The sequence below is a fragment of the Ostrinia nubilalis genome, chromosome 20, assembly GCF_963855985.1.
Source record: "Ostrinia nubilalis chromosome 20, ilOstNubi1.1, whole genome shotgun sequence".
NCBI classification, from domain to species: domain Eukaryota; kingdom Metazoa; phylum Arthropoda; class Insecta; order Lepidoptera; family Crambidae; genus Ostrinia; species Ostrinia nubilalis.
Window position 1 is genome coordinate 10018860 of NC_087107.1, and position 1028763 is coordinate 11047622.

The 1028763-nt window shown below is 37.7% G+C and overlaps 38 protein-coding genes and 4 long non-coding RNA genes across 53 annotated transcripts; 17 read left to right on the forward strand and 25 right to left on the reverse strand.

Moving 5' to 3' along the window:
- Positions 1-696: 696 nt before the first annotated feature.
- On the reverse strand, positions 697-6113 carry LOC135081619 (glutathione S-transferase 1-like). The gene is made up of 6 exons (XM_063976366.1): positions 6036-6113; positions 5362-5509; positions 4750-4808; positions 4358-4499; positions 2937-3127; positions 697-1281 (listed from the first exon to the last, which is right to left on the reverse strand). The coding sequence occupies exons 2-6, from the start codon at positions 5503-5505 to the stop codon at positions 1161-1163; spliced, it is 657 nt and encodes a 218-aa protein (XP_063832436.1). The 5' UTR covers positions 5506-5509; positions 6036-6113; the 3' UTR covers positions 697-1160.
- Positions 6114-6778: 665 nt separating this feature from the next.
- On the reverse strand, positions 6779-22531 carry LOC135081891 (glutathione S-transferase 1-like). Its single transcript, XM_063976673.1, has 8 exons — positions 22449-22531; positions 21988-22135; positions 21587-21645; positions 20979-21120; positions 19966-20156; positions 8313-8454; positions 7630-7826; positions 6779-7058 (listed from the first exon to the last, which is right to left on the reverse strand). The coding sequence occupies exons 2-8, from the start codon at positions 22129-22131 to the stop codon at positions 6944-6946; spliced, it is 990 nt and encodes a 329-aa protein (XP_063832743.1). The 5' UTR covers positions 22132-22135; positions 22449-22531; the 3' UTR covers positions 6779-6943.
- A 660-nt stretch (positions 22532-23191) lies between these two features.
- Positions 23192-32141, reverse strand: LOC135081618 (glutathione S-transferase 1-like). The gene is made up of 6 exons (XM_063976365.1): positions 32003-32141; positions 28356-28509; positions 27862-27920; positions 27576-27717; positions 26904-27100; positions 23192-23476 (listed from the first exon to the last, which is right to left on the reverse strand). Exons 2-6 carry the CDS (start codon positions 28497-28499, stop codon positions 23362-23364), a joined length of 657 nt encoding a protein of 218 aa, XP_063832435.1. The 5' UTR covers positions 28500-28509; positions 32003-32141; the 3' UTR covers positions 23192-23361.
- A 45867-nt stretch (positions 32142-78008) lies between these two features.
- Positions 78009-81002, forward strand: LOC135081773 (odorant receptor Or2-like). Its single transcript, XM_063976563.1, has 5 exons — positions 78009-78811; positions 78973-79072; positions 79333-79437; positions 80314-80469; positions 80943-81002. Exons 1-5 carry the CDS (start codon positions 78009-78011, stop codon positions 81000-81002), a joined length of 1224 nt encoding a protein of 407 aa, XP_063832633.1.
- A 1453-nt stretch (positions 81003-82455) lies between these two features.
- Positions 82456-94201, forward strand: LOC135081624 (odorant receptor 94a-like). Its single transcript, XM_063976380.1, has 5 exons — positions 82456-83246; positions 87429-87528; positions 87965-88069; positions 93574-93729; positions 94148-94201. Exons 1-5 carry the CDS (start codon positions 82456-82458, stop codon positions 94199-94201), a joined length of 1206 nt encoding a protein of 401 aa, XP_063832450.1.
- Positions 94202-95349: 1148 nt separating this feature from the next.
- On the reverse strand, positions 95350-102996 carry LOC135081822 (uncharacterized). Its single transcript, XM_063976600.1, has 3 exons — positions 102391-102996; positions 95710-97255; positions 95350-95409 (listed from the first exon to the last, which is right to left on the reverse strand). The coding sequence occupies exons 1-3, from the start codon at positions 102405-102407 to the stop codon at positions 95350-95352; spliced, it is 1623 nt and encodes a 540-aa protein (XP_063832670.1). The 5' UTR covers positions 102408-102996.
- A 30800-nt stretch (positions 102997-133796) lies between these two features.
- Positions 133797-541141, reverse strand: LOC135081620 (atrial natriuretic peptide receptor 1-like). 5 transcript variants are annotated; one of them, XM_063976371.1, is made up of 21 exons: positions 541008-541141; positions 475804-476061; positions 474088-474277; positions 386201-386384; positions 340515-340720; positions 207869-207983; positions 202657-202804; positions 197258-197456; positions 193013-193104; positions 179933-180071; positions 163085-163166; positions 159922-160045; positions 155523-155849; positions 153903-154062; positions 153329-153487; positions 152622-152787; positions 148208-148357; positions 146253-146445; positions 145595-145769; positions 137101-137291; positions 133797-135759 (listed from the first exon to the last, which is right to left on the reverse strand). In XM_063976371.1, exons 2-21 carry the CDS (start codon positions 475981-475983, stop codon positions 135163-135165), a joined length of 3777 nt encoding a protein of 1258 aa, XP_063832441.1. In that variant the 5' UTR covers positions 475984-476061; positions 541008-541141; the 3' UTR covers positions 133797-135162. The 5 variants fall into 5 exon arrangements, with proteins under 5 accessions (XP_063832441.1, XP_063832439.1, XP_063832438.1 ...); XM_063976369.1 differs by lacking the exons at positions 340515-340720; positions 386201-386384; positions 474088-474277; positions 475804-476061; positions 541008-541141 and adding exons at positions 215773-215989; positions 218194-218387; positions 218470-219410; positions 299329-299529; XM_063976368.1 differs by lacking the exons at positions 340515-340720; positions 386201-386384; positions 474088-474277; positions 475804-476061; positions 541008-541141 and adding exons at positions 215773-215989; positions 218194-218387; positions 218470-219410; positions 299311-299529.
- Positions 176695-177615, forward strand: LOC135081630 (uncharacterized). Its single transcript, XR_010259225.1, has 2 exons — positions 176695-176934; positions 177453-177615. It is a non-coding gene; the product is annotated as an uncharacterized LOC135081630 (long non-coding RNA).
- Positions 230175-231945, forward strand: LOC135081774 (putative nuclease HARBI1). The gene is made up of 5 exons (XM_063976564.1): positions 230175-230697; positions 230768-231049; positions 231204-231591; positions 231672-231805; positions 231895-231945. The coding sequence occupies exons 1-4, from the start codon at positions 230443-230445 to the stop codon at positions 231800-231802; spliced, it is 1056 nt and encodes a 351-aa protein (XP_063832634.1). The 5' UTR covers positions 230175-230442; the 3' UTR covers positions 231803-231805; positions 231895-231945.
- LOC135081628 (uncharacterized) lies at positions 425994-432465 on the forward strand. The gene is made up of 5 exons (XM_063976383.1): positions 425994-426083; positions 426380-426484; positions 426741-426809; positions 427104-431711; positions 431794-432465. Coding segments are annotated over exons 1-4 (561 nt in total). The 5' UTR covers positions 425994-426081; the 3' UTR covers positions 427489-431711; positions 431794-432465.
- LOC135081622 (uncharacterized) lies at positions 448772-457041 on the reverse strand. Its single transcript, XM_063976376.1, has 2 exons — positions 456588-457041; positions 448772-451143 (listed from the first exon to the last, which is right to left on the reverse strand). Exons 1-2 carry the CDS (start codon positions 456617-456619, stop codon positions 449229-449231), a joined length of 1947 nt encoding a protein of 648 aa, XP_063832446.1. The 5' UTR covers positions 456620-457041; the 3' UTR covers positions 448772-449228.
- Positions 521156-522178, forward strand: LOC135081775 (uncharacterized). 3 transcript variants are annotated; one of them, XR_010259263.1, is made up of 4 exons: positions 521156-521287; positions 521399-521618; positions 521704-521825; positions 522059-522178. It is a non-coding gene; the product is annotated as an uncharacterized LOC135081775 (long non-coding RNA). The 3 variants fall into 3 exon arrangements; XR_010259262.1 differs by having other exon boundaries at positions 521704-522178; XR_010259264.1 differs by having other exon boundaries at positions 521473-521618; positions 521704-522178.
- Positions 541142-560450: 19309 nt separating the features above from the next.
- Positions 560451-633652, reverse strand: LOC135081642 (F-box/LRR-repeat protein 7-like). The gene is made up of 8 exons (XM_063976397.1): positions 633327-633652; positions 576817-577044; positions 574192-574383; positions 573609-573753; positions 569864-570049; positions 566109-566254; positions 562857-563030; positions 560451-560712 (listed from the first exon to the last, which is right to left on the reverse strand). Exons 2-8 carry the CDS (start codon positions 577030-577032, stop codon positions 560500-560502), a joined length of 1272 nt encoding a protein of 423 aa, XP_063832467.1. The 5' UTR covers positions 577033-577044; positions 633327-633652; the 3' UTR covers positions 560451-560499.
- LOC135081643 (uncharacterized) lies at positions 571794-793782 on the forward strand. 2 transcript variants are annotated; one of them, XM_063976398.1, is made up of 8 exons: positions 571794-571798; positions 786703-786781; positions 791387-791449; positions 791883-791981; positions 792160-792258; positions 792556-792654; positions 792857-792955; positions 793464-793782. In XM_063976398.1, the coding sequence occupies exons 2-8, from the start codon at positions 786706-786708 to the stop codon at positions 793565-793567; spliced, it is 639 nt and encodes a 212-aa protein (XP_063832468.1). In that variant the 5' UTR covers positions 571794-571798; positions 786703-786705; the 3' UTR covers positions 793568-793782. The 2 variants fall into 2 exon arrangements, with proteins under 2 accessions (XP_063832468.1, XP_063832469.1); XM_063976399.1 differs by lacking the exon at positions 792556-792654.
- Positions 663662-666386, reverse strand: LOC135081776 (3-hydroxyacyl-CoA dehydrogenase type-2-like). Its single transcript, XM_063976565.1, has 5 exons — positions 666291-666386; positions 666036-666200; positions 665338-665502; positions 664574-664811; positions 663662-663961 (listed from the first exon to the last, which is right to left on the reverse strand). The coding sequence occupies exons 1-5, from the start codon at positions 666297-666299 to the stop codon at positions 663768-663770; spliced, it is 771 nt and encodes a 256-aa protein (XP_063832635.1). The 5' UTR covers positions 666300-666386; the 3' UTR covers positions 663662-663767.
- On the forward strand, positions 667055-669407 carry LOC135081778 (transmembrane protein 169). The gene is made up of 2 exons (XM_063976566.1): positions 667055-667328; positions 667672-669407. Exons 1-2 carry the CDS (start codon positions 667227-667229, stop codon positions 668803-668805), a joined length of 1236 nt encoding a protein of 411 aa, XP_063832636.1. The 5' UTR covers positions 667055-667226; the 3' UTR covers positions 668806-669407.
- LOC135081779 (mitochondrial import inner membrane translocase subunit tim16) lies at positions 669471-670256 on the reverse strand. Its single transcript, XM_063976567.1, has one exon. It carries the CDS (start codon positions 670155-670157, stop codon positions 669774-669776), a length of 384 nt encoding a protein of 127 aa, XP_063832637.1. The 5' UTR covers positions 670158-670256; the 3' UTR covers positions 669471-669773.
- Positions 671251-697327, forward strand: LOC135081646 (DNA replication licensing factor Mcm2). The gene is made up of 15 exons (XM_063976403.1): positions 671251-671545; positions 671782-671951; positions 672292-672458; positions 675311-675500; positions 678266-678758; positions 682191-682394; positions 687338-687569; positions 688605-688696; positions 688872-688957; positions 689586-689753; positions 691057-691218; positions 691965-692118; positions 692619-692718; positions 694461-694600; positions 696030-697327. Exons 1-15 carry the CDS (start codon positions 671543-671545, stop codon positions 696318-696320), a joined length of 2652 nt encoding a protein of 883 aa, XP_063832473.1. The 5' UTR covers positions 671251-671542; the 3' UTR covers positions 696321-697327.
- LOC135081644 (zinc finger CCHC domain-containing protein 10) lies at positions 697241-699326 on the reverse strand. The gene is made up of 3 exons (XM_063976400.1): positions 699090-699326; positions 698843-699010; positions 697241-698427 (listed from the first exon to the last, which is right to left on the reverse strand). The coding sequence occupies exons 1-3, from the start codon at positions 699131-699133 to the stop codon at positions 698232-698234; spliced, it is 408 nt and encodes a 135-aa protein (XP_063832470.1). The 5' UTR covers positions 699134-699326; the 3' UTR covers positions 697241-698231.
- Positions 699517-725851, forward strand: LOC135081892 (uncharacterized). Its single transcript, XM_063976674.1, has 23 exons — positions 699517-699796; positions 700732-700849; positions 701454-701604; positions 703039-703216; positions 703825-703987; positions 706144-706287; positions 706796-707245; positions 707533-707757; positions 709182-709368; positions 710067-710341; positions 711636-711829; positions 712467-712607; positions 712651-712869; positions 713763-713939; positions 714616-715054; positions 715634-715807; positions 716013-716195; positions 716471-716689; positions 717071-717306; positions 721301-721481; positions 721952-722168; positions 723203-723396; positions 725660-725851. Exons 1-23 carry the CDS (start codon positions 699648-699650, stop codon positions 725792-725794), a joined length of 4749 nt encoding a protein of 1582 aa, XP_063832744.1. The 5' UTR covers positions 699517-699647; the 3' UTR covers positions 725795-725851.
- On the forward strand, positions 728747-735261 carry LOC135081633 (UDP-glucosyltransferase 2-like). The gene is made up of 8 exons (XM_063976386.1): positions 728747-728970; positions 729509-729599; positions 729826-730018; positions 730777-730971; positions 731328-731550; positions 732247-732466; positions 733657-733876; positions 734410-735261. The coding sequence occupies exons 1-8, from the start codon at positions 728821-728823 to the stop codon at positions 734669-734671; spliced, it is 1554 nt and encodes a 517-aa protein (XP_063832456.1). The 5' UTR covers positions 728747-728820; the 3' UTR covers positions 734672-735261.
- Positions 735595-745915, reverse strand: LOC135081634 (UDP-glucosyltransferase 2-like). Its single transcript, XM_063976387.1, has 8 exons — positions 745643-745915; positions 744989-745082; positions 744660-744852; positions 740241-740435; positions 739748-739967; positions 739294-739513; positions 737974-738193; positions 735595-735874 (listed from the first exon to the last, which is right to left on the reverse strand). The coding sequence occupies exons 1-8, from the start codon at positions 745784-745786 to the stop codon at positions 735610-735612; spliced, it is 1551 nt and encodes a 516-aa protein (XP_063832457.1). The 5' UTR covers positions 745787-745915; the 3' UTR covers positions 735595-735609.
- Positions 746398-751506, reverse strand: LOC135081635 (UDP-glucosyltransferase 2-like). Its single transcript, XM_063976388.1, has 8 exons — positions 751273-751506; positions 750874-750967; positions 750515-750707; positions 749864-750058; positions 748470-748692; positions 747947-748166; positions 747066-747285; positions 746398-746675 (listed from the first exon to the last, which is right to left on the reverse strand). Exons 1-8 carry the CDS (start codon positions 751417-751419, stop codon positions 746411-746413), a joined length of 1557 nt encoding a protein of 518 aa, XP_063832458.1. The 5' UTR covers positions 751420-751506; the 3' UTR covers positions 746398-746410.
- Positions 752439-767502, reverse strand: LOC135081894 (UDP-glucosyltransferase 2-like). Its single transcript, XM_063976675.1, has 8 exons — positions 767359-767502; positions 765537-765627; positions 764778-764970; positions 755459-755653; positions 754725-754944; positions 754092-754311; positions 753160-753379; positions 752439-752834 (listed from the first exon to the last, which is right to left on the reverse strand). Exons 1-8 carry the CDS (start codon positions 767500-767502, stop codon positions 752564-752566), a joined length of 1554 nt encoding a protein of 517 aa, XP_063832745.1. The 3' UTR covers positions 752439-752563.
- LOC135081636 (UDP-glycosyltransferase UGT5-like) lies at positions 770175-774827 on the forward strand. The gene is made up of 8 exons (XM_063976389.1): positions 770175-770369; positions 770960-771047; positions 771492-771678; positions 772103-772300; positions 772594-772816; positions 773164-773383; positions 773632-773851; positions 774437-774827. Exons 1-8 carry the CDS (start codon positions 770217-770219, stop codon positions 774708-774710), a joined length of 1563 nt encoding a protein of 520 aa, XP_063832459.1. The 5' UTR covers positions 770175-770216; the 3' UTR covers positions 774711-774827.
- Positions 775451-779955, reverse strand: LOC135081637 (UDP-glycosyltransferase UGT5-like). Its single transcript, XM_063976391.1, has 9 exons — positions 779851-779955; positions 779501-779656; positions 778724-778811; positions 778429-778612; positions 777264-777461; positions 776965-777184; positions 776654-776873; positions 775975-776194; positions 775451-775735 (listed from the first exon to the last, which is right to left on the reverse strand). Exons 2-9 carry the CDS (start codon positions 779651-779653, stop codon positions 775462-775464), a joined length of 1557 nt encoding a protein of 518 aa, XP_063832461.1. The 5' UTR covers positions 779654-779656; positions 779851-779955; the 3' UTR covers positions 775451-775461.
- LOC135081641 (UDP-glucosyltransferase 2-like) lies at positions 781722-786025 on the reverse strand. The gene is made up of 9 exons (XM_063976395.1): positions 785942-786025; positions 785511-785666; positions 785109-785184; positions 784621-784816; positions 784240-784437; positions 783551-783770; positions 783129-783348; positions 782497-782716; positions 781722-782064 (listed from the first exon to the last, which is right to left on the reverse strand). The coding sequence occupies exons 2-9, from the start codon at positions 785661-785663 to the stop codon at positions 781797-781799; spliced, it is 1551 nt and encodes a 516-aa protein (XP_063832465.1). The 5' UTR covers positions 785664-785666; positions 785942-786025; the 3' UTR covers positions 781722-781796.
- A 748-nt stretch (positions 793783-794530) lies between the features above and the next one.
- Positions 794531-797845, reverse strand: LOC135081639 (uncharacterized). Its single transcript, XM_063976392.1, has one exon. The coding sequence runs from the start codon at positions 797696-797698 to the stop codon at positions 795992-795994; it is 1707 nt and encodes a 568-aa protein (XP_063832462.1). The 5' UTR covers positions 797699-797845; the 3' UTR covers positions 794531-795991.
- Positions 797846-798220: 375 nt separating this feature from the next.
- Positions 798221-803593, forward strand: LOC135081645 (mitochondrial pyruvate carrier 2-like). Of its 2 annotated transcripts, none has more exons than XM_063976402.1 (3): positions 798221-798497; positions 798578-798618; positions 802712-803593. In XM_063976402.1, the coding sequence occupies exons 1-3, from the start codon at positions 798413-798415 to the stop codon at positions 802934-802936; spliced, it is 351 nt and encodes a 116-aa protein (XP_063832472.1). In that variant the 5' UTR covers positions 798221-798412; the 3' UTR covers positions 802937-803593. The 2 variants fall into 2 exon arrangements, with proteins under 2 accessions (XP_063832472.1, XP_063832471.1); XM_063976401.1 differs by lacking the exon at positions 802712-803593 and adding an exon at positions 799396-800915 and having other exon boundaries at positions 798242-798497.
- A 1157-nt stretch (positions 803594-804750) lies between these two features.
- On the reverse strand, positions 804751-822467 carry LOC135081647 (septin-interacting protein 1). Its single transcript, XM_063976405.1, has 12 exons — positions 822217-822467; positions 821647-821790; positions 821024-821226; positions 817986-818105; positions 817400-817569; positions 816815-816998; positions 815952-816155; positions 815213-815430; positions 814406-814602; positions 811237-811455; positions 806308-806471; positions 804751-805169 (listed from the first exon to the last, which is right to left on the reverse strand). Exons 1-12 carry the CDS (start codon positions 822320-822322, stop codon positions 804774-804776), a joined length of 2325 nt encoding a protein of 774 aa, XP_063832475.1. The 5' UTR covers positions 822323-822467; the 3' UTR covers positions 804751-804773.
- Positions 822468-822678: 211 nt separating this feature from the next.
- On the forward strand, positions 822679-847239 carry LOC135081780 (FHF complex subunit HOOK interacting protein 2A-like). Its single transcript, XM_063976568.1, has 10 exons — positions 822679-822920; positions 823018-823158; positions 824398-824619; positions 825447-825863; positions 827190-827383; positions 828680-828785; positions 829958-830092; positions 844711-844738; positions 845837-845958; positions 846818-847239. Exons 1-10 carry the CDS (start codon positions 822876-822878, stop codon positions 847076-847078), a joined length of 1671 nt encoding a protein of 556 aa, XP_063832638.1. The 5' UTR covers positions 822679-822875; the 3' UTR covers positions 847079-847239.
- Positions 847240-848063: 824 nt separating this feature from the next.
- On the forward strand, positions 848064-855490 carry LOC135081895 (FHF complex subunit HOOK interacting protein 2A-like). The gene is made up of 5 exons (XM_063976676.1): positions 848064-848160; positions 849062-849187; positions 853165-853255; positions 854262-854809; positions 855382-855490. Exons 2-5 carry the CDS (start codon positions 849069-849071, stop codon positions 855488-855490), a joined length of 867 nt encoding a protein of 288 aa, XP_063832746.1. The 5' UTR covers positions 848064-848160; positions 849062-849068.
- Positions 855491-857890: 2400 nt separating this feature from the next.
- On the reverse strand, positions 857891-882663 carry LOC135081648 (phosphatidylinositol 4-kinase type 2-beta). Its single transcript, XM_063976406.1, has 11 exons — positions 882271-882663; positions 880583-880701; positions 875004-875204; positions 870844-870969; positions 870401-870498; positions 869823-869958; positions 868928-869070; positions 865678-865753; positions 864688-864827; positions 862854-862962; positions 857891-862409 (listed from the first exon to the last, which is right to left on the reverse strand). Exons 1-10 carry the CDS (start codon positions 882500-882502, stop codon positions 862875-862877), a joined length of 1359 nt encoding a protein of 452 aa, XP_063832476.1. The 5' UTR covers positions 882503-882663; the 3' UTR covers positions 857891-862409; positions 862854-862874.
- Positions 882664-882914: 251 nt separating this feature from the next.
- On the reverse strand, positions 882915-884174 carry LOC135081781 (uncharacterized). Its single transcript, XM_063976570.1, has 3 exons — positions 884018-884174; positions 883313-883726; positions 882915-883081 (listed from the first exon to the last, which is right to left on the reverse strand). The coding sequence occupies exons 1-3, from the start codon at positions 884052-884054 to the stop codon at positions 882984-882986; spliced, it is 549 nt and encodes a 182-aa protein (XP_063832640.1). The 5' UTR covers positions 884055-884174; the 3' UTR covers positions 882915-882983.
- A 555-nt stretch (positions 884175-884729) lies between these two features.
- LOC135081896 (uncharacterized) lies at positions 884730-885443 on the reverse strand. The gene has a single exon (XM_063976677.1). It carries the CDS (start codon positions 885441-885443, stop codon positions 884730-884732), a length of 714 nt encoding a protein of 237 aa, XP_063832747.1.
- Positions 885444-909754: 24311 nt separating this feature from the next.
- Positions 909755-916512, reverse strand: LOC135081638 (uncharacterized). 3 transcript variants are annotated; one of them, XR_010259230.1, is made up of 4 exons: positions 916495-916512; positions 910602-910773; positions 910146-910266; positions 909755-909782 (listed from the first exon to the last, which is right to left on the reverse strand). It is a non-coding gene; the product is annotated as an uncharacterized LOC135081638 (long non-coding RNA). The 3 variants fall into 3 exon arrangements; XR_010259229.1 differs by lacking the exon at positions 916495-916512 and adding an exon at positions 910894-911041; XR_010259228.1 differs by lacking the exon at positions 916495-916512 and having other exon boundaries at positions 910602-910880.
- A 1373-nt stretch (positions 916513-917885) lies between these two features.
- On the reverse strand, positions 917886-969454 carry LOC135081640 (coiled-coil domain-containing protein R3HCC1L). Of its 2 annotated transcripts, XM_063976393.1 has the most exons (9): positions 969238-969454; positions 967884-968033; positions 967239-967312; positions 951763-951829; positions 941739-942874; positions 923375-923489; positions 920320-920441; positions 919381-919458; positions 917886-918349 (listed from the first exon to the last, which is right to left on the reverse strand). In XM_063976393.1, exons 3-8 carry the CDS (start codon positions 967285-967287, stop codon positions 919382-919384), a joined length of 1566 nt encoding a protein of 521 aa, XP_063832463.1. In that variant the 5' UTR covers positions 967288-967312; positions 967884-968033; positions 969238-969454; the 3' UTR covers positions 917886-918349; position 919381. The 2 variants fall into 2 exon arrangements, with proteins under 2 accessions (XP_063832463.1, XP_063832464.1); XM_063976394.1 differs by lacking the exons at positions 951763-951829; positions 967239-967312; positions 967884-968033; positions 969238-969454 and adding an exon at positions 951582-951732.
- LOC135081649 (uncharacterized) lies at positions 965023-965944 on the forward strand. The gene is made up of 2 exons (XR_010259231.1): positions 965023-965263; positions 965782-965944. It is a non-coding gene; the product is annotated as an uncharacterized LOC135081649 (long non-coding RNA).
- A 2193-nt stretch (positions 969455-971647) lies between the features above and the next one.
- LOC135081652 (polycomb group RING finger protein 3) lies at positions 971648-987735 on the reverse strand. Its single transcript, XM_063976413.1, has 5 exons — positions 987512-987735; positions 987071-987223; positions 986586-986728; positions 973316-973459; positions 971648-973068 (listed from the first exon to the last, which is right to left on the reverse strand). Exons 1-5 carry the CDS (start codon positions 987621-987623, stop codon positions 972943-972945), a joined length of 678 nt encoding a protein of 225 aa, XP_063832483.1. The 5' UTR covers positions 987624-987735; the 3' UTR covers positions 971648-972942.
- A 2718-nt stretch (positions 987736-990453) lies between these two features.
- On the reverse strand, positions 990454-992819 carry LOC135081897 (zinc finger protein 850-like). The gene is made up of 3 exons (XM_063976679.1): positions 991241-992819; positions 990656-990775; positions 990454-990512 (listed from the first exon to the last, which is right to left on the reverse strand). Exons 1-3 carry the CDS (start codon positions 992817-992819, stop codon positions 990454-990456), a joined length of 1758 nt encoding a protein of 585 aa, XP_063832749.1.
- On the reverse strand, positions 992433-1008037 carry LOC135081650 (zinc finger protein 675-like). Its single transcript, XM_063976407.1, has 6 exons — positions 1007764-1008037; positions 1007379-1007682; positions 1007183-1007299; positions 994447-994500; positions 993965-994124; positions 992433-993504 (listed from the first exon to the last, which is right to left on the reverse strand). Exons 1-6 carry the CDS (start codon positions 1007890-1007892, stop codon positions 993252-993254), a joined length of 1017 nt encoding a protein of 338 aa, XP_063832477.1. The 5' UTR covers positions 1007893-1008037; the 3' UTR covers positions 992433-993251.
- A 1310-nt stretch (positions 1008038-1009347) lies between these two features.
- Positions 1009348-1022400, forward strand: LOC135081898 (protein phosphatase methylesterase 1). Its single transcript, XM_063976680.1, has 12 exons — positions 1009348-1009579; positions 1009711-1009915; positions 1010490-1010599; positions 1011067-1011224; positions 1011850-1011940; positions 1013084-1013149; positions 1013856-1014062; positions 1014756-1014959; positions 1015560-1015766; positions 1017096-1017256; positions 1019268-1019332; positions 1020019-1022400. Exons 1-12 carry the CDS (start codon positions 1009512-1009514, stop codon positions 1020115-1020117), a joined length of 1641 nt encoding a protein of 546 aa, XP_063832750.1. The 5' UTR covers positions 1009348-1009511; the 3' UTR covers positions 1020118-1022400.
- Positions 1022401-1028763: the final 6363 nt, after the last annotated feature.

A 1028763-nucleotide genomic window follows, 5' to 3' on the forward strand; every position in this document is an offset into this window, starting at 1 on the left:
TGTTTGTCTATATTTACCTATTGCTATTAAGAAACCCATCATCGTAAGTAAGTACCTTAGATTAAAAATAATTTTCATAGCGAATGTGTTCCATCTATTTGAGTAGTCTGGTTTTTTACTTGTATATTGCCTCCTGCTTGCACCTACAGCTTTATGTTTTTCTAACAAGGGGTTAGTAGTATCAAACAAAAATGTCTTAGGCTCAGTAAAAAACGTCAAAAGTCTGTCAAACTCCATACAAAAAACACCGGTTATGGTTGTAGCTTCGGTTAAAGTAAAATAGTGCAACTCATCCTTATTAATTGTAAGAAATAAAAACATAAATTCACCAAGCACAAGTTCTACCTAACGTAGGTTATACTGCTACCTAAGGTACCTAAGCTTGAATGTAGACTACCTTCATCGATTGTGTTTTAAGTCCAATTTATCTTGCTTAGAATCGCACAAGAACAATCTAAAGTAGATATTAATCAACCAACTACACTGCCAATACCTGTTGTCCGTACTTTGTATCATTAATATCATTGTTTTTAGAAGGAAGCCTCGCATCATTAATAATTGTAATAAATGAGTTCGGACGAGACAAATCGTTTCTACGTTATCTAAATTAATGATATAGACTCTATAATGCTATTATTTCATCTGAGCCCCTGGAAACCTAATCGAATCATTAAAAGTAACTTTAGTATGGTAATTTTTTATTAATTGCTGAAAGTTGTCGAGGAGGAAAATTGTGTAAAAACACTTCCATTATGAAGGTCAAAAGTAAAATAGTAGAGCACGTGTGTTGACCCGCGATTTTTTAAATATCTTTGGACAATTTCACACAGTTGCCATCTAGCCCCAAAGTAAGCAATTGCTTACTTTAATTAATTAATATGCTTGTGTTATCGGTGCTAGCTTAACGGAAAAAGTTAAAACCATAAAGAATTATTGCTGGCAAAACTGCCAGCAACGTGTTTTTTAGCATAATGAAATCGAAATTATATCATAAAACATTATTCACTTACTTTATTTTATTGTGTGATATTGAGCGTTATTACTTTTAATTCATTGGGTCGAAAATTGACTGCGAACACACCGAACTTTCTCATTTTGTTCCAATAACATGCGACAATTTTATTTCATGTTACAATATTCATGTTTTACAATAATATTCGCTAATTAGCACCCAGCTTGTTCCTAATCATCTCTCGAAACAGAACGATGTTCTTCGCGTTTCCCTTTTGGTAGAACTCTTCTTCCGAGCACCGCTTCAACCAGGCCGTTAGCTTCGGGTATCTGAAAATAAATTAAAAGAAATACAACCTTCACCTTAGGGCCACCGCAGACATGCTGCTTTAAGCATCGGCGAGCGGCGATTTATCTTCTAAAAATTAATGCTTCTAAAAAGCGGCTAAATGCTTATAAACGCTAAACGCGGCAATTGAGTTGCTTTTCAGAAGCTCAACACAGCGTCTGAGGGCTTAGTGTGAGTTTACTTCAAACGCTGTCAAAATTTTCATAATATTTTTTTAACGCCCTCACTAGTGAGGACGTTTGATGTAAACTCACACTCAGCCCTCTGAACGTTACACTCCGCACGCATTCGGATGGCTAGTTGCTTCGATTTAGTATCTATGTTTCCGATCTAGCATCGGGGCAGTCGTTAAAATACGCGATTCCAATACCGCGTCCGAATGCATGAAGTAACGAATTTGCGATGCTGCATAGATAGAAGTCGCTAAAACGGGCAATTTCGATACTGCGATCAAACTCAGAAAGTCGCCTAAACGTAAATCGGCACTCAGCATCGATACAGTCGCAAAATCACCGATCGCCGATCCTAAAAATAGCATGTTTGCTATTACCCTTAGCTGTATCATTATAATTTGTTCTTTCCCAATTTTCTGCTTTGTCCCAACACAATAAGGTTCACAAACGTTAACCTTTTCAAGTTCATTCATGTTTTCCAATTTCCTACTTCCAAATTTTGTTATCTTTGCAGATAAGGGCCATTATGGACTTAAAGCATTCAACGGTTTTGGCAATAAACAACTGGATGGTGACGTTTTGAAGATTTTACTGCAAATAAACGGGATACGGCTGAATCTGAACAAGAGTAATATGAATTTGTTTGAGGATTGTTTGATATGAAACACTAATGAGATTGTTCTTACTTTGTTCTGGAGTCATCTAAAAGTGTCTGAATGCCAAAAGTTGTTATTTTATTGATTGAATAAGTATTGAGTTGAGAATTACTAAATCTTTGTTGTTTTCGCTTGTACACGTCCCAGTATAATGTTAACCCTACCACTGCTTCGGGAAAATATTAGGGCTGAAGTGATCTGGCATCAGAAAATAATTGAAGGGGTGAGTGGACAAAAGTGTTATCTGACAAAACTGAAGAATCGACTTTTTTTTATGAACATAGGTTTTAAGTGATGATAGAATCGACTAATGAGCTCAAAACACGCAATTTTGTTACGTGTCAAACCTTAACAAAGGTGTTATCTGACAAGCATTCATACATTTCAGGATTCAAATGTGGTATGAGCAGATTAACATTTTCAAACACTCATAACTCATTTTGTTAGTTAAGACCTTTGTCCACTCACCCCTTCAATTGGTATTTGTTTCAGCTAAAAGAAATTCACTGATCAATTCAGATCGGTCCAGTGCTACCCGCATCCAGGTACTTCCCGCGATCTTCACTAGGTCGTCGGGCCACCTAGTGGGGGGCCTGCCCACACTACGTCTGCCGGCCCGTGGTCGCCAGTCGAGAACTTTTCTGCACCAGCGGACATCAGGTATACGAGGTATGTGCCCCGCCTACTACTACTTGATTTTAGGAATTCTGTGGGCTATGTGGGTCACTTTGTTTTTTTGCGAATCTCCTCATTTCTGATTCGATCACGCATCAATTACAGAAAATGTAGTATCCAAAATAGTCTTACATTTCCTTGTAAATTGGTCTAATCTCGTTCATAGAGCTGATGGTGGACACACAGCAGATGTCGGCGAGTGTGACGTCATCGCCAGCTAGCCAAGGTGCTGTGAGGAATTTCTCCATAAAGTCGTATGCTGCATCAATCATAGCTAGATGTTCTTCTTTGAAGCCGTTTGCTCCTTGGTAGAGGAGAGGTATCTGGAATCAGAGATGTGAACATTAATAGTAACTTATTTGGGATTTTTTTATGTATTTTTTGAAATAACTATTCGAACGTCAGGCCCCTTAAACCAGTCTGGCCAGCGGCCAGCGTAAGGAGTATAGGCTAAATCCTCCATTTGCTATTATTAAATCAGAGAAAGTCATGTTTCTGCAGTGAAGACTAAAATGACTTGATGATTTGTAATCAATTTAACAATCCACATTTCTTAAAAATCACATAACAGTTTTTTTACATATTATGATGGCGTTCGTGGGAGTCAAAAGACATGAGAAATGTTTAAAAGAAGCCTAGTTGTTTTAGTAAAGTGATGAAGAGATATTAATATACCATCTGTATTTTTAGTTTTTCTATAAATTTTGACTTACGCAATGTTAGAACTCAACTGACAAAGTGCATGATTAAGATAAGCTTCACACATAGAATGCTGATGACAAGCTAATCTCTTTTAGATCGGTGTAATATCCGCCAGTGAACGTTGCAGATAAGAAATGCAGGTAAGGGTCTACTCTACTCTGACCTTTGGGAGTAGGTTTTGATAATGTTTTACAACTTCTTTTTCACTTTCTACTCTCCTACGAGTTAGAAAAAATATGTGACGAAAAAAAGTCCAACTAGTATAGGTCTCATCATCATCATCATCATCTCAGCCATAGGACGTCCACTGCTGAACATAGGCCTCCCCCAATACTTTCGATGTTGATCGATTGGTAGCGGCCTGCGTCCAGCGCTTCCCTGCTACCTTTATGATGTCGTTGGTCCACCTTGTGGGTGGACGTCGCTCGCTGCGTTTTCCGGTACGCGGCCTCCATTCCAGAACCTTGCTGCCCCATCGACCGACAGTTCTGCGTACTATGTGCCCTGCCCATTGCCACCTTCAGCTTGCTAATCCGTCGGGCTATGTCAGCGACTTTAGTTCGTTTACGGATCTCCTCATTTCTGATTCGATTTCGTAAAGAAACAATGTATAGGTCTAGCAGAGGTTAACTCTGTCAGTGCCTGAGGTATGGGAGCGGCACGGGAGGGGTGACATTGACATAATTTATGACGTGTCAGAGCATACAAATCTGAAGCATAATATCTGAAGTCTCGCTGACTTTTGACGTCTCAAAAATACACTCCCGTGCAGGCTGCTCCTATAACTCAGACACTGGCTGAGTTAAGCGCTAGACGTATCGTAAAGCTAGTATTAAATAAACTGAACTTACAACGGTGGTCTTCAATGCTACAAACAATACACTGCTGTCAAAATGTAGCCGTTGGTCTATGAGTGCCCTTTTCCTAGGCTCTGTAGGGTAGAGCCTGTCATCTTTCCCATATTTGTTGACCAAATACCCGCAGATTGCGTGACTGAAAAATAAGGTAAGCCTTAGATACTAAAGAAGGAATTATTCGCGTATACGAAAAGATAAGTCATGTTTCTTTACTCAGTAGCTAAGAGACGTACCTATTTAATATAAAGGACGCAACTCTAGTTAGGTTGTTGGTGTATTCAATATTTGGTATGTTTGGATCGGTCTTATAATTTTGATTTTAGTTACTAAGTGAAGTCTCAACTACAATAAATTGTGTGATTTTTTATAACCAAATAAAGTCTTACCTGTCCCAAATAAGAAAATCGTCGTCTATAAGGAGCGGCACGGTGTGCTGTGGGTTCATCTGTAAATATTATTTACAATAAATAAACAACTGCTTTTAGACGATCTGCCTACGAGTAAGTCATACGTAACCAAAGGTCATAATTAGTCAAGCAGCCACGCAAATTTAAAAGTTAATGTTTATAAAAGTAACTCCAAAAAACAAACCTAGGTAAATTAGAATTCAATTTACAATCCCAAAAATTAAAGTCTTTCATTGAAATCTCTCGTAAGGTGAAGTTCGCTTCTACCTTCGGGCTGATCATCACCTTTCTTAATGACATTCCAGCCTAAGAACTTTTCCATTATACAAGAATTAAAAGTGTATAATTCAGATTCTCAGATTTTATTACATAGTTAGTTACTTAGTTCGTTACAAGTCGATCTAATAGAAGCGTGTTAAATACGTATATTGTTGTTTTCTTGGGCTCTCCTTCGGTTCTACCTTCAGATTGATCATCATTTTCCATCAAATGAGATGCAGACTAAGAGCTTCCTCGTTGTGGTTAGAAAAAGTTGTCAGAATGTCAATGATCCTATATGGCTTGTCTATGTAAAAAGTCTCATCAAATTACCTTTATGTATTCTTCGGTGAGGTGTTCTCCAGCTGGTAGGTACACGTCTATGAATTTAACGTCTGGTATGTTCAAAGCGTAGATGGTCATGAAGACCGACCGGGAAGGCGGGCTGGTGTCCTTTTTGTATAGCGTTAATCCCATTTTTCTGGAATACCAAAATTAAATAGTAAAATTATTCGTTTGAACCGAGTTCCGTCCACTGCTGGACAAAGGCCTCCCCCAAGGATGTCCACAATCACTGGTCCTAAGCTGTCCGCATGATGATTCCCGTGAGTTTCACCATAATATCACCGGTCAACCGAGTGGATGGTCTGCTTATACTACGTTTAATAATAGTAGTAGTGGTAGTAAATAATATAATTAAAAGAGTAAAGTAAAAACTAAAACTCAGTAAAACTCATTTATTTCTGTAAGTAGGCTTTAAAAAAGCACTTTTACACGTCCCAGTATTAACCCTACCACTGCTTCAGGACAATAAATGGGCCAGTGCTGAGAAGAAGCAGCGCAAGAAACTCAGACACTATTGTCAGCCTCTTTTTCAAAGGTTTACAGGTTTTCAAAATACATAGTTAGTAAGTACTCGTATGTATGTATACGATACATTAAAATAAATATATTTTTTACAGAATAACCTACCTTACGACAAATGAAACTTTTGTTCAAAAACTTACCTTTCTGTTTCAATTAACTAAAAAACTAACACACGTAGTTACGATATAAACTGGTAAAGGCGTTTGATTGTCATGGTCAATAGGAACTTGTTGTAGTATGCCGGTTAGACTAGAATCATAATTTGAATAAACCAGTATAACGAGCAGGCATGGGTTAATTTAAATAAATAAATAAGTACATAGTAGCTGGAGTGAGTTAGCATATTTTTTTAATAGTTTTTTTAATTACTTTGGTAAGAAAGGAAATTGACTACCTTTTGTACTTTCTACTCGTATTTTCTTTGACTAATTTTAGAGAAACTTAGGCTGAGTTGCACCATCTTACTTTAACTTTAACAAACGTCAAAAATCTGTCAATCTCCATACAATAAGCACCAGTTGTCATCATAGAAATTACCGTTAAAGTTAGGTGGTGTAACTCAGCTTTAGACTACATTGGTTGGGTTTTTTGCTGCGCATGTGTTTACCACATAGTCGAGCGGTGGCGGGGTTCGAACCCGCGTTCCTCGGATCACGAATCGGCCTGTCCGACCCCTTCACCGTTCGGCTATCGTGGCTTCAAAACTGTTACCTCATATAATTATTAGTGACTTTGTTAACAGCATTTTTAGCAAAAAAAAAAGGTTATGAAAAAATCCCAGAATGTTTATTCAAAGGAAATTCTAAAATGTTCAATTGTTCAACTCTAATATGTAAAAACTGGTATAAAAACCTACACAACCTGGAAAATAAAAAACAAAGTCTTCGCTTTTAATTTATTTTAATAAATACAGTGTAAACAATCACCTACGTGAAAACATTTTGTGTATTCGTTTAGTGAGAAGTGATGATAAAAATGCTCTCAAATATTTTGAATTAAATTTTTGTGCATGGTCTTTAAGACTTTTTGGTGGTTTTTTTTAATGTTTTTAAGCCAATTTGCTTTTAACTATTTGTCCTAAAAGTTGTGCACCGGCTTCGTTTGCTTTCAGGTAGAATTCTTCTGTAGAGCAACGTTCTAGCCAGGCAGCGAGGTTTGGGTACCTGAAATTAAAATTTTGGAAGTTACTAAAGTGTTCTTAATTTGTCGATTAATCACTAAATGGTCAAGTGAGCAGTGCCACTATGGTGTTCGTGTACCATGATATTTTCTTGTAGGACAATTTTAAGACTTCTCTTAGTAACAAAGCCACTAAAGAAAATAAGTTTTCTTAAAAATTTGGTCTCTGATCATCATCAGGTGATTTATTGTCCGTTGCAGTAGAATGCCTATACTTCCCATCCCGACGGGTTGGGCCTAATGTTTGTATGGAAGCCCATAGTCGCCTTTTATCAGAAGTGTTAACTTCGAACTCCTCCTAGAGTCTTCTGATTAATTTCATTGCGGGTCCAATGATAGTTTAACTTTCCCCTGGGACAAACTGACCTTCACTGGTTGGGTTTTTATTGGCGGTCAAGTTATAGATCCTTATAGACAGGAGTTGCAGCGGTGGGAACTAGAGGTGGGAAAATTCCCATTTTATCAGAGGTGGGGCATTCTACTCTGCCAGAACCACAAGGCTCACGAGCACAGTTCTCCAATGTAAAAATAAATTTATTTTTTATTATTACTTACTTATTGTCATCAATAGGCACCAAAGCGTTTAGAGAGCTGATGGTAGCGACGCAGCAGATGTCAGCAAGAGTCAGTTCACTGCCAGCCAAGTACGGTGAAACTGATGCCAAGAACTTGTCAGTGAAGTCATATGCAACGCTGATCTTCTCAAGGCCTTCTGGCTTGAAGGAGGACTCGCCTTTGAATAATACTGGTTCCTGGAATAAATTTTAAAGATGTGAATAAAATAATTCGAAAAGTCCAATTTTTTAGATAAAATAAATGGGTAAACTTTTGAAGGAATAATTAAACTTGAAGAGATAGAAGCAGATGTTCAAAATTTGGGTCAATCAATCATCAGTCCTGATATCGGTGATATGAAAACTGATTATGCCATGCTCGGCGTTTCTACACGAGATCGCTACAAGGCAGATGTACCATCCTAGACTGCATCTCACTAAACATCAGGTGTGATTGCAATCAAATACCTGCTTTGTGCTGCTTAAAAAGATCGAATCTAAAGGTTGCAGGAAGGATCTGGATGCAGGCAGCTACCAACCGGCCAATAACAGCAGGTGCGATTACGGTCAAATACCTGCCTTGTTCTGCATAAAAAAAAACTGGAAATCACTGGGGAAGGCCTACACGTATATTCAGCAGCAGACGTCTTGTGGCTGGAATGATGATGATAGTGAAATTATTACCACATTGCCTCGAAGAGCTGGGAAGAGAATGCCACTGTCAAAATGGAGTCTCTGGTCAATCAGTGCCCTCTTCTTCAGATCAGTAGGATACAAAGCGTTGTTCTCGGAGTACTTGCCGACCAAGTAAGCTGTGATGGCGTGGCTGTAACGAGAAGTCATTCAACTTTAATTTATTTAAATGTTTTTTCTTATGCAGAAGTTAACTGTCAATGAAACACATACTATTTATTTTGACGCTATGTAATAATAGCTATGAATTGTGTGGGAAAGTATTCATTACAAAAAATATTTGTGCATAATCTTATACAATGGTCTTCGTGTAGAGCATTGGTTCCCAAACTTATTTGAGTCACGCCCCCTTTCGACCATACAAAAAATTCCGCGCCCCCCCCTCCTCCAGTCAAGATTATTTATTGGTCGTATCGAGCAGTCTGGAATGCATTCTCTCAGCGGTCGCAGGTTTCATACAGATGGCCCGCGCCCCCCTTTAAAGGTCTTTGCGCCCCCACTTTGGGAACCAATGGTGTAGAAGTCTGACTTTGGTCGGCGATTCTGTGGCGATTCGGTGTTTATTTTATACAGGGTGTTTCTTGTAAGGTGTCAAGCCGAAGGCAGGTGATAGGTGAGGACTAGACCTATCGATTTCACCCCATGTATGTTTTACGATTTTTCATAGTTTAGAAGTTATCGTTAATTTTGTGATTTTTTCAAATTGTATGACCCAGTAGGCTTTAAATTTTTTTATCTTTTTTTTGGGTCGACTTTTCTCAGATTTCTTTTTTTTGACAGATTCCCTATTAATTGCAGATTTTTGAAAAAAATAATCAACTTCCTATCTTTGATGCAAGATACAAAATTTTTGCTAGAAACATAAAAAATATGCTTTTAGCGGAACATTCTAAAATTTTCAACTTAAAAGTTTGAAAAAAAAAGAACTTCCATAGGTCCAAAATAATTTTAAAAACTGCGCAGTTTTCTGAACTTTCATAATAACACAAAAAAACATGTACTTAATAGGCCATTATTTTCTGTAATCGCTCCACTAAAGTGGTAAGTCGGAGATTCCGTTACATGTTTTTGACTTTCTTAGGACTAAGTAATGTTTGCAATCCCTTAAGTTTACGTTATGTAGAACACATTTAGAGACAATAACTGAACAGAAAATTTTTTTATCCACAACGAGGAAGCTCTTGCCCTTCATCTGGTATACAATAGGGAATATGAAAATATTGATGAACTGCGGACAAAGCTGACTGAAGCACAAAACCAAATTAAAATGAAGAAGAAGGTTTTACGAAGAATTTTTTTGCGTCGTTGTCGAATGTGCATTCAGGTCAACGGCGGACATTATGAACATTTACTTTAAATTAAATCATTACACCCATTTTTGCTCTCTCTCTCTCTCTCTCTCTCTCACACACACACACACACACACATACACACACACACACACACACACACACACACACACACACACACACACACACACACACACACACAAAGTCTTTCCCTTTCTCTCACACTCTAATATGTAGGTATATCGAATTTAATCGTAAAGTAACAACCACCACTGTGGTCTAGTGGTAAGGCCACCATATTTAGGACAGCCAATTCCTCTGTGGTTTAGGATTCCAAGTGAAGCTCGCTGATCATCCATCAGTTTTCATCAGGTCAGATGAAGGGCAAGAGATTCCTCGTTGTGGATAAAAAAATGTTCTGTTCAGTTATTGTCTTTAAATGTGTTCTACGTAACGTAAACTTAGAGAATTGCAATCATTAGTTAGTCCTAAGAAAGTCAAAAACATGTAACGGAATCTCCGACTTACCACTTTAGTGGAGCGATTACAGAAAATAATGGCCTATTAAGTACATGTTTTTTTGTGTTATTATGAAAGTTCAGAAAACTGCGCAGTTTTTAAAATTATTTTGGACCTATGGAATTTCTTTTTTTTTTTTTTACTTTTAAGTTGAAAATTTTAGAATGTTCCGCTAATAGCATATTTTTTATGTTTCTAGCACAAATTTTGTATCTTGCATCAAAGATAGGAAGTTGATAATTTTTTTCAAAAATCTGCAATTAATAGGGAATCTGTCAAAAAAAAGAAATCTGAGAAAAGTCGACCCAAAAAAAAGATAAACAAAATTAAAGCCTACTGGGTCATACAATTTGAAAAAATCACAAAATTAACGATAACTTCTAAACTATGAAAAATCGTAGAACATACATGGGGGTGAAATCAATACGTCTAGTCCTCACCTATCACCTGCCTTCGCAAGGCTCAAGGTCACCCAAAGAGCGATGGAGCGTGCTATGCTCGGAGTTTCCCTGCGTGATCGAATCAGAAATGAGGAGATCCGTAGGAGAACCAGAGTGACTGACATAGCCCGCAGAATCGCTAAAATCAAGTGGCAATGGGCGGGGCACATAGCTCGAAGAGCTGATGGCCGCTGGGGCAGGAAAGTTCTTGAGTGGCGACCACGAGCTGGAAGACGTAGCGTGGGCAGGCCTCCCACTAGGTGGACCGACGATCTGGTAAAGGTCGCGGGAAGTACCTGGATGCAAGCGGCGCAGGACCGGTCTTTGTGGAAATCCTTGGGGGAGGCCTTTTTCCAGCAGTGGACGTCTTTCGGCTGAAACGAACGAACGAACGAATGTTTTTTCCCGCTAACTCCCGTTCCCGTGGGAATTTTGCAATATTCTGTTGTAACTAAGCTTTAAGTTTACTAAGGTACCTGCATGCCAAATTTCAAGCGTCTAACTTAAGCGGTTTAGATTTTTCATACAAAAGGATTTTCCCGCTAATTCCCGTTCGCCCGGGAATTCCTACGTATACTATAACCTGCCCAGGAGTATGAAGAATAATTGTACCAAGTTTCGGTAAAATCCGTCTAAAAGTTTTTGTTTCTATGGAACATACAGACTGACAGACAGACAAAAATTTTACTGATTGCATTTTTGGCATCAGTATCGATCACTAATCACCCCTCGATAGTTATTTTGAAAATATATTTCATGTACAGAATTGACCTCTCTACAGATTTATTATAAGGGAGAGTCCGGTAATTTGGACCAGTTTTTTTCAATACCATTTTACACATAGCGTCGGCTGATTGCAAGAAGTCATTAACTACAAAAAGTCATTAAGTGTCCATACTAGCATGGCGACATTGGCCGCGACTTATACTATATTATGCAAAAATCGCTAAATGGATATCTGCCGTACTTTGGAAGATTTATTTTTGTAAAACTTGATAAATCCAGTTTCGTCAATTTTTATAGCATTCAAATAATTATTGTCCATTAATGATTTTGTGTCGTAACATAGTCGATACACACTTTGTTTTGACTAACTGCCAGAACTTAATAAAGATTTATAACGACTTTTTGTGTAAAAAACTTTGGAACCAAATAGTGATAAAATCTGAGTCATGTCTACAAACTGTTTTCGAGAGTCATCACGAACCGTCTCGCGCGTAGGTTCGATGACTTCCAGCCTCCCGAACAAGCCGGATTCCGAAAAGGTTATAGTACCATAGACCACATCCATACGCTGCGACAGGTTATACAGAAGATTGAGGAGTATAACTTGCCACTATGCTTGGCGTTCGTGGACTATGAGAAGGCCTTCGATTCGATTGAGACTTGGGCAGTGTTACAATCTCTCCAGCGGTGCCGTATTGACTATCGGTATATTGAGGTGCTGAAGTGCTTGTACAAAAACGCCACCATGTCGGTCCGAGTACAGGAGCAGAGCACGAAGGCGATTCCACTGCAGCGAGGCGTTAGGCAGGGAGATGCTATATCTCCGAAACTGTTCACCGCTGCATTGGAAGACGCTTTCAAACTCCTGGAATGGAAAGGATTCGGCATAAACATTAATGGCGAGTACATCACTCACCTTCGGTTTGCCGACGATATTGTGGTCATGGCAGAATCGTTGGAAGATCTTGGCACAATGCTCGAAGACCTTAATCGAGTTTCCCAACAGGTAGGCCTGAGGATGAACATGGACAAAACGAAGCTTATGTCGAATGTCCATGTTGCGCCCTACCCAGTTTCAGTTGGGAGCTCAACTCTCGAGATTGTTGACAAGTATGTCTACCTCGGACAAACGATCCAGCTAGGTAGGTCCAATTTTGAGAATCCAACTCGGCTGGGCAGCGTTCGGGAAACTACGTAACATATTTTCGTCCAAAATACCTCAGTGCCTGAAGACGAAAGTCTACAACCAATGTGTGCTACCAGTGATAACTTATGGCTCGGAAACGTGGCCTCTCACTATAGGCCTTATACAGAAGCTGAAAGTTGCACAGCGTGCTATGGAGAGGGCTATGGCTATGCTTGGTGTTTCTTTGCGAGATCGAATCAGAAATGAGGAAATCCGTAAACGAACTAAAGTCGCTGACATAGCCCGACGGATTAGAAAGCTGAAGTGGCAATGGACAGGGCATATAGTACGCAGAACTGATGGCCGATGGGGCAGCAAGGTTCTGGAATGGAGGCCGTGTACCGGAAAACGCAGCGGACGACATCGTAAAGGTAGCAGGGAAGCGCTGGATGCAGGCCGCTACCAATCGATCAACGTGGAAAGCATTAGGGGAGGCCTATGTTCAGCAGTGGACGTCCTATGGCTGAAATGATGATTATGATTGTTTATTATATTATTTTAAACGTAATTTAACTTGATTTAACATGTATCACGGTAATCCGATAAAGTAAAAAGTAATTACTCCTTGTTTTGTTATAGTTGGCCGTCAGTCAAAAGACATTAACTTCATATTTTGATTTTTTTAAAATACTGTGTACGTTATTTTGAAATGCCAGTAACTAAAAATGATTACTAAGACTTATTTTTATGTATCGGCATTTTCATTGCGGCGCTACCTATTATATATTTTTTTAAATGGCTTTTTTCTCTCCAAACTTCATTAAGCTATTTCTCGAAATCATGTTTCTGCTAGTTAATGACTTCTTGCAATCAGCCGACGATAGGTTTGTTTTGTTTTTGCTAATGTCAATGGTATATAACAAAATAGAAATCATTCAACTTACTGATATATTTAGCACAAATCAACAAAATACGAGTTCCGAGCTTCGGTCCAATTTAGCCAACCGGTTCGATAATTTGTACCACAGGGTTACTAAATTGGATTTCAATAAATTTCAAGCCTATAAAAAAACTATGGCAAAATATTATACGATACATTCTTAACAAATTAGGTAACGAAAAGGACCAGTAGTTAATAACATAGACAATCGATATTGTTTTACACGTTATCAAGATTTTGAGTACAAATCTTGTAATTCCAATTATCGTAATGTACACTTGTACTTAATCTTCTGTGCCAGTTTTTTGCTTTTATTTATTGTTATTCTAACATAAACTATGCTATTATAACTTCAAAATATGATTTACTAAAATTTTTTCAAAATCCTTTGGTAGAATTCCATACAACTTGATGTGGTACAATTTAACCGACTAGGTGATAGTACTTTTAAAAAATCGGTAAAAAATATAGCTTATAAATACCGAAAAATGTTTTATATAATTGTAATCCATACTAATTTGCGCTTCTAATTAATAAACTAGAAACACTGTGTGATAAAATTTAACAAAATTACAAACTAAACATGTTTTCTCAAAAGTTACTTGAAAACAATGAAAAAAAACTTTTCAAAATAAAACACACGTGTTAATTGTCACGGCAAAAACCATATGGCCAATATTCAATGAATTTAGTTGTGTATCGTTGAGTGTTGCAATTACAGACATTCAATAAATACTTTACGAAATATGAGGGTGGTACAATTTATCCGGCGGTACAATATACCGAACTCTCCCCTAAGTAGGTATAGATTTGAACAACAAAAGTTGAATGACATCTGATAACTTTCTGAATGCTTATCGACATCCCGTATGAATAATGTTATTAAATTAGCTTTAACATAGTTTGAAATTATATTAACAATAGTATGTATGTATTTTGCTATAAATAAAGAATTTGAATTTATACCACAACACAAGAAGTATCAGATCAAAAGACGATGGATGATAATAAATTAATCGTTTTATTAGTCCAAGTCGCATTGCATAATTTTTATTGCTAAATTGCGTTATCGGGCTAACGCATTTCTTTTGGTTTCTTTAAAAAACTACATACCTACTTGTTATACATCATAAACTCATGTTTAGTTAAATAAATTACCTATCTAAATAATAAATTACAATGCTATCCCAAAACCTTTACTTGATTTATATTTGAGTTTCCCGCCCTGATCCGTTTTGTAAATTATGGCTGACATTTTATTAGTTTATTGATTTCCTATTTCTAAAACTAATAGGTTGTAAAATTTATTTTCAATTAAAATTATAATGCTTACGGTCTAGTTTATGTAAAGTTTTTTTTTGTTATTATTGTACCCTCACAGTTTCTTACCTACCTAATAAAAATAAATATTTTTTATTATTATTACAAGCTTTATATTGACTTCACTTGTTAGTATGGGTGTGGGACAAATCTTGCAACTGAATTTAAGACCAGTTCTCCTCAACCGATTGAGCTGAAATTTGGTATACTTATGTAAATACAATGACAATGCAGTGTTATGGTACCATTGAGCTGGTCTGATGATGGAGTCAGGAGGTGGCCATAAGAACTCCTAAACGAAACGGCGGAAACTCATCAAGTTTGGGTTCATTGGATTCGACTTCCCGAGCACTTTTATGCTAAATGATGAACAGGCCCAGATATTGAGATAGTTACAACTAAAAAGTATAAAATAAAATTATAAAAAAAAAAACTTTTTCAAACAATTTCGAATGCTTGTATCGCGCATGGAATTTATTCCTCTTTTTTTCTGTTTGCACTACAAGCTTTCGAAATTCTTTGAACCTAGCATACAATTATTTTTTTCGTTTTAGTACAAAGAACTGCATTTTAGGATAAAGCTTGTTTTTAAAAAAGTTTTTTTATCCATAGCAATAGCTTTTTCCTGCGGCGTGACATTGACCTCAGGTGGAATTGTGTAAATCAATCGTAATCATTGACAGTTCATAACGTAAAACAAACAAACGATAAAGTCAGTAAATTTTCAATCGTTAGATATCTTTTAACTATAAGTACCTTGTATTTTTGCCTTGAATGTAAAACGTCGTGATAATAGTTTTGATTTATTTTCTAAAATTCGTGTTTATACGACTATTAATATTATGTAATAATGGTAGATTATTGACCATTAAGTGTTCGTGAACGTGCATGAGTGTAAATAAATACGTAGGTAAATACCTCCTATCCTATTACAAGTTAAATAAGATTGTACAATGTTTAGATTATGCAGTTATTCAATTAAGGTAAACGGCTACTAGTTCGTGATAGTACGTAAGTTCGTAAGTTTTTTTTCTAGCTCAAATAATAAGCAATTGGAATATTATTTATAAAAATTCTTCATTACTACAAAAACTCTATTATTTAAGCTATCTAAAAAACCAAGTACCAACATTGTGGCGCCAAAAATGAGAACAATACGAAGCTTCAAACTCTCAGAGAGCTAAAAACAGCCGTGCGGCTTGCAAAGGTTATTCTCACCGTAAGGTTAGCGCTCCAACTTCTTAAGCTTATAAAAAGGCGAAGGAACGTCCATTTAAATAAAACTTGTAATAGTGGTTTCATGTGTTCCTTGACAATGGATTTGGCTTAGAAAAAAGTTATATGAAAACGTAGAATTCCTTTAAAATTGCGATTAATTGACTCACGAAATAGCGTACATATTATTTTTCGGGTGTCCCCTATTTCGTGACACTACCGATTCAAGGATATTATGGATAACATTTTGATGCTTGTTTTTAAATAATTATTTATGATAATTTAAATGTAAGTTATGAAACAAATAATTCATATATTTAAGTTTCTCATGACCTAAATTCGGTATATGTTTCGTTCACTAGAATTTATATGACACGAGTTTGAAGTTCACATATATGACCAATTTTAAGATAAATTAGCATAAGTAGTACCAGCATAATTTTGGTTTTATTTCGATTTGTTTTATTTATCTTTGTTTATTTGTATTGTATATGGGATAGATAATAGTTAATTGACACATTTTGACAATAATTTATGAATTTTACTTGGGGAATTTGGAATAATCATTATCACGAAACAAGGAACCGTATCATTGTTACCTTTTTCCAAGTTCGTGATATATAAATGTATGGTGTTAGGTACTTTTATGACACATAACATTAAAGAAATCGTCATATTTTTTAGTTTTTAATACTTACCTACCTAAGAAATTAATTAATTACCTACTTACTTTTTATTATGAGTCATTGGCGTATCTGGGGTTATTTTCAGGGGGGGGGCTACCCTCACTTGAAACAGCTCGAGGGGTGGGATTATGGGGAGAAAGAGGGGTGGTTACAAATAACAAATCAAAATTTTATGGCTACAAAGGGGGGGGGGGGGGGGTAAGTCCCCCCCGCATTTGTAATGGTTATATAAATATTTTCACATATCGCTAGAAATAACAAATCAAAATTTTATGTGTACGAAGGGGGGGGGGGGGTAAGTTTCCCCCCCCCCCTACATTTCTAATGGTTATATACATATTTTCACATATTGTTAGAATTAACAAATCAAAATATTATGCTATACACATTATTTCTTATGAATATTTCAGGTAAGTAATATCATCAATTTCACATAATTATTTTATCCTAAATTTTTATTATCGTTTTTAAATTCATTAAACCCTTAATTATTATTAAAATATCCTAACTGGATGCATAAAACCTTATCCCGAAATAGGGGACATGAGTTCACGAACTTAGAAACAGAGCAAAATTTTGTCACGAAACAGGATCCAAACAAGAGGTCCGCAGAACAATTAATATAAAAAAAAGTTCAAACTATATAACTATAAATTATGTATTAACTTACTGTCAAAAGACCAAAGTTTAGCATACAAAAGCTTTCATACTGATATCATGCTTGGTTATTTTTAAATAAAATGTTAAAGTCGTAAGAGCCTTAATATACCGAAGAAGGGGGCACTTACCTTAATACTGTATACTTTGCGCCGGTACTTAGTCTTTGTTTCAAATTAAGTTTGTACACAAAAGATAAGTACATTATTGAATTGATAAATATATCTAGTCTAATAGTTTCTACAAAATGAAGTAAAATAATAACTGACGTTTGAAGATAAAACCCAAGAAGTTTACCAGAAATCTAAAAAATGTCAGCAGTAAGTATATTGATTTGATAGTCCTAAAAATTTATGTGAAGCGATTTTTAAACAATTAAATGCATCATAATCCTTTTTATCATTAAAGCACGTACAGAGTTGAAAAAAAGTAAACGTTTTTACGTAAAACCACAAAGCCGAAATGCAAAACGCAGTAAGACAACAATTCTAAAAAAACACAATACAAAAAATTACCTTGGTACAAAAACACAAACACAGGACGATATCACTGCGCGAGAGCAAACTTCTCAATGGAGTAACCGGTTGGATAAAAGTACATTTAACCCGGTCTCAATTATATATGACCTTCACAGCAAAGTGGATTTTAAATCAATAAATCTAAGGTTCAAAGTCGAACGATAATTGGAGGCGCTGTTAAATATGTATATGTATGACGTGTGCTACGCTGCAAAGTGGGAGTGGATTGTATGAAGACCATTGCAACTGTCGAGTATAAATTGATACGGGTGAAGCGTAAAAGTTGCTAACTGCAAAATCACAGTTTTCGTAGACATGTTAACGAGTTGATAGGCGATGATTCGGATTTTTTGGTGTTTTGGTCGTAAATGTATCTAGAGACGAAATAAATTGAATATTTCTTTAAAGTAAAAATAAAGTCAATGAATTAAGTAGTAGAGTAGCTTTGGTTGGATATTTTTTTTGGTATTGGATAAGATTTATGTGTAATTTATTTTTATGTAGCCTAAGTTTAGTGCTTACATTATTTTATTTCGGAGTCCTTTTGCTTTAAATATAAAATTAAAATACATGCTTGCATTCTATCTAAGCAATAAAATATTCAGTTAAAGGACAATGACCAAAAGTGGTCCAAATGTCCACCACTAATGAGACCTATATTGGCTTATAGTCCATTAAATAGAGATTAACTTTCAGTATGGGACGAAAAAAAATAAGCTGTCAGTAAAAAGTTATGCCCGTATGAAAAATTGTAGTAGTTTACGCGCTTATTCTCAGGAACTACTGGTCCGATTTGAAAAAATATTTTTGTTATGGATAGCCCATTTATCAAGGATGGTTTTAGGTTATATAACATCACCCTACAACCAATAGGGGCGGAGCAGCGACCACCCGTTATCTTAATTTTGTTATCTTTGCAGATAAGGGCCATTATGGACTTAAAGCATTCAACGGTTTTGGCAATAAACAACTGGATGGTGACGTTTTGAAGATTTTACTGCAAATAAACGGGATACGGCTGAATCTGAACAAGAGTAATATGAATTTGTTTGAGGATTGTTTGATATGAAACACTAATGACATTGTTCTTACATTGTTCTGGAAACTTCTAAAACTGTCAGAATACCAATAGTTGTTTAGAGTTTAGAGTAGAGATTTCAAAATTTTTATGGCTATAACTTTTACACGTCCCAGTATAATTTTAACCCTACCACTGGCACGGTTCCCACTACGCTGGCTCGTCCGGCAAATCTGCCGGTCCAGTAAAACCCCCGGAAGGGCTAGTGGCAGTACAATTATATGAAGCTATTCACATTATCCCGGATCTGACAAGCTAGTGTGTGTTATTTTTTTTATTGACCCATGCATAGTTAAAAAAAAATCAGAACTTTCTAACTACAAACAAAATAATAACAGATAAATTATTTGAATTACAATATGTCAATAAAGATAATGTCAGTAAATATACGTCAGTTATTCGAATACAGTCAAGATTGATTTTAATTAATGTCAGATTAATATTAGTACCTACCACAGAATACATACGACAAACAATAGGTTAATGTCAGATAATCTTTTACCGAGTAAAAACATTTGTCAACTAATAAATTAAATAATTTTCTATTAAATAATGTTCCATTTAGCTCTCTCAGTTGAGCTGGTAATTTATTAAATACGACTGTGCCCATAACAAAACAGTTCCGACTATACAATGCAGTTCTCACCCTGGGGTGTGCTAGTTTGTTTTTGTGTCTGTCGCTAAATTTATATTGATCTTCAAACTTGATAAATAAGTTTGGATACGTTCTTACTTTCTTGTGGGATCTGGCGTAATGTGAACACTCTGTCCGGCGTCCGGTTTCCGGCAAATTTGTCGGTCCGGCGTAGTGGGAACCGGGCCTATCTTGGCCTAAGAGGAACCAGCAACAAAGTAAGCGCTCCTGCACACGACGGTCCTGCGCCTTTGCACTGTTTATGATACTGATACCACATTACTTAGCGCTCTACACTGTTTATACGCGCCGCATGAAGCCCGTTGCCGCGCCGCCGCCGCGCCGTCAAAGCCGGACCGGTGAAATTATGCTTTGACGGCGCGGCGGCGGCGCGGTGGCGGCGCGGCAACGGGCTTCACGCGGCGCGTATGAACAGTGTATGGGCGCGGCGTCGTGTACAGGAGCGCTAAGTAATGTGGTATCCAAAAAATCTTACGTTTCCTTGTCGATTGGTCTAATCTCGTTCATCGAGCTGATGGTGGACACACAGCAGATGTCGGCGAGTGTGACGTCATCGCCAGCTAGCCAGGGTGTTGTGAGGAATTTCTCCATAAAGTCGTATGCTGCATCAATCATAGCTAGATGTTCTTCTTTGAAGCCTTTTGCTCCTTGGTAGAGGAGAGGCATCTGGAATAAAAAGCGAGTAAATTGATTATAACTTATTTGGGATTTTATTATAAGATAAATATTACGAAACAATATTTAATGCTAATCAAAATAAAATATGCAAGATCGACCGACAAGGTGGACCGAAGACCTCATACCTCGACCAACCGGCCATTGTGGAAATCATTGGGGAAGCATTTATACCGCTTATAAACAGATTTTATAGCCTAACATAGTCTCTTCTACTTATGTGACGAATAACCATCAAACTAATAAAGCTACTATAAATAGATATTGACAAATAGAACAATTTGTTGTAAAGGTGATAAAAATGTGAAAGATAAGTTTAAAACAATTTCGAAACCAGCTCTAAAGGGCAGAGTAGACCCTAACCTGCATTGCTTATCTGGAACTTATCTGCAACGTTGACTGGCGGATATTACGCCGATCTAAAAGATATTAGCTTGTCATCGGCGTTCTGTGTGTGAAGCTTACTCGTATCTTAATCATACACTTTGTCGGTTAAGTTCTAAAATCGCGTAAGTCAAAATTTGTAGAAAAGCGCTAAATGGACGGATACCACTTTGAGTACCCGCCCAAATTAGCACGAATAGCATCTGGTCTATTCCACTAAGAGCACCTATCGATATACAAATTTTAATTCCACGAATATCACCAGCCCAAAATATCGATCGGTGCCCTAATTATAGGCCAGATGCTATTCTAGCAGGTGCTATTTGGGCGGGTGCTCAAAGTGGAATAAGTCGGTAAATGCAGTCTATGCTATGTGACGAAAAATGGTCAAACTAGTAAAGCTAGTAATAATAAACAGACTGAACTTACAACGGTGGTCTTCAATGCTACAAACAATACACTGCTGTCAAAATGTAGCCGTTGGTCTATGAGTGCCCTTTTCCTAGGCTCTGTAGGGTAGAGCCTGTCGTCTTTCCCATATTTGTTGACCAAATACCCGCAGATTGCGTGACTGAAAAAGATACATTCCATGGGTGTCAAATTGGTTATCTGGAAGAGGTCACTTTCTAGCGATAAGACCGCAAATTGTTTCGATTCTATTTTGTATTTATTGCGATTTATAGTCACATTCTCAAACGACATTCAGACTCAAGTACCTACTATCGATTAGAATTTATGCTTTGGTTCGGTCTTCTAATTTTAAAGTTAGTTGATAAGTTAAATCTCAATCAAAGTAAATAATATAATGATTTTTATTTATTTATAAATATAATAATTGTAGAATAATATAATATTTCTTTATTATTGATTTTGAGTAGAATTTACACAAAACACCTATAGTTATGCAGAGCGTTGTCTCTTGGCACAGGCAATCATACGCCTAAAAGGAGGCTTCGTCTATTAGTATTTAAGTAAGCCTTTATAAAGAAATAAAGAATTTTGAATTTTTGAAATTTATTCAAATATTAGGGTCTTACCTGTCCCAAATAAGAAAGTCGTCGTCTATAAGAAGCGGCACGGTGTGTTGTGGGTTCATCTGTAAATAATACATATAGTTTGAAAATAATTATAAATAATAATTTTTTTGACGATCTGCCTAACAGAACGAATAATTTATACGTAACTAATGGTCATAATTACGAGTAGATAATTATGCAACCTTTATGAAAATAACTCAAAAGAAACAAACCTCGCGGCCTTGGTAAATTCATTTGACATCATTGACATCTCTCGTAAGGTAAAACTTGCTTCCACCTTGGGCCTGATCATCACTTTCCATCAGGTGAGATGCAGGCCAAGAGTTTCTCCGTTGTGGTTAGAAAAATAATGTCAATGGCCTATTATATTGCTCATCTATGTAAAAGCCTCATCAACTTACCTTTATGTATTCTTCGGTGAGATGTTCTCCAGCTGGTAGGTACACGTCTATGAATTTAACGTCTGGTATGTTCAAAGCGTGGATGGTCATGAAGACCGACCGGGAAGGCGGGCTGGTGTCCTTTTTGTAAAGCGTTAATCCCATTTTTCTGGAATACCAAAATTAAATAGTAAAATTATTTGTTTCAACCGAGTTCCGTCCACTGCTGGACAAAGGCCTCCCCCAAGGATGTCCACAATGACTGGTCCAAAGCTGTCCACATGATGATTCCCGCGAGTTTTACCATAATATCACCGGTCAACGGAGTGGATGGTCTGCTACTACGTTTAATAATAGTAGTAGTGGTAGTAAATAATATAATTAAAAGAGTAAGTATGTATGTGTACGATACATTAAAATAAATATATTTTTTACAGAATAACCTACCTTACGACAAATGAAACTTTTGTTCAAAAACTTACCTTTTTGTTTCAATTAACTAAAAAACAAACTAACACACGTAGTTACGATATAAACTGGTAAAGGCGTTTGATTGTCATGGTCAATAGGAACTTGTTGTAGAACGCCGGTTAGACTAGAATCATAATTTGAATAAACCAGTATAACGAACAGGCATGGGTTAATTTAAATAAATAAATAAGTACATAGTAGCTGGAGTGAGTTAGCATAATTTTTTAATAGTTTTTTAATTACTTTGGTAAGAAAGGAAATTGACTACCTTTTGTACTTTCTACTCGTATTTTCTTTGACCAATTTTAGAGAAACTTAGGCTGAGTTGCACCATCTTACTTTAACTTTAACAAACGTCAAAAATCTGTCAATCTCCATACAAAAAGCACCAGTTGTCATCATAGAAATTACCGTTAAGGTTAGGTGGTGCAACTCAGCCTTAGACTACATTGGTTGGGTTTTTTGCTGCGCATGAGTTCACCACATAATCGAGCGGTGGCGGGGTTCGAACCCGCGTTCCTCGGATCACGAATCGGCCTGTCCGACCCCTTCACCGTTCGGCTATCGTGGCTTCAAAACTGTTACCTCATATAATTATTAGTGACTTTGTTAACAGCATTTTTAGCAAAAAAAAAGATTATGAAAAAATCGCAGAACGTTTATTCAAAAGAAATTCTAAAATGTTCAATTGTTCGACTCTAGTATGTAAAAACTGGTATAAAAACCTACACAACCTGGAAAATAAAAAACAAAGTCTTCGCTTTTAATTTATTTTAATAAATACAATGTAAACAATCACCTACCTACGTGAAAACATTTTGTGTAGTCGTTTAGTGAGAAGTGATGATAAAATACTCTCAAATATTTTGAATTTAATTTTTGTGCATGGTCTTTAAGACTTTTTGGTGGTTTTTTTTAATGTTTTTAAGCCAATTTGCTTTTAACTATTTGTCCTAACAGTTGTGCACCGGCTTCGTTTGCTTTCTTGTAGAATTCTTCTGTAGAGCAACGTTCTAGCCAGGCAGCGAGGTTTGGGTACCTGAAATTAAAATTTTGGAAGCTACTAAAGTGTTCTTAATTTGTCGATTAATCACTAAATGTCCAAGTGAGCAGTTCCACTAATGTGTTCGACGTTCGTGTACCATGTCATTTATCTTGTGGGATTTTGGGACTTCTCTTAGTAACAGAGCTATTAAAGAAAATTAGTTTTCATAAAAATCATCATCGATTTTTTTCTGTAGGATAATTCAGGGACTACAAAAGTCGAAATACGTTATATGAACTTTATGGCATGAAAAAGTATAATAATAGTATATCTTTTCTTGAGCATGTAAAAAAGTATTCAAAAATTTTTAAGAAAGTTTGCTTCATGGCTAAGTCTTTTTATATTCGGGACAAGATAGGGAACGCCAGTAATAAAATAAAAGAAACTTGGAATGTTATCAACCGAGAGACTGGTAAACTAAAACCAAAAGATAATGACTTTTCTCTCAAAGTTCACGATAATTTGATATCTGCAGATAAAGATGTAGCGGAAGCTTTTGACAAATTTTTTGGTAATATAGCTTCAGCAACAACTGCCAACTTAAAGTCATCTCCCTCCGAGGCCGAAGAAATATTGAAAACCCACGTGACACCCTGTGACTCGCACTTCTCTTTTAAACATATTACTCCATTAGATATCACTAAAACTTTTAATCTTTTAAACGTAAAGAGTACAACTGATATCTGGGGCATCTCTGTCAAGATAGTCAAACACATTATTGATATAATTTCCCCACAGTTAGCGATAATATTCAATAATTGCATAGAGAAGGGAATCTTCCCCGACCTCATGAAACATAGTAGACTAATGCCATTATTTAAGTCTGGTAGCAAAACCGACCCTGGCAATTATAGACCCATTTCTATCTTGCCCGCTCTGAGCAAGATTTTTGAAAAAATCATACAGGAGCAACTTATGATTCACTTTGGCTCTAATAAACTATTTCATAGTGAACAATATGGTTTCACCAAGGGTCGTTCCACCACCGATGCTGGGGTTGCACTACTTAAACATATCTTCGAGGCTTGGGAGAATTTTCAAAATGCACTAGGGGTCTTCTGTGATCTCTCAAAAGCTTTTGACTGCGTAGAACATCAAACGCTAATTCGCAAACTGCACTATTATGGGGTAAAGGACTCGGCTTTGGATTTAATACAATCCTATTTAAACTTTAGAGTTCAAAAAGTTGACATAAATGGTGTTTTGTCTTCAGGGTCACCTGTGAAAATGGGAGTTCCGCAGGGGTCCATTCTGGGTCCATTCTTGTTTCTTATATACATTAATGATCTACCATATTTTGTTAAGGACTCTTGCGAAATCGTGTTATTTGCTGATGACACATCTTTGATTTTTAATATCGATAGAAGTAAAAATAACTTTGACGATGTAAATAATGCACTAACAAGAGTTTTAAGTTGGTTCACTACAAATAATTTACAACTCAATGCAAAGAAAACAAAATGTATAAAATTCTCTTTGCCTAACGTAAAAACAGTTAGTACTCAAATAGAACTTAATAATAATGCAATCGATCTGGTAGACTCTACTGTATTTCTGGGAATTACCCTGGATTCAAAACTCCAGTGGGGCCCCCATATAGAAACTCTGGCGGGAAAGCTCAGCTCAGCGGCTTTTGCAATAAAAAGGATACGGTCATTAACCGATGTTTCAACAGCTCGCTTAGTCTACTTTAGCTACTTTCATAGCCTAATGTCATATGGAATCATGCTGTGGGGCAAAGCTGCAGATTTTGAAACAATATTTATTTTGCAAAAACGTGCGATAAGATACTTGTATAAAATGAAAGCAAGAGCATCCCTTAGAGAATTGTTTAAAGAAATTGGCATTCTCACGGCCGCTTCACAATACATCTTAAACTGTATTCTATTTATTCAAAAAAATATTACTAAATTCAAAAAGAAAAGTGATATTCACCAAATTAACACTAGAAATAAAAATAAATTGGCTATACCCGCTTTTAGACTTAATAAAGTGTTTGCCTCTTTTATGGGACAAGGTATCCATTTTTATAACAAAGTCCCTGATAAATATAAAGAGCTACCGTATAATAAATTTAAAGATATAGTTAAAGATCACATGCTTAAAAAAGCCTATTATACAACTCGAGATTTTCTTAATGATAAGTCATCCTGGGAGTAGGATTATGGTCCTCTCATGCTCGCACTAAAAAGAATTAAAATGAAAAGTAATGTATAAACTCATAATAATTTCTCAAATGTTATAGTGTCATGCTTCTCAATCTGGACTGTTACTTAGCTTTATTATTAGTTTTTTATTTTAAAGAGATAACTTGGAATTGTCATTCTCACTAAAATGTCTCTGGGGTGGTGGCGTAGTGAGGCGGGTCGTTACATTCCCTCTAATATGGTCGAGTGAAGCGATGGCTGGTTCACTCGTCATGTCTGTGAACAGGCGCTGCTTTCGGGGACTGGTCAATCCAAGTTATTCAAATTTATGTATGCGAGTCATTTCTACTAGTATCTTAATATGTAAGTCTAGATATTAGCACGTCACTACCTTGTTTAATATACCACGCAATCTTGTATACCCATTCTTATAAGATACACCATACAAGAATGCATGGTAAATTCAGTGAACTGCTCCTGAATCGAATGTACCTACTACTACTATTTCTATTTATTTATATTAACCGGCAGACAGTGGTGACTGAGTTTGTTGCGGCGCTTCTTCTCAGCACTTGCCAAATGTTGGTCTCGAAGCGCTGGTAGGGTAAAAAGATTATGAGACATGTAGAGGCTCCTTAAGAGCAAAATGACGATTTGTAAGAACTATTTATTAGTCCAAACAAATAAAGAAATTTTGACTTTGACTTTGACTTCTCTCAATAATCGAGCCATTAAGGAAAATATAATTTTCTTATAAATTAGATCTTTGATCTTCATCATCATCATTGAGTAATCTATTCTCTACTGCATTATAACGCCACCTCTGATTTATCAGAGGCAAATGAATGAAGGATTTAGCCTACACTCCCCATCTTGACCGGTTGGGCTTGATGTTTGTATAAACCCTTATTCGCCTTGACATCCACGGCAGAAGTGGGGGTCTCATTCTACTCTGGCAGAACTACAAGGCTCAGGATCACAGTTCTCTGATGTTAAAAGATTAATCGTCCACTGCTGAACATAGGCCTCCCCTAATGATTTCCACAATGGCTGGTTGGTGGCGGCCTGCATCCAGCGCCTTCCCGTTACCTTTATGAGGTCGTCGGTCCATCTTGTGGGTGGGACGTTCTACGCTGCGCTTTTCGATACGTGGCCTCCACTCCAGAACCTTGCTACCCCATCGGCCGTCAGTTCTGCGTACTGTATGCCCTGCCCATTGCCACTTCAGCTTACTAATACGTTAAAAAGAAGATTATCCACTTATTATTACGTACTTATTATCATCAATAGGCACCAAAGCGTTTAGAGAGCTGATGGTAGCCACGCAGCAGATGTCAGCAAGAGTCAGGTCACTGCCTGCCAAGTACGGTGAAAGTGATGCCAAGAACTTGTCAGTGAAGTCATATGCAACGCTGATCTTCTCAAGGCCTTCTGGCTTGAAGGAGGACTCGCCTTTGAATAATACTGGTTCCTGGAATAAAGTTTAAGCATGCGAATAAAATAATTCGAAAAGTCAAATTTTTAGATAGGACACATGGGTAAAAGCAAAAATTGAACTTGAAAAGATTGAAGCAGATCATTAAAATTTGGGTCAATCAATCATCAGTCCTGATATCGGTGATATGAAAACTGATTATGCCATGCTCGGCGTTTCTACACGAGATCGCTACAAGGCAGATGTACCATCCTAGACTGCATCTCACTAAACATCAGGTGTGATTGCAATCAAATACCTGCTTTGTGCTGCTTAAAAAGATCGAATCTAAAGGTTGCAGGAAGGATCTGGATGCAGGCAGCTACCAACCGGCCAATAACAGCAGGTGCGATTACGGTCAAATACCTGCCTTGTTCTGCATAAAAAAAACTGGAAATCACTGGGAAAGGCCTACACGTATATTCAGCAGTATTTCTTGTGGCTGGAATGATGATGATAGTGAAATTATTACCACATTGCCTCGAAGAGCTGGGAAGAGAATGCCACTGTCAAAATGGAGTCTCTGGTCAATCAGCGCCCTCTTCTTCAGGTCAGTTGGGTACAGAGCGTTGTTCTCGGCGTATTTTCCGACCAAGTATGCTGTGATGGCATGGCTGTAACGAGAGGAAAAGTCATTCAACTTTAATTTATTTAAATGTTTTTCTTAGCGATTCGGTGTTTATTTTTAAGAGATAATAGGTATAGAGTATAATCATGAGGATCACTTATAAGAGCAAATGATATAATGAGAAATTTACCTGTCCCAAATAATGAAGTCATCGTCTTTGAGCATCGGAATCGTGTGTTGAGGGTTCATCTGAAATAGAAAAACATTTTCCATTAATAAACACTATGGGGAATAAGTTTTTTTCTTTTTTTTTCACTAGAGTACCTACCTAAGATTTGCATTCGTGAATTGAAGTAAATTAACACAACATTTTGAAACTTATTCCCTTGTCTTGGGTTTCAAAAAATTTAAAATCTGGACTTGTTGAGACTATTTTTTGGCTAGTATTGTCAAAATAAAGATTCTTTTAAGGTAGCCTTTCGAACTAAGCGTCACAGACGCAGCGTCTTTAGCTTTGGTCTTAAAGGTAGCCTTTCGAAGCGAGTTAGTGACGCGGCGTTGGTGGCACAAGACCAAAGCTAAAGACGCTGCGTCTGTGACGCTTAGTTAGAAAGGATTTGCCTTTAGCCGTTTTTTCTTACGATAACCGTCAACTCTCTTTAAAAAAAGTGAATTTGAACATACCTTCAAGTATTCCTCCGTCAGATGATCCTTTGTCAGCAGGTTGACATCAACGTATTCCACGTCTTGGATGCCCAGCGCCTCGATCGTCATCATAACCGCGCGAGCAGGCGGGCTGGCGTCTAGTTTGTATAGAGTCAACACCATGGCTGGATTTCTGGAAAAAGTATGAAGATAATTTGTAAAGGGACAACACCATGACTGGGATTTTGGGTAAAATACCATCATCAAGTCATTTGGCACTGCAGGAACACGAATTTCTTTGATACCAGTGGCAATTGGAGGATCTACACTCCATGCAGGCCAGACAAGGTGGGAATGTAGGAAAAAATATATTAAGAAAAGAATTTGTATGGGGCCAATATTGTTGATATTATTGCACTAGCGGCCGACCGCGACTTTGTAAGCGTGGATCCCGTTTTACCCCCTTCATCTATCTTACGCGGTTTAGATTTTTTCATACATATGTTTTTTCCCGCTAACTTCCGTTCCCGTGGGAATTTTGCAATATTCTGTTGTAACTAAGCTTTAAGTTTACTAAGGTACCTGCATGCCAAATTTCAAGCGTCTAACTTAAGCGGTTTAGATTTTTCATACAAAAGGATTTTCCCGCTAATTCCCGTTCGCCCGGGAATTCCTACGTATACTATAACCTGCCCAGGAGTATGAAGAATAATTGTACCAAGTTTCGGTAAAATCCGTCTAAAAGTTTTTGTTTCTATGGAACATACAGACTGACAGACAGACAAAAATTTTACTGATTGCATTTTTGGCATCAGTATCGATCACTAATCACCCCTCGATAGTTATTTTGAAAATATATTTCATGTACAGAATTGACCTCTCTACAGATTTATTATAAGGGAGAGTCCGGTAATTTGGACCAGTTTTTTTCAATACCATTTTACACATAGGTTTGTTTTGTTTTTGCTAATGTCAATGGTATATAACAAAATAGAAATCATTCAACTTACTGATATATTTAGCACAAATCAACAAAATACGAGTTCCGAGCTTCGGTCCAATTTAGCCAACCGGTTCGATAATTTGTACCACAGGGTTACTAAATTGGATTTCAATAAATTTCAAGCCTATAAAAAAACTATGGCAAAATATTATATGATACATTCTTAACAAATTAGGTAACGAAAAGGACCAGTAGTTAATAACATAGACAATCGATATTGTTTTACACGTTATCAAGATTTTGAGTACAAATCTTGTAATTCCAATTATCGTAATGTACACTTGTACTTAATCTTCTGTGCCAGTTTTTTGCTTTTATTTATTGTTATTCTAACATAAACTATGCTATTATAACTTCAAAATATGATTTACTAAAATTTTTTCAAAATCCTTTGGTAGAATTCCATACAACTTGATGTGGTACAATTTAACCGACTAGGTGATAGTACTTTTAAAAAATCGGTAAAAAATATAGCTTATAAATACCGAAAAATGTTTTATATAATTGTAATCCATACTAATTTGCGCTTCTAATTAATAAACTAGAAACACTGTGTGATAAAATTTAACAAAATTACAAACTAAACATGTTTTCTCAAAAGTTACTTGAAAACAATGAAAAAAAACTTTTCAAAATAAAACACACGTGTTAATTGTCACGGCAAAAACCATATGGCCAATATTCAATGAATTTAGTTGTGTATCGTTGAGTGTTGCAATTACAGACATTCAATAAATACTTTACGAAATATGAGGGTGGTACAATTTATCCGGCGGTACAATATACCGAACTCTCCCCTAAGTAGGTATAGATTTGAACAACAAAAGTTGAATGACATCTGATAACTTTCTGAATGCTTATCGACATCCCGTATGAATAATGTTATTAAATTAGCTTTAACATAGTTTGAAATTATATTAACAATAGTATGTATGTATTTTGCTATAAATAAAGAATTTGAATTTATACCACAACACAAGAAGTATCAGATCAAAAGACGATGGATGATAATAAATTAATCGTTTTATTAGTCCAAGTCGCATTGCATAATTTTTATTGCTAAATTGCGTTATCGGGCTAACGCATTTCTTTTGGTTTCTTTAAAAAACTACATACCTACTTGTTATACATCATAAACTCATGTTTAGTTAAATAAATTACCTATCTAAATAATAAATTACAATGCTATCCCAAAACCTTTACTTGATTTATATTTGAGATTCCCGCCCTGATCCGTTTTGTAAATTATGGCTGACATTTTATTAGTTTATTGATTTCCTATTTCTAAAACTAATAGGTTGTAAAATTTATTTTCAATTAAAATTATAATGCTTACGGTCTAGTTTATGTAAAGTTTTTTTTTGTTATTATTGTACCCTCACAGTTTCTTACCTACCTAATAAAAATAAATATTTTTTATTATTATTACAAGCTTTATATTGACTTCACTTGTTAGTATGGGTGTGGGACAAATCTTGCAACTGAATTTAAGACCAGTTCTCCTCAACCGATTGAGCTGAAATTTGGTATACTTATGTAAATACAATGACAATGCAGTGTTATGGTACCATTGAGCTGGTCTGATGATGGAGTCAGGAGGTGGCCATAAGAACTCCTAAACGAAACGGCGGAAACTCATCAAGTTTGGGTTCATTGGATTCGACTTCCCGAGCACTTTTATGCTAAATGATGAACAGGCCCAGATATTGAGATAGTTACAACTAAAAAGTATAAAATAAAATTATAAAAAAAAAACTTTTTCAAACAATTTCGAATGCTTGTATCGCGCATGGAATTTATTCCTCTTTTTTTCTGTTTGCACTACAAGCTTTCGAAATTCTTTGAACCTAGCATACAATTATTTTTTTCGTTTTAGTACAAAGAACTGCATTTTAGGATAAAGCTTGTTTTTAAAAAAGTTTTTTTATCCATAGCAATAGCTTTTTCCTGCGGCGTGACATTGACCTGAGGTGGAATTGTGTAAATCAATCGTAATCATTGACAGTTCATAACGTAAAACAAACAAACGATAAAGTCAGTAAATTTTCAATCGTTAGATATCTTTTAACTATAAGTACCTTGTATTTTTGCCTTGAATGTAAAACGTCGTGATAATAGTTTTGATTTATTTTCTAAAATTCGTGTTTATACGACTATTAATATTATGTAATAATGGTAGATTATTGACCATTAAGTGTTCGTGAACGTGCATGAGTGTAAATAAATACGTAGGTAAATACCTCCTATCCTATTACAAATTAAATAAGATTGTACAATGTTTAGATTATGCAGTTATTCAATTAATACTGTATACTTTGCGCCGGTACTTAGTCTTTGTTTCAAATTAAGTTTGTACACAAAAGATAAGTACATTATTGAATTGATAAATATATCTAGTCTAATAGTTTCTACAAAATGAAGTAAAATAATAACTGACGTTTGAAGATAAAACCCAAGAAGTTTACCAGAAATCTAAAAAATGTCAGCAGTAAGTATATTGATTTGATAGTCCTAAAAATTTATGTGAAGCGATTTTTAAACAATTAAATGCATCATAATCCTTTTTATCATCAAAGCACGTACAGAGTTGAAAAAAAGTAAACGTTTTTACGTAAAACCACAAAGCCGAAATGCAAAACGCAGTAAGACAACAATTCTAAAAAAACACAATACAAAAAATTACCTTGGTACAAAAACACAAACACAGGACGATATCACTGCGCGAGAGCAAACTTCTCAATGGAGTAACCGGTTGGATAAAAGTACATTTAACCCGGTCTCAATTATATATGACCTTCACAGCAAAGTGGATTTTAAATCAATAAATCTAAGGTTCAAAGTCGAACGATAATTGGAGGCGCTGTTAAATATGTATATGTATGACGTGTGCTACGCTGCAAAGTGGGAGTGGATTGTATGAAGACCATTGCAACTGTCGAGTATAAATTGATACGGGTGAAGCGTAAAAGTTGCTAACTGCAAAATCACAGTTTTCGTAGACATGTTAACGAGTTGATAGGCGATGATTCAGATTTTTTGGTGTTTTGGTCGTAAATGTATCTAGAGACGAAATAAATTGAATTTTTCTTTAAAGTAAAAATAAAGTCAATGAATTAAGTAGTAGAGTAGCTTTGGTTGGATATTTTTTTTGGTATTGGATAAGATTTATGTGTAATTTATTTTTATGTAGCCTAAGTTTAGTGCTTACATTATTTTATTTCGGAGTCCTTTTGCTTTAAATATAAAATTAAAATACATGCTTGCATTCTATCTAAGCAATAAAATATTCAGTTAAAGGACAATGACCAAAAGTGGTCCAAATGTCCACCACTAATGAGACCTATATTGGCTTATAGTCCATTAAATAGAGATTAACTTTCAGTATGGGACGAAAAAAAATAAGCTGTCAGTAAAAAGTTATGCCCGTATGAAAAATTGTAGTAGTTTACGCGCTTATTCTCAGGAACTACTGGTCCGATTTGAAAAAATATTTTTGTTATGGATAGCCCATTTATCAAGGATGGTTTTAGGTTATATAACATCACCCTACAACCAATAGGGGCGGAGCAGCGACCACCCGACCATAATTCCAATATTGTTGTCTTTCTTCTGAGCTTATTTTTTTTTCTTTTAGCGAGAATCTAACACGGCACACTAAGCGACATGACATAATATGCATAGATTAATCCAAATTGTGCGATTGATAGAACGATATCAAGAACATTTTTCGGATGAAAAGGTAAAAAACATGACTTTTCATTCAGTCATAACTTTTTACTGAAAGCATATTTTTGATTGCGGTTTGGTTATAATGAATCAGTAATTAGTAGACTATTTTACTACATAGGTCTCGTTAGTGGTGGACATTTGGACCACACTCCATACATTTTTGGTCATTGTCCTTAATTCGAATAAACTTCATTTAATTTTAAAAGTTTCCTATTGTTAGTCCAATTTTTTTCAGATTTTTTGACTTACCTACTTACCTTAACGTAGGAACCGTAGCTGAAGTGTCCTTCCAGTTGTGCTACGTCACAGAATTAAAAACCGTGGCGAATAAATAAAATGGATTCGTCATATTCTTTCATGATTTCTTCACATACATTATGCATGTTATCTGCATTTCAATTTTTTTCTAAATAAAGAACAATGAGACAAAACGTCCTGAACACTGTAGCACTATACATAATACTTCCTTATATTATTATGAAAAAAAAAAGTTTCATAAAAAAAGTCATAGGTACTTACTTAACTCTCAAAAATACATAATTACCTAAATCACTTGACCTAATCTACCTTTTCAGTAGATTAGAGTACTAGTATTTTTTATTCTGTGGCACTAAGGTCGGAAACTATTCTCACATTTCGTTCCCATAGTTCTAACGCCCGTATTCACAAACGTTACTATGAGGTCTCACAGTGCGCGTGGTCTATTCAATGCTGTGCGTTCGATTTGCTGCTTCACTTAAGCAAGCATAGTTTGTGAATACGGGTGTTAGACTGTGACATAAGAAATAAATTATACTTAGTACTAGCACAGAATAGTAATAAGTACTACGCACAGAAGTTTTACTTCGCAAAGGTATTTAAAAAAATGTATGCTCAATGTCATTAACAATATGGTGTAATTTAGGCTGTCTCAAGAGTCAAGCACCATTTTGTTGACAAACGTCAGTGATCGGCACTGCGCCGAAGCTATAGGGCTGACTTCGGTAAAATGATGTGACGTGAGGTGCCAAACTGCGGAGGAAATAGCATGAATTATCATGAATAATATTAACTACTTATTTACCTCTCAGTGTCTTGAGGCAACTTAAAAAAGTACATTCTGTGTTTTTATTATTATTTAGGCAGTTAAATACTGCACAGTATTTAGTACACCATTTTCTTTATTTTCTTCCATCATACACAAGAATACGCGTGCGTGAGTCAATGTTCGCTCGTATGGTATCCTGTAGGTGGGCCACCGTGCGTGTTTTGTTTTCGATGTAAACTCGCGGAGATGAACAGGCCTGGTACTAGTACTTAGTTCGAAGTTAAGAAACGACGCCCTTCCTAATGAAAAATAGATACGTAAAATTACTACTCGCTTAGGAGAAGTATAAATAAACTGCCACCTCAAAACTTTCCAAGATCACGACATCATTCATCATTTGACAGTTTGATCACTATGAAGAAGGTAACCGCGTTTTACCGTCAATTATCCTTTGAATATTTGAAGCCCCGGCTCTAATGACTTAGCCATTTGCATTTTAAAGCAAAACTAGCGGCCGCCCGCGACTTCGTACGCGTAAATCCCGTTTTTCCCGCTAATTCCCGTTCCCGTGGGAATTTCGGAAATTCCTTTCTTAGTGCACCTCTACGGTACCTAAGCTACGTCCCTTCCAAATTTCAAGTGCCTACGTTTAGCCGTTTAGGCTGTGCGTTGATCTGTCAGTCAGTCAGTCAGTTTCTCCTTTTATATATTTAGATTGTTGCCGGCTAATAAGAAAGAAAGAAAAATTTTCAATGTCACAGAATTAATAATAAAGCCCTTTTCTTCAGATTCTGCTACTCTACTAATTTTGCTTTTAGGCTCTGTTTTCACAAACGATGCTTACTTAAGTGAAGCATTAAATGGAACGCACAGCGTTGAATAGAGCTCTGTGATTGGTTCGTGTGTCGCCGTGTGCGTCCATGCGCACTGTGAGACCTCATAGTAATGTTTGTGTGTATGTCTCACAATTCAGCGTGCCTCTTGGCATAGATCTCTTCCAGCTCTCTCCACTGAGCTCTATCCTCCGCTACTCTGGTCCGGCATGGTCCCAAGGGTAGGCGAAGCCCTTTCCTTCTACGGTCATCTTTTACTTAATATTGACTTATTTAAATACCACTAATTTTAGGCTATGTGGTAGTGTATTTTAGTGAATTCTAATTATTTTTCTCAAATACCTGAAAATCCTGATAGAATTGATTCAGCAGCTCCAATACATCAGCTCTACCGACGTACATACTTTTCACAAATTAAATTCATTACAGTAATAAAACAAGGATTTCAAATCTGATGAGGTATTTCAACCCAAAAATAGTTGTACCTATTTTGTCTTTTGTGAGAGTCCCAAAATCTCAACACATTCCATTTTGTCTCCTATGTAAGGAATTAAGGATGAAAGTCCCAAAATTCTATTCAGAGACCGTATTTCCCCAAAATTTATTACACCTTTATATCGAACTACATATATCAGGTCCCGGATTATTGCTGACACGTCCAAAATGCACTTTCCATTACTTAAACTATACCCTTATAAATCAAAACCGTATACGCGTGAAAATTTTTAACCATCGTATAATCTACTTTTTGCCCCAACGTTGGCGTTTGGTTGGCCATAAATTTCTCCCATAATCTGATACAGGGTGGCCAACGTTCCGGGTGTGAAGCGATATCGAAAAATATCGCCGATAAATGTGTAGTGGCGGCAAACTATCGATAACTAACTAGGGCAATGCTGGACAGTTGAAAATAATGCAATGAACATTTAATATTTTGGATTTGAAACGCCTTTTAGCTTCAAAACATGATGAATCTACCGATCATAGAATTGTGCTGAAAAACACTAGGTAGGTACATTTTTTAATAATTTAAGTAAGCAACCACATTTCAAACAATCAAAAAGCGTGAACAAGGCAAAAATAGTAATAATAAAGGAGTAAATCTTTAACCCTCCGTGTACGAGGTGACTAAAAGTTACGTCCCGTACCAGGTGGGGTATAACACACCCCAATATACAAAGTGATAAAATTTTCATTCAACATTTTTTTAGGTGAAATTTAATATTTAATATTGATTATTTACGTATGCTAATTAGGTTTAAAAAATGCTCTGAGCTGAAAATATGTATTATAACATTTTTATCATAAAAAAAACAAAAAGACACAATTTCCGTTGTTCTTGTAATTTAGGAATCAGTTTCCTATGTATAATTTTTAATTAGTGCCTTTAATTATGACAACCGTTTTTATTTAACAAAGTACAAGTATTTACTTATAATTTAAAAGTAAATTAAAAACTGGAAGGGTATAAATTTGTTTTGATCATCGGTTTTCAATTTACCACAATTCTGATGATCAAAGAGATGGCGCTAGTAGCCACGAAAACAATAGCTCTGATTATTTTAGCAAAAATAAAATGTTTAATTACGTAAATTCGTCGTGTGAGTGTTACTAAACTATAAAACAACATGAATTATATGTGTGAGAGTGTTATCTAAAGAAACTATATTGTACTTACAGTGATAATTGATATAGAAATACTCAGTGAACGTTTCGCCGAAAAGTGTATTTAAACCAAATGAACAAGGAATAGTCTTGAATAAAGAAGTGCTATGAAAATTAAACTTTAAATACAGGATCGTGATGTGTTTATAATGTAAAATTTTGGACAATTACAAATTCGCATAACCTAAAAGTGAAAAAAAGATAATTCTCTTCAGTCATCAAAAAGCCACCTAGCGACATCGTTATGTACTAAATAGTGAAGTAAACGCAAGCACCCTGCTAAGAAAAGCATAACTTTATAGACACGCATAAATTTTTTCGTCTAAGTTTGTGCAATCTCCGCAAGATGGCCAAATGTGCAGCCTGTTTCGCTGAAATAACAAATAGACAGTTTTTGACCTGTTCGCTTTGTAAAGAGAAATATGATATACTGTGTGTTAATGTATCTGAAAAGATATTTTATTTAATGAGCGCAGAACGCAAATTATCTTGGAAATGTCCGAAATGTAAGTCGAACCAACCAAGGCAAGATAATACAAATACACCAGTCAGAGAGCCAGACAATTTCTATACGGACAATAATAATGTAACGTTAAGACGTAAAATTTCTATGACACAAAATGAGGATTCACTAGTTCTGGATGACACCCCTCCCAACGGGGATACCATGTTACATTCGACGCAAAATACTACTACGGAGGCGATTCTGTTGTCTGAGCTTAGAGAGTTGCGGGCTCAGATATCTGCACAAGCAGTAAAACAGGAAGCCCGGGACCGTGAGCTTTCGGATACAATAAAATTACTACAAACGTGTATACACAATATGACCAACCAACATTCATCCTTCGAAACAGAACTGAAAGCCTTACGAAAAACTACAGATAACAATACAAAACGAATTAGCGAGCTGGAAAAGGAAAACATGCAACTTCGGCAGGAATTGAAAGAAAATGAACAAAATGAGACATGCAGTGTAAATAAGAACAAGTTATCCCAACCAACATACGCCAGTGTGACCGCTGCAAGACCACCGAGCGCCGCGCCTGATCCCATCATTCAAAATAAGACGGTAGTCCTGTACGGACTAAATGAAACCCGGTACGAGACTGACTATGAGTTACACGAGCGAGCCCTGAACGTGTTTTATGACATAGCAGGCGTAGACCTAACTGGATATATCGAAGAAATAAGTCGCATAGGGAAACGCGGAAATCGACGACCTCTCAAAATTGAATTACTAAGCAAACAAATAACAAAACACCTTCTAACATGTGTGAAATACTTCAAAAATACCGGATTATGGCTATCGATGTATTTGGACGAAAATGGCCTACAAAAAAGAAGACAAGAAAGAGATAACTTCCGAAATGTAAATCAGCAGCCACAATTAACATCTAAACCACCTAAAACGTCAATGGAACTCAAGAACAATCCTAGCATTGAAAATACAAACTCTATAGAAAATGCTAGTACTCGAGTCGATTCCAGAAGTTCATCTACACATAATACAGTAAAATCAGGAGGGAGAGCTGCGAAACATTCCTTTCGCCGCTAATGACGGAAAACTTACAATTTTATACCAAAACATAAGAAGCATAAAGAATAAATTTCATTTATTAGAGGCCCTTACTGAAGAATTTGATTTGTCTGTACTTTGCTTCACTGAAACATGGATCACTACGGCTAAAACTGACCTGCTATCTCTGGAAGGCTACACCCTTGCTAGTCAATTCGCCAGGAGCAATCGTGAGGGTGGAGGTGTTTGCATATTTATTAAGGATAAAATAGATTTTATTGAATTAGATGACATTAAGTTATTGTCTATAGAATATATTATGGAATTGTGTGCAATTGAATTTCCTAGTCTAAATACAATATTAATAGTTTTATACTGGCCAAATAGTAAAAGAGAAGTAACTTTATTTAATACACAACTAGAACATTTATTAAAACTATTAACTACTAAATATTTAAAGAAAAATATAATAATAGGGGGTGATTTAAATGTAAACTTTCTTGGCAGAACAGCAGAAACTAAAAATATGGTTAATTTATTTAAGAGTTTTAATTTTCATCAGAATGTAAAAGAACCTACAAGAGTAACGGCCACAAGCTCCACTTGCCTGGATGCTATATTTACTAACTTTGATGCAAGCTGTATGAATGTTGATGTTAAAGAGTATGGGCTTTCAGACCACAGAGGTATCTCAATCACTTTAAATAAATTAGGACTTTTACCTGATAATCAGGAACACTATGTATACAAAAGAAAATTTAACCCAAAAAGCTTAGCGTTATTTAAAGAAAAACTATTGGCAATAAATTGGAATAATATTATTACTGCTGACAAAAATATAAATGAAAACTATAAAATGTTTCTTGATCAATTAACTACTCTACTTGATTCTGTAATTCCTAAGAAAAATACATTAGTTAAAAATAAAATAAAACCTTGGTTAACTAAGGGTATAAAAGTATCGTGTAAAAATAAGCGTCTTCTTAAAGTATTAATATCACAAATAAATAGCAATACATTAAATAATTATTATAAAAAATATGTAAAGCTCTTAAAAGTTGCAGTAAATACATCGAAGAAAAATCAGTATATTAGTAGAATAAAAACATCAAAAAACATAACTAAAGCCATGTGGCAAATTATAAAAGAGCGAACTAATAAAAGAAATAAAAAAATACATAAAAACATACAGTTAAAATACAACGGAGATAACTTAAAAGACCCCTATTTGGTCGCAAATACTTTCAACAAATATTTCGTTTCAGTGGGATCGCGTGATAATGAGGTTAGGATTCCCGAAGGCCGCCCTGTAGTACAACCAATTAATAACACCATGTATCTCAGACCAGTCACTACACTTGAGGTAACAAACATTATTAAAAAATTAAAAAACAAGTCAAGTTATGGTATTGATGAACTTCCACCTACATTAATTAAGTACTGTAGAGAGGAGCTAGTTGAACCACTTACATATTTAATTAACCAATCTTTTGAACAAGCCACGTTTCCTGATTTATTAAAAATAACCGTAGTAAAACCTGTTCCTAAAAAAATTAATGCCAAAGAACCCGAAAACTTTCGCCCAATAGCCCTTTTGTCGACCTTTTCTAAAATTTTTGAAACCGCAATGGCCATCCGCCTTCAATCTTTTTGTAAAAAATACAATGTTTTCAATGATAGTCAGCATGGCTTTCGAAAAGAAAGATCTACTATTACAGCCGTTTATAAATACGTAAATGATATTTTAAATATAATAAACACAAATAAATATGCCATAGGAATAATGTTGGATATGAGTAAAGCATATGATCGGGTCTCCCATAAAATTTTATTAAAAAAGCTATACGATATAGGTATTCGAGGAATAGCACATCAATGGTTTGCGTCGTATTTAAATGATAGAGCACAATTTGTAGAAATTGATTATTATGACTGTAGTTCTGGCCTATTAAATTGTACTAGATCTCAAAAACTGCAAGTAGTACGTTTAATACCCCAAGGTAGTGTATTGGGGTGCATTTTATTTATAATCTATATCAACGACGTGGTAACTTGTATTGATAAGAAATGCATAATATACGCTGATGATATATCTATAGTTTTTCCATGTAACAACAGCCAAGACCTGCAACACCAACTATATAGTACAATAGACAAAATATTAGAATGGTTACAAGACCACAATTTAGAAATTAATATAGCTAAGACATCATTGATACAATTTAAACCAAGGCAAAAACAACCTCTCCAAACAAATATTACATTAAATAATAATAGCATAAAATTCGTGACCTCATGTACCCTATTAGGAATAGAATTAGATTCAAATATTAATTGGAAACCACATATAGAAAAAATTGCCGCTAAACTCTCAAAATTTACTTATGCACTGTACGAGTTGAAAAAATGCACGGACTTAAAAACTGCTACCATTGCCTATTATGCCTACGCTAATGCTTGGTTGAATTACGGGATCATTCTTTGGGGTAACAGTACGGAAGTAAGTCAGTTATTTATTTTGCAAAAGAGATGCCTTAGAATTCTTGTTAACATCACAGATAGGGAAAGTTGCAGACCTCACTTCATAAAGCTAAATATTCTTACACTTGCCTCAATGTACATATTAGAAATTTGTAAATTTCTCAGGAAAAATCTCCATGAATATGTCCAAGCAAAAGATCTTTATTCACAAGAAAGAAACTTAAGACATAGAAATAGACTAGTACAACCTTTTACTAAATTGCATCTAGTTAGCTCAGGCACTTACCATATGTCAATAAAATTATATAATAAGATACCTACGAATATAAAGAATATTGAAAATGATAATTTGTTTGGTAAAGAATTGAAGGAATGGTTATTAAAGAAATGTTTTTACTCTTTGAAAGAATTGTATGATCTCAAAAATTAATTAGAATTTGTACTTACATTTATTAAAATAATTTAGATTAAGCTTAATTAATATTATGTATAATGTTGCAATGCCCTCACAGGGCTCATGTTCTGGGACTATTTTATTTTTAATACCTTGTTTGTACCACATGAAGCAATAAAGATATTATGATTATGATTATGATTATGATGAAAGAAAATGAGTATTCTCAATGCATAAAATGGGAGCGTAACAATTTTATTTATTTATAAAATATGTTATTCCATTTCAGTAGCCCATAAATTGTATCACCAAGTATAAATTGTAGCCCATAAGTGTATGTTCACATACATCTTCGGATCTCAGTACTAAACTTGTAGATTCGCACTAAAAGTCATCTCATTTCACTAAAAGTGCTTGAAAATTTCAGATACCGTAAAAATCACGAAAAACAATATTTGTATTGAATTTTATTCAATTGACAAAGCTAAAAATATATAAATTACACCAAAACTGTTAGATGTTTTTTAAACTTTTTAACAACGTCCCGTACCAGGTGGGGTGTGTGACACCCACACGCACTTTAAAGGCATGTAACTCAGTTGGTAGTCACCGCTGGACTGATTTTGCAACGCTGATCGAAGCAGCAGTGTCATAATTCCAGCTACTGAGAATTTCAAATTCAGCACTTGCAAATTTTTAAAATTGTGGCTATTTTTAAAGGACTGGGGTGTGTCACACCCCACCTCGTACAGCGAGGGTTAAGAATGAATTTTGTCCAAAAATAAATATTAGCATAAATTATTATCATAGCCACCAAATAAACGGTAATGAATTTGATTGGAATAAGATAACTCTGAAAATATCGATAAATAAAATAACATCACTAATTTGATGTTCATTTATTTTTAATAGTAGCTCACTCAGTTTTAACTGAATTCGATTTTGGTTCGTATCGACTACCTATCCATTTTTGTTTTGTTTTTATTTTGCAAGTGGATTTTTAAATAAAAAGTTGCGGCAAAAATGAGAAATGTAATGAAAGGTTTTTTAACAATCGGTTTTGCCACAAAACCTTTGTAAACTGAACTACGATAGTGATATTGTAAAATTTTATTTATTTTCTTGGCATGCGGGTTTGAAACAGTTTTTTTGTGAGCAAATGCAAACGTTCACGCCAGTTGCAATATTATGTAAAAATAAAATTCAAATCAATAAAAGATTTAATTCAATTATTAACAGACTTCAATTTTTTAAATCAACACTTTTTGATAAAAGTGATAAATTTATTAATTCAGTTAGTTAACTCCACCTCCAAACTAATAATTGTTAACAACCCATGCTTCAATAATTTTTGTTTATTCAGAAACGAAATAAAATTCTCTCGATGCCTGTCTGTGCCTGAAAACTGAAAAGGCTCCGTTATTTGGCATACAAAATGTTTTAAGTAAAATGCGTTAGTAATAATGCCTTACAACTATTATCATCAAACATTGGCCAATGTATCTAATGAAAAATTTTATGACGAAAAAATTATTGATGACACATTAAACGAAAATTTAAATTTAACCCCATCTATAACGAATAATAAAAACTATTTACTAGGGTTTGAAAATACCAAGAATGCTTTAGAACAATAACGTAGTACCACTACTCGACGCTAGATGTCAGGCAAGCACAGCAAAGAAAGCTTAGTGCTGCTACTCCACGCTAGATGGCATTATTTTGTATAAATATTATTTACCTTTATTTCCTCTGATGAAAGTAACAGGTTTTAGATTTATTTAATAGCTGTATCATAAAAAAAAATGTTCAAGAAAAATAATGTTAGATACATTATTTTTTTATTTTAAGTCTCCTAACTTTCCAATTAGTTAATAAAATTGCTATTTCTCATAAAGCAAGCCAGTACGAGTAAATATTAATTGATTCTAGTTCCGTATACAAATAGCAATGGTACAGCGATAGCTTGGTTGACATATTTGATTGATCGTGCGTGTCACCTTCCTACTTAGTGTGATGAAAGATTAAGGTCGAAAGCACAAGTACAGGCAAAAATAGCACAATGGACTCTACATTATTGATGTAAAACAACACCTTATTTCCACTACAGTGTTTAGCTGGACGTACAGCCAGCAGCTGGTATCTTTACCCATGTAGATAATGCGAACAGCTAGGGACTGGAATTCGTTGCCTGGTGCTGTCTTTCCTGAACACAATAATACAGACCTTTTCAAGGCAAGAGTAAATAAGCACTTACAGGGCAGATTTATGTACCATCCTAGACAGCATCTGAAAACTGACTGAATTATTAATTTATCGCTTTTCGTCAGCCGTTTGGTGTAGTGGTTCAGAACGGACTACTATGCCGAGAGGTCCCGGGTTCGATTCCCGGCCGGGCAGAAATTGAAATGATGAATTTTAATGAAATAATTATGTATGTATTAAAAAAAGTATATACGAGTAAGTAGTATATCCGTTAAGCTTAGCAGTTTAACACCCATAACACAAGCATTAAGTTGCTTACTTTGGGGCTAGTTGGTGCTGTGTGAAATAGTCCAAAGATTTATTTATAATAATAATAATAATAAGCCCCGCAGGGCAGCTTTGTGGCGAGCTGTTGGTGAGTAGCGACACCACGGGGCCAGTTGTTAATCCGAGTGCTCCCGAGAGTCGGTCAAGACCCTCGTCTTCGGCTTGCCGAAGTGGAATCCGAGAGGGTCTGCAGGACTTTCACCTCTGGCTTGCCTTAACCAGCCGGCCAGAGTGGAGTCGCTAGAGCTATATGCTCCAGGGGTGGAAGTGTTAAAGGGCATAACGCCGCGAGTAACTTCGGAGAAAGCGCAGCACACCTCTCTACACCCCTGAGCTGGCAGACGCCAATGTTGCCCCTCAGTCCGGTCTATACGACCCATGACGCCAGGGGGGGCCCATTTAGTCGCTGGCTAGTCACCGCCTGCCATTTTTTCAGTCCGAGACTATGAACCAGGCAGGTGTCCCGTAGTCTCCATCCATAGCCCAGTAACCAGTCCATCCATCCTTCATCCATAACCCTAGTCCATTCTCCAATAACTGCAATAGCTCCTGTGCACAGGCTGGGGATGGTCTCTGGCTACATCCCATGATATAGTCAGAGACTAGATCCAGCATGTGCACCACTTTCACTTTTGTCGATTATTTTGCGCTTAAAACGGCCTCTACGTGTTGGATCTGTATCCCCACGCAAGCCTTGTAAAGGACCGGGCCACTTTTGACCCGTGAGCTCCAAAGCGTACAAACATAATAATAATAATAAATACACTTTATTGCACACCAAACAAATAACATAACAGAAGAAAAGGAGCACACAAGGTACAATTAGGCGGTCTTATCGCTATGAAGCGATCTCTTCCAGACAACCTATGGTGAGGACAGTTACTTGAAACAAATATGAAGGGGAAGGCGGTGTCGACACTAAAGAAATAAATTATAATAAAAGGCATACAATTTAAACCAAAATAATACATACAAATAATACACAAAAATATATTAATATATATATATATCATCATCATCATCATCAACAGCCCTTTACAGTCCACTGCTGGACTATGAGCCTCCTCCACTATAGTGGAGGGTTTTGCCATAATCTCCACGCTAGGCAGGCGGGTTGGAGATCGCAGTTTAAAAGATTGATGTTTTTCAGAGAGCGCTGCTGCCCATTCTCTGTTTGATGTGTAGTCCCTAAGTCGCCTCTTACGACACCCGCGGGAAGAGTAGGGGTATATATATATACATATATAAATTATAATATATACTTACATACACATACTATTCTAGATACGAACCAAAGATCGAACTAGATAGCCAGCAGAAAATAGATGGGAATTTTAAGAAGCTTAAAGGAATACAGTTGTAGGGAAATTAAGGTAGCAGCGTGAGGAAGTGAGACTTGAGTCTTTTCTTAAAAATAGGAAGTGACTCAGATTGCCGAATAGACATCGGCAAGGCGTTCCATAGACGGATAGCTTGAACAGTGAACGATCGCGTATAGGAATGAGAGGTGTGAGAAGGAAAATTAAGATGGAGTTTTTTTGACGACCGCATTTCGTGACCCAGGGCCGACTGCATAAATTGAAAACGCTCCTTCAAGTATGGTGGTGACTTTGGGTTGAAAAGGATAGAGAAAAGAAGGGATAGGATGTGAGAGTCACGCCGACGTCGGATCGGTAACCATTTTAGCTGGGCTCGGTACTCAGAAACATGGTCATACTTTCGCAGGCCGTAGATGATACGAATGCAAAAGTTCTGGAGGCGCTCGAGCTTAGCCAAATGGGTTTCGTTGAGGTCAGGGTAGCAACAGTCGGCGTAGTCGAGAATAGGGAAGAGTAAAGCTTGAACAAGAGCAATTTTGGTGGGTATGGGTAAAAAGTTACGCAACCTATTTATTGACGCTGCAGCCGCAAACACCTTCCTGCTGACCTCCCCAATCTGGGTTGTCCATGTGAGAGCACTGTCGATGTGAATACCGAGGTTCTTCACGACTTTGCTAAAAGGTATCTGGACACCGTCAAACATGATGGGTGGAAGGGCACTCCAGTTAATCTGAGAAATCTGCCTGGAACCACCCAACACGATAACCTGCGTTTTGGTGGGGTTGACCTTGAGCCCATGAGCCCTATTTATTTATTTATCTCACTTAACATCAGTTGCGATTGCGGTCAAATAAGTACCTGCCTTGTTCTGCATAAAAAAAATATCAGAAGACGTTAGGTTGGTAATAGGTATTGATTTATTTATCAGATTCAGAAGTAACTTAACGTTAGGTTAAGTTACGAGTAGCTATGAGCTATGACAGGCAATGAAATGCCTATTCTACTGCATGGTATTAAAGTTTATTATTATTATTTCCTATTTACTTATCGCTGGCCGGTTCCTGTCAATAAGTATCCATTTGCCTGAATACTAATTCGCAAAAGTTTTTTTATTACCGGTTTCCGCCTATAAAATAGTATTAAGTGCATCGTAAAAGCTGCCTGCCGATCTTCCGGCCCTGTTTGTTATAGGGATGGCGATCTACAATCGATAAATCCATTAAATGGAGCAAGATTTTTTTTTTATCCTATCCTATCCTACTAATATTATAAATGCGAAAGTTTGTGTGGATGTCTGGATGTTTGTTACTCTTTCACGCAAAAACTACTGAACGGATTTTGATGAAACTTTACTGTACTATTGTTTATAACCCAGAATAACATACTAGGCTATAATTTATGACGATCTGTGACAAACGAAATTTCACACGGGTGAAGCCGCGGGCAAAAGCTAGTTATTTTATACATTAAAGCACTGTTCGATGTATGGTTTTAAAAACTCCGACATATAAAAACCAAAAATTAAAACGTTTCTGTTTCCTTCCTTAATACCTACTTACTTCCATTCTTATTATCATCTACTCTGTATCAAAATTATTATTTTCTTTAATTTAAATAACTTGGTCATCAAAAATTAATACAAATAAGTAAGCATATACAAAATAGTACGAAGCTGTCAGTACCTGGTCTATATTATTATTTATTGATAAAGTTAAAAGTCCTAGACTTAAAAATAATTGCATAAAAAATAAAAATGTCAGATCCTTTTTTAATTTACGAAAGGACAATGTTCTTTCTCCATACATTGTTCGCCGTTAGATCAACAGTGCCGAAAAAATACTTTCTAGGTTCTAAATGACACAAATCTTTATGTAAGAACAATTATTCCTGGCGGACCAATTCTATAAACTTATTGATAGCAATATTGTTATCATAACCTCTTACTTACTAGTATTGTATTATAATATTGTATGCACATCGATTTGGGAGATGTTCTGTATTGTAGTTGTCGCAGCCAAATTGTATTATAATATTGGACGGGTTTTGGAAATAGCTCGGCGTTCCACTTTTATGATTTACTTACTTACATTTTGCACGTAAATAAATAACATGAATCCTATGTTTACTTTCCACTCTTGACATTTAACACGTGACTTACTAAACTAACTATCTCCATGGTTACCGTCTTAGTCTATGCATGACTAGGGATTGAACAACTTTTAATTAAATATTATTAACAATTCTCGATAATTTTTATCGATTGAAAAATATTCGGTATTTGAATCGAAAGGTATATTCAATTTTATCAATATCAAAATATTCAATTTTAATAATAAAATAAATATTATTTACTACCACCTATGAAATGTTCTGAAAATTGCCTGGAGCGCTCCCCCAATCCTGGGTTTTCCCTTTCCAAGCTGAGAGGACATCATTTTGGTTCTATCGATACATTATAAAGGTACTTAATATTTGAAATGTATTACCAATTATTGTTATAAGCATTTTGAGTGAATAAAACTTTCAATTCTATTAGAACTTTAGACATTTCTCTCACTTTAAGCGGCATTGGATTTTTCATCGGATTTTGAAACTGTTACAGATATATTAAAGATGATCCCATATTTATGTCATTGTCAATATCAGTATTATGATCACAATTCTTTTTATTTTATTCATGACCTTTTAGACCAGTTGGACACATTAGATAGCTTCTTGTAGTATCGTGCAATATATTTTTAACTTTTAATTAAAATCTAGTCATCGGTATCTTATTGTCTATGATGACCGCAATCAACATCACTATTACGTGGATTCCTAACAATGAAGTACGGCATTGCCTTGTGCCGATTTTACATAGATTTTATCGACACAAATTATGGAACTTCAAAGGATATGGAGCAGGCCACGCCCTAAAATGTCCGGATGTCGTCATAGTATTATGGAATACATATAAAAGACTTTTATTATTTCATTTTCTAATCCTCAAGTGTCCATTACAATCTAATTAATATTTATGTATTCAAAAAGTAAGAGATCAATTTTGATACTTTACTGCTGTGCCCAGGAATCTGAGGCCGTTTCTGACAATGTCCTTTTCGATATTTCCTTAAAAGAATCACCATCCCTAACTCATAACACCTCGTTAGGGGGTTGCCAACTATCATTTTATGTTACTACCAAGACCAAGCAACCCGAGCCCCAAACTATTCTTTTTTATACTAGAATAATTTCTATTTCTATTTTTTTTTTTTTTTTTTTTTAAAAAAGATTATTACCAATTTGTATTGCCCAAATTACTAATAGTCCCATTAGCCCCTCGTGGTAAGCTAAATAAGCTTGTGTTACGAGTGGGCTCACCACAATAGTCGAGCGGCGGTGGGATTCGAACCCGCGTTCCTCCTAATAATAATTCCTATAGTCTTTTTCACCTAAGATGATCCGTATGACGTTTCGAGTTTGAAAGATTTAGAGATGTCACATAACTAAACCATAGCGATTTATCATCGATTTTTTTCGAAGAGTTAGTTAAACCTACTTTTAGAGAAATATTTTGTATAGGTGTTATTTAACAAAAAACATGTTTTTTACAATTACAAATATTATTGTAACAATTTTTTATTGACAATATTCAAATTTCATGGTTCATGTTCAAAAAAACGATTCCTAATAATTAACTTTTTTAAAAAATAAAACCGACTTCAAATGCGTGAACACAAAAAAAAACTAAAAATTAAAAATATTGCGTACAAAAAAGTTCATCCCCAATTTTCCACCCTTGGGGGTGAAATATTTTCTTCAAATTCGCATGAAACCACCCTTTTGATAATACCTATTCAACAAAAAATAATCGTTCAAATTGATTTATAATCGGCGGAGATATTGCGTATAAAAAAGTTCATCCCCAATTTTCCACCCTTGGGGGTTGTTTTTTCTATTATTAAATTTAAATGGGACCACCCTTGAGGTATTACCTATACGCCGAAAAAAGATTTGTTCAAATCGGTTCATAATAAATTGGCGGAGTTATCGCGTAACAAACATAGAAAAAAAACATACGGGTCGAATTGAGAACCTCCTCCTTTTTTGAAGTCGGTTGAAAAGTACTGGTTCTGTTTCTTTAAATTAAAAACCATTAATTTATTTTTAACGCGTTTATTAAAGTCAATAATCGAAAAATATAGTTGATTTTTGTGATGTTTTTAATAACTAAGTATTCACTGCAATCGATTAATGAAACGCGGAAATAATCGAATTTATTATACAAGAAATACCCCAGCACTAAATCTATTCCGTTTCACACATTGCGTACATGAAATAAATGATATTTTTACATCGTATTTAATTAAAATATAATCAATAGACTCACATTTTACTATATATTTCAAGACAAGGTAGTTATTTTTTTTTATTATATTGCTAATAAAATACAAATATTTTTTCAAAAATATTCTGCAAATGTAGTATGCGTAATATGGATAACCTTGAAGTGTCATACGGATCATCTTACGTGAAAAAGACTATAATGAGTCGTTCATAAAGAGTATTTGACAACAGAAAGACAAGTAAAATACTCCTTATTTTTAAATATTTGTTTACCTAAAATTTTAATAATTTAAGTACGTATTAATATGATGTTTGATGAGGTAAATTAACAAAATTAAGTGAGCCAATACACATAGGTAATTTAAAATCATCGCGTTAGTTTCTCGAATGATTTGTGAATAGGGTAGGGTACACCTCGTTGACAACCCTTACCATTTACAAAGCATAGGGTCTTTGAAGGTTGCTGTAAAACGTCCCTAATCCGGCCTCGAAGGTCGAAAGGGCCTAATCTGTCACCTACTTTATGATGGATTCGCCTATGAACCCGTTTCCACGAAAATCGGCTACATTACCTATGTTAATGGAACGGAATATGGATCCGATATAATAAATCTTACATAACTTGGTAAGATTATAATACCTCCTTTGGGTCTAAAAGATTTGAGACTTTTGGTTAATAAGTAGGTACTAAAATAAACTTGAATAGGTACTTGTTGTATTGGCAGGGGGAGGCTTTTGTCTAGCAGTGGACGTCATTTGGCTGAAACGACAACAATAAATTGTTGTATCTTTCACAATAATAATCTTTTAGATACGAAAAGTACTAGAAAATCCCCACTTGACATTATAAATGCGAAAGTAACTCTGTCTGTTAGTTACGCTTTCACGCCTAAACCACTGAAGCGATTTTAATTTATAGAGATAGTTTGAGTCCCGGGAAAGGACATAGGGTAGTTTTATCCCAGTTTTTGACAGGGACGTGCGCGATTAAATTTTTCTATGACACAAAGTTCACGCCGACAAAGCCACGGGCAAAAGCTAGTTTAACATAAACAGGGATATTGGAATCCCACAGTACCTACTAAGATATTCAATTCCCAACCATAATACGTAAAATACTAAGAATAACAAAATGGAAACCTTATTTCAAAAGAGCAGCCTTTCTTTCAGCAATATTTTCCTCAAAAGGTGGCAGACAAACTAACCCGAATCTAACTCAGATCTTTCACGTTCGACTTTTGGTTCATGACCTGGAAAATTGGTTTTCGTCGAACATATTTTCGCTGTCATGGACGCGACGTGTGTAGTGTAAAGAGGAATCAAGCGCGATAAAGCACTAACTATAGGTCTGCTAGCGCTTTAACAGAATCAGTGCCTGTCTGCTTATCCACAAACATTATTATGAGGTGCGCGTGGACGCACAGGGTGACACACGAACCAATCACAGAGCTCTATTCAACGCTGTACGTGCGCGTGGACGCACAGGGTGACACACGAACCAATCACAGAGCTCTATTCAACGCTGTACGTTCGAATACCGCAGACGCTGACTCAGTTAATACCTATAAATACAGTACTTTCTGATATCGTGTCATCTCCACTGTTTGTATTATCTCCCCCTGGGAGAGACGTTAGGATTCAATCACCATTTTGTTTAGCCACAGGAAGTCCGGCCACTACTGAATGTAGGCCTCCCCAATGACTTCCAGATTGGCCGGTTGGTAGTGACCTACATTCATTCCACCTGCAACTTAAATGATATCGTCTGTCCACCTGGTGCATCCTTTTAGATTATCAAAACTTAATACCATTAAAAGAAAATGAGCCCAAGTGAGACAGTCACATTCAAAACTGCATCTTATTGGTATACCTAATTAAAAATACTGGTTTTTGGATTGTTTTGAAACATCAAAACTGCATCTTATTGGTACTTACCTAATTAAAAATACAGTTTTTAGTATGTTTTGAAACAAAATACATTTTATGTAAGTAGAACAACAGAATTGCCACTCGTATTTAATTAGGTCGGATTAAAATTGCAGTTTTCCAAGCACAAAATTCGTGATTCGAGAGCTCGCCTCGCTCCCTGCCTCTCATGCTATTGCTGGTAGGGTTGCCATTGTGTTGAAACAACAATAAAATTTTTACATGTTTCTGCAAAAGACTAAGATTATTGAACCTTTTAAAATCACCGAGCATCTTGTGTGATGTCTGCAATTATCACGCTAAGTATGGGAGAAGACAGCACTAGTAGAGACCGCATCTTTCTTTTGCAACTTTCTCTTATTTATTTCCCCTTCTTCCTCTTAGCTCTCTTTCTAGTTTATCTTGTTATTGTGTACTTTCATGTACCTATATCTAGCCAGTATGTGTATCATTCCAGCCTAGGCATATGTATTAAATGTTTTGCTCATCACACTGGCAACATAATTTATGTATTCAAATGCCAACTACCAAGCCAGGTAGCTGTCAAAATAACAAAGAAGAATAGAGTGCTCCTCTTACAAAAATATCCTTGAACCATTCGCTTCAATATTTGCATAACTTAATTTGCAATGTCAACCCTAGCTGCAGTCTCTTAATTAGTTTTTTCCGAGACTTTCTAGAAAGAGGACTGTTTCGGTAAGCATTGAAACCTGTTAAATACGCTCAAGTAATTATGCCTTTTTAATTAGCTCCTACTTAGGTTTTGAGACTAAATAGTTAACATTTTTTTCTTAAATGTTTTTTAATTTATAACTGGTATTGATATTTAAAGTTAAAGTGGCAATAACATAATACTAATTACCGTAATCAAATAATTTTGTGTCATATTTTGGATAATTTTATTGTAATTTGTATTATTTTGATCTCTCCAGAAAATGTGAATCAATTGTATTTTGTATCATCATCATCATTTCAGCCATAGGACGTCCGCTGCTGAATATAGGCCTCCCCCAATGCTTTCCATGTTGATCGATTGGTAGCAGTGGCCTGCGTCCAGCGCTTCCCTGCTACCTTTACGATGTCGTCGGTCCACCTTGTAGGTGGATGTCCCACGCTGCGTTTTCCGGTACGCGGCTTCTATTCCAGAACCTTACTGCCCCATCGGCCCTCAGTTCTGCGTACTATGTGCCCTGCCCATTGCCACTTCAGCTTGCTAATCTGTCGGGCTATGTCAGCGACTTTAGTTCGTTTACTATATTTTGTATATCTTACTATAACTACATTTTGGTGTTTTGTCCTTGTCAACGATTTCTTTTCATTGTAAGAAAAAGGAAATATATCTCATTAGCTCCGTACCATCAATCATCTCTGATCATTACACATCTCTTATTCGAACGGATTTCTGATGTAAATAAACAATTTATACGCATTCAATCGCAGCGAAACTTCTACGCAATTTTCAAAGTTGTCTAATTTCTTCCTTGATTTGTTATTTGTTGTTGTTTGACTTGTTTATTCTAAATTCGCCATCATTGAGACCGATATAGAGTTTCAATGTTGGTTTCAAACTTTATGACTTGTATAAAGCTCAAATCTTGATTAGAATTCAGGGAATCAGCTCTATGGACTAATAAATCACAGATTTGAATCTATTTCTGTACTTACTTGAGAGTTCGTTATTACGAGCCAAAGTTCTAAGTTTTTATAACTGAGTTTTCTTATATTTGTAGGTATTGTATAAAGATACATTAGGTCTGTAATATGTAGTGTAGTTATTAGGGATGTTTCCTGGGTAAAAAAGAAATAATTAGAATTAGTCTGTCAGTTAACATAGCAAAAATACTCGACACATTCATATTTTTCACTTTTTCAAACTAATGAAATTGAAAGAGATAAAGGGCGTCAAAGTTCAAAAGAAGATGCCAGTGATGTCAAGGAGTACTTAAGTGTAGCACATTGTGACGTCACGTGGAACTTCAACGCATCTCAACTTCGTAATTACTTGTTTGATTGACAAATAAAAAATGTGTGCAATATTTTTGATACTATAATTGACGGACTAAAAGTTTTTTTAGGAAACTAGCTTTTTCAGAAACATGAGCCGAAGAGTAAATTATTCCAGCGAAATAATAAACTTCCATTCAATGATCTTCATATACGAGACTAGCTTTTGCCCGCGGCTTCACCCGTGTGAAATTTAGTTTGGCACAGATCTTCATAAATTATAGCCTATATATTATTCTAGGTTATAAACAATAATACTGTAAAGTTTCAGCAAAATCCGTTCAGTAGTTTTTGCGTGAAAGAGTTACAAACATCCACACAAACTCTCGCATTTATAATATTAGTATGATTAAACTCAACCAGATGGGTGCTAACTACAAAATGTCAGCCAACAATATACGATAGAGCCGCAAATTTAATTATTACCAGCTCGTGCTGCTTCTGTCAGGAAATTGCTCGTTAAAACTTTGCTTCAGAATTCCATCAGGTCGGTATTGTTGAGTGCGCTACATCGATGATATTCTAAATTGCTTGCTAAATGTGCCGATGTTGCATTCAAAATCGAGTGTTTTTAGAGACCTAAAAAGTCTAAAGTTCTATTCCTACGAATGAATATGCTTAATTTCGTATTCAGTTGTTTTTATGTAGAATAATTTATCTTTGAGCTTTATCAATTTGCCAAAATAATCTTAAACTTAAAATAATAAATTTCCTACGACTTACATCTGATTCTAAAGCAGCATGGCTTGGCCATTTTGTTTTTGTACAAAATAATAAGTGTCGAAAAGAAGAAGAAAATTAAGAAAATCTCTCTATTTTCGACTAATACAGAGCTGTCTCATTACATTCTAATTAGACACCTATCGTGCCCGCATCACTTCTCTATGGCCAGTCCATCCATAGACAATGCCCACCCTTATCTGACCAGCGCGCGTAATTAAACACGATCCCGGGAATGGACGCGCGAAAATATCTGATTGCTGTGCGGCCATAGACAAAAATGATCAGACGGAATCATAGCCTTGTTTATAGAATAAAATAGAATAGAATAGAATGGTCTTTATTGACACTGAGCACAATTTATAAAAAATAATAACACAACACGAAGAGAAAGCTCAGCATTTATCTTGTTCGTAAGGGAAAATTTTATCCTCATAGAATTAGAAAAAATAATTAGAAACATTTCTGAACGCAAATGAACTTACAATTTAAACTTGTGTTATCAAAGTAAAATTAAAGTATAATAAATTAATAGTTTTTTACTTATTGAGAACTTATTCCTCTCATCATGAATGCTATGTATGTGAAAGCTACTTAATTCAGGCAGGGTGTTGGAGAAAGAGTATTACAAGCTGAAAACCATGAATATGGAACTTCAGGTAATTTAGTTTTTTCTCTAAACTGCGTCATGTCATCCCTGAAACAGCTGATTTCCATTCGTAAAAATATTGCGATGATTTGATAATTTTTTTAATGACCGAGATAAAAAAATAGAATACTCTTAATGTATTCAAAATCTCCCAGCAAAATCCTTCCCTATAAAGATAGATTCAATAAAAGCTAAATTGTCAAATGATAAAAAATCATTCATTTCACGAAATAAACAGGCTGATCTTGCACAGGCTGTGGTATGGTGCTCACGATTTAATCGATGTAAGGTGTCGTAAGTAACGAAAAGAAAACCCCTAGTTGATTGCGTTCATGTTACTTATAGCGAACTTTGTAGGTCATTCGTATTTTCCGCAATTTAGGGGATTACTACAAGTGATAGAAAAATATTACCATTATAATTATTTTCGTTGTTATCGTTTCATAATGTATTTTAACTGAAGATAAGGTAGACAATTTATTTAATGTTAAGGCTGGGTTGCACCATCTTACTTTAACTTTAACAAACGTCAAAAATCTGTCAAACTCCACACAAAAACACTGATCATCGTTAAAGTTACGGTTAAAGTTCGGTGGTGCAACTCAGCCTATGAGTTTAATTAGGGATGATATAATTGTTTTTTTTTTATTACAAAAAACTACATAACGTCATGCTCTTCAACTAATTTAAATGTATCTCTTCAAAGAATATACTTTCGGTTGTTAATTTTTATCTCAAAGCTTTATTAATTTTGGAAGATCCAAGGCAAATTAATTTATAAATAGAGTTTTTATACCAATTTTATTGGCTAAGTCGTCTAAGCGTGAAACGTGTTACAAAACGAAAAGAAGAGAAAAATAAAGTAGAAACATAACAGAAGTTATTAAATCGGCTGCCGACAGATGTCAATTTTGAAAACGGGCGTTTTGCGATTGTTGTTGTTGTCGCGTTAAAAAAGTTTTTTCATACACTGCCTGATGGCTAAAGATCTGTGTCCAGTGGAAGCTATTGATAAAAAAATATTTAGCATTACAATGTTCATGGAAGTTACTTGAATTAAGATCCTATGTCCCTAGATGGGGCAGAGGGCGTCCACAACAGTCCTCCATCGCGTTCGGTCTTGAGCTTCGCGTTTGATCTTGCTCCAGGTCTTGCAGCTTTTCTTCGCCTCGTCTGCTACAGTGCGCCGCCAAGTTTGCTTGGGGCGACCACGTTTGGAAAACATGGAAGTTACTATGCAATTTCTTAATCTGCCTTGGTAAAATCCTGTAACTCGAGTAACAAAGGCTAACATAATTATGTAGGTAGAAGGTACAAATTACATAAATTAGCATTGAAAACAAAAAAAAAAATACAAACTCAGATTTTTAACTTTAGTTATACCTATAGCAATCTGAAAACTTATGAATGCTTTGAGTAAAAAAAACAACAGTTTTTAAGATGTGAAAATACACGCACGTTAAAATATTTTTGCAACAGATCGAAATGGATGAGGATGACGCTTTGGATAAAATTTGAGATTTTAATATAAAGCTTACCTTAAGCACTGGAGTTCAATCCTATAACAACAAACTGGTGGTTCTGTATAATGAAAGAAAATTGTAGCGCCACGGAAACTTTGACCTCTCGTCAAGGACCGAGTAATTTTGGCTGTGTGACCATAACTTGGAAGTCTGGGTTCGAACTCGTCGAGTTATTCCAAGTTATGTAAAACACAAGGTTTTTACGGACGATGGCATAATCATGCTAAACAATGTGTTTTTAAGTATAGTCTGGTCCGGAAGCACGTAGAATTTTGTCCAATGACCCCAAGCTACCCATCCTTATCGCTCGCGCGTAATTATATTGCTGTCGCGACTGTGCGACGGGCGCCCGCAGTGAGTGTGCGAGCACGGCAGCAATATAATTACGCGCGAGCGATAAGGATGGGTAGCTTGGGGTCATTGGACAAAATTCTACGTGCTCACGGACCAGGCTTTAGGTAGTTGTAATAGGTTGTACGGGCAAGCCATCGTACATTGCACTTAGTCTGCGAGAACGAAACTGGCGATGGCCGAGCGATGGCGAGGTGACGCGACGGCGGAGCGGCTATAAGGTTGCTGGACCGGAACATAACCAATGACGTCATGAGATCTCTAATGTCTATATCTTAGGTATCTTTTGAAATTATTGCTAACTAGCCACCGCCCGCGACTTCGTACGCGTGGATCCCGTTTTACCCCCTTATGGGTGGAGTTTCGTAAAAACTTTCTTAGCGGATGCCTACGCCATAACATCTATAGTCTGGTCTGTGAGCACGTAAAATGTTGTCCAATGTAGCTTGGGGTCATTGCACAAAATTCTACGTGCTCACAGACCGGGCTTTACCTGCATGCCAAATTTCAGCCCGATCCGTCCAGTGTAGGGCATGAATATCGGAATCTCGGAATCTCGTAATATCGGAATCTCGGACTGCGAGATCCGATATTTCAATTCCGATATTGAGCGACCCAATATCGTAATATCGGAATCAGATAAAAGTTTTAATTGAGATTTTAAACAAAGCGTTTAAACTCGCCACAACCTGCCACAAAGCCCAAAGTCTCATGTCTCTCACCATCACTTTTTGTTCCACTGCAAATATTTTAATATTTTTACTATTTATGGTTAATTTAACTTGTTCTAAATCAATTTTAGCATTTGCCATAGGTACTTGGTCAACAAAGAACGACATCTCAACTCCCTTTCAAACATTAATTTTACTGGACTATGGACCGTCAGTTCTGCGTACTAACTACTATGTGCCCTGCCCATTGCCACTTCAGCTTGCTAATCCGTCGGGCTATGTCGACGACCTTAGTTTACGGAGCTCCTCATTTCTGATTAGATCTCGTAAAGAAACACCAAGCTTATCCCTCTCCATAGCACGTTGTGCCCTATATTCAAAGGCCACGTTTTCGAGCCGTATATCATCACTGGTAACACACGCTAATTGAAGACTTTCGTCTTCGTATTCAACGATTTTCCTCTTTCTCGAAATTGCATCTAACTACCTAGCTGATCGTTTGTCCGAGATAGACAATTATGTACTTACTTATTATTATTTATTTTTGGGCCTTTACTTGCGCCAACTCGACCAGGTTTGATCTATTGTGGCAGCCCTTGTCTTTAGAGTTCACTGCTTAGTCCCGTTGAGTCTATAAATTTCCAGATTCTTTGGAGCGTGATATCTGCTATCTCATCCGGGTGCATGATGTGTCGCCCGAGATGGATACTTCTTTTGCTCATAAGCGGGAAGCATGAGCAAAGAACATGCATGTACTTACTTGCCAACAATCTCGAGAATCGAGCTCCTAACCGAAACTGGGTGAGGAGCAACATGGACATTCGACATAAGCTTCGTTTTTTCCATACTAAAGCAAGGTTCTGAAGTGGAGGCCACGTACCGGAAAGCCCAGCGTAGGACTCATAACGACAAGGTGGACCGACGACCTCATAAAGGTAGCAGGAAGGCGCTGGATGCAGGCCGCCACCAACCGGCCATTGTGAAAATCATTATCGGAGCCTGTGTTCAGCAGTGGACGTCCTATGGCTGACATGATGATGATGATGGCTCGTGGTTTTGTGAGTTGTACATCGATAATCAAAAAGGAACAAATTACAAGCATATTCAAGTTTTTTACCACTCTCTACAATTTTTGTAGCACGTGATTTGAATGACTCTAAAATTCGTTCCGCCAACATAAAACAGGGTAATATAATGAAGGAGTAAAAGTTTGTTTGATACCTGTGATTTTACAAAAACACTTTAATTATTTGCTAGTCCATATAAGCTCATTATCAGCAACCATTCATTATCAGGTGATCCGTCTGCTCGTTTGCCTCTTGTCACATAAAAAACCAAATGAAATGGATACCCATAACGTAAAAATGGTTTTAAAATTTCAATTTTATGAAGTGCTGTTTTGTACCAAATTAAAATTTTGATTACAATCATTATTTTATTGTAAACAATCCAGAATTCTTACGAATATAACCAGATATTAATTTTATAGCACATGAACTCAATTCCGATATTAATATCGGAATTCCGATATTGAGATCTAATATCGGAAACCAATATCGGAATTGAAAACCTTCCGATATTACATGCCCTAGTCCAGTGGTTTGGGCTGTGCGTTGATAGATCACTATGTCAGTCAGTCAGTCACCTTTGAATTATATATTTAGAAGAAGAAGAATAGCACTGATTTGTTAATGCCAAAGCTACTGAAATGGGAGGAATAAAACATCCCTGCATATTCCCAATTCGCAGAAAACCTTCTGATGCTCGTACATAGATAATTATAATTTATAGAGTAGCCACAAAGTTAGTTGTACGGAAACAACGTAATTTCCTTTTGTTTCGCGAGTGATACATCAACGTCTGTCGGAGTTGTCGAATCATCGCCTACTCCCTGGTGCTATATTATAATTGAGGTGGTATTTCCATAAATGATGCTGCTTTGGATCCGCAAAAAATACACGGCCAATCAAAATACTTTTTTTTGTACTTAAAAAAGATGTAAGCAAAGTTTTCTTTGGTTTGGTTAGTGGTATGGCTAGTTTTAAGTCCTCTTAACTACTTCCTTCTCACCTAAGATTTTTGCCATAACAACAACGTTAACAACATTTTTGTATTCCGGTAGTTGGAGGAGGTAAGAAAGCCAGTTCCTCTGTGGTTCATAATTCTGGGTGGAGGTTCTTCCACCTCGGCCTGATCATCAAAATTCAAAAAATATTTACAACCCCACACAATTCAGGTACACAAAGACAATATAAATTAGACCAAGGATTTCTGTGTTCTAACCTAAAGTGTGAGGGACTGGTGCCTGAAATAAGTTTCAAAAGAGAAACCTGTGGTATCATTAGGTACTTTTCATCAGGTTAGATACAGACCAAGAACTTCCTCATCATGGATTAACTAGCTTTTGCCCGTAAAATTTAGTTTGTCACAGATTGTCATAAATTATAGCCTATATGTTATTTTGGGTTATAAACAATATGACTGCAAAGTTTCAAAATTCAAAATCCATTCAGTAGTTTTTGCGTGAAAGATTAACAAACATCCAGACATCCAGATATCCTGACATCCAAACTTTCGCATTTATAATATTATAAGTAGGATATTAAGTAGGATTCGTAGGAAATAATATGTTTCATAATAAAAACTTATTTCTGACACAAATAGTCGATTCTATTCACCTTTACAAGAATCCGCACAGGTAAGTGCGCTACCGTGAGCCGTCACAATAAATCATCTTAAGTAGTAAGTACTCAGTTCGCAAGATTTCTCTGAAAATTTTAAGTATTCTACACAACTACGATAAATTCAAAGTTCTGATTGCGAGCGTGTTTCAAATGTGGGTATCTTTGTTTAAACTTGTTTTGAAGTAATTCAAGACTTTGTTGAAACAAGATTGTATGTGCTGACAATACGTCATCGTAAACAATGTACCTTACGGCATTGTATTAAGGACTATTTAGCAACAAAACTCTTTTATCTGTTGTACTGATTGTACTAGGGTGAAATCTACTAAGTTAATTATTCTTTAAATTAAATCGAGCTACTTTTAACCCCTTATTCTAAGGCTCAAAGTGAATGCATTCAAAATCCAGCCCAATTTGCAGAAACAAAGACTGAGCTAATGTTTCATTCATACACAATAATTACTTCTCAGAAAGTGTTCTAATTCAGATACTTAGTAATAAGTAAGTCTTTATTGTATAAACAAAGGTTACAATAAGAGTTCTTATAAATAAGATAACAGACATCGCTTAGTTCTACCTTTTCAGGCGTAAACACTTTACTTAAAATACATAAAATACAAATATTTATATTGAAAATATTCTTGTACACTACAATAACATTTATGAATAAGCTATTTCTCAGTACTTATCAGCAGGTTGATATTAAATAATTCATTCAAGCTGATTTATTCAAGTAATTTATTATGACACCTTCTCACGTATTCCAATTAGAGCACCCGCCCAAATAGCACCCGCATGAATAGCACCTGGCCTAGTCCACACAGTGCACCTATCGATATCGTTATTCATGGATTTATTTTTACATTTTTGTCCAGGTGCTATTCGTGCGGGTGCTATTTGGTCGGGTGCTCTAAGTGGAATACGTCCACCTTCTGAGATGAGTTTCAGTACCTCGAAAGTCAAATAATCTGAATTAAATGGAGGGTAGCACTCGCTTCAGGCTAAGTAAAATTAGTATCCAAAGAAACAAACGTTTGACTAAAGATACAATGCTGCTTTGATCCATATTTCATAAAATTTTAAACCTTAAATTATTATTATTTAACATTATTTAGGTAGAGACAATGCAATAAAATATTTGCATAATATGATTTAACAGTTTGATCATTAATTTATAATTAACATCATCAATTAACTTTTATTTGTAGTTTACCTAAAACTGATATGATTCACTTAATTAAGTAGGTAAACATTTATTTATTGATATTTAATTATGTTGTAAATTGCTATTTTTAAGTAGGTGGTCATCAATCAAAAACACTTAGTTAAACATTACTAAAAATACATAATTAAGGTAAATTAGCTTCTAAGACGGAACTGTACTTGATCTAAGCCGGTTTGTACGAAAATCAAAATTGTATAAAAACGTATCCATCAGCTGCATTGTCACATTTCACCTCAACACTTCAAGTGAGAAGCACCAGCTTTAAGAAACATACAACAATGAAGACCGTCGCAGTGTTGTGCCTTTGCGCCGCAGTAGTGATGGGACTGCCGTCCGGCGACCGGTCGCTGCCGGCGGTGGAGCACATTGACGAGCGCGACGAGCTCGGACAGTACTCGCTGCGCTACGTCACCGCTGAGGGCACGGTGGTGTCCGAGCGCGGACGCTTCGTTCCCGCGGCGGACGGCGGCCGCGTGATTACTTACGAGGGCGAGTTCACGTTCATCGGCGATGACGGCAAGACCTACGTCACAAAGTACACGGCCGGCGCCGAAGGCGGGTACAAGCCGGAGGGCGACCACCTCCCCGTCGCGCCTGAAGTCCCTGATGTACCTCTACCTGAAGCGCCTAAGGCTGAAGAGCCCAAGAAAGATGAACCCGTTGTTTGAAAATCGGCATTTTAGGAATCAATAAACTGATATTTATTACACTTCCGTTTTTACATTATTCCTTCGTTGTATTCTTATTTAAAGTAAATAGCGAAATAACAAACCTATAAGAGTGTGATTCAATGCTGCAATGCTATAAATCTGAGTGTACGGAAAAAAAAATGTTGTGTTACAGAAATTGGGAGTAAGGGCTGTATTTCACCGGGACACCATGGCGGCGCAACCAGTCGCCGGCTACCAACAAAATGTATGCAGCTTTACGCAACCAAACGGACACCAGGTGAGTAACTCTCTATAGAGCTGCATACATTTTGTTGGTAGCCGGCGACTGGTTGCGCCGCCATGGTGTCCCGGTGAAATACAGCCCTTACTCCCAATTTCTGTAACACAACATTTTTTTTTCCGTACACTCAGATTTATAGCATTGCAGCATTGAATCACTTGGTCAAAAATCAGCATTTTGTTGGTAGCCGGCGACTGGTTGCGCCGCCATGGTGTCCCGGTGAAATATAGCCCTAAGACCACCAGATCTTTTGTGGTTGAGGATTCCAAGTAGACCTTTTCAATTCTCCATATCAATCTCCATTAGGTGAAAATGCAGGCGAAGAGCTTCTACGCTGTGGGTAAAAAATCCTGTGCTATGGAACCTGTTTTCAGCCATAGGTAATATTCACCAAGTTTGTCACCAGGGATATAAACTCACAGTATAGGATAAGTACAAAAATAAGTTGTATTACTTAGCTAAAATGGGCTATTCTCGCCTTATTATTTTCCCGCATTTACGTTATACATTTCATATAACAGCTATATGATATAACAAAAATAAAACAACATCACAGTCATATTCGTTGTAAAGTTTTTAGCATGCTAGTTTGTGCGTGTTCATATTCCCTTTTGAGTTTTTTAAATGTGAAAATTATATCTATCAACGTCTGCCTTTCTGAAAAGGCATCTGGAAATTCGTTCACATATTTATAAAATTGATTAAATAAATAAATGCTTAAAAAGAGCATAAGTATTTCTTGAAATTGTCTTCATTGTTAGTCTGTTATAAAAGTTTTCAATTTACCACAAAAATATTCCTTTGTTCGAATACTTTTTAAATAATGTAATAAGTCTTATTCCCCCGATTCCTCGTGGTCACTGGTCATACTAGTTTGTACCACAAGGACATGTATATATTTAATTACGTAATAAGGTATACAACCTGTTTAATTAAAATAAATAAATAAATAAATATCCTCGTGGTCATGGAGGAAATGGCCTAATATTCCACTTTATACCAGTGTATGTTTGAACATAAACAGCTATCTTATCTCAGTTTGACACAGTTTCGTGAAAATTGGGAACTCCCAAATATTCGAAGTAGTTTTTTTTCTACGGACTCCGCAAATTCCTAGAGTTTTAAATGCAGTGGCATATTAAAAAGCAAATAGATGTCATGTTGCAACAGTAAACATCGCCTAAATACACTGTGTATCAAAGCTGATAGACTAAGAGCTAGTGAACGCCAGACCTACGTCATTTTGTAAAAGCTGAAAGTTTGTCAGCTTATGCTCCCAATAAAGGTTAGAATGTCGGTGAATCATGATGTTCGGGTCATCGTGGCTTTGGAAGCTACGCTATGATTCACCAACTTCTAACCTATTGGGGAGCATACGCTGACAAACTTTCAGCTTTTATGAAATAACGTAAATGAGGTACTTGATTGAGGGCATATAGTACGCAGAACTGACGGCCGATGGGGCAGCAAGGTTCTGAAATGGAGGCCGCGTACCGGAAAACGCAGCGTGAGACGTCCACCTACCTACAAGGTGGACCGACGACATCGTAAAGGTAGCAGGGAAGCGCTGGATGCAGGCCGCTACCAATCGATCAACGTGGAAAGCATTAGGGGAGGCCTATGTTCAGCAGTGGACGTCCTATGGCTGAAATGATGATGATGATGACTTGATACTTTACAATAACTCACTGAGAACTGAAGGCATTCGTTTAATTTATTTTGACTGATTTTACACAAGTCGAAGTCACGATTTGTAAAGCTTGAGTATTTGAAACCAGTTTTTTTTACACCTAATTAACTTCTAAATTAGTATTTTTTTGTATTTGGTCTAGTTAATTATTATCAACAAAATAATTATACAAAATGTAGGTAATTTCGACTATCAACTGTCCTTAATTTGTATTTGATGATATTATAAGGAAAATTATGTAAGCAAGTGATTAAGACCTGTTATAAACCTATGGGATGGGAGAGTTGAATGTAAAAAGCTACCAAAATAAATAGGATATTATTTTAAGATAGACCACTTTTACATTACTTTACGGCAACGTCATTAGGTAGTAAGGTAAGATTATCCTATTGTAAAGCCTGTCAGATCTAGTTATTGTGTTGAGTGCCGGTGTCTGAAGTTGTATTGTCATTTAGATAACCATTTAGATGGTTAGGTGTACTGCCAGTCCTGCCATGTTAGTGCTAATGTATTTAATAATTGAAATACTAATTTATAGAGAACACTCTGGTTAATTAGAGAGGGTTGTGAAGTGGAGTCATTATGAACTGATAATGAAATAATTTGAAAACAAAAGTAATTATAAAATGATAATTTATTAATTCCTAACATGCAAACTATCAAACAACGAGTTCAGGCATCGTGGTTTCTTCAGCCTTAGGTGCTTCAGTGGGTAAAGTGGATACATCAGGGACTTCAGGCGCGATAGGGAGGTGGTCGCCCTCCGGCTTGTACCCGCCCTCAGCGCCGGCGGTGTACTTGGTGACGTAGGTCTTGCCGTCGTCGCCGACGAACGTGAACTCGCCCTCGTAAGCGAGCACGCGACCGCCGTCCGCCGCGGGAACGAAGCGTCCGCGCTCGGACACCACTGTGCCCTCAGCGGTGACGTAGCGCAGCGTGTACTGTCCGAGCTCGTCGCGCTCGTCGATGTGCTCCACCGCCGGCAGCGACCGGTCGCCGGACGGCAGTCCCATCACTACTGCGACGCAAAGGCACAACACTGCGAAGGTCTTCATTGTTGATTGATTAGTTGTTGATTTGTTGACGAGTACTGATGAAGTGTGCTGATTCGAAACTGAACGCTGGTTTTATACTTGCGATTTTTATTTCACATCCTATAGTAACAGGTAGTCACCGTTATGTAGATAATTATTTTAATTAGGGACTAATGTGATACTTCATTAAATTATTTTTTTAGTGATTACAACGACCTAATTTTTTCGCATCAAAGCTATTATTGTACCAATACCATTATAATAGTCTTATTAGGTTGTTAAGTATCATTTACATTTAAATCTCTTATTGCTACTCATTGTTCAAGTTTACTTGTTCTAGTCATTGAGTTATTGTGTTTGCAAACTCTAGGATCGTGTTTAATTGGCCAAGAGTTCAATTATTTCATTCTATTCTTGAATAGCGAGTGTTCTTGAAAATATTTGTTCATTCATTTAAGTACGTATTCAGAAATCAAAACGAACAGAGTTAATAATTCATTTTCATAATACCTTTCAGCAATTTCATTGTCTAAACAGTGTCTTCTTAGTAAGTCAAATAAGTCAGTTATTAGTTATGTATAACTATAAATATTATAGAACTAAAAGAATTACAGACATTTTTAGTTAAGAACTAAGTAGGTTTTACAAATGCTACGAATAAAATTACTTTTATTTTCGAGCTCGTTTAAAAATACAATCACGCGCTTGTTATGTTAAATACCAGGCATTTACCCTCTTGAATAAAAAGAGTAGTGTTTAATGATGGAAATTCCAAAGAAGGCAATTCCAAAGTAGCTCTGGAATTGCTAAGCTTGACCAGACGTTTGTTTCTGGAAAACGTTTATTAAGGTCGACTTTGCTAACTTTTATTTGCCCCGACTTTGTCGTTTGGGGTCAGGTAGCTCTTACTGTTACATAAGTTTCGGAAGATTAGTCGCAATGGTGAAGAACTTAGCTAGTACAATAGGGCGAGTTTGGTCCTCGAACAATACTAGCGCTTGTATATAATTATAGTACATTTACCTGTTATATTGCTGTAAGTCTACAAGAAAAGTATTGCAAGTTATTTACAGGTTAGGTTATTGGTCGCATTATTCAATTACTACAAACCACGTCCAAAAAATTAGGACAACGTCGCGAGCCGCCAGTCAGCTTGTGACCACGGCTGCAGCATCGCAGCCGAAACGTCAAGCCGTGAGTACATAATGTAACTCATTAATAAAATTCACGTTAGGACCCATGTCTTTCTATTTTAGTTAAAATTAGTCCAGTTTGGTAATTGTCTCTATGTAAAATGTTCAAGGATATTTAAAAACTTTGGATTCTAAGTCTATGTATATCACTTTAACTCCAGTAGAACGTGACATGCTTTATTCAAACCTTTTGTACAAAAACTTCTAATATTCTTTATTTTACAGCTAAACACTTGGAACTCAACTTTGAAGCACATTTATTTCTGACAACATTAATTGCTTTTAAAATAAGAAACTACCCCATTTTTCTTCGACATAATTTCCTTCAATGAGACATTACCCCATTTTTCTTGTCACTTGAAAAGTGACAACTTGAATACTTTCTAGTGCTTAAGTTATGACCTTCAAATGTTCATTAACCTAAGCTGTCTACTTGATGGGTCCCAAAAGGGTGCATTTGGTCCAGATTAAATTCTTCGTAGATCCGATTCGAATTAAACTTTTTTAATATCGCTCTCTTATATTGGAAAAGTTCAGGGTTTCCCGCTCAAAAGAAATATTCTATTAGATTTTCCAGTTCGGTAAGACGTGTAAATGAAAGGGGGGTATGAATGGTTCCCCCTTTTTGTAGATCGTGGCGTAATTTGCTTTCAGAAGGGGTGAAAGTAGGCACATAATTCTTAGAGACATCGAAAGGAAATCAGAAATACGTATCATACTTAGGTTTCGTAAACGTAGACGTAGCGTGGGCAGGCCTCCTACTAGGTGGACCGACGATCTGGTAAAGGTCGCGGGAAGAGCCTGGTTGCGGGCAGCGCAGGACCGTTCATTACGGAAAACCTTGGGGGTGGCCTTTGTCCAGCAGTGGACGTCATTTGGCTGAAACGAACGACCGAACTTAGGTTTCAAATTATAAATACCTACGTTGGCTAGTATTTAGTAGGAGAATCTGAAACTCTGGACGCAAGGTTTTGGGTTCGATTTCTCAGATGAGACATACATTTTAGTCTTTAAGTTAGATCTATTTCATGAGCTTAGAGTTATTTCAGACGTCATGTAAGTATTCGTAATCTTGACACCTATTTTAACAGTAATATTCTTGATGATTTTAATTTCAAATTGCTCTACAGAGCAAACTCGATCTTTGAATTCAAAGTGTTACGTGATATGTCAAGGGTTGTGCCCCTGAAGATGTTACTACATCCCACACAAAAGGAAAATGATACCTTAAAACATTACGACAGAAAATCTATATTTATAAAAGCGAAAGGTCACTCATTGACTGACTCACTCATCACGAAATCTCAGAAACTACAAATGCTAGGAGTTTCAAATAATTGCATGGGGGTTCCTTTTAGAATGTAAGTGCTCACTAAGAACGGATTTTACGAAACTCTACCCCTAAGAGGGTAAAACGGGATCCACGCGTACGAAGTCGCGGGCGGCCGCTAGTCTCTAATAATAATAATATTTATAATACTATCTATACTATTCAATCTATATCAGTATATATATATATATACTAATATTATAAATGCGAAAGTAACTGTGTCTGTCTGTATTGCTTTTACGCCTTAACCACTGAACCGATTTTGATGAAATTTGGCATAGAGATAGTTTGAGTCCAGGGAAAGGACAAAGGATAGTTTTTATCCCGGTTTTTGAAACAGGGACGCGCGCGATAAAGTTTTGCTATGACAGAAAAAAATTCACGTGGGCGAAGCCGCGGGCGAAAAGCTACTTTAATATAAAGTACTACTATTGGTTAAAAGCTATCTTCTACTGATAGAGGTGCTAATTTATGACAATTTAATTAATTTCTGTTTCATGATGGAATCGTACTTCCCCTTTGTCATTTCACTGTCATGATGTCGGCATATTGCACTCGGTGGAGAATTGACAGATCGCTTAATTGCACTACGGAATGCAATTAACGCTGAGGACTAATGGTTCCAACAAAATATAATTATCTATTAGTAGAATACTTGTACGTAGTTTGACAAGTTATCACACTAATATTATAAGGCGAAAGTTTGTGAGTGTGTATGTTTGTTACTTCTTCACGTCTAAACGGCTGGAGCGATATTGATAAAATTTGGTATGGAGTTAGCTGACACCCTGAAATAACACATAGGCTACGTTTTACCGCGGGTAACACCGTGGGGCACAGCTAGTGTTGAATAAAGTTTTAAAAGAGCATTGTAAACGCGGCCGCAACTGCGTATTACACTTGAAAATTTAGATTGGTCAAGTCCAGTGACTGAGTAGCTCAGATGTAAAAGCATTCGACCGGCAAGCGCAAGGTCGTGAGTTCGATTCTCGCCTTAGGCAGTTCGATTTTACCAAGTTATTTCTAACTATAAGACTAGGCGCAGATCATCGATTTTTCGTCGGCCGATAGTTCAGTTGATCAGTAATGGGCATGTATGAAAGTGCGCACATTACACCGATTTGATTTGGCCGATTTTTCATACAAATCAAAATCGGGCACAACTATCGGCCAACTAAAAATCGATGGTCTGCGCCTAGTCTAAAACATAATGCTGAAGGCTTATTCCTTTATAGACTTCTAAAGGAATAGGTACTGACTGGATTAAAGGAAAAGCCGACTGGCTAAAGTTCACTAGGTATTCTACTATCTCTACCAAAATCATCTATTTTCAAGGCAAAACCGACAATTAAATACCATAAAATGAGCACTAACTATTCTAGTTATGACAGTTATAAACCTGCCATTAATTTTGACATGAAAATATCTGGCGATTAACCTCTATCTGCCAGCTTAGCAGTGACAATTAAAAGCTTATCAAAGGATTAGAGAGAATCGTGAAAATCAGTGGCAGCAGTTAAACTTGATTTGACAGACGGTGGCGGTGTTTTATTAAAATTAAATATGGATTTTTAACACAATAACAAAACTTAATTCCTATGTTAGATAATAATCGACGACCATGAAGAAAACTTAAAATTTTTAAGTATGGCTAAGCCTAGGCGCAGACCACCGATTTTTAATCGGCCGATAGTTGGGCCCGATTCTAATTTGTATGAAGAATCAATCGGTGTAATGTGCTTGTGCGCACTTCCATACATGCCCATACTGATTAACTGCCCGACTAAACTATCGGCCGATAAAAAATCGGTGGTCTGAGCCTAGGCTAAGATGATAATTTTATTTTTGGTCATACAATTTTGATCAATCGGTCCATCAACAATCAATACTATTTTCAGTCTAAGCAGTATCTTCATAAGTCACGATCAATCATTTCGTGTATAAAAACATACAAACCATTTTCATTTAATTTTCTTTGCCTCATACGTAGCACCACTGGTGAGTAAGATCCTGTCTTTTCACTTCCTAGTGACATCAATAAGTAAGCATAATAACGTACCTGATTCACTCACCAACCTATATTATGTTTAAATAATATTTATACAAAACTAATATAAAACTCCCCGTTATTTTACCCCTGCTTTTAAAAGGCCACTCACAAAAAATGTCCCGAACCAGAGGTGAGACTAGACCAACATTTAAAAGGTGTTCGATAAAAGTCTCTCGAGTCCGCGTGCGCTCGCAAAAAGCACTTTCATGTCGCCCGATTTTGAGTCGATCGTAAATATCTCACCACATAAAAACTTTTCTTTGCGAGTGGATTGAATCCAAATACGTGATAGGCGTAGCTCTCTAAGGCTTAGCGCAGACGAAGGAACGTGTAGCTTGTGTTGATTTATCTGTGTATAAGGCAGTGATACCTAAACTTTGTTTCTTACGTTAAATGTAGAACGGAACCAATTTTTTCATACTACTTATGAATATTTTTTTGAGACGGAGATTTCTTTGTTTGTAACCTGGGACAGTCAATTAAAGTTTGAGATTAATTCTTCATTATAATTGGAATAACTATCAAATATTTTATTTTCATTTTTTAGTTAAATAACATACATTTTTGCAAGCTATTTAATATTAAAATAAAAGGTTTCATTATTTTGATACCCCACTCACAGCAGTTATTCTGTTTATTACAAACCGATTCTTCCGTACTAATTACGTATTTGTCACATTCGCTCAACAAAAAACCAGTGCCAGTAAAAGCAAGACTCAAAAATATGGAATACATCCAAAAAGTATGGCCTAAAGCTTTTGCGTAGGTTACAAGTACAGTAGAACCATAAAAAAATAAACATAAACAGAGAAGACTGGTCTACTCTGTTGATGTTTATTTTTTCAAGACGAAATGAACTGTCGACGTCTGCGTCGAGCCTTAATCCCTGGAAATACGAGAATGGATCCCTTGGAAGAGCTTTGTTGCTGGATTTTTTGTAATATCATCTCAATTATCGTGCTCAAGGAAGATTTGAAGATAATTCGGATTGAAACATACATTTTTGTGATGAAATTTTAACGAAAATGCAAGCTTGTAGAAACAACCTTTTTTCGTTCTCTACACACTTATTAAAATTAGAATTGACAGAAGAAAATAACAGCCAACAAAAAAACCTTTTTACATCCATTAGACACTAAAAATTCTGTAATAGAATTTCAATTATTACATTTGTGTGGGAAATTAAAACACCTGACCACCTAAAGCATTCAGATAAAAGCTACTACGAAAGTTGATGCAGTAACTTCAAATACCCATTCATTGGTATAAAGATAACGTGTAGGTTACTCTAATATAGCTAAAGAGTGCTTTCGATCTGTAGGTACTGACCTCCAATTCAATTCTTACGTGAGACACACACGAGTTGAGGACCTACTAACAATTTCTGTAATATTGTTCCCAGATTGGATCGAACACTGCAGACGTTGATTAACCCAAACCGGATTTTACCACCTCTAATTCTCATTGCAGAAAATCCTATGAACCTAACCAGGATTTACCTACATCTTGACCGCAGTGGAAACCCATCCAGTGAAGGCCAAGTTAGACCTACGTGAAAGTTACCCTGTCATTAAACCGTGTCAGTTTGTCATTTGACACAGTTTGACCCATGTGTGTAACAATCAAGCCAAGCTGTCAGATTTAATAGACGGAGATCCTTTTCATCTGATGGACAAAACCAAAAGTTGTGTAGTCAAAGTAAGTTTACTTCACCCACTTCCATTGCATGAAACCTCCGTTCCCGTGAAATGGGTCAGATGTAATTCCATTAAAGCGTTTTACTCGCCACCCATAAATTGATTAATCCTATGGGAACGACAAGGTGGGTTTACACTCAAATTGCAATACATTTCCGTGGAATAATGATCTAATGGACGCGATGATTTATTTTGTTAATGGAATTTAAGTGTTTAATTATCTTAAAACAAGTTTTCAACCTATTATTATAATATTTCTACATAATTATAAAGGTACCAACGAAACAGTATATCTGTTACAGTCAAAACTCTTAATCAGTCAAAACCATTTTTTACTGCAAAAAATATAAGTCAAAAGTGCTTTCGCCTGTGCATTTTACCAATCAGTCGAAACTTCATACAAAGTAATGATTTTACTTTATATTTTGTCTGACAAACACCTAGATTTCTTAAAAATATGATTAGTAATACAAAACAACATTACTGTGGTACCTAAGGTAGGCGTGATCACGTTGTATGCACAAATCTTATCAAAGTTAGACTTTAAAATGGTTTTATAACATTATTATTGGTGATGATTTCCAAGAAATTTTCACTAATCATAACACTTTGTATGAATTTAGACTGATTTTTTGCAGCTGAAAGTGATTTTGACTAACACCCTTGGTCAACTCCACTTTTGACTGGACAAATCAGTCATGATTTTTGCAGTCAAAAGTGATTTTTGACTGATTAAGAGTTTTGACTGCAACATCTCTTTCTTCGATTTCATATTCTCTATACTGGAGATGGTATTGAATTTACTTTGCTTTTTTTCTCTATTAAAAATCAGGGCTTATTTCTTTCACGAAGCTTAGGGTAACCAAGAGCAGACCTAAAATGAAAGTTTGTAAGAAATGAGTATAGATAAGAAGTAACGATCCTGTAACGACTTAGAAATAGTTGTTAACACACCTTAAACGGGAACCGTGTGAGGCGTCTTTAGCGAAGTTTTGTCCCTTAACACTTCCACGGAACAAACGCGTAAGTGGCGAACTTAGTACTTAGTCCCATTTCCAGGGAACATTACGAGTATGAGAGATTAAGATTTCTTGTTGCTTCTGTTAACAGGAGATTTTTATATTTCAGACGGCAAAAGTTAAGGTAATTTACTTTAAATGGCCCCAAACGCAGTTTGTTAAAATTACCTTGTAACAATGAAAATCGTTAAATTAGGTATAGGTAGTTATGACTAAATTTGTGGTTAATGAGATAACATTTTAAATCATAGTGACTAGAAATGATGAATAGGCCGTATTCACAATCGTAAATTACTATGAGGTCTCATAATGCGCGTGGACGCACAGGGTGATATACGAACCAATTACAGAGCTCTAGTCAACGCTGTGCATTTGAATTGCTGCTTCACTTAAGCAAGCACCATTTGTGCATACGGGCGTGATTGTTAATTACCACGATTGCTGATGTACGGATGACGGCATGCCAAATTAACACTGGCATCTTAGGTAGTTGTATAGGTAGGTATATAGGTGGTAGAAATAGGTCGCATTTTAAATTTTTATTGCAAATTCGATCCTATTACAACTGTATAAGACCCCACTGTGTATAACTTGACGAGCCGTTGTCTGTACATTAAACCAAAGTAAATGCAAAGCTTCTATTACGGAGTCATGAAAAACAATCAACCACGTTCATGGAAAAATATTCAAATTAACCGGGAAGCTTCTTAACTTAAGTGCGAAATTGCTATAAATCTTTTCCCAGGGATTAACAGGGATAAGACATTTAAAAGATTTACGCAAACCATAAAGGGAAAGACATGGAAAATGCGATTATTGAACCTTTAAATCTAGCGTCTGAAGCGAATTGCTCTCAAAATTTCCACTTGAACGTTATTGGAAAAGTTCTCGAAGAATAGGGGAAATCTTTGGTTCTTCGGCAAGTGGTAGCCGATTTTTCAAAATTTAGGTCGAAATGAAAAAAGAAAATGGCCTTGGAATTGAATTACTCAGTCGATAGTTGACTCAGTTTTATTTCAATCGATAAAGAAGAAGTAAGAAATTTCTGTTCGTTTCAGTCAAATGACGTCCACTGCTGGACAAACTGGTCTGGTCTTCTCCAAGGGCTTCCACGACAACCTGTCCTGCGCTCTGCGCATCCATCATCCAAAAACCTCATAAAATAAAAACTGCTCAACTAAATTAAATAACATTTCTATGAGAGCAAATGGCAACTGGAATAGTTGCATCAAACAAAAAAGAATTAAGTAAATCGGATCAGAAATCTAGGCGTAATCTGTACACATAATAATAGAAAAGAAATACCAACCGAATTGAAAGTTCCTCCTTTTGTTGAATTCGGTTAAAAATAGAAAATAATAGAAAAGAAAATAGTAACGATCACAACAAACAAACAATGGGAGACGGGAAAATACTATTAAGGGTAACCGCAAAAATAAACTTTAAATTGCTAAAAAGTTGAGCTTTCATCTTGCGAGCTTTTTACTCCGCCCAGTTTAAAGTGCTTTAACTTCGGAAACTACTTGAGCTTTTCATTGGTTATAGCTCAAAAGCTTCTTTGTAATGACAATGTAACGCTACAAAATATTAATAAGAGACGGAGTAAGTCATGCTTGATAAAGTTTTGGGGAATTATTGAATCAAGTTAATAATAAAAATAACACTGATTTAGCAATTATATTGGTACAAATGTAATTACAACCGGCCATTGTGGAAATCATTGCGGGAGACTTATGTTCAGCCGCGGTCGTCCTGATGATTGGCTGAAATGATGATAAGGATGATGAAATGTAATTTGTTTCACCACTGATCTACCAGAAACCCAGTTTTAAATCAAGTCATCGGTAACCAGGAATAGATGAAGGCCACCGTAAAATGTGTGCAATAAACTTACTTAACGCCCGTTTTCACAAACGATGCTTGCTTAAGTGAAGCAGCAAATCGAACGCACAGCGTTGAATAGAGCTCTGTGATTGGTTCGTGTGTGACCCTGTGCGTCCACGCGCACTGTGAGACCTCATAGTAATGTTTGTGAACACCTAAAAATCCTTGCAGTCTTGATTATAGTCGTTAAAATGTGGTCGCACGTTATATTTATTACGCTTGTAACGTCTTTTGTAAAGTTTAAATGTTATTTGTTGTAATTCTGTTTTCTTAATTGGATAAAATAAAAGGTCAACGGTAACAAAGCTAGGCAATTGACCCCACTTTCTTTAAAATTTATTCAACGTTGAACAATCTAACTAAGCCTTAGTGAAACATTAAAACGCGCCGTAAACCCCTGTCGTTCCCTAGATAAGATAGGGATTAGGAGGCGAATGACCTGCACTGAACATAAAGGTATATTCACATTGGTGTATCACATTGTAGTGCGAAAAAGAATTCCGCAAGTTATCACCGAGAGTCAATGTTGAAAAATTAGGCATTCTAAAAGGCGACACCCAACGATGCTTCTCAGCATTTGCCATATTATGTTATGTTTGTCTCGAAGCGCTGGTAGGGCCCAAAAGATAAGGAGACGTCATGTAAAGTGCCTTATAAGGGTTACCTTTTCTTTTTTATTATTTTACTATATTTTGACGTTCATAAGTGCCACTTGTGGTCTAAACTGAATAAATATTTTTGATTTTGATGTCAGAATCGAACTGGTAATTCGAGTTCGGTTCGAATCTCATCCGCTGGATTCTTGTGGTGAACCTACTCTAAAGTATAATTTATAATTATTTACCTTTGCTGGACGTGGTAACAGGATTATTACTAATTAATGAAAGTAAGAATTGAAGTGTTTTACTTTCGATGATAAATTGATCAGTTTTAACTGGTTTCAGAGATTTTCTGTGTTTCATGTTTCTGTCTTTTATCTTTTGGACTGGTCCAATAATATCGTTTCGTCACTGAAATTCGCTATACCGCTTTTTCACTAAATATACAGATCACAATAAACTCTTTAGCACCTTTGTGTTATTCTAATAGATTATTTTTTGCAATAAAAATGTATTAAGTAGTTTAATGTTTAGTCGACTCTACAAGATGTGAAAGTACCTTTACGCTGCAAAAGTATCTTTCGCATTATTAAAATAGAATCTGTCATTAATTCTAGGAATAATAGTAGGTACGCGCTAAAGCAATCGCCCTTTTTATTGCAAGGTAAAGCATTTTCAAGCATTAAAAGGTATCTTACAGAGCTTTATTAACCTTTTCTTTGTTTTAAAGGTTTATAAAGCCGTTATAGACTGGCTGATCTATCTGTTAACTTACAGCTCAAACTGCTAAACGGCTCTTTTTGGCTCGCAGACAGTTACTGTGACGTAGGCATAGATTTCAAAATTCATGAAAGGATTACCCTAATTCTACCCTTAAGCCTAGACGCAGTCCACCGACTTTTAATCGGCCGATAGGTAGGTCCGATTTAATTTGTATGAAGAATCGGTCGATACCAAATTGGTGTAATGTGCGCACTTTCATACATGTCCATACTGATTAACTATCGGCCGACAAAAAGGGGATGAAACGAGGGTCCAAAATTTGAAAAACTAAGAGATTGTAGTCCACACGAGTCAGCCGCAGGCAAGACAGTTTAAAATAAAAGGAGAATATGTAACCAGAATAGTATGTGAGTTTCTTGCGCTGCTTCTTCTCAGCACTGGCCCATTTATTGTCCTGAAGCAGTGGTAGGGTTAATACTGGGACATGTAAAAGTGCTTTTTTAAAGCCTACTTACAGAAATAAATGAGTTTTTTAATGATTGAACAACGGCGCCATTTTTTGCAAGATCTTTACCATGGGGTTAGACAATATCAGGTTTCGTAATAACGTCAAGGAAAGGTCGTATATTACTACGTCAGATGTGACTCATGCGAACCAGGACTCGAGTGGTGATGTTGAATAATGGGCGAAAGAATAATCTCTTCTTGGCTTGAGAAAAAATACTGCAACGTAATTTTTCTTTCAGTCAGACGTGTTTTTATTGGGAAAATACGAGTTTGAATAAGATATTACGGTTGAGCGAGCGGGGTTAACATTCTACGCATTTGGTTTTAGTATCCTGTTTACTTTTAATTTGTGACTTGAATATAGGAATAAACAAGTCTACGAAAATATATCTTTCGATATCAAGACAATTATTTTTTAAAATTATTAGTAATTTGTTATTTCACAAATTACTAATACTCCCGTTAGCCCCTCGTACTAAGCTAAATATGCTTGTGTCACGAGTGAGCTCATTACAACAGTCGAGCGGCGGCGGAAACCGAACCCGCATTTCTCGGCCAGTTCAACCCCTCCACCGTTAGGCTATCGTGGCTTTATTAGCTGTGTCTTGGAGCTGTGTTAACCATTCGATGTAGTTATAATTCGAAAGAGTGACCATACACTGTCGCGACATCCGATAGGAAGAACTTGCAGTGGACGTCATTTACTTGAAACAAACGAACTTTTGATAACACGTGGGAAACCCTGAATTTTCATACCTTTAACATACGATTCTTCTATTAATCTCTTACGAAGTATGAAAAACTGTAAACATAACATGTCCAATCCCAAAAAGGTTAATAAATTAGCAATACTCACCATAAAAGTTTTACACGAATTATTAATAAAAACGTATTTTTTATCCAAAACGAGGAATCTCTTGGCCTGACCTGATCTGATGGAAATGAGTAAATACTAAGGAAAGCTTTTGTTTATGAATAAACGCTCTTTAACATTATTATTTATTATCAAAGGGTGGTTTCATCCGCTCTGATTCACGCCTCGCGTGTAACGCGATGTTCCAAATAAACGATAGCACGTCAAGCTTTACACTGTGACATTTATGTACTGGTAATAGAGTCTCTTTTGGAATAAACATTATAGTCTGATATACTTGACTGTGCCTAACAGTGGAGCTGTTAATAATATTATTAAGTTTGCCTAAAACCTTATTTCGAGGAATTCGGTTAGATAGGGGACGTCTATACATAATGTAAATTGTTTCGTAATTTTGTGTATTTCGTCTGTTATTACATTTATTTTATACTGATTTGATTTGTAAAGGCTAGACAGAAACTGAAAATGGGAGTGAGAATTTTGATCTAAACTACAAAATTATGTTACAGTAATCCAATAGTACAAAATGAGGTACGAGCAGACTAAACATAAAATATTATGTATCTAGTAGGTACTAAAATTGTACAAGAGTAGTAGCATATTAGTGGTACCATATTACGAAAAATTTACAAAACTTAATAGGTAGTAAAATCAATAGGACTGAAAAGCTATATGAAAATGTCATTTCCATATTTAATATTATGCCATCTACTTACAGTTTTTTTTATCCACATCGAAGGAGCTCTGGGCCAAGGTCGAAAATAGAAGCGAGCTTCACTTGGATCAAAATAAAGTTCAAAATTATTGAAAAACATTTATTAAACAAGGATTATAATCCGATCATAGTAGATAAAAAGTGGTTTGATTTAAACTTAAACTCCCTTTTCTTGGATAAACTGTTCAGTAATAGTCAATCAAGTAATTAAGGCTGGAGCCGATAATTCCATACCGTGCCTTAGAAAACTTGGAAATGGCGTGGAAAGAAATATAAAAAGCCTATTTGCATTGAAACAGTTTGCTAATTAACTTCCATTTTGCATGGAAAATAAACCACAGACTCGTTAGAAGGTTATTTTCTTCAATTTGAAACTAAAATGCAATAATGCAACAGTTTTTGTTACAAAGCTTATTCTGCAGAGTCATTTTTAAGTTTTCATTAAGTCTTTGTATAGACGTTGGCTCAACGAGACATTCTAAGAAAGAGGAGGAAGGTAAAGGAATATCTTTTTTTATATACTTTCGATTTCTTTCTACCTGACATCTTCTACCTATTTCCTACATTAGTACCTAACAATCTTTATATAATGGATATGTTTGTTATTATTACTTTCGAGATTTATAATTAAGACTATCCATTTATAGCACGTGTATCCTTTAAGGCTGTCATTAGACGAAATTTTGCAACTTTAGGTGTGTTAAAAAGATGACACAATCTAATATCATCAAGAAAACCCTTTTACGTACCCTTTTTGCACAACGCCGTCCAATTTATACGTTCTACCGGGGCGGACTCTCACTTCAATTATTCCCAATCGCCACTTCGATACTCAGTGGAACTCCATCATGCTTTTAGAAAAGCTAATTTCATTTTTAGAGAGACTTGAGGACCCGAGGCATCCATTACTGGGGCCAAACATAAAAGGCCTTTACTTATTCGGCATTTGGCAAACAAATAGCACGAGAAAAAGAAATTGTATTTACAACATTATTCACTGCACCACCATACTGTTTGTCTTAACTCAATTCGTTGATTTATATCGGCAGTTGGACGACGTTAATAAGGCGTTAAACAACCTCTCTATGACCTTTATAGGAGTGATAAGTTGTGCTAAATGCTGGTCTTATGTATTACGACAGCCGCAATGGCAGAAACTGGCTGCTGATATATCGGACGAAGAATTGGCATCAATGAAGGAGAACGATGAGACAGTGATGATTAAGATGAAGGAATACAAGCTGTATTCGAGGGTTATAACATATTTGTATTGGGTGCTCGTTACAATGACTGATACGGCCTTGATTGTGACACCCCTACTGAAATATCTGACTACCTCAACATACAGAGCGAATATTAGAGATGGGGTTGAGGAATACCCCCAAATCATGAGCTGCTGGTTCCCATTCGACTACATGACAATGCCAGGGTACATGGTGTCATGTGTGATCCAGATAGTGATGTCAATACAGGGTTCAGGCATCATAGCAGCGTCCGATGCCAATGCTATAACTATAATGACTTTCATGAAAGGCCAAATGCAAATTCTGAAAGCAAAATGTGTGAAGTTGTTTGAAAATCTAAACGGCAATCCTGAAGAATTTTCAAGGAGGGTTATGGAATGTCACAGGCATCATACGTTTTTGGTGAAGTAAGGTCTTTTCGAAAACCATACAATATTCTGTAATTTATTAAGTAAGATAAGTATATTAGTTAAGTCCTTTAACGGTCTCCCAGCCTTCCATTTAAGAGCCAAATGGGGGGTTCCATTTATTATTTGCGATCCTCAGCTATTTTTATCTCAAATTACAGGCAATCTGAAGTTTTTGATAAACTTCTATCACCGGTTATGTTTATTTACGTCTTAATTTGTTCGATGTCTATTTGCTGCAGTGTTGTCCAGTTCTTTTCAGTAAGTAACATCTAATGTAGTAGATAGATTAAGTACATTAGGCCTAGGATGAGCGCCGGGATAAGCTTTAAAAGCGCCATTTTATCGATTTTACGCGATAAGCCCATGCATTTGTCCTTTAAAATCATCGTTAAGATTTTAACACGACGCGCATCTCAGCTAGCTATATTTACGTCGCATTTTCGATAAATGATCGCTCACTAAAATAACTGTTTCCTTCTTTTATGCACCCTTTATACTGTAATGTTTCAATATTTCAGAGTGGAGCGACAGCTGCCCAAAAACTTTGGGTGATTCAGTACACTTCAGCTCAAATCGCTCAACTATTTCTATTCTGTTGGCACGGGAATGAAGTCTTTGTTGAGGTAGATCTTTTTAAACTTTTCAATTTAATAAAGATCAATAAAAAATCATAGTCAGTTATTGAGAAATATCTATCGTTTTGTCCCCGTCTGCTATAAAGGATGAAATTTCAAAATACCTATGGTATTCATCAAATCATTCAAGTATTTTATTTTATGGATCTTTTAGTTGTAAGCCAGTAGGCCAAATAAAAGGCTTACTAAAAACATCTAATAATCCTTTAAACTGCGCAAAACACTGAAACTGTTAATGTCCAATGCAATAAAATTAATGTATTTTGCTCCGCGTGAGTTTTAAGTTTCATACAGCTTTCTAATTTATATTTCTTTGACTACAACTTTAGTGGGTTGTGGTCTAATTTTCCACATTTTGGAACTGGGGAAATGTAAAAAGGTTCTTATGTCATTATGTACCATCCCAATATCTTTAATGCCTCTACTTATTAGTAGAGAGGGTCGTGATCCTGCAGTGGAGACTAAAATTCCCTCATGATGATGATGAGTATGGTCATGATAGTGATGATGATGTATTGGTATGTAGGGGTATACCCTATCATTTACAACTACATCAGCGGTGTCCTAACGTGTCGACATTGTTCGCGCACGTTTACCAACAAGATTGGCTACTGTAGCCATGTGAGGGCACATGATAGGGCAGCCCAGCGTAGCCCTCTTATTGCGGACAAAACGAACTTTGTGGTAGTTCATCATCATCATCACAGCCATAGGACGTCCACTGCTGAACATAGGCCTCCCCCAATGCTTTCCATGCTGCCCGGTTGGTAGCGGCCTGCGTCCGGTGCCTTCCTGCCTTGTGGTAGTTACCGTAGTCTAAAACGGCTTGGGAGTATCGTATTATTGGTAGTATGTTTTTTTCAGAGCAAAGACGTAGACCAAGGCGTATACGAAAGTGACTGGTGGAAGGCCAACCCGCGTATGCGCAAGCAAGTACTGCTTCTGGCGGGGAAACTCAACCGTCCCATACTTTATACTGCTGGACCTTTCTCCAGACTTACTGTGCCTACTTTTATTAGTGTAAGTTACACCAAATAATACCATTTAAATACCTACTTTTTTAGTCAAAAGCCAGGATGATTATTGTTCTATATCCTTCTTGAGTTAACTCTCTCTGTTTATATTCTTATAACTGCAGTTCGTCTAAACTAAAGCGTGAAATTACTGACATGAAATATCTAGTGAAGTTTGGGTAAATCCCAAATGTAAGGTAAACTGTCTCTAGACATAGAACGAAGTTGATCAGAATAAAATAGAATCTCGGCATCTCTGATGAAAAAATTACCTACACGAATGAATTGTTATACAGGCATTAACATACTTCAATTGATAAAGGAGTAAATCCCAATGGTAATATCAAACAGTCTTGTAAAGAAATTGATCACAATAAACTAAGAAGTCCCGGATTCCTGGCACATAAAAAAATCACTTTAGTTATTAAAAATGTATTTTAACATAATATTATTTTCTGTATTTTGTATGTTTTGTTTCAGATCATAAAAGGCTCTTATAGTTTCTTTACATTATTCGCCCAAATGCAAGAAGAAAATTAAAATACAAATATTTATTTAGACCGATGCAGCACTTTTAAATCACAACTTAATTTAAATTGTTAATTTGACGTTACTGTCAAATCCATCGTCCATGATAATTAGAGCCTAGTGGTTAGATCAACAAAGTCAGGGGTCGCGGGTTTAATTATCGCAAGGGAAAAGACGTGTGTATGTGGGATACGGGAGTAATTGTAGCCCAGTGGGTGTCTAAATGGTTCAGTATATTGAGTGTTGTTGATCAACCATCGATATGCTTATTAAAAGTATGAAAGAGAGTATTTCATGTGTAATTTTTTATGAAGTGGAGTGGCCACGTACTACGGTACATGGTCGTACCCATAAGGAGGACCGTTCGTTTCAGCCAAATGACGTCCACTGCTGGACAAAGGCCTCCCCCAAGGTTTTCCACAATGAACGGTCCTGCGCTGCCCGCATCCAGGCTCTTCCCGCGACCTTTACCAGATCGTCGGTCCACCTAGTAGGAGGCCTGCCCACGCTACGTCTTCCATCCCGTGGTCGCCACCGGATACAAGGAGGACCGACGACCTCATAAAGGCCACAGGAAGGCGCTGGATACAGGCCGCTACCAACCGGTCAATATGGAAAACATTGTAGGAGGCCTATGTTAAACAGTGGACCTCTTGTGAGAATGATTAATCTGAGAACAAATTCTGAAGAATTTAAAAATATTTTTGCTTATTTCTCCTGTGAGAACATTAACAATAAATTGACTCGGATAAGAATCAAACCCTTCAAATCAGGTCCTCAAACCAAATTCACTACTACACTAAGCAACCCAACGACTGTCTTAAAATGGGTCATGGGAACAGTTATTCACAAAACAAATGACGACGGCTCTTTTAAAAAACAAACATTACAAACTTATAACTAACCAGACAGTTCACTCAAAACAATATTGTAGCACATAATTTCACATTTGCGACGTGCTTATTAGTTTATTGTCAAAACAATGCCGTAATAAGCCGTTAGATTTTTCTTTTTCAAACAAATTGCTACGCTATCAATTTCATTTTGACATGTGTCCACCCCTTGCATAATGACTTTCTTTCATTCTTATAAAAGCTTTTAGTTTGTCTGTTTGAAAATAATGTTTAGGTAAATGGTTAAAACAATACCAGGATACTTGGCCGCAAATACAGGCTCTCAAACACATCCAAAATGAGGCTTGCCCTACTACCACTACTTCGGGACAACATGGCGCTAAGAAGAAGTGGAAGAAGAAACTCAATCACCTACTTATTTATGCGTTTATAAAAATATACATGTAGGTTTCTTGTAATAGTATCTATCTACTAATTATAATGACAATGTGTAGTTCTTTGTAAATAGAGCAAATCCGTATGTACCAACTTGTTTCGCAATAATAAAAACTAGCTGCTTCAAGAATGTTCGTCATTTTAAACCCTTACTTATCCTAATCCAGTTTTCGACAATGTTACGAAATTTTCTATTGAGTTTAGAAAATGACAACCACCCATTGCTATCCCCAACGCTATGGGGGTTGCAAAAATGGGGGTTATGGCAACCGAATAAAGGCTTGAATTCCAAAATAAATAATTTCATACATTTCGCGGCTACTCTCTTCGTGATAAGCCAATATGTAGAGCTTTGGTTGATAAGAGATAACTTGAACTACGCTCTACGCAATTTATCAGTGACGATGCTTAGTACTGTCTGTGTGGTCAAGGCATTTACATTTGTGACCTGGCAAGATCAGTGGAAGGACGTCATTGATAACGTTTCGTTATTAGAGAAACGGCAGCTGTCCAAAAAGGATAAAATCACCGATAAAATTATCAGCGAGTACACAAATTACGCTCGGCGCGTCACCAATTTCTACTGGACGCTGGTAGCTGCGACAGTTTTCACAGTGATACTAGCTCCGTTAGTCTGCTTTTTGTCGTCACCCGATACTAGGGAACGTATTAGGGACGGTTACGAACCGTATCCAGAAATAATGAGCTCTTGGGTCCCGTTTGATAGAAGCCGCGGTTTGGGATATTGGGTGACAGTTCTTGAGCACATTTTGATATGTTTCTACGGGGGCGGCATCGTAGCGACTTACGACTCTAATGCTGTAGTCTTAATAACGTTTTTCGCGGGGCAGATGAAGCTTCTGAGTGTGAATTGCTCGAGATTGTTTGACGACGAAAAGGAAATGACTTACGAAGATGATATGGAAAAAATTAGGGCCTGTCATTACCACCATCTGATGTTGATCAAGTAAGTATAAAGACAGCTGTTATACGAGTACTTATTTGTTTACTTTACACAATGTTAAGGACATTGTTTTGGAATCAAAACTACTTTTCTATGGAATTATTTTTTATGTATCCTATACACACAACAATTTATAACAGTTTTCATTTTTAGGGTTCCGTACCTCAAAAGGAAAAAACGGAACCCTTATAGGATCACTTTGTTGTCCGTCTGTCCGTCCATCCGTCCGTCTGTCAAGACCCTTTTTCTCAGGAACGCGTGGAGGTATGAAGCTGAAATTTATATCAATTACTCAGGTCTACTGTCCCTTGAAGCTGTGAAAAAATCAAACTTCTAAGCCAACGCAATCAAAAGATACAGCCGTTTATGCCGCAAATTTTCGACACTTGCAAGGGAATCAAAACCTACAGGGTGCTTCCCGTGAACTCAGAATCTTGAAATTTGGTACGAAGCAACGTCTTATAGCATAGATAAAGGAAAAATTACGAAAACCATAAATTTTTAGTTACATCACATAATATTTTTATTTTTAATAATTTTAAACTTACTACCCATTTCCTCATAAACGCGTAGAGGTATTAAATTGAAATTCATACTAAATACTCAGGTCTATAATACCTTTAAGCTGTAACAAAATCAAACTTCTATGTCAACGCAATCAAAAGAAACAGCAATTTAAGCTGCATATTTTGAAACTCGCAAGTACTCGCAAGGGAATCAAAACCTAAAGGGTACTTCCAGTCGACCTAGAATCTTGAAATTTGGCATGAAGCAACTTTTTATAGCACACATAAAGGAAAAATTCCGAAAACCTTAAATTTTTAGTTACATTACAAAATATACAATATTTTTTAATAAATATAAACTTATTACTTTTTTCCTCATGAATGTGTTATAGATAAATGATATGTGTTAATATAAAATAAAGGATTACTTAAACGATAAAGAGATCTTTGTCTTAAATTTATGCTCCTCCATCTTTCCCCATTGTAATGTTATGAATTTCATTTTGCAATAAAAATACCAAAGTTATGACTCGATTGTCGTAATGAACGAACTTTGTAAACCTTGCAGGTTCCCGTGAACCCTCGGTGCGCGAGTCCGACTCGCACTTGGCCGGTTTTTTTTTCTTCAACTCTCCGGTTAATCTGTAGGATATCACTTTCTAGCGACAAGACCGCCTATTCCATCCTTATGATATTTCTATTCCATATTTTTTGCAAATTCGGTTTTGATCTAATGCTATCTTCTTCGTCCATAATTATGGAGAAGTATTTAAAAGTAATAAATACACGCTTGTACTTATTTAGCCACTATTGCAAAACATAAGGATAAAAACACCTTCCAAAACTTCGTAAAGACCCGCAATTTGGGCAGAGCCTTCATGAATTTCAGAAATTAACATCGAAAGGTTTAAGTCGACCCTCCCAATCCCTCGTGCCGTCCTCTCAGTCCGCAGTTAAATTGTTCTTATAAAATATTCAGGTTTGCGTGAATTCTCCCTTTATGTAATCCCCGAGATATGTATTTGCATGTCTTTTACACTTAGAGGCGTAAAAAGGATTGAAGGTGTCATATGAAGTATTGGTACATGCTGAGTAGGTAGGGTTCCGTATGGAAAAGGTGCCAATGGGACCCTTTAATAGCCCGGGTTGCACCGTCCTAACCTATGCGCAGACCACCGACTTTGGTTGGCCGATAGTTGGGTCGGGCTGTTGATCAGTATGTATGAAAGTGCGCACATTACACCGATTTGATATCAGCCGAACCTTCATACAAATTAGAATCGGGGCTAACTGTCGAACAACTTAAAATCAGTGGTCTGCGCCTAGGCTGACTATTATTATAACCAACGTCTAAAGTCTGTCAAACGTCATACAAAAACACCGGCAAAAATTATAGTTACGGTTAAAGCTAAGGTGATGCAACTCGGACTTAGTCTCTAATTTCCGTCCGTCTGACAATGAGCTGTATCTCCTTAAACGTAATAGCTATAGGTCTATAGTAAATTTTTATTACAGAATGACTATTTCTATAGAAATAGAGCGGACGCTCTCATCCTAATAATCGTGAAAATTAAGTAGGTTTAATAGAGCCTTTACATATTATGTGTTTTTTCCGTTTTTCGTTCAACTTAGCAATGGTAATACAGTGTTTAGTCTTGCACAATGAAATGTAGCCTACGGTATACGAGTTCGCACTTGGCCCGTTTTTATACTGAAAACAAGGTGAATAACTGAGCTGAAAGCATGAAGCTGGTTTCAATGCGTATTCATCAAAATGACGGGTTAAACTTTCAGTAGGTACTTCAAAGGTCAAAATCATTTTAAGTTTAGTTTTTGTGTAGAACTTGTATTGTTGTAAGCTTATTATGTACTGAAGCCTTCAGAGAATAGATCCTGGGACCACATACTTACGTACTAAATTACCAGGCGAACTATTATACGGAACACGCAAATTACTTCAATATTAGCTTTGCGTTATCACCTTGCAAATTGCATGCATGCTGAAAATGTTAAGGTGCGCTTCCACTGATGCGAGCATGTGTAACTTGAATCATAATTCGCGAAGACCTGTGAACTGCAAGTATAATAAACGAAATAGCTTGTTAGTGTTAGCACAGAATAATAATAAGTACTACGTACAGAAGTTTTACTTCGCGAAGGTATTTAAAAAAATGTATGCTCAATGTCATTAACAATATGGTGTAATTTAGCCTGTCTCAAGAGTCAAGCACCATTTTGTTGACAAACGTCAGTGATCGGCACTGCGCCGAAGCTATTATATAGGGCTGACTTCGGTAAAATGATGTGACGTGAGGTGCCAAGAATACGCGTGCGTGAGTCAATGTTCGCTCGTATGTGAGGCCTTGTGGAATAGTATCCTGTAGGTGGGCCATCGTGCGTGTTTTGTTTTCGATGTAAACTCGCGGAGATGAACAGGCCTGGTGTTAGTCATAACTACTACACCTGTATCTTAAAACAAAATTTAACTAATCTTAACGAACTCCAAATTTAAATTCAAGTCTAGCATTGTTTTATTATTATACTCGTAGACAGACTTTGGTAACTTTATAGACAATCACAAAAGATTAAGTAAAGTCACCAAATACTAAGTTCTAATAATGATTTTTGACCCTTCCAAATCAAGCCTTATCCTTTGCTTACGTTAAGTTTTTAATACCTGCTTATAAAAGCACGTAATTTTCACTCTACAGTTGAATTTTTATAGAAGGAAAGAATGAATTTGGTGAAAAAAAAAGCATATAAATCTCAGTGCGCTCTACAATTTATTTTATAGAAGACTGGAGAAGGTCGCGGGAAGTATTAGGACCGGTCGTTATGGAAATCGCTTGAGGAGGCCTTTGTCGAGCAGTGGACGTCATTTGGCTGAACCGAACGAACGAACGATAGAAGATAAGATAGACCGTGTTGTGCGGGTCCAATGACAGTTTAACTTTCCCCCGGGGCAAACTTAACCTTCAGTGGTTGGGTTTTATTGGCTGTCAAGCTGTAGATCCTGGCTACACAGGAGTTGCAGCGGTTGGAACGAGAGGTGTGAATAGTCCCGTAGACCGTGTTGTCGCTCACTCTGGTGGACTGGCACCTTTAGATTAATACTCCTGAGAATTCTCGCGTGGCATGTTGGAGCTAGATTTGCCTTTCAGCTCGCTGGTTCCGCGACTCCGCGTATCAGAGCTTGTGATAGCTTTTTCAATATTTTATAGATATTACATTCCTTGTCATAATTTATCTTTGGGTGGACCACGGCATGTTAAGCCAACGCTGTGAGATCTAATTTACTTGCAATAGGTGTTATTTTTATCATCATTTCAGCCATAAGACGTCCATTGCTGAACATAGGCCTCCCCCAATGACTTCCACATTGCACGGTTGGTAACGGCCTGCATCCAGCGCCTTCCTGCTACCGTTATAACTTTATCAGGTCGTCGGTGCACCTTGTGTGTGGACGTCCCACGCAGCGTTTTCCGGTACGTGGCCTCCACTCCAGAACCTTGCTGCCCCATCGGCCGTCAGTTCTGCGTACTATGGATATTACATATTTCGTCATAATTTATCTTTGGATGGACGACGGCATATTAAGCTAACGCTGTGGGATCTTATTTACTTGTAACAGGTGCTATGTTGCAACAAAAAACTATCATAATTTTGTTATTTTTTTCAGGTATTCCAAGATTCTTAACAGTTTGCTATCGCCGGTTATGTTTTTGTATGTGATCATTTGTTCTCTGATGATCTGTGCGAGTGGAATACAGTTGACCACGGTAAATAATGTATCCATTATGTTTTTATGTATATGTATTAGTAAGTACTTGATTCTGACTGTATTTGGAAAAAGCTATTTTTGGTTTTTTACCTTTTGCCTATGGTGAATTAGAGAAAGTCGTAATCTGATAAAGTGGATCTTATGTGACCTGATGATGCCTAAGATAATAAGTACTTATGCTTAGATAAGTTCCATTGCTAAAGCCCGTATTCACAAACGATGCTTGCTTAAGTGAATCAGCAAATCGAACGCACAGCGATGAATAAAGCTATGTGATTGGTTTAGACCTCATAGTAAAGTTTTGTGACTATGGGCGTTAATTACCATACCTTAGTTTGGAGCTTGTGACGTTTGTCTCCCTTATGTCCAAGAATATTATATTCCTAGGAACTCATAATTTATGTCATTAATTTAACGAAATTTTGCATTTTTAGGAAGGCACAACAACAATGCAGCGGATCTGGATAGCCGAATACCTGATGGCGTTGATTGCCCAGCTGTTTCTGTACTGCTGGCACAGTAACGAAGCTTTAGTCATGGTACGATGTATTACTAGACCTTTAGTGTTTAGTGAAAGTGCTCAAAAAATCTTAACACTAAATACAATGTCTTGACCCAATAGAAATCGACACTAGAAAGGACAAAATCGCAAAGTATGATTTAGTTTAGATTGCTGGTTGTTAGGACGAAAATTAAACTTGATGTTGTAATAGCACCTTGCAAGCGATTCTGTATTGTCTATGCCATCAAGCAATATTATGTGTAAGCACTAAAAAAATCAAACTAAAGAAAACTTTTAAGAAACATAAATGCCAAATAGCATAACAACTTAAAAAAATGTAACAAATTGCATTTGGAGAAATTGTAAATACCCGAAATAGTTTTACGTTATAGAACATAACCTAGAGCTGATTATTTTATGAACTCTTTTAACTCAATAAAGACTCCCCGTGCAATTTCCCATTTAACTCACCTTGGCTTAGACGAATCAACCTGATTCTCATCCATGTTTTTGTCTAGAGGTATGCTTTCCGCATTCAGTCTAGTCCTAAACGAATCTAGGTCATCTGCGCCAATGGTCATTGATTAAGGTGAATGGTGGGATTCCTTCGAGCTGGATGAATACGGCTTAAATTGCTATGGCTAATTGCAATTCCGTTTAGTAGATGCAGAATGGAAATTGAATGGGAAATTGTCTCACCTTATGGTATCTTAATTAATAAAACTACACTAATACGCTTAGAAATAGCTCAAAGAGCTGTTCTGAAAGTAAGCACTTTCCGACCAACACGCTTCCCTACAGTAGAGCTTCTTACGAAATGCGACGTTCTATCAGTACGTCAACTTTTCGTATTACCACAGAATACATAATAGTAGCAACAGAAATTGCACTCCTTTGTGTAGGATCAGATGCCGACATTTTAACGGTAATAATAATAATGCAAAATATCCAACGCACATGGTGCATTCGAAATCGCACCTTACTACTACGCTCACAAGAGCGCAATTTTTTTGTGTTCGGAATTGATCTACCTCACAGCTCAAGCGTCAGGGTTGTATAAGCAAAGTAAAATAAAGAAAAACTTAATTTTAAGAAGCATTTATTTTATTTACGATTGGTAAACTTTAATCTAGTGGTGTTTGTTTAGTACGTACCTATTAATAAACTTCAATGTTGCGATAATTCGAAATTGGACAAACAGTTTTAAAAGGTGTAGTGTCGGAAAATATACACGGTGAAGTAAAGTTAATGTTTATATTAGCTAAAATAATTTTTTTGCTACAGTTTTTTGTCATAAATATTTCAAAATTATTTAAAAAGTGTAGTTTTTATAATTATTACAGTTAATTATTATTCCTAAATATTACGATTTTCCATTAAAGAAGGATAACAGTGCTGTTGGAACAATAAACCTTGATTGTGACGATGATCGACCGAGCGTGTATAGAAATACGCGTGTGCTCACAGGCGCGTGGCGGCCCTGCCTGATTTGCAACTTGAAGTTGTCGCGCGCTGTAGGTAATTATCTCGGCCGGCATAGGCGAGTGACGGAGGCCTGGTATTACTAACAATCCTCAAAAAACACTCACTAACTCCCTTTAATCCCGACCTCAAAGCCAACAAAAGGCGCGCCGACATCGTATGTCCCTCTGAGCGATTTAACAGACAGCATACCCACAAATTCTTTTGTTTTCTAGGAAGCTTTTTGTACAACAGTATAAACAAGTATCTCTGTATATACCCAATGAACAGCAAAGAATGTAAATATGCACTGCAGAAATGGCTCAAGGGTAAAACATATGATGACACAGAAAACCTGTTAATAGTTATTAGTTAAATTACTTACTTTAGGTATGCTAGCTATAAATAAACATTCTGTCAGCAAAATTTTATTTATGTAACAAAATTGTCAACCTTTACCTTTATCAACATTGTTTTGGTGTAATTATTTATAATATCTGTTTAACCTTTAACCGACGACGTGCGGTCTCACAGACCGCTCCAGTTTTTGAAATTTCTGGATTGCAATGTTCTACTTACTCCCGTGTCCCGAGCGTCTCAGTACCTTCGAGTTTAGTTGCCCAAACGCCATTACAGGTAGTGGATACATCGACGAGGGCAGTTTTAATAAGATAATTCGATTTAAAGTTCAACAGCGGTCTGTGGGACCGCACGTCGCAGACTACGTGTCATTTTTGTACCATACTGAAAATTTCGTTTTTGTTTTAGACGACTCATTTTTCGTAAAAATGATGGATCCTGGGCCACCACAACCTAGGAAAAGACATTTCCTAATTATATTGATATTTGAACATAATATTATGTAAAAAATGGTAGTCTGTAAAAAAATACCGCGAAACGCAAACAGTGACATAATATTCCAGGCTCTGACATGCCAAATCAGCCTGATGTCATTGCACCAGCTGCAAAAAAGACGTACATTTTAGTCCACCTAAATTGAAAACGAAATTATCTTACAGGTGTTACCTATGTATACCGAAAATGCTTGGCATGCGGTAAAAAAAATGTCCTGATTGTGCCTAATGTTTACCCTACGTCAATTTTTTTTTATGCATGTAATGTACGTGTCATTTATTTTTATTTTATTCATTATGTTCACTATATTTAGGAAGCAGTGTAGTTTTTCTTGCTTTTATTAAAATTTACAAGTTATATAGGTATTATTGAGCTCTAGTGTAATTTCAATGAAATTAAGGGTCAAAAAAGTTTTAGCCATATTTAAATAAAAAATATACATTGATTCCTCGCAAATTATACGTATGTTTATTTGTAATACTATAATGTTCTCAAAAAATATGAAAACAATACACTTTTATGCAAAAAATGATTACTTTTTGAGTAAACAGTATAGCGGTCCCACAGACCGCACGTCGCAGACGGCGTGACAAAAAAATCACGTCGTTGGTTAAAGGTTAATAAGCACTAACTTACATAATAATTAGTATGGATACCTAAAACACAGGCAAACATTTTTGCTTAGTTTAGGTATACTACCTTAATGAGGATCAGTACTGTTGTAGAAAATTCAATAAAACTAGTATCTACGTTAATCTTTAAGACATGAGAAAGATAAATCTTTTTGAATTATCCAAATCGGACCATTACCAGGCCTGGCTCACTCCGCGCGGTACATCCGATAATTACCTACAGCGAAGCGCCCCGCCGGCGGGTATTATATCAGTCGAGTGTTACGCGCGCGCTCGTCAGGACGCTGGCGTGCGTTGTAGTATGATTATAATTCTATGATCGAAGTATTATTTAAAAATGGACATAAAGAGAATGAAATATTGTGCGGCGTTCGGGTGTTTAAATTCGAAAAGTAATCTACCGGATTCATCTTTTTTTTTCGCTTCCCAAAGATGCTGAAAGGTATGTTGGCCAAGTGGGTAGGTAATCAATCAATAATTCTTAGGATAGTATAGGAACCTAACCTACTATGACTACTGCTCAGAATGCGTCACTGCTGGACAAAGGCCTCTCGCAAGGTTTTCCATAATGAATGCATACTTAGGTACCTACATACGTACCTCATTACAAATAAGTAGATTAATATTTTTTCACTAGACAGCAACCCTAACAGCGTAAGAAGAGTTCAGAGGCACGCGATAGAAAGAGACAAAGCTTGTAGGTGAATAAAATTGTAGGTACGTAGTGCTGTGCGAGCTGAATTCCACTGTATCGCGTCGTAGCAAGACTCGCATTTATTTAAATCGTCTTGCGGAGTAATCCTTCTGTACCTGTACTATTACTTATTCTGTGCCATTACTTACGAAGATATTAAGTAATAAACATAGGCCGTTTTTGCCGCTAAAAGTCAACGTACGCAGGGCCGCGTGACGTCACTATATCCGAATCGAGCGCAGCCGGCGTACTATTGGGATGGAAAATATTTTTTTCCAGCTAAACTATCAGTTTTAGAAAAAAACTTATAATAACATTTATTCATCAAAATAAAGTAACCTATCGACCAGTAATTTTTAAAAATAAAAATTGTGAAAAATAAGTATCGCTATGTCCAAAAACCACATTTTCATAGGATTCGATGCAATGCGGAGACGCGGTTGGGGTGAGTGTACCTTAATGATTGTTTGGGGGGGGGGGGGAATAAGTCATACCCAGCTTATAGCCTGGGGGGAGGGGCAAGCCTTACCCAGCTTCTGGCCTTTGTGGGAGGGGGGGAGAGGCAAGTCATACTCAGTTTCTGGCCTGGGGGGGGGGGGGGGGGGGTAAGTCATACCCAGCTTCTGGCTGAGGGGGAGTCATACCTAGCTTATGATTATGGACTGGGGGAACGGGCTAGGGCTAGCCTTACCCAACTTCTGGCCTGGGGGGAGGGGGTCAAGTTATACCCAGTTTCTGGCCTGGGGTGGGGGGTATGTAATACCCAGCTTCTGGCCAAGGGGGAGTCATACCCAGCTTCGCGTGTACATCGAATTGATCTTCATAGCAATGTGTTGTAGCCTAGGCAGAGTGTATCTGCCTCAGCTATACCTTATTGTTAGAAGTAAATAAATTAATACTTATACATTTTTATATTTTACTTGGAAGAAGATATGACTCTAACAACACTTATGAACACTTTATTTGAATAAATCGCCAAATATACCACCGCGGAGACCCCAATCGCGTCTCTGCGTTCCATTGAATCGTATGAGCGTATGGATTTTTTGCGTTATTTTTCACAATTTTTATTTTTTAAAATTACCTATCGACAGCTTACTTTATTTTGATGAATAAATGTCATTACAAGTTTTTCTCTAAAACTGATAGTTTGGCTAGAAAAAAAAATTTTCTATCCACGCAGTACGCCGGCAGCGTTCGGATCGGATATAATGACGTCATCGTCCCCGCGCCGGGCGGTCAGTGAACTTTTTTAGTAATTTGGCCATAACTCCGTCAATTTTTGTCGTAGAACAAAAATTTTTGGACTGTGTATTAAGGATTTCTTAGCCCTATAAATCTGCATTCACAGCTAAAAATCGAAATGATCCTCATTAACATATTGTTACTAACCAAATAATTTCATAGTCCCATTTAAGTTTCTTGTATTTAGGCTAAGTTTTTATTCAATAAATTTATCTTATCTTATCTTATCTTAATTTATAAGAAGCGAATACATCTTTGAATGATACATTTTTAACGTAAAGCTCGTGAATCTGATATCAAAAATTAAATTCACGAGCTCAGTTCCACGGGATATTTTAATTATCATGGAACATGGGAATTGGGATTTACTTCTACCACACTTGAAAATGATACTGTTTAGGTATGCTATAAGATAAGAAAATTCTTTGCTGAGTGTTAAGAATAGAAATACATAGCTATCTACTCAAGTAGATATAACTTTTTAGGGATCAGACGTTAAAAGTCTGGCTAACGTTTTTAAGTTTGCGTGTGTCTGAGAGAAAAGGGGCGCGCAATAGAGAAAGGAAGAAAAAATATACCTAGATTTAATGAGCGTGTATTTTAAATAAATTAAAAATTTAACTATTATTCAGAAGGGTGGCTCTAAATTTTCAGAGTAACAAAGTGGACGACGGCGTCTACGCCAGTGCTTGGTGGTCACGCAGCATCCAAGTGCGCAGATGCGTGCTGTTACTCGCGGGCCAGCTGCGCAAGAGTGTGGTGTTCACCGCCGGCCCGTTCACTAAGCTCAATGTGCCCACTTTTATTGCTGTAGGTATAGTATAAGTTCGTTTCAGCCAAACAACGTTCACTGCTGGACAAAGGTCTCCCCCAAGGATTTCCACAATGACCAGTCCAGCATCCAGGGAATTCTAAGCTACGACGATATTAATATTATCATCATCGACATTATCAACATCAACATCATCATTATGAGGTCATTTAGTCTCCTATACAAGAACACAATCTCCTCTTTTTATCAGTGGCAAATGAATGAATTGGGTCTCCACTCTCTAAACTGGCTGGTATAGGACCACTCACACTCTTCCCATGGGTGTCGTAAGATGAGACTTAGAGACACACAGTTTGGGGAACATCAGGTCTAATGCGTTTGGCCAGGGTCAAATCCACTATTTGCTAATCCCATTTTTTTACGCTGATTATTTTTAATAAGACATTTTTGTTACAGATATTGAAGGGGTCGTACAGCTACTACACTCTGTTAAACAATAAGGATGACTAGACATTCATAACTATTTGTGTAGGCTTGAAGCACCAATTTAGTGTAGTGTACGAATACGAAACACAAATACACAAGTAATATTATTTTATCAAGCACAGTGTAATGCACACGAAAAGGAAACTCCTGTAATAAAGTCTAATTTAAATAAAATACATTAAAATTATCACTGTAATCAATATTCTATTTTAATCGTATTTAAGATAAAAATATTCCTTCACCTTATTTGATAAAGTAGTAGTTTGGAGTGAATCTTAATTTCTACGAATAAATCAATCACAATTTTTTTGAAACCATTGTTGAGGTGCTTAGCTTGATAATCCATCTCGAATGATTTATGAGTTAATACCTATATGATGGGTTAGTTAATGTGATGTTTTAAGCCCTACCAAGCTTTACAAACGCTGTCGCATCTTCATTTCAGGCAATGGAGTCTGTAGCTGGACGTTGCGTTAATCCTCAATCAACTAGCTAGATCATAGCTACACATTTCATTAGTCTTCCCCAAACAACTAAATGAACGTTTTTTTACAACTAAGACCTCTTTAGTTACCAATCTCTTTTGAGATCAGCACCTGGACGAGTCATTACAAAAATACATGGAAGAGGCCTTTGTTCGGCAGTTGCCGGAATTCGTTTGATCGAACGAGTAGTATGGTTTCCTGACCATCGTTAATGCTATAGCTAGCACCTACCCACTGCCACATTTCGTCCATTCCTTTGGTTTTCTGCCAATTGACTTCGATCCGGATTTTGTCCCTTAACGATGTCCCAAGCGTCGACCTTTCTTTACCTCACTGAATGATGAGTTAACGGTGGGATGGTTTCAATAAACTTATCTGATAGAGAGCTCTTTCAAACATTTTGACCAGGACACCAGTCTTGCGTTTGCAAGACCGCAGAATAAAGAGCTTGTCCATGTCCATGTGACGCGTTTTTACTCGCTCTTTTTGAATCGCGCGATTGTCAGATACCTAGTCAAGTTTGTGCGGCGAGCAGACTTTATAAAAAAAACTACAACTTTAAACTTTCAATGATTTTAATGAAATTATAAAGTACAGAAATTACAACTAAATGTTCAGCGATTGAACGGTACTAGCCTAAGGTGCTTCGAAGTGGGAAGCCTAAAATCTAATGAATGAATACCATCATCACGGGCTCCTTATATAGGGCTGATTATCGGTCCGGTGGCGTGAGGCGTCTACCGGGAACTGCAGGATGTTGATTTCAATTATCCCGACTCAGCATCAGCAGTTTAGGTTGTTATTGTAATATGATATCAATGATAAATGCTTAATATGCTTATTTCGTTATCTTAATGCTTATTTAGGTACTTGGATAATGCGTGATGGCATGTTGGAGGACATAACTCCTCCCTCCTTAAGTTCGAAATCATCCGATTGCTTAATTGGAATCGGAGGGTTTCGATTACATAAATTTGGGTACATTTTCTTTATCTTATAAAATATAACTATACTTATAACTAACACAATTATAACATATAAAATTACCGTGCCAACACTAACACTTTTTATGTTTATCACTGCATCACTTAACACTTGTTTTTCGGGAGATTTCAGCGCGTACGCCAAAAGCTGCAAGTTGTCCAAGTTGATGTCGTCCAGGTTTACAGGTTTTACTTCATCTGCGTTAACAGGGCCTTGTGCTACTTCAGGTAAGTTTATCTTTGCTGTTTTATGGTATTTGAAGCCTCTCGCTCCAGAGTGGCGTCGTCTGAGAGTTACCTTTTGTATTTGGAGATCGCATACTCCGTCCATTCCAACCAGGTAAGTGCCACGAAGTTGTTTTCTCGTGATTTCCCCCTTGCAAGTTTCCTTCAGGGTCACCGGATTTCTGGAATACACAATCCACCAGTTTTCATAAAAAGATCTGATGTACAAGTTATTGATTTCCACGGCTATAGGTTTGCACATGGAAGTGTTAGTTTCCGATTTCATTAAGCTTGAAGTGCATAAGTCCTGTTCTCGTGTAGTAGTATCCACGTTTCTGCATAGGTGAAGGTTTTCATCGATCTCCTGGCATGGTGAGGGGAGCGACCAAGTTTTCGCCTCTTGTACCAGGATAAAAGGGGATTTAGGTGCAAGGATGGTGGTGATATTATTTTTATTAAGGATGGGTAAAGGAATTACTCTATAGTAATTATATATGTCGGGTGTAACCAAGGGAATGCTCATAATAAACGTTATCTGTCTTTCTTTAAAATATGCTTTTAACTCTATGGTCTGTTCAATTTTAACTAAATTCGCTAATTTAGCTGGGAATACTAACTTATTAGTTATTTCGATCTGTTTTAATACATTTAACAATTCCTTATTATCGATTATTGATTGATGTAACACCTTAAGTCTACTAAAAGCTATAGCGGTTTCAATATCGTCCAAATGTGTAAAGATCGTTTGAAAGTTATGAATAAATAAATGAAATACTTGAATGATCTTGTTTTCTAATTTTTCTACGTTACTTTGATTTATCTGTCTTGTAATTATTAATAGCTCTTTATTGATTTGGGCGAAATTGTGTCGAGTTGCATTGGTATTATTGGCTATAATACCCGCCATTTCGGATAAGATCGTTACTTTATTTGCAATAGCGTCTTGATTCGTTTTTAATTCTTTAATCATGGTATCGTATCTCTCAGCGTCATCGTTATCGAGATTACCTGTGATAGCTTTAATGAAAGATCCCAATGGATTTATTAGACCGCGCTTTTTACGACTTACAGGTACTACTTGTTTAAACTTTTCTACAGTAATGAGCATTATATTATCAGTTTGCATTTTAATGTTGTTATATTCAAATGCATTTCCTATTTTAACCGTGTTACTTATGTGAGCTTTAAATTCCCTATATTTGTCTACGTTATGATCTAAATCCCTTTGGATGTTGGTCAGATTTAAGGTTTTTATCACCGTCCAGTTTTCTTCACTAATCAATGCTTGACCTTCCTTCACTGGTAGCAATCCCGGATTCCTTTCAATTTTGTCGAGTTGAAGGGCCCGGGCGCGGATTGTCAGGATCATCATCAGGATGAGGCACCTGCGGAGGACGCCTTATGTCTTTAATTGGAACTTTAGTGGGTCTATTTTTTGATATTACAGGGACTGTGTTTCTAACTATTTCACCTGATACTTGTGCTTTTTGATAACGGGGTTTATCCTTACTTCGTCTTTCATTCACGCCTTTTATAAACACTGTATCACCCATTTGGATGTCGAATTCAGTTTCACCGCCGCGTTTGTTCCTAATGCTTTCTTTAGTTTCAATAATTTTGTCGGTTAAATATTTGTATAAATGTTTCGTTTTTCTTACGTGTTCCTTTACTAGCTGTTGCGTATATTGCTGATTAAAATCTACGTTAAACGGGCTTGAAGAGTCCGTGTGTCCAAAAGTTACTTCAAAAGGCGTTAAACCTGTCGTTGAGTGAATCGTTTGATTGTATGCCAGTATTGCATATGTCATTACGGCTGCGGCGTCTGTGAATTTTTGTTCGAATTTAGCGAGTCTGTAAATCTCGATTAGTGTTGAGTGGAATCTTTCAACGATTCCCATTGAGTTGGGGTTATGTGGAGTACCTATGTGTAATTCCACTTTATTAAATGTTAACATTTCTTTTAAAAGGGCGTTATTGAATTCTGAGCCTGGATCGCAATTGATTTTTGTCGGAACTCCATAGAATGAGAAATATCTTAGCAATGCTCTAACTACTTCCGGTGTAGATCTATTAGGTATTTCCATGGCCTGTCCTAGCTTACTAAACGCGTCTACGATTGTAAGATAGTATTTGCCTTCTATACTAAACAGATCCATAAAAATTTCCTGAAATGGTTTTGTTTGAGTTTGCGTTAACTGTAGTTCGGGCTTAAAAGGTTTTCTATTATATTTCATTTGTTTACAAGTTTCGCATGCATTTATGATGCTGGAAACAGTTTCTTCCATTTTACTCCAAAAGTAAGTGCGTTTAAGACGCATTATTGTTTCTCGTATTCCACGATGACATGTTGTTCCGGTGTGATAAGTTAGTACTATAGCGCGTTGTTCTTGTTCGTCTGTTATATGAATGATACGCTCTGTGCATTCAAAGAAATGTACAGTATCTTTTTTAAATAATGCTATTATTGTTTCTACAAATAGTTTACGATGATTAGGGTCAGTGAAGTGGATAAAATGTTTTACTTTAGGTCGGGTATATCGTTTTTTTAAGAAGTCTTTAATTAGATCAGGGCGATTTAATGGTAAATTGATTTCTAAAATGCGTTGTTTGGAATTAGAAACATCAACTACTTCTAACTTGTCTAATCCCCAAGAATCTACTATGATTTGATTGGGTTTCGTGTCTATTGCTTCATTTAATATGGGTATACCTATGGTATCTATGTCTTTAGCGGAGTGTGCTGTTGCGGAATGTGAACTACTTTCTGGTGCTGATATTGTGCTACTATTTGATGGTGATCTAATAGCTCCGTAATCGTCTTTTTCTACGCGTTTCTGGGAATTAATTGAATTACTGGAATCTGATGAAATTGTCACTATACTTGATGGTTTATCATTGTCTATATTTACTTGCATTGACATATTTTCATCATCGGTGAGTGCGTTTAACTTAATTCGGGATAACGCGTCAGCGTTGCTGTTTTGTTTACCATTTTTATATATGATGTCATAATCAAATTCCGCTAAACGTAACTTCCATCTGGTGAGTTTACTGTTGGGTTCCTTTATTGAATTTAACCATGCTAGTGGTCTGTGATCGGTGTAGATTGTAAACTTTCTACCATACAAATACGGTCTGAAATGCTTTGCTGCCCAAATTATGGCTAATAATTCTTTTTCGATGGTACTGTATCGCGTCTCGGCTTCGTTCAGTGTACGACTTGCGTAGGCGACCGGTTTATCGCTGCCTACAGTTCCTTGTGATAATACGGCTCCGATAGCGAAGTTAGAGGCGTCTGTTGTTAAAACAAACGGTTTCTCGAAATCGGGATATTGTAACAATGGTGCGTTTGTTAAAAGTTCCTTACATGTCTCGAAAGCGGATTTGTATTTGTCATCAATTATTATTTTATTACGTTTTTTTAGACAACTGGTAAGTGGCTGTGTTATCTTGGCGAAGTCTTTTATAAACTTCCTATAGTAACCTATAAGACCTAAGAAACTTTTGATTTCTGTTGTAGTTGTGGGAATAGGGAAATCTAAGATGGCTTTAATTTTGTCATTGTTCGGTTTAAGACCTTCCTTAGTGATTGTGTGTCCTAAGTACAAGACTTCCTTGCGTAAGAATTCAGATTTGTCTAATTGGATTTTAAGGTTGGTTTCTCTTAAGCGATCAAATATCTTTCTTAAGCTCTGTATGTGTTCCTGTAAGCTATTACTGTAAACTATGATGTCATCAAGGTAGACTAAACAGTGCATTCCTTGTAACCCACGCAGTACGTTATCCATTGCGCGTTGGAACGTCGCCGGCGCGGTTTTTAAACCGAACGGCATGCGCAGAAATTCGTAGTGACCCGCTTGGGTGCTGAATGCTGTTTTCTGTCTGTCATCCTTATCTATCTCGATTTGATGGTACCCACTTGCTAAATCCAAGGTGGTAAAGTAAATTGATTTTCCTAGTTTATCAAAAAGATCCGCTATATTGGGTAATGGATATTTATCGTCGGTTGTGATTTCATTTAAACGTCTGTAATCAATGACCATCCTAAATTTTCTTTCACCTGATGCATCCATTTTTTTTGGAACTAGATGCACTGGAGCATTCCACGGGGAATGTGATTCCTGAATTACATTATCTAATAAAAGTTTTTCCACTTGTTTATTAATTTCGTCTGTCTGGACTTGAGGTAACCTATATGGTCTTACGTAAATAGGATCCTCATTTTTTGTACGGATTTGGTGTTTTACATTGTTCGAAAAGCTCAAAGGTATTTTTTCACAGTAAAAGATATCACGGTATTCATGGCAAAGATTCCTAATAACCTTTCTTTCCTCATCATTCATATGTTCTAACCTGAGTTTTTCCAGATTCTGCTGTAACACTTCGTCGATCTCATAGCCTTGCGGTGCGTCACTGATATTATTAACTGGTATTTCACTGACACTGTACGGTTCTACTGCGAATGGTTTAGATATAGTTATCGTTATATAGTTATCCGAACTATTTTGGATCACGGTATACGCGTAACCTCGTTGACAGCTCACGAGAGCACTGGGCATACGGACGCCTTGTCCGAAGTTAGTATAATTAATTATTGCGTCACCCTCTGACACAGTGGTGGGGATTTTAACACGTGACTCGGATCGCGGTGCTATAGTTACTTCATATGGTGGGCTATATATTATTCGCAACTGTGCGTTATGAGTTTTTAATATTTGTTTGTCCATGTCTATGGTAGCGCCCAACTGTTTTAACAAGTCGCTACCTATCAAGCCATCGAAACGATTGTCTACGTTATACACGTAAAACTTATGACTTCCTGTGGTTGCAAATGATTTTAATAATGGAATATGGATTACTTCATTATGGCTACTACGCGCGTGCGTGCTAATGACTTCAAATGGCTCTACATATTTATAGGCGTTGAAATACTCGTTAGCCTTTTTTGGGCTTATGAACGATCGTGTACTTCCCGTATCTATCATAAACTTTGCTTTGATTTCAGGTATTAACACGTGTGGCAATCTTAACATTCCGTCATAATAATTTAGATTTATCACTTCCGATTTATATCCGGTGAGGCTTCTATTTGAAAATTTTCGTCATTATGAGTTTCCGGTTCTACTATTTGCTCTGATTCGTACTGAGGTACGTCCTCGTACTGATCGTCGTAGTAATAATAGTACTGGTCCTCGGGACTCTCGGGCTCGGGCTCGTAAAAGAGTGTTTCCGGGGTTTCAGGGTTATTTATTAAGTTATGATGGATTGGAGCTGCTGAACGCATTGAAACATCAGTGTCCAACTTGTATGAGGGACGCTGCGCCAAAGGTGGGTTGCTTAATCCGAATTTAAATTGGTTATTTTGTTGTGGGAATTGATTGAATCGATTCATTGGAACCGAATATGGATTAGGTCTGTAGTGATTGTTATTATTGCTAGGCATTCTATAAATAGGTCTAGGATTTTGATTAGGCTGGAATCTGAAATTTTGTGGATTCTGGTTTGAGAAAACAAACTTGGGTTGATTGGACATATTATTAGGATTCTGTGGCATATTATATCTGAAGTTTTGTCCATTTGGATTAAACCTATTGAAAGGTGTGAAGTTTTGTTTGAATGGATTATTATTATTGAAAGGTATGCCAAACTTAAATGCTTGAGTTGGCGATACGAAATTCGGTTTAAATGCCGGTTGAGATTGGGTAAAGCTGGGTTTACTAGGAGTAGGTGTGACTCCTTTGTTCTTATTTTTCATATTATACTGAAATTGGAAGTTTTCCTCCTCAGTCACAATGCTTAGGGCTTGCTCTAAGGTGGTACAACCTCTAAGTCTAATCACTCTAATCATGTCTTCAGTTAGATTGAATAGAAAGACATTTAACGCGGTATTATCGTATATAATTACTTTAGCTGCTTTAATGCCTTCGTCCTCAATCATGTTGACTTTGGACATCAGCGTGCTCTTAACATTCTGAATACGATGACATAACTCGCTATACGACTCTCCATGTTTGATTTTAATTTGTTCTAGTTCGATAGCTATGCAAGCTTCCGATCTGGGGTCTCCAAAATGCTGGGTTAACACTTTTTTTAATGCTATCCATGTATTAATATCTTCGCGCTCGCTTAACAATGCTGCTGCGCGTCCTACTAATCTACTAGTTATCGCATGAAATACATAACTGTTTTGTGTTACATTTTCATCAGGGCCTCTATATATATTTATAACATATTGGCATTTCCTTAGGAATAAATTTAATGTTTTACCGTCGCCTTCAAACGTCGGTATTAAATTTAACATTTCACTGGGTATAACATTTATATGTTCCATTTTAATTAATTAACAATTTTCTGATAAAATAAACAATTTCAAAATATTTCTTTCCTATTACTAAGCGCTGGCGTAATCCTTAAAGTGGAAGGAACTACGAGCAGTAACGTTTATTATGATTTGGGATAAAGAACGTTACAAAAATTTGGGAAGAATGGTACAAGAACGGTAGCGAAAAGGTTTACTCACTTGCCGCTCACCCCCATATCTTCTCGGTGTGCCGCTGCTGCTGCTGGTGCTGCTGCTGCTGCTGGTGCTGCTGCTGGTGCTGGTGCCGCTTGACTTATTTGTTTGGTTCGTGGATCCCGCCGTTGTAGACTTGATAGCCTAACCGCGATTGCTCAAGACCGATATAATCGTTATACTTTGATTATCGCGACGCGAGATCCTACCGGCTGCGCCAGTCAAGTTTGTGCGGCGAGCAGACTTTATAAAAAAAACTACAACTTTAAACTTTCAATGATTTTAATGAAATTATAAAGTACAGAAATTACAACTAAATGTTCAGCGATTGAACGGTACTAGCCTAAGGTGCTTCGAAGTGGGAAGCCTAAAATCTAATGAATGAATACCATCATCACGGGCTCCTTATATAGGGCTGATTATCGGTCCGGTGGCGTGAGGCGTCTACCGGGAACTGCAGGATGTTGATTTCAATTATCCCGACTCAGCATCAGCAGTTTAGGTTGTTATTGTAATATGATATCAATGATAAATGCTTAATATGCTTATTTCGTTATCTTAATGCTTATTTAGGTACTTGGATAATGCGTGATGGCATGTTGGAGGACATAACTACCTACTTAAGGTTTATACATTCTGTCCACACGTTTTCAAAACGCGCAAGCGGCAAAAGTAAACACACGTCATCTGGACTAGCATGAATTGTTAGTAAAGTGTAATTTTTCAGTTGCGATGGGTACAATTTATTTTCCGTGTGTGGTCCTGCAAAATATGAATGAATCTGGCACAAAATGTCTTATTTGAAAGAGCTTTTAGACTAATATTAAGTCTATTTTTATAGCCGTTGTCTCTTAGCGACACTTTTGCAAGTCGTTTTTTCACTTTCGGAAATTAAAAGCTAACGAGGCCACGTGCCGCTTAATTCGTCGCCCAAATCCGAAATGACTTCACGCGAAGCAATATTGCAGTACGCTATGAATTTTAAAATATTTCGGGAAAAATGTGGGCTTTTCTATTTTTAAATTTTTGAAGCCACGAGTCAGAAGACGTAGTGTGGGCAGGCCTCCCACTGGGTGGACCGACGATTTAGTAAAGGTCGGGGAAAGTGCCTAGATGTGGGCAACGCTGGATCGCTGTGGAAATCCTGGGGGAGGCCTCTGTCCAGCAGTGGACGTTAAACGAACGAAATAAATTTTCGAATAAACGAGATGCGTGACGATTGTTATTAGAAATGTATTATTTCTAAAAAATAATCTTTCAAATTCAAATAGTTTAATCAGTACATAGGTCCTTTCCAGGGCACTTATCTTCGCAAAGATTCGTAAAATAATAACAATAAATATAGTATGTAGTCCATCCTTCAATGCAATAGAAACCATTAACTATAACGAATATTATACCCTTAAAATGTTTCTGCTGAGTGACCACTTTTCAACAATTTCCTTCAATTCCCAATGTGACCACATCGAGAGAGTATTCTGAGACGTAAGCTATTGGAGTTGGAGGTATCGGCTTGCAAGAATCGATTCTCCAGAATCGCTTAAGAATCGATTCAGAAACGCCTGTATTCACAAACGATGCTTGCTTAAGTTAAGTAGCAAATCGAACGCACAGTGTTGAATAGAGCTCTGAGATTGGTTCGTGTGTCACCCTGTGCGTCCACGCGCACTGTGAGACCTCAAAGTAATGTTTGTGAATAAGCGGGCGTAAGCTCATTTAAACGACTTCATTTCTTAAAATCAATCTTGTATGAATGACTCAATATTTGATATAAAATACCTATTAAGCAAATCTGCCTCTTAAAGAATCGAGATTATATCGAGACATCTAATTCAATACCTATAGATTTTCAAGCTGTCTCCACTCATTTAAAGGGAAAGTTTTTATATTTTAAATCGATTAAAACTATCGATTTTCTTAACCATAATCTACCTATCGATTATTCGAAGTCTAACCACCACCCCATCTCTACTCGTAGGCGGCTTAATTTCCGCTGCTCGCCGCCCACGGCGCTAGTGAGCGGTTGAGGCTCTGAAATCGTCAGCCACCCGTAATCATATTTCGATGGCGTCTCTACGTGTTGAAGACGAATTACATTATCATACTGCTACAGAATAGGATGGTAATTTACTTTTTGATTACATGCACACCCTTTACTCTTTTATGCGAACAGCTAGGGACTGGAATTCGCTGGGTTTTCATAATAATATGAGTGAATGCGAAAGTAACTGTTAATTTTATAACCTGCTTGAGCTATTTAGATTTTGTTGAGAGATAAATTTTAGACCCAGAGAAAAACATAAGTTATTTTTTTTTATGTGACATGAGGCAAACGAGCAGACGGATCACCTGATGGTAAGTGATTACCTTATACCTTTATAGTTTCGATATGTCTGTACGTCTGTCTGTCCGAGGTTTTGCTTGGAAACTATTGGCACTAGGGAGCTGTAATTTTGTGGAGGTACCTATGTTTTTTTAAAGGGACTCACGTGTGATAACTAAAGTCTGTTTCAGACAGAACGGCAGGTAAAGCAGTGGAAAAAGCTAGATTATGTAATAAGTTAGGCTTGTGAGATAAAATGAAAGGTGTCAGTTACCGTTATGGTAGTATGATACTACTTTGTAGTCTCTAATTAACCTTTGAAATGAGAAGAATATTACTCTACATTCGCATCAATACTTATGACTATAATTTGTATATTTTAAAGACTGTAAAACCTTGAAAAGGAGGCTGACAATAGTGACTGAGTTTCTTGCGCTGCTTCTTTGAGAAGGCACTGAACTGACCCATTTATTGTCCCGAAGCAGTGGTAGGGTTAATATTGGGACGTGTAAAAGCGCTTTTTAAAAGCCTATTTGCAAAAATAAATGAATTTTATGAATTTATGAATTATATTGTATGTTGTAGTAATTTTAATATCAAACTAAGATATTAAAACCACTTGTCACCTTTATTAAAAAGGAGTGCTGTTTTTTGCGGCAAATATGGGTTTCACCCGTTATTACGGTCACGGTGGGAAATTAAGTACAGTAAGCAAAAAAGATAGCCGGTTTTCCTTATTAATGGTATGTAATGCTCATTTACCTTAATGTTGCCCTTTTATAAATTAGGGTGCGGACAAAAACTGTTTATTTATTTATTTCCACACATTTGCGCTATCATTACAGGGAAAACCAAATGCTTAGTTTGCATGTCTCGCATGATAATGGTAAGTCGTTTTAAAATAGCTCGTATTTAAAAGAAAACGGATAAAATAATATAATATTTCATAGCAAATTCACTTATATAAATAAATAATAACTAAATTAAACGTTTTTTTACTATCATTTGGGCCTACTTATTAGATGTGGACTTTTTCTGCTAAGTACCTAAGCATCTATCAGAAGAAGCCTCCATAACTAAGTGACTAGTGAATCCTTTATAAACTTAAACAGTAAAGTAATTTTAATCTCCGTTGCAGTTTGATTAAAGAAATTCCAGTATTTTTATAACACAAGTATTCAACGTACAGAAAAATGTAAAAACTAACTTTGAAATACAACGGCCCTTATACGAATTAAATAAAAGCAACGAGAAGTTTCCGAGCGTACGTATTCAGAGCTGTATAAACCGGTGAATACTGGCGCAAACCAGTGTAATCTGGTAAAAACCGGTTTGCCGACGTGAGTTTTTGCATCGGTATGTTTGGGAAAACAAACGGGTTTTATGAGGGTTCTTACACAACCAGTTGCGTTTTCAGTTTTTCGGTCCATTTCAATGGTTTTGTTTATTTATGCAATGAATTATACGACTCGATCTTTGTTTTAAAGGAACCAGCTAACATTAAACTGATTCCTTAAACAAAATGATAAAAGATAAGTAATGCAAAATGCTTTCCAATTTTGCTTAAAATTACAATCAAACGGTTAAATCTGCCAAGATGAACTTCTCTGACATTTCGAAGTTTAGTGTATTTTGAAATAATTTCTAAGACTTCGAAACCTATTCTAACGCCCGTATTCACAAACATTACTATGAGGTCTCACAGTGCGCGTGGACGCACAGGGTGACATTCGAACCAATCACAGAGCTCTATTCAACGCTGTGCGTTCGATTTGCTGCTTCACTTAAGCAAGCATCGTTTGTGAATACGGGCTTAAGCCATTTCGGCAAGTGATTTCTAACTGTGGTCAATTGAAATGTGAAACGTTACTCAAAAGCAAATCAAACTCAAACTATTTTCGCACAAACTGTCACGGGGGCGTGCTCAGGAATGAATCAACTCTGGTTTTGAGTGAAAACTACTCGATAGTTCAAATATTGCTCGAAACTTTTAGGGCGCACGTCCATTTTAACGGATTAGTTGTGTTTGTTAAAGGTATTTTATGGCTGATAGTATTTTTAAATGGAATCTGTTGGTAAAGTCTTCATTTCATTTAAAAATCCAAGGATACAAAAATAAACGAAGTGACATGGGTGAGAAATATTACACAAGAATTACGTGAAAGGACACAGACACTATGTCACTACGTGTTAGGTACCTACATAAAATATCTTTTCTTGAAGGTTACTGAAGTCACAGAATAAGTATAGCTTACTGAAGCCTTTGTTTTGTCTCTTGTCATTCGGTTTGCACTGGAGGGAAGTTGAACCTTAACTTCGAACTCCGCCTATGTTTAACTTTCCCTATGACAAACTTGACCTTCACTGGTTAGGTTTTTATTGGCGATCAAGCTTTAGATCCTAGCTACATAGAATTTAATTCTGTTGTTTAGCTTGTTGTGCCATTGTCTGTAAAATTATCACGCAATCGATTTGAACAAAAATATCCTCGGTGATTATTACTTACAGATTAGGAACCTAACCTCTTAGTACACTGAATTGATACAGACCAAATTCCTTCTCACTTAGTGTCCTAATTAGTAATTGAATACGGCACCTCTGAGTATCTAATTGCTAGATAGTGGCGTTAGTTACCGACTGCCACCACACAAGAACCAGAAAATTTCACATCCAGCTGAATCCTATAGCATCTTAAGCAATTTTATTTTATTTTTTATTTATTTATTTATATTAGGGAAACAAACAATTTTGATATACAGACAAATAATCACACAAAAAATGTAATATTGCAATGCAATGGTAATAGATGCTATTTTTGAACAACATTGTATAGTCTGATGTGATGTGGTTTATGTTTACACTTAAAATGCAACACGCGACTATGGACTGCAAACTTTGTGGCTGGATCTAGATGGGGTGGTTAATCGAGTTCTAGTTGGAGATGAAGGTAATACAGTCCATTAGTGAGAAGCTGAAACATTGAAGATAGAAGATTCAAGGCTGACATAAAGTCAAAAATACAATAAATGTCTTTATTGTGTGTACCTGCACCTTGCGAAACTGATAATCTTGAGATATTGTGCTCGATAATTAGAGAAATTTATTTTTTGATGACTTAGGATCTCGTGTACCTACTGAAGTTGTTGAAAAGTCATGTCGCTCTTTAACGTCCATTGCCTTATTAGCGTCCAAATGGCGAAATAAGTAGGTACCCTTTTATAAAATACTAGCGGCCGCCCGCGACTTCGTATGCGTGGATCCCGTTTTACCCCCTTCACCTATCTTACGCGGTTTAGATTTTTCATACAAATATTTTTTCCCGCTAACTCCCGTTTCCGTAGAAATTTTGCAATATCCTGTTGTAACTAAGCTTTAAGTTTACTAAGGTACCTACATGCCAAATTTCAAGTGTCTAACTTAAGCGGTTTAGATTTTTTATACAAAAGGATTTTCCCGCTAATTCCTGTTTCCGTGGGAATTCCTAAGTATACTATAACCTGCCCAGGAGTATGAAGAATAAATGTACCAAGTTTCGTTAAAATCCGTCGAGTAGTTTTTGTTTCTATAAGGAACATACATACAGACAGAGAGACAGACAGACAAAAATTTTACTGATTGCATTTTTGGCATCAGTATCGATCACTAATCACCCCCTGATAGTTATTTAGAAAATATATTTCATGTACAGGATTGACCTCTCTACAGATTTATTATAAGTATAGATTAACCGTTATCAAAAACTTAAGGCTTCTGTGAATGCCAGCTGGACGTATGACAGGTGATACTTCTACATGTTTACCATAGATTGAATTGAGTTTCATTATTCGGACTTTGGTATGGTGAATGACTTTTCGTTCGTTCGTTTCAGCCAAATGACATCCACTGCTGAATAAAGGTCTCTCCCAAGGATTTCCATAACGACCGCTCGTACATGACCTCTAGAAATGTTAAACTTTATTACAATTAAATACCACCTAAGTACCTTTTCTCAATTAATACTAAGCTAGAGTTACAAACACATTTTGTAACCTGACAGCGTTGCCCTTTAAAACTTTACTAACACGGGCTTAACCATACAAGGCGTAGTTCACATCGAATTCGCACTTTAACTCTTTGTCATAAGGTCCAATAACAATGAAAAACTTGACTGTGGAGTGGTTAAGCTATACATAGGTATTAGTGGGACAAACCCTATCCTAAACCACATTAAACTATTCAAATTACGATTTGACAAGAACACACCAAGTTTGATAGTTTGCGAGAACTACTTAGCTGACGAACGGTTGACAAACATGATTTAGGTTTGAGGGTCGGTTGCTTAGGCATATAATTTCGGAACTAAGTCTATATCCCTTTTAGTAAACAGGGTGACAGGGATATTCGACCTTGAAAAAGGTTATACTAGAGATCATTAGCAACTTTTCAAGGTACCTATAGGTCTAGTACCCCTGCCACCCTGTATAAGGGTAGGCTGTTAGTTACTATTTCACCCCTGGACTTCTGAACCAATATTTTCATGACTTTGATAATAACCCTGTCGCAAATTTTATCAATGTACTCGTACTATTACCACTTTTCAGTCAATGGCAGTCCTGGATGTAAGACTGAAGAAACGTATGTTTATTTTTTCATGCCAGCAATTTTCTTGAGTTCGTCTTTACATCGAGCAGGTGCCCTACTCTTCGTTTGTTGAGATAATAATAATATGCTCTATTTACAAACCAGCTCAGATACCCTGAAGAATGTTTATTGTGTGCTGGGATAGTTGGAAGTTAGTAAGTATTTCACTTACACTAATACACTGGTCGTACTGATTATGTAACACTTGACTTGCTTTTGTTCAATTTAAGTAAGTAATCTGATACATACTTTTACAGCGCGATTTAGAAATAGACTTTTAGTTGACAGCGCCATCTATCGGTCAAAGTTGTAACTATCTTCTTTATTACAAGCTTTTAAGCTTGATTAGATTTAGGACGCCTCTAACCGTCAGAAATGGAAGCACATCGCCAGGAGAGCTACCCTCGGAGATGAAATTACCCCACCATGTACCTCGTCAGCGCAACCACGACCACTCTGACAAGAGTGCCCGACTAAGAAGAAGAAAAAGATTTAGTTAACATAGTATAGGCATCATCAAACCAATTACATCCGTTGTCTCAAGTTACATGTTTACCGGAGAATTACGATCAAACCTCTGAAGAAGGGCCGTTGTGATCCCTTGTCACTGTAACTTAGTTACACTTGGACGTGTCACAAGTTAAGGATGTCACCGCACCTTATTGGGCACATAACTTCGTCGGTGAGAATGTTTTGGTTCTTGGAAAAACCTTATAGAAAACGTCGAAGATAATCCTACTATTATACTTCCTAACTGGTTTAACTGAAGACTTTCTGTGAAAGACCGAAATACACGCAGGTCTTCACCTAGCAAAAGCTAGTGTTTCATTATGAACTACAGAAAATCCTCCGGTTTATGAATTGAGATTTTTAACTAGAGCGTGCTCACTTTTTACATGTTAATGTATAGGCTTATGTAGAAAACAAGAACGCAATAAAAATCTGAATTCAGAAATCGAGTGAATGTTTGCTTTCGCGTAATATAAAATAACAACCTTTAAACACAGTAGCCCTTGAAGTACCAGCGAATGGGGATCTAATAGAAATCAATTGTTACCGCGGTCTCATAAGACCACTTCCACGAGATATTTTATGAGTGAGTTTTAAAATATTGGGCCTCTTAGACGGCTCTATCTTTGATGATTTTTAGTTCTAGGTTCTATTTTAGGAATTCAAGGCCGCCAACCCTGGAATACGGCACGTGGTTTACTGGACAATGTTTAGATCTAATTTGTTGAGCTTTGATTTATTTGTACTGTGTAGACAGGCTCTAATACTATTAGATAGACTGAGTACTAAGTACCTACTTACTTCATTGTCCTTAATAGGATCATAGATTATGACTGTTATTTTCGTTTCGCTTCCCACCTCAAATAATTTTATCATTATTTTGTAATTTCCTTAATACAATTACTTTTAATTTAGGAAACTTTCTAATTAGGTGATTAATGGAATATCCGCCTCGCGTCATATCTATTTATATAAATACTAATAATAGTCACATTACTAATTACGTTGCATCTGATTAAGTCAACTGTTATGCGATCACTTAACAGTTAATTACATTAACTACTTATTCAATTTTTTTATGCAAAACAAAGCAGGTGTTTGACCGCAACCGCACCTGGTTTTAAGTGAGATGCAGTCTAGGATGGTACATATCTGCCCTATAAGTGCCTATTCACTCTCGCCTTAAAAAGACCCGGATTATAGTGTACAATTCAATTATTATAGCGTTTGATAAATAAAAATTCTAATCTTTTATACAGTAGTCAGGCGCTTTCCAGGGCGCTTAACCCAGTATCTGAGTATATTCGTCAGAAAAATACAAAATACAAATCTTTCCTCTTTATAATAAGTATGAATAACATTACACCCCAAATTAATTATCTAAAACGTAATAAGCAGAGCAAATATAAATCCAGAACATTTATTCACAAGATTAGAATTAATTCGAACAAATTGCGTAATTTCATTAAGCAAAACAGGCATGAAGGTGTAAGCACGTGTGGGTAAACGGTTATAACGTCCCGCGGGCAGAGTGGCATCCATTTTCTGGAATGGGGCCATGAAATGTAAGGTAGAATGACCGCAGGTAGGTAAAAAAAATTACCATCGAAATTGCTGAATTCTCTTTTTTGAAAATGGAAGATGGAAGCTTTGCGTTTACTCTTCTCTTTTGTTTTTCATGCTAATATTTAGTTACTACACTAGTTATTTATTAAACAAAAGTTACTTAGGTAAGAACTTTGTTTTGTTATACTCGTACATCATTAAAATAGCTTTGTAGTTTACACAGTCTCGACATAAAAAGAGAAGTGGTCAGTATAATTTCAACAAATGTGTGACGTTCTATCATTATTCCCAAAATGGATGAACCGATCTAATCTGTCTTTCGTTATTATCATGAAATATTTATATGTAATTGACATAATTATTATACGTAGTTTCTAGGAATCTTGTAGGTATACATCTAAATCCGCTCGTTTCGTGTCTTTAAATCTTCAGGACCGCTCTATAACCATTCGTTTTTTTTAATCTGTTCGTCTCTGTCGCTCAAATCCCTACCTCGCTATGAGTAAAAAGGATGGCTAGCCTCGAAAGTACGGTGATACCGTAGTAGTCCACTGAAACGAGCTTTATTACACCCCATTACAATGTAACACTATGTTAGGATTAGGGCCCATAATTTACTTTGTAAACAACGGTTCCGCTAATTAGACTGATGGCCCCGCATCCTGAGATAAAACGGATTGAAAAGATTTGCCAAATTACTCTCATTTCAAAAGTAATATCAATGTTGATAACATACTAGGGGAGACCGAGGAGAATTGTCAAAGCCTATTTTTCTGCATCTATGACAGTTGGCGAGCTGACAGTTTCACACAATCTGTGGAGTGTCGAAGTACTCGTAGCAACGAGTTCGCGATGTTGCTAGCTGGATAAACTGACATAGGGTAATGGTCTGTGTTACAACTCCCCTCGGTCTCCCTTTCATTATAATTACCTACGTTATCTGTGCTTCAGTAATAATCTGGCTAGCTAGGCGATGGTGGACTAGTTTTTCACTTAGGTCTACTAACTTGCCCTGGTAACTTGTCTTATTAATTATTCTATAAATCAATTTTCGACAATAGTAGCAGAGAACGCGAAAGATCGTTGGTTCGAGTCATTGTAGTGTCAGTTTACCGAAAATACCTCTACTCATGTTAATCACATTTTTCAAAATACTAGTTCAATCCTGTATTTGGTTTTAAATTGGTATTCTACCCGGAGAGCTTAATGTATTTTTGAGTTTAACTTGAGTTTTGATCCTTGTTTCAAAATGGATTTCAATCCGGATATAACTTTAAAACATCCAAGTTTATAAAGTCAGTAAGTAAAAAATTCGTGTTTCCTATTATAATTTAAATTGGCAGCTAAATTTTCCGGAAGAATATCGGAAATTTTCCCAACTTGAAATTATTTCCATTCGTCATTGCGTAGCTTTGGAAGTTTGTTTCTAATTTTTTATGATAATGTCACTCACGTTTTTCTTTCTTATTTGTCTTTGCTTGTTTATTTTTAAAGAATCGCGACTTATGAACTTTTTGTGTCGTCTTTTTATTTATGGAATTTGCTTTGAAATTAAATACTTTTTTAAATGAGGTAATAATGGATCATGCTGTCGTCTCATGCAGAAAATGTTTGTAGAAAATGTGTTTACTGTTCTGTTATAAAATTGTATAGTAACGGTCGAAAGAAAGGGCTAATGCCCGTTTTCACCATCAATCCCTACTTTTTAAGGGATTTTGTTTTCATAGGGGTCACTTAAAAATTAGGGATTGATTTACCATCAATCAAACGGGCATAAGTCACATAATTATATTGGCCAAGTTGCAAAGTTTTTGAAGTTAGAGCAGTAGGTACTTATTTATTATTCTGTGTTAGGGCTTGTAAAGTCAGTGTGTCTAGAGTTAAAAACTTGACTCTACATGAGATTTAATCACGTTTTGTCAATGCAAGACTTAACTATGGTCACGTTATGACAAAATTTCATAATATCAAAATGTTTTTGGTAGGATTATTCTCAATTTCTCATCTTCCTACTAATATTATAAATGCGAAAGTTTGGATGTCTGGATGTCTGAATGGATGTTTGTTACTCTTTCACGCAAAAACTACTGAACGGATTTTGATGAAACTACAGTATTATTGTTTATAGCCCAGAATAACATAGGCTATAATTAATGACGATATGTGACAAACTAAATTTCACGCGGCGGGTGAAGCCGCGGGCAAAAGCTAGTGTACTTATAAATCTTTGCTTCGAACAACATCGAAGGTTCGAAAAGCTCTCATAAGTCAACCCCGGATCGACTAGACAAAGCTACTTTTAATTGAGTTTTTCCAAGTTTGTGTACTTTATTTTTTCTTTAAATTAGTTTGTAGGTCTATGACGAGCGGTTTTTAATATAATTTGTTTGTTATTTGTAAGATATTACTTTAGTACTAAGAAGAATTTTAATACGTCTGGTGGTATTAAAATTATTTGGACATAACGCAGAATAAATGATGTATATAAGTAATATTAATTATCTCTAAGTAGGTACTAGTAGATTGCTACTTGGGTAACTTTAAATTATTATATTCATTTAAATCTCGACATGTACGAGTAGGTAAAGTTGATAAGCCTTATAGATTATTATTATTGATTCCTAAAAGTAGATGTTTAGAGAACTATGTATCATCGTGTGAAGTTAATAAACTTGGAGTGCCTCAGGGTAGTATCTTGGGACCGCTTTTGTTCCTTCTGTATATCAATGATCTACCCAGAAGTATACCACATGAATGTATCTTGTTTGCAGATGATACCACTGTTGTTATCAAAGGTGATAAAGAGAAAAAATATTTATGTCATGAAAGTGATATAAACATGGCTTTATGTAAGATTATTGAGTGGCTTAATAAAAACAATTTAAAAGTAAACATAGATAAAACAAAATACATACAATTTGGTACACATAAAAAAATACAACCGAAACTTAACATACATTTTAAGGGACAGGTAATTAACGCTGTTCAACATACAAAATTTTTAGGAATAACTTTGGACAGTCATTGTGATTGGAAGCAACATATATTTGAAATCTGTTCAAAGCTGAATAGGTTTGTTTTCGCTCTTAGACGTATTAGTCAAATTGTGTCACAAGAGGCTGCTATCACTGCTTACAATGGCTATGTAAATTCATCTTTGCGCTATGGAGCTTTAATCTGGGGAAACTCTGTACATAGGGATAAGGCATTTGTTATGCAAAAGAAATGTATTCGAGCTATTTTTGGACTACAACAAATAGACTCCTGTCGTCCCTTTTTTAGAAAACATAATCTGTTAACTTTACCTTGCCTTTACATTTTTGACTGTTGTTTATTTGTTCAACAAAATCAAGACTTGTTCATTCAGAAATGTCAAATTTCAAATCGAAACCTACGCTCTGTACACAGAAATAAACTAGTAAGGCCTCAGACAAAATTAACACTAGCATCAAGGAATGCTTTTATTATGTGTATAAAAATATATAATAAACTACCAGACGATTTTAAAGAACTAAAATTCTCAAAATTTAGAAATGTTATTAAAGAATGGTTAACTAAAAATGTTTTTATAGTGTACAAGAATACTTAGATTATAAATAAATATGTATAGATATAAGAACTATAAATGTGTATACGCCTGAAAGGGTAGGATCAAGTGATACTCTGTAATTAATTTAAGATCTTTCTGTAACCTTGTTTCTATACACAATAAAGTACTTACTTACTTACTTACTTACTTAGATTTGCCACAGTATGGATTCGTCAGTGTAAATTCGTCACAATTGTATTATTTCGTAGCAAACTATTTTGGAGTATTGCTTTGTTGAATTTACTTTCAATTTATGGAAAATAATATTGTTTATTGATTTAAAACCAAGCAGACATTCTAGACCGCTAAACTTCCATTATTTTTTATTATTTACACCATTACCCTCAGCATTCCGATTCGATATTACAAATAATGTCAAATATTCTATCCTTTTCACTCTTATAAGAGCATCCCATGCGAGAGAAAGTGATAGCCGTATTAACAGCTTCCAGATTTAAGATTGCCGTAATTGCATTTCTGTACAGCAAACGATTATTACTGTCGTTTCTTTGCCCTGGAATGTACAGTCGGGAACAAAATTGTGTTCACCTTTTGACCTTTTTCCGTCGAGTGAAGCTTGAAAAATTGCTAGAGATTAGTGAGCATGCGACGTTTAATATAATAAAACTAGAGTGTATATTACAGTTAGAAAAATGGATTAAGTACTTCCAAAATCAACACAAATCTTCAGTGGGGTTATAGCGTCAAAATTGATTAATTTGGTCATACTAAGTTTGAAATTAGCTGCATTTCAGCTCACTTTATTATGTTACATCAAAAATTGAAAACCTTTCGACCAATTTGCTTAGCTAGGTACTAATTTATTTTAACCAATGGTAGACCACTGCTGGGCGTAAGCTTTGCCTAAGTAGCGCCTAAAGGCCCAGTTTTTGATTCGTAGTTAAAATAACCAATGGTCGAATTTGACAGAATGTAGAATATCAAGTGGTTAAATAACAGAAAAAAAATGATTTTCTAACAATCAATGGTTAGCTTGACTTTTAGTAGGTACATTTTTTAACTCTAAGGCTGGGTTATATACACCATCTTACTTTAACTTTGACAAACGTCAAAAATCTGTCAATATCCATACAAAAACACCGGTTATCGTTATAGTTACGGTCAAAGTTAGGTGGTGCAGCTCAGCCTTAGTACATTTTGTTAATATTTAACCATTAGTAGAAAAAAATTACTATTAGTTATTTTAACCATGTATCAAAAAACTGGGCCTAAGTGTACATTAAATTACAAAAAAATCCTGAAAAAACACTAGCTCAACTGCCAAAGCACAAGTTTAGCCTATTATTTAACCTGGAACATGCGCAATCGAAAGGAAATTACTGATCCATATCATCCAGAATGTCACATAAATCCAAATTCGCTATTCAGCCTAATTGAAATAAAGACTGGCAATATCTCTTCGCTTTTTAAGGGAGAGGAAAAGAAAGCCATTTTCTTTACTTTTCCTTTTATTTTAACTTGTTTTTAGCTAAAATAAGATTGTAAATGATTTAGAATAGAATAGAAAACGTTTATTTTGCTGTCGCATGAAAATAAAATTACTTGATTTAGGTGAATCATATTTACCTTTGATTATGGTTCAAGCAGATTGGACGCCATTTTGGGGTCCATTTATGTAACTGGTTTTTATGTTTAACTGTATCTCTTTATTACCTACACATTAATTATTAAGAACTAAGATAAAATATTATTGTATTCTTTTTTTGTGTAGTGTGTAATAGTGTGTTTAACAATTTATTTATCAAAATAGACAGAAATTTTAACCATCCCGATCCCCAAGAAATTGCCCAGCTATAAAGATTTGAATTTGAATTATATAGCATTATGAAACTGTACCCAAATATTATGCCATTTCGTTCAATGAAATAGTGGTTTGAATCGTATCTCTCCAAGTCATCTCTTTCAGGACGCCTTCAGGTGGAAGGCACTTAGATTAACTTTGTTAGGAAGCAATCTAGACATAGCTTTAACTACCTGATAGTATAACTGGGTTAACCAAACAAAAACAAGTACTCACAGCCTCTTAGAGCGATTTCAGACTAGCGTTTTTTTTGCGCGTATTACGAACGTTTTATTACACACGCGCTACATTCTTCTTCTTAATCGGGCACTCTTGTCAGAGTGGTCGTGGTTGCGCTGACGAGGTACATGGTGGGATGATGTCATCTCCGAGGGTAGCTCTCCTGGCGATGTGCTTCCATTTCTGACGGTTAGAGGCGTCGCGAGTACACTGGACCATGGTGGACTTAGTATAGTCTTTGTGATGGCGTCTATCCAGCGGGTTGGCAAAAAGCGGCGTCTTCAAAAAGCTGGACCCGTACCTACACTTGCATATTTTCAGCGTGTTCGCTCGAATAATTATGGTAAAATAATCAGAATCGGTACTTTAGTGGTGTCTCTCGCGGTTATAAGATCTTGCAAGTGAGTCAACGCTCGTACAAGATGCGCGTGTGCAAAAGGTGAACTTATGTACCTAGTGAGCTTACAAAAACGAGCTTATACGCTCAAGGTGCACCCATTTTGAGGTGCACCTTAACTATTTCTCAAAGCGCACCTCTGTTATGTTACCCTGGTAGGTACTTTTTTTAGCAGACATAAGGTTCAAAATATTGAAATTAGTAAACATACTCTACAACTCTTCTCTTAATTCAATTTATTATCAGCACATCAGCCAATAAGCGGAATTGCCGTTAATTTTGCGTCAGGCGTCAGTGATAAATTAATCTGCAATTTGGGCGAGCACACGCTCATAATCAATTGGATGGAAACGAAAGCGGAACGATAATTGCTGATCAATCGGAGTTTGATTAATGACCAAATTGGAATTGTTTTTTGTCTTGAACTCCCATTAATTTTGGATGGGAATGAGATCACAGCAGTTATAATATGTTTACCAAAAGCTAATTAGCACAATAACCTCTTAGGCTATGTTCACATGTAACGCGCGTTAACGCAGGTCAACGCGGAATAAAATTTACAATGTTCACATGACAAGCGCTAACGCGCGTTGCGAGGAGCTCGTCAGTCTGTTTCGATAGAGCTTAGAAAATGGACGTGGAAGAAGCTATTGCGATGGAAGCGCGCGCTCATCTGAACAGTCAACGGACGTTTCATAGCTGTCAAAGCGCCTGACATCAGCGATCGCCTGCGTTTAGAGACTTTTTGTCTGAGCGCCGCGTCAACGCTCGCTGACGCGCGTTAACGCACGCTCATGTGATCGGTTGTATGTAAACACTACGATGTCTAGTCGCGCGATTTGAAAACGCGCGTTAAAATTTTGCCATCTGAACATAGCCTAAACCTCTTCCTTCAGTTAAAAATTGACCCAATTCATTATAACAATCATTTTGCCCCCTTCCTCTTTCTCCCTTTGTTCCTTATTTTCCACCTTCAGGTTCAATTACATGAAATTCTTCAAGCTAAATAGACATTATGTAACAGAGTGAAACAGGTGAGTTGCTTACATAATTAACATAACATTCGAAAATAATATTATTCATAGAGTGTAATGTAACATACCGTCTCTAGTACCTACTTTACGACTCTACGTGTTACCGTCCTGCAAAATGTTGTTATTTTTTTTAGTTGTTTTTATCAAATACTAGCGGCCGCCCGCGACTTCGTACGCATGGATCCCATTTTACCCCATTAGGGGTGAAGTTTCGTAAAATCCGTTCTTAGTGAGCACCCACGTTCTAAAAAGAAATCCCATGCAGGAGACTCCTAGCACTTGTAGTTTCTGAGATTTCGTGATAAGTGAGTAAGTCAGTCAGTCAGTCAATCAGTGACCTTTCGCTTTTATAAATAGATCATTACAATACTTTATCGAAGCCCTTAATTGAATTTTAAACCAGCCTACCTATATCCTATTAAGCTAAACGCGTTTTTTTTTTATTTATCCGACCATTTCTTCGGCGACAAAACGAGCTAATCTTTTAAAGGAATACTTTTTGTAAAGTCAAGAGGAACAAGGTCAACCATGATAAGGGTTTTTAATTATGGTTTGTTTTGTTTGTATTATAAAAAGCGGTGTTTTGAACTACCTTCAATTATCTATATACCTAGCTATGTATAATAGGACCTCAATAATAGGTATCTGTTTAACACTAATATTAATATCATATTCACATCGGTCTCAGATAGAGGTCCCGAGTTCGATTCCCAGTGGCGGCTAAACTTTCTGTTTGGTATGGTTGCTGTCCGCCTGGTTAGCTTCTATTGTAAAAACAATATTACTATACAAGTATGAGTGTGTAGGTACTATATTAGTATGAAGACCAAAATAGAAGATCATTTGAAAATTTTATTACAACTTTACATCTGCTAGTACACAGGACCTAAATAAATGTATAAAAATGGAATAATCAAAGAAGAAGTATAACGATAAACTACAACCTTATGAGATAAATATCTGAGGTAACAAAACTTTAGCACACACCTACTAAACTCTGGAAAAGCAATATGGAAGTCTTCGAATAACAAGACGAATAAAATACGAAATTGGAATTTATTTTTCATGGTATCCTAAATTATATTAGAAAGATAAGATAAAATCTAGTAAATTCAACTTTATAGTGTATCAATAACAAAATTTATTACATAATAATAATATCTTCTATTTGCGGTATCGCATCCAAGTGGTTTGCAAATAATTTAGACTGTGATTCTTAATCCCGAAAATTGGAATCCCAATTCACTCTATCCGGAAAGAACGCTATTCCGCCACTGATGGTAGAAGGTTCAAACGATACTTATTATAAGTGGAAAATGGTAAAATTCTTTTATTACTTTTATGTTTTTCAAAGGCTTGAAGTACTTTTTTAATAATAAAATATTAAATAATAATAAAAATGTTTTATTTGACAAAAAGGGCGACATCACATTAAAAATTTACACAAATTGCAAAAAGAAAAACATTGTGCCCTGCTGTCAAATAGGGGCCCGCTCAGCATTAATCGGGGCACGCCGGTTCAGAAAGAAAGAAACTTTTGTAACATTAAAAACTGTCCAAGTGCGTGCCAACCTAGGATGGACAGACAGACATACATAACGAAACTTGTCCGTTGTCAGGACTACGGAACCCTAAAAAGGCAAATTAAAACACTTAGCAGTAGCTTATGCAAATATGAAGAAAGAGGAAGCTGTAGTGAACTATGCGAGTGACTGGCAAAAAAAACACTTAAAAACAAAAAAGCAATTGTTTTTAAGTGTTTTTTTTAAATTGTAATGTAACTATTTTTCTGCTACTCCTGTGTTGGTTACTCTTACTTTTTGCTTATTGTGTGTCAATGTGTTTTGCAAATAAACCTTTTATCTATCTATCTATCATTGCAATGGGACCCGTCTCATCATATTGTGAAAAAAGGTCACGACTCTGGTTTTCAGTGTACTCCATCTCGACGTCTGACAAAAGCACGTAATAAAACCATGTCTAGATTTATTACTTATTAGGTAGGTATAAGATTTATTACAGGTGATTTGTTAGATGTAAATAAATGGCCAATTTCGGCTTATCTTACGGTTCAGTAATATACCTAGGCTACCACAGAATACTGAGGCTTGATCAAAGAAGATTTAATTAAACAAACAAGATCCATCTTACATATTTGATTCTAAGACTTATTTAGATGCAGGCCGCTACCAACCGGGTAACATGGAAAGCATTGGGGGAGGCCTATGTTCAGCAGTGGACGTCCTATGGCTGAGTTGATGATGAAGACATTTTCACACAAACATAGTAAAAAGGTGAATCTAATGGCATAAATAGCATTCTTCTCTAGTTATATATTTTTTTTGAGTTTTTCAGTACCTAACTTAGGCGATATATTAAAATCGCGACAGAAGAAAAAATTGTCAGGTGGCTCGTAGGAATTTCTTAAACAAAACAATGTTGCCATAAAAAATGTATTGTTTTAACAGAAATTCCTCGAAAGAGATTTATCTTTCACCAAAGAAAATAATTCCCAGATAAATCACGTGAAAAGCGATTAAAGTTAATAGAATCAGAGACTTAACTAAAAGAATTCTAATTTTCGTTTATTTGTCTCTTTTTTTCATTTAGTGCATGAGAGAGATAGAGTTTGAACATCCAGGTAGAATAGTAGGATTTTGTTTGAGCAATTTCAAGAGACAGGTTTCGATTGAAAGCCCTAAGGTGGTGATATATTTTAGGACAATGTCTTTGGACTGAGAATGTATAATAATAATCTACTCAAGACAAGGGTCGGCAACATTTTGAGATGGAAAAGTCAAAAGTAACTATTTATAATTTCAAGTTCTTAAGATTTGTGTGATCATGGTAGAGTGGCTAACTCACCGGTTTTCATGGAGTAACAAGTTCTTTGGATTTTGATTTCAAAGGGGTTTGATTGTAAAAGAATTAATCCCATCCGAATTGAAGAGGACTCTACATGAAAAAGCTCACGTGCCACAGGTTGGTAACCCCTGACCTGAAATTAGTACAAACGACGACACATTAACTTATTACAGTAACAGTAATAGATGCTATTTTGCAACCAAAATGTAAAGTGTGATGTGCTTTTGACGGTACTGTGAGACACAGATCACAGAAACTAAAGGGAGATGTGACAAGAGGGCGTGGCCGGTGTTGCCGCAGCAATATGACCAAAAACAGAACACAGTGCTCGTGAAAACAATGATGATAGCAGCGACGTCATAATGTAAACAGTTTACATTGCTTGCGTAGTACTAAATATTATTCGAACGTTGAGTACTGATACTGCAGTGGATAATGAGCACATATTTTGATTACTTTGTGTGTGTGAATTTCTAATGCGACACTGAGTTTCGAACTCAGCGCATTAGTTGGCGTCTCTCAACATTTATCAAGTACCTAGATAGACAGTTTGGTGTCAAATATTGTAGGTATTGTAAATTTTTTTGCAAATTCGCTCTTAATGCTATGGTATAAGATGTCTGCCGCTGTTATTTTGATGTTATGTCGTTTAAACCAGAAGTATAATCGAGGTGGCTTATTGGAATAATAAAAACCGGTCAAGTGCTAGTCTGACTCGCGTACCGAGGGTTCTGTACAAACTTATAGGCATGTAAAATACTTTACTTTATTCCTTAAACACGTTTTGTTGTATGGGAGGGATCCCACTCAGGGTATTTAAACAAAGTAAAATAAATATTTAAGTGGGGATATTTAAATATTTATTATATTCTGTTTTTTGTTATGTCTGACAATTTTAGTATTTCAATTTTTTGTTATAGCGACAACTGACCTCTACTGCTGGACAAAGGCCTCCTCCAAGGCTTTTCATAATGAACGGTCCTGCGCTGCCCGCATCCAGCTTCTTCCCGCGACCTTTACTAGATCGTCGGTCTACCTAGTAGGAGGCCTGATTAGAAAAATAATTTATCATCTGTGAAAATTTCAACTGCCTAGCTATTACAGTTCATAATATACAGATAGATGACATGGAGTCTTAGTAATAGGGTGCCGTTTTTACAATATGGGACGGAACCCTAAACGATTTTCTTTCTGTGTAATAAAGCTAATTTAACATACTAAATTTCCTTCTCATAAATAAGTCAAAGACAGTAAATCAAATTAAAATTCACTTCTTAGTATATGCAAATCTTCTAGCTTAGGTGCTGACAAAATTAGAATTTCAAATTTTATTAATCTTAGCGAAAATGAAAGATTTTCTTTAAGATTTGTTTCTGTTGGTAATTTTTCTAGTTATTAATAAGCTTTAATGTTTTCGACGTTTTTTGATTAAATCGGTAACTCCAACAGTCTTTAGGTAAGCTTTTAAATTAATCAGTGAGCTAGACATAATTTAGGTAAAGGTAGTTAATTTCCCAGATAATGTTTTTCGATACAGTCAACTGGCACATCATATTATTATTATTATCAAATCATCATCAAAGAATAAAGGCGCGCGCGCACTTTTAACTTTTGTCACCGAGACAGTAGGTATTTCTCCATAGATAATAATAAGTTACTAAAGGGAAATAATTTATCTTTTGATGACAAAAAGTCACCAGTGCGCGCATAGCCTTAATCTAAAGCAAAAAAGAAAAGCTCAAAAAATACTTATTTTTTCAAATACCTACTTAGTTTTTTACAGCTTATCTACAGGTAGGTACATAAACTACAAAAGAATTAATATGGTGTGGACTTTAAACATATTTGAAAAAATGTTTAGATAAATACGCACATTACTTCTTGTACGCTTACTACTGTTCGTATCTATATTACGATATCATTTATGCCTTTCAAAGTAAATAGGCCGTATTAATTACAACGGCATGTTTGCCTTAATTACCAAATAACTGATATCCGAAATATTTTGCGACCCTCGAGAATTTCGATCCCACCTATATTTCATTATTACGCCTTGCGGAATTATAGGGCTGTGTAATGTACACGGAAATAATACTCTTGCTCATTTTTACCATCAATCCTTAATTTTTAAGTGATCCCTATGAAAACAAAATTCTTGATCTGTGTTAGCATAGGGGTCACTTAAAAATTAGGGACTAATGGTGAAAACGGGCATTAATATAGCGCACATTAATAGTTCAAAACAAGAAACAATGCCGTGTGGTTCCTGTACAGTAGAAATGAACCAACTTCCACTCTTGCCGAAGTCTAAGCCTAAGAAGTGATTTAGGAAAAACTTTATTTTTTAAAGAGTTAAAATATTTATTTACTTGATAAAAATATTTCCTAAGGTTGACAGCCCTCAGCCTCTGTCATATTAAAGCAACAAGGTAGAGAAACTTAAGTGAACTTAACTCAACGTTTGATTGGCAATGAACGGTTTCCAGTAATCCCAAGAGGCAATATTTGTTTATAACTCAAATATCAGAGTTGAGTTCGTCTCAATATCGTAATAATTGGTTCGAGAGACTTTGAGGGTTGATTCTGAGTAATAATTACATGTCAATATGTAATTTACCTGTCAATGAACAATGAACATAATATTATAGATAAGTCAAGTAAGAACTTGGTGAACTAACATTGTATTACCCATTAATTAACGGGCTATTAAGTTTCAAGTTTAATTGTTTAGGTTTAAGAGGATATTGATCCCTCCCGCTTCCAGTCCATGGCCTAGTAATTAATACGCTCCCCTTACCAAAGACCACGCAGCGTGGGACGTCCACCCACAAGGTGGACCAACGACCTCATAAAGATAACAGGAAGGAGCTGGATGCAAGCCGCTACCAACCGGGCGAATTGGAAATCATTGCAATGGGGGAGACGGTCTTCCAAAGACCCATGTTCAGTAGTGGACGTCCTATGGCTGTATAAATCTATACTAATATTATAAATGCGAAAGTAACTCTGTCTGTCTTGCTTTCACGCCTAAACCACAGAACCAATTATGATGAAATTTGGTATAGAGATAGTTTGAGTCCCGGGAAAGGACATAGAATAACTTTTATCCCGGTTTTTGAAACAGGGACGTGAACGTTAAAGGTTTTCTGTGATGTAAAAAATTCCACGCGGGCGAAGCCGCGGGCGGAAAGCTAGTATCATTATACTTATGATGATGATAATGATGATCCAGTCCATTGTCAAACCTCTGATCATAGACCAAAACATAGGTCAATCAGAATAATCTAAAGGTACCTGTACCTCTTTCAGTACCTTTTGAATAGTATCCAATCTTTGAAAACGCAATTTAATCACATCAGACTATACATTTTTATTCCAACATCACACCTATTGGGACGTAATAGGATATCTTACTGTATACCTTGACGTGCCGTCGTCTGTACCTCGATCTTTCATTGCTAATCTGATCCCTAAACAAATGGCTACGAATTAATTTCACTGACACAATTGATGATGACACGGTAACCTCACGTCAAACTTAATAATAATTTTCAAGACTTTTGGCAAGTGGTGGAGTCGCTAAGATAAAACTGATAAATCGTTTGTTGTTTCAAAACGGTCTAACTCTATTTTACGAAATCAACTAGAAGGTTAACTAACGTCTTGGTATTGTACTCTTTACCGTGTTTTACTGTGGACCTGTGAATCCTGTTGAATGTATTTTCTTTCGTCATAGAAGTATAATTTTTGGAATGTCCAATGTCCATTTTGATGTCGTATCTTTAAAATAACAAGATAATTTTAGAACCTCACCTAGCTAAATGCCTAGCTACAATATCATAGGTATTCTTTTTCTTCCAATACGCCGCGTTTATTACCGTAAAGACTTACTTAATTTTCTTATACTGTGGTAATGATTCCCACAGGAATCGCGGTTTCAAGCAATTGAATTTACGATGCTATTCAATTGGCGAAATTATATTTGATAAATCCATTGGGATGATGAATTCTGATGCTTTAATTTATGTGCTTAGAAGTTTGGATAAAGAAATAGACTCACCTGGCCTGGTGGTTCGCGTGGTCAACGACGTCAGCTGTGGTCCAGATTCGTATCCTGATGAGGGCAAATATGTAGGTAAAGTATGTTTATGTGTTTCTAGAGCTGTACATAAGAGATAGATACAAAATATTTACCTGTCTGCTTTCTAGTCACTGTAGTTACTAACACTGGCTTAAACACTGTTTTAACACATCCTCCTAATTGTAATTTACTGATTGGCATCAAAAATTTGGACTCTGATGTTACAGGTAATAAGAGCGAGTTTCTAAACAAATATTATAGTCTGATGTGGTGTTGCAAACTTTAAAAATATCTAAGTAATATAAAAACACGAAAATATGTATCAAAATATTTCTATTTTTTTGTGGTAATTATTAACTACTAGCTTTTCGCCCGCGGCTTCGCCCGCGTGGAATTTTGTCTGTCATAGAAAAACTATATCGCGCGCGTCCCTGTTTCCGAAAACCGGGATAAAAACTACCCTATGTCCTTTCCCGGGACTCAAAATATATCTATGCCAAATTTCATCAAAATCGGTTCAGTGGTTTAGGCGTAAAAGCGAGACAGACAGACAGAGTTACTTTCGCATTTATAATAATTATTAGTATAGATAATAGGTATAGATGAAGCTAACCACTATCGAAATTATAAATAACCCCATCGGAAGTAGAACCCGAGAAAGAATGTGAAACAAATATTGGTTGTAGCCCATATTGAAGTCTAGAATGCTACAATATTGAGGGTAATTAAACATTGTGGGCCGGAGCAAACATAGCCGCCGTTAAACAAAGTCTGGACTCTGGATGTCTAATGAAAAACAAGGCCAGTACAGGAGTGCCTTTATATTTATTAAATTGTATTGGTAGAAACAAACATGTAACAATCAGGTATAGGTATCTACGACTAAATTAATGTTATTTCATTTTGTAATTAGAATATTTTAGAATCAATCAGTACAATTTTGAAGGGAATTTATTTTAGAAGAATAAATTAGTTAAATTGTGAAAAAACTTTACCTAAGTCGTCATCATCATTATTTCAACTAGGCAATGCTGATTTAAGGCCTCCTCCAATGATTTAGGCTCCACAAAATGGAATAAATTTTAGAACAACAACGTGATTTACAACAAGAACAATCGCCAAAAGAGAAATTATATTTATACTTACCCATTTAGAATAAAAGGAGCAGTTACAATTCGCTCAAAAAGGTCTTGTAATTTCTTATCGTTCAGATCATCTACACAGTTAAAGTTCAGTCGGTAGTCTTACTAGCTCGAATCACCAGAGGGCTTAGTGTGAGTTTACATCAAACATCGTCACTAGTGAGCGCGTGAAAAAATGACATTAAATGTATGACGGATTGTACAGCGCCCCCTAGCGGAAACTTTCAAGAGCTAAAATTTTCATATATTTTTTTAATGCGCTCACTTGTCAGGGCGTTTGATGTAACTTACACTCAGCCCTCAGGTTTTTTGGTCTTCAATGCAGGAGCTGTACCTCCTATAAATTAGGTATCGAAAGCAATTAATAGAGGATTTTATACTCCCTACAGTCGTCGTCGTTTCAGCCAAATGACGTCCACTGCAGGACAAAGGCCTCCCCCAAGGTTTTCCACAATGAAACTCCCTAAAGATTGGGGTGAATTTTTCAAATTATCTCTTTCATTCTACTGTTTGTTTTTATGCATACTTATCACTAAACCAGATCCTTTAGAGACTTTACTTACCACTCGTTTCCACCGCTGCAATTTAGCGAGGATTCGCCAATAAAACACAACCAGAAAAGGTCAAGTGTCCCAGGGTAGTGTGTCCACCAGTGTCCACTGTGTAGGCAGGCTTTTACGTTTAACTACTCTCAAGGGAATCTCCAACACTTAAAGTTTTTAATGTGATGTTTTGCGGCTCTGGTTACAAGCCGTTTAGGCCAATCGACTGTTGGTAGAGTATTTTTTTTATGGATTATGGAATCATACTGACCCACAACTGCCCACAAGGTACAATCAAGTCTTTTTAACCCAAGAGTATTTTTTTATGACACACATTCCACAGATTTATCTAACGTTCTTTATGTAGCACGTATTTCATCTGACAACAGTTGGATAGGTAGATACTACTCAATTTTTCTCAACTGTAGATCTATTACCTAAAATGCTTCAAGTTTGCATTGTTTAACTTTCCTTTGAAGGAATTTAAAACATTTGGATAATGTTAACCAGTTTTTCAACATTTCTCCTTATTTTCTCAATTTACAAATTTTCCTTATTTTTAGAGACGGAAGGAACCAAACCCGCCATCATTATTGAGGCCAAAAAGAAGGTCCTCAGCCCGGCAGAGACTCTTAAAACCTTCAAAGACAGCGTGTCATTCCGTGACACGAACTTCGCGCCTGCGAGCGTAAAGTACGTGTCTAACAACAAACTCCGGGTTGAATTCGATTCTGTGCAACACCGAGAACGAGCTCTCGAGAAAATCAACCGCCCTGAGAGCGGGGTTCAGGCCGAGGTTTCGAAGTCTTTGAGACCCATGATTATCATCAAGGGTATCTCGGACGAGATCCCGGCCGAGGAACTTGTAGATATTCTAAAAGGTCAGAATGAGTGCCTTCAGAACATCACTATGAGCAAGGATGACCTGGAATTTAAATTTAAACGTGCCAATCGCAACAAGGCTCTGTACAATGCAGTGCTCATCGCCTCCCCCAAAGTCTGGCAAGCCGTGGTTGCGGCGGTCAAGCTCAACCTGGACCACCAGCGCGTACATACTGAGGACTATGTCCCTCTACTGCAATGTTTTCGGTGCCTGCAATTTGGGCACACCAAAGCTAGATGCACCCAAGAAAATCCCATTTGCTCCCATTGCTCAGGTCTCGGCCATGAATATAAAAACTGCCCCAACAAAAGCGACCCCAGCAAAGCTCAATGCCACAACTGTGCCCAGCATGCCAAGACTATCAATACCAAAGTCCAAACCAATCATAGTGCAACATCCGTCAGCTGTGCTCGAGTCAAACTAATGTCTTCAAAAATCAGATCAAGAACAGATTATGGCAGCTAGACTTTCCAGCGCAACAACCCAAACGCAAAACAACACGTCTTATAAATGCACTCAAATAAACTTGGGACGCGGTAGAAACGCAACCCACGAACTCAACTTGCACATTACTGACACATCAACTGATTTAGTATTTATTAACGAACCATATACATCCAATTTAAAACGGCTCAAACCATTAACCGGCTACACAACTTACCAATTCCCTAATAACACAACACCAGTCAAGGCAGCGATTCTGGTTAAGGATGGTATCTTCAGCACGCTAGGCATTACTGACCACTCAGACACAAACCTGTGCATTGTTCAAATTAAAGATAGTAATAACCGCAAAATGTACCTTGTCTCCGTGTACATCGAACCTCGTAGCGATGACAACAACACATTGGGGAAACTTCAGCTGTTTCTTCAGCAGACGGCCGGAGCCACTCATATAATCTGTGGTGACTTCAATGGCTGGCACCGAGCTTGGGGATCCACTTACAATAACCGCCGTGGTAACGAAGTCTTTGACTTAATCATAGAAAATAACCTCCATGTGTTTAACACCGGTAGCTCACCTACTTTTCAAACTGTCACACAAGGACAACTACGCCAATCCATCGTGGATATTACACTCGGCAGCGACACAAACAACTTTTCCTTAAGAGACTGGCTTGTCGACCCTAAAATTTGTCCGTCATCTGACCATCATACTGTCACGTTCATGGCTTCCTTTGGGTCCATGAGACCTACAAGAAACAAAAAGCTTTCTACATTCCGTTACTCCACCAATAACGTCAAATGGGATCACATCCAGCAGCCATTTGTCACGGAAGCCAGAAGACACCTGCCAATTTACACTGACTTTGATAGGATGGATAACAACCAACTTGATGAATACGTCGAAAAATTTACCTTAGCCATACAAAAGACGTGCGATGAGCTCCTACCCAGATCCTCTGGACCCCCGCGGCAAGCCCCGTGGTGGAACGAGGAGCTGGCGGAACTTAAACGCGCCTCTATCAAAGCGCACCACAAGCTCTGCAAGGCTGTCAGGCGCAGACTTCCGCTGGATGACGCGATCGCTGAACGCGACAGAGCCAGACGTCAATATTCGGACGCTTTTTGTGCCGCCTCCACAGCACATTTCCGTGAATTCTGCGGCAGACAAAAGAAAGAAGACGTCTGGTCTGTCACGAATAGAATAATTAAAACTCGACCACTCATCCAACCACCTTCTACTTTGAAACTGGATGACGGAACTTACACCAGTAGTACTGATGACACGGCCCGGGCGCTCCTCGATCAGTTCTTTCCTGAAGACACTCCAGACTGCTCACCAGAACAGACCTCTGCAAGAAGATCAATGAGGTCTACGCCAAACACTCCTCCAGAACCACCTTTCACATACACGGAGATTATAGAAGGTCTACAGTGCATGAATCATAGGAGAGCGCCTGGTTTGGACCACCTAACCGCCGATATCTGCCTCCAAACTGCTCTTTGGTTCCCCACAGAGATTTGCGGCATAATGAACTGCTGTTTGAGACTGCAATATTTCCCCAAAATGTGGAAATGTGCAACCGCCAAAATAATTCCCAAACCTCGCAAACCCAATTATGAAAATCTAACTTGCTTTCGTCCGATCGGACTTTTGAACGTCTTTGGCAAGTTGTTGGAGCGCCTTATCACTAACAGGCTCAACCACCACCTAGAGCTCACTAACAACAGCCCAACTAACCAGTACGGTTTCAAGGCCCAAAGGTCAACATTATTTGCCATTAACAGCGCCCTTAATATAATAAATAGCGCCAAACGCCAAGGCGAGCAAGTCCTTGGAGTGTCTCTGGATATTAAAGCTGCTTTTGACAGAGCATGGTGGCCGGCAATATTCCGTAGACTCCGGGAAACTGGCTGCCCCAGCAACTTATACAACATCCTCCTGAACTACATCGAGGAACGAGAAATTGGTATACAATTCGCGGACAGTCAAGTTAGCAAGACTATGTCTAGGGGATGCATTCAGGGTTCGGTAATTGGCCCCACTTTGTGGAACCTTATCTTGGACCAACTGCTCTTAACACCTCTACCGGACGGATGCCATCTCCAGGCGTACGCTGACGATATATTTCTAATAGCGCACTCTAAAAGTCACACCATACTCGAAAATATCATCAATATTGCACTGGACCGAATTACCAGCTGGGGCGAAAGCGTCAAGCTGGAGTTTGGGCCAGACAAAACGCAAACAATAGCATTTACAAATAAAGCCGCCAAATGCAAACTGTTCATGAAGGGCCTTAGGCTCACATATACGGACCACATTAAATATCTCGGCATTATAATAGACAAGCGACTCACTTTTACAAAACATGTGGATTATATCATCAATAAGGTTAAAACCCTTTACAACAAACTAAGTATCTTCATAAGGCCAACCTGGGGCATACATTCAGAGAACGTTCGTACAATCTATGAACACGTCATAGATAGTCCAGTAGAATTAGCTTTTAAATCGGAAATAATTCTTACAAAAGATTTTATTGTTTTAATGGCTTCATTGGTTGCCCATTAAGACTCTCCTAAGTTTTCGACTTCGACGGAGTTGTGCTTAAGTGGTGGGGGCCCCCGAAAGGGGCATTTTTTCGGTTTTCCGGTTATACCGCGTAAAGGACTTACCCTATCAAAAAGTGGTCTTCATGACGGTTGAAGGGCACTTAATCCTGCATTGAATAAGACCAAATTCATATGTTTTGGACAAACCGTTCTCGCGCTAAAGTTCGGCAAAGTAGAAAATATACGTATAATTAATGACCCTCTCCACGTCCAATGGTTTGTTACCCACAGGCTTCCAAGTCTTGAAAAGGGCCACCTCAACCAGTGTAACCCTATCAAGGCTTACGAGCTTGATGCGCCTATCCTTGTTCGTCCCAGCCGTTCCTTAACTGCGGATACTGCACCTCTTCCTGGCACTCACCTGAACGACTCTGTGTTACCTACTGTGGCTGCCCCTCTTCCTTGTATCCTCCTGCATGACTACGTTGCCTAGCCGTATGCCTGGTCTAAGGTTCGACGCCAAAAATCAACAACAACAAGTTCATATTAAAACGCTGAAGAGTTTTTTGTTTGTTTGTTTGAACGCGCTAATCTTAAGAATTACTAGTTTGATTGAAATCATTATTTTTGTGTTGAATAGCTCATACATTGAGGAAGGCTATAGGATATATATACAATCACTCTACGACTAATAGAGGCGAAGCAGTAAAGAAAAATGTTGCAAGCACGGGAAATAGTATTTAAACTATTTTCACTCCTACGAAGTTGATTTTGTGGCGTCGAACCTTGGACCAGGCATATGGCTAAGCAATGAAATCGTACAGGAGGGTACAAGGAAGAGGGGCAGCCACATTAGGTAACACAGAGTCGTTCAGGAGAGTGCCAGGAAGAGGTGCAGCAACCGCAGTTAAGGAACGGCTGGGACGAACAAGGATAAGCGAATCAAACTCGTGAGCCTTGTTAGGGTTACACTGGTTAAGGCGACCCTTTACAAGGCTTGGAAGCATGTGGGTAACAAGCCATTGGACGTGGAGAGGGTCATTAATTATACGTATATTTTCTACTTTGCCGAACTTTAGCGCGAGAACGGTTTGTCCAAAACATATGAATTTGGTCTTATTCAATGCAGGATTAAGTGCCCTTTAACCGTCATGAAGACCACTTTTCGATAGGGTAAGTCCTTTACGCGGTATAACCGGAAAACCGAAAAAACGCCCCTTTCGGGGGCCCCCACCACTTAAGCACAACTCCGTCGAAGTCGAAAACTTAGGAGAGTCTTAATGGGCAACCAATGAAGCCATTAAAGCAAAAAAATCTTTTGTAGGAATTATTTCCGATTTAATCAATTTTTGTGTTTAATTCTACTGGCCTAAGAGCCCATTATCTGCTACGGGGCGGGAATCTGGACATGTGCCCAAAAATATAAATACATTACTCAACGCCTCCTTTCTATTCAAAGACTGTTCGCAATAAAGATCATTCGGGGTTTCAGAACGGTCAGCACCGCCGCTGCAATCACTCTCTCACAGCTTACCCCGCTTCCAGCAAAGGTCGCAATGGTTGCTGATATTGAGACCACTAAACTCTCTGGTACAACATCTTTTCTACCCCGAGATATCAACATCGAGAAACCCTGTCATCCGTCCAAATTTCTCCACCCGTCTGAAAGGATCGGCATTCAGTTTGAGGAAATCACCTCCTCATCAGATCTGAATCAGGCTGGTGCCAATCATACCTGGCTCATATATACTGATGGAAGCAAAATTGACGACTGCGTATGGGCTGCATTTGTCGTCAAAGACTCAACCAACTCACAACCACCAGTCGTCAAGAGGCTCAAACTTCATGGTGGCTGCTCAGTGTTCCAAGCAGAAATGCTCGCTATACAGAGGGCTTGTAAATACATACTTGACTTTCAACTCCCAAACGCACTCATACTCTCTGATAGCAGATCCGGCCTCACAGAGTTGCAAAATGGCAGCACCCATAACCAGTTGGCCGTTGATATTCACCGACTGCTATACCAAGCCCGCTCATCCAGCTTAGACATCGAATTCGCGTGGATCAAGGCCCACGCTGGATTCGACGGCAATGAGGAGGCAGACTCGGCGGCTAAGGCTGCTGCAAAGATGCATAAATCACCGGACTACCGAGCCGTCCCTATTAGCCTGGTTAAACACCATAATAGACACATATGCGAAGTATCGGCCGAGAAATTATATATGGACCCTAATACCTGCGTCCATACAAGATCTCTCCTGCCTTCGTTTAACACCCTACGGGAGTTCACAAAGATCATCCGACCGGACTTCGCAATTACCCAAGTGTTAACCAACCACGGATATCACAAAAGCTACTTAAAACGTTTCCATATCGTCGCAGATGACCACTGTCCCTGTGACGACCAAACGCCACAAACATGGGAACATCTTCTTACACAATGCCCTAGATTCGTCACACAACGCCACATCCATGAAACCACTTCTCGCTTGCTTAACGTAAATCCTTACAATCTAATAGATATAACCAAAAAAGAAGAAACTACCAATAGCTTTAAAATATACATAACCTATATAGTAAACAGCCTGAAAGATTTTAATAAATGAACAGTATGAACACCCACAAAATCTCCATCTAAAACACCGCATTGCAATTGGAGTAAACCGTTAGCACCAGTTGCAAGTGCATTTCAGTAGCACTAATATAAAAAAAAAAAAAAAAACTTTTTTTTTGTGTGTTGTGCCTCTGACTAGTTCTTTTAATAGTTAAGTAAGTGTTTTTCAAGTTTAAGAACCAGAACAAAAATTAAACAAACGGCATTAATTCTCACTCTTTTTATTTGCTATAACGTCTTTGAAACATTAAAATTCATCTCGTAAACGTCTACGTATTATAAATACAGATTTCAGAGTACCTCTTCACTAAAATCACAACATCGTTACATTAAAAACATTAATATTTACAATAAATAAACAAACTATATTTACACTAGTCTCATCGATGTTATATTAGATAAAATACCGATTATTTAAAATATGTTTTACATGATAGTAGGTAATAATACTTTAAACGAATGATTTTTCTCCTATTTATCAATACTAACAAATAGTAACTAATGAAAAAAAAGATAAATAAATTATACAACTCGACAGCAAATTCATTCTAAAAGAATTTTCAATCGATACTTGATATTTTTTACACACACAGTTTTAGAAAATATTTTAATTATTACAACGATGTAATTAATTCTAACGATTCAATTGTCAATTTCTACAAGAACAAAAATGAAGTGAAAATAGTTAAGTATCACACTTATGGCAGGATATACGTATACACGTAGAAGCTCAGGAATGTATAGGAATACAATACGCCCAAAAAAATAACAAATTTCAAATAAATATTAAAGGGAATATAACAGCTGCAAGCGGATAAATAAATGTGAATTAAAAACTATGATTGAAAATAAATAAAAATGACATGAAATAGTTAAATCAGTCCATGTAGTTTTTTTTTTATAATTTAAAACAAAAACATAAAATTGCAACAATGTAAATGAAAACAAATAAATGAAAATGTATCACAAGATTTGTTTAGGAGACAAGCTATCTTATATATTATAAGTACATTATGTACTAAAGACTTGATACACAAGTAATGAGCACAAAGTTTTTTGAATTGGGACATTTAAGTTAAACTAATGTTAACATCAATATTTTACATTTAAATTACTCTCTCTCTTCATGTGCTATTTTATTTTCTCTTAAATTACACTTTTACCATAAAGTAGAAGAAACTGCAGTAGGTCACATTTAACAATTTTCGAGAAGTGGAAAAAATAGGACATTTTGATACTTATAGTATTTACAAGACTTTCAATATTAAGTACATACAGTTCACCTACCACGACACGAAAAATCGAAATTGATTGTAACCCTTATACTGAAGGTTCAAAAATTAGAATCCTTTGGATAAATTCTACATTTTGTGGTAGGTTGAAGTGCTTGCCGCATATTAATCAAAACTTATCTTGATAAAATAATTTAAGTACTCCCTTGATCATCTTTTTGTCAAACTTGACTAAGCTACACAAATAATACCTGTGTGAAAGTTTTTAGTCAATTCTTAATGGAATAGACTCGTATTTAATTTGAAATGAACCTTAAAACCGTATATTTAACTTAAAATTCACACGATCGAATCATTAAGCGTTTCAGATTTAGACAGTAACGGCACACTACTATAATCTTTCAAATGCTCACTAGGTTTCTTAGTGCCATTATCAAAGGAACTTGCCGTCGGCATTTTAGCGATCCAATTATTATTACCTACTTTATTCGACTTGTGATTGCCTACCGAGTTCATCTGACAGTCCTTCAGTTTGACTCTGGGTTGGCTATGGCTAACGGAGTTGTGGTTGAGCGAATTTACATTGAGTGATATGGAATTGGCTACACTAACTTTGTCAAGTTCTTCGCTGTCATTCACTCCGTTGGTGACTGGATCAGGATCCGAGTGTTGTCTCTGCATTTTAAGGTTTTGCAGGAGAGGTTGAGCTTCTTTTTCCAGTTTGGCTATGTCGTTGCCTTTTTGGATGAAGACGCCTGATCCCCGTCTACTGGAAGACCTTGAGGTTTGGTCTAATCTATTTCTGAATGGAGTGAGATGAGATACTGAACTCTCAGTTGATTGTGTCTGAGCTTTTGTAAGTGATGGTTTTTCTTTAGGCGCGTTTGGATCTATAATTTCTCCCAGCAGCCAGTATGTTATTAGGATGCCCTTACCCTGAAACAAGATAAAAGTTTTTTAGTTTATTAATTATTAATGCAATTAAGTCTTGCTTGTGTAAAACTAGACTGTTCGCTTGGAGTTTGAATTTCATTCTGAATGATTTCCCAAGTGGAACGGAGTTACGAACATTGAACTTATTTAGTAGAATATTTAAGTTATGAATTTATACTTCAACCGTGCACTGGTCAAGCAGAAAACCAAAATAAAATATCCCGCTTGAAAATATCGCTAGTACTGACCCTGATACTGACACCAAAAGCTATTTTTCACTTCGTTAAAGTGCGATGCGTCACTTGCATCGTTTAATATTTTGAAAATACGCGTCTTGAGTTTAAACATTTTGTATTGCAGGATAAAATGGTAATCTTATCTTTTGATGTCAAATATTTATAACAAAACAAATATAGACCATAAATAGTTACTAAAAATGTACCAACTTTATAAATACATTTTCTTTTTCTCAGAATATTATGACATTTGAATCAATACTGAAATTCTCAGTAAAATATAAAGAGTTCTTTAAGAATTACTCATGTGCTAAGATGAGTTAAATAAATCTTCAATTTTCTTTCTTTGATGTGAAGCACATGAGTTATCAAATTATTCATATTTATCTGAGCATGAGTTGGAAATTCTGAGACATTTCACATAATTTTATTCTTGGTATCTTATAACGCTCGTTTTTGATGTTCTAAGCACGTATTTTAAGAAAAACATTAATACACCTTTGCAGAGGTTGACGTGTAGGTGACTGCTGAAAGTCGGATTTAAATGGTCTCCATCAAACATCATTTTTCATCAATGAACTCTTCTGCAATCTTTCATCAGGTACTTTGTTCATTTAGTCGATTATCTATATACAGGGTGTCCCAAAAACAATGGATAACCCTGTAACCATCGATAGGCTTCGCCATGGTCTAACGTCCAATTTTGACCCCTCTTTTAATAGCCCAGCTATCCCTTGTGATAAGGAAAAAAACTAGATTGAAAAGTATCCTCATTTGTAGAAATGGCATGAGAAAAAGTAATCGCAGGTGGCAATTTTCTAAAAATGCACAAAAACTTAAAAATCTTGAAAACGGTGATATTTTTACTGGGATCAAAATTGGACGTTACGTTACGACGGACCATGGCGAGGCCTATCGATGGTTACAGGGCTATCCATTGTTTTTGGGACACCCTGTATAACAGAGCTTCCTTGTTCTTCTTTCATATCTACGTTTTCCTTAAGCTCTACCAAATTCATGATTCACAACACCTAAGTTCTTAAGGTCTACAATGCCAAAGCACTTACCTCGTTTCTTAGTACACAGTACAACCACAACAGTAACTCACCTTCATAGCAACTTCTCCCCTGCATTCCAGGTGGAAGGTGCCGAATGTCTCGAGCAGAGCCCTCGTGTCTGGGGACACGTGGATCTTCAAGGCTTCTCCGTTGGACTCCATGCGGGAGGCCGTGTTGACTGTGTCCCCGAAGAGACAGTAGCGGGGCATCTTGAGACCTACCACTCCGGCTACGCATGGACCTGGAGGCAGACATTTAGTTTTAGTGCTTCAGAAAAAAAAAATAAAAAGGAACAAAAAATTCTGATTCAAATCAATTCCAAATCGTTTCTTGCGAGTCACATAAAAAATATTAAGAAACTTAGAGGATATATTATGATGAAGTATTTTATCAATCTGCTATTGGGAACTTTTTTAGTAATCTAACATAATACGTTTGCCAACCAGTTTACCAACTATAGCCTGACCAGGAACATAAAAACCCTCGCCATGTTGCGGAAAACTAATGGTACTAATTTCTTTTAATGGCAACAGTAACTGAAAACTTCATTGACATGTCACCTTGCATGTCAGTCTATTGCTGTCAAAGTGTAAACAAACTTTATTTTAAATGTACGCAACTGATTTTGTGAATTAAATTGCTAAAATCTTTTTATAGTCGTGAAAGAAAAGTGGTTCACAATGTGTTAAAGTATTTGACGAAGAGAAATACTAAGGGTTCGGACAATATTTTCATTGAATAATGTTTCCGACAAAGGTTGTCAAATTGACTGACATGTGTATCGTATAGTACAGTCCACTATGAAAATTAGCTGTGGTTTGTTTCAACCATTGAGTTATAATGTACTACGTACTAGAGAAGACATGTCAACTAGACTGTTTCTGGCACGTAAATAGGTCCACGGACCGAAATTCAATTAGTATGTGCTCAGCGGTTGCTGTGACAACACGCTTGAGTGCAGTTTTGTTTTTTGAAATATGCCATCCTATAGACGAAAATACTGTTCAAATAACTCCAGATACATATTAAGTAAAAATCAAGGAATGACTTTTTACCATTAAGTTGTACATTTATGCACTTTAAAACACTAATTTAATTTTAATTTGTTAATTACAAGGCGTCACCGCGGCGGCAGCCATTTTACGAAAATTTCAAAGAATAAAAATCGCAGACTTGACACTGACGCATAAATTAGTATACGAAAGGAAGGTTAAATACAGCAATAAAAAGATTTTTTTAAAGATTGTAAGCACTTTGTATTGCACAAATTACTAATAGTCCCGTCCAGCCCCTTGTGTTAAGCTAAATAAGCTTGGGTTACGGGTGGGCTCACACAATAGTCGTGCGGCATCATGGATCAAACTTGTTTGAATCTCACTGCTGTTGTTCGTATGCGACTGGTTAGTTAGTAAATCACCCTAATTATTGACACCTAGCTCACGAGATAGGCTAAAATTATAATAATTGTACAGTGTGTCTGGTCACCAATGTCCGACCCGTTAGGGCGCAGTAATATGATCAATTTAATCGACAAATCCAGTATTAAAAAATTACAGCTATTTTATTTTTTTTTAGTTTCTGAGTCCGGATGGATTCATTTATTTACCAAATCTACCAATGTACAGGACCTATGAGTATAAAAGTGATTCGTTCGACAGCTGAAAAAGTAAGCAATACGTTGTCATCAAAAGCTTCCATTTAAATTTCTTAGAAACACTTGGTAAAAAAATGATGCTTCTTTTTAGATTTTTCAATGTTACAAAAAACTAGAAAGTTTTACATTTTTAGATGCACTAAGTCATTAACTAAAAACTGATATACCTTGGCTTTAAATCAACTAGTCTAGGTGCTAGCTACACAGGAGATGCAGCGGTGAAAAGGAGAGGTGGGAATAGTCCCGTAACTTCTACCTCACAGCTATTATACGTGTACTCAACCACTGAGATAGTTAACAATAGAGACAATAAAATAACTGAAAGTTTCTGACTTTCAGTTATTTTATTGGTTCTGGAGTGAAGGCGTGGGTCATCCCTAGCTTTGTTCCTACCGTGACGAGAGGGATTTTTTCTAAAATCTCAAGATGGACTGACTGAAGATAGCAGGAAGACGCTGGGTGCAGGCCACTATCAACTGGGCGATGTGGAAATCATTAGAGGAGGCCTTTGTTCAGCAGTGGACGTCCAGTAGCTAAAATGATGATGACGATGTTTCCTTACAGTATCCAATTCAATAGGCAGAAACTAAACGTAAACGAAGTGTCGCCTCTGTAATGGTATCATTATCTATAACTCATAATATTTCGTGCGCTGTTGGATGACAGTTTTAAACTAGAGATGGGTAATTTTTTTATCGAATTAGAAAATACCAGTTAACGATTCTCAAGGCGATTATCGATTACATTAGATTTTAATCGGGAAGAAAAATAATTAATGGCTTAAGCATCAGTATGAAGCCCATACGCACTTGTAGCACAAGTAACACGATTGGCCTCAGTCCCCTCAGTTGTGAATTCGGAATCGCCAGTTGTAATTTTAAAATCGCATCACAGAGTGAAGTAACTAACACCAAAAAACGGCAGAGCGAAGTGATTTCGAATGTTTCAACTGCTACGTTTTGTCACTTGTCTAGGAGGGCTAATTTTAGTCTAAGGGAGGGGAGCTTAGATTACATTACAGGAAACGCACAATATAATAAAAGAAAATAATGTAAGTAGCTGAACCTTTTTGCTATTGAGCACCATGAAAATTTAACACAATTTAGCCGATTTGTTTATTTTCACAATCGTTTCCCAATGTCTATGATGAGGCGACCGCAGGAACGTCACTATTCGTGCAATGCTATCAATGAAGTACGACATTTTCTGGTGCAGATTTTATCGCCATAAATTATGAAACTTGATAGTCATGGATTTGACTGACAGCTGTCCGTCAAATTCCCGCCCCGCACCCCGCACTGTACATATTTTGTTCGCGATGTCTGTTCTATACGTAGTAATATTACTTCAATGGTTTCAACTAACTATTTTAAAATTTTTTGTCACTTTCTAAGTGTTGAATTTTATGGAATTGGGAAAGAAGTACCGAGTCTGAAGCGTTCATGAGCAGACATTGCAGTTGAATATTCAAGTTCTGAATTTGATTATTGATGAATAATAAAATAAATCCTACTAGCTCGATTGATGGTTTCATTTAATTTATTTAAACCAGGTTACCTATAATAATATGTTTTCGTTAATTCATGAAAATATCAAATTAACCCGTAATCCAGAGCCCCGATTACGGTAACTTTTATAACGTCTACAATCCAGACGCGTTTCTGATTCTGCGATACGATTGGTCAAAACAGCTGACGTACGCTGTTGAACGACCAATCGTATCGCAGAATCGAGAAGCGTGTCTGGATTGTTGACGTTAAAAATTACCGTAATCGGGGCTCTGAATCCTGATACATAAAGTTAGCCTATTAATTTAACACAGATACGACTGTACTCAGTGTTGCACTATCAAATGCAATTGACGCGCCACTATGCCAGGGTTTTTATGTTCCTGGTCAGGCTATAAACAAAATATTAAGATGGCAATTCCATTGTTAAAACTGCGAAAATTTACAAAAATACTGTTGTACTCGTAATATTCCGTGAAATAAAATAAAGCTACTCCGCACTTTTATTGCCCTCATAAATGCTTTCGGTTGAGTTACGAATGAAAATAAATGCTTCTGTTGCTTGTTCTGCTTTTTATGCCATAGTTTTGTTTGAACATTGTAAAATGATATCATACAGTTTTCATGATTTATAGACTAGTTCAAGGCAAATCACATCATGGACTAAACAAAAAACCTCTTCAAAATTCCTTTACTATCTTTGCGGTAACAAAACGGTCCATACGGCTTCATTGGCCGGACTAACAAAAGGTAATATAAAACCCACAACATTATGTGGGCATAACATACAACCACTATGCGCATTGACTTGAAAACCTGCGGTCCCCAAGATAACCCTGATTGTACTGACGACAGCACATCAAGTTAAACTTATAGATCCTATGGAGTTCTAATAAGAGCGATATTACAACTATAGTCTGGTGTGCTATACAAAGCTCAAGCCGTGAAACCGAGCGTTGAAGTGAAAACGGATTCAGTTCTCTGCAAGTTACTCCTAACAAACCATTATTGAATAGTTCCCAGTGGGATAATTTCGGAAACGCTATCAGAATATTCTCCACTTGTAGAATGTTTTAGATAACCGAATGAATAGAAGTATACCTGATAATGGAAACTTGAAATTCGCGTTGAGGATCTTGGCATAAGGGATTTTGAAAATCGGAAAACTTATATTTCACAAGTAGCGTAATTATATCCACGTATTAATTATCGCAGTTACGCAACCTAACTAAATGTCAAATCACGAATGTCACGTAGTTGGTATTCACGTGTCACACTTCTTGTCTAACCAATCCTCTATTAATCTAAACAGGTGAAATACTAATAAAATGTTCCCATTTGCCAGTTCCCTGATTTTCTCAACATCCAAACATTCGCACTTGGCAAATTAAAAAAAGTTTTGGCTATTAACAGCTTTGTGCGAGTCGGAGACAAGTTTTACGATTACCATTAAAACTTCACCGTGGAATTTTCTAATATCAATAAAGATTATCAGAGAGATGGGATGTGAAATTTCTGTGTAAAGCCTTCGTACACAAGGCTCCCAAATATTCGATACCCGACGATTTTACTCTTCTTCTTCTTCTTCCTCGGTCCCTCACTGATAAGGATCGCGACCACAGATAGTGTTCCTCCGCAGACTGCGGTCATAAGCTGTGTGGACCGCCCACCGTCTTCCTCACCGCGTCTGACTATCTCGTCTTTGGTATCTAATGAGTAAGTAATCAATGAACAAAAAACTCGATTCTTACCCAACAATGTGATCTATAAGCGACTACCGCAACACAAATTCTTAAAAGTTCGTAAACAGGCACCGAACGTAGCTCTTTGAGACCAAAGCCAAAATCGGGTATCAAAGATTTGTGTATCCCTGTGCACAAAGCACCTAAGTTATCGATATAATGTAGCTACAGGCGTTTTGTTTACTTTACGAGCGATAAAATAGCGAAACTTATAAAAAATCTTCTGTATAGAAAACCAAACATAAAACAAACAGTCTAAAGTTAGTCAGTTATAAAGTTTTCAAAGAGATTATGTATTTTGTCCTTCACGTGACTTTTTTTTAGATACTTTGCCGTGTTGAGTTTGCTACTTGCGTCTCCATATTGAAAGCAGTTTTGATAAATAGGAACTATTGAATTGAATTGAATTGAAAAAAAATATTGTCGGGCCGGGGTCCTTAATCATAACTTATGCCGATATTTAAAAGATATAAAACACTGTTTATAAAGTTACTCATCAACATATTGATTCAAAAGCGGCTATATTTCAAAAACTAGTGGGATCTATGGGACTTATTAACCTACGACCTTTTTTCTTAATGAACTGGTTTCGCCACTCAGCTATTGAAAATTGTTATAAAATTCCAAGAGTATTTACGCTGTATTTCATGTGTGACTTTGTCTTACATGCTAAAACCAGGCCTGTTCATCTCCGCGAGTTTACATCGAAAACAAAACACGCACGATGGCCCACCTACGCCCACGACGTTTGTCAACAAAATGGTGCTTGACTCTTGAGACAGGCTAAATTACACCATATTGTTAATTACATAGAACATACATTTTTTTAAATACGTTCGCGAAGTAAAACTTCTGTACGTAGTACCAGGCCTGTTAATCTCCGCGAGTTTACATCGAAAACAAAACACGCACGATGGCCCACCTACAGGATACTATTCGACATTGACTCACGCACGCGTATTCTTGTGTATGATGGAAGAAAATAAAGAAAATGGTGTACTAAATACTGTGCAGTATTTAACTGCCTAAATAATAATAAAAACACAGAATGTACTTTTTTAAGTTGCCTCAAGACACTGAGAGGTAAATAAGTAGTTAATATTATTCATGATAATTCATGCTAAATCATTCATTTATTTCCTCCGCCATTTTCCGCAGTTTGGCACATCACGTCACATCATTTTACCGAAGTCAGCCCTATAGCTTCGGCGCAGTGCCGATCACTGACGTTTGTCAACAAAATGGTGCTTGACTCTTGAGACAGGCTAAATTACACCATATTGCTAATGACATTGAGGATACATTTTTTTAAATACCTTCGCGAAGTAAAACTTCTGTACGTAGTACTTATTATTATTCTGTGGTAGTACTTATTATTATTCTGTGCTAAAACTAACATTTCTGTTCTAAACATTAAGCTCCTAATTATTTTATTATGGATCAATGTCTATATCGTAACTTTGCTTTCTATATTAAATCCAAACGCTTTTTTTGTTGAATTATCTACTGTTCCATTTGTGCTATGTCATAACTTCACAAAAACAGAAAATAATTTTCACAGAACCTCTTCGTATACAATATTTTCCGGCCAAATGTGCGGTGCGCGCTCGTCTCATTTAACCGCAAGTGCTCTAAAAAATAAGCTCAAATCACCTGTGAAATAACATTTCGCATTTCATTTGGCTTAATGATACTCGAGTTGATTCAGGAATTCCTACTTGAAATTGTATTTGAAGGAAGTTTATGTTGTTATTGTACCAAACAGATTTTATTTTATTTATTTAATTGGACAACCAACAAGATATTATAAACTAAAAGAAAAACAATATTTACAAAGTAAACTTAATCTAAGTGCTGATTTTTCCAAAAGCGGAGGACGTTCTCAATTTGTTTGTATGTTTAGTTTATTAAGTAGTTAAAAACGAATCCAAAGATTTTAATTAAAAATGATAAATTGTTTTTGATAATAAATTTATGTAAGTTTTAAATATACTAAGCACAAGTTTTAATTGGCCATAAATTTTAAAATGTTACAACTTTGTTGGTTTTAGCTACTTAAATTATATTAGTTTAAAAACTAATAATGTTACTTTGTTCCACTAAAAGTATTAAAACAATTCAAAAGTACTAGTTCTCTACTTCATTCAAATAACTATTTGAATAGATCTGAATAATTTATTCGGGTTTCACAATGTATGCTGAATTTCTTTGTCTCGAGAATTGGGTTTTGCTCGCACAATATTTCGTATTGGCAGTTCGTATAAAATATTGAAACAAAATAAAATTTCGCAAGAAGTTGGGCAGAAACTTGCGCTAACTCGGACACTGAGGCAGGCGTCAAAAGTTACTTACCTATTTATTTTAGTAAATAAAGAAAAAGCACAAAAACAGCCTTCGCTAATCTAGTTAAATTAGTTACTTTTAATTAGTATTCATGAATTTTGTTTAAAATTCCTAAAGGTTTGCACTCTGGAAATTAATTCACGTTCAATTAAGTTTTGTGTTCTAATTTTGATACTAAGCCAGTGGTTGGGTCTTAGTTTTTCAAAAAGGACGTTATCCTTTTAGGCTGAGTTGCACCACCTAACTTTTTATCAGATTCATAAAATATGTACACTACATTATATGGATAAAAAGGGATATTTACGAAATACTCGGTGCCTTTTTTAATAGCCTTTTTTTAAACCATACGCCTAGACGTTACATCGCAATATAATTTAACTCCATCTAGAAGTTTCTATGTTTGTCTCACTCCACAAACTTTTCAAATAGAAAATAATACTAAATTATTCTCTGTATTGTATTATCTGCTTTCTTATTCAAAAGGTTTTTTGGGATCGTGATCATGTCAAGAAATGAGGCACGTATCTACAACGAGTAATCCTTGCAGAATAATAAGTAGAATAAGAGAGGAGCTTTCGTTTCTTATTCAAGATAAGATGAGTTAAGCAGAACAGTAACTGTTGATTGATAATTTAATTAGAAAATGTTGTACATGTGTGACATTATTTAGAGGACTGAATACCTACATAGACATACACAGATTAAGAAAATTGGTTCACGAAGGGACATAATAAAAAAAGTAAAGAAAGCTATTCAATTACCATTAATAGGACCTTTTTGACTTTTGTATCGTTTTGTATATCTAATCATGTCAGTGCTTAATCATGGTAGAAGCTATGGTAGGCAAACTCATGCAGTGTTCTTTAGCGATAATAATTGTTGGTGTCGCGTGGCGTAGCGTTGTGTAGCGCCATGTAGCGTTTTGTAGCGCGTATAAAGTTTTGTGTTCACTTGGACGTGGTCTTACTTAATCCTTACTAACTGGATGAGCGCCATGTAGCGTCGTATTATCGCCTTTTCGATTAGTTTAAACATGCGAATAGTATACTAATTGGATGCTGAATCTACATACAATTTATGTGCAAGTTTAACCTTCTTTCCTCTGAAACTACTTAGGAAAAATCTACAGACACAATTACTTTCTTTTACATTTTTACTCACCCGAATGGAGTCCTATCCTCAATTTGAGCTGGTCATGAGAATCGATCTCATGACCAGCTCAAATTGAGGATAGGATTGACCTGATGCGGAACAGTTTGACAGGAGCTATACACATTAATTTCACATCTTTGCTTACCCGAATGGAGTCCTATCCTCAGCTTGAGCTGGTCATGAGGCCGGTGCCTGATGCGGAACCGTTTGACAGCATCCAGTAGAGCTAGCGCCATCCGCGCCACTTCACAAGCGTGTCGCGTGCCGTTGCGTTCTGGCAACCCCGATACCACCATGTACGCGTCGCCTATGGTTTCCACCTGGTGTAATAAATTATAAATGAGAATAGTTATCTTGACGACATCGTATTAGCTTTCGATTCTATACAAATACATTCATTTATAATTTTTATTACTAAAATTTTTTGATAAATTTAGGACCTCGTAATGGTGTTAGATTCTACAGGTTGAGCGTGTTTCATGAATATTTGAGTCGTCTATATTTTTAGTATGAATAAAATAATATGGATTGTCTTCAGGTATCATTCTTTGGTCTCAAGCTAAGCATAGCTTAAACTATATCAGAACTTCAACTATAATTGTTCCGGAATCTAGTTAAGATTGCGTATGTACTTCACTTTTACATTAGCTCCTATCGGAATTCGAACCTACCGCAATGGCATTGTTTGTAGGCTCTACCGGGCTTACAGACAGTGCTGATTCAGTCGACATTTTGGCACATCATTAAAGACGAAGAAAAATTTTTAAGGGGCAATAAGGTACACAGTTGATACAAAATCTTACCTTATAAACGTCATAGTTCTCAACAATGGAATCAAAGCAGGTATACAGGTCGTTTAGCAAGTCCACGACCTGCATCGGAGTGGAGGAGGCAGACAGGGCGGTGAAGCCGACGATGTCAGAGAAGTAAATGGTGACTTGCTCGAAGGTTTCTGCCACTACTGATTGGCCATGGATCAGCTGAGAGGCCACTGACCTAGGATGGAAAATATAACATTTTAAACTTTCGCGTTCCATTTAAATGAAAATAAATAAACAACAGCCGAAATGTCAAGCCGTGAGGCTGGTTTTAGTGTCACGCGGACTGTCCGGTGCGGACCCGCTCCGCACGGCCAATCTGTATGAACTTCTGCGGAGCGTTTTAGAGTAATGCGGTCCGGAGGAACCGCTCCGCTCCCTAGCAGTTCATACAGATCGGCTGTGCGGAGCGATCCGCACTGACAGTCAGCCTGAGTACTTGACTAGGATGAAAAAGTTTGAAATTATAGCTGTAAGGAAAATAAAATCATCATCATCATCTAAGAGGTCTATAGTTATTAGGATTTATGCAAGAGATACATTTAGAATATTTTTTTTTAAACTTATAAAACGAGTTCTTGTACTACAAATTAGCCATTTCTCACAGATAATTTAAAACGAACTTAATTTTTGGGATAAAATTTACCAGCATATTTTATTTGCAATTTTTTTCGTTTCAAAAGCAGTGGCATGCAATATCGTATTTACCACATGACTATTAACAATTTTTCATTCAATTAATACAATATTTTTAAACCTTTATTTCGCTACCTGACTGTGTAATAAACTACCCTTTTTCCGCTTTGTAAATCAATACCTATTCTAATAATAACAATTGATGACCTCTAATTGTTTGATATAAGACCAAAAAGGTATTACTAAAGAGCCAATAAAGTCTGAGCACCATTTTATTGGATGCCGTCAAGAGTAATCAATCTAAAGTTGCTTTGAAACTGAAGTACCACTATCCCTCAAAGTGCCGTTATATCGTGTCACCCTCAAAAGGATTCCGATCTTAGCGGATATCTCGGGGTCTATTCCACTTTGATCACCTGGCTTTGATCACCCAGGTGATCAAAGTGAGTTCAAACGACTATTTGGTGTCCTTTGATCACCCATGGATGAGATGATCTGGGTGATCAAAGTGGACTCCAGTTTTATTAATATTTTAGTTTCCTTTGATCACCAAAAATAAATTACACCTCCTCTGAATAGTCTCATGTCCAATTGTTATTACTTACATAATTTGTTTTGTAACATTTTTGATATTTTCTAAAAACCGCAACAAACAAATTGGACATGTATGTGACTATTCGGTGGTGAATTTATTTATAGGTGATCAAAGGACACCAAATAGTCGTTTGAAGTCCACTTTGATCACCTGGGTGATGGTGATCAAAGTGGAATAGACTTATCGGTACCTAGCTCCCTCGGGATAGCTGTTCGAGAACTCATTAAGTAGACAATAATTTGAAACTAGATATACTTATTCCAGAATTCAGATTTAATTTAAGTTTTGAAGTGCTAATTTGAGAAAGTTCGAATAATTTTGGCGCAGTTGTGACGTTTCATCAAAAAGTTTAAGAAGACTCTATTGACTTAATGAAAAAGAGGTAGCGTTTCATAATTTGAGTCAGCCCTCAGTAAGCCTCACTCTTTACGCCAGTGATTTTCCTAATGTTCTAGTTAAGAATGTATGTAATATAAACAGAAAAAGCAAAAAATGAGCTATATGATTATCTTTTTTGACAACTATTACGCTCTCTCACTTACGATAGAGCTTTTTAAATTCTGTTTCAGCGTTTGAAATCCTTTTTGGCCACTTTGGCCTTTGAATAGTTTGAAGCCAAAGGTGCCTTCAAAAAGTCACTAGTACATTTTTTCTGCATCACGAGAAAAAGAGCAAGATAGAACGTCGCCTGGAATTTAATATCACTTACTTAGGTAGCAATTGATACAGAAGCTCCTCGCATTTTTTCTTCTCTTCCAAGTAGTCTTTAGTTCGGTCTTCGACTAACATCTCCAAGTTGTTAGCATACTGCTCCATACGGGATAGTAAGTTGTCCAAAATATTGCTGCTTTCTTGCGTCCTGTGAAAAATATAGTTCTTACTTCTTACTTTCGATCGTGTGACGTAAGATGTTTTATCATCAATTCTAGATTTTAAAGAAATAAATTTGGTCAATAGACACTTTACAAAAATAAAATTAAGTACATGAAGAAGTCTTTAAGGTGCCAACTTAATAAGTATTCTTTCCGAAAATGTTTTCACAAATAACTCAAATAACTTTGTAGAAAATTATGACGTGCAAAAATATCTAAAAATACCACCCTTAATATTTATCTTGGCTAAGTATATTTTTAATCTCAAAATTTCCAGCGAAGAATTTCTTTATGCACAATGAAAATTCCTTAAGGCCGGGTAGCAGAGAAAATGGCGAAAATGAGGTTTTCATTTTTCATTTTTGAGGTACTAAACAGTAAAATTAAAGGCTAAGATTTTTTTTGGGCATAGTTGAGGATATTTTCTAGGGCTATTAACGGATGGAAACACGATTTGATGAAGTTGACTCGATAGAATAAATTCCCAAAGTTACCTCTATTCGTTTTCTATTTATGGTTTTATTTTTTAAATAAGCGATTTGAGATTCTGAATCTTATACTAAACTAAAGTTCAGAAATAACTTGAGGGCTTTTAACGGATGAAATTTTTATATTGCGTCTTATTTAGTTACTATGTTAAAAAATGTGGAAAAAATCGCCCATGACGGCTTGGACAATCTCAATCAGTCGCGCGGTGGCGCTTACGGAGGACGGACGCGTGTCAGTTTTTTGGTCGTGACAGTTCGCGATTTGTCAATATTTTTGACAATGATGACTTTGATGAGTCACAGTATAATAATATCAGTGTTACTGGAGAAAGCTTAAATTCAATTCAATTTTGTCTACCTATTGAAATTTAAATCGTTGGCATCCTTTTAAACTAAGACTCTACTCATGATAGTACATTCCTCAAATATGAGACAAAACCAATGAGTTAAAATTACATTTTAATAGTACTTACATACAATCGTCTTACACTCTTTAGAAGAGCACACTGACACAAATAAATAATAAAAAATTAGGTCAAATATAGGGGCAGCTGCACGTCACTGAAAGACGATTCTGTTTACTCGGCATCTGGGCTGGAGAACATGAATCCTTGCTTACAGATGCAGGTGTAAATAGAGTTATAACTGGACAAATTTTACATGAAATGTTTAAAAGAAATCAGTTAAAAGACACATACATGGAATACCAATAAGGTTGCGGAGGGAAAGCTACCTATTATAAACTAGCGGCCGCCCGCGACTTCGTTTTACCCCCGTTAGATATGATGTTTTACCTCGTTGTTGAAAGATGGCGTTTCACGGCTTCCCCCGAATGAATATTTACGAACGTCATACCGTAGTTTGTCCAGTGCTGTAGATTTTAACCAATGACGATAGATGGCGCTTTTTAGACACGTCTTATTTATTTATTGAAATTTATTCGTCATAATGTTAATCTGGGTTATAAACAATAATACTGTAAAGTTTCAACAAAATCCGTTCAGTGGTTTTTGCGTGAAAGAGTAACAAACATCCAGACATCATGACATCCAGACATCCAAACTTTCGCCTTTATAATATTAGTAGGATATTTCACAATCCAAACTAATATTTACTATTTAGTATTTACTTACAGTAAATATTAGTTTGGATTGTGAAATATTTAAAATAAAAAAAAGAATAAAACAAAATAGGGTTTCAAATTACCTATCTATATCTAATATTATAAAGAGGTAAAGTTTGTGTGTTTGTATATTTGTTAAATTGTAAGGGGTAATCTCGGGATCTACTGAAACGATTTTAAAAAAATCTTTCACCAATAGAAAGCCACATTATATCTGAGTGTAATAGGTTATATAAAAACCGAAAAATTCCACGTGGGCGAAGCGGCGGGCGGAAAGCTAGTTTATTTATAATTATGTAAGAGCATAATTATTAAATTCGAAGTCAAACATTATTTATTTGTGTGGACCTATATTAACGAGAGATTACAAGGCGTCAAATATTTCAAGATAAAAATTAAAAATTATTTATAAAGATGAATTTTGCTTTCATGGAGCCTTTACCTACTCTGACAAATTAAGACTTAGAGAAGAAACTAATAATAAAACTATTTAACTGTCCTGCAATGAAAAGCTTGATCGGGTACAACACCTCAAGTTATTTCAGAACTTGATTTCATTAAAAGACTCCGAATATCAAATCGCTTAGGTATCTAAAGTCAAACGATTCTGAAATGTCAAGTGGCATAAAGTTGGGACTAATGAATAACCCATTAAGATAGTAGCGCCCTCCTGTCAATGACATACTGGATAGAGTATTGGACAACTGACGGATATCGTAGAGACCTGAAAGTTGGAAGGTGTGTTCTTTGTATGACGTAGGCATCTCATAAGAAAAGATTTTCCGAAATGGGGTCATGAAATGAAGGGGGTGAAAAAAGGGGGCAAAGTTTGTATAGGACAAAGTGATTCCTTGGTTCAATCTACTTGAAATTTAGCTTAACAATTCTTTAATATAATTCATGAAAGACGTGTGGAACGGGTAGAAAGTAATTTTGGCAGTCATTTTCTTCAAAGTTGATATCAATACTACTTAGTGCCTTTGATTTAATTACTTTTTATTTTTACAAGTGTTTGAAAACTCCATGTCGGGACTTCTTGGCGGGAATCTGAAGCGTCATGTTAGCGGTTTTGTTTTATTTCCTCAAATTCGTGTGTAATAATGGTGGATTATTAACCTAGTAATTTTCGATACAGAACCCAGTACATACGTCATACATATTATAGAAAGAAAACACCCAGACCAATACAAACAAATATGTTTCTGCAATTTTAGTATGATATTTTTATTTATTAATAAACAAAGAGACTGAACAAAATTGATGCGTGTACTGATTAATGTTATTAACCACATGCAAAGCTTCGTGAATTGCAACAACTATAATTTATTATCCAAGCTCTAAATAATCGCTACTAAGAGTAACTTATCATAAAATGTTTTTCCAATCGCTCAAGCTCCCAAGGGCCTACCGATAGGTCGGGTGACGTAATCTTGAAATTCTTTAAGCCGGCGCAGAACTTCCAGAAGTTCGGGCGACGCCACGGCCACTTTGAACCGTGTTTACTTCTGCAGTTATATTTTATATTTATTCGATTCTAGAAAATATTCCCAAAAAGTCTGTAAGGTGTTTTAATTTGTATCACTTGGATATGATTTGTATTAGAAAGTGTTGTGAGATGTGACGCTTGAAGGGAAGCAAGTCAACCTAGCCTAACCAACTGCGTATTTCTATACTGTGTAGCTGGAAATTGTGGCGGGAGCTCTTTGGCGCGCTGTCTTCGGCGAAGAATTGCGCGCGCAGATTTTGACAGCGCGAAATACCTACTTTAGCAGAAATACCAAGCCTTAAGTGGCTTGTGCAAACTTTCTAAAATGCTCTTTGAGGGTGAGATAAGCGAATCTACTTTATTTTTCTTAAAAAAATATTAATTGGCTCAAATATCACTTTATTCGCGTTAAACTGAACTGGTTAGAAACCAATATCTTTTGATATCTGGATTAGAGTGATCAATTAAATGTTGAAATTTTTATTCGACTTGATTCATAAAAGGCCCTTAACATTATTGTTGGTAAAATTTAATATTAAGCTTGAAGAATGCTTTGTGGTAGAAACCAGTGAAACTTTTTCCCGGAAAATTAGCGACTTTCTCCACATTTTTTGTGTAATTTGGGATAAAATTACATGAAACCGAGCTCTGTAAATCACTCACGCTCTGATGAGTCAGAGTGTTGAACAGACGATACCGTATCAACGTAAATAAGTACTGTGGCTTATTTTTTATCAAAAGAGATGTAATTAGATAGGTTCTATTTTATAAGCTAAATGTAAATAATTACTTTTATAATAATCTGAAAATTACAAAAATATCGCCTTTGAAAGTATTATTGAAAGTGAAGTGAAATTTCCTCAAAAGAGCTTTCAGTACTGGAAAAAATGCAGCTAGTTTTCACCAAGGCATAGCGGAGCGGATAAGGGTCGGGTCGTCAAATTTTTGTATAGAACTTGACAGCGGTGCCGGCAACAACGGCAACAACAATGACAGGTAGCATTTATCATTCTTATATTATGGAGTAGTAAATAAATAGTTGTAAACCACTGCCACAGGACGTCCACTGCTGAACATAGACTTCCCCCAATGATTTCCACAATGGGCAGCAGTGGACGTCTTATGACTGAAATGATGATGATGAAACCACTGACTTGTTAAGCCTTCTAATAGCGCCCTTCAGATGCGCGAAGTCGGGTCTCTCAGTCGGTTCTTCAGCCCAACACCTGCGCATGAGTTCAGTCGCGTCGTCCGCGTCGCACGACCGGTGGTGGGACGTGTTGGGGCGGAGGCCGCTAGCGATCACTGTCTCTATGATTTCTGGGTGAGGGTAGATGAAGTCATTTTTAGCCCTTAAAGCCAAAGCACACTAGCGGTGCGGCGAAATCTTTGCAGTGCGGCGCTGCAACACATCGTGTGCTTTGGCTCTTAGCAGAGTAAATACAAATGAGTAGGTTATCTCCATAGAAACGCACCGAGAGCGGTTTTTATGTGAGCGCGCCAATACGTATATAACCTACTCATTTGTATTTACTCTGCTCGTAGTAAATACTTGAGATAATGTATAAGTATACTTACATTTATCATTCAGAAGGAGCATTATTATCTAAAGTTTAGGTAGAGTGTCGTCACTCAGGTAATTTTGTAATTATGCTTCATTTAAGAGATAAGAATTTAATTAAATGAATCTTATCTTAATACAAATGGAAGTCTAGCTAACAATTCGGTGCTTTTATGTCAAGCATTTGGCCATTCACGTATTCGTATAAACACACCAAAAACATTCCACACACTTTCGCTACAATATTCATAAATCCAGAAAATTCCCGAAAGTCCCATTCCAACATCAATCATCCCTTACCTTTGGGTGACAGCTCGATTCCTGGTCCGAGCCAGAACGCCCCCTGGCGGTTCACGATCTCATGCATGATGATCCCGAAGGAGTAAACATCCCCTTTTTGGGTCCCTTCCGGAGGCGGTTCCGGGAGGCGAAGCAGTTCGGGTGACGTCCATAGAAGACCTAAAGATTTGTTAAGTCAATAAGGGCTATTTTAATATCAAATAAGAAAAGTTTAGGTAGTAGTAGAATTGGGGATTGTGGGTAAAAGACAAGTTAAAGTTTATCTGACATAGAAAAAACTATGGTTTTGGGACTTAAAAAGTCCCAAAACGTGACAATAAGTTATATAAAAACTACAAGTTTAGGTCTTGGACAGTGATATCAGGCAGAAAAATTCACTGTATATGTTTGATTGCATAATTTTAGTTTAAAACTTTATTACAGACCGATGAAACTGCCCTTAAGAAGCAATATAACTGACGCTGAATAGTCCTGCGTCACGTAATCGACGATATTAAAGAGTAGTGACAAAGCCATATCTTGTAAATTGAAAACGTGCAATATCTATAAAATGAGCAGACTTTTTCTCACTTACGAGTCCAGTAGCTGTGTGCTCTTGTGTCTTTCTCTGATGTCCTCAAAGCGTGCAGACCAAAGTCCGTGATCTTCAGTACGAAGCGAGAATCCACCACGCAGTTACTCGACTTCAAGGCGCCATGCGATCTGATGTCGGTGCCATGGAGATAATGCATACCCTGTCAAAAAAGTTTCATCATCATCATCGGGTCATATGCCCGTTTTCACCATCAATTCCTAATTTTTAAGTGACCCCTATATTAAATTGAAATTAGGGATTGATGGTGAAAACGGGCATAAGTCTCTCTGCTGCCCGACCCTGTATAATTTACCAGAGCCAAATTTGAACTACACAGTCAGAAAACTACAGTTCTTTATAATAACAAACAGGTATTTTTATAGTTCTTACAGCCAATAATGGATTTTATAATTATATCATTTCAATCTCGTAAAATAACAGCCAAAGGGGCAAAAAAAGACAGTTAATCACTTCACTAACGTGAAGAGGTCAAATCAACCTTCATTCATTTTCCACCAAGAATTCATGATTTAAAATTAGAAACAGTCTAAAAGGACGTTTTCAATAACTTAATTTTCCTATGAAAAATGTCGGCAAAGTTTCCAATCAGTCTTTGTGGGGCTTAAAATATTTATTAAATATAACTCATTGGAAGCAATCTATTAAAAGGCATAAATCGGTGGAGTCTTCTGATTTATCTATACAAGAGAGAGAAATTAATAAAGGAAAGTTTTCTCAGTCATTCAGGTACTCTCTGCCTAAACAATTTTCGAAAACAACTTGACCCATAAAGCTGAAATTGGGCAGACAAAGAAAAGCAATCGAGATTAATTATTAATATAATACCTACACGTGTCTTTGTATTTGAAACTTCTGGTAGAAGAAATGGGAAATTAAGGTATTGGGCTTTTAGAAAACGAAGCCGCGGGCTACCACTAGTCTAAATACAACACTAAGCACAGTAAAGGAACATGATTCTCATTTTTTGTAGCAAAATCATACCTAGTAACCACTGCATAAGATAATCCCTTGATATACTGCTGTCTGATATGTTCCACTTTGAACCTCGAGTCTGGCTGGCTCAGGGAGATATCACATATTTTGACAATGGCTTTTGATACAGTTCAATGAACAGACTTTGACGAATTTCTGCTTCATGCTTCGGGATTGGAAATCCTTTGACGTAGAAGACTCGTAATATCTCCACCAAAAAGCGGAGCATGGATCGAATTTGTCATTTTGTGGGTATTTCTAAAAACGAAGCTCATTGCATTTATGCATTGGTCTGTTCATGCAAAATTAATACAATGAGTTTATTTATTATCATTCATTAACTAATTATTGTCAATTCATAATTCATTAGGGTCTGATTCATTTCAATAAACAATACAATGTTTCTTATGGAAATATATTTTCAGATAGATTTATGCAACATGTAATTTGTTTATACGACATTTTGAATCTGTTATAGCACTACACATTTCCATAATTTAATTTGTAAATTGGTAATTTCATTTAGAAAGGAAAGCAACAGGAACAAATACAAAATTATCTAACAAAACTTAAACGATTAGAAATGACCAAACTGTTATTTTTTTTAACAAAAATAAAAGTACTCACCCGCACAATATCATGCATCAGACTGACTTTGAACATCCAATCCAACTTGATCGTTTCATTTTCCAAAATATCCTGCAGCGATCCTTTAGGACAGTATTCTGTCAGCAAACAGCAGTGAGGCGGATCAACGCACGCGCCGTAAAACCTTGCCAAGTGATCGTGTTCCAGATCTTTCATCTTTTTTAGTTCTAGAAGGAGAGGTCTAGTCAAGTCTATGCGTTGTTTATCCACTTTCTTTATGGCAACTCGGCAGCCTTTGTAGTATCCTCGACGAGTGAACACTTGTCTATCACCCGGCAGAGAAGTAGCTTCGTCTGAGTAGGCAGTCTGTAAAGAAGTTTGATATTAATAATCTTCAATTCAGCACATATCATCATCATCATCATTATCATCATCATTATCATCATCATCAACATCATCGTCTACATCATTTCAGCTACAGTACGTCTTCTGAACATAGGCCTCCCCCAATGATTTCCATATTGACCAGTTGGTAGCAGCCTGCATCCAGCGTCTTCCTGCTATCTTTATGATCAGGTATAAGCAATGTACTCTAAGTTCCGTATCTCTTCAATAGAAAAACGCCTTTAATATTTCTCCGACTAAATACCACCCATATAAAAAATAATACTACAGCAAACCCATTTGCAGGAATTTATCAAACGGCTCCCGTGAAATATGTGATAATCCCGAATTCTTTTCGGATGGTTTGAGGAAAAATACAATAAAGGATCAAAGGAAATGATTACTTGCTTTGCTACGCACATCGATAGGCATGAAATCCTTTACAAAAGGTAATAAAAGTTCTTCAAGGGCAGTGTATTGAAGGGCTAATTTTGGTAATCTAATTGATATAGTAAGGGCTCAAACTAGAAATAAATTGAAGAAGTTAGAAAAGGTTTTCTTCAAGTTCGGATATGGGTACAAAAAGTGCAAATAAGGTAACCAAAAATGTTTCCCTCATTTCAGGTTTGTCGAAGCACAGTTGCTGTGTGAACTGGATATTTCTTAAACATTTCGATGGGTGCCTGGAATAAAGCCGCAATCGACAAAACACAATTTTACAGGAGAAGAGATTTAGTGAAATTTTTGAATAATAACTAAACTACGAGGCGTATCCAAATGGTTTGTATATCAAACGATGCGTTATTTTTTCTGGAGTAACATATAATGTGCATAAGGTTATAGTGCTTAGAATATACCTTAAAAAAGGTAGAAATACATATTGCCGCTTCATACATTGAAAGTCGGTTCCGTAAGAGTCCATTGTGGTTTTATTCCGGTAAAAAGTGCAAAAGTAATCATACAGCAATAGTGCATTGCAGCGTTGTGCGCTGATCTGAAGGATGTATGGCGAATACAGTAATAGCGGTTTGCTTGAATTTAATGATCGACTTGGAAAATGTACTGGTGAATGCTGTGTACATTAGCTATATGTTCATATGGTCCGTATCGAAATGAGAACAAAGTTGAATATCTAGAGTGTTTAGTTAATATCTCTATATAAAGTAGTGGAATTCATTAGTACATAATGATAATATTATAATATTACACGCTTTTGCCCGCGGCTTTTTCGTAGTTTAGAAGTTATCAATAATTTTGTAACTTTTTTTCAATTTCATGACCTAGTAGGCTTTAAAAAAACTTATCTTTATTTCGGGTTGACTTATCTTAGATTTCTTTATTTTGACAATATCGCTATTAATTGCAAATGTTTGAAAAAAATATTCACCTTCCTATCTTTGATGCAAGATTCAAAATTTTTGCTAGAAACATAAAAAAAATGCTTTTAGCAGAACATTCTCAAAATTTCAACTTAAATGTTTAAATAATAAAAAATGAGAACTTTCATAGGTCTAAAATAATTTTAAAAACTGCGCAGTTTTCTGGACATTCATAATAATACAAAAAAAACATGTACTTAATAGGCCACTATTTTTGTAATCGCTCCACTAAAGTGGTAAGTCGCTAAATGTTTTTGACTTTCTTAAAGTGAATTAATATGGGCAATCTTCTAAGTTTACATTACGTAGAACAGATTTAGAGACAATAACTGAACAGAACATGTTTTTATTCTCAGCAAGGAAGCTTTTGCTCTTTATCACACCAGGTGGAAACTGTGATCAGGCTCAAGGTAGAAGGAAACTTCAACTACAGAGAAACTATGGCTTCCTACCTCCAATGCCGAAACATATTGTTATTATAAATAAATAAGCTCTATTGAACATAAACCAAATATCCCTCCTTCTTCTCTTCCTAAGTCCCCTTTATCTTCCTAAGTCTGTCGCCATAACAATAATGTTGACAGCATTACTGTGTTCCAGCAGTAATTGTCAGGTAGGTACACAGCATTGCTTAATGTAAATCCAATCAACATATTTTTATTGCATAGAAGAACACCATGAAGTATTATTACTTAAGAAAGTTTAAAGAAATTGTACAAGTAGGTAATGTTTGTGACTTGGTACACATAGTTTGTTTCGGGGAACAAAGCCGCAATGGCCGTTACTTGTAGAAGTTTGAAATAAAACTTTTAACATTGAACATGCCACGATTATTCTGGTAAACAAATTTCCGGGAATAACGATTCAATATCCATAGTGCTTTTGGTAAATCAGCCAGTTTCAAAGATAAAATTCTGAAAAAAAATCACAAGGTGTATAGGGACCCCCAGATTACGAAAATCGCTTAATCGGAAAACTGCTGCTATGGCTATTGCGGCTTTATTCCAGGCACCCATCGATTTCTATTTGAACGAAAGACAGGCTTTATTTACAATTTTTATTGCTCTACTAAAGAAAGAAATCAAGAAAGAAAGAAAAACATTTATTTGGTTCCAACTTAAAAAATATAACACACAGAATCAGATAACAAAAAACAAGTATAAGTTAGAACCAAAATTGGCCACCGCTCAGCATGTGTCATGCTCTGGAGTGGTAAATAAAACCAGAACACGACGCTGTTATTCTGCGGTGACCATTACCAGACTAAAGGAGCCACACAGGTAAAATATCGATGCTGTTTTCGGTGCATAACTCTAACGGTATAATGCGACCCGCTTTTTCAGTTCTAAAGTCAAAAAGAAAGCAAACTAATTCAGTGGCATCTGCATAAACCTTTTTAAAATACAACACTTGATCAGGTATAGCGGTAAACATACCCACCCACAAAGTTTTAGCAATTCTAAATTGGAAAACTCTTTCTAATATGCTAAGTTGTCTGTGGACCTAATGTATGTATGTATTCCAACAAAATTTACCATTTCTCGATGGGTTGGGTTCACTGGGTGATTTGCTCCAGCAGGAAATAGGGTTTTGACTTGCTCGTTATCTGTTTCGTTGGATGTCGGAGTATTTATTTGAATATGTGGTGTGGATACGTCGGCATGTTATTTTATTTTATCAGAACGTAAGGGTGAAGTTTCATGATTTATTTAGTTTGTGAGGATGTTGATACTTTCACAAATCTTCTCTTTCGGGAGCAGGTATGTAAGTACAACATGTACGTATTTAGATACACCTACTCTGTGAGTTAATCTCCATTTAATAATAATAATAAATGATTCCAAGAAACATACTAATCACCGACCCCAAACTGAGCTAAAATTTTACAATGGTGATTATTCAAATTTCTCATCAGACTTCTGTGATATTTCTTTCTTTTATTTAAATGAACAAAACGTTTGTAACACACCATAACGAAGCTAAGAATCCCTTGCGTTAAATGGGCACCATTACTTGGAATTAGGGTGGCCAGATCCTCATTAAATCTATGGTGAAGAGAGAAATGAGACCATAAGGAAAATTACAAATCCACCGCATTTTTACGGTGCACAAAAGCCATGATTGAAACCCTCAAATTGCTTGTTATTTGTCAAGGTTCTTATTTATTCAGGACATCGATTTTGTGGTTATTTTGGTACGAACAATGGTTAAAAAAAAGATATGCTAAAATAATATGTATTATGGTCAACACATCAGAATACATGTATTGTTGCAAAATAAAAGCTAATTACAAATTACGCACGCAATAAATTTAATAAATTGAAATGAAATATCTTTCATTCAATTTTAAACCAAGATTTGGCACTTATGATCAAGAAAAAGTCAAAGAAGTTTAACAAAATTATGAATTTATTCTCATAATGTTTTTTCAACTTTATTGCTTTAACCACCAGAAATAAGGAATAATCAAACAAAAATCGGTCTACTACTACTACGTTCCCGTTAGATAATGATGCTTATATTCATAGTCATCATCATTTCAGTCACAGGACGTTTACTGCTGAACATTAGCCTCTCCCAATGATTTCCATATTGACCAGTTGATCCTAACATCAAAACTCTTCAATATCAGCTGAAAAGAAACAAACGCTATTTGAATTTGGAATGCCACTCACCCCAGAGCTGTACCTTCGAGCCAGCGAATGCATGCTCCCGCGCAACCGCCCTCCTGGGGGCAAGACGTCACTCCAACTGACGCGCCACGTCATCATCGCTATCTCTGCCTCTAGTTTGTAGTGCCTGTTGAAAGAAGGACTATTTAGTCGACTGGTGGGAAAGCGGACTGGAACGGGACTATTCCCACCTCTCGTTCCCACCACTGCAACTCCTGTGTAGCCAGGATCTACAGCTTGACCGCCATAAAAACCCAACCAACGAAGGTCAATTTTGTCCCGGGGGAAAGTTAAACTGTCATTGGACTCGCAACGAAATTAATCAGAAGAATGGAGGGAAGTCGAACCTTAATTTCGAACTCCTATGAGTTCGAAATTAAGGTTCGACTTCCCTCCATTGCAAAGCGGATGACAGGAGACAGACAAGGGTTTAAAACCTTTAAGAAAAGATTATGCACCACGGACAATAAATATCAATTAAGGGGGCCTATCTTATGAGCAAAAGCGGGCTGGAAGACGTAACGTGGCCTCCTACTAGGTGGACCGACGATCTGGTAAAGGTCGCGGGAAGAGCCTGGATGCGGGCAGCGCAGGACCGTTCGTTGTGGAAAACCTTGGGGAGGCCTTAGTCCAGCAGTGGACGTCATTTGGCTGAAACGAACGGGAAAGCCATTGTCCATACATCGACCTATCATCATCATTAATATCAGACAAAAGACCCAAGGATTTCCACAAGGACTGATCCCGCGCTGGACTCATCTAGGTGCTTCCCGCGATTTTCAGCAGATCGTCGGTCCACATAGTGGGAGGTGTATCCACACTGCAACGTATAGAATGTTGTGGTAGGTCTTTCTAAGGTCACAGCGAGTTGTTCTGTGCTGTTTACTTCCAGCGGCTTCTTGCAACCATAACCATTATCAGGGGGCGTAGTGTGAGTTTACGTAAACGCATTCGATAATGAGTGCGTTAAAAAATTAAAGAAGATTTTATTTCTTGAAAGTTTCCGCTAGAGGCGCTGTACATTCTGTCATACATTTTAATGTCACTTTTTTACGCTGTCGATATCGAATTCGTTTGACGTAAACTCACACTACGCCCCCTGGTCGTCAGTAACCCACTGCATCTTCGAGCCATGGTTAGGTACTCAAAATTCTTTCTTTGCCCAATGTTATTGATTCTGAGATCCACTCGTAGCTTGGTCATTACTTTAATAATTTATGGCTAACCATTATATTTTTCTTTGACAGTGACTTACAATGGACCTATTTTCCAAAGCTAGCTAGTTTAGACGGCTATCTGCCAAGGGTGGTGAGTCAGCAAGCTTATATTAATAACTTTCGGCTTGAAAGAGATCTTTATTTTTGTGTAACAACAAAAGAAATTGAAAAGAGCAAAGTTCAGAAAAAAATGGGTATGAAGTAGTAAATAAGTACCAACCACTTCAATAGAACAGAAACAGAATAAATTTTAGGTTTACTTTTTAAATTTTGCGTTGAATTTTGCTCTGTGATTCATGTGTCATCATGTGTGTCCACGCGCACTGTGAGACCTCGTAGTAATGTTTGGGAATACGGGCGTAAGTCCTTTCTTAATTTTTTTGAGTAAATTCAATTTTAATTGCATCAAAGATAATCCAGACTCAAAAACGAGGTTATTAATTTTAAATTCTTCTTAAATTTAGTTCTGAAAGTTTTCCATAAAAGCAAATTATCTCTACAAACGTGTCAAATCATTTATTGCTCTTTCTATCAATAAATAAGCAATACGCATCTCATATAGCTGTTTAATTTTTCTGTGTGCCCCATTTGAAAATCGAACTTGGTATCTTCAGATTTAGAGAGTACAACTTAAAGGGTTTTCCCTCGTACATTTCCAGATAAGTACGCAAGTAAATTTTATTACTCGACCTACAAAAGCAATATCACTCAATACATCTCTGTGATATAATATTCTTAGAATCACGTACAAATACGGATGACTGTACAACAAGATAAAATTATGTAGTATCTTATCTATTTGAAATAGGAGTTCTTTTACAACAAACATTACAGTCTGATGTGCGGTCGATTGTACAAGTTTCCCGCACAAAAAACACGAACGAAAAACATACATATATAAAAGGGACAGGAAACTAATTTCGCTTGTCCGTAAGGCTTTTGATAAGAAATAGAAATAATATTTGCTTTGTGTGATTTTGTTTGACGCAAAAATGTGCAAAAATGTTATTTGGGTACGAGGTACAGTTGACCGGAAAAACATAGTGATTTTATTATGTTATCTCGATGTGAAGAAGGCTCACTGTTGGCTGAAGCTGCTTAGAATGATTTCCCAATCTGATGTCCAGTTTTTTATTGGATAGGTACTTTGCCTACTCACAAACAATATGTAGGTTAATGAAAATTAGAAGAAGAAGAAGAATGTCTTTGTTTGCTTCAAACATTCAGGCATTTTGTACTATTGTTTATTTTCAACACTATTTTCAAAATATTCGCAAATGGCCCGATATTTCGTTTTTCGACTGTCGTATTTAAGTACTCGTACAATAATAAAAATAATGTAGAGTCTGTCATCAAATCCCTTTTCTCTGATTATGATAGTATATTCTAAGATGACTGTACTCTTTTGGTTTAAGAAACGTTGTAGTAGGTAAGCAAGAGTATTAATTAACCGTTGGAAGTAGTTAGTAGTGTTCCTTTATATGACATAATTATTTTACTGTATTGTAACAGTAACTACCTGAGATTATGTATCGCGCAGAAATTTATTTTCTGAGTTTGTTGCTGGTTAATTAGAAACAAAGATGGAAATAATTAAATGTAACATGTACTATTGTTTTGCCCAAAGTTCATTTAAGCATCTGGCATACAATATGGTGTAAATATAGCGTCAGTATGATGTGACATTTCTACTAGAATTAACAGGTATGTGTGTTGTGCTTCAATGGATTCGTTTAGCCGTCACTGCGTCGGTTAATTGAGCCATAATTATGAGAGCCAAGCAACACGATGCGTTGCGCCTACGCACCGCAATCTTCGTGTGCCCGCCACAGATATTTCTATGTAACACAACGCAGCGACATCGCACTGCCGCCGCAACGCATCGTGTGATTTGGCTCTCAGGCTATAAACAAGGACATTCAATACATACAAATAAATAACAATCTTACCTGTATATAAATACTGATAATATTGCCAAAACGACGACCACGGAGCTGAGGACGATACTCAATATGGCGTACACGGGAAGCGCTGCAACAAAATAATAGTGTTAGAAAAAGAAACAGTAATAATAAAAATCTTCGCCTTCTTTAGTTGTGGGATATTGGTTCACTTATCCATCTTGGATATTAATTCCACCAATGTAATGATTGGTTGACCCATTGGCGGTGTCAAAGGATTGATTCTACTGCTCAAATGCAATTTTTTCCCAAATCGAATCTTCCAAAAGAAAATTAACCTTTTCAAACAGTAAGGCCCTTTTCACACGTCCCGGTTGCCGGCTAACCGGCGCCGGGTATCCGGTGGTGAAGTGTATGGGCAATGGGCATGGTACGTAGCTTTCACATGTTCCGGCGTAATTAATCCGGCATGCCCATTGCCCATACACTTCACCACCGGGTATCCGGCGCCGGTTAGCCGGCAACCGGGACGTGTGAAAGGGGCCTTAGGGGACGAAAATATTTTTAAAGGAATTTGCATTGCATTTCAGCAGTAGACTTTTGCCAATATGCAAATATGAGCCATAAGAAAGAACTTTATTCAAATGTGCATTTGCTTTACATTGGAGCAACTTGTATGACAAACTACATTATTTTCAATGTAAAGTAGCTCTTTAAATAATAAATTGACTTATTTACATAAAACGCAAATGGAGACCCCTTTGGTTAAAACAAAGTTAGTCAAAGTTGAAAACTTCTGCGTTTTAATTTGTGATGTGTTTTCTTTATTACATAGAAAACAATTGCTTGGATATTCTTAATGTAATTAAATTTATTGTGCAATTGACAGCATAAAAGACAAGCCAAAATCGTACTAATTTCAGATACATATTATTCAAGGCGCCATAAAGTTTGCGTTGATGACAACTCTATACACTGAAATTAAGATTCTCGAATAAAAAATATAAACAAAACTATTGATAACTTGGAGCTACTGTCTGCTATAAATCAATTCCAAGCTATTTACAAAGTATAAAAATATTTTTGTGTATTTTCAAAACAAACCGAAAGTTGAAACGTCGTTGAACTAATTAACTTCGGTCTCATCTATTATGACGTTTCAATGCCTTTCGTCAAAAGCCGGCTATTTTTGTCGGTGTATGTCGGCGTATTCCATTTGACTGACGTTAGCCGAAAATAATTGGACATGTGCTCCAGAAAGATGGAGTTAGCAGATGGATCGTCAATCGTCAAATGTGAATCATAATGCTTTTGAAATAAGTCCGACACAAACGGAGAGTAGATGGAGGTCTATTTACCTTTATTACAAAAATCCCATCCATTTATCTATACTATCTATACTAATATTATAAATGCGAAAGTAACTCTGTCTGTCTTGCTTTCCCGCCTAAACCACTGAACCGATTTTGATAAAATTTGGTATAGAGATAGTTTAAGTCCCGAGAAAGGACACAGGATAGTTTTTATCTCGGTTTTTGAAACAGGGACGCGCGCGATAAAGTTTTTCTGTGACAGACAAAATTCGACGCGTGCGAAGCCGCGGGCGGAAAGCTAGTCTTAAAGTATGTTCCAGATGGTGTATAAGAAAAAGACCCACATTATTATTTTTGTTGTCAATTTAAGTTTTAAAAAGAAAAAAAGCTTTTCTCATTTTACTCCAGCTACACACACTAAATGTAAAATTCTTGTTTAGATTTTATAATATGAGTAAGTGTGCGGTTTGGTCTTTGATTTTGTAAATACTCAAAACATAAAATATCTCAATTAAAAACATCCGCAATTTCGTTTCTCTCGAAAGAATCACTTCTCGTCCAAAATCAAATTACTCCTTTTTGATGTCGCGTTGATAAAAAAAGTTAATTTCACGGGTTGTACCCGCGGTGTTACGAGGTAAATAACTCGAAATGTTACAAATAACTTTCCCTGGGTTATTTTGAAGAATTAATTAAAGCTATAAAAGTATACATTCGACTTTTTATAGACACAATATCCCTTTATGATAAGAGAAATAAATAATATCAAACAATCTAAGTGTGCAATAACGAAAGTTCTAAGAAAGCCATGAGTCAAAAAGAAACTGTTTATTGTAACAAAATAAATAGCAAAGTGAATTCCTAGAATTACTTTACTTTTTCATCCTCAACATTGAGGATAAGTTTTCAAATAAAATTGTAATAAAATTAGTTTTAGTTCATCATCATCATCATCATCATTTCAGCCATAGGACGTCCACTGCTGAACATAGGCCTCCCCCAATGCTTTCCATTCTTAGTTCCAGTTTTAGTTCAATTAATGTTTATTTGGCACGGTTCCATTGAGATCCGAAGTTCCATTATCTCAAGATGTCTCTCGTTCCATGGAAATTAACGTAAACTGTTAAATGCGATTAATTAAAATTCCAGGAATATGTAGAGCTACTTTAAATAATCAAAGTAAATATTTACATTCACTCCTACCACCGTTAGTCGTCTTGATTCCAGGTTATTTACTGTTTGGGTAGTTCTACTCACGGTGGAATTATTTAGGACCATAAAATGAATCTCCAGTTTTTGTTAGTAATCAGTATAAACAGTGACTAAAGACCGAGAATATACTACAACATATCCAATTTTTAACGGGCCAGACAAAATTATGATAAATATTGATTTTATAGCGGTTTTTCTATTTTCGATGGACAGGGAAGTGAGAACATATACAGGATAGTGAAAATTTAACTGAAAGATGCATTTGAGTTTATAGTCTTTATTCTAAAAATAATAAAAAATACTTTTATGTGCATCATAAAGGTCCACTATCAATTGAACATGGAACTCATTTAGGTTGCTTCTTTTTCCGTCACCTGATCTCTTTGACTTTTCCCTACTATTCGTATCTCCTTCTATTATCTTCCTCTTTTTTCCTCGACGCTTTTCTTCGACTGGAAACAATTCGTTAGTATCTATTTTCGGCATCTCCAGCAATCCATCAGGATCATCAATGTTCATTCAGTCCCAGTACACTCGTAAGGTCAACCAAGTCTGATGAATCAAAATACTGGTGTTGCAGGCATTATTGGTCTCAGTTTTAGATTCAGTTTAAGCGTCATCAACATTTGCTTTCATGGAAGAATATTTTACGATGCCTATTTGCAAGTGCTCGCACACGTTACTGCAAAAACAGCTAAAAGTTTGTATAGAGTCAAGCAAGTCAAAATGGAGTATCCAGTTTCAATGGAGTGTATGCATTTGCCTGCACTTAGTGTATTTGTAAAATGCCTTTATATGGCAGTAAGTTTTGCTGGTTAGTCCATATTAACTTTTACATTTTCTTCGTAAACCCAGGGAAATGATACACAGGGAAGTGAGATTTTTGATGTATTTTGCCAAAATCATGAATTATATAAACTTCATATCAAATTTAATATTATCAGTCAATGGACGCAAGCGAGTTTGACAATATTGTTTCATAATTGCCCTAAAATAATAGAAAATACTGTTATAAATACGTAACAGATGAGTGAGAAGTTGTCTGGCCCAGACACGATAGACGATGATAACAGCGTAGCTGCGTCTAACTGACTGACGATTTGGGCGAAATAAACATTTCACTAGGCGAACTTAACTGCATACTTAAATACATAAGAACGACAACGTGGCTTACCCTTTATTTTGTTACAGATTTTAACGTGTTTATAGGTGGCAGGGAAGTGATACTTAATTCGTGTCGCCTTTGTTCAGCAATCAAAAAATTATGTAAATAGGGAATTCAAACATAATCCATATAGGTTAAATGAAAGATACACTAATGGTTACTTTCAATACAATGTTATTTTTGACTAATTATATTTTTATATATTTTTTATTGTGATTTACATCATGAATTCTGGAATGTCACCCCACAGGGAAATGAGAATTTTTTCCATTTGAAGTCATTTTTGTCTGGGATGTTTTTATTAAAACGTGTTGAAATTCAGTGCCCAAGTACTATGTGAGTTAAACTTTATTAATACCCTAAAACGAGAACTATTAATTGGTAATTTAAGGAGCTACAAGTTGAGCCCCGTAAAATTCCCTGATTTGTAGAACTACCCGTTTAGTAAACACAATAAAGCGGTTTATCTTTGCCTTAATTGAATGATTAAAGTACTTGCTATCTATTACAAGTTCTTCATAACTTGAGAAAATCGAATAGCCCATGGTGGGAATCGAACCAGCGACCTTTCGCTTGGTGACTGCTTTGACCATCTGAGCTACGACATTGAGTAAACACGGTCGAAATTTTCAAGTGTAACAAACGCGGTTGCGTTTTTGCGCTGGGTCACACTAGCTAGCTATTTTGTTATTTAATGGTTAAAGGTATTAAAATCAGAATACCCTTTCCGATAAATCAAGGCATTCCATAATGTAACCTTATAACAACGGAAAAGTTAGAAGATAACAAATACCTCCAGCCCACCAGACCAGAAACGTTCCAGCTCAAATATCCAATAGAGCATAAAATGGAAGGATGTTAGACAAACTTATGAAGGTGTTCGAAGTTATAAGGCCTTTATGTTTGGCTTGCAGACGAGTCAAAATGATTATATTATGTCTACTACTTATCTGAAAATATTTCACTAAGAACTTATTACAAGAACTTAAAAGCTCTTCATTCAGACATTACACAGATTTTCCAAAGAAAAATAGAAATTCGTGGGTGGTCTGTAGGAGGTACGAGTATTATTAAAATTTTTATTACAGCGTAGGGGCATGACAATTCAACCTGAAAATAATAAGGTTTGTTTTAGCTTGGTGGACTGAAAACCTTTCTTAGATTTTGACTCTTTGTGCTGCCCAAACCACAACTGGTGAAGGTCTCGAGAAGTACCTGGTCGTTATGGAAAACTTTGGGGGAAGCCTTTGTCCAGCAGTAAACGTCATTTGGCTGTAACAACATGCTGCCCAATCATCACATCATAGCTGATCAAGGAAGGATATAAATTAATTCATATTTAATTCCACAAAAGACAGACCATGTCTCAAAATTTTCTTACATAAACATCGAAAATTTCCGTTCTTTACAAAACTGTAAAAAATCATATACGAAGCTTGTTTACTGAATATAAGGTTATTTACATTACAGTAGACGAAATCCGGCACTCAGTATATTACGCAACAAATATTTATTCCCAATCGGTAATATTGAAACGCAATCGATCAAAAGTTATTTACTTTGTATTCATTTCGTCGGGTGTAAATATTGCATCAGAGTTTTCAGTTCAAAGGGACGGGTTTTATTGAAATAATACCTGGAAAATTTGTTTGCGAATGTGGTATTTATATTCACTAGTAAAAAGGGTTCGTTCGAAAATATTCGGAGATTACCCATAGTCGTAAAAGTAATTTATTTGCAGCAAATAGGTTTTTAAAAAGCGCTTTTACACGTGTCAGTATTACTTAATAAACCCTACCTCTGCTTCGGGAGTTACGGGTAGAAAAGGGTTTCGTGAAATTTTATTTACTGTTAGATAAAATGGATGGCTCTATTCGGTGATTTTTTTTCAGGTCCAGGGATATACTTTAGGAGCAATGAGGGCTATCGTTTTAGCGCTCACCAGTTAGCGCCACTGTAGAGTAAGGTCCTGTCACTTGCTAGTAAGTAGGGAAGACAGTGGCACCAACTGGTGAGCGCGAAAGTGGTAGGAGGACTATCGCATTTGCACTCATCAAGATGGCGCCACTGTAGAGTAAGGTCCTGTCAATCGCCAGGGGTGCCAACTGTTAAGTATAAAAACGATAGCCCTCATTGAATACTAGTTTCCTAAACGATTTTGAACTCGATTTTATTTAAAAAATCGATGTCATCGTGACACCAAAATTGATGTCATACGCATGGACCTATAAAAAAAGGCGGACGGAACTCGCGCTACAACAAAACTGTGACGCAAAATTTTGGCGTTTGTCTATTGTGTGAGTGAATTTAGGGATGCCATGTTAGCCAAAACATTTTACCCATTTATTTTAAGAAAAACATAGATCGGCAGATGTTACTTGGAAATGTAGACAGAATTATTCCGTGCCATTTTAAAAGGATGAAAGGTGAATGCGTTGAGGTAGGCGCGAAATTTTCAATGTTCAAATTTTCTTACATTGTTTGCAAGTCAGTGTGTCAGGGTATGTACAGTCGCGGAATGAAAAGGTTCGTCACCTTAGTGTCGGTTTTCGCTTGCACTAGGTACTGTAAGAGTCAAACCTGCCAACATACCAGTGCAAGAAACAGTGCTGCTAACATTTAAATAAATGTGACGTGCTAACGAAGAAGGTTTTGCTTATTTTTCTGTCCCATCAGTGCAATGTTACAAAATGTATTTTTTTTTATTTAATAGAAATAATAATGGCAGGTTGAACCAACAAGAAGGTTTTAGTTTATCAATCATAAAAATTTTCTTGACAAGATAAATGTCAAACAACTTTAATCTGAATAATTTTGAACTTTACTGACTAACAGTTAAAGATTATTTTGTCTATCTCGAGATTATTCTGTAACATAGTTTCAAAAGGTAATATGTGCTCGCGATTCGTTGAAGGAATCAATTTGAAAACTGACGAACCTTTTCATTCCGCGACTGTACAAATGTTGATCAAAAATGATTCACGCAGTTACAAATTACGAATCTTGTGTACATTATAATCATAATCTTATGCATCATCAATATATTATTATTATCTCTGATAGATTTTTTTAACATACAACCTGACACTGACTTGCAATCAAACTGTAAGAAAATTTGAATTTCGCAGTTCCACATTTTTGGGAAGGATCAAATTTGCCTATGAAAATATATCCCATTAAAACACAATTATTATGATAAATTATTTTATTTCCATAGTATGCGTAATAAATAACTAAAAAGTCCTAAAATTATTATTAATTTCCCATATTTCGGGTAATTTTCCCACGTAAATAACTGAGAACACTGGTCTTTGACGTATTATTTTTTCGAGTGAATGACGTTTGATTTCAATAAATTTCAATATTTTAATGTCGGGAAATAAGTGATTGGATTATTATTTTTCCTGTGAAATGTGATTCCTTAATTTTTGTTTGTTCGAACAGAACGGTTTTTACACAATTTCATCACATAAGACATGTCGTATTCGTGTTGTTTTTTCGCTGCTTAAATGTGTCAACTGTGTGAAGTTTGCACTCGAAGTGGTGTATCAGGGTGTCAATGTGTGCGTGCCGGCCTGTACGTACAGGCAAGCTGGTGTATCCTAATGTCACAGTATTTTGTTGATGAGAATCCGTCCGACTTTTTTTATAGGTCCATGGTCATACGTATTTTTCAAATGCCTCAAAAACAATTTAAGGGTTAAGGCTGAGTTGCACCACCTAATTTTGACCATAACTATAACGATAAAATCGGTGTTTTTTCTATGGAGTTTGACAGATTTCTGACGTTTGTCAAAGTTAAAGTAAGATGGTGCAAACCAGACTTAGTCGTGCTATGTTAGTAATACCATGTACTTAACTTTTTGAATAGTTACAACATTATTTAATTAGAGGATTTAATAAAGTAATAAACGCAACTTTTGGTTAAACAACATTACTTTAAAGCGGCTAAAGTGGACTTACAAAGTTATCACACAGACACGCCTACCCTACAGCGTTTGAAAACAAATTAGTACAACTTACATCAACCTACGTTTACGGTCACTTTGTCGGTTAAAATAGATTTAATTTTCACCCCTCACACCCACAGAGGTCAGAGGTTATGTTGTTTGTAAGGTACTTGTCTCACTAAGATGCTGAAAAAGTTGTCAATTTTTTTACAACAATCAATTTTAATATTCTTGTGTTAAGAGTGAATTACGTACATTGAACATTAGTTCAAACTGTCATTAGAATGGAAATGTCATTTTAAATTAGTGTTCAACGTGTGTTTAACTTTGAAGAAGAAGAAGCGTGTTTAACTTTTTGTAATAATGTCCTGTTTTTAGCATATGGCAGATATTTATCCTTGTTCCCTTGTCTCTTGACGACTTCTCTACGTTCAACAAGACAAGCGGTTGAAAGTATTCGTATACCTACCGTAAAATATCTGACAAATGCGAAATAAGGCAAGATATTTCTCAGTTACTTCTGCCTAAGGTGTCTTAGTGTGACAGCCTCGGCATTGCAACGTACGTGACTTACCCAGAGAGGTCAAGATTACTGGGACTTAGTTGTCTTTTCTTTACATTACCAACTAAGCCTGGTCCGTAATGGAGGTGTTAATGATTGGTGTTGTATACAGGGTTTCCATATCGTTTTAAAACTTTTACAGGAACATCATCATCATTTCAGCACCAGAACGTCCACTGCTGAACATAGGGTTCCCCCAATGATTTTTACATCGCCTGTTTGGTAGCGGTAGGTTTTATGTATTGTACAGACGACATTGAAAAGATTCTTTCTTGCGCTGTTTTTTCTCAGCACCATTTATTGTCCCGAAGCAGTGGTGCGGTTAAAATGATACTGGGATGTGTAAAAGCGCTTTTTAAAAACCTATTTTATTTGTATAAAATAAATAAATTTTATGAGATTTTACAACATTATAATATTGAGATGATTTTGTTTTTGATGCAAATACCATTATTTTATTACAATTACATAAAAATAAAATGCCCCTGTATGTTTAGCTTGTTGTGCTGTCGTATGCATTTATTTTAAGAATAAAATTAAATTTTGACCTAAAAAAATTAAGAACAGAGAATTTGCTGAATAAGCCAAAAAATCTAAGTTAACTTTGAACTTCGCGATCTTCCAAGTGCGGTATCCAAGCAACCTTAATAATACACCCTGTAAGTATTAAGTGGAAATGGTAGCCGATACATTACCGCAGAGTTATACCAGGAAATGGTAGCTTAAAACTACATACGCTGTAACTTCGTTTACTTGTTTCCTTGAAATTAAGCAATATTTAGTTAGATAAGCCTTGCCTAGTTCCATTTCTTATTTCACAACTGAAAAGAAATGAAACAAGGCTAGCACTGACTAATTTTGAGTAAAGTCCCTTTTTCTTGTGGTCTTAGACATTTTTCATCTCATTATTTTATAAAATGACAGTCGAAACTTGTTAGGGATATATTAAGTCCGCTACAGAGCAATAAACACAGTGGTTGGTAGTAACATAATAAATATATTGGTATCAAAGCACACGTAGAATATTTACAATAGAGAGTTCGGCACAGCCATTACACAGCTAAAGACAACATCACATTTGAATATAAATGACAGTTCTATCATAGCGGTTCCAGCTAGCCAGCTCTACGTTATACAGCATGAAGGTGCTCATCAACACACCCCCTCAACTCATGCTTTATACAAGGCACTAGAGTACGCGCAACCCTAACCCTTTACTCAGCAAGTGATGCCTTATACGAGGCAAAGGTTTGGTGAAAATATCTGCCAGCATATTTTCAGTTGCCAAATGTTCTAAAGTTATCGACTTATTGTCACGCAGCACATCCCTTATAAAGAAATGCCTAATGTCGATGTGCTTACTTTTCGCGTGATAAACACCGTGATCTTCAGCTAGACAGATAGCAGCCAAGTTATCAGCATGCATGATTACCTTAGACCAATGGTGAAGACCAAGTTCCTTCAGTAAGCCATTCAAATACACTGCTTCTTTCATAGCTTCCGCTAAACTTACAAATTCAGCCTCACAAGTCGACGTCGCAACGATGCGTTGCTTTTGTGATGCCCATGAGATACCTGCTCCGCCTAAAATGAAAACATAGCCGGTAAAAGATCGTCTATCTGTTTCACAGTTACCCCAATCTGCATCCGCATAACCTTGAATGCACTTACCCATCGGTTTAAATGTTAAACCCTGAGTAATCGTACCTTTTAGGTACCTAAGGATCCGCTTTGCAGCTCTCCAATGAGTTTCCTGAGGATTCTCTGAAAATTGTGCGAGTTTTGCCGTCGCGTTCGCGATATCTGGTCTAGTCGCTACGCTCAAGAACATAAGTGCCCCTATGAGTTCTCGGAACGGAAAAGACTTTCCTCCTTCATCCTTCTCTTTGCCACTCATAGCTATCTTTCCCATCTCCATTGGAGTTCGTACAGGACTACAGTCCTCCATGTTAAATCTCTTCAAAATGGTCTTTACATATCTCTCCTGTGACATGTGATATTCATTACCATTTTTCTTTATGTCGATCCCTAGACAAAAGGTTGCTTGGCCAAAGTCCTTTAGTTCAAACCTCTTTGCCAGTTCCTGCTTGAATTTATTTATGGTTTCTCTCTTGCGTGAAGCAATTAATATATCATCAACATAGATAACGACAAATAGGTCTGCTCCATTATTGTCACATTTATGATACATACAAGGTTCACTCACTGTTGGTCTCAAACCCATTTCTCTAAGTTTCATGTCCAGCTTCATATTCCACTGTCTTCCAGCTTGCTTGAGACCATATAACGACTTCTTCAAAAGACAGGTGTCACCCCCTGCTTTCATATTCTCAAGCATTTTCACAGCTCTTTTGCATACGGCGTAGTCAACCTCCTTTTTATTCCATTTTCTTGTAAAAATTTCGAAAAATCACTATTCACAAATTCCTTGCCATTATCGGACTCAGAATACAGAACAAACCAGAAGGAGTGTTCGATAACATTTCTACGCGGCAACTTGTGTCCAAAATACTTCCCCTCCCGCGCCCCTCTACCCCCTTTAGTGTTACTAGCGCCGTGTGACACCCCCATTTTTGGGGTAAAATTATGTAATTTTTTAAAGAGATGTTAAACAAGTAAAAAATAAGTAAGTGAAATAAGTACACACGGCCACAGTGTTAACTATCCATTTCCGTTTTTGCTCTCGCTCTTATCAAATGGTGATTCTTTGCGATAGAACGAGACGACATGACTGGCCATAGGCATAGATAGTACCTACCTACCTATGAATTTAATTTTTACTCCGAAGTAACTAAGTGTAGATGATTATTTATTTCTATTAAATAGTGTAATATACTACATGTAGGTATAATATGTTATTTAAAAGTCAATTACAAAAGTCGAATATAAATTTTAGAATGCCAAGTAAAACAAAAAAGAAACTTAAGGTTTTTTATTATGTAAACATATCGACAACAAAACATTTGTTTACGGCGCAGTAGTGCTTTTAGTTTAACTTTTCTTGGAGTCAAAAACAGAATCCAAATCAAAAACATCACCAATACTTGAATTTGATTGCGAGGCAACTCTGGCTGTGTATCCTGAAAGAAAATCAGAGTAAGTATGTAAGCAATAATTAATTACTTAAAATTATTATTAAATATACAAATATTGCTGCTGCTGATCTGTTGATACCAATGCCTTACTTTTGAATAAATGGGAAAGTATGAAATTCACGATAGTAATTTATTATCTCCTCATTATTAGGGAGTAATATTATAAATTAATTCAATATATTAAAATCAAATCAAAATCAAAAATATTTATTCAGTTTAGACCACAAGTGGCACTTATAATTTAATTAATCAGGTTGTCATGTCATGGATGAAATTACACTAAAAACTAATTAAAACAAAAAGGATGGGGAAAATATTCCATTATTCTGTGGTAACGCTAACAAAATTAACGCGTGAATTTTTTATAGACAATTGTAATTCAATATAAAAAAGTAGGGTAAAATATTCCGTTGACCTGTGGCAACACTTACAAAATACAACCGTGATTTTTTTTGAAAATTATTATTTAATTAAAATGAATTGGAAATGTGCTACTTACGGATAAAACATGATCCCATGCACTTTCTTCGTAATTCCAGTAGCATTCTTACATGTTGGAACGGCAGAAGACGGCATAATTTAATTATAAAGTGTCAATCTGACGGATATGTAAACAATGCGCGCGCCGGCCATTGACTAATTGCTCTAAAGTCAAATTAGTGCGATTTGGAGTACTTTATATGAATACACATTTACGCCCGTTGACGGTTTCTGGTTTGTTCCGTATTCTGAGTTATCGGAATGGAAATATTTTATTTGTTTACCTGTCAAATTTTCGATCTGACATTTAAATATTTTAAACTTTGACAAGACGTCACTTTTATTTTTCAACATAAAAACTTCACACCAACGAGTACAATCATCAATAAATGTAACAAAATATTTGTTTCCCGCATTTGATTGAACTCTCATTGGGCCTACCACATCAGAATAAATTATTTTTAACTTTTCGTCACATGGCTGACTGGACTTCACAAAAGGCAACGCAACCATCTTTCCCTTAGCACACACATCACAATCGCGCAATTCAGTATCAGACTTGGTGGCGTCTATACCCGATTTCTTCAGTACTTTCATAAGATCCCTAGCATTCAAATGTCCCATACGCTCATGCCATCTACACAAATCCACATCCTTATCTGATACTACAGATGCCGAAGCATCCTGCTCTCTCAGGTAATACAAATTACCTCTACGATCAGCAGTCAACTTAACTTCACCATCCTTAGTTGCATATGCTACATCACGTTTAAAAGTGACTATACAACCTCGATCAGTAAGTTTAGAAATCGAAATTAAGTTACTACGTAGATCAGGAACAAACAACGTATCTTCAAATTGGATTTTTCGCGTAATATCATCGTTACATGCTAATATCTTGACAGTACCCTTACCTTGCACGGTTGTCAAAGAATCAGTGGCTAATTTCAATTGTTGGTTACTTGGCAATATTTTATCAAACCTGCTTGCGTTGTTACACATGTGCGAGCTGCAACCGCTATCAAACAACCATTCCTGATGAAGACGCTTGGAATTAATAGCTAAACAGTTATCTGAAACATGATACACAGTTAAAGCTTCATGTTCTACAGTCGAACACGACTCAACGCAACTAGATTCTGAAGGTTTCTGTTCTGAAGCCTGAGAAGACTTCTTTTTCTTGCAATCGGATGCCTTATGTCCAAAGTTGACATTTGAAACATTTATACTTAAATTTTGTTTCAGGTCCAGTCCCATTCTTCTTCTGATGTTTATTTATATACATAGCTCCTTCTATCCTCTCAACTTGGGTATTGCCTCTCGAACTGTATTCTTCGATAATTTTCACCCTAAGTTGTTCAGGCTTTGGCAGCTCGTCTCTACTTTCAATGGCGCATCTGAAGTTCTCATAGCTTGCTGGTAAACTATACAGCAACATAATCGCTAAAAGATCATCATGGATCACGATGTCCATTTCTTCTAACTTATCGACAGCTTCAAAAAATAAATCAAGATGTTCGCATACGTTCTGATCCTCACTCATCTTGTGTAGCATGAGCCTTTTCATCAGGGTCGCTTTTTTCGCAGGTCCACGTGATACGAACAGACTCTCTAATTTCAGCCAAACCTCTCGTGCAGTCTTCAATCTTTTCACATGATGAACAACACTCGGATCCAATGACAAAATCAACTCCGATCTTGCCTTTCTGTCAGCAAAATCCCATGCTGTTGATAATGTCTCATCCGTGGGTTTTGACTTTTCTCCACTTACATATTCCCAAAAATCATTTCTGATCAATAGGGCTTCTACTTGCACTTTCCAACTATCATAGTTGTCTTTTCTCAATAACTCAATACGTACATTCGACATTCTGTTCACGTCACTTTCTCAGAATACGGAACAAACCAGAAACCGTCAACGGGCGTAAATGTGTATTCATATAAAGTACTCCAAATCGCACTACTTTGACTTTAGAGCAATCAGTCAATGGCCGGCGCGCGCATTGTTTACATATCCGTCAGATTGACACTTTATAATTAAATTATGCCGTCTTGTGCCGTTCCAACATGTAAGAATGCTACTGGAATTACGAAGAAAGTGCATGGGATCATGTTTTATCCGTAAGTAGCACATTTCCAATTCATTTTAATTAAATAATAATTTTCAAAAAAAATCACGGTTGTATTTTGTAAGTGTTGCCACAGGTCAACGGAATATTTTACCCTACTTTTTTATATTGAATTACATTTGTCTACTTATAAAAAATTCACGCGTTAATTTTGTTAGCGTTACCACAGAATAATGGAATATTTTCCCCATCCTTTTTGTTTTAATTAGTTTTTAGTGTAATTTCATCCATGACATGACAACCTGATTAATTAAATTATAAGTGCCACTTGTGGTCTAAACTGAATAAATATTTTTGATTTTGATTTGATTTCAATATATTGAATTAATTTATAATATTACTCCCTAATAATGAGGAGATAATAAATTACTATCGTGAATTTCATACTTTCCCATTTATTCAAAAGTAAGGCATTGGTATCAACAGATCAGCAGCAGCAATATTTGTATATTTAATAATAATTTTAAGTAATTAATTATTGCTTACATACTTACTCTGATTTTTTTTCAGGATACACAGCCAGAGTTGCCTCGCAATCAAATTTAAGTATTGGTGATGTTTTTGATTTGGATTCTGTTTTTGACTCCAAGAAAAGTTAAACTAAAAGCACTACTGCGCCGTAAACAAATGTTTTGTTGTCGATATGTTTACATAATAAAGAACCTTAAGTTTCTTTTTTGTTTTACTTGGCATTCTAAAATTTATATTCGACTTTTGTAATTGACTTTTAAATAACATATTATACCTACATAAAATATAGTACATATATTACACTATTTAATAGAAATAAATAATCATCTTACACTTAGTTACTTCGGAGTAAAAATTAAATTCATAGGTAGGTAGGTACTATCTATGCCTATGGCCAGTCATGTCGTCTCGTTCTATCGCAAAGAATCACCATTTGATAAGAGCGAGAGCAAAAACGGAAATGGATAGTTAACACTGGCCGTGTGTACTTATTTCACTTACTTATTTTTTACTTGTTTAACATCTCTTTAAAAAATTACATAATTTTACCCCAAAAATGGGGGTGTCACACGGCGCTAGTAACACTAAAGGGGGTAGAGGGGCGCGGGAGGGGAAGTATTTTGGACACAAGTTGCCGCGTAGAAATGTTATCGAACACTCCTTCTGGTTTGTTCTGTATTCTGAGGTCACTTTATACGAAATTATTTTCACGACAAACTATTTTAAAATGTTACTTTGCTCTGGGGCTCTGGGCCCATAACCCTTGTTAGGGATATATTAAGTCCGCTACAGAGCAATAAACACAGTGGTTGGTAGTAACATAATAAATATATTGGTATCAAAGCACACGTAGAATATTTACAATAGAGAGTTCGGCACAGCCATTACACAGCTAAAGACAACATCACATTTGAATATAAATGACAGTTCTATCATAGCGGTTCCAGCTAGCCAGCTCTACGTTATACAGCATGAAGGTGCTCATCAACAAAACTAAATTCATAATTAAAAAGATTCAAGTAGCGATTGGCTTAAATATTAAAACTAACTTTAAAAAACAAGCCCAGTAGGCCTAGGATGCGCGCCGCGATAAGCGTTTATAGCGCCATTTTATCGTTTTAACGCGATAAGCCCTTACATTTGTCGTCAAAAATCAGCGATAAGATTTTATCTCGGTGCGCATCCTAGCCCGGCTGTAAGACTTTGTGACGTCAGAATGTAAACAAAACCAAACTGCTAAATATTTCAAAAGTGATTTGCTTTAATAACAGTGAATAATACTCAAAGCTTCTGTTCTAAAGTATGCCATAGCGAAGTCCGCTTAGACACCTAGCAATTAAGAAGATTAAATTGCGTCACGAAAAAAGCTTTGCAAAAGCTACCTCTGGAGCTGAGAGAACGCTCCGAGCTTTTACACTCGACAACCTATTGTTTGGACAGTATAAATAATTACAGTAAATATTACGTAGTATTTGTATAGTAATATAAAGTATTATTTTAGAATTTTGTTTATTGCGATGTGCTCGCGCGCTGCGCGGTTGTATACCTACTCATTTTGATAAAATGATAAGGTTACTGTATCATAAAAGACACCTTCGTCATTTTACACAACCCCATGGTAACCCTTGAAAAAGAGGCTGACAACAAATTATGGTGACTGAGTTTCTTGAGCTGCTTCTTCTCAGCATTGGCCCATTTACTTTCACGAACTAGGGTTAACCCTACCACTGCAACTTAAAGTAATACTGGAACGTGTAAGCGCTTTTTAAAAGCCTATTCGCAGAAAACAGATTAAATTTCATTGATTAATTTGATGAATGAATGAAACCGTATCGTGTAAAAGTGCTTCGTGTACAAACAATTCGCTTTTTAGGCAAAAGCCCTAAACGTGGTGTTTACTTCCGTCACTTGACAGTTTTCTTTTAATTATTCTTCCCGGAGATGCTCCGTTGCGATTATGCGAATGTATAAATAATTTGTGGATATTTGTCGTCCTTTGGGCCGCAATTAAGTAATTAAATGCCATTTGGGAAAGGATAGAAAGGAAAGGTAGAACGTAGTACCGCGGTGTAAAGTGACCTTCAACAAGAAAAAGGCCTTTTAATCAACATTTTAATGTGTAAAATCAGCTGTAAACAGAACGAACTTATGTCTGCAGCTGTACGCTAATAATGTTTTATAAAAAATATAATTCAAATGTGAAAAAGTTTTTTGTTTTGATTTTTACCTATTTTTTTATTTGACCATAGAATAAAATTATTTTGATCCAAAAAGCTTTTTCTATTTTATATTGAATACATTTATACTCGTATCTATTGTGTTCCTCGTCACGTTAGTTTTTCAATGCAGAGAAAAACTAGCTGGAATATTTTAGGCAATTTTTATGAATGCCCAGTTGTCCAGAGTTATTTTCTCTGTTTTTCAACATGCATGTAGTCTAATGTGCTGTCAACTGTACTAGTACACTGTAAATCTACTGTACCGTTTGCTAACATGTCTATATGGTTGTCAATACTCACAATTATCCGGACAGAGTGACCCGTCGAACCCACACTCGGGGGTATCCGGTGGGGGCATCAGCCGCCCGCCCGCCCAATGTATAGGGCGGTCCGGTATGAATTGTAACGAAGAATTTGCTGCCACGTATGTTGCGACGACCTGTGGATAGAGAGAAGTTTTAATAGGTAGAAAGTTTGAAGAGATAGTAAGATAAGGTAGATTAGGTGGTTGTAACAGGGTACAAATGGAAGGGCATGCGGTCGACAAAGTGCATACATCCTTACTTGTCTTGTCACCCGCATGCTCTTCCCCTTGTATCCATCACCTACTGTGTATATTTCTATAATATTCGAGTCGTTACAACTGTACCCTGTTACAACCGTACCCAATCTACCCTATACAACAATTAGTGAACTGGATTTTGAGCCAAATTGTCGTTTAATAGGCGCAAAAAATGAGTATCGTCACATTAGACCGCCTAAAAAGACATTGGATGGTTTGCCAAGCAAAGCAATGGCCAACATTGGCCATAATATCGGAACACATAGATAAAATAAATCTATTGTAATATTTATGTTGGCACATAATATTAGGTGTAATTATGATTGCGACCAGTATTACTGGTAAGCGTATTTGTCTGCCTTGTGATAAGTAGGTAATTGGTTTTTACTTCCTTTCTTTCATGGTATAGTCAATAGACAACATATTATAATATATTATGTAGTAAAATAGCTGAACAAGAATGCCATGGCGTTGAGCTTGATGTGCTATTGTCCAAAAATATCAAGTTAAAAATAAACATCATAGAACAAGATTGGGAAACATGTAGGTAACTGGCGAAAAAACGCAATTGGATATTTTGCTTGTTTTTCCGCCGTGCACTTGTTTCGCGATGTTCATTTGTTTTTTCGTTAGTTACATATTTTGCCAATTGTTTTTCCAAAGCTTATTCGATTGTTTTCTATTCGTTCATTTTCAATGTCTTTCGAATGTTCAAATAATTTAGTTTGGTACAATTTCTAGTGCTGTAATATTTTTGATCACAACTATACATAATGCCATAGAACAGTATTTTGTAACCTTTCCTCCAGTATGTAAGCCGATTCAGAAATTGACCTGAATCAGTAATATTAGTCCAGTCCAGTAACTTTGTACCCCAAAATATTTCATCCGATTTAAAAAATGAGTCCTCAGCGGAAGTGTGTTTAAATCCTATGAGAATTTTCCCATGCCTCCATCCACGTGGAAATAATCTCATAATACTCCCTTTGTCTTTTCACAGTGAACGAAATAAACTTAAAAGAATAGCACATCTGCTCTGTTAGATATTCTATTACACTTGTATTAATATTTTTTGTGATATTATTAAGATTTTCATTTTCCGGCAATCCTCTTCAGCCTAGCTAAAATAATAAGCTTGTTTAGGAGTGTTTTCACAAATATTGAGTTACTATAAAAAATATAGTATCTACCAACAATACCTAAATGGGTCGTATATTTTTCGTATAACTACAATAACGTTTGGCAAATCTTTACAATATTAAAACATGCTTCTATGCTTTTCACTCAACAAACATACTCACATTTATAGCAATTTGACCGACTTCCTCGTTCACATACGTCATAAATTCATAATAATATACTTTGCGAGAAACGGAAACGTAAAAGATTACAATGTAATCAAATTGATTCGCAAACGTAATTTTACTTGATTTATTTATTATCTTTCCTTGGAATTGCCGAAGTTACTTCGGAATTTAATAATCATTTGCTAATGCTACTTAATATAATTACTGTATGTATATAGACAGAGAGATAAGTATTCTGAAGATAAGACTATACGTCCAATTTAGGGTTGCTTTTACTGATGACGTAATACGATCTAACAAATAAAGATGACTTTATATGCCTGATAGGCTCCTAACAAACATATCAGATTGTATATTTCGTTACAAAATCGTACCTGTATAGTCCTGTATACAACTAAAGTCCAACAGTGTCTAGTCTAGGTGTGTAAAAACGCTTTTAAAAAGCCTATTTGCAGAAACTAAATTACTTTTATGTCCTTTCTTTATATTTTTCTGCAAAAAATATCCAAAATATTGCTATGTCTTTCCACAAAATGGTCACGATCGCCATGATAGGTTTATCCGAATTTCCCATATAGAAGACAATCTTCATGGATTTCACAATCTTGATCGTCTGGGGCTTTGGGAAACTAATCTAAATTCGCTGAGAAGTTTCCTGTAAGGGTCATATTAGGTAATGCGATAATAATAATGGATATCAACAATAGGAAAAGCCTGAATATGTATAACGTGTCAAAAGTTCTTTTTTGCTTTTTAAAAACCCCTTTTATAACCATTTTTATTGTCTCCTAATGCTCTTAAATTAATATAATAATGTAACTGTGTAAAGCAGTGCAAAAAGCTCATTTTTATCAGCCTTTCAAGAGCTTAGAGTGGAATAGTATTAAATTGATGCGAGCTAAATGATATTATTCCAAACATTCTTATCTATAATAATTACCAATTGTAAGGCAAATGAAGGAATTAATACTGTATAATTTAAAAATTCATGGATGAACTTACTTTTGCAAGACATTCGATCACCGTAACTACTTAGTCATAAAAATAATTAAACAAGTAACAATGTAGAGATATTTCAGGTTTCAAAATATTCAACTTGTAAAGTTATAATGTTATACATATTACTACCACAGACTGCGGTAATACTAATTAATCCCTTTGACGAACTAGACTGATCTGCTAGCAGCATGTTAATTTGCATACTAAATTTATACAAACATGGCAACTCTCGTTAGCGGGTGGACTCTATTTGTATTGATTTAATCCAAGTTCATTGTGTTTTGTGTATTAATTTTATGTCTAATTACCTTGCCCGGCGAACTTCGTACTGCAGTATCTAAAGATAATAAAAACATTACCATCATTTTTCGGTGATTGGGTAAAAAGCCTGTATAGTAATTAATCCAGGGTGTCCTGCGGAGAGCTGTATATGTTACGGCTAAAGATAGTTGTAAACATAAACTTAAGATTAGCCGGCTAAACTTAAGTTTATTTTCGAGAAGCAGCTAAAGTTCGATAACATGTTAGTTTGCGTCGTGATATTCCATCTTTAGCCGGCTAATGTGCACATTAGCCAAAACGAAACGGCTAAAAATGTTTTCGACTAGGGGCCGCCCGCGACTTCGTACGCGTGGATCCCGTTTTACCCCCTTCATCTATCTTATGCGGTTTAGATTTTTTCATACAAATGTTTTTTCCCGCTAACTCCCGTTCCCGTGGGAATTTTGCAATATCCTGTTGTAACTAAGCTTTAAGTTTACTAAGGTACCTGCATGCCAAATTTCAAGCTAACTTAAGCGGTTTAGATTTTTCATACAAAAGGATTTTCCCGCTAATTCCCGTTCCCATGGGAGTTTCGGGAATTCCTTTCTTAGTGCACCTCTACGGTACCTAAGCTACGTCCCTTCCAAATTGCAAGTGCCTACGTGTAATGAAAGTGATTATTTTTTAATAAAGTTTTCGTGTCAAAATAGTAAACATTATTACATTGTTTCCTTTTCCATTTCCTTCTACATTTTTAGCCAAGGGCCTACGGTTACACTTAAGTTTAGCCGGCTAAAGATAGAAGAAACTAACATTAACACCGCGTCGAAGATAAACTTAAGTTTAGCCGGCTAATCTTAAGTTTATGTTCGCACCTATCTTTAGCCGTAACATATATACTCTACAACCGACGTGAACGCCTCAACATGACTACTACCGCTCTGCCAAGAGCGAAACGAATAGAAGAAGTCAGCTACCTCCATACCAAATATTAAAAACCGTTCGTAAGTTACCATGTTTGTTTTAGTTTTAGAGAAGAGATAAAGTTAATGTCTTAAAATATTTTTACAATGATCCAACAAAATCCTTTTTTCCAGTTTCTAGTATACCGAAAGTAAAACAAAATAACTTTTAGAGTCAATAATGATCGTTATTTTCATTAATTTGACGACTCAAAAGTCAACATTGACTTCATTGACTAATGATCGTCCTTTTCATTAATTTGATGACTCAACATTGACTTCGTTCATTATACTCAGCAAAACATCCCTTTCAGCGTTATTCAATAAAAAATCTCCGAGGAAAGTCGGCAAGTAATACCATTTAGATAATAATTGACTTCTATAACGACATCGAGTGAAAGAAAACCTAGTAGAGACAAATAAAATGTTATAGAGACCGCATAAAATACTGCATTTGAAAAAATATACACAAAGGGAGACAAACAAATGGATGGTTGAAGTTTAGTGTGAAAACTTCTAGTTATTACAAAGTTTATTTTATTTAATACAACGTAGTTAGAAAAGTACACAGAGCTGGTAGATTTAAACCGTAAATCTAAAAAATATGGTAGTAAATGTTGTAAAATGTTGCTGTTGTGACATCAACTTCGAAAAATTACCCGAGGAAAACTATTTTTGTGTGGAATAGACTTGGCCTGCATCATAATAAAAAAATCATTTTATGTAGCTTCAAGAATAATGCAATGTGATTATAGTAAGAAAAAAGTATGTATTTTAAGAAAGATGACAAAAATAATAAAGTAGCGCTTGTTGTCACAAGTAGTCTGTTTCCATAATGGAATAACGGAACCTAGACTGCGTCGAAAAGAAAAATTACATCAGAGAACAGACTCTGTAGTAAACATCATTCATGAACAGTCTGCATAGAGCTTAAGTCACGAGACTTAAATGTTTTTTTCTAGTTTTTTTTTATGTGACAGGAGGCAAACGAGCAGACGGATCACATGGTAAGTGATTACCGTCGCCCATAGACACCCGCAGATCCAGGGCCATTACAGGTGCGTTGCAGGCCTTTAAGGTGAAGATACGCTCTCTTCTTGAAAGCTTGCAGGTCGCATCCGTCCTGAAACACCGCAGACGACAGTCCATTCCACAGTTTGGTTGTACGCGGCAGGAAGTTTCTAGAGAAACGTACTGTTGTGGACTGCCAACCATCTAAGTGATGGGGATGAAAGTGCTATAGGGTAGATCGATGGCGAAAAGTTAGTCTATTGCCAAGTTAATATAAACTCCCATGTATGATAAAGTCAGCTTAATATTTAACTGACGTTTAAGCAATGCGAAATTTCACATTAAAACGAAGCAACATTGTCTACAAGCAGTGAAGTGGCTTTCGGAACATCGCTGCTGGCATTGTCATTTGGAACGAAAGATTAATCTCCTCCAGCTTTTCCTGGCTGACTGTACATTTTGTTTGTTCGCCGATCTATTGTGCTGTAAACAGGCCTGGAGAGTCATTTTTAGAGGTTATTTACCTTCTTCAGGTTATAAAGTGTTTTAGAATAAATATTTACAAAGTCGAATATGTTTTCATGCTGAAAGGGGGATGATCCATCGCTATCCATTCGGCAGTCTATCTTTCTGTCAGCGAGCTGTCTAGCACCATAAACTAAGCCATAAACTAATAATTTAGACAGTTAACATTTTCCCAAAAAACGTATTTTTGTTGCCGCTAAAACAGGAATAATAGAAATCTAAGAATATGAAAAATTAAGCTCTTGAAAGCAATCACTACATAGTATAAAACAAAGTCTCTTTCTGTCTGTCTGTCACTATGTATTATTAAATCTTTAAACTACGCAACGGAAATAGATCGAGTCATTCAAGACGAAGGTTTTTATGTAGATATACTTACGATGTCGGGGCGGGTTGCTAGTTAGAAAATAAATTGCAAATTCTCGATGGCGTTTGCTGCCAATAGACTACACTCTCTAAATAATACTAAATTCTACACACTACATGAAAATATAATCTCGTTATACACTCCATGAAAATACATAATGTGTAGCTCGTTATTATTAAAGTTGAGAGTAGAACTGAACTATAATATGAACCTAACAATATTTAGCGTCATATTTACAGCAAATGTTTGCTGACGGTCGAGCGACAAGATCGGGTGTGCTGATGGCTTAACTTTTGATTAAGTTTGGAAGGCGTCATCTTACCGCCCCTGGCTAACCCTCGGCAAATCTGATGAAAGAACTGAGATAACTTGTGTTTATTATGCTGTTTTGTATATCGTGACAAATATTATGTAGGCTACAAGCTTTTTCTTCAGGTTCACATCTTATTAATTTTTAATTTTGAAAAATCGTTTTAAGTTTATAATTAATCAATCAAAAAATCATGTTCAGTCTTATAATAAAATTATTATTCTTGTTTTCTTATTTGTTTAAAAAAAATCATAACTATGCCTGAAATAAAATCACCCTGTCTGTCTGCCTCATTTATAACTTCTATGAATTTTATCACATGATAGTATGTTGATAAAAGTTACCGTATGTAGTTTTATGATAGTGTTCATTCTACACATCTTATAATGACTACAAAATGTACTCAATTGCTACTTGTAGTAATGTAGTCTATGCTTGTAGTGCTTTAGTAATAACCCAATACAGAAACTGTAACTACGACTGTATGTGAAATGAAAGAATAACATTTCTGCGGTTAACATTTATAAATAACACTCATTTCGCATACAAAGGTCCATGCTGTGTTTAATCGTCAGGAGATTATAATTAGCAGAAAATTAAAGCACATTTTTCATCGAAAAACAGTGTGTTTGTTGAGTCATTTAAATGAATATTGTTCACACGAATTTAATGTTTTCGGGCTATGAAAACAATTTAATATGCTGACATCATAATTGAATTGGAATAAAGCGCTCTGGTTGTTTCAGGAATACCAACCAATGATATAAATACTATTAATTTTGTAGCACTAGATTTACTTGTATTTTTCATTCATTCAGGTTTATTTCAACCTGTATCGCTTTTTTTAAACCTGGACAAATACTATCCTGTTTTTCCAGAGGACTCAAACCGTAGGTATACCAAATTTCATCTAAATCGGTTCAATGATCAGTAGAAGTAACCGAAAAAAATAATTAATCTTTCTTCTTTATAATATTAAGAAGTAAGTTTAGTAAGAAGGTAAGTTTAAATAACACTATATATTTGTTGACAAAAACAAGTTTTTTCTTGAACCAACGAACCTGAAGATTGTGAGTTGAAAAAATAGTTGGATAAAAATAGATAGGGTCGCGACTGATAACAAATTGCGGACACGTCACTTCCGAAGCTCGGGGTAAGCCGGGTCAAACGGCTCGATTGGGAATAAATTATGACCCGAATAATATGTATACCTTAATGTAGATGAGCCTGTTGGATAGAACCCAGGAAATCTGATGGTCATTCCCATTTCAACTATTTAGGTAGGTACTTATTGTTTCTCCATCATCCGTCCCCAACACTGTCTGACCACCGTGGGGAGTGTAATCCATACCCTCCATTTACATGTGGAAAATTATAGAATCCATCCTTCTGCAGTGGATCACAGACTAAATGAAGTGTTAACTAAGTTCTCTATCATAACCCAAAAGGGGTTAAACGCCTCCTATTTTCGGCTGATTACTTCACGGGTTCCACCCCAGTTTAAGTTTTATTTGGAACAAACTTGACCTTCACTGATCAGGCTTTTATTGACGATCAAGTTATAGATCCTGGTTATACAGGAGTTGCAACAGTGGGAACGAGATACCCTAACACGTCGTTGTTGTTATACCCTTTACTTAACATTTTCGTATCTATGAATTCATAACACTTGAATAACCTCTTTACAAATATGATGTGCTAACTGCGATTTAAAAAGGACTCCTCAAGGCACAACTTTTGGACCTATAAGTTACAAGGTACACAGAATGAATAGTTTATCCTTCAGGTGAGTACAATTTATTTTCTTGAGCCCACCTTAAGTTAGATACTTCTAAGTTTTCAAACAGGCGATAAAACGTTGGCTAAACTCGCCAACTTTGAATCGGCAGTTGCTAAGATAAAGGAAACATTTTGGGAATCTCGATAAAGCACCAGTTTCTTTTTAGTAAAGTAATAAAACTTTGTTTTAAAGATTAATATAGCAACATTTAGGGAAGGGTTTTAAGACCCATTTTATAAAGGTGAAAAGTTTATGGATTTAAACATCAGAGGTGAGGAGAGGTAACTTTTTAAAAATCAAGGCATATTAATTTAAAGCACTTTTTTAATTTTCATGTATAAAAACTGCAATAAATTTCTTATCCCTAAACACTGACTATTCTACATAGAATAGTATTCATTTTGTACCTACTTATTCTAGATAGATACCTACAGCAAAAGCGTAAATAAAAGATAAATTAAAATTTGATACAGCTTTACCAAAATAGCTCAAAGATATTCGGTGCTCTATATCGAAAAAGGGTATTAAAATCGTAACAATGTGGTAACACCTACTGAATAAGCAAACACATTATCATTTCACGAGCCAGATACGTAACAGGATGTCACGAGCTCCTCAATAAAACATTGCATCATAAAAAACGGCTCCCTTTCGAACAACATTCACCTTACATTTTTATTCTGAACACCTTCCCAGGACGGGTTATAACGTAACTTGTGAAGTTCATACAGAACAGCCAGCACAGTTTGAAATATTTCAAATTCAACTGACCTGTCTACTTCTATCGTAATGAAATTTTTCTCTGTACCTACGCGTAGGTACGGCACCATCTATTAAGGGCTACGATTGATGGTAAATATTGTAAAAATGATGGTTGCGTTTATTTCAATACCTCTACACATTACAGAAATTGGGATCAGGTCATACTCGATTATTTCCCACCCTTAAGTGTGTTATGGGAATTTAACGTATAAGAAGTCTCGGGTACAGCTTGTATAACTTAGTCTTTTTCAAGAAATACACGCCAGCTGATCATTGTGAAAGTTTTTCTTAGGGTCAATGTCAAATAAACTGAGAAAGGGGCTGTGATTTTAAATGAATGGGCTGGCTGATATATTTCTATCAAACATACACTGTTTATCTACGAGCGAACTTCACCTGATAACATATTACTTGCGTAACTTTGAAACCGGGAGAGATCAGTTTACAAAATTGCGAGCAGAGCTTAAAGTGGCACTTTGTAATTTCGCTTTACAACTCAAGTAGAGCATACTTTTGAAATTGGTGCTGAATTTTTAACGAACAATTTTTATACTTCTCTGTGTTCCATGAACCTTTGTGGCAGATTTTGTAAGTCACAGAGTCAGCCACAGATTTCGTAACCTATTACTACTATTTCAGCAGTGTGGTTCCAGTAGAATAAGACCACTCCCTCTCTTCCCGCAGATGTCGTAAAAAGCGACTAATAAAAGGACATTTTTTTTATCCACAACGAGGAAGCTCTTGGCCTGTATCTCACCTGATGGTAAGTGACGATCAGGCCGAAGGTGGAAGCGAGCTTCACCCGGAATCCTCAATCACGGAGGAACTGGCTATCTTACCTATAACTGCCGGAACACAATAATGCTGTTAATATTGTTGTTTGGCGACAAATTTAGGTAAGATGGTGGTAGCTAGCCAGGCGGATTTAGAACAAGCCCTACCACAAACCAAACCGAACAGAAAAATCTGCCCCCACTAGGAATCGAACCCGGGACCTCTGCGTCTGAAGCAGGTGGTCTTACCACTAGACCACAGAGGCGGTTAATGGACATGCGAACACCAGGCTTCCCCAAACCGTCTGGCCAACATGGGGAGTGTAGGCCTAAGAGTAGGCGCACACCGTTGATTTTTAGTTGGCCGATAGTTGTGCCCGATTTTAATTTGTATGAAGAATCGGCCAAATCGAATCGGCGTAGTGTGCGCACTCCCATACATGCCCATACTGATCAACTGCCCGACTAAACTATCGGCCAACGAAAAATCAACGGTGTGCGCCTACTCTAATTCTCTATTTGTCTCTGGTAAATTAGAGAGGCTCGTTCTCTAGAGGAGTCTAATAATGATTTGATAACAATGACTCTATTCAACTCGATTTCAAAATTAATATTCCGAAGTGAATCAAACACAGACGAAATTCCCGCGGAAATATCATGCCTAATTTACAGAATAATTTGACTTATTAATAAAAAGAAGTAGGCCCTTAAAACTCGAAGTGAAATTCTTCGAAGTCATCAGTATACGAACATTTACAGAAATTCGCCATTTCGCTATACGAGACGAAAATCTTTTGGCCAGATTGCGTATTTCGCTTAATTGGGCCGAGTAACAAATTTGAGAACACTCCAGCGTCACATTGTGTTCGGTTTAATAACTTAAATTGGTTTGGTTAATATTGGAAATGGCTGATATTGGAAATCGGTGAAAGCGATATGTTTGGAATTAATAAAATGGAATATTCGGACCCAAGCCTAGGGCATGCTTTATTGTGCAGTTAAATTTTCATTTTTTAATGAAAACATTCTCATTCTGCTTTTAACGCTTAACAGCCCTAGCATTTTGAGAGAATATTAAAATCCGAGATGTCTACAACGTTGAAATAGCTGACTGAGTATTCAATTTATTTTTAAGCACGTTTTTGATGGTTATTAAAACCCGGTATTCCATCAAGGCATAAAAAGACATCATTTTTTAGGCTTCTACCTAATCCTAATTTTTACTAATGCTTCATTTTTCATCATAATTATTCTGAAACCTCTGTTTTTACTGGTTCCAGTGTTGTTCAGTATTGTTTTAACTAATTTGAGGAAGCTTAGATAATGCTGATAAATAGCATTAGTTCTACCAGGACTATCACCTACTCTTCTATAAATAAGCTTTTAATTACAGCAAAGTTGTACCTGTTAATAAAAAAACTCGACCCATACGCGATGCAATGTAAAAGCACAACAATGCACAACTCGAGGCTCATTGCGAAGCTGTATAATGGCACTGACGAAGCCATTGTACAGCTGCAAGAGCTACAATAGATCTCTAATTAGAGAGCCGTATTAAAATGTACGGGCCCGTATTAGTATTGCTTGCAACGTGGAAAAAGCTCGCATGCGTTCTGAAATATTCGGAATTTTGGATTCGTGGGCGGAATCAAAGTTTGTACAGTTATCAATTTATGTCTATTTGGACCAGCAAAATGCGCGTTTTACGTTGAAACATAAAAATCGGGACAACATTTATGACTGATATCAATTTTATTTAAAAAATAGTGAAAATAGTTCTTTGCAGCATATACCAGCACAGATCAAATCAATACCTAGGACTATTAAAATCGGGTACTCATACCACTAGCCCAGGTGGCTATCCCAACTAATAACAGTCACTTTGTGTAGCAAATAAAAGAAGCAAAGAAAATTATTTTATTTTCCTAAGTGTCTGAGAAGTGTAGGAACAGTATGGCATCCACTCAGGGTAGAGTCTGGGGTAGAACCCAGAACACATCGCTTGCATAGAGTTATAATGGATAGAAGAGCTTTCATAAACAAAATTCTTGCTCCATTTGGGAAAGAAAATGTTCCTCTGAAGTTCGCTGTAACTGCTGTATTAGTTCTGTCGTCTAACCAAACTTAATACATGCAGCGCTAGATCGCTTACATACATACATAAAGTAAGGTGCATGAATCGCAGTGCAGCTCAGTTGAACAGAGCGAGTGTTCGGAGTTCGGACTGCGAAATCTAGTGCGTAGTTAAGTGATGGAGTTTCGATTGGTTGGAAAGTTATATTACGAATAGACAACAATGTACGGAAATAACAAATGTAAACGACACTAAACGAACTACTTTCAGGTCTAAATATCGAATAAACGCCTGTGGAGTGCCACAAGGCAGTGTGCTAGGACCTCTACTGTTTTTACTATACATTAATGACCTGCCTAAGGTAACAAAACATACATGTTTTATGTTTGCAGACGATACCACTGTGTTGATAAAATGTAATGACCAAAACAAATTTAATGACGATATTAATGAAACCTTAAAGAGTCTGATAGAGTGGCTCCATTTAAACAACCTTAAAATAAACATTGAGAAGACAAATTTTGTTCAATTTTCTTCCTACAAGGCAAAACCATTAGATTTGTTGGTCCAATATAATGGTGAAACTGTTGACATGAAAAACGATGTGAATTTTCTTGGCTTACTATAGACAAGAATTGTAACTGGAAAGCACATATAGAAAAATTATGTAAAAAAATTAATAAATTTGTATACGCTTTACGACGTCTCAGTAATATTTCGTCTACCGAAACTGCTATTTCTGCGTATCATGGTTATGTGTCGTCCCTACTCAACTACGGTACTTTGTTATGGGGTAACTCAGTTGATATAAACAAAGTTTTCATAGCACAAAAAAAATGTATAAGGGCAATTTGCAGAGCACATTTTTTGGAGTCTTGTAAACCCTTATTCTTACAACTTAAAATTTTACCATTACCATGCTTGTACATAAAACAAATGTGTATATTTGTAAAACAAAACCCTCAATATTTTGTTACAAGAGGCCAATATAAAAATAAGCAAACGAGACACCAAAGTAGAATAATGTTTCCTAGCATAAGACTGCAATTATTTAAACGAAGCCCCTATTGTATGGCTATTAAAATATATAATAAGTTACCTGAATTTTTTAAACTGTTGCCGCTAGAGTTGTTTAAAAAAAAGTTGCATATCTGGCTTTTGAATAAATGCTATTACTCAATACAAGAATACTTTGACGACAAATTATTATGATTAACAGAATATTTAATTTTCTCGACTAGAATTATTTATTGTAAAGCATGTTAATATAATCCATTGTAATAATAATCCTGACATTCAAACGCTGTAATTTATTATTGTTCTTTTGTACTTACATTATTTTTATTTATTTTTTTCAATATTTGCACGACTAATTAAGTCAACATGTGGACATGCCAATTGTAATAATAATATCTTGTAAAACCATGTAAAAGCAAATAAATATTTCTGATTCTGATTCTGATTCTGATTCTGATGATGATGATCAATCATCATACTTATAAGTTATCAATGATCGCTCGTTCAGTAAAGTACTGTGGAAGCCACAGTTCACAGCGGACCACTGACGTAATGAAGATTGGTAATAATTTTAACCTTTATAAAACTTCTACATATCTAACACGCGTATACGACTTCTCCCAAACCACTTAACGCAAACGAGCCACCTCATCAAGCGCACACTCACCTCAAACTTGCTCGTTACTGGGTTCATATCCAGCAGGGAGTACGACGCCACGCGATCGCCGTTGCCGTCGATTATCACCTCGCCCGTTATACCTGTGCAAAAAATTAAGGTTAATACTTAGGCTGTTTTACATTTGGGCAGGGTATTGAACCCTACTCTTACGTTTGTAGGTCCCATTGTAATGAATAGAGCTAAATTTAATTTAAAGAAAAACCTTAAAGTGCCTTACAGATTCTTCACATGTGTAACCCTGGGTTGCACATAACTTTAACTGTATTAGGCCCGATTCGACTAAACTTTTATCCGTGAATAACTCAGGAGTTACCAGGAAATACCAGGGTATAACTGGCACATTGACAGATTCAGTATGGGAAATTATATCAAAACTGACGATTTATTCTGAGATTAAATTTACTCTTGTTTGGTCAAATCCAGCCTTAAACGTAAAAATTCTGATAAACTCCGTACAAAAACACCGGGTAAAGTTACAGTTACGGTTAAAGTTATGGTCATGTAACTCAGCCATAATTTTCTATTACCCTTACTTGTAACTATTAAGTAATTTGTGCTCTGACTAAGAACAATCACATCCTCTACATTTCTAGAGTAATATTCAAAATTGACTTCGCATTTTATGCTTCGCTACGTTTCTTAAGTGAGGTACAAAAAAGCAGGTGACTTTATCGAATCGAAATCTATAACTAATGTTACATTACACCTGCTCGAAAGACGGGCGACCTAATTAATGAATTAGAAACGATTCACTTAAGAGGTCTATATTCAATTTCGGGTCAAATAATTTAGAGAGTTGTGTATCAGCCATTAGTAGTCCCTACTAAGATACTACATAAACCTTTACGTTTATGTTTCATTCATTAGTATCCATTAAGGTGCTCATTCACTGGGAGCATTCACGTGTAATGAAACTACAGATATTAAATTTTGAGCTTTACATCAAAATGTTTTGCTTTAAATTGAATCAAATTAAAGCTTTAAGGAGGTTTTGAAGATTATTACTGTGGCTATGACTACGCATTGATACCCGAGGCTGTTCCCAAAGGTTAATAAACCTTTTAATCTGCCAAAATCCAATAGATTTGATTAGTTTTAGCATAATGCTACTTTCGGGACTTTAACTTCAATTCGGGGATTTAGTCTATCTAGTTCTTCCAGTAACAGTAATAGAATTACTGCTGTAATAAATTTGGATTAGGCCCAAAGGAAGGCTCAACTGAAACGAGCTTTCTAAAGGAGTATGAGATTGCCAACGATACAATTATCATGAATGTATATGTCAACGTGAAATTGTGAACTCTGACAGTTTATAATATAACGCGTTAGATTGTAAACTAACAGTGGGTTAGGTTAGGTTAGATTTAACTACGTCAGATTATAATCTGACGGAATTCACAATTTTACGGTGACATATATAACAGAAAAAGGGGAGAACTGTGTAACACTGTCCAAAATGTATAATTGGCTACCGTAGCTGAGACCGTAGCGTGGTTTCCATTCCCAAAAACGAAAAATAACATTTTTAACGCATTTAACCTATGAGTCATGAGATTATTAACGAAAGAAAATCGAATATAGTATGAGATCTAGTAAATCTACCGTTACATAATTCAGGCTATTAACTAAAGTAGAAAAATAAACTACAAGCTCCAGAATTGGCAGCTATTGTAGAACAAGAAATAAATGAGACAAAACATTTGCAAAAGCATCACGACTTCTTAACACTAGTAATAAGACTGCCTGGACCTTTTTTTAAAGGAGTTACATAAAAAATGGCAACACTACGAGCGGGGTGACAAGTTACAATTTAAATAAGTAACATGCAAAAGAAAACTCATTTGTTTTCAGTTACATAATGAGTTTTAAAGACTGTTTGACTTGTCCCAAATAGCTTTTTTAAAATTTAATCCTTCTACTGCTACGGGACAATACTGTGATCTATGGTTGAGACGAAACCTACTTACTATTGTCACCTTCTTTTTCAATAACTTCATGATTTGTAGGTATGAGGTGGGCATTTTTAAATCCACATCTTTGGTTATTTTACTTTGGTACATAATGCTTGTTGTTTTTATTACGTACACGAATAACACCATTACCACTACGCTATTACGCCGAAGTATTAAGAAGAATGATTATGATGTTTCCTGCACTTATATTTAGCAGGTACAGGTAGGCATAAATTATTCTAATGCCTACACCAGTATTATAGGAGAATACTCTGTGACAGAGTCTCTGTCGCATCTTTTTCAGTTATAGGACTTACTTTGTAACAAAAACGTACAATATTAACTAAGTCAACAGTCAAGAGTAGCCATGGCCTAAGTTCAAAGTCAAATGCCTCATTATTTCGGAATTCATGGCAAGAAGTTGCAGACGACACGCCGTTTCAAGGATAAATAGCTGTTTTGAAACAATTAACTTTGAAATGCGCGGGGACGTTGTCTTTAAAATTTCTTCTGCAAATAAGAGCATATTTGTCTTCTAAATTGTTTTATAGAAGACAATATTGTTGGAAAACAGGCAATAACGTGCAAGAGGCAATGTAAATTGCCGTGATATTTTCAATTTTCAAATGTCTTTCATCATGTGTCGTAAAAGGCTATGGAAATTCTTTCAGCACGGTTCCGTGCCTCAATCGAAAAACAAACCTTTTTGTGATCTTTCTCTGTATTTTTAAATAAAATGAACTTACCTAACCACGAGCAGGTTCATAGTCCAGTCATTATAGTAAGTTCACCTCGGAATTCGAGATATTCGAGACGTGTATATTGACACCCTAAAAGTTGTCTCAAAACCTACATATGGTAGGGTGTAAGCAACTATTAAATTTCAAGGTCAACGGTCACAAAAATCGTTTTTTTGCGCTTTTTTTAGAAATATCTCATTTCCTATGGGTTTTTTGCTATTTGTATTTATTATCAATATTGTAGAATACTAAATTCTCTACAAATTTTGTTTAAATATTTTTTTTATACGGTGAACCGTTTTCGAGATAGAGGGCGGAGAGCGCGCGGTCACTGCATCACTTCAGGTCAACTTAAGCGGTTTAGATTTTTCATACAAAAGGATTTTCCCGCTAATTCCCGTGGGAATTTCGGGAATTCCTTGTTGTTTACTTTTACTAAGGTACCTACATGCCAAATTTCAAGCGTCTAACTTCCGTTAAGCGTTTAGATTTTTCATACAAAAGGATTTTCCCGCTAATTCCTGTTCCCGTGGGAATTCCTAAGTATACTATAACCTGCCCAGGAGTATGAAAAATAATTGTACCAAGTTTCGTTAAAATCCGTTGAGTAGTTTTTGTTTCTATAAGGAACATACAGACGGACAGACAGACAGACAAAAATTTTACTGATTGCATTTTTGGCATCAGTATCGATCACTAATCACCCCCTGATAGTTATTTTGAAAATATATTTCATGTACAGAATTGACCTCTACAGATTTATTATAAGTACTAGCGGCCGCCCTCTATCTCGAAAACGGTTCACCGTATAAAAAAAATTTTTGAACAAAATTTGTAGAGAATTTTGTATTCTACAATATTGATAATAAATACAAATAGCAAAAAACCCATAGGAAATGAGATATTTCCAAAAAAAGCGATTTTTGTGACCTTTGACCTTAAAATTTAATAGTTGCTTACACCCTACCATAATGTAGGTTTTGAGACAACTTTTAGGGTGTCAATATACAACTATTTACAGACTTGCAGCTGGGTATCTCGAATTCCGAGATTCTTACCTAATTTAAGCTTAAATGACTGGTTATTAAGTAAAGTAGTGGTGGAATATTAAGTAAAGTGAAATCAATAAAGAAAAAAACAATTTTATCACTTTTCCATGACAAACTCATCAAGAAGTGTTTAGGTAGATTCAAACAAACTAATGCTGAATTCTGCATAATCTTAACTATTTTTAAAAGATGCGATTTTACGACAAAAATAAAGCCCAGTCCAGATATGCTGGTGATTGCTGTCCTTACTTGAATCAAACATCAAAAACATAATATTTTGTCAGAAATATCAAAAGTATTTTTTAAAGTTACAGTGCGTGATTATTGTTCGTTCGTTCGTTTCAGCCGAAAGACGTCCACTGCTTGACAAATGCCTCCCCCAAAGGGTGATTATTGTACCTACTTGTATCTCCAGCTATTACGAAACTTTTTCCAATTCCACTTTCCCCACAAAATTAAACCCCTTAAAATTAAAGCACATAATAGCCTTACCTTGAAAGGTTCTATTCCACATGTTTTTTATGACCGCAGCGCCGTCCAAAGGGCCCGAAGTGCTGTTAGCCTGCTGCAAAGTGTCGTTCAGAGCAAGGGCGTACAGGAGTACAGCATCGTAGAACGCTGCCACGAAGGTCGAGACCACTTCCCCTTTGCCGAACGTGTAGTTGTATTTTGTTGCTGCTAGCTGTTTGACCTGAGAAAAAAAAGAAAATAAGTAATGACACTAGGATTTGTTTTTAACCTATTGTTAATAATAATAATCATCATTTATTTGCCTTAAATAGGTGGTTACAGAGTAGTTCTTATTTGATATAATGTTACTTAAGACCTATTTAGTCATAGACATGCAAATATACAGAATGGTTACAGCGTTAGTTTAAGAACATTAATTTAAAAGTTTTAGTAATTTCCATTTTGCATTTTGAATTTGTGGGCCAATGATAGCCGGCCTGCATTCATAATCCAGTAAAATATGTAGATAAAAAGGTAATTGTTTTTACTTATTATGTAAGTGCTCGTAGTTATAACATGCCTATTTGTAATCTGAAACTAGAATGCTGGGAAAATTAAATAAGACTTCACAATTATCAATACAAATCGCACCCTTAGAATTAAAGTGACTTAACTCAAAATTCCTGTTACTCTCGATTTCACCATAAACTGACCTTATAAAGCATGCTCTATATCCCTGTATAGATAAAGTGACCTATCTCTTAGTAAAGGCAGAGAATCGCATACTTCGGTCTCTTTCACTAATCCCGCTTTTCATGTATGCATATTGTGTGAAAGAGGCAGAACTAGTTTTACGTCGGCGGTGCTTGCGAGTGTACGTGTAAAACATCGGCGGATCTCGAATTGTATCTGTTTATTACAAAAATACTGTAAAGGTAAGTTCATGATTTTTTGTCATAAAGTGACCTTTTAATAAATAGGTCTGTATTTAAACTAAATATGTTAGAGTATTCAGTGTTCATTTATGGATTCGGTCTGTTTAGTTAAAAATATAAATGAAGGATACACGACACTTTTACGAATAGGACTATTTATGACTGAACTAACCTAATTTAGTTTTGATATTTTTGATATTGCGCCTGTGTAGAAGAAAAAATAAAAAGGACCGATTAACATATTTTTGGAATATGTCGCTTTAATATAAAATTTGTTTAAGATATGTATAAATTTATGTACTTAAGAGTTTAATAAGTTGTGTTGTTTCAGACTTTACTTCACAAGTTTACTAGTAAACTAAGAGCTAGTGAACGCCAGACCTACGTCATTTTATAAAAGCTGAAAGTTTATCAGCGTATGCTCCCAATATAGGTTATAATGTTGGTGAATTATGAAGTTTGGGTCATCATGGCTTTGGGAGCTTTAGAGCTACCCTAAAAAACAGTCTGGCAAGGAGTTGGAACTGTCAAAACTGTGTGAGTGTTGGGGAAAATATTTCTAATTATTGCCAAAATGTTAAACAAAAAAAATCAGATTTTATAGTATATCCTATATTGGGAGTATACGCTGACAAACTTTCAGCTTTTATAAAATGACGTAGGTCTGGCGTTCACTAGCTCTTACTCTATAGTCAAAATAACCTCAAGATGAGTTAGTTCAAGATATGTTTAGTTTGATGGTAATAACACCTCCAAACATGCAAACGGATAATGAAAACAAAGACAGGGAGCTTTTTTTCCCTCAGGGATGACGGAGTCAAATAGCTTCTGAAGAGCTTTTAGTGCCGGCGCTCCACCTGCTTTCAGAAGCTCAGCTGTGATTCCATCATCACCCTGTACCTTGTTGTTTTTCAGGTGTTTGAGAGCCATTCTAATCTCGCACAGACTGACGTCCGAGATATCTTATAGTGTCGGGTCAATCTAGCTCTTGGGTCTTCGGCTAGATTTGTGATCAGGTGTGCGTACACTCGTGATAATTTTCCGTAGAACCTCAACCTCTTCCAATATCTCAGGCCCCGACGAGATGACTCTGCCATCCTCGGTCTTCAGCTTGGTCAGTTGGCTTTGGCCAACAGACAGATCTCTTGCTATAGAGCCCTTGTTATGCTCAGTCGCCTCTTTAATTGGGTCTGTATCAAATTGGCGTAGGTCGCGAGTTGAGTATACTTGCAGAACCAAGTTTCTTCTCTCTTCCATAAGTTGGTGAGGTCAGAGATCTTTTTGGTTCCTTTTGAACGACGGGTTTTAATGAACTTAGACCCAGTCGTTTGGACAATTCCTACGATCCTGTCATTGCATTCGTCCACATTTCCGTAGTCTCCTAGGCATTTGAAAAGATTTTGCAATTCGAGATAAAAGCTTTCGGGGTTTTGGAGCTGGATGAGCGCTAGGCAGAGCGAAGACTTCATCACCTTCATTGGATTCGCGGAAGATATCGTAGTCATGCTCGATGGCTTCTCGATGTATGAAGAGCTTCTCAAAAATGGTTCTTAAAATGAACATGGACAAGACAAAAATCATGTCAAATATCCGTGTTGTAACCCACACCTCTGAAAGTTAGAGACTACACTCGAAGTTGTTGACAATTAAGTGTACCTGGGACAATCCAGTTAGGTAGGTCCAACTTCGAGAAAGAGGTCAACCGTCGAATTCATCTCGGGTGTGCTCCGTTCGGAAAGCTTCGCAATATTCTCACGTCCGAAATGCCGCAGTGTCTCAAAACAAAAGTCTTTGACCAGTGTGTGTTGCCAGTGACAACTTAAGGATCTGAGACGTGGTCGCTTTCTATGGGCCTCATAAGAAGGCCCGAGGGCGATGGAGCGTGCTATTCTCGGAGTCTCCGTGCGCGATCGAATCAGAAATGAGAAGATCCGCAGTAGAACCAAAGTGACATAGCACGCAGAATCGCTAAAATCATGTGGCAGTGGGCGGGGTACATAGCTCACAGAGTTGATGGGCCGCTGGAGCAAAAAAGTTCTCGAGTGGCGACCACGAGTTGGAAGACGTAGTGGCAGGCCCTCCACTAGGTGGATCGACGATCTGGTGAAGGTCGCGGGAGGTGCCTATGCGGGCGGCGCAGGACCGGTCGTTTTGGAAATCTTTGGAGTAGGCCTTTGTCCAGCAATAAGTAAACGTCATTCGGCTGAAACGAACGGCTAAGAAGCAAACTATACCCTTGGGCTATACCTCGGTTAGTTTTTTTCATACAAAAAGGCTATCTTATAGCACCCAATATCTGAATGTGTAATTCGAATTATCCGAATTATCCAACACTGTCTTATTGCTCACCTACCTACACCAAGAAATCTTTCACCCAAAAAGTAGTTGGTAGTGTACATCGTATTGCAGTTAGTACCTAGATAATTATTTTTTTAGGTTTGGTTAGGTACCTGACAGGTTAGAGCACTTGCCCCACCCTGCCCCACCGTGGCTACGCCCATGTTCACTACCTTATATTCACATAACATTAAGTATAGTAATGACTTATGTCAACAGATTCATTTGCAAAATGCGTCATAAACAGACATAATTAATAAAAAATCTCATCAGTTTCAAAAGTATTTTGTAATAAAGTGACCTAATTTAGAAGTACTTTATATTTTATGTCAAAATATATACTAAATAAAGTATAATTACAAAAAATACTCTGCCAATGTTAACTCAAAAGGTTAATCAATAAATCTACTTAAAATCAATCAAATGCGACGGAACACGAAAGAGATATAGTAAAATGTATTCAAGACTACACTTTTTTGAAGACTTTCTTGTTCATTTACCACAAATTGCATTTTTTGGATTCGGTCACTTTCATTCTAAGGGTGCGAAATGATCATAAAATCGTATTTTATGTTTAATATTGATGTTCATTTGTGACTAAGTGACGTTTTTCCCATAATAATTATACTTACCCACTTGCATTAGATCATTGTAAGTTGCAAGAATCATCGTCGTAGAGTTAAATAGGTACTTTTAAATTGTGATTACCTATTATGTGACTTTATTGGTAAATTATTACGCTAATGAAAGATTACATACCGACATTGGACATGTTTTGTTTTTCTACCTTCCTTTCCTTGTCTTGCCCAAAGATTTGTGTAGTGGCTCGAAGGGACTAAATGACTACATGTAAATAACGTGCTTCAGGGCTTATTAGTTATTAATACACGATATCTATATAAATAAAAATGAATTGATGTTCGTTAGTCTGATTAAAACTCGAGAACGGCTGGGCCGATTGAGCTGATTTTGGTTTTAAAACGTTTGTCGTAGTCCAGGGTAGGTCTTAACAGTGAACAAATACGCGCGCGATATTGCTTTTCTGTGACAGACAAAATTCCACGCGGGCGAAGCCGCGGGCGGAAAGCTAGTAAGAGATAAATCGTGATAATTATTATTGACAATAATTATTCACATTATTCAAGACGAGGAAAAGTATCGAGAGAAATGAGCGCGAGAAAAAACAAAAGAATGTCGATATTGGTCGTCGAGAAAAATTATGGCTACATTTTCTTGGTGGCCAGTGTTGCGCGGCCAAGGAGGTGATCGTGTGTGACCGCAACAAATTGTTTTGTCTTTTGTTATTTTTTCGTACATAAATTACACAACTTAGGCTGAGTTGCACCACCTAACTTTGACCGTAACTTTGACGATAACCGGTGTTTTTGTATGGATTTTGGCAACACAGCCTTAAAGTTAAGATCGACTGGAAAAGAATAACATTCTATGGTATTTTACCTTTTTTATATTTTTATGCAATAGATGAAGCTTTTCATACCTCGCCTAGAGCGTGGACAGTGTAGGCCAAATCATCCTATTTGCTCTTAAAATTATAAAACCTTTTTATAATGCCTAACAAGGCAGGTATTTGACCGCAATCGCACCTGGTGTTAAATAAATAAATAAATATCTATACTTCTTTACTAATATTATAAATGCGAAAGTAACTCTGTCTGTCTGTCTCGCTTTCACGCCTAAACCACTGAACCGATTTTGATGAAATTTGGCATAAAGATAGCTTGAGTCCCGGGAAAGGACATAGGATAGTTTATATACCGGTTTTTGAAACAGGGACGCGCGCGACAAAGTTTTTCTGTGACAGACAAAATTCCACGCGGGCGAAGCCGCGGGCGCAAAGCTAGTATGGAATAGATGAAGCTTTTCATATCTCGCCTAAACCGTGGACAGTGTAGGCCAAATTATCCTGTTTGTTCTGGTAAATTAATTATAAAAGCTTTTTTTTATGCATAACAATTTATATGTATTTGACCGCAATCACATCTGGAATTAAGTGAGATGCAGTCTAGGATGGTAGATTATCTGCCCTGTAAGTGCCTATTCACTATCGCCTTGAAAAGGCCCGGACAGCAACGGAAGCTCGTCATGCCTGAAGTGGAAATGACCTGATGATAATAATGATGAAAGGTTTTTTATAAAATACAGTCATACCTGATCAGAAAACTCCAAATACTCCTTCTTCTCAGGTGCAGGACTGGTGACAGTGAGAACAGAGCTATACGCCCGTCTCGCTCTTTCATTCCGCTCATCCGTGTCATTGGCCACCTTCCAAGGCTCCTTGGACGATGCTGATGCTAAACTGTGGAAGAAAAATTAATTGTTAATACTTATTAATTAAATTATTCCTGTAGAATACCTAAAGTAAGTACATTAATGTAGTAGCATCAAGTTAAACACAGTAGCATCTTATCTACGTTGAAATTTTCGCGATTTTGCAAGAAAACTGTATTATTGATCTTGATAAAATCACCTCAAATATTAATACCAGAAACAGTTGTATTAAAAGTAGAATGTACAAAGAAAAAACAAATGACAGTCGAAAATGAACAATTAATAGAAAAAAAAGTTTCTCGCCGGCCAGGCGCTCAGCCAAGGAGTTTGACCGTATGTTCTGACCTATTTTTAAAAAAGAATAATTAAGTAAGTAAATACAAAATAATTTGCTAATAGTCCCGTAAACCCTTCAATGCCAGCATAAGCATAATGCTTGTGTTCCGAGTGGGCTCACCACTACAACCCAGCGGCGCGGCATGTTTCGAACCCGCATTCGTCAAATCGGACCCGAAACCGTCACCAGAGCTATTGTCGCTTTAGTTTAGAAAGAAAGAAACATTTATTACAATAGACATCACACCTAGGTACTGTCTTATATAAAATTTAATTTACTTCTTCACTAGGTTATCCAAAACATAATATGTAGATCTGTAACAGTAGGTACCTAAGCATAATCTTTCTGTAAAACTCAATCGGAAACCTGTATCTACTCATCTCATTTCCTTTCCATATTTCGGTGGATAATCCCTAGTAAATGGGGTGAAGTTACAACATAATCCGACATTAAACTTAATGGGATCACCTCCAATATTATTATATTCAGGACTCTAAGCAGTCATTAAATTATGTCTCATATGACCCGATAACGCGTTTGTAAGCTGATAAGGTCCACATTACCGTGAACACAAACTGTTATTTGGTCAACTTAGTTTTGTTAACACATTGAATTTGCTATGCTAAAATAGAGCTACGAGATCCTTAAAAAGTTTGGTAATTTACATTTAGAGTGACGGAGCGAAATTAAAGTTTTAATTTTATTTTTTAACGTTAATTTCCCAAAAAAATCTAATAAAAATAAAGATTCTATGTTATTATTAGTAAAGACCCGTAATTTTATTATCATATTATGTTCATCACTAATGCTCAGTTACTGTTATAGTGAACAAACCAAAGGTGTAATTTTTTGAAAATGCAATCAATATTATAATTGTAGGATAGTAGTATAATTGTAGGATATTACAATGATACAACTATTAATTATTATTCATTTAAAGGTATACAGTGTAATTGATTTGCGGTATTAATAATTATGTAGAGTGATTATTTTCTGACAATAATGTATGGTTGTGTGGTTTAATTAAATAAAGCTATTAAAATCACTATTAACAGTTTGAACTAAAGTTAATATTATTTTATGTTGAAAGGGTCCATTAGATATAATTTTCGGTATAGGATATAGTCTAATGTTCATTAGATGTGATGATAAAATTATGCGAATACAATTAAATTGATGGGAGAAATAGGTGGTAGTGGTCCCATTCTACTGGGAGCTGGTTCCAATCCATGACGCCTCATTCTATGATGTGTTCGAAAACCATCCAAAATGTATAATAAAAATGATCGCTATGCAAGCAAACACTATATATTTGCCCCTTCTGTTATGGGTTATAACTTGCCGTGGTCAGTGAGGTGTTAAGAATATTAAAGGGTCCTTCATCACCAAGACCTTTTAGCCAAACTTTCGACAGAGCCGCATTCCAGAGTGTTCCCTTTGTGAAATATCTTTAACGCCCAATTTGCCGCCACAAGTTTAAGACAAATTGGCCCCAAACTTCCAAAGAAACAATTACGGGAATTTTAATCTATTGCTTATCGTTTTCTTCTTTAGTGTGGGTTGTAACAGCTGACGTCACTACTCTATCAAACTTTTAACACTTTGGTGGACATTAGACACTAACGCCCGTATCCACAAACGATGCTTGCTTAAGTTAAGCAGCAAATCGGACGCACAGCGTTGAATAGAGCTCTGTGATTGGTTCTTGTGTCACTCTGTGCGTCCACGCGTACTATGAGACCTCATAGTAATGTTTTTGAATACGGGCGTAAGGTACTTAATCACATACCTATGGGCGTAGTGTCAATGTAAAACGAGTAAAACTTATAGCGTTCTGTCGTATCATTCTTTACTACCTGAACGCCCGTGGACGTTACTGCCCATAAATGTGTTAAGCTGACATAGATGTCTGACATTACCCGACCAATCTCTTAATTTACCCACATTTCATTTTAACCTTTTGGTATACTTATTACTGTTACCTCAGGATTCTTCAGTTACTCCGTAAAACAGAATTGAGTAAACACGATAAAAGAAGGTCAATAAGGAATACCCTAAGGAGATAAGACCTCACATCACACGGGTTTCTAGGGGTCTTCAGCGAAATGTACCAGGTAACCGATTTCCTACATGAAATGAAAACTCATTCATGAACACTCAAAAAAAAATTTTTTTAAGGCAGTCTTTCCAAGTACTTTATGGTACTTTCTGACTTCATCTCACAATTTTAGCCAACTTGACGTTACCTATTTTGAAACGAGACTATTCCTACTTCTCGTTCCCACCGCTGAATCTCCTGTGTAGCCAGGATCTACAGCTTGACCACCAATAAAAACCCAACCAGTGAAGGTCAAGTTTGTCCCGCGGAGGAAAGTTAAACTGTCATTGGACCCGCAACGAAACCTATTTTGAAAGTGGTAAGTAAAAAAGTTATGGAACCTTTGTTTAAGATAGACAAAAACATATTCTGTCAGGATATTACAAAGTCCATATTGTTGGCAAACAAATATTATGTGAAGCCTATTTATTAAAAATAATAAAAATATGCCATCAGATTGAAAATACATAAAGCTTTCCGAAGACACAAGACATAATAGAGCTTAATTCTAATAAGCATTGAGTTATACTTTCAGTTTCAGCTTCATTATCCCGGTTACGGATCCCCGTATCATTTGCAAACACTCCGAATTCTCCTGAAACTTCCCGGGAATTAATATTCGTCCCTTATAACGGGAACTTACGTTCCATTTAACTTGAAATGCGTTTCTCATTAAATACAGATAATGTGGCTAGACCAGTGGTTCCCAAAGTTGTTTGGGCTACGACTCATTTCATACAAGTTCCCAAACTCGGGACCCACCTATAGGAAATTTAATCGTTACCAATATACCTAAATAAAGGACTTTTCAAATAACAAACAAAGATTAAGTACAATTGTCGCCCGCTGCCCAGCGGTTGGATCGGTAGGATGGTGTGTCGTTCTACAGGCAGGGCCCACTCAATGTTCGCTCGCGACCCACCACTGGGTCACGACCCATAGTTTGGGAAACCCTGGGCTAGACCGTTAAGAGCTCTGAACTTGGGGAAGAGAGATGGACAACGTAGGTCCTTTTCGTGTACCTAATGTTCTAGGCTTATCAAATTAGAACTCACCAGCCCTTTTGATGAAGGAACATTAATCAGAACCTTCGCTTACAGCTGAACATTCACGGTCAGTTAATCTGGTCCCACCAAAAACATTTTAATGTAAAATGTTGCCAAGATAAGACCATAATGACTTGCACTGTGCAGCTTCTAATGTGAAAAAGTTATCAGATGTTATGTAACGCCAAGCTTAATATCTACACTAAGGCCCAGATTACACCGAAGCGGAGCGGAGCAGAAAAGTGTATTGAATAACCAGATTTAATTATTTCCACTTCTCCTCTCCGCTTTGCACAGCTCCGCTCCGCGCCGCGCCGCCACCGCTGTCAAATTACTCACCTTACACTCCACCTTAGGAACCTGGGCCTTACTTCAAAAACTGCACGATAGTCAAAATTAACATAATATGACATAGCGGTTTCGCTATCGCTACACAGGTGAAAGGTTATATTTACTTCTTCTTCTTCTTATTCGATTCACTCTTGGCAGAGCGGTCGTGGTCACATTGAGGCGTTGTTCAAATCGGTTGTAGAGGCGGATACAACTCTCTGCACGATCTCCCACCATCTCTCTCTGTTGGCAGACTGTCTGGTGCAGTCACATGCGCCGTCTCCCACTGCCGATTTCACTTGGTGGCCAAGCCACAAATCGACTAAGAGGTAGAGTTTATGAAGTTAGGGCGTGTAGAGTTAGAAGCTTTTGTTTCTGCATGAGATCTGATAACATTTTCTCGTCATAATAAATAGAAGGATTCTACTGACTCTTCTTCTACTGTTCTCTCTTACCAGTAACTAAAACCGATGGCACAGCGGTGCCCTAATGTGGACCGAAGTGCAAATTTGTCAGACCCTTGGAACGCCATCTAATACCATTTGTTGCTGTTAAGCGTTCCACGTGTTAAGTCTACTTAATGACCTTTTAGGGGTCATGTACACTACAATTTTTCAGGTACGTTGTGTACGCGATGTAAGCTTCAAGGGTTCCACCAATGTAAATAGAAAAGTAATAAATTCTACCTTTTTCAAATCTAGCAGTACCGCAAACGCGCGATCGTAGGACAAGCGTCGACGGTGCCTGTAAAAACGTGGTGTGCATGGGCCCTTCATCATCATCATCTCAGCCATAGGATGTTTACTGCATATACAATATAGGCCTGCCCCAATGCTTTCCATGTTGCCCGGTTGGTAGCAGCTGACATAGCCCGACGGATTAGCAAGCTGAAGTGGCAATGGGCAGGGCACATAGTATGCAGAACTGACGGCCAATGGGACAGCAAGGTTCAGGAGTGGAGGCCGCGTACCGAAAAACGCATGGGCCCTTAGGGTCTTGTTACTACCGCCAACTACTAACTGCTATGATTGTATGCTTTAAAAGTTATTTGACTGAGACAGGGACTAAGTATTAATACATATAAACATGGCGACGAGGAGAGACTAAATGAATGTTTCTGATATTTTTATGACACATAGTTTATATCGATTTATGTTATGTACGTACATACTCATGGAGGGGCAAATGGGTCTCTGCTAAACTACGAGAGGGTGAAAATCCTGCAGTGGAGACTAAAATAAGACCTTATCTTGATGATGATTATACTATTACTATACTCACTTTGAAAACAGCTCAATGTTGAAGAACACGTATTCCCCCGAAGACACCATGTTGAGATCATCAGCAGCCAACATTATCTCCCTGACTGTACTTGGATTGGCGCACACCACCACAACTGCAACAAAATTATACTTTTAGCACAGAAAAAAACTTATTTTAGCAGATACCAACAAAAAAAACAAACAAGCAGGACACACACATTAAAAATAACTCTTTGATTTTGTAAAACCACCTTGATTTTCCCATCCTACTTGCATGGGTATGCAAGTGGGTACTTACATCACGATCTGGTGTACGTATGACCCTTAATAAGACAAATGAAACTAACTCAAAAAGTTTATGTATTTTATTAAAACATTATTAATGCAAATCTGAAAAAATCCTGGCAAAATTCGCCCTGAAAATCACAAAATATTGTTATTTAGCTAAGTATTATATTTCACATACTTTAGGATCTATTTCACTTCTAGTTCTCTCTCAAAAGTCCTTACTTCCAGGTAAGGACCCCGTGAGATTTTCCTTTGTAAATACTTTAGTCGACATAATATTAAACAGAATAAAATTGTTTATCATCGAAAATGTAATTGCTTATTATACAGCTAACATTCATCATTATACAGGGTGTTTGGTGGAAGGTTAGACAAACTTCGTGGGTATTACTAGTTGTAGTTTGGCTACCTACAAACAAAATAGTACCTACTCATTTATAGTTTATATTACAGTTTATCTTGACGAGATGTCATCTGTACAAAAACAGGACCCAAAACATAATCTGTACCCTCCTCAGAGTGATGGGCCCGTGTGGGGCAATTTGCCGTACATTCGCCTGAAGAAGTTTTACCCGAAAATAATTTTACCCCAAAAATTTATTTTATTGATTTCTTTCCCTTTTGTCTTTATTACTTTATTACACTTTGTCTGTAAAATTTTGTTATTTATAACCATAGTTTGAGAGTTAGTGACCCGCCTTATTCTGATATTTTAGTAAGAAAAAAGATATATTAACGTCTAGTCAATTAATGCTTACTTTACCATCACAATAAGATAATCTTAAAATTTACAAACAGTCTACAAGAACATTTCAAAATCAGTAAAACAACGACCAAATTTAAAATAAACCACACCGAGGACATGCAATTCAAATATGTAAAAGAAACAAAATCTATTTTCGGAACAAAAAGTATTTTAAAAGGAAATGTAACTCACAAGGCTACAATGTTTGTTTCAGAGCCGAAATTGAAAATCAATTTTCTTCTTCTTATCGTGTCGACAACAAACCTACACAGTGTCAGCCCAAAACCACCAAAACTCCGCTACAAAAGTGGCGTTTGTCATCAGCACTCATCAAATCCTCCTGAGTGCAGAATCAATTTTGTTTTTGCTTTATAATTTAAAAATACTGTCTTTTCTGTGGTTGTACCTATAGCGGAGTCTATCAAAGAATAACCATCTCTCTCTCCATTAAATTATGGCACTGTTTTGAAAGAGACAAGGTATAAACCAAAGCTATCCTCTTTGGTATACTATAGCATGTCTGGAAGCCGACATTCAGCACGATCTTGTTAGTCTATTATTCGCTACGTTCGTCGATCGAGAGATTTAGGCTCGGACTACATGCGTTCAAAATGGGTATTCTCTTATGTTTAAAATTCGTTTTATTTTTGCAAGTATACTTTTTAAAAAGCATACTCTCTTTTTACTCTCTCTACTACTCTATTCTCGCTTTATACGGCTTTTTATTAATTAAATGTGTATACAGGTACAGTGACATTTAATTTTGTGTATCTAAGAAGGTAAGTAGGGGTATTTAGTTAAGAGAGACAGAACCTTTCTGATTAAACATTGGTGGATTTTTTGTTGAATCAGGTACCCAGGTTTTTTTCAAACAACCAAAATAACACACTGTAACTGTATCACCAAAAAAGAAATCTTATCAACAAGAAATCTTAGCAACCGGGCAACATGGAAAGCCTTGGGGGAGGCCTATGTTCAGCAGTGGACGTCCTATGGCTGAGATGATGATGATGATCAACAAGAAAAAAACTTCCTCTAAACTAGATCCATACGGGTCCCCTCATTATGTAACATGCACTTTAATCCAAAGCTGATACTTCACTCCAGCTCGATACAAGGCGCATTAAAATTCATATCTTCCATGTAGACCAAAGTGTTGCATAAGTTAGTGCTTACGTCATCTTTTAGCAGATACTGTGCAGAAACTATGGAGTGGTCGGAAAATGGCTACTCATTCACTTTTAGATAAGAAAGAATGTACTAGAAAGTATGTTTGTAAAATCATCGTCATTGGGTCATTTATTTCGTCTCGACTTTACCAGAGGATTGGGGGTTAGCCTGCACTTCCCATGTTAGCCAGACACCTGATTTTCTCATATCTGTTCCTTATTTATTTGCCTTCTATCGCATAATTTTGTACATAGGGATAGTGGGGTTAGTAGGGTGGTCCTATTCTACCTATTAAGGAAAACTAAGATTATAATAAATCGTAATTAGTCATACAATTTACTATATTATTCATTTGTAATTTAGATGTAATGCGTATATATTTACATCAGCTCTATAGCAATTTACAATGTGCAGGAATTTAACTATAAATCGATTAAAAGGCGTCCATTTATGAATGAATAAACTATTATGCAAAATTGTAAGTAGGTACGAGTATACTGAATTAGTTATAACTACACTAAAAACCGGCCAAGTGCGAGTCGGGCTCGCACACCGAGGGTTCCGCCGTACAAACGTAGCGGTTTACAATTTATGACGTATTAAATCAAATTACTTGCGAGTAGTGGCGAATTTCAAAATATGCGGTATGATTATTTTTTATTTATTTATTTTTCCTATATTTGCATTATAGGTAGGTACCTACCTACCTCAGCGTTTTGAATTTTTGCGTTGATTTAGAATTTCTCACAGTTTAGAGGCAATTAGATTTAAGAAGTGTTTGATATGAATTTCAACTTTAATATCTCTACGCGTTCATGTGAAAAAGGGTAGGTAGTAAGTTTATAATTATTAAAAAAATATTTTATGTCATGTAAGCAAAAATAATATTTTAAATTTTATATAACTTCAAATTTATCATTTTCGCAATTTTTCCTTTATCTGTACTATATAACGTTGCTTCGTGCCGAATTTCAAGATTCTGAGTTCACAGGAAGTACCTTGTAGGTTTTGATTCCCTAGCGTGTGACGGAAATTCGTCTAAGGTGTCGGTATAAACTGCTGTATCTTTTGATCGCGTTAACTTAGATGTTTGATTTTTTTACTTCTTAAAGGGACAATAGATCTAGGTATTTGGTATAAATTTCAATTTGATACCTTTATTCGTTCGTGAGAAATAAGGTAGTAAGTTTCATTTTATTAAAATATTTTTATTATATTATATAACTAAAAAAATGAAATTTTCGCAATTTTTCCTATATTTGCATTATATGACAATGCTTTATGCCAAATTTCAAGATTCTGAGTTTACGGGAAGTATCCTGTAGGTTTTGTTTTTTCCTTTGCGAGTGTCGAAAATTTGTTGAAAATATCGACATAATCGGCTGTATCTTTTGATTGGCTTAGCTTAGAAGTTTGATATTTTCACAGCTTAAAGGAACAATAGACCTGAGTATTTCATGTGAATTTCAGCTTGATACGTTCACGCGTTCTTGAGATAAAGGGTCTTGACAGACGGACGGACGGACAACAAAGTGATCCTATAAGGGTTCCGTTTTTTCCTTATGAGGTACGGAACCCTAAAAATAGACTTAAAATTTGAAAAATCAATATTCTGGTATTTCTGAATGTGGTTTTCGAACTCAAGTTATAAAATTCATAGCCTTCCCTATCATAAAGCCGTTGCATAAGATATTGATTACGTCATCCATCTTGCATATACGTTTTGTGCAGGAACTGCACTTCAACAAAGGCGCCCATTCACTTGATAGTAAGAATGAATGAACTTTGAAAATGAATGAGACATTGACCGACGAGCGATGGTTTCTTTTTAATTACATTTCATGTCCGAAAATGTAAGTCAGTTCATTGAAATTGCTTCTCGAAAACATGTTCATTAAAATTGTTGTCGTCATATTGAATAATACCGCACGGTCGAATGGTTACATCATTTTGTTCTAATTGAGCCTTTATCATCATCATATTAAAAATTGTTTCGAATACCTACCTATAGTATTATGATCAAGTTTAAGTCATAAATAAATTTGTTTCGTGTCCTTATCTCCCTAAATTAAATTCTTATTAGTTTGTTAATTGTAAGTTATGTTGTTGACATCAAAACTCGAGCCGGGAATCCAATTATGATCTGTATAGAGTGAAGTCTAGCACAAGAAAGCAGTTTTCAGGAAGACGTCCAGTTATCCTAGATCCCTCATTTTTATCAGTCTATGTCCAGCAGACGGCTCAGTGAGGATCTTAATTACTAATAAAAAAATATACTCCAGATTTTGAGAAGAAATAAAAATCTGCCTCCGACAAGTTTAGTCTTCCCAACTTCATAAATAAAGAAAACCTCAAAATTCTATTTTGAGACTCCAAATAAGTATATGACCTTAATTTACTTCACATGTTTAACCGATGAAATTTTTATTCTAAGAGTTTTGTGACACTGTGATGTAGGTGTGATAAGGCTCGTGACTCGTTCCTTTATAAAGTTTTAGTCTTTTTATATAAATTGGTATTACCAAAAACATAAAAATCGGTGGCAGTCAGACGATACCCGTATTAGAATGCCATACAATACAACAATGTTACGAATTTTATACCTGTAGGCATCTGTATCAAAAAAACCGATGCAAACCGATTTTGTATTCCGCTTGCAACCGACTTACATTTCTAAACGACCGCACTGACCGCAAGTTCGCTGTACAATTTCCTGTCGCAGATTTATTGCATCTGCAGTACAGCCTATAAAGGGAATGCAGCCATCTGGCTGACAAATCATAAGTACCTACTTGGTGCAGTCAAACTACACGCTGACGGTGTACACAAGTTCTTCTGATTGAAGGCCGCCTTCACATTATGGTGCGTCCTCGACATCCTGCTCACTTAAGAGCAGGGTGAGCAGGATGACCAGCGTGCCGCGCGAGCCCGTTCGCCCAGTCTGGATGCACCATTAGGGTGTCAGAAGCGCGACAGCAGCGCGGCAGCGGCATTTTCATAATATGAAGGCAGGCATCCGTTGTCATATAGTATGGAATTATCTGCAGCGCGACCGTCGCGCGTTTGTCACGCTGCTAAAATTACCTAAATGTGAAATGTGCTCTAACTTCGATGCAGGTCCAATAACAGTTTAACGTTCCCCTGGGGACAAACTTGGCCTATACTGGTTGGGTTTTTATTGGCAGTGATTCTGTACATCTACACAAGAGTTGCAGCGGTGAGAACGAGAGGTTGGATTAATACCTCCTCTAGACCTCTGTTCTGAGTTCTGAGTTGCAATATAGAAACAGTTATTCCAACGAAACTTCAATTGCAATTTTAAAAGTCGATTAAACTTCAAATACAACTTCGTACTAATTAGGTACTTTTAGATTTAAAGTCATAGCAAGACTCATAACTAAACGAGATTCTTTGTTCCCTATTCGTTTAATCTGATCTCGGATGATACATAACGCATCATCACTGCTGACTTATTGCATATTGATGACACATCAATTTGCAATCATTTACATGCATCGTTATAGCAGAACGCTGCTTCCTTTGATATCATACGTCCGTAACTACCTAGGTACGGTGCATATGGACATTCACATATTATACAATATCTTTTGTTTGTCACCATCATCATCATCATCAGTCTCTGCTCCAAGTCGATTAAATGAACTGATGATGCTCAGATAATCAGTGTTGATGTTGAATTAGTAATTCTACTTGATGATGAAATTATGCCAAATTAAGCAAAACATTTTATGTATGAATTTAAGCTAAAAAAGACTCGCTGGTCTTAAATCAAAAATCAAAATCAAAAATATTTATTCAATTTAGACCACAAGTGGCACTTATGAACGTCAATAGAAAATAATAAAAAAAGAAAAGGTAGCCCTTATGGGGCACTTTACATGTCTCCTTATCTTTTGGGCCCTACCAGCGCTTCGAGACAAACATATGGCAAGTCTGAAGGAGGGTATTTAAGTTTCTATTATACAAATAGCTCTTTTATAGGCCCAAGTGCGGATATTACTATTCTCCTTAGAATAAAGACCCCATGTCGAGACCGTAGGATTCAATAAGGGATAAGTTACCACTGCGACGCGGTTTCAAACTTCCCCGTTCATAATAAAGGCGTCGATCCACTTGCCATGAATGAATGAACGACTGAACGGCTGAATGTTAATGAGGTCAGTGAATGGCGAAACGGTTCAGTGTTCAGTCTTAATTAAATTACGTAGATGTGCTTTGTGATACTGACGCTGCCGCACAATTTAATAATGTACAACATTAAAGTTGGTTAATTTCGTTAAACCTACCTCTATTTTATCCAATGCGGTGTAACTTAATTTTCTCCAGCGATCCAGTGGTTTTTGTTAATCAAAGAACATTTCTGAATAGCATTTCGTCTGAGTGACTTTTCCAGTAACTGGTAATTCCAGTAATCCGTCATTAATTAAAGAACAGAAAAGAAGATTTCAACGAAAAATCTTTCTCTTCCCATAATATTTATTAATCTAGGACCGTAATGTAGTCGTTTAAAGATTACAGACTCTTTTGACGGATACCTTGAGATTTATAGATGGGTACAGTATACTTACGAGTTCACGACTGACAAAAAGCAATCAAAAACATATTACAGTGGTTAGACAGCTTTATGCACAGTATAAAGTTTCACACGACATTGAAATGTGTTGCGCAAGAGGGAAAAACGCGAAAGATATTGGAAAACGTTCCGTTTCACGATGCCGTTTAATTTTATGGGCCTCACAATTGTGTCTGGGACGTATTTTGATGAAACGAATAATGTATCTTGATGTAAGTCTAATGCTTACTAAACGCCTTTTTATGTGAATTTCAAGCGACATGCTGAAGGATTGATTTATAATGTTATGGTCAGTTTATGCATTATGGATCAGAGAGTAGGTGAAATCAGCATGGGGGTCGAAACGAGGTCGCTTTTAATAAACATCACTAAGAATTGAAAGGAAAGAATATACGAGAAAAATCAGGCATCCTCAATTTCTTATCCCGTCTGCCCAGAGCGTGAGGAAAGTAAGTTAAATCTTTCAATGGCCTAAGGTAAATTAAAAAGGGTCGTTTTGCTGCAGTAAAGAGAACTGATGATGATGATGATGAATCCTTTGTGATTTAGCGATAAAAAAGAAAAAAGACTGTCAAATATTGCGAATATTGAAATCATTACAATTATCCTAGTTTGATTTAAACATCCACATGGTGGACCGATGACATCATAAAGGTGGCAGGAAGGCGCTGGACGCAGGCCGCTACCAGCCTGGCAACATGGAAAGCATTGGGGGAGGCCTATGTTCAGCAGTGGACGTCCCATGGCTGAGATGATGATGATAATGATGATGATTGCAAGTTCAACCTAAGGAACAGGCAGCTCATCAGACTATACGTCATTATTGTTGCAAAATCATGTTTATTTTGACGTCATCTTTACAGACGAATTGTGAACTGTTCCTCTTTTAAAGTCGGTTTAACAGAAATATGATAACTTGCTTCGGTCAGTTGACACAAATACTAGCTCTTTAATAGATGTCGAACAATGGACCATAATTTTTATCTTGATCAAACTGCAATCCAAAATTCCAAATCCATAAATGTAATAATAATATGACTTTGTCCATCCATTGTGTCCAAAGTTAGCTATGTTAGTTGGAAAATTTTCATGGGTTAGTTCTGGATGTTTCTAGCTCAATACTTACTTCTAGTATTCAAAGACAATTTTTGCAAGAGCTGTTTTAGCTTCGTCGAAGTGGTGTTGGTTTCGTCGAAGGGTATATTCGGGATGGTATTTTCGTTTCCCTTCTTCGTCATGACTGAGAAGATGGCGCTGAGTGTTAAGAAACAGGGACTGTTGCCTTGCCCGGTGGACGGATCGTTGTTGTGGTAAAGCATCGCCAGGCGGCGCCAGTTGAATTCCTAGAACAAGAAATAAAAATATATATTTATTGTAATAGCAAGCCACGTGTTTAGGAGGTATCAAGGACCTACAAATTGCCTAACAACTAAACAATTTGAAAATGAAGCAGTATAATAGACTCTCATTCGTGATCAAACCTCATTCATGACAAAATTGGCAAACTATTGTTACTTTTACAAAAGCATATTATTTTTACAATATTTCGACCTTCAAAAAAGTACCTAATTTAGCTGTTCTAAAATAATGATGTACCATTGTTACTTCAGATTAGATCAAACAGCAAAATATTGTAATTTTATTGCAAACACGTTTCTAAGAACTAATTTTTGAAAGTAATGAGCATAATAATAATCTGAAAGTTTTTCGGCGGAAAGTCCCAAGTGATATGCCTAATAAATGAAAACAAATCTGAGAAATATTAATAATAATAAATACTCTTTATTGCACACCAAATAACAGAACAGAAAGAAAAGAAAGAAAAAGAAATATACGATGAAAGGTTTTACTTTCCCAAAATTCATGTAAGTGAGATACTCTAGTAACAAATATCTCGCTAATTGATTATGGGTGTACCATTATAAATATCGTCCTTTGAATTATTATACTATCTATCATAAGATACCCTAATATTACTTCAAACAAGGCTCCTAATTCACAGTTGTTTGTAATTAAAGTTGTTAGGCGGTTATCACACTGCGCCGCGCTCCGCCGCGGAGCGCGTGATTTTCATATAAAAAATCACGCGCGCGGACGCGTTGTCAGTGTGAAGTGCCGCGCGTGTTTTCTATACAAACTGAGGTACTTGCATACAATGATTAAATCTGTCGCCCCGCGCTCGCGCGGAGCGCGGCGCAGTGTGATAACCGCCTTATGGTTCTAAAAATCTATACTACTCATAATAAATGATGAAAATATGACTGTCTGTCTGTTATTTGTTTGATTGCCACACTTAAATTACTGAATTGATTTCAGTGAATGTTGTCTAATAAACTTTAAAAAGAAAATTTTAAAAAGAAAGCTGAAGGGTTTTGGCCATTGGATCAGCGACATAACTCTCTAGCGTAATATAAATATTATGAGGCTGACACCAACAAATAGGAATCATATTATATTCGTAGATAGAAATTTCCACAAGCAAATATCAAATATGTGAGGAATTTAGTCTGATCCAATGCCTTTGAGCGAGTAATTACTTCACCGAAGTGAACAAACACGTCTTAATTTCTGGATTCTGGGAAACTCAATAAAGCTTATGAATATCAAATTATATTATAGACTACGTTAATAATAATGTCATTAAAGGGTCTGTCTCACAATTAATTAGTTTGGAATTCAACTTTCGAGTTGCCAGAATGTGATGATTGGAATTTCTATTATGTAATAATAGATTTGAAAACATTATTAAAGTGGCATAATGCAATGTGAAACTGACCCAAAAATGTTTGGCTGGAATCAAAAAGTTTACGTAAAAATTAATTCAAACGCAACGCAACTTATAATCAGATAGAAATAAGACGGAAAATTGAAAAAAAAAATACAAAACACAAAATCTTTTTTAAGTATTTTATTTGTATCAAATAAAGCAAAGCATTTGATTAAATAATATAAAGTAGCTCAATGATCAAACCGAATTGATTGATGCAAATAAAATACTATCTGCTGAAAAAGCAACAAATGAGGATAAAATTTACGAAACACAATATTATAAACATAAAAGTACACAATACATTATTTTAATGCTACCAGATGCTCACACATAACGTTAAAACTGTAGCATTCGTGATAAAAGCCATTTTAGTACAAAAATGTAAAGGCTGATGTGCCGGTGACTGAACACTTTTATTAATGGAAAGCCTTCGGTTATCGAAGAATTCCATATCCAAATTCTATGCTAACATTTATCACGCGCGCCAGAATAGGCCCCTTGGAATTTTTATTTAATTTGGCATTCGTCTTTCATTTGTATATTCACATCACGTAAGCCGAGCATTGCCAAATAGCGTTTAATATCTATTACCATTATAATAGACGAGGCTTTTTTGGAATACCAATACAATTCCTTTCCTTGTTTATCCAAAAACAGAAGCAACAATGAAAATAAAACAAAAGGTAAAAATAAAGGCTTGTTTATAAGCGGACAACATAATAAAACAAATACATAACACAAATAATAACCTCTTCCACACACAACAATTTGAATTACCTCGAATATTTTGCGGATGGCGATTCCTGCTTGAAGGTAGCTGCCCATCACTCTCGTTAAGGTGGCGTAGCTGGGGTTCTTATAAGTGAATGCTTGGGCTTGAGCTCCTGCTGTAAGTACTGGTATCCCCCATTGGCCAGCGTATCTTGCCACCGGTGCGATGACGTACTCACACCCAGGACCGATGAAGGCATCTAAAAACATCGTCATCTGAGATTTTGTTCTACCAAGATAGCTTTAAATACGAATACAAGGAGTTGAACTTAATAGACTTACCTGCAGATCCATTGACATAGAATTCGAACGCAGCCAAAGGTCCTTCAACCGACGAACAGCCAGTATCTCGATAATCTACCAGGATTTTCCAACCTGGTAAAGGTCCATCAGCCTTAGTCACCGCCTGAACAGCCATTTCCAATATGGGAAGAACTTTCACCAGTGAAAATGTTTGGTCCACATCAGCTGGTAGTAGGACACCCAACTTAACAATCTTTCTATGAAATTCATGCCTTTCTGGTCTAAGGTTAAAATTTGTCTTTTTCACGTAGTAAGGTTTCGATGCGAGATCATGGGGATATCCCACCGCTAGTTCATCGTCATATTTATATTTTCTTGCAGGAAAATTCTGTGGCTTTTCAGTTGCATTGATTATGTCTTCTTTATTTCTATAGTAATCGTATAAATACTTATTGAGTTCTGGGGCTTCAGGAACCGTGTATTTATCTGCTTTATCATCTTCATCTTCCCTTTGTGAAGCCCTACCCTTACGGTAGTTCTTCCCATGCCACGTTCTATCTTCGAACCTATGTCCTCTCCATGACTTTTTATCTCTAAACGTATGCACGTCATGTGCTTTCCTCGCTTCTTTAAAAGTCTTCATATTTACATCATTAATATTAACATCACACATAATTATCACATTTATAAAACAAACATAAAAAATGAGACACACAGTTAACATTGGAAGTTTGCTAGGTTGTTTTAATTTTATTTTAACCTTGTATGCTTTAGCATTGTCCACAGTCTTATTTGATTGTGTGCGTTCATTTTTTGTTTCTATAATTTTTCCATTGGAATCTGATCTTGTTTTGCAGTCGGTATCAGAAAATGTCCGTTCTGGATTCGGTGGGAGGATCGCATGGACGATCTCCTTTAACATTTTATTTTAAATGTTTGTCATTTTTATGGTTCACTTCTTATTTCACTACATTTGTCACCTGTACAATCAATCCAATTAGTTTCACTTTCGGAACGTAGAATGCGATGATCGTTGCGTGGTATAATGCAATAAAACTGATCGTAAAGGTATTTATAGGTTTGATTGGTCTTCAAACAGACTCGTGTTGTGTTTAACAATAGAAATTAATTTATCTGATTCCGAGACAAACGTTTGCCTTTATAGCTGGTAATGCTGGTATGGTAACAACAGAATGCTTATTTGCTTTGTGTACTCACTCTCAGTTACTCACTCACGTGCTAAGTATTATTAATCGATCATTAATAATAAATTCTGATAGCGTACGAAAATTTGATTATAATTTGGGCAGAGGGATTGTGACACGAATTAATTATAATTTGATATTGTGTAACAAAATTTTGTAGAGTACCTACATAAATAATGTTGAATAAACATTCATGATTAAGCACCCATTTAAACGCTTAAGTATCAACTCCAATGATGATAGCCTTTTCTTTGCCTTTCCTGATAAACATAGATGGTGTGACAGATAAAAAGGGTATAATATATCGAAAGTAATGCTTTTGTTCTATTTTATCTCATTCTTGTCTATTTTTGGTATTATGAGTTAATTGTTTATTTTGATTAAGCTTTCTCTACTGGCTTAGTTAATTTTGACAGTAAAAACGGGTTTCTTGGTTCATGTGCCGTATAATAAGATTTAATAATAACCCACATTATTAAATGGAAAATTTGTTAGATGGAAAGCAGACTTTTCGAAAAAAAAAGGGACTAAAGGGTATAATATCTATAGCCTTTGTGTTCAACACGTGTAGAATAAATGGTCATGTATCTCTTGTCATGTCATCATGGAATGGAGGTACTAAAATAACTTAATGCCAAAGTGTCTTACATACTGTCAAACTATAATATAGCATAATTTAACCCCTCAGGGTCAATAAAACCATAATTATCTTATACGATATAGCTACTAAACTATTCAACGGAGCGGCGCCAACTGCCAAAACTATGCGACATTTTACGATTTGCCTAAAAAGTAGGTATACCATTCGCTCCCACTTAAGGCATCGCACTACATCGTTCGGCCATTGTTATCTCCTAAGCATGACATATTTGGGACATAATGTGTTGTCATTTGGGACAATGTACCATTCATTTTGTTCGAGTGACACTTCCGGACGATGTGACAAAATTTCGGTAATCTTCTTTCATAAATAATACTTTGACCTTGAGTAGGTCAGTCAATAGCACATTAAAGTTATTTTTGTTGTAAAATAGCCCGTATTGCAACTACATAAGATGCCGATATGTTTTGTCATCTGTACATAGTAAAAGCGTCACCACAGCTGCGCAAGAGTGCGATCCTAATGTATGGATAGTGCGCCATAATATTTGGCCGCCAGTTCTGTGTTCTTACATACTTTATCCGTTATCAGTGCATAATGTTAGGAAATATGGCGTTTATTTGCCAAATACCAACAGCTAAAATTCAGTAAAGTATGTACGAGTATCACTGCATAATAAAGAGATAAATGCAGATGTAGAATAGTACGACTGCATAATTATTAAGATGAGTAGCCCCGTATTCACAAACATTACTATGAGGTCTTTCAGTGTGCGTGGACGCACATGGTGACAAACGAACCAATCACAGCTTATTCAACGCTGTGCGTTCGATTTTCTTCTTCACTTAAGTAAGCATCGTTTGTGAATACGTTCGTTAATACTGAAGCGGATTAAAATGTAGATGTAGGTGTCTAATGTGCTGTCGATTATATCTATCAAAATCTAAAATTAGTATCAGTTATGATTCGTCAGACCTGACCACCACATCAAAACTGGTTTCTTTAAAAGTTCAAGAGTAAAAAATCTTGAGACGAATTTATCATTCGTCTTACCAATAAGATTTTTATAGATACTGATTCACTACAAATACAAAAACCAACCTTTTGAAATAAGTGCAATTGTTACCCTGTCGAAGTAAATTCTTTATTTAGTTCTGCTACTATTGTATTGTACACACCGCGTATCAGCGAGTCTATTTTTGTCAAACGTATGCGCATAATTATCTTACTAGATCTAAACACAGTATAAGCAATTACAGTATGCTTAGTACAACTAAAATTCATGCTTAAATGACAGTCGACATGAATCTACACTTTTTTAGAAGTATTTATATTCAAAGCTGTGATTGGTGTAACAAAATTAAATTTAGCCAGCGCGGCCATAATATCTCTCTCTCTGAGAAAGAGAGTCGTCATTTTGTAGTGATGATTAAATGACGATGATGATGCTATTGCTGACAGACTTGATTCAATGCTTGAGTTTTAACCAAATTTTGAACTCGTCTCAGATATAAGCAATCAGTAACAGAAGGTAAACCGTTACGATTTTTTTTAATAACCAAGAAGTGAAGGAGCTATTGATTAATATTTATAACTTTTTAACCATAAAGATGTTGTTATTATCATAAGTCTTCTAAATACAGTGTGAGTCACGTTAAAGTGTACATATGAAAACAGATGAAACTAGACCTATTTTTATCGACAAAAAAGAGGTCAAAAATTTTTTGAGATTTTTTTTTAATTTTTTATAGAATTTTTTTTCTTCAAATTACTTATTGTAAAGAAAACGTAATAACTTTTAAACTAAGCGGTATATCCTGATAAAATAAAATCAGTAATAATGCTAAATAATAGGCGATACTAAAAAAATACATAAAATACACAAAAAAATGCCAACAAATAATAAAAAATGATACTTTTTGAAAAAAATCTGCTTAAAAATTCGTGTTTTTTGGTTATTTTATAAATTTCTCCAAAAAATGCCCCTATAACCGGTGGTTTTTATTACTTTGTATTATTTTCTATCGTATTATCTTTGTAAAACCAAAAATCGCATGTCTCTATCCCTATCACAACATTTGCTATGATCGTTTGAACAAAGGCCTGCCACAACATTATTCTCCGCTACAGGTAGAGACAATTTTAATTTTAACTAAAATGCTTATTTTACTTCGAAATCTTTTGTTTTTATTTGAAATCTAACTTGTCTTTATCAAAATTACAAATCTAGAGCCATTTTCAGTTTAGTTGTTAACGAAGCGTTGAATGGCGCGCCCGGAGAGGCTTAGTTCAAACGATCATTGCAAACGTTGTGATAGGGATAGAGACATGCGATTTTTCGTTTTACGAAGGTAATATGATAGAGAATAATACAAAGTAATAAAAACTACCGGTTATAGGGGCATTTTCTGGAGAAATTTATCAAATAACCAAAAAAACACGAATTTTTAAGCGGATTTTTTTCAAAAAGTATGATTTTTTATTATTTGTTGGCCTTTTTTGTGTATTTTATGTATTTTTTTAGTATTGCCTGTTATTTAGCATTGCTACTGTTTTTATTGTATCAAGATATACCGCTTAGTTTAAAAGTTATTATGTTTTCTTTACAATAAGTAATTGGAAGAAAAAAAATTCTATAAAAAATTAAAAAAAAATCTCAAAAAATTTTTGACCTCTTTCTTGTCGATAAAAATAGGTCTAGTTTCATCTATTTTCATATGTACACTTTAACGTGACTCACACTGTATATAAAACTCAAAGGTGACTGACAGACATTGATAGTGATCTATCAACGCACAGCCCAAACCATTGGACGGATCGGGCTGAAATTTGGCATGCAGGTAGATGTTATGACGTAGGAATCCGCTAAGGAAGGATTTTACTAAACTCCACCCCTAAGGGGGTAAAACGGGATCCACGTGTACAAGGCGCGGGCGGCCGCTAGTTAAACATAAAATTGTATGCTACTTAATGAAAATGGTACTGCTGCCTGGAATTTTACTGTGTCACGTCTTTTTGTTTTCATTGAAAGTGCTACAGACGATTTCGTCAGAATGTCATTTCGTTAAGTCATTGGATGGTTTGTTACTGGTATTGGTAGAACTATAAGTTTAAGTAAGCAGGTTGTTAACCTGAAAAAAAAAACCTTAAATATTGGTTTTCTTTTAGAGAATGTTTGTCTATTACTAATATTATAAATGCTAAAATTTGTATGGGTGTCTGGATGTTTGTTGCAAAAACTGCTGAACGGATTTTGTTGAAACTTTACAGTTTTATTGTTTATAGCCCAGAATAACTATACACAATATTAAGGCTATAATTTATGACGATCTGTAACAAACTAAATTTCACGTGAGTGAAGCCGCGGGCAAAAGCTAGTAATACAATATGGCTAAAGTACCTATATTAAAAATTCAACCGTAAAATGGAATCGAATCAAATCGAAACTATTTATTTTTGACATTATTAACATTAATTTAGCAATTGAAATACAATATTTTACGATTTACGAATAGAAGGAAGAACATTATTCAAATTGATCCTATCCTATCCTACCTGTGGAACAGGATCGCGTTCAAACAATTTATCCTTTCGCACCCAGGATTTTCTGTCTACTTTGTTCGCACGATCTGTTTATTAGACTGGACTCTTAGTAACAACAAAAGAGCGTCTAGGAAATTGTTGACAAAGTAATTGAATTAACAGTCTGTTTAACATTCCCCCGGGACAAACTTGACCTTCACTGGTTGTGTTTTTATTGGCGGTCAAGCTATAGATCCTGGCTACACAGGAGTTGCAGTGTTGGGAATAGTCCCGTTAAAGTAGGTAATTGAATTTTGATTGAACAAAAAATACATTTTCATTATCAAGATCATCTTCATCAAGATTATCGTCTTTGTGCGGCAAAAATCTAGTTTTAAGCAAGGATTTAGTTTCAGGATCATATCAATTATTATAGAAAGTCTTAGGCTGAGTTGCACCACCTAATTTTGACCGTAACTATAACGATAACCGGATTAACCGGTGTTTTTTGTATGGAATTTGACAGATTTTTGACGTTTGTTAAAGTCAAAGTAAGATGGTGCAACCCAGCCTTCATCTGTATACTACAGCCTTGTATTAAATCAATACTAATCTAATTGACTCAGCGCACTTCATACCGCCTATAATCATTAGAATTAATGTAGAATTCTAACGATGAAAGATTTTTTTTAAAGTCTAGTACTTAGTTTCAGAACCATTCAATTTAACAATCAGATCTTTTTTTTATAATACTTGTTAAAATAATATTATTTATAATAGTTGTTAATGGAAATACTGGTCGTCATGAGAATTTTTCTTTCTAAGTAGACTTATATTTTGTCTCGACGTTAGAAGTTTCAGTAAAGTACACTATAAGTAACACATAAGAAGTATTGTATCCTTTTTCAATTCTTTTCCACAAAACTACTTTACACCGCGTCGCTTCTCACGAAGCACCGCCTTCGAATGGCTTCGACAATCTACCGTGGATTGGTGCCTTATTTTCTTTTATATTTATTCAGTCTACACAATCGTAAGGATTTATTCTGTTTCTATTTTGGGCTCTTGGAAAAATCCACTACCATTTTTGTACTTTGATCTTGCATGTCATAGTCAGCTAAAAATAGTTATGCGTTAAATGCGTGGTTGAAAAGTTAAATAAAATATGTTATGAATGTTAGGCTGCTTGATGTTTATAGTAAATCCAAAACCATAGAATTTTCAGGTACGTTAGTTGCAAGCTAAGGCTGGGTTGCACCATCTTACTTTAACATAGAAAAACGTCAAAAATCTGTCAAATTCCATACAAAAAACATCGGTTATCGTTAAAGTTGCGGTCAAAGTTAGCTGGTGCAACCCGTGCAACTCAGCCTAAGAGTTCCTCTGTCGTGATTAATAAAGAATATTACACTGTTTGGGTACTCAATATTAAAAAAAATGCGTTTTAATGTTAGGAGTTGCATCCCAAACTATTTTATTTAATTTGAAAAAAAAAATGCTGCTATAAGATGTTGTACGTTGATCGGACTTTTTATAAATCAAATACCAACACTATACACGCAGCGCGCAGTTAAGAACGGCAAGTTAGTTTTGTGTGAATATTTTTAGGGCTGATTTTTTAATCGTCAGATATTTAATTGAAGAATAAACTTGTCATTATGTCACATTTCCCATACTGAAACTGTCAATTCTTCAGTTAAAAAGATATCTGACGATTGAAACTTATGATTCGATTTTCAGGTGGATCGTATCGAAATCGTATCGTTATCCTGGCTCGTTACGACTAACGGTTCTGGGAAAAGTAATAAAGTTTCGGGATTAGTTTCACGTAAGTAGTTATCAACTAAGGGCGTGTTCACACGTTGGTTGTATTTGAACCAATCTTGGAGCCAATCTTTGTATGTGTATCCGTGCTTGATAAATCAATCTTGGTAATACTTTGTATGAATCCGTGCTTGATAAATCAATCTTGAAGTTAATACTTGATATGTATACATATAGGAACAACACCTCCTTTTTCAATCCCATGGTGAGAATGTGCCGCTCATACAACGAGGTGGTTCGCAGTGGTAGAGACGTTGACATATTTAATAAACGTCCTCGACCCTATCCATAGTATTTTTTTTTCAGAATGTTTGCATTTATCTATAATAGTAGCTTTAATTTCGAACTCCTCCTATGTTCTTCTGATTAATTTCGTTGCGGGTCCAATGACAGTTTAACTTTCCCCCGGGACAAACTTGACCTTCATTGGTTGGGTTTTTATGGTGGTTAAGCTGTAGATCCTGGCTACACAGGAGTTGCAGTGGAGGGAATGAGAGGTGGGAATAGTCCCGTATAATAGTTGCTTTATTTTAGTACTAAACATATTGTGTACGCTAATTTTGAAAGAAAGAAAGAAAGTACGAAAGAAAGAAAAAATATTTTTTGGATCTCTGTTTAGTTATTTATTTTTAAGTTTATGGCTATAAAATGAGCAGTAATCTGGTTGTGTACCTATTTTAACTAAATAAAATATAAATAAATAAGTATGAATCCGCGTTTGACAAACCTAGGCTACCTTGGACATAGACCAGACTAATCAAACACGAAACTTCGTAGAATAGAAATTTGTTTTTATGACGTCATCAAAGGTGAGAAAAATAAGAAGGTGCATGGTCTTTCTCCAGACAATAACATCCGTTAACTTAGTACTTAATATACAAAACATTTATTTTTAGCGATTTTAACAAGTAAAATTATACTTAAAAATGGATGTTTGAATAATTTGTTTATTTAAAAATAACTCGTGAATTATGTTTAAAATAGTACCTAAGACTTTTTTTAAACTTATGCATGTTTTGTTGCATGTTGCAATGATGTTTTAGACCCCAGAGGTGAGCCCAAAGTGAGGTATTTTTTCAAGTCACATTTATGGTATATTTTATGTTAATCATTTACTTAGAAAGTAAATGTGTTTTTCTTTAAGGATATTTATTGGACTTTCAAATAACACCAATAATGTTGGGGCACCATGATTGTGTCAGAAGAAAATCTTTATAGTTCGCGTCGCGGAAGGTGCGATTTGTTTGATGTTGAGTGTAGTATTTAAAAGTGAAGATAATGTACCTATGAAAATACTTATGGTGATTCAATCCAATGACCAATAATTAATTCCTTCACACGACAAGCTGTTTTGAATAAAAATTGTGTCACAACAACGCGTGCGCCGGTTATCAAGCAACTTGTAGGTAAACACGTAAACAAAACGCGCACGTAAATATTGACAGCATTTAATCGGTCTCATTAGGTAAATGTATTACTATCATTTATTATGTAACGTGTGGAATAGCGATAAATCATTTGAAGTTTTAAATTCGTATTAATGGTTCAACCACACCAACGCGTGCTGATCGCCATCGCCGGCGCAATCGTAGGCCAATGACAGGTCGCGCGACCCATGACAGTCCGATACATTAGATTTTTAAAGTAATAAATTCCACTTTGAAATTATAATCATAACGTCTTACTTATAATTAATATTTGAGCATCGTATTCGTTCTGTATTATAAATCTTAGTTAGTCAAATAAGGTCAAATACAACCTTCGTGGGTTTTGAACACATTTGCTTCTTTCTTTCGCTTCCAGGTGGCTAAATGAGTGTGATAATAATAATATGATAATGTCATAATGTTATTTGTTGTTGTTGTTGTTTCAGCCGAAAGACGTCCACTGCTGGACAAAGGCCTCCCCCAAGGATTTCCCACAAAGACCGGTCCTGCGCCGCTCGCATCCAGGCACCTCCCGTGACCTTCACCAGATCGTCGGTCCACCTAGTGGGAGGCCTGCCCACGCTACGTACGTACGTACGTCATAATGTTATTGAAGTCATATATTTTCTGCAAATAGGCTTTTATAAAGTAGGTACCCAGTATTACTTTAACCCTATCACTGCTTCGGAACAATAAACATGTCAGTGCTGAGAAGAATCAACGCAAGAAACTCAATCACCTCAGATACTTACTGAACAAAATAAAAATATGCGTAGCATTTTTACATAATATTTCTATCTTTTCTTCTTAATTACTTTTTTTGTACTAGAATAGTACTTTTTTGTACTACATAGAAGACTTGTGTGAACGACGCTTGATCCTACAACTAAGTCTCATTACGAACTTGTAGCACAGAACAACTAATTTGTAGTCGGTAAGATTGTTAGTTGAGCACTTACTTCTATTTTTACAGCACCTTGGGGCATTGATCTTTGATTTATCCGTTTTCGTATGACCTTGTGGTAAACCGCATCAGAAAATAAGCTTTTTTTACTTCACCTTTGGCCATGGATGTCATTTGTTTTAAAAACTTAATATGAAGTAAGCAAGGAAGATAGCAATTTAATATGTCGTAACGCTGTAGGCTTACTTTTATCGAAAGAACTGGCTTGTTTGACTATTTTATTAGAATTACTTTTTGGTACAAAGTTAACACGCCTGAGAAACTATATTATTATTTTATTTTATTTATATTCACTGATCATCATTCTTAAAAAATATGTACCACTTTACATAAAAAAGGTTCAGTAAATGCTGATTAAAGAAAGGCTTTATGTAACTGCAAAAATGAAGTCGTATTCCACAATCAAAATTATTAGATTTGAAATCATCAAGAAGAATCTTCATTGGAGCGTTATATAAAATCATTTCCTGTTCGTTAAACTACCATTTATACAGCTGGTAATTAATAATTCAAGTTTACAACCTTGTCGGCTGCAGATAGGCACTATTAATAGAATTGCGATACCTGTTACTTTATATCCGTATTCGTTTGGTTAGCTAAGTGGCGTGCCATGGCTATATCTTGACTAGAACTAATATAAGTACTTATCAGTGGACAAGATTACAAATGATTTAAATAGCCGCCACCGCTCGACTAATGTGATGAACCCTCTCATAACACAAACTTATTTAGCTTACTACGAGGGGTTAACGGTTTAAAAAAACGTTGTGCCTAACTTCACGAAGAGGTTTCTGATTTATTAGTTTTATTTCTGAATTATTAATAGTAAATCCGTTCAGTAATCAAATATAGGAGACAAGAGACCAGAAAAACATAGACGGAGGAAATTAAGACACTCTAACATGATGTCATACATCAACATACCTCCACAAATCTTCAAATGAAACACTGTTCTAAATATAGAACAGCCTAAACAACACCGCATTATAAAACGGCGAGCAAAAAACGCGCAGGTATAATTATGTTCAGTTACCAAAACTGGCTACTAAATATACGAGAGGAACTTATTTTTAGAATAGAGGTGTGTGGAGTCATGGCCGCGGCCAAGTCATGATGACCATAAAGGTGAATTTACATTGCTAAAGCACGTGTATGTAGGTATAATCTACGCCAATCGTCTTTGAGTCTTGTAAGCCAATATGGCTGACATTGGATTGGTTTTAGTAATTTGAGTACCTACCTTTTTTGATTTTTTATTCAAAGTCTGAGATCATTGAACTTTTAGATAATTTAAAATATTCATTTTATTAAAAAGCCTAATTTTATTGCGCAGATAATAATATGTAAGTTCGTAGATTGATGAAAATATGTTTTCATTGTATGGCCAATTCTGTCACATAAACTGATACAGACTCTATCTATGCTAATAATAGAGTATTAAACAGCCAAAACAATAGAGAAGCGACGTAAAAACTGACATAAGTGAAACAATACAACTTAGAAGAAGGCAACCTTCAATTACTCGGTCGCCTCATTACGCTCTCTTATGCGCAGGCGCAGATGTAATGGCGGCCATGCAAAGATAAGTAAATTATTATCAAAAATGTACGTTTAGAATTTAGTGCAACTAAATTAACATTATTTTACAGTTTTCGTTTCAACCAAATTAAGGATATAGTCATATTATGTACACGGCTGGATAAAGGTCTCACTAAAGGATTTCCACAACGCTCTATAAACTCTATAACTAATTTATTAATTGTGAAGGTCGAGGTTATTAGACATATTTTAAAGAAACTCTATGTTAAATGTTAAATATAGTAGGTAACATAAAATAGTAAGATTCAGTTACGTTTTATCGAAATCTATGAGGACAAAATCACACGCAAACGCTTAGGCTTGATATAATATAAGTAAATCAATCGTTTCTTCAACTCTCTAGAACCTAGCCCTATACACTAAGCAGAACTTGTAAGGATCACATGTCATCAAGGCCACCAGCAACTAAAGTGTATCCATTTTCCATGCACTTCGTAAAATTAAAAATTTTAATAAGCGTAGATAATGGATTTGTTTTTTTTTAGTTAAATCACCGGACATTGACCGGTTCTAAGCGAAGTAGGTCCAAAGACTATTTTGATAAGATCAGACATTCAATGCTAGTAACTATTTCAAGTATAACTATGAATAGATCCTAAAGTCTATCGGTCTTATTCATAATCATTTTTCACATTTTATCAAATGCTTATTAGAGGTTTATAAAACGTTTGATAAAAATTGTTATTCATAATCGTCATTTAGCGCTAAAATCCTCTTATAACTGTGTGATAAGTTATCGAGAGCTCGGGCCTTGTTTAAAGCTCTAATAAACCTATTTTAACCTAACTTTTATAAATGTCATTTCATATGAATGTCACTTCGTTGGTTTATTTATTCAAAATATCCTTGCTGTGATCCTTGCTTGTGAAAATGAATGCTATAAATGCAATTGTGCATTTAGCCAATAATGCCGACCCAGCGCGACGTAGAAAGCTCTACCGCCAACGAAGCAACCCATTCGATTTGCGGGACCTAAATTTTAAAATAAAATATAGGTTCAATAAGGACACAGTGCGCACCATCATAGATTTGGTGGAAGATGATCTGGTTCAGAGCGCTAGAGGTGGTGGCACGTGTCCTGAACTGCAAGTTTTAGTGGCCATAAGATGTTGGGGACGTCGTGAGGTAAGCACAAAAAAGTGTTTTATTTTATCCCTTTGTCGTGGCTGCTATAATTATTTTCATACATTTTCAGGTACAAGATGATGCTGGTGACCTCCATGGCCTAAGTCAGCCGACAGTGAGCCGGATATGCGCCAGAGTCGCGCATGCAATCGCGAATAAGGCAAATTCCTTCATCAAAATGCCTATCACTATAGGAGAGCAGGAAAGAATTAGTGCCAAATTTAGAGCAATTAAAAATTTTCCTGGGGTGATAGGAGCCATAGATTGCACCCACATTAAAATTAAAAAAACCGGAGGTGACATGGCCCAGTACTATATTAATAGAAAAGGCTATTATTCCCTGAATGTTCAGGTAAAATATATTTTGATTTTATACAGTTTACAACAGAGAAAGATTTGTTTTAATAATGTCTATAATTTTTACTTTGTATGATCTAAATTTTAGCAACATTCAACACTATATTATTGGATGGATTACCTACAGGATACTGTTTTTTTTATTTTAGGTTGTCTGTGATGCTGACCTCAAAATAATGGATATAGTGGCTAGATGGCGAGGCAGTACACATGACAGTCGAATTTTTATGGAGAGCAATATAAAACAACGATTTGAGGATAGGCAGTTTAGAGGACGCCTTATTGGCGATTCGGGCTACCCTCTTCTGCCATATCTATTTACACCTATTTTAAGGCCTAGTCGTCCAGAAGAAGAAGCATACAATAATGCTCACATCTCAACTAGGAACACTGTTGAAAGGTGTTTTGGGGTGTGGAAGCAGCGGTTCCAATGCCTACTCCATGGCTTACCAGTAAGCCTCCAAAATGGAAAAGCTGTGATCATAGCATTGGCTGTATTACATAATATAGCCATTGATATGAATGACACATTGTTAGGTAAATGTTATCAATTTGACTGTACATAAGGAATACAAATCTTTATGACAAAATGTTGACAAATTCATAATATTTTTCAGAACAACATATGGAGCAGGTCCCTGTAACTCCGCAACTTTCGACGGAGAACAGTGTTCACGACAACCGACCTTCATTGTTGAGGCGTAGGTCGCAGTTGATACTACAAAATTTTATAAATCAACATTTTTGAATGGTACTAAAATACATTTTGATAAATTCCAACGATTTACTTTTATGTAATGTCATTTGAGTTCATGAAAATGTTGTATTTTAATTTTTCAGATACTGTTCCTGGCATCTTAATGAAAATAAAAAGAATATTTGATTGAAAAATACCTGTATTTCAATTTTCAGTCCAATTTGTTACTATCACAAAAACAAAACCTGTAGTTCTCTTTAAAAAAGCAATTATTCTGCAAAAATTCAAAACAAATTACTTTATATCACTAATTTAAGTACAATTAGTTTCAACAAACTTACTTATTAAAAATCACAGTTCAATTCTTTAAAACAAAGAAATTGCTTAAGTATAAACGTTTCTATTCGGAGGTTATCAACCTTCTACATTTAAAACAAAATAACCATAATTTACACTATTATTATAAAGGCGAATGTTTGTGACTAGGCATATGTGTATTTACTTTATATCACTAATTTAAGTACAATTATTAAACTTACTTACTAAAAATCACAGTTCAATTCTTATAAACAAATAAATTGCTAAAACAGATAGATTATATAGTCTCGAATAACATATAGGCTTCTTTTTATCCTGGAAAAATGCACAGATCCTGTAGGTTACAGAAATAGTAGTCTACGCAGGCGGAGTCGTGGGCAACAGCTAGTTAATAGTAATCTCAAACTCTTATTAAGTTATGACTAGTAAACATATTCATAGCCGTCTAAATATATTGCAGAAACACAATCAAAATGCGGATTGGAACTGCATAAAATACAAATTAAAAACAAACAGAAGTAAGGGAGGAACTAACTTATTATTTAGAATCTGTTAGTACTTGAAAAACTTTAACATCAAAAGACTTATTATTCTTTATTAATGTGAGTGTAATATTTAAGTTTTTCCTGTAATAATTGATGCTCAAGATCCAAGTTTCTCCCTTTCTTCCGTTCGTTTTCCATTTGAACTTCATGCAGTTCAATCCGGCATTTTGATTCTGTTTCTGCAATTTCGGAAATCCTAACTTTGCTTAAATCAATTAAGCCTTCTTTGTTTAACAGTTTCCTTTTTTTTTTGATTGCTGGTGCTTTAAAATTAGGTTTTGCTTTATTTTCTTTTGCCTCTACTTTTTTATTTTCTTTATCTTCCAATATGCCTCTAGTAGTACAAGCATGTGTATCTTCTATTTCTTCATCAAGTACCACCAATTCATATTGGATTTCTTCATTATTTATCAATTCCTGATCTTGCGTATTTTGAGTTGATTCCTCCTCTTGAATGTTAATTAATTCACTTTTATTTGAGTCCGAGTCAAATCTGTTAACATCGACTACAAATTCATTGGGCAACCAAGATGCTATATCATCAGCCCTATCGTCAGGCACTGATAATGGTGGACCACCGCCAGTTTTAATTTGAGCCTGCCTAGCAATGGTCTTGTCTTTCTTCGCACTGATTTTTATGAGGCTCCATTGCGATTTTAACTGGGTAATGGAGCGGTTCATACCAGCGCACATTGAATTAAACCTGAAAAAGAAATGACAGGATTTTGAATTACAGGTAAAGGCAAAATTTTATATTGAAGGCAGAAATCAAAAGATGTACCAACGTTGTTTGTAAATCAGCCCAAGCCGCAACCTTCCGTTTATTCGTGTTAGTGTCTGTATTTTTATTTTCGATTGCATTTACTCTTTCTTTCACCAACTCTTTCAGCAAATACTGAAAAGCAAACACTAGGCGTCAAACATAAATAAAACCATGCTACAAAAATTAGTAGGCACTTTATCAGGCTAAAAATAAGTACTACCTTATCTTCCTCCAACCAGTTTTCTGATCGTTGCCTTTTAGGCGGTCTGTTCTCCTTCGTCATGGACATAATTAGTATCCGATGTAACTAGCCGGGTCGTCGTAAGAGCTTATTGCAGAGTACAGGGTAAGAGGTACAGAATCCAGAACATACAATCCCAAGTTTTATAAAAGTTTGATAAAACTTGGGAGTTGATCGAAAAAACCGAAAACTTTATTAAATTTTCCTGCCAAATGTCAATGTCAGTAAGTAAAACGTCACAGCTGCCAATTTTTTGTTTTTTTTTTCTGCGATTTGTCTATGATTTTACATGGTCCATCAAGTTAAATCACCAAAAAAGCTGTTTTCGTTCATTCTTTTTGTATAGTCTGTGGAAAGAAAATATTAAACTCTGTTTTAGCTATCAAAGGTTTATAAACGATTATGAATAACGTTTTTTATCAGAGGTTTATAAGAGTGTTTTAAGCCTATCAAACGTTTTAGCTAATGTAGGTTTTAAACCTATATTAGCATTTTATTATGAATAAGACCGTAAGATTGTACAGACTGCAGCACAATAACTTGGACACAATGGCATTAAGTATGTAGAAATATGTAGGTTGTAGGTGCGGTTTTGCAGTAAAAATGTTTAGTTCCATGTGCTAGACTGTACGGCCAAATATAACTTTTTGTACTTATGTTGCTATGTAGGAGTGTTTTTTGTAAGCATAGCTGTCTAGCCAAAAAGTCATTAATCAATCTAAAGATAGATGAAGTATACATTTGGATTTTTTGTGGGTGTGTCAATAGTGAATTGTAGAGTTTATTGAATTGTTTTTTTGTGTAGAATACAAAATATCCAATTATGACTTTATTATGATCAATAAAGTTATTTTCATGTAGTAAAAACCATTCTGGCGTCAAATTCTTTAAGGTAACTTATAAATCTTTACTTAATTATTTCTTAAATTTTTGTTTCTTTGGATACGAGTAAACGGCAGAGCTGTACAAAGACACTTGAATTATTAATGTAATTTGGACTTTTAAAGGCAATAAGATTGAACAATTCACTAAAGGACATTGTCAGAAACCGCCTAAAAAACCGCCCAAAAACATTAACCCATCATAATTATTTTCTATTTTTTTTAATACATTAAGCACCCTTTCATTCTAATGGACACTTAAGCATTGAAAAATTAAATAAATAAGTCTTTTAACGTTTATTCTATAATACTATTACAACTTCCGGACGTTTTGGTGCGTGGCATGGTCTAAAACCTATCAAGTTCCATAATTTTTGCCGATAAAATCTGTACGAGGCATTACCGTACTTTATTGCTGGGAGTCCATGTATAGTGATGTTCCTGCGGCCATCATAGACAATAAAATATCGATTTTGAAAATAAAATAAATCGATTAAACTGCTTTGAAGACTAGATTTGCGTTAAAAGCTAAAAAGATATTGACAGTTTGACACTATTACAAGAAGATATCTAAAGTGTCCAACTGGTCGAAGGTCGTAAATAAAATAAAAATAATTAGGACCATAAACTGATATTCATGGTATCATAACTGTAAAAGTGTCAGAATCCGATGTTGAATCCAATGCCAGTTGAAGTGTGAGAAACATATATATTTTTTTTATGTGACAGGAGGCAAATGAGCAGACGGATCACCTGATATCAACCTAGTATAGTTGCCAGTCTCTCATAATCTATGCCAATGAGGGTTTTCGCGATTGAAAAATCCGCCAGATGGCAATACGTAGACGTGAGGTCCAAATGCTGCATGATTGGTTATTTTTGACATGACATTGACAGATATCCACCAATCATGCAGCATTTGGACCTCGCGTCTACGTATTGCCATCTCGCGGATTTTTCAATCGCGAAAACCCTCATTCATAGCACATGTATAATAATAGACCAAATGAACTTTTATAGATTGTGAAAGAGAAGATAAAGATTTTATTATTTTATTAAAATCTTGCCACGAGGTAGTTTTTCAGTAGAAACCAGGATTGGATAATCGCTACAGGCAAGTATCAGAACATTTTATAAATATTTTTAATCGATTATATCCATGTGAATCGTTTTAATAAATTGTCATTTTACTTTTTCAATTAAAACTTTTTCAATCCCTAGTCTTGTCAAACTGTCATAATGTCAACAAATTATAAATGTCACGTCAGTTGACTCAATTTCAGTCTTCTGTGCGTTTATTGTATTTTTATTTCAATGAAATAGTGCTAAAGGGTTAGTACTAAAACTGAAAGCCTTTTTTCAGAAAGAAAACCAATGTGGTGCCCTTATTATTCATGCTGTTTGAAAGTTACAAGTCAGTGATACAGAGTTGCCGACATTATAACTCCGTAGTGATACCATACCAAAGAAGAAGTTTTCCTAAACACTTGTGTTGTTTTTATATGTGATCGAATAAAAAGGATTAATTCTACTGCTCAAATGGAATAACTTATCCCAAGAGACCGAATATAAAAAAAACCTCTCCATAGAAATTATCACCATCACGAGGATGTGAATTTTTTTGAGAATTTGATATTGGTCCTGTAAGAAAAGTAGTTGTATTTCAGTAGTAGAATCAACCCTTCTTGTTTCATCAGCAAGAGTAACTATAAAAACGCCCTGTAGGTAGGTATTATTAAGCTGAAGAGTTTGTTTAGTGTCAAAGACTGTCACACAGTGTAACTTAAATTGGCATATTATGATAATGAACATAAAAACTTAAATAAATATTTATGTTAATATTTTTTCTATTTATTTATTTTCCCAAAGCTTCACAGTGACAGCTGAAACAGCAATACTGTTAACAAAACAGTAAAACTAAACTTGGAACAAACTGTTACAAATATGAGGGGTTTAATATTTTACAAATTAAAATAAAACCGCATGTTGCTTTACTTTCTCGTATAGGTAATAAATGTAATTAATGGCTAGATTATTAATGTTACTTTGTTACCCTCAATAGTGAGGAAATCTTATAAAATGGTAACCCTGATTTTTATTGTCATTCAAGTGCTCTTTCTTCGCATAGGCTTCTGTGATTTGGCCAAGGGCCACACACATTGCGATAACATTATGCGACATTGATTTGACAGCAGCGGAGTGAAGTCTTGCGACTATGCAAAATGATACCCTGTAATCGTAGCGCATACAGACATAGACTGGGCGGGGCACATAGCTCGTAGAGCTGATGGCCGCTGGGGCAGGAAAGTTCTTGAGTGGCGACCACGAGCCGAAAGACGTAGCGTGGGCAGGCCTCCCACTAGGTGGACCGACGATCTGGTGAAGGTCGCGGGAGGTGCCTGTATGCGAGCGGTGCAGGATCGGTCTTCGTGGAAATCCTTGGGGGAGGCCTTTGTCCAGCAGTGGACGTCTTTTCGGCTGAAACGAACGAACGAACGATACGTATTACCACTATTTACCAGACATTACTATTTATTGCATACTCGCCGGATTACACGTAGGAGCACGCGCGTAACAGCTTCGGCCTTGCATTATTATAAGATCTTGTTCCGCCCTTTTACGAACTTCCTCCGTGAGGATATCCCCGCCGAATTCTATGATGAACCTATCAAAAGTCATATTCTGCAATGTCAACCCACCACAAGGTGGACCGACGACCTGATAAAGGTAGCGGGAAGGCGCTGGATGCAGGCCGCTACCAACCGTGCGATGTGGAAGTCATTGGGGGAGGCCTATGTTCAGTAGTGGACGTCCTGTGGCTGAAATGATGATGATGATGAAGAAATGAATGAAAATGACAAATCTTCGCACGTGTATAATACCGTGCCAAAGTAATCATATAATTTTGGCACCTTAATAACTATTGCCGTTTTTGTTGTAAAGATCATGCAGCGCTACTTGCGGATATTATTGGAAAGAAAACTATGTGGGCTCTAGATCTGAAGCCGCTTTAACGAACACGAAGTGCTCATACAATGCGGCGTATTTTCTTCCAGTCTTTAGTCAGGACTTTAGTCGAATTAAAACCCCGGTTGAACGTGATATAGCCGCACTAGAATACGATGCTTTTTTGCATAATCGCAAGACTTCGTTCCGGTGTCGACCGAATGTTATCATGATGTATGTGGCCCAGGGGTTACCGTAGCCGCTAAGGTTTGAAACTTCTTGCTTAAAATATTGTAGTCTTTGGCATAGACTACGATGGTAGTCATGGAGATAGGAGTTTGTTATCTCGTGTCAGATGTAAATGGTGAAAAGAAAACTCATGATTCGTGGTATTTTTATGTAATATGTAGGTATTTTATAAAAGTGGAACCCCGAGTGATCTCCAAAACCCATTCTATTATTATATACGATTCGGCTTCGATATCTATAATACAATAGGAGTTTATTTCATGTGTCAGATGACAAGGGTGGAAACAACCTACGATTCATGTTGTTTATTTACGTGCAATATGTGGGCATATTGTAAAAGTGGAATGCCGAGTTGTATTTCTAAAACTTGTTCTATTATTTTATACTATTTGGCTGCGACTCGGCGTGACGACAATACAAAACATTTTTCGCGAATCGGTGTTCATACATTCACACAATACATTAGACGCCATGTTGTCATAAACGACATATTATAAAATCGCTGTGATTTAATATTCTTAATCATTAATTTTATGGCAAGTGTCCATCAGGAATCATTGTTCTTACACACAGAATCGTATTATTTCGCTTTCGGGTAGTAATATGTCAAAATTGTTGGTTCTTTAGGCGAACAATGTATGGAGAACGAACATTGTCCTTTAAAAACACTTGTGTAGCCGCCTGTACGGAATATGTGATAAAATTAGAAAAGCACAAAGTCAGTCAGCATGAAGAGCCTTAATGACATCTTTTGTCCAAAAAATACCAGTTTTAAAACCTCCAGACATGTGGTAGGTCAACATCCTCTAAACACATCTTGTGCACCGCAAGCGTTATTGTAGTTTATTCCAAACAAAGAACAGTAATTTTTTTGCGTTAAAAAGATAATATTATTGCTAGAGTCAGAAGTAAATTGTCTGGTCTTGACAACCTAGTCTAGGTCCATTATAAAATACTAGCTTTCCGTCCGTGGCTTCGCCCGCGTGGATTTTGTCTATCACAGAAAAACTTTATCGCGCGCGTCCCTGTTTCAAAAACCGGGACAAAAACTATTCTATGTCCTTTCCCGGGACTCAAACTACCTCTATGCCAAATTTCATCAAAATCGGTTCAATGGTTTTAAACCGTGAAAGCAAGACAGACAGACAGAGTTACTTTCGCATTTATAATATTAAGTATAGAAGTATAGATTAAGGCTGCTTTTCCACTAGAGATGTGCTAGGAAGATGAGTGGAGAGAGGATGTATAGCGGAGCTATGAGACGGTGTGGGCTGTTTCTATTAGAGATGTGCTAGGAAGATAAGCGGTGCGAGGATGTGTAGGAGGCTCTTTTCAGATGCTAAGAGCTATCTATCATTTGCACACGTGTTGCTACTATTTAAACTGGCAACTGATTAATAACGTCAATTAAATTTTCGCACTAGAAATGCCCTAGCACTCATCCCTCGCACACTTTTCCTTTTTCCGCACATACTACGGAAGCAATCCTCACGCTATTCTTATCTTGTTTGTATGTACAAAATTTTCGCTTCGCTAACTTCGCAAAACCAGAGCTGAGACTGTGCTAACCAAGGCGAGGTAATGAAGCGATTCTATTGGTTCTTTACAAACGCATCTTTCGCTACGCATCCTCGGCATCTCTAGTGGAAACGCAACCTTATCGCTTAAGTTAGGGTGTCTTTTGTTAACTTGGATGTCTATTCTCTAGTGTGTATTGTAGTTAAGCTTGCACAAATCCTTGGGTTGTTAGTTTCATCGTTAGGATGAACTCCCTTGACCCTTAGGAGTATGAACTCAGAATCTATCTTAGAATCGTAGTGTTAGATTGTGTGGGGAGGGATCGAATACCACGAAATGGAGAGAAAAACAATCTTGCTTAGGTACTTTAAGAAAAACTGTATAAAGCGGTGTCCTTGTAAAGCCTTAGTACTATTGTGACCGTAGAACGACAACACAGCGTTTATTGTGGTAATTTTTGAATTCCAGTTAAGATTCACAAATATACAATCTACATGATGGCTTTACAGAAATTGCGGTTTTACGAGAGGTGGGATGACTCTCTCTAAATAAAATTGTCTCTCTTTTGACTCAAATAAACTTAGCCAATTAGTAGTAGTAAATTATACTGTGGTGGAGACACGCGAGAACTAACATGTATGATACAAAATATTGTCCGAACGTTTGCTTTATTAGTTCTAATCCGGCTAGAGTGCACTTCTGCGTCTATTTTCGCAGTGGCAATGGCATTTTACAATAGAATTTCAAGTGCGGTGCATTTGATATGCACGCATGAGATTCACTGAGATCTGGCCCAGTGCCCAGTGATAAAAAGACACGACTTCGTTTATAGTGGTCTTCATAATGACAATGAAAATTGTTACAGTAGGCTCTTTAAAATCCCAATTGAATTCCTTCAAAAATCAATATTATTTCGAACGGACTCCGTGACAGTAAGTTTTTCCTTCATAACCTTCATTGTTTCGGTTTCATTGGAGGCCAATCTCTATATGTATGTATATCCTGGTTAAACAGAATTTACACAGATGGGAATTTGTCCCAAAGAGTAATTAAACAACAGAAAAAGGTCGTCAAGCAGCTACACATTTATAGCGCGGTATGATTACAATTTTAATTATAAAAAGGGAAGAAGAAATAAGAACTCGGTGGTTTTGTGGCGGCAAACAGTCTGCTAAGTGTCCAAACTTAATAACTGAGTTAGAAGTTTTTAGTAATAATTTAGTTAATATACGAGATAGAAACACTACACAGATCGGGTCAAGTATTCACCGCACGTGTAATTTTTTCGTAGAAGACTGATATTTTTGAATACCGTTTGCTTTCTAAGTCTCCTTATATTGTGATAATGAGACAACAGGTGCATCTAGTTGGCTTATATTAACACATAATTAATACGAAAGTCTGACTATCTATTCAACTACTCATGTAACCTACTAATATTATAAATGCAAAAGTTTGGATGTCTGGATGTTTGTTACTCTTTCACGCAAAAACTACTTTACAGTATTACTGTTTGTAACCCAGATTGACATAAAGGCTATAATTTAAGCCAATGTGTGACACTAAATATCACGCGGGTGAAGCCGCGGGCAAAAGCTAGTAAGCCTATAATAATAGAACACATTATTTTATAATGGTATTTCTATACCATGTTTTTTCAGAGAGTAAAGTTCTTATCTACTTACATACGAAGTTACGCCAAACTTTAGTTAGTGATCGATAGCGTACTTTAGGGAGCTTAAGATGTATGATCAGTCAGAACTTCGGATAAATGACGTCATACTTTCAAAGAACAAAATTCATTTGTTCAAAAACGTCACAAAACAAAAGCCTGCGCTCATTGACGATAAAAAGGGAAACCAATTTGCCACTTTCTTCTAACTCGCTTTTGTCCTTTTCTTACTTGAATGTACACAAATCTAGCGTGCTCTTTCACTCCCGGAATTGCGACCCTGAGTTGACATTATGAGGAAATTGACACCATCTCTTGTTGGGTCTTGACGTGTATTATACAGGGTGAGTATAGATTAAGTAATTATACTTCTGTCCCAATTTTCGCTATGGGAACATCATGGGAGTTAAACATTGATATTTCATGATTTGGATTGATAGAGTTTACTACTAAAATGTTTATTCGTTATATAAAACTTTGCCCTAAATAAATCTAACATTATTTTACGATGATCCACAGTAATTTACAACTCTCCTCTCCCTAGGTTGTCTGGAAAAGATCACTTTATAGCGATAAGACTCCTAAATTGTACTCTTTCTTGTTTTGAGTGTGTGGTGTACAATAACATGTTTTTATTGTTATTACATATTTTAATTCCTTTAGGAGTTAGTTTCATGAAATAAACACCATTCATTTTCATCATCTAAAATGTAAGATGTATGTTGAAGTTGTTTGCTTTATATTTTATCTTTATTTGACCCTACTGGAACTCGAATTCCACGTCCAAGGCGTTTAACTCCACAGTTATCGGGGATTAACAATTCCCACGTCCAGCAGATGGCCGTCGTAAAACAACTGCTCCAGGGCAGCCGTCCAATCTTTCACACTTATTTCACACGCTCGTATATAATTTAATAATAGCCATCACTGGATTACTGGAACTTATAAATGAAAACGGTATAGTAGTCAAAATATATGTATATGTCAACGTGAAATTGTGAACTCTGTCAGTTTATAATATAACGCGTTAGATTGTAAACTAACAGTGGGTTAGGTTAGGTTAGATTGTAATTTAACTACGTCAGATTATAATCTGACGGAATTCACAATTTTACGGTGACATATATAACTCAAAGGTTACTGACTGACTGACTAACTGACATAGTGATCTATCAACGCACAGCCCAAACCACTGGACGGATCGGGCTGAAATTTGGCATGCAGGTAGATGTTATGACGTAGGCATCCGCTAAGAAAGGATTTTACGAAAATCGGGGATAAGGAGGTAAAACGGGATCCACGCGTACGAAGTCGCGGGCGGCCGCTAGTCTTGTTTTATAGGACTAGCGCTTAAGTCAGTGCCTGAGGTATGGGAGCGGCACGGGAGGGTGATTTTGTGACGTCAAATGACAGCAAAACTTCAGATGTGCTTCACCACAAATGCTCTATCACGTCATAATAATATGTCAAAGTAACTAGACCAAGGATAGAAGGACCGGTCATTGTGGAAATCCTTGGTGGAGGCCTTTGTCCAGCAGTGGACGTCTTTCGGCTGAAACGAACGAACGAGACCAACGCCCGTATTCACAAACATTACTATGAGGTCTCACAGTGCGTGTGGACGCACAGAGTGACACACGAACCAATCATAGAGCTCTATTCAACGCTGTGCGTTCGATTTTCTCCTTCACTTAAGCAAGCATCGTTTGTGAATACGGGCGTTATAGTAACCAACGCCAATCAAGTGCTAAGTGAGCGAGGTTCTCTTGATTTTAAGGTACTCAGTTCCATTCTCATGTGAGACACAAAAACTTACTGTCAAACCAGTTTGTTAAGGGAAATGTAGAGCTTAATAAATGAACCTAATTGTCCGAAAACGTACGAAAACCGATGTATTCCGAAAGGCATGTTAGTTAAGCCGTCAGTCCAATTGATAATATGAAACAAGACAGGATTTTTTTTTATCTTAAGTATCTGTACCTAAAACTATAATAACTCTTTAGTACGAGTAAATTAATTGTTCTGTGTCTTATTCTGTGCCGTGTACTAAACTAATAAAGTTCAAAATGCAATGAGAAATTTAACACTTTCTTGTAGTTTGACATTACTGTGTTATGAATGCAGAGCCTTATAAGTAAACGAGTCACGTAAAACGTTTCATGTTTCATTTGACCAAGTATAGTAAACACCAGCTTATTACGTTGTTTATTAACGAATGTTATGTGGTTGATAATTAAAATTAATGTAATAAAAACTCATTTTTTCTGAACACAAACAAGCATGCTGCGATTGTGTTCGTTGCGTATAATAAATTTATTGCGCTGAGGACAATGTTAGTAAGAAGTACAAAATCATTTTGATGTTTATAATCTACTTAGAATTAGGTATAATACCTACATATTTTTACGTTATACAAATGCAAAACTGCTCATTTTTGTTTTAAGCTTTACAGTCACTTATTTTCTCAATATAGACAGACATTAAATAGCGTTTTTACGAGTCCCAGTCCCAGTACTACATGCTTATCACTTTGATGCCACAAAATGTGCTATTATAAAAGAAGCAAGCAATTAACCTTAATATTTATTTATTCCTACATAGAAACAAAGCTGCCCAAAAATCTGACTTGTTCCAAAAATGAGATCCAGAATAAGTGACGTGAAAATCGATCCCAAGGGAAGTGTCCATATTTGCTTAGGACCCATTTACACCGAACGGTCGTCATTTATGTTTGAATCTGTCATTTACAGGGTTTGTGGATGGGTCATGAAAGGCATGAAGTTCACAGCAACATCCGTCCTTATTTGCTTTGAAGAAGAAATCAAAATCATGTTTAGTTTTCTATTCTTAGTAGACTGGAGAGGGTTAATGCCAGTTTGAGACAAAGTTGAAAAACAGTGACACCTTCTCCTCAATAAGAATAGAAATGTAGGTAAAACTATATTATCATTTCTACATTCTTGATCTTGAAGTTTTCCTTTGTTAAGTATCGAAGACTGATTAATCTGAGTAGATATTTTCGTTCTGTACAACTTTAGCAGGTTCAAAATACGTTAAAGCCAAATTGAAGTGCTTTACAAAAAGTCATGGCGTAAGAAGCCGCAGGCAAAATCTAGTCTTTAAAAAAGCAACCAGTGCTGATTTATTTATTCATATACTTTTGCACATAGCATTGAAGTCCATTGTATAGGTACTTATCTATCAATATATAGCACGGTCCAATCCGTTCCGTTCCTGAAAGGCACGTAAATACTAAAATTAGGAAGTAGGCATCCCTTAATTGGATAGGATTTTCAGAAACTCATCCCCTAAGAGGATGAAAATATGGGTCCAAACTTCAACGCAAGCGAAGTCGCTGACAAAAACTAGCATGTAATAACAGCTAAATTCAACTCGTGTCAGACACTGGGGGCAGGATGCAGTTTAGTTTCTTGTCTGAAACTTGACAGTGCAACTTTTTCTAGTCGAACGTCAGCTTTCGACCTGAATGTTATTCACCCCGACACCGCATAAGCCAGATAAAATCGCAGTTTAAATTCAATAGAAGAACAAGCAAAGTAGAAAAAGTTCTAGAGATGGCACTGATGGCGCAATTTCAAACTCTCTATTGGATTTTTTTAAGTTTACTTGAGGCAGCTGTAGAGGTCAATGTTAAGAGTGTGGTTTCAAGTTGAAATCCCTCTGGGAGTAAATAATTTAAAGGATATAGGATCCATGAATGCTTAGAGTACTTAGGTTTTCTTTGGCTGGATAAAAAAAATCTCAAAATTGTTATTTGTATTTTTTAAGCATAACAAGGCAGGCATTTGGCCGCAATCGCAATTTGTATAACCGTTTGTTACCAAAAGCTTATTTTAATATCCAGAAGCAACGTTACTTCACAAGGGACTCAAGTTTTTAATGCACAAAATCATACTAAACGTTACTCGAGAAATAATTCTGAACCACTTAAAAGTTTTAAAATTTTACGTCATTCTTTTTTCTTATTATTATCTCTCCTTGCTTATGAAAATTTGGATTTAAATTATTTATTGTATCCCTTGTGGTTTGTAAAACATTTTTATCTAAACTGACAGTTCAATAATCCAAAAAATAACTCTACAGGGGGCAGAAATCTAATAAAACATCACAAATAATATCTAATCAAATGAATACACAAGAAAATTTCAGAGGGTACAAATGAAAATTAAATAACGTCTGATCTTTCACTTTTTCTGACAGCTTGACAGGATTAATTTGACACGGTAATCCTCCGGAGTAAGTTGTATACGTTGTATATTAGGATAATGGGCAATCAGCAAAAGTACAAAATTTCTTTCGAAAATGAAACGCAAACTTTTTATACATTTAGTCAATGAATGATTTAAATTACGGTGTAAATGCTTAGAACACAATTTTTGACTTCATACCTTTGTTACCTAAATAACCGTCTAAGGCTTAGTTGCACCACCTAACTTTGACCGTAACTATGACGATAACCGATGTTTTTTGTATGGAATTTGACAGATTTTTGACGTTTGTTAAAGTTAAAGTATGATGGTGCAACCCAGCCTAAATAAATAAAGTCACGAAGTCAGAAATTGTGTATCTCACATTTCCCTCTACAATAAGTCACGTGCGAAAGCATAATTATAGTCGCAAAATCGCCGCTGCTAAAAGTAGCAAATTCAAATTCAAAACGTTTATTGCATGTTACATTACAATTATGTTGTTGCAAAATAGAGGTATACATGTGACGCCCTGCAAGGGCACAACAAACATCAGAGAGAGGGTTAGTATTTACCTTAAAAAAAAATTAAAATAAGATTTAGCATGTGTCCTGTGGCTCTTAGGAATACCTGCCTTTTAATAGATAAGTATTACGATAATAATATGCAATAAATACTCCAAACAACCTCATAAATAACAAATTAATTAACATCAAAAAGTTCGAATCACCACACCTTCTATAAAACATCGGTAATAGCAAAACTTTACTGAATAACAAGCATTACGAAATTAGGCACACTAACATTATTATACAAAGTTACAAGTATAATTATTGAAATACTTTTTTGTGTGAAAACACGTTGCGCTGTGATTTATTTCTCGTACTGAAAAGATATTATTATGTATTATCATCTGTAGGCCTAAGATGTGCGCCGTGATAACATTTTTATCGACGTCAAAATGTATGGGCAAAATCGATAAAATGGCGTGATAACCACTTATCACGGCGCGAGCCCATTAGCAATACACAACCTGTAGTTTTAAAGTCGTAGTTTTAAAATCTTGTGCTTTTTATGTCACCAGAAAATGTAAATTGCATTTACAAACAATTATTAGTTTTTGTGTAGAAACAATACACGTGTACTCTTTTTTTGCATAACAAGGCAGTTATTTCACCACAATTGCACCTGATTTTAAGTGGGATGCAGTCTAGGATGGTACATATCTGCCCTGTAAGTGCCTATTCACTCTGGTCTTGAAAATTAGTATATTTCACTATTCCATACTTACATTATATTCGTAAATGTAATGAGCTAGTATATTCATAAAAATGTAATCAGTAACGGTTTATTACTGCAAGAGATACAATTTGATAATACGAGTTTTCCCATTAGTCGGCAAGGTCACATCATAATATGATTAATTTATTCAAACTATACATTTTTGATACAAAACAACACTTATTACAAGTAAATAAAGTCCCACACTTAAAAAGAAAGTAGGATTTTAGGACTCTACCACTGATAATAACTCTATTATTATTTAGGTGAGATATTAAAAATACAGGCTTTAAACTTTTATCGAACTTGATTGAATCGAATTTTAAGAACCGTTTCAGAATACGGGCCTTAATTTTAACTCAACTTTCCCTTTTTATGAATCAAGAAATCTTTCGCGTAATAATGTCAGACAGGCTCTAGTAAAGTCTTTTGATTTTATTTTGTTTTATCTTTCAACTAGAGCACGTAGAGCGACCGCCCGCGACTTCGTACGCGTGGAACCCGTTTTACCCCGTTAGAGGTTGAATTTTGCAAAATAATTGGCGACTCCAAGCACTTGCAGTTTCTGAGATTTCGTGATGAGTGAGTCAGTCAGTGACCTTTTGCTTGTATATTTAAAGATTGTCGTTTGATTCTGTTTTGTTTTCCGTTCCTAAAGGAGCAACAATTGGAATTTATGATTCTCACGTAATTTTTAACTTAATTTATTTAGTTTACGGTCTAAGACAATGATATAGCAATTAGAATTTACCTAGCTCTAACATCATTTTGAATTTTATAACTTCATTTTAAGGTCCAAAACAAAGCTACATCTTACTCTTGTGCCACACACAGAAGTCACGACACAGTACAGTGTACAATCTTTTGCATACGATGCGGAGGCAAAATGTGAAAGGGCTTTTATAAGAATATTTCTACCTCTGAGCTCTAGTTTTCAACCGACTTCAAAAAAGGAGGAGGTTCTCAATTCGACCCGTATGTTTTTTTTTTTTTTTTTTCTATGTTTGTTACGCGATAACTCCGCCAATTATGAACCGATTTGAACAAATCTTTTTTCGGCGTATAGGTAATACCTCAAGGGTGGTCCCATTTAAATTTAATAATAGAAAAAACAACCCCCAAGGGTGGAAAATTGGGGATGAACTTTTTTATACGCAATATCTCCGCCGATTATAAATCAATTTGAACGATTATTTTTTTGTTGAATAGGTATTATCAAAAGGGTGGTTTCATGCGAATTTGAAGAAAATATTTCACCCCCAAGGGTGGAAAATTGGGGATGAACTTTTTTATACGCAATATTTTTAATTTTTAGTTTTTTTTTTGTGTTCACGCATTTGAAGTCGGTTTTATTTTTTTAAAAAGTTAATTATATTACAAAAGGACGTACGTATTCTTATGTTGTTATATTATGTCTGACATGAGACTGCCAGGTTTCTTGGAATCCGTTTATTTGATACGAATACCATTTCGTTGCATGTTTATTTGTGTGTAATAAAAAGGTCGGGGAAAGTAAGTAGGTAAGTATGAAAGTACTTGCATGAGTATTGAATAAACTGATATCAAAAAGAAAGGCATGAAACTCTTAAAATGGCCAAAAGATTTAGTATAATTAAGTCTAGACTTTGATAATGTTACATTTTAATTGAATTTATTGCAAGCACACAAAATGGCACAATCATTAGTACAAATAATACTAGTAAAATACATACAATAATACAATAAAATAATACAATACAGAATTTAACCTTATTGTCCTCAATAATAATATACTGTAATAATTATAGTTTAAAATCCGTAGGGGTTATTATTTTTTGTTACGTTCGCGTTAGTCAGCTGACGACCACTTACATGATGAAAGTGACGTTGACAATTAACAGCTAAAGAAATCTTAACATTTATCACTTCATTTTATACACTTTTGTTGTAAAACCGAACTAATTACAACTGCACAAGATGCTACATTGTAATCTTAATCTGCAATAATCAGTACAACGACCGTATCAGGGATATGACCTGCATGTTTTTGAACGGAACTGTAAAAGATTTCGTAAACAAAAATATGAATGTACTCAGTTCAGTGCCTTTTAACTTAACAAGTAACGTAATGTTGCAGGAATATTCACATACAGACTCATAATACTCATTTATTTATGCAAGTAGGCTTTTAAAAACCACTTTTACACGTCCCAGTATTAACCCTACCACTGCTTCAGGACGACGATCCTTCCTTCAAATGGGCCAGTGCTGAGAAGAAGCAGCGCAAGAAACTCGGACACTATATCATCAGACATAAGGAGAGCCGCATAATTTGTCTTTTCTAATATTATCAAGAGAAAACATTTTATTGTTTGTTTGTATTGAATAAGCTTCGAATCTACTGAGCCCATTTGAGAAATTCCTTCACCATTAGAATCCTAAATTATTTCTGATAGAATTCCTGCTCTATATTTTTGCCTTATATGATTTTTTTTGAAACATACATGCTCAATCATGGATAAAACTCGTTCAATAATTAATTCAAAACCTAAATTGACTAATCCTAACAAGTCGTGTCCATGTTAAAATACCTTCCATAAATTATTTCCTCCGAAATCGATCCTTATCAAGATACATTTTAAAATACCGACCGTTATGGAGTCAACGGTGTATTTTTAAAACCCAGTCCGGCACTAAAATATGTTATGCCAAAAATAAACCAACCTATGTTATCAGGCTGATGACCTTGCACGGTATTATCGTAAACTAAATATTTTTAACGCACTGAGCCAAACCACACGATGCGTTGCGGAGGCGGTGTGACGCCGGAGCGTTGTTGCTGCATCATCTTAGGTTTCTACCAAAGCGGAGCGGTGCGGAGACGAGAGATGTGCGGAGAAGGTGAAGCTGGCAGGCTATTTCTACCAGAGCGGAGCGGAGAAGAGCAGAGCGGTGCGGAGACTAGAGAAGATATGCGGCTAAGCTGGCAGGCTATTTCCATCAAAGCGGAGCGGAGAAGAGCGGAGCGGTGCAGAGACGAGAGGAGATGTGAGAGCTGTGCGTAGCTGTCAGCTGTCAGTCTATTGCTATCTTTGAAATATCGCACCGCTCCGCACATCTCCGCTCTATTCCGCTTTTCTCCGCACAGCGCCGCACTTCTCCACTTGATCCATTTCCACCGAAGCAGACTGGAGTGGAGATATGCAATTAATGGAATCTGATTGGTTATTTAATAAACTTCTCTGCTCCGCTCCGCCTTAGTAGAAACCGTGCCATAGAAATATTGGTGACGGGCACATGAGCGGTGCGGCGCCGCGTCGCGCTATAGCACAGAATACATAATAGTAGCAACAGAAATTGCACTCCTTTGTGTAGGATCAGATGCCGACATTTTAACGGTAATAATAATAATGCAAAATATCCAACGCGTGTGGTGCATTCGAAATCGCACCTTACTACTACGCTCACAAGAGCGCAATTTTATTGTGGTCAGAATTGATCTACTTCACAGCTCAAGCGTCAGGGTTGTATAAGGAAAGTAAAATAAATAAAAACTTAATTTTAAGAAGCATTTATTGTATTTACGATTGGTAAACTTTAATCTAGTGGTGTTTATATAATCGTACCATCTCTAATTAATTAATTAAACCTATTAATAAACTTCAGTGTTGCGATAATTCGAAATTGGACAAAGTTTTAAAAGGTGTAGTGCCGGAAAATAGACACGGTGAAGTAAAGTTAATGTTTTTATTAGCTAAAATATTTTTTTGCTACAGTTTTTTGTCATAAGTATTTCAAAATTATTTAAAAAGTGTAGTTTTTTTAAATTATTTAATTTAAATCACTACAGTTAAATATTATTCCTAAATATTACGATTTTCCATTAAAGTAGAATAACAGTGCTTTTGGAACAATAAAGCTTGATTGCGACGATGATCGACCGAGCGTGTATAGAAATACGCGTGTGCTCACAGGCGCGTGGCGGCCCTGACTGATTTGCAACTTGAAGTTGTCGCGCGCTGTAGGTAATTATCTCGGCCGACATAGGCGAGTGACGGAGGCCTGGCTATAGTCTGGTCTGTGAGCACGTAGATTTTTGTCCAATGACCCCAAGCTACCCATCCATAACACTCGCGCGTAATTATGTTGCTGTCGCGCTCGCACACTCACTGCGGGCGCCCGTCCGCACAGTCGCGTAGATCGGGCTTTTAGTCCAGTCATTATAGTAAGTTCACCTCGGAATTCGAGATACCCAGCTGTAAGTCTGTAAATACGTGTATATTGACACCCTAAAAGTTGTCTCAAAACCTACATATGGTAGGGTGTAAGCAACTATTAAATTTCAAGGTCAACGGTCACAAAAATCGGTTTTTTGCGCTTTTTTTAGAAATATCTCATTTCCTGTGGGTTTTTTGCTATTTGTATTTATTATCAATATTGTAGAATACTAAATTCTCTACAAATTTTGTTTAAAAACTTTTTTTATACTGTGAACCGTTTTCGAGATAGAGGGCGGAGAGCGCGCGGTCACTGCATCACTTCAGGTCTACTTAAGCGGTTTAGATTTTTCACACAAAAGGATTTTCCCGCTAATTCCTGTGGGAATTTCGGGAATTCCTTGTTGTAACTAAGCTTTGAGTTTACTAAGGTACCTACATGCCAAATTTCAAGCGTCTAACTTCCGTGAAGCGTTTAGATTTTTCATACAAAAGGATTTTCCCGCTAATTCCTGTTCCCGTGGGAATTCCTAAGTATACTTTAACCTGCCCAGGTGTATGAAGAATAATTGTACCAAGTTTCGTTAAAATCCGTCGAGTAGTTTTTGTTTCTATAAGGAACATACAGACGGACAGAATTCTATACATGAAATATATTTTCAAAATAACTATCAGGGGGTGATTAGTGATCGATACTGATGCCAATAATGCAATCAGTAAAATTTTTGTCTGTCTGTCTGTCCGTCTGTATGTTCCTTATAGAAACAAAAACTACTCGATGGATTTTAACGAAACTTGGTACAATTATTCTTCATACACCTGGGCAGGTTATAGTTTACTTAGGAATTCCCACGGGAACAGGAATTAGCGGGAAAATCCTTTTGTATGAAAAATCTAAACGCTTAACGGAAGTTAGACGCTTGAAATTTGGCATGTAGGTACCTTAGTAAACTTAAAGCTTATTTACAACAAGTAATTACCGAAATTCCCACGGGAATTAGCGGGAAAATCCTTTTGTATGAAAAACCTAAACCACTTAAGTTGACCTGAAGTGATGCAGTGACCGCGCGCTCTCCGCCCTCTATCTCGAAAACGGTTCACCGTATAAAAAATATTTTTAAACAAAATTTGTAGAGAATTTAGTATTCTACAATATTGATAATAAATACAAATAGCAAAAAACCCATAGGAAATGAGATATTTCCAAAAAAAGCGTAAAAAACCGATTTTTGTGACCTTTGACCTTAAAATTTAATAGTTGCTTACACCCTACCATATGTAGGTTTTGAGACAACTTTTAGGGTGTCAATATACAAGTATTTACAGACTTACAGCTGGGTATCTCGAATTCCGAGATTCTTACCTAATTTAAGCTTAAATGACTGGACTATTTATACGGCGAAATCAAGCGGTGCGGCGCCGCAACGCATCGTGTGCTTTGGCTTACGAGTTTGAGATTGGGACAGAGTTGCATGGTGTTAAGGTAAAGTAACAAAACCTGATTTTTGTCGAAAACACTTGACGAAACAGTTTGCTAAATTGGTTTTATTTTACAATGTTTTTCCTCTTAAGTTATCCAAAAAGGTTTTACTTAGTCATGTAGGGCTCGAAAACAGGCTTTTTTTAAATAAAATAATAAATAAATAAATAAATAATCTTTGGACAATTTCACACAGCGCCAGCTAGCCCCAAAGTAAGCAACTTAATGCTTGTGTTATGGGTGCTAGCTTAACGGATATACTACTTATATACTTTTTTTTTTAAATACATACATAAATATTATACATAGTCACACCCAGACCCGTCACAGAAATTAAAATTCATCATTTCAATTTCTGCCCGGCCGGGAATCGAACCCGGGACTTCTCGGCATAGTAGTCCGTTCTGAACCACTACACCAAACGGCCGACAAAAAGGCTTGTTCTACATTATTTATTTCATTGCCTTAAATGTTATTTTTAGCCAACATCAAGTTTATTTGTTATCGATATTAAAATAAAAATAGAACATCGTCATCCAAACTTACGTATAAATATTAATATAAAGTTAATACACAACAACACAAATACAGATATCGTTCGTTCGATTTAAAATTAGCTCACTGCAAAAAGTAGAGATCTTTTTAATTGCGTAGACACATGAAGTTTCTAGAGAATCTTATGGAGATGTAACAGATGCGATTATGCAAAAGTAACAGGTATAGTCTACCTCAGAAATGGTGATGACTGTACTTGATATTTTATTATGAAGTATTTCCAAGAGACTGACGCCCGTATTCACAAACATTACTATGAGGTCTCACAGGGCGCGTGGACGCACAGGGTGACATACGAACCAATCACAGAGCTCTATTCAACGCTGTGCGTTCGATTTGCTGCTTCACTTAAGCAAGCATTGTTTGTGAATACGGGCGTTAGGCTTGGTTGCACCATCTTACTTTGACTGTAAAAAACGTCAAAAAACTGTCTTCTTCTTCTTCTTCTTCTTTTAATGGCGATGAACTTGTGTTTTTCGCCACAGGGCACACTGTTCCGCCAATGTCACGTGCGCAGCTTTAACACGGTGTAGATATTTTGATAAATTTAATTTTTTTAAAGTTATGCTAAGCAAAATACCTAAAACAAAGAGACATCACAAATAAGACAACACAATACATAAACATAACACATAAAAATAAACACAAATGTGGAGGTTTAGTTTTCTGCTAGCTCTTGCTTGTTACAAATTAATTTTGTTAATGTTAATAAATTTAACTAGAGATTTCAAAGTATGGGGATTAGTAAAGTTAAGGACACATTTAAGGTTAGTCGGAAAAGGGAAATTTTTGGGAAGGAAGTCGTATAACGAATGGTCAATTTTGGGGCAGTTGAAAAAGATGTGGTTAGCTGTTCCTTCATCCAAGCCGCATTCGCATATGGAGCTATCCTTAATCCGCATTTTGGCAAGATGCACAGGTGTACATGCGTGACCTATACGCAGGCGAGAGATAATGGACACTGTCTTTTTTGGCAAGTGGGGGTGTTTGAAGAACCAGGGTCTAGAGGGAATATCCTGTTGGATATCAGCATAATATTTGCCTACGAATCTCTTGGAGTTAGCCCAGTGAGTATTCCATGACTTGAATAGGTGTTTACGTGGGAGCGAAGAGACATCATGTGCAAATAATTTATAATGATCAAGTGAACCTGTGGATATAGCATTTTTAGCACATGTGTCTACAGTTTCATTGCCAGGGATACCTCGGTGGCTTGGGATCCAGGCTAAAACGATATTTAAGCCACGCTGTTTACTCTCAAAAAGGGCTTCTCTAATTTTGAAGATGATAGGAAATTTGGATTTGGATTTAAACGGGTTAGCTACGATAGACTGGAGGCAGCTCAAAGAGTCGGTAAAGATCAAGGTGTTATTAAGATGGTGTGAGATAGTATAACGAATAGCCTCTAATATAGCGACTGATTCTCCAGTAAAGACTGATGTAACTGGTGGACACTTAAAACTTAGTGCTATTCTGTATGAAGGTATCCAGACTGCAGCGCCAGTACATCCACCCTCATCTAGCTTGGAGGCATCAGTGTAAATTGTTAGCCAGCCTTGCCAGTGCTCGGAGACAATATTGATAAATTCCTGACCAGCTGAGCAGGAGTCCTTAGAAATGCCAAAGTTAAGGATTATTGAGGGATGGAAAAGAAGGGAATCATAGCTATTGCTGAAAAGAGGATTCAATGGGATTTTTTCAATTGGAGTAGGGAGGTGGTTAAATTTTTGGTAACTCAACAAAACACAAGGTGAACTCTGAGAGGAGTCAGCAGAGCTACTTAGTGAAGAGAGGAGAGCCAGTTTTTCATTCAAAGGGTGATTGGAATTTTGAGAGATTTTTACGTAAAACCGGTCACTTAGGTATTGTCTACGCAAATATAGGGGAGGTTCCACACATTCAATTTGCAGAGCATTAATAGGTGAGGATTTCATTGCTCCCAGTATTATACGTAGGCATTTGGATTGGGTTTTATTAAGTTTTTCAAGAGCAGATTTATTACAGGGGTCTAAAAGAAATGAAGCATAATCAAAGTGGCTGCGAACAATGGCGTTATAAAGTAATTTTTGTGAGTATGGATGAGCACCCCACCAGGTACCTGAAAGGGCACGGAGGATATTTAGCCCTTTTTCAGCCTTACCAAGAATGTAATTGAAATGGGGAATACCTGATAACCGAGAGTCTAAAATTATACCTAGGAATTTCACTTGGTTGCAAGGAACGCTATCACCGTTTAATGTTATATCCACCTCTGGTGTGTTACGTTTTCGAGTAAAAGTGACGCAACTACATTTTGGAACTGAAATAGATAGTCCATGATTTGTCATCCAGGCATTAAGATACTCTAGAGCAGAGTTTAGGCGCGAACTTGTTTCGGATATAGATTTGGATGAATGATAGAGGGCAATGTCATCTGCGTACTGAAGGATACTGCAAAAAGAGTCTACAGTTCTACTAAGATCGTATGTGTAAATGCTGTAAAGTAAAGGGCTGAGTACAGATCCTTGCGGGAGCCCTTTCCAGACTAAACGGGGAACCATAGAGTCTTGGTATCTCACTGCTATTGATCGTGACATCAACGTGTTGCAGATGAGACGTACCAGTTTCTCCGGGATACTCAGATAGAGCAATTTTTGCCTGAGTATTGGGAGCAACACATTATCGTACGCAGACGCTATATCTAAGAAGACCCCAACGAGGTAATCCTTGTTTTTAAAAACTACGCGAATATCCGTCGTTAGAATACTTAGACTATCTAAAGTACTAAAGCCTTTGCGGAAACCAAATTGGGATTTATCCAAAATGTTATTTGATTCCAAGAACCATTCGAGACGATTTTTAAGTATGTGTTCCATTATTTTAAGGAGAACGGAAGAAAAGGCAATAGGACGGTAAGAGTTATGATCCAAAGGTTCTTTTCCTGGTTTGGGAATAGGAATTATAATTTGTTGTTTCCAAGCTTCCGGTAGAGTACCTTGGTCAAAAAACTAATTTATTAAATTTAGGAAGAAAAGTTTGGCACTTTCCGGAGATTTAATTATAAAAGAGTAAGGAATTCCATCTGCTCCAGGAGATGAATCCTTTAAGCCGTCAAGAGCTGATAAAAGTTCTTCAAAGGAGAAGGGCCGATCTAGGATATTTGATTGGGGAAGAAAACAACTTATTGAAGGGAGGCTATCCATAAAAGGAACAAAGGGAGGGGCTAGTTTGTCCGCGAAATCATAAATGATTTCGCGGACAAACTAGCCCCTCCCTTGGCTAAAGCCAAGCTGTAGGATTGTTAGACGGGGCATTTATAGGGATTAAGGATATACGGAATCTTTTAATTTGTTTCCAGACAATAGAGGAAGGGGTCCTTGGAGACATATTTTCACAAAAATTTATCCATCCCTTCTTCTTTTTTTTGGCTAAAAACTTTCTTGTTTGTGCAGCAATTTTTTGGTAAAGGATGTAATTCTCCGTGGTCATTGAACGGTTGTACCTTTTTTCAACTTCCTTACGTTTTTGAACACTGGCTGTACATTCAGAATCCCACCAAGGAGGAGATATTTTCCGAGATGGATTTTTCAATGGTATGTGATCATCTGCTGATGTTTGTAAGGTGTTAACAAAATCAGAGTATACTGAGAGGGCATTATCATTATTGACTGAAGGTAAATTTTTCAATTTTTCATTGACTGATGCATGGTAGGCAAGCCAGTCAGCTTTATTTAAATTATATTTTAAAAGAGGAGGTGGGCGATTTATTGGGGAGTTATTATTAGGCAAAGATACTATAATGGGGAAATGATCACTACCAAATGTGCTGTTTAGGACTTTCCATGAGCAGAGTGAGGTCAAATTTGGAGAACAGAATGACACATCTACGGCCGATGCTGGGTTTTGGGTTGGAGCACATCTTCTTGTTGGACAACCATTATTCAAAATACAAAGGTCAAGTTCATCCAAAAGGTCTAGGAGCAATGAACCTGGAGGGTCGGAATGGTAGGAGCCCCATAAAACGTGGTGCGCATTTAAGTCACCCAAGATTATAACTGGAGGAGGGACAGATAGAATAGCAGAGCGCAGTTCATTGATGGAGGAAGCGTTAGGGCGGGGAATGTATACAGATAAAAGGGAGATATCAAAATATTCGTATAGCCACGACATTGATGTCTTGGCTATGCTCAATATATCAACTCCCCCAGTTGATTATAGGGAAGGAAGCGTCTTACAAGTAAGGCACTTCCCGCGTAGCCATCATTCCTATCATCCCGGAGGCATGCGTATCCTGATACACGGAAATGTGAACCAGGAACCAGCCACGTCTCCGAGATAGCTAGGACTGATGGAGAGTATTTACTAATAAGAAAAGTTAATTCATGTTTTTTGCGCCTAATACTTTGGCAGTTCCACTGGACCACCTCCTTGTCCATTATTATTAGAAGTTATCTGCGAGATTTGGGAAAGCATTTGCGCAACGTTGGGCGGTAGGGCGGTATTACGACCAGAAACAATATGAATGATTAGAGAGAGAACCATCTGTAAAAGGTTATCCTCTCCCAGGGAAGGAGAAGAGTCACCGTTCAGGGCACAACCATTAGGCAGGGAGGAGGCACAATTACCAATTATGGCTTGGTGCGCCTGCTTATCGTAACCCTTGTCTAACGGAGTATGAGGGCGGGGTGTTCGGGGAATGGTCTTTCGGTATGAGATCGTTTGGTTGGGATGTGAGGAGTGACGTAAGGAAGGTTGAGAAGCGGGACTGGTGGATTGAGAGGATGGAGATTTTGCAATGTCCGCATATGATTTGCGGGCAGGAGGAAACTGAGAGGAGGCCTGAGAGTAGGAAATGTTATCCTGAGACATTGTTACTTTGATAGCCTTTTGTCGAGAGTGCTCTGGGCAGGACTTGTTTGTGGCAAAGTGGTGACCTAAACAATTGATGCAAGTGGATTTGGCCTCCGTGACATTACATTCTTCTGCTGTGTGAGGTTGAGTGCAACGATAGCACCTAGGTTTAGACCTACATTGAGCCTTGATATGACCAAACCGACAGCAATTGAGGCATTGGATTGTCGGGAGTTGGTAAGTCTCGACTGGGATGGAATTGTGGCAGCAGAAGACTCTTTGTGGCAGGACTTGTCCCTTGAATGTTACTACAACTGATTGTGTGGGGACCCACGATATTTGGTTATCATCCCTAATCTGTTTTCTATTTAACCGACGAGCCTTCAGGAGGATACCACAGCCGTCGGGGGTTGTTAAAGATTCTGCAAGTTCCTCCATAGACCAGTCAGTAGGAATGTTCCTAATGAGGCCCATGCGGGTCAGATTGTAAGTGGGGATTGATGCAACATACTTGTACATAGGCAAAATTTCATTGTTTAGAAAGTTATTTGCTGCACTGGCTGAAATGAATTTGACGGAGATCTTGTTTCTGCCGATTTTTGTAACGCCGTCTAAGATGATTCCCTGAATTTTATTGGTCACCAAGAATTTGCCAAACCTCATAGGTTGAATGAAGGCTGGAGAAGAAGGTTCCGATTCTATGTGAGACACATGAACCAAGAAGGGGCCTTTGTCTTCGTCAGTATATGTTTTTGGGGCTATTACAAGTGAGGGGTGGTTGTTTTGGGTTAATGATCCATCTGTATTCGTCCTCTTAGCCGGCTCGGTATCACCTACCGTGTCAAGACGGCGTTTGGTAGCCGTTTGTGAAAATAAAGGCGGGGAAAGCTCCATATCGGCGGCCTGATCTGGAGGATCAGGCGGATCGGGAGGAATCACCTCCATTCTGCTAGGTACTTACCAAGGATAGGTCAAGTTAAATTACCACCACCGTTGTTTTATTGATAATTGAGCTTAGGTTTGTTTTTCTGTAAAAATGAACAGTGAAATTACAAAAAAATACGCTAGAATTCCAGAAACACGTGTAGCCACTGACACTCGCGAAGCGGAATCCCAAAAAACTGTCAAACTCCATACAAAAATCACCGGTTATCGTTACGTTACGGTCAAAGTTTGGTGGTGCAACTCAGCCTTAAAATAAGATACGTATTATCGACATTTAATTTTGTTAACTTTAACAAGATTTCAACTTACCTATTTCAGATTTAATTTCAAATGTTAAGAAGTAATCAAAATACGAAGGAAAAGGTCAACATCGAAAGAAAATAATCAAGTTTCTACAATGTTAATTGAATTTAAGTTCAATCAGATCTCATCTGTCTTAAACAGTGGATGTCTAAGGCAACGATTTGACCTGGTTTGCAAGGAGATACATTTAGTTTAATGTTATAAACACGACTGTATTTGAAGTTGCTATGAAAGTTTTAGTATCGATTTATAGATAGATCGATAGATATTATGCTATTCAGAGCAACAGAACGTAATTAATAGATAATAATAAAGTAACTTAAAAACCAATTGAGACTAAGTTCAGTGTTTTGCCTGATTTTTATTTATTTAAATAGAAACATTATTACTCAAAAATTAAAAAATAACTTTGTGAGTGTATTTTATCGAAATATCTGTTGTTGATTGGAAGATTAATGGATTTTTATTTTAGCTAAAATCAAATAAAACTGTCAGCAACATTTTATAAGCAAGAATATTATACAGGGTGGAATTTTGTAATGCCACCTGGAGGGAAAGTACTCTTAATATTGTAGACAGAAAATTTTTCTCAAAGGAAACATTCCTTTATTTTTGAAAAGAAATAAAACGGCATTCGTCCAGGTGACATTACAAAATTCCACCCTGTATATTCGTCCAAAGTATTCAACAAGTCAAATTGTCCACGTAAAGTGAAACTTAATGTATTTCAAATTGTGAAAACATCTGTGGTGTCTGAAGTCTTAACTATATCTAAGATCAACAAAAGCTTCACATTTTCAGCCAGCTAGTAGTTAATTAATGAAATTTTCTGAAACACAATCCTACTGAGATTTCATCTTTTCACAAAAACTCATTTGGGTTTCCGCAATTTGTTTAAACTCAACACTTCATTATGTACTTGAAGCTGTAACAGTGAGTTGGAGCAAACAAATGTAAGGCATAACGGAGAAAAGCTTAGTAAGCCTACATTTTTTAACTATTTGTAGCCGGTTGTAGCCTCAAAGGACATAGGCTAATGAAGAACGAATGGCAAATAAATTGAAAAATAGATGAATAAGAAATAGTGCCAAAACAATAAGTAATTTCAGCTCAGCTGACTTTTCATATTTGACTCTACAACTAGTACAGTGAAGTAGATAGGTAGACAATGGCTGATTTAAAAAAATACTTTTGCCAGCTGTAAGTTCCTATACTGCCCAAGCCGTACCTACTTGTGACTTAACTAGTAACAGTAGTAATAAGTTTTATAAATTTCCTGTAATAGGCAAGGTTTGGGAAAAATATTTTATGAGTTTCTTTCGCCACTTCTATTTCTATTATTGTTATAGCGACAGACTTAGACTGACTTGACTGAAGACAAAGGACTTGCCCCCATTGTAATCGAACTGGGGATTTTTAAGACTAAGAAAACTTGAAAGATGTGTTGTTTGCAGAAGACATACTGTTTTAAGATACTTTATGTTCGAAACAACACTTCGCTGGCAGAAAGTTATTTTCGAAACAATTTGTGCCGCTGGAAATTATTGGGAGAAGAATGATTTTTGCGGCCTAAGTGGTTTTACACAATCAATTGAATTTCTTTGTTTACCTTTGTAATTTTGAATGTAATCAATGTTATGTTGACTTAACAACAGAGTGGATTGATAAGAAAATAAATAATTAGTGATCAATTTCATAAACAGTTTCTTTAATTTTTAAAGGTGCATTTTGAGCGCATTATTTGCTTGTTTTGTATGCGATGATATATTGACAAGATAAATCAAATTTAACTATAGTTATTGTGATTTTCACTTCATTTATTGTGTTTCAAATTATTGAACAGGATGGAATCCAACTTAATAAATAAATTTTCAAAAATTTAAGTACGAAATGATGATTGTACAAATTAATTTCAACTACTCCATTACAAATGAGCGTATCTTTTATCTATAAATAAAACACAATACATTGCACGTTACATAAAATGTATATTCTGATAAAATTTTGATTTAATACAGTTGTTTGTCTAAACATAATATCCAATTACGAAATAATCCCTCTTATTCTCTTATAAGACTCCCAAAATAGATCAATAAACGTTATAGACAATTAAATATTCCATTTCACAAATGAAAATTCAATAAACGTTCATTCCAAAGGCAATAAAGCAGAATTATTGGGTTGTCAGATCGCTTTGCGGCAAGCTTTTTGAAAATAAACTTTTAAGTTTTCGCAATTTACTTTAAAGCTCAAGTATTAACGATATTTTACTTTTAATTCATTAATCGACTAGTCTAGCAAGGGTTTTTTATAAACAAAGTGAAAATAATACTCGCCGAAGATTGCTTTTGTTTTTTTGTGTCTAAAAAGGTACTTCTTTTAAAGAACATAAAACCCAACTGCGTAAAAATGAACTGAAAAGATAGAAACAAGACAACTTAGTATTCACAAATGTCTGAGGGATCAATGACTAGTTTTTTGTTGGAGATAAGAAGTCGATTACGAACAGGTTATCTAAAAATACATTGACCTTTACTTAATTTAATTCTTAATATTGCATTGCAGGTAGAGCAATTACTCCTCCTTCAGATAGATGATTTTCCTTAAAAGGTCGTTTTTTGAGCTGAGTTTAAGGCCCGTATTGCAAAAAGATACTCAAAACTTGATTCAATCTTAAATTAGGAATGAAACTCAAAACTAGTAGCTGGTATTTTATTCACTAAACCAGGCGGCCGTCGTATATTTGAAGCAACTAAAAATATTTTGATTCATCATAAAATGTTAATAACGTGATTCACAAACGTTTCGCTCCTGTCGAGTCGAAATGACTATTAATCTACAAAACGTTATTTTAATGGGCGATTTTAATAATTATGTAGAGTCATTTGCTCAATGCAAAAGGTACCACATGATCTGTACAATAAGGTTATATTTAGTAGCTCTACTATAGCTCCAATTACACGTAGAGACGACACGTTACGCCAAATATTGCTGTATCTAGTGTAGTCGCAATCGTATAGTATTACACACGGTGCTGCTCGCCAGTTATGTTTCTTGAACTTGGCTTGACACGCTACCGTGTAAATACGTGCGAATTCGCCTCAATCGATGCGCCGCCTTCTGACGTATAAATCTATACTTAATATTATAAAGCTGAAGAGTTTGTTTGTTTGTTTACTTGAACGCGCTAATCTCAGGAACTACCGGTCCGATTTGAAAAAATATTTCAGTGTTAGATAGCCCTTTTATTGAGGAAGGCTATAGGCTATAAACCATCACGCTACGAGTAATAAGTGCAGAGCAAAACTGAACGGTTTTCACGCGTACGAAGTCGTGGGCACAGCTAGTGCATAAATATAATTTATAATACGCTATAAATACGAACTGGTATACTTTCGGACAGTTATTTGCACTGAAATGGTCGGTCTACTTTTCGAAACCTGTTTCCTTCTCTTCGATTCAAAGTTCATTTAAAGTGGTACAAACTACGGAATTGATAATAAACAAATCTCAATGTTTTTCTACGTTTCATCATCATCAGCTCATTTAGTCTCCAATGCAGGAGGACGACTCTCTCTATTTTACCAGAAGCAAATGGAGGGTTTAGCTTATACTCCCTACTATATCCAGACGGGTTAGCGGAGCCCTTATTTTCTCAAACTTTTCCCATAGGTCCAAATTTTTTTAACCGTACGAATCAAAAAACTGAGCCTTACGCCCATATTCACAAACATTACTATGAGGTCTCACAGTGCGCGTGGACGCATAGGGTGACACACGACCAATCACAGAGCTCTATTCAGCTCGATTTGCTGCTTCGCAAGCAAGCATCGTTTGTGAATAAGTGCGGTTACCAGCGTCGTGGCATTTTCTACTGAGATGCTACGACACCATGCTGAGTGGATACCTTTTCAGTATCATTGTAATTACCTACTCGTTAAATATTTTTTAAACATTTTTTCTTTCTTTCTAATAAGGTACACGGGATGAGTGAGTTTGGTCCTATTCTAATCTCTACCAAAACCACATCATCATGTAATACAATAAACAAGACACAATGACGACTTTCTGGTATTTTCGAGATAAAACTAGTTGTTCCTTGTGTTATCCAGGTAATCTTAAATTACAATTTTATTTTTGAAAATGTAATCTTGTTACGTTTGAGGCGGGCACGGTAACTCATTCATTTTTCATACAGACCACTTCATGGGCAGATACGGTTGAATGTCAACGAGAAAAGCATAGAAGCTTCTATTATTGATTGAATTATTTAAGAAAATTAGCTGCTGATCACAATATAGCACATCTAGCAAATAATTTGTCATCTTTAGTACCTAGTTTAAGTATTACGAGTAGAGTAGATGCAATTTTAAAACAAATGACGTAAACTGATGTGGCCTCGATTTGAAGATGCTATTGCTATAAATTGGCCTCAGTAATTGCTAAATAATGTCTTTAAAGAATTGAGAACCTCCTTCGCAGAAGTAGGTTGGCTACAACTACCAAAATTTTATTTAGTAATTGTAAATAGAAAAAAAAAAGTGTCGAAATGTCACAAGTTACAGAAATTATGTAAACTTTTAAAGACTAATGAAGACACAAAATATGGTAGTTTTTTACGTGAATGTTTTTAAAACTACGCATTAAAAATAACTTTATCATGGATATTTATTTACACATGACAGATCAAAGCGAGTGCGAAGCCTACCCAATAAAGCCTGTGCAAACATCATCAGCATTCACTGCCACTATAACCTAGTAATACACCAGGATATTGCCGGACCGAGTGCTTTTACGGCTGGTGACAAATTTACATACCAAACGCATCGGTTTACACACATTATGTGGAGTTGAAGGTAATAGCATGTAGTATGTTAGCACTGTTAATGAGTGTTTGGAAATGCAACCACTAATCGGATGTATTATCGTCAGTATTGCTTTTGGTTTGCATAATTATGAATTTCATCTTCTTCTTTTCGTGTCGACACAAACCTACACACTGTCAGCCCAAAACTCCGCCACAAGAGTGGCGTTAAATTAATTTCATTACAGATGGAATTTAATGAAAAAAGTCTAAAAAAATATAATTATAAAATTTTAATTAAACGTTGAAATTATATGGACTGTTTCTTATTAATGAATTAGGTTTTTTTTTTATGTGACAGGAGGTAAACGAGGAGACGGATCACCTGATGGTAAGTGATTACCGTCGCCCATAGACACCCGCAGACCCAGGGGCGTTACAGGTGCGTTGCCGGCCTTTAGGTTGGTTTTAATCAGGAATATTAATACTTAATGGCAAAAGATGTATGGTTGTTTCAGATATTATTTGACAGTTGATCGACTGCATAAGATGACATAGTATTTACCTCGATGTGCCATTTTCTATTACTAATAGATACTTGGTCAACAATACCTGCAGTAGAATGCCAAAAATACTTTTCAATTTAATAGTTAATAAGGACATAAATCAGTTTTGTTCATCTGTTTCTATGTATATTCTTATACCTCGGCCGTTCACATTTCCAAGGGACTGATGAGTTGCGAAAATATCCGGCCCAATATTCCTTTTACTTGGCCTTATACTTCAGGTTTATTGGTAGTGTTTGGCAGTAGCATCCGTATGGAGGCTTTTTGATCCGTCTAAAAGAAACTCTTTTATGTTTCAAATTGTTTACAATTCGGGTCCGTATTCCTGACACTACGAACCTGTAGGTATTGACTTAAAAACAGGTATGTGCAGCCGGAAAAATACCAACGTTAACATTCTTGACTATGACATGTGTTATCTTTTCTTACAGGTTACTTTAACCATTGTTATGTCACCTGTCATCCGCTTTGTTCTAGGACGGATCGATCCTTAACTTGAAATTCTTACTATATTCTTCTGATTAATTTCGTTGCTTGCGGATCCAATGACAGCTTAACCTCTTACCTACGGGAGGCACCTATAGTTGCCAAGTCAAAAGTCACTTCTCAATACGGGTGGCATCTATTGTAATTTTGGCAAAGCCAATACTAAATCACGGTTTACGAAAAAAAACCGGCCAAGTGCGAGTCGGACTCGCGCACCGAGGGTTCCGTACAAACCTGCAAGGTTTACAAAGTTCGTTCATTACGACAATCGAGTCATAACTATGTTTTTTTTTTCACGGGTTAAAGGCAATTAGATCTAAGTATTTGATATGAATTTCAACTTGATAGCTCTACGCGTTCATGAGGAAAAAAGTAATAAGTTTATATTTATTAAAAAATATATATTTTGTAATGTAACTAAAAATTTAAGGTTTTCGGAATTTTTCCTTTATGTGTGCTATAAAACGTTGCTTCATGCCAAATTTCAAGATTCTAGGTCGACTGGAAGTACCCTTTAGGTTTTGATTCCCTTGCGAGTACTTGCGAGTTTCAAAATATGCAGCTTAAATTGCTGTTTCTTTTGATTGCGTTGACATAGAAGTTTGATTTTGTTACAGCTTAAAGGTATTATAGACCTGAGTATTTGGTATGAATTTCAATTTAATACCTCTACGCGTTTATGAGGAAATGGGTAGTAAGTTTAAAATTATTAAAAAAATATATATTATGTGATGTAACTAAAAATTTATGGTTTTCGTAATTTTTCCTTTATCTATGCTATAAGACGTTGCTTCGTACCAAATTTCAAGATTCTGAGTTCACGGGAAGCACCCTGTAGGTTTTGATTCCCTTGCAAGTGTCGAAAATTTGCGGCATAAACGGCTGTATCTTTTGATTGCGTTGGCTTAGAAGTTTGATTTTTTCACAGCTTCAAGGGACAGTAGACCTGAGTAATTGATATAAATTTCAGCTTCATACCTCCACGCGTTCCTGAGAAAAAGGGTCTTGACAGACGGACGGACGGACAACAAAGTGATCCTATAAGGGTTCCGTTTTATCCTTTTGAGGTACGGAACCCTAAAAAACAATAAAATTGCAAATTAAGTGTAAAATGCGCTTGTGATTATGAAACTACATTAGTTGCAGAATATAATATTCCAAATTTCAATACCGTAAGTCTCATAAATTTTAAAATATCTTGATGTTAAGTGGAGCAAACAATTTTATAGGTTAAAATACCCCGTATTGAGAGGCGACTTTGGTTTCCAATGGCCCGTAGGTAAAGGGTTAACTTTCCCCGGAACAAACTTGACTTTCACTGGTTGGGTTTTTATTGGCGGTCAAGCTGTAGATCCTGGCTCTATAGGAGTTGCAGCGATGGGAACAAGAGGTGGGAATAGTCCCGTATACTGTCGATTGCACTTTTTGATTTGAAGTCAAAACAATTTCAAAGAAACGCCCTACAGTTTAAAAACATAAAAATTCCATACCAGTTACTTATTTATTAACGTCAGTTTCCGTTATAAATCATTTTTATGGTTTTATGCCAATCAAAACAAACTAAACTCTATTGTTCTTATCCTAAGTCATAGATTTATACTTTATTGATTTACTGTTAACTGAACAGGTTTGTATGGTTTATGAGTAGCAGTTATAGTTTATAAGTTATAAGTAAGATACAGTTATACAGAAGGCTCGGTTGATGATTAATAATGATTAAAATTCAAACAAGTACACGATCGAAGTATATTAGCATGTAGAGTGAATATTATTATTACAAATAATAACAAATAACAAAAAGGGCTCAACCCTGAGCCCTTTTTGTTACACTCATGCCCGTTTTCACCATCAATCCCTGATTTTTAAGTGACCCCTATGAATACAAAATGCCTGTTATGTTTTACCATAGGGATCACTTAAAAATTAGGGATTGATAGTGAAAACGGGCATCAGTAAAGTATCATCACTTTATTTTTTAGTTGACTTCTATGATTTATGGCTCGTATACGATTACATATTTAATTGTTCTCTCTGTAGGGGTCTGGATTTGCAAAAAAGTAAATATCTACACTGTCTCATAGTCACTTGTCATATGTCACTTATAATAAATAATAATAATAATAAGTGCGTCTATGTTTTTCTCATTTGCTAGCTTTCGTGTCTTTCGATTTTTTGCGTGGTTCGTCCTTGAAGTTAATTTCCTTTATTTTTAATAGCTATTTTAATTAACCCTAACTAATATTAACACAAATTACCATACAACTTCTTAAATCAAGGGAACTTCAACAAAAACATGTTTACCTACGTGGATGTGAAATCGTGCATAAAAGATTTTATTCCGCCCATAAAAAGAAAACTCAATCTTATCTTCCCTCTCTTTCTAACGTAGGCGTGTAAGTGTATTTTTCTTGTCCTTTTCTTTTGTCAAACGAATCATAACATACAAAGGTGAATAAAAAGGTGGATCAAAATAAAACAAATAAAATAAAAAAATATCGTAATTTGATCATTAGAAACAAAGAAAAATAATAACATTTCTACTAACATTACGAAATAAGTGAAAGTTGTAAAAATACCCATCCTTACAACTATTTAATACTCTTTCACGTTAAAACTAGTTACTGAACGAATTTTGATAAAATAAAAAGGTAATTAATCATATTATTTAAATTATTTGCGTCATCAAAAAGTATTACCTCATAGTAGCCATAGTTATTTAAGTAAGCAATATATTTTAAGATAAACTTACCAAACTAAGGCTGGGTTGCACCATCTTACTTTAATTTTGACAAATGTAAAAGTCAAACTCCATACAAAAAGCACCGGTTATCGTTATAGTTACGGTCAAAGTTAGGTGGTGCAACTCAGCCTAAGTGCAGTTTACTGATATCGGGTCCTAACAGATTCGATATGGTCAGCGGAGTATCGTTGGCCGCTACCCCATCCGGGGAGGAAAGGTGGGGCAGCTGCGCCCGCAAGCAGTTTATAAAAATGAACAGTCGTCAAACGGAAAATAGTACCCGGGCGGGTCCCAGCCATGCTGGGGAATCCCGTGGCTGCCCACAAGGCAGTCGGCCCTATGTATACGGGGGGGCCAACGCTGTTCCGCAGGAAACTGCGTATGTAAATAATGTATATAGTACGATAGGAGATGAGGAAAGCGGCGATGCTGTAGATATTGTAAAAAGTTGTAGTATTGTAAATATCGAAGAGGGCGGTGATGTTGAGCATGAACCGACATGTATAAACAATGTAAATATGGTAGAAAGCGGCGATGGCTCAAATGCCAAAAATGTACATAAAACTGGATACGACTCCCGCTTCTTTGTGAGGCGAGATACATTGAAAAGCATCGAGAATGATGACTCAGAACAGGACGGAAGTGCATCTGACGTGTCCTTCGCGTCAGTCGCATCAAAGAGGTCGCGACTGAGCTCGCGGGCCAGCTCGCGCATTGCCTCGCGGTTGGCGGCAACAAAAAGGCCTCATATGCCTGATAGAGACGAGACAAATGAAGGTTCGGATTCTGCTAGCTCATCAGCACGACCCCCCAAAGCCAAAGCACATGTAGGAAAAAAGTGTCGTGGAAGGCCTGCCAAGACTGGCGCATGCGCCGAGCGTGCACTTATCGAAGAGACAGAGGCCCGAGAGCTTAAGAAACAACGGGAAATGGAGACCGATGAGCAGGCCGAGCTCTGGACGAGCAAATTAATCCGGATGCGCAACCGGGCCGAGTACTCGGCAAGAGAACAAACAACAGAAGAACTGCTGCAGCAGATACGCACCAGCACGGATGCCGTCGTTCTTGCTTCTAAAAAGAGCGGCAACATTTCAGGTCCCATTCAAAAGACATTCAAAGAGGCCGCCATGAATATTGCGGGGGCACTTGAGGTCCTTTCTGCGCGGTCCCCAACGGAGGAAATTCGGCTGCTAACAGCCGCAAACAAGAAAATGTCCCAGGAATTGGAAGAACTCCGCAAGGAATTCCGTCTCTTAAAGGAGCAGAGCAATAAAGCTCCCGCCACCCAGCTGAATCAGACGCAGCCGGAGCGGGATGATTTTACGCGTGACATCATGGTCCAAGTCGGGACCATGGTGAATGCGCGGATCGAGGCACTACAGCCCAGGCTATTGCCTGAAGAACGTCTCCGACCCCCATTAGCGGCGGATAGGCGAAGAGAGAAGACAGTGATGGACACTGATTTTCCACCTCTGGCAATGACACCAAAAACTGCCTCTAAGCCACAGTCTAAGAAAGCAGCTAAAACGGCAGCCGCCAAGCCGCAGTCCGCTCCAAAACCCGCACCTAGAAAGGTCATACCAGCCAAACCAGAAGTAGCAAGTAAAACACCTGATGACCCCAAGCCTGCGGCCATTGAGCCCATGCCTGCTACCAGACGTAGCAAAAACAGAAAAGGTGCTAAACGCTCGGCCCCAGAACCTGCGCGTGAGTCACGCCCACTTCCGCCTCCTCCTGTGTCAATTGACGAAGGGTGGTCTACAGTGGTTAGGCGAGGAGCAAACCGTAGGCAGAAGGAACTCACTGAAATCCAGCCCCAGGTTCGTAAATCTGAAACGAAGGCCAAGATTCCCAAACTTCGCCCACCTCGCACGGCTGCCATCGTGCTCAGTTTACAGCCGGATGCAGTAGGGAAGGGAATAGGTTACAAAGAAGTTATGCGGGAAGCAAGGTCTAAAATTGACATTAGTGACTTCGATATAACCTCCATGCGGTTTAGGAGCACCAAAACAGGTGCCAAACTCCTGGAGGTGCCAGGGGAATCCTGTGGTGACAGAGCAGATGCACTTGCTGCAAAACTCAAAGAAGTCTTGCCAGAGGATGCAGTGCGAGTTTCCAGGCCGATTAAGACAGTAGACGTACGTTTGTCAGGCTTAGATGACTCCACAACGCAGGAGGAGATTGTGGCCGCCGTGGCTAAAGCTGGCTGCTGCGCAACTGAGTCAGTAAAGGTGGGCCTTATAAGAGAAAACTTCTCAGGCTGTGGGACTGTCGTCATAAAGGTCCCCGTCGCGGTCGCTAAAAAGTTGGCTAAAGGACGACTTCTTGTGGGTTGGGTATCGGCCCACGTTAAAATTTTAGAGAGGCGGCCCTTCAAATGTTTTAAGTGCTTGCAGGAGGGTCACGTCAGTGCACAGTGCTCGACTGGCATAGACCGCAGCGGAAACTGCTACCGCTGCGGTGTGTCGGGACATCTGGCAAGAGACTGTACTGCTCCTCCACACTGCCCTGTCTGTGCAGAAGCCGGCCAAGGAGCAAACCACAAGATGGGGAGCAAAAGCTGCACCCCACCGAAGCCGAAGAGAGGAATAAAGGGCCAGCCAACGCTACCGGCTGCCAACACTCAGGTCCAGAGCAGTGGACCTGCGATGGATTTTGAGGTGGAGTGCCCGTAATGGCTCTACAATTCATGCAGGCGAATGTTAACCACTGCATCGGTGCTCAAGACTTATTGTTACAGCATATGATGGAGTGGTCCATGAACGTGGCGATTGTGTCAGAGCCGTACTGGGTTCCCACCGACCGAGACGACTGGGCAGCGGATCTGGAAGGTGTAGTTGCCATAAAAGTGGCACAAGGGTTGCAAATTGCGGTGGTAGAGAAAGGAGACGGTTTTGTTGTCGGAAAATGGAGTGATATACTGTTAGTAGGGGTCTATCTTTCTCCCAGTAAAAGCACTGCTGCAGTTGAGGCTAGTCTGGACAGACTGAGTGCTATAATACGGCAGTCTCAATTCCCTGCACTGGTGGGTGGCGATTTTAATGCCAAATCAATAGCTTGGGGAGCTCGCGCCACAGACCGCCGAGGAGACTTAGTTTTAGAGTGGGCCACAGCACTGGGGCTCGTAGTTTTAAATACGGGTTCCGAACCAACATGCGTTCGGCCACAGGGGACATCTATTGTGGACATAACCCTGGCGAGCCCTGCGATTGCTACCCGCGCGGCTGACTGGCGAGTACTTACTGAGGTGGAAACACTGTCCGACCATCTATACATTAGATGGGATATAGCCGCCTCACCCAACAGCAATACACCCAGTCTCGCCGGGCGTGGCACCGTATATCCGCGGTGGAAACTTGGTGCTTTAGATAGAGATACCTTTCAGGCAGCAGCCCTTGTAAAAGCCTGGCTCCCAACACCAGCTGGACCCGTCCAGGTGGATGAGGAGGCGGAATGGCTCCGGGTAGCTATGACGCACGTGTGTGATGCGTCCATGCCTCGCGTTGGTCCACTGCCTCCTCGCCGACAAGTCTACTGGTGGTCAGAGGCCATCGCTGTATTGCGTCGAGCGTGCAACGCAGCACGCCGCGAAGCCTACCGGCACCACCGGAGACGTGTCCGCGATCCAGACCAGGACGATCCACTTCGCGAAGCCTATAAGGAGGCCAAAAAAGCTCTAAAGATTGCCATAGCCAGAGCTAAAGTGGAGGCGCGAAAAAATCTGCTTGCCACGCTTACCAGTGATCCATGGGGACGGCCATATAAAACTGTCAGGGGAAAACTCCGACCATGGGCTCCTCCGGTAGCGCTCTCATTGGAACCGGCCGTGCTCGCTACGGTCGTCGCAGGTCTTTTTCCAGCGCGCGCAGAACATACTCCACCAGCCATGAGGCCCCACCCAGTGGCCTCGACAGCTGCACCTGAGCTTATATCAGAGGGTGAACTTGGAGCAGCCTATCTAAGAATGCGCCGGAAGAATGTGGCCCCGGGTCCAGACGGACTCTCGGGAAAGGCATGGGCGCTGGCCGAAGAGACCCTTGGGGGCAGAGTAAAGCGGCTCTTTGACGCCTGTCTTGAGCAGGGGCGCTTTCCAGCGCAATGGAAATGTGGACGTTTGGTCCTATTAAGGAAGGAGGGGCGACCACCAGACTCCCCTTCCGGGTACCGTCCTATAGTATTGCTTGATGAGATAGCCAAGTTACTGGAGCGAATTATCGCTAGGCGTCTTATCAAGCATTTAGAAGAGCAAGGGCCGAACCTAGCTACTACCCAATTTGGGTTTAGAGCCGAAAGAGGGACGGTAGATGCCATTTTACGGGTCAAAGAGCTAGCTGAAAAAGCGGTGGCCCGAGGAGGGGTACTGTTGGCAGTGTCTATTGACATTAAAAATGCTTTTAATAGCCTACCATGGGCTTGCATCAGGCAGGCTCTTGTACACCACGGCGTCCCGTTATACCTCCAAAACGTAGTGGCCGACTATCTGGCCAACCGAGAGGTTACTCTGGAAGGGAAAGATGGGCGAGTTCTCCGCCAGAAAGCTTTGTGTGGAGTTCCACAGGGGTCGGTCCTTGGGCCTCTCCTGTGGAACCTGGGGTACGATTGGGTCCTCCGCGGGCGTCTAATTACGGGGGTCGGTGTGACATGTTACGCCGACGACACTCTCGTGACGGCCCGCGGGGATGATATCCGAGAGGCGGTACGACGCGCTACGGCCGGCGTAGCGATCGTGGTCCGCAGAATACGCGAACTAGGATTAGAAGTGGCGCTCGAGAAATCTGAAGCTCTGTGTTTCCATGGGCCTCGGCAGGCGCCACCAGCTGGGACCCATCTCGTCGTTGGAGGCACTACAATCCCAGTTGGGAAGTCCCTACGTTACCTGGGGCTCCAATTGGATGGACAATGGACGTTCGACGAGCATTTCAAGCGCCTTACACCGAAGTTGATGGCGACTGCTGGTGCTCTTAGCAGGCTGATGCCAAATATAGGTGGGCCTGCTGCGGTGAGTCGTCGTCTATATCTTGGAGTCGTTCGCTCAATGGCGTTGTACGGAGCCCCAGTATGGTACAAAGCTGTTTCAGCAAAAAGTACCCTACTTCTGCAGAAGGCACAGCGTTTGATTGCTTTGAGGGTGGTCCGCGGGTACCGCACAATATCTGCAGACGCAGCCCTCTCATTGGCTGGGAGCATGCCTTGGGACCTGAACGCCAAGGTCCTCGCCGCGGTATACCAGTGGCGGGGAGACCAGAAATCTGAAGGGCAAAGGCCTGCACCCCGTGAGGTTGAGGCTAAAAAAGAAGAGCTGGAGGAGATGGCCCTAGAATGCTGGAGAGGACGCTTGGCCGTTAGTCAAGTCGGGCGTCGCACTGTGCAGGCACTTCTGCCTGTCCTAGCGGAGTGGCTGCGACGTCGGCATGGTCGTCTAACCTACCGGATGACCCAGCTACTGACAGGCCACGGGTGTTTCGGGGCCTTCCTTCACAGAATAGGCCGAGAAGAGGTACCAGGCTGCCATCACTGCAACCTTGATACTGTGGATACAGCTGAGCACACGCTCCAAGAATGCCCAGCTTGGGCGGATGAGCGCGCGGCCCTCAATATATGCCTAGGAAATGACCTCTCTCTACCGGTCTTAGTCCACCATATGACCAACGGAGAGGAGGCGTGGCGTAGAGTTCTCACCTTCTGTGAAGCAGTCATTTCACAGAAGGAAGCTGCGGAGAGGGAGCGGGAAGCATCACCCGACGCACCCATTGCCCGCCGCCGACGTCATGGGCACAGAAGGAGGCTCTATGACCTCCATCTGCCCCTTCCTAATAGGCCTCGGCCATCAGATACGGGGGTGTCTGGTGGCGTCTAAAGAGGCCGCGACGGCGCAGCACGTGTCCTGCGTGCCGCTCGCAGGAGGTTGAAGGCGTAATAACGCCTTCCTTGGTTTGGGCTTGGTTTAAGCGAGTGAAATGCCGAGCAGGGAACGCGGACGAATGCTTGAGGCAAAATGCCGATAGTGATGGCCCGCGTTCCCGACTCATATGGCTACCGAGGGCAACGTCAGGTTTTTAGTGGGTAGGCCCTGCCCTTCTGGCAGGGAGAACCCCACATAACCCACTAACTGCCCCCGCGGCTGGTGGGTATACAAATCAATCTATTTTCCTGACGAAAAAAAAAAAAAAAAAAAAAAAAAAAAAAAAAGTGCAGTTTACTGAAATGACACCTAGTCAACAAAAACTTGCAAAGAATTAGCAAGAATGCATTCTTTGTTGACCGAATGGAAATGTGTTTTTATTACGTAATCAATAGCGATGAGGTAATGATGATAACAGAGATATTTATCTTCCAACAAATCTAAAGTTAGCAAGGTTAGTTGTTTCGTACATAACAATGACCAATACTGTGCTATTTTTAGATGCAAACATTGTTTTAGATAAAGGATGAACCGTGCTACCAAATCTAGTTTAAACTTTTCATGTAAATATTTTACTAGACTAAATTTGTTCACAAGTAGAAAGTAGACTTATAAAGAGTAGATTATTATCTTGGGAATATACCAAAAATGCTTTAAATCAACTTTGGTGATGCGCAATTTTAATAAAAAAGACATGGTAAGTCCGTCACAAAAGCCCTCCAAAAATTTTTATCATCATCATTATCATTTCAGCCATAGGACGTCCACTGCTGAACATAGACCTCCCACAAAATGTTTATGCTCGCTAAAAACAAATTTATCCTACAATTAAAATAGTACAATTAAAATATCATCCTACAAGTAGAAACAAATGCACTTTTCCGGGATGAAAAGTAACATAAGTGCTATTCCAGACTTTAATCTATCTCTGTGATAAACATCCAAACTCAGCCATTCTGGTGCAATACATCAAAATATTCGCATTTGTAGTACACTAAAAACATAACTTAGGTACCGAAGTGTAGTGAAATCACAAAGAAAAGCTTATAAAAAGTTAAAATCACAAGTAAAAGCATGAGAACTGTTAAAACATTATAATATCAAAGTTTTTCTAATTATTGAATCTAGTATCTTATTCTATGTAGATCTCATTCGAAATGATATATCTTCTTAAGGAAAAGTAATTCAATGCTGACCTTTTAAAGGGACGTGCCCCGACCTTTGTGATCTAGTTTGTTATGTACGATAATAGTTTTCATGTTTTGCCTTATAATATCTTAATGGAATGAGAGTTTTCCCTACATTATACCCATCTACCAAATATAATTTGTCGGCCGTTTGGTGTAGTGGTTCAGAACGGACTACTATGCCGAGAGGTCCCGGGTTCGATTCCCGGCCGGGCAGAAATTGAAATGATGAATTTTATTTTCTGTAACGGGTCTGGGTGTCCCTATGTATAATATGTATGTATTTATAAAAAAAAAGTATTTAAGTATGATTATATCTGTTGTCTAGTACCCATAGTACAAGCTTTCCTTAGTTTGGGACTAGAGGCGCAGTGTAAAATGTCCATGGATATTTATTATTATAATATTAAAGCAACGAAGACAAAATAACCAACAAGTACAAAGGTAAAAACACTAAATTAATTAAGATACAATGCTACCGTGGTCCAGTGATATCAAATCTTTTATTCAGTACCTAGGCCCTGTCCAGACGCTTATGTAGGTATACGCCCAAATTAATACAACTTATGCCCGTATTCACCATCAATTCCTAATTTTTAAGTTAGTTTTAGTTAGTTTTAAAATTTCTTTATTGACATAAATACGTAACAAACAAGTGAATAACAAAGATAAAGTACATTGTTACAACTATAACATTCGCTAAACGTTAATCTTACCAGGCTACTAGCGCCTCCAAAGATTTTACACACCAATGTTCATACTGATAAAACGTATTGTAAGTGCTAAATTAATCAATAATCTAGATGCAACATTTTTGTGATAAACATTGCTTATTGCTATCAATTTTAATAAGTAAGGCGGTAGATGTGAGCCAAAAAATTTATTAGCTAAAAACGATTGACCAAACCGGAGCTAGCTACCAGTGGCGCGGGCCGCGATAGGAGCTACCCTGCCTCCCACCGTCATACGTTAGTAAGGCGTGCGAGGGGGCACCGCTCCGAGACGCGAGGCTCGTGAGACTGGTCAGGCGGGAACAAAACGTAGTGATGCGGTAAACGGTAAGTTCCGTATTTGTCGATGTAACGCAAGTCAGTTAATGTGGTTTTGCAAATATTAGCTATTAACTCATTAGTGTTGTATTTATTCATTGCATAAAATTTTAAAGTTAATTTATAAATAAAATCTTTTAAAAATGGAAATTTTATGTCTACATGTAGTGTTTTTAAATTAGTTTTAAATGGAGTATTAAAGGCAATTTTCAATGCCCTGTTTTGGATAGTTTGAAGTAGGTCATAGTTTGTCAGACATGTACTACTCCATACAGGGCATGCGTAAGTTAAGCATGGTCTTATAAGTGTTTTATAAATGAGTAATTTAGTACCTGGGCTTAGTTTAGATTTGCGATTCATTATAGGCCCAAGTGACCCTAACGCTTTAGCACCTTTTATCCTGACGTTGGTAACGTGCTTTGTCCAATTCAACTTCTGGTCTAAGACAACCCCGAGGTATCGCACTGAATTACTCCAGGGAATTATATAGCCGTCTATTTGTAAGTTTTTTGTAGGTGGTTGTCTTTTTCGAGTGAATAAAATCGCTTCAGTTTTTGAGCTGTTCAATTTAAGCTTCCAGTCTGTGAAGTACGTGTGCAGTGCATCAAGGGACAATTGGAGCCGGTCTATTACTAAACTAATGTCTTCCGAGGATGTAAACGAGGCTGTGTCGTCTGCGAAACAAGCTAAGCGAGTTCGGGGCTGTATTGGCATATCATTGATGTATAAAATGAATAGATATGGACCAAGAATGGAACCTTGGGGCACACCAGCAGGTATTAAATGCAACGACGACTCAGCCGACCCAATATGTACCTTGAAGTTTCTATTTTGTAGGTACGATCTGATCAATTTGACCAGACACAAAGGGATACCAAAACCAATCAGTTTATGCAAAAGGCCATCGTGCCATACGGTGTCGAAGGCCTTTTCTATGTCAAGTAAGAACATTCCAGTAGACTGTTTGATGTTGAGAGAGTGCGCAATATGCTCGGATACGCGAGCTAATTGTTGAACAGTAGAATGAGATGCTCGGAACCCGAACTGCTCATTTAGAATTGACTGATCAGTGCATTTTAAGAGTCGTTTATAGATAACCTTCTCAAACAGCTTACCAGTGGTGGAAAGCAAACTAATTGGTCTGAAATTGCTAGGTATTGTATTGTCTTTGCCAGGTTTTTTTAAGGCTATTACCTTAGCAGTTTTCCAAGCATCAGGAAAATAGCCAAGATAAAAGCAACCGTTAAAGATTTTAGTAAGAAGTACTAGAGCTTTCTGAGATAGGTTTTTAAGCATAAGATTGTGTATGTCGTCTTCACCTGGTGACTTGCGATTTTTTAATTTTTTTATGAAAGAACGAAGTTCATGTGGTGTTACTGGGTATTGGGGAACATTGTCTTTGTGACTATCCAGAACATTCATTGAAGCAAGCACCTTATTTTCAATGACTTTGTCACTGCACCAGTCCTTAGTAAGGCACATATTTGAGTGAAATGCTAAGGCAAGTTCATTTGCTTGTTCAACAGCCGAGGTGGCAAGAGTACCATTAGATCTTTTTAACGGAGGAATGATTGAGGAATTGGATTTAAAGGACCTAGTGAGTCGCCAGAGGTCAGAGTTAGCATTGTCGACCTTCGCCAGTTTATCGTTCCAGATCTTGTCTTGATGGTATGTAATGAGGCTTCGTATGCATGCCTGGATTTTGTTAACCAAAGAGCGCAAGTGCCTCTTTAAGTCACCACGAGGTAGCTTTTGCTCTCGGTTGCGCAGAGCGTTCTTTTGACGTATAAGCTTTTTAATATAACTCGGCAGCTTACGAGGACTGTCGTGATGCACGCTAGTTGGCACTTGGGTGTCCCTAGCTGTGATAAGGCAGCTGAGAAAAGTGGCAACCGAATTATCAATTTCTGTTTTAGATTTTAGAGGCTTTGCACTTAGCACAATGTTATCATCCACTGAACTACGGAACTTTTTCCAGTCAGTTTTGTCATATCGATATGATTTGGATTTATGACTGGAGACTGATGATCCCCACAAGCGGACAAAAATTGGTAAGTGATTAGATGACAGTGCTGTGACCACCTCCAAATCACTCACCAAATCTGCATTTGACGCCAGTATGAGGTCGGGAGTCGTAGCGTTAAAGTCAGACCGGTAATTTAATTGTGTTGGTGAAGGAGGTGCATAGATAAAGTAGCTATTCGAAAGCATATGTCTGAAAAGGCTTCTACCTCGGGTGTTACAATAACTACTATTCCAATAATCATGATTTGCATTAAAGTCACCACAAATCACAACATTCGGCCCTAATGAAAGTAGAGTATCTATATCTGAGTGGACAAGATGCAAATTAGGAGACTGGTATACAGAGACAATTACCAACTCTTTGCCTGATACATTGATCCTAATTGCTATAGCTTCCATGTTTGTCATATTAGGTACGCTAACAACAGAATGGTGAATACGGTTTTTTACCAATATTGCTACACCCTGTCCTCTACCATTTGTGTTTTTATCTTTACGGTAACAAGTAAATCCCGGAGTATTAATTATAACATTTTTGGTAAGTTTGGTTTCACATAACGCTATTACATCGACAAATAAGTCACTCACCGCTAGGTCAAGTAGTTCATGCACTTTGTTTCTTACACCATCAGCGTTCCATGATATTATACCTAGTTTCGCACGACTAAACATAATGACCGAGATGCTCAAGAACTAACATGATTTTGTCGAACATTGATGTGCAAGATTGGAATTTAGTCCTGATATTCTTAATAGTTTCCATTATGTCGAGTATTTCCCTGGTGACGGGGTCCGTGGTCAGGTTGCTGTTGTTGCCTAATTCTTCAGCGGGTTTCTTACTTGAAGACTCTTGCTTAGGTGTTTCAGATAATACTGAGGCCCATGTTTTGAGTGTAGGTCCAGAAACGCCTATAGGTTGACGAGAAGCTAAAGTTCTGTTCAGGGTTTTACTTAAGAATCTGGATGTCGCCGATTGTTCTTTTCGCTCACTAGCCCTTTTGTGTAGGCTTTCAACATATGAAACACGCGTTTTGCATTCACGGTAGTTAGCTGGATGATCCTGGCCGCAATTACAACATCGCGCAGGCTCTTTGCGATCTTTTTTTGGGCAATCGGTAGTCGAGTGATCCTCAATGCATTTGACACAGCGTGGAGGCATGTTACAGTTTTTCGATGAGTAACAGTGACATAACAGGAATTTTGTTTTCTAAGGGGTCACTTAAAAATTAGGGATTGATGGTGACAACGGGCATTATCCTACCACCACTTGGGGACAACATACTTAATAAAGAAAATTGTGTGAAACCCTTTTACAAACGATTTTCCTTTCTCCTATCTCTCTCATTTACTACTATGGGTAAAAGGGACATCTAGAGCACAAATCTAGATTATTTTAGTAAGACAAGTACAGTTGACAGTACCACACTTAACATATTTATTGCACAATAGCAAAGAAAATTGTGCGAATTATTAAAGAGCTTTCCGAACGCGGCTTCGCCCGCGTGGAATTTTGTCTGTCACAGAAAAACTTTATAGCGCGCGTCTCTGTTTCAAAAACCAGGATACAAACTATCCTATGTCCTTTCCCGGGGCTATGCCAAATTTCATCAAAATCGGTTAAATGGTTTAGGCGTGAAAGCAAGACAGACAGACAGAGTTACTTTCGCATATAAAATATTAGTATAGATTAGTATAGATAGATACACTTATCAATAGACAAGTTTTGGGCACTACTATAAGCCTTCTTCAAACAATTCGCCTCTCTCATTTACTACCTTGACTAAAAGAAACAACTGAATCAGAAATCTAGATCGTTTTGACAGTCGACAGCATATTAGACTACATGTTTGTAGCAATATAACGCCTATTAACACTACATTAAGGTGCTTGAAGAATTACCGTCGGTATATCCCGGTCAGATGGGCCAAAGTTCTAAAATTAGTTGCGGAACCCTTAGACCGTGTGATTGGATTATCGGTTTACCTCCGCCGATTGCGCACATCATAGAGATTGGATCTTGTGATGTTGCTTGCCCGATTCGGACACGTATTCGGACGTCCGGCCGTCCGGACGTGAGTTTAATCGAATTAAGATTTGAGGGAACTGACCAAGGTAGGTGCGAAAGAAAATTCTGGTAATTGAGTCTTTAAGCTTGGTCCGAGTCACCAGTTGCCGGAAGAAAAAATATTTAAAAATTCAATACGGTGACTTGGCCCGTGGACTAAGATAAAAGTGGGTCAAGTCGCTTGAAGACTGCGAATTATTGAATAGACAAGCTTTGGCTAGTAATATTTAAATAGGAATCATTCTCAAGCTAGATATAGTCACAATTGTGACAGTTTAAATTTCCTAGTCGCTTTACGGAGCAAGGTTATTTATTTACTTAATATTAATGTATTCTAGATAGTCTTGACTAGTTACTTGATTAATATTTTAATTATAAAGTAAACGGCTAACTCCTTTTTGATCCTTGGTTTGATTGATTCGGTTCACTTTTCTTTTTCTTGGATTTGAACAATTTATTAGTATGAGTGTGCACAGTTTCTATGACATAATTTTATCTAAAATTGCATAGTTTAACTGCTTTTGATATAAAAGGTACTAAATTGCAGAACTACCATAAAACCGCTGGGGCATGAGTAGTTCTTGATTGGCGACCACGAGCCGGAAGACGTAACGTGGGCAGGCATCCCACTAGGTGGACCGACGATCTGGTGAGGGTCACGGAAGGTGCCTGGATGCGAGCTGCGCAGGACCGGTCTTTGTGGAAATCCTTGGGGGAGGCCTTTGTCCAGCAGTGTACGTCTTTCGACTGAAACGAACGAACGAAGGAACCAAGGCGATGGACTTGTATGATCTCTTCCGAAACAAACATACTCACAATATAAGATTGCATATTGTTCAAGTTCAATGTACAGTAAAGTAAACAGCACTTTAATTTATACAATTTTGTTGCAAAATGCCTCCTATTGCAACTGCTTTAAGAAGCCTGTGTTAAACTTTACCGCCTTATGAAGTAACTCGATCGTAAAATGTATGAACAGTTATTTTGACCACCTGCAGTGCCTTGTTTTGATGCTTAGATTGCCAGATAAAAGTTACATTACATTGTTATTCTAATTAAATAAGTAACGGAATTAATTAATATAGTTTCATCATTAAGCCCGTATTCACAAACAATACTATGAGCTCTCACAGTGCGCGTGAACGCAACTCAAATACGAACCAATTTCAAAGCTCTATTCGACGCTGTGCGTTCGATTTTCTGTTTCACTTAAGCAAGTATCGTTTGTTTAATTATTTTGTATAAAATTAAAAAAAAATGCCGGATCGGACACCCTGTATATCGGAATTGGCTCAAATGTCGTTTATTTCAAACTAATTAAATCAAACGCAATAAACTAATTAAGTGCGCGATCTCTTAACGGATCAAAGACAATCAAAATCCAAGTTAATCGTGTCTAAAAATACTAAAAGAATTTATAGTCGGCACGTGGAGAATCAAATTATAGTTTTATTGAGCTATTTACGGACAGGTTAGCTTTACTCGTACATACCAGGGTTTTTGAACTTGAATTCGCAAAAAACACGACCACAGTAAACATTTTTGTCATACACCCGTATTCAAAAACATTACTATGAAGTCTCACCGTGCGCGTGGACGCACAACAGGGTGACACACGAACCAATCACAGAGTTTTATTCAACGCTGTGCGTTCGATTTGCTGCTTCACTTAAGCAAGCATCGTTTGTGAATACGGGCGTTAAGAAATGTGCGTTTGGCACGCATTGTTCCTTTTACATCCATAGTGTTTTCGTTTGTGGTCTACGGCTATTTGTTAGACAGTAGCTAATCTTGAAGGTTCACGCTTCAGTCTACAACCCTCGTTTGTAGTTGTGCCTTCAAATCCCAGTAGGGACAAAACTAGTTTGATTCATTGCCATAAATTACTGGCATGGAGCTCCTCTAAGTTTAAGGCCAGTCTTATCGGTTCCTGATAAGGTCCCTCATAGCTTATCTATCAGATAAGCTACATTTGGATTCACAGGGTCTCGGATAAGAACCGCTAAAACTGTCAATTTATTGCCATAGTGTAAGCTCTACTTGGTTAGAACAATAATAGATTGTTTCATCCACGAAGACGCGCCCCACCAATTTTTGGTCGAAGGTAGCGCGGGGTGCGGGGAGTTTGATCCGAGCAATCCGAGCGTCATTGTTGTAGTGTGCGTGTGCACTCATGGAGAATTTAACGTGTACTGATAACACTCAAATATTAGCGGAAGCATGGTGGGGCGCGTCTTCGTGGATGAAACGATCTATACGTACCTACATAAAACAAAAAATTATCATAATTTCACGTAGAGAAATAAAGTAATCGCAAAGTAAAATGTAGCCCCGTATAGCATAATTTCATTTGCCCTATCCAGACCTAGTAACTAAGCAAAAAATCAAGGTCAAAGATATTCTTGTATGCCTGTCATAACTGTCACACGCAGGACCGCGAGATAAAACTTGGGTTGAACGGTAAGGATGTCACCCCGGAAAAATGCAGAACATATTCATAATAATAGGCTTTGAGTAATGTATACTGAGGAAAACTTGCCAACTAAAAATACATTAACAACAATGCAAAAAAAATCATAGTCATTATAAGACTATTATGTAGTTATTCAATGTCCAATTAATCTCTAGTATTATCCAATTTTCTAAAATGAAACTCCAATGTGAATCTAAGCTTAAGAACAAAATTTCAAATAAAGTATCAAGAATAGTGTTCACAGTTTATGCTTAGTCTCAACTCTATGAAGCCTGAAGCCGTAGAGATGTCGTAAAAAGGCGAACTTTTGTCTCACACACTTTCAGTTTTCCTTCTGCCTGTTTATTGGTCTAAATATTAAAACTCTACCATGGATGTGAATCTAGTATAATTAAGCTACCAGTTTTTGAAGCTCGCGCGTTGCCTTCCTATTCGCCAATCAATCTATGACCTCGAAAGGTTTTATTCCTTTTTTTTATTGGCTAAGCATTAAATCTTTTTTCCGAATAACATCCTAAAAATCCTTGTGAGTGGAGCAAATCAAATCAAATCATTTATTTGCATTACATGTGTGGTTTGACAGTTAGTCAATTGTGGTAGAGCCAATAGAACATTTCCCTAGAAATAGTATTTTATCATAGACTAGCTTTCCACCCGCGGCTTCGCGTGCGTGGACCCCTGAACCCTGTTTTTTTCCAAAATAAAATTAAGCCTATGTTACTCGTGGATAATGTAGCTTTCGAATGGTGAAAGAATTTTTAAAAACGGTCCAGTAGTTTTTGAGCCTATTCATTACAACCAAACAAACAAAGTTTTCCTCTTTATAATATTATATTATATAGTGTAGATATAGGTGTAGACAATATTTCCCCAGTTGCGTATATTAACCAATAATATACGACCTAGTAACTAGACAATAGATAGCACAGATTTATCAGACCGAATGGAATATACTAAGATAAAGTATCTATTTATTATTACTCGCAGTAATATAGTACAGTTCATTACCGCTAGATAAAGAGTAAGGTCATACTATTAGCAATTTAGGGGTGTTACTGTCACCACAGCGGTGGGCACAATAACTGTCATATAATGCATATTAAGCTGTGGGAACAATTAGTAAAAGTAGTAAAAAACAACAAAATTAATAATCATTGTTTTTCCAAAACGTTTTTTTTTTCTGAAGATTTTGAGACTTTTTGTGACCATTATTATTTCCAAATTGGTAGAATTTATTGTCTTGCAAAAATAGAAATACTAATAATATCCAAAAGTGCACTAATGCAAAATAATTCTACACCTGCAAGAATAACAAATGCAGCAGTATATGCAAAAAAGCCAATGACATCATAATTTTGGATCGAAAAACCAATTAAGTTTAATTTTAGAACGAGATCGTGTTGCCAATGCTCAAAATGTGTTAACATTTCCAAAAATAAAACTGGTCCCAAATGTGACCCTTGCGAGAGACCTGTTAAGACAACCTGGTCCGTTTTGATTACACGTATTTCACGTTAGTTCAGGTTTTACGAGTCCATAATTTTTTGAAGTTTTGGTTTGTTTTTTACTTATTACTTCCACGATGACTTACTTTTTTGTCGGATTTTGAAGTCAAAATACTCTGTTTAAAGTATTAATACGGCTTAAATTGAGAAAGTGTTTTAATGCGACCCACATAATATAGTTAAGACTGAAAATCTTGACATCTTGACCTTTTAGAACTCGAATTTTTAAAAATAGAATTAGTTAGATACATTCCAAAATTAAAGTCTGTTAAGAATACTTATTTTGAAATCCAGTCCAAGAAAGCAGAACAAGGTCAAGCAGCTCCTTCTCTTCCGCAAATTTTGTCACGCTTTTACAAATCGTGCCAGCCCTATCAATATGTGACCCCATTCATGTCCCTTGTAGGGCGACCGCATAATCTTGATATTAGGCTAACGATGCAACTCATTACCGACCGGGCACTTTATTTTATAAACAACGTGGATCGCCTCCTAAGAGCCAAAGCACAAGATACGTTGCGGAGGCGGTGCGACGCCGGAGCGGTGTCGCTGCGTCATCTTACATAGAAATATCGGTTCGGCGCCGTGTCGCACGATACGGCGAAATCTTTGCAGTGCGGCGCCGCAACACATCGTGTGCTTTGGCTCTAAATGTACGAAAAATAGCCAAACTTCAGGCATCTTACGTGGTTGTAATAGACGCGATTTTCCAACCAAAAAAGCATAGCCTGATGTAAGTACAGGCTGATGAAAAATATGTATATTTCGGGCTGATGAAGGCTTATGGTAATCGTAAGTAGGGTTGAGAAGGGACGCATAAGTTTACAGTATTATACTCTAATACATGTTACAAAGAGGTAGATGTGCCTTTTCGTTAATGAGTTTTCCAACATGGGCTCAATAAAATTGCACGCGCTATGATTACGTATGAACTGTGTGAGTCGCATTGAATACAGTCCTAAGTTCGCTTCCCGTTTAGGTCAGCAATCAGGAACTAGCAAATCTGTCTTATTCTTATAATTAGGACTAAGAACAAGCTGAAAAAATTGGCAAAAGCTAATATGTAAAATGTTTCAAATCATAATACCCCTGACTTATCCCCTCTTTTCTTACACAGAACCCCTATTCATATTAAAATTGTAATACCTGCATCTCGGAATATCGAGATCGAGAGCATTGCAATGTTTCCATATCGATGCCTTTATGCAATGCATTGCAATCGCATATCGATGCCATGCCTTGAACATGATTGAACCGATATGAAATTACATAAGTATTGATAAAATAAATTTTATCGATAAAATAACGATTGTAAAGGCAAAAGCAGTAGTTACTGCAAAATAAACACTAGTACTTGCTTTGACTCGTGCCGTGTTAATACTGAAAGACTCTACTGTGTGCGTCAAAAACTTTGTCCATCACAAATTATATACCTAAACCTTCTTCATGAATAACTCTATCTATTGGTGACAACTGCATGAAAATCCGTTCAGTAGTTTTCGAGTTTATTGCAGTCAAACAAACAGACGCGGTGGAGTTTGTTTTATAATCTATACTAGCTGACCCGGCGAACTTTGTTCCGCCTTAATGGCAATAAATAAGCAGACTTTTTTTTTAATTTCGAACGGGATAAAAAGTATCCTATGTCCTTCTCCTGGCTCTAAACTACCTCCCTGACAATTTTCAGCTAAATCGGTTCAGCCGTTCTTGAGTTATAAGTGGAGTAACTAACACGACTTTCTTTTATATATATAGACTAGCTGACCCGGCGAACTTTGTTCCGACTTAATGGCAATAAATAAGCAGACTTTTTTTTTAATTTCGAACGGGATAAAAAGTATCCTATGTTCTTCTCCTGGCTCTAAACTACCTCCCTGACAATTTTCAGCTAAATCGGTTCAGCCGTTCTTGAGTTATAAGTGGAGTAACTAACACGACTTTCTTTTATATATATAGATACAGTGTGAGTCACGTTAAATGAAATATGAAAACAGATGAAACTAGACCTATTTTTATCGAGAAAAAAAAGGTCAAAACATTTTTGAGAATTTTTTTTATTTTTTTATAGAATTTTTTTTCTTCCAATTACTTATTGTAAAGAAAACGTAATATCTTTTAACCTCTTACCTACGGGAGGCACCTATAGTTGCCAAGTCAAAAGTCACTTCTCAATACGGGTGGCATCTATTGTAATTTTGGCAAAGCCAATACTAAATCACGGTTTACGAAAAAAAAACAATAAAATTGCAAATTAAGTGTAAAATGCGCTTGTGATTATGAAACTACATTAGTTGCAGAATATAATATTCCAAATTTCAATACCGTAAGTCTCATAAATTTTAAAATATCTTGATGTTAAGTGGAGCAAACAATTTTATAGGTTAAAATACCCCGTATTGAGAAGCGACTTTGGTTTCCAAGGGCCCGTAGGTAAAGGGTTAAACTAAGTGGTATATCTTGATAAAATAAAAACAGTAATAATGCTAAATAACAGGCAATACTAAAAAAATACATAAAATACACAAAAAAGGCCAACAAATAATCCGCTTAAAATTCGTGTTTTTTTGGTTATTTGATAAATTTCTCCAAAAAATGCCCCGATAACTGGTAGTTTTTATTACTTTGTATTATTCTCTATCGTATTACCTTCGTAAAACCAAAAATCGCATATCTCTATCCCTATCACAACGTTTGCAATGATCGTTTGAACTAAGCCTCTCCGGGCGCGCCGTTCAACGCTTCGTTAACAACAAAACTGAAAATGGCTCTAGATTTGTAATTTTGATAAAGACAAGTTAGATTTCAAATAAAAACAAAAGATTTCGAAGTAAAATAAGCATTTTAGTTAAAATTAAAATTGTCTCTACCTGTAGTGGAGAATAATGTTGTGGCAGGCCTTTGTTCAAACGATCATAGCAAATGTTGTGATAGGGATAGAGACATGCGATTTTTGGTTTTACAAAGATAATACGATAGAGAATAATATAAAGTAATAAAAACTACCGGTTATAGGGGCATTTTTTGGAGAAATTTATTAAATAACCAAAAAAACACGAATTTTTAAGCAGATTTTTTTCAAAAAGTATCATTTTTTATTATTTGTTGGCATTTTTTGTGTATTTTATGTATTTTTTTAGTATCGTCTGTTATTTAGCATTATTACTGTTTTTATTTTATCAAGATATACCGCTTAGTTTAAAAGTTATTACGTTTTCTTTACAATAAGTAATTGGAAGAAAAAAAATTCTATAAAAAAATATAAAAAAATCTCAAAAATTTTTTGACCTCTTTTTTGTCGATAAAAATAGGTCTAGTTTCATCTATTTTCATATGTACACTTTAACGTGACTCACACTGTATAGAAGATAGATACTAAAATGCTTTGTAATTTGTATTAATATAGAGATACTATGCCTACAAAAGACATTAAATAGACAGTAAATATAACGATCTAGTTAATTATAAAATCTTATTAGCTTCTCGATCGCCATTTACATTAATTAGAATCTTCCCTCTGTTTAATTATTCATTAAAGTTAATTATTACGATAATTTGCATTCATTATCATAAGCAATCTGAGTCGATTTCATTGTGACGATACTCGTATTGACTTTGAAATTGACTTATTTCAAGTAGGTACCTATTATGTGAGCATATGCCTTTAAGTCGGCGGGTGTCGTAAGAGGCGACTTAGGGACTACATTTATTTATTTATTTATTTAATGAGCAACATAATAAGCTTACAGAAAACCCAAAGCGCTTACATGTTTAGTCACCACATCGATTACAATAAAATTATATATAAAGTCAAAAAATTACACAAATTATTAAATTAATACATACAATTACATATCAAACAGAGAACGGGCAGCAGCGCTCTTCAACCCGCCTGCCGGGGATTATGGCAAAACCCTCCACTATACTGGAGGAGGCTCATAGTCCAGCAGTGGACTGTAAAGGGCTGTTGATGACGATGATGATGATGGCTTTTGAGGGACAAAAATGAGAATATCAGGCCCATCTGGCCAGGCTGAAGAACTGAGGATTGTAGGCCATATCCTCAATTTGACTCCAGTAAACTGAAGATAAATGTGCTCCTGCAGTGGAGAATATCTAGTTTTGAGCTTGCTACTTCGTTAGCGGACGCTGCTTAGGTTAATTTACTTTACTAATAATCCCGTTAACCCCTCATGGTAAGCTTGCGTTACGAGTGAGTTCACCACAATTATAGTCCATCCAGATCCAGATAAAACCGATCCCAAGATCTACATCGCAGGGCTCTCTCTCTCTCTCTCTCTCACACACTCACTTGTTTTTAATATGCACTGCACACGTACGTACAATTTCAATTACATATTCTACTCTCTCTTACACACACACACACACACACACACACACACACACACACACACACACACACACGACACACACACACACGACACACACACACACGACACTCACACACACACACACACACTCAAGTAGGTACCTATTTACCAAAGCTATAGTACTTAATTAAAATTGTGTTTGGCACTATCAACTAAATTACAACTGTTAAATTAAATTGGTGGAAGAATTAGCGTCTGTCACACAGTTTAAATGTAACTAGTATAGACGTTAATGATCCCTATCTTAATACAGCTCCTATTATTAAATGTAATTTTTTCGTGAAGATACCATGAGCATTGTTAAAGACACAATAAAGTTATTTATTATTATTATTATATTATTATTATCCAGCAGCGGCGGGGACCGAACTCGCGGTCCTCGGATCACGATTTGGTGAGTCCGACGCCTGCACCGTTTGGCTATTTGTCGCTTAATACATTGCTGCTGCTGCTTTCATTATTCTTCAATTAAAAAAGATCTCTCATCTAAATAAGATTATCCGATACAAGAATCAGGGCACATCTTAGCATTTTATTGGGTACATCATCATACCACATTATTAGAAAAATATTAATCAAAATGAAAGGTACCCCGATTTTATGTAAGATACGTTTTCAAAACAGGCCTTGTAAGAAAATCTGACTAGTTTAATTAACTTGCTGGTCTTGTTCTAAAAACGTCTGTCAGCATAAAAATATAACCAGCCAGTTTCATTACACCAGTTCCATAATATATTTTTAATTGCACCTTCAAGAGATATCCTTGAAAAAGCAATCACAGATGAAGAGATGTAAAAACAATTTTATTAAAGAACCACTCAAAAAAGACAGTAAAAAGTAAAGTTAGGTGGGTTAACGAGCCGTTTTATGTGTACATCAAACGGTTTGTGATATTTTGAAACCGCCATCACTTTGTCTAGATGAGTATGGCGATGTAACCCTTTGAGTAGTATAGTTTGAAAAGCCTTTGAAAAGCCTATATCTCAGGAACTACTGGTTTGATTTGAAAAATTCTTTCAGTGTTAGATAGCTCATTTAAAGAGGAAGGTTATAGGCTAAATATCATCACGCTAAAGCAAGTAACTATTTCACGCGGACGATGTAGTTTGTAGATATAGCTTTACTACCATTTCTAATAGTCCCGTTAACCTTTCGAGCTAAGCTAACTATTTTTGTGTTACAAATAGGTTCACCACAAATAGTCCAACGGCGGCGGGGTTCAAACTACCGACCCTCGGCAATTCCAGAATCGACAGTTCGAAAAAAACCGCCATTGGAAGTGGTTATTAACGATTTAAGCTGGACGTGGCATGATCACGGTCAGTTAAACTGATCAGTTTAACTGGTGTAGGCATTACTTATTGAACAATGCAATTATTTCAAAGTTTTACGACAACATTTTCTGAATAATAATTCTATTTTTTTAGATTGATAGCCATTTTTACATTAGTTTAACATTAACGTTCACGATTCACTCGGAATCTCTTTTTGATGTGTTTGTTTGTCTAACTCGGTCAGAATTCAAATAACACTTTAATAACCAAAGTTATGGATCATTTTCCCTAGGAGTTATACCGAAGAAGTTGTATTAGTTTCGATGTCTTTGGCTTATTGTATTATACCTATTATAACGGCTATCACTTCAATACAATTCCTTATTCAGATTGCCCCGGTATTTAAGCTTTTTAATTAAAAATAGTTTTTTTATAAAGGTTTTTAAACATTAGACCTTTCGACCCAGACATGGGTCGTCCATTTGCAGCACTGCACTAACTATGACAAAAGTCAAAAGTCTGTCAAAATCCATACTATAACGATAACCGGTGCTTTTTTGTATGGAGTTTAAAAGATTTATGACGTTTGTCAAAGTAAGTAAAATTGTAAAGTAAGATGGTGCAACCCAGCCTTAGAGTGCCATCTTCTAAACGTACCACTGACATCCTGCTCAAAAATCTACTAGTTTGACAGAGCTCTTATATCTTTTGTTCTGGGTCCTATCTTAGATCATAAACCTTTTTTATGTTGGTTGCCAATTTAGCTCCAATAACTAATTTAATTGTTTTATTAACCTGTATAATTAGGAAGGCAGTATTTTTTTTTTTTAATTTTATTTTATCACTCAACGAACAGACTTGCAATTTTTATGTATAAAGCCCACTGTCAGAAGTAGTTCACACTCGCTGTCGAAATTTTAAGCCGGGTGATACCAGGTTTGGCCTCTTAGAGTGCAAAGTTGGAATTGGTTGCTCGTGTTACTGAAACATTTTGTGATCGGATTAAACTATTATGACGTAGGTATATTTTGTTCCCGGATAGTTTATTTGTAATGTAATGAACTTTTTTTTATGTAATGAGTTCTCGAGTGGCGACCACGGGCTGGAAGACGTAGCGTAAGCAGGCCTCCTACTAGGTGGACCGACGATCTGGTAAAGGTCACGGGAAGAGCCTGGATGAGGGCTCGCAGGACCGTTCATTGTGGAAAACCTTGGAGGAGGCCTTTGTCCAGCAGTGGACGTCATTTGGCTGAAACGAACAAATGCACTTTTTAAAGGACTTAAAGGGTATTAAACGGTTGCATTTCAACTTATGTATTGCGAGTAATTTTTGAATATGATACTGATAATTCCGTTAAACCTCGTGGTAAAATATGCTTGTGTTACAAGATGGTTCACCACTATTGACTTCACTTACGATGATCAAGAAAAGGCATCCTAAGTCAAAAAGCAACGGTCTTTTAGCACACTTAAAACTTTTAAAAAGAGAAGCCTGTATCTTATCTATACTATCTATTCTAATATATTTATTTTAAAATCGAAAGTAACTCTGTCAGTCTGTCTGTCTTGCTTTCACGCCTAAACCACTGAACCGATTTTGGTGAAATTTGGCATAGAGATAGTTTGAGTCCCGGGAAAGGACATAGGATAGTTTTTATCCCGGTTTTTGAAACAGAGACGCGCGCGATAAAGTTTTTCTGTGACAGACAAAATTCCACGCGGGCGAAGCCGCGGGCGGAAAGCTAGTATTTTATATCGCAGCAATCCAAGTTCAAAGCGCCGTATTTTCATTTGACTGTGACATAAAACTGCCAATTTAAACAGTACGTAGGTATTCAAAATTGACAATGTAAAGGAAAATCCGCTTACTTACATAAAGAACAAAGGTCGCAATCAACAACTTCGCTCAAACTTCCTAATTACATAAACAACTAACTAGGCAGCGTAATGAGATAGGAGATCACAAACAAAAATCGTCAAAAAGAATGTTGTTAATTTTTATTTTCCACTTTGATGTCGCCAAGGGCAGACTTACCTAATCCCATAATGAAAACGAATACGGTAAGATATTTATTATTTTTTCTAATCATACAAAAGTGACAATTGGATGATGACTGGGTGAAATCGAAATTCTAAGGCTGGGTTGCACCATTTTACTTTGACTGTAACAAACGTCAAAAATCTGTCAAACTTCATACAAAATACACCGGTTACCATTATAGTTACGGTTAAAGTTAGGTGGTGCAGGAGTGACCGACATGGAACGCGTTCAAATAGCCGCTGCTGGATTATTGTAGCAAACCAACTTGTAACACACGCATGTTTAGCTTAGCACGAGGGGTTAACAAATTTATCTTAAAAAAAACATGAGATCGAACGTCATACTACCATCGATTTCAATGACACATCATTGAGGTACAGGAAAACCTTCAGTAATTGTAATTTGGTAAGATAGGGGCACTCTGATGGTTCGATGTTATAATTATCAGCTATGTGGTCCTAAACACCATTCCTATACACTCTACCGGAGAGTGAGAGATATTGTGGGCTCAAGGCTGCTGCTGGCTTAAATGACGGTTCAAAATTTTTCTGTAAGTTACTTTAGCGCTCCTACACCCGACGCCGCTACCGCGCCGCCGCCGCGCCGTCGCCGCGCCCCTACACTGTTCACACGCACCGAGTAAAGTCCGCCGCCATCAAAGCATAATTTTGCCAGTGGCACGGCAGCGGGCTTCACGCGGCGCGTATAAACGGTGCAAAGGCGCGGCGACGGCGTCGTGTGCAGGAGCGCTTAAGCTTCAACCACACCAACGCACGGACTGTCTTTGGTCGCGCGACCTGTCATTGGCCTATGATCGCGCCGGGCAATGGCGATCTACACGCGTTGGTGTGGTTGAAGCATTAGTTGCCCTTATTTTATTTTATGAAGAAAGTCAGTCCTAATTTGAAAGACAAAAAATAAAGTATGTTAATATTTAACTTGCTAATACAAGGTGGACCGACGACATCGTAAAGGTAGCAGGGAAGCGCTGGACGCAGGCCGCTACCAATCGATCAACGTGGAAAGCATTGGGGGAGGCCTATGTTCAGCAGTGGACGTCCTATGGCTGAAATGATGATGATGATGATAACTTGCTACAAACTTTTTATGTTGCATACAGATTGGGGCTACTAAGCTGCCCTGTATTGCGTTTTTGAAACACCTAATAAAAATGTTAATTACGATTATAATACCAAATTACATAACGGCTGTGGCGTTTCGGTAAATAAGGTCTTTGGAATTTTGATTCAGTCTGTCTGGCGTTGGATAAAATCTAGATCTAGATCAAAAATTATGTAGATAGCCCTATTTAAATCCTCGGAGGATTTATTTCTCTGTCACAATGGCATAAATTACACCTACACATATCATTAACTTAGGTTGAGTTGCACCACCAAACTTTAACGGTAACTATGACAATAACCGGTGCTTTTTGTATGGAGTTTGACAGGTTTTTGACGTTTGTCAAAGTTAAAATAAGATGATGCAACCCAGCCTTAGACTGAGTTATTTTGTCATTTGTTACGATTTAATAGTAGCCATATTGTTTTCTCGTTTTCTACGTATAAAATAATTTTAATCTGTCTGTATTAAAATTATTTGAAATACGTGATTTTCATCATGAATTCGTACTCGTATAGCAAAAATATGAGACACACGATTATTATAATAGTTGTTTTGACCGCACTACTATGGCAGAGGTCGCGGGTTCGACCCCCGTACAACAATAAGAATACTTATACGTTATTAAAATGCAGACTACCTTTTATACTATATCGGGGTGATTTATAACGATCTATTTGAATAAAAGTATTTTGTATGCCCTATCTATACTAATATTATAAATGCGAGAGTAACTCTGTCTGTCTGTCTGTCTCTCTTTCACGCCTAAACCACTGAACCGATTTTGATGAAACTTGACATAGAGATAGTTTGAGTCCCGGGAAAGGATATAGGATAGTTTTTATCCCGGTTTTTGAAACAAGAACGAGCGCGATAAAGTTTTTCGGTGACAGACAAAATTCCACGCGGGCGAAGCCGCGGGCGGAAAGCTAGTTATAGTATAAGTCGTAGTTTGGGACTAGATTTCGCATGTCTAAACGATATTTATTAATAATGTTGTTTATGTTTAGTTCACAGTTAAATTATTTTAAGACTATTTATCAATAGACTAGACCCGTATATTACGGAACCCCAGGCATCATATGATAGACCTATTAATCTCTTGAGTAAGGCTAAGTCATAGCCAAATGAATATAGCCACACCATGGTCAAGAAAGTTGCTAAAAATGGTATGATAATAAATGTATGGACTGAAATTAAAATCCATAAAATTTATATAAATTTAGACTTTTTACATGATACAACTCTGTGTCTCTCATTTTTATAAAAAAGTTGTCAGTAGTAATATTTGAGTTCCAAATATTTTGATTGATTAGACCAACATAAATAGTAATAATGTACGAGTACATTAGAAATTAGTGGTTATTTGCTCACCTCAGCGGTGTCAGACTCAATGAGCAGCCATAGGCGCTTGACACCTCCAAAGACTTGACTACAATTTGTACTGACTTTAGTGTTTTTGCTATGTGTTTGTTAGTTATATGGTAGCTGCTAACTCGATAAATCTTTAGTAATAATTATGCGCTGATGTCTATGTCATAAGAGCAAAGTTTGCCAAGATTAATTTACTATACTCAGATTATCACAGCGTAGCCGTCTGCCCTGTAGGTCTAGGATGGACGCCTGTAAGCCTATATGGCGCCATTTTGTATTTGTCGTCTAAATTATACAGGGTATAACAGGGAGGGTGGATCATCGTAAGTCAAACGATGGGGGACTTCAATACCTATTGATATAACCCCCATGTATGTTCCGCGATTTTCAATGGTTCCAAAGTTATTGAGATTTTTGTGAAATTTAAGTAAAAGCCGGAATTCAGTATAAAAGTTTTCTTAATAATCACGATACCGATTCGAGTCATAACCCTATCATATTGAAATAAAAAATTAATTGTACATAAAAATTTAAAAACATGTTAATATAGGGTGTAATACAGGGTTATGACTCGAATCGGTATCGTGATTATTAAGACCCACTATTGAACTACTTCTAGAAAAAAAATCATGCAAGCAGGTCAAGTAGTTAAGCTACAGTGAAGACTTTTATACTGAATTCCGGCTTTTTACTTAAATTTCACAAAAATCTCAATAACTTTGGAACCATTGAAAATTGCGGAACATACATGGGGGTTATATCGATAGGTATTGAAGTCCCCCATCGTTTGACTTACGATGATCCACCCCCCCTGTTACACCCTGTATATACTTAAATAACTAATTGATTAATCATGAAATCTCAGAAACTATAACACCTACAAACTTGAGTAGGTTCCTTTTAGGGTGTAGGTAGACATCCACTAAGAACGGTTTTACGAAACTCTACCCCTAAGGCCTCAGCCTCGAACTTAGCGGGCAGCGGGGCGGGAGCGGCGGCGGCGCTGGAGCGGGGCGGGCAACGCAGACCCGTTCTCGAAACAAGCGGGCAGCTCGCGCGGCGCTTTAGCGGCGAAGTGTTGTGTTCGGGGTTGTGTTGTCGAGATATTTGATTTTATTCGCAAACGAAATGTCTGAACAACGGCGACAATTTTATTTCGATTCAAATTTATTCCTAACGCTCGATTTATTGTGGGCAAAAGAAGGAGTGCACTGCCCGCTCGTTGCCCGCTCCCTCGCTGCTGCCCGCTCGTTGCCCGCTCCGACGCCGCTGCCGCGCCGCTGTTTTCGAGAACCGGTCTATTTGATTTTACGCATAAGATCCTGCCGCTCCCGCGCCGCCGCCGCCGCCGCCCCGCTGCCCGCTAAGTTCGAGGCTGAGGCCTAAGGGGGTAAAACGGGGTCCACGCGTACGAAAATCGCGGGCGAGCGCTTAGTCATCAATAAGATTTTATCACGGCACGCATCCTACCCAGCTCGGCTGGTCGGCGTTCGTGGGTTCGATTCCCACTGGGAACAAATTTTAGTATGATAAGCACTAACATTACATAAAGATGTCGTAGATATTTATTTTTGAACTATAGGTACTCATTAATCACGGCCGCCTGGCCTGGTCTGCGGTAGCGGTAATTCCCATTGGAACCAAATTTTAGTATGATGAGCACTATTGTTTTGTACTTAACGGTATCCTTGATATTTATATTTGTACTGTAGGTAGGTAGTACTCCCCCGGGACAAACTTGATCTTCACTGGTTGGGTTTTTATTGGTGGTCAAGCTGTAGATCCTGGCTACACAGGAGTTGCAGCGGTGGGAACGAGTGGTGGGAATAGTCCCGTTATAGGTACCTAGTACTCATATTAAGTATCGTGGTCTTCGCATGGCGTTCGCTGGTTCAATTCCCACTGGGAGCAAATTTGAATAAAATGATTACTATTATTTAGTACAACGGTGTCATGGACATTTATTTTTGAGTATGTTATTACATATTTAAATACTATTGTCTGTTGTAGTAAGCATGGTACAAGGCCTTATTTGATTTGTTGGGAATAGAGATGATGGTTGAAGCAATTTTTTGTAGTTTTATAAAACGTTACCTAGACAATATGTTGCAGTTAAGTCTGTAACTCGTGTAAGGCTGAGTTGCACCAATTTACTTTAACCGTGACTATAAACATAACCGGTGTTTTTTGTATGGAGTTAGACAGAATTTTGACATTTGTTAAAGTTAAAGTAAGGTGGTACAACTTAGCCTAAGTCAATTGTGTAGTTATTTTACCATTTGACTGAATGTTCTTAATGAATAAAAAATCCAATTATTTTACGCCCTTCTTTTCATTTTGCATATAAAAGATTAAAATAATTTATTATTTCTGCAAATAACAAAAATTATGCACATTAACCAAGAAAACATGAGCTCACCAGATCTATCTTGATATAATTACTATACAAAAAATGTCTGCCATACACTTTTTGCGTATCTCATTTAATTAACAATCACATGGATGCCCGCATGTAAAAAGTTTAATCTCTCATCTTAGAATAACATGTACATTAATTTATTTTTAGATTGGTACGAGTAGGTACATTATTTAAGCTATATTCATGTACCTACTATTCGGGTTTACTGGTTTATGAAGAGTAAAGAATGATATAGGGCAGATATTACCATCCTAGACTGCATCCCACTTAACATCAGGTGCGATTGTGGTCAAATAACTGCCTTGTTATGCATAAAATAAAAATAAATAAGAAAGAATAGTAATAAAACAAAAATTGGGGACAATGATGATCAATCAATTAGTATGGATCAATGGCACTAACACGTACCATTATTTCCAATACAAAAGTGTATATTTTGTGATTTCGGCGAGTTTTTACTCGACTACGCCAGAAGGAATATTGTGTTATTTACTCACAAATCTCATCTATTTTTTTTTATTTTTTTTTATTCTTATATCTACCTATAGAAAGTAGCAATCAGATGGAAGTTGGAAGCGAGCTTCACAGGGAATCCTCATCCAAACATCACTTGACTAGGCGCAGACCACCGATTTTTAGTTGGCCGATAGTTGCGCCCGATTTTAAATTGTATGAAGAATCGGCCAAATCAAATCGGTGTAATGTGCGCACTTTCATACATGTCCATACTGATCAACTGATCGGCTAAACTATCGGCCGATGAAAAATCGATGGTCTGCGCCTAGGCTAACTGCTTTTTTATAAAAATATATATATATATATATACAGTTCCGTGTAAATACCTGGATGCGGGCAGCGCAGGACCGATCGTTAGTGAAATCCATGGGGGAGGCCTTTGTCCAGCAGTGGACGACATAGGTTGAAACACGAGAACAGTTTCATGTTATTACATGTATCATTAAGCCTAGGCGCAGACCATCGATTTTTCGTCGGCCGATAGTTTAGTCGGGCAGTTGATCAGTATGGGCATGTATGGAAGTGCGCACATAACGCCGATTTGATTTGGCCGATTCTTTATACAATTTAAAATCGGGCACAACTATCGGCCAACTAAAAATCGGTGGTCTGCGCCTAGTCTAAAAAGTCATCCAAGATTTAAAATAAATGACGATGGCTCACCAATTTTAATACTACTTATATCATGTAAATCATGTGTTATTTTGCAAAAATGTAACAAAAACACTTAAATATGTTTTCGACTACATTTTAAATAAGGTTTGCTTCAAGACAAGGTTATTATTAAAGCGATTCGTTAAGGTATCACATTATGTCTTTGAGTTTAATTATACTTAAGCGATATAGACACGTGTAAGTTTATCATCAAAACAACAGACTAAATAGTTTTACACCTAATTTTAGAGATGACTTAGATTTAATTAATTTTAGACCAAAAATTTATTGGTATTTAACCAAAATACTTCAAATAAATTACGTCTTATCTAAAATTGTGATCGCAAAATGGAGTCAAATCAGCACATTGGAATGGATGTTTCAAGTTAGGCACCATCTCGGAATCAAACCCATGATCTATTGAGATTCGAGCTCTAACCATTAAGATGAAGCAGAGGCGTCAAAACTTCGTAAAGACTCACTATACATAAATGTTTATTTATGATAGACTATCCATATTAACATAATATTATCCCAAAACTTTGAGGACTTTCACGTGTGTTCTTCCTTTATGCAAAAACTACAGGGTTTTGTAGAAACTATTATAGTATTATAATATTATGTACAATGTAGTAATACACATGCGCGTATATGGGTTGGGCGGTGCCCTCCCCAAAATGGTCTTGTGCCCACCATAAGATGTTGGGCTATCAAAGATAATGTTAGTTGATAGAACTCATGAACTAATCATAGCTTGCCATGACATGCCATGAGATGCCGATTAGTTGATTAGTTGGCATGTCAGAGGCCAGACCCCCCTGAAAAATCTACGGTTATTTTTCAGGCCATGTCCATGCCAATCGTAATACATAACTACTTACTTAGGTTTTATCAAAGTCAAAGGCTTGTCACACTAACATAAAAAGTGTGTGAGTGTGTATGTTTGTTATTTATTCACGTCTAAACGGCTGGAGCGATTTTATAAAATTTGGTATGGACTTAGCTGACACTCTGGATTAACACAGGATACGTTTACTGCGGGTAACACCGCGGGGCACAGCTATTAAAATCTCAAATTATACTCTTTCGTCTGAAGGTCTTTGGGGGGCACATTATTACATAATACATATTACGTTACAACAACGCCATTCTTACAGAAGCGAAAACACCTTGAATTCTCTACCTACCGTATTATCTTGGAATTAACATAACAAATTTCTAACTTACAATATGGCGTCTGTTAATGCAAAATTTGAGGCATTTTAACATTTGGCTAACTCTAGGTTTGTTATTTAAATTAGTTTTTGTTTAATAATAAGCGATGAAAATGGCGACTTAAAATCTTTCTAATGTTTACTTATTTGTAATTTTAACAGTCTAATTTTAGTGTCAATTTTGAAAATATAAGTCTAAATAACAAGATAAGACAGTGTTCTTTTTAATGTGTCAAGTAACTTTGAAGTAAATTTACTTTACTGTCAGTAATTATCATGTAATTACTGTTTTAGTATGATAAAACTTACCAGACGTTATATCATCTAAGTAATATCAAAATGAAAATAGTTTTACTTACCGTATACTCTACTTCCGTAGAGTCAAAAAGACATAAAAAAACTTTAAACTTGTGAGTAGTTTATAAAGTTATACGACGTTATTCATGTTATGAAGGTTAAATAAAACCTTATGAATTTTATTTTAGATAATAAATAACTGGAATTATTTATTACTATAATTTAAAATATTTTTTTCTATACCCAAACTATGTAATAACTTAATTGTTTCGAGTTGTTTGTAACCTCTACATAAATAGCATTCAGGCTACAAAAACACGTTTCAATGACATATTATGAAAAGACAACTCAAAGTGTATTTTCAGACACTCGTATGTTGAAAAATTTAAATTCTTTTGTATGCAAATTTGCTTAATTCGCGTCACAACAAGGCAAACGTTTGAACAGCTGAATTTGTAACACGAAAACAACGACCATCGTATTCATTAATTCCAATTTTAGTATCAGTATCCTTCCATTTTTCTTACGTTTCGGCTTTTACGCACACAACAAAAATCACTTTATCACTAGCACTTTTTGGTTAAAAACTTTTTCACAAAATCACAACACAAACTCCACGCAGTTTAGAAAAAAAAACTGAATTATGGAACTCGTTTTAACTTTTTAAACTGTATTTGAATATGGAACGTAATCGAATCGCGTCAAATAGTTTCCCGCGCAAACCGAGAGCGCGAAGCGCACGCCCCCTACAGCGACGAAAAGTAGACTGAGCTCGGAAAACCGAGCGTGGATCGCGCCGTCATACAAACTCGAGGTGGCTACGGTCGAATTATGAACTACGATTTTCCGATACCAATTTTGACAGCACCCATACATAGTAGCGCCACCGTTTTTGGCAAAAATAAAAATGTTATTGTAACCTTTACGCAACCGGTTTCTAGCCCGTTAAATTGCGGCCAAAAATAAAACTGGCTACATAAAAACATTATTTCCATAATTTGTTTAAGTTTATCTGAGATGGAACATTAGTTGTGCAAATTCAATGTAGGTAATATTCAGTAGGCTTTTTTAAACTGTCTTGTTTTCTTTTAAGTGTAAATAATAGGCAGCATGGCTCAAAATCCTATTGTATTGAATTAAAAATATGTTTGCCATGCCAGCCACATGTTGAGATCATCTTAAGGGACTAGTCATACAGGCGACCGAGAATCGGGTGTCGGTAAGTACTCGTAACGTTAACGAAATAAAGTTACAGACGACAAAATAATACCTACATAAGTTTTTTTTTTTTTCAAAATTGGAAAAAATCAAAATTAAGGATTTTATACACACAAAGCCTTGGCACGCCTTGGTGTCGGCGGCTTTAATTTCGACTGTATTTTCTATGACTTTTGACAACACTTCAAAAGTCGACGACTCACGTTGGCATATCAGTGAGATTGCTGTTTAAACTGCATTACAACTACTTACATAAAGTGCATCAGTAGGTAATTACCCTAATAATATACCGTCTATATCACACAATAGGGTAATTCACTTCATTAGGCATGCATCTGAGCTGCAGACGGCTATCTGATTCAATTAGTTTCACACCTAGCCAGGTCTAGATGGGTCTAGGTGATGCACGCATGATTGGGCTTTTAGTCTGACAAGTACTAGGGGAGACCGAGGTGAGTTGTAACAAAGGAGTGTAGTGACTTCAGAATTTGGGCCCTTTCCAGGGCGCACGTACACTATACACGTCCCAAATACTTGCCTTACCACCACTTCGGGACAACATATGGGCTGAGAAGAAGTGGCGGAAGAAACTCAGTCACCTTTCTCTCTCTGTCTCTGTTAAATAAAAGAGGCCAGTCCTCATCAATGACCTGACGATGTTGATGATCGCTGTCGTTTAATTTATGTAGAAACAGGAACTTTATTAATCATTGCGCCTATGAAAGTTTACGCTCCTGGACGTAAAGTGCTACAAAGATGATAGTGACTGAGTTTTTTGCGCTTCTTCTTCTCAGCATTGTAGCACAAACTGTAGGCCTAGGATGCGCGCAATGATAAGCGGTTATCACGCCATTTTATCGGTTGTGCTCATACATTTTGACGTCGATAAAATACATATCACGGCGCGCATCCTAGCCTAGCTAGCTAGCCTAGGCCTCAGCGCGTATTTGTTAGCTCGAGATTTGAACTAAAAATGCATACTGTTACGAGCTCACTAAAAGTTATTCAGTTCCAAAAAAATCGACAATGTCACAACTTTCCTCTGTTACAACTCACCTCGGTCTCCCCTAAGTTAATTTGGCCGAGTTATAGGTATGACTGAAGTCGCATCTCGCACTGGTATTGAAAATCATTGGAGCTTTATAAAGGAACCCTTTGATGAAGATATACATTTAAAACTCTTGTTTATTAATATCCTTATACTTAACCCTGAAACAGTCAATGGTAGTATATTAACCACATTATTTTATATATTTTATTTTATTTTTATTTTATTTTTGAAAATTACCTTATGTTGAGATTCAAAAACTTCGTTTTTCACGTCTAAACTACTAAATCAATTTAAATCAATTCGGTCTCATAGATTTGAAAGTAAAAAAAATACTGAAAGGAAACTAAAATATTAATAATTTTTATTTTGGTCAAAATCAGATTTTTTACCAAACCGGTTGTTTGAGACAATCTCCGTTAGAAACTTGAGTCTATTTTTAACAATATTAGAAACTCCTAATACTGATTGAGCTAAATTAAAGCATATCTTTTTCCTTAAACGTAAAAACAAAACTAACATTATCTTACCTTTCTAAAACCGTAACAAGGAAAGTGGTAACTTGTTTTTAAAACAGTTTGAATAAATTATAAAATGAATTAAAAAAAAAATCAAACCTTGCTTCGCCTACGTTTACTAATATTATGAACAACAAAAAGAGGTTTTATTTAAATTAAAAACCAACCAACAAACATTTTTCATGCTATGATAACTGAATTAGGTTAACGTGTCTGCAAACGACGCCGCGACGCCCACTTGGTCGATGGACGGATGACCTTAGGATAAATAGTTGGCAGTCGATGAAAATAATAGGAGATCGTCTCTGTGGCTTCCTCAGATCATCTATGATCTGAGGTGGCTTCACTTCACGTCCTGGAACCGTAAACTATCATAGCCGCAATGATGTATAAAACTACTATTTCAACATAAATTAAACGACAGCGATCATCATCATCACCATCAGGTTATTGATGAGGACGGGCCTCTTTAATTTAACAGAGACAATGAAGGGTTTGGCCTACACTCACCATGCTGGCCAGACGGGTTGAGGAGGCCTGATGTTCACATTACATCTCCTCTACCTTAAACTCGTAGAACTGTATGTTTACCATGAGTTTACATTAGGTGCTCTCGCTAACCATTGCGTAAAGAAATGACATTAAAGCTGAGTTGCACCATCTTACTTTGACTTTAACAAACGTCAAAAATCTGTCAAATTCCATACAAAAAACGCCAGAATGTGAAGTGGTACAACTCAGGCTCAACCTAAATGTATGAAAGATTGTACAGCGCCCTTTTCTTAGCGACTACTTTCAAGAACTAAAATCTTCATAAAATTGTTTTGATGGCCTATTGTTTGAGGGGCGTAACGTTCTCGAGTGGGTAGATAGGTAGAAAGTATTCGTTTTTGAAATGATAACACAAGATTTCTTCAGCTTCGATGTTCGCATATTCTTGCTTAAAGTTGTTTATTATTTCCACAGTAAGATATACTTTCTACGTTATCTAATTGTGAAAATAATTAGCACCAAGAAGAAACGTGACAGCAGCACTTCGCCCAAATCGCCTTAACGTAAAGCAATAAAGCGGAAAACACGCACCCTCGTCGTTCCCAGACAAGATTTATTCGCCTAAATAAAGACTATTAAGTAATTAAACTCACTTCGATATACCTACGAAGTTACAGATATAGTATGAAAAAGACTTGAAGAGTTTTTAAGAAAGGCGACTCTTAACGCCAGATTTTTTTTTATAATTCTGTGGTTTTTTTTCTGGCGTTAAGAGTCGCCTCTCGATCTAAATATTTTTAAAATAACTTGAAAATATCGAACTGTCTAAGGCCAATTTCGACGGGTTCATCCAGTGTCTAAGTAGCTCAGATGGAAGAGCAGTGGTACGTGGGGTTGGTGGGGGCGGTAACAAGCACCGTCTCGAAAGTTTTAGGAGACGTTTGAACAAGATTTTTTTTACTAATAAAGTAGTAGTTAACATTTTATTTATATTTTCTTGTAATTACTTTCATGTGTAGTACCACCCTGAAATGGGCGTTGTTTTACAAAACCACACCCTGTATTATACTCATCACGAAATCTCAGAAACTACAAGTGCTAGGAGTTTCAAATTTTGCATGGGGGTTCCTTTTAGAACGTAAGTGCTCACTAAGACGGGATTTTGCAAAATTGAACTCCTAAGGGGTAAAACGGGATCCTCGCGCACGAAATCGCGGGCGGCCGCTAGTTATATTTTCTAACTAGATTAATACTTGCGGTACTCTAAAAGACCCGCGGCAACTCAAATGTTATTCTAAATCAGTTACTTAACCAAATAATTTTCTTTGTGGAATCTCGTAACAAGAGATAGCTCTCAAAAGGGATCAAATAATACAAGTTCGTAATGGTATTAAGATTAACAAGGGCTCAAAATAACACCGTTAATGTCAAGAGATCAGAGTTTTGGAAACATACGGAAAAATTTTGCGAGCGTGTACGCGCACGAATAGTCGGCAAAAAGAGTGTCCCTTTTTTGCTATAATGTCGCCCGTATTCACAAGCATTACTATGAGGTCTCACAGTGCGCGTGGACGCACAGGGTGACATGTGCGTTCGATTTGATGCTACACATAATTTATTAGTAAGCATCGTTTGTGAATACAGGCGTGTCTCTAATAGCTCTTCGAATGGAATTATGAAGTTTAAAAGTGTTGAAAAGCTACTAATTAGTCCGATCCGATAATATCGTAGTGAACTACGATAATGTGTGTAAAAGAAAACGTAAATAATGGGCAGTTTAGGGTTTAGGTACAGACGTTCCTAAAAACAATGAATAACTTTTTCATGTCCTCCCTTATGATCCCTTGTAATTTTTGTTAAACAATGGTTTTAAACATCATTTGCCAAGGTTACATAAAAATCTATCTATCATATTGTGTTCTTTGTGTTTCCAGTATTTTATATAACCACTGGAAACACAAATAATTTATAAACACCTACACCTAGCTCGAGCTAGCTCTAGGGTCTATATTGATATAAACATTAATGATAATGGTTGAAGATTCTAAAGTCAACGATAAGTAGATAATAAAATTATCTTTCATCATCATCATTTCAGCCACAGGACGTGGTGGTCTCCACTCAAGAACCTTGCTGCTCCATCGGCCGTCAGTTTTGCGTACTATGTGCCTGGCCAGTGCCACTTCAGCTTGCTAATCCGTCGGGCTATATCAGTGCTTTAGTAAATATTTTTAGTAAAAATAGCAATAAAGTGCGAATAAACATGTCTGTAGCAAACACGCCCTGTATGTATTCAGCTAGTCACGTGTAATTACATGTCATATTAGCCGAGCTCAAATCGCATAGAGGCTGGTTCCAAGGATGGCAACTCTTGGGGGTTGGTACTGAGAATATACACACACACACATTGATACTACAGATACAAAAGTGTTAGTATAATATGAAAATGTAGATACTACTAATAACAATGTATTGACTGCAAATTATGGAGGCTATTTTTTAAAATACAGGGTGGAATTTTGAAATGCCACCTGGAGGGAAAGTACTCCTACGCCCTTTTCACACGTCCCGGTTGCCGGCTAACCGGCGCCGGGTATCCGGTGGTGAAGTGTATGGGCATGGTACGTAGCTTTCACATCTTCCGGCGTAATTAATCCGGCATGCCCATACACTTCACCGGGTACCCGGCGCCGGTTAGCCGGCAACCGGAACATGTGAAAAGGGCCTAATACTGTAGATAGAAAATTTTACTCAAAGAAAACATTTCTTTATTTTTGAAAAGAAAGAGAACTGCATTCAAAGATTCAGCTTGAGCCTATAGTAGAAGCGAGCTTCACCCAGAATTCTCAACCACAGAGGAACTGGCTAACTTACTTCTAAATGCCGGAACACAACAGTGTGGTTAAATATTGTTGTAATGGCGACAGACATAAGTTGATGGTGGTAGTTAGCCAGGCAGACTTAGAAAAATTTAAGTCCGACCACCAAACAAACAGAACAGAAAAATCTGCCCCCCCTGGGAATTGAACCTGGGACCTCTGAGTCTGAAGTAGCTAGTCCTACAACTAAGTATGAGAGCGAAATAAAATCAAGTATTTTTTGGTAACTCGATTCAATATCCTGCCTAAATCTCATCTCATTATTAATGTGAAAGGTTCAAGCTATTAAATAAATGTCACTCAAGTTACTGACTAAATATTAAATGATTCTATTTTAGGGTACAGTACAACTTTTGGCAAAACTGAAGCTTTGGAAGAACACCTGCGCGTCAGTTTATAACAGACAATTTTCATGTTAGATTCATGAAAATTTTGTAAGTTACACTAATGGGTTTTTATCAATCCTGATTATGTAAAAGACTGTGCATATTTTTGAAGCCACTTTACATGAAAAGAAGTACAGCTATACTAGTATTAATAAAATAGTTAAAAATTATTTCTGGATACGGGCAGCCCAGTGCCGATCTTGTGGAAATGCTTGTGGAAAGCCTTTTTCAGCAGGCAGGTATTTAACGCAATTGTACCTGTTGTTAAGTGAGATGCAGTCTAGGATGGTACATCTGTCCTGCAAGCCCTTTTCGCTCACGCTTTGAAAAGGCCCGGATTATAGTGTGTGTGACTTTAAAAAAAGAAACGATGACATAAAAATATTGCGATACGATCAAGAAATACCTTCATTTCAATACAGAACCCAAGCCATTAACTACAGAGCGCTCTTACCAACTTTTTAAGATATCTCATATCCTGTGCAGAGTTAATAAATTGAGTTTCCCCTGAAATGTATCTTTATATCACATATTCAGCATAGAAAGATTTCTCTAGAATCGTTCCTTGGGGCAATAAGAAATTCGTCGCATATTCAGTAGCGTGTTGAAATGGACGGAATTTTCATGAGCATTATGTGACTACACCGTTCAGGACTTCAGACCAATCACGTTAAATAGAAGCTAGACAGATCCTTGGTGACTCCCAGACTAGTGCTGGGACATCAAAAATAACTATAAAACTGAAAATACATATTTAGTTCTTTCAATCTATTAAAATTGAAAAAATATTTGTAATACCTGCCTATTAGTGCCTATGTGTTTAATATTTATTTGATTAAGCTTTAATCCATACTAATATTATAAATGGGACATTAGTAAGGGGAACATAATATGTTTATTATTATAAATAAATAAATAAATATCCTTGGACATTTTACACTGAGCTTCCAGTCCCAAACTAAGCAAAGCTTGTACTATGGGTACCAGACAACGGATATAAACATACTTAAATACTTTTCTTTTAAATACATACCTATTATACATAGAAAACACCCATATTGACAGAAAGGTATTCTCTGCCAGTCTACCTTCGGGCTAGGAAGATAATAATCGTCTGTTGGTGCTAGAAAGCAAAGGACGACCAAAAACAAAATTTGCTACATGCATAAAATAATAAACTTGGGCATACAATTTTATTTATTTATTAGTCGACTAATGTCATTTTCTGTCGTCGGGAAATGTATAAAGCTGCATACTTACTGGCAGATAGGGACATGGGGGTTAATGAGTGTGAAAGCCAAATGGGTTATGTAGGGCTACCCACTAAAATCCGGCGGTGTCCTTTGGAGTCTAATGAAATGGAGCCGCGAGTTATTGTCGAAACCTGGACCTTCATTCACGGCCCTCATTAGAGATCTCTCATTTTCACAACGAACATTAATTTCAACCATATTTAATTAAGCGATCGGGAGTTCGGATTTATAATGTAATTTTGATGCAAGTGATTTTAAGTCATTACGTAAAATTGGCATATTGGCGAGGTCACTGATGAAAATAGTAAATGGAGGTTGGTTACATTTTGTACTATATCGCTGATTTTAATATTGAATAGTATTTTATATAAAAATAAGTACCGGAAAACGCAGCGTGAGACGTCCACCTACAAGGTGGACCGACGACATCGTAAAGGTAGCAGGGAAGCGCTGGATGCAGGCCGCTACCAATCGATCAACATGGAAAGCATTGGGGGAGGCCTATGTTCAGCAGTGGACGTCCTATGGCTGAAATGATGATGATGATGATGATGATAAAAATAAGTCGGGTTTTCCTTCCTGACGATATAACTCCAGAACGCACGAACCGATTTCCACGGTTTTGCATTCGTTAGAAAGGTCTTGGGCTCCGTGAGGTTTATAGCAAAGAAAATTCAGGAAAATTTAACAAACGAAATACCACGCGGGCGAAGACGCGGGAAAGCTAGTCGGTTATGTAAACTCATAATCGTCTTTACATTAAACCAACTAAAATTCATTTCATCACTTAAGACTAGTCTTAATCTATACTCAAGTCTACCTTAAATATAGGCATACACTTGAGTTTGAACCATCTCTTCCATTTTTTCATAATACAGAATTCAGTATACAAGTACCGCACTCGGCATAGTCTCAACGCCTCGGTGTGTCCGTAAGAGGTTTCGTATAATACTCAAGATGGAAATGCCCCATCACTATGAAAATCTAGACGTCTGGATCTAGCTCGGTATTAAATCTAGACTACGTTAAAGTTTTAGCTATTTTCTAGATAGCAAACGCTTAAACCCTAAAACTGTGATTGAAAAACTATTATCAAGAGTCTCATAAGTGAAGTCATTTAGTAGATAAGTCCGAAGAATATTCTTCACTTATTTAACTTACTTATCTTATCTGAATAGTTTTGGTCCCTTTTTAAAAAGAAAAAGAAGTATATTTTTATCACAGCAACTTTTACTAGTTATTTTTAATTTAAGTATAGCTTCTGCCCTTAGCTTTGCTTGTATAAATTTTGGTTTGACACAAAAAGTTTTAAACCGCGTCTCATCATCAAAAAAGTTGTAAAACCTTACTTTGAAACTCTCCTTTTTATGAAAGGCATTAAATATTAATTTCCATATTATCCCTAAATTGAGAAATGATATTGTGTTTTTCCGTTTTTCATCCAAGTTACATTTTTGCGATTTTCTCATGCAGGTAGATTACGTAGTATTTTCCTTTATCTATTTTTAAAGGGTATTTACGAAAACTGTATTCATGAAAATGATGGAAAAACAGAAGAAGTAACTTTTGCTTTTCTACTTAGGGTGGATGTCAATGTGTCAGTTATACCAGGAATTATTCTCGGATAAAAGTTTGGTCGAATCGGGCCTTAGAGCATTATTTATTTTGAGACTCTCAGTCCTGAATATCTCAATAAATACAATAAGATTGGCAATTCAAGTGATAAAAATGACTTAGATTATGACATTAGGTACTACTTTATAAAAGTTAATTTATTAAATATTGATATTTACTAACATTTTTGTGCAACCACTAACCAAAAGTTAGGTTAGTAAGGTTTTGAAGTTAAATTAAAATGCTTTCTAAAACAAAAAAGTGACGTAACTAAAGCACAAACTTTCAACACTGCTCAGGTCCATACGGCTCGCATCGAAGGGTAGTTAGTCGCGTATTGTTCAAGCAAACAAGCGCAACACTATATTGGATTTTAGTTTAAATAAAACCATCTGAAACTATTGTACAATCCAAAAAGATGGAGAAGGGCTGCTTACGTCATTTTTCCCACAGTCACTTTGCTAATAAATGTGCATTAACACTAGGGAAGCGCTGGACGCAGGCCGCTACCAATCGATCAACATGGAAAGCATTGGGGGAGGCCTATGTTCAGCAGTGGACGTTCTATGGCTGAAATGATGATGATGATGAACACTAGTTTATGGGCATGAAACTACAGTGTTCAAATAAGTGTGTAACTTTTAAAAGGAGTAACAATACTGCAGTAATATTTGCTTCTAATTAAAAAAATCTGACGGCATTGATAAGTGAACAGAACAGTAACATAAAAAACACAAAATAAATTTATAAGTGAATGCAGTACCACCTTGTGACGCAATGACATGGCGAAATTATAAGTTAACTCAGCGAAAAGTTACTGAGTTGTGACCCATGTCCCAGGTATATTGCGAATAAGTAGGAGTTAATAATAACTGGAAGTAACCACGTACTTAAATAAAATATGGTCGTTTTTACAAAAAAAAAAACATTTACTTCATAACAACCCTACTGTTCCCTTCTTCTTGCTGAAATTGGTGACCCAATCTGAAAAACGATAACTTATACGCTTACTGCAGCAGAATTAGTTTTATAAAGTTTTTTGTTTTTATATAGCACTTTTGTTTTTATATAACAGGATTGCAGTGTGAAAACTGCAGTAAAATATATTGTTATCTATGTTTTCTCTAGCGGTTTACTATGAACTGAATAAGGCACGATATTCTTTTGTTTGATACAGGGTTTTTTGCGAATAATTTGTTCGTTCGTTTCAGCCGAAAGACGTCCACTGCTGAACAAAGGCTACTGTGGGCAGGCCTCCCACTAGGTGGACCGACGATCTGGTGAAGGTCGCGGGAGGCGCCTGGATGCGAGCGGCGCAGGACCGGTCTTTGTGGAAATCCTTGGGGGGAATAACTTGTACTCTTTGCTATCACCACAATAACATCTAAATACCAGAAAACTTGTTACTTTTACGCGATTTTATTAAATACCCATGGTTCAGTCCCATGGGAAAACGATCATTTAGGTCATTCCTTAAACGAGTTACTACGAAGCAGGAAATCCTCGTCAATTACCGAATTGATAGCAACCTATTAAGATGATGAGGGTGCATACTTTGTTATGTGTTCAGGATTTGGTAGTTTGTTCGTTTTAACCAAAAGATTTCCAATCTTGCGCTGCCCGCATCCAGGACCTTCACCAGATCGTCGGTCCATTGAGTAAGAGATCCACTGAGTTAAAATTTTGAAAGCATTTGGTGAAATATAAATCAGGATTCATTTTTAGAGCAATGGAGCCTTCCAGTGCTTTGGCCTACTTTTACCTTAGTCCACGGGCCAAGTTACTTGATCGAATTTTTAAATATTTTTTCTTCCAGTGACTGGAACCACCTTCAATGTTTTTATTAAATACCAAATCAACAAAACTCTAATCTAGAAACTTATAGGTGCTTATAGTGAGCCCAGTTACTGGAAGAAAATATTTAAACTTGGCCCGTAGACCAAGCAAAAAGTGGGCCAAGTCACTCAGAAATGCATGTGGGACCGTACTGTGCTATTTGATAGTACTGACAACAACAACAAGCAACACCGTGGCATCTATGCAGTTGAAATAAGTTCGATATTGCAACAAAAATGAAGTCTCTTTTTTACCGACCATGCTAAAAATAGTCGAGATTCAAAAGTACACAATATTCACTACCGCTAAAAGCTGTCAGAACGCGCCAAAAAGGATTTAAAACCCTGAGGTCGACAAGTATAATGGCGGTAGAGATTTTTCACGTTCTCCAATAAAATTCACAATGTTTGTGGAAGTGAAAAAGCGTTTTAAAATATTTCCCTACATTCCCATGGAATTTTTTTCTGTAGAGACAGCCATCTTTAGGGATTTTCCACACTGGATGCGGTCTGCGGTCAGGTTCAAATGAACTCAACCTACATCATATGAACAACATTGTCGTATACAGTACCTACACAATTAAAGCTTTATACTTCTATCTATACTAACCAAGGAAAATCAATAGGACACTCAATTTCGTGACAGCTGAAGCGTTAATCAGATAATCAAACCGGTTCTAGGCCCAGACGATGACGATGACCTATCCTACCAAGCATCCCGAGACGCTTCGTCAGTTGGGACAAGAAACGCAGCCAAAGAAGAACGGTCATCTGTGACCCAGGCCCGACAGAAATGAGACATACCTCAGTTTTTTTGTCATGTCCTAATTAGTTAAATTATATATTTTTTATATTAGAAATCTATGTATAACACCAAAATATTACCCTTTGTTTTTGTTCAGGCGTTATACAAAAACTAATACAAAATGCCTATTTATCACCAAAATTGGTAAATGTATGTACCTAAATGTCTATTACAGCTGCTATGGAATGTATCTAGGTGACCTGGAGATACAACCGGATTATACAGGGTGGAAACGAGAAGTTACAAAATTCAATGTTACCAGCTTCCATAATCTGTAACCTATTATTGGTACCATTTAAAAGAGCTCGTGAAGCACTTTCAGAATCAGTAACTAGTTTTTCGATATCTTGTATAGTTTAGAAATAATCGAGTGAGATCACTTATCGTTCCATATGTATAACCACCCCGTATAATCCGGCTGTATCTCCAGGTCACCTAGATACATTCCATAGCAGCTGTAATAGACATTTAGGTACATACATTTACCAATTTTGGTGATAAATAGGCATTTTGTATTAGTTTTTGTATAACGCCTGAACAAAAACAAAGGGTCATATTATGGTGTTATACATAGATTTCGAATATAAAAAATATATAATTAAACTAATTAAGACATGACAAAAAAACTGAGGTATGTCTCGTTTCTGTCGGGTCTGGGTTTTTTTTGTATGGGGCGTGACCGTTCTTCTTTAGACTTGCTTAGCTTAAGCTTCAACCACACTAACGCGTGCAGATCGCTATCGCCAGCGCGATCATAAGGGCAATGACAGGTCCTGCGACCCATGACAGTCCGCGCGACCTGTCATTGGCCTATGATCGCGCCGTGATCTTGCCGGCGATGGCGATCTGCACGCGTTGGTTTGGTTGAAGTTTTAGCATAACCGCAGACCAGACTTTTTTCGGCCGATAGTTGGATCGGGACTCGGGAAATCAGTATGTATGTAAGTGCGCACATTATACCTACATCGGCCGATTCTTCATACAAATTAAAATCGGGCCCAACTAACGGCTGATTAAAATTCTGTAGTCTGTAGGGAGTCATAAAATTATTAAACTTATAAAAACGCGATCGATGATAGGTCACGCGACCTGTTGTTGGCCTATGATCTTTTATTTTATGATCGCGCCGGCGATGGCGATCACGCGTTGGTGTGGTTGAAGCTTTAGAGTTGGTACAAAAAACATAATTTCAACAAAATTATATTTACCAAGCTTTAAAATTTAGGGCTTATGTTTTTTCTTCTGAAATCATGATGGATGACCTATCCTACGAAGCTACTCCAGACGCTCGAATCAATAGAGCTGGTACAAAAAACAGCAATCGCGACAAATCTAGACTTGCCGAACTATAAACTGAACTTATTTTAAACAAGTGAAGTCAAGATAATATGACGTAGTCGTCTGTAGACGCTAAAACTCTTCGTATAAAAAACGCAGCCACATTTAGATTTGGCAAGCTATTATTAGGACTTATTCTTTACTTTTTCTAACAAGTGAAGTACGATACGATGACCTATCCTACCAAGCGTCTATAGAGTCTAACACTCGATCATGATACAAAAAATGCAGCCGCAACTTTAGATTAGCCAAGATTAAAGTTTTTAGGTAGTTGCTGATTTGGTAAAACTGACGAAATATACAGGGTGTCATAAAGTTAGCACGTCACACTGTCACCAGTTAGATGAGCTTTAAGACGTTGCCCAAAGCCAGCTACCTAAAGTTCACACCCTAATTTTGGAACACCATGTTTGGTATTTTGTATAATTTGTTACATTCAGGAAGACCATCAAGCTGCCTAGAGATATCTATGAGACCTGAAGGGTGTAGTAGACTGTAGACCCTTCAAGTGAGGTTTTTTTTAATGAGTGCTATTGAAATGCACCTGTAATTGGGGCTAGTGGAGTACTTCAATTGCAGTGCGGTGATTTAGTTTGTGATTTTTATGGTTGTGATGTTTTGGCTGCTTATGTCTGGTTGAATTCTTTTAAATGATCGACTATATTGGTAATGTAGGCTTTAAAACTTTTTGCTGTATCTCCAATGAGGTTGTGATTAGGTGCCTAGCCTACATTCTAGTAAATTGTTTCCCAGTTGCTTAATGACGCTTTATTTTACTCATTCAAAGCACGGAAATATTCTCATAAGGAACTGTAAATAGATTTTGTTTGTTTTTGTCCTTAAATGAATTATTTATGATTACAGATATTTCCAAGAAAATAACATTTTTTCAGGACTGAAGACTTCTCGTTTCATGATAAGGCACGTTTTCGGGCTTGAAAGATTCTGAATTCATATTTCATAGGCTTGCAGCTGTTTATGATTTGCAAGTTTTCTAAGAAACAATTTCTCATCCTGAAGAGTAGCATCTTAGTTTGTTCGTAGTTTAGTATTACATCAGATCAAAATAGTTTATTGAAATTGTAGGTGCTAATCATACTTTTTACTTATTTCTATTTAAAAATCCCAAGCTTGAAACATAGAAACAAACAAATGTTAAATTTTCATGAAAATATAAAATTGCTGTGTTACATTAACTGGTTCCCGTTTAATTTGTTTCTATTTCATTATCAGAACGAGTTTCTGTAATATAATCCTAACACATAGCCTCGAGTCATCCTCATTATATTATATTATATCATTATTATGTACCTACACGTAGCATTTAATTAGCTCCATACTCTAATTACTTTAGGTTTAACGACAAAGGTTTACATAATTAACGTGTCAGATCAAAAGCCAGCCATCGAAATTATATACCTACTGCAAATATAGGAAAAGGTTTGTTGTCCACTGAAAATTGTACTGAAAATACCGTTAAGAAGTGACAATAGTCCAACAGTGACAATAACCCAAAATAAAAATCTGCATTAAGAATAGTGCCTCTCTTGTGGTCTATTGAAGTCCACCATAGCTGTTGTATATCAATGAAACAAACACTGTAACAACTGAATTAATTGGTAGGATTTTGTAAAAAAAATAAGGATAATTTTTAGCTACATAAATAACTATGCCATCAATAAACTTAGCTGGAATAACAAAGAAAAAACCGGCCAAGTGCGAGTCGGACTCGCGCACTGAGGGTTCCGTACCATTGATTTATGAAATTAAAATTATTATTTTTTATTTAAGTTATTAGTATGAAAGATTACGCGGTAATAAGCGGTTTACGATTTACGAGGTATTAAAAAAAAACTACTTACTAGATCTCGTTCAAAACAATATTCGTTGGTAGTTTTTATAGTAATGTACATCATATGTTTTTTTTAGATTTTTCATTTTCTTATTTTAGAAGTTAGAGGGGGGGGGACCAACTTTTTTCCACTTTGGAAGCGTCTGTCACGCAAACTATTCGGTTTAAAAACCTCGATATCATTTTTGAAGACCTATCCATAGATACCCCACACGTATGTGTTTGATGAAAAAAAATTTTTTGAGTTTCAGTTCTAAGTATGGGGACTTGGGGAGCCCCCAATATTTTTTTATTTTTGCATCAAAATCTTAATGCGGTTCACCGAATACATCTACCTACCAAGTTTCAACAGTATAGCTCTTATAGTTTCGTAAAAAAATGGCTGTGACATACGGACGGACAGACGGACGGACAGACAGACAGACATGACAAATCTATAAGGGTTCCGTTTTATGCCATTTGGCTACGGAACCCTAAAAAAGACGTATTTTTTGAAATTACAAATTGAATTAGATATCTAACTCAATTTTTATACACTCAACATCAAATAAACCGCACCTTCCGCGACGCGAACTTTAAAGATTTTCTTCTGACACAATTATGGTACCCCAACAATATTGGTGTTATTTGAAAGCCCAATAAATATCCTTAAAGAAAAATACATTTCATTTCTAAATAAATGATTATCATATACCATAAAAATGTGACTTGAAAATAGACCTCACTATGGGCTCACCTCTGGGATCAATTAGACCAATTTTTATGGTTATAATACCAAATAAAGATCTCACGTGTCCTCTTTAACAGATGGATAGCGATTAATCCCAAATTAACAGTTTTATAGTCATAAAAAATGGCTATAGCGTAACTACCTATTTTTTGAAGAAGTGACTCTGGATCCTTGTAAAGACACATTTTTGGGGTAAAAACCTTTCCTTTAATGAAATGAAGTTTAGAACTAGGCTTTCAAATGGTACCAACGTTGGTGGGAAGTGGGGATGCATACGTTTGATAAGTGCTTGTCGCGGGAGGTGCGATTTATTTCATGCCGAGTGTATTAACTTTTTCAAGCTTTTCGTAACCATAAAAGATGCTTCATTTATAGCTTTATATGGACGACATGGTTAAAGCCAATCAAAGCGGGAGAAATTAATGGGAGGATTTTTGATGAGAACAGCCCTTTAATGATTCTGATTACTTCATTATAAATAATGATCGGAAAGACTTCAGTGCGACGTTAATTGACTTGTTTGGTAGAGTCCATTTAAAGGTGTATTCACAACTTTTGCAGTGAGAAGTTTATCATGCAGAGATCGATTCTCATTCCTTCCTGTCTAGGTATGTAATGTACTTCTTTAAAATTTTATTTATGATAAATCAATTAATTCACATTTAATTGTATAGCCACGATAGCCGAACGGTGAAGGGGTCGGAGTGGCCGACTCGAGATACGAGGAACGCGGGTTCGTATCCCACCGCCGCTCGACTATTGTGGTGAGCCCACTCGTAACACAAGCTTATTTAGCTTAACACGAGGGGCTAATGGGACTATTAGTAATTTGGGCAATACAAATTGGTAATAATCTTTAAAAAAAAAAAAAAAAAAAAAAAAAAAAAAAAAAAAAAAAAAAAAAATTGTCAAAGACATTTTTTTTCGCTATCATATTATCAAATATCTATCCCGCAATCACACATGATGGTAAGATGCAGTCTAGGATGGTACACACCTGCCCTGTAAGTGCCTATTCCTTCTCGCCTTAAAGAAGTCTGGATTTAGTGTTCGGTAGAGAAAGCAGCAGGCAACGAATTCCAGTCCCTAGCTGTTCGTATTTTATAAGAGTTACCGAATTGCTTAGTGCGAGTTATTACGGAACTATTCCCACCTCTCGTTCCCACCACTACAACTCCTGTGTAGCCAGGATCTACAGCTTAACCGCCACAAAAACCCAACCAATGAAGGTCAAGTTTGATCCGGGGGAAGGTTAAACTGTCATTGGACCCGCAACGAAATTAATCAGTATCTTAGTACGAGTTAGTGGAATGTATTAGATATTTCCCTTATTTATTAACCTTACTCGTAGCATAATTGTAGCAAATTAACATGAAGTTTTCATTGGGTTTCCTCGTATACCTTAAGTATTTTTCCTACATTTATTACATGCGGGATTTGAACTTGCAACCGTACTTATACCAAACTTACTCAGGGGTCATAAAACCTTTCCATCTTTATGTCCCTTCCTCATTTCGATTCATAACTCAGGATAAGCTTAGGATAATATTGAAATGGCTAGCCCACATAAGGTCTACCTGAGTTCGGAACAAAAGGAAAGGTCAGCCATTGTTGGGAAAGTTAAACGTTTGAACCCCTGAAGTTGTGACGTCAGCGTTTCTTGCGTATTATGTAACGTTACGGATTAATATAATAATATGCTGTAATTTAATATTGTTGTAACTAGCTAATGCGACATTGTCCTAAACTCCTGACTTTAAAAAAAACATTCAGATCAGAGAAACTTTTTTGATTTCACCTTTTAGAAGGGGTTTACTAGAACTTCAAAAAATGTTTTTTTATAAAACTGAGCGGAAAGATTTATTCATCAAAAATATGATTTACATTTATTAAATAAAATGTATAAATAGCGGAATAATTATTGACGGGATTGCTACCATGACTTAACTTCGAGTTTCCATTTGTTAGTGACCATGAAAGTTTAAAAACAGCGGTTTTTTTTAATCCTGCATAGTATCTCACTTAACATCAAGTGCAATTGCGGTCAAATACCTGTTTTGTTCTGCATAAAAAAAAATTGTGCACAACTGCAACAAAAATTATTTTCAATTAGTTCTTTTTGTTGTATGGTTGTGTGGTTCCACTTGAATCATATTGAACAGGTGAGTTCCGGGTTCAATCCCCGGTCTGGCTAGTAAAAAGTATGTCTAAAATTAGTTTTACTTTATGTGATTGAATGCCTCTAGAAAAACTTATTGGACTTTGTACGGTGAAACTAGATTCTAGAGTATACTAGCGCGTTTAACTACCTAATGCATAGATTTTAGTTTTTTGTCTCAACCAGGAATCGATCTGGAACCCCTATAATAAATATCCAGTTGAAAACATATGGTGTTTATTTTGTATTTCTCATCAATACTAATATTATAAAGCTTAAGAGTTTGTTTACTTGAACGCGCTAATCTCAGGTCTGATCCGGTTTGAAAAAATATTTATTGATAGATAGCCCATTTATTTTATTTTATTTTATTTTATTTTATTTTATTTTATTTTATTAGGGATAACAAACAATAAAATTGTACAAACTGATTTAACAAAATGTCTTACAGATACATCTTAAATAACTATACAACCAGCACCGTTATCCCCGAAAGTAATAAATAATATGGAGGACGCGGACGAAGTCGCAGACAGAAGCAAGTCTCAAATAAAAATATCCCAAGCCATTATCATCAATTTGCACAAATAAGAAATTAGGCTAAAATGCGTTGATTTCCCGCCAAGATATCTATTATTCTCCCACATCTTTTCCCTAATACCAGGCCTGTTCATCTCCGCGAGTTTACATCGAAAACAAAACACGCACGATTGCCCCCTACAAGAGTACTATTCGACAAGGCCTCACATACGAGCGAACATTGACTCACGCACGCGTATTCTTGTGTATGATGGAAAAAAATAAAGAAAATGGTGTATACTAAATACTGTGCAGTATTTAACTGCCTAAATAATAATAAAAACACAGAATGTACTTTTTTAAGTTGCCTCAAGACACTGAGAGGTAAATAAGTAGTTAATATTATTCATGATAATTCATACTAAATCATGTATTTCCTCCGCCATTTTCTGCAGATTGGCACCTCACGTCACATCATTTTACCGAAGTCAGCCCTATAGCTTCGGCGCAGTACCGATCACTGACGTTTGTCAACAAAACTTCTGACAAACTTGCTTGACTCTTGAGACAAGCTAAATTACACCATATTGTTAATGACATTGAGCATACATTTTTTTAAATAACTTCGCGAAGTAAAACTTCTGTAGATACGTAGTACTTATTATTATTCTGTGCTAATACTAATAACACGGCATCCTCTAGAAACACAGGGGAACCGTGTAATAACAAAAGCCAAGTTCGGACCATAAAATGGGCTAGGTTCAGTAGCCCTGTTCAATGTCGTACCACGTTTACTAATTAAGGCCCAGTTTTTTTATTTGTAGTTAAAATAACTAATTGACAAATTTTGCTACTAATAGTTAACAAAATGTAAACTACTTAGGTAACTATTGAATTCTCGGATAGTTCCAGTTTGTTCTGTAACCTATTATAATGATACCGTTTGAAAGAGCTCGTGAAGCACTTTCAGAATCAGTAGGTAAGCAGTTTTTCGATATCTTGTAGTTTTTTTTTTTTTAGTTTTTTTTTTTGTTTTATTCAGAAAACAAACAGCTTTCAAATACATAAATTGCATAGATACAGTGTAGGTAGTCAAAGCCTATAGTTTTTAAATAATTTAGAGATAATTGAATGAAAACACTTATTTATTTATTTATTTACACTTATCGTTTCCACCATATAACTTGGTAAACATATTATAACAAACTATAAAAACTTTACTACCACATGAATTTCACATGGTGTAATCATCTCTCAGGTATGCTGCATAAAATATAGGCCAGCTTCATTGATTTTTATCAGGCGCCAAAAGAAGCTACTAATATTTTCTGTTTAAGTGCGTAATTATGTCAGTTTTTTTGGGTGTGCTGAATCCATTTCTTTTACATTTGGACCACAATGGGGAACATAATCAATATCACTTGACGAACAAATAATGATTGAGGTCATAGGAAAGTTTCTGCGGGCGATCTGCCAAGTTAGCAAACTTGGCAGTGAAAAAAATAGCCAAGTGCGAATTGGATATTGATTTTCGGTTCTTATAAGAATACATCTAAATAATAATATAAAAATTCGGTTCTTAATTAACGTAGATACGTTAATTAATAACCGAATTTTTATATTCTGCTGAATTTTGAAATACTTTGAAGAAAAACTTTCATTTTTTTCAGTTTAACAATGCTTAGGCTGAGTTGCACCACCGAACTTTGGCCGTAACTATAACGATGACCGGTGTTTTTTGTATGGAGTTGGACAGATTTTTGACATTCGTCAAAGTTAAAGTATGATCCAGCCTTAATATAAATCTGTTAGCAGAATCCTTGTTCTTGAAAGTATTAGTAAAATATATAATTCGATTTGTCTTCAAGGGTAAGTACTTGGGTACTTAATGACTTAATGAGTAAATTATTTGCAACTTAACATAACAACCTTGTTCATTTTCAAATCAAACTAAAAACAAATGTTCTAGATTTGACATTAACTCGTCCTAGCATTCCAGTAAAACAAAGTTGAATAAAAAATGCCGATAAGTTAGATAATTAATTTACCAAATAGAATTTAACGATTAACGTCCACTACTAATTTAACGGTGTAATGTCCGTTACTATGCAGATTAACTAGGCAAAGTGCAGATATCTGTCAAAATCTCGCACTTCCACGGATCGTATCCGCTAAATTACCTTATTAATGCATATTAATAACGTAGTCTGCAGTCCTGTGGTAAAAGATTCCATCTTAGATTTTTATAAAATATTTTTTAGGCAAAGCTAAGTAGGCCTTAGAGTTCTAGACGATGGCACCTCAAGTTACACCAGTATACTTTAACGCATCTTATGTAGATGAAGCAGGTGATTGACTGATGTATTTACTTCATTTCAAATTATAATATGATAGTTATTATTTAACAAAAAAAATATTTACATTTATGTCTTGGACTTCATATAGCGCCAAATGTTGATCAAAAATTAACTGAATACATTTTTTTTTAATTTAATTTTCTGGCTATAATTGAATAACAACACGTCATAATATTACAAAGAAATAATATTATTATAACTTTTATAAAACTTAACTTTACTTGGCTCTAAAAAACGAAACCGACGAAAACCCCAAATCAAGCAATGCACACAAATCGAATAAGTTTCTCCAAATACAAGTTTTCCCTATAAACGTGTAAATCTATTTCTTTCCGCGAACTCAACACAATGCACGGATAGGACAAGGATACTTCGGATTCACTCAGAAAGGAGGCAATAAAAATATACGCTCTCACCGAAAAAACTCTCAGGGAAAGTGCGAAATAGAATAACACAGTTTTTTTATGGTGATTTGTTTATTGTTTTTTGAGGTTTCATTGTTTTAATATGAATGTTGTGGGATTTTTCTTTATTATTAACAAATGCAATTAAACTGATGCTTGATTTTAAGAAGTAGTAGGTAATAATACTTTAGTATTAAAATATTTATTTACCGTGAGTAGCGGCAGAAGCCGTGCAACGAATTAATGCACCACGATGACAAACCGAATAATTTAGTAGTAGGGAAAAAGTTAAGTCAGTTATAGTCAGATATTGATAGTCCCGATATACGTTTAAAATATGTAGCTAAATCGGACTAATGACTTACGCCCTTATTCACAAACATTACTATGAGGTCTCGCGCGTGGACGCACAGGGTCACACACGAACCATTCACAGAGCTCTATACAGCGCTGTGCGTTCGATTTGCTGCTTCACTTAAGCAAGCCTTGTTTGTGAATACGAGTGTTAGGTAACAGGCAGTGGTTTTAATAATTACGTTAATATTAAAGCTGGTCCTATCCATTTGCCATAATTACTTTCACAAAGGTGTAAACTAAAAATTGTAGTCTGAAATTCATTGTTAATAAACCTTTTGTCTATAACTGGCGTTGATAAACGAGGTCTTTTGCAATCAAATTGAATGGAATTCAAAAACATTAACCCCTAAAAGCAAACCACGGAAGTAAACGGCAAAACGTGACGGACACCTAATTCTATGAACTCCTTAGAATAAGAGGATTTCGCTCTTTTGTCCCATTATTTCTGATTTCCTCCAGCTTCCTACAGCTGAGTTATATGGCGGAAAATATAAAGCTTGGGGACCCTTTGTGATATGTATTTTCTTATGGGTTAACGTTGAAAATTTTTTATGGAATGAATAAAACATTTTTTCGGAAAACACGTGTTATGTTATCTATACTACAATAATATTAATAAAGAGAAAATATTTAATTGTTTGTTTGTATTCAGTAGGCTCTGAAACTATAGGACCTATTTAAAAAATATGTCACCATTAGAATTCTACATTTAATTTTGTTATGAATAAAGGCGGTACAAATTACGCTGGGTCAGCTTGTTGTAAATATTAAGGTAACTTCAACTTAGTGAGCAACCATAAGACTCTGCCCATAACATCTCACCCGCAAGTTTCCTCAGTTACTCCGTGACCATGGGGCTTGCATCAGTGCCGAAATATCGGATACTCAAAATTAAGGTACATGGTAGCAATCCCGTTAGTAATAATAATTAAACAATGAGACTCGTTGTAAATTAATAAAAAGCATAATTTATTAAAGAAAAAGTTCTGAATGAAAACTTTAAAATTACACGCCTCCAAAATTTTTACATTCTAACGAGTTTCACATTTTAGTAGAAAATTAGAGGTTAAATTCGTGCTTATTACCCAGACATAGTTCTGAAAAATAGTTAAAAAACTGGAGTTAGGTACTCGTACCTGCTTCAAAAGAAAAATAATATTTTACGAATTAAAATGGCATGCTGAAAATTTATTGCATTTTATAAAAGCTACTTACTTAAAAAGCTAGAGAAAAGCTATTTCTACAACGTGACCCATTTTCAACAACTTTTATTAAATAACTGACAAAATTAACTAGTACGCCATCTTGTGAAAATTTACACGTAGATTTTGTTTTCATTACATTTTCTTTGCCTACGTGTTGATATTTTTTGATGAAACAAGTCTTAAGTCTTTCAAGTCTTAACTAAGTCTTTGAGAAAATTAATAGAAATAATTTTCTTTCGGCAATGCGTGGTGTAATAGAAATTTTGTACTAGTAAAAAATAACAACATCATAGAAACATCTATTACCGTGTGTAAGTGACACAATAAATGTTTATTGATTGATTGATTCATCGCTATAAAAACTTAAATCAATTATTGGAATGGATATTAATTACAGTCTATTTTGGACTGCATAATTTGAATAAGTAGTAAATACTCGTAGTAAATAACAATATCTCTTTATACAGCATTAGTACATATTATTCTATTTTTTGAAACGGCACATTCAACAAGTTTTCTTTTAGACCACAATATTTCATAGCATTAAACTACACTCAACATCAAATAAACCGCACTTTCCGCGACGCGAACTTTAAAGTAACTTTTCTTCTGACACAATCATGGTACTCCGACAATATTGGTGTTATTTGAAAGCCCAATAAATATCCTTAAAGAAAAACACATTTAATTTCTTAATAAAAGATTAACATATACCATAAATGTGACTTGAAAGAAGACCTCACTTCGGGCTCACCTATGGGATCAATTAGACCAAATTTTATGGTTATAAAACCAAATAATGATTACACGTGTCCTCTTTAACAGATGGATAGCGATTAATCCCAACTTAACAGTTTTATGGCCATAAAAGTTGGCTCAAACCTATTTTTTGAAGAAGTGACTCTGGATCCTTCTAAAGACACATTTTTATTGTAAAAACCTTTCCTTTAATGAAATGAAGTTTAGAACTAGGCTTTTAAACGGTGCCAATATTGGTGGGAAGTGGGGATGCATACGTTTCAAAGTGCTTGTCGCGGGAGGTGCGATTTATTTGACGACGAGTGTATTATACAATGTATCGCTCTTCCAAGAAAGCTCCGTATAGATTCTCTTTAACCTAACACTTTCTTGCCCCAGCTTTAAAACATTTACTCTTCCGTAGTTGCTTCTTAAACAGGAAATTTATCTTTTAAACTAGAAATTATGAAGGCGGGGAGAGCATTCTTCATTATTTTTAACGACTTCAGATCATATTTCAAGGTAAAAACTAACTTTAATAGCTCTTAAGAAGTTATTTTTCTGTTTTTATTCTAGCATTACTCTTATTTTTCTTTTGTATCAACGGCGTTAGGTATAGGTACAGTCAGCGTCAAATAGTTCGTGACACCCAAAGTGGCAAAAAAGTTGATAATACAACTTTATTCCAATTGTAACAAAGACGTGTTGCGAACGTATTGGCTACTTTGGATGTCTCGAACTATTGATACTGACTGTACTTAATGAATGCGAGCCAAAACTGTGTGACCCCTTCAATTTTTTTAGGTAGTCGTCCAATAGAGCGACAAGTCTTAACCTTCAAATGAAAAATGGTTTCCAAAAATACATCTAATCCAAATCTTTACGACACATAACTCCTACTAATATTATAAATGGATGGATAAGTTGTGTGGATGTATGTTTGTTACTCTTTCACGCAAAAAGTACTGAACGTATTTTGATGAAACTTTACAGTATTATTGTTTATACATCAGAATAATTTAAGCTATAATTTATAACGATCTGTGATATGTCTGTAAAAATCTAGTGTATAATTATTTTACAAATACATTATCTGTTAACTACAATGTGATTCCCACCACATTTAGAAGACTGACTCAGAAAATGGCCGTGTATTTTACAGAATAACCTGATCCTGCAAATCTTTTCCACTTTATACGTGTAGTAGAGTGGTTTTACAAGATTTCCCACATTCACTTTGAGCGAACTAAACTATGTCTCGTCTAGAAGCCGGGGTTTACAGAGTTAGCACGTGTTTGAAGGCTTAGTGTGGAATAGAAATATATTTTTTATTTGGCACACAGTGTATTGATTTTACATTAAAATAAAAGTTATAAGAAACTAAATGTCTGCGTAAAAGGTCCCTAACTCAGCATATGTCGTTACATAGCTGTTCCACGACACTGATTTTCAGCTGGTCATCTTTCAATTATTTCAAAACAAGTAAAATTATACTCATCTAGTTCTAGTCTTAACATCGACATTAATCAAAAGAAAACTAAGTTTAGATTCATAGCTAAACCTACGCACCGCGATTTCACAAGAGGTTAATAGCATAGCACGTTAAGATAGCCAATGTTCTTCTCCAAGATTCAATCTATCTCTCATATATGTTATATCTAAAAAACTTTTCGAATTCTGTGTAAAAACTTGCTAAGACAGTCGGATAAAATAGCGATCTCAATATTAGTATGATGGCCTTACATATCCACTGGCTACAATTCCGATAAGACGACACATACTAAAATTCCAACATTGATCAATTTTATTACTTCAAATAAACATAAACTTAAAGCGCTTTCACATTAGGGCGTTAGAATCGCGACAGCAGCGCGGCAGCGGCGTTTTTATAATGTAAAGGAATGCATCCGCTGTCACATAGTATGAAATTTTTTCGCGCTGCTTAATCGCCTAAATGTGAAAGCGCTCATAATGTGAAGGCATGCATCAGCTGTCACATAGTACCTATAAGAGCGCTTTCACATTTAGGCGACTTTAGCAGCGCGACAAAAGCTCGACAGACGCGCTGCCGATAATTTCATACTATATGACAGCGGATGCATGCCTTCACATTATAAAAACGCCGCTGCCGCGCTGCTGTCGCGCTTCAAACGCCCCTTACCTATGTGAAAGCGCTCTAGAATTTTTGGCAGCGCGTCTGTCGCGCGTTTGTCGCGCTACTAAATCGCCTAAATATGAAAGCGCTCTAAGACACTCGCTTTTCTTCGAACCCACATGTTGGCCCATAAAACCGACTGCCAAAACGCCGTCATAAACGCGTACGCAGCAACGCTTCATTTCGTTTTATTAAATGCAGTATTTTACATCAAACTGTAATAATATGACGGTAAAAGAGGTCTTTTAATCTTAGAGGGAGCTAAAAACAGAAGTTTATAGCCGACAACACGTCAGATTTTTTTTTTATGTATCATCAGGTGATTTAGGTTCCAGTGCAGTAGAACGACCTTTCCAATTTAACTACCAGAGGCAAATGAAAGATTTTTAGAAACCTGTTCATTCGTTCGTTATTTTCAGCCAAATGGCGTTTCTACAGGATAGAGGCCTCCCGTAAGGATTTCTATATGACCAGTTGACCAGTCCTGTGCTGCCCGCATTCAGGTATTCAGGTACCTACTTCCCGCGACGTTTTCCAAATCATCGGTCGAAAGCCAGTCGTGGAGGCTTGATGATAGAATATTTCTCTCTATAGTCGCCTCACTAATTTTGTTGTTGCATAATCGCATCTACTCCATATGTGTAAGATGCCACTTATCTTGCTAGTTAGCTAGTTGTCATCCGTACAAAACGTGATTAACCATAAAACTATTTTTTTTTTATTGAATCGATAACACTTGGACATTGTCTTGACTTGATTTTTTCTTTACATCAAGCTAGGACAAAAGTTTCTTCTATTCTTCTTGGTCGAATAGGTACCCATGCGATCAGTTATCTGATTTACTGTGGGTTTTGTTTGATACGAGATAAGTTGGGGATTCAGAAGTGTCAAGGGACTGTATAAAATTGGACTATTATTCTGCACGCATAGACTTCGGCAATTTATATACACTCAACATCAAATAAACCGCACCTTCCGCGACGCGAACTTTAAAGATTTTCTTTTGACACAATCATGGTGCCCCAAAAATATTGGTGTTATTTGAAAGCCCAATAAATATCCTTAAAGAAAAACACATTTAATTTTTTAATAAATGATTAACATATACCATAAATGTGACTTGAAAAAAGACCTCACTTTGGGCTCAGCTCTGGGATCAATTAGGCCAAATTTTATGGTTATAAAACCAAATAATGATCACACGTATCCTCTTTAACAGATTGAATTGATAGCGATTAATCCCAACTTAACAGTTTTATAGCCATCAAATTTGGCTCAAGCGTAACTACCTATTTTTTGAAGAAGTGACCCTGGATCCTTCAAAAGACACATTTTTTGGGTAAAAACCTTTCTTTTAATGAAATGAAGTTTAGAACTAGGCTTTTAAATGGTGCCAATATTGGTAGGAAGTGGGGATGCATACGTTTGAAAGTGTTTGTCGCAGGAGGTGCGATTTATTTGCTGTCGAGTGTAGATGTAGATGATAAAAAAATTCTGAAACGGAGCCATTCGATTGAAGACCAAAGTAATAGACGTAAGTAACTAACTAGCTCAAAAAATAAGCAAGCTAAACTTAAAATAGTTTGTCTCAAATTGTTGAGAAGAATAAACAAAAGGGCACTTCTTAGGCTGGGTTGCACCATCTTACTTTAACTTTAACAAACGTCAAAAACTGTCAAACTCTATACAAAAAGCACCGGTTATCGTTAAAGTTGCCGTTAAAATTAGGAGGTGCAACTCAGCCTTAGTAAACGTAGTGTACCTAACTGATAACAAAATCTGGAGTCTCTTATGGTGATTATGATGATTATAAGATCTAATTAAAGTCAACTGTTACAGAAACCGAACTGTCTAGTGATCTCGGAACTACGTATTATCATTCTGCAATTAATTAATTCAAATTACTTTGCTTAAAGTTGTCAGTTAATGTTAATCAAACTTCTTGTTTCGCTAAACTGCCAAAGTCTGTTGGCGCTGACTATACTAACTGTCAGTTTCAAGTGTGTACTTTATGACACATAACAGACAGACACTTTGAAAGTTATATTTGTGCTATACGACTACATAATATCATGTTTCAGTGTTGATCAATAACGCCCGTATTCACAAACATTACTATGAGGTCTCACAGTGCGCGTGGACGCACACTAGGTAACCAATCACAGAACTGTATTCAATCAACGCTATGCATTCGATTTGCTGCTTCACTAAAGCAAGCATCGTTTGTGAATACGATCGTAAGAAACATTGTTGTGTACCTACAGTAGAACAGAAGGGCACGTCAATCACTCTAGTTACTATGCAGTTGTAATAAACCCTATTTTACTAGCTGACCCGGCTTTTATTAAAGGTTACTTTGTTTTGTCACCTGTCATCCGCTTTGCACTGGAGGGAAGCCGAACCTTAACTTCGAACTCCTCCTATGTTCTTCTGATTAATTTCGTTGCAGGTCCAACAGCTTAAGTTTCTCCCGGGACAAACTTGACCTTCACTGGTTGGGTTTTTATTGGCGGTCAAGCTGTAGATCCTGGCTACACAGGAGTTGCTGCGGTGGGAACGAGAGGTACTGACCTGGCAAACTTTGTGCCGCTTATGTTCATAAGAAATAATGTAGAATTCTAATGGCAAATTCAAGTTTTCAAATCAGTCCCAATAGTTTCGGAGCCTATTCAATACAAACAAAACAATCGCATCTTTCTTCTTTATAATATCTCACATATCCCACCGCCGCTCGACTATTTTGGTGAGCCCACTCGTAACACAAGCTTATTTAGCTCGTGTTACGAGGAGCTAACGGGACTATTAGTTAATTTGTGCAATACAAATTGCTAATAATCTTTAAAAAAAAATTGTGTAGATAGTCGTAGGACGAGTGAACCAAAATATAAGCTTGTAGGATTTCTATCGCTGAACAGCTTGACTGAATCAGTGCCTGGGCAATGGGACCAGCACGGGAATGTTTTTGTGATGTCAAACGTCACCGTTTCCATATCGTCGCAGATGACCGCTGTCCCTGCGACGACCAAACCCCGCAAACCTGGGAACACCTACTTACTCAGTGCCCTAGATTCACCACACAAAGATTCGCATACGAAACCACTTCCCGTCTGTTAAGAATAAACCCCTACAATCTTGAAGAAATTACCAGTAAAGAAGACACAACAAAAAGCTTTAAAGTCTAAGTATCATACATTGTTAGCAGTCTAAAAGATTTTAACAAAACTTAAACAATCATACAGCCATAAACTCAATCACTGCAGGGATGTTTCCTGGGTCAAAAAGCAAGAGTTTTAATTAGTCCGTCAGTTGACTTATCAAAAAATACTCTACACGTATTTTTCACTTTTTCAAACTAATGAAAATTTAAAGAGATAAAGCGCGCCAAAGTTCATAAGAAGAGGCCCGTGACGTCAATGCGTGCATAAAAGTGCCGCACGTTGTGACGTCGTGCGGAACTTCAACGCACCATAACTATGTAATTATTTGTTAGATTGACAAATAAAAATATATGTGTCCAATATTTTTTGATATTAAACATGACGGACTAAAAAAATTTTTTTAGGAAACTAGCCTAAAGTCAGCGAGACTTCAGTCTTATCTCCTCTAATTTGTATGCTCTGTGACGTCATAGTATGTCAATGTCACCCCTCCCGTGCCGCTCCCATACCTCAGGCTTAGACTGAGTTAAGTGCTATTACCTTTAACATTGTATTGCGATATTTCCATACCGTTAAATTGCAGTTATCGTTATTTTTATTTGTGAAACGGAAACATATTTGCCAGGGTTTCCGTCTGCCCCAAGCCGTTCATTATCATAACATAACTGCTCACATTTCTAGCGAATTCCATGCAACACGTTGGTAATAACTTACAAAGTGGTTTGTTTAGGGTAAGACCTTATTTGAACATAATTTCGGAGTATTTTATTTATTGACAATAACACACAACTGATACCTACATATTTTATGATCATAATAAAGAAGAAATATTTGTAAGTAAGTAGCAAACAATTATAAATAAAAAATACAAGAAACTGTTAACAAAAATTCAAACGACTACTTAGGTAGTTAGGTACGTTGGTTACTGATTCTGAGACAAGTATAACTCATCCGGGAACGTAAAAGAAAATCAGATAAGGAATGGTCGGGTTTTGTTTAAGGAAACAAATAGATTTTATTTTATTGTTGACCAAAAGCTTGCTCTTGCATTTTATAATAAAACATGTCAGAAAGGGATACCATGAGGACTTAAAGTTTAGACTTTATTGGTAAAGTTTCGAAAAAAGGTTACTTTTAAGTCTTCGAGAAATAATGTGTGACAGTGACTAAACGCGCAATTTGATTTATAAATTCTATAGTTTTTTTTTAATTATGTTTTTAGATTACAATTATTATATTTCCATCCAGGAACAATTAGCTTTTAAAGCCAGATGGTGTGACTTCACCCTTACACCCAGATCTCTTGAAATCTAGGATATACAAAATGCATAGAAACTACAAGCACAGATGTTGCATGGACTTAATGGCTGTTCGCAAAATGTTGATTGTACTCATACTGGGACAACACAAGGAATATAAATGTTTATTGCTAAATAGCATCTAATACCACTCCATTAAGATGGCACAGTGGGCCAGTAGGATGTAAGTATGGGATATGACAACCAACATTACAAATTTCATTGTTTTTTTTAAATTTATTGTGAAGTAAGCGTTCTCACAACGCGTATCAATCAATCAAAATACGCCATATTTGTGTAATATTTTCGGAAATCTTTGAATACAGTTTTGTTTCTCTTCAGAAATAAATAAAGTTTTCTTTGCAGTAATAAGACCTACTTTCATTCAGGTAGCTTTATAAAATTCCACCCTGTATTATGATCAAGCCATATCATAAATCTAAACCTAGAAGCTCATTAAGTCTAACATTTGGGTTGTGCCGTGACCCTAACCCAAGACACACATGAAAGAGCAAACTCATAACAAAACTAAAAACTAAACACGTAAATCGCACACCTCCACGTGGAATCCCACACTTTGTCGTACGTTTCAATGTTTCAAATTATTATTTCATTTGAAGCATAAATGTCGGGCTCTCATCCTTTAGTGGCGGGCTATAAAACAGAATTGCCTGAAAGTGCTGCACAGTGGGCAAGCGCTATGTGAGCGCGTGACAAAAATACTAACTGATGAATTGGAATGACGTTTGCAATTTTACAAGAGAAACGAAGTTTAAATGTTTTGTGTGTGTCTGGTTTTAAAAGGAGTTTAGGTTACAATTTTTTTAATTAAAATTGAATTTGAATTTCTAAAATCTAAATGTTAAATAGAACATTTTGTACGTACTTTATTTTATAAAAGTACAGGAACGTAAACTAATCTACCTATCTATCATTTATTTTTAAAATGCAATTAGTAATTTAATTTTATGTTAATTACCTATATGAGCTTCCTTTTAACAAACAGATTATTACTTATTGGTTTTCTATGCTTGAATTTGAATCGTGAAAGTTGTCTCAACATATGAACTTAAAATGTATCAATTTAACAATACTTTTTTGACAATCATTAAATCCATACACAGGTTTTTAATGCTAGCTTAGCTATCACCATTACATCAATTGCATCTGCTACATCAAAGTTAAACAAAGTCAAAAGACTGAGTGCCCTGAAGGTGACCATATTCGTCCCACTGTGCGTCGGCACCTGCCATAACATGGTAGCATAATGGAACAGCAAATAAATACAAATTGTTGTGAAAAGAGCATTTTCACATTTCTGAAACTACCTTAGTTTTAAACTGCGGTAGTGTCTTGTGTAAAGTATATTTCTAGTTTTAAAACATTTTTGTAACACTGAATACACCTTAGTTATTTTCAAACTGAAGATTTGGGTGTAAGTATTGTCCTACTAATATTATAAATGCGAAAGTTTGTATGGATGTCTGGATGATTGTTATTCTTTCACGCAAAAACTACTGAACGGATTTTATGAAAATCTTATTTATAACCCAGAATAACATTTATAGGCTATAATTTATGACGATCTGTGACAAACTGAATTTCACGCGGGTGAAGCCGCGGGCAAAAACTAGTGTTGCATAAAATGTTTTTACGGTAAACAAAGTAGTGTAAATGTAAGAAATAATGTTCAAACAACACTTTTACTATTGTAAATAAAATCTTTGTATTTAAAACAAAATTCAAATCATTCTTGAACAACACAATTTTAATGTATCATTTAAAACAAAATACTTAGTAAACATCCTCATTTTCTTTTAATTATAGACGACGCAACTCTAAACACTGAAGCCACTTAAGTAGATGCAATAAGTGCTATTTTTCAATAAAAATGTACAGCCTAATGTGCTGCTAACTGTACAATTTTACTCCAATTACAAATCCAATTATCGTTAATGATACAAAGACTTCATTCCCCCTTTATATTAAAACAATTTGCCAGTGTATTCAGTATCATAACCTTTTGAAGGCTGTAAATTACTTTAAGGGCCCATTTTCGGGATATAAGGGCTATTCCAGTAAACAATTGGGCATTGTACAACAAGTATTTATGGGCCACTGGTCCGAATTATGTAACGGGAACGATTTAAGTCTTAACGCCCTGAAATGGGACTTAGTAGGTACATAAAATGTAGAGCATTGGTTCCCAAAGTGGGGGGCGCGCCCCACAGGGAGGCGCAAAGACCTTTAAAGGGGAGCGCGGGCCATCTGTGTACATAAGAATAAAAAACCTGCGACCGCTGAGAGAATGCATTCCAGACTGCTCGATACGACCAATAAATAATCTTGACTGGAGGAGGGGGGCGCGGAATTTTTTGTATGGTTGAAAGGGGGCGCATCTCAAATAAGTTTGGGAACCAATGATGTAGTCTTAAAAATTGGATCTTGAAATACCTTTAAGGCCTATTCAGACCTAAGCGGTATTCGCTACCGTCTGCGGCAGAGAAAACCCAGTGGGTATGCGGTAATAATACTGTTCAGATCTAAGCGGTATTGTCGCGGTACTTGATACTAAATACCTGAGCGAAACCCGCGCGGTATGTACCTCTACCCACAGCGGCAGCGAATATCGCTCAGGTTTGAATAGGCCTTTAGTGTTACTAAAGGCTGTAAATCTTGCTGTCTAGAAAGAAAAATAGCTATTTAAAAGGGAGATACAGATAATTAATCTAAAATATTAATGACAGCTCATCTGCACTGTCATTGTCATAATGAATTCTGGAATTTGAATTTTATATTAATGAAGCTGCCAATAGGTTTTCTGCTAAAAAAGCCACGTCAATTTGAGCGACTGTTTTAATAGACATCATTTGAATTTATTGTTTTTATCTAGTTACCTACTTACTTCATCTCACAATATTTTACCCGATCTGTAACGACATATTGTAGTTATAGCATGTTACAAGTACTGTATTCATTCAAATAAAATATTGTACACCCAATCGGCAGGTTATAGCGGACTTAAATGTAAACATACCTAAGATCTGTTACTGTATTCACAATAAATACTTATTTTATTGATTGATTGACAGGCGCATAAAAAACATAAAAAACAAGCGAAGCTCGCTTCCACTTTCGGCCTGATCATCACTTACCATCAGGTGAGATACGGGACAAGAGCTTCCTCGTTGTGGATTAAAAAAAAAAGAATATGAATGCTTTTATACTGTAAATGCCCGGGCCAAATGATGAATAATGTAAAAACCGTTTTACGACGCATTAGCAATGTACGCATGCTTTAATGCTGCATTTGGTTATGTTTTAGTGATAGGAATTAGTAAATGACGTATTGCTTATTGGAGGTAAGTTTTACTGTATCCAGACAGAAAGAAGACGCAGCCAAAAATATCAAGTTTCTTGAGATAAAACAGCTACAATGAAAAACTTTCCAGCAATATCCATTAACTTTGTAAAATATATTGATAATAACGTGAAAATTACTTTGTCTGTTTATTTTCAACGATATCTCGCGTAAACCAATTTTGTGGGATTTTGGTAGAGAACAATTTTGGCTGAGTTGCACGAAACTTTAACCGTAACTTAAGACTTTAAACTTTCGCGTTCCATTTCAACTAAAATATAATGACACGGGTCTTAACGCGACGTTTATGAATGGGTTACATTATACATAATAATATACTCACAAGTCACACGTGAAGCTTTTTTGTCTGAAGTTTGACAGATTTCTGACGTTTGTTAAAGTTAAAGTAAGATGGTGCAACTCAGCCTTAGTTTGTAAACCTCTCGTTCTACTAGAAAACTAGAAAGGAATGATCAAAGACTTATGTATTATTTCTCAAGTTAGCGATATGAAAATTCACAATGATATTTTATGAAGCGATCTAGATTTTTAGGATTACACTAAATCCACGCGTGCTAAGCCGCGATCGAAACTTGTAATTTTAGAACCTGGAACTAAGTAAACCTCCAATATTTCACAAACCAAAAGCACAATTACTTATCATAAATACCAATTTTGGCGACGTAAAAGCCAAAACTTTGATTGCCTTCCAAATAGTGTAACAGACAAACTGTTATTGATTTTCCCTATCATGTCCCAGCGGGGGCCCAATTCTCTAATAGCCGATCAGTTTTATGGTCCATTTCCTTGATATTGTTATTGCATTGTAACAGAATCGGAGCAATGTTTGGGACATTTACAATAACGGCGTAGTTTTGACAGCTGGTGCGGGTAGACCAAAAGTTTGTTCAATTTGAGAATGTTTTTGGGGAAATGTTTGGAATTACCATGAAAAGGTAAGGGTCTCTATAATAAAAACACTTTCAGGATGAAACCATACTTTGAGTAAAGTCACATTTTGTATTGCATTACTTTTGCAATCAAAGCTTGGTACAGAAATTATTTATTTATTTAACATATTTCAATCAGAACATAACCGTAAAATACAAGCACATAATAAACAATTACAGACTTCAATGATAGAAAATATACCCTTACAAACACTGTCATTCGAACCAAAGCAAAAACATTTGTCAAACTTCGGAAGTGAGTGTGACCATTCCTATGGCGAATGAAAGGCAGAAATAAATCTACACTTCCCCAGTTTTTTGTGTTTTCCCATATTTTTTTAGATAACATGTCACACCACCACACCTCCTTTGATATAAAAAGTGGTTTTTTATACTGGTGTGGCAAAAAGTTTCCATTATCCTCGTTCTTTTGGAGCGTAATAGACTGTTTATTGGGTCCGTAGCTCAAAAAGAACAGACAGTTCTTCTTCATGTCGTGTTGACAACAAACTTACACAGTGTCAGCCCAAATCCCTGTTACAAGAGTGGCGTTGTCAGCTGTAGCATTCATTAAATCTTCCTACGCGCAGTTGTTTGGGTTGGGCACGCAGGACACGACATCATCAGCTAAGCATAAATTATGTGTGATTCATTCTTCAAGTCGTGTGATTTGAATTGCTTTTGGTTCGATGCATAGTGAAGGCTTTTGTGACTGTGAGGACATATTTAAGTATACGATGACATTCAGTTATTTTATTTTTCTTAATTAGAAAGTAGATAAGTATTGATTTTTTATCACATTGCAGCTCGAAAAACACTATTTAATGGCAGAAAACAAATCTACAAGATGTTTATAGCAATATTTCCAAGTTTCTTTTATTTACTTAATACGTCTTTAATAATAGTCTTAGCAAAAAGTTACCTAATGCTACTGAATCTGTAAGTAAAATCTCCAGTTCTGTTATTTGAACTAGGACTAGCACGCTACCGCGTGTCTAGATTGGTTTTCTGCCTTATTGATAAATCTATATTTTCAGAATTTTTATCGATAATTTTTTGCTTCATTCCAAGGAACTGAAGTGGCCTCGAGTGGCGACCACGGGCTGGAAGACGTAGCGTGGGCAGGCCTTCTACTAGGTGGACCGATGATCTGGTAAAGGTTGCGGGAAGAGCCTGGATGCGGGCAGCGCGGGACCGTGCATTGTGGAAAACCTTGGAGGAGGCCTTTGTCCAGCAGTGGACGTCATTTGGCTGAAACGAACGAACGAAGTGGCCTTTCTTATTGAACTACATCTTGTATTAGAGGCTAATGTACCGGAACGCATTACTGGACCTAGCCCTAGTTTGTATTAGATTCATTCGGATTGGACGTGGGTAAAGTGCTACATGGTACAGTCAGTGTCAATAGTTGTTGAGTTTTTAAATATTTTTTTTAACATCTCGGAGTTTCCCTGCGTGATCGAATCAGAAATGAGGAGATCCGTAGGAGAACCAGAGTGACTGACATAGCCCGCAGAATCGCTAAAATCAAGTGGCAGTGGGCGGGGCACATAGCTCGTAGAGTTTATGGCCGCTGGGGCAGGAAAGTTCTTGAGTGGCGACCACGAGCCGGAAGACGTAGCGTGGTCAGGCCTCCCACTAGGTTGACCGACGATCTAGTGAGGGTTGAGGGAGGTGCCTGGATGCGAGTGGCGCAGGACCGGTCTTTGTGGAAATCCTTGGGGGAGGCCTTTGTCCAGCAGTGGACGTCTTTCGCCTGAAAAGAACGATAAGTACAACATCAAAAATAAAGGGCATTTCTGGTATTTTTAAATTGAATTTAGTTGCTAATTTAGAATGTATGTTACATAATCGTACCTAATGTTTCTGTACTAATACTAGTACAAATTGTGTTAAAAAAAAACACCGATCGAAAGTCACACGTACTTAGGCTGTACGCTGGTAATACTGTTTTCGTACTCAAATTAAGTACTTAAATAAGGTAAAGTTTATTTACAATCTAATTTACTAGTCTGAATTTTAGAAATACCTGTATTCAAAGAGTATTCTAGTTAAGTACCTAATGTAATTACACTTCGGTATCTTGATAATTTAGTCTAAAACAAAGACTTTGATCCTAATGAACATATGGTGTCGGTATTATATTTCAAAGGCACTTAATATACATGTTTATGTATATTATGACGACGAAATATTAATTTTGAAGATTATGTATATTTTCATCTGTGGAATATGAGTGACTTGGAATAGAGTTCGTACGTTTCACCCAATTAACTGACAAATTACTGACAAAGAGTTAAATTTATTAATTTACTAGCGGCCGCCCGCGACTTCGTACGCGTGGATCCCATTTTACCCCCTTCATCTATCTTACGCGGTTTAGATTTTTTCATACAAATGTTTTTTCCCGCTAACTCCCGTTCCCGTGAGAATTTTGCAATATCCTGTTGTAACTAAGCTTTAAATTGACTAAGGTACCTGCATGCCAAATTTCAAGCGTCTATGTTACGTGGCTTAGATTTTTTCATACAAATGTTTTTTCTCGCTAATTCCCGTTCCCGTAGGAATTTTGCAATATCCTGTTATAACTAAGCTTTAAGTTTACTAAGGTACCTGCTTGCCAAATTTCAAGCGTCTAACTTAAGCGGTTTAGATTTTTCATACAAAAGGATTTTCCCGCTAATGCCCGTTCCCGTGGGAATTCCTAAGTATCCTATAACCTGCCCAGGAGTATGAAGAATAATTGTACCAAGTTTTGTTAAAATTCGTCGAGTAGTTTTTGTTTCTATAAGGAACATACAGACAGACAGACAGACAGACAGACAGACAGACAGACAGACAGACAGACAAAAATTTTACTGATTGCATTTTTGGCATCAGTATCGATCACTAATCACCCCCTGATAGTTATTTTGAAAATATATTTCATGTACAGAATTGACCTCTCTACAGATTTATTATAAGTATAGATTTAAAAATATGTAAAGTCAAAGTCATACGTACTATCGACAGTGTATCGATTGTACTATGATGTAAAAAACAGATAAGTAAAAAATGTCTTAAAATGATTTATCCTTGACTGGGTATTGGTAAAAATATAATCTACTCGGGACAATGACATTTAGTTTTGCTCCCAGTGGGATTTGAACCCGCAACACTTCTTTATCTTTTACCAGACTAATTAGTACTTTGACAAATGGTAGCTCGACAGGCTTCAGAAAAATTAACTATCACAATTTGTACAGACTTCAGATCGTTAAGCTAATGACTATAGGATCTTAAGTTCTTGAGAATAGAAGCTATTTTACAATGAAAATGAATAGTCTAATGTGCAGTAGTTTGTACTCTGAAAGATCCATTAGTTTTGGCAAACAGTCGAGGATGATCCACCGGAAAATACTATGAAAGCATAGACATTTATTGTCTATGTCTCAAGTAGAGGTATCAGGTTGCTATGCTAAGTCACTAACTAATGTCAGCTAAGTGTACAATGACATAATCATCATCATCATCATCATCAGCAGCCGTTTACAGTCCACTGCTGGACTATGAGCCTCCTCCACTATAGTGGAGGGTTTTGCCATAATCTCCACGCTTGGCAGGCGGGTTGGAGATCGCAGTTTAAAAGATTGATGTTTTTCAGAGAGCGCTGCTGCCCATTCTCTGTTTGATGTGTAGTCCCTAAGTCGCCTCTTACGACACCCGCGGGAAGAGTAGGGGTTGGTGACAAATGTATTCTACTCTGCCGTCACCACACGGCTTGATGACATAATCATTTTCATAATATTGGTTAGGTTTTTCTTCAGAAATAAGTACTTCTAAAAAAAATAAGGAGCATGCCAATTCTGTGAGTTATTTTAGGTTTAGTTTTTATTTTGATTTAATATGTTAGTTTAAACATCTTATTTTTTTATTTACCTATGAAATCTCAATTTTTCACCCCGTCCAAAATAACCATGAAATGACGTTGGAAGTTTTTAACTTGGATTAAAATTGATTTTTCATTTACTTTTTTCATAAACGTTAAAATAATTTAAAACATTTCAATCACGACCTCGTCAATATAATGTAATTAAACCAGTTAAAGAGTCAATACCTAGTATCCAAAATTGTTAACTCATCATGTACAGTTGAAAATATAGCATCTACATAACAAAATATCGATTTTCTAACATAAAAATAAGACAAAACACTGATTTAGTTTTAGAGGCTATACCTACTTATAATTATTAGAAATTAGTTTTACAGTCGGAGAAAGAATCATGTTGGTTAATTATTATCATTAGACTAAAACGAGATTTAACTAAAATAAGCACAAGAATACCTACCTAGATAGGTACGTACTGTTACCTATCCTACCTAGATACTTACTTTAGTCAACTTTTCTAAGTGAAACTTTTCTTTAATCTGTATAAAATACTTAATTATCAATTAAATATTAGGAAAATTGAGCTACTCATAAACAATTTGGTGTTAAAATATAACGACGATTTTTTATTCGATTATGAAAAGCGATCACTTCTCCAGGCATCTACATAATTAATCTAAATCTAGATTTAATCATTCCGAGAGTACAGCATCAGGTGTTTTTGCTGGACTAATGTAGCTCATAGATCATTGTCTTCAAATGGTACTAATTAGTCACAGCGTGGTTCTTATATTTTTTTACTTTATCCGCAGTTTTTCAGGACTGGAAATGCTGTGATTGGCCAATTTGTCAATGGTGAGAGAGAAAAATTTCAGTGTGATTATAATTCAGAAGATTTATTAATTTTAATACGGATACTTTATATTATGAAGCTTTATGTAGGTTTCTTCACTTTAATAACACCAAAAACGCGCGTATATTTTTTATTATTGAAATTTGATTTGTTACGTACTTTTATTTTGTAAGTTAATTTTTGTTATTAAAGTTTTTTTGTTACTATAAATCTCAGGTTCTGCTGGTATACATAATTAATAACATCACTATATAAGATAATAAATGTTAATTAGGTAAGTAGGTACCTTAAAGTTGCGTAATTATGCAACGTTAATGCGATAGGTACTTAACTGTAACGTTAACATTTAGAAAATAAAAGAAAAATACCTCCTTTTAATCGAAACCTGAAAACTCAAACTTTTAAATGGAAAGGCACACAAATTTTAATGTCATTCAATAGTCTTTCACCCAAAAGTGCAATAAATCAATCCAAACACTGCAAAAGTGCAATCAATCACGTCAAACATCAATTAGTAAAAATCAAACCTCTGGAGCCTTCAATCCCTTAAAAGAACAAAGATTTATTTTGTTCTAGCGTTTTCAGGGCAAAGAACTCTGGTACCTAATCCACGTTCAGCTAAGTGTAGATTTTATTCTGAAGTAGATATAAGGTGTTTGTTTCTTCGTCTATTAAGGTTGATAAAGACATATTTGTCGTAACAGCAGAGACTTCCCAAATTTTTTAATTATTAAAAATTTTCTTCTTTGAATAACAAAACCTTAATGATTTACGTAATCCTTTATGACAGTGTTTTTCAACCTTTTTCATGACACCACCCCCCTAGTATGAAAAAATTTTGGCGACCCCCGACCGTTCGCTTTTTTTTTCATGCATTTTATAATGTTGCAAAGATATTTGTAGGGACCGAATACTTCAATCCATACAACATTTGCATAATTCGATTTCGGATTAATCTGTCTTTATAAGATTTTTTTTTTACTGAAGTAGTTTTTACGACCTCTCGCGACCCCCATAAAGAAGCTTCGCGACCGCTAAATAAAACATATTCCTTATATTAACTCTTGTTAAAGAAACAAACTTAAAAGGTTTGCATAAATAATTATAATTTAGGCAACGCGTTGTCTAGACATCTAGTACTTAGTATACAACAATGCACCCTTAATGAAGTGTCACGGCCGTGTTAAAATGTTTATTCTAAATATTTGCAAAAGAAGCCCCTTAATAAGTGCAAGTCAAACAACCGTACACCGTGATCAAACATCGTGAACTCTTTGCCAGTGTGGGCCGAAGTTTCGACCCAAAGTTTCGACCTGGGCCGAAGTTTCGACCCAGGCCGAAAGTTTCGGGCAACCCAAGGTGAATTTTGCAAGTGTGAAAACATACACTCAGCAAACAATGTGCGAGCAGTGTCGAACCGAAGTTTTGAGCCGAAACGTCCGAAACTTGATCTGATTTTACTTAGTTGAACTTATATACAATTTTGTTTTAATTTAATGAAATTGATAATAATTATAATATTTTCTACTTAGCGTCGCTTTTGCGTTTCGTCAAAACTTTCAATTAAATCGATTATAATTTCTAAAACGATTTTTGAAAAATATTCAAACTTTTTTTCGTGGTACCTAAAGGTAATCTGCAATATTTCATGCCATAAAAAATATGTAGGTAGATTTTTTTTTATGCATAACAAGGCAGGTATTTAAGATTAAAGAAGTTACAATAAACATGAAATACCTACTGTACAATCTTAACCATACATAATCAAATTGATGAACGAAAGAAATAGGATAGAAATACGTTAAGTTCATTAAGTTGGTGTTGTTTCGGCCAACACAAACTAAGCTTCGGCACGACACTGCCTATCTCAAATAAAACTCACTGGCGAAGTAATTTCCTACGTCCTGGAGCAACATCTCTTCATGAGGCTGACTCGCGACTAATTCCTTGCCAAATACCGTGATGCCCTCACTAATCATGTAAAGATGAATAGTGCTGGCCAGTAAATGGCCACCATTGCCTCCGACTTCTGCTTCAAAGGCAGGCGTATCGAAAAGCAGCGCTGCACGGGTCCAGTCAAATCTGCAGACCAAATTGCGCCTAGTAGCGACATCTGTTGCGGAGTAGAACACTTATTATGTCGGCCGTGTGAACTGTAGTGGGAACCGTGTATTCGCGCCATCTAGCGGCGAGTAGATTCAACGTAAAAGCACACACCGCAATGGAAATTATTCCTTTAGTTTTCCAAAACTACAATAAAATTATTACGACTGTAGTTCATTTGTACACATAATTTATTATAATAGTAATAAAACACTCACCTGATAAAAATTGAAAACGTGTGTTAAGAAGTAGTAATATAAAAACTTAATCTAAACTTACTTGTGTACTTGTAGCCGAGGTAGAACTTCAGGTTCTCCGTATAATTCTGCCCACCATCAGATGTTGTATCCCATGGTATGTACATGATTTCTTCCAGCTTCAGATAGTTTGCGAAGGTCTTCATCATAAGGTGGCAAGTCGACTTGCCGGCGACGTTCACTTGCGCCTCGGGGTCGTTGATGAGAAGAAGTTGCCGCCAGTTGAAGCTAGATGGCGTGAAACACAAGTGTTAGTGCGGGGTCACACGTGCGAAAAACAGTGCGGAAAACTTTGCAAAAACAATAAATAGGTTAACACAACAGGATAAGATAGGCTATGGTAAAAATTAAATATATTGGTATTGAACTGTTATTATTGTTCTTAATAATCATACATATCCACCGAATTTTCATGACATTTTCTTTAAGTAGGCCTATTTACCTAACTATTCAGTTGATTGTAAGAAGTACGTAGGTAGGTACTAAAACTTTTACCTTTTTAAATCATCCATTTCATCATGCTTAGGCTGAGTTGCACCAGCTCACTTTCACCGTAATTTTAACAATAACCGGTGTTTTTTGTATCGACTTTAGCACATTTTTGACGTTTGTTAAAGTCATAGTAAGATGGTGCAACTCAGCCTAAGTAAGTTAGGTATTTGAACAGCTAGTATGTACCTAGCATCTTTTGTGTTCTGTACATACAATAAATCTTGTATTTATACAGGGTGTTAGGTAAATGGGTATATGAGCCGACACTAGCCCATGTTAACATGGGCATATAAATGGTATGGTGAAGTCAGAAAATTGATATCTTCATTTTAATTATTTTAATTTTCATACAAATCGGATTTTATAAAATTTATTTTGTATAAAAATTTAAAAAATTAATATGATGATATCGAATTTCTGACTTCACCATACCATTTATATGCCCATGTTAACATGGGCTAGTGTCGGCTCATATACCCATTTACCTAACACCCTGTATAGGTACTAAAGACTATTAAACAAATTAATAGCATTAATGAAACTGATAGTTCATGCTCTCCGTTTAACTACCCTCTAAGGAATCCAGTGATTCCAATTTGATTTCCTACACACTAAAGTAGAAGGTAATCAATTCCAAATATTCCAAAGTCAGCTAAAGTAAACTTAATATCAAGAGATAATTAATACCAAGAAAGGCGAGTAAACAGCTTCACCTCTACTTGACGGTCGCATAATAGCAATCTACCTACATCCATCATCTGGGGCTAGGGTTGCCAGGCGTCCGGATAAAGCCGGACATAGGTAGGCTTTATGATTGCAAAATAAACGGTGTCCGGCTTTTGTTAGGCTTTTTTACATTTCGCAAACGAGCGAGCGCCGAGCGTGGCCGAGCGCAGGCGGCCCCGCCAGATACACGACTAGGGTTGCAAGGTATCTGGTGAGCTACTACATTAATTGTCCGGCCAAATGAAGCACAGAGTCCGACTTTTGTGTTTTTGGACCTGGCAACCCTATCCGGGGCGCTAACGGCATTGACTTCGTTAATTAAAATCGCTACCGAACTGTTTTCGATGTCAGCTTTAGAATTAATTTATTTTTCGGTAATGTTCCAATATTGACTTGTAGGTTTACTAAATATGTAGCAAGTTTGTAGTTGAAAATTTGAACTCACTTCAATTTTAGCTAAGTAATTTAACTAAAGTTAGTCCCTATTTCCTTCCTTAACTATGATAAAATTTCAATGTTTGGTTACTTTGTTTAAAGTTCATTTAAAATGGTTTATTCTGTAATTTTTGAACGTACATAGAGCACGTACTCAAAAGCGATGGAAAGTAAAAAAATAAAAATAAAATCACATTTCATCTGAAGTTAAGACCCATTTACTTATAACTATAGCCCAAACTAACTAAGTATTCCACGCACGATTCCACGCAGACAAGGTAACCCTCTTGTGTTTTGTTCCCAACGATCTGAAGAACTCAAACTATCTATGCATCTTTGGTATCAAGTTAAAGCTTGTAATGTAACCTTTAAACTGGTACCATTTTTAATTTAATCTTCATAGTCGTTTAGCTACAACGATTACTCAAAATGAATGGGGTGATTCCATACTTTTGCTCGCGAGTGTAGTTCAATTTATAAAATTAATCTTTGATCCTGATTTTGACATTCAAAGCCTTTGTTATTATTATTTTACTTTTACGTTTTATTCGTTACAGCCTGATTTCGGCCAAACAATATTGTTCCTATATTCTGAGTGACGGGAGATAAGATATCTGGAAATAGATTTGTGGATATGTATTGGACATTGGTTGATGGCGACCGCGATATTGTTATTTTTGTAGTGATTTCACATTATGTTTTATCTGATATTTTCTGGCCTTGGCGGTCTTTTGTGTATAATGCATGTGATGGAAAAAGTATCTTTATGATAAATACCGAATGTAATGAAATCTAGTTCGTGCTTTAACTACAACGAGGAAGCTTTTGGTTTGCATTTCATCCGATTTTTTCAGTGGTAAGGTTGTGACGCGCCCCGCGACGCATCGACAGCCCTAGCACCGAGCACGGAGATTTTGACAACCCTACGGCTGCGCGGCCGCACGCCGCACGGACCGAGCTAATATAAGAGACGGCGGCGACCGCGGGCGCCTAGCATTCGCTCGGGAGCCATTGTAACAGCCAGACGTTCGCGCGCGCGTCTATCATTCCCTCGGCTGCATTGCAAAGAGTCCCTAGCGAATAGCTATCCACATTGTTCCTTACTAACCCTAACTGTTCGACTTTGGCTTGATCCGATACCTCGTCATTAATCCGCGGCTTGCCATAAAGCGTCGTGTCGAGACGTTCTATCGTTGATAGCCAACCGGTTCTCGTCCTTACCGAGTAGTGCATGAGATACTCATCCCGAACCTGCGGTAGCAATCCTGCTGCCACCCTTCCTGAACTTCACACCCCCTCGCCCCGTAGGTCCAACGCCTTTCCCCAGTGGTCGCGCTCACTATTGAGGCTTCGGTCTCTGGCTCGAGCTAATCGGACCACATCCTACCCCCCTAGTTATAAGTATCCAGACTAACACTCGATAAACCTCGCACAGGGCGCCGCCCCTCTCGCGGATACGAAAGCTAGCTAACGGGACGCGAACCGGGCGCTTCGTTATTCCTCTTGTTGTAATTAGTAAATTGTGATATAACTTGTAAAGTACTTGTAAACTTGCTCATTATTAAACGATAGCGATTTAGAGTCAGTGAAACTAGAATAAGTAAACCATTGTGGAACCTAGATTATAAAGTGCCATTGTGTTATTGATTGTGCGTTTCCTTGGTCAAATATCCCTGTAGGCATCCTGGATAGGTACACATCCCTCATCGCAGAAGGCGAACTGGGACTTAGTACTAAACAGCGGGGTGTCAGACTGAGCTAGCTAAGACGCCCCGTTGCAATGGCGCCCAACTAAATAACCCACGGAACCTACAGGGATCACCAGATCGCTAGAGAAGCGAAAGACCACAAGGAACGCAAAACTTCGCACCAAATTGATAATCACACATGTCAGAACCGATATCTTGGATATACAAACTGAAGAAGACAGAACTTGAGAACGAGTGCAAAAGAAGAAACATAAAAACGGAGAACAGAACCGTACAAGAACTGAGACAGAACCTCACAGAAGTACTCAGAACCAAGCAGCCCCGTCAACCCGTCCAGTCCGCCAGTAAATCCTCCGAAGAACAGTCTAACAGTGAGTCAGAAACCGATTTTGAAGACACAGAGATGCAGCAAGAACCAAACATGTCGTACACCGTAGATCAGACTGAAAGCATAACGGCCAGATGGAACCTAAGTTTCGATACATACAACGACCCGGTGGAGTTTTTAGAGCAACTGGACGAACTCATGTCATCGGGCGAGGTCAAGCCAGATAAAGTGCTCAAAGTGCTCCCCAGATTCCTGAAAGGAAAGGCCGTACTGTGGTATAGAAATAACAAAAACTCGTTCACTACATGGAACGAATTCATAGAACTCTTCACGTTGACATTTGTGAGCCGTGACAGTGACCTGTTAGCTAAAATAGTGAATTATAGGCAACATCACCGCCAAAAATTCACAGACTACCTCATTGAAATACAAACACTCATGCGCAGATACGCGAAAATGTCAAAAGAGGAAGAAATAACTAGAATCTACGAAAACATGAACGCAAAATACAAGTTTTATATCAAGAAATCAGAAGCAGACTCGGTAAGCAAATTGATACAACTGGCAAACGACTACGAGAACGTCACAGCAGAACGTCAAACTAGCTTCACAGAAAGAATACCACGAAATGATCACCACGAAACAAGCATAAATCAAGAACACAAGGAGACGGCATCATACATACACAATTACAACACAAATACTTGCTGCTGGAGCTGTGGAAAACAAGGACACTCGATGAAAGATTGCAGAAGTAAGAAAATACTATTTTGTAACGGTTGTGGCAAGATCGGCAAAATGAGTAAACAGTGTTGTAAGAAAACAAGTGAGTACACACAGGCCATGACAATGAACACAAGTCCGCAAATTAAAGATAACCGTCCCTTCGTAGATGTATCGATACTAGGCGAAAAATATCAAGCACTCGTAGACACCGGCGCCACAAGATCATACATCAACGACCAAGTGTACAAGAAAATCGTAAAAAGAAACCTGAAACCGAAAACAGTAAGCATAACAGCTAGCATGACAGATGGGCACACAACTCGAATTAAAGAAGCACTAGACTTGCAAATAAATATAAAAGGAAAAACAATTAACCACCAAGTGTTATATCATCCACAAATCACGAGTATACTGATCGGCATGGACATATTGAACAGAATAGGAGCCAAAATAGAATGGCCCAAAGAGAGCACCAAGCAAGTGGAACAAGTGGGAACAACGTCAAGAAAAACTACAGAAGCCAACATCGTACCTACATACGAAATGGCCGAAACACCGACAAGTAAGAAAAAACACAAGATCAAACTCGCACACGAAAAACCAATCAAGAAAAAAGACTATTCACGGAACCCTAAAAGTCAAGAAGTAATAAATAAACACGTAACACGCTTAAAACAAGAAACAAAAGAAGACTGGACCCAAAAGAAAATTCAAGAAATACAAAAAACCGGAAACAAGGACTATAAAATGTCAAACAGCAAATTATACAGAAAAATAATAAATCACGCATACGGACCTAGAACAGAAACATCATCAGACTGGAAATTATGCATAAACAAAAATGAAAAAGACCAGATCCTGAAAGAAAACCACGATACATCAACCGCAGGCCATCTAGGAACAGCAAAAACACTGAACAAAATATCACAGAGATATTATTGGCCCGGTATGTACAGAGATGTGTCAACGTACGTCAAGAACTGCAAAATTTGCCAAGTTAACAACGCACAGACACCCTGGAAAGCGAGGGTAGTGTCTACAAACCCGAGTAGACCACTACCCAGATCATCGAACCGGCCCACAGACTGGACCGAAATCCTAGATGTCGACACCGTCGACCACCCACAAGACCTGGACTGGCGCGAGTCCGGCCCTGGAGAGGAGCCGACCCGAGCTGAGGACCAGACCAGGAGGCGGTCGGGGAGAAAGAAGAGGCGCGGCCAAATCCAGAACCAGCTGAACAAGGCCAGTAACGTTAATTACTCGTAGCTTAACTTTATACCTAAGTCAGGTTTCTAATAGATAGATACAAAGTACATAGTAATTGTCTAGTCAGTTCTCGTTAAAGTAAATTCATCAATATTAAAAACAACTCAATAATGTAAAAGTATTAATTAACATTACATAGTAACCCTGTGTAATCTAGATTATTCAGTTCTTGAATTTAATCTCGCTAAATGTCACATATCAATAACCTATAAGTAATAATTATCATTAGATAATAACCCTGTATAATTTAAATAGTTAAAGTGTTCTATTTAATCTCGTTAAATAACTATTGACGCAAACCTCATTGTTATTTACTCGTAACTCGCAACCTAAACTCACATAAATAACAAACCGGTTTGTTACGCGTCAATAGTACTACCAGTTTCTCGATAACTTTTAAATAGTAAACAAACATTCCATGAACGATTCACCGAGCGAGCTCATTTGCATATTATCAGTGAAACGTATTTTTTCTATTCGCCACGGCCGGCACTCGCTCACTAGATGATTCATAACTAGATTTTACCTGCCTAATGTTTGCGCGCCGCGCCAGGCTGCATTCCATTTACGTTAAGATATAATATTATTGTAATTAAAACTTAACCCCTTAACTACCATTGTCTTGTATAACTATTAATAATTGTAGAAATTATTAACATTAATCAGATGCCTATTCTGAATATTATTATGCTAATTTAAATAATTAAACTAGTAAACTAGAAATAATAATAACAAGTGCCATGCATACTATTTTTGTATTAAATAAATATTCCAAGGAATAATTGAATACTCGTAATAACAAAGTAAACAACTCGTTTAATTAGTTCATTGGTTAATTGTAAACAAAAGGCCAAAGGTATCTTAATAATATTGTTTCAAAACTAAGTTAGCTAAAATTAGCGCTTAATTAGTTCATTGTAAGCAACAAAAAAAAAATTAAAAGTATCTTAATAACATTGTTTTTCAAAACTAAGTTAGCTATAATTAGCGTTTAATTAGTTCATTGTAAGCAAAAAAAATTAAAAGGTATTTTAATAACATTGTTACAAAACTAAGTTAACTAAAATTAGCGGTTAAATAGTTCATTGTAAGCAAAAAAAAAAAAAAAAAAAAAAAAAAAAATTAAAGGTATCTTAATAATATTGTTTCAAAACTAAGTTAGCTAAAATTAGCGCTTAATTAGTTCATTGTAAGCAAAAAAAAAAAAAAAAAAAAAAAAAAATTTAAGGGTACCTTAATAACATTGTTTCAAGACCAAGTTAGCTAATATTGTTATAAGTAAATAAATGTACCGTCATGTTTTAAATAAAGAGTTATTATTGGGCTAACGATTAAGTACAAGTTCAATCATGTTTTACATTTTAATTTTTACTCGCCACGAAGTTACCCAGAAATAACTTATTATTATCATGACCTTTAGTTGTTCTTAAAGAACATTTATGTACCAGACTTGTGATTTTTCCAGGTAAAAATCTCCAAAACAAGGGAGGATGTGACGCGCCCCGCGACGCATCGACAGCCCTAGCACCGAGCACGGAGATTTTGACAACCCTACGGCTGCGCGGCCGCACGCCGCACGGACCGAGCTAATATAAGAGACGGCGGCGACCGCGGGCGCCTAGCATTCGCTCGGGAGCCATTGTAACAGCCAGACGTTCGCGCGCGCGTCTATCATTCCCTCGGCTGCATTGCAAAGAGTCCCTAGCGAATAGCTATCCACATTGTTCCTTACTAACCCTAACTGTTCGACTTTGGCTTGATCCGATACCTCGTCATTAATCCGCGGCTTGCCATAAAGCGTCGTGTCGAGACGTTCTATCGTTGATAGCCAACCGGTTCTCGTCCTTACCGAGTAGTGCATGAGATACTCATCCCGAACCTGCGGTAGCAATCCTGCTGCCACCCTTCCTGAACTTCACACCCCCTCGCCCCGTAGGTCCAACGCCTTTCCCCAGTGGTCGCGCTCACTATTGAGGCTTCGGTCTCTGGCTCGAGCTAATCGGACCACATCCTACCCCCCTAGTTATAAGTATCCAGACTAACACTCGATAAACCTCGCACAGGGCGCCGCCCCTCTCGCGGATACGAAAGCTAGCTAACGGGACGCGAACCGGGCGCGTCGTTATTCCTCTTGTTGTAATTAGTAAATTGTGATATAACTTGTAAAGTACTTGTAAACTTGCTCATTATTAAACGATAGCGATTTAGAGTCAGTGAAACTAGAATAAGTAAACCATTGTGGAACCTAGATTATAAAGTGCCATTGTGTTATTGATTGTGCGTTTCCTTGGTCAAATATCCCTGTAGGCATCCTGGATAGGTACACATCCCTCATCGCAGAAGGCGAACTGGGACTTAGTACTAAACAGCGGGGTGTCAGACTGAGCTAGCTAAGACGCCCCGTTGCAAGGTTAATACTGGGACGTGTAAAAGTGCTTTTTTTTTAAGCCTATTTACAGAAATAAATGATTTTTATGAGTATTTTTATGATAGAAAGATGATCAGACGGAACACATAAAAATCACAACAATAAATAGGTAGTCTTTTAAACAGCACTTTTACACATCCCAGTATTAATCCTATCACTGCTTCGTGACACAAATGGGCCAGTGCTGAGAAGAAGCAGCGCAAGAAACTCACGCCCGGTATTCACAAACGATGCTTGTTTAAGAGACGCAGCAAATCGAACGCATAGCGTTGAATAGAGCTCTATGATTGGTTCGTATGTCACCCTGTGCTCGCACTGTGAGACCTCATAGTAATGTTTGTGAATACAGGCGTAATATTTTTGCTATAGAGACAGACTGGTGGTTGAATTTCTTTGAGATCTTGGATCCGATACAGAAAAATATTATACAGATACTTTTAAATGAAGAAGCTGTGTTCAGCTGGAGGTAATAGCTTAGGTAGATAGCTTTTTCCTCTGTAGTTGAGGATTCCGGGTGAAGCTCGCTTCCACCTTCGGCTTGATCATTACTTTCATCTTGAGATACAAACCGGGAGCTTCCTCGTTAAGGATAAAAAAAAATGATGACGTAAGTAACAGCTTTCAATAAAAACCGTTGGAACAACAAAACACGTTCAAAGTTCCTGGACCATCAATGAATATTTTTTCTGGCTCAGTGGACTTTCATTTCGTATCTATTAACATCTCTCTGATCTGTTTGAACGTAAAATACGTACTGGCATTGAAATTGTGTTTCGTTTGAAATCTGAAAATCTTTTTGTGACGACTTTTTGTAAAAGCGAAATAAATATTTCATTAATTCTACAGATTCTGAAAAATATGAAATTATAGTTAAATGCTATAAATATTATCATCGTATTTAGTACAGGTAGAAATTGAAAAATCTTGTCATTAATTATGTTTTTTTATGCAGAAAAAGGCAGGTATTTGACCGCAATCGCACCTTATGTTAAGTGAGTTGCTGTATTGGTAGATTATTTAATATTTATAATAATGTAAAGCATACTTAAGTAAGTAGGTATGAATTTATGTAAAAGTAGCTTAATTTAAATATTAAATTCGTCATAGAGTACGAAAACAGACGATCCAATTTGATATTCAAACACTGAAATCCTTATTTACCGTCGCCATTCCGAAATATTCACCAAACTCTATCAAACGAATCCCTTTTTACTATCTAATAGAATTTGTATGTTTTACCACAATATTGGAAGGCAGAAGGCTCTGTCAATACAATAAGCTCAATGAACGCCTCTGTGATCTAGTGGTAAGACCACCTGCTTCAGACGCAGAGGTTCCGGGTTCGATTCCCAGTGGGGGCAGATTTTTCTGTTCGGTTTGGTTGGTGGTAGGGCTTGTTCCGCCTGGCTAGCTACCACCATCTTACCTAAGTCTGTTGCCATAACAACAATGTTAACAGCATTGTTGTGTTTCGGCAGTTAGAGGTAAGATAGCCAGTTCCTCCGTGGTTGAGGACTCCGGGTGAAGCTCGCTTCCACCTTCGGCCTGATCATCACTTACCATCAGGTGAGATACAGGCCAAGAGCTTCCTCGTTGTGGATAAAAAAAAAGTTTCATCGACTGGGGAACAAAACTGCACTTGTATTCCAAGTTTGAGCCATCCAAGAATCCATCTTTATTAAGTGCATTGTTTTGTTTTTAACACGCTTTTATTATGTCGTCGTGTATGTAACTATGTAATGGAATCTAAGAATCTGATTTGCACGCACTTCTAATTCTTGTATCATCGTGAAACTTGGCAGGTATATGTAGCTTAGACAATATTATGGTACCATCGAACTGGTCTGATGATGGGAGTGGAAGGTAGCCATAGGAATTCCGAAACGAAACGGCGGAAACTCTTTTTTGGTCTTTTAATGCGTAATCAAAAGCGTGTTTTTAGTTTTTTAAACTATCTTTTTTTATTACATTATATCTACTGATAATGTGATCCGTCAGCTAGTTTGCCTCCTGTCACATAAAAAAAACTACTGTCAGTTATGTTTATAGTCAAACCCAACAGACCTACTGAACCCTTTCTATGTTTTTCAACCCGCTTAACCACAAAGACCGTGGTTACGCAGATGTACGCTTAACTTTAGTTTATTTTTAATTCCCAAATAGTTTTGTCTGCAGGTAGAAAACTGTTTGGTTTCCACATCTCTGTGGTCATTCTTGGCGTTTCTGAACGTCAAGCTTTGACACACTTCACCGTAAGAACTTAAACGCAACGCACATATTCGCATATTCGCAGTCTCGCGAGTGAAAAACCGCACTTTTATCTCCCGCAAATCGCATCATAACGCACAACGCATTCGCAGCAAACGCATCTACGCATTCAAAGCTCAAATTGCTCGTGACCCGAACCCCCTGCAGGGGAAGTGAAGCCGATCCATCTTCATCCCGGAGTGTCCCGGTGCCTAGCAGTGGTCGAGCTGACGGAAGGGGACCCGAGATTGGCTCAGAGGTTAGTGGGACCAACTATTTCTCCTCTGCAGGCAAAATCATTTGGGAAACGTAATTTGGACTTCCGATTAAGATCCCGCCTGGTGTGGCTATTTACACGCCACACCATAGTTTTGTGGTCCTTCAGCTTGGATAGCATCAGTAATTTTCGCATAATTTTTTCATAGAATTTACGTAATTTTGGTAAAATTCTAGAAAATTCCAAATTTTGACATCCGCCATTTTTGGAAAATTTTCAAATTACGATTCGTATAAAATTTTATTTTATCGAAATAATTTTCGGGATTATTGCATTATTGTTACGCATTATAATTTCAATAGGTACGGTTAAGGAACCCGAGGTTATTCTGGGTACAATTTTGGACCGAACGTTCGCAACTTCGCATATTCGCAATTTCGCATATTATTCGCAATTAATTTTAATATTTTTATTTTTTGTTACGCACTTTTATAATACGCAAAATGGAGGATTTTCAACGCAAATTGAAAATTCTTCACGCAAAAAAAGACGCGATATTTCAAAAAGTTAATAGCATTTACGAGCTTTCTTTAAAAGTGACATCATTTGTAGACACTCGGTCAAACGAACACTTCATGATCGAGTCGGAATCTATTGACGCATTACATTCCAAATTTGAGGCTATTATAGACAGTATTAACGAATTTAGTTTGTTAGAAAACGCATCGGCTGTGCCTGACTATAGCCCAATGATAGATTTTGAGGATTTATACACTCGCATCAAACGGATGAGGAACAAGATGAGTGCCTCTTCAGCCGCGTCATCAAAACCGGAAACGCATACTCATAAGATCAAATTACCACCTATTGACATTCCGTCATTTGATGGTAGCATGGAAAAATGGCCGGTTTTCTATGAATCCTTCAAGGCTAATATACATCATAATCCCCAGCTGACCGACTCGCAGCGTGTGCAGTATCTGGTAGGGAAACTTACACATAATGCCCTGAAAATTACAGCAGGCATAATTCCGACTGGTGATACCTATCGCGTGCTTTGGGACAGTCTGGAAAAGAAATATCAGGACAAGCGTCGATTAGGCATCCATTACTTAAGCAACATCTTAGATTCCAAAACTTGTACATCATCTGCGGGAAGTTTGGATAATTTCATACAACGGTATGCCTCTTCGGTTGCAGCTCTAAAACAGTTGGGTATAGAGGATTTGACTGATTTTATATTGCTCCATTGTGCCCTACGCAAGGTTGATGGGCAAACAGCTCACGCCTTTGAATTTTCAGTAAGAGATAAGGAGTTGCCCACCTCAGATAATTTTATAAAATTTATGCAAGATCAAACTAAGATTATGACGCTTTCTAATAACTTCAATAGTTCGAATTCGCAGTCGAACGCACGCAGCTCAAACAAACCAGCTGAGACTTCTTATAAATCTTTTATGTCAAACTCAAATAATAATAATAGTAACAGCTCTTGTTTATATTGTAACGATGGCAACCATAAAATTTACAACTGCAACCAATTCAAAGGTTTAAGTTCTCCGCAAGCTAGGTTTGATTTTATTAAATCTAAAAATAGTTGTGTTAACTGTCTTAGCGCGTTGCATACGTTAACTAATTGCAAATCTACGTCAGTTTGTAAGCAGTGCGGCAGGAAGCATAATACACTTTTGCATTTCGAGACTAGGAATGATGATGTTCGCAAAAATACGCATACGCATGCTGTGCACATGAGCACGTCCGCACCGGTTCATTCCGCCGTAATGGACTCAAACCCGGAATTGCGTGCAGTGAGTCGCGAACCCGTGCAGCTTACCCATACTGCGGGGAGCGCAGCTTCGAATGAGAAGCCACCGCAAGGCGGTTCTTCGCTGTCTTTTAGCGTTAAATTAAAGCCTACTTCTACAATTTTACTTTCAACCGCACAAGTATATGCCATGCAGCCTAATGCTAACAATTATAAACGCATTATCCGATGTTTGATAGATAATGGCTCTCAGAATAATTTAATTACAATCGATTGTTGCAAATCTCTGAATTTAGTTGTCATTCCACTTACGAATTCATATGTAAAGGGTGTTGGTTTATCATCTAGGCCGATACGTGGATACGTCGACATGGAGATTCAGTCGCGCATTGATTTGAACAATAAATACCGAATTCAGGCATTAGTGGTAGATTCTATAACTGATCAACTGCCTTCGCACTTTATTGAGAATTGTAGCATGGAGTATTTGAATGATTTGCCGTTAGCGGATCTTACCTGGAATGTGCCTGGTAATATAGACCTAGTTCTAGGAGCGCAACTGTTTCCGTATATTTATCTGGGAAATCGAGTGGATTCTGGCTCACAAGCTCCGCCAGCTTTATCTACTGCTTTTGGTTACGTGCTCATGGGAGGTAGTCAAGGTGTTAATAATATGGCAGCTTCATTCTCAGCATTGGCGCTAGATGAAATGGTACATAAGTTTTGGCAATTAGAGGAGTTACCGGTCAAAGGTTATTTGAGCCAGGAAGATACGATCTGCGAGAATTTATTCGCATCGTCTGTCTCGCGAGATGACACCGGTAGATATTGCGTATCTTTACCTTTCTCCAAAGATCCTAGTAACTTAGGCAATTCTCGCACTCCCGCCCAGCGACGATTTATGGCCCTGGAAAGGAAGTTTAAACAGGATCCTTCGTTGCAAGAGCAATATAATAAGGTGATCCAGGATTATATTGATAACGATTACCTGTCTGAGGTTACTTCTGATAACGTTGATGAGGGATACTATATTCCACACCACGCCGTCGTGCGACCTGACAAACCCATGCCGCGCATAGTATTAGATGCGAGCGCGAAGACGCACACTGGTGTGTCCTTGAATGACGTTCTTCACGTCGGTCCTAATTTACAGGCCGATCTGTTTCTTTTATTACTTGATTTTAGACTTTTTCCGATAGCCATTACGGCTGATATTAAACAAATGTATTTGCAGATTGGTGTTATTGATGACCATCGCAAATATTCAAAGATATTGTATCGTTTTCATGGCAATGAGCCTATCCGCACATTTCAATTCAACCGCGTCCCATTTGGGCTTAAATCAAGTCCGTTCCTAGCTATGCGCACTGTGCGACAGCTAGCGTCTGACTTGAGCGCAGAATATCCTGTCGCAGCTAGTATTGCTGAGACTAAGTTTTATATGGACGATCTCGTTCATTCTGTTCCTGATGAGAAGACTGCCGCTTGTTTGGCGCAAGAATTGATCTCGCTATTCAAGTCCGGTGCATTTGACTTGGTCAAATGGTGTAGTAACTCTCGTACTTTATTGGAGAATCTCCCTGAGTCACACCGGAGTCCTATAAACTTTTCAGAAGGAAACAATGTCTCTTCTAAGATCCTTGGTCTTTCATGGGATCCAGTAAATGATTCCTTCCATTTTAAAGCATCTCAGATGATTGAGAAATGTACAAAACGGAATATTCTTTCGGTTGTGGCCCGCCTGTTCGATGTGCTCGGTTTGATAGCTCCGGTTATATTATACGCCAAGTTACTTATTAAAGAGCTTTGGCTTAGTAACGCAGGCTGGGACGATACACCGTCCGAAACAATAGTACAACGTTTTTCTGCATTAATACAAGAGCTACCCTTGGTTTCCACTGTGAAAATTCCACGTCATATTGGGGTTGCTGATAGTTCTGTTGTGAATATCGTTGCTTTCTGCGACGCAAGTATGAACGGTTATGGTTGTGTTGTTTACGTGCAGACGATAGATCAGGAAAATATAACGGTCAGATTATTATGTGCCAAATCAAAGGTCTCGCCTACAAAGATTCAAACGCTCGCGCGCCTAGAATTGTGCGCAGCACTTTTAATGTCCAAGTTAGTAAAACTTGTGGCTGATACTTACCGCAAACGCATTCCTATCGCAAATATATACGCATTTTCTGATTCTGCGATCGCATTGTCGTGGATACGCTCGTCACCGCATCGATGGTCGGTGTTCGTGAGCAATAGAGTCGCGCAAATACAGGAGAATATATCTCCAGATAATTTTCATCATGTCAGAGGAGAAGAAAATCCGAGTGACTGTCTCTCTAGAGGCTTATTGCCTTCTCACCTCGTTAATAACGATTTATGGTGGAAAGGACCCACATGGATGCAATCGCTACCATCGGAGTGGCCTCTCGCATCTTTTTCTCCTACTGATTGTATTGATTTACCTGAGCATAAGGCTAGCGCATTTAATTAGTATTTAACATTTCTGAGGTGTACACTGTACCCTGGTACAGATGGTGTCACTTGCGTAGCGATGGTTAGGACCAAATATGGTAACTTTAACGTCCTGTCGTGAAGTTGTACCCAGTACCTACGCAATAATATATTTTACTTTAACGCGTTTAATTGTTTATTGTTAAGTTATTAGACTCGAGGTCTGAGTTCTTTTGATTTATTTATTTTTTCTTTGAATTTACACCGTTGCATTGCAAGGATTGCAACGTATTAAGTTCACATTAGTGAGTTTTTTGAAAGTTTCTGCGAACTTCCAAGGCGGGGAGTATGGTTACGCAGATGTACGCTTAACTTTAGTTTATTTTTAATTCCCAAATAGTTTTGTCTGCAGGTAGAAAACTGTTTGGTTTCCACATCTCTGTGGTCATTCTTGGCGTTTCTGAACGTCAAGCTTTGACACACTTCACCGTAAGAACTTAAACGCAACGCACATATTCGCATATTCGCAGTCTCGCGAGTGAAAAACCGCACTTTTATCTCCCGCAAATCGCATCATAACGCACAACGCATTCGCAGCAAACGCATCTACGCATTCAAAGCTCAAATTGCTCGTGACCCGAACCCCCTGCAGGGGAAGTGAAGCCGATCCATCTTCATCCCGGAGTGTCCCGGTGCCTAGCAGTGGTCGAGCTGACGGAAGGGGACCCGAGATTGGCTCAGAGGTTAGTGGGACCAACTATTTCTCCTCTGCAGGCAAAATCATTTGGGAAACGTAATTTGGACTTCCGATTAAGATCCCGCCTGGTGTGGCTATTTACACGCCACACCAGACCGTTTCACGCGATATTATACTTTATGCCCCATAAAATAAGGGATATCTTTACTGATTTACGGGCTTTAGCTGGAATAGCATAAAAAGGGATTTCTCGAAGGCCCTTCAGGCCATTTGAGAAAAATAAGGTTACTTCTCTTTCAATTGATTTAGTTCTAAGTTACTCGATTGTGGTCTGTATTTAGGGGACGAATGTCCCTGATAAGAGTGAAAAATGTAGCTGGAAGTAACGTGCGACATTGATTGACTTCAAAAATTTACCTATGGTAACCTACTATTAGAGGCCGGTAAATCTATTCTCATAAATAAAACACTGAATACTCAACTTTCACATTATTTTGCCTTAATTTAAATACAATTCATCACTTATCACAAAAGCGCGCGGAGTGGTCTCCGCGCGTCCCTCTATTCTGACGTTTGATTCTCGTGTAACATTGACATTACGTCAATGTCACTATGACAGCAGCTCATTGGCTATAACGATACCGCTATTTTAACGTTTAAATTTTTCACAATTAACACTACAAACTTATTATATTTAGCTTACCACGAGGAATTAACGGGAAGAGAGGTTATATTTACACTCTCAGAACCTCACGTCACGGTTATGTAACCGGTAAAAAATCATTTAGGTATTTTCAGACAATGACACTGAGGTATTTTCAGACAATCAGATTGATTTGAGCTTGTTATGAGGTCATAACAAGCCTGAAAAGCTTGTCTGAAAACCAATACGATTCAGTGCTTAAGTAACTAAGTTAAGCCATAATAAGCACCTTAGGCACCATAATAAGCACATAGCTCGCAGAATTGCTAAAATCAAGTGGCAGTGGGCGGGGCACATAGCTCGTAGAGACGATGGCCGTTGGGGCAGGAAAGTTCTCGAGTGGCGACCACGGGCTGGAAGACGTAGCGTGGGCAGGCCTCCTACTAGGTGGACCGACGATCTGGTGAAGGTCGCGGGAAGAGCCTGGATGCGGGCAGCGCAGGACCGTTCATTGTGGAAAACCTTGGGGGAGGCCTTTGTCCAGCAGTGGACGTCATTTGGCTGAAAACGAAGCACCTTAGGGCAAGCCGCCTAGGTGGACCGACGATCTGGTGAAGATCGCGGGAGGTACCTGGATTCAGGCAGCGCAGAACCGATCGTTGTGGAAATCCTTGGGGGAGGCCTTTGTCCAGCAGTGGAATCATTTGGTTGAAACGAAGCACCTTTGGCAGGCCATTACGACTGATTTTGAGTTGTGAAGTTAGCAGTGACACAGCTAAGAAACTCAAATATAATATTACGAGTAATATAAAAACTCAAGTAGAAGATTCTATAAAATATATTTGCCTAAAATGTGTAAGATTTAATTAAAATAACGCCTTAATTATCCGCTCCTGAATGCCTTCACAGAATTAGTTGATAAAATAATTAAAGTACGAGTATGTTCATGATACAGCAAAAGCGAATTTGTGTAAAGGCGCTAATTAGTACAAGGAAATACTCTAACGTTTATAGACATAATAAGAGATTTTCTGTGAAGCAAAAGTCTTGGATTTTAGCCCAATTTGTTAATTTGTTAAGTACCTATTTGAAACAAAAGATACGTAGGCTAGGTTGGATCATCTTACTTTAACATAGATAAAAGTAAAAAATCTGTCAAATTCCATAACACCAGTTTTCGTTATAGTTACGGTTTTAAAGTAAGGTGATGCACCCTACGACCAATAGACGCGCACAACAGCAATGAAAAATAGTGGAAAAACGGGAAAAAATAATGCTTATTTTTTTAGTTCTTATATAACATTTTTTATTACCCTACACATGGTTCAAGCGCATTTTTCCCCTAATATAATTTACCAGTTTTTGTATTTGCTTTATTTTTCCTACTAGCTTTCCGCCCGCGGCTTGCCCACGTGGAATTTTGTCTGTCACAGAAAAACTTTGTCGCGCGCGTCCTTGTTTCAAAAACCGGGATAAAAACTATCCTATGTCCTTTCCCGGGACTCAAACTATCACTAAGTATGGCAAATTCATAAAAATCGGTTCAGTGGCAAGACAGACAGACAGACAGAGTATAATATTAGTATAGAAGTATAGATACAGCGCTAGCAGTACACCGAGAACTTTCCGCAATACATTCTCCTGTAAGAAAAAATATCCGCCATCGATTTGTCAGAACTGTAATAATTGCTTCGGTCGACATAACAACCTACCGCAAAACTTTGGCAATGATTCCTGAAACACCGAATTCTGAAGGACCCTCGATCGCTCGCCGAAACTACACCGAGTTTTCTCTAAGTTTGTTATTTTGTTAATAACTTTGTACAAACGTTTGCTTTGCTTCAATTTGCCATCTGGGAAGATGGACTGTAATATAATAATCGTGGTTTATTGAAAATATAAGTTTCTGGGTTCAACCGCGTCCGCGTGTATTTAAAAAAAGTAGTTTTAAATTAAAAACTTAGAGTTATTATTCTTGTAAAACATGTTAGGTACTGTTTTATAAAAGTATGTTCCTTTTGAGGCATGCACTAATTATTTAGCAATTAGGTTAGTTGTAACGTAACCAAATGCCTAAACCAAACGATAGCAATAAACATTAATTTAATAAACAGTGTGTGTCCTATCTGACAATAGAACCCATGGCCACGCCGAAAGAGTAGATAGCAGTGGTATTTTTACTTTATATTTTTGAAACGTTTTTGAAAAAAATTGAGAAAGTTCAGACCTCAGATCATAGAAGGGAATAGATGTGAAACGGGGGCGTGGCGCGTGTCTCCGCGATATGCCCAGAAACGAACATCGGCCGCGTAGCTAGGTTAGTCGCGATTCAGTCGTACTAAGGAAATGTTCTCCGAATTTTTTGGATAATGCGTCGTTACGTGCTATAAAACAAGTGAAACGAAGAACTACAGGAACAATGGAGTCATTTACTACATGTAAGTATTGCAAATCCATTGGTATTTTGGTTATAAATAAAAAAAACTTACCATTTTCACGAACGAATTCAGTGCCGTAACAGTTACTGCGATATCGAAATCAGTGGTGATAAAAATTCTAACACACTTGTACATTGACGATTTAGTTAGCAACCACTTTATGTCATGCTCAACTACTGCGCGATGTATTTAATTTCTTCCGATATCCACTGTCATGTGAAAATACACAGTACGGCCGCATGTGCCGGTCGTAACATAGTGCCGTGCTCGTGTTCTAATGCGGTTTCCTATTATCGATAAATAGAAGTAAATTATAATTTTCTATTTTGTAATTTGAAATAAAAAAATTATGTGTTACTTGCGATTATAAGATTTTACAAAAAAAATAATAACAGTAGAAGTAATTAGTAACTGTCAACTATGTAATTACTATAAGAGCTAGTTGAAAGCCTAATATAGGCATTATTTATAGGCATTATGTTTGGCAGTATGTAATATAGGCATTATGTTTATCAAAAACATATGCGGTACGCAGATCGCCATAATTAATCCTTCAAGGCCCGCGAATCTAGACACAATAGATAATCAATTGTTATGACATTAATTAATGCCGTCTGGGACTCAAGCGGTTAAAAAGTAAATGCGTGATAGTAGTTAATAATAACGTATAATAATAAAAAGGTTTTCATACAAAAGCATTTTGTGAAACCAGTTTCGAGCCTTGCCCCTAGCGATTTAAAGTATCGATAACTTGTCGACTTCATTTTATCTTTGTTCTCTCACTAGTTTTCAAAGTGTGCGTCACGTCACGCGGCCATTGATTGGCCATAAGGCACGCCTTCTGGCCAATCACAGCACTTTTAAGCCGGTTGCACATGTTGTCGTAGACTCTCAGTCGCTTTGTTTTTACACAGTTGAATGTGTGTGTGGGAGCTGTGGTGGGGGAAATGTGGGGACACTGGTTCTCGTTGTAGTTACGCGCGACTTCATATCTATTCTCTTTCTATGATCTGAGGTTCAGACGTATCAAGAAATTCATGAAAATGTAAAAAAGCTATAAATATTTGAAAACTTATTTACCTACTTATCCATAGTGAGAAAAAAGATAATTTCGTTACTGGCTTAGAATTTTAAACTATTCTAGCATTTGTAACACTTATCGTTATTCAACATTGATGAATAACTAATAATTTACTATAAAAATAGTTTGTTTGTCTGTGTGGCTTCGAGGTTGCTAATTAGTACCTTATGTGAAAATAATTTGAAAATGAAAAACTGAAAAGTAAAAATTAAATACCCAGAAGTAACAGAAAATAACCAGAAGAAATATTTAAAAAACGATTTTATACATTGACTCGATCTGGCATAGATCCTTGGACCCAATAATAAATAATCTTCTAAATAAATAAAAGGAGAAACTGACTGACTGACTGACATATCAACACACAGCCTAAACGACTAATCGTAGGCACTTGAAATTTGGAAGGGACGTAGCTTAGGTACCGTAGAGGTGCACTAAGAAAGGAATTCCCGAAATTCCCACGGGAACGGGAATTAGCGGGAAAATCCTTTTGTATGAAAAATCTAAACCGCTTAAGTTAGACGCTTGAAATTTGGCATGCAGGTACCTTAGTAAACTTAAAGCTTAGTTACAACAGGATATTGCAAAATTTCCACGGGAACGGGAGTTAGCAGGAAAAAACATTTGTATAAAAAAATCTAAACCGCGTAAGATCGATGAAGGGGGTAAAACGGAATCCACGCGTACGAAGTCGCGGGCGGCCGCTAGTTATTCATAAGACTAGACAGTTACATAACTCACCCCGTTTTATAACCATAAAATTACCCAAACACGTTTATTTTCCCCTTTTTCTTTCACAACCGACATTCAATTCCGTGTGTTTTGGAAGCGAATGACAAGTGAAAAGCAAATAACGTTTGGTTTTGTAGACATACGTCAAGAAAAACAATAGGGGAGCCAGTCTAACTGAACGTGATTGAAATACGAGTAGAAAAAATATCACTCGAGAATGTATAGCCATTATAGTCACTTTTATAGATATAGCGAATTTGTTTTAGGCTATGTGTTTGTGTTAAAAAAAATACGTGTAGATTGTCTGGAAGAAATCGATTTATAGCGATAAGATCAAATTGTGCCGTAACTTTTGTTTATTTCCTTCTTTTTCTTTTCTTGTCCTGTGTGGTGTACAATAAATATGTCTAAGTATTTACGTTCACCCTACTCTGTAAGACAAAAATTGTTAATACGAGTAGATAACAAGCCTAAGTGAATATTATAATAATAGCATTTAAATAAATAAATAAATAAACATCTTGGACATTTTACACTGCGCTTCTAATCCCAAACTAAGCAAAGCTTGTACTATGGGTACTAGACAACGGATATAAACATTGTTCTTAGTACTTTTGTTATGTAAGAAGATACAAAAACGGAAATATGAGTACCTACCACCTATGTAAATAGCGTTTACCTTTGTAACATGTAATCAGCATTTTTTATCACCATTATAATTCCTAAATATTGTTTTGTAAATGAAAACACAAACAATTCATGCCAAATTGCGAGTGCTTAGCAAAAGCACCACTTCACCAAGATTTATTATTGTTGTTTAATCCACATTAATAAACCACAAACGTGGAAATAGGTCTACTTATCTAAACTAATATTATAAAGAGGAAAACTTTGTTTGTTTGTTTGGTTGTAATGAATAGGCTCACAAACTACTGGACCGTTTTTAAAAATTCTTTCACCATTCGAAAGCTACATTATCCACGAGTAACATTATGCTAAATTTTATTTTGGAAAAAAATAGGGTTCCGTAAAATATGTATGTAGTCCACGCGCGCGAAGCCGCGGGCGGAAAGCTAGTTTGAAAATATATTTGCAATTTCAAGGTAAATTCGCTCGTATCTGCTTCATGTAAAGCTTGCTAATTAGTGGTTAACAATAGCCTGTCGACGAAACAAGATGTTACAATAACATCAGACTTAATAGATCTAATTCTTCGATCATGAGTTCTTGTACTTTCATGAGCAAATAACAGTTTTAATGATTACTGAGAAAATAGTAGTAATCGTCCTAGAGGCCACAGTTCAACCGCCTCTGTGGTCTAGTGGTAAGACCACCTGCTTCAGACACAGAGGTCCCGGGTTCGATTCCCAGTGGGGGCAGATTTTTCTGTTCGGTTTGGTTGGTGGTAGGGCTTGTTCTAAGTCCGCCTGGCTAGCTACTACCATCTTACCTAAGTCTGTTGCCATAACAACAATGTTAACAGCATTGTTGTGTTCCGGCAGTTAGCAGTAAGATAGCCAGTTCCTCCGTGGTTGAGGATTCCGGGTGAAGCTCGCTTCCACCTTCGGCCTGATCATCACTTACCATCAGGTGAGACACAGGCCAAGAGCTTCCTCGTTGTGGATAAAAAAACAGTTGTTACTTATAGCACAGCTTATAGTTTCATTCAAGTTCAAATTCAAGTTTGGTAATTAATGGATACTAACCTAAGGCGAGAGTGAATAGGCACTTACAGACTTACTTACAGTATGTGCCACCCTAGACTGCATCTCACTTAACACCAGGTGCGATTGCGGTCAAATACCTGCTGCTTTGTTACGCATAAAAAAACTAACCTTCAAAATGCGCTCCATAGTGACTAATAACTATTAAGAGAAAATCTTTGCACGACAGGGAATCGCGATTCTCATTAATGAGGATCACGATGCTAGGAAGATAATTAATCTTATCATGACATCCATCAAGAAAAGTAGATGTTTTATGGTGAGATTTTTCATGTAAAATACACAGCACTGGTACTTAACTGTCCTGTCATCTTTATAACAGAAGAAAACAGGTATTTATTTCCTTTTCCATCCCTATAGTCTATTATCCCTATTTAGTCTATTATTTTTTACATTATGCTAATACACTTACAATAAGCCCACAGAGGCGGAAAATTGAGATGACTCGAACACAATCTAATTCGATAGGAATTTTCCCGTTAAAATACTGCCGAATTACCGGTTATTTCTTAGTCAATATTTAACCAAGATGCCGAGTAAGGCTGTGTTTACGGACACGAGCTTAGCGAGAGATGATTTTCATGCTAAAGCAGAAGTGAAAAATTTTGTAAGAGAAAATTATCATGAAATGCTTTTTGTGTTGCTTTAAATTATAGAGCTTAATTACTTAAGCAACGGCTCGAGAAGCACTTTTAGGATCAGTAACCAGTTTTACGATATCCTGTTTAGTTTTTAATATTATCGATACCTCTGGGCTCAAAGGTCGTAAAGGACAAAGTACGAATTTTCAGGAGAAGCAAAAAACGATTTTTTATTTTTTTATACGACAATAACTTTTTTGTTTTTTGAGCTATTAAAATATGACCTAAGAAGAAAGTGCTTAGAATTCACAGCATTTTCCGAGGAAGTATTGAAAAACTGGACTAGGGCAGTATTTACCGAGATAGATTTCCTTTACGCCCTCAAAATTACAATAAAAAGACCTTTACGCCCCGCAAATATTCGTCCTAGGCAAGTTACTCAGGGCGTAAGTCTATTTTTATTTTACAAAACTATAAAACCAAGGTAATAAAGGACAATTTACATAATTTTATAAGTTTTCATAGGTCGTAACGGAACACCCAGGTAAGGTATTATGCAAGGGAAAATTGATAATTTAGCTTAAATATTTATTGTTTTATGGTATTTGATATGTAATATACCATTTCTTCACATATTTTTAATGAATTATGGTATTTTTTAATGAAATAAAATGATTTTTCGTGGCTTCAAAATTTCTTGCACACAATTTATGAAACTATTATTTAAGCAAGCAAAAGTTTTGATATCTTCGAACTAGAAGATACCATTTCCGATATAAGAGCGAATTTCGAAAATAAATATTATGATGTTTTTAAATAAATTATTATGAAGTAATGTCTACTTTACACGAAAAGCCGAAACCAATTTAATTTTACTTAATCATTATTATTTTTTCGAAAAACTACAAATGGCGGATTTAATTCCTTAGGGCAGTCTGTCAATTAGTTGACCTTATGATACTGCAGATTGGATAGAATTATTAAGGACAAACGAAAACCAAACTATAATTATTCTAAATAGATTAAACATTGTTATTCATAATAGCTTGAAATTATGTCATTGTACTTGGTACAAAAGTAGAAACTTAGAAAGGTTAGGTAAGTAAGATTACAAATAGCAAGTTTTTCATTCCAGTAAAGTACATCCACTTAATTTGCTCTTACATAATACAGTTTTTAAAAGCCAATTATTTTTAATATAAAAATATAACTTCGAAAAAAAGTGCATTCACGCTTTTTAGTAAGTCTCAACTGACACTATTCATATTTTCCCATGTTAAGCGTAAATATTTTTCCTACTAGTTATTATACTTTATTAGCTGATCCAAATAACTTTAGAAACTATACTCATTTATTATAATTGTTACAGTCAAAACTCAAAAGAACGTTAGTCAAAATTACTAGGAAATCATTAAAAATAAATGTAAAGCGTAGCATTTGTGTGATTTATGCATACAAAACATACATACACTCGAAAAAACATAACCCTCCTTCTGCAGTCGGGTATTAATGACACCTTATGGTACTACAGTAAGGTGACTTCTTTTTCTCATTTAGCTTTTTCATTTTTCAAATTTGTATGATGACTATCCTAACTTAATTAGGTAATACGTTATGTTATTTTATAGCATGTTTTCATTTTGTTAGATCATCTTTTAATTATCTTTTACCTGATAAATACCTAGTTTCGTCAAATATGAGAAATAATAAAAACCATCATTACTTTACCCGATGTGGATAGATGTCATCATTTTTTAATGTACAAATCACATAAACGTTACACGCTAAAATAGTTTTATTACATATTTTTGACGATTTTTTAGTTCTTTCGTTTGTTCTAAACGCACATACTTAAATACAATAAGAAACGTCTATAAAATTTACCTACTCAGTTGTTTTAATATCCTCTCTTTGTAGATTTTAAAAATATTTGTTTAGATTATCTAAGGGCGTAAAGGACAAATTATTTAGACTTTGGTATGAACATTTGGGTTGTATAGGACAAAAGATTATACTACATGTACATTATACGCCCAAAAAATTGTGTTTACTTGTTCTTTACTACCATGCTAACTGTACTAAAAAATCAAATGGTATTTACACCCCAATTTTCACGATGAATTCTGTTTAGCTTATCAAATATGATGGGTCGTAAAGGCACTTTTTTTGAGAATTTCGACAAACTAAATATACAGATCGATAGATAATTTAATTCTGAGTACAACTGTATAAAAAACTCATTTTCGGTATTTTGTCCTTTACGACCTTTGAGCCCAGAGGTATCGTTATGTGACTTTACCAAATGTATGGAAGCTGGAAACATTGAACTATCGGATAGATCCAGTTTATTCTGTAAGCTGTTATTGATACCGTTTGATAGAGCTCATGGAGCACTTTCAGGATCTTTATATTTATGGTTCACGACCCTTAAACTTTCCGACTAATCGATCGTCATCTGTGTTGCTAGTACTTAGCTCTATAGAAGATGGAGTCAAAAGGTAAGGAACCCTCTCTCATAGTAAATGCCGTAATAAGGGCCTACATATTCCTGCAAACTTTTAAAGAATTACTTAGTATTTGATAGCGAGATGCTGGCATAAGCGATAGCGACTGTCAGTAAAATGCAACGTTTAGAAGTAACCACTGTTATTCCCGCTCTCCGCTGAGCATTGTTTGCAAGCACCTAACCTTAAATATACGTGCCCGCGCACATTTTATTGGCGCCCAACACGGTACTTCGTTTTTGCATGCTAAATTACAGTGGCCATCTTGGGAACGGTGAGCGAATAATAATAATGAAGGGGGAGTTAGTACCTAAAATGTGCTAAAATTTGTTTTGTAATTTGTATGTTGTACCGTATTGGTTATCTTCTCTACTAATTATTTTCGCTTTTGATAATTGCTTTTAGAAATCCCAGTATTATTTTGACCCTACCACTCCTTCAGGACAATAAATGGGCCAGTGTTAAGAAGCAGCGCAAATTATTATAGCTTTACGTACGAATATTATAGTCAGATAAGCATAATAATTACATGTCGTATTGCAAAATAATAGTTAAATAATTTACTATTAATAATTATATTGGAAATCGATTGTTATTTTTTCACACGAGTAGACAAAATTAAGTGTCAAATCCACACTCTAAAAAAGACTTATAAGATTCCCTACTCCTTATGAAAGGAAAATGATGCTCCATAGGGAAAAAAATGCAGGATTTTCCCGGAAAATTATCCTTAATATCCATTTTCCGACCTCAAAACGTCGCCCTTTGTTATTATTAGCCATCAGATTGTTTGGAAAATAATTGAGGGATGAAAATTGAGGTGGTTTGGGTTACACGAGATTCCGTCGAATTGGTTACCATTTATTGGAATCACATAACCAATGATTTGCTCCAATATTTGTGAAAAAACTTGACGCAATTCTATGTTCGTTTGTTCGTTCGTTCGTTTCAGCCGAATGACGTCCAATGCTGGAAAAGCCTCCCCCAAGGATTTCCACAAAGACCGGTCCTGCGCCGCCCGCATCCAGGCATCTCCCGCGACCTTCACCAGATCGTCAGTCCACCTAGTTTGAGGCCTACCTACACTACGTATTCCGGCTTGTGGTCGTCACTCGAGAACTTTCTGCCCCAGCGGCCATCAGCTCTACGAGCTATGTACCCCGCCCACTGCCACTTGATTTTAGCGATTCTGTGGGTTAGCAGTTACTTTACTTCTCCAATTCTATGTACATAATCGAAAAAAGAAATGCGATTGACAAGAAATATGCTTTACCCTTCTGGGCATTAAACCTAGAACCTTAAGGCTGAGTTTCACCATCTTACTTTAACTTTAACAAACGTCAAAAACCTGTCAAACTCCATACAAAAAACACCGGTTATCGTCAAAGTTCCTACAACCACTAGATTACGAGGCCTCATCAAGGATTTACCAGTAAACTGTGTGTCATCAGAAAAACGCGCAATTTCATCGTTTATTAAGGCCTAAGCTACGTGCTTCTGTCCCAAAGCAACAACCAAATTACCAATTCGTCTCAGTCGCAATATAGATGGCGCTTTTTCCTGGTGCTGGGAGTATCCTTTAATTTAACATTTCATAAACAAGCGCCGCGGCTTGAATAAGGATTAGAGTTGTCAAAGAATAATGGGCTTTCTCTCAACGATTATCCTTTCTCAAAGGATGGTTTGGCTAGTCATTGAAGCTTAGGGTCTAATTTGCAATACTTAATGCTGAGTTAAGTATTAAACGGTTTTATCGTTTATTTTCTTTTAATTAATGAAGTTTGGTGTTCCAGAGAAAGACTTTTCTTTTATAAGTAATACATTAATAAATATCCATCAGCAACAACAAGCCAGAAGCTTCCTCAATGTAGAAAAAAACAATGTAGGTACCTACCTAAGTACCTACTTCTTCATCATCATCATCATCATTTCAGTCATAGGACGTCCACTGCTGAACATAGGCCTCCCCCAATGATATCCACAATTTCCGGTTGGTGGCGGTACCTACTTACTACAATTTTATTCTATCTAGACAAAATACAGTTAAATTATTGGGTCCGTGGCCGAGTCCCCCAGTTTTCGACGCACCCGTGGTCGACGCCCCCGGTCAGTTAAATTCGATTTGAAGCAATTTTTAATCAAATGTACAGTCAGGCACAAAAAATTTTATAAACGAATAAATATTTATTAGGACAGTAGAATTAAACACAAAAATGAATCTAATAAAATGAAAATAATTCCTACAAAAGTTTTTTGTTTCTTACTACTGCTGGTTTTGGGTAAAAATTTTGCTCCCAGATTGCATAAATAGCGTCAAACATGCATAGTTTAGTATAATAATTAGCTTGTGAAACTTTTTTCGTTGACTGTACTTAGTGCAAAAGCCGAAAAAAATATGATATTAAATTTATTTAAATCGGGGGCGTCCACCACGGGTGCGTCAAATACTGGGGGACTCGGCCACGGACCCAAATTATTTTCCTTGGATTACAAATTATATTATAACTAATTATTATAGAAAATCTGTCGTATTACACGAATCTTATTCAATTTGCTATCTGCAAATTAGATCTTCTTGAAACATAATATTTTTATTCTCTCTTCATTAAACTTTGTCTGGGATTTTATTGCTTATTTTTAGAGATGACTGAGTTGACGGCTCTGGATTTTTGTAACAAGAATGAACAAAAAGTATTATCAGAAAAGTCATGACATTTTTACGTTAATTAATATGTTTTCATCTTGTTTTGCGATAACGCAATTTCTAAATATATAAAACACAAAGGTGACTGACTGACTGACTGACTGACTGACTGACTGACATAGTGATCTATCAACGCACAGCCCAAACCACTGGACGGATCGGGTTGAAATTTGGCATGCAGGTAGATGTTATGACGTAGGCATCCGCTAAGAAAGGATTTTACGAAACTCCACCCCTAAGGGGGTAAAACGGGATCCACGCGTACGAAGTCGAGGGCGGCCGCTAGTTTTGTAATAAGAATGAACGAAAAGTTGTGTAATCAGAAATGTCATAACATTTTTATGTTAATATGTTTTCATTTTGTGGCGCGATAACGCAATTTTAATGATTATGATGATTAAAGCTTCAACCACATCAACGCGTCGCGATCAGAGGTCAATGACAGGTGGCTGCAGGACCCATGACAGTCCGCGCGACCTGTCATTAGCCTATGATCGCGCCGGCGGCGATGGTGATCAGCACGCGTAGGTGTGGTTGAAGCTCAACTCAATGAGTTCACTGAAAAAAAATGTTTGGTTACTGCTTTACACAAAAAAGTGACTGGCGAACTGGAATTTACTATTTAGGTACTAACTACTTACTTTCGTGATGAGGAACAAAATGTTGTGTAAATTAAATAAACAATTTTGTAGTGAGCTAAACTTGGTTTGGTTATACTCGTAGTTACGAGTAACACTTAAGGCTGAAAAACACCGGTTATCGCTAAAGTTACGATCAAAGTTAGGTGGTGCAACTCAGCTTAAGTTCGACAGTCACTTTTTTTTTGTAAGCAGTAACCAAAAAAAATTTTTTCAGTTGCTAGTTTAAGGCTGAGTTGCACTATCTTACTTTGACTTTAACAAACGTCAGAAATCTGTCAAACTCCATACAAAACACACCAGTTATCGTTATAGTTACTGTTAAAGTTAGGTGGTGCAACTCGGCCTAAGTTACGTGTACGCTAAACTAAAACCAGACAAATTAAAAAGATACCTAATTGAAAATTGCAAAGCACTTCTTGAACAAGAAAACTAATTTATGCCGTTAGTTTGCGTCAACTTTACAAAGAACGAGTCTCAGTCGTAATGAAATGGGAACTACTTTCCAAGTCTATAAGAAAATTAAATTTTATTTCATTGCTGAAATGCTTCTTTTTAACCACGCTGCAGCGCTGCATTAAGTTTTTTGCGACTCTTTTAACCATTTGTATTTACCTGGGTGATATCACCTGGGTGAAAAATGGTTCCAAGGTGAAATGAGGACACTAAAAAATCTGGATGAACAAAGTGGAATAAACCATTAGGGTTACTTGTAACAATAATATGACATTGTAATTAATCGCAAGTAATAAAACGATTAAAAGTTTGATTTTTACTCTGTTTGGTTGGTTTTAGGGCTTATTGTTAGTCTGCATGGTTAGCTAATAGGTATCATTTTCCTAAATCTGTCGTCATAACATCATTGTGAACAGCTTTCTTGTTTCGGCAGTTGAGGTTAAGGAAAGCCAGTTCCACTATAATAGGTCTCAGTTGAACCTCACCTTACCTCACCTCATTATCAGATGATATTCAGACAAGGAACTCTCTTATAACTTTATTTACAATAAACAGAATTTTTTTTAAAAACTAAGGCAAACTTAACTCTAAACAAAATAAAAATATAAACTTATATTACTCAAAAATAAAAGTGTGTCCGTGAGGCAAAGAGGCGAGAATGCTGGCTGCATTTCCTCTCTGAATGGCAATACTAAGCCTTTGTGCAAGGAAAGAGCCAGCATTTGGATTTTCCGAAATTTTAATTAATTTAGGGGAAATGGTCCGAAACAGTAATTTAGCATTCGGTCCCCAAGGTCCGAAGGTCTCGACACCAAAAGGCGCAAATATGTAGTCATTAGAAAGTGACTCATATTTGCGCCGTTTGGCTAACTCAGCCGACTCTGCTGCAGCCCCAGCTTTAGCAACTGATTCCCTGAGGTGGGAAGGGGCTAAAGTATCGACACATGTAGCGTCCCAAACTAAAGCCCGTCCCCGTTCCCAGGGAACCAGAGTGAGACCATCAGGTCTCTTGCCATCATCACGGACCAATCCACGTGGTTCTAACGTGGAAGGAACGTTGATGCTGGCAAGGGCTCTCCTGATGGCGTCGTTGAGAGCAGCGTGTCGGGCGAGACGACCAGCACTTTGCTGGCAACATAGACCGTGGTGACCGAATTGGTCCACCTCTTTGCCACAGGGACACGTGTGGGGTACACAGATTGGTGCACCGAGGCGTAAGCCCACACACACCCGGAAAGACTCGTTGTCAAAAAATGTTCCGAGATTTTTGGAGGGAAGTGCATTTAGCCAGTGACCGGATTCCCTACAAGAAACCGCTAAGAGCCTAGCTTTGTTAGTATCACTGATAGAATTTTGAACAAGGTGGTTAAAAGTCTCTTTCGCTAGTGGAGTGTCCCAGAGTTTTTGATGATGACGTTCCTTTGGGACGTCCTCACTAGGACAGAGACTTTTCCAAGATTCTTCCGCCTCACTAATATCATCTAAAAATGTGCTGTTAACAAAAATTTTTTTGACGAGGGGAAGAGTACTGTAAGCGGACGAAAGAAAGGCGGGTAAAGCAACACTAGAAATTTTGCGTATGCCGATACCACCGAGCCGAATAGGGAGTGTGGCTTGTAGCCAGGAATTATCATTGAGTTGCATATTTAGAATTTTTTCAAGAGAAGATCTAAGGGTCGAATCTATCACATCCAAATAGTTGTTTTTTTTCCAAACTGGACTTGCACGAAGAGTATATGTAAATTTAGGGACAAATAGGCAATATTTCAAAATAGTGAAAGCAATATGAGAATTTAGATGTTCCAGCCTGGACGCCATATTTGAAAAATACCTATAAAAATCGATCTAAAACGCCAGCGCTAAAGGCTTTTTTTTATCCAACGACATTATTCGACTTGGAAAAGATTTAGTAAGGTTATGAAAAAGATCCTAATGTATAGAAGTACGCCTTGTTTAGACAACATAAGGTAAAATAAGGGAAAGGGATTTTGATAAAAAAAAGCCTGCTGAAAGCCTTTATCTCTTTGTGCCAAAGATTAATTATGAACTTTCTTCTTTGTTAACGAAATTAAGTGGATTTGTGGTGCCTTTTTCCGTAAAGCCTTATGCAAAGTGACCCTTAGTCCAAAGTAAATAGATTTAGTAGGCTCGCTGTACCTAATACTTAATTCTTTATCAGTGTGTAGGCCATTTAGTGCACTTATACGTTCATTCATTAGCTTGCTTTGCTACCACTTCAGGGATACATATTGACTGGTTGTCGTCGTCGTTTCAACCAAATGACGTCCACTGCTGGACAAAGGCCTCCCCCAAGAATTTCCACAAAGACCGGTCCTGCGCCACCGCATCCAGGCACCTCCCGCAACCATCACCAGATTGTCGGTCCACATAGTATGAGAAGAAATATACTTAGTGACAGAAATTCAGTCACCTTCGTCAGTCTTTTACTTGTCACGTAGCTTAACAGTAACTAATTGCAACGTAGGCAGATACATTTATTCCATGCAAGAGTGTGTGTAATTTAGTTAGTTTTAAATATTCATTATTCATTCAAAAATATTTTATTAAATTATACTCAATCAGTTGTTTCAATATACTTTGTGTCTGCGTATTGAATTACCATCTATTTAAATTAAATTCTCATCTATTTTATCAAAACCCTTTTCTACAATCACGTCATTATTAACCTTGTTATATAATTTCGTGGGACGTCCACCCACAAGGTGTACCAACGACCTCATAAAGGTAGCAGGAAGGCGCTGTATGCAGGCCGCTACCAACCGTGCGATGTGGAAGTCATTGGAGAGGCCTATGTTCAGTGGTGGACGTCCTGTTGCTGAAATGGTGATGATGATGAATGTGATTTCTACGCATGAGTTTATTTTGTACGTGACCCGTGAAGAACCTACTAAGTCTACTTTTTCTACAATACGTCGGCCGTTTGGTGTAGTGGTTCGAAACGGACTACTATTCCGGAGGTAGCGGGTTCGATTCCCGCACAGTACAAACATTTGTGTGCATGAACATAGTATTTGCTTGTATTGGACTGTGTGTTTTCTATGTATAACAAGTATGTATTTAAAAAAAAAAGTATTTAAGTATGTTTATATCCGTTGTCTAGTACCCATAGTACAAGCTTTGCTTAGTTTGGGACTAGAAGCGCAGTGTAAAATGTCCAAGGATTTTATTGATTTACTAGCGGCCGCCCGCGACTTCGTACGCGTGGACCTCGTTTTACTCCATTAGGGGTGGAGTTTCGTAAAATCCGCTCTTAGCATCTATAGTGCATACATTTTAAATTTCAACTCTCTTACTTTAAACACATAGGACTTTCATAATATAAACTTCCAACCCTCCTTTTATCTCCTTAGTCCCCGTAGTTGATTTCTAATGATACATTTTCAGTATATGTACCACCACCACCACCACCATTTCAGCCATAGGACGTCCACTGCTGAACATAGGCCTCCCCCAATGCTTTCCATGTTGATCGATTGGAAGCGGCCTGCGTCCAGCGCTTCCCTGCTACCTTTACTATGTCGTCGGTCCACCTTGTAGGTGGAAGTCCCACGCTACGTTTTCCGGTACGCGGCCTCCATTCCAGAACCATTCTGTCCCATCGGCCATCAGTTCTGCGTACTATGTGCCCTGCCCATTGCCACTTCAGCTTGCTAATCCGTCGGGCTATGTCAGCGACTTTGGTTCGTTTACGGATCTCCTCATTTCTGATTCGATCTCGCAAAGAAACACCAAGCATAGCCCTCTCCATAGCACGCTGTGCAACTGAGCTTCTGTATAAGGCCTATAGTGAGAGGCCACGTTTCCGAGCCATAAGTTATCACTTGTAACACACATTGGTTATACACTCTAGTCTTCAGGCATTGAGGTATTTTGGACGAAAAGATGTTGCGTAGTTTCCCGAACGCTGCCCAGCCGAGTTGGATTCGACGATTGACCTCCTTCTCGAAATTGGACCTACCTAGCTGGATCATTTTGTCCGAGGAAGACATACCTACTTGTCGACAATCTCGAGAATTCAGCTCCCAACTGAAACTGGGTAGGGCGCAACATGGACATTCGACATAAGCTTCGTTTTGTCCATGTTCATCCTCAGGCCTACCTGTTGGGAAAATCGATTAAGGTCTTCGAGCATTGTGCCAAGATCTTCCAACGATTCTGCCATGACCACAATATCGTCGGCAAACCGATGTGTACACAGTACCACAGTGTACCGAACAGTATATGTACACCTCCACAATATCTAGAGATCATAGTGAGCATACATTTTAACTTTCAAGTCTCTTACTTTAAAAACCGAGGACTGCAATACAAACTTCTAACCCCCTTAACTCCCATAAGGGTTGAATTTTGCAAAATTTCGTCTTAGTGACTACCTACGTTCTAAAAGGAGGTGTATTCCACTTTGATCACCTGGCTTTGATCAGCCAGGTGATCAAAGTGGACTTACAGCGACAATTTAGTGTTCTTTGAATTTATTCTGTGCCTTTGATCACCCACGGATACGATGTCCTGGGTGAGCCAAGTGGACTCTAGTTAAATTATTATTTTAGTGTCCTTTGATCATCTACAAACAAATCACACCTCCTCTGAATAGTCACATGTCCAATTGTTGTACTACATATTTTGTTTTGTAACATTTTTGATATTTTCTAAAAACCGCAATAAACAAATTGGACATGTATGTGACAATTCAGAGGTATGATTTATTTATAGGTGATCAAAGAACACTAAAAAAATAATTTAACTGGAGTCCACTTTGATCATCTTGGTGATCAAAGCCAGGTGGAATAGACCATTAACCCCTGAGAACTCTTTTGAGACTTGTAGTTTCTGAGACTTCGTGATGAGTGAGTGAGTCACTTAGTCATTCAATGACCTTTCTTTCTACTAAAATTATACGTACCTATAGTGATTATCATTAAAATCAAATAAGTAAGTACCTACCAACCTAAGTAATTAAAATAAAGACCCTACCAAAAAATTAACAAATTACATACAGAAAATAAAAACGAAGTAATTCTTATCTTAATTAACTACAATCGCCCACGCGCCCATCCCATTTGTCCGCCGCTGAACCGTACCCTAATATTCATCTCGGTAGATGGCGGCACATAGTAAGAATTTGCAAGGAAGTTTGTAAAAAGTCACTAATTAACACTTTGATTTGCTCGTTTAAACACAGTGAATGATTCAAATAGGTACATACAGTGAATGGTTGAATTACATAAAATATCTTTATTTATTAAATTTTCAATATTATTTACGAACAGCGCTATTCATAGTACATGTAATATTTAGTTACCTACTAATTTACTAATGATGTCTATAGATGGCGTTTGACAGCTTTGCCTTCATGAATATTTACGTACCTCAAAAATTTTTGTCAGGCGCAAGAAGATTTTAACCAATGACGATAGATGGCGCTTTTCCACGTCTTATGAAAATCCCAAATATTTTACGGGAACCTATTTTTTTCCAAAATAAAATTTAGCCTATGTTACTCGTGAGTTATGTAGCTTTCGAATGGTGAAAGAATTTTTAAAATCGGTCCAGTAGTTTTTGAGCCTATCCATTACAACTAAACAAACAAACAAACAAACAAACAAAGTTTTCCTCTTTATAATATTAGTGTAGATTTAATAAAATTCTTTTAATGTTCATGACGGGTCCCTTGTAATGACTTAGTTTATGTCACACGAAGGTTCCTTAAGCAGTTCCTCTGTTGTGGTTTGTTTTATGTGAGATGGAACCTAAAATACACGTTTTACTGTATTTTTAGCACTGGAGATCGTGATCTGGAAACAGATGTATAAGATGGCATGTTCAGTACGATATTCGTATTTTTTATTTTAAACTAGCTTTCCGCCCGCGGCTTCGCTCGAGGTTTTCCCGGAAATTATTTGAATTTTTTCGCCGTAAAAACCACATTTGTACTTCAACGAACATTTAAAAAGAGACTGGGCGAAAGTGGGCGAAATAGCAATACTGTTGTGTTATTTTTGTGGGGATACCTCAACTTTATTTAATTTTATAATCCAAAAAAACTACAAGGTCAGATCTAGTTGACTTCTTTTAATCCTTAATAAGGCAGAGGGAATAGGGTCACCATCATATTTTAAACTTTATTCCTCCAAAAACAAAACAAAAACAAAAATTCTGACTTCCTCTGTTTGCCCTATTATAGGTGTGTGCTATGATGACGTCATCGTTTCAACCGAACTTGGCCAACTGAATAAAGCTCACGGATGACCTCAGTTGTTACTTTGTCACTTAATTACTAATGTCAGACTTAAGGCTTGGTATTTCTGCTAAAGTAGGTATTTCGCGCTGTCAAAATCTGCGCGCGCAATTCTTCGCCGAAGACAGCGCGCCAAAGAGCTCCCGCCACAGTTTCCAGCTACACAGTATAGAAATACGCAGTTGGTTAGGTTAGGTTGACTTCCTTCCCTTCAAGCGTCACACTCACAACAGTTTCTAATACAAATCATATCCAAGTGATACAAATTAAAACACCTTTCAGACTTTTTGGGAATATATTCTGGAATCGAATAAATATAAAATAATATAACTGCAGAAGTAAACACGATTCAAAGTGGCCGTGGCGTCGCCCGACCTTCTGGAAGTTCTGCGCCGGCTTAAAGAATTTCAAGATTACGTCACCCGTCCTATTATCGGTAGGCCATTGGGAGCTTGAGCGATTGGAAAAACATTTTATGATAAGTTACTCTTAGTAGCGATTATTTAGAGCTTTGATAATAAATTATAGTTTTTGCAATTCACGAAGCTTTGCATGTGGTTAATCAGTACACGCATCAATTTAGTTCAGTCTCTTTGTTTATTAATAAATAAAAATATCATACTAAAATTGCAGAAACAAACATATTTGTTTGTATTGGTCTGGGTGTTTTCTTTCTATAATGTATGACGTATGTACGGGGTTCTGTATCGAAAATTACTATGAGCATCACACGCGGTTACCTGCGTACCTCTGTGCACTCATGGGAGTTTAAGCAGAGGTCCCAAGAGTTTGCTTTGAGCTTTGTTTATAGTCATTACGAAGCAGACTGATGGGAAACTGCACTGTCTAGGAATAAATACAGAGTCTCCTCATTGAGATTAAGACATTTCAATTTGAGATTTCACTTGACATTGAACACAATCTGACATGAAGTTTTCAAACACTTATAAAAATAAAAAGTAATTAAATCAAAGGCACTAAGTAGTATTATATCAATTTCGAAGAAAATGACTACCAAAATTACTTTCTACCCGTTCCACACGTCTTTCATGAATTATATTAAGGAATTGTTAAGCTAAATTTCAAGTAGATTGAACCAAGGAATCACTTTGTCCCATACAAACTTTGCCCCCTTTTATCACCCCCTTCTTCATGTCCCCATTTTGGAAAATCTTTTCTTATGAGATGCCTATGTCATACAAAGAACACACCTTCCAACTTTCAGGTCTCTACGATATCCGTCAGTCATTTAGGACAAAGCATTTTTATTAGTTGTCCAATACTCTATCGTTCCAGGTATGTCATTGACAGGAGGGCGCTACTATCTTAATGGGTTATTCATTAGTCCCAACTGTATGCCACTTGACATTTCAGAATCGTTTGACTTTAGATACCTAAGCGATTTGATATTCGGAGTCTTTTAATGAAATTAAGTTCTGAAATAACTTGAGGTGTTGTACCCGATCAAGCTTTTCATTGCAGGACAGTTAAATAGTTTTATTATTAGTTTCTTCTCTAAGTCTTAATTTGTCAGAGTAGGTAAAGGCTCCATGAGAGCAAAATTTAGCTTATAAATAGTTTTTAATTTTTTTCTTGAAATATTTGACGCCTTGTAATCTCTCGTTAATATAGGTCCACACAAATAAAGAATGTTTGACTTCGACTTAAATAATTATGCTCTTAAATAATTATAAATAAACTAGCTTTCCGCCCGCCGCTTCGCCCGCGTGGTATTTTTCGGTTTTTACATAACCTATTACACTCAGATATAATGTGGCTTTCTATTGGTGAAAGATTTTTTAAAATCGGTTCAGCAGATCCCGAGATTACCCCTTACAGTTTAACAAATATACAAACACACAAACTTTACCTCTTTATAATATTAGATATAGATAGGTAATTTGAAACCCTATTTTGTTTTATTCTTTTTTTTTATTTTAAATATTTCACAATCCAAACTGATATTTACTGTAAGTAAATGCTAATAGTATTATTGTTTATAACCCAGATTAATATTATGACGATATGTGGCAAATAAATTTCAATAAATAAATAAGACGTGTCTAAAAAGCGCCATCTATCGTCATTGGTTAAAATCTACAGCACTGGACAAACTACGGTATGACGTTCGTAAATATTCATTCGGGGGAAGCCGTAAAACGCCATCTATCAACATGGGTAAAACGAGGTAAAACATCATATCTAACGGGGGTAAAACGAGGTCCACGCGAACGAAGTCGCGGGCGGCCGCTAGTTTATAATAGGTAGCTTTCCCTCCGCAACCTTATTGGTATTCCATGTATGTGTCTTTTAACTGATTTCTGTTAAACATTTCATGTAAAATTTGTCCAGTTATAACTCTATTTACATCTGCATCTGTAAACAAGGATTCATGTTCCCCAGCCCAGATGCCGAGTAAACAGAATCGTCTTTCAGTGACGTGCAGCTGCCCCTATATTTGACCCACTGACCTAATTTTTTCATACTTCTTAATTATCAAAAATTTTAGCTTTCTCCAGTAACACTGATATTATTATACTGTGACTCATCAAAGTCATCATTGTCATAAATATTGACAAATTGCGAACTGTCACGTGCATAAAACTGACACGCGTCCGACCTCCGTAAGCGCCACCGCGCGACTGATTGAGATTGTCCAAGCCGTCATGGACGATTTTTTCCACATTTTTTAACATAGTAACTAAATAAGACGCAATATAAAAATTTCATCCGTTAAAAGCCCTCAAGTTATTTCTGAACTTTAGTTTAGTAAAAGATTCAGAATCTCAAATCGCTTATTTTAAAAATAAAACCATAAATAGAAAACGAATAGAGGTAACTTTGGGAATTTATTATATCGAGTCAACTTCATCAAATCGTGTTTCCATCCGTTAATAGCCCTAGAAAATATCCTCAACTATGCCCAATAAAAATCTTAGCCTTTAATTTTACTGTTTAGTACCTCAAAAATGAAAAATGAAAACCTCATTTTCGCCATTTTCTCTGCTACCCGGCCTTAATGCTCTGCTAATAGGCGCCTGAAATGGCAGTTGGACCGACGGCTTAATTTGTCCTCCGAATCACGAAACATACCCATTTCTATTCCGGACAATTAAATTCATTTCAGCCTGAAATGTCTAACAACTGAAAACAAATTGAAAATTATTTAAGGCTTGTCTTCCCTACAGCCTTACAATATGAGTGTGTTGTAGAATTCCGTATTAAAAACAACGACCGAAAATCGCTTCACCTCAGTCGAATATCAGTCATACATTTTGTCTAATATTCAAATTCCACCAATCAAAAAAGCCTTAGGCTGAGTTGCACCACCTAACTTTGACTGTAACTATAACGATAACCGGTAATTTATGTATGGAGTTTGACAGATTTTTGACGTTTGTCAAAATTAAATTAAGATAGTGCAACTCGGCCTTAATCTATCGTTAGTTCGTTCGTTTCAGCCGAAAGACGCCCACTGCTGGACAAAGGCCTCCCCCAAGAATTTCCACAAAGTCCGGTCCTGCGCCGCTCGCATCCAGGCACCTCCCGCGACCTTCACCAGATCGTCGGTCCACCTAGTGGGAGGCCTGCCCACGCTACGTCTTCCGGCTCGTGGTCGCCACTCAAGAACTTTCCTGCCCCAGCGGCCTTAATCTATACCTACTTGAAATTCAATCGAAACTTAAGGGCCATTCTGTTATACGGACCTAGACACAGAGTAAAGAAACCTAAGCCTCAAGGGGATCCTGAATAAATACCTAACCTATTTTACTGAGTATCATCCCAATCACTCACTTCAATCCATCTCAGGATAAGTTATAAATAACTTGAAAAAATCGAACTGCCTAAGGCGGGAAACAAACCTACGAGCTTACGCTTGCCGATCTAGCTCTTCCGTCTGAGCTACTTGGACACTAGATGAATCAGTCAAAATTTTCAAGTGTATAATACGCTGTTGCGGCAAGCAGATCTATTTTTTCATGTTGTATAATTATAATTTACTTTGAGAAGCGACTCTTAACACATTGATGGACAGTAACGTCCACGTTCAGGTAGTAAGTAATGATATGATAGAACGCCTATAGACGTCATAGTTTTTACTCGTTTTACATTGACACTACGCCCAGATAGGCAGTGTATGTGAATAAGTAGTGTCATTTGGGAAGTAATTTTTAACTTGTACTGTCCACCAAAGTGTTAATGCTAAGAAATTTTAACATCTAATAAGGTCTATTAAAGACCCAGTTCAAAGTAAGAAAATGCTCGTCACGTCTTTCTTACAATAGAGTGGAAAATTAAAACATCTTCAACTTCACTCAAACGCAAATTTAGCCGAAGACAGGTACTCGTAGATTAAAATTGATTTTGTATTAAGTTAGTGGCCGTTTTATCTGCTTCAAAGAAAATCTCAGATTATTAGATAAGCCTTCAAAGCGTCGTTAACGCTTTGTCAATTTGCCCGTCGGTTAAAACGGTGTCCGGGTTAATTTTTTATTTAATTTAAAAGGTGCAGTATTTTCGAATTCTTTCGTCGCGCGATTTGTTAAGACTTTGTGAATTACAACTGAGTACTTACGCACAGAAAATGTATAATAGACTAAGAGCTGGTGAACGCCAGACCGACTGTAATTCTACTTACGTTAAACCATAAAAGCTGATTTTTATATAAAATATTAGGGCAATAATTAGAAGTAGTTTCCTCATCAGCCAGACAGTTTGACAGTTCCAACTCCTTGCCAGACAGTTTTTTTAGGATAGCTGCCAAAGTCACGATAATCCAAACTTCATGATTCACCAACATTCTATCCTAAATAGGGAGCATACGCTGACAAACTTTCAGCTTTTATAAAATGACGTAGGTCTGTCGTTCACTCGCTCTTAGTCTATAAAGGGGGCGATACACGGTATAAAACTTGCATACCAGTTCCTTACACGTGACCTCAACTGTCTGTGTTTACGGCTAACTGGTATACTTATAGCTGGCAGAAGCAAGTGATTGCACAATATTTGATTATTATAAATATTTTTTATAAAAGAGTTTCATTTATCATTATGTCTCTTGCCTTATTTATATTCTCTTTTTAACCTCTTCCACTCATAACTCTTTGAAAATTATAATTAAACTCACGTCATGTTTTGTTACTTTGCCAAATTCTGTGAAACGCTTGAGAACATCAACGAAAAGTTTTTTAATAATGATTCTGTAACTTCAAAATGTATTGTACTCCATAAACTTCTAAGCATGCTAGAGTTGTACAGTTAGCAGCATAATATTCTTGTAAAATCCCACTTTTCTAGTTAAGTGCCCAGAAACAAAGCACATACATGTAAGAGTAGGCGCACACCGTTGATTTTTAGTTGGCCGATAGATGTGCCCGATTTTAATTTGTATGAAGAATCGGCCAAATCGAATCGGCGTAGTGTGCGCACTCCCATACATGCCCATATACTGATCAACTGCCCGACTAAACTATCGGCCGATGAAAAATCAACGGTGTGCGCCTACCCTAAGTTTTAAAGTCACTCGGTGAAAATAACGGTTTACTTTCAGTGCCAGTCTGTTTACCTGACCAGACCTGATCTTAAATAATTTCATAAATATTACTAGTCAAACTATGTACATATGGCAGCTTAGTGGAAGGGGTACATAGCCCACTAATCGTGTTGAGGCAGGAAAGTTTTCGAAAAAAATTCAGTTTTCAAGTGAAGACTACAATCTACTGAAAGTCGCAGCAAGCACCTGGATGCGGGCAGCGCAGGACTGTAGCCTTATTCACGTAACAAAACTTCAACGACAACAAAACACTGAGTTCCGATCCTATCGAGTAATCGCTCTATCAAAATGACCCTTGTGAATACGGATTTAGAACTGTTTTTCAATGGGACGACTTCTGAACGTCAGCGAGATCTTGACTGTCAAAGTGAATTAGGCCACTGGTCGTGGTGAAAATTTTATGTGGAGTCCTTTTCCAGCAGTTTTTCCTCAAAATTATTATAAGTAGGTACTCTGATTTCTCAAGCTAACATTATTATTTTCTTTTGTTTTCGTTTGTCCCGTATGATGAGCTACGTAACAAAATAATTTAATTTCGCCTGTAGCCCGAGGGAAGCAAAGATACTTAAGACAAGTTTCTCAGCATTACATTGTTTCCAAGAAGGATTTAAGGTTATTACGAACAATATCATAAGGTTTTATCATGATGTTTTCAGTTCGACATTCTCGGGGATGTTGGATTATTAAGACTTTTATATTATGTAGTATTAGAGGCCGGTAGATCAAATCTCATAAATAAAACACTGGATACTTAACTTTTACATTATAGTGCCTGATATTCATCACTTAGCACAAAAGCGCGCGGAGTCATCCGCGTGCGGCGTCATCCGCGTGCTGCGTCGCTCTATTCTGACGTTTCTAGTGTGACATTGACATTACGTCAATGTCACTATGATAGCAGCTTATTGGCTATAACGATACCGACCGGTAGATATAAAGCTAGGTTTTCCTATTCAGTATTTTTTCTGAAAACTATGTACTGAAACACTTACGTCTACTAAAGGCTGAATAGTTTATGCCTTTGCCTCATTAGATGAAATTTAAAAATACCCAACGGCATTTGATTCAAAGAGGTAGATAAACATTTTTAATGATTTTCGATACAAAAAATTTGGACGTTCCAAATTCAAACCACGTATTGTCCTAATGCCCTTTGGTCGATGCATACATATTGCCATCCTTTATGTATGCGATTAATTGCAAATACACACATTATGCACATAAAGCCCTCGTGTGGTTTATGTTTGCTTTATATGACATAATAGGCCATTGTCGAGCAGTAGGTGTAAATTATTAAATTAATAACAAAGATCGAAGTAAAATTTTGTGTACAAAGTTACTAGTACTTGTAATACAGTAGCACCCACTGGTTCAGACTGAAAGAATTACTTACTAAAAATAGATAGGTCCCTTAATTTGTTGCTTCAGTTTAAACCAAACTTGTAGCCTTGGCAAGTTCATTAAATATCGCATCTTCGCCTAAGGCTTAAGAAGATCAAAATACTTAACCCATTAAGGTTTCAAAAAGTTTTAAGAAAGTTTATATTATATTATTATCATATTTGAGTGATGGACTAATCAATCCCCTTTTGTTATGAAGCAGTGGTAGGGTAAAAGTTATAATACTAGGACGCGAAAAAGCATTATAAAAAAGGAATGAGAAAAACTTGCAAAAAATGACTTTTATGACTTTACCTAGCTTGTAAAACTATTTTCACATCATTTAAAACTGGAAAACGAATTCAACTTCATATCACCATTATTTTATCTCACATAACGTCATGTGCGATTGGAGTCTAATACCTGCCTTTTCTACATAAAAAATACAGATTTATCGCTATAGTGTAAGTAGAGAAAATAATTTCTTCAAAATACTTATTGGAATCGCAGAGTTATTTATGTTTTCTTTCTAATAGAATAAATTTTGTCAAACATATTAACTGCCTACAATTTAACATAAACGGTAACGGATGTCCCCGTGTTACCCATCTGAGGGATATTTTTTCGAATAAACTTATTAAATAATTATGTCCGCCACTGTGTTACTAACATAAAGTAGATATTCAATTTGTAAATGAAGCTCTAAATAGTTATAATGAGAGTTCATTGTCGAATTAAACTGTAATTAATATTTAACGGCTAAAGTGCAGTTCGGTGTTTCATTTACATTTCAAAGTCGTTTACATTATGACTTAGTTGAAAGCGCTTCTCTAGGTATTAATTATTTAATGATGGTCGACTGTATCTAGAAATTCAGTACCTACAAAAGACCATTGGTTGGTCCTTATAGATCGTTTCATCCACGAAGACGCGCCCCACCATTATTCCGCTAATATTTGAGTGTTATCGGTATACGCTAATCATCCATGAGTGCACACGCACACTACAATAATGACGCTCGGATTGCTCGGATCAAACTCCCCGCACCCCGCGCTTCCCTCGACCAAAAATTGGTGGGGCGCGTCTTCGTGGATGAAACTGAAAGAGGTACAAATTACCTATTGAAGTAGTTATTTTTGTAATAATAGCACAGAGAACATCATATCCAATTAAATTATAGGTTATTAGAAACATAATGTACCTGTTTGATTAATTTGTATGAATGACCAATTACTTTTTTTCTTATAAAAACCATACACCAGTCCCGTATACCATAAGCATCAAACATACCTACACTTACCTTATAAATGGAGCCCCATAAAAACACCATCGCTTACGGGCTACCGCATTAACCTTCTCTCTGAAGTTTTGTTAATAAACAGTGTGACATTCGTTTTCGATTGAACATAGTCACGGTACATAATAGATTTTTAACTTTACCAAGTAATAAACTAAGATTTAAGTACAGACGCCAGCACATAAAGTTAAACACTGTGAGGTCTTTTGTAGTTGTAATAGGGTTGAGTTTGCGATAAAATGTTCTTTATGAGGTGAATGCCATAATGTCTAAAGGCACTAATCTCTTTCAGCACGGATTATTTTAATTAAATTCTTACTTTAAGTTGACGAATGGCAAGTCTGCAGTCTTAAGCTGAGTTGCACCACCTAACTTTGACGGTAACTATAACGATAACCGGTGCTTTTTGTATGGAATTTGACAGATTTATGACGTTTGTTAAAATTTAAGTAAGATGGTGCAACCCAGCTTTAGATTTACTCAAACTATACATAGAGTATTGGGTACCAGCTGAGATATTTTATATCCCTAAAAATATAACGAAGAGCAAAGTAAAGAATTTAATATTCAAAATATTCTTCATCACTAAAAGTTTTCGCTCGTAAAATGTCTTTGGCGTGAAGATATCCCGAGTTCAAGTCCCAATAGAGTTAATAAATAAAGCGAACTCTCTTTTGCTAGAATAAAGGTCATAGCAGACTTATCAACTCGGAAAGGGATCAACAACGCGAGCTGTCATCGCCTTTCGTGCGCTATCAACCGCGAGGCGAGGTGTTTACGTTACGGTGCGGATAAGCGTGCGTTGCAGTTTGGAGTTTCATACAAAGAATACTGACCGCCTCAAGTTGATACGGTTACGACCCCTTTCCTAAGATGCGCGCCACGATAAGCGGTTATCACGCCATTTTATCGATTTTGCCCATACATTTTGACGTCGATAAAAGTTATCACGGCGCGCATCTTAGGCTAGCTGGTTCATAAGTGTGCTACGGCCTTTAGACTGTTACTGCACGTCTTGAGAATAATAAAATTACCCTTTTATACTAGTAAGGCATTGTTTAGACAGCGATAATCGCGTCTCCCCTGAGGAAATCTCATTTACATGCTGTTAAGGACTGTAATAATGCTGATATCTCTAAGCGTTTTAAATTAATGCTGATCAGGGAATAGAAGTTAAAAGAGCTGGAAAATCAGTTTGCATATCGAGTGTAATGTCGATTGATCGATATCATCGATCGATTATCCCAACTAATAATATTATAAATGCGAAAGTAAATCTGTCTGTCTGTCTGTCTGTCTGTCTGTCTGTTACGCTTTCCCGCTTAAACCTCGCAACCGATTTTGATGAAATTTGGCATAGAGATAGTTTGAGTCCCGGGAAAGAACATAGGATAGTTTTTATCCCGGTTTTTGAAACAGGGACGCGCGCGATAAAGTTTTTCTGTGACAGACAAAATTCCACGCGGGCGAAGCCGCGGGCGGAAAGCTAGTTATCTATAACACGAATCGTCTAAACAAGGCAGAAGCCTTACCGATTTACGAAAGATTTTTTTCTTTTTTATTATCACGTAGAACTTATCTTGGCAAGTTTGCTTCGACTTCACGAAATGAAGTTCATGTTAGATATCAAAATATATCATTTGGTACCCATACAGTCTATAGTAGAAACATTATAGGAACTTACTTTCGCAGAACACCGCCATATCTTTAAATCCGACTGGCCACGCTCGCACCATCATGTAGAACTCACCTTGGCAAGTCCACTTCTCTTCACGAAGTGAAACGTGAGAAAATAGTTCCTAAACACAAGTACCTACTATATCTTTAAATACTTACTGTCGTAACAGCACGAAACACTTTCGACTTCGAATCGTTTGCGTATTCTACAAAATTCGAATTAAACGATAACGTGACAATTTTGATTGTCAAAACAAGTTTCGTGCAACCATTTCTCATACTAAGTTCACTTTACGACACGTTCACATCGGGCGCTGTTTTAGTTTTCGTACTAAATCTTTTGATGGCGATTCGAATACTTAAACGATTCGAAGTCGAAAGTTTTTCGTGCTAAAGGTACAGATCTATCAAGAAGTACGCCAAGTCCTTGAACCCGACTGGGCCCGCTCGCACCATCTTTCAGAACTAACTTTGGCAAGTGCACTTCTACTTCACGAATTGAAACATGAGAAAATAGTTCCTAAACACAAGCGTATCTTCAAATACTTACTGTCGAAACAGATCTATCAAGAAGTACGCCAAATCCTTGAACCCGACGGGGCCCGCTCGCACCATCATGTAGAACTCGTCGAGGCATGTTTGTTTCTGTTTCACGAAGTCGAACGTGAACCCGCCAGTCGTGATCAGTGGCGTGCCAGTGCTGCCAAGGAACTTTGTGATTCTGGCGACCGAGGCTGTGGACAAAGATTTCAAATTAGATATTGAATATTTTTATAACTTGTACATGTTGTATTATTATGGTTGCATCTTTGAGTCTTTTAAGTGTCTTTTATGAGTCTTTTAAGACTAAATTATGTCTATTTTTAATGCCAAAACTGTTTGGCATTTCTGAAAGTTATTCAGTAATAAAAAAATTAAGACCTTATTATAATAAAACACTAGTTTTTAGTTGGAAAACCAAGGTAAATATGAATATTAAACGAGTAGCGTTTTATATTATTCTCTTTTCATAAAAACATGTTTTTACAACGACTGTTTCCACGATAAAGATTTATTACAATATCAGTGATTGGAACGTTTTGTGTAAAGTTTTAATTTATTTTTTCAATGGTGTTTCTTCAAAAGATTAAAAATGAAAAGCGCGTAGTATAAAGTAGGTAAATTGAAAAAGATAATAATAATATGCTTCGCAACGCAATAAAGATCTTTGACTTCTACAAATAAAAGAATATCAAATTGAACATTGTAAGTACTGCCACAGAATACATAATAGTAGCAACAGAAATTGCACTCCTTTGTGTAGGATCAGATGCCGGCATTTTAACGGTAATAATAATAATGCAAAATATCCAACGCACATGGTGCATTCGAAGTCGCACCTTACTACTACGCTCACAAGAGCGCTATTTTTTTGTGTTCAGAATTGATCTACCTTACAGCTCCAGCGTCAGGGTTGTATAAGCAAAGTAAAATAAATAGAAACTTAATTTTAAGAAGCATTTATTGTATTTACGATTGGTAAACTTTAATCTAGTGGTGTTTGTATAATCGTACCATCTCTAAAGTACCTATTAATAAACTTCAGTGTTGTGATAATTCGAAATTGGACAAACGGTTTTAAAAGGTGTAGTGTCGGAAAATAGACACGGTAAAGTAAAAGTTAATGTTTTTATTAGGTAAAATATTTTTTTTGCTACAGTTTTTTGTCATAAGTATTTCAAAATTACTTAAAAAGTGTAGTTTTTTTTAATTATTTAAATCACTACAGTTAATTATTATTTCTAAATATTACGATTTCCATTAAAGAAGAATAACAGTGCTGTTGGAACAATAAACCTTGATTGCAACGATGATCGACCGAGCGTGTATAGAAATACGCGTGTGCTCACAGGCGCGTCACGGCGCGTGGCGGTCCTGACTGATTTGCAACTTGAAGTTGTCGCGCGCTGTAGGTAATTATCTCGGCCGGCATAGGCGAGTGACGGAGGCCTGGTACTGCATAATAGGGGTATAGACTAGAGTACTATAGCATTTCTATGTAATGTAAAGGTGGCGGTTCGCATCGCGACAGAGACAGGAGACCGAGACGGGAGACCGCGAATGTTACTTGACTTTAGACAATGTATAAGCGACAGTTCGCAAGCGAGACAGAGACACGGGTCTCTGCCTTAGTTAAGTAACGGTCGCGGTCTCCCGTCTCGGTCTCGTGTCTCGGTCTCCTGTCTCTGTCGCGGTGCGAACCGCCACCTTTAGGCCTCGGCCTCGAGTTTAGCGGGCAGCGGGGCGGGAGCGGCGGCGGCGCAGCAGCGGCAGAATCTTATGCGTGAAATCAAATAGACCGGTTCTCGAAAACAGCGGCGCGGCAGCGGCGCCGGAGCGGGCAACGAGCGGGCAGCGGCGAGGGAGCGGGTAACGAGCGGGCAGCGCACTCCTTCTTTTGCCCACAATAAATCGAGCGTTAGGAATAAATTTGAATCGAAATAGAATTGTCGCCGTTGTTCAGACATTTTGTTTGCGAATAAAAACAAATATCTCGACAACACAACCCCGAACACAAGACTTCGCCGCTAAAGCGCCGCGCGAGCTGCCCGCTTGTTTCGAGAACGGGTCTGCGTTGCCCACTCCGCTCCCGCGCCGCCGCCGCCGCCGCCCTGCTGCCCGCTAAATTCGAGGCTGAGGCTTAACATTCTTGCGAATGGTACAATACGTTTGGTTCGTGACCTCAGATCATAGAAGGGAATAGATGTGAAACGGGGGCGTGGCGCGTGTCTCCGCGATATGCCCAGAAACGAACATCGGCCGCGAAGCCAGGTTAGTCGCGATTCAGTCGTACTGAGGTAATGTTCTCCAATATTTTTGGATAATGCGTTGTTACGTGCAATAACACAAGTGAAACGAAGAACTAGAGGAACAATGGAGTCATTTACCACATGTAAGTATTGCAAATCCATTGGGTTTTAGCTTATTAATAAAAAAAACTAAACATTTTAACGAACGAATTCAGTGCCGTAACAGTTACTGCGATATCGCAATTAGTGGTGTAAAAATTCAAATACGTTGTACATTGACGATTTAGTTAGCAACCACTTTATGTCATGCTTAACTACTGCGCAATGTATTTTATTGCTTCCGATATCCACTGTCGCGTGAAAATACACAGTACGGCCGCATGTGCCGGTCGTAACATAGTGCAGGGCTCGTGTTCTAATGCGGTTTCCTATTATCGATAAATAGAAGTAAATTATTCTTTTCTATTTTCTAATTTTGAATGAAAAAATCATGAGTTGCTTGCGATTTAAGTTTTTACAAAAACAATAATAATAGTAGAAGTGATTAGTAAATGTCAACTATGTAATTGCTATAAGAGCTAGTTGAAAGCCTAATATAGGCATTATTTTTAATAAACATAGGCGGTACGAAGTTCGCCATAATTAAAAAGTTAATGCGCAGTAGTAGTTAATAATAACTAAGTATAGTGATCCTGTCGACATTGAGCTTTGGTTGGGGTAAAATGTGAATTATAAGGAAACTACATTTAGTCCCAATTGATTCTGAGTTTTTCGTCCATACAAAATGGAACTGACTCCTTTATGCAAAAATCATTAAAGAACACAATAATAATGTATTAATTAAAAGGTTTTCATACATAAGTATTTTTTAAACCAGTTTCGAGTCTTGCCTCGAAGGATTTAAAGTATCGATATCTTATCGACTCCATTTGATCTTTCTTCTCTCTAATTGCTTTTTTCAAAGTGTGCGTGACGTGCCTTATAACCAATCACAGCACTTTTAAGCCTTTTGCACATGTTGTCGTAGACTCTCAGTCGCTTTGTTTTTACACAGTTGAATGTGTGTGTGGGAGCTGTGGTGGGGGAAATTTGGGGACACTGGTTCTCGTTGTAGTTACGCGCGACTTCATATCTATTCCTTTCTATGATCTGAGTTCGTGACTGAGTGACACGCTAAGCATTTCATAAAGCGGCTTGTCGTTGTTCTGTTATACTTCAACCACACCAACGCGTGCAGATGGCCACCGCCGCGGCGCGATCAAAGACCAATGACAGGTCGCGCGTCCCATGACAGTTCACCGGACCTGTCATTTCTTTATGATCGCGCCGTGATCGCGCCGGCGATGGCGATCTGCACGCGTTGGTGTGGTTGAAGCTTTAGAAGTAAATGCTCTAGCTAGTCTATACTCACCTTTAATATTATGTTCGAAGTACCTGCGCTGTAGTAATCAAGTCTGGTTTATATTTTCAGTCGATATTAATAATTTAGTAGGTAAATTTAACCAACGCCTTGTGAGTTTGCTGTCGAACTTATCGAAAATTAAATTAAGCTCTAAAGTTTCTCTACCCTGAACTTCACGCAGTCTTATTATTCATTCAGAAGTTCCTTTAGAGGTTAATCCCTGAATATTCAGGTATTGGCTTCAGTAGCTTGACATTTGATATAGGTATGGTGAGAAAACTTGATAATAGGGGGAAGAAACTACTAGGTACAACGTGCATTTCTTAGCCAACATTTCAAAGTTTTCAGAAGGCATAAGAATTTTAGAACTCAGTAAGTGTGTGCATACTTGTGTGTGTGTGAGTGTGCTTTGCTGAAATTCAATATCCAGATACAAAAATATTTTTATAACAAACAATATAATAATAAGAAACAATAAGAAAACTTATCAATATCTACATCAGATAAAAGTCAATGCTTACGCTGAAATGATGATGATGAGGAAATATCGAAACGGCAAAGTAATCATAGGAAATTCCTCCATCAATGGTCTTTATAATATTTCATACATACTTTTGTTTGTAAATAACGTGATAGAAAGTTCAAAGAGGCATAACATCTGTGCATTTATGAGATTCACGCCTACGTGATGTCCAATACTTCAAAAGTCGTAGAGCTCTATATTGTATTTGTTTGCTAATGTTCTTAACCGCCTCTGTGGTCTAGTGATAAGACCATCTGCTTCAAACCCAGAGGTTCGATTCCCAGTGGGTGCTGATTTTTCTGTTCGGTTTAGTTGGTAGTAGGGCTTGATCCTAAGTCCACCTGGCTAGCTACCACCATCGACCTAGATCTGTCGTTATAACAACAATGTTAACAGTAACAGCTTTGTTGTGTTTCGGCAGTTGCGGTTAGCTAGCCAGTTCCTCTGTGGTTGAGGATTCCGGGTGACTCACTTCCACCTTCAGCCTGATCATCACTTTCCATCAGGTGATGTGCAAGCCAAGAGCTTCCTCGTTGTGAATTAAAAAAAAATAGGTTACTGATAAATAAAATTGTAAAGTCTGCAAAATTTAAAATATATAAATATGTTGTCAGATATCTAGAAACGTCAGATTAGAGGGACTTCCACTGCTGAACATAGGCCTCCCCCAATTCTTTTTTGTTGCCCGGTTGGTAGCGGCCTGCGTCCAGCGCCTTCCTGCTACGTTTAAGATTTTTTTTTATGCTAAGTGATTAATTGTATTTAAAATGAGACAATATAATGTGCAAGTTAATTAACCAGTGTTTTATTTATGAGAATAGATCTACCGGCCTATAATATTACATAATATTTTTCTGTAATGTATGGACATACGAGTCCTGTGTACATAGATGAATGCCCCTGATTCCTTCCCCAAAGGAATGATAACGTAATTTGCGAATTCAAAAGGCAGACCATCTGCGCTATTGTGAGAGTTGCTACGTGATCCGCCCGATAGTTCCGAAGACGTGCTAAAGGAGCACTTCGACTAGAACAATTATTTATAGTAGGTAAACATACAGCGCCATCTTTTGATAGTACAAAACTTAATAAACGTCAATCAAACAAAGGGCAAAATTAAATCATAAAAATACGTTCTAAAAAAAATATTGTTTAAGAAAACAAAAAAGGTTTTCATGCCTTCTAGTCCAGTAGAATTAGATTTTAAATCGGAAATAATTCCTACAAAAGATTTTATTGCTTTAATGGCTTCATTGGTTGCCCATTAAGACTCTCCTAGGTTTTCGACTTCGACGGAGTTGTGCTTAAGTGGTGGGGGCCCCCGAAAGGAGCGCTTTTTAGGTTTTCCGGTTATACCGCGTAAAGGACTTACCCTATCGAAAAGTGGTCTTCCTGACGGTTAAAGGGCATTTAATCCTGCATTAAATAAGACCAAATTCATATGTTTTGGACAAATCGTTCTCGTGCAAATGTTCGGCAAAGTAGAAAATATGTGTATAATTAATGACCCTCTCCACGTCCAATAGCTCGTCACCCGTAAGCTCCCAAGCCTTGTAAAGGGTCGCCTTAACCAGCGTATCCCTGTCAAGGCTCACGAGTTGGATTCGCTTATCCTTGTTCGTCCCAGCCGTTCCTTAACTGCGGTTGCTGCACCTCTTCCTGGCACTCTCCTGAACGACTTTGTGTTACCTAATGTGGCTGCCCCTCTTCCTTGTACCCTCCTGTACGATTGCATTGCTTAGCCATATGCCTGGTCCAAGGTTCGACGCCACAAAATCAACTTCGTACGCGTGAAAATAGTTTAAATACTATTTTCCGTGCTTGCAACATTTTTCTTTACTGCTTCGCCTCTATTAGTCGCAGAGTGATTGTATATATCCTATATCCTTCCTTAATTTATGAGCTATTCAACACAAAAATAATTATTTTAATAAAACTAGTATTCTTGAGATTAGCGCATTCAAACAAACAAACAAAAAACTCTTCAGCGTTTTAATATGAACTTGTTGTTGTTGATTTTTGGCGTCGAACCTTAGACCAGGCATACGGCTAGGCAACGTAGTCGTGCAAGAGGATACAAGGAAGAAGGGCAGCCACAGTAGGTAACACAGAGTCGTTCAGGTGAGTGTCAGGAAGAGGTGCAGCAACCGCAGTTAAGGAACGCTGGGACGAACAAGGATAGGCACATCCAGCTCGTAAGCCTTGATAAGGTTACACTGGTTAAGGCGCTCCTTTTCAAGGCTTGGAAGCCTGCGGGTAGCGAGCCATTGGACGTGGAGAGGGTCATTAATTATACACATATTTTCTACTTTGCCGAACATTTGCATGAGAACGGATTGTTCAAAACATAAATGAATTTGGTCTTATTTAATGCAGGATTAAATGCCTTTCAACCGTCAGGAAGACCACTTTTCGATAGGGTAAGCCCTTTACGCGGTATAACCGGAGAACCGAAAAAGTGCCCCTTTCGGGGGCCCCCACCACTTAAGCACAACTCCGTCGAAGTCGAAAACCTAGGAGATTCTTTATGGGCAACTAATGAAGCCATTAAAGCACTAAAATCTTTAGTAGGAATTATTTCCGATTTAATTCATTTTTGTGTTTAATTCTACTGGCCTATTTCAAGTTCAGATACACCTTAAATTTAAAACAAATCTATTCTAGTACTTACCTACTGTTTGCTTTTGAAAGTTTGATGAAATTAGTTTTCAAAATATTTGTAGGTACTTTATTATGCTAAATAATACCTTTAGGCTGAGTTGCACCACGTAACTTTAATCGTGACTTTAACGATAACCGGTGTATTCTGTATGGAGTTTGACAGATTCTTGACGTTTGTTAGAGTCAAAGTAAGATGATGCAAGTGCAACCCAGCCTTAGAGTACATAAGTGTTACTCAAAGGTCGTCTTTTTAGCAAACTTAACGGTCATGCCAATTACAGCAACGGCAATGTTTTTATTTTTTTATAAATAATACATTTTCCATTTCGTTTGCAACTACGCGACCTCTGGCATCGTAGTCTAGTACGCGAACCGCTAAGACATGCGCTTGTTATTAGAGCCTAACTCCCCTATTCAAAAACATTACTATGAGGTCTCACAGTGCGCGTGGATGCACAGGGTGACACATGAACCAATCATAGAGCTCTATTCAACGCTGTGCATTCGATTTGCTACTTCACTTAAGCAAGCATCGTTTGTGAATTCGGGTGTTACTCGCTCGTGCTAAAGTTTATAAGCCCCCTTAGAAGACTGATGACGACGAATCTTTTATTTCCATACACATTGCAGATAACAACAGCTGACAAACGACGTGACCTTTATTGTGATGGTAGTAAGAATCAGAATTAATCTTGAGTGAGGGTGAAAAGATTTTCACGCGCGGACGGTTAGCGTGACGCAGGACCACAGTAAAATAAAAAGGAAAGATCTTTATAAAAGTCCATAAAACTTTCTTTCAAGGAGATCTGAGTATTCTAGGGTTGAAATGGCCATGTAAAGAAAACATCACTTCAAGTTAAGCAATGTAGCATCTTTAGTCGATTTAAATACGATACTGCAACTGTGGTTCCAGCGGAGTAGAATAGGACCAACCCCGATCTTCATGTAAGCGGCGACTAAGGGAGAAATATGCGAAAATCAGGTCTTCCCAACCTGTCTAACCAGCAGCGTTAGGAATGTAGACCGTATCCTCCATTTGCCTGTGGTAAATTAGAGAGAGTTGTAATCCTGCACTGAAGTCTTAGGCCTGCTATATTCGGACAGTTCAAGCTGTGACTGCATAGCAAACTACAGTATTCTACGTACACACATGCACTACTCGAGCAGTTGTAACTGCTTCGGGTGGTTGCTTGTACGGTGACATTAATATTTTCAACTATGACTGCATGAGTGGTCCGTGTATGTTCATCACTGGTTAACTGCTCAAAGTGAGGTTACCTTTATGTTCTGATAATGATGATGAATCATAGCTCCACATTGTGGATTTGAAATTCTGTAATCAGAAACTAACCAGTATTCACAAACGATGCTTGCTTAAGTGAAGCAGCAAATCGAACGCACAGTGTATAGAGTTCTGTGTTTGGTTCGTGTGTCACCCGCGCACTGTGAGATCTCATAGTAATGTTTGTGAATACGGGCGTAAGGAGATAGTTTTACTATCTATAAATTTACTGTGGCATTATTGAGCCCATGTTTGCCTCAATTCCTACGCCAGCTGAGGTCGTCGAAGGGTCTAGCATTCCCACGCACTTAAAGTACAAAACAGCACATCAGATGTTACATTTTTATCGCAAAATAGCTTCTATTACAACTCAATAAGATATCGCAGTGTTTAGTGCCTTAAGTAAATAAATTGAATTATGCTTGGGTTATTTTATTTTTAGTCCGATAAAATTTGCTCCGCTAGTTAAATGTAGTACACAAACTCTTGCCTCGATTATTTGTTTAGGTACATACCTACTTGGTTACAAATGCAAAAGAAATAAAATAATTAAATATTACTTAACACGAACTGTCAACAGTGTCAACTAAACAAGTGAGAATTTATTTTTACGGGATTTTTGATAGGTCTTTTATGTCAGCTATAATTGAAAAAATCACCATCGTTATTTCGGTCTGTCACAGAATTAAATCTATACTAATATTATAAATGCGAAAGTAACTCTGTCTGTCTGTCTCTCTTTCACGCCTAAACCACTAAATCGATTTTGATGAAATTTGGCATAGAGATAGTTTGAGTCCCGGGAAAGGACATAGGATAGTTTTTATCCCGGTTTTTGAAACAGGGACGCGCGCGATAAAGTTTTTCTGTGACAGACAAAATTCCACGCGGGCGAAACCGCGGGCGGAAAGCTAGTAAATAAATAAATCTCTTTATACGTCCATATTCTTTAAGCTTATACCTATTATCAGAGATAATACAGAAATTTAATGATGAAATATTTTTTCAAATCGGGCCAGTAGTTTCGGAGCCTATTCAATTCATACAAACAATCAAATTCTTATAAATAAAGGTCCAAAAAGTTCTAAAAACATTACAGTTCACAAAACGCCTATGTTATTCTTTGATTTCCATAGAACAATTAAAAATTCCAAATTTTTTAAAGAAAACATTTTTGTTCTAAATTAAATTCCACGAGCTTCAGCTGAAAATACAAATGATAAGGAGCATTTTTCCATTTACCCGACACGTTTCTGTTTAATTAAGCTTTAAAACGTGGTGCAGTTAATCAGAATGAATACCTAATACTTGTTTGCCTTAGAGCAGTGGTTCTTAACCTTTATGTCACGAGGGACCATTTTACCAAATTTCTGTCTTGTTAGGGACCACATATTTTTTTCAAAATCCTATGAAAGGGGAGGTCGATTTCTCGTCCACTGTGCGCCGTTTGAGTTGTGTTGATTCGACTCATCACGTCACATCACTTGTTTATTACGATGTCTCCGTGGACCACTTGGAATGTCTCTAGGGACCACCAGTGGTCCGCGGACCACCGGTTCAGAACCACTACCTTAGAGCCAAAGCACACTAACGGCGCGGCGTCATGTAGGTACCCGCCACAGATATTATTATCTCTATGTAAAAAAAAACGCAGCGATACAGCTCCGGCACCGCACCACCGCCGCAACGTATCGTGTGCTTTGGCTCTAAGACCGCTTTTACTTTAGGGCGTCAGAAGCGCAACAGCAGCGCGATAGTGGCGTTTTTATAATGCGAAGGCAAGCAACCGCTGTCATATTATCGGCAGTGTGTCTGTCGCGCGTTTGTCGCGCTGCTAGAAAGCGCTATAAAGATATGAAAGCAGACTTATCAACTCGAAAAGGGATCAACAACGCTATAAAGGTATGAAAGACTTATGAACTCTAATTTCATACCAAATTTTATTAAATCGCTCGCGATCATCAATCATCAATCAATCGCGAACTAACTAATTTCATACCAAATTTTATTAAATCGCTCCATAGCCGTTTAGATGTAAACAAAGAAGTAACAAACATGCACACTTACATACTCGCAAACTTTCTCCTTTTTATTATTAGTGTGACTTCTTGTCATTGTCATTACCAAACTATAATATTATGGTTGCAATAATCGTTTTTTCTTTTGCATCTTGTAGCTTGCCGAATTTTACTGTACTGTAAAACTTTGCCGCAACCCTAACATCATTTACACATTAAGTAATAGTTTAATTTTGTTGAAGCTCTGCAATTTACTACTTTAGATCCTATCTGTGGACAATGGTGCTGGTTGCATTGTTACAAAATTTTCAAATTATTAAGATTTAGTACATAAGCCCTCAATGTAACTGTTTGTTGTCCCAAATAAAGAGAAAAAAAAACTCGGAAAGGGATCAACACCGCTGTCAATCGCGAGGCGAGACGTTTACGTTACGGTGCGGATAAGTGTCCGTTGCAGTATTAAGTTTCATACAAAGAATACTGACAGTTTCAAGTTGATGCGGTTACGATCCCTTTCCGAGTGGATATGTGCGTCGTCCTTTACACAGGCTTTAATTTATGACAAAAATATTGTTTGCATACGAAACCTGTGAAAAATCCGTATTTTTTACTATTGATTACAATTATAATCTTGACTCTGAATAATTTTTAAAATATGAATAATCCACTCATCATTCAGTACCTACATTAAGGAACGAGATATTTTTTCGTTGAATTTTTATCATATTTTAAATAGATATTATTCACGCCTAAAACAAGCTGTCTAAAACACCTCAAGAGTCTTTCTTACATTCTGTAATCCAGTTGTTTATTTAGGGTTCCGTACAGTTTCGCAATATTATTAGATCAGTCATCTGTCACTCAAGTTTTGCAGAAACTACTACAAAGGGCTTAGGCTGGGTTGCACCACCTTACTTTAACTTTGACAAACGTCAAAAATCTGTCAAACTCCATACAAAAAGCATCGGATAATGTTACACGGTTACAATTAGGTGGTGCAACTCAGCCTTAGTGTGAGTTTACATAAAACGTCCTCACTAGTGAGCGCGTTAAAAAAATATGAAAATTTTACTTCTTGAAAGTTTCCGCTAGGGGCGCTGTACAAGTGTACAATCCGTCATACATTTAATGTAATTTTTTTACGCGCTCACTAGTAACGTTTGATGTAAACTCACACTAAGCTCTCAGCTAGTTGAACTTGCTAGCTTATCTTTTTATTGATATTGACAGTTCTAAACGTAGGCGTAGTTTTTTGTAACTTTATTACCTAATGGTATTTTTGACATTATTATTTTTTATTTAGGTAAGATTATTAATTTTTGGGCTTTGAAAAAATCATGTGATGGAATTAAATAAAATTTAGAAAAAGCGATTCAACCCTACAATAAATCATCATAGCTTGATTGATAAATGCTTGATTTCTTATGAATAATAAATTGCAAAAAAAATGTATAATACGGAGCTCTTTGCTCGAAGTTACAACTCGCACTTTACTGGATTTTATCTCCTCTGCTCGGCTTGGAAAAATTAAATAGAAACGAGCATTATGAAGGGCCTTTTTCACCGAAATGAGACGAATAATACAGTTGTGATAACATTTTCGAAATACCGGGGTTTAGCCGTGTTAACGTTATAAATCACGTTTTATAAAACCAAAATGGATGACAAATGATAATGTTGAGGAAAGTGATTTTTGATTCGTTTTAAAGTATCTAAGACTGTCGGGTTCTGTATGATAATTTTATTTACCTTTCCATAATCCGAATTCTGATCGTTAACTTATATTACGAAAAAAATGTACTCCTTTTCCAAATCAATCATCAATCAATCAATCAAATCAATCTCAAATTATTTTTAATTTTTTCAGATCATGATTCTGCTATTTCACCGTCCTTCTTTTTTTAGAAGAAAGCTGCTAATTTACACTAAATTCCTGAAAAAAACTTTATAATTTGCATAAAAAAAAATATTCGAATATCACAATACCCATTCGTAGTTTATTATTCTGAATAAACGGAGAAAAATAAAAATTGAATTATTTTTTGGCCCATCATATGTATGGATTCACAGTGTACTGAAAGTCAAACAAAAGCGACTGACTGGTATTGTTACAAAAAAGAATAGTAAAAAAAACATTTATTTTTTATAAATAGGATTTATTTCCTTTTACCTATTGTCGTGGAGACCGGCCTTTACAATCAGCAACAACAATTTGTTGATCTTTATACTGATGTTAATAAACTTCAATATTGCCTGAATGTGTTCATCACACGGAAAACTTCATAAAACTGTTTCACTAAGACCCAAATCCCAAAGTTTTCGCAGTTTGTCTTTACTTAATGCCCTTGGGCTTTCACTGATCCGAGGAAAAGTCCTTCCTATTATGTACTGTCTTGCTTTACAATAAACTTTATGTATAAGGTAAATGTCTTGTTTATGTACAAAAACAAGAATTTATTGTATAACGTCGTAAACTTGTTTTTAACCTTCACATGCTAATCAATTTATGTATGTTAACTCTAGGTCTGAAACTAATTAGGTAAATCTCATATATTTTTTTAAAAATTAACACAACTAAGTAGTATAAGCTTAGTACTTTAGTACAATTAACGGCTAACCAAAAAGTCGTAGTCTTCTAAGATTCTTCAAGTGAATTAACTACGTATCACTTATTCCATAACCAGATTTTTCTTAATAACAAATACTTACATTAAAAATACATTAACACTATAATTACATCATTCGCTGTAATTATTGTGTTAATCTGTCTTTTCAATTTTAAATTAGTAGTGAAATCTCGGGAAGAGCCTGGATGCTGGCAGCGCAGGACCGTTCATTGTAGAAAACCTTGGGGGAGGCCTTTGTCCAGCAGTGGACGTCATTTGGCTGAAACGAGTGAAAACTCTTAGGCTTGTGTAAGACCTATTTTTTGTACGCTACCTGTGTTATATTATAAGCTGTATGTATTTTCCCATTAAAGAAAATAAAGTAAATAAAAAATTGAACAGCCTTATTCAAATCACAACCAAATCACAATCCCAAAGCCCAAAACGATATTAGGCTGTGACCACACAAGTTGCAATGTGCCACGTCACCCAAAATCTTTTGATAAAAGCATCTCACAAAAATTACTTTGTAGATAAGTGGTCTCAACTCACTTAATGGAAGCGGGATGACCACAGGCTTTTAAGTGAGGAGGTAAGTAAGTACTAAGTAGCCTTCTAAACTAACGAGGTTGGGTACTCCACATAACCTCTGGTTGCCCTTAAGGTCAGTACGTAAACTACTCGTTACAGAACGCAAAAAAAAAAACATATAAGGGCTTTTAATTATATTTTTACAACTAGACTGTATAAGATGAACTGTCTGTTATGATAACCATTTGCAAACTGTTGTTTTGGAAAATACCTTAATTATTTATTTACCAATCAATCTAGTTACTAGTTTCTAGATACCAAATCCTAAAACTAGATTGATTGTTACAATTAGTATGTACAATTATGTAGGGTTTGGTTTATACTTTCATTGAAAAAATACAAGTCACTAATTGATAGTCTAAGGATGAGTTGCTCCACTTAATTTTAACCGTGGCTATAACGATAACTGTTGTATTTTATATGGAGTTTGACAGATTTTTGACGTTTGTTAGAGTTAAAGTAAGATGGTGCAACCCAGCCTAAGTATATTCGTTTCGGTATATTTCGGGTTCGGTTGTTTTGTAACAGTCACGGGTAGGCACTGTTTTATCGATCAGTAATAATAATCTGAGTCTTACATAAAGCATGTGACACAAACATAATCTTTATATTATTAAATGGACATTATTACTATTGAAATTCTCTATCAAATAAACCCATCCGTTATCATACTACCACAGTTGTCCCCAAACAAACGGACCGGGAAATAGGAAGGGCCTTTCACAGGGATTTATCGACAGATCCCGAAGGTTTGGTCAGGTAGAATCCTATGACAAACGACCCGGTGGACGGATGTCAGTATAATACGACGGGAAGCGGTATCGGGATTTCTTTATATTTTAACAATAGATTTTTCGTGAACCAAATTCTATAACGCTACCAACCAGGCGATGTGGAAGTCATTGGGGGAGGCCTATGTTCAGTGGTGGACGTCCTGTGGCTGAAATGATGACGATTATGATGAAATTATATAAAAAGCTCATAATCGAAATGTATTTCAAATTGGCTTTTGCCTTAGGCTTCTGACCATCAAATAAAATAGTCGACAAGTTTCCTGAAATTATCAAATTTTCTTTGTAAGAACCTCCTACATAGTCATTATGGCATGAAGAGCTCTTTTAAATTAGTTGTTTTTTTAGCAGGACGTCTCCATTAGTCGCGCGTTTGCATGATCGCACACTACTATTATTTTAATTTATTTTTTACTTTTATTTACTTATACATATTTATTTTTATTCCAACGAATTTGTCGTACAATTTTCCGAGTGCGGCCCTGCAAGCAGACGAGTAACATTCGCCTCAAAACGTTTTATTCGAAAGAGCCTTAAGGAAAACAAGAATACCTTATGTTTTATTTGATTGTGTGCATCAAATAAACGTTTTTCATTCTCTATAGACCACTTTAGATTCACCATTCAAAGGTAAACACAGACAACACATCAAACGATTGCGATACGGCTATACCTGACCAATACAGGTCCACTTGGCGTGAGCTCTCCAGAATTCCAGAAATTCCAGGAAACGTACGAGTGCTTGTTATAACTGCGGAATCTTCTCTGGAAACCGTTTGTGTTAGTAATGTTGGTATAGCCTTCAATTCAGGTAGAATTCACCTGATTTACTGAATAACAGTTATGAACTAGCTTTTGATTGACTTCATCATGTAAATAAACAATAACTAAGGCTGAGTTGTACCACCTTAGTTTAACCGTAACTATAACGTTAACTGTTTTTGTATGAAGTTTGACAGAAGTTTGACAGTCAGCCATCTGTGTGCTTACTATGAGTTTACGTTAGGTATGCTCGCTAGCAACTGCGTAAAAAAATGTCATTAAATTAATGAGATATTGTGCAGCGCCCCTAGCGGCTACTTTCAAGAAACAAAATTTTCATAGATTTTTTTGACGTACTCGCTAGCGAGCACACCTAATGTAAATTCATGGTAAGCACACTGTAGGCTACGTATCATGAGTATAATCTTAATTATTATTAGATAGAGTAATCTTATTTTAAAACCATGCCAAAGATTTAAATTACACCTTGTATAAGCGATAAGGGGAATGTGAAGCTCTGTCTGTTTGTTCAAAGCATTTTCATGCCTGTACGACTGAACCAATTTCAAAATTAAATAGTTTTGGTATTATTAAAGAGTAGGACACAGAATATTATCTTTCAGTTTAACAATAAACCTACACTTGAAGAAATAAAGTATGATTTTTCCGGGTTTCCAACATTTATTTACTTTGAGATAAAAATAAGAGTTTTAGTAAGAATAAAGAGTGATCAGTGTTTCTGAAAAATACCCTTATGACGATACAATAAAGGCTTATTTCAATCGTTTGATACAAGTTTGAGACGTTGATTTCTTGTGGCGAAGAGAAAAATACAAGTACATAAGTAGTCGATTGAGTGACGAAGGAAGCTTATGTCAATAAGTCGTAACTGATGTGTTTTTCCGTGGAAAAAATACATTCATATTAATAATAAATACCTATTATGTCTTCTTGAAAAAATCTTCTTTTCAAAAGGTCTCGCTGATTTTAATATTTCATGAAACACTGTACATTTCAAACGAAAAAGCAAATGGTGTCTGAATATTATATCATGCATGAACCATTTTGTATCTTTCAGTTTACAGGAAAGAGATAATGATATTATCACAAATGGAACAGCTTTTCTGTGAAAAGCTATTCTAAAGCTTATTTCTATAAAAAAATGAAGTAAATGGCGCTGAAAAATTTCAAATTATTCCGCTTTATTAATGTTAATAAATTAAATTCAAACACGATTTAGTTTTTTGAGTTAAGGGCATTATGATCTGAGCATACAATCTGATTAACTTATTATTCTAATTTATTACGAGTTTATGACAAGGAGATGGCATGCATTATTGATGAGTCATATGAGGGGTAAATGACAAAGAATTAGTCATTTAATATCTCTCCACAATTACTAATCAATAATGCTTACTAGACGCCTCCTTTCTCTTCCTCGATCCCTTACCTAATATATTCAAATCTTATTCATTATAATTCTTGAATTACGTGGATTTTAACATACTTGTGAACCTGGCTATAGGGACTAGCCGCCATAGACGACTCACGAAAGTCAATGGGTCCGACGGCCTAACGTGCCCTCTAAAGTATGGAATCATTTTCCTTATCAGAACGACTCAAGCTTACAATGACGTAGTTAAACTGCTGGCTTAGCTGGGATTCATTTCTATGTTATGTTTTACCTGATATAAGACTCCACTTTCAATCAATTTTAAACTATAGTCGATCGAAAAATACTAACAGAGTGGGCTCTATGCTCTATTTATGTCTATAAGTTCAGCACAGCTCTTTTTCCTCAGACTACAACTCGCACCCTTAGAATGAAAGTGACTTAACTCAAAATTCCTGTTACTCTCGATTTCACCATAAACTGACCTTATAAAGCATGCTCTATATCCCTGTATAGATAAAGTGACCTATCTCTTAGTAAAAGCAGAGAAACGCATACTTCGGTCTCTTTCACTTGTCCCGCTTTTCATGTATGCATATTGTGTGAAAGAGGCAGAACTAGTTTTACGTCGGCGGTGCTTGCGAGTGTACGTGTAAAACATCGGCGGATCTCGAATTATATCTGTTTATTACAAAAATACTGTAAAGGTAAGTTCATGATATTTTTGTCATAAAGTGACCTTTTAATAAATAGGTCTGTATTTAAACTAAATATGTTAGAGTATTCAGTGTTCATTTATGGATTCGGTCTGTTTAGTAAAAAATATAAATGAAGGATACACGACACTTTTACGAATAGGACTATTTATGACTGAACTAACCTAATTTAGTTTTGTTATTTTTGATATTGCGCCTGTGTAGAAGAAAAAATAAAAAGGACCGATTAACATATTTTTGGAATATGTCGCTTTAATATAAAATTTGTTTAAGATATGCATACATTTCTGTACTTAAGAGTTTAATAAGTTGTGTTGTTTCAGACTTTACTTCACAAGTTTACTAGTAAACTAAGAGCTAGTGAACGCCAGACCTATGTCATTTTATAAAAGCTGAAAGTTTGTCAGCGTATGCTCCCAATATAGGTTATAATGTTGGTGAATTATGAAGTTTGGGTCATCGTGGCTTTGGGAGCTTTAGAGCTACCCTAAAAAACTGTCTGGCAAGGAGTTGGAACTGTCAAAACTGTGTGAGTGTTGGGGAAAATATTTCTAATTATTGCCAAAATATGATTACATAAAAAATCAGATTTTATAATATATCCTATATTGGGAGCATACGCTGACAAACTTTCAGCTTTCTATAGTCAAAATAACATCAAGACGAGTTAGTTCAAGATATGTTTAGTTTGATGGGAATAACACCTCCAAACATCCAAACTGATAATGAAAACAAAGACAGGGAGCTTTTTTTCCCTCGGGGATGACGGAGTCAAACAGCTTCTGAAGAGCCTTTAGTGCCGGCGCTCCACCTGCTTTCAGAAGCTCAGCCGTGATTCCATCATCACCCTGTACCTTGTTGTTTTTCAGGTGTTTGAGAGCCATTCTAATCTCGCACAGACTGACGTCCGAGATATTTTATAGTTTCGGGTCAATCTAGCTCTTGGGTCTTCGGCTAGATTTGTGATCAGGTGTGCGTACACTCGTGATAATTTTCCGTAGAACCTCAACCTCTTCCAATATCTCAGGCCCCGACGAGATGACTCTGCCATCCTCGGTCTTCAGCTTGGTCAGTTGGCTTTGGCTAACAGACAGATCTCTTGCTATAGAGCCCTTGTTACGCTCAGTCGCCTCTTTAATTGGGTCTGTATCAAATTGGCGTAGGTCGCGAGTTGAGTATACTTGCAGAACCAAGTTTCTTGTGTCTTCCATAAGTTTATTGGTGAGGTCAGAGATCTTTTTGATTCCTTTTGAACGACGGGTTTTAAAGAACTTAGACCCAGTCGTTTGGACAATTCCCACGAACCTGTCATTGCATTCGTCCACATTTCCGTAGTCTCCTAGGCATTTGAAAAGATTTCGAGATAAAAGATTTCGCAATTCGAGATAAAAGCTTTCGGGGTTTTGGAGCTGGATGAGCGCTGGGCAGAGCGAAGACTTCATCACCTTCATTGGACTCGCGGAAGATATCGTAGTCATGCTCGATGGCTTCTCGATGGATAAAGAGCTTCTCAACAAATGGTTCTTAAAATGAACATGGACAAGACAAAAATCATGTCAAATATCCGTGTTGTAACCCACACCTCTGAAAGTTGGAGACTACACTTGTTGTTGACAATTAAGTGTACCTGGGACAATCCAGTTAGGTAGGTCCAACTTCGAGAAAGAGGTCTGAGCTGAGGCTGGGCTGCGTTCGGGAAGCTTCGCAATATTCTCACGTCCGAAATGCCGCAGTGTCTCAAAACAAAAGTCTTTGACCAGTGTGTGTTGCCTGTGACTACTTAAGGATCTGAGACGTGGTCGCTTTCTATGTGCCTCATAAGAAGGGCGATGGAGCGTGCTATTCTCGGAGTCTCCCTGCGCGATGGAATCAGAAATGAGAAGATCCGCAGTAGAACCAAAGTGACATAGCCCGCAGAATCGCTAAAATCATGTGGCAGTGGGCGGGGCACATAGCTCACAGAGTTGATGAGCCGCTGGGGCAAAAAAGTTCTCGAGTGGAGACCACGAGTTGGAAGACGTAGTGGCAGGCCCTCCACTAGGTGGATCGACGATCTGGTGAAGGTCGCGGGAGGTGCCTATGCGGGCGGCGCAGGACCGGTCGTTTTGGAAATCTTTGGAGTAGGCCTTTGTCCAGCAATAAGTAAACGTCATTCGGCTGAAACGAACGACTAAGAAGCAAACTATACCCTTGGGCTATACCTCGGTTAGTTTTTTTCATACAAAAAGGCTACCTTATAGCACCCAATATCTGAATGTGTAATTCAAATTATCCAACACTGTCTTATTGCTCACCTACCTACACCAAGAAATCTTTCACCCAAAAAGTAGTTGGTAGTGTACATCGTATTGTAGTTAGTACCTAGATAATTAATTTTTAGGTTTGGTTAGGTACCTGACAGGTTAGAGCACTTGCCCCACCCTGCCCCACCGTGGCTACGCCCATGTTCACTACCTTATATTCACATAACATTCAGTATAGTAATGACTTATGTCAACAGATTCATTTGCAATATGCGTCATAAACAGACTTAATTAATAAAAAATCTCATCAGTTTCAAAAGTATTTTGTAATAAAGTGACTTAATTTAGAAGTACTTTATATTTTATGTCAAAATATATACTAAATAAAGTATAATTACAAAAAATACTCTGCCAATGTTAACTCAAAAGGTTAATCCATAAATCTACTTAAAATCAATCAAATGCGATAGAACACGAAAGAGATATAGTAAAATGTATTCAAGACTACACTTTTTTGAAGACTTTCTTGTTCATTTACCACAAATTGCATTTTTTTGATTCGGTCACTTTCATTCTAAGGGTGCGAACTGTCCCTTTAAATATTACGCCACTTACTGACACAATAACATGGCATTTTAACTTCTTCCCAACAAGCACAGATCATAAAACTTAAACTAAAATTCCCTTTATATGGCCACAGAATAACACTATGCAAAATATTTGCTCCCATCCCTTCCATTTGCAAATTCAATTCGGGCGCAAGTTGGAACAGGGCCGTCTCAAGGGAACTACTGAGAAAATTAATTTAATTAAATACAAAGCCTCTAAGTCTGACCCATAATGCAAAAGATTGTTGCGATAGTGTAAATTTTATTGTTCTCTTAGGTTTCATTTAAATTGAATAGACCTGGAATTTGCGTATTTCTATCCCTATTTATTGTTTGTAACTTAACCTCATCTCTTCAGTCTACATCATTCCATTAATGTGCAAATTATATTATGACTTTATAGCAATTTTACAAAATGATTAAAAATTAGCAATTTATTACAAAATATTTTTTTGTCATTTGTAATGAAAGCTTCTTACTGATGGTATAAATGTCACTATTAGTTGGGAGTTTACTATTGCATGTCGTTATTCTAATATTAACTACGTAGGTAGGTAGACTGCACCCCTTTAACAAAAAATATTTTATGGTATTAGCAATAAGGCACGTGTGTGCCAAACTTGGTGTATATTATTTCTGTCTTGATCGTTGGATTATTTTTCAATCCCATAAGCTCAAGGGGCAAAACATAATGGAAAATAAACAAATCCGTAACATCAGAAAGGGTCGTCTTACTTTACTCGTACCAAGATGTAATCGTAAGTCAATAACTGGTCGTCCCGTGGAAAGAGTGGACAGTCAGGAGATGTTTTGAGAAGATTATAATGATATGCTAAATAACTTAAACCCCAGCTGTGATCCCAAAGTCATATTCTCGCTTTCTTTGGCCATATCACATGTGGAGACTACACATCTGACGGCTTAGTGTGAGTTTACAACTAAAGAGCGAGCGCGTTAAAAAGATATATGAAGATTTTAGGTCTTGAAAGTTTCCGCTAGGGGCATTGTTCAATCCGTTATACATTTAATGTCACTTTTTACGCAGTCGACATCGAATGAGTTTGACGTAAACTCACACAACGCCCCCTGTTACACGACTTGTCATGCTAGGGAAGGTTGTGAAGACACAAAAGCGCGCGGCAAGTCGCCCGTGCGCTGGACCGATCAGGTCAAAACCGCACTCAATGGTCCACTCCACGAGTGTACAAGAAGGGCTGCAATACGGGAGGAATGGCGATGGATTGTGAAACTAGCCACCAAACCAGTTGTGACGACCACGACCACTCTGCCAAGACGAAGAAGAAGCTGTGATTCATATGTAACTAAAATATTCTGCTTGAACATTAGGCGTTTAAAATTTCTAAACACCTAATCCCTACCTGAAAAAAAGCTCGCTGTTCCCAAAGCACTAGAAGCATGTCAAACAAAACTAAAAACACAAACCTAAGTACGTGTCTGCTCTAACGTAAAGGCTCAACTTTCTCGCACTTACACGGTGTTGTGTACTTTATCTTTCTAAGTTGGGGATACGCAAATCACCAGTGGACCTTTGCTTCGTTTTGGGCTTGGAAAGTTAGTATTCTGTTGTTCTAGTTTTAAACTTAAGACTGCCTTCTTATTCCGTAATGAGTAGATGAAATGGCAATTGACAAAATAGCCTTTGAAAATAAAACGACGACTAATCGACGTTTTTATCATAAAATAGAGAGATTGTGATCGTTACCATTAACTGATTACCTGTAAATGTAACTTTAATTAAATGTTACTTTTATCCAGTAAATTCACTGAAAAAATGCGCCAATGTTTAAAGTCTGTGTATTTTATTCGGAGCTAAGAAACTAGAGACAGACAAACTGATGTTAAAATTTTATGCTTGTTATTATTATGTTGCTTCATTATTCCCATCCACTATCCAAGCCCAAATTACTACAATCAATTAAATGATGCTATAAAATAACTGGCAAATAAATAATTTGTTTTGTATGTTTGAAATTCCTCTCAATCCCTATAAATTCAAGTTGACCTTTTCAAGATTGCCTTAAAATTTAATAAGAAACACTTGTAACATTTTGTGCCGTGTGAGAATCGACTTTATACTTCAAGATTGAAGTTTGAAAGTTCAACAACAAGTAATTTTCAAGTTGGCAAATCCTACACGCTCTGAGAGCGGAAATCCTGGTCCTCGCTTGCTTGTAATACCTAGTGATATTAAAGTTGTTTATTTTCAGCAGCTATATCATATTTTGACGTGTCTACTTGCATGCTAGTAGCTGTGAAATGGAGGAAAGTCGAACGTTAACTTCGAACTCCTCCTATGTTCTTCTGATTAATTTCGTTGCGGGTCCAAGACAGTTGAACTTTCCCCGGGATAAACTTGACTTTTTGTTTTGAAGGGACTCACGCTGGTAGCTTGTAGAGCTTTTCCAGCTTCACCGGGCAGAGTGGCGAGTACAGAAGGTACTCTAGCCGTTTGGCGATCGTCGGTGCGCGTGCCGGCGAGGCCGAGTGTGGGCTAAACTTGACCTTCACTGGTTGGGTTTTTATTCAAGCTGTAGATCCTGGCTACACAGGAGTTGCAGCGTTGGTAACGAGGGGTGGGAATAGTCCCGTTTTAGTAGCTCTGATATAAGGTACTTGATAGACATAAGTGTAACTTTTAAAGAAGTAAATGAACCGCCTCTGTAATCTAAAGTTATCCTATCTCAGACCCAAAGATGCCCGAGTGAGAGAGCTAAATTGTGCTCGATTTGGTTAGTAGTAGAACTTTTTCTTAATTCATCTTAGAGCTTCTTGGGGCAGGCAACAAACAGTTGACAATCATGAATTTCAAAACTTAACTTTAAAGGGTATGTCCCCCACAATATTTTAATGGGCAGGATTCAAACTACAGACCCTCGAATCACTGGACATAATCTGGAAGAGTATGCAAGTCATTGTCTTCTTTAGATGATGTCCTGTCTTGGGCGCGCGTCCTGTCATTGATCGCGCGTCCTATCATTGGTCGCGCGTCCTATTGGTCGCGCGTCTTGTCATTGATCGCGTGTCCTGTCATTGGTCGCGCGTCCTGTCATTGGCCTATGCACGCGCAGTGATCGTCATCGCCGACGCTATCTGCACGCTTTGGTTTGGCTAAAGCTTAAATTAGTGTTTAAGTAGTAGTACTGATAACAATGCAAGGCTTGAGTTGCAATTAAGTGCTAGTAATTATGGATAATCAAGCACATGGAGGACGTACACTGGGAATACTGGGAAATAGGTTGTATCAATCAACGTGATGATTAAACAAAGCACTGTAGGTACTACGACTATACTTGCATGCATAATACACACAATATTGTTGATGTAATGTGAATGTACGTAATATAGTCCTGCGATTAGAACCAGATGAATATGTGCTTATGAATAAACTACAGCATAATTATAAACTCTCTAGTAGTGCACCTCTACAAAATAAATGCACTACACAGGTTATGCTAGTGAGGTATTTCTTCCAAAGTTCGTGACAAATAGGTACTACCTATAATAAAGAAGTAAAGTAAATACGTTTACGATGAAGTAACTCTCTGGAAGTACGGAACCGATTTCCAAAATTATTTCTTCATTAGAAACATTATTCCTGGCCGACATGGGTAAGATCAGGAAGACAGATCCGCGGGCAAAGGCTACATTCATATCCATTGATTACACTAAAAGATTTGCTTCCAGCGAGATTTGAACTCACATTTATAATAACTTTAACTGTACGTTAAATTCAGACCTCACGGCTTTTCATTTTCCTTTATGTATTTTTTCTGAAAGGAAAAAGGGCGGCCATCCACATGCAGCGCGGATAGAAAACGAAATAAAAATCATGTACATTGTACAATGACGCGGACTGGCTTTCATACCATACACAAAAATGGATACCTGAACGTAAACTATTTGCAGTGAACTTTAGAGAGGCAATTCATGTGATTAAGTGTACCAAAAACCATTACTAACTCAAAATCTGAAATAGTTGGAAAATGTTCCAGCTGGAAAATGTCATAGGGAAAATTACCAACTTGGAATCTGTGACTTTACCATGAGTTTACGTTAGGTGTGCTCGCTAGCGAGTACGTCAAAAATCTCTATGAAGATTTTGTTTCTTGAAAGTAACCGCTAGGGGCGCTGCACAATATGTCATACAATTAATGTCATTTTTTTACGCAGTCGCTAGCAAGCACACCTAACGTAAACTCATGGTAAGCACACTGACCTACTCGGAATCGGACGTCCATTGCAAAAACCAAGTAGCTTTTTGGATAGATAAGCGGTTTAAAAGTTGAGCTAGTTGATATAAACATCAGTTTAAACTAAAGCATAATTACAACAAATCCCTTTGAAATAAAAAGCGGGCAGCATAATTTTTATTTACCTAAGGTAATGTATGATATTTTTCCTTAAAATTCAAAAAGAAAAGATTTTACAAATAGATGCACAAGTATATAAAAAGCATACTCGTACATTGTTAAGGGAGAGTTGTGTAACGTAGCGCCGAATTTCGTTTATTTCTTCGTGCAGACGCCTCTACGTGTACTTCTCTCGGTTCGTGCTAATAGGAATGCTTCCATACATTATGCATGCAGTGGTTTAAGGATGTTGCACGTACGTAGAGCTGTATGAATTTCCCTAAAGCGGTGTAAGTAGTCCCGGAATATGTTCCCCTCTTTAATGCTAAACGTCAAAAGACTTCATTTCGTCTCATTTCCACGAAATAGTTTTAGCTAGTTCTGTGGTAAGGCAGACAACAAAGAGAAATTTTCATCATGAGAATTTAATTATAAAATAGTGTGTTAATTATTGCGATTCGTTCATTCATTCCATTCCATTTCAGTGGTGTGCACACAAAAACGTTTTTAAAAACGTTGGTGATGAGGAATAAGTCAATTAATTTCTAATAACGTTCTTATTGAACAATGCTATTACTCGATAAACTCGACAGCGCACTTTGATGAATTATTAATGAAGCAAACTTAAACCTAACCAAAAACGAAAATAGTTTTATTCATTTTTAATCTTACTCCCCTTCCATAATGCTCAAAATGTGGTAGCAACAAACCAAAGGGCTAACTCGACGAATCAAGCGACTGTACCTGGAACCTCAGGCAGCGCGAAAATGTAATTACAACTGAACTGAATGATCAAATCACTGACGCGGCCGAGCGAAACTAGTCCAGTCAATAAAGCATTATAGATGGAAAACTGTAGAACACAATTTCTGACTTCAGGACTTTATTTAGACTAGTTAGGAGGGGAACATACCAAAAGTCCCCGCCCTTAGCCCTTGAGCCGGCGGGGAGAGGGGGATTTAAAGGTGCCACTTTTCGGTTTTTCGCTTAATCCTCGGAAACTATGCGTCCTAGTGACATGACTACTTTGAACCAAAAAAAGCATATTCGATTTGCTACAGGTGAGATGGACAAGTTTTTCTATAAATTGTATAGTTTTCGCGGCATCTGCTCTAGAAGGTCTGTAATATTGGAAATTTTATTTTTGTCTTATATGTTCCCATCAGGAGAAAATCGACTAAATCAACATTGAGCAATCATTCTAGACATGCGGGAGCATGTTAAGCCTAGTTCCTGCGAGGGGACTACACCGTGCGTATATTTAGACGAATCACTTTGAGCCAACTTTGACTCCTCATCACTCAAAAACTACTGTGCATTAACACTTCAAATTTGGCTCATGTGTTGAGACTTGAAAGATATACATCAGTTTCAAATTTCATAAATATGCCACAAACGGTTCTTTAGATAATGACGTCCAAAAATCTACATGTCTGACCTATAGACCAAATTCTAACCACTTCCAGATGACCTCGAAGGTTCAAATTTGGCATCCAGAAAGGTAGTTATGTAAATACAAAGGAACAAATAAAAAAACCAGTAAATTTTAACATTTCACATGTGATAGATAGATTTTAGTGCTCTAAATATCGATTTTTGAACGTCAATACCTAAATAACCGTTTGAGGTATATTTATGAAATTTGAAGCTGATGTATATCTTGCAAGTTTCAATACATGAGCCAAATTTGAAGTGTTAATGCACAGTAGTTTTTGAATGATGAGGAGTCAAAAGTGGCTCTAATTGATTCGTCTAAATATACGCACGGTGCAGTCCCCTCCATGGAACTAGGCTTAACATGCTCCCGCATGTCTATAGTGTTTGCTCAATGTTGATTTAGTCGATTTTCTCCTGAAAGGAACATGTAAGACAACAATAAAATTTCCAATTTTACAGACCTTCTAGAGCAGATGCCGCAAAAACTATACAAGATATAGAAAAACTTGACGGTCTCACCTGTAGCAAATTGAATAAGCTTTTTTTGGTTCATAGTAGTCATGTCACTAGGACGCATAGTTTCCGAGGATTAAGCGAAAAACCGAAAAGTGGTACCTTTAAGCCCCCCTCTCCCCGCCGGCTCAAGGGCTAAGGGCGGGGACTTTTGCTATGTTCACCACCTAACTAGGCTAAATAAAGTCCCGAGGTCAGAAATTGTGTTCCACGGATTTCTCTCTACACCGTCGTTAAGGCATTCATTGACTGGACTAAACGTGGCATGATTGTGGAAGTGTGGACATCACAATCAATTTATATTAGGTACTAAATCAATTATCTAAGATTAATTAAAATCATTCGGACGCTTGCACGTGCCTGCACTGACTAGTGATCCACGTAAGGGTCGCGAGTTCGATCCCCATAAGATCATAATCATCATCATTTCAGCTATAGGCCGTTCACTACTGAACATAGGCCTTCCCAATGATTTCCACAATGGCCGGTTGGTGGCAACCTGCTTCCAGCGCCTTCCTGCTACCTTTATGAGATTGTCGGTCCTCCGATCGCAAGACAAATACTGACATATTTGTGTGTGAACATCTAAACGTGCTCCGTGTCAATATTTACAAACAAAATTAAATTGCTTGATGGTGATGACAATGAGAAAGAAAGTAATTATTTTTACCCGACTGCACCACAAGGAGGGGGTATTTTAAAGTACCTAGCTTACGTATACAAACGTATTACACGTAAAGGTTCAGCCAAACCAATGCGATCACATGCGATCAGCCGGCGTGCAGCGATGGCGATCAATGCATTTAAGTCTGATCGCTATCGCTGCACGCCGGCTGATCGCGTTAAGGTTCGGACAAACCAACGCGTGCAGCGATGGCGATGGCGATGGCGACCACTGCGCGTGCAAAAGTTGTTTCACACTGCCGCGACCGCGATGGCGATCACTGCGCGTGCAGGTTGTCACTGTCACCACAACTGTCACGCATATTGTCAATCACGCCTATTCGGCAAAATGGAAACTGAATTAAATGATTTGTTTGGAGCTTTTGATGCAATTGAGACAGTGGAAGCACTTTTTCACTCAAGTTTATTCAGGCGGCCATATATTATAGAATGAGACAGGATTACATGCGGTATAGGTAGTAGGTATTGGTTACTCATAACCAAGCTATATTTCTGGCTTCGTTTGCAGTCCCTAGAGCCCTGACAATACCTTTTAATTAGATTTAAAGAAAGGTTTGATAGGAAGGAGGACTGCACTAAGGCTTTCTTGGCCTCAGTGGGGAAATGAAACACAACGCGAACGGTTGATATCTGGTTTATTACTGTTATGCTATTGCCATATACAAGATTTACATAATGTACACAATTCAATGTGTCCAGTCCAATGTGCCGTCGGTGTAGAGTGCCTACGGTGCACGTTCGTTCAGGGTTCATGGGCCAGTCGGCTAGCATGTTGTAGGTCGCGGTCGATGCTGACGTGCTCGTACAGTATCCTTGTGGGCAAGTAAGATTATAACCAATCCATCTGTTTCCTTGAGGGAAAAAATTTGGCCCCATTACCTTTTACCATTGTCGTTCTTATCGTTAAATCGCACAAAACTACACAGAACTCAACACAACATCTATCAAAATCAATTTTCATTTTCATTTTTGGTGCAACAGTCATTTTGACATTTACTTTTTTTAAGGCAAAGGAAATTACATTATGCACCCAAACCACAGAGTACATAATACAAATAGTCCAAATATCTTTTTTGTCTTTAATAAAAAGACATCAGTGGGTCTAGACAAAGTGCAAATTATAATCGCAAACCAGTCGAAAAGTGGTCGAAAAGCCCCTTTTTTGTATGGAGTTTTGACGGATTCGATTTTCGATTCGATCAAAAAGTGCGTTTTGTCTAGGGGGGCAGTTTTGATCAACTAGGTGTTTCTAGTGGCACTAAATTAATGACTGAAACGTTTGATGACTTTAATTAGGTTTTTATTTATGGCATAGAATTGCTCTAGGGCCTTTGAGAAAGCTGCAGACATGTACATTCTCAATTATTTTGTGCTGCAGATAATATCCCAATTTTATTTATGAAGTTGAAGAAGCAGGTTCTCGAGAAAACTAGAATAATTTGTTTATTATAAAAATAAATTCTGATATTGATACTTTATTCTAAAACCTTTTTTATTATTCAAGTAGGTCAGACTAGTGGTATGTTATGAATAATTCATTTTTAATTGTGTAAAACCTTTTTAACAGATCCTACTTACTATTTATTACATCGATTTTAAAAAACAGAAACGTCACAGTGACAAATGTCGCGATGATCGCTGATCGCTGCGTGCAGACGCTGCATAGATCGCCGCGACCAATGACAGGACGCGTTGATGTGAACTCATCGCTACAAATTCATACACGCTGTCTGGTCGCCATCGCCATCGTCATCGTGCACGCCGGCTGCACGCGTTGGTCTGGTCTAACCTTAAAGCTTAGAGTTTCTGTTTTTTAAAATCGATGTAATAAATAGTAAGTAGGATCTGTTAAAAAGTTTTTACACAATTAAAAATGAATTATTCATAACATACAACTAGTCTGACCTACTTGAATAATAAAAAAGGTTTTAGAATAAAGTATCAATATCAGAATTTATTTTTATGTAATAAACAAATTATTCTAGTTTTCTCGAGAACCTGCTTCTTCAACTTCATAAATAAAATTGGGATATTATCTGCAGAACAAAATAATTGAGAATGTACATGTCTGCAGCTTTCTCAAAGGCCCTAGAGCAATTCTAAGTATGCCATAAATAAAAACCTAATTAAAGTCATCAAACGTTTCAGTCATTAATTTAGTGCCACTAGAAACACCTAGTTGATCAAAACTGATGTCTTTTTGTATTTTTGGGTTATTTATTAAAGACAAAAAAGATATTTGGACTATTATGTACTCTGTGGTTTGGGTGCATAATGTAATTTCCTTTGCCTTAAAAAAAAGTAAATGTCAAGATGACTGTTGCACCAAAAATGAAAATGAAAATTGATTTTGATAGATGTTGTGTTGAGTTCTGTGTAGTTTTGTGCGATTTAACGATAAGAACGACAATGGTAAAAGGTAATGGGGGCAAATTTTTTCCCTCAAGGAAAAAGATGAATTGGTTATAATCTTACTTGCCCACAAGGATACTGTACGAGCACGACAGCATCGACCGCGACCTACAACATGCTAGCCGACTGGCCCATGAACCCTGAACGAACGTGCACCGTAGGCACTCTACACCGACGGCACATTGGACTGGACACATTGAATTGTGTACATTATGTAAATCTTGTATATAGCAATAGCATAACAGTAATAAACCAGATATCAACCGTCCGCGTTGTGTTTCATTTCCCCCACTGAGGCCAAAAAAGCCTCAGTGCAGTCCTTCCTATCAAACCTTTCTTTAAATCTTATTAAAAGGTATTGTTAGGACTCTAGGGACTACAAACGAAGCCAGAAATATAGCTTGGTTATGAGTAACCTATACCGCATGTAATCCTGTCTCATTCTATAATATATGGCCGCCTGAATAAACTTGAGTGAAAAAGTGTTTCCACTGTCTCAATTGCATCAAAAGCTCCAAACAAATCATTTAATTCAGTTTCCATTATTTTTGCCGAATAGGCGTGATTGACAAAATGCGTGACAGTTGTGGTGACAGTGACAACCTGCACGCGCAGTGATCGCCATCGCGGTCGCGGCAGTGTGAAACAACTTTTGCACGCGCAGTGGTCGCCATCGCCATCGCCATCGCTGCACGCGTTGGTTTGTCCGAACCTTTAGTTTGGCTGAACCATAAGTGAAAAATGTTAGTTGCGACGCGACGCGCTGAAAAATTCCTGTCCCAAATAAAAACAGAATTTCTAAAAAGTTTGACTATCACTGGCATGTTCCAGGAAATTGGAAATTTCAGTGCGTATGCAAATCCATCGCTTTTGAAGTTGGCAATATGCAATAGGCGTGTATTCAGTTATTCATCAAAATGTCGCACTAAAACGTTTACCATTCCGAACTTCCGCTAATTCCTAAAAAACAATGAAACAGTCTAGTATCTGCAATAGTATGATTTTCTGTGTGCCTACCATGAGTTTACGTTAGGTGTGCTCGCTAGCGGCTGCGTAAAAAAATGACATTTAAATGTATGACATATTGTGCAGCGCCCCTAGTGGCTACTTTCAAGAAATAAGATCTTCATAGAACTTTTTGACGTATTCGCTAGCGAGCTCACCTAACGTAAACTCATGGTAGGCACACTGGTTAGAGAACAGAGTACCTACCATGAGTTTACGTTAGGTGTGCTCGCTAGCGAGTACGTCAAAAATCTCTATGAAAGTAGCCGCTAGGGGCGCTGCACAATATGTCATACAATTAATGTCATTTTTTTACGCAGTCGCTAGCGAGCACACCTAACGTAAACTCATGGTAAGCACACTGGACATTTTCATTGTGCCTTTTAGGACCACTTGGTCCATACAAATAGAGTAAAAATCACTTTGTTTGTGTATTTGTTTCCAGTTTGGTTACGCATTGCAGATAACAATCAACATCTATCTATCTATCTATAGCAGCCTTTAGGAGGTTCTCCTTCGAACATAGTCCTCCTCTTCAACCCTCCACCGACTTCTGTCCCTGGCCACACGCATCCAGTTCACTCCAGCCTGCTGCCGGATGAAATCAACATAAATATCTGAAATTATAGGCATCTTCGGGAACGTATAGCTGTTTGGATACCATTATACCATGTCAGAAGCCTATGGCGACTGATGTATTTGACACTACTAATTGTTACTTTTGTAATCACAAGCCACACAATATTACTGTAGCTGGTTAAGTTAGGCGGTCAAGCTGTACTGGGCTACACAGGCCAACAATGTAGGCGTAAAATGCAGTAGTGGGAAAGAAAGGTAGAAAAAGTCCCGAAAATAGAAATAGTCCGATACAATTTGGATCACAACGCACAATGAAACCGGACGCAATATTCAGTCCGCCCGGACAGCGTCCGCCACTTCATAAACTTAGTTGTACGTGCTTCGAAAGTTAAACTACCTCAATTCATCATTCGGTGTCAACGGCATTTTTTTGCGCAGTGCCTCAACTTTTGAACCATCCATTTACGCACTTTTTATTAACTAAAAACATTTAACCCTAAATTACGCGTTTGAACAAAACGTTTGTTTTTTATCACATTTTTTTATCAGCCGTGTGGTTTTAGGATGTTCACAAAAAGCGTTTTCTCACGGGGATGTGTGTACTTTAGGCTCGGCTTCCACCAAGGCGGAACGGTGCGGAGCAGAGCAGTGGGCTGAGTGTGAGTTTACATTAAAAACCCTCACTAGTGAGCGCGTTAAAAAAATGTATGACAATTTTAGTTCTTGAACGTTTCCGCTAGGGGCGCTGTAGAATCCGTCATACATTTAATGTAATTTTTTACTTACTGGTGAGCGCGTTTGATGTAAACTCACACTAGGCCCTCTGAGAAGTGTTTTGAATAACCAATCAGATTCCATTATTTGTACATCTCCACTCCGCTCCGCTTCGGTGGAAATGGATCGAGCGGAGAAGAGCGGAGAGTATCGAGCGTACTTGTTTTCCTATAGAATGTGACAGCCGCTGCGGCGCGGCGCGGAGAAGAGAGGAGAAGTGTAGAGCTGTGCGGACCGGTGCGGTGTTTCATAGATAGCAATAGACTGACAGCTGACAGCTATACTCACAGATCACACTTCTGCTGTCGTCTACGCACCGCTCCGCTCTTCTCCGCTCCGCTTTGGTGGAAATAGCCTGCCAGTTTCGCCGCACACCTCTCATCTCCGAACCGCTCTGTCTTGGTGGAAACGGGGCCTTATTAGGACATAATGTGGTATGCCCTGCCCATCCAATGTTTGTTCTGTAACAAGCCGTGTTTACGTAGGCTATTGAGACTTAACATTAGAGTCGTATTATAGTAAAATAACGGTACTTTCAATTCAATATAGACCCTTTTCAGGACACATGTGTATGTATATGTTGCTGTACTACCTCTGTAGGACATTACAGGGATGGAGTAAGGGGCAACTTTGGGCTACCGCAAAGATATCTCTACTAATGCATAATATTTTGTAATATTAAGCTTTTATTTCCCTTTTTAACTGTGGTACATGATGCTGAGAAGTGGTCGAAAAAGCTCAACCACCTTTGCTGATGTAAAAATACTTTTTTTTAAGGGACGCGCTGGTAGCTTGAAGGGCTTTTCCAGCTTCACCGGGCAGAGTGGCGAGTACAGAAGGTACTCTAGCCGTTTGGCGATCGTCGTACTAATGGTGAAGAAATTAACAATTAACAACAATTTGTCAGAAGTAAAATTACCCACTGAAATGATGAATATTACTCACAAATTTAACAATTAAAGAGTCAGGGTAATCTTTACTTTTAGCCTAACTAGCTATAACAGTTTTGAACCAAGGTGAGAAAAGATACCTACGATAATATACCTAATTTGTTTCGACAGAACTACAAAGAACGTTATCCTGTACCCGCGTCAAACGGAATAACTCACAAGTTTTTGCCATTAAAAAGGATGTAGGCATCGGTCTTTGTGTTAGAAGTGGGAACGAATGAATTAGGCCTTTTTGATGAAATGCAGTAAATACACCTAATTTACTTGGAATGGATCAAAGGATAGGCTGAATGTGTAAAAATACTGCATGCGTATGTTTAAAATGTTTTAAGTAAGGGCAATTTGGACGAGAAAAATGGGTTCTCGTATAAATTACTGTGATAAGAATTTATTGCGACTTTTGTGTTAGCCCAACATACAAATGAATTCAGAACTTCCACGGTCTTTTTATGTCAGTTAAAAAAATGCCAAGCAAACAAGTAACCTATCAAGCTTAATGATAATACAAGACTTTGAAAGGCAAGACAATACTTATTGGTTTAGGAAAAATATCTAGAAAATAATATGTTAGAATAAATGTCAATAAAGATTAGCGTACACTTGATTATTATTTTATTATTCTTTGTACCTAAGTAGGTATATCCAAAGAAACCGCATTCTGAAAGATCAACATACAATCAACCCTGACAGCAGGCGGTAAAAACAAAAATTGCCAAAACAATACGTCTCGAAGGGCGGTAGAGTTGCTGACGTTTTTACAACGTTGTAAATGAGACCAGAGTGACTTGGATGTTCTAAACATTGCAGACTGTTTGTTTCCATCATCAAAGAAAATTTTAGAAGATATTTCATTGTTTACTAGAGAAATAAAAAGTGAAATTAGTAAATTGAATGTAACTTTAAACAATAGGTAATGCAAGTGAGCTGGTAGGGCAAAAAAAGAATGAGACATGTATAGGCTCCTTAAGAGCATTTGACGATTTGTAAGTGCTAATTCTATTAGTCTACACCAGTGTTTTTCAACCTATTTCATGACACGACCCCCCTAGTATGAAAAAAATATTTGTCGACCCCCCGACGGTTCGCTTTTTTTTTCATGCATTTTATAATGTTGCAAAGATGTTTGTAGGGGCCGAATACTTCAATCCATACAACATTTGCATAGTTAGATTTCGGATTTATCTGTCTTTATAAGAATTTATTTTACTGAAGTAGTTTTTACGACCCACAGGTTGAAAAACACTGGTCTACACAAATAAAGATAATGATGATTTTGTTTTTTATTTGAAAGTTATTTTAAAGTTAGTCTCTCATCGTAGCAATCGAGCTAAATATTAAAGATACCTTTTTTAACAATAGTTTAGTTTTCTACTTGGAGTTTAGTTTATTTTTATTACCGTTATGAAAATGAAGCGTTATAGTTTTCTTATTCAAATAGCTGTACTTAAGCGTAATTTTCACTTGGCATCTGCATAAATATTACTAAAACTATCTCGCTTCTTTCCTGGGTTGGTAAAGCGCAATTTCCTATGCGGTTCAGACTATTCCCAGACTAGTAACCTAGACTAAGAGCTAAAGCACACGATACGTTGCGGCGGCGGTGCGACGCCGGAGCGGTATCGCTGCGTCGTCTTATACAGGCTGATTTTGTAATCAGTATAATTTTTTTTAGGAGCGACTCAGAATCAGTAACTTAATCGATTTACGTAAAGAAAACTTTTTGTTTATATTTAATTATTTTTATCAGCTGCGTGCGTGCCTTTTCAAAATTAGCACACTTGGATAATTTGCTTCGTTCATAGAAAAATACATTCATACAGTTAACTACAAAGCTTAATAGACATAATAATGCGCGAAATAAAGCCTTATTCTTTAAAACTTAAGATTGGCACCCGCCAATTAGATTTTCAATATTTTTTTTTGCAAAAACTACCACGATTAAAAATAATTTAAATAAAGTTTTATAGTTAAATTAATTGTTTTATAGAGCTTATTGAAAAAACATGGATACTGTTTACAATGACAACCTGTATAGGACACAGGACAGGCAATGCCTAGTGTGGAGGTCTGTCTTTTAGTTTTTGTATTGTTTGATTCTGGTAATAAATATTTTTATTTTCATATATTTTCATTTTCAGAATCTGTGGCGAGTACACGGGCGGTGCGGCACCGCGTCGTGCGATATGACGAAATCTTTGCGGTGCGGAGCCGCAACGCATCGTGTGCTTTGGCTCTAACCTCGACTTGGTAGCAAAGAACTCCCTTTGCGCTTTGTTTGTAAGATAAAAGAGCTTGCTTGCGTATGCATGAGATTGGTGTATTTGCAAATTAGTTTTATTTAGGTCACAAGATCTTGCGTTGCTAAATACTTAAACCAAAACTTTGTAAAATGACTAAGCAAAAAGAAATCTTGCGTTTACCCAAGTTTTTTCATGTGTTGTCTTAAGTTTTCACAAAAAATAGGTTATACATTATTTGGTACGAATTTTTTTCCGCATTTTCTCTCTTTTGTAAATACCTAATTATACATTTTACTCCAATTAGTCTTAGCTTACCTAAATTATCTTTTTTTTTATGTTTTTTGCCATTAATGCTTCGCCTGAACCTATTTTTCTAAGAAATGCTTTAATTTTACTGGTGAAGTTTGCAATTTATTTATTTACACTAGCTGCCGCCCGCGACTTCGTACGCGTGGAACCCGTTTTACCCCCGGTTTAGATTTTTTCATACAAATGTTTTTTCCCGCTAACTCCCGTTCCCGTTGGAATTTCGCAATATCCTGTTGTAACTAAGCTTTAAGTTTACTAAGGTACCTGCATGCCAAATTTCAAGCGTCTATCTTAAGTGGCTTAGATTTTTTCATACAAATGTTTTTTCCCGCTAACTCCCGTTCCCGTAAGAATTTTGCAATATCCTGTTATAACTAAGCTTTAAGTTTAATAAAGTACCTGCTTGCTAAATTTCAAGCGTCTAACTTAAGCGGTTTAGATTTTTCATACAAAACGATTTTCCCTCTTGTTCCCGTTTCCGTGAGAATTTCGGGAATTCCTTGTTGTAACTAAGCTCTAAGTTTAATAAGGTACCTACATGCCAAATTTTAAGCGTCTAACTTAAGCGGTTTAGATTTTTCATACAAAAGGATTTTCCCGCTAATGCCCGTTCCCGTGGGAATTCCTAAGTATCCTATAACCTGCCCAGGAGTATGAAGAATAATTGTACCAAGTTTCGTTAAAATCCGTCAAGTAGTTTTTGTTTCTATAAGGAACATACAGACAGACAGACAGACAGACAGACAGACAGACAGACAGACAGACAGACAAAAATTTTACTGATTGCATTTTTGGCATCAGTATCGATCACTAATCACCCCCTGATAGTTATTTTGAAAATATATTTCATGTACAGAATTGACCTCTCTACAGATTTATTATAAGTATAGATTACATTTTTCGTTAAAAAATATAAATAAATAAAATAAAATAATGCGGTGCAGGACTGGTCTTTATGGAAATCCTTGGGAGAGTGCTTTGTCCAGCAGTGGACGTCATTCGGCTGAAACGAACGAAAATACAAAAATAAACACCTTATTGCTTAGTATGAATATTATTATGAAAATATGCAAATTATAAATGCGGCCTGTTTCAACTCAAACAAAACTTCAACGCTTGTTTTGGTTGTTCAGTTCGACTCGAAGTTTATTTATGTATTTATGAAATAGAAAGTTATTGATTACTAACCAAATTAAATTTGTTTCAAACAGATGGGAATTGCAAGCAAAGAAAGTATACACATTTCCATATAAATTGGCTGATCAGTTTCAAGTGTATTTACCTAGTTGGGAAAATAGCCTTACCTTAATGGCGTCAGTGTGGGGCATGGTCAGTAAGTTGAACTATGCTCTGAACTTTTGTGTTGGACCCACTCTTAACCCACACCTCTTTTGCTCAGATTGAGGGTTTATTACAAAGTGACTGACAGCCCGCAGAATCGCTAAAATCAAGTGGCAGTGGGTGGGGCACATAGCTCGTAGAGCTGATGGCCGCTTGGGCAGAAAAGTTCTTGAGGTGCGACCACGAGCCGGAAGACGTAGCGTGGGCAGGCCTCCCACTAGGTGGACCGACGATATGGTGAAGGTCGCGGTAAGTAGTATGTTATTGGGCGTTCTATCTCACATTCGGTCGGTCGCAGTTGCGACCTCACTCTGTGCGATAGATCGCCCAATAACACGATCGTAAGTAAACCATGCCTGTAGTAATGCAGAATAGAATATTCCATAAAGACTTGACTTACCTTCACACGGCTACTAGCACAACATCACCTTTTTCCTTGAGTCCACGCACTTTCGATCACATGACAAAACAAACCCAATTGGAATTTACAATTCCTTTTTAGAAATCTGTATACGTGGGTCAGTTTGACGTATGCCCTTATACAGCGGTAGCACCATAGGTAAACCTTAAAACCATGCGGATGAGCAGCTTGCCTCGAGAGAACACACAGAATTTACTTTTATGTAATTTTCTGTACCAGCTTGGCTCATGACTCTCCATCCAACACGAGTAAAAATGTTATACCAATAGCAGCTTACTGTTAGGTTACATCCATGTATACGAGAACCTCAAATATGAGAATTATAAACCGATTGAGTTACACACTATAATATCTTGAGTGAGAGTCAAAAATAATTCATAAGTTCTATAAGATTCGTATTCATGGGCCAATATGACGCATGCCCTTATACAGCGGTAGCACCATGGGTAAACCGTTCAACCATGTGGATGAGCCGATTGCCTCGAGAGAACACACAGAATTACAGTATGTATGTATATTCTGTACCAGCTTGGCTCATGTCTCTCCATCCAACATAGGTAAAATGTTATACCAATGGCAGCTTACTGTTAGGTTACATCCAAGAATACAAAACCTAAAAGATATTCCTTATGAATTAATTAGGCTCCCACTATACACTACTAACACTTTCACACAAATTGACACAACTGACTATTGAAGGCGGAATATGCAATTTCAGCACTGTTGCGGTCCAAGTGCATAAACTGTAGCGATTTTGATAATTAAAATTAGCGAGCATCGAAAACAAATGAGTATTAAGACAATACTTTAAGTATTTGTAAATTTAAATATGTTAATAGTACGTACGAATGCAGGTTATTAATTAATTCTCCGCCATACATTAATAGTTATAGCATATTTATGATTTATCTTATAAATTGATAAGATTTTCCAAAAAGGAACTCATTAACTTATTAATTCAACAAAATAAAATAATAATATCAACCAAAAAATAATAAGTTTGTCTTTGTATATCTGTCTATGATTCTTTTAACTTGGACCAAACATACTTTGGTCTAACTTGAAGTCATAGTCAAAGAATAGTATGCAATCATTCAATATAGTCCATCATAGGTTGACTGGTAGTTCTAAAAAATAAGTTAAGAATATCAACTAAATAAAATATTAATCATATCTGCCTAATTTCTTATGACTTGGACCAAACGTAACTTCCATGTAACATGAAGTCATAGTCAAGGAGCTGTATGCAATCTTTTAATTTAATCCATCATAGGTTGACTAGTATACATTTTCATCTCAAAGCTTAGGGTTTATTTAATAAATATAAATACTAATTTATTTATTTTTATCATGCAATTATTCATCACATATTTTTATCAATACTTTCATCATAATCCATCTTTTTGAGAATAAATAAGTGACGACATGACTTATCTTAAACATAAAATGAGAGAAAAAAGCTAGTAATATAATATAAAGTATTAGTTACGTTAAATTAAAAATGATGTGACACATTTTAAAATTTACTTTGGTTTGCCGTCCCTGCAATGAACCTTGGCTCTTACACTATTATCAGAACGTCGACTAACATACCATTTTTGCTGTGTCAAACTGTAACATAAAGCGCAATGTTGCAATGCTGTTGTATTGACGTCACATTCTCATAATGCTTGAGCTCTTTGATTGCTATAAATACAAACCATACTGACGTGCTATAAAAATGATTACAAATCCATTTCTTTATATGATTTTATAGCTTGCACTGTGATGTAAGAATTATGTAAATTGTTAAATTGCATTATTCAACTATAAATCTATTGAAATGGTCCGACATCCGGTTGCTAAGTTGATGATATTTTAACGAGTAAACAATTATACCATGGCTTTGTCTCTTTATTAATTAGGTAATTATTGTAGTGAGGGATAAAAACCTGTTTTTATTCCCACATACCAACAACTATCAAACAAAAGTTATAAGGCAAAGAAGTCAAACCTAAGATGTAGATAGATAATTTATATACTCTTTATTGCACACCAAAAAAGTTGTTACGGTGTCGTATCGTTAAAAAGCGATCTCTTCCAACCAACCTTCAGAACATTACTACTACAGTACTAAAACATATTATATTGATTGACCAATAATTACGTAGGTAAAGTTTATTAACTATGTACTTCATTATTATGATCAATCGAATGAATTATGAGAACAAACCAAAACATTGTAAAACTAACTTTCGGAAGCGTAATAATTGCAATCAGGCTGAGTTGCACCATTTTATTTAAACTTTAAAAATCGTCAAAAATCTGTCTCAAACTCCTGGTGTGGACAAACTGGTCATTGTCATAGTTAAGGTCATAGGTAAATTGGTGCAAATCAACCTTAGTCTTATATTTTATATTAAGTAAATCAAGATAATTATCATGTTATCATTTCAAGTTTAATTTAAAACTAATAACGTCAAATATTTTGAAATGTTAAATATACCCACAAAATCATGCAATATTTACTATGTTTTAGTTTAAATCAAATCGTGATTTTGTAATTATATTTAATTTGTCTTCACCGTAGTATATTTTCATACAGGAATTCGCGTCATCGCCCCAGTTTTCGTAAATACCTGAGTGTGCATAAGCATTAGGCCCGGCGTGAACGCAATGCGCAAGCTGTATAAATCGACTGCAGAAAGTGATAATATTTTTTCAATAAATTTCGAATATTATGTTACATAAAAATATATGTTCATGACACAAATATTTTGTATTGAGCGGGAATCGAACATGCAACCTCTGTTATAGCGTACCGAACTACCGGTACGCCACTACTCCATAGGAGCATTGTTTTCTCGGTACGTAACGTTTGCGATGGGCCTAACCTTATTGCTGAATTATCAATATTTTCCCTTTAAATTTGGGGGCTCGCAGTATGAGCTTCATTCTGTATTTCGAAGTGCTTCAGAAGGAGGAACTAGCTCCAGTGACGTCACATCTTGAGTAAATTGTGAGTGTTCAATATGTGAGTATATATTTTATTTTGACTATTTTTAACTGTGATATGTTTAGATTTGATGGAGAGATTCGTTAGTTTAGTTAATAGTTAGCCAAACATCATGTAAATCATGTTACTTTAAAGTTTAAGACATTAGCACTGAAGATTTAAAACTAACTTTAATGTTTTGCAGCGTTTGTCAAAGTATATACATATTTTTGACGTTGACTATAAACTGTTGTTCGTTTACTATTCGTTGCAGAGTGTACTTTCATTGCACAGGATGGAAATTATGTGACTTTGAATTGTCATTATCTTTACAGGTCTGACTCAGAGTTTGAATCCACATTCGGTGGGAGTTCCACCTCCATCATCGCTAACCCTCGTAAACATACGAAGAAGAGGAAGACTGCGCCAACTTCATCAAGGTACGTAATATAGTATGATCATTTTAATGTAACTAACATAGTATGATATTTTTATTGTAACATAGTATGATTATTTTAATGTAACTACTAAAATTTTAATGAACTATTTAATTTTTAGTAGTACTTATTATTAAATATTCTGTAGTATTATGTCTACATCTTTACATGCAATTACTTTGCTAAGGCAAAGATGTGTGATCAAAAAATGCAACCTCATAACGCAAGTTTATTAATTTATTTCTTATTAATTTCACAGATCAGACTCTGAGTGTGAAACTGTGCAGCCAGCAGCGCTGAAAAAGAAACCTGTAGCTTCTAGACCTCGGTGAGTATTAATTTGTTAAGCTTTATGCAGATATCATATCTGATGTTTTTCTACAAATGTTGTTTTCGATCTTTTTTATTGCCTAGTAAATTATATTTAAACAGAGGACCTAATTAATAGGTATTTTCTACCAGCCAACTTACTAGACACATAATAGAGATAAACTAACTAGGCAGTGAAGTTAATAAGTTAGGTTAGATAGAAATACCGATTTGGAAAATACAAACAATTGATATTTTAATACATGTACACTATTTTAAGTCGTAAATAATGCTTTAATGTTTTAATTTTCAGAGCTCCAACGAAGAGTTCTACGGATCTGTTCGGGCTACTATCCGACGAAGACGAAAGTGTCGCCATCGAAAACTCTCAACGACTAAAAGTCGGTCGTCAGCAGCTGGACAGCAGCCTGACCTCGAAGGTGGCCAACGGTGTCGTGCGGCGAACGGTTCCGCTCGAGGGCGCTTATTACGTGGAGGTGCGTGTTTACAACACCAGGGACGCGCTCAAGACGCCGCCCGCGGATCGCTACAAGAAGACGCTGCACACGCTGAAGGTTCAGCTTAACACCGAAACATCGCAGTGGCGGGATCTTCAAAAATTTATGAAGACCACGAAGAAATTGTTTGAAGACCGCGAGCCAATATTTTATAATAATAAAATAAACTTTAAATCTTAGTTTTAAGTTAGTTAGTTCTATTCTGAGAATGATTTAAAATAAATAGCATCTAATATATTTTTTGTTGCATTTTCCTATAGGCTTTTAAGTTTAGTCATATATGAACATCTAGAGTTAGACTCTCGTTAATTTTCTGTTAAATCTTAAACCTAAATCTTCTTTTAGAATTTATAAGCCATAGTTTGTTGTATAATTCATAAATTGTGTAATTCCCGTTAACTGTACTACGTTATTGTTTACTAGTAAAATACCTAAAGACGTTATTTCAGCTTAAAGTGTATTGATAACATGCCTTTTTGTACTGCTTGTGGTACCCGCGTGGAAAATACGCATTGGATAGGTCACTTGAGGAGTAATGCGCACAAAAACAAATGTGCGGTTCCGGTAGAAGACGGAGTACTTAAGGTAACCTCTGCATTTAAAGGTCGTATTGCATCATTTAGAATTCCAGCAAATGTGGAACACGAGTCAACTTTACCGGATATATTTTTAAACAGTAAACGTGGAAAATTATGTAGTCTTATCGAAAAGTCGTTAAAAAAATACGTAAGTTTAAAGATAAATATTGAGTATTTTGCTAATTTCATTTTACTAAAAAATGATTCCCAAGACGTTAAATCTTTTGCCACTAAGAATATAACAATACATCGTAACTTTAACTGGAACCAAATATTTGACTCTGTTGTTAATAACTTGTGTAAAAAAGTTGAAGAATTTCAGGACCGTGACAGTGGGTGGGCCTTTCTAAATAACATTTATGTAGAGATTAATATCAATAAATTCGATCCTTTAAGTGGTTCAGGTTCTAGTTATATGGATTTGCCATTATATTTAAAAAAGAAAAAAGCATGCATCAATATCCAAAACAAAGATAGCTTTTGTTTTTTATGGAGCGTTGTCGCAGCCCTTTATCCTGCAAAACGCAACGGAGATCGTCCATCGTCCTATCCTAATTTTCAAGACGTATTGAATATTGATGGTCTAAACTTCCCTGTTACTTTCACAGATATAAGAACATTTGAAAAAAATAATCAAAATATATCCATAAATGTATATTCCTTAAAAAGTAATCGCATTGTGGGTCCAATTTACAGATCTGAGTTTAAAAGAAAAACAAGGATCAATTTATTATTACTTGAAAAGGGAAACAAATCGCACTATGTTTTAATAAAAAATTTGTCACGTCTTGTTCGTACTCAAATAACAAAGCATCATGGCACGATATACTTTTGTGATGATTGTATGCTGTTTTTTTCGTCTGAAGAGAAACTTAATAGTCACACTTGTTGCGGTGTGACTACCGTGCTTCCGGAACATGGTAGTTGTCTTCATTTTAAAAATTTTAATCGGAAACAGGATGTTCCTTTTGTGGTGTACGCCGACTTTGAAACTCTACTTAAACCAATAACGACTTGTGAGCCTGATCCAAATTGTAGTTTTACGTTAAATCGTACACAACACATTCCAGCAGCTTTTGCTTATCGCATTGTTTGCTCATTTGATAGCAAACATAATCGATTCATTTCGTACCGCGGTCGCGACTGTGTTCAAAAATTTCTCAAATGTCTGTATAGAGACGTAGAAAAAATTTATGAAATTTTAAACGTTGAAGTGCCAATGGTGTTTAACGAAAGTGATGCCAAAATGCATGCCAAAGCTGACGTGTGTCATATTTGCAATAGTCTCCTGCTATTTGACAAAGTAAGAGACCATTGTCACTTGACAGGCTGCTACCGAGGTGCTGCTCACCAGTACTGCAATTTACAGTACAGTCTCCCAAAACTAGTTCCTATTTTTTTTCATAATTTAGCAGGCTATGATTGTCATTTATTCATTAAGGAATTGGCTGATAGTTTGGGTCCTATTAAAGTAATACCTAAGAATAAAGAAAACTATATTTCATTCACAAAATTTTTAAAAATGTCTGATGGGAAATTTGCTCAATTAAGATTTGTAGACTCGTTTAAATTTCTAGGCACAAGCTTAGAAAAATTAGCAAACGGTTTAGACAAAGCAGATTTCATTCACTTAAAACAATGTTTTGCTAAAGAAAACGAATTTAAATTAATGACTCGCAAAGGTATTTATCCCTACGACCACATGAAATCTTGGAGATCGTTCTCTGAGAGACAACTTCCTCCCAAAGAAAGCTTCTATAATACTTTAACTGACGAAGGTATCAGCGATGAAGATTACATGCATGCACAAGTGATTTGGGATACTTTTAACATAAGCAATATGGGAGAATATACAGATCTTTATCTCAAAACCGACGTCTATTTACTAACAGACGTCTTTGAAAATTTTAGAGCGGTTTGTAAAAAGCAATATCACTTAGATCCTGCTTTTTACTTAACAGCTCCGAGCTTATCATTTGACGCAATGTTGCTGAAAACAGGAGTAGAGTTAGAGTTATTGTCTGACTTAGAAATTATACGTCTCATACAGAAAGGAATACGGGGTGGAATTTGTTTATGTTCTACTAGACATGCTCAGGCGAATAATATTTACATGGATAATTATGATGAAACTAAAACGGATTCATTTCTCATATATATCGACTGTAATAATCTTTATGGTTATAGTATGTGCCAGTCTTTGCCAGTATCCCATTTCAGATTTTTGAAACAGCACGAAATTGATCAATTACAAATTATGAACGTGCGCGACGATGCGGATTTTGGGTTTATTCTTGAAGTTGATTTATTATATCCGGAAGAATTGCATTGTATTCACAACGATTATCCATTTTGCGCGGAGAAATTCATACCTCCGGGAGGTAAAACTTCTAAATTAGTACCAAACTTATATTCAAAATACCAATATGTGATTCACTACGTTCATTTAAAGACTTGTTTAAACCATGGTCTAATTTTACAAAAAATTCATCGAGTTGTGACTTTTAAACAAAGCAAATTTTTAGCGCAATATATAAATCTTAACACAGAACTGAGAAAGAAAGCAGTAACACCATTCCAACAAGATTTATTCAAACTTATGAATAATTCTGTTTTTGGGAAAACATTAGAAGACACTGAACGTAGAGTAGACATCAAATTAGTGAATCAGTGGCAGGACGATACCAATCGAACAAACCGGTCTCTCTCTGCTGCAAAGTTAATTTCTCGACCAAACTTCCATAGCGCCACCATTTTCTCCGAAAACTTAGTGGCTATTCAAATGAAACCGGAAAGAATTATATTAGATAAACCAATTTACATTGGCTTTGCCGTTTTAGAACTTTCTAAAAGTCACATGTACCAGTTTCATTACTCTGTAATAAAGCCTCACTACGGAGATAGAGTACGACTATGCTATACAGACACCGATAGCTTTATCTACCAAATAGAAACAAATGATTTTTACGTAGATATAAAGCAACATTTCTTACAATATTTCGATACCAGTAATTACGCTCTGAAAAATCAGTATGACCTTCCGATTCGAAACAAAAAAGTACCTGGTCTATTCAAAGACGAACTTGGCGGATGTATAATGACTGAATTTGTAGGGTTGAGATCAAAGTTGTATTGCATTAAAACTGATTCTAATGTCATTAAAAAGGCAAAAGGAATAAGAAAAAATGTTATTAAGCACTTGGAGGCATCTGATTATAGTAACGCATTACTAAACGATAAAATAGTGCGTAGGAAAAATATTCTCTTTAAATGTATTAAGCATAATATTTTTACACAGACTGTTAATAAGATTGCTTTGTCAAATGCGGATGACAAACGTTTTATATTGCAAGACAAAATATCCACAATGGCATGGGGGCATAGCTCTTTGTTGTAATAAATAACTTTAAGCTGAAATAAATATTAAATATAAATAATTTTTATGTAAAATAGGTACGTTAGTTTTAGACTTTATTGTTAAATTTAATATTATATTGCATTTTCTGTTAGCATTACTTTTTACTTACTTATAAAAATAAATCATTTTCAGAATATTTTTTTTTGGTTTTCTTACAAAATTCCTTACCTGCTAAATTAAATTGATATTTTGTTTTTTTATTTATAAAATTCAAGCAAAAGAAACATTCGACAATACTGATTGTCATGTTTATGTACACGTGCTGAGTATTATGTAGGTCGTCAGTGACGACGATATTAATTATAAACTCAGCAAAATGTGATTGATTCCTCAACTCGGTTATTTTCTTACCATTCACACTTTGTCTCTGACGAACGTTGTACTACAGTGCGATTGCTTCTATTCTTGTAAGTATTTATTTCGAAGTTTGTGTAACACTTTGTTTTACGTTAAAAATATTTTTACTAATGAAACTTTATTTTGTTATAGATAATGGCTCAATCTCCTGACATCATGTTATCCCAGTACGCTCAAGATCCGCTGGAGGGATTTACGCAAGAATTTCCGGAGCTGTGTTCCAGACTCCACGCGCACGCTGTTCAAAGACAAGTGAAAAAGCCTAAGAATAAAAAAGGTGTTTCAAAAAGAAGACTAGGACCGACGAAATCCTATGTGATAACGAAAAATCAGAAAGGAAAGAGGCTCATCAAAATAGAAGTTATTGATATTGTGAGTGATATGGGATCGGCTTCATCCTCAGAAATCACCGACCAAGAGGATAATGTGCTGATCAGCGCACAATACGTGGTCCAGGATTCATACGACGAAATCATGGACCTCACTGACAATCTTGTTCAAAAAATATCGAAAAAACTTTGTGGTGATAACTTTTAGTGTTTTTTAAGTGTATAGTTTTAATGTAAGTATTAAGTTTTTATTAAAGTGTAACGCAAACTTGTAAATTAATATGTAATTATAAGAATAGAAGCAATCACACTGTAGTACATTAACCGAAAATTATCAGTCTTTTTGTACTTATTATATTAACTTAATCAGGCAATAATTTTATTTTCTTTCTTTTTTTCTTTTGGTGACGATAAAATTAAGATTTCATGTGTTTTTATTACAAGTGTTTTTGAAAATATAGTCTTACAGTAACAAGTGTCTTCTTATTTTGATCGTTCGTTCAACCAAATGACGTCCACTACTGGACAAAGGCCTTAGAATTTCCATATTTTGTATTCCAGTTAAATTAAACAACCTTTTTTATCAATAAATAATCAGTTTATTAACATTTCATTACACCTTATTAAACATTTCATATCCATTTAGAGAACTCTATGTTTTATGCAAAATAAATTTTTCAAAACACATTATTTTTATGAATTAAACAATGAAAATGATTATATGTACATTAGAAATATTTAATAAATTTAAATATTTAATAAATTTATTTGATTTGATTTGATTTAGAAAGAATTTAAACTCAATAGTTTACATTATACTGCTACATTTTTTTCAACACACCATTTCTTTATACACATCACATTTTTTAATGCACAATATTTCTTATGAGTAAAACAGTTAAATAATGTGGGGTTATCAAAACAATAAAGTTTGTAAAGAGTACTTAAACTTGGAGCGCCTAAACAAGTTACGTCTAAAACGTCATTTTGATTACATAAATTATGCACCCATTTGATCTTTTCTTCTCCTTTTACTAAGATATATTTACCTTTTAAATAAGGTACGATAAGTCTTTGAAATTCTCTATAGTCAATATATCCTTCACTCCATCGATAGCCTCTGTTTTTTTCGATCCAGCAAACTTGCTTTTTCTCTTCAGTGTGCCTACCATGAGTTTACGTTAGGTGAGCTCGCTAGCGAATACGTCAAAAAATTCTATGAAGATTTTATTTCTTGAAAGTAGCCGCTAGGAGCGCTGCACAATATGTCATACATTTAAATGTCATTTTTTTACGCAGACGCTAGCGAGCACACCTAACGTAAACTCATGGTAGGCACACAGCAGTCAATGAAGAGAACGGGTATGGAGGCTTAATCAAAAATATGTGAGTATGCTCTTGGGTAGCTATAGCAAATTCTTTTATTATAAATTCATTTTTGCTATTTTTAAATCCTTGCAGATCTACGATTATATTGCTATTCATGATATTTTCTTAACGATATTACTCAAAGGTTTGTATTCAAATATACAATCGTTTAGAATCAAGCAATAAGCAGCTGTCTGATCTGGTATCTCTTGGTCTGTTTCAATTTCAACTCTTACATCGATCGAACCTTTTAAAGTTTCGTGTTGTCTTGAACAGTCGATAACAAATAAGGGAGCTACGTCTCTGAATTCTTTCAAGCTCAACAACGGCTCTGACCGGCGTCCGTGATACGACTGCTGAAATCTTGAATACTGTTCATATAATAAAGCAATTTTTTCTTCTGAAAAACTGACATTTAGTCCTTCATACGGATAATACGTTGAATTTAAAAAGACCCTTACGTCTCGTACGTGACAATGATCAAATTCTGCCATTGACAACACAGCGTTATGTTTGCGATTGGTTTGTAAGGCAATTACAACAAATCGTGGTTTTTCTATTTGCGATGAAGTTTTAATTGACCAAGTATGTTTACGTGTTTTAGGCAGTAATGGGTATTCATACAGATCCCAATTACGAAACACTAATGGAATAGCTCGATCTTTCTCCAAGTGTTTCAATAGGTTTATCCTCTCACGATCTGAAACTTTGATGTGTGGAACGCGCCAAATAATTTTATTGATTATTATGTCATCTACAACTTCACCTGCATTTAACTTGACCGCATTAAGGTTAGTATTACTTCTCAGTAACACTAACTCGTGTTTACAGTTAATGATAATTTTTTCATAATCCTCTGCAAATCCTAGTATCCTATTTAATGGTATAGATGCAGAAAATGCTCCACCACTAGCATTGTTTGTTCCCGCGGTTGACCAGCCCCAAACTCGACCACATTTGGATTCATTTTCATTTAAGGATAGGTAAGATTTCATTGTTGTAGTAATACCAGCATTCTTAATTTTATCTATTTCAACTCCATTAAGTTCATATCTTATGTCTTGGAAGAGAAATAAGCCTGGATTATTAACGAAGTGTACATTTGATACTTTTTCTTTGGTGGTGCTGTTATACACAACTACTTTACCTTCGATATATAGACTACTAAGTGAAGGTAACACGTACAAGTCTTGTTGGTTGATCGGTATTCGTATTTCATCATTCTTGTTGAAACTTGTTACGTATGGTTTGTACGAATGGTACTCGAAACTTTCAATGCTGTTATCATATGATGTTTGTTGAGATATATTTAAAATATTCATTTTATTAAACCAATTAATTTGAGAAATTCTTTATTGGTCTTGGTTAGCTTCTTTTTTAGCTGAAGCGGTCTGTCTTTCTGGAATGTTCTTTTAGAACTGACTGGAGTAAGCAATGTAGAAGGATTTTTATTGAAGTTTATCATTTTTTTCTGAAATGTAAATACAGTTGTACTTCTTCACCTCGTAAGTTTATCTCTTTGTTTTCAGCGTCCAACAGCCTGATGCTGATAGCACTTATAGAACTTTGGTTGACAGGAAAATAAATCAAATTTTTAGGTATTTCAATTATTCGATAACCAGGTGGTACATTAGGCACGAATTCATAAATTATATGGCTTGCTTTCCCGTTTACAAATGAACCACTGACTACATCGCATTCGATCCTCACAATGGTTGTTGATAGAATGCTCACAGGATACTTTGATTCAGTACTTATATTTGCATTTATTGTTTCCATTCCAAAACCTAATATTTTACCAATTGAGCCACTTTTATTAAAATGAACGTCTTCAGAACAATAAATATTTGTTTTCAATGTGTTATTATTGCAAGTAAGATTTAATGTAGTGTTCTTGATGTTATTTTTTAAATAATCACAAATATCCTGAAGCTCGTAAGACCCTTCAGGAATTTCGATGATCTCATTTTCACCATAGTAAAACTTGTTGTTTCTTTCATCTATGTTGGGAATTGAATTGAAGGTTGAAAAACATAAAAGACCGCATTCGTAGTCCTCTCGAAGCTCTAAAGTTGGTGAATAATTTGTTGTTAAGGAGGCTCCTGTTCCGGTTATAGACACAGTGAAAGACATTATTATACTGATACTTTTATTTATAAATTTCATTATATAAATGTTTTTTCCAATAATTCCTTAAAAATTTCAAACACAAATGACCACAGTTTATTGTACCAAAGGCTTGATATCGTACATAATTATAGTTTATAGGTAAATTATTAAAATATTTGACTAATTCCAACGGTGGTTTTAAATTACCAAAACTGTCATAATATTCAACGTAATCATGTTGCTTTACAAAGGCCACCCAATGTGTTCCAGGATTTTTGTTAATATCTAAATTCATGATAGCACATTCTATCTTATTTGGTTTCGCAGGTAATGTATCTCGCATGAATACACCACGAAAGAATGGAATATCACTAGCATGTTCTAATATATCCAGGTTAGTGAGCGCACGTCTAGGTAGCCGCTTAATTAGTTTTTTGACGGATTGAGATATAAACCAGCTCCTTTTTTATGAGGTTTTATATACAGTCCTTTTCCAAGGGCTACCGCTTCCATCATTCTGTTGTGCCTTTCTGATTCCATTAGACTCTTTTGTGCGGCTTTAGAATCATTAACAGCTTTTGCTATACCAGCTGCACCTCCCGCAAGAGAACCTAAAGCTGATAACCCCGCAAATATAGGAATAAGTGGTAAAAGTCCTCCAGATTTTGGAAGAGGAATACATCGAGGTAATCGTATTCCTTTTTTGCTACCGAAAAGTTTTTTTGCAGCTGCATAAGCATATTTTATAGCCGAGTTATTATCTTTAGATTTCAGTTTTTTTAATTTTAATTTTATTTTCTTTATCCCTTTCTTAAATGATGTTATGCCTCCACCGGCTCTGATTTTAGCTTTCATCGCATTTTTAACTATCCATGAAGCTATTTTTTCTCCTTTTCCAACATCTTTTGATTTTAGTCTTTTCTTAGCCATATTTAACAATTCTAAATCAGCCTTTTGTCGAACACCAGAGTCTTTATTCAAATAAGCAATATCGTGGTGCATACAAGCCTCGTCCAATTTGTTGATCCCTCGATCGCCTTGAAGTAATCGTTTCTGAAGTTTAGTTCCAGGACCACAAAATTGATAACCAGGTAAATGTAACTCAAACGGTAAATGATCTATCAATGTATTAATTATACCACTGCCTCCCTTCATTGATTATCATAAAGTGAGTTATAGGAGAATTTATGATTTATTTATATACCTACACCACACATTCACTTTTGTCAACCCAACTGTTTTCCTTATCACTTAAGCCCAACCATTTAACAAAAAGTTTGTTTCCTTTCCTTTTTATAACTTTCTCGATAAGATAAAGATCAGGCAGTTTAGTTTTTTGTAATTCATATCCGTAAAAAGAACCAAGAATAATTTGATTGTGTTTATCTTCAATTTGATACGTTTGAGGATTTGTTTGTTTAATTTTTATGATACGAAAAATTTCGGTAGACCAATTAGGTGTATAACCTTTATAAAAATCTCCTTTGAATTTACTTATGCGAACAAAGTCGCCAACTTGAAAAGTTGACCGTTTACGCGTTTGTGGAATCTGGCTTTTGATAATATTAGATCTAACGACAGTCTCATTGGAATTATTAACATTTATTGGTTTGAATTTAGTAACCCGATGAAAAGTGTTATTGTACTGCTGTACAACTGCATCTAAATTATTTTTAAACCATTGATAACTACCGCATAAACTAAATACTTTGTAGAGATGAGATTTTATCGTTCTTATTACTCGTTCTACAATTGCCGCCTTTTTAATCGAGTATGTGGAATAATGATTTATGTTATAACTTTTTGTTAACTGTTTAAAACAATCGTTATAAAACTCTGTACCCAGATCTGTTTGCAAATGTTTAGGCTTTCTTGTTGATTCGATAAATATACTTCTCATTGCATTCGTAACACTTTGTTTGGATTTGGACTTCAACGGTCTAACCCATACGTATTTTGAAAAAGCATCAATTACAACTAGAACATATTTATATCCTTTATTAAATGATGAATATTTTTGAAAATCCATAAGGTCAGCTTGCCATAAATCATCTATCCCTTTAATAATCGTATGTCGGCGGATGAAATTTCTTCTCGCTGCTTTGTGTAGCTCGTTGACTATATCTTGTTTACTCATTCTTGATAGATTTTGCTGCAATCATCCGATCGATTTCTTCTTTTGTGTAATAAAATGTAGATAAATTATTAGTAGTTAATTTTTCCAAATTATTAAGATACTTCTTAATATTACTTTGAATGGTTTTCAATTCATTTTTAAAATCTTGAACACATTTATCCACATACTCTTTATTTACAGCCTCATCATCTTTTCTAGGGGTTGGTAATCCTTTTAATCTCGATGATTTTAAATCAAAGTCGCCTGCATCTGACCTTACTAATGTGTCATCAGTAAGAATATTAGTAAACTCAGACAATCGTAAACGCTTATGAATGTGATGACCAAATTTATCTATATTCATTGCCGTCTGCTCGGCTTCTGTAGTGTAATAGTACTGCCAAACCCTCCTGTTGGGAGCTTTATATATTTTATATCTTTTATGATACCAGCTTCATGCAATTCCTCTATTATTGAATAAATTTCATTTTGTACTCCAGTGTTACCAGCTGCCCATGACCCAAATAGTAATTTTAACCTTTCCACTAATTCATTTGGATCATCCCAATAAACCAAATCAGTATCCTTCTTAACTTCTTTCAAAATATCGACACCTTCACCTCGTGGGAGACTTTCTACACTACTTGTGTGACTTCTAGAGAACTTAAACAAAGGTTTGATCACGTTCATATATTTAAATCCTTTGTTACTGTTTATTGGTTTTGATGCATCACAGTTTCGTTTGTGTGCATTGGTATCTATAAGTACTAATTTATAATTTTGTAAGTCCTCATTTGTAATCATTTTTAAATCTGGAGTTTTTTTGTACAATAATTCTTTTAAGCCAGGAGTTTTTTTTAGGCTACGGTTTCCAATTTTCAAAATGCGATCATCATCATGAACACGCGTATTGCCGAGCATCAGCTTTCCCTTTACATTTCTAATACCATAAGGTACATCACTCATCACTTCAGATGACACCGACCATGATAAAGATTCGTTATTGATACTCGGTGACGATTGAAGAGATTTAAATGAGTTTTCATGGACATCGTAATCCACCGAGGGCGATGTAGTAAGGGTTTTGTTAGATGTTTTGCAAACATCTATATTATCTAAATCGTCTTCATCATTGTCACGATCTTCATAATCTTCAGTAGAAGTATTTGATGCTTCACTTTCACTGTATTTAGCTCTTTTAGCTTCTGAATTTTGCTCCAATCCTTCATTTATAAGACGTTTTTCATCAGTTTGGTTTGTTAATAGTTTCAGCGGGTTAATGATAGGTTTAAATATTGTGTCCAAAGCCATATCATTTGAATTTTTTACATCTTTAATCATTTCTACTTTTCTTTTTACAGCTGCAGCAGATTTTACTATTTGTTCCTTTAAATTTCGTTCCATTATTAAGATTCCTGCTCTGTTTGACTTCTCTAATTAAACTGAGTGTTTGCTAACTTAACATCTATACTTATAAAAAGTTTAGTCCATTACTATGAATGTATCAAACTTCATTCGATAACAGCCTTTGTTTCGTTCACAGTCCTTATTGATGACCACATAACTGTAAGGTTTACTCCATACAGTTGAGCACATTTCACGAAACTGCGACCATGACATGTCAGACCCAACATGTTCATCGTAAACGTGTCTTAGATTTACATCATCTTGCTTAAACAATATAATAAGATTAGCATTATCTCTTACCAGTTGTTTAGGTATTTTAGTATAAGTTTGATTCATATAAAAACAATCAATGTTTTTATGCCGACCCATGGCGAAATAATCGCGTATATTGTTTTGATTTTCACAAGCAACATCGTCAAATATGATAATTGAGTCAGGCAATGCTTCGTGGGGCCTCAAAATTTCACTATTATGATTATACTTGTTATAAGATGTACCTGCAACCTTGTCCAATACTTTTTCTAAAAATACGTACTTAGGTTGGTATAAAGACTTAGAGTACACATACAGGTTACGAAAACGTGGTCCATCCTTATGTAACAATAAACTGATAACTAAATTGGTCTTCCCACAGTTCGATGGACCGCACACGATACTACGTATAGTATTTGGCAATAATTTCCCGTGACGCTTAGGCTTGTTCGATGCTTCAGGACAGACGCATTCCAATTTAAGTGATTCTTTTTGTTTCAGAAATTTCATAACAGAATTTTTAACTCGACTGTCGTGATCGGTGGATTTCAAAGAACTGATGACAATATACTCACACCGATGATTAAAAGATGTAGTTCGAAAAAGGTTCATATTCATCGTACATTACTGCAGGCATGGTTTACTTACGATCGTGTTATTGGGCGATCTATCGCACAGAGTGAGGTCGCGACTGCGACCGACCGAATGTGAGATAGAACGCCCAATAACATACTACTGCGGTAGGTGCCTGGATGCGGGCGGCGCAGGACCTGTCTTTGTGGAAAACCTTGGGGAATGCCTTTGTCCAGCGGTGGACGTCTTTCGGCTGAAACGAACGAGGGGTTATTTCAGGTTAACCCCACTTATAGTAAGTAATTTATGAAATACAAATACTTATAGCCTAAAGTTTAAGCGTTTACCATTATTCCAGTCCTAACTAAGCAAACTAAAACTATTTAATTTAGGGCTTAGTTTTAGGTATAATCGTTGGAACAATTTAACAAATAGTACGTGCTTCTAAAGCCCTTTTGAGCCAGTGCTCTTTTATTTATGGGATAGGTCAGGGTCACATTAGTTGGGAACGTGTGGCCTAGTCTGGACATGATTGATTTATAGTCAGGTTGAATGTAACGAAATAACTTTTAGAAATTGTATTATTATTTGAAAACTTTCGTCTGTGAAAAGCTGGAATTTCGTCATAGAGAAATGGGAGAAATACTGGGATTGAGTTTGTTTGTTTTATTTGTTTATGACGTGTCTAACCTGAAGCGGCGATTTTGTAGGTCAAACTGACTTTTTTATACACTAATATTGTATAAATGAAATATTTGATTGTTACTGTTACATTGTATTAAACATTGTACCTACTTGTTACATTGTACTGAATAGGCTCCAAAATTGGACCATAAGAATTCTACATTTATACAGGGTGTCCCGTAATGTAACGTCAAGCCGGAACTGGGTGTTGAGGCAAGTTATGCTGGTTATCAGAAAAATTAAAAAAAATAATCTATGTGGCATATTTTCAAAATAATAGGCATTTAAAAAAAATAAAAAAATTCTACTCCCGGTGACGGTCTTTTTACTCGTGTTGCCACAAATCTTCACTTTTTCCAAATTTTTTTTTTGTTATGTAACCCTGAATAATGCTTCTCTAAATTGTTATCAAAATTACAAAACCAGCTGCTCCAACTTGGATGAAAAAAATACATTATTCCCAAAAAAATTTTCAAAATAAAAATTTTGCCTAGTTTAAACTGACTGTACTGAAAAAAAAAAGTACTACGCGAGTGTGGCAAGTGACGTCATAATTTGGCGTATTTAGTAAGGATTCCAAAATGGTATAACACTTGGTAAATTTTTGCTGTAATTGTCGACAATTTTTGTTTTTTTGGAAATAGTCCCGTTTTTTACTTTATCTACCTTGGTTAAAAAATATTATTCTAATGTGCCCATAATTCAAGTTTCTGAGACTGACTACCGTACAGTCAGTCACAGAAACTTTTGTCACCATGATAGTAATTAGTAGTTGACATACTGTGACAAAAGTCACCCGTGCGCGCGCGCCTTTACTACCTGCTCTGCCTGCACTTGTACTTGGTTACAGGGATAATAAGGATATGAAGTTTCGGTTATGGATACGGTTACGGATATTAGAATAATATTATACCGGTTTCGGTTACGGTCAAGGATATGAAATCATTTCAGATTATCCGAAAGTTTCGGATAATTTCGGTTACGGAATTATTAGAATTTCAAAAATGTAGGTATAATTCAAATAGCAAGATGCTGCGTGACCCACATAGCTACTTTATGTACCAACTAAGACGACACCTATGTATGATAAAGGTAAAACAGGCTGGCATATTAGATGGTGCCAGGGAATGCCAGACAAGTTGGTAACAAATATTAAGATATAAGGTACAATTCCAAGACGTGCCGCAGACCGCAAACTGCAAAACTCTATGAAATCGGCAGCGCGGCATTGCAGCTGCGGCGTGTATACTGCAGATTTCATAGAGTTTTGCAGTTTGGAATTGTACCCTTAAGACTCCGCCTTTATCCGAAACTATCCGTAACTTTTGAATCAGTTTCGGTTACGGTTATGGATATTTTTTTATTTCGGATATCCGATAGTTTCGGTTACGGTTACGGATATCCATAACATCCCTGCTTGGTAAGATGGCCCTCTCCGTCCCGCTCATACCTATTAAAATGGCTTCTCCACCTCACTTAAGCCAGAAACTTGAATTTTGGGCACATTAGAATAATATTTTTTAACCAAGGTAGATAAATTAAAAAACGGGACTATTTCCAAAAAAACAAAAATTGTCGACAATTACAGCAAAAATTTACCAAGTGTTATACCATTTTGGAATCCTTACTAAATACGCCAAATTATGACGTCACTTGCCACACTCGCGTAGTACTTTTTTTTTTCAGTACAGTCAGTTTAAACTAGGCAAAATTTTTATTTTGAAAATTTTTTTGGGAATAATGTATTTTTTTCATCCAAGTTGGAGCAGCTGGTTTTGTAATTTTGATAACAATTTAGAGAAGCATTATTCAGGGTTACATAACAAAAAAAAAATTTGGAAAAAGTGAAGATTTGTGGCAACACGAGCAAAAGGACCGTCACCTGGAGTAGAATTTTTGGATTTTTTTTAAATGCCTATTATTTTTAAAATATGCCACATAGATTTTTTTTTATATTTTTCTGATAACCAGCACAACTTGCCTCAACACCCAGTTCCGGCTTGACGTTACATTACGGGACACCCTGTATATGTCACCGGAAAATAACAAGACTCGTAAGTTGATCAATTTTCTAGGTAGTTGATCAACTCTCGGAAAATAATAAACGGCATTTGAAATGTACTATTTAACGTATGTATTTCAGTAAGTTGATTAATTTACGGCGTCTTGCCGTTAAATCATCCGACAAAGGCAAGGTGTACGTTGATTGGTTAAAAGACTCACGTGCTTTTATACCGCTCCCCGCCACCCGGCCGCCGCCATTACAGGTTTAAACGTAAACAAATCTATCTAGTCCGTACTTGTTTTTCTTTATTTACAGTAGTAAAATTAGCAATTGTTGTTTTGTTTGGTAATCATTATTTCTTATTATAACGCATTATATCATTTTATTTACGATGAGTGAAATGGAGTCTGTAGTGGTAGAAGAAATAAACGAACAATCAGTGAGATACTAGTTTTGTCGATCGAGAACACTTTGATGCAGAGTTACAAAAGTACTACAGTGGGCTAAGTACATAAAAGAAAATATTAGATATTCGGACTGATTGTACCTACTGACTGATTAAACTGATTATACCTAATACTTATTATTAATATAACTTACAATATTAAAACTCTGAGCTCCAACATATTTTTTTAAACATTTTTCATTTATTTAACTATACAGGGTGTTAGGTAAATGGGTATATGAGCCGACACTAGCCCATGTTAACATATGCATATAAATGTTATGGTGAAGACAGAAAATTGATATCATCATTTTAAATATTTTAATTTTCATACAAATCTGATTTGAAACATTTTATTTTGTATGAACATTTAAAAAATTAAAATGATGATATTAAATTTCTGAATTCACCATACCATTTATATGCATATGTTAACATGGGCTAGTGTCAGCTCATATACCCATTTACCTAACACCCTGTATAGCATAGACGAACTTTAATATCCCTATCTCTAAAATATAAATATTAAAACAACATATCTAAGTGTTTGTAACTCTATGAATAAACAGTTGCTAAATGCTTATAATTAATGCTGTCGACCAATCAGAGAAAAGTGTATTAAGTGACGGATAATAGTGTACCGTCAAATAGTACACTGGGCAACGATTGGCCCATTTGTGGATGATTTCACTTGTTGCAATATAGTTAATTATTAAATTACGGCTAGGTACCGTAAGTTGACCAATTAGCTAAAATTCAATGCGTTAAATAGTACATTTCAACTGCCGTTTATTATTTTCCGAGAGTTGATCAACTACCTAGAAAATTGATCAACTTACGAGTCTTGTTATTTTCCGGTGACATATACATACAACCGTGATGGACTTAGACTAATTAAAATGAATGGATGATAAAGACATTCTGTGACATACCGAAAATAACGTAGGCGAAGACGCGCGCAAAATTCTAGTAGGTATTTGATAATCTGACAATCTCATTTCATCTACGAGCAAAATACCTACTATTGGCAGAAAACTGTTAATCTACAAAAATAAACCTTTTCCACTGACAAAGTTATGTATGTCTCTTTCTCGATTCTACATGAGAAGTTCTACAATATGATGTTGTAGGTACTGTAATAGTCAACATAAGTTCCCTGAAAATAATAGTAGTGAATATTATGAAGTTATAGTCAAGTATAAATTCATAGCGTCATCATCACTGAAGGTATCTCATACTTTAATATTGTTGTTTTAATACACACGTAATGCCTTTTCTGGGGACATAAAAATTCCTGCCCGGAGTAAATAACAAACGAGGTAGTTATCCACTGCATGCTAAAATAAAATCAGGCCATGTTACGGAAGAAAAAGATTCACAAAAGTCATAGAATAAGCTCTACTTAGGTTCATTTACCGTATTTATTAAATAAAACGGAAAACTCAGCGTGGGACGTCCATCTACAAGGTGGACTGACGACATCGTAAAGGTAGCAGGGAAGCGCTGGACGCAGGCCGCTACCAATCGATCAACGTGGAAAGCATTAAGGGAGGCCTATGTTCAGCAGTGGACGTCCTATGGCTGAAATGATGATGATGTTAAATAAAAAAAACATATCAATCGAATTGAGAACCTCCTCCTTTTGCTGAAGTCGGTTAAAATGACTGAGTATCAGTCTGATTTTATAAATATTTTAAACAATCCAATGATACATCATTTTGATGCCGTTATTCGCATACAAAATTCATTTTTTTTTTAATGTTGATTATTCGAAATCCAAAATTACATCAACTTATTAGAACTGACATGTCTAAAGGCTGTAAAAAGTAATTGTAATTACTATTGTCCAATATCCATCAACAAATAATAAAGTAGATACCATAAAAACTTTTGATTCAATATCAATCGCCTAGCTTTTGGTATATTACAGCCTCGCCTGGTCCGTTTCTATCGGCATTAAATACTTCGTGATTCCATTACTACCGTGCAAAAGCCCCATGAATTTGGAAGGAGCGTCCATATTTATTACTACAAGGTGTTTATTTAGATAGGCCACTGTTTTGTTTATAAAATGACCGTATTATACGAGGAGCTTGATTTATTGCACCCTTTGCCATGCATTGTTATATCTGCCTCTTTCATACATAAGCATGTGAGCGAGTTAGAATGATGATGTCGATTTTTTTCGTAGACTTTACAGTCTCTTTGGTCGATGAAAAAATCAATAGATACAATAAAAGTTTTGATTTTATCCTTATTATTATTCTAATAGGACATTAAGCAACTCGTCTTAAGAAAAATACACTGTGATAATAATATAAAGCGGAAAGATTCGATTCTTTGTTTGCATTGAATAGGCTCCAAAACTACTGAACCGGTTTGAGAAATTCTTTCATTATTTTAATTCTAAGTTATTATTTATGAAAAACAGACGATGCGAAGTTGAATGTTAATTTAAGAGAGTTAACAACCTCGTAGACTCGTAGATTCGTAACTCGTTATTAGTTTGTAGCAAGCAGGCTACGAAATGTTCGTAGCGACTACGCGCTACGGCGTAGCTTAAAACTCATAAAACTCATTTATTTCTGTAAATAGGCTTAAAAAAAGCACTTTTACACGTCCCAGTATTAACCCTACCACTGCTTCAGGACAACAAATGGGCCAGTGCTGAGAAGAAGCAGCGCAAGAAACTCAGTCACTATTGTCAGCCTCTTTTTCAAAGGTTTACAGGCTTTAAAATGTACAAAGTTATAAATATTTATGCGAGCTAGGCAGTAACGCATCCCAGCAGTAACATAGGTAATCATTGCGTTACTGATTGTCTTTGTATGCCCCACTTTACAATTCCCTACTGGAATACCTACAAGTGGGAAAAGAAGATTTCAGTAGAGTTGTTGAGAGAACTTTTTTTCTCTTAGACGGACGAAGTATATGTATAAATTGTAAAGATATAATTGTACAATTTGCAATATAATAGGTCAGATTGTGCCTAATTTGCTGGTTGTAGTATAAAACGGCTGTGAGCATTAAAATATATTTTTAGTCAAAACAAAAACCACACCAAAATAAAAATCTCATCTAAAATAATCTTTCATTTCACGCGTTTTAATTAGGTCGAGCAAACAAGCTGAAACAAGCCATTCAAATACTTCAAGGTTCCTGAGCGATGTAAACAGTCTGGCAATTATTGTTCCATATCAAATAGCAATCAGAATTCAATTTGTTTATAGCATTTTAGTGTAAGTAATTGTATTGTTTTTAACCGGCTACCAAAAAGGAGTAGTTTTTAATAAAATGTTAATTAACAATCAAAGCTTTTGAGATATTACCTATTTGTTTTTGTTAATGTGAGTGAGGTGGTAAAATCTGAAACTTTATCAAATTGTAGTGAAAATTGTGTTCAGTGTTGTATAAAATTTCAAAGCCTAATATGCACCACCTTAACTTATCGTAAGTATAACCATAGCCAGTGTTTTTGTATGGAGTTTGTTAACTGACTTTTGACGTTTGTTAAAGTTAGTGTATGTAAGATAGTGAAACCCAGCCTAACTATCAGAGATACTTGAAAAATTCACCTGAAAACATTATTTTAACCACCTTTGGTTACGATCCAATAAACTAATGCGTTCAAAATTTCAAGCCCTGAGGGGTTAATTCATAGAGGACAAAAATTATTTTTAAACTTAAACTAAACGGGTTAAACTTTTATATTTTTCAGCAGCGTACACATAAATAAGACGTTTCTCATTGGGTCGGGCTGTTAATATAAACATAAAATAATGCCAAGACCTTTCACACTTTAATAAGGTAGCAAAAGTAAATTATGAAACGGAATTGTTAAATATTTTTTCATCGTTCCGCTAATTTGTTGCCACTTTCAGAAGAACTAATAAAAAGGCGATCAAAGGTTCGAAGTTCGGAAAAATAAATGTCAGAAAGGTCTACAAATTAGATAACTAGGCTATTTTTTGTCGATCGCTCTTTCCGTTCGACAATTAAGATTTCAAACACCGTCTGTCTGTACTCGCCTTTGTTCCTTACGTTTTCTGAATTTTTAGGGCTGTGTAATTGAATAAAGTTTGATTAATTTCGGAATAGATTGGACCTGAGAGATAAAAATTATTCTTTAAGCATTAATGTGTCTCTTGAAAAGACTTATGTGCACATAAGATTCTTATCACCACTTGAGGACAAGTGTAAGTTCGTACTTTGATAAAAAAAGTCATAAGGTTTTTTCCATTCAAAAAGAGCGTTTACGTCTATAGTCTTTTTCACCTAAGATGATCCGTATGACGTTTCGAGTTTGAAAGATTTAGAGATGTCACATAACTAAACCATAGCGATTTATCTATCGATTTTTTTCGAAGAGTTAGTAAAACCTACTTTTAGAGAAATATTTTGTATAGGTGTTATTTAACAAAAAACATGTTTTTTTTATAACAAATATTATTGTAACAATTTTTTATTGATAATATTCAAATTTCATGGTTCGTGTTCAAAAAAACGATTCCTAAAAAGTACTGGTTCTGTTTCTTTAAATTAAAAACTATTAATTTATTTTCAATGCGTTTATTAAAGTCAATAATCGAAAAATATAGTTGATTTTTGTGATGTTTTTAATAACTAAGTATTCACTGCAATCGATTAATGAACCGCGGAAATAATCGATTTTATCATACAAGAAATACCCCAGCACTAAATCTATTCCGTTTCACACATTGCGTACATTAAATAAAAAATATTTTTACATCGTATTTAATTAAAATATAATCAATAGACTCAGATTTTACTATATATTTCAAGACAAGTAGTTAATTTATTTTTAACTTATTGCTAATAAAATACAAATATTTTTTCAAAAATATTCTGCATATGTAGTATGCGTAATATGGATAACCTTGAAGTGTCATACGGATCATCTTACGTGAATTATAAAAAAAATAAAACCGACTCCAATAAACATACACTAAAAAGTAGAAAAATAATCACTAATTACTTACTTATTAGGACGAATTAATATTTATGTATACCATGATTGATACTTTTGGAGTCGGTGCGAAGATTATGAAACGTGTGAAGTTTGCCTGCACCGACTCCAAAAGTATCAATCATGGTATACATAAATATTAATTCGTCCTAATAAATAAGTAATTAGTGATTATTTTTCTACTTTTTAGTGTATGTTTTTTGGAGTCGGTTTTATTTTTTTTATAAAAATTAACTTATTTCTTGCTTTTTAGTTAACTAATTATTACCTTGGTGTTACCACTGAAGGTAGGCAGTATATTCTTAATGTCAAGTGTAAAATAATATTCCCTACAAAATACAGGTTACCATATCGGCAACCTAAAAAGACCTTAAACCGTCAGCCCACCTTAAAAACATGAAAGAATACAACTGTTAGGCTATTTGTACCTATAATATTTAAAGAATTATCTCCAACTCCTAAACGTTAAGGAGTTGTACCTACCATGACCAGTTCATCGTGATGAGATGATGGCTATCTGATGCAAACACTTGAATAACTTTAGAAACTATACTTATCTATAAAATTAAAAGAATTATCCTCCAACTCCTAAGCATTAAGGAATTTTACTTTCTATCATCAGCTCATGAATTTGAGATGATGATTTCCATGAGCAAATACTTGAATAACTTAAGAAAATGTTTGAAAAACGATATACGTGCCTATAAAATTTGAGGGTTGCAGTCGATTTCCCTAGGTTCCCATCATCAGATCCTGACTTGGTGACAATGGGACCACCTCAGAAGTGTACTGTTACGGGGTGGGTCTAGAAGGTCTTTTTAAAAAAACACTAAAGTTACTACACTTGAAAAATTTAATTAACTAAGAAAGTAAATGACAAAAATTCCCCGAATAAATGTTGCGCGCGCGACGGTCCAAACCCAACTAATTATCAAGTAAATTTTATTGGCAAGGAAACGTAGGGCTTCTATTGTATTGACGTCAATGCAATAGAAGCTCTGTGTCATCAATTTTTATTTTTATATTTAGTAATGTAAATTCCGATATAACAACCCCCCCATTAAGATCTCTCATCACATCTTAAGAGATGAGAGATTAAGAATTATTTTGTTTGGACTGCCGTTTGCGAACATTGTAGCGATAGCACCGGACATTTTTATTTTAAAATTATTGGACCAGAAAATATTTAACGAGATAAATGTATATAAAAAAAAAAGATTTAATGTAATTTAGGATTAATGCCGGGTGCTATTTCTACTACTAAAATTATTAACAAAAAACTTAAAACTAACTTATTCTCTAACATGGGCGTGAAGTGCTGGCTGAGCTATTATGATATTCCTCCTCATCGGAGATGGAGTTGATCTAGGTTCGTGCTCGTCAGAGCCGGACGAATCTTCCACATCCCGAATGCTCTGTGTGGTTTTTACAGACTTTTTATTGTTACACTGGTTAAAGATTTGAATGCAACAACGTTGATTTCTATTACTTTTACAAAAGAGCCGTCTGTTTCTGTATATAATATAAATTAAGAAAATACCACTGATAAAATAGCTGACTGAAATGTAATGTATACCATAACGTTCGAGATGTGAAGGATTATCTAATTTGTTGAGGTCTTGCTCTAACGAGTCTAGGTGTAAACTGGCGTGTAGTAGCGAATCTAAGTTGTTCACATTCTCTAATTTGGAAAACGGCAATTTATTTAATGTTCTGTTATGTTTTGCTTTTTCGCAACAGTCATCTAAAATGATATTAAAATTGGAAATCGTGTTTGAGATGTTCTTAATAACTGTTTCACCTGTGGGGATGAATTGTAGAGTTTTATAAAAAGCTTTACAGTTTTTAGGGATAGTTAAAATACCAGTACCAAATAAAATTACGTTAGGATCGTCGGATTGACTGTCACAACTGATATGGCATTTGCCAGGTTCTGATTGCACGAATAGCCAGCGGTTGTTTGTTAGCTTATGAAACACGTCCACGGACCCATGTAGCAACTTAACATTACAATTATCGGGTAGCCTGTTAACAATCTCTGTGAGCAAAATTGTCTCACAGGTCGGGTTTGCAATTGTAGAATACACGTTCACTAATTCACACACATAGCACTTTTCACTAATCATTTTGCACTCACTTAAGTCTCTGATTTGAGAGTAAAACATATGATCACCTGTTATCGCAATATACGGCGTGTTTGGAGCGATGAGTACGAATGTATCGGGTTTCGAGATATCATATGGTGCTGGTAATGGGATAACATTATGAAGGTTGTATACTTGTGGTAAAACTAGAGGAATATTTACTATGATTATAATCTTATTTAAGTGATAAAAACAAATCAATTTAGAAATATCAATAAGTTCGTGAATGTTCTGTAGGGTCAAGGACACTGGGAGCTCAGAATGCTTTGGGAGGCTGTTCCTATGTTTATCTAATTCGCTATACAATTGATAAGGATTGAGTACAGTTGGATGCAGGACATTTAACTTGGCAAATAAAATAGCGTTGTTAACATCGTCAATGTCAAAAGATAATGTTAAAATTATAGACTCGAGTGAAGTTAACAGTGAATTTATCTGAGATTTAATCTCTAGTTTATCATTGCTGTTTGAGACGTTTTCTAAGATGTTGTGAATGACCTCCATGTTTTTCATAAGATGTTTTTCGTTTTCGTTTACTTTCGATATTGAGTTGTTAAAAGAGGAAATAGTTGATTTTATAACATGAATATTATCTTTCATGAGGTAAGCTAATTTTTTTTCGTCTGACTGTACATCGTTGATTGCCTGAGAGAATTTAACTGCATCTTCGGTGTCTAATGTGCCAAAAAATGTTTTGAGAAGTGATCCGCCGAAATCAATGAGACCTCTTTTTACACGCCCTTTGGGTTCATCATCTGAGAGTAAATAGGATACAGATGAGAATTTATTCACATTGTCAAGATGTTGATTTCGAAGTGCAGTGAGCGAGTTAGTACATTCAGAGTTAATCTTAGATGATGCAAAAGAATTACAGTATGCAGTGATTTTCTCAAATAAAACTTCTACTTTGTCAAGGTTAGGATTTATGTGCCCTATATCGAGATAAGTAACTACTTTCCAATAACTATTGATGAACTTGACATCTAACAGTTTATCGAAGTACAGCCCTGAGCTTGATACGATCGTGGTGACGTAATCGCATGTGACCGGCGGTTGTGCTGACCTGCAATAGAACATATGATATTGAGGTAGGTCTTGTGTGTTTACTAATCATTGTGACGTATGATCAGCTGCGAGTTTTATCTCGTCATAATGGTGACGCACGTGCTTTCGATTTACTAATACAGTAACGGTGTGGTTTCCGTTTATCTTTATGATTTTGAATGGACCCTTCCAAATAGCAGATAAGGCTTTGTTTTGCTTGTGATGACAACGAATGTAAACCATATCACCGGCATTATATGTTACAGGTTTAGTTTTAGAATCATAGTAAGTTTTGGATTTATCTTTTGAAGATTGGATGTTCTGAAGAGCCTTTTGGCGACAATAATAGAGTCTGTGGTTGAGAGCACGAATATAGTCAGTGTAGGTATTAGTATCAAGTACATCGATACTACTTGGGATATAGGGTTTATAACCAAATAGTAATTCTAAAGGGGAGAACCCAGTTGTACTATGCACGTTGGAGTTATAAGCTATCATCGCGCTTGGAATGTATAGGTCCCAAGTGTGTTGGTTTTCGCCTATGTAAGATCTTAAGTATTCCTTGAGAGTTGAATGACTTCTCTCAAGGGCTCCACAGGTTTGAGGATGATATGGGGATGCGAATATGTGTTTGATCCCGAACAGTTTCTCCAGTTGTTTAAATACTTCAGAACAGAAATTCGTGCCTTGATCAGTTACAACCATTTTAGGTATTCCTATATGTGAGATGTAATTAACAAATAGTTTGGCGGTTTCTTCAGCGGAACACGTTTGCATAGGATAGGCTTGCGAGTACTTGGTCAGGTCATCTTGGAGTGTAAGTATGAATTTATATTTGTATTCGTGTGTTTCAGGGAGCGGACCGACAAGGTCCAGGAATATTTTTTCATTAGGACGAGTAGCAGTGGAGGTTACTACCATTGGAGCTCGGTTAGTTTGTCTTAAGGGTTTATTAATTTGGCAGGAGCGGCAATTTTTGACATAATCTTCTATTTCTTGTCTCATGTTTTTCCACCAATATTGTGATTTGATCCTATCTAACATACGGGAGATACCGGGATGACCGGCTGAAAGGGAATCGTGGTTATCCCTAAGGATTTGTTTGACTTCGTCTGGTGTAGGGTATTTAATGGAATTGTGATAAATGTTTACTTTAATTCCTGTGTTGTGGAATAAGAAGGATATGATGTTATATATTTTAGTGAACGATAATTTATTAAATGGGTCGGCGAAGTCTGATATAGCAAACTCCTTTTCTTCCATGTACCAATATTTGATCATGTCTCTGTATTCACGGAGGACATTGAAGATGTCTTTATAAGTCATCTCGTCGTAGTGATTGATGCGTGTGAACAGATGAGTAAAAACGTGTTTATCATTAGATGTAGAATAGTAGGTATGTAGTTCACGTTCTATTGTGCGGATATCGGGTTCACTTGTAGACAGGTTTATAATATCTAGACAATAAGGAACTGACTCATCTAAGTCGATTGAAGTAGGATAAGCGATAAGCCGACACTTGGTTTTAAGTAAAGATTCGTTGTGTTCTTGTATCGCAGTATCAAAGGAAACACCTGATTGTTTAGTTATCTGTAAGAATTGTTCGTATGTCTCTGAAATTGAAGGTAAGTTATGTGACTCATCAGTGTCATTATTAGCGCTTTGGGTAGGATTGCATAACATAGACTCCGTCTCGTTATGTAATGTATTTATAGGAATCCGGGATAACGCGTCTGCGTTTGAATTTAACTTGCCTTGTTTGTAAACAATTTCATAGTCATATTCTTCTAATTTAAGGCGCCATCTGATGAGTCTGGATCCGGGATCTTTGACATTAAATAGCCAGACGAGGGGCCTATGATCGGTGATAATTTTGAATTTACGGCCGTATAAATAAGGCCGGAAAGTCCTTACTCCGAACAGGATGGCTAGGAGTTCCTTCTCTATTGTGGAATAATTACCTTCGGCTTTGTTTAATACGCGTGACGCGTATGCTATAGGCTTATCTTTTCCTATTTCGCCTTGCGATAGGATAGCGCCTACGGCGTAATTTGAGGCGTCAGTTGTTAGAAGGAAAGGTTGGCTGAAATCTGGGTATTGAAGTAAAGGTGCTGAAGTAAGTTTGTTTTTTAGGGTATTAAACGCTTGTTCTTGTTCATGAGACCATTGAAATACAGCATCCTTTTTTAGAAGTGAAGTCAAGGGTTTTGTAATCTTAGAACAGTTTTCTATGAAACGACGGTAGTATCCTACTAAGCCAAGGAAGGATTTGATGTCCTTGGGGTTTTTAGGAGTAGGGAATTGAGCAACGGCTTTTATTTTGTCTGGATTTGGGGATACACCTTTATCAGTTATAATGTGTCCGAGATAAGCGACTTCGCGTCGCATGAATTCACATTTATCTGGCTGCAATTTGAGGTTGAATTTACGGAGTCTGTCAAATACGAGGTTTAGTTTTTCTACGTGAGATTTAAGGTCATGAGAGTATAAAATACAGTCATCAAGATACACATAACAATGGAGACCTTGAAGACCAGTTAAGACTGTATTCATTAGCTTTTGGAAGGTGGATGGTGCATTTTTAAGCCCAAAAGGCATTCTGGTGAATTCATAATGCCTTGATGCGTCACCGTTTGTGATCACGGTGAAACCTGTTTTAGGAGCGTCTTCGGCCTTGAGTTTCAGTTGGTGGAATCCTGATGCTAAGTCAAGGGTAGTGAAATATTTGGAGTGTCCTAGTTGGTCAAGGATATCAGTGATCAAAGGAAGTGGGTATATTTCAGTGACAGTTGCGTCGTTGAGTTTACGATAGTCTATAACTATCCTCCATTTTTGTTTACCGGAGGCGTCTAATTTTTTGGGAACTACCCAGACCGGGGCGCTCCAAGGCGAAATTGAAGGTCGTATTATATTTTGGTCTAACATCTGTTTGATTTGGGTTTCAACTTCGTCTTTGTGGCATTCTGGAAAGCGGTAAGATTTAACGTGTATAGGAGCAGTATCTTTTGTGTTAATAGAATGTTCTATGGCGTTGGTACAGGAGAGTGATTCACCTTCTAGGTGGAAAATGTCAGTGTATTTTGAACAACACTCTAAGAGGATATTTTTTTCTTCATCGTTTAGATGAGAAGTTCTTATTTGGCTGAGGACTCTTTGATCTCTATCGAGAGATGAATGTTGTTGGATATTATGGGAGTGTTCAATCGGCAATAATGATTGATTATCAAACGGTTCTAAGTGCACGAAATGATCTCGGATAACGACTTCGGAATCTGAGGTGTTGAGTACTGAGATATTGATGCGGTTATTTGGCTTAACTTGTACAATACAATTAGCAAAGAAGACGTTATCTGAGATTTGGTGGTCAAGGATTAATCCTTCGGAAATGTTTAAGAGTTCTGATGAAGGATTCGAGAGTGGACATTCTATTATGGCCTCAGACCGTGGAGGTATGACATATGCAGGTTGGTTAAAATAAAACGGGAGAGAGTGACCTCGAACGATTAAGCAGTTTTGGGAGTACTGAACATCAGCATCTAATTCCTTTAGAAGATCGTTTCCTAGGATTCCATCGTATTTAAGATTAACATTTTCATCAATAACATGGAATTTGAATGTGAGAAGAGCGGGTTTACAGGAATTATTCGATTGACATTGAAATTGCAATTGTAAGGACCCTAAGGTTTCGCAGGACGAGTCGTTATTACTTAAGCCCTTAAGTATTATTTTTTCTGACAAAAGCGAAGGTTTAATGTCAAGATTGGTGAGTTTGAGGATGCTGACAGTCGAACCTGTATCAATCAAAAAGCAAAGAGGCTTTTGAGAGTATTCCGTTTTAAGGAAGATATGAGGTAACGATATTTTGTGTAAGGACGATTTAAGTTCGTGTACAGGCATCGTTGTACTAGGAGTTTGCCTGTCAGGGTTCAACAACTTAGGAGTTCCTGAAGGACTTAGGTCAAGTTTAGGTTTGTTAGGACTCGGCGATTTGGGGAATCCCGAAGGGGTCGACCGAGATTTATGTGCAGTAGGACTCAGTGATTTAGAAGATCCTAGGAGGGTCGACTGAGTTTCGTTTTTAATACTCAATGACTTTGAAAATCCCGAAGGGGTCGATTGGGTTTCTTTTTTGTTTATACCCAATGACTGAGAGGATCCCGAGGGGGTCGATTGAGATATAGTTTTAATTTTTGTGTTGACACAAGATGGTGAATTATTAGGTGAAGTCGTAGAAGCGCAATTTTGTGTAACAATTAATGATTGTTTAGTGCCGGAATGCTTAGATATCGGAATACGGTGGCACGAATTCGTAATCCGATCACTTAGTTTAAATCACCGTCAGAATCGCCGTCGTATTCGCATGGAATTTGATCCAGCGGCGTCGGTGACGACACTGACGAAGGCGGCTCATCATAGGCAATATGAACCGGTTTATTAAAATTACCTTGATTTTTGTTTTCGTTGAATTGTCGTTTCCGACATTGTGTAATATCGTGACCTTTGGTCTTACAATATTTGCAGAATATTGAAGTCGAACTCGAGTTTGAGTTTTGTTGGGAAGTAGAAGGTTGATTACCATTCGATTGGAATGGGACACGTGGGATAGCCCTTTTGGGGGCCCTACATTCGGCTTCGGAATGTCCGGGTTTCCCGCATGTCTTGCATTTAGGTTTAATGGATGTTTTAAAGAGGAGGTTTTGTATCTTTTCTTCCTCTAATGCAATATTAATTGCACTATTTACGGTCTTAGGATTCCTACACCTAACGTTATTACTAAGCCGTGGATGTAGGCCTAAAATGAATGTGTATAAAGCCAGATCTTCTGTCATGGCAATTCTACCTGACAAATCTTTTTTTAGCGTGTCAGAGTTATGAATTTCTGACTGGAGGTCAGTCAAGCAACTTTCTATTCTTAATGAAAATTCGGCAACGGTCTCATTTGACTGCTGCTTACAGGATTGTAAATCCAGCAGGAGGTGGCTGTAGTGCTTACGCTCACCGAAGTTTTGTTTTAAAAAGGTCTTTAAGGCTTCAAAATTGTCGAAAATTTTATTAGAGCAGGCTATTTGCGCTTTGCCCTCTAATTTAGCGATTATGTATTTAAACAGTAAGGTTTTTTGATTTGGTAATGCCAGGTCCAGAGCATTCTGGCAATTGGTTAAGAAAGCCGTGAGTGTTGCACGGTCACCCTTGTATGGGCTAATGAAGTTGCACAGGACTTGGATAGGGAATGGTTCTAGGGATAGGGTTTCAGAACTTGAGTTCATTTTAGAATCTAGTCCTCTTTCGGTCATTTTATGAGTCAATAACTTCGTAAGAAGAATAAAATTGGTAAGTAAATTAAAAATTATTGTGTAAAGAATAGAATGAGAGTAGATTTAGATAAAATGTAAGTACCAATGATAAATCGAATAAACAAAGATAACGAGATAGCGATAACAGTTGATAAAACGTTTCACTTACAGAATCAGCAGGATCACGAGCGGAAGGTGCATCGTTGACACAGGAACTACGAGACGTACAGGAACGGCGTAGCGAGGACTCGGAGTGGCACGGCAGGGCAGCGGCACACGACGAGGGAGTGAAGATTGCAGCGATGGGTAGCTCGGCAGGCCCACAGGACTTGATGACGGGGCGATTGGCCGGCTGGACCACTGGATGCAGCAATTTCGGGAAGGACGTCGCTCTTTCTTAGCGACGGTGATGGGTGGCCCACGCTCTTGGCGGGCGGTTAGACAGGGCGGCTTGGTGGCACGCCGATCGAAGATCGTCTTGGGCGGTTCGTCAGCAGGCTCCCACAGGAGGCTTACTGTCGTGACGATGTCTGAACCAAGACGGAATTTGTCGAAGCTGGATTGTTGTCGCTCCGGAGCTGGGTTGGCTGGAACTTGAAGTTTGATGCGCGACGCGTAACGGGATACCAGCGATATTAAAGTTTATTCACGTTTCGATGCTGGTATCCCACTTCTGACACCACTGTTACGGGGTGGGTCTAGAAGGTCTTTTTAAAAAAACACTAAAGTTACTACACTTGAAAAATTTAATTAACTAAGAAAGTAAATGACAAAAATTCCCCGAATAAATGTTGCGCGCGCGACGGTCCAAACCCAACTAATTATCAAGTAAATTTTATTGGCAAGGAAACGTAGGGCTTCTATTGTATTGACGTCAATGCAATAGAAGCTCTGTGTCATCAATTTTTATTTTTATATTTAGTAATGTAAATTCCGATATAACAGTACCCTATCGAACAAAAAAAGAATTTTAAAAATCGGTCCACAATTGACGGAGTAATCGGTGAACATACATAGAAAAAAAAAAAAAATATACATACAGTCGAACATATAACCTCCTCCTTTTTTGAAGTCGGTTAAAAAGACTATAGCGTGGCATGTCAAGTTTAGGTAATTTCAATGCTATTTTTATTCACACTTAAAAGATTGTGACTGTGTGCGTGTTCTCTTGCTCTATAGTCAAACCCAACTACTTTGATCCACCATCGTAAAAGTGTGCCAGGCTGTCGAGTGACAGCTCAAAATAACTATAAAATCTTCCAACACCGACTCCAACATTGTAAATCATGTTATGGTATAAATGAATCCTAATAAATAAATAAATCAGTAATTTAATTATCCAATAATGTATTTTTAAAAGTGTAAGTATACATGTACTGTTGGTGTACCTTTCTAAATAAATAAATAGAAAGTTATCAAAGCTTTTTACTACATATTTTTTGAATATATTTTGCTTTATGTTCACCTGAAAAAATTTAATTGTAATGGTGAAAGATTTCATCAATCATCTTTATCTTCTGTTGTTTTGTCACTTTTGCTATGTTGCAACTGTTGAAATTATTACGAATAATCTTTGTAACAAAATACCAGTTGTTAGCTACAGAAATAGAAAATGCTCAGCTTTACATACGAAACTGTATTCAGATCACATAAAAAGCACAAAAGGCAAAGCAACAGAATTATATCCAAAAAACAAGATATATCGAGAAACAAGATGGCTAACACCGTTGCTAGGCTGCAGTCCATAGACCATGGCCTAGCATCGGTGTTACCAGATCTGTCGCCAACACCAGTGGTGTCTAGTGTGTTTTATTTATTAGGAGGACAACCAAAAAGACAAACACAGTGCTTAGAACTAAGTATTGTCCTAATTAGAGGCTGCCACGGCATGCAATGCAGACGATTGCAAATTTAAAAACTAACAACTAACAGTGACTAGTTATTTGCTGCCGCTGTAAGGGATCTCAGCACAGTGCGCCTAAATTTCAGTAGCTCATAACAAAAAATGTCGACGTGACATGCTTTGCACAGTCTGTTGTACTCCCTGTTTGCCTAACCGTCATTTCAAAATTATACGTCAGTCTATGAGAAATCACAATTGTGTTTAAATAGCAACTATAGGCAGGGTGCAAACCGGGTGGAGGGAGTAGCCTAAACGATCAAAGCGCTCGCTGCGGCTAAAATTGACATTTTAGTCGCTGACTTGAGCTGTCAAATTCATATTGCAGTAAACATTTTATACTCGTTTTTAAGATAAAATACGGTTCTAGTAAGAAAGATGTGTTGTTGTGAATTGTAAACACCAAGAAGAAAAGTTTATCGATTTCCAAGACCGTGGTGGATATAAGAACAAAGAAAGAAATGATAATGATGATGGCACGACACCCCATTTTAGTCACCAGTAGGCTAATTTTCACTGAAAACAGCAAGTTTAATGTTATGCCTTAATTTTACTGACTACCATCGTTCAAAATTGACAAATATAGTAAAATAACACAAGATTTCTTACAAGAGTTACTTCTTGTTTGACAGCGGTGACAATATTGCCCATATAGCCCACCTGTACGTGGAGCTGTCGTCGCGCTCGGTCGCAATACATAATGTGTGTGTTAAAATCATTAAAAAAGTGTGTGTTACAAATAAACAATTTATCTATCTATCGATCCCACGCCTCTTGCCGATTGGTAGGGAGAGGTAAATTCCTACACACGATCCGGGGGCCGCTCGTTCGCTCAGGGTGGGCACTGTTGGAGCGTGTCAGTCTGCGGTGACTCTCGTGCCAAGACTGCAGTGGTGACTGACAACCATCTAACTAAAGACTCTCGGCCTATATCTACTGTGGAGGAATGGCCCAAAGCACCCATGGCCCGTTAGAACCTGGGTCGCCCTATGTGTCGCACCCACTCCTCTAATACAGGGACAAGCAGAACTGCCTCTGTGGTGGCAGGTGTGGACCTCTGGTCACCTCGCAACTGGCGTCTATTCTCGGTTGTCGCCACTGAGGATAAATAGGATAAATAATATGGATTGTCACCAGTGGCGACGTATAACACATACTTTCTAAATTGTAGCTACAGGCTTTCTCACCACGGATGACAAATGAAAAAATAATTTATTTTTTAATTTCATTTTACTTTACTTCATTCGGAAAACAAACAGTGTTAAGTAACTTATTAACTGTCTGAATATAAAGCTTAAAAACCAATTATATGTTTTCGCATACAATAACTGAGAGAATGTTTACTAATAAACTCAAATTATTTTATAATTCTTACGCTACAAATACATCCCAAATGTCACAAAGTCAAGTAAAATCAGATCAATACAAATATTATTATTGTTATTATAAATATGTTTTACAACGTCACCAATGGTGACTATCGGGATTATTTTTCCCATTTATCCTCAGTGAGATATAGTCAGTGTCCACAACCGGAAATAGACGGTCTGCGGATAGGTACCATGCGGTTTCCACGAACTACAGCAGTAGAATAGAATAGAAAGTATTTATTTGTCTCAAAACAGGTTTCATTTACAGATTTTCACAGATACAAAAAATCATAAGAGACAAAAAGGTCTATGACTCAGTGATTGCAGGAGACCCACAAACCCTGTTATTCTGCCATAGCCAAGATATACATAAGTAAATAAATATTAATTTATACTTAAAATTACAGTAGGATACTCCGTGGGCCATAGAATGCATGATGCAAAAGTATTCGGTGACTCGGTACGGCCGGGCTTCCGAAATTAGGCATCAACTGACTTAGTACGCCGGCGGTAGCCAAAAGTTTAGGGGTGAGAAGCTTCAAGTGGCCGTCAAATGACCACTGTCCAACTAACTACAACCCGAGGTACCGCAAAGATTTTCCGACTGGAATAGGTGTTCCCCCTACAACTGGGTCGGACCCTGCTGGCGGAGCATTCCTATTAACTATTCTGTAACCACCTATATTTATGGCAAATAAATTATCAGTATTATTCCTCTTTATAATATTAGTATACATACTTTAGCTCTTGCTGTTCCAAATTTTCGTCATTCGTTTTCGTTTCATCGCTAAAAATAACTTAGGTACTTTTATTTCTCATTACGTCTGAAATAGAATTTGTTGTCGCAAAATCTACCACCACGTGATCGCAAAATCTACCACCAAGATTTTGCGGATACACTATAAAAGTCCGGCTACGTGTCAAATATCAACGTACGCGTGACACATGTCAGCAGAGCACTGAGCGACGTGACCTCACTCTGGAACGCCTCGAGGCGGACTGAATTTGAACGATTCTTGCGCGGCGTTTTATAGTACTTTTGAAATACTCATAGAAAAAAAATTACAATGAATTATTTTAAATTTTAAAGTAAATATTTGAGATAAGATATTCTTCTATTATATTAAGCTATTTTTGTGTTGAATAAAGGAAGAATATTGGTGAAAAAATCACTTTGATTTTTGGGTATTTCACGTTCTTTTAATTTGTGATTTCTTATTGTAAAATGCTTAAATCTAAAAATTTTCTCAGATAACTATTTGCCCAAGGATCTATGCTATAGGATATAAATGTTTGTTAAATCGTTTTTACAGTATTTTTATACAAATTTCAGCTTGTAAACTGACGCTAAAGTGGAAATTTACAAAACCTGTGTGGACTTATCTTGATAGAATTCTTAAATACTAAACTAATCGCAAAATTTTCTCAATTAACTATTTGGACGACAAAATTGCCAAACTATTTATGCCTATAACATATTTGTAATATTACTGGTTAATGATTGTAACGAGTTGAAAAAGTACTGTTTTTGCGCCAAACGGCGTAAACGCTCTTAAAACCAGAATATCTCAAATATATAGTTGGCTTTTGCCTAGGCATAAACATAACTAAATTGGTTGCAAATGACATGTACTGTAATCTCTTAGGAGAATGTTCACTCGTTACAGTCACCCTGTATAGCAATAACAAGCAGAAATAATATCACGCGAGATAGGTAGGTTTATGCCGTGTTATCATAAAGCTGAGTATAATTCTAATGATTAATAATGCAGCTCATAATAATATACGTCATACTGCAGAGCACAAGTTTACTATAGTTGGTTTCATCCACGAAGACGCGCCCCACCATTCTTCCGCTAATGTTTGAGTTTTATCGGTACACGCTAAATTAACACACGCACTCTACAATAATGATGCTCGGATTGCTCGGATCAAATTCCCCGCACCCCGCGCTTCCCTCGACCAAAAATTGGTGGGGCGCGTCTTCATGAATGAACAATCTATTTGGGTCTCACCCCACCTCAGATCTCAGACCAATTGTGGTTCCAGTTCGTTCTAAGGTCAACCCACTGTCAGATCCTATCATGATGCTCAGATGCCCCTTACTAAAGTAATATTACCCCGGGTCAACTTGTAATGCCTTTCTAAGCACGGATATGCTTTAATTAAATGCATAAATATGGTTGGAATGTTTACCCATGCCCCGTACCGCGCTTAATCTGTTTAACTTTAGTAATCACAACTAAAGACACACGTACGTATTTCACTTTGTCTTATGCTTATATCATACTAGCGGCCGCCCGCGACTTCGTACGCGTGGATCCCGTTTTACCCCCTTCATCTTTCTTACGCGGTTTAGATTTTTTCATACAAATGTTTTTTCCCGCTAACTCCCGTTTCCGTGGGAATTTTTCAATATCCTGTTGTAACTAAGCTTTAAGTTTACTAAGGTACCTGCATGCCAAATTTCAAGCGTCTAACTTAAGCGGTTTAGATTTTTCATACAAACGGATATTCCCGCTGATTCCCGTTCCCGTGGGAATTCCTAAGTATACCCAGGAGTATGAAGAATAATTGTACCAAGTTTCGTTAAAATCCGTCAAGTAGTTTTTGTTTCTATAAGGAACATACAGACGGACAGACAGACAGACAGACAGACAGACAAAAATTTTACTGATTACATTTTTGGCATCAGTATCGATCACTGATCACCCCCTGATAGTTATTTTGAAAATATATTTCATGTACAGAATTGACCTCTCTACAGATTTATTATAAGTACTCGTATAGATTATTATGTAATAGGTCTAGCGGTTAACTTGACTGAGTGCTTGAGGTATGGGGAGTCTAAACCTAACTTACGGGACTATTCCCAACTCTCGTTCCCACCACTGCAACTCCTGTGTAGCCAGGATCTACACTACAGCTTGACCGCCATAATAACCCAACCAATGAAGGTCAAGTTTGTCCCGGGGGGAGGTTAAACTGTCCAATAACCGCAACGAAATTAATCAGAAGAACATAGGAGTTCGAAATTAAAGTTCGACTTCCCTCCATTGCAAAGCGGATGACAGTCTAAACTTAACTTATCAATTGGCGCCATGCCACCTTGTTCCTCCTATCTTTGTTTTCAACCAATAGCTTTTATATTTCGAAATAACTTTCATCCCATAACGCAATTACTTCGAATATGATACTTCGCACGGGGGAGCCGCGGAAAAAACAACATTGTCACTTAGACGGAAGCATAAAATATGCGCGAAAAGTACAGACGACGGCACGTCAACGTTACCACTGTGGGTTCTTGTGTGTGTGTGTGTGTAATAGGGGCGAGTTTGCAGCAAAAATGGGTAGCCTGATGTGCTATCGTGTGTATAATACGATCGTTGTCTGATAAATTATGCCATGCTTCAATGGAAATACACCTTTATGGGTGTTTGAGTGCTTTTTGGCCATGAATAAATTAAAAAATCTTCATGTTTTTTTTATGCATAACAAACAAAGCAGTTATTTGACCACAATCGCACCTGATGTTAAGTGGGATGCAGTCTAGGATGGTACATATCTGCCCTGTATGTTCAATAATAAACAAGAAACAGAAAGAAATGCAGAGATATGTTTGTGAAAATTGGTACGAATATATTCAAAAATCTTGGAGGTATAAAGCAGGAATATGTTTTAAAATTTCTTATGATGTGTATAATGCCAAAATTCACAACATTGCTGGAGTCTGTTTACCTAATATTGAATAGATAATTGGGTGATCATCTTCTAACTAATTGAATTTCCAATATCCGATAATTGGATTTCCAAACTTGTAAACATGATACGGAAATGATCGAAGATTTGTATACAACAACTAATACAAATATCTATACGGGAGTTCTGTGGAAGTAAAGCACCTTCCTGCTAGCTTTATCAGGGACCCACGGTGCATTTTCCGGTGCGTGGCCTAAATAAATCTTAAATAAATAAATATAAACATCCTTGGACATTTTACACTGCGCTTCTAGTCCCAAACTAAGCAAAGCTTGTACTATGGGTACAAATATAATCTATAATACAATCTAGTACACAAAATCCAGACTAAATAGAGTAAATAGTATTTAAAATACAATAGTTATTAATTATTCTGTTACCTGTCCACGACTCAACTACTCGAGCAATTTTACAGTTCATGCACTTCAATAAATTAGTTTACGCCCCATTTCTTACTATGGTGTCCCATCTCGGAATAGAGAAGAGCTAATAAAAATAGTTTATTCCCTCTCCGTTCATCCTATCTTTACTCCCTTCAAGTTTTAATAAAAATTTTAATGCCTACAAGTAGCCTATGTTCTCCAAATTCCAATTTATCATCTCAATGAAACTGAAACTTCATTTGTTCTTCACTATTCAGAAAGTAATGTGGTTTTCATTTAATTATTATTACTGTTTATGTTTTTTGTGATCATTCGATCACGTTTAATTTGTTAAAATAATACATATTTAAAATGCAACCAAGATTGATGTCTCTATAAACGAAATATCAAATTACTAATTGGTATACGTAAGAGAAACACACTCTTAATTAGATAATGAACAAGACACTAATTACTTTGGAACAGTGCACTGCATATTCACTCCAACTCCATTTTCTAGATAATATTTTCATAAAACTTAATGTTATGTTAGTATTCAGTATAAAAACATGTGAAGCTGAGGTCTGTAGCATTGAAATATTCTACGTAATATTTGGAACTAGATGAAGCGACTTCGTACGCGTGAAAATAGTTTAAATAATATTTCTCGTTTATGCAACCTTTTTATTACTGCTTCGCCCCTGTTATGTAGCCTAAAGCCTTGTTAAAATCCTTTGAAAATATTTTTTCAAATTGGACCAGTTGGTCCTGAGATTAGCGCGTTCAAGCAAACAAACTTATCAGCTTTGTAATACTTAGCTTTGTTGCCTAATACATTTGAAACTTTTCAAGATGAAAATTTCACAATTTAAAGGTGTGACCACTGAACTACATGCTAATAATGTTTATTGTATTTCCTACTTACTGTAAACAGTTGCCAAATAAATACAAATAATACAAATAGTTTATTTGTGATACACAGGACGTAACAAGTATGGTGTACAGTACAGATATTCAAGCCGTGATCAGCCTTGTCGGCCAAAGTTCGTAGGTTTGAGTCCTACAAAATGCAGTGGGTGAATATCCCAAACACGTTTTTTACGCGGCGGAGCTGAGAATCGATGGGAGAAATGTAACTAGAGCGATGATTTTTTTTCTGTATATAGTTTATACAGCGTTTTACACGATAGCAAAGTCTTCAGGACAATAGGTAGTTATTTTATGTACTAAAAAAAATTTCAAAGACCCAAAATCTAATAACGGTGGCGCGTCCTAACTCTATTTCTACTCATAAATTGTGTTATTCCTTCTTTCTCGGGGATTCTAGTAATTTAAAAATAGTATAGCCATAAAATACATTAAATAAGACTTCCAAATGATATGAAAGAAATGTGATATTTCATATTTTAAGTGTTTTAAATAGCCTTTCAAAACTGTCCCACGAAAAAAAGCAATTACAGTGGCTCAATTTCGACACTCTCTTACTTCTCCAAAGAAGCTTTGAGAGACGTAGAGTTCTTCTTCCCTGCATCACTCAACTGTGTCCTCCTGATCGGGCTATAAAGACTTGCGACTTGTGGTATTGTTTTTCCAGCAGACCCGTAAATATTTGTATCAGCGGCACAGGAATACAAAATTTTTCAATTTCGCTGGCAAGTGTATAAGTGAAAGCTACTTACTTAGATGCTAAACGATTCTTTAACATGATTAAAGTTTGGTGTTTTGTTGTATCTGCATACAGAAATTATTGATCAGAATTATAGTTTTCTTTATAATTTGAATTTTGTAACAGTTTTTCAATTCCGGTGGCGCAATTTCGGTGGCTCCGGTGGCGAATCTATTGCCGGAATTGGTCTTATTGGCTCTGGAGCATTGTACCTAGGTCTACTAAGGTCTCAGTCATAACTACAATATCGTCAGTGAATCGAAGTTGTGTGATGTACTCGCCGTATCTTGATACTGAGCTCGGTCTAGCTCAGAAGCTTGAAAACCTCTAAGTGGGAGGTAGTGAAGACTTTAAGAGATTATGGTGTCTCCAACTCTGAACCCTCGCAGCAATCAGATAAGTTTCGAGTTCTGATCTTGGGGGAGGGCTGATATGATGAAGTTTTACAAATACTTCAGAAGTTGCATGTATCGACAGTCAATTTGACGCCATTAAAGAGACTGTAGCACAGCCCAGGTCTTGACCGAATCGAAGAAGGTACAAAAAGGCCAATAATAATGACTGATTATAGTCCTTAGTCTTCTGCATAATTTGACGCAGCATTAAATATGTATACGTAGTATTACGAACGTCTTTTCGAAAATGAGGTTGTCTGGGAGACTGGATGTTGGATAGCGAGAGTGTCATGTTTCAGGAAAAAGCTGCCTCACCTGACTCTGGACCATCGCCAACGTCCATTCCATTCCAGTCTCTAGCACCACCACCATGTCTTATTTTTTGGTTTATCGACCAATAAACATGGTGGTATTTAAGAGAACTTTAGTACTAGCATTCCATCTGATTTCGTAAGCTCAGTTGTGATTTCATTATCTCCTGGTACATACCTTGTTGTTTTTAATAGGGCATTCTAATCTCACTCAAGCTAAAGTGTCGGAATAATCTCGATCTTCAGCCTAATTACTAGTAGTGCTTCTTAATCTCTCCTAGCAGCTTAGGCATTTACCAAAATGGTTCTGCTATCCTCGTTATTCATGTTGGTATATTCAATTTGGTCCTCGCAAATACATACTTTCGATTTATTACAAAAAATCGTCTCTATAATACACTTTGTATCAGCGTGAGGACTTGGATAGCTATTTATACATCGATACTAAGCAGAATCTTAAAAACAGATGAGAATAGTCCTGAAACAGCTAAAATTTCCCTAGTCTCGTAGGTTGCAATCTATTCTGCCACTCGAGATGAAAATTCGTGGGGCTTTGGAGCTGGATTGGCACTGGTCGTGGCTTAGGCTTCATCAGTCGACAGCTTTTGAGCATCTTTTATTCGGCATTCTTCTATTTCGGTGATGACTTCTTCTTCTTCCTCGGTCCCTCACTGATGAGGATCGCAACCGCAGATAGTGTTCCTCCATAGACTGCGGTCATAAGCTGTGTGGTGATCGGAGAATGCAAATGTGATTAAATTGCCTGTTCGTCTAAAAATGATTACTACATTTTGATTTTTGCAGTACTATTAGGGTGCAGCTCAGTACGCTTTTACAGTTCTGGCATCTTTTGCTAGGCTTTCTCTCTCTATGAGGCTGGCTGGATTTAGTCCTCCGTTTCTTAATTGTACTACTTTCATCTAGCTCATTAATAATAATAATAATAATTTATTTATTTTCGTATAGTAGTACAAGGGTACATAATACAATGAAAAAACGATGACCCCTGCAGAAGTATAAAACTGTGTCGCAGGGATCAACGCCCTCCTCCAAGAAACAATACTTACATAATTTTATAAAGTACATCCAAATTAAGAAAAAAGCAAAAAAATTAACAATAAATAATTTTTTTACAAAAAAAAGACTAAAAATCTACTAGGAACTAGTGAAGTTTAGTGAGTGTTAGTGTAGTGGGTGTAGAGTGTAGTGAGTGTGGAGTGTAGTGAATGTGTGTGTGTGTGTGTGGGTCTGAAAATTAGAACGATTGCTTGATAAGTGTTTCGGTTTCTTCGTATGATAAAGAGCATAATAATTCGATACATTTGAGTTTGCATTTGTAGGAAGGCAGAGGGTAAATATTTATTTTTTTTTTTATTTGTCGCTAGGTTTGCATAGTTTTCCGTTAAATTACTCTGTCACAAATATGTAATGTGTTAGTTCAGTAGCTGGTATAGATCTAGAAATATCTTCATACTTAATCTCCAGTTCGCATGGTCTTTAGCGAATAATTAGTTGCGTAATTCTGAGTATAGGATAGGTATGATACCATCATGAAAACTTGGCTAGCCTGGACCAATATTTTTACTTATGGAAGATAAACCTAACACCAACCTGGGGCAGTTGGTCGCCCTCCCGGGACTAGAGTTGGTTTCTGGGTTTGAGGGTCATGTATGATGTCTTTGTGATGACTCTAGAATAACGGGGCTGTTGGCGGCTAGATCCAGAAAGTTTTGGATTTGTTCTCTATGGAGGGATTTTGCCGTTATCACCATGCTTAACAGGCTGGTTGGTAGTTCCAGTATGGTAGTATAATACCCGGAAAGATGCTGCAGCCCACCCTCCAGTATTTTGATTCCTTAGTCGGCTATTACGACTCACGTGGGAAGATTTGATGCTTTTTTAGGGTCACAACACAGGCCTGAATATTGTTTTTAATTATAAACATCTTTACTGGATAATAATACTTAATTGATTACAAATAAATAAGTAATTTGAGACAATCATCCGTAACATTCCGAAGTCCGCTGTATAAATAAATTTCGGTGGATTGGTTCTTAATTCCGGTGGCTCAAATACAATTTCGGTGGCTCTTGATAATTTCAAATTGACATATCTCGAGAAGTATTAATAATATTTTGATCTCTACCATATTATTGAATAATACAAGTTATTTACTATTATTTCTGCCACAAAAAAGTTTTGGAAAGTGGAAATTAAAATTCGCCACCGGAATTAGGCAAAAAACGAGTTTGTTGATATTCACCCCAGTCAAATTCTGTACATAAAAATATAGGGAGTTGAACTTATTTTTTTTTATTTTATTGAGAAAACCAACAGCGTATTTATACAATTTTAGCATACATAAAAACACACAATAAGGTCAATAACAGGTTTCCCTTAAATTATTACCAATAGTACTAGTAAAGGTTGGACTGCTACCTATACCTGTCATCATTATTTAAAGAAAACGCGCGTAGAGTCGCAGAACAAAATCAGTATTTCTATAACAACTGTTTCAAAAATTAACATAAATAAACAACAAAAGTGATTTATGTGCGAATACTTTCAACGGAAAGTGTTTGTTCTAATTAGTTGGTGCAGAAAATGCTTGAGGTGTCTTTTGGGAAAAAGGATGATTAAAACCCAAGTTTTGTTGTGAATTATGAACGTAACAAAAACACTGAGAGGCCTCCCATTACTTTTTGGTTTATGGAAATTAAAACGTTGGTGAAAAATATAAATCTGGAGACTCAAATATACCATTGAGTCAGTCAGACCGTCAGACGATTAATAACAGTTAACTCAGTTGCGTACTTTAGATTAAAGAACACATGACATACTAATAATTACTCTCCATCGATTCAAATTAATTAAGAAGCGAAATCCTGAGTGATATTATAACTATTATAAGCCTAGGCGCAGACCACCAACTTTTAATCGGCCGATAGTTGGGCCCGATTTTAATTTGGTATTTTTAAAGATAATTACCCGCCGCCGCTCGACTATTGTGGTGGGCCCACTCGTAATACAAAACATTATATTTAAAAAACAAGTTTGTCAAAAAATGTTTCTTGTACTGAACCTACCTACTCGTATAGTACCTACCTTCTTTATTCATTATTTTTTACCTTGTAACTCTAAACATTCGAGTAGATTTCGCTAAGTACTTGAGTTACCAACCTTTTTTGTCCTCAAGTGGCGGAACACAAACAAAATTATGATCCAAATGAGCTTATTCCCTGACCCTCTGTCCCTCTAATCTTATGATCCCTCATAAAAAGTTTGATAAGGGTGTTATTTGACCGTCCAAACAAAAGCTTATTGTAACACGATACAGCTGATTAACATTGTCACTTATGTAGCGAATATAAAAGCTAATGGAAGGTTAAAGAATGTAAAGGGTAGGGTAATAAAAGGGGGTTGTTAATTGTTTTAATTATAATATATCATGTTTTATTAAATAAAAGCTTGTTAAACTGTCTAGTATTTGTCTCTGGCTGACTTGGGTAGTGTATTGCAATTGTCTTTGGTAAATTAGAGAGGCTTGTACTCCTATAGTGGAAACTAAATGAATCAATGATGAAATGGATGATGATGACTAATGATGTATTTTTTGTCGTTGACTTCTAGTAAACATTCATGGGATGCGATTTTATAAATTTCGTTTCCTACTTTTAAGTAAAAGGAGCAACTAACACACAGAACTCTTTAGTCTATAGCATCAAATCAAATCCAAATTCATTTATACCCATCACCGTTGGCTGATTGCGTTATAAATGTTCCTTATTCACCCTGAGCGTTCCCCAACCTAGTTACCTACGTCTAATCCCACACCTCGATTAGATACTTGTTGTGACCGAGCCTCGTTTCCAATCCCATTTCCCTGAGTGCAGGCTTATTCGGTTTCCAGAATCTTGTAGTTTGAATTCCAAATACGGTTCGATTCCATTTGGTTTATATCCTTGTAGAATTTAAATGATAAATTGTGTGGACCCGATTTCGCGACAGCGTGAACAAATAAATTATTCAAGCGCTCACATCAATTAGAACTAAATTTTTAAATAACTTGAAAAAATCAAATTGTCTAAGGTGGGAATTGAACCCATAACCCTTCGACATTGGGAAAACCCGTCGAAACTTTCATGTATAATATAAATAATTTAGTTTGAGATGCGACTTAACGCTAGCAAAATGTAAGTAATACTTACTACATAACATGCTCGTATTGCTCGTTCTTAACTAAGTAGAATTTGCCCCCGCGAGATTCGAACATTTAGCTGAAGGTGGCTCACTAAACCAACAAGCCTAGTGGGAGTTAAAATGGATGATAAAACTCAATTATATTCTGAAGTCTTCTCAACTGTTGAGCAGTAAAAACTTGGCTTTCTAAAGTTTTTTATAGCTCAATCATAACCCAACTGGGAACTACTACACAAAGCGTTCTTATTTTCTTAAGTCCCACTTATGGGACGAATACTAAAGCGTCAGACAAAATTCTAGGTACTCTTTATTTTATTTATTTAAAGGCACAACCACAGAATATCAAATATAGAAAATCGTTTGTCTCCTGTCACATAAAAAAAATATTAGAACATCTTTTGCACGAAGTTACCTATTGATGAAAACGTCCATATTTAAACTTACTCATACTTGTGACGTCATTCACAATCGTTCTGCCTGACAGGAATAAATTGAGGCATAAATCTTATCAAACATTGTAAAAGTTCGCATTCCCATTATGAGAATCAAATTGTTCCCTTATAAAGGCATTTAGATCGTAATGACATTCGAGATTCGAAGTGAGTTGAATTTAATTTTGTAGATTTACTGGAATTGCTATCCAATTTACACTGGATGTGACGAATTTCTTACTAACCTAACTAGATTGTTTAACATTGCAAAAAACTGCGCAAATCCCAAATTATTTTAAAGGTGGAAAAATAATGGAATAAACTAAGAACAGTAAATATTTTCGTGGCGTCAAAATAAAGGTAATATTGAAACAATTTCTCGCTTGCTTGATTTTTTCAATTTCCTGAAAATCTTCCTTGTCTCATCAATCATAAGTGTTCCGGAAAAAGACTGCATTCGATGACATAACTTTCTTCCTTATTTCTTTTTGATTTTTTAATACTTATAGGTAAATATGTTCCTATGCGTAACATAAAATACGTAGATAATCTAATTTTAATTATTATGTTTTAAAGCCACTGTGAATTTTTAAGAGCAAAGCAGATTAGTTTTATTTACCCTAAAAACATTTACATTAGTAGACACATGCACATAGCATAGTTGAAGCTAGATGCATGATAATATGGCATGATTAACTGGGTGACTGAACTTGAAAAGTCAAATTATGAATGAAACATAAACATTTTACAAACTAAATTGTCACTTTTCGTACTAACATAAGTATCTTCCACAAAATGTTTGTAATAATTCATTTTGTAAAATGAAAGCGAATTTTATAATTAATGGCTATTTAAAACCTACAGGAAACTTTAATTAAATGCCAGTTCGAATCCAGCCACAAGTCGGGAACAAAGTATTCCCGCAAATTCTCGATGAAATGACACCACGTTAGAGCCTTAGGCTGCGTTCACATAAACTTGAGCGTATTTTCAAAGCAGAATCAGCGGTATCGGTATCGGTATCAATATCGGGATTGGTTTCGGAGGCAGAATCAGAGTAATTTATTTGCCTTTTTGGTTTATTAAAATATTTCTGTTTCATTCTGATTCAAAGCAGCTCGTGAAAAATTGAACAATAAAGAACCATGGTTTAAAAGAGCACATGTTGTTATTAAGCCAAACTATCTGGTACTATTAAAGGTGAATTATATGTTTACACAGCTACAAAATTATCTGTTTATTCTTAAAACTGAAAAAAAAATCTTCTAAAAAGTACTCGATTCTGGCTTGCAATTATCATCGTCATGTTAATAATCATCTCTCACGGAATTCTCACACGGACAGCGTTTGACCTACCCTCCTTACGCTGTATTGCCGTATTAATATTATATTAAGCTGGGTTCAACTCAAATATGAATCCCTCTATGAATTTTGTAACGAAAATGGTAAGGATCCTTGATCTTACAATCCACATTACTTTTCGATATTACATGTATTACCTATGAAATGAAAAGACATAAAATATGTAACATTTTTTATACACAGACTATGAGGTATGTTATTCTGGCTTGACTTGCACAATATGTACTTTCAAATACATATTTTTAAAGCTCACAAACTTGAAAAGTGGATGATTTTAGGTGATAAAAATACTTCAAAATAAATTATTCATAATACTATGTACTTACGCCCGTATTCACAAACGATGCTTGTTTAAGTGAAACAGCAAATCGAACGCACAGCGTTGAATAGAGCTCTGTGATTGGTTTGTGTATCACCCTGTGCGTCCACACGCACTGTGAGACCTCACACCTAGTAATGTTTGTGAATACGGGCGTTAATGTGATCACAGCCTTATTCGTCGAATGAAACAAGTACGGAATTGAAAATATGCCAATGGGGCTTTAAGAGAGATTTTTCTGTAATAGGAAATGTAGCGGGACATTTTAAGGGTTTTCATTTACGAGTATTTGTGTTAAATCTCTTTTAACAAGGAATTCATGACACGTGATGAAAAGAATTTATACAGAACGTATTTTTAATGTCCTTTTTTCTATCTTACTTTTCTGTATTTTACTCACTTAGCCACGAATCTATAATTTTTTATAACCGGGTCAAAATTTAACTGAGGCGCCCCCAGCGTTAGAGATACCTAAAAAGATGACTTTCTTCTGCGAGAGATGTGTTCAAAAAAACAATTCTGAGCATTTCATTATCGATATATTGACTAGCACTTTGTGAAATATTTTTCTTTCACGCACCCCTTCGAACCCCAAGTACCTAACTAAGTATTTCGGTTCGTCAACTTTAAATTAACCCGATTTTGGTATAGTAAGTGACAGTAGGAATAACCAATCCCATCAAAAACAATACTTGTCAAAAAAACCAAGTCTCGCAACTCAGTTGAACCAGTCACTAAATAATTTAATTTACACGTGTTTTCATGCGATGGCCAAGTCAATATATTTATGTAAAACGTTAAAGATTTCCTGGCCTGGACTTGGTATTGTTGTTGACTTGACATGGATCTCACAACTTTTTACCGTAGAACAACTGAGTTGCGAGACTTGGTTTTTTTGACAAGTATTGTTTTTGATGGGATCTCATTTCTTTTTGTATTTTGTAGACAGCAGTTATGTATCTAGAAAACTGGACCGAAATTGAAAAATATTACTCGACTTGGCGGTTGCACTACCGTGCCCCCAAATCTCATTTCTTTTTGTATTTTGTAGACAGCAGTTATGTATCTAGAAAACTGAACCGAAATTGAAAAATTTTACTCGACTTGGCGGTTGCACTACCGTGCCCCCAAATATTTTAGTTTTTCCTTGATTCATACACCAAACACTACTTATATTCCAAATTTGAAGCTTCTAAGTCTGCTAGAAGTGCCTTAGAGTTTTGATGATCGGTGAGTCAGTGAGTGACAAAATTAAGTAACTTTGACCCGTTATAATTCTTAAACTACTGGTTCAAATTGAATGAAATTTTAAATATACCGTGTCTTTACAATGCCTGCATGGCTAATGAAAATTCAGCCTTCTAGTTTTATCCACAACGAAGTTACAGGCAGTCGAAAATGGCCTGAATTGCTTCGAGAAAAGGATGGTACGGCCGTGCCGCTTTTTTGCTCGACTTGGTGGGGGCACTGCCGTGCCCCCAGATATTAAATAAGGCCTAAGTAAATCATATTTCGACCCAATTTTCATCTAAATAAAGTTCAAAATAAGGTGGTAAAATTCAGCCATCACCAAGTTAAGGTTCAAAAAACTTACCCAGGGCAAAATCACACGACGGCCCAAAGAACACATGCGCACAGTCATTGTACGCATCAATGGCCGAAATCACCGCGTACGCAGCGTCGCAATCCGTGACGTCATATGTAGTCAGGTTCACGTACAAGTCGGGCGGGAAAGCGTTTTTGATGACGTCATCTGCCAACGCCAGGTCGAACACTGGTCGGACCTGTGAAGAATAAGAAAACATTAATATTGTGAAAATAAAAAAAAATACACTACAATAAGCTAATAGGCTTTAATATTGACCTGTAATTAAGCCCTTATAAAAAAATATTTATTTATTTAAATAGGCTTTTAAAAAGCGCTTTTAGTTTACCCATCCCGCTGTAATTTTAACTCTACCATTACTTCGGGACAATAAACAGGACGGCATTCTCTTCCAGTCAACATAAGTATAGTATACTAGTGCTTTAGTAAAATTAGGAGTTGGTAGACTATAGCAAGAGAGTTAAAGAAGCTCTAAACACTACGCTACTAGGTGGACCGACGATCTGGTAAAGGTCGCGGGAAGAGCCTGGATGCGGGCAGCGCAGGACCGTTCATTGTGGAAGACCTCGGGGGAGGCCTTTGTCCAGCAGTGGACGTCATTTGCCTGAAACGAATGAAACACTACGCGTGTTCGCTTCGTTTAAACTTTGTCTTGATGGATGGATTACAAGTATACTCTATGTATCCACAACTATACGATTACTATGATGTTTACCTGAAAGTAAAGGTAACTATTTAATAAAAAAAAATGGTATCAAGACCACCAGCATTTTACTGGTTCATTCGATTCAGTCAAATGACGTCCACTGCTGGACAAAGGCCTCCCCAAAGATTTCCACGACCGGTCCTACGCCGCCCGCATCCAGGCACCTCCCAGGCATTGTTCTCTGTCTAATAAAAAACTTTTGACCTCAGTCTGTGGAGGAACACTATCTGTGGTCGCGATCCTCATCAGTGAGGGACCGAGGAAGATGAAGAATAAAAAACTTATAACCGATTTGGGACCCATAGTTGCCCTCTTTCAAGCCCTTCCCACATTCAATGTTTCCCAGAATCCCCTATAGACCCATCTCTATTTGCTGTAACATTTTTTCCAATCACCCCTTAAAACTACCCCAGTGGCCGTCATTTCTATGCCTGACCTACATTTCCCGAGCTTTGTTTTCCACGCCTGCTTAGGAATACGGCCTGTGTTGAAAGCTTTTGATACACGTGCGCTAAGACACTTCAATCTGCGCTTTAAGCTCACCCTTACGCAATCTTAACCTTTGCGAACTCGTAAAAGCTTTAGCGGCTGAGCTTTTATGTGTTTAAGAATCAAATTTAACTTGTCACGCGAAAGAGTTACATAATAATAATTTATGATAGGTTTGTCATGTAAAATTATATTTAGGCGTAAGTTCTGTGCAAATATCGATGCAATTTTTTTCGAACTAACTCACCTATTTGAAAAATAAACCGAATAACTATTTAGCCAATTATTAGTAGGTAGTGGTATGATACTTTTCATATATGGGATCCTGGCGTGCTTATTTTTAGGACTGACCATTGAGGTATACGCATTGGTATTATACTAAGTAATTTAGTAGTCGAGTACTCGTCGTGCTTAGGTACGTCTCTCCTAATATCATTTTCGAACTTTTATAACAATAAAAAGAAATAGGATAATAGAGCATTACAAAACATGTAAATTGATATACTTACAGAAGGCAAATTCGCCAAAAAAGAGCTGTTCTGAGGCAGCAACACGGCCGCGTTGATCCGGCAGTTTTTCCCATTCTTATCGCACAAATTCTCACAATCGCGGTTACGCGGTTCGTCGCCGCGGCAATTCTGACCCGTAGCGAATTTTAACGCGCACAACAACAACACACACCACCGCATTTTATCGATATTTACCGGTAACGGCACATCACTATTGCACTAACACTTAACCATTGCACACACATTCCACTGCGTTACCTGTAACAAACACAAAAAGATTAGTTTTTATTTTATTTTCAAAATAAAGTGCTTACAATTAATATACTAGTAAATACGAGTAGGTAGGTAACAGTTGAGAGCACTTACGTCCGTATTCACAAACATTACTATGAAGTCATGTCAGTCATGGGTGACACACGAACCAATCATAGAGCTCTATTCAACGCTGTACGTTCGATTTGCTGCTTCACTTAAGCAAGTATCATTTGTGAATACGGGCGATAAACACAGCGTACAGTGGGCCACATTCTAGCTACCCATTTCCGTTTTTTCTCTCGCTCTAATCAAATGGTGATTCTTTGCGACAGAACGAGTCGACATGATCGGAAATGCGTAGCTGGAACTGTAGCCCATAGTACAATACCATTTTGATAAACTGTCCTCTGTTCAAAGTACATTAAAGAAAAATACTTATATGTATATTTGCTGAAATTATTGTAAAGTAAATGTAAATAGAAACTAAAAGCTTAGTAAATAATCACAAACAATTTTTGTAGTGCATATGACAGGTTGCGAGTCTCAAAGCAATGTGTGAAACTAGTTTCCGAGCGCCCATTTCATGAATATCAATTTCTTACATTTCCTGCCTTCACTGAATGTTAACTTACTTAGGTACCTTTTTACTACAGGTCTTTAAGTATACGTTTACCCACCGATTTTAACCTTTAATAAAAAAATCAGTAGCTAACAAACAAACATAATTTGTTGTAAACCTATGAAAAAATGACAATTTAATTATTTATTTTATAAGTTTCATATAACCTAAGAAGCTTCTTAAATTAAAACGTTCTAATTGTGTATGAAAAATCTTATTTCCACATTTTACTGGAACATTTTCATTTATTATTTTGCGTCGCGAACCCCAAGAGTCTCTCTATTTATTTAACTTGTCCATTCCCAGAAGTTTCAAACGTACCCAATATTGCTTCTGCAATATGCAGTGCAATATTTAATATTGCTCTGTGCAATATTAAATATCCATGTCATGCTCACTTTGAACTGAGTACATCACGGAAGGGGCTGAGTGAACGTAGACACTTTATGGCACACACACCGCACTCCATCAATGGTCATTTTATGGTGTCAAGTGGAAGCAACTGGACACAACCGTCTCTGTGGTCTAGTTGTAAGACCATCTGTCTTAGAACCAGGGTTCAATTCCCAGTGAGAGTAACACTTAACCGCTACCAACCGTTCGATGTGGAAGTCATTGGGGGAGACCTATGTTCAGCAGTGGACGTCCTGTGGCTGAAATTATGATAATGATGTAACACTTAAAGCTCTATTTGGTTGGAAGTAGAGCTTGCTCTAAGTCCGCCTGGCTGCTACCACATCTTAACAAAGTATGGCCAAAAGCTTCTCCGTTGAATAAATTGTCTACATCGGCACAGGGAGTAACTAATTTACTCGTATATCTGAACTAAATGTCTACACAAGACACAGAAGTGTTTATTTACGTTTGCACAGCCTCTAAGACAAAAATAACTTCTTCGTAACCACTTTCTTTTTTTAAAAGACATAAAACGGCCATGTAATTAGTTAAAATTTAAGTTACTGCTAAAAGTACCCAGTCTAATAATAAAACAGCTGTAACTTACTTTCCTAGACCAAAATAAACCCTTATTAAGTTAGGTCGTTTACCGTCTAGTCGTTTAACCACTGTCTTATTAACTGTGAGCTTTTGATCTATGGCTTACTTTTTTTACTAAAACAAAGTAGCGAGAAAATCTTTTCGTTAGTACGCGTTACTTATTTGAAGCGATAGTTAAAGATAATAACAAATATTTATTTTATTACTAAAAAGAGTATTGAAGGCTTTTTGTATTGGTGGAATATATAAATATTTAAAACTGTTTTAACTACTTAAAATTAAATATAAGGTGAAGTGCACAAAATTTAATTTGAACAACTTGTTGTGATTCTATATTTGGGTATTTTATATGGCTACACGAGATAAAAATATCTACCTACTTGAAAGGAATCGGCGCTCACATGTTTTTGATTTGAAAAGAAAAATACGCGCAAATATTTCTATTTATCTTATCATTTAAATAGGTTTTTTGTACATTTGTGTTTCAATAAATATTGCCAAAACACACTGCCTTTGCAATTCAATTTGATCATTCATATTGATAAATGAAATGGGAAATAAATATTTGTTTTGTAAAAGTATTAGGTACCTATGTACAAATGTACATGTAGTATGTATTAGGTTTGCCATTAGGTATTTAGTATCAACTGCAAGAGCACAACCCTCTCTATTTACTAGAGGCAAATGGAGGATTTGGTCTACAATCCTCACACTGGCCAGCAGGGTTAGTAGGTACATAGAATACATTAATCTATACTTCTATACTAATATTATAAATGCGAAAGTAACTCTGTCTGTCTGTCTCTCTTTCACGTCTAAACCACTGAACCGATTTTGATGAAATTTGGCATAGAGATAGTTTGAGTCCCGGGAAAGGACAGGATAGTTTTTATCCCGGTTTTTGAAACAGGGACGCGGGCGATAAAGTTTTTCTGTGACAGACAAAATTCCACGCAGGCGAAGCCGCGGGCGGAAAGCTCAGTTAATCGGTTCAGTGGTTTAGGCGTGAAAGCAAGACAGACAGACAGACAGAATTACTTTCGCATTTATAATATTAGTAAAGATAGTATAGATTAAATCATTTTTTATGAGATATTATCTGCAATGAACATTACACAATTGCCTACCTGCTTGATACCATAAATATTTTTCCTTCCTTCACACCGATTTAAAGGTAAAGCTTCACTGTCCTAACGTATTTTATACCTTCAGCTTCAAACCCACTCGACCGAACTAAGCGAGACATTTATCTGACTCTACGGCAACCGGCGAAATGGTCTAAGTTACTTAGCGTGGTAAAACCCCAGTGGTTCGCAAAATGGATAACAAACAGCTATTGCCAGTACCTCTATCACAAAAATACTTTCGTCTTCGAATCCTTTGCGTATTCTAATCGGCATCGAAAGATTTATTATTTGAATTCAGTCTGTCGAATCGGTTTCAATATCTGTATTTTTAATTGAATTATAACATGCGAAGTATTATGCGAAGTGAAAAATTAGAGACGCGTAGTATTGAGCGAAAGCTCACGATGCATTACGGCGCCGCACCGAAATGATTTTGCCGTATCGCGCGACGCGGCGCGCACCGCTCGTGTGCCCGCCACAGATATTTCTATGTAGGACGACGCAGCGACACCGCTCCGACGTCGCATCTCTATCGCAACGCATCGTGTGCCTAAGGCCTTGTCCAGGAGGGCGAATTCGCCGCGAATGTCTTCGCGCGAACACGAGCGTATGTATGACGCGATTTACGCGCGAATTTTCAACTCGCGCGTGTCTTGTGGACGCAATGTATTGGCTGCTAGTATCTTGCCAACGCGCGTATGATTCCACGCGCGAAGACATTCGCCCTCCTAGACACAAGGCATAAGCTCTTATTGCGTAAAGCGAATATTTAGTTTGACGTTAATCTATGTTTTACAGAGGTGTTTATTGGGTAAAATAAAATTAATATCTACATTTTTTTATGCTACGAATACTTTAGGCACAACATAAAAAATAAAAAAAACAAATCTTAAACACAATAAAGATTTTCTACAACCCGCACTCGAAAAATCGCTCAAACCATCGGATGGAAACTCAAAGCTCGTATTAAATTTCGCTCACCACTGATAACTTTGTCAAATTGTCGTCCAACATGTTGAAACAGGCGACAGATGTGGCTGACAACCGTTAACTGAACAAAGCAAGCAAATTACTACTCGCTCTTGAATATTCAATTGTATTGAGGAACTAAATTGTTAGTTTATTGTAACGGGTCTACAAAACAGAGTGAAAGCTGTCGACTGCAGTTCAGTATTTGATAAAGGATACTGTTGTTGACATAATAGATAATAATATGATCGAGACAATAACCCACTATTCATTTCAAGATTTAAGGATTCCCGAAAAGGATCACCGTATCAACTCGAAGCGGTCAGTATTTTTTGTATGGAAGTATGAAACTCCATACTGCAACGCACACTTATCCGCACCGTAACGTAATCGCCTCGCCTCGCGATAGACAGCACGCGAAAGGCGATACGGTGCTGATCCCTTTCCGAGTTGATAAGTCTGCTATGAACTTTATAATTAAACATCCACGTTCAAATTATTTGAAGTAAGAACTATTTTCTAGCTGCCACATCTTATTTTAAGTCTCAGCAGTTGAAAATAAAGTAGCTACTTCTTTTTTGGTTAAAGATTCCGAATAAAGCTCGTCTGATCTCGTCTTCGGCCTGATCATCACTTTCCATAAGGAGAATGCAGGGCAAAGGCTTCACCGTGGTGAAAAAAGTCTTTTAGTTTTCTAGGAAGCCATTAACTAATACTTATACAGTTAGTCAGAAAGAACAGTGTAAATTACCATTTGATTGTTGGTCGTCGTTTCATAAGGTTTACATGTACTTAGAAACGCTCTAAGCAACTGGTTCATTCTTGCACAGCTGTTCTTAATGCAAAATAATACCTATTGAAACACACACACGGTACCTGAATATTACTTATTTATACTACGACTATGTGAATGTAAAACACCACTAATGAACCCCAAGCCGCAACCTCAGTTCCCTCAATAGATTATGTAGGTTTGCTTCTTTTGTAACTGATTATAGTCGGCCAACCCTTGATAGAAATACATCTCCCATGTTTTCCCAACCAATTTGAAATCCGGGTATATCTTATGCTCATGACTTATTCCGATTGTGCTTATAATCTCATTTCGCGGAATCATATTTAATTTGTCTTGTGATACGTGAATATTGTAGAAATGAGCTTTCTGTACACATTTTTAGAATGTTCACATGGATATTATAAAGAACAAAATATGGGAATATCAAGCCTCCCTAACCATCAGGTGCCTTACCATGAGTTTACGTTAGGTGAGCTCGCTAGCGAATACGTCAAAAAATTCTATGAAGATTTTATTTCTTGAAAGTAGCCGCTAGGGGCGCTGCACAATATGTCATACATTTAAATGTCATTTTTTTACGCAGTCGCTAGCGAGCACACCTAACGTAAACTCATGGTAGGCACACTGATCAGCATGGGGGTGTACTAGGTACTGTACACCCCCATGCTGATCAATGTAAATTGAGGTCTTAGTCTACTTACTGAGACCTCAATTTACATTGTAATCATACTATTAGAATTAGAATAATACTTTTTTTATATTTTTAAACCGGCACACAGTGGTGACTGAGTTTGTTGCGGCGCTTCTTCTCAGCACTTTTCAAATGTTTGTCTCGAAGCGCTGGTAGGGCAAAAAAAGAATGAGACATGTATAGTCTCCTTAAGAGCATTTGACGATTTGTAAGTACTAATTTAATTAGTTTATACAAATACTAGCTTTTGCCCGCGGCTTCACCTGCGTGAAATTCAGTTTGTCACATATCGTCATAAATTATAGCCTATATGTTATTCTGGGTTAAAAACAATAATACTGTAAAGTTTCAACAAAATCCGTTCAGTAGTCTTTGCGTGAAAGAGTAACAAACATCCAGGCATCCATACTTTCGCATTAATTTATAATATTAAGTAAGATAGTTTTGATTTTTGATGATTTTCATTATTGATACTAGTCAGTCTTTTTTGCTGCTTAAGCTATTTGCAGTTTGAATATAAAATAAGACTTACCAAGCCTTAGCTTATCTTTACTTTATGTACATTTCGAAGGAATGAAAATTACATTTCCTCGACAAGAAACAAAGTAAACGTACAAATGGGAATTCTAAGAGAACACGCCGAATCTCCTCGGAATCTCCGGCACGTCGTTACAGAAAACGGCTTCTAAAACATTGAGACATCGACAGATTACGTGGTTTTTCGTCCCCTTTTACACCTGGGATGGCAAATATTTATCCTGAATTCCACGACATAAGCTATGGAGAACGGTCTATCCAGTCCTTCAAAGATGCGGAGTTGGTTTTTTCCGATTGAGAGTATAATTAACATAACAACATTTTGCATTATGTTGTTCTAATTTGACCTTACTGTGTGTTATACTTATATTGTTTTAAACTTTCATGGTCACTAACAGAATCATTATTATTGACGGGATTGCTACCAAGGTAGGTACATGGTAGCAATCCGTCAATAATAATGTATGATCCTCCGATTCGAGGCTCGTAAATACGGTACATGGTAGCAATAATAAATAATTAAGCTGTGTGTTATATTTAGATGAGCTGAGCTTTTGCTAGTTGATTTTATTTATTTAATTCTAGAATCGAACACAATTTCCTACTTCAAAAAACCCTATAGTCCTTTATTTGTAGCTAAAAAACATGGTTTTGTCAACGTAAAACACAGACACATCTAGTGTCATGTAACTTAAAAGCAATGAAAGCAACTAACTGTTTTATTTGGGCTATAATCCTTTCACCATCTCACAAATCTCTGCCTATTTTTTGGCGTGCTAAAAGCGTTACAACATTTTTAGATTCTTAGAAGATGGAGAGACATTTTCCATTTGGCGTAAGCAATATTATTTTCACAAAGTTGCATAAAACATAATAAAGAGTACGTGTTACGCACTTGCTGTAGTGTAGCAGAAGCTCTACCAAGCAATTCGTGTACCCAGTTTATTAATATAGTTAAAATTGGGGCATTTTTAATCTCCACCCAGGTCGCCCGACCATCTGGTGAAGGTCACGGGAAGTACCTGGATGCGGGCAGCGCAGGACCGGTCGTTATAGAAATCTTTGGGAAGGCTTTTGTACAAGAGTGGGCGACATATTACTGAAACCAAAAACCAATGATTTAGGTTCATAGCAGACTCATCAACTCTGAAAGGGATCAACACCGTATCGCCTTTCGAGAGCTGACATCGCCTTTCGAGCGCTGTCAATCGCGAGGCGAGGCGTTTACGTTACGGTGCGGATGTGTGCGTTGCAGCATGGAGTTTCATACAAAGAATACTGACCGCCTCGAGTTGATACGGTTTCGATACGATCCCATTCCGGGTTGATAAATGTGCCTTTAGTCTCCTATATAGGACACAACTCTTCAATTTACCAGAAACAAATGGAAAATTTGGCCAACACTCCCCTTGCTGACTAGATATGTACCATCCTAGACTGCATCTCACTTAACACCAGGTGCGTTTGCGGTCAAATACCTGCCTTGTCTAGCATAAAAAAGGTGACAGTCAGAAGTCTTATGACATCCGTGAGAAGAATAGAGGGTCCCTATCAATGGGAAGAGTGGAGAGTATCCTATTCTACTCTACAATGTAATACAAACATGAAGTACATTTTTACCTCTAGATTCTATAAATATCTTCTGAAGCTGTCTTGTTATGATCGATTGTCGCCTATTCGTGCTCTGATCATGTTCGTGCACATTTATCAATACTTTGAAAATGATCTTGATATAGCACAGCATACAGTGGAAGTAGAAACAGTAGATCTACCCTCTGCTTACCCAGAATCGATAATTGGGTAAGTAATTTAATATTTAATATAATAATAAAACCCAAAAATAGTCCAGTCATTTGGTAGTTTTTACCTGGAAAATTTATCAAAAGTTTTGAAAATTGGTAGTATATTTGATGTGCTTTTTCCGAATTCTAACTTTGCGACCTCGTACGGTAGCCGCTCGCGCCACCATATTGAAAAAATGCCACTTTAGAGAAGGTTTTTAAAAATGACTCCTTTCCTATTTAATACATGATAAAATTTTTACAAAAATAAACGAGGCAATATTCCGTCCATTTGATGTTTATTCACATATTTTTTTGAAAATCAACAGTTTAGAAACAAGAGTGCCGCAAAGTATAATACCTAATGTGCATTTCGCTTAAAATAATTTCTGTACACCTTGTGGAAGATTAGGCAACGCATATTTTTTTATACCGAGGCACCCAGTGTGTGGTATTACAGAAACCATTTCGTGCTACTAATGACCCCTTCACAATTCAAAACCTATGTATTTAACTTACATGAAATTCAGCACATTTATTAAAGCCTCTTAACTTGTCCAGAATTCAAAATTTCAATAACTTAACGCACATTAACTTTCATCAGAACGTGCACTAAAACAAAGACTACTCTTTACACTTTAATAATATCATGAGAAGATAAACCGTTTATTTCAGTCACTGATTTGCTAACAAATTGGAAATGTTTTATCGCTATCTAAGTTACTGTCGGACATCTACTGATAATGCGATTAGATTGGCTACTCTTGTTTTCAAATGATTTTCGCAAGAACAAAGTAAATTTTCCGTAGATGAATAAACTAGAATACAAAGTATAAAAGATAAAACGTGCAATGCTTTATAAAATTGATTTAAACTTACATTTTTTAAAGACTTAAGCTGAGTTGCACCACCTAACTTTAAAACCGTAACTATGTAGGTATTACGATAGCCGGTGCTTTTTGTATGGAGCTTGACAGATTTTTGACGTTTGTCAAAGTTAAAGTAAGACGGTTCAACTCTGCCTTATGCAGGAGCATTCACTTGTAATGTAACATTTCAAATTCGATTGTTATAAGTTTTGTCAAAAGGCAAAAAAAATACAGAAACAAGAGAAATTTTTGTTTTAATAAATCTATGGACCGAAAGAGATGGAGATGGAAGAAGGATTGTCTGTAGTATTGATTTGAATTGAATTGATTTAGGCAATTACGAACTGTTATGCTCGGTTCTCTTCCTTTATCGAATGTACCTAACATTACAGGTAGTTGCACATCCTCGGTTCGCTCTCCCTGATGTAATGCTTGACTCTGTATCGTTACATTACAGGCAATTGTTCCATGTGAGAAAGCACCTTTAAAGTGAAAGACAGAAACAAGTTTCAAAGTCTGAGAACAGACGCTATATTAAAATTAAGTTGTCTCTTTGTAAACAGGTAATTCTAAATGTCATGCAAAAGTTGTTACACATGACATGACAAACAACAACTGTTTGATAAAGTTTGAACAATATGTTTCTTGTGTTTGTAAATATTTCTCATCCGTACTAAGAACAGTTAAATTATAAAGTTACATTATTCCTACCTAATAATTAACACCTAAAGTTACTTGTTACTATGTAGAAGGTAATTACTAATTAGTAATTTAGTACGAGTATACCAATAATTAACACCTCAACTACTACAAGTAAGGTAATTAATGTCTAGTACAAAAATATTTCATTTTAGCCTTGATAATAACTAGCCCGGTAATTAGATTCTGGCAGCTTAGAAATTAATAATTGATTCGCAAATTGATTTCGGAAACAAGTGAAGTTGTGAAAAAGATTTCTACAGCTAAAATGGGTTAATGGAAATAGCTTTTTGACAGTAATTAAAAGTAGTATACAGAATTGGTGTTAGGACAAGCTACATTTGGGACGTATTTAACGCCCGTTTTCACAATCATTACTATGAGGTCTCACAGTGCGCGTGGACGCACAGGGTCACACGCGAAGCAATCACAGAGCTACAGCTCTGTGATTGCTTCGCTTGCTTCTATTCAACGCTGTGCGTTCGATTTGCTGCGTTACTTAAGCAAGCATCGTTTGTGAATACGTGTGTAAATGCCCTGGAATGTGCCTAAGTAAAGAATAAATAATTTAAGATTTGATTCTGATTGGCGGTGTCACCCTATTTAGTAAAACGCACAAAATTCAATAGTATTAATTTATTTTAAGGTTTATATGGATTTTTTTTAAATTCTTAAAAAATACGCTTTCCTTTTCGGTACGTTTCTAGCACGTGAGTTTGAGCCGTATTTATAAACACATCTAGCGCATTCGCTGATCGACCGTTAAAGCACTGACAGATAGATTGGCGAGAAACATTTTATTTTCGAATCGCATAAACACCATTCAGTGACTAATAGATCTTTTTAAACTAAACCGTCGACGGACAGATCCAAAGTGAATATAGATGTGTTAAAAGCGGATTATATTTTACTTTCAATGAGTACAGAATGATACTTGTTGTTAAGAAGAGCCATCTATTGGAGCGCGTGAGAAGCTCCAACCAAAGATCAATGGCAATACTATCACCGAGCATACCGCATCGATTACGTCACGCGATGTCAAGAAACCACAACAGATGGCGCTGAAGCACACCTATAAAAACGATTGCACGGACGCTTAACGTCTCTCATTCTCATTTGAACTTTCAACTAAAATATTGTAAACGCTTTATTGTAAAGTAATAAATCCCAGTATATCTTCAAAGTCGCCTGATTTACCCGTGTTGATCCATACACACAAGAAGATTAGGAGTCACAGACAATAGCTAGAAATTAGAAGCCTAGGAACACACTCTGAACACGCAAACACTTGTTGTAGTTGAATAAAAAAAAACAGTTTTTTACCAGTCTTCAATCGATTATTAAATTCAAATTCTATTTTCCGAATAAAGCTTGCCACTTTGGGACAACATGGCCTGGTTCTGAAAAGAAGTGGCTTAAGAAGCTTACAACAAATAAAGCTTATCGTTATAGGTAGGGATTTTTCTTGCAAAATAGCACATACTCGTAATTTGCCACAATGTTGCATAACGATCTGTAGACGAAACATTTGTATATACACCAAAAAAATTGGACAAACAAATTATTGTTTTTTACTGCTACGTTAACATGTGCTAAAAGGAATAAGGAATCGTACTTAAGAGCTCTATACAGGTTGTTAGGTAAATGGGTATATGAGCCGACACTAGGCCATGTTAACATGGTCATATAAATGGTATGGTGAAGTCAGAAAATTGATATCTTCATTTTAATTATTTTAATTTTCATACAAATAGGATTTTATAAAATTTATTTTGTATGAAAATTAAAAAAAATAAAATCATGATATCAAATTTTTGACTTCACCATACCATTTATATGCCTATGTTAACATGGGCTAGTGTCGGCTCATATACCCATTTACCTAACACCCTGTATACTTATACAAGAAGGAAACTCCGTCCTGTATACCAATTTTTAATTAAAAAAAAACATTTATAAAATACTGACTACCCTGTACCTGGTACAGATATCCAGGTATCCTATGTTACCACGGCTACTGCAAAAATGTCAAAAATCAAATTCTGAATTTATAGTAGTACTAGCGGCCGCCCGCGACTTCGTACGCGTGGACCTCGTTTTACTCCATTAGGGGTGGAGTTTCGTAAATTCCGCTCTTAGCATCTATAGCGCATACATTTTAAATTTCAACTCTCTTACTTTAAACACATAGGACTTTCATAATATTTTATTTTATTTTATTTTATTTATAAACTACCAACCCTCCTTTTATCTCCTTAGCCCCCGTAGTTGATTTCTAATGATACATTTTCAGTATATGTACCACCACCACCACCACCATTTCAGCCATAGGACGTCCATTGCTGAACATAGGCCTCCCCCAATGCTTTGATCGATTGGAAGCGGCCTGCGTCCAGCGCTTCCCTGCTACCTTTACGATGTCGTCGGTCCACCTGTCCACATTCCTGTCCACCGGTAATAAATGTATCTTTCTTTCTTTCTTTCTTTTCTTTCCACCTTGTAGGTGGAAGTCCCACGCTACGTTTTCCGGTACGCGGCCTCCATTCCAGAACCATTCTGTCCCATCGCCCATCAGTTCTGCGTACTATGTGCCCTGCCCATTGCCACTTCAGCTTGCTAATCCGTTGGGCTATGTCAGCGACTTTGGTTCGTTTACGGATCTCCTCATTTCTGATTCGATCTCGCAAAGAAACACCAAGCATAGCCCTCTCCATAGCACGCTGTGCAACTGAGCTTCTGTATAAGGCCTATAATAATAGTGAGAGGCCACGTTTCCGAGCCATAAGTTATCACTGGTAACAAACATTGGTTATACACTCTAGTCTTTAGGCATTGAGGTATTTTGGATGAAAAGATGTTGCGTAGTTTCCCGAACGCTGCCCAGCCGAGTTGGATTCGACGATTGACCTCCTTCTCGAAATTGGACCTACCTAGCTGGATCGTTTGTCCGAGGTAGACATACCTACTTGTCGACAATCGAGAATTGAGCTCCCAACTGAAACTGGGTAGGGCGCAACATGGACATTCGACATAAGCTTCGTTTTGTCTATGTCCATCCTCAGGCCTACCTGTTGGGAAAATCGATTAAGGTCTTCGAGCATTGTACCAAGATCTTCCAACGATTCTGCCACATACAATATCGTCGGCAAACCGATGTGTACACAGTACCACAGTGTACCGAACAGTATAATAATATGTACACCTCCACAATATCTAGAGATCATAGTGAGCATACATTTTAACTTTCAAGTCTCTTACTTTAAAAACCGAGGACTGCAATACAAACTTCCAGCCCCCATTTTAACTCCCATAAGGGTTGAATTTTGCAAAATTTCGTCTTAGTGACTACCTACGTTCTAAAAGGAGGTGTATTCCACTTTGATCACCTGGCTTTGATCAGCCAGGTGATCAAAGTGGACTTACAGCGACAATTTAGTGTCCTTTGAATTTATTCTGTGCCTTTGATCACCCACGGATACGATGTCCTGGGATGAGCCAAGTGGACTCTAGTTAAATTATTATTTTAGTGTCCTTTGATCATCTACAAACAAATCACACCTCCTCTGAATAGTCACATGTCCAATTGTTGTACTACATATTTTGTTTTGTAACATTTTTGATATTTTCTAAAAACCGCAATAAACAAATTGGACATGATGTATGTGACTTGTGACAATTCAGAGGTATGTGGTTTATTTATAGGTGATCAAAGAACACTAAAAAAATTATTTAACTGGAGTCCACTTTGATCATCTTGGTGATCAAAGCCAGGTGGAATAGACCATTAACCTAACCCTATGAGAACTCTTTTGAGACTTGTAGTTTCTGAGACTTCGTTATGAGTGAGTGAGTCGCTTAGTCATTCAATGACCTTTCTTTCTACTAAAATTATACGTACCTATAGTAATTATCATTAAAATCAAATAAGTAAGTACCTACCAACCTAAGTAATTAAAATAAAGACCCTAGGTACCAAAAAAATAACAAAGTACATACAGAAAATAAAAACGAAGTAATTCTTATCCTATTTAACTAAAATCGCCCACGCGCCCATCCCATTTGTCCGCCGCTGAACCGTACCCTAATATTCATCTCGGTAGATGGCGGCACATAGTAAGAATTTGCAAGGAAGTTTGTAAAAAGTCACTAATTAACACTTTGATTTTCTCGTTTAAACACAGTGAATGATTCAAATAGGTACATACAGTGAATGGTTCAATTACATAAAGATCTTTATTTATTAAATTTTCAATATTATTTACGAACAGCGCTATTCATAGTAGGTAGGTACATATAATATTTAGTTACTAATTTACTAATGATGTCGATAGATGGCGTTTGACAGCTTTGCCTTCATGAATATTTACGTACCTCAAAAATGTTTGTCAGGCGCAAGAAGATTTTAACCAATGACGATAGATGGCGCTTTTCCACGTCTTATGAAAATCCCAAATATTTTACGGGACCCTATTTTTTTCCAAAATAAAATGTGGCCTATGTTACTCGTGAGTTATGTAGCTTTCGAATGGTGAAAGAATTTTTAAAATCGGTCCAGTAGTTTTTGAGCCTATCCATTACAACTAAACAAACAAACAAACAAACAAACAAACAAACAAAGTTTTCCTCTTTATAATATTAGTGTAGATAACATGTTAACGGTTGGCAATCTCCAAATAACCATTTTTTAACTCATACACGTGTCCAGCCCACGTTTGTCTTTATGAAAAATGAGGTCAAGAGCGAGTCGGACCCGCGCACTGAGGGTTCTGTACCCATATATTTTATGTACTCTCTTTTTTCTTCTTCCTACTGTATTATTATTGCTGAAGCTCTGAGAGTAAATGAAACTATTAGTAAGATTCAAACTGTGACTGACTTTTCAAAAATTTGATACTGATCATAATTTTAATTTGATATGTAGAGTTCCTGAAAAATGGGTTGACCAAAAAGTCCGAAAACTAAACCTTCATTAGATGTTTCATTCTTTTATTGGCAGCCAAACTGCAGATATTGGCTAATTAAAAGTTGAATTTGAGGTGGTATCAGACCCGAATAAAAAGACGAACTTATTAATTTGTTTCCGTTTCTTATTCCATTTTGATACCTACATTGAACTCTAAAAAAATACCAGGAAAGGTAGAAAATATTGTATCCGTTACAAATTGTATTTTTTTTGGTGGTGAAAATATCTCAATTCTGCAAGGGTTGTGACCTTATAAAATTGAACCCTGAAAAGTATTTTTCAACTGTATAGAGCAGAACGTGATGCCACCGGGAATGTGAAATATTCATTTTATGGATTTAAACGGATTATCTTTTGATCCCGGCTTACAATGCATGTATCATTTACTACAAACAATAAACGAAATCCTGTGCAGATTTCATCATTAATAACGATTAATCACGTTTGTAGCAATAATTTGATTTGTGATGTTAAATGTAACATGAAAACTTGCTGTATTGAACAATTTATTAGCATTTCATTTAGCTTACAACCAGGTGACCCGCAAAATGGTTGTTCGAGTGGTGGTAGGGCAAGCTATATGTGGGACATGTTTAAGCACCCTGGTAGGGCCTTAAATACTAGAATAAAAGCTTTAAGTTTGTTCCCCTTATAAAAAAGTAGGTTATTTTGTGTTTTTTCTTTTTACGACTTCCAAGTTATATTTTCGTAACAAGCCATTATATTTCTTAAATCAAAAGAAAGATACGAGTTGAAGAATAAGATATTCATACTTAACATAAAATAATATTACCTACTATTGTTTGTGTTTATGTCGTACTTGTGAAAATTCGATCCGCAAATCAATCATGAGAAAGCGCTTGTATTTCATATTCAGTTTGATGTAACAAACATCGTCTTTATATTCACGTATACAAAATTCACCACACATTAAACATTACCAAGTACCCAATCTAGCAGAGAATAATGTGAGACAAGAGAAAATCCATATTGAAGTCTCTTTTTGAATAAGTTACCAAATAATAAATTATAGTGTAAATGATGTTAATCCCTCTATGATCTACATCCACATTGAGCTTTGCGAATGTAATATTTTTGTGTAAAACTACGAGCCAGTAATCTTTACTCGGAAAATTTTAAATTATTCCCTCGAATATAATGGATACGGTTTATTACAAACGAATGAATTTACGAATGAAAATTATACTTTATCGCGTAGCTTTTTTAAAACTAAACTAAATTGTGCTGTCTCTTTCGTGTAGGTATTTCATGTCTTGTGTGGTGTACAACATACACTGGACCGCAAATTACTTGACCAAGCTCTATGAAATGAAATCAAAACTTTTTCCACTTTATTTTGTTTCATAAAGCTAGTTAAGAGCCATTTCACAAAAATATTCCGCGCGAATTTAGGTAAAAGCTGTCAACGCAACGTCAAAAGAGTAAAAAGAACGCTGAAATGGACAAAAAAATCTTGAACCGTGACCGTATTAAGACTTGATTTAAGTTATTAATTTTAAGGTAGAATGAGGTATTCAAACTGGATAAATTAATTTAAATTTTTAATAGAGTTTATTAAGTCTTTTATGTTTCGATTCATAATGAAACACGAATAGGTATAATATGTAAAATATATATTAAGTACAAAATAAAGACAGTCACATAGTGAAAAAAAATTTGCCCCCTTACAGCTCCATCATCGGACCCTGGATACGAAATATTCGTCAAGGCGAATCACACAAGCCCAAACTCCATAGGGTTCTATTGTTTTGTTACTGAGGTGGCCATTGCATCTCCTCCAGATCCATTATCAGACAGAGCGAAGAAATAAATAAATCAATATTAATATAAGTAAACAAATAACTAAAATAATTCATCTTACTATCTTACTTCTTACTAGTCTTATTAATATTATAAATACGAAAGTTTGTGTGTATGTCTGGATGTTTGTTACACTTTCACGCAAAAACTACTGAACAGATTTTGATGAAACTTTACAGTACAGTACAGCAGTACTAGGCAGTCTGTGTTCAACTATCACTCGGGTCGGACGTTCCTATCGCAAGACCTTTGGTTCACTCAGTTCCGATACGACTCTAGTGCTGTGTGTAATTATTTTCGTGAATACACTGAGTTTATTAATTTCTACGAGTGGATTTCATTTTGCCTGAGACCTACGCCATGAACCCTGAACCAGAAGACCCTGCTGTCGCCAGAGACAGCGACGCTCATCCATCCCTGGCGTCGACCAGAATAACAATGTATAGGCTATAATTTATGACGATCTGTGACAAACCAAATTTCAAGCGGGTGAAGCCGCGGGCAATACTACATATTTCATACTAGCTTTTTGCCCGCGATTTCTTCTGCGATGAAGTGGAAAATGGTTCTAATAGAATTAAAATATTCTAAGAACATTAATTTTGTTAAATGATTATATTTTTTGATATAAAATCTACAAATTATTATGTTTAAATATTTGAATACTTACAAAATTATGATATCTTTCTAAAACTAAATTAAAACACTACACCTGCCGCAGATTTCTTTGTAAACAATGTTTTTTTGTTTTTCCTTCAGATGCTAAAATCACCAGGCTATTGTGTGCGCATACTCTGGAGTATTCCACATACAACTGGTCGTCGGAGAAGCATAGATTTCCATTAAGTCTACTCCCGCTACCATATGGAACTCCGCTAAAACTCGTGAGGGCGCCAACACTTGCTTTTGTATCGAAAATTTGTATGAGCAGCTGCGCACGCGGTTACCCGTTGCAGGCTCTATGCAACCACACTATTTTAAACCGTGGTCCCTAAGCATGAGATGGGAAACTGCACTCTCTTGAATTCTCTTGAATTTGATGGTGTTAGGGGAATCCTAGGAATGAATACAGACTTTCCAATGGAATCTCCTCATCAATATTGCGAAATTGCGAGTTGCAATGCAATGTTACGTTTTCACTTGTTATTTTATTGTAATCTGACCTTGATTTTTCAAACACGTGTCAAAATAAAAAAAATAACTTAAATCAAAAGTACTAAGGAATATATTATCATTGATATCAACTTAGAAACAAGCACAGATCACAGAAACTAAAGGGAAATGTGACAAGGGACAAATTGGAACATATTGCTTATGAAAGCAATGATGACAGTAGCGACGTCATTATGTAAACAGTTTATATTGCTTGCATAGTACTAAAGATTATTCGAACGTTGAATACTGATACTGCAGTGGATAATGACCACATAATTTGATTTCTTTGTGTGTGTGAATTTCTAATACGACACTGAGTTTCGAACTCAGCGCATTACTTAGCATCTCTCTATATTTCTATGGAACCAAGTTATCTCCAAATAACATTCCACACCTTTTTAACCTAGTCAGGTAATCTATCTATCTATGTCAGCCTTTGGGTTCGCCTTCGAACATAGGCCTCCTCTTCAACCCTCCACCGTTTTCTATCCCTGGCCACACGCATCCAGTTCACTCCAGCCTGCTGCCGGATATCGTCTGTCCATCGTTTAGGCGGTCTTCCCCTGCCGCGGGTGTTGTTGCGGGGTCTCCACTCCAGGGTCTTTCTGGCCCAGCGATCCTGGTTCATCCGTGCAATGTGTCCTGCCCATCTCCATTTACGGCTCTCTATCTCTTCCACCACGTCGCTGATCCTCGTCTTTTCTCTGATCCACTCGTTCGTTTTGTGATCTTGTAGGGAGACGCCAAGCATCTGTCTTTCCATTGCTCGTTGTGCGACTCGGAGTCTCTCAGCAGACTTTTCTGTCAGCGTCGTGGTCTCCATCCCATACACGAAGACCGGCAGTACACACTGGTTGAACACCTTGGTCTTTAGGTGTTGAGCAATTTTCTTGGAGCGTAGAACATGGCTGTTTGCCCCGAATGCCGCCCAAGCTTGTTCGATGCGCCTTCCTACTTCCGCAACCTGATTCTCAGAATTCAGAGTGATTTTGTGGCCTAGATAGATGTAGTGGTCGACCAATTCTACAGGTAGGACGTGATTTTTCGCATTTTCAATGTTCGTCATGATTTTCGTTTTTGACAAATTCATTTTTAACCCTACTTTTGCTGATTCACGTTTTAGTTGGTCTACCATATCAATCATATCTTCAATGCTATCACTGATCAGTGCGATATCGTCGGCAAATCGCAGGTTGTTTCCGTACCGCGCGGGAATAACTTGACATGTCATTTTTGCGTACTTTTCAGGGGAGCGATTTTAAAGTTTAGAGTTCCCTGGTAAATCGGAATTAATGATAATTGATATTTTTATGATTGAAATAAGTTAATTTGATGCATATCTTTCGATTGGCGTAAGAATTTGATTAAATTATCTTCTTAATCTATTAAAAAAAAGACTTGTCAAGTTGTGTACCGACGACTTGTCAAGTTATTCACCAAAGAAAAACAAATATTTAAGGTGTAAAAATTGGATTTAAGTTAATTATTTTGAATGAAGTTTAAGTAAAAAAACAAAACATAAAAATAGAACATATTTTTATCACTTTTGCAATGAAATAGTAGCAAATTTATTAGAAAAATCAAATATAATCGCAGATTATGATCGCTTTTGATCAGGTAATTGTACGTTTACTTAAAATTTAAAAAAAGACAAATAAAAGAACAAAAGCCATGCTTCATAACAAGCACAATTAATTTTAATTATTTTAAGCTTACCATTAAGCTTAAAATAATTAAAATTAGCTGGATACATTTTTGCGTAAGGTCGACACGCCCTTACGCGTCCACCGTCCAGTTCACGTCCAAATGACGGATCACTCTAGAACGAAAGCTATTGCTATGATTCCCTGAATGTATGACACGTAAACCCACATAAAAAAAATCTTATAGCATGCTACCGTTTTTGCCAAAAATAAATCCCACATGAGCAGGTGCGCGTTTCAAGGTAAGTTTTTAATATATTTAGGTCTAGTTTGGGATTTACCGCAGTCTATAAGCCTTAACCATGAACCATACAATACGGATAATGATATCGGTGATTGTACTTTATTAAATGACACTTAAAATAAGGTGGATGCGAATTTACTACAATTCAATTTCCACTTTGCGTCAGAAGTGATCGCGGTCTGGTCTAACTGGGTCTAAGATATTAAAATATACAAAACAATGCATGTTTTATATCATGTAAAAAGTTATTTACATGACGTATCGAACACAAAGATTTTTTCAGTACCTACTTAGGCCTTTTCCTGGACGCTAATACACGCTCTTAATGTAGCTTACCCTTGTGATAGCCAATTTGCGTCCACATTATCACGACTATTTTCTAAATACAGACGTTATAAATAATATTAAAAAGCAAACTGTGCCTAGAGAGGATACCATATTGCAAATTGAGCCATACTATTGAAATTTCAAAAAATGAAATAAACTAAAATATATGTCTGTTTATAATTATTAAGTGTGATACCTAAATATTTTGAATACCAATTAGTAAGATTTTATTTATATTTTTTTATTTCCATGCTGTTATTAATTATTAGTGATATTGAATGCATTTTTTCTATATTTTATTAATATTACAAAGATAATATTAAAACTTCTAATGGTTTAGAGCTAGTTTAATACTATACTTATAAAGACTAAAGGGAGCATAATGACAACAAATTTTCATTCAAAATGATTACGAAAAATTGTATATTATTTTTAATCCTCAAATCTACCAACTCACTAAATGGACGAGATCTGGCGTATCGACCCTACTTACTTTTACCTCATCATTATTCCTAAATAATGTCATTGAAGTCAAATAGACTATAAAAATAAAATTATCCGGAACTTAAAATTGACCTAATAGTTTATTATTAGATTTTTTACTTAAATTCTGTTGTCAAACGAAATATTACTCTGTTATGAAAAAACATTAGTAGATAGTACCTACCTATTGACTAAACTTATCCTTCTTCTTTCAACTTGCTATTTAAACGTTAATTTAGTTTTAAACTATTGAAAATAGTAATAAAAGTAATAATTTACGCTTAAATATATTAAAAAAATATTTTCAGGGGTTGGTAAGTAAAAAATATTTAAAGACGCTCGAAATCCTGACAATGTTATATTTTAACAACTGCTAATGACACATATAAAAATATGATTATACGAAGGTAATAGCTGGATAACTCCAAATATCCAAACTCTTGACTGCGTGCATAACAAGACAACTGCACATATCATGGATGTGTTTAGTACTCAGAGGGGATCATAACTTGATAACTGTTTTTGTCAAATTAAAAACGAAAATCCATAAATGTATAAGTCGAGATATTAATAAATACAGGTTCTGACATACATTGATAAATCGAAATATAAATGTTTGTAAGAATAATATTAATTGGATATATCGTTATGTCAAATATTTATTGCCTAAATTAGAGATATTTACTTATGAACAAGAGCTGTATTTCAAGTTTTTTTGGGTATTTCGAGTTGAGTTTTTTATACCAGTAGGGTATAAGGTAGAGGAAGCGCTTAAGCTAATAAAAAAAAAAAGTGCAGGTCGAGATGTCAAGTTATTCCCGCGCGGTACGGGTTTAGCCTTTCTCCATCGATTATTATTCCCTTGCTTGTCCAATCTAGCTCTTTAAAGATATTTTCAAGGGCAGCGTTGAACAACTTGGGCGATATGGTGTCACCCTGACGGACTCCTCTCTCCAGTCTAAACGCATTGGTTAACTTATGGAGGCGTATCGAGGATGTTCCGGATAGCTGAAGGTGTTTAATGAGCTGGATGTACCTTTCATCAACTCTACTGTCCGCCAGAGCTTTCTCCACTGCCCATGCTTCCACTGAGTCGAATGCTTTCTCATAATCGACGAAGGTGATAATAATTGGCTTCCGGTATTCATGACATTTTTCAATCACTGTCTTCAGGGTATGTAGGTGGTCGTTGGTTCCATATCCGGCACGAAATCCAGCCTGTTCTCTAGGTTGGTATGCATCCAGCTTTTCTCTCAGTCTGTTTAGGATAATTCTAGTGAACAGCTTATACATGTGAGACAAAAGACTAATGGGACGGTAGTTGTCTAGTTTCCGGATATCTCCCTTTTTGTGAAGAAGGACAATAATTGCTTTATGCCAGTCGTTCGGGACCTTGCTACCTAGTATACAATTTGTGAAAAGCAGTGCCAATGCTTTCCAGGCTGTTTCAGGTGCCAGCTTCAGCATTTCAGGAATAACATTGTCATGTCCCGGTGACCTTCTGTTCTTGATCTGGCCAAGAGCAAAACGCATTTCCTCCACTGTAACGTCTGGAATTTCTTCGGAGCCAACATTGGATATAAGCGCTCTATATGACTGTCCATCTAATGGTGAGGCGATGTTTGATGTCTTACTTTTGTACAGACTCTCATAGTACTTCCTCGCCACTTCTAACAGCTGTTCTCTATTAGTGACCAAGTCTCCTTTCTCGTCAGTTAGTTGGAAAATCTCCTTTCGTCCATTGGATAACTGAGATCGCAAGATACGTCTGCTAGTATTCGATTCTATGGCAGTGGTAATTTTGTCCTCTTGGTATTCTAGCAAATCTAGTCTTATCCTTTGGCGAACCTCTTTGTGGAGACTACGATATTCTGTAGTGTCGGAAATCACCGATGCAGTACTCAATATCCATCTCCTTTTTACCGATTCTAGCGTTAAAATCCCCCATAATGATGGTAAAATGGGATTTACATTTTTGCAGTCAGGTACCTAATAATTTTAATAAAATACGAAGCACGTCATCTATCAATAGGATATAATAATTATGTATATTTTAGAAGTTAATAAATTATGCATAAAAAATATACACTTTAGAAGTTTAGTTAAATCGTAGAATTTCTGAAAAACAAGTACTAAAATAGTACTGAAAAAAAAAAGTGTTAATATGTTATCTAATTTATTTATTAAACGTCGAATTTTATCAAAGATTTTGGACTAAAGTTTTTGAAAATATTTTATAGCCTACAAAGAAAAAAACTTGGATTCTAAATCGTGAAAGAATTTTTTTTCGGAGCCTATTGCCTCCAAACAAACAAACAAACAATTAAATCTTTCCTCTTTTATTAGTATAGATTTAAAAACAAAGCTTCCCTCTCGAAACAAAACGCTTCGTTTTCTTCTTCACGAAACAAAACTCAAAGCGGATAAATAAATGAACAAATCTTTGGACAATTTCACAGCGCCATCTAGTCCAAAAGTAGGCAACCAATATGCTTGTGTTAAGGGTGCTAGCATAATGGATATACTTTTTTATAATTTATTTATTAAATTAAATACATGGTACCTACATATTATACATAGTTACACCCAGATCCGTCAAAGAAATTAAAATTCATTATTTCAATTTCTGCTCGGCCGGCCGACTCGAAACAGCCTCTCGGCATAGTATCAAATGTATTTGGTCGCCGTACAAATTACCGCTTTACGACACGAACGCACGTAAACGTCACGGCGGGAAAAATGACACAGGTCCTGCCTTGACGGGCGCTCGCGCCATACTAATCGATGTCGGCTTGCGCATTGTAATTTATACTGATATTCACATCAGTATTTTGACAAAGTGGTTACTAATATTTAAACAATAACTGTAGAAATCAATTCTACAATGAATATTCTTTATTTTGGGATACTTTTATTGCAGTTTTTGCTGTGTTTTTAAACCAAAAACCACGATCAAAATGTGACGTTAATCTTCAAATTTGCCAAATTATTTTTAGATTTTACTCAATAATGGTAATGAAATTCAAGAATCTATTTCATTAATGGACTACAAGAATATATGTCCGATGATTACTATATATTTTTAAGCTTATTATATGAGCATAAATAATAGATACAGGACTTTGAAAATGAGTCTGCGGCAATTTTTCCGTAAAATGGTTGTGGGAGATGGGGCACTGTGAATTAAGCAAAAGAGTTTTAGTAAATCCGTTTCATTAATGGTCAACACTAAGGATTGACCTATCTTTCGCAGTTATTAAATAATTTCTGGGTGTTGCTTAAGATAGTAATTCATGCTTCCAAAATCTTAGAAATTCGCACGAAAATGTAAAATGGCTCTTAAGGTACTTTTAAAGAAAGAGAAGATTTTCTAACCGACACTTTTTATTTACGGCCCAGTGAAGTGTGCTCTATCTATCTAAATTCCTTCAGAATTCACGGTCCGTCGATATTTGGTACCAATGTACTTTACTACTTCAATAGATGCTGCAGCGAACCAAAGTGATTCTTGGCCTGCGACAGTAAAAATCTGTGCCAACTTTCGTTACTTATGACATTAGTTTATTTTCTAGTAATACACTAAACTAAAATAACTTCACTATGCACAGTTACGCAGTGCGACAATATTGTTTATGACGGTTGCAAAACTATGGAAAACTGCGTCAGCTATGCGAGTTAAGCCTAAAATAATTTGATTTGGCTCTTGATCTGCAAATGGCATTACTCTGACCCCTAGACGGTTCCTAAAAGTCTTACTCTGCACTAGGGATGTTATGGATATATAGTTTCGGTTATGGATACGGATATTTTTTTATTTCGGATATCCGAAAGTTTCGGTTACAGTTACGGATATCTGTGCTTTAGAATGCAATTTGCAATAGTTGTCCAACACGGTTCATTCATGGCCGCACACTTTACATCGAATAAAAAGTAATAAAAAACATAGCCTTCCTTCTGACGCAGTCGGGTGAAAAATAAAAATTGATACGAGATGGCATTATAAAGGTAATCAGGCTGTTATGCCTTTACTTAGAATGCTATGTAAAAAACAATTTAAACTGCCTACATCCGAAACTTTTGAATCGGTTACGGTTTCGGATTTTTTTTTTTCGGATATCCGAAAGTTTCGGTTACGGTTACGGATATCCATAACATCCCTGCTCTGCACGATTCCTGTATTCACTCCATCTGTCGCTCTAACTCACGACAGCATCCCAGAATGAGTGAGGAAGGTAGACAGAGCGAAATACGAATTTTTTGCGGTGTTAGGCCCATGCATATCCATATTTTTGTTCTGACAAATGACGGTTGTAATCCACACGGTCGAAATAAAAAATAAGGTCATACATTTTGACATGATGAGTGATTTTTTGACTCGGGTTGAATTTTAAACCGACTGAATCTAAGATTCTGCTTAAATACTTTTGCTATGAATGCAAAATGTAGGTGAGCACGAGTTTAACGGCAAATAATTAACATAATAAAAAAAACAGTGCATTAAAATGACTTTCATGGTAACAATAATATAATTCGTCTACATTCATGCTGAAATATCCGAAATCCAATACTTTCCAAAAAGTTATAGACGTAGTTGTATAACTTTCATAAAGCCCTCGGCACTCGTATTTATCAACAAAAAATAGTCCAAAGTGCTGTTAAATTATGATATAAAGTTACAAAAAAGTTCCAGCAGTTGAATCACATAACCCTTAAAGCACCATTTGGGTATTTCTCATCGCCACGGTTCTCATCGTCACCTTCGTGTCGAATTTTATTTCTAACTTATTTCAACTTTTTGTAAACAAAAATTGTAGCGCTTGATGTGAAGATTGTATTCTCAGTAAATCAGTCAAATAGTGAGTCTCGTTTGGAATTTTTTGATGCCACGAAAGTGATTCTGTACTTCACAGCAAAAATTTTTTCAAACTTTACTACTGTAAATGACTCTTAAGTGTTTACAAAACATACATTTTGTCTTATCTTCATAGATAAATAGCAATAACATAATATAAATAGGTACCTACTTAAATACAAGAAAAAAATTTACCGATTAGGTCACCTACTAAGTTACAAGATTCTACGCAATTGGTTTTAAGGGTGACACTGGTGGCATTCTGAAATGCTAAAGAAGCAAAAAACGGATTATCAGTACCTCAATAAAAAAGAACTCTAACTGATTATCAGTCCCTCAACAAAAATATATTTTTTATTTAGGCCAGAGGGCCTCGTATTTTTGTTGTACAACTTTTAACTCAAACTTCAGATTAAGACAATGCCGGAAATTTGCGCCTTTTTTTTTTCGCGCGGTCATCGACCAAACTTTGTTTTTTGATTACAAAATAGTGTAATAAACCAAACTTACTATGACTTGTATACCTCTAAACTCAGTCTGAACTGAGTTACGAGCATTAGAAGTTTGATGATTTTCATACTAGATTTGTTTTTTGCGCGCAAAGTTTTGTAAGATATTGCAACAAAATAGTGAGAATGTATGTGTAAACAAACAATATCATCCATTAAAGGCTCCAGACATCAGTATGGAGCAGAATCAGCGCAATAAAAAATAGCGCAATATTTTGTTGCAATTTCTTACAACACTTGCGCATAAAAAGCAAATCTAGTATGAAAATCATCAAACTTTTAATGCTCGTAACTCAGTTCAGACTGAGTTTAGAGGTATTCATGCCATAGTAAGATTAGTTTATTACACTATTTTGTAATCAAAAAACAAAGTTTGGTCGTTGGCCGCGCGAAAAAAAAAGACGCCACTTTCTATACAAAATCTGGCATTGCCATTTATCTTACAAACAGATACACAGTCACATATACAGACATACATACAGTCATACAGACAGACAACAAAAATACGAGGCCCTTATTTATTTATTGATGTACTGATATCTACTTTACCACGTATAATTTATTAGTTATTAAAATATTGTAAAAACATAAACACCAGTCTATTTTAAAATAAACCAAAGCAAGAAATCACTTTCGTGGCCTAAAATCACCTTCGTGTATAAAACACCACGAAGGTGATGCCACGAAGGTGACGAAAATTTTAGTTTTTTATGAATTATCCTTAAATTTGAATTTAACGGTTCAAGTCGAATACTACACAAATAAGTCTAACATGTTAAGTTTTCAATGGCAAAGTTTCAATTAAATTGTTTAAATTTTAGAGGTAGAAAATATTGTTCAAGCAAGCGACGGTATGTCTATGGACAATCACAAAAAGCTACGTATTTTTTTCGCGGAGCGACGATCGACCTATCTCACCTCCCCAATGGTCGAAGCGTGACTGACGTTAACCGAATAGAACACTGTGATTGGTTCCTGGTGTTCGGTTTAACGGCAATCTTGTATTATTACTCAAAATTTTAGGTACCTAAAATCGTGTGACCAACGTATTTCGCTTTCTCAATTCAAAATAATTATAAGAAGATATTTTTTTGACTATTGTGTGGAAAGTATATTTAATTACGATGATTTTAGTATAATATGCTACACACAAATTGAATGAAAATTGTGAATGCAGTAACCAAATGTTTCATTGCAACCGAAGGTGTGACACGATGAGAACGCGAAAAATGACCCCGTTTTTTATCGTTTCATGTGATTTTTTCGTATTATTTTTGCTTCTATTACGATAAAATTTATTTTGTATGTAGCTAAATAGATATTTTATCATCTGATTTCAAAGGTATTGTTCTAACTTATACCGTTTATGAACTATTATTGTGTGACCATCAAATTTGAGTGTAAATGAGAAGTACCAATTTATTGTCTGCAATGGTAGGATTATAGAAGCGCTTTTTAAAAGCCTGTTTGCAGAAAATAAATGGCTTTTGTAAATCTAAAAAGTTTCAAAAATAGCCGTACATTTTCCATTGTGTCTGCTATGAAGTATTAATTCGTACTATCTCTACATAATAAAGTCTTGGCAGTGGAATTCCGTTGCTTTGATGATTTTAATGCAACCAAGGTCGCTTCGATGAAAATAGCCCGTTTATTTAACGGTCCATCTCTGTTTTGATAACTATACAATTGTATGAAAGGGCTACGGATAAAGAAAAATGTTTTATTAACGTATAGTTTAGGATTGCTTTGAGCAAAGTTATTTCTGTTGTATAAACACTCTTTTATAGGCAACCATTTTGATTGTTTTATACACAACAAAGAAGCTCTTGGTAGATGGAAAATGATGATCAAGCCTGAAGGTGGAAGCGAGTTTCACACGGAATCCCCACCAAAAGAGAAAATGGCGATCTTACATCCAACTGCCGAAATATTAATATTGTTTGTATGGCAAAAGACTTAGGTAAGATTTTCTATTCTGACCCCGATAGTTCACAGGGCGCATCTAACACCAAATCAAAACGGAGATAAAAAAAGTTTCAAATAATTTAAATGGGTAATCTTTAGCTGTCCTTGAGTTTAACTTATATCCGAAAAAAGTGCTTTTGTAAAAGTGCTTTTTTAAAGCCTACTTACAGAAGTAAATGAGTTTTACTGAGTTTTTAGAGTTTTTTAGAGTCTACAACTATCGGGGTCAGTACTGTATTCTAAACATTCATATTACCTGTGTAACATGAGAAATGGAGGATTAAAAGTTTACATTGAAAACTAATCTGAAAAGGACAGTGCCAGGGTCTGGACCAAGTGTTGCCCAGAATCAACCTATAGTGCATTTTGTTCCTGAGGCCTATACTAATGTGTAAACTGAAGCGCACTGAATTCTATCCCTGGAGTTAAGAGAAAAAAAGAGTTTTGTTTTGAATTATTTACATACAAAATATCATCGATGTATACGTACTACGCATTAGATTTCGCGATTATGGCATTAAATAACACTCACTATGTTGAACTTAACCATAATGCATCCGTACACGTTACTTTAGTGTGATTTAGACATTCTTTATAAACGATCTAGCGCTGTTTTAATTGTTTGTTAAATTGAAAAAATTCATTATTTCCAAAATGAAGCAAGAAGTTTTAGTTTTCTATACTTGCAAAAAGTCAATTTATTGGTGTATTACAATCGATTATTGAAGTTATTGTAAGCTAAAACTTCTTGCTCCATTTTGGAAATAATTAATTTTTGTCAAGTAACCAAACTACTGCAACAGCGCTTGATCGCTTATAAAGAATGTCGAAGTCGTACTAAAGTAAGGTGTACGGATGCAGTATGGTTAAGTTTAACGTAGCAAGTGTTATTTAATGCCACAATTGCGAAATCTTATGCGTAGTACGTATACATCGATGATATTTTGTATGTAAATAATTCAAAACAAAAATCTTTTTTTCTTCTAACTCCAGGGATAGATTTCAGTGCGCTTCGGTTTACAAATTAGTATTGGCCTGAGGAACAAAATGCACTATCGTTTCATTCTGGGCAGCACTTGGTCCAACTTCCATACATGGATTGGCACTGTCCTTTATATTTTTTATAGCAAGAAGCGCATTCCGAAGCGAGTAATAAGAAAGTTACTTAAATTCTTCAAGTCTCTACCTATTCATCAGTATCGTTTAAAACTTTTTCAATAAACCTTCGATGATTTAAAAAACTTTTTCGATGTTTTAAGCCCATTAATGAAAATTGTTAACTGAAATGTAATATGCCAAAATCCCGCTAGCTATTTTATAAGAGAAATGTTTTAAATGCAAAAGCATGTGGATTGTGGAACTGATATGTTTAATATCAGACAGTATTTATTTAACATGTTTCCGATTTGTCGGATTGTTTCTGTGAAATGATACATTATTGTTTTTGGAAACAGTTTTAACTGTTAATACGAGAGCATTAAAAATAAATTGAATGTATTCAAGCATGAATTTGAGGTTCCGATTAAAATGGGAGCTTTATGAAATGCCTACAAATATTGATTTAACAAATCCCACTCTTTAAATTATTTCGTTATTTTTAGATCTAACTATCCATCCGATAGATTAAATAAAGATGCTGGCAAGAGCGATAGTAAGTGACTGAAATTAAACGAAAATCTTGCAATCCGATAAGCCCGATTTACAGATGTAATCTTCTACGGCCCCAGTAATTGGAATAAATCTTGTTTTTATACATATAAAGTGAGATTTTTGAAAATGAATAAGATTTTGTCGCTGTTTTTGTCCTAATCTAAATACAAAATGATGATGGCCTACCAAACAGTATTTTTGTTGCAAAATCATTCCTTTCACAACCTATATATGATGCCCCAGTGTTTAGCTTTACGTGCCAACATATGTACAAAAATGTTGCGCGGACCTAAGCACATACGTATTTCGATAGAAATATTAATTACGTATTTGCTCCAATATTGCCTAGTTGAGTCGGAATCTTTGATTAACGTTTTTTCGAAATATGGCAAGTTAGGTCATGAGCTAACTCCTCGCAATACGAGGCCATTCCTCGCGAAGTTAAAAATACTTTTTTTTGTCTTTACTGCGTTTTTAGTAGGTAAGCTTTGTGGTAACTTAAAAGCTGTCATAACTTAAATATCAATACTAAAACGATGAGATACGAAATCCTCGCGTTTGCGACTCGCACTTGACTGGTATTTAGCATCAGTTATTTAAATGCGGATTCCCTCAATTAGCAATTCGGCTAAGCGGCTCTACATTTGAACGATCACAAATGCTCGCGTATGTAACGAATGCTCGCAAAATGAATGCTCTCGTAATCTGAAACCACAGCGCATCAATTTACAAATTGAGAAGTGTACTCAACTAATTTTGAACACTAAATTACAGTTTTAATGTTCAAAATACAATGAGGATACTCATCATCAACCGACTTCAAAAAAGGAGGAGGTTCTCAATTCGACCCGTATGTTTTTTTTTTCTATGTTTGTTACGCGATAACTCCGCCAATTATGAACCGATTTGAACAAATCTTTTTTCGGCGTATAGGTAATTCCTCAAGGGTGGTCCCATTTAAATTTAATAATAGAAAAAACAACCCCCAAGGGTGGGAAATTGGGGATGAACTTTTTTATACGCAATATCTCCGCCGATTATAAATCAATTTGAACGATTATTTTTTTGTTGAATAGGTATTATCCAAAGGGTGGTTTCATGCGAATTTGAAGAAAATATTTCACCCCCAAGGGTGGAAAATTGGGGATGAACTTTTTTATACGCAATATTTTTAATTTATAGTTTTTTTTTGTGTTCACGCATTTGAAGTCGGTTTTATTTTTTTAAAAAGTTAATTATTTTATGGTAAGTAGTGTACCGATGGATTAGCAAGCTGAAGTGGCAATGGGCAGGGCACATAGTACGCAGAACTGACGATGGGCAGCAAGGTTCTGTAGTAGAGGCCACGTACCGTAAAACGCAGCGTGGGACGTCCACCCACAAGGTGGACCGACGGCATCATAAAGGTAGCAGGAAAGCGCTGGACGCAGGCCGCTACCAGTCGATCAATACGGAACTCATTGTCCCGCAGTGGACGTCCTACGGCTGAAATGATGATGATGATGATGATGAGTGTATCAATCGAAGAGATGAGTATTTTATTTCACAACTTTTTGAAAACAGATATCTCAATATCGCTTATTCTTGCTTTTCACATACTGTAAGTACCGTACCGTACCGTAAGCACGAAAGGCTTTACATTTTTGATGCAAAATAGAACTTGAACAACTGAATAAAATACCGCAGTGTATAGCTTCACATGCCCCCGTCTGTACATTATTTAAGTGGGTACTTCATTAAATTGAAACTTGATACCTTGGCAAAGTAGGTACACTCATTAAAGATTGATCGGCTTTGTACCGAACACTGGACTCGATTTAACATGGATAATGATATATCACTTGAAGCATAACACTATGCTTCTTATGCAGTTGTGATAAGGGTGGTTTTCTGCTGCTGTTTTAACTGTCTGTACATAGCCTTGGGTCATGAACTTCTGTTCATAAATTGCAGGTGATGTCCCAAGTGGTCTTTGACTCCTAAGGGTCGCTTACGAGTAAAAATAGTATAAAAAACATTTGAGGATCCATGGGCCATAAAGCTGTCAAAACCACGATAGCCCAACTTTCATGAGGGAGGGTAAGTCGTTTTTCCCTGTGTTGTCAGCAAACGCTGAAAAACTTTCAACTTTTATAAAATAACGAAAGTTTGAATCTCACAGGCTTGTAGTCCATGTAATTGGAATATGTAGGTAAAAGAAATGTATGCAACAAAAAATAGTCTCATGTGTCATGAAAGTATTTTGAAACCGTCCTAAAATAAAAAGGAAATCGTTTCGAGCACATTATCCGTTACTTGGTCCGATTGAGGCATGTTAAACGCCTTTGGCAGACTACAAAGTTGACACCAGGGTAGGGTTTTGACTCCACTTTTACAATTCTTTGATTTGTTACAAGCACACGAATAGCGAAAATTGGATTGCAAACGGTGTCTGCCAATTTTAGAGTCGGTACCTACGCAATTGGATTCTGTAGTAGTTCGAACAATTTAGCTTGCCTTTTAAACCTATAGCTATTAATTTCGTTATACTCTCTTAGTAAAACACACGCTAATAGAAGATATTAGGTATCTTCTCTTTCTTCTTCACTGAATTCAACAACAAGGCACTTCGTTGGAAGCGTAAAGATTAATTTTGTGTAAAGGATATTAAATTACCAATAACTCCGTATGGGTATTTTAATTGTAATTTATTTATAGCGTGTTTCGTTTAAAGCAATTTTGAGCGTAATATACATAATATAAACATTTTGGTATTAATAAATTATGCTTTAAGGGGCTTATGTAATTAAGCCATACATTTTAAACAGGAATTGTGTTATTCGAGTACTTTATTGAACGATGGTTGGTTAATATGTAATTCTGTCTCTTACATTTCCATGCATAAACTTCTGAAATACTTAATTTTAATAGATTTTTAGGTTTTAGTTGTTAGGTTTTATTCAGTCCTGGAACTACTACTGGAAATGATATAATGTTTTTGTATTTTAAATCCACGCGGATGAAATCGTAGGCTAGTAGGTTTGTATAAAAAGTAAAAAAACTAAAACCCAACTACGACAAAAAACGACGCTGAAAAAGTATAAAACAAGATTTTCAGAATACTGAACTGAACGAAGTTGCCAATGTAGTTGCATAGTAATTTTCATGTTTGGAAAACCGCAGTCACACGTCAAAGTGCTACGGTAGGTAGGTTTAAGTAACGTGTGACTACGCCTTTCCAAACATGAAAATTACTATGCAACTACATTGGCAACTTCGTTCAGTTCAGTATTCTGAAAATCTTGTTTTATACTTTTTCAGCGTCGTTTTTTGTCGTAGTTGGGTTTTAGTTTTTTTACTTTTTATTATTTGTACTATTTTGGTGTTAAAGTGTATTTGTGCTTAATATGTATTAACAAAAGTTAAATTGATGAACTAATAAGTAGTAAAGAAGCTATGAACGAAAAGATCTGAATTATATGCAATCAGCCCATGAATACAGGTAAAGTCACAAGCAAATGCTAGTAATATATATATATTCGAAATGTACAAGTAAAGCGCTTTCAAATGATACCAAACACGGCATATTTATCTTAACTTTATTTTTTTACTCTGTATGTTTTGTCCGCTAGAGGGCGCCACATTCGATTTTGTGAAACCCCATATAGCCTTTAACCAGCGGACAATTAAGACGCTTCTAATGATATGTCATTTGTCGAATTCTGATAAGTAGTTTAGAAGTTACGAGGGAACACATGAACATACATACATACATACATACATACATAGCCTGTCAAACTCATAACCCTCCTTTTGCTTTGCCGTAGTCGGGTAAAAACATACTAAAGACGCAGACACAGAGAGTACCCGTTTCTACTAGCTCAGTCATGTATAAAGGAATCTTTGTAAAACAATAAGGTTTGTTGAAATAGTAGTTGGTACCCCTACCATCCCATGCCATCAACTCGCTCGATATAGGCTGCTCAATGGGGTTTCAATTTTGATATCTAGCAGTCAACAGCTTAATAGACTACAAATTTTCGTTGAAAAGTAGCACTCGTTGCAGCTATTCAGCTGCAACCGTTTTTAGCTTGTTGTGCCATGACTATTCACATCTGTGTAGACAAACCTCTTTTTTTAACTTTTTTGGATTTGTCTGAGTTGTGTTTTGTTTTTATTGCATTAATAATTTTAATCCAGGAAACTTTTCAGTTTTTAAAAGATTCTGTTTTAACAATTTGACTGGTGCTAGGCTAGGCCTGCTTCTATGCATTTATCGTTACTTCCACATTTCGAAGTTAATATTTGCCTAATTTAAACAAATTATCTTGAACGCTCAGGGTTCCACTGAGTAAATATCCAAATCACCGATATATCTAGTTTATTGGTTTTTGCACAGAAAACGGTGTTTGATCTTGGAAGTCACTCAAGGTTTAATGGGTTAAATTTCGTAGAGTAATTAAAACTAAAAGCTAATGTATTTAAACTAAATAAGTAAATGGATGTTCTGTCTTCCATTGTCAGTGTCTTTATAAGCCCCTAATTGCAAGCTTTTGAAGAAAAGAGCGTATCTTCACCCTAAACGCCGGCACCGCACCTGTAACGCCCCGAGGACTGCGGATGTCTATAGGCGACGGTAGTCACTTAACATCAGGTGATCCGTCTACTCGTTTGCCTCCTGTCACATAAAAAGAAACCCCTAAAATAAATATCCTTGGACATTTTACACTGCGTCTTTAGTCCCAAACTAACGCAACCTTGGCATAGCTTCTCTTACGAACCACTAGGTACGCCAAACGATTTAAATTTAGGAACAATAAAGTATTCGTATAATTTTAATGTCCACAAAGTAGTGAGCCCCTTTAATACACCAGCCATAAAGCTAAGTCATTACGTCTCAATATTAAGTTGTAATTAATCCATCTTACTAGATTTATACAAGTAGGTACCTGTCAATCATCCCAATACATAATGTATAACCTACCACGTACGTACGTAACGCATTTCTTCTGCGAAAAAAAGGATGGATAGGTTACCCAGGTCTCATACTAAATCACATTAGGTACCTATGACTTGCAGAATATGAAGACCGAAATAATTTCGAAGAAATTTCTCGAGAATCTCATTTATTCATGTTTGACCTTTAATCATGTGAGCCATAACAATCCTGGTGCCAAATTTTACGAGGCACGTCATAACTGTCTTACGTACGCAGCGTGCTTTCCAGAGCACGAAATGGCCTTTTTATTTGGGAATCTAAGGTTCAAACCTACTACATCTTATACCTTACTCAATGAAGAACCACCAAATATTTAGATTCCTCATTCTTCTTGTCGTGTCGACAACAAACCTATACAGTGTCAGCCCAAAACTCCGCTAAAAATTATTGTGTGTAAATCTTTGAATTGTCTTCGACTTCTCTATCGAAAGAAAGAAGAAAGAAAGAAAATACATTTATTTGGCACACTAGAACAACAAATTACAGAATATTAATACGATAAAAAAAATAATTTAAAAATTATGCCAAATAGGCTTCCACTCAGCATAATGCCGCAGTGCGTAGCACCACGACGCTGGTTTTCAGTGGTCACCTGATTGTAGTGGTGGAGAGGCGCAGGTAAACATTAAAAAACAAGACGCAACTGAGCAACGGTGCTTTGCTCCTGAGTCGATTACCGTTAATCAATGAAAATGCATTTATTTTTAGGCCTATGGCAGGCCTGGCTCACTCCGCGCGGTACATCCGATAATTACCTACAGCGAAGCGCCCCGCCGGCGGGTATTATATCAGTCGAGTGTCACGCGCGCGCTCCTCAGGACGCTGGCGTGCGTTGTAGTATGATTATAATTCTATGATCGAAGTATTATTTAAAAATGGACATAAAGAGAAAGAAATATTGTGCGGCGTTCGGGTGTTTAAATTCGCAAAGTAATCTACCGGATTTATCTTTTTTTTTTCGCTTCCCAAAGATGCTGAAAGGTATGTTGGCCATGTAGGTAATAAATAATTCTTAGGATAGTATAGGAACCTAACCTACTATGACTACTGCTCAGAATGCGTTCGTTCGTTTCAGCCAAATGACGTCCACTGCTGGACAAAGGCCCTCCCAAGGTTTCCCATAATGAATGCATACTTACCTACATACGTACCTCATTACAAATAAGTAGATTAATTATTTTTTCACTAGACAGCAACCCTAACAGCGTAAGAACGGTTCAGAGGCACGCGATAGAAAGAGACAAAACTTGTAGGTGAATAAAATTGTAGGTACGTAGTGCTGTGCGAGCTGAATTCCACTGTATCGCGTCCTAGCAAGACTCGCATTTATTTAAATCGTCTTGCGGAGTAATCCTTCTGTACCTGTACTATTACTTATTCTGTGCCTATGGGTAGAGCAAAGTTATAACATAGCTCTACCACCCATGTACGAGTGCCCTGGAAAAGGACTTAAGAATTTAAAATTTTAAGATGTCACATCACATGTTTCTTCTTTCACGTGGGCAGACCTCCTACTCGATGGGCCTACGAACTGGTGAAGGTCGCGGGAAGCGCTCGGATGCGCCTGTTAGAGCGGGATCGGAATCGGAAATTGGACCAGACCATTGTGGGAATCCCTGGAGGATCCTTTGTCCAGTGGCCTGGATTCACGTATTTTGTAATAGTCAAATTGTCGTTAACGTTTAAAAAGTGTCCTAATGAAAAACAGTCTTAAATCCGTGCTATTTCGATAGAACGATTACTCGACAGGATCGCAACTCAGAGATTTGTCATTTTTGATGTTTAATCACTGGTATCCGATTAAACCAAACTTCAAAATAGGTAATAGGTAGGTAGATGAATACCGCGGAGGCACGATCGATTACGCATAAAAACGAAATCGAAACAAAAAAAAACGTGAATATGAAATGTGACTCCAGCGATCGCTTCCATGTTTTTGAAGTTTTCGTACGTGAATTAGGCCACTAGGATGGTTGCTATTTAAGAAAAAGAATACTAAATTAACCCTATCTCATCTGCACTTAGTTTACGCATCACGTTATCAAAATGAGCGTCAATTTCATAGGTTTTCGAAACAGTCTCCAGATAACCGATGGTCGAGTGCGCGATAAATATTCTGAAGTGTCTCAGCTGCCCACGATAACGCTTTATTAGCGAGCACAATACAAAATTGATATTATTTTCATTGTATTCTGTCATTGTGATAAGTAATAGAGCTGGCAATAAAATAGTTTTCGTCTGAGCCACTATAACTAATTGATTAGGTACTCTAGCGAACTTCAGTACAATACAAAACTAGTTATACTTATTGAATGTTCTTTTAATACTACTTACATACTCGTAATATTGAACGATAATATTATTTTACCCATTTTGCTGAATCCTCAGATGGAATGAGTTCGGACATCAAGGTTTGAATGAACTTTCATTATTATCATCATCATTTCAGCCACGTTCTGTGGCTGTTCACTGCTGAACATAGGCCTCCCCCAATGATTTCCACATCGCCCGGTTGGTAGCGGCCTGATTCAAACTTATTATACAAAAACTATGTAATTTCGTTTTTCAAATCGAATATTTTTGTAAGCCCTGCATAGATCTTGATCAATGACATGATATGATCATCAGCATTCAAGTCTCCCTTGTTGGAAAACAACGCGCCAATCAAAAGGAAGACTTACTATGGACGGAATCGCCATCAAAATACAACCATAAGTCTTCGTATCTCGTCGATTAGGTCACACAGTGACAAATAAGGTTATTTGGTACAGTTCCAAACACATTTTGGGTGATGAATGTATGCACTCCCCTGTGCTAAATAAATCTAGGAGGATAGGTTTCTACATGTCGACAACTGATAGATTAGTGTGTTAAGCTTCAGCCAAACCAAAGCGTGCAGATAGCTTTGGCGATGGCGATCGCTGCGCGTGCATGCATACGCCAATGACAGGACGCGTGACTGATGACAGGACGCGACCAATGACAGGACGCACGCCCTGTCATTTCCCCATGCACTGTACGCGCAGTGATCGCCATCGCCAACGCGATCTACACGCGTTGGTTTGGCTGAAACTACTAGAAATAGACAACATTTGTTGGAAAATTTTTCAGAAACGTTTGCTTTGCGAAATGTTAGCGTTTGTTTTTTGGAATGCCATATTCCTAGAAAAACAAATATCACTAGAATGTTTGTACAATCTGCTTTCAAGAGTTTTCGTACTTAACCAAAAAGATTTTTTGTTGCATGTTAGCTTTACCCGCGTGTATTTCGGTCCGTAAAAAATATTTTTATATCAACTGCGATTCGTCAACAAAAAATGCTTTTAACGTCGTAGCTAGTAGAACTCTTAAGATGGGAGATGCAGGTGACCTAGGAAGCTACTAGAATACACAGTTATTGCATAACTGTAATGTTAACTGATGACATCATAAAGGTTGGTAAAGGCAGGGAAGCGCTGCACGCAGGCCGCTACCAATCGATCAACATGGAAAGCATTGGGGAGGCCTATGTTCAGCAGTGGACGTCCTATGGCTGAAATGATGATGATAACTGTAATGTTTGCCGAAATATTATTATGACACAAACAAACTCACTTGGGGTCTAATAGACCCCGCGCGACTAATTAAAGGTTAGCTTTAGTTCCATACAGATTATTTAAGCGCCAAATAGCCTACAAATTAATCCTCTCTATACGGGAATTCATGAAAATTGGTTCAGTGGCCTGAAAAACGAATAGACAGTTCGCATTTAGAATTAGTATGGATGAGCTGGTTCTTGATTACAGAGTCACCCAGGGGCATTGAGTTATAATGTACTTAATATTACTTCAATGCCCAGGGGTGTAAATCTCATCTCTAAGTAAAGGAGAAAAGCTAGACTGCCACGAAGAATTCTTGTCTAATAATTGTACAATTGTATTGTATAGGAAAGCAATGAATAAATCCAACCACGTTTAGCGCTCCTGTACACGACGCCGCCACCCCGCCGCCGCCGCGCCCCTACACAGTTCATACGCACCGATTAAAGACCGCCGCCGCGCCGCCACCGCGTCATCAAAGCATAATTTCGCCAGCGGCGCGGCGGCGGCTCGGCAGCGGGCTTCACGCGGCGCGTATAAACAGTGCAAAGGCGCGGGGGCGGCGCGGCGGCGGCGTCTTGTGCAGGAGCGCTCAGATAAAGAATCTTCATCACCAATTTAAGATTGTACATTTACTCAAAACTATTGTTATTTCAAATTATCACAGATCTTTCTAGGAGGACTATCGTAATAGCACTCACTATAGTTAATGCCACTGTAAAGGTCCTGTCACTAGCCAGTGGTGTCAGCTTTTCATCACTTTTCACTTGCATCATTTGATATTACTCGTATGTATTGAAGTGGAGTATTTGCCAGTAATATGTTACTTTTACTTACAATGTGTGAATGCAATTCACATTGACACAATTAACAGAATGAGTAATTAATGATACGTGATGACCACTCACTGTGTGAGACTCTGACTTGATAGTGATTTCAGGATATTGATTACGGGAATCTTTAGTAAATAAATAAGTAAGTAGTTAGTCACTTCCATTATCTATCTATATTAAGCACGGCATCTAAGGCGCCTAGATAGATAAATATACTTATAAGGTACAGCCACATCAGTCTTTTCATACAAAAACTCCTTTTTACTAAAGAATGTTAATGGGTCATTTGGTTTGTACTTTGGTACGTACTAACCAAATGACCCATTTCTTTATTTAATTAAGCTTTAATGCCATATAATTCGTACCCAAGGCGAACTTAATGCAACAAAGGTATTCTCTGCCGGTTTACCTTCGGGCTAAGGAGATGAAATTCGTTTGGCGGTGCTAGAAAGCCTACATATTAAATATTGGAAGGCGAGTCAAATTATACGGTAAGAAGCAATTAATAAACCTGACAGCTTTTTGTATTGATAATGCTATAATAGCTTTGCGTGTCTTCTACCTACACATTGTTGGTGCAAAATCACACTTAATACCGCTAACTTACTAAAAACGTAAAGTTCATAGTTTTGAAGGCGTCTTAGGTATTTTGCATAGCACATGGCGCTATTAAAAATAATCAACACGAAGAGAGTCATTATGAGTTTCATTCGATATAATGAGGACGTTTTAGTAATGAGGAAAACGACTTTTAAAGGAGGAAAGTCTTTGAATGTCACAAAATAAATAAAAGTCTAAAAATTGCATTTAAAATTCAACCGTAACTCATAGTAATAATTCGCGAGTTTATTTTTCAAGCGAGAAAATTACCTTAGCTGTGAAGACGCAGACCACCTGGTATAGTGCTAGTAGAGAAATATTCTAACGTTAACTAGTGGGTTCTAAAAATACTACGTGTATTGTTATTAAAAAATATTGGTGTTATTACTTTCTTTAATGGAAAATCTTAGAGAAAACTGTGTTTATCACTAAAGTTAAATAAGGATATTTGCATTTGTGATGCAATTTTTCATTTAAAAAAATCCATTGCCTCGGGTAGTATTTAAACCTATAATTGTTCGCTTTCTTGACCGCTGAGTTAGAAATAATTATAATTTTCAGCAGTATCACACTGCCACTATACAAAACACAGTTTTTAGCGTAGAAAAATGAATTTATAAAAAGCGCTGAAGTTTCATATCCGAGAAAATTATAAATCGTTGAGTTGTCGAGTTCACTGCAGTTATCTAGTGTTCACTTTTTCGTTCCTGTTTTAATGATAAAAAACTTTATTTCATACAATTTACATGTCTAAACTGTAACATAAATAATTTGATTCAATTTAATCGTCATTTTATAGTCTATTTTTTACAAAGGTAGGTACTATTCGGTATTGTAAAGCCCTGTTTCCACCAAAGCAGAGCGGAGCGGAGATGTGTGTTGAATAACCAATCAGATTTCATTATTTCTACTTCTCGTCTCCGCACCGTACCGCCGCCGCTGTCAAATTCTATAGAAAATTTGACAGCCCACCTTTTCTCTGCTCCGCTCCGCTTTGGTGGAAACCGGGCCTTTTCTTCCAATTTACATGTCTCTCAATTTGTTTTACCGGCGCTTCGATACAATTTGCATTCAAACTCAAAAAATTACGTAAACAAAGTTGCTAACTTTCTTAACACATTCTTGACACAGGAACGGACTCGAAGTAATCCCCGTAAGAATTCCAATAATGGGATTCCTCACGGACGAAGTCATGGGAAGTGTCAGTAATCTACTATAGGGTCCCCATTTGACTTCCCAGTGACTTGTCGCGAAGTTAGAGGGGTCCAATTTTGGGACTTCGACTTGACAAACCCCGTAGAATGAATACCGGGGACGGGGCAGAAAAGTTCTCGAGTGAAGACATGGAAACGTAGTTAGTATAGTATAACTCGATCGACACCTGCATGCGGTTATTGCAGGACCAGTCGTTGTAAAAATCCGTGGGGATAATTTTTTTTTAGGAGTGTACGGCATTCAGTTGATACCAATTGGCAAAGGTTACGTTAAGTTGTTGTTAAGTCAGTTGAATTTTGTATTTTATCGTAAAAAACACTTGCATCGAAGGAAAGTTTTTTGTTTTCAACCGACTTCAAAAAAGGAGGAGGTTCTCAATTCGACCCGTATGTTTTTTTTTTCTATGTTTGTTACGCGATAACTCCGCCAATTATGAACCGATTTGAACAAATCTTTTTTCGGCGTATAGGTAATACCTCAAGGGTGGTCCCATTTAAATTTAATAATAAAAAAAACAACCCCCAAGGGTGGAAAATTGGGGATGAACTTTTTATACGCAATATCTCCGCCGATTATAAATCAATTTGAACGATTATTTTTTTGTTGAATAGGTATTGTCAAAAGGGTGGTTTCATGCGAATTTGAAGAAAATATTTCACCCCCAAGGGTGGAAAATTGGTGTTGGATTTATGGACGCATAAGAGAAACTTTTTACTAATATTGTCTATGGGCACTCTCGTCCTTGTCGCGTTGACAAAATGTTCTCATATATTTTACTCTAAAATATAAAGTCTTCATATTAAGCTTTGTTTAATTTCATCAGGTTATGGGCCCAGATCAGGTTATGGGCCGTCCCAAGCCTGCCGTTTAGTTTATTTTTGCATTTAGAAAAGTATTTTGTTTACTTACCGGGCTCGCGAGTGATTTCTAGTTTTTCAGCTAATGTCATTGAAAATACGTACATAAAAATGGCTGGAAGTAATTTAATGTCAATTGAAAAGCTAACGGGTCGCGAGAATTGGGCTGCTTGGAGTTTTGCAGTAAGGGCATACTTACAACTTGAAGATTTGTATGACTGCATTTTAAAAGAACCAGTGGCTACTGACCCTAGCTCCGTGAAAAAAGACACCAAAGCCAAGTCAAAACTAATACTATTAGTTGACCCGATTTTGTATGTACATATTCAAGAAGCCGAAAATGCAAAACAGGTGTGGGAAAATTTAGCAAAGGCTTTTGAAGACAGTGGCCTAAGTCGTAAAGTTGGCCTATTACGAGAACTGATTAATACCAATTTGGAAAATAGTTCTTCAGTAGAGGGCTATGTAAACAAAGTTATGTCAGCGGCGCACAAACTAAGGAATATTAAATTCAATGTGGATGATGAGTGGTTGGGCACGTTGATGCTGGCAGGATTGCCAGAAATGTATAAGCCTATGATTATGGGCTTAGAGAGTTCCGGTATAAAGATTAGTGCTGATTTAGTAAAAAATAAATTACTACAGGAAGTAAAGACATCAGACACTACCGCACTTTATACAAACACAAAAAATCTGCCCAAAAGTGATCAACCAAAAATTAAGAAAGGCCCAAGGTGCTTTAATTGTAACAAGTTCGGACATCTCAGTAAAAATTGTTGGCATAAAAAGGCAAGTAATAATAAAAAGAAAGAGATGGAAACAGGATATGTCGCAGCTTTTTCTGCTTCCACAACAAATGACTCCGATTCGTGGTATGTTGACTCAGGGGCATCCATGCATATGACACGGCACCGGGACTGGCTCACTGATATCACTCCTCCATCTGTACCGAGCATAAGAATTGCTGATGATAAAGTATTAAAAGTTGAATGCTGCGGAAATATATGCATCAAGGTAAATGCAAAAGATGGCAGCACCGATGCAATACAGGTGAGGAATGTTCTTTATGTACCAGAATTAAAAACAAATTTGTTATCAGTCAGCAAAATAATCAAAGGTGGATGTAGAATAATATTTAATAAACATGGCTGTCAAATTTACAATCCATGCAATAAGTTAGTTGCAAAGGCTGATCTAATTAATGAGAAATATCGATTAATTACTTGTAAAAATCAAGAAATGCACGTAAAGATGGCCAAGACTGATGATGATACTTACCCGTGGCACCAAAGAATGGGTTACTTAAATTTCACTTCACTTAATAAAGTACCGATCTGTACAGAAGGAGTAAAGTTGTCACCGAGTAAAGAAAATGTCATTTGTGTGACATGTGAAACAACAAGAAAACCATTCCCCACTGAAGGCTCCCGTGCAACGAACTTGCTAGAGCCAGTCCATAGTGACGAATGTGGACCGATGAAGCAAGGTTACCGCCAAAGAAGTCGTGGTTCAATACAGATGCACTGGAGATATGGTCGCCGACATCTTGACAAAAGGACTCCATCGCCCCAAGCATGAAATCTTTGCTGCGTCAATGGGTTTAATTTTAAAACATCTGCGTCCAGGAGAGGATGTTGGATTTATGGACGCATAAGAGAAACTTCTTACTAATATTGTCTATGGGCACTCTCGTCCTTGTCGCGTTGACAAAATGTTCTCATATATTTTACTCTAAAATATAAAGTCTTCATATTAAGCTTTGTTTAATTTCATCAATTGGGGATGACTTTTTTATACGCAATATTTTTAATTTTTTTTATGTTCACGCATTTGAAGTCGGTTTTATTTTTTAAAAAAGTTAATTATTTAAGAAGCGAAGGACCAGTCTTAGTAGAGCAAATTTTGGAAGACCTATGTCAAGCAGTGGACGGACATCTTTTGACTGATAAGAGATGGCGACTGAAATGCCCATGGATATTTTCATTTGATTGTCTACCGCTTGAAGTTCAAAATATCAAAAATGCTCTTAGTTAGATTATTCCCAAAATTTTAATTTTTTCCCTATTTAAATGATACGAAAATATTCCAACCAACCCAACAATGTATCATCAAAAATGTTACATTATTTAAACCCATGTTAGTCTAACAAAGCGATCCTAAACAAAACGTTCCCATTATTTTAATTACACAATAAGGACTTCCCTTAATACAAATACACCACACGTTTTCACGTACCGAAAACATCTACCCTCAGGACATAAGACTTACAATTTTGTTGTAAAACCACTCTTAACACAACTGAATAAGTCACAGTGTTCCATCATTTAAAACGTTACAGTCGACTAAATATACTTGTATACATAGGCCGTACTAAGAAAAGCGAATCATTCCTTTTATATTTGTCTGTTTCAATTCTGAAATGAGGGAAAGAGATAGATGAAAGCTGTATAAAATGTTTTACAGAGTATCCACATGATTGGGTGTTTATTCGGAAACAGTGAATGCTTTTCATGCTTCATGGGACACAAAAGCCATGCTGAAATTTATTCGGGACTCGATTATCGATTCCCGCTCTAATACTCCCTATTTTACTATAATCATTTATTTAATTTACTATAGGTAAAGTACCTATACGTGTACAATGTCCAGTTGGCACAGCGATCGACGTTATTTCGAATCTATTCTGATGCCTGTAGTAGCCTGCAGTTTATGCTATTGATATTAAGTTTAAGAAAAGACAATAAATGTTTTTTCTGCCAAATTTTCCAGCAAGATCAACACCGTCCTCAGCAGGTACATTTATAATACCTATACATCGGAATATACAGCAAGGTGCATGAAGGATTCATAGAAAGGACCACAGACTCTTTATCAAAAAATATACAAATCCAAAAAAATTGGTACCTAATCGTATTTTTGTCGTCGTTTCAGCCGAATGACGTCCACTGCTGGACAAAGGCCTCCCCAAGGATTTCCACAATGCCCTGTCCTGAGCCGCCCGCATCCAGGCACCTCCCACGACCTTCACCAGATCGTCGGTCCACCTAGTGGGAGGCCTGCCTATTTTTGTTCTATGCTGAAATAACGTTCATGTGAAATCGTTATTATCAATCTAAAACAGACATACAAAGTATAAAATAATACCAAAATATTTTAATTAATACACCTTTTTTCTCCTAACGATACGTAACGTATATTCGGTACTAACTGTACGGGGTTTTGAACAAATTTAATTGATATTTATTTGTGAAAACATAACCAAAGTTAAATATCATTCATGAACGAACAATCATACACTCCTATCCATTTCATATTTTGTTTTCAAAGTTGTTTATATTTTCCTACTTTGTTTGATTGATTGCCGCTAGCTATATTAAATTTGTGTAAATAGATATTTTCCCTGTTTACTAGGGCATATTGGTGTATTATATGGTATACATAATTATGCTTTATTTCAAAGAAATCTCCTTAGGAAAAATTACAATAATAACTACTTTTTGTCGGAAATTCCCTTTTCGAGACTTGATGAAATCTAAGATAAGACGAGTAAAAAGGTTTTTTTAAGAATACAATGTGCAAGAATACAGATAAGCAAAAAACTTAAAACATGACCACAAATCACTGCGCTTAAATCGATATTGTCACTCTTTTTTCCCGGAAACAAAAGCGAGCGATTTTAGTTCATCCCTTCCGAGCAAAAAACGATAAATCCATTTTTGTGCTTCATATCTCGAAATCCTGCATCAGCGACTACTCCACGTAACGCGACAAAATGTTGTGCGATACAACGCTACACAACGCTACGAGACGCTACGCGACGACATGCTACGTGATTCGGCTACTGAACGCATCGCATCGCAGACTGCTACGAACGAATTGTACTGGTAACCTAACTATTACAATAGTGTAATGCAATTGGTTTGATCGTACATATCTCCATTTTACGCTCAACGTTATTTTTCTACGTGGAATTTCCACCAGTACCTCTATTACGAAAAACTTTCGAGTTCGTTTCGTTTGCGTATTCAAAGTGCCATCGAAAAATTTTGTATGAAAAATTAAACAGCGCCCCCTATAGGTCATAAAAAGAAAAAAAACACCTAGTAAGAAAAACTTTCGATTTTCTTTCGTATCGAGTTCAAATACTAGGCGTGACGAAAGATGGATTTTGTATGAAATAACGTAGGTAGTACGAACCTAATTTTGACAATCAACGTCGTTTCGTTGTCGTTGAAATCATCGAATGTTGTGTCACTGTCAATTATGTTGTGAGAAGATTACGTTGATATAAATTTTACGTGTTTTTGAGGCTTAAATGTGGAGATTATGTGGTCGGCGAATTTATTTCCTTATTTGGCATCATTTAGATTGTTTAGATGCTTTAAGTTAAGAGATTAGGAAGCATCCCAACAGTGAGTAAAAAATATATTTTGTGGACATTTTTCCCAATGTTTGTTTATTTCATATCTAATAGGGCAACATAATAAGGAAAAACTTAAATCCTGATGTTGTGGTTGTTGCAGCGATACCGCCTCAAAGTCAATAAACCTGCATTTTAGTAGATTTTTATTTATTTATTTTTTTTATGCATAACAAGGCAGGTATTTGACCACAATCGCACATGATGTTAAGAGGGATGCAGTCTAGGATGGTACATATCTGCCCTGTAAGATACCTACTTATGTGACAAATTGCCGGAAAGATAGTCTTATGGCAACAAAAAGAGTGTCCTTGGAACACAAGGCAAGTACATAATTTATTCATACATTCTGTCTACTCTACATACCACATGATTTCTTTGTCCTTTGATAGATAATAATTATTACAGGTTATATTATGTGCTATGCATTAAGATGCATCCAGTTCATACCAAGGCACTGATGGTATGAAGAAGCATTTGGAATTACTTAACCAATGCTCTCAATACCCCCAACATACTCGGAGAAGTAGGTAGGTACTCATGCCTACATAAGATTTATCCATGAACTATTTTATACAAATGTACATATGCATTCAGTTCTTAAGATCATACAGAACAAAACACAACAGGGTGATTCCATACCTTTGCTCGTAAGTGTTTTAGCCAGAAAGTTTTAGATCTTAATAAACTTATTTACCTAAACTAATAACTATAAAATTAATGTTATAGTATTCTACTCATCAACATTTATTAATCATTACAGGTACCTACCCTACCCAAACCTTACAAAGATCCAGCTCCGGCACAGAATAAGTAATAGGACTAAGGTTCCTGGGCACACTTAAGAAATACCATCAACACTTGCGGGCAAATAGACATTAATGGGATTAAAACAAAATTTAAATTAGGTAAGAATCTCGGAATTAGAGATACCCAGCTGTAAGTCTGTAAATACTTGTATATTGACACCCTAAAAGTTGTCTCAAAACCTACATATGGTAGGGTGTAAGCAACTATTAAATTTTAAGGTCAAAGGTCACAAAAATCGGTTTTTTGCGCTTTTTTTGGAAATATCTCATTTCCTATGGGTTTTTTGCTATCTGGGGGCACGGCAGTGCCCCCACCAAGTCGAGCAAAAAAGCGGCACGGCCGTACCATCCTTTTCTCGAAGCAATTCAGGCCATTTTCGACCGCCTGTAACTTCGTTGTGGATAAAACTAGAAGGCTGAATTTTCATTAGCTATGCAGGCATTGTAAAGACACGGTATATTTAAAATTTCATTCAATTTGAACCAGTAGTTTAAGAATTATAACGGGTCAAAGTTACTTAATTTTGTCACTCACTGACTGACTCACTGACTCACTGACTCACCGATCATCAAAACTCTAAGGCACTTCTAGCAGACCTAGAAGCTTCAAATTTGGAATATAAGTAGTGTTTGGTGTATGAATCAAGGAAAAACTAAAATATTTGGGGGCACGGTAGTGCAACCGCCAAGTCGAGTAAAATTTTTCAATTTCGGTCCAGTTTTCTAGATACATAACTGCTGTCTACAAAATACAAAAAGAAATGAGATCCCATCAAAAACAATACTTGTCAAAAAAACCAAGTCTCGCAACTCAGTTGTTCTACGGTAAAAAGTTGTGAGATCCATGTAATACCAAGTCCAGGCCAGGAAATCTTTAACGTTTTACATAAATATATTGACTTGGTCATCGCATGAAAACACGTGTAAATAAAATTATTTAGTGCGATGGCCAAGTCAATAATTTATGTAAAACGTTAAAGATTTCCTGGCCTGGACTTGGTATTACATGGATCTCACAACTTTTTACCGTAGAACAACTGAGTTGCGAGACTTGGTTTTTTTGACAAGTATTGTTTTTGATGGGATTTGTATTTATTATCAATATTGTAGAATACTAAATTCTCTACAAATTTTGTTTAAAATTTTTTTTTATACGGTGAACCGTTTTCGAGATAGAGGGCGGAGAGTCACTTCAGGTCAACTTAAGCGGTTTAGGTTTTTCATACAAAAGGATTTTCCCGCTAATTCCCGTGGGAATTTCGGTAATTACTTGTTGTAAATAAGCTTTAAGTTTATTAAGGTACCTACATGCCAAATTTCAAGCGTCTAACTTCCGTTAAGCGTTTAGATTTTTCATACAAAAGGATTTTCCCGCTAATTCCTGTTCCCGTGGGAATTCCTAAGTAAACTATAACCTGCCCAGGTGTATGAAGAATAATTGTACCAAGTTTCGTTAAAATCCATCGAGTAGTTTTTGTTTCTATAAGGAACATACAGACGGACAGACAGACAGACAAAAATTTTACTGATTGCATTTTTGGCATCAGTATCGATCACTAATCACCCCCTGATAGTTATTTTGAAAATATATTTCATGTATAGAATTCTGTCCGTCTGTATGTTCCTTATAGAAACAAAAACTACTCGACGGATTTTAACGAAACTTGGTACAATTATTCTTCATACACCTGGGCAGGTTATAGTATACTTAGGAATTCCCACGGGAACAGGAATTAGCGGGAAAATCCTTTTGTATGAAAAATCTAAACGCTTAACGGAAGTTAGACGCTTGAAATTTGGCATGTAGGTACCTTAGTAAACTCAAAGCTTAGTTACAACAAGGAATTCCCGAAATTCCCACAGGAATTAGCGGGAAAATCCTTTTGTATGAAAAATCTAAACCGCTTAAGTAGACCTGAAGTGATGCAGTGACCGCGCGCTCTCCGCCCTCTATCTCGAAAACGGTTCACCGTATAAAAAAAGTTTTTAAACAAAATTTGTAGAGAATTTAGTATTCTACAATATTGATAATAAATACAAATAGCAAAAAACCCACAGGAAATGAGATATTTCTAAAAAAAGCGCAAAAAACCGATTTTTGTGACCGTTGACCTTGAAATTTAATAGTTGCTTACACCCTACCATATGTAGGTTTTGAGACAACTTTTAGGGTGTCAATATACACGTATTTACAGACTTACAGCTGGGTATCTCGAATTCCGAGGTGAACTTACTATAATGACTGGACTATTATTTCAACAGTAGGAATACACAATGGATAGCTCTTTTTATTTTCTATGACACAAGTGACAATCAACAGAACATTGTTTCTATAGCAACTTAAATTTATTCATAACGCCGCTTTGCTTGCCAGCTACATTAACAAGACGAAAGATGTTCCGAAAGGATGATGGGCACAAATGTATGGAAAGTGGTACCCGCTCCAATAGCCATAACCAATATATATTTTAAAAGGCCTTTAGATGTAGGAAAATGTCTGCTATGGGGCCAGTTCTAATTCACGTTTTGAAAGCAGTAATTCCACTAAGTATTATAATGAAAGTATAACACAATCATCCATGTATACGAGTATGTATTATGACTACAATCTATTAATATAACTAAAAGAAGCATTGAAAAGGAAAGGATTATACCTACGATGAACTACCCAAGCTATTAGCCCTTTATTCGCTTTCATCATCATCATCATGATCATTTTAGCCATAGGACGTCCAGTTGAACATAGGCCTCCTCCAATGATTTCCACAATGGCCGGTTGGTGGCGGCCTGCATCCAGCCCCTTCCCGCTACCTTTATGAGGTCGTCGGTCCATCTTGTGGGTGGATTTATTCGCTTTAGCAACCCATAATAAAACCCTTAAGAAGTAATAAAACTTTAACCCCTTTATTAATAAAAGTTACACCCTAGTTGAACTCTGGCTTAAATTGTCATTTGGTATGGAAATGTCCAGCCTTTGTCCAGCAGTGGACGTCATTTGGCTGAAAAAAAAATGGAAATGTCATTTTAATCCAAGGTTCTTCCTAGGTGTAACTTTTTATTAATAAGGGGGTAGTACCTACTTCTTTAATTAAAAATATTTATTTCACAATTACCTATCCCCATCAATAATTATAGAGTTAAGGAAGGATGCTGGAGTAGTAAACCCTTCCTGCCTCACATAACCTAAGTACCATACGATGGACACGTATGATACTTCTTCTTCTTCTTCCTCGGTCCCTCACTGATGAGGATCGCGACCACAGATAGTGTTCCTCCACAGACTGCGGTCATAAGCTGTGTGGACCGCACGATGCAAACTCCCGCCCACCGTCTTCCTCTCCGCGTCCGGCCATCCTCGTCGGTGCCCTGCCCCGAGCGTGTCCCCCTTCATACTGTATGATACTTAGGTTACACAAAAAGTATCTTTATCTTCGAACGCAACCAGATCTGCGGCTGGTGGCCATAGTAAATGTTGTTCGTCTTGGTAAGACCTTTCAAATGACACTACAAACATAACTATTGGAGCCGGGTACCATTCTGCAAAAAAGTATGTATATTTTCGTACACAACCAGATCTGAGGCTGGTGGTCATAGTAAAAGTTGTTCATCTAGGTAAGACCTTTCAAACGATACTAGACACATATCTATTGGAGCCGGGTACCATTTTGCCCATTGTCCTTTGTTTACCCAACAATATAAATATTGATTGGTAATAAATAATAATGGTTTTAAATACTTACATATTAAACAAACAATAACACAAAAACGTATAAACAATTAATGAGGCGTTATGAGCATTATTCATCTTTGTAACTTATTTTTTTAAATTTAATAACAACATCTTAAAATAACGCAGCATGTTTCGGACGGAACACACCATTCCATGTTAAATAAAAAAAAACTTGTAAAATACTCTATGACTCGTCGAAAGAAGCTTCTTGGCCTTGCGTGCCGACGAAAGAAATTAGAAAGTTAAGCTATCGAGTACGATCCTTAGTAAAACAAGAATGAACGTTTCGAGTTCGAACTCGAAACGTACAAAAATTCGTCCTCGTCTTGAACTCGAAAGTTTTTCGTACTAGTGGTACAGTTTTGTACTTATTAGAATAATATTACCTTTCGAAATGTTGGAAGCATGTTTATTACTAAAATTTTGCCAGTCTGCGCCTTACATTTGCTGAGCTTTTCACAATGACTAATACCGTTATAAGCCGTCATTAAATCTGACATAAGGAATGACTGATCTGACCAGTGACGACTTTGTCCTCTGAAGCATTATCTTTCGTAGCAGAAAAGCTTTTCAATTATAAGAAAATAAAGTGATTTATTTGTCTTTTTATTTATTAGTAATTTTAGTTACTCTCCAACATATTTTGTGATGAGAAGCTTTTTAACTTCAAGACAATTTCACAACAAGACAAAGAATAAAATTATTCCTTTTCTCTCGCCTCATCACTACCTTAGTGTCAGACTGTACGAGCCACCATAAACATATGACATGCCTGAATAGGCATGTCAAATGCGTAATCTTACGCATTTGGGTTTATTCAACTTTGCAATGTTCTTAACAAATACGGAAAGTGATTTTACCTGTATGTTCTTGTTAATCGAACCCAGAGCATTTGAGCCAACAGACTTTAACTTTCCAACCTCTACGTCATTTATTATAACAGCTGTTGAGTGTATGTAATTACAGACCATTATAATGATTGAGTTACTACATAAACCTGTCATCACTGGCACTAAAAATATTCCAGATCCAGACTAGCTCATAATCTCGGGATTAGTTTATTTTAGCCAGTATCGAAGTCTGGGCAGCATTTCCTGGGACATTTATCGCAGTATTAATATCAATAATTGTTATTTATTTGATTACTAGCTCACTAAATGTAAATCTTCAAAAACAGTTCTGGCAGTTTTGATTTATTATATTACTTTACTGCTAAATGCCGTCCATTGCTGGACAAAGGCTTCCCCCAAATATTTTCACAAAGACCAGTCATGCGCTGCCCGCATCCAGGTGCTTTACCTAAAATCGTTGGTCCACTGAGTAGGAGACCTATCTCTACGTTTTCCCGTTCGTGGTCCCTATTTTGATACATGTCCTTTGTTATTTATTAATTAGTAATTTTAGCTAAGGATTGTAAAAAAAACTCATTTTTGCAAATAGGCTTTTCAAAAACCACTTTTACACGTCCCAGTATTAACCCTACCACTGCTTCGGGACAATAAAAGGGCTAGTGCTACGAAGAAGCAGCGCAAGAAACTCAGTCACTATTCATTTGGCTAGTAATTCCTGCTTATAGATTTGCTGAAGCCCGTAATGACTAGAGTGAATTTTCTTTTCCCAACATTTCGTACGGTCGACACTTAATATCGCTAACACTCGACATTAGTCTATTGATACACAAATACAGCACTCACCGTGCATCTGATACGAGGCTAAAAATAGCATGTTATAATTACTAATATCGATCTGACTTTAAAAGATAACGTTATCAATACGTATGAGTACGTGAAAATGAAATCAATCGATTCAAATCAATTTTGTTGGGAAGTGTGATAATTTTGTATTTTGTTTGTTTTAATTCGGGTATAGATTGAAGCTCGAATTCTGAAATTCTAATCTACAATTTTCGTTCCAGACTCAAGAGTTAGGAAAACATTGATACTTACGCCCGTATTCACAAACGATGCTTGCTTAAGTAAAGCAGGTAATTGAATGCACAGCGTTGAATAGGGTGACTCATTAACCAATCACAGAGCTCTATTCAACGCTGTGCGTTTGATTTGCTGCTTCACTTAAGCAAGCATCGTTTGTAAATACGGGCGTGAATGAATTAAGCGTTAGACTAGACCTATAATAAAGAATTTAAATTTAATAAAATGAAAGGTATTCTGAGGAGTAATAATACTCTTCAGACTCGAATATCGCGAGCCTCATTGTCCTTCCAGCTGAATCAGTGACCCTTCACTAAGCTGCAGCGACATCTGGAGGTTACGACATTCAATAACTTGGGAAAATGAACTTGTGGACCCTGGTCAGCTTATTGGAAGCGATTGCAGTAACCGTAACTTGCAGCAAACTGAAAAGGAGCCTTTGTATGTAAAATGTTAAAACGACTCTAAGGCTGGGTTGCACCATCTTTTTTAACTTTAACAAACGTCAAAAATCTGACTAACTCCTAACTCCATACCAAAAACACCGGTCACATTTTTTTGTTATTGTTAAAGTAAGAGCCTTAGTTAGACCTCACCTTCTCAAATGAAGCATACGTGGAGTAGTTACGAGTATAACATGAACTCTAGAATTAATGGTCCGTATGAAAGAAACTAAGTCTAAGTAATACAAGGTGTAATAGATTAAAATCTCAAAAAATAAACAATTGTACGTGACGAACGCTCACTAAGCGTTTCGATAACTTTTTTATAATGCGAAAAGCTGAAAAAGGGATAGGAATTCGCTGCCTGTTGCTTTCTTTTCCGAATACTAAATAATTCGGACTTTTTCAAGGCAAGAGTGAATAGGCACTTACAGGGCAGATATATGTATACCATCCTAGACTGCATCTCACTTGTGACAGGTGCGATTGCGGTCAAATACCTGAGTTGTATTGCATAAAAAAATGATAAAAATTAAATTAAGTTTCATAATATCGCAATTATTCTGCTAACACTATGCTAGAGGGACTAAAACTGAATAATAATCTCCTGTATACGAATAGATTATAGGGTTGTTGTTCCATCAATATGATAATCCAACATTGGATTATTACCTAAATCAAATTGATTCCACGTGTAGATGAGTTATATTAATTAGATTAGTGCAATAGCGCAGTTGTAGTTCGGTTAGCACGTTCAATCAAATGAAGAGCTGCAAGCGGTTCTCAACCTTATCCTTTGTGTCTTTTGCCTCGAAGTCCTTTAACAACTGGATCAAAAGGCGTAACCACCTTGTAGGTGTCGGTGTCATAGAATGGCAATTTAACCGCCACCTTAACTCTGAGTACAATCAAATTGACGTAATCCCAATCTAATTGTAAACTAACTATATAAAGTGAATTTTCAATACATTTTATTAATTACATTACCGAAAGGTACAATACATCGGTTCACCTAGTAGGAGGCCAGCGCACACTACGTCTTCCGGCACGTGGTAGCCACTCGAGAACTTTTCTGCCCCAACGGCCATCAGCTCTACGAGTTATGTTTCCCGCCCACGTGAAAATTTGGCGTGGAGATAGTTTGATTCCGGGGAAAGGACATAGGATAGTTTATAACCCGGTTTTTGAAACAGGGACGCGCGCAATAAAGTTTTTCTGTGACAGACAAAATTCCACGCGGGCGAAGCCGCGGGCGGAAAGCTACTTATTAATAAATAAAACAACTGAGAAGATTTATGAAACCTGAGGGAAGACGTGAGCGTAATCCTATTCCATTTTCACTCAGCACAAAGTTTAATAAGCACCGTATATGGAAAATTTTCATGAAAGATATTCTTGTTTAGATAGCTCATCAGACATTTTTGTTGTAAAATAGCCTGTATTACAACGAAATAAGACGCTACTATGTTTAGCTTGTACTGTCGTCCGCATATTAAAATATGCAATGTGGCGTATAAAACAATTATAAGTTGGTTCGCTCACTCGATTGGAAAGTGGAAAGTAATTGAAATTTCTGAGCTAAATTAAAAGATACGAAGAAGTTGTGCCTTGAAATTATTTTTCTATGAATTGAAATCATTTTCTATAATTCCATAATTATATCATCTACCTAAAAGCAACTCTCAGTCTGTCTATTAATTATACATAGATGCTACACCTACACCACTTAACCAATTTCGATTAATTTTGATATGGGGATTAATAATAATAGAGAGAGAAGCCATTAAATCTTAAGCCGCCATCAGGTTAGCATACAAAGATTTTATTTGCAATAGTAAAACATTCAGCAATCATTATTTCGCAAATAATCTTGATAGTGTTCAGTACATTTATGTACCTACTCAAGATGTCCACTAAGTACATAGTTTTACTAAAAAGTATATTAAAAACCTTCCTAGACCATGCAAGTCACTAAACCTGCTTCTAAAAAGTATATTATGAATAGTTATTTAGTTTAAAATACCAGCTACTTATTTTTCCATAATTTTCTCTCTCTCGAACTCGTTACGGTCCCTTTCTATTCCCAAAGGATCCCAAATATCGCAATTCTCGATGTCATCCCCTTTTTGTGATGCGGCTGTCACATACTGGGACACACTTAATCATTCTTTGGTAAGTTATTATGAGGCATCGGGAGTATTAGGGGAAAGTAGTACGAGTTGATCCCCTGGGGTAAGATGATCTTTCGCGATTGTGCTGAAACCACTAACGTCATTTAGTTTCTTTCACTGGTAAAACATAGCTCTGGACACATCCCCGCCTCAGTCAAATCGTAATGGTGGCGTGAGTGATACATCGAATTTGACGAGAAAAAATAAAAATTGTGTACTTCTGATCTAAAATAGGCATGACTTTGAGCTTATGTTACTTTTATTCAAACAATGTTAAATGTAATTACTGTTGTCGTTAGGCTTTCTATTATGTTTAATTTTAATATTTTGGCCATAAAAACGTAGCCGCGTACTTGTAGATTATTTTAGCAAATATTTAACAAAAAGTGGGACTTGGGTCAAGATGATCCCTTCCTATATGTACGAGATGATCCCTGGGAATTAAAATAAAAAAGTCAATGTAGTAGGTAAAGGGAAGTGAAATAAAAGAAAGAGAACTTCATATAACTCTCAAAGTCTGAAGGAGATGATACTGAGTGGCTGTACTGAACAGAAAAGTTTTCAAGCGATACCAAGGGTGAAGGATGGATAAAATGTTATGCATGTGGAAAATGGGGCCATAAAGCATGTGCTGGGGTAGAGGGTGATGAAGCAGGTGAATTTATTTGTGATATATTCAACACAGCTCCAGCCAAAAAGCGTTTCAATTATTTAATAGCTTTTTAGCAGGTACTAAGAAAGAATCAGTTATTTTCGTTTTTAAATTCGTAAATGTTTTTCTTTTCTAACTTTTTAACGATTTGTTCGCATAATTAGGTACTCCGAAAGGAATATAACCAGAAAAGAATAGATCATAGAACAGAATCATAGGGATCATCTTACCCCTACCTGGGGGATCATCTTACCCACAGGGGTGTACAAGATGATCACTTTGTAAGGTTTTGCAAAAAATGAAATATTTTAATGAAACCTTAATTAATTTCTGGTTTTGAGTATAAGGAAAGTTGGATAGATAAATATACTAGTAGTAATCGTCTTTATTTTTGGTTTACCTTGAAAAATATGTATTTTACAGCGATTCCCGCTTAAGGGGATCATCTCGTACTACTTTCCCCTACTTGAGAAAACATCTGTTAGTAGGTTTCTTATGAACTTCATTTCTCGAGCACAAAAAGATAATATTATTATAATAATCTATAGGTACTAATATTATAAATGCGAAAGTAACTCTGTCTGTCTGTCTTGCTTTCACGCCTAAACCACTGAACCGGTTTTGATGAAATTTGGCATAAAGATAGTCTGAGTCCCAGGAAAGGACATAGGATAGTTTTTTTCCCAGTTTTTGAAACAGGGACGCTCGCGATGAAGTTTATCTGTGACAGACAAAATACCACGCGGGCGAAGCCGCGGGCGGAAAGCTAGTAATATCATAAAGTAGCAAAAAAGCATAAGGCAATAGTGAACAGAACCAACAAAAGGAGACAAAAAGAAAAAGAAAGTAGGTAGGTATAAAGAAAGAAAAGTAGAGTACCTATTAAAATTTATAGATGTCCTACACTGAACCGTCGCAGCTACGACATTGTCAGGAGAGCGCTGCTATCAATACTGGATTATTAGTACCGATTATTGCCACGTTAGACAACCTTTTATGACATTTACAGGAGGACGCTCCTCGTACAGCGCCCCTAGCGAAAACTTTCAAGAACTTCAATAGTCCTTTTTTTTCAGCAGTCGCTAATGATGACGTTTGATGTAAACTCACACTAAGCCCTCAGTCAGTGTAAATGTTACGGTAAATGTGATAAATTGAAAATTATGAATAAACGCCGGTTATTATGAATAATTACCGACAGTCTAGGTAAAAGTGATAAATTAATCACATTTATCAGTGATTGTTTAATAATGTAACCTTAATACTAACAAATATCATAAAAGAGAACAGGCTCGTGTACAGCGCTCGTGTACAGCCACAAATTTTGAACGTTTTGATATCATATATAACTATAATTTGGCATAATGACTTTGGACTGTTTCTTGCGTAACATTACTTTGCCATAATGCCCATAACATATTGTTTTGATTTAAAGTGAAAAATAGGTTAAGGTGCGGCGGCGACTAAGTACTATAGTTTTATACACACATAAGGATCTCATAATAATCACTTTTACCAAATCATGAGGTCATTATTCATAATAACCGGCGATTATTCATAATTTTCACATTTCTTTCAAAACGGCTGTTTAACACCTAAACTACTGAACTCTCTAATAAGACACTAATTTTCAGCTCTAATTGCCAATAAGTTGATTTATTACATTACACGTGTCACGTATTAGGAGAGTGAGGTGACTTTGACAATTTCTCAAAGTTGACTGAAATTGACCCTAACTTTTTATGTCCCTTGTGATTCGAATAAATGTATCTTTGATTGCGAACTAAACCAATCTTTAGATAAGTGAGACACTTAAATCCCTCGACAATATGGTACTTTGACAATTTTGATGATATAAAATGTTCAAAACTATAGGGATTTAAACGATACTGAGTTATTTAGTGCTGATAAAATATTAACTGGATAAATGCTTGCTGAATGTCAACTGCTTCATTTTTAGTTAAATTTACGTAATTTAGCTATGTATAAAAAATAGATCTCATCTCAATCACAGTATGTACCTATCAGTAAAATGTGATTTGATCAATTACTATAAACCTTACCATTTTCAGGGCAGTTAAAGTTTACATAATATGTACATTAAAAATTTATATGTTGTCCACGATCGCAATTTAATAAAATAATATCAATCGGACTATTTTTAATTATATTAAATAACCATACTATACAAACAGCAATATACCCGTTAGGTACAGTCAGTGTCAAATATTTGGTGACACCCAAAGTGGCCAAAAAGTTCATAACACAACCTTATTCCAATTGTAACAAAGACGTGTTGCGAACTTTTTGGCTACTTTGGGTGTCACGCACTATTTGACGCTGAGTGTTCACAAATGTGAATAATATAATACAAGTGCGAATCACCCTCCAGTTAATCATGTAACATCCAATTTGCAATATTAGATACGTTATTTATGTTGAATGCTCTTTGAAATAACAAACCGTCTGTTTATGCTTGATGAAAGCTGATTTGTATTTATTCTGAAAATAAGCATGTATTCAGTAGGTATCTTGGCCCGAAGGTTAAGTTTCAAAGAATGTCTTATAGAATTAAATTGAGTTAGCTTTGTGTACTAGCTTATGTGGCATTAAAGAACAAATGAATAATAAGAGACAAATACGAAACTTGTTAAAAAATCTACATTGCAAGTCATGAGTAATTGCTTCTTACCTTAGATTAAAATACGGCATGCGCCTAAGTTGCCATGGAAAAACATAACCCTCCTTCTGGCGCAGTCGGATAAAAAGAACATGGCGAATGTCAGTGTCAGTGAGTGGAATTTTATGTTTCCTCCTACTTTATTTTAATGAAAAGTGATGCGTTGTACTTTATTTAGTTCCTGAATGTTTGTAAGATAAACTTATGTATAAAATAGAAGAAACGTTTATTGCGTAGTCAGACCGATTTTGACCTGTGTCAAAAATGATGTCCTAGGACATAATTTGAGCGTGACACTTCTGAGACGTTTATGCGCCGTATCTTCCGTTTTCGTTTTAACCAAGGTGTTTGTGCGTTTAAAAGACGCTAAATATCGTAGCAGACTTATCAACTCGGAAAGGTATCAACACATCATAGCCTTTCGCGTGCTGGCATCGCCTTTCGCGCGCTATCAATCGCGAGGCGAGTCGTTTACGTTACAGTGCGGATAAATGTGCGTTACAGTATGGAATTCTATACAAAGAATACTGACCGCCTCGAGTTGATACGGTTACGATCCCTGTCTAGGTTGATAAGTGTGCTATGTCCTTTATGCGTCGTATCTTCCGTTTCCGTTTAAGCTAAGGTGTTTGCGCGTTTAAAAGACGCTAAATTTAAATTAAAATGAAAAACACAACTTAACTCTAACGCCGATGTTAAGAGCCTGTTAAGTCTGCTGCCCTTGTTAATTATCCTTCGGGAATAATGTAATTAAACAGGACTGAAGGTATTTAAAGTATTTTACCTTGATTCAAACGTTTTTCGCAGAATTTTCCCAGGTTTGTTTTGAAATAAACCTATGGTAATATTGTGATTTTAATGAAATCAAGTTTGTTTATCTTGTAATCGTAAACAAAATAAGAACATGTTTTTCTAATGTTATGTTACAATAAAATGTAAATAAAATACATTTGGTCAGAAATATATGGCTTTTTGACGAACCAATACAGTAAATATTGAATGCTCTACGTCACACACTTATTATGACTGAAACAGAAAGCATATAATCAATGGCGATTCGTAGGAATCTATACTAATATTATAAATGCGAAAGTAACTCTGTCCGTCTGTTTGTCTGACTGTCTTGCTTTCACGCCTAAACCACTGAACAGATTTTGATGAAATTTGGCAAAGAGATCGCGGGAAAGGACATAGGATAGTTTTTATCCCGGTTTTTGAAACAGGGACGCGCGCGATAAAGTTTTTCTGTGACAGACAAAATTCCACGCGGGCGAAGCCGCGGGTGGAAAGCCAGTTATGTATAAGGAAGAAGACAATTTTCAAGACAACATCCATATAATTATAATACTTATACAAAAATTGTGTCTGTCTGTCTTTCTATCTATTATGCTCTCACGACTGAACAGCTGAGTCAATTTTGATGGATTTTGCTTCAGAGATTGATGGGACCTAGAAAAAGGATATCGCCGCAAAAATAAATCCTGAAAGCAGTTAAGGAATAAAGATTTGTATAAAAACCATCATTTTTCATGTCAGTATGAATAGCCGTAATAACTATGCTTTGGGTAATAAATGAAGTTTTTTTTTATTTAGAAATGCGCTGCAATAAAGCCTTTTTAACAATCTAGTTATAATATAAACTGTACATACATATAGGGTGGAAATCGTTCTAAACAGGGAGTTGTATTATAAAGTTTTCGTTTCAGAATAGGTTACATTTTTTTCGGGTTTTTACTTAAATTAAATCAAAATCGAAGCAAGGACGCCACGTGCCTAAAATGGTTAAATACCTACTACAAAATTCCAACTGAGACCTCGAAATGACTATCTAATTGGATAACTTCTGGAATACATCATGGAGCTACAACCGGATAGCTCTCAAGCTGAACATTCAGCTTCAGAATTAGGTTGACAGCTAGTTAACCCTTTATACGGCAGTGGGAATATAGTTCCCACCATATTTTGAACATTATTCCCTTGTTTTAAAGACCAAAAACAATGAATAATTTGAACTTATTATGCCCGATAAAGGCTTTGGAATTAAGTGATGTATGTATATTCGTGACACTCCTGATGTTCCGATATTATTTATATTTTATTCAATAAGTACACATACAGGTTACAGTTATTACTCGTATGTGTATGAAAACTACTTCCAATTTATGAAAGACTATAAAAAGGCAAATGATCATCATCAAGCTTCATGATGAGTACAATTATTGCATACTTCGAATTTCTCGAGTTTAAACAGCTTAATGATGGTTTTTACCATTTAGTACCCTGGCAGAGTACGAAGAGAAATAATTTAACATTATCCTTAACACAGTTTGTAAAGAAATCACTTCGTTAAAAGAATTCACGTTCAAAGGAATTTAATTTTCTTTTTCTTTTTTACACTAGCTCACGATTTAGATATAAAATTACTGTTATTAGGTTTACAAAGCAACTACTCGTGCATTTTATTCTACTTTCTGTTTTATTTATTTATTTTATTACACCTACTCGTAGATAAATTTCTGTGCTTCTGAACGATTACAGATGAAAATTGCTTACGTTTTGTAAAGAACCAAAAACTTTACGTTACCTAACTTTCAATTTGGCGAAAACATTGAAACTCGTTGTTAATTTATTCCGTGGAAAACTGTAGCAGTTGATTAAGCCGCAGTTAACTTCGAAGCCTTGTCTGAAGTCCTAGAGCTGTCGCGCTGGAAACTTGCATCTCTCTCTACTCTAAATGAATGAGTATGCGGATACAGTTGGATACAAATTGGCATTGGAAGAGACCAATCATGAACCAAAATAAAATGTTCGTATGCTAAGTGTAGACTGTCGTTGGCTCTAATTTGCATTGAAAGAAAAAAATCATCAACGTAAATCGTTTTTGGAAAAAGTTTTGGTCTTAATTTACTTGGGTATTTTAAAGGCCTTCCTTCCTTCGGCCTTCTTTGTTTCCTTTAATCATCATCATCATCAGGTCATTTACTTTTTATATTTGTTAGATTTTAGTTAGGGAAACAGCTTGCAGACTCTCAACCCCAGATTATAATAAGTTACCCTCAACGTCAAAATTAAGTATAGTTGAACGATTTTGAAACGTCAAATGGCCAGAGATTGGAAATAGTAACACGACATTGGTGTCCTGCAAATGACATTTCAGTGTTTTCCAATGAGGAAAAAATCGGAACCAGCGATCCGGTATTGACGGTGGCGCCCCCCTGTCAATGTCACGGTTGGGACGGTTCAGTGTAGTTCATCTGTAGGCTTTAGGCTTGCATTCATCCAGCCTAATGAACTGGGTGCTCATTATTTCCACCTAGGTAAAGTCATGTTATTTTTACCCGACTGCACCAGGAGGGTTATGTTTTTGGATAAAGCTTCAACCACACCAACGCGTGCAGATCGCTATCGCCGGCGCGATCATAGGCCAATGACAGGTCGCGCGGTTTGTCATGGGTCGCGCCGTGATCGCGCCGCGGCGATGGCGATTTGCACGCGTTGGTGTGATCGAAGCATAACAATACAGTTTCTGTATACCTCGAAAGGAAAAAACGGGACCCTTATTCTTTCACGATTCACACTTGACCGGTTTTTCCCTAAACCCTGAATTGTCATCATTCACAGACTTGAAAAAGTTTTGAAAGCAATTTATTCATACGTGCCATTTCAAAATTACGGGGTTTAATCAATGTTCCCGAGCTTTCTAAAATTTGTAACTACCCTCTATTATAGTCTAATAGTCACATTTATCTCTCTTATCCTTACTAATCCTGGCTTAAACCTTCCCAATTATTATCCTGGAATTTATTTTTGGTTATACAGCTTAAAACTTTGCTTCTCGACTGCTGTTGAACAAGATTAAATAAGATTAAACTTGTATAGTTTCGTCAAAGGCTTTGTCGAGTAAATTGTGAAACGATAAACTTACGGTTCTTTGAACTCAGCATATGGTATTGCACTCGTTGTAAAAATGTATAGCTGTAATTATTCGGCTAAGATAGAACAAGACCTGAACATACTTACGAAGGTTGTTTTTACTTTCATTTTCTACTCATATAAATAGAAAGTATTTATTTGTCTGAAAACAGGTTAATCTAAATTTACTATTTCAAGATCTCCCGACTGGTAGGGGCTTGTATCGTGGACATCATTAGAGGAGGCCTATGTTTAGCAGTGGACGTCGTGTGGCTGAAAAGTAATGATGATAATAATTTAAATTATGTAATTTTAATTTTGAGTCTATCTATTGCTTGTATTAACAACTTACATGGTTATATTTTAACGTAAAAGTGCTTTTAAAAAGCCTATTTACAAAAATAAATGAGTTTTACATTCAACAACAACAACAGCCTTAGGTAGGTCAATTTTTTTAAGCTGTTTATTTAAAATTTAGTTTGAGAAGCGACTATTCGCAAAGAAATTTTAATAACGATTACATGATTATAAATAACTAACTACTACCTCGTATTTTAATACAACAAGAGACACTTTTTCTACTGAGAGTAATGTATACGAAAGTAACTCGTACTTATGTCTCAGGGACAATCAATCTTGTTACCAAAATAGACTCGACATCTTATTAGACAGTGTCAATAAACGCATCAAATGATGATATATTCAGGAGTTTTTGGACAAAAATATCCAGTTCCATATTATTGACAGCACTTAGGAGGAGAGAGCATCCTGTTACACCCTGTATTATAACCCCTATCACCCTACATATAATATGACTCGCTTAACCCTTATTTCCCTACTTTTATGCTTCTGTTCGACCTAATTTTTTGAAGACGAGAATGCTCAATTCTAATTATACCCATCTATCTACTTAGTTTTTGGCAATGACTTACGTTACCTTAAATAAGTTCTTAATTCTGTTTAGTTTTACTAAGTTACTATTATTTTCTTTTTTGTGATCACCGTCCATAACGCCCCCTGTTGCGCGCCTTCTGTTTCTGTGTTGGCTGGTAGCCTCAATATCATGGTCTCGGTCAAGAGGGCGCGCAATCCGCAATCTTCAGCGTGTTGGTTCCCGCTGAAAACCAGCTTCTCGACATGGCGCTTGTTATGTCGCGAATATAGCTGAGCGGACGCCTCTTCAGCATAGCTTGTAGTTTAATGTTATAAAAGTAGTATGTACTGTATTTTTATTTTATTTTCCTATGCTGAATAAAGTATTCTTATTTTTAAAGTTGTCATTTATATTTATAATATTTATGATGTCAAATTACGGGTGGAATTTTGATATTTTTTTACATAATACATAAAATATTAAATATTCACTTTAAGAAAATATCTAGAAACAAGAAAGTGACAGGTCGCATTGCAAAAAGTTATTGCACAATAGTCCCATTAATGAAACGGGATAAAGCATCCTCTTCTAGGCACATCAATCTGAACAGTAGATATGATATCTTGTGTAGTTGTAATATGTAGATACTACAACAAAAATATTATAGTCTGATGTTGAATGTACCTACTTCTCAAGCAAAGGATTCAAGAAAAAATATTCACATTCATCACAGTGGTTTGTTTCTAGGGTTTCTGCTCGAGCTTTCTCGAACTCGAGAAAACTCGAGAAATTTGGCTTCATTCGAGACGAGAAAAAAATTACCGGAGCTCGAGAATTCTCGAGTTTCGATTTTGAAGCTTTAATATTATTGAAAGCCTATTTTCTTAGACAAAAGTTAAGTTTTTAATTATTTAATAGGTCAACGTTGCTTTTAGACTGGCCTAGTCTTTCCTTTTTTAACTGATTTGATTTGCAAGTAATTATCTCTAAGTAGGATGTTCACCAACGAGTATGCTATATTTATTATGTATTTAATCTAACTGATTTAAAGACTGAAAAAATTGTTAACTAGACAGTTACCTTACCTAACAGACGTTAGGTTAGGTACTCGTGCCTCCTCGTAAAGTTAATTCAAGTCGTTATCTGTAAGAAACTTTAAAAAATATTTTGTTCATAAAAAAAACTATTTATCGTAATTTTGCTATTTGGACTTGTGTTCTTTAGAAAACAAGTGATTCAATTGTAGCTCCTATTGTTATTTATCCTTAAAGTGCACGCGACTTTATGACTTTTGTTATTATTATTAGTAAATATTATTTATGAAAGAAGATTTTATTTTTTGTTTATTTCCTTACCAAAATAAGTGGTACTAAATTCTAATATTGATTGTTGTGCATAAAAGTAGGTATATTAGATCAAAAAAACCTGTGTTTTTATTAAATTTCAACCGATTTAAGCAGTTTTCATTAAAAGACTCGAGACCCGAGAAAACTCGAGACTTTGGCCTCGAGAATTCTCGAAACTCGAGAAAAAAAATTGGTCGAGAAATCAGAAACCCTATTTGTTTCCCATAAAATAAAAACGTGTTAATAAAATCGTCCACGCCTTAATATCAAAAACAGCTTAACAGCTTTTATGATTCAAGGCCTAATCAATTAATTTTCCTTAAAACCGTTTACAAAGTTTTTTTCGGAAGGAGGCTCATAGTTGTTTTGATTTTGATATGCTTTTAGAGGTAAGAATTTGATGTTTGAATTTTTTAAATTATTACTAATAATAGGTGTTTTGTACTGAGGAAAATGAGACTCCTGATTGAAATCCTACATTTCTTTTTTATTAATATTTTAGTAAAAAAACAAATTTAGCGTACAAAACCGCTAACAAAGCTGGTCAAATAGGTACCTACCTTTAAAATTAAATTTTCCATTTTCTTTGTAATTTTATATTGTTTCGACATTAAGTATTATTCTTGTGTATAAACAAATCGATTGAATTAATATCTCCTGATAAACACTTCAAATTCATTGATACGAACTGATACACGTATTTTTTTAACAAGAGCGAATTTTGTTTGTAAATCTTCAATAAGAATAATATTTCAACTCATTCATGATTCTTTATCAATATATTTACTTAATCCCTGTATACTCAACAATGATAATAATTTTAAAATGTTTTGAAATTAAGGAAATATCAAGAATAAGTTATATTTAGTACTGCTATTTATAACTAAAGTAATTGATTATGAACCTAACCTTTAGCTTCATACAATATTAATCATACGATTAGCTAATATTAATATCTGTTTACCCCCTTATCAAAAGGAATTTTTTGCATACAACATGACAGCACGATGCGTAAGTAAATAATTAAAACTTGAAACAAAGGTGCCTCAATTATCGTAGAAAGTCGTCTAAAAATATTAAAGCTCACTTTGGGCAACTTTCGGCAGCCGGCAGCTTAAAAACAGCGATAACCCAAAACTTCTGTCAACGAAATCTTGTACTTACCAAATCATTTCAAATCCACAATCCACTTTAAACTTTAGCACACAGTTAAAAAGACACAATTCACCACAACAAACACGAGCACAAGTTTGTGATTTTCGCGAGTGGGGGAAAAACCGAGCGAGCGACCGCCTCCTACGACGCGCCAAGTAATACTGACTGATAGGTGTTGTGATACAAGATAACTCATACTATTTTCAATATCCGACGTTCCGATACTATAGATAAAGATTGGGGTTACTTTTGTTGGTAAATCAAAGGAATGAAATTCATAATACTGATCAATTTGGGTTTGAATTGAGCGCGTTGAGTTGTAGCGGCAGGCATTTCTTTTTGCTTAGGTACTCGTACCTAGGTAGGTGATTAAAAATCTTGCAACGTTGTTAACGATCTTAAATTATAATAACTTACCTTAGATTAAATAACATAGACGTTATTTCACTTATGTGAGGGCTGTTACATGGTGTTAGATTTAATAGTGCTATTTACATGGGCCATGTAACGAACATTAGGTGCTATAGGTAGTCTGAAATGGAGCTTAAAGGTGTTCCCTCGCTCATTAGTAACAATGTAGGATTCAAGCTTCGTCGTTAAGCTCAAATCGATTCTATTAGAACCGAGAAAGCTCATTTGAGGAAGCTTTGAGTACCTCTCGAATCTTTGAACTAAATTCTCGTTAATTGAATAAAATTAATATACAACATTAAATATCATAGAAATTAGAACTGGTTTAAAATCAATATAAAACTTATTGTTGCTGCCATAGGGCAGAAAAAGGCTTGAAAATGTTTTTCGTATTTGATAGCGAATATATCCGACGGACTACAGTTTTGGGCGGGCGGAATTTAGGCGGAATGCGTATTGATGCAATTCCCAAAAACTTATCTTGCTTCATCTAAATTGGTTGTTTCGCTATTTTTTTTAGGACGGCTTCACACATTGGCCCGAACGTTGGTTCCAACGGGTGGATATAGAAAATAGCTTGTTCCAACATTGGAGCCAATACTAGGTATGCGCCTTAGCGTCATCTTCTTTTATCAACAACCTCAGCCAAATGCCATTATAGATTGTAGAATTCGTTTATTGATTAATGAGTAATACACTTCGAACTGATTATCTGAGTAATATAGAAAATTTAATATCAAAATCAAAGATAGTGGCGCCAACTGTATTTTTTACAATCTTAATTGCATTTATGAATAGCATGATAGCATGATGTAGGTAAAACTGTTGATCAAATTAATTTCTTAGCTCATAAGACGTTTTTTGTAAAATGAAACTACTCGCTAGTCTGTTAGCGTATACAGTATACACATGACAGTTGGTGGAAAGGTTACACGCATACTCGTATAAATTTTTCTTTTTTCTTTCTTTCTTTCTACAAGCAACTGGTATGCAAGTTTACCAGCTACTGGCATGTGTGCTACCTTTATGGAAACTACGTCATTACGTCATCATCATCATCATCATTTCAGCCACAGGACGTCCACTGCTGAACATAGGCCTCCCCCAATGACTTCCACATCGCACGGTTGGTAGCGGCCTGCATCCAGCGCCTTCCTGCTACCTTTATCAGGCCGTCGGTCCACCTTGTGGGTGGACGTCCCACGCTGCGTTTTCCGGTACGTGGCCTCCACTCCAGAACCTTGCTGCCCCATCGGCCGTCAGTTCTGCGTACTATGTGCCCTGCCCATTGCCACTTCAGCTTGCTCATTCGTCGAGCTGTCAGTGACTTTCATTACGTCATTACGTGTCAGGAATGCAATTTTATCAATGCAAATGCATTAAAATAATTAATGATATCAACACAAATAGTTTTACTCAATACTGTAAACTAAAAAGCTAACTGTGATGTGATACAGTTACTTTTCAGTTTTGTACCAGTAACAAACAGCGCAGTTTTTTGTACACAGCAACTAAAAGCTTCAGACTTTTTGTTTCAAACGACCGAAAAACAAAACCAATCTACAAATATATAAAAAAATGTCTGTTGCTGAAAACAACACTCCCGAATGATATAAAATGTTTTACTATTTATTTATGGTGCTTTGTTTGAAGTATCTTGTTTAGATAAAATATGCTTTATTACTTGTTTTTGTAATGTCATTATGATTTTTACTAAATCACTTTGCTTTGTTACAAATTGATACAATAGTAATACAGTGGTACATATTCGATATCTTTATAGCCTAAAGTCAACTTTAAGACGTGTACCTACTTACAGACAAACAGACAGAATTCTACTATCACCGTTAGTCATGATTTCAGCCTATGACATTCCCCTGTTGAACATAAGAAAAAGCAGAATCTCCCGTATTTTTACCCTACTGCACCAGAAGGAGGGTTATGTTTTTCATCTAACCGTTGCACGGTGGGCTGATATTAGAGCTTCATAGACTTAGCGTCGCTCAAAAATCAAGTGCCTAATTTTGAAAAAAATTATATGCCAATGTGTTCCTTTACCAAAAAGGAATATTTTATGTTATGTAACGTTTCTTGATAAAGTTATTATTTAATAAGTTATTGACAATTTCCTTTTTTTTTGTATGGAGCTCAACATTTATTTTTATTTTATTCGATATTCTTAAGCTTTCTTAAGAAATTGACTTTTGTATTATGTAATGCATCATATAAGCTATGTTATCACCAAGGGACGAATCCCGGAAACCCTCGGAACATTGTCATTTTCGACTTTAAAATAAAAAAAACGAAAAAGAAAACTGCTATGTTATGTACTTTCTTCCGTACTACCCTAACGAGGTGAAGAACTAAGCGCGTTTTTTATAATGGTGTTCCCAGGAGGCCTAATCCACATGATTACTAAGGTTACTAAAATATAATACCTATTTGTTTTATGGAAATTAAGCCAGTTTGAAGTTAAGTTTATTGGTTAGACTCAAGAGCCACTTTCTGAATCTACAAAAGTAAAGCTTTCTATCTCAGTATCAGCCTAGACATCAAATTGATCATTTATAGTGGACTTTTTGGTGGTGTTGAAAACCTTTCTTGATGGCAATTACGTCTAAATTATTCATTTATTTTGATATGACTTTACAAATATCACATCGCTGGTTGTGTAGAGCTGCCATTTATCAACATTGAGTTATAATGTAATATTACTTCAATGTTTATCAACGATATTATTTTTCTATCTATCAAGTGAGAATCAGTTATTACGAGATTGTTTTGCTTCCAGAATTACGATCTATTAAATTTTCAAATTCCGCGTCCATTAAGTTTTTTTCATTGATAACATTAGGTCGACAATAACTAAATGCAGCTTATTTTGAATAAAAAAAATGGGTCTCCTTCATAAATTTGAAAAAGAAATGAGTCGATAGTAAAAAGTGGAGCTAGAAACCTTATTTTCCCTTATCCATTTTATCTGGAGACATCAAACCGAACGTTCATTTGGGCACTTACAAGTTGCCCTAAAACGCTAGAATCATCATTTTCGCAATTTTTGTTTCGCAGACAAACTATACTATAGATGACCCACGCTGAACTGTCCCACCAAACTCAATGACAGGGGAGCGCTACCATCGTTCAACTATATGGTTTCCAACATGGCAAAAATCGGAATCAGCGATCCGGTATTGACGGTGGCGCCCCACTGTCAATGTCATGCATAGGACAGTTCAGTATTTTGGAACTATACGTACATTTAAATAAATATAACGTTTGCTAACGAATAAGGTTTTGCTTGTTTATTTTTCTATCCCATCAGTGCAATGCAATGATGACATTGACCAATTGACAATAGTTTTTTTTAATTTAATAGAAATAATAATGGCAGGTTGAACCAACAAGAAGGTTTTAGTTTATCAGTCGAAAATGACAATGTTCCGAGGGTTTCCGGGATTCGTCCCTTGGTGATAATATAGCTTATATGATGCATTACATAATAAAAAAAGCAATTTCTTAAGAAAGCTTAAGAATAATGAATAAAATAAAAATAAATGTTGAGCTCCATACAAAAAAAAAGTAGTTATTGTCCATAACTTATTAAATAATAACTTTATCAAGAAAAGTTACATAACATAAAATATTTCTTTTTGGCAAAGGAACACATTGGCGTAGTTATTTTTACAAAATTTGGCGGTTATTTAAATTTTTTATTTTTTTTATTTTAAAGTCCAAAATGACAATGTTCCGAAGATTTCCGAAATGCGACACTTGGTGATAACATAGCTTATATGATGCATTACATAATACAAAAGTCAATTTCTTAAGAAAGCTTAAGAATAACGAATAAAATAAAAATAAATGTTGAGCTCCATACAAAAAAAAAGGAAATTGTCAATAACTTATTAAATAATAACTTTATCAAGAAACGTTACATAACATAAAATATTCCTTTTTGGTAAAGGAACACATTGGCATATTAATTTTTTCAAAATTAGGCACTTGATTTTTGAGCGACGCTAAGTCTATGAAGCTCTAATATCAGCCCACCGTGCGTTGCCAGTATCTTTTTAAAGTCGTCAGACCATCAAGTAGCATCGCATTAGATAGCATTTGGAGAGAAGTGGTTTCCATTAGAGTACCCATTTACTCCACCTGTCATTGATTCTGCTACAAATAGGCTGCAGAAATATTGGACAGATTACTTTCGCATCTTCAAAATTAGTATTAAATTATTATTGTAACTATGTTATTTTTGTTCTTGTTGCAGGTCAAAGGACAGTTTAACTTTCTCCCGGGACAAACTTGACCTTCATTGGTTGGGTTTTATTGGCGGTCAAGCTGTAGATCCTGGCTACACAGGAGTTGCAGTGGTGGGAACGAGAGGTGGGAATAGTCCCGTATCTTAACACCATCTTACAATGTGCGTTTAGTTTAAAATCTGTAATGTTGTATTTATTACAGGTCTAGGCGCTTAACTTAGTCAGTGCCTGAGGTACGTTTTATATTACGTTATAATGTCAACGTGACGCCAGATTTGTATGCTCTGTCCCGTCATAATAATGTCAAAATTACCCCTCTCGTGTCGCTCCCATACCTCAGCCACTAAGTCAAGCACTAGACTTATAAGCAGATAATTAACATTTAAAAAAAAATATAACCGACTTCAAATGCGTGAACACAAAAAAAAAATTAAAAAATTTTGATAATACCTATTCAACAAAAAAATAATCGTTCAAATTGGTTCATAATCGACGGAGATATTGCGTATAAAAAAGTTCATCCCCAATTTTCCACCCTTGGGGGTGAAATATTTTCTTCAAATTCGCATGAAACCACCCTTTTGATAATACCTATTCAACAAAAAAATTATCGTTCAAATTGGTTTATAATCGGCGGAGATATTGCGTATAAAAAAGTTCATCCCCAATTTTCCACCCTTGGGGGTTGTTTTTTTTATTATTAAATTTAAATGGGACCACCCTTGAGGTATTACCTATACGCCGAAAAAAGATTTGTTCAAATCTGTTCATAATTGACGGAGTTATCGCGTAACAAACATAGAAAAAAAAACATACGGGTCGAATTGAGAACCTCCTCCTTTTTTTGAAGTCGGTTGAAAATTAGAGAGCAAAATGTCAAAAAGTCGTTGACTTTCCCATAACAACACAGACAGCTTGTAAATCTAATTATGTTGCCAGCATACCCATAAGAATTCCAGTATTACCAGCTTTATCTTATTGTATCATTCCATTTACTGGAATCTTTCCATATCTGATTTGTTTAAATCCATTCAAGATTAAGTAAATCCTGGGTACATACAGAAAGCTCTTTGAATTCTCTTAGCTCATCCTACTTGCTTAGAGATAACATTTCTATTAGCTTGTGCTATACCGATTGCTAATTGCTAATGTAGACGTAAGTGCAGGATCATGGAGGTTGACTGTTATTGTCTGACAGACGTATTTAATACAAGTAGGGGAGACTGAGGTGAGTTGTAACAGAGGAGAGTTGAGACATTGACGATTTTTGGAAACATAATATTAATTATCAGCAAGTTCGCTAAAGCGCGCATTTGGTAGCTCGAGACTTGAACTAAAAAACGCTCACGAACTCGCTAGTCTATACTTGATATTATAATGTTGAAGAGTTTGTTTGTTTGAACGCCTTAATCTCAGGAACTGGTCCGATTTGAAAAATTCTTTCAGTGTTATCATCATGCTTGGTAACTATTCCACGCGGAGAGAGTCGCGGGCAGAAGCTAGTAGTTAATAAGTTCCAAAAAACCTACAATTTCTCTCCTCAGTTACAACTCACCTTAGTCTCCCTTACAATACCGTAGTTTCTAGGGTTCTGCAAAGTAAAGAAAGAAACTGATTTTGCGTGGGGTCTTTTGTTGCCAAAATAAAAGATCTTAACAATGCAGTTTCTTGGGTGTTTTGCAAAAACATATTTTCAAAAAGGGAAGCAAGATACGGCAATTTATGACGTATTTTTCAGAAGAATACATGTAGACTATTTATTTCTTCAATTCAATAACCCTAAAAGACGTATATCTAAATGTATCTTATCAAATTTATGCATCTTTTAAGCTTAAAATGTTACTCTAAGGAATTTACGTCTTTACAGTCTTCTCACTTAGGGTGAAATACCTCAATACTTACATAATAGAGTAGAGACTCAACATACCCTCTACATATTGAAAAACTTATTTTTGTTCATTGAAAACATGAAGAGTTTGATTATTGTAAAACGTTTTAAGTAACCAAATTATGCTATACAAATGTATTAATTTAAATTCTTTACTGACCGAGCCTTTTTATTAGTAGCTTATCCTAAAACCACGGTACTTATGTACCTAGTATGTATACGGTACACGGTACTTATGTATATTATATATGTGTACTTAATGTATATTCCAGATATGGGATAACCTGTAAGAAGCCTATGCTCAGCAGTGCTCTTCTACTGACAGGCTGATAATGATGAAAAAATGTAAGAATATCCAATAACCATCTTCTGCACTTGGTTTCGTACTTTAAATAGCTCCTGATCCTACTTGCTCTCACTCTTTTGTATTTCCAAACACTTTAAAATGCACTCCCAAGATAATAAGATAACTGAATTCTCAACTTAATGCTAAAATTCTCTTGAAAGCATTCAAAGTCTAAACCTACAAAGGGTATTGAAAGCTTTTCAATTCCTTCATTCAAGTCTGGTAACGATAATAAAATTACTTTTCTAAGTTTGCATGAATTTTACATCACTCAGCTACACTTTGTTTAAGTTATGTAAATATAATTACAAAGTTTCGAGTTTTTTACCATTTCAACTGGAATTATAAAGAAAGATTTTTAGGAAATGAAAATCTATGTTTAAAATTTTCTGAAAGAGAATTTTAATAATACTCTTCTATAGCAGATAATTAAACAAAAAAATTATAATAATCATCATCATCATCTGAGCCATAGGACGTCCACTGCTGAACATAGGCCTCCCCCAATGCTTTCCATGTTGCCCGGTTGGTACCGGACTGCGTCAAAAAAATATTATCAGCTTCTATACTTACTTTACGTCACGTTACGTACGTAAAGTAAAGTACTTTAATACTTATGTGACCATCATTTGAAGATCTTCTTGTTTGATTCCAACAATACGATTTCTAATCTCTAAGCTACTGTCCAAAAATACTTACGTGGTGTTACGTACACTTACACACTTGCACACGTGAGTTAACTCAGTATTTTTACAAACGCACCCCCGGTGCGACACGACAAGAAACATTTAAAACTTTGACACCTTACAAAACAATGATTTAAAAATATAAGGTGAGATGAACAGCATATTATACTACAACATAACGAAACTTTGCGTACTACAAAAGTAACGTTATCGCACCAAGTAAAGGGGTGCTTTGGGATATTTTTTAGATATTATATTATTGTTGCATTTCTTGCAAAAGTGACAGTGTCGCACCAGGGCGGGGCGGGGGTGCGAAAAGTTTTCCAAATAGGCCTAAGTAATTGCCCATTATCACTGATGTGTAGTATAATAATTGGCGCTCTAAATCCTCGTCGTTTCTTTAGGCAACCAATATACCTACTTCAGGTGCCTATTAGGTGGCAATTTGCCTCAATTTGTCAGGGTTCAATCAGCAGACATGACCCACCCATTTCCACTTCGGCTAAATTACTATTTGCTTCACTTTGTCTACCCAACAATAAAGGAGTGATTGTCATTAGGAAAATGGCAATGTTTCAACGCGTTGCTTTGTGTCTTTGTTATAAATATAGACTGAAATAATATGGTAGGGTCATACCGCCTATTTGCGTCCACCACTCTATTACTAAATGGGGTAGTGGATCCATCATTTGGATTTACTAAAATCCAAGATGGATCATCCCTTAAAAACTCCGAGAGTATTTTTTTCTGCTTTTTAAGATTATCCATCGTTTGTACGTCAATGGGGCGGTGAAGGTTTTCTATTAAGTATATTTAATCCCACGTTGAAAATATTTTATTATATTAGTTACCCAACTTAAAAAATATTCATTTTCACACTCATTGTTTCGAAAAATAAAATGCCTTTTCTAAAAGCTACAACGGATGTCCACCGCTTTATTTTCTGTAGCCATCACAGCGACGGTCTAAAGCTCTTTCATCCTGCATATTGCGGTTCGAGGAAAAGGAGGTCTTTAATACGTAAACCTTAATGAGTACTGAGGGAGGACAACCCTTTCACTATTTGTCAAGGGAGTCCCACACAGCCTGCGGTCATCTCTATGGTAACAGGTAATGTCTAATACATTTCCTCTTCCTTCAGGTTTAGTAAGCTTAAAAAAAAAGTTTTTATTTCGAACAACTCATAGTTCAATAGTGTGGTTAGTAAACACACCTTAAATGCTAATGTTAGTCATCGTTATCAGTGATTATTATTTTCCAATGTACATAATATCAATATTATAATTAAATCAAATTAAATTAAAAACAAAAAAAATAATAAATTAAAAATCAAATTAAATTAAATCAATTTAAATGTGATTAAATTAAAAATCATATTAAATTAAATCAATTGAAATGTGATTAAATTGAAAATGAAATTAAATTCAATCAATTGCTTAAAGTTGAGAATATTTTTTAAAAATAAATTCAACTGCCTATGAATCTATGCTCAAAATTAAAAACAGATAAATTAGTTTGAGTGTGAACCCAGTTTTAAACTTTGGTCATTATCATAATACCAACCTCTAGGTTGTACTCTTGTGTAGGTACTCAGACGTAAGTAGACAAGTATGAACTCAGTTTTTGTGATGATGGGGCCATTCTAACCTAACACACTACTCTACAACTAATTGTTTACTTAACTCGTAGAAGCTCGCTCTAGCTTTTACCTTCTCTATTTTTTTAATAAACAGTGCTTTCAAAAAGTCTTTGCTTACCACCTATCTATCATCTAGAGTGATTTTAAGGTGTACAAACCTGATTCTTCATAGTTTTTTTTTTATGCATAACAAGGCAGGTATTTGACCACAATCGCGCCTGATGTTAAGTGGGATGCAGTCTAGGATGGTGCATATCTGCCCTGTAAGTGCCTATTCACTCTCGCCTTGAAAAGGCCCAGATTATAGTTTTCAGGAAAGACAGCAGCAGGCAACGAATTCCAGTCCCTAGCTGGTTTGTAGTATTAGTAATTCTGAAACGTACATTTAACAGATGATGGAATTTTCTTTATAACATCAGAGACATTTTAGAAACATGAATACCCAAATAACAGCTCAATATACACAAAAATAGACAAACAATATCGAAAATAAACATAAAACTTGGTGATACGAAAATACGTGACGCATATCCATATCCACTATCAGCCGATAAGATAGTGCCATCACTCAATTAATAAATTTAGTAAATTAATACAAACGCCGATAAGCAGTTTTAATAAACGTTATCACTTCAAGTGCCCGCCGATCGAATTAAATTATTGCTAGAATGTGCGCTGTGATTTTTGAGAATACTAAAGTGATAAAGTTTTATTGCGATTGGGTATACCCAATTGTATATCTGGTACAGTCGACGGCACGTTAGATTATAATAACTTTTTATATAACAACAATACTTACCACACAATATTTAGATTGATGTGATGTAGTCTGTTTCGATCTCGCAAAGAAACGCCAAGCATAGCCCTCTCCATAGCACGCTGTGCAACTTTGAGTTTCGGTATAAGGCCTATAGTGAGAGGCCACGTTTCCGAGCCATAAGTTATCACTGGTAACACACATTGGTTGTAGACTTTCGTCTTTCGACTTGCGAGATCGAATCAGAAACGAGGAAATCCGTATTGTAAAGGTAGCAGAGAAGCGCTGGACGCAGGCTGCTACCAATCAATCAACGTGGAAAGCATTGGGGGTGGCCTATGTTCAGCAGTGGACGTCCTATGGCTGAAATGATGATGATGATGATGATGATGATGATGATGATGATGATGATGATGATGGTGATGATGATGATGATGATGATGATGATGATGATGATGATGATGATGATGATAATGTAGTCTGTACGAGTAGAATACTGTACATCCATATACAACCCGATCTCTGAACGTGACTCTCCCTCGCTCTCACCCGCACACCTCCCCGCGTTCGCCCTGTCCGTACCCAGAGCGTCGATGTGACGTCACGGCTGCCTGGTGCGCAGTTAACTTGATCGGGTACTAGCAACCAACCGCAACTCTGCTTGAGGTTTTATTTTATTGCTTGTGTGATATGAGCTTACGTCATGTCACCTATGAATTATGAACATGATGGACGCAAACAGGCGATGTGACCTAACTCCAATGAAACTTTCAGTCAACGGCTTATCAAGCTTAACAGAGTCGTATTGCAGTTGTAATAGGAGCGACTTTGCCGCAAAAATTTGTAGACTGATCTTTCAAAATATGCAACTTAAAAACCCACAAGTTTTTTGCGACAAACTTTACCCTATGTCAAGTTAATTTCTGTCCCAAAACTCATCAAAATTTGCTTAGGCTGAGTTGCACCACCTACCTTTAACGGTAACTATAACGATAACAGGTCCTTTTTGTATGGAGTTTGACAGATTTTTGACGTCTGTTTAAGGTAAAGAAAGATGGTGCAACCCAGCCTTAGTGTTTTGGACGTATAACGATAACGTAGATTTGAACTTACGATTACGTTAACACGGCGAGTGATATGAAATGCTGATTTTGCTAATTATTTAACGATTAATATTTAATTAAATCTGATAACAGTAAAAGCACGCACCGCTTGAGGGAACTGTGTGTTAGCCCGTATTCACAAACATTACTATAAGGTCTCACAGTGCGCGTGGACGCACAGGGTGACACACAAACCAATCACAGAGCTCTATTCAAAGCTGTGCGTTTGATTTGCTGCTTCACTTAAGCAAGCATCGTTTGTGAATGCGGGCGTTAGCTCCCAGAACATCAGACTACACATTTTTGTAAAGAATCGCCGTTATTGCTTCTACATAAGTGTTTAGTTAGCTTGATAAATAGGTTAGGTTTTTGTACTCACTTGTAAAAAAAAACTATTTATTTGCTTGAAACTTGTCATAAAAAGACTAAAATAAATAATTTTTAGCTAACATGAGCCAGTTAAAAATGTATCTCTATGTATTTCTTCTGGAGGAAACTTTTTGCGAAAATAAAATTAAAAATTATAGTCTAAAGTTACGTGCCTTATCAAATTAAATAGCTATTTTTACAGGAATCTCGATTTTCTTTCGTTTCTCTTTTCTGATTGATCTTTATAAGATAAATAAAACCTAGGTACTATACTTTTTATGAAACAGGAAAAACAAGATTATATTTTGAAATTGGTTTTTCATACATTTTCTATGCAAAGTCCGTCAATGTGTAAAACTTAACCTGCAGACATTGCATGTATGTAACTGAAAACTCAACCCTCTCAAAGATATATCTACATATACAATATCAATATAAAGTACCCTCAGAAAGTTACGATCCGCGAAATTGAATCCTATACAAAAACTACGCGACCCCACCGCAGATTGAACCGAAGACAAATGAACTCTACTTTTTCAACAAATTGTCTCTGGAAAATGGATGCGATCGGTCTCTACCAATGAAGTTAAATCATTGATGCTGAATACCAATTTTATGTGTTTTATGTTTTCAGATTATGTTGTTAAGTTTGATGTTATTGAATCCGTTGTGTACTTACAACAAACGTTACAAAAAACCAAAGCTAAGGAAGTTCTAAAAATATTTTCATTGTATATTATGTATTATTATTACACTACGTTAGTATTTTCCTGTTTGAAAATGGTACGGAGATAAGAAAATATCTATTCTTATTTTATTTCAATGATTAGTCAATTGGAGATACCTACTTGTATTTCACATGTGATTCAACCCTCAGAAGTTTACCACGATAAGTTCGTCTTTTGTAGCCTACCCTATTTCTATGTACCTATAATAAAGATGTTCATAAATAGTAAACTTTCCTGCTATAGGTGTCTGATATGAGTAAGTTAATTTAACTTTTTCTTAACTTTGAATCACGAAACTATCTTTCTATAGGACAATCACCACTAGTACTATGTTCATCTGGGAATTGCAGGCTAACTATAGCGTAAATGGTGCCCATGGTGGATCCCCAAAGAGCATTGATTACCGGTATTGTGTGGAAAAGTGCGAGGTCGGGAAGCCCTTTCGATGGTTTACTTAGTACGGATCGCAAAATATGTGTATTTTTGCTAAAATAAACCTTTTTTAACTACCTCAAAAATATCTTTTGAAACAAACTATAACATCTACTACTTTATTTAACTTTTCAGTGTCTAATCTAAGAATCGATAAAATCTTATCGATGATTTTAGACGACAAATATTATGTATATCGCGTAAAATAGATAAAAGCTTATCGCGTGCGCATCCTAGGACCTAGGCCTAAGGTCAGGATAGTCATATCAGACCCGTCAGACAGTGAATCATAAGTACCACTTGTGGTCTAAACTGAATAAATATTTTTTGATTTTGATTTTTTTTTATTTTAGACCAAAACGGCGTTGAACTACTACTAATTACTTTGACTAAGGATGCAACATCGAAAAACTTACTTACGTAACATCTTCACGAAGCTCGTTAGTTAAAATTAATTGTAGGTACTGCCTTAACTTCTGTGCCAGCTGTACCAAGTTACAGCCAAATCATTCGGAGTTACCTTTATTAAAAGTTGTCCTCTAGTTTGTTACAAACTCTTGAACGGACGTAGTTTTTGACATATCAATTTTAAGTTTATTATAAAACTTTATGAGCTCAATATTTCGATACAGAGTCAAAGCACTGTAAGTTGTTAACCCTAGAGCAGGGGTCGGCAACCTGCGACTCGTGATGTAAAGTTGTGACCCTTGAGATCCTTATTTTATTATGAAAACTCCTTAATAAAATACTTATTTCAGTAAAAACTAGAAAGTGTACATTGTCACTTTTCTTCCTTCTCAAAGGTTGCCGACCTCTGCTCTAGAACAATAACTTCATTTTGTTTTATGGACCACATTTGGATGTCAGTGATACTGAATTGAAATGAACAGAACTGAATAAAAATATTACTGAAAAGATGAAACAAGACAACTCACTGTTCACGAAAGCAGTCAGAGGCATCGCATTACATAAAACGTGTGACGAAAAAAGATAATGCGTCTTTTTTTTCGCGCGGCCATCGACCAAACCATGTTTTTTGTTCATAAAATAGTGTAATAAACCAAACTTACTATGACATGTATACCTTTAAACTCAGTCTGAACTGAGTTACGAGCATTAGAAGTTTGATGATTTACATACTAGATTTGCTTTTTGCGCGCAAGTTTTGTAAGAAATTGCAACAAAATAGTGACGTCTTTTTTTATTGCGCTGATTCTGCTCCACACTGATGGTTGGAGCCTATAATGGATGATATTGTTTGTTTACACATACAATGTCACTACTTTGTTGCAATTTCTTACAAAACTTGCGCGTAGAAAGCAAATCTAGTATGTAAAATCATCAAACTTCTAATGCTTGTAACTCAGTTCAGACTGAGTTTAGAGGTATACATGTCATAGTAAGTTTGGTTTATCACACTATTTTGTAATCAAAAAATAAGGTTTGGTCGATGGCCGCGCGAAAAAAAAAAACGCCACCTTCCATACAAAATCTGGCATTGCCATTTGCCGATTTCAGAAAATGCCATGGGATTCAAATGAGTAATTACGGAACAAAGAAGTCCAATTCACGCAAAAATTACTTACTTGTAAAAAACAAACACGAAGCGAAGCGTCTTTCCATTCTATACATAGCCAGAACGCAAGGGTGTGAAACTAATCGAGTATAGTTTGGATATGACTTTTTTTACTAAGCTCCTCCAAACTATACACGACCAGTACGCATACGCTGCGTACTGCTCGCGTATACTTTGTAGTGACTTAGGTCAATTATCTTCCTCCAAAATATACATCGCCAGTACGCATACGGACTAATCATGTATGTATTGTAATAAGTGCGTGATTATAATTTATACGCGAGTAGTTGCATGCTAGTCATTTTGACTTATTGACCTCTCTTTCTATTACATACTAGCTTTCCGCCCGCGGCTTCGCTCGCGTGGAATTTTGTCTATTACAGAAAAACAATATCGCGCGCGTATTTGCTCACCGTTTAGACCTACCCTGGACTACGACAAACATTTTAAAACCAAAATCAGCTCAATCGGCCCAGCCGTTCTCGAGTTTTAATCAGACTAACGAACATCAATTCATTTTTATTTATATAGATAGATTAATTCATAGCTGCGTGTCTACTTTAAACATTGAATCATCTTTCGACACGTGTCATTGTTTTGATAAAGGATTTTTTGGTGTTTCTTATTCTGCCATAGAAAAGATATTTGTTTTGGGGCTGATATTTCACCAATTGTAGGTATGGAAATATGTCAAAATGATTTTGTTTATTTTATTTATTTTTATTTTATTTGTTTAACAATGTTTCAACAGCATTAAATTGTACATAAATGTTCTTGAGATAAAAGTTAATAAATAAAATAAATAATAAATAAATATCCTTAGACATTTTACACTGCGCTTCTAGTCCCAAACTAAGCAAAGCTTGTACTATGGGTACTAGACAACGGATATAAACATAATTAAATACTTTTTTTTGTAAATACATACTTATTATACATAGAAAACACCCAGTCCAATACAAACAAATATGTTCATGCACACAAATGTTTGTACTGTGCGGGAATCGAACCCGCTACCACTTCGAACCACTACACCAAACGGCCGACAATACAAACCTAGCATTTAAAGTCTCGCATAATATTGTATTTAATGCGCGTTGAACTTTCTTCTCTCACTCTCTCTCATATTAATTAAATTGTTATTTAATTTGAAATCTACCTAATCAATTTAATTTCAAAAACCACTTACAATAGTGTTAAAAATCTAGATTTATTATAGATTCAGTAAAATAATAATATTTTATGTAATAATATCAAATAAATGTAATTTTAAATATAGTTCCATATTTTACCGAATTTTACTAAATCAATATCAACTAAACACACTCTAGTCAAGTGTAAGTGGTGTAGTAGAAACTAATCGAGTATAGTTTGGAGATGACTTTTTTTACTAAGCTCCTCCAAACTATACACGATCAGTACGCAAAATTCGTGTATAGTTTGGAGTCACAGATTTACAAACAGGCACTCCGAAATATACACGAGCAGTTTCCTATGGGTGCGTTCTGGCCATGTATAGAACGGAAAGACGCAAGCGAAGGGTCACAACGACCTAATGTTGTGATTTTAGGGTTAAGCACTTGAAACTTTGTTAATACCCTAAATACTTCAGAATTCGGGCAATCATCATCACGAACAGGGTTTGTCCACTAATGCGCACCTAAGCCCCTGTGGTTTTCTCTAAGCAGGGTTTTTCGACCCTTTTATTTCGACTCATTAATTAATAGAAAATCTCTTAGTGACAGTAACACTGGTATTTTAGTTTCATTGTCATAATTGTCTTATTATGAAGTGGAAGTAAAGGTTCAGCGTACGCGATGGCGATGGCGATGGCGATCAATGCGTTTAAAAGGTTCAGCCAAACCAGAATCAGATCAGATCAGAAAATGCATTGAACGCCATCGCTGCACGCCGGCTGAACCTTCTCCCTTATAAATAGTTTCATAATGACATAGATGACATGGAGTCAAAGCAACTTGTCCACGGAGAAGGCCAGCAACAGTAATATAGATATCAGGAGAAGCTGACCGCCCATGTTAACAAACTAGCGCACGCTCTGAGTGGGGAAGGCGCTCTACAGCACACCCGGCTAAAAAGAAATATGACATACCGAGCCTACATAAACGATTTACCACCTGACATCAAGAGCAAGAGAGTCTTGTAAAATGAATTTTCACACAAGTATGGCTCTCGAAGAAAACATAATCTGTGGAATCAACCAAAGAAGTGGCTTATTGTTGAAAAACAGATTTCCATGAAGCAGAAACATAAAAAAAAATACATGGACTCAAAGCAACTTGTCCACGGAGAAGTCACTTTTACTTCCATGACTTCACACTTTAGAACACAAATAACAAGTCTTTCTAAGTCTCCTCGACAATACTTTACGTTAAACTACCCTCAAGAAAATTATATCGGAATTTCAATTGAATTTATGCAGACTAAAAATATTTTCCATATAAACAAATTTACATCTTCTGTTGAACAAAAAAAAACTGCGGGTTTGTTAAAAATTATAATTTAATAATAAAAAAAACTAAAAACAACAATGGCAATTGAGTTAATGACATTGAAATAAATCACTATACACGAATAAACAATATCTTTAAAAGATATTTGCTAATTACATATTTATATCCTTAATTAGGTACATTTAATTTTCGATTGCCCAGTTTTAACAAAATATTATTTTCTATGGCACATTTTAAAACTTTTGTATTTTATGTATCTGCAGCTTGATCTTTTAATTTTCATCATTTAATCTCACCTTATATTAGTATTATAACAATTTAATACAATACATGACACGCTATAATATTAACCTGACGTCATTATATCAATTACTACATTATTATAGCATACAGGGTGAAAACGACAAGAGTGGTATCACACTTGTTTTTTTCTAAACTATACAAGATAGAAAATCTCGTTACTAATCCTGAAAGTCCTTCACGAGCTCTATCAAAATGTTATCAATAATAATTAATAGGTTACAGAATAAAATGGATCTATCTGAAAATTCAATGTTTCCAGCTTCCATATACATATTATTTCAGACAGCGATGCTTCAACAACACCAACGCGTGCAGATCGCCACCGCCGGCGCGATTACGGCGCGATCATAGAGAAATGACAGGTCGTTTGAACTGTCATGGGTCGCGCGACCTGTCATTGGCCTTTGATCGCGCCGGCGATGGCGATCTGCCCGCGTTGGTGTGGATGAAGCTTTAGAAATCACTTATCGTTTCCACCCTGTTTGATGTTGTATCGTATAGGCAGGTTAAGCACAATAAAAGCGTGTCGTTAAAATCGCCATATCGTATCGTAGGTACTCCATAAATAATGATGTCGATCGAAGTTACAATTTATTCTGATAATGTATCGTTACTATACTTTGTTCGAATATAAAGACCAATAAATATGCTACTTATAAGAAAAAACAATTCTGTTTCTGACGAAAAAAATCTTTAGTATATCGTTTAACTGTCAAAGAACAATTGATAACAAGCTGCAGAAACTTGGAACCTTTCGACGGACGTCTTTTGTGAAGTCGCAGTTGTTTGACGATGTATGTTCAGACAAGAGCATATCAGACTATACATTTTCATTGCAAATTCGCACATAATACAAAGTGGATAAGAACCCACAGTGTTAAGCTTGACGTGCTGTCGTCTGTACAAGCAGTTTGGACTCTTTAAATTTTAATGATTGTTGTTTTGTGTTTCAATTTTGTACGGTTTATCGGTTCAATTTCAAACAACATAGTTCTCACCGCAAACAAAATTGTTGTATCAACATATTATGAATGATGGTGTATCACCTAGACATCACGTCACCTAAACCAAAAAAAAAAGTCATCACATAAATGGGCTATTTAGAATATGCCTATCAGGCTAATGGTTTGAAGTCTCGAAGCCTTAAACACTCTTAACTTAATAATTTAAACGAAAATACAGAGCTACAACATAGATTTAGAAATACAGAATCACCGTGAATCACCAAATCATCCTGACCGAATGAAATTATCGCCAGAACTGCAACTTCACACAAACAAAGTAATGAACTGGGTCAGATTAATCAAGCAGGCCGCCCCACAGGGAATCGAACGTGTTACCACTACACTACTTATTACCTTTTGTACAATTGTACCTAAATATAAATACATTTATATTAAAGCATTTACAGTTTAATACACATTTTCCATTAAATAATAATTACATAAATTCTGTACAAGTTTCAAGTAGGATTATAAAACTATAGATTTACATTTATCGGCCAATTTGGCACATAAATTGTCATAGCAGTGTAACGAATTTGATAACAATAATGACAATAAAAGAATCATTAAATGTTATCAATCGTTTTCATGATGATTTTTCATTTTTCAAAGGTTTGTGTTTATAAGTTACAAGCATTACAACTGCCACCTGGTAGTTTACCTGGTCTTATAGCACCTTAATCCTTTTTAACCCTTCAGCCCCGCGAATTGAGACACAATAGTTATCAACTGTTACGCAATCGCATACGACAGTTTGGGGTTTGATGGGGAAAGACAGCAGACAGGCCGAGCATGCTGTGTTGAGTGTTGTTTTACAAGTCACACGGCCAAATGCCAAATAGTATATCCAATCCACATCAAGGCATGGCCCAAACAAAATAGTTACCCTGGTACTGACGACATCACACTGTCATATCTGAAGACTGCATCACCTTTTCAACACCCTGGGTTTGTATGCTCTCTCAATGACGCATCTCTTGCAGTACTTCTTTCTGACGGAGCGGTACCCTCTGAGGGTCACAGGAGTATACTGAATATTCAGCTGGGTCTGTCCTCAGTAGTAGTGAGCTACTGCTTCCGATCTTCTTGGACATAATATGCAGTAGCAATAGGAGCCATTTTGGAACAGCACCTAGTCTGATGGCTGTACCACATTTCAACAGAACCCAGGATTCGTATGCTCAATGACGCATCTCTTACAGTGCTTCTTAACGGAGCGGTACCTTCTGAGAGTGACCGGAGTATCCTGGATATTCAACTGGGTCAGTCCTCGGCATGATGTACCAACATTTAATTTGATCTTTCAACAGAACCCAGGGTTCGTATGCTCAATGACGCATCTCTTACAGTACTTCTTGACGGAGCGGTACCCTCTGAGGGTCACAGGAGTATCCTGGATATTTAATTGGGTCAGTCCTCTGCAGTAGTAAGCTGCCTTCTTCGATCTTCTTGAGATTGTGACATATACAGTTGTAGTAACAGCAGCCATTTTGGAATAGCACATAGTCTGATGGCTGTACCACATTTCAACAGAACCCAGGATTCGTATGCTCAATGACGCATCTCTTACAGTACTTCTTGACGGAGCGGTACCCTCTGAGAGTGACCGGGGTATCCTGGATATTTAACTGAGTCAATCCACGGCAATAGTAAGCTACTGCTTCTAGCCCGTCGTCTCCTACCAGCTCGCACCCGCGGAGGGCCAGCTTCTTGAGGTTGGGACAGCATCGAGCGAGGATCTGGAAAAGAGACTATGTTAAAAAACAAAACTAAGAGACACATCAAACTAAAATAGAAAGACACGGGTCTTAATGCGACATTTAAGACTGAATTACATTAAATTCAAATATGCAGTCAATTCAAATATACAGTATGTTACTTGAAGTTGATATTAAATCATAAAAATCTGCTTTGAAATCATTATCATCTGTCTTGTACAAAACATAAAGTTATCTAACATCCTGCAACCTTTTCATTGATATTGTTAAAGGCCCTACGGCATCATTTGCCGTGAAGCAGTCTAGGCTCCATAGGGTTTGCTATAATCACATTTTAATAAATTCACAGTTAACCTGAGTATGGAGAATGCTGTGCATTTGTCAATAGCTCAAAATTATTACTGGGGTATGTACGATAAGTAGGGATTGCAATTGCTGGATCCAGCATCCAGCAATCCAGCTGGATCCAGCGCCTTTTTAAACATGCTGGATCCAGCATACAGTGCTGGATCCAGCGATGCGGATCCGCAAACGTATAAATATCTGTTGCTTAGTTTCTAATTGCCGCCATTTCCAAAACGGCGCGGTGACGTTGCCGTTCTGTTGTTGTGTGCGTTGAATGGCGCCTCTCTGAAGTTACTGCTTGAAAAATCCAAAAAAGTATGAAGAAGCAGTAAAATAATCTGTCTATTGTCCTTTGCCAAAAAAGAATGCGATGCGGCAGGAGATGAAAACTTTGTTAAAACGAGTAAATAGACAAAATTTTGTAGAGCCGGTGCAAGAAAATGAAGATAACATGGAGTTAGAAGAGAATAGTCAACAGTGTCAAAATGACTTTAGAGCAAGAGCTTAAGATGGAACTTAAAAGAGAGAAGGAGAACTATAATAAACAAAAGCCAAAGCCAAGTGGTCAATTAGATTAGGAAAAGTTCCTGAAAAAAGAAATGAGCGCTATAAACTCATAAACATGAGACCGAAGGAGTGCGAGGTGAACATTTATCTATGGTGTATGACTATTTAATGACCCTAAACCGACCAGTGTAGAGGCCGAAATGGCATTCGCAGCAGCCGGCTACATACTCGTATTATGCAGTTCTGTGCGGTTGGGAGGTTAGACTATACATAAAATTTGTCTTTCTTCCAGAGGATTGAAAAAAAGAAATGGTAAGTCTCCTGTCGTCAGATAAACTGCCTAATTTTCGCAGAAGATTATTATTTTCGGATTCGTAACTTCTATTGATACAAAAAATAGATTGCAGATTAAATTACGGTCCTTTTCGTAGTTAATTTTAAAAGAATTTGTAAGACTGTTTCCTACTAATTATTAGTTACTGAGCCGTATTTCATAGATTATCGTAAGAAGTACAAATCTATAATATAAAAAAATGAATGGCAAAATGTGCTGGTAAGCGCATAACTCAACAACGCCTGGACCAATTTTTTTAAATGTTCGTTGAAGTCCAAGGATGGTTTTACGGCGAGAAAAATTGGAATAATTTCCAAGAAAACTCTAAACACAGCCCTTTTTTCACGCAGGCGAAGTCGTGGGCGGAAATCTAGTTACCTTATTTAAAAAAGACTTCGAAATGTCGTCTTTTTATTTTCGTTCCACTTTTTGCTGGATCCGCGCTGGATCCAGCTGGATTCAGGTCAATCCAGCAAGAATCCAGCAAGAATCCAGCTGGATTGAAAACGCCGCTGGATTGCAATCCCTAACGGTAAGGCTTTACCTAAATAAACGGAATGCATTCCAACAGAAAGTCCAGTTTAGATGTAACGACTGCATATCATCCACAGTTAATCTGAGTATGCAGAATGCTATGCATTTGTCAATAGCTCATACTCATTACTGAAGTATGTACGGTAAGGCTAAATAGACGGAATGCACTCCAGCAGAAATTGTAGTTTCGATGTAACGACTGCAGTAAAACTGAAAACCATTTGTACATTCCGCTGTTTATTGCAGTTCTCTGCTTAAATCCTTTGCTGTCGTTCTCCATTTAATGTACTAACCTGCAGCCCAGCTTCAGATACGTCAGTGGCCTCCAAGTCCAAATATGTCTTAAGTCGAGAACAGCCTCTAGCCACGGCCTCCATAACATCATCGTCAAGCGCCCGGAAGACTCTCACGTTAGCTATCCGTTATTTCCATTCAATATACAAACCTGCAGCCCAGCCTCAGACACGTCAGTGGCTCCCAGGTCCAATGCCCTGAGCCGGGAACAGCCCCTGGCCACAGCCTCCACACCATCATCGCCCAGGGCCCCACAACCCCTCGCGTTGAGATACCGCAGCTTGTAGCAGCGACGGGCGAGCGTTCTGATGCCGGAGTCCGATACCTGTGGAGAAGATTATGAACTTTAGTTAATGTTTACCAAAATAAGTCCACTGCTGGAAACCCTGGAGCCCTCTCTTCCTCAAGATTTGTCTATTAACCGGTCGTGTAGTGTATCAACCGCATCAATATCAACTACCGGACAAAGGCCTCCCCCAAGGATTTTCCCAGGAGTCAGTGCCCAGAAACTTCGTGACCCCCGATGATGGAACAATGAACAACATTCACGCACGCTTCTAACAATTTTTAATCCGTAGGTCTATCCAACACACTCATTTTTACTTTTGTGTATTTGGTCAATATTTCGGTCTTCACTCTTCCTCAAAACAAACAATTTGCATAAGAAAATATTCCGCTATGTAACTATTACTAATGGATCCGCAAGTTACAATTACGACACACTAAATACTGGCCATGAAAGCATCAAATATCGGCAATTAATCAACGAATGAGAGCAATTTGTCATAACTCTATGGGAAACCGCACATTAGGTTGAAAGCATATTATGGGATTTGTTCCCCTAATATCGAATCTAATAACTATAGTCGCACCAATAGTTCCCAGTAATTTGGATAAAAAGCTATTGAAACAAAGTGTTGAAAAATCTCAGTACTTATTTATTTATTTATTTATTTATTTGAACACCAACAAGGTTACATTGAGGCTTCACAAAAGTAACTATAAAAAATGACACTTGTTAAATGCAAACTTAATTATAGGTGAAAACATCATGCGTTAGAGACTAAAGCAAGACACTTATGTCAAGATTGTAAATCAATTTACTGAAGCCATACGAAGTTCAATGTTAGTCGGGCTGATTGTTCTGCAAAATCACCGAAGTCTACTTAATTATGGCACAATAATAATAAGTACTACCTACAAGGATTCGGTAAATAGTTTTAAGAAGGAAAGTAGGTAAGATGAGATTTTTGAACATACTGAGACCGATTGAACAGTGAACAATCTAAGTTAATAATAGAGATAAAATGTTGTAACTTTCGGATATTCTCGTCAAACTCGGGACTACAAAAATGTGTTTTTTAGAAACATTGCAATGTCATTCCTATATTCCTAGCATCTGTATAGCATAGGTTTCAATAGCATTACTACTCACAAATTTGTGCCTCCACGCTTTCATTCTATAACCATTCCATCCGATATTCGGGCCTCGCTGATGCTTATGCGTATCGGAAAACGATAACATTATATTGAAATGAAATCAATTACTGCTTTTTGCAGGAATCGATATTGTTTGAATTAAACAGATTTTTACGTCGGCACACTCCAAAAATGGAGCCCCCATTTATGCTAGGTTATACAAAAACTTATAGAATATAGTTAGATGAACTAATTATGAACTCAGGCAGTTAAAACTACTAAGCGTAGAAACACGTAGAAATCTGAAATTTTCATTTGGAACGACTTTGGGAATTCTTCGTAATTTTTCAAAGGATGTCCGAATAGGTGCACCAAGTACCTAAACTTTAAATAAACCTATGTACATAATTTCTCCCAATTTGTGTGATCCAGCCAGATATCTAACCCAACCTTATATCGCCAGTGTCACTGAGTATTTATCACGAAGTTATATTAGCTACAGGTACACTAAACAGGTACGAGAATTTCATGATGAAATTCTTCCCAATATTCCCTTCGCAAAATTCTTAAGCGATCCTTTCTGGAAGCTTCGTAAGAAATGTGTCCAACCAACAGTCTCAATACCTCAATCTGTTGCAAAATAGCATCTATTACAACTGCTTAAGATGCCACAGAATTGAAGTTGATGTGCACTTGTTTGTATCAGGAATGTTATGGATATCCGTAACGGTAACCAAAACTTTCGGATATCCGAAATAAATAAATATCCGTAACCGTAACCATAACCGATTCAAAGGTTTCGGATAGTTTCGGATGGTAGGCAGAGTCAAGCAAGTCCCTACGCTGGTTCAATGATTGCATTTTGAATGAGTTTTTTCCCATAGACTAAAAGAAGGTGACACATTGCGAAGAAATCTCTTCTGTACCCATTCTATTCGTAAGGCATGAACTGTTTTGGACAACTATTGGAATTTGCATTCTACACCTAGCACAGATATCCGTAACCGTAACCGAAACCGGTATAATATTATTCCAATATCCGTAACCGTATCCATAACCGAAACTACATATCCATAACATCCCTGGTTTGTATAACACTCCATTTAAAGCCAAAGCACACGATGCGTTGCGCACCGCAAATATTTCTTCGCCATCGCGTGGCGCTGCGCCGCACCGCTCGTGTGCCCGCCACAGATATTTCTATGTAAGACGACGCAGCGACACCGCTCCGGCATCGCACGCCGCCGCAACGCATCGTGTACTTTGGCTCTTAGTTTACCTACCCATTCAGAAAGGAGGTGCACTTAGAGTGCAGCGAAAAACTCTCACAATCAGACGCAACTGCAAAATAGAGCTAAGCTTAGAAAATATTTTAAAGAAAGTTTAGTTCTGATGTAGTACGGTAGGTTACTTACTATTAAGTAAGGTGGGTTTTTGCAGAGAACGTATTTTGAAAGGTGTTTATATAAAGTCGTCTTTACATATCAAAAGAAAACAATTAATATAAAGTAGAGCGTAGTTAATGTCTGTGGAACTTTCGATGACTCTTTTATCATGCGAACAGCTAGGGACTGGAATTCGCTGCCTGGAACACTATAATCCGGGCCCTTTCAAGGCGAAAGTGAAGAGGCACTTACAGGGCAGATAATTATGTACCATCATAGACTGCATCTACATCAGGTGCATAACATCAGGTGCGATTGCGGTCAAATACCTGCCTTGTCTTGCATAAAAAAAAAGAACTCACTTTGAAGAAACACTTCAAAATATTATAACTCACTCAATAAGAATATATGTATAACGGCGCCCTGTTTGTTTTTTCTGTTGTCCACCACCATTGGACACCGGGAAGAAAAGTTTCTATAATCCGCTAAAGGGGGACCCTTACCTCAGCGGAGGATATCGAAAACAAAAAGTTCCATTGTCCCCACTATTAGTTTTTTTCTTCAAATGTGGTAGGGAAAGACCTTACGTCACCACTCACCTGAGTACACTTCGCCACAGAAAGGTATCTGAGCGCGGGCCCCAGTTTGGCCAGCTCGTAGAGCCCGAAGTCTGTGACGCCGGTACAGTCGGACACGCTGAGCTCTTTCAACGCACAGTACGAGGGTATCCACCGGACTCCAGCATCTGAAAAAAAGAAGTACATATATCTTTACCAATATTATCCAATATAAAAAAAATATATTAGAAAGGATTTGAAAAAATATTTGTGTGTTGGATAGCCCATTCATCGAGGAAGAACTAAGTCTATGGCTATACATACATATAATAATATCTTGCTATGGCCAAGGAGAGGAGCATCAATAGAAAATTTTGCAAAAACAAAAAAATATGGAAATTATTTTCACGCATACAAAATCGCCGGCATAACTAAGCAATTGAATAAATCTCTTTGTCAAATACTGATGACTCCTGAAGGACAAAATACGAAAATTCTGGAAGTTTTTAGTATTAAAATAAAGATTTCTGTTAATATTTTTTGCTCATTCTAAACATTAATATTCAAGTAAGCTACTTTTTAGAACTTTTATTTAGTTGTATATTATTATTTTCTCAAGGGTAACCCCACTTTGAAAAGTTTCAAACTTCCAATTGAGATGTACCAGAAGTGAATGAATTCTGCGTAGAATATTAAACGCAAATTGACAAAGTAAAGGAACATAGAAAGTTTAGGGAAGAGTCAGGGAAAATTGAATTACTAAAGTTATTGAGGTGGCATAAATCATAAAATATATAGGATGTCCCAAAATTAGCACGTCACACTGACGACACTGGAGGTATCTGAGTCTGACACCAGAGGTAAATGAGTCTAAGACGCATCGAACAAGCTTAATATGTCCATAGAAAAGTTTCATAAGTTTTAAGATTATGACCATTTTATTTATTCATGTCCATAGAAAAGTTTGATGAGTTTTAGTTAAGAATGGACTTAATATACTTGTTAGTTGCGTCTTAAGCTCATTTACCTCTGGTGTCAGTGTGACGTGCAAATTTTGGGACACCCTGTTTGGGAAGATGTCGAACACCATCGTATGGGAAACGATTAATGGTAAAAGTATTGGTAATATGTAATACACACTACATTCCCGTTATCCAATCAAACTAAATGTACCTAATCAATCAGTTGAAGGCGAATCCCCGAACTGAGGAATCCTAGTTATCACCATGAAAACTACAAAACACTAGTTCACAGGCATTTTTTGGAACTAAAGTTTTTAACTTCTAATTATTTCATGTTCAAATCGTCTGCCACACGTGAGTTTTAACCTAAACTCCAAAGATAAGTTTCCGAGAACATAATGTCCAATCCAATTGCTGATTAGCTTGCTTCAAATCCAGTATTCCACGAAAACTATAATGTATTTCGTTATACTATTGCTCGAAAACATTGTAGCAAACTACCAAGTCAAAGAGCGAAGATTCTTGAATACAATTATAGACGCTCCCGAACGCAAATGGAAAGAAAATATTATGAAAATTGCTAACATCTGTTTGACTATTAGGAGCGCAACACAATGAAAATAAAGATAGAAGGCTTATGCTGTAGGTACAAAATTGGACCAAACTGGCGACTGGATTCTTTATGGATTGCTATTCAAATTCAAATTATTTATTCAGTACATAGGCCCTATTCGAGGGCACTTATACATACATGTCCCAAATATAGCTTGCCCTACCACCACTTCGGGACAACATATTGGTGGCTATATTTCAGAAATGTAGAAGTTCTCTCAAAAGAATTAAATGCTTTAACTTTAAGGGATAATATTGTTTTCCCCTTTATGTTATTGATAACCGTTATGTTTTCTTTGTATAATATACTCGCATCTTTCACTAATCTTCCTTTATGAAACTAGTGTTGTGAAACTAGAACTGAAAAGAGCCAAGATATTTCTAGTTAAAAATGTATATGGAGCTACTTAATCTGGTACATTTTGATTGCTTAGATAATTGGTTGAAAACTCACTAGCAGTGATAATCGTTCTCCCTTTAAAGGGATAGTTAGGGATAAAAATATTTCCTGCATCTTCATACTAGGAACTGAACCAACTGTATTTGGCTCCTAATAGCAGTTCAACCTTTAACTTATTGCAAATCTAATAGAGACATACCGTGTACTTCTGATTATAGAAAATAGGTATAATTTACTATAATGGTAATATTGATATTTAATGGTCAAACCACAGGTGCGGTAGAAATGTTGCGGACTTAATGCAAATTTAATAACCGTAGATTTATGCAGACCCTATGAAATAAGCCTGAGTGTCCAATGGGAGATGAATTCCGTAGAGGTTAAGTTTGAGATAGGTACGCGTGATTTTTTTGATTTATTTAAATATGCGTGAGTGTTTCTTAACTACTACTACATTATTATAATCGGTCTTGCTTATGACTGAGCTACTTCTTATAAAGTGTATTTAAGCATATTTTATGTAGATATAAAAATAGCAAATGAGTGCATTTGCTGTTCTATTTGTTAAACTAGAAGTTAAATCATCTGTGGTGTTAATGACAATTCGAATTTGAACATGTTTAAAAATGTGAATTTGCTGGTTAAATCTTAAATTAAAATTTGGAATCACTGCTTCTTCTCAGCATTGGTCCATTTATTGTCCGGAAGCAGTGGTATTATGACGTGTAAAATCACTTTTAAAAACCTTTTTGCAGAAAAAATAATACTTTGTAACTTCACAAGAAACAAAAAGTTGGAACGGCACTCTTATTGGTACGATTTTCAGGAAAGTCATGATCGTATCAAGTAAATACAGCACCTTTACATTTCCATGAATTACAATCACAGATAGTTATTCCAAAATCAATGTCATTACAAAATTAAAAATGTGATTATTGTCACAGTGCAAGTAATTAGTAAGCTATCAACATAATGTGAGGCCCATCATTACTCAAGTGAATGTGTCTGAATGCTATTGTGTAGCTCGAGCTTAATCTTGATATGTGGATAGTGGGCTTTATGATGATTTATTTGCTGTACAAACGGCACAAGCTGCTAACACTTTTGAGTCTTGTGTAGTTGGAATAGGGTGCTGTTTTGCAATAAATGTATAATGTGATGTGTACAAGGAATTCGCTGAATCATGCTTTTGGCTTCAGATAAACTTGTAGATTTATGTTGCAATATCGTACCTATTAGAACTGCATAAAGTGCAATAAAGCTTAGCTTAATGTGCCATCGTCAGTACATATGCTAGGGTTGCCAGAATAAGAGATGCAGATTTCAATGCATCATCACACTGATGATACTACTAATCCTCTAATCAAATGCTTAACGTTTCTGAAATAAATGAAATATCTATGTTTCCTTTCTTCCTGTTCAATACAGCTGTCCTCTAGATTGTCTGGAAGAAATCGCTTTATAGCAATAAGATCGCCTAAATTTTGCCGTCTCTTTTGTGTATTTCTTTGTGGTACAATAAAGTGTGTTCTATGTAGATTGTAGATATATGTTTTGATATTTCAAAAATAGTCCCTTAGCATATTATTATGTGTCTCTGACGCCCGTTTTCACCATCAATCCCTAATTTTTAAATAGCCCCTAGGGTAACACCTATCAGGAATTTTGTTTTCATAGGGTTCACTTAAAAATTAATTAGGGATTAATGGTGAAAACGGGCATTAGTTACCTTTTACAGCACCACGAGAAGAATATAGGTGGTCTTATTCAACTCTACTGGAACCTCTCTGTACAATGTACAAACTAAAATGTATTCTACGCACCTGTGACTAGGGTACACCTTCGTAAATACAGGTACTGCAATGAAGGGCACGTATGCAGTAACGCGCATAGTCCAGCGTCGGTCACAGAGCCGCAGTCCGTCAGGTCTATGTACTCGGTCGGCGGCCGTCGGGTCGCTAGGCGGCTTTCTAACCAACCCCACTCGGGCCAGTCCACGTTTGGGCAACCTGAAACCAATAAACATGTAGATTTCTTTATGATATTATGGTGGGGCATCAAGTGGCAGTAGCATCAAGTGGCAGTGGGCGGGGCACATAGCTCGTAGAGCCGATGGCCGTTAGGGTAAAAAAGTTCTCAGTAGCTACCACGGGCATGAAGACGTAGCGTGGGCAGGCCCCCCACTAGGAAGACCGACGATCTGGTGAAGGTCGCTGGAAGAACCTGGATGCGGGCAGCGCAGGACCGGTCATTATGAAAATCCTTGGGGGAGGCCTTTGTGCAACAGTGGACGTCATTTGGCTAAAACGAACAAACGATTATGGTGTGGCAAATAAACTTGGAGCAGACCTATGTTCGGCAGTGCACGTCCTGTAGCTGAAATGATGAATTAACTATGGTCATCTAGTAAGCGATTCGCTCATTTACACCAGCTCCCTTAAACAAAATAACAAAAGCCCAAGAGCTTCCTCGTTGTGGATAAAAAAATTAATAAATCGCTTCATAGAGCGAAATAACTAGGTACAAAAAGCCAGATCGGAATTAAAACTCCATTATTGCATGCCGTGGCAACTTATAATAAGGCAGCACTAAGATTAAGCTAAAATACGTTGTTAAGTTTTTTTGTACTTAGTGTAAGTATGTCTTGTTAGTTGTCCCATTAAATAAATCAATAAAATCTATCACGTATGTCACTTCGTCTAGAGAAACTGGTTTCATTAGAATCTACCTACTTGCCAAATATTTAAGGATATAACCTTTTTGCATCAGTCATGTGAAAATTCGCCTTGTAAGGCAAACTTTACTTATCAATGAACGACTTAGCTCGAAGTAAAATACTCAAACTTTTCCTTGATATTGATACCTCAAAATTAATTTCTGCGTCCGCAATCCGTATACAAAATTATGCCAGCTCATCTAAAAGTCAATATAGGAAAGGTTATAAAAAAGGGACCTGCTTTTACAGTGTGTTCTCATGAATATGAATTTTTACCATACTCCGTTACAATAAATTCTTGTTTTCCTTATTTATACAGATAGGAGTAGGTACTAAAGGAGTACTAAATATCAACTTGACCAAAATGTAAATTTTCACATTGCGAGCATTATTTATTATTCGATATTAATTTCAAACTGTTTCAGTGGTTCCCAACCAACATCTTTGTAATGGTGTACCTACTACAAATAATAGTACTAAGCCAAGAACTAGAAACAATAAAATCTAAGCTGATTGTTTTATGCAACTCTTCGACTAAAACTACTTATTTTGCCAGTAGTGTGACAAAATAAATAGTTTTAGTCGTTAGTGAGATATTTGTTCTTTCTAACGAGTTAAACATCCTTAATATATTGTCGGATGACAGTCGCTGGGTCGTGAAAATAGTAACCTGTCGCTTCCCCTAAGGCGAAAGGTAGTAAACGTATTTCATTTAAAATGCAAAAAAATTTGGTCCGTGAACCCCAGTGTGAGAACCTCTGTATAAAAAAGTGGATGCGTCATAGTCCTACGAGTGCACTATAGTGTATTTCATTGCGTTTTATTACACTATTAAGGCTTTTACGCATAAAATGTTTACGACCACTTATAGCTGCATAATATTGCATTTTTCACACTTTGACAGTATGGGTGAACAGTACAATGTCCCCAATATCACTTGAGATATCTTATTGGCTGTAAAAATACGGGTTTGTTTATGTTTCGGAATAAAATTGACACCAAAATGGTTTACAATATTATGTAACGGAAATTGTTCACACTATTAATGATTTTGTATTTTAGTACGAGTAATGTCAAAATTAAGACTTTATAATAATGTAAGTCATTTAACAATCTTGGTATACCAATCAGTTAGTTGACTAAGTTGAACGATTGAGTGTTATTTTGTATTCCTCCAGCTATCTTATAGCAAAGTACACGAAATGGCAATCAGATGTCTATAACTATAAAAAATGAAGAAAATTTTCCACGAGTTAATTTTAAATAATCTTATCCAACACCAATAGTCGCGACTTGAATAAAACTAAGAACTTTTGGTAGCTACTAAATAAATAACATCTTAAAAGAGAACAAGTATCCTAAGTTTTCAAATTAAGGTGAGGTAAGGTTTGTTGACAAAAACTTATCGAATTAATCAATGGTATACTTTAAACTTTCGCGAATTCACTTAGAAGAGTATTAAAACTTCAGAAACAAACACGCTGAAAACATTGAGCTAATAAATTAAAAATGTTGACCTCTCCGTCAGGACTCCGGAGGTTTAATTCGTTCAGACTCTAAATAATACACGAACTTTTTCAGCAAAAATATGGTAACGTGACCTTACATCGCATGAAAATATTACGGTAAAATCACCAGTCATGGACAAGCGATTTTTTGAAGTTGAAACACCTTTCTGTAAAAATACTGACTCACAATACAGTCTCATAAAAACAAAATTTGTGTAGCTAATAGATGGGTCATAATAACAAAGGTTCATCTTTTAAGTGCACCACCTGACTTTGACCGTAACTATAACGATGACCGGTGTTTAAGTAAGATGGTGCAACCCAGCCTAAGCATTTTATGAAAAATTACTTTACAGGATTCTCAAAACAAAAGGCTTCCTCATCTTAAGAAGTTAAGATAGCTTGGCTTACTTGGTAAGATCTTCATCACCAGCTCATAGCAGTCCACTACTGAATAAAGGCATAACATGGAAGCCTGCAGAGCTAATAATTGTGATGCTTGTTTGACTCTAACATTATTATTTAGAAAACACATCTAATATACCTTTTAATTACAATTAATGATAATTGCTGATTTTATTCCTTCCCATCGACACCGGATACCTAGATATTAATGCTGCAGCTTTCTAGAACGCGGTTTGCAGCTCATATAAAGCTTAATGTGAACAAACTGACCTGACAAGCTTGATTGCACACTACACACGCTGATTACTGACCCCATGACTTTCATGGATCACTTGTGATCCAGTATAACCTAACAAGATACAAGAGGTTGGCAAATTCCATCAATCGACCTTGGCCAAGGACTTTTCAAAGTCAAACCAACTACTTTTTTTGATACCAATCCATCAGGTGTACTCAGACATCTGATATGCATGTAAATAAAAACTTTATACACAAAAAGCGTTGTCTTTAAACACTACTTCATTATTATTTCAAGTAACTATAGACCTTAAGCATTTAAATATTCGAAAACTTTAACATTTTTAGGGGTTAAAGAAGTTACAGGGTCAGTCGGTGACTCAAAAAATCCCTGCTGGCTGCTTCTGGCTATTTTGCAACTTCTGTGTCAAGGTAGACAAAACTAGCAAAGCATCATTTCAACCAATAGTAGTCTACTGCTAGCCGTAAGCCTCTCTCAAGGTCCTTGAGGAAGAAATCATTTCAAGCTTTGTGGTTATCCTTGACTCATCTAGCTCTCATCCATTCACTGACAGCTATACTCTGAGTCTAGTTCCATATAACCGGCGGGTATCCCACTCTACGTTTGCCAATACAAGGTTTAGGGACATTTTGCCTATTCGTGTCCGGATTTCTACATAACCTTAACACACTGATACATACCAGTAAGGTCCAGATGCCTAAGGTCTACTAAATCAGTGACGAGGGGCGCCAGACTCCTGGCGTCCATGCTGCCCGACCCGGTCACTGCTAGATGCGTCAGGTTCCTGAAGGTCGACGCTAGGAACTGAGCACCTGCTATTGACACCTGCAACAAATAGATTCATCTTGATAACATTTTGGAGGACAAAAATGGGTCGTTGTAAAATTTAATGAGAACTAGTCCTAAATTAACTTCCACACTATTTCAAAAGAGTCTGGTTTTCTCTCTGTGTGTCTCCATGCTAAACATGATCTTTACATATATAAATATTATATTCTGCCGCTTTGCCTAGAGATTCGACAATAATACCAAATACTCGTGTCAATTGAAGTTTGTGTAAATAGTGAGCCTGATCACAAAAAAGTATCCGGAGGTCACCTTTTGATAATCCGATTAAAAGTTACTTTTATATACTTTGGCACACTTTGAACAGTCCAAACTGTCGGCACTTAAATTGTACTTCACTTTGTTAAGTTTTTTGGAATAAGATTCCATAGTGTTTAACTAGATGTGCTATGATCTGTACAAGTTAATGAAACCCACCGGGCAAGCCTTCGTCCGCCACTCCCTCACAGCGCTAACGCACGGGCCGGCCCTTGCGCCGGCGCATCTTGCCGCGATCTCCAAAGGGCCGGCGGTCCTGACCCGCCGCCATACTTCTGGCCGTGTGCTGAGCCGCGCTACCAGCCTGGCCCAACGTCGGCACACGCGGGACATCCGACAGAGGTCTGACACCTGGAAGAAAATACAGTTTAGTAGTTGTAATTGCAACAGCATTGTTCTGTTCCAGCAGTTGGAGGTGAGATAGATAGTTTCTCCGTGGTTGAGAATTCCGGGACCTTTGGCCTGATCATCACTATTCATCAAGTGAGATGCAGGCGAAGGGCTTCCTCGTGGTGGATAAAAAGTTAGGTAATTGACATTACCATGACGCTGATGACGCCTCAGTGAGCCAATGGTAAGAGAGTGAGTCTGGTAGTACTTATTATTATTCTGTGGTCTAGTTCTGATATAACTTCTTCGGAAACTACGGTATGGTTCTATTGTGAGTGACATTTATAGACATACGAGTAAGAGTAGGCGTACACCGTTGATTTTTAGTTGGCCGATAGTTGTGCCCGATTTCAAATTGTATGAAGAATCGGCCAAATCGAATCGGCGTAGTGTGCGCACTCCCATACATGCCCATACTGATCAACTGCCCGACTAAACTATCGGCCGACGAAAAATCAACTGTGTGCGCCTACTCTAAAACTACAACGGCGAGATACACCACACGATGGAAATAGATCCCCAACATTTTTTTTAATAAAGTCAAAACGTAATTTCCTCTTGCTTGGTAAAGCAATATGGTCTATGATAACATCAGTTGAAATTCAACTAATCACAGGCTTGAGATCTAATCAAGATACGATTGACCCCACAAAAAATAAGGCATATTAAATTACATTGTGTTTCAATACTGATATTTAGTAGAATTTATAAAAAGCCTAGTTTTGGCACAAAGTTAAAGGTTTCAGGGAAAAGTGTTGAACCCTCGCAGTCATTAGCGCTGTCACTCAAAAAAAGCTAATATTGACTGCCTCCGAGACTGACACGTGGAAAGAAAAGAGCCTTTAACCTTTTAATGGCACAAAATTGGGTTCAATATTCAATTTGTTTGTCCCAAAAAAGTCACTGAAAAATATTGCGTTCGCAAAGTGAAAATGTACATTGAATTTCCACTGCAAATGTAGTTCACTATGTTGTATGTCCACTAATAGCTTTAATCCATTAATCCCACTCGTACATATTCCTGTTAAAATTTACTGAAAAATATTACAGCAAAACCTACAAATCGCTGCATTCATGCTGAAACTAAAGGACAGATTGAATCGGCAGTTGGCAAACCTATTGGTTGTATCAATATGGAATCGAACTCACTGCCCATTCGGATTAACTGGAACAATTGGTCACGAAATCGACCAGAATTAAAGCTGCAGGAGGATCGCTTGCTTTTGTTTCAACTTTTCATCACTTGCTGACACAAAAGTTTAATTTACCATACTTCATAACTTTATGAATTAAGGATCATGAAACTTAGAAACGGTAGTTAGGTATTATAATCAATACGATTGGCTGATCCTCAAAGTTTCAAAAAACTAATACACATAAATAATACTAATCGTTTCTCATAAAAACCAAAAGCTCTACATTTCGATATTACTCGCACTTGGCCGTTTTGTTTATATTGACTCCGTTTAATAAGTTATGGTTTTGTAATCACCACTTAATAAGTGCTAAAGGCGTGACTTACGGTATGCAATACATACATAATAGAGTCCTACTCGTAAGAGCCAAAGCACACGATGTTTTGCGGCGCCGCACCGCAAAGATTTCGCCGTATCGCGCGACGCGAAGCCGCTCCACTATTTTTACGTAACTGCAAGCTGCAGTGGGGATTTCATAGAGATTTGCTGTTTGCGGTTGCAGTCTGCGGTCTGCAGTCCATCTTGCACTTGTACTTTAAGACGACGCAGCGACACCACTCCGGCATTGCACCACCGCAACGCAACGAATCGTGTGCTTTGGCTCTAACGTAATCGACAATCGTATAAAACAGGGCGATGTAATTATCCCTCAGAGCTATGTGTAATGAGACACTCAATAAAGCCATTAAATAGATATGGGACTGTACCACGGAATACAGGTAATTTAGATCAGCTCTTGTTAGCAAGGGTATTGCTAATGGACAAATAAAGGGTAATAACTCTAGATTTGTCCAATAAAGTTAACGGTTCTTGGTTTCTAGGTATAATTTAAATAAAGTAATTATCAGTAGTATCTAGGGATATTATCTAATTATAAACTAAGCATTTCATGTTGTTTACCGCCAGCCAGACTCCAGACAAAATATTTAGCTGGAAGTCTATCTAGCAGATAAAAAACTATCGAGATCTGTTTTGATCGTCGTTCAAAAGTCGTTGTAATCACCTACCTCAAGATAAGACAGAATCTTCAGCCACAGGGCATCACTAAGAGTATTATCCCTTCATCTCCTAGGCGGCCCGCAGTCAGCCAGGGTATGGTAACCTTGGTCCAGGCTCAGCTCACTTAGGTTTACAGAGAGAGAAATAGCAAGCTCCGGGGGAGAGAGAGGCCTTAATAAGTATCAGACGTCGTACAAACCTCAAGATAAGACAGAATCTTCAGCCACAGAGCATCGCTGAGGGTGTTATCCCTTCGTCTTCTAGGCGGCCCGCAGTCAGCCAGGGTATGGTAGCCTTGGTCCAGGCTCAGCTCGCTTAAGTCAGCGGCGAGGGAGATGGCAGGCTCCGGGGGAGGGGGGGGCCTGCGACGCGCCCCCCCACACACCCCGGGGCCCGAGCAGCTGCCACTGGACATGGTGCCGTGGCCCTGTGGACAAGGAGATATTGTTGTTTAAAATACACTTTAAAATATAGGGTAGGTACCTATTGTCTCTTTCAAATAAGAGAGTATGTGACCTGATGATGCTGATCTGAGAGAGAGCGAGAGAGGTCTGTGAGATGTATATGTCAATGTGAAATTGTGAACACTGACAGTTTATAATATAACGCGTTAGATTGTAAACTAACAGTGGGTTAGGTTATGTTAGGTTGTAATTTAACTACGTCAGATTATAATCGGACGGAATTCACAATTTTATGGTGACATATATACCTACAAAAAAAACCTTTTTAACCCTCATGGTTTACCTATCACAACAAATAAAGATAAAACATAAACAATAGAATAGACCTATTTAACTGGAGGCTCAAAATGATTTTAAATTAAGTACCTATTAATTCAATTCAAATATTATAATTTCAATTCAAAACTGTATTTGTACACGCAAACATTTTAAAATATTGTTAATTTGAAATATGAAATTAAATTCTGACTAACCGAAATCCACTTTTCAGTAAATACTCGTACATTATTATTCAGTCTATTTCGTAGATTAAAATATCTTGTTTAATGTTACTGTTCGTGTTAAATTATATTATTGCAGTATTTATTTAATGCGAGGTCCCATGTTATAACACTTATTTGAATCTCAGATTATTTTACTAACACTTATTTGAATCTCAGATTATTTTACCGATACCTACCTATTATTAATAATTTATGTAAGGAGATAAAAATTCACTGCCTCATTTCTAAAGAGAGTCAAGCAGTTAGATATATCTACATATTTTCTATATTATAGAAATAATAAATAAATTCCAGACACAGAGTAGTGGTTTCGATTCATCGACCTACTGATTTAACTTTGCGAACGAATCCGCGATATCTACATATACATTTTCAGGTAGGAGTTCCAATGCATATTAAATGTAATCATTAAGACTTGTAATGTAGGATTTGATTTATTTTCAACCTGAATTGCAATTAGAATTAACATTAACGAAAGGTCGCGAGGTGCGTCCAAATGTAAGTGGGTTAGATGGTCCCACATTAATTCAAATTAAAGATTTACATAAGGATGTTACTTAGATAACTTCCTCCTAGCGACCGGGCACGGTTATGCAGTTTCTCTCTTTAAAATATGCAAGTAATATTGTCCCCAACTGAACCAAACGAACCAAAGTAACCGACATAGCTCGCAGAATTGCTAAAATCAAGTGGCAGTGGGCGGGGCACATAGCTCGTAGAGACGATGGCCGTTGGGGCAGGAAAGTTCTCGAGTGGCGACCACGGGCTGGAAGACGTAGCGTGGGCAGGCCTCCTACTAGGTGGACCGACGATCTGGTAAAGGTCGCGGGAAGAGCCTGGATGCGGGCAGCGCAGGACCGTTCATTGTGGAAAACCTTGGGGGAGGCCTTTGTCCAGCAGTGGACGTCATTTGGCTGAAAAGAAAGAAAAGAAGAAGAATATTGTCCCCAGGGCTTCGCCCGCTTTGTTTTTAGTCGATTACAGAAAAAAATACTATCAAAAACATAAAATTGAATTACGTATCATATTAAGAATACGTTGGGATTCATATAAAAATGTCATTTCATCCAATAAGCATTATTTTTTGCAAAAAACTTAAGTCATAAGACTTGAAACATGTTGGAGATGTCTCTGGCAGTCAAAAACTTCCTCGGAAACCTAATTTACGTGCACATTTTGTTAATGTTTCTGTAGTTACATTTTACAGAATATTGTAGTTATATTATTTAGTACCTACCTAACGCTCACCCGTCTAATTTTTATTCTGAACTGATTGTCTAGTTTCAAGTCTTTTCCGGTAGAGGATTGCGGGTGAAAATAGTCAGAGCATCCACACCCATGGCTTTGGCCTCATGAACCCGGTTCTCTCAATTGCCGGAGGACACTTTACTAAGATAAAAAGGTTGAGTATCCTCCATAACTCTTTACAGACTTTTCCTCGAGATAAAAATGGTCATTTATTACACCGATAAAAAAATGTAAGTATGTAAGAGGCGTTTTGCTGGTAACAAAAGACCGCTACCAAACTAGTAGTTACAGCTTATAATAAAAGAAGATCCCTCAACCTTTAAAAAGATACGCTTATAATGGAACACTCATGCAAATAAATTAATTTATCAACAGTATTTTGCCTCATCCATATTAAAAACTAGGTCTTTTATTTTTCAAAATCAAACTCTTCAATTATCCAGGACGAGCTGGACTTCGTATGAATATAAATTTATAAAATTGCTCTATTAATGCCATGTTATTGATAAGTGCGGCAGGTGGGGCCCGCATTCCTCGTCGATCCAGCTTCTGGTCTTACTCGTCCTAGGTTAGCGACGGAACGCGACAATGAGCGACGGAACGCGACAATGAGCGACGGAACGCGACAATGAGCGACGGAACGCGACAATAAGCGACGCGATGCTACGTAATGCGATCAATACTATACGTGACGTATGTCAGATGTCATGACAAGCGACTACGTATGTCACTAATATAATGGCGCAGTTACACTGCAGGAATTTGACAGAGAAGCGAGACACCGAAGTATAGGCGACGCACGGCGAAATTGACTAAATTGCGTGTTTTCATTTTCACTATATGTCTCGATCAATTTCCCGCATAGTGTAACTGCGCCATAACACAACGACTACTTGATATTTCGTAACGGGTCGCGTCGCATAGCATCGCGTCGCTTTGTATCGTTTGTCGTTTACCTAGGACAACGGGTTAGCTCTAGTCTAGTCTAGTCAGCATCTTTAGATTAATAGCAACTTTAGTTTTCGTGTTCTATTTTCAGAAGATTTTTTCATAGTCTATATAGCTATCTTGTTTTAACAAGCCATTATTATTGATTCAATTAATATTCCAAAAAAGAGGTTTTCATTAAAATATTTTATTAATATTATAGATAGCACTTGGAGGAGTTTTTCAATTAACAGGGTGTATTAAATTCGCGTTCATCTACTTTTTATACGCACTAGGAGATATCACGAAACGATCAAATTGAAAAATGAAAATAATTACATAGGTACATTGTCTACATGCACTGGGGTAATTAATTATAAGCATGATGGTATTCGTAATGATGATTAATGCACATTAAGAACCATAGTTTGCGTAAGTAGTCTGTGTAGCCATTTTGTTCCATATAAATAATAAAGTTGGCGAAGTCATTCATCCATATACTAAGCACATTTTTGTTCTCTCTCTTTATACTAAATACCACACAGTTACTACACAGTAGATATACTGTGGTTACTATGTTAGGATTAGGATAAATCACAAAATTAACTCTATCTCCTAAAAACTAAGCAAAACCGTAGAACATACGTGGGGGTGATTTAGATACACCTTGATATAATGAATCTAAATTTTAGCTTTGAACGTCAACTCCCTGGCCACCCTGTATAATAGCATCCAAGTATGCATAACAAATTAGTGTTCTTGATTTTATTTTCAAACACTATGTACAGATTACTACGTAAAGAAATACGAGTATCTTTTACACATAATCCATTATTACTTAGGTGTATTCTAATCTAATGAATAATCGTGAGTTTCATCAAAACGAATAAATTCAGAAAGGGCAATGTTCATTTCCGGCCTGGCGTGGACAAGGTGCTAATGAAAATAAACCTTTTATTCAGAACATCGGTCATTGTATCAATGTAATTCCACCTTTACATAGCCATGATAGCATATCGTAGGCATATAATTAAGCGTGTTGACCTTATTGTGCAATTAAACGGCTTATCTTCACAATGGTTGCATAAATCAAACCAGTTTGTCATTCGTGCTTCAGTCATGTTGGGAACACGCCACCAGGACTGGGTACGGCTGCGGTCGGATACGAGCGGTTTGGCACAAGCGGTTTAAATTACAAGCGATGGTATACTAAATAAGTTATGTTAATTTAATCTATTTTACTCTTAGTTAGAATCTAGACTCTCTTACCTCAAATCTAAACCAGCTGAGAGCTGAGCTGGCTAGAGCTGGTCCCAAAATGTAAGCAGTGTCAGCATCGTGATGATGAGGAGAGCATTTTGTCATGTTTGAAATTAAAGATTGTAATAAAATTGAAAATCAGAAATGTAAACAAATTAAGTAAATCTGTAACTTTATCATTACAACATACAATAACAGAAAAATAAACGTTTTTAGTTTTTAACCCGTTTTAACCCCAGTTTTTACAACGATACCTATTTTTCTTAGGAATGAAAAAGAATGCAAACCGAATTGAGAACCTCCTCGTTTTGTAGAAGTAGGTTAAAAAGGCTGTTAATATAAATAACTTTCGCATTCTTCTTCACTTAATATTTTTCTTTGTTATTTAAATCCCCCAAGAAAATTATGTGATTTGTCCTTAAATGTTTAATCTTAACCGTGGCATCTTAACCTCTCAGCCCCCAAGCGGTATCCGGCTGCCGCGTAACAATTGATTATCTATTGTGTCTAGATTCGCGGAGCTTGAAGGATTCAAAAGTTGTCATAGGTGCTATTTTGCTACAAAATGTCTGCAATCTCCAACAATCCTAGACTAAATCGCTCCTCTTACATCGAGCCACAGCCTTGCCGCGGGCAACTGATGAAATCATATAGGTTCCTTATAAAGTACGATTTTGGCTCGATATAAATTGCTCTGTCTATCGCCAGACATTTAAACGTCGCTTAGAAGCGTCTATAAATAACTACCCGCAGTTAAGGAAGGCTTATTGAGGGATGTGTTCTCGACCATAGAATTTAACAGATTGGGATTAATTTATGTACGTTTTGGATATTATTACATTGATACAATGGCGCTGGACGCAGGCCGCTACCAACCGGGCAACATGGAAAGCATTGGGGGAGGCCTATGTTCTGCAGTGGACGTCCTATATAATGAATAATAAATAAATAAATAAAATAAATATGGCTGAGATGATGATGATACAATGTCATTCATGGTAGAAGTCTGTATACCAATATTTCTCTTTTATTTTCTTACACAACAACGTGCGTAATTGTAGGTACTTGGCACTTACCTATCTGGAAACTAAAAGAAAAGTCTAAAATTAGTGCATTATACACATACATGAGCATATGAGCACAGAATAGATAACACGAAACTAATTTTAGAGCTCAGCCTATGTTCAGTGAATTACACGATTGGCATTCATACCTACCTAGTATCTATATTTTTTATTAGTTACAAACGCTTTTCATTCGTTCGTTCGTCCGTTTCTTCAACCAAATGATATCCACTGCTGTACAAAGGCCTTCCCCATGGATTTCTGTAACGACCGGTCCTGCGCTGCCCACATCGCGACCTTCCCCATAGGTGACCATAGCCATTCAACATAGCCCGCAGAATTTATAAAATCACGTGGCAGTGGGCGGGGCACATAGGTTGTAGAGCTGATAGCCATTGGGACAGAAAAGTTCTCGAGTGGCGACCACGGGACGGAAGACAAACGCTTTTACCTATTTATAACTATGATCGGTCTGTGAGGATTAACGAGATAATAAACATACATCTTAAATGTCAACCATCCAACCTACCGCGCTGTGTTGCCTAACTTCGATTACCCAGTACTCTGTCGCCACCGAACAAGCACATTTTGATTGTAATTAGACTTCAAAGCTCGCAATACCATAGATTTACGAGATTCAGCAATACTTACAGCATAAGGCCCGGTTTCCACTGAGCGGAACAGAAAAGGTTTTTGGATAACCAATTAGATTGCATTATTTGCACATCTCCACTCTGCTCCGCTTCGGTGGAAATGGATCGAGACGAGAAGTGTCGAGCGCACTTGTTTTTCTATAGAATTTGACACCAGCGGCGGCGAGGCGCGACGCGATGCGGAGAAGAGCGGAGATGTGCGGAGCGGTGCGTTTCATAGATAGCAATAGACTGACAGCTAACAAACACAACTCACACATTCGCTCTTCTCCGCACCGTGTCTCCGCTCCGCTTTAGTCAAAATCGCCTGCCAGCTTCGCCGCACATCTCTCGTCTCCACACCCCTCGCCTTCATGGAAACCTGGCCTTGCGAAATGATTTAAACTAGCATAGGACTAAGTCATAAATCTTTTTAAAGCAGATGAGATGAGGCAAGTCGTTAAATGTTAATTATATTACTCTCGTTATGAACCCGATTTATAAGTTAGAGTACTTAAGTAATATCATAAACAAGCGTCAGCCCAAGGCTTTGTCTGAATCGCTTTCTATCAAATCTATACTAATATTATAAAGCCGAAGAGTTTGTTTGTTTACTTTTGAAAGCATATCTCAAGAGCTATTGGTTCGATTTGATTTTTTTTTGTTTTAGATAGCCCAATTATCGAGAAAGGCTTTTAAGTTATTTAACATCACCCTACAGCCAATAGGGACGGAGCAGTAAAGACAAATGCTACAAAAACTGGAAATATTATTTAAACTATTTTCACGCGTATAAATAAGGTCGAGGGAACAGCTAATATCTTTACAAAGCTTGTCAAAACTAAAAGTTTCTATAACTTTTCCTTCTTGTTTTACACGTCCCTAAAATATACAAACTTTCATCCCTTCACCCCTTCAAGGTTATTTGCGACACAAGGTTTCTAAGTTATTCCAATGTTTCTTTATATATCAAAATCAGTTCAAAGCGTTTCGTGAAACTTTTACAAGCAAAGAGATCCAATAATCAACAATTTCCTTGGGAACGAAAACTTTAAAGGTAAAGGTCAATCTTTCGTAAGCTTTTAACAAAAAACAGACTTTTCTTCTTTGAATGCTTATTGGTCTTTGAAAACCATTTTCATAAAATCTATTTCGATAAAAATTGTGACGTCATAGCTGTGGAACTATCTGAAATACTTACAAACCCTCCGACTCTTATAAGTTCTCCCAAATATCAGTGTAAACAAGAAAACAAGGAGCCCCGTAAAAGTTCAGCAAACATAAAAAGGTACTTAGGAGTTAAGGACCCTCTTGTAACTCCTCCAGGGAATTGAAATCGTGATGTATGTGTCACCGTAAAATTGTGATATCAGTCAGATATAATCTGACGCAGTAAGTTTACAATCTAACCTTATAACCCACTGTACTTTACAATCTACCTACATTATAAACTGACGGGGTTCACAATTTCAGTGATATATGCAACAGAATCTTTCTATCGGACGGAACCTGCAAGATCACAATATTTGTAGTTCAAAATATTATGTTAACTGCTTAACAATTGTTACGTTCCGACAACGTAAGTAAAATGTAGGATGGCAATTAAACACACTTAATCACTTAATTATCGTAATAACAATCAAATTAATTAATTCATTAACAGATTTTTCCAAAAACATTTACGCTTAAAAATAGTTTAAATTTTGGCAAAAAGAAGCTAAGAAGATACAGGGTGTGTAACCTAAACGTTTAACTACTAGGCATCGCAAAAACAATGCACCAAGTAACCACACCCTAAACAACATAACTATTGCATTACTCACTAACCCACGTGGTGATTATCTTACCGCATTTGGCGAGCTATAATACTGGGATGATCACACCCACCAGTTAATACGGAGTAATGAGGTGCCTTTAATAGTTGGAAGGTGCGAATGGAGGTAAAACGTGTCAGATCAAGATATTTCTTAATTGGAAAATGGATGAGTATAATCCATAAATAAACAAACAATTTAATAACTTAATACATAGATATAAAAATATACATGAAAACATTCAAGGGTATTTCTCCGGATCTGGATTATTTAGTTGATTACCCCGACCTTTTTTATTTTTGAATTTAGAGTAAGTTTAGGTAAAACATTTCAAAATAGACATTGTTATGTGCATATTTTTTATATTGGCCCATCTGTAGCAAGCAGGAATAAAAAGTTATGTGACATCAAAATTTTCATGGTCGGGGTAATCAAAGTTGGGAGTCAGAGTAATAAAAAATAAAACAAAATATTTTTATTTTCTAAGGTTTTTTTAAGTTATGGTGAAAGAAATGTTATTAAAACTAGCCATTTGTTATTCTGATGTATAAACGACAATATTGTAAAGTTTCAACAATATCTGTTAAGTAGTTGTTGCGTAAAAGAGTAAAAAACTTTCGCTTATACATATAATATTAGTGACTCAATGTCCTATGTCTCCTATATGGGACAGAAGGCGTCCACAACACAACAGTCCTCCATCACATTCGGTCTTGAGCTTCGCGTTTGATCTCGCTCCAAGTCTTGCCGATCTTCTTCGCCTCGTCTGCTACAGTGCGCCGCTATGTTTTTTTGGCCCGACTACGTTTGCATTTTCCCTGGGGGTTCCAATCTAGAGCCTGCTTGGGGATATTATCGGGGTCCCTTCGGAGAGTGTGGCCGATCCAGTTCCACTTACAGCGTTTGATCTGCTGGCCGATCGGTATTTCGTAGCAGCGTTCCAAGAGTTTGTCGTTTGGAGATTTTGGAGAATTCGGTGAATACAGCGGCTGAAGAAGATCTGCAGCTGGTGCGAGATAACCTTAGTAGCCTTCCACGTTTCACACCCATAGAGCAGAACTGATTTGACGTTGGACCCGAATATTTTGATCTTGCGTGGGTCAATTTCCGTAATTGCCATACGGCTCGAAGTTATGCGAAAGTAGCTCTGACCTTGGCAATGCGCGAAATAATGTCCTTTTCGGTACCTTCAGGCTCTGATACGATGCTCCCGAGGTAAGTGAAATTGTGGACTCGTTCCACAGCCTCTGCACCAACGGTGTGGCGTCTTTCCGTTCTATACATGGCCAGAACGCACCCATAGGAAACTGCTCGTGTATATTTTGTAGTGCCTGTTTGTACGTCTGTGACTTCCAAACTATACACGAATTTTGCGTACTGATCGTGTATAGTTTGGAGGAGCTTAGTAAAAAAAGTCATCTCCAAACTATACTCGATTAGTTTCTACTACACCACTTACACTTGACTAGAGTGTGTTTAGTTGATATTGATTTAGTAAAATTCAGTAAAATATGGAACTATATTTAAAATCACATTTATTTGATATTATTACATAAAATATTATTATTTTACTGAATCTATAATAAATCTAGATTTTTAACACTATTGTAAGTGGTTTTTGAAATTAAATTGATTAGGTAGATTTCAAATAAAAATTTAAAAAAATTTAAAAATAACAATTTAATTAAAATGAGAGAGATTGAGAGAAGAAAGTTCTACGTGCATTAAATACAATATTATGCGAGACTTCAAATGCTAGGTTTGTATTGTCGGTCGTTTGGTGTAGTGGTTCGAAACGGACTACTATTCCGGAGGTAGCGGGTTCGATTCCCGCACAGTACAAACATTTGTGTGCATGAACATATTTGTTTGTATTGGACTGGGTGTTGTACGTATTTACAAAAAAAAGTATTTAAGTATGTTTATATCCGTTGTCTAGTACCCATAGTACAAGCTTTGCTTAGTTTGGGACTAGAAGTGCAGTGTAAAATGTCTAAGGATATTTTTTTATTATTTTAAATAATAAATAAATATCCTTCCTTTTATTTATTTTATTTATTAACTTTTATCTCAAGAATAAAATCATTTTGACATATTTCCATACCTACGACAATTGGTGAAATATCAGCCCCAAAACAAATATCTTTTCTATGGCAGAATAAGAAACACCAAAAAATCCTTTATCAAAACAATGACACGTGTCGAAAGATGATTCAATGTTTAAAGTAGACACGCAGATATGAATTAATATGTAATAGAAAGAGAGGTCAATAAGTCAAAATGACTAGCATGCAACTACTCGCGTATAAATTGTAATCACGCACTTATTACAATACATACATGATTAGTCCGTATGCGTACTGGCGATGTATATTTTGGAGTAAGATAATTGACCTAAGTCACTACAAAGTATACGCGAGCAGTACGCAGCATATGCGTACTGGTCGTGTATAGTTTGGAGGAGCTTAGTAAATAAAGTCATCTCCAAACTATACTCGATTAGTTTCACACCCTTGCGTTCTGGCTATGTATAGAACGGAAAGACGCAACGGTGTGCAATTCCTCACACCAAATCGCATCTCTTGGGTCTTCCGATACTGATACCCTTGCTTTACCCTTTTTTCGGCACAATAATTAGAAGCCCCTTATGCCAGTCATCTGGGAGTTCCTCTTCCATCCAGATGTTTTCGGCGACAGGTGTCAGGACGTCGACGGCGGAGTTTACATCGGCTTTCAGCATTTCTGCGGTGATAAAGTCGAGTCCAGGGGTCTTGCCAATTTTGAGAGACAGGATAGCCTTGGTCACTTCGTCGCGGGTTGGTGGGTTAACGTTGACGTCGAGCAGCCTAGGTGGAGTAGAGTGTCTCAGGTCCCACAGAGTCTCAGGCGTGGTGGTGGCGACTGTTACACCGGTAGGGCGGAAGATAGGATAAGATATTATTATCATTAATAATATGTATTAACAGGATTTAATATTAGTAAATGGTTATTTTTGCTTATTAAACGTTATTTAGTTAATCATTCATTAGTAAAATTACAGTTCTATTGATTACCCGGTGACAAAAGTCGAGGTAATCAAGGTCGGGGTAGTCAAAAAATTAAGGTTTATCCTGAGCCCTGCCCAATCTGTAAGTTGAATCCCAAATGTTTTAATACACAAAAATGCGGTTACATGGACCATTATTCCTGTACATTCTCAAAAACTTTCCATGTAAAGAAACCTAAAAAAACAGGATAGAGTAATCAACCGTGCACTGAACCAAGGTCTGGGTAATCATATTCTTATCTCGATAACTCTGAAATCTTGCGACGAGTCGCATTACCGGACACCTCGGCACGGAGGCCACCACTAAAGGTTCACGGGGGAGGATAGAGCTCGTTTCTAAATTGCGTATCTAGGGACGTAGGCGCACATTAGCGACGTGTCGGGGTAATCACGGTTAACGCCCGGACACAACTTCAAATAGTTATTTTACAAAACCTTTTAGTGATAAAGTTATATCGTATTTAATTTATCAATGTTTATTTAATTAGTAATCGATTACATAAGCATTGAAAGCGGTAATAATAACGGATTAATTTATACGAGCAAATTTGTTCTGAAATCGGGAGCGCGGACACGCCGTGGTAATCAATTTTTAACGACTTACGATTTTTTTTTAATTACTTAATTAACTATTATTAACTATATCTGTGGTTTAACAACAAGAACCATAGTTATACTATTAGATAAAAATATTTGTTACTAAAATATTATGATATTCGGGTACTTTTTGGCCCCGGACACGTGATTTTTTTGGCCGGTGGAATGACCCTCAAGCTTTGTGTATTTAGGTAGAATATATTTTTTTAAACCTGATAATAAGTAGTCTTGGGAACTAATAAGACAATTTAAACTACATTACCTGTACAAAAATGTGATATCTTTCAATATGATTATTTGCCAATTTTTTCAATAGTGAAAATATTAATCAGTAAGTATTTTGTTATTTATTTCAAAGCAGTTAGCATCATAGCGTTGTAACAAGGTATTTTCGAAGTATTATTTTTCAAGGTATTTTGTAACAAGAACAACCCTGTATTTTCGACCTCAGAAAAAACAAAGCAAGCAAGGCCCGAACAATGTCTGAAGCCCGCGGCAGGCGTGGGCAGATACCGATTTTGTTCCCAGTTTTATAGATTTCAAGTTTATTGTTAGCCTCCAGTTCTAGGCAGGACAGTGGCAGTAAATTTGCTTTGCCACTTCCTCCATAAATGGATAGAGCTGATAAAGTTTAGAGAGAGTCCACATGGTGCGTTGTTGTAGAAAATTCCTGAAGACATTTTCAGGAAGTTTTTATATGTTTCAAACAGGAGGATTATATTTAATTAAATATCACATAGACACAAATCAAAATCGACACTTTTGGGAATCAAAAAATCTAATAGCATCTTTAGACCTGTACCTACCAATGAATGGTCAGTCAATTTGTTAATGGTAATGTTGGAATTTAAATAAATAGAGGCCCGAATTCGAATCGAGCCGAGTCCGAATCATGATTCTTAAGCCTGAATTCAAAATGAAAATTCAACCAATCACACCTTTAAATTTAAGCCTGGGCTAACAGATTTTACCATCGCGTTATGAAGTACCCAATCAGAAATAAAATCCAATATTGATCTCAGTTAGCGATCAGCACTCAAGCTTTACAAAAAGTTGGAGCCGTCATAATGTCGTTAAACGGAACAGCGTCCACTTGGATCGGGGCCGGACTTATCGCGACGTGTTGGTAATGCGGGAATCCGGTTTGTGGACAGGGCTGGCAGAAACTGACACCAAAGTACGAGTACATTGCAAGACAATTTCTTTATTTTGAACCTGGGATACACTATGTCCCGCAAGACATAAGTCCGTGCGAAACTTCTCCTATATTCTTCTGATTAAATTATTTCGTTTTTAGAGCTTCATTAGTTGATTCAATTGCGCGCATAAATTGATGCTTTTTATTGGATAAATAAGTTGATATTTAGGCCAATTACAGGACAAAATCTGTGAATCGACTTCTAATATGTGTGTAACTAAATCTACGGGGGGACTGGGCAACCATGACCTGCAATTAGCATCATATTTTATTATGGTGACATGGTCACATGACCTCTATAAGTATAGCCAAGTGGCTAATACCGGCTCTGGAAAAATTCTGCCACAGTACTTTGATGGCATAAAATGTCTCAGAAATATTATTACTGTCGACACATTGCGGTACCTCTATTTGTCGCTCCATATTAGGTACCAATAGTGTAGTTATCGTATTCAAGATTTTATACTGTTACTGTGCTACATTTTATAAGGTAAGTAGCTTTATTTACACTAAAACGTTTTGCTTGTTATGTTTGCCACAGCCCTACTTCTTCAGCAGTCATTTCTACGCAAAACTGATTTCTATACACTCTCGGTGCAAAGTGACTCGTCCGTTGTTCCATATCAACCCATTACTGTCAGAAGGCACGCAAATATCTTGATCTTTGAGGGTTAAGGTTAAGGCCACACTACGGGTCTTTAAAGCTAAGAGTGGAAAGGTAAAAAGTTAGCGCTTCCTAATGGGATCACACAGTACGAGCAAAAGAGTTTTCCTGTTATTTTAAAATTCGTTGCGCATGGGTTCTTTTCCACATTTATCATGGTGCATACTTAACTGAAATGCTGTTAACACTGTTTAACGTTGAAAATGTTAACAGCCGAAGGTCTATATCCAGTTTCTCTGAGATTAAGGATTCCGGGTGTAGCTCTCTTCCATCTTCGGTCTGATCAATCCATCAATGGAGATGCAGGCTTGCTGCAATGCATTAATGCAGCAAGCCTGCATGCAAAGGCTTTCCCGTTGTGGTAAATAAATGAACATCACTAAAACTCCTTACAAATTAATAATTTTATTTATTTTATTAATTTAATATTACATTATTTAGCCGTTACATCTTTGATTTAAATAGTGTCTTAAATCCTCTTGAGGTTTATCCAGACACTATTGTTCTCTATACAATAATATCGTGTCAATTTTATTCAAGCAGCTTTGATAAGCTTGATAATCGAAGTTCATAATGATAATAGACTTTTTAGCGTGCTTTAAGAACTACGTGGTCATTGTAACCTAGCCTCAAATGGCTCCGATTTAGCCTATAGTGTGGTCATATCCTTAGCAATCGTCTCGTGGGTAAACCTGTGTTTTCATTAGTGTCATCCAGGTTCAAACGGCGCACTAAACGGAGCGGAATGCGATGGCCGATCGTAACGCAATGCAAAATGCAAGTGCGAAACGTGCAGTTTGGCTAGTTTTACCCAATGCATATAAAACTTCTTTTATGAAGTTATTTTTGAATATTCGCGTAGGAAGATCTTGCAATCTACGTAAATTACGTGGATTTTGTCGTACAGTTTCACGCCATTTCACGCTTATTGCTTTGTTAGCAAAACTAAAACGATAAAACTTTATTATTTTGAATAAATTCATCACAATATAACATGGTATGGGGTCCCAAAACTCGTTACGTTTATCTGTATTGAAAATGTTGCGATATCTTTTGTTGATATTTTGTAGTATATGGATGTTTTGTATTGAATAATCGAAATCAAATCAATAAATGATCCACCACTCGGTGACACATCAAAAGATTCTTAGATCCAAACTCTATCTCATCCCTAATTTAAAATTGGTATTTAAACCTGTAATTGAACCAGTAATTTATTATCAATAATTTAATTAACAAACAACAATAAGTATTTACTCGTACCTCTTAATAATACTGATACTAATATTTAAACTCAATTAATAGTAAATTACATATCCGAAGCACGAAATCCCTCAGATAAATACACAACTAACACAATAAAGGTATTAGATTGTACTCGTAAGTTAATATTTGTAATCAGCCTTTAGTTGCAATTAGGCCATAGCCATATATTAAAGGCTGTCGACATCTTTATGCAGCGAGAGGTGTTATATCGGTCGAGACTGGATCATGATCTAACGTTTAGCACCAGAATACTAGATCGGTTAATTAGTTTACAAAGTTGCAAAGTTGCAATCGTTAAAAGTTTCATCATCAGTCCGCCAGGAGCTCGCCCTCTCTAATTTACCAGATGCAGATGAAGGATTTGGTCTACACTTCTTCTTCTTTTCGTGTTGACAACAAACCTACACAGTGTCAGCCCAAAACTCCGCCACAAGAGTGGCGTTGTCAGCAGCACACATCAAATCCTCCTGAGTGCAGTTGCTCGGGCACTCAGGGCACGACAACAGGTGCTTCATCGACTGGAGAATAAAACCGCACCTGCACTCCATGTTCAAGCCATCCAAGAATCCCCACCTGGCCAGATTGTCCTTACTACGGCCAACCTGCGTCCGAAGTCTATTTAAAGACTTCCAGGTAAGCCGGGGAGCTCATGTCCAGGTGGAGAACTCTCAGACACAGGGACAAAAGAGCAGGCTCCCTATACTGACCAAACGAGTTGGGAGGCTCTCATCATCATCATCATTTCAGCCACGTGGACGTCACACTTCTGAATGTAGGCCTCCCCTAAGGATTTCCAGATTAGTCGGTTGGTAGCAGCCTGCATCCAGCGTCTTCGTGCTACCTTTATGAAAAGCCTGGTGACTTCTCCCAGACGCCCATATTCACAAACGATGCTTGCTTGAGTGAAGCAGCAAATCGAACGCACAGCATTGAATAGAGCTCTGTGATTGGTTCGTATGTCACCCTGTGCGTTCACGAGCACTGTGAGACGTCATAGTAAGTGTGTAAATACGGGCGTTAGTCCTTTACTTAGGAACTAGTAGGTCCTAATACCCAGGTATTTGACGCCATAGGCCCACACAGCAATCTAATGACCTTCGACCTACCATGTACCTATTTGTCATACAATGTTGGTTGACAACGGTTATACGGCGCCAACATTCACCGGGTAGCCTTGGCGTGCCCGCCGCACAATTATAAGCTTCTAATAATGCTCACTGATATTGAAACTTTGCGGATTTAGGGTGAATTAACTAACAAGATTAAAGAAATAAATTGAAAAATATATTGTGCTTTTCTTGTGAAGCAACATTAGCCTACCGGTGTCGGTATCGGACTGCAGAGAAAGTAAGAATATGCGTGCAATATGCCCAGCCTAGACTGCACCTAGTAGCTCTCACCATCCGCCAGGGATGGCGAACCAATGGCACGCGTGCCATCGATGGCACGCGCCACAATATTTAGGGCACGCCACCAATCACAAAATTTAACTTGTACTATCTATACCCCTCATTGATAGCATTAGGTGTTATTTGATGGCACGTCTATGACTACATCAAACATTTTTTTCGGAAAAGTGGCACGTTGAGACATAAAGGTTCGCCATCCCTGCCATACGCTGTTATCTGCTTAACTGCTGTCATTAGTTAAAGTAATACGGTAAGATATAATATTTGGACGTGTATACGAGTAAGGGCCCTCGCCCATGGCGACTTTTTGTGGCGATGCAGTCGCGCTGCTGTAGCGTGTTAGTAACGCGTTGGCATCACTAGGTACTGTAGTGCGTTGCTAATGCAACTAACGCGCGTTAGTAGCGATTTAGTTTTGTCGTAAAAAAGTCGCCGTGGGCGAGTGCCCTGAAAAAAGAGTTATTGTCGATTTGCCACAAAGTCGATTAATACTTTTGTAAGTTCCATACATTGAAAGTAAATTCGTCATAAACAAACATAATATTATGGCAATATCCCAAAATAATTTGCTACAAAATAATATGAGTATGACGAATTTGCACATGCATTTTTCGTGACGAATCCATTTTGTAGCAAATTTACAATAACCCTTAAGGGATACATAAAATAATAAAGATTTTAATATGAATACCACTCGAAACATTATTTGTCCAACAATATCACAATAAATGTAGCGCCGCAAACCAAGGACAGGCTATACACGATCTCGCCCAACCCGCGTCAATAGAATTCTATTGTCTAAATCATAATCAATAAGCATTATTGTCGTATTCATCAAGCTAGTGGAAATAAGGTAAATTACGGACAATCGCGGCGCCAACATTCGCCCGGCCCACGCCACGGCCCGACCTAAGCAGCTTTATACAGGGTGTCTGTGTTTATATTCAGTTGAAAATGTATTGGAATTTAATAAATCTCAATTATTTAACAAGATTTGAACCCACAAAGTAGAACAATTAACCAGAACCCACCAAAAACATTCTGTAAAAAAACTAGCCAAGTCTCGATGGAGCTGCTTGTTTATCTCTAAAAAGTAATGAAATCTAGACAAAGTCGTGCCAAGTCTATGGTTCCTTACTGCGATTTCTTTATTATTATAGTTAATGTTGTGTGACTTGGCCGTTGAAGGGTGACAAAACCAGGTGCTCCATGACACCATTGCACCAATCTGTCGCCAGAACCGCTACCCATTGACGATGGAAAATTGCCACTTGGAAAACGTTGGTTCAACAATAACCAGTCAATTGTGGGTTCAGTAAAGCTGCGTATTTATAATGTATGATTATCTTAATAAAGATTGTTCAACGGCCAAGTCACACAACATTAACTATAATAATAAAGAAATCGCAGTAAGGAACCATAGACTTGGCACGACTTTGTCTAGATTTCATTACTTTTTAGAGATAAACAAGCAGCTCCATCGAGACTTGGCTAGTTTTTTTACAGAATGTTTTTGGTGGGATTTCACTTCTTTTTGTAGAACGTGGCAAAGTTATTTAACGTCGTCGTTTTATCGACATTTTTTTACGATATTAAACACAAATAAACTTAACGACCTTTAAAATGGACAACGAATCAGAATTGTTTTAATAACATAACCTAAGCGAACCTTATAGTATAATAAACGAAATCAACGAAATGCAAATTACACAACATTCAACTTAATCGACGACTTTCTCTAGAAAGAATAAAAATCTGGACACCGCTTGCTAGTGCTAGCGCCATCTAGCGGTGAGCGATACAGGCGAACACCACGGTATGGGAGTAGTATTGATTATGAATGTGGTTACTCCAGATCTACGTTTTTCCTAGTTTTTATAGTTTTCCCTTCATGTGGCCATTAAACCCTAACTCTGTACCAAATTTCAGCTCTCTGAGTTAATGGGAAGTACTAGTTCTATTTTGATGATCATCAGTGAGTGACTGTCGTAAATGCGAAACTTTGCTTTCGCTTAACTTCGGAACTAAATGACCTACAGACTTGAAATTTTGGATTTAAAGTATGTGATTATAGCTTACTAAATGACGAAAATTTCTGCGTTCTGGTCTTATCCAGAGGTTCTCAAATAGGGGCCTGAAAATGCGGCGAAATGGTTCGAGTAAAGGATGGTACGGCAGTGTTTGCTTCGCGCTCGACTTGGCGGGGGCACTGCCGTGCCCCCAGATGTTATTGAATAAATAAATAATACAAAAGGTTTGATTTAATCGACTAAGGTCTCGCTGACATAATATAAAAGACATTATCATACTATCCATGAGTTCATGAATACCTTTTTGTATTTTCATGTTTAGTTAATTTCACTAGAATTTACGTTACAGAGGAATCGCATCAAATTCAACAAATAGGGATTCGCATTACCTGACATTTCAAATTGATGCCTCGAATGTAATAATTTTCTGATTAGAAGTATGGTAAGATAAATAAAAACACCCTGTATCGACCCATACATTATAAGTGGAATGTCACATTAATTTGAAACCAAACGCGGTGGGCTACCGCTGCGCCGGCGCAGGCCTGCTCAATGAGAGGTTACAGAAGATTAATATAAAGTACACAGATCGACATTCACGTCATGTATGAAATATACTGGCTTCTGTATGAATGGCCTCTGATACTGTGTATCAAGGATTTAAGACTAGGAATGCTTTGAAGTTTGCTATAAGCTCAACTATGCTAAAATGTATCAATAAACTTATTTGACAAAGACTTATGGTACAAAATAAATAGATAAGTTATGGGTAACTTAAATAAGAGATATTGACTTGTTTTAGATTTTAACCAACCGAGAAAAAGCCTTATGCCCGTTTTCACGATCAATCCCTAATTTTTAAGTGATCCCTATGGTAGCACATAACAGGAATTTTGTTTTAATAGGGGTCACTTAAAAATTAGGGATTGATGCCCGATGTTTTAATTAGCCTACTTGGAAATGTTGTTATTATGTTATTAAATGTTCGATTTATGCGTTTTATTACATAAACACGGTTTTTATAATATTTCATTTTTGAAATAACAAGTAAATACGAGTAGTACCTACGTACTGTTTGTTTTACTAAATGCCTATCTATAAAATGGATTGCTTATGAAGATATAAAAGTCTTAAACTCCCTTTCTTGTGCCTTTAAAGACTTAGGAAGGTAATTATAGATAGTGACCATTATAGGTTTTCCCTCCGTTATGTTTGTCAAATAATAAAACAGCAAACAATACAGATACGCCTCGTCGCGAAGACAGAGCTATCTAATAGCTTGACACCTACACAATAAGAAAGAATATTTACGAGCGTATAATCCCCATGAAATACTGCTCTAGTAAAATTCTAAGTTGAATAGCCAAGAATATGAGCGCCAATCCCTCGTATAATTGGACTTGTATTAATACTGCTGTAATTTATGGTAACAGCAGTAAATTCCTCTGATACAGTCAGGTGCAGAAAGTTTATGTGTGAAACTAGACATTTTAAATGGTAACTCATAACAAAAGGTCTTGCGGTTAAAGTGAACAAGCTCTAAAATACGCCTCGTATGCAATTTTTACTAGTAACAAGAACGAAAATAGATACAGCGGCTTTGACTTTCTGATCCATTAAACTTCTTACAAGGTTTTTTTCAAGCAATTTACATTTTACAAGCTTTTGTCTTCGGTTGTGCTTAAAGTTATTATCTAGACTAGTTGCGTATCACAGCTTGGTAGAGAATATTTTTTTACGAAAAAACGTTTTTAATTTTTAAATTGCTTCCACTATTAATAACTATTCGCATCTTTCGAAGTGGTACTAAATTCAAACACCCTGTATAAAATTTTGGGAGTGAATGTACAGAGCTGGTAAATCTGCCTACGTTGTCAACAATGCGATTCCCATAATGTGGTCCGCATTGGAATTAATGGTATGCATCAACAATATCTACATTGGCACGTTTAATTCCTATAGATTCATTGATATAGTTTCAAATTCAAATTATTTATTTACATACAAATGTACATAAAGGTCTTACACTAATACATATTGTGCTTACAACTTAGTGACCTAATTAAGGTATTACAAAGAAGTTTCAATTGTACAACACACTCCCTTAAATATTAAAATAAAATATCCCATGTTTTGTGACTGAAATCACGTGTGAGTGAGGTGTTTCTAATAAATAGGTACCTATAATATCTTTATTGTTTCCAATCAGAATTTATTAAATTAGTAACCTTGTACGACGTACTTATCTGACATTTTTTTCGAAACTGAGTTAGGTATCTACACCATCATAATCAATTTTACAAGACGAATCGATCTGTCTAATCGCCTGAAAATTTTGCAAAATGTCAGTTACGTCAGTTAGAGAGGCAAGCGACGATTTAGTCCCAAACAAGTAAAGGTTTGTACTATAAATATGGCTAGATAGGATACTCTAAAACATACTCGTTCTCTTTTGTTAATGCACGAAAACATCCAATACACACACTTCGTGTACAGACAAACGTGAACAATACTATAAATAAGTCCTCAACTAGGTACTTCGCCAAAAACTGAATATGACCAAAAGCGTTTATTACACAGAATCGGCGCTGTTTTAAACACTATCAGAGTGTCAGTTGATCTATTGATGACACCTTAACGTGGGCAGGGCTATTATTGCGGACATGGGTGGTACAACCCACCGTGCCGAATACCTCGCTGGTTTTATGGCCCGACGTATCGGGTGATAGGATAGGGGTGTCGATCTACAAGAATTATGTCCGTTTTCACCATCAATCGATAATGTTTAAGTGTCCATATGAAAACAAAATTCCTGACAAGTGTTACCATAGAGGCCACTTAAAAATTAGGGATTGATGGTGAAAACGGGCATTAGGCTCTCAATACCCAATAGTTTTTCCAATCTATAAGATCTATGTAGAAATCCTTGGGGAAATCTTTTGTCCAGCAGTGGACGTCATTCGGCTGAAACGAAGGAATAAACGAACCCAATAGTTTATTGCATCCAATATTTAAGCTCGATTCTAAAGATGAAGAAAAACTTTAAATTGTTAAAGTGAAAGAGAAGAACTCGGTCTTATTTTAAACTCAACACCGGAATGAAATCGCCAAAGACGGTGACTTTTTTTTTCATGCACTGCCAGAATCTTCTTGGGGTCATCAAGGACGTACGGGAAAATATTTTTGAATGCTTAAGAAAAAGTTACAACATTTTACAAGAAAGGGTCCAAAAAATGACCTCTAAGTATGTCAAATTCTTGCCTCAAGAAAACTCCATCACTGAAAAGTCCCTGCAACATCTAATTTCACAGAATAAAATAATACCATAATAATATTTAAAGATAACTACTTAATTAACCTAAACTAAACCTAATTTAAAAAATAAAAAATAAAATAAAATACATGGCTTATAAATAAAAAAAATCCTAATCCGCTGTCTTGGGGGAAGGTGCCCAGAAGGTTGGCCACATTGCCACGCTGGATGGCCAGGCTAATTCTTTGGCCAAGGTATAGGCCAGCCTTTGGATCGTAAGATTTCACAGAAAAGTGAACCTTAGCAACACACTTGCATACTTCAGCCACCGTGCCACAGGCTAGCAATACCTCACTTTTATGTCGCGTAACCGCTGCCCGCCCGTTTTATGGCCCCATGTCGTGCCCTCACCCTGGGGCCATAAAGTCCGCGATCATGTTATCTCATTCTGATGCGGAATTCTGTAAATGGAAGGCGAGTTAAGCCTTTGACGGCCACCGCGTCAAATTGCTCTGTAGCTATTGTGTAGGTTCGAATCGCTGAAATAGTGATAGAAGTTCGATATAATTAACTTTAAAAAAAAAAAAAAACCGACTTCAAATGCGTGAACACAAAAAAAAACTAAAAATTTAAAAAAAGTTCTACCCTTGGGGGTGAAATATTTTCTTCAAATTTGCATGAAACCACCCTTTTGATAATACCTATTCAACAAAAAAATAATCGTTCAAATTGGTTCATAATCGGCGGAGATATTGCGTATAAAAAAGTTCATCCCCAATTTTCCACCCTTGGGGGTGAAATATTTTCTTCAAATTCGCATGAAACCACCCTTTTGATAATACCTATTCAACAAAAAAATGATCGTTCAAATTGATTTATAATCGGCGGAGATATTGCGTATAAAAAAGTTCATCCCCAATTTTCCACCCTTGGGGGTTGTTTTTTCTATCATTAAATTTAAATGGGACCACCCTTGAGGTATTACCTATACGCCGAAAAAAGATTTGTTCAAATCGGTTCATAATTGACGGAGTTATCGCGTAACAAACATAGAAAAAAAAAAAACATACGGGTCGAATTGAGAACCTCCTCCTTTTTTGAAGTCGGTTGAAAAGTATTGCACTTTTTCGGGGAATGGTTTATTTTCAAAAATGGATGAAAATTGTTTCGGAAGACGTGAGTTGGCGAACTTTCCTCTGTAACTTTACTAGAAGATACATAGTTAGGACTAGCGGCCGCCCGCAACTTCGTACGCGTGGATCCCGTTTTACCCCCTTAGGGGTGGAGTTTCGTAAAATCCTTTCTTAGCGGATGCCTACGTCATAACATCTACTTGCATGCCAAATTTCAGCCCGATACATCCAGTGGTTTAGGCTGTGCGTTGATAGATCACTATGTCAGTCAGTCAGTCACCTTTGAGAGATTAATTCCAATATTTTTTCTTTAAACAGGTCATTTACAAAGTACAACACTATGGAACTAATCATTTGTTGCATTATACATAGATTTACAACGAAACATTTTTATGTACGAGTATTTGTCTCCATTAATTAACTTTTGTGACTTAATAAGGCGTACACTTGCGTGTTAACTGTAAAAATAAATAACACAAGCACTTACAAACATTTACAATCGTATGTTAAGGCAACAGTGTGTCTTTAACATCGGAATTCATTCATGTTAAATTACACACCTCACTGCTTTGCTAAGTAAATCATCTTGCGTCGGCTACCACAGGCCCTTATAAAAACGCCACTAGAGATCGGCCAATGTTTTGGTTTCGGCCGGTTCGGCCAAATGGTTTCAATGGGCTGAAACTGTAAATTATTATTACATAATTGAGAAAACTAAGAAGGTAGTGATAGTGCTTTGTAGCGTTTTTGTGGGATGCTTTTGTCCACCATCGACTGAAATGATAACATAACGAAAATACCTACAGCTTTAAAAGGGAAACGTATAACGTCGCGAGTTTTGTAAAATTGTATTAGAAAAAACATAATACAACCGATATAACAACGTTCACAGAATTCGATTAAAAGAACTAAAAGGGGTCATCTCTTTACATTTTCAGCTGAAACTTGATAAAAAAAATATTTTAGTTTCGGCCATAACCAAAAGAATCGGCCAACAGTTTCGACTCATAATTATAACGTTCCTCACTATCAACGTGCCAACATAAAGTGTCGAACGCTCAACATAAAATATATTACAGTGTCACAGTACGCATTTTTATTAAATTACACCAGGGATAATCGTGCGGAGACGCAATTATAATCAATTTGCATGCAAATACTTCTACAAGGTTGGGAGGGACTTTGTTTTGCATATAAGTCATACTCGTACTACATGTTTGTTCGGTGTAATTTAATTTTGTGCTAGGAAAGCTTTAAAAGACCGCGACCATATTTGATAAGGTATCTCTGCAATGTTATATTATATGACAAAAAAAATACATTAATTCATTTTGGTTTATTTGTCCACACCATAAAAAATGTTGACAAAACAATTACCTACATGCATGAATGTCAAAACGATAGGGTTTTTTTCGAGGCGGATTGAATGAATGGATTTTAAGGATTGAGAAATATCTGTCATCCATCCATCCAATCCATGGAAGACTTGAATGGAACCGAGTAGCCCTTTAGGCTACTCACGCTACATTTTCACAAAACGTGTCGCTGGATAGCCAAAGATACAGTGTGTTTTAAAAACTATTTTTTCCCAATAAATCAACATTAATTGTTACCAATATGATTCCTATTCTATTCTCCTATTAAAAATAAAGCACGCGAACATCCTTAACTCTTGAATGAATCGAAATGAAGCCATAATACACCAGTGCAATCAGGATTCGTTCAACTAAATGTCTTCAGAGCGTTTCCAATACGGACTGAATGAAGGTTAGTGTTGCACTAGTTAGATTCATTATTATCGATGAATGGATAGTGGCTATTCAATCGCTATTATATCCCCAAACCAATCGCCAGGTTTGATGTAGACATGAAAAAAAAAGTAACACTCAAAATTCTCTAGAAACCACCAATGAGGATCATTTCGATTTTTAGCTGTGAATGCAGATTTATAGGTCTAAGAAATCCTTAATATACAGTCCAAAAATTTTTGTTCTACGACAAAAATTGACGAAGTTATGGCCAAATTACTAAAAAAGTTCACTGACCGCCCGGCGCGGGACCGATGACGTCATTATATCCGATCCGAACGCTGCCGGCGTACTGCGTGGATAGAAAATATTTTTTTCTAGCCAAACTATCAGTTTTAGAGAAAAACTTGTTATGACATTTATTCATCAGAATAAAGTAAGCTATCGATAGGTAATTTTTTAAAATAGAAATTGTGAAAAATATCGCAAAAAATCCATACGCTCATACGATTCAATGGAACGCGGAGACGCGATTAGGGTCTCCGCGGTGGTATATTTGGCGATTTATTCAAATAAAGTGTTCATAAGTGTTGTTAGAGTCATATCTTCGTCCAAGTAAAATATAAAAATGTATAAATATTAATTTATTTACTTCTAACATTAAGTATAGCTGAGGCAGATACACTCTGCCTAGGCTACAAGACATTGCTATGAAGATCATTTCGATGTACACGCAATACCTATCTGTTATTTAGTTTTTCTGAGTTAAACCTACGTACCTACCTATCTATTCGCCGTTCCCATGGGCGGGCCAGCTTAATCTTAGCCTAGAAGCTATACCCCCGTCCCTATCTCCTCTCCCCAGGTCATAAGCTGGGCATGACTTCCCCCTCGGCCAGAAGTCGGGTATGATTTACCCCCCCCCCCCCCCCCCCCCCAGGCCAGAAACTGGGTATGACTTGCCTCTCCCCCCCTCTTACCAAGGCCAGAAGCTGGGTAAGGCTTGCCCCTCCCCCCAGGCTATAAGCTGGGTATGACATCCCCTCCCCCCCCCCCCTCTAGGCCAGAAACTGGGTATTAGTACTCATATTATGTATTATTATGTTCAATACAAACAATCATAAAGTTACACTCACCCCAACCGCGTCTCCGCATTCCATCGAATCCTATAAAAATGTGGTTTTTGGACATAGCGATAACTATTTTTCACAATTTTTATTTTTAAAAATTACTGGTCGATAGGTTACTTTATTTTGATGAATAAATGTTATTAAAAGTTTTTTTCTAAAACTGATAGTTTAGCTGGAAAAAAATATTTTCCATCCCAATAGTACGCCGGCTGCGCTCGATTCGGATATAGTGACGTCACGCGGCCCTGCGTACGTTGTCTTTTAGCGGCAAAAACGGCCTATGTTTATTACTTAATATCTTCGTAAGTAATGGTCCGATTTGGATAATTCAAAAGATATATCTTTCTTATGTCTTAAAGATTAACGTAGATACTAGTTTTATTGAATTTTCTACAACAGTACTGATCCTCATTGAAGATATAACCACCAACCAACTAAACTTTTTAAGCTGTGATGAACGAGTTTATTGATTAAGTGCCTTGTCTTGCATAAAAAAAAACTATGCACAAGGAATCTTACTTACACAAAACAAAGAACCCAGGTCCTATGCGACAGTATGCCTTCTAAATCACGGAGTTGTTACTATTTTCATATAATAAGGTCGTTTCAAACAGAGCCCGAACCACAATAGGTACATAGTGATTTTTTAATAGGTTCTCTTCTAAATCCTCAATATTAATTGTTCGGATTAAGTTGTCGATTCGGATACTATCGATAGGTTACTCGCACAACACTATTCCCGATCAGATCATTACGCCGAATGGAATACTGACGACTGTTTATAGAGTAGTTAGTAAAGCCACCTTTTCTTGGGTAAAGTATACTTAGCAATTCATTTTACGATTGCCCTGGACATTCGCTGCGATATTTATGCTAATTTGGGAACCATTTTTATTGCAATTCTACTCGTTGCGAGCTCTAGCGTAGGATATTTTGCACAAAAATAACGTCACGTACTTTCAGGGTAACTGTGCTTGTTTCCGGAGTTCAAGTAGCTTATAACACCCAAGGATAGATTAAGAATATCCTTATTACCTCCAATAAACTTTAATACATATAATAAACTCTTTCCGATACGCTAAGCGCACTGGCACCGGGTTTCACAGAAAAAGTTTCTCACCCCGACTATAGGTCACTTCAGCCGTTCAAATCAAATACAAATCCCCAATAACTATAATATAAAAATATTACAAATATGAAAGTAATATCTGTCGTACCTTTTCACGTTTAAACTACTGAACTGATTTATATGTAGAGAAAGTTTCAAACCCAGTGAAAAAAGCATAGGCTTGTTTTTATCCAGGTTTCCCAAAGTTCCCCTTTGGGATACGCACGATAAAGTACTTCTGAAGTTTTTGGGATAGATCGAAATTCACGCAAGCGAAGTCGGGGCAAAAGCAAGTTTAAAATAAAGCATGATGTTACTCTATGCGTGATACCGCGCTAGATGTGATCGTCGGACCAACCGAACAACATCTTAATACGCATTTAATTAAACTACACAATACCGTCCTATGCCGTGACTGGTGCCCATAAACTGGAAATCGGGCGCTATCCATAAAACTACAAAGAAAATAATGTGAATATGCGAGCCTAATTAAAACGGTGTGCGTGTCCGAAACATATTTACGCCAAATTGGCCAGTTGCCGCCTTTTCTGTTTGATGCGGATATATTTTATTGAAGTATCAATTTATTAATTGCCGTAAACTGCTGTTGACTTGAATGCTTAAGTGAACAAGGCGTGGTATTTAACTGATTTTTTTGTTTTACTTTGGAACTGGGTCTGATTTTTAAAGAAGAATTACTCAATGAAAGAAAAGAATATGAATTAGGTTGTTAGTTAAATAGGTCCACGGTGGCCAAGAACTTAGAGCGTGTCCAGACAAATATTTCGACAACCCAGGACAGACTGTCCTGGCGCCTCAGAACAAGGAGAGCCAACCCTAAATAATGGTAAAAAGGGACTAGGAAAAATAAGAAGAGAAGAAATAAAAATCGTAGGTTTTTCAGTAAGTTTTGTTTCATAAACCTCCAGTCAGGTACTTTTGGATAGCGGATAAACTCACACAATATTGGTATACAAGGCCTTAAACGCCCATGACCCCATGCCCATGCCCATGATTCGAATCCCACAACCACAGCTGGAAGCAATCTTCTAAGACTTTCTTATCTAATAAACTAACTTTCTCTAACTAATGTCGAAATATTACTTAGTAAGAAGTTTTCTAAGCCTCGACCCGTACTATAAAACCACGCTCAAACTCAATATTCAACCCTGTGATAGGTTAAAACTTTTCAGCGAGTAATATAAGACATCGCTTCAAAACCTAATTAAAACTCAAGCGCATCGACCCATCAAACGTTAAACAAAGTTTAGAACTTGAAACCAAGCAAAAGCTTGAAAGTATTCTTGAAATATAATCACACATAGTGTCGGTACCGTCCATAGACTATATTTTCATGTTTAACTTTCGTGTTTATTTATTTATTTATAGAAACCAACAGCGATACATAGAAAATGTTAGTTATAAGATTTAGACTGATAGTATAGCCAATGACAGGTTTCCCTTTTTATAAAAGTACATTGTTGCTAATTTAATTAATTTATACAGGTTTTAATGCGATACGCGGATAGGTAATACTGAAATATTACTTGTATTTGCCTGATGTTTCGACCAGGTTGCACCGGCCGTGGTCACAGGCTGACTGGAGTATCGAATAAGCGATCCGTAAGGTGGGTAGAATCATCTAATTCTACTCCCATGTTGTTATTTCTTCTCCAAGTACCGTCACACACTACCTCTACACTAATTGTGTCCCTGTTCTGTCCCTGTTCAATTCCCTAATCACAGTCTATAATCAATTATTGAGTCAATGCTTGAGTGTCAATTCAGAATAAGGGCCTAAGTCTTTGAAAGACAGGCTGAGTCAAGGAATTAGCTCCGGATTAGGCAAGATAAATAGCTGCCAAGGCGATAAGTAGGTACTATAGTACTTACTTAATAAGTTTGAAAAGTTAGTGTTATTATAACTTAAACTTTACTTGATGCTGTATTTGCTTTTGTAGATTAAATATTTAAGTACCTGTAAAAGACTGTGACAAACTGAAATCTTAATAAAGTCGTTAATTTTTCAAGAGAGTTTTAGAGAAATACATAATACAGTAGATCGTTTCAGCCAAATGACGTCCACTGCTGGACAAAAGCCCAAGGCTTTCCATAATGAAGGGTCCTGCGCTGCCTGCATCAGATTCTTTCCGCGACCTTCACCAGATCGGTCCACCTAGTAGGAGGCCTGCCCACGCTACGTCTTCCAACCCGTGGTCGCCACTCGAGAACTTTTCTGCCCCAACGGCCATTGTCTCTACGAGCCATGTGCCCCGCCTACTGCCACTTGATTTTAGCAATTCTGCGAGCTAAGTCGGTCACTTTAGTTCTCCTGCGGATCTCCTCATTTCTGATTCGATCACGCAATACAGTAGATAATAAACCTTGATGCAGAATCACCATAAAACTCTTCAACCGACGATTAAATATCAAAGTTTGTTGAACCACAGAAAAGCCCTAAAGTCATATTTCAATAAATTCAATACTGATTCTAAAGTCACTTGCAGCTTCGCTGAAATCACTACTAGTGCTGCTAAACAATCGATTACCGATTTAAGTAGATAATAATTCCAATCGGTTTCCATATCGAACAAATTACATTGAATCATATCATTACCTGGTTTCGCTGCATGCTATAGAAACTATAGATCGGATCAAATCTATACACACAATGGATTTTATTGACTTACTAGCGGCCGCCCGCGACTTCGTACGCGTGGATCTCGTTTTACCCCCCCTTCATCTATCTTACGCGGTTCAGATTTTTTCATACAATTTTTTTTCCCGCTAACTCCCGTTCCCGTGGGAATTTTGCAATATCCTGTTGTAACTAAGCTTTAAGTTTACTAAGGTACCTGCATGCCAAATTTCAAGCGTCTATCTTACGCGATTTAGATTTTTTCATACAAAGGTTTTTTCCCGCTAACTCCCGTTTCCGTGGGAATTTTGCAATATCCTGTTGTAACTAAGCTTAAAGTTTACTAAGGTACCTGCATGCCAATTTTCAAGCGTCTAACTTAAGCGGTTTAGATTTTTCATACAAAAGGATTTTCCCGCTAATTCCCGTTCCCGTGGGAATTCCTAAGTATCCTATAACCTGCCCAGGAGTATGAAGAATAATTGTACCAAGTTTCGTTAAAATCCGTCAAGTAGTTTTTGTTTCTATAAGGAACATACAGACAGACAGACAGACAGACAGACAGACAGACAGACAAAAATTTTACTGATTGCATTTTTGGCATCAGTATCGATCACTAATCACCCCCTGATAGTTATTTTGAAAATATATTTCATGTACAGAATTGACCTCTCTACAGATTTATTATAAGTATAGATTAATTTGAAAATTGCTGATAAGCACATTGGTTAGGTAATTTTATTATTATTTAAGACTAAAAACTAAATAATATTTGACAATCTTGACAAACTCGTTCCTATAACACAGAATATACTGGAACGCAGATTATACCGTTCACAGTCAACACCTTGAAAATAAATCGATCGACAAATCCATAAATTATCCTGTACACCATCGATTAAACAATCGATTTTCTGCAGCTCTACTGTCTGCAACGAGTCTCCCATACGTAGGTAATAATAATATCCTTGGCCATAATAAATATCGATATATCGGTTCGTTAGCAAAAAAGGAGAATCGTGATCGGCCTTAATCGTTCGTCCGATGTATCTACAATTCTACATCTTGCCGGGAGACCGCTAAAACGTCGCTATGAAATTATGCCCATTAATTTTACCGGTAAGTACACGTTGTTCTCATAGGTTGGAGAGTCTAGGAAATCCATATCAAACTATCATTATCATCCCATATCCAAACTAATATTATACACGAAAGTAACTCTGTCCGGTGACCTTTTCTTGCGTAAGCCACTGCACTTACTTAGATGAAGCTTCCTGTCACCAATATCAATACCCAATGAAAACATAGAAAAGTTTTTATCCATCGGGATCCAAAAACCGTTTTGAAAGGTCTTTATGTAACGCTAGTAGTTACTACTACATAATAATATTGTAAAGAAGTAAAGTTTGTGAGATAAGGGGTAATCACTAGATCTACTGAACAGATTTTGAAAATTATTTTACCAATAGAAAGCCACATTATTTGTGAGTGTCATTGGCTATAAATATTAATAAAAAAAACTTTCTGCTACAGTACACGGGCAAAGCCGCGGGCAAAAGCTAGTATGAAAAAGCTTTGAATGTGATTGACATGGTTTACGGTTGTAAGTTGTCTGAGTTTCTTCAAATGACATCGTTAATAGATCTCTAAACATCGCTATAAAATTGTGGCGATTAACTTTGCTTGTAAGCAAATATGGCGTACCAAGGAAGTTATTATCTATCGCGAAATTGGACGAGGTTGACACCAATTCAATAGTATTAATATTACACGTATGCATACTGTGACCAATGAGTTAATTTTGGAAAGTTACGCCCGTATACCTACATAGACGATGCTTGCTTAAGTAAAGCTGCAAATCGAACGCACAGATTTGAATAAAGCTCTGTGATTGGTTCGTGTGTCAGCCTGTGCGTCCACGCGCACTGTGAGACCTCATAGTAATGTTTGTGAATACGGGCGTTAGTCGCTTTGATACAAAGTTAGATAGAATCTAGTTTTGCATTGTTTGTTTTGCACGGAGGACAAAATTAAATGAAATGCATTAATGAGATTTTAAACAATACGTAGAAATCTTTAAGTACGAATACGTTTCGTGCCTACTACATGCGAGACGTCATAAATAATACAGTAAATAAATTGAAACACCCAACTTGCGCAGCGTGGCGCCCTCTGATGGCAGTCCTAGTTTGGTATGATTATGGGGAACTACATTGTTAGTAATTGTTTTAAAAGCATTTCAATCTTGCATCCAGCTTTTCTATGATTGGATACGAGCATAGAGATATAGAGAGATGACAAATAATGCGCTGAATTCGAAACTCAGTGTCGCATTAGAAATTCACACACACAAAGAAATCAAAATATGTACTCATTATCCACTGCGGTAACAGTACTCAACGTTCGAATAATCTTTAGTACTACGCAAGCAATGTAAGCTGTTTACATTATGACGTCGCTGCTGTCATCATTACTTTCACGTGCAATGTGTTCTGTTTTTGGGCATATTGCTGCGACACCGGCCCCGCCCCCTTGTCATATCTCCCTTTAGTTTCTGTTATCTGTGGATACGAGTATATTTCTTGTGAATGAAAAGAATTTATTAAAACTTGTAAGAGAATATTCAATTATTCCATACCCCTATAATTTACCTGTTTTAAGTCACCAATTTCCACGCATATATTAAAAAGTTTTGTTAATAATTTAAAAGGTCACATTATTGTGCATCGTTGTGGGTGAATCTTGGACATTTTACAAGAGCAACTCAAGACCGCATTACCCGAGGGAAAAATATACGAAAAAGGAAAAAATACTTGCTTTTTAATATCAGCATGAGTTTTATCGTACCCAGCAGCACTATCTATAAAAGACTCTATTTAAATTCCTTTCTCTCTAACCTTTGTATTTTTCATACCCACGACTCTAAAGAATATTTATGTGGCAAAGATATACGGTGTTTAAAACCATGAATGAATATGTACGAGCATCGTAATGATACGGTAAGCAAAAGTATTGTAAAACAGAACACGTGGATTATGAATTTAAAAGGGCAAAGTTAAAATTGGTGATGCGTTTCGAATTCATTAAATGTCACCATGCTCTGTCACGCATTTTTTTTAATTAAGATACTATGATAAATAATTTTGTACCTTTTTATATTTCTTGGCCATAGGCATTTTAAATAGATTTAAGACCATAAACTTCCATACAAAAATGCCCGTTTTCTCCATCAATCCCTAATGTTTATAGGACCCCTATGAAAACAAAATTCCTGTTATGTGTTCCTATAAGGTTCACTCAAAAATTAGGGATTGATGGTGAAAACGGGCATTAACTCGTATTTACCATAAAACAGCAAAAATTAACAGAATCAACCCAGAACCTCCGCTATTCTACAGAATGATATTAAAATCTACAAAGCCTACTACATATTAACCGTGTAACCGGTTTTTTTCCATACTTACTTAGATCTGTCTTCTGATCATTGTAACTCAACATAACTCAGTATACTGAGAACGTTGTCAAAGTGTCAATTGTTGTATGTAGATTGTCAATCCCAACACATTAACTTTTTGCGCACATCCATACCGGTAAGTATGTTTTAATCGATACAATCGATCAATAAAAAGACGATTTCCTGGACTTTCATCAGATACCGCGTGTACAGTTAACATAATAAGGAAGCAATTAAACAATTACGATTCCATTTACAACCTCCTTTGGGAATATGAATTGAAAAAGTTGGTCTCATGTCACATACAAAAGGACAGTAGCCACTAAAGTTTTTATAATAGGTGCTATTTTACTACGAAAAGGCATAACGTGACGTGAATTGTATAGTTTTTTTTACTTCTAAAATAATTAATCAAGGCTTTATAATTAACTTTTAAAAAAAATAAAACCGACTTCAAATGCGTGAACACAAAAAAAAAACTAAAAATTAAAAATATTGCGTATAAAAAAGTTCATCCCCAATTTTCCACCCTTGGGGGTGAAATATTTTCTTCAAATTCGCATGAAACCACCCTTTTGATAATACCTATTCAACAAAAAAATAATCGTTCAAATTGATTTATAATCGGCGGAGATATTGCGTATAAAAAGTTCATCCCCAATTTTCCACCCTTGGGGGTTGTTTTTTCTATTATTAAATTTAAATGGGACCACCCTTGAGGTATTACCTATACGCCGAAAAAAGATTTGTTCAAATCGGTTCATAATTGGCGGAGTTATCGCGTAACAAACATAGAAAAAAAAAAAAACATACGGGTCGAATTGAGAACCTCCTCCTTTTTTGAAGTCGGTTGAAAATTAAACTTTAATGTTAATTACATACGTATTGACACTACCTAAATCTCTGACTGAAGAGAAGAATTTATTTGATTGATTGGTCAAGTGTTTTACCTATATTTGTCATTTTATTTTAACTTCACACGAATCTGAGCTTTGTTAAAGAATTTCAGTAAAACAAGAGTTAGGATTATTTCATATCAGCTCATTTGTTTTTGTTTTTTTTTTTTCAACATGTATCATTGTTGACTGAAACTGCAAAAAATTCCACCGCCGTCTGTAAAGATAAATTAACGTGAAAGCCACTCGTGACCCGCGGGTCGCATTCCGCGGAAAATGGACGTAACCGATACACCCCGGCCATAGACAATAAGTCACTTAGTGTACAGTTCACGTCATACACTTGTACCACAAAATACATAGTAACAGAAGGCAATCACTTGTATGTGCTTCATTTTGAGCAGACTGCAGAGAGAGTAATTTAATAACTGACTGTGCAAAGCATATGACGTCGACATAATATTTAGTTATCAGTCACTGAAATTCAGGCGAGCTGTGCTGCAATACTAATATACAACACTCGGTTCTTAGTACTTGTAGTTATAATAATTCATTTTCTTGTTGGTTGTCCTAATAAATTAAATAAATAACAATTTTGCGCGTCTCAAGCGGGCGGCATTTGCGCTCGCACTGGTTCAGACTGGTTTGCGATTATTGGCGATGATATTGGGTTCTGTCTATGAGCATTGTCTATGACTTCAGCTCACTTTGTTTGTAGTTTGTCTTCTGCTCCTATCTATTTTGTGCTTGCGCTATTGTTAGCCCGCGGCGATTTGCAAACTCGTCTATGGATCAAATATTTTGACAGCGTGGGTAAGACTTGAAAATGCAGGTAGGTATGTAAATTGGATGGTTGACACCATTTAGGTGCCAATAAATTCCAATGGACAACTTTTTTATGACGATTTATTCAAGCCCTGAAAATCGAGTTGATTTTTAATTTTCAACCGACTTCAAAAAAGGAGGAGGTTCTCAATTCGACCCGTATGTTTTTTTTTTTCTATGTTTGTTACGCGATAACTCCGCCAATTATGAACCGATTTGAACAAATCTTTTTTCGGCGTATAGGTAATACCTCAAGGGTGGTCCCATTTAAATTTAATAATAGAAAAAACAACCCCCAAGGGTGGAAAATTGGGGATGAACTTTTTTATACGCAATATCTCCGCCGATTATAAATCAATTTGAACGATTATTTTTTTGTTGAATAGGTATTATCAAAAGGGTGGTTTCATGCGAATTTGAAGAAAATATTTCACCCCCAAGGGTGGAAAATTGGGGATGAACTTTTTTATACGCAATATTTTTAATTTTTAGTTTTTTTTTGTGTTCACGCATTTGAAGTCGGTTTTATTTTTTTTAAAAGTTAATTATGTATATCATTCTCACTCGGAAATGCTTTACGTTTTGAGAGCTCTCATAAAAAGTAATATCAATTGAGTGTTCATTCATTATCAAGTATCCAACAATCTAGCAATTTGATAGTTTAAAATAAAGGCACATGTTCACAAACACCCCAAGGTGGACCCCATAAAGGTATCAGGAAGGCGCTGGATGCAGGCCGCTACCAACCGGTCATTATGGAAATGCCTATTTTCAGCAATGGACGTCATATGGCTGAAATGATGATGATGTGCACAAAAAAACCAAAGTCATAGTGGCGCGTATTGGAGCAGTGGACTTTTAGTGATGACAATGAAGTGACAAAACATGGCGTCTAGTTGTTGCGTTGTGATATTCCATACAATTGTTCCAAAAACTGAATACGTTTGCCTCAATTTTAAGACAGTTCTAACCAATTTTACAATTTGAGCTCCCCGGTGCACTTATGGCAATAGTAATTTCAACACTGCTCGTGTTTGCTCCCACAAGTCCTAACTCTACTATACTATACTCTCCATAGATTACTCACGTTTTAGAATAGACTAGCTTTTGTACTTTGCTTCGCCTGTCAAAGTCAAAGTCAAAGTCAAAATTTCTTTATTTGTTTGGACTAATAAATAGTTCTTACAAATCGTCATTTTGCTCTTAAGGAGCCTCTACATGTCTCATAATCTTTTTACCCTACCAGCGCTTCGAGACCAACATTTGGCAAGTGCTGAGAAGAAGCGCCGCAACAAACTCAGTCACCACTGTCTGCCGGTTAATATAAATAAATAGAAATAGTAGTAGTAGGTACATTCGATTCAGGAGCAGTTCACTGAATTTACCATGCATTCTTGTATGGTGTATCTTATAAGAATGGGTATACAAGATTGCTTGGTATATTAAACAAGGTAGTGACGTGCTAATATCTAGACTTACATATTAAGATACTAGTAGAAATGACTCGCATACATAAATTTGAATAACTTAACTGTGAAATTCAATTTGTCACAGAAAGACTTACTTACTTACTTGACGCTTTTATTAATATAATTTAGCCAATCAACTCAATCTATACTCATATCTATACTATCTATACTAATATTATAAATGCGAAAGTAACTCTGTCTGTCTGTCTTTCTTGCTTTCACGGTTAAACCACTGAACCGATTTTCATGAAAGTAAGACGCATAAGCAATTTAACAACATGATGGGTTTTCTATAGGTATATTTTAAAACATGTAACAGTCATGTTGAAAATAATGTTATCACTATGTCCTCCGAGTTTCTGCTCCAGTATTCATGTAGTTAAACTTTCCCTTGCGACTGCCCAGTCTAGTTACGAGTATATTAATAAAGTTTGATTGGCTGGTCCCTCTACGCTGCAGATGCGACGTTATCTCTAGTTGTACTCGTATATGTATATATTTACAACATCTTAGATTACTTTTATTATAAGATTCTTCATACATTTAGAAACACAAGAACCATTTTAAGATCAGTTATGCCACTGAATACCTGGTTACTTGTAAATTCAAATGAAGTGACGGTCAACAGACTTGAGCTTGGGTGAAAAAATGTACGTTCAACAAACAATAATATTTTATATCGACATTGAAAACATAAAAAATGTAAGTATTCCTCGCGTTAGTTGTTTATATAATGCTGCAGTTTAAGTAAATAAAATAATAGGAAATAATTTTTAATAGCTTTATGAACATTTTTACGTACTTAATAAGTAGATACCATTTTTACAATGATCTCGAGGCCGACTGTACACGTTACTAGCGCAAATTTAACGCGAGACGTGTCATTCAAGACGCATGGACTTACTCCATCATGCATGAGAGAATAATTTTAACGCGAGCCCTTTGTTGTGTTAGTAAATAATTTCAGTTTTCCTTAACTCTTTGTCAAATATAAACATACTTTTCTTTTCCAATGCCATTTCAATTGTTTTTTTTAATCATCGGGTTTCACGGTGCGACTTAATAATGGGCTAAGTGATGATTTAAAACCTGCTTGTCTTTCATTTAAAGCACGCAAATGTTTTATGGGATATTACTCGTACCACTAGTCAATGGAATACTTTTTATGACTTATCAAAAAGCCACTCTTCCATAGATTTTGTAGAGAAGGACTAGAATTTTTTTTTATTAATTAAGGTGTGCCTTTGAATTATTGTTGCTTATTATATTATGGTGTCATTTGTCTTCAACTTACTATTTAAAATTCCCTAATATCTATCACAAACATAAATCACTATCCTTTTGAAAGCGACTGAGAAAATGATAGAATCCGGTTGCTATCTGACTCCCCTTTCAAACAAAAGTCAACCGTATACACGAGCTTTTAGTATGCTTTACGATCAAATTGGCGCTTGATTTTTATGGAAATGGCGAAGCACACTTGACTTATCAATATATTAAGGTCCCTAGAAAAGTAGGTAATGGTATAATTATGCCTTAAGGCACTGAATTTACATAGACAAGTACTACCACTCGTTTGACGGCAGCTGTGTGACACACATACCTAAGGGTCACAATAAAATTTTAGTACCAACTCGACCACTGCGATACTATTTTAGGCTGTGATAATGTATGAGATATGCAATTGTAAGGAATGAATCATTTTATTTGGTTCATTTGTTTCTCATGGCACTAAGGAATTTGCTTTTTGCAAGAACAGGCGGGAAATGTGAGCCTTTTTGAGTCGGCTTGAACAGTTAAGTTTGTTGAGTATTACTTCGTAGGTACGAACCCATATGATGTAGGTATTATTTGACATAATAGCATAAGTATCAATCATTGGGGGAGGCTTATGTTCAGCAGTGGACGTCTATGTCGTTTATGGCGTCGACGTCTTATGGCTGAAAAGATGATGATGATGATAGCATATCAGACCTTTGTACGTCTAGTTTATTGTCATCCATACAATATGTAATTTACTACCTATGTTAGAGAGATCAAAACAGCATTACTTCCGCTACTTTTTCCGCTACTCTATGCGGACGAAGTCGCAGGAAAAGCTAGTCTTACAAGCGAACTTGCATTTTGAAATTTCTTTTACAATTCAGTTTCCTATTCCCATTTATGTTTTAATTTAATAGTTACCAAAACAAAACAGTTATGAATCTACTTTCCATTGTTGATACAAATAGTTATTAATTCGTTCACCCAAAAACCTTGTAATTACTGAGAACAATTTAACAAGTGCTTATAAATATATAAGTTATATGTAAGTGTCGGGAGGGTAAATATTATTTACCGTTAAAATAGATATTGTTGCAATAAATCCCGTGAAGTGATAATTTTATAGTAAAAAATGCAACATAATAGTTTAAAATATTATAAGTGCTTATAAACATTCGCACTTATTTTTAAATCTCTTATTAGCTTTGCGAAATTCAACTTTAACAATTAGAAATAAGGTATTTTTCATCAACTTAGATTACCATGATAAGAGTTTAAATTGAATTCCCACACTATACGCTCTTTGTTTACTATTACTTGTAATAAATCTACGCAAGTACGTGACTATAAAAAATCGTTAAATTATGTCCACTGCGTTGTCTTGTACCTGTACATTGATCCTTATTTTGTAGGTCGTAAGATCGATATTATTGACTGAACTTTCACAAACTTTTCTAGTGGAAGCTCGTATCAGTATTTTATCATCTTCCACAGTTCGTTCACCTGTCGCCTTAAAAATGTATTGGAATGGACATTTTATACATCCGCTTGATTCAGAGTTTGGCAACATTTAAGGATTGTGATTTATTTAATTGTCAATTTCAGTTTTGGATTTCTAATAAACTGATTGCTGAGTAAAATCACTCCAAGAAATTGCTATTGCAACCTTCTATAATTCAATTGAGAGTGATCAATCACTCAAAAAGCGTTTTTTATTTTGCGTTCAAACGCAAAATAAAAAACTTACAGCTAGATTTATTTGTAACTTATAAATCTGATAACGTGTAGCGCCAATGCCTTACCTATCATTACATTTAAAGGACATTTCAACTTTTTCACTTTGATTCCAACAATTCGTAACAAATCTCCATAACTTCATAAATATTGAGGCCTGTCGGCGTGTGATTAGGATCTGTTTTTATAAAGTACACATTCTTGCCACAGACTACATTCCGGCAAAACGAGTGGCGCCACACTTGGAATTTAGGTGAATTATTACATTTTTAGTTAACTGGACCGATAAGATCTAGACTACGATAGCTAAATATTTATAAAAATAAATAAAAACTTTAGTGACTAATAAATACCAAAACACAGAATAATCATTATTATTAACGGGATTGCCAGCTACCATCTTAATTTCGAGTTTCCGATATTTCGGCACTGGTGCAAGCGCCATAATTACGGAGTAACTGAGGAAACTGGCATAATTATTCTGTTAGTGACCATGAAAGTTTAAAACATTAATATTACTAAAACACAATAATAGAGAATTCTAATCCGAATCCACGTTGTAAGTAATCCAAACTAAAAGAGGCCAAGGTTCAAAAGCTAAGCGAAAATAAATGAAAACCTAAAATATAAGACTAATTTGACGGTCACAGCTTTTTGATTTCTTATTTGTCAATTTACAATAATTCAATAAACTCATACATATTAACTCGCCAATCCGTTGCCGTTGATTTATATATTTGGAAAAGGTTGACAACATCTGGCGTGGTGTGATTTACAGCCTTTTTTGTGTAAAAATTCACATTCTGCGAACGTCTACGTTACACAGCCTACATTCTGCAGTGTCGCAAGGTACACACGGCACGCCAAGCTAAACACAGGGGCTCTTATGTGGCTAGAAACAAAGGCGATTTTGCAACGAAAATGAATAATCTCATGTGCTGTCATTTGTACGGACATAGCTGGGCACGAGTAGCGCATATTAAACTCTAAAAGCGTTAGCTATTTAATCGTAAATTTACCTTTATTTTTATATCTGTGGCCAGTTTTACGGAAATAACATAAGATTAGCATACGGCAGATGGCTATATATACCTAGAACGAATACTGGAGGCAATTTGTGCTGCAACATTGTTTCAGACGTGTTGCAAATATGTTGCAAGGCAATTTTGCAAGCAGTATTCAGCACGCGTTTTGATAAAACGTGCGTCGTAGGAACTAATATGAGAAATAATTGAATTCATGAAACTGTCACAGTAATATTTCAACCATCTTTGTTTTTTGGCTCCGCCCATCGAAAACCTATTATTAGGGCTCCGCTATTTTGTCTTTCTGTCCTTCAGCGATATCTCATGAACTGTCATAGGTAGTCGCTTGAATAATAGTTATTAATTTTTATTGCCGTTTTAACAAAAACCTGTTTTTATTACGGCAAATTAATTTAGTAGTACATGTAATCATTTCCATGCTACAGAGAGTACACCAAGTCATATTCACATAACTACGAGACGTACTTCACTTATTCAACTTTGGAACAATTATGTGGAAAATCGCTGCTGAAATCGCAAGGTGCACATTTCCAAGCGTAGCGCTGGTCTTTGTTCTGAGATAAGTTTTCCGTATAACATAAAGCTTCGGCCAAACAAACGCGTGCAGCTCCCATCAGCGATGGCGATCAATGCGCGTGCATAGATCGCCGCGAACAATGACAGGACCCACAAGGTGGACCGACGACATCATAAAGGTAGCAGGAAGGCGCTGGTCTCAGGCCGCTACCAACCGGGCAACATGGGAAGCATTAGGGGAGGCCTATGTTCAGCAGTGGACGTCCTATGGCTGAGATGATGATGATGATGATGATGATGATGATGATGATGATGATGATGATGATGAATGACAGGACGCGTTGATGTGAACTCATCGCTACAAACTCATACACGACATCTAATCGCCATCTCGCACGCAGGCTGCACGCGTTGGATTGGCCGAACCTAACTGCACACCGCACACTTACCGCATACTAAGTGAAACTTGACTTAAAGGTAATTACTGGATTCTACCACAGAATAAGTAATAGTACAGGTACAGAAGGATTACTCCGCAAGACGATTTAAATAAATGCGAGTCTTGCTACGACGCGATACAGTGGAATTCAGCTCGCACAGCACTACGTACCCATAGCTGGGCATTAACTCGTTAATCCGTTAATCGTTAATTAACGAAGTTAACATTTCTATTAACGGATTAACTTTTAAGTTAACTTTAAAAAATGTTAACGGACTCGTTAACTTCCGTTAAATTATCCTAAGTCCGTTAATCGTTAATCCAGTACCTACTATTTACCAAAAAGATACAGCAGGCACGCTGAAAAACGATAGAAAATCGCGTTCTGACAAGTACGTTCGGGCTTCCACCCAATCACTAACGACACAAATGTTAGTATGTGTGTGTGGGACACTCTTGCAACTGAATTTAGACCAGTTTTCCTCAACCTATTGAGCTGAAATTTGGCATACTTATGTAAGTACGATGACAATGCAATGTTGACCATTGAGCTGGTCTGATGATGGAGTCATGAGGTGGCCAAAGGAACTCCTAAATGAAACGGCGGCATCGCATCGAATTTGGGTTCGTTGGATTTGTCTTTTCGAGCACTTTAGAACTAGATGATGTCCAGGGTCCTGATGATGGAGTCAGGAGGTGGCCATAGGAATTCCTAATCGAAACGGTGGAAACTTATCGAGTTTGGGTTTGCTGGATTTGTCTTTTCGAGCACTTTGGTGCTAAATTGTAGGTATTGTAATTGATATCGAACTCGAGTCGATGTCTCTCCGAAGGGATGCGCGATGCCACAACAAGGGCTCTCGCGGAAGACCAGTTTCTTGACATGCCCTTACGAGCATGTCAGGATAAATGCTGAGCGGGAGCCTATTGACACGGGTTACCTACTACACCATATCGAATTACAAATGATCGAAAATCAAAATATCGAACACGTTTCATCGAACGATCAGAATATCGAACGATCAAAATATCGAACGTTCAGAATATCGAATTTACAAATGATCGAACGATCAAAATATCGAATGATTAAAATATCGAAATTCAATATAGAGGTTTTAATTAAATGTCATACGATTAATGTAAATAAAACATAAATTCTTAAACACATTTTATTTATTTCCCACTTTTGGGCACCATAGTCAACAAGGAACCCTTACCTCCATCTTTCTATTATACTATGCAACGTAAGATCGACTTTCGATATTTTAATCATTCAATATTTTGATCGTTCGATCATTTGTAAATTCGATATTCTGAACATTCGATATTTTGATCGTTCGATATTCTGATCGTTCGATGAAACGTGTTCGATATTCTGATTTTCGATCATTTGTAATTCGATGATGTAGGTAACCCTATTGACACAGTGGCCCACTATTTAACTTTATTCGTTTCGTGTTATTATTGTATATATTTGTGCTTACTGTGTTAATAAAATCTATTTCTTTCTTTCTTCTTTCTTTCTAATTGAACCAAGGTTCTGAGATTGAGATACTACTAAAAAGTGTAAAATAAACTTATAATAATTAAAAAACTTTTTTAAAAACAAGCTTTTATTCTGATATGCAGTTGTACTAAAACTTAAAAAAAATTGGCCAAGTGCGTGTCGTTCCACGCGCAGTGTAGGGTTATTTCAGGAGTAAGCAATTACTTCACCTAAAGTCACTTTTAATATTTTCTTCTTAGGAATTTTTTTAGGTATGAAATTTTATAATACATGAGTAAAACGACTAATTACTCTTAAACTAATTGATCTATCTTAACCGCTATAGTTTTCCTTGAAAGTTTATAAAGAGCCCTATTATCATGATTTTTTTTCAGATTTTTCAAACCAACAGTTTAGTTTTTAGTTTTAACTCGAACAAAAATTTTCACTTTAAACTTTAACATTTTCGAACTAAATCGAAAAATGGTTTTAGAAACCCCTAAGCCATTTTAAAAGACCTATCCAACGATACCCCACACGATGGGGAAGAAGATGAAAAAAAAATTCATCCCCACTTTACATGTAGGGGAGCTACCCTAAAAAATTTTTTTTCCAAATTTTATTTTATCGTTTTGTCGGCGTGATTAATATACATATAAATAATAATAATAATAAATAATAAATCTTTGGACAATTTCACACAGCGCCAGCTAGCCCCAAAGTAAGCAACTTAATGCTTGTGTTATGGGTGCTAAGCTTAACGGATATACTACTTATATACTTTTTTTTTTAAATACATACATAATATTATTCATAGTAAAACCCAGACCCGTCACAGAAATTAAAATTCATAATTTCAATTTCTGCCCGGCCGGGAATCGAACCCGGGACCTCTCGGCATAGTAGTCCGCTCGGAACCACTACACCAAACGGCAGACTGATATCTCCACAAAATTGCAGCTTTCTAGAGCCAATGGTTTCCAAGCAAAACAGACATATCGAAACTATAAGGGTTCCTTGCATACAATTATTTTTTCGTTTTATTATCATGTGTTAACGGATTAACGATTAACGTTAACTTGCGTTAAATCTTGCGAAATGTAACGTTTTAACGTTTAACGAAGTTAATTTTTTTATTAACGGTTTAACGATTAACGAAGTTAACTATTTGATTAACGGTGCCCAGCTATGTACGTACCTACAATTTTATTCACCTACAAGTTTTGTCTCTTTCTATCGCGTGCCTCTGAACTCTTCTTACGCTGTTAGGGTTGCTGTCTAGTAGTGTCTAGTAAAAAAAATTATTAATCTACTTATTTGTAATGAGGTACGTATGTAGGTAAATACGCATTAATTATGGAAAACCTTGGGAGAGGCCTTTGTCCAGCAGTGGACGTCATTTTTGGCTAAAACGAACGAACGCATTCTGAGCAGTAGTCATGGTAGGTTAGGTTCCTATACTATCCTAAGAATTATTGATTACCTACATGGCCAACATACCTTTCAGCATCTTTGGGAAGCGAAAAAAAAGATAAATCCGGTAGATTTCTTTTCGAATTTAAACACCCGAACGCCGCACAATAATATTTCTTTCTCTTTATGTCCATTTTTAAATAATACTTCGATCATAGAATTATAATCATACTACAACGCACGCCAGCGTCCTGACGAGCGCGCGCGTGACACTCGACTGATATAATACCCGCCGGCGGGGCGCTTCGCTGTAGGTAATTATCGGATGTACCGCGCGGAGTGAGCCAGGCCTGATTCTACGCGAGTTTACTTAACCGATAGGTTTTACTGTGAAGCAACCATTGACCAGTGACCACTTTTAAGGATTGACTTAACGCGCGTTGAGACTTACTCAATTCTTAACGAGCTTTCTCACATACATTTGTATGTGATTTGCAAATGATTTGAATGTTAAACGAGATAAAAACTCAAAGCGCTTTAGGCTAATGGGTTGAAGTTTACGATTTTAGGTAATGCCTATTTATGTAAAGGAAAACACTAGTAAATAAATTCATTACAGACCGTTTAGGTACGTTGAATCACGACTAGGTATTTCTTACATTTTTATAATGCAAAAATTAACACCTTTCTAAAATTAATTTACTGTTTTTTTGAATGAACAGTACCTAATTAGCGTAATTTAATTCGCTATAAGGTGTGAAAGTATTTTTTATATCTAGGCGATATGGAATTACAAATAATAAAATGATAGTTACCAGGAGGTTAGGGATTTTCGATCTAAGAAGTTTATTAATATATTATAGGCAAGGCACAAAATACTCCAATAATGGCTTGAATTTTGTTGTTACATTAAAACCAAATACTCCCAATGGGAGACCGTCTTTAACCAGTAACTATGTAGGTAATTTTAATTAGCGCAAACAAATTTTCCATTAGCTTTGATATGAGGAAATTATCTATAAGCTAACTTCATTGGTATTTGTTCATAAACTCATTAATTCATTAAATCTGACGCAAGGGTCTCGGGTCCCAACGCCCATGTCAGAAGTGTTGTGAAGTGACCACACCATAGCATTAAATCTCGACAAATTATGAAACCATCTGTATAATTTGATGGAAATTAACGTGTATAATAATGAAGATTCAATATTTACATACAAACCTTCATAGGCTCTCGTCTATCTTTACTCATAATATGGACTTTAAGGCATTAGTAATAGAAGATACAACATCTATGTGCATGGAATGGAAACTATGTATGATACCTCAGTAGTAAAATATTGACAGAGCATTATGCAGTATTCCATCAATAATAAATTAGAAAATGAATAGTGTTGATATGTGAATCCTTATCAATATTCATTATGGTGTCGCCGGAACGTATTGTGACGTGAAAGCTCAGAGTGCCGATTTATCAAAAGCTTTGACAGTATTGATCCAGCCAGTTATGCTAGATGGAGATAATGCCCTAAAATTTCGGATTTCTCCACTTATATATTTTTCGTAGGGAAAAATGGGAATGTTACAGAATTTTTAATATTAAGTGGGTTTATACGGTACCTAACTGTAAGTATTACCAAAGTTTCGCATGAAACTTTTTGATTTGAAATTCGTTCAGACATCGGGCAAGAATTGATCCATATTCCATAGTTAAAGATTGAGAATTTATTCACCACTGTATACTTTTTAAATTAAAAGTAACTAATTAAGTTCAAGTGTTAATATGAATTGTGACTTGAATACTTTGTGAAACGAAAATCAGTTTTTTTTATGCATAACAAGGGAGATATTTGACCACAATCGCACCTGAATTGGGACGCAGTCTAGGATGGTACATATCTGCCCTGTAAGTGCCTATTCACTTAGACTCGCCTCTATATTAAAGACTTGTGAAATAATGTATGTGTCTCAAAGATTTCCTTGCATCGGCATTCAATTCATTACATCTTAGTTAATGCATAATTCGTGGTTTTCTTACAAAATCGCCCAGCTGCGGTAGCCATTGTTATCAGCTGTTATCTTGGTCCAATCGGCCAATTTCTGGAACCAGTCCCAACCGGCTTTTACCGACTATTTATAGCAAACTATTAGACCGAATTCAATTACCGTTGAATAATATCTTTTCTTGAGATAGTTTAAGCTTGCATAAATAATTTTGGCAGCTGTATTTTCACAAATGAAATAATTACACCAGGTGTTGTTCTTGCTACCTACGATAATTTTCTAGGTGTTTACCTACTTCTTAGGCTGGGTTGCACCATCTTACTTTAACTTTGACAAACGTCAGACATCTGTCAAACTCCATACAAAAAACACCGGTTATCGTCATAGTTACCGTTAAAGTTAGCCTAAGAGTTCTTTTCTATCGAGGGTTTTGAAACTGATGTCAGAACTCTAGTGTCAGATATTTGAGCCGCTACTACAGGCATCTGGCATGGCTCAGTCGTTGGCTTAACGTTACGTAAACTTTGTAATTTAATATCGTCTATTCACATTACAATGTATGTATGAATTAACCTAGCTCAAAGAGTAGATTAGGCGAATGAAGTGAAAACACACATTCTGTCACAAAATCCAGGCGTTAAAAAGGTCTTGATTTTTTCCAAATAAAATAACGTCCTTTGTCTGCGGACCCTTTGAAAAAGGTTTCACCATAGGCCACGGACATAAATGCTCAGCTAAAAATACCACACCGTCAGACAATGCCATCGCGTGCCGAACTCGATTGTCTCGATGTTATTAGCGAATCATGGCATCGGTTCGTGGGAACGATGATCGAGCAGGGCTGTATCGATGTTCGATCTCAGCAGGGAATTTTGTTCGATTTTGATTCCGAATCAAAAGGGAAAAGTGAAAGCTGGTGAAGTAGGTTTGCGCCTGCTCATTTGCATTAGTAGATTAATAATGGTAGCGCATTTTCTTACATAACTTTTCAATTCCTATCATTGGAGGTCCGAAAATATTTCTCATACAATTTGATACCATAATGATCATTCTTCATAAAAAATTTAAAACCTACATATTTAAAAACATAATCATTGATATTCATAATATCACTAATCATACACTTGGTTTTTACTAATATTTGTTTTCATATACAGGGTGTTGATTTCAATACCCGCCATATTTAGGGAGTAGATTAAGTAGCTTATTCTGATCACGAATCAGCAAAAAAACTGACTTCCAAATTTTTTATTATTATTTTTTAAATATCTACGATTTCCATAATCGACCACTACAGTGCAGAATAGTCCCCCAACGCAAACGGCACGCGGCGCTCACCCGGTGACCCGGGCAAACGCTGCGCCCCCCGTCCCACGCCCCACTACCCGCGCTCGCCCATGAGTCAGTCAACTATCAGCCACAATCAGCTGTGAGTTCAAAGACGACTACTGGACAGAGCTTAATCCAAATCTACCCTAAAAATGTAATGAGTAAATTAGTTACTTACACCTTATCATGTTACGAGTTTATTTGTTGTTCTAAAAACTAATTAATTAAGTACTCTTTAATTAATAAAAAAACCTTTTACACGAATTTGCTTCCTTCCGCAAAATAATTTTTTTACAGAACCTACATTATTATTATTTTTTAATTAAACCATGCTTTTATGTGTGTGATAAGCTTGTACCTACTTATCATTCAAAAGTACTGTAAACAGATGACAATAATGCTCTTTCATACAGGTTCGTTATTCCTTACATTTCCAGCTCTCTACCTTAATAACTTTTACGTCTTTACGATAGTAATTATTAAAATAAAACTTAACTTACTTAATACCGCAAACTGAACACCTAGAAATAACACACTGGCAAACTCTTGTTCCTTCACTTTCGATAGGAGATAAGACAAGATTTTGTTTTTGAACTCGATTGATTTCAGTACCTTAACAAAATTTCATATCTTAAAAGAAAATTTCATATCTTTCATTTGGAGCGGTGACTTGTAATTGAATACAATAATACCACCGCCTTGCGCGCGGCACGGACATCGTACTCGCACGGAATAGGTACTTCCCCATCTTCGTGTTTCGGGCGTCATCGGGCGGCCGGCGCTCAATCGTGGATCATCGATTTTCTCTGTTCATCAGTCCGATTTTGCTATCCACGCAGAGAGGCCGCGCGCACGCTCCGCGAAATCTAGCTCGTATTTAGAATACCTAGTACTCAATCGCTATTTTCTTATTTCTTGCCTTGTAACTTCAACTTTTCTCTTCCTCTCTGCTTGATAACTGTTTTCTAGTACTTATTACTTCCTACTACCGTAATAACGTAATTTCATTTCTATCGGCGTTTAATTTAAATACCCTGAACGAATGTTAGTTAGGTTCAGGTTAGACTTCCATTCTTCATAACTTACATAAAATAATTCATCATCATGTTCGGGATTATTTTAAATGAATGTAATTTCATTACACGAAATAACTACCAAAATTTATTGATATTCTTATCGTTTTAATAATAACGATTAGTAATTAAAGATCTACAAATCATTTGCATTTGAGTGTTTTGAAAGCTTGCTTTAAGAGCATTAATGATAGGACGAATCTTTAGTTCACAAAGATTAAACAAAGTATTTTTCCCGCCGCTTTTACATTCTCATTCGTTGATAGACTTCCTGTACTAAACTGACGAAATTAAACTTTTCTGATGTTAAAAATTACGTAAAGTAGTTGAAAATGAAGAATAACGATAACTACCGATTCACGACGACATTCGATGGACGTATTTCATCGAATGCACTTTTCTAATTGCAAATTTGCGATTTTTGATTGTTTTCTCGTGCGGTTTTGAGTATTTAGTGTGTGAAAGTGTGATAGTGAGTGTAATAATAGTGAGTGAGTGTTAGGAAGATGCCAAACCATACGTACAGTGCTCGTGAGTACGTAAACATGGTTTACTGTTACGGGAGGGCACGTGGAAACGCATCTGAAGTCGCATCGGTGAGTAGGTACCTAGTTCTAAACTTAAAGGAATGTGTTTTTTTTAATGTAGGGAGTAAATAATCTGGTAATTTTGTGTACAAAATACTCCCGCGATTGCGGTAGGTAGTGGCGGAAAGCGCGTAGGTACGCTCCAATACACACACACACACACATAGGAAACAGCAAACTAATTTAAAACGAACTTTAACTTTAGTTAGTCAAACAAAAATACCTATTTACACTACCTATTTTACGTGGCTTCCTTCAGTAGACTATCAGACATGATAAGCGAGCGATCCGCGTAGCTCGATGGGTGCCGCAGTTGAAACGTATTGCAGTATTACGAGCCACAGTACAGTTGATGTCGCACGGAAAATATTCGCTAAAAATTCTACTTTAGTTTGTAATTTTTTTTTTGGTGGATAATGCGTTTATATAAGTCATAATAGATCACCTAAATAAATATGGCGAGGATTGAAATCAACACCCTGTATTTTTCTGTACTAATGATCGAAACTCATAATCATTCTAATAAATAACTATAATATTCATAAATGTGATGTATCCTAATATTTGTTTTCATAAATTTATTACTCATAAGTGTATTTATCCATATTATTGAAAATCATGATGTCTATCATCAACAGCCCTTTACAGTCCACTGCTGGACTATGAGCCTCCTCCACTATAGTGGAGGGTTTTGCCATAATCTCCACGCTTGGCAGGCGGGTTGGAGATCGCAGTTTAATGATAGATCGCCCGGAGTCCTGCCAGCAGGACTTAAAGTACTTCCGGTAGGACGCAAAATTAAAAGATCACAGTTTCGTAAGTATACATTGTACAAATTTCAAATTTACACAAAAAAATAGAGTGTTTCTCTCTCTTTCACCCAATAGTGCCCAAGATCGAAAAACGCGACTAACCGTTAGTCGGAGCCCGATGGCGCACGAGTATACACGGGGGCAGCGCGTTCGCGCTCGCGCGACACATTTTGACGCGCCGGGCGTGGAGTCGGCAACATTTTGGCGATAATATTATAATGAATGTGAAGTATTCCAGCCTAATCAAACATTTATAATTTATTTCTTGTTTTTGTTTTTAATTTTTAGTGTATTTGTAAGTGATAGGTGTAATTTCTAATACAAAGTGACGTACCAAAGTAATTAATTTAAAGTTCCTTATTATAGTTAGTTCCTATTAGTTAAGTTGAAAGAAGATAAACAAGTTTATAATATATTAAGAAAAGTAAAATACTGGTTAAACAAAATGATTCTACGACATGACTTTTTATTTAATAAACACTAACCAAGTGTTTACTACTTCTGGTGAGGATGAGTTCAAATTTGAAGGTCACCGTACTGCTGGAAGGACCAGCAAGCAAACACGTACAAATTGCGTACTGCTGGCAGGACTTGCGATAATCTTCTGGCAGGACGTTTAGAACAAAAGACCAGTCCTTCCAGAAGAGCTTCCAGCAGGACAAAGCACCGGGCGATCTATCATTAAAAGATTGATGTTTTTCAGAGAGCGCTGCTGCCCATTCTCTGTTTGATGTGTAGTCCCTAAGTCGCCTCTTACGACACCCGCGGGAAGAGTAGGGGTTGGTGACAAATGTATTCTACTCTGCCGTCACCACACGGCGAGATGATGTCTATATTCGTATTAAATCGTATTTTAACATTAATAAAAAATAATAAAAATAAAAAAAAATAAATGTTTATTTTCTCTTCACAAAGGTAACAAAGAATAATGGGTACTACAATATTGTGAATGTTACAATAACAGAACCTTTGCGAGAGACTGGTGTCTAAACTAGGGTAATCCCTGTGTGATAGATCACCAGGCCCTCAACTTGCTCCTTGAACTTAACAATCTGACCAGATAAACCCGCGCAAAGTGCGAAGAGAGATCACAAGTACTTGCACATCACTATACATAAAAATACGTGATACTGTTAGTAATATTAAGTGCGTTATGTGAGTGTGTGAGTTTTGTGTGTCAGGCATGTGTAGTATGAATGAGCCCTCATAGCAAAACCTTCAACAAATCCTCAGCCTCACCATAGTCCAAATTCAACAGCCACTCAAGTATCAGTTTTTTGCATGCATACTTTGGTAATGAGTAGAAAGATAATATTTTGTTCAATTTATTATATAAATATGGGCCAAGGAAACAAAAAAATCTATGCGATAACTGTGTACGTAATTCCCTGCTGGGGCAAACCTTGTATTCCCTTCTAGTGCCTTTAAGATAATTATTGTATTGTAGGCAAGAATGTTGAAGCAGAACAGTATGCAGTATAAAAAGTTTTCGAACCGAAAGTACATTACAGCGTGAGTAAAGATCCTTCGTTGGAAAGAGAAACGGCAAAGAGTTGCTCACTTTCAAAATTGCACGCTGAGCCCTCTCCAAATGCAACATTGATGATTTAGGTGCACCGCCCCATGAGGTTATACAATATGTCAACAAGGATTGACATAATGCATAATAAACCATTTTAATTACATCTGTGTTGGCGACTCGGCGGAGATTCCTAAAAATATACATTAGTTTCCTTATTCGGGTTGTTAATAGAGTAATGTGGGGATTGAAGCTTAAGGTGTCATCTATCATTACTCCTAAGTATTTGATAGTGTTAGTCCTAGAGAGTGTGGGACAAGAACAGTTCACATTATCCACATCCCTCGGGCAGTGGTGAGCTACTATTGACAGAGTGTCCGATTCAGGTAGGGAAGTCTTCCTACTGGCAAATGCTAAATATTTGGTTTTGTCAGTGTTTAGTGTGAGCTTGTTGTGGGTTAGCCATTTAGTAACAGCATTAAATCCCCTTTGCGCTGACTCAAACACATCCGACCACGAATCTCCCTGAAAAAGGAGCGCTGTATCATCTGCGAAAGCGATGATCTTCCCATCTTTAAATTAATTTGAAATGGTCCAAAACAGGCAATATTTTGTGCCACAAAACTAACGTGACAGAAACGAATCGCTGCAAAACCGACTCTACGTAGTCTTGTCTGCCCTACCCCTAGAGTGTAATTTAAAAGCCGGAGGCGCGGAGGGAGGGCAGCCCTCGCCCGCTGTAACGAGGCTCAGGCGCCCGGGTGAGCTGGAGCGGCTGAGGCTGGTCGCCGAGGCACCGAAGGCGCCGATGGCGATCCAAAAAGCCGAAGCTGCGGAAGTAAGCGTGGGTGCCTGAGCCTCGTTACGCAAGGGCGGAAGGGCTGCACATCCCGCAGCGCCGGAGACGAGGAGATACCAATGCATGCTGCATGCTTGCTTTCATGCTGCATGCTCTGCATGCTTATCTACTCTATTAAATTATATATGATTTTTTTGAAGATACGAGTATGTCTGTTATAAAGTAAATTATTCTGAACAACAACATTATGAGTTGAAGTATGTTCTCAGTAACAACATTATTAATTAAAACAATATGATCAATGAATGTTATGAAGAAAAAAGATCTGAAAATAAAAATTATGTATTTTAAATGGTTCTTGGTAGTAACAGTATTGATAAAAAAAATTATGATTACTAACTGTTATGAGCTCCGATGGTAGTAATAAAAATGTATGAATAAAAAAAGTATGAAAAATAAAATTATGAAGAGAGATTATTATGAACACAAATCGGTAGTAAGACAAAGAATAGGATTTAGAATTTTATGTGAGCCAATATAGAACCATTAATAATATTATTGCGTTTACCACTAATGGGTTTACAGCATTTTCTGCTTGGAATGGCCTAATGGTTTACTGCTGATAATGATTTTAGCATTGAATGTAGAATAATCTTTTAAATCGCTTTTGAAAGAAAATGCAGTAACATCGAATATGTTCTTCGCTCACTTAAATGAGGTCTAATGAAGAATTCGCACCATTGACATACTGGCATCCGCTGACTATTAATATATAATAGAATTCATAACTTTAGCCTACTTGAAACGTTTAGATTTCACGTTTCTTTTGAATATATTAGATACTGCAAAATGCAAATTGTTATAAGCTAGCCATCGCTGTCCATCGCCATCCATATCCTGAACGGATATAAGTAATTCTTACACCATTTCTAATGTATCAACCAGCTTTTTAATCTCATTAAGTCGAGCCAATCTTAAGCATGGCACATCCCTGCCCTCTGGCGTCTCAAATGATTCTCGATTCGGGACCGCTGTTAGATGCGATCTGATATGCCGATTTGAAACGTCACGAATGTCAAATGTTAGTTATCTCCAGTTATCGGAGCGGGACCGTTAGCGGAGATTGTTAGACCAAACGCCTGAGGCTGTAACGCAAGTTACAAGTTCTGATTTTAGGATCCAGATAAAATTTACGGCGCTGACTTCTCAATGATGGCTGGATTTATTGGATTTTGAAGGCTGTTTGATGAAACAAATCAAATTAATCAAACTTGATGATCGATGTATTTATTAGCCTTTGCGATAAGCTATGTCAAACCTGCCCCATAGACAAGTTACAAAATCTGACAGTTGTAATTCTGAAATTATTTCATTCTGGCGTTTCTTTTCATGTGTGAAGCGATTTCGTTCTCTCCGTAAAGCGTTTTCGAAATTTTAAACTGTCACGTACTTACTGTCTAAGGAAGCTGTTTCTTCAACGAAAATTACCGTATTTCTTATTGGAAATATAAGCGTTGAATACCTAAATGAAATGACGATGGCTGGAAAGGCATAAAGCAAGCTAACCACTTAGCGCTCCTGGAAGTTAAACCTGTGATTTATAGATCTTAAAACTAACGCAAATACTTTAGCACTTCCGGTGTATTAACTAGTACATATTTAACATTTCGAAGTTAAGCACTTTCAATTAAAATTACTCTACGTTGGTCCTTATTAAGAATATTAAATTGAAGTGAAATTAGTTTTGCAAAATGGAATTAATTCAAGCTTTTCTTATGAAAAAGGCCAAACAAAATGTAAAATATTTTTTATATGTACCTATTTGACTTCTTTGAAATGTTCTTGAAAATGACCCGAATACACCAAAAGCCTGTAATTTCTCTAAAAATAATGACTTATTCCCTACTAGGTGGACCGACGACCTGATGAAGGTCGCAGCGCAGGACCGGTCGTTATGGAAATCCTTAGGGGAGGCCTTTGTCCAGCAGTAGACGTCATTTGGCTGAAACGAACTAATGAAAAGTTACTTATTCCTTCATCCCACCTCGTTCTATACAATCGTACCCTCAGAACATTTCAATTTTGTATCAACCTTATGGTTCCAAAAGAAATGGGATTCCATGTTTTAGTGGGCACTATAACTGTCGATCAGTCACCAGCAGACACCTATGACTGCTCATAAAATCTGACATCAGGGTTGCAACTACCACCAACTACTTGTTACAACCTATAAAAACAGTTTAACTTTCCCCGGGACAAACTTGAACTTCACTAGTTGTGTTTTATTTGCGGTCAAGCTGTAAATCCTGGCTACGCACGAGTTGCAGCGGTGGGAATGAGAGGTGGGAGTACCTAGTGATTTAAAAAACCTATAAAAATAATCATGAGATGAAAAGGTAAGTGAATAGTTTTTATAGCCACGATAGCCGAACGGTGAAGGGGTCGGACTGGCCGACTCGAGATCCGAGGAACGTGGGTTCGAATCCCACCGCCGCTTGACTATTGTGGTGAGCCCACTCGTAACACAAGCTTATTTAGCTCACCACGAGAGGCTAACGGGACTATTAGTAATTTGTGCAATACAAATTGCTAATAAGCTTTTTAAGGAAAGAAAAAAAATAGTTAAACACAAGTTTTTTCTCAAGATGGAACATAATAGACAGAATTGTGACAACAGACTCATAAGGTAGACTATCCTATTTTCTTACATAGCTTAAATTAACACTAAATTAACACTATATTATTACCTAATCCATAATTCAGCAATCGCCTTGTTATTTTGTTATAGGTATATCAACTGAGAAATTATTGAAGGAGTTTGTTTCACCATTTCACCGTAATAAACTAGTTAATAACTATAAGTGTAATAATTTTCTCACGCCCACTTATTAACTTATTGATCTATTATTCATACTTGACGCCTCGGATATAATTAGTGCATCCAGTCGACAACTAGGCCAGAGATATCTACAAGTAACTTTCTTGTCAAGTAGTAAGTATAGGCCAGTTTCTATAAATCAGTCTGGGACCCTTGATACCATTCGAATGTTAATCGTTGGAAAACATTGATATTTTAATGATTAAAATGTCATTTATGATTGATATAAATATATGAGGTACACAACGCCCCCATGGTCTAGATGTGGGAAGTTGAACTCTCATAATTTCCCTCGTTTCTTGTATAGTATCGTTATTAAGTATTTGGCAACTATACTTATGAATTATTATTTTTTCAACCAAAGTCAATTCCTTATTATTAATTTGAAACCATCATATGCTTGACAGTGGCTCCAATGACAGTTTAAAACTTTCCCCCGGGAAAAACTTAACCTTCATTGGTTGGGTTTTTGTTGGCGGTCAAGCTGTAGATCTGGGCTACACAGGAGTTGCAGCGGTGGAAACGAGAGGTGGGAATAGTTCCGTATTATAAGCTTGAATCTATGTTTGAAGTGGAATCTGATTTGCAATGTGCACACAGTAAGGAAAAAGCACAGGTTCATCACTCTTAAAGCTCACATGTTGCAAGTTCATCCCCTTCATTGAGTGAGGTAGTCAACAATACTCCTTCAATAAGCTTCATTGGAAGGCTTTATGTGTCATGTTACCGCACTAATAAAGATATAAATAGGTACCCATGCATCTAAGAATCAAAATATTGTGATAAAGCAAGGCTCCGAGATCTTACTATTTAAAGACAAACAGCTGATATTGTATACTCAGTCGACAGCACAGCCGTCGTCTATACAAGCGAGCGATTGAAAATACTGTACCATTTATCTCAAAATAATATCAATTAATTTAACTCAAATTAATGCGTAAATTATGCAAAAATTGGCCATAACTAATTCGACCTACATTCCGTAACGCCATAAGACGTCGATTTAGAAAATTAAAATGTGTTATGTAAAATAGGAAGCTCACAAAATTTATTTTTGACTCAAATTGGTCCAAATCTACGAAGCGATTAGTTATTCTAAGTTAAAACGGCCCTTTGTCAACAAATTACGCAACTTAGGCTGTGTTGCACCATCTTACTTTAACCGTAACTGTAACCATAACCGGTGTTTTTGTATGGAGTTTGACAGACTTTGACTTTTGTTATAGCTAAAGTAAGATGGTGCAACCCAGCCTAAGTTAAGATAAATAATACATCTTGGGCTGAAGATTTGTGAACTTGGCTAGAAATTGTATATTTATGGCACTAACAAGTTGTGAAACATTATGAAAGCATTCATGGGATCCTCGTTATAATTAATGACATAAATATTTAGTCGTTCAACTTCATAATGGACAAAATAAGTAAATGAATGATTATCAAGATTGCTACTACCTTTATTCATAGTTTTAATGATCGTTACTAAGTATCATCATCATCATCATCATTTCAGCCATAGGACGTCCACTGCTGAACATAGGCCTCCCCCAATGCTTTCCGTGTTACTAAGTATAGAACTTATTATTATTCTGTGGTATAGGTGAAAGAATGCAATAGACCGACTTGAGATCTTAGAATACCAATTACCTAGGTTTAACAACTTCAATCATGTGGATCGTAAACAAGTGAAGTCAAATATAAAGCTTGTAAAATATCACCTATTTCATCGATCCTTTGCTTTTAAACTCTACCATCTGAAAGTCTCTAATAATTACTGCATAAAGCACTTTTTCGATCAGATTTTGAACTCTTGGGTAATAAGGCTGACAAGATTGACCTCGTTTGTTCATGGAGTGACATTTAGAGCTTTAAAGGCAATTTTGATGTCATAGTATCAGAATACAATATTATTATGACTGTATTTGTGTGTTACATAAACTTTTTGCTAAAGCAATCAATGCCTTCGGAAACACGATCTGCCATCTAACGGGTACCATTTTGATTCCATGTTACCAACGTGCGTTTCAATACCACTCACCTATAAGCTGGGGCCCTTTTTCCTCACTGACTTTCCGTAGCAAATGGTCTCCCACATTTTCAAGTGCACACAACACCTCCCATATCCAACACTTTGAAACGGAACATTATCACTGAGCACTCATAGTTTCACTGCACGGGATAATTCAAAAACACTTGGGATCACTGCACTGAACTGGGATGTAAGTGAATCTGGAATCTAAATACTATGTGTAACTGTCAAATCTGGTCGCGTTTGGTGGCGAGTTTGTCATATAGCGTTTGATGACCCCAAAAGCAGCTTTACAACTGAACTGAGTGGTGGATGCAAAACGCACGGTTTCTCCTGCGCCAGCGCCGGTCGGTATGCGCCACGGCTGTGTGCGTGTGTCTGTGTAGGCGGACGCACACACGCGCGCGCGCAGGCTGCACGGTTTTTGTCGATGTCCACGGGGCAAGTAACCTTAGAGCGCAAGAGACGCAACTCGGAAAGACGACGGAGCTTTTTGTTGAGCTTTTAAAGTTTATGTAATTTGATTAATGAAATATCTGCTTGTAAGAATTTTCTATGGATTTTTTTAAACTTGACTTGATTGTCATAATAAACACACTATTTCAAAAATACTCAGCAATCGATACGTTGAAAACAGTGTTGACATATTAAACTGGATACAAAAAAAAACAAAATAATTTATAGATTTAAATCTTTAATTTTATTTATTAATATTAAACATGAAAATCTAACTTACATAGCATTAAGCGATAATTGAAAACGCTTAAGAATAACAGTATCTCGATTTTCAAGTTGCAACTCTAGTCCACTGCGGCGACGTTTTTCTGAAAGCTGCTGGTCGATGTCCCGCTACGAGACTCAAGCACAGACGCGCCGTCCCTTTCTAACATTCGTTTGACCTTACATTAAAAAGAGACGGATGTATAAGCCAAAGTTTACGATCAATTTGCAGAACTCGAAGTGGCCCTACTCAGGCATTATTAACGGCCAGTATTACGGTCGTTTTATAATAAACCGGTTGGTTTAAAAAGCTTTATAGAATCTAGAGTTCATTAAGTGGATATGTCTCACTCTCCTTGGTCGGTTATGCGATGACTCTGTCGTGTATTTCAAGGGATAGCGGGCTGATTGGTTGAAGTATAGCTCTATTGATTAATTTCTCTTTGTGATAAATTGCCGTTTTTTGCCAATCGAGTTGTCAAATCTAATGGGTATGTCTAAAGTTTAATGTATGGCCATTCGCAATTAACACATTTGTCATATCAAATTCATAACAAACAACAGGGAATAAATATGTCATATCCTGTTAGTAGTATACATTATAATTTAACATGGAAATCCCTAATCAGAATCTTATTTGAGTTTATGGTTTCATTCGAAACATCTTAATTACCTACTATTGAACTGTCAAAAGAATTAATGGCATGTCATTTTTAAGCGGCGATAAACAATCTCATGGAATTTCCAATAGTTTTAATTGTTAACTTTATTCTTAAAAACCTATTAACATGAGCCGAAATCTCTATTTTTTTTAATCCAGTCCGTAAATATTCTTCATTTTGTCATAATATGGTTTATTTATTGTCAGGATATAAATCTTGAATCCAAAATTAAATTCAAATTTTCACATCGAAATACATTAGCTAATTTAATGAATTGAAAACGACCCATACAATTTGACACCTGAAGAGTCGGCGCGCTTACATTAAAGTCGTCGAGTTATATAATACTAGAGATCAAACCAATATGAGGCTGTCCTACAGAAAGCCTATAATTTGTTAAACCGATGATTTAAATAAAAACACTTGCGTAACATTATAACTGTGGTTTTATAAACCTAAGCTTTTTGTGTGACACCGCAGTAATTTCAATATTTATCAACAAGTTTTATAAACTCTCGTGTTTTGCGTTTTGTTCTGACCATAGGTAAGTGCTCTTGAAACAAATGATGTATAATAAATGTTTATTTTTCAATGATCGTAGGATTCTATGAGAATTATTGCTGGTAATGTTGTATTTGTAACCGCGAAACTGTCGAACAATTTTACTCTTTTTGGAATAACATAGTCAAATCGAAAAAAAACTTATTTGAAACCTTAGTTTACATATTAAAAAGTAGTAAGTAAAATAAAACATAATTTTCGATCGCCTAATTTGTTCCTTGTAAAATGCACTATTGCTTAATTTTTAATTTCTGAGTTCTCAGCGTTAACCTGTTATTAAATATAATACTGAAATTAAATAACAATTACATTAAATTCCATATAAAGCTCGTGGAATTCAATTCTCATTTCAAAAACATTACTACCGCTCAAAGTTACATAACCGACAATCGAAGCATCAATATCCGAGCAATTTACGTAAAGTCACCGGACTGCATTAGAACCAAAGCACACGATGCGTTTGCGGCGCCGCACCGCTCGTGTGCCCGCCAAGACGATTAATAAACAAACTAAAGTCAATGACATAGCCCGACGGATTAGCAAACTGAAGTGGCAATGGGCAGGGCACGTAGTACGCAGAACTGAAGGCCGATGGGGCAGCAAGGTTCTGGAGTGGAGGCCGCGGGCGGAAAACGCAGCGTGGGACGTCCACCCACAAAGGTAGACCGACGACATCATAAAGGTAGCAGGAAGGCGCTGGACGCAGGCCGCTACCAACCGGGCAACATGGAAATCATTGGCGGAGGCCTATGTTCAGCAGTGGACGTCCTATGGCTGAGATGATGATGATGAAGACGATTAGACGACGCAGCGACACCGCTCCGGCCTCGCACCGCGCCGCAACGCATCGTGTGCTTCGGCTCTTAGTCTCATGAATATCTATAACGAGCCTGCGCTTGCGCAGCGTAACTAGATCGTATTTGATGGACCGTAATATTTTAACATTAACATAATTTTCTTGCTCGCATAAGTATAGATTATTCGGTCTCTGTCGAGATTTGCCCTAGGCCTTTTTCGAGAATCCAGTCCCATGGCTTTGTTGATTAATTAAAATGAAAATAAATATTATGTAATTGCGATAAGGAGAAATGCGCAACACAATAAAATTCAATAAAAAATATGGTGGTATAAGTGTGCTATGGTAACAATGAACGGTTATTTTTGTAGACTTTTTATACATATTCACGAAAAATTTTTCTGGAATAATAAAATTAAGTTAAATATCTGACGGTCAGACATTAACATAGCGCTAAATATTATGATACTCGTAAATTAAACAGTTAATTAAAAAGTCTGCAATTCCTGTGTTGTTGTTCGGGTTATATAGTAAAAGATCATACATAATGTTATCTACTTATTAATGTATACTAACTTCAAAATATTGAATTGCCTCAACTACAAGTCAGGATGCACCTGACACACGTTGCCATTTTCCGGAATGTCCTCTAAATAATTTAAAAGAAGTTATTCAACCTCCGATGAAACTTTCGATGAATAATAATAAAACCGCTTGGGACATTCCTCTACATCCAACCGTCTCTCTCACTCGCACCATCCACCGTACGTGTGAAAGAGACAGCAAGAGCAAAGGAAGTGCTCCCTTATCGTTCATTCCGAGAATAACTTTCCCATAGATTGTGGAGGCAGAAGGGTTATGCTTTTGGAATGCAAAAAATATGCAAACGCGTACGTAATAGTTTGTCATAAATTCAGAATTGCCGTGCAAATGCAAGTGTAAATATTTTCAAATAGAGAACACGTTTGTGAGAAATTGTAGAGACATCGGCAACGTTGTAGAGACCGTCTCGTAAATGGTGTGACTCATTGAATTCCCGTCACAACCGGTGGTCCGACATTTTTATAATGGTTAGGATATTTAATGACGTCATTAAAGGACCGCCTTGGGTATAGGTTTAGGGCATATTGTTGGAAAAGTAAAAACGACAGTAAAATTTTCAAAATATTCTTCAAAATTTTAACTTGTAATGAAAGGCAAATATTGAAAATCAAGTCAGTTGTATAAATATTCAATTTTCTTAATACTGCCTCGAGGTAGTCAGAAATAAAATACAGGCTTATAAAGTTTGCTTGAACTGAAGAATTATACCTGCTAGTACATCAATTGGACTCGTCCGATCGATGGTAATATGAGCGCAACATAAACACAGAACAGCTCGATGTAAAGACTGATATCGCGGACTTCTTTATTTCAAGACCCGTAATTAAATCTGCTCAGCTACTGCACTTCAAAGGTGTCACAGTGCAGATAGAACAGTAGAAATATTTATAAAAGTCCTTAAAATAACACAATGAAACCTGTAAAATTAAATCAATGCATAATAAGAACCTGTAAATTGATGTACGATTTAGCTAAATTACTGGTGTAACAAAATAATAACCCATTGTATATTCTTGAAAATTTTAATCAGGTCCATCTAGTTTCAAACTGTACGGTACTTAAATTTATACACATATTCAATTTCTTCCAATGTGCTAATTCGGAAAATCGTCAGGGCGGGCTACAGCAGTGGATGTCCTATGAAATGATTATGGTGTGGAGAAGATCAAGCCCACAATTTCTGCCGTAGCCGAATTATCAATACCAAATCATTGCCTTTGTGGTGTGTTGCTGAATTCTCTTCTGCTCAATGGTGTATTCCCATTTTTATAAGATACACCATACAAGAATTGCTTCTGAATCATGTACCTACTACTGCTATTTCTATCTATTTATTTATATCAACCGGTAGACAGTGGTGACTGAGTTTGTTGCGGCCCTTCTTCTCAGCACTTGCCAAATGTTGGTCTCGAAGCGCTGGTAGGATAAAAAGATAATGAGACAAAATATTTGACGATTTGTAAGTACTATTTAAATAGTCAATACAAATTACAAATAAAGAAATTTTGACTTTGACTTTGAATGATGTATTACCAACTTTCAACTGCACTGTGTCCTCGTCCCATTTGCCATACTTTAGGGCGAGTGCAGCGGGCGGGAGTGACGTCACGCGCGCCGGCCGGTGGTTAACCTAATTAAAACATTCCCGGCATCGATTATCGGCCCGGATCGATAGATGTTTGCCGTACAAATTGTGTTGGCTTTTTTAATTAATTAGCCTTATTAACGGGGCTTAATTGCGCTCTCTATGTCTGGGTAATTGTTGTTTAATCGGTCTATCGTGATAGATAGATTACGTTTTTGTAGGTTCTGGGTAGCCTGGTCAATTGGACCTTAAGGTATACTATAACAGAGATCCTGTATTTTTATTTTGGCTACACTTTGAGAAATTTACAGAATAATATTGGTAGTTATTGATATCAATGTAATTTATTTATAAATAGTACTTATTTTATCTACTAGGTGGACCGACGATCTGGTAAAGGTCGCGGGAAGAGCCTGGATGCGGGCAACGCAGGACCGTTCATTGTGGAAAGCCTTTGTCCAGCTGAAACGACGACGACGATTTATTTTATGTGGGAAGTGTAAAATATATCATAACAGCTAATATTTAATTAATAAAACAGGATTTTGTTTTCCGAAGCTCATTATAATCATTAAAATAAATGTGAAATCATAATTTTGACGATTCATAAAAAAGACATCAACGCTCTACGTCGCGTCGCCTCGGTGTCTTATTTATTGACTTTTATTTATTTTGCTAGATTTAAATGCATGATGAAGATGTAGGTAGATACTTGATATATTGACGAACGAAACGAAATTTAAAACGTCACTAACTTAATCCAAAAATTAAACATTGATTCGACTAAAAAAATCTCCACATAGCTCGCAGAGCTGATGGCCGCTGGGGTAGAAAAGTTCTCGAGTGGCGACCACGAGCCGAAAGACTAGTGTGGGCAGGCTTCCCACTAGGTGGACCGACGATCTGGTGAAGGCCGCGGGAGGTGCCTGGATGCAGGCGGCGCAGAACCGGTCTTTGTGGAAATCCTTGGGGGAGGCCTTTTTGTCCAGCAGTGGACGTCATTCGGCTGAAAGGAGACTAAAAAAAGACATTACAAACATATTGATATTATAGATAATATTATTGACAGATATTTTTTTTCTCTCCGTTTAATTGAGAATGTTACTAGGTATGCAAAATCACTTGAAACCTATGTTACAGTTAAGCTTTTACATTTACAAATACATTAGTTTTTATTTCATTCAAAAATACCCAGTAGTTATGATTTTATAGGCATTCAAAGTTCGCTTAAATATTGAGTCCCGCCGACGGTCACGTGACCCCGTGTGACGTACATTCACAGCGTCCGCTCACTAGAAAACGGATATAAACATACTTAAATATTTTTTTTTTTGTAAATACAAACTTATTATATATATTAACACCCAGACCCATCACAGAAATTAAAATTGAACCAAACCCAAACTTGATGCGATTGTGTCGTTTTATTGCGAATTACCTTCCAGCTCCATCATTAGACCCCGATTACTATATAGAATTAAAATACTCATCAATACAAAACGAACGAGCCCATACTCGATGCATTTAAGTCGTTTTATTATAGAGTTCCTATGGCCACCTTCCAGCTCCATCATCAGATCAGCTCCATGTCATCATAATATTGCATGGTCATCCAAATCACATGTGTTTGCGAAATTTCAGCTTAATCGGTTGCCTGGAAGTGGGTCTTAATTCAGCTTGCAAGATTCCACCCATACAAATATGAGCCAGTCACTGTAATATGACGTCACGCGCATAAAATGGCGGGCCGGCCGTCGCCCGCACTTTTAAAATTCAATATCTTGGAAACTAATTGACGTATCGAAATAATTCTTTCACGTGTATTTTTTATTTTTAACAGAGAACACAGAAAGCTAAAAAACAAAATTAGTGAACATTCTTCATTGTCGAGGCATAAAAATTACAGTTTTTGTAAAATAACTGTAGGTCATGCAAATACAGACAAACATACCTACATAAAATGTAAACAAACTTGTGTAAGCCGCCAGACGGACCACTGAAGTATTATAAATGGTCGTCTGCGCAGATTTACTTTCGTCTTCGAAACAATCATTGTTTTAGGTAGGGTGACAATTTATGTCCGAAAAATGTTACTGCAAAACATTGATCTTCGATCGTAGCACCTACTTACTAGTTAATATTTTTAAAATGTATACTAATATTATAAATGCGAAAATAACTCTGTCTGTCTGTCTCGCTTTCACGCTTAAACCACTGAACCGATTTTGATGAAATTTGGTATAGAGATAGTTTGAGTCCCGGAAAAGGACATAGGATACTTTTTATCCCGGTTTTTGAACAGGGACGCGCGCGATAAAGTTTTTCTGTGACAGACAACATTCCACGCGGGCGAAGCCGCGGGCGGAAAGCTACTTTTATTTAAAGAAGTGTAAATAGCATTTTAGCTTCTTTATCTCATGTAGTAAATAAATAAAGAAATGGGTAGGTCTACATAACGTTGCTGAGGTCAAGGGTTTCAGGGTTTCAGGACTACCATAAATAGGTTCTTCATTGTATCGAGTACATACCTATACAAATTAGAAAGGAGAGACAGGGAAATTAGTTAATCACTAATAAAAGCTCAGTAAAATTAGCGACATTTTAAGACACATTTTCCCTAATTTTGTGGACACCCCACCCTAATGGTAGAGTCGAGGTTGTGTTATGCAATATCATTGCATAAGCGACTTGCGCTGAACAATGCAGCTTGCAAAATGCGCAGGCGACGCCGGGTGACTGACAAGTCTTCCTGTAAAACTATGTGTCAAACACAATCAAAATTTTACGATAGGAAACGTCAGATTTCAGTAAAATCAAGAACATATTAAATACAAATACATATCAAAGCAGCTATCAATCACGCATGATGTTAACTGAGATGCAGTCTAGGATGCTACATATTATTATCTGCCCTATAAGTGCCTATTCACTGTCGCCTGGAAGTAGCTTGTATTAATAATATAAATCAAAATCAAAAATATTTATTCATTTTAAACCACAGATGCACTGGTGGCACGAACGTCAAAATATAGTGAAATGAAACACTCTTGTAGGTTGTTTAACTTGTATTTCAGCACCACTGATTTACACATTTCCGACATTATGACGTCAACCTAATAGTACCTCTCGCTTCGAACGCTCAAATCGAACTGACTGTCCAGCGGCATGCCAGCGATAAGGTAACTTCCCCTTCCATTAGTGAAAGTCGACCGGTTCGAAACGACTTATCGACGGCATGCCCCGGAAGTAGTCAAATGCAATACTTATTTCATAATTAGCTGTTTTTTAATTTTTAAAATACTAAAATGTATACAATAAAAATCTAAAATAATTAAATTAAATAATAAATATGAAATAATTGGATGTAATACACAATAAATTCTAAAATCATTCTAATGTCTGCAAAATGCCTATGATGTAATCAAATAAAGTATTTTTATTTAACCCTTAACTGGTATCGTAAATTAGACATACGTAACTGGTATCGTGGGGGCCGCGCGGCCCCCATACTATGTTTGCTTCTAGCAAGCATGTTTTGCCTATATACTTGAATAAATGTTCATAAATGATAAATATCAGGCTCGTTCTATGTAATAATTGAGTTTATATTTTATTAAATCTTCCTACTTATATACTTCAAGACATTACATAATAGTAACGACTTTTTACGTAATATTTTTTAACGTTTAAAATATCTATGAAACCTTTCGTTTAGAAAGTTATAACAAAAAATATTATTATTTTAATTAATCCATAATAATGTGAACTTAATATTGAACAACGTTTTAATGTAATGTTTTATAAAAATAATTAGTATTTTAAATAAATAATAACATAAATATTATGTTGACAAACTTTTGCAGGTGCTGGTGGATTTTAATACCACTTGTATTTATTTTTTCATAGTAGCTGGATTGACTAGGTCCTACAACATCTTAATTTTCACTCTCTGAAGAAAAAACTTCAAAATCAGAATCAATTTCCTCATTATCGACCGAATATTGGTTATAGGGTCTTCACAAAGACCTATAATTTTACTGTCTCTATATTCTTCTTTTGGCATGCTAGTAATCACTAATTTGGATTCAAAAACTTCATTCTAGGTATCTTCTATTGTTTTATCACTTAAAAGTCATAAATACTGCAAAAAACAAAAAACAAATAAAAATTGCCATGAAAAAAAAACTAACGTAACTGGTATTGTGGGGGCCGCGCGGACCCCAACACGTGCATATCTTCGTCCTGGTGAATGATGCAGTGCTGAAACACCTGCATCAGACGCGAGTAGCGCCGAAATGAGAATACCAAAAATTTTGGCTGCCCACGATGCGTAGCTTCTTAGAAATCAAAGAAAACGTCATGCGTGGGGGCCGCGCGGCCCCCACGATACCAGTTCAGGGTTAATAATGGGTTTTTGGGTTCTTCTAAAATACAATACAAATACTAAAATTGTTGCAATAACTATTTAAAAGTAACCAATAATCGTATAAAATACAATATAAATTCTAAAATCATTACATTCGGCCATCCGACACCGTGATGCCTCCCGGCATTCACGTCCAATAAGGATTTATTCTAAAATCATTAATATTACTTTTCAAAACAATATAGAGCATATATTAGTAGTACCTATGATAAACAATTCTATGACAACTTGTTAACAAGTGTTTTAACATTAATAATGCATTTTAGAAACTATATTCTCCATAATATTAAACCAGTAACAAATGTTAAGAAAGGGATAAAAATCTTGTAGGTACTTATACACACTATACATTTTCACCTAATCTATATTATTCGTAATGACTTATTTTATAACCAATAATAACGGATATTTGCATGAAATTCAGATATTAATCGTTTTACTTTATAATTTTCTCAAAACTTCTCATATCGAATATATTGGAAACTTCTCTTTTTAAATCCAAATTTTTATTTCACATAAATACACGTCCATTAGCTGTTAGTACATAATCAATTTAATCAGTGTATCTTGCCATGATTGCCATGTGAAAGATAGTAAGTTTATAAGAACATGTCAAAACGTTAATATTATATCCAATTATATCCATTTGTAACCGTAATCTGGTAAATAATGAATTATTATGGTCACGATTTATGATTAACACTAAAGGTACTTTCATCAGAATTATGTATTTCTAAGGCCTTAACATAATTTTCTCCTCTACAAATATTCCAAGTTTTTTTTTTTAAACCAATAGGTACAATTACAATGTTCTTATATTATGTGTTTCTGAATGTCTGTGATGCTCGATTTCATCACGATTAGCGCAACATATTTGCCATCTAGCTGTACGTGGGACCACTAAAAATAATTTGGCATCAACCTTACTGTATCTACTATTTGAAGAGATTATGATGTTTGGATGGGTTGTCGTCAGATTCTATGACTAAATTTTGGTATTTGGACTATTCGCGGAACTAAATTTCTTCTCTTTTTTTTTTAACGTGGTTCTTAAGGCAGCATAACCAGTAGAAACTTTAAAGTCCTAAAAGATATACACCTTTTTTTTAGCACACACACCACAGCTAGTGTCTCTAACTCATGGAAGTTGTCTTTCATTGAAGATTTCATTGAAGATGTCTTTCCTCAGGGGTCGTCTGTCTGTGGGTCGACTAAAATAAGTGACTGCTACAGATCTTTGTAGACTTTTCTCTTTATCATCAAGACCTGACTTAAATATGATTTAGAGTCCTGAATAATATTGATAAACAGCTATGGATCAAGTTAGTCATCTATGGATTTCTGAACCCTTTTCCCTTTTGTAATGAGATAAGTGGTAATGGTGGTATTTGCACATTATTTTTCATCCTGACATCAAAGACTGCACGTGTACCTACGTCCAATCTCAGTCAGATTTATAGCAATACAATCGCGATAATTTCACAAAAGAGTATAAAGCTAATCTAACTAATCAGAACTAAGTCCGGGCTTAGTCATAATATCAGCTCTATCGAGAGTATCCATAGCCGAGGGGTCTTTTACAATTCGATTTACATGACATATTGGACATGCTCTAAAAAGCATTGACGTAGCTATTAAAACATTTGCTTTAAGTGTTATTGGACTAGGCGACAAATTACTAAAAACGATTTCACCTTTGCCGTTGTGAATTAAATAGGCTCTTTTAAACACCCGGTACTTGGCCCCAGTTTAATTTATATATTAATACATATTATAAATGCGAAAGTAACTCTGTATTTCACTCTGCTTTCACTCTTAAACCACTGAACCGATTTTGATGAAATTTGGCATAGAGATTGAGTCCCGGGGAAGGACATACAAAACAAACAACTGTGACAAACAAAATTCCAAGCGGGCGAACCCTCGGCGGAAAGCTATTCGCGTTATAAAATATTAGTTTATCTAAACATCCCCTGTATATACTTTTTTATCATTTGATAATATAGAACCACCTAAGGCGGGAATCGAACCCACGGCCTTAAGCTCGCCAGGTGTCAAGTTATTTTAAAAATTTAAATCGAAAGGCAACTCTAAACGCCAGAAACTATCCTCTGTAAAACTAGAAATTTATGTTAACTGGTATTCACCCGTGTCCGTTATCTTCGTGGCTCTCGAAAATATTCTGACCAGGAATTTTATAGAATGTCAGTATTCAAAACCGTGCGAAATTGCAGTTGCGTGAAGTTTTGACCAATAGATGTGTTGACACCACCAGTCAATTGACGTACTTTTAAAAACTGTTAAATCAAACTCCCATAGATTTTGTATGGCACGACAAGCAAGTGACGTCACTATTTTGTGAATTTAATCAAACTACTTTTCTTAATTACAATGCGACCAAAAACGGTAATTTACAGGTCATTTCAGATTAAGTTTTCAAGATCAGAATGTCTTTAATAAATTGTAATATCGAATCAATGGGGAATGGTGTCAAATCGTCCATTGTCAGTGAAGTCTGCTATGCATCATCAACCACTAACACTTCTATAGCGTCAATCTCATCAACATTTTTGTTTATATTAGATCTATACACAGAGGTATGACTGATGATTGACCACAACTTTTACAATTGGAATTGATATTGAAATGATCCGCCAAACTATACTTAGTTTCAGCATTGGTTTTGCGTCAACAAGTGCACTCACTAACAACATTTAAAAGGATTTTTCATTTACCAAAACAGTCTCATATTTCTTTTTTCTGTCATTAAAATAATTACGTAAACTGTTCATCCTTTCAAGTAGTAGGATTCAAAATTTCCTCTAACAGACGTCCGTAGTTCTTAGCTAAGCCAATTAACTTTTGCAATGTCTAAGTTAAAGACAAAATTATCTTATTTGCATTAGCTATTATAATAGCGCTCACAAAATTGTCATAAAAAAATCAAAGACTACTAAAAGAAAAACTTTAAACTTCTGCTCTTATGGAACCTTGACGTTTCCCCTATATCTTTTGCTCTACCAAAAAAATGAATTAAAGTGACCCTAACCTAACATAACCTATCTATGAAACCTTGGTACAGGTACTAAGTTCTTTTTATAGTTACAAATTTCATGACGTTTTTATACGACTTCTTACAGTAATATAATATTGTGTTTATTTGAGGTCGCTAACTGATGTAGTTCTTTGAGAAAACTAAATTAGAAAAAAAGGTGAATTAAACCTAGAAACTACCTATCTAGGTCAGACTAATGTAATCAGAGGTCAGAATAATTCGAAATATATTTTTGAAGTGGAATTATAGATAGACAACATATTGTAGGTACTTGGCAAAAGAACCTACCGAAAGTCCGAACCGATGACAATTTTAAAATAAATGAATCATTACTTAATTAATTCACTTGTGTAAAAATATTTTTAAAAAATATATTTTTTTAGCACATTTACTTTAACGTTCCTTTATACGTTATAATCGAATAATTTATTATTACCTTTAATCATTACTATTAAAGATTTACTACATAAGCTAATATTCCCATTTTACTGTAGGTATGCGTAATATTCAATAATTTGTACGCAATAAAAAAACTACCAATGAAAAAAATACTTTTCTTCACTAGAGTATCAGAAATTTTACGAACCACATGTGGCACTGCTCTTTCAGTAGAGCTGGAAGAAGATGAGCTCCTTCGCGTATTTTTCTTCAACCTTGGCCCCATAGAAGACGATCGTGGTGGCGCCTTCTTACGACGACGACAACTTCGTCCGCTTAGCACGCTTATTTCATCGTCAGCTGACGGGTGTCCCTGGCGGTATACGAGCTCCATCTTCAGTCGTCGTTGTACTCAACTGTGAAATAAAGTACTCGACGAAATAAACTGTGTCTGACCAGCATCAACTCAACATCATATGGAAGCTATGTTCATGTTATATTAAGCAAAAGTTTGATTCATTTCTTTCCCAAAAATCTAAATCTCAAAAAATTAATCTAAAAAAATCTTTTGTTTGACAATTAATATTATGCTCCCTGAGCAAAGTGTAGTAAAATACCATTGTGACACGTTTCTATTATGCTTATGCATCACAAATAAAGATTTTGTATTTATATTTTTATTTTATTCAGTGCGACCTACACACACAACTCATGTGACAACTGGGCGGCTTCCTTGTTATGTCAGCAATAGAAGGCTTTTTATTCTAGAGACATCCTAAACAATGGGGCCCTTAAGGCGCATCTAGCCTGGTAAACTGGAGGCACGTCTAGCCTCGTCATACTAAGTCATAGTCATAGTCCAAGGCACATCTAGCCTAATAAACTGGAGGCGCGTCTAGCCTCGTTATATTTAGTCATATTCAAAAGCGCATCTAGCCTGATAAACTGGAGGAGTGTCTAGCCTCGTTATACTAAGTCATAGTCATGGTCATAGTCATAGTCATAGTCAAAGTCTATTTATTTATTTATTTGGAATAACAACAGCCGACACATATAATAGACTTAAATCAAATATTTTTCTTAAACTAATTAGGCCAAAAAGGTTATCCACAGAATTAACTAATTTTGCTTAAACTATCAAGTTAAAAACAGTAAAGAAATTTATATAGACACCTGACCACAATTCTATGCTGCAAGTCAAAGTCAAAAGTCAAAATATCTTTATTCGTTTAGACTAATTAATAGTACTTACAAATGGTCGAATATTTTGTTCTTAAGGAACCTTTACATGTCTCATACTTAGTCATAGTCAATGGCGCATCTAGCCTGATAAACTGGAGGCGCGTCTAGCCTCGTTATATTAAGTCATAGTCATAGTCATGGTCACAGTCATGGACATAGTCATGGTCATGGTCATAGTCTAGGCGCATCTAGCCTAATAATCTGGAGGCGCGTCTAGCCTCGTTTCAAACATAACTTTTCCATGCATTAAACGAAATATTCATACTTTTTTCTACTTGAACTTTTAAAATCAATTACTTAATTACTTTTTAACCAAATAAATTAAAAACGTACCTTATGAGCTGTAGATCACGTACCACTTCTGAGTTGAAATGAAACACTCTTGTAGGTTGTTTAACTTGTATTTCAGCACCACTGATTTACACATTTCCGACATTATGACGTCAACCTAATAGTACCTCTCGCTTCGAACGCTCAAATCGAACTGACTGTCCAGCGGCATGCCAGCGATAAGGTAACTTCCCCTTCCATTAGTGAAAGTCGACCGGTTCGAAACGACTTATCGACGGCATGCCCCGGAAGTAGTCAAATGCAATACTTATTTCATAATTAGCTGTTTTTTAATTTTTAAAATACTAAAATGTATACAATAAAAATCTAAAATAATTAAATTAAATAATAAATATGAAATAATTGGATGTAATACACAATAAATTCTAAAATCATTCTAATGTCTGCAAAATGCCTATGATGTAATCAAATAAAGTATTTTTATTTAATAATGGGTTTTTGGGTTCTTCTAAAATACAATACAAATACTAAAATTGTTGCAATAACTATTTAAAAGTAACCAATAATCGTATAAAATACAATATAAATTCTAAAATCATTACAATAGTAAATTAATTCATTAATTACATTACTTACAAACATAAAACTTTTAAAAAAATATTAACATTATAACGGTACGTCAAGGTTAGCACTTTTATCTAATATCTACAGAATAAACATCTTTAGTATTAACAACATTATCTTATTCGATAAATAATTATTCGTCTAATCAGGCTTCAACTAGCCTTACCTGTTAAAACTGTTTATTGAATGCCAATACAATTCTATACTAGGTCCAAACAATAGGATCATTAGTTTCTGTTATTAGAACCGTGAGCTTTCGTAAGCTTCAGACCGGTCTGATGAAACTGACAGTGGCGTAACTGCTTGATAAACAATACAATTGTGTCACTGAGAGGAGAAAACTAACAAACCGTTTGAAAACATAATAATCTTGTATCGATTACAGTACGCTCTATGCATAATATTTTGACGAAGGCTTAGCAGGTTATTAATGATTATGAGATGTGTAAAAGCTCCCTTGAGTCTTTATGTTTATTTTTTACTTTAAAGATTTCATGATTTGAAAGTAGATAAGAACTGATCTAGTATTTGTACTTTAAGTGACCCTACTACGGTTACTAACAATTTGAAAGTAGGTACTTTTGACTGATCTAATATTTGTACTTCAAGTTGGGTCAATAGGGTACTAAATACTTGTAGTACCACAGAATAATAATGTACTACGTAGTACAAACAAGCTTTACTAAGACTAAGATGTCTATGTGATCCAGCCCAAGGATATTTACATTTTAATTATTATTTTGTAATCCATGCGGACACAGACTGCGGTAGTGATAGAGAAACGCTACACAACTTATACAGGATGTAAACTTAAAACTTGGTTCCACGTTAAGAGTACAACGTAATAAATATTAACAGGTGAGACTTTTTACTTCACCGCAAAGCCTTTTTTAACGCCAAGCCAATAAATTGTGACTATTGCTTCATTTCTCTATGCACAGACGAGGGCACATCAATCCAAGCACTGTGGGACCTTGTGTGGTTGTAATACGACCGAATTTGCCACAAACATGTATAGTTTGATTTGCTATAGTTGTACCGGCGCAAACGCATAAGTTTCCCGCAAATTATGCGGTTACTGAGAAAGGTGAAAACCGAGCCGCAGCGAATACTTCGTGAGCTATGACTTTTGTGCCTTTTGTAGATTTCCTCTAATCTGTTACATATTGGAACAACTGTGGGGTTGTTTTTCTGTTCGTTGATTAGAAACAAGTGGTATCAATGTGTCATTTCGGACCAGTAAAGTCCAGAAAGGTTTGTCGTTTATCTTTAACTGTAGGTATGTAATGTCTACCTTATGTTTAGTTTTCGAGTCTACTTACACTGCAGATTTTGCGCTGCATGATGATATTACATAGTACAATATAACTTAAAATCTATGGCAATTTTACTTGACTCATCTAATGTACATAGTCCGATATAAGCGAAAGGTCTTGCATGCTTATTTAGTAACTAATTTTATATTTCATAGGACCCAGACGAAGTCATGGGTATAGCTAGTATTATTGAATGGTTTTGAGTTTCCTTTGTGGTCCGACTATAAAGGCATAGTCACATTAAACTTTTGTACAGGGTTTGTAAGGATATTAAAGGAGATTTTTTGTATGTATGTATGTATGATCAATAACGTCGTCGTGTCAAATTATCGTGGAATTTCCGTACTTGCGTAAACATCATTTCAATAAGTCATTGATTTATTTGAAACTTTATCGCATAGTAAAATCATTACAAATGGTGAATTTGATGTTGTAATAATGAGTAGTAAAAGAATTAAACAAGTACATAATTTATAAGGTAAAATGTTTAAAATACAATACATACAAAGCCATCTATTGCCCGCTTCAAAGAACTAAATCAACCCTGAATAAATGACCAGCGGGGTATCGAGCAGATATTATGCTAAAAAAAGAAGATCCCAAATTTAGTTTTCAAATTAAACTGTGAACAGATCCCAACGCGCTCGTGAACTCATTACGGACTACTAAAATATGGGCGGGTGTAAACCACTCGCAAATGAGCTTGCGCCTCGCTGGACGAGTGACAGCGGGCAATTAGAGTTGGTGATTTGGTTCCCGGTCGTGTCAGTGCGATAATAGCACCTACTGTTGTACTATGATTTTAAGCTTTCAATATAAACATAATTCCAAAAAATAGGCTAAATCTGGAGTGGAGACCACGTACCGGAAAGCGCAGCGTAGGACGCACAAGGTGAACCGACGACCTCATAAAGGTAGCGGGAAGGCGCTGGATGTAGGCCGCCACCAACCGGCCATTGTGGAAATCATTGGGGGAGGCCTATGTTCAGCAGTGGACGTCCTATGGCTTAAAATATTACACAGTGCTTAAAAAGCATTATTTCCTTAGGTTCTCCAAAGTTTACACATAAAACTCTAAGTGAACTGAGTATACACTGCCAGAAATCTATACCTATTTAAATGATGATAACGTAAAATTAAATATGTGTACATAAATGGGTGATGACTGATGACTGATCTTGATCCATAACTAATTCAACCCAATATATTATTTCAGATTGAATTCAAACGCTTCCTAACTAATCTATCCTAGTTTTCTCTGTGATCAAAACCCCTTATTATGTTCCTTACTTTCATTTAATAGCCGGCGTCTAAATCTGCGTACTGAAATGTCCCAATTAACTATCCTATTTAGTTGTCAATTAGTTGTGCCGACCACGAGAGTTTCCTTTCCCAACGTCTACAATACTGTCTGCTAGATATGAAAACATTATAATTAATTGCAAAATAATACGTCAAGCACCACCTCCCATTAGCCGGTAACGACTTTACCAATGACCACAAATAATGCAGATGCAGTAACTCCAAAAATATTTAAATTCTTATTCGATAATGACGCAGTCAGACCAAAATGCTTTAATAATTCGATGTTGTTGTTACACTTGATCAATTTCTATAACTTGTGCCTAAAACACTGTCGATTTGAGTAGAGTTTGACATCAAATCTTCATCATCCCGCTACTTCATGAGTACCAAACGTCTCTCATGAGCTCCGATGTCTGTTTTTTTACTTTAATAATAAAAATAATTTACAACTACTTTCAACTTCACGGCATACTTCATTTATCTGCAGATCCTGACTGAAGAATGGTCACGGTAATACTATCTATACAGTATTCCAACTCGGCCATATTTTTGAAATAAATGTCAACAGCCCCGCGGTACGTCACGGTATGACAACATGCGATAGGGCTGCTCACCTATAGTACCCATTCAAATTAAATCTGTCTACTTAGAATTTCTATCTAGTTTTGTGATTGTAATTTTTTTTTATTTAGACAAACAAAATACTTTGTGAATGGAATAGGATAAAATGTGTGTTGTTTTGTGATTAGTAGATTTAATTTTAAAAAATATACTAATAATAATTTTGAACCTACTAATCATAATGAGTACTTAATGACCTGTTACTTTAATTTCAGGCTGGCGAATCAAATCAAACTGACTGAAAATGACCATTTCTGACAGTTAATGACTAGTTTTTGACAAATTTGATCGTTTAAGACGGTCAGTCAAATTCCTACTAGTCATTTTCAACACTAGGCCATCGACGTCCGTTTGGCACATTCGCGACACCCCTAAATTTTGGATCCCGACCACGTCCCGTGATTTGAAATTCGAAGGAAAACTCGCGATTCGTCGGTTTATATGAAGTTACAATACTGTATGATATTATTACCGTGGAATGGTGCTGAAAAAGTGAGATGAGATAGACCCAAACCCGAAGAAAACGATGTAGATTTTTTTCTACCAGTTTCAACTACAGACAAACTATTCACAGTATTTTCGCATCGTATTCGCACCATAATTTCTGTAACTAAACTACTGCATACATTTCCACTGCAATATATCTTGCTTCCTCCAGATCACTTTCACTACACCGTGTTTGGCTAAATAGCTTGTCCAGCGGAGAAAATATAATCCGACTTCGGTACTAGTTTTAAAGTCGATAAATTAGTGGTGTTAGGTCTAAAAAACTGGCCAGACGGTGATCGGTGTTGCTATTTATTGAACGAGTATTGACATGAACGTAATATTTATGGTACTTAAAACAGAATTATGAGAATGAGTATTTTTCTACTTTTTTAGACTTCCAAATATAGGAATGGGTCTGAGCATGACATAGGGGAGACCGAGGAGAGTTGTAAACACAGGAAAGTTGAGACATTGACGATTTTTTGGAACTTATTAACTACTAGCATTACTAGCAAGCTCGTAACAGTGAGCGCTTTTTAGTTGAAGTCTCGAGCTAACAAATACGTGCTGTTGCGAGCTCGCTGACAGTAAATAAGTTCCAATAATTCACTTTTTTTTAAATAAAACCGACTTCAAATGCGTGAACACAAAAAAAAACTAAAAATTAAAAATATTGCGTATAAAAAAGTTCATCCCCAATTTTCCACCCTTGGGGGTGAAATATTTTCTTCAAATTCGCATGAAACCACCCTTTTGATAATACCTATTCAACAAAAAAATAATCGTTCAAATTGATTTATAATCGGCGGAGATATTGCGTATAAAAAAGTTCATCCCCAATTTTCCACCCTTGGGGGTTGTTTTTTCTATTATTAAATTTAAATGGGACCATCCTTGAGGTATTACTTATACGCCGAAAAAAGATTTGTTCAAATCGGTTCATAATTGGCGGAGTTATCGCGTAACAAACATAGAAAAAAAACATACGGGTCGTATTGAGAACCTCCTCCTTTTTTGAAGTCGGTTGAAAATCGTCAATGTCTCAACTCTCCTCTGTTACACTCGCTTCGGTCTCCATTAGCTAATTTAAGCTATAATTAGTTATACCCATGTAGAATAATAGTTAGTATGCTGGCATAAAATAGAATTTTTGACAGTATGAATGTTTTATTACAAAACAGTTGTTTAAAGGCCGTAAATCGTAACGTAATATTCAGTATCCTATTACTTGTTTGAATGTTTTATTTTATAAAATATAAATAAATAAACAATATCCTCATACTTTTGTATAAAACATAGTGTTACCCAGTACTAAACAAAGTTTATAGAAAACAATGTGAAAGTAAGTACCCATATTATAAAAACGCAGTAGGGGACACCCGGTAGTGTGTCTTATAAGTTACATGACATCAGTAATAAACTATAACATATTATTCCGATGTCTAAGGCCACGTGCACACTAAAAGTCACTGAATCTACACTGTACTTACTCCACTTTGGTAAGTATGTAGTAAATTTAATATCATTAAATTCGATGTTATTTCTTTTTCTACCCCTCACTCACCATTTTCTTTCTCAGGTACGACGCTTTTCGTTAGATAGATTCATACAAAATAGGTTATACCAGGCCTGGCTCACTCCGCGCGGTACATCCGATAATTACCTACAGCGAAGCGCCCCGCCAGCGGGTATTATATCAGTCGAGTGTCACGCGCGCGCTCGTCAGGACGCTGGCGTGCGTTGTAGTATGATTATAATTATATGATCGAAGTATTATTTAAAAATGGACATAAAGAGAAAGAAAAATTGTGCGGCGTTCGGGTGTTTAAAATCGAAAAGTAATCTACCGGATTTATCTTTTTTTTTCGCTTCCCAAAGATGCTGAAAGGTATGTTGGCCATGTAGGTACCTAATCAATAATTCTTAGGATAGTATAGGAACCTAACCTACTATGACTACTGCTCAGAATGCGTTCGTTCGTTTCAGCCAAATGACGTCCACTGCTGGACAAAGGCCTCTCCCAAGGTTTACCATAATGAATGCACCTACTTACCTACATACGTAGGTCATTACAAATAAGTAGATTAATTATTTTTTCACTAGACAGCAACCCTAATAGCGTAAGAAGAGTGCAGAGGCACGCGATAGAAAGAGACAAAACTTGTAGGTGAATAAAATTGTAGGTACGTAGTGCTGTGCGAGCTGAATTCCACTGTATCGCGTCGTAGCAAGACTCGCATTTATTTAAATCGTCTTGCGGAGTAATCCTTCTGTACCTGTACTATTACTTATTCTGTGGTTATACAGCAGTCTAGTCGATCGTTCACCCATACCTCAAAACATTGTGTGGGCACGCTGTACACACAAAGTCTTTAGTCTGCGCGCACCTTAAAGTGGAATTTTATCTCGAACCAAATCGTTTGACAAAACGAAACAGAAAACTTTAAAAAACGTTGCCTTGCACGATACCGCGTTACTTAAAATACCAACATGACCTTTAAACTGAGCCAATAAGGTCTATATTTCTATGTATGATAGCATGTCACGTTCAAGTTACTGCCCCATCAATCATACACGATGTGACACAGTCGCTTGGAACGAACGACTCGGAATTGTTCAATGATTTACATTGCTGTGTCGTTATTTATTTCTTATCACGCTCAATTTCACTTGTAGAACATAAGAGAGTATCTAGTCCTGTGTAAATTAACTACTGTACAAGACTTGGAAAAATTTTGTGTGCAGCGATGAAGAGACGATGGCCGTTGGGGCAGAAGAGTTCTCGAGTGGCGACCACGGGCTGGAAGACGTAGCGTGGGCAGGCCTCCCACTAGGTGGAACGACGATCTGGTAAAGGTCGCGGGAAGAACCTAGATGCGGGCAGCGCAGGACCTCGTCATCATCATTCATCATGGAAAACCTTGGGGGAGGCCTTTGCCAGCAGTGGACGTCACTTGATTGAAACGAACGAACGAACGATGAAGTTATTGTTGCTGAGACTCAATTCAGTCTGAAGTCACCGAATTCCAGAGTATAATTCATCGAAACATGAGATTGTAGAGTTAGAAGAGCGTCCGTTTTATAACTCTCAAGATAAAACCAAAGAGTCGATAATATCTAGCTGAGTCTATTTGGATTAAACTTTAATCCTTTAATCATTAAAGGTTACAAAGGTGTTTCGTTACTACACATTATGTAAAGGGTAGGTACTTGCCTTGCCATACTTACCCAAGCAACAAAAAAAGCAAAGCAAGGCACCAAAACTTTAACGATAGGTTTTTAAACGGTCTTGTCTGCAACCTTCGTTTTACGGATCTCTCTGCATCAATCCTGCGAGGAAAAATCGACTTTCTATACAATTTATTGACCTTAATCTAAGCAGCTGTCCCTATCGTGTTCTTTTATAAGACCGATAGTAACAAGTAGGTTTAAAGTTACTTGTCGAGCAAGCGGCGACTAGTTGTAGTGATTTACTAATGGTTTCGTAGAACCTCTTTTACTGTAACCTCAATACTTAAACGCAAGTAGTTCCTACGTCCGGATCAGACTTTAGTATTCTAGAGGTCTTGATATATGAACTATGCAACTTTTGGGAAATCTACCGACAATATTGACTGACTTGCAAAAACGACGGCTTTCTTGAGCTTCACGGCCTCGTTTCTCACCACGCTTTCGGCTTTTCAGATTTTTACTCTGAGTTGATCTTCACTGGAAGCTTATCTAGCGTAACTAAATAAGTAAAAACAACAAACTACAAGTGCTCGCCAGAGTGAGAAAAAAAATTAAAAACCAACCATAGGTGAAAGTTAAGGAAATATAATTAACTTTTTTAAAAAATAAAACCGACTTCAAATGCGTGAACACAAAAAAAACTAAAAATTAAAAATATTGCGTATAAAAAAGTTCATCCCCAATTTTCCACCCTTGGGGGTGAAATATTTTCTTCAAATTCGCATGAAACCACCCTTTTGATAATACCTATTCAACAAAAAAATAATCGTTCAAATTGGTTTATAATCGGCGGAGATATTGCGAATAAAAAAGTTCATCCCCAATTTTCCACCCTTGGGGGTTGTTTTTTCTATTATTAAATTTAAATGGGACCACCCTTGAGGTATTACCTATACGCCGAAAAAAGATTTGTTCAAATCGGTTCATAATTGGCGGAGTTATCGCGTAACAAACATAGAAAAAAAAACATACGGGTCGAATTGAGAACCTCCTCCTTTTTTGAAGTCGGTTGAAAACACAAAACTACTTAACTCTATCTCCCAAACTAAGCAAAATCGTAGAACATACATAAGGGTGATTTAGACCTTGATGTAAGGAATCTAAATTTTAGCTTTGAACGTCAACTCCCTGGCCACCCTGTATAATAATATTACTATTTATTTTCCTACCAAATGTGTTAGTCAGATGTATTGAGATATGACATAATTACAAAGACTACCTAGATCACACGGGGTGTAAAATATTAAAACCGCAATATTTAAGTCGGCGATTTTTCATACTTCAAAAAATAAACTACAAGTATCAACAACGCAATGGTTCTCCCACAACGTAAACGGACCGCTGTCCTGTCGCCACACACATCGCTAATTGTCAATCCTTTACGACAATTATTAACTAAACTGACGATAATTAGACGTAACATAATTAAAAAGTTCTACGTAAAACGCTGGGCTTGGGAAGGGTTGGCGGTTCGTGGAGACTTTGGAATTTTGTCTGGATAAATGTAGGTAACAACTTAAAAGGCCGCCGGTAGAGTATTTTAGTAGAAATTTTTTTTTCTACCATAAAACAAGTTTAATATCCTTAATATCCCGTCTTCTTCTTAGTCGGACACTATTTTCAGAGTGGTCGTCATAGAGGAAAGTCGTGGTAGAGCTGAAGTGGTTTTTTTTTATCCACAACGAGGAAGCTGTATCTCACCTGATGGATCATCAGGTGATGCCATCCGTGATGGTAAGTGACGATCGAGGTGGAAGCGAGCTTCACTCGGAATCCTCAACCACGGAGGAACTGGCTATCTTACCTCTAACTGCCGGAACACAATAATGCCGTTAACATTGCTGTTTACGGTAGTGTTCGATGTCATTTCCGAGGATAAATAAATATTCTATTCCTAAAAAAGTTGGTAGATCTCAAATGAAGAGCCATGCTTGAAACTCTTATCATTCGTTAATTTTAAGCCAATAAATAGGTCCTTGTCTGTATAACAAAAGTTGTCTGCGTAGAAAGTTAAACTATTAAAAGGTATCTACAACGGAAACAAGCAGGTAACTAATTAGATTCCGCCTGCGTTACAAGTTTTACATGTTAAAAATGTTAATTTGACAACCCTATTCTAGTGAGGGGTCAGTTAACATCAAACTTACCATGTATCTAATTAGGATGTGTTGTTCACGGAGTTATTTCAATTATTTAACAAAAGCTTGTCCCCGAAAGAGCACGTTAATAATTTTAAGGAAATTCAACGATATTTCTGTCTAAGTTGGGCATTCACAACATTTTTCTTGTAGTTTTGAGGGAGATGTTAGTTTTTTGAGATTATTTGACAGCATGATGGTAAATTAATTAAGTGAGCGGCTTTTCGAGGGCGAGCTTTGACATGTCTTTTGGGTTATAGACCGCCACAATTACAAAAGTAAGTACAATGATTATTTTAAATATTATTTAAGTATGTAATAAATTACTTTCTTTGTTTATTGACTATCCAACCCGTAGGTGCTTGGATATACCTACTACATAACTAACGAGAAAGCATGAATGTAATTAAACAACTTTTTCTTAGTTCTCTTATCATATGAAAGCACCCGTATTATAATCACAAAATATCCGATAAAAGTGTTAATCAAGTAATTATTAGATTACTGATTACTGCATTGAATTTTACCCGCAAAGGCCGCAAATAACTGCTTGTTTCTGATACAATCAAACATTTTATAGGTAGTCCTACTCATAAGTAGGATCTACAAGGGTATGCATTTGATGGGCCACCAATCCACCATAGTGCAGTGGTAAAAGAGTGAGATTTTCTCGAATTGGATATATTCTGGGTTAGAGTTCTTACGAAACCTAGGTATAATACCTACTTAGGATATTTGCAAACTGAATCCACCCTTATTCGAAAAAGAAAGACCTATATTATGTTAGGTAAATCCGTAAATAATATCATGGCTATAGTCTTACTTATTATGACCGACACTGCCGACAAGTAAAAAAAGTACTAAATATTTTATAATCACCTATATTTTATAATCACCACCTAATTGATTAAATTAACTAAGTAGGTAAATTGAGAATATTTCTCCAATAATCGCGGAGAAATCTTCCAATAAGATTTCACATTAAACCAAAGTGCACATGAAGATTACATGCTTGCTTATGAATATTATTGAAAATATGAAAAGTTTTCACTAGATAATTAAACATAGTATTTGCTTATAATAGGTGTGGGTGCCTTAGCTAATTGGCACCCGATATAAATTACAGGCCATTGAGAGAAACGCGGCTCCGTTTAGTTACACAACGGCGGATCACAAGCGTACGCGAAAGCGGGAGCGGGTTCTTTTCGTAAAATATTTTCTTTGTTGATCGGTTTTTCAACTGCTGAATCTGAACCTACTTCTCGCGGAAATCAATAGAAAGGTATTTTCCAGAGTCATTTTTAGAAATTCCTGCATTAACTAGTTGTTTTGTAAAGTTTTAAGCACATAGGGGAGACCGAGGAGAGTTGTCACAAAGCCAATTTCTTTGCGCCTAACCTGTGAAAGTTATCAAGCTGACAATTTCACGCAAGCTGTGAATACAATGTCGAAAGAGCAATGAATTCGTGAAGTTGCTGGCTATGTCTTAGGTACAGAATTCTGATGTTGTTTGGATGTTTTTTCGACTGTGGTATTTAAACAAATCTGCGGAATTTACTGAATGACCATGTAATAATAAAGTTACCACCTAAGTACTCGTCCAACTTACTTCTTATTATGCTTCCGCTAGCTCTTATGTTGAGTCGACGTCAAAATGTCATATCGTTTTTCCGGTGTGTATTAAGAGTGAGTGGAGCGAAAACTACCTAGGAAAATAAATTTCCAATACACAGTCACACCCATAAATTACGGTAAAGTATGGGACTTTAGCGTAATTTTTCTATTTCTATTTTTCTTTTTCTTTTGTAATTTTTCTACCCGGAGTCAGTGGCGGATTTACAAATTTGCCGCTAGTAGGCCATTCAATTTTTGCCGCCCCTACCTACTGACTTTTGAAATTCAATACGTTAGTTTATTCCCGTTATTAGTATGATTGTGAACTTAATGATATTTCTGTCAGTTACTAGATTATTATTGCAACCCGCTATGTAATGAAGAGTTTAATGTTGACCTAAAAACAGCAGTATGTACTAATCCTAAGGTGGGCAAAGGCATGACATAAAAATACCTACACTGACAAAATAATGTGAAGAACACAGACAAAATAATGTGTGGTCAGTAAACATTGTTTTTGGTAAATATTTTTTATTGGACTTAACAGTTTAAAAACAATACAAACAATTTCTATTAAAATATAACATGTTAACAATTCAGTTAATGGTGACAGACAATGAGATCAAATAAGTTTTACATTATTTTCTTGCGAGATTTTAAATTTGCAAAATCATTAATATCGACGTATGAAATCTTTTTCATAAGTTCTGACTCTATGCACAAAAGAGATAAAGCATTAATAGGCCAGAAGAATTAGATTTTAAATCGGAAATAATTCCTACAAAAGATTTTATTGCTTTAATGGCTTCATTATTTATTTATTTTTTTGGAAGAGGGGCAGCCACAGTAGGTAACAGAGTCGTTCAGGTGAGTGCCAGGAAGAGGTGCAGCAACCGCAGCTAAGGAACGGCTGGGACGAACAAGGATAGGCGCATCCAGCTCGTAAGCCTTGATAGAGTTACACTGGTTGAGGCGCTCCTTTTCAAGACTTGGAAGCCTGCGGGTAACGAGCCATTGGACGTGGAGAGGGTCATTAATTATACACATATTTTCTACTTTGCCGAACATTTGGACGAGAACGGTTTGTTCAAAACATATCAATTTGGTCTTATTTAATGCAGGATTAAATGCCCTTCAACTGTCAGGAAGACCACTTTTCGATAGGGTAAGTCCTTTACGCGGTATAACTGGAAAACCGAAAAAGCGCCCCTTTCGGGGGCGTCCACTTAAGCACAACTCCGTCGAAGTCGAAAACCTAGGAGAGTCTTTATGGGCAACTAATGAAGCCATTAAAGCACTAAAATCTTTACTAGGAATTATTTCCGATTTAATTCATTTTTGTGTTTAATTCTACTGGCCTATACGCTTTTTTGACTTAAAGTAGATCGTAGATAGTTTTTAACCCGTTTTAAGCAAGAAAAGCTTCTCACCTGAATGTGCACAGAGCCATGCGAAGTGATATATCCAGTATAATTAGCTAAGAACTACTTAAAGGTAAACAGAAAGACCAAGGCTTGGTAATACAGGGTGGCCCAGAAGAAAATTAACTTTTGAAAATTAAAGGAAACGTAAACTGTACCTACCTACATTTTTATAGAACTTTAACTATTGCAATTTAAAGCAAATTTAATGCAATTTATTTTTAAATTTACCTTTATTAAATTACATCGCCCAGGAGATTTCCTTGACGCTTACAACATTCGATCAACATAGTTACATCAAAGTCTTGGAATGCGTTCGTCAGAATTACTTTGAAACCTATTTTCAATTTTTTGCCGAATGTTCAGCTTCAGTTGCTGCATGGTTGTTGGATTATAAAAGTATACTCTATTCTTAATGTAACACCACAAAAAATAATTTTCTGGAGTGAGATCAGGGCTTCCTGGTGACCAGGAGATGTCACCCCTGCCTGAAATTATTTTTTTGTGGGAACATGTCTCTTACCATCTAAATGTTCTCAGTTGAAGTGTGACACGTAGCCCCATCTTGAGAAACCAAGTGCTCCGGTCATAACCTTGCAAATCTTGCAGCTTTGAAATCAAAAAGCTTTTCAGCCTACCAGTATAGCGCTCTCAAAAATTAATCATCCTTTCAATGCAACAAACCAATTAAGCAGTGGTGAAATCTCACTGCCTCTAAGAAGCGCTAATCTCATTCCAGGAGATTTCTTTTTGTGAGGTTACCTTATGAGCAGAGTATACTCTAATAATCCAAAAACTCTGCAGCATTCATCCATCCTGAATCCATTTTGAGGTAACTCTAAGGGCTCCTGCACACGACGCTGCCACCGCGCCGCCGCCGCGCCGTCGCCGCGCCGCTACACTGTTCATACGCACCGAGTAAAACCGCCTCCGCGCCGCCTCCGCGCCAACAAAGCATAATTTCACGCGGCGCGTATAGACAGTGCAAAGGCGCGGCGACGGCGTGGCGGCGGCGCGGTAACGGCGTCGTGTGCATCAGAGCTTACGAAAGTTTTCCAAAATGTTGATGTATGTTGACCGAATGTTGTAAACGTCAAGGGAATCACATGTACGATAAAATTTATAAAAGATAGTAAATTTTAAAATAAATTGCACAAAATTTCCTTTAAATTGCAATAGCTTAAGTTCTACAAAAATGTACAGTTTTCGTTTCCTTGAATTTTCAAAAGTGAATTTTCTTCTGGGCTGTAAAACAATATACACGAAGTTGTGGAGAGATGGTGCTCGTGCTAGGCTCCGAAGATCCTGTGTTACTTAAGAGTTTTTTATTTTATTTTTATTGATACGCTATTTGAATATTTTAAAAGTCAAGATCACATTACAGTGCGTTTATTAATCGTTTATTTATATATGGCTAGTGTAGGTATAGGTATAATTATTATTTTTTCCTGTAAAAAAAAAATTTGCTAAATTTGCCGCCCCTCTAAATCTGCCGCCCTAGGCACTGGCCTACTTGGCCTATTGGTAAATCCGCCACTGCCCGGAGTCATGTATTAATTTGACTTATTGTGCAGTCTAACATATTTTATAGTTGCTTGAGAATCTACAATTTGCATATTCTTACGAATAAACCTTTGAGGTGGAAACCACATACTTTGTATAATACCCAAGCACATATCGAACAAAAACAATTTATCTCAATGATTTACGAGTAAGCGTTTTGACCAGTACAACTGTCCATCCGGCTCGAAGGACCAGTACTTTATCCGATAAACAAACAATACCTTCAGCAACTGAAATGAAGTAATAAATTTGCGCTTACACGTTTATTTCAATCTTTGGGCGCGGGAGCCAGTTTGTCATGGGGCATTACTTCATGCCTTGTCAGCCGCGCGGGCGCGGCGCCGCGGGACGCCTTCTGCCTAGTTATTCATGTATTGAGATATTTGGTTTGCGTGTCGCGACGGACGAAGCTGGGCGCCGTAACTTCATCAGAACACGCCTTGTTTAGAATGAACACCTGTGGATTGATGCACAGATTGGGAGAGATAAGTGCCTAATTTGATGGGTTTATTTTATTGGCCTTAGGAATTTACTTATTATTACTAGCTTTCCGCCCGCGGCTTCGCCCGCGTGGAATTTTGTCTGTCACAGAAAAACTTTATCGCGCGCGTCCCTGTTTCAAAAACCGGGATAAAAACTATCCTATGTTCTTTCCCGGGACTCAAACTATCTCTATGCCAAATTTCATCAAAATCGGTTGCGAGGTTTAAGCGGGAAAGCGTAACAGACAGACAGACAGACAGACAGACAGAGTTACTTTCGCATTTATAATATTAGTTGGGATGAGCAGTTATTTAATTTGAATTTAATTTCTAACAACCTATGGTCTACTTTAAATTCGAATTATTAGCCCATTTAGGAATTGAATCCACGCACGACCTTATTGTTGGTGGTAGGTACTGGTGGTACTTTTAGAGGCATTTTTTTTTCTAGTTTTGTCACTTTTCTTTTTAACCGACTTCAACAAAAGGAGGAGGTTCTCAATTCGGTTGGTTTTTACGCTCAAATTCAGTCGAAGCGGTTTTAAAGATTGAATTAAAACGAGTTTTACAGCTAAAACACCATGACCTATGTCCTATAGGGTACTGTAGGCCCTATGTGTAGGAGGATAACATCAATCGAGCTGTCACCATGAGTTACTGAATACAGAAGAGCAATATCATATCAGAACAGCAATAAACTGCTGATACCGTGTTTTATGCGTTTCCCTGGCACTGCAAGCAAAGGTTATGTGTTGCAATTGGGTGCTAGATTGTATCATTGTTGGCTATGGAATATGCATGTAGTTCCTCTTTATCTTGAATAAATAGGTGAGAACATGATGATAGTCGCTTTTGACTGCGGGATCGAATTCCGGTTGGGACAAATTTTAATTGTAAAGATAAAGAGCATGAGCATGATCTGAGGAAGACATTTTTTATAAGATCCCGCATAGTACTACATACATACATAGTACATACTGTGGCCTGCTGATAGCTAGGCTACCGGTCTAGGATGCGCGGTGCCATGATAAAATCTTATCGATAATTTTAGACGACAAATCGAGAAAATGGCGCGATCAAACCTTATCGCGGCGCGCATACCTACTAGTTTACTTGAAAAATTACAAAGATTATAGCACAAGAACGTATTAAGTATTCATATTTACTAGCTTATACGCGAGTGGCGTTTCAGTAATGAATAAAATAACAACTTAAAACCAATTAGATCTCAACTATTTATTAACATAATCCATTTTGTTCGCCTATAACTCTCACAGTCTACATTTGTACAAATAACAGTCTTAACAATAACCTAAACTACACTAAACTAAAGTGGGAACACTCGTCTTGCCCCATCTAGTCTTATCACTTCACCGTTCAGCATTGGGTTCTCAATGATGCTGGTGACTAAGTGCGCAAACTCCTCCGGTTTGCCGAGTCTTGATGGAAATGGTGACATCCTTTTTAAAAACTCTAGCATTTTTTCTGGCAAGTACGAGACTAGTGGTGTGTCGAATATACCTGGAAAGAAGGATGGTGAGTCAGTGATGTGACTTTGAAAAATGAACATAGTATATCAAGGTTAGGGAGCTCACAGTCGAGCGACAGTATATCGGCGACTGCTTGCGATAGTGGTAGCCGACGGTTAGCGACTTTAGGCGACTATCGGCGACAGTCTCCGACTCACGCACTGACTATACGTTAGTGACTGCCCGTCTTCGATTCGCGATGCATCGGCAACTGTAGGCGGCCATCGGCTGTATACACGATGCGTCAGCAACAGTCGTCTAATTACAATATCTGTCGTCGGCGCCTATTGGCGATCGTCGCCGACTTAAGTCGCCGATATACTGTCGCTAGTCTGTGAGCTCCCATACAAGGAATAAAGCTCTGATTCCATCTAATTAACAAACAGATAAATTTAATGCTTTTTTAAATTCACAAACTGAAATAAACTAAATAAACTGATATAAGCTGTATAATTTGATTTTAGTTGCCTTAAAATACAATAAAATAGTTTATCTATTTCATTTACACAAAATCTGTGCTCATTTAAAAAGAATTTATTGGTGCCATTAAATACCAATTCACACATTGCTAGGTGACAAAAAAAACAATTATAAAAATACAAACCTGGAGCTATCGTCATAACCCGGATCCCTTTTGAAGCCAGATCTCTGGCAACTGGCAGAGTCATTCCTATAACCGCAGCAGTGCTTGCAGCATACGCTGCTTGGCCGATGTCGCCTTCGTAGGCGATTGTGGACGCTGTATTTATGATGACGCCTCTCTGGCCGTTTTCATCGGGCGCATTTTGGCCGAGCAAGCCTGAGCTCAGTCTTATTGTGTTGAATGTGCCTATTATGTTGACCTACAAAAATAAGATAATATGGTAAGTTTATTACAAGAGACCTTCTTTTAGAAATGATCATCAGCATCATTTCAGCCACAGGACGTGACCGGATGGTAGCTGTACTGGAAAGCACGAGTGACAGATGTCCACACAACAGACTGGTCACTACCACTGGTCTTTTAGAAATAATGTCTATTAAAAGTATGATTCTTTAAAAGTACAAATTGAAATTATTGAAAAAAGATTAGCAATACAGATCTTTTATTTTTAACACACTTTTGGGTAGTTATATTAACTTATAATCATCACTATTTCACTTATAATTAGTCTATTTAGGTGCAGTGTAAAATGTCCAAGGATATTTATTTATTTTTAATTTAACCCTAAAGTTAACTGGAGGAGAATGCCAAATAGCATTGAGTTCACCTTTTTTTTTTTATGTGACAGGAGCTGACTGATCACCTGATTGTAAATGATTACCGCCTTTATTATGTACTGTGTTTTATATTATAAGTTTAAAATAAAAGCTTGTAAGTCAACTTACATCAACACATTTCCTAAAACCATCCACTCCACACTCTTGGCCTCTGTTAAAGTTGTATATCTGATGAGTCTCCGCGTGCCCCGCACAGTTGACTAATGTATCTAAGCGACCAAACTTATTTTTAGCTAGATCTAGAGCCTTCTTTACATCCTCTTCCGATACAACCTGAAATGTGGAAATATTTCCTTTTTCATAATAGTTTAATGCACAAAAGAGGTAATTTGAAATATATTCTAAATACAATGTTACTCTAATTGATGTGTATTTTTCTATTGTAAACATAAATACACATCAATTAGAGTAACATTGTATTCTATTGTAAACATTTACAAAAAACAGGCTGCACTAAATGCCTTAACTAATAAAAAACTTATGCCACAGTTCCAGCTACCCATTTCTGTTTTTTCTCTCACTCTCATCAAATGGTGATTCTTTGTGATAGAACGAGATGACTTGACCGGAAATGGATAGCTGGAACTGTGGCTGATAATACCTACTCTGCTTATTATCTTTTCTTATTATTATTATTCTGTCTAATGGCTTTAATGGTGCGAATTTGAAGCACACTGGTTTTGCCAATTGACTTTTCTTAATGATGATATATCTTTAACTTGAAGAATATCAAAATTGTGTCATAATTTAACAACAACGTAATTAGTTAAAGCTATAAACATATTTCATAAACAAACATAACTTACAGAACCTGGTGAAACCAAAACATTGTCACCAAGCCTTTTAGCAACTTCCTGAGCTCGTGTAGCCTGGATGTCAAGGATTACAACCTTCCCGCCATTCTTGGCGAACCTCTCCACGGTAGCCTTCCCAAGACCTGATGCACCACCGGTGACCAAACTAACCATACCCTGAAGTTAGAGGTTAGAACACATTAACACAAATAATCCAATATTCATGAGATAAAAAAACACAATTATTTAACAGTAGAGTCAACGCACTTTTAACATGTTGAATTAATGTAAGTTATTAAGTTTTTTCAGGAAGTTTGTTTTTAACGCGAGTCTGAAAAAAACCGGAAAATCCTCGAAAATTGTCTGACATTGACATTAATGACATTAACAACAGCCAGCCCGCTGTCATAACAAAAACGCTTGTGTTCCAAAAGCTAACAAGTATAATTCGATGATAATTAAATTTCCATTTAAGAACATTTATTTAAAATGAAAGAAATAATATTTATTTTATTGACAACATATATGTAAATAAGCTAATTATAGTTAGTATTCAATAAGGCCTGATTTTATTTAAACTTAACCTTTGAACTTGTCTGTATACTTGTATTAAAATAACTACTACTTTTATTAAAATAATTATTGAACGATGTGCTTCTGTGGTATTTCAGTTTATTGTGAAGAGAAAGTACGTACTAAGTAGCAAAATAATTTAAAAAGTACTAAGTAAGTAAATAATTATAAAAAATAAACTTACATAGTTTGTCGGTAGCAGCAGAATTAGTAAAATGCGTTTAGAAATTATGGTTTTTTATTTACTGGTATAAATGCAATTATTAAAATATACTAAAATAAAACAACACCTTGTCAAAAATATATTTAAGTTTCATTAATTTATTAGAATAATGAATGGATTTAACTTTAACTATAAATGTTAATTTCAAAACCTTAAATAACCCGACCAGTTTTAGTAGACATTGAGAGATGTTAGTACATTGCTATCCAACTCGTTTCCTCTTAAGATACTCGTAATCGGCTATCTCTTTCTTGTGGCCTATATTGACATAAGAATTATATTTTGAATTTAATACCTTTTAGTTTCAACCTGAAAGAAAAATAATCAATTTATTGTTTGGTTCCATTTTAATTATTTAGCCGGATTTCTCTGTTTTAAATTAAGATTTTGCTGCTTCTGTGTTCATAATGGCTAAAGTGGAACAACCAATATTCATATTACCAAAGAAACGGAATGGAAAAAAGCAAAATCCAGTCGCTAGCCATGTCGACCACATCATAAGTGTTCAGGTTGATTATTTTGATTTAAACCTTGCTGCTTACTGTTTATTTAAATTAAAAATAGTTGCAAATGCACCGACTTAAACCTGTCTTGTATTAGATCTCTTATTGTTATTGGTTTGGTTAGTTAATAAACTCCTTTAAAATGCAATTTATCTTAGGTACCGGCGCCGTGGTATACCGCGGCCGCTGTTTGTGTTTTCTACTGAATTCTGTATATGGCTAATACAAAACCCACACAAAATTTGCACGTTTTTAAATATTATTATTTTTTCCTAAGATAAGTTAAAAACATCTTCAAAATGGGTAAAGTGTTGATACTTACATAATTTTATCAAATCTTCACTTGCAGGGTGCAATTGATGCAGAAATGCCAACGAAATACAAAAACGGGCTCTCGCCAGTGACAGAACATGTTGTGAATGGCATCATCCACTCCACAATGGAAGGACTCAAATCTAATATGAAGATCAATCTCCCAATAATAAATGATGTGAATGATGAAGACTTGAATGAAGTAAATTCTGATGACCCTCAAAAGGTGCAAAGCAGTCAGAATAATGGCTATCAACCACTTTCTACGGTACATTCGAGCAGGGAGATTATTGATCTGTCCCCCATTTATGAGAACTCGTCAGATGCATGCTCCAGCCATGGAGACCTGAGAGAGGGCAATGAAAGTGACATCCAAAAGAGTTGCCGCATCTTGAACTCGGATATTAACGAAAGTTCCTCTGCTACACCAAACAGCTTATCTCAAACCCAATCAGAAAACAGCTTCGAAATGGGAACACTAACAGACAGCTTAAAAAATAGTGCTAAAAGGAAAAAGAGGGTCAATATTGTCCCTGGCATAGTGGAATCTGAGCACACAGACACTGAGATTACTGCTCTAAGAGTTGAGTCAGAAGGTTCAATTTCACCTGAGTGCTCTTTGACTGAAAACTCTAAAGATGCCTATCTGACTATGACAGGAACAATCAAAAGAGGAAAGAAAAAAGGACAGAATGTTGATGTCAAACTGAACATATCAAGAGAGGAACTGGAGATTATTGAAGCAGCAATAGTGGCAGAGGAATACAACAAGATGGATATATCAAAATGTTCTCTATACAACGGTTTACATGTATTCCTTTTCAGCTTGATCTGCATACCATTTGTGGCATGCATCTCTGCGATGTATTCTTTTTATATTGGCACCATGACTTGGTATAACATATTCTCTCATGTTACTGAGAATTTCAGCTATGTCAAAAAGGTGTTGCTAGCGCCTGTGGTAATATTGTCTTACCCGTTTTTGATAGTGATATTTACTACTGGGTTGGGGTTGTACGCTGGGATAGTTCAGCTGACCTTCAGTGGGGCCAACTGGTGGAAGGATGTGTGTGATTTTGAGAAAGGTTTTTACGGGTGGCTTTGTAGCACTCTAGGTATGTCTGAATGTAGTCCGTATGAGGTTGTTATTCTGATGGATGTAAAACCATAGTAGAATTTTGTATTTATACCTAATTTTCGATAAAAAGGTGTAAAATTAACTTACTTATTGCTTGTAAGTTGACTGATGTATCTGCTGATATAAATTTAAGTGTAGTGTGTTTATCTAACTATTTATTAAGTGTTGTATCGAGGCAGGGATTCAGCGAAGTGTGCTCTATTCCTAAGTGGAAAAAGAGTGTAATGGAATGGGAACAAACTGTGGTTGATAAAATTGCATTTTCTGATCTCAAACATGAACTATGTTTGCTCAATTTTTTCTTCCAAATAACAGCTAAGTTTGCCACTTTTTCTAGTCATATTGAACTGATATCTTTTAACATACTCATATTTGTATTGTAGTGTGTAAAGTTTTACATATCTGTTGTGTAAGGTCAATATTGTGTGTGTGTAATTTTTATTGGCATTGTGAAAATCAATGACCTTTGCAATAGTTTTGAATGACACAAGTATTATGATTGTATTTTTACATATTTTGAATCTATTTTATTTATTTAGATTGTTTTTTTTATTTTATGGATTTTAATAATTTATAAGAGGAATATACTATACTCAGTTTTAACCAAAAGACAAGATGTAGTTTTAGGATTTTTATCTATGGAAAGATTCAGAGTTTGGTGTATATCAAGTTAAAGGGACTGTAATAAAATGTTAACATGTAGTAAATGCTTAACAAATTTAATGATTCCTTTGTATTGTAGTAGTCTTGCCTAAGCTTTTGAACAAGCATGCTTCATAAATAACTACTTTTGTAGGTTTTTGTTTGCAGAAATTACATAATTATTATAATCCACATTTATATTATGAAGACTGATGTATTCTAGTCACTATTGTGGTAATCATTTTCTACGTAATAAAATATTTTACAAAACTCCTACTTGTTTTTCTAAAACAAGTCACTACCATGGAAATAAACTATCGAAATATTAAACTATGATACAGTCCGGGTATAGTGTAGCCTCACGATGTGTCCTTCGGTCGACTTTGTTCTTCTTGCGACTGTTTTTGCTTGAATTCCGCGTCTATTCTTTCTTTTGCTCTCACAATTTTTGATTGTAAATAGAATGAACCCCCTTTCGCCTTATCATTCACTGAGAACAAGTGTTCGTAATTTTTCTGAATTTTCTCTGGGTCTAGTTTATCTAAATTTAAAATTTGCATAGCTTCTTCTAGGGTGACGCCTGTGGAGGCGTTTGCTGCTGCTCTTCTAGCACCTTCGGGTCCACCACCAGCTCTCTTAGCTGCCTCCTGAGATGCTGCTATTTCTTGCTTCAACGCCCTTGCGAACGCTCGCCCGACAACTTGAGCACCCAACACTATTATTTGAGCTATATATTTAGCCATATTTGTAGGCAAAACGTCCAGACAAATAACTACGATAACATTACGACATAACAAAAATTCTTTCAAAAATATTTTTTGAGGTTATATGCGTTCCGTTACTAATATTTGACGCAAATGTCATGTGTTTAAAAAATCTAGTAGGTAATAACATACGGCAGAATAAACATATATTCCTTTGACTAAAGTTTGTGAAAAAGACGCAGACGCAAAATTCGCGCGTAATTTTGACAGTTTGACAGTTTGTGACCAGGGTGTGGAAACTTCCATACAACGGTCATCGAAGTGAAACTTGCTTCCAAACAGCGACATCGGTGAATAAATTCAAATACTTTTTAACTACCCTAAAACGCTCTAGATGTCGCTGCTCCTGTTTCCTTCATATTTTCATTTTTTTCTTAATTAAAATATATTTGAGAATATTGTTAATTACAATGTGAAAACTTTTTTTAAATGAAATTAATTTGTTTTAATTTAAAACTGAACATTGACATTTTTGTTATAATTTACATAATAGAGTAGTAGAAATTACTATTTAACATATGGCAACATTGTTTTTCCTCCAAAATGGCCGGTGTTGTTTTTGTTATGTTAAATGCATTCTTGTTTTCTTAGCCATCATTTAAGTTTTCTGTGGCCCTATTAAAGTATTGAAGAGTCGTCGAGTCAAATTCAAGTTCATTCCTTCGTACCTGCTGCCTGCTGCTGTTCTGGTTCATCGGAGTTTTGTTCGTTCCTTCGTGAATCGCGAAGAAACTTTCTGTTATGTTCACAAGTGATCTGAGTTTTCTCAATGTGCAAATGCTTTTTTAGTGTTGTTGAAAACTTTGCGAAAAGACGCTTTTGGTGTATAATATTATGTGTGTTCATAAATAAAGTAAAATTATTAAATTCAAAAGTTTTTGTTTACTTATACTTATTTGCATTTCCATGTGCAATGTAGAATTTTTCCAAATCCATTGTTTTGAAAATAATACAAAACGTACACCATTAAGATAAATATGTTCAAAATAATGGATTTGAAAAAATTCTACATTGTACATCATAAAAACAATAATTCTTTGAAGGTTATGAGGGCCTATGTGTGCGTGAACTGTGTGTATGTGTGCGTGGACTTTATGTATGTATGTGTGCGTGTACTATGTATGTATGTGAGCGTTACGTACGTAGGTTAAGTACAGGGAATTTAACACCAGGCTGTCAATTAGTAGGTTCAAAAATTTGACAGAGAGGGTTCTCTATTTCCTATGTATTACTTTTCTCTATGGTTTGTGACAGCTTCAAGATTTGTGTTTTTGTTCTTGTTATTTTACTTATTTGTTGTAAAAACTTAAGAAATATCGTGCCTTTTACATTTTGTTTGATTAATTAGTTAGTTAAGCATAATCATGGTAAGTTGAAGCCCGTTTTGTATGGTTTTGAAACAGCTAATTAGACGCAATGATTCTCCCGTTACCCCAGCCGCTAGGCGTTTACTTGTTGCTAATAAAACCTACTATTTGTAATATTCTTCGGACAAAATATGCCTTCTGTGAATGCTACTAAGCGTAGTTCCATAAATCGGCTTTACTTTTGCCATTCTAGAACAAAGCAAGTTCATCAGATAACCTAACCTAATTCTCTTCAGAGTTCACCAACACCTGATACGCCGGCGTCTGATAGAGACGGAGCGCGGTCCAGGATGACGTCACCAGCCCGGGAGTACGAGATGTTTGAGGATGAGGGGGACATCCTCGGGGATAACCCTAATGAGGAGGAAGAGGATGGGGAAGAACTGTTTGGTGACAATATGGAAGCGTGAGTCAATCCACTTTTAATTATTATGATTGTTTGTCTGGTATAGTATCTTATAATGAATTCCAAAAAAACATGTATTATTTTATTTATATTAAATTAAGGGTTAATTTGCCTTTTTAGTGAGCTTGAAATAGGATATTTACTGAAATTACTGAATTAAATGCTTATTTATGACTGCTCCCTTTATCTTTCTGCTAAAATTCAGACCAGTAATAAAACATTTTAATGTTACAGCTGTTGTTTTTAAAATTAAGCTTAAGTTTCTTGAGAAATCATACCTACCTTGATTTGAATAGATTGTTATTCCAAATGTATTGACATATCCAATTACTGATTCCAGTGATTACCGTCCAATGCCAGCGCTGGATCGCTACGATAATGAAGACCTGGACGAAGATGACTACAACCCGATGTCCATCGAGGACCGAGTGGCGGCCGAGCAGGAACTCCGCCGCCGGGACCGCGACGAAGGCAGGGTGCGGAGGGACGACCGTGGTTTGCTGTACGGTATGTTGACAAAATGTTGAAATTGTTAAATAAGATAGTTGAGGCCGTAGCGCTGGACTGCTACGACGACGAAGACGACTACGACCCGATGTGGCAGGGCAGGGTGCGGAGGGATGACCGTGGCTTGTTGTACGGTAAGTTGACAAAATGTTGAAATTGTTAAAAAAGGTAGATAAGGCCGTCCAATGCCAGCGCTGGACTGCTACGACGACGAAGATGACTGCGACCCGATGTCCATCGACGACCGTGGCTTACTGTACGGTAAGTTGACAAAATTCTGCTATACAAAAAAGGGAACCCTCTTGACGTGGGCAACTACAGACCGATCAGTTTGCTAGCTAGCTTATACAAACTATTCACCTCACTAATACTCAAACGATTAACACCTAAAATCGACAGCAAACAACCTATAGAACAGGCAGGCTTCCGGTCTGGGTTTTCTACAACTGACCACATACACACTCTAGAACAGGTAATAGAGAAATACAAAGAATTCAACAAACCTCTATATGTGGCATTTGTGGATTACTGCAAAGCCTTCGACAGCATAAGCCACAATTCTATCTGGGAAGCACTTACATCATGCGACATAGATTGTAAATACATAAGAATATTACGTAATATATACTCGAACTCTATCAGCCGAGTGAAACTGGAAAGCAGAGGAGATGAGATCAAAATAGAAAGAGGAGTAAGACAAGGTGACCCTCTATCTCCTAAGTTGTTTATCGCTGTCTTGGAGAATATATTTAAAACCCTAGATTGGAAACAAAAAGGAATAAAAATCGAAAACCGCCATCTCAGCCATTTAAGATTCGCCGATGACATCGTGATTTTCTCAGAGACACAAACACAGTTGGAGAGTATGATATGCGAACTGGCAGAAGAAAGCATAAAAACAGGCTTAGCTATGAACATGTCAAAGACAAAAATAATGACGAACAGTCTCAAAACACCAATATGGGTACATGGAAAATGCATAGAATATGTCGAGGACTACATATACCTGGGAAAACAGGTCTCATTCAAAAAAGATAGCAACGAAGAGGAAATAAGCAGAAGGATAAACATCACCTGGAAAAAGTTCTGGTCGCACAAAGAGATCCTGAAAGGCAACTATAGCTTGCACCTGAAAAGAACCGTAGTCGAAACCTGCCTACTACCATGCTTATTATACGGGAGCCAAACTTGGGTGTACCAGACCAAAAATAGAGCAAAAATAGAATCATGTCAACATGCGATGGAGAGGAGCATTCTGAAAATAAGAAAAATTCAAAAAATCAGAAACAACAAAATTAGACAACAAACAAAACTAACAGATGCCCTCCAAAAAGCTTTAAAAATAAAATGGCAGTGGGCTGGACACCTAGCAAGGTACAAAGATAAAAGATGGACTATAACATCAACAGAATGGAAGGGACCGAAGGGGAAGAGGAATGTTGGGAGACCCAAGGAAAGGTGGGCTGATGATATAACGAGAGTAGCGGGAGAAAATTGGCTCGACCTAGCCCAGGACAGGAAGAAATGGAGCGTAATGGAGGAGGCTTTTGCCCATACAGGGGCGCCACAAGAGTGAAGACAAATGCTTCTAACTTAATTTTTATAATTGTAAATTTGTGGAAATAAAAAGCTTTTATTTATTTATTTATTTATAAGTTGACAAAATGTTGAAATTGTTAAATAAGATAGTTAAGGCCGTCCAACGCCAGCGCTGCACTGCTACGACGACGAAGACGACTGCGACCCGATGTCGATCGACGACCGTGGCTTACTGTACGGTAAGTTGTCAAAATTTTGAAATTGTTAAATAAGATAGTTAAGGTCGTCCAATGCCAGCGCTGGACTGCGACGACGAAGACGACTACGACCCGATGTCCATCGAGGACCGTGGCTTACTGTACGGTAAGTTGACAAAATGTTGAAATTGTTAAATAAGATAGGTCGTCCAATGCCCGCGCTGGACTGCTACGAAGACGACTACGACTCGATGTCCATCGAGGACCAAGTGGCGGCCGAGCAGGAACTTTGCCGCCGGGACCGTGATGAAGGCAGGGTGCGGAGAGATGACCGTGGTTTGCTGTACGGTAAGTTGACAAAATGTTGAAGCTAGGTTTTTTATAAAAAGTAGCGGAACCTTTCTCTAATCAATGCAATGTTCTAAAACATATTATTTGAAACCTATGGTCATTATGGCTTGTATTATGATGTCACTCAAAATAAGATATAAACTTCAACTTAAATAGTAGCCTGTGAGTAATATAATTTTTAGACCAATGATTGGAGTGTTTTCAGAACTGGCCTTGAAGCTAAATTATTTGTATGGTGGCCGTTTTTCTGAGGAATGTGTATAGTCTGGTCCGTGAGCACGTAGAATTTTGTCCAATGACCCCTAGCTACCCATCCTTATCGCTCGCGCGTAATTATATTGCTGTCGCGACTGTGCGACGGGCGCCCGCAGTGAGTGTGCGAGCGCGATAGCAACATAATTACGCGCGAGCAATAAAGATGGGTAGCTAGGGGTCATTGGACAAAATTCTACGTGCTCACGGACCGGGCTTTAGAGGTATCAATTAATGAATCCTAGACTTTGGTCTTTAGTACAGAAACAGTAGGTGATTGAAATAAAATGTATTTCAAAAAGGCGACCAAGCTTTTAGTCAATGCAGTAAAAATTTTTATTTTTATGTGCTGCATGACCAGCAAATTACATCATGAACAAATTTTCAACTAGCCATTCATTATTGACTTCCACATCGCACGGTTGGGGGAGGCCTATGTTCAGCAGTGGACGTCCTGTGGCTGAAATGATGATGATGATGATGATTCATTATTACCCTTCTATCAATCTCCAGATGATTCCGACGAAGAGGGCGGTGAAGCGCCGCGTGCTAAACGCCGCCGCGCCGCCGAAAAGGCAGCTATGGGTACTGACGAACAAGTGGAAGAGGGTATTGAGAGTATCGAGAACTTAGAGGACACTAAAGGATACACCACCAAGGAGTGGGTGTCTATGCTGGGACCGCGGACTGAGATTGCTAACAGGTAATGTTACAAAACTATTTTGTTCGTTCGTTTCAGCCGAATGACGTCCACTGCTGGACAAGGATGGATGGTGGACCGACGATCTGGTGAAGGTCGCGGGAAGTATCTGGATGCGGGCGGCGCAGGACCGGTCTTTGTGGAAATCATTGGGGGAGGCCTTTGTCCAGCAGTAGACCAGTGGCGTAGCTTGGGGGGGGCAGGGGGGGCCATGGCCCCGGGCGGCATATGAAAGGGGGCGGCGGATAAGAAAAAAAACATTGCATGAACAAGAAAAAAAAGATTCGCCTATGTCTACGTTAAAACTAACAAATCTAGCTATACTGGCAATTGAAAATGAGAAACAATTTGATATCGACGATTGTGTAAAAGATTTTGCTTTGAAAAAAGCACGAAGAGTACATTTTTAATCTATTTTTTAAGTAATAGTAACAAAAATATTTAAGGAGCTTACTTACCCCTCTAAAACTGGCGCCACAGATAATCTTTCGTGATTTCTCTTGTTACAAACCGAAATAAAAAAGTGGTTTGTAAATAGTTAAAGCCATATCTAAGCTATAAGTGTATTTATAATATTCTGCAAGTTCGAAATTCAAAATTTAGCTAAAATGGTAACTTTTAGCAGTAATTAAATCTGTAACTTGCTGCAAATATCTAATGAATTCAAACAAATTATTTTAAAAAATAGCTTCGATACATATTATACATTTTTCAAACCACTTTTTTAATTTCGGTCTATAACAAAAGTAATCAAGAAAAAATATGGTGGCGCCGGTTAGCTAGGGTACAACCCTTAATAATATTAAGCACATGTTATTCCTTCTAAGTTCAATGAGCACTATACTATACAGGGTGTTTCTTGTAAGGTGTCAAGCCGAAGGCAGGTGATAGGTGAGGACTAGACCTATCGATTTTATCCTTATGTATGTTGTACGATTTTTCGTAGTTTAGAAGTTATCGTTAATTTTGTGATTTTTTCAAATTTTATGACCTAGTATACTTTAAATTTTTTTGTCTTTTTTTGGTTTGACTTTTCTCAGATTTCTTTTTTTTGACAGATTCCCTATTAATTGCAGATGTTTGAAAAATATAATCACCTTCCTATCTTTGATAAAAGATACAAAATTTTCGCTAGAAACATAAAAAATATGCTTTTAGCAGAACATTCTAAAATTTTCAACAAAGTTTGAAAAAAAAAAGAACTTTCATAGGTCCAAAATAGTTTTAAAAACTGCGCAGTTTTCTAAACTTTCATAATAATTATAATACAAAAAAACATGTACTTAATACGCCATTTTTTTCTGTAATCGCTCCACTAAAGAGGTAAGTCGGAGATTCAATAAAAAAAAAATCAAAGGCAAGAGCTTCCTCGTTGTGGATAAAAAAAAATTCTGTTCAGTTATTGTCTCTATATGTGTTCTACGTAACGTATACTTAGGGGATTGCAAACATTAGTTAGTCCTAAGAAAGTCAAAAACATGTAACGGAATCTCCGACTTACCACTTTAGTGGAGCGATTACAGAAAATAATGGCCTATTAAGTACATGTTTTTTTGTATTATCATGAAAGTTCAGAAAACTGCGCAGTTTTTAAAATTATTTTGGACCTATGGAAGTTCTTTTTTTTTTCGAAGTTTTAAGTTGAAAATTTTAGAATGTTCTGCTAAAAGCATATTTTTTATGTTTCTAGCAAAAATTTTGTATCTTGCATCAAAGATAGGAAGGTGATTATTTTTTTCAGACATCTGCAATTAATAGGGAATCTGTCAAAAAAAATAAATCTGAGAAAAGTCAACCCAAAAAAAAGATAAAAAAAAATTAAAGCCTACTAGGTCATAAAATTTGAAAAAAACACAAAATTAACGATAACTTCTAACCTACGAAAAATCGTAGAACATACATGGGGGTGAAATCGATAGGTCTAATCCTCACCTATCACCTGCCTTCTGCTTGACACCTTACAAGAAACACCCTGTATAATTTAAGATAATATTTACTCTCAATTGACAAATAAATACTTTAATACTTGTTATTATTGTTTATTGTTATACACCTAGTGTTACATAATAAAGCTGAGCTATTTAAGAAAATCAAACTTCCTGTGGGTTTCAAGCAATTGCTTCTCTTTAATGTATTTTCCTTCTGAAGCAGTGCGTGGTAGTTTATTTTGACTTTCAACAAAAAAAGTGAATAGTATACCTGAAGTCCATTCAATATAATATTTAAACTTTAAAATATTTATAATTAAAATAAAGGGCGGCGGATTTCCGGACGGCCCCGGGCGGCGAAAAACCACGCTACGCCACTGCAGTAGACTACTCAATGAAAATGAATCACTGGTTAGGATTCATTGGAGGTCAATCTGTAGTAGATCCTGGCTATACAGGAGTTGCATTGATGGGAAACCAGAAAGAGTGGTGGACTAATGCCCGTTTTCACCATCAATCCCTAATTTATAAGTAACCCCTATGTAAACAAAATTCCTGTTATTTGTTACCATAGGGGTCTCTTAAAAATTAGGGATTGATGGTGAAAACGGGCATAAGTCATGTTTGTTTAAGGGATCTTTCAAATTAGATGTTTTTAGACGGATGCCAGTTGTTGGTTTGAAAGAGCTCTTAAGTTTTTGGAAATAATTATAATAAGATGTTTCTATCTGTATTCTGTACCTACCATACAGTTCTTTGTTCTCAATTCCACAGTTGTAAGTAGATAAAAATATTTAAAAAATTCTGCCCATAATTATAACAATTTTTTCTTAATTTTAGGTTCAAAAACTTCCTCCGCACATACACAAACAGCAAAGGCCAGTTCGTATACAAGGACCGGATCCGTCGAATGTGCGAGCACAATCAGGCGTCTTTCCACGTGGAATTCGACGTGCTCGCTCGTCGTGAGCAAGTACTCGCTTACTTCTTGCCCGAAGCGCCTTTCCAAATGCTGCAAATATTCGACGAAGTCGCCAAAGATATTGTGCTACAAATCTTCCCCAGTTACGAGAGGGTTACATCAGAAATCCACGTCCGGATATCTGATCTTCCATTGATTGAAGAGCTAAGAACGTTCAGGAAACTGCATTTGAATCAACTTGTGAGAACGGTGGGAGTGATCACAGCAACTACGGGAGTGTTACCTCAGCTTTCCGTTGTGAAATATGACTGTAATAGATGCGGGTATATCTTGGGACCGTTTGTTCAGAGCCAAAACTCTGAAGTGAAGCCGGGGTCTTGTCCGGAGTGTCAGAGCGCTGGGCCGTTTATGGTGAGTGAAGAAGATTATTTTTTATGACGTTTGATTCTTTAAGAAGCTTATAGAAAGCTTCTTATGTAGCCTAGGCGCAGACCACCGACTAACAGCTAAATCCAACTATCGGCCAACTAAAAGAGTGCCTAAAGCCTGGTCCGTGAGCACGTAGAAACTTGTCCAATGACCCCAAGCTACCCATCCATCGCTCGCGCGTAATTATGTTGCTGTCGCGCTCGCACACTCACTGCGAGTGCCCGCCGCACAGTCGCGACAGCAACATAATTACGCGCGAGCGATAAGGATGGGTAGCTTGGGGTCATTGGATAAGTTTCTACGTGCTCACGGACCAGGCTTTAGTCTTATAGTTTTAAAAAAATTCTGGGTTGTCAGTGTTGTCACCAATCAAAATCAAGAAAAAGATCGCATCTTCAGTCAGTCAGGACTTTTCTATGTCCTTCTAAATCTGAGCCCTATTTACTGCAAGGTCCATTTGACCTAACTTCTTTTCGAATTCAAAGTAATTTATATGACTGAGAATCTGAAAATGGCAACCCCTAAAAATGCAGAAAGTCTAATGCCCGATTTCAATATGCATCCCTAATTTTAAGTGACCCATATGAAAACGAAGTAGCCATAATGCGAAGTAGTCCATTAGCGAGTCGGTTGCCATAATGAGAATTAGCCCTAATGCGCCTAATCCCAAAAGTCCTGTTATGTGTTACCATTAGGGCATGCAATTCGGATATCCGGATATCCATATTATTCGGATATTCGCCACATTTATTATTCGAATAGCATCTTTAGAATTATTCGGTCTTTTCGAACAATACGAATACGCCTTTCCTATTCAAAACTAGTAAAAATATCTGACCGCAAACTACTTAATAAAACTTAAAACTATTAAAACTGCAGGCAAGAAGTTAGCGGTAAGGTTAGATGAATGGACAAGTGCGCGCAATCGCAGATATCCATTCAAGTGCCAACCAATATTCGCGAAAAAGGTTAAAGTGCCAGGCACCGATGGTGATGGTTTCCGATGGTGCTAGTGTTATGGTGTAGTTATCTCCTGTTGTAATGAGATTTTTTGTTTGTAGTAAATCAGCAGGAGTCCAGTGACTCAGTTGCCCTCAGTGGTCATGGTCTCTCAACTATCCTGGAAGATTTGAATTTGAATTTGAATTTGAATCTACTAAGGAGACTCCTGACACTCTTTGTAGTCTGCTGAATAGGAAGCCATCAATGGTTATGAGTTGTTGGACTGATGAGTTTTTATGATTTGAAAGTTTATCCTTGTAGCGGAGTGTGTGGCTCTTTATTTCCTCTCTGACTATGGGGGCAATGGCAAGTCCTGATAGATGAGCCTGTTGCTGATATACCACGGGATTTGGTAAATCAAACGTATGGCTTTTATCTGGAAGCGCTCGATTATGTCGAGATTGGAGTTGGCAGCTGTTCCCCACATCTGTATCCCGTAGGTCCAGATAGGTTTGAGGATAGTTTTGTAGACCATCATTTTGCTACTGGTGTTCAGCTGTGACTGGACTCCGCAGCCACATCATGTTTCTTAGATTGGCATCTAGGTGTTTCTTCTTTGTCCATATATGCTTTCTCCAGGTTAGACTGCGGTCCAAGTGCAAGCCCAGATACCTAACGTCCTCAGCGGCTCAGCCTGAGGTATTTGGATACCATTAAGTTTAACCGGTGAGCAGGAGTTTCTTCTGAGAGTGAAGGTTACACGAACATGAACAGATTTTTCTCCGTTCGCTTTAATCCGCCATGAATGGTACCATTTCTCCATTTCCGTCAGGCTTTCCTGGAGATAGAGTGAGGCCGTGACTGGATCGTCGTGTGTTGCCATTGTTACATTGTCGTCAGCAAAAATTCCTGTGAATGTATTTGCGGTTGTTGGCAGGTCTGCGGTAAACAATAGGTATAGCACGGGCCCCAAGACACTACTCACGGGTATACCGGACGTTATGTTGCATAGGGCAGAACAAGAGTCTCCAGATTTCACTTCAAAGCATCTGTCTTTCAAATACGACCTAAGTATGTCGTAGAACGGACATGGGAGGTTCTGTTTCAGTTTGTACAAGAGCCCTTTATGCCAGACCTTGTCGAAGGCTTGACTTATGTCCAAGAACGCAGCTGAGCAGTATCGTTTCTTTTCTAGTGCTTCTAAGATGATGTTTATGGTTCTGTGGACCTGTTCAGTTGTGGAGTGTCTTTCCTGGAAACCAAATTGGTGTTCAGGTATCAGTTCACCGATGTGGGGCTTCATTCGTTTGAACAGTATTTTTTTTTTAGAGGGTATTTTTCAAGTAGTTATTGAAGTTAGATGATTGTATTAAGCAAATTGATCCTTATTAAAATGATTATAGACAAAAAAGTGATTTTTTTTTACTTACATTATATTGAAAATAGCAGTATTCGAAAAAATCGTTTTATTCGAAGTATTCGAATACCATAAATTTTAGTATTCGAAATATTCGAATACCAATATCGAACGAATAATGCATGCCCTAGTTACCATATGGGTCACTTAAAAATTAGAGATTGATGTTGAAAACGGGCATGAGTTACTCTTGCGTATTTCCCTTTCCGTGTTCAATTGGCGACGAAAATCGGCACGGTTTTGTATTACTATCCAACTCGCCAAACCCGTGCTTAATTGGCGTCAACTGAACGCGATTTTGCGATCAAGCAACGCTAACAGAGGTTTTACAAAACAGTGAACAGCTGAATTAAAAACCGTTTTTTATTACTATGGAATTGAACTTGCCTGTGTTCAGTTCGCATCAACTGTCTTTGTAATGAGTGGCGCTACGTAATGTTTTACAAATTAGTGTGTAGTTGAACTGTATACAGCAAGGCTGTATGAAACTGGTTATGTATGGAAGTTCAGTGAAACATTATAATACAATTTAATAAGAAAAACATTTATTTGTTCAAAAATAAGTGCGTACCTATAGTACATGACTAGCAGGTGGAGATCCATTGTTTTTGTCTATGTGAACAAGGATATAGTAGACACGTTAAAACTAATAAAGAAAAATTACTTTGAAACAACAATTTTGCAGAACGCTGGTTTTCATCTATGTATATTGTGAGTACGTTTTTTCCTCAGGCCGTCCGGACTGTATTCTACCATTGTCTTTGAACATTTCCGAACGCGCGAAATCAGCACGGGTTTGTTTTAAATCGAATCGAATTAAAACCGTGTTCTCTTAAAATGCACACGGTTTTGTAAAACTTATGTTAGCTTTGCTTGATCGCAAAAATCGCGTTCAGTTGACGCCAATTAAGCACGGGTTTGGCGGGTTGGATAGTAATACAAAGCCGTGCTGATTTTCGTCGTCAATTGAACACGGAAAGGGAAATACGCGTTACTCTTTTCTGTAGCTTCAAAAGCAGTCTTTCAAATTCACTCGCCACCATTTACTTCCCCAGGTGAACATGGAACAAACAGTGTACCGCAACTACCAGAAGGTCACCATCCAGGAATCCCCGGGCCGCATTCCCGCGGGACGCATTCCTCGCAGTAAAGAGTGCGTGTTACTTGCCGACCTGTGCGACCGCTGCAAGCCGGGCGATGAGGTGGATCTTACTGGCATATACACGAATAACTATGATGGGTCTTTGAACACGGAGCAGGTGAGTTTATAACTTTATATCCAATGTCAGCCATGTATCTGAAGTCCTACGCTACACGAGCCGATCACGAGCGGGGCACAAGCCGTGTCAATGTTACGGTCAATGTGAATTATGAATAATCGCCGGTTATTATGAATAATTACCTCATGATTTGGTAAAAGTGATTAATATGAGATCATTTATGTGTGTAAAAAACTAAATAGGCGGCTTACGGGTGGCCCAAGGGCCACCCTCGCCGCACCTAAACTTATTTTTCACTTTAAATCAAAACAATATGTTATGGGCATTATGGCAAAGTAATGTTACGCAAGAAACAGTCCAAAGGCATTATGCCAAATTATATTAATATATGATATCAAAATGTGTGGCTGTACACCGGCGCTGTACACAAGCCGATGTTCTCTTTTATGATATTTGTTAGTATTAAGCTTGCATTATTAAATAATCACTGATAAATGTGATTAATTTATCACTTTTACCTCATCATCAGGTGATCCGTCTGCTCGTTTGCCTCCTATCACATAAAAAAAAAAAAAAAACTGTCGGTAATTATTCATAATAACCGGCGATTATTCATAATTTTCAATTTATCACATTAACCGTAACATCAAAACCAATAAGTGTGGACCGAATTATGAGCCTTGAACGAGCGTGCTTCGAACTTTCGGCTCGTGCTCGTGTGCTCCTTCTATTGTTGGTTTTAAGACGAGCATAAAGAGATACGCATCGAGCAATGGAGAGTGATTGTCGTAGGCTCGTTGTACGTCCACACTGACACCGCGAGTAGAGGCTTGTCCAGCATATTAAGGCCGGGTAGCAGAGAAAATGGCGAAAATGAGGTTTTCATTTTTCATTTTTGAGGTACTAAACAGTAAAATTAAAGGCTAAGATTTTTATTGGGCATAGTTGAGGATATTTTCTAGGGCTATTAACGGATGGAAACACGATTTGATGAAGTTGACTCGATAGAATAAATTCCCAAAGTTACCTCTATTCTTTTTCTATTTATGGTTTTATTTTTAAAATAAGCGATTTGAGATTCTAAATCTTTTACTAAACTAAAGTTCAGAAATAACTTGAGGGCTTTTAACGGATGAAATTTTTATATTGCGTCTTATTTAGTTACTATTTTAAAAAATGTGGAAAAAATCGTCCATGACGGCTTGGACAATCTCAATCAGTCGCGCGGTGGCGCTTACGGAGGACGGACGCGTGTCAGTTTTTTGGCCGTGACAGTTCGCGATTTGTCAATATTTTTGACAATGATGACTTTGATGAGTCACAGTATAATAATATCAGTGTTACTGGAGAAAGCTTAAATTTTTGATAATTAAAAATTATCAATTTTGTCTACCTATTGAAATTTAAATCGTTCGCATCCTTTTAAACGAAGACTCTACTCATGATACATAGTACATTCCTCAAATATGAGACAAAACCAATGAGTTAAAATTACATTTTAATAGTACCTACATACAATCGTCTTACACTCTTTAGAAGAGCACACTGACACAGATCAATAATAAAAAATACTGTCTAAGGTCTGTAGCTAAAGGTCTAAGCTGTAAGATAGAAGAATCTTCTAGCCAAAAAGATGGCAAATGCAGCATATGTCAACGGATTTAAAACTGGAGTTCATATGGCTGCTTTGGATTCGGTGGAAAGGCGTGCCAGAAGACTTATCGACAGCCCTACCCTTGTTGAAGCGGCGCTCCAGGAACTTGACCATCGCCGTAAGGTAGCATCCCTATCGGTTTTCTACAGGCTACACTTCGGAGAATGTGCGAATAAATTACACGAATTAATTCCACCAGCCCTCTTCCATCATCGGGGAACCAGACGCAGGTTAGCGTACCATCCCTATATTGTTGACATTCCACCAGCTCGCACTAAGCGTTTCGATTACTCTTTTATAACAGCTAGGGACTGGAATTCGTTGCCTGCTGCTGTCTTTCCCGAAAACTATAATCCGGGCCTCTTCAAGGCGAGAGTGAATAAGCACTTACAGGGCAGATATGTACCATCCTAGACTGCATTCCACTTAACATCAGGTGCGATTGTGGTCAAATACCTGCCTTGTTATGCATAAAAAAAAAATATTATGACTCCTTGTAGACTTGAGTCTCTAGAGCGTCCCTTCCTTCACCATGCGTAAGAATTTTCACAAAAATACTGTCTAAGGTCTGTAGCTAAAGGTCTAAGCTGCAAGATAGAAGAATCTTCTAGCCAAAAAGATGGCAGATGCAGCAGATGTCAACGGATTTAAAACTGGAGTTCATGTGACTCCTTGTAGACTTAAGTGTCTAGAGCGTCCCTTCCTCCACCATGCGTAAGAATTTTCACAAAAATACTGTCTAAGGTCTGTAGCTAAAGGTCTACGCTGCAAGATGGAAGAATCTTCTAACCAAAAAGATGGCAGATGCAGCAGATGTCAACGGATTTAAAACTGGAGTTGATGTGACTCCTTGTAGACTTGAGTGTCTAGAGCGTCCCTTCCTCCACCATGCGTAAGAATTTTCACAAAAATACTGTCTAAGGTCTGTAGCTAAAGGTCTAAGCCGTAAGATAGAAGAATCTTATAGCCAAAAACATGGCAGATGCAGCAGATGTCAACGGATTTAAAACTTGGAGTTCATGTGACTCCTTCTAGACTTGAGTCTCTAGAGCGTCCCATCCTCCACCATGCGTAAAAGTTTTCCAAAAATACTGTCTGAGGTCTGTAGCTAAAGGTCTAAGCCGTAAGATAGAAGAATCTTATAGCCAAAAACATGGCAGATGCAGCAGATGTCAACGGATTTAAAACTTGGAGTTCATGTGACTCCTTCTAGACTTGAGTCTCTAGAGCGTCCCATCCTCCACCATGCGTAAAAGTTTTCCAAAAATACTGTCTGAGGTCTGTAATAAAAGTCTAAACTGCAAGATAGAAGAATCTTTTAGCCAAAAACATGGCAGATGCAGCATATATCAACGGATTTAAGACTGGACTGGCACCACCTTGCAATGTCATCCTCTCATTGTTATCTGTAATGTAAATTATTTTTAAAATGTATTTAAAAAATAAAATGTTCGTTTTATTATTTCAATAATCTGACCTCTCAACTCAACTACACTACACAAACACCTTTGTTCGCAACTGTACTGACGAAACCTCGATATTATACCGTTCATTTAAGATGGCAAGCTTTTTGCTGCGGTAATGCACTCCAGGTAACCGTGTGTGATGCTTATTGCTCATAGTGATTTTCGATACAGAGCCCCGTACATACGTTATACATAAATTATGGAAAGAAAACACCCAGACCAATACAAACAAATATGTATGCAATTTTAGTATGATATTTTTATTTATTAATAAACAAAAAGACTGAACAAAATTGATGCGTGTACTGATTAATGTAATTAACCACATGCAAAGCTTTGTGAATTGCAACAACTATAATTTATTATCCAAGCTCTAAATAATCGCTACTACGAGTAACTGATCATAAAATGTTTTTCCAATCGCTCAAGCTCCCGAGGATCTACCGATAGGTCGGGTGACGTAATCTTGAAATTCTTTTAGCCGGCGCGGAACTTCCGGAAGGTCGGGTGACGCCACGCCTCTTTGAACCGTGTTTACTTTGGCAGTTATATTCTATGTATATTTATTCGATTCTAAAATACATTCCCAAAAATTTTAAAAGTTGTTTTAATTTGTATCACTTGGATATGATTTGTATTAGAAAGTGCTGTGAGTGTGACGCTTGAACGGAAGGAAGTCAACCTAACCTAACCAACTGCGTATTTCTATACTGTGTAGCCGCGAGAGCTCTTTGGCGCGCTGTCTTCGGCGAAGTATTGCGCGCGCAGATTTTGACAGCGCGAAATACCTACTTTAGCAGAAATACCAAGCCTTAAACCCAACTTCAGTTAAGTTTGTCGACCTGTAGGCCAAAGATGCGCGCCGTGATAAGCGGTTATCGCGCCATTTTATTGATTTTGCTCATACATTTTGACGTCGATAAAAGTTATCACGGCGCGCATCTTAGGCCTACTGGCCAGTATTATCGCTATTGATGTAAATACACGAGCGTCAATATAGTAAACAGTCTCTGCAGAGGCTGCTTTGCTATAAAAAAAAACTGCCCGTCACGTGGACCTTGTTTGCTTTTCGAGGCAGTTAATTCACTCCTTTTCAAAAATCTCAAAAAACGCAGCGTGGGACGTCCACCTACAAGGTGGACCGACGACATCGTAAAGGTAGCAGGAAAGCGCTGGACGCAGGCCGCTACCAATCGATCAACATGGAAAGCATTGGGGGAGGCCTATGTTCAGCAGTGGACGTCCTATGGCTGAAATGATGATTGATGATTTCAAAAATCTAGGTAACCCAAGGTTATTCCGAGAAGCCACAAGGTTATTCCCAGGAAACTTCTGAGCTTCTAGGCGGAGTTAGACTAGCTCAACTTTTAGAGCCGCAAACGAATGTCCAATTTTAGGACAATAACTCGTGGCCCCGTTTTAATAGCCCCGGAGGACACCTTCGGCTTTTAATGGGAAACCCCACCCTTCTGGTGGGAAGAGTACCACATAACCCTCTAGTCTTATCCATCCAGTGGGTATGCGCCACGGTATGCGCAAATCATTTTCCGACGGAAAAAAAACTCAACTAAAGCCTGGTCCGTGTGCACGTAGAATCCCGTCCAATGACCCCAAGCTACCCATCCCTATCGCTCACGCGTAATTATGTTGCTGTCGCGCTTGCACACTCACTGCGGGCGCCCGTCGCACAGTCGCGACAGCAACATAATCACGCGCGAGCGATAGGGATGGGTAGCTTGGGGTCATTGGACGGGATTCTACGTGCTTACGGACCAGGCTTTAGCAGATGGCATACCCACAGAGAAATTCCACCTTACAACTCAATATGAATAATTATATTGATAATATTTTTAACATTTTAGGGTTTCCCAGTATTCGCCACGGTCATCATAGCTAACTACATAGTAGTGAAAGACTGCAAGCACATAGTCGAATCTCTGACAGACGAAGACGTGGCTAACATCATCAAGCTATCCAAAGACCCTCAGATAGGGGAGCGCATAGTGCAGAGCATAGCCCCTTCGATATACGGACACGAATATATTAAGAGGGGTTTAGCCTTGGCACTGTTTGGAGGGGAGGCGAAGAATCCAGGTATGTAATATTATATCATTTCAAGTAATTTAAGGTCATAGCAGACTCGACAGTTTCATCCTGTGTCTAAGTAGCTCAAATGAAAGAACAGTCGCCCGGCAAGCGAAAGGTCGTGGGTTAAATTTCTGCCTTAGGCAGTTCGATTTTTCAAGTTGTATACAGGGTGTTAGGTAAATGGGTATATGAGCCGACACAAGCCCATGTTAACATGGTCATATAAATGGTATGGTGAAGTCAGAAAATTGATATCTTCATTTTAATTATTTTAATTTTCATACAAATCGGATTTTATAAAATTTATTTTGTATGAAAATTAAAAAACATAAAATGATGATATCAATTTTCTGACTTCACCATACCATTTATATGCCCATGTTAACATGGGCTAGTGTCGGCTCATATACCCATTTACCTAACACCCTGTATTTATAACATAGCAGACTATCAACTCGCAAAGGGATCAACAGCGTACATCGCCTTTCGCGAGCTGTCATCGCCTTCTGCGCTGTCAACCGCGAGGCGAGGCGTTTACGTTACGGTGCGGATAAGTGTGCGATGCAGTATGGAGTTTCATACAAAGAATACTGACCACCTTCAATTGATACGGTAACGATCCCTTTCCGGGTTGATAAGTGTGCTAAGTCCTTTATTCTCCACTGTAAAAGCATATAACCCTGTCGAGTTAACTGAGGACCTGGCAACCGTGATGTCAAGTCGACGCTCAGTAGCTTTATTCACGTAACAAAACTTCAACATCAACAAAACACTGAGTTGCGATCCTATCGACTAATCGTTCTATCAAAATGACCCTTGTGAATACGGATTTAGAACTGTTTTTCAATGGGACGACTTCTGAACGTCAGCGAGATCTTGACTCAAAATACGTGAATTAGGCCACTGGTACGGACAGGGCGAACGCAGGGAGAAGTAGGGGTAAGTGAATCAGAATCCATCGAGGTACGCAGTTAGCTGGATCGGGTTGTAGTCAATTAATATAGTCTCCACTGCGACTTAACTGAATATTTTTTCTTTCAGGCGAAAAACACAAAGTGAGAGGCGATATTAATGTTCTTATCTGTGGTGATCCTGGTACCGCTAAATCACAATTCTTGAAGTACACAGAAAAGGTAATAAATCGTCCATACATTTTTAGTTACTTCTTTTCTTGAAAATTTAGTATAAACAACTGCATCAATACAGTATTTGATTGATGCAGTTGTTTTTAGGCAAAACAATATACATCAATTTTTACCTAAGTAGGTAGTATGGTATGGTAGTATTATTTGATGCATCTTGTTACAGATAGCTCCAAGAGCCGTGTTCACAACTGGCCAAGGTGCCAGTGCCGTCGGTTTGACAGCTTATGTCAGGAAAAACCCTACCACCAGGTACTTACAATTTTACCCTAGATTCGCCAATGATCCCACTTAAGGTTCCCACACTAAGGTTTTAAGTACAGCAAGTAAACTTCCTATAAAATGTCGAATTTCTCCAATAGATTTAAACTTTCCCGTAAGGCCCGGTTTCCACCAAAGCGGAGCGCAGAAGTGATTTAAATAACCAATTAGATTTCATTATTTCCACATATCTCCTCTCCGCACCCTGTCAAATTCTATAGAAAAACGAGTCCGCCCGACACATCTCTCTTCTCCGCTCCGCTTTGTAGAAACCGGGCCTTAGGTTCAAACATTTCAACAGACAATATGACACCATTCCCCAATAATTCGATATCACAACTTTTCTAAAAAAACACTTCATTCTGGTCTTAAAAACTTAATTAATTTTAAATTACCTGTAAATTACGATTTTTGGTCGCATTGTAATTGAAAAAAGTAGTTTAATTGAGTTGACAAAATAGTGACGTCCCTTGCTTGTAGTGTCATACAAAATCTATTGACAGTTTTAAAAAGTACGTCAATTGATTGGTGGTGTCAACATGTCTATTGAGGAAAATTGTCGCTTTCATTTCGCATACAACCTATCATCGAAGTGTTGACTTGGTCCTTGTTTTCACAGAGAATGGACATTAGAAGCCGGTGCTCTGGTATTAGCGGACCGCGGCGTGTGTCTTATCGACGAGTTCGACAAGATGAACGACCAAGACCGCACATCCATCCACGAGGCCATGGAGCAGCAGTCCATCTCAATCTCTAAAGCCGGCATCGTCACGTCGCTGCACGCCAGGTAAACTCCTTTAAATACAGCCTAAACCGTCATAAAAGTCATTTATTTTCTGCAAGTAGGCCTTCAAATCGGCTACCTAAGTAAACTCCGACAAACTTTACTCCGACATTTCTGAATATCGACATGACTTTACTTCGACACTACACTACTCCGACAAAGGATATTCGCCTTTGTCTAAGTAGTGTAGTGTCGAAGTCATGTCGATATTCAGTAGTGTCGGAGTAACGTAATTTCGAAGTAACGTTTGTCGGAGTTCAGTTTTTGAGCCCTTCAAATCGCTGGGCAGCTGGAGCAGAAAAGTTCTCGAGTGGCGACCACGAGCCGAAAGACGTAATTTGGGCAGGCCTCCCACTAGGTGGACCGACGATCTGGTGAAGGTCGCGGACGGCGCAGGACCAGTCTTTGTGGAAATCCTTGGGGGAGGCCTTTGTCCAGCAGTGGACGACTTTCGACTGAAACGACGAGGCCTTTAAAAGCACTTTTACATGTCCCAGTATTACTTTAACCGTTCCACTGCTTCGGGACAGTAAATGCGCCAGTGTTAAGGAGAAGCAGCGCAAGACACTCAACTCAAACACTGTGATCTAGTGGTAAGACCCTTACCTGCTTCAGACTCGGATGTCCCGAGTTGGATTCCTAGTGGGGGCAACGTTTACTGCTTAATTTGGTTGCTGATAGGGCTTGTTCTGAGTCCGCCTAGCTAGCTACCACCATCTAACCAAAGTCTGTCGTCATAACAACAATTTTAACAGCTTTGTTGTGTTCTAGCAGTTGGATGTGAGATAGCCAGTTCTTTCTACTCCATCATAATCATATCATAATTAACTCTTTCGACTCTTGGGGAAATGTATTACCATATTTAACAAAATACCACACAACCTTGTCGAATTGCCAATAAACAAATTTAAGATACATATAAAAAATACCCTTATGTCCAAAGGGTACTACAAGGTTCGAGACTATATTGATGACAAGGATGCGTGGTCAGTTCAGTCTGCACATATTTGATGTACTTAAATTTGACTATTCTTACCGTTAGATAATTCCTGGCAATAAGTGGTGACTGAGTTTGTTCCGGCGTTTCTTCTCAGCACTTGCCATATGTTTGTCTCGAAGCGCTGGTAGGGCCCAAAAGATAAGGAGACTTGTAAAGTGCCCCATAAGGGCTACCTTTTCTTTTTTTATTATTCTCTATTGACGTTCATAAGTGCCACTTGTGGTCTAAACTGAATAAATATTTTTGATTTTTTGACTGCCGAGTTAATTATTTCCCAAATAAACTAATATCAGAATTTTATTCCAGATGCTCTATAATAGCAGCCGCCAATCCGATCGGGGGGCGATACGACGCGTCGCTCACGTTCACAGAAAACGTCAACCTCTCTGAACCGATTCTGTCCAGATTCGACGTCCTCTGCGTGGTTAGAGACGAGGCCGACCCTATGCAAGACGCACATTTGGCTAAGTAAGTTTAAATACAAGACATAATTTTATTTCCAGATTGTTTTTGGCACAAACATTTACACACAACATTTACAGGAGTAATCTGGTCCTGTTCTATGAGACTACTGCTTCTTGTGCTAGATAAAATAGTTCGTTCGTTTCAGCCAAATGACGTCCACTGCTGGACAAAGGCCTCCCCCAAGGCTTTCCATAATGAACGGTCCTGCGCTGCCCGCATCCAGGCTCTTCCCGCGACCTTTACCAGATCGTCGGTCCACCTAGTAGGAGGCCTGCCCACGCTACGTCTTCCAGCCCGTGGTCGCCACTCGAGAACTTTTCTGCCCCTACGGCCATCGTCTCTACGAGCTATGTGCCCCGCCCACTGCCACTTGATTTTAGCAATTCTGCGAGCTATGTCGGTCACTTTAGTTCTCCTGCGGATCTCCTCATTTCTGATTCGATCACGCAGATAAAATAGTATAAATATAAAAATTATACCTAATGAGCTGTGTCTGCTGCAAAAATAATTATTATAATGCATTAAAAGAAGATTGTTAACATATTCAATTCGATTTTGATATTGATTGGTGGTACAATCAGCGTCAAATAGTTCGTATTAAGGCACAGGGTAGAAACAAGGGCGTGTTGTTATTTTTTGGGTACTATACCAAAAAGTTCGCAACACAATCGTGGATAAAACGGTCTATACAAGGACTTTTCCATTTGTGTTGCTAAATAAATACTCAAATGAAAACACAATTTATACAGATTCGTAGTCAGCTCTCACATCCGCCACCACCCGACGCAGCAAGGCACCGTGCTAGAAGACACCAACGGCCCCGACCCAGAGTTCACGCTGCAGCAGGACTTGCTCAAGAAATACATCGTGTACTCCAGAGAGAATGTGCACCCTAAGTTACAGGTTTGTGGTGCCACTCAGCTGTAAAGCCTGGTCCGTGAGCACGTAGAATTTTGTCCAATGACCCCAAGCTACCCATCCTTATCGCTCGCGCGTAATTATGTTGCTGTCGCGATCGCACACTCACTGCGGGCGCCCGTCGCACAGTGGCTTTAGTAATAATTAATCATCCTATCTCTGTTGCCATTTATAAAGACTTCAAAATGGAGGAGGTTCTATTGTTGTTACATCTTTTATCTATAAGCCATAGGAACTGCTGAACATAGGCTTCCCTCCAAAGACATTCACTGGTTGGGTTTTTATTGGACGTCAAGCTGTAGATCCTGGCTACACAGGAGTTGCAGCGGTGGGAACCAGAGGTGGAAATAGTCCCGTAGGCTTCCCTCCTCTAACGATTTCCGTAATTACCGGTTGGTAGCAGCCTGCATTCAGCGCATTCCTGATACCTTTGTGAGCTATTTTTCTTTTATCTTTACTAATTAATAATTTCTTTGTTTTTGCAGAACATGGACCAAGACAAAGTGGCGAAAATGTACAGTCAGCTTCGACAAGAGTCGCTAGCTACGGGAAGTCTGCCCATCACTGTGCGACACATCGAGTCGGGTTAGTAAAATTGCCATACAAGGTTTTAGGGCTTACGCTAAAACTTGCGCGGGTGCACAAAAATGCACGCCCGTCCCACCGCGCGTGCTAACCCGTCAATAGCGTCCGCGCCACACTCTGTTGCTCATACTATTTTTCGATGAAGACACGTGTGGACACCCACGCGAATGTTAGCAGAGGCCCTAACTAAAGCATCCAATTATTATTATACAATACTTTTTTCATAACAATGAAATATACTCAACATCAAATAAACTGCACCTTCCGCGACGCGAACTCTAAAGATTTTCTTCTGACACAATCATGGTGCCCCAACAATATTGGTGTTATATGAAAGCCCAATAAATATCCTTAAAGAAAAACACATTTAATTTCTTAATAAATGATTAACATATACCATAAATGTGACTTGAAAAAAGACCTCACTTTGGGCTCACCTCTGGGACCAATTAGACCAATTTTTATGGTTATAGAACCAAATAATGATCTCACGTGTCCTCTTTAACACATTGATAGCGATTAATCCCAACTTAATAGTTTTATAGCCATAAAAGTTGGCTCAAGCGTAACTACCTATTTTTTTGAAGAAGTGACTCTGGATTCTTCTACAGACACATTTTTGGGGTAAAAACCTTTCCTTTAATGAAATGAAGTTTAGAACTAGGCTTTTAAATGGTGCCAATATTAGTGGGAAGTGGGGATGCATACGTTTGAAAGTGCTTGTCGCGGGAGGGTCGATTGTTGTGATGACCAGTGTATGTTGTTTGTGTACTGTATTCAAATATAACATCAGTGTGTTTGTGTTCGCCTCAACTTTCGTTGAGCGACCTATACAAGGTTCAAAAACAGCTCGTTTTGTAAAGCGAAGTTAGTCTAGCAATATAATTTGCAGATGTTGACTTCCGCAAGCTTTCAGCACTGTGTAAATCTTGCAGAAGTAGGCTTGCCAAAGCTATTTACACCGTGTTAAACAGCTTGCAGAAGTCAACTTCTGCAAGTTTTATTGTTAGTCTCATGCCCGTTTTCACCATCAACCCCTAATGTTTAAGTGACCCCTATGAAAACAAAATTCATATTGTAATGTGTTACCATAAGGGTCACTTAAAAATTAGGGATTGATGGTGAAAACGGGCATAACATAAACCTCACATAAGGCGAAAATGAGCTCTAATATTGCAAAAAGCGGACTTAAAAACCTATTATACACCACTAAATTTTTATCACCGAAAAAATTTTAACAGGTTATGTAGAAACGTGTGAAAAATTTAAAGAAAAAGAATGTTTTTCATAAAGTTAATTTTTTTATTACATTTTCTTTAGTCCGTATTTTACGCGTCACAGCTTTGTCACTCCGCTGCTCGCTAGAGTAGTCGTACGCGCTCGCACGTTGCATCGATCTGTCTGTCTCGCTCACGCCTTGACCACGCTTCCAGTGTTATTATTACATACTTAGCTAACTTAGACCATTTTGAATTCTAATAAGTGTTACATTATCGTACGTAAATAGTGCTAACGACGCGTGTGTCAATAAATTACCAATTTTAGGAGGATATTTTGAGTCACTTTATTTTACTCTTTTTTTTTTGCACAAATGGGATCAGTATCAATAACTCATTACCCAGAATTTTTTTTTTCGGTGATTAAAATTTAGTGGTGTATAATACTTTACGTAAAAGTGCTTTTTAAAAGCCTACTTACAGAAATAAATGAGTTTTACTGAGTTTTTATTATTTTGTCCTCAGTAATCCGCATGAGCGAAGCGCACGCCCGTATGCACCTACGAGCGCAAGTGTCAGAGCAGGACGTCAACATGGCCATCCGCACCATGCTAGAAAGCTTCGTGGAAACGCAGAAGTACAGCGTCATGCGTGCCATGAGACAGGTATAGCGCTGCAGTATACTGTACAAGGACAGGAAATTCCTGTCCTTAGTTATGCCAGGCCTGTTCATCTCCGCGAGTTTACATCGAAAACAAAACACGCACGATTGCCCCCTACAAGAGTACTATTCGACAAGGCCTCACATACGAGCGAACATTGACTCACGCACTCGTATTCTTGTGTATGATGGAAAAAAATAAAGAAAATGGTGTACTAAATACTGTGCAGTATTAAACTGCCTAAATAATAATAAAAACACAGAATGTACTTTTTTAAGTTGCCTCAAGACACTGAGAGGTAAATAAGTAGTTAATATTATTCATGATAATTCATGCTAAATCATGTATTTCCTCCGCCATTTTCTGCAGATTGGCACCTCACGTCACATCATTTTACCGAAGTCAGCCCTATAGCTTCGGCGCAGTACCGATCACTGACGTTTGTCAACAAAACTTCTGACAAACTTGCTTGACTCTTGAGACAAGCTAAATTACACCATATTGTTAATGACATTGAGCATACATTTTTTTAAATACCTTCGCGAAGTAAAACTTCTGTACGTAGTACTTATTATTATTCTGTGGTTATGCTCCTACATAGATCTTACAATCCGGGCGAGTTAACTGCGCATCTAACTATTGAAATATGGGCGTAAATAAAATATATTTCTTCCATTTTAAACTGAATTATATTTCATCAAATAAAACACCAGAAGCTGGGCCCATAACCTATTGAAATTTGGGCGTAAATAAAATATATTTCTTCCATTTTAAACTGAATTATACCTATTTCATCAAATAAAACACCAGAAGCTATTACGCCCGTCTATAGAATCAGTTGACAATAAGATGACGGTCATCAAAACATAAAGAAGAAAAGTATGCTCTATGAAAGCTATCCACGGAGTTCCGTATAAACAGTAAATTAATTTTTGCACTTCAAATCAATTACATTCAACACTAACAGCCGTGACGTCACATCGACTCTGGTACGGACGTGGCAAATGCGGGGAGTAGTGCGGGCGAGTGATAATCGCATTCCAGCAAGATGCGCAGTTAGCTCGATCGGAAATTCGGGGTGTACACATTGTTCGCCAAAGCGTAGTCTGCCTTCGAATGTCCAAATACGTCTAAAATGGGCAGTGTCTTGGGACTTTGGAGGAGTTCGAAATTGAGTTTGTTTAATACACAATGGCTGTGCCTCGCATTCGTTTGATAACGTAATGAAACAAGCCACCAAACGCTCTCTGGGTTCGGTGGTCAGTCCATTCCGAACGCCGTTATATCTCACAGAATCATGTGATATTAAAAACTAGACAATACAAATACAAAATTGTTTATTCAGTATCCCACCTCAGGTTTACATTTATTACAGGGTTTCGATTGGGGTTTTCTTTTAAGTAAAAACAATAACCTAACCATTCTTTTCCAGACATTCCAAAAATACCTGGCCTACAAAAAAGACCACAGCGAGCTCCTATATTACATCCTACGTCAGCTTACAATGGATCAACTGGCCTACATGCGTGGTCTACATAACCATTCCCAGTCTACCATCGAAATATCCGAGCGAGACTTGGTTGAGAGGGCCAGGCAAATCAATATCACAGATCTGAAACCGTTCTACGATAGCAGGATATTCAAAATCAACGGTTTCTCGTATGACCAGAAGAGGAAAGTCATTGTTCATACGCTACCTGAAACACCAACTGAAACTAACTGATAGTGTATGCAAGTTGTAATTTTTGTTTAGTTCATAGGTATATTGTTAAATAGGTACTATACCTTATGTATCGCTCTCTGTATGTTTAAGAGAAAATATTTTTGTAAGAAATTATCTCCTTTTAAAACAGTACAAAGAATATTTTTATATGTTTTTGTGAGTGAGAACTTTTCTGTAAACATGAAGAAAGCCTAATCTCATTGTTTTATTATTTCGTTTAAAAAAATCCCTTTTTTGTTAATGTATTATGTCTACCTACACCTTTTGATTGAATTGACTAAACATGAAAAATTTAAATGAAGAATGTTTTTCTTATTTACATATTTTAGAAGAAGCAGGTATTCCCAAATGTAAATTAAAGCAAATAGTAAAATGATCACGGTTATGTAATGCCTTATGTACCTTAAATTGCCAGTTTAATTATATTATTGTTTCTGTATAATAAAATAGTTAAGACCCACCTTTTAGTTTTATGATTTTACTATAATAATCTTAGGTAAGGATTTTTTGCTGAGTTATTCAGCATATAAATAAATACAGTCCCCCCTCTATTTACCGATATACCATAGCAGATGCAAGAAAAAACTAAACTATTCAAATATTATGGTCCTTGAAAATGCTCACTATTCTCATGTATTCCAAACAAAACCAATATTTTGTAGGATATCTTCTTTGTCTAGTTAATAGTACAGCCTATGACTTCAAACCTACATAAAACTGAATAATGTTTTATGTGTGTAAATGCATTGCAGTGTTTTTGTTTGCTAGAAATAGTAATAATGCAACATGTGCCTTATCCGATTCTTAGTGACGAGATCTAATTAGATAATTAAGTAATAATTAATCTGTTTATTAATGTAGTATGTTTAGTTAATAATAAAATAATGATGTTGATTGCATTGTATTAAATCAAACACAAGTTAAGTTTCCATCAAAATTGTATTCATTTTTTATCAAAATTCATGTAATGACATTTTTCTAATAAATGATTTTTGAGAGAATCTAAATACATAGTTTAATTGCAAAGAGTTCCTTTTTTTCTCTTATACAGTCTTATTATAAAATATTATTTTGCATTACATAAAAACTATAAACTAAGACGTTCTAGTACATGTCTACGACACTAACCTATTTGAATCAGCAAGTTTTTTTACAAAGCATAAAACAACAGTACACTAACATTTAATGTCAATAATATTGTGTTATAAAACTCATTAAATTCACTCGAATATTAAGTCATTTATTGAAATTGAATATCCTATACATACATTCTAAAATAAAAATACATACCCTAAAGTTACACATACCATCTTACCAATAAACAACTTATAGTAAAGTTTTAACAATTTTACAGTTAACTCAACTAAAATCATATCAAGTTCACAAATACATTGTTTATTAGCAATCAGGTAACAAAATACAATCACATACAAAATTACAATGATATAATAATTGCCACCAGGTTTAAAAGGTTATCATGCATGAACGAACAATGTCCAAGCAACAAAGTTATAATAAATTAAAAGTACCCACATTTTTATCTTGAATGTCGCAACGCAATAATGTCTCAAGCTAATAAAAAAAAAAAATAATGCATGTCAGCCTCAAATGTCCAGCATTTAGTCAAACCTGTGAGCAATCAAATAAAAAAATAATCCATTTGTGTTTAGTACAGGACAGCAAGATATTAAGATGCACAGAATTACTAAGACTACACTGGATTTTCAGATTCTTATATAAGTTCACCTAAATACTAATAAATAGGATTACCAACTTTTACAACACTACCTCTCAGGAGTTTGAAAAAATTTATATTTTAAACAATCAATTAGAAGACTAGATGAAACAGTTAGTCGGTTGGTAAGCCTACTTATAACAAGTGCATAGTAATCCTTACATAAATGTGACTGTTTAACAGTCGCTACATGAGCCAGAGTCGCTGCTGCCCTCGCTGTCGCTCTCGGAATCGCTGCTGCTGCTGCTGGAAGAATCCGAACTGTCCGATGATGACTCTGACGAACTGTCGGATGAGGAGCCATTGTCGGAGCAGTCTGAACAGTCGGATTCCTCACGTTTCTTCTTTTTAGGGATTTTGCAGGCTCCATTGCTGTGATGCATAAGGAAATTATGAATATCAAGAAGATAACAAGCTAAACTTTCACAAAATTTAAATGTTAATATTTCAAGCTATGGCGAAATTACCCTCATTTCATACAATATGATGATGATGCTGAATGCAATTTTTATTCAAGAGCAAACACTAAGATGGAACGATTTGCTTGCATTTTTAAAAGCAAAGGAAGCTTAAAACACCTTTGTATTCAAATAAACTTGGGATGGGTCACCGAAAAGAAATAATAAGAGGGTAGTTTATCTACTCATAATAAGCAAGTAGAAAGAATCAACCAATCAATCAAGAAGAAAAAATCAATAAGATAAAAATAAAAGTAAGGTTATTATAAATTTTTATGTGTAGGTAGTTTGACCTTCAAAGAAATGGAAAAAAAGATTGAAGATTTTACCTGCACTGGCCTTCATCCTTGCCCTTCAAATTCTTCTTCATGACTTGTGTGCGAGACGGCCGCACCAGAATTTTGCGTTTCCCTTTACATTCGTAGCTCCAGTGCCCATATTGAAGGCACTTTTGGCATCTGATGCCTTGAGGAAATGCCGCCGCTAGTGCAGCTTGCCTGTAAAAAACAATAAAAATCAGTAAATTACGACGTAAACAAAATGAAATACTGCCAGACTTCCACCAAAGCAACCTACTTCTTCCTCATAGCCTGATGCCTGTTGTAAGTTCCCAGAGTCATGCTGATTTCCAAGTAGAGAGCTCGGGTTGAAGTCAATCAAATCTTGAGGGTAGTTAAGAACTCGTGGCAATGGGTTCGTAAACACAACTTGCTTGAATTGCTCTTGAAATGCAAATGATTTTTTGATTTCGTCGCAAAAAGCAAAATCGCAAACTCCAAACACAAATTGACAGCTGAAGAAAATGTTGCCAGGAAAATGTTTCCTTTTTGGAAGACAAGTTCATTCGATTCATTAATCGATAACCGACTGTAAGGCGAACGCACATGAAATTCAAAGTATTCACCCCGGTGCGAAACTTCGGTTGTCGATGACCAACGAACGTAAATTAAGATCAAAACGCAATTTTGACATTGACAGAACTGACGTGGACTAATTTCAGTGGAGCTATCATCTGTGGAGCCAGTGGCTGCGTTATTTTGATCTTCGTAATTTTTTTCAAAAGTTTCGTAAGAAATAAACACCGGAGCCCGGGGTATAGCTGGAGATGTCCGGACAATATTTTGCAATAATACAATGTCGGACTGGTATTGGAAGGTCATAGCTTTAAAAGCGGCTTTCGTGTTAACTTGTTTTGTTTCTTATCTGCGTGCCGATGATAATATACAGAAGTTACCGTTTTGTAATCCTCACAATAATGCGAACGGCGGACCAGTCAACCACGAGTGAGTTTCGAATGTTTCGATTGCCTTCCTTTTAACCATGTTTGTTTACCGACAAGTATTCTAAGCAAGAATTTTAGAGATAAGTTTTAAACTGGCTATGTGTTAAAAACAATGTTGTTTGCTTATTTACTTACTACGTCTATTTGTACAGAACCTATTTTTCCATTGAAAGAAAGTGTTGGTTCATTAGCAGTTTAGCAGGCATATTTACAAACTTTCAGCAGATTGGATGACTCATCCAAGGACAAGTTGTGACATGAAAGTGCACAAGAAAAAAAACAACTTGATTTATGTAACCATGTATTAATAAACGAACAAATGATTGATAATAACAGCATTGTTGATAATAATAATATCTGTAAATTAATGTTGTTTACATAATGAACTCAAAATGTTAAAAAGATGAATGATAAGGAATAAGTTAACATAAGTTACATACAATGCCATTAATCTTTGGTTAATTGACTGTCAATGCCAGATTTAACAATTGGGAAATGTTATCTAAAACACAAATTAAACATTGTGCATTTAATTTAATAATTACTAAAAATATCATTGCCAATATTCCTCATGTTCAAAAACCATGTCCTTGAAAAAAATACTGCTTCTGACCCCTATTGTTTGTGGTTAAACTAATGTTTTAATTAAATGCATCACATATTTTGTATCCTGCTGCTCTGGTAGTTTATGACCCTTCAGTTTGAACATCTTAATTAAAAAACTGGCAGTAAAATAATTAAGTTGGTTCATACAAAGTTTTATAGCTATGAGTACAAAACCTACAAGTTTTCTATGAAACTATGAAACACAGCTTAAATACCATTTATTGTTACTATAATTATTGTAATTAATTAACATAAATTTTCATCTCATGATAAAGTATTTTACACATTTTATTTATTTATTTTACATGTGAATGTGTATGTTTGTTACAGTTTGGTGCTAGTTAGCACCTTAGATGGTAAGCTAACAGCATTCTCAACTGACAATGGCATCAAAGCATGGGACCTAGAAACACAACCATTACTGTCATCCAATTTACATCATGTCGAGGTAAAATATAGCTGTTTTAATTTTTATTTATCTTAATTACATGGACTATGCAGATTAAATATGATTTTTAGATACTACTACTGACTAAATGGCCTAAATGCCAACCAATTTTTCTTATTATGTTTTCCTTCCAAAATACATCCATCTGTAAATTTTGTATTACTAATATCTCTGGACCTCTTCTAGGCGAGAGTGAAAAGGCAAGGTTGTATACCTACGCACCTAATATTTTGCTCTCTCCTTTACTTTCCTGATCCTTTGCAACCTTTTTTTTTCCGTTCTTCATTTTTACTTTTCTATACGTTTCCCTATCTTTACCGTACCTCGTCGTGGCTGACGCACAAGCCGTGCGGCATGCACATAGAAAAAAAAAGGCAAGGTAGTACAGTACCCCCTAGATTGTATCTCTTTTAACATTAGCTGTGATTGCAGTCAAATACCTGCTTTTTTATGCTTTAAATAAATTATTCATTGAACATCTTTTTACAATGATCATCCCTTTCCCATAATTGCATGATTCAAAATTAAACAAGTCATGATTTTTATTATTTTATTTATTATTTTTTAAGGTCCATCTTATTTTTAAAAAAAAACATTATTTTAGCTCACAGCAGGCGGTAAATGGGTGCGTCTGGTGCCCTCCCTCCGCGGAACACTGTACAGCCTCAGCGGAGAAACCATTGAACCTTTACCATTTGATGCGGAACAACTTCTTTCCGCGTCATTCAAGTACTCCGATGACTTGGTCATAGCTGGTGAGTCTAAATTAAATTGAGTCTTGAAGCGTTTTACAAGGAAGATATTTCATGATGGTGATTGATAAATAAAATTCAGTAGATCTAAGATACGCATAAGATAAACTTATGTCGAAGCATTTTATCGATTTTGCACGATAAGCCCATACATTTGTCGTCTAAAAAAGTCGATAAGATTTAACATGGCGCATCCTAGTCCAGCTGGAAATCCCTACAGCACTTAATTGGTACTAAATAGCTTAAATTAATCTTAGAGCTCTTTTGGGATATCATATTTTTTGTTTTCAATCACTGAATTATACTAACATATTTTACGTAGTTGCTATATGTTTTAAAAATGTTGTACAATTGGGCTGCATAATTTTTTTATCACAGAAATTCTTTAATAAACTTGCCTATGCATACCCTTGGCTAATGCTCAAGGCTGCAGATGGTTTTACTATCATTGATGTTATTGTAGTCTATCTAAGATTGCTCTAGCAAACAATAGTCGTCTGCTTTATAAATAAATCAGAATGTATTTTGTAACGTTTCATTTATAATGTAATTGAATTTTTATGTGTTAACATAGAGTGGTGAGTCATGTAACAATTGTGTGTGACAAACTAACGACTTCACGCCCTGTTTTTCATGCACGATCTGTAGATAAAATAAATCCGATTGAATTAGCAGTAGGTATACGTGTTGCTTTGCAATAGGGAACAAAAAGAGCAAAATATTGCCAAAGATGTTGTATAGAAAGGTATGTTGTACTTCATGCTCAAACAGTACTTTCGCCTAACATCTTATGCAAGTAAAGTTCCAGGTTCAACTTTGGGTTCCGTGCCTCTAATGAAAAAAGAAACCGTGAATTATAAGTGAAACGAAAACGTTTCAATACACATCTCTGCATTCACTTCGCCCCTTTACTAATGTTAGGAAGCGAACGCACAAATGGTATTGCAGCGGAAATGTCCGCTAGCTTAAATTACCCTTTCTGCGTTATAGCCGTTATAGGATCAGTCCATGTCTTCCGTCTAACGTAGTATCGCATCAATGTGTTACTGCTTGGATTTATCTTGCCCCAAGTGTAAGATGGGGAAGCGAATGCAAAAATGTCTGGTAGCATAATATTTCTCGCTGCGAAACCATTTCTGGGTTTATGATCACTACTAGCGGCCGCCCGCGACATTGTACGTGTGGATCCCGTTCTACCCACTTAGGGGTGGAGTTTCGTAAAATCCTTTTTTAGCGGATGCCTACGTCATAACATCTACCTGCATGCCAAATTTCAGCCCGATCCGTTCAGTGGTTTGGGCTGTGCGTTGATAGATCTCTATGTCAGTCAGTCAGTCAGTAAGTAACCTTTGAGTTATATATTTAGATAACGTTCGTTTATCGTAGTGTCGCATCGATGTATGACCACTTGAATTTATTCACATTAATCTTCCCCAGGTGCAAGAGAAACCAACTGGCTCGGTCTGGACGCGTCGTCGGGGTCCATAATATACGAGTGTGGGTCTAGCGGGTGCAACAGCGAGCAACAGACGGCGGGCGCGGGCCGAGACATCCTCGTGTTGAGACGACACTCTAATACCGTGAGGGCATTGGACCCGCGCAGTGGGAACGAAAAGTTAGTATTTCCAAACACTGTTATTTAATACCAATCACTACTTGTACATACGTTTTATCAAAAAAGTTTTAAAAAACATTGAATCATACAAAATATCATAAAAAGTACGAAGGCAGGGAAGGGGTTAATGAAAATGTCCCTATAAATATTTAGTCGCTTTAAATGAAATTAATATCAGGCTTCCCCAACCCTGTACAACGGGAACATGTAGCCAAATACTCCATTAGCAATGATGCAAAGATTCTTACTGGCCTATTGTGTCAAAATTGTGGAACTAATCTAAGATAGAACGACGCTTGTCAGTTTTCTATGTATCGAAATGAATGCTTTCTTCGATGTGCATAATCTTTTCAACGCCATTGCTTCTGGTAAAGAGAGGTTCGTGCTCATTCAGTGAAGACTAAAGGTCATTGCAGACTTTCGCGAGCTGTCATCGCCTTTCGCGCGCTATCGACCGCGAGACGATGCGTTTGTTACGGTGCAGATAAGTGTACGTTACAGTATGGAGTTTCATACAAAGAATACTGATCGCCTCCAGTTGATACGGTTACGATCCCTTTCCGGGTTGATAAGTGTGCTACGTCCTTCAATTATTTGATGTTTTACAGATGGAACTTCAGCGTGGCCGAGCACCAGCTGGCATTAAGCCGGCGGGAGTGCGCGGGCGGCGCGACCGGTCCTCCGCCGGCCGTGGCCGTGGGCGTGGCTTTACCTGAGGGCGTGGTCGCCGTCCGCCGCCCGGGCGACGCGCGACTGCTGTGGAGGCAGAAGGTAGGCTTGTACTGTAGGCCTTATTGTGAGAGCACTTAGGTCGATAATCAGATGGAACTTCAACGCAGCAAAGCGCTTGCTGTAGAGGCAGAAGGTAGGCTTGTACTGTAGGCCTTATTGTGAGAGCACTTAGGTCGATAATCAGATGGAACTTCAACGCAGCAAAGCGCCTGCTGTTTAGGCGGCTCGGTGTACTGTAGGCCTTATTGTGACAGCAATTAGGTTGATAATCAGATAGAACTTCAGCATAGCAAAGCATCAGCTGACGTTAAGCTAGCGGGCTACAAGCAACTGCTGTGGAGACAGAAGGTAGGCGGCTTGTACTGTAGGCCTTATTGTGAGAGCAGTTAGGTCGATAATCAGATAAAACTTCAGCATAGCAAAGCATCAATATTAAGCTAGCGGGCTACAAGTAACTGCTGTGGAGGCAGAAGGTAGGCGGCTTGTACTGTAAGCCTTGTTGTGAGAGCACTTAGGTCGATAATCAGATGGCACTTCAACGCAGCAAAGTGCCTGCTGTGGAGGCGGCTCGGTGTACTGTAGGCCTTATTGTGAGAGCACTTAGGTCGATAATCAGATGGAACTTCAACGCAGTAAAGCGCCTGCTGTGGAGGCGGCTCGGTGTACTGTAGGCCTTATTGTGAGAGCACTTAGGTTTATAATCAGATGGCACTTCAACGCAGCAAAAGCCCCTGCTGTGGAGGCAGAAGGTAGGCGACTTGTACTGTAGGCCTTATTGTGAGAGCACTTAGGTCGATAATCAGATGGCACTTCAACGCAGCAAAGCCCCTGCTGTGGAGGCAGAAGGTAGGCTTGTACTGTAGGCCTTATTGTGAGAGCACTTAGGTCGATAATAGATGGAACTTCAACGCAGCAAAGCGCCTGCTGTGGAGGCGGCTCGGTGTACTGTAGGCCTTATTGTGAGAGCAGTTAGGTCGATAATCAGATGGAACTTCAGCATAGCAAAGCATCAATATTAAGCTAGCGGGCTACAAGAAACTGCTGTGGAGGCAGAAGGTAGGCTTGTACTGTAGGCCTTATTGTGAGAGCACTTAGGTCGATAATCAGATGGAACTTAAACGCAGCAAAGCGCCTGCTGTGGAGGCAGAAGGTAGGTGGCTTGTACTGTAGGCCTTATTGTGAGAGCACTTAGGTTGATAATCAGATGCCACTTCAACGCAGCAAAGCGCCTGCTGTGGAGGCGGCTCGGTGTACTGTAGGCCTTATTGTGAGAGCAGTTAGGTTGATAATCAGATGGAACTTCAGCATAGCAAAGCATCAATATTAAGCTAGCGGGCTACAAGCAACTGCTGTGGAGGCAGAAGGTAGGCTTGTACTGTAGGCCTTATTGTGAGAGCACTTAGGTCGATAATCAGATGGAACTTCAACGCAGCAAAGCGACTGCTGTGGAGGCGGCTCGGTGTACTGTAGGCCTTATTGTGACAGCAATTAGGTCGATAATCAGATGGAACTTCAACGCAGCAAAGCGACTGCTGTGGAGGCGGCTCGGTGTACTGTAGGCCTTATTGTGAGAGCACTTAGGTCGATAATCAGATGGAACTTCAGCATAGCAAAGCATCAGCTAACGTTAAGCTAGCAGGCTACAAGAAATTGCTGTGGAGGCAGAAGGTATGTGATGTGCTAATGAAATTGAAAGTCGTTTATTTGCTTTGTGAAATAAGTGTCCGTTGCAATCTTATATTGTTTAATTAATGTTAAAATGAAGTCGATAATTTTGGTAATCGTTAAATGTGTGTTGGTTCTTAGGCAAGTTTTATGACATCTACATGTGTCTTTTGTTACTGCTTTTAAAGCAAATACACTATATTCTAGCCTAATCCTATTTTACTTTGCCATTCGGGTTCTATCAAGCTAAGTAAAATTAACGTCCCATTCCAATCTTTCGCACTTTTCGAAGCACTTAATTAATATGTAAGATGTTCATGTAATTACTTTGTATGTAATGTTGTTGGTATACCGTAATAAATAAAATAAAAATAAAATATGGTCAGTGGTCACCCATCCAATACTCCGCGGAGTAGTATCGCTACACGTACTTATATTTGCGTGTTATACTGTGTGCCGCCGCTAGGTGTCTTTACCTTGCTTCACCGTGTTTGGTTTTCCGTCTTTCAATATTTTTTTATTGTCCACAGCTAGAAGCCCCAGTGGCAGGCATGTGGCGTCTCCAAGGCGGTTCATTACAACACATCGACGTACTATGGGAGGCGGCTCAGTCGCTAGTAGACAACGCGCCAGCCGCGCCGCCCTCACTATACATCGGTGTGCATGACAGACAGGTGAGTGGTTCTATAATTTTGCCCAATACGTAGAACACGTAGAATTTTGTCCAATAACCCCAAGCTACCCATCCTTATCGCTCGCGCGTAATTATGTTGCTGTCGCGCTCGCACACTCACTGCGGGCGCCCGTCGCACAGTCGCGAAAGCAATATAATGAGGGCTATCGTTTTTATACTTAACAGTTGGCACCCCTGGCGATTGACAGGACCTTACTCTACAGTGGCGCCATCTTGATGAGTGCAAATGCGATAGTCCTCCTACCACTTTCGCGCTCACCAGTTGGTGCCACTGTCTTCGCTACTAGCAAGTGACAGGACCTCACTCTACAGTGGCGCTAACTGGTGAGCGCTAAAACGATAGCCCTCATTACGCGCGAGCGATAAGGATGGGTAGCTGGGGGTCATTGGACAAAATTCTACGTGCTCGCAGACCGGGCTTTAAAGGCCCCGTGACAGGCATGTGTCTCCAAGGCGGTTCATTACAACACATCGACGTGCTATGGGAGGCGGCTCAGTCGTTAGTAGACAACGCGCCAGCCGCGCCGCCTTCGCTGTATATCGGCGTTCATGACAGACAGGTGAGTGGTCCCACAGGCCCCGTGGCAGGCATGTGTCTACAAGGCTCGCTACAACACATCGGCGTTCATGACAGACAGGTGAGTGGTCCCACAGGCCCCGCGGCAGGCATGTGTCTACAAGGCTCGCTACAACACATCGACGTGCTATGGGAGGCGGCTCAGTCGCTAGTAGACAACGCGCCGGCCGCGCCGCCTTCGCTATACATCGGTGTGCATGACAGACAGGTGAGTGGTCCCACAGGCCCAGTGGCAGGCATGTGGCGCCTCCAAGGCGGTTCATTACAACACATCGACGTACTATGGGAGGCGGCTCAGGCGTTAGTAGACAACGCGCCGGCCGCGCCGCCTTCACTGTATATCGGTGTGCATGACAGACAGGTGAGTGGTCCTATAGTCTGGTCCGTGAGCACGTAGAATTTTGTCCAATGACCCCCAGCTACCCATCCTTATCGCTCGCGCGTAATTATATTGCTGTCGCGACTGTGCGACGGGCGCCCGCAGTGAGTGTGCGAGCGCGACAGCAACTTAATTACGCGCGAGCGATAAGGATGGGTAGCTGGGGGTCATTGGACAAAATTCTACGTGCTCGCAGACCGGGCTTTACAGGCCCCGTGGCAGGCATGTGTCTACAAGGCTCGCTACAACACATCGACGTACTATGGGAGGCGGCTCAGTCGCTAGTAGACGCCGCGCCGGCCGCGCCGCCCTCGCTATACATCGGTGTGCATGACAGACAGGTGAGTGGTCCCACAGGCCCCGTGGCAGGCATGTGGCGCCTCCAAGGCGGTTCGTTACAACACATCGACGTGCTATGGGAGGCGGCTCAGTCGTTAGTAGACAACGCGCCGGCCGCGCCGCCTTCGCTATACATCGGCGTTCATGACAGACAGGTGAGTGGTCCCACAGGCCCCGTGGCAGGCATGTGTCTACAAGGCTCGCTACAACACATCGACGTGCTGTAAGAAGCGACTCAGTTGACCTCTTTGATTCTTTAATAAGCCACCGACCATAGCCACCGGTGGCTATCGCGCGCCACTTCCTTTAGCACCCTCTTTAGCTCCGTAGTACGCAAACTAATGTGATTGGTTGCTGTCAGAAGGGCTGCCGGCTCGCCGCTTATAGTCGGTAGCCGCTATTTGTTAGATTTGTATCGAGTGGCCGCCACTGGTGACCTATCCTAAATACAAGTCAGGAGTGGCTGCCACTAGTGGCATTTCGCGAATACGGTTGCGATTGGATGCTCTCGCTACACGTGTGCGGTGATTGAAGAGAGTAAATAAAATTGACGTTTATACATTAGTAATTTAATTGTGTACTTTCACATGCTACTTACCTTGAAATCAGTCGTGGCTATATCTTATCTGTTAATCCAAGTTAACTCATGAATGAGTAAATGCACATTAATTTGTTTATTAAAATTAAGATAGTGTAATATTTGTTATTGGAATGACCCTGCCGAAAAAGATAAATTGATATCTTGCCTTCGTTCGTTTCAGCCAAATGACGTCCACTGCTGGACAAAGGCCTCCCCTAAGGATTTCCATAACGACCTAACCTAACTTCTGTTTGCTTAAACGATGATTATGAATCTGACAAAATCATCTATTATTATTTTACAATGTGTTAAGTGATCAAATTAGTTTTTTACACGTCACTAGAGACATCGAAACGTATCTTTTAAAACGCTAAACACTATGGCAATACCATAGTGTTATTGCCATAGTGTTTAGCGTTGTATATCGTTTCATCCATGAAGACGCGTCTCACCATTCTTCTGCTATTGTGCGAGTGTTATCGGTACACGCTAAATTATCCATGAGCACACTACAATAATGACGCTCAGATTGCTCGGATCAAACCGCACCTCGCGCTTCCCTCGACCAAAAATTGGTGGGGCGCGTCTTCGTGGATGAAAAACGATCTATATCATAAGTTGTTATAAATAGGAATGATTTTGCAACAAAAACGTCAAATCTGATCTGTTCTTCTGTACAATACTTATTCAGTTCACACACACACACACACACACACACACACACACACACATATTTCTTGTATTTCTTGTAATTCTGATACGAGTAAGTTAATATTAAAGTGTAAAATTAAAGCTTATTAGTGACCTGAGGTGGTGGGAGCCTGATGACCTGTAATACAGGTATACTAAATACCTAGCATAGGCATCAGACTCACACAAGAATGAACATCAAACGTATCTTATACATTCACTATGTAATTCTGTTCGATTTTTTGTGTGAGTAAAATAAAGATTTATTTATTTATTTATTATTAAAAAAAAGTTCTCTCTATCTTCCAGTTATACATCCAAGAAAGCGTCTTCTACGCTCAGAAACTTGAGACATCAGTGTCGGCCAAGCCAGTGCCGTGGAAACTGAAGCACTCGCGGCCTCTGCTGGACGGACAGGAAACTGCGCTGTCGGTGCAGGACCCCGAACCTAACACCCTGTCGCTGATCACCCTGTATGGCACCACTGAGCCTACCGGTAAGTGATGTTTTGTGATTCATAGCCACGATAGCCCAACGGTGAAGTGGTCGGACTGGCCGACTCGAGATCCGAGGAACGCGGGTTCGAATCCCACCGCCGCTCGACTATTGTGGTGAGCCCACTCGTAACCACCAGCTTATTTAGCTTAACACGAAGGGCTAATGGGACTATTAGTAATGTGGGCAATACAAATTACTAACAATCTTTAAAAAAAATATAGCCTATTATTGAACATTGACTTGTCCTTGATACTTGAGTGCTTCCTTGTTTTAAAAAAAATATGAATATTAGTTCAGCGGTCTAGGCGAGCATGTACGCACCAATTTATATCTATTTATAACAACACTATAGAAAATTGAGTAAATAAATTCCAACTGAGCATATTTAAAATCATAATGAGGTTAAGCAGTTATGCACTATGTTTGTCTGATCCGAATCCGTGAAAATATGGTTCGGAGTACTTATAGAGCTATTCTTATAGTTTTACTGACACTAATACGAGTAGATCCCATTTCTGTCATCCGATTTCTCTATTTATTTTGTATTTTAACGAATTCTGATCGGATTTTATCCCTTCACCTTCCCATCTTTATACAATACCACAACATCATATTGAATTTTGAAGCAATCACTAAGACACACACACAATGATAACCTATATTTAGTTTTTAACAAATTATTCTTATTCTACCCAGGCAACCACGGCTTCTTCCTCTACCTCCAAGAGACGTGCGACCAAGCAGTCCAAGTGTCCGAAGAATCCATCGACGGCCCCGACATAGTCCTGCCCACACCGGACGAGGATCACGAACATCATCATATACACGTGCACGTGTATTCTCTATGGTTCTGGTGGAAGGAAGTGCTGCTGATAGCAGTCAGTTCGGCATTGCTGATGAATCTGATGATCTGGCCGAGGTTCTTCGCTCCGAAGCTGAGGCCAAGCACGCCACTGCCTGTTAACCATCAGGTAAGTTTATTCAATACTTTCAAACAACAGGAGGATAAAAACAGGAAACATTGATTTTCGGATAGATCCAGTTTATTTTGTAACCTATCATTGGTACCGTTGGATAGAGCTCGTGAAGCACTTTCAGGATCAATAACCAGTTTTCGGATATCTTGTATAGTTTAGAAATAATTGAATGAGATCACTTATCGTTTCCACCCTGTATAGCCGAGTCACGATAGCCGAACGGTGAAGGGACGGACTGGCCGACTCGTGATCCGGGGAACGCGGGTTCGAACAAGCTGACTCGGCGAACTTCGTACTGCTTATGTCCAAAAATAATGTAGGATCCTAATCGTGAAAGATTAATTCAAACCGGTCCAATAATACAGTATAACAGTAATCATTCGATTTCAGATAATTAAGCCACTGTAATTTAATTCCGAGAACAATAAAATTAATTATGAAATATTGTGAAAGTAAATTCACTTTCTAATAATTAAGTCTTGTATATCTAGATACGTTGGAAACCCCACTAGTCAGGCGGTTCTTTTTATTCTAATTTAGTTATTTACGAAGAAGTTATTTACGCTCATAAAAAAAACTTATAAAACTCATTTATTTTTGCAAATAGGTTTTTAAAAACCACTTTTACACGTCCCAGTATTAACCCTACCATTGCTTCGGGACACTTAATGGGCATATTGCCACCACCCCCGCACCCAAAAATACTCGGGGCGATACGAGAACCATTTCACCCCGCTGCGCTGCCTTGGCCGCGGTAGCTTCTTTTATTTTAATTCAGTTATTTACGCTCATCTCCCTTTCCTACTAGGAGAACATAATAGTGGGGCGGTATTATAAGCGACTCAGTACTGGTAGTTTTTTCTTCTGGTTTTAAATGACAACCCCTTTTTCCAGGAGTATTTAGGTTATTGTTTATCTCATTATAACCCTCTTATTGTACCAGGAGAACATAATAGTGGAGCGGTACTACGAGCAGCCTCCACCGACTCCCCCCACCCAAGAATACTCGGGGCGATACGAGAACGATTCACCTCGCTGCACTACCTGGGCCTCTAAAATAATAGCTACCTTTTAACAGGAGAACTTAGATGATTCTTTTTCTAAACTTAGCTGATCATAACCCTTTTATTTTACTAGGAGAACATAATAGTGGAGCGGTACAACGAACGTCCGCTATTGACTCCCCCTACTCAATAATACTCGGGGCGATACGAGAACGATTTCACCCCGCTTCGAGCTTCTTTTTTATTGCAATTTAGTCATTTACGCTCATATCCCTTTGTGCCAGGAGAACATAATAGTAGAGCGGTACTACGAGCGGCCTCCACCGACTCCCCCCACTCAAGAATATTCGGGGCGATACGAGAACGACTTCACCCCGCTGCGCTGCCTCGGCCGAGGCGGCTTCGGCGTGGTGTTCGAAGCTAGAAACAATATTGACCACTGCTCGTATGCTGTGAAGAGGATCACGCTGCCTAAAAGGTATACCATCATCAAGTCATTTTTCTATTGCAGGCGGACGATTATCTCTAATGTACCAAAAGTAAAATTTTTTTTTAACTTGATTCAAGCTTTGTAGGCTGTCGGAGAGTACACAAAGTAAACTTTCTATGTCTGCCACAGGCCTCTTCAACTTGGAGAGGCCTTTTTTTCTTTTTGAACCAGGAAAATTACCTGTCCATACCTACGGCCTGAGAGTGGCTAGTTATTTGGGGATCGACCTTACTAAAATCCTCGGATTTTACGACGAGATTACCTGGGATTGGTTGGGGAGGCCTGATTATTCATACTTATCTCGTAGTCGTCTCTTACGACATCCATGGGAAGAGTGGGGTGGTCCTATTCTACTCAGTTGGAACCACACGACTTGGAGCGGTTCATCATCATCATCATCATCATCATTTCAGCCATAGGACGTCCACTGCTGAACATAGGCCTCCCCCAATGATTTCCATGTTGATCGATTGGTAACGGCCTGCGTCCAGTGCCTTCCTGCTACCTTTATGTCGTCGGTCCACCTTGTTCAACGCTGCATTTTCCTGTACGCGGCCTCCATTGGAGCGGTTAATGGAGACAAATTAATAATAGCAACTACTAAAAATGCAATGTGTCCCTGCAGGGAATCGAAACGCGAGCGTGTCTTGCGCGAAGTTCGCGCGTTAGCCAAGCTGGAGCACGAAAATATCGTGCGCTACTTCAACGCCTGGCTCGAGGAGCCGCCGCCGCTGTGGCAGGAGCAGCGAGACGCTGTCTGGATGAGGTAGGAGGATACATCATCATCTTCATCACCATCATCAAGTTAGAGCACGAGGACATCGTGCGCTACTTCAACGCCTGGCTCGAGGAGCCGCCGCCGCTGTGGCAGGAGCAGCGAGACGCTGTCTGGATGAGGTAGGAGGATACATCATCATCTTCATCATCATCATCAAGTTGGAGCACGAGGACATCGTGCGCTACTTCAACGCCTGGCTCGAGGAGCCGCCGCCGCTGTGGCAGGAGCAGCGAGACGCTGTCTGGATGAGGTAGGAGGATACATCATCATCTTCATCATCAAGTTGGAGCACGAGGACATCGTGCGCTACTTCAACGCCTGGCTCGAGGAGCCGCCGCCGCTGTGGCAGGAGCAGCGAGACGCTGTCTGGATGAGGTAGGAGGATACATCATCATCATCATCACCTTGAACACAACCATTTTCATCATCATTATCGTCGCCATCGCTATAACCGTTCGACGCAATCATTATAATTTCTCCCATCATAAACATCTCATTCATCATCATTTCCACTTCCATTACTATCATAATCATCAGTTCAACGTAGTGCTTCGCGTTCTGAGGGCTTAGTGTGAGTTTACATCAAACGTCGTCACTAGCGAGCGCGTCAAAAAATATATGAAGATTTTAGTTATTGAAAGTTTCCGCTAGGGGCGTCATACATTTAATGTCAATTTTTTTAGCAGTCGACATTGCTTTTTACGTAAACTCACACTATCACTACGCCCCCAGTTCAACTTAGTGCTTTGCGTATCGAACTACAGTTCGCTGGTATTCGACGTACTGTACAAAGACAATATTATTTTTTGTATACGCATACACACATCACGATTAGGTACCATGTGCAATGAGGGCTATCGTTTTAGCGCTCACCAGTTAGCGCCACTGTAGAGTAAGGTCCTGTCACTTGCTAGTAGCGAAGACAGTGGCGCCAACTTGTGAGCGCTAAAGTGGTAGGAGGACTATCGTATTTGCACTCATCAAGATGGCGCCACTGTAGAGTAAGGTCCTGTCAATCGCCAGGGGTGCCAACTGTTAAGTATAAAAACGATAGCCCTCATTCGCATGAAGCCATAAAACAAAAAAAAACATCGAATGCCATAATGAAACAAATAATTCTAAATTCAAATTTGAATTTGACAGAGAACTGGACGGAGTCTCCGTAGCTATGACAGATGAGTGTACCGCCACGTCACCGCCTAACAAAAGCAGCCATACCAAGCGGGACAGTGTCCGGTTGGAGCTACAGAAGTCTATTGACGATTGTGTGGACGCGCTTGACTATGAGAAGCGACTGGCTGATCTGCCTAAGAGGAACAGGTGGGTGGATTTATTCTGTGGAGTAGGCTGTATGGCGTATGCCTATGCCTTCCTGCAAAAAAAAGAAATCAAAAAAATGTAGTTCGTGTGTTTGGTGGGAAAGTGAAACGTGGTATCAGCAGTGTTTTGTTTTCTAATATTTGTATTTAGCCGAATTTAATTTGTAATTTGAAGGGTACAGGGTGTTTTGCCCCTGTACCCTTCAAATTACAAATTAAATTCGGAAGGAATGTCCCTAAAATTCAAAAGTATATTTTTAATGACAATATTTTCGATTTCCCGCGTATTTTAATTTGAAATTATACAAAAAGCGTAAAAACAAGTAGGAGTCATATGTATTCCTATTAGTAGTTTATAATTTTAAGTGACACATAAGAATGTTTTAAACATTTAAAAATTTAAATGTTCTTTACATAACTTTTTGTTTTTGTGACATTTCTTGTTTTGCCCCTGTACCCTTCATTTAGTTTTCACTGCAGTAGCATGACCCTTTCAAGTAGAGAGGGACAGAAGTAACTTTTTGCTCAGGACGAGTCAGGAAGACATATTAGTATTACGTCGTCTTTTAACGACATCCACGACAGTGTATAATAATGGTGGATTTATTTCACACTGTCATAGTGACTTAAATATTAAATTCAACTAGTCTATTTTAAACTTCTCTTTTCCATTTCAGATCGCTAAGCTGCAACGACTCCTTCAGCATAGTATTCGAAGACAACGTCTCCAAACATTCCCAAAACTCCCACCACTCGTCCCGGAATTCCCACCATTCGTCCCACAATTCACCCCACCACTCCACTCCTACATCCCCCAAACATAGCAGCCACGATTTCAACATCAGCACGACCCCAGATTTGTCAAAAAACCTGGGAGATTACGCTACCACCGATCTGTCAAAGAACATCACTAGCGGGGATTTCGGGGTGAACAATTTACCCCAAGTTGCAAGTGGGGACAATGACGATTCATTTATTGTGTTCGCACATTCCGAAAACCCGAAGTCTGGGCAGAGTGAAGCGAGGAAAGAATCTTCGGTGGACAAAAGACTGGAGAGGGTGAAAGAGATTGATGGATTCACTAAGACTGACAGCACTAGTAGTAAAAATAAGAAGGTATGTTGGATCATAAATCTATTTTTTAATAATAAAATAATACAAACACTGTTACGAATTTATTTAACACTACTACACTACCCATAATCAAAACAAAAACATCGAATTTGAATTTAACACAGAAGACTTAATTATTATAAATATTACGTTGGATCATTTAATCTATTTTTTTTAAACAAAATAATAAATACATATATTTCAGTCTCTAACCTATGCTAACATTTCGATTAGCGAAATAAAAACTTGTACCATTTCAACACGCTCATTTATTTATCAGAATCAAATAGAGGATTTGTCAAGGGCCTTTATGCACGGCGACTTTTTCGCGCGCTTACGAAACGCGGGACAACATCGCTACTAACACGCGTTAGTCTTATTTGCAACGCACTACAGAAGTGATGCCAACGCGCTACTTATCGCATCGCGCATCGCTACAAAAAGTCGCCGTGGGCGAGGGCCCTTACACAAGTGTCGGGAACACTAGCTAGACATCCACGGGAAGAATGGTAATGGTTCTATTCTACTCTAAAACCTCATGGCTAATGTATGTTAATTTTGTGCTTAACTGATTGTCCACAGAAAGGCCACAGGCGGCACTGGTCACTGGACCTATGCGTCCGCTCCGAGCCGGCCGCTAGCAAGATGTACCTCTACATCCAGATGCAGCTGTGTCTCCGCGACAGCCTGCACGACTGGCTGCGGCTCAACCGCACGCCCGCCTCGCGCGGGGACAAGGTACGACACGGGTACAAGGTACGACAGGGGACAAGGTACGACATAGGTACAAGATACGACACGAGTACAAGGTACGACACTGGTACAAAGTACGACACGGGTACAAGGTACCACACGGGTACAAGGTACGACACGAGTACAAGGTACGACACTGGTAGAATGTACGACACGGGTACAAAGTACGACATAGGTCCAAGATACGACGTGGATACACTCTGCATAGGTACACGGGTACACTGTGCACTGCACACAGGGACACAGGCGGCACTGGTCGTTGGACCTGTGCGTCCGAACCGAGCCGGCCGCTAGCAAGATGTACCTCTACATCCAGATGCAGCTGTGTCTCCGCGACAGCCTGCACGACTGGCTGCGGCTCAACCGCACGCCCGCCTCGCGCGGGGACAAGGTACGACACGGGTACAAGGTACGACACGGGTACAAGGTACGACAGGGGACAAGGTACGACAGGGGACAAGGTACGACACGGGTACAAGGTACGACACGGGTACAAGGTACGACACGGGTACAAGGTACGACACGGGTACAAGGTACGACAGGGGACAAGGTACGACAGGGGACAAGGTACGACACGGGTACAAGGTACGACAAAGGGTATAAGGTACGACACTTGTACAAAGTACGACATAGGTACAAGATACGACGTGGGTACACTCTGCATAGGTACACGGGTACACTGTGCACTGCACAGAGGGACACAGGCGCCACTGGTCATTAGACCTGTGCGTCCGAACCGAGCCGGCCGCTAGCAAGATGTACCTCTACATCCAGATGCAGCTGTGTCTCCGCGACAGCCTGCACGACTGGCTGCGGCTCAACCGCACGCCCGCCTCGCGCGGGGACAAGGTACGACACGGGTACAAGGTACGACACGGGTACAAGGTACGACAGGGGACAAGGTACGACAGGGGACAAGGTACGACACGGGTACAAGGTACGACACGGGTACAAGGTACGACACGGGTACAAGGTACGACACGGGTACAAGGTACGACACTGGTCCAATGTACGACACGGGTACAAGGTACGACACGGGTACAAGGTACGACACGGGTACAAGGTACGACACGGGTACAAGGTACGACAGGGGACAAGGTACGACACGGGTACAAAGTACGACACTGGTACAAGGTACGACACGGGTACAAGGTACGACACTGTACAAGGTACGACAGGGGACAAGGTAAGACACGGGTACAAGGTACGACACGGATACAAAGTACGACATAGGTCCAAGATACGACGTGGATACACTCTGCATAGGTACACGGGTACACTGTGCACTGCACACAGGGACACAGGCGGCACTGGTCGTTGGACCTGTGCGTCCGAACCGAGCCGGCCGCTAGCAAGATGTACCTCTACATCCAGATGCAGCTGTGTCTCCGCGACAGCCTGCACGACTGGCTGCGGCTCAACCGCACGCCCGCCTCGCGCGGGGACAAGGTACGACACGGGTACAAGGTACGACACGGGTACAAGGTACGACAGGGGACAAGGTACGACACGGGTACAAGGTACGACACGGGTACAAGGTACGACAGGGGACAAGGTACGACACGGGTACAAGGTACGACACGGGTACAAGGTACGACACGAGTACAAGGTACGACACTGGTACTATGTACGACACGGGTACAAGGTACGACAGGGGACAAGGTAAGACACGGGTACAAGGTACGACACGGGTACAAGGTACGACACGGGCACAAGGCACGACACTGGTACAAAGTACGACACGGGTACAAGGTACGACACGGGTGCAAGGTACGACACCGGTACAATGTACGACACGGGTACAAGGTACGACACGGGTACAATGTACGACACGGGTACAAGGTACGACACGGGTACAAGGTACGATACGGGTACAAGGTACGACACGGGTACAAGGTACGACAGGGGACAAGGTACGACACGGGTACAAGGTACGACACGGGTACAAGGTACGACACGGGTACAAAGTACGACATAGGTCCAAGATACGACACGGGTACAAGGTACGACATAGGTCCAAGATACGACACGGGTACAAGGTACGACATAGGTCCAAGATACGACACGGGTACAAGGTGCGACACGGGTACAAGGTACGACACGGGTACAAGGTACGACTCGGGTACAAGGTACGACACGGGTACAAGGTACGACACGGGTACAAGGTACGACACGGGTACAAGGTACGACACGAGTACAAGGTACGACACGGGTACAAGGTACGACACGCGTACAAGGTACGACACGGGTACAAGGTACGACACGGGTACAAGGTACGACACGGGTACAAGGTACGACACGGGTACAAGGTACGACACGGGTACAAAGTACGACACGGGTACAAGGTACGACACGGGTACAAGGTACGACACGGTTACAAGGTACGACAGGGGACAAGGTAAGACACGGGTACTAGGTACGACACTGGTACAATGTACGACACGGGTACAAAGTACGACATAGGTCCAAGATACGACACGGGTACAAGGTACGACATAGGTCCAAGATACGACACGGGTACAAGGTACGACATAGGTCCAAGATACGACACGGGTACAAGGTGCGACACGGGTACAAGGTACGACACGGGTACAAGGTACGACTCGGGTACAAGGTACGACACGGGTACAAGGTACGACACGGGTACAAGGTACGACACGGGTACAATGTCCGACACGAGTACAAGGTACGACACGCGTACAAGGTACGACGGGTACAAAGTACGACACGGGTACAAGGTACGACACGGGTACAAAGTACGACACGGGTACAAGGTACGACACGGGTACAAGGTACGACACGGGTACAAGGTACGACACGGGTACAAGGTACGACAGGGGACAAGGTAAGACACGGGTACTAGGTACGACACTGGTACAATGTACGACACGGGTACAAAGTACGACATAGGTCCAAGATACGACACGGGTACAAGGTACGACATAGGTCCAAGATACGACACGGGTACAAGGTACGACATAGGTCCAAGATACGACACGGGTACAAGGTGCGACACGGGTACAAGGTACGACAGGGGACAAGGTACGACACGGGTACAAGGTACGACACGGGTACAAGGTACGACACGAGTACAAGGTACGACACTGGTACTATGTACGACACGGGTACAAGGTACGACAGGGGACAAGGTAAGACACGGGTACAAGGTACGACACGGGTACAAGGTACGACACGGGCACAAGGCACGACACTGGTACAAAGTACGACACGGGTACAAGGTACGACACGGGTGCAAGGTACGACACCGGTACAATGTACGACACGGGTACAAGGTACGACACGGGTACAATGTACGACACGGGTACAAGGTACGACACGGGTACAAGGTACGATACGGGTACAAGGTACGACACGGGTACAAGGTACGACAGGGGACAAGGTACGACACGGGTACAAGGTACGACACGGGTACAAGGTACGACACGGGTACAAAGTACGACATAGGTCCAAGATACGACACGGGTACAAGGTACGACATAGGTCCAAGATACGACACGGGTACAAGGTACGACATAGGTCCAAGATACGACACGGGTACAAGGTGCGACACGGGTACAAGGTACGACACGGGTACAAGGTACGACACGGGTACAAAGTACGACACGGGTACAAGGTACGACACGGGTACAAGGTACGACACGGGTACAAGGTACGACAGGGGACAAGGTAAGACACGGGTACTAGGTACGACACTGGTACAATGTACGACACGGGTACAAAGTACGACATAGGTCCAAGATACGACACGGGTACAAGGTACGACATAGGTCCAAGATACGACACGGGTACAAGGTACGACACGGGTACAAGGTACGATACGGGTACAAGGTACGACACGGGTACAAGGTACGACAGGGGACAAGGTACGACACGGGTACAAGGTACGACACGGGTACAAGGTACGACACGGGTACAAAGTACGACATAGGTCCAAGATACGACACGGGTACAAGGTACGACATAGGTCCAAGATACGACACGGGTACAAGGTACGACATAGGTCCAAGATACGACACGGGTACAAGGTGCGACACGGGTACAAGGTACGACACGGGTACAAGGTACGACACGGGTACAAAGTACGACACGGGTACAAGGTACGACACGGGTACAAGGTACGACACGGGTACAAGGTACGACACGGGTACAAGGTACGACAGGGGACAAGGTAAGACACGGGTACTAGGTACGACACTGGTACAATGTACGACACGGGTACAAAGTACGACATAGGTCCAAGATACGACACGGGTACAAGGTACGACATAGGTCCAAGATACGACACGGGTACAAGGTACGACATAGGTCCAAGATACGACACGGGTACAAGGTGCGACACGGGTACAAGGTACGACACGGGTACAAGGTACGACTCGGGTACAAGGTACGACACGGGTACAAGGTACGACACGGGTACAATGTCCGACACGAGTACAAGGTACGACACGCGTACAAGGTACGACGGGTACAAAGTACGACACGGGTACAAGGTACGACACGGGTACAAAGTACGACACGGGTACAAGGTACGACACGGGTACAAGGTACGACACGGGTACAAGGTACGACACGGGTACAAGGTACGACAGGGGACAAGGTAAGACACGGGTACTAGGTACGACACTGGTACAATGTACGACACGGGTACAAAGTACGACATAGGTCCAAGATACGACACGGGTACAAGGTACGACATAGGTCCAAGATACGACACGGGTACAAGGTACGACATAGGTCCAAGATACGACACGGGTACAAGGTGCGACACGGGTACAAGGTACGACACGGGTACAAGGTACGACTCGGGTACAAGGTACGACACGGGTACAAGGTACGACACGGGTACAAGGTACGACACGGGTACAAGGTACGACACGGGTACAAGGTACGACACTGGTCCAATGTACGACAGGGGACAAGGTACGACACGGGTACAAGGTACGACGACACGGGTACAAGGTACGACACGGGTACAAGGTACGACACGGGTACAAGGTACGACACGGGTACAAGGTACGACGACACGGGTACAAGGTACGACGACACGGGTACAAGGTACGACACGGGTACAAGGTACGACACGGGTACAAGGTACGACACGGGTACAAGGTACGACACGAGTACAAGGTACGACACGCGTACAAGGTACGACACGGGTACAAAGTAGGACATGGGTCCATGATACGACGTGGGTACACTCTGCATAGGTACACGGGTACACTCTACACTGCACAGTGGGCCACAGGCGGCACGGGTACAAGGTACGACAAGGGTACTAGGTATGACACGGGTACAAAGTACGACATAGGTCCAAGATACGACGTGGGTACACTCTGCATAGGTACACGGGTACACTGTGCACTGCACACAGGGCCACAGGCGACACGGGTACAAGGTACGACAAGGGTACTAGGTATGACACGGGTACAAAGTACGACATAGGTCCAAGTGTCGACGTGGGTACACTCTGCACAGGTACATAGGTACACTGAGCACTGCACAGGGGCACAGGCGGCACTGGTCACTGGACCTGTGCGTCCGCACCGAGCCGGCCGCTAGCAAGATGTACCTCTACATCCAGATGCAGCTGTGTCTCCGCGACAGCCTGCACGACTGGCTGCGGCTCAACCGCACGCCCGCCTCGCGCGGGGACAAGGTACGACACGGGTACAAGGTACGACAAGGGTACACTGTACACAGAGGGTACAGACGGCACTGTAAGATGTACCTGTGCATAGAACCTGGGGTACAATTAAAAAATTGGCGTGAGCTGCCAACATTTTGAACAAAGTATAATCTACAAAATATTATGAATAAATTACGACTCGACCATGATGCCTTCGCCTGCCCAAAACGAGAGGGAATAGGCACTTACAGGGCAGATATGTACCACCCCAGGCTGCATCTCACTTAGCACCAGTGCAATTGCGGTCAAATACCTGTCTTGTTTAGTATAAAAAAATGTTAGCAAAGAGGAACTTTATTACGGCACTATCTAAGGCTTTTAAGGGCTAAGTTTAAGTGTTTTTAGAGAAGCTGGGCCTTTAAATTATTAGGTATTAATGTCAAGTACCCATACAAATCAAATTTAAATAATTTTAGCTACATTTCACCAATCCTTTCCAGGTCAAAGTCCTCTTCAGCCAGATAGTATCGGCCGTGGAATACGTCCATCTAGCGGGTCTCATCCACCGCGACCTCAAGCCCAGCAATATCTTCTTCGCGCCCGATGGAAGGGTCAAAGTGGGCGACTTCGGGCTCGTGACCGCCATGAATGACAGCTCGCAAGATGGCGGCCCGACTGACGAGATTGACGCGTATGCGAGACACACGTATAGAGTTGGTAAGTGTCCTTTCCAGGTTAAAGTCCTCTTCAGCCAGATAGTATCGGCCGTGGAATACGTCCATCTAAAACCTGGTCCGTGAGCACGTAGAATTTTGTCCAATGACCCCTAATAGCTACCCATCCTTATCGCTCGCGCGTAATTATGTTGCTATCGCGCTCGCACACTCACTGCGGGCGCGCGTCGCACAGTCGCGACAGCAATATAATTACGCGCGAGCGATAAGGATGGGTAGCTGGGGGCAATGGACAAAATTCTACGTGCTCACGGACCGGGCTTTAGCGGGTCTAATCCACCGCGACCTCAAGCCCAGCAATATCTTCTTCGCGCCCGACGGCCGGGTCAAAGTGGGCGACTTCGGGCTCGTGACCGCCATGAATGACAGCTCGCAAGATGGCGGCCCGACTGACGAGATTGACGCGTATGCGAGACATACGTATAGAGTTGGTAAGTGTTTAGGAAGCACAGGAAACGGATCGTAACCGTATCAACTCGAGGTGGTCAGTATTCTTTGTATGAAACTCCGTGCAACGCACACTTATCCGCACCGTAACGTAAACGTCTCGCCTCGCGGCGAAAGGTGATACGGCGTTGATTGATCCCTTTTCGGGTTGATAAGTGCACTGTGACCTTTTAGAATGTACTGTCTGATCTTAATTTATAAATTCCATCAATACATCAGTTTTTTGTCCTTAAAATTGTAATTAGATACGCGGTATGTAAGGAATATGTATGGCCCTTCTTAAGCCACTTAAACACATTCCAATATGGTTTACCCAACCACCACTTCGAAAAAGTGGCGTAACAAACTCGTTTATGCTATGCAGGTAAAGTCCATATCATTCACTTTATAACGTCCTTATTTCATAAGAGAGTTTGTAGTAAATATTTCGATACATTTCCTCAAAAATGAACCCCTAGCTTTCCCGCAATGTCACATGCGCAATGTCACATGCGCAAAAGTACGCCGTACAAACTACCTTATATTCTGCTTTCATAAGGCTTAAATTCCAATGAAAACTTCCCTTTCCAGGCACACACCTCTACATGTCACCAGAACAGCTGCTCTGCCGTCCATACAGTTACAAAGTGGACATCTACTCCTTGGGATTGATTCTGTTCGAATTACTACAACCGTTCGGGACCGAGTCCGAGCGAGTGACGTGCCTCCTTAGATTGAGAGACGCGCGGTACCCACATCGTTTCAACGAGGAGTACCCACAGGAGGTATGTTGGACCCAATTCTCTATGTTAGTTCCCAAACATCCTGTTTGGAATAAAATTTAAAGTCAAAGACATTTAAGTATATTACTACATAAACTCTTTAAAATTCATGTACTTTTCTAAAAACTGCATCAAAGTCGGTTCAGCCAAACGATAGATAATCTTGGATAAACATAAAGTATGTAAATTATCGTTAAACTTTTTTGAAAATTCAATAGGTATATTATTCATCGAGTGCCAGTAGGCCTAAGATGCGCGCCGTGATAAGCTTTTATCATGTCATTTTTTCGATTTTACCATAAGCCTAATAATAATTAATAATAATAATAATAATAATAATAATTCATTTATTTCAACACACAGTCATAGGTTTAAGGTTACAGTTAATAATTATAATAATAATAAAATATTTAAATTTCATTTCAATTCACATTAAATTAAATTCAAACAATTCAAACAAGTCAATTTTTGCATTTTGCTATTTGTTCGTTAGTCAGTACATTAATCATAGAGCAATGATTAATGTACTGACAGTCAAATCTTGCGGAGAGCGCGTTTAAGATGATGTTGGGGCTGCCCCGGACCCTGCGCACTAGGGATGCGCACCGTTTCCGTAGCGTCGTATAGAAACAGTCGACGCTCCACTCAGCAAACATCCCCGAAGCGCTGCAGTACCGCGGCAGCCCCATCAGCATCCTGAACGCATTATTATATTGTACTCGAAGGGCGTTGAACTGTTTCTGCGTATATGCCACCCACAAGGCACTCGTGTAGAAAGACGTACAAAATGCTCTAAACAGAGCGATTTTGACGCCCCTCGAACAACGAGCAAACCTGCGCGCTATCATATTGGCTCTAACAGACAACGCCCTTCGCTCCCTCTCCATATCTGCATCATCCCTCAGGTCAGAGGTCACCAAATGACCGAGGTACTTGAATTGGTCGACCCTTTTAAGCATGGTACCGTTCAGTTTAATGGGCGGAATGGTGTCAGAACTCTTCCCTTTGACCCGAAAGACCATGCACTCGCTTTTCTTAGCATTATATAAAAGACCATGACTAAGAGCATACGCTTCACATGTACCTATCAGCTTTCGCAGTCCACAAACTGAGGCACTCAGCAGCACCATATCATCTGCGTAGCTAATATTATTGGTACAGACTCCATCAATGTGGCATCCGATACGCGTGCTGCTAAGCTCCTCTATTAGGGCGTTGACGTACAGGTTAAAAAGTCTCGGAGAGGTCAGCCCCCCCTGCCTCACCCCACACTCCAACCTATACGGGTCCGAAAACACATTTGACCACCGAACAAAGTTGACCTGATTTAGATACCAAAACTGAAAGATGTATATTAGTTCTTGTGGCATAGCTATATTCTTTAATTTTTGCCACAGAATATCATAGCAAACCAGGTCAAAGGCCTTTGAAAGGTCTAAAAAGCACGCATAAATAGGCGTACATCGATCAGTATAGTACCTGACAGTTTGCTTTAGACACAGAATAGCAGATTCTGTGGAGAGTCCTGATTTGAAACCGAATTGGTTATCATGGATGCTAAGGTACTTATCAAGCTGTGTGTTAAGCAAACCGTCAAGAACCTTTGCAATAATAGTGGCCAATGAAATAGGCCTATAATTTTTATGGTCACTTACATCACCAGTTTTGCTTTTCACAATTGGGACTACCACAGTCTTCAGCATATTAGCTGGTAGGTATGAATGTCCAATACATAGAGAATAAAACATGGCAAGTACTCTAGGCAGGTGTACTCCAGCATACTTGAGGTGTTCTACACTGAGACTGTCGTGCCCGGGTGACTTGCCTCCCGATATAGATCTAATGGTTTCCCTCACGTCTCTCGCCGTGAACCTAATACTCATTTCCTGCCCATGAGGACCTACTCCACAGATAATCTGTGATGGCCCCAAGGGCGATTTGACGGTAAATTGTTCCCTAAACAGGTCAGCTATAGACTTAGGACTATGGAATCCACTGACGCTCACAGGCATAACCATTAATAAGCCATAAGCATAAGCATTTGTCGTTTAAAATCATCGATTAAATTTTATCACGGGGCGCATCCTAGCCCGGTTAGAGACCTAAACTAAAATAACTTTAACAACTTTTTTGACATTTTACATTGCCCCATTACGATATCCCTAAATAAATTCCCTTATCATATAATAGCATTAAGTTTTTCTGAGACCCTATTTGAGATATTTTTTACTCCTAAAATAACCTATTTATTTATATTTTTCTCCAGAGCGAAGTCCTAAAACTGATGTTAAGCGAGGATCCATCGCAGCGACCGACCGCTATGGGAGTAAAAGCGCGCGCGCCGCTTTATCAACGGACCGACGAACGATACCACTTCTCGCTGCCTAATGCGCCCGCTTGACGGTACGTCAACAGTTTTTAATATCGACTTTATTGTCAACATCATACGACTTACTTTCGCGAGTTTACTGTTTAGGCTATAAGGTTTGGATTCCTGTGGTTTGTGACAGCCAATAGAAATAACAAACTTAAATTGTTATTAGGTGCTTCTCGCTGCCTAACGCGCCTGCTTGATGGTACGTCAACAGTTTTTAATATCGACCTTATTGTTTACATTATAAGACTTATTTTCGCGAGTTTATGTTCAGGCTATAAGGTTTAGATTCCTGTGGTTTGTGCAAGTTAAGAGGATTTCATAACTGGTTTATACAATCAACTTTATGGATCACACTGTAAGGTTTACATTCATTTGTTTTGTGACATGCAAAAGAAGTAAAAAACTTGTTATTTTGATCAACTTTATTGTTTACCCTATATGATTTATATTCGTGTGATTTGTGACAGCTTACAAGCGTTTTGTTTGACTTTTATGTGAGAAGTGTCCACTATAGTGACCAAAATCCAATTTTATCAAAGCATGAGAAAATTTAACGACAGAGAATCTATGGAGCAGATGTGTAACGGGAAACACCAATACTTGTAAATAAACTTAATGTTTGTCAAAGAATATGATAAAGTAATGTTTTTTTTTTTAAATATTGTTGAAGTAAATTCGTTGTAAGCATGCCAAAAGTACCAGTGAAGTGTACTAAATGATGTTTTCATTATTCTATAACTATTGTATTATGATAAGTATTAGAACAATAAAATCATGGACCCTTTTTAGGGTTCCGTAGTCCTGACAAGAAACCCATATTCAACTAAGATACATACTTTTGGAAAGTTGATCATTAAAAAAATCTTTACCTTAGATTTTACACTTATTTATAAGTAAATGTTTTACCAAAACTGCCTAGGGTAAGCCTATGTATTTTTGCGCATTTTTTCTGTATATAAAATTCTGTTTTTAGAGTATAAGTATACATGTAGTATTTGTGTCAGGCTTGACCGTCAAGTGTTGTCGTTTTTTCGATCTACCTTGATCATGGTACTATCACATTTCTTCATAAGTATTTTGCTAGGAAAAATCTTTGAAAGATTTTTTATATCATCACTTTACTTATAAATTAGATGAATAAACTACACACATAAGGAAAACAGATTATACATATTAAATACCTACTTGACAATAGTTAAGTAAATCGTAAAACAATACACTGCCGATTTTAGATTTTTCTAGTCCGATCGGATATTCGATATAATGGCAATCGAATGGACTAACATCGTATTCGAATGCGAAACGATAAACAAATCGAATGCCATTATAAATAGTTCCGTCCGGTATGCGTTTTTCAAGCCGATCATTCAAGTTCGAAATACACTTAGGGCTAACTTACATCAGTTCGAACCTTTTTATATAGCTAACGATCAAATATAAAAATATTATTACAGATTTTAAAGCGCCATCTTTGTCATTCTCACTCTCAGAGTAACATTGATGTCGCTTTACAAAAGCGCTTTGCTTATACATTTTGAAAGTACCGTTTGATTTAGAATCATTGTTAAATCATTATTGTTACAATATAGTGTATTTTTATAGACATTTACTAGTTTCGTTATTTACCAGTAAGCTATGTTAGTCAAAAATTTAGTCGCGAACTTTAATGATAATCTTTCGAATCATTAAACTGACTTTTCAAAGATAGACATACTAGTAGAAACACATATACTCTCCTTTGCGCCAAGCAGACGGGTAAATGGCATGTTCTGGGCCAATTTTTTCTCTTATAGATCGCATCTGCACTTTTGTGATGAGATTGATCAAGAGCTTGGTCAAACAATGAAAAAAACAATTGAAAATTCTTTTTAATGGTTCGAACTTGTTAATTTTTGATGACTCCGTGTGTTGTAAACATGACATATCGTTAAAATATAATTGTTCTCACTTTCATTCATTAATTTAATGACATAAGTTGAGGCTAAATAATGTGTGTTGCATTTTTATCATTACCTTGTGCATTGTTTGTAAAGTTCATCCATTTTGGTGATTTTGGAAAGTTAATATAGTGTGTTGAATGAAAGTTATAATTGCATTGCCATTGTAAAAAAAGGTGTATAAATTGTTAAAATTTTAACATCACTATTTTGTATTGCTAGGCTACATTTTTATAGTGTTGCCACATTAAAAAAATGCAAAATGTTGTGCTGCTAGCAGCATGAGGCCGCAACAAAAGATTCATGCTTTTGAATTAATGTTAACCTATTCTACATTTATATTACTGATTTACTATTAAGTAAAGCAATAATAAAATAATGTAGTCCTTCTTTAAGTGGAAACGTAAGACTGGGTTATGGTATTGAATTTGACGTGTTGCTAGGTAGCTTTGTCGATAATTATGAATTTTATCACATTATTGATAAACTATCTAATTTAGGTGCACTTGATGATATTTTTGAGTCATGATGGATAAGACTAAATTATACTTTATGTATGTTAGTGGTTATTTTAGGTTGGTGATAATGATAATTCTAATTTTAACGAAAATTTCTTAGGAATGAATAAAGTTGTTAAAATGTATTTGTGTGTTTTATTTAAACTATAAATAAACCATCATCATAATACTTTAATAATTAATATTAATCATAATAATAACACAAATTCTAAGATTACTTTTATTAAAATATCCAATTATAATTATAAACTCGCTGATATTACATAGCTTAGTGTATAAAATTAAATAAATATCATCAGTATGAATAGGTACTGTAATAAACATAAATAATTTTAAAATATATTTAAATAAATAAAATAAATTATTACTACCTAGCTATAGTAGTACGAGTATTATAAATCAGAATCATCATTAACATCAGCATGTCAGCATCAAGGCTACCGAGTCATTTTAATTAAATACCTACCTACTTATTATCAACTTTTGTATACAACAACGCTATCACAATAGCAGTATATTATGTAATCCATTTATCTGCTAGATATACGCAAACTGACATAATAACCAGTTGTATTCACTTGTACAGTGTATCGCCATGGAAGTGTTACGCATAATTCTGCGTTTGTTCTGTGTATTTAGCTCTATAGAGGGCTACAAAGTTTTAGTGGCTTTTCCTTTGCCAGTCAGGAGTTTAAATCTGCTTGGTGAAGGTCTTGTAAGGCATCTGCTGAACGCTGGACACGAGGTAAGTGTTATATTGAAGGTAGGTTAACTAGTAGTGTGACGAAATTCAATTTGGTGAAAACTTCTTCAAACTCAAAACTTGATTGACTTCTAATAAATAAAAGGCTGACATAGCCCGACGGATTAGCAAGTCGAAGTGGCAATGGGCAAGGCACATAGTACGCAGAACTGACGGCCGATGGGGCAGCAAGGTTCTGGAATGGAGGCCGCGTACCGCAAAACGCAACGTGGGACGTCCACCCACAAGGAGGACCGACGACCTGATAAAGGTAGCAGGAAGGCGCTGGACGCAGCCAACCAACCGGGCAACATGGAAAGCATTGGGGGAGGCCTATGTTCTGCAGTGGACGTCCTATGGCTGAGATGATGATGATGAAATAAAAGGTCAATTATCAACATAAAAACATCCATGTTATAATAACACACTAAATACTACGTTATCGTATTAGCAAATAATATTATATTGAGTTAGCAGTAGGTAGGTGATTTGAGATAGGCTGCCTACTAACTGGAATTCAACTTAAAATAATATTTTTCAGGTAACATACATAACAGCATACCCATTTAAAGACCCTCCTAAGAAGAATTTTAGGCAAATCGATCTTAGCAGTGTTAAGAGTGTTTTTGCAAGTAAGTAGGTAACTTTAAGGCACAAAAATATGTCCACCTAAATAAAGGTTCTATGTTACAGTCTATGGTACAGTCAGGGTCAAATACATAGTTTAACACAACCTTATTAATCCGAGTAACAATGTAGACATGTAGAACTATTTGACGCTGACTGTACCTATATTATACAATGGTCTTGTTTTGTTAGAAGGTAAAGTTAACTGTGAACATTATTTTATATTTTCAGACCAAAACAAACTGAACACCGGCTACATGATGAATAACAGACACACAAACGATATTTATTACGTGCAGGAGCTAGCCCTTAATTGCGCCAAAGCCACGTTCGCAGATCAAAACCTTCAGAATCTGCTGCAAGACACCAGCGAATCCTTTGACGTGGTCGTAGCTGATCTTTTGGAAACTGAGATATATGCGGGGTAATAATAGTGTCATAAAGGTAGCAGGAAGGGGTAATAATAGTGTCATAAAGGTAGCAGGAAGGCGCTGGATGCAGGCCGCTACCAACCGGGCGATGTAGAAATCATTGGAGGCCTATGTTTAGCAGTGGACGTCCTGTGGCTGAAATGATAATGATGATGATCTAGTTTGCACTATAAAGACGAAAAATTTACGGTCTCGGCACTGTCGGCATAGTATTACCTACGGCTACGGATTCAAGCTTCGAAGAACGCTAGTTTGATTCCCATTAACTTCATGCTCTACGACCACGACCGCTCTGCCATGAGCGACACGAATAAGAAGAAGAACTTTATGCTTCTTCTGGTCGAGGTCTTCGAGATCAGTCCACTGCTTTACATAAAGGTCACAAACTGAGCCCGAAGCTCTTCAGATTCTCGAACAGAATAAAAATCTAACGTAAATCGGGTTTACCAGTAGGTCGATTAAAGTGACAATTTTGGAACCAAATGTACAACCCTATAGGGCTAACTGCGCACCTCGCTAGAATGCGACTCCCTCGCACTCAAAGCTCACACACCTCCCCGCGTTCGCCCCATCCGTACCAGTTAAGTAGGCGAAGTGACGTCACGGCCGCCAGGTGCGCAATTAACTTGACCGGGTTGTAATGTCTGATTTAGCAGAAATTAAAGAGACCTATGGATTCAAGACGAACTAGGATAGACCACGTCAATTAACCACCGCGCCGTCAATTTTCAAACACTCCAACAATTTCCAGGCTATCAGCTGTCTACGACTGTCCCATGGTGTGGCTTTACTCCATGGGGGCTCACTCCGTGGCCCTCCGCTTAGTCGACCAGCCTGCCAACCCGGCTTATGCATCAGATTACTTAACAGGACATATACCACCGCTGACCTTCGTCCAAAGGGTGGAGCAACTCTGGGCACATGTTCAGTGGTACTTCTTGAAGTGGTGAGTATTTACCGTGCTGTGTGGTCCTGACACAGTAAGATAGGACCACCCCTTGCTCTTTCCGTGAATGTCATAAAAGGCTAGTAAGGGAAAAATGTGCGGAATCATGCTTCCCCAACACGCCTGACCAGCGTAGGGGGAGTGTTGGCCAAATCCTCAATTTGCCTGGTAAATTGAGATTATCGCCCTTCTGTAGACTATGTGAACTGATGATAATAATATGAAATTAGGCTCTTGGAAAGAAGGTCCTCAAGATAAGCTTACCTTGCCTTAAATATCCATTACCACAAGCTTGAACCGCTCACTCGGGTGTTAGGCTCTTTACGTTCACTTCATGCTCTCCTCTTTTTTCTTAGGTTCTTCATACAGCCAGAAGAAAAGGTCCTATACCAGCGCACCTTCGAGCCTCTCCTAGCCAAACGCGGCAGGAGTCTTCCCGACTACCAGGACCTGATATACAACGCGTCTCTAATGTTCAGTAACGAACACAACGCACTGGGGAACGTGCCAGCCATACCGCAGAACTTTAGGTTTGTCGGTGGATTCCATATTGAAGATCCACCGAAGGCTTTGCCTCAGGTAGGTCATATAACCGGTGCTATTATTCATACTTAATTCTAATTTACTAGAAAGTGTAGGACGTAGGTGTACCTAATTGTCATATAAGCCACGATAGCCGAACGGTGAAGGGGTCGGGCTGGCCGACTCACCGCTCGGCGGCTTAGTACGAGGGGCTAACGAGACTAACATAATCTTAAAAAAAAGTAGTTAAGTACTTACTAATTATACGAAATCACGAATTTTAATTCCACAGTTCCTGATTTGATACTAATGTCATATTATTACGGCTTCTCTTTGCTTGAAAATTGCTAACACGAATTTTGAATCTCGATAAAATTTTGCCAGTAGCACATCACTCTTAGCCTAGGCGCAGACCACCAACTTTTAGTTGGCCGATATTTGGGTCGGGCTGTTAATCAGTATGGAGATATATGAAAGTGCGCACATTACAACGATTTGTTATCGGCCGATTCTTCATACAAATATCATTAAAATCGGGTCCACAAATATCGGCCAACTAAGCCTAGGCGCAGACCATCGATTTTTCGTCGGCCGATAGTTTAGTCGGACAGTTGATCAGTATGGGCATGTATGGAAGTGCGCACATTACACCGATCGATTTGGCCGATTTTTCATACAATTTAAAATCGGGCACAACTATCGGCCAACTAAAAATCGGTGGTCTGCGCCTAGGCTAAAGGTAATTTTCTTCAGGATCTCCAAGCAATAATGGACTCGTCAAAGCACGGCGTGATATACTTCAGCATGGGTTCCACGTGGCAGAGCAAGGATATCCCGGAGTCAGTGACGAGGGGTCTCCTGAACATGTTCGGGGAGTTGAAAGAAACGGTGCTGTGGAAATATGAGGAGAACCTGCCGAATTTACCACCTAACGTGAAAATTGTGCAGTGGGCACCGCAGCATAGCATTTTAGGTAAACTATCTCATTACTACTAATAATAAATGAAGTGGTACTGGGTACAGGGCTAACTCTTAACTCAGTCTGTGCCTGAGGTATGGGAGCAGCACAGAAGCGGTGACATTGACATATTATGACGTAACAGATCATATAAATTTCAAGATCTGAAATTTCGCTGGCGTTTGACGTTACAAAATCACCCTCTCGTGCCGCTCTCATACCTCAGGCACTGACACTGACTTAGTTAAGCGCTAGACCTAGAAAAGTTCGCTGAAAGCTAAGCTACTTTTATCTTAGTCACTTAAGTACCTAGGTACCTACTTATTAAAAGTATTGGCAATAGATAATTATTATCTATATACAGGGTGTTAGGTAAATGGGTATATGAGCCGACACTAGCCCATGTTAACATGGTCATATAAATGATATGGTGAAGTCAGAAATTTGATATCATCATTTTAATTTTTTTAATTTTCATACAAAATAAATTTTATAAAATCCAATTTGTATGAAAATTAAAATAATTAAAATCAAGATATCAATTTTCTGACTTCACCATATCATTTATATGACCATGTTAACATGGGCTAGTGTCGGCTCATATACCCATTTACCTAACACCCTGTATATAAAAGAAAGTCGTGTTAGTTACTCCACTTATAACTCAAGAACGGCTGAACCGATTTAGCTGAAAATTGTCAGGGAGGTAGTTTAGAGCCAGGAGAAGGACATACGATACTTTTTATCCCGTTCGACAGCATTCCCGTGTGACTTGACATGAAACGTCAGTCACTATAAAACGTGGTATAAAAAAAAAGAATCAGACTTGGAATAACAAACCACGCGGGCGGAAAGCTAGTTATAGATAAATCTAAGATCAGATCCATTTATCAGATCGGATGTGCCTAAACGCTAGCTTTCGTGCTCGTTCCATTACCACGAGAAGAAAACGCTAATCAGTAAAATTCCAACAATTATAGGTACAAAAAACTGATGTCGTCAATAAAACGTAGTCACCAACTCACCCTATAAAGTTCATAGCAAAATAGATTCTTGCTAAGTGTTTAGCTTTGCGACTAAGATTGGCTACGTTAGCCATATCTTCGGGCGCACCAGCGCCGCCAGAAGTCGAAGTGGTCGCCATGGCCGAAATCGGTCGGATGAATCATCATCATCATCTTAACTTAAGGTACTTTCTTTTCCAGTGCACCCAAACCTCCTCATGTTCATCTCCCACGGAGGTCTGCTATCCTCTACAGAAGCGCTACACTTCGGAGTCCCCACCATCGGCATACCGGTCATGTTTGACCAGTACATCAACGTGAACAAAGCCGTGAGCAGCGGCTATGCGTTGTCAGCTGAACTTAGTGACGACCTGCCGAATACTTTGAGGCCGTTGATTAGAGACATGCTGGATAATCCCATGTGAGTTGGAAATGATTATGAAAGTTTTTGAGGAGGAGATGTTTGTTCGCTTTTACGTAATAGGCTACTGAATGGATTTTGATGATTGGTTAGAATTAGTTTAAGACCCAGAAAATCAAGAAATATACAAAGCGATCGAGCTAACTGCGCACTCTGTACCAGAGCGTCAATGTGACGTCACGGCTGTCAGGTGCGCAGTTAACCTGATCGGGTTGTAGAACAGTTACTATCCCGGTTTTTGAAGGACACGCGTGCGAAAAATAAACGTATCTACTGTGAATGACTGTGATAGACTGAAATTAAATTTTACCCATGTTCGCAAAATAAATATATTTGAATTGAAAAAAAAAAAAAAATCCTGCGGGCAAAAGCTAATCAAGTACTTTTTTTAAATTTGACAGCAGGTTGTGTGTTTCTTGTTATATGTCCACACAACATAAAAATTACATTATTTTGCTTATTGGACAAAATGCGCATTTTTATTGTATAAAAGTGGCAGTTCACAAATTCTGAACACCATTTCCAACTTCCAGATACCGGCAGAAAGCAAAACAATCGTCTATGATCTACCACGACAGGCCCGCAACAGCTGGTCAGGAGTTGGTCCACTGGACAGAACATGTTATCAAGACTAAAGGAGCACCTCATCTTCGCTCGCCGGCGCTTCGCATACCGGTGTACCAGAAGCTTTATTTAGATTTGTTGCTTGTTGTTGTAGTTTTGCTATTTATTTGTAAGAAGGCGCTCAGTTTGGTGTTTAAGAAGAAGGTGAGCCAGAAGAAAAAGAATAATTAAGAGTTACATTACATAAATAAATAAATATATCTTTAGACAATTTCACACAGCGCTATCTAGCCCCAAAGTAAGCAATTAATGAATATGCTTGTGTTATGAAACATTTGGTGGGTAAGTTTAGATTGTGAGTAGGAATTTTAACTTCAGTGTGTGTAGTAGTAGTAAACTGCAATCAAAATGTCGGTTAGGTATTTATATTGTTCATTTTTAAGTTGAAATCTGATGGTGATCGTTAAAATATACGTAATTTATGTATAACATGCATTAATACTTGACATTTAGTTAGTATCTATAATGAGCTAACGTTAGAACGTAGATATAACTAAGTCATCTAGTATAGTTCATCCACGAAGACGCGCCCCACCATTCTTCCGCGAATGTTTGAGTGTTATCGGTACACGCTAAATATGAGTGCACACGCACACTACAATAATGCCGCTCGGATTGCTCGGATCAAACTCCCCGCACCCCGCGCGACCGAGACCAAAAATTGGTGAGGCGCGTCTTCGTGGATGAAACGATCTATAATACTTCGGTGCTACGAATCGCTACGGCGTAGCATACAAGTTTTAAATACATCTTAATTTTAAGCTGCTTAGTTTTTTTCCCCTGAATACCCCGCACCCCGTGCTTCCCTCGACCAATAAAATTGGTGGGGCGCGTCTTCGTGGATGAAACGATCTATAAGTATGTCATGTCGATGGTGGAAGTATCAATTAATGTAAGGGACATTTTGGCCAAAATGAGTTATATGTTTCGGTGCTACGAATCGCTACGGCGTAGCATAAAAGTTTTAACTACCTACATAGCTTTTTTTTTCCATGAATACATAAATATTGTTAGCACAGATATAAAGTAGGTAACGCCACTGACTCAAAATAATCTGACCTAGGAAACTGGTTCCTAATTAAAAAAATAAAACAAATTTTAGACTTTGTTTAATTCTTCTTAACTTTCTTCGTCACCGCACTTTTACAAACCAGTCTTTTCGCAATTCTAAACAGTACAATAGTTGCGACAGCTATCAAAGTTATCAGATCCAGGTATATCTTCTGGTAGAAGGGCACGTCCAGTGCTGGAGACCGAAGGTGCAAGGCACCTCTTGTCTTGATAACGTGGTTCACCCAGTGCAGAATCTCTTGCCCAGGAGTCACAGTGCGGTGGTGATAGATAAATGACAGTTCCTTCATCCGCTCATGGTATCTGTAAAAAATATGAATCCATGACGCATTTTTGGTTAATAATTAATATTTTTAACCACAAAGCTCTAGGGCTGCTTCAGATTAAAAATGATGATTAGACCGAATGTGGAAGCAAAGTTTACCTAGATTCCTCAAGTACAAATGTGGCTATATCACATTCAACTGCCGAAACACAACAACACTTATATTATCATTGTTGTTATGGCCACACTTGGTCACTTGGATAAGGTAATATCTAACCAGGAGGACTTACAAAAAGTCCACTATAAACTCCCGATCCGAAACCGCGATCTAGATCTGAGAGCACAGTAGATGTGGTTAACATCATGATATGGTTACAAGCACGTAGGGAACGTAATAGCAGTAGCAAAAGTATTGCGTCAACCACGCGAAACCCGACCCGTCAACCACAATATTCTTGGTTATTGGTCGTGTGATGATTTTAAATTATTGTTACAATACATGATATCTATCTATCTTCTACTAGCTGACCCGGCGAACTTTGTTCCGCCTTAATGGCAATAAATAAGCAAATTTTTTTTTTAATTTCGAACGGGATAAAAAGTATCCTATGTCCTTCTCCTGGCTCTAAACTACCTCCCTGACAATTTTCAGCTAAATCGGTTCAGCCGTTCTTGAGTTATAAGTGGTGTAACTAACACGACTTTCTTTTATATAGATATATATGTTACGGTCAAAGTGATAAATGTGAAAATTATGAATAATCGCCGGTTATTATGAATAATTACCGCATGATTTGGTAAAAGTGATTAATATGAGATCATTTATGTGTGTATAAAACTAAATAGGCGGCTTAGGGGTGGCCCAAGGGCCACCCCCGCCGCACCCTAACCTATTTTTCACTTTAAATCAAAACATTATGTTATAGGCATCATGGAAAAGTAATATTATGCAAGAAACATTCCAAACTCATTATGCCAAATTATATTAATATATGATATTAAAACGTTCAAAAGTTTGGCCGTACACGAGCACATACACAAGATGTTGTTCTCTTTTATGAAATTTGTTAGTACTAAGGTTGAATTATTAAATAATCACTGTTAAATGTGATTAATTTATCACTTTTACCGCAACTGTCGGTAATTATTCATAATAACCGGTTATTATTAATAATTTTCAATTTATCACATTAACCGTAACATATATATAGACTAGCTGACCCGGCGAACTTTGTTCCGCCTTAATGACAATAAATAAGCAGATTTTTTTTTTTAATTTCGAACGGGATAAAAAGTATCCTATGTCCTTCTCCTGGCTCTAAACTACCTCCCTGACAATTTTCAGCTAAATCGGTTCAGCCGTTCTTGAGTTATAAGTGGAGTAACTAACACGACTTTCTTTTATATATGTTACGGTCAATGTGATAAATTGAAAATTATTAATAATAACCGGTTATTATGAATAATTACCGACAGTCGCGGTAAAAGTGATAAATTAATCACATTTAACAGTGATTACTTAATAATTCAACCTTAGTACTATCAAATTTCATAAAAGAGAACAACATCTTGTGTACGTGCTCGTGTACAGCCAAACTTTTGAACGTTTTGATATCATATATTAATATAATTTGGCATAATGAGTTTGGAATGTTTCTTGCATAATATTACTTTTCCATGATGCCTATAACATAATGTTTTGATTTAAAGCGAAAAATAGGTTAGGGTGCGGCGGGGGTGGCCCTTGGGCCACCCCTAAGCCGCCTATTTAGTTTTATACACACATAAATGACCTCATATTAATCACATTTACCAAATCATGCGGTAATTATTCATAATAACCGGCGATTATTCATAATTTTCACATTTATCACTTTGACCGTAACATATATATAGATAAATAAATAAAAATGAATTGATGTTCGTTAGTCTGATTAAAACTCGAGAACCGCTGGGCCGATTGAGTTGGTTTTGGTTTTAAAATGTTTGTCCAGGGTAGGTCTAAACGGTGAGCAAATACGCGCGCGATATTGTTTTTCTGTGACAGACAAAATTCCACGCGGGCGAAGCCGCGGGCGGAAAGCTAGTTGGTAATAGAATAATCCTAATAAAATACTTAGTTACTCGATTTGCCTACCTTGGGTTTCCCAAAATCTCTTCAATCGCTGCTTTCAAGTGAACTGTCATGTCTTCTGCGATGTCGACCTTTAGGGCGAAGCCTTTCTTCATGGCGCGATCCACATTGATGAACTGGTCCGCGAACATTGGGATCCCAATGATGGGCACCCCGTAGTGGAGAGCCTCGGAGGTTGAGAGCAGGCCCCCGTGGGAGATGAATAGGATACAGTTAGGATGAGCTGGAGGCGACCAAAGAGGTTAATTTTATTGGGAAACTGAACTAATCTAGTGGTCTAAAAGCTAAAAGATAGACCACTTTTCAAAAATTTATGTTTTGTTTTCATCCATCATTATCATTTCATAGGTTAGGATAGGTCGTCTCGAGGTTGCTATCAAGTTTAGGAAAAAAGCAAATGATATGATGATGATGAGTCTAAATCTACTTTATTACTGGGTGATTTATTTGTGGGTACTTTAAATTAGCTATCGTATTATTTGTGTCCTCTTATTTTTTTACTCAAAAGTATGTATTGAGTACAGAATACTTAATATTATAGAATCCAACCATAGAGTTATAGGTAATTTGTGTTTAAAAGATGTTCACAATAAACTTTCGCTTTTATAGTAGGCTAGCTAGTCACTAGTAGCATGACATAGCCACCTCCCAGCACCATCTTTAAACCAGCTTATCATCATCATTCGTTCGTTTCAGCCAAATGACGTCCACTGCTGGACAAAGGCCTCCCCCAAGGTTTTCCACAATGAACGGTCCTGCGCTGCCCGCATCCAGGGTGTTCCCGCGACCTTTACCAGATCGTCGGTCCACCTAGTAGGAGGCCTGCCCACGCTACGTCTTCCAGCCCGTGGTCGCCACTCGAGAACTTTCCTGCCCCAACGGCCATCGTCTCTACGATACGGTATACGGATCTGAGACGTGGTCGCTTACTATGGGCCTCATAAGAAGGCTCAAGGTCACCCAAAGGGCGATGGAGCGGGCTATGCTCGGAGTCTCCCTGCGTGATAGAATCAGAAATGAGGAGATCCGCAGGAGAACCAAAGTAACCGACATAGCTCGCAGAATTGCTAAAATCAAGTGGCAGTGGGCGGGGCACATAGCTCGTAGAGACGATCATCATCATTATTATTACATTATACTTAACATTTCCCCTTAAAAATCCAGGATAGTGGAACTAAGACAAAATTCATATGTGACCCCAGTCTTACTTGGCCTCGGGTTCGAGTCTAAAGAAACTGATAAATTTGAGCTGATAGTCCGAAATAAAATATAACTTCGTCCTTTGGATGATGTCAAATTAATTCAGCTGTTTTAAATACCTACCTAAAATACTTTGCTGAGGAGCCCATTTCAGGATGTGCACGTTTTTGGGCAGATTGGGCAATACTTCCTCGAACTTCCAGATGACAGTTTGCTTGAGACTGCCGAACATTTTCAGGAACCCTTGCTTTATTCCATCAGGCATGGAGCTGCTCCTGATCATGGATCCCATGCTGAAGTATATGACGCCGTGTTGCGCGTTATCCATTATCTTTTGAATATCCTGTATTTATGAAAAAAGAAGTTGATGAACTGCAAAATTGGCCAGATGCTTCGAAGGGCTTATAAAAAGCTAACAATGTCACAAATTAATTATACGTTTAAACCCTTTTGAGATGCTCGAGCAATTAATAAACGTTCCAGTTGGCCAATACTCGTATATTAAGGTTGATCAAAGAAGGTACACAATCACATTGGTCTTTACCTTACCTAACAAAATTACTTTTTCTTTTCTTACCGTTGGCAATGGTTTGACCTCTTCATCAATATGATATCCAGCTATCGGGATATAATTCTGCGGCAACCTCACTGGTCTACCAGACGAGAAGTGCGAGTTCCCGAACATTAGAGAAGCGTTATGGCTGACTTCATACAGTGAGGGAATTGTTCGACCTCTTTTGGCTACAGCTGGACCATACCCCTCTTGGAAAATACGGTTTTCATGGTCGTATATTGCCCTGGAAACGAATAACGGTTAATAATAATTGGTGGATTAATACGGATATTTTGAATTCCTGAAGGTTTTTTAAACTTTCAATTCAGAGCGATGGAGCGGAGTTTCCTTGCGTGATCGAATCAGAAATGAGGAGATCTGCAGGAAAACCAAATTAAGCCTTAAGCTTTTAAAGGAAAACGGTGTCTAGTTTTATGTCGCAAATTATGTATTTTTATTCTAGGAAAGAACATAGGGTTGAAACCTAAGTAACTACAGAATTGATGAAAAAACATACCATTTCATGTACTTCAAGTAGATCACTTCCCACAGTTCTTCGAGCCGCTGTGAGAATGTGAAGGGTGCTTCAGAGGACGACATGTGGTTGGCTGTGTAGGCCGGGTTAGGTTCCTCATCGATCAGCCTTAAGACTAGCCCGTGGGGGTCGATGGAGGAAGACCATATGAACGGGCAGTTGAAGACGGCTGCGAATCTGGAAATGGTAAGTGGAATTCATCATCATCGGTTCATTATTCGATTGTAGGAACACACGACCCTCCAGTATACCAGAGGCATAAATAGAGATGAAGGATTTGGCCTACACTCGATTTCCGCATTGATCAGACGAGTTATAGTAATATTACAAGCTCATCCATTCGACCCTGTAATATTACTATGCTTGGTGAAGCATAGTAATATTACAGGGTCGGATGGATGAGCCTGGTCTGAACCTTTGAATTGCTATTTGCGTTGCTTTGGATGGAAGTTTGCTAGCTCCTCAGGTAGAAGCTGTATCGTAAATAAGGATTCGATTAGACAAGGGTTGCACAGCTTACTGGAACAAGGGGCCACTCGGGCAAATTATAATTTAAAAGCTCGCCCTAGAAAATAAAACAACTGAGTAAAGGTTCAGGGTTATAATGTCGCTGGCGGGCCGCACATTTGTGCATCCTTAAATAAATAAATAAATAAAAATCATTTATTGTTTCCCACAACCAAAATTTAAAAGTTACAATTAAAATTAAAACTAGAGTACTTAAATTAAATACAGGAAACAAAAGGCCATGAGGTTCAGCTCAAGCTGCCTCGAGAGCAAGTCCCGGGCTGCGCTGTTTTTCAACCTTGCCCAGCTCTCTGAAGGTGACAGTTGGAGCAATTCGAAATGGTGCTAGCTGACATAAAAACTATGCATCACTGTTACCGTGTTTGCCTGTGCGTGTGTGTGTTTTTGTGTTTGTGTGTGTGTGTGTGTGTGTGTGCAATATATGATAAGAACCTACATTGTGAAGAATTGACTCAGGGCTATGTCTTTGAGGTATGATTGCTTCAAATTCTCCGCAGCCAGCTGCCGCTTTAATAATGCTGTCTTATATTTCATCTTGAATGCTTGGTCAGACATTTTAATCCTAAGAGGTGGAGGTAAATCATTCCATATTTTGGCTGCATTGAACTTGAAACAACTCCTGAACCGATGAGATTTAAACTTAGGTAAGTTCATTAGGTTCTGTGCCACTGAGCGCAAATTCTGTCGGCTTCGATCTTTTTTCCATGAGAGCTTCTCAAACAGGTAGTCCGGATTCTTTGACCAAATTACTCTTTTTGTAAGACAGGCATAATGAAGTTCCCTTCTAGCACTCATGTTTAAAATTCCCCCCTTGTTCATATAAGGCGTTACAAAGTCTCGCCTTGGTATTCTGAAACAGAACCTCATGCAAGAGTTCTGGACTCGCTGGATAGCTCTTGCCGTATTAGCATTTAGTCTTGGCCCGTATACTGAGTCACAATAATCGAATGGCGATAATACCAGTGCATTAACTAACCGTACTCGGAGGTGTTCTCCTATATATGGCCTCAATTTGTAAAGCAGCTTCAGTTTAAAAAATGCGTTCCTGATTTTTTCATTTATATGGTTCTCATACTTTTGTTCCCCGTCCAGAATTAGTCCTAAATTTCGCGCATATGGCACCGTTTCGATAGTTCTACCATCGATCTTGACTGACTCAGTACTATTCATTACCTTATGGATTTGGTTTTTTGTCCCAGTTACTACCATTTTAGATTTATCCGGGTTCAACAGCAGTGAGTTTTTCCGTGACCAACATAAAATATTTTGTAGATCTTGATTGACTTTTTTAATAGACTCGTCAACATTATTACCACTAAATGAGTAATAAATCTGCGTGTCGTCCGCGTATAAATGATATTTACAGTGTTCAATGTGCATGGGTAGATCTGCTGTAAATATAGAAAATATTATTGGACTCAGGATGGAACCCTGAGGCACGCCTCTAGTGAGTTTCCCAACTTTTGAGTATCTCTTTAGGGGTCATTCCACCGGCCAAGAAAATCACGTGTCCGGGGCCAAAAAGTACCCGAATATCATAATATTTTAGTAACAAATATTTTTATCTAATAGTATAACTTTGGTTCTTGTTGTTAAACCACAGAGATAGTTAATAATAGTTAATTAAGTAATTTAAAAAAAATCGTAAGTCGTCAAAAATTGATTACCACGACGTGTCCGCGCTCCCGATTTCAGAACAAATTTGCTCGTATAAATTAATCCGTTATTATTACCGCTTTCAATGCTTATGTAATCGATTACTGATTAAATAAACATTGATAAATTAAATACGATATAACTATATGACTAAAAGGTTTTGTAAAATAACTATTTGAAGTTGTGTCCGGGCGTTAACCGTGATTACCCCGACACGTCACTAATGTGCGCCTACGTCCCTAGCTACGCAATTTAGAAACGAGCTCTATCCTCCCCCGTGAACCTTTAGTGGTGGCCTGCGTGCCGAGGTGATCGGTGATGCAACTCGTCGCAGGATTTCGGAGTTATCGAGATAAGAATATGATTACCCCGACCTTGGTTCAGTGCACGATTGATTTACTCTATCCTGTTTTTTTAGGTTTCTTTACATGGAAAGTTCTTGAGAATGTACAGGAATAATGGTCCATGTAACCGCATTTTTGTGTATTAAAACATATGGGATTCAACTTACAGATTGGGCAGGGCTCAGGGTAAACCTTAATTTTTTGACTACCCCGACCTTGATTACCCCGACTTTTGTCACCGAGTAATCAATAATACTGTAATTTTACTAATGAATGATTAACTAAATAACGTTTAATAAGCAAAATTACCCTTTACTAAAATGAAATCCTATCTCCTATTAATACTTATCCCTCAAAATTGGCAAGACCCCTCGACTCGACCTTATCACCGCTGAAATGCTGTAAGCCGATTTAAACTCCGCCGTTAACGTCCTGACACCTGTCTTCGAAAACATCTGGATGGAAGAGGAACTCCCAGACGACTGGCATAAGGGGCTTCTAATTATTGTGCCGAAAAAAGGGTAAAGCAAGGGTATCAGTACCGGAAGACCCAAGAGATGCGATCTGGAGTGAGGAATTGCACACCGTTGGTGCAGAGGATGTCCAACGAGTCCACAATTTCACTTACCTCGGGAGCATCGTTTCAGAGCCTTGAGGTACCGAAGAGGACATCACTTCGCGCATTGCCAAGGCCAGAGCTACCTTCGCACAACTTCGAGCCGTATGGCAGTCACGGAAATTGACCCAAGCAAGATCAAAATATTTGGGTCCAACGTCAAACCAGTTCTGCTCTATGGGCGTGAAACGTGGAAGGTCACTAAGGTTATCTCGCACCAGCTGCAGATCTTCTTCAGCCGCTGTCTTCGCCGAATTCTCCAAAATCTCCAAACGACGAACTTTTGGAACGCTGCCACGAAATACCGATCGTTCAGCAGAATAAACGCTGCAAGTGGAACTGGATCGGCCACACTCTCCGAAGGGACCCCGATCACATCCCCAAGCAGGCTCTAGATTGGAACCCCCAGGCAAAATGCAAACGTGGTCGCGCCAAAAAAACATAGCGGCGCACTGTTAAGACTTGGAGCTAGATCAAACGCGAAGCTCAAGACCGAATGCGATGGAGGACTGTTGTGGACGCCTTCTGTCCCATATAGGAGACAATAGGACATTGAGTCACTAATATTATATGTATAATGTATATTATGTATGTTTTTTACTCTTTTACGCAACAACTACTTAACAGATTTTGTTGAAACTTTACAATATTGTCGTTTATACATCAAAATAACAAATGGCTAGTTATAATAACATTTATTTTACCATAACTTTAAAAAAACCTTAGAAAATAAAATATTTTGTTTTATTTTTGATTACTCTGACTCCCAACTTTGATTACCCCGACCATGAAAATTTTGTTGTCGCATAACTTTTTATTCCTGCTTGCTACAGATGGGCCAATATAAAAAATATGCTCGTAATAATGTCTATTTTGAAATGTTTTACCTAAACTTACTCTAAATTCAAAAATAAAAAAGGTCGGGGTAATCAACAAAATAATCCAGATCCGGAGAATGACCGTTAGACCGTCCTTGGTTCGATTAGACCAGCAGAGTAAATACAAATGAGTAGGTCATCTTCATAGAAACGCACGGGCGCGGTTTGTATGTGAGCGCGTCAACACGTATGCGGCGCGCACGCATACTGACAAAATTTAGCGGGGATTAGCGGGGAGCCAGTCGTGGTTGCGCCGAATTTTGTCAGTGTGTTCGTGCGTGCCGCATACGTATATTGGCGCGCTCACATACAAACCGCACTCGGTGCGTTTCTATGAAGATGACCAACTCATTTGTATTTACTCTGATTAGACCCTTACCCACAATAAAGTTCCGTATACAGCCACTCTGCGATGACCAGGTCAAACTCCTCATTGTCGTCATACATCAGCTTCTGAACGTTATGGTGCCATATCGTCTGGTTGGCGATGTTGTTTATGACGCCCACCCATGCTCTTGTGTCCTTTAGGTCTGCTTCTTTGTTTAACACCGTTTTGAAACTTAGTGAGCTTGCTAAAATCACATTATTGAATTTTAATTTGTATGTTTTTATAAAAGTCTCGCTATGAGCAAGATGTATGGATACTTAGAACTGAAAATACGGGGGTCAGTTGGTTAACCCAATAACTATGGTATTAATTTAACTCACACATTGATTCAAATATTTTTATATTTCTTGACACATCTATTTGTCGAAGCCCTTTAGGCGGATTCTTTATCGGTATCGGAGTAATGTATGTGACCTGAGGAAGAAAAACAAGAATTTGAATATAGGTAGGACCATGGTTAAGTTTAAACTTTTATTCGAATTCATACCTACATCACACAAAATAAACACGTACAAGAAATTCCAAATAGCTTTTTAGGTGGTCTTATGACTTGCAAGTAATTTCTTATTAGATATTAGAGAGAGAGATGAAAGTTTTGTTTTACTAATATCATCACTAAATTATCTAATTAAATGTAAGAATTAAGTACCCGAGTGGTTCCATAATCACTGATAGTTACTTTCCGTCTCTACATCTTAAGTAGTTAATAGAGCACTACTGATTCATCAATATTTAGCGGTACATCGTGATCATTAAAGTATGTAACTAACTACACCAATTCAAACGAAGGTCTCAATTTGTATTGCGATAGCTTCGAATTAAGCAAATAATATGTATTAAAAAAATGATCTGTAACGTACTCGTAATTTCAGAAATAGTTTAAAATAATTAACTATTAGTAAATTATGCATTTTTATTCTAGAACCTACTGAAAATCATATTACAATTTAACCATTTAGGTATGATTAATTTACCTCATGTCCAGCCCTCACGAGATGTTTCACAAATCCCTCACCCAGGATCGTATGACTTTTCCCTGGGTACGGAAACACCACTAGTATTTTGTACGCACTTGAAACCCCTAACAATAGAAGGAACAATAGTTTTGTTAGAACCATTTTTAAACTAAAAAACTACATGGATCTTCGACCGGGATCTAATTGATCTAAAAAGTGCGTGATCACTTCAAACACGCTTGGCTAACTGACTGGGCTGATTGTGATTGTGATAACCTCTTGTGTACAGAGGAGGTTTGGGTAACACAAACACAGTAAAACTAAAGTTGGTATTTTAATGTACCTATCTTAAATTATCTTGAATGTTTATAAAGTGACAAGACATAATGCCTAGTCATTGTGTTTCTTTGTTTTAGATAGTGTATTTCGGCGTGAACTTATTGTATTGTAATAGGTATTAAGATGGCTGTAGGTACGGTAATATCCCATAGTTTTTACTGATTGATAAAATTATCTGATCTGTGGTCTACTGAAAGACTGAAAAGAATGAATTTGACATGAATGGGATGTTGACCTTTTGAATGCTACGAGCTACGGTGCTACGAATCGCTACGAGCAAAGGTGTATTAATAAACGAGTACATACACGATTTGACATCTTAATTATTGCATCGCTTATTTTCTAACTACGTGAAATTGCTAGAGGTTTAAAATATAACTAAGAATAATCTCGCCTAGAAATCATATTAGACTTCTAAAAATGAAAAAAGAAAATACTCATTATAGTTTAATTCTTTTTAACTTTCTTAGTCACTACACTTTTACAAATCAGTCTTTTCACGATTAAATACAGTAGGATAATTGCTACAATTATTAAAGCTAGCAGATCAAGGTATATCTTCTGATAGAAAGACACGCCCAGCGCTGGGGAACGAAGGTGTAAGGCACCTCTTGTCTTGACGACGTGGTCCACCCAGTGCAGAATCTCCTGCCCAGGCGTCGCAGTGCGATGGTGGTAGATGAACGACAGTTCCTTCATCCGTTCACGGTATCTGTCAACAAAATAATAAATAAAAAATGTGGAAGAACCGAAAAAAAAAACATTCTATGACGCATGTCATTATCTGTTCACTAGCGGCCGCCCGCGACTTCGTACGCGTGGACCCCGTTTTACCCCCATAGCGGTGGAGTTTCGTAAAATCCGTTCTTGACTGTGTTCTTAGTGAGCACCTACGATCTAAAAGGAACCCCCATGCAAAATCTGAGACTCCTAGCACTTGTAGTTTCTGAGATTTTGTGATGAGTGAGTGAGTCAGTCAGTCAGTCATTCAGTGACCTTTCGCTTATATACGAGTAAGATATATTATTATGTTCATAAAGGCAATTGCAATGAATAGGTACTTTTAAAACTATCCCGACTCTTCAATAAAATTTAAACTTACTTAGGGTTCCCCAAAATCTCCTCAATAGCAGCTTTCAAGTGGTCGGTCATATCTTCTGCGATATTGACCCTTAGAGCAAAGCCTTTCTTTATGGCGCGGTCTACATTCATGAACTGGTCTGCAAACATTGGTATCCCAATGATGGGCACGCCGTAGTGGAGGGCCTCGGAGGTCGAGAGCAGGCCCCCGTGGGAGATGAATAGTTTGCAGTTTGGGTGAGCTGGAATACATTAAAATAAATTAGTAATCTGTGAAACTTAAACGCTTTTGTTAGCTAACTTTATACAACGTGCTCCTTTTGTTTTCCGGAAATTTTAGGGGTATATTCTATAAATAAAAACTAGTTAAATAGTCTTAGGAATATGTGTTTCTAAAAGCATATTTTTGAAGATATTGTGGATTCTAGATTTAGAAGATACCTAGTTGATTTAGATTAGTATCATCAATCTATTTTTTTTTCTTTTTTAAAATTGACACCTAGTCTTGGTGTGCAGACTTTTTATTGATAAGTATATGTAAATTATGAATTATTTCAGTGAAAAATAAAGTTTTTAAAATAATTTCGTATGAAAAAATAAGTCGAATTTTTTTTTTTAATTTAACAAAAAATGTAATGCCATTCCATTCTTTGAAGTGGTCTTATTAATACCCTAGAGTTCCAGGAAATCAAAAAGAGCACGTTGTATTCATGCAGCCATGTTCAAACTCTTGCAGAATGCGTTAAAAAAGTGTAAACATCCACCCACATATTTACGCTGTTACTTTATTGTGAACGGTAACCAGGTGACTAATAAAGTAGTAAGCATTCAATAGTTAAAAACATTGGCCATAAGGTCTCAAAGCAATACAATCAACCCATGCATATTAATAAACGTAAATACCTAATATGCCTTGCTGTGGAGCCCATTTCAGGATGTGCACGTTCTTAGGCAGATTGGGCAGTACTTCCTCGAACTTCCAGATGACAGTTTGCTTGAGGCTGCCAAACATTTTCAGGAACCCTTGCTTTATTTCATCGGGCATGGAGCTGCTCTTGATCATGGATCCCATGCTGAAGTATATGACGCCATGTTGCGCGCTATCCATTTTGTCTTGTATATCCTGTATTTATAAAAAAATGTTAATACATTCTCGAGTTTAAATAGCGGTTGGGCAACGTTTCATTATGCCTGCTGCTAATTTTAAGACTTTACAATGTATTTGTTCAAATGTTTACACTGGTGTTTTTATGGCTTTCACACAGCATTGTACTGTAACTACAGTCCTCAAGGTCATGTACTTTGGATCTTTTTGTTGAGGCGATTTGACGTTATTAGTGAAAAAAAAGCCGTAATCTGCATTACCCATCGTAGCGTACTACCTCAGTGTAGTTACCTATAAAATAGTTACTTTTTCGCCCCTTACCTTTGGCAATGGTTTGACCTCGTCATCGATATGATATCCAGCTATCGGGATATAGTTTTGCGGCAGCCTCACAGGTCTACCAGAAGAGAAGTGCGAATTCCCAAACATAAGGGAAGCGTTATGGCTGACTTCGTAGAGCGAGGGAAGCTTTCGACCTCTTTTAGTTACCGCTGGGCCATACCCTTCTCGGAAGATTTGGTTTTCGTGATCGTTTAAATAGGCCCTGTAAATTAAAAATTAAATCTAATTAGTGGATTTTGGCAAAACGATCTAAGAAAGTAGACTTTATCTGTAAAATTTTAATTTATTCCAAAACTCTCCTTTTTCTGAATTTTCTAGAAATATTGTTGTTTCTAATAAGCAGGTGTTCATTCTTTTAATTATTATCAGGTTTATTATGTTATCACTATCATTCATTCAAGTAGGCGTCAGATAGTAAGTGCTTGTAGGTACCTATAGGTATTGCGAGAATAGCATAGGTTGAAAAAGAATATTCTTGTAGCTTGCTCACCTTTAACCATCTTTTATCTAAGGTTTGACAAGCGATCACGAAATAGGATTTGACACTTCGTCTTCAGGCAAAGGAGCAGGGGCAAAATTATGTGGTGCACCAAAAGTTTCACCCACACTCCTGTTGCGATGCACTTAGTGTGTGAGAAGTAAAAATTATAATTCCAATCCTATGAGCTCAGCTCCATTCTTTTTTGACTCGTCATGAAAATATGCCCAGACTGTATTGCTGATTAGCTCGTCTACTAATTGATAAGAAATGAACAAGCGACAACTTCCTTTATGAGCCAGATAATAAAACTTATCGTAACGTTAACGACCTGACCTGGCGATTAGCAGAGCAGAGCATTCACATGCCAAAATATTTCCTCTTAAGCTTCAAATTGTTATCCAACTCCATTAAAAAATAAGACTTGTGACGTGTATGGATGAGACCGTTGGAATTTATTTTAACTAGTTTTTATTTTGCGATAGCTAATATTAGTCAATACAATACCTATCTTCATACATAGTTATCTACTTATCTTCATAATATGTGCAGACGACAGCACGTTAGACCATACATTTTTGTAGCAATATCGCCCGTAAATACAAGAAAATAAGATCCCACAGTGCTTAACGTGCCGTCTGTTACATTTACTGTTCTGTACCTACATAAACAATATCTTTGGTAAATCGCGATCAGCAGACAAGCAAAAAGTCCCGGCATGGGTATTAGATAGTATTATATTATCTGTGGTATTAGTAATACTGCACAATGCATATTATTATGAATCTCTAACGCCTTATAATCAGTTCCAAGTCTTCAGGTTACATTGTATAAAATACGATCAAAAGGCAAGAGTACCAAAAGGCAATGGCAAAAGTACTACAATATTACATACCATTTTACATACTTCATGTAAATAATTCCCCACAGTTCTTCAACCCGCTGTGAAAATGTGAAGGGTGCCTCAAAAGATGATACGTGGTTGGTTGTGTAGGCCGGGTTTGGGGGCTCGTCGATCAGTTCTAAGACTAACCCATGGGGGTCCATAGAAGACGACCATATGAATGGGCAGTTGAAGACGGCTGCGAATCTGAAAAAATATAGATGGGATTATTTCAAGGGATGGGCATGTGGATCAAAGGCTGCAAAACAGAAATATTCTAAACTAGCTTTCCGCCCGCGGCTTCGCCCGCGTGGAATTTTGTCTGTCACAGAAAAACTTTATCGCGCGCGTCCCTGTTTCAAAAACCGGGATAAAAACTATCCTATGTTCTTTCCCGGGACTCAAACTATCTCTATGCCAAATTTCATCAAAATCGGTTGCGAGGTCTAAGCGGGAAAGCGTAACAGACAGACAGACAGACAGAGTTACTTTCGCATTTATAATATTAGTTGGGATAGTTGGGATAGTTGGGATATTAGTTGGGATTGTTATGTGATTCTATAATTTTTTGTCGTTATTAGACAAAGCTTTAGTTGATTTGATAACGATCAACGGTTTTTAATTAAATAAGGCTTAATATAGCACTATTATACGTTTCCTTACCCACAATAAAGTTCCGTATACAGCCACTCTGCGATCACCAGGTCAAACTCTTCATTGGGGTCATGCATCAACTTCTGCACGTTGTCGTTCCATAATGTTTGGTTGGCTATGTCATATACGATTCTCACCAATGATCTCATATCCGTTAAATCGATTTCTTTTTTTAGCACCATTTCAAAACTCAATACATGTGCTGAAATAACAAGTATTTTGAGTTTTGGACAAAACGTGGCTGCTTTTCTAAACACTAAAACTACGAAGTTTTCGTGTTTTTAGGTTCTCTCGATATAAGCAGTTTTTATTTAATAACTATTCTAATATCTGTGATATTTATTATGATTATGACTTATAAAACTTACACATTACTTCAAATATCTCTTTATTGCTCGATACATCAATTTGCCGAAGCCCTGTAGGTGGATTCTTTATCGGCATTGGAGTGATGTAAGTGATCTGAAGAAAAAAAAATATACTGAAACTAAGTTATTTTTAAGCTAAGGTAAATTGTTGTTACTTAATCTGATATTCCACTACAAATAATACATTAAAGTACCTATTATCTTTCAGAATGTGTACATACTAACATTGTATGCCCAGCCAGATAATGCATTTATTTTATTATCATTTAAAAATAGATCGTTACTTCAGATATTACCTCTATCGAATCTACAAATATTCCTTAATTCTCTTATTATTATCATTGTACAAATATATTAATTACCATCTTGATACTTAAAAACAAAGTCTAGATAATTTACCTCATGTCCAGCCTTCACGAGATGTTTCACAAATCCTTCACCCAAGATTGTATGGCTTTTCCCTGGGTACGGAAACACCACTAGTATTTTGTATGCACTTGAAAAACTTAGCATTAAAAGGAACGAAATATTTGTTAGTTTAACCATTCTGATAGCTATTTAAACTAAAATAAATACACCGATCGAACGGAATCTGAACTGATCACTGACTGAACACTGACTGAAAAAGTGCCAGTTCATGTACCTACTTAACTAACTACCTACGTTGATTATGATAAATGACTGTAGAGGATAGCGGGGGACAAAGCAACACTGGACAATTTAAAATGATTTGTATTTACGAGTAATAGTCGGTGCACAAAACACCTGTGTACCTACATTTGTCAAATATTTAATGCAAACAATACAGATGATTATCGAACAGAATACAGATGCAATAAAGAATTGAATATTGCGTATTAAAGAATCGAGTTATTTTCTTCTGATGATGATACAAATCGAAACTTAAATGATAATTTTAATTTGATAACTTCATATCATTCAATGTAGGCCTACTGTTCGTTCGTTTCAGCCGAATGACGTCCACTGTTGGACAAAAGCCTCTCCCAAGGTTTTCCACAAAGACCGGTCCTGAGCCGCCCGCATCCAGGCACCTCCCGCGACCTTCACCAGATCGTCGGTTCACCTAGTGGGAGGCCTGCCCACACTACGTCTTCCGGCTCGTGGTCGCCACTCGAGAACTTTTCTGTACTGTAAACTTCACCATTGCCATCGGACTCTGATCCTTTTTATGCCTAAAGTTAGGGAGTCCTCTTGCATGCGAAAATAGTTGGATTTATTTTCCCCGGTATCCCCAGCTTCCGTCAACTGATACATTTAATAAAATTAATGACTTACCTAATTTGCATGATGATAAAATATATTTTTAATTAATAACTTACGTGATAGATTAAAAGTTATTTCTTACGTTGTCATTATGACTGTGCGTAACTCAAAATATAGATTATTATAAAATCACTATCACGGTGTTAATCTAGGGTCAAAAACATGTTAAAAATCATATAGATACTTAAATAAATTAAAAAGAAATAGGTATAAGTAGTATGTTAAATTAATTAAAAACCAAAATATAAAAAATAACGTTTTTTATTTCATCGTGTCTAACAATATTTACCTATAATTCTATACCAACCATGTTAGTGATTAATATTTTTAGAATTGGATTGTTCTTGGCCAAGAACTACTTAAGATAGTTAAAAAACTCTTATAATTATGTAAATTAAATCCTAAATCATCTCTGTTTCTCCTTCGATTTCTCACTTCCTTTCTTCAACTTCAGAATACTCTTTACAACTTTTACTACCACTACAAGAACTACCACCACTACTGCTACCAGATCTAGGTACATCTTCTGGTAGAACGCTACGTTCAGTGCTGGAGACCTCAGATGAAGTGCCCCGCGGGTTTTGACCACGTGTTCGACCCAGTGCACTAGTTCGGCACCAGGTGGCGCTGGACGGTGGTGGTAGACAAATGAAACCTCCTTCACTCTCTCTTGGTAGCTGGAAAAAGAACCAAACAGGCAACTTTTATAAAACTTTGTAATAAATAAAAGACTTGATAGTCTACTACGACGTACTTTCAACAATCACTTTAAAGCTCGAATTGAATAAAAGCCACAGATCTATTACGATTATGAGTATTATAGTGTGGTCGTTGAACTTTCAGGGAAATAGCTTATTCCCGTAGTTTCGACCACGGGAATATCGGTGTAACTAAACCTTTCTCGTGCATCACTCTATCTATTGATGAAAACCGCATGAGAATCCGTCTAGTAGTTTTATAGTTTACAGACAGACAATTTTAATTAGAAAAGGCACTTATTACCTAGAGTTCCGCAGTATTTCTTCAATAGCTGACTTCAAATTCTTCGTCAAATCCCAGTCCAGGCTGACTTCGATTCCGAACCCCTTTCTGACCGCGCGATTGATGTTCAAGAACTGGTCTGCAAACATCGGGATCCCTATGATGGGTACCGCGTGGTGTATGGTCTCGGTGATGGACAGGAGACCTCCGTGGGTGATGAACAGCACACAATTGGGGTGAGCTGGAGAAAAAGGTTGAATATAAATAATAGTTGAAAATTTCCATTAAATTCCATTTCATCGATTCAAACTTGGGCTTGGGTACACACTCCGGGCGGCCACGGTTTCTTTGGTCTAAAGAAAGGATGCTACCTACTTAATTTTCTATTTTTGTGCCAATGTTTAACTATGTAATTAAAACAACTGACTAGCTACAAAATAATAAATACGAACTCCAGTATATAATATTATTTTATCGTATCTTGTCAGCTTTTTTCACCATAAGCATAGCCCACAGCCTAGCCTAGGCGCAGACAACCAATTTTTTATCGGCCTATAGTTTAGTCGGGCAGTTAATCAGTATGGGCATGTATGGAAGTGTGCACAAAACACCGATTGATTCTTCATACAAATTAGAAACTATCGGCCGACTAAAAAAAAACACCAAATGTGTATCTTCACCACTACAAGAAAGATGTTGGAGTTAGAACCAAGCGGGCTAACTAAAGCCTGGTCCGTGAGCATGTACAATCCCGTCCAATGACTCCAAGCTACCCATCCTTATCGCTCGCGCGTAATTATATTGCTGTCGCGACTGTGCGACGCGCGCCCGCAGTGAGTGTGCGAGCGCGACAGCAACATAATTACGTGCGAGCGACAAGGATGGGCAGCTTGGGGTCATTGGACGGGATTCTACGTGCTCACGGACCAGGCTTTACTAGAGTATTTTCTTACCCAAAACGTCTTGCTGTGGAGCCCACTTCACAACATGGACGTTCGCAGGCAATTTCGGTGGTACGTCCTCGAATTTCCAGAGAACAGTCTGTTTGAGACCTCGGAACATGTCTAGGAGTTCCCTCTTCAGCGCTTCGGGGAGCGTTGTGCTTTTTAGCATGGACCCCATGCTGAAGTATATCACGCCGTGTTTCGCTTCGTCCATTATCTTTTTGATGTTCTAAAATAAGAGACGAAAGATGAAACATCGTCAAAGTACTTACACCTAATAGTTAATTATTATTAAGATGTGTTTGTTTCAATTCGAGCAAGTTGATTCGCGTCAATAACTTTAAACTTCAATTTCAAAAATTGCTGTAAAATTACATGATTACAGGCATTATAACTGCGCGAGACCTATCAAATCAAATTAAATCGTTTATTTATGCAAGTAGACTCTCAAAGAGCACTTTTACATGTCCCAACTCCCAACCCTACCACTGCTTCGCGATAGTAATATGGGGCAGTGCTGAGAAGAAGCAGCGCAAGAAACTCAGTCACTATTGTCAGAGCTATGAAACCAAAAGTTGTGTTTTCCAGGTATAATGTTCCTAAATTTTTCAACAATCGATGCAATAAAACCTACATGCTTACATCAGGCAACGGCTGCACCTTATCCGCTATGTGGTACCCGAGTATTTCTTTATAATTTTGCGGCAGACTGATGGACTGTCCCATGGATATGTGGGAGTTCCCCAACATGAGAGAAGCGTTGTACCTCATCACCGTCAGGGAGGGAAGGGTGATACCTCTTATGGCCGCTGCTGGTCCATACTCCGAGTTGTAGATTGAGTCTTCAATGCTTCTTGTAGACCTACAACGAAAAGATATACAAATTCAAACCTCTACTATATCTTCGATTTTGTTCAATAGATCCCAGTTTGGTTTATGGTGAGTACGTATAACTAACTAAATCAAAATAAACTGTAGTTTTTATACGAGTACTTCAGACTACGTCATCGTCAGCTCATTTGGGTCATATCAAAGAACTTCGATACCTCATAAGCGCAGCTATAATAGAGATCTGTGTTGTAACGTTAGATAAAGAAAACCTTTGCAACTAACTTCCAGTCTTATTAAGTAAGCAAAAGAACACGTGATTTAAGACGCTAATTGCTATGCTAAAAGCGAAAGGTCACTGACTAACTCACTCACTCATCACGAAATCTCAGAAACTACAAGTGCTAGGAGTCTCAAATGCACGGAGGTTCCTTTTAGAGCGTAGGTGCTCACTAAGAACGGATTTTACAAATCTCCACCTCTAAGGGGATAAAACGGGATCTACGTCGTCCAAGTCGCGGGCGGCGTAGAGTAAAGTATTCCCTTACCATTCCAGCTTCATCCTTCGAAAAAGAAGCCAGAGTCCATTTATTCTCTGCCAGAAGTCAAAAGGAGGGTGTTCTGCAGACATTGGGTCGGCGAAGTACGCCGGGCTGGGGGTCCCGTCGATCAGACGAAGGACCAGAGCTTGGGGGTCCATAGAGGAAAACCAGATTAGGGGGCAGTTGAAGACGGCTGCGAATCTGCAATATTTTTTTAAAAGATTTATTAGTAATTTGTTATTACAAAAAATACGAATAGTCCCTCGTACTAAGCTAAATACAGGGTGTGGCTTTGTAAAACAACGCCATTCTGAGGGGTGGTAGTATACACGACACTGTTGCAAAAAAATATAAAAAAAATATTTTATCATGGAAAATTCCATGAAATCAGGAAAATGGTATTATTACGCGGGCGAGCTTTCGGACAGTCCCACTATGAACCAAAAGCCCATTCTAGCTGGACAAAAAGGGTCATCGCCGATCTTTGATTGGTTTATCAAAAACGATAGCTTAATAACCAGAAGAAAGGGTTCAGTCATTATTTTTAGCAAATACCCTCCGATAATTTAGTAATTCTAAGTCAAACTTGAACAAGTGAGTATTTTACGATGAAATCATTCACTTTCTTGCGTTTGATATATCAGTGTCTCCTGACTAATTCTAAGTTAATTGTGAAAATTTTTGTTATGGATCGTGAACTAGAAGGTATGTGTTACATATTAAACTAAAAAGTTATTCCTAATACCTATTAATTAATTAAGATACATGTCGAAATAAATTGAAAATTAGTATTTTTTTACGTTTTTTTGTATTTGCGAGACCGGGAACTACATTACCCCTCATGTCCCCGGGCTGGATTTTTTATATGAAGTAGCCACATATGTTAGCTTCAAGAAATAGTAGGTTGTAGACAGCACACTAAAGCACAACTTTGTTTTTTTTTGTAGAAAACGTAGTGGAGGTGACGCGAAGTGAGTTTTATCAGGAGTGGTTAAAACACACAAAAAACAATAAAACTTCTGGACTATTAGATTATTTAATAGCTAGATTCGAGTTAAAAGACGCTACGGAGTGTTGTTTACGAAAAATTAAAAAGAATTTAACTCGGATAAACGCAAAATTAGGGGAAAAATGGGTTCAGTCTGGTAAAACTCGGGACTATTTTGAGACAAGGCCGATTGGTGTGGAATGGCTTAGTGGTGAGAACTTTAAATTTACAGTAACACATATTTTGCACCCATGCACATCATCATCAGAAAGTCAATCTACTCCTAGTCCTGGTCGCCCGAAGATTGACTTTGCCCGAGCCTCGTGTAAAACAAAAAGAAGACGCGTTGATGATTTGATTAAGTCCCGCAGTACTGACGAATTAGTAATGGCCGCCCAGGTATCATCAAGATTATCAGGAAAACGTGATGTAGCAAATATAATTAAAGATGTAACTGAAAGTCCTGAAAAAGCAGGCGAGGTGAAGAAAAAACTTTCAGTATCTAGCTCTCAACGGTGTTTGACTAATGACGAAGCGTTAGCTTATTATATCGATGCTAAGTGTACTAGCTACATATACAAAAAAAGTAGAAAATGGGCACTTAAAGTAGGTCACAATGTATTTCCGTCATATAGTAAAGTACAAAAGGCAAAAAAAAATTGTTATCCTGTTCAAGATTCTATTTATATTGACGAAACACGGGTAGAAATTAAGTTGCAGGCAATCCTTGACAAAACTGCTGAACGTTTACTTTTTGCACAGAGTAACGTTCTTGAAAACATGTCCACTTCAGAATTTAAATTGATTTGTAAATGGGGTTGTGATGGCAGTTCCGGATATAGCACCTATAAGCAAAAATTTTCCAATGTTGATGAGACTGACGAGTATTTATTTGTATTTTCTCTAGTGCCTCTTCGGTTGTATGATAGTGATAATTGTATCATATGGCAGAATCCTAGACCTTCGTCAACGATGTATTGTCGACCTATCAAATTTATTTTCTCCAAAGAGAATACTGAGCTTACAATGAGTGAAACTAATAAAGTATTAGAAGAAATAAATCAATTGGTATCCAAAGTGTTTGAGATTAATTTTTTTATTTTTTTATTTTATTTTATTGGGGTAAACAAACAGTGACAAACGAGAAATTATACAAATAAGTATACATTACAATAGTAAGTGTCCATTTGTCACCAACACCGTTTACCACAGATTTATTAAACAAAATCATTACACATTTCGTTGAGAGGTAGTGTACTTATAAATTTGTGTTGGTTCAAATAGCACTGTCCTGCAATGTGAGCAATATCATTTTTCTGAATGCACCTGGTTGAGCCGCAATAATATCGACTGAGTGAAAGCTCTCGTTATAATTTTGTACAAGACGAAACAGGGGTGATCGTTTTCCAGCATTTGTTCGTGTACGAGAAGTCTCAAACAATCGACAAGGCGCACGGCAGTGTGCTCTTGTGGGTACCTTATAACATAGTTTACCAATTAGTGGGGCGCAATCGTATCTGTTGTGACACAAGTCATATAACAATGTAGCCTCAAGTTGCATGCGTCTGTGCCTTAGACTGAGAAGATGATATTTTTCAAGAAGCTGTTGGTATGACAAGTATCTACGAGAGAATCGGTAGTGTAAAGAACGAAGGAACTTTTTTTGGATTCTTTCGAGGGCCAAAACATATTTATTATAGAAGGGATTCCAGATAGACACAGCATACTCAAGTTGTGATCGAATTAGTGTTTTATACAAAAATATATATGTAGATGGTTTTAGAAAATGTTCAGTTCTACGCATTACACAACCATACATTCTGAAGGCGTTATTAATTATATTATAAATGTGAGTATCAAGAGTTAATTTAGAATCTAGGATGATTCCTAGGTCTTTTATAGATTCAACAGATTCAAGTTGCAAACCAGATAAGCTGTATTTATAGTTATATGTTATTCTTTTTTTGGTGAATGTTATAGCTTTACATTTATTGAGACTTAATTTTAATTTATTTATGACGCAATAGTTAGAGAAGCGGTCTAGATCAGCTTGAAATCTCAAATGATCATCATCGCTCTCCACAGTGCTATAAATTTTTAGGTCATCGGCATACAAGAGGAAACTGCAAAATCTAAAACAGTGATGAACATCATTAATGAATAGAATGAACAACAGAGGTCCAAGAATAGAGCCTTGCGGTACTCCTGAAGTAATTGGAACAAACTCTGATTCATGCCCACGCACAACTACTTTCTGGGTGCGATTAGTTATATAAGATTTAAACCATCGCCAGAGATCCCCACGAATGCCGTTGTATGCGAGTTTGTCCAATAATATTTTGTGGTCGACTCTGTCGAAAGCCTTCCGGAAGTCAGTGTAGATACTATCCGTTCTTTTATTGGCGTCTATGCTCTCAAAAATATACGAAGCATAGATTAAAAGATTTGTACTAGTTGATCTACGTTTTACAAAACCGTGTTGCTGTTCAATAATAATGTTATGTAGGGAAGGGTAGATGCTATTGTGAACTAGTCTCTCAAAGACTTTCGACAGAGCGCACAGGATAGATATGGGACGATAATTCTCTACATTGCTTTTATCTTCTCCTTTGAATACTGGTACGATACGAGCAGCCTTCCAGATAATCGGAAAAACACCTTCTTTAAGGCATTTGTTAAAGATACATTGAACAGGATAGCATATTGCTTTGGCTGTCAGTTTCAAGAAAATGGGCGGTATGTTATCAACACCAGAGCCCTTTGTGGCATCAATGTTGCTAAGTTCTCTTAATACATCCTCACTTGTGAGAGTAATGTTGCTTAGTAGTAAGTCTGAGTCGTGATTTGTGTCCGGAAGAGCGTCAATGTCATAGTCATCTGGAACTAAAGATGGTTCAAAGACTGACTGAAAGAAATCTGAGAACAAACGACAGACATCACTGGGATTATCCGCATATTCGTTGTCGTATGTAAGTCTATCAGGTATGTCCGCTGTTGCCTTGTTATTATTGACGTATGTCCAGAAAAACTTAACATTACCGAGTATACTGTTCTCCACAGAGTCCATGTAAGATCTGTAACATTTTTTAGATTCCAATTTAAATCTGGCCCTGTACATAGAAAACACTTCGTAGTCACTTCGTTTATTAGATTTCTTCCACTTAATCCAAGCGTTGGTTTTGTTTTTAAAGATATGAATAAGGGCCCTGGAGAACCATTTGGGGTATCGAGAAGATTTGATAATTCTGGTAGGTACCTATATGAGTTTTTATTAGGTCATATATTTTTTCGTAAAATAAACAAGCTGCACTGTTTGCATTGCAAGCTGATAATAACTCATCCCAGTTTATACTGCTTAAGTCTTTGTTTAAGGAATCATAGTTTCCCTTTTTACCCGACTACGGCAAAGCCAAAGGAGGGTTATGATTTTGACAGGCTATGTATGTATGTATGTATGTATGTATGTATGTATGTATGTTCATGTGTTCCCTCGTAACTTCTAAACTACTTATCAGAATTCGACAAATGACATATCATTAGAAGCGTCTTAATTGTCCGCTGGTTATAGGCTATATGGGGTTTCACAAAATCTAATGTGGCGCCCTCTAGCGGACAAAACATACAGAGTTAAAAAATAAAGTTAAGATAAATATGCCGTGTTTGGTATCATTTGAAAGCGCTTTACTTGTACATTTTGAATATATATATATATTACTAGCATTTGCTTGTGACTTTACCTGTATTCAAGGGCTGATTGCATATAATTCACATCTTTTCGTTCATAGCTTCTTTACTACTTATTAGTTCAACAATTTAACTTTTGTAAATATTATGCGCCACAAATACACTTTAACACCAAAATAGTACAAATAATAAATAAAAAGTAAAAAAACTAAAACCCAACTACGACAAAAAACGACGCTGAAAAAGTATAAAACAAGATTTTCAGAATACTGAACTGAACAAACTTGCTAATGTAGTTGCATAGTAATTTTCATGTTTGGAAAGGCGTAGTCACACGTTACATATACCTACCTACCGTAGCACTGTGACAACGTGTGACTACGCCTTTCCAAACTTGAAAATTACTATGCAACTACATTAGCAAGTTTGTTCAGTTCAGTATTCTGAAAATCTTGTTTTATACTTTTTCAGCGTCGTTTTTTGTCGTAGTTGGGTTTTAGTTTTTTTACTTTTTATTTTTAAAGTTATGTTCTACTCTAGGTTTGCATATGAGGGATGAAACGTTTTTATTAATGGTCAAGAGTCCAAAAAATGGAGGGTGATTTTCATCAGATTGCACGAATGGTATTGGTGCTCTCGAGGTTGTGAATTCCCCGATATTTGTTATTAAGAGGTCCAGTAGTCTATTTCTGATATTCTTACATTTATTTATTTGAAAGCCATTTAATGGGGACATAAAGTTAACAAAAAGTTTATTTGGAGTACTACAAGTGGGTGTAGCTATTGGTACTAGATAGTTTCCACAGTCCTGCCATTGGACTGTGGGTAAATTGTAATCACCTATCAAAATGTATTCATCAAAGTCTCCACTCTGTAAAATTTCGGAAAGGTAATTAAAATGTTCTAAATATACGTCAGAATGCAGGTTTGGCGGAATATATACTGCGCTGACTATACAACAGTATAAATGAAAATGAAAATATTAATGGAAAAGAAGTTTCTGTAAAGTACGAAATGTTATTAACCATGATCGACGGTAAAGTATGTAACGCTTTAACCGAAACTTCCTCATCTCTAAGGTGCTATTTATGTGGATTAACGTCAAAAAATCTAAATGATGAAAACAGAGAGTATACAGTTGATCCAGATAAATTAGGTTTCGGTTTATCAACCCTACATGCTTTGTTGCGATGCTTTGAGTGTATGTTACATATAAGTTATCGCCTGGATATTAAGAAATGGCAGGTAAGGGAAGCAGATGATAAAATTTCAGTACAACAAAGATCAGCTTTAATTAAACAGGCATTTAGAGAAAAGTTAGGGTTAATTATAGATAAGCCAAAACCTGGGTACGGTTCTACAAACGATGGAAATACGGCACGTAAATTTTTTTCAAATCCTGAAATCAGTGCCGAAATTACTGGATTGAATGTTGATTTACTGAAAAATCTTAGTTTCTTGCTCAGGGCACTGTCATCAGGGTATGATATAAATCTAGAAGCGTTTGAAAAACTGGCTCGTGCGACAAGATCACTATATCTTTGTCATTATTCCTGGTATTATATGCCCCCTACGCTACACAAAATTTTTGTACATAGTACAGATATTATAAAACATTATCTGATTCCAATTGGACAGCTCTCTGAAGAGGCGCAGGAGGCAAGAAACAAAGATTGTCGTAGATTCCGAACACACCATACGCGAAAGTGTTCGCGAACTGCGACAAACAGTGATATGATCTCCATGTTATTGATTTCATCTGACCCATTAATTAATAGCAAGAGAGAAATTCCAAAAAAGAAAAGTGGTTCATTGCCTTCCCAGGTCTTAGAGCTGCTTAAGTCACCCGAAATTGTAATATCTACAATATATCCTATTGCCGGTGAACTTACAGAAGATGACGAAAGTGAAGATAGTGAAAGTGAAGAAGATATTACCGAATAAATAAATATAGAGGTACAATAAGTACATACGTTTTTGTAAATGAAGGTTTTCTTTTTGTTATTAATATTATTATATCTTATATTTATTTTTTTATTATAAACAAAACGCTTTTCTACAATACAAAAAAGTAGGTAGGTTAAAAAAAGTATTTGTCATGAAGTTAAAGCATTACCAAACAGCAACAGTTATTTGTGTTAAAATATAGTTAAAAATGTCTGATGAAGATAGATCTCCGTCCCCAAGCATTCTTGGATCTGTAAAGAAGAGGAAATTCTGTGAATCAAAATCGAAGTCATCTTCATCCAAAACGAATAAAGAAACACAGGTCCAATATTCAGATATTTTAGATTGTATTGTCTATAAAAGAAATCGATGGGATCCCAGTGATGTGCGAGGGCAAGTGAACTTAATACACGATATTGATTTTGAATTGGAAAAACCGTTAGACCCCAGAAATCAACAGTTTGCAAAACTGCTAGCTTTTGAACTGGAGCGGGTCCCTGAAGAAAAACGTTCCATGACTTATTCTAAAATTTTGGATTTCGTAAGAAAAGTAAGAAACGAGGACAGTTTAGCAAATGTGAGCTTGCCTAGTTGTGATGACTCCGAATAGTGTCCGACCGAAACTAGTTTTAGGACCGAAACCGAAACCGAAAACGAATTTCGGCAACGGTGTCTATTTCGGCCGAAACCGAAACCGAAACCGAAACTTCCTCACAAGGCTCATATTTTGAGGGAAAAATAAAGAAAACGTTATTATAATCAGTCAGTCTATATTGTTTTCTCTTTAAATTGCATTAAAATTGAACTTATAAAGTGCCTTTTTAAAAGGTATCAAATTATGTATTAAAAAAGAAAAAGAAGGATTTATAGTCTAGATTTTTTTAAATTACTCGCAATATTCAGGACATCTACATAACCCGTCCCATGGTCGGGTCTTTTACCTTAATAATTTCTCAAAACAAAATTGAAAGTACGTAAGTTAGTATCTACTGTACTTGCCACTTGGATACCTTGGTGATAAATACTAAAATGAACTTTGAAACTCTGAATCCATGATATTATCACCATGAAATGCACTATAGTTATTACTAACTACCTAACTAATGTTTGTTTACGTATAGCATTTGCGAACCAAAAAAAAATAGATAGATAGAACTTGATTATACTTTTATCAGTCATATTGATTTTTTTTTTATGTTTACTACCCGCTCTTATGTTATAACGACATAAACGAGATAAAACTTACCAAATTCAAAATAAATCACTCGAAAACTCGCCACCACAACAAAACAAAACTAACAGCAAACAAACAAGCGAGCGAATCACGACATTGGCTCTGATCGGATTCATTCACTCATTCAACGCGCCGAACATGACCGATAACAGCGCGGAAACTCCCGAATGCACATTCGGTTTCGGTCGTAGTTTCGGCAAGTTTGCCGCCGAAAACGAAACTAAACCGAAACTCGTGTTTTTACCGAAACTCAACCGAAAACGAAACCGAAACCGAACATTCGGTCGGACACTAACTCCGAATAAGTCAAATTACAATAAATATAAGTAGTATCATTATTATTGTTATCGTTTTATTTAATTTCCATTATTATTAATAGCCATTTATAAGAAAACTAAGGCTTAAGTTTAGCATTATAACCCAATACTTTCACAGAACTAATGTCAAGCTGTTAAAATATCGAGCACCAGCATAAAAACACAATAATTTACCTTAACTTAGAAGTCCAGTTTAACTAGACCTCCATACACGTACAAAATGTTTGATAAAGTGGGTCAGCGTATACTGGTTTTTGGTTTTATCCTAATTAAAAGCTTTCTGTGCTTTTTTTTTAACATATCATATCAAAGTAAGAGTATTTAAAGCAAATAGGACCTATTACAAGCCTTAAATAATTTTGTCCAGCTAGAATGGGGTTTTGGTTCACAGTGAGTCCCCCCGTTCTCCCGGGGCGGCGGCCGCATGTGCTCAGTGGTGTCGCGGGGTACGCGGGGGTGGTGCGGGCGGTACAAGTAACGAATGTTTTAGGACACTTTTGAACAACGTTTTTTAGTATTAAAGTAATAGTTAAAATTTTATTTAGGTATATTTTTCTTGCAGACACTTTCATGTGTACTACCACCTCTGAGATGGGTGTTGTTTTACAAAACCACAACCTGTATGCACCAGTGAGCTCACCCACAATGCAATAGTCGAGCAGCGGTACCGAACCCGCGATCCCCGGATCACGAATCGGCCAGTCCGACCCCTTCACCGGCTATCGTGTCATTGAAATAAGGATTTAAAATACCTACTTACTTACTGAGTTAAAGGTAAAGGATTAACCACTTTCTTAACTAATTAAATGGATGTGAATATACTGAACTAAAGGTGTTAGAGCGATATTAACCTACATGTGATGTCACCATTTTAAAGGTTGCAGTAATTATAGCATGTATTCTGTGGTTATAGGCTAAAACTCTCTGCTGATTGGTAATACTTTTTAAGCAACTTCGTAAAATCAATTTCTTACATTTTCATACTCAGAAACTACAAGTTCTAGGAACCTCAAATTGCATGGGGGTTCCTTTTAGAACGTAGGTGCTCACTAAGCGGGATTTTGCAAAATTCAACCTCTAAGGGGGTAAAACAGGATCCACGCAAAGGAACGCGTAGTTTGTAATAAGTAGATTATGTAGTAAGAGTAGAGATACCCAGCATAAAGTTCAGTGTACATCCACTCAGCAATGACAGCGTCGAAGCGTTCAGCCGGGTCTTCCATCAGCCTCTTGACGTTCGGATTGGTCAGGGTGGCGTTGGCGAGAGAAATCATCAGCGATTTTATGAACGCCAAATCTTTCATGTTAATTTCCTTTGACATTATCTTCTTGAGTTGAAGGACATCTCCTGAAAAACAACAGCAATGCGTCATCAGTAGTTTCTCATAGTCTCTGACGATATCACATCAAGCAAAAAAACGTGGCAACTTATGTGGTAGGTGGTAGGTACCTAACTGCAATACCATAAGGTACTACAGCTATTGTGCAAAAAAAACGTAATAGTTATATTGTTGCTGTTACTGTACATAAGTAGGTACAGTCAGCGTCAAAAGTTCGCAACACGTCTTTGTTGCTATTGGTACAGTAGGCGCGCGAGTTCATGTCCATCGGGGCCTTACTTACTTGCTTATTTACTTATACTTATACTTACTTATAAGTTGCAAAAAATATGGAATAAGTAGATAAGGTTGACCTACTTAATTGGTAATAATTATCGATATCGACATTAGCATAATTAGTTAGGTAACAGCACTACCGCATTCCTCAGGATGGACATGAACTCGCGCGCCTACTGTATAAGGTTGTGTTGTCAACTTTTTGGCCTCTGTGGGTGTCACGACGCTGACTGTACCTACATAGCAATTTATGACCAATTTGGATAAGAGAAAAAAGCATAAATATGAATATAATTACCAAATGGGACGAGTTGGAAGTTTGTTGAAACATCGACTTGACGGAGGCTCTTTAAGGCATTTTTGCTTGGGAGCGGGGTGATGCATGTGATCTGAAAATACGTAACTTCTTTAACAATATTTATATATTTTTACAATAATATGTACCTAATCTAAGTAATTACTGCTCGTGTGCGGTACAGCATTAAACTAAACAACTATTATTTAGCTCGAAGGTTAACTGGCAGAGAATGCCTTATATCATTCAATTCCCCTTCGTTCGTTTCAGCCAAATGACGTCCACCGCTGGACAAAGGCCTCCTCCAAGGTCCTCCACAATGCACGGTCCTGCGCTGCCTGCATCCAGGCTCTTCCCGCGACCTTTACCAGATCGTCGGTCCACCTAGTAGGAGGCCTGCCCACGCTACGTCTTCGCCTTATTACCAATTTATTAATCGGTAGGTGCTAACTTAATAGTACGAGTACAAGCTTTGCTTAGGACTTAAGGTTCAGCCAAACCAACGCGATCAGCCGGCGTGCAGCAATGGCGGTCAATACTTTTAAAGGTTCGGCCAAACCAACGCGATCACACGCGATCAGCCGGCGTGCAGCGATGGCGATCAATGAATTTAAGTCTGGTCGCCATCGCTCCACGCCGGCTGGTCTCGTTGGTTTGGCTGAACCTTCAGTTTGGCTGAACCTTCAGTTTAGCTGAACCTTCAGTTTGGCTGAACCTTCAGTTTGGCTGAACCTTTAGGCGCGCCGTCGTGTATTTTCCAATGATTTTATTAGATTTATCGTGGGTCCGCGATCATAAACATGGTCGTGAAATGAAAACTGTGCACGATTTTTTTGCTCAAGGTAGGTAGGTACGAGTATGTTTGGTAAAATTAAATAAGTAAGTTAGTACTAAGTTTTATCATAAAATGATATCTTTTCTTTAAAGATTTAGTTAAAAATTCTTGAATGAATATTCAAAACTTTGAACTATACAATACTGAAAAATTAAATCACATTCAACTTTTCAATAGTGTTCATTGACCGAGTTTCTTCCGCGACCCCTTTCAGCACTCGCCGATAAATGTTGATATTGATGTCGCAAAGTGGTAGTAGAGCAAGCTATATCGCAACGTGTCATAAAGTGCACTGAAAAGGGTAATTTCAAATTCCAGCGCGAAGAGACTTCAGAATTTAAATCATCGCGATATTACATTGTCTTGTCCACACTTATCCTGCTTTACAAGTGGCAAAACTTGACAGTTTATTTTTCGAAAGATGGAGTTACATCACTCCCTCCGTGAAGGAAATTGATTTTCGGAGCGATTAAAAAGTGCTACTTGTAATCATCGTGATTATTTCAGGCTTTCAGCCACAGGACGTCCACTGCTGAACATAGGCCTCTTCCCCCAAAGATTTTTATATCGCCCGGTTGGTAGCGGCCTGCATCCAGCACCTTCCTGCTACGTGACTATTCCCACCTCTCGTTCCCACCACTGCAACTCCTGTGTAGCCAGGATCTACAGCTTGACCGCCACAAAAACCCAACCAATGAAGGTCAAGTTTGTCCCGGGGAAAAGTTAAACTGTCATTGGACCCGCAACGAAATTAATCAGAAGAACATAGGAAGAGTTCGAAATTAAGGTTCGACTTCACCTTCCTGCTACCTTTATGAGGTCGTTAGTGCACCTTTTGGGTGGAGTCTACCCGGTGGACGTCTCACGCCTCCACTTGGCCACGTGGCCTCCACTCCACTTGTAAAGGGGTAAGTACTTGATTTTTCAAGTTACTTAAAATTTAGATTGAGATGCGACTCTTCAGAATAAAATTTAATAAACAAATCTAACCTCATGTCCAGCCCCAATCAAGTGCTTGCTGAGCGCCCCAGCCAGGATGGCGTGGCTGGGTCCCGGTACCGGGAACACCAACAGCAGGCGCAGGGCACTTGCGCCCGCGCACACCAAGTATAGGACCACTGCGTGAGCGAGCATAGCGCCGTCTGGAGTAGTTTTTTTTTGTGCATGCTTCGTGCAGTTAAATAAGTAGTCAGTTTTAATAGACAATTAATAGTCAGTTTCAAGTATAAAAAATATTTAGGTAGGTATGTATAAAAAAATATTCAAGTACATGAATAATATTCAATTGATGGAACAATGAATGATAATGATAATTAATGAAATGTCCTATTCCTTGAGTTTCAGTAAAGATGGGGCAATTTATTGAAATCTGTATATTTTATTTAAGCTTTATTGTCATAGAATTGGTACTTAAGTCGAACTTAATGCATTCTCTGCAAGTTCTCTGTTGCTGCCTATCTAGCTACAAGTGAGAAGGATTATGACGAAAGATGTAAAAAACATTTAATGTTTTTGTAAACATGTAAATTGCAAATGTTTATAAAATATGATGGACATTTACACAGCGCCATTTAGTCCCGAATACACAAATGACAGTAGGTGTGATACAGGCACTTAAGTAAATAGAATTGTGGGTACCAGACGACAGATATTATACCTAAATTAAATACATACCTACTTACATTTATACATAGATAAAACCCAAACCGTCATGTATAAAAAATATTTGTAAATTGCGGTTATCGAACCCGCGACCTAGTAGTTGACGCACAACAGTGTGTCAAACTGCATGGAAGAAATATTTTTAGGAGTGTGTGAGTTTTTAACTTGAAGACTAATGTTTCACCTGAAAAATATGTCTTTCCCAAACCGTAGCGGTATTTTGTCGTATGTATATCGTCGTATATCTTTAAAAACAAGCTAATTTAGATAAAGAAATACCTAAACTGTCTAGGACACACTAGACCAATTTTATAATTGAACAATAATATCTACACATTAACTGTAAGTACCTATATTATTATTATGTTTTTATCTATCATAGATACATACTTTGTTCAGCAATCTGAAAGTGTAGTCACATAAAACCTTGTAAATGTTATCTTTAAAACTCATAGATTGTCAAATTTTTGTTTGAATCGTAGTTTAACTTCAATTATGGGGAATTTACGTTGGTTGACTCGCCGTAACCTTGCTACGGTACAATCAGACAATCATAGCAATCAAGGTTTATATTTTTAGTAGATAGTGCGTTGCTGTGCGTGGTGTACAAAACACGCGTGTCCACAGCTGTCGTGATAAGAATTGATATAATCTTTGATTAAAAGAGTTCAAAAAGAATCGGTATTAAAAGATTGTGACTAATCTTTGTTGGGTGTCGATTGTGTTGAAGTTTGAAGTGATGATATTTTAGGATTATTTATGTAATAACAAAGTATTCTCATCAACGCGTAGTGTTTTGTATTTAAATGTAAGTTAAGTAGTTGCTATTAAAACTTTAGGTTACTTTTTTAGTAATTCATGTTGTATTGCATCATGTTGGTACCTACATCATGGGTCTTTTTAATAAATTAATGGGATATTGCGACCTACTTTACGAGTTCTTACTCGTCGTCCTACAGGTGTAATTTAAATGTACCTAGTAGGTTATCCTCCTAATGCATAGTTAGGGCTAATTACATTTAGGTATAATCTTACCCCTTTTGGCCTCATTGTTTTCTTTTTTTTAGTTGTTATGTAGGGTACTACATCCTTATAAAATTATAACTACTAACGTTTGCATGAATTTTTTTTTCTTTCTTTATTAAGTGTAGTGATTAAACAATAAAAATATAGAATAAAGAAGATAGATAATTTTAATATTGTTGCTAACAACCGCACAAGGCATCGACGCGAACTTTAAATAGTGCAAATTGAGAAACAAATATTGTAATTTGATGTCATCATCATTTTCCTCGACTTTACATCACTCAAGGCCTCGGTCAAAGGCTGGTCGGTATTATAACTAACTCGTACTTACCTATGTGGGAAAAATAACTTCTATGAAATCTGAATGCGCGAATTTTATCTTTTAACTAAGTACCTACCTACTCGTATACTATTCGCAAAAATTTTGAAAACTTCTCTATTATTTATTTCATTTGATACTATATTTCATCATTCTTTCGTCAGTTGACTATTACAGAGCCTGCGATCACGTGGGTGGGTGTTTCTATACAGATGCAATCGAGAACAATTGGATAGCTAATAAAAAAACTCAATCTTATGAATACTAATGTGGTTTATTCAAAAGGCCCCGTTTACATTTTAATTAATGATTAGGCGAGTTCATACATTTTCTGAGAGATTTCCAGGGGCAGCTGCCCTCCTCTGCCCCATGGGTACGACCATCCTAGTACAGATCGTTCCATCCACGAAGACGCGCCCCACCAATTTTTGGTCGAGGAAAGCGCGAGGTGCGGGGAGTTTGATCCGAGCAATCCAAGTGTGCGTGTGCACCATGGATAATTTAGGCGCGTCTTCGTGAATGGAACCAGAGTAAATACAAATGAGTAGGTCATTTTCATAGAACCGCACCGAGCGCGGTTTGTATGTGAGCGCGCCAATATACGTATGCGGCGCGCACGCACACACTGACAAAATTCGGCGCAACCACGACTGGCTCCCCGCTAATCCCCGCTAAATTTTGTCAGTGTGTGCGTGCGCGCCGCATACGTACCTATTGGTGCGCTCACATACAAACCGCGCCCGTGCGTTTCTATGAAGATCACCTACTTACTCATTTGTATTTACTCTGATGGAACGATCTAGTCGATCTTCACACAAGTTTTCTTAATCTTTTTCAGATAATGAATCTTTTAGGAAAATTCCTGCTAAGTGCAGCTCTATGCTTGAGTATCAGCGAGGCGTATAAAATTCTGGTGGTGTTTCCTCTACCAGGCCCGAGCCACGGCATCCTGGGAGATGGCGTGGTGCGGCATCTGCTGAATGCTGGACATGAGGTTTTTGCTTATGATAATAATATGCTATTATAATAAACAGGTCTCCAACTCGGTGGACAGACGGCCTTGTGAAGGAACTTGGATGCAGGTCACATTTCTTTACTCATTTGGATGACGTGGATATCCTCTAACTTTTTGGTTGCATCCATATAAACGTCTTGTACTCGTATAGAACAGCAGATTTTTCATCCCATAACCATGGGACCGACGACCTCATAAATTACTGACACTGACGGCCATTGTGGAAATCATTGGGGGAAGCCTATGTTCAGCAGTGGACGTCCCATGGCTGAAAATGATGATGACTATGACGAATCATGGGATCTGGTACACTTGCTGGTACACTGAGTTTCTTGCGCTGCTTCTTCTCAGCACTGGCCCATTTATTGTCCTGAAGCAGTGGTAGGGTTAATACTGGGACGTGTAAAAGTGCTTTTTTTAAGCCTATTTACAGAAATAAATGAGTTTTAATGAGTTTTAATGCCAGAAAATCTGACTATGGTATCTATTACCACAGATGCACATTTAAGCTTGACGTGATGTCGTCTGTTACCTACTCGTACTTTAAAAAACAATTGTTAATATTTCAGGTCACTTACGTCACTCCTTTCCCGAAAGACAGCAAGAATCCGAAGTTGAAGCAGATAGATGTCTCAGTCGACGATGCAGCCATGCCTAGTAATTATTTTACCTTCTTATTAATCTTCCTGTAATCTTTATAAGGTCATATACTGCCCGCCATAAGGGTAGGCATCATACGCCGCATAGGTATGTGGCTCAATTTCGGAACCTTTGTACGAGTTCCTGTATACACTTTCTTTTGCTTACTGGTATCATTCCGTTTGCGATTGACTAATTATTCTACATTAGAATAGTATCGAATTAGTATCTTATCTTTAAAGTCACTTCACCTCCAAGGCTTATTAAAATGTTGTTAGAAAGACAAGAACAGGATATTAAGCCGGGTCTCTAGCACGTGTTTTGCCCTTCACAATCAACAAAAGTATGTCCACATTCAAAAAATATTGAATGTTGAGATGTTTTTGTTAATTGTGTAGGGCAAAACACGCGCTGGAGACCCGGTTTTACGACTTTTTAAGTTTCCATGTTTTTTCCCAACAGAGATGAACCTCAAGGACATATTGAACAAGGAGCAGAGCGCGTTTGATCCGAACAAATTCTTCGATTTCACCATTGGGACGCATCAGAGGACTATACAGAATGAGAACATGCAGAAGATACTGAATGATCCTCAACAGACCTTCGACGTGGTGGTGGCTGAGTGGATGGTGTGCGAACTCTACACTGGGTGAGTGTACAGATTACGACACACTAAACACTGGCACATCTTATACAGATCTTATAATTGTTCCGCCATTTTTGATAGTTTCCGAGTTTATTCTCTTCTCTTTAAAACTCTCTTTAACACTTCTTTTGGAACAACACCCTGTATAGTTGTAATAGGCGCTATTCTGATGAGCTATCGACTTTATACCTTAAGTGAGAATTTAATTTTTTTCTGAATCTACATTTGATCAGATGGTTTAAAAAAACATACTTTTACTTTTTTGCGGAAAAAACGATTGATTCATATTTCATACCTCCATTTCCTAAACAAACTGGGAACCAGAACACATATTGATTCTACACTTCGAAGTATACCTATCTATCTACCTAGTACTACCTATCAAGTTGCTATTTTGTACTCAACAAAACCTACTTACTATTTTCAGGCTCGCGGCTTTCTACGGCTGTCCCTTCATCTGGGTATCAACCGTTGAGCCTCACTCTACAATCCTGTCATTGATCGATGACAGCTTGAACCCAGCTTACAACCCTGGCCTATTCTCCACTACTATTCCTCCATACAACTTTGTGGAGCGCGCGAAGGAATTGTTACTGTCCGTCGCAAATGTTGTGTTGAAAGATGTGTAAGTAAAAAAAAGCGAAAGATGACTGACTCACTCACTTATCACGAAATCTATGAAACTGCAAGTGCTAGGAGTCTATAATTTTGAATTGGGGTTCCTTTTAGAACGTAGGTGCTCACTAAGACGGGATTTGGGGGAGGCCTATGTACCTATGGCTGAGATGATGATGATGATGAATGATGATGATGATGAAGGGGGTAAAAGGGGTCCACGCGTACGAAGTCGCGGGCGGCCGCTAGTTCTGAATATTGTTAAGCTTCTCTCATCATGTCTTACAATGTAGTACTTTTTAGGGTCTTAGTCAGATATTACGAGCAAGCAGCGTACGACGAATTGTACGTACCTCTTTTGAAGAAGAAGGGCCGTCTTGTCCTCACATACGAAGAAGTGAGGTACAACGTGTCGCTGGTTTTGGGCAACTCGCACGTATCCTTGGGCCAGGCCACCAGGCTGCCGCAGAACTACAAACCCATTGGTGGATATCATATTGACACTAATTTCAAACCGCTACCCGAGGCAAGTTTTTTGATACATCCCAACTAATATTATAAATGCGAAAGTAACTCTGTCTGTCTGTCTGTCTGTTACGCTTTCCCGCTTAAACCTCGCAACCGATTTTGATGAAATTTGGCATAGAGATAGTTTGAGTCCCGGGAAAGAACATAGGATAGTTTTTATCCCGGTTTTTGAAACAGGGACGCGCGCGATAAAGTTTTTCTGTGACAGACAAAATTCCACGCGGGCGAAGCCGCGGGCGGAAAGCTAGTGAGTTAATAAAAGCAGTCTCGAGACGAGGTGCTTTCATCTAAAATATGTCATGAAAGAATTTCAATTAGGTAATTTGACACTGTTTTCATTTTTAGGATCTAAAAAATCTGCTAGATAATGCTAAAAATGGCGTAATATACTTCAGCATGGGATCCAATATAAAGAGTAAGGACATGCCAGAGGAACTCAAGAGGAGTCTCCTCAAAATGTTTTCTGGACTCAAGCAGACGGTCTTGTGGAAGTTCGAAGAAGTCCTGACAGATTTGCCCAAAAATGTGCACATAGTGAAATGGGCGCCGCAGCCTGCCATCCTTTGTAAGTAGTTTAATGCTATTGTAAAAAAAAATACACCAAATTCAAGAAGGGTTCTTTAATATTATGCAAAGAAGCTTAGAAAACAGCATCTAACAAGGAGAAGTAGGTAACTAAATACCATCAAACTTTATTTATTAACTTTTTTGGAAATTAGGCTTCTAAGGCATAGATAAATGAGTTCTTTGTTGGGTGAAGCTGGTAATTCTTTTGCTACATAAAATATTAATAAAGTTATTTCTTATTTTCAGCGCATCCAAACTGCATCCTCTTTATAACGCACGGTGGTCTTCTTTCGTACACTGAAGCAGTCCATTTCGGGAAGCCCACAGTTGGGATTCCAGTATTCGCCGATCAGTTCCTCAACGTGGAGCGAATTGGGAAAAAAGGCTTGGGGAAGAGAGTAGACCTTTCTTATACAATGGCTGATGATTTGAAGATCGCTATTAACGATGTCCTTTCCAATCCAAGGTAAGGCGACTTAAATAGCTTTATTCTGATGTCTGGTGTCGGTGGAAGGTTGAAGAGGAGGATGGAATCTTAAGGCTGAGTAGACAGATTTTTTTTCCACAACGAGGAAACTCTTGGCCTGTATCTCACCTGATGGTAAGTGATGATCAGGCCAAAGGTGGAAGCGAGCTTCACCCGGAATCCTCAACCACGGAGGAACTGGCTATCTTACCTCTAACTGCCGAAACACAAACAATGCTGTAAACATTGTTGTTACCCTTGTCACTAAAACTTTTTTTCTTACTCTTGCCCTTTGGAAAACATTAGTGCGGAAAATTTAAATCACATACATGGCTGAATTTTCTATAGACATTAGGTAGGTACTTATCTTATTTTTTGGCATCGTAAAATAAACTAAATTTTCTTGCAACTTTGTCCACATAGATTTCGATTACACCGATAAATAATCATTTAGTAGAAATTGAAAGAACTAGAAAACTAACTTTGAAAGCAAAGTTTCAAGTTTCGGAAGTTAGGTTGTTAGTCACTTTCTTGCATAATCATACTTAGATGTTGAAATATATCCAAGGATTCTTCTTTTTCCAGCTACATGACCAAAGCGAAGGAGCTGTCTCTAATCTACCACGACCGTCCAACGCCCCCTGGCGGCGAGCTAGTGCACTGGGTGGAGCACGTCATCAAGACTGGTGGCGCCCCCCATCTGAGGTCACCTGCTTTAAACGTGCCCTTCTACCAGAAAATGTACCTGGACTTAGCAGCCTTAGTAGTTGTAGTTATTATTGCCCTTAAATTAATTGTGAAGCGTCTGTGCAATAGTTGTAGGAAAAAGAAAGTAAGCAGTGAGAAGAAGAATAAGTGATAATTATATTTACATATTCGTGATATTCGTATGATGGTGATATTGTGAAAAGATTAAATTATTGTACAATAAATAATGTAAGATATTGTTGTTTACAAAATAAACTGTTTTATTGTTTACTTTTTTTCAATCACAGCCTAAAAAAATCAAATCCAAGGAACTGTTCCATGGAGTTCCTTCACCGTATCAGAATAAAATCACAATCCTAACATCGTTGAAACGATCCCCCTTTAAAGTTGATCCTAACACCTCTGTGGCACTATCTGTCTGTGCCTAGTGGTTGAAGAGTTGAACTCTTGCGATCGGGAGGACTTGATTAGATTCCCAGATGGACTACTGAAATTAGAAAATGCGCCCCTGTGTATATTCATATAATATTGTTCCCAAATGAGCACATAATGAAACTTGAACTTTTTAGACAAGCTATTTTGCTCTAGGTATACGAGTAGCTAGTGACGCGCCACCCTCGAGCAAATAAAATCTATAGTTTTACCATTTTTTCGCGCTCACCAGTTAGCGCCACTATCTTAAAGCTACTTGATTCAGGATCTTACCAACACTGGTGCTAATATGGAACGGTAGCCCTCATTGGAGTCGATGAACTTGCCGTCTAAAACTCAGGTAAGTAAGCACAAAATAAAGTTGACCTATGTTATTTTATTTTCCTTCAAGTCCAGTTTTTTTTAAAGGTGGGCAATTTTGTTAAGTTTGTAATAAATAATTTAATAAACAAATACCTACTTATAAAAATTCAATTATATTTCTTATCGCTAACTAATTTCTTTGTCTTACAGCTATTACAAATACGCCTAACCAATATTCTGAGAGCAATAAGAATAACAACGATTACAGCTATGAGATCCAGGTACATCTTCTGGTAGAACGGCGTATGCAGCGCCGGAGACCGTAGATGGGGGGCGCCACCAGTCTTGATGACGTGGGACACCCAGTGCGCCAACTCCTCACCAGGGGGCGTTGGCCGATCGTGAAAGATCATGGACAATTCCTTTGCTCTCTCCATATACCTATGAAAGAAAGAAGAAGTTGAACGTTTCAGAACGATTTTTAATGTTCACAATTAATATTTTGGGCCTCAACAAAAATTGATTCACAAACAAGGCTTAGGAATACTGAAGCGGCAGCCTACATTGCAATTTCAACCGTAGCGTTTTAAAACATAATTATTCATCGTCTAAAAATTCCCATGCCATGCCGTCCCGATAATGTGCACTGCGCACAATATCGGGAAGCCGAATCGACTCACCTTGGACTGTCTAAGATTTCCTTAAGAGCGACTTCCAAATCATCAGCCATTGAATACGAAAGGTCAACTCTCTTCCCCAAGCCTTTCTTCACTGCTCTTTCCACGTTGAGGAACTGGTCGGCGAAGACTGGGATTCCGATAATGGGCTTGCCGAAATGGACTGCTTCAGTGGCGGAAAGGAGACCTCCGTGCGTTATGAAGAGGACGCAGTTTGGATGGGCTGAAATTGAACCATGATCATTAAATATTAGGTACATCAATCATCTTACTCAATTTAAGGTTCACTGCTATACGCAAGCATTCCCCAAGGAACATCAATGAGATCCCCGCCATATTTCAATCCAGAGAGATGGGCAGGGGATCTGCCTTTAACCGATGAAAGGTGTTGTTCTGATGTTAAGACCACGTCTTGGCCAACAATATATTTTTAAAGCAAATAACTTAATGACATAGTAGTAACTGTTTGTCGTGACTTCGTTATTTTTGCTGTTGTTTATATCATTGATAAGAGTAAGTGGTACTTAATAGCTCAGCTGGTGATAAATTATTAGGCTTGTATATCTGTTCCACTGATAAGTTATAAGTATTATGTCTTATAACATGACTGAGGATTTTTTTTACTATTTATTTTATAGGTCTACCTCTTGTTTCTTTATTCTCTATCAAAAATAAAACTTACAAAGGATGGCAGGCTGCGGTGCCCACTGCACTATGTGCACATTTTTCGGCAAATCATCTAGTACTTCTTCAAACTTCCACAAGACCGTCTGCTTCAGTGCACCGAAGACTTTGAGAAGGCTCTTCTTGAGCTCCTCTGGCATGTCCTTGCTGCTTAAGTTGGAGCCCATGCTGAAGTATATTACGCCATTTTTAGCACTGTCCAGTAGTTTTTTTAGGTTCTGAAAGAGCAATAAGTAAAAATTACAAAATTTCATCAGATTTGTCAGAGGAAAAAGGAAAACTTCCAGTTCCCGTTAATAATAAACTTGCCTCAGGTAACGGTTTGAAGTTGGTATCAATGTGGTAACCAGCTACTGCCTTGTAGTTCTGTGGTAGCCTGGTGGCCTGGCCCAAGGATACGTGGGAGTTACCCAGAATCAGTGACGCGTTGAATTTCACTTCATCATACGTGGGGACAGGACGACCTCTCATCTTAATTAGAGGTACGTATAATTCTTCGTATGCTTGTCGCTCATATCTGACGAAGATGCTGTAAAGGACAATTTAGATTATTAAATAACTTAGTACCTCAATGATACCATGATTCTGTGTTCAGAAAGAAAACTTACTAATTCTTCAACACAGTGGTTACCGCAGACATGAACAACTCTTTGACGCGTTGGACAAAGGTGTACGGCGGTAGAACGGTCGACATGAGGCCAGGATTATAAGCTGGGTTCAAGTTCTCGTCGATCAGCTGCATGATTGCAGAGTGAGGATCGACCGATGACACCCAGATGAGGGGGCAGCCGAAGACGGCCGAGAGCCTGGAAAAAAATGGGAGATATTTTAAGGGGTTTACTGTCAAGCAGATCTGACTGGTTGCTGGCTATAAATGACTCCCTCAGAGTCACATCATCAGCAAGTCTAGTCTCCACTATAGCAGGATGACCTTCTAATTTAAAAGAGGCGAGATAGAGTCTTGCCTATAGAATCTATAGGCGGTCTTATCGCTTTTAAGCCATCTCTTCCAGACAATCTAGAGGATAGATAAAGGCTAATAAGATTTGACTTACACTCCCCATATTGGCCAGATTGGGGCCGTATTGGGAAGGCCTGATGTTCGACATCTACGGGAAGAGCGGGAGTTGCCTTTATCTACTCTGCTAAAACTACAATAATTCATCATCACCAGCATCATTCCAGCCACAGGACGTCCACTGATAAACATAGGCCTCACCTAACAATTTCCATATCCACCTTGTGGGTGGACGTCCTACGCTGCGTTTTCCGGTACGCGGCCTCCACTCAGTCAGTCAGGTCGTCAGTTCTGCGTACTACACTTCAGCTTGCTAATCCGTCAGGCTATGTCAGTGACTTTAGTTCGTTACTGAGTCGTACACTGATTCATCATCATCATCATCATTTCAGCCACAGGACGTCCACTGCTGAACATAGGCCTCCCCCAATGACTTCCACATCGCACGGTTGGTAGCGGCCTGCATCCAGCGCCTTCCTGCTCTACCTTTATCAGGTCGTCGGTCCACCTTGTGGGTGGACGTCCCACGCTGCGTTTTCCGGTACGTGGCCTCCATTCCAGAACCTTGCTGCCCCATCGGCCGTCAGTTCTGCGTACTATGTGCCCTGCCCACTGCCACTTCAGCTTGCTGATCCGTCGGGCTATGTCAGCGACTTTAGTTCGTTTACGGATCTCCTCATTTCTGATTCGATCTCGTAAAGAAACACCGAGCATAGCCCTCTCCATAGCACGCACTCCATACACTGATTACTCACCCAGAATACAGTTCACTGAATAACCACTCGATCACGACCACGTCGAAGGTCTGCTGAGGGTCGCGCAGCAACTTCTGCACCTCTTTGTTCTGGATCATCGCCTGGTGAGTTCCTAAGGTGTAGTTGAAGAAGTTGCTGGGATTGAAGTCCTGCTCATTGTTCATTATTGTCTTGATGTGGGGTTCTGATAGAAAGAAAATTAAGAATGTAAATTCGTGGTGAAAATCCGAACGGAAGAACTTTCATTTTCAAGAAAGGTAGCATTATTATAAATGTAAAAAAGTAAAATAATTACTTGGTAGGGCGTCGAAGTCGTATATCATTTTTATTTGCCGTAGCTTTGGATTTGAGCCTTCTTTTATGTATGGAGTAATGTAGGTGACCTGCAAACAATAGTGGAAAAGTTTTATTTTGCGAAATATCAGCTCGCGAAGAAAGCAAGCTGACTAGATTATATTATTAGACGAATGCTCGCATCGTAACGTACTTATCTACGTTACGTTAAACAAACTATTTTCAGCTTTTCCGTCAATATATCTCCATTACTGGAGCACTGCGACGAAGACACTCTCTAATTTACTAGAGCACTGTCTTTCAACCTTTTTCATGACGCGACCCCCCTAGTATGAAAAAATATTTTGCGACCCCCCGACCGCACGTTTTTTTTCATGCATTTTCATGTTTTTTTTCATGCATGCATAATGTTACAAAGATGTTGTAGGAATCAAATATTTAAATCCATACAACATTTATGCATTTGCATAATTACATTTCGGATAAATCTTTTTTTTTTTTTTTTTTTTATGTGATAGGATAGGAGGCAAATCTATCTTTACTCGTATAACTTTACTGTTTTTTTTTACTGAGGTAGTTTTTACGACCTCTCGCGACCCCCCTATAGAGCCTTGGCGACCCCCCAGGGGGTCGCGACCCACAGGTTGAAAAACACTGTACTAGAGCAAAGTGGAGAATTTGGACTACACTCCCCACTCTGGCCAGACGGGTTAGGGAGGGAGAAATTTATTATAGATTATATTAATTACATTAGATTAATTAAAATATAAGTAAAAACCTCATGTCCAGCATTCAGTAGATGCCGCACTACTCCATCCCCGAGGTTTCGATGGCTCTGGGCGGGCATTGGAAACACAACTAGTATGTTGTACGCCTCGCTGATGTTGAAACACAATAGTGCAATTAATGCATACTTTCCAAGGCTATTCATTTTCTGAAAAACATTAGAAAACATCCTGTTTGATTTGATTTTCTTTAATAAAGTCAGATTTGCTAAGCTCAACTGTATGTTAAGTCACAGATAATACTCATTAATAAATAAGTAGGTAACTAATTTGACAGTAAATTAGAGAAAGAATGAATATCTTCAAAATTAAACAAATTAGTAAAAAAGTTGTAGGCACTTACGTAAATTGTTAAAGTTGTATCATATATGGCACTCTACTTCCTTCTAATTTTCCTGACTAACTCACACGTAAAATCGTTAAGATATGGTTTAATACAACTTATATTTTTATTTATATGAAACGCGTGTGTGAAATTATCAATGCTTATCATTGCCGTGACAGACACAATGTGCTGTTTTTGTACCTGGTAACCTGATGGCTGGTAATCTACCAAAGATTGCCATAACGTAGAAAAATACAGTAAGTCCACTGAGGACAGAAAAGAAATAATTCGTAGACATCGTAGCCATTGTCGTAGCACACGTGTCGTAGCTGCATTAAATCGTAGATTCGTAGTCAATTAAATAGTAGACCTACATCGTAGCTGCATAAAATTGTCGTATTAGTTTCGTAGCGGAGCTAGTTATGAACGTCACGGTTTTATCGCAATAAGTCGATTTTTAACGAAACATTAATAGTAATATGCGTAGGTACATAATTTATCATCTTATATTCGGAAAACCGGACCATGCGGCTACCTAGACCATTTCCCATGCACTATACATATCTTAAATAGCATTGATGAAATTCGAATTCGAAAAATGGCTCAAAAATATAAAAAAGAGTTGCACTTTTGCGGTCACAAGTTATCATCCTATAGTGATTTGGATTACCTAATAAAGTAAGTAGGTGCTACTGTACCTCTATTTGGGTGTTCTGAATCATAATGCGGCTAAAAAAAAGTGTTTATTCATGTTAGGTAATACGCCATTATGTGATACGACCATTTTTTATCGATAATTGTTATCGACCATCAAACTTCTTCATTGACGACAACGATATGAAGGCAAATAAAAACAAATTATTAAAGATTAAGATATAGTTTAGTGGGATTTTCGTTGTTATATTTTATTAATTGGCTTATTTCTGACTCAGAACTCGCCAATTTATACAGGGTGTTAGGTAAATGGGTATATGAGCCGACACTAGCCCATGTTAACATATGCATATAAAATGGTATGGTGAAGTCAGAAAATTGATATCATCATTTTAATTATTTTAATTTTCATACAAATCAGATTCTTAAAAATTTATTTTGTATGAAATTTTATTTAAAAAAATTAAAATGATGATATTAAATTTCTGACTTCAGCATACCATTTATATGCATATGTTAACATGGGCTAGTGTCGGCTCATATACCCATTTACCTAACACCCTGTATAGGAATATCACTTTTGTCCACATTTCGCAAGTGTTCAATTTCATGATCATCATTTTAGCAACAGGATGTCCACTGCTGAATATAGACTTCCCCCAATGATTTCTACATCGCTCTGTTCGGCTGCATTCAGGGCCTTCCTCTACCTTTATGAGGTCGTCGTTACACCTTGTGGGTGGACGTCCCACGCTGCGTTTTCTGGTACGTGGCTTCCATTAGAAACCTTGCAGCCCCATCGCAAGTGTTACTGAACAATGTATCCCATAGAAAAAATATTTAAGTATTACTAAAACTAACCTTGACCTCCAATAAAAACATGTTGGCTGATGTCAATTGTAGGAGTGTAGTCACTTTCACCCGGTTATTTAAATTTACTTTCACTTTTTTAAACTGGAGTAGATAATACTGCCAAAAATATGCGTGCTCCAACTTAGTATAATGAGAACAAATGTTTGTTTCCTAGTTAAAAACATTCTTAATTACTTACTAGGTAACTATGGATTTAAACACGATACAATTATGCTTTTTACTCAGTAGCGTTTGATTAAATTGTAATCAAAATACCCTGTTTCTTGCTTCCTATTCTTAATTCGGTAACATTTGGAAGTTAGTAGAATATTTTCGTTCGCATATTATTGGTAAAAATCTAGAGGCACCAGAAAGACATAAAACAAAGTAACAATTTGATTTAATATGTACACAATTGTAAAAAAATAATTAATTTACATTCTTACTTAAAACTAATATCACTGGTTTTTCTTCTCACTACTCAATCTACTTCTCCTACAACAAATTCGCTTCACAATCAATCTCAAAGCAACAATAACTACAAGGACCAAAGCTACCAGATCCAGGTACATCTTCTGATAGAAGGGCGTGTGTAAAGCGGGAGACTGAAGGTGGGGGGCGCCACCGGTCTTGATGACGTGGGATACCCAATGCGCCAGCTCCGAGCCAGGGTGCGTAGGGCGATCGTGAAAGATCAGGGACAGCTCTTTTGCCCTCGTTGTGTAGCTGGAAGAAAGGTTACACGATAATTTTACGATTAAGAGCCTTTTTACAAGCATTTTTTCCAGGCAGGACATCGTCATTGCTGAATCGCTAGGAGTTTAGAGGTTTACTACGCTGAAGAATAGTACCCACTGAAAATGTTAGTTCTTATTTTGACCACCGTTCTTTTTACGTGACGCCAGTATAAATAAATAAATAAAATAAAAAAAAACGTTTATTGCTTTTTACACAGGTGTACTTTCACTCCCATCATGGTTTATTTTCGGGACTTACCTGACGTAAGTATGTCCAAAAATTCATCCAAATTGGTTCAGTGGTTTTAGCGTGAAAAAGTAGCAGATAGCAATGTTAGTTCCGCATTTTAATTAAATGTATTAATTATACTAATGAACTATCTATGAACAAATGACTTATTATTTTATCAAATCTGCTTACCTTGGGTTGGTAGTAACTTCTTTAATCGCAACTTCCAGCTCCTCAGCCATTGTGTAAGAAAGGTCTACCCTTTTCATGAAGCCTTTCTTCACAGCTCTTTCGACGTTGGTGAACTGGTCTGCAAACACTGGGATCCCAATTGTGGGCTTTCCAAAGTGGACTGCTTCGGCAAAGGAGAGAAGGCCACCATGCGTTATGAACAGGATGCAGTTAGGGTGAGCTGAAATTAAGAGAGTAATTTTGAAGATGTGACAATAAAATTCCTTATTAATATGAACATAGAAGAAAGATGTTACAGAGAATGTTGTTTATACAGGGTGTTAGGTAAATGGGTATATGAGCCGACACTAGCCCATGGTAACATGGGCATATACAAATGATATGGTGAAGTCAGAAAATTGATATCTTAATTTTAATTATTTAAATTTTCATACAAATCGGATTTTATAAAATTTATTTTGTATGTTAATTTATTGTGTAACTAGGTCTTTTGGTAGAAGGCTTGTACGTTACGCTGGACATAGGCCTCCAAGGATTTCAACAACGATCTGCGCTGCCCGCATCCAGGTATTACCTATCTATCTACGGGGTGGTTTCTAAAACTGCTGAAGCTATAAAAGTGGTTTACTTACATAGGATAGCAGGCTGAGGAGCCCACTGCAATATGTGCACATTTTTCGGCAAGTCTTCGATGGTGTCTTCGAACTTCCACAAGACCGTCTGCTTCAGGCCACCGAACATTTTGAGGAGGCTCATCTTCAGCTTCTCTGGCATGTCCTTACTCTTCAAGTTGGATCCCATGCTGAAGTATATGACGCCGTGTTTAGCATTGTCCAAGATATTTTTAAGATCCTGTAAATGTACAAAGTTAACAAACTGTTATTTTTAGCAATTTTCAGACTTCCAGTTACAAAAAGAATACATACTGATTAAAGATTTACCTGTATTACTGAGATATACTCGTACGTTTAATATCAGTTGTACATTCTATGCTATCTAGGATTTTATTGTGTAGGTAGGCAGAATATTAGAGTTCCCTAATTCAAAAACTTGCCTCGGGTAGCGGTTTGAAGTTAGTATCAATGTGATAACCGGCTACTGCCTTGTAGTTCTGCGGCAGCCTGGTGGCCTGGCCCAAGGACACGTGCGAGTTGCCCAGGATCAGCGACACGTTGTATTTGATTTCATCAAATGTCGGGACCGGACGGCCTTTCATTTTTATTACAGGCACATACATTTCTTCGTACGCTTCTCGCTCGTAGCTCACCAAGAAGCTGTAATGAAAAAATAATTGTCAAAAAATAACATCATGCTTATTCAAAACAGATAATACAAAAAGCCCTAAAAGAACTATATGCTTTGTCTAAATTATTTATTAGTTTCTTTACTCATGTAGCATACCAGCGGTAGTAGAGCGGTACAGGATGATGTAGTCAGATTTTTCTTCAGCTATAGGTAATGTCACATTTCACCCCACTCTCATCGCTCCAATACCGTAGGAAGTGCAGGAACTTTCTCAGTTAGACTCCACCAAAGCTGAGTTGAGCGGAGAAGTATCAGACCGTCAAATTTTTCTATAGAATTTGGCAGCGGGTGCGGAGCGGAACTGTGCGGAGCGGAGACGAGAAGTGGAGTAATGAAATGTCATTAGTTAAGTATTCAAGACATTTCTTTGCTCCACTCCGCTTTAGTGGAAACCGGGCCTTACGTGTGTAAGGTACGTACGTACTATGCGTGACTTACACATTTTTCAACAACAAACTTGCTCCCAAGAAGAACAGCTCTTTAACGCGCTCCATGAACGTGAACGGTGGTGCGCTACTGGACATGAGGCCAGGGTTGTAGGCGGGGTGCAGGCTTTCGTCGACGAGCTGCAAGATCATGGTGTGAGGCTCCACAGATGATAACCAGATAAGGGGGCACCCGTAGACGGCTGCGAACCTGGAAATGGTTTGAATCTACTGAAGAGTTTGTGTTTTATTCGTTGGACGCTGCTAATCTCAAGAACTATGGGTCTGACTGGAAAAAAATCCTTTTGTCTTGAATAACCCATTTATCGAGGCCGCTACGACCAATAGGGACAACGAAACGTTAGTAGTTAACAAACAAAAACTATTAACTCACCCTGCGTAAATCTCGCTGAACATCCACTCAGCCACGACCACGTCGAAGGTTTGCTTGGGATCATTCAACATCTCTTGCACTTGTGGATTCTGCATCGTCCTTCGACTGAATTCCATGAATAATTCCACCACCTTGAAGGGATTGAAGGGCTCCAACTCATTGTCCAATATCTGTTTGATGTAGTTAACATCATGATCTATAAATAAACATGAAACTTAAGTACCTAGAAGAACCAAAGTAACCGACATAGTCCGCAGAACTGCAGATTTGGCAATGGGTGAGAACTCAAACTTAAATTACTTGAAAAAATCGAACTGCCTAAGTCGGGAATCGACCCCACGACCTTTTAATTGCCTTTGTGTAGAACTGATGACCGTTGGCGCAGAAAATATCTTGTTCTTAATCCAGGAGATGTTACACTTACGGCCTCGTTTATTTTAATAAATACAATTATTAAAATTATATTAAAACATTGGTTTTCTACTTACCTATTTTATCTGAGACTTTAATCTGCCGTAGCTTTGGGTCCGGGTTATCTTTCGGGAATGGAGTTATGAATGTGACCTGTAAATTCAACAAATTAATGACTAAACATAGGTTGTATTGGAATCGTTTTAGTATGCGAATGTTGAAATCCACTCTAAGAATATCTTGGAGTGTTGAAAATTACAAAAAAAAAACATTTTTACGCTTAATCGAATTAACTTATGGTACTTTGGTTTGAAACCAATAGCAGTCTGTCTTCTATTAGGGATATCGCTAAGTCGTTGATTAGTATCAAGATCGCCCCCTGATAGAGTTTGCGTAACGGCCTACATTAATTCAGCCACTCTATAGCTCCATCTCTATAGTATCTTTTTTAGCAGTTTTAAAATATTTAAAGCACAAACCTCGTGTCCAGCATTCAGCAGATGCCTGACCACTCCTTCTCCCAGGATGCCGTGACTCTTGCTCGCCATGGGAAACACCACCAAGATCTTGTACGCTTCACAGGCGGTCAGGCACAAAAGTGCACTGAGGACGAATTTGTAGAGGTGATGCATGTTCTGAAATTATTAATATTTGATAAAATCAACTAAAACAAATACTTATGATCATGTTACCAAATGTTACCGATGTTTTATTGTACTGAAAATATCGAATCCGCGACCTCTGGTATGATAGTCCGGCACGCGAACCACTTAGCTAGACGACCTTTTTATTTTACAATTGGAGACATCTTATTTCGCACTAGACTGGACATTTGTAAGTATGTATTACAATTTGTTAATTCAATTAATAAATCAATTAAGAACGAATATTAAAAAGTGTACCTACTCACACAAATCACACGTCTCTTTATAGCACCATGTAAAACTATAATGCCCCAAACAGAGACTATTTTCTATCTACAAAGTAACTAATCACTAAACATTGAGTTTTATCAGTTAGTTACTCTTTACAAAGTCACGATGACACGATAATTTACTAAATTCTTATATTATTAGATTATGCTAGGTCAGGATGACTGGGCCTTTGTCATAATCGGACTATATGGAATCTATAACCCATGAACATAGCAACATCTAATGCAGAGAGTTAATATGACAACAAACTTCGAACTAGATTAAATTCGTTGTGGGTTTCAAGAGTCAGCTATCCCCAGAACTAAGTAGGTACTTCTACTCAACCTGTAATGGGAAACTCATTGGGGCTTAAACTGAAGATCCTGGCTAAGTATAGCTACTGAAATTAGCCCCGTACCTACTAAGTACCTTACTAACCTAGGCTTATGAACCGCGGATTTAGTATCCGCGGTTCCTAAATATGAAGAACGAAATCTTGCTCCGGTTTCGGTTCATAAATCAAATTACGCTCAATTGAGTCATTCCCTCGTCAGCTGACTTTATCAGCTACGCATGAAAAATATTTCCGAAAATTAATCCCGTTGAAGTTAATAAAAGTTATCTGAAGTATCAAATGACAAGTACCTTGATTATACTTTCGCTATTAATTAAACGATGAAGTACTTTAGTTCCTATAAAATGGGCTAGTATCAAAGGGGTAGTGTTATTGAAATTAATCGGTGGTAGAGTTCAGATCAAAATGAAAGCGTTTTTCGTGCTTTGCCTGGCTACCTTAGTCTACTCTAAAAGCTTCGTGGGTCGTCCGAAGACACAAAGTAAGTTGGTAATTCTAGGCATTTAAAACCGCTAATTGAGTGAATTTAAAAATAAGGGAGAGTCCGGTAATTTGGACCAGTTTTTTTCAATCCCATTTTACACATACCTAGTTTTCTTTTGTTTTTACTAATGTTCATGGTATATAATTAAAGAGAAATTATTCAACTTACTACACTCAGCGGCACGGAATTTGGCCCAAGCCTAAACAACCAGATATGAGGTCAAATAGGTGTTGTGTACCTAAGTTTCGTGTGACATGTTAACAGAACATTTGTTTTTGTTAATTTAAGAGGCTAGATTCATAAAAAAATGCGTCTGTTTAACTTTTTTGACTCTAGAAACGCATTTCGTTGTTAGAGCGTAAAGAGTACAGGTAAGTTTAAATTCGATATTAAATGTTGTAAGGGTTTGGCATTTAGTTTTTTGTTTTTAAATTAATCTTAGGGTTATTCTTGTTTCCATAATTTGAGAATAATGCCCATTACTCTAGCTCAAGTTGCTCAAATAGTGTTGCTTAGAAGTCAAGGGCGTATGCAGCGGGAGATGGCTGAAACTTTCAATTTATGCCGTACAAACTTAAGATGCACGTTAAAAAGGCATGACCTGACCGCCTTTTACACAAGAATACCAAGAAGTGGGGAATTAAGGTGTATGTCAGCGCGCGATGACCCGATTATCATGCTTGCAATATCAAGAAATCGGGTTCTCACTACGTTTGAGATACGCCAGAGCTTACAAACAGCAAGCCCAGTGAATGTCAGTGAGCACACAATAAGAAGAAGGATGGAGGATCATAACCTGCATACTCGAAGACCAGCTCGAGGACCAGAACTTCTCCGATACCTTCGCGAAGTGCGACTTACGTTTTCTAGAGAACATACAAATTGGACGCAAGGCTAATGGAGTAAAGTTCTATGGATCGATGATTGCAAAGTCACCTTAAGAGCTCCAGACGGCCGTGGAAGTGTATAGAGAAGGTGCGGAGAAGAGTTACTACGCAAACAGACAGTTTTCATAAAGAGTTTACTTTACTCCATTAGTCTAACGTCCCATTTGCATGTTCTCTAGAAAACGTAAGTCGCACTTCGCGAAGGTATCGGAGAAGTTCTGGTCCTTGAGCTGGTTTTCGAGTATGCAGGTTATGATCCTCCATCCTTCTTCTTATTGTGTGCTCACAGACATTCACTGGACTTGATGTTTGTAAACGCTGGCGTATCTCAAACGTAGTGAGAACCCGATTTCTTAATATTGCAAGCACGATAATCGGGTCATCGCGCGCTGACATACACCTTAATTCCCCACTTCTTGGTCTTGTTGTGTAAAAGGCGGTCTGGCCATGCCTTTTTAATGTGTATCTTAAGTTTGTACGCCATAAATTGAAAGTTTCAGCCATTTCCCGCTGCATACGCCCTTGACTTCTAAGCAACACTATTTGAACAACTTGAGCTGGAGTAATGGGCATTATTCTCAAATTATGGAAACGAGAATAACCCTAAGATTAATTTAAAAACAAAAAACTAAACGCCAAACCCGTACAACATTGAATATCGAATTTAAACTTACCCGTACTCTTTACGCTCCAACAACGAAATGCGTTTCTAGAGTCAAAAAAGTTAAACAGACGCATTTTTTTATGAATCTAGCCTCTTAAATTAACAAAAACAAATGTTCTGTTAACATGTCACACGAAACTTAGGTATACAACACCTATTTGGCCTCATATCTGGGTGTTTAGGCTTGGGCCAAATTCCGTGCCGCTGAGTGTATTTCATAGGTATTAATCAACATAATTGTTGTATACTTATTTAGCACAAATCAACAAAATACGAGTTCAGAGCTTCGGTCCAATTTAGCCAACCGGTTCGATAATTTGTACCACAGGGTTACTAACTTGGATTTCAATAAATTTCAAGCCTATAAAAAAACTATGGCAAAATATTATACGATACATTCTTAACAAATTAGGTAACGAAAAGGAACAGTAGTTAATAACATAGACAATCGATATTATTTTACACGTTATCACGATTTTGAGTAAAAGTTTTGTTATTCCAACTATCGTAACGCACACTTGTACCTAATCTACTTTGCCAGTCTTTTGCTTTCATTTATTGTTAGTCAAACATAACTACGCTATTATAACTTCAAAATATGATTTAACTACTAAAAAAAAATTTCAAAATCCTTTGGTAAAGTTCCATACAACTTGATGTGGTACAATTTAGCCGACTAGGTGATAGTGCTTTTAAAAAATCGGTAAAAAATATAGCTTATAAATACCGAAAAATGTTTCAAATAATTGTAATCCACACTAATTTACGCTTCTAAATAATATATTAGAAACACCCTGTGATTAAAGGACAATGGGCAAAATGGTACCCGGCTCCAATAGATATGTGTCTAGTATCGTTTGAAAGGTCTTACCAAGATAAACAACTTTTACTATGACCACCAGCCTCAGATCTGGTTGTGTACGAAGATATACATACTTTTTTGCAGAATGGTACCCGGCTCCAATAGTTATGTTTGTAGTGTCATTTGAAAGGTCTTACCAAGACGAACAACATTTACTATGGCCACCAGCCTCAGATCTGTTTGCGTTCGAAGATAAAGATACTTTTTGTGTAACCTAAGTATCATACAGTATGAAGGGGGACGCGCTCGGGGCAGGGCACCGACGAGATGGTCGGACGCGGTGAGAAAGACGGTGGGCGGGAGTTTGCATCGTGCGGTCCACACAGCTTATGACCGCAGTCTGTGGAGGAACACTATCTGTGGTCGCGATCCTCATCAGTGAGGGACCGAGGAAGAAGAAGAAGAAGTATCATACGTGTCCATCGTATGGTACTTAGGTTATGCGAGGCAGGAAGGGTTTACTGCTCCAGCATCCTTCCTTAACTCTATATTATTGATGGGGATAATTGTGAAATAAAGATTTTTATTTAAAGAAGTTACCCCCTTATTAATAAAAAGTTACACCTAGGAAGAACCTTGGATTAAAATGACATTTCCATACCAAATGACAATTTAAGCCAGAATTCAACTAGGGTGTAACTTTTATTAATAAAGGGGTTAAAGTTTTATTAGGTACTTCTTAAGGGTTTTATTATGGGTTGCTAAAGCGAATAAACCCACAAGACCCAATAAGTCCACCCACAAGATGGACCGACGACCTCATAAAGGTAGCGAAGGCGCTGGATGCAGGCCGCCACCAACCGGCCATTGTGGAAATCATTGGGGGAGGCCTATATTCAACTGAACGTCCTATGGCTAAAATGATCATGATGATGATGATGAAAGCGAATAAAGGGCTAATAGCTTGGGTAGTTCATCGTAGGTATAATCCTTTCCTTTTCAATGCTTCTTTTAGTTATATTAATAGATTGTAGTCATAATACATACTCGTATACATGGATGATTGTCTTATACTTTCATTATAATACTTAGTGGAATTACTGCTTTCAAAACGTGAATTAGAACTGGCCCCATAGCAGACATTTTCCTACATCTAAAGGCCTTTTAAAATATATATTGGTTATGGCTATTGGAGCGGGTACCACTTCCCATACATTTGTGCCCATCATCCTTTAACAAAATTACAAACTAGGTAAACATGCATTGTCAAAAGTTACTTGAAAACAATGAAAAAATACTTTTCAAAATAAAACACACGTGTTCGTTGTCACGGCAAAAACCACATGGCCGATATTAATTGAATTTATAGCCTGACCAGGAACATAAAAACCCTGGCATAGAGGCGCGTCAATTGCATTTGATAGCACTGAGTACAGTCGTACCTGTGTTAAATTAATAGGCTAACTTTATGTACCAGGATTCAGGATTACTGGCTAATTTGATATTTTCATAAATTAACGAAAAAATATTATTATAGGTACCTAACCTGATTTAAATAAATTAAATGAAACCATCAATCGAGCTAGTAGAATTTATTTTATTATTCATCAATAATCAAATTCAGAACTTGAATATTCAACTGCAATGTCTGCTCATGAACGCTTCAAACTCGGTACTTCTTTCCCAATCCCATAAAATTCAACACTTAGAAAGTGACAAAAAATTTTAAAATAGGTAGTTGAAACAAACCACAGCTAATTTTCATAGTGGACTGTACTATACGATAAACATGTCAGTCAATTTGACAACCTTTGTCGGAAACATTATTCAATGAAAATATTGTCCAAACCCTTAGTATTTCTCTTCGACAAATACTTTAACACATTGTGAACCACTTTTCTTTCACGACTATAAAAATATTTTAGCAATTTAATTCATAAAACCAATTGCGCACATTTAAAATAAAGTTTGTTTACACTTTGACAGCAATAGACTGACATGCAAGGTGACATGTCAATGAAGTTTTCAGTTACTGTTGCCTTTAAAAGAAATTAGTACCATTAGTTTTCCGCAACATGGCGAGGGTTTTTATGTTCCTGGTCAGGCTATAGTTGTGTACATCGCTAAGTGTTGCAATTACAGACATTCAATAAATACTTTACGAAATATGAGGGTGGTACAATTTACCCGGCGGTACAATATACCGAACTCTCCCCTATATAACACTACTTAAATGTGAAATATTCCAGATGTAAAAAGATGCGTCAATGTGTGGGATGAAGGTTGTATCAACGGCCAGTTAAATGGAGCTGGTAAGTCAATACATGTTTTCCTCACTATTGGTTGTGTTCTTTTTGGACTTATCAGCCGATGCATTACTTTAGTACAACATAGGTACTTGCCTCTCTTTCCTTAACTACCCACTAAAGCTAATACAGGTTAGACTGGATTGTATCTACCCTGTGTCTCTACCGCTTGGTCTTATTGAAACCCAACCCAAGTATAAAAGTAGGCTTACGCTCGTTTTCACCATCAATCCCTAATCTGACCCCTATGGAAACAAAATTCCTGTTTGTGTTACCATAGGGGTCACTTAAAAATTAGGGATTGATGGTGAAAACGGGCATTAGACCGTTTAGGATCCTCAGGCAAGTAGGTTTCAACTTCATACGATTTGATTTCATTTTCATGGATAGTTTCGCGTAGTAGCAATGATTATAGACATTCTTATATGTATTGTTGCAGGTAGCGACGACAATTTCCTAAACGGAGGGTTCAACCCGGGCAAGCGATGCGTCAACATGTGGGACGAGGGTTGCATCAACGGACAACTTGGTGGAGCTGGTATAGTACCCACTTTTTTGTGACTGGAAAGACTTTTATAATGTTCGATCGTCTGGTCTGGTAGTATGAAGAAACTTCTAACGTGTCGCGCTTGTATACTAGATTCCTATAATGTACAAGTTATGTACACTTATAGGCTTGTGTGACTATTTTAGCTTGTATCTTTTCCATTAAAAAGGTGGTGATGACAACTTCTTGAATGGCGGGTTCAACCCGGGCAAGCGATGCGTCAACATGTGGGACGAGGGCTGCATCAACGGACAACTTGGTGGAGCTGGTATGGTACCAACTTTTTTGTGACTAGATAAAACAATTAGCATAACGTTTACAGCTAGAAACCACATAGAAACGCCTGTCTGGTCTGCTGGGTGGTACGAATATTAACTCGTATGAAGGAACTCTAACGTGTCGCGCTTGTAGATTAGACTCCAATAATGTGTGTAGCTACTCGTACTTATATTATCTAGACCCTCAGATCATAGATGGGAATGAAAGGGAATTTATTCCCTTCTATGATCTGAATCTACACCCATGGGCTTGTATGACCATAGCTTGTCTCTTTTCCATTAAAAAGGTGGTGATGACAACTTCTTGAATGGAGGTTTCAACCCGGGCAAGCGATGCGTCAACATGTGGGACGAAGGTTGCATTAACGGACAACTTGGTGGAGCTGGTAAGGATTGTTCAATGTTACCGTTTAACATTTTGTAAATGGAAAGGACGAAGTTCTTCATTCATTGTCATACACATTGCAACGTAAGGGGATCTTAATGCCATAGGGCATTTTTCTGCCAGTTAACCTTCGGGTTAAACAGAAAAATAAAATGTTTGGCGTAAAAAGCAAAAGAAAATTACGCTTAGTGCTCACGCTTCAGGTGGTGATGACAACTTCTTGAACGGCGGGTTCAACCCGGGCAAGCGATGCGTCAACATGTGGGACGAGGGTTGCATCAACGGACAACTTGGTGGAGCTGGTAAAATTTTTGCATTGACTTAGTTACATGTATTTCTTTGAAGTTAACGTTAATTTGAATGTAGAGTCAAAAAATGGGCTAAATAAAGCTTACAGTGTCCGAGCTTTGCTTGATAAAACTTGCACCTTCTCAATAAGACAGGTCCCATAGTAGTACGAGTCCATCTATCGACACAATGAAAACACTGTTCCAAACAAATGGTCCGATCAACTGGCTGGAGTCGTAATAAACCTATTTCGGTCGCATCAAGTGTCGCACTAGTTAACAGGTCAAGATTGGACCTTCAATCACAATTTAGTATCTTTTTTCCGTCTCTTCCGGGCACTCAGTAACATATGATGGGAATGATGACATTGATGCGTATTAGGAAAACGCCTGCTTTTCTTGCGCTTGATACTGTTTTTGGGACAGCCTGTATATTCTGTATACATTTATTGCGTCGCTCTAGCTAGACACATTTTGTAGCTGGAGGTAAAAAAATAATGCCTAATTTTGGATTGTCCAATAGGTGGCGATGACAACTTCCTAAATGGCGGCTTTAACCCCGGCAAGAGATCTCTGCAACTACACGACCTCCTCGTAAAGTTACAGAAGTCGCACAAGAAGAATTAAAACTGAATCAGCCTGCAAAGCTTTGGAAACTTTAAACTTCTTCTATTTAAGTTTATTTTTCAATGTTTTAAGTTTATCAATCTCTCGCCTCTTTTAAATTTAAGAGGAGGGAAGAGATAAATTTTTCAATTCAAAGTTTTGTAGGCAAACACCAAACGCAAACTATATTTTTGTCTAGTCTCATCTTTGTAAACAAATAAACATTTAAACAACTGGTTTTTCTTTTTCTGTAAACATTTTGGGAAATTCGTAAAGAAAACAAAGTATAAAATTAATAATACGTTTATTAGACGATGTAAACACTAGGTACCTTCCGCACCTTCACATAAAACAATATAATACAAAAATATTTCAAATTCTCTCTTTTGCAGCACGTTGCAATTTTATTGCTACATTTTCTATCTACTAAATTCCAAATCTATCAACTAGGACAATAACACAAACTAATTCTAAGGTTATTTCATTAAAAAATGGCTGAAATGGACGATATAAGGCAATCATTAATGAGGTTTGATGCTTGGCAAGTATTATACAAGTCTTTTAGTAAACTCTTTTACCACTTATAGCTTTAAGAAAGACATAAAAGTTAGTTACAAAGACACCAGAAGTCTTGGTCAATGTGATTTAAGCCTCTAGCACACTGGTGACGTAGAGGTTTGACGTAATTAAAACAAAGATGTTTAAGTAGTATATTGCCCAACTTCGATAATTTGACTATCAATGGAAAATCTTGAAACTCCATTACAAAATCGATAGTCCTTTGCACGAAACTATCTATCGCCTACTATAGTCTTTTTCACGTAAGATGATCCGTATGACGTTTCGAATTTGAAAGTTATAGAGATGTCACATAGCTAAACCATAGCGATTTATCTATCGATTTTTTTCTAAGAGTTAGTAAAACCTACTTTTAGAGAAATATTTTGTATAGGTGCCATCTAACAAAAAACATGTTTTTTTAATTACAAATATATTTGAAACAATTTTTATTGATAATATTCAAATTCCATGGACTTCGTGTTCAAAAAAACGATTCCTAAAAAGTACTGGTTCTATTTATTTAAGTTAAAAACTATTAATTTATTTTCAATGCGTTTATTAAGTCAACAATCGAAAAATATAGTTGATTTTTGTGATGTTTTTAATAACAAAGTATTCACTGCAATCGATTAATGAACCGCGAAAATAATCGATTTTGTTATATAACAAATACCCCAGCACTAAATCTATTCCGTTTTACACATTGCGTACATTAAATAAAAAATATTTTTACATCGTATTTAATTAAAATATAATCAATAGACTCAGATTTTACTATATATTTCAAGACAAGTAAGTTATTTTTTTTTATTATATTGCTAATGAAATACAAATATTTTTTCAAAAATATTCTGCATATGTAGTATGCGTAATATGGATAACTTTGAAGTGTCATACGGATCATCTTAGGTGAAAAAGACTATAGTTATAGACACTCACATAGCGCTCGTCGCTCACGTCGCGTAACTATCACGCCAAGTAGTGTGCCAGGGGCTTAAATAACAGGATTTTCCTCATAATTTACCATTCACCAAGATTGAGCACTTTCAAAGTTTGAACACATTTTGTTATACAACATAAATCACAACGGCAATAATTAAATCACAAGTTATACATATAAAAGCTGCAATACATATTATATTGGGACAAACAAATACTAAGTTTAATTATCACTACAAAACCAGCGGTGGGCGAAGCATTGTACTTAATTAGGCAAACATTGATTGTATTAAAAATAATAAATGGCTGGTTCATATTTTACTACACTATAATTCAATTTATTGTCATTATAATAATTACATAATGTATATTTATTTTATCAACAATCATTTTACTTATTGCTATCACAGTTGTAACTATGTAAATAGAGCCAGGTTTACAGTAACTTTTAAGTTACATAATTTAAAATTTTAAAACATTTAAAGACCATGATAAAAGGAATTCAATTGAATACATGATAAGATTTTTAGATTTCTCTATGAGTCACATTAAAATTTATTGAATATTTATTCAATTTACATAAAGTTTATTTTCAAACATTAAAAAGTTTAAAATCATTTCCTTGAAGTTATTGGGGTAGGTTTAATGAAAAATTATTTACTTAAGGAGAGATCATTCTCAATTTTCATATACCTACTGAAGCATAATATCTTTCTGTTTGCAAGAAGGCTGATATTGTTTTTGTTCAACATAAGGGTTTATTCACAAATTATTCTAATTGGCTGTAATAAATAGCAGCCTACCATAAGTACCATTGCTAACTAAGAGATTAAATAATATAATTAAAAGTTGCCTTAAAATAAAGTTAGTGAAACAAATATTCAAGAATCCTATGAATTCTAGGAATTCAGAACACATTATAAACTGGTAGAATAAAAACTTAAACTAGTTGTTTTGTCCATGCCAGTGGTCCTGGGAGTATGGGGGCAATTCCATAGGCATTTTGTTGTACACATTATTTACACTTGGCACTGGATTGGCAGGTGGAGGCTTCTGAGCATTCGCTTGTCTAAACTTTGTTGAGTATTTGTAAAAATCTGACATTTCAAACGGTTTTGTCTCCTCTCTATACGGTATACATTTGCCCTGCTCTATAACTGTCAAGTTTTTCGGAGAGTCAAGTGATACAGCACTCGGAGACAAAACAGGAGGACTGTGAGGCACTTGGTTAGGACTCTGCATCGCAGAATGTCTACCCGATGAGATCATTATCTCGTAAGCTTGAGAGTTCCCTATACTAGAAGTCCTTTTTAAGCTCGATGACTTTTTCAAGAGAGGAGCTTCCGATTTCGTTGGCGAATCTAAAGACGTTTCGTACCATTGTTTTTCCTTCACTTTCAGGTCATTTTGAGAGAGTGGCGAAAACTTGTTCATACTCACAGTATCGAAGTTTGATTGGGAGTACCCTGAGAGCTGGCTCACTGGGCTCATGGCATCAGGGTACGCACGCCTATCGTCTCGAGTGTAGTCATCAGTTGAAACTTGGAGTTGCTGCATATGCACCGGGTTTCTGATAACATTACGTTCCCGCAATGGCAGTGTGTTGGGCACGGTTGCAACTCTCTCTATAGGTAAATGCAATCTATCAGATTGTTCCTGGATATCCGGTTGAGATCTGTGTTGGTACGCTGACATTGGAGGTCGGTAATTGTCAGTTATATTTTCTAGATGGTGATTATAGTCGCTGTGGGAAGTGAGATGATAAGTCTGGGTTCTCTGTAAAGTATTTCTGCGGACGGCTTCTGGTCTCCGTTTGGTCTGGCCCTGCATTTGATGATGGTGCAGACCACTCAGGTGTTGATTCTGACCTTTTAAGTGGGATGCATATTGGTACAGCAGCGGTATATTACGCATGCCATTCGGAACTGGGTGAGGAGCAACACTGCCATGAGTGTGATGGGTGGTAATGTCAGGATGGCTAGAACTAAAGTGGGTTTCTCTTAATCGGGAAACATTATGAGCATCTGGAGCACCATTGTAGTATATCTTATTCATATATTCGGTCGTCATTGTATGGTGTCTATGCATGGGCCCTTGCAGATCATTGTGCATATTTTCTGGTGTAGGCTCATGACGACCTGCTAAAGCAGGATATGTGTGCGACGTGTGAATAGAAAATGTATCTGCGTTTCGATCTTGAGGCGGCGAAGGAAAGAAATTGGAACAGCTCGTTTCTGGACGCCTCATGTGTCGTGAGTGAGAACTTTTAGTCGAAATACCCGATATGGAAGGAGTGGATAGTCTGTGTGTAAGGTTTTTGCGTGCATTCTGATCGCCATCGAGCATGCGGTCCCCAGTACCGGCTCGCAGGCGACGAGACGATGTATCGGAGCCGTCGTGGACATCGTTCCCATCTGTAGATCTATCGATACTTTTCACACTCCCGAGTCTTTCACGCTGCGGTACTTCTGGGCTCAAAGGCGCCTCAGGGGGCATAATACCCGTCAGCTGAACTTCTTGGACGCACAACTTGTATAGCTCCTCATTTTTGGCTGCGAGCATTTGCTCCAATTCCTTCTTACGAGCTTGAAGCTTCAGAAGCTTATCCTGCTTATCTGAGTGCAAATCGCTACCCATTGTGCTTGTACCCATATTCAAAACGTAGTCCAAAACAAATAAACCATGAGTTTGAAGAATAGTTACGAAAATAAATAAGAAAAATCAATAAAAGTAAAATAAACAAAGAAAATTAAATTCTTCGACACTGACACATACACGACATCCGCGCCCATGTTTAAAAAAAAAGAAATAGTGATGTTATGCTACCATTTATTTACAGTCGAATATCGGTCCACCAAAGGTTTTAAACACAAATCAGATAGGATCGATATAAAAAATCGAACCAAAAAATTAAAATTCAGCTAACAATGGTGTTTTGTCTTACTCAATCAACATAACATTTGACGCTATCGGCTATATACAAAAATTTTTGAATGTTTTTGCTGATTTTGTAGGGCAAAACACGTGCTGGAGATGCTGCTAAAGATGAGTAAAAAGTATTTTTTCTTTCTAGTTTTTGTTTGTTGATTTTTTTAACAAATAAATAATTGCAAATTTTGTCGTATGTATAAATACCGTTATCGTTATAAGATGTGTGGGCAGAATAGACCCCCGTCCCATACTTGTCAATGTCAGCCGTCAAGTTCACACGTCATTTTCCTTATCAATCGCTTATCAAATCAACCAGTCTCGTCACGGCCGATTCGAGTGGAGATGTAAATTCTTCTTATTTGAAGAACCTAAATTAGTAGTTCCACTCTTACATAACCCTCCAGTATCCAGTTCCACAAGCTTTCATCCAGCAAAATGTCGAAAGTGTACAAATTAGCCGTCACAGCTGCCGACAGATTCGTCCCCTCCAAACTACGTCCGCTATGGGAGCATGAAGCTGGTAAATTTAAGACGCAATTACTTTAACTTAATGTCCATATATAGATCATACTACCTTAAACTATTCACTATGTATTCCAGGTCCGAAAACCATATTCTTCTGGGCCCCTGCCTTCAAATGGGTAAGTAACATTTGCAATGCGGATATCTTCAAGGTCGGGCTATTATTACCCCGGGACCTTGCTAAGGGCAACAAACAGTAACGGCTGCTGCCACAATTAATTCTTATTTAAATACATCACAATATAGAACACGTTTTGTCGTGACCAAGAATATAAATTAATTATGCATGTGCATCTGAAATTAAATGCATCAAAATTTTGTATGGGCTTAGTTTCCAATATAAATAATTTAAACGAGCATGTTTGGATTTTCTGATGCTCTGAAAAAAAGAAGATAAAAAAATTTCAAACATTCAAAAACTTAACTGATACTGATCATGCATAACATTATTTGGTTGTATGGATATCATTGATTGTGAATGTTTTTAATCATCATCATAATATCATATCAAACTAGGGAAAATATTTAATTCAAAAACTTTTTATGTTATGCATCAATTATAAAACAATTTTTATTGTATCCAGATATTTTACTTGACACAAACTAAATAGATAATTAAATTAATTTTGTGTCACATTCTCCCTTCATAAAAAAACAATCCTTTAACATCATTTGTTATTGTTACATTTTCCCTCCTTTGATGTACTCTAATACCCCTTATTCATAAAAACACACCACTAGCTTCTATTTTATCCCCATTCATCTCTAGCAGTGAATAACTGCCCATGAGATGTTAAAAGTATAAATGTGAGCCAAAGTGGTTTCATAATTATGTTTTTATTAATAAGGGGCTGGTCACCAGGTGTGTTTCTCATTCATCATCTTAACACTTTCAGGGTTTGGTGATAGCTGGGTTGGGTGACTTGAATCGGCCTGTCGAGACTTTGTCCATACCCCAGTCCGCGTCCCTAGCAGCCACCGGACTCGTCTGGTCCCGGTACTCCCTTGTAATCATCCCAAAGAACTACAGTTTGTTTGCGGTCAATGTGTTCGTAGCTATAACCAATTTATACCAGATCGGTAGGGCATTTAAACACCAGCAGTCTCTGAAAAATAAACAAGCCTAAAGCTATTATACGATTTTGGTTGCTGTTCGCTTATTATCTGTTTATTGTTAAGAATTTAGCGCAAAATGGTTAGGTATAGTGCCAAAATTTGTTATAAGGCATTGAAATATATTTATAATAGCACCAAAATCGTATGTAGCCAGCACTGCGCTTAGATTAGAAAGGGAATAGACAATTTTGTTAAATATTGTGTAGGCTAGAAAATCAATCTCAATGGGTATTTAAAGTAAGTGTCTTATTTATTTTTAGAATACAAACCACTTATACACGCGCTCAAGTAGCTGCACTTTTATAAAAATGTGGTTTTAGCATAAAACCAACTTGTACTGTTTTTCGATAGGAGATTTCTTTGGACACAATTTTTTCGGAAACCTTGAATTTAACAATTTTTGAAATTGTTGTTTAGATAGAGTTAATGAATATAGCGTCATTCGTCCAATATTGCGCGAATTATATCGCGCAGGCCCATTATTGATTAATGCTAATCTATCGAAACATATTTCGGACTAAATTACGTAGTATTAAAATTGAGACTCAAATTGTTAACGTTTTTAGCTAAAAGTAACGTGATAAATTAAATAGATAGGTATTCGCTCTACTTAAATTGTATTATACAAAGGGGGAATTATAAAACAGTAACATTCAGTTATGTTGTTTTAAAAACAAATACCCCGTCTCTTCAATCAGCCTCATCAACCTGGGATTAATATAGTAAAGTAGGTAGAGCTAATTTATAAAATCGTATTTATCACGGCTTTTCTAAATTCTAAGAAGTGATTTAATTTATTCGGTGCTCTAAATTAAGGTATAAGTGGTTGTTCCATGCTATTGTGATATGATACGTAAGGACATCAAGTTTATGATGATAGTTTGTGCCCGATGCAAGCAAAGAATTTTATTAAGAGATTTTTCTAAGGGTTGGAAACTTTATTGGGTCTAAAAACTAAAGACCTAGAAAAAAGTTATTTTAAATTAAGGCCTAATTTTATACATTGCCGGAAAGAAAAACATTAATATAATGTTAAATCTTAATTACACAGGCCGAATTTTAATAAGTATAGGTTTTGTTGTTTAAAATTGGCCCTGAATTCAGCCTTTTGTCTATATTCTCATTTTTTTTTCTTTTCTTGCATCGTATGCAAAAACAGTGTAGGTAATTCTAGTAACATGCGGGTATACAAAACATACCTTTGTAAATCAAATGACACATTAAAATATATATTTTGTAAAAATATTGTTTATTTTTGTAATACCTTTTACAAGTGCAAAATATATTTATTATTTAATGACATTATTCTCTTATTTCTTCCTCGTTTCTTCTAATACCTTGTTCATTGCTTTTTTTAACTAAATCATTTTGGGTTTCTACTAATCAGTGACGTTTTTCTGACTCAGTTTTATTGTAAACCAATTAACCTTTTCATTTCTGTCATAAATCGTTTTAATTCCTATCAAAATACCAATAGGAATCTTGTTTCTCATTCATTCAATATTCTTCAATTAAATTAAATTATTTAATATTAAAATTCGATTATTACTCTTAAGTAAGTACCTACTTACAGTAAGCAAAACAAAGAATAGTAATACTTATTTTATAATTCCTATTGAATAAATAATTCATACCATTCAACTAACTATATTTTACTAAACCAAGCATGGATTGGGTGTATTGGATGGCAAGCAGGTATGCAAAATTTGACTTATTCTTAAAAGAAATTCGATTTTTACGAAAAGAAAAATGTCACTAACACATTTTTTGAGAACGATATTAAAATTAAATATTGTTAATTAAAACACTTTACTCTCGTCTCTATCACTAATTGTTAATGTTGACCCACTCTGGCGTTTCTTCCGTGATTTCGCATAGGGTTGAGTTGAGACACTACTCCAACGTTTTGGGTTCGATTCCTAGGACGGAAAAAGCTAAGCAACATTGTAATAGGTTCCTTTTAAGAGTTTTTGTTAACAACTAGAAAAATATGAGAGTAGAATCTGACAAAGGATGATGGGCAACAATGTATGGAAAGTGGTACCCGCTCCAATAGCCATAACCGATATATATTTCAAAAGGTCTTTAGATGTAGGAAAATGTCTGCTATGGGGCCAGTTCTAATTCACGTTTTGAAAGCAGTAATTCCACTATGTAATAATGAAAGTATAACACAATCATCCATGTATATGAGTATGTATTATGACTACAATATATTAATATAACTAAAAGAAGCAATGAAAAGGAAAGGATTATACCTACGACGAACTACCCAAGCTATTAACCCTTTATTCGCTTTCATCATCATCATCATGATCATTTTAGCCATATAACGTCCAGTTGAACATAGGCCTCCCCCAATGATTTCCACAATGGCCGGTTGGTGGCGGCCTGCATCTAGCGCCTTCCCATTACCTTTATGAGGTCGTCGGTCCATCTTGTGAGTGGACTTATTGGGTCTTGTAGATTTATTCGCTTTAGCCACCCATAACAAAACCTTTAACAAGTAATAAAACTCCCCCCTTTATTAATAAAAGTTACACCCTAGTTGAACTCTGGCTTTAATTGTCATTTGGTATGGAAATGTCATTTTAATCCAAGGTTCATCCTAGGTATAACCTTTTTTTAATAAGGGGGTAGTAGTTCTTCAAATAAAAACATTTATTTCCCTATCAATAATTATAGAGTTGAGGAAGGATGCTGGAGCAGTAAACCCTTCATGCTTCGCATAATATAAGTACCATACGATGTACATGTATGATACTTCGGTTACACAAAAAATATGTTTATCTTCGAACGCAACTAGATCTGAGGATGGTGGCCATAGTAAATGTTGTTCGTCTTGGTAAGACCTTTCAAATGACACTACAAACATAACTATAGGAGCCGGGTACCATTCTGCAAAAAAGTATGTTTATTTTCGAACACAACCAGATCTGAGGCTGGTGGCCATAGTAAAAGTTGTTCATCTTGGTAAGACCTTTCAAACGATACTAGACACATATCTATTGGAGCCAGGTACCATTTTGCCCATTGTCCTTTATCTGTTTTTTTACAATCACCGCCTCCAATTCATCCACCACTTTGATTTTCCAGGCCCTAGTCCTGACGTCCATAGACGACTTCCGTCGGCCATTAGATAAGGTGTCGACGTCTCAGTCCGCGACCCTCGCAGCCACAGGCCTGATCTGGACCCGCTACTGCCTCGTCATCAGGCCCATCAACTATTCGCTCTCACTCTGCAACTTCTCGCTAGGTGTTGCTAACGCTATCCAGTGCATGAGGGCGTATCGGTTCCAGCATGGTCTTAAAACTTTTTAAATTGAAGCCTACCCCGTCTTAGTCCATTTATAAGATATTTCAGCTTGAGACAGATTTAGCGCAAGCCAAAGATCTTTAAACAAAGTCTGAAGAAAACTCGGCTCACTTTACAACTTGATAACTAATAATTCGCTTACGCTATCTCCTGGTTCAAGGTAATTTATTAACCTACTTGAGCACTAAGAATACGGGGTTTAGAAAAACGAGGTTTGTTTGAGGAAAAATGGAATCTTCGAATTAGAATGTTTAAGTTGCCAAGATTATCTTGAACCAAATAGTAAATGGAGCTACAAAAAAAAATTCCTGGTAGGTTCATTTGAACGGATAAGTTTGCCTACCACTTAATGCAGCGTATGCCCGGAATATTTCAACCTGAAGGAATGTAAGTAAATTAATTCCAATTCCAACCTAGTAAATAACATGTAGCTTAAACCTATAGTGGGATGGAAAGATTGTAGTATAATATGCACCTCTTGGATGAACCTACCACCCTACTCCACATTCAACTAAGCATGGTATTCATTGATCTGTACTTATAAATAATAAATACACGCCGAAGACTTGAGCGTGCAATACTAATTAATTACATTCATTGGTAGGCTTCATCGTACAGTCACCGGCACATCAATCTATCTATACTTACCTACTTACTTTAAATAAGTAGATACTGATGGCACTGCAATATCGTACGTATTACAAGTACATAGATGTCACAGTGCTTAATTGGATGTGCCGTCGTTTGTACCTCCCTATAGGTACTTATTTGTAATAGACCCTGTAGAAACTGTACAAAGTATAATAATGTAGACTCAGTAGTTAGTAGTCACTAACACAATTTGGTATGTAAATCAGCTTTGTACAAAATAAGTATTGAGTCAATGTGGTTTTTTGACCGCTGCTACTTGTACCTTAAACAAATCAATAGTATTTTAATCAGTCAATTGTATTGTACTAACTAGGTAGGTACCTCTACTTATTAGAACTATAATAATTAATTACTGCTATTTTGTACCTGGGTGGGGGAAAGTCAAGTGACTTATTAACAGAAAACAGAACAAAAACTTAATGGTATAGTCTGGTCGCCGAGCACGTAGAATGTTGTCCAATGACCCCAAGCTACCCATCCTTATCGCTCGTGCGTAATTATGTTGCTGTTGCGTTCGCACACTCACTGCGGGCGCCCGTCGCACAGTCGCGACAGCAAGACCGGGCTTTAGAAACTATAATATTGTTTGTTCAAATGAATTCCAAATATAAAGTGTTCAATAATTATTAAGATTTAATTCAAATGTTTCTTGCCAAATACAAAATAGTGCCATTTATGTTATGCCATAGTATTTTTAAATGTAACTAACAGTAACAAAGTACCTAACTCGAAATACGTAATGTAATATACGTAGATTGCATGCTATGTAGTAGTGTAGTCTTAGCTGATTTTTAATCGCATTTTGTTCGTGTTTTAATAAATTTATCGTTGCAGTTGTATTTATTAATTTCATTTATAATTTTAGACACCCATTTCTTTTTTTAGAAGGTAAAATAACGCTATTCCAAGTATCAAAGATCGTAAATGGAATTCACCTAATCTCTTAACTCTGCAGTTAGTTATACCGTGCTACAGTAGTGTGGTTGTATACTATTGTAAGTGTTCACCAGTTGGCGCCACTATCGAATGACATACCTAACCTTTCTTGTCAGGGGCGCCAACTGGCGACCGAGTGGACATAAAAACTAGAATATTTTTAAATCTTTATTATGTTACCATAGATCTTATCACACTAGCTAGCTCATAATTGAAAAGAATAAAAGTCAAGTTTTTCTAAATTATATTTATTCATCAATCCTCAGCTAAACTTAACAATCTATCCATACTAATCGGGCCGAAAGTCCGCCCGTTATCTGCCGAGTACATAACAACGTTTCTGATCACATAGCACTGCATATTCCCTACCCTATACAGCGGCCTGCCTTCCCTGGACTTTCCAGCTATGGGGACCAACGTCACTCCGCGTTCTAAGCACCTCGCTTCTAGAAGCTCCGAGAAGCTTTTCTGCTGGGTGGTTGAGGCCAGAACGTCGGCGATTCTGGAAGTTTCCTTCGGTTCTGAGGTGAAACGCGGCGGGGGCGGCGGTTCGACGGAGTCTATGTCAGTGCTTCGGTTCAACATGTCCAGTGCTTTTCGGAACGCGTCACGCACCGCTGGCTCTTTTAAGACTTCTTCGGGGAACATTTTCTGTGTGAAATAATAAAATTGTTAGAATTTAGCATAAATTGGAGCAGGAATTAAAACAGAAAACAACTGGGACGCTGGATATGTTAAAACTAGCTGTGCCCGCGACTTCGTATGCGTGAAAACCCGTTTTCGCAACATTTTTCATTATTGCTCTGCTTCTATTGATCGTAGCGTGATGTTGTATAGCCTATAGCCTTCCTCGATTAATGGGCTATCTAACACTGTAATATTTTTTCAAATCGGACCAGTAGTTCCGGAGATTAGCGCGTTCAAGTAAACAAACAAACTCTTTAGCTTTATAATATTAGTATAGATTAGGTTTCGTTTGTCAGTGTGAGATAACGCGCGCTGTATTCTATGGCCGCTACAGACACTAGGCCACATGCTTTGGTAAAGAAAGATATTCTATTCGACATAATGATCTACGAAGTCGATATTATATTTCGAACTCCTATTATTCTTCTAATTAAATTCTTTGGGTTCCAAGATAGCAAGCTATCAGCTGGGATTACTAAACCTTCTCTAGTTGGGTTTCATTGGAGGCCAAACTAGCAAACTAGATACTGTCTATACCCTGTATAGATACTAATCTGCAATTCTGAGTTGCAATGCTAGGAAAGATATCAGATTAGTCCCGTGATATATGACTCCGTAAACGAACTAAAGTCGCTGACATAGCCCGACGGATTAGCAAGCTGAAGTAGCAATGGCAATGAGGGTTTTCGCGATTGAAAAATCCGCCAGATGGCAATACGTAGACGCGAGGTCCAAATGCTGCATGATTGGTTATTTTGGACATGACATTGACAGATATGTCAAAATCCACCAATCACGCAGCATTTGGACCTCGCGTCTACGTATTGCCATCTGGCGGATTTTTCAATCGCGAAAACCCGCATTGGGCAAGTCACATAGTACGCAGAACTGACGGCCGATAGGGCAGCAAGATTCTGGGGTGGAGCAGAGGAGGCAGCATACTGGAACCCATAAGGTGAACCGACGACATTATAATGGTATCAGGAAGGCGCTGAACGCAGGCCGCTACCAATCTTGCAACATGGAAAGCATTTGGGGAGGCCTATGTTCAGCAGTGGATGTCCTATAGCTGAGATGATGATGATGATATACAATGACTCACCTTAAAATCAGTATACGAGGTAAGCACGGTAGCGTGAGGCGGGTTGGTATTGAGCCAAGCGGCCAACGCGGCGAGCCAGCGCGGTAGTAGCGCGCGCGACGCTATGGCCGCCACAGTTGGCGCTCCTAGCAACTCCAGCCAGTCCACGCACCATAGCCAGGCCGCTGCGGACAAGACGAAAAGGTTATGTATTGGAAACTAGATATAATTAATTAAGGGCTTCCTAATTGCGCTCACTAGTTGGCGCCCCTAGCAACTCCAGCCAGTCCACGCACTATAGCCAAGCCGCTGCGGACAAGACGAAAAGGTTATGTATTAGACTAAGAGCTAGTGAACGCCAGACCTACGTCATTTCATAAAAGCTGAAAGTTTATCAGCGTATGCTCCGGATATAGAATATAATGTTGGTGAATTATGAAGTTTGGGTCATGGTGGCTTTGGGAGCTACCCTAAAAAACTGTCTGACAAGGAGTTGGAACTGTCAAAAATGTCTGGCTGTTGGGGAAAATACTACTAATTAGTTCTAATTATTGTCCAAACATTACACATAAAAATCAGATTTAATGTATAACGTTAATAGAATTACAGTCTATTGAATATACAGAAAAAGCCACCGTAAAAGTTAGACTTACGTTATACTATAAAATCTGATTTTATAAAATGACGTAGGTCTGGCGTTCACTAGCTCTTAGTCTATATTGGAAACTTGGTATAATTAATTTAGTCTTTATTATTGAGGGTTTTTTAATTGCGCTTACCAGTTGGCGCCACTGGGGAGTGATACGATCTTTTTCGACAGTGGCGCCAATTCAGTTATTGCCAATGCGATAGCGCTCACCAGTTGGCGCTATAGTTTTATGACAGTGGCATTACTAGTCAGTGGCGCCAACTGGTGAAAATGTCAAGATGAATATTTTAAATTTTTAAAAAGTAAGTAACTTATATTATTCTAAGAACCTTCAAAGTTACAGTGACACAGTGCAGGTACAGTCACACAGTACAGTTACAGTACACCCGTGTATACTCACTGTTGCTGCCGCCGAGCAGCTCGAGCGGCGCGTGCTGCAGGCAGTGGTCCAGCTTGGGCACGACGTGCTGGTGCAGCATGGCGGCTCGCCTCTGCTAAAGCCCGGTCCGTGAGCACGTAGAATTTTGTCCAATGACCCCTAGCTAACCATCCTTATCGCTCGCGCGTAATTTTATTGCTGTCGCGACTGTGCGTCTGGCACCCGCAGTGAGTGTGCGAGCACGATAGCAACATAATTACGCGCGAGCGATAAGGATGGGTAGCTAGGGGTCATTGAATAAAATTCTACGTGCTCACGGACCGGGCTTTAGCTGCGGGCGGGGTGTACACTCACTGTTGCTGCCGCCGAGTAGGTCCAGCGGCGCGTGCTGCAGGCAGTGGTCCAGCTTGGGCACGCCGTGCTGGTGCAGTATGGCGGCTATTACTACTGTATTACGGTTATTACTAGTGTTGCTAAGTCGCGCGCCAGTACAGTTATCGTAATACAGTACAGTTACAGAGACACAGTACAGTTACAGTGACACAGTACAATTACAGTGACACAGTACAGTTACAGTAACACGGTACAGTTATAGAAATACAGTACAGTAACACAGTACAGTTACAGTGACACAGTACAGTTACAGTGACACAGTACAGTTACAGTACTTTCGTATACTCACTGTTGCTGCCGCCGAGCAGGTCCAGCGGCGCGTGCTGCAGGCAGTGGTCCAGCTTGGGCACGACGTGCTGGTGCAGCATGGCGGCTATTACTACTGTATTACGGTTATTTTATTACTAGTGCTGCTAAGTCGCGCGCCAGTACAGTTATCGTAATACAGTACAGTAACAGTGACACAGTACAGCTACAGTAACACAGTACAGTTACAGTAATACAGTACAGTTACAGTACGCCCGTGTATACTCACTGTTGCTGCCGCCGAGTAGGTCCAGCGGCGCGTGCTGCAGGCAGTGGTCCAGCTTGGGCACGCCGTGCTGGTGCAGTATGGCGGCTATTACTACTGTATTACGGTTATTACTAGTGTTGCTAAGTCGCGCGCCAGTACAGTTATCGTAATACAGTACAGTTACAGAGACACAGTACAGTTACAGTGACACAGTACAATTACAGTGACACAGTACAGTTACAGTAACACGGTACAGTTATAGAAATACAGTACAGTAACACAGTACAGTTACAGTGACACAGTACAGTTACAGTGACACAGTACAGTTACAGTACTTTCGTATACTCACTGTTGCTGCCGCCGAGCAGGTCCAGCGGCGCGTGCTGCAGGCAGTGGTCCAGCTTGGGCACGACGTGCTGGTGCAGCATGGCGGCTATTACTACTGTATTACGGTTATTTTATTACTAGTGCTGCTAAGTCGCGCGCCAGTACAGTTATCGTAATACAGTACAGTAACAGTGACACAGTACAGCTACAGTAACACAGTACAGTTACAGTAATACAGTACAGTTACAGTACGCCCGTGTATACTCACTGTTGCTGCCGCCGAGTAGGTCCAGCGGCGCGTGCTGCAGGCAGTGGTCCAGCTTGGGCACGACGTGCTGGTGCAGCATGGCGGCTCGCCTCTGCTAAAGCCCGGTCCGTGAGCACGTAGAATTTTGTCCAATGACCCCTAGCTAACCATCCTTATCGCCCGCGCGTAATTTTATTGCTGTCGCGACTGTGCGTCTGGCACCCGCAGTGAGTGTGCGAGCACGATAGCAACATAATTACGCGCGAGCGATAAGGATGGGTAGCTAGGGGTCATTGAACAAAATTCTACGTGCTCACGGACCAGGCTTTAGCTGCGGGCGGGGTGTACACTCACTGTTGCTGCCGCCGAGTACCGTACAGTACAGTTACAGTGACACAGTACAGTTACAGTAACACAGTACAATTACAGTACTTTCATATACTCACTGTTGCTGCCGCCGAGTAGGTCGAGCGGCGCGTGCTGCAGGCAGTGGTCCAGCTTGGGCACGACGTGCTGGTGCAGCATGGCGGCTATTACTACTGTATTACGGTTATTTTATTACTAGTGCTGCTAAGTCGCGCGCCAGTACAGTTATCGTAATACAGTACAGTAACAGTGACACAGTACAGCTACAGTAACACAGTACAGTTACAGTAATACAGTACAGTTACAGTGACACAATTACAGTACACCCGTTGTCTACTCACGGACATTGCCCGCGGGCGGCGTGACCGGAGGGAGCGGCGAGCGTTCGGCGAACGAACGAGCAATGTTCGGTTCGCGAGCGAACATCTAAGAAGACGATCCTGACGCACTCTCTTCAACGACTTTGCATAAAACGGTCTCGATAACCTTGTAAATTTATACCGAATAGAATAATTAATTTCATACAGTCCACTCTTTCCATTTATAAACCTGGAATTACGCAAATAAAGAAATTTGATTTGATTTGATTTGATTTGAAAACTTCCACTACACTCACTATCGAAGTAACACCCGTGTACACTCACTGTTGCTGCCGCCGAGCAGGTCGAGCGGCGCGTGCTGCAGGCAGTGGTCCAGCTTGGGCACGACGTGCTGGTGCAGCATGGCGGCTCGCCGCTGCTAAAGCCCGGTCCGTGAGCACGTAGAATTTTGTCCAATGACCCCTAGCTAACCATTCTTCAACCACGCGACTGTGCGTCTGGCACCCGCAGTGAGTGTGCGAGCACGATAGCAACATAATTACGCGCGAGCGATAAGGATGGGTAGCTAGGGGTCATTGGACAAAATTCTACGTGCTCACGGACCGGGCTTTAGCTGCGGGCGGGGCATATACTCACTGTTGCTGCCGCCGAGTACCGTACAGTACAGTTACAGTGACACAGTACAATTACAGTAATACAGTACAGTTACAGTACTTTCGTATACTCACTGTTGCTGCCGCCGAGCAGGTCCAGCGGCGCGTGCTGCAGGCAGTGGTCCAGCTTGGGCACGACGTGCTGGTGCAGCATGGCGGCTCGCCGCTGCTAAAGCCCGGTCCGTGAGCACGTAGAATTTTGTCCAATGACCCCTAGCTAACCATTCTTCAACCACGCGACTGTGCGTCTGGCACCCGCAGTGAGTGTGCGAGCACGATAGCAACATAATTACGCGCGAGCGATAAGGATGGGTAGCTAGGGGTCATTGGACAAAATTCTACGTGCTCACGGACCGGGCTTTAGCTGCGGGCGGGGCATATACTCACTGTTGCTGCCGCCGAGTACCGTACAGTACAGTTACAGTGACACAGTACAATTACAGTAATACAGTACAGTTACAGTACTTTCGTATACTCACTGTTGCTGCCGCCGAGCAGGTCCAGCGGCGCGTGCTGCAGGCAGTGGTCCAGCTTGGGCACGACGTGCTGGTGCAGCATGGCGGTTAGGGCGCCGCCCCAGGCCGCGCGCCAGTACAGTTATCGTAATACAGTACAGTAACCGAGACACAGTACAATTACAGTGACACAGTACAGTTACAGTACTTTCGTATACTCACTGTTGCTGCCGCCGAGCAGGTCCAGCGGCGCGTGCTGCAGGCAGTGGTCCAGCTTGGGCACGACGTGCTGGTGCAGCATGGCGGCTCGCCTCTGCTAAAGCCCGGTCCGTGAGCACGTAGAATTTTGTCCAATGACCCCTAGCTAACCATCCTTATCGCTCGCGCGTAATTTTATTGCAGTCGCGACTGTGCGTCTGGCACCCGCAGTGAGTGTGCGAGCACGATAGCAACATAATTACGCGCGAGCGATAAGGATGGGTAGCTTGGGGTCATTGGACGGGATTCTACGTGCTCACGGACCGGGCTTTAGCTGCGGGCGGGGTATACACTCACTGTTACTGCCGCCGAGTACCGTACAGTACAGTTACAGTGACACAGTACAGTTACAGTGACACAGTACAGTTGCAGTACTTTCGTATACTCACTGTTGCTGCCGCCCAGCAGGTCGAGCGGCGCGTGCTGCAGGCAGTGGTCCAGCTTGGGCACGACGTGCTGGTGCAGCATGGCGGTTAGGGCTCCGCCCCAGGCGGCGCGCCAGGCGGCGAGCAGGGTCCGCGCGGACGCGTCGGCGGGGTGCCAGGCGCCGAGCGCGGTGGCGAGCCGCGAGCGGATCGCTGGGTAGGTGCCGCGGGCTAGGGCTTCGCCTGGATGGAGGAAAAATATTTAAGCTTCGGCCAAATTATACAGGGTGGAAACGATAAGTGATCTCACTCGATTATTTCTAAACTATACAAGATATCGAAAAACTGATTACTGATCCTGAAAGTGCTTCACGAGCTCTTTCAAACGATATCAGTAATAGGTTACAGAATTAACTGGATCCATCCGAAAATTCAATGTTTTCAGTCTCCATACTAAATGTATGCCACTATGCCAGCCACACAATATTATAAGTGTTAATTTTTTTTAGTATTAATAATAAACAAACTTATTTAAAATTATTCAAGGAAAACATTGGTTTTAAGCTTTACTTGCTATAATATTATCAAGACATGAGTGCCATGACTGTGGCAGTACTAAATGTATGGAAGCTGGTAACATTGAATTTTCGGATAGATCCAGTTTATTTTATAACTTATCATTGCTACTTTATGTCTATAAAACTGTACAATAAACTTCCGGACGCAATGAAGGACTTACCCACTAAGCAATTTAAATACCAGCTTTATAAATTGTTAAGCGACAAATGTTTTATAGCATAAATGAATTTATTAATTGCAAATTTTAAAGAAATTGACACTGTTTTTCTATTATTATTATTATTATTTTTTTAATCGAAATGTATTTTGTTTATTATTATTGAATGTATAATATCATCATTGTTAATTAATTAATTATTTTAGTTGAATTTTTATAGTCTTAGAGACTTATTTATTTGGACATAATTGTGTGCTTTCTGTTTCACTGTATGTTGCATGCCAATTGTCGTTGGTTAGATGTGTGAAACGAACATTCATTGTTTATCACTACTTTGTACCACATTTACCGCAATAAAGAAATTCTATTCTATTCTATTCTATTGGTACCGTTGGATAGAGCTCGAGAAGCACTTTCAGGATCAGTAACCAGTTTTTGGATATCTTGTATAGTTTTTAATATAATGTGGTTTTACTAAATGTATGGAGGCTGGAAACGTTGAATTTTCAGATAGATCCAGTTTATTTTGTAACCTATTATTGGTACCATTGGATACAGCTCGTGAAGCACTTTCAGGATCAGTAACCAGTTTCACTACCCCACCTACGGGACATAGGACCATAAGTCAAGTTCGGCCAAACTAAATCGTGCAGCCCGCGTGCGTTATGGCTATCAATAGTAAATCAATAGGATCGCTGTTAGCGACGTCAACCGAGAAAATACGCTAATTAATGAGGGCTATCGTTTTTATACTTAACAGTTGGCACCCCTGGCGATTGACAGGACTTTACTCTACAGTGGCGCCATCTTGATGAGTGCAAATGCGATAGTCCTCGTACCACTTTAGCGCTCACCAGTTGGTGCCACTGTCTTCGCTACTAGCAAGTGACAGGACCTTACTCTACAGTGGCGCTAACTGGTGAGCGCTAAAACGATAGCCCTCATTGGGTGATTCGTCGAGTATCCGTCTCGCCAAAAAACTCGGCCGAGCGCACTCGGCGTAATGTTCATACACACCGAGTACTCGGCCGAGAGCACTCGGCGTAATGTTCATACACACCGAGCACTCGGCGTAATGTTCATACACACCGAGTACTCGGCCGAGCACTCGGCGTAATGTTCATACACACCGAGTACTCGGCCGAGCACTCGGCGTAATGTTCATACACACCGAGTACTCGGCCGAGCACTCGGCGTAATGTTCATACACACCGAGTACTCGGCCGAGAGCACTCGGCGTAATGTTCATACACACCGAGCACTCGGCGTAATGTTCATACACACCGAGTACTCGGCCGAGTACTCGGCCGAGCACTCGGCGTAATGTTCATACACACCGAGTACTCGGCCGAGCACTCGGCGTAATGTTCATACACACCGAGTACTCGGCCGAGAGCACTCGGCGTAATGTTCATACACACCGAGCACTCGGCGTAATGTTCATACACACCGAGTACTCGGCCGAGCACTCGGCGTAATGTTCATACACACCGAGTACTCAGCTGAGAGCACTGTCACGCCCGTTTGCTCGATACGTGTAATCAAAGCATGAGTGTAGTTGTTGCAATTCACGAAGGCAAGTGAGCTATACATGTGTGGTGACTCGCTACTGTTCGTTTTTCAAAAGTTTTGATAGACATTACACTATCGTTATGTGCATGTACATGTACACACAAGTAAAGCTCACTCGCCTTCGTGAATTGCAAAAACTATAACTATCACAACTATATTCTAAAGCTTAACTCAGTCAAGGAGCGACACTGGAAAGGTGACATTGACATATTATAACGTGACATAGCATACAAATCTGAAATATAATCTGTAATGTTAATATTGACTGCCTGTATGCCCCCCCTTTGCTGCCCTCCTATTTGCGTGTTCCCGCCGACAGACAGGCACTTTACGGAGTGCTTCTCCTTCGGCGGTTGGGCGCAGCAACGTCAAGGGACCCGCTGAAAATCAGTGTCGAGGCATTCCCACGGCGTGCCCCGATTAATGCTGAGCGGGCCCCTATTTGACAGCAGGGCACAATGTTTTTCTTTTTGTAATTTGTGTAAATTTTAATGTGATGTCGCCTTTTTTGTCAAATAAAACATTTTTATTATTATTATTATTAGTGTAACGCCTCAAAAACCCCCTCCCGTGCGCCGTGCCACTCTCATACCTCAGGCACTGACTGAGGTAAACACTGGAAGCTGGAAACATTGAATTTTCGGATAGATCCAGTTTATTCTGTAACCTATTTTATTAGTACCGTTTAAAAGAGCTCATGAAGCACTTCCTTGATAACCCCGAAATTTCAGAAACATCTACAAACTTGAAATTTGGCAGGTAGGTTTCTTATAGGGTGTTGACATCCACTAAGAACAGAATTTATGAAACTTCACCCCTAAGGGAGTAAAAAGGGGGCCACGCGTACGTAATCGCAGGCAGCCGCTAGTTGATTAATAAACTTACCAGCCAAATCGTGCCACGGCAGTATCCACTGGTGCAGCGGTTGCGTGTCCCCCGTCGGGTCCCACGCGCGGACCGCCGCTAATATCTTCGGGACTATGTAGCGGGACGCCGTAGCTGAGAGCACCCATTCGGGACACGCTGCCGACCAGCTGGTTAGAGCGCGGAGCATCGGGCCTGGGATGCGAGGGTTCCATGCTCTGGAACAATGGAATAATGAACTTTAATCCAAGTAACTAAGGCAGTTTATCTAGTATCAGTTACCATACCACCTCTATTGCAGTAGATTTTTGAGTATTGAAGCCTTTTGTTCCTGGGTAATACTGACGCGATGTGCACGAAATAAAGGCATTTGCTTGCACTTCTCAGTTGGCACCATTGATAAGTACGATCATATCATTTGCTGCTTTACTTGCTAGGGCTATAAAATTGACGCCAATTGGTGAGCGCTTTTAACGATACGACTATTGAAATTATAGTCACCAGTTGGCGCCTCTAACGAATAAGGTTTTGCCACTCGTCAATAACGCCAACTGGTGAATTTTTATCGCACAGGTATTAACGAACGAAAACTACTTATAGACGATTTTATTAGAAGTACTTTACTACAGCCTAAGAACAAATTATGAAATAGCAAAATTTTTTATTGCATACCTCGCGACTATCAGTTGATTGGAAAATTAAATATTCTTGGAAATTTTTACACCGCGCCATCTAGTCCCAAATGTAGTAAGTAATCAAAGAAAAGTTTTTACTATGGGTACCAGACAACGGATATACTCGTAAATATACTTAAATAAAATAACTTACTCTGCAGCAGTACTAATATGTGGCACGTAGTGTTGCCACAGCAGACTGTTGTACGCTTCGTCCGTCAGCAGCTTCTTCCACTTCAGGAAGGTCGGTATAGGGTCCTCAGGGTTCTCTAAGGGTTGCCATGTCGCCAGCAGCGCGCTCAGCAGCGGACTGACGAGGTTTCCAGCTATGGTGCCGAGGCCGAACATGTCGTACTCGGTTGGGTAGGCGTCCTGTGGAAAAAAAATAGTTTTAAAATTAAACGTACAGTTCTGAAATTGAAATGTTTGTAAGGCATGGAAACTTTTTTGATTTTAGGCAATTTTATCCTAGATTGTAGAAAATTACAGTACACGGCTTATACTGTTTCACTAGTCGAATTACTATATTATTTTTAACTTGTATAGAATTGTAGCATGTAGCACATAAGTTTAGTAGACCCAATGAGGGCGGGCTATCGTTTTTATACTTAACAGTTGACGAGTGGCGAGTGGCAGAACCTAACTCTACAGTGGCGCCATCCTAATGAGTGCTATGCGACAGTTCCCCTACCGCTCCAACGCTCACCAGTTGGCGCCACTGTCTTAGCCAGTAGCGAGTGACAAAACCTTTACTCTAAAGTGGCGCCAATTGGTAAGAAAAAATACGATAGCCCTCATTGACGCCTGGTAAACCAAATACAGATCAATTGAAATAACACAACTTTAGTTCAACAAAATTTGAAGTAATTCTTAAAATAAAGACTGTATCATACCTTCAAATCAGCCAGCACATCGTGAGCAGTCTCCAACGACACATCGGGCCTGTTCAGCGCTTGCACTCTCTCTATAATTCCCTGCACTTTGCCGATCACTTCGTCCTGCTCTTTTAACTTCCCGTCGCACTCTTCTAGATCCCGCTCTAGGACTACAATCTCGTCTTCTGCCGATTGGAGTTCGCGGGCGTTTTGGATGATATCCTGTAACAAGTAAATTATTTTTAATATAAATTATACAAACGGCAAGGCTTGCAGATTACAGTAAACAGGAGTTTATCTTCATAATACCTTGAATAGTAAGAAGAGATTCTGAAATTGAATCTGTGAAATTACTAACTTAATAAAATTAACGTCATTGAGAGGTGAGAGCTGGTGCTCTGTAGTATAGGCCATCTAACTAGTAACTATTTAGTAATATAACCCAGTCTCTCACTGTCTATGTTAATTGTATAGCACACAACTATTGTACCAATGTATTGTTGTTAATAATTATTGTAGCCATTTTATTATAAAACTTTATTGCACAATAAAATAGTACAAAAGGTGGACTTAATGCTATTTGAGCATTCTCAGCCAGTCGACCCCTGGGTTATGCAGAAAGCTGTGAGTGCGAAGGTAGAGGTAGAAGGGTAAAAGTTAAAATTGAAGTTAAATTTTTAATTGATATAATATTTAAGATACATATACCTACATACATACATACATATACAGATACATAAATTTTTCCTTTTCTTTTTTTAAAGAGATAGAGAAATCGGCAAAGTTTGTAAAAGACCAGTTGGCGCCTTCATCGAAGAAGTTCGACAGAGGCGCCAACTGGTCTTACATTTCAAATAAATTCAAAATATTTCTTCAGTTACCTGTTCGCAGCAGTCCAGCATCAGAGCCAGGTTATGAGCCAGCTGTGGCGCGGTAAAGTTGCTGCACTTCCTCCGAGGTTCGTGTTCGAAACGCGGCGCGGCGGCTCGTAGCGCGTGGTAGCCGCTTAGCACGCGCGTCTCGCGGCCTGTCATGTCGATTACGGGCACGCGGGATAACTCGCTCCTGTGATGGGAATAAAGAATAAAAATTAGTTTAATGCCACTTTTGAACTGTTTTTTTTTTGTTAGAGTTAAATAATAAAAAAATATATATGTAATAAGTATTTGTAACGCGGATTCGAACCCCACCGCCGCTGGACTATTATGGTGAAACCAGTCCTAACACAAGCTTATTTAGCTTAGCACGAGGGGTTATCGGGACTATTAGTAATCTGCGAAATAAAAATTGCTAATCTTCTTTTCTTTTTAGTAGTTGACTAATGCAATTTGTTTTTCGCATTTGCGTTCACCAGTTGGCGCCAAAGTTCGCTGGAAGCGCCAACTGGTAAGCTCAAATACCGAATACAACAACAGCTTTCATGAATCTATTAGAAATATGTAGTAAACAAAACTAAATCATCTTACGTGGCAATAGTGTGCAAAGTTGGTTTCCCCTCCTGTATGACGTCAGCGGCGTCCCTGTAGAAGTACCGCCCTTTGTGGGATTTCTTCCAGTTGTATGCCTTTTCTGTTGTCCCTTTCTCCTGTTCTTCTTTCTCTTTCAAACGGCGCTCTTCTTCTTTCTTGGCTTTGAGCTGTTTGAAGAAGTATAAAAAGTTTTAACTTTATAGTTTGTTTAATACATCCATGCTTAATACTGGCCGATTTGATAAATTTATATAAAAAAAAGAAAAAAAAGGAAAAAAGCTGTCAATTGATTTTACGCTTTCGCAGCTCGCTTTTGTCTGAAAAACAATACAATTTTTCTGCGTTGTTGTCGTCTCAAATATTATCGTTTTCGTTTTCTTAGACCTACTGGTCAAACTTACTCCATAGTTTAATGTAATAAAGAGATTGTATGTTTTTTTTGTGTAAAGATATCTTTTGTCAAACCTCTAAAATATCGGAACGAAATTACATACTATTAACATTTTATGTATTAAGTCTCATCTAATTTAGGCAAGTATATTAGGATTAAAACTTAGCATAAATAAAAATTATTAATACTTACAGCAGCCTTTTCTGGTCCATAAGCTCCAATGGCACCTCTGCCTTTCCTGACTGTGGCCTCCACGGGAGCTGATATGCCCTGCAGGTCTTTACCCAGACCCTTGCCTGGTTGGTAACCCATCTGTTAAAATAAGAAGTCATTTTATTTCATAAAATTCTAGGGGCATTTTAAATGCTATGGAGAAAAATCTGTCTTTATTCTTTTTCATAAGAATAACAACAGATAGTACTAGGGATTATAACGGATTAAAGGGATTATAACGGATTAAATAACCTTTAATATTATTATGTACTTGTACCTCTACAATCGCCGATCGTCGGACAATTAAAATGGTGTACTACGCATTATGCCAGTCTCTAATCGAATACTGCATTACATCTTGGGGGGGCGTGGCCAAGACGCACTTAATTGAGGCGGAAAGAGCGCAACGTGCGATACTTAAGGTTGCGTCTGGTCTCCCTTTTAGATTTCCTACCACTGATCTGTACAGGAAGTGGGAATTACCTACTGTCAGGCAGTTATTTGTGCTGAACACTGTCCTCAAAAAGCACCAGCAATTAGAATACACCCCTGATTTAATGAAAAATAAACGACGGAAGGGATCCGTCTGTAAATCTAAATGCTTCCGAACGAGTCAGCCCCTCAAGCATTACTGCTTCCTAGGGAACTACTTGTACAACAAATTAAACAGTAAACTTGATTTGTACCCACTTCACAAATCCAGTGCTAAAAAAGCCTTACTTAAGTATCTCAACACACTCAACTATGAAGATACTGAGAGATTACTAAGCTCCCCGAAATAGACCCATCTTGCCCATTATCTGAAAAGCCCCATTCTTGTGTTTTTATGACAATATCGTGGAATAGTACGCCCTTACACCAATTACTCATCTACATACACACCCACACACACGCTCACACACACACCCACACACACGCTCAAACACACACACACTCACACTCTCATATCATTGTATTTTTATGGTATTTTTTATTTTATTTTTTTGTTTAGCCTGTCTATTTAATTAGAACTCAACACTCTGTACCTCTAGGAATCTTCTAATTATTTAAATGTATAACTATTTAATAAAATAGATTCCGCAGAGTGGGCCTGGTGACCTGTAATACAGATTTTCTTAAAATCTACAATAGGCACCAGCTCTCACAATGCAATCTATACTTTAACAGATATATTATAAGAAATGTTTTTCATAATTTATGTTGTGAGAGAAATAAATAAATTATTATTATTATTATTATTTATCACATACTAATTACATAAGTATTTTCTCAGAATCAAAAGATTAGGGGCCTTATTGAACATTTTAACTATATTTTTCATTTCCATACTAAATGACAATTTAAACAAGTGTTTAACGGGTATAAAATATTTTGTAATAAACCCCTAGGTCTTTAATTTCATAAACAATCCAATTTCAAAGTCAAATAAGTTGCAGTCTTTGAAACATGATGATTTCTTTCAGCATATTTTACATCTATAGTCTATCCAATATAGCTTGATTAGAATGACACCTGCCATCAAAAGTATAGCCTGACCAGGAACATAAAAACCCTGGCATAGAGGCGCGTCAATTGCATTTGATAGTGCAACACTGAGTACAGTCGTACCTGTGTTAAATTAATAGGCTAACTTTATGTATCAGGATTCAGGATTACGGGCTAATTTGATATTTTCATAAATTAACGAAAATATATTATTATAGGTAACCTGGTTAAAATAAATTAAATGAAACCATCAATCGAGCTAGTAGGATTTATTTTATTATTCATCAATAATCAAATTCAGAACTTGAATATTCAACTGCAATGTTTGCTCATGAACGCTTCAAACTCGGTACTTCTTTCCCAATTCCATAAAATTCAACACTTAGAAAGTGACAAAAAATTTTAAAATAGGTAGTTGAAACAAACCACAGCTAATTTTCATAGTGGACTGTACTATGCGATAAACATGTCAGTCAATTTGACAACCTTTGTCGGAAACATTATTCAATGAAAATATTGTCCGAACCCTTAGTATTTCTCTTCGACAAATACTTTAACACATTGTAAACCACTTTTCTTTCACGACTATAAAAAGATTTTAGCAATTTAATTCACAAAATCAATTGAGCACATTTAAAATAAAGTTTGTTTACACTTTGACAGCAATAGACTGACATGCAAGGTGACATGACAATGAAGTTTTCAGTTACTGTTGCCATTAAAAGAAATTAGTACCATTAGTTTTCCGCAATATGGCGAGGGTTTTTATGTTCCTGGTCAGGCTATAACGACATAACTTTGTAGTAGCGATCAATGAGAGCTAAATATTGGCGGACAAGAAATAATTCACGTCTGACCTACAAACAATATTTTCGACGACAGTGCTTCCAATAAAAATGTTAATTTCGTGTAAATGCAGCGTTAAATTACACCAATAAGTAGTAATTCGAAATTATAAAAATCAAGCTAGAGTATTAACGACGTCTCTACAAGGTTATCTCGAGTTACAAAAATGTTAGTGATGGGACATATCGACAAATGTCATATAATTTTTTCTAACTAATTTATTAACATATTTAAGTCAAGTTATACGTTTTTCTAAATGTTCACTATTAAAAACCAAAAAACATTTCATTCTTAAATAATCAAACATCGGAAATTAATCACCGGTAATTTTTTGGGTATTCATAGCACCGTTGCTCTAGAAGAGATGCCCACCGCCCTCTAGCGAGAGGAAAAAAACACTGAAGAACACTGATGATAATGACTACGACTTAGGTTGTAAACCCTTGACATGAATTTTAAATTTTACTGTCTTTAAATTTAAATTATAATTGTCATTTTTATGAATAAAGATATGAAGAAAAATTGGGTACATTTTTTTATATCATTTTTTCGAAAACTTATCGATACATCTATGTGAACCGTACGAAACATACCCAGCACTAGTCCCATTCGTTTGACAGCTGTCATTCTAATCAAGCTATTTTGAATAGACTATAAATATAACACACAGCTTATGTTTCACATACCTGCAACAGCAGTTTGGCGCCGATGCCTTTGGTGTGTTTCTCCCAGTTGCCCATGTTTCCTCCAAGGTTTGCAGGTCGCATGCCTTGCCCCTGCCGTCTTAGACCGGCTGTGTCTCTCTCATCAGGGTTCGGTGTTTCATCTTCGTCTGAACTGTCTATTGGGATTTTTTTACGGGAAGTTGAGGCGTCTGATGGTTCTAATTCTGTAATGAAATAGGTAACAAGAATTAGAATTGTTATTTCACAAGTAATTTTAATAAATTTTGAAGGCACATTAAATAAAGGCATAATGATAAGATTCAGATGATTTTTCTCTTATTATTATGAAGTGTTTAGGTTTCAAACTAGCTTGAATGAAGAAAATAAAAGAGAGTTTTATAAGATCATTGTAATAACATGTGAAAGTAAATAAAAGCTTGTAATATGTATGATATGTTGCAATAAGATTATAAGATATATTGCATGCAGATTATCTGCCTTTTAAAAAAGGTATACAAGTTTATCAGTAGTCAAAAAGGAAAAATTCTACCATAAGAGGAACAATAGCAATCTTCATGATTGATCTTTTGAGTATGCTCACTAATGTTTTTAAACTAATAAACTTCATAATAAATGTATGTTACCTTTTTTCTCCTCTTTCTTCTTGCCAGCCTGCTGCACTCCTCCCGCAACAAACCCGATGGGCGCTGAGAAGTCTTTGGGCTTGCGGGTCCTCTGTCTGATGTTGTCTTCATTGTCCTCTTCATCGCTGTCTTTAGCCCACACACCTGTAAAACATAAAATTAAATTCTCAACATGTTTTCCAACATAATTATTTTATTTAACCATATTCTCTTCAACTAAAATAGGTTTAAAATCTTGGTCAAAATTGTAAAAAGACATTTCACAATGTTCTACCAGATCTTTTGCAACGTTGTATGCACCATATAATCATAGTTAATTATTTATTGCAACATGTTGGTACAATATTTTAATCTAAAAACCTGGGCCCTTATTCTTTTTATGACCACTTCAGGTTGCAAATAAAGGTAAAATTTGTTCCTGCTTTTTTAATAACACGCCAAGCGTTACTAAAACACAGGGGAGACTACCAGACACCAAATAGCGATGGAAGAGAAACTTGACTGAGATATAGGAAGATATGTAGGTTTTATGTTAAATTATATATTAGAATACTTGTAGGAAATACGTACCGTAGATCTGTTGCTCTTTTTTAGCTCTTCCTCTTCTATTTGGATTGAATTCGTTGTCCAAATCATAGTCGGTGATTTCGAACCGAATAACCTCATCGTCCGACATGGCGAAGCCTAATATAAACTATCCTTGATGTTAGAACAATTTATTATAAACTCGTAAGTACGCTACGTACACATTTATGTTTAAGTAATCAATAAATAACACAAAAATAAATACCACAACACGCACGCAAACAACACAAAGCACAAAAAGATGTCAATGTCAAAATTGTCAAATAAAGAATGACAGTTTTATCTTTTAACACAGTACGTTATGGTGTAGACATGTGCTCCTTTACAGCCTATAGAGCTTGATATTGTGGTGTACAATATCATCTAAAATTTCGATCCCTTTGTAATCGATATGCAAATCATCTGTTCCCATCCCATCTAATGAAAAAAAAAAAGATGTCAGTTTTACCAATTTTCCGAAATGTCATTTCTTGTGGAGTTTTCAGGATTTCTGTGTTTTGTGTTTTAAAAGCAGTAATAAAAATTAATTAACCAAGCTCTTGCACCATGATTTTGTAGGACAACATTTGCATTTTAAGTAGAATCACGTGCCCGTATCGAGATCTTTAATATTAGTGCCCAAATGTTCAAGAAACGAAGTTAAAATGTTGAGTAGGTTTTCCGACGTCCTGCAGTCTGCCGCGGACGTTGTAAGTTGTTTAAATTGTGTTATTGTGGATGTTATGTAATGTATTCATCGATTATTTACGATTGACTCGGCTAAAACAATAATACATTGTGTTTTAGTTGGCGCCCCCGGCTACCAGGTTTGAGGATTTTGAGTATCATTGGAAGATGATTCTAAACTTTTACCAAAACTACGATGATAGCAGTAAAATTCACATTGAAGACACAAGAATCCCGCACCATTTACATCAAATGCTACAGGTATTTATTACTTTGAAATAATATTTATCATCATCAAAAATCACTCAATTAATGGCACAACATTTTCTAAACAGGTTCAAACCAAACAAACAAACCATCAACTGATTGGTGTTCCACCAGCAAAATTTTAAATACATTTTATTCATTCAATTCATCATACTTAGTGTGATTCTTTTCTTTCACTGACCTATTTTTGACAATTAGTCTTGTATTGCTGCTATATTTGATTTATCACTTAATCTAATGTTATCAATCATGTGATTAGTGTGTCTGTTATAACTTCCTAACAGTAAAGTAATAGTAGTACATTACTGGCTAATGAACAAATTGCTAAAATTGAAATGAAAACTGATTTATTTTTTTTGCAATGGTAATGTAATATAAATGAAAACAAATGTAACGTTTGATTAACCGCTAAAATGTTTTGCAGGGATAGAAATAAGTAAACAAAATTAATAAAATTTTCTTGTATTTAGAATATATCCTAATAAATAAACATCATTTCAATATCATTCAGAAATTAATTTGTGCAATTTTTAATAATAAATACATGTTATACCCATAGATGGGATTGTTGTAAACTCAATCCAATTCTAAATATAATATGTAAAATAAAATTTTGTGATAGCTAAAGTGACATCCAGTTCTACTTGAATAAATTATGTAAAATTACATCCATGACCTTTACAGACAGAGTATATTGATAGCTTGTGAATGCAAAATATGCACAGCTTATCTCTGTTTATGCAATATTTACATTCTATAATAATACTTATTAACCTATGCTATCATATTAATAACTAATAGTGGGTGTTTTTATTGTTTTACACTTTATTAACTGCACTTTTTAAATAATATTGAGGTAATTTCTCCCAGTTGTATATTAGAAGAATAAAATGTTTTAATAGCACATTAAACTTGTTTTAAAATCTGCATTACATTAAATATAGCTAAAACTCACAAAACTCATTTATCTTTACAAATGGGCTTTTAAAAAGCACTTTCACACATTATTAACCCTACTATTGCTTTGGGACAATATAATTGGTTACAGATTGTAGGTACATAATATTATTAAAACTAGACTTGGTTTTTGTCATATTTTGTATTTTTTATAATAAATTAACTGTATTGAAACTGATTAGATTCCGTTTGTGACTTTGTGTTTATTTTCATCACTCAACGAAATTGTATCGCCCAATCGTGCGACCGTCTGCCAATTAGAATTTTTGTCCGCAGCTTATAGTAGACGAAGAGAAAGAACAGCATGGTGGTACTGTTGGCCCGTGCTTAGAGGCAGTAGTACAGCGGTCGATATGCGTTCTTGACGCGCTAACCGCGCTAGCAGCCGCAGACCGACCGCCTGGCGCGCGATCTCTCGCGTTAGGTACCGGCACGGCGCTACTCCGGCGAACGAGACAGCCGTGTGTGAATAGCGCGCATGTTTATAGGCCTCTACAGGTACCGTACCCTTATCATGCTTACCTAATCTTTAAAGAAGGGCGTGACTCTAGGAAAGGCAGTAGTCCAGCGGGCGATATACGTTCTTGACGCGCTAACCGCGCTAGCAGCGGCGGACAAACCTCCCGGCGCGCGGTCACTTGCGCTAGGAACCGGCACCGCGCTACTCCGGCGAACGAGACAGCCCTGTGTGAATAGCGCGCACGTTTATAGACCTCTACAGGTACTGTACCCTTATCATGCTTACCTAATCTTTAAAGAATGGCGGGACTCTACGAAAGGCAGTAGTCCAGCGGGCAATATGCGTTCTTGACGCGCTAACCGCGCTAGCAGCGGCTGACAGACCTCCCGGCGCGCGGTCACTTGCGCTAGGAACTGGCACGGCGCTACTCCGGCGAACGAGACAACCCTGCGTGAATAGCGCGCATGTTTATAGGCCGCTGCAGGTACCGTACCCTTATGATGCTTACCTAACGTTTAAAGAAAAGCGGGATTATAGGTCCTTGCTTTGAGGCAGTAGCCCAGCAGTCGATATGTGTTCTTGACTACTTGACACACTAACCGCGCTCGCGGCGCTACTCCGGCGAACGAGGCAGCCTTGTGCGAATAGCGCGCATGTTTATAAGCCGCTACAGGTACCGTAATTTGTTTTGATTATTATTTTAAGTCGATGTCGCAGTTTTACAGCGGTCTAAATGTGATCCCGACGCACTGGCCGCTTTGAGGTTTTGATGATTAAAAACAGCACATCGGGACTATTAATAAGACATTCCCTATTGCTATACCTACACTCCTGACTCATATTAAATAGAATCATTTCTCCACAGCGAATGTTGATACAATGCAACGAGAATCCGGCGTCGCCAACGGAGAAAGAAGAAGTGGAACTGCTCCTAACCCTGTGTGGTCTCGTCAGAAAGGAGCCTGGTCTGGCGAACATATTCACCACAGCCTTTGTAGAAGACAAGACCAGTTTACTGAGCATACCAGAAGACATACAGAACTTGATACCTCTCAAATCTAAGACGACAACTCCAAAGAAAAACCCGTTGTTTGAAGTGGAGTTGCCTCAGAATCCGTTGAGCCACGTGTCTATAGTGAGGACTAACGGGAAGGAGGACGGAAACGCGACGTCAAGTGGCTCGGTGCCGGACGACGCGTCGTGCAAAAGCCACAAGACTGTGTATGATGATAATGACAAGTTTCTGCTGATCGACCTCTTGCTTTCGTATTTGAACAGTGCTGTAAGTACTTTATATCTGACTAAAGCCTGGTCCGTGAGCACGTAGAATTTTGTCCAATGACCCCAAGCTACCCATCCTTATCGCTCGCACGTAATTATGTTGCTGTCGCGCTCGCACACTCACTGCGGGCACCCGTCGCACAGTCGCGACAGCAATATAATTACGCGCAAGCGATAAGGATGGGTAGCTTGGGGTCATTGGACAAAATTCTACGTGCTCTCGGACCAGGCTTTATAATATATACAGGGTGGAATTTTGTAATGCCACCTAAAGCGAATTTTCGGAAATCTTTGAATGCAGTTTTCTTTCTTTTCAAAAATAAAGGAATGAGTAAAATTTTCTATCTACAGTATTAAGAGTACTTTCCCTTCAGGTGGCATTACAAAATTCCTTCCTGTATAGCAAAAACTATGTATAGAACAAATCAAGCTAGTCCAGTGGAAACTAAGAGAAGGACAACCTTTTTATAGTCAGAAAAACGCAAAATATTCGCGTAACAAACTAAGTTTATTTAAAAAACTATTGTCTGTTACATAGGTAAATTAAATTTAATGAATGAGTCCTATCAAAAATCTTTTCTCTTAGCAAAGTTATTTTGCTTAGTCACGTCATTTGCCGTATTTAAACTATTATAAGTCTACAAGGCTTTTGATCTAACAAAGTAATTTAAATTGAAGCAACCGACCAAATTAAATGCAACCAAATTAGATTCAAGGTGAAGCAATTTGCTTTCTTAATCAATTCGTAACTACGCAACCTTGGGTTGTGCGTTACAGCAGCTGCCTTACTATTATACTATCAGATATCTTAATTACAAAGATGTAAAACCATTCCTTCTTTTAAAAAATCTAGTACAAAAATATAAAACATGTAACTTCAGTCAGAGAAAATAGTGAAAACCGGTGATAAAAAATCTTTTATTGCTGACATTGGTCATTTATTGAAATGATGCGAAAAATCAATGGAATCAAAATGCACGCTCATAAGTAAAACGTAATTTTTGTACTCTCTTCATAGTAAACATAATTAAAATTCGAGATCGCGAAAATTAATAATCCAAACTTACTTCACAACAATATTGTCTCGAAGCAATTATAGAGTTTACTTACTAACAATGATTTACTGAACGACTACGTTCTGAAACAAAGAAAAAATACTTTAAAGATCGTTAGAACATTTATTAACCCGGAAGGGGATCAACACTGTATTGCCTTTCTGTGCGTTGCAGTACAGAGTTATTATACAAAGAATACTGACGACCTCGAGTTGATACGGTTACGATCCGTTTCCGTGTTGAGTTAGCTTCACGAAAATATTAACTTCCAGGACAACCAAGTGGTTCTCCGAGCGTGCGAAGGCATCATGATAGTGTCGTCTCTCCCTGAAGATGACATCGCAAACTTGGTGACCAGTTGCAGCCCGGCCTGTGAGACTATCGTGGACAAGCTCTGCGCCAAGTACAAGTGTATACCGGCCAATACCGAGCCTACGGATGTTGAGCACCTGAATATTACTTGGGCGTGAGTATCTGTGGAATCTAGATTAGTGTTGCCAGTCAAGATTATAGTTTTTATATCGATGTTGCCAGTGAGATAGTAGTGGATATAATCTGTGTCAAGTACAAGTGTATACCGGCCAATACAGAACCTACGGATGTGGAGCACCTGAATATTACTTGGGCGTGAGTATCTGTGGAATCTAGATTAGTGTTGCCAGTCAAGATTATAGTTTTTATTTCGATGTTGCCAGTGAGATAGTAGTGGATATAATTTGTGCCAAGTACAAGTGTATACCGGCCAATACGGAGCCCACGGATGTGGAGCACCTGAATATTACTTGGGCGTGAGTATCTGTGGAATCTTGATCAGTGTTGACAGTCAAGATTAGAGGTTTTATATCGATGTTGCCAGTGTTTGCCAAAAGCCACGAATGTAGAATAACTGAATATTACTTGGGCGTGAGTATTGCTATATTTATGGAACCTAGTTTAACGGGAAAATCCCACCACTTCAACTCCTCTGTAGCTAGAATCTACAGTTAGCACTTTAATGAAACCCAACTGGTGAATGTGATTAGATAACTGTCTTGGGACCCGCAACGAATTTAATCAGAAGAATATAGGCGGTAGACGAGATGAAATGTTTTGAGTGATTTTTATCATTATTATGTATTTATTATTCAGCAGTAAATAAACCTGGATCTTATACCTACATTTTTACTTTGATTATGATTTATTATTTAGCGAAGAAATTCTTCATTGATAAATTACAATGATAAAATACTAAAGATTAATGTCCATTCGCGTTAGAAGATTAAAAACAAATATATTTAATTTTATGAAAGTTAGATAGTTAAAACCATTTATCGCTCGGTCTTATGGACTTTGTTGACATGAAATCAGATAAGCCTAGTTAATTGAATGCATTTGAAATGCATTCGCTTATCCATGCGAGTGAAACCAATTTGCGTTGACTCTTTGTTGAGTTCAAAATTGTGACTAATTTTTTTAGTCAGTGTAGGATCAAAACTAAGCTTTTGAGACAAGTGGAAATGTCCTCTTTTTTACGAGGAAGTGTCTGACAAAATAGTGACGTGTGGAACTTTATTTCCACGATTTAGGTAGGATCCAAAATCAATTATTTTATCCAGGCTTGTCTGTCAGAGTTCAGAATTTGAAGTTAAACTGTTTCTGATCTACTTCTCTATCTATCTATAAAATTACTTGCGAGTCTTACTTTTGGCTTCATTCGTAGTTAGCACTTTAGCACTAATTTTTTATTAGTTTTTTGAAATCTTATGTAAAACATTTGTTGCAGTTACGTGGCTCAAGACTTTGGCGACAAATCCTTCAGCAAGTTCCACGGTTACAGAGAACTGACGAGCTTCTTCTCATGGCTCGACTACTGTGATACGCTAATGAAGGTAATATCAAAATCTCACATAAAAGAGGGAAAATATACGATACTAGCTTTTGCTCGAGGTTTCGCCCGTGTCAGTATATCGGTCTGTCACAGCTAGTAATACTATATTATGACCTGCGCCCCTCTTTCATTAACAGGGAGTAACACTATCCTATTTTTCTGAGTTTTAAATAACTATACCATAATTTTATCTAAATCGGTTCAGTAGTACAAACGAGAAAAGATAACAGACAAACAGTTACTTTCGCATTTATATTACTATGGATTCTCAACTACCTAGGTAAGAACGTTAGGATTTTTATTCTGTTTTTACTTTTTCTAGTATTTTCATCAACAAAGACTTGAGAGCGTCATGCTGAATAAAACAACAATTTTCTAATACTTTATACTTACTCTTAAGTGATACTTCAATCAATTAAAATAACTTTTCAATTTCTTGACATGCATGATGTATTTCTTCAGCACATGTATAAAAAATGTGCGATGGACTTGTCGTCTTAAATTTATAAAAACGCATCAATAATAATATGTCTTGGCGTGCACTGACAGCATTGTGTTTAGTTATTGTGCTATTTTGGGCTTTACTATCTTAATAAACTACGAAATATCTAGACGACAACTATGTATTTAAGATCAAATAATAAGTCGATATGGGTGACAATGGTATAATTTTAAAAGTTCTTTGGGCAAAAAATCTGGACATCGCGATGCAGATTTTACGTAGAATAGTACAGCGCCATCTACCGGCAAATCGCATAACTAACTTTTACCACGAATGTTATTTATACACAGTACTAATTTTACATACAAGGATGCGACTCCACGATAACAGCGCATCTCTCCCGCACCTTCCATCAGAAATTCCTGGAGGGGCACTGTCGTAGTTATTTATGCGATCATGGAGTCCATCTAAAACCCCCTTCTTCCCCTTAGAATTTACAGAAAAATATTGAGGAATATTCACCCGTACAGTCAGCGCTAAATAGTTCGTGACACCCAAAGTAGCCAAAAAGTTCGGAACAAGTATTTGTTACAGTTGAAATAAGTTTGTATTGTCAACTTTTTGGCCATTTTGAGTGTCACTAGTTATTTGACGCTCACTATACTCAATGCGCAGTTACTTGTTGTGCAATTTTGGGCTAAACCGTTTAACCTTCCTTGTTTTACCTACAGGAATGCCACCCTACAATAGCGGCGCATCTCTCGCGAACCTTCCGTCAGAAGTTCTTAGAGGGCGCCGCCGAGGCCGGGGTCAGCGACCTGCACCATGCGGCGCTCGTCACCGCCATACTTGCTAAATGCTTGAAGGTGGTGGACTCGCCTGATCTTATTAATGGTGAGTCTAAACAGTAAACACCACTTTAGCTTCCTCTAGATACCTCGTCACGCCATCCTCGCCAAGTGTTTGAAGGTGGTAGACTCGCCTGACCTTATTAATGGTAAGGCTAAACTGTAAACACCACTTTAGCTTCCTCTAGATACCTCGTCACGCCATCCTCGCCAAGTGTCTGAAGGTGGTGGACTCGCCTGATCTTATTAATGGTGAGTCTAAACAGTAAACACCACTTTAGCTTCCTCTAGATACCTCGTCACGCCATCCTCGCTAAGTATCTGAAGGTGGTGGACTCGCCTGACCTTATTAATGGTGAGTCTAAACAGTAAACACCACTTTAGCTTCCTCTAGATACCTCGTCACGCCATCCTCGCCAAGTGTCTGAAGGTTGTAGACTCACCTGAAGTCATAAGAGGTAAGGGTAAACTGTAACCACACCACTACAGCCCCCTAGAGAAAGTAGCTTCCTTCAGAAGTTCTTAGAGGGCGCCGCACGGTGGATCGAGCCCATACAAGGTGTTGGATATGGTGCTTTAAATGCAACTACTTAAAACAAGATTGATTTGCATATAAATTGAAAGATGAGACTTCATTCTATCAAATATCACTAATATCAAGTCATGATCTACTATCATAGTTATGTGGTGCGACCGTAAAGTGAACAAAGTCAAAATCATGGATTTTCTGACTTCTGTTTGTATTGTCAATTTATCCAATTTCGTTCACTGGTTTTATGTTATTACTTATTAATGTATTATCTTATACCTTTATCTTAATCTGTGTGTTAAAATGAGTGCCTAAAAAACTTCTAGCTTGGCTATTTTGACGTATTTTTAAAAGGTATTTTTTTTAATGAAAACTGCGTGTTTTAGTTGACATCTTGGGCGATCTTTAACAAACCATGAATGAGAGATGATAGATGACAACGTGGGCGATATTATTACTCAGTTTTTAGACCCTTATTCATCCCTATTTTCGAGAAAATCACAAAAAACTAAATAAAAGCGCCTCATTTTTCCGCATAGCAAAATTAACTTAGGTAAAATTCGTTACACTAAAATAATGTCAGGTAAACCAAAGATGTTTATTTTGGTTTATGAGTTGTTTATCGTGTGCAATTCAGTAAAAATACTCATTAAAATGAAAAACCTCAAGTCAAATAGAGATTTGTATGCATTATTAAAAACCACGATGAAAGATCGCGCTAGTTCTTTAGCTAGGATACTAGAGCTGTTTTCGCATACACTCTCTTCAGATAAACAGAGGTAAGTACTAACGTAGTTAATACTTTATGAACATAAAGAAATACTATAAAACAGATATAGTAAAAAAATCATATTGTCATCATCTCAAAAGATTGTCGTTGAATTTAGTACATACCATACATACATTTTGTATGTATTTTTTTCTTCATTTATGATTGTGTTAGGTAGGTACTGAGTTACACATTTTATTTATCAGATAACTATAAAAAAAAAAACAATAATTTCATTGACATTGTTTGTCGCAAGAAGAAGTAGTGTCATTATAATGAGCACCAGTTTTTAGCTACAAACGTAGATTGGCTTAGGCAATCTGTTGATTGGAGTCAGTTTTGTAGTCCGCTAAGTCCCTATTGGCTCCGTGCACGATTACAGCGCCAACTAGCGTCCACAACTTTGTGGGTTCTGTCACATTGACATTTAGGTCGTATATTTGTGAAAAAATATCGAAATGAAAAAATAACAAATATTTTCAACTAATAAATTGTTGTGATACCACGATTTGGGTGGAAAAAAGCTTTTGAAATCATTTTGGTCATTCAAATCAAATGAGGTAAGTCCAAAAAGTGTGTTTAATTTTGATTGTGTCAGGGTTTGTTTACTTCATTTATAGTTGTAGTTTTACAGTAAAACAAAAAGAAAAAGCTACTTTAACGGTTTCATTATATAACAGTAAATATATTTAAATGTTTCTGTATCGCTAGTAATAAATTAAATATCGTTTTCAGATCGAAATGAGTATCGTTTTGAAGACCGGGTTTGTGAGAGTTACAATATCAAATTCCAACCACAAACCGTATTTAAAGGAAAGTTGTTGGTATTGGCTGGACAAGTCCGAGATGTAGAAGAATTAAGAACAAAACAAGGGCAGAGTTCAATAATTCACGCTCTCATCATAAGGCAAACATCTGTGCACAACAACTACTGTGACTCATTTTTGTACTACCACGTTGTATAGTTTAGTTATTTCCAAATTGTAAACGGCTATTAAAACAGCCCTATCGAAATACAGTCCACTCTTTTATTTAAGTTCCCAGTAGGACCCTTTTCATGCGATTAATTAATGATATTAAAATGTATTATGTAGAATCGCTTTGCCATTGACAGATACATCTGATGACAGAGCTTACATTATTTCTACTTTTGACCACCATGAGCGCTGCGATAGATTATGTCCCCCCCACCTAGTACTTCGCACCCAGCGAATAAAATTGCATTAGTATGTATCTAACAGCTAACAGAATATAAAATCAAGCTCGACAAAATCGAACAAAGTGATTGTGTGCAATGAAAAATCAGGCGTTTGCAAAAACATTTCTTTCAGAAGTTTAACACTTAATGAGTGTAGGAGATTGGGATAGGAATGGGATGGGATACCTTCGATTGAGCAGACTCCACAGGACGGTCCAAGCTTGGTTCTTCTTTCACTTTCACAAACACTTGAATTTTTATTGAGATGAGTTTAGCGCGCGATTTGTGTTTATTTGAATTGGTTTATTTTGGATACTTATTTAGTATTAACGCCCAGATAGGTAGGCGAAGCGGCGCGTTGCGATGCGAGAGCGAGACTGAAGGTGGGAGGGAGAGGATAGGAAAAGGACTGTCAGAATGAGTGATAGAATAGTGTGACATGAGTTTGAATTGCATGAGGTTTTAATGCTGGCGCGTACAACTCCCCCGGCCTAGAGGTCTTCCTCTAGATTGAGTAGCGTTTGTAAAAAAAAATAAAGTTAAAAACGCAAAAAAGCATGCGTTAGAGAGAACTAAACGAGTTAAATTTGAGTTAAATGAGCGTTAAAGTTGAGTTAAATTAAAGTTAAAGTTGAGTTAAATTGAAGTTAAAGAAAAATTAAAGTTAAAAGCATTATTTGAGTTACTGTAAAGGAAGAGGACAAACTCTAACTACAGGCCGAACATAAGTACCGGTTGCAGTGCGAATCTTTAAGGTGCGAATGATTTTGTCCTTTCCGGGATATACTTCCACAACCACACCCAATGGCCAACAAAGAGGATGCGCATTGTCATCTTTTATAACAACAACAGAGCCCACATCTATCGGTTTGGTCACCGTATTCCACTTTTCACGGCGTTGTAGAGAAGTTAAATACTCCTGACTCCAGCGACGCCAAAAGCTTTGCACTAATTTATTGACTAACTGATAACGCGTTAACCGATTGTCAGAAATATCAGAGACATTCTCTACTGGTAAGAATTTCAGTGGAGTTATATTGAGAAAGTGATTGGGAGTGAGAGCGGATATATCAGATGGGTCAGAGCTAAGAACACACAATGGTCTACTATTCAATAAGCCTTCTATTTGTACAAGTACAGTGTTGAACTCTTCGTATGTTAACACTTGAAGACCAATAACTTTATAAAGATGCGTTTTTACATAACGAACATTTATCTCTGTGATGCCGTTAAAGTGCGGACCATATGGTGGACTATGAAGAAACTTAATGCGTTGTTCAGCCAAATGTGAACTTAAATAATTTTTGTGAGAGTCAGATTCTAAAAGAGCGTAAATTTCGTCAAGCTTGCGTTTAGCGCCAATGAAATTAGTACCTCCGTCGCTATATATCATGGAAACGGGGCCTCTTCTACAAATGAATCGACGAAAAGCGGCGAGAAATAGATCAGAGCTTAAGTCTGAAACTAACTCTATGTGTAGAGCCTTAGTTGTAAGACAGCAAAATAAACAAATATAAGCCTTCTGGCTTTTAACACCTCTGCGGCGAATGTGAGTAATAAAGAAGGGACCTGCATAATCGACCGATGTATAAACAAAGGCTTTAGCTTCTGAAACGCGAAATGATGGCAAGTCGCCCATAAGAGGGTTTGTAGATTTAGGGTTTAAACGAAAACAGATATTGCATTGATGCACTCTTTGACGTACTAAGTTACGTGCGGAAAGTATCCAAAATTTCTGTCTAAGCAGACTGAGTAGAAGTGAAGGACCAGTATGTAAATTACATACATGAAAGTAATCAACTAAAAGTTGAGTGAAGCGATGTTTAGGCGATAAAATGATTGGATGCTTTTGTCCATAGTTGAGTTGAGAGTGAGTGAGTCGACCTCCGACACGAAGTATATTATCAGAGTCAATGAAAGGGTTAAGTTTGAGAAGCGATTTGTTAAAGGGTTTATTATTTTTAATTGCGTGCATATCTTGAGTAAAAAATAGTGCCTGTATATGGCGTGCTAAATAGAGTTCAGCGAGTTCTAAATCAGAGGATGTAACCACTCCGTTTGAACGTAGTATTTTAGCGAAGCGTAACACGTACACAGTAGCGCGTAATAATTTTGGGTACGTGGAAATGCGATCAATTAATCGATCGAAAAAGTGAGAGTTCGATTGAGAGTTTGTCTCTGAAACAAGAGCGATAGTTTTCTCTTCCAGTCGAACACTGTTAGATGAAACTTGAAATGGCTCGATAGGCCATTGCGAGATTGGCTGAGCTGTCCATTGAGGAGAGTGAAATCAATTTAATTGATTTAATAATGCTTTAGGAGTTACAGGTCGCGATATTACATCTGCAGGATTTTCATTTCCATTAACATGATGCCAAATTTTTGCGTTGAGTTTCGAATTAATTTCAGTAATTCTATTCGCAACAAATGTGTGAAATTTGTACGCGGGAGAATGTATCCACGTGAGAGTGACAGTCGAGTCTGAAAATGCGTAAATTGAGTTAACAGGATAACGATTCTCTATACTATCGCGAACCGATAACAAAAGATTTGTTAAGAGCAGCGCTGCGCACAGTTCAAGCCGCGCAAGAGATATTTTCTTTAAAGGCGCGACACGCGATTTGGATGCGATAAGAAAGACTTCACCGGGTGAATCTGCATCAGAGCTCACGCGCACATAAACTACAGCTCCGTAGCATACTTCGCTGGCGTCCGCGAAGCCCATGATAGTGACGTGACAACCCGCGGTGATCCCTATATGACGAGATATTTTTAATTGCGATAAATAGTTAATCTCACTATCAAACCGATTCCATTTATTTTTTATTGAGTCTGGAACTGGCTGATCCCATTCAAGTTCGCGCTGCCAGCATTCTTGAATTAAAAGTTTGAGAAACGCTGTCACAGGGCCTAGCAAACCCAAAGGGTCGAATAATCTAGCGGTTGCGGAAAGAATCGTGCGTTTTGTGCATTGGTCAGAGTTAGTAGAGTTAATTTTGTAAAGAAAAACGTCATCATTAGGAAGCCACTGCATGCCTATGATTTTTGTCGTAATTTCTGAGTCAGTGTCAAAATCGACGAGCTGTGGATTTTTATGCGAATCGGGAATCTTATTTATAAGCTCAGGGTTGTTCGAGATCCACTTAACCATTTTAAACCCCCCGGCCATGAACATCTTAACCATTTGATGGTAAGATTGTTCAGCTTTTTCTAACCCGTCCATAGATGAGACATAATCGTCCATATACATACAGGATTGAGCTTCAGACGCGGCGATAGGATAATTCGCGCGCTCGTCCTCAGCGAGTTGGCGAACGACACGCATAGCGAGGTAAGGCGAGCTAGAAACGCCAAAAGAAACCCTATTGTATTGATAAGTATCAATCGGTGATTCAGGATCAAATCGAAATAATATGCGTTGAAACGGGTGGTGATTTTGATCAAGCTTTACACAGAAATACATCTTTTCAATATCAGCAGATAAAGCGACTGAGAAAATGCGTAAGTTAATTAAAAGATCAAAAATATTACTTTGTAAGTTTGGGCCAGTGTAAAGAACACCATTTAACGACTTTCCAGAGGTTGTTTTACAACTTGCATCTAAAACGACTCGAGTTTTTGAAGTGAGTTTATCTGGTCGGTATACTGCATGATGAGGTATATAATAATTTGGAGTATTTTCCTCAGAATTCGATGCGTTTTCAACTTTTGACAGAAAACCGCGATCGATACAGTCTTGAATATTTTCATTATAGTTAGTGCGTAAGCCCGGAGTTGAGTCTAACTTTTTCTCTAAGTTATAGAAGCGACGCCTAGCAGTAAAGTAAGAATCGCCGAGTTCTGATGGGTCGAGTTTAAATGGCAAAGAAACGGTATACGTCCCAGAGTCGTCGCGAGAATGAGTTGATTGGAAAATGTTTTCACATATTTCGTCGTCAGGGCTGATGTGTCTCTTAGTAGGTACACTTTCAAGCTCCCAAAAGCGTTGCGTGAGTGATTCTAATGAGTGCGAGTCTACATTGCAAAAGAATGCTTTATTATCATTGCGTGAATGAGCTGAGTAGCACTGAGCGCGTCCCATAGCGAGATATCCGAGCGTGGTTTCGATAGCGATGACAGAGGATTGCGGTGAAGTTATTTTATTACTACCTAAAAGAAGCGGGAATATCTCATTGCCTAACAAACAATCGATTTCAGCAGGGATATCGAAGCTGTCATCAGCCATAGGAAGACCTTGTAAATGTGATAACTGGGTTATGTCAACCTTTACATTAGGTAAATAATCGGTTATTGTATCAATGACGCGTGCGTTAATTGTGTATTTACACCTGGGATCAAAGCGTGAGGCAATTGTGAAAGATACATATCCTAGCGACACACTTTCAGACTGACCTATGCCCTTAATAGTGGTAGGTAGCGGATTGACTTTTAAGTTCAGTCGCGCACAACATTTATTTGTGATAAAGTTGCTCATCGAACCTGTGTCTAGAAACACGCGTAATTTTTGACACTTCTTATTATTGTCATAAGTATACACTGACGCGGTGGGTAATAAGACCGTGGTACTAGATTCATCAGCGATCGACGGCGTGACTGCAGAGAGAGATACATTGTTGGTTGGCATCGATTGCAACGGCGGCGTGACCGGACCGGGCGCGGACATGGACGCGTCGGTCGGCGAAAGCGTCGCGCTGCAAGTCAGCTGTTGTGACGTCATAGGTCTATTCACGTTAAAGTTATCTATATGAATAAGAGTGTGATGTTTACGTTGGCAAACTGAGCAACGATTTTGAGATCTGCAATCTTTGATGTTATGAAAGCCTAAACAATTGAGACAAAAGTTACATTTCGTAACTAAAGAGTGGCGAGTTGGCGCATTTTTCGAGAGAAAATAACTGCATTTGAACAGGGCATGTTCAGGTTCCGTCTTACAAAGTTGACAATTCTTGCGTACAGAGGATGGAGTGTATGAGCCTTGCGAATTCGGTTGAGATTGGAAGTAATGTTGATTGGGTTTTACTCCAGAAGCTGTATTAGAAACAAACGACTGTGTCGGTTTCGAGTTTTTAGACTGCGATGCGAAATTCGTTTTATTATTAACGTACAGCTTATTCTGCGTAAAAGATGAGCGTAAAGAATGGATCTTATTCTGTTCTTTTATAAAAGTCTTGAGATCATTAAACGTAGGCATTTTTACGTGCTTAATGGATTGTTCAAATAAATTTAGAGTGTCTTTGTCTAATTTACTGAGAGCAATATGAGTCAAAATGAAATCGGAAAGGTCATCAATCTGTAAACGTCGTAAGGCAGCTTCAGCTGAGCAATACTGTTCCAAAAATTCATCTAAAGATTGCGATTTGAAGTTTATTAATTGTTCCAAATACATAGAGGCTTGTACTCTTATGTCTTGGTATTTTTCTAATAGGTTGTTCCAAATTATGTAATAGTTCTCACCAGTCGGTGGAATACCCGAGCAAATTGTAAGTGCTTTTCCGGAAAGTTTTCCTATAAGGTATTGAGCCTTTTCACCTGGAGACAAACCAGTGTTCTCATGAATAAGCGTTTTAAAATTTTGGTAGAAAACGGGCCACTTGGAAGGGGCTCCGTCGAAAGAGACTAGTTCTAAAGGCGGTAATTTTTTTACGAAATCCTGTTTGCGACGCTCTGTGTTGGCCTTTAGTTGTGCAATGGAGCTTTGCACCGAAAGAATGTTACAGTACAAATCGTCAAACGAGTTGAGTGCGGCAAATGTAGGTTTGAGTTCCTCATCATTTTTCATATAACACAAATTAAGTTCGTCAATAGTATCAAGAAAATCCGATCTTGTTTTTTCAATCGAATGCATGCGAGACATGAAAATTTGTTCAATCTGAGGGTCGGAGACCTTTAAGCTGAGGTCGTATAATTCCTGAACCCTCTGAAAAAGCGCTTCTTTTTTAGCTTCAAGCAAATTAATTTTGCGTTTTACTCCCTCCATTGTATTGTAGGTGAGCAAACACACGCACGAGAGCTAGCGTTAAAAAATGAGTTGAGTTGAGCGTATTTATTTATAATCCAGTAGGAAAATAAAATGCGTAGCGTATGTAAGCGAATTTGAAATTGAATTGAAATAAAATTTTAAAAGATTGAATTTAAAAAATATACGTGTTTACAAACAACGAGTTGACGTTTGAGTGAATAGCAATTTCTAGAATGTGCCAAATGTCAAACGAATCGAACTTTCCAGAAAGAATGTGTCACGAGCGAATTTTCTAGAATTTTCTAGAGGGTTGTCAAAATGACGGATGCGTGAAAATGTGTAGTTGTGATTTTATGTAAGTGTAAAGGATAGGAAATGAACCATCCGGCTCGAAGGACCAGAAAGGAGTTGTAGGAGATTGGGATAGGAATGGGATGGGATACCTTCGATTGAGCAGACTCCACAGGACGGTCCAAGCTTGGTTCTTCTTTCACTTTCACAAACACTTGAATTTTTATTGAGATGAGTTTAGCGCGCGATTTGTGTTTATTTGAATTGGTTTATTTTGGATACTTATTTAGTATTAACGCCCAGATAGGTAGGCGAAGCGGCGCGTTGCGATGCGAGAGCGAGACTGAAGGTGGGAGGGAGAGGATAGGAAAAGGACTGTCAGAATGAGTGATAGAATAGTGTGACATGAGTTTGAATTGCATGAGGTTTTAATGCTGGCGCGTACAATGAGAATAAAGGACAATGTTCGTTCTCCATACATTGTTCGCCTAAGAACCAACAATTTTGACATATTACTACCCGAAAGCGAAATAATACGATTCTGTGTGTAAGAACAATGATTCCTGATGGACACTTGCCATAAAATTAATGATTAAGAATATTAAATCACAGCGATTTTATAATATGTCGTTTATGACAACATGGCGTCTAATGTATTGTGTGAATGTATGAACACCGATTCGCGAAAAATGTTTTGTATTGTCGTCACGCCGAGTCGCAGCCAAATAGTATAAAATAATAGAACAAGTTTTAGAAATACAACTCGGCATTCCACTTTTATAATATGCCCACATATTGCACGTAAATAAACAACATGAATCGTAGGTTGTTTCCACCCTTGTCATTTGACACATGAAATAAACGGGTGTCATACTTGCTATCGAACGTCGAAGTATCTATTGTCTAGATATTGACAACTATGCATCAACGGGTCGCTACATCTACGGTACTCTATATTAATTAGTACGTTACAATGAATGTTTTGTTATCGAACGTCGATGTATTTATTGTCTAGATATCGACAACTATGCATCAACGGGTCGCTACATCTACAGTACTCCATAATAATTAGTAGGTACGTTACAATGAATGTTGAAGATGGCGAATTTTCTCTTAAGATCCGTCATTTCATCGCTTTAGCGTATTTACCACCTATAGAGATACCGTCAGTTTTCGCACTTTTGAAGGAAAATGTTTTTCCAACAGATGATACTCGAATTGTGGAATGGTTTGAAACCAATTACGTGAACGGCAAACTGGTATCGCGAAATACTGGTGACTCAAAACTAACTATACGTAGAACAGTCACAGTATTTCCTCCAGAATTGTGGTCAGTGCACCATAACAACAGTAATTTGCCGAGGACTCAAAATAAAATTGAAGCGTGGCACAGACGCTAGAACTCCTTAATGGATAATAAAAAAAATGGGTCTTTATGCCACAATTGGTGAGCTAAAAAAAGAACAAGCAGCCACCAACTTAACAATTGCCAGAATGGAAAGCGGGGTACCAGCTACTCCACCTAGAAAGAAAAAGAGGATGCATCAAGAAGCAATCTCGCGGTTTCTTGAACGGCGTGACGATAGTATGGATGTTTTTCAATTTCTGAAAGGAATAGCAAGCAATTCTTTTTTGTAGTAGGTATCATACACAATAAGATACTTTAACTTTAACTTTACTTTAAACATGTACTAATTAATTACTTTATTTCATTATTTAAATACACAATTATGTATGATTAAAAAATTGTTTTTTCTTAATACTTTACCTTTTAGTACAAAATTTGGTAGGAAAATATTACTTACCCACCCTGAGAAGTTCGTTATTTACCCACCGCGACTTTTGATGTCATGACACTGATTAAACAACCGATTGATTTCATGACTTTTAATATGGAGTACCGTAGATGTAGCGACCCGTTGATTTCATGACTTTTAATATGGAGTACCGTAGATGTAGCGACCCGTTGATGCATAGTTGTCGATATCTAGACAATAGATACTTCAACGTTCGATAGCAAGTATGACACCCGAAATAAACTCCTATTGTATTGTAGATATCGAAGCCGAATCGTATATAATAATAGAATGGGTTTTGGAGATCACTCGGGGTTCCACTTTTATAAAATACCTACATATTGCATAAAAATAACACGAATCATGAGTTTTCTTTTCACCATTTACATCTGACACGAGATAACAAACTCCTATCTCCATGACTACCGTCGTAGTCTATGCCAAAGACTACAATATTTTAAGCAAGAAGTTTCAAACCTTAGCGGCTACGGTAACCCCTGGGCCACATACATCGTGATAACATTCGGTCGACACTGGAACGAAGTCTTGCGATTATGCAAAAAAGCATCGTATTCTAGTGCGGCTATATCACGTTCAACCGGGGTTTTAATTCGACTAAAGTCCTGACTAAAGACTGGAAGAAAATACGCCGCATTGTATGAGCAATTCGTGTTCGTTAAAGCGGCTTCAGATCTAGAGCCCACATAGTGTTCTTTCCAATAATATCCGCAAGTAGCGCTGCATGATCTTTACAACAAAAACGGCAATAGTTATTAAGGTGCCAAAATTATATGATTACTTTGGCACGGTATTATACACGTTCGAAGATTTGTCATTTTCATTCATTTCATCATCATTTCAGCCACAGGACGTCCACTACTGAACATAGGCCTCCCCCAATGACTTCCACATCGCACGGTTGGTAGCGGCCTGCATCCAGCGCCTTCCCGCTACCTTTATCAGGTCGTCGGTCCACCTTGTGGTGGGTTGACATTGCAGAATATGACTTTTGATAGGTTCATCATAGAATTCGGCGGGGATATCCTCACGGAGGAAGTTCGTAAAAGGGCGGAACAAGATCTTATAATAATGCAAGGCCGAAGCTGTAACGCGCGTGCTCCTACGTGTAATCCGGCGAGTATGCAATAAATAGTAATGTCTGGTAAATAGTGGTAATACGTATCGTTCGTTCGTTCGTTTCAGCCGAAAAGACGTCCACTGCTGGACAAAGGCCTCCCCCAAGGATTTCCACGAAGACCGATCCTGCACCGCTCGCATACAGGCACCTCCCGCGACCTTCACCAGATCGTCGGTCCACCTAGTGGGAGGCCTGCCCACGCTACGTCTTTCGGCTCGTGGTCGCCACTCAAGAACTTTCCTGCCCCAGCGGCCATCAGCTCTACGAGCTATGTGCCCCGCCCCGTCTATGTCTATATGCGCTACGATTACAGGGTATCATTTTGCATAGTCGCAAGACTTCACTCCGCTGCTGTCAAATCAATGTCGCATAATGTTATCGCAATGTGTGTGGCCCTTGGCCAAATCACAGAAGCCTATGCGAAGAAAGAGCACTTGCTTGAATGACAATGAAAATCAGGGTTACCATTTTATAAGATCTCCTCACTATTGAGGGTAACAAAGTAACATTAATAATCTAGCCATTAATTACATTTATTACCTATACGAGAAAGTAAAGCAACATGCGGTTTTATTTTAATTTGTAAAATATTTGTAACAGTTTGTTCCAAGTTTAGTTTTACAACAGTATTGCTGTTTCAGCTGTCACTGTGAAGCTTTGGGAAAATAAATAAATACAAAAAATATTAACATAAATATTTATTTAAGTTTTTATGTTCATTATCATAATATGCCAATTTAAGTTACACTGTGTGACAGTCTTTGACACTAAACAAACTCTTCAGCTTAATAATACCTACCTACAGGGCGTTTTTATAGTTACTCTTGCTGATGAAACAAGAAGGGTTGATTCTACTACTGAAATACAACTACTTTTCTTACAGGACCAATATCAAATTCTCAAAAAAATTCACATCCTCGTGATGGTGATAATTTCTATGGAGAGGTTTTTTTTTTATATTCGGTCTCTTGGGATAAGTTATTCCATTTGAGCAGTAGAATTAATCCTTTTTATTTGATCGCATATAAAAATAACACAAGTGTGTGTGTTTAGGAAAACTTCTTCTTTGGTATGGTATCACTACGGAGTTATAATGTCGGCAACTCTGTATCACTGACTTGTAACTTTCAAACAGTATGAATAATAAGGGCACCACATTGGTTTTCTTTCTGAAAAAAGGCTTTCACTTTTAGTACTAACCCTTTAGCACTATTTCATTGAAATAAAAATACAATAAACGCACAGAAGACTGAAATTGAGTCAACTGACGTGACATTTATAATTTGTTGACATTATGACAGTTTGACAAGACTAGGGATTGAAAAAGTTTTAATTGAAAAAGTAAAATGACAATTTATTAAAACGATTCACAAGGATATAATCGATTAAAAATATTTATAAAATGTTCTGATACTTGCCTGTAGCGATTATCCAATCCTGGTTTCTACTGAAAAACTACTTCGTGGCAAGATTTTAATAAAATAATAAAATCCGCGAGATGGCAATACGTAGACGCGAGGTCCAAATGCTGCATGATTGGTGGATATCTGTCAATGTCATGTCAAAAATAACCAATCATGCAGCATTTGGACCTCACGTCTACGTATTGCCATCTGGCGGATTTTTCAATCGCGAAAACCCTCATTGGCATAGATTATGAGAGACTGGCAACTATACTAGGTTGATATATGTTTCTCACACTTCAACTGGCATTGGATTCAACATCGGATTCTGACACTTTTACAGTTATGATACCATGAATATCAGTTTATGGTCCTAATTATTTTTATTTTATTTACGACCTTCGACCAGTTGGACACTTTTGATAGCTTCTTGTAATAGTGTCAATATCTTTTTAGCTTTTAACGCAAATCTAGTCTTCAAAGCAGTTTAATCGATTTATTTTATTTTCAAAATCGATATTTTATTGTCTATGATGGCCGCAGGAACATCACTATACATGGACTCCCAGCAATAAAGTACGGTAATGCCTCGTACAGATTTTATCGGCAAAAATTATGGAACTTGATAGGTTTTAGACCATGCCACGCACCAAAACGTCCGGAAGTTGTAATAGTATTATAGAATAAACGTTAAAAGACTTATTTATTTAATTTTTCAATGCTTAAGTGTCCATTAGAACGAAAGGGTGCTTAATGTATTAAAAAAAATAGAAAATAATTATGATGGGTTAATGTTTTTGGGCGGTTTTTTAGGCGGTTTCTGACAATGTCCTTTAGAGTATTGTTAGATTATGTATCTAACAGTTAACAGAATATGAAAACAAGCTCGACAAAATCGAACAAAGTGATTGTGTGCAATGAAAAATCAGGCGTTTACAAAAATATTTCTTTAATAATTTTAACACTTAATGAGAATAAATTTAGAGTATTGTTAGACTATGTTACTCTTTAAATATGGAAACAGACCAAAATGAGTGAGTATTTGCTTTTAATTGAACAATAAATACAAGTTTTTCATCACTATATTTTAAGATTTTTTTTCACTTATATTAATTGCCATCTAATAAGTAAAATCTATCACATTAGAAAGATAAACTTGTCAACCTTACACTGTAAAAATTTGAAGTTACTACGTTGACGCAATCTCATTTTATTTTAAAAACACTGAGTAAGGAAGCGATGTCCAACGCTTTGTATGGGCTCGATCCAGTGTGCGCCGCCGAGGCCGGGGTCAGCGACCTGCACCACGCGGCGCTCGTCACCGCCATACTTGCTAAATGCTTGAAGGTGGTGGACTCGCCTGATCTTATAAATGGTGAGTCTAAATAGTAAACACCACTTTAGCTTCCTTTAGATACCTCGTCACGCCATCCTTGCCAAGTGTTTGAAGGTGGTGGACTCACCTGACCTTATTAATGGTGAGTCTAAACATTAAACACCACTTTAGCTTCCTCTAGATACCTTGTCACGCCATCCTTGCCAAGTGTCTGAAGGTGGTGGACTCGCCTGACCTTATTAATGGTGAGTCTAAACAGTAAACACCACTTTAGCTTCCTCTAGATACCTCATCACGCCATCCTTGCCAAGTGTCTGAAGGTGGTGGACTCGCCTGATCTTATTAATGGTGAGTCTAAACAGTAAACACCACTTTAGCTTCCTTTAGATACCTCGGCACGCTATCCTCGCCAAGTGTCTGAAGGTTGTAGACTCGCCCGAACTTATAAAAGGTAAGGGTAAAATGTAAACACACCACTACAGCCCCTAGAGAAGGTACCTTCCGTCAGAAGTTCTTAGAGGGCGCCGCCGAGGCCGGGGTCAGTGACCTGCACCACGCGGCGCTCGTCACCGCTATACTTGCTAAATGCTTGAAGGTGGTGGACTCGCCTGATCTTATTAATGGTAAGACTATAATCTATACTAATATTATAAAGCTGAAGAGTTTGTTTGTTTGTTTGTTTACTTGAAAGCGCTAATCTCCCGAACTACTGTTCCAATTTGAAAAATTCTTTCAGTGTTAGATAGCCCATTTATCGAGGAAGGCTATTAATAAGCTATACGACATCACGCTACAATCAATAGGAGCAGAGCAACAATGAAAAATGTTGCAAAAACGGGTTTTCACGCGTACGAAGTCGCGGACACAGCTAGTGACGAATATAAAAGTACTGAATTTGGTGGATAAAAACCTATGATTTAGTTAAGGCAGAAGCTATTTCATAGCGTATAATTAATTGTAAGTAGGTTTTGTTACCTTCAAACGTTAGCGAGACTTCAGATGTGCTCCACAGATCGCTGGTTCATATCCGGCTCGAAGGATTTGGTCCTGTGTGTCTGGTGTAAATCGAACAAATTAACAAAGGAATAAATGATAAAAGTCTTCGAAAAGCGCAGCGTGGAATATCCACCCACAAGGTGAATTGACGACCTCATAAAGGTAGCAGGAATGCGCTGAATGAACGCTGTTACCAACCGATCAATATGGAAATCATTGGTGGAGGTCTATGTTCTGCAGTGGATGTCCTGTGACTGAAAAGATAATGATAATGATAAAATTTTGTATTAGTTTAGTTAACTATTTTAAACGGGATCAAACAATTTAAAAAAATGTTTTTGTCTCAGAGTTCTCCAATTGGCTGGTGGGTGAGGGTGAGGTGTCGGAGTGGCCGCTGCTGCATACGCTTATATCCAACTGCCTGACTGACCACCACGACATTACGTTGGAGACGCTACAGTTCTTCCAGGTTAGTTAATAGTTTATGTTATTTGTGTGAGTCTAGAGATTTAAATGAATTATAAAATTGTCTACTATAGGTCAAGCGCATAAGGAAGGCAGTGCTTGAGGTATGGAGTGGCACGGGTGGGGTGACATTGACATATTATGACGTGACAGAGCGTACAAGTCTGTAGCACATCAGTACGGCTAGCACGAAAAACTTTCGAGTTCAAATCGTTTGCGTACTCGAATCGCCATCAAAAGATTTAGTAAGAAAACCACAACAGCGCCCTTGTGAACGTGTCGTAAAGTGAACTTATTATGAGATGTGGTTGCACGAAAGTTATTTTGAGAATCAAAATTGTCACGTTATCGTTTAATTCGAAGATTGAGTATCGAATTTTATCGAATACGCAAACGATTCGAAGACGAAAGGTGTTCATGCTAGAGGTACTGAAATCTCGCTGACGTTCGACGTCACAAAAACACCCTCCCGCGTCGCTCCCAATTCCCATATATGCTGTCCGCCAAGATGAGCCAAACGAAGCGCAATGGCACCCTACCGAAGCACTTCGTCGTTTTTTTTAAACTTGGATTTGGATTATGCCAGATCAACAAAATTTTCGGGATAGTGAATACTAGATTATAAATAAATACTAAAGCCCGGTCTGTGAGCACGCAGAATTTTGTCCAATGACCCCAAGCTACCCATCCTTATCGCTCGCGCGTAATTATGTTGCTGTCGCGCTCGCACACTCACTGCGGGCGCCCGTCGCACAGTCGCGACAGCAATATAATTACGCGCGAGCGATAAGGATGGGTAGCTTGGGGTCATTGGACAAAATTCTACTACAGACCAGACTATAGTAATGTCATTATCGTTACAGACAATAATAGAGAAAGGCACGGAGCACAGCATCCACCGCCTAGTACTAACGCGTGTATGCTCGCGCGGGTACTTTTCGCCGCAGCCGCCCGCGCCGTTCGACCAGAGCGAGAGGGAGCAACTCAACGACGTCTCGCTCTGGCGCGAGAGAGAGCGCAACAGGTCAGTGACCCCGCAGCGCCCGCGCCGTTCGACCAGAGCGAGAGGGAGCAACTCAACGACGTCTCGCTCTGGCGCGAGAGAGAGCGCAACAGGTCAGTGACCCCGCAGCCCCGCGCCGCTCGACCAGAGCGAGAGGGAGCAACTGAATGACGTCTCGCTCTGGCGCGAGAGAGAGCGCAACAGGTCAGTGACCCCGCAGCGCCCGCGCCGCTCGACCAGAGCGAGAGGGAGCAACTGAATGACGTCTCGCTCTGGCGCGAGAGAGAGCGCAACAGGTCAGTGACCCCGCAGCGCGCTCGACCAGAGCGAGAGGGAGCAACTGAATGACGTCTCGCTCTGGCGCGAGAGAGAGCGCAACAGGTCAGTGACCCCGCAGCGCCCGCGCCGCTCGACCAGAGCGAGAGGGAGCACAATGACGTCTCGCTCTGGCGCGAGAGAGAGCGCAACAGGTCAGTGACCCCGAGCCCCCGCGCCGCTCGACCAGAGCGAGAGGGGGCAACTCAACGACGTCTCGCTCTGGCGCGAGAGAGAGCGCAACAGGTCAGTGACCCCGCAGCGCCCGCGCCGCTCGACCAGAGCGAGAGGGAGCAACTCAACGACGTCTCGCTCTGGCGCGAGAGAGAGCGCAACAGGTCAGTGACCCCGCAGCGCCCGCGCCGTTCGACCAGAGCGAGAGGGAGCAACTCAACGACGTCTCGCTCTGGCGCGAGAGAGAGCGCAACAGGTCAGTGACCCCGCAGCCCCCGCGCCGTTTGACCAGAGCGAGAGGGAGCAACTGAATGACGTCTCGCTCTGGCGCGAGAGAGAGCGCAACAGGTCAGTGACCCCGCAGCCCCGCGCCGCTCGACCAGAGCGAGAGGGAGCAACTGAATGACGTCTCGCTCTGGCGCGAGAGAGAGCGCAACAGGTCAGTGACCCCGCAGCGCCCGCGCCGCTCGACCAGAGCGAGAGGAAGCAACTGAATGACGTCTCGCTCTGGCGCGAGAGAGAGCGCAACAGGTCAGTGACCCCGCAGCGCCCGCGCCGCTCGACCAGAGCGAGAGGGAGCAACTGAATGACATCTCGCTCTGGCGCGAGAGAGAGCGCAACAGGTCAGTGACCCCGCAGCCCCGCGCCGCTCGACCAGAGCGAGAGGGAGCAACTGAATGACGTCTCGCTCTGGCGCGAGAGAGAGCGCAACAGGTCAGTGACCCCGCGGTACAGGTCAGTGACCTCGCAGCCCCCCGCGTCCCTCGACCCAAGGCGTAAAGGAGAGGAGACGGGACGACATGTTTGAAATAACCAATCGGATTTCGTTATTTCCCTATCTCATCTCTTCGCTTAACTTCGGTGAAAATGAATCGAGCGTAGCAGAGATAATAATATGTGTCGTGCTCGGGTAGTCTTATTTTTTTTAATTAGAGCCGCGAGTGAACGCTCCTCGTTCCCTGCTGCCTTCTTCTTCGGACAAGTTCATCCGAAAGCGACATACGATTCTTCTTCTTCTTCTTTGGTTTATGGCGATGAACTTGCGTTTTTTCGACACTGAGGGCACACTATTCCGCCAATATCACGTGTGCGGCTTTTACACAGTGGTTGTTATAAAAATTAATAATTTTATAGCTGCAATCTAAGTGGTAAAAATTTAATAACAATATCTGGCAACCCAGAAGTGTTGTATGCTCTATGGCCCCTCTCTATGTCTCTTTTTCCTACCATTCAAGTGTGTGCACATGGTTGTATTATTATCCTGTACTTAAATACCTAAAACAGTCACACGATTCGTAGACAGCAATATTCTGACAGTTGACAGCTACGCACAACTCGCGTTACCTCTCCTCTCCGCTCGTCTCATACCTCTCCGCTTTGATAGAAATAACCTGCCAACTTTGTCGCAAATCTCTCCGCTTTGATGGAAACTTTGGTACCGACGAGAGCAAACAACAAAAGCGTTTTTCTTTTCTATTTACACTACTAATTTTAAGTTGGCATTGACTAACAGACAGAACATTTTGTCTAATGTAGAATGTAGATTAGTATAGATGACAATAAATATCTAAAATGATGATTAAATCAAGGCTAATAAATCAACATTTCTCCACAGGGAGGCGATGAAGCAGCTCCAGCACGAAGACCATGTAAATGAGCAGATCAACGAGATACTATCACATGAGGGCATGGACGTGCACCGAGCTGACACGGGCGAGAGCATACACCGGATCATCAACAGGTGAATTTACCCAGCCACTGTATTATACGGATCTGAGACGTGGTCACTTACTATGTAATAGAAATAGAAAAGGTTTATTGACACAGTAAAAAAAGACACAATACAAAAAAAAACAACAAAAACACATAATATGTAGGCTATTAAAACAAGTGGTGAGAAAAAACTGTGCCAATAGGCACCCGCTCAGCATTTATCGTGACATGCTCAAAAGGGCAAGTCACGAAGCTGGTCTTCCGCGGACGCCCATGTACTTTCTGTTTCACTGTATGTTGCATGCCAATTGTCGTTGGTTAGATGTGTGAAACGGACATTCATTGTTTATCACTACTTTGTACCACATTTACCGCAATAAAGAAATTCTATTCTATTCTATGGGCCTCATAAGAAGGCTCAAGGTCACCCAAAAAGCGATGGAGCGTGCTATGCTCGGAGTTTCCCTGCGTGATCGAATCAGAAATGAGGAGATCCGCAGGAGAACCAAAGTAACCGACATAGCCCGCAGAATCGCTAAAATCAAGTGGCAGTGGGCGGGGCACATAACTCGGAGAGCTGATGGCGCCCCCTGTCAATGTCAGAGTAGGACGTTCGTTCGTTTCAGCCAAATGACGTCCACTGCTGGACAAAGGCCTCCCCCAAGGTTTTCCACAATGAACGGTCCTGCGCTGCCCGCATCCAGGCTCTTCCCGCGACCTATACCAGATCGTCGGTCCACCTAGTAGGAGGCCTGCCCACGCTACGTCTTCCCGTGGTCGCCACTCGAGAACTTTCCTGCCCCAACGGCCATCGTCTCTACGAGCTATGTGCCCCGCCCACTGCCACTTAATTTTAGCAATTCTGCGAGCTATGTCGGTTACTTTGGTTCTCCTGCGGATCTCCTCATTTCTGATTCGATCATGCAGGGAAACTCCGAGCATAGCCCGCTCCATCGCCCTTTGGTTGACCTTGAGCCTTCTTATGAGGCCCATAGTAAGCGACTAGTGCTAGACTAGTACTAGAATAGGGAAATGTTGACTAGTACTAAGCGTCTGCGTGCGAAACCAAGCAAAAAACTGCGATCGCCAACCCGCCTGCCAAGCGTGGCGATTAAGGCAAAACCCTCTAAATGGTAGCAGAGTAGGACAGTTCGTTGTAATTCATCTATATGCTATTGTCGCCTCTAATTGGTGTATAGTACGAAGGTTGACACTTGACACTGCAAATATGACATCTCATACACGTTTCGCAAATATCCTTGGAACAGTTTGCACAAAACTGAAATATTTGCACAAATATATTTAAAGTTCCTACTTTAATACTCACGCTGCCTTCTTTTGTCTGTCTACGTGTGATATTTCTTTGTATTTTCATAACTAACAGAACAAAATTACTATATTCTGCTACAATAAAAATGCTATGATTTATACTCCAGGCGTCAACTATTAACAATATAATAGAGACGTTGCTTATAAATATATAATTTAACTTTTAAAACAGTTTAAAATTATGTCAATCTATAACATTATACAGCTAAAATGCGCTAATGAGTAATAAATAACACTGCAATTATTATTTAATAAACACTCACATCAATTAGGGAATTAACATGTAAACATTTATTTTATTATTAATCAACGCTTAAACCACTCATAAAATAATTAATTACAATCACTTTTTAGGCTCCAGGAGCTAAAATTGCGAATAGAAGAAATAATGGCCACCGAAACTAACGATCACGATGACGTAACAACCACAGGGAATACTGCTTAGTTTATAATTATAATAATTAACTATTATTAATAAGATAAATAAGGCTGAGAGGAAAACTAAAATTAAACTTCACAAAATAGTTTAAAAAGGAAAAGACGCTGTCTTGTTTCTTTCTATCTTCCTGTATTTGTTAAAACTCTTATTTCGTAAAGTTTTGTTCGCTTAAATGTAAGTATAAAATATATCTGTCTGGTGACTTGGCATCTAAAAACTTTATTTATATCACGTGCAGCTTATGTACCCTTGTTTTGTTTCAAAAAGGCTACAACCGCCTCAAAGAAAATTAAATTGTAAAAGATTTTCATTTCAATATAATATTAAAGAGTTATTCTGTTTGTTGGAATTGCGAATAGGCGCCACATGCTCCGTAGGAGTGTGAATGTGCCTTTATTTATGTGTTTTATATTTGGCATGGGTAGCTTTGTTGAAACAATTTATATTTACTAATGCTGTCTGCATTAAAGGATCAGGGTGCTGTTCAATGCTTTTAATTTATGCTTTTATTTTGTTAAACGTTCTCCTATCTGATATTTTTATAGCAAACATTGGAAAATTAGTATATTTTTATGATTAAAATCCAAAATGTGTACAAAATTATGTTTTAAATATTAATATAGTGTACAAATAAATGCCATTTTATAAAACTACAAAAAATCTCAAATTTTGTGACATATCAGATTGTAAACAAATTAATGTTTACTTGATCTTTAGTAACGTACCTACATCTACGTACGAGTTGAAATTTATTTTTGTGATACCATTATCTGAGAATGTATAAAATTTATTTTTATAGATCGTTATTTTACATATTTTTAGTTTATTCTAAATGTTTATTTCAATTGTCTGTAAGATTCTTCCAAAAGGCCACTTACATATTTCAAATATGTATGTTTTTTATTGAGATTAGTTAAAATTTAATATAAAATAAGATTTATAAGAGTATTAATAGGTTAGAATTAATTCGCAGATTTTATATATGAATATTTTGAAAAATAGGTATTAGATGTGCCATTTCTATGCTGCTATAAAATGCTAAACTTCATGGCAATAAACCTAAATTTTATTCTTTTTTTCAAACTCGCAGGTATATTTATGTCTACACACACAGTCCTACCAACATCATATTATGACTTATGACTTTTTGGGAACATGATGCCTATCACTGTGATGATTTTTATACGTCATAGAATCGGATAAATGACACTATTTACTAATCAGTTGTCAATTAATTCATTAATTTTTCCTAAAATTCTGTTCGAGTCGTATTTTTGAAGCATTATATTATAATTATATTATGCTAAATACAAGTCAAACGGTTCCAAAATACTTTCCCTGGCTCTTAAGAGATCTTGGTCGGACTGTAGACTATTTGATGGCACAATCCTTATCAAAAAATTTAAAAACAATCACCAGGGATATTCTTTGCACTAGGAACTTCGCATTCACTGCCGCTCTTCTCAGTGCCTTATAATTTCATTTGGAATCGTGGAACCTAACAGTAATCAGAATAAAATGTAAAGTAAAGGAAACCTTTGGCAACGCACTAAATACGCCCCGTAGCTATGTGAATATTGCCTAATGGCTGTTCTTTAGTTGACCTGCCCAATGTTAAAACGCTTTAAAGCGGCAGCGAATGCACAACCATCCAAAATAGTGTATTATAAGCAGTGGTCGGAGCAGGTAGAGCTGTTTTTGGTACTTGTGATACAATAATCTAAAAATACACGCGTATAAAGCATTAGCAATGTCAAATCCAAGTTATTTAAGTAGGTTCTTTCCAAGAACTTTACATGTTTCAATTTGCTTGCCCACTACCACTTCAGGACATACCGTCTAGTGCTGAAAAGTCGCGTAAGATATTCGTCGGTGAAAGTTTGAAATTGTGGCTTTATATTCAAACCGGGACTATTCCCACAGTTGCAACTCCTGTGTAGCCAGGATCTACAGCTTGACCGAATAAAAACCCAACCAGTGAAGGTCAACTTTGTCGCGGGGAAAGTTCAACTGTCATTGGACCCGCAACAAAATTAATCAAAAGAACATATGAGTTCGAAGTTAAGGTTTGACTTCCCTGGCTTTATAGTCAGGGTTCCATAAATACGTTTGCGGTAAATAAACCAAAATAGCTCTACCTGTTCCAGTCACAAGTAATATAAGAGCAGCCTGTGATGTACCTATGTATAATAATATGTGATTAAATGAATACAAACGATCGGTTGTTTGATTGGCAGCTTCCTGCTGCTGCTGCCGCGCGCCGTGCTCTCCGACCCGGTCGGCGCGGACTACGAGCACTACATACATGACGCGCACAGGCACTACCAGGTAGACACACGACTATAGCACTTATGACGATGGTAGAAAGACCAAAATCAATCGACTTTCAGGCACTACCAGGTAGACACACGACTATAGCACTTATGACGATGGTAGAAAGATCAAAATCAATCGACTTTCAGGCACTACCAGGTAGACACACGACTATAGCACTTATGACGACGGTAGAGAGATCAAAATCAATCGACTTTTTCTACATACATGACGTGCACAGGCACTACCAGGTAGACACACGGTTATAGCACTTATGACGATGGTAGAAAGATCAAAATCAATCGACTTTTTCTACATACATGACGCGCACAGGCACTACCAGGTAGACACACGACTATAGCACTTATGACGATGGTAGAGAGCTTAAAATCGATTGATAAAAATTTGACTAGTTGGCAGGCATGTAGAGTAGGTAGCATTTGGCAGGGATTTGCCACATTGAGGCAAGAATTTGCCACCTTGACGAAATTATTTGCGACCTTGAGACAAGTATTTGCCACATTGAGGCAAGAGTTTTTCATTTGTATTGGCATCATATACTTAGATATCAATGACATTCACGTTTTGTTATTGAAAACAATAGTAAAATTAAAAATATTTGCCACTTTCATGGCTATATGGATATTTAAATAAAAAAATAGTTTTAATGAAACCATTTTTTAAGTAATTTTGCCACTTGTTCTCAAGAGCAACAGCAAAACTTGAATCTAAATATATAAAAGGAGAAACTGACTGACTGACTGACAGATCAACGCACAGCCTAAACGGCTAAACGTAGGCACTTGAAATTTGGAAGGGACGTAGCTTAGGTACCGTAGAGGTGCACTAAGAAAGGAATTCCCGAAATTCCCACGGGAACGGGAATTAGCGGGAAAAACGGGATTCACGCGTACGAAGTCGCGGGCGGCCGCTAGTTAAATACAAAACTAAGATCGATACAAAATTCATATAAAAAAACGAACATAGAATCACCTCAAAACTTCCCACCCATCCCTTGCAGTACTGGCTGGACATAACCTCGACCTTCAACTGGCCAACGGACCACGTGATGCCCGATACCACGGCCAGTTCTACACACAGCTACGACAGCCGACCGGAAGCCGACATACACCTAGACGACGTCTTCGAACCGGTAAAAACCGGCAACTACCGGAAAACCAGCGACAGCTCAAACCCAGAAAAAAACTGCTGCAGCGAAAACTGCAACTCAAAAAGTCACTCTTCAAACTCTGACGAGGAATTTGACGAAGGCCCGTTCTTCAAAATGCTGTTCAGATTACTTCTAAACATGCCGTCGCAGCCTTACCAAGTGAATTTGCACCTTACGGCTATAATATCAAAGCTCGCTTTAATTCCGCATCCAAATCTACACGAGTATTTACTAAATCCAATGTTGCCAACTGCGAAAAAGACGCAGACGTTGTTCAAAGTGCTACAAGAGTTAGCAAGGAGGTTGACCATAGAGATTCCGAGGTTACGGAACTACAAGACAGTTATAGAGAATACGAGGTTACAGCTGATGAGTGAAGATCCTATTTATGATGAGAGGTATGTATGATTTTTTTTTACCTAAATTTATCTACAACCAACTTGGTCAGTGTGTTCAAATGGTAGCTGGTTCAAATCCTGCACTAAAACTAAAAAGTAATGTAATATGCATCAACATTTTTCTGTCAGTAAAACATCTCACAAATTATGCTATACCTTGATAACTAGAGCAGCCATGCAACTTTTTGGAATTTAATTTCATGTTCGTTGACGTTACATTCGCGGGATTGTAAACAAGTAACAGATTTTCTTTGCGAATATTTATGGCTAAATTACAGAGCGACGCGCACTTTCTGCAATCCGCAAGCTTTTGTGGTTAAGCTATAGTTCATTGGGCTTCATCAAGCCCAAAGGCCAAATATTTAGGATAAAATAAATCTTTTTTATCCGAAAATAAGGCTGACTCATGCTCGTTTTCACCATCAATCCCTAATTTTTAAGTGACCCCTATGAAAATAGAATTCCTTTTATGTGTTACCATAGGGGTCACTTAAAAATTAGGGATTGATGGTGAAAACGGGCATTAACCACACGAAGCTCTTTCAGAAATAAATAAATAATCACGTTTCCAGTGGCGACCACAACCAACTAGTGGAAAGCCTCATAGTCCTCGAGGAGTTCTGTAAGGAGCTGGCTGCGATCGCCTTCGTCAAGTACCAGCACTCCATCATGCCCAGGTAGTGATGACGTCACTAGCTGGCTTGCCGCGTGGTACAGCCTGCTTGTAAGGCCTGGTGCAGACGTGCGATGACCGCATGGCTCTCATTGGCAAGGTACTGAGATGGTAACTGGTCAGTTACGGTTTGATGCAAATGAGAACTGAACAGCAATCGCGCGATTATCGTTGTCTGAACCAGGCCTAAGATCGTCAGTTCCATAAACTTCTTTATGACTAGAGGTCAATCAAATGCATCTCGTTTATTCGCTAGTAAATGAAAAGGAATAAAGCTATATTTAAATACCGCGCATGCGCCGATCGGTTTCATTGGAATTAATAAAAGTTTATAAATAAATATTATACAGCGCCATCTAGTCTTAAACTAAGTAAAGCTTATGGGTAAACGATATAAACAAAAAATTTGCAATAATGCTATCGGTTAAATTAATAAATTAAAATACATGAAGTTTATGAAACTGACCGATTACAAAACAATCTATAACACCCATTATTCTAAATTCGGTGATATATGTATAAAAAAATGCATATTGTTTATAGCTGTTGCCCAAAAATGTATAAAGGTAATAACTTCTTCTAAAGAAATCTAATGAGTATAGTATTATAACAATATTTAATTGCCTATATGAAATAATGTACTTATGTATTTTAAATTACGAAAAGTAAGAATAATGGTACATAAATAGCACAACAGATGTAAACAGTGGCATTGCAAAATTCGCCTTTATTTAAAAGTCAATATGGGCCGTGCCGTGTCACCACTGATGTGCTGTTGTATATCATAATGAATGTGAAACATTTTATTTGCTTTCGTATGTGTTTTTATGATATTTATTAATCGATTAATCAATATTAATTTTATTCTATTCATATGTAGTCAAGACTGAACCTATAAATTGATACATTCTTGGTCGCGAATTCTTACATTAGTAAATCTAAATATTACTCCACTATCATATTTGTTATTTATTATACATAACTCACAAATTAAAATGCATTTATTTAAGTTAAATTAGTTAAGTTTTTAGCCACATCTGTGACGTGTTAGAATATTCTAAAACTTATTTTGAATAACTTTTATGAAATGTTTTTGTGTGTAATATAAGTAACATGGTCACCCATCGTTAGAATAAAAGGTGAACTAAAATACATCATTGAATAGTGTCGAATAAGTATTAACATTTAGGCTGGGTTGCACCATCTTACTTTAACTTTGACAATCGTCAAATATCTGTCAAACTCCATACAAAAACACCGGTTATCGTTTTAACGATTCGATATCGATATTCGATATCGTTTTAACTAAGGCTGAGTTGCACCACCTAACTAAAGTTAGGTTAGGTTAGGTTAGGTCATGATTTTATTGAAGACCAAGGATGTATTTACTAAACTGACATAGCAACAGGGTGTGGGTAAATCGCATAGATCCGTGTGGGGCAGTATTAGTGTAATATATTTTGATCAGTCGGTTTTACTAGTCTAGTCCGTTTTGTTACATTCCTTTTACCAGTTATTAGATTTGATTTGTTTCTTGTTAATTATTTTGGTGCTATTTTCATCTTAAGGTGTAAGAGAGAAGCTGGCAAAATTAAATAATGATGATGTTAATATAACTTTTTTTTAGTTAAAACAGGATTTTTTTAATTCAAAGCTCTGTATTGATATTGAGTAGAGGTCAGTGATTTGTGATGTGATCATCATATAAGTTTTACAAACCTCTTTCTTACATCCTATATGATAAAATACCTGGCGGTCAAATAAATCGAACCATTGTACATAATCTAAATTGTTCATACATTTCAAGGATGAGATATGTTTGCAGTTCAAGTAATTATTTATTTTGACCGCTAGTATATTATTGTTGCAATTAAGTACGCCAGTTTTTAGCACAAAGCAACTAACTAAATGTACAGACGACGGCACATCAAACTAAACACTGCTGTAACTTAATATAGTATTAATAAGTACGATTTTGCAAGAAACATGTCAAACTTGATGTGCTGACGACTTTTCATACATTTTTTTTTGAGTGGATACCTAGTTCAAAATGAGAAATATTTCTATATTAGATTTTGTTTATAAAGCAATATCAATGTTTAGTAATAAGTCTGGTTATATTATCATGGAAATATAGTTATTTTAATTAATTCAATTGACTCGGGCTTAATATAGAGGATTATGTTTTGGGTTGCTAGATTGTATCAATCGCACAATTATTTAAAAGTAAAAGTGCTTTTTTAAAGCCTACTTACAGAAATAAATGAGTTTTACTGAGTTTTAATTTTATTTTATCCACACTATACCGTTTAAAATGCCTGTTCAATAAAATGTTTTAAGTATTACTATATTTGTTTAATTTCCTATTAAAATAGAGAGGTACCTACATAAGTATTGAAACACGTGTATAAAATGCAATGGTGATTATATTTTCTCCAAAATTAAATAATGCATATAAACATGAAATAACCATTGAACAAAAATGTTAAAACTATGTACAAACATGGAATTCATATTTAATCAATTTCGACAATTTCCACAAAGGACCATGGGCACTGTAATTGCTAAATTACAAGATATTTATAGCTGCCAAAGTAATGTAGCTTCAAAAAACTAAAAATATATTCCTTCGTATAAATTGCCGAAACAACCTTTCCATCATCATTCAAACTTCTCACAATAATTATACATATAAACAGATTTATTTATAACTTGGCGCGACTATATGAAACTTAGAAGTATTTATGTGCTTAAAATCAAGTACTAATTAAGTGATAGGTACACGTATTTTGTTGCCTCTATAATAAAACTAGCGACTTGACCCATTTTGGTCACTTAGTTCCGAGCGAACTCAAGAGATGGCGCTGACTGTATGTTAGACCGCAGTGACGCACAAGTCACGGCATTGGAACTCCACTTCGCTATTAAAAAAAGTAAATATCCACTAAATAAACTGGCCTATATAAAAAAATACAAGTAGGTGCCTGACCTGTGCATTTAATTCTATTAGGCCTAAAAATAAAAGGAAAGTTTTCATATAGCCGCCCAAGCTCACAATTAACTACTTGATCATTACAATAATATGCCTTCATTTGTAACTAAGTTGGTATCTCGATTGTTGTACAAAACATTCTGAAGTTAACACAGGATTGTACTATACGATATACATCGTCTAACGTAAGCACTAGTGCTGAGTGACCTCTACTAGTGATATTAAGTTCACTTAAACAATAATTGTATAAGTATTCGTCCATCAAAATATAATAGGCACTTCACCTTTAGAAAATCCATATAATAAGTTGTCTATTGGACGCTTAAATCATCCGTTGCTTTAGGCATGTGGAAATAAACCTTATGTAGAAGCAATTAGATGCTATTTTTCAACAAAATTGTATATTCTATTATTTATGTGAATCGGCGCACGCGCTTTCTAATACCAACCTAAAACAACGAACGACTCAAGCAAGAAAAAGGTGTTCAGTACGACTGAATTAAATATTCCATATTTACAAATTATCAAATATTTAATCTAAACAAGGAACATCCTATATTATTGTGATTATAAATACTTGATAGTTATCAGCTTGTAAATAAAACATCTAATAAAAATGGGTAAGGTAAATAAAATATTCAATTTGTTATTACAATTTTGATCTCACGAATCATAGCGAGTATTATTATTATTTGGCATTTTGGCAATATCTCCATGTTAGGTAAATGAAATAAAGTTTAAATTATAAGGAAATTAGAATGGAGCATGTCTCTATTATTGATTTTGTTATCAACCGATTGTTACAAGGATTCCAATATACAAATTAACATTTCTATTTATATCAATATTATTGGTAGATAATTATATTACTTAACTCGGACACACTTCACAAGATTTTTGGTAATATTGTAATCCTATTACCAAATCTAATAATTGATTTACCGTGTCTTAGTAATCGTTCTGTAAGTTAAACCGCCATTCTTTTCATAAAACCATCCTAAGAAACTTTCATTGTGAAATAAAAAATCTGAAGAGGCAAAGATAGTAAAGCTCGGTTACCAAATTGTAATCGACAGAATGAAAGGTATCATATTTCGTTCACTAGTTGGCGCCACTGATGAGTGACCTTACTCGATAGTGGCCCCAACTAAAGTCTGTTCGCCGAGAGTTGATAAAAAAAATTAAATATCAGAGGTTCTAAACTCATTATAAATTGCGGCCCGCTAATTATTTTTGTCGATATAATGAAAAAGTTGGTAGATTATCATTATTATCTCTTTTAAAACGGGAATTATTCCGGTTAGGGCATACGTGGGGATACGGATCAAACACGTGCCGTCCATGTGTTGGATAAAAAGTATTTCATTATCATCAAGTGGCTTATAGTGTATCCCAATGTTGGGCAAAGCCCTACCCACTGTCATACCATTCATTTCGATCTTATGTAAAATAAATCTATTCCGTTTCACACATTGCGTTTTAACATTACGGCCCGCCGGCCGGGGCGCTGACGACAGCTGCGTGGCTCGTACCATACAGAATGCGATAATTAAGCGACAGTCGTTATTGCAAGACATTTCATAATATTTATCAACTCTCGGCGAACAGACTTTAGTCGAGTGAAAATGCGATAGTCCTAACAGCTTCTACGGGAGGCTACCGTGTTTGCGCTCACCATTTGACGCCATTGTCTTGTCTACTAGCTAGGGACATGGTCTTACTCGACAAAGGCGCCAACTGGTGAACATAAATACGCTAGCCCTCATTATGGAATTTGAAGATTAGTATTTGGGAATTTTCCTATTTCATATCTTAGCTTCCCAATTGTGTAAGTATCAGTATTTGTATTGGCTTTGTATTTGTCAGCATGGTGCTGACGTTTTCGTAAGAAGTTTTCGTTAAATTTTCAAATGAAATCGAACCCGCTAAACTTTAAATGTGAGCAAATAATAAAATAAAACCTCGAATAAAATATAATTCTTCAATCTTCTATCTAATATTCGCTCCATTATTACCCATCAATTTTGATATTGGGTCCCAAATTTCACTCCTAAAGTTTACTGCTTATTCCTTCTAGAACATTCTTAGGTCCGCTGTGGAAACCCTGCATTAAGAGTAAGGCATAGGACTACATTAATGCTAGTTCTGAAAGGCATTGTCCAACCTCAAATATTAAAGAAAATTTAGTTTAAAGTAGGGTAAATATTTAGTGAAGTCAATAAAATGCCTGCGTTGCAAAAAATCTTTGAACCAACTTCAAAAAGTTCAAGACAAAACAATATCTTTCAGGACTAGTTCTACTAGTACGTAAAAAACAAATAAAAATGACTACCAAACGGGATATAACAGCCAAATCGAAAACCTATTTAACAAATAAACCAATGTCCTAGCTAGACCGTTCTCTTTACACGATATTAAAACCGTGCCGTTTAAAGAATCCTGTTGATTTTACCTAAATCCAGGATTTTAAATAATATTAAAACGCCTCATGTTTTGCAAAGTTATTGTGAAATGACATACAAAGCTCGATTTAAACTCAAGATAAGTTTCAAGTCTATGATTGGTCTATGAAATTCAACCAATCACTGAAAATACTAACTTGAGTTTGAATCAAGTTTTGTTCGTCGTCTTAGAAACTATAGAATGTGATTGAATAATGTTGAGGTATTTTTAAATGTCTTATTGAAAAGTCATCGTTATTAAGACGACAGTTTCTTATCACTTCATGCATTTATAGTCGCTTATAATCAACGCGACTCATAATAGAGAAAACTTATACTTGATTAGATTTTAAATGTTCACAAGTGTGATACAATTCTAGTTTCTTTAGATTTTTAGAATTTAGTATCATTCGTATTCGTTAGTATATTTTTCTATGACGGTAATGTATTTTAGTCATGACTTTACAGCTGCGCGACTTTGTTTCCATCCAATTTGACAGCTGTCAGTTGTCAGTTCGTATCGAAACGTATAGATCGTTTCATCCACGAAGACGCGCCCCACCATTCTTCCGTTAATGTTTGAGTGTTACCGGTACACGCTAAATCATCCATGAGTGCACACGGTCCAAAAATCGGTGGGGCGCGTATTCGTGGATGAAATGATCTATAACTTACGCCTGCTATGAACTAGACACTTCAAATTATTTTTCAAACTAGCAAAATTAGTTGAACCATCTCCGTACGAATTCGACTAGTTTAGTCCGATCAAACACTACACTAGTCCCAAACCGGACTATTTTCATAAATTTCGTTATATTTCGATGGAATAACAACACTTAGGTAATGAGAAAATGATAAAAACGTAATTACAAAATAGTGTATAAAAATAACAGAGTCTAAAGCAAATAGTTATATGGGTAACGTCACAAATTAATATAAACGGCGTACGAACAAAAGTAATGTGATGTTCCTTCTCCCTCACACTCGTGACGAGTTGTAAGGACAAGATTATAAACAGGTATGCAATATTATTTTGTACCTTGCTGGCTTATATTAAAGCTTAGTTTATCTCTTGGTCTGCAATCTGCTTTGACAAGAATATTGACAGATGTTTTCTATAGAGATACTAGCGCCACTATTGTGGGTACTTTCGTAACTAGAATTCTATGGAATGTGCGTGACACTAGCTAAGTCTAGTAGTGACTAGCGTATACTGATACATATATTAATATTTTAACAGTAACCTTAGTAGGAACTGGAACATGTTAACATATACTTAACATTTTTTTTTGTAAACTGTATTTGATTTAAAATAAAAATAATTAATATTGACTGAAGAAAAATATCACATTACTTTTCCTTTTACGCACTACATTTCCAGCAGTTTTTACATTATAATAATTTTAAAATGCACTAATCTACATCATACATACATATACATACAATTGTTTACTATTTACCATAGTCGCCGCTGAACTACACTGTGTCTGTTATCTGTAAAGAAAAATACATAATTTATACTATGATGGACATGAAATTGTATACAACCCGATCGAGTTAACTGCGCACCTCTCTGGAATGCGACACTCCCTCGCACTCACCCCGTCCAGAGCGTACCAGAGCGGCGATGTGACGTCACAGCCGCCAGGTACGCAGTTAACTCATCTTATGAAATTGCAATAAGTCTGAATGAGCCCTGAGGATATAACTTCTTTTTTTAGCTTAGGCAAAAGCTAAAAAAAGAAGTTATATCCTCAGGGCACTTTCTGTCGCCATAACAACAATGTTACAGTTTTGTTGTGTACCCAGTTAGAGGTAAGAATAAGAAAAGAGTGCCTAGTATAGTTCCATCTTCAAACTGATTTTCATTTTCCATCAGATGAGACACAGGCCAATACATTTCTAGTTGTAGAAAAAAGAAGGTATTTAGGTATGTACCTGGCGGAGGAGTCTTGTGGTTCACCACCAGGAGAAGAAGGGCGACTTGTGCTGGAAGCGCTGCTGGAACGAGTCGAAGAACCGCGACGATGTCGTGCCGCTTTTGGACCTGAGGGAAATATACTCATTTAGCATTACATTCTTCGTAACCGGAGGATTTTCAGCAATAATATTACAAATTTTACTTTTTTGAGGGTAGTAAACAAGTTGTCACAAAATACACACGACTCGTGACACTATTAACGTGTTATACAGTGTGAGTCACGTTAAAGTGTACATATGAAAATAGATGAAACTAGACCTATTTTTTTCTTCCAATTATTGCAAAGAAAACGTAATAACTTTTAAACGATCATTGCAAACGTTGTGATAGGGATAGAGACATGCGATTTTTGGTTTTACGAAGGTAATACGATAGAGAATAATACAAAGTAATAAAAACCACCGGTTATAGGGGCATTATTTGGAGAAATTTATCAAATAACCAAAAAAACACGAATTTAAAAGCAGTTTTTTTTTTCAAAAAGTATCATTTTTTATTATTTGTTGGCCTTTTTTGTGTATTTTATGTATTTTTTTGGTATTGTCTGTTATTTAGCATTATTACTGTTTTTATTTTAATAGGATATACCGCTTAGTTTAAAAGTTATTACGTTTTCTTTACAATAAGTAATTAGAAGAAAAAAAAATCTATAAAAAAATTAAAAAATCTCAAAAATTTTTGGACCTCTTTTTTGTCGATAAAAATAGGTCTAGTTTCATCTATTTTCATATTATGTACACTTTAACGTGACACACTTTATAGCCTCTTGCTGTCCTTAAGCGCTTGCGTCAGCGCCTGATAAAGAAAGCGTCAGCGCCCGCTTAGAGAGTCAGCGTCTTCGTGTGCGTTAACGCTTACGCAATCGTTTGCTCTCGAGTGAGACTCTGCGCTTAGGCGAGCGTCAGCAACTGAGTGAGGGTCGTGTCAAAAGTAAGGGGTGCTTACGTAAGTATTAGCGTCTAATTAGCACCGGAGTAAGGCGATTATCACACTGCACGGTACGCGGGACGACAGATTTAATCATTGTATGCAAGTACCTAAGTTTGTATAGAAAACACGCGCGGCACAACACACTGACAACGCGTCTGTGCGCGGGATTCTTAATATGTAGCCACGCGGACCGCGGCGGAGCGCGGTGCAGTGTGATAATCGCCTTAGGCTCAATGCCTTCGTGAACACCATTCATAATTCAACTTCGCTTTTGTAAGTGTCAGCGCTCAAATGTGCGTCAGCGCTTGTATGAAAGTCAGCGCTTGTGCAAGTGTTAACGACTTTGTGAGCGTTACCAGGCCTGTTCATCTCCGCGAGTTTACATCGAAAACAAAACACGCACGATGGCCCACCTACAGGATACTATTCGACAAGGCCTCACATACGAGCGAACATTGACTCACGCACGCGTATTCTTGTGTATGATGGAAGAAAATAAACAAAATGGTGTACTAAATACTGTGCAGTATTTAACTGCCTAATAAAAACACAGAATGTACTTTTTTAAGTTGCCTTAAGACACTGAGAGGTGAATAAGTAGTTAATATTATTCATGATAATTCATGTATTTCCTCCGCCATTTTCCGCAGTTTGGCACCGCACGTCACATCATTTTACCGAAGTAAGCCCTATAGCTTCGGCGCAGTGCCGATCACTGACGTTTGTCAACAAAATGGTGCTTGACTCTTGAGACAGGCTAAATTACACCATATTGTTATGACATTGAGCATACATTTTTTTAAATACCTTCGCGAAGTAAAACTTCTGTACGTAGTACTTATTATTATTCTGTGGCGTTACCTCTCGACGATGACGGCGGGCATCTGTACAAGTTGCACGGGACTCTTGCCGTCTTTGAGCGCCTGCGTGAGGTTGAGCACTTGTCCGCGCATCACCGACATCTGCCGCTCGAACAGGCCCTTGTCGAAGCCGCGGTCTTGCTGGAGAACAAATTGTACACCAGTTAGAACATTCACTCGAAGGTTTAGACCAGGGATGTTATGGATAACCGTAACCAAACTTTCGGATATCCGAAATAAAAAAATATCCGTAACCGAAACCGGTATAACATTATTCCAATATCCGTAACCGTATCCATAACCGAAACTACATTATCCATAACATCCCTAGTTTAGACTGCTTGTCCATAGGGGGAATAATGCGGACTGGGGTTGAGGACTGAGTGTCCATAGACGTGGAGCTAGGTAACGGTTCGGAGCGTGAAAGTATGCGGGGAAGTTGCGGAATGCTATTTTTTATATTATTATGCGGAACTAGACCGCCAGTAAGCGGTCTTTTTATTTATTTCTTCTTAGCACCAGCCCATATGATGTCCCGAAGTGGTGGTAGGACAATTTATAATTGTGACGTGTATAAGTGTTACATACTGTGGCGACACCGACGATACGCCACTACAAACTGTGTACCAACAGATGGCGCTGTCACTACTACACTATGGCACACTCCGCCGCTCATACAAACCTGCATCGCGGTGACGGAGTTTTATATCCTGCCAAGTATATATAGGCAAACCAAGATGGTGTAAATTGGATCTTGGTCCCCGAGCACAACACCCGCTCGGAAGGAAGCACTAACACCTAGCTTCCTTATTGTGGTTGAGCATCATATCCCACACATACTATCTTTTTTAAATTTCCCCGCTTTGTATTCCCTTGAATTTTGTGTAATTGCTTTGGTAAATTTTTAACCCGTTCTCCGCTCCGCTATTTAATCGTTCCGCTCTCGAGAACGCGTTATTTGTCATGTAAAACGGTGTGCAAATACACTTACTTTGAATAATACATGTAGCTCATCACATAGCTCCTGCACGAAGTTCATGTCTGATAGTAACGGAAGAACCAGCTCCCTGAAAAATAAAACATAATGTTCGTAAAATGAAATATAATAAAATTCGAACATTTATTTGTGTACACTGCGGGCCTAAAAATCACGCAACATTGCTAAAAGGAACTCATAGCAGATCATAAGCAATTCCTCTAATTTTCATAAATAGCTTGATGTGTCGCGTGGCATTGACTTCAAGCATATTTTAACGAAATAACATAATTTGTGTGGTGTCGTGGTCGTCGTGGCATGACGTCATGTAGCGGTTGCCTGGCGTTGTGTTATGGTTGCATAACACTGTGCCGTGGTGGCATGGAGTTATGTGGTGGTGTTGTGGCACTGATTTGGCACACATGTTAATAGATCAGTTCAGTTTGACTTTGAATAGTGTCGTGACAAGTGTCACAACAGCGACCTGTGGTCGGGGTGCTTAAAGGCGAAGGCTGACCCGTCGTAGTATAGTGTAGGGATGTTATGGATATCCGTAACCGTAACCGAAACTTTCGGATATCCGAAATAAAAACATATCCGTATCCATAACCGAAACTACATATCCATAACATCCCTAGTATAATGTTGTGTCATTTCGACTCTCGGTGTCGTGTCGTGTCTCGACGTCATGTCGTCGTGTCGTGTGTCGTGTCGGCACTGACTTGGTGTCGTGGCTGAAGGGGCGCTTGGCCTGCGGCAGCCAGGCCCAGTGGTAGGGGAAGGCGGCCGGTCGTGGTGTAGTGTCGTGTCGTGTCGTGTGTCGTGTCGGCACTGACTTGGTGTCGTGGCTGAAGGGCCGCTTGGCCTGCGGCAGCCAGGCCCAGTGGTAGGGGTAGGCGGCCGGTCGTGGTATAGTGTAGTGTCGTGTCGTGTCGTGTGTCGTGTCGGCACTGACTTGGTGTCGTGGCTGAAGGGCCGCTTGGCCTGCGGCAGCCAGGCCCAGTGGTAGGGGTAGGCGGCCGGTTGTGGTATAGTGTAGTGTCGTGTCGTGTCGTGTGTCGTGTCGGCACTGACTTGGTGTCGTGGCTGAAGGGGCGCTTGGCCTGCGGCAGCCAGGCCCAGTGGTAGGGGTAGGCGGCCGGTTGTGGTATAGTGTAGTGTCGTGTCGTGTCGTGTGTCGTGTCGGCACTGACTTGGTGTCGTGGCTGAAGGGGCGCTTGGCCTGCGGCAGCCAGGCCCAGTGGTAGGGGTAGGCGGCCGGTTGTGGTATAGTGTCGTGTCGTGTCGTGTGTCGTGTCGGCACTGACTTGGTGTCGTGGCTGAAGGGGCGCTTGGCCTGCGGCAGCCAGGCCCAGTGGTAGGGGAAGGCGGCCGGTTGTGGTATAGTGTCGTGTCGTGTCGTGTGTCGTGTCGGCACTGACTTGGTGTCGTGGCTGAAGGGGCGCTTGGCCTGCGGCAGCCAGGCCCAGTGGTAGGGGAAGGCGGCCGGTTGTGGTATAGTGTCGTGTCGTGTCGTGTGTCGTGTCGGCACTGACTTGGTGTCGTGGCTGAAGGGGCGCTTGGCCTGCGGCAGCCAGGCCCAGTGGTAGGGGAAGGCGGCCGGTTGTGGTATAGTGTCGTGTCGTGTCGTGTGTCGTGTCGGCACTGACTTGGTGTCGTGGCTGAAGGGGCGCTTGGCCTGCGGCAGCCAGGCCCAGTGGTAGGGGTAGGCGGCCGGTTGTGGTGTAGTGTAGTGTCGTGTCGTGTCGTGTGTCGTGTCGGCACTGACTTGGTGTCGTGGCTGAAGGGGCGCTTGGCCTGCGGCAGCCAGGCCCAGTGGTAGGGGTAGGCGGCCGGTTGTGGTATAGTGTCGTGTCGTGTCGTGTGTCGTGTCGGCACTGACTTGGTGTCGTGGCTGAAGGGGCGCTTGGCCTGCGGCAGCCAGGCCCAGTGGTAGGGGAAGGCGGCCGGTTGTGGTATAGTGTCGTGTCGTGTCGTGTGTCGTGTCGGCACTGACTTGGTGTCGTGGCTGAAGGGGCGCTTGGCCTGCGGCAGCCAGGCCCAGTGGTAGGGGAAGGCGGCCGGTTGTGGTATAGTGTCGTGTCGTGTCGTGTGTCGTGTCGGCACTGACTTGGTGTCGTGGCTGAAGGGGCGCTTGGCCTGCGGCAGCCAGGCCCAGTGGTAGGGGAAGGCGGCCGGTTGTGGTATAGTGTCGTGTCGTGTCGTGTGTCGTGTCGGCACTGACTTGGTGTCGTGGCTGAAGGGGCGCTTGGCCTGCGGCAGCCAGGCCCAGTGGTAGGGGAAGGCGGCCGGTTGTGGTGTAGTGTAGTGTCGTGTCGTGTCGTGTGTCGTGTCGGCACTGACTTGGTGTCGTGGCTGAAGGGGCGCTTGGCCTGCGGCAGCCAGGCCCAGTGGTAGGGGAAGGCGGCCGGTCGTGGTGTAGTGTCGTGTCGTGTCGTGTGTCGTGTCGGCACTGACTTGGTGTCGTGGCTGAAGGGCCGCTTGGCCTGCGGCAGCCAGGCCCAGTGGTAGGGGTAGGCGGCCGGTCGTGGTATAGTGTAGTGTCGTGTCGTGTCGTGTGTCGTGTCGGCACTGACTTGGTGTCGTGGCTGAAGGGGCGCTTGGCCTGCGGCAGCCAGGCCCAGTGGTAGGGGAAGGCGGCCGGTCGTGGTGTAGTGTCGTGTCGTGTCGTGTGTCGTGTCGGCACTGACTTGGTGTCGTGGCTGAAGGGGCGCTTGGCCTGCGGCAGCCAGGCCCAGTGGTAGGGGAAGGCGGCCGGTTGTGGTATAGTGTCGTGTCGTGTCGTGTGTCGTGTCGGCACTGACTTGGTGTCGTGGCTGAAGGGGCGCTTGGCCTGCGGCAGCCAGGCCCAGTGGTAGGGGAAGGCGGCCGGTCGTGGTGTAGTGTAGTGTCGTGTCGTGTCGTGTGTCGTGTCGGCACTGACTTGGTGTCGTGGCTGAAGGGGCGCTTGGCCTGCGGCAGCCAGGCCCAGTGGTAGGGGAAGGCGGCCGGTTGTGGTATAGTGTCGTGTCGTGTCGTGTGTCGTGTCGGCACTGACTTGGTGTCGTGGCTGAAGGGGCGCTTGGCCTGCGGCAGCCAGGCCCAGTGGTAGGGGAAGGCGGCCGGTTGTGGTATAGTGTCGTGTCGTGTCGTGTGTCGTGTCGGCACTGACTTGGTGTCGTGGCTGAAGGGGCGCTTGGCCTGCGGCAGCCAGGCCCAGTGGTAGGGGAAGGCGGCCGGTCGTGGTGTAGTGTCGTGTCGTGTCGTGTGTCGTGTCGGCACTGACTTGGTGTCGTGGCTGAAGGGCCGCTTGGCCTGCGGCAGCCAGGCCCAGTGGTAGGGGTAGGCACGCCACGAGTCGGGATGCTTGAAAGGGAAGGCCAGGCCATTGTCGATGGCCGCGATCCGCACCTCTGCGCCTTGCCACTCCTGCGTATGAATAAACCATAGACTAAATACAAGGTGTTAGGTAAATGGGTATATGAGCCGACACTAGCCCACCTGTATAGACTGAATAACTTTCACAAGAATTTTCAAGCATTTTTATCACATTGTTTAACAAAAAAACATTTGTCGTGAATCAAAGACACGAAAGATCTAGTGAAGGCCGAGAGAAACAGCTGGATGCGAGTAGCGCAAAACTGGAATTCTTTTTTTGTTGTAGAAATCCTTCGGAGGCCTTTGCCAACAGTAAACGTCCTTTGGTTTGGTAGGTTCAAACTGCACGTAGCCATATAAAAATGTTCTGTCGTGTCCGTATATACAGGATGATTTTTGTATCAGTATCCAAATTTTCAGGATCGACTCAGAATCAGTAACTTAATTAATTTACGAAAGAAAACAAAACTTTTTTCTCCATATTTAATTATCATCATCCGCTGCGCGCGGTTTTCAAATTGACTCACGTGGAAAATTAGCTTCGTTCATGGAAAAATACGTACACACAGTTAACTGCAAAGCTTAATAGACATAATGGCGAGCGGAAATAAACAATAACCTTTAAAACTTAAGATATGGGCACCCGCGAATTAGACTTTCAATATTTTTTTTTTGCGAAAAATACCACGATTAAAAATAATTACGATAAAGTTGTATCGTTAAATTGTTCTAAAGAGCTTATTACAAAAATTTGGATACTGATAACAAAGTCACCCTGTAGAGGTGGTTTTGCTTCAACTTACCGAGGGTTCCAACATGGCGACGGCGTCCCCGCGCGCGCTGGGCGCGTCGTATTTGATCAGCCAGTTGTCGTTGCCGCGGTCCGTGTTGCGTGTGATGTAGTCCAATACCACGAGCCTTTCAAACTGTAGCTGGAACCTGCAAGAACAGAATGAGACAATAAATCTAAGGCAAACTGGCCGACTTGACTATTGTGAAGAATAGTGGTAAATCCGCTCAGAACTAAAACCCCGCTGCCCATGAAATTCGTGATAGAATAGAAGCCTAAAGGTTAGCTGAAGGGGACTAAAATCAAAACACTGTTACACAAATTACTAATATTGAGAAAAAAAAGAATAAGACAGATCCAAGAACAAACTTAAAACACACGTCATGCAACGTGTGTTCCGCCCGAGACTGATTTTCAGTAAGAACTTTTGTGACCTTGGCTGCAAGCTTACACAAACACATACCTACTTTTAATTTTCGACGTTTGGCAACCAGACGCCCTAGACCAATATTTCCGTCGTTTTGTATGAATTTACTTCGCTCCAAGAATTATTGGTAATCTATGACTGCTAGAAATAAAGAAGGCGCTTACTTTCTCATGACGTGAGGAGGGGGCGGGTCCTGCTCGAATCTTCGCAGCCAGTAGTCCGCGTCTTTATACCCCTCCACAAACAGCTGGAACGATCCTACCTGCAAACAATTATTGGTAAAGAAGTTTAATTTTGTTGCAAACTGCACTATTACTGTGAAAAATAAATACTTCACAACTTTTATTTGGTGGATGAATACTGTAATGTATAAATGTGCAGTGGGAGCACTAATAAGTTATGTGGGACTCCTTATTGTCGAATGTCGTGGGTTCAATTCCCATTTGAGTCATTAGATTATTCAAGTTTTAAAATTTGTTATCTTTTTTGGTATCTTAAAAGCAAAAATCTTAATAAGTAAAAATCATGAAAAAAAGACTACTTTTTAGTTGCAATGCCATAGATTTTATTGGTACGTGCTGCAAATAAGTATTCTTTAGTAGCATACCTTAGGCGGCAGTCCCATCCTGTTGAACCTCAAGTTCGGGAACTGCTCGGTGATTGCTCGCTTCAACCGCGAACGCTCGCGGTCTATCCGCAGGTAGTTGAACGTTTCCGACACTAGCTTCACTACCTGAAAACAACACGTATTTGTATTTACTTAAGATACATATTTGAATGACCGAGGATATAGTATAATGGACACGCGTCCGGATGGTTGTCGGTTTTTTTCGTATTATCAGTCCAAAACTGAAAATGGTCACAAAACAAAAAGAAAATATAAAATACTCAGATTAGCATTAAAGAGGTTAAAAGAATTCTGGGTTTTTCAGTTGTTTATAAAAGTCCGTCTACGAAACGACATACAGCATGCGGGTAAAAACATTTATTACATTTCCTGAAATACGCTACAGGGAGTGTAAACATCACAGACGGTCACAGACGATACTTCTGAAGGTCACCTTATTTTTTTTGTCCTTAGCCATACTGTTATAACGTCCTCTGGTGCGTAAAGATATGTCTTGGGCTAAAAACTAGTGGTCCTAAGTGTCTTTCCAAATCGTCATACTGTATTCTTTTGACTCTACCTCTCGCTTGACCAATGTGACAATATTCCTACATTTCAAGCCAAATCTAAAAGAAATAATTATTTGTTCCAGTATTGTCTAAATATACTCGTACTTGATGCAGGCAGTGGTATCATGTCTACAACGTGTGCAAACGGATGCCATCCTAATTTAAAATGCAAATTGAGACTGCTATTACGCTATTGTTACTCTTAGGTAACGCCTAAATATATTGTGCAGAAAATAAAAGCATTATGTACTCAAAAGAGAGACAAAGAATTGTAAAATAGTTCATTTTCTTCTATTTTATAGCCATCCGTGTTAGAATTTTATTGATACAGCATTTTTAGATTATTACTCGTATGTGTGTAAGTATTGCCCATATCCACATAACATTATTAGAGCCAAAGCACACGATGCAGCGTCGTCTTACATAGAAATATCTACGGCGCCGCGCGGCGTAACTTTTGCGATGCGGCGCCGCAACTCATCATGTAATTTGTCTCTGAGTGATGGATAGATAAATTATTCAGTATGTGAATAAATGTGTCACTATTTTAGGCCCGTATGATGAAAGGACGCTCAAAACTCGACCTTATTGACAGTGTAAGAATGAATTCATATAAAAAAACTGAATTGAATCATAATGTTTACCAAGAACATCGCAATCAATAACTGGTAATAATCTTGCCATGGTCGGGAACTTCCAGTATTTACGTGTTCCATAAAAATAGCATTAGCATATTTTGCCATGGCGAGGCATAAAACCAACACAGCATAGGCTGTATACTATACAGTGTATAATGTATACCTAGGGAGTTTTCAAATTAGAAGCGCGCCACAGTGGCGCCACTGTAGCGCTAACTGAGATAGTGACTCTGGGAGCGGCACGGGAGTGTTTTTTGTTATGTCAATGTCAGCAAGACTTCAGATTTCCATGCTGTGACGTCATAATATGTCAAAATCACCCTTCCCGTGCCGCTCCCATACCTCAGGCACTCTCAGAGCGCTACAGCTATAACTTGAAGGCGCCCTAATGAGGGCTATCGTTTTAGCGCTCACCAGTTAGCGCCACTGTAGAGTAAGGTCCTGTCACTTGCTAGTAGCGAAGACAATGGCACCAACTGGTGAGCGCGAAAGTGGTAGGAGGACTATCGTATTTGCACTCATCAAGATGGCGCCACTGTAGAGTAAGGTCCTGTCAATCGCCAGGGGTGCCAACTGTTAAGTATAAAAACGATAGCCCTCATTGACGAAGGACGAAAGCTAAGTTATTCATGAAAGAAATGACACGTTCGAAAATTTATTTTTAAACTATGAGGCATAAAATAGATCTTCTTTATTGATGATGGTTTATTGACCTACATTTATACCACAATATGGAGCAATAAGCACTGATAGAGCAGCTGACCTCAAATAGGATGCCACTGGACCGATTTTTATAATCTACATAATGACTACTATTTATACAGTTATTATACATAATTTTGTATAATATGTTTGGTTAGATTTTGTCGAGCTGATGGACTGAGTTTTTATCAACATTAAAATCGCAACCTAAGCTTCAATGTATTTTTTGCTATGTCTAATAGTTTTGAAGTAAGCCAATCAAGTACACATTAATGTTAGGAACCAGATTTTGCGCCAGCTAGTCTAGTTAGAAAATTAAACTATAACTCATTGATGAATCTGGTTCTAAACTCCCGTTACTTAGTAGAAACTTGAAGGTATCGTCGGCCACAAGCAACAATATCGGGTGATACGAGGCCACTGCGCGGGTATCGAATTATACCATGCGTACGCGCAGTTCCAAACTTCGCGGCGTTAAACCGATAAATGTTGGCTATTATAGACGAGATATCGTCGACCTTTTCTCACCTTTTAAGTTTAGAATTCGATTGCTTTAATTTTATTTTAATGCTCATATTTATATATTTTTCTGTTAAATATAATTGATAAGAAAGGACAGTCAGGTTATTAGAGTAGAGTGTTCACTTATTTATTTCACACTACTTCATTTATTTAGTGTCCCATGTAACCTGTTTTAATGAAACCCGAGACCATAATGCAAGTTCATCTCTACTCGCAATGGAAAAAAAATGTTTAATCCAAGAATCACTTTATTTATACCTCTGATTGAAATTGAATCTATGCTTGGGTTTACAACGTTTTGATCGTCCTTTTAGAATACTTGAATAGTGATTTTATCACTGTTTGATTATTTTTTTCGTATTATTCGATGTGACTAGCATGCCATAAATAATGAGTATATCTATCGACCTATCTTTATCTAGTAGCCTCTACTAGCCTATGAGTAATTGTTATATTAACCAGTATCCACGTTAACCTTTATCTTTAATATTTACGCGCTTCATTTTTATGCATTTACATTAGTCAGATAAGATTAGTATTACAGCTGATAAACGGAAGTACTAGTATTTGGTGGATTTTATTTTTGATATTTTGATTTAACTGAGTTTTTAAGTTTCATGCGCACGTATTGTGCGACTGTTAATTTCTTTGTATAAATCGTTGCAGTGATTGATTCTTCCTATCGTAGTATCTAAATACTTTACAAGAAAAATAAGTGAAAACAATAAAAAATTAGTCATAGATAAACGTGTAAATTATGACGAGTTTCAGGAAAAAAAAATATTAAAACAAAAATTATTTCCTGTATTTTACGCACGATATTGTCACTTCTCTTGATGGCCAAAGGAAATACGACCGCCTGAATCTGTCTCTTTTGTGTATTTTTTTCTTTAATTTTGCGTGGTGTACATTAAAATGTTTATCTATTTATCTTTCTAAGTATGCAGAACTAACGGCCGATGGGGCAGCAAGGTTCTAGAGTGGAGGCCACGTACCGGAAAACGCAGCGTAGGAGCGTCGACCCACAAAGTAAACTGTCATTGGACCCGCAACGAAATTAATCAGAAGAACATAGGAGTTCGATTTAAGGTTCGACTGATCGACCATGAAGTATAGTAAAGCCCACTTACCCTGGTCTTTGGCACGATCTTGAGGCCGATCTTGGGAGTCTACCAGGCTGGCGCCTGCCTCGGATAGATAGCCCCAAATTACTAATAATCCCGTTAGCCCCTCTTACTAAGCTGAATATGCTTGTGTCACGAGTGAGCTCACCACAATAATCGAGCGGCGGCGGGGACCGAACCCGCCTTCCCCGGATCACGAGTCGGCCAGTCTGACCCCTTCACCGTTCTGCTATCGTGGCTTTGAAATGTTGATCTATGTATCTTACTAAGTATACAGGGTGTTAGGTAAATGGGTATATGAGCCGACACTAGCCCATGTTAACATGGTCATATAAATGGTATGGTGAAGTCAGAAAATTGATATCTTCATTTTAATTATTTTAATTTTCATACAAATCTGATTTTATAAATTTTATTTTGTATGAACATTTAAAAAATTAAAATGATGATATCAAATTTCTGACTTCACCATACCATTTATATGCATATGCTAACATGGGGTAGTGTCGGCTCATATACCCATTTACCTAACACCCTGTAGTTAGTACATACGTAGAACTGGCCGATGGGGCCGCAAATTATGGAGTATAGTAAAGCCCACTCACCCGGGTCTTTGGCACGATCTTGAGGCCGATCTTGGAGTCTACCAGGCTTGCGCCCGCCTCTGACAAGTATCCCTGGTTGGGGATGAGGCAGGAGCGCCCGAAGCAACAGGGGCAGCACAGCTTGTGCATCCACTTCGTCCATTTTGGATTTAGACGCCCGTACGGCTCCTCGTCTTTTGGTTTGAACACGCCGATTATTTTCTGGAAATTATTTGTTGCTGTTAAAAGTACAGTAGCAGTTGGCTCGAAGATTTGAGGAATAGTTAGAATAAAAACAGTGTCTAGACCATTGGTTCCCAAAGTGGGGGGCGCGGGCCCTCTGTGTTGAAAATGTCACTTATAACTTATTATCTGTAAAGAAAATAACTGAAGCTGGATTTTTGGTAAATTTTAACAAAAATAATGTCATAATAAAGGGCACACATGTTAATTTGGTTGGCTATTGCGAAAACAGGTTGTATAAATTAAATGCAAATATAAATTTTGTAAAATGTAACATGAGTAATGCTAGTAATCAGTGTGATGATGATCTTTCCAATAATATCTGGCATCAAAGATTAGGACATTTAAATAGAAAATGTTTAGGTATAATGCAGTTACCAACAAGTAATAAAGTTTGCAGCCCATGTATGGAGGGGAAAGCTACAAGGCGACCGTTCAAGGAGACATCAAAACCAAGATCGAGGAGAGTGGGTGAAATGTTACACACCGATATAGCAGGACCTGTCAGAGAATGTGGACTTAACGGTGAGAGATATTTTTTGACTATTTTGGATGATTACTCTCATTTTTGCGTAGTGTTTCCAATGGTAAATAAATCTGAAGCAACCGATATATTAATAAATTACATAAGAAGGTTGGAAAATGACATAAGTAATAAAGTTCAAAGGATTCGATGTGACAATGGCGCAGAGTTTACAGCACTTAAAGTGAAAAACTTTTGTAGAAATAAAGGAATACGATTGGAATATACCTTACCTTATTCCCCGCAACAAAACGGAGTGGCGGAGCGCTTAAATAGAACCTTGTGTGATAAAGTGAGAACTTTGTTTGCAGAGACAAAATTGCCCAAGTCATTGTGGTGTGAAGCGATACAATGCGCAGCTTACCAACTGAACAGATCTCCTTCAAGGGCGATCAATTTCAAGACACCATGCTTCATGAGATATGGGAAAACTGACTTATCACGACTGCGAGTATTTGGTTCAAGAGTGTGGGCTACTATCATACCAAGACAAGGAAAATTGAATAAAAGAGCGCAAGAAACAAGGATGGTTGGTTATGGTACTGTGGGATATAGGCTGTGGAATCCGGAAAATAACTCAATTATTGTGTCAAGAGATGTGCAATTCGATGAAACTGATTTTCAATACAGTCAGAAGGAAGAAATTAAACAAGGAAAGTATTTACAACAAGAAGAAGAAATAGATACAGACAATGGAAATGATGAAAGAAATGAAAGTTCAAGTGAAGAAACTGAAGAATTAGATGAAGAAAAATACTGTACTAAAGCAGGAAGAATAGTGAAACGACCAGCATATCTACAACAATATGAAAGTAATATCGTCATTTGTCTAAGCGCCAGTGTACCAAACTCATATGAAGAAGCAATAAAGAATACTGAGTGGAAAGAAGCAATAAATCATGAATTACAAGCACTTGAGAAATTGGAAACATGGGAAGAAACAAAATTACCGAAGGGAATGAAATCAATAGATACAAAGTGGATTTTTAAAGAAAAAGAAGAAGGAACTAAGAAAGCAAGGTTAGTCGTGAGAGGATTTCAACAGAAGAAAGAAGATATTTTTGAAAATAATTATGCACCAGTTGCGAGACATGCTACAGTAAGAATGTTTATTTCAAAAGCAGTACAAGAAGATCTTGAAATTGTACAACTAGACATACCAACCGCATTTTTGAATGGAATGCTAAAGTCGGATGTATACATAAAAGTACCAAAAGGATATGAAACTAAAAATAAAAATACAGTGTTGAAACTGAAGCGAGCATTGTATGGACTGACAGAATCTCCTAAATGTTGGAATGAAACTATAGATGAATTCGCGAAGAGAAATGGATTTCTACGGTCAGAATACGACTACTGTATGTACTACAAAAAAGACTGCTGGATGTTGATATATGTCGATGATATTCTCATTATTGGAAATGGAGAAACTACTATAAAGGAATTAATTAGACAATTCAATGCGAAGAACCTAGGAAAAATGAAAACATTTTTAGGCATGCAAGTTGAGAGAAATGAAGATTCTATAAAAATAAAACAAACTAATATGATAGAGAGAATACTAAAGAAATATAATATGACTGACTGCAAAGGAATGAAGACACCTATGGAAATAGACTACAATATAAAAATAAATGATAATGAAGAAATACTGAATGTACCCTACCGTGAATTGATTGGAAGCCTGCTATACTTAACTGTGACTTCGAGACCGGACTTGACATTTGTGGTATCCTATCTGAGTAGATACCTAGATAAACCAAATGAACAACTGTGGAAAGCTAGTAAGAGAGTGCTACGCTACCTAAAAGAAACCAAAGATAAAGGTATAATATTTCGAAAGACTAAAGATACAAACCTGTATGGATTCTCTGATGCAGACTGGGCTGGAGACAGAAGCGACAGGAAAAGCGTAAGCGGCAGCATAATATTACATGGAGTGAACCCTATAGCTTGGTTTTCGAAAAAGCAATCGTGTGTGGCGCTATCCACCGCTGAATCGGAGTACGTCGCTGCTGCTGCTGCTGCACAGGAGCTGGTAAACATCAAGGGCCTCAGCAAACACCTGAGCATCAATAGTGATGCTATTTTACTTGTTGATAATATAAGTGCCATATCTATGTCGAAAAGTTACGAAAATTCTAAAAGAACTAAGCACATTGACATAAGGGCTCATTTCTTGAAAGATCTTATTGAAAAGAACATCATCAACATTGAATATGTAAATTCAAATGATAACTTAGCAGATTTAATGACTAAAAGCTTATGTAAAGAAAAGTTTGTAAACTGTGTTAATAACTTTATGAGTTAGTAACTAAAATACTTTATTAAAACTTTATAAAAGTTATATACATTCAGGAGGAGTTGTATTTTGTTTAATTTAACTTAAGGAAAGTAATTAATGATAATATGAGTAAATATAAAAAGGTGTAATAACGCTGACTGTTGTGTGATTTAAGATTATATACTTACCTGAAAAGTAAAACAAATTAGTATTGTATAAGTAAATAAGCTAAAGTAAAAGGTTTATAAGATAAATAGGATAAATACTTACATAAATACCTAAGTTAACTTGTAATAAATGTATGGATAGATAACTAAAGAATACTATGTAAAAGCTGTAATTGTTATAGTCTAACTATTGTGTTTTTATTTGTGGACATAGTGTGGTGCTTTACAAGTAGCAAATTTAAGACGTTATTGTTAAATTTGAGGAGGAGTGTTGAAATACATAAAGCACAACACTATGATCGTCAATTGATTTGCACTTCACTAGTGTCAATTTTTTTTCTTCTCTCTGGTCGCGCCGAGCGTCCCACCGGTGTTAATTTGTATTAATATAAAATGTGCTGAAATAAAAGCAAGTTGATCTACAAACAAGTTTATCATTATTCTCAATACTCTGTATACCTACTTAAGTATAAAAACCCTGCGACCGCTGAGAGAATACATTCCAGGCTGCTCGATACGACCAATAATCTTGACTGGAGGCCCCACCTCCGCGCGGATTGTATGGTCGAAAGGGGGCGCGTCTCAAATAAGTTAAACGTAAAAATGTAACAGTTTAGAAAAGTAAAAGAAATAAATAAGTGCAGTAGCCAGTAGCAGTTCGTTGGCTAGTTGGGATAAAGATTCTTCAATGGGTGTTAACGCTGCAGAATAGTAGCGTAGAACGACCAAAAGATCAGCTCCCAAAGTATCATTAATTCGTAATAGCTTTAAGAGCGAAGTAACTACACACGCTCTAAAAAGTTAGAGCGAAGCGGTTACGAAACAAATGTTACTCATAGGGGCTAAGCCTCTAGAATAGCTTTATTTATTTGTTACAGTCATTGTTTACGTTTTCCACAGAATCGGAATGTTCCAAGTCTCAGCAAAAACGGCTTGCTAGGTGTAAATCGGGAAAGCTGAAGTAACCTATATCGCAAATGTAGCAATCATACCAAATAAGTGAATTAGGCTAGATATCCACTTAACCCCACGATGGCACATAATGTATGCTCTAGTAGGACAAGTCAGGCGATGTCTGCACTGACTTGTGAGATCTTTCATTATATCTGGCGCGAATGGATTAATCATTTCAATAAGTGAACAGACATTTAGTGCATGTTTTGTTCACTTGTTCAAGGCACTCAATCTATTGGCATGAGATCTAATGAAATGATCTACAATTCTGTAGAGCTATAGCAGTATGTCATAAAGCTTTCCGCCCGCGGCTTCGCCCGCGTGGAATTTTGTCTGTCACAGAAAAACTTTATCGCGCGCGTCCCTGTTTCAAAAACCGGGATAAAAACTATCCTATGTTCTTTCCCGGGACTCAAACTATCTCTATGCCAAATTTCATCAAAATCGGTTGCGATGTTTAAGCGGGAAAGCGTAACAGACAGACAGACAGACAGACAGAGTTACTTTCGCATTTATAATATTAGTTGGGATAGTTGGGATAAATAAATTAAATAAATTCATATAGGTACACACAAAGGAAACCATATTAAAAGAGCAGGGTTTGGCAGGTTGTTAGTTTTCTAAGAGCAGAAAATTAAACGTAATTGAAAAATACTTTTCGTGTTTTTACAACCTTATTCCGTTGTAGTAAGATTTGCGCATCGGTCAAATGGCACTTTGCCGACGCATAACCGGCGTAATAGGGTACAATTGGCCGCCACAAGTTGGGGAGGTTTCGTACTATTTAACTTGGTATAGCTAGATAAAGGTCAATGCCAGATTAGATTTTATAAGCCGGCATAGACGGCCAACAACGCACAATCGCACGATAAGAATGGATCAAATTAATTCAAATTCCATTTATTTTGGAATCATAGTTTACACCAACATGACCCCTATACCTATTTATTTAAATTAAAAGCAGTACGTCATGTAATATAAGGCACACTGATTCACTGGTCGTTTATTTCAATGAATGTATAAAATGGTTTGTACAGTGATAAGAAGTGTATGAAATAACATTTTCAACTCTTTCAAGAAATTATACTTGATACAATGTTCAATGTTATAAATTATGTTACTAATCATGAGCAATTAGGTGTCAATTAAAATCGCAATAAATTATTATTCATCCTATTAAAATAGCAGAAGTAGGTAATAAGCAATAATTTAATTGGATATTAAAAAGAGTACTGCCAGTACCACATAAAATAATCTAATTAATAAGAAAGGAAACCTTGGCTCGGTACATTGTTAAGAATTTGGTTCCAAAATATAACAGTCATATATTTTTAATGCAAAATAGCATTTGTTACAACTATTTAGATGCTATTTTTGATTTACCATCATGCCTAAATTATACATATTTATGTATAAAAAAATTACTTACCCCTCCAGGATTTTTGACGAAGTATGACCCACTGGATCCTTGGTATATCCTCTCCGGGAAGATGCCATTATCAATAGCCACCTCTGCCTGCCACACCAGTTCACTGAACTGTGGGTCATCTGGCAACAAATTGGTAAAGTTAGCATTTACCATTGAAAACTATTTCACCCTTAACTAGAGATCAAGTTTTTGGACTTCGTGGTTATCATTGTTTTTGCCCTTAAGTTAAGCAAATGCTATTTCCATCCTTTTCCATTCCACCATTTCTGTTGCTAAGCTGCTAGTACTCGGTATTATCACTTACTTATTACAATTATTATAAATTAAAATCATTAGTTGCTCAGAATCATTTACATAAATACATACATAACATTCAAAAGTTCTTAGATCACAGACTGTTGTGTTCAAAATAAAATGTAAATATTCATGGTTAGTAATTATTCATATGGATAAATGAGAATCTCACTAACTTCATTAATATAATTAATGGTAATGCTTGTCCCATCCAACTGGTAAGGCATGTTGATTACCATAAACCAGTTTTTGCTATCAAAAGTTTCACAATTTTGACGTATATTTCATTTCATAGGTCTGCGCAAGAATTTTGTAAACTTATCTTGATGCCAGTCAGGAAAGTGTTATTAAAATTACGTTTTCCTGCCTGACGTCTTTTGTGTTGCGAATGTTTGATACCACTTCAATGTTATTTCAATAACCTTGCTGTTTGATGTAAAAATTTTGCCAATGTTTTACCTACAACTGAGTCAAGGACTTTACGCCAAAATAGTTTGGTTGTTTACATTGTAGTCACCCTTTTGTTTTTAGGTCTTTAGAAAGAAAACTAAGGAAATAATAAAAATCACCTAATTTATTAACGCTGAACAAATTATTACAATCCATACTATACCATACAATACAATAGCAAAAAATGGGTAATAATATGATTGTTGGCCGGAATTAGCAAATTATTTTTTCCTTATCAGTATGACTATGACATATAAAATTAAATAGTCGATTTAAATAATCACTAGCTTAATAAACACAATTTATTCCCTGCAGTCATACCCATTAATTAGATGAAATGAATTCACAAATACAGTTAATTTTATGTGGATTTTGACTGCCATATGGACAGCCCGTTACCACCATAAGCATCTTTGGAGCACCTTATTTAAATGGCTACAACAAACATACAGTACAGCAGTTTTATTTATTCACTCACCACAATGAAAGGGCTGATCCATCACTTGTTTTTCAACAAAATAAATACTGTCTGAAACACTGTACGCACAGTTGTTACGCTCCACTGAAAATTTCATTCTGTGGCTATGTTCATGTGAGTTAACCCAAGAGACTTTTGAATAAACACAAGAATGAAGTTAGAAGAATGAATATCAACAATAATTAGTGTGCATTCATAATTACAGAACACAAAAACGTAACGTTCGCGTATGACGAGTAATTTTACTCGTCTCAAGGTGATTATTACGCTTCGAACAGATGTTTCATCAGACTGGTTTAAACAATTTGTGTGGAAGCCCTACAAATCCTCAGAGAAGTCTCACAAGTGTCAGCAGAAGATAAATAGACAAGTATTACTCGCAATAACACGTCTGTTGAGCCGTGAGGTTGTCTCTGATGGTTAATTAGGTAGATAACATGAGTTAGTGCGTCGTAGTGTTTAGTACCTGGAAAATGGTTGAATGAGACCTCGAAGTCACCGCGGCCGCCCAGCAGCGGCTGCGACTCCCGATTGACCCCCGGGGAATCCACGTTGCCTTCGAAACCGACCTCTGGCACTAAACAAATCTCCTCTGAACTACTGGACAAAGATACCACGCCGTCATCGGGGATGGACGGCGCAAGTGTTGTATTCGGTTTGTCGAAATCGAGATTCAAGAGAGTCTCTTCCGTACTCATGAGTAATGTGTAAAAGTAAATCTTTACAGAGCCTCATTTATTTCGTCTAAAAGTCTTTGTTTCACAATCATTTACACAAACACTTGACTTCATTCAGCAAAGGCGCACATAAACTAAAGAGCAGGGTGATTGACAGATCGAATGACAGACAAGTTGTACCATAGACCTATTTGTTTTTGTTCAATAAATAAACCATGACATTCAATATTATAATGCCTCACGCCACCTGCTGATTTTAAGTTTATATAATTATTAATTAATTTATCACATTATTTAAACAATGCCTACGCTCATAGTATTAATTATGTCCTATGTGTTCTTTCTTTCCATGTACATATTAATAGGCTACCTTTATGACACAGATCAGTAGCATGACTGAGGACTAGTAAAAAGTAAAACTAAGGTGTAATAATATTAATCAACTTTGCAGGCTGCATTTTATTACACAACAACTACAATACAATTCGTTCAAGTTCACAGCTTAATTAAAATACTTGGATTCGTTGTAGTCGTAAGTCTTCTCCCGACGTCTGCTTTCAAACTCCCACGGGCATATTTCTTCCAAAATCGCCTTGAAGGCTGTAAACAAATAAACGTTTTAAAATCTAGCTAGGACAACAACAGAACCATTTTTAAGTACCTATACGAGGTGTAAAGGTATACAGGCGTGTAATAGGTGGGTCAGGCAGCTCACACACGTGTCACAACTCACAACACCACCAACTCCGCTCTAATACAAGCAAACCTACCATGATATGCCTGCCTTTCTAAAGAATTAAGAAAATCAGAATCAGATTAGCAAATAGTTACCTGTACCAAATCTACAGTTGTGCTTTTTCATGTCACACCTATTCTTAAAACTGACAACTTTGCCTGTGTTAAAGTTGCAGGCGCACACCGGCCCTGAAATGTACTGTGGTGCGCACGACATCTTCGAACAAAGATACGCTTTTTGGCTCTCCAACTTCTTCAAGCTATCATCGGATTGGGCAATCGGTGGTGGCGTCAGCCCGAACTTCGAAGCGACAGTGAAAGGATCGCGTTCCATCTGCTGTAGCGAACTCGTCTTGAAATTCTCGTTGGCTATGTGCAGCAGATCAATCAATGAAGGCTGCCTTTGCTCGGCGGGTACGGAGCGTGTGTTGGCATTAGTGCAACACACTTTTCGAAGTGGCATGCGACGGAGCTCCAGAGAGTTCACGGAGATAGCTATCAGGCATAAAGCTGAAAATTACAAGGAATTATAAATAGGCTATTAAGTAACAGTTAGGAAATTCAGCTACTTAATCCGAAAATAAAAAAAAATCTAAAACATCTGTCCTGGATTAATGGTCCGAGGACCTGTGTCAGAAGAATACTTAGAGTTAGCACGAACACCGATAAGTCTGTCACGAAGTAGCTCTGTTTCATATAAAAATCCTGTAGTAGACTACATCACAGAAGTCCTGCTCCTCCTAAAGGTATTCATTCCAACGCTGCGTTTCTGGCAATTACAAATTATTGATAGCGTCTTACCCCATAAGTACAGAATCCAAACGCTTCTGAAACCCATGCTTGACAAAATTCAGTTATAAAATAGGAATTTTAAATTAATTTTATTCACTACCGGGCGTACTTGCGCAGTTACATTAAAGAACTGTTTCAATGTACATTTTCATGTACGAGTATTGCAACGCGCATGCCAATGAAGTTATTATAGCCTGATATGACATATTAAATTATCCACGGCCTACGGTCTTGATTTAATAACGTGTGTCGACGATTCGAGATAATTAAAACATCAGTGAAGTTTTTCTTCGAATGAAATGCAAGATTTTGCATTTTCTGCATAGTTAGGTTCATTCAGGCATGTTTCTTTCTCTTTTCTTTTCGAAGATATTGTCACATCTGGTTGTGGCTTTCACATTTGGGCTACAGACAACAAGTGGCGCTTGCAGGATCGATTCCAGCTTGTAGTAAATGTTTTGGATATGGAGCACGTGATACAAATCTCAAGCTCAACTATGTAGTAGTAGAAAATTCAGACTTATTTGATTTCATTTGACTTATATTTCAAGGGTCACTGAAAAATGAAACATGTTAATGAACGTTTTACGACAATTTTATTAAAGCATATGAGTTCGATACAAAAGCTGCCTTGACAAAAATATTGTGAAATACGAAGCTAAAAAATGACTAAGACGCTATATACCTACACTGCCTATAATAAATTAAACTCAATAAATTATTAACTGTCATTACTATAAGTTCCCTCGAAGCCTTGATCATCAGAGAATTTATTATAATTCTTATCTAGGTAACCTTTGTCAAGAAAACCTTCTTTCCCGTAAACTCCTTTAAGACGTTTATGGTTGTAATGCCCCTTATTAAACCCAATCCCACCACCAACTTCGTAACCTAGAGCCTTTCCACCGACTTTGTTAATTTCCCCAGTGGTTTCATCATCTTCATAGAACTCCTTATCTTTCTTGTACTCATCTTTGTGCTGGACTCTATGAAATCCTCTAGTTTTTGTGCCCTTCTTGTACTTTCTATCTTCAGTCCCTTTGACGCCAACCGCTTCACCAACTAAAGCTTTGATAGCAGCGTACAAATTATCATCATAATATTTGCCTTGGTCTTTAACACCGAGAGTCTTGAAGAACTTCTTCAAATCTTCAAGATCGTATTTGGTCTTCGATCCCTTGTTTGTTGTGTTCTTTTTTTTGAACGCCGATGTTTTCACTTTCTCTTTCGCTTTATCGTTTTCACTTTTCGTTTGATCCTCTTCATCAAGGAGCTTGGAGAAGTCATCAAGGTCCTCTTCTTCTACCTCGTACTTCAGGTTGTCAAGATCAGTGTCCAGTTTGTCGAATTCCAACGTGCCCAGCTTGGCGGGCGATGCCTCGGTCCAGTAACAAAGCACAGTCAATGACAGCGCGAAACATAATTTCTTTTGCATAGTGATCTAATTTTTTGCCGTCTCTTGCGCAATCGAAGTAGGTTGCGACACTGACATACATGTCATCCGTCTGGCTTTATATAGCCTTTGTGGAAAATAAGCCGGCAAGGATGATTTTTTCATAAAGATGAGTACCGATGATCTTTCTGTATGGTTGGAGTGGTAATCGGTGCAACGACTCGGATCGGTCAAGGTTCGCAGTTCGTGATTCATTCTACCCAGTTTACTACAAATAACGTTTTTTGTGTGTTTGCTATTGATAAAATTATCGTCCCAACATTTCGCAATCGAACCATTGATCATGGTTTTTGTTTTAGATGGTAGTTTGTTGAGGAATGAATGAGTTCGAGTAAGATTAATGATCAAATCAATTCTTTACAGATGCACACAGTAGTTTATTTCAGCCGTACCATCTACCCCATTGATAATAAAATTGGGAATAAGGAACTGCTTATCAATGGGGTAGTGGTGCGGTAATCTCTTGAAACTAAGAGTACTTGGGTTTATATTTATTCAGGTAAACTGACTAGTAAAGTGTTGTCTGACGATGAAACTAATTCGATACCACCATTAAAGACGTTTTATTATGAAGATAACTTCGCCCTAATGTTCAAAAACACTTTTAAGTAGGTAGCCTATTTTTTTCTAAAGTAAGAAGTATAGCATTAGGTTGCCAGTTAGGTACATAAGTTTGAGAAGATTATGTTTTCCACCATTGATGTAATTAACTTCAATGCTAATGATACAGTTCAAGAGCCGTTCTTTAATTAGATTAAAATCGATTTAAAACATTTTAATTACTTTTAGTTCCACAGCATTATCGGATTATTAAAAATGCTTTCGTTAAGGTTTTTTTGGTTAAATTAAAAACTTGCCTAAAGTATTTAAAGCGGTCATTTGAATTATTCCTTTTTATTTACATCTTCATCTCGTTGATTTGATTCCTATGAGTAGGTAATATTTCGTTCGTTTTTTTTTACTTTAAGTATTTTGTCTTTTGTCTCGTATAGCCGTTCTGTCGTTAAACCATTAAGTAATAATCCTTTTTCTTCATAAAAGTATTCATTCTTTTGGGCAGTTTCAGGATTTTCATTCTCCTAGAGTCCAGTTTTCACTTTGTCCAATTTTCTACATAACCTGGACTTAGTATTGATATCGTTTTCAGGCCTTCCCGGGCAGGCTTTACGATTATGAATAGTGATAGTGGTCCATTCGTAGGCCTAAGTAGGCACTCTTTAAAAAATTCTACCTAATGACTAGCTCATCTTTTTTTGCTGTGACTTTTCCCATTTATATAATTTGGAATCGGCACTTCTCTTTCTCAAGACACCAAAACAGACTGTCTGTTGAAATTCCCAAATTATTTTTCTTAATTCTTCCCAAATATTTTGAAACGGTTCATGTCCATCAAGTGGTTTCGCGGGCGTCCTCTGCTTTTCTTCTTCTAGCTAGGGGACAGCTAGGGCTTCTTTTACAAACTGCTCTTCAACTCGCTTATTTACCTTTATCTTGACGACATCATTAGCCTATTTTATTAGACTGCCGGTAAAGTCAGTAGGTACCTTTACCTACTTACAGACTGAAAATAAAACGCACTTGAAATTTTTGATATATTAATTTTCGTACTTATCTAAAAGATCTTAGTTTGGGGGATTAATTAGAAAAAAATACTATGACCAAAATGTCTGAATCTGAATGTGCCTTAGAATGGATGATGACCACAGATTTGATATGGATGAGCTAACAAACCTTCCGGAAAAATCCGTTGTTTAGAATCTGGAAATTAGGTATTCGTTCGTTTCAGCCGAAAGACGTCCACTGCTGGACAAAGGCCTTCCCCAAGTTTTCAGATCATAGCAATTAAAATTATTTTCACTCAAATCACTAAATATTTGACGTAAAATCACTGACACATTGTAGTACTAAGTATTGTTTAAAACGTATTAGAGGTAGTACAGCTTAGAGCTTGTAATTGAACTTGTAGGGTGTCTTTCTTTAGTAGGCATTGACTTAATGTATGTGATTAACGAATGTCTACGTGAAAAACATCGAATTGGTATTATTTACCGAATACCTAATTGGCTATTGAGGAACCAGTTTTCGAAACCAAGTGTAAATAATTACATAAATAAATTAACTATTTTTTGTCTTTTAGATGGATTATAGCAAGGATTAATAAATTCAACGTTTTAAGTTAAATAATAAAATTCATTTATTGTCAGAAATATAAAATTATACACATTATCTCAATATCAAACATAACAAAATACTTAGTTAATCAAGAAACGATAAACAGATATTTACAAAAGTCGCAATAATTCGTTTTACTAATATTCGTCGTCATCATCGTCATCGTCGTCTCCATAAAGGTACTCCTTCTCGTGGGACGCGCCTCCCTTCTTCCCGAAGTCCGCTTCGTTGCTGTAATGGCTCTCCTCGCCTTCCTCAGCAGAATGACCGTGATCAGCATCATCAACATGGCCCTCAGCATGAGATCCTTCCTTTCCAAATTCACCATTATCAAAACCAGAGTCGTGGTGACCACCCTCCTTGTGCCCACCTTCCTCGGATCCATGGTGCTCTTTCTCGTAACCGTGCTTGTTGAAATGACCGCTATTGTCAGCGACATCGTAGAAGTCATGATCCTTCTTGAACTCGTCCTTGCTGAACACCTTGTGGTATCCAGTGATATCTTCGCCCTTGCTGTGGTGTTTCTTGTGCCCATGGTCTCCACCTTCGTAGCTCTCTCCGGACTCGTAGTGCTTTCCGTGAGCATCGGCTTCGTCGTGATGCGATCCCTTCTCGCCTTCACCTTCGCTGTGGAAACCTTCTTTGTGCTCCTTGCCGTAATGTCCAGATTTACCCTCTGCGTGGTGTCCCTTGGAGTGGTATCCTTTGCTTCCCTTCTCGCCGTGAGCGGAGTGATGTTCCTCTCCGTAGTCACTGCCGTCGCCCTTCTCGTAGCCGTGTCCATGGCCGAGACCGACTAACGCTCCTGAGTCGTGGTATTCCGCGGATTCTTCATCGTCATCATCATGATCGTCTTCAGCGTCTACGATCGCAATGGGTTTAGCGGCAACATAAGGTAATGGCACTGGACCTAAATCGTAGGCCTCGTAAGCTTTCAGGGGCTCGGCTAAAGGCAAAGGTAGGGCGGGGGCGAATGCTGCGGGCTGCTGGTACGAGTGAGCTCCCAACTGTATGAGGCTCGCAGGGCCGTCGTTGTCGCTCCTGTAGATGTACCCGGTCGCCGCGGGGGCCACGTAGCCCACCTGCACCGCCGCTGAGATCGCAGCCGCCGAAAGAACTCCTAGAGCTATCTTCACCATGTTGAGATTGAGATGTGTATCGCACTGCTACCTGTGCTGTAATAATTTGATAACACTGTTGCCCAATATTTATATCGGTGTTAGAGACAAAGGACCGTGAATATGCGTTGAGGTACCTTTCTCGTAACCATGTAACAGTTCGCTTATCAGACGAGGTTGGTGTGACAAAGACATTGGTAATGAAAAAATTGGCTATTGTGCAATTCACGGGCGCGCTGACCGCAGGCGAATAGGCGTGAAATGCTTTTTTCTTCAGGTGTCTACGCGCTTCGCGGATCGAGAGCAAGCTAAAAAAAAGCTGATCGTTATGGTGAAGCTGAAGTTGATTTACAATCGATATAACTCATGGTTGATTAAGCGATACCTAGTCATTAATTAAGCATTACTAAATCATTGTTTCGGTAGACACTTTTTTATACAAAGGCCGAAGAAATGTAGGTTAGACGATGAATCAGTCAGTGCCAAAATTGATGAACTCGTCTCAATCAAATAGCCCCAGTAAAGCAAAGATCCATAGATAAGTCATTATGCTACCTAGCGGAATGAGCTATATTTTCCGCGTAGGAAATAAATGCATTTCGCACACCTGCCGCGTAGGATACGATTCTAAAGCCTATGCTTTCTGCTTTAAGCAGCTATCTGCTGCAGTGCTACAGCCAAATGTTGAGTTGAGACCAACGTCACTCACACATGTAGTGTACCTACCTTAGGTACTCAGTCTTCACTCATCTTATTGGTAATTTTTAATTCATACTTATTAACTAATATTATAAATGCAAAGTAACTCTTGCTGTTACCTTTTCAAGCATGGGATTATCTCAGGAAAAAGTTCTCCCATTTCACTTATGTAGGTACCTACGTGTGAATAATTGCATTGACATATTTTTTTATCTTAGATTTTACAGTTAAACCTTATTACTAGCAAGAAAAGTTATAAGTAAATGCGTGCCTACTATGTAGTAGTAACTAATTTAATCAAACGTTCTTTCAGCCAAGTGGTTAGACAATAGTAGGTACTTTTTTAAGTCGAAGGTCCTGGGTTCGAAGCACAGTTCAGTGCATAAAAACTGTATTTTGCTGTTCCCGGGTTCACAAGTTTTTGACCCAATTTAGCTGTCCATCAATTTCCAAGACCATGCAGCAAATGTATATTTACATGGTCTGGTCTGGTCTGGTATCATCACGGTATCATGGAACATAAACAAACCTACAGTCGACCGATGTCGAGTCGATTTACATACACCTTACTTTAAAGTGCCTTAGAGTTAGAGCCTGTACGCGTTTTTACTCGCGCGTCTCGAATCGCGCGATAGTGTAGAGGTTCATTACGTTCTGTCCACATTCGCGCGTTTTACCAAAGAACCTCGATGGCGCGATTCGGAACGCGCGATAAAAACGCGTCATCTGGACAGGCTCTTGCCTCTTAAGCTCCATGAGGTATATGAAGTAGTTCGTTATGTCAGGTTTGAGTTTTCTTCATAATCATGCTACCTGATCTCTAGTTGAGGGTGACCTCAGTCCTACCTAGGAAAGAATCAGACAATATCCTAGGATGAGCTGGAGATATCGCGTTTGAAGAAACAATTTATGTTTGACGACCCTGTTGCCTTTGTGCTGCTAGACTAGCGTCGCTTCATAGACGCGTATTCATATCATCATTACGCTTGGTGCACGCTTGCGTGCAGCTTACAAATAAAACTGTGAATTTGTGAAACACTGTCGACGACAGCGATGCAGCGAGGCAAGCGTGACGTCAGCAACCCTTTTTAGACAAACTTTATTCTATTTCATCCCCTTCCATTTCCCTTTATTTATTAAGCTAGAGTCCTTCTTCAAGATCAAAAATATGTTTGGCAGGATTTTCACCCTACTCATCATATTAAGTGAAATGATTTATTTGATTTAAAAACGTAACATGAACGAGTACATAGAAAAATTAGAGTTACTTTCAGATTTATAATTTGAGCAACAAGTTGTTGTTTACAATGCGGCGAGCACGTAGACGTAGTTTTTAATTGGCAAGAATTTTAGCATAAATTAGGTCAAGGTCATTTTGGGGTCAGGGGTACAATGTTCCTCTAAATAGAGCAAAAAGGTTATAACAAAAAAAAATCACACCTAACAAACGTACTTATACCTAATTTCCACCCGCCTAGACGCGCCTGCATGATCATAATTTTGGTAAAATTATATAAATCTCTTATAGATAGGATCTAGGGCTATCCCAGAGCAGTCTACAAATATCTTTATGATTATTGAATAACAAGTAAAATAGGGACCTTCATAATAATTATGTATTGTATTATAGTATGTAAGGTCCTACGAGTTTATTTATTTATAGACATTCGATTTTTTTAACAGATTACTTTTTGAATTATGAGTGCTTTAGATTTTTCTCATTCTACGGGACAATTTATTATTTTGCATGAGAGATATAAATAGCTCAATAATATCTTACAGGGAGGATATTACTATCGAGTGATTAGGGCATAAATATCTAAACAAAAATAAAAGTGCAATTAGGAAAAACTGGCTTAGTTTATATTTACTTATTCTACGCATATTTACAAAACACTACCAAAAGTCAACAAAACTATAACAACAATCTTCATCATCGCGTCAGTGCTTGATCTCGAAGCCGTAGCTCTTGCCGCCGAACTGGCCGCCCTCGGCGCCGCCCTCGCCCTCGTGGTGGTGGGAGGACTCCCCTCCTTCCTCCGAGGAGTGCCCGGCTCCGTGCTCGTCTCCGGACTCCTCCTCACTGAAACCACCCTTTCCGAAACCACCCTCGTCATGCCCTGACTTGTGTGCGCCTCCCTTCTCGAACTCTCCGGCGTCTGATCCGTGATGAGAGTGTCCATCCCCATGCTTGTGGAATCCACCTTCGACCTTCTCTCCATCATAAACGTCGTGATCCTTTTTGAATTCGTCTTTGTTGAAGACTTTGTGATATCCATCGACCTCTTCCCCTTTGCTGTGCGATTCTTTATGTCCGTGATCACCCCCTTTGTAACCGTTCCCATGTTCGTAGTGCTTCCCATGACCGTCGGCTTCGTCGTAATCTTTCTTATGACCTCCTCCGCTAGATACTGAGAAGCTTTCATACTTTTCTGTGTGGTAATCTCCAGCGCCCCCTTTTCCATAATGATGTTTGCTAGCGTATCCTTTGTATCCCTTATCACCGTGCTCCTCGTGTCCTTTTGACCCATAATCACTCCCTCCCCCATACCCATGATAAATCCCGTGATCGAAATGTCCTAGGCCGTGAAGGTAATCCGAGAAATCGTTTCCATAATCCCCGTACTCCTTGAAGATTTTCGCGTAGTCGTCATCAGCTATTCCGTCTACTTCGTCGTGATGTTCGTCGGATTTCTCGAGAACAGGAATGATGTGTTCTTCCGCGTGGGATGCTGCTTTGTCTTCATCTTCTTCTTTGGCGTAGAATGCACTGGCTGCGGCAGGAATAGGCGCGGCGAAGGACTCGGGTTGCTTGTAGAGTTTAGACAGTTGCTCCATGACTTCACTCTCTCCCATTTTGATGACGCTCGCTGGGCCGTCGCTTTCTTTCTTGTAAATGTAGCCTGTGGCGGCCGGCTGCAGGTCTGACCCCGTGGTCCGCACCATAACCATCCTCTCGACAGTCTCTCGCATCTCCATGCAGGTCCCCATAGCGGAGACTAACAACAAAGCGGCGATTCTCCGCGCCATGTTTACGTCGTCCACGTCTAACAGAGTAATGACGACAAAGGTCAACCCGATCATTTATATAGTGAACATAATACTGAATCGAACGTTGACATTCATAAATGGACCGATTCGAGAGCGCTCTCTAGATTGGGCAATGGTCTTCTGTGTCAATGATAATGAAAAACCCTGTGTTAATTTGTACGGTGCATGGCTGCGCGTTTGTCTTGCGCTCGAGTGTAAAAAGATAAGTGCATTCGCATACCGACTCGGTTCGATTGAGTTCGCTCTGCGAAGGACTTACTGAAAGCATGGCCTATTGTCGCTATTGTGCTACATAAATTGCATTGGATGGAATAATAAAACTTATTAGCTTTATGTACATGATTGTAGAGTTCAGAGTAAAGTTGTAGTAAAACATATGCCATCAAAACGGAATTCGTGAAAATCTGATTCTACCTATTTATTAATCGTGTTCATAATCGTTGGGATTTTGACTTTTTCGCCGTTATGTAAATGTTTAATAACTTGACTGACTTACGAACATACTGATTTTACTGATTGAGTTAAGTTCTAATTACGATCAAATCAGTTAAAAATAAAAAGTTCCTAACTTAATGCAAATATTGAATTAAAGCGCCTTTCACTGTTGCAATGACTGCAATAAAATCAATCAAATTTGATAATAAGTAAAGTAATATACTTATTTGTGTCAAACAAAACACTTTTATTATTTATTTTATTTGAAAACGTTTACAATTTCGCATTTAAGTACAGTACAGTTTTTTGTTGCGACAGTAGTGAGTATAAAAAGTGGATGGTAAAAAGTCCCTGAATGAAACGATCCATATGACTGCCGACAAAAATACGGTTTTTTGGGAAATTATACGTAATTAAACCGTTTTAAAAAACACTTAAATATTTCTTATTTATCAGGCACAACGACTCTTCGATCTTAATTAATTGAATAACTATTCTTAAAGAATTGCATTACATAGATCGATATTATCTGCTATTAGACATTTGACCGAGTATAGAATTTTTTACTTACTCGATTTGAAGCTAAGGAAATTACAAAGGAAATTGGAAATTATACGGGATTGCTTCTGAAGTTTGATAAATTCTTTACCTTCTTCCTAAGTCTAACAGTATTAAAATTCTTCTTTGTTTTTGCCTTTTTGAGATCGACCTCATTCTGGTAGTTTACCGTCAGACGTTTTTCTTTGTTGCTGAAGGATGTCTCTCCCTCATCCTCCATAGACTTCATAAGGTAGAAACCCTCACGGTTGTCCAGGGATTGAGGGCTCATTCTGTAGAACAGAGCGTATGGCGCGTTGGTGTCCTCAATTTCTTCTTCGCGACTGCCAATCCTTGCATCTCTAGGCTGATGGTCCTTGGCCATTGATATATCCTTGGCCATCGTGATGTCCTTGGCCATCGTGATGTCCTTCCCGATATATTTTTTCATAGTATCCGAAACAATATTGCGTTTAGCATTAGTTTTCTGAGTGTCTCTCTTCTTATATTCGTTGTTCTTGATTCTCCTATCAGATACTTTCTTTGTCATATCATCTAGAACTCGGGACATAATCTGAGCGTTGCGTTCTTTGAAATTTGCTGACTTCTGCAAAGTTTTGTCCACTAATACGGACGTTGGCATCTTCTTGTAGTTATCTTCTCTTCTTTGAACGGATAGTGCAGTCAATTGACGATTAGCGTTCAGTTTCACTTTCTGTGGCTCAGCTGGAATTTGCGTCTTGTGCACGTTAACTTGAACTATGTTCCCTTTGTTATCGTACGTGTTTCCTTTACCATTGAAGTTCTTCTGATTGGATTGAGCATATTCCTTGCCTCTTGCATTGCCTACCGCTTTCGTAGCTTGGCTATGGATTTGGTTTTGTCCAGTTCTTGCTCTCGACCCCTTGACGCTTCTGGGATCATGAATATAATTGACTTCTTCTTTCTTCTGCTGTTTCTTCGGCTTTTCCGTTGGTTGCTGTTTTGAGGTGGATTTGTTGTTCCTGTTTTCAGCAGGCTCGGTTGGTGTCTTGGTTATTTTTGAACTTCCATGATCAGTTGACCTCTGGTACATTTGTGCGTTGGGGTAGGCCAGATATCTCCTTTGCTTTCCGTTAAATCCGATGGGGAAATTTTCTCCCCCATTGTTCAAGCTGACATACCCTGTGTTAGGGTTGTCAGCATACAAGTAGTGCGACTGGGCTGACGGCAATGTATGAATACATAAGACCAAGCCACAGATCGTAATTATGATCTTCATCTTGACCGGAGGCCTGCGACTGAATTGAATTTGACACGTTCATCTTATAAACTAACGTGGACGCTATTGTTTACGTGCATTTATTATTATTTTTTCGTGCAAACAAATAAACATGTTTACATTGGGGAAACGTAAATAAACACGCGTTGACTTGACACCCGGCACAACGTATGTAGAGAACCTAGAATTTAGTTTAAATCTATGAAATTAAAATTAAATATACGGATTTTCTAGCTTAAAACTTGAAAATACGCAGATTTTATATTCCCAAGTACAAATACGTAAGGCTTAAAATATATCAATCGTAAGACGGCACATTGATCTAAGCACCGTTGTATTTTCTGTAGTTGTAATAGAATTTATTTGCTTTATATTGTATTGTTTTGTACTTTAAGCCCTTACAAAGTCTTATAAAACTAACTAGGTATTTCGAATGCTAAAAAGCTCCTAAATCCTTACAAGAGGATTAAATTACAATCTAGGTACACGAAAGTAAAAGAAAAATACCATACTAGATTATACTTCCAATATTATAGCTTTGCTTTTATTTGGTTAAATACTTATGGGAATAATTCGAATGTAGTTGTGCAAGACTAATTTCCAAAACGACAAAATAATATCTACCAAAGGAAGTACCTATTAGAGTAATTATAATTAAAATTATTATAATACAATCATAAGTTCATCTTATGCTCGGTTGACCACGGAACCCAGTCGATAATAATAAACAATACGTACAATCATTGTGTTTAAAAAATAAATCTATTACTCAGTCGTCATTCTCACGAGAGGCACATTGTCTTACTTTCTACGCGAACAATAACTAATAACATTAAAGGTTACATTATACTCCACACACTCGCGAGTACTAGTCGACCAGTCACCAGCGGATAAACAGTACGTAAGATGAAAGCATTAACGATCACCCTGATAGCTACTTTCTCAATATTTTCTATAAATGGCAGATTAATAGACAAAACGGAGAAGAATGACGAAACACCTCCCACAGAACCTACACATCCCGTTCGTGTATCCAGACAAGCTTTTTACGAAGACCCCATCGGAATGTCTAGAGAAGAAAACTTTCAATTAAAAGAAGAATTCAAGCCTTACATCAGGAGAGGACGGTACAGTATGAGATCGAAGTCCCGAGATGAGAAAGTAACAAAAGCAGCTAAAGAATCTCGTGAAGTTACTGTTACAACCAAAAAACTTTCAACAGAATCCGAAGAAGTCAAACCGACAAAAACCCTAGTGAAGAAACCAATACCAAAATTTAACGAAGTCGACTACGAAGATTTCCAAGGCAAAATGAATAAATCGCCAGTGAAATTCGCTGATTCTGGTGAGCATGAAGACGAGGACTTCAATTTAGATGACTACGAGTTCGACGTTAATCACGATGAATTTGTTGGAAGAGGGAAACCTTTAGAGCCGCGACTAAAACTTAAAGAACCTAAAGGAAATGTTGAGAAGAAGACTCCTAAAATAAGACCAACGTCACTATCGCCGCCTGAAATCAAAATGCAAAGCAAAGTTGTAATTCCTTCGGAGCCTCTGAAACGTACGAAGAATGGGATATCCAAAAAAGCTGCACACAAGATGAAGGAGGATTACTACGATGACGTCATCACCACAACTAAAGCACCAGAAATAGAGACGAAACGGGACTCGGATGATGAATTTTCAGACGACACTGAAGAGAGCAAGGAATTCAATAACAAGAATCCAGTGAGAGTTGTAAGATCACCTTGGTTCGTCAAATTTATTGCAAGTAAAATGGGTGATAAAACTGCGACAGGTTTAACGAACGTTGCAAATGCTCTCCAACCAATGTGGCCGCCATCAGATATGACTCCTGACATCATTAGTGACCTGGCTAACGATCCTATGGTAGACCCTCTGACTGGAAATCATTTTATGTTTTAATCGTGTTTTTTCTACAATACTTACGACTAATATTGGTTTGAATTTGGTTTACAGTACATAGCTTAAGTCGCAATTCAGTTGTTTTTATTAAATAATTTCAATCTAAATTGTTTTTTTTTATATTTTCATTTTCTTTTATGTCTGCATCATTTAAGGCAAGTAGGAGAAGGAAAATAACTATTGTAGAACTCAATAATACACTAGATACTTCAGTTTATTACAAAAGTTTATTTTAAAATGTATAAAAGTATTATAATTACAATTACGTTAACAAATGAACAAGTTACAGTGTTCTTATTGATCATTATCAAAAACAATTTTCGAAGTTGCAATGTTGAAATTACTACGTTTATAAACGTTTTTACGGACAACGCAGACTACTCATAAGCTAAACATCGTAGTCTCTAAAATTATTACAATAAGTGCGATTTCAAAACCATTATGTTTAATCTGATTTGCTGTCGTCTCTACTCTACATGGGTAGGTAATAAAAACAATTACATAGAACGAATAATGTAGGTCCATACATTTAAATATTCAACAGAGTGAAGTTGGCGTACCTGTAAGCTTTAGAATTCACAAAAAGTTATAGGACGTCGTAGAGCATAGGATATAATTTCCAAAAAAATATAGGATGTACAGCAAAATATAAGACCTATTACCGTGTGTCGATTGCATTAGTTGTGCTACATATTTTTGCAGCATTACTACAAAATACAGACAGGTACCTACTAACTTTCATTATTAAAATTAACAAAAAACTTTCGAGACTTACACATAAGTACAACAATATAATCTATAAAATGCATTGTTAACATACTTAAAAGTTCATTTAACGATGATTTAATTACGATCTGTATCGGTCAATATAATCCGCACTATTACTTAGAGCTGCTTTCTTGGCTACGTCACGGTATCTGTTGAATTCATTGTCAAATCCTTTATTTTGATCATGTCCTTTATGGTTCCTCTCAAAACTGTTGTTTAAAGCATTACCAGCGTTATTGTAGGCATTTGCTTCGTTGCCCGTAGCTGCAGTAGCATGTGACTTTAAAAACGCTTCAGAGCCTCCGTGATGCACAGTCGAACCGCCTTTCTCTTCAGCCTTGGCGCTATTATTTGTATTATCAAAGAATTCATTGTCTTCTTGGTATTCATCCTTGTGGTACACTCTTCGGAAACCTTTCCTATTTTCACCTTTATCAGCATTCTGTTTGAGAACGTATTTGGAATCCTTCATGTGTTCTTCACCGCCAAACTTATTTGCGAAGGTGTCGACAAAGTCTTTAAATCCTCTGTAATTGTTACCCGCATTTTCATAAGCTGATCTGTTATCTGATTTTCGTTCATCACCTTTTTCATGTTTATCAAATGCGTGCTTTTTGTTATATCCCTTTTCAGTTGATGATTCACCAGCAGCTAGTTTAGATGAATCATAATTCTGTATCGACTTTTGACTGGTTTGATCTCTAGCATTGTTATCGTAATTTTTGGTTTTGCTATCGTAATTCTTTTTACTCCCCAAACGTCTATCTCTCTTCAAGTAATCATCCATATCAGGTAATGACGCTTCATGGTCAAACTCCTTTCCCCAATCAAGTCCTTTGAAAATCAAGGGATCTTCTTCACTACTTTTATCAAAATAGTCATTAAGCACAAACGAGAAAAATGCCTGATCACCAAATACAGGATTATCAGCAGATGTGTCACGGTCATATCGAATGGTGGTTTCAACAGGCCTGTTGTAATAGTGTGGAATATCATCAACATCTTCGTGAACTGGAATGCTGTCTTGGTTCGACTGGGAAATGTAACGTTTGTCTTTAGCTTTTTCTACATCAGAACCCATCTTCATGGCTTCATACTCATAGGGACTGTGGTAAAAGTAAGGCCAACTGTCGTATGTGCTCCTGGAACTGGTTCTGATGTCGTCTTCGTCAATGCGGTAGTCGTTCATGGTGTCGTAAGCTCCATCAACCATCGGTCCATTATCGGGATATTTATAATGCATCAGTGACTTTAGTTTCTCGTACATCGCGTCGGATTTCATTTTCGATGGCAAATAATGCGAGTCGAATTTCATCTCTGCTTTTGATTTTGAGTAATTTATGTCGTAACTTGACATGGGTGGTTCGGTGTAGGGCATTATAGCCGGTCGCACATCTTCCATCGAAGCATATTTGTAGGGTGCTGACTTTTTGTCGTATTTGGATGTTTCGCCAGGATAGTCGTTGTACTGTCCTATGCCGAACGAGTTGTAATCGCTTGCGTCGCTGCCGAACATCGCGAGCGTGCCCGGCTTGTTGTTGACTTGACTGTACACATAGCCGGTCTCTATGGGCGCCGAATTCGACCTGGACTTCCGCGAAACATAAACACTTTGCTGCACCGACTTCAATTCGGTGTTCACTCGCGATAGTAGTAAAAATATGAGCACGGCACGGAACATTTTAGCAACATCAGACGTGCATTCCGTCGTTGGACAATGTATAAACTGGAAGTGTCCGTTTCTAATCATGTTTATATTTAGTGTTTATTATTTCCCTCATCCGCGGCACAACATTGTTTCAGTCACAATGGCAGGTCACCAGACGAGTTGAGAAATATCCCGCATGCACAATGCTCAATAGCTACCTGTGAGTTAGTCAAGCTTTTGGAATTCCATTGACCACAATATCAGTGTTTGTTACTGCTGAACTTGAGGAGTAACAGTGTTGTCGTGCTCATCTGTTAACGTGCTACTTACTGGCTGCAGGTAATCGTGAATATTATTGAACTAGGTAGCCAATTTGATTAAAGTTATTGTGAGTTTTTGTCGGCTCAAATCATCTCTTGTACGGTTCGCGTTCCTACCGTTGAAACCTACCTATGTAAGTAATTGCAATTACATGAGAGGGGAAAATACAGGAGACGTTACTCATATATGGGAACATAGAGACTCTTCATACAATAAAATTTAGATTTCATTCTAAGGAAAATGAAAAATGTTTGTACAGCACATAAATAACTTATCTTTAAATTATCCAATATCCATAGAAAATTGGCATTTCATAGGTTAAAGACTTCTAGCTTCTAGTTCTGATAGAGAACAAAAGCGACCGTCACACTCCCTTTACTTCATTTACAATGTGCGACCTTCGCCCACCGTCTGGGCGATTTGTGAATCGGGTCACAAAACTCACAATAGAGACATTTACTCCGCCAGACGCACGCATTCTAGTTTCAACCAAAAGACGTCCACTAAAAAAAAACTCATAAAAACTCATTTATTTCTGTAAATAGGCTTTAAAAAAAAGCACTTTTACACGTCCCAGTATTAACCCTACCACTGCTTCAGGACAATAAATGGGCCAGTGCTGAGAAGAAGCAGCGCAAGAAACTCAGACACTATTGTCAGCCACTGCTGGACAAAAGCCAAATAAGCTGGACAATAGCTGGACTAAGGATTACCGCAACGATTGGTCCTGCGTTGCCTGCATCCAGGTACTACCTGTGATCTTCCCAGACTGTTGGTTCAACGAGTGAGAACGCGTATTCTACTTTTTGGTAAATATGATATGCAACTATCGCAGTGTGACACCAGGGAGTATGCGATAGAATCACTCTTAAACTAAGTAACTTCAATTTGCATGGTCAATTAGAATTCATAATAGGCCAGTAGAATTAAACACAAAAATGAATTAAATCGGAAATAATTCCTACTAAAGATTTTAGTGCTTTAATCGCTTCATTAGTTGCCCATAAAGACTCTCCTATGTTTTCGACTACGACGGAGTTGTGCTTAAGTGGTGGGGGTCCCCGAAAGGGGCGCTTTTTCGGTTTTCCGGTTATACCGCGTAAAGGACTTACCCTATTGAATAGTGGTCTTACTGACGGTTGAAGGGCATTTAATCCTGCATTAAATAAGACCAAATTCATATGTTTTGAACAAACCGTTCTCGTGCAAATGTTCGGCAAAGTAGAAAATATGTGTATAATTAAGAGCGTTGTCACATTTTTCATGCAGAAATCGAGAATTTGGCAGATTTCGAAATGATTTTAGTCATATAATTTATTGTTATAGCTTCTTTTGACTTATATCATCGTAATTATCATACGTTTTTACGGAATGTCTATTGACAAAATCTCGTTCAAATTGGATTTTTGCCTACGAAAACAGCGAATTTCAAAAGCCCGATTTCCAGGTAACTCGCGAAGGCACAATTTTGAACTAATATTACAACAAATTTATTTCTAAGTAAGAAGATAGAATGTATTCATTAGAATAAGCATACCCTGAAGAAGAAAGTGTATTGAGAAAATGTTGATGTTTAATTCATTAAAATGCATTTTTATCATGTCTAAGATAGTCAAAATTCGAGAAAATTACTGCAAGAAAACAGGTCACATCTCATAATCTAAAAGTCATTTGGCAACATAAACTACTTTATACTTAAGAAGAAACATAGTACTATTATTGTGTGAAAAAGAAAAAATATCTATCTTCAATCTTCAAATGAAAAATTAATTTGAAAATACTATAAAATCGGGTGCATCAAATGGCATAAATCAGTCGTGCTTTGGCACTCGTAGACGCCGGGTCTATGTCAGTTGACTGCCCACTGACGTATATGCGTCACGCGTGATTTTTTCGTAAATTGTAGTATGATTGAGTACTTTTGATCCGCAAGTATTTTTAATTTATTTGTTTAGGTAAATCGGACTTGTAATTTCTTTCTTTTCAAACTTTTTATTTTTTTCTTACAGAATATGGGTAGAATAGACAAAAGATATTATTATGGTATCTGTTTGGTCAGGAAAAAATAAATGACTAATAAAAATTTTAACAGGGTGTCACAAAACATTAGTCTATGCTATTGTGTTTCTACCAACATTAAATATACTCTTCCTTACTAATAAAAGTTAAATAGTGTCTGTATGGTCACACAATGCTTTGTCATGTTTTTCCGAAAGTTCAATTACTGACGACTGAATGAAAGAAATTGGTGCGTAACTATTCATCTGATATTAAACGTTTAGTAAAAAAGGGGTAGGTCAGGTAAATGGCAAATCCACCAGCGGTCGCTCGATGACACTTAGACAAATCTACACTAATATTATAAAGAGGAAAACTTTGTTTGTTTGTTTGTTTGTTTAGTTGTAATGGATAGGCTCAAAAACTACTGGACCGATTTTAAAAATTCTTTCACCATTCGAAAGCTACATAACTCACGAGTAACATAGGCTAAATTTTATTTTGGAAAAAAGTAGGGTCCCGTAAAATATTTGGGATTTTCATAAGACGTGGAAAAGCGCCATCTATCGTCATTGGTTAAAATCTTCTTGCGCCTGACAAAAATTTTTGAGGTACCTAAATATTCATGAAGGCAAAGCTGTCAAACGCCATCTATCGACATCATTAGTAAATTAGTAACTAAATATTACATGTACTATGAATAACGCTGTTCGTAAATAATATTGAAAATTTAATAAATAAAAATATTTTATGTATTTGAACCATTCACTGTATGTACCTATTTGAATCATTCACTGTGTTTAAACGAGCAAATCAAAGTGTTAATTAGTGACTTTTTACAAACTTCCTTGCAAATTCTTATTAAGTGCCGCCATCTACCGAGATGAATATTAGGGTACGGTTTAGCGGCGGACAAATGGGATGGGCGCGTGGGCGATTGTAGTTAAATAGGATAAGAATTACTTCGTTTTTGTTTTCTGTATGTAATTTGTAAATTTTTTGGTAGGGTCTTTATTTTAATTACTTAGGTTGGTAGGCACTTAACTACTTATTTGATTTTAATGATAATTACTATAGGTACGTATAATTTTAGTAGAAAGAAAGGTCATTGAATGACTAAGTGACTCACTCACTCATCACGAAGTCTCAGAAACTACAAGTCTCAAAAGAGTTCTCAGGGGTTAATGGTCTATTCCACCTGGCTTTGATCACCAAGATGATCAAAGTGGACTCCAGTTAAATTATTTTTTTAGTGTTCTTTGATCACCTATAAATAAATCATACCTCTGAATTGTCACATACATGTCCAATTTGTTTATTGCGGTTTTTAGAAAATATCAAAAATGTTACAAAACAAAATATGTAGTACAACAATTGGACATGCGACTATTCAGAGGAGGTGTGATTTGTTTGTAGATGATCAAAGGACACTAAAATAATAATTTAACTAGAGTCCACTTGGCTCACCCAGGACATCGTATCCGTGGGTGATCACAGGCACAGAATAAATTCAAAGGACACTAAATTGTCGCTGTAAGTCCACTTTGATCACCTGGCTGATCAAAGCCAGGTGATCAAAGTGGAATACACCTCCTTTTAGAACGTAGGTAGTCACTAAGACGAAATTTTGCAAAATTCAACCCTTATGGGAGTTAAAAAGGGGGTTTAGAAGTTAGTATTGCAGTCCTCGGTTTTTATAGTAAGAGACTTGAAAGTTAAAATGTATGCTCACTATGATCTCTAGATATTGTGGAGGTGTACATATACTGTTCGGTACACTGTGGTACTGTGTACACATCGGTTTGCCGACGATATTGTGGTCATGGCAGAATCGTTGGAAGATCTTGGCACAATGCTCGAAGACCTTAATCGATTTTCCCAACAGGTAGGCCTGAGGATGAACATGGACAAAACGAAGCTTATGTCGAATGTCCATGTTGCGCCCTACCCAGTTTCAGTTGGGAGCTGAATTCTCGAGATTGTCGACAAGTAGGTATGTCTACCTCGGACAAATGATCCAGCTAGGTAGGTCCAATTTCGAGAAGGAGGTCAATCGTCGAATCCAACTCGGCTGGGCAGCGTTCGGGAAACTACGCAACATCTTTTCGTCCAAAATACCTCAATGCCTGAAGACTAGAGTGTATAACCAATGTGTGTTACAAGTGATAACTTTTATGGCTCGGAAACGTGGCCTCTCACTATAGGCCTTATACAGAAGCTCAGTTGCACAGCGTGCTATGGAGAGGGCTATGCTTGGTGTTTCTTTGCGAGATCGAATCAGAAATGAGGAGATCCGTAAACGAACCAAAGTCGCTGACATAGCCCGACGGATTAGCAAGCTGAAGTGGCAATAAGCAGGGCACATAGTACGCAGAACTGATGGCCGATGGGACAGAATGGTTCTGGAATGGAGGCCGCGTACCGGAAAACGTAGCGTGGGACTTCCACCTACAAGGTGGACCGACGACATAGTAAAGGTAGCAGGGAAGCGCTGGACGCAGGCCGCTTCCAATCGATCAACATGGAAAGCATTGGGGGAGGCCTATGTTCAGCAGTGGACGTCCTATGGCTGAAATGGTGGTGGTGGTGGTGGTACATATACTGAAAATGTATCATTAGAAATCAACTACGGGGGCTAAGGAGATAAAAGGAGGGTTGGAAGTTTATATTATGAAAGTCCTATGTGTTTAAAGTAAGAGAGTTGAAATTTAAAATGTATGCGCTATAGATGCTAAGAGCGGATTTTACGAAACTCCACCCCTAATGGAGTAAAACGAGGTCCACGCGTACGAAGTCGCGGGCGGCCGCTAGTAGTTTTATAAAACGTCAACTAAGTTGGTTAGGTATTTGTATTGTAGATATTTATACAAATGAACGTATAGAATGAGTTTATTTTTAAAAGTATAGGTACAGGGTGGAAACGATAAGTGATTTCACTTGATTTTTAATTATACAAGATATCGAGAAACTGTTTACTGTTCCTGTAAGCGCTTCATGAGCTCTTTAAAACAATAACAATAAATAGGTCAAAGAATAAACTGGATCTATGCGAAATATCAATGTTTCTGAATTTCATACTAAATGTATGCCGCCAGCCATACCTACCATATTAGAAGTGTTAATTTTTTAAATTTAAATTTTTAATTGAGTAATATATAATAATCAAACAACAAACTCGTAAATTGCATTATTATTTAAATTATTTACGGAAAACATGATTTTAGGTTTAACTTGCTACAAAATCATCAAGAGATACTAATTAATAAATACTAAATAAACATATAAAGGGGACGGCATTAAGGCACTCAGAATTCTCAGAAACCATTGATTTCGTGTTTGTTTGTAACTGTATTAAATGTATGAAAGCTGGAAATATAGGTTTTTTGAATAGATTCAGTTCGTTCTTAAACATATTATTGATGCCGTTTGCTAGGTCTCATGAAGCACTTTTTCAGTAAGTAACCATTTGTTCGACATCTTGTATACCTACTATAAGAAATATTCAAGTGAGATCACTTATCGATTTATTTTCGTCATCCTTATTTGTATTAAATTTAGTTAAAATACACTAAGGCTGAGATGCACCACCTAACTTTGACCCTAACTGACAATAACCGGTGTTTTATGTTAGACAGATTTTTGACATCCAAAATTTTGATGTCAATGTTAGAGTAAGACGGTGCAACACGGCCTAACAAATGTGTCGTAGACAGTACTTTTTATTTTCTTCATAAATCTTTCTTTTCTTTGTAAAGCTATCTACAAGCTTTTATTTTCTTTGACATCTGGAGTTGTAAAATCTTGCAACTTAAAATTTACTTACTTCCCGTTTTCCCATTGAGCTGAAATTTTGTCCGTCATGCAAAATTTCGTTTCTTTTCGCACTAAATAATTTAATTTACACGTGTTTTCATGCGATGGCCAAGTCAATATTATATATTTATGTAAAACGTTAATGATTTCCTGGACTGGACTTGGTATTACATGGATCTCACAACTTTTTACCAAACAACTCAGTAGTGAGACTTGGTTTTTTGACAAAGTATTGTTTTTGATGGGTTTGTATTACAGAACGCATGTGTACCTAATGGGATAACTGTTTAAAAACACGATTAGATAAATTTTAGCATTATACGACCGTGGTTTATAAGAATAAATTCTATAAAATCACAATGATATCAGTATTTACCTCTTTGATTTCCTGACTTGTTTAGATTTGCAAAAACTAAATATTTATTATTAACTTTTAGATAATAATGTGAATGGCGCTTACGATATTTAGTTACGAGCTCTTTGATGGACACAGATATTATAGATAACGTTTAAAAAATGGCACGCTCGTTTTCATACATTTCATTCTATTTGGATAGGTTAAATACCTATCCATATTATTTTATGTGCGGAAACGTCACAAAATCAGAATAAATTTTAATTTTTCCATCCCGCATCATAAAAACTAAAAAGTAAAATTTAAATCCCAATTAATATTATAAATGCGAAAGTAACTCTGTCTGTCTGTCTGTCTGTCTGTCTGTTACGCTTTCCCGCTTACCTCGCAACCGATTTTGATGAAATTTGGCATAGAGATAGTTTGAGTCCCGGGAAAGAACATAGGATAGTTTTTATCCCGGTTTTTGAAACAGGGACGCGCGCGATAAAGTTTTTCTGTGACAGACAAAATTCCACGCGGGCGAAGCCGCGGGCGGAAAGCTAGTAGTAAATATTTTTCATAAACAAGCATTTGATGCTGTAAAAAGAATAAAATAAAACATAAATTCTTTCAAACCCATCAACTTATTACTTTACTCAATTTAAAGATTAAAAACTTGTCGCGGGATTTACTAGTGTAAAAAATACATTAATTACGTAACTTAATTTTGCTAAAAGTCTAATCTGAGAAAAAATCAAATAGGTAAATTATACATTATTTCTTTATTATTATGTATGATGTACTGTCTTAGGTACGATACAACTACGGATTAAGATCCTTTAGTCGACGCAGCATTGAAATTGTACAGATAAATGCAGCTTGCGCACTCACTACGCGACGTCAAGCAATAAAAACCTAAAATTCGAACGCCAACTTTTTGCTACAACGCTCTTAATGACCCTCTTCACGTCCAATGGCTCGTTACCCGCAGGCTTCCAAGTCTTGAAAAGGAGCGCCTCAACCAGTGTAACCCTATCAAGGCTTATAAGCTGGATGCGCCTATCCTGTTCGTCCCAGCCGTTCCTTAACTGCGGTTGCTGCACCTCTTCCTGCACTCACCTGAACGACTACGTATAACCTACTGTGGCTGCCCCTCTTCCTTGTATCCTCCTGCACGACTACGTTGTCTAGCCGTATGCCTGGTCATTAGGTTACACAGAGTCGTTCAGGAGAGTGCCAGGAAGAGGTGCAGCAACCGCAGTTAAGGAACGGCTGGGACGAACAAGGATAAGCAAATCCAACTCGTGAGCCTTGACAGGGATACGCTGGTTAAGGCGACCCTTTACAAGGCTTGGGAGCCTACGGGTGACGAGCTATTAGACGTGGAGAGGGTCATTAATTATACACATATTTTCTACTTTGACATACATTTGCACGAGAACGATTTGTCCAAAACATATGATCTTATTTAATGCAGGATTAAATGCCCTTCAACCGTCAGGAAGACCACTTTTCGATAGGGTAAGTCCTTTACGCAGTATAACCGGAACACCTAAAAAGCGCCCCTTTCGGGGGCCCCCGCCACTTAAGCACAACTCCGTCGAAGTCGAAAACCTAGGAGAGTCTTATTGGGCAACCAATGAAGCCATTAAAGCAATAAAATCTTTTGTAGGAATTATTTCCCATTTAAAATCTAATTCTACTGGCCTATAAGTAAAGCTAGAAGAACTTTAAAAAATAGTCTATGATATTGTTGTTTTTCACAGCCTTATAGTAAGGGCAATTATTAGTATAATTTGACTTAATTGTTCCATGCTTATTTGAAGTGTTTACTCTTCACATCACATCTCAGTATTAGGTAAATAAAATAGTAAAAAAAGGGTAATAGCAATTTAGAAATAAAACAGATATATCCAATCAAACAATATTATTTATTTATTTAATTAAATTTAGAATAATTTCACGTGTTCCTTAATTACAAAAATAATAATTTCCTAAGATATTTCGTTTTGTACAGATCAAGCCTCATCAACATTGACTGTAGTCGACAAAAATTGATATCTCGAAAATTTCAAAAAGTCAGTCAACAAAGCCTTGTTTCTCAGTGTAGCATGCTTTTGATAAATAAAATAAATATAGCATGTAAATTAAAGAACTAGTTTTTGAGCATGCGAGTTTGTCACCAAAAAAGACTTAAGCCCACACCACCCCACACGGTGGGCTACGTTTGAGGGGTTATTAATACACTATTAACCATTAATTGCAAATCTCAACCGTTTACGTATTTTCAGGTGTATCTATCACTTTCGCGCATGTTGGCTTTTCGCTTTGTGTGACAGGAATGGATACAATTGAAACATACCTACCTACATAAGTCCCACATAAGATTATGTATGTCATATCATGAGCCTAAATGGCTAAAGTAGAGTCAAAGTGATGCAAGTGAAATTTTTCTTTTTCTGGGAAACTAGTTTAGACTTTCATGCATTTATGGTTTTCAGCTGCCAGTAAAACTATGCAATGAATTGGCATACTAATCTGTTCTAATCACCAATAAATAACCCAATTTTGTGATATAATGTCAATAATTTAAGGGCACACCATTTCAGTTGGAACTACATTTTTTTATTTATTGATTTTTTTATTTTCCACACTTATAATTGTCTAATTCAGTGCCATTAGACAATAATAATATGTTGGTGGAATAAGTTTTGTTATTTCCTGTGATTAATGTTTAGTTATGTATTTTAGTCAGAAGGCACAAAATTAACAAATAAAAATGATAGTTCGTAGTAAATAGTGTTCGTGCCACTACATACTTATATAAATATTTATTATTGTTTTATGTGGACGGTTTGATAAATTAAATATAAAATTGTGTTTGCATTATGTTTATTTATTAAATATGTAGGTACATAAAAATATATATTGCACAACGAATTAAAGTCCATGCGTATTTATATGACCTTGCATTCATGCTGCGAGAAAGATAAAAACATAATATATTTCGTTTTCATGCAAAATATACATGCAAGTATAAACTATTTAGTCACTCATTGGGTATTATTTTACATTTTTAGTCGTCAATGTTTTACATCAATCGGCCGAAAGCCATAACATATCAGTGGTGCGATTGTCTAAGGCAATCGTATTCATTTGACAGTTCATAACGTACGTTATGATGTGTCAAACGGCTAATTCTAATTGTGTAAGGAGTTCATAAAACGATAACGATATGATAACGATTTGATCGTAATTTTATACGATGAGTGAATGATGAATATGATTTTGACAGAAAATTCGAATTGTCTAAGTTTCATGAGCCCATTGCTAATGTCAAATGATTGCGGTGACTCGTAACTCATGATAATCGTATAAATTCTCATAGAGGTGTAATTCTATCCTCGTCCTCGTATGCAAATTGTTAATTTATTTCTTTGAAAGATAAAGTGTGGTAAGCGGTGAGTGCTTGGTGTTAATGGAAATAAGTTTTAGTGAGACACAAGAGTTCTTTTTCATCAACAACTATAGCACTAAAAGCTGAGTTACACGTGTTAAGTAGATAAGTGTTTTTCACTTAATTTTACGTGATTAAATTGCACGTACTTAAAACACAAGCACAATCTAAATTTTGACTTGAAACTTACTACTAAGTTTTGTACTATACTACTACGCAATTAATTACTTAAAATTAAGTCAATAAAGTAGTTAGGTAGGTACCTACTTATCTACTTAACACGTTTTAATCAGCCTTAACCCACAATACTGCCAAAGTGGTAGGGTAAAGTTATGTTGGGACATGTAAAAGTGCCCTGTGTGGGCTTATTTACAGGAATAAATGACTAATAAAATAAAGAAAACTGTTTAAATATACACATCTTTTTATTTAAATTCTTTACACAGACACAGACAGCTATAAGTACTTCTTTTGTGGTCAGCCTTCGTCTCTTTACAAACTAAGTTTTTATTTTAAATATAATACTATAGGTACTTTAATCACAGCATTCTTGAAAACTTAGTTTTTTTTTGGAACAATCAACAAGATATAAAATAACCATGAAAAATCAACAGCCTCCCTACTCATTTGTACTTGTCGTTTTTTCTAACAAATAATTATGCAATAAAATGTATTGTTTTAAACTTTTATGGTTACTAAAATAATAATTATTAATACACTTCGAAGAGTTCCAACACTGGTAGATGGTAGTGCAGGCGCTGTAGAACAAGATGAGAGCTGCAATGACAAACAAAATAACATGTTAGCTGCTAGCTAGGATATAGCAACAACACATATCTATTATCCTACTAATATTATAAATGCGAAAGTTTGGATGTCATAATGTCTGGATGTTTGTTACTCTTTCACGCCAAAACTACTGAACGGATCTTGTGTAAACTTAACAGTATTATTGTTTGTAACCTAGATTAACATACAGTCTATAATTTATGACAATCTGTGACAAACTAAATTTTAAGCGGGTGAAGCCGCTGGCAAAAGCTACTAAAAATACCTTCATTATTTGTGCAACATAAATCATACTGTTCATACATAATAATAACATAAACATACATTATCATATTCCATTATTTAACTTACATATTTTAGAGTAGCAGTAGCAGTAACGAGTATTCTCCACCTGGGTGTGGGAAATTATTGGAAGAGTTCCAACACTGGTAGATGGTGGGACAAGTGCAAGTGCTGTAGAGCAAGACGAGAGCTGCAATGAGAAACAAAAAAAACATGTTAGCTGCTAGCTAGAATGTGGCTGAAAAATTGTGATAAATCTTAGTCACTGTTTTTTTTATGCATAACGAGGCAGGCCACAATCGCACCAAGTGTTAAGTGGGATGCAGTCTAGGATGGTACATATCTGCACTGTAAGTGCCTATTCACTCTCGCCTTGTAAACACCCGGATTATAGTCTTCGGGAAAGACAGCAGCAGGCAACAAATTCCAGTCCCTAGCTGTTCGCATTATAAGAGTCATAATAATGTTATGTTGTGTAAGTATGTTGAACAGTTTATTGGTTAATGTCAATAAAATAGGCCTTACCGTTTTCCAGGCTTGCACCTCTTTAGACGTCCCATCCCCAATCTTGTTTAGTGCCCAGGACGTGTTGCGCCAGAACTCAAGTCAAGGAACCCTCATCACACGACCACGCGCTGTTACTACATTATTTAGCTGGGTCTCCATCTGGCGTGGGCAATTATTCTTGCCTTTGGCACTGAAAATGAAATTGATTATTTGATATGAAGAAACCAAAGTTACAGGAGTAGTTATTGAAACTTGGGTTGTTTTAATTTTTGATAGAATGCCTTAATTTAGTGTAATAATCTATACTTACTTGTGTTTTTAAACAAATTTAACAAAAATCAAACTTCGTAAAAGTTTTTCAAGTTTTTTGACACTTGACAGATAACACTTGTCATTCACAGAACATAGATTAAAATACTACTTCTCAAAACACTTATTTATGTATAATTGATTAAATGTGAGATTAAGTTCGCCTTAGGTTAAAATTTTGGCATTAAAGTATAAATAAATAAAAAGAAGTAACATTTCACGTCGTTTTTCGTTGTCCATTAACGCCACCTATTGTAGAGTAGTAGTCAACTTAGCCTGCCTAGCCTTGAAGTATGTATGCCACCTGGGGGCGGGTAGTGAAACTCGTATTTCATTCGTTCTATGCGTTTGGTTATATGATTTGCAGAGGTAAATTTTTAATTCGAATTCAATGTTTATATGAATAAAAGTATATTATTAAGGTGCAATCATAAAATTTTATTAAAAAAAACTGCATTTGAACATGGATTTCATTTGTTATTTGTTAAAAAATAATGAGTTTTAGCGAATGTTTTTCATTAATAAAACGCAAATCCATGAAACGATTATATACGACCGGTCACTTTTCGGTCTTCATGGAATGGACAAAATTACACAATTCGAATTTAGATATACGATCGATGATCAATTGTATTCATTGTCCATCCATGAACAACTTTACACAATCGCACCTCTGATCTTTGGCTTTGAAAATAATTGGTAACATTCATAAATGCTCATACAGGGTGACAAGCCAAAGAGACGGATATAATAAGAATTAAGATAGAGATAAGTCACCCAAATTTATCTAGTTTTTTTAAAGATACATTTACAAACAAAAATATAGTTAGATTTCCTTAATTTAAGAAAAACAACAAGTAGACACCCTGTATTTTAAGTTCTGATTTCTAAAGTAGAGACGGAAATGCTTGATAGTGTTAATTGGATTTATTTAACATATTTTTAAAGTTCTTTAAAAATATTTTGTATATCATAGCTGATATTAATTTATCATCTCTACTTCATCATCAACCAGACAACAATTAATTGACAAATCAATGTACTTTTCTAAAACATCAAAAGATTTCTACGATTTTTGTTTTATTAAATAATTTAGTCAATTTTGGAAGTAATATCATAATTTTGAGTTGAAACAATCATATCTAGCATTTCTATCCCCCCGGAGGATATAAAAATATCGTTGAATTATCAGTTCATTTCAGATATAAAACAAAGCGTTAGATCAAATCACTTGTTTTACGTTTAGGGGCCGATTTTTTTACTTATTCGTACAACAATTATGACATATTGACAGTTTTTTTAAATAAAAATATTTCGCTATCAATTTGAATCTTATGCTAGAAAGTAAGTAAAAAAAAATGGCTCCAAGGGCTGTCAATTTAAGTAAATAATTGCCCCTAGTAAATAAACGTTGTTGTATTAACCTATATAAATTTTGCTATGAAAGAGAGAAAGACATCGTGTGAAACAGATATTGAACAACGTTTATTCGTAGAGGTTTTGTGTATAAGTATTTTTATATTTTCGTATAATATAACAATATTGTAGTATTTGTAAAAAATACGGATTCTGTATTAATTTGATATTTGATAGCTATTTAAAGCTAGAATTTGCAGCTTATAAAAGTGACACAAAATCGCCATAGAATTTAATTAATGAACGTGCAAGTTTTATTTGCTTGAGCTATCTTCGTTACGGCTCTTATATTTTTTTAGTAAAATTAATGACTTTTTGAATTAATGCAAATGGCTCAATATGTCAATGCCAAATGTAAAATCACAAAAAAAGAAACAATACATTATGGTGAAGCAATAAAATATTGAGTATTAAAACTCTTTAAGGCGATTATCACACTGCACCGCGCTCCGCCGCGGTCCGCGTGGCTACATATAAAAAATCCCGCGCGCAGACGCGTTGTCAGTGTGTTGTGCCGCGCGTGTTTTCTATACAAACTGAGGTACTTGCATACAATGATTAAATCTGTCGTCCCGCGTACCGCGGCGGAGCGCGGTGTAGTGTGATAATCGCCATAATCGTCTAATAGTAGTACTAGTGTAAGTACTATTGACTGGTAAAGACTTGTCTGCGAGAAACAATACACATCTACTTTCACAAAGTTTTCTTAATCTCTGTCTTTACAAGTCTTAATACAATAGACAGAGAACGCCAAACCTAGCGGATGTCTAGTTCAATTTCATCTTGCTTTTGCAACTTATTTTTTCGCAATGCGAAGAAGATGCTTAGATTAAAACAAAAAGGGAAGACATCTCACTAACTGTCTCGCTTCGGCGCGTCAGCTGTCACTTTCTGACTCGCTGAAAATTTTTCACGGCGCGTCAACTGTCATTTTCAGACGCGCTATCTATCTATCTCGCTTGCACTAAACTTGGAGCTCTTAGCTCTGTCTCGCTCACCGAATCGGTCTACGTAGTGCAGTAGAACCTATTTTTAGCGCGTACTTCCCTTTTTGTTTTAATCTAACAGAAAATGAGAATTTTCGGACGCGTCTACGTTAAACTTACGAGTACCTTAACAATATTTTCGTATTTCGCTATCCCACCTACCCACCTATGTTCCGACGCCAAGAGGTTCCTCGCCCGCGCAGGACTAGACGCGAAGGCACAAATCAGCAACTAACGCAATAAACAAATAATATTTGGCTTTTAAATACTATACAATACATAGATACTTTGCGAGGAAATGAAACAAAACACTAGCACTTCTTCTTCCCCTCTATGGCTATTATGTTTCCACGTTTGCCAGCCATTCAACTGTATATCCTACTAATATTATAAACGCGAAAGTTTGTGTGGATGTTTGTTACTCTTTCACGCAAAAACTACTGAACAGATTTTGATGAAACTTTACAGTATTATTGTTTATAACCCAGAATAATATATAGGCTATAATTTATGACGATCTCTGACAAACTAAATTTCACGCGGGTGAAGCCGCGGGCAAAAGCTAGTGAAATTATAAATCTTGGGGTTGAGTGCTATTAGGTATAGTCTAGCGTGCACACCTAAAAATTTTAAGTTGCCGAACGAAAATGTCAACTGTCACTGACAGTCGCAGCCTCTAATATAGACAACTTTGTCTATGATTGGTATAGACACCGGTTTTTAACTTATCGACGTGTATAAGGTAATTTTATGTAAAACTGCTGTCCATTTATTGATTTAATCGTGTAATTTGTGCTATATAAAATAGAGAGATCATAAAGTATTTTATTTCATAGATTAATTGGAAAAATTATATGTAAAAATGGGCCTTGAGAGATTCAATCATATAGGTAGATGATTATAGAGGGAAAAATTTAATTTACTAGAAAGTTTCGAAAGAAAAAGTATAAGTGACTGAAATGCATTCTATTAAATACTCAAGTGATGTTATTATTTCATTTCCCCGCCATAGAAGAGGCACATGAGCAACTTTGCCGATCAGTGGTGCGATTGTGTAAGGCAATCGTATTCATTTGACAGTTCATAACGTACGTTATGATGTGTCAAACGGCTAATTCTAATTGTGTACGGAGTTCATAAAACGATAACGATTTGATCGTTAATTTATACGATGAGTGAATGATGAATATGATTTTGACAGCAAATTCGAATTGTCTAAGGTTTATGAGCTCATTGCTAATGTCAAATGATTGCGGTGACTCGTAACTCATGACAATCGTATAAATTCTCATGGAGGTGTAATTCTATCAATTCTATCCTCGTCCTCGTACACAAATTCTTTATTATTTTCTTTTTGTCGGCCGTTTGGTGTAGTGGTTCGAAACGGACTACTATTCCGTAGGTAGCGAGTTCGATTCCCGCATAGTACAAACATTTGTGTGCATGAAAATATTTGTTTGTATTGAACTGGGTGTTTTCTATGTATAATAAATACTTGTGTATTTACAAAAAAAAAGTATTTAAGTATCTTTATATCCGTTGTCTAGTACCCATAGTACAAGCTTCGCTTAGTTTGGGACTAGAAGCGCAGTGTAAATTGTCTAAGGATATTTATTTATTTGAAAGATAAAGTGTGGTAAGCGATGAGTGCTTTAGTGAGACACAAGAGTTCTTTTTAATCAACAACTACTAAAGGCTAAGTTACACATGTTAGATAAGTAGGTATAACTAAATTATTAACTTAATATTATGCGATTAAATTGCATGTAAACAGTACTTAAAACACAAGCACATCCTAAATTTTAACTTGCAATTTACTACTAAATTATGTGTTTACACGCTATTAATTACTTAAAATTAAGTTAATAATTTGGTTAGGTACCTACTTATCTCCTTAACACATGTAAATCAGCCGTAACCCACAATAGTCCCGTAGCAGTGGTAGGGTAAAGTTAATTTGGGACGTGTAAAAGTGCCCCCTGTTGGCCTATTTACAGAAATAAATGACTTATGAAATAAATAAAACTGTTTAAATATACACATCTTTTTATTAAAATTCTTTAGACATTTATAAGTACATACCTACTTCGGAGGAACAAACGAACCTACTTCTTATGTGGTCAGCCTTCATCTCTTTACAAACTAAGTTTTTATTTAAAATATAATTTTAATATAATCACAGCATTCGAACAATTAACAATATAATATATTAAAATAACCATGAAAAAATCAACAGCCTCCCTACTCATTTGTACTTATCGTTTTTACAAACAAATAATTATGCAATAAAATATATTGTTTTAAACTCTCATGCACTTGGAAGAGTTCCAACACTGGTAGATGGTGGGACAGGTGCAGGCGCTGCTGTAGAACAAGATGAGAGCTGCAATGACAAACAAAAAAACATGTTAGCTGCTAGCTAGGTTGTGGCTGAAAAATTGTGGCTGACAATAGTGTCTGAGTTTCTTGCGCTGCTTCTTCTCAGCACTGGACCATTTATTGTCCTGAAGCAGTGGTAGGGTTAATACTGGGACGTGTAAAAGTGCTTTTTTAAAGCCTACTTACAGAAATAAATGAGTTATACTGAGTTTTTTACTGTGATAAATCTTAGTCTCTGTTTTTTTTTATGCATAACGAGGCAGGTATTTGACCACAATCCCACCTAATTTTAAGTGAGATGCAGTCTAGGAAGGTACATATCTGCGCTGTAATTGCCTATTCACTCTCGCCTTGAAAAGGCCCGGATTATAGTCTTTGGGAAAGACAGCAGCAGGCAACAAATTCCAGTCCCTAGCTGTTCGCATTTTAAACGAGTCTTGATTATATGTTGTGTTAGTATGTTGAACAGTTTGTTCAAGTTAATGTCAATAAAAAATAGGCCTTACCGTTTTCCAAGCTTGTGCCTCCTAAGTCGTCCCACCCCCATGCTGTTTAGTATCCGGGCCGTGTTGCGCCAGAGCTCATCGAGGCGCTAACTGGCCAAGGCACCCTCATCACACGACCACGCGCTGTTACTGCATTATTTAGCAGGGTCTCCACCTGGCGTGGGAAATTATTCTTGCCTTTGGCACTGAAAACAAAAATTTATTTTTTGATTGTAGTATCCATTAGGTAACAGGAATAATACGACTGTTATTGAAGCTTGGGTTGTTATAATTTTTGATAGAATGCCTTAATTTAGTGTATTAATCTATACTTACTTGTGTTTACAAACAAATTTTACAAATTCAAACTTCTTAAAAGTTTCTCAAGTTTTTTGACACTTGACAGATAACACTTGTCATTCACAGAACATAGATTAAAATACCACTTCTCAAAACACTTAATAATGTATAACTTATTTAATATGACATTAAGTTCGCTTTATGTTAAAATTTTGGCATTAAAGTATAAATAAATAAAAATAAATAAACATTTTACGTCGTTTTACGTAGTCCATTAACGCCACCTATTGTAGAGTAGTAGTCAACTTAGCCTGCCATCTGGGAACGGGTAGTGGAAACTCGAATTTCATTCGTTTTATGCGTTTGGTTATTGATTTGCAGAGGTAAATTTTTAGTTCAAATTCAATGTTTTTATGAATAAAAGTATGTTATTAAGGTGCAATCATAAAATTTTAATAAAAAAGCTGCATTTAAACAAGAATTTGATTTATTATTTGTTAAAAAAAAATGAGTTTTAGCGTATGTTTTTCAATAATAAAACGCAAATCCATGAAACGTTTTTATACGACCGGTCACTTTTCGGTCTTCATGGAATGGACAAAATTACACAATTCGAATTTAGTTATACGATCGATGATCAATTGTATTCATTGTCCATCCATGAACAACTTTACACAATCGCACCTCTGATCAATGTCATTGGTAACAAGAATACTTAACGAATAACTGATTAGGTAAAGCCTGGTCCGTGAGCACGTAGAATTTTGTCCTATGACCCCAAGCTACCCATCCTTATCGCTCGCGCGTAATTATATTGCTGTCGGGACTGTGCGACGGGCGCCTGCAGTGAGTGTGCGAGCGTGCTCACGGACCAGGCTTTAGATTTAACGATAAAATACTTATTATTCACAATTATTATTATAAAGAAAATATTATGACCAAAGATCATTGAAATAGGGCAGATACATCGAGGTAAAATTCTTTAAAAGGACAAAATATGGTCCCACAAATAATTGTATCTCAATAGAAAGATATTAAAACGTCAAAACCGAGTTTCTGACATGTAAAACGTCAATTCCATTATATTTAACTGTCACCGTGTATCCACGTACTAAAACTTACTTTCCAAGTTCGATAAAGGCCATAGAAACGACAGTAACAATTTTGATATAGACAAGTCACGTGACTTATCGATGCTTACAAACTAAATGCACATTTCTATAGCGTTATCGAGAAAATAATTGAGTGTAAGGCGTGATACACGTAGAAGCGGGTCAGCAAAACTTTTTTAAACGACAGCCTTTGAATTGGCGTCTATTACAAACATTTATCTACATCACAGGTTCCAAGACATTTTGGTATCATTAACCATTTGCTTTATTGGATAGTTTAACATAAGTTAAACTCATTCGCTGCGATGACTGTCAAGAATATAAGAATGTTGGGATGAATTACCATATATCAAGGATCCTCTATTTTATTTTCATTTTAAATAGACCCTTCGGAAATCGCATCGATATCTTTTTTTACCGCTGAGCTTCAGCTGTTCCAAATAATGTTAACCCGCTCATATGTGTAGCACCCCTAAAAACAAAAATATAAAACTAAAACTACATAATATTGATATCAGTCGTATGCACAGGAAGCTTGAGTCAAATCACAAGACAGAAATTATGCTAGAACGTAAACTAAACTAACGAACGAAACTTAACTTTATGACACGTACGCATAAGGGCGGGAACCTCTTGCGCGTAATCTATTCGCTAGGGTCCAGCATTTAAAAAAATAACTATGTCTAAAACTATGTTAACGTTACATAAACAAATATCATTTACTATTTGAGAGCTCGTAGTGTCTGGATGGACGTTATCCCGGGTGAAACGGTCTGCACCTGGAAAGAATTTGAAGCATAATTACATTAGATTAGAGTACATTATTGATTGGCTACGACTAAAGAGAAAATAAATGTATCAACAAACTAGTCTAATTTGTAGACTAAGACAAATTTTTCAAAGATAAGATCTTTTATATCTGAAGAACTTTCAACAAATAGGTCACATGCAAAATTTTTGTTAGTAAATAATATAATATACAAATGAAAAATAAATAAATGTTAAGTTACCTGTTAATTGTATATTTCTTACACGATTCATGTGCAGATGATGATGTGCTGATGAAGGTAATGGAATGAATAGGTTTGTTTTTTTAAATATGCCCTTGTAAATTAATAAATCCTGTTTGTTGAATATTTCTTATGAACTAGCATGGCACACGCAGGTTCTAGAGAAAAATAAGTCCCATATTATGACTACAGTTAACCGTCTTCAGTTCATATGCTTTCCGTAATGATTGAAAACGTTTCAAATTACGATTACGATTTTGGCTGATAAATCATATGATTTGGTTATTTTTATTTGCAAGTCTTTGTTCGTGTAAATCAGTAAAATCATATTGATCAATCAATTTATTAATTTTAACTTACATAAATATCATTTTTAATTAAAAAAGAAGTGGTGCCCTAAAGGGTTTTACATGTCCCACTATTTTTCTCTTGACAGTGTTTTAAGATAAACAGTAGCCAAGTAAGTAAACCAATATTACCAATTAATATCAGAGATATCCTCTTTTAATCAACATTTTATACGAAACATGCAAACTTTTTGTAAAAGCACATATCTCAAATATCGCACAATATTGTATTTAAAAGAAATAGGTAATGTAAAAAAAAACAAAACGTAGAAGAAATAACAGGAATAAAAACGAGAATGCAATAATAATAAAAAGGTCATGCTTTTAAAAGTCAGTTTTGATCAGTATGTATAAAAATATCCAGTAAGAATGGACATGCGTGATGGATATTAGAGGAGGGGTATGCTATGGGGATGAAGTTTAGTGAAGGGAAGGGAATGGGAGGTGTGTTACCTCAAGTTTCGGGCGAGTGGTTGGCGAGCGAGCCGTCCCACGCAGCCTCCTTGTGCAAAGCCGCTTGCCGCTTCTTTTCTGAAATGTTTAAGATTACAATGTTAGTTAGCAACCTTATCAGGTCTGAGTCTTGGTTCTGAAGGCAGACCAAGACTGATGAACTCAACTATTAGGCCCTTTTCACATGTCCCGGTTGCCGGCAAACCGGCGCCGGGTACCCGGTGGTGAAGTGTTTGGGCATGGTACGTAGCTTTCACATGTACCGGCGTAATTAATCTGGCATGCCCATACACTTCACCACCGGGTACCCGGCGCCGGTTAGCCGGCAACCGGGACATGTGAAAAGTACCTTATGGTCATTTCAAGCAATGAGCCCACTACGTGGCCTGTAGTACACAACTCATAGCGTGTAGCCACAAAACTCGTAGGTGTAGCGTTTAGGCCACATTTTAAGATGGCCAGTTAAGAATAAGAATAAGAAAAACTTTATTTGACACAAAAAGAAAAAAATGAAAAACAGAACAAAGGTACTTAAAACTATACACGCATATTTTTGTGCCAAAAAGGCGCCCGCGCAAAAGTTCTTCCATGGGCCTGATCATCACTTGCCATCAGGTGAGAAGTAGGCCAGGTTCCTGCAGAAGCTTTCCGCAGCTACTTACCTCTGGCCAGTGTGAAGACGCGTGACGTCACGCACCTGCCACCGAGCCTGTATACCGAGCTGCAGTACGTACTCCTGGCCAGCGTGATGAGGCGGCGCTCCTCGGCCCGCTCCTGGCGCGTAGCATGACTTCACGCGTCTGACACCGAGCATGTGTGTTATGAGATAGCCAGTTCCCTTGTGGTTGAGGATTCCACCTTCAGCCTGATCATCAGGTGAGATACAGAACTCTTCCTACAGGAGCTATAAAAAACAAATGTTTATCAACAGGTACATACCCCTGGCTAACGTGATAAGACGGCGTTCCTCAGCCCGCTCTTGACGCGCGGTGCTCAGGCGCACCCCTAGTGCTCCCGATACAAGCCGCCGCGCTAGCGCCGTGCAAGTCTCCGGGCGTTGTCTGCCGGACAATGTATTGTGGACTTTATGTATATGTTGACAAAGTTGCTAATCAATTTATTGTGTATGTAGACTAGGGTTTCTCAAATTGGGTGCCGGTCAGTGTATTGCAAACTTTATGTGTATGTTGTCAAAGTTGCTTATCAATTTGTTGAGGGTGTAGACTAGGGTTACCTACTCAAATAATACAAGAGTGATCTTAAAGAGTGCGCATGTGCAGCAAGATTTACTAAATGACAGATAGCGGGTGAGCTCACATCGGCGATACGCAAAACAGTACCTTTTGATACAAAAAACAAATCCAACACACATTAAAAGTAAATCAGGTAGATGGCGTTAATGAAAGGCGGTTGTGTATAAACAGTTAGTACATTTAAATGACGCCAGATGGCGCAGGAGTTGAGATTAGCTGTTGTGTAGGGTTTTTTTTTTTTTACTTTAAACTAGGTCCAGGACTTCCCAATCGGGGGGCATGCCCCTCTCGAGGGTGTAGAGAAAGAAATGTCAGGGGGACATAATAAGTACGTTTGCATTTCCGAAAAATAAAACTTTTTGACGCATAGGTAAACTAACTGTTCGGAATTGCCATTCAATCGCTTAACTTAATTCAGGGGGCATTGACCTAGGGTTATTTTTCAGGGAGGCACCAAGAAGGTGCGATTAGGTAAGGGGGGGCATATTTTTTTTTTTGTTCGGGGAGGCTCAGCGAAATAAAGGTTGGGAAACCCTGCTCTAACCCTTTACACACGAGAATAAAAAAGTGTCAATATTTTAATGAAACTTTACTTAGGGGTTATTTTAGAGTTTAAATAAGATTAGAAAAATACTTTAAAAAATTTTGAATTTTCAGTTTTCCTGAAAGTATGCCCTCACGATAGTGAGGCTTCGGTATAATTTGTTAGTCTCACGATAGTGAGTGTTATACTATTTAGTTAATTTATTTAATGAAAACTACTAATTTATAAGCACATAAGTATTCATTTGGTAATAGACCCCTATAAGTAAAGAGTAAGCTATAATTTAACAAGCAATTAAACCTCTTTTAGCAAATTATCTTACAAAAATCGAATTAATTAAAAAATATTCACCTTTTGACAAACTTGCAAAGTAAAAACCTTTATTAGTTTGGTTGGTACCAATATGAGGTCCGAGATGATTATTAAGAGATTGTAAAATAGAACAAAATTATAATTAATAATAAAGAAATAAATGTCATTTTTATGGCTTAAGATGATATGACTGGAAACAGCTTTTTTGCGAGAAAGGCACAGGTAAACAGAGATGTTCTAGCTGGTCAAAAATTAAATGTGCTAAGTGAGAACTTAGCACATTTAATTTTTGACCAGCTAGAACATCCTTCCAACATGTAACACCTCGGTGCTTTTTAGCCAGGTAATCGTTCTCATCTGTGTTATCATTTGCCTTCTGACCTTAAAAGTCTATATTATATTGTTTATGGCTGTCGAGTCGTTTAGTAAATTTTCGACACGATGCTCTTTATTAGGATATCTGTTTAAAGCCTCAGCTATGCTAAAACGAAAATCTAGTAATGCTAAAATGTCTTTTTTTGAATAACCATTAGCTGTGCAATCAATTTTCTAAAGCCGCCGCGAATTAACAACTGCCAAGTCCAAAATTTAAACTAGAACTTTCAAACCCTATTATCTTGTAATAAAGGTTTGGTGGCATTCCATTTCTTAGTCCAGAATATCTACATCACTCATATCGTTCAACGATTGAATAATAAGATGGACCTCTTTGCAGGTATATTGATCCTTTATTTATCATGGGTTGCACCTTCCAAAGCGGTTGTCTTGTTCTGTTTCTGCTAGTTGGTCATGGTAAAATACATAAAGGGAATGTCGTGTGTGTACAAATCGGTTATGAACTATTTTGTTAGCAATAAGCCCCTATTTTTTATACTAGTGTGTCAGTACATATGTAAACATGGGTCCGGAAGGCATATCATGAAAATATGTGCACCGAACACTATAGCAATTTCGATTCTAATAGTTTTTAATTCTTTATCGATTTAATGCATGTAGTGCAAGTTTGTACACCTAGCCATCTCTTTGTAAAATGTGTCATCAAAATAATCAATTGAGATACTCAGTTGGAGTACGAATTCAATTTGTTTGAATTTTCTTCCAAATTGACCCTGTATTTTGTTGCGGACGTGGCTTTTGTTTCAGCTTTTGCTTGCCACATAGTATTTTTAAAATGTCTGACCAGCCTTGCTGATTCATGTTCAGGGTCTACTTCGTCTCCTGAGCTTTCATATTTGGTATTCTACTCTTCAAAGTCCGTAAAAACCCGAAATTGTGTTTCCTGGTCTTTTTAGTCATGAAAATCTTTAATTTCATAGTCGGTTGCGTTTCCAAATAATGCTACGATACATCCTTCATATTTAGGATGCACTAAAATAGAAAAACAACTAAACACTAAGCCATAATACCAAATAACAAATAAAATAGTTTTCAATCAACTACTGGAGGTTTGACCGACCAGCTACGATCGTGCGACTTAATTTTGTGGTAGTAATAATTATTAATTTATGCAATGAAATAACAATAAAAGTATTCCATTCGGATAATCACTGTTTTCGTAATAAAATAAAACTATAACACTTATCCGAAAACAACAATAACCACATAAAATCAATATTTACACTGGCCGCCTCTCGTTCCAAAAAATGCAGTCAACTTTAAGTCCGAGTAAACGAGCACTGACAGGTCCCAACACTAAATGAGCGGCACTGTGTGCGAGTAAATATCTCTCACGAGCGATCGCTGCCGATTGCGACCGCAAAAACAAGTTTACATGGGCATGAGATTTTTTCAAAGTTACTCTCACGTACGTGTATCGTCGTGTGTAAAGGGCTAAACAGTGCTTCGAGAAAACATTTGGCAAAGACAAATTACTGACGCTACTCACCTGTAGGGCTGCAGGAACTCTGCGCACTTCTTGGCCTTGTTCCTTGACTCAAGTGTCGCGGCGTGCAGCGGCCGACACCGCACTAGAGGCCGCTGCGCAGACAGCACCTCGGCAGCTGGAAGGTAAGGGTGGAATGGTTACACAGCTGTGGGACATAATGTGGATTTAAATTTTAGTGCAAGGCTGCTCAACCCCAGGCCCGCGAAAGTATGGTTTGATCTTAATAATTGAGTTTTTATTGCGCTTGTCGTTAACAACTGAATCCACCGTTTGGCCCGACTCTTCAAATGGTTGAGCAGCCTTGATCTAGTGAATGGCGGAATGGTTAATAGTCATTGTTCCCAACCAGCCACATTGTAACGTGTAACACACTGTGTGGAAAAAATCCCATCAAATCACACTTTTAGTCATTAGAACATCTGTTAACCTATACTCCCAACCAACTGGTCACATTCTAACCAGTATTTTCGTACAAGAAAATCTTAGATTAATTAAGTAATTTTGATTTGGAAATTATTTTGTGTATTTTTTCTTTTTAACAAACCCTTAGGAAGATAGGAAAGTGTCCAAACGAGTAAGTGTGACTTGATGAAATTTTTCCCCAACGAATCGCAGGGTTACTGGACAGTGTGACTCGTTGGGAACAAGCGGTTAATAGCAGCTGTTGAACATAAGTAGTGATTAAGTTCCTAAAATATCATTTTGTTGTTTTCAGCCTCCTTGGACAAAGAAATCTCGGGGATGTTTTAATTCCGTACCCGGTTCGCTACTTCTATTACTTTTTATTGCGGATTAAGGTACATTATTAAAAAAAATTCCATCCGTATAATATCGCTACAAGTGAAAACTTTATCTTTCAAAAAATATAAGCTTGCCATTTTCTTTCTAGACTTTTCTAATCGTTCCTATCATATTGCAGTATTACACGCTTCATGTGCCCGAGTCACGCAACGAGTTAACTTTTTAATCGTAATTACCGGCAATAACTTACGAATAATTCCTAATACCAGCCATTTAGACGTTTTATTACGAACCAAAAAATGAACACCTAAAAAAATTTTGCTCAAAATGGTTTATACAGGGTGTTAGGTAAATGGGTATATGATCCGACACTAGCCCATGTTAACATGGTCATATAAATGGTATGGTGAAGTCAGAAAATTGATAACTTAATTTTAATTATTTTAATTTTCATACAAATCGGATATTATAAAATTTATTTTGTATGAAAATTAAAAAAAATAAAATGATGATATCAAATTTCTGACTTCACCATACCATTTATATGACCATGTTAACATGGGCTAGTGTCGGCTCATATACCCATTTACCTAACATCTTGTATAAGTAAGTAATGAAGAATGTTCACTAATTTTGTTTTTTAGCTTTCTGTATTCTCTGTTAAAAATAAAAAATACACGTGAAAGAATTATTTCGATACGTCAATTAGTTTCCAAGATATTGAATTTTAAAAGTGCGGGCGGCGGCCGGCCCGCCATTTTATGCGCGTGACGTCATATTACAACGACTGGCTCATATTTGTATGGGTGGAATCTTGCAAACTGAATTAAGACCCACTTCCAGGCAACCGATTAAGCTGAAATTTCGCAAACACATGTGATTTGGATGACCATGCAATATTATGATGACATGGAGCTGATCTGATGATGGAGCTGGAAGGTGGCCATAGGAACTCTATAATAAAACGACTTAAATGCATCGAGTTTGGGCTCGTTCGTTTTGTATTGCAGAGTATTTTAATTCTATATTGTAATCGGGGTCTAATGATGGAGCTGGAAGGTAATTCGCAATAAAACGACACAATCGCATCAAGTTTGGGTTTGGTTCAATTTTAATTTCTGTGATGGGTCTGGGTGTTAATATGTATAATAAGTTTGTATTTACAAAAAAAAATTATTTAAGTATGTTTATATCCGTTTTCTAGTGAGCGGACGCTGTGAATGTACGTCACACGGGGTCACGTGACCGTCGGCGGGACTCAATATTTAAGCGAAATTTGAATGCCTATAAAATCATAACTACTGGGTATTTTTGAATGAAATAAAAACTAATGTATTTGTAAATGTAAAAGCTTAACTGTAACATAGGTTTCAAGTGATTTTGCATACCTAGTAACATTCTCAATTGGAATAAGGTTGCATTGTTAACTTTTTGGCCACTTTTGGTGTCACGAACTATTTGACGCTGACTGTATAGACGACAATCTTATGTAGTTTAAACAAAAACTATTTTGCATCCAAAATGTATAGTCTGATATGCTGTCAACTGTACAAAGTAGAGTTGCCGCGAATAGTGGTTATAGCGAATAGTCGAATACCGATTATTCGCCATTCACTTTGGCGAATAGTCGAATAACTCGACATTACTATTCGACATAAAAAAATTAAAATTATTTCTAATTTCAAATCAAATCAAATCAAATCAAATAAGTTTATTTGCAGAACAAAATGTCATGATAATACAGGTATACAGTATCTGAGTCAGTTCCAATTATGTTCTACCGGGGATTGTACCGGTGTGCAAATGTAATACAATAATAATTGACTTATTAAATTAATTAAGAATATAAAAATTACTACAATTATGATCACAATGTCAAATTTTAATACCTACTCAAATAATAAATGTCAAATAATCGCTAATTATCATTAAAATACTCGTCAATACTGTAATAACATTTGTCAAGAAGCCATTTATTTATGTTATTTTTAAAAACCCTAAGAGGCAAATCTTTAAAATTATTAGGCAGTTTATTGAATATTTTGATCGCCATTAAAGGAGCGTTTCTTCTAAGGTTGTGAGAAAAGAAAACAATAAAGTTAAAGAAATCTGTTTCATGTTATACATACCTACTTATGAAATTGTTACGCTCCCATTTTATGCATTGAGCATACTCATTTTCTTTCATCAGAATATTGTGGTAAATTGAAAACCGATGATTAAAATAAATGTAATTCCAGTTTTTAATTTCATCATCATCATCATCATTTCAGCCATAGGACGTCCACTGCTGAACATAGGCCTCCCCCAATGCTTTCCATGTTGATAGGTTGGTAGCGGCCTGCGTCCAGCGCTTCCCTGCTACCTTTACGATGTCGTCGTTTCTAATGTACTTTTAAATTATAAGTACATTAATATCTTGTACTTATTTAAATAAAAACGGTTGTCATAATTAGAGGCACCAATTATAAATTTATACATAAGAAACTTATTCCAAATTACAAGAACAACGGAAATTGTCTTTTTGTTTTTTTTTATGATAAAAATGTTAAAATACATATTTTCAGCTCAGAGATTTTCTTAAACCTAATAAGCATACGTAAATAATCAATATTAAATTCCACCTAAAAAAAAATTTTATGAATTTTTTTTTCACTTTGTTTATTAGGGTATGTCATACCCCCACCTGGTACGGGACGTAACTTTTAGTCACCTGGTACACGGAGGGTTAATTTCAATATATGATAGGCACATGTACATAATAACTATTACAAATAATAATTGATATTGTGTATTGTTTTATTAGGGAAAATAATAAAAATATGATTATTTTTAACTCATTAGTTTTTTTGTTCACTAAAAGTTTATTTTAAACGACTATTCGCCGAATACCGAATAATACTAGCTATTATTCGGTATTCGACGAATATCAAAAAAATGTCGAGTAATGCCGAATACCGAATAATAGCGAGTATTCGCGGCAACTGTAGTACAAAGTACAAACGAACATCAAGTTATACAATGTTATTGCAAAATCACTCCTATTCCAACAACTTAGATGCCACAGTATTTGGACTTGACGTGCATTTGCCTATGTGTATTCTGTAACTACTAGAAGTAAAGAATTTCCAATCTCATAAACGTAGTTTCACAACACAACAGTGTTATTAACGCGAATCCAATTTAAAACGAAAACGCATCGGTATTTCCATTCGATAGTTAATCAAAGCAATTACAACAACATAATCGTAAGCGCTTGCGCATGATGAACGTTCAATATAAAACCTGTTCCACGTCGTTGGCACAGATCTGACAACATAATGCCTTCCGGTGATAAAATTGAGAACCTGGGGCATTCAAGGACATTTAGCAGTTTATAATGCTTAAAAATTCATTACCGGTTCTTGCAAAATGTTATATCTAAAAACGCTAACGGTATAACAACAATAAAAATAATAGTCCACATGAAAATTATTCACAAAACCTGTGAAAATATCCTGGCACAATACCTATAAGCGCAAGACAATCGTCTAACAAAGAAGTAAAATGCAATTAATTTATCAAAAGAAGAAAGAAAGTAATACAGAATATTTGAAGAATATCTAAATGATTGGGGAAGACCCATGTTCAGCAGTGGTAATGATGATGATGATGATGATGTGAATGATAGTAATAATAAACCACTAGCTGACAAGTTTATTTTCGGAACAAAACTAAAATATCTGAAAATCGGCTTAACTTAACAAGCAAATTGATGAATATGTTACGGTCAAAGTGATAAATGTGGAAATTATGAATAATCGCCGGTTATTATGAATAATTACCGCATGATTTGGTAAATGTGATTAACATGAGGTCATTTATCCCAACTAATATTATAAATGCGAAAGTAACTCTGTCTGTCTGTCTGTCTGTCTGTCTGTTACGCTTTCCCGCTTAAACCTCGCAACCGATTTTGATGAAATTTGGCATAGAGATAGTTTGAGTCCCGGGAAAGAACATAGGATAGTTTTTATCCCGGTTTTTGAAACAGGGACGCGCGCGATAAAGTTTTTCTGTGACAGACAAAATTCCACGCGGGCGAAGCCGCGGGCGGAAAGCTAGTGTGTGTATAAAACTAAATAGGCGGCTTAGGGCCGCACCTTAACCTATTTTTCACTTTAAATCAAAACATTATGTTATAGGCATCATGGAAAAGTAATATTATGCAAGAAACATTCCAAACTCATTATATGCCAAATTATATTAATATATTATTATGATATCAAAACGTTCAAAAGTTTGGCTGTACACGAGCACGTACACAAGATGTTGTTCTCTTTTATGAAATTTGTTAGTACTAAGGTTGAATTAATAAATAATCACTGTTAAATGTGATTAATTTATCACTTTTACCGCGAATGTCGGTAATTATTCATAATAACCGGTTATTATTAATAATTTTCAACTTATCACATTAACCGTAACAAATATACGGTTATCAAATAGATTATGATGGACGTTTATCTGCAAGATAAGATGAATCACTCAGAACAATAACTGAAGAACTCTGAACTTTGAGGGGGAAATAAGTGCCCAAAATAAAAATTAACCCTCTTACTAGTAAAACTTACACGCTCGTTGAACAGTGTTATAAAGTGACGTTTAGCATGGAAATGACATTTTAAAACAGTGTTCAACAACTGTTCAACTTTTTATTAGTAAGGGGGAAAAGGTTTGAGAATATGCAAAAATACTGTGGGCAAATGATAGTACCTACTAAATTAAGTTAAGGTAACTAATCTATCTCGCAAAATTTGATGAAAATCAATGGTTATACTGATTATTCACTACATTATAACATAGTAACTATGCTGTATTTTGGTAATTAGTAGTTTCTGTCATGTGTACTGTGTAATTAGCCTCACTGGCAAATAACACGTAGCCGTCAAAGTTCCGGCCGCAGTCAACGACCCGACTATTTGCCAAATGTTGGCCGAGCCCATGTAAACATTTGACATCGTTGGAAGTCGGCCAATATCAATTTTCAAGGGAAGCTTCATTTTCTCAATTAAAAGGTTCATTGCTGATTGGCTATTCCGTCAAATTGCTAATCGAACGCTTAATTTGGATTGGCATTGCGCGTGCAATCAAAATATGTCAATAAATCAGATACGAGATAATATTTTAAAAATTAAAATTATTAATGGTTCGCAAATAATTGATTTCTATACTTCTAAAATATCAAGACAGACAAGTCTTAAATAAACGGCAATTAACAAAAATACAGCTAATTAATAACGCTCCTACTTGTTTATTAGAGTAAGCTTAGTTTGAAATTACTGATTAATTACATTTCATTTATTTACGCTTCCACAAACACTGTTAAATAGACAAACCAATTATGTGTTTAGTTCTAGAAAATTCTTTAAAGTAAATTGACCATTTATAATAAAGAACAATGCATGACAATTTACTGTTATTACTTGTAAAAACCAAAATTAATATGATAATTTTGCTTTAAATTTCGACTGGCATGCATAGACTGTACTGTTAAAAAAAATCCTGGCAAACCGCAATATTGGGGTTGCACTAAGTTACTTCCCGACTTTACATAAGAACATAAAAGATAGGTTGTAAACAATTTAGTAGGAAACAGCATATTCCTGAAAGTTTTCAGAATTCATCAAGAATTCTGTTCTTCAATCAAAAAGCAACGGGACTAGGATAGGATACCAAGGATAAAGTATTTTAGAACCATGATATGGTGAAAACCATTTTAGAATTTAGAAATTACTTTAGGTGCACTTTAATCTACTGCGACAGGATTACGATTCAGGACATTTGGGAATAAAGAAAAAGGTTCTAGAGCCATACGGTACATCAATTGAGTAATTAGGTTGTTGCTGATATTCTGATGGCTATTACTTCGTCTTGACCCTTCGGGTCTGCTAACGTGGTTGCCCCAAACACTTGGCGGCGCACTGTAGCAGACGAGGCGAAGAAAATCAGCAAGACATGGAGCGAGATCCAACGCGAAGCTCAAGACCTAACGCGAAGGAAGATTGTTGTGGGACAAACTTGACCTTCACTGGTTGAGTTTTTATTGGCAGTCAAGCAGTAGATCCTGGCTACACAGGAGTTGCAGCGGTGGGAACGAGAGGTGTGAGTAGTCCCGTTGTTGTAAATGCCCTGAAGTACCTAAGACATTATTTCGTCTAATAAAACAAAACTTTAGTCTACTGCATTAGGATAAAACCCTGCAACAAATACTGCAGGTCGCTGCAACCTACTTTCGGCGGGGCAACCTCGCAAGGTGGTTCATCGACCCGCGTGACGCAACGCTGCGAAGCGCAAGTAGCACGACGCCCGCGCAGTGCTCGACAAACAACGGTACATTCTGTGATTTGGGAATGCAACAGATTGATACAGATTTTTTCTTTTGTAAGGCTAATGCACTGTCCAACACACTGTTCAAATACTTTTTCAGCGCGTATTTTGAACCGTAAAGATTACGCGATTTAGAGCTGGTGGTAGTTGGAGCAGACAAGTACTCGATTAGCATAGCTTAGCAATTAAGAACCAGAAGAAGTATTAGGGGCTGGCCTCCCACTAGGTAGACCGATGACCTGGTGAAGGTCGTGTGAAGCACCTGAATGAAGGCAGCACAGGACCGGTCGTTCTGGAAATCTTTGAGGGAGGCCTTTGCAGCAGTGGACGTCATTTAGCTGAACCTTTTCAGATTTAACAAGGTACCTTATTGAATCATAAGAAACTAGAAACCATTACTGACTTTCGATCTTCATGGAGAATCTCTCTCTTGCTAGTTCAAGATAATTTGAAGATTCGATATCCCGATGCAAAAATGCCAAAATTTACCCTAGAGACGACAGGCAACACACTAACCCCAATGTAACATTCAAGAAGCCTCTTTAAACATCTACAGAAGGCTAAAGTATTATGTATGTGATGGATAAGATGAGAGCATTTCATCAGGCATTAACGAATGCTTACGAAATATGGATCGATTTAAAATTTATCCGTAAACTTGCACATTAAACTAGATAACAATTCAATTTAGACGGAAATAATCATTAAGAATGCTTTCAGCAAGACATTAATTACAATTCTGATTGCTTAACACACAAACCGACTATCTAACCACTTAATACTATTAAGTACGAATGCATAATCGTATTTAAATGAATTCCAAATCGAGACGGTGCAATGCAACCCACTTCCCACCCAAGCAGAGGAAGTTTGTTGAACCAAGAGGTTTGTTGCACAACATTGGTCATATATGGGCATTTGGTAAACAAATTAAACCTATTAACTAACTTTACGCCATAAATTGAACGCTGATTATGTAGACAATTTAAAAGATAAATAAGATTAACTTATTTACGTAAAATAAAATAAAGTTCTATTATAATGCAATCTATCTTTGAAGTAAAATTTTGAGCATCGCTAAAGTCTGGAAAAGATAGAAAGGAAGTTTATTTGAACTTTGAGACAAGTACTACATAAAAGTGCAAGCAGGTTCATATAGTAAACAAAAAACAATGAATAATAAAAATACACTGCAGGTAGAGATCGACCAGGAAGGAGCATTGTTACTTGAACTTTTGCCACTTAGAAAGAGCAAGAGTGATGCATCTTATGCAGACTTAAGCAATTGTCATATCATACTGGTCATACTAAAGCTAATAATTAATGGTACTGACACAACGAAATTGAAAATAAAACTTGTTTTTATGTCCACACAAAACACTTTAACGGCTGTTTTGACCAGAACGGAAATGTTGAGTTTAAAACATTCCGTTAGTTGTGGAATGTCGTTGATCTTGATTATTTTTGTTTTTCTTGTGCACACGAAAGACAATTAAAGGTTAGAGTAACCTGAAAATCATTTTAAATGAACTCAAAGTAAAAGAAGCGTTATTTGCTTATGCAAAGTCAATAGACTATAAAATTACAGGTTCTCATCTCAATGTTCGTCTTCCAGGAAGTAAGTTTTCGTATTGTCGGCGTCGCAGCAAGAAACACGGAGCTTCTAATTGTACATTGTACGAAGAATTTCATGTAATCGACGCTTCACAGATTGTTAGTTTCCTAGTGTATTCTATCAATGCAGAGAAAATCATTGCGGAAAACAGGTCTTGGACGAATTAAAGAGAAACGAAACGTTCTCGATGCAACTGGTATGCAAGTGCAAGTATGTCGGATCTCAATTGCCTAGTATTGCAAAACCGGTATAGAAATGAGCAAACATTTTTTTTTTGTTTCCAATTAAACGGAATGAAGCCTCGCATTGAATTTTATAAGTATCACAAGAATCATTTAGGCAAAATAAAAAACATATTAGATTGAACATGATACAGCCTCTTACTTCTGCAAGTAAAATACTTGAATTTTTCGCAAGAATTTAATAAAATTGTAATTTTATTATGTAACGCGTCTTGTAGAACATCGAGATACAAATAGGTATTACACAAGCTATAATAAAGAGTTTAAAGAAGTATTTCTGCAAATACAAAGTGTAACAATCGAATATACATCTCACGTGGGGTAATAAATTGGTACAGTTGACAGCACACCAGACTTTAATTTTTTGTTGAAAAGTAGCACTTAATTTAAGGACATAAGATGCAACAATATCTAGCTTGATGTGTCGTTGTCCGTACGTGAATAGCCTAGTAAGATACATTGTTTCAACTCGATAGTACCGCGGGGGAATGTTTGGCGTGTGACATACATAATGTTTAGTTTACATCGGTCGTTTCGTAGCGCCCCGATGGAATAGGTACAAGTTCAAGGCAGCAATGGAAGGCGTGCTGAATGAACAATACGACGACCGTGCAATGTGGAGCACTCAATGATATAGAAAGTGGTGTGTGGGTTAAGTATTTAAAAGAAAGCGAATTATAGTCGAAGAAATTTGGATAACATGAAAAATTTCATGCTGCTTCTCTTTTTTGTAGAAAATTTAACGAACCTTTTTATAAAGTTGCTTTTTGATATATTGCGTTCGATTACAATATTGACAAATAGTCTTTCAGTTAAAACGAAACAGAACACGTTGCAAATACCTAGCTAATAATAAGCAAACTGTACATTGTAAAACACACCACGTGCACCCCAAGATCTATTTAAAGAAACTTGCGAAACTTCTTTTACAAAGCGTAATATCAAGTTAAAATTATGATCTTACAACAACAGGGCCGAAAATAGTCCCTTGCGAAACACCCTCAGCCACAACTGTATCAGAAGCCGCAAAGATGTTCACGTTGCGCTTCTTACATTGCAAAGGCGTGCTACTACCGCCGTCTTTTGTGCGCTGTTACCTTGGCCCGCGGCGTGACTTGCAGTTGCAAAATGCCATCTCTTGATCTAGCCGAAATCTTTATGTAATGTTACGACAGCTGATCGATCAAATGCAGTTGCAGCATCCTTTGTGCGACTGACGCAATGTTTAGCAATTGATTAAATAATAAAACTGTATTCTAGTCATTATTTTTCACATGCTGTAGTGTTAATTAAGATAATTGATTACGTGTGTTGTAAGTTAAGAAAGGCAAATGTACGTTCACTGTTGTCATAAGTCAGCGAAAAAAAGTAACTAGGAACCACCTTTTCCTGGTATATTTCGGCTCTCTAATACACTCGACAGCAAATAAATCGCACCACCCGCGACAAGCATTTTCAAACGTATGCATCCCTACTTCCCACCAATATTGGCACCATTTAAAAGCCTAGTTCTAAACTTCATTTTATTAAAAGAAAGGTTTTTACCCCAAAAATGTGTCCGCACTAGCGGCCGCCCGTGACTTCGTACGCGTGGATCCCGTTTTACCCCCTTCATCTATCTTACGCGGTTTAGATTTTTTCATACAAATGTTTTTTTCCCGCTAACTCCCGTTCCCGTGGGAATTTTGCAATATCCTGTTGTAACTAAGCTTTAAGTTTACTAAGGTACCTGCATGCCAAATTTCAATCGTCTAACTTAGGCGGTTTAGATTTTTCATACAAAAGGACTTTCCCGATAATTCCCGTTTCCGTGGGAATTTCGGGAATTCCTTGTTGAAACTAAGCTTTCAGTTTACTAAGGTACCTACATGCCAAATTTCAAGCGTCTATCTTACGCGATTTAGATTTTTTCATACAAATGTTTTTTCCCGCTGATTCCCGTTCCCGTTGGAATTTCGGGAATTCCTTTCTGAGTGCACCTCTACGGTACCTAAGCTACGTCACTTCCAAATTTTAAGTGCATACGTTTAGCCGTTTAGGCTGTGTGTTGATATGTCACTAAGTCAGTCAGTTTCCCCTTTTATAATATATTTAGACTAGCGGCCGCCCGCGATTTCGTACGCGTGGATCCCGTTTTAGCCCCTACATCTATCTTACGCGGTTTAGATTTTTTCATACAAATGTTTTTTCCCGCTAACTCCCGTTCCCGTGGGAATTTTGCAATATCCTCTTGTAACTAAGCTTTGAGTTTACTAAGGTACCTGCATGCCAAATTTCAAGCGTCTATCTTACGTGGTTTAGATTTTTTCATACAAATGTTTTTTCCCGCTTACTCCCGTTCCCGTGGGAATTTTGCAATATCCTCTTGTAACTAAGCTTTGACTTTACTAAGGTACCTGCATGCCAAATTTCAAGCGTCTATCTTACGTGGTTTAGATTTTTTCATACAAATGTTTTTTTCCCGCTAACTCCCGTTCCCGTGGGAATTTTGCAATATCCTCTTTTAACTAAGCTTTAAGTTTACTAAGGTACCTGCATGCCAAATTTCAAGCGTCTAACTTAAGCGGTTTAGATTTTTCATACAAAAGGATTTTCCCGCTAATTCCCGTGCCCGTGGGAATTTCAGGTATTCCTTTCTTAATGCACCTCTAAGGTACCTAAGCTACGTCCCTTCCAAATTTCAAGTGCTAAATTTGTAAACTATGAAGGGATATGTTTAATCATTAGTTTAACATTAATAGCAGGGTTACCATCTGAAATCGGCTATTATTGGCTATTTATGGCTAATAACTGCTTTTAATCCGTTACTAGCCAATTGCTATTAATCTGATTATTAGCACTTACCCATCTCTAGTGCTACCGCCGTCTTTTGTGCGCTGTTACCTTGGCCCGCGGCGTGACTTGCAGTTGCAAAATGCCATCTCTTGATCTAGCCGAAATCTTTATGTAATGTTACGACAGCTGATCGATCAAATGCAGTTGCAGCATCCTTTGTGCGACTGACGCAATGTTTAGCAATTGATTAAATAATAAAACTGTATTCTAGTCATTATTTTTCACATGCTGTAGTGTTAATTAAGATAATTGATTACGTGTGTTGTAAGTTAAGAAAGGCAAATGTACGTTCACTGTTGTCATAAGTCAGCGAAAAAAAGTAACTAGGAACCACCTTTTCCTGGTATATTTCGGCTCTCTAATACACTCGACAGCAAATAAATCGCACCACCCGCGACAAGCATTTTCAAACGTATGCATCCCTACTTCCCACCAATATTGGCACCATTTAAAAGCCTAGTTCTAAACTTCATTTTATTAAAAGAAAGGTTTTTACCCCAAAAATGTGTCTTTACAAGGATCCAGAGTAGAGATTGCAAAATCCGGATTTTTCTTAAATCCGGTTTTCCGGATTTGTGTTACGTACAAATCCGGATTATCCGGATTTTTCGAATATTGGGTAAATTTTTTAAACCATCAATTTAATTTAAATAAAACGTAGTTTTTTTCAAAAAGATGTAAGTATTTGAAGAAAAGCGGTTTATTTTATTAACGCGCATGGAATTTATTCCTCTTTTTTTCGGTTTGCGCTACAAGTTTTCGAAATTATTTGAACCTTGCATTATTTTTTTCGTTTTAGTACAACTGCATTTCAGAATAAAAACTTGCTTGTACCTATAATTTTTTTTTTATTCTTCTTGTCGTGTCGACAACAAACCTACACAGCGTCAGCCCAAAACTCCGCCACAAGAGTGGCGTTATCAGTAGCCTTCATTAAATCTTCCTGCTTGCAGTTGTTTGGGCACACAGGGCACGACATCATGTGCTTCGTCGACTGGGGAACAAAACCACACTTGCACTCCAAGTTTGATCCATCCAAGAATCCCCACCTGACACCTGAACAGATTGTCCTTACTACGGCAGACCTGTCCGAAGTCTATAAAGATTTCCAGGTAGGCCAGGGAGCTCATTTTTTTTTATTATAATTTTGTTTTACACTTTTAAGTTGTATTTCATTCTCAGGGCCCTGGTCATTATTTACGACCAAAGTGCTCGGGAAGACGAATCCAACGAACTCAAACTCTATAAGTTTCTGCCGTTTCGGTTAGGAGTTCCTATGGCCACCTCCTGACTTCATCATCAGGACCCTGAACATCATCTAGCACTTAAGTGCTTGAAAAGACAAATCCAACAAACCCAAATACGATGAGTTTCCACCGTTTCGTTTAGGAGTTCCTATGGCCACCTCCCGAATCCATCATCAGGACCCTGGGCATCATCTAGCACTAAAGTGCTCGAAAAGACAAATCCAACGAACCCAAGTTCGATGCGATTCAGCCGTTTCGTTTAAGAGTTCCTATGGTCACCTCTTGACTTCATCATCAACCCAGCTAAATGGTCGGCGGTATAACCAACAACCTGTTTAGAACTCTTTTAAGGATTTCTCCACAATTACCCCCATTCTCATACAATGACATTTCGAGATGAATTAATGTAAGCAAATCGGATCCGCTGGGTGAACGATATCTTCAATATATCTTCAAGATATCTCTACTTACACTTGGCCTGCGGATGAATATGGAGAAAACAAAGCTTATGTCCAATGTCCATGTTGCGCCCTACCCAGTTTTGGTTGGGAGCTTAATTCTCGAGATTGTTGACAAGAATGTCTACCTCGGACAAACGATTCAGCTGAGTAGGTCCAATTTCGAGAAAGAGGTCAATCGTCGAATTCAACTCGGCTGGGCAGCGTTTGGGAAACGACGCAACATCTTTTCGTCCAAAATACCTCAGTGCCTGAAGACTAAGTTCTACAACCAATGTGTGTTACCAGTGATGATGACTTATGGTTCGGAAACGTGGCCTCTCACTATAGGCCTTATACAGAAGCTCAAATTGCACAGCGTGCTATGGAGAGGGCTATGCTCGGTGTTTCTTTACGAGATCGAATCAGAAATGAGGAGATCCGTAAACGAACTAAAGTCGCTGACATACTAGCCCGACGGATACAAGCTGAAGTGGCAATGGGCAGGGCACATAGTACGCAGAACTGACGGCCGATGGGGCAGCAAGGTTCTGGAGTGACATGCAATAAATAATTTGAATTTGGAGTGGAGGCCGCGTACCGGAAAACGCAGCGTGGGACGTCCACCCACAAGGTCAGCAGTGGACGTCTTATGGCTGAGATGATGATGATGATGATGACTTACACTTGCAAGGGATATTTGCCGATTTAGCTGCTCTTTAAAACTCAGCGATATGGTGTTTCAGAATCAGCGTCTCGTATAAAACTCACTGGCCGACTAGCGAATTCACTTCCGCATGCGACATGACGCGTCGTTGTGCAGGCACAGTGCAGGTGTGAGTGTTGTGCGACGAAGTGCGGGTGCGTCCAATCAAAACTTCGCTTGTTTCGCATCCATGTTGCATTCAATAGATATTTTGGTTTATGATTTTATGATAAAATTTTTGAGGTAAAAATATTCGAAAAAACCGGATTTCAAATTCAAAATCCGGATTTTTTTATAGCCTCAAAATCCGGATTTTTCAGATATTTTCGAATTTCGAATAATCCGGATTGCAATCTCTAATCCAGAGTCACTTCTTCAAAAAATAGGTAGTTACGCTATAGCCATTTTTTATGACTATAAAACTGTTAAGTTGGGATTAATCGCTCCATCTGTTAAAGAGGACACGTGTGATCATTATTTGGTTTTATAACCATAAAATTTGGTCTAATTGATCCCAGAGGTGAGCCCAAAGTGAGGTCTTTTTTCAAGTCACATTTATGGTATATGTTAATCATTTATTAAGAAATTAAATGTGTTTTTCTTTAAGGATATTTATTGGGCTTTCAAATAACACCAATATTATTGGGGCACCATTATTGTGTCAAAAGAAAATCTTTAAAGTTCGCGTCGCGGGTGGTGCGATTTATTTGCTGTCGAGTGTAGATACAAAAATGTACATTATTAATAAAAAACTTAAGGGTTTATGTTACTCAAATGCCTTACGAAAATCCAAACTGAATTTTCAAGTGTTTATGCTGTCCACAAGGAAGTCTCATAATATAACAAACAGTAATTGCCAATTTAACAGGATTTCACTATTAACATTTAAATTGCATTAAGTCAACCGTAACAAATGCGGTGAGTTCAATAAACTCTTTGCTAATTGATTTCGAAATATGAAAGAAACAATCCATTAAATATCGTTGACTGACACTGACGCGTAAACACGAACACTTCATAAATCATTAGCAATTTAAAACAAAAGACGACCGAACAAAATATGGTTTGAGTTGTATAAGAAAAAAAAACGAAACGAATAACATAACTAGCACGATTTGTGTGTGTGTGACCTTAGCACGATTTTCGGCAGTAAACTAAAAACGTTTACATTTGAATCTAATAACGAGGTCGCGGGCAGCGGAATCTCGGCTGCGCTTTAATTAGCGAATTTGAATAAATTTTGCGAATAAAAAATACACGAAAGTTTGAAGTTAAAAAATTATTAAAAGTTCAATCCAAAAAATAAACAAACAGAAAAGATAACAAGCACGGAAAAGGTTTTTATCAAAATAATAAATACTGTTATCAGACGTTTATCAAAATCGCAATCGCAGGTTTGTGAAGTAGGTACATGAGTATTTGATATTTTTTACTATTTATCAGTTGGTTCAAAAAATTCAAAATGACGGTCTCTCCCCGCATCATTATCTTCTTCCAATATTCTTGAGACAATTATTTGGACATTATTTTATACGGTTTCAAGATGTTATTATTTTTCTGATTTACTCAAGCTGTCTAAAATCGAGATCGAGTACAATGTACTAGTATTAGTGCAACAGTTTCACAAAATCGCGTGTAGACGACCATTATGAGTGATTACTTAATCAATGTTGATAATCTACGAGTAGTAACTGTTTAAATCACTGGCTAGACTATCCATCTAGTTTGCTTATTAGACTGGATAGAACATCGCCGCTTCCACTATCTGATGGATATCTAGTGCTTACTGCTCACCGTGACGCAAGCCGCTCGTAACTTTGTGTATTGTTACGATGATTTGACGCAATCATCCGATAATGTTGGCACTGAATAATTTATTCGAACTGACAGTTTTGAAGGTTGATGATAATCTCGTCATTCAGCTTTAGCTTCAAAACAAAAGTGGGCTGTCGTATGCCGTAATAATGCTGCTTGAATAAATAAATTCATTCAACAGTTGTGGGGACTCATCTATGTAGGAATCGGAATAAAGCTCCCGAGTTGAGTGAGTTTAATTCAAACCATGAATCCAAGATTAAGGATTCAGCTGTTTTGAAGTGAACTGAACATCTATAGGGTAGTTGACTCCACTTAGTCGATTGAGTTTGATATACTTTTTATGAGCTGTCCCTGTGATTCCCCATAGATTTCAGACACCAAAAGGAACCTATGACTACACTAATTCGCGAACTCAATTAACAATTTCTTGACAGAGCAACAATCGAATTATACGGCAATAAACTGAATAGATTTTCAGAGCTAGAATTAATCGAGGTTTTTAAAGAGTTATTGTTTATAGTGTCAATGACATCCTTAAACAATAATACACTGGCAATACACTGTGTTGCCATTGGTGTTGTCACGCCGGGAGGTAGCGACGATGGATAATAAACACGCGTGTTGCCAATTAGTGTCGCTATGGTTAAATCTTTGATTTATATTTTGAGCCAGCGGATTAGCTTGTCTCAATTATCTGACACTTGAAAATGGGGTTACGGCTACATAGTTCATAAATGTTTTTCGATGACGCGGCGATGTGGGCTAAATTTCTATTCATTCACACTATAAACATAGCCATACCATAACATTTATTTAAACTTTATTTATTACTAGATTACTAATAAAAGATAGATTCCAACGAACATTATAAATTATTGTATCAGTTGTGTAATCAAATGCCGCGTATTGCTTATATCCCAACTAATCCCAACTAATATTATAAATGCGAAAGTAACTCTGTCTGTCTGTCTGTCTGTCTGTCTGTCTGTCTGTCTGTCTGTCTGTCTGTTACGCTTTCCCGCTTAAACCTCGCAACCGATTTTGATGAAATTTGGCATAGAGATAGTTTGAGTCCCGGGAAAGAACATAGGATAGTTTTTATCCCGGTTTTTGAAACAGGGACGCGCGCGATAAAGTTTTTCTGTGACAGACAAAATTCCACGCGGGCGAAGCCGCGGGCGGAAAGCTAGTTCTCCCATATTCAGGGTACTCATTCAGGCGATAAACTGAGTATCGTACTATTTGTTATTTTCTCAGTCAGTGGAACGAATTGCGTTCGACTTATGCAACGTATGATACGCAAGCGGAGTCTTTCTCACGGCGTTGTTAATTTTTACCTATCAGTGATATCCAAAGTTGAAGACTACCTATACCCGTTACTAAGCTATCGATCCCCTTTTACTTTATATTCAAAGTAAAACTTGGGATTCTTTGGGATGTAACTGTAACGGGAAATCAAAATAGTAAACATCAGTGCACAAATACACAATCCACGAGGAATAGGTAAGAGATTTTTGAATCCTCATTTTCCTCTGGGACTTAACAATCCTGCACCCTCACGAAGCCAAAAATCTAGAAAGTATACCAAAAAGTTTGGAGAACTTTGACATATCTGTCAATGTCATGTCAAAAACAACCAATCATGCAGCATTTGGACCTCACGTCTACGTATTGCCATCTGGCGGATTTTTCAATCGTGAAAACCCACATTCTAATACATTGCAACGGCAGTAAACTATCGACATGAAACTACGCATTCAATATTCGAAGTGAATGAGGCTTGCATAATTGAATGTGCCATTGTTTTTAATCTGATCGATCGTAAATAAAAATAAACAACATATTAGCATACCGGATTTTACAACGTAAGACAGAAGTAGGTTATGCATGGCGATTGGAGATCTACGTAGTGGTGGTAATAAAGTCATCTAGTTAAAGAGTGAAATGGATATGATTTCTAGTCATAGTAATGCGTTCGAATAAGTAATTTTAAACGACGTCTAATCATGTAGGCTGATTCCACTTTCTTTTATAAGACAATATTGTTAAGGTAAGTATAATGAGAAGTTTGAATTTTATGTTTCTCTCCCGATGACAAAAGGAAATTATTTAAGTTCGAAAATGTATTCAGACTCAATTTTTTAATTTCGGGGGAATTGACCTCCATTTTTTGGACTACACCAAGCCTTTACTAATTTTTCTAAAGAAACAAGATCGCACGTGACTTCTGTTTTAAAGAGTTATTTGTTCGCACAAACATTGCATACATCATGTTTGAACTTTCATTATGCAATGTACACAAAAGCAAAGTTCACGTGCGTCCTTGACTCCGGTAACAATCAACGGTGACTCACCAATTTTCGCGCTGCTGAACACAATCAAGGCGTGCGTGTCGTCCACCCACTTGATCTCGAAGCCCGTGTCTTTGTACTCGCTGAACACTGACAACAGGTCGTTCGTCTTGAACTCACTGGGAAAGTCGTACACTTCCACCACATGCCCGAAAGTCTCATCGTACGGACCACTCAACAAAGCCTGCCCACGAGTTTGATACTGGTCGTAGTTGTTCCTCGCCTTGCTTATGTGCACCTTGCCCACCGTTGAAGTCAACTCCTCCAAAAGGGACGGATCCAAACACTCCCCACTGTCATCGAACACTGCATCCCAATCGTTCTCCTCCCGTTTCAACGACACTTTCGCTTCTAATTTTGGCTTCGACTTCTTCGGTTCTGGTTCTTTCACTTCAACCACGGCCTCAACCTCAACTTTTTCCGTGTCGACCTTCTCTTCGACCGGATCCGAAATGACTAGGACATCAGAATGAAAACTCTGTTTGATGATACGTTTGCTACTTCTGTTGATCTCCTGGGACGCCCGCTTCAACTCTTTCTTCTCTGCATCCTCGTCCTTACTGTATAAATAATCGCTACTATCAATAATATTGCTCTGATCCACTTCGTTTACAGCCATGGTTTGGTCGGGTTCATTGGGTTCCCACTCACTTTGCGCTGGGTACTCAGCTCCGGCTAGGTCAGTGTAATAGCCCGCACTGTAGAACCCTAGCTGCCCGTTCGCGAAATAATCTCCTATATAAAAATTCTCTCCTACTTCTACTTCGTTAAAACTATTATCACTAAACGATATTGCACTATCACTATTTGGCACTTGGCAAGCTGAAGGCACGGATTCGTTATCTTTCGCGCTCGCTTGGTTGCCTATACTGGGGCCCGTGTGAGATCTCTGCGTCCTGAGGTGCGGCGGAGTGTAGACGTTGCAGAAGTTTTTGTCGATGGACTTTCTGGGGGTGCCGTGGGAGGACTTTTCCTTGGGCGGAGGGGACTTGGGGCACTTCTGTCCCTCGGCGCTGTGGCTGGTCCGCCGATGGTTCGTCTCTGGTTTGCTGTCGTCCGGTGGGTTGCTGTCGTTGGTGCGCAGTGCTCGCGGCACGTACACTGCGCGATCTGGGCGGCGAGGTTTCGCAGAGCCAGATCTGTGGACAAATAAAAATGGGGTTACATTTTACAATGTGTTGACTAACAGCTGAGTGATTCACTATGTTTTCATCGTGAGATGTTAGCTAACGTGAAGTTTAAAATCGGTACGAATAAAATAATTATTAGTAGGTATCTTAAACGTCTACTATGCAGTTAGAGACTGCTTGAAACCTCAGCAAGAAAATAAAAAATACGTCAAAAGCTCTGAACTATTGTCAAATCTATTATTAAAACTTTCTAGTCTAGCCTCAACAACCGCATCTAGAATGGCACTGCTCACTAAAGCACAGAAGGTCATCAACGTGAAATCCCGACCATCTCAGACGCATCTTTTAACTCGCTAACCATTGCCAACCATCAAATTCATTTGCACAACAATGGCGGCGGTATTATCGCCTATTATCCCATAGTTCGGTCACGTCGCGCCTCCGAATACCACTCACGTAACTCGAAAGGGGGGCAAGGCCGCCGAGTGACGGTCCAACGGCGCCCCTCTCGATGGCGATGGCACACTTTCCAGCACAGACTTGTTTGTGTAATTGCATTTTTGTATCGCTACAATGCGGGTTTAACCCGAACTTAGAGCGAACTTTCGGGAGTATGACTTAGACAAAAATCTAAGCATAGTGCCAGATTCTCTAAGACTTAGAGAACCTGGCACTATGCTTAGATTTTTAAGGATAACTTATAAGTTATGAAAACCAGGTTAATCTTCGTTTCTGCAATAAATCTTTCAGTAAGTTGACTTTGAAAAATTTAACTTTGAAATGTTTTGACAGTAATCATTATGAAATTTTAGTCAGATTTTGTGCTACTCGTATTGTTGGAAAACATGTTTTATTTACATGCAACAGAACCGCCACCGGCTTTAGCAATTTCGTAAATAAGCTAGTAAAAAAATGATGCAAATCGAACATAGATGTTGTATGCAGTATGCACGTCATACACTAGGGACTAGTTGTTTGACTTTTTGTTTCCCAAATGCTCACAGACGTAAACCTAAATTAGCCGAAATACTGATCCAAATAACGTACGATTTTAGGTTGCAACAGCCAAGTTTTTAAACAACTTTCATACCGTCTCCATTTTAGTAGACGCCATGCAATAGTTGCATTCAGTGTTTGGTAACATCTCATTGCGCGTAAGGACTTGCTCTACGAAGCGTGGGCGCAGCGTGTTGCAACTCGTTGCTAGAGCGCACGGCTTCCGATATTTGGGTATAGAACGGCGAAGATTAATTTCGAAAGATTTGTCTATGGAGTTATTATGTATCGAATGTGTATGACTATTGTTTGAGTACCTATAGTAATACGTATTACTAATTTGTACACAACAGAGGTATTTTTTGTCTTTTAGGGCGTAGGGAGTATTCTCCAGCTGTAGTTAGTTCTGCTAAAGATACACCTACTTAAAAACATTAGGTAAAACTGGTATAGAAATTAAGCAGAATCATACAGAAACAAATGTTTATTTGTGTAGAGATCCAGGGACTATGTACTTTCTCTTCATTCCGTAAACACACGAGTTCCTGAAAGCAATCTGCGATTTATTCGATTCAACAGAGCAGAAGTTACTTCAGAATATAGGATACGTGGAACAAAGGAAACTGCTCTCAGTGGGAAAACCAAGTTGTTATTGGGCATTGTTGATCGTATATCCGTTTGGTATAAAAACGAAATCGGCATTGAGCATAATATGGAGATTGAGAGAACGCACCTTAATGATGTTTTAATGCAAAACTACACCTTATTTAGTCTGACAATTGAAGGCTGTGAGAATAAAGACTTTAGTTGGGCAATGATAAATGCAAGTAATGACTGAATTTCTGAACTGATGATCGAGTTTCTTGCGCTGCTTCTTCTCAGCACTGGCCTATTTATTATTCCGGAGCAGAGTTAAAGTAATACTGGATCGTGTAAAAGCGCTTTTTTATGATTTGGCTGAAGATTTTTTTATGTGGTAGAATAAAATGCAATATTCAAAAGATGATTTATAATGTTAGGATCTGATGTAAAATAACACATAGGTGCTACGTCGCCATCGCGCAAGTATGTATTTGGATTAATCCAGGAATAGTACTATGGTCTAGATCCCATTTATACCCATATTTCATCCAAATTAGTTGCGACATATACTTGAAAACGTAACCGGTTACTGAGGCATACATATAATAGGTACAACAGTAAGGTCTACTTGAGCAAGAACACGCACAAAAGCGTTTGTCTCACCCTCGAGAGAGACTAGACCAACAATTAGTCGATCTAAATATAATGGTAGACTAGCTGCTCTTGACACAATAGCGACGGGACTGTACCCGTATTACCGAACCGATCGCTTAATTATATGGGCGTATTGTTATGCAAGAACTGTTAAAACTGTTCATGGTTGTATATGTCACTGTTACAATCAACTGACATACTTTTTATGAGCTGTCAAAATACTTTATTGTAGAGTTCAAACGGTGGGACAGTCGGCGTCAAATAGTTCATGTCACCCAAAAAGTTGACAAAACAACCTTATTTTAGTTGTAACAAAGACGTGTTGCGAACTTCTTGGCTACTTTGGGTCATCATCATTTCAGCAATAGGATATAGGATGGCCACTGCTGAACATAGGCCTCCCTCAATGATTTCCATAATGACTGGTTGGTTGCATCCAGCGCCTTCGTGTTACCTTTTTGAGGTCGTCGGTCCACCTTGTGTGTCACGAACTATTTGACGCTGACTGTACCAATATGATGTTACTGAATGGCGAGTAAAACAACAAAACAAACTCTTGTATAAAAGATAGGACGAAACGGTAAACACCTTTGTATCTTTTGTGGTTGTAATAAATGCTATTTTGCTTTAGACTGATGTGCAGTAGACTGTACATCGATGCAGTCTAGACGACAATCAGTTGATCTAAATATAATGGTAACGCTAGACTGGCTGCTCTTGACACAATAGCGACTACGCCCGTGTTACTTAACCAGTCACTTAGTTATGTTCGTTTTACTTTTTAGCCGAAGAACACTTCCGAAAGAGGGTAATGTTTTTCGAACGCACTTAATATAGGTATTATGTATTGTTTCTTGAACACGCTATGGAGCTGAAACGCTCTGTGGCGGATTGCTTGCAACACATCCGAGGTCACATTAGATTAATATCAATTCAGAAGTGCAGAAATAGAAAGAGGATGGTTAAATTATGGACACCAACACAAGTGAAAGATGGATGCTCTACAAAAATAAGTTTTTTACTGAGATAAGGACCGGTTTATGAATACGGCCTCACATTGGGAAACGCATATGCAACGCGTGCGCAGCATTGATTTCATTGTGATAAAAGACTTGCAATTTTAGACTGCTGTTATACGGACGACGGCATATCAAGCTGTGTTACTGTGACAAGCTGTGTTACTTGTGTAGTTGTTATAAGTGTTATTTTGCATCAAAAACGTATAGGCTGATGTGCTGTTGACTGTTTATAGAATGTTAGCTGGTTGGAACAGCCAGCAGAAGTATCAGAACACGAATCTAAAGTAATTAAATTATCGCAACAGCTGTTACACGAGTTCTCATTTGTTAGGCAATTAACATTAGACGTGGCCATTTGCAACTTTGATGCTTGAACTTTTGAATTAGTGTTGGACAAGGATAATTTTTCTAGAAAAATCATACGAGGAAAATGTATTAATTAGTTGAAAGGCTGAAGCGGCTATTAAGGTGAATTCCGTTCAAAGTTCTTTGCCGAATTCCAAAAGACATAAGATTCTGAAATCCGAAATATTGGTCTGACGATTGACAGCACTCATGGGTCAGTCCAATATTTCGGACTTCAGCCTTTACTGTCAGCTGAAAGTAAAAGCAAGTGGGAACAAGAACTTTGCAAACTTCATGGGGAAGGGTCTCGATTCTAAACAATGAAGGAATTCGGGCTAAAGAGGAGATACCAAAAACTTCAAAAAATATCCCTTGGTAAAGATATAACCTATGGGCATTATGGTAAGCTAATATATGCAGCGGTTTGAACCATGAAACAAATAAACCGCCAAAATTACTTATATCGCCGAGTTCAAGATGAGATCATCAAAAAAACCAAAGCTGGCTTTATTGTGCAAGAAAATTCAACTTCACACAACAAGGTTTTAACGCCGCACTGCATTTTGAAATTCAAATAAGCACAATTCAGCTTGCCAAAGTGGTACTATTTTGCGAAACAAGCCGGGTCGTGTTCGCGTCGCACTCGAATTGCGCACACGCAATCTATTGAAACAAACCGTGCTGATCAAAGTTGACATATGTAGCACAGCCGTCAGTCCTCCACGTGAAACTACACATTTTTGTTGCAAAATGACACCTATGGCAACTACTTAAGACGCTACAATGTTTAGTTTGATGACATGCAACGACTCCGTACACACTTGAGCGAGCTCACCTCAATCTGCATAATTTGTATCTTGCATAATCAAGGCGACTAAGGGACAAAATTATGAGAACATCAAAAACAAAGCCACGATTAACGCAAATATTTAAAACTATATAACTTCTACAGCCCGACGGATTAGCAAGCTAAAGTGGCAAAGGGCAGGGCACATAGTACGCAGAACTGACGGCCGATGGGGCAGCTAGGTTCTGGAGTGGAGGCTGCGTACCGAGCCGTGTAAAACGCAGCGTGTGACGTCGACTCACAAGGTGGACCGACGACATCATAAAGGTAGCAGGAAGGCGCTGGACGCAGGCCGCTACCAATCAGGCAACATGTAAAGTATTGGGGGAGGCCTATGTTCAGCAGTGGACGTCCTATGGCTGAGATTATGATGAACTTCCACAATCGACTTCATATGAAAAGAAAGAATGCTGTCAAGAAGTCGATCCTGTTACAAGCTAAGTGCACTAAGGCTCTGTGCTTCAGTACACCTTCAAGTCTTGTATCCAAAAATAGTCCACGAACAGACTTAATTAATTAATTTACTTTCATGCTCTTAATTCACGTAATCGTTTTCCTTTCATTTATTTACCAATAATACATAATAATCAATTTAATTTACATACCATTAATAAAATTGTGCATTTAGCACGCTACACGGCACGTGTAGCCTATATACAAAATGACGCATAGCAAACATTGGGCGAAGAATTTAACTTATTCAAGTAACATTTAATTAGTTCGGGAGTATGTTAATATAAAACATATGGGTATAATTTGTTTACTGCAGTAGTTTTATGACGTCGCATTGTCGGAGTTTACACTCTTGTAAAACAAAAGCCAGAAACGAGCTTCAAGAAGTCTCAAGTCAAAACAATGTTCTTTCAGGGCAAAATCAGGAAATAGTTAGACATTTTAAGCAGCCGGCTAATTGAATAAGGCTTTTTCCTCAGGTCATTTAATATCTACTTCAAGAGGACGACCCTCTCTAATAGAGGACAACATGGGTTGGGATTGGAACTTTTGGAAGGCCTGATGTTCACATATTTCTCCCTAAGTCGCCTCCTACGACATTAATTAGGATTGATGCCTCTACATTTGAGGTTCAATAGTTTATCTACCGAATCTCTACCTATGCCAAAGTTATATCGTTAAGTCCTAGCAACACTAATCGTTTCAATATAAAGGCTATGCTCAGGTGACATTGGAAAACGTGGAAACACAATATCCATAGAGGAGAAGAAGTAACCGTTTCAAACAAAGCATCTATTTGTTGAAATTAGCATTCATTAAAAGCGACTGACAATCAAAAAGGTTTTTATTAAACATGTCTTTCAAGAGACAGGTAATTTAACTGATAGCCTTTTAATGACACCCAGTGCGACCAGGTTATTTATAACTGGTGCATCTTACCATCTGTCGAAATTGGTCGAGTTACTGAGTGGACAGGTGCAACAAAACCGGATCAAGAAGCGAGATGTTACCAAACAGCTGACTAGATGCGACCAGGCCATGTACAGGTGACGGTACATCAAGCTGTCCTAGCTAGGTACGTATGTGGTGGTATTAGGTACTATATTTCAACAAATATAGATAGTCTGATGTGATGTTGTCTCTACAATGCTATTTTATTATGGAAATAGATGAAAAAGTAGTCTCTAGTTAATAGATACTCGTAGGGGAAGTCACCGGGATGGGATAGAAAACCTTTAAATGAAACATGAAATATTTAAAAATGGATTGAAGCATTTAGTTCGTGATCCGCGGAAAATTTAGGTCACCCATCAGTTAGTTAGGTGTTTTGGACTTTCAGTGCTGGTGACTCTCACTAAGGCCGGGTTGCACCATCTTACTTTGACTTTAACAAACGTCAAAAATCTGCCAAACTCCATACAAAAAACACCGGTTATCGTTAAAGTTTCGGTTATAGTTAGATGGCGCAACTCAGCCCAAGAGATGCCACGTAAAATCTTAATAGAAATGAATTTGATAAAGAAAAATAACAATTCAAGTTATCATTCGTGTTACTTATCATACATTGATAATGAAATAGTAAATACATAAGTCGACAATTAGTCCAGTCAATAAAGCATTATAGATGGAAAACTGTAGAACACAATTTCTGACTTCAGGACTTTATTTAGACTAGTTAGGAGGTGAACATAGCAAAAGTCCCCGCCCTTAGCCCTTGAGCCGGCGGGGAGAGGGGGGTTTAAAGGTGCCACTTTTCGGTTTTTCGCTTAATCCTCGGAAACTATGCGTCCTAGTGACATGACTACTTTGAACCAAAAAAAGCATATTCAATTTGCTACAGGTGAGATAGACAAGTTTTTCTATAAATTGTATAGTTTTCGCGGCATCTGCTCTAGAAGGTCTGTAATATTGGAAATTTTATTTTTGTCTTACATGTTTCCATCAGGAGAAAATCGACTAAATCAACATTGAGCAATCATTCTAGACATGCGGGAGCATGTTAAGCCTAGTTCCAGGGAGGGGACTGCACCGTGCGTATATTTAGACGAACCACTTTGAGCCACTTTTGACTCCTCATCACTCAAAAACTACTGCGCATTAACACTTCAAATTTGGCTCATGTGTTGAGACTTGCAAGATATACATCAGTTTCAAATTTCATAAATATGCCTCAAACGGTTCTTTAGATATTGACGTCCAAAAATCTACATGTCTGACCTACAGACCAAATTCTAACCACTTCCAGATGACCTCGAAGGTTCAAATTTGGCATCCAGAAAGGTAGTTATGTAAATACATAGGAACAAATAAAAAACCAGTAAATTTTAACATTTCACATGTGACAGATAGATTTTAGTGCTCTAAATATCGATTTTTGAACGTCAATACCTAAATAACCGTTTGAGGTATATTTATGAAATTTGAAGCTGATGTATATCTTGCAAGTCTCAATACATGAGCCAAATTTGAAGTGTTAATGCACAGCAGTTTTTGAATGATGAGGAGTCAAAAGTGGCTCTAATTGGTTCGTCTAAATATACGCACGGTGCAGTCCCCTCCCTGGAACTAGGCTTAACATGCTCCCGCATGTCTATAGTGTTTGCTCAATGTTGATTTAGTCGATTTTCTCCTGAAAGGAACATGTAAGACAACGATAAAATTTCCAATTTTACAGACCTTCTAGAGCAGATGCCGTAAAAACTATACAAGATATAGAAAAACTTGACGGTCTCACCTGTAGCAAATTGAATAAGCTTTTTTTGGTTCATAGTAGTCATGTCACTAGGACGCATAGTTTCCGAGGATTAAGCGAAAAACCGAAAAGTGGTACCTTTAAACCCCCCTCTCCCCGCCGGCTCAAGGGCTAAGGGCGGGGACTTTTGCTATGTTCACCACCTAACTAGGCTAAATAAAGTCCCGAGGTCAGAAATTGTGTTCCACGGATTTCTCTCTACACCGTCGTTAAGGCATTCATTGACTGGACTAAATGATAAATAAGGAACATGTAATCTTTAGGTAGCATTTCGTTATCTGATAAATATAGCATTAGTACAATACAAATGTGAGTGGTGGTGTATGTGGATGACATCATGGTTTGAATGTTACCGGATTTAATATGTAATATTATTGCCAATCCGTAGACATACCTTAAAATTGGATTGGTAGCACCGTTTTTTATTGATAAAACTTTTGAATATGTCTGCTGTACGATGGGTTTTGGGGGCTTTCCCACGAGGTAATAATTAGGTAAACAATAAGTAAGAACATCAAATCGGTGGTGAATCAGTGGTACCAGGCTTGCCAGAACCCATATCATATTGTAATAGAAGACAAGTCTTGGGACTCTAATGGAAAAATATGGCCATGCTTGACAATAGCACATGTATAAATAGTACACAACAACTACGCCAAGTGAACGGCTAGCAAATGTCAAAGTACAAACTACAGCGCATCAAGGTAAACACTGTATTTTAAGAAAATGTAGTCTAATGTGCTGCTGTTGACTGTACAGATTGACGGAAATAGTTTAGCAAAATAGCATGTACGTAATTGATATTTACAATGAAATACATAATTCATGCACAGCACAACACATAAATAAACATGACTAAAGAATAAGCTATCTTCCTTATTTACACAATATTAACGTTAATTGAATCTATTGTTAATTGCAATAAATTAGTATTGAACATGAAGATTTCATGATCAGTTAAGTATGAACATATTTATTTTGATGGCGTCTTAATAGATGTAAATACACAGTGACCTATGACGTCAGATAATCAAGTTAGTTGACGCAAAACCCTGTTTTTACACTTACTCCGTATCACCGTCAGTCCTCAGAGCCTCTGACATGCGGCGAACTCGTATAAAACAAAAGAACGACTGCTCCACACAGTCGTATTGTACACAAACACTGTAATCACTGATAACACGGGTCGCAGCACGTCCGCGCGTGCTCACGCGTAATGAACAAATGAAGTAGGAAGTTCAGTACTGACCTGATCTTTCCCTGAGGCTGCGCGAGGCGCTGCGCCTGCGCCGGCTTGCAACCTCCCACCGCCGCGTCTGCGAAACAGTGTTACATAAAGTCACCATGTTTAGCGAGGCCCGATTCGGACTGCACGTTTTGATGTGGCTCAAATCGGTTCGCTGTTGACATATTGACATAAATAGTTATGATAATAATACTAAAAGGTCATAGAACAATTAGTTAACGAAAACAAAACAGTTAGTGTGCTATCTTTTCGTTAATTTTTCATCAGTTTAAGAGTAAAAGTGGAAAGACGATGGATTATCGTTTTTGTAGTAGGTATTTAGTGTGCTTTTGACCTGCCACTCACTGATAATGTATTTACAGTACTATTCTCTTCTTCAGTACATAAACAAGTCGCAAAAGTATATGAAAAGCTCTCTAAACACCTCTAACAGTTTGGGCAACGAAAGTAGAAACACATAAATCATGAAAAAAATACTGAAACCGATGACCTAGCGAAGTGTATGAACAATATTGGCAGAATCTTAGTACCTCTAACAGTTTGGGCAACGAAAGTAGAAACACATAAATCATGAAAAAAATACTGAAACCGCAGACATAACGAATTTCATAACAAGTTTGACAATATCCCAGTTTGTGATAAGGCTAAACTTCAGTGTTGAAGCTCTACATGTCACAAAAGCGTTGAACACATGTTCTTTCACTTTCCCACCGAGTGGGCATCGTGTGCGCAGCCTAGTGTTACATGAATGCAGTGAACGTTCCCATAGCTCGTGCGCTGCAATCACGTTTTTGTTGGCTTCAGATGGCTTAGCCTAGCCTGTGATTAAGAACGTTTCGCACTTGATACGAGGATAAGATCTGTGTTGACTCTACCTTATTCAATTATAAGAATTTTGAATCTGAACTCTCTGCTAATTTATTCATATGACACATTTTCGAATTCTTGTTAGATAAAGAGCTTTCCTTGTTTCAGATGTGTTTTTAGTTTATTGATTGGCGTGGCATTAAAATTGTAATAAGATAAAATTTTAATAAAGAAAGAAAGACAATCACAAAAGTATTGACTACGATATCAATCACAATGAAGAAATACAAACAATAAAAAAAACTTAAAAGAAAATAAAAACATACTAGAAGAAACCAACTACACTCGACATCAAATAAATCGCACCTCTCGCGACAAGCACTTTCAAACCTATGCATCCCCACTTCCCACCAATATTACCACCAATTAAAAGCCTAGTTCTAAACTTCATTTCATAAAAGGAAAGGTTTTTACCCCAAAAATGTGTCTTGAGAAGGATCCAGCAGAGTCACTTAATCAAAAAATAGGTAGTTACGCTTGAGCCAACTTTTATGGCTATAAAACTGTTAAGTTGGAATTAAACGCTATCCATCTGTTAAAGAGGACACGTGAGATCATTATTTGGTTTTATAACCATAAAAATTGGTCTACTTGATCCCATAGGTGAGCCCAAAGTGAGGTCTTCTTTCAAGTGACATTTATGGTATATTGTAATCATTTATTAAGAAATTAAATGTGTTTTTCTTAAAGGATATTTATTAGGCTTTCAAATAACACCAATACTGTTCGGGCACCATGATTGTGTTAGAAGAAAATCTTTAAAGTTCGCGTCGCGGAAGGTGCGGTTTATTTGATGTTGAGTGTATGTGTGTAACCTATCCAACTCAACAAAGCTTGCAAAGGCATGACCCGCGTAGAGTAGGTCATATCATGACCCTGGATTTCAGTGGGTCCCTCTGACCTTCATACGCGTAAACAAAATAACAAAATTTCCAGCGAGAACATTACTACAGCAAAACAATAATGCCACAAATAATGGTTATTAAGGTAGGCGAGGCGACACTTAAATGACATTAGCTACGATCAAGTTTAGTGATCTACGCTATTTCGACCTGGTTAAGGCAAAATAGCATCTATTTGCATTTTTATAAGGTTCTACAGTATTTAAGTTCAGGTGTCGTCGTTCGTACAGAAGTAAAAAAAAAGTTGGAAAAAAGAGAAAGAAAGAGCATTTTGTTTACCTATCTCGTTCGTTTTATTGTCAACTAGCGGCCGAACGCGACTGCGTACGCGTGGATCCCATTTTACCCCCTTAGGGGTGGAGTTTCGTAAAATCCTTTCTTAGCGGATGCCTACGTCATAACATCTACCTGCATGCCAAATTTCAGCCCGATCCGTCCAGTGGTTTGGGCTGTGCGTTGATAGATCACAATGTCAGTCAGTCAGTCAGAAGCGAGAAGACGAGTTGTTGAGACACCAACATTTAAATGTTAACCTACTGCCAAAATTACCTACTTTACTAACTCTATCAAGCACGCACGTTGCACAACCATTACTTGTGTCTATGCACTGTTAATTTATTTCAAAACTTGTTTGTTACTGCATCAAATATGTAGGTGGAGTCACTTTGTAGAATTAACATTGATAAATAAATTAGGGTTACCCGTTAAAAAGGGACTGTAGTATCTATGTCTCGAAAAACTGAATTAAAAAACTATTGCAGGAAATCTTAATCGTCTCTATAAGAACTTAAGACATCTATATTAAAATTTATAAAAGCGAAAGGTCACTGACTGATTGACTGACTCGCTCACTCATCACAAAATCTCAGAAACTAAAAGTCCTAGGATTCTCAAATTTTGCATGGGGTTTCTTTTTAGAACGTAGGTGCTCATTAAGAAAGGATTTTACGAAAATCCACCCCTAAGGGCGTAAAACCGGATCCACATATTAGTACCAACATCTGCATCATAGTTGGTGGGTTACCTGTTCGAACTAATGTATATTGTGGTCGCGGGTTCGAACCAAGATAGGGCCAAACGAACATAATATAAACTTCGCAACAATCATTTGTACAACTGTTTTTGCGTAAGGAATAAGAATTCCTTTTGTAGGTTAACAATCGTAGTATAGACTCTCTAGCTAGAATATTATCCTCTCTATAAAATGTATAGTAAAATACCAAGAAGAATTTGTAATTACAAACTCCATAAGCCACACAGGGATACATTTTGTTTACGGAAATCAACATTTCCCGTTACATTTCTAGTTACGCCATGCAACCTACATGTTGAGCGCTTATAGGGCCTAGAAAGTTCTAGGCTTTTTGCCGAACCACCAGGAAGAACTAGACCATTGGTTCCCAAACTTATTTGAGACGCGCCTCCTTTCGACCATACAAAAAATTCCGCGCCCCCCCTCCTCCAGTCAAGATATTTATTGGTCGTATCGAGCAGTCTGGAATGCATTCTCTCAGCGCAGGTTTCTTACAGATGGCCCGCGCCCCCCTTTAAAGGTCTTTGCGTCCCCCACTTTGGGAACCAATGAACTAGACCAAAGTATAACACCAGGAGTGAATGTTTGCAAAAACAAGACCTACGGCACGATATCGCAACACGAGAAACGGTTACGATTGCGCTCCACTTCTAGTTGGCAGTGCTGTTAGCAACTATTCAATAGTATTGGGCCGATGGTATTGTAAGCTGTTGATGAATTTGTGAGTCAATAAATATTATAGGAACCAGTCAAGCGAATGAAAGATTACAACAAACATGGGACTCAAAGGACACTAAGAAGATCCAATGTCACACATGAATATTCTTCTTTTATTTTAGTAACGTCTTAGTTTTGAGAACCACAATTGCTATTGAAAAGCATCATTGTTTAGAGATCGTTAGTTTTTCTCTTATGATGCCAATACATAGAAGGGTCAAGGGTGACACCAGCAGTCACGTGAAGTACTTTTTATGAGCTATCAAAACTCAATTTCTTCATGGTTTGAATGGGACCTTTGACTTCACTATTTCTCAATCAAATGACCAAATGGTTATAGAACTCAATGCAAATTTTCAGACCATGAAATTAAATAAATTGAATAATATTACATTTTAAATTCAAAGCATCTCATAGCCAAATAGAATAAAGAATACGATCGCTTGCTGGAACAAACAATGATGCGGAAGTAAAGGGTACATCTAAAGGCGCAACAGTCTGAGCAAAGGACAGGTGTCCAGAAGACGTTGTTTCAACCACTTTCACTTATGATTCCAAGGTTCTCTACTCACTGTACCAATGACGAAACCGGGAAATACGGCGATAGCACCGAGGCTAAAGATTTGGAACACTGTTGTCGAGTTTACGTCACTCGCTGATGATGACATTTTATGCCCATTTGGTGAAGTCACGAAAACAATTCAGCGATCAAATAAATATTCGTTCTGGTTCTAAAGAACATCAATATTTAACGCCAATTTACAGATTAGTTCAGCTTACCCATCGCATACGGCCGCATTCTTTGATTTACGGAAGAATTTAACCTTAAACTGCTTTTAAATGTATATGAATATTTATTGGAGTGATCGCGGACAAAGGTATTTAATGGCTAATTAAATTCTTGTACAGGGTAAACATTATCTGAGTAGCCCTGAGAAGCAGTTTTTGATTTTGGCCACAGAATTAACGCATGACATTTCAAGTAAAGCTAAACATTGGGCAATATTATTTGTAATATTTTCTAATAGTAATAGTAATAGCAGTCAGATAGGCTACGTCGTCTTTAGAAAATCTCTTGCATGCATGACAGCAAATTCTATTAACACAAATCTCTACATTAATTCTACCACATTCACCTACTTTGGGGGAACTGAACACGAAGTTGTGTGTTAATTAGTTTCGCTGTCAAGGTTACAGAAAAATCTGTGACATTGGCTAACGTATCTGGGAGAAATCGCTTCCAATCCTGCTTGTGTGTAGTCTAGTCCTGTTCCCACACAAACCCGTATCTAAACCAGGAAGACAAAGGGCCGGCCCGGGGTCCAGAAGCCAAGCTGTAAAAAGAAGAGAAAAAATCTGACTTGGAAGTCAGGAAGGTTGGAACCCTGCCTAGTCCTAATCCTGTAGTCCTGTTCCCAAACAAGCCCGTATCTCAACAAGGAAGACAAAGGGCCTGGACTGGGGTCCAGACAGAGCCCGAGCAATACCTACTATAAGAAACAGAAAAAATCTGACATCGCTTTTAAATTTGCCTATCTAGGTACAAGTTAGCAAACTAGCTTTCAACCCTAGGAGTCAAAGAGGGTGTACTCCTGTTCCCAAACAAGCCTGTATCTAAACCAGGAAGAAAAAGGGCAGGGACTGGGGTCGCGAGCAATACCTACCATAAGAAACAGAAAAAATCTGACATCGCTTTTAGATCTGCCTTTCGAGGTACAAGTTAGCAAACTAGCTTCCAACCCTAGAAGTAAAGAAGGGTGTACTCCTGTTGCCGAACAAGCCTGTATCTAAACCAGGAAGACAAATGGCCCGGGCTGGGGTCCAGAAGCCGAGCTGCAAGAAACAGAAAATATTTGACTTTATTGCTACCAGCAAATGTTCCAAAGTTCCTTCCTCATCAAAGATCATGAAGGTAGTCAAATGGCAATGCCAGATTTTGTATGGAAGGTGGCGTCTTTTTTTTTTCGCGCGGCCATCGACCAAACTTTGTTTTTTGATTACAAAATAGTGTAATAAACCAAACTTACTATGACATGTATACCTCTAAACTCAGTCTGAACTGAGTTACGAGCGTTAGAAGTTTGATGATTTACATACTAGATTTGCTTTATAGGCCAGTAGAATTAAACACAAAAATTGATTAAATCGGAAATAATTCCTACAAAAGATTTTTTTGCTTTAATGGCTTCATTGGTTGCCCATTAAGACTCTCCTAAGTTTTCGACTTCGACGGAGTTGTGCTTAAGTGGTGGGGGCCCCCGAAAGGGGCGTTTTTTCGGTTTTCCGGTTATACCGCGTAAAGGACTTACCCTATCGAAAAGTGGTCTTCATGACGGTTAAAGGGCACTTAATCCTGCATTGAATAAGACCAAATTCATATGTTTTGGACAAACCGTTCTCGCGCTAAAGTTCGGCAAAGTAGAAAATATACGTATAATTAATGACCCTCTCCACGTCCAATGGCTTGTTACCCACATGCTTCCAAGCCTTGTAAAGGGTCGCCTTAACCAGTGTAACCCTAACAAGGCTGTGACGCGCCCTGCGACGCATCGACAGCCCTAGCACCGAGCGCGGAGATTTTGACAACCCTACGGCTGCGCGGCCGCACGCCGCACGGACCGAGCTAATATAAGAGACGGCGGCGACCGCGGGCGCCTAGCATTCGCTCGGGAGCCATCGCAACAGCCAGACGATCGCGCGCGCGTCTACGGTTAATTGCGCAAGAGTCCCTAGCGAATAGCTGCCCTCACTGTTCCCACTAACCTGGCTCGATAGGACTTTCGGCTCGCGCGGTTTCCGTGACACGAGCGAACCATCGTTGCCTGTATACACATTCCAATCCTTACCGAGTGCATGCTTTACTCAATCCCGACCTGCGGTAGCAATCCCGCTGCCACCCTTCCTGGATTCCTCCCCACTCGCCACGTAGGTCCTAAGCCTTTTTACCTTTGGTACTCGAACCCCCACTTCGTTGACCTCGGTTACCGATTTGGTGAGCGGACCGTCCTACCCCCCTAGTTTATAAGTATCCAAACTAACACTTGCTAAACCTCGCACAGGGCGCCGCCCCTCTCGCGGATTACGTAAACTAGTCTCGGGACGCGAACCGGGCGCGTCGCTATCCCTCTCGTCATAGTAGATTTGCAATTGTAGAATAACTTGTTCATTATTTAAATAATAGTAATTTAGGGTCAGTGAAACTAGAATAAGTAAACTATTGTGGAACCTGAATTATAAGTGCCATTGTGTTATTGATTGTGCGTTTCCTTGGTCAAATATCCCTGTAGGCATCCTGGATAGGTACACATCCCTCATCGCAGAAGGCGAACTGGGACTTAGTACTAATCAGCGGGGTGTCAGACTGAGCTAGCTAAGACGCCCCGTTGCAATGGCGCCCAACTAAATAACCCACGGAACCTACAGGGACCACCAGATCGCTAGACACAAGCGAAAGACCAAAATAAACGCAAAACTTCGCACCCGACCAAATTGATAATCACACATGTCAGAACCGACATCTTGGATATACAAACTGAAGAAGACAGAACTTGAGAACGAGTGCAAAAGAAGAAACATAAAAACGGAGAACAGAACCGTACAAGAACTGAGACAGAACCTCACAGAAGTACTCAGAACCAAGCAGTCCCATCAACCAGTCCAGTCCGCCAGTAAGTCCGCCGAAGACAGTGAGTCAGAAACCGATTTCGAAGACACAGAGATGCACCAAGAACAAGACAACGACAAACCAAACATGCCATACACCATAGATCAGACTGAAAGCATAACGGCAAGATGGAACATAAGTTTTGACACATGCAACGACCCAGTGGAGTTTTTAGAGCAACTGGACGAACTAATATCGTCGGGCGAGGTCAAGCCAGATAAAGTGCTCAAAGTGCTCCCCAGATTCCTGAAAGGTGACGCGCCCTGCGACGCATCGACAGCCCTAGCACCGAGCGCGGAGATTTTGACAACCCTACGGCTGCGCGGCCGCACGCCGCACGGACCGAGCTAATATAAGAGACGGCGGCGACCGCGGGCGCCTAGCATTCGCTCGGGAGCCATCGTAACAGCCAGACGATCGCGCGCGCGTCTACGGCTAATTACGCAAGAGTCCCTAGCGAATAGCTGCCCTCACTGTTCCCACTAACCTGGCTCGATAGGACTTTCTGCTCGCGCGGTTTCCGTGACATAGAAGAATTGAACTATTTAAGTTATACAGGGCTACTATGTAATGATAATTAATACTTATAGGTTATTGATATGTGATATTTACCGAGATTAAGTTCATGCCTGGTCCAAGGTTCGACGCCACAAAATCAACTTCGTACGAGTGAAAATAGTTTAAATACTATTTCCCGTGCTTGCAACATTTTTCTTTACTGCTTCGCCTCTATTAGTCGTAGAGTGATTGTATATATCCTATAGCCTTCCTCAATGTATGAGCTATTCAACACAAAAATAATGATTTCAATCAAACTAGTAATTCTTAAGATTAGCGCGTTCAAACAAACAAACAAAAAACTCTTCAGCGTTTTAATATGAACTTGTTGTTGTTGATTTTTGGCGTCGAACCTTAGACCAGGCATACGGCTAGGCAACGTAGTCATGCAGGAGGATACAAGGAAGACGGGCAGCCACAGTAGGTAACACAGAGTCGTTCAGGTGAGTGCCAGGAAGAGGTGCAGCAACCGCAGTTAAGGAACGGCTGGGACGAACAAGGATAGGCGCATCAAGCTCGTAAGCCTTGATAGGGTTACACTGGTTGAGGTGGCTCTTTTCAAGACTTGGAAGCCTGTGGGTAACAAACCATTGGACGTGGAGAGGGTCATTAATTATACGTATATTTTCTACTTTGCCGAACTTTAGCGCGAGAACGGTTTGTCCAAAACATATGAATTTGGTCTTATTCAATGCAGGATTAAGTGCCCTTCAACCGTCATGAAGACCACTTTTTGATAGGGTAAGTCCTTTACGCGGTATAACCGGAAAACCGAAAAAATGCCTCTTTCGGGGGCCCCCACCACTTAAGCACAACTCCGTCGAAGTCGAAAACTTAGGAGAGTCTTAATGGGCAACCAATGAAGCCATTAAAACAATAAAATCTTTTGTAGGAATTATTTCCGATTTAAAAGCTAATTCTACTAGACTATTATGCGCGCAAGTTTTGTAAGAAATTGCAACAAAATATTGCGCTATTTTTTTATTGCGCTGATTCTGCTCCACACTGATGTCTGGAGCCTTTAATGGATGGAATTGCTTGTTTACACATACAATGTCACTATTTTGTTGCAATTTCTTACAAAACTTGCGCGCAAAAAGCAAATCTAGTATGTAAATCATAAAACTTCTAATGCTCGTAACTCAGTTCAGACTGAGTTTAGAGGTATACATGTCATAGTAAGTTTGGTTTATTACACTATTTTGTGTCTAAAAAACATGATTTGGTCGATGGCCGCGCGAAAAAAAAAAGACGCCAATTTCCGGCATTGTCTTTTACGACCATGCAACCCTATGTATAGTTTCATCCACGAAGACGCGCCCCACCATTCTTCCGCTAATGTTTGAGTGTTATCGGTACACGCTAAATTATCCATGAGTGCACACGCACACTACAATAATGACGTTCGGATCAAACTCTCCACACCCCGCGCTTCCCTCGACCAAAAATTGATGGAGCGCGTCTTCGTGGATGAAACGATCTAGTCCTATTAACTCCTGTTCCCAAACAAGCCCGTATCTAAACCAGGAAGACAAAGGGCCGGCCCGGGGTCCAGAAGCCGTAGTCGTGCCACTTTCACTCCGCGTGCCACATTCGCGGGCCGACCCGCTGCGCTTGCATCACTGTTATGTCACTTGGCCCGGTCATTTGATAATGTTGTGAAGGACGAACCGTGGAGCAAGTGGACCCCGAATTTTTACGATGTTTCAATTGCCGGCAAAACTTTATCGGCTTTATTAGGTACAGTCAGCGTCAAACAGTTCGTGACATCCAAAGTGGTCAAAGAGTTGACAACGCGATCTTATTCCAATGAGGGTTTTCGCGTATGAAAAATCCGCCAGATGGCAATACGTAGACGCGAGGTCCAAATACTGCATGATTGGTTATTTTTGACATGACATTGACAGATATGTCAAAATCCACCAATCACGCAGCAGTCAGACCCCACATCCACGTCCCGCCATCTAGCGGATCTTTTATACGCGAAAACCCTCATTGTGACAAAGACGTGTCGCGAACTTTTTGTCTACTTTAGGTGTCACGAACATTTGACGATGACTGTACAGAACTGGATTGAGGTGGTCAAAAATTGAATAGACCTCAAGTATTTTAACGAATATTTTTACATACGATATTATTGTCTTTATATCCGAATACCTACAATGTTGTTTTTATTTAGAACAAGTTACGTCAATATTTGATCCAATCATAAACTGATATTTATTTTTGAATCAGGATAATTAATACGAGCGCACCGTATGATGACTGCCAATTTGCGCAAAAATATGAACTTAAAATGTTTGGTAAAATTATTTGTTTTATAATTTCGCTTGATTTTTTCAAGCATAAAATGGTTAAAACTTTTACAAACAGCTTTTTAATTCTAACATGAGAATCGTTTTAAACTCGAACAGTAATGAACATTTGTATAACATAAAGTGAAATGAAAGTGCTTAAATTAAATTTTCGATTTCTCTTGGTATTAATTTCCAAGACAATACTTAATAAGTATTGTTATTCTTATTCTTAATCATTATAAATAATCATAAATATAACGGCAATAAATCGGCATGCATAGACAATTTAAAATACCAGATAATTGTATCTGGTATTTTAAATTGTCTATGCATGCCGATTTATTACACATTATACATTGGTTCGTTGTGGTTCGTGATAATTGTATCACGAACCACAACGAACCAATGTAGAGTTATTAAATTACCTTTAAATTATGTACCTAACATCTTTATACTATACCATGTTTAATTGCAAATAAATGATTATGATTATGTAAACAATTGATATTTGAGGCTAACCAGTTAACCTGACAACTGACCTGAAAATAACTCGACAGTACCTTTTAACTGCCAGTTATTACTCAATTAATATAATTTATATCCATATTTAACGTCTTGAGTAGCAACGAAACCGGCGCGCGCGCCGATGCGATGAGTGGGTATAATTTAATTTTAGACGTTATTGCTCATGAAACAGTCAAATGTGAACCAAATTCAATTCAATGTCTAGTCTCTTGGGAATGTGATTTACATTATCATCATGACAACAGATGATTTAGTGTCCACTACACTGTAAGAACATGGCTCTCTCTAATTTACAAGTACTAGGGGCAAATGGACCAAACGTAAGTAAATAACTCAAAACAAAACTCTTTTTTTTTGTCTTAACTCCAGGGATAGATTTTAGTGCGCTTCGGTTTACATTAGTATTGGGCCCGAGGAACAAAACGCACTATATGGGTTGATTATGGGCAGCACTTGGTCCAGACCCTGGCACTATCCTTTACAAAAAACAATAATATCGTATTAGATCACAGTTTAACTGGCATATCATCTTGTCATGCTTAGTTAAATAAAACTGAATCTCATTATTAAATCCGTCATAGCATTCAACCAACATAAATCTAATGGTCATAGCATTGCAACTAGACGTACATCATTAATCTTCTTGTAATCATCTTCGTCTAATCAAATAGTTTATAATTTCTCAATCGTAAATTGCATAATACGTTAACAACGGGCATTGTTATGAGATTAAATTCAGACACGCTCATCACAATCACCGTCTTCGTGTATATGCACATCAAACTTACACATTGTGGCATTTATTGTAGTTGTAATAAGAGCGATTATAAGAAATGTAGAGGCTGTTGTGCCGCCGATGACTGTATAAACGATTTGCCAGTATGCTAAGCCTAGGCGCGGACCACCGACTTTTAGTTGGACAGTTAATCAGTATGGGCATATGTATGGGAGTGCGCACATTACACCTATTTCGATTTCATACAAATTAGAATCGGGCCCAATTATCGGCCGACAAAAAGTTAATGGTCTGCGCCTAGGCTAAGGCTTTTTGAGAGAGTATGCCCGTTTTCACTATCAATTCCTAATTTTTAAGTGACTCCTATGGTAACATAACAGGAATTTTGTTTCCATAGGGGTCACTTAAAAATTAGGGATTGATGGTGAAAACTACCATAATTACCTACTCTCTCAAGTTGGAGGTTCTGGCTGGGTTGACTCTGAGTTTAATTGTCTGAAAAATAAATATGGCGCTTCGCCAAAGTATGTCCTGTTGTTAAAATTACGTGATAGAAGGAGATTATGATTCTAAGGAAGCAAAAGCTAACTAGTAATACGAGTTTGTTATAGATCGTAGTTGAAGCGATTAAGACATAATGGAGATGATCTAATCGCTACGATTTCATACGAAAGTACCTACACAGCAAAGATATTTGTTGCATCATTCGATACTTTTTGCCATAAATCATATTGAAAGGAAGAAAAGTATTTATTTGATGCTCTTTTAAAGCATTACAAATAAATACAACAACAGAGTACAAGCACCAAATTGAAAAGTGTTACATTCGCCAGCGCATCAATTTACAACAAATTAAAAATATCTGCAATTGTTTTGGTCACAGAATGTACGTTCAAAATACAAACTAAGAAAAGACAGAATGTATCTGCCTCAGATCGTTGTTTTACATTTAGTTAGGATATTTATTTAATTAGGATATTGCCTTGCTTATTAAGCCAGTTAGTGTGCCCCAGCGGTAATTATATTAATAGAGCCCATGAGAAATTAAAGTTTTCTCACATAGTAAACTATAGCACATTATTATCTTACTAAATACCCTCATTACGAATGACAAAACTTATTGCCATTGCCAATACAATAAAAATGGGACATCAGACAGACAAATTGCACATCATTTGGGTCGCTTTTTGTCTATTAAGAATATTGGTGACATGTCTCTATGCAAGTGTTGAGAAAGCCAAACAGTACAAATGGCAAACAATTATGCTCTACTGTAGGTAATGTACAATAGAACATAAAGATAGACAGAAACTGAGCATAGACTGAAAACTTTCCTAACTGACACACATGAAGTTTTACCCCAATTTTTATTTTTCTTTTGTGTACTATCTGACCAAAAATCGATCAGTACTGAATTTCGTCAAAGGCAACTGCTATCTAGAGGAATGGAGGATTTTTCCTACACTCCCCACGATGGCCAGACGGATCGGGGAGGTACAAATTACATTAATTAGATTGTAAAGACGTGATGATAAAGATCTAACTAATAATATCACTGGCAGATTTAAGATACAATTAGAAAAAAAAAGCATCTACAGTGTAGTGGCGTCACGCGACGCGCCGTTAGCGGAATAAGTTATAGCAAAATATTTTATTCAATAGTATTAGCAATTCGTGGCGGGTTTCAAATAAGTCATAAGATTATGACCTAGATTTTAAAATCCAACTACCTACATTTATTTGATTCCTCATTTCGGCTAAGCTATGGTGGAACCGATAACGATAAATTTTGGCAAGATTGCAACCTGGCATGAGAGTGAGATATTTTATTATCTCTTCACTAACTCAAAACTCACTAGAAACGAAACTGCAATTTGCGAGTTTCGAATGTAAATTATAATGCACTATGTAAAATATAATGTTTAAATTATCCCCAAATAAATAAACAGTGTTAAAATTGTATGTAAAGAGCTCAGAATACGGAACAAACCAGAAACCGTCAACGGGCGTAAATGTGTATTCATATAAAGTACTCCAAATCGCACTACTTTGACTTTAAAGCAATCAGTCAATGGCCGGCGCGCGCATTGTTTACATATCCGTCAGATTGACACTTTATAATTAAATTATGCCGTCTTGTGCCGTTCCAACATGTAAGAATGCTACTGGAATTACGAAGAAAGTGCATGGGATCATGTTTTATCCGTAAGTAGCACATTTCCAATTCATTTTAATTAAATAATAATTTTCAAAAAAAATCACGGTTGTATTTTGTAAGTGTTGCCACAGGTCAACGGAATATTTTACCCTACTTTTTTATATTGAATTACATTTGTCTACTTATAAAAAATTCACGCGTTAATTTTGTTAGCGTTACCACAGAATAATGGAATATTTTCCCCATCCTTTTTGTTTTAATTAGTTTTTAGTGTTATTTCATCCATGACATGACAACCTGATTAATTAAATTATAAGTGCCACTTGTGGTCTAAACTGAATAAATATTTTTGATTTTGATTTGATTTCAATATATTGAATTAATTTATAATATTACTCCCTAATAATGAGGAGATAATAAATTACTATCGTGAATTTCATACTTTCCCATTTATTCAAAAGTAAGGCATTGGTATCAACAGATCAGCAGCAGCAATATTTGTATATTTAATAATAATTTTAAGTAATTAATTATTGCTTACATACTTACTCTGATTTTTTTTCAGGATACACAGCCAGAGTTGCCTCGCAATCAAATTTAAGTATTGGTGATGTTTTTGATTTGGATTCTGTTTTTCACTCCAAGAAAAGTTAAACTAAAAGCACTACTGCGCCGTAAACAAATGTTTTGTTGTCGATATGTTTACATAATAAAGAACCTTAAGTTTCTTTTTTGTTTTACTTGGCATTCTAAAATTTATATTCGACTTTTGTAATTGACTTTTAAATAACATATTATACCTACATAAAATATAGTACATATATTACACTATTTAATAGAAATAAATAATCATCTTACACTTAGTTACTTCGGAGTAAAAATTAAATTCATAGGTAGGTAGGTACTATCTATGCCTATGGCCAGTCATGTCGTCTCGTTCTATCGCAAAGAATCACCATTTGATAAGAGCGAGAGCAAAAACGGAAATGGATAGTTAACACTGGCCGTGTGTACTTATTTCACTTACTTATTTTTTACTTGTTTAACATCTCTTTAAAAAATTACATAATTTTACCCCAAAAATGGGGGTGTCACACGGCGCTAGTAACACTAAAGGGGGTAGAGGGGCGCGGGAGGGGAAGTATTTTGGACACAAGTTGCCGCGTAGAAATGTTATCGAACACTCCTTCTGGTTTGTTCTGTATTCTGAGGTAAAGAGTTACGTATTAATTACGAATATGTAAAACAATGTGGGCTTATTTAAATTAAATACCATTTAAACTCATTTCAGTTACAAGATTAGCTAATAACGAGATTAAACGCCGCAATCACAGTACAGGTAAACTTTTGTAACATTGTGCAAAGGTGCGTTGGCCCAGAAACCAACGGTGCTGGTCTAAGAAGGTTAATTGGAAAAATCTAAAATAGGATAACACAAACAGTAGTGTTCTGTGTTACTCATAAGTACATGAGGGTGTTTCTAATATCGTACTGATAATCTCTACTGACGCGGGATTGTCCCGCATGCGTATCATCCGCAAGTGTCATTTTCTTACAAGTGCCAAATTATTGTACCTAATGCGTAAAGTGACGAAACGATACGATATTAAAAACAAGTTAGGACAGTTGACAACATAATATCACGCTAACATTTTTTTTTTGTTTGCAAAATCGCAAGCGATAATGGCCGTCGTGTATCCCACATACGCGACTCGGTTCTCATTTAAATTGCCATTGCGCCCCGGGTGCCAAGCATCAGGGGGTGACACAAGTCGCGCAGATTAGTACTCACTGGCACATCTGCATGGCAAATCTGCGGTCTATGTCATGATACGGGGGGTACCAGGGGGTGTCATAGGACTTGTGACGGGGGGGTGATCGCCCCGGGTGCCGACCCATGCTACGCCGCCACTGCGCCAATGAGAACTGCCAAGAAACCGCGGGATTGTCTATACCCGATCAAGGCGTAAAATACCACACTATAGCTTGATATGCTGTCGTCTGTTCCAAATTGAACCTTACCTGAGTGTGATATGGTCGCATCTTCCCGTTCGGTTTGACTCAGGCCCATTGTCGGTCGAGCGCAAGCTTCATCACTGCAAATACAATATCTATTGGATTCTTCTACTATTGATTTTATTTCCTAGCTTTAGAAATTTTACTAGCTTTTTCCTGTGGCAATTTTAGCCTCCTCTTTGTATGAAAGTTAGTATTACAGATAGAGTAGTTTAGTATTAGTGAGGTAGAATTGTATCTCTAGTTTTGCCCTCCTGAGTGGTATGAACATAAAACATGGCTAAAAATTTAATTTAATACATTTATTTATAAATTCGCGCAGAAGAAACTACTTATGCACAACCATACAACCTAGTCTTAAAAAATAATTATTGAAATATTTTTAAAAATTAATTATTGAAATATTTTTAACAACAAAATAATAATTTGTGTTGATTTCAAACTATTAACTGTTGGAATTTTAGTGCAATAATTAGACTTAATAACTTAGTTAATAGCAAAAAAATTATAAAAATTATAAAATTAACAATAAAATTTCAGAATTAGTAATATTTTTAGACTGAATTTCATTGCTATAATTATGAAGCCCATACGATTAATAAAACCCATGCAGTGGAAATAGAAGGAAATGTCAAAATAAACAAAGTTTACCTTAGAAGATTATCTCGGTAGCACACCACAGTCCTCCGCTCGTCGCTGAGCCCGATGGAGAAGGTGGCCAGTTCCGGGCGGCCCAGCTGCTCCACGCACCGGTGGATGAGGAAGCGCCGGTAGTTGCTCACCGGTGGAAACACCAGCACACTATAATAAATAATAAGTTATTTATTTCTACAAGCGACCTGCCCCGACTTTGCACAGTTGCAATGGAATTTCCCGGCTTTTCTCTTCTATAATGCATTTTTTATACCTATAAACCTTTCTTGTGAGTCGTTCTATTTATCTATATAAATAAAAATAAATTGATGTTCGTTAGTCTGATTAAAACTCGAGAACGGCTGGGCCGATTGAGCTGGTTTTGGTTTTAAAATGTTTGTCGTAGTCCAGGGTAGGTCTAAACGGTGAGCAAATACTCGCGCGATATTGTTTTTCTGTGACAGACAAAATTCCACGCGGGCGAAGCCGCGGGCGGAAAGCTAGTTTAAAATATTTGCATCAAAATTCATTGCATAGTTTTAAAGATCTAAGCATACATAGGGACAAAATGTTAGCGGACAGCAACTTTGTTTTATACTATGTGGTGATATGTAGCTTTTTATAAGACGCTCTTTCAACAAGTATTTAGTCTAAAATACTTCATACACAGATGATGGTTAATTTTTTTAAACAAAATAGCAATGAAATTAAATGCAAAAGAATTTACAGCGAACAACAGCAAATAAATAATAGGCTTGTAAGTTTTGTGAAAGAATTTTTTTTTATGTATTATGAAGAAATTGCTTTGCACAGAAATATAATTAGTATGTACAGTACTAAATACATGCCTTGAAGACTTGGTAATTTTTGTTTTATTAAATACAGTAGGGATTTTTATAGAGCTTCAGTAGTAGCAAAAAAGATTTAAATTACAAGCAGGAAGTAAGTCAAGTAAATCCTTGCCATTATAATTGGAACCAGCCAATTTATTGTTAAAAAGAATGTTCATGCATGAGCGGTTTTTAATCGATAGCTATTTTAGTGTAGTTGTGGTCTATTATAAAGGTATTATTTCGTGCACAGCCGACATTAAGCCCAGGCTTACGGAAACGCCGGGCACCAGCACCTCATGTAACTTTTTAACACCTTCATAAATATTTATTAGCGTTCAGTGTCATCCCGATTCGCTCTATTTGATTCAACCTACGCGGTCTGCTTGTTGACTCACAGTAACCTTGAAAATACTAACCAAGAAATACACCAAACTACACCACACCACAAACCTGAACCACTAATGTAATTAACCACATAATTAACATCCCCAAGTACAAGTAAAGCATGCAAATAAATATAAATTAAATTGTTTACATACCTGTCAACTTTTGCTTCGGACAAAAAACATTTTAAGTCATCGTTAACATCGTCCACAAAATTATCGTCCGCTAAGCTAAGAAATCTCTCAACCGTTTTGGCACCCAGTTTGACGGTGGTTTGTTCAATGCAGTAAAATAATAAAAAAATATCTGTTCACGTGCAAAACGGGAAACTATCAGCCGTCCATTTTCGTTTTTTTCACACACACTCACACACATTTGTTTGCGAAAAAATGACAGCTAACGCAACACACATGCACAAGGCTAGTGATGCGAATTCGCAACTCGAACCGGTAAATTGTAAAAGTTCAATTGCGCTTTTGTTAATCGATTATAATTAAAGCCATCAATGATAATCCTTTAGCACACACAGTTAATTTAAAAAGAAGCACTCAATCCGCACACCCAAAAGCGGGACATTTGTTTGGAGAGTTTTACAGTTATTATCTCCTGTAACTTTCTGGCTAGCGGTAGTTGAATACTCCTCGCCAATAACAAATTATCCATCTGATCTTGGCAATCAAAAGGATATTGATCTCCTTCAAGAAAAGTGTCAGGAGGTGAGAAACTATAATTTATTAGGAAAATAAAATACTATTTACACATGGAGAAATAAATTTTATTTAGATCCTTTACCTACTTTTAAATAAATTTCACTTACATAGAAACAAAATATAAACTAAAATTATAATCTATACGAAGTATTAACTAAGAATTCAAGATAGCTAATTCATTTATATCTTTAGGTGCTAAGAGTGTCTTGTCACCTTTGGATAAATAAACTAATGTGTGTGTACTGAAATTCCACATCATAAAAACGGTAACAAAAATGCATTTCTACGAACGAAATCAACAAAATTAAAAATAATTAAACAAAATAATACCTATGTATAATTATACATATTACGAAACTAAGTCAATTGGTCTATTGGAACAGATATTAACTTAAAAAGATTAAAACATAATCCTCGATGTAGTCACATTCAGAACCAAATTTATTAAATGCCTTAATATTACGTTTGATATAAATGTTTACTGTGTCAAAAATATACAATAATATTTATGAAGGGAGAGTAGTTCCTTAAAACATACGATTTTATTGGAACAGCAGAGAATTTGAGTAAATATAAAATCTACGTCCCGCCAAGTGCGCAAGTTGTGCGAAGTAATAATACTTTTGATAAAAGAATATTATGCCTATCGTCTGATTATAAAGATGCTATTCTTAATCCAGTGAAAAAGACTGTGACTTCGTAGATTGATACGGTGGACGGATCATCTACTGAGGACCTTAAAAATGCCGTTTCACAAAGTCCACAAACGGCCGAAGGAACGCGAAACGATCTGCACTCATGAGGAATTCGATTATGAATCTATCTTATGATTGTTTTCACTGTAATACTAACGGCACATTAAGACAGACAATGAACCTAAGCAGTTGTAACATGCAATGCTATGCCATGTTACTAAAAAAAATATTACTAAATGTACAGTCAGCGTCAAATAGTTCGTGATACCCAACAAAGTAGCCATAAGTTTGCAACACGTCTTTGTTACATTGGAATAAGGTTGTATTATGAACTTTTGGCTGTCACAAAACTCACAAACTATTTGACCCTGACTATACAACTGAAATAACGCAAAAGTTGAGACTGCAATAGTCAAGTTTTGTGTTAATTCAACTAAAGCCCGGTCTGTGAGCACATAGAATTTTGTCCAATGACCCCAAGCTACCCATCCTTATTCCTCGCGCGTAATTATATTGCTGTCGCGACTGTGCGACGGGCGCCCGCAGTGAGTGTGCGAGCGCTACAGCAACATAATTACGCACTAGCGATAAGGATGCTCACAGACCAGACTATACACAAGACCCAGTTTTTTAAATAGACATAAAATAATTAGTAATTGATTGCGTATGATCACATTGTGTCAGCAATCTGTTGAAAACTTGTTAATTTATATCGTCAAAAACTGGATTTACAACCAAGACTACATAAGATAATGTTCCTCATCATACTCGGCCATCGTCAACATTCATTTTTGTAAACAATAGCTATTATGCTTATTACATAATGTTACGTGTTTCTTAGCCTATCATTATCGCCACCACGTTCAAATTAGTAGGTTATTATTATGCAGTATACTAACAGTATGTGAACTGGATTACTAATGTTTGGCCAAAAAACGTTTCCCAAATTATCACATCGCAAACAACGTTTCGCAAATTTTCATTTGGCAAATTCTCATTTGGCAAAACAACTTATAGCAAACTTTTAATTCGCAAATGCCGTTTTTGGCATATTATTGTTTAGCAAATTATTGTTTGGCAAAGTATGTTTTGGCAAATGTTTCATTTGGCAAAAATATTTCACGATACACTATTTACAAAAAATTTTGATTGGTGCTTAGAATGGACTACAAATTAACAAGTGGTTATTATTTTGTTTAGTGGGTAGTTAATATAAAATTTGTTCTATATAAATTTTTCATATTTCATTCTTTTTATCGAAATTCCCAAATGATTCATTAACAATAGAGGTGATTCTAGCGCTCGGCGGCCGCTGCCGCGGCACGCTTCGCTCGCCTTCGCGCGTTAAGGGTCACTGTTCTAACCTAACCTAACCTACTATTTTCTGCAATACCTACTTTCTGCAACCATACTATTTTCTGCAATCTCTTTGTTTTACATAACATTCTTGTGAAAACCATGATCATCTGCCTCTGCCTTATGGTTTGATTTGTGGGTAAGTATGTGAAGTGTCGATTTGACCAAACAAATTATTTGGGATATAATATTTGGCAAAATAAAACATTTGCTATATAAACATTTGCCAAGTAAAATTTGGCCAAATGATAATTTGTCCAAATGAATTAGTTGCGAAAAGTACAGTTGCTAAAAGTTCATTTGGGAAATGAAACTTTGGCGATAAGTTGTTTGCGAAGTGAAATTTGGCGAAAAGTAATTTGGCCAAACGGAAGGATACCATGTGAACCTCTATATCACAACTTTCAATTTTTATACAAAAATGTTTACCAATAAATTCGTAATTTCTGTTACAAATCTTAAAGTATATTTGTTACAATGTTCATATGAGTTTTATATAATGATAGTTATACATATTTTATTCACATTAAAAATGGCTGATAATTTTCCGTAGCAGATCTAAAATATCTAAGTAAACGGCACGAAATAAACGAAGAATTTTATTTCATTTACGTAAATAAAGATATAATGTAAATAATTAGATACCTAAGAAATTATTTGTACACCTAAAACCCTGAGTTATTGTTAAACTAAAACAATACCATTGGCTTGTAACGGTTAAAATTACACAACTCAAAGTAAAATTGAAGTTTTAGATCTACTCCAGCCTTGACAGCAGCCTTTATTTTGTTGTTTATTCTAAACTCCATTCCCATAATATTATATTGCCTTTCACAATACTTAACATAGTCCCGTTGCAATCAAATTAAGAATGTTTGATTGTGCAGCAATCGGATCACAGCAAAGAATAGCAGTTGCAGTTTGTGACTGCACTAACATTGATTTTAATTAGTACTAGTATTTGCATTTGCATGGTAAATGTACGATCAACTCTATAATATTTGGATTATCGATTAGATAAAAAACGTTAATGACATGCTTTTTGTGAAAGTTTCGATTAATTTATGAGAATGAGTTAAAGAATAGGCTCACTATGCATTTATAAGTCTATCTTGGGCCGGTACTGCAACCGTAGCGGAGGATCGCGGAAGCGCCACCGCGTGACGTACACGAATTTTAACGTGTGGTCCTTACCTAGGAGCTCGTCGTTGCATAGGATGTCAATCTGGAAATAGTAATATTACTTTTAAATACATAATATTTACATTAATCACTAAATACTAATTGCATTGCTTTACGGCGAAGTTGAAATGATAGAAATTCACCGCCTATAAGATACTAGTCCTACATTCTATCCTATTAATCCTATATCAATACAAGTCTAATTATTGTTGCCTCTAATGATCATCGGGTTAAGAACTTCATAAACAAAGTTAAGTAAAAAAGTTGTAAACTGAAAATAGAAAACTTACTTCTCTATATTTCTCAATCCCATTTAAAACTTTCTTAGCTACAAACTTCTTGAGGTGAGTGATTGTGGCCTGCGCAGAGCAGCGGATGAAGCTCCTCTTCAGTGTTCGGAGGGACGTTGATATGCATTCGAGGCAGACATTAACCTGGAAACAAATAGTGTTGATTTTAGATTTACAATACATAAATAAAATATTCATATCAGCCAAAGGACGTCCACCGCAGCATATAGGCCACCCCAGGATTTCCACAGCTTTTAAACTACACTACTATGGATTACTAATGTTTGGCCAAAAAACGTTTCCCAAATTATCACATCGCAAACAACGTTTCGCAAATTTTCATTTGGCAAATTCTCATTTGGCAAAACAACTTATAGCAAACTTTTAATTCGCAAATGCCGTTTTTGGCATATTATTGTTTAGCAAATTATTGTTTGGCAAAGTATGTTTTGGCAAATGTTTCATTTAGCAAAAATATTTCACGATACACTATTTACAAAATAATTTGATTGGTGCTTAGAATGGAGTACAAATTAACAAGTGGTTATTATTTTGTTTAGTGGGTAGTTAATATAAAATTTGTTCTATATAAAGGATGATGGGCACTTTTCTATGGAATCTGGGCGTAAAACCAACAGAAATGTAACTACTATTATTTGTTAGGACTTAATATCAGAAATATATTTTCATATAAATAACTACCAAAAACTCCCGGGTTTGCTTGGAAATTGACATAATGTGTACGAGTCATCGTATCATATTTCGACAAATTACTGTTATGCAAAAACTTATAATAAAATCAGTACTGACAAGCTACTCGGCGGAAACGGTCGTTTCATTAAATACTGCCCTTTCCCCTATATCACGACAATATTCGACAATAACACGACATTATCACCTATCAGTATCAATTTAATGTAGTTCACGCTACATTAATGGTCCTTCGAGACAACAACTGAACCTGTTATCATCCTCTGGGAACCTCAACGTCGTGCCTCACGTCGCGGCGCCTGGAGCTATCATCGGACATCGACAGTGACATTTTAACTGTGTAGTGCTCTGTTTTTCCGGACTGTAGTAGCGAATCGGTTTGACTGGCCTCCCGGAAGAGGGTCTCCCCGGTCAAATTGAGACAAGGACGCACATACTGCATAAGGATTGCAGAAACGCCACACAGCAACTCCAGCGGAGCTATCGATTATAAATAGCATCTTCTATCATCATCGACATTCGACATTATCATCGACATTCGACATGGAAGCTCTTCTTCAACGTCAAAACGAGTTGATTCAAGAGATCCAAAGGATTGGCGTTAACTTTGGAAAGGACAGCGCTAGCAGGAAGACTAAGGAGTACATTGACACGCGTCTTACTGCAATAGACAAATATTGGGGTGAGTTTGATCACAACAACACACTCCTATTATCACACGAAGGCGAATCGGACTACTTCGACAAGAACATTTATCAGCAGACAAAAGATTATTATGACAAGCAGCGTAGGATCATCGCCGAATATCCTCCGTTTGTTCCACCTACTCTCGAGCCCGTTCCCAGTTCTTCGAAACCGACATTCAAGCTATCAAGACATGAAGAGCGAGGAACGAACCCGGGAAGTCAAGTAGATGAACTTATATCACAGCAAAAGACATACTTTAGAGCTTTGTCACGAGTGATAAAGCGCCCTGACATTGTTGACATCGAGGAAAAGTGGGAAATTGAAGACCTACTCAAGGACCTACAACACCGTTGGCGAACCATCGACGAACTACACATGCGAATTGACAACATACTAGAAGGCAGCAACCAGGACTATGAAGATGAGTTCATGTTCTACGAATCTTTGTACAATAAGACAAAACGACAATTAAACAGAAAGTTGAGTTCTACAACACATCTGCAGCAATCAACCCCGAAGATAGACATTCCTGTGTTTACTGGAAAGTATAGTCAGTGGCCTACCTTTTTGGACCTCTTCAATGAGACTATACATAACAACAGCAGTCTGAGTAACGCACAGAAAATGCAATACCTAAAGGGAAAACTACGAGGTGAAGCGGAACGTCTCATCCAACATCTTAACATATCAGCTGACAACTACGAGACCGCCCGTGACCTACTTATGCATCGATACAACAACACTCAAGTTCTATTTACCAACCAAATAGAAACATTTTTGTCACAACCCTCTGTGCACCGACAATCTGCATTTGAATTAAAACGCTTGTATGACACTACTATGGAGAGTATACATGCGATTCACAATCTTGGGGTCGATACGACATCATGGGATCCGCTCTTGGTACATCTAATATGCAAGAAGCTGGATACTGAAACTTATACCGACTACAAGGAATCCCGCAAGACACCACGGGAACTACCATCATTTGAAGAACTCATGAATTTTATCGAAAGCAAGTTTACTGCCCTAGAGCCCCTATCGAAGAGAGAAAGGGACACTACAGATAAAAAACACTCATATCAATCGAAGCCGACATTCAAATCTCTTTATCCTAAGCGGATTTCGAGTGAACCTTATCAATCTGTGGTCACATATACACCAAAATGCCCGCTTTGTGAAGACAAACACGATTTGTATCAATGTGAAAAGTTCCTCAACATGACACCGGACACCCGCCTGACGACAATTGCAAAAAAGGAAATATGCTGTGGCGTTTAACCTCTTAAAATTATGTTAATATATATTTTTCATAGTTTATCTTAAATTAATATAATTGTAAAAATATTATAAATATGTATCTGTACTAAACCTACTCAACGTAACTACACTGTGTATAATAAATAGCATACTTATTTTTGTATAACTTTTGTCAATCTAGTTAAACGCACAAACACCGCGCGCAATTCGTTTTACTATTAGATATTTTTGTGAATGCACGATCAGCACGGCGCGAGCGGCGGCGGTCGGGCCAACCGGTTCCGTGGATGAACGCCCCCCGCCGCAGCCGCCGCGTTCGCCTGACGCGCGCCAGTCAATTTTAGTCAGCTGTCGGTTTTGCATAAAAACATTGCGCGCGCGCTTAATACATTCGTGACCTAGTTAGTTTTATGTAAATTTCCGTTCTGATATTCTACTGTGACCTTGTTATCTATCTACTTCTTACTCCTTCTTATTGTGGACAGTTATTCTGTGTGTGACGTCAATAAACTGTTTGGTGTTTTCCTAAGACTGTGTTGTGATTTATAAACGTCCTTACTACACACATAACAATAGACACTTTCCACACTGGTGACCCCGTAGAACACAAGATGACGAGCAAGGAAACATTCCAAGACGCTTCGGAGCAGAGTGCAGCCGCGCCCAGTGAAATTTTTAAAGTTGGTGTGCGAATACCCCCATTTTGGCCAGAAAAACCAGCAATTTGGTTCGCTCAAATAGAAGGTCAATTCCTGATATCCGGAATCACATCAGACGCAACCAAATTTTATTATGTAATTGGCCAACTCGACCAGCAGTATGCAGGGGAGGTTGAGGACATAAAAACCAACCCACCAACTACCGGCAAATTCGAGAAGCTGAAGACAGAGCTCATCAAGAGGCTTTCGGCGTCCAGGGACAAAAAAGTCAAGCAGCTCCTCGTCCACGAAGAGCTGGGAGACCGCAAACCATCGCAGTTCCTGCGGCACCTGCAAAACCTGGCCGGCCCCGACGTCCCTGAGGAGTTCCTGAGGACAATTTGGACCAGCCGACTTCCCAGCACTACGCAGACCATCGTCGCGTCGCAGCCCTCGACGTCACTCGAGGCCCTGGCTGATCTCGCCGATCGGATCCATGACGTAGTGCCATCCAGCCCACACGTAGCAGCCATGTCGTCAGCCACCGCAGCCAGCAGCAGCACATTGGATACCCTAGTGCAACAGGTCGCAGCGCTAACCAAACAAGTGCAAGCTCTCACAACCGCCCAAGATCACTCGCGCTCCAGACCCACAGCGAGAGCCGCTCACCGCTCCCGTGACCGCTCCCGCTCCAACAGGTCCCAGTCGAGCTACAATAAGTACCCTATATGCTGGTATCACGCAACGCACGGGGCTAAAGCAAACAAATGTGTTAAACCGTGCGACTATAAGGCGGGAAACGCGTCGGGCGGACGGTAATGGCGACTAACGCCCGCCCTAGCTCCGGTCGCTTGTTTGTCACGGACCACCGGACGAAAGTGCAGTTTCTGGTCGATACTGGTAGCGACCTCTGCGTTTTCCCACGGTCTGCATTAAAGGAACGACGTCTACCGACAAATTACCAACTATGCGCAGCGAACGGATCTACAATAAATACCTACGGTTACGCACATCTAGTTCTAAACCTAGGCCTACGCCGCGACTTTGCTTGGCGATTCATAGTCGCCGACGTTACGAAGCCGATAATAGGTGTTGATTTTTTATCTTTTTATAATCTGATTGTAGATTGTAGACATCAACGCCTCATCGACAACAACACTACGCTCGCGACCCAGGCTTCGCCTGCCAGCTCAACAGATGCGATTTCCTCGGTCAAGGTAATTACCGGTGCCTCTGTATACCACGACATACTACGGAAATACCCAGACATCACCAGAATGCCAAAACTGCTTGTATAAACATTACAGGCCATGCAATTCGACAAAACGATGCAAATATTGCAATGAATATCATAACTCGATCATTCACGACGACATTGCACAATCGAGGTCGGTGAACCAAAAATCACCCCTTGCATCTAATGACAACCGCCCTGCAAAGCCACAAAACAATAAACAGCACAATGTCAATCACGTGGCTGCAGATGACGAAGAAATATTATTGACAACCGTGATGTTGAAGGTTAAGGCTGCTGACGGCACCTTTATCACGCTAAGAGCACTTTTAGATCAAGGCTCTCAAATATCATTATTATCAGAAAATGCAGCTCAACTTTTAGGACTGCAACGTCGACATGTCAATGCTTCAGTCTCGGGCATTGGTACCAGCTCCAAAAGTGGAAAAGGAATCGTCACTATGGACTGCCAATCACTGTACGAGGACTACAGCTTCACAACCCAAGCTTTAATCATATCAAAGGTGATCAATTGTTTACCAAATAACTCATTCAGTAAACAATCATGGCCACATCTCCAACACATAAACCTCGCCGATCCTGACTACAACATATCAAAACCTATTGATCTTCTCCTGGATGCGAGTATCTACTCCGACATCATCATGAACGGACTGATCAAGGGCCCACATCAAGCACCTATTGCCCAACAGACAAAACTTGGGTGGATACTATCAGGAAACGTTCAAAGGTTTAACTGTCACGTAGTCATCAATGACGTAGACAACCTATCAAGATTCTGGGAAGTTGAAGCCATCAATGACACATCATCAAACATGTCTGAACAAGAAATATATTGTGAAGACCTTTATCAAACGACAACACGGCGGCTGGACAATGGCAGATATCAAGTAGCCCTACCGATGAAGCAAGACTTCGAGGAACTCCTCGGGACATCAAAACCAAAGGCTATCATGCAGTTTAAACAGCTGGAAAAAAGAATGGCCAAAAATGAAGTTTTATCGACTTCGTATTGCAACTTTATGCATGAATAAATATCTACAACTAGGTCACATGCGTCCGGTTCAGGCGGCCGATCGCATGACGTCAATACCTACTTGTTATTTACCTCACCATGGGGTACTAAATTTAGACTCGACAAGCACTAAATTTAGGACAGTTTTTAATGCCTCGAGCAAAACGACATCAGGACATAGTCTCAATGACTTAATGGAATGCGGTCCCAACCTGCAGCAGGACCTTCAAGGACTCATACTGCAATGGAGGACGCATAAATATGTTATCACGGCAGACATTGAGAAGATGTTTAGACAGATTCTCATCAGAGAGCAAGACAGTCATCTACAAACTATCGTCTGGAGATCATCACCCGAAGACCTACTACGTGAATATCGTTTAACCACTGTCACGTACGGAACAAAGGCCGCTCCATTCTTGGCGATAAGGACTTTACGACAAATAGCACAGGACAATGCCACGGAGTATCCACTCGCAGCAACTGCACTTGAAACATCATTTTACATGGACGACCTTATGAGTGGACATGACAGTAAAAAGCAACTTAAGGAGTTACAAAGACAGTTAATTGACGTCCTGAATGGAGCCGGGATGAACTTACGCAAGTGGTCGAGTAATGAACTTGACGTTATCAACGACTTATCAGCGCATCAAAAAGGAGCCCCCTTAGAGTTCAGAGACACTGAATCCCGTAAGACACTGGGACTAAGGTGGAATCCATCTTCAGACACATTTACATTCCAAAACAAAATTGATTATCAAGACACTATCAAGAAGCACACCAAGAGACAACTTCTATCAGATGTATCAAAAATATACGATCCATTGGGATGGTTATCTCCTGTAACAATAAGAGCAAAAATTGTCTTCCAACAAACCTGGTTATCAGACTTACAATGGGATGATGAACTGCCCGCCGACATACAAACTGAATGGCAACAGATAAGAGAAGATCTGAAAAATATAGACAATTTTCAGATTGACAGATACTTGGGAGATAAACAAAATTATCAATTACATGGCTTTTGCGATGCCTCAGAAAAGGCTTATGCATGCGCTGTGTACATAACAACAAAGGACGATAAGGGCGTGTACACATCACGTTTAGTTATCGCCAAGACAAAGTTGGCCCCACACAACAAACAGATATCACTTCCTAGATTGGAACTGTTGGGTGCCCTACTTTTATCACAGTTACTGAAAAAAGTCGCAGAGTTGATTTCAGTAACTTCAATCAATGCATGGACAGACTCAATGGTGGTATTGGGTTGGCTGAATGGAGAAATAACCAGATGGAAACCGTTCGTAGCCAATCGGGTGCGACAAATCATTGACGTCGTACCGGCAACCCAGTGGCATCATGTGAGCTCCGAAGACAACGCAGCAGACTGTGCCACCCGAGGTCTATCTACTACGTCACTACAAGGTCATAAATTGTGGTGGAATGGACCTCAATGGCTTAATCAAACGACACCTCTACAAGACAAACCAGTTATCAAGATTGAAGTTCCCACAATTGAGGTCAAGAAAACACCCACCGTGAACACGGCCCTACAACAACGCGAAAATAATATTATAATTAATTTACTTCAAGACAATAGTTCATTGACACGAGTTATTCGCATTGTAGGCTGGGTTTCGCGTTTCATCACGCGATTACGACACCGCAACTGCACTTCGCAACAAAATACAAAAATATTGACGACAAATGAACTACAGGCTGCGCACAATTTGATTATCAAAACCACACAAGCACTAGAATTTGAAGACGACATTAATCATTTGAAGAAAAAAGGGCATGTACGAAGCACAAGTAAGATTGCAAGTCTCAACCCCTTCATCGACAAACATGACATTTTGAGAATTGGCGGTCGATTAGAAAATGCGACAATTAGACATTCTGCAAAACATCCTGTACTTCTCTCTGCAAAAGGTCGTCTAACTGAACTTATTATAAATCTATAAATCAAGCACACATCAGTACATTACACGGCGGTCCCCGATTAACACTATCTTTCATCAGACAAAATTATTGGATTGTTGGGGGCATTCGCGTCGTAAAGAAGATCATCCGACAGTGTATCAAGTGTAAACGCTTCGCTCAAGAGACAAACAACCAGATGATGGCTGACCTTCCCCGGCCGAGGGTCAATCCTTCACGACCCTTCACCAACACTGGAGTAGACTTTACTGGACACGTCGACATCAAGGCTAATAAAGGGAGGGGTATCAAGACCACGAAGGGATACATCTGCGTATTCGTGTGTCTCGCGACAAAGGCAGTACACCTGGAGCTAGTGACAGACTTGAGTACACAATCATTTCTCGCGGCCTTTCGACATATGTGTGCCCGTCGAGGGACGCCTCGCCATGTATACTCTGACAATGGCACTAACTTCGTTGGAGCTGACAATATATTAAAACGAGAGTACAAGGCTATATTGGACACTATCGACACCTCATTCATCAAAAATATCAACGAGCTAGGCGTCACGTGGCATTTCAACGCTCCAGCGTGGCCCAGCGCGGGTGGCCTGTGGGAGGCCGCCGTTAAAAGCATGAAATTCCACCTCAAGAGAGTCCTGGGAGATCAAAAGCTGACATATGAAGAGTTTACCACGTTGCTGCAACAAATTGAAGCGTGCATGAACTCCAGACCATTATGCCCGTTGTCTGAAGACTCTGACGACGAAGTTCTCACTCCTGGTCACTTCCTGGTGGGTGATTTACTCATGGCAAGACCACAGACTGACCCAGATGTTGTGAACTTACCTGCTAGATGGCAGCTCGTGCAGACAATGAACAAGCATTTCTGGAGAAAGTGGTCACAAGAGTACCTTCAACACCTGCAAAAGAGATCAAAATGGAGAACCCCTAGTGAAAACTTAAAGGTCGACGACATTGTTATCATCAAGGAAGACAATATGCCGCCTGGAAGGTGGGCCATGGCACGTGTCCTCGAAGTCCACCCCGGGAAGGACGGCTACGTAAGAGTTGTTTCCTTGAAAACTGAAAATAATATCATCAAGCGCCCTGTCAACAAGCTTATCAAACTACCGGTTCACGACATCAACCAACAAGATCAGGCTGAGTGTATTAAAGAAGACGCTCCAAAGCCGTCACAACAACCTCAAAGACAACCTCGACGTGGAGGAAACAAGAAACCTGCAAGCATGTGTTCATGATCAAAAGGACACCATCCTCTGCTCAATTGATGAACCTATCTACGACCTAAAAATAAAACATTCGATTTGCGACATCAAGTTAACAAACATCGACGTCACATCAAATGAGTCACCGTGCTCGTCACTCATCGCGCCGTGCACTTCCGACAAGTGGATCAAGTTACATCGGCAAAACAGCTGGCTGTACTCATGTTGCAAGGAATGCACTATTCGCTTGTTTTGCACTACGGGAACAGATGTTCGTACTATCACTGGGACAGGCATCATTACACTAAGTCAAGGTTGTACGATCAAGGGCGACACCTTTACAATACGTTCACACAATCAATTCTTGAGTGAAACGTATCATCAAATAGAATCAATGGAGGTTCCAAAGACATCTATATTGAACACTATTATTAATAGCAGCTACTCTGAAATCTCCATCCCGACTGAAGATCACCAGATGATATTCAATCAATTGAAAACAGACATTGAACATCTAAAAGCAGAGGCGTCTAAAGAGATCAACGTACACGACGTCCACCATTACACTATGTCATACATCTTACTGGTGGGCCTTTTACTGATGACATGTTGCGCTGCGAACTATTGGCGACGTAATCGACAACAGCCTCCGGCGCCAACTACTGAAGATGCGATCGAGACCATGCCGCGTGCAGTCAGCACCTTCAGCATCGACCGAGGGACATCTCCATCACCCATGCCGACGCAACGCTTCAAAACGTCTACCGTTAATCTTTAATTAATATTGTTTAATTATTATTATCCCTTTTTCTTGTTGTTTTTAAGATAGGCAAGATGTACGAGTCATCGTATCATATTTCGACAAATTACTGTTATGCAAAAACTTATAATAAAATCAGTACTGACAAGCTACTCGGCGGAAACGGTCGTTTCATTAAATACTGCCCTTTCCCCTATATCACGACAATATTCGACAATAACACGACATTATCACCTATCAGTATCAATTTAATGTAGTTCACGCTACATAATGTGTAATAGTAATAGGTGCTTTATTACGCAAACAAAAAATATTATTAATTAATATACTTATATACTTACATTTTAAATACATTTAGTTATTTATCCATTATTATGTCCAACAGTTCAGGAGTGGGGCTAACAAATGGTTTATTTAAACCATGTTCTACATTATAAGCGTAGGACCATATCTAGGTACCATTTAGAGAAATGACATGAACACAGTCATGTTTCAATGAGATTTCTACCAGTTAAGTTGTTGTGTTGTCGCATAATCGATCACGGATCGATTATTAATCGAATTGCCAAAAAACGATTTATCGATTAACAATTCGATTAATCGATTTTATTGATTACCATCATTACTATCATTTGATTGTTAATTCAATTCCTTATTTTCAGCAATATAATCGATTATTGCAATCGAATAATCGATTATGATTTATTCGGTATACATACTTACTAAATCGATAGAATCGATAGTAAGATATGATACAATACTCTCAATATGATCGATAAAAGCAATGTAATTGACCTAATACTATTTTTATTACCCTAATGTGATGTGAAATACTATGGAAACTTTGCATATTCATCGACCTCTATCTCCGTATCCCCGCGTATTTCAGGGTTGTTGTCATACTATGAAATGAAGTACTAGTATTAAGCTTTAATTTAGTATACTTTTTGTTTCTGTTGGTTTAACGCCCAATATGCCCATCATCCTTTTTCATATTTCATTCTTTTTATCGAAATTCCCAAATGATTCATTAACAATAGAGGTGATTCTAGCGCTCGGCGGCCGCTGCCGCGGCACGCTTCGCTCGCCTTCGCGCGTTAAAGGTCACTGTTCTAACCTAACCTAACCCACTATTTTCTGCAATACCTACTTTCTGCAACCATACTATTTTCTGCAATCTCTTTGTTTTACATAACATTCTTGTGAAAACCATGATCATCTGCCTCTGCCTTGTGGTTTGATTTGTGGGTAAGTATGTGAAGTGTCGATTTGACCAAACAAATTATTTGGGATATAATATTTGGCAAAATAAAACATTTGCTATATAAACATTTGCCAAGTAAAATTTGGCCAAATGATAATTTGTCCAAATGAATTAGTTGCGAAAAGTACAGTTGCTAAAAGTTCATTTGGGAAATGAAACTTTGGCGATAAGTTGTTTGCGAAGTGAAATTTGGCGAAAAGTAATTTGGCCAAACGGAAGGATACCATTAACCTCGTAAGACCGAAGAGTAAATTTTGTCGACTTCTAAGTATCGCCGAATGTGCTTTCAGAGGAACGAATAATTTGTAGTAGTAAACGCCGAGCACTTCGAGTAAAAAAATTTCTATGTTAGAGATTTTCTTTTGCATTCATCTTTTCAGGGGCTCTATATAATAGTGCATAGAGCTTATTTTAGGTGAAAAATAATAAAAAAATGTTTTCTCTTAAAAGAACATTCGGTATTACAGACTTTAAAAAGTAAAAGTAAATAAATTGTATTTTATACTTTAAAGTGAAACGTAAATGTAACCTTCTAAATAAATTAATACTACATAAAGATACAATAATGATATTAATAAATGTAACTGAAAAGGTACAACGGTTTTAATTTTATTTAATGTTTCATAATTAGTGCTTTTAAAAATACTATCGGTTTTATAACAAACACTAATGATAGGTTAAAATGTATAAGAAGTAAAGTGAATATTCATGTTAATTATAATATTTACTGAACTAAAAGTCAGTACGTCCTCATGGTAAATTTTCTCAATCATATCATAATTTTAATAGTCCAATACTCAATCCCATCTCAATAGAAAAAATATACAAAATAAAACTTTCACCATCAAGACCGAATGTTCCTTGCAAAGAACTATTATTTTCAAACGAAAGAAAATCTTACAAAACTACTTCAAATTGGGAAAAAAATTTTTTTTGCTTGTTTAGCAGTATTTTAACTTAAATTATACTGGTCAGTTTTGCAATAAAACTACGTTTACGTGAAGAAAAAAAAAAAATCGCACATCACGTCTTCTCGGACGAACCACCTTGTCAAAGAAAAATGACAATTTGACAGTGACATTTTGTTTTTTTTATATTAATAAGTTCGGATACCTGATTTTGAATACTTTAAGCCATAGACTATCACTCTTTTTTTTCGATAGGCGCGAATTTTTGAACTTAAATTTATCGCTAAAGTTTTAGTTCCTCTGAAGGCACATCCGGCGATACTTCGAAATCACCTCCGAAAATGTCTCGGCGTTACTGACTACAAAGTTTCAGTTCCTTCTGAGGCACATCCGGGCTTACGAGGTTAAGGATTACTAATGTTTGGCCAAAAAACGTTTCCCAAATTATCACATCGCAAACAACGTTTCGCAAATTTTCATTTGGCAAATTCTCATTTGGCAAAACAACTTATAGCAAACTTTTAATTCGCAAATGCCGTTTTTGGCATATTATTGTTTAGCAAATTATTGTTTGGCAAAGTATGTTTTGGCAAATGTTTCATTTAGCAAAAATATTTCACGATACACTATTTACAAAATAATTTGATTGGTGCTTAGAATGGAGTACAAATTAACAAGTGGTTATTATTTTGTTTAGTGGGTAGTTAATATAAAATTTGTTCTATATAAATTTTTCATATTTCATTCTTTTTATCGAAATTCCCAAATGATTCATTAACAATAGAGGTGATTCTAGCGCTCGGCGGCCGCTGCCGCGGCACGCTTCGCTCGCCTTCGCGCGTTAAAGGTCACTGTTCTAACCTAACCTAACCCACTATTTTCTGCAATACTTTCTGCAACCATACTATTTTCTGCAATCTCTTTGTTTTACATAACATTCTTGTGAAAACCATGATCATCTGCCTCTGCCTTATGGTTTGATTTGTGGGTAAGTATGTGAAGTGTCGATTTGACCAAACAAATTATTTGGGATATAATATTTGGCAAAATAAAACATTTGCTATATAAACATTTGCCAAGTAAAATTTGGCCAAATGATAATTTGTCCAAATGAATTAGTTGCGAAAAGTACAGTTGCTAAAAGTTCATTTGGGAAATGAAACTTTGGCGATAAGTTGTTTGCGAAGTGAAATTTGGCGAAAAGTAATTTGGCCAAACGGAAGGATACCATTAAGTATACAATCTATAAAAGCGAAAGATCATTTGATTGACTGACTGACTCACTCACTCATGATAAAATCTCAAAATAGTGTAATAAACCAAACTTACTATGGCATGTATACCTCTAAACTCAGTCTGAACTGAGTTACGAGTATTAGAAGTTTGATGATTTTCATACTAGATTTGCTTTTTGTGCCCAAGTTTTGTAAGAAATTGCAACAAAAAAAAAGACGCCAATTTCCGGCATTGTCTTTTTGCATGGGGGTTTCTTTGAGAGTGTAGGTGCTCACTTAGACGTGATTTTGCAAAATTCTGCTCCTAAAGGGGTAAAATGGGGTCCAAGCGTACAAAGTCACGGGCAGCTGCTAGTATTCACATAAAAGATAGTTGTTCTGACCTGTTCATCTTTCCTATGACAGTCCGTGTTGTCTGGCTGTTCTGGCTCGTCTCCAGCGCCTGGTTTATCATTTGCTAGAGCAGCATCTTTGGGACAGGGCAAGTTTCGGGCTCGGTAGAAATCACGCTCCCGTTTTAACTCATCTGAAAGTTTAATTCCAATGAAATGTGGTCAAATACCTGCCTTGTGATGCTTAAAAAAAATCCACTTTCAAAACATTTGAAGTGTTATAGCACAAACAGTTGATTGGTACACTGCATAAACAATGATTGGCAACTTTACAGGAGAGCTATTAAACTGGAATAACAACCAATGGTTACTAGTTTAATGTTCTGTAAATGAGGTTCAATTTGTAGATAAGTTTTATTTACATTCCTTTTATCATGTTGACTTTTAATTCTCAAGTAAATGGCTATATAATGTCAAAATCACATATAAAAATGTAAAAGCTAAAGCAATGTAATACAAAACACAGTAATACATACTATCCTGTAAGTCGGGCACTAGTTTGTAGACGATGTCCTGCATAGTCCTGTCGAAGCTAATGTATTGGAGCGGGTGGGACTGGTGGATCACTATGTTACATGTTGGGCATGTGTTGTTCTCTTCTAGGTGTTTCACAAGGCAGCTTTTGCAGACTGTAACATTTTAAGGTTATTATTGATTTGTATACTTATGGAATGATTTTCATTGTTATTGCTCTTGGCTATAACCAGAATTGAGTTTATCCTAACTCATGATTATACAGTATTGTTGAATTATAGCTTAGAAAGTATGATATTGGGATAAAAATTGTAGTCTCATTCAACTTTTAAAACAATGATATTGTTGACTTTCTCTAGGCTATTTACGGCTGCAAAAAGTGTAAAGTCGAATGTAAACAATGATTATAATACAAATAAAGCTAAACAATCGTAAATACTAACACGTATGTAGGCATTCTGTGACGGTGGTGGCGTCAATGAAGTATCCTCGACATATCTTGCAAGTTATGTGACTGTTGAGGGTTTTCAACTTTATCCTCCTTTCCATTGTCATCCTAAAACTACAGTTCTAGCAAAAACATTAGGTAAACGAACTTAAAACTAAGTGAAAACAAAAAAATCAGAACATAAACGCGAATACCACAATCAGTCAACTCAACACTTGAGTCGCGTTTCGTTTCGTTTTTCAGTCTGTGCTTCAATCAATCATAAAATTTTAATTTCTGTCTTAATTTTCTCTTAATAAAATCTCAAACTTGAATATTTACAAACAAAAATTTTTTTACATAACATTTGCTTGCAAAGTTGTTAATTCTTTTTTAATATGAAACGTAAAATTGTTTAATTACCTACATGTTCGATTTGAAGAAACTAAACGCTTGTAGCATAGGGATGGGACATAATTTACATAACTTTTCGGTTTTAGCGGTTCAAATTTGATCATTCAATTGTTCGATCGATTTGAGTATCTGTTATTCAATTAATTGATTAATCTGAATTTCCTTTCAAAATTTATGATTCTAAAATATCAGAATGACTTCTTTTTATCAATAATCTAATTAGAAGAATTTAAATGGGAACGGAAAATGATATTTTCAATCAGTCGTAATTAAATATAACCAAGCTAACTTTAAAAATTAGTTGAATTCTTATGTCTACGGGGATAAAATTCAAAATTCCTCTATGATATTTACTATGTCATCTCCGAGGTTGTGTTATTTTCGATGCCCGGTCTGTGAGGACGTAGAATTTTGTCCAATGACCCCAAGCTACCCATCCTTATCGCTCGCGCGTAATTATATTGCTGTCGCGACTGTGCGACGGGCGCCCGCAGTGAGTGTGCGAGCGCGACAGCAACAACAACAAACAACAACGTTAGATAAATGCGTTATAGTAACAAATAAAGGAACATTATTTTAAAATATGGCGAGTTTATTTTCACTTTAAGAATACACTAAAAACATAAATAATAAGTATTAAAAATTTAATTTTAATAAATACAAAGTAATTTACCTAATAGAAAACTAAAATGAGAATATGGGTAAATCACCAAGGTGCGCGTACGCAGTATTATGCAGTCTCACTGTTGGTAACTTAAAAATAACATTTCGGGATAGCTTTACATTTTTTATCCCGTTGTTAAAATTATTAAATTAAATTACAATACCAAAAATGCGAATAATTATTGCCCTATTAATTTGATAAATTAAAGTATTTTTGTAACATTTTTTTGTTGAGACCATAAGTAATACAAACCTAATACTTATCAGTTTCGTGAGTATTGCACATTGAGTATTGTTCTTTAAGTCACTTGTAAAGTACAAAAACAATAATGTAGAAGCGTGGCGAGACTATACGACCACGCCAAATACTAGAAATACTGGAGGAGTCTGTAATGTAAAATACTTGCCCAACAGTGTGACAAAAGATTAAATTATAAAGTAATCTAATATGGTTAATATCAACCAAAAATTAAATCAGAGAAACATAAGAGCCATTTTGAATGGTGCCGAATTGACATTAATCTTTTTCTTTTCATTGAAAAAATACAGGCTTATTTATGCAGCCCTATTTCGAAGGGTGAATTGCACAATCACAACAGTCAGTTTTAACAATAATTTGTACGTTTTTACCATTCACTATGATCCTTCGCACTTCACGCCGGTGTTCACAGTAATTTTCCTAGTCACATCGTCGAAAACATTCATGATTTTGTTGCCCTCCTGAATGACTATTTTATAAAAGTCCGAAGATGGCACCGGGGCGTTTGGTTTAATGTGGTCCCGCTTAAAATGTCTGCTGAGATGGCTTGTTTGCGTGAATTTTCTTTCGCATATTTTGCATTGGTACTTCTTTTCACCAGTGTGGACTACTTTATGTTGTTTTAAGGCTGAAGATGTGTAGAATGTCTTGCCGCATTCGCAGTGGTAGTCCCTTTGACCTTTATGTCGTTTTAGGTGGACGTTGTAAGCGCTGCACGTGACGAAGCCGCGTTGACAAATTTTGCAGTTGTATCTGAAAGGATGGAGTAGAATAGTTTAGAGAGATTTAATCTTGTTATTGATCTACATTAAAATTCTATCGAAGTATTAATGAATCGGGCTGTGTGTCCCTATGTATGCTTAGATCTTTAGAACTACGCAACGGATTCTGATGTGGTTTTTTTTCAATAGATAGAGTGACTCAAGAGGAAGGTTTATAGGTATAAAACATGCATATTAAAGAAAAGAAAAGCCGGGAAATTCCACTGCACCCGTGCGAAGCCGGGGCGGGCCGCTAGTTTATGAATAAGCTAACTAGCGGACTCGAACTCTTGCTTTTTACCCAGGATCGTGGTAAAGTATTATGTACGTATACCAACCTAACTTCCTTGTTATGTATCCGCACGTGTATGGACAGGTTGCCCGAGGTGGCGAAGGTCTTAGTGCAAAGGTGGCACGCGTAGGGTTTCTCTCCGTTGTGGATCCGCTGGTGCACTTTGAGATCCGCTTTGATGGGGAACCCTGAAAAATGCGGACATGGTTATCAACAACAAGGCTTCATAGGGTTTAGGGCACTTTAAAATTAGACTCGTTTCCACCAAATGACCCTGCTGAACAAAGGCCTCTCCCAAGTATTTTCATAACGACCGGACTTGCGCTGCCCGCATCCAGGTAAATAAAATTAGACGTTTTGAGCTAATTGTCCGTTTGCAAGACTGTCAAAACTACAAATTTAGATAGCTATAGTGAGATAGTTCTTTTCTAGCACACCACGCGGCGGATGACGGTTTGATGTACGTTACAGCAAAAGTAAAGAATGTATTAGCCAGTTTTGTTTTGGATTACTATAATGGTGCATCCAGACTGGGCGAACGGGCTCGCGCGGCAAACTCGACATCCTGCTCACTCAATAGCAGGGTGAGCAGGATGACCAGCGTGCCGCGCGAGCCCGTTCGCCCAGTCTGGACGCACCATAAGAACAATAGAACCAAGCTTGAGATATACGCATAGGTGTACAGACGTCTTAAAGGCATCTTAAAGCTGTAATAAGAACGATATAATGTATTTCTTAACTTCAAGTAAGGCCAACAGAGACCAAAATTACCTTTCCCGCAGTCCTGGCACAAAAATGACTTGTCGCCCTTGTGCCGCTTGATGTGTATCGACAGTTGCGCGCTCTGCACGAACGTCTTGAAGCAAATATCACAGCTGTATAGCTTTTCGCCTGAAATATTCGCAAAAAGTATTCTATAAGTATTTGCTTTCAAACGTTACTATTTTCTTTAGGACTTAGGGTCATTCCCTGACAGTAATAATAACATGTCAGTACTATTTGGTAGATCTATTTATACAATGAGACGCCGAATCATCCGATAGTCTCAGAAAATAAAAATATCTACAAGATTGGCACTTTCAGCAATCCTTCAAAATAAGAAACTGCATCAGAAGTATTACGGGCAGTAGATTCTAAGGAATTTTACAAATCAATTATTTAAAAAATACCGTCTCAAAAAATTGCAGTTCGTTTTAGAAACAGTAAAATAGAATAGAATTTATTGTTTTGTCTCAAAACAGGTTACAAAGTACAGATTAATAAATCAAGGGGCAGTTTTAAGCATTCTTTTTGTATAAGGAAAGATTAGACGAAGACTGCAGACGATACCACAGTAACTAACATGTAACAACGAACCAGTGTGCATGCGGATGTGGTTGACGAGCCCGGTGCGGCGCCGGAACTGCTTGGGGCAGTACTCGCAGTGGTACGGCGTCTCGCCCGTGTGCAGCTTGCGGTGCCGGAACAAGGCGCTGTGGCCTCTGCAGACGATACCACAGTAACTGACATGTAACAACGAACCAGTGTGCATGCGGATGTGGTTGACGAGCCCGGTGCGGCGCCGGAACTGCTTGGGGCAGTACTCGCAGTGGTACGGCGTCTCGCCCGTGTGCAGCTTGCGGTGCCGGAACAAGGCGCTGTGGCCTCTGCAGACGATACCACAGTAACTGACATGTAACAACGAACCAGTGTGCATGCGGATGTGGTTGACGAGCCCGGTGCAGCTTGCGGTGCCGGAACAAGGCGCTGTGGCCTCTGCAGACGATACCACAGTAACTGACATGTAACAACGAACCAGTGTGCATGCGGATGTGGTTGACGAGCCCGGTGCAGCTTGCGGTGCCGGAACAAGGCGCTGTGGCCTCTGCAGACGATACCACAGTAACTGACATGTAACAACGAACCAGTGTGCATGCGGATGTGGTTGACGAGCCCGGTGCAGCTTGCGGTGCCGGAACAAGGCGCTGTGGCCTCTGCAGACGATACCACAGTAACTGACATGTAACAACGAACCAGTGTGCATGCGGATGTGGTTGACGAGCCCGGTGCGGCGCCGGAACTGCTTGGGGCAGTACTCGCAGTGGTACGGCGTCTCGCCCGTGTGCAGCTTGCGGTGCCGGAACAAGGCGCTGTGGCCTCTGCAGACGATACCACAGTAACTGACATGTAACAACGAACCAGTGTGCATGCGGATGTGGTTGACGAGCCCGGTGCGGCGCCGGAACTGCTTGGGGCAGTACTCGCAGTGGTACGGCGTCTCGCCCGTGTGCAGCTTGCGGTGCCGGAACAAGGCGCTGTGGCCTCTGCAGACGATACCACAGTAACTAACATGTAACAACGAACCAGTGTGCATGCGGATGTGGTTGACGAGCCCGGTGCGGCGCCGGAACTGCTTGGGGCAGTACTCGCAGTGGTACGGCGTCTCGCCCGTGTGCAGCTTGCGGTGCCGGAACAAGGCGCTGTGGCCTCTGCAGACGATACCACAGTAACTGACATGTAACAACGAACCAGTGTGCATGCGGATGTGGTTGACGAGCCCGGTGCAGCTTGCGGTGCCGGAACAAGGCGCTGTGGCCTCTGCAGACGATACCACAGTAACTAACATGTAACAACGAACCAGTGTGCATGCGGATGTGGTTGACGAGCCCGGTGCGGCGCCGGAACTGCTTGGGGCAGTACTCGCAGTGGTACGGCGTCTCGCCCGTGTGCAGCTTGCGGTGCCGGAACAAGGCGCTGTGGCCTCTGCAGACGATACCACAGTAACTGACATGTAACAACGAACCAGTGTGCATGCGGATGTGGTTGACGAGCCCGGTGCGGCGCCGGAACTGCTTGGGGCAGTACTCGCAGTGGTACGGCGTCTCGCCCGTGTGCAGCTTGCGGTGCCGGAACAAGGCGCTGTGGCCTCTGCAGACGATACCACAGTAACTAACATGTAACAACGAACCAGTGTGCATGCGGATGTGGTTGACGAGCCCGGTGCAGCTTGCGGTGCCGGAACAAGGCGCTGTGGCCTCTGCAGACGATACCACAGTAACTAACATGTAACAACGAACCAGTGTGCATGCGGATGTGGTTGACGAGCCCGGTGCGGCGCCGGAACTGCTTGGGGCAGTACTCGCAGTGGTACGGCGTCTCGCCCGTGTGCAGCTTGCGGTGCCGGAACAAGGCGCTGTGGCCTCTGCAGACGATACCACAGTAACTAACATGTAACAACGAACCAGTGTGCATGCGGATGTGGTTGACGAGCCCGGTGCGGCGCCGGAACTGCTTGGGGCAGTACTCGCAGTGGTACGGCGTCTCGCCCGTGTGCAGCTTGCGGTGCCGGAACAAGGCGCTGTGGCCTCTGCAGACGATACCACAGTAACTAACATGTAACAACGAACCAGTGTGCATGCGGATGTGGTTGACGAGCCCGGTGCAGCTTGCGGTGCCGGAACAAGGCGCTGTGGCCTCTGCAGACGATACCACAGTAACTAACATGTAACAACGAACCAGTGTGCATGCGGATGTGGTTGACGAGCCCGGTGCGGCGCCGGAACTGCTTGGGGCAGTACTCGCAGTGGTACGGCGTCTCGCCCGTGTGCAGCTTGCGGTGCTGGAACAAGGCGCTGTGGCCTCTGGACCACAAATTATACCACCGATTAGTCTTACATGTTTAGATATAACTGGCAGTAAACCGAGTGGTAAGTTTATAGCACACAGATTTTGTGCTGTCGGCATATTATTATAGTAGCTTACTATTAGTTATTTTGAATAGTGCAATGTAACAAATAAGTAAAAAAAAACCCTACTTATTACAACTGTGTCAGGCAGGTCAGGAACTCAACTACTGTTAATTAATTTAAAAAAGATCAAATTATGATCTGGATGTAGGTAATTAAGGCCTAACACCACAGTTCATATAATTTACATGTATACTAGTGAGTGACAGACAAATAATAATTCGACAAAACTTAAATTTAGGTTACATAAAACGAAATGAAGAGAATAGCATTAAATTTTTTTGCAGCTTAAAATATGTAAGTAGTGCGAAAAATAAACAAATACATTTCATACTCAGAAAACTTCACAAGTTACCTGAAAGTAGCCGGGCAGTCGCCGCACTTATACGGTCTGAGGTCGGTGTGGCATATCTTGTGCGCTTTTAGGTTGCTACGAGTGCTGAGGAACTTGCCGCATATGTCGCACTGGTGAGGCAGTTTGCTCTCTGGCAGGATATCAGCACCTTCCGCTTTCTCTGGAAAAATTAAATTAAATCTTTAAACAACATAATATCTCTCGTTTTATTTGTAGCGCCTAAGAGTATCCATCTATAATGATCAATAACGGTGATGGTATCATCAACCTACATTATGGAAGCAATAAACATTCATTTCTCCAATATTAGTTATTAATATTGGAGAAATGAATGTTTATTGCTCAATCATCATCATGTTAATCCAAGAATGTCCATGATGCTGGCTTACAGATATCATTTGGCAAACATTACCTTTAATTTCTAAGTATTCATCCTAAACAGCAATAATAATTATCTATTCTAATTGACTTTGAAGACTCACCAATTTTTTTTCGTCCCCTTTTCTTCTTTGGTTTTTCATCATCATTGCTAGGCTCTGCAAAGTAGATTTACAGGAATTTATTGATATTGCCATTAAATGGTAATTAAGATAACAAAAGAAATATATTATTGTTTTGTAATATATTTTCAAATAAAACCCAATAGGAAAGTTGTACAGAACGTTCGTAATAGATGTAAATATAAATAAATGTATTTTGTATTCGTTTCGTAGCTTATAATAGACCCTGCAATGTATAAAGAAATAGCGTTAGAAATAGACACAGAGATGTATGTTATTTGTGCAATAAAGATAAGCTAGGCCAGAAAAGTAGGCAATTGTTATCTTTATCTGTCATTTTTTTGAATTGTATAGTGTTCTGTTGTATGTCGCTATCAATTTCTTGAGCTTCACATCCTTGTAAGATTGTGTTAAGTCATTTTATTTGTACTGTGTTCTATTGTCTTTTATTTGTGTCTTTATATCGTGTTTATTGTTTGTGTCTATTTTTTGTATTTGTTAATTGTGTATAATTAATCGTTATTTGATATTTGAACATGTAAATTGTATTGTATTTGGATATGAAAATAAATTAACTTGTTGTTGGTGTTGGCTTCATTTAGAAAGGGACATAGGTAGGAAAATAGGTACTCACCCTCCGACGGAGGACAGAGACAGACATATCGGAAATAGAGCCGTAATCGCTTTACGGTATTGCCTTTTCGAGAGAAAAAGCAAGCATTTGTTGTCTCACTCCCACTAGCGGCCCTCGCTCACACCGTATTGCGTCTCGCTCGCACTCGCTCCGTCCTTGTCGCACGGAGGCACGCGATACGGCGTTAGATTAATGCGTAGGCGTCACTAGTGGAGAGTGGCATGGTGGGCCCAAATATAGCGGTGGTCCGAGCCAAAATCACAGTCCACTTGAAGATAGCTACGAAGTAACAACTAAGAAACAAGAAGTCCCTAGAAGCCAACAGCAGCCAGTACAAGCCCACTCAAGAAACAAGGGGTTGTTATTTCACTACACCCCCTCCCCGCTACCCCGCTACGTGAACACCGGCGAGAGAGAGACAGCGATATCTCTGCATCGGGCGCTTCTTCTTCGAGCCTTCAACAACTCCCAGGCGCAACTCCAGTAACCCGTGGGGCGTACCCCACATTTTGGTCCTTGACGAAGCCGGATTACGTCGGGTTGTTGAAGAAACTTTGGAAGAATTGAAGACAGAAAATGCCAGTGACAAGATCGCGCAGCGGAGGTTCAAGAGTCGGAGCCACGGAGAGTACATCGGAGTACACCATGTCGACTGCCGTTGCGGACGAACAAGGGACTAGTCAGACGGAGACGACGGCGTCGCAGCGCACCGTGCCAGTGCAGCGCGCCGCTCCGGGGCAGGGCGAGCGCACGCAGGCGCCCCTGCCACACACATCCGCGCAGCCGCCGCTGGCTGAGCAGCAGAGAAGAGCTGCCCAGCGGCCGCTGTCAACATTGGGGCCGGCGCAGCCGCCGCTGAGGACAGACCAGCGGCCGCCGCAGCCGGCAACGGGAGCCGGAGAGCCAACGCTGCAGGAGCAGCGTCGCCAGGCTGAGCTACGGACCCGGCCAGTATCGTCGCCCGAGTCGCCGCCCCCTGCGGAGCAGGGGCCGACGCGGCTCGAGCGCCCCGCGGCGCCAGCAGCGCCGCCGAGATCGACGGCAACGACGAAGAAATCGAAGCGCACCCGCAAGTTACTGGAAGCCAGGGAGGAGCTACTGCGACTGCAAGTGAAGCTTGCGGCCGCCAAGGTGGCCGCCCTGGAAGCAGACAGCGACTCAGAAGAGGACGTGGACACGGTGATGGAGGAAGCGGACCACAACGCACGGGTGAACAACTGGTTGGATACCAGTGTGCCGCCCATGCCCATCGCCACCGAGCCGCCCCTAGCCATCGCCAGCGAGCCGCACAGAGCGCCGGAGCCACCGCCACCGCTGGGGGACATAGAAGATAGAAGGCCTCAAGCCATAGAAGTCCCTCAGGCACCGGCGGGAGCCGGCGCGCCCGCGCCACTCCACCACCAAGTGGACCTGTCGGAGCTGGCCAGCGCCATAGCGCAGGCCGCCCGCTCCGGACAGCACAACAACAACAGCAAGATGTTCGCAGAGCTGCCATACTTCGGGGGGTCGCATCACGAGTGGCTTTCATTCAAGGCCGCGTACTTCGAGACGCAGAGCGGGTTCACGGACTTGGAGAACCTCACCCGCCTGCGCAGAAGCCTCAAGTCGAGAGCAAGAGAAGCCGTCGAGAGTTTGTTGATATACAACTCTAACCCACGCGACGTGATGAAGATTTTGGAGGCAAGATTCGGGAGGCCGGACGCCATAGCTGTCGCAGAAATGGAGAAAATTAGAAGCTTGCCGCGCCTCGCCGACAGCCCACGTGACTTGTGCATATTTGCGAGCAGGGTCACGAACATAGTCGCCACACTGAAGACCATCGGGAAGCAGCGGTACCTACTCAACCCCGAGATAGCGAAGTTAACAATGGAGAAGCTGCCGCCTGCCATGAAGTACCGGTGGTACGACTTCGCCGCAGGACAGCCCACCGACGAGGCCGACATAGAAAAGTTGGCGCGCTTCCTGAACCACGAAGCGGAGATCTGCGGTCCGTACGCGCAGCCGGAAGGGGTTTCGGAGCCGGCGGCGAATCGCAGAAACCACAAAACGTTCAACGCCCAACAGTACGAGGCAGTGAATAGTGAACGTCATAATAGTGAAAGTGAACGGCAATATAGTGAACGCCAGAACAGTGAGCGGCGAAATAGTGAAAGACAGAACAGTGAGCGGCAAAATAGTGATCGTGAAAATAGTGATATAAACAGAAAGTGCGTTTTGTGCAGTGCTACGGGACACAGTGTCGCGGGATGTGCAAAGTGGAGAGACTCGAACACATCGCAGCGCTGGGACTTAGCGAAAGAAAAGCGATTGTGTTTTCGGTGTTTACGATTCCGCGCGCGTGGACATAACTGCAAAGTGATCAAGTGCAACATAGAAGGGTGTGAAAATGTGCATCATAGAACGCTCCACTACTCCAAGAGGAGTGAGGAGCCGAGTGAAGTGGTAGGTTCGACGTGGACAGGGAAGGGCACGCAAGCCTTCCTGAAAATAGTGCCTGTGCAGATACGCGGCCCGCGCAAGAGAATAGACACGCACGCACTACTCGACGACGGGTCTACGGTGACACTTATTGACGAAGATCTCGCGCAGCAAGCCGGCCTGCGCGGACCGCGGGAACCTCTACACATCGAGGCCATCGGGAGTGCGCGGGTGGACACCTCCGCGTCCCGGAGGCTCAACATCACGCTGAACCGGTCCGGGCAGGGCAAGCAGCACCGCATACGAGCACGCACCATCCAGAATCTTAAGCTGTCGCCGCAAAGTGTCAAACTCGAAGACATAGTGAGATGTGAACATCTAAGTGATATTCAAGAAAGTGTAGTGCTACATAGTGCGCAGCCGCAAATATTGATCGGCCAGGACAACTGGCACTTGCTCGTCGCACAGGAGCAGAGAATCGGTAAGCGGCACCAACCTATCGCTTCACTAACACCGCTCGGCTGGGTGCTACACGGCGCGTGCAATCGCACCACCGAACAGAAAGTGCACTACACCCGAGAAGGAAAGGCAACGAAAGGAACGGGCGCACGGTCCTACAAACCGTTTGTGGCGCACCGTATAGCAGAGATTGAAGAAAACACCAAGATAGAGGAATGGCGCTGGGTGCCCACCAAGATGAACGTCGCGGACGACGGAACGCGCGACGTGCCCAGGGACTTCGACAGTGAGCATCGATGGTTCAACGGGCCCAGTTTTCTGCGGGACGACCCAGCGACCTGGCCAACCGAAGAAAGGAAGATTCAGCAAGACACCGGGGAGGAAAGAGCAAATTTGATAGACAGGAGAGCCACAAAGCTGCTAGAAGTGATCCCGCAGTGCGACCGGTTCTCCAGGTGGGAGAGGTTTGTGCGAACCACCGCTCGCGTCCTGCAATTTGTTGACAGATGCAGGCCGACAACGAAGCAGGCTGCTTACGCACGGACGCGGGCCAACAAGGTGGCAGACCCCACCTGGAGGAAGCAGCAGTCACGAGACACCAGAGGGCGCGGTCACAAGAAGGAAGTACAGCAGACTGAAGACAAGTTCGTGGCCCTCCCGGCAGAGCTCCTCATCCGGGCTGAAGATTTAATAGTGCGCGCGTGCCAGGAAGACAGTTTCAGAGAAGAGATCCACTGTCTGTCCCAGCATCGACGCGTCAATCGAGATAGCAAGTTATTCAAGATCGCAGTGGAGTTGGTTGACGGGTTATTGACCATCAAAACCCGTATAGCTGCAGCCGAAGACGTCCCGGAGGCGGTAAAGCGGCCGCCTGTCCTAGACGGCCGTCACCACATCGCAAGGCTGTACATCGGGCACGTGCATCGCAGCGGTCACCACCAGGGGGTGGAGGCCACCATCAACGAGTGCCGGCAGAGGTTCCACATCCTGGGACTTCGGCCGACGGCACGCAGCATCGTGCACCAGTGTACGCCGTGCCGCCGACGACGGTGGGCGCCGCCTGCGCCCCCGACCGGGGACCATCCCGCCGGTCGGCTCGCGCACCATCAGCGCGCCTTCACCTTCACGGGCGTCGACTACTTCGGGCCGCTGCTCACCACCGTGGGGAGAGCCACCAAGAAGACCTACGTGGCCCTGTTCACGTGTCTCACGACGCGTGCGGTCCACCTTGAGATGGCGGCATCACTCACCACCGACTCCGCGGTGATGGCACTGCGGCGGTTCGTCGCGAGACGAGGCTGTCCCAGAACCATCTGGTCCGACAACGGGACCAACCTCCACGGCGCCGAGAGAGAGCTCCGGCGCGCTATCGACAACGCGACAGAAGAGGAAGCGGCCAAGCGGAGGATAACCTGGCGCTTCATCCCTCCCGGCGCTCCTTTCATGGGCGGAGCGTGGGAGCGCTTAGTGAGGTCCGTCAAGACGGCCCTGTCGGCCGTGATGGACAGCCGACCGACCAGCGAGGAGACCCTCGCCACCCTGCTCGCCGAGGTTGAGATGACGGTGAACAGCCGTCCGCTCACCCACGTCTCTGTCGACCCGCAAGACCCGGAGACGCTGACCCCCAACCACTTCCTGCTGTTGGGGCCAGCCCACGCACCACCGGCGGGAGAGACCTCCCCGCAAGACCTCCTGGGCAAGGCGAGTTGGCGGACGGCGCAGCGCCTCGCCGACATGTTTTGGGCGAGATGGCTTCGAGAGTATCTGCCCGAGCTCCAGCACCGGCGGGAGCCCCATGGGAAGGGCCCTGCAGTCCAGCTGGGTGACGTCGTCCTGATCGCCGACAACACGCTGCCTCGCAACACCTGGCCGCTGGGGAGAATCGTGGCTACGTACCCCGGCCCCGATGACATCGTGCGAGCAGTGGACGTGCAGACCAAGGGCGGCATCCTACGGCGACCTACGAAGAAGCTGGTGGTGCTGCAGTCGACGACAGAGCCTGCGAACGTTCTTCCCACGGAGTGATGCGTCGCGGCTACGAGGCTTCACCACGACGCACGGCGGGAGAATGTACAGAACGTTCGTAATAGATGTAAATATAAATAAATGTATTTTGTATTCGTTTCGTAGCTTATAATAGACCCTGCAATGTATAAAGAAATAGCGTTAGAAATAGACACAGAGATGTATGTTATTTGTGCAATAAAGATAAGCTAGGCCAGAAAAGTAGGCAATTGTTATCTTTATCTGTCATTTTTTTGAATTGTATAGTGTTCTGTTGTATGTCGCTATCAATTTCTTGAGCTTCACATCCTTGTAAGATTGTGTTAAGTCATTTTATTTGTACTGTGTTCTATTGTCTTTTATTTGTGTCTTTATATCGTGTTTATTGTTTGTGTCTATTTTTTGTATTTGTTAATTGTGTATAATTAATCGTTATTTGATATTTGAACATGTAAATTGTATTGTATTTGGATATGAAAATAAATTAACTTGTTGTTGGTGTTGGCTTCATTTAGAAAGGGACATAGGTAGGAAAATAGGTACTCACCCTCCGACGGAGGACAGAGACAGACATATCGGAAATAGAGCCGTAATCGCTTTACGGTATTGCCTTTTCGAGAGAAAAAGCAAGCATTTGTTGTCTCACTCCCACTAGCGGCCCTCGCTCACACCGTATTGCGTCTCGCTCGCACTCGCTCCGTCCTTGTCGCACGGAGGCACGCGATACGGCGTTAGATTAATGCGTAGGCGTCACTAGTGGAGAGTGGCATGGTGGGCCCAAATATAGCGGTGGTCCGAGCCAAAATCACAGTCCACTTGAAGATAGCTACGAAGTAACAACTAAGAAACAAGAAGTCCCTAGAAGCCAACAGCAGCCAGTACAAGCCCACTCAAGAAACAAGGGGTTGTTATTTCACTACACCCCCTCCCCGCTACCCCGCTACGTGAACACCGGCGAGAGAGAGACAGCGATATCTCTGCATCGGGCGCTTCTTCTTCGAGCCTTCAACAACTCCCAGGCGCAACTCCAGTAACCCGTGGGGCGTACCCCACATTTTGGTCCTTGACGAAGCCGGATTACGTCGGGTTGTTGAAGAAACTTTGGAAGAATTGAAGACAGAAAATGCCAGTGACAAGATCGCGCAGCGGAGGTTCAAGAGTCGGAGCCACGGAGAGTACATCGGAGTACACCATGTCGACTGCCGTTGCGGACGAACAAGGGACTAGTCAGACGGAGACGACGGCGTCGCAGCGCACCGTGCCAGTGCAGCGCGCCGCTCCGGGGCAGGGCGAGCGCACGCAGGCGCCCCTGCCACACACATCCGCGCAGCCGCCGCTGGCTGAGCAGCAGAGAAGAGCTGCCCAGCGGCCGCTGTCAACATTGGGGCCGGCGCAGCCGCCGCTGAGGACAGACCAGCGGCCGCCGCAGCCGGCAACGGGAGCCGGAGAGCCAACGCTGCAGGAGCAGCGTCGCCAGGCTGAGCTACGGACCCGGCCAGTATCGTCGCCCGAGTCGCCGCCCCCTGCGGAGCAGGGGCCGACGCGGCTCGAGCGCCCCGCGGCGCCAGCAGCGCCGCCGAGATCGACGGCAACGACGAAGAAATCGAAGCGCACCCGCAAGTTACTGGAAGCCAGGGAGGAGCTACTGCGACTGCAAGTGAAGCTTGCGGCCGCCAAGGTGGCCGCCCTGGAAGCAGACAGCGACTCAGAAGAGGACGTGGACACGGTGATGGAGGAAGCGGACCACAACGCACGGGTGAACAACTGGTTGGATACCAGTGTGCCGCCCATGCCCATCGCCACCGAGCCGCCCCTAGCCATCGCCAGCGAGCCGCACAGAGCGCCGGAGCCACCGCCACCGCTGGGGGACATAGAAGATAGAAGGCCTCAAGCCATAGAAGTCCCTCAGGCACCGGCGGGAGCCGGCGCGCCCGCGCCACTCCACCACCAAGTGGACCTGTCGGAGCTGGCCAGCGCCATAGCGCAGGCCGCCCGCTCCGGACAGCACAACAACAACAGCAAGATGTTCGCAGAGCTGCCATACTTCGGGGGGTCGCATCACGAGTGGCTTTCATTCAAGGCCGCGTACTTCGAGACGCAGAGCGGGTTCACGGACTTGGAGAACCTCACCCGCCTGCGCAGAAGCCTCAAGTCGAGAGCAAGAGAAGCCGTCGAGAGTTTGTTGATATACAACTCTAACCCACGCGACGTGATGAAGATTTTGGAGGCAAGATTCGGGAGGCCGGACGCCATAGCTGTCGCAGAAATGGAGAAAATTAGAAGCTTGCCGCGCCTCGCCGACAGCCCACGTGACTTGTGCATATTTGCGAGCAGGGTCACGAACATAGTCGCCACACTGAAGACCATCGGGAAGCAGCGGTACCTACTCAACCCCGAGATAGCGAAGTTAACAATGGAGAAGCTGCCGCCTGCCATGAAGTACCGGTGGTACGACTTCGCCGCAGGACAGCCCACCGACGAGGCCGACATAGAAAAGTTGGCGCGCTTCCTGAACCACGAAGCGGAGATCTGCGGTCCGTACGCGCAGCCGGAAGGGGTTTCGGAGCCGGCGGCGAATCGCAGAAACCACAAAACGTTCAACGCCCAACAGTACGAGGCAGTGAATAGTGAACGTCATAATAGTGAAAGTGAACGGCAATATAGTGAACGCCAGAACAGTGAGCGGCGAAATAGTGAAAGACAGAACAGTGAGCGGCAAAATAGTGATCGTGAAAATAGTGATATAAACAGAAAGTGCGTTTTGTGCAGTGCTACGGGACACAGTGTCGCGGGATGTGCAAAGTGGAGAGACTCGAACACATCGCAGCGCTGGGACTTAGCGAAAGAAAAGCGATTGTGTTTTCGGTGTTTACGATTCCGCGCGCGTGGACATAACTGCAAAGTGATCAAGTGCAACATAGAAGGGTGTGAAAATGTGCATCATAGAACGCTCCACTACTCCAAGAGGAGTGAGGAGCCGAGTGAAGTGGTAGGTTCGACGTGGACAGGGAAGGGCACGCAAGCCTTCCTGAAAATAGTGCCTGTGCAGATACGCGGCCCGCGCAAGAGAATAGACACGCACGCACTACTCGACGACGGGTCTACGGTGACACTTATTGACGAAGATCTCGCGCAGCAAGCCGGCCTGCGCGGACCGCGGGAACCTCTACACATCGAGGCCATCGGGAGTGCGCGGGTGGACACCTCCGCGTCCCGGAGGCTCAACATCACGCTGAACCGGTCCGGGCAGGGCAAGCAGCACCGCATACGAGCACGCACCATCCAGAATCTTAAGCTGTCGCCGCAAAGTGTCAAACTCGAAGACATAGTGAGATGTGAACATCTAAGTGATATTCAAGAAAGTGTAGTGCTACATAGTGCGCAGCCGCAAATATTGATCGGCCAGGACAACTGGCACTTGCTCGTCGCACAGGAGCAGAGAATCGGTAAGCGGCACCAACCTATCGCTTCACTAACACCGCTCGGCTGGGTGCTACACGGCGCGTGCAATCGCACCACCGAACAGAAAGTGCACTACACCCGAGAAGGAAAGGCAACGAAAGGAACGGGCGCACGGTCCTACAAACCGTTTGTGGCGCACCGTATAGCAGAGATTGAAGAAAACACCAAGATAGAGGAATGGCGCTGGGTGCCCACCAAGATGAACGTCGCGGACGACGGAACGCGCGACGTGCCCAGGGACTTCGACAGTGAGCATCGATGGTTCAACGGGCCCAGTTTTCTGCGGGACGACCCAGCGACCTGGCCAACCGAAGAAAGGAAGATTCAGCAAGACACCGGGGAGGAAAGAGCAAATTTGATAGACAGGAGAGCCACAAAGCTGCTAGAAGTGATCCCGCAGTGCGACCGGTTCTCCAGGTGGGAGAGGTTTGTGCGAACCACCGCTCGCGTCCTGCAATTTGTTGACAGATGCAGGCCGACAACGAAGCAGGCTGCTTACGCACGGACGCGGGCCAACAAGGTGGCAGACCCCACCTGGAGGAAGCAGCAGTCACGAGACACCAGAGGGCGCGGTCACAAGAAGGAAGTACAGCAGACTGAAGACAAGTTCGTGGCCCTCCCGGCAGAGCTCCTCATCCGGGCTGAAGATTTAATAGTGCGCGCGTGCCAGGAAGACAGTTTCAGAGAAGAGATCCACTGTCTGTCCCAGCATCGACGCGTCAATCGAGATAGCAAGTTATTCAAGATCGCAGTGGAGTTGGTTGACGGGTTATTGACCATCAAAACCCGTATAGCTGCAGCCGAAGACGTCCCGGAGGCGGTAAAGCGGCCGCCTGTCCTAGACGGCCGTCACCACATCGCAAGGCTGTACATCGGGCACGTGCATCGCAGCGGTCACCACCAGGGGGTGGAGGCCACCATCAACGAGTGCCGGCAGAGGTTCCACATCCTGGGACTTCGGCCGACGGCACGCAGCATCGTGCACCAGTGTACGCCGTGCCGCCGACGACGGTGGGCGCCGCCTGCGCCCCCGACCGGGGACCATCCCGCCGGTCGGCTCGCGCACCATCAGCGCGCCTTCACCTTCACGGGCGTCGACTACTTCGGGCCGCTGCTCACCACCGTGGGGAGAGCCACCAAGAAGACCTACGTGGCCCTGTTCACGTGTCTCACGACGCGTGCGGTCCACCTTGAGATGGCGGCATCACTCACCACCGACTCCGCGGTGATGGCACTGCGGCGGTTCGTCGCGAGACGAGGCTGTCCCAGAACCATCTGGTCCGACAACGGGACCAACCTCCACGGCGCCGAGAGAGAGCTCCGGCGCGCTATCGACAACGCGACAGAAGAGGAAGCGGCCAAGCGGAGGATAACCTGGCGCTTCATCCCTCCCGGCGCTCCTTTCATGGGCGGAGCGTGGGAGCGCTTAGTGAGGTCCGTCAAGACGGCCCTGTCGGCCGTGATGGACAGCCGACCGACCAGCGAGGAGACCCTCGCCACCCTGCTCGCCGAGGTTGAGATGACGGTGAACAGCCGTCCGCTCACCCACGTCTCTGTCGACCCGCAAGACCCGGAGACGCTGACCCCCAACCACTTCCTGCTGTTGGGGCCAGCCCACGCACCACCGGCGGGAGAGACCTCCCCGCAAGACCTCCTGGGCAAGGCGAGTTGGCGGACGGCGCAGCGCCTCGCCGACATGTTTTGGGCGAGATGGCTTCGAGAGTATCTGCCCGAGCTCCAGCACCGGCGGGAGCCCCATGGGAAGGGCCCTGCAGTCCAGCTGGGTGACGTCGTCCTGATCGCCGACAACACGCTGCCTCGCAACACCTGGCCGCTGGGGAGAATCGTGGCTACGTACCCCGGCCCCGATGACATCGTGCGAGCAGTGGACGTGCAGACCAAGGGCGGCATCCTACGGCGACCTACGAAGAAGCTGGTGGTGCTGCAGTCGACGACAGAGCCTGCGAACGTTCTTCCCACGGAGTGATGCGTCGCGGCTACGAGGCTTCACCACGACGCACGGCGGGAGAATGTACAGAACGTTCGTAATAGATGTAAATATAAATAAATGTATTTTGTATTCGTTTCGTAGCTTATAATAGACCCTGCAATGTATAAAGAAATAGCGTTAGAAATAGACACAGAGATGTATGTTATTTGTGCAATAAAGATAAGCTAGGCCAGAAAAGTAGGCAATTGTTATCTTTATCTGTCATTTTTTTTAATTGTATAGTGTTCTGTTGTATGTCGCTATCAATTTCTTGAGCTTCACATCCTTGTAAGATTGTGTTAAGTCATTTTATTTGTACTGTGTTCTATTGTCTTTTATTTGTGTCTTTATATCGTGTTTATTGTTTGTGTCTATTTTTTGTATTTGTTAATTGTGTATAATTAATCGTTATTTGATATTTGAACATGTAAATTGTATTGTATTTGGATATGAAAATAAATTAACTTGTTGTTGGTGTTGGCTTCATTTAGAAAGGGACATAGGTAGGAAAATAGGTACTCACCCTCCGACGGAGGACAGAGACAGACATATCGGAAATAGAGCCGTAATCGCTTTACGGTATTGCCTTTTCGAGAGAAAAAGCAAGCATTTGTTGTCTCACTCCCACTAGCGGCCCTCGCTCACACCGTATTGCGTCTCGCTCGCACTCGCTCCGTCCTTGTCGCACGGAGGCACGCGATACGGCGTTAGATTAATGCGTAGGCGTCACTAGTGGAGAGTGGCATGGTGGGCCCAAATATAGCGGTGGTCCGAGCCAAAATCACAGTCCACTTGAAGATAGCTACGAAGTAACAACTAAGAAACAAGAAGTCCCTAGAAGCCAACAGCAGCCAGTACAAGCCCACTCAAGAAACAAGGGGTTGTTATTTCACTACACCCCCTCCCCGCTACCCCGCTACGTGAACACCGGCGAGAGAGAGACAGCGATATCTCTGCATCGGGCGCTTCTTCTTCGAGCCTTCAACAACTCCCAGGCGCAACTCCAGTAACCCGTGGGTAGGGATGTTCCGATACCACCTAAGTATCGATACCTACTCATTTCGATAATACTCAAATCTTTTTTCGATACTACTTAAATAAGTACTCCTAAAGTATCGATACTTACTGATATCGATACTTTTTGGAACTTTCATTTTTGTTTTATTATTTTGAGGGTGCTATCAATGAACGCTGAAGGACAATAATTTAAACAAAATTGAGAAGCAAACAACTATTTATTTATCGGTTTATGCCATGATAACATTGGAATAAACCGATGAATTTGATGATTACAATTAATAAAATTACTTGTAAATAATCACTTAACACTTTCACAATGGCGGAATGGCGAGATGATTTGCGGGCGGGTGCGGGTGTCTCCTTCTCTCGCTTTCGGCTCAGGCTCGGCTGAAGTCGGACGAATTCGGCTGGCCCAGCGCGAGACAACGCGTCACTCACGCCGCCACGCGACGAATACCGGTAACTCGGTAACCGATTAAAGCTAATTATCTGACTGTTTTTACTCTCTCAGTTCTGTATGATGCGTTCTCGGTTTTTTTTATTGTTTTCGGTTGTTTTGCTGATTCGATTCGATACCAAGTATTTTTGTTTCGATACCGATTATGTATCGCAAAATTGATTCGATACAATAAATACTTGGTATCGAATCAAAAGTATCGAGTACCTACTCGTATTTACTAGTATCGGAATATCCCTACCCGTGGGGCGTACCCCACAAAAGTGATAGGTACCTTTTCTCTTTTTAACTTTGATACGAAATGCAGCATCTTGTAGCACCTCATTGTCATCGGCTTCCCATGTACTTCCATCATCATAGCCATCACCCGCTTCATCTTTGAAGTCTGTTTCTATAATAGGTAATAAAGAATATCTTATAGTAATTACTGAATATAAATTGTAACAAGCAATGCAATGCCAAATACTTACCAATTTTTATATTTTCCTTCAGATTATAGTCAGAATCTAGCGGAAATGAAATATCTTCGTCTCTAATGGGCGGAAAATCCAATACGTCTCCGGTTTCATTCTTAACTCCATCATTTACTACGTGTTTGGTCTCATCTAATAACTGGTTCGGCTCATACTTTTCTTCAGATTTACATGGAGTTTTCAAATATTTTCTTAATTGCTCATCACTGTTTTCACATTGGAGGTTGAAGGCGTAGGCGCGTTTCAGTTGCCTACAGCAATCTTTACAAATTAACCGAGGCAGTCCGTCGTCTAGGCTGGGCTAAAAATAAACTAGAATGGGTAAACAACATACTGGTTTTTCAGAATTTGGAACAGTAACAAAATGTATGACTACACCTACCTTAATTTTAGTACAATCAGACAACATTTCGCTGTACAACGTTTTTCTTTTTGCATAATAACTTGTGAAAATATCAAATGTCTCCTTATTTTGATCAAGGCACACTCTACATATTTTTGTGAAGTCCATTGTGCTGTGATGAACGCAGCAGCAGTATTTCTTCACAGATTTTCTCTTATGTAGTTGAACTTCCTCATAGGTAATTAAATAAATTAAATGTATTCCTAGGGATCAAACAACAGCAACAATTTGTTTATTGACCATTTTGACACACAATTTGCATAGAGAAAAGTAATACATAGGAAATAGAGAACCCTCTCTGTCAAATTTTTGAACCTACTAATTGACAGCCTGGTGTTAAATTCCCTGTACTTAACCTACGTACATAACGCTCACATACATACATAGTACACGCACACATACGTACATAAAGTCCACGCACACATACACACAGTTCACGCACACATAGGCCTTCATAACCTTCAAAGAATTATTGTTTTTATGATGTACAATGTAGAATTTTTTCAAATCCATTATTTTGAAAATATTTATCTTTATGGTGTACGTATTGTATTATTTTCAAAACAATGGATTTGGAAAAATTCTACATTGCACATGGAAATGCAAATAAGTAAACAAAAACTTTTGAATTTAATAATTTTACTTTATTTATGAACACACATAATATTAAACACCAAAAGCGTCTTTTCGCAAAGTTTTCAACAACACTAAAAAAGCATTTGCACATTGAGAAAACTCAGATCACTTGTGAACATAACAGAAAGTTTCTTCGCGATTCACGAAGGAACGAACAAAACTCCGATGAACCAGAACAGCAGCAGGTACGAAGGAATGAACTTGAATTTGACTCGACGACTCTTCAATACTTTAATAGGGCCACAGAACACTTAAACGATGGCTAAGAAAACAAGAATGCATTTCACAACAAAAACAACTCCGGCCATTTTGGAGGAAAAACAAAGTTGCCATATGTTAAATAGTAATTTCTACTACTCTATTATGTAAATTATAACAAAAAATGTCACCGTTCAGTTTTAAATTAAAACAAATTAATTTCATTTAAAAAAAGTTTTCACATTGTAATTAACAATATTCTCAAATATATTTTAATTCAGAAAAAAATGAAAATATGAAGGAAACAGGAGCAGCGACATCTAGAGCGTTTTAGGGTAGTTAAAAAGTATTTGAATTTATTCACCGATGTCGCTGTTTGGAAGCAAGTTTCACTTCGATGACCGTTGTATGGAAGTTTCCGCACCCTGACAATTTGATTGATGACGGTCAGTCGGCCAACGTCATTTGGACAAATTGACGTTTTTATATAGTGATGTACCTGAATTGAAATACAATTGAATATCCACATTTATCCATGTTATTCTAATTTTCAAACCCATGCATTTGAGTTCGCAAATACAATACGATCACATCAAATTGAAGATTTCATTTTAATTCTCTTCTTCCTAGAGCGGAATATAAAAATAACCGGTATCTTTATACTACGAACGGTAGCATCACTAGTTACAACCTGTGACGTCACTCAGTCATTTTTGACGTGCCCCTCACCTCAAGTCAAATTGACGTTTTGTCGGTCGGTGTGTTTGTTTGCTTTTATTTTACTGTTTGAATGTAAATGTTAATGAATTTGCCGAATAAATATATAATAAACACCTTGTAGGCCTTTACTACGACTAGTAAAACTTATAACCAGCAAGATAGGTGATCCAGAGATGTCTGCGTTGCAAAAAAGTATTATGAAGAGCAAATTGCCTCCAAGATGCCCTAGAAGTTACAAACAGTTAGTGTATCATTTATTAACTTATTATGAAACGCATCGTTACGTTTTAATGCTTTGATTAACGCATCGTTAAGTACAGTAAGGTAATTAAGTTGAAATATCATAACAATTGAATGAAATGAAAATTTTAGGAAGCTGGCTCCATTTGGTATGAGTCGTTGCAAGAATTACCAGCCAGAGTCGTGGAAGAGGTTCTTCCACCGGACGGAGGACGTCGAGACCGATGGTGGGACATTCCGGGTGTATCTTACGGCAGAACCAGATCATCCTCTGAGGCCCAGGATAGTAACTTTGCATGGAGGTGGCTATTCAGGCTTGAGTTGGGCCTTGTTTGCAGTGAGTATATTATGATATAGATGTGCTGTGGTGTCTTATGCACTTTGAATAAGACTGATTTTGCAATAAAAATGTTTAAAATAGGCTGTAGTCAGTGCAATGTTTTGAAAACAAGAATTTGTTATGAATTATTAATTAGTAGAGACAATGTGTCATTAAACTTTAGGCTTGCTGTTGCTATATGACAAATTAGGATATCTATCTTGTGATTCATAATACTTTGATATGTATTATGGACAGATTATACTAATTGATGTGCACATTGATAGCATGAATTGGCCATTGATATAATAATTTAAATGATAAATCTGTAGATAATAATTCATACATCCATGAAAAAAATTCAGGACTTTAACAATATTGAATTATAAAAAAATTGCATAAAAGAAATATTTTTGCCTAAATCTGGTCTGAAAAAACTCTTATAAAACTGACCTATGTTTAATTTTGTTAATAACTGGTACAAATATACATAGAATGTTGAAGAGTAATAAATAATTAGGTAACCAATTCTTTATTATTTATTTATAATTTGGTTTATTTATGGCCAATTGATGAATTTCTCTATTTTTAGGAAGAAGTCACATACATGGTACACTGTCAAGTGATATCAATAGACATCAGAGGGCATGGGGAGACGCAAGCAAAGGATCCTGATGACATGAGCGCAGAGACTTTAGTCAAGTATGATTATTTTTTATGTACTGATTTATTTATTATTGCCCGCAGCTTTACCCGCATGAAATTTAGTTTGTCACATATCTTCATAAATTATAGCCTATATGTTATTCTGACTAACTTACTTGTTATTCTGGGTTATAAACAATAATACTGTAAAGTTTCAACAAAATCCATTCAGTAGTTTTTGCGTAAAAGACTGACAAACATCCAGACATCGAGACATCCAAACTTTCGCATTTATAATATTAGTAGGAAGTAGGATAAAGACTAAAAATTGTTGTCCATCTAATCTTATGTATTAATTGTTCTAGTTTATTGAATTAATAAAAATCAGAGTTAATAATCCTAATTTCTTATTACTTTGGTAAATTCTATCAACATAGAACAATTGCACAGTAAATAAATGATTATTATTGTTGTATTTGTGGATGGCACAATCTATAATAAAGAATTTGAATTACTGTTCACAGAGACGTAGAGCAAGTGCTACAGAAGCTGTTTGGTGATGAGATGCCCCCTCTAATCCTGGTGGGGCATTCGATGGGAGGTGCTATCGCGGTGCGCGCGGCGCATCTGCCTTCATTGCAGCACTATGTACAGGGGCTTGTCGTTATTGACGTCGTGGAAGGTACATTGACAGCATTATATGTAGGAGGGGCATTAAATCATCAATAAAACCTCTCGCCATTATTTCTACTAGGTTCATTAGCACAACTTATGTTCTACCTATAATAATCTTAGGGCCCTTAGGGGTTTGTAGATTGGTAAAAAATACATTAATTTCACTACCAATGTCAGTATCTCGAAAACAAAAAAGATTTTTCGAACAAATTGTACAAACTGACTGACGAGTATGGATTTTTATGAGATTTCGTTTAATTTATTACACCTTATATTATAATCTCAAGCAATAATATAACACTGCTCGAGAAGGGCTCATGTTTAGCTCCAAGTTACTATTATTAAACATACTAAAGCCTGGTCCGTGAGCACGTAGAATCCCGTCCAATGACCCCAAGCTACCCCCAAGCTTGTCGCTCGCGCGTAATTATGTTGCTGTCGCGACTGTGCGACGGGCGCCCGCTGTGAGTGTGCGAGCGCGATAGCAACATAATTACGCGCGAGCGATAAAGATGGGTAGCTTGGGGTCATTGGACGGGATTCTACGTGCTCACGGACCAGGCTTTACATGATGCAATGAATAAATGAAGTATGAATAATTTTTCATGCTTAACTTACTTGTGCTGTGTTAGGTACCGCTATGGAGGCGCTGGCGAGCATGCAGAGCTTCCTGCGCGGACGCCCCACGCACTTCAAGAGCATCCGCCACGCCATCGAGTGGTGGTCAGTATCTAAATATACAGGGTGGAATTTTGTAATGCCACCTGGAGGGTAAGTACTCTTAATATTGTAGATAGAACATTTTACTCAAAGAAAACATTCCTTTATTTATGAAAAGAAAGAGGACTGCATTCAAAGGTTTTCGAAAATTTTTCGAAAACTTACCACCATACCATACAATTTTCTGTAAATAATTACAATAATTTAAGATTTCATGGTTTTCCTTTCATTTGATTTATCAAGTTTGAAAGATTTCATCCTTATACTTAACCCTAACGATCGATGCAATAAAATACAGGGTGTAATTTTTAAAGATTTTAGTTGGTTCGATTCTCGAGTGTAGCAAGCAAATTTTTGAAAATCTTTGAATGCAGTTCTATTTCTATTAAAAGATAAAGGAATGTTTTCTTTGAGTAAAATTTTCTATCTAAAGTATTAAGAGTACTTTCCCTTCAGGTGGCATTACAAAATTCCACCCTGTATTTGGTCTATTCTTCAAGAGTCAAAGTGGAATAGACCCAATATTTAAGGTCATAGTAGACTTATCAACTCGGAAACCGCATCGCCTTTCGCGAGCTGTCATCGCCTTTCGCGCGCTATCAACCGCGAGGCGAGGCGTTTACGTTACGGTGCGGATAAGTGTGCGTTGCAGCATGAAGTTTCATACAAAGAATACTGACCGCCTCGAGTTAAAACGGTTACGTTGCCTTTCCGGGTTGATAAGCGTGCTACGTCCTTTAAAAAACTTCACTTACCTTGGATTTATGGAAGTTATCTTTAGACAACACTGTAGAGTAGAAACTTCAACCTCTAAACTCGAGTCCCCAAAATGCAGGACTAAATGAGAGTGCTAATAATTCACAAGTGATATTTGTCCTCGACGGGACGCGTATTGAAACCACTGGGCTATATTTCACTAGACCACTAGGCCATATTTCACTTCACAAAAATAAAGTTGATTTAATTTAGCACACTGTTTACGAATTTCCTTAAAAGTGTAAAGTCTTACGTCCTCACACAAGGGCGGCCACGGAGCAACTACTGTTGTCGCAGACCCCCTCCACTGCACTTTTTGTTCGCAACATACCCTCACTCATTTGTTAGTTTTAAAATTGAATTTATAGGTTTTATTTATTTATATTCCAGTGTCAGAAGTGGCCAGGTGAGGAACGTTTCGTCTGCCAGAGTGTCAATGCCCAGTCAGATTGTCAAGTGAGTACACAATGTATAGTTCCAAAATACTGAACTGTTCTATGCATGACATTGACAGTGGGGCACCACCGTCAATACCGGATCGCTGATTCAGATTTTTGCCATGTTGGAAACCATATAGTTGAACGATGGTAGCGCCCCCCTGTCATTGAGTTTGGTGGGACAGTTCAGCGTGGGTCATCTATAGAAATGTTACACTGAGTGAATGAGAGAGCGGTATGGGAGTGAGTGAAAGGAGAATGAAGAAAAGAAAAGACAACTTTTACAGATTCTAGTATTAATTTAACCCTACCACTGCTTCGAGACAGTAAGTGGGCCAGTACTGAAAAAAAGTAAGTAGCAAAAAACTGAGTCACCAGTACACAATGCAAAAAGTGTCAATTTAGAAAGTTTTCCAGTTTTTAAAGAATAGAATATGAAACTTTTTATTTGCAAGAAAGGTATACAAGCAGGCAAGACATAGGTTAAAACAGAGAGAAATAAACAGGGAGCCACAGGTTGCAGATCCCTGCTGTACATATACACATAAGCAGACTACCGACATTTAGTTGGCCGATAGTTGGGTCGGGCATGTATGAAAGTGCGCACATTACACTGATTTGGTATCGGTCGCTTCTTCATACAATTGGGCCCAACTATCGGCTAACTAAAACTTGGTGGTGTGCGCCTATCTAGGCTTAAACAGTTTTTTTATCACAACTCCCAGCGTGGAAACCGGCCTCCTAGCCACGCGGGAGCTCGAAGACATGTCGGTAGACGACTCGGAGGCGGACGGCGCTCCGCTCGCGCGCGCAGACTCCATCGCCGAGGAGGACGAGCCGCCCGAGTCGCCCGACGACCTCGAGCCGGAGCCCGAGCCCGCGAGGGTCAAGCATGACGAGCCCGTGTTTGTGAAGCCTAGCGAGGACCTCAAGTAAGCATTTATAATGCGAACAGCTAGGGACTGGAATTCGCTGCCTGCTGTCTTTCTTGAACACTATAATCCGGGCGTTTTCAAGGCGAGAGTGAATAGGCACTTACAGGGCAGATATGTACCATCCTAGACTGCATCTCACTTAACACCAGGTGCGATTGCGGTCAAATACCTGCCTTGTCTAGCATAAAAAAAAAATATCCACAACAACGAAGCTCTTGGTCTGTATCTCACCTGATGGTAAGTGACGATCAGGCCGAAGGTGGAAGCGAGCTTCACCCGGAATCCTCAACCACGGAGGAACTGGCTATCTTAACTCTAACTGCCGGAACACAACAATGCTGTTACATTACATTACTGTTTACAAATGAAAAAAAGAATATTTTAATTTTTACTCTCGTAAAATGCCAGATTTCTCTTATTATCGATTTATTATTCACTAGCATACCGCCCGCGGCTTCGCCCGCGTGGAATTTTTGTCTGTCACAAAAAAATTATCGCGCGCGTCCCAGTTTCAAAAATGGGGATAAAACTATGTCCTTTCCTGGGACTCAAACTATCTCTATGCCACATGTCATCAAAACCGGTTCAGTGATTTAGGCGTGAAAGCAAGACAGACAGACAAACAGACAGAGTTACTTTTGTATTCCCAAACGATGCTTGCTTGAGTGAAGCAGCAAATCGAACGCACAGCGTGGAAACGGGCCTCCTAGCCACGCGGGAGCTCGAAGACATGTCGGTAGACGACTCGGAGGCGGACGGCGCTCCGCTCGCGCGCGCAGACTCCATCGCCGAGGAGGACGAGCCGCCCGAGTCGCCCGACGAGCTTGAGGAGCCCGAGCCCGCGAGGGTCAAGCATGACGAGCCCGTGTTTGTGAAGCCGAGCGAGGACCTCAAGTAAGCATTTATAATGCGAACAGCTAGGGACTGGAATTCGCTGCCTGCTGCTGTATTTCCTGAACACTATAATCCGTTTTCAAGGCGAGAGTGAATAGGCACTTACAGGGCAGATATGTACCATCCTAGACTGCATCTCACCTGATGGTAAGTGACGATCAGGCCGAAGGTGGAAGCGAGCTTCACCCGGAATCCTCAACCACGGAGGAACTGGCTATCTTACCTCTAACTGCCGGAACACAACAATGCTGTTACATTACTGTTTACAAATGAAAAAAAGAATATTTTTATATTTACTCTCGTAAAATACCAGATTTCTCTTATTATCGATTTATTATTCACTAGCATACCGCCCGCGGCTTCGCACGCGTGGAATTTTTGTCTGTCACAAAAAAACTATCGCGCGCGTCCCAGTTTCAAAAATGGGGATAAAACTATCCTATGTCCTTTCCTGGGACTCAAACTATCTCTATGCCAAATGTCATCAAAATCGGTTCAGTGATTTAGGCGTGAAAGCAAGACAGACAGACAAACAGACAGAGTTACTTTTGTATTCCCAAACGATGCTTGCTTGAGTGAAGCAGCAAATCGAACGCACAGCGTGGAAACGGGTCTCCTAGCCACGCGGGAGCTCGAAGACATGTCGGTAGACGACTCGGAGGCGGACGGCGCTCCGCTCGCGCGCGCAGACTCCATCGCCGAGGAGGACGAGCCGCCCGAGTCGCCCGACGACCTCGAGCCGGAGCCCGAGCCCGCGAGGGTCAAGCATGACGAGCCCGTGTTTGTGAAGCCGAGCGAGGACCTCAAGTAAACATTCACTTACAAATTGCAAACTTAAAAAGTAGTTTTTTATGTTTTACGCCCGTTTTTACAAACATTGATGTCTCACATCAATTGATGACACATGAGGTCTCACAGTGCGCGTAGACGCATAGTGATACACGAGCCAATCACAGAGCTCTAATTAACGCTGTGCGTTCGATTTACTGCTTCACTTAAGCAAACATCGTTTGTGAATACGGGCGTTAGTTATTATTATTAATAATAATAACTTTATAATAATAATAACTTTATTTGTCCAAAACACAATCGTGATGTTAAAATAAGGTACATGTTAAAAATTTATGTTGTACATTGGTAGGCGAGATTGACAACTACCCTCCGCGCTAGTAATAAAACTGTGTTGCGGCAGAGTAGTGACAGCACGTCGTCCATGATAGCCACATAGCACAATTAAAACAGACAGTACACATTCGATAGGTTTACTCGAATGTGTAATATTTATAAACAAATGTATTGTGATAAAATAAAATATTGTGTCAACCAAATGATGCAGTTTATGAGCAAAAGGATATAATGATAATATAATTTAGGGTCTATGTATAGTATTTTTATCTAATTAAAATATTTGTAAGACGAAATAAATGCATATTATTTATTATAATATATTTGAGTACGCCAAAGTAAAATACTTTTTTTTAGTATGATATTGATATTTAAATTAAGCTTTCTAGTTACCTGAAATATTGGATTTATGGGCAAAACTGCAACTCACACAAAGTCATATTAAAGGAATCTACACTAAATCCGCCGACAGCGTGGAAGCTTGGTTTCGGCATCTTTATTTTTTTTAAATCATGTCGATGGCCCTTACTTGTCGTTCGACGACTTGTGGCAACATGTCTGCTACTTGCGACATACACTCGAGAAATCATACGTCAATTTCCTACACGCGGCTATAGAAGTGACTATTTTGTTGATGGTTGATAGTAAATTCAGCGGGTTTAGTGACTTTAGTGTGTATGTTACAGTCAAAACTCACAATCGGTCAAAACCACTTTTGACTGCAAAAATCAGTCAAAAGTGGTTTTGACTAAGCGCGTTAGTAAAATCACTTTTGAGCGCAAAAAAAACAGTCAATCAAGGGCATCAAAACCACTTTTGACTGATTTTTGCAGTCAAAATTTGTAGACGTTCTGTTGTCTAGTTTTAGTTATTATCTTGCTGTGTACCTACTTGCATCGAATAAATATTTTTCTTTCTTTCTTTCTTTCAGAATTGGTTTTGACTGATTATGAGTTTTGACTGTAACATGTACACTGAATTAAGATTTGACATCCATTCGTTTCGCCGCAGACGCTACAAATGGCGCATCGACCTGTCCGGCACCGAGCGCCACTGGGCGGGCTGGTTCCGCGGGCTCTCGGCTCTCTTCCTGTCGGCGCCCGCGCCGCGCCTTCTGTTGTTGGCTTCCATCGACGGCCTGGACCGCGAGCTCACCGTCGGGCAGATGCAGGGTGAGCAGGGGACAGCGGGTGAGGGTACAGCGGGCGAGGGGACAGCGGGTGAGGGGACAGCGGGCGAGGGGACAGATGGCGAGGGGACACAAGTACATTAGCGGGCGAGATACATTGGCGCGCGAGCTGAGCTACATTGGCGAGCGAGTTACATTAGAGGGCTAGCTACATTGGTAGGCGAGCTACATTGACAGGCGAGCTACATTGACAGGCGAGCTACATTGACAGGCGAGCTACATTGGTAGGCGAGCTACATTGGTAGGCGAGCTACATTGACAGGCGAGCTACATTAACGAGCGAGCTACATCCACTGGGCGGGCTGGTTCCGCGGGCTCTCGGCTCTCTTCCTGTCGGCGCCCGCGCCGCGCCTTCTGTTGTTGGCTTCCATCGACGGCCTGGACCGCGAGCTCACCGTCGGGCAGATGCAGGGTGAGGGACAGATAGAGAGGGGACAGCGGGCGAGGGTACAGCTGGCTAGGGTACAGATAAAGAGGGGACAGCGGGCGAGCTACATTAGAGGGCAAGCAACATTAGAGAGTGAGCTACACTAGAGAGCGAGCTACATTAGAGGGCGAGCTACATTAGCGAGCGAGCTACATTGGCGGGCGAGCCACATTGGCGGGCGAGCTACATCCACTGTGCGAGCTACATTAGCGGGTGAGCTACATTAGAGGGAAAGCAACATTAGAGGGCGAGCTACATTAGAGGGCGAGCTACATTAGAGGGCGAGCTACATTAGAGGGCGAGCTACATTAGAGGGCGAGCTACATTAGAGGGCGAGCTACATTAGAGGGCGAGCTACATTAGAGGGCGAGCTACATTAGAGGGCGAGCTACATTGGTAGGCGAGCTACATTAGAGAGCGAGCTACATTAGAGAGCGAGCTACATTAGAGTGCGAGCTACATTAGAGAGCGAGCTACATTAGAGAGCGAGCTACATTAGAGAGCGAGATACATTAGAGAGCGAGCTACATTAGAGAGCGAGCTACATTAGAGAGCGAGCTACATTAGAGAGCGAGCTACATTAGAGGGCGAGCTACATTAGCGGGCGAGCTACATTGATGGGCGAGCTACATTGGCAGGCGAGCTACTTTGGTAGGCGAGTTACATTGGTAGGCGAGCTACATTGACAGGCGAGCTACATTAGAGAGCGAGCTACATAAGAGGGCGAGCTACATTCTCTGGGTGGGCTGGTTCCTAATGTAGGCTCTCGGCTCTCTTCCTGTCGGCGCCCGCGCCGCGCCTTCTACTGCTGGCTTCCATCGACGGGCTGGACCGCGAGCTCACCGTCGGACAGATGCAGGGTGAGCAGGGGACAGCGGGCGAGGAGACAGCAGGCGAGGGTACAGCTGGCTAGGGTACAGATAAAGAGGGGACAGCGGGCGAGCTACATTAGAGGGCAAGCAACATTAGAGAGCGAGCTACATTAGAGGGCGAGCTACATTAGAGGGCGAGCTACATTAGAGAGCGAGCTACATTAGAGAGCGAGCAACATTAGAGAGCGAGCAACATTAGAGGGCGAGCTACATTAGAGGGCGAGCTACATTAGAGGGCGAGCTACATCCACTGGGCGGGCTGGTTCCGCGGGCTCTCGGCTCTCTTCCTGTCGGCGCCCGCGCCGCGCCTTCTACTGCTGGCTTCCATCGACGGGCTGGACCGCGAGCTCACCGTCGGACAGATGCAGGGTGAGGGACAGGGGACAAGGGCGAGGGGACAGATAGAGAGGGGACAGCGGGTGAGGGTACAGCGGGCGAGGGGACAGATAGAGAGGGGATAGCTGGTGAGGGGACAGATAGAGAGGGGACGGTGGGTGAGGGGACGGCGGACGACGGGACAGTGGGCGAGCGAAGGGACAACGAGCGAGTCACATCCACTGTTTACCTTGTTTTCTATTCGCTCTACTGTGTCTCTCCATTTAACATTCACTCTCTCTCTATAACGTCGAAGAATGCTCAGCCCCTTGAATGTCGTTAATGGAGTTTACACTAATTAATTTTGTACTTTTGTGCAGGTAAATTCCAAATGCAAGTGCTAACGCGCTGCGGACACGCGGTGCACGAGGATACTCCGGAAGAGGTAAGTTTTTTACTATACAAATAAGGATCAATATGTGAACCAAATCTATTTGACCAGCGTGTGAATGTAAACCAAATCCGTTTGCCTCTGGTTAAAATTACTGAGGGTAGTGCTCTTGAAGTAGAAACTAAATGACCTGCAACCCTAGACAAGTTGCACTTTTTGATCGAATCGAAAATCGAATCCGTCAAAACTCCATACAAAAAAAGTCCTTTAGACCATTTTTCGACTGGTTCCCGATTATAATGTGCACTTTGTCTGGCTAGACTATTGCTTCCCGTTTGGGAAGCATTTGAGTCATCAAGTATTTGAGACGCGCGTTTCGACCATACAAAAAATTACTTATTAGTCGTATCTAGCAGTCTAGAATGCATTCTCTCAGCGGTTGCAAGTTTTTTATACTTAATGTATTTGAAGACCACACGGGAAAACAATGAATGTCACCTTTTTTGTGAAACTGACTTTTTAATGCCATCTGTTAGCTTTTTAGAAAACATTCTATTACAAAAATCAGAATAAATTGGGTAAAATCATCGTAGTCAACTGTAATAGTTCAATTTGTGTTTGTTTGTCCATGGCAAGAAACGGTTATGTCCGCGCGTCAAACTGTTTTTCTCTTAATTGTACTTTTTTGACATTCTTTGTTTTTCCCGTGTGGTCTTCATTTATTGACATTTTCATCCCAGGTGGCGCGTGTGGTGGCAGCATTCGCCCTACGACACCGGCTGACTTCGGCGACTGAGTCCGGAGAGAATATGAACCTGGTCGCTGCTCCTGGATGCTAAATAACTACAGAATAACGGTACGCAGTCACGAGGCGGTCTATCAGTTACAAATAATCTAAAAAGTTTATAAGTAATTGGGAACTTTACTCTCAATATTAACCAGTAATTGTAATATACCATAAAGTTAATATACCTAGCGGAATAGAGCAACAAAGGATTGTGCGAGCGAGATGTCACTAGCAGCAATATTAATAATTTTGCATGCCTAAAGGTGGAAGATGGAGATACCCACTTGAAAAATTGTAACACCTTCTGATGTAAACCCATTTTCGCAAAATATATGATTTTGAAAAGCAACACTGTGTGATATAAAGAGATACGTGATGCGACGTAACGTAACAGAATCTTATTTTGCAACTATTTGACAGTTCGTTAGCACTTATTGGCATGCTGAAAATTTGAGCTCTGTGTGGCGAAATCATGGTTCTCAATACCAAGACGTTGCCATAATAAAAGAAGAAGAAGATTTTTTCAAATTTTACGTGAATGAAGTCGTGGATTTACTTTATGCTACCAACCGGTCATTATGGAAATCATTTGGAACCTATGTTCAGCAGTGGACGTCCTATGACTAAAATGATGATGATGATGTAAGATGCAAAAATAACAAAAACCCATTACAGTTGGGTTTTTATTGAAGGTCAAGTTGTCACTACTTATAAACTTTCATGTTGCATATACGCATAAAATCCACTTTTACCCGCATTCTATAGCCTCGTGGCGTTTATGCCATGTATGTTACCTCGGATATTATCAAGATAAATACTGACTTATTTTTGCCTTATTAATACTGTTTTCAATTTAAACGAGTTGCGATTAAAAATAGTTACGCCTTAAATATGGTTGTGATTATTGTGGAAGATAATTTTAAATGTGTTCTCAAAGTAAAACTTATTTTATTTGTTAATAATTTATAATGTAGGTACTTTGCCACCACTGCTAGACAATCAATTCGACTAAATTTTGAACAAAAACCTAGCTCATAATCACAACATGTTATTTCTCTTTTAAGTACTTATTGTAGATTATATTAATTTCAGATTATTTTGATAATATCGTGAGTTTGTAACGGAATATATCGAATGTATCTTTCATGGATAGATATTCTGCCAAAAACTTGTAAACCAGTGTCACAACTACGACCTATGCTTCAAACATGGACATTGATAATAAAATAATGAAAAAATGCGAGTAATTCAAATCTTAACTGAATTTAGATGAATTTTTCGATTGAAAATAAGACTTTAACCACTTTGAAAACTCGCATTTTTGTCATAAACGTGTACCAGTAAAATGTAAGATATAAATATTATCTTAAAATGTCTCAAAATGTATAAATCGATGTCTTTTAAATATTTCTCAAATAGTAAACTCGTCAGTAGATCGACCTATAAAAATTTTGAATTTATCTTGTAGATTTAAAACTCTATGACTGTTGTAGTAAGATTCGAAATCAATTAGGGTTTTCGCGAATGAAAGATCCGCTAGATGGCGGGACGTGGATGTGGGGTCTGACTGCTGCGTGATTGGTGGATTTTGACATACCTGTCAATGTCATGTCAAAAATAACCAATCATGCAGCATTTGGACCTCGCGTCTGCGTATTGCCATCTGGCGGATTTTTCATTCGCGAAAACCCTCATTGAATAGGTTGATTTGCTGGCGCTGTATATTGACTTATTCAAATGTTGATTGATTTTAAATTTAATTATGCTCAGGTGTTTATAGAAACATTTTTCAAATAAATGTAGTTACTTATTGATTATATGAATAAGTATGAAACGTATTAATTAATTTCTAGTTTTATTAAAACATCTTTAAGTTACCTACATTCAATACAATAGTTAATAGAAAAAGCAAAGTTTCATAAAGAAGCAAATCAATTATTTTTAATATTACTAATATTATTTTTAATGCAAGCTATAAATTCGTCCACTATATACTTAATTTTTGTGTCAATTGATTAATTTGGGCCATCACATTTCTAAAAGAAATTAATTTATAAAAACACAGCTGTTGCCAGATTTTGTACAGAGAGCATGTCAAAATGTACTTCGGGTGATAATTATTTGGCATTTTAATTATTACTAATGTATGGCAGTTTATTATTATTAAAATTTAATGCGAGGTTATTTAATAACCCACATCATATAAGAGTAACGTTGACACGTTTATATTTATGTATTTTAGTTTTTAATTAATTAAGCAATTGCTGGCAGTCGGGAAAACGTATAATTAATTTATAATTTTATTGAATTTTAATTGCAATATGCCGTTCGCAAGTATGTACAGGGTGGCGCAAAAGTACTGGCACTAAAGAAAATACTTTTTTTTTTTATATGACATTTTCTGTCATTTTGTTGTTGAAAATTGTGTAGTGAACAAATGTAAAATACACTGAAAATAAACATGGACCGTTTTACTCCCCAAGAACGTGGAATAATTGTGTCAATGTTCTTACGGAATAATTCATCAGTGATAAGAACACAACGTGAATTTCGTCGACGATTTCCCCACCGTCCGGCAAGATCACCCGATCTGACCAGTCCAGACTTCTTTCTTTGGGGTTTTTTGAAATCTCGGGTGTATGTGAACAAGCCACAGACTCTCGCAGCTCTAAAAGAAAACATTCGTCAAGAAATAACGAACATATCGCAGGAAGTGTTACGGCAAGTTATGCAAAATGTCATAAATAGGGCTCAAATGTGTATCAACTCTGGAGGTCACCATTTAAAAGACATCATCTTTAAATCCTAATGGTACGAAATTTAATGGCACAAATATACATTTAAAAAAACCTAAATCTAGTTTTCTAATTTAGAAAAAATGTTATAGCTGAACCAAATAGGGTCTTTACTTTTGCGCCACCCAGTATTTACTGAGTTAGCATTTCGTTTTAAGATCTGTAGACAATGTAACGCACAGTATAGACTTCTTGATAGCTTCGTTAATGAATATTAAAAGTAGATAGAAGCGACTTTATGAAATAGATAACGAATGTCATATTGTCTACAGATCAAACATGGAATTTTCGTAGTAAATAGTATTATGTTAAGTAAACCAAATTAAGTAAATCAGTCGTTGAAACGCTTAAATGTTCCTGCTTATATTACATATCTCGGTGTTAGAACGTTTCTGCCTGTCAAGAAGTAATATGTTGTATTATCAAGCAAATAAATGGATTTTGATTTGATTTGGTCATGAGAGGACTTGCTAAAGACTACAGTCTCTCTCACTCACTTTGGGATGTTGGTATGAGTGAGTGAGAAGCATAAAGAGCTATAACATCAATGCTGATGTTTGAATATGAGGTGTCATAAATACGTAGCACATTTTAAGCCCGGAAAGGGATCGTAGCTGTATCAATTCGAGGCGGTCAGTATTCTTTGTAATGGAAAGGCGATGACAGCTCGCGAAAGGCAATACGGTGTTAATCCCTTTCAGAGTTGATAAGTCTGCTACGACCTTTAAGCGTCTGAGATCCGACATTGCTTAATTGTAGCGATATCTTAATGTACGGCAGGATACTCACCACCTTTTTGTTCACTTATCCCCGTTAACGCCAATTGGAGCTTTTAAATGGGGAATAATGAACTAAAAAGTTTATTAATCCCCGTTATATTAGGATTTTATTTTGAACGTAATGGGGATTAGTTTAGAATAGTGAACAAAAAGTTCACTAATCCCCGTTGACGGGGATTGTCAACGGGGAATAGTGGAATAAGCCCATGTAGCACGTAACGTAGCTTTAAACGTAACCAACCTTCAAGTGAGTACGGCTCGTCCACGGTCATCACGTATCTGGCTGCGAGCTCCTGAATCCTACTGCTAGCCGCCTTTGTGCTCGCAGTGATACCGCCACTCGGCGGGTCGCTACGATCTCCCTGCGAACCACGCGCGAGCAGCTCGCAGCGGGCTCGTGCCTATGTACTCACTTGATACAGTATCTGATACATTACATGCTACACGGCTAGATGAGTAACCTGCTTACGATATTTATCCGTCAGCTCCTTTTTAAAGTCGACATATTGTTTCTTGAGAGGCACGTAGAAATTAAAGACTTCAAATAAATTAGGCTTTAGTTGGCCGTATTCGCAACGAAGTGTTACGGTGTATTTTAGTTGTTCCTGGTCAGAATGTAGCCAGAATAACTTTTAGAGGAATCTGTATTTATTTATAAGTGAAAATTAATATGTGAGAGCGGCCGGTTTTTGGACATACCGGTCCGCATTATGGTTTTTAATAATATTTCAAGGTTGTTGAACAAATGTAACAACAAAATAAAGATAATTAAAGTATTTTGAAAAATATACATGATATTTTTTATTAAATTCCGAACTCTTCCTTGTTCAATTCATGCGAGTTTCAAAACAGTAGGTTACTGAGGCGGGCGAGAGGTGGGCTTATTTAACTATTTTTTTTTCTTTTATAATGCACTCGGAAATGTAAATATTATGGGGTTAATACACTTACATACCTGGACAGTCACAAATTCTATTTTTTTTACTTATTGACAACATTTCCAGTCCTCCACTATAACAAAGTACTTCTAAATTTTGAAGTGTTCATAACTTTACAAAGGTTCTTGTATATTATTAGAATTATTCACCATCCGATCACTGGGAGAGATACATCACAATACATTAACAACGACAGATTGTTTTAAAATACCCGTCCACCCTCAAATTACTTTTATTGCCAGTGTTGCCAACGATAAATTATAATTTCGAAATCGCTTCACGGAGCGAAGTAACTTTAAAAAAAGCCAGAGTAAAGGGTTTTCGAAATTACAACTGTCACGTTTTACAACTTATTTACAGGGCGTAATATCAACATTTACATTTTATTACATCCATAAAAATAATAAGTTGGTGAGTAAATGGTAGGATAAACCATATTAAAAATAATGAACACATTTTCATTTGCTTCAGATACTATATTTTTCGCTTACAATATTTATTTGTTCGTAGTTCATAATAAAAGAAATACAAGGATCGAGTTAAAAAATCTAAATGGTAACTACAACTTTAACGTTTACGAAGTTTTGTACGCTTACACTCGAATGACTAGTAAAAACTATTTGTAACATATAAATATTATTGAGTGATTTTTAATGAGCAATATTTTTTCTAGTAAAAAAAATTGTGCTATGAAAACTAAATAGGTAATTGGGTATTTCTCATCAAATTGCGAAATTTGATTCCCGAGCCATTAGTGCCGAGTCACATGCATTAAATTACATAAGTCTTTTTTTTATTTGAGTGTACGCTGTCTATACTACTATTGCATAAAAAGAAAACGTATTACCTCTAAAGAAAAAAAAGATATGGCTACTTCATTACCGTGAAAATCATTCCCTCACCTTGTCCCTTAGTACAAAATTATTACTAAAATGCCTATTAACTTGAAATATATCAATATTTTTAATAATAAAATTATGCAAATATGTAAGAAAGATGTTTGTTATTGTCCATAAAAGCTTTCATCTTACAACAACAAATTTATAAAAACAATGATTCGATTTTAAATGTGTCCCGCCAAATAAAATCATTCCCTCATCCTATTACGAATATTCGATTTCTGAATGTGTCAAACGATATTTAGGAACGCAACTTTAAGTTTTTAGTACCTGGATACACTCTCAAATGATTCAAGATGGCAATTTCTTCTCAACAGTAGGTTAGTTCGTGTAAAAAAATATTTTGCGTAAAACTGTTAAAAGTTACATTTATGACGATCATTACCTCACGTTACATTAATGTATTAAGCATTTTAATATTTATCATTAAAATTTGTTGGTTTTATGCGTTTTTGGGAGTAAAATACATATTAAAAATGTAACAAGCAAATTGAGCTTATGTGTCGGTGTTTTTGTAGCTTAAGTTAAAATTCGTCATTCCCTCACAGTCATTCCCTCACTTCTAAGTGCAGTGAGGGAATGACGGTCGTGTGAGGGAATGATTTATCTAGTAATCTGCGGTTTTTTAGATTGTTTAGACACCGTTGATTTTTAGTCGGCCGATAGTTTAGTCGGGTTGGACTCTCAGTGCTCCCACTGATTCAACTAAACAGTTGAATCGGGCGTGGGTGCGCAGACCGCCGATTTAAAATCGGGCCGATTGCTTCATTCGATAGAGAGCTGTTGAAGAGATCAGTCGCGTAGAATGTTTCCCAGAAATATTATAATTTTTTCTATACCAAATTAACTCATGCCTGCGGCTTCAACTGCTAGAAATTCAGATTGTTACATAAAAGATAAAAGTTTAATAAAAATCATCTCAAATTTATACATCATGAAAAGGAAATTGACCTCCTTCTTCTCGAAATTGGACCTACCTAGCTGAATCGTTTGTCCGAGGTAGACATACTTGTCAACAATCTCAAGAATCGAGCGCAACATGGACGTTCGACATAAGCTTCGTTTTGTCCGTGTTCATCTTGTGATGACTCGGAAACGTGGCCTCTCACTATAGACCCTATACAGAAGCTCAAAGTTGCACAGCGTACTATGGAGAGGGCTATGCTCGGTGTTTCTTTACGAGATCGAATCAGAAATGAGGAGATCCGTAAACGAACTAAAGTCGCTGACATAGCCCGACGGATTAGCAAGCTGAAGTGGCAGTGGGCAGGGCACATAGTACGCAGAACTGACGGCATGAGGCAACAAGGTTCTGGAATGGAGGCCGCGTACCGGAAAACGCAGCGTGGGACGTCCACCCATAAGGTGGACCGACGACCTGATACAGGTAGCAGGAAGGCACTGGATGCAGACCGGGACCAACCGTGCGATTTGGAAGTCATTGGATTATGTTCAGCAGTGGACGTCCTGTGGCTGAAATGATGATGATGAAAGAGATGTGATCATGAAAAAGTGAAATCGAGAGTAATAACTAGTTAAATCAATTAATTAGTAATAATAACCTTTCCCGCCAAAAACGAGGAGCAAACTGAAGCTATCGGCCGAGTTGGACGACGAAAAATCGGCCAGTCTGCGCGCGCGTAGAGGAGCGCCGTCTGATCAAGCTAGTTGGACGATACTTTAGTTGGAAGGCAGTTGGGAATCGTATTCAACTATTTAGTCGGCCAAATCAAATCGGCGTAATGTGCGAACTTCCATACATGCCCATACTGATTAACTGCCCGACTAAACTATCGGCCGACGAAAAATCGATGGTCTGCGCCTAGGCTTATTTAATTCATGTAACTTGTATTTCATGGTATTTAATTTAAAAGAGGTGCATGTATGTGGAAGCAAAATAGCACGACAAAAGAAGTTGAGTGATGCAAAAAAATAAATAGAAAAGAAAGAATACGATAGAAAAAGGCGAGAAAAATGAAAAATAATACTGAATCTTTGAAAAAACTGCGGTAAAAAGAAAGATTAAAATATTTAAAGAAAAAAGCGAAAGTTCAAGTAAAAACTTAGACTAGTGAATACCAGAAATACTTGTCAATGCTTAAAGCATGCCAATATGCCATTTGTACATGTTGTTTTTTACTATAATATAATAATAAATCATTCCCTCACTCCGTTAATCATTCCCTCATTTATTATATTTTTAAAACCTCATTTTTTATAGGTAATATAAAAAAATATGGAAGACCAATACCCCTGGACAGATCTCTAAAAGTAACTTTTCTGATCTCTGCAAAAAATATCTAAGTTTATGTAAAAAAAAAGAAATTTAAATAAAATCTCAAATTTTGAGATTTCATAAGAAATACCCAATTATTACGTTCTACAGTCAGGAAATATTAATGAAATATTAAAATGTTCACAAATAAATTAGTCATAAAAAACTTCAGGATTAAACAGGCATCAACTTTACTGATTTTTATGGTTATTTAACACACTTCTACAAAAAACCTTAAAGTATTAGAATTATGACTTGATTTATCACATACGATTTTTCAAAAGCAACGAGAAACATTCATAAAATTTGTGTTACTTTACAAAAGCGCAAGCAAAAAGCTAAATAGTTCTAGAAAAATTACCTAGAATAAGTTAACAATATTTAAAGAAATCTCACTATTTGACAACCCTAAAAATTAGGCGCCCCTTACACGGTTACATTTCATTTGCTATATTTGATGTCATGTTGCTAAGTTACGAATACTCATGTTTAAATTAAAATGTTTCTTAGTTAACAAGGGACAATATTAGAAGTATTAATAAAACTAAAAGTGTATCGGACGCCTTTTAAGTGTTAAAAATTTACTAATATTGTGCTTGCTATAGATTATTACAGTATGTCCGTAAGAAGAATTTCGACTAATTTACTACTACTATATGTATTAAGGCCGGCGATGGGACAATTCGAAAACTTACTAATATGACAGATCTGCCGTTTTCTCAAAACGATTTATGATATAAAATTCTATTTCCTAAAGGTCAAGGTGTGAAGTCTCAAGCAGCGTTCGTTCGATTTCTATTCGTGCTTTTGTCGAACCGTCAACCATCGCTAGTCTAGGGAACCGTGATAAATCCTCGTGCGCTTGACAGATATATTTCGTGATAGTTACCCGTAGTTTGTATTGATTTAAAGTTATTTAACTTAACTATTTGGGGAAACCAATTATTGTTTCTCACATACAATATTAAGACCCATTTGGCGAATTAAAACTAACAAGATTTGACTTAACAGC

Coding starts and splice junctions, on each gene's coding strand:
- LOC135081619 (XM_063976366.1), bottom strand. CDS start 5,505: ATGGGATTAACGCTATACAAAAAGGACACCAGCCCGCCTTCCCGGTCG. Junction 4,809..5,361: donor TCACCGAAGAATACATAAAG/GTAATTTGATGA, acceptor TAATATTTACAG/ATGAACCCACAGCACACCGT. Junction 1,282..2,936: donor AGACCAATTTACAAGGAAAT/GTAAGACTATTT, acceptor ATTTATTTTCAG/ATACCCGAAGCTAACGGCCT.
- LOC135081891 (XM_063976673.1), bottom strand. CDS start 22,131: ATGGGATTAACGCTTTACAAAAAGGACACCAGCCCGCCTTCCCGGTCG. Junction 20,157..20,978: donor TAGCATTGAAGACCACCGTT/GTAAGTTCAGTC, acceptor TTTTTATTCCAG/ATGCCTCTCCTCTACCAAGG. Junction 7,827..8,312: donor CAGCTCTTCGAGGCAATGTG/GTAATAATTTCA, acceptor AATTTATTCCAG/GAACCAGTATTATTCAAAGG.
- LOC135081618 (XM_063976365.1), bottom strand. CDS start 28,499: ATGGTGTTGACTCTATACAAACTAGACGCCAGCCCGCCTGCTCGCGCG. Junction 27,921..28,355: donor TGACGGAGGAATACTTGAAG/GTATGTTCAAAT, acceptor TTTCTATTTCAG/ATGAACCCTCAACACACGAT. Junction 27,718..27,861: donor GACTTCATTATTTGGGACAG/GTAAATTTCTCA, acceptor CTCTCGTTACAG/CCATGCCATCACAGCATACT.
- LOC135081773 (XM_063976563.1), top strand. CDS start 78,009: ATGCTTTTAGAAAAGCTAATTTCATTTTTAGAGAGACTTGAGGACCCG. Junction 79,438..80,313: donor GGAATGAAGTCTTTGTTGAG/GTAGATCTTTTT, acceptor TGTTTTTTTCAG/AGCAAAGACGTAGACCAAGG. Junction 80,470..80,942: donor CTGTGCCTACTTTTATTAGT/GTAAGTTACACC, acceptor GTTTTGTTTCAG/ATCATAAAAGGCTCTTATAG.
- LOC135081624 (XM_063976380.1), top strand. CDS start 82,456: ATGTTACGAAATTTTCTATTGAGTTTAGAAAATGACAACCACCCATTG. Junction 83,247..87,428: donor CACCATCTGATGTTGATCAA/GTAAGTATAAAG, acceptor TATTTTTTTCAG/GTATTCCAAGATTCTTAACA. Junction 87,529..87,964: donor GTGGAATACAGTTGACCACG/GTAAATAATGTA, acceptor TTGCATTTTTAG/GAAGGCACAACAACAATGCA.
- LOC135081822 (XM_063976600.1), bottom strand. Junction 95,410..95,709: donor AAAGTGTTAGTGTTGGCACG/GTAATTTTATAT, acceptor AACATCCTGCAG/TTCCCGGTAGACGCCTCACG.
- LOC135081620 (XM_063976369.1), bottom strand. CDS start 219,352: ATGTTAAAGGAGATCGTCCATGCGATCCTCCCACCGAATCCAGAACGG. Junction 202,805..207,868: donor AACATTGAGCTGTTTTCAAA/GTGAGTATAGTA, acceptor TTTCTTCCACAG/TTTAGCATCAGCATCGTCCA. Junction 197,457..202,656: donor ATTTGGAGTTTTCTGATCAG/GTATGACTGTAT, acceptor TTTTTTTCTCAG/GTCAAACAGCTAGCAGCAAC.
- LOC135081774 (XM_063976564.1), top strand. CDS start 230,443: ATGAATGCTATAAATGCAATTGTGCATTTAGCCAATAATGCCGACCCA. Junction 230,698..230,767: donor GATGTTGGGGACGTCGTGAG/GTAAGCACAAAA, acceptor ATACATTTTCAG/GTACAAGATGATGCTGGTGA. Junction 231,592..231,671: donor TATGAATGACACATTGTTAG/GTAAATGTTATC, acceptor AATATTTTTCAG/AACAACATATGGAGCAGGTC.
- LOC135081628 (XM_063976383.1), top strand. Junction 426,485..426,740: donor ACTGCGCCAACTTCATCAAG/GTACGTAATATA, acceptor TTAATTTCACAG/ATCAGACTCTGAGTGTGAAA. Junction 426,810..427,103: donor CCTGTAGCTTCTAGACCTCG/GTGAGTATTAAT, acceptor TTTAATTTTCAG/AGCTCCAACGAAGAGTTCTA.
- LOC135081622 (XM_063976376.1), bottom strand. CDS start 456,619: ATGCACCTTCCGCTCGTGATCCTGCTGATTCT. Junction 451,144..456,587: donor CTCGTGATCCTGCTGATTCT/GTAAGTGAAACG, acceptor GTTCTATTGCAG/GTCAGCACAACCGCCGGTCA.
- LOC135081642 (XM_063976397.1), bottom strand. CDS start 577,032: ATGTCCAGTGGCAGCTGCTCGGGCCCCGGGGTGTGTGGGGGGGCGCGT. Junction 573,754..574,191: donor GGCGGACGAAGGCTTGCCCG/GTGGGTTTCATT, acceptor TATTTGTTGCAG/GTGTCAATAGCAGGTGCTCA. Junction 570,050..573,608: donor TAGGCATCTGGACCTTACTG/GTATGTATCAGT, acceptor TATTGGTTTCAG/GTTGCCCAAACGTGGACTGG.
- LOC135081776 (XM_063976565.1), bottom strand. Junction 665,503..666,035: donor TTTTGGTTTCACCAGGTTCT/GTAAGTTATGTT, acceptor TCCACATTTCAG/GTTGTATCGGAAGAGGATGT. Junction 663,962..664,573: donor GGTTATGACGATAGCTCCAG/GTTTGTATTTTT, acceptor CCTTCTTTCCAG/GTATATTCGACACACCACTA.
- LOC135081778 (XM_063976566.1), top strand. CDS start 667,227: ATGGCTAAAGTGGAACAACCAATATTCATATTACCAAAGAAACGGAAT. Junction 667,329..667,671: donor ACCACATCATAAGTGTTCAG/GTTGATTATTTT, acceptor CTTCACTTGCAG/GGTGCAATTGATGCAGAAAT.
- LOC135081779 (XM_063976567.1), bottom strand. CDS start 670,157: ATGGCTAAATATATAGCTCAAATAATAGTGTTGGGTGCTCAAGTTGTC.
- LOC135081646 (XM_063976403.1), top strand. Junction 691,219..691,964: donor CAAGACGCACATTTGGCTAA/GTAAGTTTAAAT, acceptor CAATTTATACAG/ATTCGTAGTCAGCTCTCACA. Junction 694,601..696,029: donor TCATGCGTGCCATGAGACAG/GTATAGCGCTGC, acceptor ATTCTTTTCCAG/ACATTCCAAAAATACCTGGC.
- LOC135081644 (XM_063976400.1), bottom strand. CDS start 699,133: ATGACTCTGGGAACTTACAACAGGCATCAGGCTATGAGGAAGAA. Junction 699,011..699,089: donor CATCAGGCTATGAGGAAGAA/GTAGGTTGCTTT, acceptor TGTTTTTTACAG/GCAAGCTGCACTAGCGGCGG. Junction 698,428..698,842: donor AAGGATGAAGGCCAGTGCAG/GTAAAATCTTCA, acceptor TATGCATCACAG/CAATGGAGCCTGCAAAATCC.
- LOC135081892 (XM_063976674.1), top strand. CDS start 699,648: ATGTCGGACTGGTATTGGAAGGTCATAGCTTTAAAAGCGGCTTTCGTG. Junction 707,246..707,532: donor TCGGTGTGCATGACAGACAG/GTGAGTGGTCCT, acceptor GTACTATGGGAG/GCGGCTCAGTCGCTAGTAGA. Junction 709,369..710,066: donor TGGCACCACTGAGCCTACCG/GTAAGTGATGTT, acceptor TATTCTACCCAG/GCAACCACGGCTTCTTCCTC.
- LOC135081633 (XM_063976386.1), top strand. CDS start 728,821: ATGGAAGTGTTACGCATAATTCTGCGTTTGTTCTGTGTATTTAGCTCT. Junction 732,467..733,656: donor ACCGCAGCATAGCATTTTAG/GTAAACTATCTC, acceptor TTTCTTTTCCAG/TGCACCCAAACCTCCTCATG. Junction 733,877..734,409: donor GACATGCTGGATAATCCCAT/GTGAGTTGGAAA, acceptor TCCAACTTCCAG/ATACCGGCAGAAAGCAAAAC.
- LOC135081634 (XM_063976387.1), bottom strand. CDS start 745,786: ATGGTTCTAACAAAACTATTGTTCCTTCTATTGTTAGGGGTTTCAAGT. Junction 745,083..745,642: donor TCGTGAGGGCTGGACATGAG/GTAAATTAATCA, acceptor TTTCTTCCTCAG/GTCACATACATTACTCCGAT. Junction 740,436..744,659: donor TATACGGAACTTTATTGTGG/GTAAGGGTCTAA, acceptor TACCATTTCCAG/ATTCGCAGCCGTCTTCAACT.
- LOC135081635 (XM_063976388.1), bottom strand. CDS start 751,419: ATGGTTAAACTAACAAATATTTCGTTCCTTTTAATGCTAAGTTTTTCA. Junction 748,167..748,469: donor AGGTCAAACCATTGCCAAAG/GTAAGGGGCGAA, acceptor TTATAAATACAG/GATATACAAGACAAAATGGA. Junction 747,286..747,946: donor TCCACAGCAAGGCATATTAG/GTATTTACGTTT, acceptor AATGTATTCCAG/CTCACCCAAACTGCAAACTA.
- LOC135081894 (XM_063976675.1), bottom strand. CDS start 767,502: ATGCTCGCTCACGCAGTGGTCCTATACTTGGTGTGCGCGGGCGCAAGT. Junction 754,312..754,724: donor AGGTGCAGCCGTTGCCTGAT/GTAAGCATGTAG, acceptor CTCTTATTTTAG/AACATCAAAAAGATAATGGA. Junction 752,835..753,159: donor GAAATACTGCGGAACTCTAG/GTAATAAGTGCC, acceptor TTCTTTTTCCAG/CTACCAAGAGAGAGTGAAGG.
- LOC135081636 (XM_063976389.1), top strand. CDS start 770,217: ATGAATCTTTTAGGAAAATTCCTGCTAAGTGCAGCTCTATGCTTGAGT. Junction 772,301..772,593: donor AATGTTGTGTTGAAAGATGT/GTAAGTAAAAAA, acceptor AGTACTTTTTAG/GGTCTTAGTCAGATATTACG. Junction 773,384..773,631: donor GCCGCAGCCTGCCATCCTTT/GTAAGTAGTTTA, acceptor TCTTATTTTCAG/CGCATCCAAACTGCATCCTC.
- LOC135081637 (XM_063976391.1), bottom strand. CDS start 779,653: ATGAATAGCCTTGGAAAGTATGCATTAATTGCACTATTGTGTTTCAAC. Junction 777,185..777,263: donor ACCACTGTGTTGAAGAATTA/GTAAGTTTTCTT, acceptor TGTCCTTTACAG/CATCTTCGTCAGATATGAGC. Junction 776,874..776,964: donor ACTTCAAACCGTTACCTGAG/GCAAGTTTATTA, acceptor TTGCTCTTTCAG/AACCTAAAAAAACTACTGGA.
- LOC135081641 (XM_063976395.1), bottom strand. CDS start 785,663: ATGCATCACCTCTACAAATTCGTCCTCAGTGCACTTTTGTGCCTGACC. Junction 785,185..785,510: donor TGCTGAATGCTGGACACGAG/GTTTGTGCTTTA, acceptor TTGAATTTACAG/GTCACATTCATAACTCCATT. Junction 783,349..783,550: donor ACTTCAAACCGCTACCCGAG/GCAAGTTTTTGA, acceptor GTACATTTACAG/GATCTTAAAAATATCTTGGA.
- LOC135081643 (XM_063976398.1), top strand. CDS start 786,706: ATGAAAGCGTTTTTCGTGCTTTGCCTGGCTACCTTAGTCTACTCTAAA. Junction 792,259..792,555: donor CGGACAACTTGGTGGAGCTG/GTATGGTACCAA, acceptor TCCATTAAAAAG/GTGGTGATGACAACTTCTTG. Junction 792,956..793,463: donor CGGACAACTTGGTGGAGCTG/GTAAAATTTTTG, acceptor ATTGTCCAATAG/GTGGCGATGACAACTTCCTA.
- LOC135081639 (XM_063976392.1), bottom strand. CDS start 797,698: ATGGGTACAAGCACAATGGGTAGCGATTTGCACTCAGATAAGCAGGAT.
- LOC135081645 (XM_063976401.1), top strand. CDS start 798,413: ATGTCGAAAGTGTACAAATTAGCCGTCACAGCTGCCGACAGATTCGTC. Junction 798,498..798,577: donor GCTATGGGAGCATGAAGCTG/GTAAATTTAAGA, acceptor TATGTATTCCAG/GTCCGAAAACCATATTCTTC. Junction 798,619..799,395: donor GGGCCCCTGCCTTCAAATGG/GTAAGTAACATT, acceptor TAACACTTTCAG/GGTTTGGTGATAGCTGGGTT.
- LOC135081647 (XM_063976405.1), bottom strand. CDS start 822,322: ATGTCGGACGATGAGGTTATTCGGTTCGAAATCACCGACTATGATTTG. Junction 816,156..816,814: donor TGCTGGACTGCTGCGAACAG/GTAACTGAAGAA, acceptor TACTTGTTACAG/GATATCATCCAAAACGCCCG. Junction 814,603..815,212: donor CATATTAGTACTGCTGCAGA/GTAAGTTATTTT, acceptor CCATTGTTCCAG/AGCATGGAACCCTCGCATCC.
- LOC135081780 (XM_063976568.1), top strand. CDS start 822,876: ATGTTGAGTAGGTTTTCCGACGTCCTGCAGTCTGCCGCGGACGTT. Junction 823,159..824,397: donor ATTTACATCAAATGCTACAG/GTATTTATTACT, acceptor TTTTGTCCGCAG/CTTATAGTAGACGAAGAGAA. Junction 844,739..845,836: donor CTCGCCTGACCTTATTAATG/GTGAGTCTAAAC, acceptor TTTTTGTCTCAG/AGTTCTCCAATTGGCTGGTG.
- LOC135081895 (XM_063976676.1), top strand. CDS start 849,069: ATGAAGCAGCTCCAGCACGAAGACCATGTAAATGAGCAGATCAACGAG. Junction 849,188..853,164: donor ATACACCGGATCATCAACAG/GTGAATTTACCC, acceptor TTTGATTGGCAG/CTTCCTGCTGCTGCTGCCGC. Junction 853,256..854,261: donor ACGCGCACAGGCACTACCAG/GTAGACACACGA, acceptor CATCCCTTGCAG/TACTGGCTGGACATAACCTC.
- LOC135081648 (XM_063976406.1), bottom strand. CDS start 882,502: ATGAGTACGGAAGAGACTCTCTTGAATCTCGATTTCGACAAACCGAAT. Junction 870,970..875,003: donor AGATCGTGCCAAAGACCCGG/GTGAGTGGGCTT, acceptor TGTTGTTTTCAG/GTAGTGAAGCTAGTGTCGGA. Junction 862,963..864,687: donor CCCGCCGTCATCGTCGAGAG/GTAACGCCACAG, acceptor TATTTCCCTCAG/GTCCAAAAGCGGCACGACAT.
- LOC135081781 (XM_063976570.1), bottom strand. CDS start 884,054: ATGGGTTTCAGAAGCGTTTGGATTCTGTACTTATGGG. Junction 883,727..884,017: donor TTGGATTCTGTACTTATGGG/GTAAGACGCTAT, acceptor TGTAATTTTCAG/CTTTATGCCTGATAGCTATC. Junction 883,082..883,312: donor CAACTGTAGATTTGGTACAG/GTAACTATTTGC, acceptor ATTTGTTTACAG/CCTTCAAGGCGATTTTGGAA.
- LOC135081896 (XM_063976677.1), bottom strand. CDS start 885,443: ATGCAAAAGAAATTATGTTTCGCGCTGTCATTGACTGTGCTTTGTTAC.
- LOC135081640 (XM_063976393.1), bottom strand. CDS start 967,287: ATGGGCCTGAGTCAAACCGAACGGGAAGATGCGACCATATCACACTCA. Junction 951,830..967,238: donor TGCGACCATATCACACTCAG/GTAAGGTTCAAT, acceptor ACTGTTTCGCAG/ACGCGGCGGTGGGAGGTTGC. Junction 923,490..941,738: donor GTTCAGCAGCGCGAAAATTG/GTGAGTCACCGT, acceptor CTTACCTTCCAG/CTGCCGAGGTGCTGTCTGCG.
- LOC135081652 (XM_063976413.1), bottom strand. CDS start 987,623: ATGACAATGGAAAGGAGGATAAAGTTGAAAACCCTCAACAGTCACATA. Junction 973,460..986,585: donor GTCATAGGAAAGATGAACAG/GTCAGAACAACT, acceptor ATTTGTTTCCAG/GTTAATGTCTGCCTCGAATG. Junction 973,069..973,315: donor GGATTGAGAAATATAGAGAA/GTAAGTTTTCTA, acceptor TACTATTTCCAG/ATTGACATCCTATGCAACGA.
- LOC135081897 (XM_063976679.1), bottom strand. CDS start 992,819: ATGTTAGTTACTGTGGTATCGTCTGCAGAGGCCACAGCGCCTTGTTCC. Junction 990,776..991,240: donor CCACATCCGCATGCACACTG/GTTCGTTGTTAC, acceptor CGAATATTTCAG/GCGAAAAGCTATACAGCTGT. Junction 990,513..990,655: donor GTGCCAGGACTGCGGGAAAG/GTAATTTTGGTC, acceptor TGGTGCGTCCAG/ACTGGGCGAACGGGCTCGCG.
- LOC135081650 (XM_063976407.1), bottom strand. CDS start 1,007,892: ATGGACTTCACAAAAATATGTAGAGTGTGCCTTGATCAAAATAAGGAG. Junction 1,007,300..1,007,378: donor GAAGGAAAATATAAAAATTG/GTAAGTATTTGG, acceptor TACCTATTATAG/AAACAGACTTCAAAGATGAA. Junction 994,501..1,007,182: donor CAAAGTTAAAAAGAGAAAAG/GTACCTATCACT, acceptor TCTACTTTGCAG/AGCCTAGCAATGATGATGAA.
- LOC135081898 (XM_063976680.1), top strand. CDS start 1,009,512: ATGTCTGCGTTGCAAAAAAGTATTATGAAGAGCAAATTGCCTCCAAGA. Junction 1,011,941..1,013,083: donor CGCCACGCCATCGAGTGGTG/GTCAGTATCTAA, acceptor TTTATATTCCAG/TGTCAGAAGTGGCCAGGTGA. Junction 1,019,333..1,020,018: donor ACGAGGATACTCCGGAAGAG/GTAAGTTTTTTA, acceptor TTTTCATCCCAG/GTGGCGCGTGTGGTGGCAGC.